Source organism: Ambystoma mexicanum, chromosome 2p, assembly GCF_040938575.1.
Source record: "Ambystoma mexicanum isolate Mex_15411 chromosome 2p, UKY_AmexF1_1, whole genome shotgun sequence".
NCBI classification, from domain to species: Eukaryota; Metazoa; Chordata; class Amphibia; order Caudata; family Ambystomatidae; genus Ambystoma; species Ambystoma mexicanum.
Window position 1 is genome coordinate 444,794,181 of NC_090923.1, and position 1,003,903 is coordinate 445,798,083.

General features: G+C 46.2%; 1 protein-coding gene across 3 annotated transcripts; it reads right to left on the minus strand.

Moving 5' to 3' along the window:
* Positions 1 to 110,973: 110,973 nt before the first annotated feature.
* Positions 110,974 to 839,256, minus strand: EOGT (EGF domain specific O-linked N-acetylglucosamine transferase). Of its 3 annotated transcripts, XM_069643797.1 has the most exons (16): positions 839,110 to 839,256; positions 612,159 to 612,383; positions 583,615 to 583,715; positions 472,934 to 473,042; positions 472,763 to 472,857; positions 472,533 to 472,637; positions 465,623 to 465,729; positions 385,655 to 385,758; positions 358,959 to 359,051; positions 313,024 to 313,095; positions 290,301 to 290,387; positions 289,954 to 290,022; positions 249,568 to 249,629; positions 190,773 to 190,892; positions 128,395 to 128,497; positions 110,974 to 111,217 (listed from the first exon to the last, which is right to left on the minus strand). In XM_069643797.1, the coding sequence occupies exons 2-16, from the start codon at positions 612,366 to 612,368 to the stop codon at positions 111,071 to 111,073; spliced, it is 1,584 nt and encodes a 527-aa protein (XP_069499898.1). In that variant the 5' UTR covers positions 612,369 to 612,383; positions 839,110 to 839,256; the 3' UTR covers positions 110,974 to 111,070. The 3 variants fall into 3 exon arrangements, with proteins under 3 accessions (XP_069499898.1, XP_069499900.1, XP_069499899.1); XM_069643799.1 differs by lacking the exon at positions 583,615 to 583,715 and having other exon boundaries at positions 839,110 to 839,204; XM_069643798.1 differs by lacking the exon at positions 190,773 to 190,892 and having other exon boundaries at positions 839,110 to 839,204.
* Between the last annotated feature and the right edge of the window lie 164,647 nt (positions 839,257 to 1,003,903).

The following is a 1,003,903-nucleotide window of genomic DNA, read 5'->3' on the forward strand; positions in this document are numbered from 1 at the left end:
AAATATTTTGGAACTGAAGTGGACTTAAAACAATTTGCAAAAGTCTAACAAACACCAACCAACCTCCTAACAAACACATACAAAAAAGAGATAGCTAAGTCTCAAAACACATCTGCTAAAATACCAGAGCAAGTATCTGTCTGTTGTCGCAGACCTTTTTATAAAAAGAGCACAAAAATAGTAGATATAGCCTACAAAATAGAGGACAATGAGGACTCCCAATGGTTTCAATTAGCTTTATATCTAACAACAGAAAATAAATACAAAAGAACTGACCCCTCAATAGTTTGCACATGCTGCCATACAAAGCTCAACAATAACCAAATGCTATCACATGCTATTGCTGATGACTTCAAAATCATCCCACTTCCAAAAGCTCTCCAACAACTTAACCTGTATGAGAGCATTATAATCCAAACAGTACACCCATTTCAAGCTATAATACGCCTTTAACCGAAAATGGCCAAATTGCCTCCATATGAGTTACTAAAAGGCATTTGTGGCAAAGTAGTATATTTGCCATTAGCTCTTAAAGAAAATGTTGAAACTCTAGGAGTACAACAGCCAATACATTGTATTGATTGTACTAGTTAATGGAGTACCAACAAAAGACAAACCAATTTGGCAACAACCAGTCGATTTAAACAAAGTTAAACAGGCGTACAATATCTCAAATAAAACAATCAATCGTACAAAGATATAAACATACAGGAAAACTTAAGAGAACTCCACCCCCCAATAATTCAAGCTTCACCACTAACTAGCCAATTTGAATGTGTAGATCCTGTTACTACAGCCAACATTTTAGACCAGTATAAAATTCAACCACTACACTCCAATGCCACCATAGAAGAGGCATTAATAACCTATCAAATCCGTCAAGCCAAAGGATCACCAATGAGCATACGGGAGAAAAGTGTAAAAGCACATTATTTTCCTCTACTCTTTCCTAGAGGAAGATATGATGAAAGATCCATACAAATTACTGCATCAGAATATCGCTCTTTACGAATGTATTCTGAAGACGCCAGATTCACATAAAAGGTAGAATACATTTTCCACCTCCTGTTCGAAAGTTAACTAGCAACTATGTTTTGGAGTTGCACATGCATTAAAAACAGGCTCTAATTTTGTAAACATGTCCGCTACACAACTGCTCCAAAAGATAAAAGACAAAGATGAAGTTTTGCAGTCAAGTAGCACAAATCTCTTGGCAAACATGCATGGGACAAAAGAATACTGGTTCCGACGTCACGATGTATGTTGTATGCTAAGGAACCTACCCCTCCCACATTGTTCGTTTCTTTAAGTTGTGTAGAATACGCATGGGAAGACTTGCATGACTTCTCACGCACTGTAAATTAAAATAAAGAGGGAATAGATATAAAAACACATCCACAAGCTTTTGTGGATAAAAGATGCTAAGAAATGTGGCCATGACAGTGATGCCACTGTTTTACAGTTTATTGAAAAATACATGACCTGCAATGTCCCTCCAGAAACCACACATAGTGGCCTACGTACACAAATCATACGCTTCCAAAGACATAAGTGTGGCAAATACTGCAGACGTAGATATAAAAAAAAGGTAAGTATTATACCAAATGTCGTTTTGGCTTCCCTAGACTAGTTTACAAAAAAGGACAAGTAAATAGCTTGATGTCTTCTGTTAGACACTGTGTAAAAGACAAATCTCCTAAAAACAGATACAACATTAAAAGGGACAAAGCATCCAAGTACATCAATGATTGCAATGCAGTCATTTTCCTCTTGTGGAATGCAAATATAGACATACAATAGATTGCAGACAATTCCACTACACTTGCAAGATATGTCACCGGCTATCTCACCAAAGCTGAGAAAACAGAGCTAAAAGACATCTGCCACTGTCACAAAAATTGTACAGCTTCGGTATAAAAATGATCTCCCATACAGAATGCAGGTGCTACGAAGCTGCAGACAGTTTAACAGGTACAGCCTTATATGGCAAATCTGAACACATTGACTGGCTAAACCTTGGTCAAGCTTCATCCCGAAAAAGAGTACTAAAATTCTACCAAGAGATAGAAACAATAGCCACAAATGATCCCAACAGCCAGGACATTTTAAAAAACTATTTAATTGACACATTCTACCTAAACAGAAATATTGCTTTGAAAAACATATGCATGTACGACATAGCTCAAACCTACTCCTAAAAAACAATGTCACACCAGATGAGACAACTGGAAAATATTCAGTCTCAACATGTGAAGGAAGACTAGTGAAACTTACCAAAGTCAGCCTAATTAATCATTTAAATGTGTCATTAAAATCTCTGCAACATAGGGAACTGTATTATATGGCCCTACTGCAACTTTTGACCCTTGGAGAAGAGAAGACAACCTATTAGGTGACCATGACTCATTTGAAGCTTCATTCAAAGCAAATGAAAGCAGCAAAACAAATGTCAATTTCAAACAATACAAACAAATGTTGGACAATGAATGCCAACAAGGAGGGCATTGAAGCTCTACTAGATAAAGACACTCGTGAGGGCAGTCAACTTTCCCTTACAGGAAGCCAAGAACCACTTGGACAACCACTCATTTTTAAATGAAGCAGAAATAGCCATGGCTGAGGTAGAAAATACCATGTACCAATCTAAACAATCTGAAGACTTGTCAGTGCTCACATCACAGCTAAATGATGAACAACCTGCCACGGCAAAGGCTGAGAACGCACTGCTAGGGCTTAAAAAGAGATGATATGTTGCAGCCAATAAGGCTGACCAAATGCTGGCCAGGCTCTTGAAACAACAGAAGGGGCAGGGACGCGTGACCAGCATATGATTAGCAGATGGGAATATGGAGAGTGAAAAATATGGGATAATACGTGCCATTACGGCATATTATAGAGAATAAAACTCCACCAGGAACCCAGACACAACACAAATACAGGCCTTCCTGAATTAATAGAGTTGAATAAATTTAAAGCAGAAAAGAAAGAGGGGTTGGACCGGGAAATTACAGAGGAAGAAGTGGAAAGGGCAATTAAAAAGATGCCAAGCAACAAAGCTCCAGGGTCAGATTCCTATAACAGGGGCTTTTATAATATCTAGTGTAAGGAAATGAAAGGGATTCTCACTAAAGTATTCAATACCTTTAGGGAAGGTAGTGGAGTAACGGGATCCATGGCAGAGGCTAAAGTGGTCTTATTCAAGAAACTGAATAAAGATTCCACCTGCTGCGGGTCATATAGGCCGATTGCACTACCTTATGCAGTTGTCAAAATGTACACAGGGATCCTGGAGGATAGATTAAAAGGGGTGCTCCCGGGGATCATAGGACAAGGCCAATCTGGTTTTATCAAGGGGAGACGAGGAGGGTAGCCCATCTGTTGGAGAAACTGAGCAGATACCGGCCACTCTAGTCTCATTGGACGCAGAGAAAGCTTTCAACAGAGTGGAGTGCCCGTATCTGTTTCAGACCATGGAACTGATGGGTTTCGGGGGCAAATTTATGCAAATGGTACAGACTAGCTATGATAATCCTCAGATCCGTCTGCAAGTGAACAACCGCATCTCGTAGGTGATCAGGGTGGAGTCCGGGATGAGACAGGGGTGCCCCCTATCCCCTCACCTATATGCCCTATACTTAGAACTGCTACTAGCTGTAATTAGACAGAATGAGTCCATTAAAGGTGTCCCATTTGGGGGTGAATTCCATGAAACAAGCTGCGTATGCAGATGACATGTTAGTGACATTAGTAGATCCTGAAAATTCTATTCCTGCACTGGTCACTACTCTTAAAGAACAGGAGGGCCTACCTGGGTTGAAAATTAACATGGGGAAGTCTGAGATGCTAGAGGTAGGAATGTCAAATGGGGCGTCGGATCGGATAAGAAGCATTTCCCCATACCGTGCAGAGCTAGGTCACCTAGTATATACCTGGGAACACAATTGACAAATACAGTAGAATCTCTCTATAGGGCAAATTTACCGGAGCTGATTAAACAGATGCAGGCGGACTTCGCTAAATGGTCCCCGATGAACATCTTCTGGTTAGGAAGAGTAAATACAGTCAAAATGGTGACCCTCCCAAGGATTCTTTATAGGTTACACTCCCTCCCCATAGCGATCCTGAAACACATTCTTTGCATCATCAAATAAGCTGATCTCTAAATTTATTTGGCAGAATAAACGCCTGAGAGTATCCATGGACCTGATGAAGTCCCCAAGACATAGAGGTGGGTTGGGGCTCCCGAATATATATCAATAGTATGAAGCGGCCCAGCTTAGAGTGATCAGGGAATGGTTCTCGGGCTGCACTGACAAAATATGGGCACATATGGACAGGGCGGTGGCCGAGATGCCCCTATCAGGCCTATTGTGGCTGCGAGGGAGTGAGAGACCACTAACGGCTAGGCACAGTAGAATCCTGCGCACAACTTGTGACATTTGCGACGGGAGAATTAAGAAAGGACACCTATCATCTATAACATCTCCCTTCAACCCCGGTCTTTACCCCAGGCTTGGCAAGGGGATCGTTCATAAACTGGAAAGAAAAGGGGAGCGTTAGGATTAGAGATATGATGGGAGATGAAGGGGTAATGTCCTTTGCGGAATGTAAGGCGCAAGTGGGAATTGGGGAAGGGGAGAGATTTGAGTATCTCCAACTGAGACATTGGCTGTGCCAGAAAGGAACATCCCAAGCTGCAATTAGACCATTAACACTGTTTGAGAAATACATTACCTCCCACACGGGGAAAAGCACCTAGTCGCAGACATATATACAATTTTTCAGGAATGCCCTACTCCAACATGATGGCCTTACCAGGAGGCACTGCAACTCCGGGAGGCCTGGTATAAAATGATGGTGCAGTGGCATTATACCCCCCGGAAACTGCATCAGATGTTCATATCAACATCGGAAGAATGTTTGAGGGGGTGCAAAGGAGTTGGAGACTGGGCACACATCTGGTGGGAATGTCCCAAGATAAAAGGGTACTGGGAGGAGATCTTTGTTTTATTACGAAACATTGTCCCGGAAGTCCTGCCGCTTACATTACCAGAGATCATGGGTGGACTGTTGAGACCGGAACAGCACATTATTACGAAGTCCCAGAAGAGAGCACTGACGACGGCCCTAATTGCAGCGTGGATGGTGATAGCCAAAGACTGGAAACAAACCTCACCACTGGCGTTGAGTAACTGGTTCCGCAAACTTTGGGACATAGTGGCGCTGGAATGGATCACCTATAGGGCCCAGGCGGATGCAAACAGGTTTCAGCAGGAATGGGGGGAAATGTTACGGCTCTTAAAAAGTGACTTTGTTCAACAATGGTGGGAAGGTTGAAGCACATAGGTGCATGGCTATGATATCTGAAAAAAGCTAAGGAAAGATTTGTTTCCTCAAGGGGGGAGGCAGGGATGGGGGTGAAGGTGGGTGGGTAATGTTATACTTGTTTAAGAAATGCAAATAAAAATACTGTTAAAAAATAATAATCAGCACATTTCTACAAGACTTAACAAATAACCTTTCCTCGGTTGTCACAGCCCGTGCAGTGTTAGTTGTCTACAACATAGGAGGTGTAACATTACACCGACTACTGCTCCTCCCAGTAGAACACCAAAACAAATTAGAATACTACATATTATGAGCAGAAGCTGCTACTGAAATACAGAGAATTCTGAAACAAATGAAAGTGCTCCTGATAGATGAAGTAAGCATGGTTTCCAACCTCATGTTGGATTTAATTCATTTCAGAATGTAAGAAGTCCTAAAAGCCGACTACAAAGAACTGTGTTGAGGTAAACATGTTATTGTTTTCGGAGACCTCCTACAGTTAACACCAGTAAAATGTCAACCAATTTTCAAAACATTAGGACACAAACAATGCTGTAACGCGCTCGGCTGCATTGGAAATGTAAATCTCTGGCAACATTTTTGCTACAGAGAACTAACTGAAAACATGCGTCAGTCTGCAGATCTCACCTATGCTAACATTTTAAAAAGCAGTATAACTGGTCAGCTTACTAAAGATGTAAAATCCATCTTAAATACTAGACTAATCCATGAGCTATATGGGCAAAACCCATCTGCTCCTGATGTCATGGAACAATTAACTCAACAAAATATAAAATGCATGTCCTTGATGCTAACCCTTGCAAGCTGTAGTCCATTCAATGGTTCAAACTTCAAAAAGGAGATGCAACCCATACTGCATAACAGCTCCTCAGACACTAGATGTGCACAACATGACACTCCCTATGTTTCAACAAGCAACAGCACGACTAGACTAAATATCTTAGTAAAACATATCTCCAACACCGCTGTATTAGAAAAAGTATTCACTTTGTGTCTAAACTGCAAATTAATTCTAAAACATAACCTTGATGTAGAACAAGGTTTAGTCAATGGAGCAATTGGTACAGTTGTTGGTGTCCACAGATATCCACATGACAACATTCAGTTGACAACATTCACTTTGACAAACTTGCAGAAGTAAAAAAATAGGTTGCACAATAACACCTTTCCTTCTTTTCAAAGACATGTACATATGCAGAGAACAATTCTCTCCATCTCTTGCATTTGCTGTCACTATTCACAAATCTCAAGGTCTAACCCTACATCAGGCATTGATTGAAACTGGCAGTAGTCTTTAAAGAAGGTATGAGTTGCGTAGCACTTTCTCGTCTCCATACACTCAATGGACTATTCCTAGTTAACTTTGATGCACACAAAGTCAACGTTGGCATTCCTTGCATCCTAGTATACAACAGGCTACATGCACTGTACACCCCCATATAGATATGTACCATGTACCTCAAAAAAGAAAGCATTTAAAAAGAAAGCAAATAGACACAGAACCTATAATATATCTCCCAACAATACTGCTCAAGAATCAAAGAACTGCTACTCCATCAAATAATACAACCAAATAACTGTCTAGTCCAAAGTCAACTGCACGTCCATCAGAAGACAAAGAGACAAATGTCTCTTCTCAAAAAACAACTGCAGGCCGATCAAAGGATACAGAGGCACTACTCTGGTCCATTTAAATTCAGCAACACAACTGGAGTAAATTGCTATGCAAATGTAGGAATCAATCTTCTCTTCCAATTGCCACCAATTGTTCACAACCTTTACTTAAACGGCTCAGACCAGTTGTGTTTGCAAATGCTCGTCCTTCATAGAAATGCCACAAATAAGCCTGACAGCACTTACAGGTTCTCAGGTATAAGGCATGATTTGGACTACTGTACAGGAATGGTAGAATTCATCATGAACACACAGGAAGATCCACATGAATTCCTAATGTACTTACTACAAGTACTGGAAACCAAAAACATCCCTATGAATGAAATCTTCCAGATTTCATACACGTGGAAACACGCATGCACTCGTTGCGACCATGTTTCACAAGAGCACGTGCCTAATGAACAATTTGTGTATGTATCCATACCAAATTCTGAATCCATTCCATTTCACCAGCTTCTATAGAATGCAAATCATAGCATATTATGCCCTTTTTGAAAATTAAATCGTTCCAACATACAAATAAACTCACATGGCCAATGTGTGATACTAATGCTTCTAAGGTACAATGCAGATGGTACCAAAAACAACTGTAAGCTTACAGGCTTCACACACGGCCAAGTATCTCTTGGCATGAAAACCTTCACAACAGTGGGCATAATCTACTGGTGCTTCAACCACTTCAGGCCAGTATACTGCATATGTCAAAAAAAGAAGTGGTTGGGTGAATGTAACAACACAGCCATTACTCCAAAACATCCTCTTTTTCTCACCTCGCCCCAAAAACCTGGAACCAACTACCAAAGAACAAACTGAACACAAGAGGTCACCTACAATTCAGGAAACTCCTCAAATCATGGCTCTTTACCTCATAACCGGAAAGGATACTGATAAGGACATACACAGAGGAACTAGGCCGAGAGAAGAGCCTACCCTGACTCCCTTAATCATCAACCCTTATAAAATAAGGACATACCGATCTGTAACATACCCACTTATTAAAAAAAAACACACATCTATTCATACTAAGGAACACCCCAGATCAATCGGAAGGGAGAGCAAGGTATGACCCAGCAATAGCACCTGGCAACTTCGAAGGCACAGGCAGCAATTGACCACAGAGAGAAATAGATAGGAAGGAGCAGGGAATGATAATATAACTCCACTACCTAAGCAGGGATTATGCTCCTCCCCAGGGTGTACTAAGGCCAAACTTAGATAGAGGCCAGCCTCAACCCTGGCCCTGAAACTAGACAGTAAAGGGAAGAGAAGATTACACCACCCAATGGACCACCGACAGTAAATAGGTAGCAAGGAGCTGGTTAAGGATAATATAACACCACTATCGAACTAGGCACAATGCTCACCAAACCTGGGGTACTTAGCCAATTTAATCTGCTGGAACCAGCCACGGTATCACCACATAAATTAGGAAATCAGCAAACCAAGAGAAAGAATATACCAACTCAGTATGACAACCTGATACATAAACTAAAGTACAGGGACTATGAGATGTACAACCCACTAACCAAAACCTCCAATTTCTGCATACTTAATACACAAAATCCCACACAACCACCTCTCTCACAGCAAACCGCACAGAGTTCACCACACTGCAACAAGAAACGATCAACACATAGATCGCAACAACAGCACACAAGGACTCGCTTCGATCCTGTAGGCACACCCAAGCTCAGCACACTGTGCAAACCAAACTGAAGCTGCCAACAGTACACCACCTCTCACTTTCCCACGCCCTCTTCACCCACTAACCCACCCCCACCTTTTTGTTTACAGATCTGCCTGAGCGCCTGGAGACCAACTCCGTTGATGATGGTGCGCTATATAACTACCTTTAACATTAAGCTTTGAAACAGCTCCATGACCACTTTATGCCACTCCCCCACCCTTTCCAGGCCCTCTTTCAGCAACCAAATAACTCCAAATGTGTTTTCCAGAATTGTTTCTCAATGTGTGGTTCGCTGTCAGCTGCCATTTCCACATACTCAGCGGCACCTGCAAACACTTTTTACCTATACAAACAGCTCCATGTCAACTTTATTCCACTTCCCCACACTTTCCTGATCCTCTTTTGGCCACCAAATAACCCCAAATGTGTTTTCCACACTTTTTCCTCACTGTACTATCCGCAGACACCGGCCGTTGTCCGCGGATCCAACATAGGGACCGTTTCCAAAAATATGACAGGTCACGTTTTTCACCATCCAATCAGCAGGCGCTGACTGGTCCAGAGGCAATCCGCGGACCCCAAGTCAGGAAATGAGTCCACGGACTGCACCCGATATCACACATTTCTTTTAACCTACTTTTTGGCCATATTTCTTCAGAACGACTGGACAGATTGACACCAAATTTACAAAAGCACGCTGGCCGTGTAGTTATGGTTAAGTTGCTGTTTCCATAGGAAGAGCACTTTTTGGGCGGCTTATAACTCCGCTCTCCCTGGACGAATCCTCACCAAACTTTGCAAAAAAGCATATGGGCCACTCTGAATTGCAAAGTTTGGTGAGGTTTGGTCTGGAGGGGGGGTTGATATAGGGGGGTCCCAAAACACGTTTTTTTCCCCATAGACTGAATGGGGGAAAACTTTGTGCATGGCTACAGGCCAAACCACTGGATGGATTTTCACCAAATTTGCGACAGGAGCTTGGTCCCGAAAGTGTGCTTTTGTAAATTTGGTGACAATCCGTCCAGTACAAGAAATGGATTGGCTTCTCTGTAGCGTCATGTCCGTGGACATTTGACACGTTCACTCATTGGTTGTGGAACAGCGTCAAGTGCGTCAGATTATTTCGCTGCATCCGCCATTTTTTGTTTGTCAATATCGGCGGTAACACAAATAAAACAAGAGAGTATTGCACTTCTTTCACTTAAAAAATACTGTTTTGGAAGGTGAGCGTTAATGACGGTGGGATTGGATGCGGAAGTAGGAAGTCAAACAGTGGTATTTTAATGTCACCAAAGCCATACGGTAAATTGGAAGTTCATGCACAATATACGGCCAAGACTTACTGCGTCTGTGTTAAAATGTATTTAGAATACTATTGCAGTCATACTGGCGCCCTACAGTTTGAAATCTGAGCCAGCCACCTGCACCGTTTGATGGAAACAGGGGTGGTGCACGTGTATGGGAGTCGTGGTTCTCATGAATGGATTCTCATATGTTGTTGCGAAGTGAGAATGTATTTGCATTCTGAGTGAAGGTCAGTTGATGTGCTTTTTTCGTTGCGAGTTTGGTAGCCCCACGCATTCCACTGAACCCATAAGGGTCAATTGTTTTTTTACCTTGAGCAAAAGGGAAAAATAAGCAACATTGCAGGGAGTGAGAGTTTGCAAAAAAATACTATTTGATAAGGTTATGCTTTAAAAACGTTTGTAAGGCACATGAAATACCAGTTCACGCCGAATCTTTGGTGGAAATACATTGCTGTCTCTCTTTATCTAACACAAATGGAGGCAGCAAATTTTTGACGACTCTATACCGGACCGACTTTAAATTTATTAGCCGAACAATAATTTTGATAATGTAATTGAAGTATTATCTGACTGTGCAGTTCTAATTTTTTTCTACTTACGAAGAGTGCAGATTGTCCGTGTTTGCAGGCTATGACTAGACTTATACTTGTTCAACGCTACTATTTAAGCTTTAAAGTGTCATGTTTGACCACACTGCTTTGTGTAGCACTTTGCACATTCTTTTGTGAGAGTGCAGATTTTAGGCGTTTGTAGCCTGTCACTAGATTTAGCTATGTTCAACGCTAATATTTAATCCAATTGTCCTGTATGACTATTTCGATTTGTGTATTAGTTTCCACGTTATTGTCTTCTGTTTTGGAATTGTTTGGAGAGAGCTGGGTATTCATACGTTCTTTGTCTTATATTTTCCAACCAGCTATATCCTGCCTCACTGTGCGTGTCATGGTTTCCAGATGCCGAGTGGTGTTTTTTTGGGCGGTAGATGCAACTGATCATCAGCGGCTGCCAGTTGGTTACAATTTTGTGGGATGATAGCCCCGGACCCTTTTGTCTGTACGCTGAAGTCGCGATAAGGAGTAACATTACATGTTTTATGGTGGTGTAGGCGAGAGATCATGGCGATGTCTTGGAAATCACTGTGTGAACAAAGCAGTTGCTTTATTGAAAATGCATACTTTCTGTATTGGAAAAGAACAACGTGTGACTCACCATTAACATTTTTGCTGACGCACATAGAAACAATGGTACAAATAAAAATACTTTAAAAATTCTAAAATGTTAATGTTTATTTTAAAAACCAGTGTACTATTTCAAAATGCAACGTGCTACGTTGTACGTTGCTGTATGTTCATTTTCAGGTTCTGCGTCACGGCACATACTTTTGCTTTTTGCAGGCTGCCATGGAAAGCGAACAGGGCCCATGTATGCAACAACCGCCTTCCCTTTCTATGGTGGCCATCTTGAAAAAGGATTATAACCAGAAATCCTATTTTTTAGTATCACACGTTAGTGCTTTGCAAATCTACATTGTTAATTGCAAATGTTATTACGTCTATGTCCTTTTCTGAGACATATAAAGTAGATGGCGTGTATGCCATTTAAAAAAAATATATGTTTAAACTCTGAAAGGTGGTTCTTAAAACGATGTCTTGGAAATCACTGTGCGAAGAAAGCAGTTGCTTTATTAAAAACGCACACTTTGTGTATGCGAAAAGACCCACGTGTGACTCACCATTAACATTTTCAGTGACAAATGGTCTCGGATCAATGATATTTGTCATGTCATCATTGATGTCCTGGAGTCTTAGCAGGGCACGGTGGTGGCGTGAGTTATGGTTGCTTATCTTACCATAACTGGCACATTTTAAGGGTTTTTAGATTTTACTTGTAACCATAACGTCCTTTTAACAATGTTTTTCGACTGAATGTCAGGTTTTTATTAGTGCAACTTAACCATAACGTCCCTTTAACCAAGTTTTTGTTATTATATATATATATATATATATATATATATATATATATATAATTCTTTTTTTCACTGAAAAAACCTTTGTTAGAGTATTGGTAAATTGACCCGATTTATTACAACAAAAACCTTGAAATTCAGCCGATGTCAGTAGTCATGACCGGCTTCACTTAATAATACTACCAGGCCATTTACTAAGCTCAAACAAAATAGGGTATGTAAAACTTACACCAAAAAATGACTTAAAGTCTTACTTAAGCTACGCATTTAGCTTAGTACGACTTAAAGTTATTTTTTGGTGTACGTTTTAGTTACCCTATTTTGTTTGAGCTTAGTACATTCTATTTTACTTACACTATTTGTTTAGCTTAGTCAATCATCCCCATATATATTGGGCTGATTTGTTAAGCTCAACTTGCACCAAAAAATTGCTTCAGTTCTACTTATGCTATTTTCAGGGGCTTAGTAAATTTAGTCTTACTTAAGCTGCTTACTTAGCTTAGCAAATCAGCCCCATATACATATACATTACTTGAAACACGTTTCTTTTCAAAAGGGGTAAGGTTAAACCAAAAAAAACTTAAAGTGTACACACATAACAAAAAAAGTTACTTTAACTTCAATAAAAAACACTATATACATACATATTTAAATTTCATAATTTGCATTATAAAAAATATAATATTACATTTTAAAATTATAAATATAATGCTCAGTGATGTTAGGGTAGATTTTCATTTTATGCACAATCTCCTCTACATGCGAGTCCCCCAGCAGTTTTTGCTGGACTCCTGGATTTTTGGTCTGATCCCTTAGTGAGTGGGAACCTTTTCCCAGACTCATTCATTCGTTTACTCTATCTCCGGGATACTTTTGTATTTCTTTCAATACGTTTTTGTTGGTTATGTTTTATCCCAAGTTGTAATGGCATCTGTCTTTGACTTTTGCAGCACACAGCACTTTCTGTGCAGTGTTTCTGGGAGCCCTTTTGGCTTCCCTCTTTATTTTCTGTTGTACGCGGATATTTGTATCCTCACTATCTTTTCCTATTGTGAGATCAGCATACCCCACTTTATGTGGAGTGCTGATGGGCTACATAACATCCCCTTTCTCACGGCTCATGTAACCTTTTGGTTGCAGTGGCAAGCTAACTTGAATGGCTGGAGCAGTGGTTTTATCCTACCTACTTCTGTGCAATATTTACTCCTAGGCTGTACTCACAGCTGCAGTAGTGCACAGACGTGTCACCATTTGCTCAAAATGCTGACTGTCTTCCTTTGTCGCCATTTCTCGTTTGCTTGTTCCTTCTTTTGCCATGCTGGGTGTGGGATGTCCTGGTTTCACCTTTGTCTTTGGCAGGAATCCTTTGTGAAGCCTGGCAAGGCTCTAGTGTGTCTGTGAGGGCAGAAAACAGGGGAGAACTCATCTCTGCTGTTCTTTGTCTTCTGGTGTGCCTGTCTCGAGTCGAGGAAGTAGATGGGAAGTAGATGGGAGATGTCCACAGCGGCTTCCAGATGCCCGGAGATGGCTTCTGTGTAATCACTGCTGCTCGACCCTTTCTTCCAAGCATCAGTTGAACTCTAAAGAGGATTACTCTCCCGCTCAGACTTGTAGGGCTATGACCTTCACAGACTGCAAACCACAGATACACTGGGACCTATGGCCACTGTGCAGTGCATCATCTTCTGAAGATTGAATCCTCCCAAAACTTTGGTGGTTTCCTTCTGGCCCTCCAGAGACACTATTCCACTCCTTGAAGTCTCCTCACCAGAGTGATGGACAGAGAAAGAGAGACTAAATGACCGGGTGTAATCATTCTTCCCTATTTCTTCCCAAAAGGTGCCAAAATCAAAGAACCCTGAAGAATCCTTTGCTGGAAGCCTCTTCACTCGACTGCTGCTGTGAGTTTACTCCAGTGTCCCTTCTTTCGCCTGCCTGACCAAGAATCCAGTGACCACGTCTGCTGATGCTGCATTGTGGGGGCATTGTGCTACAACCTCTTCTTCACGCCTAAGATATTGTGAGACTCTTGGTAGAAATTACCTAGAGTTGCTTTGCTGCTTGTGTGTTGCTGGAGTGCAGATTCATTTGTTCGGAGTTTGCCCAATCACATTCGACCAGGCCTGACATATGTGAGCCTACAGGGATCCTTCTCCTAAGTCACCGACACATTTCCCAACCCAAAGATGTTACTTGCTACATAAGACTTCCTCTGGAACTTTTGAACTTTCTACAGCTTGTGCCTTACCTGTATTGTCCTCCAATCTGACTCAGAGACACTCATAACTAGATAGTGAAGAGGGATGGGCAAAATCACCCCCTCCTCCCCACCGATGAAGTATATGATGCAGTTGAGGAACCGAAGATACTGTGACCGTCCATACTATTTTGCACCAATCCCCAGTGCTCCAACCATTGACAAGTACATTGAGAGGTACGCAATCAGCCAACCTTACAGATCAGGGGAGGTGCAGACCCTACCCAGAGTGGATGAAGATCCTCAGGCAGCAACTAAGGAGAGTTCAATTGACAGTATTGACTAAAGCACCAAGAGGCCACATTACTGACGTCGTTAAAGACACCACGGCTTAACAGCATTAGACAAGAAGCACACATGCCAGCCGCACAATAAAACATACACACACTCGAATACAAGAACAACACAGATGTGCAGCTTTATAGTTAGAGGACAGACACATATACATGTTGTCATTGCTTTATTATTTTGTCACTAGCTTATATGCGGCAACGCAGAAACCACAAGAAGCAAGAGATCCTAACTGAATGCTTGCAGATGCTTATAAACAAACTAACCTTATGGAACTACAGGAGCACCCATGGGACCTGACAGTCCAGTGTGACTAACAAATAAGCATACAGAAGCCCTGATGTGGCTTAGAAATCAGAGCAGGCTACAGACCCTTGGTGAAGAGCTGAGCTGAGCTGAATTCAGGGGGCACAGAGAAGCAACGTGTGAAACAAAGCTGGCAGCCATGGTCAGAGATACGCGTGACATTCCATTCCCTGAATGACAGTAACACCAGCTGCAGCAAAATGAAAATTCTTCAATATGCAGACTAATTCAGAGCTCAGAAGGGGCTCAAACACGGTCTCTAGACACGTGACTCGCCAAGCTTGGACGATAATTTGAAACCGGCACTGGAAAGAGAAATGATCACACGCACCAGACAGAAGCTTGCAACAAATTTGTTACAGTAAGAAGACAAGAGTTGCATGATATGAACGGCACTCTCATAGACTATGGTGGTGCACACAAGTTACAATGCAGGCACACAGTTATACTTTTTACCTTGAAAAGGTACACCTCGAGCTGAGAACCATTTCAGATCCCAGGTCTGGAGACGGCAGCTCTAGCCAATCACAGTTCAGGACCCTAGGGGTGGGTAGCAGCGGGCAAGAACCAATGGTAAGACCCTAACACTGCAACATTGTGTAGAATTAGATAATTGGGCATGGCAAGGCCAGCCACCTGCCATGTGAGAGCCAGTGAACTACCATGTATACGGTCCACTATAGGACTACCACCACTCAATGCCCAATCCCAGGCGATGATAGGTTTACTGCAGAAGGGCCCAGGTTGTGATGCCAGAGTGACGAAATGTGCCCTCAAAACTGGCCTGCGAGCCAGGGAACACCGAGACGTCCACGGAATGGTCTTCTTTAATTGTACTGATTACTGTTGGTTTTGGCCGTAATAAACCGCATTTGAACTTGCTGCCTGTCTGGGCCCACGTTCCTTTTGGGAAGGGAAGGTGTTGGGCCTTCCGTGAGTTCTGAGTCTGCAAACTCCTAGTAGCCCTTGAAACTACCTGGGAGTTAGTCCCAACAAGCTGGTAGCAGAGGATGGTTATCTGCACCAGCCCGGCACTGAGCTGACTCCTTCGATGCCGAACCGGAGAGTCTGTGGCACCCTCTCATATTTCGAGAAGACAGGAATACGCGTGCCCGTTTCAAGGTCATCGGGAGCCGTTTTGGAAATCATCCCGCCTGAGATCGATGAGTTGTCCAATCAGACCAAGACAGGGAAGCAAGCGCTTTGACAGAGAGTCGACAGCCGAGTAGTGGCAGTGTGACACGGAATGTAACCATTGGTCCAGACTAACAGCAATTGTGGATGTGAGGGAGGGCATTGAGCATTTTGGGGTGTTGTTTAGCAGTGTCGAGCATTGACAGAGCATGGTTTAGTAGTGTCAACTTATTGTCCAGTACTGTTGTAGCGAGTAGGTACAAGGAGCGGAGGTAGAAGTCCCTTTTCTATGTCAGAGCATATTCGATCTTCAAGGTAAAAGGTTCTGATGAGCAGTATGAACTAAGAAGCCAAGAGGATTAGGATGACAAGAATTTTGTAACAAAGTATTCCTGTGCATTGGGCATTTTAATTCAGGTCATAGATGATGGTATTCCCGTGAGGGTTAGCAGGAGCTATCCTAGATTGTGGAAGGTGAATTGACTGATTAAGTCTCCTGTAGAGGTGTTTCACACATTAGGCGACGCAGTGCAGTTCAATCACAGGAGAATATTGGTATACTCTGCCTGGAGAGCAGGAAGACAGCTGTGGGGTTGGAGTAATGGGTTATTGTTGTGTGTGCATAATTGTCCATCTACCTGTATTGTGAACGTAGCTTGGTGACGTCACCCTTAGGTTGGTGCATAGGACAGAGAGTTTTGATGGTGATGAGCAAGTCCTGTGAATTTGGGATTGGCAGATGCGATGAACCAGTGGTGGTGGACGGAAGGCGCATGTGCAGGATTGTGGTTGTGTGCCTGAGGAGGCAGTGGTTGTAAAGGCGAGGCGGTGCGCAGAGCACACCTCATAAGGTGCAGAGCCGGAGAGGCTCCTAGAAATTGTAAAATATTATTGGTGTCTTGTAACCCCTTTATTTTTGAATAGCAGATTATCGAAATCCTCAACTTGGGGTAATGTAAACGGTCTCAGCACTTGTGTAAAACGTTACCACCTTATAAAGAAAAGCTTTGCAAGTATAGTATAGAATGGTCCCAAAGTACAGAAGGTAAATTAACAAAGCAATGGCCACCTTGTGGGAGTTTCTCCAAGGACGTGCAGCAATCGCTATTGACACACATACAGGGTGCTCATAAGGGGAAGAAATTGGCAAAACGCATGGCCATATTTGAACTGTGGCACATGTTTCAGGAGGGGGAGGGGGACACCGCAAGGCATCAGTGGATCTAAGCCAGCAGGAGGTGAAGGGCGAAGAGACCCATCTCTCCACACCTCCCTCAGCCCATCCAAGTGTAGTATCTGATGACACAGATGATGAACAGGGAATGTATCCGATGAGATAACTGAGGGCAGAAGAAGGGTATTCAAATCCAACATACAAGCCACCAGAAGCTCACTGTCTCCAGAGCTCTGGTTCTGTCTAGGCTGGACTACTGCAACAGCCTCTTTCTAAATCTGCCTGCCTCTACTCTCCGCCCTCTGCTACTCATCCAAAACAGGACTGCAAGATTTTTTCTTGGCCTCAAGCCCAGGGATCGCATCTCTCCAGGACCTGAAATCTCTGCACTGGCTCCCAGTGGTGTCGAGGATTAAGTTTAAAACCCTCTGCATTGTCCACAAGGCCTTCTGGGGCCTGGGACCTCAATACCTTAAACTTTCTTAGCCTAAATATCTTCCTTCTTAAACTCTTAGTTCATCCGCCTCCAACTCCCTCAGGGTTAGTCACTTCGCCAAGCAGCGAGTTGGTGGTAGATCTCTTTCTTCTGCTGTGGACTCCCTCTGGAACAGCCTCTCTGCCCCTCTGAAACTTGGGGAGAAACTTTAGGCGAACCATCCAGTAGCACCTCAATACCTTCCTCTTTGCTTCTGCTTTCTCTCCTCCTCTCCCCTGCTGATCTCCTGGCTGAATCTGAAACTGAATTGGTTTACCTGGCTATCCTCTGATCTTGGGCACAGGTCCCCCCTGGCCAGTTGCACACCTACACTGCCCCCCTGGCAACGCTTGCACTCTGGTACTGTTTCTGTATCCCTACAGCCTCTACTAGGACTTGACACCTGATGTCTGCAATAACCCTTGCACTTGCACTTGCCACCAGCTGGCAGCACTTCTATTTATTCTATTTACATGTATTATATTCATTTTCTTTCTTTATTTCACTGTCATCCTATGTACTGCACTGCCCCTCCCTTTTCCCCCTGCACTTTTCCCCTTTCCCCTTCCCCTGCACTTGCGCAATCTCAATGTCACCTGGCCTAGTAGGATTGCTGTCTCTGTCTTCCCTCTGTTTCCCCTCCCTTGCCTCGTCACGCCTTGAAACACTTGTGTATAGGCGCGTTATAAATGACATATCATATCACCATACACTAAAGAGGATAAGCAGAAGGGTATGGTATAGCTAGTCAGTAACGAAGGGGTGAGCAACAAGGGAGAGTAGCGCCCAAAGAAAGAGTTTGGGAACTTAAGCATGAGCGAATGGGTAGCTGCACAAGTGCTCTTAAAGCTTAAGGGGAAGAAAGGTGGGGAGGCAGAAGGGGCGACTGAGGCCATACAGAAACTGGAGAGGGACAGTGGAGCGACCAACTGGGCAGAATTGATGGATGAGGAAGACAGAAAGAAGAGGGAGAGGGAGATGAGACTAGAGCGGGAGGACAGAGAATGAAGGAGCGAGGAGAAGCTGGAGCGAGAATACAGGGAGCAGAGAAGGGAAGATGAGCATTTGGAATGGGAACAAGAAGAAAGAATAGAAAGGGATCTCAAGGAAAGGAAGAGAGCCGAAAGAGAAATGAGGGAGAAGAGGTAGAGAGAGCTGGAGAAGGCAGAGAGGTCAAAGGCGATAGCAGAGCAAGAAAAACACAAGATAGCAGAAAGGGAGCAGAGGAAGTTACAATTGGACAGACTGGCAAGAAAACAAGCGCGCAGAGAGGAAGACAACAGAGCAAGACATGTGGCACAGGCAGCACTGGATAGGGGCAAGGATAGAGGAGAGCAGAACAGACGCTATGAGCCAGACAGCACATGTTCACGAGGCAGGGGTGTGGCTGAGGGAAGTGGAACAAGTCTATGGGGCTGGACAGGGGGCAGCAGGTATAACATAGTGGATATCGATCTCAGCACAAGGCTTAACGCAGACTCGACATCGAGGAGATTAAGCTTTGCTGATGACAGACAAAGAGAAGGAGGGGTCAGCTCAGGGGAACGAGTGCAGCAGGGGGACGACATGAACACCACACACAACACATATGTTAATCGACTAAGGGATCTACCAGGACGTAGAAGGGAGGAGACAGCACCAGCCTGCCCACGAGGACGATTGTCAAGGTCCTATGGTGACAGCAAAAGGCTACCCACATTAGAACCAGTAGATGTATGCATGAACTTTGAAGACGAGAGAGAGCCTCAACAAATTAGACTGTACCGAAGGACACCGGAAGAGAGGGGGGCTTATTCACAGATGCCCTTATTAGAGAGAGGGGGGTCAAGACCTCAATATGTGCCTTGTAAGAAACTGACAAGGAGTATGTGAAGTGCAGGTTACTGTAATTGAGCGTAGGGGTGGAAAATTGATTTATGAGATGGAGAAGATGACAGTGGGTGACTGGCTAGCAGTGGGTGACGTAAAGAGGCTCTTAGTATCAATACTAGGAGATGCAGCTGATGACATGTGGAAGAGGGCGGGGTTCCCCGGGTTGACAACACAGAGCACAAAGGAGCGCCATTCGCAACATGAAGGGCAGCGTTGTGGCAAGCATTGCGAACACAATACCCGGACACGTCAGACATTGGGGGGGATTACGTCATGCAAGATGAGGGATGAAGAAGACCCCATGAAGAACATTCAGGAGATTCAAGGGCTTTGGCACCTTGAGACTTGCGAGCCTTGGGACAAAACCATAGCCATATTGCATCACATTTTAATGCAGGGACTACCAGAACCAGTACAGAAGAGCTTGAAGAAATTGGTAGGGATGGAAGTGAAGGGATGGCCCGAAATACAACTCACAATAATTCACCATTGCAGATTGTGGCAGGAGAAGGTTAAACAAAAAGCAGAAGACAGGAAGGCAGATGAGGCCAAGTTAGTGCAGAGGAAGCTATCGAAATACGTGATGGTAGGGGTGGTTATAATCAGCCCCACCCCACCAGCGCTGACACAGCAACAATACCAACAGCCAGCACAGTTTGCACCGTCCATGGGAGGATGGTATATGGGCCAGGGCACTCCACAGCAGGGATTTCGGGGAAGGGGAGGTTTACCTAGGGGGCGTGGCTTTGCCCCACAATGGCACCACAAACAAGGTGGATTTCGGGTTATGGGCAACAGATGCAGCAAGGCCCAGGGGATATGCCAGAGGGTTTCCCAGGGGAGGGGAGGGAGCCACCACAGTGTTGGACATGTGGACAGCTAGGACACATCTCAATAGCATGCCGATTCAGAGGGACACAGCAGAACTGGGGAGACTAAGGCCAGCAGGTGTATCACGGGGGCCATGAAGATTATCATATGCCAGATCAACAATCGCAAGGACCGATGCAAGGTACATATCAGCAAATGCCACAATCCCAACCACGAACACAACCAAAAACACAGGTACAACCACAGGTGCACACAGAGGCACCACAGATGGCAGTACCACTACCACAATATTTACAGTCACCATAGATAGGACATCCCACATACGGACTTGATGTGTCCCATCCTGTCTCTCACACCCAACCCTGTGGGCGAACCATGCATAGGGTGGCAATAAGTGACAAAATGTTTTCCTTTCTTGTTGACACTGGGGCGACTAGGTCTTGCATAAGGGAAGGAACATTTAAGTTGCCAGGCGATGCCATGAACACTCAAAGATTCTGTGGGGCTCGGGAAGTGGTTCCTTTCACTGATAACATCACTACTTTTGCTTTACTCTCAACAGACACTTGTAAACATATTAGGTTGAGACATCATGAGCAGACTAAACGTGACCATTTCATTCACTCACAAAGGCATAATATGCTCAACACCAGGCATACACATGTGGAATGTGAGACAGATCGTTCAGGCATAATGTGGATGCACGGTACAGAGGGGGGTGAAAGTGGACCCCGAGATGTTCCAATATGGAGCAGATATTGCCATTGCATGGATACCAGGCATTGCGGGGAAGGTGTGGTGAGTACCAAGCGAATACCTGTTCAGGCCAGAGACACCACTGTATGAGCCAGAAGGAAAGATAGTCTCCATTGATATTGAGTCAGTGTTGGCACGGGAGGAATGGATTGCAGTACATGCAGTGGATGACACAGGAAGGGTCTGAAAAGCAATAATTGCAGTTGCAGAAGGGTGCAGGTTCACAACAGTGACAGATGAGGAGCTATTCAGAGAAGAAAGAGTGGAAGTGGAGATGGTGTTTGAAATGAGTATAACATTTTGGTTGCAAATCCACTAGAGAGGTACCACAGAGAATGGCGATGGTGCTGGAGCACCTCACCCATTCTGGGAGGAGGACATGGCCAATGTACCAGACAGCTTATGGACCACAAGTTCCTATGACATGGGGTTACTATGATAATTGATTTAAATATATTTTTATAAATGTATTGATAAAATATGTGTATGTTGTTATCTTAACATTATATTATTATTTCTAATGTTTGTAGACTACATTTTTGTTGGTTTAACCTTAGCTATTTTGTAAAAAAAAGAAAAGAAAAAAAAGAAAATATAATTCCCACTTTTTTACGGTTCTGTAATTCTATATCAAATGTTTTCAAGTACTATTACATTTTGTAAAATATGTTATAATTTATTTAATTGAAATATATTGTTTGCTATAATTGTGTTTTTTATGTAGTTGTGTAAAATCTAAATGACTAATATTTCTGTAAATTTAAATGTAATTTTTGTGATGGCCTCCACATCGCCCCTTACAACTGTCTTTTACCTCCACTTTTAAGAACAACCTGTGAAAAAGTTAAATTTTAAATTAGGAAAATACCATTTAGATTTCATTTATGTATAGTGGCTTTTTGAAAAATACCAATGAAAGGTTCTCTAAGTTTTAATATGAATACTTTTATGTACCTGTTAAATTCTTTCTGGCCATCATTATGGAAATGACCAAAAATTGAGAAATAGTGTAAAAGTAGAATCAAATGTTATTAATGTTAAAACAATATATATATTTGACATTTTTATTTTGTTTTATTAATTTTTCTATTGGACAAATGAACATTTTCTAAAAGTACAAGAAACGTCTATGTATTTGTTATTTTATGAGAGGATTTCTTTTTTTTGTTTTATATATTGTACATTTTTTAATAATATGCAAAATTGTAATAGTAGGGTTATTTATACATTCTTTAGTATTTAAATTGAGCATATACATTGCAGGTTGTGAGTTTTATGTGATGTATTTTTCAATATATGCATTTTAAATATTGCTTGCTTTTAATTACTTTAATTAATGCTAACATTTTGTGTGCTTGTATAATTAAGTAAGAGCAATATATTTTAATTGTAGTATGTATTATAGGCATATGGTGTTTTTATAAGTGTTGGTGGTTTTTAATTTGTTCATTTAGTAAAAACTATATTTAATGTGAGAATGTTTAATAGGATGAAGCAAACGTTTAAATTATATTTTGTATTGTATGTATTTTTAATATTAATGGTTCATTTTTTTAAATTGGTATAAAGTGCATTTGTTTTGTATTGTTTTATTGATGTTTAAAAGCATAGATACATTACATATGTCATTTTAAATTTAAGTTAAAATCATTTTACTTATGTATTAAAAGTAATTATATTACAGAGTTACATATGTTGGATTTGCAGTTTTCAAGTATATGATTGTCTTTGGCCATATTTTCTGAATAAAATGTAATGTTTTATAAGTTGTAAATGTCAGTATGTAAAAAACATACTTGAGTCTATTTTATAATTATGTTAATGATATTCAATATATGTTAATGTTATAAAAGGTTTTCCTTTTAATGATGTATTATTATGAGCTTTTATGTATATGTTTATTGACAGTATTTATATTTAAAGAAATATAATTCTATTGTGTGTGAAAAGGTACACATATTTTATAGTAATACATTACTTATTGTTAAAAAAGACATACAACATTATGAATAGGCAATAAAGTACAAACCTTGAAGTGCAAATATTATTTGTATATGTATAATATATTATTAAAAAAACATGGTTTTAAAACAAAATGTACTTTTTTGAAGTATGCCTTAATTGATGATACTTGAATTTTTGCAAACGAGTAGCAGTATTTGCGTGTCCTACTGCAATTATTGTTCCACATTTTAAGAAGCCTAAAAAAGAATAAGCATATTCTGGATCAATATTTGGTAAAGTGACAAGGATAACCAACTTAGTATTTTTTGGAAACTTTAGAGGGTACAGGTTCATGTAATTTCTCTAGTGTTACACTTTCCACATGTTTTCTCTTAGCAGATTACAGTAGACCTTGGTATTATTATTTAGTTATTTGATAAACATTTTTAAAATATATCTGCTCATGTCCATTTTGCGTTTGTGAAAACATGTCAGAGTGTCCTAAATGATATTTTTTACAGTTACCCCTTATTACATTAGCTTTGCAGATAGTGAAAATGATTTGAGTATCGTTTCATGGTAGTTATCATTTTTTGATGTTTTTTGGTTTTGGTAACAACACTGTTAAAAAGCTTCTATTACTGTCAGTAGTAGGGGTATTTTGTTTTGATGTTTCCTCATTAGGTGAACTTTCTGATGTCTAAGTTAAAGAAGTACCAGTAATATGTAAATTATATTTTTTTCATTTTGTGGAACACAACAGTTTTACTTAGTAAAATACTACCACTTAAATAGTAGTAGCTGTAAGGTATTTTTTGATGATGTTACAGGAGTTGGCACTTACAAATAACGTATTTTATTTGCATCTATATGAGAAGTTTTAACATTTGAAATACTGGTAGTTGAAGTGCTACAATGTATTTTGTTTTTGTTGTCTGATCCATGATGACATACAGAGCAGGATTAATATCTGAACTGTCATACCCCCGCTGCTAAAACCATTGCCTTGCAACTGTCACCTACAAGCACACTGTAGGCATGGTGCTTGGCATGCACCCTCCCACATTTTCATATCAGATATGCAGATGCTGGAAGCACCCCTGCGCCATGCTTCCCGGCACGCCCCCCTGCCCACCACCCCAGCACAGATTAATACCACAAAGGCACGTTTCTATGCCACAGCCTACCTGCCGTACATTTCCAGAACCCCAATGCAAGGGGACACTTACATACACATCGAATGTCACAGCTCAACAATACAGATAGACAGCACAACACTGGCAGAAAGTAATGTCATGTAATCTGGTAACCATGTATGTGAAACCATAATGGAAGGAACACAGACACCACAAACATGCACAAGAACAACAAATCACCCTTCAGGGCACATGCATGATAGAAATGTACAGGCCCAACACAGGCCACATGCACTCTGCAATGCCAATCAAAGACCATGAGAGTGATGACTGCAGGCTGTGGGCTGTGCACAAGGTGTAACACAACGATGCATATGTCTCCAATAGTGAATGGCTCTGCATCCAATAACTGGGATGGACAACCATGTTGTAGGAAAATACATGAAAAATGCAAACACTGAGTGTCCATAAATATGCCTTCAGAAAAGGCAATACATCCACAATGCACTGCGACTGACACCTGTGACCTTGGATACACCCAGCTACCATGGCTAATGACACCTGCACGCAATCCGCTTATGCCACAGAAGGTGGCCTACAAAGAAGTATACGTCAGTTCCAGGCTGTGCATAGAGCAGACCGTTGGGCTTCTGAAGAGCCCCATTTGGTGTCTACACAGGACCGGGAGGGCATTGATGGACAGGCCAGAGAAGGTTGGACACATTATTTGTGCCGGTGCCATGCTGCACAACATCTTCCTTAGGAAAAATGTCCCTCTCTCCCTGATGATGACATGCCTCCCCCAGACGACAACGACTCAATACCTGCAGGTGCAAGCTGGCACACAGTGACTGGGAGGAGGGATAGTCATCTGTTGCAGCAATAATTGACAATTATTTCTGAAAACATCAATAATCACATGTTGCTCACCTTTGAACATAGCCATATCTTGCATATATCACATTCACACAAACAGGATTGTCCTAGCAGTATTACAAGTGAACAAGTATTTATTAGTATAGTGTCAAAACATCGAATAACCACCCACCTCCCACATTCCCAACATCGATACCAATCCACCTTCCTATCCCCAACCCCAATACCCACCTACACCCATCAACAACACCCATAAACTCACCCACCTCCGATCCCAACACCCATACCCACCCACTGCCCCATCCCAACACCATAACCACCCACCACCCCCATGAAAAAAGTATAATGCAGTGTCAATCATTTCCTTGACCTCTTGCCCTTGCCAGACAGTTCTTGCTGTGGGCGGGCCCCGTTTTACATGGAGCAGTGCCATGAGCTGCCAGCTGAAGATCCCTTAGTGGGGATCACTGAGGTGGACAGGTCAGACTCTGCACCTCCGGATGTGCTGGAGGATCAGGAGCATGCTGGCCTGCATTGACTCAGCAAATGCAGATATGCCCTGTCAGCTCTCTCACCCTCTATCCCATAACAGTAAGGGCAGAATTTGCCAGCGATGATTGTCTTCACTACCGGTCCAAGGACCTCACCATCCTCCATGCGGTGCCCTGAACAAAGTCATGGATTGTTTGCAGATGCTGCACTTGGGTATCTGCAATTGTCTCCATGTTGATCTGTCGCTACACTATCATGTTCAGCCTCCTCCATATAGCATCAAGAGAGTAATGTGCAATAGGCTGTGGGGAGGGCTGGGGCTGAAGCATGGGGACCAAAAACGCCAGTGACTTCTGTCATGTGGTTCATTTGCATCAGTGTCACACTCTGATTCCAGGTCACGCTACTTACGTCCCTGGTCATCTTGCTCAAGTGATGAGGGGCGTCATCGGTCAGATGGGTGAGTGCGGGTGCAGATTGATGTTTGCCAGTGGCAGCATCTGGTTCCCCTGACAACCACAGGGGCCAACGGTGGAGTGGTATTTCCAGCTGCTAGGGGGGTAAAGCACCTGCAGCTGCCTGGGTAGTACTGCCATCAGGTGCAGCGCCGGCAGTGGCATGTGCAATGCTGCTCGGTGTGCCACTTTGCCCACTGGTCTGGACTGTGGTGGAGTCTCCACAGTAATGTATGATATGATATATGATATGATATGATATGATATGGCATTTGTAACGCGCCTATACACAAGTGTTTCAAGGCGCGACGAGGCAGGGAGGGGGGAACAAGGGGAAGACAGACAACGATCCTACTAGGCCAGGTGTCATTCAGATCGCGCAAGTGCTGGGGTAGGGGGAAGGGAAAGGTGCAAGGGGAAGGGGAGGGGGGAAGTGCAGTACAAGTAAGTAGAGTAAAAAAAATAATTAAATAGGGCCAGCTGGTGGCAAGTGCAAGGTAAGTGCAGACAAGTGCTGGGAAGGGGGGGCTGTAGGGATACAGAGACAGTCCCGCAGTGCAGGGGTTGCCAGGGAGGCAGTGCAAGTGGAGAGTGGCTGGGCCCAGGACCAAGGTCGGTGAGAGTGGCCCAGTAGCAGATTCAGTGCAGTTTCAGTGCAGAATTTAGCAGGGGAGAGGGAGAGAGAAAGCAGAAGCAAAGAGGAAGGTTTTGAGGTGCTTCCGGAACCGGAGATGGTTCTCCTCAAGTTTCAGGGAGGCAGGAAGGCTGTTCCAGAGGGAGGCCCCTGCCGCGGAAAGAGATCTACCCCCAGCTCGTTGCTTCGAGAAGCGGCTGACCCTGAGGGAGTTGGAGACGGATGAGCGAAGGGCTCGGGAAGGAAGATATTTAGGAAGAGAGAGTTGAAGGTATCTAGGCCCCAGAAGGCCTTGTGGACAATGCAGAGGGTTTTGAACTTAATCCTCTCAGCCACTTGGAGCCAGTGTAGAGATTTCAGTCCTGGAGAGATACGGTCCCTGGGTTTGAGGCCAAGGACAAGTCTCGCAGTTCTGTTCTGGATGAGTTGCAGAGGGCGGAGAGTGGAGGCAGGCAGATTAAGATAGAGGCTGTTACAGTAGTCCAGCTTCGAGAGAACCAGGGCTCGGGAGAAAGTGAGCTTCTGGGGGAAGGAGAGGAAGGGAAGAATACCTCTGAGGAGGTGCAGCTGGTAGTGTGACTTCTTAGAGACGTCAGATATATGAGGTGAGAAGGAGAGTGTGGAGTCAAAGATGACCCTGAGGTTTTTTGCCTTGCAGGTAGGAGCAGGAGGAGAGCGAAGAGAGGCTGGCCAGAGAGCTGCAGGGAAGGAGGGAGTGGGTGTGCCGATGAGTAGAATCTCAGTCTTACTGGCATTAAGGCAGAGGTCATTGGCGGCACACCATTCCTGGATAGCAGACAGTCAGAGATGAGGGAAGGAGAGGAGGAGGCCGAGGGTAGCCTGAAAATGAGCTGGGTATCGTCCGCATAGCACTGAAAGTTGGGGCAGAGGGCGGTGATGCGGTGGGCAAGGAGTGCCAGATACTGGTTGAACAGCCAGGGAGAGAGATTAGGGAACACGACAGGTGGAGAAAAAGATGTCAGAGAGGAAGGACCCAAGTTGGACCTGGGAGGGTCGATTGGAAAGGAAAGAGGTCAGCCACGCCAGAGCCTGACCAGTGATACCAAGGTTATCACGGAGACGGTTGAGCAAGATGGCATGGTTGACAGTGTCAAAGGCAGAAGAGAGATCAAGCAGAATGAGAACACACAGAGTGTTGGAGTCGAGGTTCAAGAGCAGGTCGTCACGGATGTTCAGGAGAGCAGTTTCCGTGATTCTGGCCGCTCTGAAGCCAGATTGATGGTCATGAAGACTACCAACAGATTCAGCATGGAGGTTAAGCTGGGAGATGGCCAGTTTCTCCAGGAGCTTGCCCAGGGAGGGAGTGATGGAGATTGGGCGATAGTTAGCTAGGCAGGAATGGTCGGAAGAGGGTTTCTTAAGAAGAGGGTTCACAAGGGAATGCTTGAGGGGGGATGGGAAGACTCCAGAGGCGAAGGAGTGGTTGCAAAAGTCAGCCAGGGCAGGAGCCAGGGAGTCGATGTGGTCCTTGATAGTTTTGGAGGAACAGGGGTGAACCTGTTTAGACAAGACTTTCATAGATCGGACTTGTCTGGAAACCTCGTCAGCAGAAAAAAGGGGAAAGGCAGAGAAGGGGTGCGGAGGGGTGGCTGCAGAAGGGCCAGAGGAAAAAGTGGGAAGAGAGGGAGGGAGGTGATAGGAGGAGAGTGAGGACAGGATGTCCTGAGTTTTAGAGATGAAGTGAGAGGCCAGTGCAGTGCAGAGGGCCTGGGAGGGGACAGGAGAGGTAGAGACTGCAGCAGGGTTGGCAAGCTCCTATGTACAGTGCTTTAGATTAAAGCACCATATAAAACAAATTATTATTATTGCGGTTGTTCTGGTGCTGATGAGCCCTGCTGCCTCGCTCCTTCCCTTTCTCCTGCTTTTCCCATTGCTGGGCCATGCAGGGGTGGAGGTTGTCTTTGTTGCATTGGTGGACCTGCTGTGGGACTGCAACCCCCTCCTGAGTAGACTGTGAACCTAATGGGTGGGCAATGGCACACTGTAAATTATCATGTGTACATGTAGGTGGGCTTGCAAGTGACTCATTCTACATGGTGGAAGGCCATCATACACACGTGGTCTGATGCACAGGGTTGATTTCAGGCCAATTCATATGGCTAATACAAGGTGGGGTAAGTGTCTGCTGAGGGTGTACACCCCATCCCCCCATATGCATGGGATATTTGCCTGTTGGGCTAGTGATGTGACCTGTACATGCAGCTGTTCTGATGGCTCACTTTGGCACTTAGCCTTTCCCAGCACACATGGGTGATGCTCATGGTTGCATGGGCTCACATGCAAATTCATACTACAGTGCATGAGTATGCACACAGACGCCCACCGTCCCTTGCATACACATGTAGTGGCATTGCCTTTGGGTGCATTAGCATGTTGTTGCACATTGCACTGTCCATTGGGCCCATTTAGGCTGATGGACACATGCATGGGAAAGTAATTTGTTCAGTGCTTTTTCATGGGAAGGGGTGACATTCATACTCAACAGCTTTGCCTTGGCTGCTGGCTTCAACCAAGGCATTCTCAACACCCACACAATCCCCTCTATATGGAACATGCTGCTTGCCTTCTCCTCCACCAGGCTCAGGACTAGGGTGTCCCCAGTGCTGCCTCCTGTGGCAGAGGTCTCTTGCTGGTGTATTGGCAGAAGACTACAGACCCTGGTCTGGCCTTGAGGTCATTCCACCACTTACGGCATTCCTCGCTGTCCCGTGGGACAGTGCCCACTGCTGTGGCCTTCTCTTGGATGGTGGCCAACATGGCAGCCTTCCTGTGGCCAGATGTTTTACAGTGTCTAGAGGCATAAAGCTCCTCAGCAGGGCCACTACCACATCGGTGAGGACCTGCAGTGCTTCTTCTCTGGATTTCTGCTTGCAAAGACTCATATTCAGCACCTTCCTCTTTGCCTTTGCCTATGACATGTTCTGCCTTCTGTCCGATTTTCAATTGCAACTGGAAATGGGGGATTCAGAGTGGATTTGATTTTTAAAGATGGTCCCCACTGTGCTTCCTGTTCCAGTGATGATACTATTTTCGGCTGAGGTAATTCCGCCAGTAGTAATACTGCCGAATGTAATTCAGTAATAACTCTGGACAGAATTACCGTTAAGGCCAATGTTGTGTGCGCGCTCCTGGCAAATAGTAATACAGCAGTAATTCTGCTGGACACCACAGCAGTAATTGTAACTCCGCCATGGTGGCATTACCGCCATATTACTGCCAAAGTCACCATGGGCTTCATTATGAGTCAGCCGGTCCGAAAACAGCAGTGGCGGTAAATCCGCTGCCACTGCTGTTTCCGGACTGGCTGATTCCGAGTTCTGTAGGCAGGAGGTGTCACTCCCACCAGGTCTGACCTGGCAGGAGTAACGCCACCCACCTGCAGGCGGAAATGGAAACACAGGCTCTGTCATAGACGGAACAGGTGTTTCCATTGTCCCCATCCCCATGGAGCCCTATGGGACTCCATGGGAATGGGGATTTATGGAATTCCGCCTCCGGAATTACTGGGTCACCGGGGTTGTAAAGCCCCAGTGATTCCAGCAATCACGGAGGCGTAATGGTATTTCGGCTCCAGCGGCAGCCTGCTGGTTTTTCCAGCATGGCTACCACCGAACTCGTAATGAGGTCCCATGTCTTTTGTCTTTAATTGGATTTTTCCATTTTTTATTTTTTTGACAATTATGTTTGTCTTTTTTGAGAGAAGCCACCATTTTGTTTTACTGTTGTCATAATTGTACATGTTTAAATAACAAAGGGCATATGATTTATTAATTGTATTGTATTATTAAATATGTTGTAACAAGACACCACTATTTTAATTTTATTGGAAAAAAAGACAATTTGGTTTTACTTTTGTTGACTTTGCAACTTTCAGTTGTAAAATTTTAATTTGTTTTTGCAATAAATTATACATACAAGATTTATGATGCTTATGTTGTTGGCTTTTCTCAATATTTGGTTGCATTGTATTTTCATGGCATCTTAATGTTGATGTTTCAACTACAGAAATTGGACGTTATAGTAAAAAATGTGTAGATTAATGATAACGTAATAATAGTAACATTAGTCCATTTGTGTATTAGTGTAAAATATGCAATATGTTAAATGCTTAAATTAATAAGCGACATTACAAGATAATGTTGCAATCACTATGCTTATTAGGACAAAGGTACAATTTTACAAGCTGTACATTATGTTTAATGTGGGTACAATGTTTTGTTAATTGTATGCTCATGTTATATGTACTGTTTAGCGTACACACCTGTTGAAGCTGTAAATCTTATGAAATGCAGTGTTAAAAACTACATTAAGTATACATAAGTAATTATTAAAGCTATGTTGTCATGAAAATGGGACCTACTTTAAAAAGCTTCAGTGCCCAATAAGAATACATATTGACATAATATAATCAATACATGAATACGCATATGATGTGAAGCGTTCAGTTTTCTAAGCTGTACATTAAGTGTAATGTTGGCTAAATGTTTTGTTTATTGTGAGCTAATAATGTTATTGGTAATGTTTAGCATACACACCAGTTAAAGCTGTGAAGCATATAACGTGTACAAACTGGTTGAACCTAATAATGGTACGCTATTGCATACATTCTATTTTACTCACTTGGGTGTAAAGCATAGAATGTTTTTGAATTGCTTCATGCAGATGTGCATAATTGTATGTTTGGAATGTGCTACGTACAGTATGTGTGACCAAATGTACATTGTAATTCGTAAAGATATTTATTAAATATTAAATGTGACTAATGGATAGCTATTTAGCATTCACACTGGTAGAAGCTGTAAGCGATATTCAATCAACACTACAGCTAAGTCAATGCCTAGTCTGGGATGCTGAGGAAAACCCTTATTGATGTATTTTTATATCCAGTTCAGTACTCTGGATGACAACCCTTGTATAACACCCCCCTCTTAGAATCCCCCTGACTCCACTGAGCCAAGAAGTAGGTTTGTTTTGCAAATGTAAAAGGTTTATCTGGACAATTCAACAATATATATCTATCACACTTTATAAATAAATTGATAACTGATATCACACTTCAGAATATGACCGTGATGAACAATGGATAATGTTACATGAGTACACTGATTTGGTTACTTAGGAGTAGTGTAGAGGATGAGGTAGCTGAAAATGCTTGATGGTTTCAAGGAAATGCAAGGTGGAATAAAATGCAGTACAGAAATAACTTGTTATGATTTTAGCAAAAGGTAATATGATCACCTTTTCTTTTGACAATTCACTCCCCCCCTATGCAATACAAGAAATGGAAGGAGAGCACACAGTCTTCAATAATCCCAACAAATTACACTTTATAATGCAACACACAGTTCCAGTTCCCCCAGCAAGCTTAGAGAAAACAGGGATGAGTTTTAAACACAGGCAAATTACTTTAATGTGGTTTGCAAGCAAGTGAAAAGGTGCTAAAATTGCTTTTAATTCCCTCTAGAGGTTCAGGGTAGGTGATGGCTACTTTATATTAGTTCAGGCTCACTTTAGCAATGCTCTATGAGTTATTACCAGGTTGCAAACGGATTTTAGCAAAGGAAAGAATGGAGCTGCTATTTTGACAAGTGGAGAAATTGAGCCAAATCGCAAATCGTGGTAAATTTCACGAGTGCGTAAATCGCGATTGCGGAAAAAGTATAAGGAGTAGGAAGTCGGTTCTAGGTTCGTTGGAAAGCATAGAATTTCGTTCCTAGCCCAAACGGTTCAAGAGATACGGACGATTTAATAAAGGTAGATTTTCGGATTTAAAGTAAAACTCAAAATGACAGGTGATCGTTTGCAGCGTTAGGATGACAGATGACAGCTCGCTGCTTTAGAATGACAGATGACAGGATTACTAGGAGGCAGTTCTACTTAGGTTAAAATAGTTTGGATTAGATTATTTTAACTAAGAGATTGGGTTCTGCACAGTTCTGGCGGATACTCACTCCTAATTTTGAAATGAATGGGCCTCGTCACGGATCTGGTCAACTGGACTGGACTTCGGTTCTCTCTACTCGGCGGGTCAATCAGGCACCGGTTCTGCTCACAGCGATCCGGATCTCTGGTTCTGCTCACAGCGGTCTGGGTCAGCTCTCTGGATACAGTGGCCTGTGGTTCTCTGGATCTCTGGTCTGGTCTCTGGCAATTGTTCTTGGCAAAGAATTCAAACAGCTCGCCCGGCTGTGGAATAGTTTGCAAATGATTTTAAGGATGCTGAGGCCTGCTGAGAAGAGTTCTCAGTTTGTGGGTTCATGCCCTTGCTTTAAGTTCTGAAGTAAATTTCTGGTCTCCGAAGATTGATGGATGTGAAGTCTGGAGTCTCCCGGCAGAGCGTCCCGCAGAAAATGGAATTGAATCCCTCTACCTGTCCCAGCAGTCTCTTTTTATGTGTTTTGGAAGTGGGTGTGTGCGTGGCATAACTGAGCCTGCACCTCTCTACTTGTCATTGGCCCAATTCTCCCCTCTCCCATGATTGGGGGGAAGGAAATGGCTTGTCATCATGATGAGGTCTGTTTATGGGTCAGAGGATCCTCCCCTGGTCAATTTGCCCACAAATCTATATTTGATTCAAATACATATTTCCCAGGTACACAAGTGGTTGACATTACATACACACATCATATATTACTAAAGATAGTCCCTGTCCCGACTCTGGCGTTTCTAGGAGCTTGCATTAAAAAATGGCAACTTATTTTCGATTTTAGTGGGTTTTGCAATATGGGATTTTCATCACAAATTATACAAACGTACATTTCCCTTCCACATATATCCCAGTAACTTTCCATGTCTCTAGCTTACACACATTGTCTACAATATTCATAATTAGCGGGGTTTTGCCCCAGAACATGGTACAAATTGGAGTTTGGACTCAAATCGTGAGGGCATTTTTCAAACTAAGACTCTCAAAGTTGTACATTCCTGTCATTTGGTTACCATAAGTTATCACTATTTCTATAAAATATATATTTGTTGCAATTCAACTCCCCAAGTGTTTGGGTCCGCCTCCAGAAGTCTGGGTGGGTCAGTGATCACATGTCTCTCCTTGCTGGCAGATGGCTGTTCACAGGAAACACTCAAAATTAACATACCCCATTCAACAGAAAGAGCCTTTTGTGTGGGCTCCAGCAGGCTGCCTGGAAGTCTCTCCTCAATCAATCAACAGGGTCATGTGATATCCTGCCTCCTGGTGTGGGAATCTCTGAGGTGTTAAGAGTTCTCAGCCTCTTGGCTTCTCGGAACAGCAGGTGGCTAAGATTTTCAATTAATCAACAAGCTTTGAAGTCCCTGCCCCTCTTGCAACTCCTAAATACAGTTTCCCTGTCAGAGTTTAGACCGCTAGCGCCACCTTGGGGAATTTGTCGGTACTGCATCCATTTTTGAGTTGTCTTGATTTACTGCATTTCACTAGAGTGGTCTTTTGCTTGATAGTATAGCACCCTTGCTTAACATTGTTTTGATGGCATCCTTACAGTAGAGTGGTGATGTGGAACCCCCCACAAGAAGGTTGTATCTTTGGAGTGATCTCGTGCCAACTGCGCAGTTCTCCTATTCTGGCGTGAATGTGGCCGGCGATAGCTCATCCCCACATCCACCCAGTCTATTGATTTAGTTTGTTCTGGGATAGAATAATGGGCGGCGACAGCTCATCCCCACATCTACCCAGTCTATTGATTCAACATGGGTGAAAACCCCTGACAAAGCTATAAAGTTTCAAATATGTGTAAAGTAAATAATATGCTACAGCATAATTGCATATTTGCAGTTAATATTTAGTACAAAATAGCATTACAAAAGAAGTAACTGAACTACAAGGACACTTGTTAAAAATAAACTGTCCTATCGCATAGTTATTAAGCATGTACACTTGTGGAAGCTCTGAGGTGTATTAAGCGTTTGAACTAGTTGAACAATCTGAATACAGTTGTAGTTTGTATTTATTGTGATATAGAACTAAAAGGGTAAGTTTTTGATTAACAATGTTCTCATATGAATAATAGTTGCATTCACTGGTAAATGTACTGGCTTTTACTAACCTGTCTCCAAAGAAGAGTCCAAAGGAGTCATTGACATTTTGTGCTGAAATAAAATAAGGATACATCAATTGTTCTAAAGAAGGAAATACAACATTGTGATAAGTTTATTATTTAGAATTCTAGTAGTTATTATTTAAATGTTTTTAAAAGTCTTTAAAGGGTACTCATGCACATCGATAATGTTATAGGTACTCTTTAGCATACACACCTGGTAAAGCATGTGACATGTACACAGTGATACAAACATTACATTAAGCATAAGTAATTTGTACTGTTTAGCGTACACATCTGTATGTTATAATTGTAAGGACACTTGTTAAAACATGCCTAATGGATAGCTATTTAGCACACACACCAGCAGAAGCTACAAAGTGTCTGAAGCATTTAAAGTAAATTGTACGGTATTGCATACATTTGTATTTGCATTTAATATTCAGTGCTATATAGCATTACAAAAGTAGTAACCGACTTAAGCATACACACTTGTAGAAGCTATGAAGAGTATGAAGCGTATGAATTTAGTGAACTATATAGTACGCTACTGTAGAAAGTTGTATTTGTAGTTAATATTGATTGCGATATTGCATTACTAAATTGTATTGCACTGTATTCGTCAATTATATAGCACCATTTCCCCATCTGTATGGCCTCAAAGCGCTTTGCAGTTGGAACACCCTTGGTGACCGCAGTCCATGTGTAGGAGATTCTCGTGTAAGATGCGTGTGTACATTTTTTCCGGGTTAGGACTTCGGTGGGATGGCTAGGTTCCAGTAAGCAGCCCAGAGGTCAGGCATGTGGGTGGGCACTGTTGTTGGTTTAGTTAGGACCAATGTGTGCCCAGCTAGACAGAATTTGGTTTTGTTGGTCATCACTGTTTACTAGTGGCAGCAGTGTTGAAGAACATCAGGGGTTTCAGTGTGGACAGCTGTGTGTGCTGCTAGACCGGAATAGGACAGCCATAGCTGCATTCTAGGGTACATTGATGGGTGGGCGTGCCTGTGTCCTGTGTCCACAGATGTGGTGTAAGGCAAGGCATAAAATATGCAGTATCGCATCGCAATTTGCGATACAATACCACTCATTTGCGTTTTATTAAATTAATCACGTCGCACTAATATCAATATGTATTTTAAGAGTGAGGCTGTTTTAAAGTCCTTACTAGTGAAGCCTAAGCTTTGTGTGCACTGCCTGCAGGCGAGGCAGAGACTCTCGGTCTGAGCTGAAACATTGGGCCTCATTACGGGGTAGGTGGTAAGGGATTACCGGCACCGGTAAGGACACTGGTGCCGGTAATTACAACCCTATTCCGAGGTCCCTTAGCGGGTGCCTTCCTTAACGCCTGGTTTTACCAGGCGTTATGGAAGGGACCTGTCAAGGGACTTCAGAGCAAATACGCAGATTGCGGTACCGTTATTAGCTCCATCCCCATTCCCATTGAGCCCTATGGGGGCTCGAATGGGAATGGGAAATAGTTCCCGGAATGGGGACTTACCGGGTCCTCCAAGGTTGGAATGACCCGGTAAGTCCCTATTTCGGGAACCCGGACCCGGAATGCGCTAAGGGGGTAACCATGGTGCTAATAGCACCATTGCTACCTCCTACCTCGTAATGAGGCCCATTGTTTCAATTCATGTGCTCAGCCATGGCGCCGTCACACGTGCTGCCATCTATAGCGCATGGGCAGACAAGCATACAGAGGCCCAGCAGCTCGACTAATGGACTAACTGTATTTGCTTCCCAGTTATCATCCTGTCGGGGTAAGTAAGGGCAGATCAAAGCAGAGGTTGGCAAATGTATTTATATGGCTTTCGCTAACGTCTGACTTATCGATGCAGCTGCTCAGGCGAGGCGGCACAGAGTCATGCTGGGGGACATGGTTGGCAGCAAGCTTCGTTCATACGGACATTTGACTTTAGGCCAACATGATTTTGTGTGGGCCACTTTTACAGTCCTGTGTGGGCCTGATTTAAAAGCACACACAGAGCACTTTCTTTTTTTTTTTTAAATGCTCATTTATGTGGCACAATTGAAAACTCTTACTGCTCCGGGCAGCCCTGCTCATTGATGTAGCTGGGTTACAGGTGGGTGCACTGGCTACGTATATCTACCCTTCATTGGTAGGTGCACTGGCCACAGGAGTATGAAGGGAGGATAAGGGGAGCTATGAGAGAGCATGTTAGAGGTGGGGGCCAGAGGAGTAAGGAACCTTGTATGCCAGTCGGACCCAGATCAGGATAGAGCCGCACCAGGGGAGACTGCGCAAGCCGAGCGCCTGAATTCAACATAGAGACGCAAACTAACCAACCCTACTAACAATTTCCCTTTCTGCATACATCTCTCAAACTCCAAACCAAACACAACCAAAATCTACAGCACAACAAACCGCACAAACTTCACTACATTGCAACAACAAAACAAAAACACGCATAGTCTTGCACAACATTACACGACGACTACCGGCCGCAAACACCCCAGGCCCAGCCAATGGACCCACCGGGCTAAGGCCGACAACAGCACATCACTGCTCTCTTGCACTTTTCCTGCCTCCTCCCACTAACTCAACCTCCCCTCCTCTGGCCTGGTCATTACATTAGTGTGGAGATGTGCACTCTAGGTATGTGGTGCTTTGACAATGCTTGGCTGGAGAAGAATAGCAGCAACTCCAAACGTCAAACATAATCATTATTTTCTGGAAACCGACTCCAGTAATCCATAAATTAGGAGAAAAGATTTTATATAATGAATGCGACTTATTTTTATCTTAATTGCCCACAGTGGAATACAGGCACTCTGAATATGTTACGGCCCAAATCAGTGCTAATGCTTAAATCAGCTTCTGCAAGATAAATCTTTATGCTCTTCGTGCGGTGATATAAATTGTGCCATGAAATGACTGCGCTCTGACCCCCTGCACAATTCCACTTTATCACCAGAGCGGTCGAAAACATGTTCCAGACTCTTCTCCCAATACCTAGAGCTTGCCTGGTAAATATCTCTTTGTGGGAGTGTGGGGGCGTGTAATCAAACAGTGGGGCAGTGATTACAGCAGAGCACACCTGCATATACAAAAATCCCACTTAACTCATCTGTGAATACTTGCAAAAGAAAATGGAAAATTCATTTATTTTATGTAGTAGTTAAAATGTGTTTCACATCATGTTACACATCATGAATAGCAACGCAGAGCAGCTTTTTTCGGATCAAATACTATTGCATTCTGGTACTTGCAGTCTTCAATTCAGGATCGGGAGCTTAAAGCTATACAAATAAAGATGTCTTCTGTACAAGTTGTTAGATTGGTTTATCGTAATTTGTATACTTTGCAGCTTGGTGCTGTACAGCTGCATTATTTTAATTCTTGCAGGCCCGGCTCCAGCAGGGGGGCAGGGAGGCCATGCCCCCCAGAGCCAGCCCCTGCCCCCCCAAACAAAGGAGGTCATGTCAGTGGTGTAATACACCATTAGTAACCAAGGTAGTGGAGGGTGGATGTCACTCTAAACATTCATCAGCAACCTCAGAGACATCATTCTGAGAGGCTGAACTGCAGGAGGCCCAGCCAGGATTTGTTTTCTTGCCCTAGACAATGATTTATGCCCCACAGCTATGAAAGTACAAATGACCTGGGAGATGGAAGGCCATTCACACCTCTGTGAGGTAGCACACATATTCAAACAGGCTGCCTACAACTATTTTCTCAAACCTAAAATCACAATTTTGGTTTCTGTAATTTAAAGTATGTTTATTTTTTGTGGGAACATAGTGGTTTTTCACATCATGCTTAATAAAATGGTTAATTATTTCAAACAATATAAATGACAGTTAAAGTTGCTTGAACACAGATTTCTGCAGAAGGTGCGTCAACTGACTGGTGACTCTTACAAATTAAATTCAAAGTATATATTCTGCTGCATTAACTACTTGAGTAAAAGTGAAAAGATAAGATTGCTAGTAACACACATTTAATTCTGGAGGGGAAGAGTGTAGTAAAATCAAAAAGTGATAGATGCAAGGCTTTGAATTAAACATTACCACTACCGTTTCTCTGTGCAACATTCCATGCCATAATTCTGTAGTATGTATGTGCCATTACAGAAGGGGACAATCCATTAGCAAATTACTTTTGGTGCTGCCACCAAAATGTGCAGTTCAATATCAATTGCTAGGCTGTGTTCTATCTGCACTGGAACACAAGTAACCACATGCATTTTTAGGCCCTGTGGTCTATCAGTTTGCGACGGGCTTCTGATATTAGTGACAGGGCCAAGTCTGATATGCAAACAATGGTATGGAAGGCTGGCCAGAGCAATGACAGTGGTTCTAATTGATTCAGAGACTTTTTACGTGTTAGGTGCAACCAGAACACATGCTGTGATACACAGATAGGATTGCAATAAATTGTGAGGAGAAACTCACACCCTATGGGGGTGTCTGGTCATTTACCCACCTAATGACTAGCCATGGCTACGTTAATGCCTCATCACCAAAACCCAACCTTTCTAGAACTCTTTGAGCAAGCTCTATCACAAACTAACACCAAATGTGTTGCTGTATAGGGTCTACCAGTGTTATATCTAAGCATGCTTTTGAGTGTTTAATTACTTAATTGCCTCTGTAAATGAACTCCTGGTTCTCTTAATGCATGTCTTCAGCCAGTTGATTTTCAATATATTTGTCAATGCCTCAGTGACAGTGCACTAAAGTCCTGTCTTAAACAAGCAATCACATTCCATCAGTTTTTGCTTGTGCATAGGTATTAGCCGACATTTGCCAGGCAATGCAATCATATGCCCAGTTACTGGCACCATTTTCCAGCTGTTGCCATTTTTGGCCATTTGGTACCCGCATGTGGTACCCTTATGGCAGTGCCTGGCAAATGCCTATCCATGCCTAATCAAAATCCCAGGCTGTTGGCTTTGCCAATGCATGTTGGCTTCCGTTTGTCTCCCTAAGTGAATGTGTATATGCCCAGATGTGGGTGTCTTGCTTGCTATGCCTAGGGAATCAAGCTGCACCGCACTGTGCTGGTCCAACAAGGCCCTACCTGAAAATGATAAGGTAGGTTGGCAAGTATTGACCAGTTTCAGATTTTCTCATGCATACTTACCAGTAGGGCTGCGACTTAAATAGAATGTATCTTTGTTTGGAAGCCTAGTCTATTCTGCCAGAACGTTTCGTGATTCAAACTGATAGGTACTGACTTGATAACCTCATTCTGTTTAAGTAACTTTACAGAATTTGCATGCAAACAGAATATGAAATGCTTGTTGTGGGATTTGTTTGGAAAGCATGATGTAAATCCTGGGTGCTAGGTGTTTATGCAGTGCCGGAAATGAAATATGAACACCCGTAAAATAACATAAAAGAAGAGCGTTTTCTATAATGTTGCGGGCAAAGTATAAAAGGTGCACATCTTTTATAACTAAAAAGCAGTATTTCAATATTTTCTAAAGAGTGCCATCAGAGGTGAATTCAACATCTGGACAAGGTTAAAATGCCAATGCCCCCCACCCCCTGTTCTACCCTCTCCCCTTAAATGCAAATAGCATAGCTGAACAGGCCCTACCATTGAGATTGTTTCTTTTTAACGTGCCTCAGTAGCAGATTATTTACAACAGGAAGTGCTATGATATGCTGATGATACTGTGCCTTTTCCCTTTATCAGATGAACACTCCAAAGACAATGAGGTCATTAATGCCACATACGGCTAAAATCCAGCTGATTCTGTATAATGGCCTATCCCTGAATAACTCAAAACAGAGTATTATCCTGGGCACCAGCCCCAAGTGGCGCCTGCTTGATCAGTCCTATTGATTCTTTCAAATTGTAGACAGTCTGCTCCCCACTTTGAAAAAAGTAAAAACCTCGGGGATCACTATTGACCAGTAGTTCTCAATGAGTTCCCATATCAGTGGCCTAGTGTCTAACTCAACATAATACGTTACACTTTTGGCACAAACCAGACCATTCCTTGAGGCCTCCAGTTGTGCCACCCTATCCAGGGTGATCATTGGGAGCCGCCCGGACTTCTGTGCATGCATGAATTCAATTGTCTGCAAGTTGTGCAGAACAACGCAGTGAGGGTCGTTATTGGTATGCGTAAAACAGATCATATTTCAACAGCACGCAGAGCATTAAATTGGCTCCCCATTAGTTAGAGAATCAAGTTTCATACCCTTTGCATTGTACATGCTTGTATGTATGGACTAAGGCTTTCTTATATGGCAGCACATTTGAAGTGGCTATCTAGCAGGCGTAATCTAAGATCCAATAACACTGGGTTGCTTTTCACCCCAAAGGCCAAGCTGGTACAGGTGCAAAATGGATGCTTCCCAGCCGCAATTCCTCACTTGTGGAATACTCTTCTGCCTGATTTGAGGCTGTGTGCCAGTCTTCCCAGGTTCAAACGTGCCCTGAATACCTTTCTTTTCAAGTAAATTGATCCTTGGCCTCTACTAGTTCCCCTCAGGTTTCTCCTGAGGCCTCTCTGAGCTCTATGTTTTTATTGTATGTAATGTCAGCGCTCTTATGCCTTCGGGGCCACTGTCCTAGCGCTTCAGAAATAAATGAAAGATGAAAAAAGGTCAAAAGGCAGGGACCATTGCTGTGGCACATTAAACAAAAAAAATTATATAGGGTTTTAAGAAGCTGTTTGGGTGATTAGTAATTAAGGGGATACAGAACAAGCTGTGTGAAACAATAACCTTGTCATGCATTTCATTTCACTTTGTGGCTGTATCAGACTTTTTGTAAGTTCTCATTAATTGCTATGCTGGAGCTTATAGGCTTCCATTCAGGATGGGAAAAATAAAGCTACAGTCATAGGGGATTATTTTCCAGGTCAAGCGGAGTGGAAGAAGTGGCACTAAATGCATTTAGCTCCACTTTTTATAAGCTGTAGGATTTTGTATGATTTGATAAGCGAAGTTGGAGAGCAGATCAAACTTAACAAGGTCCCCCTGCCAAATCCGATTGGTATTCCACCAGCATGTATTTTTATGTTGGCAGAAAACCAATGGATTCCTATGGGATCTGCCTGACTTTTACACCAGGCAAAAGTGGACCGAGTCAAAAGGAATCCATTGTGGATGGCTCCCACAATCGTTAATTGTGGAAGTGATTTACACTTTTTCAGACATGTAGTGGTAAAGTAAAGAGCAAAGGCGATTTTCGCCTGTGTTTTACTCTTTACGTTTCCAGTACTTGGTGGAAACAATTAAAATTAATGAATGGCCCATTTTGCAAAAAAGTGCAAACAGGAGAATTCTGATCTATGCAGTTTATAATTCTAAACAAAATGCCCCCCCTTAATCTTTTCATCAACATGTTTCTACAATGATGACTACATTGTCAGGTTGTTTTATCATGTGACTTGTGCATTTTTAAAGTAATCTGTATATAATTGAGCATTATTTTAGGTATTCAAAGCTAAAATTTTACATATATTTGTACCAAATTGAGCTCAGAAGATGTGTAGTATCTAAATTTCAGGCTAGTCTGAAATTATGGCTTTACCACTTAACCAAAGTGTGTGATCCTGAGCATTTTATTGTTCACTATGCCTTGCTTGTTAAAATGAGGTGCCCCTAGAAGTGATTCAGTTCACATTATAAGCTATTCCAAAAAGCCTCACTCATGGTTTAATGGATGGGCAGAACAGGCATTAGGACACACACACACACACACATATATATATATGTATATATATATATTACATGGACACGGTAAATCCTCACCAAACTTTGCAAAAAAAGTATATGGCCCACTCTGATTATTTTTGCAAAGTTTGGAGAGGTTTGGTCCAGGGGGGGCAAAGTTATAGGGGGGTCCCAAAAGACATAATGGGAAAAAACTTTGCGCACGCCTACAGCCCAAACCGCTAGATGGATTTACACCAAATTTGCAGCAGGAGCGGGGGCTTGGTCCCGAAAGTGTGCTTTTGCAAATTTGGTGTAAATCCGTCCAGTAGTTTTTTTTTAAATGACCAAAACGTAAGGCAAAAAAATGTGTGATATCTCTGTTCGCTTCGTGGACAGACTTCCCGGTTCACTCCGCGGACAGCGCCGCGATTGGCCGGGCGGCTTGCGTGATGTCCGCAAACATTCAACGTGTTCGCTGATTGGACGGCGTGGGGCGTGGAGCGCGTCAGATTTTTTGTGCCGCCCGCCATCTTGCATTCGCCGACGACTGCGGACAGCGCAGTGAAACTTGGATTAAAAATTGTATTTAGTGGAGTGTGTTGGTGTGTAAGAGTGTTTGGGGAGGGTGGGGGAGTATGAGATAGGTTCAATGCTCTGTTTTTTTTATGTGCTAGACGCTTTTGTTGTGTTCGATTTTTCTGCGGACAACACGGCTGTTCTGAAATGTTCGTAAATAAACAGAATGGATTCGGTGTCAAGTTGAAAGTGTTCTAAGAAGACTTGTGGGGTCCTGGAATGTTCGCAGGGGGTGTCCTGAAGACGTTGTCTGTATTGTTCGTTGTCAAGCTGAAAGTGTTCTAAGAACACTCGCGGTGTCCTGAAATGTTCGTACATAAAGAAAATGGGGGTGGTTCTGAGGACGTTGTCCGTATTGTTTGCCTGCAAGTTGAATGTGTTCTAAGAACACTTGCGGTGTCCTGAAATGTTCGAAAATAAACAAAATGGGGGTGTTCTGAGGACGTTCTCCGTATTGTGTGCCTGCTTAGCTGTATCCAATGAGGGAATGGCACAGAGAGTGAAGTGGAAATGGTAGTAGGGCTGTCTAAGAGTTACGCGGTCCGGGGACAGGGCATGCTACATCCAGGGTTTTCCAGCAAATCCAGCATGGAAAGAAGACTGTAGGGATCAGCCAATCAGATGTTGAGGTTGTGGATTTGTGTTCAAAGAGACTGTGTGTAGTGAAGATGGCAGAAGTGGAGAAAGTCAGGGTGTTGGTGCTTGGAGATATGTTTGTGCATGGTTTACAACAGTATGCTCAATGCAGGCATGTTGCAAAGAATTTTGATGTTAAAGGAATGGAGGTGGTGCGGAGCACTGTGCCTGATTGCAAAGTACAGGGAATTGTACAAGTTTGTGAAGATATGGGCAGGATGAGCAGTCCCCATGTGGTAGTTTTGCACTATGGTGCTTTCCATTTGGGCTATGTCAGTGCCCCTACTTTGTTGGCAGATTTGGAACACTTGGTTCAAGCAGTAATGAACATCCTTCCAAATGCCAAAGTAATTTTTTCTGGATTAGTACCTAGGGCAATATGGGACAATAGTTCAGTTTTTTGTCCTCAGCAAAACAATGCTAGGCGTGTAATCAACCGAGGCATGTGTGCCTTCATGCTTAGAGCTGGTATGTTCTTCTGTAATAATGAGAATATTGATTCCAGTAATGCTGTTTATTTTAAAGAAGATGGCATTTCCTGATCTTTTATGGGAAATGCCATTCTGTTTTGGAATGTAAGGGTTGCTTTGGAGAAGGTTATGTGAAGATTTTAGGAGTAAAGTAATAAAAATAAAAAAAATACAAAATAACAGGTGTCTGTCAAGCATCTGCAAAAACCCCTAAAAAAACGGCTCTTTTCAGAGCCAACCTCAAAGGGGAAATGGGGCACACTATTTAAATTTACATTCACCACGCTCAGATTTTCGATATGTCCGCGGACATGGCGGTAGTCCGCGGACATCGAAATCACTAGCTAGGGGTTCAGTATGTTCTACATTACATGTATATAAAATCAGGCATATTATGGTTAAGTTGTGCTACTAAAAACATGAAATTCAGTAAAAAAAATTGTTAAAGGGACGTTATGGTTAAGTTGCGCTAATAAAAACCTATGAAATTCAATGAAAAAACTTTGTTAAAAGGGACGTTATGGTTAAGTTGCGCTACTAAAAACCTATCAAATTCAGTAAAAAAACTTTGTTAAAGGGACGTTATGGTTCAAAGTAAAACCGAAAACCCCCTGAAATTCGGCAGTTATGGTAAGATAAGCAACCATAACTCGTGCCACCGTGCACTGCTAACACTAACACCCAGGACATCAAAGATGACATCACAAATGTCATTGATGACATCACTGATGACATCACATGGCTGGCTCTCCTTTTTTTTCCTTTACTGACATATCTAAGCCACATAGTTTTCTTCAGTAACAGTCAGGAAGTAAAAATTTAAAAGGTACTATATTTGTAGACTTAGGGTCAAGTCATATCATATTAAACATATATATAGCGGAAGACACAGGCTTGAAAGAGAGCAATCCTTTCTGTGCATGAAGATAATCATTAGAGTTATCAGCACTTTCTCATAGTTTTATTTTTATTACTATACCTTCCCTGTATATGCTCATATTTGTATACATTGTACTCACACTCCTTTCCTTACGGTTCACTGACATCATTTGATACGCATACATACAGTAAGTAGCACCTTTGAAACAGAGCAATAATTTCTCTGCATAAAGATAATCAGTTAGCTTATGAACTCTTTCTGCTACTACTGATTTTTTGCTTACTTCTCTGTCCCTGTATATACTCATATTTGTATGTGTTGTTGTCTCTGTGTTTTGTCTGTAATAATGTAATTATGTATTATGTGGGTTTTATTAGCTACTTATTACATGTTTCACAGTACGCAAAACTCTAATAAGAAAGCAGTTATTTCATTATTCTACATGGCAAGATTATGAATATTGCACCTTCATCATGTATACTGCACACACTGCCTAAGTTTCTGCATGAGTTGCTTAGTATACTGGATAGAACTTCATAATAGAATGCTATTTATATCAATGCATTGCTTAATGCACTAATTTGCTCATGATATTTATTCAAATGATTCTTGACACTTTTTGGTCAACATTATAAGAATCCCTCCTACAGAGTTTTCATGAAAAGTAAATGCACATGTGATGTCATCAGTGATGTCATCAATGACATTTGTGATGTCATCTTTGATGTCCTGGTCGTTAGTGTTAGCAGTGTACGGTGGCGCGATTTATGGTTGCTTATTTTAGCATAACTGCCGAATTTCAGGGGTTTTTCGGTTTTACTTTGAACCATAACGTCCCTTTAACAAAGTTTTTTTTACTGAATTTGATAGGTTTTTAGTAGCGCAACTTAACCATAATGTCCCTTTTAACAAAGTTTTTTCATTGAATATATATATATATCCGGGCCACATTTATAGAACAAATTTGTATCATTCAATACCAAATCAAAGTAAACACATCAAGCAAAGAGACATCATGGACAATTGCATATTATAACCAGTGTATAAACAGTATGTACCAGACAATGATGTACAGGGCCATGGCAGGGGAGCAAGGCCCTCTCCTTCATGCCACGCCCCACCAGGAGCGATACCAGGATGCCGGAAACCCCGCAACCAGCACCGTCTGCCTCCTGATGCAGCCCTAGCACTGTCTTGCACTCTCAACTCAATTAAAATGTTTGAAAAAATGCAACAAAATCCAACATTTTGTGTTTAAAATGTAATAATTGTGGACATGAACCATTGATGGGAAACATTCAGAATGGGACTACTGTAGGGGATCAGTTGGATAGGAAGGGGGGGTTGTGGACTGGGTGGGTGAAGGGAGGATTGTATACATGTGTATGCTATTGGAGGATATGTTTTTGTGCTCTAAATATTGTAAAGATCAACAAGGCTACCTGTATTGATTGGGCATGGTATGTCTGTCCTTGAAAATAAAAATTAGTTTGAAAAAAATGTAATTTTGTAGGAAATAAAATCTCCTATTCCTTGCTTCAGTATTCTGGGGTTTAGGGGGTATATCTTTACCATCAAGATGGAGGGAGCACAGGCATCTCCTCCGGGATCTGCTGGGAGTAGCCACAGTGCTCAGGAAGGTTTTGTTGAGCAGACACCATCTGAGATGGTACAAAGACTGGAGGCCTCACTGCTCAGCCTCTCAGAGGAAGATGAGGAGGCATCACCCTCAATTCTCCCAAACCAGGCCAGGAAAGGTGTGCTGGGTGCTATTGTGAATAGGTGGAAGGGTAGGTAAATGGGAACGGTGGTTAGGCAGCTGGAGGAAGGTGTCTGGATGGTGAAAGGTGAAGGAGGATCAGATATAACAGAAAGGGGAGAGCAGATGGGAAGGGAAGATAGGTAGATTGAAGTTACAACACTATTTGCCTTGCTTCTCTTTTGCTATCTACTGTTTTTTATTGAGCAGTGCAAATGGGAAATCTGGATTCACGCCAGCACTTTGATTAGGGTACTCCTAGACCCACACCCAATGAAATGTGGGCCCCCCTGGTCAGAACCCTGGCCCACCCAGATGAAAATACCTGGAGCCGGGCCTGAATTCTTGCAAGATAAAACATTTACAAATAATTGCATCTTGCTTTCCAGCAGCACCTGGTAAACAGTGTTCAAGTTCCTAAATTGCACAATGAAGTCCAGCACTGGTTTCAATACTTAAACAAAGTGGCCGATTCTGGGTAACTATTTAAATTAACATCCGGGTGGGAAAGAAAAGTCCATAGAAGTAATTTAGTTCATACCATGCCTTTCTGCACAAAAACCCAGCCTTTCGGCACCGAAGCCCAGAGTCTGGCCAGTCAGACTCTCCCCTCCTCCGAGCAGCACACTGGTGTCCATAAACCAGCACACTGGTGTCCATAAACCTTTTGTAGCCAGCCTCAAACGAATCCAGTAAGAGCACACTGGCCTGCGCCATTGCACCATTTCATGTATGGCAAGATGGTGCCTGTATGCACAGCTATCACCTCAACATGGCTGCTGTCTTTCTATTTATTTCTTCGGACCCAGTGCCTCAATTCATTAGCACATGCCAACTACTCTGATAGTTTCACCCCTTCTCTACCTCCTGTGCTTTATATCTGACCCCATCCATAGTGTTTAATGCGTACATTGAATTTCTGCGTTTTTCACTAGACAGTAGTGACAGAAAATGAAGTTTGAGTATGCAGTGCATGACACCAGTCTGAACCGTGTTTGCTTGTTGTTCCACAGTCTGTCTCAGTGAATTTGCAATAGGTTCCTGGGTACATCTTCAACACTGTAGTTGGTGTAAAAGAGCGATTTGCGTAGACATAAGCGTATGTATCATCACTACATTGGAAGATCAAAGCACATCTGAGATGCACTAGAGGAAGGACCTTGCTGGCCTGGGGGATTTTTGAGGCGTCTGTTTTTCTTGTGTCTAGCCATTCTGAATTGTACATGGATGTGAATGTAGCAGATTATCCACTTCTTGCTTGCCTTGCTGGTTGTTGAATTATGCTATAATTTTCTCTAATATGTGTGGGTTTTAGGAAGGTAATAAGCATTGTGTTAAGGGAGCCTGGAATTTGATGTAACTTGACACTTTTTTCTCCAGTTATTTAATATTATTGTACAACCACGTTTCACGGGCATCTTCAATACTTCATACATCACTCCTTGTTAAATCTCAAAAATAGTTTCTAAAGTAAGCCGATTTTGTCGTCCCTAGAAAGGAAAAACAGTTTTTCCTCCAAAAGCAATGATAGTCAAATGAGTGACAGGGGAATTTAAATTAAATTGGCATGGCAAACTGGGGGCTTTTAGGATTAGTGTACAACTGATCACTTTCAGTTTTTGAATGTTAAAGTGCAGGGGAAATGAGTGATTTGCCCAAAATCACGCATGTTATTTAAGCTTAGAAGCTGGAATTTTGGCACAGTCGCCACTTTATGCACTGGACCGTGCTTTCAGGCTGGGCCGCTCATACAAATGTGTGTTAAGGTTTGCTAACGTAGTACCTGATTTTACTGGAAATTAAAGTGCACCTATGCCAAGCATTGGCTAAATGTTCTAACCAACTTAATAACATAAAAATGCCATACACAAACTCTTAACAGCGGTCTTGTTGGAATTAAATGCTCATCCCATTGAAAATAGTGATATGAAAATTGCTAATCATTTAGGTTGGATTGCTAATCAAAATTCTTTTACTTAGCAATTTCGACTAATCAATTTTTCAAAACGAATTTATGCCTTGCAAGGTATACGTACCAAGGCTTGACTGGGGTTCGACTGCAGAGTTCTTTCTCTTGGTCCAGTGTGATTAGCTGATCTCACCATTTGTAGTCTCCCTTGAATGAAGGTCTGACTAGAGGGAGAGGGCCTGAAGGGTGACGGGACAAGGTGTGGGGGTGTGGAGGCTTACTTGGCCTTGGCCAACTGGTAAGCGTATTAGGAGGGGGTTTTGGGGCACCTGGATACAGGGGATTACGTCAAAAAGGAGGCAACAAATTAGACAGTAAATTACAGTAGTACCTGGATTTGTGACACCTGGATAGAGGGAGGGAGGCCTAAATGGGTATACAGCCATGGACTGTAAATACAGTAGTACCTAGATTGGGTTCACCTGGATAGAGGGAGAGAAGCCTACTTGGCATACAACAGTAGACAGTAAAATACAGTAGCACCTAGATTTGGGACAACTGGATAGCGCCTAAATCAGGATACAACAGTAGACAATAAAATACAGTAGCACTTAGATTTGGGACAGCTGAATAGCATGAGAAATGCCTAAATGGGCATACAAATGTAGGCAGTAAAATACAGTAGCACCTATTCTTGGGACACCTGGATAGTGCCTAAATGTGCATACAATAGTAGACTATAAAATACAGTAATGCCTAGATTCGAGTCACCTGGATAGTGGGAAAAATGCCTATGTTTCATTTTGAAAATAATTGATACCATCTCTAACATCGCAAAAGTTACAGATAACCTTGAACCCTGTAGAAGTTGTAACCAAATATCTTTCTTCGTTAGAGTTCGATTGTTCCCGAAAAATCTGCCTAATAGGTTACGTCGGATGTCCATGTGTGCCCTGACAGCTCATAATAAGATGGCGAACCGTCTCCATTTTGTGACCAGAGAGCCTGCAGTTATAGTGTCTAGTACTCTTCGGTTTCCTTGCTTCAAGAATTTCTTTTGTCGGAAAAATGTTAAGGCGCAATCTGAGAAATTGTTGTCGCAGCACAGCCGACGGAAACTTACTCAGATAGAGCGGAGTTAAGCCACGCTTGTTCAGGGCAACACAGTATTTCCCATAGAGTTTGGACGACTGTGCTGACTTGGATGACTCAATCCTGTCATACTCACATAGACGTTTTTTCACAAGATCTGGATTTTCGATGAGTATTGTTTCTGTATTATCTATTAAGTCCAACAGTCCCACGCATTTAATGCTCCAATCGACGAGTAATGGCTCTTTTCCTGTCTTGAGTGCCTGTCCCAGCAACCCAAATCCACTATCCGGTGGAGGCAGCAGGCATTTACGATAGAAGGAGAGATATTTCCAACTAACAAAGGTAATTAGAGAAGTAAATCCAAACTCTCTCCTCATCACTGCCATCGGCATGCAATTAGGAAGATTGAGTACCGCTCTCCAAAAGAGACCCTCTAGAATTTGCCACAGATTCCAACTCAACTAGAGAGAACACTCAGCCCCATAGGTCACAATAGGGACTACCTTCATGGTATAAAAACGTAGCAGAGGAGCCAGTGTAAATTTGCAGTATCTGCGTACAATCAATCTTGCCTGGACAGTGAACATCTCCAATTTACGCCTCAGCACTACTTCTCTTGGGGCTTCACTGTAGCTTACATTGATTGGTATACCTAAGTAAAGCATTTCCCTTGTCTCACGAATTTGATCTCTGTTTATGTAGCAATCCTTGAATTTTAGCAGTTGGCGCCTTAGCTTACCAAGAATGAGCACCGCTGATTTGGTAGCATTTACTCTCAGATCGTTGGAAGACAGGAAGGATGCCAAGGCGTCCAATTGGTGCTGTAGCCCAATCGGGGTTTCATCCAAAAGGATAACATCGTCGGCATACAACAATCTGTTCATTGGGATACCTGCGATACATGGTGGAAAGCACCTAATGTTTGTGAAGGCGTCGCCCATGTCTGAGATATACAGTTTGAAAATGGCAGGGGTTAGGCGGCAACCCTGTTTGAGGCCCACTCCTGTTTTAATCGGGTTTGTCATGTCACCCTTTTGATGGAGCTTAATTTGAATGCTGGTGTTTGAATGAAGAGCCTCCATGGCCTCACATAGATCTGCCGGACAGCCCCACTCCCTTAACTTCTGCCAAAGCCTATCTCTATTAACTGAATCAAACGCTTATGACAGGTCCACTGATGCAAGATATATATTTTTACTGTTCTTCTTTGCAGTTCTCAGTTTCAGGTAGTTGATTAGGAAAAGGTTCAACGATGTTTCGATTCCCTTTTCAAACCCAGCCTGCCAATCGTCCCGATGTTTAGAGTCCCGGCTCCAATCTGCAAGATGATTCAGGACCGAATCGGCAAAAAGCTTCCCGATAACGTCCAAAAGGGCGATAGGCCTGTAGTTTGTTGCCACAGACCTATCACCCTTCTTAAATGTGTGCACAATTATAGATTTTGTCCATGTGGCCGGAATGGTACATTTTGATTTCACCAAGAGAAATAGGCGATGTAAGAAGGATGCCCATTCCTCAGGGTGCTGTTTTAAAGTCAAATTCGTGAGGCCATCAGGGCCTGCTGCTCTGGAGTTGCTGGAGGTGTTGATTAAGGCAAGAATGTCCCCTCTATCAGTTCCAAACTCCCATCTCAAACATGAATTTCCTACAGGATTTATATTGTGTGAGGTGGGCTTTGAGAAGAGTCTAGAAAAGTGATCCATCCAATCCTTCGCTGAAATGGGGTTGGTAATAAGACTTTGCTGAGGGCCATCCAACATGTTAAAGATTTGCCAAATTTCCCTTGAATTTTTGGATGCAACCAACTGCAGCATTTGCTCTGCGTTAGATTGCATTAGGGATTGTCTATAATGCTTCAACCAATTGTTATGCGTTGTCCTGATTTTCTTGACAGCTGCATATGGAACCAGATGAGGGTTTTTTTTGTGCGCCCTTAGCAATCGTGTTAGTTCTTTTTTCCTTGTATCAACTTCATGGTCGAAGTTATATTTATGGCAAAAACCCATGACTCGGCCTGGGCCAATTTTTTTCCCTGTAGATTGTCAGAGACTGTGTGTAGTCTATATCTTCTGGTCTGCCATTATCTCTTAAGTCTCTTGATAGTTTTGTTACATTATTACGAGATAGTCTCAGTCTGTTTCTTCCCGATTGGACTTCCAGAATGTTTCCTTCCTGTACAGGCTGTGTGTTTGCACCCAATTCGAGGCATAGCTGCAACATGTTGTGATCACTTTGTGGTTTATCAATAACGGTCAGTGCCACTACGTTGGCATGGAGGTTTTCCGAGGCGAGGAAATAGTCCAAAACATTAGATTCAGACCCTCTCCTCCATGTAGAAGTTGGCAGAATGTCCCCCGATATTGAGCCATTTAGTAATGAGATGTTTCTTAGTTTAAGCTCTTTCCTGAATGACAATCCTTGTTTTTCCGCTTCTTGTAAGTTGCGTGTTTAATAATTTATGAGGACACCACAGTTGTTGAAGCAGTGAATATGAAGGTCCCCACATAAGATCACGTTCAAGTTGGAGTTATTAATTATTGCATAGTCAACCTCCTCCAGCAACTGGTCAAGGAAGTTTTTAGGCGCTGGATCCTTGCAGTTCCAATACACATTGCAAAGGAGAATTGACCTTGTGGCGTCATCTTCACCAGTTTGAAAATTCTAGCAAAAGAACTTGAATTAATGGTAAAATGTTTTTTGACCATACTACTATTAAACCACAACTCTCTTTGATTGCATTCAGTAGGCCCGCCATTGGCCTACCCTTTGGGCCCTTTGTGGCCGGATTGAGGAGGACTACAAACCCCTTGAATGTTGGTTGAACAGTCAGCCATGTCTCCTGGAGACAGATAACATTGAAGTCTCTAAGACGAATACTACCTTCTCCCAACAAATGTTTAAAGCCCTACATGTTCCAGCAGCCCAAATGAACATAGGGCGGGGGTTTATTGTTTCCTGGGCCCTGGCATTATGATCTTCAAGACAATGTGCTAGCCAGCCAGTCCCAGTTGTTCACATCCTTAGTGTTCATGGGCCCCCGTGGCACACCCACTGCGCTCTTTGGCGGTTTGGAGTTGTTAATCGTAATTCTGAACTTTTTGTGAGTTTTACTCAGCCTTTCGTCGTGTAGAGTTTGATTTACACTCAGAGGCCAATGTCCTGCGCCATTGCCAGTCTTCCCACTCCCCAGTCTTGAATTTTTGCTAATAGGCTGGCAATCATTGGCCGGCAACCAAGCCTGCTGTTTCTCCTCTTCTCTTCTTTCATGGTGAGAGGTTGTTATGGCCTTGAGAGAAAACACCCTGTTTTTTAACAGGTCAGTGTTTTGCATTAATAGGGTTTTCACTTCCGTAGATGCAAGATGCAGTATAACATTGTCACAATTTGAGTCATCTGGAAATTCTACTAGTAGGAGATCCTTAGTACTAAACCCAGAAAGTGTATTAATGCTATGAAAGAGCCTCAAGATATCAGCTCTATTTAAAACCAGGTTGTCTTGAATGCTAACGATTCTACTTAATACCAGGCAAGTGGGAACTGATATCTCCTTTAGGGCTCTGTTCTCGAATTTCCTGTTGTCCATAGTTCGATTCCTATTTGGCCATTTTGATCGTTTATCAGTTGCCCTGCTATTTTGTTCGAACTTTGTGAATCTGCTCCCCACCAATGGCGGGGTCTCCTCTCTAAAGGATTTGCTTCTATGAACTCTGGATACAACTCTTATTTTAAAACGGGGAGTTGCAGGCGAGGTCAATGGCAGTTTTTGTTGATCCTTGCAATCAGAATCACATGATGCCTCATCGTCGATACCCTCAAAGTTGATTGCTTCCAGTAGGATGCTAGGCGAGGATGCCCAGGCATCGTTGGTTATAAGTGCCTTAAAGCGGTCTCCCAAGGAGGTGTCGATCTCGAGGACCTCATCCCAATCAGCAGAGTACACAGAGAGATTCATCAGGTCCTCCAGATCTGCAGAGTATGAGGCATTTTTTGGCCTTGTTATGTTAGTTAAATCAGTTGGGTTCCTTCTAGCTTCCTGTGTAGATTCAACAGACTCCATGCTTGTAAAAGAATCTTCATTTGGATTCGAGTTTCGTGGGGTCTGGGTCCCCTCTTGCCAGTTCCCTTGTTGGTGGGCCAAGTTCTTGAAGTTCTTTATAACAGGACGAGGACCTTGTTTGATTTTCCCAATTGTTTTGGCAAAATTCACATGTTTGATAAGTTTGTTGGGGTGGGGGCATGTCTTTCCCGAGCCAGACTTCCCTGTAGGCCTGTTTCCTGTGTCCCCACCATTTATAAAGATGTCGTAAGTTTTTGAAAATGCTGAGGTCACTGCTGCAGGTGGCTCACTCATCTCAATGGTTTCGGATGACATGTTGTTGTCTATGACACCCTTGGTCTCCTTTAGGTTCCTCAGATTCCTCTCAAGGGTGCCGATCCCTCCATGTTGTCTCTTGGAGGAGATCTGCTTTGAAGTCCCAGATGCTGTTTGTCCACCATTCCGACGAGGTTCCATTCCCCCCGAGAAGGTATGAAGACCTCTGGATGTTTACTCATACGTGTACTATTGTTGGTTGATTTTAGGCTCAACTTGTTACCTTCCCCGAGGAGTTTGTCAGTACCATCGAGATTGTCCACTACTGTAATGGAGCTCAAGGCTGGGATTGGCAAGGATGTTGTAGCACCCGGGTTTATTTCCGATGCACACAGGCTTAAAGGGATGCTTCTCTCGGCTGTGTCAAAAACCGTACCATTTTGAATGGAGCTTGATATAGATGGTCGTCTTTTTTCCGTGTCTTTGATCAAGGGATCCAGAATAGATTTTAAAAAGTTGGTAATATGTTCTTCCTGCTTATGCTTGTTTTCAGGTAGTGAAGAAATGAACCCTTCCACAAAAATAATTTTGGAGTGGATCATTGCAATCAAGGTGGATTGATCTTTTAGTTGATCAGCAATGCTTTCATACAATTTCATAAAAGGACTCATGGTGACAGAAAATGCTGAAATCATATTCGCATCTAAGGATGCCCTTGTAGATGACTTTTCCTCCACCTGAGCAGCAACCATGTCCAATAATAGGTCTTCGTCTGATATAGAAGCATTTGATCTCAAGTCCGCCCCCGTCGCTGTGGATAGATACAACGCTTCCTGGGGCAGCTAGTCCCCGGTGGAGGATGAAGATCTGAAGGCCTTCCTTGTTTTTCTGTAGATTTGATTCTCTTCCTCACACTGGGCTGAATTTCCTCGTCTTCGCAGTTATTCACTCTCTTGTCTATTTGCGGTGGAGAGGTTAGTGTGTTTGGTTTATCAATGGTGAGGGCCGGTTCCTCCTCACCAAGAGGCTCTAAGTTCGATTTACCCACATTTTTATCTCCATAGTTGGTAATAACATGTTGGGTAATCGAAGTTTGTCTAGTTTTACTAGGTAGAGCTTCTTGTTTTTTCTGATGATGTGAAGCCCCCCCTTTTTCTTGAGCCAAATAACCCAACAGTAGGTTGCGTATGGGTAGTAGTTCTCAGGAAGGTGCCACTTGACATAGGTCGTGGATTCCCAAAATGGGAGCCAAAACTTAAGCCAATAGGTTTCCAAACTGGGTAATTTGAGGTGCCTCTGTATGAGTTATTGAAGGTTTTCTGTATCAGGGGCTCTGGTAAAGCAGTGGGCGAAGCTGTTTCACAAGGCAATTCTGCCATTTGCAGGTCATCATCCTCATCTGTAGTAATAGTGATCACCTTATTGGTTAGATGGAGGCCTATGCTGTTAAGAGTTTTTAAGGGTCAAGGGGCAACTGTCTGGAGTCTAAGATGATTCTATGGTAGGTGCCACAGGGACATATTCGGCATTAATACGTGTATCATTGTGAGCATCTTGGAGTAATTCTGACCCTGTATCATTTAGAATGACATTTGCCTCTGGCATTTGGCCAGGCTCAGGGTCGAGATTCCCTCACAGAATCCTACAAGTTCAGGGCAGATTCTGTTTTTTGCCCTATATCCACTCGTGCCTCTAGTGGATAGTTTGGCATAAACTCCAGGTCAAGGCTACTGGGAATCCCCCCTCCCAAGGTTTCGTCTGTACTTGGGGCCTCGGTTGCCATGATTTTATCAAATTCCCCAAATAAGCACAGGAAGAAGCGGTTTGGCTAAGCCTGGTAGCCATGCAGAAGGGCCTCCTATAGGGATAATTATAGAAGGTACAATGTTTAAATAGATATAAATGTAGATGGAATACGTGCTCTGGTCCGGATCAAAGGATTAACTCCCACAGTCTCCCGACTAGGTGCAAAGCTTAAGTTACCAAGCTATTCTAGCTTTTCGAGATATATCTACCCAAGCAGACAACTTTATCCTTAAAAGCTGAATCAATTATGACCCCCACCCCGCGTGAGGGTAAGTTGCCAATTTTAATGTGGAGGGGGCTTGCTTGGGAGATTTGTTGCTGTATGTATAGCTATTAGCTGTTAGCTATTAGCTGTTAGTTAGTGCTTGGTACTTGGTTCCCTGTAGGGGAGCCCTGAAAGCGAGAGCAAGAACAAGAGCCTTACCCCTTTAGTGCCTCAACAGACCTTTGCACTGATGCCAGGTACCGGATGCCTCACCCCGTTGCCCCCCACGGGCTACTGGACTGCTGGACTGTGGAGGAGCAAGTAGGGGCGAGCGGGGTTTGCAAGCGAGGTTTACTTCAGGCTGCCCGCTTCCCGCTTCCTTCAGACTTCAGGTCAGCAACTTGCAAACACCGGTAAAAGCAACCCGCTCTCTCGATGAGGCTCTCGAAGGAAAAAGCTAGAGGAAAGAACCTCTCAGCATAGGAAAACGTAGGGAGTACACGGAAGTGAATCAAGCCGCACCTCAGAGCATTACAGAGAGGCCGCTTCCGATTCTCCTAAGTGTAAATTGTAATGCTGATTCCCCTAAAAAGGACATAGAAATAGTGTAATAAGTTTATCTACCAACAGGTTTAACTTAACTTGAATAGAGCTGCCATTCTTAAAAGTGTAACTGGGTTGTGCTTTCCCTGAATTGCAGTAGTGCACTTCTAAAATAGTTACTGTGTTCATACTTGAGTCATCAATGAGTAGCTGACTGCCCCTCTAGAAAGTATATGAGTTACTTTATCATCTCTGAACTGTGTTCTACAAAGTAATAGTTTTTGTAACTTTATCCATTCTTAACAGAAGAAAGTTAATGTGACAAATCAACTTCCAGGGCACCAATGGTTCAGAAATGAATATCGGTTTCTAAACCATCAATCAACCCCACACCTGTAGTACACCAGAAGGGATCCGAACAGATTGGAAACACAAATCAATTATAAAACTTTAAAACAAGGGGGGGTTATGGGAGGCCCATTGACCTGTTCTTGGGCAGATGGCCCACGGGAGAGTCTCAACCAAGTCGGGCGTCATCAGTGAGGTGGAGCTTTGCCTCTCTAAGAACAGTGAGCAAGGGCCCACGTCTGGATACGGCTGGTAACTTAGGTGTTCTTAGAGACGCACAGCTCCACCTCACTGATGAGGCTTAGACTAGGCCGAAACATGTGTCTGGGGTTGCTGTTGGTGCTCTTGTTCATAGGGGAATTGCCTAGCATTTCGGTGGTGGACTGTCCTTGGGCAGGAAAAAGACTGATATGCAGGGATATTTCTCCTCTGTGAAAGGGACAGTGAGCTAAAGACTTGGTTGAGACTCTCCCGGGGGTCATCCACCTAAGAACAGGTCAATGGGCCATGCTCATGCTGGTAGAGGAACTCCCACAACCCCCCCTTGTTTTGAAATTATAAACCTCGTCCAATTTTGGTAACGTGGACAGAACAGCAGGCTCATCTCCGAAAGGTCGTGGATCGTTGGTTGGTTGCAACACAGCAAAAATACAATTATTACTCTGATAAAAGGGACTGACCAGTCAAGGTTGTATAAAAATATCTATATTATTATCACAGCAGACCATTCTAGCACACTGCAAAATACAACCCACCCGATGAAGGAATGCAGAGGAATGAGATTCAAAGAAGGAAAAGGGATGCACTCTGGATACTGAGAGGAGGGTGGTCGGTATAGTAATTAATTACAATAGTTCAAGGATACTTGGTTTCAACACGAAGGGAGCAATGGGTTGTAATATGTCACTAGGGGCCTTCGGAGAAGGACCAATGGGACAGACCCACAATGTACCTTGTGCTGTAGGAGTTCTTGGTGCTCGACAGGGTCAAGTCGGTTTCAGGGCGCTTTGTAGCTTCTGCGACAGAGTTCAAGACGGGAGACTGCCGACTGATACCTGCAGCTGACAGTTCGGCGAGCAAAGCTGGATGGACAGCTGCAGGCTGGCCTACACGGTGGCTTGAGGGGTCAGGAATCATTGTATCAGTGCTGATCAGTAGTTCTGAAGCAGTGGTCAAGGCGTCTCGGACGGCTTAAGTGACTGTAGCGTAATAGTCAGCAGTGAAGTCTGTTGCAGCTTGAGGGGCTCGACTGGCTCAAAAATGTCCTTTAAGGCAGATGTTGCTAGATGCGCATCGATGTACTCCTAGCTTCTTTACTGGGCTTGTGTCATCCTTTAGGATGGATGGCCCAAAGCGGAGTAGAGGATTGCAGACAGCTGGCCTTGTCCTTGGTTTGGTTCAGACTCTCTGGCACTTCCCACCCAGGAAGCTTGCTGCAGAGCATGCTGTGTGCTAGCTGGTTACCGTTTCTGGAGCTGATAGAGGGTCCTGGATTCGGTATCTCCCTCTGTTCCCTGAGAGATGTTTGGGGGGAGGGATTTGGCTTCCCTCTTGGAGGTCCTGGTCTTCCTTTACTGGTGGACGATGTAAGACAGACTACCTTCAGCCAGGTTCCAAGAGGAGTCTTCCTTCTGTTTCTGGTAAAGCCTTCAGATGATCTGCCACAAGAGGAGCCTTTTAAAGCCAAATGGGCCACAGGGATTGGTGTAGACTAAATCTACCTTAATTAACCAATACTGGGTCCCCACCGATAACCTCCTATATGCATGAGGTCATAACCAGAGTGCTTTGCAAAAGAAAAGGTACAGGGGTAAAATCATGTAATACTAAGTCCCACCATCTCCCTGTCTCACTAATGTGAGATTGATCTATGAGAATTAATTTGCGTCACACCAGATAAAACAGCCAAATGCAGGGAGCTGTCAAAGTGCTTCCATAAAACCTGCGGCCTCAGTGCGCTGCCCGGCGTTCAGCTTTTTACTGATAAACAGGTAGAATTGAATGACATATAAGCTCCTAGATGTGTGCAGTTTTAGTCAGCTTGGGTTCTGTGTTGGTGAGAAGCGTCCCCTTAGTCACTGTTCCTTGGTGCAGGCTGAAATAGACTCTCTCTTTCTCATGAATCTGCAAAGAGATGCAGATAGATTGTCTATTTGTATACACCCATTGTGTCCACATACAATAGATACTTATTCTCCCCCTTTGCGTTCTTTCTCTGTGGGATTCTCCCAGCTCGGGTGCTGTGTTGGTGAGAAGTGTCCCCTTAGTCACTGTTCCTTAGTGCAGGCTGAAATAGGCTCTCTCTTTCTCATGAATCTGTAGCTTTCCGTCTGTGATCTCCTCCCATCTGCTGTACGTGGCAACCTCAGTTCCAAGGGGGTTTTGGATAATTGTTTCTTTGATGACAGTTAGCGGTGTCCCTTCTACAATCATTGGGGTGTTTTGTGGTTATAAATACAAGAGATTAAAGCTCTGCATTTCATCCTTCAGGATGACAGACTCTCCTTCGTAAGGAAGCAATTCATCTTCTTCCCTTGGAAGGGAGGTTTTCCCTCAGTTAGCTAACATGGATGGGTGGATGGTCAGTTCCATCCGTGTCATTGTTCAAAACATCTTTGTGAGAATCTTTCTCACAGTTAGGTTTCTGTTCCCTGAGATCACATTGGTGCTCCCTCGGTGGCTCAGGTTCATGAGTGCCTAGAGTGGCACGTCTCTTTTTTCTGTTCCCTCTCCGGGTGTCTTTCTGGGGTCAGATACCAGCAGATTGGGCTGAGGGTGGTGCCAGGATAAGAGGTTTTTTGCAGACAGAGGCAGTCTACTTTAGCAAAGAAACTGCATGTCAGCAGTCTGGAATTGTTAGCAAACACTCTTGCAGTCAAGCGTTTTTCTCGAGGTTCAATGCCAGAAATCTCCAAGACAGGAACAACATAATGTTAGGAGGGACTCTGGCTTTGCCAAGATCTTGTACGTTTGGGTCCCAATTAAGTGGTTCTCTTTCCCTTGTCCCTTATATGCTAGGTTTCCCGGGCTCTGTGGTTAGAATGTGGATCCCAGTGCACTACCTTCAGACTGTTTCCTCCAGGATTGGTTGGTTCCTTGTGGTATGGGTTTCCCCCTTTGCCATGATAGCAAAAGTTTCTGGTTCAGCTGCGCATTCAGTTGACTTAGCTATTGTTGGACTTTGCGGGGTTGGTTCCCAGCCCTATAGTAATTTACAGTGGTTTTACTAGTATAGTTCCTCTCCACCCATGGCATATCTCTGTCCCGATAATTTTTTCTCTTGGGAGTGGGTCCTTCAGGGACCCCTCTCTCTCTTATTTATTAGAACCTTTTCATCGCTTCCTGATGCTTCTGAGGGCTTTCAAAGGACTATATCTGTGTCATCAAGGACTTTGGGCAGCCTTTAATAGTCAGGGTTCCTTTCACCTTGCAACCGCTGGGTTAGTAAGTGTGTGGCTCAATTTTCCAGTTCCGTTTCTCCCTTGCAGTACAGATAGGTAGCTTCTGGTGGAGTTGTTTTGAAAGGGTAACATTACATGTAGATGAATATATTTAACTGCCATTTTCTCAATGAGAGACAGTATCATAGGGGGGGTTAAAAGTGGTTAGGCAGTGCTTGGTGTGCAGGGCCTTCAGGTCCATTGGCATAGGGATTCCACCTAAGCTAGGTGTTTTTTCCTCTAGTGGATGTTTACATCATATTGCATTAGGGTGTTTTGTTTTTCTAATGAAGGGTTGTCTGTGCTACAACTGTTTTCCAAGTTATCCAGGTGGTTTTTCGCTTTCCTGTTCAAATGTTTTTTCCGATAACAGACCATTAGATATGGACAGTTTAATGTTTCTCCCCGAGGGTGGGGGGGTCATTTTCTTTTAGTGTAAGGTTTACTCCTTCTATTATCCAGGTTTTTCCAGAACAATTTAATGTATGAGTTATTAAGTGTTTTAACATTGAATACAGAGGTTCTTAGCCTCCTAATACCTCTCAGCTGCTAGTCCTGTGGAAGCACTATTGCAGGGTCCCTTTCCCCCTTCCACCAAATAGATTAAGTAACTAATGTGGAAAGAGGGATGTTAGGGAGAATTCTCTGTTAAGGCTAATTTCTGGCTTTGCTGGATTTTTGGGGTTTATTTTTTTCTCCTGCTAAGAGTGAGAATCTTTTTCTCCCACTCTTAGGCATGATTTGAGAATGTCCTTTGACTATGTAATGTGTTTAATGGGCTATGGGGTCTTTTACTCCATAGGGCTTCATGTGTTTTTGGTATGTGTGTTACACAGCACCCTCAGTGCAGTAACACAGGGGTGTCATAGTGACCCGCAAACATAGACTCCATACCCTGGGACTGGCTACTGTCTCCCAGGTCATGTAAAGTCCCAATTGGCTTTACTAGTCTCAAATTGTGAACCGAACCAGTACACACCATCATATTGTGGAAGTACTGGTAGGGGTAATTCGATTGCCTCTGGGTCTGTGTTCCAAGGGGGCACTGTCCAGTCCCCCCTTTGTCGAGTTTCTGGCTGGTGGCAGTGGATACCACGCAAAATATTCCACTGGAATATTTCCTATGGGATTTTCCCATTCATTTTAAACGCACCACATTTTGGTGCAATGTTAAAAGATACTGCCGGGTTATTTATTTAATATTCATTCCCCCGGTTGGGTCTTTTTGCCAGGACTCGGTTTTAAAATGGCGTTTGTTTTCGCCTCTGAAACTCTAATGCAAGTCGAGCCCTTTGTTCCACTTTTTGGCGGGCTCTCCACCGAAGCCCTCCAAATGGTGCCACTCTGTCTGGGGTCAACAGGATGGGCGGGAGGGGGATTAGGCACCCTGGACTGAGTTGCCTTGGCAACTCAAGTCACACTCTTGTGTGATTGGCCCAGTGTTGAGCTGCCCAACTCACCACTTAGCATGTTTGAGTGACAGCTAGGCTGATGAATGGGCGTTTTGCTGCATAAAAGCAGGGCTTTGGGGACTGGAACTTCAGAAGTTGCCACAGGACCTAAAGAATCCGAAGAGGGGAGAAGCTGAGCCATCTACAACGGCGACACCACCAGTGGAGCCCTGCTGTACGAACTCACCACTTCCCCCACAACAAAGGAGATCTTCTTCCAGGAGAGTCTTCTTCCCTTTGAGCTGGTGGGACCAACCAGTTTGCCTTTTTTGCCTTCCTGGATCGTCTCGTGGTCGAATCGCCCGTGCCAAGCACCCCGGCGGCCGGATAGCCACGCTTCACCACTACCACGAATAAAAGGGTAGTACCTTTTTACCGGGAAACTCCGCGGCTGGTTTCTTCCCTGGCAGTGCAACGACCTCCAGCTTTCCTCCACGTCGAGATCATCTCTTCCCCTGGACGAAGCCCCGACTTGCACCCGCTGCCAGGAACAACTGCCTCCGCTAGAGCTTTCTCACCATTTCAGGTACTGTGTGCCACCTGGTCTCCCTTGCAACAGATTGTCCAAGGTGTCCCGTAAATCCTTGACTTTCTAACTGGGTTGACCTCAGACCTGCTAACTGTACCTTTCTGAACTGATCCAACCTCTTTTGACGTTTCTGCAAATACTTTGAGTGCATTTCCACTGTGTGATCTTGGGCACATTCCGCCTTGCTCTCTCCAAGAGTGAGCCTGGCATATAAACTTTTTGCTCTACAGTAGACCCTGCCTTTCTTGACTTTCTGTGGTTTCTTAAAAGTGTTGGTACTGTGTTATTTTCCTATTCTGCCTTTTCTCTCCCTTTTTAAACAAATTATTGGAGTGCCATCTACGGTGACACGCTCACCTCTGATTTGCTAAATAAGTGGTGTCTTAACCTAGACTTGTCGAATAATTAACCAGGGAGGTGTATATACTTATAGTGACTGTGTTTGAACTTGCTTGACATATTAGTGCCAGTGTATTTTTACAAATGTGTTTTTAAATAAATAATTATATACTTTTATACCAAAGCTCTGGTCAGTGTTTGCTTGTTCTACTGTATTTGTAGCCCTATTGTGTATACTCTTTATACTGCCTAACTCTTCTTGAGAGAAGTCGGACTGCTCAGCCACAGCTACCAGGTAAATCTGGGTGGTGCAGACTGCTACGAATTGGGTTTACTGCTTACTCCTGTGGTCTTAAATTTTTTGCAGTGGTCCCTAAGGGAACTGCACAGGTTTCTGCCTAACACTGGTGTACAGCGGTGGGATTTGTATGGAGTATACATTTTAGTGTGCTTTTAGATACCTTAGTGCAACTAACCACAAAGATTAGCACTAAAAAGTTTATTTTCTAACCTGTCAACTATGGAAAGTTATAGTCAAGAATCCCTTGCTACAAAAACTGCTGATTGTTTAAGAGTTCTCTGTAAGCATAAGAATCTCCTGACTAAAGGCAAGAAAATTGAGTTAATAGAAAGATTGTTAGCAAACCAAAGTCTGGGTGATGGTTCAGAGGAACCTACTCCCCCAGAAAATGTAGGTAACAGTGATGATATTGATCTTGATCAAAATGTTGATAATCTTGAGGCAGAGTCAGAAGACGAGGGTGAGGCTGTTGTGACTGTCCCCCCTAGGCCTCTGTCTGCTCTACCAGCTGTACCTACTGGAGCCTTACCAGGTCCCACATTTAGTCCTCAATGTATGGAACTAGAGAAAATGAAACTTGAATTGGAGTTTAAAACACTTAATGCTCAAACAGAACAATGGCACCAAGAACTAAGGCTCAGAGAAATGGAGCTCAAGCATGAGCTAGAGATGAAGCAATCATCTGTTGAAAATGCTTCTCTCTCCGGATCCTCTAGGAGTTCCAGTCCTAAAAGACCCCGGATGCCTAAAGAGCTTGTGGGTATGTATGAACCAAGGTTGGATGTGTTGGATTGGTTGACTATGTTTGAGTATAATCATGGGCTCCAGGACACCTCAGGGAATGAGTTACTTCCTTGGTTGTTCTCTAGGTTCCCCCATGTTGCATATGATGTGGTAATGGAGTTGGGGGAGGTGGGTAAGAAGGATTATGAATTTGTGAAGCTAGCTTTAATAGCTAGATATGGGAAGAACCCTTCCCAGTACCTTAAGAGGTTTAGGGCCCTCAAAAAGCATGATGGTACCCCTTGGGCTACCTGGGTGAGTGAAAGTTTGAAGAACTTGGAGGGATGGATTAAGGGTTACAAGGTGAACACTTATGAGGGAATGAAGAATCTTGTAATGTTGGAGTCAATTTATGTTGCCTGCTCCCCTGGTCTCAGACAGCACTTGGCTGATTCAGAGGAATTAGATTCCAGAAAACTAGCTAAGGCTGCTGACATGTGGGTTGCCAACAGGGCTACTCACAAGGACTCTGGGGCATCTCAGAAAAAGGATGAGGGGAAACAGCCTAAAAAGGACTCCAAAGAGAATTCTAATAATTCCAATCCCAAAGAGGGCCCCAAACAAAACACTAAGGGTAAGCCACAATGGAAACCAAATCAGGCTAGTGTACCTTCTGGTGCCAAACCAGAAGGAGGCCAGAACAAGCCACCATTCCAAAAAGCATTTGGTAAATGCTATGTTTGTGGCTCAACTGACCATGTGAAAGGGGATCCCAGATGTAAGGGTAAACCTTCAGGGGTCCCCACTGTCTCCTTAGCCTTCACTCCAGAGGAGGAAGTACAGATGGCCAGTGGAAACTTTCTACTACTGGCTGATGATCCCATTGGAGTCTCAGCCAGTGTTTCTTTAGTGTCCCTGTGGTTGTGGGAACAACAGAATTTAGATGCGTATAATTCTATCCCAGATAATACTAAATAGTATTATAAGGACAGTGTCCAGGTGAATGGTCAGGAGATTCCTGCCATTAGGGACACTGGGGCTAGCATAACTGTGGTGGATGAATCATTTTTCAAGGCAGTGGATGTTGCTAAGGCACCCAAATGCCCCACCAAGTTATCTGGAGGGCCTGTGCAGATGCTTCCCCAATTACCAGTTCTCATCCAGTGAATTGATATGACTGTGAAGATACCCGTCAGTGTACAATGTGAGGTACCAAGAAGGGTTCCGTTGGGAAATGACCTGAAAACTCCTGGAGTAGTGTCACACACCCCTAGACCTCCTAGTAAACGGTTACAGGAGCTAACCAGACCTGCAAGAGAGAAAACCATGAGAGGTTCTTCTCTGGAGATGATGAAGAAAGATATCACTCCTCCACTGGAGCTACTTACTGCAGTCTCTAAATCAACAGAAGCAAAGGGGCAACCCAAGACTTCTAAGAAGAAGCCAGCAGCAAGCACTCCAGTGCTTCCAACAAGGACTTCACCTAGGTTGTCCAAAGTTACACCTGTAACTCCACCTCCAGCTGAGGCTGAGAGGGAGGTACAACCCTGTGTGGTTGAACTGGACTCTGAAGAAGAGCAATTAGAAGGCCAAGAACTTATTGGAGATCTGGATCCTGTTGACCATCCTGAGCTGCAGTCTTTACTGGCAGAAGGTTGACCCAACAGGGCAGACTTCAGTAAGGGACAAAGAGAATGTCCAACTCTGGAGGGTCTTCGCAACCAGGCAGCTTCTCAGGCAGATGGGCAAGAGCCTGGGAAGGGAATAGTTTCTTACCTGTAACTCCATTTCTCCAGCATTGGTATCTTTCATGGATTCACATGCTTAGAATATTCCCCGTCGACAGACTGGGAACCCTCGGTACACTTATAAAGCCGTTTCCCATAGGAAAACTTCCGACACTTTTGTGTCCTATCTACGTCGTTTTTGGGGCCGCCCACGCATGCCCCACTAGGACGTAGCGGTATAAATGCCCTTCCCCCGCGGCTCCCTTCAGATTTCGACCCCTCCAAAGCAGAATGGGGTGAAAACCTAGTTATACAAGTAGAATGCATTCCGGGGAGGCCGGCGGAAGCATGTGAATCCATGAAAGATACCAATGCTGGAGAAATGGAGTTACAGGTAAGAAATTATTCCCTTCTCCAGCATTGGATCTTTCATGGATTCACATGCTTAGAATAGAATGTACAGTAGTGATCCTGAAAAGAGGAGGTGTGAATGCAATCCGGCACCCTCCCAAGCATACGTATACCGAACCATGCTTACGTAAAACTGCCAATTTATAAATACGCAAAAGTACATGCACATATCAATATCTATATATATATATACATATACATATATACGTCCATATATACATATGCTAAAGTAAGTACAGACCCTTCTTGAAAAGGGCTTACCTTATTGAAACAGATGGCGTAAGACTGTTCTTCCCTATCTCGTCCGCATGCTGCCGTTCGAGGCAGTAATGGCAGGTAAACATGTGAGGCACTGACCATGCCGCCGCCTGGCAAATGTCTGCCAGCGGGATTCCTGCCCACAATGCCGTCGACGACGAAGTTGCCCTCGTGGAATGAGCTCTCGGACGCCCTTGTAGCGGTTTCCCTGCTTTTGAATGACAGAAGGCAATCGTCGACGAGACCCATCGGGCCAGTCCCTGCTTTGAAATTGCTTTTCCTTTCGCCGATGGACCATATGCAATGAAGAGTTGTTGCATAGATCTAAGTTGCTGAGTCCGATGAAGGTAACATTTTAGAGCTCTCTTCACGTCCAAGGTATGGAGGACTTTTTCCGCAGCCGATGAGGGGGTCGAAAAAGGTAGGCAGGACAATGGATGAGTGTTTATGATAAGCTGTAGGAACTTTTGGGATGAAACGAGGATTAGTTGACAGAACCACTTTGTCCTTAAAGAACCTTAGGCACGGCGGGTCTACGACCAATGCTTGCAATTCTGATAGCCGCCTAGCTCATGTTATAGCTATTAGAAAAGCCAATTTCCATGACAAGAACTTCATCGACGATGTGGCCATTGGTTCAAAGGGTGCTTTCATTAACCCTGCTAGCACCACATTAAGACTCCACGTTGGTGGAAAACGTTTAACCGGCGAGAACGATCGGAACAGACCCCTCATGAAGTGTTTCACCAGCCTGTCACTAAACAAGGGAGACGACTGCCTCCTCTTCGTGAACCTAGAGATGGCCGCCAGGTGTACCTTTATTGATGAAAAAGATAACCCGCTCTTCGTCAGATGTGGCAGATACGGTAGAAGTTGCTCTGGAGTTACCCTTAGAGGTTGCACTCCCGGCTGTCCTTGACACCACGTACAGAACCTTCTCCACTTACACGCGTACGACTTGTTGGTGGAAGGGGCTCGTGCTGCTTGCAGGATTCTCCGACAATCTGACGAAATGCTCAAGGCACCAAATTCCGAAAGTTCAGGAGCCAAGCTGTGAGATTGAGACTGTCTGGATTGTGATGCCACACTGTTCCTTCATCCAGGGACAGGAGATCGGGAACCTTCGGGAACGTTATGGGTTGATCCACTGACAGGTGAATCAGGTCTGAAAACCACGGCTGCCTCGGCCAACACAGTGCCACTAGGATGACCCGGCACCTGTACCTGCGTATCCACTGCAGAGTTCTCCTTATAAGAGGGAACGGAGGGAAGGCGTAGAGGAACTTGTCCGTCCACGGGAAGGAGAACGTTTCCCCCAGAGAACCTTCCTGTGGCCATCTGCTGGCATACATTTCACACTTCTTGTTCCTCTTCGTTGCGAAGAGATCCAGCGGAGGCCGTCCCATTTCCCGAAGACCTTCGACAACTGAACGCTGTCTATCTTCCATTCGTGTATTTGGTCAATTTTTCTGCTGAGTGAGTCTGTCATGATGCCTACCTCCAAGGAGCCAGGTCCGACCCAGCAACCCCAGAGGCAGGCATCAATTCCCCCAGGGAAGTGCCAGCGAGCCCAAGCTGGGGCCCTTTGGACACAGTCCTGGCGCCTTAGGCGCCAGGCTCATGTTGGACCCCTATCCTGGCGCCTTAGGCGCCAGGCTCATAAAGCTAGACATGTGTTCAAGTGTGTTAAGGTGCACTTACCTGATGCAGACCATGCTGCTACATCCAGGCCCTCTTGAGGCCTGAATGGAACTACTTTACCTGTGGACCTACTTTCCCCTGGGTGTGGTCGGGGAAGGATACATACATGATCGGTGGAAGGATACATACCTGGAACTTCTTCCAAAGCTATTTAAACCACGCCCGATCAGCAACTCACGCTTCGCGTTGTTCTGCTCATCGCAGCTGGACGCTCACCGTGTCAGCTCCTGCATCTGGACTTCAGCCACGCCTGTCAGCATCCTGGGTCACCTGCTAAGAGAGAATTGGAGAGAAAGAAGACCTTACCTGCTAAAGCAGCATCACGGAGACTTCACACCGACGATCCTGAAAGGGAAGACATCACTTTAAAAGCATTTCGCTTCAATCGCTGCAGCGCTGCATTTCACTCACCTTTCCTGGGCACCCCCATCTTCAGCAGCGATCATCCGGATCCGCAGCCACTTCCCAGAGCCTAGAGAGAAAAAGACAAGAACACAAGGTGAGAGAAGGAAGGGAATAGGAAAAGCTCAGTTTCCTTCTAAGACTTACCTGTTGGGTCATTCCCATTACATTTCGGGTCCTGCCGCTTCCTGGCATTCCGGACCCCGCCCACTATGCGAAAAAAAGACAAAGACATTGAATGAGCGAATGCAAAGACATTACCCGAACGCTCATCCAGAACTGCACGTTTCACTTCAGGTCGGCGCCATATCTCCGGCATTCCGAACCCCGGCCCCTAAGGGGAAAAAAGACATAAGCGTTAGCGCTTGCTGCAATAAGACAATGAATATTATTATTAAGCTTGAACTTTTGAACTTGCTACAGAACTCTTACAGCGCCTTACCTGAATAGTCAAGCTTATTTGAACTCCCATCAAACCTCAATCCAGTGAAGTAACTGGCTTTCAACGTGCCCCTGCATCAGAAGCAGGATGGAGAACTCATCCTTCCAGACCCTAAGGTGAGACTTCACGGGGAATCGAGGAAGGGTATCGTGGAGGGCTGGAAGGAAGTGGGAGGCTTGAGCATTATTCCGTCAGTAGGTAATACTCCCTTTTCACGCACAGGGGAATATTCCTGCGAGCCAGTGAGTCCATCTTCACAGTCCTGCTCTTCACCATAGAAGAAGCATCAGCACTCAAAGCCAGACCTGCGCCTCCGTGGGAATCAGGTGAGCGTGACAGAGTCCGCTTGCTCACTCCTTACTCCCGGAAGATGATGAGCTACAATGGATATTTCGTGTTTCAGAGCCCAATGCCACACCTTCTGAGCCTCGGTGGAAAGGGTTCAGCACCGCGTGCCCCCTTGCTTCCTTAAGTAGAACATCGCCGTTGTGTTGTCTGTCAATATTCTCACTACGGACCCTCTGATGTGCGGCAGGAAAGACTTCAAGGTCCAGCGCACTGCTGTCAGTTCCAGAACGTTGATGTGCAAGAGTGACTCCCTCCGAGACCAACGATCATGCGTTTGTTGAGTGCCCATGTGTGCTCCCCAGCCTGTCAGCGAGGCGTCCGTCGCTATGGCTAGCCGAAACTCTGGCTCCTGTAGGGGTACCCCTCTGGATAGATTTTGAAAGCTCTGCCACCACTGAAGAGCTAGTAGGAGCTCGTCGTCGTCGACAGTCAGTTTGTCCGACCAGAGCCCTTGGGCCTGCGTCCACCGGTCCGCCAGAAACTCTTGAACCGGCCTCATGAGCAGGCGGCAGTTGCCCACCAGAGGAATGCAGGCCATAGCGCCCAGAATCGACACATATTTTCTCACTTATAGTCTGGTATTGATTTTCAGCCGACCTGCCATTCGATTGAGTTTGGTGATTCTGTCGAGGGATGGCTTCACTAACCCTGACTGTGTCTCGAATTGCGTGCCCAGGAACACCAAGCTTCTCGACGGCGTCAACAAAGATTTCTCGAAGTTTACCGCAAACCCCGCCGTTGTAAGAGCCGCATGGTGGCCTGCAAGCTTGTGTGGGTCGACATAGGGGAGGACCCACTCACGAACCAGTCGTCGAGATACGGGTACACATGATGGCCTTGCCTTCTCAACCAGGCCGCCACCGGGGCCAAACATTTCGTGAACGTTCTGGGAGAGGATTTCAGCCCAAAAGGAAGTACTGTGAACTGGAAGTGAGCCCGTCATACCACAAACCTTAAGAAACTTTCTGTGTCGCCGACACATTGGTATGTGGAAGTACGCGTCCTGCACGTCCAGAGACACCAGAAAGTCCCCTTTCTGAACTGACCGGATGACTTCCTGGAGCGTGAGCATCTTGAATTTTAGGCTTTTCAGCGTCTTGTTTAGATCGCACAGGTCTAGAATGGGACGCCACTTTCCGTTTGGTTTTTTCACCACAAAGTATCGGGAATAAACCCCTTGACCCTTCTGCGACGACAGAACCAATTCTATAGCACCTTTTTGCAGCATAAGTGCTACTTCCTGCTGCAACACGCTCAGATGGGGTTGAGCTACAAACGCCGGTGGAATGTGCGTATCTTACTGTGTCCAACACCCACTGATCCATTGTTATTTGCTCCCATTCGTCGATGTAGCACGATACTCTGCCTCCCAGAACGTTCCGCTGTCTGTCATTGCTGGTCCTTGGTCTGCTTATCTCTCGTCGACGACTAGTAACCTGTTCTCTTCCCAGGGGTCTGGTAGTCTCGGTGTCGCTTTGCCACTTGAGAAGCCAGTCTGTATCCCTGGGAGGGGTATGCCGGCCTACCGAAGGATCTGTCTCTCGATGCCGAGAATCTGGAGTTTCCCGATGCTCCCCTAATGGGACGAAAAGACCTGAAACTTCGACCACTCTGGAGGGCACCCAAGGAACACGCCGTGTCCGAGTCCTCCTTCATGCCCTTCAGGGCCTCGTCCACCTTCACGTCGAACAGAAGGTCTCCCTCAAAAGGCATATACAGCACCTTGTATTGCACCTCTGGTCTAAGTTAGTGCATTTTAGCCATGCTTGCCTTCGGAGAACCACACCGTTATTCACCTGTTTAAACCCCTATTCTGCAAGGTCCACCGCAATGTTTATGGCATGATTGTTCTTCCGGAAGATGCTCTAGCATAGGGGCCAGTCGGTGCCACATCTCTGTCGTATCTGGCTACTATAGCCAGAGAGTTGGCTGCTTTCACTGTGGTTGCTCCTACCGAGAGCACTTTTTTGCCAAAGGCATCCTGTCTTCTGGCTTCACTTTCCGGGGGGGTCATGCACTTGTGCTGGGCCCTCGCCTTTCTCGCCGCCGCCGACACCACCGAGTCAGGGGTTGGTTGGGAGGACAGACACTTGGGGGTAGCTTCTGGGGCCTTAAACTTTTTCTCTAGGTGACCTTTTATTGCCGGTTCCGAGAAAGGGTGACGCATGGTCTGTAACCCCTCCTGCCACACATGATCCAGGATGGGTACCGAGAACACCGACCTTCTTCTCTTTCCCATGTGGTCGAAAAGAAAGCAGTCCTTTTTCTCCTCTTCCTGGGCCAACCCGAATTCTGTGCAAGCTTTGGCCATCATGGCGTGAAATTACCCAATGTCGTCCGGGGGAGGCGGCTGAACCAGGCTTCTCCGGGTTTCTAATTCCACCTCAGACTCCCAGGTTGGATCCCTGGAGGGGGAAAGAGACATCCGATAAGGTTCTCCTGTCCGAGTCCGAATCTATCAGTTCTCCTTCCTCGGGGCGTGCAGCTGAGAGGTCTCCACCCGCTGGCACTGCCATGGGGGTTGACGGAGGTGGTCGACGAGACGGGCCCGGTTCGTCGATGGGCGACCTGGCCGGAGTTGCTTGAGGTAGACTCTCGTCCAGTGCCTTCAGAAAAGTTTGTAACATGGATAAAACCTCCAGCGACAAGAGTGACTGCGGATTGAGAAGAGGGGTAGACCCCGGAATGTTGGCTCCCCCGGAGAGAGGCCTGGTAATTCCTCGTAACCCGAGGTCTATAGGGCCAGCTACTCTCACATCCTCATCTCCCGACAACACCGACAAGGCCTCTTGCTGCAGTAGGGTCTCCGGCAAAACCGGGTCGAATACTTCTGGTCGACAGGCCTCTTGCGGGATCTCCGTCGACGAGGCTAAAGCTGGCCCCGTCGTCGCCGTCTGCGGCCCAAGAACAGTTGAGACCAATTGTGTCAGTGGCAGAGAAGGGGTCGACGACTGCCCTGCCATCGACGACGGTGGTGGTCGTGTAGGTCCCTCTGGCGTTCCCGCCTTTTCTGAACTTGACCTACGCTTCTCCGCTTCTCGACTCGAGATCGATCTATGGTGATCGCCCAAGGAGGATTTCGACTTTTCCTTTCTGTCTTTCTCCGTCGAAGATGAGGATGACAAGGGTTTCTTCGATGAAGACTCCTTAGAATGGCTTCTCGATGATTCCTTCTCCGCCGGTCGGGATTTCTTCACCGGGGGTTATGACAATGTCAAGTGGCGCGGGGCCCCTGAAGATTTTGGCGCTGAGGCCACGCCGCGCGTGGAGCCTACCTCTGAAGGCGGGTATGCCCCCACTCCATCGTTTAACCATGCCACTAGTCGTCGACTTCGATCTTTAAGTCTTCTGGGAGAAGCCCTTATATATGTCGCACTTGTCTGCCAAATGATGAGGGTGTAGACAATATATGCAATCCATATGTCCGTCCCCCTCATACACTTTCAACCCGCACGTAGTGCACGGGCGGAACAGCGCTTTTCCTGACATCAGGACAAAACTCCAACAGCACAACCTAGACAAAATAGTAGACTACACCAGGAGCTCCCACTACTTTGGAGACGGTTGAAATCTGAAGGGAGCCGCAGGGGCGGGGCATTCATACCACTACGTCCTAGTGGGGCATGCGTGGGCGGCCCCAAAAACGAAATAGATAGGACACAAAAGTGTCGGAAGTTTTCCTATGGGAAACGGCTTTATAAGTGTACCGTGGGTTCCCAGTCTGTCGACGGGGAATATTCTAAGCATGTGAATCCATGAAAGATCCAATGCTGGAGAAGTATAGGTTACACTGGAAAGATAGCCTCTTCTACAGTGAACCGACTGAGTCTGCACCTGGAGACTACAAGCGGCTTGTAGTGCCTCAAGAAAACAGACAACAGTTCTTGCAACTAGCCCATGAGATTTCTTTGGCTGGTCACTTGAGTTTCAAGAAGACCAAGGAAAGGCTCTCACTCTACTTTTATTAGCCAAAAATGGCGGCTGAGGTAGATATGTTTTGCAAGAGCTGCCATACCTGCCAAACTTCTGGTAAGGTTGGTTCTAAGAATGTGGCACCTTTAGTGCCTCTCCCAGTAGTGGGAGTCTCATTTGAGAGGGTAGGGATTGACATTGTTGGTCCCCTTGATCCTCCAACCTCCTCAGGCAACAGGTTTATCCTTGTTGTAGTAGACCATGCTACTAGATACCCTGAGGCAATTCCTATGAGGACTGTTACAGCTCAGGCTGTGGCTAAGGCCCTCCTTGGTATTTTTACCAGGGTTGGGTTTCCTAAGGAAGTCATCTCTGACAGGGGGTCAAATGTTATGTCTCACTACATGAAAGCAATGTGGAAAACCTGTGGAGTTACTTACAAGTTCTCAACCGCATACCACCCTCAGACAAATGGGTTGGTAGAAAGGTTCAACAGAATCATGAAGAGCATGATAGGTGCTTTAGAAGACCCCCTTAAAAGAAAGTGGGACCTTCTACTGCCATGCCTTCTCTTTGCTTATAGAGAAGTCCCTCAGGAGGGAGTAGGTTATTCTTCCTTTGAACTTCTTTATGGCCATCCAGTCAGAGGTCCATTGGCCCTGATTAAGGAGGGGGTGGAGCGTGCTCCTTCTCCCAAGCCAGTCAGAGTGACTGACTATGTGATAGGTCTCCGGAGGAGAATGTCACACATGATCGCAGAAGCTAGTAATAACCTGAAAGCTGGACAAGCTTTGGTCAAGCATTGGCATGATCAAACGGCTAACATGGTTGAGTTCACTCAAGACCAGCTAGTTCTAGTTATGATTCCAACAGGGCAGAGGGCCTTGCAAGATAAATGGATGGGACCCTTCAAGGTTGTGTGTAAACCTGGAGAGGTGAACTATCTGGTGGACTTGGGCAATCCCAAGGAGGCTCCCAGAGTCTTCCACATCAACAGACTAAAGGTGTATGTCTCCAGGCCTGAAGTAGGAGCCTTGCTTCTAGCTTCATCAGAAGAGGAAGAAGAGAGTGAAGCACTCCCTGATCTCCTCAGAGGCTTACTCTTGGATGAAAAGATTCCAAAGGATGGTAAATCAGGTTCTAGCTGGGATGGAGGACTTCTGGATGGAATACTTGGATGACATTGCAGTGTTCAGCCACTCCTGGGAAGAGCATGTTAACCACCTTGGACATGTTTTGTAGGCTCTTGAGAAGGCCAACCTGACCATAAAGGCAAGCAAATGCCAGATTGGACAGAGTAAGGTGGTCTACCTTGGGCATGCGGTAGGAGGTGGAGAAATAAGGCCTTTGCGCAGTAAGATTGAAACTGTGAAAAATTGGACAACACCTACTACTCAAACCCAGGTGAGAGCCTTCTTAGGCCTCACTGGGTACTACAGGAATTTCATTGAGAACTATGGGACCATAGCTTCTCCACTGAATATAATCTCCTCTCCAAAATTCCCTAAGAATGTCAGATGGAATGAGGAGTGCAATCAGGCCTTTGAAAACCTGAAGAAAGCTCTTTGCCAAGCACAAGTACTGAGAGCTCCTGACTACCACCAGACTTTCATTGTACAGACAGATGCTTCAAATGTAGGTACAGGTGCAGTCCTTAGCCAACAGAATGGGAAAGGTAGGGAGCACCCGATTTGCTTCATCAGTAAAAAGCTGAAGGATCCTGAGACAAGGTGGGAAACAATTGAAAGAGAATGTTTTGCCATTGTGTGGGCTCTGAAGTAGTTTAGGCCATACTTGTATGGTTCTACTTTTGTCATTCAGACTGACCACCCCTTGAGATGGTTGATGCAAATGAAGGGAGAAAACCCAAAACTATTGAGATGGTCAATCTGCCTCCAAGGGTTTGATTTCACCATTGAGCACAGGTCAGGGTGTCACCACCAAAATGCTGATGGTCTCTCTAGGATGTATGCCATCGACTAGAGGTATGAGATTCATCCAGGAGTGGATTAAATCCTCCTGTCCCTTAGTCTGGGGGGGGGAGGGGGATTAGGGAGAATTCTCTGTTAAGGCTAATTTCCCAAACCTAGTGAGTCCCCCAGCAGCTTTGCTGAATTTTTGGGTTTTATTTTTTTCTCCTGCTAAGAGTGAGACTCTTTTTCTCCCACTCTTAGGCATGATTTGAGAATGTCCTTTGACTATGTAATGTGTTTTATGGGCTATGGGGTATTTTACTCCATATGGCTTCATGTGTTTTTGGTATGTGTGTTACACAGCACCCTCAGTGCAGTAACACAGGGGTGTCATAGTGACCCCCAAACATAGATTCCATACCCTGGGACTGACTACTGTCTCCCAGGTCATGTAAAGTCACCATTGGCTTTACTAGTCTCAAATTGTGAACAGAACCAGTACAAACCATCATATTGTGGAAATACTGGTAGGGGTAATTCGATTGCCTCTGGGTCTGTTTTCCAAGGGGGCACTGTCCAGTCCACCCTTGTCGAGTTTCTGGCTGGTGGCAGTGGATACCACGCAAAATATTCCACTGGAATATTTCCTATGGGATTTTCCCATTCATTTTAAACGCACCACTTTTTGGTGCAATGTTAAAGATACCGCCGGGTTATTTATTTAATATTTATTCCCCGGTTGGGTCTTTTTGCCAGGACTCTGTTTTAAAATGGTGTTTGTGTTCGCCTCTGAAACTCTAACCCAAGTCGAGCCCTTTGTTCCACTTTTTGGCGGGCTTCTCCACAGAAGCCCTCCAAATGGTGCCACTCTGTCTGGGGTCCACAGGATGTGTGGGAGGGGCATTAGGCACCCTGGACTGAGTTGCCTTGGCAACTCAAGTCGCATGCTTGTGCGATTGGCCCAGTGGTGAGCCGCCCGGCTCACCACTTAGCATGTTTGAGTGACAGCTAGGCTGATGAATGGGGGTTTTGCTGCATAAAAGCAGGGCTTTGGGGACTGGAACTTCAGAAGTCGCCACAGGACCTAAAGAATCCGAAGAGGGGAAAAGCTGAGCCATCTACAATGACGACACCACCGGTGGAGCCCTGCTGTACGAACTCACCACTTCCCCGACGACAGAGGAGATCTTCTTTCAGGAGAGTCTTCTTCCCTTTGAGCTGGTGGGACCAACCAGTTCGCCTTTTTCACCTTCCTGGATCGTCTTGTGGTCGAATCGCCCGTGCCAAGCACCCCGGCGGCCAGATAGCCATGCTTCACCACTACCGTGAATAAAAGGGTAGTACCTTTTTACCGGGAAACTCCGCGGCTGGTTTCTTCCCTGGCAGTGCAACGACCTCCAGCTTTCCTCCACATCGAGATCATCACTTCCCCTGGATGAAGCCGCAACTTGCACCCGCTGCCAGGAACAACTGCCCGAGGGAGCTTTCTCACCATTTCAGGTACTGTGTCCCGCCTGGTCTCCCTTGCAACAGATTGTCCAAGGTGTCCCGTAAATCCTTGACTTTCTAACTAGGTTGACCTCAGACCTGCTAACTGTACCTTTCTGAACTGATCCAACCTCTTTTGACGTTTCTGCAATGACTTTGAGTGGGCCTGGCCTATGAACTTTTTGCTCTACAGTAGACCCTGCCTTTCTTGACTTGCTGTGGTTTCTTAAAAGTGTTGGTACTGTGTTATTTTCCTATTCTGCCTTTTCTCTCCCTCTTTAAACAAATTATTGGAGTGCCATCTACGGTTACGCTCTCACCTCTGTTTTGCTAAATAAAGTGGTGTCTTAACCTAGACCTGTCAAATAATTAACCAGGGAGGTGTATATACTTATAGTGACTGTGTTTGAACTTGCTTGACATATAAGTGCCAGTGTATTTTTACAAGTGTGTTTTAAATAAATAATTATATACTTTTATACCAAAGCTCTGGTCAGTGTTTGCTTGTTCTACTGTATTTTTAGCCCTTTTGTGTATACTCGATATACTGCCTAACTCTTCTTGAGAGAAGTCTGACTGCTCAGCCACAGCTACCAGGTAAATCTGGGTGGTGCAGACTGCTACCAATTGGGTTTACTGCTTACTACTGTGGTCTTAAACATTTTGCAGTGGTCCCTGAGGGAACTGAACAGGTTTCTGCCTAACAAGGGAGTTAATTACTCCTTTGGTTCTTCAGCTAAAGGTGCTATGGTGTTCAGGACGTTCTCCTGGGGGGGATTTTGAAAGCAGCCGATTGGTCAAGGGTATAATAATTGGAAGCATTTTCTGTTCTGTTTCATATTGTTTCAGCTTCGGGTGAGAGAGTCGGTCTTATGCAGAAGAGTTCATGGTTGTGTCCGGTTGCAGAGAGTTTTAGGTCTCTCCAATTTCTCCCGATCCTTTTTTTCCACGCTTGACAGTTCGGATCGTTGCAGTGGGCGTCTGGTGCAAGACAGCTGCATAAAGAGGAGTTGGGATTAAAGTAAAGGACATATATGGAGGAGGGTCCCTGCCCATTAATCACCTGCAGGGCATGACCTGTCCTCCATGATGGATTGGGAAGCTCCCCTTACATTGACTGTGAACTGGATTTAGTTCTGTTATTTAAACTTTTTTTGTTTGAAGTTTTTTCTTTGCTGCTGTGGTTCAGAAGTAAAGATTGTAATGCATAATACTCGCCTCCCGTCTTTAATAGAATCTAAGCCCCCTCTCACGTTAGTGCGGGGGATTAGTCATTCCACTCCTCCACTGCAGTCAGTCCGAGGTGAGTTCGGAGCTCCTCCAGTCCAGCCAGCACCCCCCAAGCAATCTATTCAATTCATTTTGCAATGCACCTCAACTTTACTATGCTGGCCTGTTCGCAGGCTCGCCTCACCATTGCCAATCGTCGTCAGAAGGGAACAGCAATCAGCAGAGCAGCAGGCCAGTGCACTGAGGTGAGGTCGCCCGTGTGCAGCCCTGCAACTGCGCAAACGTGTGCAGAGAGTGCACGTGATAACACACAGTAGCCTACTGCAGGGCATGTGTGGATACCCGGGTGAGGCCCGTGCTCCTCATGCGCAGCCGCGCAGCAAACCCGACCGAGCCCCCTTCGTCAACCCTGTGGGAACTGGCTGGGAAGAAATTAACTGTGCAGCCAGCTCCAGCAGGTGGCAGTAATTTCATGTGAACCACCTAGGCTGGCTGAGTGATCGTTTTCATTCATTCCATGTATCCTTCCGCTACCCAAAGAGGCCCTATGCCCCAAGGCCTACCAGTGAAAGTCCCTGTATCCTGCAGGGGCAGTCCAGCTCTGAAAGCCACCATGCTTTATCGGGGCAAGCCCCGTGCAGTACGGGAGAAGTTGAGGCTTCTAAGGGCATACGAGCATGGGAGAGGTGTTTTTTTATTTTTTTATTTAATAGACAATCCCATTGGGACTATAAAAGTCGGCACGTTTACAGAGCGACAATACTTTTCCCCAGGAAATCAGTCTGAAGCAGCGGTGACCATACAAACTTGCAAGCTGGTGTTAAAGGTCCTCGCTCCTACCGCCTCCATCACTAGTGCTTGGAATGCACAGAATAATGTTAGTGGAACTCCACCTCCAGTATGCATGGCCAGTAGCAGCAGAAGCACTTGTTTATAACAGGGGAGTAAGCGCAATTCAGAAGGTGCAGGCTAGTGTTGGCCAAAAAGAAAAGAGCCCCAAAGTGGCTTCAGATGCAGCTATACACCCCAAGGGTAGTAGATAAGTGACTCGCCTTATATTCACGAGTCTCAATAACAATACAAATGCGCTTTACTCTGCGGAGTGCAGGAGTGTTTCGTGTTTGGGCAAGGAGAACAGCAGAGGAAGGTGCCCACCGCACCGTTATTTTTCCCAGAACACGAAGGCGTGTACTAAAGCCTGTAGACACAAGGTGAGACACTCACCCTCGCTTTTTGAGCAGGGCGTTGCTGTGACTGGTGATATCACCAGTAATTTGTTATTGTTCTTTTATAACTCGTTTAATACGAGCTGGTTTCTAAGCACAAGCCCAGGATTCGAATCTGTATTACTATGCATTGTCTTGCTTCCAAGTTACTCAGTGCAGCTAGACGCACCATTTGACACTTCGTTCCAGACCTTCATCTTTCACTTCTTGATGCATTCTCTTATTTTATTTCAAAGACTGGTGCCTCCTGACACACATAGCTTTGCTAAAAGTCTGAACCCCTCCACTTTAAAGCTGATTTATTGGGGCAGTGCCGGATTATCCATTAGGCCAAGTAGCCACTGGCCTATGGGCTCCACTTCTTTAGGGGCCCCGTGACAACAGATCAAAATAAAGCAGTGCAGAAAGTTAAAACCTTATTAGGGGATAATTTGCGACGGGATTAGACGACATTTCGACTGCCTAGGGGCCTCCACAGGGTTTAATCCGGCATTTCATTGGGGGAGGTGCAGAATACCACCTGTGCACTGAGGTGCATATAGATGGAGCAACTGACAAGGAGCAACTTGACTGCTCTGCTCTCTCCTGTGGAGAGGACAGGGAGCCTCTGCACATTGCGTCATATTAGGTACCATCTTTTATATACAAAACAATGGGCTAAATGTGCTTTGTCCCCGTAGAAAAAGCAGCGTTCATGCCGGAACTTTTGAGCTTGATGTTTATAATCAAACACATTAAAGTACCCAGACCAAACATTCAAGGCCATGTTGAGGAAAAAAACAGGAAATTAATATGGATTTTTAGGCATCAAATGGTCATCGCATAGATCCATGTCACTGGCACATTAGATGTCCAGGGCAGGGATCGAAATAAGGATTTGACTTACAGGAGCAGTTCCTGGGTGTTGGGTATCGCTCAGGAAGCAGTAGTTTCCTCTGGTGAACCAGGAACTGTTCTATAGCGTTCCACAAATATAACTCCCATGTAAGATGCACGCTATAAGTTTGTCAATTATATATAAATAGTCATGTTTTAACTGTCTTCTCAGTGCATCCTAAAGCTCATTTATACACATTCCCAAACACACAGAAATAATGCCACATAGGTATGTTTGCATAGCATGAGTTGGCATGGGAATCCAAATGTAACTCCTGATTGCTGATGGTGTGAAGCAAAAATAGCTCCCATAAATGTCAAGGAGGTACATGGGTTAAAACTGTTAGAATTCTTGAATACCCACCTTAATGTGGGAGACCACAATATAACATGGTGATTATAGTCCCTTAGGTAGATGTTGTGATGTTTGATAATGACATCACCTGCTCTTTACTTAAATTGGTCATTGTTCTTTTTGGGTAGGCATCTTTGAACGTGTGGCCACCATAGTGTAAGACGAGCAACTATGCAACTCTTGGTTTCGTCCTCTTTTATTAGTGTTTTAGCAATATTAACTGTTGGGTGTCCTGACCCACGTTTAAGCTATCATGCTGCAACATTTGGTGCTGTGGGCTTAGAAAATTCAAGATGGCGGAAAACCCACATGTGCGCCGAAATCCAGGAAAGCTGCGCAGTTTGTGCGCACACCAAAATGGTTGCCTCACTTGCCACCCACCAGTGCGAGAATGATAGGCCGGGTTGCCATGAGGGAAATGGGTTGCCAAAGGAAAAACAGTAGCGCCGGTTAGCTTCAAAGCGCTTTAAAACCACCCTGTGTTTCTCTGAAGGCAGGCTCAAAATGTCTATTTTAAACATTGCAACACATCTAAAAACTCACTGGACACCAGCAGACATTTGGTAGAATGGAGTGTTGTGTGCCTACAAAATCTGGGAAATGAAGAGCCCAAAACAATGCTTATAACAAAACTGCTATGGAGTCAGCAGTTTAAGTTGCACTGGATTTAAAGACACTAAAATCGAAAATATTTAGATTAAATGAGTGACCTATGTTTGGTGTCACATGCCTTTGTAACTGTTGAAATGTCATAGTTTTGCACTTAGAATCAGCATTCTAGCTGCATGTGTAAAATTGCAAGTTAATTTAAAAAGCAACAAAAAAACATGACAGTTAGCTGAAAGTCTGGCTTAAGGAACTTGATTTTGCTTGACAGCTACCCCCATCAGGAGTGAAACTTGAGTCACAACTGTGTTCCCAGGCCTATCTGCCTTTTGCTGGCCACACTAAGGATATACCATCTCTCTGATAATTGAATTAAGGGGAGCCCCCTACAGAATACAGGAGCTCTGAACAATGTAACCCCCTTCACCCAGGCAGATGGTTTATGGCAGGAGTCGTAAATGGTCGTAAAAAGTGGCTTCCTCCTGAAGGAAAGGGGAGGAGCACTGCCTGTGAGAGCAAGCTGGCTTGGCAGAACTGGAAAAACCAGAAATTCAACCTTGTGCTGAGGGTAAACCACACCCCTTTGGAGCCAGAACATAACTTTAAAAAGATGGATCATTCATAGAGCGGACATGTGAAAATTTTATAAATGATACCATAATTCTTGTGATTTTTCTGCCCACGTTTTAAGACATGGTAGGACCCGGTGGTATGTTCACGGGGGTGTTAGCGGAAAAGTGGATATTACTCTAAATGTATGCATGTTAAAAATCTGAAACTTCATCAATTAATGTCCCTACTCCCTGCGCACATGTATGTAAAGTGGGGTCAATGTCAGAAATGGCAAAATCAGTTAAAAAGTGAAATATGTGCCATTTCTGAATGCAAGCTCCTAGAAACAGCAGATTTGGGACAGAGTATACCTCATGTGATATGTGACATGGGTATGTAATTTCAAACAACTGTGTAACTGTGAAATATGTGTTTTGATCATATATAGATTTGGGTGCACAGATGACAGGGGAGTTTTTTCAAGAGATCATAAATGGCTGACATCACTCTGACACAACTTAGCTCCCCCAATCAGGGGAGAAATGAAAGCTGGACCAATGACAAGTGAGAGGGGCAGGTTTAGTTATGACCAACACACACACCCACTTGCAGAACATATAAATGGACTACTGAAACTTAGGTAGAGACCTTCAAATCCATTTGCAGCTGGAAGCTCTGCCGGAAAAATCCATATTTACCTCCATCAAACCTCCAGAGAGACAAACTAGAGACTTCAAATCCATCAATCTCCAGAATCCAGAAGCAGTGCTGTACCCAGAGAGAGAGCAGAGCTGACCCAGACCCATGTTAGCAGTTCCAGAGACCAGACCGCTGTGCGGAGAGACCGTCCGTGGCGAGTGAAGAAAACCTGACCAGATCCGTGGCGTGGCCCATTTCATTCAAGAATATAGTGTGAGTACCTAGCAAGACTGTGCAGAACCAATCTCTTAGTTAAAATAATATAATTCAATCCTATTTTAATCTAAGTAGAACTGTCTCCTAACTGTCACCTGTCATTTGTAAAGCTGTCACTTGTCATTTTCTAGTTGCAAGCTGCACTTGTCTTTTTGAACTTTAAAATTTCAATCTGAAAAATGACCTTTATTCAATCGCTCATATCTCCGCAACCGTTTGTGCTAGATAGTCCTTGTAGTTCCTCTGCATTCGCGAATTTTACCGCGATTTGCAAATTTCTTCACGTGTAAAACTCAGCTGCTGCTTGCCTTCCATTTGCCAGAAATTCGTTTAACCTGCTAATCATCCCTGAATCATTGCTAGTGTGAGCCTGGACTAATATTAACTAGATACCACTCACCCTGAACCTCTACAGGGAATTAAAAGCATTTTAGCATATTTATCACTCCATTGCCAGCACATATAGAAGCATTTTGGGTTGTGTTTTAAACTTCTGTTGTCTAAGCTTGCTGGGGTGAACTGAATCACATTTGATTGCATTTCTGAGAACTGTGTGCTTTTCCTTCCATTTCCTTGCATTGCATAAAAGGGGGGGTGAATTGCCAGAGAAAAGTGATTACATTGTTTTGTTGAAATCATATTGAGTATTTTCTGTACTGCATTTCATTCAACATTGCATCCATCTGAAATCTATAAAGCATTCTCTACCACATTATTCTTCTGTCCCTATTTACCAGTGTGCTACCTTATCCATTTCATGTCAACTCCTTAGTGATTATAAAGAAGTGTGCTAGTGCCAGATTCTCCGTTGTTAATCTTTATCATATCAGATTAAGTGTGATATTCAATTATTAATTTATTATAAAGTGTGATATATATATCTATATTGTTTAAAGTCTCAAATAAACCTTTTAACTTGCAAAACAGAACTACTTCTTGGCTCAGTGGGGTCAGGGGGATTCCAACAGAGGGGTGTTATATAGGGGTAGTCATCCAGAACGCATGAACTGGACATAAAGATATATCAATAAGGGTTTTCATTCAGTATTATAGACTAGGCGTTGACTTAGCTGTAGTGTTGAATTGAATCCTCTTACAAATTGGGGGCTCGGGCCGGACGTTTGGGTTAGATTTACCATTTGTGCAGATTAATACAGCGTGCCAGCTGACCAGATACACATATCCGGTCGGATCACCACGCTGTGTTACGCTGTAAAGCACTCCTTAAAGGAACGCTCCAAGGAAACGGTCTGTTTTGCAAGAATAAAATACAAACTTCTGTAAGTCAGGACAGAGACCAATCTCTAGAATGACGACCTTAGTAGACATGAAAATAGCCAGAGAGCACCTCTTACATAAACTATTTGTAAGAGGTGAATGGACTGAACAGGGCCAGGATGCCTGGTTGCAGGCCATCACGCGACAGGTCACTGAAACAGGGTCAGACCTATGGAGAGATCAGGGTCCATTACATGTGGCCCTGAGTGAACTATATATTGCTCCTAAGGCCAAAGATGAACACGACAAGATTGTTAGGATAGCGGCATATTTATATTTATATATGGGAGCCATAAAGAATAAATGTGCTGAAGGCCATGATCTGGCAAAAAGGCAACAGATGGCGTTAGAGAAGGCCCAATCTGATCTGGACTCTTCTGAGCAAAGGCTGCACAGAAGCCAGGAGTCAGAAAATGAGACCAGACAGTACATCACTAAAATAAAGGAGGATATGGATGTGCTGCAAAAGGAAAAGTCAGAACAGGATACCAGATTTCTGGCCTTGCAGAAGGAACACCAAGAAGGTTTGGACTCCCTACTGCAAAGCCAGAAAAAGCTGGAGCAACAACTGGACTTCAACAGGGTATGTGCTGAGCAGGTAGTCACCCTGCAAGGCCACCTAGATAGGGAAAAGGCAGAAAGCAATAAACTGATTCTGAAAGACCTGGATACCCAGGCAGAGTTTGATGAAGAGCGCCGGAAAGCTGGTGCCCTTCAAAGGCAGAGGGATGACCTGGCGGCACAGATGCAGGCTCTTAGTCAGGAAAGGGACACCTTAGGCCAGGAAGTCTGCCAGTTAAAAAGAAAAACGGAAGAAAGTCACTTGGCCCTCCAGGGGCTGGGTGATCTCCAAAAAGAGCATGCAAACTTGTTAGAGCACACCAGAAGGGCGGAAGATGCTCTGGCAAGAAAGGAGCAGGCCAGTAGGGATGGGAATCAGGAGGTAACCCTCCTGCAGCAAAGACTGGCCCAGTGCTCCAGGACCAACCAGGAAGCACAGAGGGAAAATGAGGCCCTCTGTCAACACAATGATAGGCTCCAACAACAGGTAGCGATGCAGGAGAGACTGATAGAGTCCAGTAAGGCCTTAACTGAGGAACTGAAGGCACAAATGCAGGCTCTTGCATTGCAACAGGGAGCAGGGGCAGATAGAGATGAGGTTCGCTGGGAAAGGGAAACCCCGGAGCATAACCTCAGGAGCCCTAGTACCAGAGGCCCTCATACCTCTCAGTCCCTGCACTCTACCACCCCCATGTCCCCTGGCGCACATGAGCACAGGGCCACAGGGATGGCAGATTACTATCCAGCTAAAAGTATGGGGCTCATAGGCCAGTACCACTCAGGAATGGAGGGGTGGGCATCCGGGTATGGGCACCCAAGTACAGTACAGTTCAATGGGGAACCCCAGGAGAGTAGGCCCATTAAGGGCATCCTGAAAACCTCTGCCCAGTTAGGTCAGTGGAGGGGGTACCCATCAAATCCTGGCAGCAAGGAGGAATCTGAAGACTCCTCTGAACTGCGCAGGACACAGGAGACCAGGTCCCCACATTCTGCCAGCCATTCCCAGGCTCGCAGAATCCGGGAAAACCTGGAAGAACAGACGGGAACCTCTGGGAGCAGTGCCTCTGAGTCCGAGGACGAATGGACAAGGGTTACCCAAACCAAAAAGGCCAATAAGGCAAAAAGGGCCTTGCTTAAGGACCCCTTAAAGCAGATTAAGGCGATCAGGAGCGTCATCACGCCTTACCATAAGAACGCTAAGTATTCTGTTTGGGAGCACTTAGAGTTGTTTGAACAAATGATGGAGACTTTCCATTTGAAGGACAGCCAAAGCTGTATTCAATATGTAAAGTGGACCTTCTCCCCGGAATACTCCAGTTTCTTTGCGGGGCTGGAGGACCAAAATCATTTAAGATGGTCCACCTATAAGGCGGCCATCTTGAAACATTTTTCTGTTCACAGAAATCCTCAAGAGGCTCGCAAGGCAGCCTACAATTTGCAATGTGGGGAGGATCAGGCTCCACAAGAATTTGTGCAGGAGTTAAAGCGTGCTTTTGCACAGACCACAAGAAGGGTGCGCACGGATAGCAGAGAATTTATAAATACGTTTTTCCATGCCTTGCCCAAATATATCATGACCCAGCTCGTGAGGGATTTTCACGAGAAAAGATCTTTAGACTGGGTCATTGAACAGGCTACCCGGATCTATGAGATGCAGAAACCGATAGATAGCAAAAGTAATGCCCAGAAAAACCCCAAAGCCAACAGCACCCCTGCTGCTGCCAAGGTGGCAGAGGTAAAGGTCACCCCCGTTTTGGATTTGGAGATGGGGGGGCCTAAAAACCTACCTGCACCTAATAATGCTAGGCCCAGGAAGTCCTCGGGCCAGTCACAGACAGGGAGCCAGGGAGGCAGCCCCACAAATGGGGTCCCTCGCTCTCCTGATTATGTAAGTCCCCGTTACAAGGGAAATCGACCCATCCTGGGTTATGTGTGGACTCCCCCAGCCCAAGGGGGGGGATCCAACCGAGCACCGAACCCAGGGAACTTCCCTCCAAACTTTCCACAGGAGGGCAGAAATTTACCAAACCCTGGGCAGAACTTTTTCCCCAGATATCCACCCGACTTTCAGCCCCAAAACCATCCATCCTTCTTTCCCCAATTCCCTGAGCCCAGACCACTGAATCCGGGAGAGGGGAGGCCAAGGGTGGAGGGGTACCCAAATCTTCCCAACCCGGGGTATTACCAGAGGAGGGACAGCTACCCTTCCCGGGATCAGCCCAGGGGAGAAAACAGGGCCCCGTATCAGCCTGAGCGGGTTTCCCAGTTAGAGCGCCAGGTCCAAAATATGGCACGGGATCTGGGTCAAATACTGAGGGCTCAGCAGAACCCTCAGATGGGCGTGCCGGCGCAGAACGCACCCAACTCTGGATCTGGAGCTCCAGAACAATGACGGGGGCAGCACCCCGATAACTCACCGGTTCCCAGGGAGGAGGCACAAAGGGAAGGGGGGTGTAAAGCCTTGGAGGAAGCTTCCTTCCTCACTTGTAAACAGCCCCTGGAAACCCAGGAACCGGAAACAAAATCTCTTGCCCCTGAAAGTCTGCCTCCTAAGGAGCAGAGGGGGGGTAGGAGAAACAAAAGACCCAAACAGACTCAGTTTGAGGAGGAGGTACAGATCTTCCAATTTGAGGGAGAGGGATCCTCAGAGGATCCTGGGAAAAGGATCTTCTCCTTCAGAGAGGGGGGAACTCCTCCCAAAGAAAAATGGGTCCCTAGGGATGCAAATCCAGACTGGGGAGATGTGGAGACTGAGCTACCGCCGCCCACCATCTCATCCCAGAACCAACAGCAAGAAAATCCCCTGGTTCAAACCCATCCTGGTGACTGCCTCCAAAAAGGGGGGGGCGGCCCGGAACCAGAGCCAGGGGAACCCACACTGGCTCTGATCTCCAGTTGCCAAATTTTTCTTTCAGATTCCCAAGGCTCTCCACAGAATTCTGCCCAAATCTCTTCGCTAGCGATGTCCAAAACCAGAAAATTAGCCCACCAGTTGTCCAAAAATGTACATTATCTGTGCCCCCTTGAGGAGAAGGAGGGAAGATATTATGCCCCGGTACAAGTACAGGGGCAGGGTACAATTTTGGCACTAGTGGACACTGGATCTCAAGCTACCCTTCTGTCCAGAAGGGCCTTTGACGAACTGAATGCAGGAAGGGGAGAGAATTACCAAATTCCTCTCACCTCTCTTCCTGGGCAACTCCAGAACTTTGACGGGAAGGAAATTCCCGTCGAGGGGACGGCAGATTTGGACATTAAAATTGGGCGACATAAGTTGAAACACCCGGTCATAGTTGTGACCCCAGAGGGCACCCCTTGTTTACTAGGGAATGACCTCCTGAGAAGGTTGTCACCCCTAATAGATTGTGTAAACAAGGTCCTCTGGACCCAGACTAGCCGACCAATAAAATTAAAACAGAGTGTCAACCATGTTAGTTTAAACGGCACCTGCCACATGGTTGAACAAAAATCTGACCAAGTAGAATTTCACTTCCAGAATAGCCAAATTCCATACGTGACAGTAATAGCAGTAGGACAACAGACTGGTGATGGGGGGGTCCTCTCTATTTCTGAAAATAAACCTTCCTTCCAGTTTAAGGTGGTATTCCACACTGGAAGGAAACACTCTGAAATTCTATACTAATCCACAATCAGAAACTACCACTTCTATAGTCCAGGAAGATGTGAAATCAGCTCAGAGCCTGGCTGATATTCAGCAAATTGGAGAGCAGTTGTTCATCCCTGTCCAGTTAAATGATGGGAAGGACTCTGTTCTCGCTCGAGTGTGTGTGAACAACGGTAAGAGCTTCATCAGCGAAGCCATGTTCCGCCAACTCCCAAAAGATCCAGCCATTCCCACATTCAAACTGATAGACAAATAGGAAATGGACCTGGAAGCGCCTAATTCCAAACATCTCCTGCCAAGCAGGTGTATGCTCAAAATCTCCATTGGCAACAAGAGCATAGTCCACAATTGTTGGGTCGTGCGAGACGTCACTGCCGCCTTTTACTTAGGCAGTGACATTCTCAATCGCTTTGCCATTAGTTTGGACCTAATAAACTTCAAAGCTTGGTCCCGATTAGCGGATAATCCCATGGGCTTTGATGATCCAGAAAAAGCATTTAGGTCAGCTCAATTGCTACCTTATGCAGTTGAAATTCAGATCAAAGAGGAAGTCACAATCCCAGAAAGGACCCGACAATTCTCCCTGGAAGTGAAAGTTAAAAGAGGACAATATTTGCAAAACCCTGATGCTTACATACATCTAAACGCTTCTCTCCAACAGCAAGGGTTGGGGGTAAACCCAACTCCATTAGTCAACATAGAACATGACACCATTCCAATAGAGGTGGATAACAGCGACTTAAAGAGTATTACTCTAGCCGCAGGCACCATTATTGGAATGGCGGTTGATGACCGACATTTTTCCATCGACTTATTAAATGAACTGTTAGGACCAATCCCCAAGGACTGTTATGACAGTGACAGTGAGGACAATACAACACCAGACAGGATTTTTACCCGGCATGGGGGGAACTTCCTGGTGTACACTTCCTGCCCCTATGGTAAGGAAGATGTGACTTGTGACTTTAGGAGGGATGAGGTGATTTTCCAGGTCCATGAGGGCTGCCTTTCCCACCTGAAGCCTCCAGTCCAAATCAGCACTCTGACCAGGGACTTCTCCACCCAGCTGGAGGAGGCCGCTGAGATAGCCAAACCAGAAGTCTTTCCAGGCTTCAGGCAGATGGTGGAAGAGAGAGTCAACCTAGCTGATGCCTGTGTGACTCTGGAACAGAAGCAAAAGTTGAAACAAGTTTTCTTGGATTTCCAAGATCTCTTTGCGGTAGACTCATATGACTGTGGTCGCACTGACATCCACACAACAACAATCCCCACGGACCCTGGCATGACTCCTGTATTTGTGAAGCAATATCGTTTGCCTCTCGCATCAATGGAGTCCCTTACTGAAATAATCAAGAACCTTGAGTCCCGGGGAATAATCCGTCCAGTCCACAGCACCTTCAATAATCCGGTGCTGGGAATATTGAAGCCAAACGGCCAGTGGAGACTCTGCGCCGACCTCAGGGAGCTCAACAAACGGGTCCATACTTCCCGATGGCCTCTGCCCTACATTGACCAAGGGCTGGCCCAGATCCAGGGGTCACAGGTATTCACTGCAATAGACCTGACCAATGGATACTGGACTGTGCCTGTCAGTAGGGAGGACCAATACAAGCTGGCTTTTACCTTTGGGGGCCAGCAGTACACATGGACCCGGACTCCCTTCGGATACCTCAACTCCGGCAATGAATTCAACATTTTTCTACACAAGGCCATGCCCGACTTGGGTGCAAGGGGTAACCTGGCTTATGTAGATGATGTCCTCATTAAAAGTTCATCTGTAGAGGAACACATAGCGGAGATCCGTTGTGTTCTGACGCAGTTGAGGGCCGCCGGAGCAAAACTTTCCTTTCAGAAAGCACAGTGGTGTAGAACCCGTGTTAATTTCTTGGGGCATGAGATTACTCCTCAGGGTCTCTGTCCCCAGGAAAAGAAAGTGGAAGCACTTCAGAAACTGAAATACCCCACAACTCTGCGAGAACTAAGGAGCCTCCTTGGACTGACTAATTACAGCCGAAAGTTCATTGAGGGCTACGCAGAGATCACCAGACCCCTGATTCATCTCCTGAAGGGGGGGGTCAAGTGGGAATGGGGTCCAGAACAAGCCGAGGCAGTAAGACAACTCAAGAGAAGCCTCTCACAAGCGCCTTGCCTAGCTTACCCTGTCAGAAACAAGGAGTTCTTCCTGGAGACGGGGTTCTCTAATACGTGCTTGACGGCAGTATTATACCAAAAGCATGACAAGGTCAATAAAGTAATCTCCTATGCGAGCAAAACTTTATCCTCTGTGGAGGAAAAATTCAACGATTGTGAGAAGGCACTCCTGGCAACGGTGTGGGCATTGAAGAATTACCGCCCGTTTATCCAGGGGGAACACATCATAGTGGAGACTCCACACCAGCCTCTGCAATATCTCCAAAGTGACAGAATCCGGGCCGGAAATGTGAGTAATTCCCGAATTACTTCCTGGATTCTGTCAATGCAAGGCTTTCCTGTGGAGGTCCGATATGGCCAAAACAAGAAGAGTCCCCTCGCGCAAGGTCTGGCTGACTTGCATGATTGTGCCAGAGAAAACTGTCTCGAGGACGAAAGTCTAAAAATCAAGGACAACACGGAGGCATACCTTAATTCCCCACACAAAGTCTTTGAAGAGGACAAGTGTGAGGGAATGCCCACTGTGTATGTGGATGGATGCTCTTACCATGTTGAAAACGACGGGGAGAAAGAACTGGTGGCTGGCGTAGGGAATGCATGGGTGAATGAGTCCCCAGAACCCTCCGCTGGATACAAAATTGGTCCCCGAAGTAGTCAGGTGGCAGAATTGATGGCTGTGCATCAGGCCATCCTCACTGCTGTCCAGCATCAACTCCGCGAACTGGTCATAATCACAGATTCGGATTATGTACGGAACGGGTTCGTGGAGCACCTGATTAATTGGAAAACCAGAGGCATGTTATGTGCTAACAACAAACCCTTGAAACATGGGAAGTTGATCCAAAACATTGATGATCTGGTCACCTCGAATGAGATGACCATCTATTGGAAAAAGATCAAGGGTCATTCCAAAGTAGAGGGACCAGACAAAACTGGAAATGACTTAGCTGATCAGCTGGCCAAAACCGGGGCCATCCAAGGGGATCTGATTGAGATGGAGTCCCTGTTGGGGGAAATCCAGGTCACTGCTATCACTAGGTCCCAGACAAATGCTCACAACGACCTTTCAATTGCACAATGGAGTAAGGAGACCCCTGATGCTGATTTGATTACTGCTCAGAAGGGGGATCCAATAATTGGTAAGTTTTACCAACACCTTGAGGACCCTGAGAACTTTCCCCTGACGGATACCGATTACACTGGGAAAGAGGACCTAAGAGTGTTGATGAAATGTCCAAAAATGTTCCGAATCCAAGACGGTTTGTTGGTAAGGAAATCCAAAGCTGGCCATGACCAGTGGGTGGTTCCTACCTCATTCCGAAGCCTGATGTTAAGTCACGCCCATGATGCGGCCACCGCCGGTCATAGGGGGTTTCACACAACACTGGAAATCTTAAGAGAGGTTGCATACTGGCCACACATGGGCCAGGACCTCAACCAATATTTGAAGGGTTGTCTTGTGTGTGCACAATTTCAGCCGACATCCCTCACACACCGGGCGCCTTTACAAAAGAGGGGAATGACACTGCCATGGTCAGATTTACAAATCGACTTTGTAGGCCCTGTGATTCGCTCGGCTAGGGGGAATAAGTACATGTTGACTGTGACATGCTTGTTTACCAAGTGGGTGGAATGTCTCCCAGCCCCAAATTGCAAGGCAGAAACCGCAGCTGCCCTGATGATTAACCACATCTTTTCCCGTTTCGGCCTACCTCAAAGGATTGAGTCAGACAGAGGTAGCCACTTCACCAGTGAAGTAATGACAAAGATGTGGGAGATACTGGGGGTCAAGAGAAAGCTACACATTGCTTACCGGCCAGCTTCTTCTGGGGCAGTAGAGAGATATAACCGAACCATTGTGAGCATGTTAAAGAAGTTTGTGGCAGATCCTGGGCCAAGTTGGGATATCCGATTACCTCTGGTCCTAATGGCCATCAGATCTACCCCTTCATCTGCAACCAAAATGTCACCATTTGAGTTGATGACTGGGCGCAAGATGGTGCTTCCGCAGCATTTGCTCTACAGGACCCAAGAGCAGACACTAATAAATGCCTCCACTACTCATGAGTATGTGGAGAATTTAAGGAAACACCTCCAACATGCTTTTGCTTACGCTCAGCGGAATCTAGAAAGATCGGCTGATAGCATGAAGACCCATTATGACCTGAAAACTTCCAGGAAGGAATATCAGGTGGGGGACCGGGTCTATCTATACAACTTCCAAAGGAACCAGGCCAAGCAGCGCAAATTTTTGCCTACATGGAAGGGACCCTTTGAGATCATCGACAAAATCTCCCCTGTGGCCTACAAAATCCACATCCCCAAAGGTCCTTTGGCAGCGGGGGAAGACAAGTGGGTCCACATAAACCAGTTGAAATGTTGCCATCCCAGGCACACTCTGCAACAACTGGAGGAATCCTCTGGAATCCTAGCGGGTACTGTCTCAGACTAATTCAGTTCCAACCATAAAACATACCACATCTAGTCTCTAAAATATTGTGATTTGCATGAAACTGTCTCTTAGTTATACTGTTTTTTATCAAAATAAGAATGTAATGTTTCGTGATGATGAAATGCATATGCTGCCCCACTATCTCAACAGTGGTGGAAAAACGTCTATGAGTAGGTATTGCCGCTCTTCCTTTGTCGTCCTAGGAGAAAGAAAACCTGGAGACGGGCCAAGGAGGACGATCCGGAGACCGGGAGCAGAGACGCGATGGGCCCTGTGTACCGCCCAATACTCCCATCAGGACCGGCGAGGAGAACCGATCGATCAGTACCGGATGGAGAAGAAGATGCTGAGCTGTGCCATTTGCAGAATTGGAAGAAGATTATGCGGACAGACCGGTGCGTGGGTCAAAACCCTTGTGCACCCGACTCCCCATCGACTCAAATTCAAAGTGCAGTCGCGTGGGGGGGCTTGTTGGGTGTCCTGACCCACGTTTAAGCTATCATGCTGCAACATTTGGTGCTGTGGGCTTAGAAAATTCAAGATGGCGGAAAACCCATATGTGCGCCGAAATCCAGGAAAGCTGCGCAGTTTGTGCGCACACCAAAATGGTTGCCTCACTTGCCACCCACCAGTGCGAGAATGATAGGCCGGGTTGCCATGAGGGAAATGGGTTGCCAAAGGAAAAACAGTAGCGCCGGTTAGCTTCAAAGCGCTTTAAAACCACCCTGTGTTTCTCTGAAGGCAGGCTCAAAATGTCTATTTTAAACATTGCAACACATCTAAAAACTCACTGGACACCAGCAGACATTTGGTAGAATGGAGTGTTGTGTGCCTACAAAATCTGGGAAATGAAGAGCCCAAAACAATGCTTATAACAAAACTGCTATGGAGTCAGCAGTTTAAGTTGCACTGGATTTAAAGACACTAAAATCGAAAATGTTTAGATTAAATGAGTGACCTATGTTTGGTGTCACATGCCTTTGTAACTGTTGAAATGTCATAGTTTTGCACTTAGAATCAGCATTCTAGCTGCATGTGTAAAATTGCAAGTTAATTTAAAAAGCAACAAAAAAACATGACAGTTAGCTGAAAGTCTGGCTTAAGGAACTTGATTTTGCTTGACAGCTACCCCCATCAGGAGTGAAACTTGAGTCACAACTGTGTTCCCAGGCCTATCTGCCTTTTGCTGGCCACACTAAGGATATACCATCTCTCTGATAATTGAATTAAGGGGAGCCCCCTACAGAATACAGGAGCTCTGAACAATGTAACCCCCTTCACCCAGGCAGATGGTTTATGGCAGGAGTCGTAAATGGTCGTAAAAAGTGGCTTCCTCCTGAAGGAAAGGGGAGGAGCACTGCCTGTGAGAGCAAGCTGGCTTGGCAGAACTGGAAAAACCAGAAATTCAACCTTGTGCTGAGGGTAAACCACACCCCTTTGGAGCCAGAACATAACTTTAAAAAGATGGATCATTCATAGAGCGGACATGTGAAAATTTTATAAATGATACCATAATTCTTGTGATTTTTCTGCCCACGTTTTAAGACATGGTAGGACCCGGTGGTATGTTCAGGGGGGTGTTAGCGGAAAAGTGGATATTACTCTAAATGTATGCATGTTAAAAATCTGAAACTTCATCAATTAATGTCCCTACTCCCTGCGCACATGTATGTAAAGTGGGGTCAATGTCAGAAATGGCAAAATCAGTTAAAAAGTGAAATATGTGCCATTTCTGAATGCAAGCTCCTAGAAACAGCAGATTTGGGACAGAGTATACCTCATGTGATATGTGACATGGGTATGTAATTTCAAACAACTGTGTAACTGTGAAATATGTGTTTTGATCATATATAGATTTGGGTGCACAGATGACAGGGGAGTTTTTTCAAGAGATCATAAATGGCTGACATCACTCTGACACAACTTAGCTCCCCCAATCAGGGGAGAAATGAAAGCTGGACCAATGACAAGTGAGAGGGGCAGGTTTAGTTATGACCAACACACACACCCACTTGCAGAACATATAAATGGACTACTGAAACTTAGGTAGAGACCTTCAAATCCATTTGCAGCTGGAAGCTCTGTGTCACAGATTAGACAAATTCGTAAAGGATACAGTCGTGTAAAGGATACAGTCGGTATTCACTTCAGGGGGCCCTTCCGTTCTGGGGTATCTTGAACGTGCAGCGAACCAGATTTTTCCGGGACACCTTGCGCGTGATGCTAAACAAGACTTCCCCCCCCCAAGAGCGTAGCCTGTAGGAATTTTAATAATAACTAACAGGCCAGGGGCTTGGGCGAAAAGGCAGGAGCAGCGACAACAGAGCTAAGGGAACAAACAAAAAACAATGGTTCAAGAGAGCAACTAAGTTTACCCGAAATGCAGCAACCAGCCACCCACAATGACCCTCTCTTACCTGCTGAGCCAGAGAGAAATCCCACAACCTATTTGTGGGTCCAAGGCGCTCTACGACAACCAGGTGATGCAGGAGAAAGGTTTCCAGTTGGTAAGAGTTAGTGTAGATGTCCACCTAACCCGAACGGCAAGAGGGCGCAGCTAATGTCCAAAAGCAATCCCTGAAAGTATACAGCAAAGCGTCCTTGCAGTGAAGGTGAGTGATCCAAAATAGTGACCAGTAGAATCAGGAGAGCGTCCATATGGTCACGTTGTTGCGTGGAAAAGGAAGGGGAAATAGGAAGTCCGTGAAGAAAGGGATAGGGATCAGATGGGACAAATGGAGTTTTATCTGGAACTTCAGTGGTGAGGAACAAATCCGAAAACGTCACAACAAACAGGAGTAGGAGAGAGCAGTCCGTTATACAAAGCCAGGAGTTCGAGTACCAAAGGGAAAACAGGAGGGGGTTTTGTCGCCAGAAATAGTAAGGGTTGAGACGTATAGGATAATCCTTAAAGCATGAGCCGGGTCTAGGAGATTCAGGAAACAGGATAACATGAATCGGGCGCTTAAACTAACTGCTTAGTTTTAGGAGCACCTATTGCATGGACCGGCTTAGTTAAATACGATTGGCATTCCCAGGACGTGAGACGCGTTGCCGGCGTGTCACGTGATCGTAGGAAGTGGGGATGCTGGGAAACGTAGTGCGGCGTGTCCCGCGGCTTGGATTTAGTCGCCAAGGCAACTTCCACCTGGAAACGGACGGCCCTAGTCGTCCGTGTGCAGGAAAGTGGGGCATGACAGTACCCCTCCGCAAAGAGCGACTACCCCGATAGGCACGTAACCTTTCCAGAAAAAAGGCACGCAAAAGCCGGGGTGCATGCACATTTGAGGCCGGCTCCCAAGTTCTATCTTCGGGGCCGTAACCCTTCCAATCAATCAGATAAGATCGTACTCCGTGGCGCAGACGAGTGTCTAGTATAGCATGTACTTCGTATTCGTCTTCCCCCCGCACATTGATGGGAGCAGGAGCAACAGAAAGTCGAGTGCCAGGTACAAAGGGACGGAGAAGGGAAACATGGAAAACAGGGTGAATCCGCCAATGAGATGGAATGTCCAAACGGATTGCAACAGGATTGAGACAGTGCAGTACTCTATAGGGACCTACATATCGAGGCAAAAGTTTTCGCTTACCCCGAATGTTAAGATGCCTGGTCGAGAGCCAGGCACGATCACCCGGTGCATAGGAAGGGGCAGGCGAACGATGCCTATCCGCTTGTGTTTTCGTCCGAGACTGCGCAGCCAATAGATGAGACACAATCGAGTCGCGTATAGCAACCAGCGTGTCTCTTGTAGATTTTGCAGCAGGAATCTGGTCCAGTGAAGGTAGGACATGTGGAAGAATCCTTGGGTGTACACCATATAATGCGTAAAACGGAGAACAACCTGTTGAAGAGTGCCGAGAGTTATTGTAAGCAAATTCCGCGGTTCCCAGAACGGACAACCAGTCGGTCTGATGTTGTAAGCACAGACAACGAAGGTACTGTTCCATGGTGCCATTGGTGCGTTCGGTTTGACCGTCCGTTTGAGGGTGGTAGGATGACGAGAGCCGTGCATCTATGCCCAAGGAATGGGTAAGGGCTTTCCAGAACCGTGAGGTGAACTGGGTGCCCCGATCGGAAATCATGATTGTGGGAAGACCAAAAAAACGCACCACATGATCAAAGAATAATTTAGCCAACAATGGAGCAGTAGGTTGTCCGGAACATGGTATAAACCGTGCCATTTTTGTGAAAACATCCACAACCACAAGTACAGTTGTCATCCCTCTGACCGAAGGGAGTTCCACCACGAAATCGAGAGTAACCGTATGCCACGGATGTGGTGGGAGAGGCATTTTCATCAATAGACCGAACGGTTTCCCAGGTTGTCTTTTGCATTGAATACACACCGCACACTTGGACACGTATGAATTAGAATCATTCTTCATACCCGGCCACCAGCACCATCGGTGTAATAGGTCATATGTTTTCAGCTGACCAGGGTGCGCAGCCAACGGGGTATCATGTGCCCATTCCAAGGCCTTCCGTCTGGATTGGTCGTCAGGTAAATACAAAAGCCCACGAACATAAGGAAGACCCGTAACGATTTGGGCATCTAAGGTATTGAGAAAGGAAGCATGATCTTTGGTCCACTGTCGTACTCGGTCAAGGAAGGAGGCGGAGACCGAACAGACACATACCACAGAACCTGAGGGCAATATAGGCGATACAGAGTCCTGGGTGTTAAAATCAGTACCGACACGGGATAAGGCATCCGCCTTCCCATGTAGAAGGCCAGGGCGATAAGTAACTGTGAAATCGAAAAGTGTGAAGAACAAATGCCAACGTATTTGACGGGCATTGGTGCATTTTGCATGCGAAAGAGCTTGAAGGTTCCGATGGTCGGAGTACACCGTGATGGTGTGTCGAGCACCCAGGAGATGGTGTCTCCACTCCTTGAAAGCCGCTCGAATGGCCAGAAACTCTCTCTCCATGACGGTGTAGTTGCATTCAGCCGGAGATAGTTTTCGAGAGAAATAGGCCACCGGATGTAACCGTTGTGTAGCAGGACAGATCTGAGATAAGATAGCCCCCACCGCTATCGCGGAGGCATCCGCCTCCACTATGAAAGGGAGAGAGGAGTTCGGGTGTTGCAGAACAGGAGCTGTAGTGAAGGCCTTTTTTAATGACTCAAAGGCCGACTGGGCTTCGTTGTCCCAAACAAAGGGGACCTTGGGACTAGTGAGACGGGTAAGAGGTGCCACTATTTCAGAGAAGGAGGCAATAAAACGTCTATAGAAATTGGAAAAACCCAGAAAAGACTGGAGCGCTTTTACTGAGTCCGGAATTGGCCAGTCCAATACAGCTTTGACTTTGGAAGTACACATGAGCACCCCTTTTGCCGAGATCTGAAACCCTAAGAATTCGACTGAGGTGGCGTGGAACACACATTTTTCTAGTTTAGCATAGAGAGAGTGAGTCCGCAAACGCCGCAAGACGGAGCGAACATGTTGGACGTGTTGAGCGAGTGAATCCGAGAATATCAGGATATCGTCCAAGTAGATCACCACATAACAATCCAACATGTCTCCAAAGATGTCATTAACAAAGTGCTGAAAAGTGGCTGGGGCATTACAAAGCCCAAAGGGCATAACGCAGTATTCGTAGAGCCCAAACTTAGTTTTAAAAGCGGTTTTCCATTCATCACCGCTTCGCATCCTGACCAAATTATATGCCCCTCTGAGATCTAATTTGGTAAAAACGGTGGAGGATGTCATTTTATCAAGTAGTTCCGTTATGAGAGGTAGCGGGTACTGGTTCTTGATCGTTATTTTGTTCAAGGCCCTGTAATCTACGCAAGGGCGTAGGTCCCCCTCCTTTTTTGGCACAAAGAATATGGGAGAGGCAGCAGGGGACCGGGAAGGTCGAATATGACCCAGACGCAATGCATTCTCCACATACCCTTTTAGATGTTCCTCTTCTTTGATGGTTAAGGAGTAGACACGACCGTGAGGCACCACTGCCCCAGGTACCAAGTCAATGGGGCAGTCGTAACAACGGTGTGGGGGCAATATTTCCGATAGTCCCTTGTCAAAGATATCGGAAAATTCTTTGTATACCATCGGCAGTTCGGGCGTGGGATCCGTTAGCGTGGCATTAATGCAGGGGACATTAGACAATAAAGCCAAACAAGGAGAAGCAGGCGACATATCCAGGTTTTGGAAACCATGTTGGTTACAAAACGTGGAAGAAAAATGCACCGTCCGTTGGACCCAGTCAATTACAGGGTTGTGAGTTCGAAGCCAGGGAAGACCAAGAATGATTCCAAATTGAGGGGCCGAAATAAGGTCAAACACTATATGTTCAGTGTGGCCTTCTTGGGTGGACATGCAAAGCGGGATTGTCTGTTCCGTTACCCATCCGGATACCAGACGAGAACCGTCTACAGCATGCACCTCCTCAGGTCTAGCCTTAGGGACTCCCGTTACACCATGGCATCGAGCTAACTGTATATCCATGTAGTTACCGTTAGCCCCCGAATCAATCATGACTGGTTTGGTGAAAAGCTCAACACCCGGGAACACAAAAGACATTGCCAGATAGATGTGCGAGGAGGGAGGACATTGGTCCGAGCCATCCCTTTGGTGACTCATCCTTAGGGCTCGGCTTAAGGACGAGTCTTGGCGTTTCCCGCCGTCTTGACAGGTCGCTTAGGGCATACACGGATGAAGTGACCGGACTGGCCACAATAGAAACATAAATTATTAACCATACGCCGTTCACGTTCGGCTTTGGTTAACGGACCTCTGATAGCCCCTATTTGCATCGGTTCGACTTCCCCTGAAGAGGTAGAAGGGGGGCTTTCTGCCTTGGCTGAAAGACGAAGATCAGGGAAACGCCTTTCGCCACGTCTCTGCCGTAACCTAGCATCGACCTGCAAAACCAAGTTTACCAGTTCCGGAAAACCGGACGGTAGAGCCGGTACCACTGATAAAGCGTCTTTTAATTCTTCTGAAAGTCCCTTATAGAAGACGGCTGCTTTCTTTTGTTCTGGCCAGGTAGTTTCCGCTGCCAACTGATTAAAGCGGGCAAGGTAGGATAAAAGGTCTGATTTGCCCTGGCTGATAGCAAGGAACTCGAGATCGGAAGTCTGTGCTTTATAACGCATATCGAATACACTATTCATGGACTGAATAAGGGTATCGAAATCATACAAGGCTGGGTCATTGGCTTCGAGCAACGGGTTAGCCCAAGCTGCTGCTGTTCCTCCCAAATGGGAAAGGAGGAACGCTGCTTTAGTAACAGCGTCAGGAAATGCCAGCGGCCGACACAGAAAATGCAGACGGCACTGATTAATGAAGGTCCGATATGTTTTCGGATCTCCAAAAAAGCGTTCCGGAGGGGCCAAAGGGAAGGGTCCTGGAAGGACAATGGGGGCTGAAGCAGGAGGTGGAACTTGGGGCGAAGGAGGGGCTGCTGCAATAGCATCACCAAACTCCTCATCGGGTGGTAGTGGCTGCACGAAACTCTGTAGTACATCCATGCGTTGATGGAGGGTCGCATGTGCCGATGCCATGTCGGTACGCAAAGCCGCAAAGGCTTGCAGCAAGGCAGCCATTTGATCGGCTCCGGCTTCCATGACCGACAGGCAAAAAATAGGCTCCTAAATCTGTCACAGATTAGACAAATTCGTAAAGGATACAGTCGTGTAAAGGATACAGTCGGTATTCACTTCAGGGGGCCCTTCCGTTCTGGGGTATCTTGAACGTGCAGCGAACCAGATTTTTCCGGGACACCTTGCGCGTGATGCTAAACAAGACTTCCCCCCCCCCAAGAGCGTAGCCTGTAGGAATTTTAATAATAACTAACAGGCCAGGGGCTTGGGCGAAAAGGCAGGAGCAGCGACAACAGAGCTAAGGGAACAAACAAAAAACAATGGTTCAAGAGAGCAACTAAGTTTACCCGAAATGCAGCAACCAGCCACCCACAATGACCCTCTCTTACCTGCTGAGCCAGAGAGAAATCCCACAACCTGTTTGTGGGTCCAAGGCGCTCTACGACAACCAGGTGATGCAGGAGAAAGGTTTCCAGTTGGTAAGAGTTAGTGTAGATGTCCACCTAACCCGAACGGCAAGAGGGCGCAGCTAATGTCCAAAAGCAATCCCTGAAAGTATACAGCAAAGCGTCCTTGCAGTGAAGGTGAGTGATCCAAAATAGTGACCAGTAGAATCAGGAGAGCGTCCATATGGTCACGTTGTTGCGTGGAAAAGGAAGGGGAAATAGGAAGTCCGTGAAGAAAGGGATAGGGATCAGATGGGACAAATGGAGTTTTATCTGGAACTTCAGTGGTGAGGAACAAATCCGAAAACGTCACAACAAACAGGAGTAGGAGAGAGCAGTCCGTTATACAAAGCCAGGAGTTCGAGTACCAAAGGGAAAACAGGAGGGGGTTTTGTCGCCAGAAATAGTAAGGGTTGAGACGTATAGGATAATCCTTAAAGCATGAGCCGGGTCTAGGAGATTCAGGAAACAGGGTAACATGAATCGGGCGCTTAAACTAACTGCTTAGTTTTAGGAGCACCTATTGCATGGACCGGCTTAGTTAAATACGATTAGCATTCCCAGGACGTGAGACGCGTTGCCGGCGTGTCACGTGTTCGTAGGAAGTGGGGATGCTGGGAAACGTAGTGCGGCGTGTCCCGCGGCTTGGATTTAGTCGCCAAGGCAACTTCCACCTGGAAACGGACGGCCCTAGTCGTCCGTGTGCAGGAAAGTGGGGCATGACACTCTGCCGGAAAAATCCATATTTACCTCCATCAAACCTCCAGAGAGACAAACTAGAGACTTCAAATCCATCAATCTCCAGAATCCAGAAGCAGTCCTAGGACCCTAAAACGATAGTGATAGTCCTTGTAGTTCCTCTGTAATAGCGCTCGGCGCATTCGCGAATTTTACCGCGATTTGCAAATTTCTTCACGTGTAAAACTCAGCTGCTGCTTGCCTTCCATTTGCCAGAAATTCGTTTAACCTGCTAATCATCCCTGAATCATTGCTAGTGTGAGCCTGGACTAATATTAACTAGATACCACTCACCCTGAACCTCTACAGGGAATTAAAAGCATTTTAGCATATTTATCACTCCATTGCCAGCACATATAGAAGCATTTTGGGTTGTGTTTTAAACTTCTGTTGTCTAAGCTTGCTGGGGTGAACTGAATCACATTTGATTGCATTTCTGAGAACTGTGTGCTTTTCCTTCCATTTCCTTGCATTGCATAAAAGGGGGGGTGAATTGCCAGAGAAAAGTGATTACATTGTTTTGTTGAAATCATATTGAGTATTTTCTGTACTGCATTTCATTCAACATTGCATCCATCTGAAATCTATAAAGCATTCTCTACCACATTATTCTTCTGTCCCTATTTACCAGTGTGCTACCTTATCCATTTCATGTCAACTCCTTAGTGATTATAAAGAAGTGTGCTAGTGCCAGATTCTCCGTTGTTAATCTTTATCATATCAGATTAAGTGTGATATTCAATTATTAATTTATTATAAAGTGTGATATATATATATCTATATTGTTTAAAGTCTCAAATAAACCTTTTAACTTGCAAAACAGAACTACTTCTTGGCTCAGTGGGGTCAGGGGGATTCCAACAGAGGGGTGTTATATAGGGGTAGTCATCCAGAACGCATGAACTGGACATAAAGATATATCAATAAGGGTTTTCATTCAGTATTATAGACTAGGCGTTGACTTAGCTGTAGTGTTGAATTGAATCCTCTTACATAACTTTCTTGCCGTTTAAACATGTACCTCGCGCAACAGAAAAGGGGAAAGAGAAATAGCATCTTCGAGCAGTCAAAGCTTTTACTTAAAATTTGAGGGTAGCCGTATCTGCAAAAAAACACTGAATCAGATAAAAACATCAATCTTCTCCATAATATACCCAAGCAGATGGGAAGCCATCAGAATAGTTGGCATATACCCATGCCACGCCCACATCTATATCTCTTAGAATTGGACATTCAGTGGCTGAAGAGAAGGTGCTATAGTTGTACCTCGTATTGTGGTGTTCCAACGGGTTCCAATACTAGTGGACTCCAAAGGTTTCAGCTTAAATGTTTACCCACTGGGCTGCAAGCCATCAGAACTTTTGCTTTCTGTATTTCCAGACACACTGTGTACAACAGTAGTTGAGCTGGTAACTGCCCCTTCTGCTTCTATTCCCAAAGAAGGTAGATGCCACAGGTTGAAGAAAAGCAAAGGATGAATGTATTGTTCTTTGTGCCTCATCAAGGGATGAGTACCTCAGTGGCACTTGTCCAACGCCTCCAATAGAAGTATAGACTCTGAATTGGCTAAAGAGCATGACAGGGCATCTGCTTGGCCATTCTGTGAGCCAGAAGCGTAGGTTACTACAAAATCGAACTGAGAGAAGAAGCAGGCCCATAAGGTCTGACAAGCATTTAGACACCGCACCGAGCGAAGACTCTGAAGATTCCGATGATCGGTGCAGACTGCCACAGGAAAAGCTCCACCCAGAAGGTGATCCCTTTTCTCCTTGATGGCCAGCAGCTCCTTCTCAATCACTGCATAATTTCTTTCGCTGGAGAAGAGTTTCCTTGAATGGTAGGTAATAGGCTATTCGCATTTGGTAGCCAGATTTCCTTGTAGCAAGACTGCTCCAATGGCCACATCAGAGGCATCAGTTTCCACAATGAACGAAGGTGTCACGTCCGGACGCTGAAACACAGTTGTGGTCATGAAAGCCTCCATCAATGAGGTAATAGCTTCTGCTGCCTAATCATCCCAAAGGAACTCGTCTTTGTGCTCAGTAAATTGGAGATGGAGGCCATGGTATTAGAGAATCTGGGGATGAAACAGCTGAAAAATTTTGTGATGCCCAGAAATCGTTGTGCAGCTTTAACATCAAAAGGGCTCTTCAAGTTGAAAATGGCTTGAATTTACTGTGGATCCATATGAATACAGGTCTCACTAATGACATAGCCCAGGAATCAGATGGATGTGAGGTGGAAGAGGCATTTTTCTGCCTTGGCATACAGGTGAAGCTGAGCCAGGCGAGACAACACTTCATGGACATGCTTATTATGGGTTTCCATGGTAGGGGAGACAACCAGAATGTTATCCAAGTGCACACAAACAGTCCCATCAGGTCAAAGAAGATGTAGTCCATGAACCTTTGGAAGAGCACCGGGGCATTATATAGCCCAAATGGCATTACGTGTTAATCAAAATGCCCCCTTGGTGTCTTGAAGGCCCTCTTGCACTCAACCTCCTCCTTGACATGAACCAAGTGATAGGCGCCGCATAGATCCAATCTGGAAAACACAATGGAGGAATGAAGAGATTCCAGAATGTTACTGATCAATTGCAGAGGATATCGATCCTTCAATGTTATCTCGTTGTGCTGGTGATAATCTATGCAAGGATGGATCGTTCCCTCATTCTTGGTCACAATATATCAGTACACCCACAGGCTAGTGGGTAGGTAGAAACGATATATCAATTAAGTAGGCTGTCATCGATGTATCGACTTAACACCTCCCTCTCTGTTGGGGTTCGAGAATGCAAACGCTTGTGAGGGATGGGTTTATCTGGTAGCAGGTTTATTTCATAATCCTAGGGACAATGTGGAGACAAAGTAATAACAGGATCTGCAAATACCTTATGAAAACCATGGTACTCTTCAGGTATTTTCGCCAAGGAACACATTTGTTGTCGCTCAGAGAGTGTACCATGATGGGTAAAGAGGTGCATAGTGAAGAAAGTTTATGGTTGACTCTGCTGCAGGACTCAAAGCCAAAAATGAGAATGCATGCTGTCCAATTTATAAAGGGATTATGGAGCTCCAGCCAGGGTAACAACAACACTATGGGATATGCTGATGTTGTGATCATATCAAGAACAATCTCCTCTTAATGGTTGCTGATGGTGAGCCCAAGAGGAATAGTTTGCTGCTAAATAGGTCTGGAGGATAACCGTATCTTGCCAATGACTTCCACCCTGATTTCGGAGATCTTCTGTATCAGAGTATCTGGCAGCAAAGGTGCAGTCCACATAGTACTCTGAAGCTCTCGAATCGAACAAAACAGCAGTGGTAATGACTTTGTTATTCTAGGACAGCTGTATTTCCACAACAAATAAGATGGATTGAGGGGTTGGAAGGGGATTGTCAGACCAAGGGCTTGTTGATTCCTTCCTGTCTGACAACAAGCCCATTCGTTTTCCCTCAACCTAGAAGGATGTAATAGTCGTGGAACCACTCCAAGTGGAGGCTATTATGGTCAGCAAGGTGGTATGGCTTGAAGTGGATGGCGTGGTATGTACTGGGAAATGACTGGTATCCTGGAAGTTTCCTACTGAAATTTGTTTTGTACTATTGGATTTATTCTTCTGGTAGATGTTGACGACAGACCTAAATGAGAAATTGTCTTTCTGTAGATTTTGTTTAAATTGTTTTATTCCATGTGTTGACTAAATAAATGTATTAAAAAACAAACAAAACAAAAAAAACAGTCGGAAGCCAAGGAAATGACCTGTCCTCCACAGTATAAGCAAAGGCAAAGCTGCCGGTGAAGTTTCTTTTCTGCTTCCGTCAAAGGGCCCTGAAGAACACCCAATCGCATAGGTTCTTCAGAGAGTTCTCTATGGCTGCTGGAAGGAGACGCTGGGAAAGGCATTCTTCCAATCATCTAAACATTACCGGTCTGTTTCCTTTCTGAACAGCGCTTCGATAATCCGTGATCAATCCGCAGAACCAACTCAATCAACAGCTCCAGTGTTTCTGGCTCAGGTAAATGTACCAGCTAATATTTGTACTCCTCTCGCAGGCCACGACGGAAGAGTACGTAGCGTGATTTCTGGCCACTGGGAAATTCTGCTGACCTTGTTTCAAGTCCACCAATGTATTTTGTGCACTGAAGGTCAAATTACGAGATTGGAAGGCTTCCAAGAAGGCCTTTTCAAACTGCTGGAAGTTGTTCAGCATAGGAATGTTGGTGGAAACAAAGGGTACCACCCAGGACAGGGCCGTAGTGATTACACAGCATAAAACCAATTTTAGCTTTGTCGTGGGCAAACTGTACGGGATGGACCAGGAACTGGATCTTACAATGATTGCAAAATTCTGCCAACTTACACAGGTCTCTGCAAACTAGTCCAACATGTGCCATGGAACTCTCGGTTAAAGAGAAGACAGTGCCCTTGTTGACCATGTCCCATAAGGAAGCAATCTCTTGCTTCAAACTAGTAACTTCCAAACAAAGTACTTGAGGTTCCTCTTTTAATTCTTGAACGGTCTCCATATGATATGATACATGTCAGTTATAACGTGCCTGTACACAAATGTTTCTAGGCAGCTGAACTCCCCTAGGCTTTTGCTCAATTGTTACGGGGAAACTAACACGTCCTCCAGACTGTCAGTGCTGGGAAACATTGATTCCCTTAGTCTTTGACAATGTTGCCATTTTCGTGGTAACGTTTTTAGCAGTGCACAATGTACCTTCCAGTACCGTGCGCTGGGGTCACTTTTGTTTTATGGCCCTAGACACACTCGAAGGATTTTTTGGCGATGGTACGAGTGTGCCTGGGACGAACTGACGGTAGCAATTACTTATCATAATGTTTTACTTCTTTTTACTAAATTAAGCCGTGTTTGGCACAAGACTAAGACCAGGTCCAAAAATGGCTGAGCCACAAAGTCTTTTGTTCTGTCCCATGGCCATTTTCCCCTTTGCCTTCACCCATGTCGAGTAACCTGGGTTTTCCTTATTTGGGCATGCAGCCTCCTGTGAAAACCGATCTCTTTCGCAGGCTTCTGCCGGTCATGTATGTGTGCCCAGGAAGAGGGCTCGAACTGTCTAATCCCAATCCACACTGTTGACGCCAGGATGTCTGGATGACAGACCACCCTGAGCCATGATTGGCCACATCTGGGATGCCTGCAAGAGAGCGGATCTTTATTTGGAAGTCCTCAAACTGTTCTGCTCTCCTGTGCCCTGAAGCCAGCTGCACCGGAATTTTATTCATTCCTCCTTCGGAAGCTGAGAAAAGACCCCTGTCTCATCACGGACAATCATTCTCCACTGCAGCCGCTGAGAGCAAGAGTACTGCGGAACTGCAGGACTCAAACCTACTAGCGACCTCAACTAAACCAGTGAAGTTTGGTCAGGACTGTGCTGAGGGTCGGTGAGTACTTGCATAATTTACCGCTGGACCCCTGGCGCAGCCGATCGTTTTTACGCACGAGTATCCCTTAAAGGTACTCAAACTTGGCTGGGTTAGCCTGCGCGCCGCAGCTATTCTCACCACTTGAATACTGCTTTGCCGCCAAGGGCAGGGCCTACTCCAATAGTGGTAACTTATTCTTCATCGCCTCAAGCCCCTTCCTGACTTGCTACAGCCCCTAGAAGAAGGCCCGCTCTTTTGTTCCTCTGCGCGATTGTGCGTTTTTAAGCACAACTCACTGTTGAGCATAAGGCTTAGGGTTGGACTCGAAAGTTAGGGAACGAACTCTGAAGGATTGCCTATTGCCATTTGTGTACTAAACGTAACCCTTTCTTTGCAGGTTGTGGCTCTAGCCTATAACTAAATCGCACTAGGAAATGTATTGTATATATACTGTATAGATTAAGGATTGTGTGATTTTTTTTTCTTATTGCTAATGTTACTTGTGTCTATTTGGTCCGTTTGACAATAAATGTATAGCTATTTTTCATATACACTTGTCTAAGAGTAATTTGTGGTTCATTGCTGTGTGTGCTCCTTGTGGGCTTCCGATCACTCTCACCCCACCTGAGACTTAGTCTTGACCGCCTGCCTAGCTACCTTGATCTGGCTTGTCCAGAAGGTTCCCCTGTTTCATTAAACCGAGGATGGCCTACTAAATGTCTGCAAATTGACAAGCGGGGGTCCTGGGAGTCTCTCTGCCAGACATTAGTCCTGGTTACGAGAGACTTACCCAGAGTGTTAAGCTCACTATCTTTCATAGAAAAGAAATATCCCTAAAGACTCTGGGTAAGTCTCCCGTAACCAGGACTAATGTCTGGCAGAGGGACTCCCAGCACCCCCTTGTTAATCTACTAAATGTCTGCCCAACAGGTCAGAGTTTAGAAATTAATCTTAACAGGGCTGTAGAGGTTACAGTTACAGCCCCCAAGTGTGCGGTAGCCCCGGAAGCAGTGCAGGGGAGACTGATCATGGAGGAGCTTGATACCCAGTGAGACTCTGGGGTAGCTAAGCAGCCAGTCGGTGCAGCAGACAGGTAGGTCAGCAGGGGAGAGAGAGGGAGCGCAGAGCAGAAAAGGAAGGTCTTTAGCAGCCTTTGGAACTTCAGGTGGTCCGGCTCAAGTTTGGATCTTTCATGGATTCACATGCTTAGAATATTCCCCGTCGACAGACTGGGAACCTGTCTGTCGACAGGGAATATTCTAAGCATGTGAATCCATGAAAGATCTAATGCTGGAGAATTATAAAATACTTTCCTGTTGCCCAACCTTTGAAGCATTCTTTTTTACAAGTAGGAAATCCCTGGAGTGGCAATGACTTACTAAAGAAGGGGATCATTGGGAGCGCAAAGTGATTACCATTCACTTCATCATGACACAGATGGATTTCAAAGTCACTCTTTATTTGTAAACCATTTCCCCTAGTACCCGTGAGGCGTTTATTTAAAACCAACCATTTTGTTATAGTAATAAAGATCCTGTTGGAGCGTATATGTTATTATTATTATTGTTATTGTTGTACCATTGCCAATTAGTGGTTAAAGAATACAAGAACAAGGTTTCCAATCTAAAACAATCATCTGCTCTGAGATGCACAGTGTGTGTTTCAGTGGGCCATTGTAGCTTAAAAAAAAGCAGTATGTTTACAAGTGCCATCTTGGAATGATAGCACATATTGGACATGTCCTCTTTTACTTATCTGTCTCAACCCATGATCATGTTTCAATTCAATGTGTTTTCCTTGTATGCAACAACTTTTAGCTGTGGCATGTAAGGATTCATTATAGTGAATGATCCCTTATTTTGTGAGTGCAGGTTTTGCTGCATCATATATTGATACTTTACAGTGCATGAATTTGCATTACTTTTTTGTATTCCATAGTTACAAACTAATAAAACCAACATACAAATAAAATGCTAAAATAAAAATGAATTTATCTCATAACTGTGTGACATATGTATACACCAACACAAACAGATCAAAGCAAAACAGAACAAGTCGAATCTGCAGCACTTTTACCTCCCTATTTACCTTTACATATCCCCATTCTTTTAGTTTTTATCCCCTCCTCTTCTTCAGACTCAAGTTTTACGCTGGCATTCTCCCATATTCTAAACAGGGTGATCCATACTGCAAGATTGTTAATATTGAGACAATATTCCCAGAGCACAATATTACATATTGATTCCTGATCATGTAAAAATCTATGCAGTCTGTTTATGTACAAGTCGCTCAATTTAATACACACGGTTAATATATGTTGGTCCGATTCAGGAATGTTGATCTTTTTACTTACTCTGCATATTCCTAGGTCACGTGGGATAAGCCGCTGTGGGCCCATGGTAGTATGAGTGGTAAATGGTCCAATCGTACCAGTAGTGTGAATCTTCTAATGACCAATGAGGAATATTTGATTAAATAACACTGGGGTTTCCTGGAGCAATATTGACACATTTTGTGTCCTGAATATCCGCTTAATGTGGCCACATGGGAAAAGTTCTGTGCCCAGTCCAATTTCCGGTCTAGGTCTACCTTCAGGTTTGAGTAATCCACAGTCCACTACGGATTCCAATCAATCTGTTTAAACAGGTCTAGAGCAGACTTTCCCAAAAGGATTGTCCTGGCTTAGTTCTTAAGCCCCTTACTCAAACAATTTAACAGAGGACACTTGGTGTCTTTAACAGTCTTTAACTACAATGCCCCCTTCTTTCTTTGCACCGTTCATCCAGGCGATCCTAGTCCCAACTCTAAGCCTATCAGCTCTATAGGTAGAGCTTGAGGTAAGTTCAAAATAAACAGCCAAAACCTGCCCCCTACAGTTTTTAACCAGCAGTAATCTCTCATCCCTATGGCCTCTATACCATATGACACAACCGGGCAAAAGCTTTGTTTATACAACATAATGATTCCCAATTGACTATGACCTGCAGATTCTATAGCAAATGTCCTCATTAGGGCTGTTCGCATGCACATTCTTTGGCATTTTCCACTCATAAGCATAAGTATATCCTCTGCCAGGCTTTAATTCCAGTCCCATATATTTGTACCCGTGGACCAATTCCATCATGACCCCAACTAGGTGAATCAGTGATCTCTTACACCCCCATTCCCCCAATGCACATATACTTTGTCTTATCCACGTTTATGATTAACTCATTGGCTTCCATATACTGATACACTTCGAGTGTGGTTCTACATAGCCCCACATACGTGTGATCCATCATGACAAAATCATCCGCGTATGCAAGCACTCTGTGAGCATATCACCAATTTTAGGGGGACAGTAAGAAACAGTTCTTAAGAGGACTGGTAGGTCAGCCATACAGAGATTGAAGAGAGTTCGGGCCAGCACGCAATCCTTTTTAACTCCCTGATTTGTCAATACTGAGCCTGTGATGACCCCCTCTCCATTCAGTTGTACTTGCACACTTGTTTCCGTATGCAGCTGCATTGTGACGAGCAAGAGTCTTGGGTACCCCCAGATTGTCCATTTTGAGCCACATTCTAGTACATTTAATGTGTCGTAAGCAGCTTTCAGATCTATGTACACCACGTTTAACGGAGGATTTCTCTTTTCACAAGCTTTAGAAACAAGCAAGTCTAGCAGTGCTAAATTGTGAATCGTTGCAAATCCTTGTCTAAAGCTGATCTGAAATGTGCCTAATATACCCCTTTGGTCCGCCCAACTTCATGTTAAAATGTGCATTACATTCTTCCTATCTATGCAATTCTACAAAGCTCTGTGGTGGGGTTGAGGTAGGGTGGTGTGGCCTGCTTAGCATTTGCTCAAGTACTTGTCACTTTATAGTACTGAACAAGCTTTTCAAAAGTAGAATGGCGTGTGTGTAGTATTATTGTCGGAAAAAGTAATATGAGCTTTTTTATTCCCATGATAATTCCTATCCATACGCAACATTCTCCACACAACCCGTTTTATCTATCCCCTGGGAACATATAACATGATTTACAGAAAGAAAACAGCAGTGTTGAATCCAAACAGGGCTTCATGGGTAATCAAATGGAACCTGGCTGATATCTGGAGCATGCATGATAGGTGCTGGACAGAAAGTGAAACACAAATAAGGTTGCCAGCAAATAAGGAGCTTGGCAATCTAGCAAACATTATGAACGGGAAGCATTGGGAATTATCTTCAAGGGTAAATCTACAATATCAAATATTGTCAGCGGCAATATATCTGGCTTTGCAAATGTAGAGTTCTAGCCTTTTTAGCCCTACTGGGACTTTACACAAAATCTTACCCACTACACTTACAAAGCCAGATCTATTGTTTTTGGGAATGCTTGTTATGGCTGCTTGGACTGGCCTACATAGCAACACACAAATGCCTGAATGGAGAGTCCTACGCAGGCCTGTGTTATGGGACTACGTCTGATTTCGATGACTTGTGGCAATATGCAGCTGATATTTGTGACCGGTGCTACTGGTCCACTGAGGTTTAAATGTGTAATATATCATAAAGCGTACCACAAATGTGTCCCGGGTACTACTGAAAAGCGAAATGCAACTAATGGAATTGACTGATTGTTTTGCGCAAATACAATCGAGACAAAGGCCACCTTCCCTGATGCTCATCGATTCTAAAACAATACCAAAACCAAAAATAGATTAACTTCAGTAACTGACCTCAGTGCAACCAAAACAAAATTCAACATAGCGATAGAGACACAACAAGAAGCAATCAAAGAAAAGGTAGATCTGTAGGAAAGTAGTTTATATAAAAGACATAATATTTGAAATGATGGCTTTGTGTGCAAGGTATTGTACGATTACATCAACTCCTTTAAAAATAATTTATAGTTCATCGTGGTTTCTTCTTGATTGCCATTTTGGATGCTTTGATACGTGATCAGATGCAAGTAGAACAAGGTTCATAAATTCTTCAACATCAAACGCATAGTTGGTAAATTTAGGGTGTTCTCCTAATGTAGGGTGATGACCCTGCAAAATCAAAATATATATGTGAACAAGGATGGCATTTTACTGTTTTGGAAAAGTAAAACGGCAGTAAGAGTTCATGAAACGTGCTTAGCATTGATATGCGAGGTTATCTAAAAACGTATAATGGCAAAGTCATAATAAGTTTTCAACTATTTGTTTTATTTTCTCTCTCGTAGTTCTTTTATATAAAATAACTCTGCATACTTAAGGGTAGCGAACAATTACATATGAATATTACCCCATAAATGCATACATTCACCCTAATTTTGATGATAGCAGGGTAACTTAAAGACTGCTCAGGAACCCAGCATCAGAGTGCCCATGCAACGCTTAGATGCCGCTCAGGTTAGCCATCCCACTCAAACAGAATCGCTTCATTTACACGGATTGTGCCCAGTTTTCCTATGCCAGCAGAAAACAAGCATTGCCAAAGCCAACAGTTTTGCCGTTTGCTAATGTCCATTGCTGATTGCATTTATAGGCATTGGAATCAAGAGGAGACCAAAGGTACGAGAAAGGATGCAAGAAGGGATGCAACAATGAGAGTTTGGGATACAGAGAAAGAGAGAGACACAGTGTAAACAATTAATGATGCTAGTGAGAGAGAGCAGAGGTGTGATAGGCAGAGGCGGATAGCACTGTAAAAAGAAAATGTTGCCCTGGTGCTCATACCATGCAAAAAGGCACCTGTCACAGTGCACGTTTTCAAAGACTGCCATCATTCTTTTTGGAACTAGGACAAACTTTGCCCTGGTAATAATATGCTGCAACTTTGCACTTGCACGGTGCAAAGTTTCTGTAATGTTGCCCCTGGAGTGGTGTCCTTTGCACTTTGCTCTTGCAAACTTCTCTCTGTACGGAATTAGAAGTGAGAAAAGTGCTTACTTGGGCTCGGCAAAGGGTTTAACAACATTTAAAGTTGCATAACCATGCAGAAAGTTATGAAATGTGCTGATAGGTGGAAATCAACCCTCAGCCTAAACTCTTTGCAAACGATCCACCTCAGATCCCTTGTCGAAGCCACCCTCTGCTGAGCAATTAACTAATCTAACTACTAGACTAGAGGACATGCACACCTCCAGCAATCCATCAATGTATTTGTCCAGTCCTATGATATTTTAGTTTTCCAAGAAACCTGGCTCTTGTCACACCCTACCTGGGACAACTATTCCATTGCTTTGATTCCTGCATTAAAGGGAGATAAGGGCAGATCAATGTCAGAACTTCTGATAGCTGCGTGACTAATCTCTAATCTTTCTATTGACCCTTGGTGTGCTTTTGACATCTTTATTCAACTTGTCAAAGTAATTGGTTGTGGTGGTAACCTTGCTCTCTTTAATGTTTACAGAAATCCAATAAAGTTAACTCTCAATACATTTCTTAGAGAGCTTTCACTTATGCTTGAACTGATCTCCCTCTCGCCTGATATTACTGCTACGCTCTTGACTGCCTACAGCCCCGGTCTGAGGCAGCTGTTCAGGAGGTCGCAATTTGGTCTACCTTTATGTCCGATCATAATTTTACCATGGTTAATGGATCCGTGACCGGAGATCTCCCTTCTTCAAACACTTGGTGCAGAGATGCCAGTTCAAGTATTAGTAACCTAACCTTCAAGCACAATCCAAAGTGCTGGGCCCGAATTCTATTTCTTTTGTTCCAACATATCTTGAATACTAAACAGTTACCTCCGTCATGGCACTCTTCCATTCTTGTGCCAATCTTCAAGAAAGGGGACCATCGGCCCATTGCACTTCTAGACTCACCAGGAAAAAGTTTTGCAAAATTTCTCCTTCACAATTTTTCTGTCTGGACCACAAATCACTTTTACTGTAATCCTTTTCAAACAGGTTTCGTGGCCGGCATGGGCACAACTGTGAACCTCTTTTTGTTGAATGCTATTAAGTCACACTGTCATACTCAAAAACAGCAGATTTACTTTGCATTTGTGGACCTTCATTCGGCGTTTGACTCCATCTCGAGAGTCAAACTCATGACCAACCTTATCAGGGACAAATGTCCACCAACAATTTGTGACTTAATATATCATTTTCATTCTTGCACTTCAGTTCAAATTCGACTCCCTCTAAAAGGCCTTCTTTCTCGATCCATTCCAACATCACGCAGCCTTAAACAAGGCTGCCTACTGGCTTCGGCAATCTTCAATTATTACATCTATGACATCAAATACAGGTTTGCACATATTCTGTCTGACTCACCAAAAATTCATGGTAATTCCATAAAAGCACTCTTCTATGCTGACGACATTGTGCTCATTTCTAAGACCCCGAGAGGCTTACAAAAACTAATATCGGCCCTGAACTCTTATACGGTGGAAAATCAACTAACAATTAATACTGCAAAGACACAAGTATTGATGTATAACCCTAATCGAGGCCTCCACAATCTAAAACATTGGTCCATTTGTGACAACACAGAATTGACCATGGTCTCGGTGTATACATATTTAGGAGTAATTTTTGAAGCCTCCCTGAAGCCTTCCCAACATCTAAATCAGATAAACACCAAACATCTTACTGCTATCTCACAGTCGTGTATCCTTCTCGCCAAATTTGGCAAGTTTTCCATTATTCCTGCCTTAACATTTTGGCAAATTAAAGTAATTCCCACCATTCTCTATGGACTGTAAACTGGGTCACCCTTTGCCGCCAGCATATTTGACAAATGGGAAGCAAAATAGTGGAAGAATGTGATAAATCTACCCTCATGCATTCCCATATCATGGCTGCGCTACGAACTAGGATTAACTCCCCTGTCAGCCATCTTCAACTGGCGACCATGCTCTTTTTTAAGGAAATGTTTAACATCTATGCGATCAGATTCCCTTCTTACAATCTTAGCGAGCTACCTATTCAGCACTGATCATTCCTTTGTGCAAAAATGATTTTTGTCAGTATACACGATTCTGATCCAAGCAGACATTTCCATCGAACTCTTGGTTCAGAATCCTGATCAGGTTAAATTAAAAATCTACCAAACTGTGTGGATTGTGAATCATCAGACATGCCTTTTATACAAATGCGCCTCTAGCCAACGTTTTTCTCCTCACAAGAGAGGTGCGACAATAAACTATCTCTTGAAAGCTCCATCTCCTAAATATAGAAATTTAATTCTACGTTTTCGATTACACATATGGGAAACCAAAGATGATCTTTATATGCGAAAACTAATTTTGCCTACTCTGAATGTGTGTTGCTTTTGTCGAATTGTTGAATGTCCTGAAACTATAGAGCATCTCATAACTCAATTTCCTAAATTAAGTAGTCAGCGACAATTGCACTTCCTTAAGTACTGTTCGACTCTTTCTATGTTCGATTCCAATGAATGTTGGGAATATATTTATGGCTCGACGTTTCTGGGTCTTCAAGTTGCGACCGTCAAATTTTTACTTTCTCTACATCTTGATCACATACAACTGTAAAATCAAACTGCACTAGTTCTATTAACTAATAGGATGACCTGAATGTGGTCGCATCTGTCTTGTTGTGCTGTTTTGTTTTAATCTTGTTGCATTATTATATCAGTTTATATGTATGTCAACAATTTTATGTAATGCTTTAAATCTTGTATGTTCATATTCAAATGAAACATTTGTTATTATGTATATTGAAAAGTTGTTAAGTCAACTAAATCAATAAAAAAATGAAATTACTAGACTGCAATATCATGATTGCAACTCGAGTGTCAAAATTGTGTAACTCGGTATCAGAGTGTGAATTCTTGCGCCAAAGCCCCTCCAGGAGTGGAGTCATGTTAGCATAACGCCCTGGTAGTGGCAATGTCCAACCAGGCTCGAGGGTGCCTTTGCCACCTGTATACACTTATCACGTTAGCATTAATATATGCGTGACTGCCCTGGTGTCACCTTTGTAGAATTTAACGGCAGAATTTCGCCAATGGAGCACATCTTTATCACCAGTTACAACACCGAAGGAGCCATTTGCAAAGTGCTTACTTGAAGACCCTGGACGCCAACTGTGATGGGGATGGGCCTGTGAAGGGGGAGAGGGGTTAAGAATGTGGTGCATTGACTAAAGAAGGATCGGGCATATGGACCTGCCTCTTCTTATCACAAGAAGGTACATGACTGACTGAGCTATCCTGATGACATAGTGACGGGCAAGTCACATTTAACACATTTGCCTACCCCATTTAGTGGACTTGTGAAAGCCGTCACTGCAATGCTCTGAAAACATATCAAATCCGTGGTTTATCCACGTTTACAGGGTTAACAGCTTACAGCATTCGCAGACACCAAATTGTTTGCACCTGAAGAATACAATACAAACCTGCGTCTTTACCACAGCACAGCACATTCAACATTAAACTGGCATAAAGCCCATCCAGCGCACACTACGTCAGCCGTCAGTGTGACTACATTCCAACCTTTTGAGCTGCAAAACCCTATCCGTATTTTAACCTAACTAATATCCTGCAATTAAGGATCTTGCGCCACTACCATGGCATCGCTAATTCTATTTCTCCTTGATGTTACTACACAGGGATTCGCGCGCTGCGATATTTGTAAGAGAATGGCGGGCTGTCACATTCTGCTCTAGTGAAGGGGTGAGAGGTATACAGGGGGAATCCGCAACAGCCGCTCTGGTAAGGCGAGGGTCAGAGACAAATACAGAGGTTGATCAACATTATACGCAATCATCAGTTAAAAACAAAATTGCGTAAACAGACCACAATCACCAGGCAGCTTCCCTTCTACCCTCCGAAATAGATAGGAGTCCCTGCAAGCAAGCACATTAAACATCGGTTTCCATGTGCTTCGGGGCTGACCCGGTGCTAACCTCCTTAAGGTGCGATAACCACGCTCTAGATGGAGACCAACGTCACGGCCCAGTCCTTGTGTAGGTCAATGCAGCATGATGTGCCCCCGGCACAACCTGTGACACATATCATCCGTCAGTAACTGAGGGGAAAAACGTCATGTCACAGCCTAGGGCAATGCAATTCATAACTGTAATGCTCTTGCCTACAACATGGCGTCTGTGCAAAGTTGCATTTGATGTGAACTAGTAACGTGGTTCTTATTATTCCACTGGCAAACATGTTTTCTTGCTTCTGCATTGCTTCAAGGACTGTTTTGAAGAAGGTACCGCTGGTATTTGATAACGTTGTGAGGGAATCTTGCAGCAGATGTCTACGAAACATGAGACCCTTCTCCCCCGATTACCAAGCCGGAGAGAGACGCTTGTCTTGGTGGTACCCACCTTCACTCAGAGGAGAAAGAAAGCCACACGGTTCATCACAGCTGGTGAGTCGAGGGGAGAACCGATAAAAAAACTGAACTGGGTTGAATGGAAAGTAGCAAGTGGTTATTTTGAACAAACAAATAACTGTTAAATGTTTTGAAGGGGGAAAACCAACAGTAGAGGAATCCGGCACCACGTGGGTGCTGACTCAAGAATTTCCGGGCGATTACTCAACGGTAAAGACTACCGGAACCAGAAGGCCATGGGAAGAGGAGAAGAAAGGTCAAAGTGGCCATACAGGGGTCTTGTAAAATCCTCTGTACCGTTGAATGTCTTTGACCGACAGATGAGTATGAAAGTTAAGGGAAATGAATCCTGCATGGTGAAAAATAGCACATCAACTGTGTTTCATAAAGATTAGCAAGAGTGAACCCAGCGGAGGGATGCTAACGAGAAGGTGCAAAGTCCAAAGTCCCGTAAGGAACTGTTGGTGAGAACAGGCGAGAGTGAACCCGGCCGGGGGAAGCAGACAACAGGGGCAAAGCCCGAAAAACTGTTTAGGATTTGTGAAAGCGACGAGTATTGCAAGACAAGGGCAAGGAGGTGTGCCCCTTGTCATTTTGGGTCTGAGCCTGGTCGAGGGAGAATCGGGCATGGAAAGTTACCACCCGAGGTTGACTAAGAAAGGAACTGTTTTTGTTAAGTTGTAGAAGACGACGTGTGAGGGGTCAGTGCCCAGAAGAGCGAGCTCAGGTTTGAAGCCATCCCCCAACGTGTTTGTAGAACAAGAACTTTGTGTTTGTTGATTGAGATTTGTGAAAGCAAGAAGCATTGCAAGACAAGGGAAAGGAAAGTGTCCCCCTTGTCATCTGGGGTCTGAGCCCGAACGAGGGAGATCCAGAGGTGGAAAGTCACTGCCCAAAGTTCATTAAGACAGAAACTGTTTCGGATAAGTTGTTGAACACTACTTATAAGGGGTCTGCGCCCAGAAGAGGGGGACCCAGGGGTGAAGCCATCACCCAACGTGTTCATAGAACAAGGACTTTGTGTTTGTTTGTCAAGAGCATCAAGCTTGGAAGGCAAGAGACTTGTATTTGAACAAACAAAGAACCAGATAGCTACTACGGAACTGTTAGTTCATGCTGGGAAGGCTCAAGCTGTGCTGTGCTCCTAAGTCCCACCTTGTCCCGTGCTATAAACACGGGGAAGGGAGACCTCAAGGCAATCATATCCTGACCTATTATTTGTGAACACTTTTCCTTTTGATTGAATACCCTATCCAACACTCTTTGGTATTTAGCATAAGGAATTGGCAATAGGTATTTCTATAGGCCCTTTATTTCGACAATGCCACACGGAATGCTAATTTTTCTTTTCATGGTTGACTCTTACTCCCATCTTAGATTTAGGTTTATTTAAGGCGTTTTTCCACCCTGCATTAACAGTTTAATAAACACCCTTGAACTGTGATCACTTGTGTCTGTCTTTACCGTTGCCACCATGAGTCCCATACAACACTTGTTTGAAAATACATCCCCATTATACAGTACATGTCATCAACATTTCCAATATCGGATGACATGCAATGTACCATTTGTGGCAATCTTAAAGAGGCAAATCACAGAGTTCTTTCTGATTGACTTCATCTAACATATGCCTAAATAAAAGTAACTGCCCTTCACAAGGGTGACGCACTAGATGCAAATATCATTACACAAGTGCAGGATTTAGCTGTACCAAACATGTCACATTATATACTGTCCTGCGTAGCAATGTAGATACCCAAAGTCCTCCCAAGTTGGAGCCAGGCACATGGTGATATACTGTGATATGTTTTAGCTTACACGAATGCTTGGGGTGTAGAGCGTTTAGAGGCACTAAAGGATATTGGCTCGGCATGAAGAATTGGTTCTCTACCCACAAACATTCTAAAGTCTTTATTGAGGATTGTATCTCAAACAGGGTTAAATTAATGTCATACAACATTTCAGCACACTTCCTTTATGCCCTAAAGCCACTGTGAGCTATGCAGTACTACTTGAAGATTCACCCCTCAAAAGGTTATCGGTGTATGTTGATAAGAATGAAATTGGATTTATTTCCCACAATGGAAATTCTTGGGGGCAGAAATAAGGTAACTAAACAGGAGAGAAGGTGTAGGATGTGTGGGTTAGCACAGGAAACTTATTTGTTTACAGCCTGTTCGAAGTTGACTGTCTACCGCACTACAGTGTTTGGTAAATGTATTGTCCCTGATCAGTATGTGGACAAAGTTTTGATGTACTTGCAACAATGTTTGTTATCTAACCCTTCTACTTCGCTTGATATTGCTACTATGCGCTTTTTAACTCATTTATTTGGTGGTGTAAATTGTGTTCTGAAATGAAGTGTTGCTCGTTTGTTCTCTGCTTCCTTGGTATTTCTCCTATGCGCTTTTTAACTTATCCTGCTGGTGAAAATTGTATTTTGATTAAGTGTTTTATAATGATTTGATCTAATGATTCGATTTGTTTTCTTCTTTTCTCTCTTTTAAAAGGGCATTTCTACTCAGTATGAAAAGTTTACACTAACTAAATCATACTTGATAAAAAGAATATATAAGCTTAGACAGCCTTCTTTGAGTCTCGTAATCAGAGAATTCATAGTGTATAGGATCAAACACTCAATCAGCTTTTGACAGCTGGGTTCGGACCTCTCTTCCAGCGTTCTACATTTTTTTATTTCTTTTTTTTTGTAGGCTTATTTTTTCAATGTAAACTGATTTTAACTAAAATAACCCACAATTTTAAAAAAGCATTATATAAACAGCTGCACAAAATAGTTCACTTTATAAACAAAATACAATCACACGCTTAAGAATAATGCAGGTTTTTCTTCTGTGTAAAGAGGTGCAAAAATCAAGTGATAGGTGGAGTTACTTTGTTTAATTTAAACTACTATGACCTAAACTTGTCTACAATTAAAAAACACAGTTTTATTGAAATGTGTACAATTGTGTCCCAGGGAGAATGGCATAGTACCAAAAAACACTAAGGATGTCTGCGCTATTAGACCCCCGGCCTCGCCTACGCACACTACACATAGACTAAATAAATAAATAAATATACAATAAAGCGTGCATTACTAGGAATCTCTAATAGCGTGCAGAATTCAAGTGCTTGGATGTTTTTTTCTCAAAAGGCTGTGTCTCTTGCCTTGGTTAAAGCATGCTGCTGGGAAGAAATTCCAGTTTACTTGGAAAGTAATGCAAGAGCAAAGTACCATCGATGGTTGCTGTGGTGGAAGTATCAGAAGAGCAGCAGCTGGACAGATTCATGTTGGGAACCATTGGATAGCTGAGTACAGATAGACAAAGAATCAAGAGTAATAACCTAAAATAGGTCACCCAAAAAATCATCAATACAGATAACCACTTAGGAAAACTGTAGGCACTACTTTTGTCTTATTTTTAGGAAATCGAGCAGTCCCGTCTGAATCCATGCATCAGTTGAATTGTGTAGAAATAATGAAAGGCCTTCATTGAAAATAATTTTGAATGCGATTGCACCGGTACGGGCTGTGTGTTAGCTTATATTTGGATGGTTCTCAACCAGAGCATTAGTAATCAAGAGGATAGGACACTTCATTTTTTTTTAAAAAGGGAGCAGCCTGGAAGCCTGGGACAAACATTTCTGCAGTTGCCTACCTTGTTTTAAATTGTGCTTAATTTAAACTGTTAGTACCTAAAATAGTCTACACAAGGCCTAGAATTAAAACAAGGAGATGGCTTGAATAAATCACCCTGCAAGTAAGCTAGAAAATGCAAAGATCGCCGCTGGTGTGAGAGAGGAGGGCACCTCAAGGTGGAGCCAAATTCTGGACCTGTTGCTGCACTGAAACTTGTGTATTAGTACTTATTTTATTGCCCATGGGTGAATAAAAGACGAATCAAATGTGCTTCTGTACCGATTGAAGATATATTATATGAACCATTGCCATTCTCTTACCAATAAAATAAAACTTACCTGTGTAGCTTACTGCTCAGTTATTTCAGACAAAATAAACCAAGAGGAGAAACGTGTTGTGACCTCGTGCATGTGTTTTACTTAATGCTGGTTCAATGAAAAGCTCTACGACCTCCAACTGAATATGGCTACATTACTGGAGGGGAAGTGAATGAAGTTCATAAGCAAAACATCAGGCTCCTTTTACTGTGCCCCCCTGCAAATCATTAACCACTCACATCCCACCTGATACAACTACACAGACAATTCCTAAATAATCTTCAAAGAAACACAAACCTCAACCACAAATCAACAGCACTTTGGCATCTTCCTCCCACATAGAGGCTTCCAGATAATGACAAATTGATTAAACCTAAGAAAAACAGAACTTCTGACGAGCAGCACTAGAAACAGTCTACCACACAACCATCCTTGACCTTTACATATGCGATTCTGCCCTTAGACAACAGAAACAATCAAAAACCTCCTTCACGCTCACGCTACAAGTTTCAACCACTGTAAATTGGAATATTACTAAAACACCTTTATGCTATACAGCCTATCGGGCATAGAAATAACCAAACACATAAATTAAAACAAGCTCTTGGATAAGAATACAGGAAGTGATAAGAATGAAATGGGAGTAACAAACGTCAAAACGACCTGTTCCAAAGATAACTATTAAAGTGGTAGCATATAACAAAATAAAACAATACGACGCAATTAAATTATAGGTGACATTTGTTGCATTTCTTCGAGAGTGAGAAAAAAGGAAATGAAAAGAAACAGTACTGTAACCAGGAATATCAGAAAATGAAAATGCATAATCAGACGGTAACAGTTGTTTTATTTAGCTTTAGATGTTCTCATCTCCAAGGCTTGAATTAATCCTGCCTGAGGTATGGTACTCTCAAGTCTTTACAAATTGCTCAGACTGGAGCCCAAGGTGATGCAGTCTCTGTCCTTGGCAAGGCGCCGTCCCTTTGTGTAAATTATATGCAAGACTTTTAAATCCTGTGGTCTAATTTGTCCAAATGCCCACTTTATGATGAAGCCATAAAAGAACTTATTTGCTCAGGACATCCTTCTAAGACAGTTCCACTGCATTTGATATGGTGAATGTTCTTTTACCTTGAATTAAGATATTATGTTTTTCATATTCAATTACTGACATTTTAGTTTTGTGCATAACAACAAACACGCGAATATCCTGAGTGTTCCTTAATGCACTTCTTACCCTTTTTCCTACTTGAAGCAGTTTGACGAATTGTATGGTTGATTTAATTCCCAAATTCAAACATATGATATGTAGTTTCATTCTTCCCTATTACAGGGACCTCTACTGTTTACTTAACCCAGCCCAGGCCTCATGGCAATAAGGGCGGTCTAGGTCTGTCTGCCGTACATTTCATGAACCCTGGTGTCTATGTGTTCTACTTGCCCTGTAAGGGTGTTCTCCCATCGCACACTTTGAAGTTGATCCATAAAGGAGCTCCATTTGTTGCAGTCATGGAGCAGTGCCATTATTGTATTCCTCGTTGAATTCCAATCCTCTCTCAATGCATTGATTCTTCTTGTGAAGTACTTCATACTCCCTATGCTCTGCTTAAATGTCTTGGATTTGGACTTTTACCCAGAGATGTATCAAGAGGTAGAGTTGTTGACAAATGCGTCAGCGACAATTAACCTGTCGGGACTGTGTGGGTTATTTATTGAACTTTCATGATGTTGAGCCATTTGCCAAATATGGGTAATGCATGCAGCTTGCCTGTTCATTCCTACACAATCCTCAATTTCTCATAGTCAATAGGCTACTGCCAACACTCACATTGCCGTTAGTCAGAGGCATAGCGATAGTTATATCACATGCAGCTGATTTGCTTGCCCGCAGAGTTTTCCCTTGTCATGACACTTTTATATGACTTCCAAATGGCTCCCGATAAGGGGCATCCAGGGGCTCTGAATATTGCAGCCTCTCTTCTGAACTCTGTCGCAAAGCTCCTGCTACTCTTATTGCGTCCATCACTGTGCAGTCAGAGACTGCTCAGAGATGTTGGTGTCTGAGCATCTCAGATAGATGCAAGGATTGATCAGATCTTTCATAGGAGTCAGCGGTATTATATTATTCTGCATGTTGGCACTGGGTGACAGGCTGAATTTAAAACGCTTCATCTTTACAGCATGGTTCCTCTGAGCCTGCATAATGGAATGTTCTCCCTTCTAAAAACATAGATGTTATATGTTCAATAGAGAAAAGGCTACCAGAATAGTAGGTACATTGCAAAAAGCTATGCAGACAATAAACATAATGATGATTCACAACTAAAATACAAAATGAAAAAGCCACTGTCACCAAGAATTCCTTTTGATGCCCAAAAGCCGCACAGTGCAAAACAGCAAACAGTAGGCAGGATGGAAGCTAACCGTTGCAGGAATAAGGCTCAGAACAGACAGTAGGGGAGACGGCATGGAGAAGCGTCAGTAATCACATCAATCATTGCAAAGACTGTGCCCTGCTCACCATGTCGCCCCTCATTTCCACACCAATGACGCCAGAGTGAACATGGGAAGGATAAGGAAGAAAGGGTGCAGGGACCACAAGCCGTTCTACCAGGCTCGTCAGCCGATTCCACACCCTTTCCCCCCTCCGATCACAGGCATGACAATCCAGACTGCCGCCCCCCAAAAAGACCACCTCTATGCACTGACCGAGACAGGAATAAAAGATGCAGACCAGGGACAGAAACCACTGCAATTTCACTGACAGAAATCACTGCAGTGCAGAGAAATGTCCCCTGCATGGGGCACAGTAGCAAGTTTAGACAAGGCTACAATAACCACCGTCAGGATAAAACCATTTCCCCGGAGCGACCTGACCAAGGTAGATGTGCGAGAAATGGTTTGGTCCAGAAGCAAGTTTGAGTGTGACCCAGGACAGACACAGGTACGACCCTGCAAGAAAACCATTTGCTTCCTTTAACTCAGGTCCATCTGGTGCATCTTGCAATACATGACATTCCCACATATCACTATGGCCGTCATTGCGTCAGTACTCACCTGACGGGATAGGATCAACAGCCTCTGCCTAGTTCACTCAAGATACTTAAAAAGCTGTCCACAAAGAGCTCATAAAGCATTAGCTAGACTCCTCCTAGGACTGAAAACAGGCAGGGGATCATATCATCTGGTTGTCAAAACACCCATTGGTTCCCATTCAAATGCAGAATCCAATTCAAAACCCACAGTAATCGCCCACAACCCTTTCCAGGGGAGAGGCCCAGAATCAACCCAGAAGACATTCATTTACTACACACGAATTGGGGTTGTTTAACCGTGGCAGAAACGTCTGTGACGGAAATGACTGCATGAGAAATGTACATTACACATAAATGTTCGTACATTTCTCATGCGGACATCCGTAGTAAAACAACCCCAAATCCATACCATCACTAACCCCTGCCCACACCCCCACCGTCGCCCACACCCCCAACACACTCCCACCCCCCTACTTACCATTCATCGTGACGCGCTCTGTCCATTCGACACTGGTTCCTTTTCACTTCCATGGTCATAAACCGGCGCTGCAGGGTATATTTTTTCTTCTCGGGTCAGCTGCAGGGGTGTCCCCCGCAACCTGCGCTCGCTATACTTTATAGTATATTGAGCGGGGTGTTGCGGGGACAGACCTGCAGTGTTTTCTTTTCTTTTTTCTTTTCAGCGGGTCAGCTGCAGGGGTGTGCCCCGCAACCCCGCTCGCTATACTGGGGTTGCGGAGTACACCCCTTCAGCCTTTGTGTTTTATTTTTTTTTATTTACCCCACCAAAAGACCGCATATAAATACCACAGTCGAACTTTTGGTAGTTCGAACTTTTTGTGTTATATATATCAGGTATTTTGGTGGGGTAGGTAAATTGGATCCGGTCATCCCTACACACCTGTCAGAATGCTTCAGTTCAGCAACACAGACCTAATGATCTGACACTTGAACTGGAAACATGATGGTAGAGCCTATTTTTCAATCCTGGCAAGCAATTTATGGACACCAGGCCCAGATGACTCAGCTCAGAGGAAGACCACCTAGCCTTCAGAACATTTCTCAAAACCTGGCTATTCATGAGACCATGTAAAAACTCACCTTTGAAGGCCAGACCAATTGGGTGTTTACACCATTATAGCAAACACAGACTTGGACCCTCCTACAGGTGTACTAATACCACAAACTAGAATGGACTTTCTCACCAAAACATGCAAAGACACCTGTACAATCCATTAGGTCAAGAACACTGAGACCAAACCCTATCAGGTCAGACTCTTCGACTCCTCATGAGAGACACAGGGCAATAACAGCTACCTGTATTATGAATAGATCAGCTCCGTAACTCGCTCTTTTCGACCCCACACCTATCATGCCAAGACACAGTAATTGAGGGCATCTGTTTCACCATCAGATAACTCATGTAAACCCACTATACAAAGCCCTATCAGGTCACTTTAATCTGTCAACTACAGAGACCGAAGTCCTCAAAACGCTTCCTTCTGATATACCAACAAACGACAATGACCATGAATACCGAACAGAGAACAGGAAGAATCCCTCTACTCCGACTAATACTAACATAGCAGCATTGGAGCATCCATTTTCTGTCCAATGGCAAGCTGAAACCCAACAGGGTCAGTATAACGCAGCCTATACATTCTAAACTGTCTCCACAAGAGCCTGCCTAACTACCTTCTGTTACCTTTCAAACTTCTATTGCCTCTACACTAGAGACACAGACCCCAACACACTCAAGAGCCTTAAATGCTAGTACCACCATAACCACATTAACCAATACAGAGTCGCTTCCACCGCACTGCTCATGCTGCAAAATATTTATCCCCGGAACATATCCCTCTACTGCTCTCAGACCAGTAGCTGTCCCAGTATTCCAGCACTGGCAGAAGATTTTAGCTTCTCTTTTCTGGATCAAACCTATACCCCAAGTGCCACAGCTGCAAAGCACATCGAATCATACTGACACACAAACCTCATAATTCGGGTATGCACCCATCAACAACTCTGATAGATAATTACTTTATTTTCGGTTCTCACCATTTACAAGCAAAATAAAATACAAATTGAATTTTTTTGATAACGTATACAATACAGGTATTAATAAAAAGGAGAGATTATAAACTTAAAATTCTTGCCATTCGCTCAAAAGAGGACATATTATACTTGCACAGATCATCAACAAAGCGAGCATCAACACTAGACAAGACAAAGTTCAGAACATCAGTGACAAACCTAATGTTGTTAGCAATAAAACGTCTTCTCAGCCACAGGCATCTCAAATCTAAAAGGTTCCCAAAAATAAATAAAACATTAATTAAATCCTCTACAGCCCCACTACCACAGGCACACAGCTTGGTATTGAACTGCCACGGCATCCGGGCACTTAGTGGTAAAATATTCAGTTGCACCATGGCCATGATAAGTCTCTGCGCCGGTGAATGAATAACACTCACGAGAAGTTCTCGTACTAAGGCGACATGCCACCATTAGGTGACCCAGTGAGCGTAGGTTTGTCATGCCTTTTATAGCAAGATCAAAATCTCTTATTCTTGCTTTCATATACCGCTCTTTAGTCATCAAGCCCTCCTTCAGATCATCAAAAACAATCCCCCACATTCTACACAAGATGGAACATTTCTTTTACCAGGGGTAATTGGCATATACCTTGGCTTTTGCCAACTCTTCCATCATATTCACAATATTAGGGTTCACCAAAGGGCATGAATGTAATTTAAGAAAATACTCAAGGAACCAGACTTCAGCCCGGACGCAAAGGTTCAGGACCCTGGCCTCCAAGGCAAGACGGAGCCCTGGGTTGCCAGACATCAGACCCAGCAACTTTCTCAAATAAATATGTAAAATGTGATCCAAGGCAATACAACTCGCACACATTTCGCTACCATGCAATATTGAAGAATAGACCTTAGCTTCCAGCACCTCGATACATTTGTTGAAACGGAAGCTGCCATATTTTTGATTAAATCTATTAATACCACCCAGGCGTGTCTGAAAACGATTTTCTAATCATGCTGAATGAGCAGACCACAAGCAGTTACTCGAAAACGTGACACCCAAATAATAATATGATTCGACCATGCTTAGCTTCACATTATCTATAGACCAGGTATGTTTACATTTGTTAGTGCCGAACACCACTATCTTGGCTTTCTTCAAATTCAATTTTAAGCCGTTAGCTTTGAAGTAACCAGATGCATAGTTCAAACTACGCGCAAGTCCCTTTGGCGTCAAATCCAATAGAATGGAGTAATCTCCATATAGTCAAGTATGGTACATGACCCCATTCAGGAGGGGAGGAATTGAGCCGGACAAAGGTGGGCCAGACAAAGTCTGATAAAAAGATGATATACAATACTGGAGCCCTGGCGCACACCTTTATTAGTTGAAAATTCACCAGTAAGCCCCATTCTAGAGGGACCTTATAAAAATCGGTTTGATTAGACTCAAAGACCAGGAGCACATTGGTCAAAGATGCAACAATCGAATTAAACCGCCTTAGCAAGACCATTGTCTACCATTCGGGAAACCACTTGTATATTTCCGGTCTGATGCCATCCAGACCTGGCGCCTTGCCTGGCTTGGCACCTATAATAACCCACTGCACCTCGTCAGCTGAAAAAATAAGACCTGTATTTTCAATGGCTAAGGACGTTTGAGGTGCACCAACTTCAAACATAATGGCCCTGAAATGCTGGACCCACTCGAGGTCTGATATAGGGCAAACGATATCCAGAGCACCCTCCTGTAACCCGCTTGCTACCAGAATCCAAAAGCCTTTGGGGTCTCTTTCCCGTATAGTCGCCTCCAGTCTTTCCCACTGAAATTCAAAAAACAGTCTTTTCTTCTTTTATAATCGTGCTTAGAGGTATAGATTTTAGAGGTAAAATGGATGTATTATTTTTTGTCCTAGCAGCAGACCCCAAGTCATACTTTACTCTGCGGCATTCCGCGTCAAACCACAGAGCCTTGCTTTGCATCCCTGAACGACCACCAAAGAAAGGTTACAGTGATTTGCACCTTTTGAAAATGAAGCTCCCAGGTTTCTCACTTGCCATTACAGTTATGATGAGCCTGCCGTCTGCCTTGTAACCCTGAAGGATAGATGTTAATAGAATTTGGTCTGAAGGGGCAGGGATGTGAATTGGGCCCCAATCACAAGACCTGCGTACCAAAGTGGCAAGACCCTTGCGTGGCCTACCAACCCTGTCCTGAATAGCTGGGCAAATTGTTACCCAATATTTGAGGAAGAATTTTACCAGCAGAGTCTCATCACTCTTGAGAACACAGTATGTCATAGTTTCTTAAATAATTTAACCAATCGGGATCATTCGCGCCTTGAAACACTTGTGTATAGGCACGTTACAAATGCCATATCATATCATATATCATATCTGATTTATAAGCCCCGCCAGCCACATTCCAGCTAAGAACTTGAGCAACAGAAGGACAAAGGCTAAACAAGTCTTTTCCCCTGCAAAGTCCATTACCACAGTTCCAGCTAATGCTAGCTCTGAGCTCTGCATGGTTAAGCACATCCTGGGTGGTGGAGCTCAGGGCTAATTTGGCCAACATCGCAGGTTTTGCAACTGCCCTTCCCTCTACTCCCAATAGCTCTTCTCCCCTCACCTTCACCACTTACTCCAGAAACATCCACCCAGAGCGCAAACATGGCACAAATGCACTACACCACACACAATACACATGGCAAAAACGTTAGTAATCATTTGCAAAAATCAATGAATCAGTTAGATTTGCTATAGTGTATCTGGAACCTTGCCTACAATCATCTCTCTTTTGGGCACTTGGAAAATGGAAAAAAATCAGTGTCTAACGCATTCACGCTTGGCATGTGATGTGCATAAGTACATGGGGTGCAAAGGTTTATGCCTGCAATTTACCTTATCTTGAGGGAAGACTTTGTTCTTCTTTTGCCAAGTCATGTAATGCACTCCCCTCAGTCTGGCAAGATCTAAATAGCAGCGCTCATCATCACAGTTGTATCTAGGGAAACAGATGCAAAAATGGATAACGTGTGCTGCTCACTGCACCAGAATGTTGCAATGATGTTGCAGGGCACCAAACACGAAGCAATTGCATTCCCAATAGAAGATAGTCTATGCGATTCAGAAACAAAATGGTCCATTTACAGACATTTAACCCACGACCTCGGTTATACCACCAGATACAGCAGTGCGCGTGATTTGCTTCAAGAGTAATGGTTTCATATAACTCCGCGCTTCCCTTCATTCTACTGCAGACCCACGTGGAGTGGACAATAACAGTAAATGTATATTCAGCGGGCTCCACACTGGCACATACGCGGCGCATTCATTAGCAGACAGGATATCGCGTCTGTGGCCATGATTGCCACTTTCAGCTACTGATATCCTCTCATTTTCCGGTGTTACCATATCAAAACATGTCCACGCTACTATAAACAAAGGCTTCATGAAGCAATAAGAAACACAACATTGTATATGAGTACGATACGTGTAGATTGATGTGGTAACCCGCCTGTTCACCAGTTTCCATTTTTACAATTGTGTCATCCTTTAGTCATTTTCTTTTTACTGGCTTTCGCTAGGTTGTTCAAGATCATGGTATCAGTGTCAGGGGCCTGACTGTGGGTACTTCCATAGGTGGTCCCATATGGAACTCGTCTTCCCCTGCCAACTACTTGGTTGTTCTAGGTGGCGTGTAGCTGCCAAGCCTGCTCATCCTCAGCGGGGGATTTTAGAACGTTTTGTTCCAAGTTCCTGGCATTTTTTAAAAAAAAATACACGTCTGGGCCCGATGCCTTTTTTGCAAACTACAAGGCCAAGTTTCAGCAGTCTGCGGCGCGTGGTCCTCAGCGCAGTGTCTTGTGCTGCAGCCGAGCGTGGAGGCTACTGGCGTCTGCTGTCGCTCAGCTACCACCCCAGTCAGAAACTCCAATACAACAATGTTGCCCACACAGGCCCTGCTCTGGCTGGCAAACCACCACAATGTGCAACATTGAAGACCGGCATGAGAGCTTGCACAATAGCCCTTTGTACTCAGAATGGGTCCTTGGACTGCAAAACAGGTCTGCGAGGTAGCGCTGACTGTCACTGTGATGCCTCAGTACTTTCTGCACTGATGCTGCTGAGCTGATTTGTGCGGCTAAGGGAACACTGCAGACGACACTGGACTGTCCCTGCAGACTAGTTTCAGGCGGGAGGTCACATTTAAATTTGAAATCCATTGCTAATAAATACACACCGTACATTTAGTAAAGAACAGCCCATCACTAAATATCACAAAGCCCAAATTAGAAGCTCAAGGAGACACTGGCAAGTCGGAGATCTTGGGCCTCATTAAGGGTACAACGGTAACAACAAACCATGGTGGTAATGGAATTACCGTCACTTTTACCACTCTGCCGCATTATAGGTCCTACCAGTGCTAATTTTGTCATAATACCAGATGAAATACCATCAAAAAACGGGCAGCAATTCTGCCAAAAACATAGTGCAGTTACGTCCATGCAAGAGGTGGAGGTAAATGCATCCCCGGTGATGGAAATCTTTCCACATGTGCAGTCAATAGGCGCTGAAATGGTAAGGGCCACACCATCATCCAGCAATTATCAGCAGCAAACTTTGAGCACCAGACCCTCCTGCTGTCCACTGAGCAGCAGCATCTCATTATACGGAATATATAAAAGTAGAGGCGACACTGTGCAAGGAGAGTGTCCATTCCCCGGGTCAGGTCATCACTCTGGGCACTCATAGATGGGAAACTTGTCACGTTATATTGAGACCACCTTTAACCTGGGGAGTTTCTTGCCACCCCACAATCAAGGAGCCCTGCAATACTCGCTTAAGTTTTTTTTAGCACTGGCCTTACTAAAGACTCGTATAGAGTCACACAAATCTCCTCCCCCCCGCGCCTACAGCGAGCCAAGAACCAGGATATACATATATATATATATATATATATATATATATATATTTTATTATAGATAATAGAAATCGCACTAAACTACACACACCACCTTCTTTGTGGCTCACAATTAACTTCTTGTTACACAAGTGAATCACACAAATGGGTTAGGAAAAACACAAATTACAATACTTGTCTTTCTACAAATTTCAAATTAAATGATCATCAATACTGGTCCATGCATAAAATCACTATACATTTGCAGTGCTGTATAATTAAGATTTTCCTGCGCAACTAAAAGGCTAGCAGTTAGGTTACAGATTTGTACCAATGCATAGGACAATTATGATTTCACTCACACCTTGGGTCAAAATAAGCTGAGTGATTTAACCATATGTTTTTCAGACACCCCCACCCCTCCTACTTTGTCCGTGTTTATTTTTTTATTTATTCACTTATAAAGCGCTCTAAGCCCAGGGGCAACAAGGCGCTGATAGAAACTTTGGAAAGTGGTTACATGAGTGGTTTACATCGGTATCCCTACAAAATATCCCCACCAAAAATATAGCAATACATATAGCCGTTTGTCTAGCCATAGGTGATATTTTTGGGGAGGATATTTTGTGGGAGCTGGGGTGTCTCCCGCACATTTTAAAATAATGCAGGGTCCATGGGTCAATATCATGTACCATGGGATATTAACACATGGAACCGTTTACATCTTAGTTACATCATTTACATTACATACAATAAAATAAAGTACAGTAAGCATTTATATACATTTATGTACAAATAGCGCATGTCTGGGTCAAATGCCTACGAGTTTATTAAAGGAAGGTCTGTTCTGAAAAGTAGGGTTTTTAGATTTTTCCTGAAGGACCAGAAGGACATGTCGTTTCTGAGGTGAGTGGGGAGGGCTTTCCACAATTTTGGTGCTAAGGTGGGGAAACTTGTTCCTCCTGCTTTCTGTCTTCTATACTTAGGGGTGATAAGGAGGTTGGCGTATTGAGATCGGGTTGGTCTGTTAGAATGAGCTTTATGGATGAGGTTGCTTAGGTATTGTGGAGCCTTATTTGTCAAACATTTGTGGGTTAGCGTAAGGATTTTGAAATGAATTCTCTCCTGGACTGGGAGCCAGTGTATCTTTCTCCTTATGGAAGAGATGTGTTTGTGTCTGGGAATGTTTAATGCAGCTCTGATAGCGTTATTTTGAACAACTTGTAGTTTTTGTATATTTCTTGCACTAGTTCCTCCAAATAGAGAGGTACAGTAGTCTATCCTGGATAGTATTAAGGCTCTGGCCAGTGTGATAGATTTATCCAATGAGAGGAAGGGTCTATTGGCTCTTATCAGGGTAGGCGTGTAGGCTGCTGACGAGACAACCACATTGACCTTTCTATTTAAGTTGAGTGAGGAGTCGATATATACCCCCAGTGTTTTTATTTCATTCGCCACTTTTATGGTGTTACCGTCTATATTGAAAGATTTGTAAGTCAAAGGCAGATTGCTAAATTTAGTTTTGTTGCTGATGAGGATAAGCTCAGCTCATTGAGCTGTGGATGGCTAGATATATTTTGTTTAGGTTTTTTGAATCAGTGTCATAGCATCCGGTGATAGGTATAAGTATTTGCGTATCATCCGTGTAATTTGTGTATGTGATACCCATATTGTCCAGTTTATCAAAAAGGAGTTTTGTGAAGGCGTTGTAAAGGGTAGGTGACACACAGGAGCCTTGTGGTACGCCACAGGTCACGAGAACAGGTGTAGCGGACGATTTGTCAGAAAACCCCTCATGGTGACATTGGGAAGGAATGACTTGATCAATTTAATGGAGTCTGCAGAGAATTGGGAAGCGGTCTCAAGGTGTTGGCATAGAATGTCATGATTGACCAGATCGAAGGCTGCAGACAGGTCTAGGAGTAAGAGAATGCACAGTTCCCCTTTGTCTTTGTCTTGGTACATTTGTGTTTTTAAATCTAATAGTGCAGTCTCTCGGTGCTGTGACCAGGTCTGAAGCCTGATTGTTTTAGGCCCAGGAGATTATTGTCTTCCAAGTGCTTTTGGATCTGCATATTGGTTGTGCGGTCAATCATTTTTAGCAAAAAACGGTACTCTGGTGATAGGGCGGAAGTTGGTAGGGATGTTTGGGTTTAGTGTAGGTTTTTTGAGGAGGGTGGGACCCAAGCTGTTTTTAAGTCACTCTCTACTGTATTGGAAGCACATTAGTTGTTGCTGAGGCTAGTGATAAAGGGTGCAAATTCTGTTGCATATTATTTTATTAACGTTGCTGGGTAGATGTCACCTGTGCATCTGGATGGTTTTAGAATATTGATGATGTTAATGGTATCGAGAGCGGAGAGTGGTGAGAATGAGAATTTGTTGGTCACTGTTGAGTACGGTGAGGTTGACTGTATTTGGTTGAGGCACAATTTAGTTTTCTTTTGTTCTATTTTTTGTTTAAGAGAGGAGATTTTATCTGCTAAGGCATTTTGAATGTTAGAGCACCATAGTTAATTTTTATCCGTATGATCCGGTGTGGGTGCTGGGGATTCTAATTCACGGATAATTGTGAATAGCTCTCTAGTGTTGGACAGAGCATTGGATATTCTCTGGTTACAGACTTCACTTTTGGCTGAGAGAATTCCTTTTTTATAGTTGTTAGCAGCTAGCTGATAAAGGCTTTTGTTAATTACTGTTGGTGCTTTGCGACAACTATTTTCTGCTGATCTTTTTGAGGCACGCATTGTTCTGAGTTCTCGGGTGAACCAAGGATTGATGTGTGCTGGTCGTTTAGCTTTTTTTTATTTTTTAGAGGGGCAACTTGTTCAATAGCTTCTAGCATGATTTCATTGTATTGACGAATCAGAGGTGACGGGTCCTTGTCTAGGTGTTTTGTTTGTAGAAAGGGCGTTAGCAGAGGTAACATGTTGTCTTTATTTATGTTCTTTGTGCTTCTCGAAGGGGCTATGGGAGCTGGTGCTGCATAATTATGATTTTTAGTAGTGATGGTAGTGGCAAAGATTATAGTATTATGGTCTGACCATGGGTTGGGAGAATTCGATTGTATATTAGTGGAACAGTTGATGTCCGCTAACCAGTCCAAGGGAGGTCAGACAGACAAATTGGGATGATAGAAGAATTTTGGATTACAGACCAGCCTCTACTTAAAGTCCTGTGTTGGGGAAGCTGGACAGCGGAAATTGCCATGATTTGAACATTTTAGATTTCAGGATACCCCCACCCCACTTAAAGGCCTGTGTTAGGGAAGCTGGATAGCAAAATTAGGGATGATTGAAGAATTTGGGGATTTCAGAACACCCTCCACTAAGGGGAATTCATTAAATTCATATTTTTAGTTAATTGGGCTAAGGATCTACACAGTTGTGACCCCCCCCCACTCACTATAAAGGGAAAGGATTTAAGGCAAGCAGACTCCCCCACCTCTTGGATTCCCAGGGCTCAGTTCTACTTACATAGAACACCTCTGTTTAAGGTTCAGGAAAGCCAGCTGCATTTCAGGTCCCTCTTGGATGATAGGGCAGAGGTCTGGCCAATCCACTCTCAAGGATGGCCCTCAGCACTCCACCATAGGACCCAGCCAGCTTTAAGGCCTTCCAAGAAACAGACAGCTACACCCAGATGCAATCTCAGCAATCTCCTTTGGCGATTCCTTGCGGCTGTCAGAAGGTACGTTTCAGCAGCTCTCTCTCTTGCTCATAGTGCATCAACTTAATATAGCAGTAATGACAGCGTCAGGTTTACAATCTTGGGGAGTATCCTGTAAGAGTTCTTGCAAATAGGATTGGACAGTTACCCTTCTCTCTCATCCCAAATCCATCATCTCTCTAAGGATTGACTTAGGAGTCTGGAGCAGACATATGGCAGCTTCCATTTGCAATTGCCATTTGTACTCATGTCAAATGTTTAGCAAAAACTAGTTATGTGGCAAAACTTTATAATTTTACTTTTAACTGCCAAAATATACACCTTTTCCGATTCAGCTAATCATGGGGAATTAAATAAGATGCCAGCCAGGACCGCACCATTTAGCACAGCCGTTTGGCAATTTTCCGCCATTTTTACAAAAAGCACGAGCATAAGGAACGTGCAATTTATTATCCATATTCCTAATTTTACCCTGCACCTGTTCGTCAACTCTCAAATTTGGAACATTTTCAGATCAGTCAGAAACCCATTTTCGATGTCCATAACAGTTCCCCGAGTCGCAGGTGGATGAATTTTATATCACAAAAATGAACTGGAATTACCCAAAAAATGACATGTCAATCAAGAAAGTACGACTTATGGCTGCTGAGAAAAAAGCATAAGTGATAATAGTCCTTTTATATTAATAGCAAATATTTGGGACATGCAAATTGGAGTCCCCCTGTCTCCAGTGCCATTTGTTTCTCTGTGCAAGTGTTTTTATTAGTCTCTTTGAAGTTGAATTCAGAGTTCAGTCTTGACTGCAGCATCTTTTTCCACACCTCCCCTCTACATTCCGGTCATGCATCAGCAAAGGGAAATTGACCTTCAGAGACAGCAAGTCAAAAGAAAGTTTGTTTTCCAACAGCCCTCAGGCAGGACTTATTTTATTGCAGTTGTAAACATGTGGGATGCACAAACCAGACTGTCACTGGGGGAGTTCTTTGTGAAGTTTGCCCACCAACAAGCCAAAAGGGTCTGCCTTGGGCCTAAATTAAATCTTCATGCGACCCATAGAACAAAGTTTTCTTTTCCCTTGTTGTCGATATTTTCCATGTGAAACAAAATTTACATTACATCTTTTTTACACGCACTTTGTCTTTTCTCTGACATCTTTTTGTTGGCAGGGGAACATATTTTTTCATGTCTTGCTTTACTTGCAAACACACATGCAAAACAGTTTTGGTGTAAGTGTTTGAAAATCCTGTTTTTCATGTGCAAGGGACCTTTGAATTTCTTCTGCCACTTTGATTGTGCTACTTGCAGAAATCCCACAGTCTATTTATCTTGTTTATTTCAATTTTTATAAAGCGCCACACGCCCCTAGGTCTCAGGGTGCCTTAATATGACTGTTTTTCAGTGTAAAGGCTGTTTTATTTTAATGAAGACGGGCAGGTCATTTTTCCAGTAGGCCTTTTAATTCTGTTGGCTTGGGGCCTTTGATTACACATCACATGCCCGCCTCCCCCTGTTCTTCCATGATTCTTTCAAGGGCAAAAGCAGGGCTGAGTGGGGTTTCATCCGATGTCCCTTTTATCTTACATTTTTGTTTCTTGTTGGAGCCTGTCCGGCTCAATTTCCTTCATTAGGGAGTGGGCACTCCCACCTTTACTTGAGTCGTTGGGTTGGGGGGGTGTAGCACAGCACCCCCTTTCATTTCTTCTTTCTGGGGTTCTTCCTGGATGTTAGGCCGAGTTTGTATGCAGTACCCTTTGGGACCACTACAAACAACTAAGACTACAGGTGTAAGCAAAACCAACCTTTGGTAGAAGTCTGTACTACACAGTTTTTGGTAGCAGAGCTGAGCAGTCAGGGTTATCTCTAGAGGGAATGTGAGCTGTAAGGATGTTACAGAGATGTCTAAAATCACAAGTATTCAAATAGACTCTTACACGGAAGGTTTCTTGGTAAAACACGTTTTCATTTACTTTACAGTCAGTTATAAAACATTCAATGGAATCAGGCAGTATATCACACACAAATATACTTCAGTATGTTATGCTACAAGAGTCTGAGGCATTTAAACTACTTTGAAGTAGGAGCAAAAAGGCATAGGTTAATAAAAAGAAGGTTACAAGTATTCTTAAACAGTGCGCAAGGGAAACCGGAAAAATAGGCCGCAAATCTATTTTGCCTATGTCAGTGGTAAAGCAGGAGACCACACTACCAAAACCTGTCATTGGGCTGCCCACAGAGTGAAATGGAACTATTTGAAAAGGCAGTGTTGCATTGCCAGAAAAAAACAGAAGTGCTTTAAAATCTGTTTACCGTTGGCTGTTGAAAGTGCAAAATCATGGTTCCCAAACATCAGAAAAGATCCAACATCCTTGTTGGGTGTTAAACATCACTTTATTTAAAATATCCACCTAAGCACAATGTCAGGAGAAGCACATTTCATCATAAGAAAATCCACATTCAAAAAGGTGCTTGTCTGGAAAAATATGTCAGAATATGGGCGCAGTACCGCCGCTCGCCTGTGTCAGAGCTGTCATTTACTTATACTGGCAGTTTAAAACTTGTGTCTTAAAATCAAATTGTGGAAAAGAAGGGACATGCCATCAAAAGCAATATAGGTTGCTACAATTCAATCTCTCTGTTTGAAAAAGACTGGAATTATGAGATCTGGGGGTATATTTGTTGAAAATGTAAGTTTATTTAGAAAAGACAATTTTAAACAAGGGGTTTTAAAAGTGAACTAATGTTAGCCACAGTACTTCAAAGGCACATTCCACAGTTTGCCCCAAACAAAGGCATCTTCCCCCTGCTCTCTGCTCAGGAACTGTCATTGAGTTGTTAATGGAGGTGGGAGGAGATTTTGGGCTGTTGCTCTGAGGAGAGACAAAAGACTCCTTTGATTGAAAAGATATGCAGATTCAACTGTCAACAGAAAACAACTGCCAGCAGGAAGGGAGCCTGGGAGTGCTCTGGGCTCAGCAAACCATGGAGGCGGGACCAGACAGATTTGTGCATCTTGGATTACAAGAAAATATCTTTTTGGAAAAAGACTCAGAACTGTGAACAAATTTGTAAAAATCTGTAAATTATAGGTTGTTAATATGAAAATGCTGCTCACAGTTTGAAACTACTCTGAGCCCTGTGCGATGTTCAGAGACAAGACTACCAAAATGTTGATGTTGCAGCAATTGTGATAATGCTAGAAATATGAAACTTCACAGGATTATGCCCAGATGTCATGCGCATGTATGGAGAATAAGGTGTACAGATCTGACACTGGGTAACCAACCAAAAAGCACGAAAAACTGTCAATTTTGAACCAAAGCTCTCACTAAAATGAGACTCGGACGGATACGTGCGCTACTAAATCTGTAATGTGAATGTGTATTATTAGCAAGTTGGTGATATTGTAAATATGATTTATGTGAAAAATAGATATAATGTACTGAAACAAAGGGGAGGTGCTCCCTGGATTGTAAATTGCAGCATCACTATGACACTAGATTTCCTTCTCAAATCAGGAGAGGGGAAATACTCTGACCAATCGTATTCCTAGAGAGTGGGCTTAGTACAATTCAGCCTACCCACCCCTTTGGGAAATACATAAATAGGGACAGTTTAGGGCCTAGAGACACACACAGATTCACCCATCAACTGATTGTCGGCGAAGCACTCTGCAGGGGGAACTCAGATCCAAGACTCCAGAACTCTGAAAGCAGAAGGCCCAATTCCAAAGCTGAACCCTTCTCAGCTGGCCTTTAAAATCTGTAAACCTGATTTTAACCCCAGACTTCCAAGGGCACACCAAAAATTGAACACCTGGGCTGTGCTGTTTCTGCTTCTTGCCAAGAACTCTTGCTAGAATCCAGAGATGCAAACCAGTAGAGCAGAGCTGTAACCAGATAGCTGTAACCCAGAACCAACCCGTCAGATCCAGTCCAGAGGCCGTGCAGAGACCAGAGTGCCATGCTGAGTGCAAAACCGGGTGCCTGAATCCTGTCTGGTGGGCTAGCAGAATTCCAATCCAAAACCTTTGACCAGATCTTTCACGGGCCTACTCCAAACCATAATAGTGAGTATCTATAGCATAGAATTGTCCATAGCCAATCTCTTATCCTTAAGTAATCCAATCCAAAACCATTTTATCATATCCAGAACTGCATTGTAGAATCTCTCTTGTTTTTCTGAATCTTTCCCTCATACATATAGTCCTTTGTTAATTGTAGTGATAAATTAATCTTTGCGCTAATATATTTGCTGAAGAAAGACAAGTGTCTTGGTGGGCAAAAGTCAGAGCAGAGGCGCCGCTGTTCTGGTGGCTGTCCGTTGGGTATCTTGCATCGTCATACCCTCCTTAGTGTAAAGAATATCTGTTTGTAATTTCAAAAGCGCATCTTTCATTTGTAGATTTGGACTCTTTCTGAAAAAAAACAACCTCTACTAAAACCTTCATAACTTCTGAACCGTGCATGCTAGAAACAAAATTTAAGTGTCAAATTGAAGCTCACATCCTCAGCTTCCAAACATTTCAACTCCTTATAGTTCTGCTGTAATCGCGTTTCTCGCGTGCTGAAAGGTTTGCCGCAGATTCGCGTTTGGCTCAATTTCAACATGTGTAAAACAGCTATTCTTTGCATCCAACCTAAGAATTCAGTTTCCAATTTGCTAGTTATTCAAACAACATTGCTAGTGTTTACCTGAAACTATACAAAGCGGCTCCCACTAGTTTTGAATTAAAGTCACTTATCAGTGTTTTTCCCATTCATTCAAAACCACATTCAAAAGTATTTGACCTGTTTTGAAATCATTCCTGTTTCTCTCTGCTTGCTGGGTTGAATTGGTATTGAAACTGTATTGGTTGAGATTGTATATTCCTGAAACCTGTTTTCTCTCCTTCCATCTCTATATTGTATATTAGGGGGGGGTTGAGTAGTATCAGGGGGAAAGAGTGACATTGCATTTGATTGAACCCCCATCAAGTATTATTCCATGCTGCATTGTTTTCCTATCCATATCAAGTATTATTCCATGCTGCATTAATTTCCTATCATTGCATTTGACTGAACCCACACAAAGTTTTATTCTATGCTACATTATTCTTCTCATCCATGCTCATTCTGATTAAAGAGATTGTTGATTGTTGTGACATCACCCAATGATGATCATTGTATAACTATTAATAGTGTCATATATATTTGCTGAAATTCATAAAAGTGTGATTATAGATATTGTTGAAATCCATAAAATACATCTTTGAACTTTGCAAAACAACCTGCTTCTTGGTTCAGTGAGACCGTGGGGGGCAGGGGGGAAATCAAAGAGAGGGGCGTGATACAAGGGTACATCATTCAGAAATAAAAGAACTTATAGACAAAAATGTATAACTAAGGATTCCAACTGTGCATCACACGCTAGGCATTGATTTAGGTGGAGTGCCGGGTTGAAATCACTTAGTGATCTTAAGATCATAATAGGTCTTCATTCCAGCCGACTTTTCTAAATTGCGCTGTGCATAAGCAAAAGCGTGCTGGAGGTGCTTCCTTACATTTTTAATGTACTCATGAGTCGTGGACGCATTTATCAGTGTCTGCTCTTGAGTTCTGTAGAGCAGATGCTGTGGTTACACCATTTTTCGTTCGGTCATAAAATGAAATGGAGACATTGTTGTAGCAGAAGATGGTGTAGACCCAATAGCCATCAGGAAAAACAGTAATCAGATGTCTCAACTGGGTCCAGAGTCTGCTACAAACTTCTTGAAGATACTCACAATTGTATTGTTGTATCTCTCTATCCCCCGCAGCCCCCCACTTGAGGACAGGCGGTAGGCAATGTGGAGTTTTCTTTTTACCCCTAGACTATCCCGCATCTTCGGCATCACCTCACTGGTAAAATGGCTTCTTTGGCCACACTCGATCCTTTGCAGGAGGCTGAAACGAGAGAAGATGTTGTTGACCATTAGTTCAGCAGCTATCTCCATCATACAATTCGCGGCTGGAAGACACTCTACCCACTTTGTGGACAAGTAGACCACAGTCAATATATACTGGTTTCCTCTAGAGGAGCGAATCACTGGCCCGATGAAATTGACTTGCAAATCTGACCAAGGTAGTATCACTCCACCTTTTTGCAGGGGAGCTCTGTGTGTGAGTTAACTGAGTTGAAATTGAGCACACACAACAAGGTACCCCTTTAGGTAAGTATTGAAGTCCTGGCCCATGTGTGGCCAATAAACAACCTTGTGCAAGATTTCTAATGTGGTTTGAAAGCCCTGATGACCAGCAGTGGCCACGTCATGGGCGTGGATCAACATCAGGCTTTGGAATAAGGGAGGTACCAACCACTGACCACAGCTAGATGGGGCTCTCCTTATCAACAAACGGTCTTGGACCTGGAACATCTTCAAAAACCTAATCACCACCTGCAGATCCTCTTCACCGGTATAATCCGACTCTGTTTGATGAAAACTCATGGGGTCTTCAATGTGTTGCTAGAATTTTCCAATGATCGGGTCCTCTTTCTGTGCAGTGATCAAATCTGCATCTGGCATATCTTTACTCTACTGGGCAGTCGAGAGTTAACTATTCACATGAGTGCGTGACCTGGTAACAGCAGCAACTTTGATTTCACCTAGCAGGGATTCTGTTTCTATGAAATCCCCCTGCAGAGCTCCGGTTTTAGCCAGCTAGTCAGCCAGGTCATTCCCAGTCTTATCTGGGCCCTCTATTTTGGAATGACCTCTTCTCTTCTTCCAATAGATGGTCATCTCATTTGAGGTCACCAGATCGTCAATTGACTGGATCAGTTTGGCATGCTTTAGAAGTTTATTGTTGGCACACAGCAAGCCTCGATTCTTCCAGTTAATCAGCTGCTCCACGAACCCCTTCCTGACATGAGTCAGTGATTATGATCAGTTCATTGAGTTGGTGGCGCACTGCAGTGAGGATTGCTCGATGAACAGCCATCAAATCTGCAATCTGACTACTTTGCTGTCCTATTTTATAACCAGCAGAGGGTTCCGTGGTATCCTTCACCCAGGCATTTCCAGTTCTTTTTCCCCATTATCAACGTAGTAAGAGCACACATCCACATAAACTGTGGGTATCCCCTGACACGTCTTCTTCATAGACCTCGTGTAGGGAAGTTAAGTACGCCTTTATGTTGTTATTGGTCATTAGACTTTAGTCCTCAAGACAGTTTTCCTAAGCACAATCATGCAAGTCCGCCAACCCTTGCACCAGAGGACTCTTCTTGGTTTGGCCATATCTGATCTCCACAGGAAAGCCTTGCATGGACAGAATCCAGGAAGTAATTCTGGAATTGCTAACATTCCCCGTCCGGATTCTGTCACTTTTGAGATATTGCAAGGGTTGGTGATGAATCTTGCTAATGATGTGCTCCCCCTGGATGAACGGGTGGTAATTATTTAACACCCACACCGTTGCCAGGAGGGCCTTCTCACAGTCACTGACTTTGTCCTCCACAGAGGACAAAGACTTGCTCGCGTACGAGTTGACTTTGTTAACCTTGTCATGCTTTTGAGACAACACCGATTTTATGAAAGTATCTGAGAACCCCGTCTCCAAGAAGAATTCCTGGTTTGTTGTGGGGTAAGCCGAAGGAACCTGGGAAAGGCTTTTTTTCAGTTGTTAAAGTGCCTCAGCTTGTGCCAGACCCCAATCCTGCCTTTAATAAATTGTCCAAGGGTCGAGTGACCTCTGCATAGTCTTCAATTAACTTCCGACTATAATTAGCGAGTCCAAGAAGGCTTCTTAATTCTCGTAGAGTAGTAGGGTCTTTTAATTTCAATAAGGCTTCCACCTTCTTTGCCTGTGGATTAAGACCCTCATAGGTGGTCTTGTGCCCTAAGAAGTTCTCGTGTCTTAAACCACTGTGCTTTTTGAAAGGACAATTTTGCTCTGGCTTTCTGCAACTGGGTTAGAACATAGCAGATTTCTGCTATATGTTCCTCCACAGTTTTGCTCTTGGTCAGCATATCATCTACATAGCATATTTGGCGGCCTACAGCTCGCTAAATCTCCCTATTGGAAAGTCTAACTAGCCCTCGTTCCAGTAGTTCCTTTCCTACTTGGCCTATCTAAGAAAGGTAATAGAAGAGATACCTAGCTCACTACTTTCCTTTATCTAAAAAGAATTTTAAAAAAAAGTTTATTAATCCATCTATAGTGTAATAAAAATTGCAGTTGACGCTGCTTACTTCATTAAAAAAACAATGATTTTCTGAAACCAGGATCCCAATTAGTCTGAGTGTCCTGGGGGATCAGGGAATCACCTTGAACTCTTATGATCGTCTATCGATTTCGGCAGGATTAGCGCTAGTCTATCTGCTTTCTTAAGGACTGGAGCCCAGCCATGTGGTTGGGCACCTTTCAAAAAGAGGGGGGTTGTCAAATATCCTCCTGTGTATGACACAGGAGGCATGTCATCTTCTAATTCGACCCTGCATGGGGAGACATAAAATATGGAACATCACTATATCCATTGCACCTGTGTGTGCTTTCTGTGGTTTATTAACTAATTAATTCGTATTTTTTGAAACAGTGCTAAAGAAAAATCGAATGCTAGACATCTATAGATGCATAGGCTGAAAGAATAAAGTCATATTCTAATTGTGTTTTTTTTTTTTAACCCACAGGCTCATAAACAACAGATGAAATAGAAAAAGATATTTCCAAGTGGCTTTAAAAAAAAACACTGGTGAGAAAACGAAAAATAAAGAGTGTAGTGTGATAATGTATATATCATACAAAAGAATGGTGTGTCATATATAAAAAAAGAATGGTGTATGCATTTGTAATAGACGGTGTGGACAATATCCTTGTGGGCTCTCCAATTACAGGCAGATTCTCGAAGAATTGACTCCAAGAATCATTTGTAGAAAACCATGTGAACTCCAATAGATGGTAAGAAGAAAAATGTGGTGAAATGAAAACACTAAATAAGAATTTAGAGGGTAATAGATGTAGTGATGTTCCATATTTTATGTGTCCGTATGCGGGGTTGAAATAAAAGGAGAAGATACACCTTTTAAGTCATTCACTGGAGGATATTTGACAACCCCTCCTTTTTTTGAAGGGAGCCCAACCACCTGGGTGGGCTTCCATCCTGAAGAAAACAGCTAGACTAGAGCTAATCCCGCCGAAACTGGTAAACGATCATATGAGTTCAGGGTGATTCCCTGAACCCCCAGGAAAATCAGACTAATTAAGAGCCTGGGTTGAGAAAATCATTATTTTTTAATGAAGTAAGCAGACTCAACTGCAATTTTTATTACACTCTATAGGGAGGAATAAAGGTAAGCCCTCCACCCCAGTGTTTTTCTGTTTAGATATAGGGAAGAAGTGAGTTAGTTGAGGGTCAGTCTCTCTTCTATCCCCTTTCTTAGATAGGCGGCACATGAGCGCCAACTAGGAAAAGAACTACTGGAATGAGGGAAAGTTAGACCTTTCCAATAGGGAGATTTAGCAAGCTGTACGCCACCAAATATGTAGAAGTGAAGAATAGAATCTTAAACAAATTCTTCTTGTGTTGTGTAAGAAAACTGTGGGAGTTGACTTCTCTTTAGCCCTTGTCTATGACAGTGTGTTTAACATCTACATAGGCCAGGTTTACCCTTTCACCCAAGTTGGGCATGACTTTATGTAGAAAGTTGTTAAACTCATTGCCGGAGTTGATGTATCCAAAGGGGGTTCATGCCCATGTGTATTGCTGCCCCCTCCGAAGGTAAAGGGAAATTTGTACTGGTCTTCACTACTCACAGGTACTGTCCAGTAGAAGTTGGTCAGGTCAATGGTGGTGAACACCTTGGACCCCGGCCAGTCCCTGATCGATGTAGGGAAGGGGCCATCTTGACATGTGGGCCCGTTTGTTGAACTCCCTCAGGTCTGCACATAGTCTCCATTGGCTGTTTGGTTTGAGTATCCCCAATCCCGGATTAATGAAGGTACTATGGATCAGACAAATGATCCCACAGGATTCTAAGTTCTTAATAATCATTGTGAGTGACACCATGGACGCGAGACGCAACCGGTATTGTTTGACAAATACTGGAGCCATCTCAGGGTCCGTGGTTATGGTGGTTGAATGAATGGTAGTGCGTTCACAGTCCTATGAGTCCACTGAAAAGATATCTTAGAATTCCAGGAAGACCTGTTTTAGCTTTGTCTTTGCTCCTCGGTCTCACAGGCATCAGCAAGATTGATCCATTCCTCGACCATCTGCTTGAAACCTAGAGACCTCAGGCTTGGCAATTTCAGCGGTCACCTCCAGCCCGGGTGTAGAGATTTCTTTTGATGGCATTGACCTAGACAGGGGATTCGAGGTAGTGGTCCTTGACTCTGAACACTAATGTCACAGGCCACCTCTTCCACCTCCGTAGGGGCAGGAAGAGTACACTATGAAATTCCCCCCATGCCTAGTAAAAATCGATCTGGAGGAATACAGTCGCTGATGTTGAAACAGTCGTTTGGGATTTCATTGATTTCATTATCTAAATCAATAGAATAATGTTGGCCATCAACCGCCATTCCAATAAAGGTGTCTGTGCCCAAAGTGATACTTCATGGGTCGCTATTATCCACCAATATTCGAATAGTGTAGTTTTCTAGGTCTAGTAGAGGTGTCAGATTTAAATGCAAACCGTGTTGTTGGAGATGGGAATTTAAATTTATATAGGCGTCTTGATGTTTGAGGTTCTGTCCTCGTTTAATTTTGAGGGAAATAGTGAACGGTTGCACCTGTCCTGGGATGGTAACCTCTTCTCGCACTTGATCAACAGCATAAGGCAACAATTGAGCTGACCGAAATGCTTTTTCAGTGTTGTCAAAGCCCATGGAGTTACCACCCACCCCCCAGTCGTGACCAAGCTTTATTAATTAGGTCCAAATTGATTGCGAATCGGTTGAGCATGTCCCTGCCCAAATAAAAGGCAGAAGGGACATCTCTCATGACACAACAAATGTGCACTATGCTTTTGTTGAAAATGGAAAGTTTTAGCATACACCTGCTAGGCAGGAGATGCTTGGCATTTGGGGTTTCAAAACCTACTTCCCATTTGTCAATTACTTTAAATGTGGGAATGATCTGATCTTTTGGGATTTTCCTGAATTATTCTTTGCTGATGAAGCTCCTTACATTATTTAGGCACACTCTGACGAGCACCAGCTCCTCCCCCTCATTTAACTGAATGGGGAAAACAAACATTTTCCTTTTTTCTGAATGTCTTTGAGCAGGTTCTTCCTTGTCTGGTTTCACGGGACACAATGTTTCTTCTGATTTGGACTGGTGTAAAATTTGAGGGTGTCCCCTTCCAGAGTGTATTGCCACTTAAGACTGGAAGGAAGGTTGATTTTCAAGAACGGAGAAGGGTTTCCATCACCAGTTTGTTCTCCTACAGAGACGACCGTGATGTCTGTGACTTGGTTATTCTTGAAATGGAATTCTGTATTTGCAGAACATTGATCACTTAAATGACAGGTACCATTCCTGCTTACATAATTGGTACTCATTTTTGATTATATAGGCAGGTTAGTCTGGATCCAGAGGACCTTATTTACACTGTCGATCAGAGGTGATAACCTCCTCAGGAGATCATTCCCCAGTAAATGTAACACTCCCCTTTTATCCGCAGGGACGCCACCTGACTTGGCTGGATCGCGTCTGAATTGGATCACCTCCCCCGGGGACTCGCTCTACCGTGGATCTATTCTGGAAGAAAGGGGTTCCGTTTTAGCCACAATCCCCTTCTCTCGGGACACGCCTCCCAAGTGCCCCCCTAGGAACCCCCAGAGTCTTCCTCACCTTCTATTTCGATAAGGTGCGCTCTCCGTCCTGCTGTTCTGTGCAGGGGCGCGTCCTGGCTGGGCACCTTGCAGCCAGGTTACTTCACTGGCGTGGGCCCGGGAATCCAGTCCTGCTGCGACTCCGTTCTTGAGGCAAGTCTTTAGTTCTTAAAGAGTGTGTGTCCGTAATAGTAGTTGCCCTGTTAATCTTCTCCTTCTCTCGTAGCTGCAGAAGGGATGATGAAGACGTCGAGCTGATGGAGAGGGCGGTGCTCGAGGAGGTAAGTGAAAGCGTAGAGCAAGGTGCTATGAGCATCTTTTGAATTGGGCTAACCTGTGCTATTCTTCCCTTGCAGGTTGCCGAGAAGTTCCTGGAAGAAGTGCGGCCAGATGGAAGTGGAACGTAGAGTGGAAGGTGTCCGGACCGTTGTCGAATTCCAAGAGAGCTTTGGTAGGTAAGCGTGAGTCTGAAAGGCGATGGAAATCGGAAGACGAACGCTTACTAAATTGTCCTCTTCTTTTCTTCCCCCTAGGATGTTGCTTGCTCGTGAGGACGGGCTCCAGGGAAGATTCCTGAGTGATCAAGGAGCTGGATTGCAGAACAGGTAAGGAGAAATAATGCTTTTCTTCTTCTTCTCCCTATAGATACAGGCCTGGAATGCTGCTAGCAGGTCTCGGTGAATGTCACCCTGCGAGTGCAGAACAACGCGAAGCGCGTGCCTCAGCTCGGGCGTGGCTTAAATAGCCTGCAGGTATCGCAGGTGCCTCCAGGGCGGACCACGCCCTAGATGCTAGACTGCATGGTTCAGTTCCGAACTGAACCTTGTGGGGGCAGCCATGTTGATCCATTCCCCAATGGGAACTCTATCTAGCATATGAGCCTGGCGCTAAAGGCGCCAGGACTGGCTCCAGGACAGCGAGGGGGGCATGATTGGGCCCTTGGGGCCTTGCAGGAACACTGTGGCGAGGGCCAGAAGACCCCGAGTCCCAAGGCCAGGGGCTATGGTCATGACAGTAAACAAAGTGTGCACTTTGGAGTCACGACTATCACTGGACTCTGTGCCGTTCAATTTTTATTTCCAGTTCCTCAGTTCTTTTGACAGAAATATCATTCCGGTTGAACATTTTGATTTGTTGGGGAAGTAGTGTGAGGGGAATTTGGTGGCCCTCCCCAACCTGAGTTTAGCTGGTCAAAGGCTGTTTGGGACACATGAGGGTGGCTTGGGATCCACTATATGCCAGAGCTCATAATTCACACTGACCCTGCACCTTGACCGGTGCATAAAATAAGCCTTCTTCCTCTTCCAAGCTACAAAGAAAGTGTGAGTTGAGAGCCCAGTGGTCATTTCCTTAATATTAAACTCTGACACTGTGTGATCTTGGGCAATTTTCTGTGACGGAGTTCAGGAATCTGTAAAGAAAACTTTGCAACTCGCAATGGGAGTCGTCGTGGAATCTTCCTTCTCCCCGGCTCTATGGCTGTCCATCTTTACCTGGCGACAGTTCTCAGAACCCTTTTGGGAAAAGGACACCCGCTCTGTTTCAATTCTATCTGGCTCACATTTATGGGGTTGAATAGTTTCTGGGTCGGTCTCCATACTTACCCAGTCCCACTCAGGGTCTTTTGGGACCCATTTATCTTTGGGAGGGATCCTCCCCATTTCTGAAAGAGAAGGTCTGTTTACCAGAGTCCTCGAGGGACTCCTCTTTCAAAAGGTGATAATCTGGAGTTCCTCCACAAAGTGGGTTCTTCTTTGGCCTCTCCTACTTACCCTTTTCTCTTTGGGTTCTACCATTTTAGGAGTAGAAGAGACATTTTCAGGCTGAGGGATTTTTAGGGGTAAGAAAGGAAGCTTCCTTTAAGCCTTCGCATATCCCCTCCACCTGGGCCTCCTCCTCAGGAACCTGTGATTTGTTGGACATTTTCTTCTGTTTCTCCCCCAAGGGATTAGCCCTGGTTGTTGGGGCATTCTGAGAAGCAGATTTATGTTGAGGGTTGCACTGAGCCCTCAGCATTGCTCCCCAGGTCATCGTTCAGTTGCTGGACTCTTTGCTTCAGCTGCAAGACCTTTCCTGGGTTGTAGGGAGGTCTCGAGTCATACCTCTGCTGCTCCTGAAAAGGGTAACTGTCCCTTCTCTCACAGTAGCTCAAGTACTGGAAATGTCCCATATTTTTTCATCCTGAATCTCCCGTCTCCTGGGTTCAGGGATCTATGGTCCTTGAACATGGCAAAGAGGGGAGAGGATTATTGGGATTGGGGGATATCTGGGGAAAAAGTTCAGATTGGGAGATGGAGTGATACTTTTCTCCTGATGGATGTTAGGAGGGGGAAGTACTAACCTGATTGCCTCCGCCCCACACCCCTTGGGCAGAGGGAGTGTATACATACCCCAGGATTGGTTTATTACCCTTATACCTAGGATTACATAGGTGGCAGGGTCTGAGGGATCATTCTTCTGGGCCCCTGCCGGACTACCATTCGACTGGGCCGGGTTGGGGTTTCCTTCTGCCTTCGATTTTGATTGTTGGCAGGAGGGTTATTTTTACCCCCCCCCATCTGCAGAGCCAATGGAGGGGACGTTTTCACCTCTGCCACCTTCACAGCGGCAGGTGTAGTCGAGGGCCTAGGGGTTTGGGGATTGTTTTTGCTCTGAGTGGGCTTCTGGACCTCATAGATCCTGGGGTCTTGTTATATTGTAATTCCAATTGGCTATTTATAACACGCTTAATACCCAGAGGTTTCTAAGCGCAGACCCGGGGATCAAACCTGTATTGCTCTGCATTGTCTTGCTTCCATGGTGAGCGCGTTGCCCCTGATCTATCCTGCCGGCTCCAATCAATCACTTCATCCAGGCCCCTGTGCTCATGAACATCCTGCGCCAGCTGAGTCATGATGTATTTGCGAAGTGCATAAAAGTAGGTGGTCACAAACTCCCTACTATTGGTGTTCACACGTCGGGAAGTCTGCGTAAATGCTTGTTTTAAATCCCACACACTCCCTAGGCACCTGATCTTCCCCACATTGCAGATTATATGCAGCCTTAAGGGTCTCCCGTGGGTTTCTATGTGAGGAGAAATGTTTTAAAATGGCTGCCTTATAGGTGTACCATTTATAATGATCCTGGTCCTTCAGTCCTGCAAAGAAACTGGATTTGTCTTTTTGGTTCTTTCACAAAACCCTTCCTGTTTCCCTGTTTTTTCTTCTTCTGCACCAAAGTCCATTCCCCTTCTGACTCAGATACTGGTATTCCCCTCCCTGTCTTCTAGGCGCTTTTTATCTCTATGAGGCTGGGAATATCTCTCAGAACGATGGAGTCTGGACTCCTCGCGCCTGGTCAAAAGTGAACTTTCCTGGTAGTTACTTCTAGGCCCAGGATTATCCTCAGTCTCTTCTTTCCTCCTTTCACGTAGTCTGGGGAAATCCTCCCCACCCCTCTGAATGGAGGAGGTGTTTAATATGCTCTTCCTGGTTCAAATATCTGACTTTCTCTTCCAGTGAAGCAGGCCAGGTAGTCTCTCTGTATCCTCATCTTCTCCAAGCCCAACTCCCTATTCTTGCCATCATACGAGTTTTCCGGGTCAGAATTACTCACGAGATTCCTTTTGGCCTCCCAGGACACACTGGTCTGGCCACATTATCTTCTGTGTGGTAGAGATGAATACTCATCAATATCAGACAGGGACTGGCCTTCTAGATCAGTTGGGTTACGCCTGGATAAGTCTAACTGCCTCATGTCACCCTGTTCTTGATAGGTGGCATGCATGAGGTCGGTTCTTATTTGTACTCGAGAGGTTGTATACTACTGGCATGAGGCCCTTGCTGGGATGGGCGCCTCACCTTGATCAGTGGGCCTTGTCCCATATCCTGATAGGTCAGGGTGTCTAAGGGCCAGTTTATAATTTTCAATTTTATTGGAGAGACTCTCACACCTGTGTTTTTCTTTCCTTATTTCCTGTTGGTAGTCAGAGAGCTGACACTAAGGTCTGATTAGTGCCAAGGACCCTGCTCTGAGCTACCACCTGATCTTTTGATTGCTGCACCTCATGCTGAAGTGATTCATTCTCACTCTGTGAGCCTTGTTTATTGCGTGCATATTAAGGCACTTTACCTTCAGGAGAATAATCTTTTTCTCTTGCTCATGACTACAATTTGCTGCCTCTAATACTTCCACTTCTACTTCTCTCACACACTCAAATAGCTCACTCCTTTCTTCTCTAATTCTGGTCACTTCCTGAGGACCTGATTGTTCCTTCTCTGGATCCACTTTCAACCTGAATGCATCTAGATATCTGACCAGTTGTAAATTCCATTGTTTCCGAATATTTACATTCTTTAATTATGGACTATTTTCCTCCCAACAAACCCATGCAAATCGGTGGAATCCGTGGCCCATTGTTTCCGGCAGAACGTGAACAGCATTGCTTGACCAATGACTGTTTCTATTGCAGACAACTCAGGCACTATGTTAAAGAATGTCCAAAAAAACCTCTGGGTTTTCAGAAGGCTCATCCCTAGAAAGCAAAGCATGGATGAGCCCTTATGTTTGACCACATCTGGCCGGTCCATTACTGTATCTGTCGCATATCTGATCACGGATGCCTGGCTTTCTGTCCCAGGATTGCCCAAAAACGCCATTCATGTAGTGAAAGATTCCGGTGCTACAGGAAATTATGTTGATATCGCCCTAGCATCAATATACTTACCCTTATAGGATAAACCGAAACCTGAACCTGTCCAAACAGTGGACTGGTCTAACCTAGTTTCCGAACACATAAAACACCAAACTGTTCCCCTCACTCTTGTGTTACAAAACGATCAAATGGAATCTCTTTCTTTTGATCTCATAGATGCTCCTCAGTTTGGCATCATTCTGGGAATACCCTGGTTGAAGAAACACAATCCGTTGATCGATTGGGTACCGGGTACCATAGACTTCCATTCACCCTTTTGTCAGGAACACTGTCAGATCTCACCCGTAGAATACCAATCTCCATATCAAGCATTAGTCACTGCGAACCATCTAGTTGGTGCAATCTCATCAGGTATTTCAGAAAATACTGTTACTTTTTTTGATGTGTTTGACATAGGCAAGGCAGAAGGTCTACCATCACATCACCCATATGATTGGCCCATGGAAATACCCTGTGGCCGGATTTATTCATTGACTCCCACAGAAGATACGGCACTAAATGAGTACATAGACACTGCCCTTCTTAATGGACATATTAGACCCTCTCAATCGCCAACTGCCAGCCCAATCTTTTTTGTACCAAAGCGCAATGGGGATTTAAGGCCATGTATAGTCTATAGGCGCCTTTAACCTGATCATGATAAAGAACAAGTACCCGATACCTTTTATTTCTGCATTGTTAAACCAATTACAACAAGCAACCATCTTCACAACGTTGGATCTCTGGGGCGCGAGTGGTGATGATTGGAAAACCACATTCTGTACTCGGTATGGTCTTTTTGATTATACAGTAATGCCATTTGGTTTCTGCAACGCACCTGCCACTTTTCAACGATTCATGAATGAAATGTTCCACATCATCGATTCCCATGTCATTGTCTATTTAGACAATATTGTTATTTTTTTCCCCTTCATAGCAAACACATCCTTTGCACGTCTCAGAGGTTCTCCTGAGATTACAGCACAATGCCCTTTTCGCTAAAGCAGAGAAATGTGCATTTCATGTACAGGAAGTCGACTTTCTGGGGTTTCACATTACGGCAGATGGCTTATCTACGAGTCCCGGCAAAGTAAAAGCCATACTGGAATGGCCGGTGGCGATAAAGGCCTTACAGACCGTTTAAGGTTTTGCCAATTTTTTGGTTGGTTTGGCCTCCTCTCCATTATCATTTCAGATAGGGGATCACAGTTCACATCACACTTTTGGAGAGCACTTACTGAGCTCTTAGGTATAGATGCATGTTTAGTTTCTTCTTATCCGGAAACCGATGGACAGAGGTAACGTGTCAATCAGACTCTAGAGCAGTATCTATGCTGTCTATGTCTCCAACATTAAGACACCTGGTTTAATCTTCTGAATATAGCTGGATTTGCTTATAACAACGCTCCTCATTCCTCTACCGGTTTTTCACTATTTTTCTCTCAGTACGTTCAACATTCACGCAATCTGCCATATTGGACGTACCATCAACATCTATTCCTGCTGCAGATGCCCGTTATAGGGACCTCAATGCACTTCATGAACAAAACACAAGAACACCTACAGAAGGCACAAGATGCTGACACTCATCGTCGTCCTATCCCGCTGTATAAGCCGGGTGACAGAGTCTGGCTGGCAACACGCTACTTACATATCCCTGGCTGTCGTAAGTTGCTTGCGCATTTCGAAGGTCCCAACACGATCACTAAGGCCATCAATCCTGTCTTGTATCGTCTTTCCTTGCCTGTGTCCTTGCAGATAAATCCTGTCGGTATGACAGCTGTTTTTTTGGTGGGTGTTTTTAGGAAAACCCTTTGCTGAAAAAACTTGGCGTTGGGAAAGGGCAGATGAGACAGAGCTCATGTGACCTGGGCAAGTCAAGTGGTGTGTAAATTAGGAAAATGCCTGCATTAAAGCACTGGCTGCACACACGCCAGTGCTCCTCAACGTTCCTGCATCTGCGTTTCGTTCTGGTGCCCGTTTTCATTTTCGGATTGCAGTTTTTGGGTAATTCTGACCACTGCTTCTGTGTCTGGATTGCTGCTGGATTACCCAAAGGATTTGCTGAACCATATTTACTGAACTTGTTTTTTTCCCATCTGGATTGTCTTCTGGATACCGTTTGGATTTGGTGAAACGGAACTTTGCACTTTGCTTTTTCCTTTGGATTTTGTTTTTTTTTTGGACTTCGTCAGGATTTTGAATTTGGGTTTGATTTTGGTTGTTTGCTTTTGGATGATATGGACATCCTACAGATTTAAGTACTCTGTGAATCCGGTAAGATAGCTCAGTGGGTTGAGCACTCGCTGCTGCGATCTGAGCGTGATCTGCAGGTCGCAGGTTCGAATCCCGGCAAGGCCAACTCAGCCTTTCATCCTTCCGAGGTCGATAAATGAGTACCAATTTCGGTTGGGTGATATTGTATGTAAATATGTGCTGTGTAAAGCGCTTTGGATAAAGGCGCTATATAAATAACACATCATTATCTTGGTTTTGGGACTTTCCTGGTGGACTATTCATCACCTGCTCAGCGTTCTAGTGGATGAACTCCGATTTGGGACAGTTTCAGTGGTTGTCATTGTGGTGCACTTGCCCTCTGCAAATTTAGGTAGGACAGATACTCTATTAATACACTTTTCCTAAAGATTATATGGTGATTTTGATCTCACACTATATTGTTTCTCCACAGCTACCGATGGTCAGACACTGCTGCTTACCAGTCTACCTTTGGTCCTAATGACTGGCGAGGAAGTGTTTAGGTAATCCTCTTGGCTGGTACTTGTGAACACACGTATAAGTTCATCTGGGATTTCAAGTCACAACACTTGGGCCTCACTGTACTTAAGAATCAGCCTGCATCCCCTCCTGAAATCTTAAGCTTTGATTGCTTGTCCATTGCTACCCATTGAGAGCCTTGGCTGGGGTGTTCTGTGTCTTTACCCTACCATATAGAGCAGTGGTATTCAAACTGTGGGTCGCGACCCCCTAGGGGTCCGCGGGTGCATCCCAGGGGGGCCCTGAGAGCTCAGCATGAAAAAAGATTTTTTTTTTTTTTTTAGATTGGAAGAAATGGGCAGGGGTGGCCCACATGGGCGGGCTGAAGCATGAAACTGTCTCAGGCAACAATGAAAAAGTGGCCCACAGTTGTGAATGGATATTCATTCCTTTAGTCACAGACTGGGCCTCATTACTACTATGGCGGACCAGTAACAACGGTGCTGGTAAGCTACCGGCACCGTTGCTACCGTTCCGCCATAGTAAGAGTTGTGCTCGTGGGTGCTTGACAGCCCCCGCCAGGTCTGACCTCAGCTCGTCGGATGCACCAGCACCGTTATTAACGGTGCCGGTGCATCCGAGCTCCCCATTCCCATTTGAGCCATATGGGGCTCAAATGGGAATGGGGATCTACCGGCACCTTCGAAAGGGCAATTATCATGTCCGCCTAACTCGGCATGACCTAGTAATTGCCCATTCGCGGGTGCCAGACCCGGATGCAACTCCAGTGGCAGCCGTGCCGGTTTTACCGGCACAGCTACCGCCAGAGTAGTTATGAAGCCCACTGTTTCAATAGTACCCAAAGGGGTGCTTTGTGTTAAAATGTAAGTAAATTGTGATATATTCAGCAACAATGGTCAACATTACTAACTGCATAGTTAAGTAACTCATCAAAATGGTCCACATTGGCCAAAATGGTGGCCCATTTTGATTGGCCCAAACTAGCATTTTACATTTTTGGTACAGGCATTGCCCTATAGGCCTGTCCGAGCCTGGCTGCTCATCCATAATGGCAAGAGGCGCCCACCCAGTGGCCCCTCACCCATTATGGAGGAGCTAAGGAGCCAGCCCAGTGAAACAGTGAGCACTCCCTCAGCTGCTTTATCCAGCTAATGGAGTGCTCCTGGGCTGGCTGAACTGTCAAAGGGAAACACTGTTTCCCTTTGACAGTTCAGTTTAGTTCCCCAGCCGCACATGCTCACTGAGCCATGCAAGTGCTGGGGCGTTTTGCTTCGCCAGCATTGCATAGCTCATTGGAAATGCTGGCTGGGGCACTGCATGTCTGTATGTCCGAGGGGGAGCTCCTGCGCCTCCTCGCACATACGGACAGAGCAGCTGGAGCAGGCCGTTTCAGCACCCACACACAGGCCAATGCAGAAGGTACGTTTATGTTCATTGTTTTTATTTAAACATGTGTATGGATGCGTTATGAGTGAGTGTATGGTGATGGATGCTCATGTGAATGATAGAGTGATTGCTGTATGAATGTGCAGCGCCTTGCATATACACATAATCATGTTCATTGTGTTAGGACCAGTGGGGCCCAGGGGACAGGGATGGTATCTTTTTACCGGACATCTATCATTCAAAACCCTCTGCCTTGTCCACAAGGCTTTCTGGGGCCTGGGTCCAAAATACCTTCAGCTATTCCTCCGCAAATACCTCCCCTCTCGAGCTCTTCACTCCTCTACCTCCAACTCCCTCAGGGTCAGTCGTTTATCAAAGAAACGAGCTGGGGGTATATCTCCGTCTTCGGCTGGGGCCTCCCTCTGGAACAGCGCCCTGCCACTCTAAAACTTGAGGAGAACCATCTTTCTTCCTGCACTTATCAGACCTACCCTGTCTGCTGCCTTAAACGTAGCACTTGCAAATTGCTGGCTGCACTACCACTGTTTGTTGCCTTTATTATTTATTTATTGTTATTTATCTGTTTCTCCTCTGCTTCGCACTTTCCACTTCTCCCCCCTTCCATGCACTTTTCCCCTCACACTTGCGCGTTCTCAATGTCACTGGGCCTAGTGAGATCGCTGTTTTATTCTCCTCTGTTCCCCTCCCTTGCCTTGTCACGCTCTGAAACACTTGTGTACGAGCGCGATAGAAATAAAACATCAATGCCTGCCCCCTGGACTCCCAGCAACAATTGCAAACTGTTTGGCTATTTACCCATTTTTTGTTAAAAGTATGCTCTACAATGCAACATTTTAACCTATTATTTAAAAAAAAATTAACAGGGGGAAACCCTCCCGAACCTCCCCTTAATGCCCCTCCACTTAAAAAAGATTCACCAGCCGCCACTGGCCCTCAGACTGTGTTGGGAACGGGATGGGGGAACCGAGGGACTATGGTGGGAGCACAATGGGCGGGAACCATGGGATAGTGATGGGAGCAGAGTGGGGAGAGCCCTGGGTGTGTGATGGGGTGGGGAGAGACCAGCGACTGGGTAGGAGTGGGATGAGGGAGCCCAGCGACTTTGATGGGAGCAGGTGACGGCGCGCAATATATACTGTCCATTTGGCATTTCTGGGGGGTCCCGACCTGCCCAAATTTTGCTCAGGGGGGCCCTGGCCAAAAAAGTTTGAAGACCACTGATATAGAGGGTAGAAGTACAGATACCCCCTCCAGTCTTTACACTGGTGGTACAGCGGTGGGATCACTTGTTTTGAGAAACAGTGTTCAGCCTAGCTACTACAAAATATCCACACTTCTTTATTGATTTAATGTTTTAGCAGTGTATACTGATAACTACACAACAAACAATGGAAACCATTGCAAATGGTAAATTGACCAGCACAAGCTGTGAGACTCTTCCAGAGTGCGGGTGAAGTGAGAGCAATAGATTTTGAAGATAAGTCTAGGGCAGAGTTTATAGCTGCCCTTGTGGATTTCCAGGCCGATTGTGATCATCATGATGAAAATGGGGGATGCGGTGGAAGGGGCTCTGATGGGGTCCTTACACCTGGTGAAGTCAAAGATGTTGCCAATGAGATTTCCACTTCTCTTGTCACTTCTATTCCGAAACCAAGCATTGTTTCTCAAGGAAGCGCCTGGAACTTGAGTTATTAAGGATAAAGTTAACCTTTGAATAGAAAAAGTTAGAGACTGAAGCTGAGTTGAAGGACGAGGAGTTGGGACAACAAGTTGTACTCAAAGAAAGATCTTGAATTCAAAGATAGGGATCTTGTACTCAAAAACAGAGACACTGAATGTCAAAGACTCCAGCTAGAGAAAGCTAAGGTGGAAACTTCAGCCAAACCAGTTCACTGTCAGGTCTCCTGCAAACAAGTTAATGAATGATTTGGTTGGTGTGTATGTGATATCTTTCAATGGATAGAAGCATTTGAGTTGGCTTGTGGTATCCATGATGTTGACCACAGAGATTGGGCTAAGTGTTAAGTAGAGTACCTCAGACGACTATATTCTGAAACTGAGTGTGGAAGAAAGAAGCAAGTATGAGTGTATGAAAGCTGCTTTGATTGAAGTTAGGTAAGACACCTGCCCAGTACCGTAAGAGGTTTGGCGATTATAAGAAGCAAGTAAATGTCTCGGGTTGATTGCGTGAGTGCTGCACATATGAATATGATGGGAAGGGTTGATGGTTACAAAGCCATGAATTGTGTCACCTCCTATTTTTGGAACATTATTTTGAGGCTTGTTCACCATAGCTGCGTCAGTACATTAATGACCAGAATATCTTGGACCCCTTTCATTTGGCCAAGTTGGCTGATAAGTGGGTCACCCACAGGGTGTCCCTTAAGGATTCCAGAGGGAAGGACAAGGAAAAAGGGACCCCTCAGAAGGCTGAGAGCCCAAGAAGCAGCCACATTCAAATAAGCCTAAACATTCTCCCTCTATGCTCCAATAATCTAGGGGGATAAGTCTCATGGGGTTTGGAGTAAGAGTAGTGGTGCTCCTGCTGCAAAGCAGGCACCAAGTGGATCCAATACAGTTCCCTGCATTCCTGACACCTGTTGGGACTGTGTGGCCTTGAAACACAGAAAGGGTGATCCCAAGTGCAAGGATAAGGCACTTGGTGTCCAGGCTATCACCTGACCTACCCTTACTTGGATTTATGTGATCACTGTTCCCCCCCCCCCGTAACTGCGAAGGCCGAAAATGCTGACACCAGTTACGGCGTGGCGCAGTGATCATATGGATCACTGTGCCTGCTTCCCCTGTCCTGCATTACCCCTCTCCACCCCCCCACTCCACTTACCTTTAGGGCGGCACACGCAGAAGTGTGCCGCCCGCACTCTGCGATCCCTGCGGTGTCAGCTCCTCCCACTAACGTGGGTTGGAGCTGACGCCGCAGGGTGCTTTTTTTTTCTTTTTTTCTTTTTTTATTCTTACGTGTCCCCTGCTTTCCGAAATGGTAAGCAGGGGACATCCCTGCAACCCCTGATCCCGGTTACTGTGCCAAGGTAGAGCAGGGGACACCCCCGCAAAACTCGCTCTGCTTGGGCGCAGTAAATGTCGCCCTCATTTTGAGCGCCTCCAAAGTCTGCGGGGGTGCACAAATGGGGGCGACATTTTGGTACAATACCCCCATACTCTATGCCAGAGGTGGAGACCACTGTCCTCCCCTCCTCTCCAGGAATCACCTTTGGTGCTCCTGCAGAGATTTCCCTAAGTGTCCCTTGGGGCCGGGGACCAGTACTCAGAAGTACTAGCTAGTTTCCCAGAAGACCTTTGAGAAGGGTCCTCATAAATGACCAGCCTTCCACTGGTTTGAGAGACACTGGGGCTAGCATGACAGTGGTGGACAGGACCCTGCTCAGGCCAGAGGACTATGGAGGTTCTCCTCTGTGAACCACCAGGTTAGCTGGTCGGCCTCCCAAACTTTCTCCTGTAGCCCTAGTCACCATTCAGATTGATGACAAGACAGCAAAGCTTCCTGCCCTGGTTCAAGACAATGTACCTGCCAACATTTTGTTGTAGAATGACATAGTAGAGATGGGGTTAATTTCTGATGGGTTACCCGGATTGCTGCTCACTAGTTCACAGGTCAAACGGGGTCTGAATGACAGTCAATTAACCAAGCCAAAGATGAAAACCAAGGCTGAGAGGAAGCGTAAGAAGACCACCTCTGTGAAGGGGGCTCCTCCTCTTCCAGCTGTTTCAGCAGCACACACTGTGGTCCCAGCTCCTGAGGGACTAAGCCCAGTGGGGACCGTTGACCCAACTCCTGAGGGGGGTGGGGGGGAAGGCCCGAGGACCCTCCTCAGGGAGAGGTACTCATCCCAGAGGATCACCCAGAGCTCCAGTGCTTGTTGGCTGAAGGTGGGGCCTCTAGGGCAGATTTCTGTAAGAGTCAGAGAGAGTGCCCCGGCACAAGGTGAAGTGCCTAGGGCTTTTAAGATGTGTTGGGTGGGTGAGATCCTTTACAGTGAGCCCACTGACCCAGAACCTGGTTCAGTCAAGAGGTTGGTTGTACCCCAGGTATATAGGCCCTTCCTTTTGCAGTTGGCACATGAGGTATCCTTAGCTGGTCATCTTGGTACTAAGAAGACCAAGCAAAGGCTCTCTTCCGACTTTTATTGGCCAGGAATGGAAATAGAAGGGAAAGCATGCTGCACGACCCATCCCACTTGTCTGGCAAGAATGGAGGCAGTGGCATTGCCCCACTGCAGCCTTTGCCAGTGGTTGGCACACTCTTTGAGAGGGTGGGCATCGACATTGTTGGTCTCCTAGACCCTCCAACGTCAGGGGGACACAGGTTCATCCTGGTACTGGTAGATCATGCCACCAGGTACCCTGAGGCTATACCCCTGTGGACCATAACAGCCGAGGTGTGTGCCAGGGCTCTCCTGAGCATTTTCACCAGAGTAAGGTTTCTTAAGGAAGTGATTTCAGATAGAGGAATCAACTCCATGTCTAGTCACATACAAGCTATGTGGAATGTAGTGTAGCCTATAGATAATCCCCCTCCTACCATCGCAAGACCAATCGTCTGGTTGAGAGATTTAACAAGACTCTCAAGGCCATGTTGGGTGCTTTGGAAGAGCCCAAAAGGAGGAATAGGGATCTTCTTCTACCATGCCTGCTGTTTGCTTACCGGGAGGTGCCTCAAGAGAGTGTTGGATTCAGCCCCTTTGAGCTCCTCTTTGGACATCAAGTGAGGGGGCCTCTTGCCTTAGTACGAGAAGGTTTGAAAGCCACCCCTCCAGGTCCTGCCAAGCAAGTGGGGGACTATGTTTTAGGCCTCAGAAGGAGGGTGGCACAGATGATGAGCCAGGAAACAGCAAATCTTAAGGCAAGGCAAGCCAAGAATTAAACAAGCACTGGCATGATAATAAGACCTCACAAGTGGATTGGACTCCTGTTTATGAGATTCTTCTAATGGAGCTTACCAAGCCTCGAGCTTTGGCAGGTAATTGGACTGTGCCCTTTGGGATATTCTCCAAGATGGGTGAAGTCGACATGGGTGTTCCTGGGGTAGCCCCCAAGTCTTCCATGTCAACAGGCTCGAGCCTTTCCACATGAGAGGAGAAGTCTCCTGCCTCTTGCTAGTGTCAGAGCAAGAAGAGGTTAAGAGAGCCCCTGCCTGATTTGCTGCATAGCAACCCTCAGGATGGCTCAGTGGTCTGAGTATGACTCTGTCCAGATCTGACACCAGAGCAGCACAGGACCTGCAGGGCTTTTCTCCAGTAGTATGCCCCTCTGTTCTCACCGACACCTGGCCTCACCCCATGGTGTAGGCATGATATTGACACTGGTGACAGTGTACCTGTCAAAAGCAGATGCTACAGGATGTCAGACATTGTTAAGAACCACATCCAGGCCGAGGTTGCCAAGATGTTGGACTTGGGTGTTATTGAACCCTCAACCAGCCCATGGTTCAGCAAAGTTGTCCTTGTCCCCGATTCAAGTTCCCAGGCAGGTACCAATTTATTTATTTATTTGGATTTATCAAGTGCCCAGCAGCCCGGAGGCATTGTGGCGCCGTTACAGAATATTCAACTTAGTACATGTTAACAACTTTGGTTACAGCAGATACGTATAACATTGTCGAGCAGGTGTTCCATGGTTACAGAGGAACAATGTTGGAGGCAGTGCGGGGTAATAATACGATTTAGTTAAACAACTTTGTTTTCAAGGATTTTCTGAACGAAGGGAGTGATTCTTCGCTCCTTGGGCAGGGTGGTAGCGAGTTCCATGCTTTAGGGGCAAGAACTTCAAAGCTGGTACCGCCAACTTTTACTCTGTGGAAGGCTGGGACTGAGAGTTGGTGTGAATATTTCTTGCGTTTTGGTCTGTGGGTTGGTGCTAGGTGTATTATTTCTACTAGGTAAGCTGGAGCAGTTTGGGCGAGGCATCTGTGTGTGATGGTGAGGGCTTTGACTGGGAGCCAGTGGGCGTCTCTTCTCGCCTGAGGGATGTGCTCTCTCCTGGTAATGCTGAGAGCAGCTCTGAAGGCATTGTTTTGTGCTATCTGCAATCGATTGATGTTGTTTGCGGACGTGCCAAGGAGTAGGACGTTGCAATAGTCTAGTTTTGCACCTATTGTGGCTCTGGCAATGTTGAGGCGGTTCTTTGGCGATAGGTAGGGTTTCACAGCATTTATGATTTTTGAGGTGAATGCAGCTGCTGATGAGATTGAGCTGACTTGCTTATCCATAGATAATGTGGAATCTAAGTAGACGCCTAAGGTTTTCACAGAGGCCGAGGTTGTAATGATTGTGTCTTCAATGATGAAGGAGCTGTATGTGTTGTCAAGTCTTTTTAAGGCTTCCTTGGGGCCTACCAGTAGTATTTCCATTTATTCCCCATTTAGACATAGGCCATTAGCCGCCATCCAAGCCTGGATGCGGGCATCTATGTCTTGGAGGGTTTTGAGGTCTCGTTCATAGTTGCCCGTTAGGGGAATGAGAATTTGTGTGTCATCGGCATAGATGGTGATTGCTATGCCGAATTCTGTCCAATGATTTCTCCAATGATTGGAGATTCTGTGTGGACTACAGAGGAGTCAATGCAGTCACCAAGACTGATGCACACCCATAGCACAGGGGTGCTGAGCTTGTGGACAAGCTATGTGCTGCCAAGTTTGTGAGCACCTTTGACCTCACATCAGGCTATTGGCAAATAGCTCCGACACCAGAAGGGCTTTACCAGTTTAGGGTTATGCCTTTTGGGTTAAAGAATGCCCCTGCCACCTTCTAAAGGTTAGTCAATGATGCGCTCAGTGGACTGGAGGCTTTTTGTGTGGCCTACCAAGACATTGCGGTCTACAGCTCCACCTGGGAAGACTTTTGACACACCTGGATAAGGTGTTGCAGGCCATGAAGATGGCCAACCTTACTATCAAGGCAACCAAGTTCCATACAGCACAGGGGAAGGTTACCTACATTGGTCATGAGGTACAATGGAATCAAATCCAACCTCTCCCTAGTAAAATACAAGCTGTACAGGACTGGGAGACTCCTTCTCAAAACCAGGTAAGAGCTGTTTTGGGCCTCACTGGGTACTACAGAAACATCATGGCAGACCATGGCACCACTCCTGCCCCTCTACAGCACTGACATCACCCAAACAGCCTAAAAAGGTTAATTGGGGTGAAGACTGTCAAATGCCCTTTGATGGCTTGAAGGAAAGTCTGTGCAGGGCACCTATCTTGTGCACCCCTGACTACAGCAAACTCTTCATTGTGCAAACTGATGCCTGTGACACTGGAATTTGAGCTGTCGTGTCTCAGGTAGACGACAAAGGGAGAGAAAACCCCATAATTATCATCAGTAGGCAACTCAAGGGTAGGGAACTTAGGTGGGCCACTGTTGAAAATTAGTGTTGCAGTATAATTTGGGCACTTAGGCGTTTTAGAACTTACCTTACAGGGTCGGCCTTTAAAATCCTTCCTTTAAGGAAGGATAGCTCAGGGGAAATGTGTTTGTCTTGGAAGCAAGACATCGCGGCACAACACAGGTTTGAATCCCGATCCCATGCTTAGAAACCCTCGTTGGTATTAAGCGCGTTATAAATGAACAATAAAATAAGCCCTTAAAGTGGCTAATGCAGATGAAGGGTGAAAATTCCAAACTGCTCAGGTGGTCCATTAACCGCAAAGCCTAGACTTCACCATTGAGCATAGGCCAGGGAAGAACCATGACAATTCAGATGGCCTTTACAGAAGGTATGTTGACCGTCTGGATGGGGGTAACAATTTTGTGGGAGATCAGTTGCCCTAACCTCAGTCTGGGGGGCGTATGTGATGCTGGAAATGCTTTTGAAGGGACAGGGCCTCCTAGTCCTTGTCCAACCACTTCTCTGTGTGTATTTTCTCTAAGTGTTCTGCCACTGACCTCTGACAGTGCAGCTCTTCATGTTTTATTTTTTGTGAACACCACCCATGGGATACCCTTATGGCACCCATGGGTGGGGTAAACCCTTGCATCTCTTATGTTTGTTTTTGGCCACCTGTGTGCTGCCCACAGAGCAGGCTGGTGGCAGCTACATTCGGACTTGGCAGTGGCTCTTTGTGTCCTCCGTTTTTGGGACACTCCAGGCCCTGCCATACAAATCAATGGTTTCCTGCAGGTAGGCAAGATGGCCACTGTGGCGTCTTGGTTTCTATTGCCTTTTACTTTGTTTCCCAAAGTCCTGGGAATCCCTGACTCTGTCCCTTCCTCCTGACTGGCTGTTGGGTGGAAACAGAAACACCATATATGGGTCTGGGACTGCCTCCTGTCAGACTGACTGGAGCCTTCCCTGGGGCTGTGTGTTTAGTTACACTCTAGGGGTGGGACTTATGCAAATGGTGCCTGAAGTGAATTCACATTCTGTATTATGGGTTTCTGGGTGTGGTGTGTGTGACAATGCCTGAGACTGCACTGACAAACGGACATGAATGGCATGTAGAGTGCTGAAAGTCTGAGTACTTACCCCAATCTACATTCTTTGTTATGAATGCCCTTCTGTGTGATTGGTTGACTGAGCCTTGCTCAGCCAGAGTGAATGGGGAATGGATGTGTATATCCTTTCAGAAGCTGAAGTCGAACTTGAAGCAAGAAGGAGCTGGTTCTTGAAGCCCAGTTGGAGGAGAAGTCTGCTGCTGTATTTTCTTCATGTAATCCAAAAGCTGTATTCTTCCAAACGCTGATCCAGAGAGGACCTGCGAAGGAGACCTCTCCCCGAGCTATGATGGACCATCGTGCAACCTGCTACTCTTCACCCCAAGTGCCCTGAAAGCCAGTCCTGTGTGCCTGCCGTACAGAGAAAGGGTCTTTGTGAGTCCTGAGGAGGAGTGCCCGGACATCTTGAGTCGAAGAAGTTCATTGGTGTCGCCCAGGGTCAGGAGGTGTGTTTTGTGACCGCTGGAAGCCACTGCTCTCTACCACCCAGAAGAGAGGGTGGTACCCTGGAATAGTGCATTTCAAAGGACATCCTTGCCATCGCCATTGACTACCTTTTCCCGCCAGAGAGAGTCCAGAGTTGATGGGTGCAGAGGAAGGTCTGCCGGTGGATTTCCCGCCACCAGAAGAAGCTAACAAAGACGTCTTCAGGGTCCAGTCTTGGTGCAGTTCCAGGTCACCAGAAGCCACCCAGAGGTCCGTGCTGCAGATGCAGCATTGAGGAACCAAAACCAAACACCAAAAGTGACCTATGTACCCGTTGGTGCAAGAAGTCATCGAAGGGTCCCCGGGGTCTTACTCTCATCTGCCAAGCCTTTAAGGAACCCACAGCAAGTTTCATCTTCCCAGGATTTCTACAGTCAGAGAAATTGTCGACCAAAAGGAGAACACTGCGAAGAGCCAAATTGCTCCACTTTAGAAAGACTTTGGTTCCATTTTTCTTCTTGCACTCATCTTCCTAGTGGCTCCTTTTTCCAATGGGGTCCATCCTCGGAGGGAATCGTCGAGTGAAACCGAGAAACTCTGCCACTTCATCTGCTAAGGCACCAAAGGTACTGTGACGAGGAAGAGCATCTTCTAGCCTCAGGAGTCGTCCAGGGGTCCTAGACTCATCTTGGAGACTGTTCTCTTCTGGCTTCCCAGGTACTTTGGGATTTGGGATGAAAGAATCTTTTAAAAGAAAGTACAAGGTTATTGAACATTATTTGACTGCCCTGTAAAAGACAAGATAAGTTACTCCCTAACATTTCCAATACAGGTTGCCCAGGAGGGGGGATCCACACTCAGAATTACTTATCTAGTCTAAAGAAAGCATTCTGATACTGTCCATAACTAACCTGCCTTTCTTCCCTATTCTATGCTTTTCCACCTCACTTAAGAATTCACATTCCTATTTAAAACAGTCTCCAGTTAATGACTGAATTTAAGTATTGTGTAGTACCACATAATGTATATATTTGCCATTCTTTGAATACGTATTGGCAACGTACAAAGTGTTATTATTTAAATGTATATATATATATATTCTTGAACCTTATTTTATATAAAGAAGCTGTGTTATCACCTAACAGTGTGTGGATTTTTTTGTGGGGTTTGGGAACTCGTACTTAAGAACCAGCCTGCATCACCCCCTGAAAGCTTAAGCCTCGATTGCTCATCCATTGCTACTCATATGAGCCTTGGCTGGGGTGTTCTGTGCCTTTACTCTACCATATAGAGGGCAGAAGTACAGATATCCTCTACAGTCTTTACAGGCTCAGCTCCCAGATGTTGCAGCCGGTTCATGGGAACCCATGATGGAGGCACCCCGGAGAACGAACAGACCTAAGTGCACCTTTAGCAGGAGAAAACAATGTGGGGAGGGAGAAAAGGGGGACGGGGAATGGGTGTGGCTGCTGAAGAAAGTGTGAGAATGAGGTAAATGGTTGCATCTGGGCGTGTAGAAAGACCACATGGCTTTTTCTATTATTAGTATTATTATTATTATTATTATTATTATTATTATTATTATTATTGTCGAATAAAAGGATAAAGGATAATGGGAGCCTTCCCGATTGGGGGAGAAGACAGCGCTGTATTTTAAGAAGATAAAATAAAGGAAGAAGGGTAGAAGCTCTGTATATTTAGAGGGCCTGGGATCTCCTCACCCATTGTAACAGGGGTGTTGAACAATACGTAGAAGGTTTTGCGTTTTTATTGATTTTGTTGTTGGTTTAGGCGGGCCGAGGAAGGGTCCATAGTGTTGATGATGTGGTGTAGTGTGTGTGTGAGATGGAGGTGTGAGTGTTGAGTGTGGCGGATAGTGAGGAAAGTGCTGATTTGCAGAGTGAGAGAGAAGTGCATGAGGGGTGGGGTACGGCGGGGACAGGTAATTGTGTTGAAGGTGACTAGAGGGTGACAGAAAGGTACAAGGGAACTGCTGGTGCAACTTCAGGACAGACAGGCACATTTATTTGAGTACTAAAATAGGCAGAGGGTGGTACTGGAAATGGCACTGATTACCCTGTTAGAATATATGTGTGCTGTGTTACCCTTGTATAAGGATAAGATATTGAAATACAATGAGCACTAGGTGGCCAAGACGCGGGGAGGGCCGTTTCAATCAGGGCCAGAGCAGGGCACGAACAACAAAGAAATATTGGGAAATATGTATACGTTCTTAGCATCTAAATACAAGGGTAAAACGCTTCCAAAGAGGAAAGAAGTGTTAGAACTGTAGAAGATTTAGAGGATGGTGGTGACAAGTGAGGTGAAGTCACCCACAGGAGCACCCGTGGCAGAAAGTAAAACTCTCCCCACTGCCCCACCAGGGAGCGATTGTCCGCCCCATCCAGATGAGGCATAGAGAACCAAATGCCCATCACCACACCACAATCTTTGTTTGGGTGCTACCCCATCTGCGCTGCCTTAGGATACACCAACCACACGTATGTCCCCCGACATGCCACTGACCCAACCCTACCATCATCACGGGCTCAATATCAACATACCTGTAACAATATGCCATCGAGCACAGCAGGGGAAAACAAGAAGGCGGGCATTGATACAAAACCCCAGAAGGAGTGAGGGGATTCCTTAAAGGCAGTGCAGGAAGAATTGGCTCAATAGAGAATAGAGGAGAGGGAGAGACAGAAAGCATTATGTGGACTGGACGAGGGCAGAGCAGGAGACATCCTGTTTAGGATCGATAGCAGAGCCATTAAGGATGTATAATTGGAAAGGGAGGATAAGGGGATTGGGAAGTTTGGACTATAGGACAGTGAGATAGGAAGACGAGATGAATGGAGACCCAGGAGAGGCGGAAAGGGATACGGTAGATGAGGTGGAGGAAGAAGAGGCCGTGCCCGCAATATCGATGCAAGTGGACAGTTTATGGGGGCCTCGATTAACGAACATATATGGGCACATAGCAGTGGCAAAAGGGAAGATTATGGAAAGAAAGAAGACTAGGAAAGCGACAGGAACACAGCTCCCCTTATTGCACAAAGGACCGGGAAGCCACAAATGAATAAAAGCAATTTCATAAAAAGTCTACCACCTCTTACTGCTAGGGCAGGAAAACTGATCTATGCATTCGAGAATAACAGCGATGGTTACAGTAGCTGTAGGGGATTTGGAGAGCTTATTCGTTGCTATACTGGGAGATCAGGCTGATGACATTTGAGTGAAGGCGGGTGCCTGGGTGTATGATTAATGGATGATATTTATGATGACGCCCACTTTAATGACATCACAACACAGGTGGGCTGCCTTGCTTCGCGCTTATCCAGATACGCCCGACCTTCAATCGATCATGCTGCACACACAGAGATGTTGAGGACCACGACTAATAGATTTTACAGACCCAAGAAATGTGGAGGGCTGAAACAAATTGGTTCAGAAGTCCCGGGCTTTAGAGGCAGACGGTAGAGGCAGTGGCACCAGGGTCACCATGTCCTACCCAGGAGAGCCACATCATTAGTTTTCCTCCCCACCCCCACCAGGACAAAATGTGTGATTTTGGAGGGGAGTTGGTTCCTGGTTACCTAAAACAGACTACAGCTACCAGAATTCCTTGAGACCAACTGAGACTAATCTGTAACACCTGAAAAGACAGCCTCCCTGAAGATTGTTAGAGACATGAAAGCGCTTGGAGGAGAACAGCAACTTGAAATGCAGCAGGTATTCAACACTGGGAACTACAGTGCGCGCCTCACCCTCCCTCTGTTTCTCTACATAGAGATCATGGACATGCAGGGCTTCTCTGGGGCAGTGAAATTGCTTCCTTTCACAGAAGAACTAGCGATCAAGGTGGGGGAAAGACAGTGCAGGTACCATTGTTGTTTTTGGAAACGTCTCCCGTTAACCTGTTGGGACGAGATGTCAGTAAGCTCAATATGACCATTTTGTTTACCAAAAGAGGAGTGGCTTGTTCCAGTCCAGGGATGATGCCGCACAAGAGCAATGGTAATTATTCATGCCCTAGGGAGTAAGTTGGCAGCCCGAGGAGTGTCGATCAATCCAGATTTATTTATTTACAGAGTGACAGTGTTGTTCAATGCGATCCATGACATAGGAAACAGGTGTTGGAAAATACCCTCGAATTTTATTTTTAGACCTGCTCTGCCACAGGAACGATTATTAACATCATGCTAGAAATGGAAGGATTGTTGGTATCCAAGACTAAGATTGATCCGACAGCGGTAGAACCTGAGTGGGCACAGTGGTGTACTGTGTAGTGCATTGAGCCGACCAGGCCGTTTAAGGAATTGACTGACTCCAAATTGCTTGAAGACAAGGATGGTGAAGGAGAAATAGTACTAGAAATATGTGTTCCCTGTGAAATTATGATTCAATACGACAGGTCCCATGCCCCATGTTTGTAGCCGGAAGTGTTCCTTCATTTTCCCAAGAGGATTTGGCCCAGGTTCCAGATGGGTTGTGGACAACTAATCCCCATGATGTAGGCCTGTTGTGAAGTGTTGCCCCAATATATATCACCCTCAAACCACGTGCAGTGTTGCCCAAGTAAAGCAATACACATTGTCAAAGTAGAGGAGGGAATAAATGATACCTTCAACGCACATTTACACCAAGGGACTATTGTGCCTTCCAATTAACCTTGTAATATGGCCATATACCCTAATAAAAATTCAAAAGGGTTAAGTTGGAGAATGATTCAGTATTTCAGCCCTTTGAATTACATAGTACAGGCAGAATTTCCAGTTGCCCTGAACTCTGTCACAATATTACGTAACATACCCATGACAGCTACCCACTTCACGGTTATCCACCTCAAGAATGCATTCTGTTTTTGTGCCCCTACACCCAGATTCTCAATATTTTACAGCGTTTACCCATGGCGGGAGGAGTCTCCAACACACAAGGCTGCCTCAGGGGTACTATGAGTCACCCAGTATTTTCAACAGGGTTCACATAGATCTGGGCAATCTACATGTGCCCAGCACCATTATCCAGTACACAGACAATTTGTTAGTGTGCATTACAAGTGAACATCAGTGCAGAGCAGATTCTATCACTCTTTTGCAACTGCTGGCTGCCAAGGGCTACTAGGTGGACAGAGCCAAATTACAGTATTGTCTACAGGAGGTTTTTTTACCTAGTTCAGCTCTTTTCTGTTCACAGAAAATGAATAACACCTGAACGTGCAGCTGTCGTATGCAGCACACCCCAGCCAGAGACAGTAAGAGACATGCAGACATTTCTGGGATTATGCAATTACTGCAGGGCCTGGATCTTTGATCACACCACGTACACAACCATTGCTGCAGGTTCTCAAAGAGGCCCAAAAGACAAAAACTACCATTGCGTGGACCGAGGAGATACTCACTAGTTTTAATGACTTAAAGGAAGTGATTGCCACAGACCCAAAGTTAGCAACACCTGATTACACCCCGGAGTTTTATGTTTTTCCACACTCTGGAGGCCAAATGACAACAGCTGTGTTAACACAAAAGAGCAAAATGGGCCATACGTCCCACGCATATTACAGTGGCATGCTGGACTCAGTCATGCAGGGACAAGGTCCATGTGAACAAGCGCTTGCCACTGCTGCATTTCCATAGAGAAGCATGCAATGATCACCATGGCATGTTCAGTAACTTTGTATGTGGAACACGCAGTTTTTGCTATTTTAGAGAAATCTAAATCCACAGAGACTACGCAGCAAGCATTAGTATATGAAATAATATTGTCTAGATCCAAAATTCACATAGTCCGATGCAAAACAGTGAATCCCACAACCTTTTTGATTGAACCATCATGACAATGACGAAGTACATGACTGTGCCACCTATGAAGGACCAGACGATGACACCCCAAAAGCATGTGACTATGACCCAGATGAGGGAGAAGTGTTCTTCGTTGATGGGTTGGCCAGAATTGATCAAGAGATGGTAGAGTGCACATGGGCATGGCTGTGGTTCGCCTAGTGGACAAAGAGTACAAGACCATACTACTAAAAAGGTTGCCCATACATTATGCATTATTCATCCCAAGCTGCTGAACTTATCACACAATTTATCGCACTAATACGAGACCTAGAAGCATCTCAGGGGTGCAGAGGTTTACTCTGAATCAGCAAACGTCACTACTACTGTGCATTCCAGATTGGTCCGATGGAAAAGGAGGGAATTTAAATAAGCAGATGGATCCCCTGTGCTGCCTTCTGCCTTACTGAACAGACTGATATATGCACGTTAGTAGCAGTGGTAAAGTGTGCCGCCCATACCAACAACAGACTACATTTCTCTCAGGAACGCCATCGTGGATCGCAGCTGCCAAACGTCCAATGTACCTTCCCATACCCGAGATACATGAATACCCAGAGATTGAAAATATGCAAGTACAGAAGTCACTGCCATACACTTCTTTACCAAATAAGAAGATAATTGACTTACAGGGTTGGTTTCCTAGGAAGAGAAACTGTTGTGGCAGAAGAGCGGGTGTGCAAAATCCCCAACTGATTTGGTCTGGCAACAGAGTACTACAGGAAAAGTGGTCATGCTATATGAGTTGATGGCTTCTGAGCAACTGCACCATCCTTCTGAAGTGTCCAAACAACATATTGCTGCAGAAAAACAGGACTGGCTTGTCCCCAACCTGCAAGAACTATTGAATGTTTTTATTTGTAACTATATAGTGTGTCAAAGCTATAGTACTGGGCAAACACTTCAGACACTGAAAGGCAACTTGCCCCACCCGAGAGGGCCGTTCCGGGAGCTCCATATCGAATACGCTGATATGGGGGAATGGTGCAACACATACCGATATTTCATCGTAGTGGTATGCCCCTTCTCCCGATGGGTCGAGGCTGGTCCTTGTACGCATCCGGATGCTAAATTAGCTGCCAAGTTCGTGGTGAGAGGCATTTCCTCGATGGGCTGTGTGCAATAGGTTAAGATCGGACAATGGCACACACTTCTTTAACAAACTGTTCAAAGAGATAACGGCCCTATTGGGCATAAAGCAGAAGATGTGTTCAATTTACCACCCCCAGGCCAACGTTGTGTAGTGGAACAGATCACCAGGCTCTTGAAAGCAAAGCTATCTAAATTGTGTGCTACCCTCAGGAGAAACTGTGTCTATTGTTTGTCCTTGGCCCTGTTTAGCATGTGGATGCAGCCCCGCAACGATCACCATTTAATGCTTCACAAAATAGTGATGCGTTGGCAAATGCAGACCCCTGTATCACCAATTACAAGCGCCTCTGATGTTCACAGGGCTGCGTCGATCCTGGGGATGAATTTAAACAGTCCTGTCTGTTGATGCACTCAATCAAAATGATCTATCAACAGATAGCTCCTCGAAGGGGCTACATCGGAATCTGCGAGCTTGCCATCCCTTCAGTTATCACCTGGAGATTTAATATTTGTTAAAAAAAAATTCTGCAGGTGGAGCAAGCCCGATACAATGGTCCGTTCACGATCGTGTATGCAACTCCATTTGTGGTCAAACGAAAGGCGCTGCACTATTGGGGGCACCTTTCGGATGTCCAGCTGGCCCCCCCATATGACACCCTCTTCCTCTGACCGAGTACCAATATCTGCTAATGAGTAGTTTTCTGTCATTTTGTGGGAGCTATTGAGTAGGCATTGAAAGGCACAAAGGCACAAACGTTCTGCTACAAAGATAGCATAACAACAGCACCTGTATATAAGTTTTCTTTTACAGTACAATAAAGATACTTCTTCAATACAAACAACGTTCGGCATACTCAAATACCCACGAACGGTATTAATTGTTGCCATTATCATGTGTTTTCTCCTGCACTGTTAATAATGTACAGCACTTTCAAAAAATGTACTGCTTAGTGTTACTCCTGTTACAATTGCATAATTTACATAATAGCGATTATAGGTTTGGGGGCTTTCTTTGGATTGACAAAGTATATAAGCTATACCAATTTTATATCGTGGGGCATTTAAAAGGGGTGTGTGATAGAGGAGACTCTTTAAATGTGGGCGTATATGTGGGAGGGAGGTTAACAACAGACATGTATTCTGAATCATTGCTTAAGGCGCAACTGAGAAGTACTGCTATAGGGGTACGTAAAATGAGAAGATAAATGAATACCAGAAACAAATATGATGAATAAAGGGGTCTTGGTCTAGATACAATTGAGGATGTGCACTATCCTGATTTTAGTAACATGTGGTATAATGACAAGCGCTCAGTGGGAAAGCGAGGAAAAATGTGAGCTCTGTGATTCCCCCCGCCCCCACACATCAGGGGCACCCAAGATGTTAGTACCCCAGAAACTTCATCACTAGACTAACAGTGCTTAGTCCATCTAGCGCTATGCCGAGTGCAAAGCTTGTTCCAGGCACATGGCATACGACTCGTGCTGATGGACAAAGGCAGTGAAAGGTGTGCCAAGAACACTAAAGACCCACAGTGTATGCTGTGTCCGCTAATAAAGATGGATGGTTACTGTTTGTATCCAACCGATGGGACGGAGCAGTGGTCAGCTGCACAGCTGGGGGCCCGGTGGGGTTCGCTGAATAAGTGATATGGGAAGTTAACCTATGCTATGACATCTGGATGGCACATGTGTCCAAACTAACATGGCTCGAAGCAAAAGAAGCTCCAGTGAAGGGGCAGATGCAAGAGGAACAGTTTCTGTAGGAAATCATACGGGCAACAAGACTTTGCATATTCCAGATCTCAAAAAAGGGTACTGCAGCGCTCATGGATATGTATGTACTGGGTGTGCGGTCAGCAGGCATATATGCACCTACCACCATCATGGAGGGGGACATGTTCATTGGCTATCCTTCATTCAGAAATACTTGTGGTCCCTGAGGCACATCTCGTGATAGCACTAAACACTGGCACAATGCAGCCTGAGCAAACCCATGGATCAGCCCCCGCAAGCAGGAAGAAAGAAGCGCTGACTCAGGGGACAGAAGAGGCATTCAAATTACCTATCCGAGGAGTCTTCCAAATTACTGAATGAAATTCCTGCCAAATACCGACTATACTACAAAGCGTAGGTCTTCTTCGCCTCAATATTTTTACCTTGAGTACAGGCGGCAGCAAATGCAAAATAGCTGTAGGAGTTGGGCGGGAAGTGATCCAGTTGGCCAATGATACAGAGCGAGGACTAAATGCGATCAAGACCGAAATGAGAGGGATCCGGTTGATGACACTTCAGAACCGCTACGTCCTGGACCTGGTAACAGCAATGGAAGGGGGGGGTGTTGTAGGAAAATGTGACTATCATGTTGCACCTACATAACCTCAAATGACGCAGAAAATGGATCCCTGACTCACGTTATAGGGGCCCTGCACAAGCTGAAAACGAATACCCAAACTAAGAGTGGAATTGACGTAGATGACGGGTTTGATTGCATGTTCTCATGGGCGGCATACTAGATGGGAGCACTAGTGAAGATATTGGTCTCCATTGTAGTGCTCCTGCTGGTGATGTTCCGCACCTGGCAAGTGATCCATCGATGTTGCGCAAACACTCTTCCTAATGATGGTTACAATTGGGGTACATAGCTAAGTGGTACTAAAGATGGGCAGGCCCAAACAAATGATCCTAACAAACCCCATATGGTGAGGATTGAGCGGAGTATTGACCCCCCGGGAACGGTAACCACAGCCCCACCAGGCCTAGAGAATTACGCTGAGCATTGGGTGGATTTGGCAGGGTATGGGAGATGCATTTATCTTACATGTACTCCGGAACAGTATGCCCAAGCAGGAGAAAGTTTGTGTGATGTTTGTCGAGTTTGGGTGCCAAAGGAAGGGGCATGGAGGTATGAGGAAGCACAGAGAATGGCAGCACTTAGTTAATGTAGGATTAACTAAAGGAGGGAATGATGCGATGTACACCTAGTACCCCTGTCCCCCAAGTGGTTCAGATTGAGAGCAATACGCTAGCAGCACGTGCACCAAATGGCAAAAGGTGGCAGGGGGAGGTGTATAGCAGGGATAATAGGATATAGAAGTTTGTAGGAAGTGTAGAGTTTGTAGATGTTAGGCTTGTCAAGCAGCAAAAGTATACTGAACTACCACCATTTTAGACCAGGACAACAGAGTCCAGGACCCAGTACCAGAGCATGATAGACATAGGCCTTTGCAGGAATAAACTCTCCCATCCGCGCACCCATCTCAAGCAGTAGGCCAGAAGGTAATTTTATCAAGTAAGACACAACCCTCAATTGTTTCACACTGCAGGCCCATGTAATCTGAAAGGAATGGAATATGAACAGTGAAGTGCTGTTAGGGTTGCGCCTGTCCCTGATAAACAATCTCATGGAAGGCAAGGCAGAGGTCTGGAGCTGCCAAAACATGTATTCTAGATTTAGAGCACCCATGCCCCCAAATCCCAACTCCTAAATCCCTTATTGATTGACTGATTAGTATGTGCGCAATAGGCAACCCAGGGAGGGGCAGATGCCAAGGGGGAAGCACAAACAGAATGACCTGTGATTTTTACTGTGAAGTGCGTGGGGTGAGGATAACACATTTAGGCCAATGGTGGGGAGGCATAGTGGGGATGCCAGAGTGTCTGGGACCGAAAAAGGCTCCTTGCATTTCAGAGACGCTATCTTGACCTCAGGAGTATCTACTGTGCTCATGTCTAAATACCAGGTGCACATCACATGGTCGAAATGTGAAAGAGGAGTCTTTTCATCTAATGAAACAATTGTGTTTCTAGGGTGTTACATTAACAAGGCCAAGGACCACATAGAAGAAGATGGACATCAGCAGTTGCAGCTAATCATTTAGTGGACGATAGGGCTTGACATGTATATAGGGGCCCCACCAAGGAGAATGACGAAGAGAATACCATATATTGGTTGCGTCATGGGTGATGGGGTTGCCCTTAAAAATGCTCCATTTGGGGGGCGTGGCTTCGAGTCATGGTGGTCGGTTTGGCTCTGTGAGAGCTCCCGGATGGAGTCACGCTACCAGCCACAATGCCCGGTGTAAATTGAGTTCTGAGCTTCTGAAAGGCGAAGCTGTGCGGCGTAGATGAAGGAGCATGTCCCGTGAGTCTCCCAACTCGAATCCGTCAGGGCTATCGGCTGATCCTCCGAGCCCAGAGGCACGCAGAACCCGCCTGAGTGTCGAGCAGAAAATGGCAGACTCAGCCTATTCCCGACGCAGCCATTGGAGGAGCAGCCCGAGCGGAGCCAGTTATCTGGGTTTGGGTGCTGAGGGGCTCCGGGACCTGGCCCCAGCACGGCGGAGCATCTGCTGACTCCAGCGGGCCAACAAACCGATCAGGGCCCCCCCCCGGTGGGTGGCGATTACCACCCTCCCTGCGGCTGGCCTCCACCCCTCCCCCTGCTGCACGGACCACCTGAAAGCGGCCGCTGGAAGTGGGGCATCTTTCCTCAGACGCAAGCAGCGGGGGACTCCCGCCAGCACTGTGCCCTCCCGCAGGGGTGGATGGGTCCAACTGCTGCAGGGGCTCAGGTACCCTCTCCGGTGAGCGAGACGTTTTCTGCAGGCCGCCTGAGGGCCCCCCCCCCCGATAGTGCTCTCTCGGTGCCTGCCTTCGGCGAAGTGGAGCAAGGCCTGCTCATCCAGCAAATCGCCCCCCTGGCGGACAACACAAGCCGTCCACCGGGATCCTGGAGTGTCCCCCACCTCGATCATTTCTTCCGGCATCCTCACACTCACACCAATCCTGAACAATTCATCCCAGATAATCTGCAGAGTTCCCACCCCTAGGGCCTCTGCACTCCTCTTGGCCCCCCAGACTGAGTTTCGGCAGGCGGGCAGGACCGCAACCAGGTTAAGCTCAGCAGCTGGCGCCCCGGGGCCCTACACGACAGCCAGATCGGCCTCAGCAACACTGTGGGGTCCCTGCTACACCCCCGCCTCCCAGGGGGTGGATCGGGCTGAGGGCTGCACTGAAGAAGAGCCTGCCTGGGGGCTCCCTGCCTGGGGCCAACTGCGCACTGTGACGGCGCCATCCCACATAGCCCCTCCCTGTGGAGGGCCTCGGTTCCCACAACTACCTTAGAACAAGGTAAAGCGGCACCTGCCGCACCACGCTCTGTAGGACACCACCCCAGTGGTCCAAGAACTGTGGGGTCACCTGCGGATTCCCCCCTCCCGAGGCCGGTTCATCTCCTGCCGGAGCACATCACTATCTGGGTCCTGGGCCCGCAAGTTGCGGCTAAATTCCGGCCTGGCCCCTGAGTGGGATCCGACGCTCTGCAGCTTCATGTGACTGGCCGGGGATCAGGGGCCCGAATCTGACTCCGAGAAATTCCCCTTACAGCAAGGGTCTAGTGAGCAACCCATACCTCCCGAGCTAACTAGCCCCTTCAGCTCGAGGTCCAAAGCAGAGTGAAATACCTTGGGAGGAACTGCAGGAATCGGACCGGCACAGCCTCTCCCACCTACCCGTCTTGTACGTGGTTGCTCTGCATAGTCATGTCCAAATCCAATAAAACCACTAAGAAAAGGGACATCTCCACGCTACTAAATATGCCTGCTGGGGGGGAGAAAAACAAGAAGAGTAAACGAACAGAACTTTGAGATCGGAGAAGGAGCTGACAGAATTAGGGCCCTGGAGTGCAGATGCGAGACACTCGAAGCCAAACAAGAAGATGCTGAAAACCGCTCGAGGCGGAACAATATCAGAATACGGGGTATTCCGCTGGCAATCCCGGAGAAAGAGCTCCCAGCTTATGTATCTGATCTCTTCCGCTTCATTATCACCCTTCCAGAGGACGCCCCCTGGAGCTCGACAGAGTGCATAGGGCGAGACCTAGACAAAATCCTAATGGTTTAGCTGACGTGCTGGTTAGAGTCCACTTCTACAAGCTCAAGGAGGAGATAATGCAAGAAGCCAGGGCCATGGAACGTATTCACTTCCAGGATTCACAGATATCCCTTTTCCAAGATTTAGCAGCATCGACACTAGCAAAACGAAGAACTCTCAAACCCATGGCTGACTGGCTGCGCGAACGTAAGATAACCTACCGTTGGAGCTTCCCCTCAGGCTTCGCCTTCACTTGGGAGGGAAAACACAGCAAATCCCTTCCCCGCGAGAAGTGGAACTATTCATGAACCCGGACGCAGAGGAGGTCGTCCCCGGGAGCTCGAGCCACTCTCCCGAGGGGGCTAACAGGGAGTCTCTCTGCTCCTGGTCCCGAGTAGGGAGTCGTCGTAGGGTGCGCGGCCCGCCCTCCTGGGGGAAGAACATTAACAATCACTGAAGCCCCCCCTCTCTCATCTCGGAAAACTCCCCCTCAGCGGGTGGCACTCATCGAATTTTGGGGTCCAGGACCTCCTGGGCGAGAGCTCCCGGATGGACGACCATGCTCCCTTGGGCCCTGCCGGGGTGTCCAGAACTGTACAATTGAACTGGCCCCACAGGGCCCAGCCGGAATAATCCCAAAGCAACAATCCCCCTTGGCCGGAGTTATCAACTGTGCTCTATCCCACACTGCTATATTTTCACCGACACTGCACAAGGTCCTCGGGTCTCCCACCTAGCTGGTAGCTATGGCCCAGCCGACAGCCCCGTTGGTAGAAGGCTGGTCTGGATACCGATATTTGTTCATTGTTTTAGGTTTTGTTCTTGTTCCTTTTGTTTGTTCACCATAGTCAGAGGGAGGGGGGTAGCTGGATCTAAGGAGATAGCTGAAGGAAGGGGGGTACCGGGGCACAAGCTGCATGGGGGCTCGTTCCTCTACACGGAACCACCACAACAGTGGCAGCTCAGCCCATCGGGGAAGGGGAGACTACATTCCTGCAATCGGACTTAAGCAAGGTAAATCCGCCAACCAACATAATTACAAATGGCCCGGCCGGATAGGGAGCTATCAATGTTAACCTGGAACGTCCAGGGTCTGAATGCCCCTCGGAAGAGGAAGTCCGTAGAGCACAGGCTCTCCCAACTGGCACCCGATATCATATGCCTTCAGGAGACACACCTCCTCGGGACAGACGAGTGCCGCATCTCCTTCCAACGCTACACAAAACATTTCTTTGCTTCTGCGGGCCTCAAGAAAAGAGGGGTTGCCATCTTGATAAGCCGAGACGTATCATTAACGAACATCACTATCAAAAGAGACCCAGAGGGGCGGTACATACTGGTGAAAGGCCTACTAGTAGAGCTTCCCATCACCATAGCAGCCTTATACTGCCCAAATACAGTGCAAAGCCTATTCCCCCGTAACCTCCTTCCCATACTCATAACCTTCACTGAAGGTCAGCTGCTCATAGGGGGCGATTTCAACTTGACTCCAGACCCGAACCTGGAAAAAACGCTCCCTCCATCTTAAGAGGACTTTGGCAAGGCTCTCACCATGGCAGAATTCCTGAGGGAAACCGACACCAAAGATGTATGGAGATGGGCCAACATGGAAGCAAGGGATTACACATTCTTCTCCCACGCCCATCTGGGGCATTCAAGGATCGATCTGCTGCTCCTCTCTAGTTCTCTCATTCCCTGCACTGAAACCATCCAAATATAACACAGAGCCCTCTCGGACCACGCTCCGGTCATAATGAAACTGAGGGTACAGAGCTTTCCTGAGCCGATTCAGCGACAATGGAAACTTCAAGACCAGATCTTGGCAGACATAGCGATCAGAACGGAAATGGCAGAAGCCCTTAAGAACTACTTCAGGGAAAACACCACCAAATACACATCAATATCCACGATCTGGGATGCCATGAAACCTGTCATCAGGGACACGGCTAATGACTGCACCGCCCGGCTCCGACGTCTACGCAAGTTACAACAGGATAAACTCGAAGCGGTGGTGACTGAGGCGGAACGTATCCTGAAACAGGGACGGAACAAGAAAGCGAGCCGCGCACTCCAGAAAGCGAAACGATCTCTAGAAATGCATCTAGCAGACAAGGCGACCAGAGCACTAACATACACCAAACAGTTCTACTATGTGCACAGCAACAAAGCAAACCGCCTCTTGGTCCACAAATTGAAAAAGCTGCACTCGAGGAACACCATCCAATGTCTCCAGGACGCACAGGGGACTCCGCGCTATGCTAGCACAGAGAAAATGGACATCATGACTGCACACCACATAGTAATCATGTCGGGTTCCCCTACTGCCGCAGATGCACAATCTAAATACCTAGCAGGAGTACAGCCGTGCAACCCACATCCTCAACCGGCATCCCTAGAAGCCCCTATCTCGGTAGAAGAAGTGAGCAAGGTCATAGCAACGTTGAAAAACTGAACTCCGGGTCCGGACGGGCTCACAGCCCAATTTTATAAGAAGTTCTCATACATACTCGCTTCCCATTTGGCGGCCCTCTTCAACTCCTTCCTAGCGTCAGGGACGACCACCCCCTCGATGGAAGAGTTGCTAACCGTGTTGCTACTGAAACCTGTCAGGGACCGGAGTCACTGTGCCTCTTACAGACCCATTACCCTCCTGAACTATGACGCCAAAATATTCGCCAGAATCCTAGCGAACAGGCTGACTCCCTTACTCCCAGACATCATACACCCGGACCAAACCGGATTCATTCCCGGCCGTAGCACTCACGACAACATAAGGAGAACCATAAACATTATCTAATCAGCCAGCAGGAAGGGTCTGGAGCTGATGGTGCTATCGCTCGACGCTCAAAGCTTTTGACATGCTAGATTGGGGCTATATCCAAAAAACATTAAGGCATTACGGCTTCGGTCCTAATTTCATAAAATGGACACTTGCAAACTACCAGCATCCATTCACCAGGCTTAGAATCAACGGGACCAGATCCGACACAATTCACATTTCAAGAGGCACAAGGCAAGGATGTCCCCTCTCCCCACTGATCTTTGCCCTCTCCGTGGAGCCGTTCGCGAACAGGGTACGTCAAAATGCAGCGATCCAAGGCCTGGCAATCAAAGCCCAAATATGCAAAGCTGCCCTGTATGCCGATGATCTCCTCTTAACATTAACCAAGCCCAGGGAATCCATGAAAGCTCTGTGGATGGAACTGAAAGACTTTGGGGAAGCATGGGGATTCAAGGTCAGCCTTTCGAAGTCAACGGAGCTGAGCATCAACCTGCCTCGATCTCTAACTACAGATCTGGAAAACGAATATCTTATACCCTGGGCGAAAAAGCAATTACCATACATAGGGGTCCAGCTGCCAGGCACACCCAACAGACTATGCAAAGCTAACTTTCCGCCGCTGTTCAAAGAATTCAAGAGCGATCTACTACACTGGCAGAAACAGGAAAACTCCTGGTTCGGGAGAATTACGGCTCTGAAAATGAACCTCATTCCAAGATTACTTTACCACTGCTCAGCCCTACCAACTTCCATCCCGAAGCAAGATGCACAGAAACTACAAAGGGCCATTATGAGATACATCTGGGAAGGAAAACAGCCATGCATCCCAAGGAAGCTAATGCTCCGAGGTCGGGCGATGGGAGGATTGGGAGCGCCTGATGTTGCCAGATATATCCTGGCTGCGCAGCTCTCGCATGCATTCGCTTGGCCACCTACCACTCCGAAACTCCGCTGGCTGGAGCTAGAGGAGGCCTGGAGCCTAGTCCCGATAAACTCACTACCACACATGAAACGCCCCGACAACCGTGTGGAAGTGGGGCCTCTGTTGGCAACCGAAAACACAGTGGCGTGCTGGAGGAAGGCGGCGCGGCTGTGGAAAGTCCGCAGTTCAACAGGCCCACTCGCCCCGATCTGGTTGAACCCGGAATTCTCACCTGGCATCAACCCCAAGTACTTCACGAGGTGGAAGGAAGGAGGACTGGAGAGAGTGCAAGACTTTTTCGAGGAGGGAAACCCCCTGGACTTCAAGGCCTGCAAGGTGAAATTCAACGTTCCGGAAAATGAGAGGTTCAGATACACCAAACTATGGCACTGGCTCTCAAACAGGATCATGAAAAACCTCGGAAGCAGATCTCACAGCCCTGGAGCAAACCCTCACATTGCCTCCCCCCAAGGGCAAGATATCTACCCTCTTCAAGATCCTAGACAGAACTGACCCTTCTCGCAAGGGTCCATATATGCTCAAATGGGAGAAAGACATTGGGAGGACCATCGAACCGGAGTAATGGGACCACATTTGGACAAGAGCAAATAGAAGCTCGAAATGTGTGTCCAACAAGGAGGGGGCATTCAAGGTATGCTACAGGTGGTACCGAACCCCAGAATCACTCAATAAATGCAACCCGTCAATCCCACCGTCGTGCTGGAGAGGTTGCCCAGACAAAGGCACACTATACCATCTGCTCTGGACATGCCCCAAGGCGACTCAATTTTGGAAGTCCGTGGTAGATCAAATCCACACGATCACAGGCTTGTCAATCCCATGGGACCCGGGTATCGTACTATTAGGAGCAAGCGGCGAGGGCCAATTCCCCCCATCAGGCCACAGAGCAGAACTATGTGCCCACCTGCTGACGGCCGCTAAGATTTCAATGGCAAAGCTTTGGAAAAACCCAGAGGTTCAAATGTGGTGGACTAAATGTTGGGACATAAAAGCGGCAGAAAAAAATCACTGCCCTCCGGTTTGGGCACAGAGACAAATTCTTCCAAACGTGGTCCCCGTTCCTGGACTACGCACAGACATACCCAGGCCTGGCCCGACAACCTCCCTCTCTACGATGGATGGACAAATATGACTGGATGGAGAATGGAAGGGCATCCAGAGATATCGACCTGGGGAGTTCCTCGCCCACTCGTAAAATCAGAGACGTAACACTGAAGGCCTAGGACTGGGTGGCACCTTCCCCCCACTCCCCCCCGCCACCCAACATGATACGGAAGCATGATCAGCCTCCCCGAGCTCTTAACCTGATGAGGGGCATCAATTGCCTCACTCCTCCCCACCCTGCCCTCCCCATGGACCTTTTTCTGACCTACTGTTGTTGTTTATGTATTCTGTTTCTTTCTTTTACCTGCATTCACAAGCACGGCAACGCTGCTTGAAGCACTCTCACCTTACATGCCACAATGTATAACTTGCTTGTATAAAACCAATAAAAACATGTTTGGAAAAAAAAAGAAAAAAAAATGCTCCATTTGCTTTGAACTAGCAAGTGCGCTCCGTGGCAGTAGTGTGTGAATGCCCCTGCTGACATGTATTTTTCTTTTTGGAAGTAAAACTTAGTTATCTATGCAAAAGGTGTTCTGAGCGGTTTACCCTAGAGGGTTGTATTTATTCTGTGTCTGGTTGTCAGGAGGACTGCCCTACATTAGTAGTGGTGTGGAGAGATAGAAGAGTAGGGGCCCGAGAGGTGAAGCGGGCCCCCTACTCCTGGCCCATACAAGGTCCTGGCAGCCATGCTGCATTTTTCTGCTGTGCCTTGCTTAATTTCGGGCTGCCCCAAAATCTTTTCTGAAGCTCTGCCCTTTTGCAGTCCAGTGCGCCTAGCCCTAAAGGTAAACGTTTTTCCCTCCTGCTTTGTGTTGATCCACTGCTTGCGCTCCATGATCCACAGCACTTTTACAGCTCCAACCCTCTGTTGCAACTGCTTTGTTGCGCTGTTCTGGATCCGCCGCACATGAGTAACCACCAGTTCATTCACTAATCAACAAACTCTAATCTGCTATTTCACCAACTGGCATCCCTTGTACGCCTGATCTGCCCGGACCCGGTCCACACCATTGCCCTCTGGCCTGCACTGATCCTCATCTATACCAGACACTTGACTTTGATCTCCCTACAGTCTAAGACTAACGATGAATTCCTCATTCTTGACAATCTCCCAGGCTGTTCAGAATCCTGCTGCCCTTGCCTAATTGTTCACTTTCCATGTCTTCTGAAACTCCATATTGGTTGCTCTAATTTCTGCTGCACATGTTTAATTGCTCGCATTTTCCCTTACTTTTGAATTTCAAATCTGGGTTTTCTTACATCTGCTGCCTTGCTCATTTGTTGATATTTTGATATTTGTTGATATTTCTCTGCCTTGATGTTTATGCTGCGCCCCAGCGAAGGTTTTTCCATCCGTATGCCCTCACTCACCTCTGACCTTATATCACAACTTTCCACCTGTGGTACGCAACTTTGCTGCTTCTTGCCTCACTGCCTCCATCTCCGCACTCGCCTGAAAAATATCCGAAACTTCATACCGATCGATACCCATCCTTGACTCGGACTCTGGCCGCCTCGCCGATATGTATCTCATTGCCTTTGTACTGACAATGCAGTATTTCCCTCGCATGATCGTCACTGGGAATGCCGTTCTCTTCCCCTGCCTCTGCCCGTCAGCAACCTTTGTGCCACTGCCGACGATGCCAAAGCCAGCAGTCGTTCCTGAGTTACTCTGTCATGACTTTTGCTCCTTGCCCTCACTTAATTCTGCCTTCTCTTTCGTGAACGTTACTTACTATCATTATCGCAACTATCATGCTGCGTTGCCAGCCCTCAACATTGTCATGGTTCGCTTTACTGCCACACTACCTGCACACTCTATTTGTTCTCTATGATTCTACTGTACTCCAATATTATTACACTGCTGCTGTCTGCATGCATTCTCTACTGTCATACTAGTCTTTCAATTTTAGCTGGCGCCATCCGACATGCTCTAATGTCATACCCCGCCTGCATGTAAGCCCCCCTTATGCTCTGTTACCCAACTACCTGTAATAAGGGGTGAGCCCGTTTAAGCAGGCAGCACATGCTCTGCATCTACTGTTTCAACCACTTGTACTCTGCCACGTCTCCTTATTAGGTCCCTGTTAAACAGAATTATATGCAGTAGCCTTTGCGAACACCACACACAATTAAGACTACAAGTGACAGTACAAATTCCCCTTTGGTACAAGCCTGTACTACACAATAAAAGTTGTAGCGATGGCTGAGCAGCTAGACTTATCTCAAGAGCAAGTGAGCAGTATCAATAGTTACACAAAGGACAACAATTACTATGATTCAAACAAACACTGACTCAAGGTTTCTGAGTAAAAGTATATACATTTATTTACACATCAGTTGTATAACATTTCACTAAAGTAAAGCAGTTTAAAAATCACACTCTTAATACACCACACCACTCCCAATAGATTCCAGACAAGTTAAGCTCACAAATGAAGTTGGAGCAAAATGGCACTCCAGAAATTTAAAAGGGAGGGAAAGACAAAGTTAGGCAGAAATTGAACAGCACCAACATGTAAGTAAGCAGGACAATCTAGAAAGAGGAACTACCGTGATGGAATCAAATCAAAAAGGCTTAGGGCCAAAGTCAATAGGACAAGTCTTTTGCTCAAGATCACACAGCTCAGGGAAGTTCGCGGTTAAGTCTATGCCAAGAGTTGGTCGGCAGAAAAGTTAGTCTAAAGAGTGGAGAAGGACAAGCCCTCTGACTGGAGAAAGATTTCAAACACTTTCACGCGGCTGAACGAAACAAACAACCGGATTTGCACAGTACCTTTAAATGGAGAAGAAGCTGTAGCTGAGGCACTTCCTGCAGGCTCACGGTTCCAGAAGCGACTGTCTGACTGACATGAAGTAGGAAGACTGGAGGGTCCTGCACTGCCCAGGGAAGAAACCAGCAGCAGAGCAAAGCAACAATTAAAAGGTGCGCTCCTTTTAAACCCAACCAGGGTCCGACCTTCCAGGCTATCCGGCCCCAACCAGGGTGCGACCTTCCAGGCTATCCGGCCCACTGTAGCTCTGTACAGCGAATTCGACCAGAGGAGGGAGTCCTGGCTTGCAGTTTGGGCAAACTGGTTGGTCCCACCAGCTCAGGGGAAGGATCTTCTCTGTCGTTGGGAGTTCGAGGATTCGGACCTGCAGCAGGGCTTCACCAGGCGTTTCCGTCGTGGTAGGGGTCCTCTTCCGTCAGCTCCTCATCGGTTCTTTCGGTCCAGTGGCGACTGCCTTTCCAGACCCAGAGACCAGCTTTTTATGCAGTTTTCCCCCATTCGCACAGCCTGGCTGTCAATCACAGCAGGGTGGCTGTTCCGCTGGGACAGTAACCACAGCCAATCAGTTCAGAGTGTGACATGGGTCTCCAAGGAGACCCTGTGCAGGGAGTCCTCAACCCCTCCCTCACATCTTGTGCCCCCCCAGACATACAGGCGCCTAAGGAGAGCTTCTGCGTAGAAGCCTGCGAAAAGACAGTGAACAAAGGAACCAAACCTGGTTTGGCGCGCAGAGTAAAACACGAGAAAGACATTTTCAAAAAGAAATGGTGAATAAACTCAGCCGGAACCGAAATAAAACACATATGGTCTAGCGGGTTTAAGTTCGAGGCTACCAAGATAGCCTAAAACAATACCAAGGTTATTTAAGATAAACGAGGTAGGAAAAATAGGGTAGTTACCACTGCCACCAGCCAAGTCTTGATGAAAAGGGAGTGAAACAATGCTCCAAGATAAACAGACAAAAAAGGATAACTGTTAACCCTTTCAGGTACTCTATGTAAGATAGGGTGTACTGGGTCTGTGGTTTTACAGAGGCTAATAAAGTTAATGGCAACTTTATATGTTCTGGGAGACAGTAGTCAGTCCCAGAAAATGGAGTCTGAGCTGGGAAGTCTAAAAGACAACCCTGTGTTACTGCACTGAAGGTGCTGTGTAACACACAGTAAAAAGATGATGCCTGTGGAGTAGATGAGGCTCCACAGTCTATGAACACAAAAATGTTGAACACACACAGCAAAACACATGTAAGAGTGGGAAAAAAGGCTCACACTTACCAGGTGAAAAAAAGTAATCCTAGAAATCCAGCAAAGCTGCTGATGGACTCAGTAGGTAAGGGAAATGAGCAATTCTGGAGAATTCTCCCTAACAGTCCCTATTATGTACTATGATGTAGTTCCCCGCAACAAAAGGCGAGCTTTCCCAAGTATGTATTCTATGCACCTATTATGTCCCTCCTATGTACTATGATGTAGTTCCCCGCAACAAGAGGTGAGCTTTCCCCAAGTATGTATTCTTCCTGTACTATCTGTACCCCTGAATTGTAATTATTGTAACTCGTTCCGCTGCCAGCACTTATTGTAACCATATTCTTAAGTTAAGCGCCTAGATGCCCCTGGGCTTTGTGCGCTATATAATTTATCAAAACAAATACATTTGAATTTCAAATCTGGGTGTTTTTACATCTGCTGCCCCTGCTGAAATGCTGATATTTCCCTGTACTTTTTAAATTTAATTTCAAATCTGGGGTTCTTAAATCTGCTGCCTTTGTTTAAACTCTGCTCAAGGAATTCATCTGTGCCTGTTTGGCTGCTAGGCCGCCGGTTGAGTTATGTTGTGCGTAGTGCAGTTCTCTGCCTCTCTTGCCCTGGGTATCCTTCTTCCTCTGGGTATCCTTCTTCCCCCACCACCTATGGTGCGCTTTCCATCTCCCCTTTCTACTCAAATTGCTACACTATTACCTATGCTCCCTCTCAAAGCCTGGAAGGAAACCGTTTAAGTAGTGTCTCCTGGTCTCTAACCCAGGCCTGCCAATTGCCGACGCCTATGTTGATGCTTCTTTCAGCCAGATTATTACTAACATTCTCTTTGTCGTTCCCTCTCCAGACTTATGGACTCCCCATATAGTCTCTGTCCTCTCCCCTTTCTATTCTTCTGACATTAATGGTGGAACCAAATGGTAAGTGCTCTTGGCACACTTCTCATTTTCCAGGTGCATCATAAATGTCTACCCGAATGGCACTTTCATGGCCTAGGGCTCTCAACCCAACCTCCTCCTTCTTGACAGGCATCTTCTGTCTCTCATTAACTTCCTCCCTTCTCCTGCCACTCCTCCGGCTGCCACACTTCTGGCCTCTTTGCCCCCACCGACGGGTGTACCTCGCCCCTCTACCCAGCTTCCGAAGACCGATAAAACTGGCAACCGGCTTCACTTAGCTTCCCTACATTCTCTTTCTGCTGTCAAAATCTCCTCTGACATCTGTCACCTCCTTGAAGACTTTGACCTAGACATCCTCGCTCTCACTGAGATGTGGTTCAATGCCAGTTCTGTCACTGCTTTTGACACTCTCCTTCATGAGGGCTACAAGATCCTATCCAAGCCCAGGTCTAACATGTGTTGATGAAGGGTGGCCCTTGTCAACCCAGAACGCGACCCTGCTTCCATCATACCCACTCAATCCTATTCCTCCTTTGAATGTCTTGTCTGCAAGCTTTGCATCTCTCCCACCCTCTCACTCGCGCACGCTACCATCTACAGGCCTTCTGGCCTGACTCCCCCTTCCTTTCAGAGTGGGCTGACCTTGCCTCCTCTCTGCTGACCTCTTCCTCAAAGCTTCTCCTCCTTGGAGACTTCAATATCCATCTGGATTCTCCCGATGCGGCCACTCTACACTTTTGCAACCTCTGCGACTCTTTCTCTCTCTCTCTCTCTCTCTCACCATCCTTCCCTCTAGCTCAAGCCACTCAGCCAGGCACGCTCTGGATGTGCCATCACAGCTGATATCTCCCCTCTCTCTAACCCTCTCCCTACTTCTCTTTCCTGGTCTGACTATTCTCTCCTCTCCTCTCCATCTGGAGCTCCTAGGTTCCACGGTTAAGCCTCATCCCACACTGCCAGTCTCCTTCTCCGTCATTCGGCCGATGAAGCGAGTGTCATTAGCTGCTTTTGCCGTTTCCTTCACCCCCGCTCTTACTTTTCACTCTCACATGGACTCTGCTCTTGCTAACCTTCACCTCTCCATCTCAACACTCTTGACATCCTTGCCCATGCCATGAGGATCCATATGAAGGCTGCTTCTGAGTGCAATAGTTGGAATGATTCAGACTTCGCCTCTTTGAAACGCAAATGCAAAGTTACGGAATAGAAGTGGCTAGCTTCTAGCACATCCCCTGACAAACCGGCTGGTCGCCTACTCCAAAGGCAATACAGACTCGCTATCCACTGCAAGAAACAATCCCATAGTCAATCCCGCATCTATGGGGCCACAAACAACACGGCTGAACTTTTGAAAATATGCAAGGAACTTGCCAATCCTACTGCAGTCTCTACTTCCCCTATTCCCTTTCAGGCCCTCTGCACGGCGCCAGCCAGCCATTTCACAACCAAAACTTAGGACATCCTGCACTCTCTCTTCTCTATGCCCCTCCCTTCCCTGCATGCCTGCCTTCAGACCACCTCCTGCCCTCACCTCCCCTTCTCCCTAGTCTCCTCCTTCTTACCCGTAGCACCAGATGAGGTCACCAAGACAGTCTGCTCTATGAAAGTCTCTTCTAAACAGATGCTTTCCTGCTCCTCTAGAACTATCAAAGACAACATTGCCTCTCTTGCTCCCTTCTTGACTTTCCTGAGTTCTGTAATCAGTCATTTGCCACTGGCTCCTTCCCTTCATCCCTCAAGCACTCCTTGTGCACCCCCTCCTAAAAAAAGCTGTCTGTGGACCCTTCCTGTCCAGCTATCGCCCTATCTTCACGTTCCCCTTCTTGGGCAAACTACTGAAGATGTTGGTCATCTCTCAACAAATCCATCACACTGAATCTGTTGGCTACCTTCATGACTACCAGTCTGGCTTAAGAGCAGCCAGAGGCACGGAAACTGCTCTCATGGAACACCCGTGATGACTTGCTCTCAAATTCCGACTCCAAATCTCCTTTCGCCGTTATTCTCCTCGATCTGTCCTCTGCCTTTGACACAATCAATCATTTCATCCTCATAAATTGGCTCTGTGATACCCCGGGCAACAGGGACCGGCCACTGGATTGGTTAACCTCTTTCCTCTCGTACCGGCCTTCCCAAGTTCAACTGGACCCCTTTCTCTCCTCTACCGCCCTCGCGACTTGTGGCGTTCCTCAGGGCTCTATCCTCTCGCCATGGCTTTTCAACATTTACCTTGCCCCTCATGCCCACTTGATCTCCAACTTTTCTCATTTCCAGTGCTATGCTGATGACACACAGCTCTCCCTTAAGCTTTCCTCCCCTTCCTCCTCTCCTTCCTCTCTCATTCCCCAATGTCTGACTGCTATTCAGGCATGGTGTGCTTCTAATGATCTCGGCCTTAACGCAAGTAAGACTGAGATCCTTCTCATTGGGACTCCTACTTCCCCCTTCCCTCCCTCCTCAACTCTGGCTGCCCACTTGGGCCCCCTTCCCCTCACCCTCACTTGAGGCTAAAAACTTGGGTGTCATCTTCGACCCCTCTCTCCCCTTCTAACCTCATATCGCTGACCTTGCCAAGAAGGCCCACTTGTGGCTTCCCCTCCTCATAGGCATTCTCCCTTTCCTCACCTTCCCCCAGAAACTCAACGTCTTCAGAGCTCTGGTTCTCTCAAGGCTTGATTACTGCAACAGCCTCTTCCTTAACCTGTCTCTATCTCCTCACTCCGCCCTCTTCAACTAATCTGGAATACGACTGCAAGACTTATCCTTGGCCTAAAGCCCAGGCACTGCATCTCTCCAGCCCTAAAATCTCTCCACTGGGTCCCGGTGGTTGCAAGGATCAAATTCAAGACACTATGCATCATTCACAAGGCTTTCCGGGGCCGGGGACCTCGCTACATTCAACTCTCTCCCTCTAAATACCTCTTGGCTAGGGTAATTTGGTCCTCTAGCTCCAACTCTCTGCAGATCAGACATTTCACCAAGCAGAGAGTGGGGGGTAGATCTCAATCTTCGCCAGGAGACTCCCTCTGCAATGGCCTCCCTGCCCCTCTCTGACTTTAGCCGGACCTCCTAAAATTCCGGAAGCTTCTCAAGACCTTTCTTTTCTCCTTCCTTCTCCCTGTCCCCTGCTAGTCTCCTCCTGTTGCTATGACTGGATGCCTGTGTCCCTTTTGCGTCTCTCCGGGGTCAGGCCCTCCTTCATCCATTCTTCCCCTCTCATCCCTTCCTTCCAGCACTTGCCCTTGGGCACCCTTCCCTGACTAGCCTTCCTAGGCTGCTCCTCCCCCGCCTCACCTTCATCCCGAACCCCTTGCTCTCCCTGACACTGTCCTCCTCCACACCCGTTAGCACTTGCCCACCCCCTTGCGCTCCCTCCCTCCCTCCAGCACTTCTCCCTCCCTCTCCTCCTCCCCCTGCACTTCTTGATACTGCACTTGCACAATCCGAATGTCACATGGCTTAGTAGGACCGTTATTGTTGTTTCTCCTCTGTCTCCCCCCCCCTCTGTTTTTGTCTTGTGGCACCTAGAAACACTTTATGCTGTATAGGTGCCATGCAAATGCTCAATAAAAAGATAAATAAAAGAGTAGTGGTAGTAGGTAGGATCGAACAGTGGAGGGAAGTAGCAAGGAACGAGAGGCAAAAGGACCACCAGAGAGACAGAGGAAGTGGGGGGGGGGGGCGAGAGAAAGAAGATATGGTGGGTGGAGTAGGAGGGATGAGAGTAGGAGTAAGAAGAGAAGAAGCAGGTGTGTAGCAGAGAGTTCCAGGGAAAGGAATATCAGGTAATTGGAGAAACACTGATGGAGAATACAGGCATGCCTGAAAAGCACAATTTCTTAAATAATTTCTGCAGGGAAATTATCTCACAAAAAGATAATTTCTTAAATAGTAGGATTACAGATTTCTAGCACCAGTCCGGTTTCGAGAGACGCCCAGGTTAAGGTGGAACTGCCACTTCCTAGGTTAGAGAGAGCAACAACCATTAGGCCCATTGCTGAATTGAACATAAGTACCCTTGAACTAGCTCTGTGTGTTGGTGTGTTCTTGAGACCATCTGTGACAGTACCAATTACAAACATTACAGTCCCTACGAAGACTGGCAATCTGTTGCTCCACAGGCAGCTAAGCAATCCTAAGTAACATAACTAGTGCTCTCCCTTTTCCCACCATACTGATGTGAATCAAAATGAGAAGAACTTTCTTTATAAACAAAGCTGAACAGATATGCATCCCACTCAGCATCACAACATATCACATAATAGAAGTTCAAATCGGGGAAAAACAGCATTGAAAAAAACATGTCAACAATTGTGAAACATTTCCAAAAAGCATAAGTGTTATGATTGTAAAGATGTTGATCAAATCATAATGGAAAGTAAGCCATTCTCACTTTTATTTTATTGAATCCACTATAATGCTGTAGTAACATATCAAAATAGTGACCATGGGTGACATTGTGACTCATGACTCTATAACCATAAATGACATGAATGAAATTAATTAGAACAGAAATCCAAACAGATTAAAGTAAAGAGTAAATGTGTTGATTATTCGCCATTACCTTCAACTATATTTTATAACTATCAGAGCAGGAAAAGATCATGCAGAATAAATACTGTAGGACTTACAGCTCAAAAACAACAGCCCAGTCTGGTAGAAACAGTAAGTGGGTGAGTCCAGCTCCATGCATTCCAATGAATATATCAGAGTTATGTGTCACCCTCAGCTGGTCTATGAATCCAAGCTGCCTGTAAACCATACATGCGGAAAAAATGAATGCATTATGTGTTAATACACCCTTTGAGTTTAGTAGTTGATTAAGAGATTAAAGCAAGAATACAGTCGACAAATTAAAATAAGAAATGTAGGAAACAAATGTCACTTGCTTGTAAATTGTGGTCCTCCGGTGTGGCTATCATTTCATAGATCCAGAGTGAATTTAACCATCTCATTTTTACCATCCTCACTTTTGTAGCCCTTTAACCTGTTCATGACTTTTGCTTCTCAGGCACAGGCTATTCTGCACTAAAGTTATTTTGGCTTACCTTTGTTACAAGGATTTCACATGGTAAACTGTGGATGATACTGTGGATGATATCAACGCTGGATAACAGTTGACACAAAATAACGACTGCTCTGTAGGAGTGCACAGATGAGTAGTTTTTTCTAAAATACTACTTAGCCAACACTACTAATAAACCAGCAGTGATTTGAATCATAAAGGAGAATTGGGCAGAACAGTAATGGTATGCCCCTTTTTCCAAAGATGGATAGGGTTGAGGGGAGTTGAAGTCCACAACAAGTGGATAGCCAAATGTTGCAGACCTCTGCCTTACATAGCAATTTTGCCAGAGCGGATTGGCCCACTTCAATCCTTCTGCAAGGTGCCAATCAGGGCTGCTATGACATAAGTCTTTTCCTGCTGATGTCAGACCCAGAGTGCTTTGTCTGCAGGAAGTGGGGAGAGGGTACAGGATGTAGGGGTGACCTACGAATTCTCAAGATGGTGGAACACCACTCCTGCTTGTAATTTCTCTACTGAGAAACCCTCCTTCTCCTGATCTTCCTCTATGCATTAAATCAAACATACTGAAGTAATTATCCTCATGGTGTGACCTTCCTCTTGTGCGTGCAGAGTTCCCTTTGAAGCAGTGACTCCCACCTAGTCCCCTGTTCTCTTGGGAAGGTGGCCCAGCAGAGAACAAAGGGCATTATCTAGCCCTACTTTTTATGGTGGGTCGACACCAGCCACAGCCATCAATACACACATCTGACAGTTTGCAAGTGTCACTGAAAAGATGGTTGAATAAAATACATCAAATCTGTTTTGTCAATAACTATCTTCTTAAAGGCCACTATACCAAACCAAAAAGAGATTTACATGCATTTATTAATCTAATGGCCGCCAGGCTTTGGGGATAAACAGTAAACAATTGAAAAAAACTCTTATTTACTTTGGAATAGATTGCTATTTTTATTCCAGAAAAAAGCCAATGTGAAATTTAAAATAACTTTGGTTCTAGAAATGCCAGTAAAGAATAATTTGCAGGGAACCTTTCCAAAGTAGTTCTAATGTCTCTTCCAATTTCTACACTGCTACCCTTTTTGTAGCAGATTTGGTCATCATAATCGTGTACACAATTCGTAGTGAACAAATCGGCTAGGGCACTTTCTAAAAGTGAAGCCCAATTACTGCCAACATGCTGCTGGCATGCAAATTACGGATGTCCAGAACTATACAGGGGGGCGCGATACATGGATGTTGGCAAGTTCAATTATACACCAAATGGCCGGCAGGCCGATCTGGGTACAAACCTCCCCAACGGCAGTTTTTAAAACACAGAGCGCTGTCTAAAAGTGAGACTAGTTACCAGATCTGGTTTCCATGTTTCATGGCAGAATCCATTTACGCCTAAAATGTAAAACATTTGGGAGATTCCCCTTAGCAGATAGAAATCTGTGATAACCGCCTTGACAACTTATTTTGCTCTAGAATTAAATACAACAGATTCACATGATTTTTCATAGGGTTTTACACAGACCAGGTTGCAACCGTGCGCCTTTTATGCAATGCTGTGTTATCTATGAATGTTGCTGTGGCCACTTTGCCCTTGGGTGAATGTACTGCAACCATGTCAGGGCTCATTAGATGGGAACTTAGCAGGATAGCAACAGAGCGATGTACACAAGGCCAGAAGTGATAAGGTGAAATAATCATATGTGCGGGTTGGGGAGTCGGCATGGAAGGCTGAAGTGGGGGTTTGCACATGCAGTGGTAATATACCGGCAGGCGAATGTTGAAGGATGATCACGTTGCATGAGAAGGTCTTGGAAGTGATGATGTTTAATTTCTTTTAGAAAGTGCTGTAAAGACTGGTAGCTCATCTGATGTGGGTTAGGAGAAGCTGTGCCACAGTCTTAGTGGGTATATGGAGAATGGAGAACTAGTATTTTACTTTTTGTGATTTAAGGTATTGAAACCTCATGGCTTTCAGTTTTGCATTAGTCTCTCGAGTCTGTGAATTTGTCAGCCAGGTTGGCATTGTGGTGATTTATGCGCTCTTAAAGTTAAAGGAAGCCAAGCTGGTTCTCTCGGGGGTGGGGAGTCATAGAATTATATGTAGACGGGGGCGGTGGAACAGACATATCCCTCTCACATTGCCTTGTGAAGGAAATACAATATCATTTATTACCCATCCCAATTTTCTGATCTCAGTGTGATGAATCCTACGGACTCCTCACTAATTCCCTGCCTAGAGTCTCCTCCTGGGTGGCCAGGGAAAGGCAGACGCTTTCGGATCCAGACCTTGGGGGTGGTGTTCTGCAGGAGGATCACCTCAGGGGAATGAGAGGAATCTGTGGGATGAGCAGTATTTATCCTCCTTTAGGGAAGAGGGCTCTGCAATGCCAAAGTATACAATGGCGTGCTGCAATAACCATCTTGCTGCTCCACAAGATACACCTATAAATAGGGGTGAAAACAATCAAACTCTTAGGCCTTGGGAGAAATAAAAATCCTTCTAAATGTCTGGAGACTTGTAAAGCTAAAGACCTCTCTGACGCCCAAAGGTACAACAAAATAAAGTCTAGAAATAATAACGGCTTAAATGAATTGCCTTTCATTGTCAATCAAGTCTAGTGACTAATACTTATGAAATTCCTTAAAGTATAACGCCACCCAGGAATCCTAGGTTGCTGTAGGGGGGTGAGAGAAAATAACCAAAAAGGGGGAACATTTTGGGTTCTTTCAACAAATGGCAATAAAATTATGTACATAGAAGCCTGTGGTTTTTTCCTTGTAAGAGCTAGGAACAAATGGTTTGCTGTGCTAAATTCCCCAATTTCCTGGCTTTCAAGAACAGGTTGAGTAGAAACGAAAATAAATTATTTTGATGTGGTTATCAAGCGTTTTGTGAGTGGTAGGCGATTATGGACATTTTTGCCAATTGGACATGCGTGGACGGAATGGAAACAAAGGGTAGGAAAGCCGAATTGGAGGACAGAAAGGCATGCATTTCTGAAAAGTAGACAAAATTCCAAGTTTAGGAAGGGGTGATTTGCGCAGGTCAGGCAGCAACTAGGTAGGGGAAAATTCCATAGTTTGGGGAAAAAACGGGAAAATGACTGAAAGGTATGTGGTGGACATGGTTGGCTTGGTACGGCAATGGCTTCTATGAATTTTGAGAAAAAGAATGCTCCGCTACATTCCCCCGACTCTTGCAGTTAGGAAATCACACATTTTTTATAGTATTTCACAAAACAAGCAATACCACAAGCCAAAAACTGAGCCATGGTACACAGGAGTTTTATGCTTACAGCCTGAACAGACGTACTTAGCATGTGTAAATCAGGAAAACCAATGTGGTGAGGAACGGCAAGCAAACATTTTTTGAAAGAGCACAGGCAGACCTTTTCAAGGGTAGGTGACTTGTGCAGGTTACAAAAGTGTATGGTGCTTAAAGCAGTGACTAAATGTAGGGCACATTTGGGAAATTAAAGGGTTGTGTGACAAAGGGCACCAGCAAATGGGTCGAAACGTTATGAAAGCCCCTCAAACACAACAAATGTCATACCTTCCCACGTTCCCACAGGTGTCCCGATCAAAACGGTACCTCAGATGTGTGGGGGCACCTACCTGGGCGCCAAGGTGAAAGCCGAAAACGCGACTAACCCAAAGTTTTTTCCGCCAGCTGAATTTCAGGATTTTTGCAGAAGCGCACACCACACAGATATGGGACTAGGGTGTCCAAGCCACCAAGGAAAGCAGGGAACCCCATGCATTTTGAAAAGAGGATGCCAGTCGGAATCCGCAGAGGTCTGACCTGCGCAAATCGGGCCAGAATTTATTACCCAGAAAACCCAGCAAAGTCCAAAATGTGTCCAAAAAACCCCAATTTCCGCACATTTCACTCGGCTCACCCATCGAAACACACCGCCAGGAACATATGGCCTACCTTCCCGCGTTCCCACAGGTATCCCAACGAAAAACCGGTACCTCACATGTGTGGGTGCACCTACCTGGGCGCCAAGGGGAAAGCCTGCAACGCGGCTAACCCCAAGTCTTTTCCGACAGCTGAATTTCAGGATTTTTTCAGAAGCGCACACCATACAGATATGGCCCAAATCTGCCCCCAGGGAGGGCTGCACGACATGGCCCCCACTCCATTTTGGGTGGGGGCAGAGGGCCACCACCCCTTCCCATTACAACATTTCCTGGAGCTTTGGGGTGCCCCACAGCTCCCCCCTAAAATGCTGTCTACCATTTTCACTTTTTTGATTTGTTTACCCAACTCCCCTTGGCGCAGTTGGGCACAATAGTGTGCCATTCAGCCCCCAGGGTGCCCTAAACCTACTGTCCCACCCATTGGGGGGCCTGTCCGACATTTTGTGGTGGCCCTCTCCCCCTCGCCCCAAATGGGTGGGGGGGGGGGCACCTCATGCAGGCCTCCCTGGGCCTCCTACGAACGGCTGCGTGAGGTACACCCCCCCTCCATTTGGGGTGGGGTGGAGAGGGCCACCAAGAAATGTGGACAGGCCCCCCAGTGGGTGGGGGCAGTAAGGTTTGGGCACCCCGGGCACAGATTGGCACACCAATGTGCCCATCTGCGCCAAGGGAAGTTTAGTAAACAAAGAAAAAAATGAAAATGGTAAACTACACTTTAGGGTAGGCTGAGGGGCACCCTAAACCTCCGGGGAATTTTCCAATGTAAAGGGGTGTGACCCTCTCCCGCCCCACACCAAATGAAAGGGGGGCCATATCAGTCAGCCCTCCCTAGGGTCAGATGCCCCTTCCTAGGAGCAGATAACTGCCCCCAGGGAGGGGTGCATACCATGGCCGGTAGTCCATTTTGGGTGGGGGGGAGGGACACCCCCTTTCCATAAAAACAATTCCCTGTTGGTCTAGTGGAGGGGGCAGGGAACCCCCCCCCAACACAATCCATTTCTTTCCCTTATTTCTTTTTACTAAGGCCCATTCCCTAGTGGCAGATGGGGGCAGATGGGCACCCATCTAGCCACACGGAAGACGGGAGTCTCCACCCTACTGACCAGCGGATCTACACAATTGATAGACCGCTTCTGTGGTCTTCTGGAATCACATTTACTGTCTACATCCTGACGCAATAAGGCGCCCCCCTCCTGTGGACCTATTCTACACACAGGCCAGCGACTGGTATAACCTCCATGCAGACGGTGTACATAGACACACAGATGACTTGTGCCAACGTGCCTCAAGATTACGATTACATAGGATTCTTCACGCATAAGAATTGATCCGTCCTGATGAATGCCTACTAAACCACAGCTTCTCAGGTTTAGCTCAACAGCCGAAACACTGTTGTGTTGGCCTGTTTTTTGTTGTCTTTGAACTTTTAGTATATCACATATATGTGCATTTGACCTGGCAATCACACCATTCACCTCCCATGTTATCCCCACTAGGACACATAGAGAATGTAACTGCATAATTTTTAAATTCCAAATATTGCGAATTTGGACACTGTTATTCATGTACTACACCATATATGTTTTTATGTATCATGTTGAATATCCTATGTTTCAATACTCGTGTGTATTATAACACCGGCTGCATACATATTAAATAAGAATTGCAGTACTATTCGATTGAATCAAATTTGATTTTATTGAAATTCAGGAGTGAGAGTGTTAAAGCTCCAGTTGGACTCACATGTACTTGCTCATTTGTGTTTTTATGTTTCCCCCTTGATCCTATCTCTTTGAAAACTATGAAAAACATTATCCCTCTGACTGCACTCTGATTGCAGTGTGGGTTACGCAGGCGGTTAACTACTCCTGCAGCTCTTAATTATTCCTGCTCACCTAAAACACGCTTTGGTGATGTCTCTTCTTAAAAAACCCTCACTGGATTCTTCTCTGTTTTCTAATTTTAGCCCAATGTCTTTACTGCCTTTCAATATGAAAGTACTCATTTACTCGTTTTGTGCCTTCTTGGCTCTTTTCTCGAGAGCTCTGGGTTCTTTGATGCTTTCCAGTCAGGCTTCCATCCTGGCCGGGTTACGCAAAGCGTTTTAGTTTCCATTGTTGATTATCTCTGATCAGGATGTGGTGGGTGCACGGATACTTTTAGATTTTATGACTGCTTTCGACACTGTCGATCACTCCATCCTAATTGCTCGATTGACAGAGGCCGGAGTGTCCGGCCAGGTGTTGGCCTGGTTGGAATAGTTTCTTACTGGACTCTTTCCTGCAGTGTTCCTCAGGGCTTTGCCCTGTCCCCCTACACTTTTTAACGTGTACATTCAGCCTTTGGCCAAACTCATCCATACCCACGGCCTCCAGTGCTACACATATGTGGATGATACGCAGATTATTGCTCAAATTGACCTACACCAACTGGAGGCTGCGTCGCAGCTGCAGGGATGCTTGGAGGCGGTGGGAAGGTGGATGAGTGATAATTGGCTTAGGCTGAATGGGGACAAGATGGAAGTCTTGGTGATGGGTCCCCTTCAGCTGCCGCTCTGTGGACTTCCGATTTCTGGCCTGTCTCTCTTGGCTCTCTCCCCCCTCCTGTTTTAGTGGTGAGGGAACTTGGTGTCAAACTATCTGCTTCACTTTCTTTGGAAGCATAGGTATCAGCTGTCTACCAGGCTGGGCATTTCAAACTAAAAATTCTACAGAAAGTCCTTCCTTTTATTCCCTGTCATCGTCATGCTCCGGTGGTCGCTTCCCTCATTCTGAGTGGAGCAGACTACTGTAACTCACTTTATTTGGCTCAACCTTTATATCTTATCGGACGACTATATGGTGCTCCAGTACTCTGCAGCACTTGTGGTATCTCTGGTCCCTTTTTCCTCAGTCTCCTGTGCATCGCCAGCTGCACTGGCTCCCCATTGTAAAATGAGTGCAGTTTAAATCCCTTTATTTAGTTCATAGGACGTTTTATGGTTAGGGGGCCGGGCACTTGTAACATAAGTTCAGCCATATGTCCCTAGTCGTTCCCAAGACTATGCAGTTATCGCAGTTGCCAGGATCCGGCTTTCCGGTCTTGGTGGTCGTGCATTTTCTGTCGCGGCCCACAGACTCTGGATTTTGATTACTCGTGAGCTGCGGGCAAGTGAGAATCACCTTGCTTTTCGGCAAGCTGTAAAGACCTTTCTCTTTTTATTAGAGGCGGTTGGCTCTTCTGCTTTACTGATTATAGCACCGAGTTGCCTTTATATGCACTCTATAAATATTAAATCAAATACCAAAGAGGGAACAGACAATCTTGTTGTCAATGTTTTTTAGACTAAGGCGGGGCACTAACCAGGAATCGGGAGACAAGGGAAACATAACCCCTATGGAGCGGAATCAACATTTTGGACCATACCTTGGACATGACAGAAAGGACTGTCCTAGATAAAGGACTTGGATTCATCCCTACTAATACACATAGCCCTTTCAACTTTAGAAATGAGTTCCATGGGTTTATGAGGAAGACTAGACTACAACTACCTTTAGAGAATAATTCTTTTAATGGAAGTGACAATGTCACATAGTAAGACTACGTTTCACATTTGAGCCCCAACTAGATCCCTGCAGTCAGTGGTCTTTGAAAATCCGGTGAAAATGTAGAAAAGTTGGACAGCAGGACATCTTATAATATGACATGCCCATGAAGGGAGGAACTTAATTGTGCAACTATGAGGACATAATAAATAGAAGGCAGATAAAGGGAGTGCAATCATTATTAAGGATCATAATAAATACATCACTGAATGTCAGAGACTACTTATAGGTCCTACTAGCTATGTGCCTTTATCCTCGGAGACCACACAGGACCTACTTGGTATCATGAAGGACAAGATTAAGTGGGCATACCAAGTAGGGCCGAATAGCAAGAAGAGAAGTAATTCCTCCTTCCAGTGGGCCCCACGAGAATCCAACTTCTACACCTTGGCAAAAATACATGCAAATGTGGCAACTCAAACAGGGTGACCGATTGTCTCTGGCATAGGGTCGGCCCTTGAGTCATTATACAAATATGCAGATTTTTTCCTAAGACGCTGCATCCTTAAAATGAAGTTATTCATGAAAGATACCACACAAATGATCAATTGGATTGAAAAATCCAAATAGATACAGGAAATATCACGCTTATGACTATGGACATCGAGTCATTATACACCAATCTTCCCCAACAATAAGCCATTGTATACATCTTTTCCTTTTTTCCTCTATATATGACATTGACTTGACGGCTCGCCCCACCTCAATGATCTACGATCTATATATCCTTCCATGTCTAATTTTAATTTTGCCATGTCATATAATTATACCTTGCAATGCATATTAACTGGTGCAAACTGTTGGTTAACATTGTGACGCCTATTTTGCTTTTCCCTTGCCACCCACATGCTTACTGTATGTCTTTTGGATCTGCATGATGCTTAACTGCTGTTTATTGGTTGTTAAAACTGTACATAATTTGAGTAATTTTCTCAGCCTTGGAAGAAGAGCTCTGCTCGAAACACGTGTCGGCTGTTGTTTGATTTACATTAAATAATCTGCAATTAAGCAACTTAATTTTTGGTTGTGTGCGCAATTTTTGGGAGCGAACCAATCTGTATCATCTGCTTAAAACACCTGTGGATTACTTTCACTAATTGCAACACCGCCCTAGTGATGTATGCAATAATCTTTACATACAACCTATTATATTGGCAAAACCACTAGGAAAGCAAGCACGCATATCTGAATATCGCAGTTGCATACGCAACTCTCATCACAGCACCTTTGGTTCACCATGTTAACAGCACAAAACACAGAGATGACATCAGATGGACCGTTCCCAAACTAAAAAAATAAAACAATCGTGCATCAGGACAAAGCCAGAGCATAACAAATCCTTTGTAACTTTGAGAAAATTACTATTTTCCTCACAAGAAGCTATATTGTAGGCTTTAATGAGAATGTACAATAACAACCCTCGCTCCATGATTTATCCTCTAGATACCTTTACTATCGTTGTAATGTGTCCATACTTTTAGGACCAGCCTGATTTTTCTATTGTATGACATTCTGTCAAGACATTCTTTTACACTGTCCACGTTTGCTTCTTTTGACAATTGCCTGATTTAGTGAAAAACACTGCATGCATTTCCTCATTTTCATTTCATTTGATTGTGTACTGAGGCATCTAGGCCCTCCACATCACCAGCACACTCCAAAGTACATTATTCTTTTGTTTGTTTTGTTTTCACTGCAGCGACTCGTACGGGGCGTCCTGATGTGATCACAATAATCATTTGCTGGCTTTTCCGACACATACACACACATTGTAGCAGTGGGGGAGGATCACCTGGATAGGGGGCTCTTCAGGGAGTGGAAGTGGGACACCGACGGTTGAGACGTTGTACCCCCTTCCTTATAATACCTTCTAATACCTTTTCCCCATCCTACCCGCCCTTTTTCCGCCACAAACAATTTCTTACATCTTGGAAGACAACAAACTAACACCAGAGCCATTTACCTGACTTATCCCAACACAAGGGTCCCACAGTCAGGCAATTGAGAATAACCACACACACTTGACCGCCCTTTCCCTTCCCCAAAGGGATAAAAGGCAGAGCACGTGAGCATACTTCGAGCAAGGACAAATGCACAAGGAGGTGGCTATTCCAGGACGGCAGCTCAAATGGAGAAGAATGGCGGCGAGACCAGAAAGGATAACAAGGAGGGAAGTGTCCTTGCCCTTTTCGACAGAAGCCCGCAAAGCCTCCGTGAAAGGAATCATAAGACCGGGAACTACAGCCTACGTGTGGTGTAACAGATGTCTACGGTGCACAGGACCCATCCCACACTGATAACCGAGACGGGGCGGCGCGCTTACTATGGTGGTACCATCCTTGACTCCCGAGACAATAAACGACAGGAGGTCTGCATAGCCGGGGATGTGTTGATATGGCTTTTAACCTTTGTTCAATCAATATTAAATGTTACAGTGAATAAACTTATGTATATGTACTTTAACAGCTCTGTGACTTTATTAAGCAGAACCTTTGTACCAATAGGGAGCACATTTTCTGATCACCCGATAGATGGCCATCTGTGGTTTTAAAACATGAGAGGTTCTATGAGCTGACAAAGGGTGTCACGTATGTATACATTAACATGTTAGAATTGACAAATTAAAAAAGACTAATCTAGAATGGAGTTGAAGAGTGTGCTCCTTGAACAACAGTAAATAAGTCATACTATGGAAAGAACCATTGGAAGATGGATGCCAGATGTGCGTGGAACATTTGATTTGTAGACAAAGAGCAAAGATTGACACAAAGTTACAAAGACTAGTGTAAGGAAGGCGGGGTCTTTTCTCGACCTCCCTCCCCTATATTCCAGTCCACATATACATACCATACTCACACCGAGGCCAACCATGTGCCCCTAGCCAGGGTGATGGGCCGCCCTGGGGCGACCCATGCATAAGCAACTTATACGAGTAGGCCCAACCACGATTCCATTTTGTAGCCTTTGGGTAAATAGGTCTTTGGAAAACACCAAGCTGCAGGCTGGTGCTTCTCCCCATCAGCGTCCGTGCCCAGCCAGCAGCTGGGCATGGACGCAACCCCCTCCATCCACCTCCCTCTGTTGTCCCTGTGACTGTCCTGTTCTCACGGAAGACTGGGCATGAAAGGCCACAAACTAAACACTGTATCTCTCGCCCTCCTCCTTACATCACTGCCTTTTGAATGATCGGGCCGGAGCCTGGGCCTGGAAAAAACATTAATCTCCACAAACCTGCCTCTGTATTCACAGACACTACCCATAAGACATATGACCCACACAACCCCTAACCTCACACCTTTATTGATGTAGCAGATGCATGCCCCACAACTGTGTGCCACCTAGATTCACCGCTGGTACTAATCCCGCTTGTGACCATATATTCTCCCCTGTATTAAGGTGTGATAAAGCTGCTTTCACGAGATCTAAAAGAATGTTTGACCAATGTGTTAGCTAACCGACTGTAGTAGATAAGATATTCGGGCCCACGTATTCTTGTTTCACGATGTAGATCAACTGCCTTCATATAACATGTGCACATGTAAGATGTTAGAAGAATTATATGTCAAGATGTAAAATGTGTGGCCCACGGAGCCGATGTAAATAGAACAATCATGTTGTAGATTGAACATCCCTACACCCATGTACTATACATATATATGGATACGGTCCGAGTCGTAGCCAGAACCCCTCACCTACCCTGTGCAAAAGAGAAGCGCTCACCCCCATACCCCCCGACAGAGATGACCCCCATACCTTTCACCTGACCAGTGATTCAGGACAAACCTATAAAAATGCAACATGTGAAATATATGGTCTCCTCCCCAAATGTCAGAATGCAAATGATTGTTATACATGGCACACTGTGAAGTAGTGTTTAGATTAGTGAGCTAGTATCAATCATCTTATCCAGAACCACACTACTTCACCTCGCACTGACCATCCCAGCTGATGTACGTGATGTCCGCCTTCCCGCCAAGCAGCCATCCAATCGCATGGAAGCGGCCCCTACAGAGATATACTGGATCTGCGTCTCCACCAATCATAATGTAACCTTTGTACTGTATATGTTTTCGTCACCGATGACGCTGTAACCCTTTTTAATGTAATGCCAGTGTTTTGTTTGGCAGAATGCTCTCGGAGTAAGCAGAGTTCTCTGCATGCCCTATCTTATCTAGATAAACTTTACCTCTTAACTTCACCCGCACTTGGTCCTAGTCTCATTCCCTACTGGGGTGTGTCCGTTACTGACTCTCATTGGGAGTTTGTTATGTATTTTGGCGGATTTCTCACTCTCATTAGTCGTAGAGGACTACCATGTTAATTAAATAAAAGTAAACAATGGCATGCAGAAATGTAATTATGCACAGTGTAACTTTAGACGTCACAGTATATTTATGAAAAAGACAGTGACATTTCTCTGAGAATTTATCTTTTGATTAACTGAAACTGTTACGACTTTGGTTTGATAAATGCCGATACAATGTATTAAACGCATAACTTTTCCTTTAGTACACAAATTCAAATCTTGAAAAAGTGCCTAGCCCAAAACATTAACAATTGATGTAAGCAGCCACGTGGAGAAATTATATTGAAAACCATTAAAACATATCTTTTAGTTTAGTTTAGTTTATTCATTTGTATTGCGCACCAGACCCGAGGGTATGAGGACGCATGAGCAGCAAGGTGATTCAAAGCTTGGTTACAGGTTGCTTATACTTTACATTACATAATTGTACTTTACATTACATAATTACAGTGTGACGATGAAGGAACATGTGTACAGTTTGGCAGGAGAGAATGCAGTAAATGTATTTAAAGAATTACAAATATATACAAGTTTAGTATTACAAATTTACAGATTCACTTAAAGCATGCAACGCGGAGAGCAGCCGTGTGGTGTTAGAGGTGTTAGTGGTTCGTGTTCTTTAACCAATGGATGTAGTTGCGTCTAAAAAGTGAGTAAGGTTGGTGAGTTCTGATCGATGGTGGTAGGGAGTTCCAGTGTTGAGGTGCTTTCACCTGGAAGCTGTTGCCACCCATTTTGGTGTGTTTAAACCTGGGGACGGTGAGCAGATTAGCATTGGAGGTTCTGGTGGGTCTGATGGGGGTGTGTTTGCATATTCTGTCTGCCAGATAGCGTGGGGCAGCATTATTCAGGCATTTGTGGGTGAGCGATGCTACTTTAAGCAGGATTTTGTCTGTTGTGCTGAGCCAGTTATGGGATTTCCTGATATTGGAAATGTGTTCCCTCCTGGGAATATTGAGTGCTGCCCTAAGGGCGTTGTTTTGAAGTGTCTGAATTTTGTTGGTGATTTGCTTGGTGGCTCCTATGTAGAGGGCGTTACAATAGTCCAGTTTGGATAATACCAATGCTCTGGCTAGTGTAGTGCAGCTGTGAGTGGAGAGGAAGGGTTTGGCTGCTCTTATGAGCTTACATGTGTAGGCCGTAGAGGATGCCATCGAGCTAACCTGTTTGTGGAAGGTTAGGGAGGAGTCAAGGTACATTCCTAGGGTTTTTACTTCTTTCGAAACCTTGATTAGGTTCCCATCTATGATGAAGTTGGCATAATTGTGGTCGAGTTTGGTTAGGTTGGACGTGGAACCAAGGATGATGAGTTCAGTTTTGTCATCATTCAGGCATAGACTGTGCGAAGCCATCCATGCCTGGATGATGAGATACATCCTGTTCACCAAGGCCAAATCCTGGTTGTAATCTCCCGTCAACGGGATGAGGATTTGTGTATCATCGGCGTAGTTAGTGTAGGTGATACCCAGGCCATCTAGATCATCAAACAGGGGCTTTGTGAACACGTTGTACAGAGTGGGGGAGACGCACGAGCCCTGTGGGACTCCACATGTAATGGGGATGGGTTCGGCGGCGGCAGAGGAGGAGAAGACTCGCATGGATCTGTTGTTGAGGAATGACTCAATCCAACTGATGGCTTCTTGTGAGAAGTGGGCAGCTGAGTCTAAATGATTACATAGGATTTTATGGTCAACTAGGTCAAACGCCGCAGAGAGGTCTAGCAGGAGTAGTAATGCAGTTTTCCCGTTATCTCTAAGGACGTCTATTTGGGCTTTCAGATCTATCAAGGCTGTTTCAGTTCCATGTTGGGGTCTGAAGCCGGATTGTCTTATTCCTAGAAGGTGGTTTGTTTCAAGATACTTTTGGATTTGTTGGTATGCTGTCTTGTCTAGTATCTTGAGCAGGAATGGGACGGTGGTAATCGGTCTGTAGTTGGTTGGGATGGACGGGTCAAGGGAGGGTTTTTTGAGGAGAGGGAGGACCCAGGACTCTTTAAGGTTACTGGGGACTGTTCCTGAGGAGAAAGAGGCATTGATGAGTCTGGTGATGAATGGCGAGAGGTCTTGTGCCGCGTCTTTAATGATTTGTGGGGGGCAGAGGTCACCTTTGCAGTTGGAGGGTTTAAGGCCAAGAATTATTTTTTCTACTTCGAGAGAAGAGACTTTGGAAAAGCTGAAGCGAGCAGTGTTAGGTGTGTGGTGTGAGGGTGGAGGGCTCGAGTGGGCGTTGATGGGGTTGGTAAGATTGGTGAGGGAGTCTTTCTTATTTTTAATTTTTGTTTGAAGGCCAGTGACTTTGTTGTTTAGTGCATTTTGGACACTGGTGCACCATTGTTTGTTTTGAACGCAAGTATCTGGGATTGTTACCGGGGTTTCCAATTCTTTCAGGATAGTAAATAATTCTCTGGAGCTGGAGTTGGATTGGGAGATTCTCTGGTTATAGGATTCTTGTTTGGCCGCTATGATTTCTTTTTTATAGTTGGCCGTTATTTTGTTAAGCAATAGTTTGTTGTGGTCAGTCGGAGATTGTCTCCAGACTTGTTCCAGTTTACTCTTTTCCAATCTAAGGGTTTTACGATGGCTGGAGAACCATTGGTCGAGGTGCTTTTTTGGTTTGGATTTTCTAAGTTTCAATGGTGCAATGGCGTCTAAGGCTATGCGCATGGTGTTGTTATAGCCTTCTACGAGGTCATAGGGATTAGAGTCTTGGAGTTGGCTTAGTGTAGGAAGAATGAGCGGGATCAGTTTTTCTACTGTAATATTTTTTTTGCTTCTCGTGTGAACCAAATTCGATGTTTAACAATAAAAAAAAAGGTCTACTTAATGCATTAACAAGCAGCATCATTAATGTTAACAAGCACCATAGTTAATGTATGTAAGTTAAGGAGTAAGTTGTTTATTTCAAAAATCTGGTTAAGCTTCTGCAACTGAGATTGCTCATGACTTACTGACCCTACTTCCCGATTTTAGGGTCATAGGTAATGGCACCTTAAAGTTACACATCAGAAGTTGAGGTTCCTCATGAGCTCCAAGGAACCACCCACCAGATTTTGCAGTCGAATATTAGCCTGTCCCGTACAAACTGACATTCTCACCAGGTAGAACATCCTTAAAAATCCTTACAAAGATTTGTGTTATCAGGCTACTTAAGCAGTCCTTACTCCTGTACCTATAAATGACTGACAAGTGCACTAAGGTGGTAAAGCACTTGAGGTCTGACTTTTCTAGTGCTAGAACATAAGGCAAACCTACACTGTTGAACACTACACTACACTGTTTAAACCTGTTTGAACTGTAAGTGGAGAGGAAAATAACCCCTGCTCCTCTAACATCAGTTAAGTCCCACTGAATATGTATTTGAACCCTTTCTCCCAACAGGCCATCCTCACTCTCAACACTCATTGCCAACCATGCCGCTCGCCAGAAACATCATGGACACTACATCGCAGCAACCTCACCCACACCACCATAGACAACACCAGCACTCCATCATCCACCACTACACTAAAACGTCGGCTCAGCAATCAATCACACACAGCAGACATTGACATGCCTCATCACCACACATGACTTTGACACCATCTTCATTGCCAAAACCTGAATGACATCCACCTCCACCCAAGACACCCTTAACCCCAGCAGTTACTGAACTTCAACAAAAGAACCATCAGAATACAAGAAAGAACTTGGCGAAAATCATGCAGCGCACCTAACCCCCACCCTGCTCAAGGAACACTGTGCTACATGCAGGCGACTGATTAGCACTGCCAAAGCCAAGTACTACCAAAACACCATCGCCAAGGCCATCAATGAATGCAGAGCCCTCTTCAAAGCAATCAAGCATTGCATCAACCCTCCGATTGACCCACCCATGCCGCACTCCATCATAAAATCCATGCCCTCAACTTTCTTCATCAACAAGATCAGCATGATCTGCCAACCCATTGACACCAACACAACAACTGACAGCACACTACCCATTCTATCCTGCAAAATCATAACTACCTGGGCAACTTTCACAACACTCAAGGCCTCACTGCCGGCCAAAAATACCTTGAAGCCTTGAAGCCACATTGTATGAGGACGACACCTTTCCTGCCTACATGCTGAAGACACTTCTGACTGAAGCACTCCTCCCTTACCTGCCAATCATCTGAAGCTTCCTCACTCAGGGAACCTTCCCCACGACCCTCAAGACCAGACACATTTTCCCACTTCTCATGAAACCAATACTGGACACCGATGACATCAGCAACTACTGCCCCATCACCCATCTTAAACTCCTAGGTAAGATACTTGAGGAAAGAGTAGCCATACATCCCTACCATATCAAAGCAAACAACCTTCTTCAGTCCCATCAATCAGGCTTCAGACCAAGTTGCAGCATGGAAACCGCTACCATCAAGATGATCGACTATGCCTTTAACATTTCTTCTGGTTCTCCTCGACATCTCAGAATCATTCAATTCAACACAGTAGATCATCAGAAACTCACTGACATTCTACATTGTCACATTCGGGATCAGCAAGATCATCCTCAGCTGGTTTAAAACCTACATTGCTAACTGCCACCAATTCATCCCGATTCCTCCAGATCATCATCTCTACCCATCACCTGTCCGCAAGGATCCATTCTTTCCCCTGGGTTCTTCAACCTTTACATGGAGCTGCTCTGAACTCTCCTGGCTCCACTCAACATCCACATCTCCCAATATGCAGATGGCACGCAGGTCCACCTCAAGATAGCCTTGATCGAAGAAATCTACAAGCTCAAGATCTGACTCACATTAATCTAGTCCTAATGTCCAGTGCTTAACTGAAGCTCCGGATTTATTACATACACTATTGCTCAAGACAAAATGTTCCACGTGTAGTATTCAGATTAAAAAATATAATCCGTTGCAAGACCCTAGTTACTTGAAATAAGTTGTACATTGTAGATAAAAAATTGCTATTTAGCAGATCCAAAAACCACCTAGTTTGTAATGATAGTAAGTACTAAAAAATTAAAAACGATTATTTCTGTAAATATACAAATCACAGAGGCATGTAGCGTCATGAATCATTCTTCCTGGTATGTAGATGTTATTGATACTTTTTTAACTTAAGCTAGAACATTTATATAAAAAGTTACATTACAAGACGAAATGCCTTTCCAAAAAATTAAGAGTGAGTTTCCGCCGCGCTTTTTAGTCATAAGACTAAGGGTGGATCTTGGCAGTCACAAGATTAGGGGAGGAGTTTTATATCATAAAATATGTAGCACACAACCAGACTGGAGGAGGAGAATGAGATTTCAGGATGATTGAAAGGAGAAGAACAGACATCAACTGGAGTGATTGTTTTCCATACAGTCTGCAGAGACAATTCCAATTTGAAAGGGAATGGCCAGTCCAAACTAGGAACCTATACAGCAGCTAAAAGGGACCTTGCTGATGGAGTAACTCAGACTGAGAAGGACCAACCTGATTCTCCAAAATAAGAAGCCACAATTAAAATGTTAGTATGAAAATCCCAAAATAGCTAAAGATAGTCCTATATTGCTTTCCATTGCAAATCCTGTGAATAGAATGGGCTGGGAGCAAAAGGGAATGTTCATTTTATAGGGACACAGGGTACAGTGTTACATAAAATTTCCTGTAGAATCTATTAAACTTCAGTACAAAGTGAGATTTCATGTTCAACAAAACTAAGTGTTTAACTGACATTTTGTGAAATTTAAATGCAGATTTGTTTTTGTAAAATTAAGTAACATTTAAAAAGGGAATCCTTGCGTTCCTATCGGCATAGAGAATGGCGTAGGCCTAAATGTAGTCATGAAATATCGCCTGACGGGATATCATTTAAAATTCTCGCCAGTTGGAGTTTAGCTATTAATACAACAGAAAGTAGCTCAGCGATTTTATTCTGTTTACAGAAAATCATATTCAGTGCTCAGCACACCTATGCAATCCCTTATCCTGAAATGTGCAGCAGACCTATGTGTGATGTACCTTCTCCAGCGAAAAATCTGTAGCTCTGAAGGCAAAGGAAGAGAAATAGATTGAAAGCTGCACACACACATTCTCATTGAAAGCTGTATACACACACACACACACACACGCACACGCTGAACATTGCCTACACATGTTCAGAGAAAGCTGCACACACGTTAAAGAAGCCTCTGCATCACATTCAAGTGGGACACCGTAAATCTTAGAACAGTCTTCTGATTTTGTAAATGGTGGTGTCAGTGTGGAAGATAGAATTTTTTTTTTATTCATATGAAAATGTGATGTCATATTTGATATTGAAATGATTTTGTGAAGTTAAGGGTTTTGAGAGACCTTTATTGACAAGAAATATGAGTGTATTTAGAATACCTAGCATTCTTTAGAGCCTGGGTCTCCAATAGAGGTTTCCCCAGTAGCTCCTCGAATCAGACAAAATGAGAACTGTGTGTTTATGTTTGTGTCTGAAGCCCCTGGGCCTCTTTCCTTGCTCCCTTCATGCAAAGCAAACAGTCAAAGGCTGTGTGCACCGTGAGAGGAGGGGCTGCATCTGGCTTGACGGGCTTGGGGCTATGTACAAACAAGGGGTTAACTGTCTATAACAAAAGTAAATGGGAAATGTGTGTTGTGGCCATTGTCACCAAGAGGTGCAAACGATAGCTGATTAGAAAGGGAAGGGATGCATACATCTGCCTGGCATGTGAAAAAAAGCTAGGGCTCTGATGGCTTCAGTCTCACTACGATTTAGATTTCTTTCGGTTAGCATTACTTTGCATGCTGGTAATTATAGGCTTTCAATGGGAATGGGGAGCATAAAGCTACAGCTGTAATCTTTTTTGCTAGGTGTGTGTGTAGAAAGAAAGACACTCCATGTGAGTCCAAGCTTGCAAGAAAAAAGGTATATATTTTTTTTTTTTTTTTTTATTTGTTTTGGCTTAAGCCTTTACAAAAGAGGAAGGTAATATAAAACATTTACGTTAGGTAAAAAAGAGATAAAAGTTTGTGTTAAGGTTTCTTACTATCCACCAACCCTGCCAAGTTTTTTCTGGTCCTATAAATTACCTACTTAGGTACCTCTATCCTCTGGATCGTTGTGTTAGATTGTCAACCCACTTTTTATTAGCACCTGGATTGCTGCAAACGTAAGTGCAGCATTTTTCCCTGAGATTATTCTGTCCCAGAGGAAGTCTGTGACTATGTCTTCCTCCCTCCGTACCAGATCTCTGAAGAATCTTAATCGCTGAAGCCAGGTGCCTTCGCAATCCATTAGGATATGTTTTAGCGTTTGTTTGGCAGGGTTTACGCAAATTAAGCATAATTTTATTGCCTTGTGCCCTTGGTTACGTCTTGCCAGAACCGCCCCACAGTGGACGAGATTCAGTCTCATTCTGAGGAAGTCTGAGCGCAGTTTTCTGTTTGGAGATTTCAGTAGGTAACATGAGAGTGATCCAAGTTTCTTTTCTCCCTTCAAAAATATATTTTGGGTTGGGTCCTCTCGTATTTTCTCCACTGTTTCAATCCAGTCCCGTTCTTCTAGTCTACATTTAACTTTATGAGGGTTTAGAGCCAAGGTCTCTTCGTTCAGATCCAGTTTTTTTAGTGTTTCCAAGGTTTTCCGTTCCAACGAGATGAGGATATCGGATTTTTTCAATGATGCTTCATGCTTGAGGTCGCCATACAACGTCGAATCCTTGCTAAGTGTTATTTCCCTATACAATGAAATGAGCTTCCAATCAGCCATACAATTTAAAGATTTTAGGCCTAGTTCAAATCTTAGGCTTTTTAGAGTGGCGCAATTTGGAAGACCCAAAACTCTTTTCCAGAGGCGGCCTTCATGGTTGTCCCAGTTTATGGACCAGAGATCCGGTTTTGCTTCTAGACCGTATAGCACGACTGGAACCACATTGGCGAAGTAAAACTTTACCAGAGGCAAAATAGAGAACTTGCAGAGTTTATAATTTAGCTTGATCATCTGTGATGTAAATTGTGTTATTTTAACTGCCACTTCATTTTCTACTTTATATGTCGCTGGATGTGCATAGATGTTATAACCCAGATATTTTATGGTTTCTACTGTTTTGATCCGTTCTCCTCCCAAGGACCAATTTATGCTTTTTACTTTTGACAATGGATGTTTAAAAATCAAGATGTTTGATTTAGATGGGTTTACTGTTAACTTGTTTAATCCTACGTATTCGTTCAGTTTGTCCAAAAGGTGTTGTAACCCAATTGGTGTTCTGTCGAGGAGAACTATGTCATCCGCGTATGCCAACCAGCAGATTTTCCTCCCGTTTAGTATTGGGCTTATCAGAGCAGCTGTTTCTAGAAAATGGCCCATGTCTGCCAGAAACAAGTTGAAAAACAGAGGTGCCCCCAGACACCCTTGTCGTACACCTCTGTTAACTTCCACTAGTCTGGACAGGTGCCCCATTGCGTCGAGCCGTATTCTTAGGTTGGTGTTTTTATGAAGTTCCACCAAAATTGACAGAAGAGATTCTGGAATTCCCCAGTTCCGGAGTTTATCCCACAGTAGGGTTCGTTCCACCTGATCAAAAGCTTTGGACAGATCTATCCAGGCTCCGTACAGCATTTGTTTTTTCCCCCCTCTCTCTTGCTCATTCAAGAAAAAAGGTATATATAGCGTTACATGTTGCTGTTTATGGTAAAACTATGAATTCAGTTTTTTATATGAATATACTGAGTTCACCGTTTTAAGGCAGTAGTACTCCACTGTTTTAAAGATTAAGGTGGAATTTGCGGTGATATGGAGGAGCCCACATCTATGCATGTCCCAATACAGGAATTCAAGAGTTAATGGCACTTTAACATTTAAGTAAATGTGGAAACAAGCTGCACTGCATTCTGGTGCGTGTACACTTACACTTCTAAAACTAAACAGGAATGTAAAATGACATGTACTATTAATGTCAGTACTTAAATAACATGATTTGAGAGTTCTGTTTCACCCAATGTTTTATGAATGATGTAATTAGGTGGAAAAAGTGAGCTGTGTTTTGTAATATATTTTGACATGTATAGGATTAATATAGATGGGAGTAGTTTCTTACCTGTAACTCCATTTCTCCAGCGTTGGTATCTTTTATGGATTCACATGCTGTGAATATTTTCTGTCAGGCTGGGAAACCTCTAACTATAATATAGTGGTTTTCCTATGGAAAAACTTCGACACCTTGGGTGCTTTAGGCAGCACCAATGTGACGTCCAGTATATAGCCCCGCCCCTGAGGCTTCACTTCAGATTTTAACCTCTCCAAACAAGGAGGATACCTTAAGAGGATGTTTTCCTTAAGAGGGGAGGCCGGAGGGCGCATGTGGATCCATGAAAGATACCAACGCTGTAGAAATGGAGTTACAGGTAAGAAACTACTCCCTTCTCTAGCATTGGATCTATCATGGATTCACATGCTGTGAATAGATTACATAGCAGTAAGAGGACCTGGCGATGCATAACAGGCAAACAGGATGTATACGAGAGGAGATATAAACAACAAAAGAAAGATATTACTTTCAGTTAACCAAGAATGAAAACATGAGCAGAACTCAAACCCCGGAAGCTGCATCTGCCCAACTTGCACGTCCTCAGCATGTTGTTGATTCAGGCAGTAGTATCTGGCAAATGTCACTGAGCGATATGCCTGTGGAAAGAGCCGCCGAAGACGCTGTGGACCTCATAGAGTGAGCCCTGGGAGTCGACTGCAAAGGGATGTTGGCTTTTTCGTGGCATAATTATATCGTAGACAACACCCATTGTGAAATGCCTTGCTTCGAAATCAGCTTCCCCTTGTTGGAGGGGCCGAAAGCCACAAAGAGTTGGTTAGATGCCCTGAACGACTTAGTCCGGTCCAGATAGAACTTCAAAGCCCTCTTGACACCCAAAGAATGCAATGCTTTCTCTGCTGGAGTAGAAGCCTTAGGAAAAACAGTTGGTAAGGCTATCTTAGCTTTCTTGTGAAAGTCTGACGGAATCTTAGGAATAAAGTGGGGATTCGTAGAAAGAAGAACCTTGTCCTTCATGAAACACAGGTATGGAGGGTCAATGACCAGAGCCTGTAGTTCCGAAACCCGCCTGGAAGATGTAATAGCCACCAGAAAAATGACCTTCCATGTGAAAAGTTTTATGCCAGCCGTTGACAGAGTCAAACAGTGGTTTCATGAGGACCGCGAGCACCACGTTGAGACTCTGGACCGGAGAAAACATTTTCTTCAGGGAGAAAAGTCCTGAAAAGGCCCTTGAGGAAATGTTTAATCAATCCGTCACTGAACAGAGGCATAGAGTTGCGCTGCCGCGTGAACCTTGAGATGGCTGCCAAGCGGATCTTGATAGACGACAATGCCAGACCCTCCGTCGCCAGCAGCAGAAGGTAAGGAAGTAGTTGTGGAGGGGAAACCCGCAATGGCTGCAAGCCCGGATGCTGAGAACACCAGATACAGAACCTTTTCCACTTACGGGCATATGACGCGTTGGTAGATGGCACCCTCGCTGCAGCCAAATGCAGCAACATTACTGAGGAATCTTTAGGGTTCCAAATTTAGAGTGGTCAGGAGCCACGCTGCTAGGTTGAGGGAGCCCGGGTTGTGATGCCACACCATCCCCTTGTTCTGTGAAAGAAGATCCGGCTCTGAACCCAGGTGAAGAGGGTCGTCCCTCGCTAGGTGAAGCAGGTCTGTCTGGGCCAGAACGGGGCCACCGGGATGATCCTGCGTGGAACCTTGCAAATCATCTGAATCATTTTCCTGATCAGTGGAAACGGAGGAAAAGCACAGGCGAACAAGCCTGTCCAAGGTAACGAGAACGCACCCCCCCCCAAAGTCCGGATGAGACACTCTGCTGGTGAAGAGACAGCATTGCTTGTTCTCGGGGCTGGCAATCAAGTACAGAGAGGGAGCCCCCATTTTTCGAATATCTTCGCCACCTGGTCGTCCATTAGCCGCCATTCGGTCATCTGTCGATGACAGCCCTGTCGAGATCATGTGCTTGAATATTTTGAGTCCCTGGTAGGTAGAAAGCCAGAAGCTGAACCCTATGCGCTAAGGGCCAACGCCAGATGGCGTGAGCCTCCTGGGACAGGGGCTGTGAATGTGTGCCCACCTGTTTGCATAGCTAGAACATAGTTGTGGTGCCCTGAATGAGGGGAAGAAAAGATCTGAGTGCCCAGTGAGCTGCCCTCAATTCCAGAATGTTGGGACCACAGGCCTTTCACTTGGAACTGGTTCAGGTGAGCACCCCATCCGAACTGGGAGGGATGGGTCACAATCTTATACCGAAAATCTGGTTCCACCTGGGGCATGCCCCAACAATGTTGCCGGAGTGAGTACACCACTGCAGGGCTTCTGCCAGAGACCAGGAGATGAACACCCTGTCGGACCAGGAGCCGTGGATCTGTGACCACCTTGAAGCGAGAATCTCCTGCACCGGGCGCATGAACAGACAACAATTCGGAATGAGTGGGATGCAGGACGCCATGGTGCCGAGACGAGACACGTCCAAGCAGACCGTGACCGAAGTTCCCCTTAAAAACAATCCTGCCAGGGACAACAGCTTCTCTATCCTTTCCTTCGACGGCGTGACCCGATTGAGCGCCGTCTGAAAATGAGCCCCCAGAAAAACCAAATCCCTTGAGGGCATCAGACAGGATTTACCGAAGTTGACTGCAAAGTCCAACCGCTGCAAAATGAGCATAGCTGCAATGAGAGACTCCGAAGTCCGCTCACAAGTTACCCCCTTGACCAACCAGTCATCCAGGTACGGATAAACAGGTTGTCCATTTCTGCGGAGGTAAGCCGCCACTGGAGCCAGGCACTTGGTAAAAGTCCTACGAGCTGACTTTAGGTCAAAGGGGAGAACCCAAAACTGGTAATGCCTGTCGCCGACCAAGAACCTTAGATATTTCCGATGGTGGGGTTCATGGGGATGTGAAAATGTGCATCCTCTAGATCCAACGATGCCAGAAATTACCCTGGTTGAACAGTTCGTATGATGTCTTGCAACGTTAGCATCCTGAATTATTGTCACTTTAGATTCTTGTTGATCGGCCGCAGGTCCAGAATGGGGTGCCATTTTCTGTTTGGCTTTTTGATGACAAAGAACCCGGAATAGGTTCTTCTTCCTCTTTCCGATGCCGGGACCCTCTCGATGGCTCCTCTTTGCAGCATCAAATGAACCTCCTCATGCAAGACCCAGGGGTGCGGCTGAGCTCTTTTTACCGGAGGAATAGAGAGTTGCAGACTCTTGAACTCCGAGTGGCCATTTGGACTGCTTCCAGCACCCATCTGTTTGTCGTGATCCCCCGGCACTCATTGAGGTGGTTCATCACCCTCCCCCCAAGTCGACTGCCCTTTTGGCAGTCATTGTTGAGGCTTGGACTGACAGCCTCTTTGAGAGGAGGAGGAAGCACTCTTTCTCTGTCCTTGATACTCTTTGCTTCGCGGTGAGGACTGGAAGGAACGGCGGAAGCCCTGGGAGAAGTAGGTAGATCGACCGTACCCCTTGTCATGAGAACCTGCAAACCTTGCGTGCCCCGAGACCCCACAAAAGGAGCGAAAGGGGCGAACAGAACGTCTGCCTTGCAGGGCTGTCAGGGACCTCGCAGTATCGGAGTCTGCCTTCATGTTCTTCAACGCGTCATCAATCTTCTCCCCGAAAAAAGATGCTACCCTAGCAAAGGCATGTCCACCACCCTGTGCTGAACCTCTGGCCGGAAATCAGTGCATCGAAGCCAGGCCTGATGCCGGATAACCATGCTATTATTAATCTGCTTAAACCCCGTCTTCGCCAGGTCGACCGCAATATTAATACTATGATTAGATGCTTCCTCCCCCTCACAAACCAAAAGCATTACCTCCTTCCGCTGCTGCTCTGGCAGATTTATTTTATTTTTATTTATTCAAATGTGTGTAACGCGCCACATGCCTGCAGGCCTCCGGGCGCATAGACACACTAACATAAGAACAGGTTAGAAGAGAGAATAAAGCATAGTGTTCTTAGTTGAGATTAAGGAGATGAGTTTTTACGGCCTTTTTAAAAAGAAGGTAGTTCTGAATTTGGCGTATGGCTGTCGGAAGTGAATTCCAAAGCATGGGGGCCTGAGAATCAAAACTAGTGCCTCCGAACTTGGTTAGTTTGTATCTCAGCTGAACAAGTACTGTAGATACAGTGGAACAAAGATTTGGCTTGATCTTAATACGCTCCGATAGATATATAGGACTTGATAGTGACACACATTTGTGCACTAATGTGAGCCCTTTTTGTGTTATTCTATGTTTTACGGGGAGCCAGCATAGCTTTTTCCTAAAGAAGGAGATGTGGGTGCAGCGTGATTGCTTGAAGATGGTGCGCACCGCATTGTTCTGTGTGACTTGGAGTGCTTGTATGTTTTTGTGGCCGTAGTGCCGGTCAGCAGGCTCTTACAGTAGTCCAGCCTGGAATTTATCAATGCAGTGGACAAGAGAGCACAGTTGTCCGTGGTTAGTTAAGTCCACAGCTTGACCGGGTATTGGAGACGTGAGGCTTCATGGAGAGTTCATCGTCCAGAATAACACCCAGTGTTTTCACTTTTCTTAGGACAGTTATAACTTTGTCTGCTAGCAAGAAATTGGAGTAGTCTGGTGGTAGCTTGTTCCGAGTATTCTTAGTGGAGACGATCATAAGCTCGGTTTTATTATTGTTAAGAGCCAAAGAGTTACAGGCCACCCAGTTCTGCATGGCTCTGTAGATGTTATTAAGGGTTTCTGCGTCATTCTTGTATTGGCCACTGAGCTGAATGATAACCTGAGTGTCGTCTGCGTAGTTCGTATATTGGACACCCAGGCTGTTCAGGAGATCTAATTGTGGCCGAATATACAAGTTAAAGAAGAGCGGCAACAGACAAGAGCCCTGCGGAACACAACAGGTTTGAGATATGGGAGTAGAGTGGGTGTTGCCAACACACACCCTCACCATGCGTGGTCCTGAGAAGGAAGCAATCCATTTAGACGCCAGCGTGGAGCAGTTTGCAACCTCTCCGAGCCTTGTCACCAGCAGTGTGTGATCAACAAGATCAAGCCATTCTACTTGCTGCTGCCGAATCCACAGACTGCAGAGTAAGCTGCGACGTCAGGCACTTTGGAGGGGACTGCGGCACCTTGAATTGTTTCTCCAAGCGGCCCTTGACTGCAGGCTCTCTAAACTGGTGTCTCATTGTCCAATGCCCCTCACATGGTCCAACATAGGGATCGAGAAGACCGCCTTTCTCCTCTTCCCTATATTGTCAAACAAAAAGTAGTCCTTCTCTTCTTCTGGAATGACGCCAAACACGTAACAGGCCTTAGCCATCATGGCATGAAACGTGTCAATATCATCCGGCGGAGATGGCTGGGTCAGACTACTCGGAGCCTCCAGATTGGGTCAGTATCACAGGTGTCCGCTCGTCTGGGCGAAAAGGAGTCCGTCGAGAGAGTGTCCTCCGAACACACTAGTTCCCCTTCCGCCTGATCCCTTCGAGGGGGATTGAACTCCCTGGGAGACAGCGGAGGAGGCCGAACCGGGGGAAGACCTTCTGGGATGAGGCCCTAGACCACGATGGGCTTCCGAGACGTCCTTCCGACGAGGAAAGGTAGGTGGGTCCTGCATCAATAGAACAGCCATAGCCTGAGGCATAGGGAGCCTGGCATCCAATTGCCCCAGGAGCGATTGCAACGTAGTAAGCACTTGCATTGACAGTAATGAGTGCGGATTGACAAGAGGATACTGAAGCAGTACATTCCCCAGATCCCCCCCCCAACATGGATGCAAGAGAAGGCTGCAGGCCCAAAACCGAAGGATCCAGAAACAGCTGCTCTTCCTCATCCGGATCCGAAAACTCATAGACCGAGGTCGGCTCATGTTGGAGAATATCCATCTGGGGTATGGACATAAATCATGTCCCAGACTGCCACGTTGTATCCCTGGGAGGCAATGGACCCTCAGCGGCCACCAGCGTAGCCGTCGACTTCTGCTTTTCCACTGTCACTGGAGCCGTCGTCAGCAGGGTCGTTGACGGGGTCGTCACCAGTAGGGTCGTCGACTGAGCTGTCGTCAGCAGGGTCGTCGACGGGGCCATAGATTTAAAAGCTGTCGACGGAAGGTCCCCCGTCGAGGAGACCATCCTCGGTGGATCAGACGATAACAGACAAGGCGTCAGCGCCTTCTTTGGCAGAGAAGAAGGCCACTTGGACCGGTGCTTTGATGACTCATGGCTTGAAGAGGAGTGACGCCTCTCCTTGGAAGACTACTTCTTCATCGACGAGGAAGACGAATTAGACCTCCTTGTCCGATGCCGATGCCGAGGACTTGTGAGTCAGTGTCAGAAAGCACCAAAGTATTAACTGAAAAGGATACGGTACTTAAAAGGATACAGGTGGTAGGGTCTTCCGGATCCCTGTTCACGCGTTTTGATAGTTGTGAAGTCAAGTTAAGACCTTCCAAATGATACAACTCTCTGACTGGTAAAACAGGCAGAGCGATGGATCACTGGAAAGGGCGTGGGTAAGGTATAAGAAGTCAGCCTAGAACAAAATAAAGTATCATGAATAACTGCCCCGACCTGGGTATGGTGGAATAGGAAATGTCATGAATGCACACACTGACGTTGAGTCTAGGGCAGATGAATCCAGCAGAGTCTCTTGAGGAATCCAAGGTAGAACAGACGACAAGGAAGGGAAGATTAGTAAGGGAGACTTATCCCGAACGGAACGAGGCTCACGCTAGATACCGGGTTGAATGCACCACAGGATAGCGTCCAAAGTACTGTTCACTGTCACCTTCCAATTATCCTTGAAAAGTTTCCTTCCCACGTAGTGTAAAGTATAGAAAATTAATCAATCCCCCTGTTAACAACACAGGTGCAGGAGTTGGAAATAGAGCTCCTTTTAAGGTATAAACAAAGTACACGCGGTTCTGGACAGCCGCGAAGAAAAGAGCGTGTGCGTGTGGATTTACATGCGATTAGGATTCACGCAGTCCAGGCCAGCAGCGCTTGAAGATAGTGTACGCGTGTGGATTTACACGCGAGCAGGATTCCCGCAGTCCAGACCAGCAGCGCTTGAAGATAGCGTGCGCGTGTGGATTTACACGCGAGCAGGATTCACGCAGTCCAGGCCAGCAGCGCTTGAAGATAGTGTACGCGTGTGGATTTACACGCGAGCAGGATTCACGCAGTCCAGGCCAGCAGCGTTTGAAGATAGCGTGCACGTGTGGATTTACACGCGAACAGGATTCACGCAGCCCAGGCCAGCCGCGTTTGAAGATAGCGTGCGCGTGTGGAATTACACGCAACCAAACAGCTCCAGGAATCAGCGTGTGGCGGAAAACACGCTATAGAAGGCCAAAAGTTAGCTGTAGTAACCTGCAAGGATGCAGACCGGAGGATCAGCTACACAACGCCAAATGATTCGATCAGAAGCAGCGAGTGAAGTTTCCACGCTGCTTAAATACGTAATGCCGTAGTTCACGTGACGAAGCAGAATACACGTGATGTTAGCGACGTGAAAAGTGCAAACGTCGTTTTCCTGGCAACGTGTCGAACAACCGCCATTTGGAATAGAACGGTCTAGCTGTTCTACGAGCGTGGGAGGTAGGACCACGTCCAGCATGCATGACAGTGCCTTCCCCCAAAGGGGCAACCTCTCCCCTTCTCGTGTGAAAACGCTTCAATAAAGCAGGAGCATGAATATTAGAAAGAGGTTCCCAGGATCTATCTTCGGGACCATAGCCCTTCCAGTCCACCAGATAAAACGGCCTACCAGAACGTAGTCTCATATCCAGTATGTCCTGTACCTCTTATTCATCCGAACCTCGTACAGAAATAGTAACAGGCCGTAGAGGCAATCTAGTAGCTTCAGAACATGGCTTAATGAGTGACACGTGGAATACGGGATGCACTCGCCATCGTTGTGGCAAAGCCAGACGGACAGCAGCCGGATTAATTACTGGGAGCACTATATACGGACCAATGTATTTAGGCAATAATTTCTTTTTTCCTGGAATTCTCAAGTGCTTAGAGGACAGCCATACTTTCATACCGGCCTTGTAGACGGGTGCGGGTATTCTACGAGCATCGGCATAGAACTTGTCGCGTCTTTTAGCCTGCTCCAATTGCTGCTTCACTTTCCTCTGTAATTTCTTCAGATCACGAAAGGTACGGCCTGCGGCAGGAGTACCCAAAGACAAGCTGGAATCCAAAGGAATTGATCGAGGGTGCTGTCCATAAAGCGCATAGAACGGTGAAGTGCCTATGGCACTATGATAGGAGTTGTTATAGGCGAATTCAGCTGCCGGCAGGACCGTGAGCCAATCCGATTGGTACTGCAGACACAGACACCGCAGATATTGTTCCATAGTGCAGTTGACTCTTTCGGTCTGTCCATCAGTTTGAGGGTGATAAGCACTGGACATTCTATCATCAATCAGTAATGCAGAGGTTAGTGCTCTCCAGAAGTGTGACGCAAACTGTGAGCCCCTGTCTGTAATGATTACTGATGGTAGACCAAAGAAACGAAAAATATGTTGGATGAATAGGTCAGCCAGAACAGCAGCGGTTGGTAAACCAATACAGGGAACAAAAAGAGCCAATTTAGTGAAATAATCCACTACAACCCATATGGTATCGAACTCCTGGTTTGGTGGGAGTTCTACCACAAAGTCCATAGATATCATGTCCCATGGTTTGTTAGGGACAGGTAGGGACTGGAGTAAGCCCACTGGTTTACCAGGTGTGTTTTTACATTGGATGCATACAGAACAAGTTGATACATGATCTATGACATCTTTTGACATGGACGGCCACCAGCACCATCTTTTGAGTAGTTCTAGTGTTTTCTTCCGTCCAGGATGGGCTGCGATCAAGGAATCATGATTCCACTTGAGGGCTTTATTCCGCGTTGAAGACGTCGGTAGGTAGAGTACTCCTTGTGTGAATGGTAAACCGTTATGTACGTCCAGATTCATATCCTGGATGACTTGTGGATGATTTTTCACCCACTCTTGTACTTCAGTTTTTAAGGATGGTTGAACAGAACAACTACATATTACATGATCTGCCAACAACTGATTCTGTACTTGTGCTTCTTCCTTCGCCTCTTCACTCATAGGGGACAATGCGTCCGACTTAACGTGTTCTCGGGCAGGACGATATGTAACCTGGAAATCGTATGGGGCAAAAAAGACATGCCATCTGGCCTGTCGGGCCGTAAGGCACTTCATGGATTTGAATGCTTGAAGATTTCTATGGTCAGAGTACACTAACACCGGATGTTTGGCCCCAAGAAGATGGTGACGCCATTCTTGGAAGGCATCCTTGATAGCCAGCAGTTCCCGCTCAGTGACGGTGTAGTTCCGTTCATATGGGGTAAGTTTGCGAGAGAAGAAAGCCACTGGGTGCTCCTCCTTGGTTTCTGTGCAAACTTGTGAGAGTACCGCTCCAGTAGCGACACTGGATGCATCCGCTTCAACGATAAACTGGCGATCTGGATCTGGATGTTGAAGCACGGGTGCAGTGGTAAATGCTTCTTTCAACTTTTCGAATGATGCTTGGGCACTTGGGTTCCAACAGAAAGGAACTTTAGAGCTAGTTAAGGCCGTCAAAGGAGCTACTGTTTTGGAGAAGGAATGAATAAATCTGCGATAAAAATTCGCAAAGCCTAAGAAAGACTTAATGACTTGACATTGTGCGGAGTCGGCCAATTCAATATGGCCTTCACCTTAGAACGGCTCATTCGAGCACCTAGATTGGTAATGTCATAGCCCAGGAATTCCACTTCCTGTGAATGAAAGACGCATTTCTCGGCTTTCACATAAAGAAGGTTCTCCCTTAGTCTTTGTAGGACTGTAGAAACGTGTTTGACATGTTCCGAAAAAGATGATGAATATATCAGAATGTCATCCAGATAAATCACCACAAACTGGTCCATTATGTCCCTGAATATATCATTCATGAAGAATTGAAAAGTGGCGGGAGCGTTGCACAGACCAAAAGGCATCACCAAATACTCGTAAAGACCGTACCGTGTCTTGAAAGCGGTCTTCCATTCGTCGCCTTCACGAATGCGAACTAAATTGTATGCTCCTCGCAAGTCCAATTTGGTGAAGTAACTGGAAGTACCTAATTGATCCAATAGAACGTTTATCAGTGGTAGAGGATATTGTTTTTTTATGGTAATGTCGTTAAGTGCCCTGTAATCAATACAAGGCCTTGGATCTCCCTCTTTCTTTGGAACAAAGAATAGAGGAGACGCAGCAGGTGATTGTGATGGCCGTATGAAACCCATCGCTAATGCTTTGTCAATGTATTCTTTCAACACAACGTCTTCTTTTGGGGTCAGTGAATATAAACAACCTGTAGGGATTTTGGCACCAGGAATCAGTTCAATAGGACAGTCGTACTGTCGATGGGGAGGCAGTTGTTCTGCCTGGCCCTTGTCAAAGACATCCGCATACTCAGTGTATTCGCATGGTATGGTAGCGTCGCTTTGATGTACCACGCTGATAGTCGAAGCTCCCACCATAGAGGCCAATATGTGTTGCTTGTTTGATACCTCCTGACTGGTAAAGCAATGTTCATTGCAATGAATCGAAGGATACTGGAGCAATCCCGAAACCCAGTCAACGGCGGGATTATGAAGGGTTAACCATGCAAGACCAAGTATGATCTCGTACTGCGGAGCAGCTATGACATCGAAGACGATTTCTTCCGAATGATTATTTGATAATGTCATCTGAACAGATACCGTCTCCTGGGTTACCATACCAGAAGTCAAAACAGATCCGTCCACGGTATTAACCGTTTCGGGTTTGTTTTTGTTTACAAGGGGTATGGAACAGTTCTTGGCATATGTAATGTCTATGTAATTGTTGGTGGCTCCGGAATCAACCATGGCCTTGGAAACCAATTCTCGTTCACCACAACGTAACGTCACCTCAACAATTACGGGTGCGTGTTTAGGAATGGTACTGGAGTCCGATGAAATACTCGACATAGGGACTCCTGCTATTGTCGAGTTTTGGCGTTTCCCGAACGCTTGATGGGTTTTTTGGGACATGTCGCCAATAAATGCTCGGATGAACCGCAATACATACATAAATGGTTCTTTCTTCGGTTCTCTCGTTCTGCATTGGACAATCGGCCTCTCACGACACCAATCTGCATGGGTTCGGGGTCGTTCGAGAGGACTGCCGGTGTTTCTGAACGCCCCGAGGCTTGCATGAAAGGCTTTTTCTCTCCTTTCCGAGCATTCCTTCGGGCATCGATTTGTAAAACCAAATCGAGCAACTCTGTGAATCCCGTAGGAACCACCGGAACAGTAGATAAGGCATCTTTCAGTTCTTCTGAAAGACCCTTGTAGAAAACAGCCGTTTTCTTGCCGTCAGGCCATTGAGTCTCGGCTGTTAGTTGATTGAACCGGGCAATGTAAGGCAAAAGAGGTTGATTGCCTTGTTGTAGATTAAGTAACTCCAGATCCATGGCTTGAGTAGCATAACGCATGTCAAAGACTTTACTCATAGCAGCCAAGAGATCGTCACAGTCGTACAACAAAGGGCTGTTTGTTTCCAACAAAGGGTTAGCCCAAGCAGCAGCTGTGCCCCCTAAATGGGAAAGCACGAATGGTGCTTTTGTGGTTAGGTCAGGAAAAGATGTAGGACGGCAAAGAAAATGGAGTCGGCACTGATTAACGAAGGTTCTATAGGTTTTGGGATCACCAGTGAACCGCTCCGGAGGGGCCAAGGGAAACTGAGTGGGCATAACCACATTAATAGTTTCCTGTGGGGGTGTCATAGTCCCAGATCCAGATGCAGTGGCCATTGGAACTTGTGCTCCCTGAGGACTACCGTGCATGGCGTCTTGCATAACGTCCATACGGTGCCATAACATGTCCTGTGCCGTAACCATTTCATTTCTCAAATCGCTGATCAACTGAGTCAAAACAGCTAAAGGATCCGTACCCTCCATGGCTTCTGATTCTGTCAGAAAGCACCAAAGTATTAACTGAAAAGGATACGGTACTTAAAAGGATACAGGTGGTAGGGTCTTCCGGATCCCTGTTCACGCGTTTTGATAGTTGTGAAGTCAAGTTAAGACCTTCCAAATGATACAACTCTCTGGCTGGTAAAACAGGCAGAGCGATGGATCACTGGAAAGGGCGTGGGTAAGGTATAAGAAGTCAGCCTAGAACAAAATAAAGTATCATGAATAACTGCCCCGACCTGGGTATGGTGGAATAGGAAATGTCATGAATGCACACACTGACCTTGAGTCTAGGGCAGATGAATCCAGCAGAGTCTCTTGAGGAATCCAAGGTAGAACAAACGACAAGGAAGGGAAGATTAGTAAGGGAGACTTATCCCGAACGGAACGAGGCTCACGCTAGATACCGGGTTGAATGCACCACAGGATAGCGTCCAAAGTACTGTTCACTGTCACCTTCCAATTATCCTTGAAAAGTTTCCTTCCCACGTAGTGTAAAGTATAGAAAATGAATCAATCCCCCTGTTAACAACACAGGTGCAGGAGTTGGAAATAGAGCTCCTTTTAAGGTATAAACAAAGTACACGCGGTTCTGGACAGCCGCGAAGAAAAGAGTGTGTGCGTGTGGATTTACACGCGATTAGGATTCACGCAGTCCAGGCCAGCAGTGCTTGAAGACAACATATGCGTGTGGATTTTACACGCGAGCAGGATTCCCGCAGTCCAGACCAGCAGCGCTTGAAGATAGCGTGCGCGTGTGGATTTACACGCGAGCAGGATTCACGCAGTCCAGGCCAGCAGCGCTTGAAGATAGTGTACGCGTGTGGATTTACACGCGAGCAGGATTCACGCAGTCCAGGCCAGCAGCGCTTGAAGATAGCGTGCGCGTGTGGAGTTACACGCGAGCAGGATTCACGCAGTCCAGGCCAGCAGCGCTTGAAGATAGCGTGCGCGTGTGGATTTACACGCGAACAGGATTCACGCAGCCCAGGCCAGCCGCGTTTGAAGATAGCGTGCGCGTGTGGATTTACACGCGAACAGGATTCACGCAGCCCAGGCCAGCCGCGTTTGAAGATAGCGTGTGCGTGTGGAATTACACGCAACCAAACAGCTCCAGGAATCAGCGTGTGGCGGAAAACACGCTATAGAAGGCCAAAAGTTAGCTGTAGTAACCTGCAAGGATGCAGATCGGAGGATCAGCTACACAACGCCAAATGATTCGATCAGAAGCAGCGAGTGAAGTTTCCACGCTGCTTAAATACGTAATGCCGTAGTTCACGTGACGAAGCAGAATACACGTGATGTTAGCGACGTGAAAAGTGCAAACGTCGTTTTCCTGGCAACGTGTCGAACAACCGCCATTTGGAATAGAACGGTCTAGCTGTTCTACGAGCGTGGGAGGTAGGACCACGTCCAGCATGCATGACAGTCAGTTCCGCAGGTCTGTGCGGCCGAGAACCCGAGTCCTTCTGCTTATCTGCCTGTGGCACAGACTTGCCTTGAGAGGGGGCTCCTGACCCCGCAGTACTCGGCACCGGTCGAGCCACCAAAGACTCAGCATTTTCTCAACTCTGACACTGGACTGGCCTCACCAGTGCATTGCTTCTTAGGCATCAGCTCTGCTGACCACGCCCTCTGAAGTGATGGCGATCTCTTGGCCGAAGGAGTAGAGGACCTGCTCCTGCCAGAAGACCCTACCTCCAAAGCCGGATAAGCCCCCTCGTTCAGCCAGCAAATCAATCACTTGTTGAAGTCCCTGAGGGTCTTCTGGGAGAAACCCGGACAGATGTCACAGTTCTCAGCGGAGTGATTGGGGTATAAGCAGTACAAGCAGTCCACATGGCCATCATCCTCGTACACATTCTTGAGGCCGCAGGTCACACACAGCCGAAATAATGACTTCTTTGGGTCCACAGATGACATGATGGGATCTAGAAGTATCAAAAGAACCAGTGGAACAGCGAAAGATGTGCAGAAAAAACAACAAATTCTCTGGAGAGAGCACAAGGTGATCCCAACAGTTTGGAAGATAGTTGAAATCTGAAGGGAAGCCGCGGGGGCGGGGCTATATACTGGACGCCCCACTGGTGCTGCCTAAAGCACCCATAAAGACGTTGATTGGACACTGAAGGTGTTGAAGTGTTTCCATAGGAAAACCACTATATTAAAGTTACCGAGGTTTCCTGGCCTGACGACAGGAAATATTCAAAGCATGTGAATCCATGAAAGATCCAATGATGGAGAAGTAACCTAGTTACTAAGTTAAAGAGCACTGCACAAAATAGGGTGGTGCATACAAGGAATTGAGGAGAGTCATGGGATGGGAGAACAATTAATAGGGTTGAAAACCAGGAGGTCTACAGAGATCTGTGCACGTTTCAAGTAATTGCTATAAACATGAATGTTATCTTAGCCCTGTGATTTACACTTTTTGGTTTCCAAATGCAAATTATTTTAACAAACAATTTTAAGGGTAGTCAACAAAGTAGGCTTTGGCTCCTTGGCTGAATTTGCATGAATTGAGGATATGCAGTAGATTTTGTTTTTGACTAAGCAGACCATGGAATTTGTTGAATTGTTTGCTGAATAAACTACCCATGTTGAAATCCTGGATGCAGATGCACCATCCAACAAAAGGCAAAATATGTACCATTTCCATCCAGAGAAACAAATGCCTTTCTTCCAGAAAAAATGTGCATCTTTAATCTACAGTGCCCAAGTTATGGTGGGGCAAAAAGAGTGACATTGATAGGGATTTTGCAATGATAACGCGCATTATGAAAACAATGTTCCCAAAGAAAGCTGTCCGAGATCTTAAAAAGAAGGGAAACAAAATGCTTCTTTGCCAATGTTGTTACAGAGACATCCTTCACTGTTGCTAATTATTTGATGTAAAAAGAAAAAAAAGAATACTTTTACAGATGGTGCAATTGTGAAGTGTGCAATGACTCCTGTGGCTGAGACTGTTGTAAGAGATTTTAAAAACTGTCCTGCATTTAAGTCTGCCATGTCCAGTGGTGCAAACACTATGACAAGGAGGTTATATGCACTTATCAGCCAATGTGATTCCCTTTCTCTGAAAAACTGGCCTTTTCAGACATGAACTTACTTAAATCTAAACTTTAATGCCATCTGACAGCATCTAAATGCTGTTGCTGTTTCAACCCGATTACTGAGCATTGGTGAATAGCATGCAGTGTCAGCCTTCTCATTGAATGTCCCAATTGGTTTGCTACATTTTGATATGCTTGATTTTTAGAAGACAGATACTAATAAAACATAATGAATTAAAGATGTTTTTGAAGTTATTAATGTCATCGCAAATGCATATGTTATTTATTCCTTTTTATATAAACAGCAAATAAACTGCCCCAAAAAATTGCGGTACAAATTCTCGTACTCATGGACATCACCACCCCATTAGCTTTCGCCAGTACCTCCTTCCTATTGGATATCACCTACAAGTATCTCTTGCAACGTAAAGGTTGGAGACCCCTGCTTTTGCTCTTAATATGTACATAGAATTGGTTATGGTAATGAATCTTTGTGTGTGAATTAAGAGGATAAAAGCATGCAGGTAAAATTTCTTTTTGCCGACTCATTGTTTATGAGTATATAACATTGTGGTGTCTTCCATGGCATAAAACTGGAGACAATCTTTGTTTGGATTTGACATTAATAAAGCAATATGCCCCGAGCGGCGGGGCATTAACGACTCTGGTAATGCCCCGGGGCCCATAATTATAGGCCCGAGTGGGCATATAGCTATTAGTACCCCGGCCCGCAAAAACCGAAACGCTGCAGTGTTTAAAATAAATAAATTAATAAAAAACGACAAAGAAAATGGCCACCGGGAAAGGGAAAACGGAATCCGTTTTCCCATCCATGGTGGCCATCGGGAGCAGACGCGGGGGAAACAGCACGTCCGCTCCCGAAAAAAAAAAAAGAAGGTAAGTGCGGTTGGGAAGGGGAAAAAAACAGAATAATAAAAACCCCAAAAAAGTACCTGGTTTCCCGGCGGGGGACGATGGAAGCCTCCAGCCGTGTGGAGGCTCGGAGCGGGGATGGCCCTGCTCCGAGTCTCCACACGGCAGCAGGCTGCCATCGTCCCTACCGGGGACCAAGGGATAGAAGGTAAGTGGGGTGGGGAGGGCATGGAGGTGGGCGGAGGAAGGAGGGAGGAAAGGGGAGGGAAAAAAAGCCTTACCCGAGTCCCCGGCGGGGGCCGAAGGCAGCCTCTCAGCCGAGGGGAGACTTGGAGCGGGGATGGCCCCGCTTTGAGCACCCTCATTGGCTGAGGGGCTGCCACACCCCCCGCCGGGGACAAAGGCTGTGGAATCCCGACAGAGGGATTCCTGGCCTGGTAATGACTCGGCGAGGGCCAATCAGAATGGCTCTCTCATTCTAATACTTTTAAATAAATTCACGTTTTCGCACACTGTTTACTTTGCGTGCATTTGAGCGTTGGGGCTGTAAATAAAGGGGACATGAGATTAGTCATGTCACCCTAATGAGAGCTTATAATTAATTGAAAGTAAAATATATACATCTTATAGCATATCAAGGTATGGGTTGTGATCGCGATAAAGAGGGAGTGACCTGCAGTTCTTAGGCCCAGTCATTTTTTGGTTATGGGGAAGAAGGGGAAGAAGGGGCAACATTGTTCCTCTGTGTGTGCAGAGGCAGCACAGTGATCCAAATTGAAGGGTGGCACATTTTGTTGTGAAAAAGAAGGAGCAGAGCGCCCCAACACCAGTCAGCAGAGGCAAATGAACCAACAATACGTATTGAAACCTACAGTCAGTTTATCTACACAAAATATCAATTTGTAATTGAACACAAAAGCAGGAAAGGGATTCAGTTAAACATTTGTGCAATTAGAGTAGCAAACTATAGGTAAACTGACCAACAGAAAATGAACTATGTTTGATAGGCTAATAAACACTAGTGATCATCACTAGATTTTCAGACAACATGCCCACTCCCATTCACCATGGAACAAGCCTGTCATTAATGTGTTTGTCTAGCAAGAGTAATTTAAATTAACTTGCAATGTGAAGCCAGTGCAGTTGTGTCACTGGCCTTCTACGTGAGTTTACAACAGCCAGGAAAGCAGAGCACAGCATAAATGAACACAATGCACACACTTGGTTTATGTTTCAGTGAGTTCTGCCCATGTGAGGAGGTTCCCCCTTTATTTGTTCCTGTACGTCTGAGATCAGACCCAGAGAGCATGAGTGTAGGCGTGACGGAAGCAATGGTGCAGTGGCACTGCTTACAGGAGCGGTTCTACCGTATACAAAACGAGATCAAACGCAACATCCACCGCTGTAAAATAATCTTTTCAAGGGAACATTCTTTACCACACATCACCTTTTCCAGTAGTGGGGTTTTGTGGTAAAACATGCTGTGCGATTAAGCCAGTAAAATAGCACTCGCTGCTTCGATCTAGGTTTGATCTGCAGGTTGAGATTTGAATACCAGCAAGGCTAACTCAGCCTATCCTCCTTCCGGGGTCGATAAATGAGTACCAATTTTGTTTGGATGATAGTTGTATGTAAATATGTTCTATGTACAATGCTTTGGTGAAAGTGCTATATAAAAAAATCATCCATAGCATTAACATGCAGGCTTTAGAAAAAGTAGAACTAAAAAACGACCTTGGACAGTCAGGACAAACCCTTGAGTATTGTTGGAGGAGAACCATTCGTGTTGGAGACCACTCAGATATTTTATTTCTTACATTTATAGGACACAGTCTCATGCCGGACTAGCCTCTTCTGCGTTCTCTGCCATGACTATTAATTAGAATGGTTATGTGGGACTCTGTGTTTTTCCTTGCTGTTTACTAATGTTTAGTTCTTCTCACACCTTTTCTTCAACCCTTCCATTAAGGCACTGAAGCAGCTAACCCTGTCTAAGGAGCCTTAAAAACACCAAATAAGGTGGGATGGTAAGGTGGCCTTCTGCTAAATTCACAGGGCAAACAGTGTTTATGACGGATTTGCATTGTGAGTTAGGTGAGAGGTCAGAAATGAGAGGCAGACAACTTTGTAAAGTTTTCTCAGCAAATGCCATTTTATTTGCAAATTAGGTTTTATGAACACCTCACTATCCCTACCTTGCCAAGGATTTCCCTGCCTAAAAGAAACTAAAGAAAATACTGTAATAAAGGATATCTTTCACTCACACTTGTACATACACAAGGAAGTGTATAGCAGTTCTCAACAAACAATAATGATCGAATTTGAAATGTAACCATAGTCTTGTTTTGTAACTTGGGTGAATTTCCCTTGGCCAAGTTTAAACGTGATCCTTGTTTCACAGTTCAGGAAAAGAAAACAAAAGAAGTAAATCCTGAGTTACAATAATGTTCAACCACAGTGTGCCCACTTCAATGTGTCTCTATCAATTTCCAAAGTCAGTTTGGCACAGTTCCACTTTGTTAACAAAAGTTCCAACTGCACTTGGTTTAACTTCACTTCGTCAACAGAGAACCTCACCTCAGAAAATAGAAGGTTTATTTAATTCTTTGAACAATCCTTCAATGGATAATTAGCCACAATAATGATCTTGGTCAGGATGACTTGCCACAAACTCTTTAATTAGTAGTTTATAACTTGTCAACAGATATCAACTTGATATACCTTTAATTGCTTCAACTAGTTAATTAGCAGTTCTCATTCACTTTGTTATACCTTTAGTATCACAACCAACATAGATTGTATCAGTCAAGATGATTTGCCACAATTATATTTAGCTTTACATTCAACAGATTGTATTGGTCATCATCCCCTTCTTAAGCACTTATTAAACTTCCACCTGTTGTGCCCCTACACCAGGCCCACTTCTTCAATAGTTTGCAGTTCAGATTTACTGCCCTGCCAGAACAGCAATTCGTAACTGTCATGATCTCTGCTTCCAAAAGGTCAGGGTTTTCCCAACTCCCTTGGAAGCAGATCCATAACCCAGGTTCCGAGTGCCAACCAGTCCCAATTGGGACCTTTTGGACCCAGTCCTGGCGCCAGTGGCACCAGGCTCATAAAACATGCCCAGTCCCAGCGCTGGAAGCGCCGGGCTCATAATGCTTGGGTGGACTTACCTGCAGCAGACCATGCTGCTTACTTGCCTGCCAGTTGAGCCTCTGATCCTCTTCTGTTTGGAACTAGTTTTCCTGTTGGGTGGAGCAGGAGCCACTCCCTAGATTCAGTACACTGGAACTCTTCTGGAAAGCAGGAACTCTTTTCTTACCTAGGCGTGGCTGTGGAAGGAGACACCAAAGCACTACAGGAGGCTATTTAAACCACACCCGATGGATGAATCTTGCTTTGCGTTATTCTGCATCCTCTGCAGCAGAACGTTCATCGTGTCTTCTGCATCTGATCCTGGGCCTAAGGAAAAAGGCTTACCATCCTGAATCCAGTCTTCAGCAACACCTATAAAGACAAGAAAGAACAGGTTAGCATTACGGTCTTCAGTGACAGCTCTTCACTTACCTGGTCCATCGGCTGTCACCAACGCCTCGCGCTGCATTCCGGCATCTGAAAGACAAAGGCTTACCTACTCTTCGTGCGCTCCGGAGGTCTTCACACTGCATTCCGGCATCTGAAAGACAAAAGCTTACCAACTCTTCGCACGCTCCGGAGGCCTTCGGTGCTGCATCCCACATCTGAAAGACAAAACAAGGTGCGTTTAAAGACATTGGGGAACTTTAATACTCACGTGCCATTACTCCTTTCACATCTAACCCAGTGGGTATTCCGGCACCCTGCAGCCGCTCCGAACTTGTACCTGCAAAATAAAAAGACAGTTAGAGCGCATCGTGAAGCAGGCAACTAGCGCTTACTTACGTGCTTCCAGGCGCTTCTATTCATCACACGGGCTCCATCTTCAACTCACTTCAGCCCGTCATGCGCCATCGCCGGAACCCTGCAAAACAAGAAACATCATTACTAAAGACTTTAAAGACATTAGAATTACTCGAAACTTACCGTTCGTGCAGTAAACGACGGACAGCAGTCCTCTGAAGTCAAGAGGCCTGCTCCCCTTATCCAGTGAAGAAACTGGTTACAGCACCCTGCCCCGAGGCAGATGGAGAGCACGGCGTTCACTTACCTAAGGTGAGAGCGTTAACCTTTGGGGTTCTACAGGAGAAGAGAAAGGGAAGAAGAGAGAGACATTCAATAACCCAGTTCCTTAATCCCATATTTTCTATCTGCAGACATCTTACCCTTCGAGTCAAACATACAGTGCACAGAGGTCCAGCCCAAAGAGCCAGCCATGTGTTACACATCACCTTTGAAGATACGGTATACGCCCAGTCAAGACCGGCGCCTCTACGGGAATCAGGTGAGCGTTACAGTAACCACTATTGCTTTTGGGGTCCAATATCATCTGATTAATGCTTTACCACAACTTCAAGCCATTCAGCAAATTACAGCTTCAAAAACTTCCATCAACTCTTCAGGGAATACAAGACTTATTTTAGTGCTTTGTCTCACAATAATGCTCTTCTCCCTCTGGATCCTTCTCTCAGAAGGGCAGCCGTTGTGACACTCTTGTTTCCCCATTACACAAATTCACAATTACTGATATGTAAAGTGTTTTGTACCTTCCTTGCTTTCACTTGTATTAAGTGAGTTTACACCAACTTTCACCACAGGTTAGATTACATATGAGCAACACTTGCCACTGTCTGTCAATCTTTCAGTGACCCTTTTCAGCACTTGGCAATTTTGGTTATTTGCTAATTGCCTGGTTTTAGCCCTCTTTTGTCTTGGGTAATGCTTGTTCCCTTTTTGCCATGTTGCCCTGTTATAGTGCTGGGGTTTCCATAAACTCACATTTATAATATCACAGTCTGTTTGCTTTTGCCTGATGCGGTTTCACTGCTTTTTAGTATTTTCGCATGCAAAAGTACTTAGTATGGCTTTCTTGCTCGCTCGCTCGTACAGATTTCGCTTGGCTTTGTTGATAGCGCAAGTTTCAAAAGTGCTCTTCCAGTCTCTTTCAATCACATGCAAGCGTCTCTCATTTGAATACTTTCCTTGCATATGCGAACATGGAACGAGCTCTCTGGGGTCAGACGCAAGCTGTGGGCTCACAGGGTAAGGCAAGCTTTCCTCTTGCTCTCGCCACTTACAGGATTCCTCTTTGTTTGGCTTCTCACTTGGCGGTAAACCGTTCCTTCGAGTTTGCCGTTGCATACGCCATCTGGAAATGTAGCCTTTGCTGCTCCGGACGTTGTTTGGTAAACCCCATTCACCAGAAATCTCAAGGCCCTCAGGTGCACACCAGCCACCTGTGACAACCTTCTGGAAGGGAAACATTGCTTGTCTTCGCTTCCCGCTGCGCAACCTTTGTAGACTTGATCGCCAGAGGTCAAGCTTCCCTCTTGAGCGCTTCGTGCTGCGCATCCTCTGCAATTCTGGATTTGGGAGGCACAGACCCTCTCAGGATCGACAGTTGGTTTCTGACATGCAATGGTTCCGGCGACTTTTCTCTCCTCCCACAGTTTGCACTGTCTGCATTCACCATGCTACTGTTCTCTCCTCCTCTCCTGCCACTCCTGCTACTGGTCTTTGGCCTGCACCTGAGGGAGCTTTTTAAGCCTCTGAGTCTCCCTCAGGTGTGGGTCAATTACAATAATGAGCGGACCACTCCTGTAGTACTGCACCTCTTCAGTCATCTTCCTCGTCCCAGTACTTAGAGGATTATGGGACTTGAACATCCTAATAACAATATGTTTTTTCCTAGCTGGTTTTCACTTTCACACTTCAGTTTGTTCTTTATAACATGTTTTATAGGAATAGCATGAAGATTGGTTACTAAACCTGATTGGACAGGAAAAGGCAGCTATTTTAGGTTGTTATTCTCTATGAATGTCCTTTCACTGTATGTTTGGGTGTAATAGAGGTCTTGAGTTCTACAAGTCTCTGGGACTTTCAGAGGCCTTTTATTTCCTTTAAGATTTAGGATTTCGCAAGTGGTTTTACCCTTGGTTACGTGTGTATGCTGTGACACAGCAATCTCGTTTTGACAACAAGCAATTACATACCTTGGCATTACAATGTCACACTCTCTAGAGGAGGATAAATACTGCGTCTCATCCCATGGAATCCTCTCACTTCCCCACACCTTTTCTGCTCCGAGGGGAGCCTCCCGCAGAACACCACCCCCATGGTCAGGATCAGGAAGCGTCTGCGTTTCCCTGGCGTTCTGGGAGGAGACTTTAGGCAGGGTTTTAGTGAGGGAGCCATAGGATTCATCAAAGTTACTAGGAAAGTCACATAGTGTCGAACAGAGTGTTTCAATTGCCACTTGTTTAAACTGGACTTCAAAATGCATATTTTGGGTGTGTGAGTTAATTAATATTAATGACCATCATTAAGGGGCCATGACTGACCTCTACTGCTCTCAGCAGGCCTCTTGTTCGTTCCAGTACCTAAGTGGTGAAAGTAAATAGTCTTAATGGCTAACAGTTGTTTCTTACTTGTCTCAGTACATTTTGTGGTCATGTACAAAGAATTCAATGGAGTTGGTTTGTAATACCCCATGAAGATGGGGGAAGGATTGGTTTGGTCATTATTAGGAAAAGAGGGTACCATGTCTTCCAAAAGGGTATCCCACTCCCAGCTCCCACAGACCATTCACCCAGGTGATCCCCCCCTCGCTGGTCCACCACCAGGGTCAGGAGCCAAGAGCAATGGCTTTTCGCTGGCCACCTGTACAGAGGATCCATGGGGAATAGGAGTGAGAACACCCTCGGGTTTGTCACATAATACACCAGAGTTTCTCCAAGATGAGTCTGAGGCACCGCTGGAAAGGAATCTTAAATGGCGGGGTAACTTTAAAGGCTTGGCACAACACCAAAAGCCCACCACATTTTCAGGTGAATCAATTAACCTCAACGAATCAAAGGCCCACACATATTCACCTCCGCAGGTCCAGAACTTCAACACAAGGTAGGAGTAATAGGGCCATAGGTGGTGTTTAGTAGGAGCAGGAAGCAGGAACTTGTAGGCAGTTGGAGAGATGGGGATGAGATTGGAGGAGCAGGTTGTAGTAGAAGAGGAGAAAAGGACGGGGGTTCTGGAAAAATACATGGTGGAGGTGGCAGGGCAAAGTCAGGAGAGGATGGGGAGAGCCCTGAAGGAGGTCGTAACGAGACATCAAAAGGGGGTGGAGAAACTTGGAGGGAGTGGTAAAGGAACATCAGGAGAAGGCGGAGAGAGAGCTTCAGCAAGGAGCAAGAGAGTGGAGAGCGAAGACCCAGTAAGGAAGATCAAGAAGAAATAAGAGAGCACTCAGCTCAAGGCATGGGGTGTGGATGAGGCCCAGATCTGAAGGCGCCAAATACACGGTCAGAGGATGAACAACTATGTGGAGTGTGGCTAAGAGAGAAGCCAGGACTCTGGAATTGGGAGGCGTCAAGACTCCAGTCTGCCTTTGGACATTGGGGTCAGCCAGCCAAGTTAGCTTTGTCTCAGTCTGTCAGATGTACTTAACTACTACAGTCAGACAGCGAACATTGATCAACAAATAAGCCAAAACCAATGAATTAGGTTAACAAAGGATTTTCTACAAGTGTACAGGATTGGTCAAAATAAACAGTGGCTGAATTAAACTCAAAGTTGTCAGGGTGGATCTCCTTGGTGGGATAGTGCTGTGGAAGAATCTATGTAAAGAAAGTAAAATGTACAAACAAAAGTTCTTAGTCCCGGGTTTTAAGGGATTCCTGAACCCTATTCTTCACTGATCTTAAGGTCTCTTTTCTAGAATTCTCAGTATCGTGTTTAAGGGATCCTGTGCCTGCTTCCCACAGTTCTCAGAGTATTTTCTCCTTGGCCCTTAGTGCTATACTATGGTGTTAGTAACCAGTTCCACGGGCTACACCGAGGAGGAGGAGGGGGATATAACGGCACATACGAAGCAAGGGTGGTTAACAACGGCACCAGGATGTTGCCCCCTGGTCTAGGCCTGGTCTAGCCCGTGGAACGAGTTACTAATGTCATTTGCACCCCAGGCTACCAAAGCGGTTACTTGGGGTGCTAAACATCCCATTCAATGAATGAAAATACATTGCCAAGATGACCGCCATGATTGTAGAAGGCAGGGCCGGAATGCCAAGATCCAGTGAAGCTGCTGTTGTGACGGTGGGCAGCACCACCACAATCAGGTAAGTGGGGTTGGGGTAGGGGTTTGGGGCTAGTTAAGACAAAATTAAAGGGGAAGGGAGTGTGGGGGCGGGGGAAGCAACCTTTTCACCAGGTTCCTGCTTCCATCCTCTCCACAAGGTTTAGGTTCCTCCAGCCACCTGCTCCTATCTCTTCCCAGTGTCTCACCTCAAGTTTCACTCTCACAAATCTTTTTTCTTTCTTGCCCATCTTTCTAAGGGTAGCCCTTTTTGTCTTCGGACCAAGAACTTATTTTGCAGTCCTATCCTCCGCTAACTGACAAAAATGGCATCACATACCGCTGTCATTTCTTTTAAGCTCTCCCACAAAGAGTTAGTCAAAATCCCCAGGGCCTCACTCCCCATCGTGTCCCTATGCAGAAGAGTAATGACTCCTGAAGAGTCCACTGACTTTTACCTCTTACCCTAAATCTCCCTGTGCCAACCATCTTCCTCCTCTTTAATTACAAGGGTGTCTTACTGCAAATACATTGAGGTGACTCTTTTTAAGTAAACACCCCAAGGTTATCTCCCCTGAGTCTTCTCATGCATCTGCCCAATTTCCATATGAGCCTTTTCAAAGAGTGGAGGTTTCCAACTTTTACCAAGGGGAATATATCTTTTCAATTTCCCCAGATGGGTCCCTTCCGGGTTAAGCCTTCCTCTGGACAATTCTAAAACATTGTGTTATTAGCTCCTCAAAATGGCTGCAGCACCAGTTTTCATTCTGGCTTGGGGTCCAGTGGCTTAGGATTCTTCACTGGATCAGAGCTTGAGGTCATATCCTTTTAAGGGAAAGTTGAAGGCTGAAAATTATTCTTGATGTCGGCTCGGTAGACCTTTTTTTTGGAGGACTGCAAGTATCCCATAAACTTCCCCATAATTGAAGACAGAGTTATATTGGTCTCCCCACCTGTGGCTCCAGTGGCAAGTAACATGGTTGGTGATATCCTGGGTATTGTCATGCAGTACTTTCCTTTGTCTGCAGTTTGGATACTGTGACAAAAAGACTACTGCTCTGCAAGAGTACAAGGATGAGTAAAGGCTAATAAAGGTAAAAGAGGCACAGTCAAGAGATATCTGCTTTTCCTTTTGTCGCTGTTTAACTGGGGGAATGATTCACTCTTAGAACGGATGTGCATGTGAGACAGTAGTAACCCAAACAGCAATAGTACGCAAGTTTCAAAATAAAGAAAATTCCAATGAAGGATCTATATATATATATAGGTTATATTAAACAAACCAATCATACAACTAACTATTATAAAATGCTATTGATTCCAAGATGGCCACGATGCCGAGAGCACCGTGACCGGCGTCCCTCCGACACACAGGACCGTCATAAGTTTATTAATCTACTAAGAAAGCCCTCCCCAGGCACGAGAGACACACCATAGTCCCCCAAGGAGCAACAGAAGCATCTAGAGAGCAGCTGTCATCCCGCTGACACCACAAGCAGCAATGGAGCAGAAAGAGACTAGCTCTGTATTGCAGGCCGCGTGGGGCATACCAGCAGGGGGACTCCACGGACCGGGATCGCCGAGCACCTGCTTCCCGACCCGACCTCCAGTGGGTGAGGGATTGGGTGCAGGAGACAAGCACAGCGTAATGGCTACCCGGCGGACCACTGGGACTGAGAGCTGCTGCGGGGTGACAAGAGGAAACAGCCCGACTGCCCTCTCCTTCTCAGCGGCGAGATTGGAGGACGGGAATCCCCGCTGGGGAAAGAAGAGCAGACCAGTAGCAGATTGAGTGCGGGAGGCATCCGACCCTTACTAGGAACGGGGTGGGAGCCGAGGAACGAGAGCTCCACCACCTCTCGGCTCAGAATGCCCTGACAGCACGGAACTCGAGGATAGGGCTATCCATCAACAACAGAGTAACCGCAGCAGAGGGGAACACCCGGCAGAACGAGTGATCCCCACCAAACAAGTAAGAGGGGGTGAAAAACATTTTGGCACCGTAAAATTGCAACCCTTGCCCCATAGAGGCGCGTTGAGGAGATCCCCCTTCACCCCAAGGACCTGCTCCAACAGCCTGAACTAGCCAGAGAAGTGCCACACACATGGGCACCCTCTCCCTGAAGGAATCAGAGGCCCGTGCGCACAGAGTCCTGAAGACCCAGCAACCCCGTTGTAGGGGAGAGCAGGCAACTGCAGGGCCCGGCGTCACTGCTCAAAGTAAGACAAAGAAAAGGGGCTTAACCTTCCCTCAATAACCCCAAACACCATGACAAGAGTCCTGAACGGTGCTGGAAAGCGCAGGAGCCAGGCCCTGGAGGAGCCAATCCCATAAAATGGCGGCATTGGAAGGCAGGGCAGCAGACATCTTGGCACGGCCACAGCAGAGGAGTACCGGCCCCTGTGGAGACTAACAGCGGAAACGGAGGCGAGAAAACCCCCCCACCTACTTCATCCACTGATTTCCAGAGGGACCTCCCTATGAAAACGAAGCCTACCCAACCCAGGTCTCCCCGCGCACAGCGTGTCTCTTAGTCTCACCCGCGCTGGCGCCTGGGCCTACGGGGGTTCCCCACAGCAGGCCCAGGGAACGCAGAGGGCTAGACACTAGCTGGGCGCAAGGAAAGAACGCACGAAGTATCAGGCCACCACTGGAACATAGAGTGGTCACTTTCACCGCAAGAGGAGCAACCCATACAACGTTGACCCTCTGCGACCTGAGGGTCAACCGCCAGAAAACACCGGTGACCAACCCAAGGACCTTGACTCGCATTTATCTAGTGGCCATGTCAAAGTCAAGGGGGAAAGACCCCTCCAACCTCCCAAAAAGGCCCCAAAAAAAGCCCAAGAGGGGGCACTTACCAAATTCTGGGCCAGAGATTTGGACTCCGCTGGGGGTCAACAGACACTGCCCCAGGAAAAGGAGACAAATCCACGCAGGAAGAGCAAGAGCGCCCGGTGACCCAATCCTTGCTCAAGCAGTTCTTCATTGACTTTGGCGACAAGATAACCTCTATGGTACAAAAACAAATGGACGTCTTGAGAGAGGATCTAGCTCAGGTACTGCAAGAAATAGAGACAAACAAAATGGAAGACTGGGTGGATAAGAATGAAAGGACTAGCCAAGAGTTGACAGAGGACACAAGGAGAGCTGACACACTGCTGGAGACGCTGGCAGCGGCCATTCACAATCTTGAGCTGCAGGAGGAGGACCTAGAAAATAGGTCCAGGAGGTCCAACATCCGCATTAAATGCCTCCCGGAGGACACACTAGACAAAGACCTCCCAGGAGTTGCCAAGAATATCCTCATGGGGCTCATTGGACCCCGAGTCAACTCAGGAGATAAAGTTTGACAGGATCCACAGGGTTGGCCCCCACAGACAAGAACCAGGGACAAGACCAAGGGATGTCTTGGCAGCACTACAGGACTACACAACCAAGGAAACAATACTCCTTAAGGCGAGGAAGGCTAAGCAGATTACAATTAACAGTTCGGAAATCTTCCTCTACCAGGATCTAGCTCAATCAACCCTCAAGAGGAAGAAAAGGGCCCCAATCCTAGCATTCTTGAGGGACCGAGAGATCCGGTACAGATGGGCTTTCCCATTTGGCCTCCTCTTTGAGTGGCAAAGGAAGCAACACAGAATAACTTCACTCGAAGAAGGAGAGGGCATCCTGGGAATTGGAGATGAACAAAGGCTGTGGGGTCGCCCACTGGACCCTTAACAAAGCAATCGCAGACCTTGGGAATGGTCCACAGTGAGGTCCAAAAGATCCAAAAGGGGGGAATAACAGCCACTCCTCAAGGGGCCGACCCTAGGGGAACACTAGGAGAACATGTCTCCCGCAAAGAACGCAGAGTGATCACACATCCTCGTAGGGGCCTATACAATTATACAATTACACATCGCCTGGGGAGGGCACAAAAATAAGAGGGCACATATCAGGTCCCGTGGGGAGTGAGGGGGGGGACCTTGTAATGGGTTTGGGAGAACCTGCAATGGACAGTTCTGGGTTTATTAACGGGTTCAATGCTCGAGACACCAATTTGAGTCGGGCTAGAGGTCGACTGAATCCACCCAGACGGGGGAGGGGAGGGACAGGGGGAAGGGAGCTTTCGGGAAGGCGGTGAGGACGAGAAAGGAGGGACCAACGGGGAGGACCAGAGATGAACGATACCCAGACATCTCACAAACCACTTCCCAAGCAATGACGGCCAGCAGTAAAAATCTCACACTTTTATCCCTAAACGTCAATGGCCTAAACTCCCCAATTAAACAGAAATAAATAGAAAGATACTTAGGAAGGGAACGTCCTCACAAAGTAACCCTATAGGAAACACATGTTCACTCCTGCGACAGAGGAAGAAACAGATTTTGGGGGTACACCCAACTCTTTCAAGCCACACAACCCAATAAGAAAGGGGGGGATTGCTGGCACTGAGAGACGGTCTGGACTTGATGCAGACCGGAACTGATAGTGATGACCAGGGGAGATATTTGGCAGTGGGCCTGATGGGGAGTGGGGAAGCCTACATGGTTGCGACAATATATGCCCCCAACTCAGGGCAGGATGCATTTATCCAGAAAGCATTAGGCAGACTTGAGAAATTTGCAAAAAGCCCATTATTCTAATAGGGGATTCCAATATCGTGTGGGACCCCAAAAGGAACTGAAGTAACAAAGTGCTACCGGCACAAGGGAAAACATCGGATCGGGGGAGCTTAGGGGAAAAATACAAGATCTAGCACTGGTGGATGCGTGGAGGGAATTGGAGGGTGATAGAAACAGCTACACATTTTACTCACACGTTCACCGCACACAATCCACGATTGATTACATGTGGGTATCCAGGAGTCTCCTAGGCAGAGCAGTGGGGATCACGGTGGGCACAATTTTACATCCGCATCACAATGTCATTACACTAAAACTAAAAAGAAATTGAGGCCTGCCGGGTCTGTGGAAATGGCGGTACCCAACGTCCCTGTTTAAAGATGTCGTATTAACCAAAGAGGTAACGGAAGGGATAAGATCCTTTTTTGAGACTAACAGAATAGAACATATGAACACACAGATTAGATGGGATGCCTTCAAGGCGACAATAAGGGGTCAAATCATTGCCATCAAAGCAAGGAGAGATAGGAAATGGAAGCTCGAGGAAATGCAATTAGAGGCTAAGCTGAAGCAGTCAATGTCATGCATGGGGAAGACCCTGAGCGCGCACAACAAAAAGGAATATAGTGCTATAAAAGGCAAACTGGACTTAATACAAACTAGGACAGTGGAATGCTCCATAGAAGCGCTGAAGCAGAAATATTACATAAAAGCCAATAGGTCGGACAGGTTTCTGGCCACGTTACTGGGGAAGGAGGGGGAAGGACAAAACTATCCTGAAAATCAAAGTGGGTGGAGACAAGATTAGCTGTAACAACAGGGACATTGAGAGAGAGAGCGTGTTAATTTCTACACTAAACTTTACAGCTCAGATAACCCCTCCCCATTGGCTCAGGACACCTACTTACAAAGAATTGATCTGGCGAGATGAACGGTGGAAGAAAGAGGTCCTGGAGCAGGACTTAACCGAAGAGGAAATCCGGGTTGTGATAAAGGCATACCCATTCACAAAACCCCAGGACCAGACAGCTTCTCTGATGAATTTTAGAAGACCCCCAAAGAGACGCTTCTACCCCCACCTGACTAACTTATTTAATCAATTCCGGGCAGATAAAGCCATTATGCAATCCATGGAAGAAGCAAAGGTAGTTCTTATTCCGAAAAAGTGGAAGGATCCCACGGTTTGCAGATCGTATCGCCCAATCGCCCTAATCAACATTGATGCCAAAAATGTATACAAAACTTCTGGCAACTAGACTCAACCGAATCCTTCCTCGCTTGGTCCAGTCAGATCAATCTGGGTTTGTCAGGGGGGGCCAAACCTGCAATAATGTTAGAAGAATAGCACATTTGGTTGAAAAAGGCGCACAAGAAAGGAAGCCCTGCTCTTCTCATGGCCCTAGATGCTGAGAAAGCTTTTGATCGGGTAAAGTGGGGTTTTCTGTTCGCAATCATGGAGAGGATAGGATTTGGGCATAAGTTTATCGATAGCGTAAGGGCCAATTACCAACCACCCTTCTTCGACTGGACATAAACAGCCAGGTATCACCACCAGTGGTAGCGAAGCATGGTGCCAAACAAGGGTGCACTTTGTCACCCATACTCTACGCATTCCACTTGGAGATGTTCTTGGCGGCGGTGAGAGCAGACAAAGAAATTCGAGGAATTACGTATGGGGAACAACACATAAAATTGCCACCTTCGCGGATGATATGCTCCTGACAATCACTCGACCAGATATCTCCCTGGGGGCAATAGAGAGTGAACTTAACCAATTTCGAGGGGTGGCGGGTCTAAAAATAAACATGCATAAATCTGAGGTTCTTAACCTCACACTACCACACTAAGAAGAACAGGATCTCAAAAAGGGCTACCTGTACAGATGGGTGGAACGGACCATAACCTACTTGGGGATCAAACTGACCAAGTCCATAGAGGAATTGTACCAACCAAACTACCCGCCCCTAATAGAAAAGCTCAAAGGCAAATTGATAGATTGGGGCCCCGAATCCATAACACTGCGGGTCCGAATAAATGTGCTAAAAATGGTAATACTCCCCCAGTTGTTTTACTTTTTCTCGGCTCTCCCAGTCCATGTTTCACCTGACCTATTTAGGACTACCCAAAAAAATCACTGGAAGATTTCTCTAGACTAACAGAACTCGGAGGGTAGCTACCAGGGTGATGAAGAGGCCCATATCCGGAGGAGCGCTGAGCGAACCAGACTTTAAAACCTATTATTTGGCAGCTCAGAATAGAGTCATAGAGGACTGGTTGAACGAAGATCGGGATAAGATTTGGAGGCCAATGAATAGAGCTGTAGCAGGGGAAGACCTGGGAAGGATACTCTGGAAACCCAAGGCGGACAGACCGGCCCAGATGTACAGCAGTACAATTCTCGCCCTGGCGGGCGATGCGTGGGACGAGGCCATTAAGCAGGCGCACATAACATCCTACCCGTTCCCATTCACCCTGATATTTGACAACTCACAATTCACCCGGGGTATAAAACCTCTGATTTCACGAAGTGGCAGGAAGGGGGATGCCAAAAAAATCAGAGACATTTTCGAAGACACTCAAGTGAAGCAATTTATACAATGCAAAACGGATTTCGCACTGGAACAGATGGAGAGATACCATTACACACAAATAAGACATTGGCTTCACCACCCAACCATGAGAGATGCAGCAACCCACCAATTAACACCTTTTGAAAAATATCTCACCACGGATCCCGGAAACAGGTGGATGGTGACATCGATATATGCACACTTAAAATCAGCCAAACACCTGTCTCAAAGGACATACATGAAAAGATGGGAGCTGGCCACAGGGCGCATAAAAGAGATAGAGTGGGCAAAACTGTGGGCAAGTATCCCTAAACTCACGACATCTCTTCAAATACGAGAAATGTAGATAAAATTGTTCTTTCAATGGCATTTAACTCCAGTAAAATGCCACAAACTGTTCCAGAGGGAATCGAAATATTGTTGGAGGAAGTGCAGAATGGAGGGAACGTGGAGTGTCATATGGTGGGACTCCCCCAAACTAGGCGTGTTCTGGGGAGGCATACACGAGGCGATAGCTCAAATACTGAGAGTGAGGGCTGGAGGCAATAGAGGCCTGGCAATCCCAAGCCTAGATGGGACCTTGGAGGACCTCCCCTCGAAAGCTGACAGGAAAGTATATGTTATCTTGACAATGGCAGGGGCATTAGCGCTGGCTCAAAAGTTGAAGTCGAAGGATCCCCCAATGGAACACAAATGGTTAGGAAAGATTTGGAACTCCCTCCAGGGAGAGCACCGAGCCTATCGTGCAGACTGGTCGAGAGTACTGGACTTCTTACAAACTGGATCAAAGGGGGCCTGGTGCCCGAGGCAAATGCGATTTCTCGGCATAGTAGAGTAAGCTCAGATGGAGGAAAAAGAAACTGGGGCACCCAGGGTCTCCGACCAGGAGGGGAAAGCACAGAAATTGATCCCTACCACTGAGGAACAGAGTGCCCTAGGGCAACAATCTTTGCCTATGGACCTTTGCCGGACTAGATTTTGGGGGGGTGGAGTGTAAGGGGGGGGATTACGACCAAGGGTTAAATATTATGTTTAAAAATGCAAATAAAAAGTGCTATCAAAAACTCAACCCCATAAAAGACATATGTGTAGGCACTCTGGATACTTTAGCAGGGAAGAAAAACGCAAGAATTGCAACAATGTTCACTCCAAGGATATGTTTGTCAGAAAAAAGATGCAACAAGGGCTTTCATCAGTCATTAAGTCCACCAAAAGGAGGTTGAAGAGGACAGGAAATCACATGAAGTCATTTGGAAGTCTGCTATCTCCAGGACCCCCTCTAGATGAGTTGGTCTCTGTTGGAAAGGTGGGGGGCAAATCACTGCAAGACAGTGGAAGTCCACGCACATGGTGAGGATATTAAAGAGGGCTTCATGGTCAACAATGCCAAAGGTGTTTGACAAATCTATGCAATTCGTTCCTTCTGCCCAGAGGGGAGCCACCCCCTGTGAGGTCAGTAAGGTGAGCTCTCTCCACAAATGCATGTTGAAATTTAGACAGGCCAGGGAAAAGCCTTCTTCAACAGTAATTTAACTGATAAAATAGTGTCTCCCCAACAGTGAATGGATGCCCCCAATTAAGAGTTTTAAACATTTTGTAAATATAAAGCAGTACAGAGCAAATGTAAACAAGGCCATTGCTCATTATGGATCTTAAAGGTACAAGACAAACACATAACAGGTAAACTTCCTGAAAGTTTAGATTAACAATTGTCCAAAGGGTCAAATCATATAATATCTCTTCAGCGCACTTACTACCAGCTAATCAACCCCAAACGGTGGAGTAGTGGTTGGAGGGTGGAGTAGGGGTGTGGAGGAGGAAGTGGTAATATAGTAAAAGGGTGGAGGCAGATTAGGCAGAGTGTGAGAGAGGAGGGGTAGGGTAATGAGGGATTGGAAGAAGAGTGACAAGAGACCAACCCATCAGATCGAGAGGTAGAGGAAATAATGTACGTGAGTGAAAAGAGACAGTTGGGCTGAACGTCTGAAAGGTACAGTCCCACTTCCCTTCAGAAAACGAACCCATTGATGGAATAGGGAAAGTAAGAAGGTCCCTGAGATAATTTTAGACAGATACTGCTGGATGCCTTCAGGTTCACACCTCAGCTAACTGAGGGCCTCATCAGGGGTTGGGCAGAGCGGTAAAAATGTGGCAGTAACATTATTGCTGCAGCGTTACTGCTCCGCCCAATCCAGTGTTTGGGTGGAAAGTGGGAGGTTTACCTCCAGCTTTTTGCTGGAGGTAAAAACATCCCCTTTCTGCCGACTTTCGCCAGCGGTAATAGCGACGAAAAGCCCCAGAGTCCTATGGACTCCGAATAAATGTTGACTAACAGCACCACCGCAACTCACGATCCGGCGCAAATTGCGACAGACCGAACTGTGGTAACAATAATAGCATTGGGCGGTATCCCGATGCATTTATCACTGGGATACCGCCCATCTTGTGATGAGACCATTAGTCTTTTAGCATACAGAGGGTAAAACCATAGATATACACTGAAGTGGTAGCATGCAAGAAAGGGGTGCATAAAAATGTATTACGCCCTGTATGGCGGTTTGACCCACTCATTGCCAGGAAAAAGAAAGAAGAACTCAGCTACTAGGATACTGGGAAGAAAATGTGAAGGGCCCCCTGTAGACCTTAAAGAATTGATAACTGCTGAATGGAACAATTAAAAATTATGGCTCTGCAATCACAGGAATTCCTGTGATGATGAAGGGTGGAAATACCTGAACAAACTAATAAGAGTAAATGACACAAAAATGTTTTGGCATTGGTTGGAGAAGGCTCAGGGACTGCCCGGAGCGCAGAAGGAAATAGTTGCAGTAACCGAGGCTAATTGGATAGAGTTTATTAAAATTTCCTTTCGGTGCCCAGAAAATCTATATCAGGTCGCCCGTGGCATGCAAAATAGCAAAGTGGGATGAATACAGCAAAACAGTTGATTTAGTAGTGAGAATCAAGAAACTAAAATCATCCAGTGCCACGGGTCTGGATGGCCTAAACAACTTGACCTTGAAAAGTGATCCTGAGCTCTGGGCTAGCACACTAAAATATATGTACCTACAGATATGCAGTATCACTACATAATATCCCCATATTGCCGTAGATATGGCCGTTTGGTTCGCCATAGGCGATATTTTTGTTGGGCATATTATGTGGCAGCAGGGGTTGCGGGGGTGTACTCCACAGTGTCCATGTGTGAATTTCGCTGCAAAAATATGCTGATATTTTTGCATCATGATATTTTTGCGGCTGAATTAACACATGGAACCAGATATGCCGTACTAGGGTGATCCCAGAATCATGGAAAGATGATATTCTGATCCCTGAGTTCCAAAAAAGGCCAGAGAGATAGGCAAGAAAACTACAGACTCTTGGCAATGCTGGACTGTAGGGGGAAGGTATTTGCCAACATCCTATTGGAACTACTCACGGAGTAGGTAGCCCAAAATGTTGTACTTACCTATCATCAAACAAGGTTCAGAAAGGGGTGTTCAACAACTCACCCTATCTGGACCCTGTTGACACAGATATCTGACCTAGAAGCTAAACTGGGGTTGGCTCTGTTTGCCTGTTTCATGGACTACTCGTCCGCGTTTGATAGTGTCGACAGAGGGAAATTGTGGACCATGCTAGAGGATTGGGAAATAGACCCTTCTCTCTTGTATTTTATAAAAGCACTGAATAGAGATACTGCAGTAAAAATTAGGTTATCACAGGATGGGGCCCTTTCAGACAGTATCCCTACTCGGAGGGGTTTGAAGCAAGGGTGCCTTAACATCTACCGCTTCCTGTTGGCAAGAAGACTGGTGGAAGCACACAACACCCCCACCGCAATATAGTAATAACAGACTAGTATGCATTTCCTATGCAGATGATATGATGATCCTTGACAGGACCAAAGTGGGCCTACAGCACTCACTTCTCGCTTTGTCCACCTTCTCATCGGAGTTGTCACTGAAGCCAAATATCAAAAAAACAAAGATTATGATATTTGCTAATAAACATAACGCCTGGTGGTTAGGGGTAGAAATAGTAGAAACCACCAATAGCTATCGTTATTTGGCAATCACCATAAGGGCAAAGTTTTCAATGCTGCCAATCTAGAGGAAGTAACACAAAAAGCATGGGGGAGATGGCTAGTTTTGAGGAAGACGATTGATGCACAAGGGGGTAAATGCCTTGAAGTAAAAATATTAGCGTACAAAATATCTATTGTTACTACAATCATTTATGCCTTGGAGGTTTTCCTTTGGAAATGGGTAGAGGCAATCAATAAACTAGAAGGAAAGATTTTGCGATCAATGTTAAGCTTACCTCCTGGTACCCCTGTACAGGCGATCAGACTAGAACTGGGGCTCGCTTATCTGGGCATGCTGTGGTCAGTAGCCTTGTGTAATTTATGGGCAAAAATAAAGTTCGATCTAGCAGGCCCAGATAGCTTACTTTCGCTTACTGTCCAACATGCGAGTAGATATGAGACTAGCAAATGGTTTAGTGACCTGGAGACCAGAGTAACAAACTACATGCTTAAAATCGGAAATACACAAATTCCGAAGACATGGTTAGAATTCAACCTGGCCAAAATTCCTGTAAAAGCAAGGACTGATAATATAGATACTGCTTTGATTCATCTTGGTGCGCTAAAGAAATTTAGGGACTATGTCAGACAATAATTTGATAGAAATAGCCCTAAATTGTACCCGATAAAGAAACAATACCCGATAATGACTAGGTTTATGCCGTCAGTTAGGCTCCAAACAATTAAGCTGTTAGAAAACACGGGTGCATTGGAGAGGCATTCCTCGACACCAAAGGCTATGTAGACACTGTGGGAAAACCATAGAGTCTGCCAGACACTACAATGTGAAGAATTAGGAGTCATACATAAGCCAACGTATGAAAAAGAAATTGACCCGACTTCTGATGTATTTTGGAGTGGTCAGTTTGGAGCGGAGTCCTCAGTATTAACCACAGCGGCAATGCATGTGTGGGAGGAAGCATGTAAAACGATAATGAATATTAATGGTGACAGTTTTTAAGATGTTTTAACTCTGTTTTCAAATGAGGGCAGTTTTAGGAACTGTTCTTTTTATGTTTTTTAATAATATGAATGTAAAATATGTATTTTGGTATATGTTAGTGCGAAAAGGATGCTAGTCATCCAAAAACGCACTTTAAGAAAAAAAAAAAGAAAAATAAATAGATATACACTAACCAGGAGCTTAGGATGCCTGGATTAGAGAGGAGGTGCGATTATACGAGAAGCAGTATGGCCATAAAACCCAAAATATCTTCACTAAAAACCTGCAAACCTCCTCTAAGAGTTGGGTGTTTTCTTGTGCCATCTATGACATTTTCAAACCCATATAACCTAAATTACAGGTAGATGAAGTAAGAGCCATACTGACCAGCTCCCACACCCACCTGATTTTTCTAGCTGGTGCAGTAGCTTCTGCTAAAGTTCGGGTACTGATAGTAGAGCCGCTAACAGATTTGATGTTGTCTGGTAGGACCTAAAAGAAAACAGCAAGGATGTTTCTGCTAGTCAGGGATGCATGCATGCCTGGTAACAGGTGTAGGAGTAAGAGTGGGTGAGAAGAAGCTATACCAAAGTTGCCTGCAACACAATATGAGACACCATTGTAATGATGTATGGTGGGAAATGTGATTAAAGCAATACTCACTGCTGCAGCAGGCTGCAATGGGCCGCACTGAGTGTTATCAGCTCGCAGCCCCAGTTTTCAGATGCAAGTGAAACAAGAGCCTATAATGATGGCTAAAAGCTGTTGCCACATATTAACGCCCCAAAGCATCATTGAATATTCCCTTTAATACTCAGCTATGAACAACTGCAAATGGCTAAGAGTGTGTGTTTTGGTTTGAAGGGGGCAAGGAGGGTAGGTGGAGATGGATGAATGTAAAGGACGAGCGATGAGAGAAGCAAGGTAAATGTCAGATTGCGGCAGCAGGTGCCAGCAGCAGGCATAGAATGCAGGTTTTCACAGGTGAATAAAACATCATTTGCTTGCCAGCCCCCGAGTAACACCTATTCTTTGTCCGTCAAATTTCTAAATGAGGCTGTACAACAACTTTCTCATCTGGCAGTTAGGAATCACTATCAACATTGGCAGTATAAGTTGCTATTTCCAGCATACACATTTGCTCAAATCTTAAACTTTCCATAATGCTACAACAAATAATCAGTAAATACCTTTCTAACAATATTTCAACAAAATAAAAATTTTAGTTTAAACTATTTAACAGCAAAAGTACTTACTTGTATTTAAAATCGACCACACGGACGTGGAACACAGACACCGTTTTCAAAGCATGCACCAGCTATAAAGGAAACAAATTGTTTAAATTATATATTACTCTAGTTGTACTAATAATACTTTACTCATTGAAACGTGTGATAGAATGGTATTTTGCAATTGCATCTTTGCACCCTTCACACTGGAGGCTCGAAGTAATGACTATTATCTATGACAGTCAAAGGAACTCAAGGAGGAGGTCGATCGTAAAAGGAATTCTCATACGATCCTCTGACTTAGCTCAAACATTTTAAATGTCATTTAACAAAGCTGCCAGATTACCTCGCGTGACTGAAGAAGAAGGGGATATAATACGGTGCCAGTTCGGCAGATGTTAACACAAATGAGGCTAAACACGAATGTATAACAAATAATTACAAGGAAGACAGGAGCTACTTTATGATGTGTGTTATTTTAAATAAGAGGACTACAAAATAAACATTTTTGAAGTGAAAAGCTTTCAAGGGTTGCTTTTGTTTCGTTTCCTAGGTTTTCACACAATAAGTTTGTATTTATTTATTTTTGTTAGCTTCTATTTGGTGAAGGTTTGGTATGACAGAAACTTAAAAAAATACAGCACAGTGTAATTACACATTCAAAAACATGTTTACATTATGGCAGTAAAAATCCTGTGAAAAGACCCAAACATTGCTATTGGTCTATTTTGGAACCTAGAAAAAGGAAGCAAGCATAAAATGAGGAAGCATGAGCCTTTTAATAAAAAGAGGAGAATGTTACTATTTCACAGATTCGCAAATCTGTGTAATACCCCACCTAAAGCAAAGTGCCACCTTGAACCAGCATCGGCACAGTTCTGACTTTGTGTAGGCATGCAATAGGTATTTGTCAGGCACATCTGTTCATAAGATGGCAACAGCTGCCAAATGGTTGGAATATGCATGCAATTGTTCTCAATTCTAGATATGACCAGTGTCTACATCCTTCTCATTTGATGGCAGTGTCTGGCAAATGCCCATCTAATGAAGATAAAAGAGCCAAAACAATATGCTTTGTCAATGCTTGTTTTAAACAAGAATTCAGTACAAGGAACCGATATGAGGATACATATAACAGCACCCAAAAAGAAGCCCAACGAGAGGCACTGCTGAGCAGCCAACAAGATGGCTGCACTTACATGAAGCTTGTTCTCTGGAGGCACCATTGAACTGTTATATCCGGCTGTGCTATTCACCTGCAGGGTCACCTATGGCATATTCAGCCCGGGACAGCTTGTTTTCTTGGCCTGTGCCGTGAGACCGCGGGGCGGGCTGTCACGGTGAACGCCCATGCCGCCTTTTCCCTACTGCTCCATACACTCCTGGGCAGGGGATGCTATGTTCACAGTGTTTTCTTTTCTACATCCCTTCTAGTCCCATGTTGGTCTGAATTGTATAATCCACCAAGAAAGCTAAGTACATGTAAACACACACAAGCACAATATTAAATCAATAAATGTACCACACCCGAATGCGTGTGTTTTATTTCCCTCAGGAGACTGCATGCAGCAATTCCAACTTTGGCTAGGGGCTATATAATGACAATAGAATTATATCTAGACTACGTGTAGTGAAATTCCACTTTATAAAATAATTTATATTGAAACGGGAAATACAACAGTAACACCCTATTAATACCAAATCAAGAGCACACTTATTTACCACTCATCAAAAATAACGGCATGCCTCTTGCTGGTATACATTGTAATCTTTTCCGAGGATTACAATAGAACAACAATATGGGATAATACACTTGTATTGCAAATTATTATTATATGAATTGATTATATACATACAATACATTTATAAAAGTATATAGTTAAATGATCACAATAATGAATTGATCTATATGTATTTGTTTACAGAACTAGAACTGCCTTGAAAGAGGATTTACGACCGAAACACGTGTTGGATGAAATTCTGAAATAATAAATACATGAGAAATATAAATTGGGCACCAAAACTGATGCAGATAATTAATCTATTTATATAAACAAACTGCTGCAAATACAAACGGTTATGAATATTACTCAGATTAAAAGGATAAAATAATTGGTAAGCGATCAACAATTAATGTCAAACAAAACTGTACCAATCACAATGGTGACTGTCTGATTTGTATTTGTGCATGGGAACTGTTAAGTGACTTCAATTCAGCACTCCAACTAAATCAATGCCTAGTCTGGGATGCCCAAGGGAAGCCCTTATTTATATATTGTTATGACAAGTTCATAGATCTGGATGATAAACCCCAGTATAACGCCCCTCTCTTTGAATCCCCCTGACCTCACTGAGCCAAGAAGTAGGTTTGTTTTGCAAATTAAAAGATTTATTTGAAAAATTAAACTATATATATATATATATATATATATATATATATATATATATATATATATATATATTTAAATAATCACACTTATGAATACATTAATATTTGTTAATATTTGATAGCACACTTATGAATATGACAGTGATCAACAATGGATAATATTACACTAGCACACTTTTTTAATTACTTAGGAGTTGGTAGAGAAAGGATAAGGTAGCTGAGAATACTTTTATGGTTTCAAGGAAATGCAATGATGGAAAAGAATGCAGCACAGAAATAAACTGATATGGTTTCAACAAGAGATAATATGATCACTTTTTCTTTTGACAATTCACTCCCCCCCCCCCCTAAGCAATATAAAGAGATGGAAAAGAGAGCACACAGGTTTTCAGGAATACAATCAAAAGCAATACAAATTCTAGTTCCCCCCTAGCAAGCTTGGAGCAACCGGTATGCTTTTAAAACATGCAGAAATACTTTTAATGTGATTGCAATAAAGTGAAAATATGCTAAAAATGATTTTAATTCCCTCTAGGAGATTCAGGGTAAGTGACAGCTACTTTGAATTAGTTCAGGTCAAAACTAGCAATGATTCATGAGGGATTATCAGGTTGAAAACGAATTTCAGCAATGGAAGCAAAAGACCGCTATTTTTGACAGGTGAAGAAGTTGAGTCATATTGCAATTCGCGGCACTTTTTTCAAGTGCGTCGAGCGTGATTACGGAAAAACTATAAGGAGTAGAAAGTCAGTTTTGTTGGAAAGCTTAGGTCCTTAGCTTTAAAATGAAAGTTAAATCTTGCTCCTAGGACGTGCGGTTCAAAAGATACAGACAATTTAGTGGAGGTAGATTCTCAGAAATAAAGTAAGATTCAAATGACAAATGACACTTTCACAGGTTTGAAATCACAGAATGGACACACAATTTCTATGCAGTTCTAAATAGGTGGAAATGGTTTGAATTAGATTATTTTAAACTAAGATTGGTTTTGCACAGCTCTGGCTGGATACTCACTCCTAATTCTGAAAGGAATGGGTCTCGTCACAGATCTGGTGAACAGGTTTAGCTGCGGTTCTCTCTGCTCTGCTGGTCTGGATCTCTGGTTCTGACAAAAGTTCTCGGCACTGCACAGCAGTCTGGTCTGCGGTTCTGGATACAGCACTGCTCTCTGGGTCTGGTTCTGGCGAAAGTTCTTGGCTAGAATCAAACAGCACAGCCCGGCTGTTTTACTCTGATGTGCCCCTTGGAAGTCTGGAGTAAATCAGTTTGCAAAATTGTAAGGCCAGCTGAGAATACTTTTAGCTTGCAGTACGCCTTCTGCTTCAAAGTTCTGGAATCTATCTGGAGTCTAAGTTCTGGATGTGGTCCTTTTGGATATTGTCTGGTCCTGCAAAGTGCTTCGAAAGAAAGTGGAAAGTGTAGTCTACCTGGGTCTCAGTGGCTCTTTTTATGTCTTCTGAAAGTGGGTGGGAAGGCTGACTTTCTATGCCCAACCCTCTGAGGGTCCTGATAGGTTAAATGATTTTCTGTGCTCTCACTGGAGAACAGAGTTGTGAGTCAGAGTGTTGCTACATTTTACAATCTATTGAAGAAACACCCCTTTGCTTTTACTGAGAACCCAATTTTTCATAATCAAACATGTTTCCAAGGTACACAAGTTTTTAAGAATACATGTACACATCCCAGATTAATTTAATACAGTTCTCTGTTCAAGCCCCATGTTCCTGCGATCTTGGGTTCAGAAACGACAACATTTTGCGCTTTTTAGTGGGTTTCGCCATGTTGGTTTTTCATCCAATCTTCCACGTAGGTACACCCCGTCCCTGAGCATATTACTATAAGTTATCATATTTCTAGCATAAACACTGTACCCACAATATTCATAAATCCCGGGGTTCGGTCTCAGAACATCTTACAGAGTTGAGTTTCGTCTCAAATTGTAGGTACATTTTTCATCTTAACAATCCCCAAATTGTACATTTTTGTCAGCTTCATACAATATTTTATAAGCAATTTAATAAAACATACATTTGCCTCTCCTTCAGTACACCCATTTGCTTGTCCCCGCCCCCGGGAACTTGGCTTGACTCAGAGATCAAATGTCTTTCCTTCCCCCAGAGCAACTGTTGACAATTACACCTCAAATCAGCATATCCTATTCAGTAGAAAGAGTCTAGTGTGTTGACTGAGGTCAGCAGACCAGGGTGCCACTCTGCATCTGATTAACACGACCATGTGATCTCCTGTGCTGTTGCTGGTAAGGGCAGGTGTGAATGTTTCCCATGGTCAGAGGCCAATTGAACTTTTAATTAAATCATACTGCCTTTTAATATAGGGCCCGGGAATAGTAGGTGTTAAGAATTCTCATTAACCAGCAAGGCTTTCAAGTTTCCAGCTAACTCAGGTTCCATCTCAGCTCCTGAAATACCAGTCTCCTGTCAGAGTTTAGATCGCTAGCGCCGGTTAGTGTCAAGTGCCGGTACAGCACCCATTTTTGGGAGCTGTCTTGAATTAATACATTTCAAAAAGGGGATTTTACTTGATAGCATATGATCATTGCTAACATTGTATTAATGGAGATTCTGCAGTAGAGTAATGTAGAACACCCAACCAGAAGTTGGATTCTTTGTCTGGTGGTTCCGTGCCCATGATTTTAGCAATTTTTGACATTAATTAAGACAGATTTTGAACAGCACCATATTCCTTTGCACTGATTTCGCCCATGGCGCTTCTGGCCCATCACGCTCGCACTGGTGGGTGGCAGGTCAGGCGACCATTTTGGTGTGCGCAAAAACTGCGCGGGTGGGTTCTGGCGCAAATGTGGGCTTTTCGGCCATCTTGGATTTTCTAAGTCCACAGCACCAAATGTTGCAGCATAATAACTTGAACGTGGGTCGATACACCTGACAAAACTAATAAACATTTTCAATATACAAATAGTGAGGTAACCCTGCGAATGCTATGCGCCCAAGTAGCAAGCTATACCAAAAATGACAAAATTGATCCAGAAAAGCGAAGCTGTCCTTTACAAAAAACAAGGAAATGTTGCTGGAGTCGCACACCTTCCCATGCCGATCCCACATCACAGCTCTTGTTGAGGTGTACATGTCACTGTGCTGGCTGTCAAGATCTGGACTAACCTCCCATGCATAGATAGAAGAAAAGCCACCAAAGCCATCAAGGCCAGGCGCCTATTGCTTATTTCCAGTAAGCCAATGTGCTATCTGGCCTCTATCCACTGGTATCCATGAGGTCACCTTGGTGTGCTCACAAAGCTACAATGAGGCATCTGTTATCACTATGGCCTGCAGCTAAAGATAGCAAAAACAATTCCCTATCAGAAGATTGTCTCTGAGGGACCACCAGCTGAGATTCTGTGACATCTTGTCCAAAACGCTGATGGAGTCGGTCATGTTGTCCCCAAATTACAATCACTGGCTGCATGGCAACAAATTAGAGCAATCACATGTTTGTACCAGAAAAATGCATGATGACATCAGACCCAGGTGGTAGAGGAAACCCAAAGTTGGAATCAGACTTGCTCGAAGGTACTGACCATCAGCTGACATTTGAGACATGAACCTCTGAAGAGAAACTGAAGTCATTGAGGTGATTAATCTGTGGCTTCCACAAGTTGACCCAGAACCAGAGGCTGAGAAGCCACTGTCATGTCTTGAAAAGATATACTGAGATTGTGTCCAGAGACCAAACCCTGATCAGCTAGTTGTCAAAGTATGGAAAGACATGGATACATTCCCTGCTGAGGTGAGCCTTGACAACTGACAGGCTTATGAACATTCTGGGGCGGAGTAAAGGCCAAACAATAGGAATGCAAATTGGTAGTGTGATTTCCCCACCAAAAACCTAAGCAACATCTGATGTAGCCGCCCTCAAGTTCAAGGGCTATCAATCAATCAGACCCTGATCCTCCAGAACCAACAAATTAGACAGGTGCAAGTCCATGATGGACAGCAGATCATCCACCTTCTTAGGAACAAGAATGTAGTGGGAATACCAACCATTCCCCTTCGCTATGAGGGAGCAATTCAATAAAAGCATTGCTCAGGAGTAGCAAAACTTCCTCCACCAGGAAAGTGCAGAGAAGTAACCAAGGGAGTGAAACATGGTTATCCTGCGGTTTCTTCAGGAAAAGAAGAAGAAAAGCAGTAGCTCTAGGGCACAAACTACAAGAGTCACTCTGCAGAAGTGACGTTTGTCCATCCCGATGGAAACCAAACAACCACATATTGATGACTGATACTGAATGAACTGCAAATTAAAGGGGTTTTGCAGTTTGTGCAACAGAGAGGACTGAAGACGTGGCACCACTGATGAAGGTGACGCACTACGCCTTTAAAAGCCTGCAGCGGAAAAAGTATGAAATTACTGTTGCTGCTTCAGGTTGGCAGTATCCCCTGCTAAGATTTCTGGGAGGAAGCAAAAGAAGCTGGTCTCTTGAAAAGGAAGAGGCTGGTTAGACAGTTGGGCTGAGAAAATTCTTCCATTCTTCAGGGGTGGAAGAAGCAAAAGGGATTGCTACCCGCTTTGTAAATGAGGATCTATGTTTAAACGAGGAAAGGTTTCTGGAGTAGGACCTCTATCGTCTCTACCTTTTCCTTACCGACTCTCAGGATTCTCCAGGTCATGTGGTGTAGACAAAGCCATCACAGGGGGAGGAAGACATTCATTAAAACTAAGGAATTCCAGTTTGTTCGTTGTCAAGTGTGAGATGCTCAGCAAGTCCTGGCTTTTAAGCTCCTATTGCATTGGATTCTGGTACTTGTATTTTTATATTGGGGGTGCAATTCTCATTGGCCTCGTGATGAGGTTTCCGGGTCAGACATGGCAGAACTGTGCAAAGCAAAGCTTTCAAGTGTGTTTTGACCCGGAGGCTTATTTCGGTTTCCTGTTGGGTCCTTTGCTCCAGTGCTAGGTTTCTAACAGGGCACAAAGCTAAGCTAAGCGCTGCTATTGCTGTGGACTGGCGTTTCTGACAGCGTTTGCCGTCTGCATTCACGATACCTCACGGTACCTCTGCAGCGGTGATGGTGATTTGGGGACCCAGGCGAGATTCAGGCAAGACAGTGATCCAGAGAGCTTTGGCATCTGCGGTCGGCATATGGTACACGGAGCCGGCGAGCCGCCCTGTATTGCATCAGAGACTGAGGTAAGGCCGTGGGCTTGTGCAGCCGGCCTCGCTCGCTTGTTTGGCTGCCTTTGCCACTCTGTTGCCACTCAGGTGCTCTTGCTCTCCCTCTAGTATTCCCCAAGGTTTCCCCTTCAGCCTCTGCCTGCACAGGAGTCATTTGCCCCTCTTGTAAAAATAGTGGTGGCAGCACGGTGCCGACTCTTGCGTGGGAAATTGATGAGAATTGGGGCGTGGTGAGGACTGTGGGGCTGTGTGCCCTTTCAGCCACCCACAGCTTCTCAAATGAGACCGTAAAATACACTGGCTTGAAGCACTTAAAAACTTTAGTGCCACTCTTTAGATAATAGCCAGTTAGCTTGATCAGTCTAATTAGCCCTCTTAAAAAGGTGATGGGATTCACATTCATATCTAAATTTATTTCTACACCTATGTGTGGTTTCCTGCTATCGGTGCTGGGGTTGGCTTCATGGTTTGTATTCTAAGAAGTAAATCCAATTAGCCAATGACAAATCTGGAGTCGCCAGTCCCAAATGATGTAAGGGTTAATGAATCATTCCGACTGCTTACAAACGGACAAGCACCTACTTACCAGCTAACGAGAGCGGTTTGTCCCGGGGCTCTATGATGGAGGGTGCTGCTGGTGGCTCACTAGATTTGCGATCATACGACGCAGGGGTTGGCTTGCAAGTTGGAAAATTCAGTTCCTCCAAGGGCGCTATGCCGGTTCCTGGAGGCTGGGCTGCATTAAAGACCAAAGATCGAGGGACTCGCGTCACAGAAATTGAAGATCTGAACATCGAAGGCCACGCAGACATGGTGTCCGATGTGTCAATTTTAGCACCTGTTATCTCTCACGCCTTAAATAAATGGGTATGGTTATCGTTGGATTTTAAAGCTGATAACCAACATCGATTTGATGACATCACAGGAGGTACTGCTACATCGCCCTGATGTGCAAACAGACACTTTGTCAGTCATTTATATAAGCTCGTAAAGTGTGAGAACAGGCAACGTGCAAACTTTTGAAGAGCTGAGGATGCCAGACACAATCTCCTTTAGGCTCCCCAAAAGGCCCTGAACAGGCAGACTATCGGACTACTGAGGAAAAGGGTACTGGCTGCAATCATGCTTCCAATAGCTGAACAGAGCAAATAGTGGACGCTATGAAACACCATTTGTTGTATAGGCGCTTTATAAATACTCAATAGATGAATAAAATAGTCAAGTCAACATTCTATCACGCCTGTTAAACTCTATGGATAGGGGGTACAATATCCTGAATTTTGAAATGCGTGAGGGCTGTTTAGTTTTAAAGGACTTATGTACAAAATTACAAGTTACTCACCGTAGTGACTAACGTACTCTTAGTCCTTAGTCCCCTTTCCTCCATACTGTATGGGCGTCCCTTCCTAGGGACGGGAGACAGAACCTTTCTCACCAGAAAAAGCTTCTTCTCCTTTAAATTTAGAGGCACGCGGGGGTGCGGCCTAGGGAGCATGCGCTAACCTGACTCCGCCCACCAGCGCCACTCAGTCCCCATTGACGTGTCGACAATATTTATCATTGCCTAATGATCCCAGTATTATTAGGGAGCAGGATGGTGGGACGTATGGAGGAAAGGGGACTAAGGACTAAGAGAACGTTAGTCACTACAGTGAGTAACTTGTAATTAGTCTTACGACCTGTCCCTTTTCCTCCAAACTGTATAGGCTATTACAACTGAATGTAGCCCCTGGGTGGAGAGGAGACCCTCCTGTCCGAAGGCCGGCTTCCAAACAGTAATGCTTACAGAAATCTGAAAGGGATGGCCCAGGTAGCTGCCATGCTTAGGACCTGGCATGGAAACTGCCGCTGGAATGCACTGGCCGTGGCTCTGACCGATTGAGAGTGCATGTGGGCTGGCAGCGGCTTGCGCTGCCCCTCATAGGCCTCCTTGATGGCTGCAACCATCCACCTTGCTTTGGAAGCCTTGAATGCCTGATAATCATGTCTGGAGCCCCTGCAGGTGACAAAAGGTGTGTCTGACTTTCGGAAGCCCATGGTCCTATCCAGATAAAATTTCAGAGCGTGTCTGACATACAGACAGTGCTAGACTCTCTGAGCCTCGGCCTTGGGGTCAGCAAAGAAAGTAGGTAAGATTATTTCCTCGTTCAGATGGAAAGCGGAGGGTACCATAGGTAGGAATGCCGGGTGAGTGTGAAGGACCACCTTATCCCTGTGGAAAGTGGTATAGGGTTCTGAAGCCACCAGACCCTGGATCTCGCTGACTCTGCGAGCGGAGGCGAGTCCTACTAGCAGAACGTTCTTGATGGTGACCAGCCTGATGTCCGCTGACGCCACTGGCCCGAAGGGTTTGTGCGCCTTGGCACCCAACACCACATTGAGGTCCCACACAGGATGTGGCTTCTTGATGGGCGGGTAAATCCTGGACAAGCCCGATAGATGTTTCTTGACTATCAGGTTGGAAAAGTCCAAATTCCTGTAGGCCCTTATTGCTGCCAGATAGTTTAGTTTCGTTTAGTTTATTTGCTTAGATAGCGCACCGAACCCAGAGGTATCTGGGCACTTTTACATGCATGAATAACAATTGGTACAAGAGACTGATGATAGAAATTACAAGGACAGGTGAAAACAAACAGTGGCAGAGAAAGTGCAGTGTTAAGCAAGGTAATAAAGGTAATAGACTTGTGTTACATATCAAGTCACAAAATTACAAGAGGCATATGACAGTATAGCTAGGAGCTATGTAGTGTTCTAGTCCAGTGCAGGGGATGTACTGGCTAATAGGTAAGTTACCAGGGCAGGTGTGAAGAGCAAGTGGCAGTAGAGTGCAGTGCGAGGCACAGGGTTAGAGAGTAAGAATATAAAGAGTTCATGTCTCATGCTGGAGATCTGAAGTGGTATCTTCAGGATGGTCACCTGATGATACAGATCTGGGCTGTGATCAACCTGGTCGAGTGGTTGAAGCAGTCATCGGGCAGGAGAGGAGTGGCATTAATTAGACTGGGAAAAGCGCCATGCTTTTACCTTGTTCCGGAAGGATAGGAATGAGGGTATTGCCCTTAGGTCAGGGGGCAGAGCATTCCAAAACTGGGAAACTAGATCCTCCTGCTTTAGACAGCTTGAATTTAGTGATATTCAGGCAGTGGACATAGCCGGCTCTGGAGGGTCTAGTGGATTCCTTTCTGGAGAATTTGTCGACCGGGTACTTGGGGGCTGAGTTATTCAGACACTTGTGGGTGATCATCAGGGTTCAAAAAGTGATCCTGTCTTATATAGGGAGCCAGTTGGTGTTCCTTCAGGTTTGTGAGATGTGATTGGACTGGGGAATGTTTAGGCCTGCTCTGAGGGCACTGTTTTGCATTACTTGTAGCTTGTGTCGGTTTCCCTGACTGGTGCCCAAGTATAAAGTATTGCAGTAGTCCAATTTGGAGAGGATCAGAGTCCTAGCCAGGGTTTTGCAACTATTGGTGGACAGGAATTCTCTACACGCATTTATTAGTTTAGAAGTGTAGGCAGTTGATGATGCTGTAGTGCTTATTTGTCTGTGGAGCGAAAGGGAGGAGTCCAGGTAAAATCCTAAAGTTCTGGCATCCTTGTCAACTTTGATGTTGTTCCCATCGATATTGAAGGAGGAGTATCGAGGACCTAACTTGTTGAGTCTCTGCTTGGATCCAATGAGCAGAAGCTCTTGTCATCATTTAAGCAAAGACCATGCTTGGCCATCCAAGCTTGGATTTTGCTGTAAATGTATTTGCGTATCATCTGCTTAGTTAGTGCAGGATACACCAAGGTCGTCAAGATGATCAAACAGAAGCCTTGTGAAAATGTTATAGAGGGTAGGGGAGACACACAAACCCTACGGTACTCCGTAGGTGATTGGAGACGGTTCTGCAGATGCAACCGGAGAAAACACTCTCATGGATCTGTCAGAGAGAAAGGAATTGACCCAAGCTGCCTCTTTGGTGGAAAAGGAGGCTGCTGTCGATCGCTGCCGACAGGTCGAGTAATAGGAGTAAGGCTGGCTTTCCATTGTCCCTAGCCTCATCCATTTGGAGATAGGTGCAACATGTGTCCACTTGCACACTTGAGTGGGCAAGGTGTGCCAAGAAAGAGAGAACATCATCCAGAGTACACGTCAGGGGGTCGATCTCCTTAGAAACTGCCCAGTGACAGAACCTGTTCCATTTACTCTTGTACTGGCTCCTAGTGGTCTTGCTCCTAGCGCCCTGTCTGCTTCCAAGTTGGCCTCCCCCAGAGGTAGATGATGTTTTCCAGGGCCGATTCCCATATGCCGACTGCTAGGATGCACAGCAGAGGGGACCTGGTACCCCCCTGTTTGTTGACATAGCACATGCTGGTGGAGTTGTCAGTCTGGAACAGGACAGTCTTGGCCCCGATGAGCAGGAGAAAGGCCCTCAGGGCTAGCCAGGTGGCTTTGAGCTCCAGCCAGTTGATATGCGACTCCTGCTCCTGTCGGGTCCCTATACTCCTATAGGGAGTAGTCCGTAGTAATGGTGACCTGCGGAGCCGGCTGCTGACTGCCGGAATGGCCCGTCTGTCCGCAGATTGCAGTCCTTGGAGCACCATGTGAGGTCCGCGTGGAGAGAAGGCGGTATGCTGACCAGCCCCGCCTGGGAGCCCTTCTCCTGATTCGATGAGGCTGCGAAGTGCAGGTGCACTCTCCTCATCCGGAGCCTCGTGTACGGCACGGCCAAGAGGACTGCTGCCATGATACCCAGTAGGTGCTGGTACCACCAAGCCGAAGTCACTGGTCTGGTAAGGAAGTGTGTAGAGGCCCTCTTGATGGCCGTAATCTTGTCCTCCGAGGGAAAACCTTTCTCGGAACTGTTATCCCAGATGAGGCCCAGGAAGTTGAGAAGTTGTAAGTGTTCCAGCTGAGACCTCTTGAGGTTGATGGTAAATCCCAGGTCCTGGAGTATACTCATAAGGGTGGAGGAGGTGTGGACCACCCCCTCCGGGGCTCTCACCCTGACAAGCCAGTCGTCCAGGTACGGGTAGACATGGTGGCCCTGGGCCCTGAGGAGGACTGCAATTGCATTCATGAGTCTGATAAATACACTGGGGGATGAGTTGAGGCCAAAGGGTAGCACCTTGTACTGGAAATGACATCCCATGATCCTGAAGCGTAGGAAGGAGCAATGAGGTTGCCAAATCGGGATGTGTAAGTGGTGTCCTGCAGATCCAGGGGGCACATCCAGTCTCCCCCGTCTAGTGTCGACGCAATGAGTGCTGGCGTAACCATCTTGAATTTCTGCAGAGGGAGGGAGAGGTGGTGTTAGGCAGAAACCTGTGCAGTTCCCTTAGGGACCACTGCAAAAGATTTAAGACTACAGGTGTTGGCAGTAAACCCACTTGGTAGCAGTCTGTACCACCCAGATTTACCTGGTAGCTGTGGCTGAGCAGTCAGACTTCCCTCAAGAAGAGTTAGGCAGTATGCAAAGTATACACAATAGGCACTCAGATACAACAATACAAGCAAGCACTGACCAGAGCTTTGGTATCAAAGTATATAATTATTTATTTAAAAACACACAGTTTGAAACACTCCAGCACTCTTATTGTAAAATATTCTAAACACAGTTACTATTGAAATATATACATCCCTTATCGGATAAATCACAGTAAAACACCACTTATTTTCATACAGAGGTGAGCGCTTAACTAGATTGCACTATGATAAGTTTGTGAGAAAGGGAGGGAAAAAGACAGAATATGGAAAGGTACACCACTCTAAGATTCAGGAACACTGTTAGCAAGGCAGAAGAGCAAAAGTCACTGGTGAGCCAAAGTCCAAAGGCTGAGCCCACTCTTAGAGAGAGCAGAGCACAAATGCGCCCAAGATCACGCAGTTACACTAGGCTTAGAAAGTCTTGCAGAGGGTTCAAAAAGAGTTTAGAGAGGCTTTAAGAAAGTTTAGCCAGGGTGTCCCAGACTAACCCAGGTTCAAAAGCCGGGGGCTAAATCTACCCCGTACAGTCGGTAGCAAGGGAAGCCAGGCGGGACACGGTACCTTAAGTGGGAAGGATCCTCCAGCGGTGGCAGTTGTTCCTGGTAGTGGGTGCAAGTTGCGTCGTCGTCCAGGGGAAGAGAAGATCTCGACTTGGAGGAAAGATAAAGGTCGTTGCACTACCAGGGAAGAAACCAGCCGTGGAGTTTTCCGGTTAAAGGTGGTACCTTTGTTTCACGATCGTGGTAAAACGTGGTATCCCGGTAGCCGGGGTGCTTGGCACAGGCAAGGCGGCCACGAGGTACGTCGGGAAGGCGAAAAGATGGTGAAACTGGTTATCCCCACCAGTCAAAGGAAGAAGACTCTCCGGCGGGAGATCTCCTCTGTCGTTGGGAAAAGTGGTGAGGCAGTCCAGCAGGGCTCCACCGGTGGTGGCGTCGTGGCAGGTCGGCTCAGCTTCTCCCTCGTCGGATTCTTAGGTCCTGTGGCGACTTCTGAAGTTCCAGTCCCCAAAGCCCTGCTTTTATGCAGCAAACCCCAATTCACTCAGCCTAGCTGTCACTCAAACATGCTAAGTGGTGAGCTGGTCGGCTCACCACTTGGGCCAATCAGGATGGAGTGCGACTTGAGTTGCCTAGGCAACTCAGTCCAGGGTGAATACATTTCCCTCCACCCCTCCTAAGTACCCCAGACAGAGTGGCACAACTTTGGAGGACTTCTGTGGAGAAGCCCGCCAAAAAGTGGAACAAAGGGCTCGACTTGGGTTGGAGTCACAGAAGAGAACACAAACGCCATTTTAGAATCAGGTTTTGGCAAAAAATACCAACCGGAGAATCAATATTAATTAAATAAACCAGCGGTATGTTCGAGGCTACCGTAAATAATTAAATAAAGGTAGTAGCCTAAAACAATGGGAAATCCCATAGGAAAATATTTGCGGTAGAATATAAAAAGTAGTATCCACTGCCACCAGCCAAAACCTGATCAGGGGGGACGGAGACGTGCCCCCTCGACTAACAGACCCCGGGGCAATTGAATTGCTCCAGCCAGTACGTCCACAATATGATGGTTTGTACTGGTTCTGTTCAGAATTTAAGACTAGTAAAGTCAATGGTGACTTTACATGCCCTGGGAGACAGTAGTCAGTCCCAGGGTATGGAGTCTATACTGGGGGGTCACTATGACACCCCGTGTCACTGCACTGAGGGTGCTGTGTAACACACATCACAAAAACACATGAAGCCCTATGGAGTAAAAGACCCCATAGCCCATTAAACACATCTAGATTCAAAGAAACACACCCAAAAAAGGCCCAAGAGTGAGGGTAAAAGAGTCTCAATCTTGGCAGGAGAAAAAAATAAACCTCAAAAATCCAGCAAAGCTGCTGGGGGACTCACTAGGTTAGGAAATTCAGCCTAAACAGAGAATTCTCCGTAACACTCGCCCCCCCCCAGACTAAGTGACAGGAGGATTTAATCCACTCCTGGATGAAACTCATACCTCTAGTCAATGACATACATCCTAGAGAGTCCATCAGCATTTTGATGGTGACACCTTGACCTATGTTCTATGGTCCAATCAAAGGTTTTCCTTTGTAAGCTATATGACCTACAAACCCTTTGAGGAACATCAGTCGTTTTAAAGTTATAGGGGATCTGGTTGACCAGTCCCTCAGAAGTTGGTACAACTTCTGAACCTGTGTTAGGCTTTTTCAAGGGGTCCTTATAAAGGATTCCCTTAGATCTAGAGGGGCCTCCAAGGTTCCTCACCACCTCTCTTGTGGGAGCAGGTTGGGTTTTAGGCCTCTTGGTTGGAGGGGCTGGGGTTAGGCAATGTACCTGCTTCCCCTTCCTCTTAGATCTAACCTTACCTACTTTAGGAGTTTCCCCCCTAATACTAGGATTTGAGTTGGGGTCTTCAGTAGAAGGTCCAACAGTCTGAAGGTTTTTGGCCTTAGACTTTTCTTTCCTGGTTTTCCACCAGCATTGAGAATTACCAGTTCTCTCAGGCCTAGGTAAGGGTCCAGTAGGTCTATCCTCCTCTTCCTCAGAAGCAGGGGGAGTGACAGACTCTGAAACTGGGGGAACAATGATGGAGCTTGGTTGGGGCTCCCATTTCCTTAATGCACTAGCCTGAAATGTGCCTGGGTTAGAGGTCAACTTACTAACACCAGGGCTTGTAGTGGGGGTCTCAGTAGAGGTTTCCACAGGCTTAGAGGGGTCCCTTAAGGTGGCCTCTCTAGCCAATTTGGTTAGGTTCTGGGTCTCCATACTGGGAGGCCTGGGGGTATGTGACACTACTCCTAGAGTTCTCAGGTAATTCCCCAACAGGACTTTCCCAGGCACCTCAGTCTGCACACTGACAAGAATCCTCACTGTCATGTTGTTACACTGAATGAGGGCTGGTAGAATAGGAACCGTCTGGACAGGGCCTCCAGACATTTTAGTGGGACCTTTGGGTGCTTTTGCCACATCCTCAGGTGGAAAGAAACTTTCATCCACTACTGTTCTGCTGGCCCCAGTGTCTCTCCTGGCAGGAGTATCCTGGCCATTGACAAGAACACTGTCCACATAATACACCTTAGAGTTAACAGGTAGGGAGCTAAACACAACCCTATTCTGGGGACTAACCAGACCCATAGGCTCTAAGTTTACAGTTGCTTGAAGACCCAAGGGGTCTTCAGCAAAGAGTTCAGAGTGGGCACTAGCCATCTGTACTTCATCCTCAGGAGTGAAGTCTAAGGGGACTTTGCTGATCCCTGCAGGTTTACCCTTGCACCTGGGATCCCCTTTGATATGGTCAGTAGCCTTACAGATATAGCATTGTCCAAACGCTCTCAAAGGGTGGCTTGTTCTGACCTCCTTCTGGTTGTTGACCAGAAGGTACACTAGCCTGATTCGGTTTACCCTGGGGTTTACCCTGGTTATTTTGTTGTTTGTGGCCCTCTTTGGTATGGGAGGTATTAGAATTCTCTGGATTCACTTTAGGTGGCTGCTTTCCCTCATCCTTTTTCTGAGTGACCCCTGAATCCTTGTGAGTGGCCCTGTTGGCAACCCACAAGTCAGCAGCCTTAGCTAGCTTTCTGGAATCTAATTCCTTTTAATCAGCCAAGTGTTGTCTGAGCTCAGGAGAGCAGTCATCATAAATTGACTCCAACATAAAAAGATTCTTCATACCTTCATAAGTGTTCACCTTGTAACACTTAATCCATCCCTCTAAGTTTTTCAAACACTCACTCACCCAGGTAGCCCAAGGGGTACCATCATTCTTTTTGAGGGTTCTAAACCTCTTAGGATACTGGGAAGGGGTCTTCCCAAACCTAGCTATCAAAGCTAGTTTCACACATTCATACTCTTTCCTATCCTCCTCCCCCAACTATATTACCACATCAGTTGCAACAGGGGGAAGCCTAGAGTATAACCAGGTGAGTAAGTCATTACCTGTGATGTTCTGGAGCCCACGATTATATTCAAACAGAGACAACCAATCCAACACATCCAACTTAGGCTCATACATACCAACCAATTCTTTAGGCATCTGGGGTCTTTTAGGACTGGAACTTCTAGAGGAGCCAGAGAGAGAAGCATTTTCGACAGATAATTTCTTCATTTCTAGCTCATGCTTGAGCTCCATTTCCCTTAGCCTTAGTTCTTGATTCATTTCCTGATGTCTCTGTTCAGCCAGAGTATTCAGTCTCTTGAACTCTAGTTCAAGTTTCATTTTCTCTAATTCGAGATATTGAGGACTAAGTGTGGGACTTGGCAAAGGCCCAGTAGGTACAGCAGGTAGAGCAGACAGAGGCCTAGGGGGGACAGTCACAGCAGCCTCACCCTCCTCTTCTGACTTCCTCAAGATTATCAACATTTTGATCAATATCAATTTCTATACTGTTATCTACATTTTCTGGCATGGTAGGTTCCTCAGACCCATCATCCAGGCTTTGGTTAGCTAACAACCTTTCTATTAATTCCATTTTCTTGCCTTTAGTCAGGATGTTCTTATGCTTGCATAATACTCTTAAACAATCAGCAGTTTTGTAGCAAGAGACTCTTGACTATAAGTTTCCATAGTTGACATGTTAGAAAGATTACTTTTTCAGTGCTAAGCTTTGTGGTTAGTTGTACTAAGGTATCCTCAAGCACTCTAAAGTGTATACTCAATACAAATCCCACCACTCTACACCAGTGTTAGGCAGAAACCTGTGCAGTTCCCTTAGGGACCACTGCAAAAGATTTAAGACTACAGGTGTTGGCAGTAAACCCACTTGGTAGCAGTCTGTACCACCCAGATTTACCTGGTAGCTGTGGCTGAGCAGTCAGACCTCTCTCAAGAATAGTTCGGCAGTATGCAAAGTATACACAATAGGCACTCAGATACAACAATACAAGCAAACACTGACCAGAGCTTTGGTATCAAAGTATATAATTATTTATTTAAAAACACACAGTTTGAAACACTCCAGCACTCTTATTGTAAAATATTCGAAACACAGTTACTATTGTGCTATATACACCCCTTTTCCCTTATCGGATAAATCACAGTAAAACACCACTTATTTTCATACAGAGGTGAGCGCTTAACTAGATTGCACTCTGATAAGTTTGTGAGAAAGGGAGGGAAAAAGACAGAATATGGAAAGGTACACCACTCTAAGATTCAGGAACACTGTTAGCAAGGCAGAAGAGCAAAAGTCACTGGTGAGCCAAAGTCCAACGACTGGGCCCACTCTTAGAGAGAGCAGAGCACAAATGCGCCCAAGATCACACAGTTACACTAGGCTTAGAAAGTCTTGAAGAGGGTTCAAAAAGAGTTTAGAGAGGCTTTAAGAAAGTTTAGCCAGGGTGTTCCAGACTAACCCAGGTTCGAAAGCCGGGGGCTAAATCTACCCCGTACAGTCGGTAGCAAGGGAAGCCAGGCGGGACACGGTACCTTAAGTGGGAAGGATCCTCCAGCGGTGGCAGTTGTTTCTGGTAGTGGGTGCAAGTTGCGTCGTCGTCCAGGGGAAGAGAAGATCTCGACTTGGAGGAAAGATGAAGGTCGTTGCACTACCAGGGAAGAGACCAGCCGTGGAGTTTTCCGATTAAAGGTGGTACCTTTCTTTCGCGGTCGTGGTAAAACGTGGTATCCCGGTTGCTGGGGTGCTTGGCACAGGCAAGGCGGCCACGAGGTACGGCGGGAAGGCGAAAAGACGGTGAAACTGGTTATCCCCACCAGTCAAAGGAAGAAGACTCTCCGGCGGGAGATCTCCTCTGTCGTTGGGAAAAGTGGTGAGGCAGTCCAGCAGGGCTCCACCGGTGGTGGTGTCATGGCAGGTCGGCTCAGCTTCTCCCTCGTCGGATTCTTAGGTCCTGTGGCGACTTCTGAAGTTCCAGTCCCCAAAACCCTGCTTTTATGCAGCAAACCCCCATTCACTCAGCCTAGCTGTCACTCAAACATGCTAAGTGGTGAGCCGGTCGGCTCACCACTTGGGCCAATCAGGATGGAGTGCGACTTGAGTTGCCTAGGCAACTCAGTCCAGGGTGCCTAAATTTCCCTCCACCCCTCCTAAGTACCCCAGACAGAGTGGCACCACTTTGGAGGGCTTCTGTGGAGAAGCCCGCCAAAAAGTGGAACAAAGGGTTCGACTTGGGTTGGAGTCACAGAAGAGAACACAAACGCCATTTTAGAATCAAGTTTTGGCAAAAAATACCAACCGGAGAATTAATATTAATTAAATAAACCAGCGGTATGTTCGAGGCTACCGTAAATAATTAAATAAAGGTAGTAGCTTAAAACAATGGGAAATCCCATAGTAAAATATTTGCGGTAGAATATAAAAATTAGTATCCACTGCCACCAGCCAAAACTCGATCAGGGGGGCGGAGACGTGCCCCCTCGACTAACAGACCCCGGGGCAATTGAATTGCCCCAGCCAGTACGTCCACAATGTGATGGTTTGTACTGGTTCTGTTCAGAATTTAAGACTAGTAAAGTCAATGGTGACTTTACATGCCCTTGGAGACAGTAGTGTGTCCCACGGTATGGAGTCTATACTGGGGGGTCACTATGACACCCCTGTGTCACTGCACTGAGGGTGCTGTGTAACATCACAAAAACACATGAAGCCCTATGGAGTAAAAGACCCCAAAGCCCATTAAACACATCTAGATTCAAAGAAACACACTCAAATCATGCCCAAGAGTGAGGGTAAAAGAGTCTCACTCTTGGCAGGAGAAAACAATAAACCCCAAAAATCCAGCAAAGCTGCTGGGGGACTCACTAGGTTAGGAAATTCAGCCTAAAGAGAGAATTCTCCCTAACAGGTGGACAGGTCCAACACAACTCGCAGGCCAGCCTGTTTCTTTTTTGTATGGCGAAAATCCATGAATAGAAGCCTAAGCCTCTCTCGGACGATGGCACTTCTTCCACTGCTTGGCTCTCCGCCAACATAGTTTCCATCCCAATCTGTGAGAGTGGAGGGGAGGAGGGAGGAGAAGGAGGTATCGATAAGCGGGGCCCCTTGGATACCACAGAGAGGATCCAGGGGTCTGAAAAGTTCTGGCGCCAGAAATGCACGTGAGAGGCAAGCCTGCAACCCACTGGAGACACGTGTGTTAGGAAAGATTTCATAATTGTATGTAATTTTCCCTCCATGTGTCAACCCCCAAACTTGTTGCTGCTGGTTAGACACCATTGACTGACTTTGCGAGAGATGCACAGCCTTCAGCTGCACTCCTCTGGGCTTTTGCTCACTTTTTATGGGGAAACTGACATGCCCTTAAGACAGTCAGTACTAGGAGACTTTGTTTCCCTTAGTCCTTTCCTCATGTTGCAACTTTTGTGCAACATGTAACAAGTGTGCAATGTATCTTACCATACAGCACACTTGGGTCTAGTCATTTCCAAAGGCCCTAGATACTCTCACTGGACTTTTTATGAACTGTACAGATGTGTCATGGACAGGACTGGTGGCAGCTATCTTTTCGCATTATTTTTAACCCTTTCCTTACATGTAACCACGCTAACCGTGTTTGGCACGAATAGGTGGCCTGGCTCCAAAATGGCCATGCCACGAGGTTCTTTGTCCTGTCCTTTGGCCATCTTGCCCCTTCACCTTCCGCAGGTCGCGTCGACCCCGGTCAGTCCTTATTTAGTCATGTACATTCCCACAAATCCCAATTCTTTCGCAGGCTTCTGCATGCCTTGTGTGTGTGCCTCCAGGATGTGGGCTGGAACGTCTGGTTCCAATACACATCCTGGGTGCCAGAGAGTCTGGAGTGCCATAAATGACTGGGACCACCGTGGTCTGTCATTGGTCCACGTATGGAGTGTGTGTTTGTGAGCAGATCTCCCATTGGGTCCTCTACATTTTGGCGCGAAGGGAACTTTGGAGAAGAGGAGGCTGAAAACACCACTACCATGTCGATCTCCTGAGTTCTCACAGAACAAACGATAGGATCCAAGTATCCTGCAACTACGAAGCTGAGTTGAGAAACCGCTGGTGACCCGCTGGAATGGTTGGCACCCTGAGCCCGCTGTCGTCCTGTGGGACCCCCTCTGCATCTGGTCGTCCTAGAAGGTCTGCGAAGACGATTCGACCCATTGGAAAAGTGCGACCAACTATTCTCGGCACCTTCATCAAACCCTGCAAGTAAGCTTTCTCTGATGTGCCCTATGGCCCCATGGCCCCATGGCCAACCAGTGGACTGACCAGCTTACCCATTTGCTTTGCTCCGTCAACGCCACCGTGTCGAGGAGGTCCTCGAAACTTGGTATACTGCTAGCTGTGTGTCCCCGGCACCCTCACACCGAATTTCGTACACTTGGCGTTCCCAGGTCTGAAGTGAGACGAGTGCGCCAGGACCAGAGTAAACGCGGTTACCCTCTTGCCCCTGAAACCTGCTGCAGTGAAACTTGGTAGATTCATCCACCCGGAGCGGAGAAATCGCCACTGTCCCGTTTGGGAATCATCGCTGTATCTCAGGAACTAAAAAGTGCAGAGACGTCCTTTTTTCTGCATTCGAACCAGCAAGCGAAGTGGACTGGCCTGCCGAAGTTTGGGTCCACTTGCGTCTGGACCGGTGAGTACTCAATATCCCAACCACTACCCCCTAGCGCAAAGGCCCATTTTTACACACAAGTGGCCCCTGGGGGCCCTTCTCCTCCCACTGCTATTGCGAAATAGCGACTCCATCCCGAACTCTCGAACTGCCTCTGCCTTCAAGTGGAGGTCCTTCTTGAATAGTGGGAACTTGTTCTGCATCGCCTCATCCACCTTCCTGAGCTGCTAGAGACCCAGTTCTGCCCACTGAAACAACCGCGTGCGATTGCATTGCATGTACTATTGAGCACAAGGCTCCTCTCTTCTTAGGGCTTGGACTGCCTCTTAGTTAGGTGTATTTTTGATGTCGAACTGGGCCTAAAGACTATCTTCCCTGCCTGTTTCCTTCCCATTTAGGTTGTCGACATATTTCGTGCATTTAGCCCTTTAGACCCCAATGGTCTTGTATATACATTGTATTGATAGTGTTGTGTTGGTTTACTTAGTGTTACTGTGATTCTTTTGCTATCATCTTTGTTACAAAGGCCTTGTAATAAATGTGTCTATATTTTTGATATAACACCTGTCTGGAGTAATTTGTAAGTGTCCTTACTTTGTGTGCTCATTGAGGTCCTTCAGTCACCCTCACCCCTCCTGAGACTTAGTCTTGACCGCCTGCCATAGCTACCCGGATTGGTCTGGCTTGTCCAGAGGTTACCCTGTTCCAAGAAACTAGGCTGGCCTTCTGAACCTCTGCCCCTCCTGGTCAGAGTTCAGAAATCCATCTGAACAACGTCGACCCGAAGGGACACGTCATGCCTTTTTACCGTCTGAGGCTGCTGCTGAAGAGGGGGACTGGAAGAAGCCCTTGCTCCCCCCCTTTCTGTTGCTTGTGATGGTGCTGACTCAGTGAGCGGTCAGGTTGTCTCGACCTCCGTTCCTGGAATCCCTGGAATGCTCCAAACACCTGCCCCTTGTCAGAGCGTTGATGCGACTGGGTATATGCCTTGGGCGTGGCCTTTGTCAGGACAGATAAAGACTTTGCAGTCTGCAAGCTTTTCTTTTTATCTAATTCCTCGTCAGTGGAAGAGGTCACTACCCTCGAACAAAGGTCCAATATGCGATCATAGACGTCAGGATTAAACTTAGTAGCCCGCAGCCAGGCCGTCCTTCTCATGTCCGTGGCGATGCAGATGGCCCGGCAAGAGGTATCGATGTGGGACACTCTGGACTCCATGATGTCCTGCGGTACCAGCCTGGATTCTCCTAGACCGGCCTTGAAGCGTGTGCCTGGCTCTGCACCGGAGGTTCCCGGAAGGAAGTCTGCCATTTCCCGCCACAACCTCTGTTTAGCGGCTGCCAGCATAGTATCCGCGTTGGCTTGACGTAGGTGCAAGGAGGCCTTAGAGTACAACTTCTTTCTGTACGCCTCCATGATCTTCTCCTCCTTGCCTAGCAGCAATGAGGATGAAGTGGCCGAGGACCACTGAGGCTTAGAGTAGAGTGACGCTGCAGCGATCAACGAAGAATGCGGATGGGGATGAGTTGATAACAAGAGTGACAGGTTGGGCCAAGTGTGGCTTGAGCCACCCCTTCTTGGCCAGAGCCACAATGTCTTTCTGCATCGGGATACCGATTTTGTTAGGGGGGGGGTCGCATGGTTGAAGAGGGACCAGATATTCTGCCAAGGCTGACGTGGAAGGCCTTCGCTGACGACGGCGTGTCAGGGTTCTCCTCCACGTCTGTGTCCACCAGTGTGTCAGCCTGGTCCAGAGTTGGTGGAGGAGTGCTGGGCGCCATGGGCTGCGGTATGGCAGACGGAACCAGAGGCTGCTGCGGAGGCTGGTGTGGAACCGTCTGTACTGTGTCCCTTAGGATGTCCCCCATCTGGGGGGTTTGCATCAGTGCCAGGAACCTTTCGAAGAACCTGTCTTCAGAGGCAGAAGCGGAGGCAGGGGATGTTGATGGAGTGGCTGGTGGCTGCTGGGGCCAGAGCGCAATCTGTCTAGGTAACAGGGGAAACCTGCCCTGTGCTGCTGATGGATAAACTGTAGGCCACGTACTTGGTTGACACCAGTCCCACCTTGAAACTTGTTCACCCGCCTGCTCTGTTCCTAGGAGGGGCATTGGACGAGCAGCCATGTTGTCTGGTGCAGCAGTCATTTTGTCGGGCTGCGTGTCAAAGTCGTGGTGCATGGCCCTCTGGGTAAAGCCCCGCCCAAGACTCGGTGTTGGAACATGAGGCCTATCCTGCACCTCAGGTCTAGGCCTGGAAGGTGAATCGCCCTTGGCATTGTCACTGGTAGTGCTGCATGAAGGCACCCCCTCGGACATGGAGCTGGTTCTAGGGCATAGCCCCTTGTGTGTAGACCCGGTGGAAGAACCTTGCGGTCCCTCAGCACTGATACTGGTAGGGTCCGGAGACCCCTCGGCCGTAAGACCAGTAGCTGTGTTAGCCTCGGTGCGTGTGCTGGTAACAGAACCCGAGAGGTTCCACCCGCATGGGCGTTTCCTCGGGAAGGAGTCGCCCTTACGGGGTGTGATGGAAAATAACGGCCCTCCTTTGGGCCTTGATCTCTGCTTGACAAACTTCTTCAAGTCCTCTGGAGGCGATCCTTTGAAGAGCTCCCTCCACCTAGCTAGCCTGTTCTTCTGTGTGCGTGGAGTCAGAGCATCGCACGTGGTGCAACCTTTCCAGCCATGGTCAGGGCCAAGGCAGCGGAGGCAGAGAGTTTGGGGGTCAGACATAGAAAAGAGCCCCTCGCAGGCTGGATACCGCTGAAGCGCGCTAAAGTCGACATGCGCCGGGGAGAAGCGTGACGCCGGAGGACGAAGTACCTAGATGACAAATAAGACAAAAAGATGAGAAGAATCTGGGGAAGAGTGCGTGGAATTACATGGCAAGGCCAAATCCATGAGCGCTGGTGAAATCGGGCCATTCCCGTCGATGCGGAAAAAGGGACTGAGGAGTGGCGATGGTGGGCGGAGTCAGGGTAGCGCATGATCCCAGGGCGGCGCACCTCTAAATTTAAAGGGGAAGAAGGTTTTTCTGGTGAAAAAGGTTCTGACTCCCGTCCCTAGGAAGGGACGCTCATACAGTATGGAGGAAAGGGGATGGGACGTAAGAGTAATTGTATTATTCAGAGAGCATTATTACAGCTGCAAGTCAGGACCTCCAGGTGCATGTTAACCCCAATGAAGAGGCCTTTAGTGTTATCACTATGAGATTGTGGGGGTGGTCCTGTTCATACTACACAGGCAATGCCCTCCGAATTCACTGGCCCCATAGATTGGACTCCTGCCCCCATACCTGAGCTAACCACCTTACCTGAGCCCAGAGTTGTAGCTGGGATAGTTTGTGGTGAGGTGGGAATCGTGGTAGCAGAGGAAGAGTCACTGCTGACCATGTCCTTTATGAGAAATGTAAAGGAAAATATGGCTTCAAATGTGCTAAATGGTAGCATGGTAAAGAAGGGAAGCTCAAAGAGTGTGGTAGTAAATGAACAAACTCAAAGGAAATGTAAAAACTCTAAGGCACCCCCAAAACATCGTAATAAAGGTTCAAGTTCAAACTTAATTTGGAGAATCCTAAAGTAAGTGTGGGGGGATGGCGTCAGATTTATGGCTGAACAAACTAACAGTCTGGCAAGACTAAATTCTAAACTGCAAAAGGCCGAGGGTACGCAAAAACATACAAGTCCTGTTGTGGGTAGGGGGGCAATTACACATTTTTTACAGCCTTTACAGATGGGTAATAGCCCATTTAACTGGAGTGATATTTATACGTACGGTGCATCACGGTACGTAGAAATAAATATCTTGTGCATCATTGTTTCAGAAAAACAAAGAAGCTGTTGTTGATCAAATGGTAAGCTGGATTGCAGTAGGAAAAGTTTACTATTGTAGTCCGAGTACCTCACAGCTACCGGCTAAGGTCGATAGTTCATTGCAACCTTCGGCACCAGCTTTTTACTCAAAAGAGGGGTCATATAAAATTCCCACTCAAATGTTTCCCATCTTCCGCACTTTAGAGGAGAAAAGGAAGGTTATTGAGAGGCCTGGCATTAAGGTGGTATGCAAAGAGAAGGATAACAAATTCTTGAATGGCGCCCAAAGTTTATGTATTGAGCCTATGTATAATAGTGTTTCTAAACAAGCACTGAGCAGAAATGATGGTTACCCCGCCTCCGCCCCCATCTCTTATTTCTTGGTCGACTATTTGGGAAAAAGGTACAAAAACCTTTAACCGACAATGTATCATGCCTTTGCTGTTTGCAATACCTAGTTTGTGTTTGGTTACTTTGCCAGATCTGTTACAGGCTGAATTTGTTGATTATTGTGTGGACGTGGTCAAAATCCACTTCCCCTCTAAGATGGTGAGAAATGCAATCTTAGCTGAGCATCAAGTGATCTTAATGTTGGGGTTCGAAGTATTCGAGGAGTTGGGAATATATGACTAACCTGTATGTTCCACATCCAACGTTTATGATGAGGCCTCTATTCCATCTAGGTCTATGACGGTAGGGTTACAGGTAGACCAGGAATGTATAGACGATGGTAAAGATCGGGACTTAAAGTCTCATATACGATTAGTCAGATATGATTGGCCAGCAATTGTTAACACATTACATGGTGATATTAGGAATAATGAAATATGTGAATGAGGCCTCCTGTTTGTTCGATTGTCTTGGAACACCAGGGGCTTTACTCACTATACACCTTTTTAAAATTACACGTCAGCTGTTTATAAGAAACCGGGATGCTTGACCCCCTCCGTTATTGAGGGCTTTGAGGTATGTTATGTTAAGGCAAAACAGGGGGAGAACGGCCAACCTATTTGCGGCCTATTGGCAGCTGTCAGAGGGAGCCTTGGATTCTTGGCTCACCAGATTAAGGTTTTAAGACATGATATTTTGCTCATGAGTATAGAGTGGAGGGAGTCAAATTCATAAGTGGTGTAAAATGTTTAGTATTGAATGTCTATTTTAATCCAGCTAAAGTTTTGTTAAATTTTATTTCGGTAAATACCTCGGACCTGCTACTTGCAGAAACACCTGAAGAAGGGGCTAGTATAATAGAAGGTGATTTTAATTCTGAATGTCTCGATCCAGTTTAGTATGATGCAACGGCTAGGCCAAGAGCTTCTGGCAGACAGGAGTTCAAGGCTTGCGAGTTGGCACCTTTAAAAGGAAATACAGGGGCTTATAGTCCATCACATTTTTATTGGCAGAATGATTGTGTAAAGTCCACACTGTACTACAGTTTTGTCTTTCCTTATTTGGCCCTTGGGGGAAGGGGCGATGGGTGCGATTTGGTGGTCCGCCCTACAGACCGAAGTGAACACTGCAATCTTGAGTATACATTCCCTTTATCTATAAGCGTAGAAAGATCTTTTTTTCATTTAATTGTAGAAGTTAGGCCAAGAGATCGCACTGTGCTGTGGCACCCAAGGTTGGCTCCTGTGTTGTTGGTTCATTAGCACCATTTCATTTGGATACAAATGGCCAACAACTATATGATCCCCACAAGTTTTGCAGCTTGCCTACAGCACCTTTCGAGGAGGATAGTAACAGAGAGAGGTTTAAAACAAGGGATTGGTGGCCTGGGAAGCTGTTGCAAAAACGTAAACCACAGCCAGTAAAGGTCATACTTAAATTGAAAAATAGTTTAAAAACTGGTTAAAGGGCCATACATTCTTGATGTCTATTACAGACGCTGAACAAAATGCTGGCTTGTATTTTTCATAGAGATGTGAAGGTTTTTTTGGCAGATGATCAAGCCATCTTGACTCTTATCTCCAAGTGCAACCTTTGAGTGAAGACACTTGGATACAACATTTTCCTAAATGATATGCATCAGTGAAGGCGGATGAGATATTTGTTCAAAATGCTTTGAATTGGCTAGAGGCAATCCGACCAGAACAAAATTCGGGTCAAAAACGACATAGTAAAAAAATCAAACGCATTGCGTCCTGACGGATTGTCTAATATACCACTGATATCTAATGTAAGTCTGTGGTATAAGATTTAGCAGGTTTTATTTGAAAATATAAAAACTCAAGTCATCCCGAGCTCCTGGAAAGCACAGGCATTGGTGTTAGTTTTAGGGGTGGGGATAGATTGCATACAATCAATTATAGACCAATTTCCCCTTTAGATTCTTCAAATAAGATTTTTGCGAATATAATCCTTACAGAATTATATGGGGGTGTGGCAAGCCACGATGCAATGAGGAACAAAATGCCAGCGCTCCTGAGGCAGATCCTATAAAGATCCTTTGCATGGACGATCAACAGCTGATTTTTTTTGGGGTGCTGTTGGAAAGCCTGCTGCAGGGACTTAACGACTCCTCAGCAGTTTGGTCCTCGCACTCAGTCACCGTCAGCTTTTTTGGAGACCTCCCTAAATTCGGTCAAATCGACTGCAGGCAAATCATCTGCGGTCAATTTGAGAAATACTGCTCCTGGTGGTGTGTCATTGTGGGCTGTGGTGTGTGACGTGGCCCAACGATGATATCCGTGTGCCTCATCTGGTCTCTGTGAGCTGATGGAGTGTGACGCCAGTGATTGCTGACACCTTTGGGAGGACTGCTTAGGCTGGCTGTGTGTGCTTAGAGCTCTGGGAGACTTGGACCCCACCACAACCTCCTCAGGGGCCCGAGAACAGCTCACAGATTGATGCGTAATGTATGACATAACAGGAGGACAAAGTACCTCTATTGAACACAAGATTGAAGAGGTCAAGATGCACCTCAACCTCTTGCGTCAAGATGTGTGGTCACTCTCCACCCGAGTGGCTGTCAACGAGGAGAGGATTTGGATTACGAAAGCTGACACGGAGATGTTGAACGCTACAGTGGAGGAGTTGGTATTTAAGAATCGAGTGCGGGAACAACAAGCTGAAGACGCTGAGGGCAGATCCCGGCGTAACAATGGCTGCATATTGGGGCTCTCATGATGCCAAAGCGTGTTCTCCCTCCTGCCTCTAAATACATGCTGGCTGCTTCACGTACTCCACTCTTATCCTGTTTCCAGTTAGCAGCACAGCCTTGGTTCAGGTCTGGATGGTTGCCATGGTCACGGTACGCCTTCTGTTCACACAGCTTTCCTCCCTTGTTATTGGCCAGGACTCGCGATCACGTGATGCCGGCTTCGGGCCAAAAAAAGACCTCCACACTTCCGTGTTGGTGCTTCTGATAGTTTCTGAATCTTTTGAGCTTGCATTGTGAATTCCTTGTCACGCCATTACCTACCAGTTTCCTGACCTGGTCTGCCTTCCTGACTACGCCTTCCGCTCGTTGATTTAGTCCGTCTTGCCTACGCATCTTGCCTGTGTTTGGATTGACCACGGATTACGTTTTTTCTGTCTTTGCCCGCACGGATACTCAACTCAGTGTGTTGTGTGGATTGCTGCTGCCTCTCGCAGTGTCCTTGTTTCAGCCCGACAGTGTACCGACCAAGATTGCCTCAGATTTCCATAAACAGGTGTTGTCTGACTCTTCTTTCTCTCCCTCACTTAACTCTTGTACTTTCCCTTACCCATTCCATACATACCAGGCTCTGCTCACGTTTCTCTGCCAAGCCACTCCCCTTTCCTCCGGACCCCATTTCCTGCTACCACGAAGAGATTGACACAAGAACATCTGGACGCTATCTTGTACACCTGGTGCCACAACCTGACTCTTGTGCGTCCCTCGTGCCGCCCGGGATAGCCCCATACTAACCTTCCCTCCTCCGTTCCTCCCAGCATCCGTCTTAGAACTTGGACTTCTTCTACTCTGAAATAACCACACCATCTGGTAAGCACCTTACCCCTCCAGAGCCCTGCTGGTATATTTATTATTCCTTGTGTATCTTGCCTCTTGGGGGTTCCCTTGACTAAGATCTGGTTACTGTGCTTCTCTCCAGTGGCAGAACTTGTGGGGAGTGTGCGCAGGAGTTAATCCGGAACTTGGTCCCTTCTCCCCTGAGGTTAGTGTCTGGTCTCCTGCTTCTTCCTGTATTGTTCTAGAAGTACAGTACTGTCTCCTCCTAACCTGGTTTCCGTTTGTTTTGCTCAGCTTGCTGTGGGAACATAGGTAATCTGGGTCTAACGCCCTTTCAAGCAATCAACCCATTTGGCCTGGTGGCTAAAGCAGGCAGTAGGGTGTATTGCTGGAAAGGTTCCTTCGAGTTGAGGGGGACCCGGGTCATTTTGGGAGGACAAGAAGAGGCCAGAGGGGACCTCTCGCCAAGCATCCGTAAGGTGCTCCCGGTGGGTGAGTATTCAAGTCTCCCAGTGAGTCTCCATTGTTTGTTTCTATATTACTTTGTGGGCCCAGGTTCTGATAGGGGCTCAGAGAGGGCAAAGAGGGTGCTGACCCCATAACCTACATTGAGAATGTATTGCTGCAGGAAATTGGCCCTGCACAGCGATTGCATGGGTTCACCGTTGCGAGGGTGCATAGATCCCTGGCTTGCCGTCTGCCTCCAGGGGTCCTCCTCAAACCTGTTATTGCACGGATTCTTAATTTCTGAGACCGAGAGGCAATTTCTTAAATTCTCCAGAGAAGGGGGGGGGAATGAAATGTGCATCATCATTGCTGGCCATCTCCCAGACCACCCCCTCTGGTGCAGAAGAGGAACATGTTTGGTCCAACTAAAGAGAGGCTTTGCAGTACGGGGCTCCGGCACATGATATACCCCGCCAGGCTCAAGGTGTTGTACAAGGGTAAGTCCTTGTTTTTTTTAACATCCTAGCAAGGTTAACCAATGGATGAATGAATGTGGCATGCCATCTGGGCCTGCGGCCCAAAAATGTTTCTTAGTCTGGCTAGTTGATACTATGCGGACCTATGCAGATGGACATGCACTCATGGCAGTCATGCAGTCATGGCTCCTGATGGCATGGATATATTCATGGTGCTCATTCACTGTGGTTCAACGATGCCTCAGGGGGGGGGGCAGCAAATAAAGGTTTCTTGACTGAGGTCACGGATTCGATACAAGCAACCCAGGACCCCAGGGTGGACGTGCCCACGGGGTAAGTCTACTACAGTGGCCTCCTCCACACCCGTGGACCTCTGGTGCAGTCCTGTTCTTGGGGTGGAGGGGGGGGCGAGAAGGCATGAGCAGTGCTTTAGTGCTGAGCCACTTCTTCCTGTTTATTGTTATTTATTTTATTTATTCACATTTGTTGAGCGCACAGCAGACCGAAGGCAGCGTGGCGCTAGTTACAGTGTTGCTTATACTTAGTTACATACAGTTAATGTCCGTACGGTTACATTGGACGAGATATACCTTTTTACAGTTATGCAGGAGCACATGAAAACGGGGTTAGTTGAATAGGGCAGTTTTGAGCTTTTTTCGGAAGGAGAAGAGAGATGGATCAGCTCTGAGGTCAGTAGGTAGAGAATTCCAGAGTTTAGGTGCGAGGAAGGGGAAGGGGAAGCCTATGCCTCCTGCTTTGGTTCTGTTGATGCAAGGTATTGATAGTTGATTTGTGTATTGTGCTCTTCTTGGTTTCATGGATTGATATCTACCTAACATGTCAGATAAGTAAGAGGGAGCTGTGAGGTTGATGCATTTATGGGTGGTTGTGAGAATTTTGAAGGAGATACGGTCTTTGACTGGGAGCCAGTGAGCTGCCTTTCTGGCTTGTGTGATGTGTTCTCTTTTTGGTATGCTGAGGGCTGCTCTGAGAGCGTTGTTTTGGGTTGTTTGGAGCCTGGATAAGTTTTTTTTGGGAGGTGCCGGCTAGGAGCGCATTACAATAGTCTAGTTTGGCTCCTATAGTTGCTCGGGGGATAGAGAGGCAGTTATCCTTGGTTAGGAATGGTTTTATTGCGTTAATGAGTTTAGTACTCAGTGCTGAGGCCGAGACTATGGCGCTGACTTGTTTGTCCATGGATAGCGTGGCGTCTATGTGAACCCCCAGTGTTTTAACTGAGGATAGGACTGGGATGATACAATTGTCTATGTTGAAATTGATGTACAGTGCGTTGAGGTTGTAGAGGGTGGATTTCTGTCCTAGAATGAGGATTTCGGTCTTGTCCCCGTTCAAGCAGAGGCCATTAGTAGCCATCCATGCTTCTATGGTAGAGTAGATTTGCTGTAGGGTAGAGGCGTCTTGGTGATAATTCCCTGTCAGGGGGAGGAGAACCTGCGTGTTGTCGGCGTAATTTGTGTAAGTGATCCCCAGCGCGTCTAGTTTATCAAATAGTGGCTTGGTAAAAAGATTATAGAGCGTGGGGACAGTACATGAACCTTGTGGCACACCACAGTGGATGATGGAGGGTGCTGCATGTGCTGTGTTAGAGAACACTTTCATAGCTCTACCCTCCAAGAATGATGTTACCCAGGATGCTGCATCATTTGAGAAGTGTGCAGCGTGTGTCAGGTGACTGGTAAGAGTAGCGTGGTCTACCAGATCAAACGCAGCTGAAAGGTCAAGGAGGAGGAGGAGGGCAGGCCTGCCTTTGTCTAGGATGTTGGTAATTTCGTTTTTTAAGTCTAGAAGGGCGGTTTCAGTTCTGTGTCCCTTGCGGAACCCAGATTGTCTTACCTAGGATTGCGTTTGATTCAAGGTATAGTTGAATCTGTTTGTGGGCGGCATTGTCAAGTAGTTTCAGGAGGAATGGGACTGTGGTTATGGGTCGGTAGTTGTTAGGGTTAGAAGGGTCTAGTGTCGTTTTTTTTAAGAGAGGGCGTACCCAGGCCTATTTAAGGCTGTCTGGGACTATGCCCGTTTTGAAGGATGCATTGATGAAGGCTGTGAGAAGAGGGGCGAGTCGTTCTGCGCAATCTTTGATGATTTTAGAGGGGCATACATCACCCTTACATTGTGAGGGTTTGAGGTGTCTGAATGTCAGTGACCTCGGCTTCGGAGATTTCGGTAAATGCAAATTTGTGCACATTTCTTACTTTTACATTAGGTTTTATCTGTGCATGTGCACTTTGCTTTGGTAAGGTATTGAAGTGGTGGGATATTTTGTTTTGGAGAAGGTTTATTTTTGTGAGCATGGCTGATTGAATGCCTGTACACCATGCCTCGTCTTTGACGATCTCATCAGGGCATGTAGGTGGTACGGTTAGTTCTTTGAAAATATTGAAAAGTTCTTTAGAGTGGGAGTTGGCATTGGAGATGCAGTGGTTGTAGGCTTCAGATTTAGCAAGGAAGATTGCGTCTTTGTATTTTTTTGCTATGGATTTGAAGTTAGCTTTTGTGGTATTGCAGGGGTTTAGCTGCCAATTTTTGAGTGCTAAGCGTTTGTCTTTGCGAGAAGTCTGGAGTTCCTCTGTGAACCAGGAATTTGAATGGAAGGTTTTTTTTTCTTTTTTGTTTTCCAATGGGGCAGCGGTGTTGACAGCCATTGTGATGGTGTCTTTGAATATTTCTGCGAGGATGTTGGGGTCAACGGCGAACGGGGGCGCTAGGCATGGCAGATTGAGGAGTGCACTGATATTGTCAGTGGTGAGTTTTTTGGCACTTCTGGCTAAGGTCGCCGGTGCTTTAGTAGGCACTTTAGCACTTAGCGAGACAGGGATGTCAAATAGGAGAAGGTTGTGGTCTGTCCATGGGAGGCTAGTATTGGAGGTGATGGCTGTGTTACAGTTGTGGTCTATAATCCAATCTAGGATGCGTCCTTTATCATGAGTAGGCAAAGTGATCTTTTGAGAGAAGCCTGGGTCTTGGAGGTCTTTGGCTAGAGAGATATCAGTTTTGTCCTTAGAGTCGTTGAATCCTAGGTTAAGGTCACCTATAAGTACTGATTTTGTGGATTTTTTGAGGTTGTTTCCTAGGAGGTGATTGACTTGACCTATGAAATTAGTGGTTGGGCCAGGTGGACGGTATACGGTATGAATATTTATTGTGCTGTTTGGAGAGAGTGCTAATTTGACTGATAGGATGTCAATATTGTCTTCCTCTTGGTGGGGTACGGTTCTGATAGAGTGTGTTTCTTTGTGAATAATGGCTACCCCCCCTCCTGTTCTGGCTATCCTATCTTGTCAAAGGATGGCATACCCTTGTGGTAGGGCTAGTGAAATGGCTGGGCTGGAAGCTTCATTGAGCCAGGTCCCTGTGATCGCGAGTAAGTCTAGATTTTGGGTAGTTATTAGGTCATTTAATTCTAATGCATGGGCATTGAGTGATCGTACATTAAGGCGCATTTGTATAGGGTTGGGCAAGGGCAAGAGATTTTTTTGGGTATGGTGTGGGTGTCTGCTTTAGGTACAGTGGTACATTGAGAGTAGGAGTTACCGCTAGGTGTAGTAAGCGTGGGTTTGAATTTGTAGCATATGGATGTATTATCACGGAGGTGGGGCATGTGCACTTTAGAGGTGCGTGAGCTAAGTCTGCAATTTCTGTGTGGTGTGTGTGTAGGGGTGGCATGGTGGTGGATAGGGATGGTATGGGCTCTGAGTCTGTCTAGTCTGAGGCTGAGGTTGGGTATCATTAGTGCTGTATTATCTGGAGTGTGTGAAGGCTTGGGCAGGAGGTCTATCGTGTGTCCTCGATGACTCAAGGTGATTTGATAGTGGTGGAGGTGCTTTAATGTAGATGGGTGCGGTGTGGTCATACAGGTGAGTAGCGTGCTAACTAAGCAGGTGAGGACGGGCAGAGAGTACATATTGTGTGTGAGTTTGTTTGCTCATATGCTCGGGGCATGTATTACTGTTGAGCGAGATAAAGATTACACAATATTAGCCTGGAGGGCAGAATGCACAATACACTATACACTGGAAGGCAGGGGGTTAGCATATACTGTCTAAGTAGGTGGGGCCCTGGTGAGCTATGAGCATTAGTCAGATACTCTAGATACAACAGTCACAGGGCAGGGTACACATGGCACTAAATCACAATCTCGAAATGGGCAGAATCCAATGTTCAGGCAGATAATAATAACGGTGGCAACCTGCCTAGATTCGAGTATCACAAATAGTTAAGATCATGTAAACCGAGGTGGGTGCACCTAGGTGCTACGAGCAGCAATCAGGCATTCAAATAAACATATAACGGTGCAAGCAGTGTAACAGCATTGAATCACAGTATGGTTCGAGAGAGGTGTGCAGCCGTGAGCAGTGTGCGATCAAGGCAAGTTCTGAGTACAATTGTCACGTAATGGTTGGGCAGCTGCCGTGACCAAAGTGGTGTGGGCCAGTGGCGGTAGGTGTGTAGGGCGGCAGCCAGGTGGTAGGGTTTAGCGCATGGGGGTGAGGGTTAGCCAGTTTAGGGATCAGTGGGTGCGCGTATTATGCTGGTGGTGGGCTTACCCGTTGACTTCAGGGGCTGGAAGGCGACGGTGAGTGGTTCTGGGGCAGCGGGTCCTCCATGCTGGTGCTCTCCTGTGTGGGCCAGGGGGACTGGTAGAGGCAGAATCGGCAAGAAACAGGCACAAACAGGTGTTGGCCTTACCTCCCGTGGGCCTTAGAGGGAGTGGGCCGGCTTTGCCTACCGGCGGCCAATGGGGAAAGAGATAGGCCCGGTGGCCAATCAGATGACTGCTGAAGGCCTAGTTAGGCAGAGGGGCTTCGGGCATCAAACGGGCGGCCATCTTGGAGCTACCAGGTACCTTGTGTACCTTAACGGTGGCAAGAGGCTTCCTGTAGCTTTCTGGGTCATCCTCATGGAAATGTGTCCATTTCTTGTGCAGGATTAAGAGTATTGAGGTGCCGTAGTACTCGGGCTGCAATAGCGCTTTTTACAAAAAGCGAAGCGCAAGGGCATCGGCGCTTACCATAATTCGTTGATGGTTATGGTAGATGAGGTGGCTGTCTCCGTGTGTCCACTGCTCCTGCAGGGACCTGATCTGGAGCTCGTGCTCCTCCGGAGGGTGGTGGTTTGTTTCTATTCCAGTTCATTTGTGTTGACCTTGGGCATTAGGCTGGCGGGCAGGGCTGAATGTGGGCACCTGCTGTAGGTACCTGGGATTGAAGGTGAATGGTGGATGTTGGCGTGGACATGGGAGGGTGTGTGTGCTGGTTGTGCTGGCCAGAGACCGGTTGTGGCCTTTTCAGGAGCAAGATGTGCATGGTGGAGTAGGTTGGGCTTTTGGTTTTTGTGGGGTGGCTACGGTTAGTATCGGCACTTGGAATGTCTGGGGAGGTCCACATATTTGAAGAGAATTTGAATCATCTCTTATTTCAAAAGGAAGCAGATTTCCATTACAAGAGACGCACTTGATGGGGGAGGAGCTTATCAAACTTGTTTCCAAATTGGGAGGTATGGGATATGGTTCATCATACTGAAAATATGCTGGGGGCGTTCTCATATGGATTGCTGGATCTGTACCACTTAAGCTAAGTTGGAAACGGATGGCCAGGGCAGGCTGGTGTGAGGGACTTTATAGAGCATGGAGAGGTTTGCATGGTGAACTCATATGCCCCGAATCATGATGCCGCCACTTTGTTTTGCTCTCAATACAACAGACTGTCACATCTGAGAAATCTCGATTGGATATAGGCAGGGGGGGGGTGCAATTTTAATTGCACGTTGAACCCTGCCTTGGACAGGTCCGATAGTAGACCCTCCCGACCCTCCGCGGCTGCTAAGTCCTTATGTGCCTTGCTCCAAAATCGCTCATTGGTGGACCTCTGGCGTAGCCTCAACAGAGACAGTAGATGCTACTCCTGTTACTCTGCCCCACACAGGGTTCATGCCAGGATTGATTATCTATTCACTGGCAGTGAATGTCTAACTGAGTTTGTGGATGCGATAGTGACTCGGGCCCTTCAGGGGTCTTCTGCCGGTCCCGACTTAATGCATGCCCATGAAAGCCCTTTCGGATGATGTGTTACAGGGTCATTTGGAGGATGTAATACAGCAATATTTGACTGTTAATGTGGGCAGTGTGAGATGCTGGAGCACAGTTTGGGAGACCCTCAAGGTTATGGTACAGGGCAAAAGTATTGCCAAGGTGGGGGCCATCAGGAAAACGTTGGACTCTGAATTGGGCAAACGTGAAGATAGTATACAGGAGATTGTAGGTCATGGCAATGTTGGGGGCCGAAACGAGGACATTCCATTACCTTTTGCGATTGCAGGTTACCGAATCCTGGGAACAATTGAGGAAATTCGATTATGGGACGTACACCTCCAGGATGCATGGTGAAGGAGATAGGTCTGATGGAATGCTGGCGTGGCTGTGTAAGAATGAGAAGCCCAGGCATACCATTACTGACCTCCTTGATGAATGTGGTGAGTCCTAGTGGGCTCAGTCTACCATTAATGATGTTTTTAGTCAATATTACCAGGGGATTTATGGTGTGAGTGGGGTAGTGGATCTGGATGAGGTCTGTCGCACATAAGCGCATATTAACTTGCCTAGGCTTAAAGTGGAGCAGGCTGCTGCCCTTGAGGCGCCTATCACGGAGGAAGAATTGTGGAGCATTATTGTGTCTGAATTTGATAAAGCCTACAGTGATGTGCTGGCACCGGTGCATCTTTGGTTGTTCAATGAAGCTTACGAGATGGGCATCTTGCCTGGTACTATGTGCGAATCTACGTTTTAACCGGTTCTCAAACCTGGGAAGCCGCACAACCTCAGGGACTCATATTGACCATTGTCGATGCTAAATCAGGATATTAAGATCTTGACAGTGCTATTGGCTAGCCGGCTCAAGCGGGTTATCGTATCTATAATACACCAAGATCAGACCGGATCTACCCCAAATAGGAGCACTTCTTTGAATCTGCGCAGGCTCCGATACTTTATTGATAGATCCCAGATGTATGGGATCTATCAATAACTGATAGGACTGAACTTCCTTGTGCGGTAATCTCACTGGATGCCATAAAGGCCTTTGACTCAGTCTATTGGCAGTGGATGTATGCAGCTCTGGAGAGTTTTTAGTATTGGGGAATGGTTCTCACGATGGATAAAATGGATTTACTCTGCGCCAATGGCAAGAGTGCATAGGGGCAAACATATATCCTCAGCCTGGAACATTCGCTGGGGCACCAGACAGGGTTGCCCTCTGTCGCTGATGCTTTATGCCTTGGCGTTGGAACCGCTTGCGGTATTCCTGTGCCCCAAGTTCGCAGATGCCGCAATAGAGATCGGCAGGATGCAACACCTGCTCTCTCTCTCTCTATACGCTGATGACTGTCTTTTATATCTGCACAATACCGTGCATAACCTTCCTATCATCCTGAGGTATTGGAATGTTTTGGAGAGCTCACTGGTATTACTTTCAGTAGAGAGGAATCCTGCATCTTCCTGCTGGCTAGACTTTGGGATGAAACCAAAAAAGACCTCCTGGAGTTGGAAATCAAATAGGAGACTAGGTTGTTTCGATATCTGGGGATCAATATCTGGCACTCTGCTAGTCATACGCACGTGGACAATACAGTGCGGGCTGTACAGGGGATTTCAGCGTCCGCGTCCATAAGGAAGCGATTGCCTCCAACAGTTTACTCTTCCAAAACATCTGCAATCAAGTAGACACCTGGATGGCGGACAATTGGATCTGCCTCAATAAGGGCAAGACTGAACTCCTTATCTTTGGCGCCTCCCAAGCTAGGGCCAAACTCCCTAACTGCTACCAGTCCTTTTCCATCCAGGACTGTAGCATCTTAGTGAGAAAGAAAATCAAAACTCTTGTTATACAAACCGACTGCACATTGAGTGCAGAATCCCATGTGAACTTAGTTGCCAAAAACTGCCCGTACAATCTAAAGCTACTTAGGAACATTTGCCCATACTTCAACGAGGACATCCCAAGAAGATGTCATATCTCAATCTACCGGCAGGAATTACACTGGCTACCAGTTGCGGCCAGACAAAAATTCAAAGCGGCAACCCTGGTTCATATGTGTCTGTATGGGAAAACTCCCAACTACCTGAAGTCAACCACCTCAAGGTATAAATCCCTACCTTCATTAAGATCAACGAACAAAGGGCTGGGAAGATCATTTGCCAACTGCTACTCCAGAATTTGGAATAGCCTCCCCATATCCTTGCGTTCACATCTAAACAGGGGCACTATTCACCTAGATCAATCCAATCTTCTCCCACCTGCCTATGTCCTGTTCTTATCTATTGTTATTTGTGTGTGCCCTGATGCCCGCGGGCTACGGCGCGGTATAAACAAATACATAAATACACATCATATGATTGTTAGTGATTTGACACCAATAGGATTACAAAAGTCTTTGGAGTGCCTAATATTTGTTGAATTTGTACTTACATTTGAACATTGCTCAATCAAAAATTCTAACATTGAACGAAGAAAAATCAAAGTGGAAAAAGTTAAAATGGAATATAGGTGGTCAGGACTTTGAAGTGGTTAACTATTTTTAATAAATATTTAGGGAGTTACATTTATGCCAGAAATGATTGTATAAAAGTTTTAGATCATTGTTTCAGCAGCAGCTAATCAACTGCGTCAATTTGATTTTAGGTTTGGATGATTTTCTATTTTACCTACATTTAGATTTTATATAAAAAATGGGTTCCTTGGTTAATTTTCGGGGCAGAAACTCAAGACAAAAACGTTGTCTGATCCAAACTGGAAGCTCTGATTTAGCGGAAAGTCCTGGTTGGTTCCAATGGTTGTTATTAGACACGAGATGGGTATGATATCCCTGCAAGCTCATGTGGACTGGAAGGTTCTACACATTTATGGCCATATTCTGACTCCTCCACAGGCTTCATTATTTATTAAACTACAATCAGAGCTGATGAATAAGACTAGTAATGTTTTGACTATCTGGAAAGATTGCAAGGAACTTCTGAGAAGAAAAAACTAATCTGTGGCCGAATTATGCTCTTCCCCAAAGAAAACAAAACAAAAGCGGTTTACAAATGACTGTATTTTAAAAAGGGGAATGTTATTAAATTAATGCTGCTTTAATGACCATTTTAGTTTGTCGATAAAAATGTATTACATATTAGCACCTTGTTTGATCAAGCATCCCTCAAGAGAATTTAGGAAATCTGTCTTGAGAATAAAATGAAACTTATATCCAACAGATGCTGTATTAGGAGCCAGAGCAAATACTATAAAAGCTTGTTGACTGTGTCCATACTATAATATGTACGATGAAACATTGAAAAATCTTTCTACAGAATGCTCTGGCCTAATGGTACTTCGTACAGAAAAATGTGGTAGGTTTGTGCATGAAATTGATGGAATATCTTCTTCTTGGTTTTGGGTACGCATTTTGAATGCAATGAAATTAACAATTGCTGTATTAGAGTTTCTTAATGTAATTTTATGAGGATTTCATTGAAAAATTATCATTTCTTTTCAAATGTATGGTTTTTATTATATGTGAAAAGTTTTCATTTAAACTAAATCGCACAATAAATAAATGTAAAAAATGTATTTGAGATTTCTTTTAGCATATAGCACTTTCGCCAAAGCGCTTTACACAAAATTAAACTGCGATACAATAATTGGGTGGTAAAAAGGTAGAAAACTGATCTGATCATGTATGAAGAATCAGCAAGAAGAGAAAATGGATGATCCGCAAGTCAGATATTAAACATGTGCTACATGAAAGCGCGCACAGTGAGGGGAGGAGAACTCCAATGAAAAGGTACTAGTCAAAATAATTATCAAAAATGGGAGGCAGCGCACGGTGGAGGAGTGCGGGGAGTAGAAACAGCCAGGAGAAAACTAGACTGGGAATGAAGGGGGTGGTAAGAAGGAAATTAGAGAAGAAACATTAGAAAGAGTAAGTCCATGAGGACCTTTAAAAACAATATAAAACAAAATGAAACAACATCAGAGATTCAAAGGTAGAATAGAAGCATGGAAGAAGAAAAAGATGCACAAGAGGGAAGATAAAAGACGAGACAATAACAATAACACTGCAAAGACAACGTGCCCTGGGAAATGGACTGAAAACTGTAATTGAAGTAAATCCTGGCACACCCTTGTTATAGAAAAGTAAACCCACCTCGTCCAGATTCAATATTCTTCGATAGTCTGTACTCCGTGTTAGAATGGTGACCCGGATTCTGCCGTCCTACATTTTGGACAAAGCATGTCAAAACAGATTAAACCAGATTTTTTAAAAAGCACGATTAACACACATGCATATATTTGCGTTTCAAATTGTTCATCTGCTTTTTTAAATTTAAAAGCTATGGAGAAGTCACGCTATTTTACGCATGTGTATTTCTTGAATTTGCTGGCCAAATCTTACAAATACATTATCAAAAAGCTACTGAAGAGCCTAATTCAAACCTCATCAAATTACATAGCAAGATACACAATTTCTCATTATTGAAGTTGAGTTCTTACCTTACTCCCGTCTTGTGTAACATTTAAACGGTGTAATGCATGTTGAGAAAATGCTCTAAAAAGCCCTGTGCTGTGACAGCCGGATATCTGTAATTAAATACATAATTTGTAATAAGTCCTCCCAAAAAGTTCATATAGCCGGTTTTGAATCATCAATGAACGCATTTAAACCATACAAGAACATAAAAGACTATAATAGTTAAGCTTCAAATAGAATTCCCTGCACAGATACTTAAATAAACATTACTACCCAGATGTCATATCAATGTATTTCCTCCATTTACATTTGACATTTATCAGTCAAATAATTTACAAGAAATACCGATGTTTATTTTGAACCCTGACTAAGAGCTTTCATGGTGCTGTGGTGCTACAACAAGCCAAATGTGATGGTAACCTTTCCCACATCTTCACAACTTAAGCAGTAAAGATCATTGGTGCACAAAATACCAGGTATGCACCTCTGAAGTTATACAAAATTAAAAGAATTGGCTGTATCAGTGCGCCACCATTTTATTTCTTAAGCTGCTGGCATCATGTGTGACGGCTGCAACAAGTTTGTTGACTGGCCAATGGCCCAAGTATAGCTTGATACTATGTATAGATTATTGGGGTTTTAGAAGTGTGTCCTGTGATGTATAGAAGGAAAAGCTGTTTAAAGATGTGCAATTCATGAACAGCAGATAACATACTTCTAATGACAAAACAAATGGTGACATTTGAGATGACCAAGAGAAGGGATGTCAAGGATACACTCGAGTGGTAAGTAAGCCAGTCTAGCGACAAAATTGTCTTCTGGTCCATTGCAACATGCACAGGAGAAAACCAGAAGGAAGCACAAGCAAAGATGATAATATTTGTTTTTAGAATTAAAAATGTCTCTGTGTGCAACCACCCAAGACAGAAGTAGATGGAGGGTGAGAGGGCCAGAGAGATAGGAGGATAACTGGAACACAGGAGAAGAATATGTCAGATTGGCTAATCACGCTTATGTACCAGCGCCTGTGATCGGAGAAGGATGATCAAAGGGCCAGAAACACCTTTCAAACTGTAGCCTTGTAACTGGCCTTGACATGCTATGGGTTGTACAAAAACTTCCCTAACTCTAATGAATGAATATGAATACCAGTTTTGCCATCAGATAGTTAAATGATCCCTGGATGTGCCAAATATTGGCATCATCTGGCTAAATATCCCCATCATATACTTGGTATTGCTATAATATGGCCAGGTACTCACACATTACTCCAAACATTGATTTAACATGCTCAGGTCCTCTCACTATAAACATGTTTCCACAGTTTTCCAGGTATTGCCATCAAGTGGCTATGTAGGCTTTCTGTATATGTGGGGTGGGGGTGCAGGGAGTCTGGGGGGGTTCTAACTACCGTAAGTCGTGGGTGTGGTGTTATGGGTGCTTGTGTGTGGGTGCTGTGCGTTATGTCCTTGGTGTGTAACTGGTGCATATGTAAAAGTAATGGCATATTTTTATTCGGCTAATAAATAACACCCCAAACCATTCCAATGGGGCAGAACGTATTATCAAGATCAAGAATTACTTTTGTATCCATGACAGAAAACTCAAACCTCTGAAACAACTGAGCAAAGGTTCGGAACATGCAGAGGCCGCTCCAACAGTGCCACCAACTAATGGTACTACGGATGTAGTCCTAGCTCAGCATTCACATTAGCAATAACCGGTTAACTAGAGAGTTATCTTGGAAGACTCTAAAAGATGGCAGACTGCACCATAAACCTTTGAAATCGTTGATATCCAAGACCTCACCAATTTCAACCAACTAATTAAATGGCAGTATTATGCAGAACTTCATTTTAATGCCACACAAGGAAACCCAATGTTGTTCATGTTATTCGTTTAATGGATTGTATTGGCACACATTTTACAGAAAAGTTACAATTCCACGATTCTGAGTGCAGAATGGGAAAGCTTGGACATCAGAAAATAAAGTTCATGTGGAATTACGCCCTTTCTCAGTACCGCAATTTAATGTACTTCTGTATTTCCCTTTTTTCTTGGGTTAGGAGTAAAATCAAGGACAGTGCTAGGAAAGCGGGCAGTGAGCGACGGAAAAAGTAGTTCTGTACAACTGGCCAATTATGTAGACATGCATTCGTTTCCACATAATCGCTCCAAAAATCGTAATAAATGGCTAAATTACCCCACATCTAAAGAATAACTTCTGAAACGTCACTAGGCTTCCCATATCTTCAAGCCATCTCGCCACAGTTGGTCGGTACCACGACTTCCAGTTTTTGAGCAATTATCGCTTGGCCCACGCCAGCTAGGCATTTATTATCCAAAGTCCTTTATATCTCTCCACCTTATCCAGGCATGACCAGGAGACCAATAGCACAAGCATACTGTCCACGCACTCTGCATTCCCAGTAATCCTCAGCCTGTTCTGATACCCCCCCCTCCCTATACCCCTCTCCAATAACTCCTATACTTGTCTAAACACAGCATGATGCTGCGTCCACTGCACATCTACAGAACATTTTCTAATATCTGCACGGACTCTGGATCACAACTTGCTCTCAATGGGGATCGCTTTCTAGAAACTAGCCACATTTCTGGTCATTACTCTAACATTTTGTCTCAACAGGGCATCTTGTGCAAGGTGTCCATTAATCAGTCCATGACTCTGTCGCCGTAGGCAGTATACAGGGTCCCCCAGCACTCCCACCTCCTCTCGAGAGTCATATATCTACTATCTCTAGCCTCACCAGGAGGAGCCTGAAGACCCTACTTTTAAAGGAGAATTTTGCTGATTTCCCACTCTTTAGCTCGCCCCTCCACCACTCCTCCTATCCATCCCAGCTCCTCTGCTTCCCACAACACTCTTTACTTGTAACCCCCTAGGTGCTCCCCTATGCAAAGCATTCTGTTGCTTCCCAGCTAGCTTCGTGCTTTAGAAATCCCTCAAATGCATACCTACTTATCTCCCACCACCCTAAGAACTCCATCATAGTTCTTTGTCACACCCCATCTCCCAGAACCCTACCCAAGAAGCATGAGACAGATCTGGAAAACAGAAGCTGGAAGAATGCAGAGCAGAGACACTTATGGAAACATGACAGCAGGGATCTCCAACAAGCCTATTAACAATAAATAAGTCATGCATCAGAAACGGACACACAAGTACCAGTTGAGAGAACTACTGCAAGCCCAGCCATATCAGACCATGCTGCATCCCTGCAAGAGAAACCAGACTAAACACCTCAGGAATAATTAGGTAGTAAATCCCATCGGTGCCATAATTAAATCAGGTGGCTGGGAGGGGAACGCGCAAACCCCATCGGTGTCATCATGGAATCAGGAGCTGTAAGGGAGGCGCCACTGATTTCCTAGGCTCTGGGCAGGGACAGAACTATGTGTTGCCACACAAGCAAGTTCTCCTGGACAAATCGTAGTCTGCCCAAAAGTACACCATTTTTGGACTGCGCACATGCTCGTTTGAGGAGGCTGTTTGATGCGTTTGACAGCTAGAAGTAAATTGTATTATGACTTCCCATCTCCACTTTGGTTATCATTTTTACAGTTTTTCACTTGTGTATCCCGTATTTCAATTTGTCACACTCTTCTTTAACATTATGATCCACTCTAATCCCATTCTTTCTTTTTACTTTCGTCACCCTATTGTTTTCAGTCTCGGAATTTTGATAACCTCATTTACACTTCTAAAACCACTTGTCTTTCTGTCTGTCTGTTTGCTTCCATTGACATTTAGAATGTGTGGTCTTTGGTCCAATAATAACTCTTTCATATTTTAATCTCACTAAACTTAGTTTCTTGATCTTACAAAGTGTGCGGGGAACAGACAACACAGACGGAGATGTGCTGGATTTGTTTCTTTAATATCAGAAGGCAAGAGACTGGTGTATTCCTTGTCAGGGTTTCTTCACCCTCACCGCCGTTGAATAAACCCTTCTCCTCTGCCTCTTCTCGGGTAAGGCAATCTCTCCAATCTTCTTTTACCCACCAATGTCCAAGCATTTTATATGGGTTCTGCTATTCCTGTCAACACAAACTAGAGGAAACCCTGTTGCCTCATTTCCATGTGCTTTTATAGGAGTCAGTTTCCCTGGTGTCCAATCCTCTTTCCCGTTACAGGTAGGTGCATATGTCCTGTTCAGTTGTATGGCCCCAACGCCACCCACCCGTCATGGCCACCATCCCATCCTTCCATGATGCCGTCGACAGTGTCAGTAACAAGAAGGGGACGCCCTCAACGGCTCTGCAGAGAGGGTTGGGGTTCGAGCTGCCACAGAGTGTTGCGGCAGGGGACGTCCACAACAGCTCTAAGGCGAGGGTTTGAGTCGTGCTGCTCAATTGAGCTTGGCTGAACTCCAGGGTTCCCTCCTCACGCAGAGATTTGGATTCCCCTTTTGAATAACCCCCCCACACCCCCCACACTGTTGTCACTGCTTCTCGAACTTGCCTATCTAATTCCCCTCATCCATCAGCAACTGGTAGTATCCCCTTCCCTTCTTCCTCGCTTTTCTGTTTTTCACTTTCTGTGAACACTAAAGACCCTCCTTCTTACCTCTGACACTTGCTTGAATTCTGATTCCCAACTTCCTCTGCTCGCCCAGTCCTACTAAGGATGAACCCTGTTGGGTCACGTACACCTCTGACTCACAACCTCTTCCTTTATATTTTATAGCAGCAGGAAATGTTCCCAAAACTTCTAATTTTTACGTTGCCATATGCGTATGGTTCTATCTTGTGTTCTTGTAAGTCTCTCACATTCCCCTTTAGACAGTCTTCATATGTTCTCCTTGACATCAAGGTCCATGGTGAGCAACGTCCACTTTCATGGTTACAACTCTACCATTTATCAAGAATACATCCGTTGGTGCATTTACCTTGTTTGACCCTTCTGCTACCTCTAGTACATGTTTAACTTGAGCACCTTTCACCACTGTGAAATTCTCTTCCTGCTCCGACACCCTTGACTCAATGTTTTGGACTTGGTTCAAATCTCGACACACTCTTGGAAAATGTCCGCTCTTTTTACACTTGAGACATGAAACGTTTCTCGCGGGACAAAATGCGCCCGTGGATATATATCTGTTACTGCCACATTTATAACACTTGACTTCTTTGTTCGTATTCACCTTCCTGAATCCTCTTACTGCTGCCACTTCTCCTTCTTGTTTGTCCCCTTTCATAGTACTCATGTATTTGTGTGTTTGGTCCATTCCTCTGGCTATTTCCACAGCTGCATCTAACGATACGTCCTTAGTTAAAAGCCTTTCTTGTATCTTCAAATTGCTGGTACAGCGGACTAATTGATCTCGTATGAGAGAGTCTGTCAACAGTCCAAACTCACATGTGTGGCTGAGAGACCTCAACGCTGCCACAACGTTCTCCACTGGCTCTTGTGAGTCTTGTACTCTTTTGAAAAATGTGTGCCTCTCAAATGTGAGATTTTTCTTTGCCTCAAAGTGGATCTCTAACTTTTTCTCCGCCACAGAGTATTGGTCTACCTCTCATTGACCCTCTTGCGGAGGTTCTGGTAAACCGTTGTACACACTACGACCTTCTGTGCCTAGATTATGAAGAAGAATGGCTTCTTTTCTTGCTGGAGCGAATTTCTCGCCACCTATAGCAATCAAATAGGTGTCAAATAACTTTTTCCACCTATCCCATCTTATGGTTGGAGTACCTGGCTCAGGGAGAAAGGGCGGAGGTGGAGACATACTTGCCGCAGCCATGTTTATTTAAGAAACTGTGCCGATACCTCAGAGCAAATCTACTGGCTGCCTTCTTTGCCTTTATTAAATATCCACCAGCCAGCAGTGTGGCTGTGCTGGGCGTTTCTTTGTGTCTCAGCAAAGACCTTCCTTTCGTTGTGCCTTTTTATCCTGTCCTGTTCCTTCAATGGCACGCAACCCAAGAGTCCGCTCCCATTGGTTCCCTCCCCCCTCACTCCTCACCTCCTTCAATGATCTTCATTCAATGTGGTAGGGGCGGGACTCAGTCTGTGTTGTGGGCCGAGGGAGCGCTGCTGCTTTTCGTGCCCAGCGTGGGCTGGGGAGACGTCCCCCTGCAGCGCCGCCGCTCTGTGTAGCTCTGCGTCCTTCAGAGCATGAACGGCCTGTGGGGGGAGGGACTCCTGCGGCACCGTGGCCGCAGCTGCTGGTATGCCGACTAATCACACGCCGCGGATCGCTGTCTTCAAAGCCGTGGCGGGCCCCCTGATCCTCGTCGCCACTGAAATAACGAGGTGAGGCCCGTAAAGTAGGTTCACAGGTTTATTCAATTGGGGCCCGCACACGGACACCCAGCCAACGCTCGCCGCCGACTAACTGCCTCTGCTGTCACGCGACGCATCTACTCAAACCAAACCCCGCGCGCGTGACAGCACAAGGCAACAATCTCTACAATTCCCTTTACCCAGTTCCTTCTTTCATTCCGTCCCAGACAATTTGCAACTATGCTTGACCTCCTCATTGCAGTCTCTCCCTACTTCTTTACATACATTTCAAAGGGTGTTGAAAGAAATTAGACTATAGCTGCACCCTCCTCTCGACACTTCCTATGATCTTGACTTATCTGTGCCAAACAACTTTACTATCAATTCTCACACCTCTTTTTCATTGCTTATTTCCGTTCTGAATAATCTTCTGGTTCCTCGTCCCTACTGCCCTCTCTTGACTGCTGATTTGCCTCTAATGTTAATACAGCTAATCTGCACTCTTCAAGTTCTCCTCCTCCACCAATGTCCCTGTGACTTCTGCCCCGCAGGAGTACAAGGATGAGTAGTGGCTAAACTGCCTACTCAGCCCTTACATTTCCGTTTTACAAAACATGTGATCCCAATCATAAAAATGAAACAGGCAAAGGTAAGAGATATACCTCCTTTGCCTTTTGTGTCAACGTGGGCCGAGGGAAGACTGTACTCTAAAAAGGGGTGTTAATGTGAGACAGTAGCAACCCAAATAGTTCAACAGTCCAAAATAAAGGAATGTCCTATCAGGGGTCTATAAAATCTATAGGCATTAATTAAACACACCAATGTACAACTCACTATTACAAACGCTAGCAAAAACCCACCCCTATAAAGAAAGACAGAGAAATGCCATAGTGTCCAGAAATGATAAACTTCTTGGTGAAAAAGGTGCAAAAAGGTGCTTAGACAGTCTATTGGGTCTCAACAAATGGACTAGGATGGCTGGGGCCAACTAACAGTACCTTAAAGGATAGTTCCGGGACTTTTTTTTATTGTCCCTACGGTTCGGCCATGTGTTTTTAAGCATAACTCGGTCGATCGTAGAAAACTTTCCTATGGACCTTACCCGACTTTTCGTCCATTAACGCACTCGAAATCAGCCGCCATTTTCTGATAATCCTATCACTTGCCGCATCGCCCTGGCTCACCTGCTTTTGCGGCACTAAATCAAATCCCCCGCCCCTGAGCCTGACATCAGCAGACGCGTACCGCCCATTTCCCAACGCCAAAGCACGTTTCGTGTCAACAATCGCTGCGCCTCAGCTAATGAACTGTCGCCATGGAAATGGCAGGACGCCTCTTTCCTCAATAAGTATAAACACACCGTTTCACAACACACAGCAGCAGATTTTCGATTCCATTACTCTCTGTGTGTTACTTTGAGTATTCTGTGACTCGTTTCTGTGCTCTGGTCAGCTACCTTCGTTGATTGTAGCCCGTGTGAACAGATACCAGTACCACCGCTATAAATTATTTTACTTTCTTTACCACACAATGGCTACAATAATGCCGTATATGTACGAGCCCGAGTACACCGAGGAAGAACTACTGGAAAGGCAAGCACGCGAAAACGATGGGGATTCGGACGGCAGTTGGGAGGACCAGTCAACGGATGAAGAGCCTGGACCATGTCGCATGGACGGCGTCTCCACCTGGTGCACGTGCAATCGGTGCGAGCTAATGCCAACTGAGGAGGAGAACTGCTGCTGCCGTGAAAATTCCGGGTGCTTGGCCTACATTTCGGAAGGCGAGCCAAGTCCGCAATGCATCACCGAGCTGCCAGAGTTCAGGGAAGCCTGCCTCTCACGGACAGTGTTGAGGATGATGATGGTGCTTATGCACGAACTTTGCGGCACTGTTCGTCCGCGTAATCCGAGTAACGAGTAAGTATACTCTGGTTGTGATGTCAGTGATGCCACTACTATTTCATGGTCGTCTCATCATTCGAATGCATGTAAATTGGTTCCATGTTGTGCATTTTCTAGATAGAATTTTTTTCAAAGCAGAATGACATTTTTTACCTGAATCGACAGTGATAAGAAAGTTTTGTCATTTTAATACAGTTTGCATCTTTCATTTTCACAGGTGGTACAGGCTGGTGGCCTATCGTTGCTTCACTTGGTGGCTTCACGGGAGGCTCGGACACCGCGTTCGGAGAGTAATACCTGCCTGTGCGGTACTTGCCATTAGACAACATTTCCCCAGCGACAGTGGACAATACCGCAGATTTTCCATGGATGTGCTGCAACCGCAACTTTACAATGTGTAATGTTTATTATTTATGTTCAATTGAAATTAAGATCTAAAATAAAACCCAACATATATTTTAACAATGGTTGTTTTGATTTTTTAAATGAATCTATAGTGTGTCTCCATTGAATAGTCTTCCTGTGCCTTGTCTTGTCACACCACATGTCTCCGGCCAGCATCCTCCCTCACGCAGGCCGCCCACCTTCAATCCACATAACTGTTGAACCCATATGCAGCAGACATACATATGTTATTTTGCGGGTTGGCATCAAGCCTCCCGGCCTTGCCTCCTCCCCCAAAAATACTTACCACACCACTTTGTTCAAGCGTTGGCAATAAAAGGAAGGCCGTTGGATTTTATTGACACAAAACATGGTTATAGGTAAATAATCAATATGGTTGATCATAATAAATCATCCTTTTGGGCACCGGGTACAGAGATGACCCCCTCTGGCCCGTGCCGCCTTGCCACCACAGGCCAGCCTGCTGCTGACTAACTGCCTAGGCATCCAGGGTCTCCAGGGTGAACTGCACCCATATATTCTCCTGGGAGGCTGAGGTATTTATAAACTCACCCCCCTGCCTTCCATGTACTAGATCCTTCAGCCTGCCTCTTACATGCAGTTAGATGGCCTCTCCTTGGTGAGGCCCTGCGGCAAACGAGTCTTGTCTGCACGACCACCGCCCCAATCCACCCCCCGCCCTATCAAAGGCAGTTCGCACCGGGGTACTTGCGCTGGCAAGTGGAGCTGTCAGGGAGCGATAAAGGCCAAGAGGTGCCAAAGACCATGTACACTTCAAAGTGGTCTATAGAGCATTGGTTGTTGTTCCCATGTCTACCTCCAGACCCCGTGTCTCCTGCCAAGCATCCCCCCTCACGCTGGACGGCCCCCTGCAATCCACATAAGTGTGTCTCCATTCACGAGTCTTCCTGTATCTTGTCTGCACGACCACCGCCCCAATCCACCCCCCGCCCTATCAAAGGCAGTTGCGGTTTGATTTAAAAGTACAGTTTCATATTGCGAATTGTGGCGCACTGTGTTGTGTGAGCTGATCTGTGTTGATTTCCGGGTTCTGTGTGGAGTCGCGTAGAAGACGCCTGGGCGCGTTTGCCTACGCAGCACAGTCACGTCACGGATAGAGGCGGGGAATATGAATGTTTTGATAAAGTCTGTTTCAGGGGCGGGGGATTTGATTTAGTGCCGCAAAAGCAGGTGAGCCAGGGCGATGCGGCAAGTGATAGGATTATCAGAAAATGGCGGCTGATTTCGAGTGCGTTAATGGACGAAAAGTCGGGTAAGGTCCATAGGAAAGTTTTCTACGATCGACCGAGTTATGCTTAAAAACACATGGCCGAACCGTAGGGACAATAAAAAAAAAGTCCCGGAACTATCCTTTAATCAGTTTTTGGAGATTCAACAGCCTTGAACCAGGCTTCATATCGTAGTCCGAGTGGTACAAATCAGTTTCAGATGTGGCCATTCATGGTGATCCAAGCAGGCATCGAGACTGGTCTGAAGAGACTTGTTGTGGTTTGATGCAGCATTGTAATGAAGCAGGAAAATGAAGCCAACAGGGTAGTTACTGTGTTTGATCATGGGCCGAAGACAAAGATTCTGTTGACTCGAGGTGCTTGGTCAGGAAGCATCGGTTTAAAGTCTACTCACAGAGGCGAGTGTTTGGTTCGAGCGAAGGAAACAACGTGCTCCGCTGGCGTGGTGCGACAGTAAACTGGTTTAAAGATGCAGCCACAGCGGTTCAAAGATCAAAGGAGTGCCAAAAGCAGAATTGTTGGGTCCTGTTAATTCACAGCGTACCAAACATGCTTCGACGACTGTTCACAGATGGCTCGAAGTGGTTCAGTACTGAAAAACAGGGACCCTGGCTCTTCTAACTATCAGGATGCTCCGAGTCCCAATCCAGGGGTTCAGGGACAAGGGATGGTGCCAGTTTTAATTCTCTCAACATGGGGCCTGGGGGGACTGGCAAACACCTGCAGAGGTCCTTCCCCATCAGTGCGGCCTGGGTACTGGTGTAGCTCGCAGAGAGGAAGGTCTTACTCGAGCAGCAAGTCACCCCCAATGGGCCCTAGGAATGGTGCTCGCAGGGAGCAGAGCTTGCCTTTGCCTCAGAACATACTTCACCTCAGTGGCAGGGGGCTCTGCAAAGGTCAACCCTACAAAAGAGGTCAAAAATGAATTATTCTTGCAAACCAGATATAAATCAAAGAAGAGATGGGAGACTCCCCTCTTTTATTGTCAAAAGCTCACATGGGTTTGGGCAAAAGCCTGCTTTAAGTATACAACCCCTGTCCTTTTGGAAAATGGTCCTTGCCTTCTGGAAACAACCAAAAAAGTGATGGGTTTTAATAAATCTGAACCACTGGCAACGCTCTGTTCAACTTTCCACACCTCTGTTTTTAGCCCGTCTGCACAATTTCAAAAGGAGTCCAGTTACATGCAAATCAATCAGCTACTGCCACTAATGGGAGCAGCCAAGCCCAAACTGCTAGGTCAGGTGCCCTCTGTAGAGCAATGCCAGTGGATAAGATTCATTCAAAACCTTCCACCCATCACTTTTGTGGTTATACCTTGCCTTCTGGCACCATACCAAAAATGCTTTGTGCTAAAGGAAGTGAAGTAGACAGAAAGGAAGGAGAGGTACAAAGAAACAAAAAGGTTCCCGAATCCTTCCTCGACTGTGAGCTCCGTCGGACTACACTAGCCCCACCCCCTTCTCCAACCCATACCATCCATCAAAGGCCCTTTGATATGCAACACACTGGTGTGAAGCTTGTCCTTTTCTTTAGGGTGTTCCATTTGTTTTCTGTTTCCCAGGGCAGCTCCATCTGTAAGGCTGTCTTGCTGGAGAGAAGCATTACTTCACCTCAAAAAGGATCAAAAGTTTAATAGTCTTTCAGTCTCTTATCCTGCTGGCTGGCAGAGACAGGCTGTTGTAGGGGAGGAGTGGTCCAAAAGATCCCCCCCCCTGACCTGCATCTCCACCCCAGGTGAGGGCCATGGCTCATCGGGCGTCCCCTCCTTACCACCCGGGCCCAGGTGGTGGATGGCTCACCTGCTGAAGACATTGCCCACACGTATTGAATTTAGCTAGGCCTCTGAAACCATTTTGTCTAATGAAGACGGTGTGAGCGTAGCGCACTGTAGCGCGGCCCCCACCCTCGGAGAGTTTTAATTATGCCTGTTGCCGCAGCACCCTGGCAGATCCGCTGTGAGCACGTTCCCACGAACAGGACGGACATGAGCTAGCATAAGATACTAACACTGTAACATTTCACCGTCCGCAGTGTATCACTGCTCCCAGAATGACCCGGTCAGCAAGGCCTTGGTGATGGGAAGATCTGTAGAATGGTCATCTGATGAAAGCAGAAAGGTACCCAAATATGAATGTTAAAAACCACGTTTAACACATGTATCCTTTCCAGACAACCACTTTTACTAAAGAAACCTGTAAAATTGTGTAATTATTGTACATGACCCCAGCCATGAAGTACCCACACCCCTGCAGGGGTGTGCAAATGATAAAAGCATCCCGGGGGAGTTTTCCTTATATGTATCATTGAAAACCGTACACCCCGCGGTCCTGCGCCATAACTGAACTAATGCTGCTAGAGTACACAAGAAAACGAATGTAACCATACAGGGGGCCCCTGTGAAGGGTGTGCGAGAATGCACTCGTCACGCGTGTATGTTCAAAGCCCCTTGCGTGCCACCACCGTCACATAACGGTGGCGGTTCATTTTCTATGTACTACACCAACCGCAATGCTACCTCACTTACTGCAAGATGTATATGCATATAGCTAAACACAATAGTTGTCAAAACATAGTGTACGAATAAGGTGCTCAGACTGAATATAATTGAAATGCCTTCAGCGAAGTGAAATGTATGTTCTTCAAACAAATATTATAAAGTATTCTAATGATTGTGATGTTTTCGCCTCCAAAAACCGGCAACACGTGAGGAAGATACCTTTGTAAATATGTGTAAGGCCATTTCCCCTCCCACCCTCCGGAGACTGCCAAACATGAGAGCAGAGGCCCGTGCCGCGCTGCCCCGCCTCCCCCAACTAGACTGGAGCCGCTTCAAAGATGTGTAGCCCCCTCTGCAGCACCCAAGGCCACGGGCCGCCACCTGCATTATTTACAGCACAGCAGTAAACCTCTGCCTGAACCCACACTTCCAAAGGCGCCCCCTCGTAAACCCCACAACCCACCAGATCATCTTAGACTTATGGCCCTGTGCAATCAGGACACCCAACACTGTGGCAACACACAAGCGGCACATTTATAACTATATCTAACAAGACAGGGAGGCTCGTACCGTCCGTCCCATGCCCTGAAGCTTAGCCCCTCGACCTATGGCTCCGGTCAACAGGACGCTGGTAACCATGCCCTGACGAATGACCGTTAGACCCCTCACAAGGTGCATTCCTCCTGTGTTGCATTAACCTGTAGAATAACCTATTGGAAGATTTACTAAAGAAGATAATATTGCAATGACTGAATGACTGCGGTGTGCATGGCCTAGGGCAAATAAGTCAGGAAAAGACATTCATCTCTGACACTGGCCGCGATGGCACAACAACACCGTCCGGATGAACTCTGCCAACCTGCCAGGCCCAGCCCAACCCACGAGGCTGACCAGTGACGTTCTCCAGCCACGGCCAACTACATCGCAGAGGCACCTATAGTTAGTCATCGCCACCCAATCCCATTGAACTTGTGCCCCCTATAGTATGTAGGTTCTTATGACGTTTTTTGTAAATATATACGCCTGTCTTTGCTATTGTCAGACAGAGCGCTCTCGGAGTTTGCAGAGTTCTTTGCATGCCCTATTCTGATTGATAAACTCCCATTTAAGCTCACCCGCACTCTGTCTTGGCTTTATTCCCAATTTGGGAGAGTCCTTCATTGTCTCTCATTGCGGGGAGGATCGTGCTGGCTGGGGACGCTTGCCTTCACTGTCCACCCAGGATACACACAACTCTTCCACAGCTGACCTGGGAGAAGTGTTGACATGCATATGATTCAAATCAGATATGGCGTTAAAAATACACATTAAAAAACATATAATAGACTACAATATTAGAAATCTAATCAATAATACAAGTTATGTGCATTTCCAGTCACCAAACCCCAATCTCAGGTATGGCGTAGGTTTATAGATTAAACTGCGACCAGGATAATAATCCATCATAATTATGCCGTTCTGGAATAGATGTGCAGATTTAAATGTAATCTATGTGCTGAAGTGACTTTGCTGTCACACCAGCTGTCAAGAATCTCTACACATTCTCTTCAACCATGTCTTAACTCCTAGACTTCCACGCTGGCCCCCCGGCCCCCTCTTTATATGCTAGCAGGGTTTGGAATTGGCTTTGTTAGTATGAGATGTGCAGCAGGTGTGTTCACATCAAGAGTGAGCTTGATGTATTTGAATTTATAGAGAGCTTTCACCATAATTCTGCAAGGGGAAACTAAATAAACAGTAACAAAATAATTTGTGACACTTGAAAGCAATCAACATGGTGTTACATTTTAATATCTGGGGGATTGGTTAAAAGATGAGCATTCAGAGAAGTGTGAAGAAGCAAAAGTGGGAGCGGAGTATGAAGCGAGAAGGAGAACATTCCAAAGTTTATAGATGAGAAGAGAACATGAGTGAAAGCGGGACTGGGCACAGTGAGGGTGAAGAACAGCCAATAAGAACAGAGGAAAAACAAAGAATAATGAAGAGAAATGAGGGAGGAAAGATTAGGAGAAGCAAGGCCACTCACTCATTTAAAGACAATACATAGGTAGCAAAACGGGCTGGGAAAGAAAGCCAATAGTGGGCAGTAAGAGAAAGAGAGCTATGGGATTTTGGAGGAAAGGAAGAAAGTAGAAAAGGTGAATGGTGGAGTTGAACCTCGAAAGGAGATGAGAGAGAGCCTAAGCTTGGGTGAGGAAGAGTAAAGGTTGTAAGAAAACCAAATTGGGAATATAAGGTTTAGTAGCAGAGAAGGTGAGAAAAGGACAGATTTTTACAAATGTCACAAAGTTGAAATTGACATGCATGAACAACAAGTGAAGAAGGAAAGAGAAGGCCCCAAGAAGAAGACATGAGTAAGTACAAGGATGAAGCCACAGGGGCTAAGGTCCTTCAAGTCTTGGGCTAGAAAGGCACTCCTAAACTTGAGGAGGATGGGGACCTATATGACAGCCTAAATTGGTGAAACTGTATTATGAAATCAAGCTGGAGGGAAAAAGCATAAGTAACATTAGGTTCACCTGTGTATGCAGTGTCCGATGCTTGAGCCTGTCAGACAGCCTATGGGTGTGAGGTAGGTAGCATCTGGTAGCTGAGACCAATATGAAAATAGGACATCCCCTGCACCAGCCAAGAATAACAGTGAAAGAAATGTATGGTATGCTATAAAATGCATAAACAGCTATTGAGGTGCCCAAGAGACGACCTTGATCTAATAGGAGTGACAAGGTACCCTGTCTGACTCTGAGGACTTCTGAAGGGGTGACTAAAGGGACCAGGCACCGCCATCAGCTAGAGGATGATTGATTTAGAGGTGGAGAAATGTCATAGGAATATGTAAACTCAGGCTCTCATTCAAAGAGGTTGGGTATTTGGAAAAGGAGATTGTGAAAGGAGTTTGGTGGCTGTTGACAAGGGGGAGGGACTTGATGAGTGGAAGATTGGAGACTAGAGGGGGTGAAGAAGCTGGTTGAAGAGAGTGAACATCCAAAGAAATAAGAAGCTGAGGAGAAGCTTGGGAAACATCAGGAGGTGGTGATAGTCAGACCAGGAAGACATGAGGGAGACATTCGGGAGGTGTGGCGGCAAGGAATGGCGAGACTGCCCAAGTGGTGCCATAGTGGTTGCTATAGACTTATTCAGATGAAAAGGTAAGCATATATGTTCTTAACACCAATGTGATTTACCTACCTAAACTAAAGAAATTTGGGTGCTTGTCAGGAAGTCTGTGAAAGTCCAAATCAAAAGGCACTGTCCCAGTCCAAAAGCTCCTAAGCTATCCCTGTCACTACAATAAATAATAATAAAGTTCTGGTTCTGACCGTGACCCAGGGAAATTACTCCCTTCTCCTGGATGAAAAGGACGGCATGTGTTCTCAAAGTAAAAGTTCCAAACTTTTCATAACAAACAGTTCTACGAGATCCTTATGGGGCTCGGAGAAGGACTCCCTTCTCGTAGCTGGTTCCCCAATGCCCTTTGTAGTTTTCGACCAAACTGTAATTCTTTTAAATGAGAGTTTTACACACTGCGCTTTCTTGGTACCCTTTTGCCTGCCCACATTGGGACGATGAAGATGCTCCCAGAGTTCTTCTCCACTCTCCAGCACCTCACTCTTTAGAACTGCCCAGGGAATTGCGGTACAAAGTGATATACTACTTTCTCTGCTTCTTCACAATTGAGAGTCTCGAATCTTCCCGGCCCCCTCACAGACTTGTACTTGTTCCTGTTACCTTCTCCCAGGGAACTCTTCACCGGATTCACAAGGGGTCACAGGTCCTCTCCCTCTGATTCAACTTCTTCTTTCATGCTACTTGTGTCTAGCTTCTCTCTGCGGTCAATTGGTGCTGGTGGTCTCTGTGTAGTTATTGGATCACTCCATCCACCCACGACAGGCCACGCCACCCCCACTGTCAAGTACTCTCTGCACATTCGCCTACGCGGCTCTGCTGTAGGCTATTGCAGGCGGTCTCGCCACTGTTGTCGGACCGGATTGTCTACACACTACATGTCACGCCACCACCTTTCCATCTCACCTGCTTTACTATGCCAGTTCCAAACAGACTCGCAAGACGCTTCTCGGGTGGCCCACTGTTCATCTCTTAAACTTTGGAGATGTGCCCCGCTGTAGTCTCCCAAAGCCCAAGCTCAACCTTACAGGCTTCAACGCAGTCTTCTCGCTTGTCGAGTTCTCCTTCTGGACATACATCAGCTCTCAGCATACCAGAACCACATGGTTCTTCTTTGCTGTTCAGTTGAAACAGTGGGGATAGCCCCAGCGTAACATCTGTCCAATTGACAGCAGCTGACCAAGCCTTTGGCCCACTCGATTGTAGCATTCTAAAGCTCTTCTTTATCCCTGTAGGTATGACATCAGGGTGGTTTGATATTTTACAATAACATAGTTTCGGATGTGAGTTTATGTGTAGAAGGTTCAGGCTTTAAAATCAACCTGCAGGGTTGTGGTTTAAAGGGTCTGTGTCTCCCAATCATGTCCTTCTCCCCAGGAGAGGAGTGCATCTCCATGAGATCCTCCCGCCCCTTAGGGGGACTATTGGTTAGCAGTCTCCCCTCCCGAGCCTCATGGAAAGGGGCTCCCCTCTGGGTAGAAGTGAAGCTATCTGAAGGAGGGTCACAGGGGATAAAAGTAATGTGATAGGGTCGGACCCACAGCAGATGGATGATTAAGCATTTGGTTTAGCATTGATGAGGGTCAGGCTCACCCCAGTTGTAGAGAGGTGACCATACCCTAGGATAGAGACATGACAAGCCCCCCATTGAGTTCTCTGTTACGACAATAGAAACCTACTGCCCGGAGAGTAGATTTGAAGATGAGGAGAAGCTTCAACCGTACCGATTGTTGGTTGAAGAAACTCAGTAACATAACTACTGAGCATGATGCTTGAGGCAGGAGGACTCAATGAAAGGAGGAGACAAAGGGTTTGGAACCCCTTGAAATCTGCATGAAAAAGGCAAGAAGAAGCTCCTTAAATTCCACCACAACGAGATGAAGGGGATGGTTCAGGATCGCTTATAATTATAATCCTACCAAATAATGACCTTGGTCATGGGCACAGGGCCCAGGAGGAAACTGCATAGTACAACATGTACAAGTTTCATTTTCTAAAGCTCTTGTACTACAGATTTTTGCGATGTCAAGTAAATCTGGATTTTTGTTAAAGCTTGTATGTCCGACCTCTCTGTGCAAACAACTCAGAGAACTGACAAAGGAGAGAGGGAAGGACTAAAGACCAGTATCCTAAAAGGTAGTGAGGGTTCTGGTTGGGCGCCATACTGTTTGGTTTACCATTTTCAACTCCTCCAGTGTTGTTTCAGTCAACCCCAACAACTGTTGTGATAGGATTAGAGAACTTCAAGTTCGTTTTGAGTCATCTGTTAATTCTTCAGTCATTACACTTCTTAAATCCATCCACTCACTTAGATCGGCAGCTGTAGACACATCCTCATTTTCACCAGCATCTTGAACCTCTCACATAAAACCAGGTCTTGATACTTCATGTTTTCACCATGTCACCATTTTCACCATGTCATGTGATATGTTATATCTTCTTCAGACTTCCACAGGGATGATATACCTTTTCCCTAAATATCCCCATTAGAGTAGATAAAAGGTACATCCTAACACGAGACATTAAGTGAAAAGGTAGGATCGACGGGCAGGAAAAACCCAAAGAGGCCAGTCCCAGACTGTAGTGAGATTAGGGGAATGACTTATTACAAAGTTATAGAGGACAAGACCACCACACCTCCCTTCCTCTAGATGAGAAACTAACAACTTGGCTTCCCTGGGGTCCACTAGATGCAGGCGAGTGCAGAAAAAAACAGAGGGTCCGGTAGAAATTTCATTCTATAGTGTCCCTAGGTCAGGTAGCCAGCGGATGATCCCCAAAATGGCCGTAACAGCCGCCACAAGTCTAGGGCACAGTTCACATGGACCTAAACCTGACAGAACAAGGATGCACACAAAAGGTAAGTGGCTCGGAAGACAAGTAGACCCCAACACAAGACAGAAAAGTGCAAGAGTAGATGCAGAAAATCCTTGAAATTCACTCAGGAGAGACAATAAAAAATTCCATGTCGCTTATGTCAATGTACTAAATCCACCGAAACGCTAAAACATCTATTGCTGGATTGCCCTGTTCTCAAACCACAACGATTAGCAGCGCTTGGCAGATTTGTCCATGACCCTTCCAAGGTTAATACAGAGGACATATGGTGGAATATGCTACATGGGAAACTAATTGCATTATAACTGGCCATTGTTAGATTTCTCTCTGAAGTTTGTGGGCTAACAAAGCCTTGTAATAATCAAAGCTGAATACTTAGTCCCGCAATTGAGTGATATGTTAGGGTTCAAAGGTAATAATCTGACAAATTAACAAACTATTCTTGATTGGATGTCGGTGGATCTGTGTTTAAGGGACAAAAACCATTGATACATGTCTTTATTTTTATTTTGCTTTGGCTGGTTGATACTTCTGTTTTTTAATGGTGCACTCCGTTTGTAAGATATGACTGTTAATGTTTTATTTGTATTTTATGATTCTTTAACTGTGGTTGATTTTATTGTAATTGTTTTGTAAAGGTTTATTTTGTGTAAACCATATACAAATAAAAAAACAGTAGATGGAGAAAATGGAGTAAAAAGATTGCTGGGTGTTCAGAGAAAAGCCCCCAGTATGGACAGGAGTCAAGAAAAAAACGTGTTGAAGCCTTCAGCATAGCAGTCTGTGAGAGAACCCACCAGAGCCAGTAAGGGGTTGTGAAATCCAATGAGGCCATAGAGAGGACTGGAGAGCAGGCGAAAAACTGAGCTGAAGTCAAATAAATTGGAAAGCCAATTGCAACCAAACCAGAGTATAAGACAAAAAATAATTAACCAGTCAGGAAAACAAAAATAAAAATAATATGATGACATGCAATGCCCGATGGCGCTGGTGGATGGTGGGTTTACCAAGGGCGCCAAGTGATGCCACAAATGATGTGAGGCTGAACCAGGGTCAGCATTGGTAGGATCCCTGGGCTGACCACCACCAAGTCACCCATGGATGGCAGGGGTTCATCATAGGATATAACTATAGCTACATTAGCTCCCATAGCAGCTGGTGTGCTCCGATACCCTTACAGTGCTGAAATTGCTCCAGAACCAACAAAGAGGGGGACTGGAGATAGACCAAGGAATTCCCAAGACAGTCATCCAGAAACCTAAAGAACAAGAGGCAGTTAGGTACTCAACTATGACGGCTGTCATTCCTGATGCTGCGGTCCAGCCGACAAGGGAGACCCAGTCAGGCCCAGAAAACCTCCAAGTTACCTATTCCAATGCAGCACACGTATGTCCCCTTTTCATAAAGAAAGGCTGAGAGACAAGGCCAGGGTTTGTTCGGCAGGAGGAGGACAACCCAGTGGAGGGATAAGCCAATCCCAAGTCCCACAACAGGGCTGTAAGCCACCCCCAAAGGCAGAGCCTAGCAGAACATTCCCATCCCATATACGACACTTGATTCCCATTCCATCAGACGAAAGCAGAAAGAAGGGGCCAAAGCCCTATAAAACCTCAAGGACTCAGTCAATAGCTGGTGGAGCAAGCCCTCATTCAATGCATGCGTAAAATAAGTAGAAAAGCTGGTGAAGGAGCACCTTGAGCTCGGGGATAGCAGGAGACAGGAGGCTAAGCAGAACCCCAGAAGGGTGGGGTAAAGAGGAGACAGGAGGCTGCACAGAACAACTAAGAGGCTGGGTAAAGGCAGACCGAAAAGGCAAGGAATCAGGAGACCCAGTGTGCTAGGAGAAATAGGATTCGGGAGGTTGGGGAAGTGGAAAGGGTTTGTGGGTGTGAGGAAGGTGCCCAAAGGGGTGAAGAGCTTAAACAGAATTTTAATATCTTAAGAATCTTAATAGTGGCTTCCAAAGGGGTGGAAAGGGGGACAAAAGGGGTGAACAAGGTGGAGAGAAGAGACAGCTGGTACAAGAATATAGTAATGAAAGATGGATAAGGAAAGAACAGTAAATAGAGGAAAGTGAAGTTGAGTGGGTAGAGGAAGTGAGAAACATCCAGAAGCGGAAAGAAGAGCATCAGGAAGAAGTGAGGGGGAATTCTTGGGTAACCTCCAGGAAGAAGTAGAAGGAAGCGAAGAGGTGGAATTGAAGACCAGAAAAGAACTAGCAGAGAAGGTAGAGAAACTTAGCGACATTTTGGGGAAAACAAGGTAGTACACCTGAAGACAAAAAGGGCTACCTCTAGAAAGGTAGAGAGTGGAGGAAAAGCACTTCGTGAGAGTGTAACTTGAGGCGAGATGTCAGGGAGGAGAGAGGGAATGGAGCGATTGGCTGGAGTAGCAGACCCCTGACAGAAAGGGAGCGGGGTACATAGGGAGAACCCCATCCCAGCATTAGTGCAGCCTTTTGTCATCCTCTGGCTGAAATCCATCTCGGAAGATCCACTGCTCATGGCTCACTAGCAGAATCCATGCACAGAAGATAACAGGGACTGAGAACAGTGGAGAAAAGACCCAAAGAACTGTGAGAAACAGCATGCAGGAACCTGTACACCCTGATAAACCTCAGAGAAGAGACCCTGAGAGCAGTCAGAAATGGGGTGTGGGAAGCCCTTAAAAACCGCTCACGATTTAATGTATGGATTTGCTGAGGACACCAGGACATACAGAGTCACTGGCAGAATTTTTGTTGGAACACTTTACTTTGACAAGAGAATTTGTTTGGATAAGGTTTCCCAGAGCACTGAGAAGAGTCTTCCTGACAACTTTTAATTTCAGTCGGACACCATGAGGCTCATTTCCAAAGACCGATATCCCAGTACTACTGGGATATATTATGGGCGGCGGAGATACCAGTAACTGCCCATTCCATGGAGTCCTAGAGGACTCCATGGGATGGATTTGCCTGAATCAGTGGCCTCATTAGTAACAGTGCCGGTGATTCAGGCATTTATCTGCCGGTAGGGGCCTGATCTACTGGCATGACAGGCCAGCCGGTAGGTCAGAGCCCCTACTGGTAGACTTGGAGTTGGCCAGTCCAGAAAGGTGCCAGTGTACGTTGTTACCGGCACTATTTCGGGACCAGCCAACTCATTATGAGGGCCTATTTGTTTAATTTGGTCAATTCGGTACGCATTTATTAAACTATTTGTTGTCCCGATTCCCTGATTCAGCCTCTGTGTCAATCTAAGTCTGCTGGGTGACAAGAGTGAAGGACAAATGAAGAGCAGGAAATAAGTTTACATGCCACGTTTGCATGTCCACTCACAATGGTACAGAGAAAGGGGCTGAAGGATAAAACAGAAGCTGGTGCCTGAGAAGGCAGGGTCAAGGATGCATATGCATCTGGCGTCGCTATGAAAACCAGCAATACATATTTGATGCTGCAAAAAGTGAGACCGTCTCGTCCACGTTGGATGGAAGTATGGAGAAAAGGGTAGGGGACAGAATATTTCATGTTCTCTAACTCAGAACAGTCCTACAACCTATAAGGTGCTGAGCTAGCCTCACATGAGGCCACACATACCATAAACCTTTTATTATCCATACAGCACTGCACCCCAATTTTATTTGCATTTATTTATACATCAAAAAACATTGTGGGCTAATCAGAAATGCATTACAAAAAGCCACAAGGCGGGCAGGGCCATGCCATTGCTAGGTGCTTACATAGTGGAACAACAATGTAGTGGACAAAACATTAAAGTGGCAGGGCCCGATGCAAACTTTTCGCCATGCAGATCTTGATGGCCCCGGACAGCACCCGGCTGAAACTCACAATCCAAATACTGTCTGATGTCGAACGCCCCCTCTTCCCCTGATGCCAAGCCAACAGAATCCACTTATTCACATTCAATATCTCGTGTAAAGAAATAAAAAATAAAAATGACATTTTTGTTTACGTTGGGTACTCACGCGTTTTTCAAATTCGTGTTCAAGGTGTCATGATGCTACGTTCTCATGAAAAGGTGGCGAGCTAGGCACATCTCTACCCTTGCGCAAATATCTGGAATTAACATCCAGATCTCACAGAGGACACACACTTGATGCCTTCTTTCAGAAATTTAAAAAAGCAGCTTTTAAGAAAAGACTTCAGCCAAAAACTAACAATCGATGCATCTACAGTCTTTGTCGAACAGTGAAAGTAGAGATAAGCATATTTTGGTACCAAAATATTAACCCAGTCCTATCAATCGGCAGGAAAAGGGGAAATGAGGATCGATGACAACTATGGGAAACCTATATCACTTCTTCTGATGCAACCTTTTGAGCAAGATCAGCATCTTCAGGTGTTACATTTGCCATGGTTATCCAATGTAAGAAATGTTTTGTTTAGTGCAAGCACAAATTGCACTTTTAGTCAGGATGTCATAAGCAATATTTTATTCAGACAGGAATTCCCATAATAAGTTTCCTCCCTTTACTCACCAGTGGGGTGTTATAAAACAGGCCGAACCTCATGCGCGGCAGTAATGAAAATAGGGCATCTTTAAAGCACACCTGAAAAACGAACATTAAGAACACATTCAGATGAAGAAGAAATCAAATTATCTATAAGAAAGAAACATCATGCAAGACATCCCTACATAAGGGGAGGGTATTAGAAATTCACGTTATCATGTACCATTGAGAAGGTACCTTTGAATGGTGCAACAGTTTTACATTTTCTAGTAGGTAATAACAAGGGTTTAGACAACCTTGCAGCAATGTGAGGAATAAAGCTGGCGGACGTGTGCTACATTACAAACCAACACAAAAGTTGGGCGTGCACCCCTCCCCACAGGGTCAAGAATGAATAGATAACAAGTCAACATCACAACTCAGCAAACCATTGGTATTCGAGAGATTGCCAATTGGGTGAAACCATTTGCTTCCTGAGATATTTCCTAAATTACTAAGTGCCTCAGAAGTTGGGTGGCGCAGTAAAAAATGCAGCACTGATCCCGTTACCATCGCATTACTGTATTGCCCAACTATGAGTTTCGTGGTAAGGTGGAGCTAAAACCTCCTGCAAGAAGCTAGAGATAATTATACCACCTTGCCACCCGAAATCGGCCAATTGGGTGAAATTACCACCAGTAGAATTACTGCTGGCGGTAATACCAGCGAAATCCCATGTGTACTTCAATTAAAAGGGGACAAACACTGCCTACAACCACTTGTAATCCGGTGGTAACACAGCCGGACCAAGTGGCAGTAACTGTAATACAGTTTGGTGGTATCTCGGTGGATTTACCACCAGCATACCACCAAACTTATAATGAGGCCCTTATAAATGTTCAAAGCACAAGTCTGGCAGAAAACAATATATGGGTGAGCTGTGAACTTCAACGGTAGAAGTGCAAAATGGCTAGAAAGACCACTATCCAGATCAGCCATCTCCAGAAACCTTCCCAGAAATAGTAAGGATTCAGACATCACACATAAAACTGAAAACTATTGCAATAACTTTGTGAAGTGAGCCCATCAGGGTCATCGGATGTGCGCTCTCCAGTTATACAGGCAGTACCTGTACCCCAACCATCAGGCCCTCATAATTATTATGTCTCACACAGATCAGGGGTACAAAGATGAAGACAAATATATTACCAAAGTGGTGCCTCAGGAAGAGAGGAATGGTGGGAGAGAAAAGAGGAATCTGAGGGAAGAGTACCCAGAGCGCTACCAGAAGTCACTAACATGGTCAAACAGGTTCATCCTCTATAAAGCCTCCTGTTGCAATATAAACTGCAATGTTTGACAGCACATAAAAGACATCCTCCATAGAAACATCATATAAGCAATAAAACAGCATTACAAGTGAGAAGAGAAGTAAGCAAGGCAGCCAGAGAAATGTACAAACAATAAAAATAACTCAATAGGAGGCATAACCGCACAATGCCTGCAAGCATTTAAACCTGCTTGAGGTGACTTTTTTGAATCTCTTCACAATTCTTAATGCACATATTGAAGCGCCTAGAACTGTTTGAGCACACAACCCTTTAGAGCACCTGAAAACACGATGATCAAGAGGTCCTGGCATTTCTGTGAACTCTTGGAACGAAGAAACGGATCCGTCCCTGCAGTTCATGTTCTATAAAATCGTAATTTGACGGATGGGAGTAGTTCCATTGGCATACACGTAGGTGGCGGAGTGCAAAAGGCGGCATACGTCCACCGCGCAAAGTGAGGAAACGCATGACTGCAGCATTCACTTGTAATTTTGAGTGAGGCTTGTGTGCATGGTAATCAGTGTTCCCTATTGAAATTTAACCCTGCTGAGTTGAATTGTAATTATACACACGTACAATGGATCCCTATGGCGTCTGCCTGCTTTATGCCCGTAGGGATCTCCAGCGTTTGTTTGGAGGAGAGGATCAGAGGAAGGGAAGCGGCAAGAACGCCAAGTTGCATTACGCCCTTCCTCTCCGCGTACAAATGCTAGAAAATGAGCTGTGGTGTTAATGGAAGGAGTAAAAGCCTTATTCAAGGCTTTTCTCCTTTCATTAACGTTATGGCTCTGATGAAAAGTAGGCCCCTTGTGTCTAAACAGAGGCGTCTTTATGGGAGGGAAAAGGGGGCTAGTGCCTCCGGCCCGCACTGAGGGGGACCTCCACATGGTTGCAAAGGAGTCAGTGCTCATTTACAAAACATGCCAGGATATTTTAAGATGCTCTACTGAAGCTCTAAACCTACTGTTTGAATGCTGTTCACATCTACATTCTGTTGTGATTAATTAATCCTATACAGCATTCTGCATACATTGTAGAACACACAGTGGGCCAGATTATCAAACTTCACTCCCTTTACGCAAAAATAAAGGGAGCATTTTTGCACATTTTCAATGCGCATCCCAAATTCAACAAACATTGGCAAAGCCAACAGTTCGGGCTTTCGTTTAGGCATGGGAAAGGCACTTGCCAGGCACATCAGTAGTGGTATTAACTGTTCATTGATGGTAACAGGTGCAAAATGAAATGGTATGGGTACCTGGGCATCTAATAGCAGTGCCTGGAACATGTCTAATACTTATACACAAGCCAAAATAATTGGCTTAGCCAATGCTTGTTTTTAACAGAACGGTGAAGCACACGCATAGTGCTTAAAATTCAAGTGGCTAAATAGCAGACCTGGTTAAGAAATGTTTCATACACCAGTAGCAGGTTTACAACTACAATTAAGTCATAACTCTGAGGCGACTGCTTTGAAAAACACCGACGGGCATTTCCAGTGCAATGTTTGATGGTAAGGCTTGATTTAAGCGAGCTCAAAGAGTTCCCAGGAGGTGGTGTTTTGGGCAGGGAGAGGTAGGAAATGGGTGGGAATGGCCCCAGGGATTAGCATGGCCATGGGCAGTCAATGGGTGGGCAAATAACCAAACAACGCGCACAATCCTCATATGCTATTTCTCCCTATCTTTACTCTAATGCAATCATTTGGGCGTATGGGTATGATGCAGGTCTAGTGCTTTATTCCTCCAAGCAAGGGTTGTATAAACTAGCAGCCACCCCAATAAACCGCATAAAATGTTGCCCAGGAGTGGTGATTATGTAATAAAATTAAGAGTGTGGAATCAAAGATTTGAGGATCATATCCTGGCTTTGCAAGGAGACGAAACAGCGATGCTGGACAAAATCTTTTTATTTTACTATATAGTACTCTGCTGCCTTTTGTGAGAAGGCTTGCCTTCATAAATACTGGGGCTCTTGTTTAGTCCATTGCCTGATATTTCGTTTTATGTAGGCCATTTGAGTGAATGGGTCATACACAAAAGAGCTGATCAAATGTCACCAGCCTCTGGCGTGAACCTTTTCAAGTGTGATTGTTTAGCACATGAAATGCTTTGATTTTTTTATACAATCTCAAAGGTATTTCTGCTTATCATAAATAAGAGAAGTCTGTGTGTTGGGTTTGTTTTATTTAAAGATATGAAATACAATGACAAAAAACAGATTCAATATTTTAAGCTCACCCCAATTGATATTCTGGTACCTGTATACTTGCATTGATGATGGAGAACATGAAGCCAGAATCATTCTCCTATAAACAGGCTGCTATAAAGTTGTCTTAATTTTGTCAAGTCGGATTAAGTGATTTGTGTACTTTCCAACTCAGTTTCTACAAAAGAGCGTATTACTTTATTTCATGAAAGTCAAGCACTCACAAGCACTCACAAATAATTTGTACCTTACTCTATGTCAAGAAGTGGTAAACAATAGGTCAAATGCAGAAATGGTAGACTGGCTCAAATCCCAGCTTCACATCATAACCGATGTGTGTGATCCAAGGAAATTAATTTAACCTGTCGGAATTCCCATTCTCTACAAATTTCAAGTTGTCAGGCCCCAAGTGTGATTTAGTTCTCATGGTATGCTCTTCAAAAAAGTCCCATTCATGGTTTATTTAGCTATAGTGTTGCTTCATGTATAATAATAGTGACCTTAAAATATTGTACACCACAAAAGTATTTGTTTTTTTTCGCTGACTAATATCAATAGAGCTTGATAGCCATAGCGCTCTTATAATCTCAGTCTTTGATAGCATACACATACCTTTGAGGTAACTTCTAATTTATATCCACTAACTAGTTTATGCAATGGCACATTTACTTTTCCCATTGCTTCCAATCTGTCTGCACCTTCACATTCTGCTAATAGGAGCCCTCAGTTTAAGATGGAGTATGTGCACCATTTTTATGTGGCTACTGATTGTGTACTGCATCTAAAACGCAGTCAGAAATGACAATTTTGTTCTGTGTACATGAAGTTAGAACAGTGACCCCACACTGTCTACTACAGGAATACCTCCCTTCAGCAGCCCTTATGATATGATACGTCATTTTTAACGTGCCTGTACACAAGTGTGTCTAGGCGCGACAAGACAAGGGAGGGAAGACAGAGGGAAGGCAAGACAAACTATCTTACTAGGCCTTGTGTCAATCAGATCGTGCAAGTGCGAGAACAAGAAGTGCAAGGGGAATGGGGGGGTGCAACAGAGAGCGGAGGGGAAAGCAGGGCAGAAATGCCATGAGTAAGTGCAGCCAGGGCAGCGCAGCTCTGTGAAGTGCAAGGCGAACAGGGGACTGTAGGGTTACAGGAACAGCCCCTAAGTGCGTGATAGGTATGGAGGCAGTGCAAGAGTGACTGATCTAGAAAGAGCCTGGTACCCAGTGAGAATCTGAGGGTGGCCAAGCAATCAGTCGGTACAGCAGACAGGTGGGTCAGCAGGGGAGGGAGAGAGAGAAGGCAGAGGAGAAGAAGAAAGTTTAGCTGCTTCCGGAACTTCAGGTGTTCCTGCAAAAGCTTACGAGGGGCAGGGAGGCCATTCTAGAGGGAGGCACCTACAGAGGAGAAAGTCCTACCCCCCACTCTCTGCCTGGAGAAGCGTCTAAACCTTAGAGAGTTGGAGGTAGCTGAGCGAAGGGCTCGAGATGGAAGGTATTTTGGAAGAAATTGTTGGATGTAGTTTGGGCCCCAGCCCCAGAAAGCCTTGTTGACAATGCAAATGGTCTTGAATTTGATCCTTGCAGCCACTGGGAGCCAGTGGAGAGATTTCAAGGCTGGAGAGATACCGTCCCTGGGCTTGAGGCAAATGATACGTCTTGCTGTCCTGTTATGGATTAGTTGCAGAGGGCGCAGAGTAGAGGAAGGCAGTTTGAGAAAGAGGCTGTTGCAGTAGTCCAGCCTAGAGAGAACCAGGGCTCTGGAGACAGTGAGATTCTGGGGGAAAGTGAGAAAGGGAATCCCAGCTCTTCAATTGGTCCCTCAGATTAATCCATCCCTTTGGAACAGGTGTTTTCCTTCCCTGCAGCTTTAAATTCCAGAGTCAGTGTCATATTCCCTGTGTGTTCCTACTTTTTAAATTGTGCAATATTCCAAAGTTTATGTCATGATAATGACAGTTTTTAATTAGTCAAGCTCTTCAATTGGCTAATCTGTAAATTAACACGCTCACCTTAATACAACCCCATTGGATGTTTATATGTCTGAAAATGAAAAAGGTGGGGGCTGATTTGTTCAGAGTAGTATTGAATATTAAATCATTATTTTCTGGATTTGTGGCATATGTATTCATAAAGTAATGAATATTAATAATTGTAATAACTATTAAAAACCACAGGCAAAAGCATTTTTAAATGCAAGTGTAATGTCAATTTAAATCGTCCATCATTCCTTAAACAATGTCTCAAATTTGAGTTTAGTTTGCTAGCAGGTCTCTAAGCCAATAATTAACCTGGACCTGTGATAGAGCATATTTTGGGTTTCTGTTAAGCTGCATCTGGTCGGTATCAATGCCTTCAATAATGTCAAAAGTGACACATTAATTGCAATAAAGTCTGTTTGAAGAGAGGCCTCAGGAGAACATAGTGGGTTATCATGGGGCTACCCTGATGGTTATCAGTGAGAGCACACCACAAATTTCATTTTTGGAGGAATTATAATGGATGCATTTTCAAGTATTTTCTGCTTACTATGCTTGTCTGAGAGGAGCTTCAGCAGAGGCCCATTTATTTCTGGTGGGCAAAATTAGTTTTTCAATATTAAAGGCAAACACACATAGGGTATACGTTCCATAGGGTCAGGACAAGTCTCATGGAGTCTTAGCCTCACCCACATGGGATCATGTATGCATGGCTGAAGTGAAGAAGTGAGTTTGTCAGTGATTTCTCAGGAAAACTAACCAGAATTGTCCCAAGCCAACTTGGAGCATCTTATGTATGACTGGAAGAGATAATACAACACAGAATGGGTATCCCCTTCATCGCTTGCAGAGGGGAAGCGACTAACAATATTCAAACAGAGGTCATGTCAAGCGGAACAAATAAAAAATAATGCACGATTGACAAACAGACTACAATGGAAAAGGACCCAGAGAAGGACCCGAAAGATCAAACCAACGAGAGACATTTCTTTAAAAAACGATTTTCATTTTATTATTATCACACAAATAGATAAAAAGGCATATTAAATCTGCATAGGCCAATACTAGCTTTGACAAACTGGGGGTTGACTAGTTAAATCTAGACACAAACGAGGCAGTCTTTCTGACAATAGTTCTATGTCCTTCTGTTGAATCAGAGATACCCAAGTTTTGTTTTCTTTTTTTTATATACTGGTGTCCAGCGTTTAACATCTATGCAAAACAACGATATTGGCGATGAAATTCGGCTAGCTGCAGAACTGTTTCGCTTCCATGATTCACCCATCGGGAGGGTCTGTGCCTTAAACCATTCTAGGTTTTCTTTCTGTCCATCGCAAATAAGTGAGTTGCAATTGATATTTTTATCTCCTCTGGTATGTATGGTGTTGCACCCCTGAGAATCGACAGTCTGTTCGCTTCACAATTAGGATTTAGGGATTTTGCTTTCCCATTTTCATTAGATCTTCTTGTGTTTCGCCTCTACAGACTCATTTATTGTGATCTGCGTGTTGCAAGGTTTACACACCACTGGATTAACCAGTTTGCCTGGTTGAGAAAATGGTATACATCAGTTCTCCCGGTTTTTCCTTGATGTTCTACTGAACTTCATTTATGGACTATGTTCCCAGTAGTTTGTTCCCCCCAGATCAACTTTTAACTTGCTGTTTTGGTTTTTTCTTTTCTCTAGGATTGACCATTCGTTTTGGGCCTAGTTGCCCACTGTTGGTTTTAGAATTCTGCAGTAGTGAATTTACCTACATTCCATGGTGTCCAACATCAAGGGAGTGCGCCGTCCTAACGAAGACGGGCATCAACTGAAGTACAGCTAGATGCTTTATTCCATCGAAACTACCAATATGATGTTAAATCATTGTTAGGTTGACTCCATACTATCTTGTAGTCTCCCCACTAGTGTAGTCGACGAATGGCACCCCATTTCAATCATGTATGCAATTCTTCTCCAGTTTTTTCCCTTTTAGGACGATATCAATTTTGTTCAAATGTATGCTACCAAGATCTATTTTAGTGTTCTGCAGACACGCTTGTGAGCACCGGCCCCATCTTGAGTGATTCCCTTCACTCATTTGGGGTTTCAGGCGTTCCACTTGTGTGTGTGCGGTGTGGACCACTTAGGTGGTCCTCTTTAAAGGTGTGACTAACATCTCATTTGTGATGCACTTTATTTGTATTATGAGCTAATATTTAGTATGGGCCTATGCAGATTTAATATGAATTTTTATCCATGTGTGTGATAATAATAAAATGAAAATAGTTTTTTAAAGAAATTTCTCTCGTTGATTTGATCTGTCGGGTCCTTCTCTGGGTCCTTTTCCATTGAAGTATGTTTTTCACTCATGCATTATTTTTTATTTGTTCTGCTTGACATGACCTCTGTTTGAAATATGACTGGAAGAGATATTCACTTCTATTGTCATATGCAGCAGAAAGGTGCTTCTTTGGAAAAAATGGCAACCTCCTATAAAATCACTGGATAGTTCACTTGAATTTTATGTGCAGTTTCACGATTTGTAGAGAATGAGGCAGCATCTGTTGAAATATAATGCTGCTCTGTATCATACTTTGGGTTCGCATATTGACTTCAATCACATTTTCCACTGTGACTGGCATTGTTCTCCATAAATAGAGTGTTTTTAGACTGGACCTCTCAGCATTTCCTGCTGCCAATTTAAAGTTAACAAAAACTGCAGGTACACCTTTGTTGTGGTCATTGAAAAAGTATGTATGTACTGTAAGGAACTCATGGTGGCCACAGTAAAGACAGGGATCACAGTTCAAGGGTGTTTATTGAACTTTATAATGGTTGAGCTAAATGCCTAATCTAAACCTAAATCTAAGACGGGAGCAAGCTAGGACCATCAAAAAATAAGGCAGTCCGAGTGGAGACTTGTCAAATAAAAAGGGCCTATACTAAAAACAACTATGGCCAATTCCTTATTGCTAAATTACGAAAAGTGTGTGGGATAATGTTCAGCAAAAAAGAAAGAAGTGTTCACAAAATGAAAGTCAGGATGGTAAGGATTTGTCTCCCTTAACCACATTTGAACCACGGGACAAGGCGGGACTCTCGAGCACAGCACACTCCTTGGCCTCGTCAGCACGAGGTTCACAGTTTAGTTCAACAATATCAAAACCCTTCAGAGGCTAAGTCTCCTTCTTGCAAAAGTCTCTCGCCTTAGAAGGCTTGTGGTGTTTCATAATGACAAAACAAACAAAAAGGTTCCTCCGGTACTCTGGTACCTTGGGCGATTGCTCTTCGCCCCTTGGATCTCTCTCAGCCGAGCTCGGATCCTTCTTGCAACTTGGGCCTCCATCCGTCGGGTTCACTACAGCCTTTCAAATATTGCTTGCATAAATGAAATGTCCTTTTAAACAATGTCCCCACTGTGGACAACCCTCGACCGGGTTTACTATTGTCAACAAAATGTTCAAGCACCTTAATCAAATAAACAAAAGTGGTCTTGCACCTTGGGCGATTGCCTCTCCCCCTTAGGATCTCCCTCTGCCGGACTTGAATCCTCTCTATGACTTGGGCCTCACGCCGTCAGGTTCACTAGGGGCTTTAACACAGTTCATGCATTGCTCATTTTCATCAGAAAGCAAGTGTTTCCTTCTCCTAGCTCTCTCTCTGCATCCCTCTGTCGGGTTTACACTTGTCACAATTCGCAGTTCACCACCTTTTGGAAAGCGGGGTTCCCTTCCCCTAGCTTTCCTCTGGCCACGGGTCAGAGACTTTCAAATGTATAAGGAATATTACCTAACCCTTATATGACGACTCTGATGCCTCACGCCACCCCTTCCTAGGGCTTCTAGTTCTTATAGTTTATAAAACAGATCCCCGGTCAGAGCCTTTGGAATGAGCGCCCATGTGGCATCGGAAGCCTCTGCACCTGACCCTCAACTGGACTTTCTTCAAACACAAAACTAAACAAAATTGGCCTCATCACGAGTTGGGCGGAGCCCTTAACTGCGGTGGTAACGTAGTCTGGCAGCAAGCTGGGGGTAAATGCGCCAGAAAAATGCCAATTTTCAGGAGCTATTAGCGCACCGATATTAGCGCTGAAAATATCCCATTGGGTCCAATGGACCCAATGGGGAATGGGGAATACCCACTATCGCCCAACCCTTGATCCGCCGCTAATAGCGCTGGACCGGGTGGCGGTAACACCGGGATACTGCACAACTTGTGATGAGGCCCAATGTCTGTTTCTTGCAAATTCCTTGCTTTCAAAATGTTGCTACTTGCAACCATGGGATCAACACATTTCGGCCTGTTTTCAGGTTCCTCCGACTCACCGGCTGTGCGGAACCCGTTGGCTTCTTTGATCCCTGGAGTCAAGGAGAGTACCGCGGTAGCCAGCTTGCCTCTCTGCCTGCGTTATCAATGTGGGCGACCCCCATGTACCATTGTCTGCTGCATCGCACGCCAGCTGTGGCTCTCAGTCTTATGCTTTCTCTTTTGGAGGCCTCGCGGGTCTGAGTTGAAAAGGGCAAGGGCAATTCCCCCTTCATCATCCTTCCCGATCTCACCGCCTTTCTTCTCACCTTAAACTGCCGGTTTGCTGTAGTGGTCTCCTCGTGCATTCGGCCTTGCTCGAATTGTGCTTTCGTGCTCCGCCTTTTATCCCTGTGGGGAAGGTAAAGGGCTGTCAGGTGTGTGTGATTATTGTCAATTTCCCGACTCTGCCTAATCTGTGTCAGGTAAACGGCTCTGGTGTTAGTCCATTGTTTGTTACAGTGTAAGAAAGTGTTTGTGCGTGAAGGGAGTGTGGGGGGAAAGCTTCTAAATATCCTACAGGGTACAATACGGAAAATGTGTTAAAGGGAAGGTGATACCGCATCTCAACCCTCAGTGTCCCAATTCCACTCCCCGAAGACCACTTGCCAGATGATCCTCCCCCACTGGTCCACCCCCAGGAACTGGATCCAATAGCGATGGCCGTGTCCTGGCCACCTAGACGATAGATCCCGAGGACTACTAGGAGAGACACCCTCTGGTTTCTCACAGTACACACAGGAATAAAATAAGGCATTATTTTGGTGCCTCCCGCTTTAAATAAATAGAGGCAATCTCCATTTGTCTTTGATTGTGCCCTACACTATACAGTGAAGCAGGTATCCAGGCATCATTTCGAAAACAGTTTTGAATGCCAAAGTTCAGAGAAAAATATGCATAACATTTTTTTTTTATTAAAATGGGTGTTTAGGGGTAAAGAAAAACTAGGGTTGGGGGGCCCCCCCATTAACATTTTTTTTTTTTCATTTGATGATTTGCTCTTGATGGACGTAACATCAACTGGATTACAACGAAAACTAGATGCTGTACATGAATATGTGAATTCTAACCACCTGAAGAGCAACACAAAAAAAAATGTGAGATTCTTTTGTTTAAAAACTTGAAATCCACAAAAACAGCGACTTGCAAAAAGAAATTCACTTGGTATTTGGCACATGAACCCTTTGACATTTTGAGTTGTGTAAAATGCTTGGGAATGGTAATAAGTGCAAGTATATATGATGTTCCCTGTATCCTAGAAATCAAAAAGAAATGCAAATAACTTGCATGCCAGGCGTGTGTGCTAAATAGAAAGTTTGGCAAATTTTCTTTAAAACCGGCACTGACTTTCTATCAACAGAAGGTAATACCGGTGTTAACATATGGTGCAGAAAATGCACTTGGATGTTCCCGTGAATTGTGGCCTACCCTCGAGAACATCTATTGTTCGAAAGTCTTGGGACTGCCAAAAGGGATCTCGACTGCATGTATGAGATATGAACTATCTTTGATATCAGTGCATGCAAGAAGTATAAGGAAGTTACTGTCTTTATTCCGAAAAAACTTTATTCCGAAAAAAACAGATTGAGAGAACAAATTCCTCAATTTGAACTTTTTCATAGTGTAACATCAAATGGAAATGACATCACTGCACTGTGGGTAAAACACTATGAAAACTTGTTGACAGAGTATGACATCACTCCAGAACAATTACACAGTAATCCAACGGCGGCAAAGTTTAAGATCTGGCGAGCAGATTGGGACTTGACGTCGTGGGACTTGACGTCGACACAGAGAGCTGCCTCAAAGGCGATGGTAGACGTACCGGTTGAAGCAAGGGGCTTCAATAACATCCAACGATATATTGCCCGTCTACCCGACTCCAATGCAAGGAGGATCTTTATGTTGTTTCGGTTTAACGCATTTAATACTAAAGATAGTCTCTGCACATGGGCAGAGAATGTACACAAAGCCAGCTTGTGTAGACTGTGTAAAAAGGAAAAGGAGACACTTGTTTTGTAGTTAATTGAGAGAGGTGAGGACAATACATTTGGGACCTTGGTCGATAAATCATCCTTCTTTGTGTGCAGATGATTGGTGGCAGAAAATGTACAGTGGAATGGACATGAAACTGGTAATTCTGTTAACCTTTCTGCTATCTGAAATAGAAAATCGGCTTAAATTGGAACCAGTCTAAGTTAATGTCATGTAACAGACTAGAGGTCATGAATTGCAAGACAGAATAGGTAGAGACTGGAGGATCTGTGTAGTAAGGAGATGTGTGTTGTTTTGTCTTGCATTGTGTATTGTTATATTAAAGGTTTTTCTTTGTTAAAAACTAATAAAATTACATACATTTTTTTTTAAAAAAATGCATTTTTTCGATGCATTTATTTTCGAAACTTTGCCTTTCGAAACTTTGTCATTCGAAAAAAATCACTAGGAACTATTGAAGCAATAGCGCATATTAGAAATAAACAAATGAATAAATATTCCGGGAAGTGGAGTAAGGTCAGCAGACTTTTAGTTGTACCACATAGCGCCGCAGTGTTGTCATTTGTTCTCTTTCCAATTTAATCTCTTCATAGACCACCTTGAAGTGGCAATGCAGTCTCATGAGGGCATTAAGGGGATTGCATGTGGTAGGCATACCTCGACGGTGCTCTTGTATGATCTCTTGATTCTTATTTCAGATCCTGGCAAATGATACAACAGGCTAATGTAGGTCTTGACGGCTTTTGGCATTCTATCAAACTTTAAAAGTAAACATAAGAAAAACTGGGATGTTCCCAATTAAGAAAGTTTGCTTCAACACTTGTTCATTAGACCAAGGATGGCTTCCAATATCTTGGTATTCTTAGAATAATAAACACCTCTTACTTATTAGAAAACTATGTAAAGGCCAGGTTTAGGGAGATCGCTTCAAACTGCAAGAGATTACTACATCTCGCCTTGTGGGTTAAGATTGGTGCAATCAAGATGACTTTGCTCCCTAAACTACTTCACTTGTTTAGCATTCTTCAACTGGCTCGCCCAACAAAACACAGAAGGAAATACAAAAAACATTTAAATGACTTCATGTGGTGGGGGAGGAGGGTGGGTTGGAGCCAGTCCCTGGATCCCACTATTCCCTGGATCCCACTATAGGTATTGACCTCCCAGTTGGAGAGGGAGGACTTGGCTTCCCTAAATATCATGTCGCATTTACACTACACGCCTTGTATCGTTGGATTAAAACTGATTCAGAGACCATGCCAACCTGGCCGCCATTTCCTCCCTAAAGGAATACTTTGTTTCCCCTTTCCCGCTGGTCTGTAACTTTATGAAACATACTGATTCTGCCATCGATACATCGCACTGTAAATTAATGGAAGGAATTAAACATAGAAATGGGTGAGAAATATTTTTTCTCCAAGGAATAGTGCCTGTGGAATAATACTGTAAATCTTAAAGGAAGATAGAACATTGAAGTGGGGATCATGGTAGCCAGCAGACATTTGGAAACTTATTGATGGTTTGGATGGATACTCCTTGAGCTTCCTGTGTTTAAATACAAGCTGAAGGGGTTGGAGGTTTCCATATCCCAGATCCTGTCAACTGGTATGACCTCTGTGTTCAGTGTTTAATGGGTGCATACTGTGTCCCTTCTTCTCTAGGTGGGAGCCACCCCCCTTTGAGGCTTTGGAGGTGAGCCAGCCAAGCAAGATCCTCCATAAAGGTTTAGGAAATTGAGACCTCGCTGGGAGGGACTCCCTTCCAGGGGACAAGGATTCCCATGGGGAACTCCTTATACCCCAGATACTGTCTGCCTACGTGGGAGTCAGCAATACTGATAATACCTCTATGTGCTCGGATCAATATGATGAACGTTACACCTGGTCGACAATCTGTGGTGAACGTAACGCTCTTTCTCAATAACGAAAGAGCGAGAATAAAGGGCCAGTGACCCCAGAGTGGAGGAACCACAGAGTCGAGGCGATGACATAAGTTGGCATGGGGCGGAGCTGCGCTGTCCAGAAGAGCAGGATGTTGCGCGGAGATAAGCGAATGCCAAATAGGTGAATGCCAAAGGGCGAGGTCACCACCCCGACAGAGGCAAACAGGGCTGAGAAGCCAAGAGCAACCAAAGCAAAGCTTACCTGGAAGCGCAACCATGTACAGGTCGTGGTGGGCCCTGTGACCATGAAGAAATGACAAAACCAGACACCAATGGAGCAGTGAATCCTCCACTCCAAATGAAAGAGCAGAAGGGGGAGAGAACGCGACAACATATGGCGTCCGAAGAACGCTCGTATCCAATCTGGCAGGCAGGGAGGAGCGCTGCCGAAGAGACATATCCTGACTGGAGCGGATCCTGCAGCGCAGAAGGTACGTGGGTTGCTCAGCTCGAGGGGGGAACAGAGAGATGCAAGTGAAGTACAGGGTCACTGAGGTCTCGAGAGAAAGACTGAAATAGAGAAAGCAGGGTTACGAGAGCCCAAGGAACTCAAGGGGAATAAATCTCCAAAAAGGTCACAAAAACCCACAAGAGCTCAAAGAATCACAAGTAGAAAAGAGGGGATACAAATAACCCAGCGAGCCAAGTGAAGCAGTGGGACAAAGCAACCCTAGGGAGACAGAGGGCCAGCAAAGAAAGCAGAGACGAGACAGTAGGGGAGCCCTGAGGCACCCAAACCCTGAATCTAGTGCAGAGAAAGTAATCCAAGTGGGGGATCAGGGCAATATCCCTCCATCTAAGAAACTTTAGACATTTTGTTTTTTTGGGAATTTAAGACTTGTTTTTTTTGTGGAACTTGGGACGTTTGAAGAACTTTGATAAGCTGGAAGGAATTGTGAAATAAAGAGAACTGTTAATTTGAAGAATCCCGAGACAAGGAGAGATGTCTGGAACCCCTGGGGAAATATTATAGTATCTAAACCGGTTTGCAGGGCACTCCATCTAAATGTCCTTTATTTTTGTCTTGGAGGTAGGGCCAGTTTAGTGCATAGGTGTGGACGGAGGACTATTTCCCGTTTTACTATTTTAATGAGCACCTTAGTTTAGTTTAACAGGAAGGGAAACCCCCTTTAGCAATAGAGACAGTGAGGTGTGTTCCTTTTAGGTTGAATAAAGATACTTCAAAGGTATATCCTATGAGGGGTCAGAAATACAAGATGGACACAAAGGTAAGGTTTTCTAAAGGGTTGCCCTTTATTAAATGGGAAAAGGTGAGATAAATGGGGGGGCGTGGCTTGATGGCTACGTGAGAGGACGTTCCTTGGAGGAGCTCCCGATGATCCGATCCTGATCCTGGGAAGAAGTGATGGTTATTGGCGGACTTTCGAGCCCACGGTGCATCCAAGGGCGCATGAAAGTGGGGGGCACATGGTGAGTGCCCTCTCCACTAGCGAGACTGCATATCCGCGGAACTAGACTTCGAAGAAGGTGGTGGTCGCGCAATGGAAGGGCAGCACCTAAGATGGCCGCCTGCGGACTAAGGGCCATAAATGGTCCGTGGAGCTGAGGAAGACAAAGTTGGTCGGAACGTGGGCGAGCCCAACCAGATAGACGTGTCGCATGCGCCTCTGGCTGAAGGCAAGAACATAAGGGCGAGCCCCCACTGAGGAGGCCCTGGATCGTGGCGGGCTAGCAAAGTGAACCCGGGTCCAGCAGAACCTCGCTGTGAAGGGGCCGGCGAGTGAACCCCGTGTGGTACTCTGCAGCGCCGAGGATACAGCTGGGCGCGTGGGCCCAACCGACGCAGCAGGATGTCCTCCAAGGTGGTGCGACCCCGGATCAAACAGCCCACGATGGAGGCCTATGCTAGGTCGCCCTCGGGCGCGGAAGGGGGCAAGAGCAAAGATACCCCCGCGGCGGCGATGGACCCACCGGGTACTATCCAGGAGGTGCTGGCGGCAATTGTCGACTTGAAGGTGGCCTGGGAGACGAAGCTGGGCCTGGCCAGAGCTGCAAGAGGGCCTAAACCTTAAGATCGGAGCGGTCCGAGAAGAGGTGAACCTGTTGCGCCAGGACGTGCGAACGATCGCGGAGCACATGGGGAACTGGAGAAGGAGTTGGCCCCGACCATGGAGGCGTGCAATACTCATGCGAAGGAGCTTCATGCCCTCGTGCAACGAGTGGGCAATTTGGATGACAGAGCAGAACAGGCAGAGGGGCGCGCCAGGCGTAACAACATTCGCATAGTGGGTGTTCCGGAGGGAATGGAAGGATCAAACCCCACGGATTTCGTTGAAACTATGCTCTTGCAGGAGATTACAGGCGGGGAGCTGACCCAGGGGTTCGCGGTCGAAAGGGCGCATAGGGCCCTGACCAGGAGACCGGCCCCAAGAGCCCCCCCCGTGGCCGTTGATCGCGAAGATCCTGAACTATCGTGACCGCGAGAAGATTCTCGAATTTTTCCGGAAAGGAGGCATGATAGAAGGGGGTCAGCGAATATAACGGCGTATCCGGATTATACGCTGCTCGTACAACGGAGTCGAATGAACTTTGGAACGGTGAAGAGGAGGCTTAGAGAAGCAGGCCACCGCTACATGTTGCTCTACCCCGCCAGGTTAAAGGTGTTTCATAAGAACAGATCCCTCTTCTTTGAGACGCCGACTGAAGCGATGGAATGGTTGGACATGCAAGGTCGACCTCAGGAATCGGATGCCCAGACAGAAGCGGCTGGAGAGAAGTAGCACGTTGCAGAGGCGCCCGTGAGGCCATAGTTATGACATTGGGACTGGAATATAGTATGATATTGTGCTTGTGGGGGGGAAGTCACGGTATCTGCCGGCGGGTCCCGTTGAACTCACTTCTCCTAAATAGGCGACTGGGAGCTCCTGGGGAGCAACCTCTGCACCCAATAGTAGTATATTTAGTTGGTCACTGTTAGATTGGTGACACCCCGCAGGGTCCTCGTTCTCAGACACGAGACGGGTCCAGACGTGGGTAGGCCTGAGATCCAGGGATGGAGCTGGGCTATTGTTGGGGGTTGGCGGGGAGGGTGGGGGGGGGGGAGTTGTGTGCAGTGGTGTGAAGTTGGGGAAGGGGGGAGGAGGGCACTGTTCGTGAATAGAAGGGAAAGAGCCAGGGAACGACCCTACATAGGGAGCATTATGGGAAGGGATGGGATGGAGATAGACTGACCAGATGGCATCGGGTAATCTCAGAATTGTGACCTGGAATGTACGGGGCCTCAACAGCTACCTTAAACGTAACAAAGTGATGTATTTAAAGAGGATGCGTGTAGACATAGCCCTGCTGCAAGAGACCCATCTCACTAGGGAAAGCTGGAGGTGGTCAGGAGGAAATGGAAGGGCACTGTTGTGGGGGCGGCGTACTCGGCGTATGCTAGAGGGGTTATTACTTGGGTTGCGCCCCATGTGCCGTTTCGGGTGCTTGATTCTACGTTGGACCCGGAGGGTAGAATGGTGGTGGTAACGGGTCTCTTGGAAAGCAGAGAAGTACACATCATAAATTTGTACGCCCCCAATAATGATACAGCGGCTTACTTTAGGACCCTCTATAGTAAACTTGGCTCCCTGGCAGGGAGTACGGTAGTGGGGGGGGTGAGGGGGGGAACTTCAACTGTACCGTAGATCCCAGAATGGACAGGTCCAAGGACAGGGCAGGAAAAACGGCACTGGCGGCTAAAGCGCTGAGTACCTTACTGAAAGACCTAGGCCTAGAGGATGCGTGGAGAAGGCTGCATCCCACGGATAGACAGTACTCACACTACACAGCGCCACATGATTTGCACACAAGGTTAGATTACATGTTTGTAACAGCCGAGATAGTGAGAGACATAGAAGGGGCAGAATACAAGGCCCGAGTACTATCGGACCACTCGCCCTTGGTGGTAGACTGGAGACACCAGCCCCCACGACCGCGGATCCCTACATGGAGACTTAGGACCGAAGCTCTGCAGGACGAGGGGTTTCGGGAGGGCCTGAGGGCCTGAGGGATGCCATCGAAGAGTATTTTGATATAAATATGGGAAGCGTAAGCTCTGTGGGCACACTGTGGGAAGCGTTTAAGGTGGTGGTGCGTGGGGTAGTTATTTCCCAAGCTAAGGGGCTACAGGGGGGGTCGAAAGGGAACTTCAGGAGGTGGAAAGGGAGCTAGAGGATCTCACGCGTTGCGAGAGCACCGCTCATGGTAATAGAACCAAAGTAGAGGAGTTACAGACGGGTCAGAGACTTTCAAATGTATAAGGAATATTACCTAACCCTTATATGACGACTCTGATGCCTCACGCCACCCCTTCCTAGGGCTTCTAGTTCTTATAGTTTATAAAACAGATCCCCGGTCAGAGCCTTTGGAATGAGCGCCCATGTGGCATCGGAAGCCTCTGCACCTGACCCTCAACTGGACTTTCTTCAAACACAAAACTAAACAAAATTGGCCTCATCACGAGTTGGGCGGAGCCCTTAACTGCGGTGGTAACGTAGTCTGGCAGCAAGCTGGGGGTAAATGCGCCAGAAAAATGCCAATTTTCAGGAGCTATTAGCGCACCGATATTAGCGCTGAAAATATCCCATTGGGTCCAATGGACCCAATGGGGAATGGGGAATACCCACTATCGCCCAACCCTTGATCCGCCGCTAATAGCGCTGGACCGGGTGGCGGTAACACCGGGATACTGCACAACTTGTGATGAGGCCCAATGTCTGTTTCTTGCAAATTCCTTGCTTTCAAAATGTTGCTACTTGCAACCATGGGATCAACACATTTCGGCCTGTTTTCAGGTTCCTCCGACTCACCGGCTGTGCGGAACCCGTTGGCTTCTTTGATCCCTGGAGTCAAGGAGAGTACCGCGGTAGCCAGCTTGCCTCTCTGCCTGCGTTATCAATGTGGGCGACCCCCATGTACCATTGTCTGCTGCATCGCACGCCAGCTGTGGCTCTCAGTCTTATGCTTTCTCTTTTGGAGGCCTCGCGGGTCTGAGTTGAAAAGGGCAAGGGCAATTCCCCCTTCATCATCCTTCCCGATCTCACCGCCTTTCTTCTCACCTTAAACTGCCGGTTTGCTGTAGTGGTCTCCTCGTGCATTCGGCCTTGCTCGAATTGTGCTTTCGTGCTCCGCCTTTTATCCCTGTGGGGAAGGTAAAGGGCTGTCAGGTGTGTGTGATTATTGTCAATTTCCCAACTCTGCCTAATCTGTGTCAGGTAAACGGCTCTGGTGTTAGTCCATTGTTTGTTACAGTGTAAGAAAGTGTTTGTGCGTGAAGGGAGTGTGGGGGGAAAGCTTCTAAATATCCTACAGGGTACAATACGGAAAATGTGTTAAAGGGAAGGTGATACCGCATCTCAACCCTCAGTGTCCCAATTCCACTCCCCGAAGACCACTTGCCAGATGATCCTCCCCCACTGGTCCACCCCCAGGAACTGGATCCAATAGCGATGGCCGTGTCCTGGCCACCTAGACGATAGATCCCGAGGACTACTAGGAGAGACACCCTCTGGTTTCTCACAGTACACACAGGAATAAAATAAGGCATTATTTTGGTGCCTCCCGCTTTAAATAAATAGAGGCAATCTCCATTTGTCTTTGATTGTGCCCTACACTATACAGTGAAGCAGGTATCCAGGCATCATTTCGAAAACAGTTTTGAATGCCAAAGTTCAGAGAAAAATATGCATAACATTTTTTTTTTATTAAAATGGGTGTTTAGGGGTAAAGAAAAACTAGGGTTGGGGGGCCCCCCCATTAACATTTTTTTTTTTTCATTTGATGATTTGCTCTTGATGGACGTAACATCAACTGGATTACAACGAAAACTAGATGCTGTACATGAATATGTGAATTCTAACCACCTGAAGAGCAACACAAAAAAAAATGTGAGATTCTTTTGTTTAAAAACTTGAAATCCACAAAAACAGCGACTTGCAAAAAGAAATTCACTTGGTATTTGGCACATGAACCCTTTGACATTTTGAGTTGTGTAAAATGCTTGGGAATGGTAATAAGTGCAAGTATATATGATGTTCCCTGTATCCTAGAAATCAAAAAGAAATGCAAATAACTTGCATGCCAGGCGTGTGTGCTAAATAGAAAGTTTGGCAAATTTTCTTTAAAACCGGCACTGACTTTCTATCAACAGAAGGTAATACCGGTGTTAACATATGGTGCAGAAAATGCACTTGGATGTTCCCGTGAATTGTGGCCTACCCTCGAGAACATCTATTGTTCGAAAGTCTTGGGACTGCCAAAAGGGATCTCGACTGCATGTATGAGATATGAACTATCTTTGATATCAGTGCATGCAAGAAGTATAAGGAAGTTACTGTCTTTATTCCGAAAAAACTTTATTCCGAAAAAAACAGATTGAGAGAACAAATTCCTCAATTTGAACTTTTTCATAGTGTAACATCAAATGGAAATGACATCACTGCACTGTGGGTAAAACACTATGAAAACTTGTTGACAGAGTATGACATCACTCCAGAACAATTACACAGTAATCCAACGGCGGCAAAGTTTAAGATCTGGCGAGCAGATTGGGACTTGACGTCGTGGGACTTGACGTCGACACAGAGAGCTGCCTCAAAGGCGATGGTAGACGTACCGGTTGAAGCAAGGGGCTTCAATAACATCCAACGATATATTGCCCGTCTACCCGACTCCAATGCAAGGAGGATCTTTATGTTGTTTCGGTTTAACGCATTTAATACTAAAGATAGTCTCTGCACATGGGCAGAGAATGTACACAAAGCCAGCTTGTGTAGACTGTGTAAAAAGGAAAAGGAGACACTTGTTTTGTAGTTAATTGAGAGAGGTGAGGACAATACATTTGGGACCTTGGTCGATAAATCATCCTTCTTTGTGTGCAGATGATTGGTGGCAGAAAATGTACAGTGGAATGGACATGAAACTGGTAATTCTGTTAACCTTTCTGCTATCTGAAATAGAAAATCGGCTTAAATTGGAACCAGTCTAAGTTAATGTCATGTAACAGACTAGAGGTCATGAATTGCAAGACAGAATAGGTAGAGACTGGAGGATCTGTGTAGTAAGGAGATGTGTGTTGTTTTGTCTTGCATTGTGTATTGTTATATTAAAGGTTTTTCTTTGTTAAAAACTAATAAAATTACATACATTTTTTTTTAAAAAAATGCATTTTTTCGATGCATTTATTTTCGAAACTTTGCCTTTCGAAACTTTGTCATTCGAAAAAAATCACTAGGAACTATTGAAGCAATAGCGCATATTAGAAATAAACAAATGAATAAATATTCCGGGAAGTGGAGTAAGGTCAGCAGACTTTTAGTTGTACCACATAGCGCCGCAGTGTTGTCATTTGTTCTCTTTCCAATTTAATCTCTTCATAGACCACCTTGAAGTGGCAATGCAGTCTCATGAGGGCATTAAGGGGATTGCATGTGGTAGGCATACCTCGACGGTGCTCTTGTATGATCTCTTGATTCTTATTTCAGATCCTGGCAAATGATACAACAGGCTAATGTAGGTCTTGACGGCTTTTGGCATTCTATCAAACTTTAAAAGTAAACATAAGAAAAACTGGGATGTTCCCAATTAAGAAAGTTTGCTTCAACACTTGTTCATTAGACCAAGGATGGCTTCCAATATCTTGGTATTCTTAGAATAATAAACACCTCTTACTTATTAGAAAACTATGTAAAGGCCAGGTTTAGGGAGATCGCTTCAAACTGCAAGAGATTACTACATCTCGCCTTGTGGGTTAAGATTGGTGCAATCAAGATGACTTTGCTCCCTAAACTACTTCACTTGTTTAGCATTCTTCAACTGGCTCGCCCAACAAAACACAGAAGGAAATACAAAAAACATTTAAATGACTTCATGTGGTGGGGGAGGAGGGTGGGTTGGAGCCAGTCCCTGGATCCCACTATTCCCTGGATCCCACTATAGGTATTGACCTCCCAGTTGGAGAGGGAGGACTTGGCTTCCCTAAATATCATGTCGCATTTACACTACACGCCTTGTATCGTTGGATTAAAACTGATTCAGAGACCATGCCAACCTGGCCGCCATTTCCTCCCTAAAGGAATACTTTGTTTCCCCTTTCCCGCTGGTCTGTAACTTTATGAAACATACTGATTCTGCCATCGATACATCGCACTGTAAATTAATGGAAGGAATTAAACATAGAAATGGGTGAGAAATATTTTTTCTCCAAGGAATAGTGCCTGTGGAATAATACTGTAAATCTTAAAGGAAGATAGAACATTGAAGTGGGGATCATGGTAGCCAGCAGACATTTGGAAACTTATTGATGGTTTGGATGGATACTCCTTGAGCTTCCTGTGTTTAAATACAAGCTGAAGGGGTTGGAGGTTTCCATATCCCAGATCCTGTCAACTGGTATGACCTCTGTGTTCAGTGTTTAATGGGTGCATACTGTGTCCCTTCTTCTCTAGGTGGGAGCCACCCCCCTTTGAGGCTTTGGAGGTGAGCCAGCCAAGCAAGATCCTCCATAAAGGTTTAGGAAATTGAGACCTCGCTGGGAGGGACTCCCTTCCAGGGGACAAGGATTCCCATGGGGAACTCCTTATACCCCAGATACTGTCTGCCTACGTGGGAGTCAGCAATACTGATAATACCTCTATGTGCTCGGATCAATATGATGAACGTTACACCTGGTCGACAATCTGTGGTGAACGTAACGCTCTTTCTCAATAACGAAAGAGCGAGAATAAAGGGCCAGTGACCCCAGAGTGGAGGAACCACAGAGTCGAGGCGATGACATAAGTTGGCATGGGGCGGAGCTGCGCTGTCCAGAAGAGCAGGATGTTGCGCGGAGATAAGCGAATGCCAAATAGGTGAATGCCAAAGGGCGAGGTCACCACCCCGACAGAGGCAAACAGGGCTGAGAAGCCAAGAGCAACCAAAGCAAAGCTTACCTGGAAGCGCAACCATGTACAGGTCGTGGTGGGCCCTGTGACCATGAAGAAATGACAAAACCAGACACCAATGGAGCAGTGAATCCTCCACTCCAAATGAAAGAGCAGAAGGGGGAGAGAACGCGACAACATATGGCGTCCGAAGAACGCTCGTATCCAATCTGGCAGGCAGGGAGGAGCGCTGCCGAAGAGACATATCCTGACTGGAGCGGATCCTGCAGCGCAGAAGGTACGTGGGTTGCTCAGCTCGAGGGGGGAACAGAGAGATGCAAGTGAAGTACAGGGTCACTGAGGTCTCGAGAGAAAGACTGAAATAGAGAAAGCAGGGTTACGAGAGCCCAAGGAACTCAAGGGGAATAAATCTCCAAAAAGGTCACAAAAACCCACAAGAGCTCAAAGAATCACAAGTAGAAAAGAGGGGATACAAATAACCCAGCGAGCCAAGTGAAGCAGTGGGACAAAGCAACCCTAGGGAGACAGAGGGCCAGCAAAGAAAGCAGAGACGAGACAGTAGGGGAGCCCTGAGGCACCCAAACCCTGAATCTAGTGCAGAGAAAGTAATCCAAGTGGGGGATCAGGGCAATATCCCTCCATCTAAGAAACTTTAGACATTTTGTTTTTTTGGGAATTTAAGACTTGTTTTTTTTGTGGAACTTGGGACGTTTGAAGAACTTTGATAAGCTGGAAGGAATTGTGAAATAAAGAGAACTGTTAATTTGAAGAATCCCGAGACAAGGAGAGATGTCTGGAACCCCTGGGGAAATATTATAGTATCTAAACCGGTTTGCAGGGCACTCCATCTAAATGTCCTTTATTTTTGTCTTGGAGGTAGGGCCAGTTTAGTGCATAGGTGTGGACGGAGGACTATTTCCCGTTTTACTATTTTAATGAGCACCTTAGTTTAGTTTAACAGGAAGGGAAACCCCCTTTAGCAATAGAGACAGTGAGGTGTGTTCCTTTTAGGTTGAATAAAGATACTTCAAAGGTATATCCTATGAGGGGTCAGAAATACAAGATGGACACAAAGGTAAGGTTTTCTAAAGGGTTGCCCTTTATTAAATGGGAAAAGGTGAGATAAATGGGGGGGCGTGGCTTGATGGCTACGTGAGAGGACGTTCCTTGGAGGAGCTCCCGATGATCCGATCCTGATCCTGGGAAGAAGTGATGGTTATTGGCGGACTTTCGAGCCCACGGTGCATCCAAGGGCGCATGAAAGTGGGGGGCACATGGTGAGTGCCCTCTCCACTAGCGAGACTGCATATCCGCGGAACTAGACTTCGAAGAAGGTGGTGGTCGCGCAATGGAAGGGCAGCACCTAAGATGGCCGCCTGCGGACTAAGGGCCATAAATGGTCCGTGGAGCTGAGGAAGACAAAGTTGGTCGGAACGTGGGCGAGCCCAACCAGATAGACGTGTCGCATGCGCCTCTGGCTGAAGGCAAGAACATAAGGGCGAGCCCCCACTGAGGAGGCCCTGGATCGTGGCGGGCTAGCAAAGTGAACCCGGGTCCAGCAGAACCTCGCTGTGAAGGGGCCGGCGAGTGAACCCCGTGTGGTACTCTGCAGCGCCGAGGATACAGCTGGGCGCGTGGGCCCAACCGACGCAGCAGGATGTCCTCCAAGGTGGTGCGACCCCGGATCAAACAGCCCACGATGGAGGCCTATGCTAGGTCGCCCTCGGGCGCGGAAGGGGGCAAGAGCAAAGATACCCCCGCGGCGGCGATGGACCCACCGGGTACTATCCAGGAGGTGCTGGCGGCAATTGTCGACTTGAAGGTGGCCTGGGAGACGAAGCTGGGCCTGGCCAGAGCTGCAAGAGGGCCTAAACCTTAAGATCGGAGCGGTCCGAGAAGAGGTGAACCTGTTGCGCCAGGACGTGCGAACGATCGCGGAGCACATGGGGAACTGGAGAAGGAGTTGGCCCCGACCACGGAGGCGTGCAATACTCATGCGAAGGAGCTTCATGCCCTCGTGCAACGAGTGGGCAATTTGGATGACAGAGCAGAACAGGCAGAGGGGCGCGCCAGGCGTAACAACATTCGCATAGTGGGTGTTCCGGAGGGAATGGAAGGATCAAACCCCACGGATTTCGTTGAAACTATGCTCTTGCAGGAGATTACAGGCGGGGAGCTGACCCAGGGGTTCGCGGTCGAAAGGGCGCATAGGGCCCTGACCAGGAGACCGGCCCCAAGAGCCCCCCCCGTGGCCGTTGATCGCGAAGATCCTGAACTATCGTGACCGCGAGAAGATTCTCGAATTTTTCCGGAAAGGAGGCATGATAGAAGGGGGTCAGCGAATATAACGGCGTATCCGGATTATACGCTGCTCGTACAACGGAGTCGAATGAACTTTGGAACGGTGAAGAGGAGGCTTAGAGAAGCAGGCCACCGCTACATGTTGCTCTACCCCGCCAGGTTAAAGGTGTTTCATAAGAACAGATCCCTCTTCTTTGAGACGCCGACTGAAGCGATGGAATGGTTGGACATGCAAGGTCGACCTCAGGAATCGGATGCCCAGACAGAAGCGGCTGGAGAGAAGTAGCACGTTGCAGAGGCGCCCGTGAGGCCATAGTTATGACATTGGGACTGGAATATAGTATGATATTGTGCTTGTGGGGGGGAAGTCACGGTATCTGCCGGCGGGTCCCGTTGAACTCACTTCTCCTAAATAGGCGACTGGGAGCTCCTGGGGAGCAACCTCTGCACCCAATAGTAGTATATTTAGTTGGTCACTGTTAGATTGGTGACACCCCGCAGGGTCCTCGTTCTCAGACACGAGACGGGTCCAGACGTGGGTAGGCCTGAGATCCAGGGATGGAGCTGGGCTATTGTTGGGGGTTGGCGGGGAGGGTGGGGGGGGGGGAGTTGTGTGCAGTGGTGTGAAGTTGGGGAAGGGGGGAGGAGGGCACTGTTCGTGAATAGAAGGGAAAGAGCCAGGGAACGACCCTACATAGGGAGCATTATGGGAAGGGATGGGATGGAGATAGACTGACCAGATGGCATCGGGTAATCTCAGAATTGTGACCTGGAATGTACGGGGCCTCAACAGCTACCTTAAACGTAACAAAGTGATGTATTTAAAGAGGATGCGTGTAGACATAGCCCTGCTGCAAGAGACCCATCTCACTAGGGAAAGCTGGAGGTGGTCAGGAGGAAATGGAAGGGCACTGTTGTGGGGGCGGCGTACTCGGCGTATGCTAGAGGGGTTATTACTTGGGTTGCGCCCCATGTGCCGTTTCGGGTGCTTGATTCTACGTTGGACCCGGAGGGTAGAATGGTGGTGGTAACGGGTCTCTTGGAAAGCAGAGAAGTACACATCATAAATTTGTACGCCCCCAATAATGATACAGCGGCTTACTTTAGGACCCTCTATAGTAAACTTGGCTCCCTGGCAGGGAGTACGGTAGTGGGGGGGGTGAGGGGGGGGAACTTCAACTGTACCGTAGATCCCAGAATGGACAGGTCCAAGGACAGGGCAGGAAAAACGGCACTGGCGGCTAAAGCGCTGAGTACCTTACTGAAAGACCTAGGCCTAGAGGATGCGTGGAGAAGGCTGCATCCCACGGATAGACAGTACTCACACTACACAGCGCCACATGATTTGCACACAAGGTTAGATTACATGTTTGTAACAGCCGAGATAGTGAGAGACATAGAAGGGGCAGAATACAAGGCCCGAGTACTATCGGACCACTCGCCCTTGGTGGTAGACTGGAGACACCAGCCCCCACGACCGCGGATCCCTACATGGAGACTTAGGACCGAAGCTCTGCAGGACGAGGGGTTTCGGGAGGGCCTGAGGGATGCCATCGAAGAGTATTTTGATATAAATATGGGAAGCGTAAGCTCTGTGGGCACACTGTGGGAAGCGTTTAAGGTGGTGGTGCGTGGGGTAGTTATTTCCCAAGCTAAGGGGCTACAGGGGGGGTCGAAAGGGAACTTCAGGAGGTGGAAAGGGAGCTAGAGGATCTCACGCGTTGCGAGAGCACCGCTCATGGTAATAGAACCAAAGTAGAGGAGTTACAGATGTCCTGCAGCGCAGTCTGGGATAGACTGTGCAGGCTCAACTACAGGAAATATACGGAGAGGATACACGCAGGGGGCGACAAGCCAGGCAGACTGCTGGCCTGGCTGTATAAGAGTGAGACCCCCCGCTCGGTGATAAGTGAGATCCAGGACGAGAGAGGTTGCATATGCAACACCCAGAAAGAGGTAAATGAGGAATTCCTTAAGTTTTACAGACACTTGTATGAGGACACGGGGGAGGATATGCGTCAAGACATACTGGACACATTGGGGGACATTGAGCTGCCCACCTTGGATGATCTAGAACGCACTGAGTTAGACGCACCCGTCACCTCGGATGAGCTGGAGGTAGTGATTCGGAACTTGCCCATTTGCAAGGCGCCGGGTTCGGATGGGCTGCCCAGCGAGTTCTACAAAACATATCAACAAGAGTTGCTTCAGCCACTGCTTGCCACTTTCAACGAGGCCTATGAGCAGGGAGAACTCCCATTGTCCCTCCGTGAGGCTGTAATCATCCCACTCCTGAAACCAGGCAAGCCAGCCGTGGAGTGCGGGTCTTACAGACCGTTGTCCATGCTTAACCAGGACAGCAAAATACTCACGGCGGTGCTGGCTAATAGACTGAAGAGGGTGATTAAGAAACTGATACACCCAGATCAGACGGGATATGTTCCAGGTAGGAACATCACCAATAACCACAGGAGGCTACACCATGTCATAGACCAAACTGAGGAAGACACGGGCGAGCTGGCTATAGTGTCGTTAGACGCGGGCAAGGCCTTCGACTCGGTACGATGGCCCTGGCAGAAAGCGGTCCTGAAGGGGTACGGAATGGGACCTGGATACCTCAGATGGGTCAAGTTGTTTTATAGCACCCCGATGGCGAGGGTCAAGACAAGGTCCACAGTCTCAGATTCTTGGCAACTTTGCAGGGGGACCAGACAAGGATGCCCCTGGTCACCCATGCTATATATACTGGCATTAGAGCCGCTGGCAATATGCCTGCGACAACAATATGGGGAGGTGGGTATAAGCACTGCCAGTGGAGAGCATCTGATATCATTATATGCGGATGATATGCTCCTTTATTTGCGTTACCCAGAGGAAAACCTACAGCACGTGCTAGAGGTAATAGAACAGTACGCTATCCTCTCGGGCATATCAGTGAACTCTGGAAAGTCCAGTCTGTTCCCTTTGGGCAGATATAGGAATGTCCCGGTGCAGAGGCTGCCTGTCCTGCCAATACCATGGCAGCCCGTGACATTTAGGTATTTGGGAATAAACATTTACCACAAGGTCGAGGCAGAACACAAGTACAACACGGAAAAGGCGATAGAGGGGATCAAGAATAGCATGGTATTTTGGTCCAGATTGCCCCTGACCATGATGGGGAGGGCGGCCTTGCTCAAGATGGTGGTCCTGCTTAGACTTTTTCACTTCTTCGTAAACGTCCCGTTTCTGATACCTAGGAGCCTATTCGCGAAACTTCATAGCGTGTGCAGGGGTTTCGTGTGGGGCAGCTCTAGGAATAGGGTTGCTCTGTGGAAGCTCCAGAACCCATGTGACAAGGGGGGGATAGGCCTGCCTAACTTTGAACTCTATTACCTGGCGGGGCAGCTGCAGTACGTGGCCAGGTGGCTCTCGGCTGAAGACTCGGCGGAAGCCAGGCTCCTGCGTGGAGACACAGCCCCATGCTTTCTGATGGAAGTGGTGTGGTTGCGCAGAGACAAACTGGTGGGCAAGGGGTGGCTACTGAGACTGGGCTGCGAGATCTGGCACAGGACATGGAAGATTGGGGGGGGCTCAGAGCCATACTCCCAGCAGGCCCCTTTGGCGGCGCTGTGCGGGGGCGACCCTCAACTACTTGAATCGGTCCGCAGATACTGGGAACAGGTAGGCTTAGCCACCCTCAGGGACATATGGCAGGAAGGGGAGGCAGTGGACTTTCAGAGGTTGCAGGAAGAGACGGGAGTACATGGTGGCCAATATATAACCTACACTAGGCTTGTGAGAAAGACTAGAGAAAGATGGCCTGAGACAGTGCTAGTGGAAGACCCAGACGCATCCCTGGAAACAATGTATGATGTATCAGAGGGCGGGCATGAAATATCGAGGATATATGAGCTCCTGCGAGAAAGGGCAGGGAAGGAGTTGCTCCAATTGAGACAAGAAGGTGGGAGGACCCATGACGGATGGGCAGTGGGAACGGGCCCAGAGGTACCACAAAAAGGTGTCCCGAAACGTGAGATTCCACAGCTTCAATTGTATGTTACCCACAGGGCTTATTTAACCCCCGGGAAGATTGCAAAGTTTGGGGGACCAGCTACGCAGCAATGCCCCAGGTGTGGAGAGGTGAATTCGGGACTGCTACACATGTTTTGGGCTTGCCCGGAGGTGCATAGATTTTGGGACGAGGTCAAGACGAAACTGGCTGGTGGGGGGGTGGTGCTGGATGTGGAATCGGCCTAGGCATGCATGCTTGGGCTTTTTCCTAGACCCCGGCATTTGAAACACATAAGCAAGATGAAGGACCTGGCTTATGTTTTGGCCAAACGTAGGATTGCCATGGGCTGGAAGGCGGCCCACAGACCTAGGGTGGAGTTATGGTGGACGGACCTCTTGAGGTGGGCGGAAGCTGAATCAGTAGTCTGGTTTGAAGCGGTCACCAGGGGGGGCAAGGAGGAAGTAGGGCCCTTGTTGGCCTGGCGGCAACTGGTGGCCTCGTTGGCAAACCCTCACCAGGGTGACAACGAAACAGAGGACCCGGATGATGACTGCCTAAGTATTGTGCTACCCAATGATGCTCCCGTAAACGACATGTGAGAACCGACTCTAGTTTAAGGGGGGAGGGGGGAGTTGGGGAGTTTTGATGAAAATGTGCTGGAATATGATGCTTTCTATGTTTTGAAACAGTTGTAGTGTGTGTTTGATTTAAAAAAAAAAATAAAAACATTTAAAAAAAAAAAAAAAGGGTGAGATAAATGCCTATTTATTCATTTATTTTATTTAGCTATTATATGGCGCCGAAAGCCTGTGGGCATTGGAGCGCCGTAACAAAAACACAAAAAGCAACAGTAATAAACAGACAAGAGAGAGATACAGGTTGGGGCCCAGAAAAGAGCAGTATGGGCTCTCAATGGAACAGGAGGATTTTCAGCTGTCGACAATTTTTAAGTAGCCTTAGATCTGATTGAAGGGCGTTCCAGAATTTGGCAGCCTTCACAGGGAATGATCTTCCCAGGATGTTAGCACGTTTAAAAATGGGGTTTCTGACCAAGGTGAATATAGATGAACGTAAACTCCTTGGGGGTTTGTAAATAGACACAAGATCTTTAATGTAGACTGGAAGGTTACCATATAAGGCTTTATGGTCGCTGTCTTGAATTGCAGTCGGGCAATGATAGGTAGACAGTGGAGGTCCTGTCGACAGTGCAAGATATGGTCTCTTCTGGATTTTACCTCGACAATGCAAACTGCATTGTTTTGTATTACCTGCATTGCCTGTATGTGTTTTTTCGAGGGCGACGATCAGGAAGGCTTTCCCATTGTCCAGCCTGGATAGAATAATTGCACGAGCAACAAATGCACAATTGGACTCAAGAGAGGAAAGGTTGTAGGTTTTTCGCTAGTCGGAGGTAGTAGGAGAAATTCTCACAGTCTGATTCACATGTGCATCAGAGTCGAGTAGGGAATCTAGATGGACACCTAGAGTCTTAACTCTCTTAGATACTTGAATACAACAGCCGTGTATGGGAAAAGACAGGTACCTAGGATCAAGTTTGGAGCTTGCACGTACTGTGCCAAAAGTCAACAACTCAGTTTTATTACCATTGAGGCACATCCAATTTGAGATCATCCACGCCTCGAATTGATCATATGATGTTTGCAAACTGGATGAGTCAAGATCGTAATCTCCGGAGAGCTCAAGGACTAACTTTGTATCATCTGCAAAGCAAAAAAAAAAAAAAACTCATGAAAGTAGAGGGGGCATAAATGCTCCCTCTGGGACACCACAGGTTATGGGTGCTGACAGTGAAGTTGCATCTCTCCAGCAGACTCTGGATGTGCGAGAGGAAGGACTGTATCCATTTGATGGTATCCCTGCTACATAGCCCTATTTCTCCAAATATATGGAGCAGGCGGTTGTGGTCTAAAAGGTCAAATGCCGCCGACAAGTCCATTAGTACGAGTAGGACAACATTGCCTTTACATGTGATGCACAACAGATGGGGTTGGAGGTCCAAGAGTGCAGTCTCCATCCTGTAGTGTGGACGAAAACCAGATTGTTGAAGCAAACATCCTTCACTGTAGACAAAGGACTGGAGCTTCGTAGTAGTGCTTTTGTCCAGTATTTTTAGCAAAAAATTGCAATTTGTAATGGGACGTAGGTTGGTTGGTTCTTTAGGGTCAAGGCAGGTTTCTTAACCAAGGTTGTGTCTGTGACCTTTTTTATAGCATCCAGGACCTGGTTGCTGGGGAAGGAGAAGTTAACAAATCTGAAAAGGAAAGGGGCAAAAATGTCTTTATGTTGCAGGGTGAGGTTAGGGGAAAATCACATTTTCCGGTCATTGCGAGGGGCATAGGGAGGACAGCATGTTCATCCTGTCTGAGAAAGTAATGGGGGAAAATTTGAATTCAGCAGACTCCTCCTTCTGTACTGATTTGTGGGGAAGTAGAGGGAGGATTCTGTTCTTATTTAGTTTGAGTTTAATCTTAGCAAGTGCCTTGTCAACGTTTGCCTCAAAGGCCAGTTGTATATTGAGGCAGTCTTCGTCCATTGGGGCCATGAGTGTAAGTGAAGTGCCTGGCTTTGACGATTTCAAAGAGCTTTTTGACTCCTCGATTTGTTTGTTAAAGGAGGTTTTCTTAGCGTCACAGATTGCCAGTTTGTACTTTTTGTCTAAGGCTTTCCAAGTAATTTTTGTTGCTTCAGATGGGCATTTCAGCCATGTTGACTCTGCTTGTCTTTTGCATTTTTTCATTAGGCTCAATTCCTGGATGTACCATTTATGATGGGAAATGTTCCCTCTAACTAGTTTGCGCCTATCTTTCCCTATCTTAACGAGGATGTCCCTACCTAGCAAGCGTAACTAAAGAAATATGACCTAGTGTCCAAAGGTCTCTGACCCTCACACTAATACATACGACAAAATACCATGCAATATTTGGCTGTTTTTAATTCATGACAATAGAATAAGAGCTAAAACCTATAGTTTTTTGAAAGTACTCGTTGCGGCCAGGGTTGGATTCCCTTCCCCTGGATCAGGAATATCTTAGGAAAAGTTCCAATTCAACAATGTTCTGTTCAGTTCAATAAAAAAATCTTTTCCTCCTAATGCGACCTTCAACTTGTTAAAGTAAAAGTCTCTTTCATAAATACTTGTTTCACAAATCAATGCAATGGGTGACTTTCCCAATATCCTTCTTGGTAAAGCAAAAATGTGTCTCTAAAAACAAAAGTTCAAAAATCAAAGCAATTATCAGCATTTAACATTTCTTGTTCAAATGGAAATACTTTTGTCAGAATAAGCGCAGCTACTACTTCTGGTAATGCCACACTTGTTCTTCAAATTAAATACTGTTAACAAGTTCTTTTCATTACGGCACTTTGCCACAAAACAACATCTTTCCTGGTCCACTCGTCTGCTAGGACTAAATACTATTGGTTTATTCCTGGTTTACTCGCCTGCCAGGATGTAAACTACTACAACTAGAATTAAGTTTTGTGGCAATATTTGTTCCAAGCTTCTCCACACCAGTACACTTTGTGTGGAGGGTCGAACAATGTTTATCTCTTTTTATAGTCTCTTGACTCCTGTGGGTTTCAGATGTCCCAGAAAAGTGGAATTGGGCCCTTAGTAATCCTCCTTTGCAGCCTCTTAGGCTGTTGGCAATGTGGGTTATATGTTTGCCCCAGTTGATGTCCCCAAAAGAACAAGTTATTCTCTTACCTGGTAACGTTCTTTCGATGGGATGGTCCGACGACGTATTCCATATATATGACAGTAATCACCACAGCTGTGCTGCTTCGGAAAATCTTTCGGCGTCTGCGTCCTGCGTCGATACGCCGTCCTCGAGGGCCTCCGTCGAGCCGACGTCACCGGGTGTTATAAGTAGGGCGCACGACGCCCGTAGCCTCAGTTGTAGTTTTTTCCCAGAAAGTGTGGCACCAATCTTCTGCCAGTAGGACCACAGAAAGCCTTGCGGAAACGCAAGCTGCACTCGCATAAGAAATTCTGTAGCGGGGAAGGCAGGGAGGGAGCGATATGGAATACGTCGTCAGACCATCCCATCGAAAGAACGTTACCATGTAAGAGAGTCATTTGTTCTTCGACGGGATTGGGTCCTCCGACGTATTCCATATCTATGACAGACTCCCAAAGAAGTACCAATGTAAGGAGGTGGGAAAAGAATTTAGAATATACAAATTTAGAATGACCGCCTTGCCAAAGGCCAGAAGCTAGGGAGTAGCGACGTACAAAAGTATGGACCGAAGCCCAAGTGGCTGCATCACAGATGTTACAAATCGGAACACCCCTCTGCAGGGCAGTAGAGGCAGCCATACCCCTAGTCGAATGGGCCCGTAAACCTAAAGGAGGGTCCTTACCCACCAGGCGGTAACATTCAGAAATTGCCAAGATAATCCATCTAGACAAAGTCTGCTTAGTCACAGCTTGCCCCAAACGCTTCCAGCGTAACCAATAAAGAGCTGATCGTCCACTCTGACCCGGGACAAGCGTGAAATGTAGAAACTTAAAGCTTTCCTAGGATCTAACCTATGGATGCGGAGGAGGATAAAATGCCGGAAGAACAACCTTCTGGCTTAAATGAAATTCCGACACCACCTTCGGAAGAAAGGAAGGAGGAACTCGAAGGACAACCCTGTCCTTATGAAACACAGTGAAGGGTGGCTTAACTGAAAGTGCCTGTAACTCACTCACTCTGCGAGAGGAAGTGAGCGCAACTAAAAATACAGTTTTAAGGGTTAACAGTCTCAAAGGACAAGACTGCAAAGGCTCAAATGGAGCACCCATTAGAAACTTGAGAACAAGGTTCAAATCCCAACCGGGCACCTGGAAAGGTGACGGAGGGAACACATTAGGGAGCCCTTTCAAAAACTGAGAAATTAAAGGAATTTTAAAATAAGAACACTCCTCAGACGAGTGCTTAAATATAGACAGCGCCGCCAGGTAACCTTTAATGGTACCCACTTGCAAGCCCCTGTGGGCTAAAGAAAGCAAAAAAAACAGAACTACAGGAATGTCACAAGAAAAAGGATCCACATTCTGAACCCTGCACCAGTCGCAGAACTTTCTCCAACGGCAACGGTACAGGGACTTAGTTGCCGGCCGTCTGGCCGAAAGCAACACCTCCAGCAAGTCTTCAGGGAGGTCCCAATCCTTATACCTCAACCTTTCATAAGCCAAGCGTGAAGGTTAAGGGATCTGACCTCTGGATGGAGAACCTGACCCCCCTCATGAGAGATCAGATCGTCTCTGTAGGGTGGACGACGTGTAGGGCAGATGGACAAGTCGAGAAGGTCCAGGTACCACGTCCTCCTGGCCCATGCCGGAGCAATGAGGATCACCTGGGAACCGAACCATCGTAACCTCCGCAGCACTTGCGGAATTACGGGACTGGAGGAAACGCGTACAGCAGTGGGAATGACCACTCCACCACGAACGCGTCTCCTAAGGCTCCTCTTGGAGGAAATTCCCGCGAGCAGAACCTTTCGCACTTCCAGTTGACACTGGAGGCGAAGAGATCCACTTGAGGGGTCCCCCAAAGGGCGAAGATCTCCAGAGAATCTCCTGAGCCAACTCCCACTCGTGAGAGATCGCGCTCTGCCTGCTCAGAGCGTCCGCCGTCTCGTTTTCGTCTCCGGCCAGATGAACTGCCGAGATCGAAATTCCCTGCTGGATGGCCCAGAACCAGAGCTGCATCGTCTCCCTGCACAGAGGAAGTGACCCTGCCCCCCTTTTTGTTGAGGTAGTGCATGGCCACTGTGTTGTCCGTCAGAATCAGGACATTCTTTCCTCGCACAGTCGTCAGAAAAGCCTTCAGGGCAAGCCTGATGGCCCTCAGCTCCAACAAATTGATATGGAGTCTGGACTCCGACGGAGACCAACGACCGCTGACTGTCAACTCGTTGGCATGAGCTCCCCATCCCGTGAGGGATGTGTCCGACACGATCGTCACCTCAGGCCAGGGTAGCCAAAATGGTGCCCCCTTATCAGACTGCCTTTGACGGCCCACCACGGAAGATCCTGGGCGACCGAGGGCAGCACCTGAACGGGGTCCGACATCCTGCCGGAGGACTGTGACCACTGCATCTTGAGAGCCCCTTGCAGAGATCTCATCCGCAACCTGGCTTCCGGCACCAGAAGAATGCAGGATGCCATGAGGCCGAGCAACCTCAAGAACTCGAACGCTCGGAGACTCTAGGCATGTTGAAACTTGTGCACCATCTGCTGAATGTGGTGAGCCCTCACCTGGGGAGGAAAACACTGCCCGAGGGATGTGTCGAGCACCGCTCCGATGTACTGGAGCCGCTGTGTTGGCGTCAAGTGGGACTTCTTTAAGTTGAGGGAGAAGCCCAGCTTGTAAAGGGAGTGGCAGGTGACAGACACGATGATCCAGGACTTGCTCGGGAGAGCATGCCCTGATCAACCAATCGTCCAGTTAGGGGTAGTCGTGAATCCCCCCCTTTCCAGTGATACGCTGCCACCACCACCATGAGCTTGGTGAAAACCCTCGGGGCGGAAGGTCAGTCCGAACGGCAGGACCAAAAACTGAAAGTGTGAGTCGCCAACCGCGAACCTCAGGTACTTCTTGTGCGTGGGATGGATCGGCACATGAAAATAAGCGTCCTTGAGGTCGAGAGACACCAACCAGTCCTGAAGTTGAAGGGCCTGGAGGACTTGAGAAAGAGTAACCATCTTGAACTTATCCTTCGTGAGGAGCTTGTTCAAACCGCGCAAGTCCATGATGGGTCTCAATCCTCAGTCTTTCTTCAAAATCAAAAAATAAGGGAAATACCATCCCTTGTTCCTCTCCGCTGCAGGCACCAGTTCTATAGCGCCTTTCTCCAGCAGGGATTGAATTTCCTGCGCAAGGAGTGGATCCGAACTCTTCAAAGAGAGGTTCCCTGGTGGATTGTCGCAAGGCCTCTGCCGGAAAGGAAGACAGTAGCCGTGGGCTATGATTTCCAGACCCCACACATCATAAGTAATGGCACGCCATTCTACAAGATGCTGCGCCAGCCTTTCCCCAACCGGAGAAGCATGGGCCTCATGACTGAGCTGAAGAGGCTGCGGCAGTGCCTGAGGGCAAAGAGGCAACTGCTCGCGTGGCGTTGGCACCTCGAGTACCTTGTTTTCCACCTCTGGCACTCCTACGGTTGCCCCTTTGACTAGCAGCTCCTCTTGATTTACTAAAGGATGAGTAATATTGAAAGGAACCTCCCCTCCATTGCTGTCTCCTAGGACGAAAAGGCGGAGGTTGGCGGACTGCAGCACCCAACATTTTCATTCCAGCTTTGGAGGTCTGCAACCTCTCAAGACTCTTGTCAGCCTTGCTGCCAAAAAGATGTTCACCATCAAAAGGCATGTTGAGGAGGCGGGCCTGCACATCTGGAGCAAAACCCGACTTCCGCAACCACGCAAACCTGTGTATTACGGTGCTCGCCGCCATGGACCGGCTGACGCAATCAACCATGTCCAGACTCGACTGAACTGATTCACACATGGCATCTTTCCTGTCTGACATCTTTTTCTCTACCTGTGGTGTCCCCCAGGGTTCTAACCTCTCTCCCTGGCTGTTCAACCAGTATCTGGCACTTCTCGCCCACCGCATCGCTGCTCTCTGCCCCAACTTTCAGTGCTATGCGGATGATACCCAGCTCATTTTCAGGCTACCCTCGGCCTCCTCTTCTCCTTCCCTCATCTCTGACTGTCTTTCTGCTATCCAGGAATGGTGAGCCGCCAACGACCTCTGCCTTAATGCCAGTAAGACCGAGATTCTACTCATCGGCACACCCACTCCCTCCTTCCCTGCAGCTCTCTGGCCGGCCTCTCTTGTCCCCCTTCCTGCTCCTACCTGCAAGGCAAAAAACCTCAGGGTCATCTTCGACTCCACACTCTCCTTCTCTCCTCACATTTCTGACGTTTCTAAGAAGTCACACTACCAGCTGCACCTCCTCAGAGGTATCCTTTTCCTCTCCTTCCCCCAGAAGCTCACTGTCTCCAGAGCCCTGGTTCTCTCGAAGCTGGACTACTGTAACAGCCTCTATCTAAATCTGCCTGCCTCTACTCTCCGCCCTCTGCAACTCATCCAGAACAGGACTGCGAGACTTGTCCTTGGCCTCAAGCCCAGAGACCGTATCTCTCCAGGACTGAAATCGCTACACTGGCTCCCTGTGGCTGCGAGGATTAAGTTCAAAACCCTCTGCATTGTCCACAAGGCCTTCTGGGGCCTGGGGCCAATTTAGCTTCAACTCTCCCTTCCTAAATATCTTCCTTCTCGAGCACTTCGCTCATCCGTTTCCAACTCCCTCAGGGTCAGCCGCTTCTCCAAGCAACGAGTTGGGGGGAGATCTCTCTCCGCTGCAGGGGCCTCCCTCTGGAACAGCCTTCCTGCCTCCCTGAAACTTGAGGAGAACCATCTCCGGTTCCGGAAGCACCTCAAAACCTTCCTCTTTGCTTCTGCTTTCTCTCTCCCTCTCCCCTGCTAAATCACTGAAACTGTACTGAATCAGCAACTGGGCCACTCACCAATCTTGGTCCTTGGCCCAGCCACTCTCCCCTGCACTGCCTTCCTGGCAACCCCTGCACTGCGGGACTGTCTCTGTATCCCTACAGCCCCCCTTCCCAGCACTTGTCTGCACTTATCTTGCACTTGCCACCAGCTGGCCCTTATTATTTATCTTGTTCATTACTAACCCTGTACTGCACTTTCCCCTCTCCCTTTCCCCTTTGCACTTTTCCCAACTCCCCTACCAATGCACTTGCGCGATCTGAATGACACCTGGCCTAGTAGGATCGTTGTCTGTCTCCCCTTGTTCCCCCCTCCCTGCCTCGTCGCGCCTTGAAACACTTGTGTATAGGCGCGTTACAAATGCCATATCATATCATATCCTTGCCATCCTGCACGATAGCAAGGAAACCATCCCGTTCCTCCCCTTCAGGAATATGATCAGCCGCTAGGGTAATACAGTTCCACAGAGTGTGCGTGAAACGAGACAAGGCAAAAACGGAGTTGGCAGCCTGAAGCGCCATACCCCCAGAAGAAAATACCTTCTTCGCCCAGCCGTCAAAACCTTTGACGTCCCTATCAGGGGGGATAGTAGGGTACGACGGCTGCTTTGCGGGGGCTGGAGCCGCCTGCACCACCAAACTTTCCGGAGTGGGGTGCGTGGTCAAGTAGCAGGGGTCGCCACTGGCTGGGCGGTATTTCTTCGGCAAGGACTTGCTCACTGCCGGGAGACTCTCCAGAGAAGTCCAAGCCGCAGCCACCCTTCTCTGCAAGGCCATATGGAATGGCAGCACCGGGTCAGTTGGTGGACCATGGTCCAGGATATCAGTCAGGTCATCCTGCTGACAATCCACAGGGGGGGGGCAGACCACCCCAGGTAATCCGTGACCCTCGACATCAGGCGCCGATAAGAGGAGTCGGCATGCGTGCCAGGCTCAGGCCTACCAAAATCCACCTCCGGAGAGGTGTCAAGCCCACTGGCGTCATGCAATGACTGGCGCAGCTCCTCAAGCTGGCTATGACCAGAAACAATGTCATCAGGGACCTCTGCAGGAACCACCCCTTCCTTAGACCCCTCATCCACCTCAGAAATATAATCCAGAGGCTGGAATGAGGGAACCAAAAAGGAACAAAGACATGTTTTGCCTTAGCCAGAGTTTTTCTAGGGGGTTCCCCCGTACCACGAGGCATCCCTGCCAAAACCACCTCGAAAGGCGTTCAGGGCGTCGATGGAATCGGCGTCGACGTCGAGCGCGGCACCGACAGCGTCGACACAGGCCTCGAGGGCAGATCCCGGCGCGTGTCTCTCGACAGACTGGGCGCCGATGGCGTCGATGACTTCCTCGGAGGCAGAGCCTCGAGAGAGTCGGTCAAAGACCTCGGCGCCGCCGGCGTCGATGTCTTCCTCGAAGACTTCACAGGTACACATGGTCTCTATGGCGTCGAGGACCGGGACCTGGAATGGGCATGTCTAGAGCGACCATCCTTGTCCGACCGGGACCTCGAAGGCGCCCGGTGGTCGCAAAGACTGCTTGAGGCCGAAGGCGGACGAGCTGTGTCTCTAGCATGGCCACGACCGGCGTCCTCAGACGGCGCAGACGGACCGGAGCCCTGCGATTGAAAAATCGCCAACATCTCCTTTCGGAAGGAATCCCATTCCTCAGTAGTGGAATGCTTGTTGGGACAAGCAACCCGCCGACGGGCAGAGTCCTCGGAAGAGGATGGGGAAGGCGACCGGTGACGGCGCTTCCTGGAGGGCCTGGAAGAGGTAGAGGAATGGCGGGACTGACTCCCAGACAGAGAACCCCCGGACTCCCGACGACGATGCAGAGAGTCGGCCCTTGAATCCTCCGTCGAAAGACCAGTGGAACGCGACTTACGGGGCTTGGCTACCTTACCGACCGACAGCTTCTTCTTACGCTCCCGCAAGGCCTTCGATGTGAGCGATTGGCAATCGACACAGTCGTCCGTATCATGGTCCTCCCAGAGGCACCAGAGGCAAGTGTTGTGCGTATCCGTCAGCGACATCTTGGACCCGCACACCTGACACTTCTTAAACCCAGACCGCGGGGTGGAAGAAGCCGAAGACATCATATTCGATATGGCAATTAAGAAACAGGTTCGAAGAACTGAAAAAACAGGATTCAGTAGAATCGAGGCGTGCCGAGATCTCCGAAGCGAATAAGTTCGCAGAAAAAACGGAAATGAGGCTACTGGCGTCGTGCATCCTACTTATAACATCCAGTGACGTCGGCTCGATGGAGGCCCTCGAGGACAGCGTATCGACGTCATCGACGCAGGACTCAGACGGCGAAAGATTTTCCGAAGCAGCACAGCTGTGGTGATTACTGTCATAGATAAGGAATACATCGGAGGACCCAATCCCCTCGAAAGGAAAGTTGCGCCCTTGTTGCCTTTCCTCTGCTCCTCTACAGCTTCTTGGCAGTTGGCAATGAGGGTTACAGGTTTCCCCCAATCAGTGTACCATATAAGAGGAATTGCAGCATTGTATTGCTTTATTTCTTCACTATTCAAAAGTAGTGGTTTCTACTAAATGTTCTATTTGGAATGCCCTGGGATTACCTTTAGCTTTAGGCTAAATCACCAGTCTCCTTTGCCGTCTCCTTTTCCCTTGCAGGTGCTGCGGTGGACCTTCCATCTTCTTTCTGGTCGGCTCCCACATAGCTCTGGCGGTCTGCACACATTCTTCCCGGAGCTCCGACAGCTCAGGCAGTCCTCCTGCACACTGAAGTGCTGCTTGTTGGGTTGGGAGCAGTCCCCCTCTTGGCTGGGCTTTTCTTCCCAATACCGCTTCCCGCTGTGCTTACTGCGCCACGCGATCGGTCTTAACATCTAGTGTCAGTATTAGCTGGCATTCTTCTGTCTGCTTCTGCGACAGACCCAGCATTCAGGTTGGCCTCTGCCTCAGCTACTCCTTCAGTGTCCTCCTCTCTTCAGCTGTAACTCATTCCTGAGTTTAAATGTCCCCGTCAGGTATTGTGGTCTATAACAACTAGACTGCACATTCTGGTTAAGGGCATTGTTGATCCTTACTAACTCTGGGCCCCTCTTCTTCGTCCCAGTAACAAAGGCATTATGAATCCTGAAGTACATAATGTTTTTGGGGTTTTGATGTTCAATTATTTTGGATTGCATAGCAGTTACATTGGTTTGTTCTATTTTCCAATATGCCATTGGTGCTTTAGGAATAATGGGGGCATTTGGGGTTAAAGAGGTTATTAATTCCCCCTTATCTGAGTCCCCCTCCAATGTGACCCTCCCACACAATACCCAGGGTCAGAATAAGGAAGCGGCTGCCTTCCCCTGGGCACATGAGAGGGGGCTCATACAGGGGTGTTGGTGATGATCTCCGATCCGAGTCCTCCTCCTGACTCGCCACAATACACATACCTCCACCACTATATCATATGTCAGATCCTAACTCTACCACTCAATTTTTTTTTCTTTTACAGTCTTCCAGTTCAAACTCCCAGATCACAGTAACTGAGCACAAGCGATTTGGGTAAAGTCATTGATGAACAAGAAAATGCAGAAACAAAGTAGACATTAAAATGGGCCTGGACTTACAATACACACAACAGCAAATTATTCACCACTTGTGCCTGAAACCATGGAGTATAAAGGGATGTAAATCACTGCTATCCAATGTATGCTGGTCATGCAAAAAGAAAGCAGGCACTTACATGCTTTGGAAATGTAATCTCACAATATTGGGGTGAAATTCCACAACACATTGGATTGATCACAAATTATATTGTGCCATGCATTCCAACGCTGTGTGTTGGGTAAAAAGGAACAAAAAGCAGCAATAAGCCCAGATACGAAGACTGTATTCCAGGGATTATTCTGTTATCGACAAGATAAAAAGTCGCTAGTATTAACAATCCAATTTGAGGTCCCTTTAATGGAGTCTATCCCTTTCTAACAAAAGGCTTCATTTGGCTCACTGTAACATTAGTTCCCACTTACCCATCTTTCTCCCCTCACCTTGTTGTATCTACTGTCACTGAAGGCCTCAAGAATACACCAACTGCCAGATATGGTTCAAGGGTTGTCATTTCTAAACGTAACTGCCCAACGGCCATCCCTCTCTCTAATATAGGCATGGGTTGTCACACCCTAACTTAGGCGTCCATCAATCCAAGGTTGGTAAGAGAGATCAGTTACCCCTGCTGTCTAATAGCTATGAGTCTGGCATTTAGGTAAATGCTTTTTTAGACTTCCCTATATAAACAATCTGGGTAATTCCCTTCAGGGTCCCTGGTAGGAAAATGCCTTTCAATCGCTACAAGCACTCACCTGGTATGCCACACGCTTCAATTCCTTTCCCAGATGTTCTATTTTTTCTCTACATTCTTCGTCATTTCCTCCCTTTAACCGTTCCTTTCTTCTCACTCCCTCATTCTCCCTCTCTAGCTGTCCCTCTGATGGTATCCCACTCTCCATCCTTCCTACTACTCTCCACTCCCTCTCCACACTAATACTACTTCCCTTTTTCCACACCACTACTACTTCCCCCTCTCTGCATTGCTACTACACCCACCTGCACACCACTACTACTACTCCTGCTCCTCCTCCTCCTACCGCCTTCTCCTTAGGCACCCTCCTTTTACTCCATCAGTCACCCTTTCACTCACTCCCTATTTTCCGAACAGCAATTCCACTTACACACTAGGCAGACACACTTAAAGCACAGTATGTCACTTTCTCTCACCAGCCAATACACGTCTCCAGACTACGCTACACCATCCATCCTCCTTCTGGTCTCTTCGTCCACTTCAACCTCCACGGATCTGAAACGAACATCACACATTCCTGTTTACTGTGACTTTTATACCCCTCCCTTCCTCCATTTGTTCTGCTGGGACAATCATTCCTTGTCTTCACTCCACAGGATGTGTTACAGCTGTCATAAGACATAAGGAGGTCTAAGCCCTTCCCCTTTCTCACTATCGAAATATGAATAGTGGTCGGCTATAGTAAAGATTCCAGTTTGTGAAAGGGTTCCCGGCGCCAATGGGATTGCATTCTTTGTCAGGGAGCCGCAGAGCCATCAGAAGCAGTGGTGATGCCAACAAAGTTAATTTATGACTGAGGTGTCTTAAGATGAGCTGTGATAATAATATGGGTGACCAGATTCATTATGGAACAGGTAAAGAGTGCTCCATCTCAGGTGGTGTCGGATAAATAAAAAACAAGAAAAAAGAAGGGTCATAACTAGCAAGAGACGAAATATTCACCATCTTAATCTAAGGAACGGGGTTCAAGAGAATGTGGAGGTCAGAGAATGCCATCCACTCAGCAATTCAAACCCGGGGGGCAGTGTATAGGAGAACAACCAGCACTTCTATCCCCTCCCCATCCTACTAAGCAAGGTCACTCCAGCCCCCCACCCAAGAGTTACGAAGGGATGAGGTCGACAGAAACAGACAGTAGAAGGGGCAACTTATGAAGAAATCACACACAAACTATTACTAGAGCTTGCGGTCCATGAGAGAAATTGCAGACCTGCCTGAATTCTTACCTGAAGAGCAACGCCAGTCAGCGTTTTACAAATGCGTTCCTCTGAGTCGTGAACTGCAGATGAAGAAGGGACATGGGCAGGGAGTAGCCCTTACTGGGACAGGCAAGTGCCATCTTGGGACCATGTGATCTCCAGATGTTGGCAATCCATTTTAGTTTTAAACACCATGGAGTAGCAGACCCCTCTTCAAATATCATTTATGCAAGATACCTGCGGTATCTACAATTCTTAGGTAGGACACCTGGGAAGGAAGCAGTAGTAGCCTACACCTGCCAATCATGAAATGCCCTTACACAGTCAAAGGCTGACCCCATCAATCCCCATAGATAGCCGTTTACTGGCTCTGGCACTACCTTATAAAAAGTGCCAAAGGCAAGCAGGCAGTGAGGGAGCATGGCACCATTTCTAGGAGGGGAGATATAGTGTAATGGAAATGTTGAAGGAGGGGGTTCAGAAGGAGGCGGACAATTAGATCAAGAGGAGTTTGTAGAAAGAGAAGGAAAGAGGAGGAACTTTGTATTAAGCATAGGTTGGGAAGAGGTGGAATAGGAAAATGGAGTAGAGGAGGGAAATGGTCATGATCAAGGAAAAGCAACATGATGAGAGAGACAACAAGAGGTGAAAAAGAGTCAAAGGAAAGATGAAGAAAACAGGGAAAAGGTGACTGAGGCGAAAGGACAGAATACAAGTTGGGATTAAAGAGCCCAAGAAAGAAATAGGAGGAGGGGGAGGAGGGAACGGTCAAGAAAAGAGCAAAGGAAGAGGAAAGAGGAAAGAGGAAAAGAGAGAAAGTCAAGGAGAGGCAAAAGGAGAAGGTTTGGGTTTAGATACAGCAAGGGAGGGACCTTGGCTCACATGCTAGTGGAGCTGTAACTCATCTAATAATTTATGTCTAACTCGAATAAAGAGAGATTAAGTGGCACATGCTGAAGTCTTGGTTTTATTTGCCCACAGTCTGTTACAGGCCATACCCCAAATCCTGGTTTAAGCCAAAGGAGAAAGTTGCATCCTACTGGTGCCAGATCCCCTGGGAGTGTGTGCTGGTGGGGGATTCCAGCGCTACTGCATCACCCTTGGCTGTGCTGCTAGAAGAATTAATGCAGCCTGAAAATTGATACATGATGGAAGGTGAGTGGGGAGTTGAAAAGCCAGTTTTAGTACTCCAGCAGAGGAAATACATTGTGCATCAATCCAGGAAGTGCCTACAACTCCTAAAGTGTGTTGGGGCACTTAAAAACACCTACAACTGTGACGGATTGTTTGTGCACAGATTCTGGGAATATAGCCCTGCCTTTGGATTTATAGATTAGGCAAACTAGGACTCAGGACAGTCAATTTTCTTTGGATTAGGCTGCATCATTACTGTACACGGTCTTGTTTTGTTCCCCTAAAATATGCTTGCACTGTTGTGTTTAAATAAGCCACTGTTATGTCCTAGCTCCCTTACAACAGTTCATTTTTTTCAAAACCTTTGATTTATTAGTACACAACAAGAAAACAAAACTGGCTTTGTGTCTCATATTTTGTGAGTCACATCGTGATGGGCATAAGCTGTATCAACGTTCTGAGACCAGCATGGTTTTAGAATGAGAGGAGGCGGCGATGGAAACCAGTGTCGCGGCTGCACCTTGGACTGGCTTTTAAAGGAGTCTAAATTGTGTCTGAAGAGGAATTAAGAGCGGTGCGTCTGCTGAGAGTGATATTGCCCATTTCTTCAATTTCTTCCGTCAAATAGAAAACCTCTCAAGTAAATTGCACACTGTTGTACCTTCCGTCTTTTTCTTAAGCCTCTGGACGTACATGAGCTACATGCACAGCAAAACCAAAAGCCATAGCTGGGAGAGTCCCCATGTTTAGGGAGGTGTTGCAGGTGTTGCAGGGAGGAAACAGATTGGATTGCACAAACATGAAAGCCCATAAGGCTGTGCAACTACGATGATCGTCTCTTCCCAGAACACCTGAGACCTCACCAATGAATGTGGGTATTGCTGCCTGAGAACCAGAACAGTCATCACGTGTGTGTTGAACACCAGATCAGTTCTATCATGTGCAATGGAAAGATCCGCTGTAGGCAGTGGTCTGTGTCAGTTGGGTAATCTGTGCAGAATTGCACAGGTCCCACATGTTGCTGTAAATGTATGCACCCCTCCTTTCATCTCCAGAGGTTGAATGATGTTCCTTTAGGGAGGTCATTGCTAATGCAACTGACTAAATATATCTTACTGACTTTTCTGTATGAGCGTCATTGTGTAAAACCTTATAAAATCCCCAAGGTTTGTTAGCTTAGGGCCACAATTTTGGGACATGGATACTCTGCCAGTCTCCCATCCCATTTATGCACAGCCGTATGGAAATAACATTCTGATTCTACCTTTGGAATTGCTTACTGGGTTATTGGGTAAACTGTTTGGTCAGTAGTCAAGATCCTCTTCCAAATGCAAATAACTATGAAAACATTTAAATGTATCTAGTAAAAGGGCACTGAAGTCATCATGGTCTATCCCAAGACACCACAAACATCACCAGTGGGGATCTGAGACTGGCATTTTGCATGTGCATGTTCTATTGGGAAGAACGCCAGAAAATCCTTGGAGGGCTCATATCTCTAAAATATCCAAAGGGAAAACCAAGACATCACATTGAATTTCATATCCCAATAATTTGATGTCTTAATAAAAGAGGAACATCCATTGGCACAGAGGAAGAGTGGCTCCTTTATGCACGGAACATATCACTGGTTATGTTGGCCATCAGGTTGTATTATGGTGCAGAGCTGCCCAGAACCCATTCTGGGTTATGGAAAATGTCCATATCTGGTCTACAGGTGAGCATGAGCATTGTGTGGGACTTATTATATGAAATCTCTAAACTTAAGAAATGAATTATGATGTAAACTGTCTTCATTTACCATTCAATAGTTTAGTTTACAATATATGAAGCAATATGCATTTTATTTCAAGGCTGTTATCTGAACTTTGTCCATACCCTTTTATAATCATATGTTTTCAAATGTATAATTTCGTTGTCTGTGAAGGCTTTCCATGTCTCACTGAACAAATCACCATATCCATTAGAACTCTGAAAAGGAACAAAAGTAGAATTTATTTTATTCTATGTGCAACAAGCAGTGCAATGCAGAGCAGATTAAACGGACAAGTATAAAATAAGTTGTATGTTCATATTAGTTTACCCACAAATAATGAATCCTATGTTAATTAAGCCTAGCAACATTTAGGCTTCGATTTAAACCAACGTTTGTTTTGGAGTGTTTTGGCCTCATTCGGAATATGGCAGTAGACGTTCAAAATGGTGGTAATGGGATTACTGAAAATGAAAAATTACTGCCATTTCTTATCACTCAACCATATCCCTATCACTTGGCTTGGAGGCATTTCATCTAGGGAAATGGGGGAGGGTGAATTACTGACAGTAGAATTACAACAGCCGCAATTTTTCTAATCTCCAAATGTACTTTTGAGGATTACATTTGTTACAACAGTGGTAACCGTATTCCATTTCAGCAGAATTAGCCTAGCTAATTCCACCACACTCTGAATAAGGACCTTTGTCTTTCATGTTTTACTGTTTAAGTATTGCATTTTTAAAAGAATTAGAATACAATATCCAACATTGTAAATTTGTAGCCCACAATAGGACAGAAGGCCCCTAGATCTTAAGACAAATTTATTAGCCCCACTTTCCATAAATCGCTTTAAGAAACAAAGGCCACTAATCTTCTTCCCTTAACTATCCTTTGGAGAAGTAATGGGCTGTATTAGCACAATTATATACTTTAATTTTAATATCAAGCATACTTTGTGCTTCATGTGTGGTGAACTGGAACCATCTTTTAGAAGGATGCCCACTGCAGGTATATAACAAATACGTCACTAATGCCATATACTATTATTATTTCAAACCACAGATTTGCTTTTCTTAATAGTGGCCTTAGTGTCAAAGGAAAACTTTTCGGTAATAATGTTAGGCACCTTTATTAAACATGCACATTAAAGACATTAGTTTGCGAAGATCTGTACATCTTGTGATTGTACTAAAGATAACATTGTACAAATGCAGTACGCTATTTCAGATAGAAACTTAACCATCTGTGAATACAATCTAGTTGATTTTAACTCGGTGGACTCAGGAGCTGGTTTTGCAGAAATATGGATGAAGCCCTATTTTTTCCATTGGTGATGACAAGCAAGGTGCAAAGCTTCAAGAACATCTGTGAAAGTGAATGGGTGACTGTCTGAATTATTCCACAGCCGATCCTCTCCATGTTGCGCTTTGTGAAGGGAGCCACTTGTACAACAGTATAAGGGAAATATGTACAAGAAAAATATTATACAAAATAGCCTTTTTGAATGTTAAAGGGTATTTATTTTTGTACCACGCACTATCACCACCGGAGTGGTCCCCTAGCGCTGAATAGAAATAGAGATATTTAAATAACATGTGCATTGTGGGTAATTAATCTAAATGTAGTCCAAGATTGTGACAGCATTAAAAAATACCATTCCAAATTGATAATACCGATAAACAAAACAGTACAACTGCATAAATTCCTATGTATGCATGGAGCTGGGTGTCAATTTCATTAGATCATATGATACAAAGCAAACTGCAGTTGCCAGATAAAGATATGAAATAAAGTCACGAAAAATACACATCTTAAAACAAGGAATACATGGGCTTCCATGAATAGTGATAAAGACTATCAGTATACCATACAAACCACTATTGGACCTCCCACTGGAGATAGTGGACACATGTATACATAATTCCAGAGGGGAACACAACATGTATGTGGGGGTATGGATATGGCAAGATGTCCTCCATCAATTGATGGCCAAGTCTGGACAAAGAGGGGGCTGGCAATAAAGAAATGCACCTAGCATCCTAGATCAGAGACAGATTTGTGTTTTTTTTTCCACAGAATTATGGGGACATTCTTGCTAAAATAAAAGGTGACAATAAGAGTAAAGCCACCAGATGGCCCATTTAAATATCTATTAGGAGCATCAATAGAATAGGGAATACATGTCCAGTCCAGAGACAGAACCGCCGCTCAGATTTTATTGGCTTATGGTATGCAAATCATTATTTATGGATAAAGTGACAAACCCAGTCATCCAGATAGAAGTTCAACAAATGGCTCACTTTGCTAAAAGATTTCTTTCCCGGGTGGAAGTGTCCTAAGTGCACTTGTCCCAGGCCAAGATAAATCCATCAACATGAAAAAACAGAGTTGGAGGAATAAATATTACATCATTATTTTAACGAAGATAAGATAAATTAAGCACAGTTCAGAAGGAGCCAGGAGGTAAGGAAGCAAAGACCAAGTGTGAAATATTATGAGTTACTCACAGTAGTGACTAACGTACTCTTAGTCCCCTTTCCTCCATACTGCATGGGCGTCCCTTCCAAGGGACAGGAGACGGAAGCTTTTTCACGAGAAAAAACGTTCTTCCCCTATAAATTTGGAGGCATGCGGGGGTGTGGCTCTGGGAGCATACGCTACCCTGACTCCGCCCACTGGCGCCACTCCTCAGTACCCATCGACGCATCGGAAATATTTAACATTGCCTAATGACAGCAGTATTATTAAGGGGGAGGATGGTGGGACTAAGGACTAAGTGTACGTTAGTCACTACGGTAACTCGTAATTACTCTTATGTCCCGTCCCCTTTCCTCCATACTGCATGAGCGATTACAACTGAATGTAGCCCCAGGGTGGAGAGGAGACCCTCCTTAAGCAAATAAGTTCCTTAGAACCGCCTGTCTGAAGGCTGCGTCTGATTTAGAGCCAGCGTTCAGACAGTAATGCTTACAGAAAGCCAAAGGGGTGGCCCAGGTAGCCGCCCTGCTTATGACCTGCCACGGAACCTGTCACTGGAAGGCATGTTGGCTGGCAGTGGCTTGTGCTGCCACTTGTAGGCCTCTTTGATGTCCGCCACCATCCACCGTGCAATAGAAGCCTTGGATGCCTGATAACCGGGTCTGGAGCCCCCGAAGGTGACAAAAAGTGTGTCTGACTTGTGAAAACACTGGGTCCTGTCCAGAAAGAATTTCAGAGTGAGTCCGACATCCAGACAGTGCAAGACTCTGAGCCTCGTCCTTGGAGTCAGCGAAGAACTTAGGAAAGACTATTTCCTCGTTTAGATGAAAGGCAGAGGGTACCTCAGGTAAGAACGCCGGGTGAGTCCACAGGACCACCTTGTCCCTGTGGAAGGTGGTGTAAGGTTCTGAGGCCACAAGACCCTGCATCTCACCGACACTGCGAGTGAAGGTAAATCCCATCTGCAAGGCAGTCGTAATGGTGACCAGCCTGATGTCCCCAGATGCCATAGGCTCGAATGGTTTGTGCGCCAAGGTGCCCAACACCAAAATGAGGTCCCACACGGGGTGTGGCCTCTTAATGGGCGAGTAAAGCCAGGATAATCCCGCCAGATCGGATTGGAGGAGGAGGAGACCACCTCCTCAGAATTTCTGTAGGGCTCCAATGGCTGCCAGGTAATTGCGACATGTGTCCACCTAAACGCCTGAGTGCACGAGGTGCGCCGAGAAGGAGAGCACGCCGTCCAGCATGCACGTAAGGGGTAGCATTGCTCCTGGCACCCTGAATGATCTCCAGGTTGGCCTGTGATAAATTCAGGTGCTTGAGGGTGATCTGCTCAGGAACCACGCTGCAAGGACTAACTTCTGAGGCACGGGGTGGAGGACCCTGCCCCCCCTGCTGGGACAGGAAAGGTGCCGGACCCAGCGGAAGGTGAATGGGTGGTCTGTTCGTGAGGCTGTGCAGTTTGAACCACAGTCTCGCTGGCCACCGAGGAGCTACCAAGATGATGCTGAGGTGACACGCTTCCTTCATTTTACAGAGTACCCTGGGGATCAGGGGTATGGGAGGAAAGGCATATGCTGTCATGCCTTCCAATTGAATCTGCAATGCCTCTCCCAGGGAGGCACGGCCCAGGCCCTGCCAGGACGCAAACTGATGGCACTTCCTGTTCTTCCAGGAGGCAAATAGATCCACTTGAGGATGGCCTCCTGCGTTGAAGACCACCTGGAGCACCTGGTCGATCAATTGCCATTCGTAATTGTCTGCTCCCAGCCTGCTGAGCCTTTCCGCTTTGAAGTTGGCTTCCCCCGGGAGATGGACGGCCGTGAGGTAGATGTTGTTTTCCAGGGCCCATTCCCACATGCTGACCTGCACTGCGGAGGCGACCTGGTACCCCCCTGCTTGTTGACATAATACATGCTGTTTGAGTGGTCGGTATGGATAAGGACGGTCTTGCCCCCAATGAGCGGAAGGAAGACTCTGAGGGCTAGCCAAATGGCCCTGAGCTCCAGCCAGTTGATATGTGACTCCTGCCGTGTCCAGACTCCATGGACGATGTGGCTGTCTAGAGTGGCTCCACAGCCCTCTAGGGAGGAGTCCGTAGTGATGATGACCTGCAGGGACTGCTACCGGAAGGGCTTGCCCATCAGCAGGTTGCAATCCCTGGACCACCACATGACGGAGTGGAGAGAAGGCGGTATGCCGACCAGCTCAGCTTGGGAGCCCTTCTGATTCCATGAGGCTTCGAAGTGCAGCTGTAATCTCCTCATCCGGAGCCTTGTGTGTGGCACGGCCAGGAGGACCTCTGCCATGATACCCAGTAGGTGTTGGTACCACCAAACCGAGGTCACTGCTCTGGTAAAGAAATGCGTAGTGGCCCTCTTGATGGCTGTAATCTTGTCCTCTGAGGGAAAAACCTTCTTGTAGCTCGTATCCCAGATGAGGCCCAGGAAGGTGAGGCTCTGCGTGGGCTGCAGCAGAGACTTCTTGAGGTTGATAGTAAACCCCAGGTCGTGGAGTATGTTCATAAGCGCGGAGGAAGTGCGGGTAGCCCCCTACGGGGATCTCGCCCTGTCGAGTCAGTCGTCCAGGTACGGGTAGACATGGTGGCCCTGGGGCTTGAGGAGGGCTGCCACTGCATTCTTGAGTCTGGCAAATACCCTGGGGACTGAAAAGGGTAGCACCTTGTACTTGAAATGACAGCACATGATCCTGAAGAGTAGGAAGAGTGATGAGGTTGCCAAATCGGGACGTGAAGGTAGGCGTCCTTCAGATCCAGATCTCAGGCCAGCCTGGTTCTTCTTTTGTATGCTGAAAATCCTGGAATAGATGCGTAATCCTCTAAGGGAGGCTGGTACTTCTTCCACTTCGACCAGATCTCCGCCAAGAGGGTTGCCGTCCCAATCTGGGGGAGTGGAGGGGAGGAGGAAGGAGAGGGAGGTATCGGCAGGCGGTACCCCTTGGATACTACCAAGAGGATACAGGGGTCCGCAAAGTTATGGAGCCAAAAATGCACGCGCGAGGCACGCCTGCCACCCACTGGAGACACGCGGACCCTAAGGGACGCATCATTGCCTTTTTACTGTCTGAGGATGCTGCTGAGGAGGGGGACTGGAAGAAGCCCTTGCGCCCCCGCCCTTTTTTTGCTTGCGCTGGTGCTGACTCGACGAGCGGTCAGGTTGTCTCAACCTCCGTTCCTGGAATCCCCGGAATGCGCAAAACGCCTGCCCCTTGTCGGGCGTTGATGCGACTGAGTGTACGCCGTGGATGTGGCCTTCCTCAGAATAAAGACTTCGCAGTTTGCGATCTGTTGTTCTTTTTATCTAATTCCTCGTCGGTGGTAGAGTGGAAGAGTTCACTACCCTCGAATGGAAGGTCCAATAGGCGATCCTGGATGTCAGGGTTAAACTTAGTAGCCTGAAGCCAGGCCCTCCTTCTCATGTCCGTGGTGATGCAGATGGCCCGGCAAGAGGTATTGATGTTGGCCACAGTGGACTCCATGATGTTCTACGCTACCAGCCTGGATTCTCCTAGACCCACCTTGAAGCGTGCCTAGCTCTGAACCCGAAGTTCCTGAAGGAAGTCTGCTATTTCCCACCACAACCTCTGGTTAGCGGCTGCCAGCATGGCATCCACGTTGGCCTGACTCAGGTGCAGGGAGGCGTTGGAGTACAGCTTCTTCCTGTATGCATCCAAGATCTTCTCTTCCTTGCCTAGCGTGGCCGAGGACGACTGAGGCTTAGAGTAGAGTGATGCCGCAGTGATCACTGAAGAATGCGGCTAGGGGTGCGTTGATAACAAAAGTGTATCTCCTTCCATCAGTCTATACTTGGCATCGAGGTGCTGATTGACAGGTTGGGCCGAGTGTGGCTTGAGCCACCCCTTCGTGGCCAGAGCCACAACATCCTTCTGCATCCGGATACCCGTTTTGGTAGGGGGTTTTAGGGTGAGGACTTCTGCCAAGAACCCCTCCTCGGGCTGCTCTACCTCGGGTTGAGGAAGGCCCAGATACTCTGCCAAACCTGCAAGCCTGTCGTGGAAGACATTTTTCTGACGACGGCATGTCAGGGTCCTCCTCCTCGTCTGTATCCACCAGAGTGTCAGGCTGGTCCGGAGCGGGGGGCGTGGAGACCGGAGCCGGAGGCTGCTGCGGATGCGCCTGAGCTGTGGGAGGCAGGGGAGCTGGAATAAAGGAGCCGGCAGGGGCAGTGGGGGCTGTGCTGGGGCCTGTGGTGCTGGAGCCATGCGAGGAATGACTATGGGCACCGGTGGAGTGACCGGGGGGAGCAAGTCCCTGATAGCAGAACATGTTTTCAGAGGCCGAAGCAGTTGCAGGGGATGTTGATGGAGTGGCTGGGGGCTGCTGGGGCCAGAGTGCACTCCGACTAGGTAGCAGGGGTAAACTGTAGGCCACGTACCTGGTTGACACGAGTCCCACCTTGAAACCCGTCCACCCGCCTGCTCTGTTCCTAGGAGTGGCTTCAGATGAGCAGCCATGTTTTGTGGCGCGGCAGCCATTTTGTCGAGCTGCATGCCAGGTGCCAAAATCGTGGTGCCTGGCTCCCTGGGCCCGGCCTCCTCCAAGACTCTTGGTGGTGGAGCATGAGGCCTACCCTACACCTCAGGTCTAGGCCTGGAAGGCGTATTGCCCTCGGCATTGTCGCCAGTAGTGCTGCGTGCAGGCACCCCCTCGGACATTGAGCCGGTACTAGCGCGTTGCCCCTCGGGTGTACACCCGGTAAAAGAACCTTGTGGTCCCTCAGCACTGATTCCGGAAAGGATCTGACGACCCCTCTGCAGTGAGGCCGGTAGCTGGACTAGCCTTGGTGCGTGTGCTGTACTAGAACCCGAGAGGTTCCTCCCGATTGGGCATTTCCTCAAGAAGGAGTCACCCTTATGGGGTGCGATGGAAAACAGTGGCCCTCCTTTGGCCTCGATCTCTGCTTGATGAAGTTTTTCCAAATCCTCTGGAGGCGATCTTTCGAAGAGCTCCCTCCACCTAGCTAGCCTGTTCTTCAGTGCGAGTGGAGTCAGTGTTTCACACACGGTACAACCTTGCTAGCTGTGGTCAGGGCCAAGGCAGCGAAGGCAAAGAGGGTGGGGGTCAGACATAGGGAAGAGCCCCTTGCAGGCTGGCCACCTGCTGAAGCCTCCTGAAGTCCACATGCGCCAGGGAGGAGCGTGACACCAGAGGACTGAGTACTTGAATGATAAAGAGAAGAAAAAAAGATAGAAGAATAATAATTCGGGGAAGAGCGCGTGGTATTACATGGCCGAAGCCAAACCCAGACCCAGGAGCGCTGGTTAAATCGGCCCATTCCCGTCGACCCGGAAAAGGGGACTGAGGAGTGGTGACGGTGGAAGGAGTCAGGGTAGCGCATGCTCCCAGGGCCACACCCCTGCAGGCCTCAAAATTTTTAGGGGAAGAAGGTTTTTCTGCTGAAAAAGATTCTGTCTTCCGTCCCTTGGAAGGGACGCCCATGCATTATGGAGGGAAGGGGACGGGACGTAAGTGTAAGATAGAACGCAAAGGTGGAGTGTTGTCTAGAGGTGCTGAATAGGAATTATGGACCTGAACTCCAAGAGAGAGCCGACCTAATACACACGTGAGAATGTAAAGAAAACATTTGAATCTTTGTTATATACACCGATGCCAAAGCTTAATAAATATATTGAAACAAATGTTGGCTATAGTAAGGATATGTGATTTCTTTGTTCAATGAAATTTTATATTCTGAAAGAATGCCAAGCCTTCACAACAGGGATAATTTGGGGATGGGAAAAAACAAATCAAATTCATCAATGTCACAAGTTACTTGGAAATTCTGGCTCATTGTCCTGAGCATAAATGTGATGGAGTCACATAGCGGTGACTTAAATGGCTGTTTTATCTGAAACCTATCAGAAGCTTGGCTTTGTGGCAAAAAAATTTCCGCTCAGTGTATGTTCATAGCAGGTAGTGTCCTTTTTCTAAGAAGCGAACACATTTTCTTATTAGAATGAGCAGGGGATACCTCCATGCAGAGTAATGTTTGGGCTTACGTAGAGGCCGTCGCAAGGAAGGGAGTGGGGGTCGGGGGTATAGCCCCAGGTCTTTTGGTTGTAACCCCGGACAGAAGCTCAGGGACTAAAACCAAAATGCTAGCTATCCCAGAGTCCCAACAGTCCCGACATTAGCATAGCCCTGGCTCTTTCCAGACCTAGCATCAACCCTTCCTTGCAGGCCTCTCACTGAAGAGAGCCGCTGGCATAAAGGTGTTCTGCTTGACTTAGCCCAGCTTCTAGTGCAGGGCCTGTACATGGTTAACTCCATAAATGCTATTATTGCAGTTTCACTGTGTGGGTTGAACCATGATTGATCCATGTCTGTCTGCTTTGAATGCCACCATTAGGAAATTGGCAAGGGTTTGGTCGGCTTACTTTTTTGTAACTATAAAATAGAGTAAGGAAACAGGATAAAAGAAGAAACAGAGAATGTCGTGTGGCGGAGAAGAATCATCCTCACCTGAATGATCTCCCATTTGGAATGATGTTACTTATGTTGGTAAGAATTTGATTCCATTAGTGAGGCTATCACTAAAACTGCCATGGAACAACTTCCTTTTCCTTGGTTTTTGTAACATTACCATTATTAAAACAGCACATTGTAAAATAATAAAATATGCCTTTTCGTGCTGGAAGCCAACAAGATTACTTCTTAAAATAAAAATAGTTGTCATAGCTGCACAGAAACAAAACTTTCTAGATATTTTTTTTTAATGATGACAGCATATCAACGACCAGCGGAATGGGAGAGCAACAGCATTAAGACTCACTGTTAAAATGGATTTTAAAAATCAACCTTGGCGGTGGAATTTAAATAGGCCCACCTAATATGGTAAACAGGAAAGATACTGAAGTCTAGGTAAGCCCAATCAAGGTAGGTAGCAGAGCGCTACAGCTTCGACTTAGGAGGGGGTGTGAGAATGGCCTAAGGCTACAATGAGCCCACACAGAACACCACAAATAATTCCAGTTAGACAGACAAGTACTAACATATACAATGTTTTCCCCATTAAAATATACACTGAGCAATGAATCATCTAGGCAAATATTACCACACACTTACTATAAAATAAATATATACATTCATTCTTAGGAAAAGATAGAAGTAATTTAACCCAATAGCCACTGTAAAAAGGCAAAGTGCTCAGATGCATAAAGGTTCAGTCGTAACACTAAAGAGCAACCATGAAACAATAGAAAGTCCAGCCCTAAAATGGTTTGGGCGGTACAACGTCCTTTCATCACGGGATGTCTTTTTGCTGGGTTTTTTGCCACAAATATTTTTTTTTTAAAACCCATCGCATTTTTTAGGGCAGGTTAGTATTATATATATGGGGTGTGTGTGTTTGGGAATAAATACAAATTAATGAAAATGGTGGGGTTGAGGGGGAAGCCCCGCAAAAATATTTTTAAAAAAATTAGACGGGATTTTTCATTAAAAAAAAAATAATAATTGCTGTAAAAAACCCGGCGAAAAAACATCCCGCGACGAAATGACATGGAACCGTTTGGGCCTGGTGCCCAAAAGCCATCAGTTCCAAATTTATACTTCTCAGGTAGGTTTATTATGGGATTGGATGATGCCATTGGTAGTCATTCAAAGTTTGTTTGTTTATTTATTTGTATTGCGCTTCAGACCCAAACGTATCAGGGGCGCATAGGTTACAAGGAAGTTCACAGTTTAGGTTACAGAGATAAGGCAAATAGTGGATAAACAGTGGGTCAAAAAGGTGGCAGTTACAGGTTATCACAGTAAAAAAGCAGAGGCACAGCTGTGAGCAAAGAGGTTCATAGATTGGGATACAAAGTTAAATACAAATGGCAAAAAGGGTCACGGTAAGGCACAAAGATGGCAATTTACAGGTTATTACAGGCAGAGAACAAAGGCACAAGCAGGCTAAATCATAGTAAAAACATCTAGAGGACTATTTACAGTGTGGAGGTGAGGGTGGACGGATTTTAGTTGTCTGTTGACTTAAGCCAGTTAATGCGGTTGTGCCTAAAGTTCTGGTAAGGTTGATCGTGCGGTGGGGGGGCCGCAGGGAATTCCAAAGCTGGGCTGCTTTGAAAGGAAAACTACTGCCCCCAGCCTTTGATAATTTAAATCTAGGAATGGTGAGGCAGTTGGTTGTTAACTAGTCTGGAGGGTCTAGTCGACGGCCTTCTATGGAATCTGTCTGAGAGATAGCTGGGTGCGGCGATGTTCAGGGATTTGTGAATAAATTAGACAGTTTTAAGCCGGATTTTATCGTTGGTGGAGAGCCAGTTGTTTTGTCGCCTGATCTCAGAAATATGTTCTCTCCTTGCTAGACCGAGGGCTGCTCAGAGCGTTGTTTTGGAGTTTTTGGATTCTTCTGATAATAGACTTGTTAGAACTGATGTAGAGGGCGTTGCAGTAGTCAAGTTAGGACAGGATGAGGGCTCTGGCAAAGATTGTACAGCTGTTATGGGAGAGAAATGGTTTGCATGTTATGATGAGTTTGCACGTGTAAGCGGTAGAGGAAGCCATGGCATTGACTTGTTTAGTTAAGGTGAGAGTGGAGTCAATGTAAAAGCCTAGGGTTTTTACCTCATTGGCAACCTTGATGCGGTTACCAACAATTATAAAGGAGGTGTACTCGTGGCCTAGTTTTTTTGAGGTTGGACGGGGTACCCAGGATGAGGAGCTCTGTTTTATCATCATTCAGGCACAGACCATGAGTTGCCATACATGCCTGGATGATGAGATAAACTCTATTCACGAAGGCCAAATCCTTGCCGTAACCCCCAGAAAGTGGGAGGAGGATCTGTGTATCATCTGCATAGTTAGTGTAGGTGATACAGAGATGGTCCAGATCATCGGAAAGGGGCTTAGTGAATATGTTATATAAAGTGGGAGAGACACACGATCCCTGTGGCACTGCGTATGTGATGCGAATGGGGTCTGCAGCTGCTGAGGGGAGAAGACCCTCATGGTCCTGTCACTTAAGAAGGACTCAATCCAGAGTATGGCCTCCTTGGAGAAGTGTACAGCTGAGTCTAGATGGCTGCATAAGACCTTATGGTCCACAAGGTCAAATGCAGCCGAGAGGTCGAGAAGGATGAGGAGAGCTGATTTCCCTTTGTCCCTTAGCTCGTCAATTTGGGTCTTGAGATTAATGAGTGCGGTTTCCGTTCCGTGTTGGGGACGGAAACCTGATTGGCGAGCTCCTAGCAGGTGGTGAGATTCCAGATAATTCTGAATTTGTAGGCAAGCTACCTTATCTAAACATTTTAAGAGAAAAGGTACTGTCATGATAGGCCGGTAGTTAGTTGGTATCAATGGGTCCAGGGTTTGCTTTTTTAACAATGGGAGCACCCACGATTCTTTAAGGTTGCTGGGGATGGTGCCAGAGGCAAATGAGGCGTTGATATAAAAGGAGCTAGGTCCCTAGCTGCCTCCTTGTTAAGTTGGGGTGGACAGTGATTGCCTTGGCAGTTAGAGGGTTTAAGAGATAGTATGAATTTTTACTACCTCGAGAATAGACATTTTAGAAAAGTTAAGGCGAGTTGGTGGAATTTAAGGGGCATAGGGGTATTGTTAGGTGAGGTTATGGTGGTAAGAGGCTTTTTTTTGGGGCAATTTTGTTCTGTAGGGTGATCACTATTGGCCAGCGCATGCTGGATGTCAGATCACCAAGTTTTGTCTTTGGGGCAGGTATCAGGCAGGGGGGTAGGGGTCTCTAATTCTTTTAGGATCGTGAATAGTTCTTTCATGCTGGAGTTAGCTTGAGAGATGCGGTTATTGTAGGATTCTCGTTTGGCAAGGCAGATTTCTCTTTTATAAAGAGATGAAATTTTGGTAAGTTTAGTTCTATTTTCTCCAGAAGGCTTTGCAGCTTCTTTTTTCCAGTCATAAGTCTTTTAGGTGTGGGGTGAACGAGGTGTTCGGGTGAACTTTAGGCTTACTTTGTCTTATTTTAAGCGGAGCAATAGCATCTAGAGATATGGTCATGATTTTGTTGTACTCGTCGACAAGTATACCAGGATCGGTACTGTCTGGAAGAGAGTTAAGGGTGGGGAGAATGAGGGGGATGAGTCTATCCGCTGTAATATTCTTTTTATTCCTGGTTAGGGTCGGTGGAGCAGTAGGAGTGAGTATTGGGGTGGGTTTGGTGGTGACTAAGTTAAAGGATAAGAGGTAATGGTCGGTCCAAGCTTGCAGGGTGATGGAGGCGATAGTGGCGTTGCAGTTATGATCTGCCACCCAGTCGAGTGTTCTGCCTTTGTTGTGTGTGGGGAAATTAACTGGTTGGGTGAAACCTAGTTCTGATAAGATGGCGGTGGTGGTGGTGGTAGCTTGTTTGTCTTGTGGATCATTAAAGCCCAAGTTGAGGTCACCTAATAAAAGTACTTGTGAAGTGTTTTTAAGGTTGTTTGAGATGATGGTTGAGTTATCCTTCTCGAACGACCCAGTGGGGTCAGGAGGTCTGTAAATAAGGTGGATGGTAAGAATCTGGGAGTTGGCTAAAGGTAATTTAGCTGTGAGAGCTTCACATGATTGTCTTGGGATGGGGCTAATCTCATGGAGAGGCTTGATTTGAAGATGATGGCAATGCCTCCACCTCATGCCTCATGTCTATCCTCTCTTAGGATCCGGTAACCATCGGGGATTGCTAGCATAAGCATAGGGCCTGCTGCTGCATGAAGCCAGGACACGGTGATGGCAAGAAAGTCACATTTTTCTGCTAGAATCAGATCAGCAATCTCAATGGCATGAGCAACTAGGGATCTGGAGTTTATTAGAGTCCCCTTGAGAGGTGGCATAGGGTGATCTGGGGCCGATGGACGGGAAGATATTGGTAGCTACAGCCTTAGGTTGTTTGGCAATACAGTGCTTAGATGTGGTGGGATGAGGTGGACTTTTGTCCGTTGGTTTAAAATACTCACTGCAGTTTGGCTAAGGGGAGGATAAGTTTTCTTTAGGTCTTGGATGGGCATAGTTCTAGCAGGGGGTTCTAATAACTTGGCCAGTCTAGATCAGAGTCTGGTATTCCTGGTGTCAATATTGCAAGGTCTGCTGTGAGGGGATAAGTTCTGTGAGCTGTCCGGTCATTTGGTCGACAGAAAATAGGTCGACAGACAAATGGTCGACGCAATTTGGCCGAAAGACAAATGGTCGAATTTTTTTTTTTTTTTTATATATATTTTTCAGGTTTTCGTTTAGGACCCCCCCCCCCCCAAAAGTGAAAATGCAAAAAAAAAAATTCGACCATTTGTCTTTCGACCAAATTGCGTCGACCATTTGTCCTGTCGACCTTTTTTTTTTTTTAGACCAAATGACCAGTAACCGTTCTGTGAGGTATTCAGAAAGCTTGACATCAGTCCCTGGGTTAGGCAGCTAGATTGGGCTGAACAGAATGTAGGGTTTGTGATCATAGTAGTGTTGGTCGTGCACAAGGGATCGCGATGGTAGAGGGTGGAATGTCTAACAAGGCTCACTAGTGTAGTTAGAGTAAATAGCGTGCCTAGGGCAATGTTAATTTGTAACTGGAGGGACAGCCCTAATAACGGACAGGATGTAGTGGCCTGAGGGATCAAAATGTATGTACACATTGGGTGGTCCTGTCCTCAAAGAATTTCGGGTACTGCACGTGGTTTAGGGCAGTAAGTTAATTTAACCTTCCTAGGTGTCCCATGTCAAGGTCCAAGGATCCCTAACATGAGGTGAGAAAACATCCATTAGCAATTAGTAGGTTTTTTATGGTAGCCTTTTTTATTTCTTAAGTGGCTTTTTTCTTTTTTAATATTTATAAAAAGCAGGCATTCAGTTGAAATCCAATGTAAAAATGAAAAAGCATGGAAAAGCATGGAAATACACAGTGGAGCAACAGGATTTTAACATTGCATGATTCCGTCAAAGGCTGGTCTGGGGCTGTGTTTTTTTTTAAACAAAAAGAAGAGGTTTGCAATTTCCAAATTCAACCTTACATAAATTAACATTTACAGTGTGCAACAACTTCTTGTGTTTTTTAGAAAAAGTTGGTAGGAGGTGTGTACATTGTTATTTCATAGCAAAACATATCCTCCTAGTACCATTACTGTAGAATATTATATTTGAATTAAATTTCTTAGCATATAATACTCTGTTCAAGTGATTAACATTTTGTTCAAGTGATTAGTATTTTCTGTGTTGAGGTAGTTCAGAAATAGTGGTGGCCAGCCTAGGCTGGTCCAAGACCGAGAGAGACATAAGCTTAATACTTATACATTATTCCCTTTATGTATAGATGTACGAATTACTGCATTCATCCGCATGCGCAGCACAACGTACTCTGTGAGCCGCAGATTTGGGTCAGCCTGAAATCTCTTCTAGTTCCAAACGCTGATATTAGCATCGGGGAGTGGCACACTGCATCATAGGGGAGCTTCCCTCGTTTTCGATTACCCTAGGGCAATTATAGACATCCAGGTAATTACTATCCACACTGTCTCTTACCTTTAATGATCTATTTTAGTGTGCACCCGCCTTTCTTTTATCTTTAGGATTTACTATTGCTAGTTAAAAGGCTATGTGGGGTTAGTTACTTAATAGTTTTACTTCACCTTCTAGAATGTGAGGCTTGAACGCAGCTACCTTATGCTCCGACGATTGAGATCAGACACAGGTTCCTCCAACTTGGAATTATTGTCTTATTGCATCAATCTGGGTCTTTCCAGAATGGCACACGTCTTGAAGATAGGACATATGCTTGATATTCAGATGATGGTATATGAATCTCTCAGGTCCCTGGGTGCAGGAGGCCTTGGAACAGCTAATTTAGGTTATGTTTTGGTCGAGTGCACAATATTTCCTTAATCATTATTTAAGCCAGCTGCCATTCTCCCAGTCCAAGATGGAGAACTTCCTGTGCAGTAATGATTGGCTAAGGACTACTGTGATGCAGCTTGGAAACTTTGGAGAGGTTCTAAACTGCCTTTCATTCAAGATTTGTTGGTGAGTGGTCACAGCGCTCAAGAGCTCCATAGAAGACTAAAGAAACTAAAGGAAGTGAACCACACAACCTGGAAGAAAAGACTTCAGAAAGTGCAAGGAACTTTAATTAAGATAAGTAAATGCTTATGCTTACAGTTAAACCAAGAGAAAATTGCATATTCAACATAGTTGTGAAGATCAGCAATAGGAAGTTTAAAGTAAAGCATCTGTTCTGTTATGAAAGTTTCCATTTGGATGTGTAAATAGTTTAAATACTTTCTATTGGACACTAGAGCGTGCGCAAGTATTTGTTTCAAGAAGAAAACCGTGTTCGGGTAGCGCGTGAGTTTTTTTAAGCATTGCAATACTTTTTATGTGCACGTCGTATTAGCCACATTAGAAAAAGGGACCTAGCAGCGTTGCACTACGTGACTCAGTAGTCAGGAAGTGTGCCGTGTAACACGATCCCGATGTCAGCTGAGTTGCGCAGTTGACCTGCACAGCTGAGGTGATCGGGTCTGAGTTGACAAGTGCGTGTTTTCGTTTCGTTCTACGCCCTCAGTGAAAGCGCGGTGAGGCAGCAGAAAAAGCACGCGTAACATGGAAGCAGCACGGAGCCAGGAGTGAAAGCTATAGATGCGAATTAGCAAGAGGTGAGAGACAGTGTGCAACAAGGAAATCAAATCTACAGATGAAACTGGACTTGAACGTATGAGTGAGAAGCAGCTGACTATAGCGGCAGAGAAGTTCAGCATGTAAAAAGTGTGTAACAATTCTTAAGAGTTGATTAGTAGTTTTTGGTGCAGAGTAATAGACTATAGAGACTGAGGAAGTCAAGTTAAAAGTGAGCAACAATGCCAACAATGCAAAAGTTAATCAGTTGTTTTAAAAGTTGAAGCAGTAGATCTGAGAAGCTGAGCAATCTAGTATGCAAAGGTTTAGGAACAGCGAAAGCTCATCAGCTTCAAGTTGAAATAGCAGAGTAATAAGGAACCCCATAATTCCATCCTCTTGAATAGCCTCTCAGCTGGGAGCAGAGGCAGACAGGTAAAAGAGGGGTTGGGAAAGTAATTGATTTATTACTGTGCTTGAAAGAGTGTAATGGTAATATCAATTAATGCTGACATTGACAGGGTTTCCAGAGTTCAGAGTCATTGAAAGCAGAAAGGAAACTGAAAAACCTTGTCCGTTTGTTATTTTCTCCACTTCTCCTTTTCCCCCCCGTCTGGTCAACCCAGCAGTTGTTCCACTAGACTGCTGGGTGTACTGGTTTGGGGGATCTGGTGGGCTATTCGTCTGCTCCTGCAGGATTTCGGCGCTGGAACCTGATAAAATCTGTAACCTAGATTGATGGTGTTGAGCACTAGATATGCTCAAACATTACACTGGTTTTTGGTGCACCACAATACACACGTACCCCATAAGATGAAATAGAACACAACATGGACCCTTAGGGGTTATAGACCTGTGGAAAATCGAGTATACCTACAGACAAGGCTCATCCATCTATTTATATGTGAAATTACCAATAACGAGATCCCCCCAAGTGACAGTAAGCCAGTACCTCGTTGTCATGTAGTATTACAAAACACATGAAAATTACAGGATGAATTATGATGTAATATGGATCCTTAGGATGTATTCGACCTATGAACGAACATAGGGTACTTGTTTAAATGTACATTGTACTTGTTTAAATGTAATATTGGCCAGTGTTAGAACCCACTAGGGTTAACTATTGGGGAAATTAACGTGTAGACTGTAACAAGTATCTGGCTTTCATTCTGTCTATATTGACTTTGACATTGTTTCTTTTCTGAATAATATTTTCCTACAGTCAGTAAAGGCTCTTGAAGAAGAGGAAAGAAGTCCTCAAAATGCGTCAGCCACAAAGAACGGACATGCATATTTACATTTTATTTGCTTTGCCTTGTACAATAATGTTGTGTTTATATAACCAAGAATATATCTTTTTTTACACAAATCAGTTTGATAAGTGTAATTCTTTTCATGAAATTGCTTTCCCATTGAATGATCCTAGTAAACCATAAACAAATGTCTATTTGAAGATAACGTAGCTGGTTTAATCAGCATGTATGAGTGTGCAGGGGATGGGAGGATTCAAATTTTGACCCAACTTACCCCCCTTGACTCAGATTTCTCCAGAGAGCACTGCTGAGGTTCCGGATTCCGTTGGAGACAGTCTTCTGTGCTTGGTACAGTCGAGGGAGGCCTGGGGGTTACAGGTGGAGGGCTCACATTCGGACGTAGAATTTAGTTTCTGTCAGTCCCGATACTTGAAACTCAATTCCAGGCAACATCCAGCTGAACACCATTACAATGAAAAAATAATACAGTCTGTGGAGCAGGCGACTCAGGATTGCTCCAGGGCGCGAAGAAGACAGATTGCAATGGGAGTCCCCACAATCAGGCAGAACTAGGCGTTCTTCAAAGGACTAAAAAAGGAGCAAGCCCTGCACAACTTTCATTGGTGCAAGAAGGCTGAAAATGCATGAGCAGACATTTTGTAGTACGAGCTGAAGATCCTCCAAGTCCCAAGGATGCCACCAGAACAGCAACGGTTACCATGAGGTAGAGTGAGAGCTGGTCAGTCCAATGATTGGTCCAGAGACTGGCTTCGAAGGCACAGATTCTCAAGCAAGGGTCGAGACTGGTTGTTCCCACAGATGATGGGGTTGAAGCACCGACGACAGTCTTCTTGAGATCAGGCAGAGAAGAAGGGTTTCACCGACTGTGTACTGGAGTTGGTGCTGGTCAGCTGCAGGAGTCATTATCAGGTCGTCATCGGCCTACACTTCTTCATAGGGGTCTTGGATCCAACGAAGATCTGTGGAATGGCAGCAAGAATGATCTTTTTATCCAGGATTTGAGCTGGATGCTCACTTAGGTCCATCAATGGCAAGTATGTGCACCATTAAAACTGGCAGTGGCTATCCAATTATAGATAGCCAGTGGCCACACAATATGCCCAGCAACAGACATTCATGTGGACTGGGACAAGTCCGAGGCCCCACATCCAGCCACACACAGACTACCCCCATTGCATGTGAAAGTGACAGCTTTCCCCGAAAAAAGGACATTCCATACAAGGCCCCTCAGACAGCAGGAAGGTGGCCAAATAAAAATATGGCGAAAGGACAGGCAAAGGTCTTGTGGCACAGCCATCTCAGAGTAATATGTAAAAAAGGGGTAAGATGTGTGCTCCTGGAGGGGAGTCTTTCCTTGGTCACCTGAACTGAACAACATTTTTTCACTACAGCGCCCATAATCCTTAGAGACTGCATTAGCAATTTAATTGGATTCACCTGAAAAGCAAGCCAAAACAGCCTCCCTGAAGAGTGTTGGGACACAAAAGCGCTAGGAGGAGGAGAACAGCAGCACAAACGCAGCAGAAGGGATCCACCCTGTGAACATTTTGGCAACAATTGGGATCTAACCCAGTAAATTGGACACTTTTGGGATTTAATCCAGTTATATATTTTTTCTTTCTTCAGGTAGTATATTGGCCAGGAATTGGAGTGCGCGCCTCACCCCCCCCCCCCCTTTTTACATCTCGGAGTGATAGCCAACGTTAGTAGTCAATTACATTAATTGCAAAAGTGCATAAGTAAAAAGCTTAAAGCATGGTAGGAAATATCTGCTGCCACATGCCCATCGTGGAAATATTGTTTTTGTAACCCAAAAGTTACAAAAGTAAAAGCTATGAAGGATACAAAATATCCTTGCCGCAATTCACTAGGGAGATGTGTTCAGTTTTAAAAATGCAAGAAATCTATAAACAGGCATTGGGCCTCATTACAACCCTGCCGGTCCGGTAACAACGGTGCCGGTCGGCTTACCGGCACCGTTGTTACCGGACCGGCAGAGTACAAGTTTGCGGGCCGGGTGCTTTTTCCCCTGCCAGGTCTGACCTGGCGGGCAGAAAGGCACCCGCTTGCAGACTTTGATGGTAGCACCGGCACCATTATCAATGGTGCCGGTGCTACCGCTGGGGTCGTAACGTGGCCCATAGTCTCTCAGCACTGATAGTCTCATGGACTGATCAGTCTCCCCATACAAATTAGTACAAAGCAAGCTTTACTTACCTCCAAAAAGTTAGGTTAGGGGTCAAAACAAAGCAACAGAGAAAGGCTGTCATGAGAAGAAAACATTTTTTTATAACACTCAGGCATACATACATGCATGCATACACACATACATACATGTTTTACTATAGGAGGCATCCTATTTCTCCCTGCCACCAACTAATGCTAAAACTCTTCCATCTCCTTCCCAATTGACCGCACTTCACCCCCCAGGGTTTGCAGCAATGTGGTCCTACCTGACAGCGATCATCACTCCAGCAATGCATCATGGCTTCCGCCACTGCAGGTAGGATTACCCTATTCAACCCCAGGAAAATCTACCTAACCACATATTCAACCAAAACCCTGATCTCTGTTCTTTACTCAGCAAAGTAGTCTCTTGTGCAAGCCTACCCCCCTTGGTCTTGCCCTCTATTCCTTCTTTTGAAGTTGTCAAGTTTGCCTCCTGCAATCTCTGAACCTACCCAGCTTCTCTCCCACCTCTACATACCGACACCACACTCAATGATTTGCCATAACATATAGCTCTCTCTTCAAGTGTCCTGCTCCTCGTCTATAAATCAATGGACTTGCACTCCTCTACCTTGCTGACTGCAGCTCTGTCTGCTCTCCCTCTCAAACACTGCACTCCTCCACAACTTTTTTGTCCTTGCCTCCCCTGCACCTCCTCCCATTTATGCTCCTTCTCTCTACTTGCCCCAATCCCCTAGAATGCCCCTCTATGAACATTATAGCTAGTCTATCAGGGGGATTGTTCAAAACCAGACAAACAACACCTGTTAGTCAACAAAGGTGCACCGCCCACCCGACCTCATTCCCATCACCACCACCCACAAACTGACCCCAGTTATATATATATACATATATACATTATACATCTAAACATAGAGTAGATATCTTGGTTGCTCATCTTGGTTGCTCAGGCTCCAGGCCATAATGAAAATTTTATTTAACTGGTCTATGTCTCCCTATAGCACCAATTCCTCGCCTGTTTTTTTGCTGAGCCATCCAACTCCTATTTGTAAAGGCCCTCTATACAGGCACAGACACGTATCTGAATTACCTCTTATATACATCATTTCTGTTAGAAGTGATATCCCAATTTTTTCAATATATACACAATAAATTATGAAATGTTACTGTCAGTAATTTGACTACAATGTTTTATTGTATGTAAAGAAGTCTACCACAGTTTTACTCTCTGCAGCTCTGTAAATATATATGTCATCTATTACCCAATTCTATGACCTTGAGCAACCTCGTGCCCACATTTAAGTCCAATGTTTGTCCAAGCATTTTTCCAGTGGGAGCAGTAGCTGAAAAGCAGAGGTTTATGCTGTTTTTTCTTCCCGGTTTGAGGAAGGAACATAATTACATTACAAACGACCTTTGCACTCTGGTGGCACATTCTGTAGGCGTTTATTTATTTTCATGAGACACCAACAGTCTCCTCTAAGCCTTCAGGGGCTGTGCTGGGCTTATGTACCCTGGGAAGACCCACCTTTCGGGGAAAGCACAGTAAAACAATGACAATTGTTTATTTCACAGGTTTTGACAGTTGTGGCGGTTAGAGAAGTCCCTTGGGAAGTGAGTGACTGCAGCTTCTAGTCAGGAATAGTTCTGGTAAAAGGGGGTCAAAAACGCGTATGTCGATTCCAAGATGGCGGCCAGCACAGGAGTGTCTCTCCCAGCCGGGCCGCACAATAAAGGCATAACAATGAAGCATTTCAGTCGAACTCAGGCCCCTAAAACAACCAAGAATATGACGAGCTAAAGGCTACATGAGTGAAGTCACCGGCGATCCCGGGAGATGAAACTCCGCACTGGTGAGAGAGCCAAAGAATCAGGGTGTAACGGTGCTGGAGAGAGCGGCCCGATCAGGAGAAGCAACAGGTAGTTGACCATTCCGCCCAGCAGAGAGCGGACCACCACGGGCACAGCAACCCCAGCGGGCGTCTCCGGCATCACACAGTGATATTCCTGAGCAGCCGCAACGTCCTCGCGGAATTCAGTGAACACCAGCGGCTAGGCAGAGGGGCCCTTTGGCGTGGGGTGTAGACCGAGGTGACAGGGAGCAACGGTGCCAGAGAGCGCGTCCTTAGAAGGAGCCACGACAGAGGGCCACCCGTCCCTGCTAAGAAGAGACCATCGAGGACTGGACAAATCCCGCAGGCGGGACCGGCGGGCAAGGAGACACTGCAGAGCGGCAGCACGATCACCACGGAGGGGTGCCCAGGGAGCACCAGTGACGTGACAGAGGGGTTCCAGGGAGCGCCGACGGCATAGCGGGGGGGATCCCCGGAGCTGTCACTGCCCCTCCCCCAACTGCCACCGGGGGAGGTTGGACTGCCATTTGAGCAGCACTAATAGCCATATTCACTCCATTGGGCCCCCCCCAAAGCACACCACTTCCGAGGCGGCGGACGAGGGAAACAAGAACAGCGGGACCCCCCACGGCGGCAGAACTAGCTACAGGTGGACGAGGAGTGCGGGAGAGTGGCTCGTGGGATCGAGCATTCGATCTGGACACACCACCAGCAGGAGTGGGAGCAGGGTCTCAGACACCCAGCGAGGACCCTGCAGGGACAGGGGGAGGAAGGAGCATCGCGGCAGTATCCAGGAGGTAAGCAGGAGGGGGCAATCCAGCTTCTGCCGCCCATTACAAACAACCCCCAGCTCTGCAATCACCCACCCCCACCCCCCTTGGGGACAAGGGTCAGGCAACTAAATCCTGAAAAAAGCGGGCACAAGTGAACCCCCGGGGGGGGGGGGTCCGGGACCATAAAGAGCCTGACAGGGCTACAACCCATACAGGTCTTCCCAGGTCCAGCAGGTGAAGGTCTTGGATATTCTACAGCTGGGACATTGGAGACCCCCTGCTCCCGCGATAGAGTACCTGGCCCCACAAACCGTGGCCTCAGCCACAACCCGACCCTGCACACGGGTAGAGGAACGCGCAGGTCACCATCAGCAGCGTAATCAAGACCAACACGAGTCAGGCATTGATGTCCAAGTCAAGGACAAAGACCCCGGTGCACTCCCCGCCCCCTCGGAAACAAAACAGGAATCTCAGGCAGTTCTGGTCCACGCAGGACACCCCAAGCATCACGTCCGAAGAAGCCCTGCCCACACCTCACGACTCCCTAGCGGAAGGCATGGCTGGGAACTCTATGAACAGAGCGGAAACGTAGGAATGTTTCAAGGAGCTTCAAGCACAATTAATTTGCTCAGTACAAACCCAGTTCAAAATGCTTCGGGATGATATGAAACAGTCCATTCAGGAAATCAAGCAAGATATAGCAAAACTGGAGGAACGGACAGACATCCTGGAGAGGCAAGTCCAGCAGGTGGAGGAAGACACGCATAAGTCAGACGAAACGCTCGACCAAATAGTGCAGGCCACCACTTACCTCGAACTCCAATGCGAGGATCCAGAAAATAGGTCGAGAAGGTCCAACATAAGGATCAAGAACTTACCTGAATCAATTGCGGACAGTGACCTCATGGGGACAGTCTCACAACTATTCACCGAAATTCTCGCTGAGGACTCGGAACAGCAAGTGAAAATAGATAGACTTCACAGAGTGGGACCTAAAAGGACAACAGAACAGGGAGCAAGACCACGGGATGTCCTTGCAGCAATAGCGTCCCATACCCAAAAGGAGCAGATACTCTGCAAGGCAAGGTTCGCAGCTCCTACAAGAAAAAACGGTCAGGAGGTATATCTCTACCAAGATCTAGTTCAATCCACCCTGCTCAAGAGACAGAAGATGTGGGCGGGTGGTCCAACATCTAATAGTGTTGAAAAGACCCATCTCAGCCAGGCTCATACAGCCCCATTGCCCTTATAAATTTTGACGCTAAATTATACAGAAAGATATTAGCAAACAGGTTCTCCAAGCACTTAACGGCTCTGGTGGATCCAGATCAAGCAGGCTTCATCCCAACACGTCAGACAGCAGACAATACTAGGCGGGTGTGCCATCTGATCGAGAAGGCCGAGCACTCAAAGATACAAGCAACACTGGTTGCTTTGGACGCCGAAAAAGCGTTCGACAGGGTCGAGTGGTCGCAGCTCTTCCTCACGATGGAACACATGGGATGCGGGAGAGGGTTTATGCAAATTGTTACAGCAAACTATAGGAGCCCCACGATAAGAATCTCATTAAACGTAACACTTACACCCAAAGTGGCCCTATCCAGAGGCACAAAACAGGGCTGCCCCTTGTCGCCCCTTCTCTATGCCCTCTTCCTGGAACCTTTCCTAGCAAAAATACGGTTGCATCAACTCATCAAAGGGATCCCTATGGGCGATAAAGAACATAAAGCTATAGCCTTCGCAGACGACATGCTGATAGCACTCACTAAACCAGACAATCCCTTCCAGCATTAATTCAAGAACTCAAAGAGTTTGGGAACGTCTCGGGCCTCAAAATTAATAAGAACAAATCAGAGATCCTAAACCTTTCGGCCAACCCAGAGGTAATCTCAACTCTATCCCGGACATTCATATGAAGATAGCACAAGATAGCATTTCCTAGTTGGGCATTAAATTGACCCCATCTACAACAAGACCCTATGCAGCTAACTTCCCGTCCCTGCTCATCCATCTCCAACATCTCTTGGAAAAATGGAACCCCCTCAACAAATCGTGGTGGGGGAGGATAAATGCAGTCAAGATGACCATACTACCAAAGGTCTTTTAATACTTCCAAGCACTTCTGCTGAAACCGCCCAACACGTTTTTCAGATCGCTGAACAAAATGACAACCGCACACATCCGGCAACGTAAGAAACCAAGAGTGGTCATGACAACGATGACAGCCCATGCACAGGAGGGAGGGTTGGATCTGCCACACTTCAGGAGATACCATGAAGCAGCACAATTGAGGGTGCTGAAGGAATGAGTAGCAAACTCCCCTCAACAAATATGGACCAGGCAAGACGAGGCTGTAGCAGGCGCCCGCTATCCAACCTCTTGTGGAACAAAAAGAATCTCAGGCACCCAAACACCAAAATCAGCATTGTCATGAGAGCAGGCCTGGGGCCTGGGATTCGGCAGTTAGGAGAGGAAACATAACCACAATCCCATCCCCATTCACTCTGCTATTTGGGAACCCAGATTTTCCCCCATGGATGAACCCCAATGCATAATCAGCCTGGAAGCGGGTCGGCTTCTCCAAGATTAAGGACATGTTCGAATGTGCTCGTGACTTTGGCATATCATCAAAAGAGAAATTTCAACATATGCAACTAGCACACTGGGTATCAACTCCATTGTATAGGGAAGCAGGGATGAGATCACTGACAAGATTCGAGACGTTCCTAACAACCGATTCAGCCTCAAGTAAACTGATTTCAAATTTGTATACCCTTCTGAACGAACAAGGAGAGGGAGTCTGTTGGTCTTACATGAAGAGGTGGGAGCAAACTTTAGGGAGAACAATACCAATATCCAAGTGGCAGGAAGTATGGCTGGAGATGTCGACATTGACACGGCATCTAACCCCAGCAAAATTGCAGGCCATCGAGCCAAACACTGAAGGAACGTGCTGGCGAGGCTGCCAGCAACGGGGAGATTGGAAGCCTATCTGGGGGAATGCCCGGCTCTCTCGGACTTCTGGATGGACATTAAAACGCAAACGGGGAAAAATGGTCCAATGAGCAGAAGAACTAGAAGAAAGCGTGTGGATAGCGAGCATGTGGGATCCGGCACGACGAACACATACCAGGCGCCAACGGAAAGGGATAATGGCTCTTATCATAGCCGCATGGTTGACAATAGCCCTATGCTGGAAACAAAGTGATCCCCCCACGCAGTTCCAATGGCTCCAGAAGGTATGGAACTTCCTCTCATTAGAATGTATGACCTGCAAGATACAGGGCTCCCGAGAAGACTTTCAGGCGAATTGGGGAGACATACTGCAATACCTTCAAAGTGACTACATGTTACAATGGTGTCCGCACAAGATCCGCATCCTGAACATTCTCTGATCCACCAGTATCAAGACATTATAAACGCCTGTCTCCTCTCCGCCACCAAAGGGAACGAGGGAGGGTAGAGGGGAGGGGAAAGTTACAAGTTGTTTCTTTGTTGTTATATAAAACGAATACAAATTACTTTAAAAAAAATAAAAAAAACATGTATGTCCCCCAAGTGTTTTACTTGCTAAAACTCCTGCGTCTCCCTCCCTCCAAGCTGTTCAATTGGGGTGGGATCCTGCAGAATGCTGCTAGTGCTTGTTCCCGACAAGTTCCAAGGGCAAATCCTAGAAAACTATTTTCAAAACGTTTCTACATTAGGGATTAATAATTCAGAATGGATCCATGAAAACCATTTCAGGGGAAAGAGAAGCCATGTTTTGCAGCCACAGAAAAAAACAAACGTAAAGAAAGCGGCCTGACTCAACCAATGAGTATTAAAGAAAGGGCACTCAGCACAGGTATTGCATTTCAGGAAGGACACCAGCAGGTTCGCCAGACCTGTATTTGTACCACAGAGTCCTTTTGTAAACTTTGAATTTAGGGGTTATATTTATGGTTTTCTGCGTTTTAAGGATGCCCAAATAGTTTGAAATCTGTATGACCCAACCAGACCCTAAAACGGCTCAGTGAATCTCAATATCTACTCAAAGTATTCCTCGCTGCAGGTCTTGTATATATATGCACGCTGTATTGAGAAGGTACCCTGCAACAGTAACATAAATTATACATAGGTGCATGATCAGGTGGAGATGGTTGTGCCTCAGATACGGAAAAACAGGAAGGGCAATATGCTCAAATTAGAAACAGTATTTGGCCAGACAACATATAACAATCGTCTTCAAATTCAGTCACCAAGTGCCCAATACACTTCACATTTTTACAATAGTCACACAAAATACTTTCAACTACAGTAGATCTATAAAACAGGGTTTGTAAGTAGTCAGTAGTTATCCTGAAAACATGATGTTGCCTGTTCTCTCGAAGACGAGACCAGAGACTCCTGCCTTACACGGTATAATGAATAAGGACCTACTGCACAAATCAACAAATCCGGGTGCATGCACATGTGGTCAGTCTGCACTACACAAGTTTGAATCCTGCCACATAGCTCAGACATGCATTATAGACCAGCAGTTAAGGGGGGTTAATTTCGATAATTAGAGCACCCATTTCAATATAGTCCTGAGAAGCACTGGAGCCAGTCACAAAGCTCTATATAAGAAGGCAAATTATTATTATGTTACATTTGTTCCAGTTAGTATATGCTTACCGTGTCCCACATGACTATGTTGACATCTGTCCCAAATGAATTGTTGACATGCTGCGTAATATAAAGATTGACAAAATCACAGAAGTGATGGTACATATTGACACCTGCCACGGGCAGAGGAATCAGTTGATTAGTGAAACATGATATAACACAGCGACAACATTAAAAACAGTTCTAACAGTAGATAGGCTGAAATATCTGTCCATTCGATTAATATGATTGGAAGTTGGCGTGAATAGCGTCAAGTAGCGCCTTGAAGCTACCCTCACACACCACATCCTAATTTTAAAGTAAACTCTTCGGCTTTGCAGGACTGGTACGGCAATAACAGCACCACAAATACCTTTTTGATTAATAAGTCAGGAAACATTGTCATGCCACCAGAAACCCACACATCACATGTGGGCAACAGAGCTACCTTCATATGGTCACATTCATATCTGGTTAGTTTTGTCGCCCAAGTATATCGGGAACACGCACCTGGTCTAGTTTTTAGGTTTTGGTTCATAGATGGCCAAAAATGAATGCCAGGATTTTGAAGTGGGGAGAGGGGCATTCTCTGAAGGGTTTGTATACCCCAGTGGTATGGCCATGTTCCTACCCGCTCCACACTTCAGCCATGCAAATACTGGTGTTCTCGGTTACAAACACATCTACCATTGGCCCTTCGATATGGTCATTCAGATTTTTGATAGCACACGCTATTGAAGGAAGCACTGTGGCTGAGAGTTACCTTCTCCCGTTACATTAAATTGATTTGGAACAAGATACGGGGCGCAGAAATGGAACACGTTTACGATGCCGGGTCAGCTAACACTAATGACTGAGAAATAATTGAGCTTTTTTGTTGCTTCTTGGTAGCAGATGAACCTTACTCTTCTCTCTGTTGGTTTTGTTGATTCTACCATTTCTTCCCTGGGCCAGTGTGATGCAAACAAAACCTGAATACAGAAAATAAGGAATGTGCATCAAAAAGGTTCACAAATGTAAAACATTTAGGGGGTGCGTGTGATCTTCTGGTTCAGGATCTTTATTCAATCATCAACTACACAGAAGGTATATATTCATTGTTACATTTCAAAGCATTCATCTGGCAAAATGAATCCACTCCCTCAGCCGTCTATTCTAACCAAGCAGAACAAGCAGTGGAATATTATATTTCTTCTTTACTAGTCATACAAAAGATATATATGAATTAGGAATAGGGCATGACCATGGCTGTGGATTTTAGAAAGGGTTATCTAGACAATCAGTTTCTGGTCCACATGACACTTACTTGCAACAATGCAACCTGTTATCAAAATAACAAATGAATAACTTCCTGGAGTTGACTTTTTTGATGAGGTCACTAGTGAGGAGATGGGGCTTGTGAGACTTTGGGGGCCGGTGACCGCCACCCCGCTTGTAATGCTGGCTCCAGAGGATGTTTATGAGGGATCCCCACAGGGACGCCAACCTAGCCCTAATCTTGTATGTTGCACAATGCAAAAGGCCTAGAGAACCATGCAATATGTTTTTAGGCAATTAGTGCAGAATTGGTTGCTCGCTGGTGCAAGGGGCAAGTCGCTTGATAACATTAAGAGGTACGCAAGAGACAAGTGCAGGAGATCCGCTGGAAAGAGGTTCCATGTGTAAGCTCCATGTAGGGATAATGGTAGTCACAAATGTCACAAAGAAACAGCAAAACATGTATTCATTCCACAGCAGCCTACATGAGCAATGCCATCCTGCTTTGGAAGGACTGCAAGATGGCAGACCACCCATATGTTTCCTCGCTAACATGGCATGCTATGTAGAGCAATCAGTCATACATGGGGAAATTGTAGTTTGTATTGTTATTATTTTGCATTTATATAGCGCCTTATATACCATTGGTGTGGTCTGAAGGCGCTGGTAGGTTGAACGCCCTTGGGAACCGAAGTTCAGATTAGTAGAGAGAGTAGAGAGAGTCAAAAGGTGAGTGTGAGCACCGGGTATGTGTGCAGCTCGTGCGGTATCCGTGTAATAGCTGCTTCTAAGCGGTAGGTGTGGTGGTTGAGAGATCAGGAGTATGTGTTCGTTCTGGCAGGATTTATCGAGACCGGGTGTGGCTGCGTTAGGCCTGAGGAGAACACCTGGCTGGGGGGTGTGTAACCAGCAGTGTTTACTTAGAATGATGTGGAGTGAGCGGCGGATGTTGGTATGAGAACAGTTATACCGAATGGTGTCATAGTATCACTGTGTTCTAGTTGAGTGGTGATGTAAAGGAGAGAGTAAGCGTGGTGGTGAGATATGATGGGTTATATGCTCTTTCAAACGTTCTCTGCATTCCAAACCATACTATATACGTCACGTGATTATATGCGCTCCAGTTCGTTGCGTGCACTCCTATCCACTCCATGCATTCATGCATTCCTGCTCGCCCCGCGCGCTCGAGTCCGCTCTGCGCACTCCAGTCCACCATGCGTACTCCAGTCAGCTCTACAAATGCACTCTTGTATGCCTCACGCATGCACTCCTGCCTGCTCCATGCTCTACGCATTCAGCAGCTCTACGTATTCATTGATTCTACGCACTCATCAGTATTGGATGCAATCTGTGTTCGTTCGTTCTACGTACTCGTCCGCTCTACGCAACACATCCGTTCACTCTGGGCACTTGTTTGTTCCAGGCAGGCGTTCGCTCCAGGCATTCATCCGCTTTATGCCCTCACATGTACTATGCATTCACCAGTTTTACGCACTCACCCCCTCCCAGCACTCACCCCCTCCCCGCACCCACCCCCTCCCCGCACTCATCATCTTTAAGCACTCACGCTTTTCACGCATTCAGCAGCAATATCCTGTTCTATATATTCATCGCTTCACTCATCTGTTCTATACTTTCATCCGTTCTATACACTTATCCACTCCTCTGCTCCATCCGCTCATCCGCTCGTCCGCTCTATCTACTCCTCATCCTCTCTGTACACTTTATCCACTCATCCGCTCTGTCCACTCATCCGCTCTGTACATTCGCCAGGTCTGTACATTCATCTGCTCCAGGGATCTACACACTCTCTCCACTTCCATATTTATCCATTATCCATCCTCATGTGCCCTACATACTCATCTGCTCCACATACTCATCTGTTCTACACATTTATCCGGTTTACGCTCATCCGTTCTGGACATTCATCTGTTTTATGTACTCCGTGCTACACGCTCGTCCGTTCTACACATCCAGCCGCTCTACAGACTCATCCACTCAGCATGTTCATCCATTCCATACACTCATCCGATCTACAAATTCATTCAATTTCCACACTCATTCGAACTATATAGGTATCTGTTCTTCCACTCATGCATTCTTCCACTGAGCGCATTCATTTGTTCCACCTGTTTCATCCATTCTAGCTAATTCATCCACACCATTTACTTTGTTCAGTCCGCATGCCTTCTGTTGATTTCAAGAGTTTAAATCTCTTTACTGTTTCCGTAGGATTTACTCTTATTAGCGATTTCACTGCTTTGATCTACTTTATTCGTTTCATTCTGTTTGTCCTTCTAGTTTAGATTAGATTAGGGGTTATTAGCTGTCAGTTTCTCGCATCAGGTGGTTTGATGGATTGGTGTCATTGAGTTGCTGTTGGTCTGTTTGGGATAGTTTGGTAGGGTTGGTTTTAGGGGAAGAGCCAGGTTTTCAGCAGTTTGCGGAAAGACGTTAGTTCCTCAGTTAGGCGGATGTGGGGTGGGAGTGAGTTGCATAGCGTGGGGGCCAAGGCTGAGAATGATGCTCCGCCTAACCTGCTTGAGTTTGTCTTCGGTATGACTAGGAGGCCGGCTGAGCTTGATCTTAGGGTGCGTGGGGGGTGGTAGGGTTTTAGCTTGTCTTGGAAGATATTGAAGTCCGGTTTTGTGCAGTGCTCGATGGGAGATGCACAAGGTTTTGAAAGTCACCCTTCGGGCTACTGGAAGCCAGTGCAGCATCTTAAGGGCTGGGGAGATGTGGTCTCTTGGGCCGAGCGCAAGTAGCAATTTGGCTGCAGCGTTTTGTGCCCTTTGGAGTTTATTCAGTTGGTACGCGTGGACTCCGATGTATAGGGGGTTTGCGTAGTCCTGTCTTGATATAACGATTGATTGGACCACAGAGAGTCTGTTGGGAAAGGAGAGATATGGAAAGATGTGCCTAAGGGTTTTAAGGTGGTAGTGGCAGGACTTTCAGATGTTGTTGACTTGGCGCAAGATTGTTAGGTCAGAGTCAAGGGTCAATGAATCTCAGCCAATCATGAGCCCGCTCCCAAGGTTTGCGCAGCTGTCATTGGTCTCCCACTTATTGTTAAGGATTCTAATCGGCCATCACACACCAGCCCAGGACTCTTGCCACTGGCCTAGTATGCAGCGCACAATTAAAACACTCTTACTTTATTTCCTAAGGATTCAGATTGAGATGGTACCCAACCCGTCTCACCTCCTCCTTCTACAAATACCCCGGGTCACAACGGACCATGAACCAGGCCAGTGGGTGGTAATACAATATTAATTTATTTTAAATTAAAATAAAATCACACAAATTTTATATTGGGCAGCAATCACCAATGGGGTGATAATTACAAGGTAAATTGATGAAATACTTAGTTTGACCTTCTAATATAACATACACACAGCATAAATGAATGAGAGCAATATAAATTTTCGGGTAGATAGCACCCCAGTTAAGATTCCCCACTGCAATACTCCCTCAAACCCCTATTAACTGAATTGTGGGTGGATAGAAAGGAGTAGCAAGGAGTCGGGTATACGAGGCAGCAAACAGAATTAAAACCCTTTGCAATTGAACAAAATAGCACTCGGAATTAGTAAAGATTTGTTTTACATGTGCAGTTGAATGAATGAGGTAAAGAAAAGTACTAGCAGTATCAGGGATGTAAGAAAACTAGCCAACTACAAGGCAATGTACCAACAACGTGCATACAGTTCAGAAAATCGACTTGGAAGTGAAAACACAGTGCAGTCAAATCACACGCATAGAAATTGCATTTGCTAATTTACACGGGTGCGGTTTTTATGCTGAGTGACAGATGCACATCACAGGCATTATATGAAAATGAAAGAGTGACTCTAAATTAATGACAGGATGAGATTCTCAATGGGAAAGGAAATTTGGTTTTAAAAATGAAAGCAGTGGACAGGAAAAATCGGTTTGGAAAGGAAAGGACAATTTCCACTTAAACTAGATGTTAGTGGCTAGAAAAGAGAAATGCCAGTCGTAAATAGAAAGGTTAAGCTGCAGTTTTAACCCCTTTATGCTGTGTGCCTCTTTTAGGGAGAATTAATTTATTTAATCAAAATGATACTAAGGACTTACACAGGACAGAAATGAGTGGAAGAAAGGCACTAACACTTGGAAATCAATTAACAGGATACACAGAGGTTTGTGATCGTTTTAAGGATTCCTGCTAGGGCCGTTATAGCATTTCTATGGGATTGGACCTAATACAAGGTAACAGAGCAAAGGATGCAGTTTGTGGTTGTTGGGGAAGGGAAATACTCACAACAAGCCCTTGAATGGGGTATTTTGGACAGCGGACTGAGTTTCTGGACAGCGAGGCAATATCTGGTCACTGGTCACAGCGGCATACTCTCCTAGAAGAAAACAGCTTGGCAAAGGTCTGGTCACAGCACTGTGGCACCTGAGCTGGATAGAGCGGGTAGCAGGGCAAGCAGGTAGCACTGGATAATCCCAATGAGGATTCATTCACCTTTCCCCTTTCTCCCCGAGTTATTGGGATTTTTACTGGGGTTTTTCTGGATCAATGCTCCTGCCTGTATAGGGTCAGCTATGCTCTGGCCTGGCAGTGGAATCTGGAATCTTGCAGGATGAATATGGAATATCTGGATACGCAGGAGCTGGAAAATTCAGAAGAGAGTGTCCTTGGTCTGTGTGAGCTTCCACCTTTTATAAGGCAGATGACATCCCAGGATTCAGTATGGGGGCATACCTTTGGCTTGACATGCCTCTAACAACTGGATTGGTCAGGGGTTACTTTTACAGCCTTGCTGTCAGCTGGTTGGACTTAAGGGACATGACATCAGTTTTATGGGGTGTGCTTACAAGGCCCATGGCCTTCCCACAGTTCTTTTAGCCAAAATCAGTTATGAGATAAATTGCACATTTTTACAGTTATAGCACTTTTGAAAATCACATAGGCAGATTCCAGATTTTACACTGAACATGTCATTCCAATTCCCACATTTGTACGATATTGTTTCGCCGTTCTAATAATCTTTTGCCATTTCTAGTGGGAACCGCTTCACCTAAAATTGTACAATTTTAGATATGTCTACCTATTATCACAAAGCATGTTTGCATTAAAGTTCAAAGTTATACCATGTATACTTTTCCCATGATTTACATTTTTCTGCCGTTTGTGTCCCCCACATGCTAGGGAAAGCTACAGTAACTTGTTTTAATGCCACCAAAATTACATTTAAACTGTTAAACTGTCTTATTACTGCATTTTCTGGTTGCAAAAATAAAAGTCTTAAAGTTTATTAATTCAGAACAGTCTTTTACCCCAAATGGGCCAGCATTGTCATCCAAATAAGGGCATACTTCCCAACCCCCAGCTAAATGTCAGGCTTTAGCCAGCCTGAATCCAATGTTGCTCTGGAGTTGCCTTTGAAGCTCCCCAGTTTGAGTTGAGGGGAGGTGCTGCTAGAAAGTCTAACCTATGTGTCCCAGAAATCCATTGTACAAGGCTGGAGCACTGCCACAGAGTCTGATGAGGGTGCGAGATCCACCACCCTTGTCTATTCATATGCCCCGGGGTTGGTCCACTTGAAGGGAGGCAGATCCTGTTCCCAGGAAGCAAAGTCCTTTGAAGCCAGGCCAGGAAAAACCTGTTCTGTGGCTTCAGCATTTTTTTTTCTTTCCTGAACCAGAAAGCAAAACTGTTGGAATTAAATATCCTACATATGTTTTAAAACAAACCCCCCTCACCTTTCTATGCAAGGACAGGGCCTTAATTCAACAATTGACTTTTAAACAGACATGTACTTGTTTGTAAAAAGCACCATTTTACACGTGGTTAATTTTCATTTGCTGTCACTTCGCAATGCAGTTTTCTCTTGCATCTAGAGTCTAAACATTATTTGTAGCCCTAGTCAATTTCTCATACACAGAAATCTATTCAAGGCAAGGGTCCACTGAAACTGACAGAAGCACAGAGAGATAGGGCTTCTTGTGAAGAATTTAGCTGTTTTGTTTTGTGGCAAAAAGTCTAGCTTTTTTCCATACGGCTTAGAGTGAAGTTCTTTGTTATTGCACAGATCTTGCCTGACACAGCCAGTCATTCAGTGAGAAATGCCCCCTTTTGTTGGAGCACAACCTGAATATGGATGGACATAGCTGGGTCTCACTGGAACAGAACTGTGTACTGTTGAAACAGTGGAAAAGAGCATCAGGGTGCAGTCATTTTAAATGCAAAATATTTCCTTTTTCAATGGGAAATTTTGAGCTAGCAGCATAGCAGCGCTTCTTTTCAATTCTTTTCTTTGGTGCACATAAGGAAAACACTGACAGCCTTTCTCGGGGTGTTCCATAGTCCATCTCGCCCTATATGTGCTTGGCAAAGACAGCGCAGCCATTATTTCGGTGACTGCAAAACGCAGTTTTGGTGCAATGCAATGGTGCTCAACAGAGCCATTGCAGCCATTCTGCTAGTACTGCTACAAAATGCAGCTTGGAGGTGTAGGGGAGTTCTGCTGGGCAGATAAATGTACCCCAAATTATAAACCAAATAACAATCACTCACAGGGTACAATAAGGAACAAGTTACTTACCTGTAACTGTTGTTCTCCAGCATGGGTCTGGCATGGATTCACATGCTCATGAATATTCCCCGTCGTCAGGCTGGGAATCCTCGGTAAAGAAAAAAACCAGTATCAGTTTCGTTTCTGATCTGTCTTTCGTAGTAATAACCAATCACTGGTCTCTGCGTCATACTGACCACAGCCAATGACTGCCCTCTACCTAAGCACCGCCTCTGGCAGCCATCTTCAGATTTGGAAGCACGTGAAGTGGCAGTATGACCAAGTGAAGAGCCGCAGAGGGGTAGGCGGGAGGGTTCGCATGTGAATCCATGCCAGACCCATGCTGGAGAACAACAGTTACAGGTAAGTAACTTGTTCCTTCTCCAGCATGGGGTCTGGCATGGATTCACATGCTCATGAATAAAGAATACATAGCAGTATACACATGCACAACCACGGGAGGTGGCAAAGGCTCAACATTAAGCATTACATCAAACTCAACATTAAGCATCTTACCTCCTCACCAGGATCACCTCAGGCGAACAGGTTGCGCAGCACTGCTTGGCCGACCCTGGACTCCTCCCTGGAACCCCGATCGACGCAGTAGAATTTCGTGAAGGTGTGCGTCGACCTCCACGTAGCAGCCCTACATATGTCCAGCAGGGGCACACCAGAAAGGAACGCCGTGGTAGCTGCGATCGCTCTGGTGGAATGGGCTCTCAGACGGCCAGGCAGCGGTCGGTTTGCCAACCGATGACAGTACATGATACAGCCGGAGAGCCATCTGGAAATGGAAACCTTCGAGAGAGCCTTCCCCTGATTGACAGGTCCAAAGTTCACAAAGAGTTGTGACGTCTTCCGAAAACACTTCGTGCGGTCCACGTAGAACTTCAGCGCTCTAGCCACATCCAGCGAGTGCAAAGTCCTCTCAGCCGGCGACGAAGGCGACGGGAAGAACACAGGCAACACCAAGGGTTCGTTGAGATGGAAGTCCGACGGTACCTTGGGCATGAAGGAGGGGTGCGTCCTGAGCACTACCCTCGTGTCGTGAAAAGTCAAGTACGGGGCCTTGCAGGAAAGGGCCTGGATCTCTCCCACCCGTCGTGCGGAGGTGATGGCCACAAGAAACACTGTTTTCCACGACAGAAACTTCAATGGGGCCGAGTGCAGAGGCTCGAACGGAGGTCCCATGAGCTTGGTCAGCACCACGTTGAGCTCCCACGCCGGGGCCGGAGCCTTCACCGGCGGGAACGATCTGAACAGTCCCTTCATGAACTCTTGCTGTACCTTGCCCAGGATGGACCTGGTCCTTTCCTCCGACGGGGAGGCGAGAAGGGACACTGCGTCGAGCTTCGCTCCCAGAAACAGTGCGTTTTGCGCGGGTACCAGGTGGGACTTGGCGCAGTTCACGGAGAATCCCAGGTCCGTGAGAAGTTGGACGGTCCTTGCCGTGTGCTCCACGGCGAGCTCCCTCGTCTTGGCTCGGATGAGCCAGTCGTCCAGGTAGGGGTAGACGTGGATCCCCTCGCGGCGCAGCTGCGCCGCCACCGGTGCAAGGCACTTGGTGAATACCTTGGGTGCCGACCGTAGTCCGAAAGGGAGGGCTTTGAACTGGTAGTGACGCCCTTGGACCACAAACCTGAGGAATTTTCGGTGCCCCTTTAGGATGGGAATATGGAAGTAGGCATCCTCCAAATCCAACGACGACAGGAAGTCTCCTTCCTCCAGCTGACCCAGGACATGCTGGAGGGTGACCATCCGGAACTTCTGCGCCTTGATGAACTTGTTCAGACGTCGCAGGTCTAGGATGGGGCGCCATCCTCCCGTCTTCTTCTTCACGAGGAAGTATCTCGAGTAAACTCCGGAGCCCCGAAGCCTCTTTGGGACAAGTTCGATGGCGCCCTTCCTGAGCATCGCCTTTACCTCCAGGAGAAGCTGAGGGACGTGAAGCTCTTTCCTGGCCACGGGGGGGACGCGCGGGCACCTTCTTTGAAACTCGAGCGCGTGGCCCCGGGCTAAGGCGTCCAGCACCCAACGGTCGGTGGAGATGGACTCCCACACGCTGACGAAGCTCGCCAGCCGGCCTCCCACCGGGGTGCTTCGGTGGGGGCCCGACCCCACGGCCGGTTCAATCCTGTTTCGACGAGGCTTTGCCGCCTTGACCTCCTTGGCGACGACGGCGGGGTCCGCCAGACTTGCCTCGTCCTCTGTAGGCCTCCTGAGACGACGAGCGGGCCGCTTGACGGTAGGTGGAGAAACCGCCGCCGGAACCTTTGGAGGCGCCCTTGCCTCTGCTGCTCCGAAAGGGTGTCCGTCGTTGCTGCAGAACCCCAAGGGCCCGGGCCGTCTCAGTGTCCGCTTTAATGGCCTGAAGGGAATCGTCCACTGTTTTCCCAAACAGGTTGTACCCATCGAACGGCATGTCCAGGACTCTGGTCTGTACGTCTTGACGGAAGTCCGTAGCCTTGAGCCATCCACGCCGCCTAAGGCACACGCCGTTGCCCAACTGGCGAAACCCAGTGTCGGCGATGTCCGTCGCAATAGTGATGGCGTGGTCCGATGCCACCTCACCTTCCTGTAGGATCTCCAGGGCATCCGCCCTCTTGTCGTCCGGTAGGAAGTCCAGCAGGGGAGCCAGTTTGTACCATAGCTCCCTGTCGTAGCGGGCCACGATAGCCAAGGCGTTGGCCGCTTTAATCGTCGTCGCTGCAGACGAGATGACCCTGCGTCCCATAGCGTCCAATTTCTTTCCCTCGCCGTCCGGTGGGGAAGTCGATGTGGAGGCCGCACCCCCCCCCACTTTCTTCCTGGCCGCCGCGGAGACGACGAAGTCCGGGGTAGGCTGCGCCCGGAGGCACAGGGGGGCCGCGTCCGGGACCCGGTACTTCTTCTCGTACCGGTCTCTTCTAGCTGGCGTCGTGGAAGGGTTCTTGAGGAGGGCGAGGCCCTCATCCCAAATGTCGTCCAGTAGAGGCACCGCGAGGACCGTCTTCCTCTTGGCCTTGCGCCGTTGGTAAAGGAATCCTTCCTTTTTCTTCTCCTCAGGGCAGAGTTGGAAAAGCTCGGATGCCCTGGCGATCATGGAGTGGAACGATCCAATCTCGTCGGGCGGAGAAGCCCTGGTGGGAGGTGACGACGGTAGATCCTCGTCGTATACCTCGTCGTCCGTACCCGTCGCTGCCGTGTCAGTCCCCGTATCATCCCCTCGGGTGGACGGGGCGCGACGGCTGAAAAGGAGGTGGAGGGTGAATCCTTCTTTTCTTGGGCGGGGGAACACCAGAAGGTCCCGGTTCAGGATCCCCCGACGGGAGAGGTTCCTCCGTCGGCAACGGTAGTCTCGTCCTTATCTCTGAGCATAAGGACTGTATGGCCAACAAAATGGCCGCCGAGTTGTCTTGCGGCGCTGGCAGAGGGGAATCCGACGGGCGATCAGGGGCCCCGTCGGCACCCTCGACGATGTCGTTGTCACCTGCGTCGGGATCCATCCCGACGGGCCGGTCTTCTTCCACGCCAAGGCCGTGGCTTAAGACCTCGATCAGCTCTTCCTCCGAGGTTGAAGCCGAATCTACGACGACGCCCTGCCCCCCCCTTTTTCTTCCCCGCCGGGGATTTCACGGGGGTCCTATCGATGGGCACAAAAGAGGACTCCCTCCGAGGTGGCAGGGAGACTCTGAGCCCCGAGGTCGCCACCACTGGTGTAGCCTCCACAGGCTGAGCCAGGGCCGCCGCGACAGTTTCGATAGAGGGCTTGGCCGGATGGATTAAGGCCTTCACCACCTTAGGTGCGCTCACCGCCTTATCCTTGAGGGGGGGACACTGCCTCGCTCCCCCTCCGATGGGGTCTTCGAGCTCGACCGGGGCCTCTCCAGGAGCTTCGCCGGGTGCTCGCCCTTCCTCTTACCCGACCCAGAGCGTTGGCTCGTGGCTGAAGGTGCCGGGGAGGGTGCGCCCTGCCTGGCGCCCGTAGAGCCCGACCGTTCGGCGCTCCCGGTGCCAGCGGACTCGCGGTGCTTGGCCTTGTGTTGGACCCCCGTCGCCGGGGCGTCCTCAAAGGTCTTAGAAGACCGCTCGGATTTCTTCCTCTTCTTCTCGCCTGACGGGCTCTTCCCTTCCAGCCAGTTGGCGAGACGTTGATGGCGGTCCTTCATGGTCCGCTCCGACATATTGCCGCAAAACGCACAGTCCTTCTCCACGTGCGTCTTGTCCTCATGTAAGCAGTAGAGACAAAAGGAGTGTTCGTCCTCCTTAGAGACGTTCTGCAGCTGGCATCCAGGGCAGACCCTGAACACCTTTCCGGGCGTCGAGCTTCCCTTCTCCTGGGCCATGTCCGGGCCTGAGAAGCTTCTTGAGTCCTCCAAAAGCGTAGCTCGACGAAATCTTCACCCTTGAGGGGCGCAGACGAATCCGACACGGGTCCCCTTTGATCGGATGGAGAGTCGGTGGAGCTTGAGGCTCTTTTGACCGAAAAAACAAAGTTTTTGAGAAAAAACGTGAAAAAATAGCACTAACGCTCGAGAGCAATAGCACGAGGATCCCAACACATGAACGTGCGGTAAAAATCTGAAGATGGCTGCCAGAGGCGGTGCTTAGGTAGAGGGCAGTCATTGGCTGTGGTCAGTATGACGCAGAGACCAGTTATTGGTTATTACTACGAAAGACAGATCAGAAACGAAACTGATACTGGTTTTTTTCTTTACCGAGGATTCCCAGCCTGACGACGGGGAATATTCATGAGCATGTGAATCCATGCCAGACCCCATGCTGGAGAAAGAGTATATTGTAGAGTGGTCTGAGAGTAGGTGGTGGTCTGTTAACATAGGGACAGGCTAACAGAGCGAGGTGAGAGAAGAGCAAGTAGAGGTTGGAGCACATGCGGGAGACCAGAAATGATGTGAGGGACAGGAGGAACATTTAGAAGGAGAGGCAAGAGGAGATGGCATGGAGTGAGAAAGAGGATGAAGAAAATAACTAGTGGGGCGTGAAAGAGAGGCAGGAACAACATCTAAGAGAAAGAAGAGGAAAATAAGACCGAGTACTGGGAGAGAGAAGAGAAGTGTAAAATACTTTAAGACCTGGGCCGGAAAGTGCTCCTAAGTCGGTAGAAAGGAGCCCGATCAAGGGCCAAAGGTGGTCTAGAGACAAGGGCCTAGTGAAGGTGACCGGCTGTCCAGCTTCATGTTCCGATAGACTGTTTCCCAGACTGAACAGGAGTGGAAAGGTGGAAGTACCCTGGGGACTAAACAAGTCTGGCATGTGTTAACATTCCCCATATGATGCCGCAAGGTATTATGTGGGGATACCAGGTAGCAAAATCAGTAGGCACAGAACCAAGAAAGAAGTGCTTCTGACACTATACAATCCCAGAGAGTGAGTGAACTCTTTGGTTCAAGGGAGGGAGTGAATAACCTGGTAGGATGGGCCGGGAGGATAGCTCAGGGGCAACGTGTTTGTCTTAGCAGCAAGGCAACGCAGAACACCACATTTGGTATTAAGCGAGTTACAAAAGATTAATGAATTATGCCAGGATGCTTGTCATACGTGTTTTAACATCATCATGGTTTATTTAAACCACCCTTGTGCGTTTCATATTTTAAAAAAAAAACAATTAGAGGGTTGCAATTTGGATTTGAGTAATCTGTGGGTAACTCGGCCGTCACAGTATGCGCAAAAAAAGGGGGATGAAGTTACCATTTAACATCCAGTGTTTTCAGCAATGACAGCTGACGTGTTGCCTTAAGAAGACAACGCTAAAGACAAAAAGCGGCAAGATTACACATTTTCAAAATGTCACAATCCAAAATGGTGAATGGTGGTTGTGAAGCCTGTAAGTTTTGGGCAACTACACCCTATTTCTAAGTTTGTAAGACATTTTATTGTGTGCAATCAGCCACTGAAATTCATAAAATGAGCATAGCTCATTGTATTGTATTGTATTGTATTTTATTTTATATAGCGCCGGTAGCCCGTGGGCATCAGGGCGCTTGCACTTACAATACAGCAACAACAAGACAGACATAAAGTAACAAACACTGCGGCCTATTAAGGACCCCGAAACATTGCTTTCCCCAGGCTCTTCATCTGAAGAGGTATGTCTTCAGGTGCTTCCTGAAAGTAAGGTGGTTCACCTCTGACCTCAGCACTTCGGGCAGGCTGTTCCATAATTTGGGGGCCATCACCACGAATGATCTGCCCAAGCCAGATTTCAGCTTGAAGTTAGGGACTGACAGCAGACATTTTCCCTCCGAGCGTAGACTTCTCCTCGGTATGTAGGGCACTAGGCTCTTTTTCAAATATACCGGCGCTGAGCCGTAGAAGCACTTGTGCACCAAGCAGAGGGCCTTGAACTTGATACGCTCTTCAACCCTGAGCCAGTGCAATGATAGTCTATCTGCTGTGGTGTGGTCTTTCTTCTTTAAGTTCTTGACAAGCCTGACCGCATTATTCTGGATCACTTGGCAGCTAGATAAGTCCTTAGAAGAGGCCCCCAACAACAGAGCGTTACCATAATCAAGCCGTGATAGAATAATGGCTCTCGCTATCGTGGCCATGTTACCTTCATTGAGGAACGGCTTGATAGCTTTCATTAATCTCAGGTAATACGCTGTGTTCTTTTGCAGGTAGCTGGTCTGGGCATGGGAGTCGACCGCAGAGTTGACCATCATACCCAGTGTTTTCACTGTGGGAGCCACCAGAATGGTGGCATTTTTGATTAGAAAAGAATTGTACTCAGGCCCCAAATTTGCCAGCTGGCGGCTGGAGCCGAACATCATCAATTCGGTTTTTGAGTCATTCAGGCACATCCAGTTTGCCTGCATCCAGTCGTCTATTGTCATGTAAATCCTGGCGATCAGTTCACTGTCCATAGCGTGGTGTCTGCCCCCCAGTTCCAGTATGAGTTGGGTATCGTCCGCGTAATTCGTGAACGACACACCTGCTTCCACCAATAAGCTACACAAAGTGAGCATATATATATTAAATAGCATGGGAGATAAACTAGCACCTTGGGGAACTCCAAAAAGGATGTCACAGGGATCAGAAAAACTGTTACCCCAGTGGACTCTGGCTTGGCGGTTAGATAGAAATGACAAAAGCCAGTCCAGGGCTCCTTCAGAGCACCCCACGTTTTCTCCAAGTGCCTTGATGAGTAGATGATGGTCCACTAGATCAAAAGCGGCACTTAGATCAAGGAGCATTAACAACCCTAACTTGTTCTTATCAAGCAAACTCAGCATCCGATTCTGCAGGTCCAGCATGGCTGTCTCAGTACTGTGAGACGCCCTGAAGCCTGACTGTTGCTGGTGCAGGACTTCCTGGATTTCTACAAAATGTTGGAGTTGCTGTGTTGCGACCTTGTCTAGGAGTTTAAGTATGAAGTTCGAGTTAGTTATCGGACGAAGGTTAGCTGGGTCCTTGGGATCCATGGTTACCAGCATGAGTTCTGTGGGCTACAGTGATATGAAGATGGATGGCATTATGTGGCTTATTGTTATACAAATAGCAGCTTGGGGTGCACAGATCCTTTCTTTTGGTGGGAGGTCTCCCATAAAGGTACAGCAGACGACAAAAAATAGCGAGTGCAGTTTCGAATTTATCCAAGCATGGCACGAATGTTCAGCGCAGATATGAGCCCCAGGTAAGGCAAGCTGATGACACAGCATCTCTCCCCTACCACCCAAGAGATTGCAACCTCCACCCGCCTCTTCTGGCCAACTTGCACCAGTAACTATTAGCTACTTACAAAAAAACAATCATAAATAAAAACAAAAATAAGAGGCCCTGAGGAAAGACTGAAAAAAAATCACGATATGTGCCACATGATGGTAACTGCATCCAATCACACACATTTTGGAAAGCAATGTGACAGTCTAGCCATGTAATGTAATGAAGATGTATACAAGGATTGAAGTTTTGACACACAAAATTACACTTCTAAAAATATTAGCTAAAATAAACAAAACGTTTACAGCTTCATGAATCTCACACAGTGTTGCATCTTGTTGAAGGACTAGACAATCACAATGCTTAGTACAACTGTATTCCCTTTTTAATAGGTCCAACTCACCATAGAGTTAAAGTGAATTTTTATGGGACACTTTGTATATTGCTATAACATAGAAAACCCTGGTGTGAAATCTCTAAGGTTGGACACCAGCTACACGTGTACATATTTCTCTATTGCTTTACAAAGTTAACCAGAACTAGAGACACTGGCCCTCATTCTGAGGTTGGTGCAAGTCATGGCGCTATTAGCGCCATGACTAGCACCAATACCGGTACCGCCACCGACTTGGTGGCATGGGGACTTACTGGTCCAGTCTGACCTTGGCGGGACCGGTAAGTCCCCATTTGAAAAGCCATTCCCCATTCCCATTTGAGCCCCCAAAGGGCTCAATGGGAAGGCGTCAATAACGGTACCGTAAATTGCGATACTGTTATTGACCCCGGTATACCTTTGCGGGTCCCGTCCTTAACGAGGTGTTAAGGGAGGGAACCGCAAAGGGACCTCGGAATAGGGCGCAAAGGGATTACCGGCACCGGTGTCATTACCGGTGCCCGGTATCCCTTTGCACCTACCTTGTAATGAGGGCCACTCAAATACTTTTAAAAGGGGCATGTAACTAGCTTTCTTTTTCCAGTATCCCAAGAGTGCACTCAGACAGGAAAATCATAATAACCTACCTAACATTTTGATCCCCGTACTGAAGTAAAACTATAATGACCCTTCTTATTGGACTGTAAGACATAAAAGGTAGCTGAAGGACACAATGGCAGATGTGAGCTGTACAAAAACAAAAAACAAAAAAGCACACCACTGCTCCACTGAACCCCAGGTTTCCCACTCTGGAGCTCTGCTACTCCCTGTAACAGAAAGCCCAAGCTTATTTCAAGTTTAATTACATACAATAATGGGGGTAATTTGGTTTCTGAAAGGGAGGTCTGCTAATAAGACCTCCTCCCCTTATACAAGCCCAACGCCAAAATTACAGTTTAAACATGTGACTTTCCTGACATAGCATACAAGTGCCCTTAGTCCTAGCCCTGCAGTGGCACAAGGCAGGTTTAAAATTCATATGTGCATTCCTGACTGCTGCTGGAACACAAATATCCTGCAGGCAGAGTTTGCTTTTCAATCTTCTGCATGTCTGATTCAAATTATATGCTTTAGTCGGTCTTGTGCATGCCTTGTTGTGGCATGGTCAATACCAAGAGCACATTATTATAAAGCTGAAGCAATTCAATAGCACACTAGCGTCAGATCTGTGAGTAGGCCCAGCTGTTACAAGACTGATGTATATTGGTGTCTGGTCTGAATGTCTCCGCAGCACTGTCATACCAATGACACTCACACCAGGGTGCTGCCCACTGGAGTACTTTTGACGTCCGCAAGTACGGGAGGGAGCGGTGTTCGAGTAGCAAGGATGTGGAGATGGGATGAAAGCAGTGTTCCACCACCTTGATTTCCGTTAGGGTTCTCTGCCTCTTTCTGTCCTCCATGCCCCCATTTCCTGTAGGCAAGGCACTGTGTGTGGGATTTCGAAGGCAAAAGACACTTGTTACAACAGCCTTGATTGGATCCCTTACAGCGGGCTTCCTTTGAACCAATCCCCTGTGACATTTTGCATGTCTAAGGAAGAGGCACCCCCTTATCTTGTATTAGTCTTTGGACTCTTAGGAGGTCAAAAAACATTCACTGGACCTCTGTTGGTGAACAGCCTGCTTTGAAGTCCTCTACCGTAGAGATGAAGACAGAAGGCATCCAAGGCAGAGGAGTGTTCTGTTCCCTAATCATCCCATGGGAACAGTGGTGGAGAAGTGATACGGTTCTAGGCCCATCTTCTGTCTTTGGCACTGGAGTCAAGAGCCTGCAGTGGACATGAAGGAGCACCTGTAGGTAACAGACAACTTCCTGGAGTGGATGTGCAGAAACTAAGGACTTTATTTTGCCTCTGAGACCTTGGACTGAGTCTTGTAGCAACCACAAAATGAGAGAAGTGGCCCCTGGCTTTCCCTACATCTCTGATCCATTTCCAGATGGTTTGGGGACCTACAACCTTCAAGCTGTTGCATGGTAATCACCTGAGTCCTCTCAGACCTTGATACTCAACCGCCTCTTAGAGTTCTTGCTCGATGTCAAAGCTCCGCAGGCTCCACATTCAAGACCCACCAAGACTTCCAGTGTCCTTACCTGATCACTGCTACACAGTCGGCAGCTTCTTCGAGCTTCTAGCCAATGCCTATGCAGTACCATTACGCTGTGTCGAGCCAGATGAACCGGTTATTTGCCAGGCGCTCTTTGCTTCTCTGCACCCAAGGCTGCAGTATCTTCCTGCATCAATGACCTGATATCTCCTGGCTTCACAGTGTCTTCGACCCACAAGAGGCCACTACTGATGAACAGCACTGAATCATTGGACCTGGTTCCTCAGCAGCCAGAATCATCACCAGCCTGTGCTGAGAGCCCCCAGATACCCGGTTCAAAACAGAAAAGCCTGGCTTGAAGCAGTCAACCACCAAAGACAAGAATAAATTTACTATGAAGAAGCCCCATGTCCCGGGCCACTTTTTAGGGCCATTGTTACTTTTAAGACACGCTTCTCTACCTTTTTCTTCAAAAACCTATCCTTCAAAAGTGACATGGTTGCCAATCTATTGCCTGAACACCCCAGCTCACCTACTCATAGTGCCCCCTCCAAAAAGTCTGCATTCTCTGTGTTTCTTTTACAGGGGTGGTTTTTTCTAGTTTTTTTAAATTCGTTGACTGCAATTTTTTATTCTTTGATTAAAAGTCAACATTTGTATAGAACCTTGAATGGATATTCGTTTATTTTGCAACCACTGTACTTCACCTATTTGGTTTGATACTGTTATCAGCTCACAACCCTCCTGAAGATACAGTCTGCCCTTGGCCTGCACTACAGGAACCAGCAAACGAGTGAAACGAATCAGGCTGAGCTATTTTACCTTTATTATTAGGATTAGGTTTGCCAGGGTGGATGAGTAAATTGTTCAGACACTACTCATCATTGAAACCCAGCAGAGCAATAGTCATTTTGACACACTCACCGGCTACTCTTATCCATCCAAGCTCCTCTACTACTCCCCTACCACACCCTTACTTGTAAACCCTCAGTGTTTCCTACATTTACTGCATGTCATTGATTCCGAACTAGGTTCAGAATTTATAAATCCCATACATACAGCAACAGCTGTCTTCTTGATGAAGAATTTGTCTGCGCTGCTGGGCTAGGTTTCTCACAGTAATAAGATAAGCGGATGATCAATTAAGACCGCTACATTATGCCTTTCAATTTCAAGTAAATGACTCCAATTAACAAATGCCCCCTTTTCGGAAAAAGGTTTCTAGGCCAGTGCAATTCACTTCAGTGGTTACAACTCCCGAAACAAAGGAGAGAGCAAGGATCCATTTGGGGCGCAGCTGTGGCCACAGTGCAATCGGAATGGCTGCATTAGACATCTGCCTCACTAGCATAAGTAGAAAAGCGCATTACAAACACACAACAATATACTGTCAGAAGAACACTAGACTGTACACTAACAAAAAGCTGAAGAGTTGTTCGAATATTGAGCAGTCTGACGGGCCTCAATATACACTTAATTTGTAAAATGCGGTCATCAGTTGTACCCCAGCTCTGCAGGAGGTAAGGTTAGGGGGCCTACTTGGTTCAAGGTTAGTAGAAAAAAGAAGTAAACAAAAATGTGCTATTCAGTGCCAGAGAGATTAGTAGCTAGTAATGGAGAAGAGGTACCACCACACCCCTACTTGGATGCTAAAAATAAGATAAGACTATAGAAGATTGACAATTTGGAGGAGGGAGCAGTGCTGGCAGTTGAACTCCGCTCAAAGGAAATGGTTAAAAATGGTGCAATTTCTTTCATGCTGCTTCTTTCCAAACTCTGCACTGTACATCAATTCCACTTAAATCACTCCCACGGCAGTGGTGCACCCAAAATATGTTATTGGCACTTAAAAATCGCTTTGGTATCCCATCACCAGATAAATCGCCTTGGAATTTCCAAAAACGATGCTGGCAAAGTATAAAAGGTATAAAAGGTTTAGGTGGAAAACATCCCTCTGGAAGGTACTATATGGCCCTTTATAAACCCTCAATACCTAGGGGTTGGGCCTATTTAAAATTCACTTAGCAGTGGTGTAATGGGAACTTCAACAAACTTCAAATATGAACCATGCTTTGATGACAATTTTATTTGGTCTTGTGGGTAAGCGTCAACACTGGGAACGTGACAGCCTGGGTGAATTCCTGGTAGCCAAACAGTTGAGCAAGCTTGGTGTGTTAAATACTTACATCTGAAAATAATGTAGTTCATTTTAAAACTGTTTTGTGTGATATAATTGAATTGGCCTGGAGGTGGGCATAGATTTAGCCAAGAGCACCAGAGTTCCCAAAACGCCACTGTTTCTAATTCATTTTAATTAGAGGTTCAGGTGGAAAACATCCCTCTGGAAGGTACTATACGACCGTTTATAAACCCTCAATACCCAAGGGTTGGGCCCATTTAAAATTCGCTTAGCAGTGGTGTAATGGGAAGCACAGCCATTGAGCGTGTGCAGTAGAGAATTCTTTGGTGGCTCTCTGATCTCTCTCTCACCACTCACTCACCTTATCCGACCAGAAAATGTTTTCCGTGTTTGTGGCTGGCCGCCTTCGCCCCAACCTCAGTTGTGGTTTCCAGGACTTTGTAAGCAGCGGTTCACCAGCGGTGGGCGGGAGAAGACCAAGCTCTCTCTTACCACTTCCCCTCCATCACAGCGTCCACAACAAGGCCCGGCTCCTGGCAATCACTGCACGGAGCTGCCACAAGTCTAGTAGACTCTTATGTGCTGATTTCTAACCACAGCTCCCATGATGTAGCTTTCCCAGATGGGGCGGCTCATTTTTCCGCACTTTGCTTCAGGAGATGTCGATTCCATTGCAAAAAGCCACCCGACGGGGGGCATGGCTTGGCGCCGAGGACGATGGCCGCATGATTGCACCGCTCTGACCCACCTATGCCTACATTATAACTTTTCTACACTTACTGTCTCCTTTCCGCTCTGCTTTTCTCCTCCGGAGACGGCGTTCAGTGAAGTGCTGCCTTTGTACGGGTGTCCGCTGCTCCAAGGGGCACCTTTTTATGTGTTTTCGTCGACTGTGAACGCTGAGCACCTAGTGGTGCATGAAGTGGCTGCATCCTGTGAGGAAACATCCGGCATTGCCTGTGACACGACGGGCTGGCTTGAGCCTTGTCGGCTCTGTTCGGAATTTCTGGCGACACCTCATTCTGATCCGTGGATACTAAACCCGAGTTGAATCGGCTTTAAGCATTAAAGCTGAAGAAAACCATTACATGGTAATTTGTGGATATTATTTCAGCAGTTCTTTGATACCTTTATTTATCACCGCTGCCCTGTGCACTCCTTTGTCCCTAGCGCCGACACCCTCAGTGGGGTGGCACGGCGTCAGCCCTCGTTGTTCCCAATGCTCCCCCCCCCACAGGCTCTCATTCAGACTCTCACTCCTTCCCGGCTACCCTCCTCCCACGTAGACCAACCCAAATGAGAGGCATGACCAGATGGAGAAAAATTGCCACAGCAAACTTTATTACATACATAAAGTCAGGAGTTAGCTTACAGGTGTTCCGTTTTAAACTCCGGATTCTGCGCTGAGAGCAATGCAACTTTCCCCCTCCCGCCCCTTCGGATCCTTGGGGGACACGACGCAGGCGCCCAGTCCCTTCCTCAGTAGTCCCTCTCTACCCTTTGGCCATTTCTTTATTTTGCAATTTTCTTTTCATTTTCTTTCCCCATCTCTATTTAAGTGCAATTTTCATTCCATGTATTACTTTCTTTCCATTCTCCATTTCCGCTTAGGCTCCTTTTTAAAGGATGCGTTCTGGTCTCCATTTCCCCCTGTTTGCTCCCTTTCCCCTGGATTCCATCTTCCCCTTTCCCCTTGTTGGCTTATTAATCTTTGTTAATTTTCTCTCTACCAAAAAGGTCTTCCCTTAGGCCGTCCTGCTAGGGAGCCCCCCTGCCCCTTCCGCCAAGACCCCGGGCTGCCCTAGCTCTCCCCGCCTTAGTTGTCCCATCCCCTCCGGCCCCTCTTCCCCATAGCACCCTCCTGTTCTCGAGAACCCCATCCATCCAGCGCTACCTACCCCCCAGAGCCCAGCAACCTTCTTATCCCCATCCTCTTCCCCTGCCTTTCGCTAAAGAGGGGTCCTTCCCAACTATCCCCCCTGCTCCTCCTGGCCTCTACCCCCGCATTCCAAGGCCCCCCATGTTTCTTTTAGATCTGATTGAGCTGCCAATCTCGAATGCCCCCCTTCTCTTGAAAACCCCCCCATTATCAACCCCCAATCTCCCATGGGCCCCCCTTCCCTGCATTTTCCAACCTACTTGCCGGAGCCCCGGTTACTGTGAAATCTTTTAATTCACCCCCCCCCTTGCTGACTTCATTGTTGCTCTCCATATTTTGTTTCCAACGATGCACATCCCATTTCCCCTACCCACTTTTGGAGTTGGAAGGTTTTCCAAGCCCCCTAACCCTTCCCATTAACATGGGCCTTCCCTGAGTCTAATACTCCTGGGCGCCTTTCATAATAAACTGATGGCTGTGCAGTTCCCCCTTGTGGTATCCGCCAGTGCTTTCTAACGGGAACACCAGGTAACATCCGCTGGGCTTGTCTGCAAGAGACCTGTCCCTGCGACCGGTGTCTCAGCCACGACTCACAGCGGGCCACCGGCTGCAGTGAGTCCCCCTCATGCACCTGGTCGCCTGAGCTGCAACAAATCCCCAGCTATACTTCCAACAATGTTCTTTTACCACCATAATTCCGTTCACAACAGACACGCTGGCCCTCCGGACCAAACCGGTGGCGTGATGAAATGTGCCACGGCCTTTCCCGTCGGCGTTCCTCCTGTTTGCTTGATCGTTTGTTCCGTACTCCATTGCAGGAGGGCCAACTGACCTGGCAGCGGCGTGCCGAAAATGAGGTCTTCCCTTGACGTTCCGTTTCCTTAGCGGAGCCCCCCCTGTCCCCAAGCTTTGGGGAGAGAGCGTTTCGGGCCAACTAACAGCCTTTATTAGTGGGTAGGACCTACAATTAACCTCGTCCCTCCCTTCCCCTACTTGCCTCTCCTTATAGCCTTCCGTTCCATTATCATGCTTCTCCATTTTCCACACCTTTTACACTTATACAGCCTCCTTCCCTGCTCTTAACTTTGAGTTACCTTCTGTATTGCCCCCCATGCTTTCGCTCCTCCCCACTGCCCCTGTCCTTACCCGCCCCTTGTCACTCCTGCACTGTGACCAGCCCCTTCCCTGGGCCCCCCTTACGTTACGCCCACCAGAGCACCCATCCCCTACAAGAGGAAGATGGGGATCCGGCCTGCGCACCCTATCTTACCCAGTGTCTGCCCAGCCCCCTTCCGGTTTGGTGTTGCCACCTGTAGCAACCTACCGCTGCCGAAACTGATTTGGTGCCATGATGCATGCTGGAGACCTGACGTTTCCAGGTCCGGCCCCCCAATTGCACCTGTGTTACCCCGTGCGGTTTTCCCTCCAAGGCAGGCGCGCTGCCCCTGACTCGAACTCCCGTCCTGATCTGTTAGTTCGATGCTAATCATACAGGAAACCTTGCTGAAGCCATTTAACCGCAACCCCCCGCGCCGCAGCCTACTAGGCGGTGCGTCTGAAACCACAAGCAGAGCTACTTGTGCTCGCCCATTGTAAGGTCTGGCTCTGGTGCGTAGCGTCAATAGCGAGATTGTGCAGTAAACATCACTGGTGAATCATTAGAGAGAGATAAACGATTTTAATTTGTACAAAGGCCGAACACCCCCTGGCCGCTTACGACCTTAGGCTGGGCGTTGCCCACTGGTTTGAATGCACATTCCTCCACCCTCTTATGCTCCCATCTCAAATCGGGATCGCTCTCCATTCTACTCCTGAACTTTAGGTCGTTCAGCAGCCAGGTGCTACCTTCCCACGTCTTGTGCTCCTCCACCGCGCAATTCCTGTAATGGTATAGAGCCGGCCCCTGGTCGGGGTCTTTCTCCACTATTGTCCGTGCCATACGCCAGAATATCATCTGCCAGTTCCGCAAGTTCTCATGCGGCCTCACCCTCTTCTCGGCCCTTTCCCTTCCCTTGCCCCCGGTCATCAGCAAGGTGTCCTTCCCTCTGTAATCGTGATCCCATGAACAGCCACTTGAACAGCCGCCCACCGGTAGTGGTGGCCCGACCCCTTTCTGCATTCCTTTCTCATTCGTCTTAGTTATTTCGGCTGGGGAAACCGCCTCGTCGCCCCGGCCCCCTGAGGGGGGAGCCGAGCTTGGATAGGTGGAGGGGGGGAGGGGCTGCCGCCTGGGTGTTGCTTCACCCGCTGCGCCCCTCCCCCCCCATCACAGCCACCGCTGTTTCACAACCTACGGCCCTGGCCAGTACCACGAATCTGGCCCATCCTTCCGCATCCAAAGGCTGCCCCCCAGGAGGCGACAATGCTGACGACACTTCCGCTGGTCCTTCTACCAACTGCTCTTCCGTCACCACCACCAGGTCTGGGCTTTGTGATTGGGCCATTGCAACCGTCTACCCTCTCAGACTTCTGAGTAAACGTTGCCGTTTCTGTCTTGCTAGTTCGACCATCCGGCGTATTCTGCGAGATGAAATAAATCTCGGTGAGTAAGCCGGACTCCGCAGAATTCATAACCTGACCCCCCCCTTTGGTCCGAGGGCTTTGCCCATTCTAACCTTGCTTTGCGTGGCAGCCGACTGGACCATAAGACCCTTCTCTCCCCCCCCCCCCCCCCGAGACGTCCTTCCCCTGTTCTTATGAAGCCCACCTGATGACCAAGGCGAAACCTCCATTCACCTACCCTGTAGAGCCAAAGTTCATAGGCCAGGCCCAATTTGAATGGAGCAAGGCGAAATGTGCCCAAGATCACACAGTTTAAAACGCATTAAAAGTCTTTGCAAAATGTTCAAAAGATGTTGGGGTGCTTCAAAAGGTAAAGTTAGAAGGTCCACCTGCTGACCAAAGCAAGCCCTCCATTTGCCAAATGTTCGCCCACCTGATGCCCCCTGACCACCCAAACCTGTCGCAAACCTTCGCCACAACACAGCAATACCGGCAGTGTGAACTGCTGCCCATCGCCAAAACCTTCCTTTTATCCCTCCTTAGGTAACATATTCCCGTACCCTGCGACGCTTCCCATTTAAAGGCCGGACACCTGCCCGCTATTTGCACCTGCCGCTGAACCCATACATGCGTTCGGCTGGGCCGCTTGTTATGACCCTTGAAATGCATTGTCCTTGTAAAGTTTGAAACCGTTCCCCCGCGCCTGTTCCGTTGATTATGCGCACGAGACTATGTCCAAACCATCCTAAAACCCACCGTGGACCGCAGTGTAAACTGTCCCAACATGATGCCATAGGCTGTCCCGCAAGCACGGATCCAGATGCAATATTATATGCTCCCACATAAAACACAAGCCATCTCGCCGCTCGACAACCGCACCTTGTTGATTACCATCATGCTCTCACCGTGATATTTGAATCTAAACTGAAACCCGACTCTCCCTGCGCACCGTTTACGATACAACAATAATCTCCTTCCGTTATCTACGGACCACGTGTCTTCCGGTTAAGCGTCGTACCCCATTGCCTGCGCAGGCCCCTTTCCCACATAACCATCACCCACACATTCGAAAACAAGCGATCCCCATATTAAACATTGCAGCAAGCCGCCCAAAATTGGCAAACCTTGAGTCTTGCGCTTTCCCGCGACCATTGTTAAGGCATACCGAATAATTGACACCCCTTATTACCCCGCACTTCTTACCCCTTGGCCAAATACCTTGTCAGGGCCCATGCCAACCCTGCATTCCCGGCGTGCTACTCTGCCCCCACCTTACCCCCTACCTGCAATATTAACCCTTGACACTGACCCAACTGTAACCGGCCCTACCCCCCTCACCTGTTCCTTTTCTTCACTGTCTTGCTGTACCTGTACTTTACTGTCCTACTTAAGGTGGCATGTTGAAAGCAAATGAAGGCACAAGGAAACTTTGGTGACCAGGTGTCGCCGTATCAACACGTAGCAACATGCGGGTTAACTGCTGAAAAGAAGGAAACATGTGGAAAAGGATTCGTAAAATGCCATGGTGCACAGGGAACGGCAAATTTCGCAATGACGAGGTTTGTGTGGGCTGGCAGTGAGGCAAGTGGGGAGTGGCAAATGGAGGACGGGGTGTGCGATCCGTGGAAGCATAGGTATGCCAGCAGGGAAGCATCATGGCAAAGCCACACGGGAGCACTGCAGTCTCGAGCCAGTCGAGGTGGTAGGGGAAATTACGGTGGAAGGGTAAGGAGGATAGCGTACATGCGGGCCGCAGGTAGCCATCCCTTTGGGCCCGTGTAACGCACAGAAACCGAACCCCGAAGGTGTGCCCATCACTTTGCACGTGTCTCGGGTTCCCATCGCCCACAGCGGGGCTACTGTTCGGAAATATTTATATTGGTTGCACGCACCTGAATAAATGCTCAGTATGGTTCTAATGCGTCAGTCCGTATGTGTCCGGTTCAGATGCTGGCCGAGCCTGGAGGGTGGATTTGGGCTATTCTGGCTTCAGGTGAGGTACACTAACCGTGGCTTCAGCCGGGGGTGTACTAAATGTCTGTGGGAGCTGCAGTCCCAATAAGTATGCGGGTGCGCCTGAAGAAGGAGACTCCCGTCGCCAGCACCGCCCCTTCCACCGTTATGCCCATGAGGCGACCCAAGCACGACCCACCCCCAGTCCCCACCTTGCCACGTTTGCCCAGCGCGGAGGAAATCATCCCACACAAAATTAGCCCAGATCACTACTAACAATGCGCCCTAAGCCAGCGCACCACAACACGTGTGTACGCCAACCATTGTGCTGTCTGACACGCCAGACCCACTGCACAGGAGCCATGCGTTAAGCGCGAACGTTACGTTATAACACGAACCAAAACATGCAGTAATTAACATGCCAACAAACGTCAGCTCGGCGCAAACCTTGCCAAGCGCTATATTCCTAACTCCGACCCCTCCACCCACAAGAAAACACCAAGCCACTATTCGCCCTCGGGTTATTTACCAACTGTTAGGGGCTGTCCCGGTCCACCGGGCAGCCCCACACTCGGGTCGGGTGGCACCCGACAACATAGACACTTGGCGGCGCCCATGCCGCGTACTCAGGGGTGGGGGCTCATCCCACCCGCTCCGGGACACCGGAGCTCCACACACGTGGCCAGGTCCACCTGGCCACCGCGGCCCCGGCTCTGGGGGCACCCAGGCCGGGGTCGCTCCCCAACCCGCCTCACATGGTTGGGGGACCCACAGGGACGGCGTTGCCCGGCAGGGGCACCGTCCGGACGGCGTTGCCCGGCAGGGGCACCGTCCTTAAGCTGGGCCCCGTCCTTGGGCCCAGCACACACAGCGTAGCACCAGCCTGGTGCCGAAGGAACGACGCTGGAGCCAGAATGGGAGTGACTGGCGAGCCGGAAGCGGCTCGCCTCTTTTATTGTGTTGGTCGCGTGGCTACTGCCACGTGACCCATTACAACATCCTGGGAGCTACCATGCTCCCAGGAGGGGTTCACATGCAACACCACTCCATTTTTTAATAAACAACAAAACAAAACACATACCGCTACTTGCCCACTACTACTCCTACAACCACTCTACTAATACACCCTTTATTAACCTGGGTGAGTGGTTTCATGTCACTAAACAGCACCACTGGGGGGGGTACTGGCACCACATAAAGCACTCCGAGTCTGCAGGTGTGCACCACACACCATTACCCACTAACCGGGCCATTTTAAGCAAGTCCGTGTCTGCCGGCTCACAGTCTTCCGGGGAATGTCACTCATGATGTCCATCTTCCGTATGGAGTTGCTGGAAACCAGCTCACACCCTCACCAGGGTTCCATTTAGGACAGTTACAACACGGTCACACAAACACCGGCAAAGCCGCACCTGGGGAGGCCCAGGGGCCACATCGGCTAGGTCCATTTGTATGGGGGCAACACCCCTCAGGGCCCGTGTCCGCGGCCGACGCCGCCGGCACTCCCCCTCCTCATGGGTGGGGCAGAGGCTCCTCCGCTTCTCCCCATTGCGGGCCCAGTTGGATTTGGGCCTGCATCCTTGTTGTGGGCCCTTTCGACCTCGGGCCCGCACCATACCTTCTTGCCGGACCCGTTGGATTAGAGCCCGCCACTTCCTGTCCTTCCGTTGCGGCTGAGGCCGCAGAGCAGTCTCCCTCAGATGGAAGAGGGGGGGGGCATCCGCTCGCGCGGCCAACGCCGCCGATCCTCCTCCACACGGGTGGGAAGCGGCTCCCTATTGCCTTGCGGGCCCGGTGGAGTTGGGCCCGCATCGATGTTTTTTTTCTGCGGCGCAGTTGGCCGCCCCTTGTCCCCGCGGCTTACGGGTGGGGGAGGGGCAGGGCCTCTGCCTCTTGCGGCCGACGCCGCGGGCGACTCTCCTTGGAGGTGATGGGGGGGGGGGCCGACCACCTCCTTCTTGCAGGCGGGCAGCCCCTATGCGGGGCCCAGTTGGGGATGGGACCGCATCACCTCCACATGCGGCCGACGCCGCACATCATCCCTCCCCCACGGGAATAAGGGGGAACACAGCCTCTTGCGGCCGACGCCGCGACTTCTCCACATCGCGGGGCCCGTTGGAGTTGGGCCCGCACGCCTTTGTTCGCTCTTCCTCATCGCGGGCCCAGCTGGAGATGGGCCCGCACCATATCTTCTTCGGGGCGCGCGGGGCCCCTCTCCCTCCTTAGCGGGCCCAGTTGGAGATGGGCCCGCATCCATCGCTTGTGTGCGGCGATGTTTTCCGCACATCGTCTGTGCGGCGGATTCCGCGGGGCACTCACACTCCCCCGGGGAAGGGGAGAAAACAGTTTCCTCCTTCCTGGTGGCGGTGGGAGCAGGCGCTCCTCCACCCAGTGCGGCCGACGCCGCTTCACACGCAGGGCTCCAGCCCTCGTCGCCATTGTTAGGGGCTGTCCCGGTCCACCGGGCAGCCCCACACTCGGGTCGGGTGGCACCCGACAACATAGACACTTGGCGGCGCCCATGCCGCGTACTCAGGGGTGGGGGCTCATCCCACCCGCTCCGGGACACCGGAGCTCCACACACGTGGCCAGGTCCACCTGGCCACCGCGGCCCCGGCTCTGGGGGCACCCAGGCCGGGGTCGCTCCCCAACCCGCCTCACATGGTTGGGGGACCCACAGGGACGGCGTTGCCCGGCAGGGGCACCGTCCGGACGGCGTTGCCCGGCAGGGGCACCGTCCTTAAGCTGGGCCCCGTCCTTGGGCCCAGCACACACAGCGTAGCACCAGCCTGGTGCCGAAGGAACAACGCTGGAGCCAGAATGGGAGTGACTGGCGAGCCGGAAGCGGCTCGCCTCTTTTATTGTGTTGGTCGCGTGGCTACTGCCACGTGACCCATTACAACATCCTGGGAGCTACCATGCTCCCAGGAGGGGTTCACATGCAACACCAACCCAAACCTTCGCCCACAGATGGACCCCGCAAGTGAACCTCCACTCAAAATGGATGCGGCGTCGCCAGTATAACCTTGATGCGCAGCAACCAACTGCGTACACCAAGTGGGCCCTGCCTAATACCAAGAGCATACCCCAAAACGATAACAACAACAAGCATTTCGCACCTAGCTCGTTCTAACCACTAGCCCTGCCCCATCCCGAGGTTGCAACAGCCTCTCCCCAACGTGGTCCCGACTCCCAGAGCCCAAGCAGATGGCATTTCCGAATTTGAACACGACCATCCCGCCCTTTGGAATACAATAGATTTTTTTTTTCCTTTTCAATTGCTTACCAAACACCTTCCCAGCCCACGAAGCAGTAAGGCAACCCCCTCCATGTAACCAATAAACACGCAAGCATTCATACATTGCAAACCCGCTAATCAACGTAAACCACAACCATCCCGCTCCAGGGGTTGCGTCGGCCAAATGGACAATTCCGGTCGGTGCCGCGGTCAAAGAAGCAGCAAGGTCCCCTGAAGACCCGTGTCCTCCCTCCCATCGTCCAGAAATGCTATTTCCCTCCATAATTCGCACTTAACATGCAAAGACAAACCACGGAAACCGACGCCCGTAAAATCATTCCATTTGCATTGCCGCCTCTTACCTGCGGTTGCATGCCCCAATAATTCAAGCGCCCCACCACCCTGCCGCTCCTTGAATTGCCGCATGATCGCCCACCCCTCCCCCAATTAACCCCCAGTGCAGCGGGCTGACTCCATAATGCTTCCAATGCCCACCCACTTGATTTACAATCGTAGGTACCATTAGCTTTTCCCCTCGTGGGTGCGGGCCATCATGCTCACTCCCGTGCTCGAACTGATCTCCCGTGCCCCGATCTAGAAACAGTTCTGGACATACCCGGTCCCGGCCCCTGCCCATTCCTTGCGAGGCCTCCCCGCCCAGATCCCAAACTGTGCCCATCCTTCCCCTGCACCGCCCTTTGAGTGTTACATGCATACACTACAGAAGGTTGACTGTGAGCGCCTGGCCTCGTAGGACCGTCCACCATGCATTCCTCCGTGGGTGGGGTAATGGGTACTGCCTGCACCCCCCTCCTCAAAACCCCATGTTCCTCGGCCCGCCTCCGGAGCCCCCATTAATACTATTAACAGTCTGTAACTTCTGTGAGCCCCCCTCGTCCGACCTTGACCTGCACAGATTTTGCCTCCCCTCGGTTCAATCCTGTTGCTGGGGCCTGGTTCATGTTACCGCCGGAATTGTCTATGCCCCGCAATTATGCTTGAGAAAATCATAGCGAGGCACGCAGCAAACCACATCGTGGCCCCCTTCCCTACCTGCTTCCCCGTGCATTGCAGCCGCCCCTTACAACCGCTTCGCTCCGAATCAGCATACCATCTCCCTTTCATGCCTTGGCCGCCCGCATTCCAACCTAGCACGCCTTCTAACTCTACCCCATATTTGCTGTCCAAATTAACTCCGTACCTCAATTGAAATTTCACTGCACGCCCTCGTCTCCTCCACCAGCTTGCACGACCCTCCTTCTGGAACAAGGAAATCACCAACCTCACGAACGCTGGAACAAACTCCTTCCGGCGCGAGCCACAGCAGCAACTTTGGCTGGGAGTCGGCAGAGAGAGGCCCAATCTGGGCTTTTTATAGCGTCTCTGGCTGGGGGCGCGCTGGCCCACGCGCTCGAGTTGAAATCACCCCCCCAAACTCCCTGGTTGGAGAAATGCTTGGCTCCACTACAACACCCCCCCCCGCCGACTCCCCTTCCCGCCGTGCCTCATGAGGGAGATGGCACTAAGGGGGGCCCCAACAAAGGGGCCCTCCTTTGTAGGGCACGGGAGCCCGTTGCTATCTCTGCTTTACCTCATTTTAACTGCTACTATGGCCACTGGCAAGGGCAATCATAAAATACTGTCTACCACCAAAGGGCCAAAAAGCATGCTCTATCCCGTGTATGCCTCTTTCCGTACATTGCCATACTTTTACTTTCTGGGTGCAGGGCACAGCTCGAAAGTACAAGGTTTTGGACATTGTCTGTCCACTTGTTTTAGAAGACAAACAATGCTATCTGCCCCACCTGGGTGTTTAAGCAATTTTTTTTTTTAAGTAATCTTGTTTGGCAGGGCCTTTAATTAACCATTTAGACATCTGCATAAAACCAGTTTGGAACTAAGATCTGCGATTGCAACTGTCTGTGATCAAACATTTAACCACAAGACCACATGAAAATTGCCATGCCTCTGGTTGAATGAGCCCTTAATCCATCTGGAGGCTCTTTCCCAGCTTGTTTATAGCATTCAGAAATTGCTAGAATTAGAAGGCCCAATTTGTGCCCAGTATACCCAACGACTAGTTGGTCACATTGTCGTAGATTTGCCAATCTGGAAATATAGAAACTGAGAGCCCATTTTGGGTCCAGCCTATGCAACCTTTCCTCTTCCTTACTAGTGTGAGGTGGAGGATAAAAGGAAGGTAAAATGGTTTTTTGTGACAGATGAAAATCAGACACTATTTTAGGCAAGAAAGATGGTTTGACTTTTAGAATAACCTTGTCCCTATGGAAAATGGTGTGAGGAGGCTTACAAGACAGTGCCTGCAACTCACCTACCCTGTGGGCTGATCTTATAGCCACTAACAGAATTGTATTAAGAGTGAGCAGTCTTAATGGACAAGAATGTAAAGGTCGGGAGGCAATATTAAGTAATCTAGATTGCATATCAGGTGCAAACCCAGATTTTCTTAGCCATGCAAATCTGCGCAGGACCATGCTAGATGCCATGGACCTGCTTATGCTATCCGCAGTGTCCAATCCTGACTGAAGGCATTCCTCCATAGCCTCTTTACCATCCTTCGCTATAGCCAGAAAACCATCCTGTTTCTCACCTTCCGGAATGCGTTCAGCCGCTGATGACATGCAGTCCCACAGGGTATAAGTAAATCTTGCTAATGTGCAAGTGACATTAGTCGGTTTAAGGGCCATGCTGCCCGAAGAAAAAGCTTTCCGGGCCCAAGTATCAACTTTTTTATCGTCCCTGTCTGGTGGTATTGATAGGTAAGCTGAATGCCTAGTGGAGGTTGCAGCTTGAACCACTAAACTTTCAGGAGACAGGTGTTTGGATAAATATTCTGGATCTGATAAAGCAGGTCTATATTTTGGTACCAGCTTCTTATTTACTGCAGTAATCGAATCAGGAGTATTCAAATTTATCATTACCCTTTTTGCAGTGCCTTATGGAAAGGTAGAACAGGATCTTTTAAAGGACCATCACTCAGGATGTCAGTCACGTCATCCTGGTCGAAATCTGGGGAGGCTGCTTTCCAACCCATAAAATCAATGACCCATCCCAGAAGATTCCTATAACTGGGATCAGCATGATCTGTAGGATCTGGTCTTTCAAAATCCACTTTAGGTGAAGTGTCTAAGCCACTGGCATTTTGGAGACCGTCATAAAGGTCTTTTATTTTAGACTGTGGGTCCACTAGTTCTTCAGGGACCTCTCTGTCTCCAAATGTAACTGCAGCTGGAGTGACATCCTCTTCAGAGGAGTTTTCTTCATATATAGATGACATGGATCTAAAAAATTCCTGTCTAGGTCGAGGGTGGAAAGTCTTTTCAGGTAAAGAGGGCGGAAATGGTCTAAGTATGGACAATGGCGTTGACTTGGGCCTTGGAATCAAAGAAGGCCTCGATAAAGGCGTTGAAGGCGTCGATGGGGAAGACGCTGGCTTTGACGGTGTCGAAGGAGGCTTCGATACTGTTGAAGAAGGCTTCGATACAGCTAAAGGTGTCAACGTCATCTTCGTCAGTGGTCTCGACGCTATGGTCATCGATGGTGTCGAGTTGAGTTTTGGCTTTGACGTTGATGCCGCTTCCACTAGCCCCGATTTATGCACCGGAGGCATTGATTTAGTATGAGGCGTCGGGGAACTTACCCTTCAAGACACTCTCAACCCTTTTTCAACTCTTGCGTGTTTAGATCTTGATTTTCCCCAGTCACATTTAGAGTGGGTAGAGGCATGATCACTACGCGGAAACTTCAAGGGGGTCTGGGCCGCTTTCTCGAATATTTTTAGCATCGAAGCCCTGAAGGCCTCCCATTTTTCTGGGGAATCGTGCTTTGATGGGTAAGTCACTCTCCACTCAGAGGAGGACGAGGAGGAAGAAGATCTAGGATGTCGCTTTTTTGACTTTTTAGTCAAAGACGAGGAAGATTTCCTCGAGCGAATCTTTGATCTCGACCTCCTCGACTCGTGACGAGATTTTTGACTGGATTCATCCGAATCCTTTTGACTATTCGAGGACCTATATTTCTCCTCCCCCACCAGCAGCTTACCTCTGCATTCCCTAAGAGCCTTATTGGACATAGCCTGACAGGACCCGCACTAGTCAACCCGATGGTCTGGGCTGAGGCACCAGAGGCAATTCCGATGGGGGTCGGTTATAGACATCTTCCTGCCACAATTCAGACATTTTTTTAACTCTGTCTTGGGTGTGGAGGGAGTAGAAGACGAGGACATTATCAAAGACATTTCTGATACGCTGTTCGTAACACAAAGCAGTTGCGTCGGAAAAACTGAACTGAGGTAACCGACGGTGCTGGAGCCCTTTATGCAGTGGATGACGTCGACGGCGGCCCTCTAGGGACTTCGACTCTGTGGTCTCAAACACAGCACCCCCTGGTGACATTTCTTTTCCGAAGCAGCAGAGCTGGGATACGAATATCATAAGATCAGGAATACGTGGGAGGACACAATCCATTCGAAGAAGCCGTTTCATGTGATTTGCAAGAAGAAAGCTGAGGGCTGAAAGTGGGGACCCATTGTCATGAAGTCTTCACAGTGCCGGATTATTCATTAGGCCTAGTAGTTACCAGCCTATGGCCCCACTCATTTTGGGGGCCCGCGCCCGCCAGTGCTCCATTGGATTTTGTACTTAATTAGCAACCTGCACCGCATTAGCTTTTTTTCTGTGTGAAAATCATTTGTCTCTGTCTTCCCCGCATCCGCATGAGGGCCCTCCCTGCTGAGTCCAGATTTTTTTCAGTTTCACTTTCTACTTGCGTGCCTGTGCGTGCCAGCCAGGGCCCAAGCGCAGAGTAAGTGCGTCTAAGACACCCTGGCTGGTTCGTGCAGGCAGGCGGGCAGGGGCATCACCACCAGCAAGTCAAGTCATCAAAGGCCCACAGAGGACGAGCAAAAAAGTGAGGCGAGAAAGGGAGGGCCAACTGGGTGAAAAGGCTGCAGAGGAGACAATGCAGCAGAGGTGGTGTATCACTAGAAGGTAAAACAATAATTGTAGGACATCTTCTTACTAGTTGAGGACCAAGAGGGAAATAAAGCTGTTGCACCCATCAGCAAAAACCTGCAGGTGCCCATGGCAATTTCTAGTCTTGGTGTGCCCCAGTGCGGTGCAGACTGGCGATGGGCCCTGTGGCTCTCGCAGGGTGCTGTAGTCGCTGATCCCGGGTCCTGGGGTATGCTGCCGGCAGCACTGGCATGTGCTGGGGCCCTGTCCCCTGAAGGGTTCGGGGGGCAGGATCCCTGTAGTCCCCTCCAGGTGCACTGGCCTGTGATGGTATCCTGTGCGGGTCAGTGACTGGCTCACGAGACCCCCCTCACTCACCCCTGCTAGCTGCATGTGTCTTTCCTGGGTACCCTGGTGTCCCCTGGGCTGCACAGCAACTGGAGATAATTTGCGAGGGGGGCCCTGAAATGTCAACTGCCTAGGGGCCTCCACCAGGTTTAATCCAACACAGAGTCTTCTGGAAACGTTATCCTCAGTTCACATGTCTTCTTGAGGGGCTCGGAACCTCTTCGGATATGTAAAGTGGAAAACCAAGGCTCCCCGGCCCGGCCCACCCCCTGAACAGTTCACTACTTTGTATTTTCTTGCAAGACTTAAACACTGATGAAAGATAACCATGTGACTATTTTGAGCTTGAGTGTTTAGCTGCTGCAGAGGCCATGCAAGTGAAGGTCTCCAAGAACTCAGACATGAGGGTCCACAACAATTGCACAGCATGTAAATATTTTGCTAATAACAGGATATAACGCCACTTTGCTTGATTTTAGTATTTATAACAGAAACCAATGCCTGTAACCTCAACCTCCAGACCCAGCGTGCACTTTGTTACATGTTGGTGGATGGCGAGCACGCTGTATATTTGCTTAACTTAAGTATTGTGCAGAGGCAAGTAGGCAGATCCAGGTCTGAGCATTCATTCCACAAAGGAGTGCATTTATTCTGAGTAACCTTGTATTGGACAATGCCTGAGCGGCTGAACCGACTGGCCAGTGTAGGCCTGACTAGGGATTGTGTGCACTGTGCAGTTGCTGTGTTTACACAATCAAATTGTCCAGTGTACATTAAAATGCACCGTTTGCAAACATGGCAGTAATTAAATCCCAAGTACTACTTGAGTGTATGTCATGAAAAGTCACAAACTGTCATATGTGAAGGTCCCAGTCAGCGCATGCTCGTAGATTATCTAAACATTGATGTACTGGTCTAAGGAAAAAACAATCCTCTTCTGTAAAGTGGCTTTTGATAGAAAAAACACTAAGCTAAAAACAATGAGTGGATGGGGACAATTTTTTGCATGACTGCCATTGCAAGCTGTTAGTCTGCACAATCTGCTTATGAAGGACTCTAGATAACAATTAAAATCATTATTTCCGATCTTGGTTCAAGTTTGTTTTATATTTAAAATGCTTCTACAGCTAAGTCACACCTGTCCCTCTTCCACCAATTTATTCTCCTTTCGCTCCTAGACATGACGACCATGTCCTTAATGAGTCATGCAGAGAACCCAATGATACATCGGGCATCGCGTGACAGGTAACAGAAAGTAACGTTTAATGGATTATGGCATTTCACTCAAAATGTATTGCAGGATTGCATTGAACAACACAATTCCTGCAAAAGCCCAGAGTATGAGGATTCTGGAATCAAGTAATTCTCTTTCTGAAGATGTGATTTCTAAATTAGTTTCAGGTGTTCTAAAATACTATACATTTTCTACCTTTAATTTAATTATTGTGCACATTATGATGTACCCTGTCTCTTTCTATAACCAATTGTGATGCATGAGCATTGTGGTACAAAGGGATAGTTTCAGCACATTGAATGCTTACCTGTCTGTACGAGTGTTGTACCACTGACTAGGCAGATCAACATTCAGGAGCCAAACAGTTATGGCATTTGTGTCATGATGCCTGCCCCCCAGGAAACCAGATCAGGCCCAGCAACCCCGAAAGCAGGCATCATGCCATTTTGAGCGCGCCCAAAGACCCCAGCTAGGGGCTGTTTGGGTGCAGTCCTGGCGCCTATGGCGCCAGTCTCATAAACATAGAGTCAGTCCTGGCGCCATGGGCGCCAGGCTCATAGTAGAAAAACCCACCTGATGCAGACCATGCTGCATATTTGCCTGACGCAGACCATGTTGCAAAAGGCCTCAAGCCAAATGAGGCTTAGGAGGGACTATTTTACCTGAGGGACTACTTTTTACTCGGGTGGCGCTATGGAAGGATACTTACCTGGGACTTCTTCCAAGGCTATTTAAACCACGCCCGAACAGCAGCACACGCTTCGCGTTATTCTGCATCCAGCAGCGTAACGCTCACCGTGCCTGCAGCAGCTTCCAGTCTTCTGCCACGCCCGCTTCAAGCCCGGAGCTCCTAGAAATAAGAAGAAAGAAGGAGAAGAGGTTAGAACAGGAGCATCACAGTAATCCTTACCTGAATCCTTGATCCATCACGCACTCGAGCTGGAAGCAAGAAGTCACACGTGCGTCGCCTCGCATCTCGCGGCGCTGAACTCACCGGCCTTCGCTGCATCTCCGCATTCCATCGCGATCTTCAGCATCTCCCAGCCGCTCGCCGACACCTAGGGAGACAAGAACAACAAGGTGAGTTAAGGGAAAACAAAAGGACAAGTAAGCAAGCTACCCCCCAAAGACTTACCCGATTACCACAGGGGCTGCTTAGCTCATCTCCGGTCGGCGCAGCTTACACAGCATCTTCGCCGTACCCCGGCCCCTAAGGGGAAACAAAAGGACAATAAGGCAAGCTACTCCCCCAAGACTTACCTGACTTACCACAGGGGGTAATTAGCTCATCTCGGGTCGGCGCAGCTTACACTGCATCTTCGCCGTACCTCGGCCCCTAAGGGGAAAACAAAGGACTATAGGGGAAAACCTATCTCCACAATAGACTTACCTAAATCTTACCGGTTGCCACGTGGAACTCTTCGTGACGGCAAACCGGTAACCTGCAAGGAATCGGACAGAGTGAAGATCAGACATTTTGAACTCTTTCTACCTACCGTCTCACGGCGCCTTGCCTGGATTCTTAGAGTCAATACCGCTCTGGAACTCACCAATTCCTCCACACCAGTGAAGTAACTGGTCATCTACGCGCCCCTGCGTTCGATGCAGGATGGAGAGCTCATCCTTCCAAACCATCAGGTGAGACTAAAGAGGAGATATCAAGAGTGATCTGTGGGAAGACAACGGGGGGTGGGGAAGGTGGGTTAACGCTCAATTCCACGGGTGGTTAATCCCCTTTCTCCTTTGCAGAAGGATATTCCTGCGAGCCAGACAAACTAGGCTGAGTGGGCCAGTCCAGTCAGTCATCTCGGCGCTACGCATCACGCTGGTGGAAACAACAGCGGCCCAGTTCCGATCGATGCCCCCGTGGGAGCCAGGTGAGCGTAACAGAACGCGAAGCCTACCCACAAACACCCACCTGGGCGTCAGGGAGACTTCTGAAACTGATCAGTTGGCCCAATTATTAGGGGAATTAAGGGCCGAAGTGCACTCCGCCCGCCAAGAAACGAATGCCCTCAGAAGAGAACTGATTGTCTCAAAAGATCTAACAGATGATTTGACCAGACAACTATTGCAAGCCCAGGCTGGGCAAACACCTCTACCAGGACTCGGGGCAAGCCCAGCTCCTGTACCATCGAGTAACCCAGTGCACATAAACCTACCTGGAACCGTTCCATTGGCTCCGCCCGAATGTTTTGCCGGAGACCCTAAAAGGTTCGCCGTATTTATGAATCAATGCCGCTTGTACTTTTTATGCAGACCTGGAGCCTTCCCAAACGATCAAGCCAAGGTAGCCTTTGTACTGTCATATCTCAGCGGCAGTGCGGCGGGTTGGTCTATTCCACTAGTCAATCAGGATGACCCAATTCTTCGGGATTTCCAGGGTTTTCAAACAAGCATGGAAAGATTATTCGCCCGACACTCCCAAGGACAGGCCCTGGATAACAAACTTTTAACCTTGCGGCAGGGGAATCAGGACCTTTTTATCTTATATTGCAACCTTTAACAGATTAATAGTGGAAACTGGGTGGCCTGAAGTAAAGCGAATCACATTATTCCATCGAGGGCTTCGGGGAGAACTCAAAGATGTCTTAACCCAAATCGTGAACCCACCCCAAGACTGTGCAGAATACATAGACTTAGTGGTCCAGTTAGATCATAGACTTCAAAACAGAAAGGCTGATCGAGCCAAATTTGAAAATAGGGTGTTGGTTAAAACCCACGCTAGTCCAAAGGGAGCAGATGCCTCAGAACCCATGCAAATCGGAGGGGTTAGAGGACTCTTAACCCAAAAGGAAAGAGAAAGAAGACGGCAAATGCAATTATGTTTATATTGCGGAACTACCGGTCATTTTCTACGGAACTGCCCAGTAAAACCACCCAAGAAAACTATAGGAGCAGCAGATGAAAATCATTTGGAGACTGACTCGGGAAACGACCACGCCCGACAAGCGTAGAGGTCCGCTTGCCGAGCTTAAAGAAGGACACTCAGACCTCGCATTTCACCATACCCATGGTCCTTGTAGATCCGGAGCAGCCGTCATGCATGCACGGGGTAAAAGCATACGTTGATAGCTGAGCCATAGGAAAATATATGGACTATGAATTGGCTTCCAGGATGAATCTACCTCTCACCCGAAGGACCACCTCTGATGTCATCACCACAGTAGATGGAACGGAAATTGCCTCTGGGCCCGTAACTCATTCCACCACTGAGATGACATTGCAGGGTCAGGATGGGCACCGAGAGGCTATGGTGTTTGATTTAATCAAGGCCCCACAGTTTCAAGTAATACTGGGGATACCTTGGTTGGAAAAACATAATCCCTGTATTGATTGGCGAGAGAAGAGGATATCCTTCCCAGAATGTGCACACACCTGTTATCCAGAAAACTTTAAACGCAGTCCTGGCCCCAGTAACTCCATCCGCCGTGCAACTACCTGCTGAATACCAAGATTTTCAGGACGTCTTCCAAAAGGAACAGGCAAACACTTTACCCCCTCACAGATCGTATGATTGTCAAATAGATTTCATACCCGGCGCACAACCTCCTTGCAGCAGGATCTATGCCCTTACGGAGCCTGAAAACCTTCACCTGCGCCAATACTTAGACCAATACCTTGCTAATGGCTTCATTCGCCCGTCCAAGTCCCCTGCATCTTCAGCTTTGTTCTTCGTGCCCAAAAAGGAAGGTGACCTAAGAACATGCATAGACTACCGCGCTCTGAACCAGATAACCATTAAGAATCGATACCCATTGCCTTTGATCCCTGAACTTCTAGACCAGGTAAAGGACGCTTGCATATACACTAAACTAGATCTTCGGGGGGCATATCATCTGGTACGTGTCAAAGAGGGCGATGAATGGAAGACTGCTTTTCGCACCAAGTACGGGTTGAGTATCAAGTGATGCCTTTCGGACTATGTAATGCACCAGCAGCCTTCCAATTCTTCATGAATGATGTCCTCCGAGAACTTATCGACGTTTGTGTTGTCGTTTACATCGATGATATCCTAGTATACTCCTTGTCAGAATCTGATCATGTAAAACATGTCCGAGCAGTTCTGGAAAAGCTACGCCAGCACAAACTATATGCTAAACTGGAAAAGTGCACCTTTCACACTACCGAAGTGAAATTCCTAGGGTTTATTCTGACCCCAAAAGGAATCAGGATGGATACGCGTAAGGTGGATGCTATTCTTAAATGGCCTTCACCAAGCTCAGTCAACGGAGTACAAAGTATGCTTGGCTTTGCCAATTTCTACCGCAGGTTTATCCCGGACTTCTCTCACGTTGTACATCCTATTACAACGCTTCTGCGAAAAAACAAACGCTTTGTGTGGATAAAAGAAGCCGAAAACGCCTTCCAGGAGTTAAAAGCAAAATTCACATCTGCCCCTATTTTAAGACACCCACGCCAGAACTTCCATACATAGTGGAAACAGATGCATCTAGTCTAGCCATGGGAGCTGTCCTCTCTCAAAAGGATCCCGAAACTAACCAGCTTCACCCAGTGGCATTCTGGTCAAGAAAGTTTTCGGCTCCCGAATTAAACTATGCCATTACCGACAAGGAACTGCTAGCCATCAAGTCCGCCTTCAAGGCTTGGCGGCATTACCTACTGGGTGCCAGACATACCATTACGGTCATCACCGATCACCGAAACTTGCAATATCTGAAGACAGCCAAGGCCCAATCTTCGCGCCAACTCCGTTGGGCATTGTTTTTCGCCGAGTTCGATTTTGTGATAACCTATCGACCAGGTTGAAAGAACGGAAAAGCAGACGCCTTGTCCCGAATTGGAATGGGAGAAACGGACACAACCCAAGAACCCGTACCCATAATACCTGCACAGAGAGTTCTCGGCCTGACAACAGTACAGACACTGGAGGACATTCAAGAGAAGATCCAGCAACTCTTTGATCCAAGTGCCTTACAGGACTGGGCAAAGAAAGGTCCGGAGTACTCTATCACCAATGATTTACCTTATTACCAAGGGCGGCTTTTTCTGCCACAAAAGGAACTACAAGAACTAGTCATTTCCCGTTACCATGATACCTTACTGGAAGGTCATCCTGGTATTGCAAAAACTGAAGCTAAAATTAAGAAACAATTCTGGTGGCCCACCTGGCGAAAAGACATTAAATTGTTTGTCATGTCTTGTGGCATTTGTGCCCAAAATAAAAGTCAAAAGAAAAGATCCGCTGGACTATTACAACCTTTGGACATCCCACCAACTCCTTGGCATACCTTGTCATTAGACTTTATCACGGATCTACCCCCGTGCAATGGCTTTAACACCATTTTAGTTATTGTGGACCTTTTTTCCAAAATGGCCCACTTTATTCCTTTAAAAGGGATACCTTCAGCTTTAGTCCTGGCCAAAGAGTTCCTTGAAAACATTGTTCGCCTACACGGCTTTCCATCCGTGTTGATTTCGGACCGGGGTAGTCAATTCATTTCGCATTTTTGGAGAAAAAGTTGCCAACTGTCGCAGATAGTTGTTAGGCTTTCCACCAGTCACCACCCTCAGACCGACAGTCAAACAGAGAGGACCAACCAGACTCTTGAGCAGTACTTGCGATGTATGCTACATCAGTCTGAGGGTAATTGGAAAGACATTCTTTGGATTGCCGAGTATGCGTACAATAATTCCGTACACTCGGGAATTGGACAAAGTCCTTTTTTTTACCATCTATGGACACCATCCTCGAACCTCGGACCTTGATTCGCCCCAACACTTAGAGATGCCTGCGGTGGACCATCTCCACGCTGTTATTACACAAGCCTTTAAAGAAGCAACTGCACATTTGCGAAAGGCTAAGGAAAAATACAAGAAAGATGCGGATCTGCACAGGAGTGAAGCACCGCAATACCAGATAGGGGACCAAGTATGGTTGGCCACTAAGCACATCCCACTCAAGGGAACACGGACCTTTAACCCTAGGTATTTAGGACCTTACTCCATCAAGGCCATCATTAACCCTGTGGCTATCAAGTTGGACCTACCTGCTCATATGCCGATTCATCCCGTCTTTCACGTGTGCCTTTTGAAGCCAGCACAACCAGGAACAAGACTAACCAAACCACCAGATCCTGTCCTCATAGACGGAGAGCCTGAATTTGAGGTTAAAAACATCTTGGACTCAAAAAGAGTGAGATCAAAACTCTTTTATCTAATCGACTGGAAAGGTTACGGACCACAGGAAAGGTCTTGGGAACCTAGTGACCACGTGCATGCACCGCAATTGGTGAAGAAATTCCACTGTGAATTTCCAAACAAACCAAAGCCAAGGGGAAGAATGACTTTAGGAGGGGCCTTGAGGGGGAGTGCTGTCATGATGCCTGCCCCCGGGAAACCAGATCAGGCCCAGCAACCCCGAAAGCAGGCATCATGCCATTTTGAGCGCGCCCAAAGACCCCAGCTAGGGGCTGTTTGGGTGCAGTCCTGGCGCCTATGGCGCCAGGCTCATAGTAGAAAAACCCACCTGATGCAGACCATGCTGCATACTTACCTGATGCAGAGACATCCATGCTGCATACTTACCTGGTGCAGACCATGCTGCAAAAGGCCTCAAGCCAAATGAGGCTTAGGAGGGACTATTTTAACTGAGGGACTACTTTTTACTCGGGTGGGGCTATGGAAGGATACTTACCTGGAACATCTTGCAAGGCTATTTAAACCACGCCCGAACAGCAGCACACGCTTCGCGTTATTCTGCATCCAGCAGCGTAACGCTCACCGTGCCTGCAGCAGCTTCCAGTCTTCTGCCACGCCCGCTTCAAGCCCGGAGCTCCTAGAAATAAGAAGAAAGAAGGAGAAGAGGTTAGAACAGGAGCATCACAGTAATCCTTACCTGAATCCTTGATCCATCACGCACTCGAGCTGGAAGAAAGAAGTCACACGTGCGTCGCCTCGCATCTCGCGGCGCCGCGCTGAACTCACCGGCCTTTGCTGCATATCCGCATTCCATTGCGATCTTCAGCATCTCCCGGCCGCTCGCCGACACCTAGGGAGAAGAGAACAACAAGGTGAGCTAAGGGGAAACAAAAGGACAATTAAGCAAGCTACCCCCCAAAGACTTACCTGATTACCACAGGGGGTGCTTAGCCCATCTCGGGTCGGCGCAGCTTACACAGCATCTTCGCCATACCCCGGCCCCTAAGGGGAAAACAAAGGACTATAGGGGAAAACCTATCTCCACAATAGACTTACCTAAATGTTACCGGTTGCCACGTGGAACACTTCGTGACGGCAAACCGGTAACCTGCAAGGAATCGGACAGAGTGAAGATCAGACATTTTGAACTCTTTTTACCTACCGTCTCACGGCGCCTTGCCTGGATTCTTAGAGTCAATACCGCTCTGGAACTCGCCAATTCCTCCACACCAGTGAAGTAACTGATCATCTACGCGCCCCTGCGTTCGATGCAGGATGGAGAGCTCATCCTTCCAAACCATCAGGTGAGACTAAAGAGGAGATATCAAGAGTGATCTGTGGGAAGACAACGGGGGGTGGGGAAGGTGGGTTAACGCTCAATTCCACGGATGGTTAATCCCCTTTCTCCTTTGCAGAAGGATATTCCTGCGAGCCAGACAAACTAGGCTGAGTGGGCCAGTCCAGTCAGTCATCTTGGCGCTACGCGTCACGCTGGTGGAAACAACAGCGGCCCAGTTCCGATCGACGCCCCTGTGGGAGCCAGGTGAGCGTAACAATTTGTGCCCCAATATACCGGGCTCCATGGGATTAAGCCCCAGAGACTGAGATATCCTTGTGATTCATGATGGATACCATTGAAAATGTGGTCTTTCAACGTACTGAAGTGGCAAGGGTCATAAATGGAACGGGTCTTGGCATACACAGCAGGAATTTATTGCTCAGTTTGTAGAAAGCAGTTCAGTTCATCCATCACCAGCCTTAATCAGAAAGTGGTCCCGAAAGGAATTCCTTGTGCCCGCAAGTACGTAGTGCCAGCTCACTTCATCCAGTCATTTTTGCACTCTTTGCAATATACACAGCTGAAGAAAAGCCTGGTAAATGTATCGCTTATTTTTTATCTTTGTATCAATGTTTACTATGTATTTCTGTTCTTATATAGTGAGATTTTTTTTGTTTTTTGTATGTGTTTTATATTGTGAACTGTGCTTTTTATTTTGCTATGTATTTTGAGATATTTGTTCTTTTCTTTGTTTAAGGTTGCCTTGGTAACCAAAATCACAATAGAAAAATATAAAAAGCCTGGTACATCATGCTGCTGCTACTGGGGACTACAGTTTCTAAACATACATTGTGTTATCTATGGGGAAGCCACATGAAAAATTGGGTTAAGTTACAGCTTCACTCAAATGTGGCTAGGAGCAGCCCACAAACCACAACAGGCTTAGGTTTTACTGTGTAAAAAAGATTCAGTCTTTCATGCTCCCCTTCCAACAAAAGAGAGAACTTGCCCACATCCTACTGATTCTGAAGGTCCTCACAGCTCAGCTATCAGTTTCCCAAGCACAGCCGTACAGCGTCGTACAAACATGACTCTCCGGCCTAGATTTGTAGGGTCCCTTTACCCAACAATACCTCCCTTCAATATACACCAGTTATAGTGCATTACATGCCCCCACCTTCACACACAGGCCTACTGCCCTGGGAACAGAAGGCCACCACATGCCTCTGGTGCCATGCAAATCCCTCCTTCCTAGAAGGGTGGTCTGCTAACCAGAACCCCCCCTTCTTCAGACTAGTGTACACCTGTGACCTGCTGCATCAGTTTCCTGATCTGCAGTGCATGCTCTCCAGCGGCAAAGAGCAGGTTCAGTGGTTACAGGTGCCCTCCCGTCAGATGAGTAGACAGAAAAGTCCCTTTAGCACAGAGGTTGCATTCTAAATATGCACCTCTGATCCAAAACCCCATAATTATGATGTACTACCATACTGGTGGCAGTTTAATCTTTAAACATCAGCCGTACCTGAGTTGGGGTATAGTGGCTGGTGATTCATATAATTATTAAAGCCACATCTTAACTGCATCATACATATGCCAAACCTGTGAGCCAGGTCGGCCATGCACAGGCTATGTGTATTCTCAGTAGACTGGCTGTCAATGCTACACCCAGCAAGACAATAGCCTGTGGGGTCTGCCTCTTTTTTGATACTTTGAGGTTGACTAACATCTCTCTAGCAAGACAGAACCCTCAGCATGAGTTGTCCTGGGAAGCAGGAATCAAAGGGCACACCCTAACCAAAAGGACTAGCCTCACACCAGCGTGTTGCATACCAAAAGGCCTTTGATGCCATTGATCTGGGAAGTAGGCAGGCTAAGTGTAGTCAGCGGGAGCTCTGCACAGTTGGGAAAGAATTCCACAATCTTTTTTGTACCTCTTCTTCTTTCATGCCTCCTACATTCCTTTAACACAAAGCACTTTAGATATGATGCAAGCAGGCAAAGACCACTTATCACCAGGATATTGGCTGTAACCCTTAAAGCAGACTTGCTTTCCTCCAATACTGTATGGCCTTTTGCCAATAAAAGACTGTCTCCCACCCTTTTTTTAATTCACTTTTGGACCATTCAGGACTTATTGAATGCATTTAGGACAGTTGATCTTTCCTTTCCAAAGCCCTCAGCCATTGAGGTGAAGGTGTTTTCCAAGGCAGAGGCAATCGGTGCTCCCTACCAAAACTCTGGGAACATCGGGGTGACTCTTGCTAAGGACCAGGGCCTGTCACTCCGATCCAAACCTCACTAGGCTTGCAGGACAGAACCTAAATGGACACACCATGATATGATATGATATATGATATATGATATGGCATTTATAGTGCGCCTATACACAAGTGTTTCAAGATGCGACGAGGCAAGGGAGGGTGTTAGGGAGAATTCTCTGTTAAGGCTAATTTCCCAAACCTAGTGAGTCCCCCAGCAGCTTTGCTGGATTTTTGGGGTTTACTCTTTTCTCCTGCTAAGAGTGAGACTCTTTTTCGACCACTCTTAGACATGATTTGAGATATCCTTTGACTTTGTAATGTGTTTTATGGGCTATGGGGTCTTTTACTCCATTGGGCTTCATGTATTTTTGGTGTGTGTGTTACACAGCACCCTCCGTGCCGTAACACCGGGGTGTCATAGTAACCCCCAAACATAGACTCCGTACCCTGGGACTGACTACTGTCTCCCCGGGCATGTAAAGTCACCATTGGCTTTACTAGTCCTAAATTGTGAACAGAACCAGTACAAACCATCATATTGTGGGCGTACTGGTAAGGGCAATTCGATTGCCCCTGGGTCTGTTGTTCGAGGGGGGACTGTCAAGTCCCCCCTGAGCGAGTTTTGGCTGGTGGCAGTGGATACTACTATTTATATTCGACCGCGAAATATATTCCTATGGGATTTTCCCATTGTTCGAGGCTACCACTTTTTAACATAGCCTTGAACATACTGCTGGTTTATTTATTTAATATTAATTCACCGGTTGGTATTTTTTGCCAGAACTCGGTTCCAAAATGGCATTTGTGTTCGCTTCTGTGACTCCAACCCAAGTCGAGCCCTCTGTTCCACTTTTTGGCGGGCTTCTCCACAGAAGCCTCCAAAAGTGGTGCCACTCTGTCTGGGTACCACAGAGGGTGTGGGAGGGGGTTTAGGCACCCTGGACTGAGTTGCCTCGGCAACTCAAGTCGCACTCTTGTGTGATTGGCCCAGTGGTGAGCCGCCCGGCTCACCACTTAGCATGTTTGAGTGACAGCTAGGACTGGTGAATGGGGGTTTTCTGCATAAGAGCAGGGCTTTGGGGACTGGGACTTCAGACGTCGCCACAGGACCAAAGAATCCGAAGAGGGAGAAGCTGAGCCGACCTGCAACGACGACACCACCGGCGGAGCCCTGCTGAACCGACTCACCACTTCTTCCAACGACAGAGGAGATCTTCATCCCGAAGAGTCTTCTTCCTTTGACTGGTGGGGATAACCAGTTTGCCCGCCTTTTAGCCTTCCCGGATCATCTCGTGGCCGCCTTGCCTGTGCCAAGCACCCCGGCAACCAGAATACCATGTTTTTCCACTACCGCGAATAAAAGCGTAGTACCTTTTTACAGGAGAACTCCGTGGCTGGTTTCTTCCCTGGCAGTGCAACGACCTTCAGCTTTCCTCTACGTGGAGATCATCTCTTCCTCCTGACGACGCCGCGACTTGCACCCGCTGCCAGGAACAACTGCCCCCGCTGGAGGATCCTCTCCACTTTAAAGGTACTGTGTCCGCCTGGCCTCCCTCGCAACGGTCTGTGTGGGGTGACCTCAATTTACCACTTGGGTTGGCCCTAGGCTGGCTAACTGAACTTTTCTAAACTGAACTAATTCCTTTCTGAACCCTCTGCAAGACTTTCCAAGTCTTTTAAACTGTGTGATCTTGGGCGCATTGGTGTTCTACTCTCTCCAAGAGGGAGCCTGGCCTCTGAACTTTTTGCTCACAAGTAGACTTTGACTTTCCTGCCTTGCTAAGTGCATCTAAAGGATTGTGTTGTGTGATGTTCCTAATTTCTGCCTTTTCCCTCCCTTTTTCTTAAACTTATTGGAGTGCCATCTGTAGTTAAGCGCTCACCTCTCTCTTGAAATAAGTGGTGTTAACTAAGACTTGTCCAATAAGGAATAAGGGATGTATATATAATAATAGTGACTGTGTTTCTGAACTTACTTATAATAATAGTGCTAGAGTGTTTCTAAGTGTGTCTTTAAATAAATAATGATATACTTGATACCAAAGCTCTGGTCAGTGTTTGCTTGTGCTACTGTATTTTGGTACCTATCTTGTATACTCTATATACTGTCTAACTCTTCTTGAGAGAAGTCTGGCTGCTCAGCCACAGCTACCAGGTAAATCTGGGTGGTACAGACTGCTACCAATTGGGTTTACTGCCAACACCTGTAGTCTGAAGCCTTTTGCAGTGGTCCCTAAGGGAACTGCACAGGTTTCTGCCTAACAGAGGGGAACAGAGGTAAGAGACAACGATCCTAGTAGGCCAGGTGTCATTCAGATCGCGCATGGGAAGGGGGATGGAGGAAAGTGCGGGAGGGAAGGGGGAGGGGACAGTGCAGTACATGGGGAAAATGGAATAATAACAATAAGTAAAAGTCCGGCCAACAGGTGGCAAGTGCAAGGCTAAGTGCAGACATTGGGTGTCAAGTGCTGGTAGTTCGGCTGTAGGGAAACAGGAAACAGTCCCCAAGTGTGGGGGTTGCCAGTAAGGCAGTGCAGGTGTGCGACTGGTGGGGGAGGGGACCTGGGCCCGAGATAAGAGGGTGGCTGGATAACCAGTGCATTTTCAGTTTCAGCCAGGAAGTCAGCAGGGGAGAGGAGGAGAAAAAGGCGAAGCAAAGAGAAAGGTTTTGATGTGCTTCCGGAACCGGAGATGATTCTCCTTAAGTTTCAGGGAGGCAGGGAGGCTGTTCCAGAGACAGGCCCCAGCCGAGGGAAGAGATCTACCACCAACTCGTTGCTTGGAGAAGCGACTGACCTTGAGGGAGTTGGAGGCGGATGAGCGAAGAGCTCGAGAAGGAAGATATTTAGGAAGAGAGAGTTGAAGGTATTGAGGCCCCAGAATGCCTTGTGGACAATGCAGAGGGGTTTGAACGTAATCCTTGCAGCCACTGGGAGCCAGTGCAGAGATTTCAGTCCTGGAGAGATACGATCTCTGGGCTTGAGACCAAGGACAAGTCTCGCAGTCCTGTTCTGGATGAGTTGCAGAGGGCGGAGAGTAGAAGCAGGCAGATTTAGAAAGATGCTGTTGCAATAGTCCAGCCTGGAGAGAAACAGAGCTCTGGCGACAGTGAGCTTCTGGGGGAAGGAGAGGAAAGGAAGAATACCTCTGAGGAGGTGCAGCTGGTAGTGTGACTTCTTAGACACGTCAGAGATGTGAGGAGAGAAGAAGAGTGTGGAGTCAAAGATGACCCTGAGGGTTTTAGCCTCACAGGTGGGAGCAGGAAGAGGGTCAAGAGAGGCCGGCCAGAGAGTAACAGGAAAAGAGGGAGCGGGTGTGCCGATGAGGAGAATCTCGGTCTTACTGGCATTAAGCCAGAGATCATTGGTGGCACACCACTCCTGGATGGCGGACAGACAGTCAGAGATGAGGGAGGGAGAAAAGGTGGCTGAGGGTAGCCTGAAAATGAGTTGAGTGTCATCCGCATAGCACTGAAAGTTGGGGCATAGTGCGGCAATGCGGTGGGCAAGAAGCACCAGGTATTGGTTGAACAGCCAGGGAGAGAGGTTAGACCCCTGAGGGACACCACAGGTGGAGATGGGAGATAGAGGAGAGGAAGGACCCAAGTTGAACCTGGGAGGGTCGATCAGAGAGGAAAGAAGTCAGCCACGCCAGGGTCTGGCCGGTGATCCCCAGGTTATCATGGAGACGGTTGAGCAGGATGGCACGGTTGACCGTGTCAAAGGCAGAGGAGAGATTGAGTAAGATGAGGACACAGGGGGTGTTGGAATCAAGGTTGGAGAGCAGGTCTTCGCGGGTGTTCAGGAGAGCAGTTTCCGTGCTTCTGGCAGCTCTGAAGCCAGACTGATGATCATGGAGCCAACCAACAGATTCAGTGTGAAGATTGAGCTGGGAGATGGCCAGCTTTTCCAGGAGTTTGCCCAGGAAATGAGTGATGGAGAATGGGCGATATTTAGCCGGGCAGGACGGGTCGAAAAAGGGTTTCTTAAGAAGAGGGTGCCCAAGGCAATGCTTCAGGGGGGAAGGGAACACTCCAGTGGTGAAGGAGTGGTTGCAGAAGTCTGCCAGGGCAGGATCCGGGTGTCAATGTGGTCCTTTATGGTTTTGGAGAAACAGGGATGAACCTGTTTTGACGAGACTTTCATAGATTGGACTTATCTAGAAACCTCGTCTTGTGGGAAACAGGGGAAAGGCAGAGAAGGGGGAGGAGAGGCGGGGGCGAAGAGGGGCCAGAGGAAGAGCAGGGAGGAAGGGGAGAGGCGGAGAGAGAGGACAGGATGTCCTGAGTTTTAGAGATGAAATGAGAAGCCAGTGCCGTCAAGAGGGCCTAGGAAGGTACAGGAGAGGTAGAAACTGTGGCAGGATTGTCCAGTTCCTTGCAGATTTTAAAGAGTTCAGCCCAGTTGTTAGATGCAGCAGAGACGCAGGCTTGGATGTGAGCTCTCTTCCTGGTGAGGACAGAGAGCCGGCACTGCCTTTGGAGCAGGCGGCATGCCAGTTTGTCAGAGGATGTACATGAAGCACGTCATTTCCTCTCAGCCACCTTGCACTTGCGTTAAAGGGTGACGAGGTCTGAGTCGTACCAGGAGTTGCACTTGGCTTTGGGGTTCAGGTGGATCCTCATGACAGGGGCAAGAACATCGAGAGTATCAAATATAGCAGAGGCGAGCATGGAAAGGGCTGTGTCAGGGTGTGAGTCAGCCAAAGGTGGAGGGGGGGTGAGAAAGTGGCGGTGAAAGCCTCGAGTGACACAGGCTTCATGAGTTGGATGACCGAGAAGGTGGGTGGCAGTGATGAAGTTTGCTTGGCCTGAGGGGTAGAGAGGATGAGCTGGGAGGAAAGGAGAAAGTGATCACTCCAGGAGAGCGGACTGGTGAGAGGGATAGAAAGGGGAAGGTCTGAGAAGATGAGAACATCCAGAGTGTGCCCTGCAGAGTGAGTCGGGCCAGAGGGGAGAATAGAGAGAGAGAGAGAGAGAGTCGCAAAGGTCACAAAAGAGTCCAGAGGAAGGACAGAAAGCATCCAGGTGGATGTTGAAGTCTCCAAGAAGGAGGAGTTGAGTGGTCGAGACCAGGAGTGAAGAGGAGAAGTCCGCCCACTCAGAGAGGAAGGAGGAGATCTGACCAGGTGGCCGATAGATATTAGCCACAGCAAGGGAATGGCTGAGAGAGAGAGAGAGAGAGAGAGAGAGAGAGAGAGAGAGAGAGAGAGAGAGAGAGAGAGCGAGAGAGAGCGAGAGAGAGAGAGAGCCTGCAGATGAGGCATTGGAAAGAGGAGTAGGCCTGCGTAGGAATGACAGAGGCAGGAATCCACTCAGGGAAGATCAGGGCTACACCACCTCTGGAACGGTTGGACCTGGGTGCGGAGAGGATCTTGAAGCCGTCAGGGAGGAGAGTGTCAAAGCTCGTGACAGAGCTGGCCGTGAACCATGTCTCGGTGAGACCGAGGACATAGAGGTCAAGTTCCTCCAGAAGGCGGCAGATGTTGGCCGCTAAGTGAGAGTTTAGAGTGGCAATCTGGAGGAGGTTGCCGTCCTTGAAAGCCTTCCGGGGAGGGGTACAGAACAGAGGCACGCCCTGCAGAGGTGTAGAAGAAGCCCGAGGGGGGGGCCAGAAAGGGAAGGAGGAGAGGGCAAGGTAGCCAAGGAGGAGGCAGCAGGGGGAGGCAAGGAAGCCGCGGAGGGGCAGAGGGGACAGCAGGAGAAGAAAGGAAATTGATGAGGCGCGGGAAGCGTCTGTCGAAGAGGAGAAGGTCCGCCTGGGGGCCTTGGACCAAGACGGTACCATTCACATAAACATTAATGATGACCTTAGAGAAGTGGAAGGAGGTCAGGAGGGCCTCCCACCGGGTGCTACCATTAATGGGAGAGGAGGAGAAAGGAGAGAGCACAGAGACCATATGTAGGGTCCATAAGTCTGGAGAAGGAACGACAAAGAGGATGTCGGTGAAAGTTTGCCTGGAGGAAGCACTGGTATAGGTGTCCGCGATAGGGAGGCCTGGGTTGGAGACCAGGATGTCCTTTTTAAACTTCTTCCTACCAGATTTAGTGAGGAGAGCAGGATAGTCAATAGAAAAGCAGTTAATTTAAATAGGAGAGACAGAGCACCATAGAGTATGTAGGGAGAGGAGAGAAGAGGAAGGGAGAGGGAAGGGGAGAACACTAGGGAAAGGTGCAAGCAGACAAGACAGAGAGAGGTGCACCTCCTTGCAGTGGATCTTGCAGCATCGGGAGTGTCAGAAAAGCCAGGATCCCTGTTCTACTGTAGTTGAACCATATTCTAACATTTTCAATGTACTCGAACCAGCGTGTTTGAACCGTCGGTTCTGTTTTTGGCACTCAATCATCGAACCACCACCACTGTTGTGCATGCGTTGTACTGGTTCGCTGCTACATTGTGCCAAGCAGAGGATGTCACATCTTTGGCTCAAATAGCCAGCTCACCACTGCAAGAGAACCCGAACAACCGCGTCTTCGAACCCTGTATTGGATCAACAAGGTCACCATTAGGAACCGACAGAGCTCGACTTGCATCGCTGGAGCATCGTGTCACCCGCTGACCCAAAACAGCAGTTACTAGCGTCTCAAAGCGACTTGACACAAAGTGACCCTCGTGATCCATCAGAACTGCACAATCCGAACGCTGCACTTGAACCGCACCAAGCACTTGCTTTGTACCAACTAGATGCAAACTTGCTCCTTGTACCAGCATGACCCACCACACCCGAACATAGTTCGACCTGCACGGCAGTACAACTTGAAGCCTGGTTTGACATCATTGAACTAGGCTAACATTGGAATAAGGTAGTTCGAAATGACCCCATCTCCATAGTCCCTTTGTTGGGATCCCACTGACTGGTTAAGTCCATTTTGCACCTTGTCCCCCACAAGAAATATGCTTTGTGAACTGCTTGTTGCATTTCTTCCCCGTTTTTCCTCCCTTCTGCATGTCCAGAGTGTTGCATCATTACATTGTGCATTTATTGGTCTTCCTTTTAAATGGGAGTTTTTTTATAGTGCTTTTGATGGTTGAGTGTAGAATTGATTAATGTAATTAAAATCTATATTTTTATAGTACCTCGGTTGGCCATTCTTTTTATTTTGGAACTGTTTTACTATTAGTGTTTGGGTTGCTACTGGCTCACCTTCACACCCCTTATGAGAATACACCATGCCTTGGTAGAGGTTACCACTAAAGGCAAAGTCGATATATCTCTTAACTGTGCCTTTTTTACCCTTATGAGTGGGATCACTGTTGGTTTGTAGAAGTGTGCGGTCAGAGTAGGCAGTTAAACTACAACTCATCCTAGTACTCCTGACGATCAAAAAATATTTGGTCAGATGCCACGGATACCCTGCCGGAGGACAACACAGACCACAAAGTGCAGTGCTCCCTCAAGGATGGTGGCAAAATGACCACAGAGACCTGTCCCACGTAGCCTGGACATGTCTGGGTGTCTCTGAGAGGCTGGGTCACCTACCCAAGCCGGGTTGGGCTTTCACAAACCGTTCGTGGGGATAGTTCATGTTACAGAGGGGGCTGGGGGGGAGGGGATGGGGGAATTCATGCACTGTAGGTCCATGGGATCTGATCAAAGTTCTCTAGGGAGGGATTGGGTGGCAGACAAGGAAATAATGGATAGGTTCAAAGTGGCAACCCTCAATGTAAAGGGGACAAACTCCCCAAACAAGAGCTCCCTTAAAGTTAATATGCTCCGTAAATCCAGGTTGGCGTTGCTGTTTCTCCAGGAAACCCATTACCATGAGGGGGAGGAAGGGGCCTTAAGGGAGCAGAGGTTGGGCAAATGTACTGGGCCCTCACATGTAACCTCTAAGAAGGAGTGGGTGGGAATAGTGATGGCAAAATCCATGCAATTGAAGGAGGTACAAATATAGAGGGAATTTGGGGCCAGATTCATAGTAATGAAGGTTCGGTTTGGGCGGAGAATAATCCCCCTCGTCTCAGTCTACGCCCCAAATGAGAATCAGGTGTTTCTTAGAGAGGTGTGTGACGTATTGGAAGATTGGAGCGAAGGGGCTACGATGGTGCAAGGGGATTTCAACATGATCTTGGACCCAGGGTTAGACTGGTGGTTGGTGTAAAGCGACAGGAAAAGGACGAAAAACAGTGTCGATAAGGATTTTGCACAGCTCCTCCAGGATTACTTCTGAACAGACATTTGGAGAGGCCATCACCCACATCAGGGAGGTTACACCTTCTTCTACCCCCCACACCACACATACACCTGAATTGACCCCTTGCTGATACCTAAGAAACAAAAAGGGACCTTGCCACCGCTCTCAGGGCTGAAACAGTGACATGGTCAGACCATGAGATGGTTAGGGCAGAGTGGTAAGTTGGAAATGACAGGGGGGCACACCAGTGGCGTTGTAACAATGGCCTCATGCGGGAACCCAATTTTCAAGGAGTTCATAAAGGAAGAAATCTGGTGCTTCTTCAGACAAACATCCTACGCAGATGAAGTATGTGTGGGAGGCAGCAAAGGCTACTTTCAATGGCCTCTTGACAACGAAAGGGACACAGAAGAAAAGGGAGAGGGCACCGACAGAGCAACAGAAACGGGGAGAAATTCGGTACATACATGCCCCACTGACGCAATCAGGGACTGAACGGGAAGCGCTTCCAAAAGACATGAGGGACAGGAGGCAGGAATTGCACTCGCTTCTTATAGGGGAGGTTGTTAGGAGGTTACGGTAAGCTAAGCAAAGGTACTATGCAAAGGGAGACCGAGCGGGGACACTCTTGGCAAATAGGATAAGGGAGGTCAAGGTGGAGAGGAAGGTGGACCAGATCAGGGACGGGAAGGGTCAAACGGTAACGGCAAGGGAAAATATACAAGAATGCTTCGCAGAGGAGTATTATGAGGGACTCTACGCGCAATCCCATAGAGAAGATGGTGGGAGGGTAAAGGAGTACTTGGACCGACTTCCCATGTCACGGCCAAGGAGGTGGGGAAGGCAATAAGCAATCTTAAGCTGGGTGAAGCCCCAGGAGAATATGGGTACACCCAGCACTCTAGCTAAGGTGCGTATTGAGCCTTTTTACGCATGTTATTATAGCAAATATGGATTTCATGTTTTACTGCGTACCATGTACGCTGTATTTATTCATTTAAAAAACATACTTTCCACCACTAGATGGCACTGAAGCGTTTCTTTTGTCATCTGCAGCATAGCCTAGGCGGTTCAACACATTTCATATGCATTTAAACACCCAAGTGTTATTAGATTTATCGATGTTGTTTCTATACACAATCGCTTCCCTTTGATCCCTTCCCTGGTGATGTTGATTTCTTTAGCACGGATGGTGGCGAAGCAGAAACAAATTCCAAACCTGAAACACCCTCTCCTCTTTCATCAAAATACATGAGATCACGCATTCTAAGAGGTTATCCCACTAGAAAATCAGATTCTTGTGCGTTCCTGTTTGTAGAATATGGACTGAGAACAGTTCGTTTTAGCTCCGCTGTCAGCTATATATCAGAAAGCATGCTTATTTCCAAAGCAACTACCAGCAGCACAGAGGGACGCACCAGTGCCTGGGGCATGCCGCCAGTGCCACTAAATGACAACTTAGCCAAAAGTCCCACCCTTAACCCAAGGTATAGATGGAAGGAGAGGGGCGCCTCCGTCATCTCGGGGGTCCTTGACAGATGATGAATGGGTAGACTGGAACTGAAATGCATATCCGCATCTATTGAAGTGTGCCATTGTTCTATTAATGACCTTTAACTGGATGCTTGTTGTCTGGCCATAATACACCATTTCATATTAATACAGTTGGGGCAGGCCGGGTTTCTGCCGCATTGAGGTTTCTTGCAGGTGATGGCCAAAGCACCCTCTTCCCCCCATCCCAACCACACATATGTGGCGTGCTTCTTGCTTGGCGATTGTTTTTCTTTCTGGCAAGCAGGTGCTGTGAAGATCAAAATAAAGGCCAACATTGCAAAAGATTTGTTTGGAGCAAACTTGGCAGCGTGAAGAATTGTTTCATTTGCAGGCTGCAGGACGACGACCAGGGGCCCTGCTCATGCCGCGATGTGGCATTCCCTGTGGCAAGGCCTGCATTGGCTGCTAGTAGCGATCTAATTGATGGGTGAAGTCCCATTTCTGCGCTCTCTCCTTTATTGCACGCCATGCCTGTTGCTTTGCTTCCATTTGGGGTGAGGGCGTTTAGACCTGGTTGCAATGTCAGCCATGTCCAAACGTCCCTCGCGCCAAATCGGCGGCGCCAGAAAGGCTTCTGCGCCAAAATGGGCATGCCGAACTGGCCGCCACGCTAAAGTGCTCGTGCCATACCGGGCAGTGCCAAATCGGCACCACCTAAAAGGGTCTACCGAAGCCTTTCGTATGTATGATGGTGAATTTCCAACTGAAAGACCACGAGTCCCCATGCAAATCTGTGACTGTTAAATCGAGCAACACAATAAAGCACCCTTTTAAAATGTGTTCATACCGATAATGTCTAATAGCTTGATATACCATACATAACAACACGGTGGAGGTTTGTGACGAATCTCCAAACCTAAGTGAGTTTATGGCAGAACTTGTTTTTGTCTGTGTTTTTAAAGCGCTGAAAATAAAGTGGGTAAATCAGAATGTTTTGCCTTTTGCATCTTATAGTTTTCCATTCAGGATGTGGAAAATAAAGGTACAGTGATAATATTTCGCCCCAACATGCTGCTATAGGCATTTACATGTTGTCATGATGCTTTAGTATGTAATTTGTTTATTTTGCAAGTAAACCCTATAGCACAGTATTATTGTAGGTCTTGACACCCAAAACTTTTTTTGTTCCAAGTAAAACGCGGAAGAAGGTGGCTGTGCCCAAATTGAAAGAGAAGGTTAAAATCCCAGCTTTGCTGTTTAGCGTAAGTGTGATCCTGGGCAAATAATGTAATCTCACCCTGACTTCAATTGCAAAAATTGGAGTGCTTATAAATGATTAAGTTTACACCCTTACAATAGGACCGTTTTAATAAGTGTAGGGACACATTGGTGTATCCTGGTGCTCCTCTGCTAATGGCTCCAATACTGCTGCATATAATTTCATTATTGTTGCATTGGCCCTCCCCAGTCTTGTAACACTGGATTTGACATGCAGACATAGTCTCACCAGCCAGTCAGTGCACCAGAGATTCTACTATAGAGGACTATGGTAGAACCAACATTTGCCCTGTTGCTCCCAGCCACTGAAGTTGCTTGGGCCGTCCAGAGTACTGCCCCACACTCTGCAATGTCCTGTTTTGCTATGATATTGAGTCTTTCATTGCACACCATCTGCCATTTTCACACTTTCTAGGACCTTCAGGAGAGAGTAGTTAACTGATTCTAACATTGAAGCTGCACAAGAATAGTCTTATTACAATGGTTAATGAAGTTAGATGCCCTTACACAAGTAAGTTTGCCACTCCTCCACAGTCTCTGAAGTTAGTGCCTCTCCCAATATTTCAAGGGTTAGCCCACGCCTACATTTTAGCATAGGTTCACCCCTGGATGTGTGCACTTGCATTTTGTTAGGCAGAGAGGTGAGGGAAGCCTTTCCCTGAAACTGGCGGTGTTAAAGTTTTACTGTGTTGCTTCAGGAAAATGACTATCAAATGCAGTAACACTTTAAAGCTGTTTCTTTCAAGAGTCCTCCATTACCTCTCTGCATATTGTGCAGTGCATTAAAATATACTATTCGATAGTTGGTGGGAGGTGGGTAGAACAGTGGTGGCAGAGCCTCCAAGTTTGCCCTGCCTATTTTCTGAAGTGGCCCTTCCCATCACGACTTAATCCCCCTCCCCCCTGAAATGTAGGTTTTGTTGCGCCCCTGCATGGTAGGTCGGCTCACTCTCAAGCCACCAGCCACCCTCACCTCTCCCCTCACAGTGCTGAAATAAAGGGGCGGGACCCAACACATCTGCAATTATTCCTTGACTTGCTGCACCATGGGCTGTTGCAAACCTGCTCTGTAATGTATAATTTATAAAGTTATGCTGGCTGTAGTAAGGCGTGCGCTTGCTGTTGGGCTATACCACGAGGGAAGGGCGTTATCCCATGCAGTGATAAACGGTTCCATTAGCCTGCATGAGAGATGCGGAGCAGCCCGGGAACCAGGGGTGTTGCTAGGTCTGGAAAAGACCCGGGGCTAAGCTGATGTCGGAACTGTCAGGACTGCTGGCTAGCTAGCCTTTTGGTTGTAGCTCCTGAGATTCTATCAGTGGCTACAATAAAAAAAAACAGGGGCTATAGACCCCTTAGCCCCACCACCCCCCAGCAACGCCTCTGCCGAGAACTGAATATATTTCCCATTAGCACATGCAGGGAGGCCATTTGCCACTGGCACATGCAGAAAAGAGATGCTCAGTTAGCAAGTGCAGATAGGAGATGTGCTGCTGCATGTTTATGGAGGCTATGTACATGTGGAGAGGGAGTATGTGTTCTTATATAGCACTTTTAGCCAAATTCCTTCAGCTTTTAAGCACTGTGGTAACAGTTATTATCCCATTTTGAATGGTACTTGATTTATTACAGCAAAACCGAGCAGAATGCCAGGGGAGCACTGTTGGGCATTGTGGTGGGGGCTGGCGAGGACTTGTTCGAGTCAGACTGACTAAGGAAAGGGGAGGGGGGAAATCGGGTACTCTTGGCCCCAGTATATTTTGTCCATTTCCACCACTGATAGTAACTTGTGAGAATGGTCATTCTTCATGAATGCATTTTTGTAAGAAAGAAGCAACTCCTCTGCGGTCTTCCCTCTGCGCCACACCCATCAAGGCTGCATCAGCTCTCCACGTAATTGGAACTTGGGAAGTGCAGGCCGCCCTCCTGCCCGGCATCTTTCCACCCTCTCTTTGGATGCAACGTTAGCATGTGCTTTGCCAACATTAGCCTGTGCAGAAGGGAGCCCTGTCGTTAAGACTGGCAGAGAGGAGATGTGCCATTAGAACATGGGCAGAGGAGATGCTACGTTAGCACTTGCAAAGAAGAAATGTACCCATAGTACTTACTTAGTAAAGATGTGTCATTTGCACGTGCCAAGAAGGGATGTGCCATTAGTGCGGAACAGAAGTGCAATTAGCATGCAGAGCCGAGATGTGCCGTTAGCATGTGCAGAGACAGGATGTGGAGTTTGCAAATGCTAACTGCACATCCCATCGCTGCACAGGATGTTCAGTATTAAGTGCAGGGATGGGATGTGTAGTTAGCGTGTGCAGAGAGAGTATGTCCCATTAGCGTGTGCATAGAGAAGGCATGTCGTTAGCATGCATATCTCCTCTGTGCACATGCGCGCAGTAAGCACGCATGTACAGAGAGCTGTCCCACTAGTATGTGCGCAGAGAAGATGCGCCATTAGCAGACGAGAAAAGATGTGCAAATAGCATGCGCAGAGAAGAGATTTGAAGTCCCTATGGGTAGAGATATGTCCTGTCCACGTGTGCAAATATCAGGCTTTCTAAACAGAACGTGTTCTATCAATACGTGAAAACAATGTCTAACATTAGCATATGCATAGAGATGTGGTGTTAGCATGCGCACAGTGTAAAGGTGCAATTTATACATGCAAATGACGCAAATTTGCTCTTCAAATGCTAACAGCACATCTCTGAAAATGCTGAAAGGAGATGCGCCTTTACCATGTGCACAGAGTATGTGTCATACCCGTTAGTCAAGAGGAGATGTGTAGCTAGCATGTTCAGGGAGGATATATGCCATTATCAAGTGGAGTGATGTGCTGTTACTAGGTGCTCAGACAGGATGTGCCGTTTGCATGTGGAGTGAAGGGCTGTGCGCAAGCCAGACAACTTTGATCTACAACTCTTTTGGTCTACAGGTCTGATTTTACGTATGCATCGGGTGTATGTGTTGGATAAGTTTTACTCTCTTGCAGAGGAGAACACTCATTTTTACTCTCTTGAAATTGCATTTACTCTCTAATTTGAAAAATCATGCGTAAAAATACTCCCACCCCAAAATCTTATCTGCAGCACACCTCAGATTTTTATAAGCAATTCCAGGAGCTCCTTGTGGAGCCGCTGGCCCAGGTTTATAACTCCATAGGGGGAGCGGGAAATATACCACCCATGTTTCTGGAAGCATTGATAGCGGTCATCCCCAAGCCGGGTAAGGACAGGCAACAGTGCTCTTCGTACAGACCCATCTCACTGCTGAATGCAGACGCCAACATTTTTGCCAGAATATTGGCAACCAGATTGGAAGCCTACTCCCCAAGCTGGTCTATCCGGACCAGACAGGATTTGTGCGCAACAGGCAAGTATCAGATAGTTTACGCAAGACCTTACATATCATGACTGCACCCGAGGTGAGGCGTGGTGGGGCCCTGCTTCTGGCGCTCAACGCAGAAAAGGCCTTCGACCGTGTCAGCTGGTCTTTCATGAAGGGTGTTCTAGAGAAAGTCGGTATGGGACTCAAATGGTTGGGCTGGATTACAGCTCTATACTCGACACCAAGGGCCAGCGTAGTGGTTAACGCAGGAACCTTTAGGACCCTGGAGCTACAAAGGGGCACCAGACAGGGCTGCCCCTTGTCACCCCTGCCATACGCCCTGGTTATGGAACCATGGGCACTGGAGGTAAGGGGAAACGAACACATTAAGGGGGTGCAAATTGAAAATGCTACCTAGAAGATGAGCCTTGTCGCTGATGATGCCCTGCTTTATATTACTAACCCTAGATTATCAGTCCCATGTCTCTTACAGACCTTAGAGGAATATGGAGATCTGTCTGACTTTAAAATTAATTTGGATACGTCAGTGACTTTCATGGTGGGGAAATGGAGCCAATCTACAGAGGAATACGTCGGAGGCCTTGGGTTTCAAATACAGCAGGAAGGGTTCAGATATATGGGGATCAATATTACGAGAGAGGACAGGGATCACTTCGAAAAGAACCATCTCCCTCTCTGGGACAGGGTATGGTTAGACCTGCAACGATGGGGAAGGTAAATCTCTCCTGGAGGCGCGCCTTAACTGCGTCAAATGACGATCCTCCCCATTTCTGATGCTACCGACGATTGTCCCAGCTTCCTACTTTTGAAAGAGTGCGAAGGGCCCTTGTGCGTTTTCTGTGGGAGGGGCGCGGCCGAGGGTGGCCTACAACACCCTGCTCTTACCACAAGAAGAGGGGGGGTTGATCTTCCGGAATATTGAGTCATACTATAAGGCAGGACAGCTATGAATAATGGTGGATCACCTGGATCTTGGGACACGAAAGCAGTGGGTCCATATGGACAACTCGGTCCTGGTACCAGTAACATTGGGTGAATGGTTGTGAGTCCCAGAGAGGGCGATACCCAAACAAGTGTTGCTGCATCCTTTCCTGAAGGTATTCTGGTCAGTGTGGAAGGAGGGCAATGCCACGCGATGGCTCACATCATGGCCCTCGCCATTGAGCTGCTTTTGGGCCCCACCCTTGAGAGATCGGATCAACAAACCAGTTTAGTTTCACTTCTGGTATGAGGCGTGCCTGACCTGGGCTGGACAGATGTGGGCGGAGGGAGACTGCCTGCTCTTCTGCAGGAATGCCTCCAGGTAGGCAAGCTAGGTCCGGTCAAATGGTCGACAGACAAATGGTCGACAGGACAATTGGTCGACACAATTTGGTCGACAGGTCAAATGGTCGAATTTTTTTTATATTTATATATATTTTTTAGGTTTTCGTTTAGGGAAAAAAGGTGTTTTTAGCAAAAAAAAGGGGATTGAGAGGACCCCCCCCCAAAAAAAAAAAAATTGTGAAAAAACAAAAAAAAAGAATTCAACCAGTTGACCTGTCGACCTTTTGGTGTCGACCAATTGTCCTGTCGACCATTTATTTTCGACCAAATGACCTAGAACCGGCAAGCTATCAATTTTTCGTTACCTACAGCTTAAAGGAGTGCTGACTGAACAGAGATGGGGAAACAATCCGAGACGTGAACTCACGACATTTGAAAGGGTACTACTGCATGAGACCGAAACAAAGGGGTGTATAGCCAGGTTGTATGGGGAACTTAGGCACCCTGACATGGGTGGAGTCTTACCGGCGAGAGCAAAGTGGGCGGTGGACCTGGGCAGGGACATTTCAGACCAATTATGGACAATGATATGTAAAGGAGTCAAGTTGTCCACGGCGTCACCATATTATAGAATGCAGGCTATCAAACATTCACTGCTGGCACTACGCCCCGAACGTGCTAGCAAAAATGTACATGGGGCAGACAAACAGTGTTGGAAATGCAAACACCCACAGGATACCCATTACCACATGTGGTGGGAATGTCCCTGCATACAGCATTATTGGCAGTCGGTACCGACATGGCTTGAGGGGTTGGACGGGTACAGAGGAAGTTATCCCCCCTTCTGTTACTATTCGGGGTAGAAGATGAAGATGGGGTGGAAGAAGGACACATGATAAGTACCCTGTTGGTTGCGGCCAGATGGTGCATGGCCTAGAGATGGAAGAGAGACGCAAACCTAGTGTTTCTTGTTAGGAGTTTGGGGTATTCCTACACCTATTGCTTTTCTTGACCCAATCCTTATCCCAGTGACGCCAGCCACAGTGAGGTCCCGATTCTGAGGTGCATGCAAAAATAGAAAAGTGTTCTGTCATGAAGGAAGAACACGTTTCTTAAAAGCACCATATTCTTTCAAAATGATACTGTGGCAGCCTGGTGTCAAAGCCTTACATTTTTCATCTGACTGATTTACGACTTGAAAACAGCCATAGCAACCATAAGGAATGCAGGGCTGGCCCGTCGAGGGGATTCTCCTTCCAAAAGCCCTGGCTTTGCATGTAAAATAAAGGAGTTAAAATATGGCACCTCTGAGGTGTCGTTAACACGTAGTGCACACCATTTTCATTTTTAATAAATGCATGTTTAGCCTGCAGCACCAATTTTCTTATTTATTGAAGGATCAAGGACACTTTTGTAAATAAGAAAAGTGGCAGACTTTTTAGAAATGCTCGCAATGTAACTGGTGTACATGCTGGCCCCTTAAAGACAGATTGTATCTGCTTTTTTCAGCTGAAAAGCACAAACATCTACCGTCCAATGTTTTCACCCACCTCAGAGTGGTGTTGCTGTTGGCTGGAGGGGAGAATGGATTTATTTATTTAAATTTCTATAAATCGCAAACAAATATTGAAGGGGACTGGTTTTCGCTTTTTGAGAAATATGGTCACTGATTAACCTTGAGAGACTTACCAATGTATAAAAGGTGTTCAAATCGGGAGCGATCCTACTTTGGACCTACATGGTAAGGCGTGAGGGTGGGGGGAGGTTTGGGGGGAAATAGAAGTGCATCTCATCGACGGCATGGTTGTAAATGCAATATTTGTCTAACTGTACTATGATAAAATGATAATAAAACTTAATTTGAAAAAAAAAAGAAAATAGCCTGACTCTCACTTAGGAGGGTCTAGCCAAGCAACATATAATATAATAATTGCCTGGTTGATCCGTCCATACAACTATGAAGCGCCCCATTCCCAGGATGGGGACATAGATTTGATCACAGCTGAGGCCGGAGACCCCTCATTATGCAGTGCCCCACGGCCAGGTGTGGCGCCGCACTACCAATCACCACCGTGGCCCGAGCTCACTGGTCAGCTATCTCCATGTGGAAGGGTAGCACTGCTTTGTCACCACTGCCATTGAACTGTGCAGCGCTCCCTGTGGAAGGAAGGGGAGCGCCACATGGCCAAACTCAACAGTGATGTGATCCCCAATTTGTATTTTATGGCTGCAATTGGCACAGAATTTGGCAACCTCCATACTTTCTCCAAATAAATCATTCCAATTAAGGTAGGATATTGAGAGCCCATAAGGCCTGCACTTCGATTCCATATAGTAACTTAGGTACGATTTACCCTCATAAAATCTGAACACTGGCATGAGAGAGACTTTACCGTACTTGGCGTCAAGTCTGCATAACTGATTAGTTCTTATTAACCTGTGATCTGTGGGTTTTGATGTTACTGCAACACGAAACTGTCTACCCTTTGCAACGCATCCGATGAGATGGACCACCTGCAATTTGTCAGCTTCCTCTTGCGGGTACACTGCATCACAATAGTCTTCCGTGTGTTGATTTCAATAAAATTGATTGATACATAGTCGGTAAAGGCATTAATCAATTGATGTAAGCCACTCTGTGCACAATTAAGCAGGAAATCATCCTCTACCCAAATACATTTCAGATGATCCAATCTTGGAGGAACAAAAGCAGCAGGTTCTAAAGCTTCACCAACATCGGAAGCATATAAATTAAAAAGACAATGGGATAAGATGCAACCCCTGTCTGACTCAGACACTAGTTGGTCTTTTTCGGGAAAGGGAACCTTCATGATCCAGCTTCACCTGAATGTTGTATTGTTCGTGCATGTCTATAATAAGTTGCAATAGACCATAAGGGATTCCTCATCTCTTCAACTTACTACATAAGAGCCCGCTATCTACAGGGTCAAAAGCTGCCGAGAGATCCACTGAAGCAACAAATACTGATCCGTATCCCTTAGACCACACCAGGTTTTGAATACACCTTAGAAGGAAACGATTAACTGACATACTCCAGGTCCTTCTGAACCCACGTTTGCCACTTTGTAATACAACCAGCCTCTCTCTGCCAACTTTCAAGATGCATTAAGATCAACGATGCAAACATTTTGCTGCCAGCATCTAGTACAGAGATTGGCTGGTTGTTTTTTGGGTCTAACCACAAGCCGGTCTTAAAGATTGGCACCACAAGCGCCGTTCAACAAGTAACAGGAAAATCAAAGGTCTTTGCAGGTTGTCCCAGTAAACTTATCAAAATAATAGAGCAGAGAATGGGATCATTCTTAAAAAGTACATTTTAGAGTTTATTGGAGCCTGGAGCTGTGAATTCTACCAAGAGTTCATTAAATTGATTCTTGATCTACCAGACGTTTCCAATTTACATTACTTTCCTCCACAAAGACACCTAAACAGAAGCCTATTGGAACCCTTGAGCCATACAGTTTTTCAAAGTGAGCGCACCATTCTTGTTCTGACACTGCATTAAAGGAATGGTTCGGTCAAACATTTTTATTGTCCCTACGGGTCGGCCATGTGTTTTTAAGCCTAAGTCGCAAGATTTTAGAAACATTTCCTATGGACCTTACCCGAGTTTTCTTCCATTAAATGCACACGAAAACAGGCACCAGGGCGCTGCCATTTTTTGATAATCTAATCACTTGCCGCATCGCCCTGGCTGACCTGCATTTGCGGCACTAAATCATATCCCCCGCCCATGAGCATGTCATCAGCAGACACGTACCGCCCATTTCACAACGCCAAAGCACGTCTCGTGTCAACAATCGCTGCGCTTGAGCTAATGACGTGTCGCCATGGAAACGGCAGGAAGCCAGCATAAACAGACCGTTTCACAACACACAGCAGCAGATTTTCGATTCCATTCCTCTCTCTGTGTTACTTTGAGTATTCTGTGACTCGTTTCTGTGCTCTGGTCAGCTACCTTTGCCGCGTGTAGCCCGTGTGAACACCTGTACCATCGCTATAAATTATTTTAGTTTGTTTACCACACAATGGCTACAATAATGCCCTACATGTACGAGCCCGAGTATACCGAGGACGAACTACTGGAAAGGGAAACACGCAAAAACGATGGGGCTTCGGACGGCAGTTGGCAGGACGAATCAACGGATGAAGACACTGGACCTAGTCACATGGACGGTGTTTCCACCTGGTGCACATGCAATCTGTGCGAGCTAATGACAACCGAGGAGGAGAACTGCTGCTGCTGTGAAAACTCGGGATGCGTGGCCTACATCTCGGAAGGCATGCCACGACCGCAATGCATCACCGAGCTGCCAGACTTCAGGGCAGCCTGCCACACACAGTCCGTGTTGAGGATAATGATGGTGCTTATGCACGAACCTCTCGCAACTGTTCGTCCTCGTAATCCGAGTAACGAGTAAGTATACTCTGCTTGTGATGCCACTCCTATTTCATGGTCTTCTACTATATCCAAAATTACATATACATATGTTAACGCATGAAAGTCGTTCAATAGTGTGCAGTCTCTAGATAGCATTTGTCCAAGCAGAATGCCTTTAGTTACAAGAATTGTCATTGACAACAAACGTTTATTAAACTTATCTTGTTCATTTAAAAACAGTTTGTATCATTCTTTTTCACAGGTGGTATCGGCTGGTGGCCTATCTTTCCTTTACATAGTGGCTTCACGGGAGGCTTGGACACCGCATTCGAAGAGTAATACCCGCCTGTGCCGTTCGTGCCATAAGAGAAACTTTCCCGAGTGACAGCGGTCAGTACAGGGGATTTTCCCTCGCTGTGCTGCAACCTGACCTGTACAATGTGTATTTGTATTTTTGTGCCATCAAAATAAGATACAAAATAAAACACCACATATATTTCAACAACGGTTGTTTTGATTTTTTAAATGAATGAAGTGTGTCTCCATTCAAGGATGGACGTCAGACATCTGTGCTCCGAATGGGTGAAGGTCAGGTCGCTGTGAAGCGGGGTGGTGACTATCTAAGCTAACATAATATATTCTCAATAATGCATGCACTAAATAACACTTGTTCAAAGTCTTCCAGTAGGTTATGTCTTTATAAAAGTCACACATATATCTATACTATCAATTAACACACTGGTTGAAGTGTGGGTCTGTGCTCACAAGAATATCCGGTATGTGGCATTTGTTATTGATAGGCAACGATATACTGTGGTAGGGGTCTAATGTTAGTTGGGGATCTGCTAGGTGGGCATCATGGCGTGGTCAGTGGTCTGGCACATGAAGAGAATACCTTGCATGGACACAGGGTCAGAATGGCAGTAAGTTTCCACTGGCGAGGGTGCGTGGGCAAGGACACGTTTGTGGAGATGAACGAGCTATGTGCTTAGTTCAGGCTGGTTCACATGCAGGACAGTGATCTCAGAGGAAGATTGATGTGTTACATTTATTAGCTGTTGTAAATACCTCCAGGGTTTTCCAGTCAGAGTGGGAACGAGGGTGGGGGCCATGTGCTCTGCGCGCTGTACTATCGCAGTGAGGCCTGGTCATCAAGATGGAGTCGAAAGGGGGTACAAAAATGGATGCCCCGTGTCCTGCTCAGTGGTCCCATCTACGCGAACGTCAACCAAAGTTAAAATCACATAAGGGCAAGGGGCGAACCCACTACTGGAGGCACTTGGTCCGAGTTTCTACTGAGAAGTAAAGGATGAGAGGGGCCTGATGGCCCCTCGCTCCCACACACTTGCCTGCACGCCCACCGGCCTATCCATCCGCCCCGCCTTCCCTATCAAAGGCATTTCGCACCCGTGGATGAGCGCTGCCATGGTGTGCTGTCAGGAGCGATAACGGCCAAACATCATGTACACGTCAAAAGGTATCCCACGCCAAAGGGGCAATCGCTCACATGGCCTCCTCAGACCCCGTGTCTCCAGGCAGGCCTCCCTTGAGGCAGGTCGCCCCCCCTGCAATCCACATAAGTGTGTCTCCATTCAGCAGTCTTCCTGTGCCTTGTCTGCACGCCCACCGGCCCATCCATCCACCCCCCCCCTCCCCTATCAAAGGCATTTCGCACCCGTGGATGAGCGCTGCCATGGTGTGCTGTCAGGGGCGATAACGGCCAAGGTGCCAAACACCATGTACACCTCAAAAGGTATCCCACGCCAAAGGGGCAATCGCTCACATAGCCTCCTCAGACCCTGTGTCTCCAGGCAGGCCTCCCCTGAGGAAGGCCGCCCCCCGGCAAAGCACATAATACAAAGACATACACACGTCACTCATTCACAAACACACCCCTGTTTCTAATACTTTATAAACAACTTGATATGTCTCATGAGAACATCTTTGTGCTTTGCAAGTCAACTCCTGAACGTTCTACCTGAGAAGCACTGAGATCTATGCTAATCTGCTCGTCGTCGTGCCATCTGTGACTCGTCAGTGTGCTACCTGTGGCCATCTACCTGTTCTCCTGCAACATACTGCTCGGCCTGCTGAATCCAACTGTTTGTTGGTCAAGGTAAGGCCATGTAGCCTAGTCATATTTCGGTCATTTTTAAATTTCTATCTATTTGCGATTAGAGTACCCAATAGTGCTATGTTCATTTGGCTCATTGCTATTGACTTGAGTTTCAATTTTTATGCTATCGATAGATCTATTTATTTTCATCTGTGTCAATTGTCATCGAATTGCATCCTTCGGGGGTCCAGTCTATAATGTAAGCATGTTTCCTTCTCATGCAAGACAGAACATCCAAGGGACGAGTTACATGTTCAGAGTTTAGTCACATCATTTACAAATTTCTGCAACTTATGCAAACACTAAGCCACACATGATGAACTGGTATAGTTCCGGCGAGTAAAACAAACTTTGCATTGAACATTGTATGGTTCATTTACTTTTGTATCACATTTTCATTCATCAAGATTGTTTAATAATGTCGATATTTACTTTTCAGAATTTTCGACAATGCCGACCTGTTCGATTAGCGGTTTGCCTACGAAGACCCATGCTAAATCTGAAGGCACTACAATGCATGTATTCCCGAAAACTGTTGATCGAATAAGAGAATGGGTCAGACATTGCGGATATCCACTGCATGAGCTTGAAAGTAGAGTCCAACAAGTCTTTGAGGACAAGAGGGGTGATCGATACCGCATCTGCAGCCGGCACTTTCCCTCGAACATGTACGCCACATCTTGGGTAACAAAGAAGAATAAACGGTGAACGACACGAAAATTGCTTGCAAACGCTATTCCCACTCTATTCGTCGGTTTATAGTCAAAAAGTCGAAAACATAATGTCGAATAGCAAAAATGTCGAAAAAAAAATGTCGAATGTAAAAAAGTCGAAAACACATACATATAATAGGAAAAGTCATAATTTCGAAAAAAAAAATGTCGAAAAAAAAATCGAAAACCCAAAACACTTTTTTTTTTTTTTTACCCAGATAGTAACATTTATTATGGGGGGGGTCCCCCCCAACCCCCCCATCCCAAACCCCTACCCCAACCCCCCTCCCCTCCTCCCCATCCCCCCCACCCCCCATAGATATACCTTTAATTATTTAAAAAAAATCTTTAATATAATATTAAATAATTAATTATTAAAAAAAACATCCCAAACCCCTATCCCCATCCTCCCGATCACCCCCACCCCACATGGAAATACCTTTAATTATTTTAAAAAAAAAAGTTTAATAAAATATTTATTATTAACACATAAAATCGAAAAAAATCGAAAAAAAGTAGACATTTTTGTTTTTCGAAATTTTTGTTTTTCGACTAAATATTTTCGACATTTTTACTTTCGAAAATATTGTATTCGACATTATGACTGGATACCCTATTCGTCCACATTCCGCCACTGGTGAGTCAAGTGTCCGTTTTTAGCTTTAGGCATTGCGGTAGTGTGTAGGTAGCCGAATGGATTCATTGATATTTTAGGTGTTGTTTCCAATTTGTAATACTTTCGACATTGATATGAGTGTATAGCTTTTTGAATAATGACATTTATCAATATATTATTTTTAGATTTCATAACCCATAAACTAAATCTATATATGGGCACAGGGAACTGTGCCATATTGCGCATTTTCAAATGCATTACTCAAGTATTCTGTCTCCTTACATGGCAATTTTAAATATTGGCATTTCATTATCAAACAATAATTTACCTTTACAACTGCTTGACTATCCCTTGAATCTGAAGCAAGAACATTCTACTTCCGTGACGTGCTTGCAGTTATCAACCACTTCTAGCGCGTATCAGGTAATCTTACTTGGCTATTCCGGTACAGACTGGTTTTATGCATGTCAAGTAATAGTTTTTATGTATCGTGTGATTATTTTACCAATTGTTTGGTTAGTGCTTTTCAATGGTTATACACCTTGGTTGTCGTCCCCTGGTGTTTGGTTTCAGTTATAATTAGTGTTATCCATACTAATGCAAGTACTGTCTTTCAGGGAGATGCTTAAGCGTCCACCACATTGACAACAATCCTAGATGTTCTCCAGCAGCACGAGGTATGGATACTGAAAGCTCCACCGACCGTGATCATCAGGACTGGAACACTTGTCATTTGTTCTACACAATGTTTCATTCGTGGTTAGCCATTGATATGTACCTGTGCGGTCGACCCCAAGTGTGTGTTATGTTTTCAATATTGTAATCCTTACTAATGCAAATACTATGTTTCAGGCAGTTGTTGAAGCGTCAACCCCCGCACTTGATGCGGAGCCTGACATTCAAGTAATTCCAGGGGAAGTGGAAGCGGGACCATGCGGATACGAATCGGTGCAACAGCTTTCGGAAGTGCGCACTACATTTACAACATCCCTAGATATTCTTCAGCAGCACGAGGTATGGATACTGACAGCGCCATCGAGCGTGATCATATAACGTGATTCCATTTGCTATACTTTCTTCCCTATTAACGCAAGTACTGTGTTTCAGGGAGACGATGGAGCTTCCACTACAATCACAACATCCCATTTAGATGATGCAGATGTAAAGAAATCGGAGAAATAAGTCGATTAAATCGGATCATATTTAAATATTCCATGATTCTTTTAGACAAAGCATCATTTGTGGTTATCTCTTTATATGTACCTGTGCCGTCGACCCCAAGTGTGTGTATGTTTACAATATTGAAAACCATACTAACTCAAGTACTGTGTTTCAGGGAGTTGCTGATGCATCCTCTCCAATACAATCATTCATGGCAGTCCATGCAGAGCCAGAGGTATGGATACTGACAGTTCCATCAAACTAGGTCATCAGAGCTCGAATACTTGTCGTTTGATTGTTCTACACAATGTTTAAATCGTGTTTAGCTATTGAGATGTACTTGTGTGTTCGTCCTCACGTGTGTTTTATGCTAACAATATTGTGATACATAGTAATGAAAGTACTGTGTTTCAGGGAGTCGATGGAGCCTCAATCCGTGCGGTCTATGCGGATACAGAAAATATAGTTGTTGCAGCGCAACAGGAAGGGAAGAGATGTGGAAACGAATCGGAGCTACAGCGTGCAGATGTTGAAGGTTGAGTCAAAAAAGTTGCAAAGAAAAGAAACAAAAATAAGGTTAGTTACAATCAGTTCATAACTTTAGAAATGTTTTTGTGCTGGGGACTATTTTATGTTTTTTTCCAGTCAATTGTACTTTACTTTATCTTGTGTTTAAACTGAACATCCCTTTTCCAATCTGTCCTCTAGTTACCCGTGGGTGTACAAACTATACATACACAGACAGTGAAGCGAATGAGAGATGTTGCTTGCCTGACCATTTACACTATGGAGGAACTATTAATTCAGACGCCGCGTGTTGAGACTAGAGATGCTCATGTCCAATGGCCAGAACATGAAATGAATGTGTCCGGAGAATCCAGCAAAGTTGTAAAGGACCATTGCTACAGTGCGACTGCAACAGCACAAGAAGATGATACTGAATGTATTGAAGATAGCTCTGAAGTAGTCGCAGATCAATTCACACAATCTACACCCGCCAAAAAATTGCCACCAAAAAAGCTGTCGACATTGTTGTGTTCTCCCATCAATGTTGAAGTAACAGATGTTGAAATGACAGAATGAACCAGCAGCAGCATTCACCGACGCATCAGAACCTGATATAGGCAATATTTCTTTAAATGCTGCTGATATGTCCTCAACGATGCAGTCCATAACAAGTGTGATGACGGATGACAGTCTAATGAAAGAGGGCAAATACATAGTATTCAACAGTTGTTTGATGGGTATTATAAGTATGCTGAAATGTGGGCATTCCGTCAGAGGGAAAGTATGTCGGAAGCCATTGATTCATGTGACTCGTCAAAAACAAGGCAGTAACGTCACAATACATGCCGCCTGTAGATTAAATCATACGTTCTCATGGTCTGCATAACCGATGCTGGGGAAACTGCCAGCAGGCAATCTACTGTGTGCAACTGCATCACTTTTTAGTGGCTCCAGTTTTAGAAAGTTAAAGTCTTTCTTTCAGTTTGTGGGACTCCATTTAATTTCTTAAACGCAGTACTACAGATACCAACGTGATTATCTATTTCTGGCCATTAGTGATCCTTGGAAAATTGAACAATTGTCTCTAGCAAGTACATTCGAAGGCAAACGATTCAGGCTAGCCGGCGATGGACAGTGCAACAGCCCTGGTTTTTCTGCCAAGTACTGCACCTACCACTTTCAGGACATGGGATAGTAAGAAAATTCTGAGTTCGGTGGTTGTGCAGGTGTCCCAATGTAAATCCTCAGTGGCCATGGAGAAACTAGGATTTATAAAATCAGTGGAATATTTAAAATCGAGGGGAATGCACATCGACCTCATAGCCACGGACAGACACGTTTCAATTGCCAAGACAATGAGAGAGCAGTTCCCACATATTAAACATCAATTTGATGTATGGCATCTTGCTAAATCAAATCAACAAGAAAATCTCGGCAGCAGGGAAAAAAAAAGGTTTGGAAAGTATTTCACAGTGGTCCCAGTCTATCAGCAACCATCTTTGGTGGAGCTCCAAAACTTGTGAAGGGTCAGTGGAAATCCTACTTGAAAAATGGCGGTCACTGATGCACCACTGTACCAACGTCCTCCGCTGGACAGAAAACCTACATTTACACCAATGTGAACATGGCCCTTTGTCCCCAGAGGAGGCACGGAAGAAGAAGTGGTTGGTTCCATCTTCACCCACACACAAAACCATTGAGAAGATGGTTTTTGATAAAACTATAAAGAGATTTGAGGGGGCTGACAGAATTCTGTCACACAGGAGGTTTGGAAGTGTTCCACAATATGTGCCTAAAGTACAGGCCAAAGCGCTTGCATTTCAGCATGCAGGGCATGAAATATAGGACTCTACTTGCGGTCTTGGCCCATAACGAGAATGTGTGCCGTGAACAATCTAGAACTACAGGTAACGTAGGGATGCTTCACTACACTACGGCCTTTGCAAAAAGAAGTAAGCAATGGGTGATCAAACCAGTGTATGAGGAAATGGAGTTCGACTTTGTTAAAGTCCTTATTGTTGCTGTACTCGAGAAGCACAGATATGGAATTTTGAGTGTTTCTGTGCAGAGCACTGATGCATTGCCACCAAACATTGCCACTGTGCCATGTCCACCCAAAGAAGAACTTGTTGAGAAGTACACATTCCGGTTTAAATCATTATAATCTGATTGTCTTTTTGTAAAAAAATGTTATTGTACAGTGTACATACAAAGTATGCAAACCCTAACCCCTACCTTCACCATCCTGGGTGGCGAACAACCTGGGTGTCATCTTTGACTTCTCTCTCTATTCACCTCATATCGCTGACCTTGTCAATATGTGTATGTATATATTTTTGTTGATGTAACTAAGTTTTGCAATCTCATGTAAATGCTGCGCACTGTTAACTGAGGGGAGGCTTGCGTATTGCAAATAATAAGGCTTGCGTATTGCAAATAATAAAACAAACAAACAATAAATCTCACTTTCAACTCAACTCCTCGGGTACTTTATACTTTCCCTGACCTTCCCCCAAAAAGTCAATATCCCCATAGTTATGGTTCTGTAGGGCTGCAAAGCTCACAGACAACGAGGACAAAATTGGGGGCCTTAGAACGCACCAAGCGAGCCGTTGCAGATGGGAGAGAAGCCAGTTCGCATTTGCACATTGAGGCCCAGTACATAGATGGATTCGAAAATTCAAGTTCTCACAGATGGCTTTACTACGGGATGTTGCAAAGTAAGAATGTATGCTCATTTCGAGTGAAGGTCAGCGGCTTTGATTTTCAGCTCGCGGCCTGAAGAGGCCCACAACTCGCACTGGCAGTATAAGGTTCTATTGTTTTTTTACCTTGAGACACAGGGACCATGCCGAAAGGACTTCAATGGAAATTGCAAATATAATGTAAGTAACTCTTTAGACGCTATTATACCGGAATGAAGAATTAATGAATGGATGAATGAATGAATGAAGAGCAAGTAAAACGTTTGTGGGATCGTCTTTGTACCGGGCACATGGGCATGCAGGTCCACATTCCACATGCATGTAGACAAACAGTCGTTTCTCATTGTGTGTTAACCTCGATTTATTTCGTTAGTTTTCGCATTGATTTTAGAGCCAAACATTCTCCATTGCACTATCCTTGCAAGCAAATAGTTTCTGATCGGCCGTAATAAATAAAATGAATAATAGTAATAAAGATCAGCTGGCGAGACTATTTATAATTTTTATGTTTTCAAAACAGGTGTATCCTACCCTACTGCTACTGCCACCAGTTTCAGACCCCGGCAGATGGTTTTTTCAACCGCCAGCAGCTTCTCGTAAACAAGTGCACCACTTTGACGATTTTATGGGACGATCGCCAAGGGCCCCCTATGCCCTTACGCGGTACTAGCAGCTAGAAGCAACATATCAACCTTTACGCTGGCCTAGTGCCTAGTTGATGGAACAGCCTTGCAGTTCACCATGCGACCAAAGTGCTTCTTTTAACGAAAACCAACACCCTGTGTACCATAAAGGAACAGCGCATGACTCACGATAAAACGGAACAGCATTTGCGGATAGAGAGAAAAGAAAAAAATATATATATATCACATTCCGATTTAAAATGCCAATTGATGAATATTCTATAAACATTTAATGCCAAATAAATGTACTTTACCAAATGTACCGTGTTGCTATTTGATTTAAAAGTACAGTTTCATATTCCGAATTGTGGCGCGCTGTGTTGCGAGTTGATCTGTGTTGGTTTTCGGGTTCTGTGTGAAGTCGCGTAGAAGACGACTGGGCGCGTTTGCCTACGCAGCACAGTGACGTCACGGAGAGAGGCGGGGAATATGAATGTTTTGATCATGTAAGGCTCAGGGGTGGGGGATATGATTTAGTGCCGCAAAAGCAGGTCAGCCAGGGCGATGGGGCAAGTGATAAGATTATCACAAAATGGCAGCGCCCTGGTGCCCGTTTTCACGTGCGTTTAATGGACGAAAAACTCGACCCGTAGGGACATTACAAAATGTTGACCGAACCATTCCTTTAAGTGGTCATTCTGCCTGCAGAATACCGATCTCATTCACTAACCCCCAAAAAGCAGACACATTTTTATTGCTTAATGCTAAAAGCATTTCCTCAGCATCTGCCTGATATTTTCGAGCACACTTACACCGTAACCAGTTCTTATAGCGTTGCTTCACTTTTTTAAACTTTGTTAGCTAAATCCACCTTATCGGTCTCCTTCAAGCCCCTAGTAAATCTAATCTCTGCCCTCATCAATTTTTTTTTGTCAGCTAACGCAGAATAAAACACCTAACAATGCTTCACCCACTATCGATTTGTTGCGCTCCGCCCTCTGCAAAAAAGTGGGTTAAATGTAGTTTAAGAAATCAGTAAATTATCAGATCTGAACGTATAGAATTTCCAGTCCAAGGTGGTATTTTTTTAAACATGTGGACAGTTACTTGCCAATAAGATATTCTTCTTGTTCCCGGATGTTCTATTTATAGGGGGGGTTTACATTCAAATGATCTAAACCAAAAACTTCAAATACTTGAGGAGGCTTAATACGAAAAACTGTACTCAGAATGCAATGATCGCTCAAGTTTCTCTCCTCAACTTTCGTGCTGTTTATTTGCCGGTGGGGTGCCCAACTTACCTCCAGCTCTTGGTTTCTGCTGCTCCCTTCCTCTCAGTCATACAAATACTCCATTTACACCAGCATTGATTTTCATGCCAGCGGAAATGCTGGAGATTCCTATGGAGCCCGCCGGCCTTTTGCACCAGCAAAAAGCAGAAAGACTTCAAAGGAATCTGTAAGTGATTTCAATCCAGCACTCCAACTAAGTCAATGCCTAGTATGGGATGCCTAATGGAAACCCTTATTTATATATTTTTATGTCAAAGTTCTTTTAATTCTGGATGATGTACCCTTATATAACGCCCCTCTCTTTGAATTCCCCTGGTCTCACTGAACCAAGAAATAGGTTTGTTTTGCAAATTAAAAGATTTATTTGAAGAATTGAACAATATATAGATTACACTTTTATGACTATGAATAATATCTGAATATCACACTTAGGAATATGAACAATGATCAGCAATGGGTAATATTACAATATCAACAATCTCTTTAATCACTTAGGAGTAGGAATAGGAAGAATAATCTAACAGAGAATACTTTGTATGGTTCAAGAAATTGCAATGATAGGAAGGAATGCAACACAGAAATAAAACTTGATACGACTTCAATCAAAAGACAATATGATCACTCTTTCCCCTGTTACTACTCACTCCCCCCAGTATGCAATATGAAGAGATGGAATGAGTGCACACAGGTATCAGGAATAACAATCAACAATTGCAGTTTCAATCTCACCCCCCCCCCCCCGCAAGCTTAGAGAGAACAGGAATGCTTTAAAAACAGGTCAAAATGCTTTTGAATGTGATTTGCAATGAATGGGAAAATGCTAAAATTAATTCTAATTCGCTAAATGGGATTCAGAACTAGTGAGAGTGGCTTTGGATTGGTTCAGGTCAACACTAGCAATGATTATAGAATGATTAGCAGATGGAATACGAAATTCAGAAGTTGAAAGCAAGAAATAGCTGTTTTACATGGGGTGAAATTGAGCCAAATTGCAAATTCGCTGCAACTTTTCCGCGTGTGGGAAACGCGATTGCGGAAAAACTATAAAGAATTGGAATGTCTAGGACGTGCGGTTCAAAAGTTAGAGGTTTTTGTGAAGGTAGATCTTTCAAGAAACAGAGTCAAGATTCAAAATGAAAGATGTGCTTTAAAGATTAGGAACCAAGATGGATTTATACTAAGGAGCTATGAAAGTACAAGATACCCAACTGGACAACCACCAGAACAGGGCGCCTTCCGCTCTGATTGCTGTGCGCCAGGGCACTTGACTTTGTTCAGAAAATATCAGCGCACAGATGATTATTGCTACAATTATCACAGGCTATATAATGAGAAGAATTCAGGATGGACACAAGGTTCTATAATGCAGTTCTGGATAGGTTGAAATTGATTGAATATGATTACTTTAAACTAAGAGATGACTATGGACAGTTCTATACTAAATACTCACTCCTGAGGCTTTGGAATGGAATGGGCCTGTCAAAGATCTGGTCAAGGGTTTGGACTTCACTCGCCACCGGACAGGATCAGGGCACCGGGACTCGTGTGGTGCCCCTTGGAGGTTTAGGGGTTAAAATAAGGTTTGCAAGATTTCTAAAGGCCTGCTGAAAAGGGTTCAGCTTTTTGGATTGGTCCTTTCTGCTTCGAAGTTCTAGAGTCTGGATTCTGGAGTCTGGATCTGGAGTCGGGATCTTCCTGCAGGGTGCTTCGCCAGGGGATCAGTTGATGAGTGAGAAAGTGTGTGTCCTGCCTGTCCTCAGCAGTCCCTATTTATCCATTTTCCAAAGTGGGTGGGGAGGCTGATTGTCTATGCCCAACCGTCTAAGGATCTAATAGGTCAGATAATTCCCTGTCCCCTGATTTGAGAAGGGAACAGTGTGTCATCATGTGTCATAGTGATGCTGCCATTTACAATCTAGAGAAGAACCTCCCCCTTTGCTTTTACCCAGAAAATCTATTTTTCCCAAAAAACATATTTCCAATATGCACGACTTGTTAATATTGCATATACTCATCACAGATTAATGAAGGCACGTCTCTGTTCAAGTCCCATGTTCCTACGAGTTTCAGTTCACAAATGACAGTTTTTCTGCGCTTTTGGTTGGTTACACATTTTATACATGCACATACAATTCAGTCTCAGAACATCACACAGATTCCAGATTAGTTTTAAACTGTGAGCAAATTTTTCATTTTAATAATCTCTAAGTTTCATATTTCTGTCAGTTTGGTACAATATTTTAGAAGTATTTTCCTTAAACATATATTTAATCCAATTTCAAATCTACATTTTCAGGCTGGCCCGCCTCCAAGGTCTTGGCTGAGTCAGAGAGTCACATGGCCTTCTTCCTGCCAGGGCAGTTTCTATTGACGCCCCAAATTAGCATTTCCATTCAGCTCAAGGGAGTCCTTTGTCTGCACTCAGAGCAACAGGCTAGGGTGCCCCTGCCCATTACTTTCACACCAGCCTGCCAGTTTCTAAGCAGAGCACAGGAGAAAAGATTCCTTTGTTTAGGGAGGAGGTGTGGAATGTGTTTGAAGCCCAGTGTGGGAAACTTTAACTCTTAAACCCAATGTCTGAAATTGTCTTGTCTTAAAATATAACTTACATTTTTAACAAATACATTAACCAATTTCTTACTTCAAGCCTTTTTAGAATATAGTTTTGAATTGTATCCACCTCTTAGGCTTCTGATAGCAAGTCTTTCTTTGGCATAGTTTGAGTTCAATGTACAACATTACACATGACAGGTTTTAAATCGCCAGCTTCTGACAGAGGTGAGTAACGGTACTACACCCATTTTTGACAGATTCCTTTCAGCAACCATCTTCAAAAGTGGACTTTGTTCAGATAACATATACTTCTGCTGACATTATATTTATGTGGATTCTCGAAGTAGGATGATGTTCACCACCCAACAAGGAGGTTGGATCTTTTTGGGTGGTTTGTGAGCCATGATTTTTGCAAATTTGACAGCCAGGGAAAAACGGATTTTTAAAACAGCTCTGTATTTCTTTTGCAATGATTTTGCTCTTTGGGCAGCCAAATGATGGGTTTTGGCAGTGGTCTCCTGTGTTACCACTGACATAGGCAAAAGTGGATGGCGGCCTATTTTTCAGATTTTTACTGCGCACTTTCTGGTGATTTTTAGTGAGCAGCATGCTTTCGGGCGGCCATTCCGATGTTTCTGCTGCAGGCAATGCACAGTAATGTTGCAGGGCCTGGACTAGTGGGTTGAAACATCCCACAAATCCATTGTAAACACTGTCTGCCATAACTACATGGCAGGCAGCATTCACTCAATTTGAAAAAGGGAAAAGGCAAAAGGCGGCTTACATGATTTCCCTCTCCCTTTACAGTCCGCTGTGCAAGTGAGGACCATTCGGCGTCAAGGACCTGTGCATGCAAAAGTGCAAACAGGTCCCCACTGCCGAATTACACGGAGACTCAAATATGAGCTACTATATGTGAAGATTAAAGAGTATTACTATGCCCAAGGACAAGTGCAACTTCCTACCTCCTTCGCTAGACTAAGAAAATCAAATTCTTCTTTTACTTAATAAACTAGGTGTAGCCCATATAAGATCCAAACGTTTGAAGGTGACCCTGCTACAACTGCTTCACCACTGTCTCCTCCAATGAGTTGAAACTGTCTGCAACTGGGTCACTTTACTGCAGAAAAGATTCTGCGGTAAACAAATTCACACCTGATTTATTATTAAAGAAGCAAAAAAGAAAAAAAAAAAAAAAGAAAAGAAAAACGGTGTTGCCCCATGCGGTTGAAGGGAGGAAAGACAGACAGGCAACCTAAAAAGGATGTGGCGGAAAGGGGGCTTGAATGTAAATCACAGAAAAGTGACCTACGAAATAGCAATCCCGATCCGTTTTCTCTTGCTTTGTCCGAGAAAAGGGCAGTGCCAAGATGATACCAATGATGCCATTTCCATGCTCTTCCTTTTGTCCCTCCAGGTCCCCGTTAGGTTCACATGTCCCTGCCCCACTGCCCACCCAGTTAGACCATATGTTTTTCTTTCCTGCCCTCCTCACCTTTACTGCCCACTTTTCTCCTCATATGGTTCTTTTCCCAGTCATTTCTCATTTCCCCCTCCTCTGTATTGTCAGTATTCGAGGGCTCTCAGCCTCTGCCCGCCCAATTTCCCTTATTGGTTTGCTGTCCCTCCAACTGCCTTCTGTCGACAGCGATTTGGATTTGTGTGCCTTGATTGATGGTGCATGCAGAGCGCTAAAAGGTGCCCAATAAAGATGGGTACTTTCACAGATGGGTCATCAGTGCGGTCAGTGAAATGGTTCCAAAACTGGCAAGCATCTTTCTAGGTTTTACTTTTAAGATCAACTAAATTAATGGGCATATATAATGCAATGCATATATGTGGAACAGCATTTTTGTATCTAAGAAAACATTACATTGCATACCTGCATCTAACTTCATGAAAATAGTAGGCTTTTCAACAATGAGGTCACATTTTCCATCTTCTATGGGCCTAAATCCGAGGGCGGAGAATGATTGAAGCTCTGCAAACCTGAAAATGTTTAATGACATTAAAATATTGTTAGTATATTGGCACTAGCTTAAAGGGCCAAGTCATGTTTCTAAAAACACCTCTCACAACCACAAGGCAAAAAGCCCTGTAAGCACCAGTATATGAATTCCAGTGCATTCTGACACAATTCAATACTAAGATGAAGTATGATTGTCCCTCGGAAAACCACTTAGTCAATAATCACAAGCAATAGGTGGAGACATTGCTATTATTGGTATTTCATTGGATCCAGAGATTAATGGCCATAAATGATTCCTATGAAATCAATTCAGTAAAAAGATGTTTCTATGAGCTGCACGGTTTACAGAAGCCTTGGATTTCCATTCATTCCTTATTAGGCAATGATAACCAACCCCTTTTATTGCTCCCAGATTAGATTACAGCAATGTGGCTGAGCTGGGTCTTCTGAAGAGGGAAAATTCCAAATAGAGAATACAAGACTTTGCAACCAGAGTGCTTCTAAAATTGCCTATCCACTGCACAAAACAGCTCTCAAATCCCTGAACTAGTTCCCAGTACAGGACTGGGTCTATTTCAAGGATTTTTTTATCTTTTTTTAGCAATACTTCAATATCAGATCCATCTTGATAGCGGACCGTGGTAAGTATTAATTAATCTGAAAGGCCCAGTTATCCAACTTTCATGCTGAAGATACCTGGAGTAAAGGGATTGAGACGGGGTGACAGATCCTTTTCATTTAACCACTTGTCAATTGAATACCCTTTCACATTTTTGCAGAAAAATAAAAAAATTCATGGCTCTTTACTCTAGGCGAATGGTGGGGAGGAATATGCCATATCTAGCGCCTCATTTTGAGGAACATATTGTCAAGATAGCAAAGGCTATATGTGTGTGGAGCAAACAGGAAGTGCAATTGAATATTTGCACCATCACCAAAAGCACAGTTAGTGTTGGCATTGACTGTATTATAGCAGTTACTAGGAACTGGTGCTAGGGAAGTCCCTAAGGTGGTAAGCCCACTTCAATTTTTTCAAAATCAACAGAGGGTATATGCCTTTTATAATACACAGCGACTGTAAAATGTATTTGAAAATGAAAACACTACTTATTCACAAGTATTGACAGCAGCGATAGGACAGAAAATGATATTTGCTCCTAAAATATGAAGTCTATATTTCGGTAAATACAGATTGACCAATGACTAGGATGCTTTCGTCAACAATACAAAAATTGTTATGTCATTCATTACTGAACCTCCATCTGTCCATTTACAAAAAACTATCGCCAGGGCATACTCCGCAAGGGAAAGCGGGCACCATTTTACCTAAACTTCAGAAAGGAAACAATGATGTGGAACAGATGCCAATGAACTCTAACAAATACAGTAGGGATGTGGTCATGCTTTTAGGACAACACAATGAGAAAGAATGTTAGGAGATGGGATTACGAACGTAGGTGTCTGAAACCAGGTGTCATCCACTTGGTGCCCATGGCATGTCATTCTGCTCATGTGAAACCATGACCAAGATGTATTGTTTGTTTGTTTGTTTTATTATTTATAGCGCACGCCAGACCCGAGGGTATCAGGGCGCGGAGAAAGACAGGCAGGGTTCTCAGCTTGGTTACAGTGCTGTGCATATATACATTCAATAGGGCAGTAGTCAGAGGTATATGCAGAGTAAACGAAGAAGGCAAGTAATGTACAGAAAAGTAATAGGCCGGTGGAAAGAATACAGCAATAATAAACAGGTGGAAATAATATACAACATTAGAGACAGGATAAGAGTGTCCAAAGCCAAAGTTAACTATGTACAGTTGCCCTGGTCATGGAGGTCCATGAGAGGAACAGTGGTTAATGGTTGTTTTCTTTAAACCAATTGATGATATTCTGTCGAAAGTGAGCGTAAGTTTGGTTTGTTCTTAAGGCAGCCGGTAGGGAGTTCCACAGTTGGGCGTCTGACTGGGAAGCTACCCCCGCCCCTATTTTGGCTTGTTTCAATCTAGGTATTAAGAGGCTTGAGTTGGTCAGTCTTGTCGGGCGGTTAGTTAATTGTCTTGTGAATCTTTCAGTGAGGTAGTGCAGGGCGGCGTTATTGAGGCATTTATGGGTGGGAGAGGCTGTCTTTAGTCGAATTTTGTCATTTGTTGTGAGCCAGTTGTTCAGTCTCCTTTTCTCAGAGATGTGAACATTTTTTAGAGATACCCAGTGCCACTCTGAGGGCGTTGTTTTGAAGTGTCTGGATCTTATTGATGATTTGTTTGTTGGCGCCAAGATAAAGGGCATTGCAGAAGTCTAATCTTGACAGGATCAAGGCTCTCGCCAGTGTGATACAACTAGGAGTTCAGAGGAAGGGTTTAGCAGCTCTTATGAGCTTACATATGTAGGCCGTGGTAGAGGTCAGGTAGTTGGCCTGTTTGGAAAGGGAGAGGGTGGCGTCTAGATAAAAGCCCAGTGTTTTGACTTCTTTGGCAACTTTGATTATATTGCCAAAACTAGAGTATTTGAGGCTGAGTTTATTGATGTTGGTGGCATTACCAAGGATGAGTTCTGTTTTGTCATCATTCAGGCATAGACTGTAGGTGGCCATCCATGCCTGGATGATGAGGTACACGCCATTGACCAAGGCCAAATCCTTGTCATAATCGCCCGTCAACGGTAAGAGGATCAGAGAATCGTCTGCATAGTTAGAGTAGGTGATATCAAGACCATCGAGATCAAAAAGGGGCTTGGTGAATATGTTGTACATAGTAGCCGACACACAGGAGCACTGAGGTACTCCGCAGGTGATGGGAATGAGGTTGGCGGAGGCTGACTGCGAGAAGACCTGCATGGTCCTGTCTTTCAATAAGGATTGTACCCATTTGATAATAATAATAATAATAATAATAATAATAATAATAATTTGGCATTTATATAGCGCTACGAACCCTCAGGTATCTGAGCGCTGCTTATTATTACCCACGGTGTGTGGTGCTCATTTATCGACCTCGGAAGGATGAAACGCTGAGTTTGGCGCTGCCGGGATTCGAACCTGCGTTCGCAGGCTCTGCACTGATGTCAAAGCGAGCGCTCTACTCGCTGTGCCACTTGACCGGCAATATGATGGTGTCCTGAGAGAAATGTGCGGCCGAGTCCAAGTGATTACAGAGGACTTTGTGGTCAACCAAATCGAAGGCAGCCGACAGATCGAGCAGGAGCAATTAGGCGGTTTGGCCGTTGTCTCTGAGGGTGCCAATCTGTACCTTAAGATCGATCAATGCTGTTTCAGTCCCATGTTATGGTCTGAATCCCGACTGGCAGACTCCTAGTAGATGATGTTGTTCAAGATATTTTTGAACTTGGAGGTATTCTACCGTATCCAAGATTTTAAGCAGGAAGGGGACAGTGGTGATGGGCCTATAATTGGTGGGTAGGGAGGGGTTTAAGGATTGTATTTTGAGCAGCGGGAGTACCCAGGATTCTTTGAGATTGTTTGGGATGGTACCAGTGACGAATGATGCATTGATGAGCTTGGAGATAAAAGGGGATAAATCTCTAGCTGCATCTTTAATAATTTGGGCTGGGCAGTGGTCTCCTTGATAATTGGATGGCTTGAGCGTGAGGATGATTTTCTCAACCTCCAGGATGGAGACTTTTGTGAAGTTCGTTAGGGAGAATTTTCCAGAATGGCTAATTTCCCTTACCTACTGAGTCCCTCAGCAGCTTTGCTGGATTTCTAGGATTTATTGTTTTCACCTGGTAAGAGTGTGAGCCTTTTTCCCCACTCTTACATGTGTTTTGCTGTGTGTGTTTTACATTTATGTGTGTTCTTGGACTGTGGAGCATCACCTACTCCACAGGCATCATATTTTTACTGTGTGTTACACAGCACCCTCACTGCAGTGACACAGGGTTGTCTTTTAAACTTCCCAACTCAGACTCCATTTTCTAGGACTGACTACTGTCTCCCAGAAACATGTAAAGTTGCCATTAACTTTATTTAGTCTCTTTAATCCACAGACCCAGTACACCCCATCTTACATGGAGTATTGGAAAGGGTTAATACTTATCCCTTTTTGTCTGTTTATCTTGGAGCACTGTTTCGCTCCCTCTTCATCAAGACTTGGCTGGTGGCAGTGGTAACTACCCTGTTTTTTCTACCGCGGTTATCTTAAATAACCACAGTAGTGTTTTAGGCTATCTTGGTAGTCTGAAACGTAAACCCGCTAGACCATATACATTTTTATACAGTTCCGGCTGGGTTTAGTCGCCATTTCTTTTTGAAAATGTCTTTCTCGTGTTTTACTCGGGGCGCCACACCAGATTTGGTTCCTTTGTTCGCTGTCCTTTCGCTGGCTTCGCTTCTTACCAGAAGCCCTCCTTAAGGCGCCTGAAAGTCTGGGTAGGCAGGATATGAGGGAGGGATTTTAGGACCCCTGCAAAGGGTTCCCTTGGTAACCTAAGTCATACTCCTGTTTGATTGGCTAGGTGACTGTCCCGCCAGGACAACCACCCTGCTGTGTGATTGACAGCCAGGCTGTGTGAATGGGGGAAAACTACATAAAAAGCAGATCTCTGGGGCTGGAAAGGCAGAGTCGCCACTCGAACGAAAGAACCGATGAGGAGCTGACAGAAGAGGACCCCTGAAACGACTGAACCGCCCGGTGAAGCCCTGCTGCAGGTCCGAATCTTCAGACTCCAACGACAAGAGAAGATCCTCCAGGAATCTTCTTCCTCTGAGCTGGTGGGACCAACCAGTTTGCCCAAACCTCAAGCCAGGACTCACTCCTCTGGTCGAATTCGCTGTACAGAGCTACAGTGGGCCGGATAGCCAGGAAGGTCGGACCCTGCTTGGGTTTTAAGGAGCGCACCTTTTATTCGTTGCTTTGCTCTGCTGCTGGTTTCTTCCCTGGGTAGTGCAGGACCCTCCAGTCTTCCTACTTAATGTCAGTCCGACAGTCGCTTCAGGAACCGTGAGCCTGCAGGAACTACCAGGAACGTCCGCCTCAGCTACAGCTTCTTCTCCATTTAAAGGTACTGTTCAAATCCGGTTGTTCGTTTCGTCCAGCTGCGATGAAGGTGTGTGAAACCTTTCGCCAATCCGAGGGCTTTTCCTTCTCTTATCTTCTCTTTAAACTAACTTTTCTGCCGACCAACTTCGCCCGGAACTCTTGGCAAAGACTTAACTGCAAACTACCCTGAACTGTGTGATCTTGAGCAAAAAGATTTTTGTCCTATTGACTTTGGCCCTAAGCCTTTTTTATTTGATTCTATCATTGTAGTTCCTCTTTCTAGATTGCCCTGCTTACCTACCTGTTGGTGCTGCTCAATTTTAGTCCAACTTTGTTTTTCCCTCCCTTTTCAAATTGCTGGAGTGCCATTTTGGTTTTACTTAATTTTGAGTTCTAACTTGTCCAGAATCGGGAGTGGTGTGGTATATTGGTAACGTGATTTTTCAACTGTTTTTACTTTGTGAAATGTTTTAGAACTGATGTTTGTATTTGTATTTATTTTATTTGTATAGCGCAAACCAGGCCCAGAGGCTACCAGGTGCTTTAAACAAATGTATATTCTTTTACTCAGAAACCTCGAGTCAGTGTTTGTTTGAATCATAGTAATTGCTGTCCTTTGTGTAACTATTGATACTGCTCACTTATTCTTGAGATACGTCTGGCTGCTCAGCCATCGCTACAACTTTACTGTGTAGTACAGGCTTGTACCAAAAGTGAATTTGTACTGTCACTTGTAGTCTTAATTGTGTGTGGTGTTCCCAAAGGGTACTGCATATAATTCTGCCTAACAAAGTTGAAGCGATCGGAGGGTTTCGGGGTGAGTTTGGAGTTGCTATGTTGTTGTGCTAGGTTCTGGCGGTTGTTTTGCTTTTTGGCAATTTTGCCTTGTACGCTTGTTATTTTATCGGAGAGTGCTTTTTGAATGCTAGTGCAACAGTTTCTGTCCTTTACACAGGTGTCTGTGTCGGGTATGGGAGATTCGAGCTCTTTAAGAATTGTGAATAATTATTTTCTACTTGAATTGGCTTGTGAGATTATTTTGTCATAGATATTGTGTTTGGCTATTATAATTTCCTTCTTGTAGAGGGTGGATATATTGGTTAGATTAGCCCTATTGTCATCCGTTGGGCAATGCCTCCATATGCCTTTGTTTTTTCTCTTTTCTAATCTTAGTGATTTGAGGTGTGGGGTGAACCAGGTATTGAGGTGTTTTTTAGGTATGCATTTTCAGATTTATAGTGGGGCGATGGTGTCAAGGGCTGCAGTCATTATTTTGTTATATTCCTCGACCAAGGTGGAAGGGTCGGTAGAGTCCGGAAGAGAATTGAGAGTTGGTAGTATAAGAGGTATTCTTTTTTCAGCTGTGATGTTTTTTTTATTCCTAGTGGGAATAGAGGGCCAATGGATTGTTTTGGGGGGAAAGCATTGTGGCTTCTAGTGAGAAGGCTATGAGATGCTGGTTGGTCCAAGATTATGGGTTGGTGGATATAATGGTGGCTGTACAGTTATGGTCAGCAACCCAGTCAAGGGCTCTCCCTTTGTTGTGCGTAGGGGATGTTACTTTTTGGCTGTAGCCAATTTCAGTGAGAGAGACAGCAATGAGTTCTGCCTGCTGGTCTTTAGGGTCGTTGAATATGAATACATTTCGGTTTGTTAATACTTTTCTTTGAAATTTGGCTAGCAATGTACTAAAATATCTGTTAGAAACAATTAAACTTCAATTATTTTACTTTTTATTTTATTTAAAGCTATGACTAACATAGAAGCCTTTTGTACTATCATACGTAAAAACATACAACTATAAATATTTGTGATAAAAAAAACGGTACCAGGATTGCAGGGGACTTTTACGTTGATTTTGAACCGTTAGTGCTTGTATGTCAAGGCTACAATGACCCCCAATTTCATCCGTTTGAAAAAAATCTTCTTTAAATCTAAAACATAAAACAAAGAAAGCATTAATATCTTAAGCTCCACATTGATGCATAAAAGTAATATTTTATGTAAAGTAAGAGGTGATTCAATCATGGTCTAAATGTTGTACAAACCACATACTGACCTCTCATTGGTCCTCCTTGGTGATCTCAGATCCATGTACATGTTTGTTGCTCTGCAATGTTGAAGGTTGCTTGAACAAGCCAGAAATGAATCACCCTGCCAAAAAACAGTGTTAGCTTAAAGAAAAAAGAAAACTGACATGCATAACAAGCTGTGCGAGTTAATTGCCTACCATTGCCATAGGTCTGCACAGAACCTGCATTTCATCCAGTCTCGCTTTCACGTAACCAAAGTCAGCTTGTGTCCAGAACAGTTGATGAGCAGTCTCGAGATCATTTGCCCTAAAGTCAGAAAAATAATTTCTGTTTGTAAGAAACAGCATAATATTATGTAACTACATTAAAAGAGACATCAAATCACTTTCACACAGATTTGATCAAGCGCATCTCAGTTATTCTTCAGGCACCACTAAGTATGCTCCGGATGAAGGCTCGTCGATGTAGAAGTAGCAGTTACAAATATGGATTCCCATTGACAACTCCTAATTTGCAGCAAATATTTGTGAATCCTGCCCCACATTCCTAGATATTGCATCATAACACCATGATGGAAATTCTATTTTCCAGACCTGTAGCATAAAAATCATACTCTATAGTTTTGTGCTTTTCGACAATCATGAATTAGCATACCTCCTCTTTCCTGTACTTCTCAAAGGTACAATTGATAGACATACTTTATTATATTGTTCATATCATTGCATTTGCACTATGTGCATGTCAAACCTAGCCTTATAAAAGGGGCAATCTAAAGATTTCCTACGATTACTGCTTGCTTCAGAGACCTTTCTGCACTGTAACATGCAGTCACAGGTTTGAATCATGGCAGGGCTAGCACACGCCTTCATCTTTCCAAGATTGATAAACTGAGCGCCATTGAGATAACGTTGCTATGTATTTTTACAACAGGGAGAATTCTCCCCTGCTGTAATAAAGTACTATTCATGTATTAACTCTGACAATATAAATGTGTGTGATGAAGTCTCAACGCAAGAACCAGATTAGAGCATTTATCAATGGAAACAAAGATATTCGGGTTGAACACAAACCAAAAATGATCATGCCTTTTACAATAATATACCCCAATAATAACCCAGTTGACATAATGTATTACTAGTTGTTGCGGTCAGTGCACTGACAATACGCTCAAATGAGGCTCAAATAACAGTTACAACAGGTGTGAAACAATGTGCTCAAGAAAGTTTCACCCAATGGACATCATGCTTGACTAGGCAGCTGTCTACTTCTCTGACCACCCTTTATCCATCTCATGGGCCTGTAAGAGTGTGTATTGAGAAGGATCACTCTTGACACGGGATGTGAACGTAATAACTTTTATTAAACTTGGAGTCCGTAACGTTTTCTTCAGGCTTTAACAATTTTGTGGGGGTGAGGTGAGAAGTTGGGACTTCCCTCGATGTTAAATGTCCCAGTACGTGTGGCAGGTCCTTCACCCCGGAGGTTATGTCTTTTCGGTGACCTGAATCTCACCGGGTACCACAAAGAGAGAATAGATAGTATAAATGTCCTTAACTAGTTAGGGTCAGTGTTGTTCCCCAGCAACGACAATTGCTCCCTTAAAAGTCTACGACCCTCCTTTACATCTTGAGACCTCTTCGCCTTCTATTTTTTTCTCTTTGCCAATGTCCTTGCCTCTCTTGTTTAAACAGGTCTCTCCTCACAATTCAGACTCCTCTTGTTAACGTTTCTTTTCTAAATAGTCCTCTACCCTTTATATAACAGTTCGGGCACATGTCACAGTCCTCACCTCCTTTAGGTTCTCCGCCTCCGCAGCGCTGTCGATGGAGCCAGGCCTCCTCCTCTTCGCCCTTCTCTCCTTGATTCGGGAAGATCGACTATCCCTCTAGGTCCTCGTTCGCTCCACGGCCTGCTTGTATCTTCAGCTTCTCCTTGATGTAACGAACCTCCCCTGTCTGATGGGCGCCGTCGCGTCCGCCAACTTCGTGTAGGACTCCGCCGTCCCCGACAGGCCGGAGTGCAGGAGTGAACAGCGCTCAGCTGTTGGACGGAGCAACTGGGAGATACAGCTGACTGTCAGCGTCGGCTTCGTTCTTCAGCCTCTAAACCCAGGACTTCTCGGCGACGGTTCTCTTCCTAATAAGACTAAAAACTTTAACCCTTTTTCCTTAAAACATGCTCAACCGGAGCTTCCAACTTTTATATTGTCTCTTCCTAATAGGCCCATTCATACGCGGCCGTTTCCTCCTGCCGGTCTCCTTCCTCTTCACCGCTTTCAACCCCCTGCAGAGCCCAACCGCAAAACAAAAACAAAACAAAACATCATCCATCCACAGGATTGTTTCAAGAAAAGCACCCTTTCTTTTCCTGTTCTTTCCTCATTGGAGCATAGATCTGACTTTTCTTAGAAGACCCTCCCATCGCCACATCATCTCCTGCTGACATCACAATCCCCTCAGCTTTCCTGCCTGGAAGAGCCTCCCATCGCCACATCATCTCCTGCTGACATCACAATCCCCTCAGCTTTCCTGCCTTCCTGAATGACTGCACCTTCAGTTGATTGGCTCTGATCAATGCTCTGATCTGTACCTTTCTCTCTTAAACTGTCACATTTCCCCTCCCTTAAGCCCTTACGCTCGGGAAGGGCATGTAATCTAGACAGGAAGTCTGCTTGAGACATCTTGCTCCCAGATTGGTGAACAGTCTGGAACGAATAAGGCTGCAACGACAGGAACCACCTCAGCACCCGTGGGTTGGTTTCTTTGTTTCGAGACAACCAGACTAGCGGCGCATGATCTGTAACTAGTGTGAACTTCCGGCCCAGTAAATAATATCTCAAAGAGTCTATTGCCCATTTTACTGCAAGGCATTCTTTTTCTATCGTTGCATATTTCATTTCATGTGGCATCAATTTCCTGCTAATAAACAGAATGGGTCGCTCGTCTAGCCCTCTGTTCTGAAAGAGAACGGCTCCTATGCCTGTTCCCGATGCGTCTGTATGCAGATAAAAAGGCATCTTAAAATCGGGGCAGTGAAGAATAGCTTTGTTCGATAGAGCGTTCTTGAGGGCCATAAATGCTCCTTCAGTTTCAGGATTCCTCCACTCTCTTTTTGGTGGTGCATCAGATTTTAATAAATTTGTTAAGGGTGTTGCAAGCGTTGAGAAGTGGGGTATGAACCTACGGTAGTAACCCACAAATCCTAGAAATGCTCTAATCTGTCTTGTGTTTGCTGGGAACTGTACTTGCTGGATGGCTTCTACTTTCTCTTGTTGCGGACTGATGGTTCCTTGTCCCACATAATAACCCAGATATTTGGTATGTGAGTTTGCCATATTTGTCTTCTTTGGATTTATGTGTAAGCCCGCTCCCTTCAGGCTCCGAAAGACTGCCCCCAAATGTTTTAGGTGATCGGCCCAGGTTTGGCTATAAACCACAATATCGTCCAAATAGGCTCCCACATAACCTTCATGGCCCTTAATTAGGTGATTCATTAACCTTTGGAAAGTGGCAGGGGCCCCGTGTAAACCAAAAGGGAGAACGGTAAATTGAAACAAGCCGCTGGGTGTAGCGAAAGCAGTCTTTTCCTTGTCTTCGGGATGCAAAGGAATCTGCCAGTAACCTTTGGTTAGATCGATTGTTGTCAGGAACTTTGCTTCACCCAATTTCTCTAGGAGGTCATCGATCCTTGGCATTGGATATGCATCAAATTTGGACACCTCGTTCAACCTCCGAAAATCCATGCAAAACCGAATGCTCCCGTCTGACTTCGGAACCATCACCAGAGGAGAACACCAGTGTTATGTACAAAGGGAGGCTTTCACATAACCAGTAGTTTAAAGGTAAAGAACCTTTTATTTGTAAGTTGATGACATAAAACGACCCCCAGCAGGAGGAGTACAATCTTCCCACTAAGGCCCTGCTTCTTCACTGGCTCTCCTTGGAACCCTGCTACATAAGATGCAGTTCTATGTTCTATAGTATCTAAGTGACAATAGACATAGTGAAGGAAATATTATACACTCATGGTTTAACAGGTAAACATTGGAAACACTGCACATCCTAACACCTCTCCTCCTTAAACATAACAAGTAACTGTGTGGGTTAGGACCCACTAAAATTGAAACCTGTAAAACAAATATTATACACTCGTGGTTTAACAGGTAATACATTGGATGCGCTGCAAGTCCTGGCACAAATCAAGAGCATAGATATAGGACATCTAGTGGTTGATTAGGTAGAGTCACAAGAAAGTCCCTGTCTCCAACTAACTGAAGACAAATTAACATTGAAACGGAAAAGCCACCCTTTCCTTATTCCAAATAGCTCCTCCTTTGACCAACACTGATGAACCCAAGTCTTTCACAACTTGCTTGGGTTCAGAAAACAACGAGGCTCCTTTACGAACTTTGGTGGGGAGCTTGACTTTAATCCAATCACCCTCTTTGACCTTGAGTTCCCTACAACAATTCTTCTGATCATACCTCTCCTTGGATCTAACTCCAGCTTCAAAAATTCTCCTTTTTACACTCTCTAGATCCACATCCACCATTTTTGATTTGCCCATCCAACCTGGACATAAATGAGTATTTGGTTTTCTTCCTCTCAAGATCTCAAATGGACTCACGCCTGTGACACTATGGGTAGTTAGCCTATACTGGAACGTGCGTTCCATCACTGTTCTCACCCTATCTCCTCCAGTAGCCACCGCTATCCTAATAGCCTCCATCAGAGTCCTATTAAATCGTTCCACACACCCATTACTCTGGGGATGATATAAAGAAGTATTCACCTGCTCAATCCCATGATTCTCTAAGAATTATTTAAACTCTCTGGAAACAAGTTGGGTCCCATTGTCAGACAAACACTTTCTTGGAAACCCTTCTCTCCAAAACAGTTGTTCCAAAAATCTGATTATACTACTACTGGATATGTCCTTGAGTACACATACCTCCGGCCATTTTGATAATAAATCCATGACTACTAATAGGTAGCTATCTCTGCCACCACCAATATTAAATGGACCGAGGAGATCCAACGCAATTTCGTCCCAAGGGACACGCGGGGACTCCCTCACTACCATGGGAACTTTTTGCACTTTCAAGCCTTTGTTTCCCTCAATACATTCCACACAGTCTTTGACTTGTTCCTCTATGTCCTTGTCGATACCAGGCCACCAAAATTCAGACCTCACAAGTCCCTTCGTCCTGGCCAGACCTAAATGCCCAACATGGGCCAACTCCAAAACAGACTTCCTCATACCGACTGGCACAACCATCTGGTGACCCTTGTATAAATAACCATCCTGAATCCATAGCTCCTCCCTCACTTTGGCAAAACCATTCATCTCGCCCCTGTGGCTCTTAATTTTACCTTCTGCAACCAGAGTAAATACTCCTTGATATACAACATCCTCCGTGCAAGACACATCCCACTCACTTTTCTTTAATGTTTCATGCACCTGGAATATTTCTGCACTCTCCTCTGAACTTGTAAAGTCACTATCGTCAGAAATTTCCCTCTGGACAGATCTAGACAAGGCGTCTGCAACCACATTAACCTCCCCCTTTACGTGGAGCATGGTATACTGTAACCCTTGCAATGCCGTGACCCATTTCATAATGCGTCTTGACACTCCCTCCAAACCACCTTTCGTAAAAATTCCAACCAAGGGTTTATGGTCAGTGCAAATGGTGAAACTCCTCCCCCACAAGAATCTTTTAAATTTCTCGACACCCCAAACGCATGCTAGAGCCTCCTTCTCAATAACTGAATATCTAGATTCTGGGCCCTTCAAAGACCTGGACGCAAAAGCCACAGTCTGTAAACCTGTCTGATCCTCCTGCATCAGAACAGCCCCAACACCATAATCACTGGCATCAACAAAAAGCAATGTGGGTTTACTTTCCTCAAATATTTTCAAAATGGGAGCATTGACAATAGCCTCTTTTATCATCAAAAATTCTTTCTTGCACCGGTCACACCATTTAAAAACGACTCCCTTGCGAGTGAGAAATCTCATATTCCTCGACATTTCTGCTAACCCCTTGACAAATTTGCCGTAAAACTCCACCAGTCCCAAAAATGATAGTATGTCCCCTTTAGACTTAGGCTCCTCCATTCTTTTTATGGCCTCAATAGCCTCCTCCTTGGGTCTAACCCCTTCCCCAGTGATCTCATGACCCAGGTACACCACTTTGTTGGCTTTAAAAGTACATTTTTCCAAGGCAACGGTGAGGCCTGCCTCCTTCAAAATATCCAAAACTCTTTTCAAACGAACATCATGCTCCTTCTCATCGCTCCCACATACAAGAACATCATCCTGATAACACATCACCCCTTTTTCACCCCCAAGTAATTTATGCATAATACTCTGAAACACACTTGCGGCTGAGACCAAACCAAATGGCATGCGAACACACCTGAACAATCCAATCGGGGTGATGAAGGCGGTGAGATCCCTGGAATTAGGGTGCAATTCAACCTGATGGTAGGCCGATTTAAGATCTAGTATGGAGAACACTTTTGACCCAGCTACTCCCACCATCAAATCATCTATTCGGGGAAGAGGAAACCTGTCTGCCACAACCATGCTGTTTAGATGTCTAAGATCTATACAGAGCCTCAAAGACCCGTTGCCTTTTCTGACTACAACTATAGGACTGACCCATTCAGATGCTTCTATCTTTTCAATGACACCATCTCTTTCCATTCTCTTGAGTTCTTCCTCTACATCTCCTCTAAGAGCAAGAGGAATAGTTTGCAGTTTTGCAATCTTAGGTACAGCTCCTTTCTTTAGGCGAATTACATGTACAAAGCCCTTAAGACACCCCAATTTCCCAGATAACGTGGTTTGCATCTCTGTGGGCTCTCCTCCCGCAACAGACATTACCTGCTCGGGATGACTTGCCTCAAGCCTTATCTTCAATTCAGCTTGATCACTCCATGACAACAATTCACCCCCTCTGTTGGTAACATACACATAACCTTTGGCCTTCCTGTCCTTAAACTGTAATTCAGCATCAAAGCAACCTATAATATCTATGGGAACATCTCCATAAGCATTTGCTTTAACAGTATTTTCCCACAGAGTACAACTATCGAATTTGTTCCTCCACACTTCCACACTTATCAAGGTGTAGTCAGCACCACTATCCATTAGCATGCGTACTGGTACACCTCGAATTACAACCTCAGCATAAGGTTTCTGCGTTTTCACTCTGCCATTGACAGCATTCACTGTAAATACCACTTCTCTGCCATCCTCACAATATGACTCATCTTCATAACTTGCACTTATTTCATGCACTTGATTTGACCCAGCATTAAAATTTCTACAACATCGGGCAATGTGCCCTCTCACACCACACTCATTGCATATGATATGAATAGCAAAGCAATCCTTATCCGAGGCTATATGCGACAAGCTTCCACATCTAAAGCATCGTCTCCCTGGAAAACCTCTGGATTGTCCTGAATCCCTAACCATCTTGAAAGAATTCATGTCTTTGGGAATCCCTCTGCTATCTTTTGCAGGAACCCATTGACGCCATCCTCTGCCAGTTGCCGGTCTGTTCTCTTCGCTCCTTTTAGCATTCTGCGAGGCGCGTCTTGGATTCCACGTACTCTGCCTCTGAACAACCTTTGACACCTTCAGCACTGAACCCTGACTCTCATCCAACTTGGGTTTACCATTGTTCACAGTATCCGATTGAAGAACTTCAATGCACTTATCTGTGTGTTCCACCATTTTCGCTATCTCAATTGCTCGATCCAAAGTGGGGTTCCTCTCTTTCCATAGTTCTTTCCTAATACTGTCATTGGAACATTTAATCATTAGCTGGTCTCTCAAGTGCTCATCCTGGCAGTGAGTGAATTTGCATTTCACTGCTAAGCCCCTTAAAGCCGTGACAAAATCCTCGATACTTTCCCCATTCTTCTGCTCTCTCGTGGCAAATTTATATCTTTCCAATATAATGTTCTCCTCCACTCTAAAATGCCTGTCCAGTTTGGCTAATGTCCTTTCATATGGACCAGCATCCAAAATGTCAGAAGGCTCCGGCAATCTCTTTAAGACCTCTTGGCCTGCAGTTCCCAAACAGTGAAATAGCAATGCCTCCTTGCGCTCATTGGAGTAGTTGGCACCAAACACTGCTAAGGCATATTTGCTGAATCCTTCCTTCCAGTCTTCCCATCTAACCCTGGGTTCACCTGGCACTGCCAGAAAAAACACAGGAGCAGGCACATTTGCCATGTCTCAAAGTTGCAGAATAGAATAACAAGCTTGCAATTCTGGTTTAACCAAAAGAGCTCCCACCCACACAGGTAGGTGACACTAATTAAAAGATAGCTGCTTGGTTATCTACTCACCCTGGAGCGCCTCACCAGGGTCATCGGCGGCGACTCCTTTCTCAACCTTGCTCAGCGTGGGGCCAGGGTGTCCAATGGCCGCTCGGAAAACACACAACCCAAAATCCAATTATAAAAGTGCCAAAGCCGTGTCTTTGCCAGCCCAGTCTCCACAAGTTCAACAAAATTGCAGGGGTCCAATTCCAGCTCCCACGGACCACGGAGACTCCAGGGGTTTTCCTCTGGCGCTAGCAATGTCCCTCCGGTGGATGCCACACACTGGATGTCAGGCCGTCAATAATCCACTGAAAAAGGCCCTCCCTCAGGCAAGTCAGGCTGGCTCCGCTCCACAGCCAGCACACTAGATCTGTAGAAAAGGCGCTGGGGGTCGTCCTCGGGGTCCCAGTCAAAATCCTCGTCGCCAAATGTTATGTACAAAGGGAGGCTTTCACATAACCAGTAGTTTAAAGGTAAAGAACCTTTTATTTGTAAGTTGATGACATAAAACGACCCCCAGCAGGAGGAGTACAATCTTCCCACTAAGGCCCTGCTTCTTCACTGGCTCTCCTTGGAACCCTGCTACATAAGATGCAGTTCTATGTTCTATAGTATCTAAGTGACAATAGACATAGTGAAGGAAATATTATACACTCATGGTTTAACAGGTAAACATTGGAAACACTGCACATCCTAACAACCAGTCACTATGGGAAGGCTCCACAACCCCTAGCCGAAGCATCTCTTGAACTTCTTTCTCCACAGCTTGTAATCTGGCCTCTGGTAATCTATACGGTCTTATTCGTACTCTGACACCCGGATCAGTCTGAATGCGATGGCAAGTTAATGTCGTTCTCCCGGGCACTGAGGAAAACAAATCGGCATGTAGATCCAGCAACTCGGCCAGTTCCTTTTTTTGATAAGGGTCTAGCTGTGAGTTTATGTTTAAAGCCTCCCTACCGACTGTTTTCTCTGAAGTCGGTAGATATTCTGTTGTCCCTTCTTCCACATTTATCATGGCAATCATCCCATCTGGTTCTACCCACTTCTTTAACAAGTTGACGTGGTAGGTCTGAAGAGGGATTTTATTATCAGTTTGGCGTACCTTATAAGTCACTGGTCCTAGTACCTTCTCCACCGTGTACGGGCCCCTCCACGACGCTAACATTTTGTTTTCAGAGGTAGGAAGAAGCACAAGGACCTGTTCCCCAACTTGGAAGGTACGCAACCTTGACTTCTGATTATAATACTGTTCTTGCTTCCGCACAGCTTGCTGCAGATTCTCCCGGGCCACAGCTTGGAGCTTCTCCACTCTTGACTTTAACTCTGAGGCGTATTCCGTTAGGGTAACCTCTGGGTGAGCTTGCTCCTCCCATCCTTCTTTTAGAATATCTAAGAGAGTCCTCACTGGTCTTCCGAACAAGAGTTCGAACGGGGCATAACCCGTTGAGGACTGAGGCGTATTCCTCAATGTCATTAAAACCCATGGTAACAGCCTATCCCAATTTCGCTCTTCAGGTTGTACAGTCTTCCTCAACATCTGCTTTATGGTCTGGTTGTATCTCAGGTGGGCTGTTCTAAGTTGTTGTATGTGTAAAGTTTCGCATACTTGCCTTAACACAGCCGACATGAAGTTGCTGCCTCTGTCGGTAACTATCTCCTTAGGAATACCCACTCTTGCTATAAATGGAACGAGGACATCACATATCTGTTGCGCAGAGGTGGAACGCAATGGAAAAGCTTCGGGGTACCTGGTCGCATAGTCAACGACGACTAGCAGATATTTGTGACCTCTACTGGTGGGATCCAAGGGACCGACGATGTCCATTCCTATTCGTTGAAAGGGTTCTAAAATTAGTGGCATTGACTGTATAGGCGCCTTGCTTACATTTGCTCGATTCTTTTTTTGGCATTCCGAACACTGTTGGCAGAACCGGGCTACTTGACCATAAACCCCCGGCCAAAAAAATCTCGCTAAAATCTTTTGTGTGGTCTTTTCTACTCCTAGATGACCTTCCCCTATCTGTAGATGGGCGACCTCCAGAACAGTCCGGTAATATTTGTTGGGTATCAACAATTGTCGAAGAGATTCTTGGTTCGGCCATGTTGTCTCTCTATAGTATAACCCATTCTCCTTAATAAAATGGGGAGTCTTTCCACTCGTACCTAGTCGTATTGAGTCTCTCGCATGTTTCAGGAGGGGGTCGAGTTCTTGGGCCATACGAAAGCTATCGCCTCCTTCATCTATTTTCCAGTCTATGGCGACAGGGCACATGTTCTTCGTGATCCAGGCTTGTTTTTCTATCCTTCTCTGATTTTTACTTTTTCTCCTCTTATTGTCTCGGGATATCACTTCTTGGTTATAGAAAGGGGCCTCCTTTAGCCACTGACTCTCAATCTTTCTAATAAGTCGTGGTAGATCAGGCACATCAGAGCCAACTAACAAGGGTTCCGGCAGCGTGGGCATTATTGCTGCCTTCACAGAATCTCTTTGACTGGGTACCTTTTAACATCCCCATGCACACATCTGATGGATATTCTTTTGTTCAACCCCTCGACTCCACCTACCAGTTCAGGGATCACCGCTGTCTGAAGACTTCCTGAATCTAGCATGGCTCTGGTAGGTCGACCCTCGACCTCGGCTTCACATACATAAGGATACGTGGTCTTCCGGCTTGGAGTAGCTTCATACTGGTTGACCTCCTTGGTTGCCTCGGGAACTCCTACCTCCATCGGTTCTGCTTTAACCCTCCTCGGACACAGCCTGGCTAAGTGACCCCAATCGCCGCACTCAAAGCATTGCGGTCCTTTGGCGCTGAGGCTCGGTGGTCTGGAGAGCTGGGAGGTCAACTGGTTTTCACTAATAGGCCGAAATCGTCCTCCTTCCGAGTCAGTTTTTTTAAGCATTGAATTTGGCCATCGAGAGGTGGGCATAGGTCGGATGGCCATACCGGTGTGACTTCCTCCGGCCCTAGGAGTGGAAGGGTAAACCATTAGCTTCGCTTGACCGGCCTTCTGGTATGCAGAAGCGATATTGACTGCCTCAACCAGAGTGGGCCTATGATGTTGCCTCACCCATCTCTGCATTGGGACTGGCAAAGCCTCGACAAACTGCTCCATTATGACCTTCTCGGCTACTTCATGAGCTGTCGAGGTTGTTATTTGCATCCATTTTTCCCCTAATTCCTTTATCCGGTAAAACAGCTGTTGAGGTGTCTCCTCCGCCAGGAGTTTAGCCTCACGAAACTTGATTCTGTAGGCTTCGTCGTCATGCCCGAGCCGCTCAAGGACCACCCGTTTCATATCGGCATAGGCTGTGTCCCCGGCTGGGTTAGCGGCCTGGTATGCGCTTTGCATCTCTCCGGTCATAAGTGGTGCGATGTAATGGCACCACCTCTCGGCAGGCCATTGAGCATTCCTGGCGACTCTCTCAAAATTGACAAAGAAATGGGCGGGGTCTTCAACACTGGAGAATTTCTGAAGGACTGATGTAGGGACAGGTGTGTGAATTCTCATGTTGGTGGCCTCCAGCAACTGGGCCTGCTGTACCTGTAGCGCTTGTTGGAAAGTTTGTCGATCAGCTTGGGCCTGTTGGCTTTGAATTTGCAGGGCCTGCTGTAACAACTGTTGGCCCTCAGTCAGGGTCTTGATTAGTTCTTCCATCGTCTCCGTGTTCCGATAAATCCCACTTCTGACACCAAGATGTAAGAGTGTGTATTGAGAAGGATCACTCTTGACACGGGATGTGAACGTAATAACTTTTATTAAACTTGGAGTCCGTAACGTTTTCTTCAGGCTTTAACAATTTTGTGGGGGTGAGGTGAGAAGTTGGGACTTCCCTCGATGTTAAATGTCCCAGTACGTGTGGCAGGTCCTTCACCCCGGAGGTTATGTCTTTTCGGTGACCTGAATCTAACCGGGTACCACAAAGAGAGAATAGATAGTATAAATGTCCTTAACTAGTTAGGGTCAGTGTTGTTCCCCAGCAACGACAATTGCTCCCTTAAAAGTCTACGACCCTCCTTTACATCTTGAGACCTCTTCGCCTTCTATTTTTTTCTCTTTGCCAATGTCCTTGCCTCTCTTGTTTAAACAGGTCTCTCCTCACAATTCAGACTCCTCTTGTTAACGTTTCTTTTCTAAATAGTCCTCTACCCTTTATATAACAGTTCGGGCACATGTCACAGTCCTCACCTCCTTTAGGTTCTCCGCCTCCGCAGCGCTGTCGATGGAGCCAGGCCTCCTCCTCTTCGCCCTTCTCTCCTTGATTCGGGAAGATCGACTATCCCTCTAGGTCCTCGTTCGCTCCACGGCCTGCTTGTATCTTCAGCTTCTCCTTGATGTAACGAACCTCCCCTGTCTGATGGGCGCCGTCGCGTCCGCCAACTTCGTGTAGGACTCCGCCGTCCCCGACAGGCCGGAGTGCAGGAGTGAACAGCGCTCAGCTGTTGGACGGAGCAACTGGGAGATACAGCTGACTGTCAGCGTCGGCTTCGTTCTTCAGCCTCTAAACCCAGGACTTCTCGGCGACGGTTCTCTTCCTAATAAGACTAAAAACTTTAACCCTTTTTCCTTAAAACATGCTCAACCGGAGCTTCCAACGTTTATATTGTCTCTTCCTAATAGGCCCATTCATACGCGGCCGTTTCCTCCTGCCGGTCTCCTTCCTCTTCACCGCTTTCAACCCCCTGCAGAGCCCAACCGCAAAACAAAAACAAAACAAAACAAAACATCATCCATCCACAGGATTGTTTCAAGAAAAGCACCCTTTCTTTTCCTGTTCTTTCCTCATTGGAGCATAGATCTGACTTTTCTTAGAAGACCCTCCCATCGCCACATCATCTCCTGCTGACATCACAATCCCCTCAGCTTTCCTGCCTTCCTGAATGACTGCACCTTCAGTTGATTGGCTCTGATCAATGCTCTGATCTGTACCTTTCTCTCTTAAACTGTCACAGGGCCTCCAACAAATCCTTCCCTACACCCATATTAGTCATGGTTTATGAAGGCTCAGTTTTGCCCACTTCCTTTTGCCCCCCATTCCTCCTTCCCCCTGCACTGTGGGACTGTCACTGTATCCCTACAGCCCCCTTCCTAGCACTTGCTCTGCACTTACCTCGCACTTGCCACCAGCTGGCCCTTTTATTTATTATTTATTATTTTATTATGCTACTTACCGTGTACTGCACTTTCCCCCCCTCCTCCTCCCCCTGCACTTTCTCCTTTTCCCCTTACCTCTGCACTTGCCCGATCTGAATGACACCTGGCCTAGTAGGATCGTTTGTCTGTCTTCCCCTTGTTTCCCTCCCTCCCTGCCTCGTCGCGCCTTGAAACACTTGTGTATAGGCGCGTTACAAATACCATATCATATCATATCATATACCTTAAATCTAGGCAATCTCATTATTTCCTTAAGTTTCCAATATCACTGTCACATTTGGGCATAGCCGCGTGCAGCGCGCCTTTCACCTAAACAAAGGTAGGCTTATGGAAAAGCCCATTCAGGGATATTATTCACTTTGGAAGCGTTGGTAGCTGCCATGGCAACGCATTCCGATGTTCCGTTGTTCACGTCACAGGAGGTCACGTTTCGGTCAGCTGACCAGTGTGAGAGACATGCCTCGGTGATGCGTGTTATAACGAACCTTTCCCCATGGAACGCTGCTTCTGTTTACAGCGTTATTCACTACTGTTTTCTGGTGCCTTACCTTCATTCTTGACCTTGGCTTGTCCTAGGAATCCCAACCGTCAAGTGAATTTGTCTTGCTGATTTCCTATTGCCGAACTCGGACCTCCCCCTGGACTGCCTCTTGGTTTCGTTTTGGATCCTCCATTGCCAGCTCATTGCCGACCTCGTAACTCCTCCTCTGACTGCTTCCCGATTCCGATACCTCCACCACCGTGTTGAGTCTTTTCAACACGTCTTGTCTTTCGCTTCATTTCTCATTGCTCGGCGGTGAGCTGCACCCCCTACGGACACTACCATTGCCGTTACAGGACTCTCCACTATTCCGGTAAGCGTTGTATTTATTGCTTCTTTGGCTCCACGCACATAGGGGAAACACTGGTTTTGCTATCCTCCTCGAGTACCATTCTGCCACAACTGCTTACAACCATTGGCTGCCATTTCTGTACACCTTTCAACATACTCCATCTTACTTCAAGACCTTTGTGAACTATCTTTGGAACCCATTCAAGTGCACTCTGGACGCTTTTCTGTGTGTGCGCACCTACCTGGCCCTAGTGCGACCCTCGTGCCGCTCGGGTATTTTTTTACTCTACTAACTTCCCTGTTTTTTGTTTTTTCCTGTCGTTGTATAGGTCACTTTGATCTTAGGTGTTGTACAGTCAGGGTAAGAAATGAATCCTTTTCTTTGGTATCTGGTTCTAGTTATCCCTACCTCGTATTAAGTCAGTTTTGTTCCACTTCTTGTAGGGCCAATAATTCCATAGACGACAGAAGCCTATTCTTAAAGTACAATTACTGTGAATCAGTGCTGGTTGTATGTGACTTCTTTTTTAGTACTAACCTGTTGTGGATCTTTCCTTTGCAGCATTGTGGTTTGGCGGTGCGTTTTCTCCCCGCTATTTAGTTTGATTGGTCCCTCTGTCTGTTGCTACCCAGCAGAGGGACACGTCATAATAAAAAGTACCCTCAAATTGAGGACCTAGTCTAGGACGAACGGATTTAGGCTTAAGAAGTTTACAGGTATTCTTCTGGTTACCTCTCCAACCTTCCTGGGTCTCGTAAACTAATGCCCCGGCCTGTCTGGTGAGTAACAGAAACAGAAGCTGCAAAGCATCCCGATGGAGTAAGAGGAGACTTTGGCATCCATCCTGCAGATGATTGCCGATCTGCGCAGACTTTACTTCAGCTCATGAAGCCTTGCGCCATCGTCTCGACTCCTTGCAGGGTGTTATGGCTCCACCCACAATTCAAGGGGTCGGAGCCTCCGGGGGATCCGCTTTGGGTTCAGGGTTTCCCTCACCCATTCCAGCCATCACCCCTGTGCTAATGACAAACCAGTTCCCATTGGCGCCCCCGGAAAGGTTTATGGGTGATCCAAAACCATATACGACATTCATGAATAAGTGTAGACTGCACTTCCTGTGTTGTCCGGCCTCTTTCCCTACATCAACCTCGAAGGCAGCATTTATTCTGTCGTATTTAGGGGGTACCGCCGCTGCTTGGGCAAACCCTTTGCTTGAATCAAATAGCCAGGTGCTGTATGATTGTGACACGCTTATCCATACCATGAACCAGGTTTTCTACACTCGGTATACCACTCAAGCCCCGGATCTGGAGTTCCTAAAACTGAGACAGGGTAGTTCCTCGCTTCTGACTTACCTGGCGAAGTTCAATCAGTTAGCCGCAGAAACTGACTGGCCTGAAGAGAAAAAAGCTGCAGTGTTTTACCAACGGCTTTCAAAGGAACTCAAAGATACCCTGTTCACTGTTCAGCCGGGTGACAGAGGTTGAAAACAGAGTGAGCGCCGCTGAAGACGACATTGGCTCCCTCCGAGCTGAAGTGAGCACTCTATGCAAACTTGTCCAAGAGGTCAGCAGGAAAAATGAGGATCTTAAATCGCGCTCTAGACGCAACAATGTTCGCATCACCGGCATCCCGGAGGACAACATCGAAGGCCCCATGGAGGACTACATAGAGCACACCATCCTATCCCTGCTAGACTCCCCAAAACTGTTCCCACAATTTGCTATTGAAAGAGCCCACCGAGCTCTCACGGCCAAACCTAAGCCAGGAGCCCCTCCCCGCCCAACTATAGCGAGGGTGTTGAATTACCGCGACAGGGACGTCTTGCTGCGTCCCGCAAGGTTCAAGGGCGAGCTTCTCCTGGGATCCTCCAAAATCCATCTCATTCCGGATTTTTTCACTGCCATCCAACAGGAACATAAAACCTTCCTGTCCGTGAAGAAGAGACTGCGTGATCTAGGAGTGAAGTACTACATGTTGTACCCAGCTAAGCTTAGGGTCTAGCATGCAAACTGTGTCTTCTTCTTTACTATTCCTGAAGAGGCGACCAAGTTTACAGAGGATCACTTCCCTGGATGACCCGCCCATTGTTAATGCTCCTAGGGACACTCCTGCGTATGTGTTATAGACACTTGTTCTCCGCTATGGGCTGGGCCACGCATTGCCCTCTTCATGCATCCCCCATGGGGAGGCTCACTTGTTGCTGCTGTCACCCTTGGGGACGGCCCCCTGGCTGCCCATTATGTTGTTTGGTCTCCTCCGTGGGACAGGATTCGGAGGGGTTCAGGACATAAATCCTTGCTGAGGTGATCCCACTGGTCCGCGGCCAGGTCCCACACGTTCGAACCATGTTGCAGAAATGAAAGTCTTGTTCATTGATCCTATGCCACAATGACCTAGTTAATATCCCGGCACAAGTGTGCTATTGTTCGGTTGGCGCCAAGGCCCCCAGGCGATGTTGCCAATGATTGTGTGTTGGTTTACTACTGTGATGGGAAACATTCCTCCGACTGTGGGCGGGGGAGGGAGGGCGAGGCCTTGCATTAGGAAAATTGCTTGGCGAGCACAGGAGGAGTGAAGTTTACATACCACGCTCACGTGGACCATTGACCCATTGCTACATGAACATGATCTGGGAGGGAAGGGGGTAACTGTTGACCCAACCATCTTCTGCTGGTAACATACAAATGGGGGAATGATGGCTGATACTGTAACTTTCATGAGTTGGAATATCAGGGGGCTGGGTAACCCTGTCAAAATGCAGAAATTGCAGGTTTACGCTGAAAGACATCATGTTAACGTGCTCATCCTACAGGAGACACACAGCCTTGTGCCCACATGCGAGACATTTGCTAAATCCTGGGGCCCTCAACGGTACTATACTGCTTACTCTTCTCAGAATCGGGGTGTTATGATTATCATTCACAAGAGTCTCCAATTTAAGCAAAAGGCAATCCATATTGACGATGTAGGGCGGTATGTTTTATTGTTTGGCACCTTGCAGGGCAAAGAGGTGGTATTGTTAAATGTGTATGGACCGAATGTGGATGATCCTGACTTTTATGAACACCTATCTACACTCCTATCCAGATTCCCACTTGTTCCGATACTCTGGGGGGAGACCTTAATACTATTCTCGATGTCCAATGCGACAGATCTGGCTCCAAGCCCCGCCAACTAACCAGGGCAGCTAGGACCATCCTGAATATACAAGCCCACTTTGAATTGGCTTGGCCCCACCCCAAAAGGGGCAGTCCAGCCCGAACTGCTAGGTCACATCCCTTCTGCACGAGACCACAAGCATCCCCAAACATGTTTCGCCCTTGTTGGGGCTCATCAGTGAGGAGTAGCTTGCGTCTCTAAGTGGTTAAGATTCATTCTAAACCTTCCAGCCATCACCTCTTTGTTTTTGCTTTGTCACCCCGAGTGGGACGGGTATGCCCAGACGTGGGTCCCGTGCCTGCTGGGCCTAGAGACCCAAGCTACTCCTCACTGATGTGCCCCAACAAGGGCGAAACAGGTTTGGGGATGCTTGTGGTCTCGTGCAGAAGGGATGTGACCTAGCAGTTCGGGCTGGACTGCCCCTTTTGGGGTGGGGCCAAGCCTGATTTGCATATGGTCTTTACCCTTCTGTAATGGCTTGGCAGGCGAAGAACTGTGGTCTGGAGGGTTTCCCAGAGCAATGCCAGTGGTTAAGATTCATTCTAAACCTTCCAGCCATCACCTCTTTGTTTTTGAAATTTCTTTACAACACTCGCCCGAACCACTAACTCTTTCCTCTGGCACTCAGGCGCGGTTCGCCTGAAGCTCATGACTTTGACGACCCCGGTGGTGAGGGGAGGCCTTGGAGTCCCCAATTCTGAGGGATACTGGATAGCTGCCCAAGCCCATTATGCATCGTTTTGGTTTGTGCCTACAGATCCACCCCTATATGTTAAACTAGAATGCCTAGCTGCGGATGAATGTGATATCCGTACCTTGGTGTTGCCCAACTGTATGGTTCGGTTCGAACCATCAGATCCTGTGGGAGCAACTGTTCAGGCCTTAGCCAGGCTATGGAAACAAATGGGCAATATGCATCCATTTCATGGAGATTTTCCCCTATGGAACTTCTTCCCCAACTTCCCCGGGTGGACTCCTGAACTGTGGACCGCTGGGCAGCGGCAGGTGTCTTAACTATCTGAGATGTATTCGAACAAGGTGCCTTCACAGAGTGGAGTGAGCTCCCTAGACAACTACGAGGCAGACATGCGTGTTGGCTGCAGTACACCGGTCTGTGGCGAATGTTGAAAACTAGGCTCCCCGACTTTCCCACCATCCCGCAGGATGACCCAATCCTATCAGAAATCATTGGCACCGCGTCCATGACAGGTAAGGTTTCAAGATTATACACCACATTCCAAACCCAAGCATCCCCCCCGTTCACCAAACTTAGGGAATCCTGGGCCAGGGACTTAGAGATTGAGCTGACCGATCAACGCTGAGATTACATGTGCGCCGGCTCACGGACAATCTCATTCAATTTCTCGAATTAATTCAATGTAAACTATTACATAGATTTCATTACACACCGGCTAGGCTAAATCGTATGTCACGAGAGCATCCAGACACGTGCCCACAATGCAATACTGCTAACGCTGACTACATGCACATGGTGTCGACGCGCCCTCAAATAGCCCCGTTCTGGGCTACGGTGTGCACGTCTCTATCGGACATGTTAGAATGTACCATTTCCCCATCCACGCTAGCCTGTTTTTTCTACGAATTACCTGCATTAAGCCGGGACCTCAAGAAGTTGGCGAGCCTGGGGCTCCTCCTGGAAACCCGTTGTCTTCTCCTAGTATCGCTTCAACACAGACTCCCCCACACATGAACAGTAGCTCCGCGCCCTTACGTGGGCCTCGGATATTGAGGAGTGGTGTATACTGAATCAACCGAGCAGGTCCAGACCGAGTGACATTTAGGGCCCCTTTCGACAGTATGTCTCCTCTTTGTCTGACGAGTCCTGGGAAGACACCGATACACCGCCTTCTCCCCTCCACGCCGCTGTTTAGCGGGAAATACACGAGGAATACAGGGTTAACCAGATGCTTGCTCCCCTTATATCTTCCAATGTGACAATGTCTTTTTGGTTGATTCACAATACTGTAATTGTACCATAATTGGTCTCAATGATCTAAAATGTTAAGATTGTTCTCTGATGCGATGCCAAGCTAAATGTTAAAAACTTTTTTTTTTTTTTTTTAAAAGGGCATATTTAGAAGTCTGGCTTGTACATCAGGGGCAAAACCAGACTTCCGCAACCACGCAAATCTGTGGATTGTGTTACTGGCCGACCATCGCTCTGCTGATGCTGTCAGCAGAGTCGAGACCTGTTTGGAGGGACTCACACCGCATCCTTCCCATCCTTGATATTCAAGAATGCGTCTCGTTCCTCCCCTTCTGGGAGAGGGTCAGCCGCTGATGAAGCGCACTCCCAAAGGGTGTGGCTGAATTTCGCTAGCATGCAAGTGGCGTTGACCGACTTAATGCTGCATGCCGAGAAGACCTTTTTGGCCATGAAGTCAAATTTCTTGTCGTCCCTATCGTGTGGTATTGTGGGGTATCCCAATTTTGACGAAGTCGCAGCCTGTACAACCAAGCTCTCTGGGGTCGGATGCTTAGTTAAGTACAGGGGATCTGAGGCTGACGTTCTGTACTTCGCAGAGAGCTTTTTGTTTACTGCAGGGATAATCTCCGGTGTTTCCCAATTTGCAGTTATCTTTCTCTGTAATTCTGCATGAAAAGGAACTATAGGGTCTTCTTGAGGTCCTTTATCTAAGATGTCTGTTAAGTCATCTTGCTGGAAAGAGGGTGCAGGTGCTGACCACCCCATAAATTCCATAATACTCGCCATAAGAGCTCTATAAGACATGTCTGCATGCTCCCCAGGTTCTGGTCTGCTGAAAAGTCTGCCTCTGGAGAGGTATCTATGCCACTGGCATCCTGTAAAGACTTCTGAAGATCTTTTAATCTGACTTCCTCTGATATTAGCTCCTCTGGAATAGGAACTCCTGTAGTTTGTAAGCCGAATGGCCTTTCATTATCAGAGTCTTCCCCTTCCTCATAAATAGAGGACAAAGCTCTAAAGTAGTCAGAGCGTGGGTAAGGGGTAAAACCCATTTCAAGTGCTGAGGGAGCCAAATTGGTCGACACTGCTTGAGATAAGGTTGTAGTTGTCGCGATGTGGACATCATAGGTTTCAACAAACTTACAAACAGCGTCGATATACTCGAGTATGGCCTCTATGTCGTCGAGAGAATCGGAATTCTACTCAATGTCGTCAATATGGCCGAAGCCCCTTTCAATGCCTTCGAAGGATCCTTCGACGCCCCGAGCATCGATAGTGCGGTCGGGTCATAAAGCTTCGATGGTCTCTCCTTCATCTGGGTCGACGACGGTGTCGATGACGTGGTCTTATGTGTCGAAGGCACCTTCGATGACGATGACACAGTCTTATTCTAAGGGTCCTTGTCTCTACTCGAGGGTTCATGACGCTCGCAAGGGTTTTTATTTGCAGAGGTTGACGACTCACAGCGTTTCTCTTTTTTGGGTCTTTCACCCGGGGTATCACCTCCAGGCATCTCCGAGGGGGACAAGGCGCATTCTCGAAGACCCTTACCATTTTCTTGTGAAATTCCTCCCACTTAGCTGGAGACCTGTGTTTAATGGGGCAGGTGACCCTTTCTGGTGAGTTAGAAGATGAAGAGGAAGGTGTTCTATGACGCCTCTTCTTAGTATGTCTCGATCTGGATGAGTGCTGAGAACCACTACGAGATCTCGAGCGGGAATGTTTTCTCCGATGGCGAGGAGACTAATGTCTCGACTCGGCCGAGGACATTTTCAAAGGGGTAGAGGATTTAACGGTCTTACCTTTTTCCAGCTTCCCCCTACGCTCCTTCAAGGCTTTCGCCGTCATGGACATACATTCCTCACACTCTGAGCACTGGTGCTCTGAGCTCAGGCACCACAGGCAGATTCTGTGAGGATCGGTTAACGACATCTTTTTTTCACAATCCCGGCATTTCTTGAAACCGGATCGCAGCGTTGATGAAGCGGGCGAAGATGCCATAGTAGATCGAAGTTTAGGAAAGATTCACTGAGCAACCGAGCGGTGCGTCTCTGAGGCTTACGAAGTGTGGACAAACAGAACTGAGCAACGAACGCTGCACAAGACTATATATACCTATGATGGCGTCTGCGCTGACACAGCTGCCTTCGAGGGAAGTCGATGTGTAGCGCCCTCTACTGGAAAATAATTTCTGAGGCCAGCAAGCTGGAAGTGGATTTATCAAAGATAAGTAATACCTGGGAGGACACAATCCATCCTTACAACCATTGGCTGCCATTTCTGTACACCTTCCAGCATACTTCATCTTACATTAAGACCTTTGTGAACTATCTTTGGAACCCATTCAAGGGGTAGAGAGAGAGAGGAGGGGGGGTGTGTGTGTGTGTGTGGGGGGTGGGGGTGTGTTTGTGTGTGTGTGTGGGGGATGGGGGTGTGTTTGTGTGTGTGTGGGGGGTGGGGGTTTGTGTGTGTGTGGGGGGTGTGTTTGTGTGTGTGGGGGGTGTGTGTGTGGGGGGTGTTGTGTGTGTGTGGGGGGTGGTGTGTGTGTGTGGGGGGGGGTGTGTGTGTGTGGGGGGGGTGGGTGGTGTGTGTGGTGTGTGTGGTGTGTGTGTGTGTGTGTGTGTGTGTGTGGGTGTGGGTGTGGGTGTGGGTGTGGGTGTGTGTGTGTGTGTGTGTGTGTGTGTGTGTGTGTCTCTCTCGGGTATTTTTTCCTCTACTAACTGCCCTGTTTTTGTTTTCTGTTGTATCGGACTTCATGTGACCTTTGATATCTGGTTCTCGTTTTCCCTACCTCGTATTAAGGCAGTCTTGTTCCACTTCTTGTAGGGTCAATTATTCCATAGATGACAGCAGCCTATTCTTAAGGTACAATTACTGTGAATCAGTACTGGTTGTATGTGACATCTTTTCTGGTACTAACCTGTTGATCTTTCCTTTGCAGCATTGTGGTTTGGCGGTGCATGTTCTCCCCGCTCTTTAGTTTGATCGGTCCCTCTGTCTGGTGCTACCCAGCAGAGGGACATGTCATAATAAAGAGTACCCTCAAGTTGAGGAGGCCTAGTCCATGACAAACGGATTTAGGCTTAAGAAGTTTACAGGTATTCTTCTGGTTACCTCTTCAATCTTCCTGGGTCTCGTAACCAACGCTCCGGTCTGTGTGGTGAGTAACAGAAACAGAAGCAGCAAAGCATCCCGATGGAGTCAGAGGAGACTTGGCATCCATCCTGCAGATGATTGCCGATCTGCGTACAGACTTTACTTCAGCTCATGAAGGCTTGCAACATCGTCTCGACTCCTTGCAGGGTGTTATGGCTCCACCCCCAATTCAAGGGGTCGGAGCCTCCGGGGGATCCGCTTCGGGTTCAGGGTTTCCCCCCACCCAATCCAGCAGTCACCCCTGTGCTAATGACAAACCAGTTCCCATTGGCGCCCCCAGAAAGGGTTATGGATGGTCCAAAAACATATAGGACATTCATGAATCAGTGTAGACTACACTTCCTGTGTCGTCTGGCCTCTTTCCCTACATCAACCTCGAAGACAGCATTTATTCTGTCGTATTTAGGGTGTACCGCCGCTGCTTGTGCAAACCCTTTGCTTGAATCAAATAGCCAGATGCTGTATGATTCTGACATGCTTATCCATACCATGAACCGGGTTTTCGACACTCAGTATACCACTCAAGCCACGGATCTGGAGTTCCTAAACCTGAGACGAGGGATTCCTTGCTTCTGACTTACCTGGCGAAGGTTCAATCAGTTAGCCGCAGTGTTTTACCAAGGGCTTTTTGGAGGAACTCAAAGAAACCTTTGTCCAGTGTTCCTGTGGTGCCTAAGGAATTCTTGGAACGCCTCGATTTGGTGTTACAAATTGACGCCCGAAGAGCGGAGAGCAAAGGCGAAAAGAGGGCCCTTCCCGTCTCTGCAGAGTCTCCGACAGCATCTCCCGTTTCCACACCCAAACCAAGTAGGGGCTATACGGGCTCCTCTCACTCCAGCTCAAAGGGAGTACCGGAGGTCTCAAAACCTTTGTATGTACTATGGGTCCTCGGACCATCTCTTACAGGAGTGCCCCAAGAAACCTAAGAAAAAGGCTGGAAATGCCAAATCCTGATAGTAGCTCGAGTCCCTACTTCGGGAGAGTCATGCTTGGACTCACATGCTTCAAAACCCGTTGTCTTTACTGTTGCTTCAGGTGTGCCTTTTCCCGCTGTTAGGGAGAATTCTCATTCTATGGCTAATTTCCCTTACCTAGTGAGTCCCCCAGCAGCTTTGCTGGATTTCTGGAGTTTATTTTCTCCACTTGCTAAGAGTGTGAGCTTTTCCCCCACTCTTACCCATGTTTTGCCATGTGTATTTCATCTATTTTTGTGATTGTGGACTCTGGAGTACAACACTTCAGTAGCCCCACTCTTTTGTGTGTTACACAGCACCTTCCGTGCAGTGACATAGGGTTGTCTTTTAGGCTTCCCACCGACTCCATTTCTGGGGCAGACTACTGTCCCCCAGAAAAGGGTAAAGTTGCCATTAACTTTACATAGTCATTTTAACCACAGATCCAGTACACCCCATCTTACATGGAGTATTGGAAAGGGTTAATTCTTAACCCTTTTTATCTGTGCCTCTTGGAGCATTGTTTTGCTCCCTTAACATTAAGACTTGGCTGGTGGCAGTGGTATCACCCTCATTTTCCTACTGCGATTATATTACATAACGTGGTATTGTTTTAGGCTATTTTAGTAGCTTCGAACTTTAAACCGGCTAGCCCAAATACTTTTTATTTCGGCTCCAGTTGGGTTTAATCGCCATTTCCTTTTGTGAACATCCTTCTTGGGTCTTTCTTTGCGCGGCAAACATGGTTTGCCTCCTTTGTTCGCTGACCTTTGGCGGGCTTCTGACCAGAAACCCTCCTTTGGCATCTGGGTGTCTAGGTGGGCTGAATGTGAGGGAGAGGTGTAGTCACCCCCTGCACAGGGTCTCCTTGGAGACCCAAGTCGCACTTTGTGTTGATTGGCTGAGGTGGTTGTCCGGGCTGGACAACCCCCCTGCTGAGTGATTGACAGCCAGGCTGTGTGAATGGGGGATTTTGGCATAAAAGGCAGGACTCTTGGGCTAGAAGGCAGAATCGCCACTGGAACTGCAAGGAACCCAAGAGAAGCAGAGAAGAAGACGGCTGCTGCAACTCGAGTCCCGGTGAAGCCCTTGAGCCTGGTGGGGTCAACCAGCTCACCCTTTCTTCAGTCAGAGAATCCTCTCCTGGGTCGAAATCACTGCTGTGCTGTAGTGGTCCGGATAGCCATCAGAAGAGCCCTCTCCGGATTTAAAGGAGCACACCATTTATTCATCTTTGTCTTTTTCACTGCTGCTGGCCTTATCCCTGGGTAGTGCAGATCGCTTCAGACGTCCTCCTTCTTGTCCCCACGACTGAAGCCGCAGGAACCGTGAGTCTGCAGGAACAACTGCCGTGGCACCAGCTTTTCACCAACGGAATAAGGTACTGTGCACATTTGGTCGGTCTCTCCGTCTGAACAGCCGGAATCGGGGTGAACCCTTTTCCTCCACGAAGATTTGTTCTTTCTTCCCTCCCTCTTATAACTTTTCCTTGCATTTGACAATCTTTACGAACTCTTAGCATCTCGTATCTCGAACTGTTCAACATGTGATCCCCGGCAACTGAGCATCTGCTCCATTGACACTGGCGCAGGCCTATTGACTTTAATCTGTATCTTTGAACAAGTCCTCAAGTCTCCTTGCCTTGAAAAAGTTTTACCTATGATTTTTATTCACTTTTCCCTTGTTTGAAATTCTTAAGTACAAAGTGTGTTTTAACTTCGTGAGCATTTCTATCCGCGGGTACGCGTTAGTATCGCAACACCGGTCTGTCAAATCCTAATGTACTTACCTTGAATTTACTGGAACAAGTGGAATTGGTTGTGTGTAGTGTATTTTACGTGTGGTTTCGAATTTATAGAAGTGAAGTGTTTTATGAACAGATGGTTTAAAATAAATGTACTTATATTTTTTACCTGAAACCTAGAGTCAGTGTTTGCTTGAGTCACAGTAATTGTTGTCCTTTGTGTAATCTCTACTACTGCTCATTTACTCTTGAGATAAGTCTAGCTGTTCCGCTACTGCTACCACTTTAACAGTGTAGTACAGGCTTGTACCAAAGGTGAACTTGTATTACCACTTGTAGTCTTAATTGTGTGTAGTGGTCCCTAAGAGCACTACACAGGATTCTGCCTAACACCCGCTTCTGTTATCGATTTGGGGGCCACGGGCAATTTCATGGATCAACAATATGCCTTGTCCGTTGGTATTCCAACCAAGAGCAAGAAACATCCAAAGGCAATTAATGCGGTTGACGGTTCCGCTCTCGTTTCTGGTCTGTTTACCCAACGAACAGTAGTTGTTTCCATGTTTATACAGGAAGGTCACATTGAGGAATTGACCTTTGATATCATTAAGGCCCTGCAGTATTCTAGGGCTTCCCTGGTTGCAATAACACAACCCAGCTATAGACTGGGCGTTGCGTACCTTCCAATTCCTGTCTACCACCTGTAACACTCAGTGTATGCCAGTTCATGGTCTCGCAACAACTAACCCCTGCCACTTGATGATGGCTGCCTCGGCATCGATTGGCTTGGTTGTGTCTGCAAAACTTACCATGATGCTTTTGACAAAGGCAGGGCAGAAACCTTGCCACCCCACTGATTCTAAGACTGTCCTATTGACTTCGTACCTAGGGCAAAGATACCTTCCGGCTGGGTGTATTCCCTGACCTTGAAAGAGGATCAAGTCCTCAAAGAATACCTTGACAAGGCAATAAAGATGGGGTTCATTAGACCATCTAAAACACCCACAGCCTCTCCCCTCTTTTTTGTTCCTAAAAGAGAAGGGGATTTTTGACCCCGCATAGACTACAGGGCTCTGAACGCGGTAATGGTACGTAACCAATATCCGCTCCCTCTTATATTCGTCTTTCTTGAGAGGCTGGGTTCTTCGTGGATTTGCAGGAAACTAGACCTCAGAAGCGCATAGAACCTGGTACGCATCAGGGAGAATGATGAATGGAAGACTGCCTTTAAGACCAGGTTCGGTCTCTTTGCGTATCTCGTGATGTCATTTGGGCTCTGTAATGCACCTGCAACGTTTCAAGCGTACATGAATGACGTCTTCCACGACATCATGGACCAATACGTCATGGTATACCTCGACGACAATCTTATCTATTACCCGTCCGAAGCAGAACATGTGCAGCATGTACGCACTGTTTTGGAACGCCTTCGGGAGAACCACTTGTTTGCGAAGGCGGAGAAGTGTCTGTTTCAGGCTTCAGAAGTTGAGTTCTTAGGTTACGATTACACCAATTTTGGCATCCGAATGAGTAGCTACAAAGTGAGAGCTGTTTTAGAATGGCCTGCACCCAACTCTGGGAAATCCCTGCAATCCTTCCTTGGTTTTTCTAATTTTTACAGGAGGTTCATACATTCTTTCTCCACCATTGCAGTAGAGGTGAGCGCGTAACCATAGATTGCACTCCAATAATTTGTTAAAAAAGAGGGAGAGAAAAGGCAGAATAGGAAAATCACACAGTACCAACACTTTTAAAGAACCACAGCAAGTCAAGAAAGGCAGGTTCTACTGTAGAGCAAAAAGTTCATAGGCCAGGCCCACTCTTGGAGAGAGCAAGGCGGAATGTGCCCAAGATCACACAGTGGAAATGCACTCAAAGTCTTTGCAGGAAAGTCCAAAAGAGGTTGGATCAAGTTAGAAAGGTAATTTTAACGGGTCCGAGGTCACCCCAGGATAGAGAGTCAAGGATTTACAGGACACCTTGGACAGTCTGTTGCAAGGGAGACCAGGCGGGACACAGTAACTGAAATGGTGAGAAAGCTCCAGCGGGGGCAGTTGTTCCTGGCAGCGGGTGCAAGTCGGGGCTTCTTCCAGGGGAAGAGAAGATCTCGACGTGGAGGAAAGCTGGAGGTCCTTGCACTGTCAGGGAATAAACCAGCCGCAGAGTTTTACGGTTAAAAGGTACTACCCTTTTATTCGCGGTAGTGGTGAAGCATGGCTATCCGGCCGCCGGGGTGCTTGGCACGGGCGATTCGACCACGAGACGATCCAGGAAGGCAAAAAAGGCGAACTGGTTGGTCCCACCAGCTCAAAGGGGAGAAGACTCTCCTGGAAGAAGATTTTCTCTGTCGTCAGGAAAGTGGTGAGTTTCGTACAGCAGGGCTCCACCGGTGGTGTCGCCGTTGTAGATGGCTCAGCTTCTCCCCTCTTCGGATTCTTTAGGTCCTGTGGCGAATTCTGAAGTTCCAGTCCCCAAAGCCCTGCTTTCATGCATCAAAACCCCCATTCATCAGCATAGCTGTCAATCAAACATGCTAAGTGGTGAGCCAGGCCGCTCACCACTGGACCAATCACACAAGAGTGCGATTTGAGTTGCCAAGGCAACTCAGTCCAGGGTGCCTATTCCCCCCCTCCCACACATCCTGTAGACCCAGACAGAGTGGCACCACTTTTGGAGGCTTCTGTGCAGAAGCCCGCCAAAAGTGGAACAAAGGGCTCGACTTGGGTTGGAGTTACAGAGGCGATCACAAACGCCATTTTAAAACCGAGTCCTGGCAAAAAGACCCAACCGGGGAATAAATATTAAATAAATAACCCGGCGGTATCTTTAACATTGCACCCAAAAAGTGGTGCGTTTAAAATGAATGGGAAAATCCCATAGGAAATATTCCGGACGAATATTTCGCGTGGTAACCACTGCCACCAGCCAGAAACTCGACAAGGGGGGACTGGACAGTGCCCCCTTGGAAAACAGACCCAGGGGCAATCGAATTACCCCTACCAGTACTTCCACAATATGATGGTTTGTACTGGTTCTGTTCACAATTTAAGACTAGTAAAGTCAATGGTGACTTTACATGCCCTGGGAGACAGTAGTCAGTCCCAGGGTATGGAGTCTATGTTTGGGGGTCACTATGACACCCCTGTGTTACTGCACTGAGGGTGCTGAGTAACACATATACCAAAAACACATGAAGCCCTATGGAGTAAAAGACCCCATAGCCCATAAAACATTACATAGTCAAAGGACATCCTCAAATCATGCCTAAGAGTGAGAGAAAAAGAGTCTCACTCTTAGCAGGAGAAAAAATAAAACCCCAAAAATCCAGCAAAGCTGCTGGGGGACTCACTAGGTTTGGGAAATTAGCCCTAACAGAGAATTCTCCCTAACAAGAATGCGCCTACAAGATCTTACTGCGATGGTACTATCCCCCTCTTCGTCTCCACCACATGAGCCACACTTTGGATCCAGCCTGTTGGAGGCGATGCGGACAGTTCGGATCCTTCTTCCACATGTGGTGGACCTGCCCCAAAGTCCAAAGCTTCTGGAGACAATGCTTACGGGCCATTGCCGACATCACACAAACAATTCTTCACTTGCACCCTGAGCACATCCTCCTGGGCCTCCCAATACCCTGGACCTACCCAAGAACAGGCACTAAGGTCAAGCTCCTGTCCCAATGTTTACTGGCGGGGAGAATAGTAGTGGCCCGCACATGGAAATCTGCAGAGGGCCCCCTCCTTCCCCTCTGGTGGTTGAAGTTATGGGATGTGCTGATAGCAGGACAAGTGACGGCAGCCAGAGCGGGCCTCCTCCACCGCTTTCGGAACATTTGGAACCCTATTCTTGATTTCGATAGAGACTTTCCGGCCCTGATTTACAAACCCCAATTGGCCAGGAAAGTCCTGGAGGGCGGAGATGCCCCACAGGAGCAAGAATGAAGAAGGGGACCCTTGAAAGACTTGATAATCTTGTGGGGGTGGGAAAAGTGAAAAGATGGGCTTTACAATAATGCATTTTAATTATTGATAAATGTCGGTTCTACTTTTACCCTGCCTTGTTCAAAAATAAACACATTTAAAGAAAGAAGCAGCTCAGAAAGCAAACACCAAGACACGGAGATCATGGGGAGGGAGAGGCAGGCATTTTTGTGGGAATGGCCATAGGGTCCAGTGTGGCTGTGGGCAGTCACTGGGTGGGGAAATAACCAAACATCCACAGGCTGTGTGTCACTCGCATCTCAGCTCTCCATCTTCACTTCCCATGACACTATTTTGGGCTATAAGGCAGTGCTGTCAGCACAAGCTAATAGACAAGGCAAGATAAATCTTCCCCAAAAATCTTTCTAAACCAAAATTACTTCGTTATCTGTAATTGTATACACAATTGTACTACATAAAATATAATTTCACATTTATACTTCTGTATGGACATTCCTTCATTAAAGGTAATATGGTTATACCCGGTGTACTGGTCTATCCGGTTTCCCTCTGGAAAACTAGCTTTGATCGACCAACCACAGCAATCACTATATGAGCAAAGGAAGCTAAGCGGTAGCTTGTTTGCATAGATTTGTGAAGGCCACATCAGGTTCCCATCCTATGGGTGGGAGATTGCAAAAATAGCAGATGAACAAATGCACAGTTCAGGCAAGGGAATGTGTATCCTCATATCTGGTCAAATAGTTGTCCTATTGTGAATAACTTCAAGGTCTCATGATTTGAGACTTCTATGGGTTTTGTGGAAATCACCTTATATCACTCACAGTATAGTCATGTTTACATAATGTTGAAATCAAGAAAACACGAGACAGGACTCATCCGGGGCAGTCTCCCTATCTCCTCCATCTAACAAACATAGGGCATCAACACCACCTACATACACAAAATCCAAACCGGGACCAGAAATGAAAATAGCAACCCATCATGCCCACTACACCAGGCACGGTATCTAAAGCATTTCAATTAACCACAACCTTCCCCACCAATAAAGGAAACCTTACTGGGCTGGTAAAACCAGTCGACCACAGGGATGTGTTACCCCATGAGCCCCCTGAACGAGTCTTGCAACAATCCTCAACACTGGTACCAAGAACAGCAAGATCCCTGCCATTCCAACTAACAGGTCTCTCCTCCTGGTTTATGCCCACGGGAAGATCGACATGCTTCTAAGTCATACAGTCAGACGTGTTTGTGGTTAAAAACATAAGCCTTAGACACTACAAGCAAAAAATAAAAAAATACATTGTTATCATTAACAATTCATAATTCTTATCTAATGACTAAAAATCTTATATATTATATACATCAAGTTACAATAAAATTATAAAAATCCACTATTTTGTTTTCAATTCTCTTAAATCACATGTTGCCAAATGTAATATAGATGACTCAAGTATGTATTTTGGCCAGAGTACATATATGGCCACAATTGCTCTCCCCTTAGTCTTATAACCGCCAAGACCTTTCTGATAGATGTCTGTTAGAGCGAGGTTACCAGTTAATAGATGTCATGGAGTCTGTCTCAAAATAGCAATCAACAGTGTCTTTCCTGTCCGGGAATTGCAAACCGGGAACCGAAACGTGACCCAGTAGGGAGTTGTTCTGCTCTCAACTGCAAAATAAATATGTGCACGTTGGTAACCCTAATGTTCATAATATACATGGCTGGCCCCCTAGTGCTAAAACTTTGTTTTACAGAGTCCACAAAAGTAGCCCCACCCCCCCAATTCTCGCAGATTAGAATCACGATTCCAAACTTCAGCTGCCACCCCAATATTTAACGGGTACACAAATTCATAGTCAATCTTATCAAAAAAATCTGTATATCCTCCAGATATTTATTTAAGATCTTATGTTGTAGCTCAAAGTCAAGTAACTCTTCAAAAAGGTTATATATATCAAAGTGTGTTGAGCACACTCTACTATTATCTTTAATTAAAGATACTCGTGGCCATCTTTTCAGTGTGACAAGGGAGAAAAGCCCTAACTAGCACACAAAAAGCTTCAATGGGTGTTGAAGAAGAGGGACCCAAAGTAGCTTGCCAGATTTTACTCTCCAATTTCATGAGCCACTTTGTCTCGTCATTACCAAACCCCTCCATTCCATAGAGGGTACTAGGAATGGTACAACATTTGTATATTCGGAGCATACCCGCAATGGAAATAGCTCCCGTATGGTCAGCAAATCTTATATTACATTTTTTAAACTACTTTCCCAATAATAACCATAGCTAATTTATTAATATTTAATATGTCTGTAAGAGGTATACCCAGATAACAGTATTTCTCAACTTTTTCAATAATTTTACCATTAATTTTCCACCTGAAGCTATTGAGCTTTCTTTAAGAATTAATGTCATGATTTTGGTCTTTTTTCCGATTGATGACTAGATTTACTTCTGCATGTTCCTTTATGGTTGTGATGCTCCTCTGTAGACCTACTGGAGTGGTGTCTTTTACTACCAAATCATCCATGTAGGCTAGCCATGTGAGGGACTTGGTTTTAATGCACAGAGGATAATTCATGTATTTGGCCAGGGCAGTATCAAGGTCTTAAATATACAAATTAAAAAGCATGGGTGCTAAAGTGCACCCTCCTTGACACCTTGGGTATCTCCTATGCTAACTATATGGACGATACCCAAATCCTCTGACCTATCACAGGCTCCTACGACAGGGACTACGACTCACTGGGAAAGGTTTATTAAAACTGGCTCTAGACTCACTATGCCTAAATGAAGAGAAGACCAAATTGCTCCTTATTGGATCACAAACACTCCTAAACAAACTTGATGGCAATTCAAAGTCCTTCAATATCGATGGTATTCCCATCCCAGTTTCCAAAGTAGTTAAAACCAGACAGGTAAACGCAATGGCCTCATCCACGGCCTACACGACGAAACTCATCAAAGCCTGCAGGCCGGTCCTCATCACTGTTAACTGTGTCACAATTGCAAGAGCCCTTATAATCTCTATATTAGACTACTGACACCTTTTTCCCAGGATCCACAACACGTAACATCACAAAATGACAGCTCATACTAAACAATGCAATAAGAGCAGCCCTTAATATCACAAAAAAGACCATATCACACCTGCTAGAAGAAGTGTCGACTGGTTGCCCATCCTTGAGCGCATTCTGTTCCAAACTCTAACACTACAGCACAAATGCTTATCAAATACTGCACCTATATATTTGTCAAACACATTTTCTAAATCCCAATCCAATAGACCCACCCGGGCCGCCTGCCTGCACCTCACCATCCTGAGATTCAAACTGGAAAGAGCGGGTGGGGGGGGGGGGGTTTGGGGTGTTGCAGCTTCCCGCTAGTGGCCGCAAAAGAGTGGAATGCCCTCACACCATCCCTAAGAGTGGAAACTCTCTTTGGACTTTCCTTAAAAGCCTCAACACATGGCTCTTCTCACAAGACTTATAACACTCTACCAACCTTATCTCAGTATAACGATTCATTGTGTCTTAAGTCCTCCAATGTCCATTGCCTGTATTGTATGCATGTTCCTTGCCTACCTGTTATTCTAAACTGCCCTTACTGTAACCAGCGCCTGGCTACGTTTGGTGCACTCTACACATGACAAATAAATAATAAAGAAAATGTACAGTGAAGTCAATCTATTTTCCTTAGTCTTCCGTAAGAAATACATCAGCAAGGGTACCTGCTCCCTTATGAAAGCACACCTCTTGGGTGCTTTATTCTTTAACCCAACTGTTGAGATGGTCAAGCAAAAAGGAATACAAAAATCATGGCCATGGTGTCCACCATGGCCAAAATACGATAATACAGATTGCCGATGCGATAAGCACAGGAAGTCTTGATTCTATTAAAGAGACGGAGGCGAGCATTATGCTTTTACTTCTTTAATTACTGCTCAACAGCAATTCAAAAGGTACTTTTCAAACTGTTTTTTTTTTTTAAGAACATGTGCCCAACTGGCTTAAAAACAAACCTAAACCAAAAACAAACAAAAGCATGAGGACAAGAACTATCCTTCCCAAGAATCCTAGAGGCTCTGTAGTCCTAGCCTCCTTTCTGTCCACCAATGGTAGTCCTTTGTCTGGTATAAACTCCTCTGACACTAGGTCCCTTCCTCTTCTTTTTTCATCCTGTCTCGCTGTCTAGTCTTGTAACTGCTAAACAGATCCAAATTTAACCATTGTAATCACTCTGCTGCGCTTCGCAGTGTAGACCTCTTTCTTTCCATCAGTCCCTGTTATTTTTCTGCTCGTCCCCTAAAACAAAGATAAGGGCATCATCAACAGAGCCGGGAAATCTTTTACACAGTTTAAATACAATGCAGTAGAACATTATTTGAACTTCAGATGGGTGGGATAATGCTCGCCTCCATGTCTTTAATAGAATCAAGACTTCCTGCGCTTATCGCATGGGCAATCTCTATTCTATTACAAGAACAGAGGCAAGCATTATGCTTGTTCAAAGCTTTGAATCACTGCCGCTGTAATATTAGTGACTGGCTTAAAGTAGAATGTACTAAATACTGAATCACTGGCCCAGTCTGCGGCTTTCATGATCTCCTGCAGTGGAACTCCGGCTGCAAAAGCTCCTGAAGCCATGGCTCCCCTAGCTGAGTGAGCCCCGAAACTCGATACGTCTATTCCTGTTAATTGCATGACTTCTTTCACCCATCTCGCTATGGTCGCTACTGCTACTGCTTTAAATGGCTTCCTACGCGCAATAAGGAGCTGAGTCACTCCTGCAGGCCTCACAGCGGCTGTCACTGTCTCATATCTCTTTAAGCATTGTGCTACGCAGAGCTTAGTATTGCCTGGAAAAAACAGATAAGTAATTATCTTGGAATTAGTCTTGGTACGCTGCACTATGTTGAACGCTACTCCTTCCGGATAGAAAATCTTCCAGTCAATCTCGAGAGCCTTAACATCAGAAATGCGCCTGCATGACACTAAACATAATAACATAGCTAGCTTTCCAGACAACTGCTTCTCTGACAGCAGCTCGTTTCTTGGCCATTGCTCTAGCATGCTCAGTACCTTTGCAACGTCCCAAAATACTGAATATATAGGCCGCGGAGGCTTGCTCACCTTAATGCCCTTGAGGAGTCTCATCACCGCTGAATGTTCTCCCGCGGGTACTCCTTCCACTAGATCATGGCCCGCCGAAATGGCCGCCCTTTACACTCCTATCGTCCTGAAAGCTTTCCCCTCTGCGCTTAGTGCTGCTAGAAAATGTATAACTTGAGTTATAGGAGCTGAAATGGGAGGAATACTCCTCTCCCTGCACCATAATTCCCAAGCCTGCCAAGCAGAATTATAGCTCCTAACTGTCGAGGGGGCCCATAATACATTGATGGGCTCTGCAGCTTCCTCTGAAAGCCCCGGCAAGCGCCATCTCCTCCTGAAATTCGGCAAGCCAACAGCTTCAAGGTCTGATCCCTGACCAAAGGGTGAGGCGCTCCTGCTGGATCTAGTAGGAGATCCTCTCGGTGTGAGATCCTCTGAGGGAAATCCATGGAAAGTTCCATTAGAATCAGAAACCAGGCCTGAGAACTCCATTCCGGAGTTACTATCACTAGCTCGGCCTTATCTCTGCGCACCTTCGCTAGTGTTCTGGCTATCATCGCGAAGGGGGGAAACGCGTAATGGACGTTCTGTCCCCAACACTGAAGGAAAGCGTCCGTCCCCAACGCTTCGGGGTCTAGCCTCCAGCTGAAGTAATTCTGCAGGTGCGCGTTTAGTCTGGAGGCGAACAGATCCGTATGCAGCGGCCCCCATTTGCGTTGCAATTTGTTGAACACTGATTCGTGTAGCCTCCAGTCACTGGAGTCCACTAGATAGCGAGAATTCCAATCGGCAACAAAATTCTCTGCTCCCGGAAGATATTCCGCTTTGATCGCTATATTCCTGCTCAGGCAGAAGTGCCAGAAGTCCTTGGCTATCTCCACTAGCATCTTGGACTTCGTCCCCCCGAGTTTGTTGATATATCTCACCGCTGAGATATCGTCCATGCATAGCAGAATGCAGCATTGAGCTTTGTCTCTGGAGAACGCCTTCACTGCGAAGGATCCTGCCAGGATCTCCATACAATTGATATGCAGTTCTAGCTCTTCTGGGGACCACTTTCCAACTGTTTCTGTGCTTCCGCACCTGGCTCCCCAGCCCGACCTGCTGGCGCCTAACTCTATTATGAGTTCTGGTCTGTCCCCGAAAATGGCTCTGCCTTTCCACGCTTCCATATTGCTCAGCCACCAACGAAGCTCTGACCTGCTGTCCTCTTTGCGGTGAACCAAAAACATGTTGCTCAGAAAACCATGCGCCTGAGTCTGTGCCCTCTCTATTGCTTGCTTCTGCGCTAGCGCCTCTAATTCTGCATCCAAGAGAACTTTCTCTTCTGCCAAGGAATGCATGCGCTGGGGAGGCCATGGCTGCCATGGCCCCTGCATGAAATCTAGTTGGAAACCCTGGACTGTCTGCATCACCCATGCGTCTACTGATACTGCGCGCCAGTTGTCTATAAAAAGCAGCGTTCTCCCTCCCACCGGGGGATAACTTGCGGCTCCCGTTCTCACCTGTGGGGCTATTCTGGTGCCTGAAGTATCCTCGTCCTCGGCGCCCTCTGGAACCTCTTCCCCGGCTCGGGAAGAATGCATCCTGTTGGCGTGATTCCCAGTATTGGGCCCTGGGCCCTTGAGGTCTTCTGTTGAAGTTGCGCGGCCGGACGGACGACCTCTGCTGCGACCGGCCGTTGCAGAAACCCAAGGGAAAACCTTCCTGATTGATGCCTGGGCTCTCTCGAGAGCGGTGTAGGTCCCTACAAATCTGTTCATTTCCTTGACGAACGTCCTGCGCTCCTTCTCCCGCTTCGTATGATGCTAGGTCTCCCAATTTGTTGTCCACTTTCAACAGTGCAGACCTACGCCTCTCTGTCGAAATCACAGTATTTGCGTTTCCTAAGAGGCAAATGGCTCTCTGAGCCCATCTAGCCAGCGTGTACGGGTCTACTGGCTCCCCAGTGTCCTTGGCCCTTTCAGCGAGGTCCATGATTTTTGCTATTGGGCCTGTCAGATCCAACACTTTATCCTGACAGGACCGCCATGCGTGATCCATTCCTCTGAGCATGTCCTTAGCAGCCCTTGTAATGAAGGTCAACATTTTGGGGTCAAGTTCCGGGGTCTCCGCCACCTTCCCCGCGAGCTCTGGCATGGGACACTATGATTTTAATCTGAACCTGATCTCCTTCTCCAGAGGCTTTCTGAGTTTCTGGGACATGTATAGCGCCACTCTTGGGGATGGCGCCCAATCAGTGGACCTCGGATGCCTGATGGCATCAGGCTCAAACATATCAGACATGTCCTCTTCGGGGTTTCCTTCCACCACGCTGGCATCTTTTCTCGTCTGTCTCTCTTTTTCTACGATGCTCTCAGATAGACTTCTCACGTCTTCCTCCTGTTCCTCATATTCATCTGAGGAAGACGGTGTGACCCCTATGTTTTTCGCCCCTGGGGTAGGGGGCACGAGGCTGGGCACTGCTGACCTGGAAAGGAACGCGTCCTTGAGCCTGTCGAAGGCGTCAGCTGCCTCTAAGGACTTCTCTCTCTTCCCCATGTCTAAGCCCGGGGGGGTAGAAGAGTGCTTTCTCTTCCGTGCTGCTTTACTCCCCCTTTGTTCTTTATGTAGAGGCTCAGTGGTGGAGGTCCCCTCCCCTGGGTCTTCAACTCTGCCAGCTTTTGTGCCCAAAATATCTTCAAGGACTTGTAACCTGTCCTGAATAGGCTGGACCCCTAGAGCTACTGCTCTCACAAGGGAATCCCCTAATACCTTTTTGAAACTCTGGGAGAGGTCGAATTCTTCCTCAGGTAACTCCTGTTCATGTTCTGAGTACTCTTCCCAGTAGTCCTCTCCTCTGTCACAGGCCATCACTGTATGACAGTAGGTCTTGTCAAGAGCTGCTTATGGGTAGCTTAAACTGCCTTTGTAACAGTGCAGCTCACGAGCGTGTGGATTAAATTTCTTTTTTTTTATGCCTCTCCGAACGCTCGTATCAGACCAAAATGCTCCGTGTATTCGACCGTCATACCGCTGCTCACCACACGGAACGTTCGAGTAAGGAACATTGACAGAGCCGCGGTCTCCTGCCACACATGCGCGGAAGCTCCAATGTGCCCGCTTTCAGTTCTGCGGCTGCGAACCTACGCGCTTTTTGCGCCTTTGTCGTCACAGAGGGAACGGGCTCCCTTCGGCGAGCAACATCACTCGCGGGATGCCCGTTCCCTCAATGCGCCCTGTCACTCACGAAATCGGGCGCTGATGCGCGACGCACAAGGCCGCGCTCGTATTAATACGCTGCGCTCGCGAATACACACCCTACGTGCTACTCGTATTAATACGCTGCGCTCGCGGTATCAAATAAGCACCCTACGTGCTTCACAATACGTCAGTTGTGAACACATTAGCCTTAATAGAAAACCTCACATTATCATAACATGAAACGCTTAGCTAAATAAATGGAACACTTAACTGTCGAGCCAGCAAAAAAAGAAGAGGAAGGGACCTAGAGTCAGAGGAGTTTATATCAGACAAAGGACTAACATTGGTGGACAGAAAGGAGGCTAGGACTACAGAGCCTCTAGGATTCTTGGGAAGGATAGTTCTTGTCCTCATGCTTTTGTTTATGTTTTTTGTTTAGGTTTGTTTTTAAGCCAGTTGGGCACATGTTCTTAAAAAAAAACAGTTTGAAAAGTAAGTTTTGAATTGCTGTTGAGCAGTAATTAAAGAAGTAAAAGCATAATGCTCGCCTCCGGTCTTGTTATAGAATTATCAGGGCTTTCTCTGTCCCCATTCTTGTGGGATCCATGTCATTTCATCGTCAGGCATTTCAGAGCCTGCAATTTAAACGTGTTTGACACACCCTCCTGCACTTATTTTTACCTATACCCAACCCACCCAACCACTTATCTACCCTTTCCCACCCCCCCAAAAATTCGATGAACTGACTAACACGTTTAAACTGCAGGCTTTGAAAGGCCTGACGATGAAAGAACTTTGTACCTTCTTGTGGACAACTATAAACTTAGATTTCCTCCAACTCCTGCCTTGATTACCAGCGTAAACATCTTATGTAACACAGCAGCCCAATTCTGGGGGTCTTTTTTTATCACATTTTCTAAACCGTCCGAACATTGCTCGTATATAGGCAGCTCAGGTAGATTCCTGTATGGGATTAATTTCCCTTTTAGCTGGGACCGGGATAGTGTACCGTTTTATGAGTGCCCAACATTTCTTTGGATTAGAGCTTCTGATGGCCTTAAACATGATCAGCCAATGGGCCGATAACGAAGAATTCTCATGTGCTCGGATACAGTTCTTATAAACTGTCTTTAAATGGCCAATCTCTCCATCCTTTTCCCGTTGTATTATTGGCATCCGACTAATAGCTTTGGTTGACCTTTTTAAAAAAATATATATATTTTACTAACATGTTAACATAAGAAAATGTAATACCATCATTGCATCAATACCCATCTGTTTCAATGTCAGTTTCCCCCCTTTTTCTTCTCCCGTCCTACCACCCCTGTCCCTCCCTTAGCCTCTCCCCTCCCCCCCATGCCAGAATTGTTGGTCCGTGTGTCTCTTTGATGCCTTCTTTTCTGATTCCTTTCCTCAATAGCTCCATCTTGCAGTGAGAGTGCAGTTTTCCGGGTCATTTTTCTTTTTATGTTTAACCACATAGGGTCTGGTCTAGAGTCCACACCAGTCTTATTTTTACCTCTCACTTTGGCTAGTGTCCTCCATTCTGGCCTCTATGCACATCATTCAAGTCCATCCTCTTAATTCCTTTCTCTCCTCCAGGTACTTGCTACCATCTATAATACTCCAGCACTCACTTCCCTCTCCCTGTGTCCTCTCCGGACCGTATCTTTCGAGGAATGCTGCCCATTACATTTCCCTCGACGGGGTCAAGCCATGTATCTGCCCAGTCAATTGTTCCATCCTGTATATTTCCATAGCTCTTGGGACCCATTGTTGCTCCCCAGGGAGCCTCTCCCTCTTCCATCCCCCTACCAGGCAGGTTCTAGCCGCCAGCAATAGGTAGTGCATCATATAAGGGAGTCTCACCCATTCCTCCTCAACCGTCTCCATCCCAAAAACTACCAGCAGAGGGTCCACCTCTCTCTCCACCCCATCAACAACCTTTATCCATCACAGGACATCCTTCCAGTATTCCTGTACCTTCTCAAATACCCACCACATATGCCAGTAGTCTGCTTTTTGCCTACACCTTCTCCAGCAATGAGGGTCCGTCCTTGGACACATTTTGGTAAGTTGCAAGGGATCCCACTGCGACCTACATAATAATTTAATTCTGTGCAGCTTATACTGACAGGCTATGGAGGTTTGGTGTGCATTCTCCATTGGTCGGCATCCAGATAAAATCCCATATCCTTTCCCCATTTCCTCTTGTATATGCCAATGTCCCCTGCCTATGCTTCAAGTAGGGCCGGTACAGTTTGGAGATTAACCCATTCATTCCCCTCGTTGTATTGAATATGGCTTCCGTTCCCGTCAATTCTCTTTGCAACTCTGCCTTCCATTTTTCTGACGTCAGTGCTCCTTGAGTTTGTAGGTATTTAAACACAGAGATCTTTTTCTATGCCCATGGTCTCCTCAAGTTTCCCAATCTTAACGAATTCTCCCTTCTTCAGGACCTGTCCCACTCTTTCCAGCCCTGCCTCGAACCAATCCTGAAATCTGGCATGGTCCGGGATATTGTCCAGTATGTGGCTCAGCGGGGACGGCCAGGTTGTAACTCCTACCATTTCCCTTTTTGTTCTCCACAGTTTCCACAACAGTCCCAGGATTCTATGTGCCTTTAATTTCTTTGGAATCGCCTTCTGCGGGGCCCAGAGCCATTCCCCCAACGTTACTGGCCTCCATTGGTAGTTTTAAATACTTACCCATTGCTCATGGCTATCCACCCTTAGGTAGGGGACTTAGGACCGGAACTTGGAAGCCCTATAGCATAGCCGCATGTCGGGAAGACCAACTCCCACCTTTTCTTTAGGCTGCACCAGTATTCTGTATGCTACTTTCTGTTTCTTTCCCTGCCACAGAAATCTACTGATCCTCCTTTTCAACTCTGCAAAGTACAGTTCAGGTAATTCTATAGGTAACGCGTGTTACATTATGCAGTGGAATAGAGTCATCTTGACAGCGTTCAGTCTACCTAGCCAGAATATTGCAAGTCTAGACCATGTCTCTAATTCCCCAAAAAGCTTATGTCACAAAAGGGGGTAGTTCAGCTCATACAGTCTAATTCCCTAGATATTCTCATTCCTAGATACTTAATAGTTACATCTTCCATTGGTATCCCCAGGCACCCCCATTCTTTTCTCTTCTCCCCGGTGACCTCTCCCAGTGGTAGGAGAGTTAATTTACTAACATTTACTTTACATCCTGATACACTCCCGTATTCCTCCAGTACCTGAAGCACCCCTGGGATTGATGTCAGCGGTTCTGAAAGGTATATCAGCACATCATCAGCGTACATACTTAGCTTGTGGGTGTTCTCTCACTCTCCCTTGACACCCCTTATTCTGTCACCCCCGCGTATCTTCTCCCCCAAGGGTTCCATCGTCAGGGCAAAGAGAAGGGATGACAGTGGGCACCCCTGCCTTGTGCCTCTGCTGAGGCCCAGTTCCCTGGACTGCTTTCCGTTCACTATCACTCTGGCTGTGGGACCCGAGTAAATTGCACTGATTGCTCTGCACATTCTCTCCCCAACCCCTATCTTGCAGAAAATTGCGAACAAGAACCCCCATTCGACCCGGTCAAACGCCTTTTCTGCGTCTAGGCTCAACAAGGCATAGTCAGCCGGGTCCTCCATGATGTGCTCCATTAGGTCTAGAGTTTTCCTTATCGCGTCTGGGCCCTGTCTGCCTGCTATAAACCCCATTTGGTCCGGATAGACGATACAGGGCAGTTTCCCCTCAAATCGAATTGCCAGAATAGGTGTGAATATTTTCTCGTCCACATTTAAGAGCGAGATGGGGCTGGGTTCCTTCCTTCCTTTGGTATTACTGTTATCAGTGCTTTACTGAACGACGCCCGCGCCTCCCCCGTATCCAGGATGTGGTTATATAGCTTCACCATGTTCTTTAGCAGGACTCCCGCATATTTCTTGTAAAACCCTATGGTGTAGCCATCCTCCCCTGGTGCGAGGAGTGATCACCTCCTGGACCTCATCTGCAGTTACCAGGCTCTCTAAGTGGTCTACCTAGAGGGCCGTGAGTTTACCCATTTTCACTCCCCGCAGGTACCTCTCTGATGCAGTGTCTTCGCTGGGGGCCTCTGACCTGTAAAGCCTCTCATAGTACTGAGCAAAGTCTTCAGCTATTTCTTCCGGTGTGTGCCTGGGACTCCCCTCAGGTTCCTCCAGAATGATTACCCATCGTTCCGCTCTCTGTGGTCAGAGCCTTGCAGCTAGGAGGGCATCTGCCTCGTCCCCTTTTTCATAGTATTTCTGTTTCAGGTATCTCAGTTTCCCCCTGGTTTCTCCCATTCCCAGCACTTTCAGCTCCATCCTCTTTGAAAGTAGTATGTTCCTCATGTCATCTGCCTGCCCCGCTCGGCATGCCTTTTCTCCTCCCCCTCCACGATTTCCTTTCAGAGCCCGTTTCCCTGCAATCTTCTTTCCCACTTCCGTTGCGCCCCTTCTCTCATCAGGAGCCCCCTCCAAGTTGCTTTCCCTGCATCCCAGACTGTTCCTGTGCGCACCTCCCCGGTGTCATTTATCTCGAAATACTCTGCCATCGCCTCAGCTAATTGTTCGGCAAAGTGTGCGTCCTTCCATAGCAATTCGTTGCAGCGCCAGTTGCTGTCTGCCTTGTGCAGCCCCTCAATAACTAGTGACATCCTGACCATGTCATGATCGGTCCATGCCACCAGTCTAATTTCGCAGCTCATCACCCTCGTCTCCTGATCTCTATTCACCATTAGGCAGTCAATCCTAGTGTAGGTAGAAAGCGGGGTGGAGAAGAAAGTGTAACCCCTCTCCTGTGGGTGCTGCACACTCCACACATCCACTAATCCACGTGCCTCCATTGCTCGCCCCAGGTGTCCTAGTCTTTCCTCTCCCCTGGTGGCCCTTCTTCTTCCCTTGCTCTTCTATCCCATGTCTCATTTGCTCAGGAGTTGAAATCTCCCCTTATGATGAACAGTTCTGCTTCCAGCCTTTGCACCTCGTCCAATGCACTCTGTATAAATCTTGCTTGCCCCTGATTAGGTGCGTATACGGTTGCTAGTATTATTCTTGCCCCCCCCCCCCAGTGTTCTCTGCAGTATAAGTAGTCGGTCTTACATCGAATGAGTCACTACACAGTCCTGCAGCGTTTGTGAAGAAGCATTCAGACTCCTCCCTTCTTTGTCGGTTCAGAGGCCCAGTGGACTTGTCCTAGCTCCATCCCTCTCAGTGTTCGCTCTTCCTCCTTTACCCGTCTCATTTCTTGTAAGAAGAGAATATCTAAAGATACTTGTCTGAATTCCCTCGCCACTAGGGACCTTTTCGTTGGTGAGTTTAAGCCCTTCACATTTAGTGTGCCCACGACTAGTCCCTTCCCAACGTCATCCTTTCCCATTGTGTATGTCCCCTCTTGTCCACTTTCCCCTTCCCACTATGGGTGCTGACTCTCGCTTGATCCTTTCATCTTTGACATGGAGTTTATGGTTCCCTTGACTGAGACACATATCCCTGCCGCCTTTTCCCCTACCCCTCAACATAACTAACTATTCGTAACTCAAACCTATTCGGTTCCATACCGGTTTTTGAGACGCCCTCTGTTGCACAGAAGGCCACCTTGGGGAAGAGTTATTTCCCTTCCTCCAGCATGATTGTCTTCATACCTTTTTGTTCCCCCCCCCACCTGGGGTCACCTTGATCCCTCCTCCATCATAAAGTCTCATCTGAAGGACTGCAGTCTTGCAGCTTTGTCAGTGTCTTGGGCATCTTACGGGGCGATGGCCCATTTCGGCGCATGTATTTTCTTCCTGTTTGACCTCTTTTCCTCCTCTGTGGGCCCAGATTCGAGCGGGATTTCCCCTTGCTTGTAGAGGGGCCCCCAGGTTCCTTCATTTCAGCCACCGTATCTGCAGTGAGGTGGCACAGGGCCTGTTCCGCTTCGTCTGCTGAAGTTATGCAATACTCCACGCTTCAACCTCGAATTGGAGTGAAAAGGGGTATCCCCAGCTGTATCGAATGCCTTTTTCTTGGAGCCATTTTGTTAAGGGTCTGCAGTCTCTGCGCTTGGAGAGCGTGAGATTAGACAGGTCTTGGGATATTGTTACCTTGGTGCCTTCCAAATCTACTTCCCTGCGTTGTTTCGCTCTGTTAAGCACCTCTGTTTTGTCTTTCGCAACCACAGATCGAGGCCCTCTTCCATAAGTCTTCTCTCCTCTGTGCGCTCTTTCAAGTTGTACCACCTTTCTGCCATCTGCTTTGAAGAGATGGTGTACTAGGGCCTGCACCCTCTCCTCTACTGGTCTTGGAATCTCTCTTGCCGTTTCCCTCAAACGAATGATCCGTATGTTATTTCTTTTCGCTCTATTTTCCAAGTCATCAATTTTTAAAATCACTTCTTCTTCACTGAGTTCCAGCTCTGTCATTCTGGCGTTGAGCCGCATTTCAACCAAGTCTGCATTGAGCCGATTGTGCTCTAGCCCCTCCACTTTGCTCTCGACCATACACATCCTGCTCGTCTGATCTGCCAGTGAGGCCTGCAGGTATCCCCCAAGGGCTTTTATATCTGCCCGGATGTGTTCCGTGTCCTCTTTCGTGGAGAAGAGGGACATGTCCACTTCTGTCAGCACTCTCCCCTCCTGGGCCCACTGAGAGAGTCCTCCTTGCCTCCCCGGCTGCTGCGCCATCATGCTCATCCATCTCACCTTCCTTCCGGACTTTCACCTATGGTGTTCTCCTGCTTCTCTCCTTTCTGTCTGCCTTTCCTTACTTTAATTTTGTTGTTTCGCACTTCAACCTCTTGTCTGGCGTCACATGCCTGCTTTGCCCTACAGCCTCCTCGTACGGGTGTACAGCCTGCCAATCCTTTCAGCTCAGCTTCCCGCACATTCTCGCTCCCTGTCATTTATGTCCTCGAGCTCCCCTGGTATCTCATTTTCTGGGGTTCTTCTCGCCTTTCTTATTGTTTCACTGAGGGGTGCTCCGTGTCTTGTATCCAGGAGGGAGGCATATTACCTTCTCTTCCCGTCTGCTGTATTATGGCTCCTCTTCACGCCGCTTGTTTACCTATCCACTCACTTGAGCAAGTCCTCCACGCAGTTCTGATTGTCGTTTATGGTTAATTTTGCTTGTAGCTTCGCTGACTGAGAGGCGGGGCTTCCGTCCCTGCCACAGCGCTTTCGTAATGCTGGGCGCCCAGTGTGACCAGACCGGAGTTGGAAGCAGGTGCAGGTTAGGGCTGTGGAGCCTGTGCCCGATACGTCCGGTATTTGCGGCTGCTGCTTTAGGCACTGGCGGGGTGCAGGGGTGGTGTATATTCCTCAGGTCCTCACAGTGGTGTCTGACTCTGGGGCGCTGATACGGAGATGCAGGCAGCCCCGCTCGGCGACTGCCTCTGTGTGGCCCACGGTGCTTAACCAATGCCTGCAAATGTGGTGGCGAACCAGGCCTCACTTTTTCCCACCAAGCTGCGTGAAATTCAGTTGGGTGTCCGTGGGGGACCAAAGCTCCTGGTCCTATGTTGGCGGCTGTGCTTGTACCTTTGTAGGGGCGTTCGTGTGGGGGCAACTTGGGGGGGGGGGGGGGGCTTGGGTGCTGGGCCTATCCCGCATGATTGATTGCCTTCCTTCCCAGTCTCGTGGGACTTCTCCCCTTCTATCAGCTCACCAGGTTCTGTTTACCCCCATAGCCACTTTCATGATTTGGGAACCGCTGTTTGGGGTGGTGATCTTCAATATTTGTTACTAGCACAGGCTTGGGAGTGCGTGGGTGATTCACTGGGCCTCAGCCTTGGGCCATGTCTGCACTGCCTCTTCACAGGTCCATGTGGGTACTACACAATTCCTGCACCCTTATTCCAGAGCCCTCGCAGGGTTTATGCTCCACCCCGATCCTTCTGTGAAAGGGTTCTCCTTCCCTGTTCCCCCCACGTCGCCTCTGGGCCTGGGGGTAGGTGTGTGGCCCGGTGCTGCTCTCCTAGGCTCAGGGGTCTCCTCTCTCCTCTCCCGCCGCTCACCTTGCTCCTTCTTCCGGTCCCGTACCGCTTTAATTCCTCCAGCCCACACCGTTGCGGCGGCTCCTACTCTCTCCTCCACGCTGTCACACCTGTGCCACTGGCGCACACATTGGCAACCATCATGGACGATATGGTACTCGTTTATCTTCATAATACTCTTTAAACGACCCCTATTCACATTTTGGTCCTTAATTTCCATTTGTACGACATTGGTAATTTCCTATTTAATTCAGCTAACTACATGTACCATAATGCACCTTGCTACAGCTATCAATTCCTGGCCATTCCAATTCATCAGTATTGGAACCACAATCCCCAGAAGCCCTAGCGATCAGTGCTGCTTCCACCATCTCAGGACCAGAGAGGGAGGAGGCAGATTATCTTCAGGTGTGCTGCTCCAGGTGCTGCCAATTCGCCTGCCTCAGTACAGGGCAGGGCTGTATTTAAGCAGCGGCCTGCAGGAGCTCAGTCTCTTGCATCAAGAGTCCTCCCAGCCCCTTTTTGCCTTGTGACTCGAATTTGTATGCTGTTCCTGTTGCTGCATTTTCCTGCTTTTCTCCAGTGCTCTTTCGGGGCTGCCTGCCTTGCAGCCTGCTACACTCTGCTGCCTACAGCCCTAGCCTTCTGGGCTCCCTGCCTCACAGCCCTGCTCCTCTGGGCTCCCTGCCTTGCAGCCTGCAACCCTCTGCTGCCTACAGCCCTGGTCCTCTGGGCTCCCTGCCTTGCAGCCTGTTACACTCCGATGCCTTCAGCTCCAGCCTTCTGGGCTCCCTGCCTCACAGCCCTGGTCCTCTGGGCTCCCTGCCTTGCAGCCTGTTACACTCCGCTGCCTACAGCCATAGCCTTCCGGGCTCCCTGCCTCGCTGCCCTGCTCCTCTGGGCTCCCTGCTTTGCAGCCTGCAATCCTCTGTTGCCTACAGCCCGGGTCCTCTAGGCTCCCTGCCTTGCAGCCTGCTACTCTCTTCTGCTTTCAGCCCTGACCCTCTGGTCTCCCTGCCTCGACGCCCTGTTCCTTTGGGTTCGCTCCTTGCTGCCCTACTCCTCTGGGCTCTCTGTCTGCCGCCTAATACAGCTCTCAGTCCTGCTCCTCTGGACTCTCTGCCTTCCAGCCTACTACAGTCCTGCAATCCACTACAGTTTTTCTGCACCTTGTGCCATCCGTTACTGCAGCCCTGCTTCCTTGTTTGCAGCCCCCCTATTTCCTGGCTGCTGCTCCCTTGCTCTCTTGCTTGTTTGCAACCCCTTTTTCTTGATCCCTGTCCTTCTCTTCCTTGAGTCCTCTGTCCTCCCCTTTAGTTTACCCATTTCTATTGTACTGTTTTTCCTTCATTCCCTTTTGCTAGATTTCTCTAAGACTTCCTTTTCCCTGGTTATTTCTGTTCTTGTCTCTCTTGTATCTTATGTTGATCCTTTGTACAGAGCTTGACTGTTGGTTTCCGGCAGGCAACCTCTGCCCCTTCCCTTGTCGCGTTTTCAGTGTTACAGACACCCACAGCTGTTGTTCCCAGACATGAGCAGACAAAGTGGGCCCCTGTAATAGTAATCTGTGCAGAAGGCTGGAGTTTCCAAAAGGTCCGTGGAACACTCTTTTCCATTTCTACATACAGCCCAAGAGGGAATCTAGTTTGTTTGTATTTCCTGCCCTTTTCTGTTCACAACTACAGTTGCCTACTTTTCTTTCTTGTTGAGTTTCCTGCTGTGTGTGTACTTATCTGTCACCTTACATCAGCACAGCCACCCAAACCCTACTTGGGGGCCCCGTGCCACTTTGACAGAGTGCCATCCTTGACACATGCTTCGGTACTGCCCGGCACTGGCTCCTTTCTCCAGGTGCACCGTAGCTCGGCTCAGGGTGTGCAGACTGCAGGGTGCGCGCCAGCTGCCTCCTTTGCTCTGGCACAGTTCCTCCCCTCTGTTTGCTGCCCTGCCCACCTCTCCACCGCCGGGCTCAGGTCTCCACGTGTCCCGCACTGTAAGGGGCTGCGTCCCAGTCTCTGCCTCCAGACACCGATATTCACTGAGAGATTTGCTCTGGCCTTCAGTTATACACTTTCCCCTTCACTTCGCTCGTTGGGAGGATAAATCCTCTTAACTCCTACCATTAAGGCTTTAATCACCGTTATTTTCCACCATGACACCTTTTGCTGTGATGTGGTGTAGGCTGACAGAGCAGCCAGATGAACCTTTAGGGAATTGAAGACCAACCCAGTGTCCAACAGATGGGTTAGATACAGCACAATGTGTGTGGGTGAACAATCGATGGGATTGACGCCCTTTGAATTGCACCAGATGACAAAACGTTTCCATTTGCTGGCATAGCAATAACGTGTATTTGGTTTTCTCGCTTCCCTGAGTATGTCCATGCACCTCTGAGGGAGTTGCAAGTGTCCAAACTCTATGACCTCAGGAGCCAAGCTGCTAAATTCAGAGTTTGTGTGCATGGGTGTAGGGTCTCCCCACTGTCCTGAGACAACATGTTGTACGGGCAGGGTAGTGTCACTGGTGGGGAGAGGGACATTTCCATCAGGTGAGCGAACCAGGGTTGGCGGGCCCAGATGGGGGCCACCAGTATCATGGTAACTGGTTCCTGGTGCATCTTGTGCACTATCTTGTTGAGAAGGGGAGTCGGGGGGAAAAGCGTAGACAAATTTCCCTGACCATGTTATCCAGAGACTGTTCCCCTTGGATCGGTTCTGGGGGTACCTGGAGGCGTAGTCTTGGCACTGGGCGTTCCCAGAGATCGACTTGTTCGCAACTCAGGAGAAGCCCCATTCTGCGCAGACTTTGGACACAATGCTTTCATGTAGCCGCCATTTATATTCTTCTGGCAGAGGAAAATTTCTGCTAAATACGTCTGCCAGAAGATTGAGTTCCCCTGGAACATGTTGGGAAACAAAAACATCTTGTGTTTGAGAGCCCATATCCAAATGTTTTGGGACAGCTTGGATAGCCCTGGAGAGTGAGTGTCCCCCCTGTTTGTTCAGGTAGTACATAGCTGTAAGTGCTGTTCGTTAGAATCAGCACTGTCTTCCCTTGCAGTTGTACCTGAAAGGCTTTCAAAGCCTTGAACACTGCTAATAGCTCCAGTAGGTTTATATGGTTGGATGCTACTTGAGGAGACCAAACTCTGTTGAAGCAGATGAGCTCCCCACCCTGTGAGAGATGCGTCTGTAGTGAGAGCGGCTTCCACTGCAGGGGTGGTGAAGGTCATCCCCTTCAAGCGGTTTTCTCTTGACCACCACTGCAGGGAGAGAACCAGGGCTGGCGAGACAACTACCAGATCTTCCCATTGTCCGCGGGCTTGACACCACTGGCTGTTGAGCCACTCTTGCATGGGACGTATGTGCAGTCGTGCGTGGGGAACCAAGTATATGCATGACGCCATCATTCCTAGCAAGCGCATGGCTTTGCGCACCGTCACCTCCCGACTGGCTACATACTGAGGGATCTGAAAAAGCATGTTCTGAAACCTCTCGTTGGAGGGGAAGACGAGACCGTCCTTCGTCCGAATTAGAGCTCCCAGAAATTGTTTTACTTGACTGGGGACTAAACTGGATTTCTTTTCGTTGATTGAGAAACCCAGACTGAAGAGGAGATCTACAGTTTTTCGGTTGTTCGAAAAACAAGCGTTGAACGAGTCCCCCGTAATGAGCCAGTCGTCGAGGTAATGGTAAACTGGGATTGATAGTCTGTGCAGGTGTGCTGCCGCCACTGCCAGGACTTTGGTAAACACTCTTGGCGCTGAGGCGATGCCGAAGGGGAGTACCTTGAATTGGTAATGCATGTCCTGGATCATGAACCTTAGATATTTCCTGTGCACTGGCAACATTGAAATATGAAGGTATGCATCTTTCATGTCCAATGTTGCCATGTAGTCCCCCTGTTTCAGCAATGGGATCACCTCCTGCAGTGTTACCATGCAAAACATCTGGGGTTTTATAAACTTGTTCGCTGGGCGCAGGTCTGGAACAGGAGCATGGTGAGATCATTTTTGGGTACAAGAAAGTACACTGAATAAATACCCTTGTTTACCTACGAATAGGGAAGGCTTCTATGGCGTCCTTTCCCAGCAGTGCTTCCACCTCTTGATTCAGGATCTCCAGATGGTCCGGTGAAAGGCGCTGTGAGCGAGGCGGTCTGAATTGTGGACGTTGGGCGAATTCCACACAGTACCCGTGGGCGACCGTCTTTATGACCCACTGGTCTGAAGTTATCCCCTCCCATGCCATGAGGAAAGATGTTAATCGTCCCCCGACCAGGGTGACGTGGATTTGGTGGTCCTTTCTGACCAGAGGCGGAGGCTCATCTGGGATTGGTGCCTCTACCTCTGCCTTTGCCACGTTTCTGATCCCTTGAAGGGTAGTAAGTGGGGCTTCCAGATGTTTGTACTGTGTTTAAGTTACCCGTGCTGTAGTTGTTTTGACCAGCACGGGCTTGCCCTCGAAAGGACCGCCAAGAATTATTACCCCTCTGGGAGGAGGGTTTCTGCGTAATTTGTTGCAGAGACTTCAAAGTCTCATGCTCCTTCTTGGCTGTTTCCAAAGCCTCATCCACCACTTTCCCAAAGAGGTTAGACTCCTCAATGGGTTTATTAATTAGGGAGGCCTGGGTTTCAGGTTTAAAGCCTGATGTACGCAGCCAACCGTGTCTTTTCAGTAGGGTCCCTTGGGCCAGGGACCTGCCTGCAGTTTCTGCAGTGTCCAGAGTGTTTTTGATGACATGCTGGTTAACTTGTCTTCCCTCCATTACAATGGAGAGAAGTTTTGATTTAGCGGGTTCAGGAACCTCTAGGAGGCCTTCCTGGAGCAAGTTCCATTGGGCGTCGGCATAGCTTGCCAATAGTGTTGTATTATTAGCAATCCGCGTAGTATATGCGGCTGCCGACGTGACACGTTTGCCAAGGGCATACAGCCGCTTGGATTCCCTGTCCGGTGGTGATTCCCCTGTGACAAGGGGTACCTCTGCCCTTTTCACTACCAATGAATCTGGGACGGCGTGTCCTCGGATGTATAAAGGGTCGGAAGGGGAGGGGCGGAATAATTTTTCGACTCTTGGGTTCACGGCCCGAGTTTTAGCTGGTCACACCAATGAGGGGCATACCCTTCTCTTAATAGAATTGAGGGGGATGGACTGGCTAGATGGAGGTTTCTCCTTAAGGATATCCTCTACAAAATCCTGCTCAGGCACAGCCTCTTGAGTGGAAATTTTAAAGTATTCAGCTGCTTTTTTCAACATGGAGTTGAATGCCATTTGGTCATCTACACGAGAGGCCTGGCGAGCCGGGGTGGACGGAGGAGAATCCAGGCACAAAACGTCAGTGTCCTGATCTTGCAGTGTCCTTGACCTTTTTGCTGGGTTTCTTCCCAGTTGTCCATAGTGTCCTGTTGTTCTTCCTCATAACTTTGTACGAATAAAGCTTCTTCTTCATCATTATAAATGTCCTTATATGAGTCCATGCGGACAAAGTCTTTCTGCTGAAATGTAGAAGACTGATCTTGAATTTGGAGGTTAGGGTCTACCCAAGCCCTTTTCGGGGGAGGATAATCAGAAAAACTTCTGTGTAGTCCATTTAGTGGACCCAAACAGGCCTACAGGTGGAAGACCGGTGTTCTCCGGCCTACGGCATCGAAAAGAGTCTCTTAGGGTGTCGTAAAGAGGCTTTTGACTATCTGCGTACTCATCGTAAGAATCGGGATCCCAATCCGTCGAAACTTTTTACGTGGCTTGTCCCATAACTTTAGGCAGAACCGGAATAAGACCCACCGCCACAGTAATTCTTCCGATGCTGCTTTCGATAGTCGCCGAATCGGCGTGAGACAGAGGTTCCGATGGTTTATCGGCGGGCCCAGTACCTTCCGCGGCACTAGAGGGCCTAGCGGTTGGTTTTTTGGGTAGAGGCCTAGTCGTACCTTTCGGGCCTACTGCGGCCTTCGGGACCGTTGACGCGTCGGATTTCCACGCTTCGACATGTAAAGTTTTTGGGGCAGCGCCTTTACTTGATTTAGATTGCCCAGTCGCAAGACGCTGCTGCGGATCCGGGGAAGGCTTTGGATCTGAACTATCCGAAGGAACCGGTGAAGTTTTCGGCGGCCCTGTTGGCGCTTTCACCTTTTTCGACGCAGACATCGAAAAAGGTGTAGGGGTCGTTTGCTTAGTGTGATGCGCTTGTATGCCCCTGTCGCCGGGAGTTGTCCCTGTAGCGAGACCAAAGTCAGGCCTTAAAGGGTCGTGGACGGCCGTAGTGGACCTAGAAATGACTGCCTCAAGGTCTATAACATCCGCAACGGCTGTTTGGTCATCCGAGGTCCCCCTGTCACTTTCAGTGGGTGTGGCAGTGGGGGGAGGGGGCTCCACCCGCGACACACCGTACGCGACCCACCACTTTACACGGCGCTCCTTAAGGGTCTTTAGCCAAAGGAGTTTGCAGGCCGCACACCGCTTCTCGTCGTGCTCTAGGGGGAGACAGGCGTTACACGTCCTGTGTTCGTCGTTCCAAGGATATCTAACCCTACACTTAGGGCAGAATCTAAAAGAAGTCCTTTCCATAGCTAAAGGGAAGGATGACCAGACCAAAAGGGAAAAGAGGGGAAAGGAGGAAAGACATGCCGACAATATGGCCACCCTGACCCCACTCTCCCTACTAGGTCGGCCAGAGGGCCTGCCCACGTGGAAAATCCGGCCGTTGGATCTTAGGTGCCAAAATCCACAGCCGTAGACAAATCCCCCATAGTCTTTGTCGAAGGTTGTTCTTGTGGCCGAAGTGACTTAACGGGGAATAACCGACAATTCAGTAAAGATAAACAATGTCTCTAGTAAGAGCTCTGCTATAGGGCTACCAGTTATCTGGCCAGAAAACCTCGGCGCGTGAGGGATTTTGGGTACACTACACGTCAAGATAGGGATAGTGTTACGGACACGCCTATGCCGACATCCCCTTTCGGTCCCCGAAAGACAAGATGCAATACTCTGCGGTTACCACTGGATGCCGGACCATATGCACAGCATGCGAATCTAAGCAGATTAATAAGCATCAGAAATAAAAATACATTTGTTTACCTGGAAATCACCTACAACGTCTCCCTTATTTATTTATTGAAGTGTTTTTTTGTGACGCGCCTAATACCATACCCGAGTTTGGTTTATAATCGCAGATTCGGGATTCAGACCTCCGTTGCTCTCCGTGGTCTTGCTTCCAAGACCAGCACGCTGCCCCTGTGCTATCCTCCGTTCACATTATGCTTGCCCCATTCATCAACAAGTCCATTTCCAACCATAACATTTTATGACCACTAAACACTGTGTCCAACGTCCAAAATATTTTGATGTTCTTAGATTATGTTTTGTTAACTAAAAATCTATTTATCAATGAAAATCTTTGTCTGTTAGTCCACGGGCATTGGCCTGGAATCTCCACCATCTCCATAAGTAGGAGCAAATCACTGTATTCTGATTTACTAATATGGAGTAGCAGGGAGGCATACTCTTGTTTTTATCATAAAACAGCCGATGGTTAATATCCCCAGCAACAATGCGCTGTCCATGCAGCCACTGCTGTTACCACTCAGCCATAGTGGCCTCCAACACTTCTATTATCGTCTTCCAATCTTCATGGCTAGGGGGATTATGAACATTAATAATAAGAATTTGTTCCCATTTATTTTTTTCAGGAGTTCCACGACAACTGCCAAGACATTTAAGGATTCTTTCGCCCTGGCATATTCCTTCATACAAATATGGTTTTTCACCCCTATTACCAGACCTCCCAAGGCCCTACCCTTATTCTGCCGAGTTGCGAACCTTTGTATGATTTGGAAGCCATCGAGTGAGTAGCAACCCATCATCCAGGTTTCCAACAAAAGGAATATGTCTGCTGCCAAAACGTGGGCCTGCCCCTCACTATTTGAGGTAAAGGACCTCAATCCTCTTGTGTTCCAAGGTATGAACTGAATGCGGGTTGAATACTTATCCTTGAATCATCCTCTCTTCGTCTTTGTTGGCTGAGAAATTATTTCCTGGCCTATAATTGATTTATTGCAACTAATTTTTTTCCCGCTAGATTATTCAAATTATACATATATCTTGCACTAGATGTTGCATCTGTTAGGGTTTCTGGCTCAGTGATCTCTTCCTCCACCGTAAAACTTCTTTCAACTATAAATTCCTTTTCCTCAAACATCAACCTCTGCTGCATAATCAGTTCCACTATAATGGGGGAAATAAAGTGAACAATTGCCCAATTGTCTTCTTTCACTGTCCCAAGATATTCCACCCAATCAATGTTTTTGGAGGCCATGACACGTAAATCCACACAACGATGTAGTCAAGATTTCACATTTTTATTTAAAAAAGGGGCTGTCCTTCCCAGCTTGTATTTCCTCAAGCTTAATTGTCTTGTTCCGGAACTTGGTGCTTCATTGTTCCTCTATCGTATAATGCTTTTTGTCCATCCTCACTGGATCAGAAGCATCCAAGAACCGGGGTATGTGTGTCATATCCTCCTTTATTCCCTCTTTAGACTGATTTTTGGCTTGCTGATATTGTACACTTTCTTTTCTTTTGATCACGTTACCATTATTCCCCACAGAGACAGTTATTATACCATCTCTTTTTATCGATTAGTCCAGCAATTTGGATGGCTTACTAACGTTAGTCGGCCCTAAGGGTTTCCATGTCTTTTGAGGAGTCAAAGACTCACTTATTCCAGATAGCTCTCCTTCAAAGTAAACTGAGGAAAAATCTGTTACCACACTTAGGGCATCATTAAGAGTATGGCGGTAAGTGGTAAAATGGGTGGTAACTAAATTACCTCCAATTTTACGACTACACCAAATTAATAGTTACGCACCATAGTACTCTTAGTCCATAGTCCCCTTTCCTCCATACTGCATGGGCGTCCCTCGCTAGGGACGGGAGATGGAACCTTTTTCACCAAAAAAAAAAAACCTTCCCCTTTAAATTTAGAGGCGTGCAAGTGCCTGGCCAAGGGAGCATGCGTTCCCCTGACTCCGCTCACCGGCACCACTCCTCAGTTCCCATTGACACATTGACAATATTTACATTGCCTAATGAGACCAGTATTATTAGGGGGTGGGGGTGGTGGGACGTATGGAGGAAAGGGGACTTTGGACTAAGAGTAGATTAGTCACTACGGTGAGTAACTATTAATTACTCTTACGTCCTGTCCCCTTTCCTCCATACTGCATGGGCGATTACAACTGAATGTAGCCCTAGGGTGGAGAGGAGGCCCTCCCTAAGCAAACTGGTTCCTTAGAACCACCTGTCCAAAGTCTGTGTCTGACTTAGAGCCAGCGTCCAAACAGTATAATTACAGAAAGCCGAAGGAGTGGCCTAGGTGGCCACCCTGCTGCTGACCTGCCACGGAACATGCCGTTGGAATGCTGTGGCCTTGGCTCTGACAGCGTGGGCGTGCATGTTATGTGCTGCCACTCGTAGGCTTCCTTGATGGCTGAAACCACCCACTGTGCAATCGGGGCCTTGGATGCCAGATACCCGGGCCTGGATCCCGCAAAGGTGACAAACAGTGCATCCGACTTGAGGAAGTCCTTGGTCATGTCCAGATAGAATTTCAGAGCGCATCTGACATCCAGACAGTGCAAGACTCTCTGAGCCTCGTCCTTGGGGTCAGCAAAAAACATGGATAAGACTATTTCCTTGTTTAGATGGAAAGCAGAGGGTACCTTAAGTAGAAACGTGGGGTGTGTCCGCAGGACCACCTTATCCCTGTGAAAAGTGCTATAGGGTTCTGAGGCCACCAGAGCCTGGATCTTGCTGACTCTGCGAGCAGAGGTAAGGCCCACTAACAAATCGGTTTTAATGTTGACCAGCCTGATGTCCGCGGACGCCATTGGCTTGAGGGGCTTGTGCGCCAAGGCGCCCAACACCACATGCAGGTCCCACACGGGGTGTGGCTTCTTGATGGGCGGGTAGAGCCTAGATAGGCCTGCCAAATGTCTCCCGACTATCGGGTTGGAAGAGGAGAATTCTCCTCCGAATTTCTGTCGCCCTTATGGCTGCCAGATAGGTGCAACATGTATCCACCTGTATGGCTGAGTGTGCAAAGTGTGCCGATAAGGAGAGCACATCATCCAGCGTGCACGTAAGGGGGTCGATCTCCTTAGAGTCCGCCCAATGATGGAACCTAGTCCATTTACTCTTGTACTGGCTCCTGGTAGCCTTGCTCCTGGCGCCCCGAATGATTTCCAGGTTAGCCTGAGATGTTGAGTGTGACCTGCTCAGGAACCACTTTGCGAGGGCTAACTTCTGTGGGGCAGGGTGGATGACTCTGACCCCCTGCTGCGCTAGAAGATGAGGTGGCCCCATTGGAAGGTGAATGGGTGGTCTGCCCGAGAGGCTGAGGAGTTCGGGGAACCACAGTCTTGCCGGCCACCATGGAGCCATCAGAATGTCGCTGAGGTGACAAGATTCCTTTATCTTGCGGGTGTGAGAGGGAAAGCATGCGCTGACATGCCATCCCACTGTATCTGGAAGGAGTCGCTCAGGGAGCCGGGGACCTGCCCCTGCCAGGACACAAACCGCTGGCACTTCCTATTGTCCCAGAGGCAAACGGATCCACTTGAGGATGCCCCCATCTGCTGAAGATCTCCTGCAGCACCTGGTCGTTCAATTGCCACTCGTAATTGTCCGCTCCCAGTCTGCTGAGCCTGTCTGCCTCCAAGTTGGACTCCCGCAGGAGGTGGACGGCCGTGAGGTAAATGTTGTTCTCCAGGGCCCATTCCCACATGTTGACCGCTAGGCTGCACAGTGGAGGAGACCTGGTACCCCCCCCTGCATGTTGACATAGTACATGCTGGTGGAGTTGTCGGTCTGAATAAGGTTGGTCCTGCCCCCAAAGAGCGGAAGAAAAGCTTTGAGAGCTGCCAGATGGCCTTCAGCTCCAGCCAGTGGATATAAGACTCCTGCTCCTGCGGGTCCAGACTCCATGGACGCTGTGGCTGTCCAGAGTGGCTCCCCAGCCTTCCAGGGAGGAGTCCGTAGGGATGGAGACCTGCGGGGCCAGCTGCCGGAAGGGCTTGCCTGTCTGCAGGTTGCAGTTCCTGGCCCACCATGTGAGGTCTGAGTGGAGAGAAGGAAGGATGCTGACCGACTCCGCATGGGAGCACCTCTCCTGATTCCATGAGGCTGTGAAGTGCCGCTGTAATCTCCTCATCCTGAGTTTTGTGTGGGGCATGGCCAGTAGGGCCGCTGCCATGATACCTAATAAGTGCTGGTACCACCAGGCCAAGGTCACTGCTCTGGTAAGGAAGCAAATAATGGCTCTCTTGATGGCCATAATCCTGTCCTCTGAGGGAAAAACTCTCTCATAGCTTGTATCCCAGATAAGACCCAGGAAGGTCAAGCTCTGCGTAGGTTGCAGCTGAGACTTCTTGAGGTTGATAGTAAACCCCAGGTCATAGAGGTGTGGATAACCGCCTCCGGAGATCTCGCCCTGATGAGCCAGTCGTCCAGGTACAGGTAGATTTGGTGGCCCTGGGCCCTGAGGAGGGCTGCCACTGCATTCATGAGACTGGTAAATACCCTGGGGGCTGAGTTTAGGCCAAAGGGTAGCACCTTGTATTGGAAAGGGCAGCCCATGATCCTGAAGCGAAGGAAGGAACAATGCGGTTGCCAAATCGGGGCATGTACAAAAGCGTCCTTCAGATCCAGGAAGCACATTCAGTCTCCCCTGTCTAGTGTCTACGCAATGAGTGCTGTCGTAACCATCTTGAATTTCTGAAGAGAGAGAGAAAGGTTGAGGGTGGGTAGGTCCAACACAACTCTCAGGCCAGCCTGGTTCTTCTTTTGTATGGCGAAAATCCGGGAATAGAAGCCCAATCCTCTCTGGGGGGCTGGGACTTCTTCCACTGCTTTGCTCTCGACGAGCGGCCACATTTCTGCCAACAGAGTTGCCGTCCCAATTTGTGGAAGTGGAGGGGAGGGGGGAGGAGGGAGGAGAGGGAGGGACTGGTAGGCGGTACCCTGAGGATACTACAGAGAGGATACAGGGCTCCGAAAAGTTCTGGCACCAAAAATGCACGTTAAAGGCAAGCCTGCCCATCACCGGAGACACGTGGACCCAAAGGGACGTGTCATGCTTTCTTTCCCTCTGAAGCTGCTGTGGAGTAGGGGGACTAGAAAAAGCCCTTGCCTCTCCCCAGCCCCTTTTTGTTGTTTGCGCCGGTGCTGACTAGGAGAACAGTCAGGCTGCCTCGACCTCAGTGCCTGGAAGCCAATGAACTCACCGAACCCCTGTCCCTTATCGCAGCGTTGATGCAACTGGGTGTACGCCTTGGGCATGGCCTTCGTTAGGATAGATGAAGACTTCGCAGTTTGTGAGCTGTTCTTTTGAACTAATTCCTCATCGGTGGAAGAGTGAAAGGGGTCACTACCCTCGAATCGAAGGTCCAATATGCGTTCCTGGACGTCAGGGTTAAACTTAGTAGCCCAAAGCCAGGCAGTCCATCTCATGTCCTTGGCAATGCATATGGCCCGGCCAGAGGTGTCGATGTGGGCCACGGTGGACTCCATGATGTCCTGCGCCACCAGTTTGGCCTCCGCTAGCCCCGGCTTGAAGCGTGCTTGGCTCTACACCGGAAGCTATGTGAGGAAGTCGGCTATTTCCCGCCAAAACCTTTGGTTAACGGCTGCCAGCATGGATTCAGCGTTGGATTGACGCAGGTGCAGAGAGGCGTTAGAGTACAGCTTTTTCCCGTACGTCTCCAAGATCTCCTCCTCCTTGCCTAGCAGCGTTGAGGAAGAGGGTGGTCGAGGACGACTGCGGCTTTCAGTAGAATGATGCTGCAGCCATCACCGAGGAGTATGGTTGAGGATGAGCCCACAGTAAGAGTGGATCCCTCTCCATCTGCCTATACTTGGCGTTGAGGCGCCGATTGACAGGCTGGGCTGAGTGTGGCTTGAGCCACCCCTTCTTGGCCAAAGCAACAATGTCCTTCTGCATTGGGATCCCCGTTCTATTAGGGGGACGTGGAGTGAGGACTTCTGCCAAAACCCCTTCCTCCGGCTGTTCAACTTCTGGTTGAGGAAGCCCCAAATATTCCGCCAAACCTGCAAGTCATTCGTGGAAGGCCTTGGCTGACAATGTCGTGTCTGGCTCCTCCTGCTCATCTGTGTCTGCCAGGGTGTCCGGCTGGTCAGGGCGGGTTGAGGAGTACTGGTCTCCGTGGGCTGCGGTGTAGGAACAGGAGCCGGTGGCTGTTGCAGAGGCTGGAATGGAGCCGCCTGTACTATGGGAACTAGGGGAGCCGGAATTGAAGGAGCCGGCTGGGGCAGCAGGAGCTGCACTGGGGCCTGCCGCGCCAGAGCCATAGGAGGAATGGCTATGGGCTCCGAGGGAGCCTGTCCTTGATAGCATCCCGAAGGATGGCCCCCATCTGAGGAGTAGGCATCAGCGCTAGGAACCTTTCGAAAAACTTGTCTTCGGAGGCTGAAGAGGTGGCAGGTGATAGTGACAGAGTGGCTGGTGGCTGCTGGGGCCGGAGCGCACTCTGCTTCGGTTGCAGGGTAACCTGTCCTGCGCTGCTGATGGATAGATTGTAGGCCACGTACCTGGTCGACACCAGTCCCAACTTGAAACTCCTTCTCCCACCTGCTGCGTTCCTAGGAGTGGCATCGGACGAGTGGCCATGTTATCTGCCGCGGTGGCCACTTTGTTGAGCTGTGAGCCACGTGCCGAAGTCGTGATGCTTGGTTCCCTGGGCCGGGCCTCCTCCAAGACTCTTGGCGGTGGAGTATGAGACCTACCCTGCACCTCAGGTTGGGGCTTGGAAGGCATATTTCCCTCGGCAGTATCGCCGGTAGTGCTGCGTGCAAACGCCCCCTCAGACATTTGGCTGGTACTAGGGCGTTGCCCCGCGGGTGTGCACCCGGTAAAAGAAACTTGCGGTCCCTCAGCACTGTGCCCCGAAGGATCTGATGACCCCTCGGCCGTAAGGCCGGTAGCTGGACTAGCCTCTGTACGTGTGCTGGTGCGAGAACCGGAGAGGTTCCTCCCGCTCAGGCGTTTCCTTGGGAAGGAGTCGCCCTTACAGGGTGCGAAAGAAAACAGCAGCCCTCCCTTGGGCCGCAATCTCTGTTTGACAAAGTCCTTCAGATACTCTGGAGGCGACCTTTCAAAGAGCTCCCTCCACTGAGCTAGCCTGTTCTTCAATGCGCGTTGAGTAAGTGCATCGCACGCGGTACACTCTTCCCAGCCGGGGTCGGGACCAAGGCAGCAGAGGCAAAGAGCATGAGGGTCAGATGTAGGGAAGAGCCCCTCGCAGGCTGGACACCTGCTGAAGCCCGCTGAAGTCGATATGCGCCTGAGGACCAAGTACCTGATTGACAAAAAGAAGACAAAAAGATAAAAGAAAGTATCCGGGGAAGAGCGTGTGGTATTACATGGCTGAAGCCAAACCCAAGAGCGCTTGTGAAATCGGCCCGTTCCCGTCGATGTGGAAAAGGGGGCTGAGGAGTGGCGCTGGTGGGCAGAGTCAGGGGAGCGCGCCTCTAAATTTACAGGGGAAAAATGTTTTTTCTGGTGAAAAAGGTTCTGTGTGAGTTTTAGCTTTGAGTGGAAGATTTACCCTCAGCAAAACCCTAGAGGTAAATCTTGCCACTCAGCGCCCAAAAATATTGGCGGAATTATAACAGCAGTAATTCCACTGTGGTAATTCCGCAATAAAAGCACCATTGTGTCCAATGGACCCAAATTAAATGGGGATTTAGTTTAGTTTAGTTTGATTTATACTGCTACCACCACTTGTAATCAGGTCGAAATTCCGCCTGACCAACTAGTGGTAAGTGTAAACATTTGGTGGTATTTCAGAGGATTTACCTCTGAAATACCTCCAGACTCGTAATGAGGCCCCTAGTGCTTCCGTGGCCGCCTTATTTGTTTTCCTTCTTAGCAATCGGCTTGTCTTGGGGTTTATGTTGGTCATGAGCTTTACAATCAACGTTATTAATGACACTTTTATGTTGTTTGTTTCTCTTAGCCTGAGATTTCTTATTTCTCTTGTTATGGACCAAGGGGGTCATTCCGAGGTTGGAGGTAAGAAATTACCAGCACCGGTAAGGGTGCCGATGCCGGTAATCCCTTACCTCCGTATTCCGAGGTCCCTTTGCGGGTTCTTCCTTACCTCCTGCTTTTAGCAGGAGTTAAGTACGGGACCCGCAAAGGTACTTCGGAGGTAATTACGGTACCGTACTTTACGGTGCCGTAATTACCTTCTTCCCCATTCCCATTGAGCCCTATGGGGCAGAAATGGGAATGGGGAAGGGCAAAAGGTGAATGGGGAATAACCGGTCCTCCAACCCTGTAATGGACCGGTAATTACTCCATTCACCATGCCGGATTTGGGACGGTTTCGGAGGCAACCATGGAGCTAATTACTCCATGGTTAGCTCCAAACCCGGAATGAGGCCCCAGGTCTTTTACACATTCACATTATACTCCCCTGAGGCCGTAAACTGCCAGCAGTCATGTACCGTTTCCATTGCCTGTATGTGTATAACTGAAATCCGTTTTTTTCCTTCGACTCAGCATTAGTCACTCCAACCTCCATAAGTCCCTTCAGGGAGTTGGCTTCCAATACGGTATCGACTAAGCATACTAGCCCATTCTTAATGCATTGCTGTTCACGATACAAAGTTTTGCGGAGCGATAACAATGCTTTCAATATGACCATCATTTCTGCCTGGGTATCCAGTGTTTCTTTATAGGTATCCTGCGAGGTAAATGTAGAAGTGTGTAAAGGAGAGCAAGCCTGCGCCTTCTCTGTGATTTTTTTTATATCTGCGGTGTTGGGTAAATTACCCACAATTTCTGGAGTGTAAACTATTTCACCAGCGTTTGTCAACTTCAAATCCATTACAGACACTGTATCCTTCTGGAGACTGAAACAGAGAATTAAAAGGGAGTTATTGTCTATTGGATTGATGGCGGATATATCTGCTTGCGATTGGATTGAAGCTTGTTAATAACTTGAGTGTGCTTCCCATAAATCCTTTTCAAGTTGTATCTAGTCACACCGTTTAAAAAATGCGGTGATATTCCTTTTAGTGGCTGCATTTCTTTCCACATGATTAGTTTATTTGCCACCACTTCCGTGATAAATTTATTTTTTTCATTTTTTTCACCTTGGATTTTTTTACTCTATTGCCAACTGGCATTAGCTCTTTCTTTGTGGAGCGTAACTTACTGCGTAATATCTCTTTATTAACCGCATGCATACTATATTTCCGCCAACCTTAGGTAAATCTTGGTCTTACTTCCACAGTTGATAGCTAACCGCCAACAAAATTACCAGTTCAATCCCAGAGCTTCCTTGACCGAACCCTTTGCTGGACCGCTTCTGCTCCCACTTACCACCTTACACCATTCAGATTCACTGTGTAAAATCACTAATTCGAGTACCCACATCACAATACAAAGTTCTGAACTCAGTATGCTTGTGGCCAAATTCAGGATACAGGTTCACAGGATGAAACTACAATTCTTGGGTTTCAAATATAAGGTGCAGAGTGCAGGATTCCCCAAATCAAAGTGTTATTCGCTATGCAAATTCGCAAGTTGGAGCTATCAAATCCCAATACCAAAATATGCGTTCTCACATTTAAAATGCCATCTGGCAAATTCAGGATACTGGTTCACAGCATCAAACAATGGCTATTAATTTCCAGCGGCACAATACATGTGCCAGATACAAGTTGGTCAAATCAAAAGTGCCCAGTACCAGTTTCTTAACTTACATACAACATGCAACTGGCAGTTGGGGCTAAAAACTCGAGGACAGCTGTCCGGCAGCTGGCGATAGAGCCCTTCCAGAAACTGCCTTATACTACCAAATATATAAATCTATTCAACCAAACTTAGCAATTGACTTCCCTTCTACGGCGGTCTTGCTGACTTCTTTTGAAATTCCAAGCCACTCAACAGTCCCCAGGGAGCTCTACTAAGCTGTAGAGTAGCAGGGTGTGGAGTGTACTCACTGCAAGCTTACCAGGGGGAGGGGGACAATGCACCAACATCCCTTGTCTCACCACAATCCCCTTACTCGTATGAGTCAAATTGAAGTCAGGTTTGGCCACTGGGTTCCTCCATGTTACTGCTGCCCCTCACGATCGCTCTGCCGGTGTTCTGTTCATGCTCGAACAACTGAAGCAGCACCAGCCCTGGCATTCCGAGGTTTTACAGAAGTTAGAAGCATGAACCTCGAGCCGTCAGGCCGCACTGCATGCCACGTAACGCTTGTAACACTCAAAATGTTACTGCAGCCGCCTCCGACAGCTTTTTGTGTACATCCAGTCAATCAACCTCTGACAATAGGATTCCTCAAGAACTTCCCCCAACTACTTCCTAAATACTCCCCACAATCTCTCATTAACTCTACACTACCATACATGGACCTCAAGCACACTGCAGCATTGCCCCAGCTAGCACCACCACATTAACCCTGCAAAGCCATTTACATCTCTCTGCAAACTCAAACATCTTTGGACCTATTCCATACCTACCCCCTCAAAGATGGGTGGCCTCCCGGTGTCCCAGCACTGGCAGCTATTAGATCTTGCATCCAGTTGGATAAACCAATCCACCTAGAACCATACCAGCAGACAGGAAATTAGGTACTTCTGACCTGCATCCATCAACACGTGAAGTATTGAACAACACTTTCAGTCCTCCTAAGCCTCCCGCCTCTTCTCCCCGTTAGTCCACACCCATGACACAAGAGTCCGCCAACATGACAGTGTGCAATGAAAGAACAATTTACAAAACCTTTTTGGCGATTTTCAATAGGACATGCCAGAAATATTTGTTAAGCCTAAGGTAACACTAACAAAATCGAAAAAAAATGCTTAACTCAGACACAGTTTATTACCTATTTTGATTTAGTTGGCATTTAGGAATTAACTATCAGCTATTAAATGCAACTTCTAACTAGTAAATTACTTTTTAAATGTACACAGTAGGAGTAATGCCTCTGTGTAAAAGAATACGGAGTAAGCTGCCAATGAGATGAAACATGTAAAAGTTGGTCCCACCATGACAATGTACTTTGAAAGAGTAGAAGCACAATGCACAAAGTGTTCAGTGATATTCAGAGTATTGTCTTCACATCAATACAAGAATTGGCCATTTGTCAAATTGCATATTTCCATAGAGTATGTGACGTGCTGTGTAACTTAAACTCTTACAGCATATAGAGCTTCATTTTAAACTTATTTCAGTAACTTTTTTTTTTCACAGTTTTCAGCAGTTTACTTCTAAACAAGAGTCTTGTATCCTTTATAGGCTTTCAGGTCTTTAGTTCCTCAGGTGGTTATGCTGTTCGGCTTTCAATATTCAGTTCCCAGCATGCACAGGAAGACCCATTGTTCAATTCCACTGTCTCATACATGTGCTACTATGAATTGTTTTACTGCAGTTCCCAACACATTGATCTCTTCTTGTTTGTTTGGGTGATACTGGGATTTTGCGACAGTTCCCAGAATGCAGTCTTTGACACTTGTTTCCATTCTCCTTTTTCTTATGTGAGATGGGATGGGGTTCAAACCACAGTTCCCACAATGCAGCATATCACATGTGATTATATTTTCTTTGTATGTCCATCTGTATGTTAAACTCTCAACTCCTTGGAGTTCCTGCTTTGCTTTTGGGTGATCCAACCTTGAGTTCTCAAAAAGGGTTCTCTACTTTGTTTGATACTACAAACTCTCAGTTTAACTTGGACTCACGGTGTCTCTTTCATAGCCCTTCAGATGATAAATAACTGAGCTCTCACACTGCTCACCATGGCTTTATAACCCATTTGTCACCATTCATCTCTCTTCAGGTTTCCTCTGTCAAGATCATAGTGCTACAAAGCAGAATGTGTCTAATCTGACCAGACTAATAGAGGCTTCTCTCCACTTTCTCTAGCATCAACACTTATGTTGACTCAACTTCTGCTCCCCTTCGACACTGGCATTGCACCACTGTATGTCAGTTAGGTTCTCCTTGCCTCCCTTGAAACTCTACAGCATGATTTGCCAGTAGCCTCATTACCCATCAAAATATGATTTGCTGCTCCTTCTCTCCTCTTCAAATCCTCCGGTCCCTCCACTTCTCTCTACGTGCATCTTCCACATCTCGCTGCTCACAACTATGTGTCAACCAAGACCACCAATTGAAGCCTCAACTGAAAGTCCACCTTGTACCAGGTCTTTTCTAGGTCCCATTCCATGTGCCATGATCCAATAAACAATAAAACATTGTTTTCTCCCCACCAAAAGTCAATTTCTAGATGATGACCTCACAACTGGCAACATTTAGTCAGATATCAAAATAATAAATATTTACAGCTTATCTTAAGTCACACTGTCCATCTAAATTACAATCCGGAGACCGTTTACAGTTACATAGGCGTATCCTAATGCAAGGGAGCGTCTACTGACTAAGGGCCTCATCATACTATGTATATGTTTCATATGATATGACTGGACCCTAAGGGAATTACTGAAAGAACATACTTGAAGGATAAGTCTACACATATACTACCTTTTCCAATTTCAATTCCTGACTGTTACTGAAGAAAACCATGTGGCCTAGATATGTCAGTAAAGGAAAAAAGGGGGAGACAGAGATGTGATGTCATCAGTGATGTCATAAATGACATTTGTAATGTCATCTTTGATGTACTGGGTGTTAGTCTTAGCAGTGCACGGTGGTGGCGTGAGTTATGGTTGCTTAGCTTACCATAACTGGCGAATTTCAAGGGTTTTTCGGTTTTACTTGGAACCATAACGTCCCTTTAACAACGTTTTTTCACTGAATTTCATAGGTTTTTAGTAGCACAACTTAACCATAACGTCCCTTTAACAAAGTTTTTTTCACTAAATTTCATAGGTTTTTAGTAACACAACTTAACCATAACGTCCCTTTAATAAAGTTTTTTCACTGAATTTCATAGGTTTTTAGTAGCAAAGCTTAACAATCGTAACTTTGACTTTATGTACATGTAATATGGAACATACTGAACCACTTCTACTGAATGTAATGTCCGCGAACATTTTTGATGTCCGCGGACATATTCGGACAACAGTACCACTACCTAAAAAGTCTGGGGGAAGGGGGGTGTATGTTTAATTGTTATATTACTACATGATAACATTTAAAAAATTCACAAAGTAGTACACATACATATTATATGTAGTAATACATAAGAAATGTAACCCATATATGTATCGCACTAACCATTCATTTAAATACAATATATTCTAAAATAGAATATACCAAGAGAAGATAAATAGGCTTCCAACATAATTACCTCACAGACACTCCACAACCAAGACCAAGACCAGACCTACAGAGTACTCAGAACAAATCTTACCTGAAATAGTAAGTGTACATCATTTTACTCATATCTTTACAAACTTTCTGTATTAGATTAAAAAAAAAATATTATATTTAGTTTTTTCTCACAGAAATGTCTAGTACTCTGGAATGGCTAGAGGAGCACTTCCCACATTACGAAATGTCAGAAAATAGTGAAGCTAATGGTACACACTTTACAATATAAACCATTTAATTGTTATTATTTTATATATATTTAACATATATATTTCTTTTTGTACAGAGCATACCAAAATAGAAAATATGTCTGAAGAAACTGTTATGGAAAACACGCTTGACAGCTTAAAAGAAAAAAGTGATTATTGAGCAATTTTAATAATTTGAAAACTTTTGTTGAGGATCGTTTTAAAACAAAAACCTCATACCATTGTCCCACATGTACTTGTCCCCCTCACCATATCCCAGTCAATTATCCCCAAACCCTCTCCATAATCCAAAACGTTTTGATGAGACTTCCATTCCTTCTTCATCTGATACCAATCATGATGAAACCCCTAATTCTCCTGTTTTTGTTTCTGTTTCTGCCTCACCTTATCTGTCAAAAATTATTAATATATGTGAAATAAAGTTACATTTTTATATTGTGTTGTAATTATTTCCCATTTTTTATTTTTTTAAAAACAATGTAGATGTCCGCGGACAGCACGGGTGTTCTGAAATGTTCGTAAATAAACGAAAATGGAGGTGCCATGAAGAACACTATTTTATTTTTAAAATTTATTTATTAGCATTTGTGGTTATATGCATTGCACATTTTCATTGGTCAGGTCCTTAACTCAGGTTGACTGACTTACTTGCAGGTAGCATGCCATTATATTCGTAAAGGCTAACAACATTAATACAACAAAAGAACATTAACTGTCTCCTTATGGGGGGTAGCTGGAGGTTAGTCCGTCCTTGGAGGGGGGGTGGGCGGTTGGCCCGGCTTTGGGGGGGCCATCGGGAATCTTCCTGGGATGGCCTGGTTGACGGGGGGCCGTATTCCGATGTTTGTCCATTCTAGTGGGTCAATAGGGTATTCGGGTTCATTGTTCAAGGGGGTTTATCATCGGAGGATCGAAGTATTTTAGCCATGGTGTCTTTCCATGCCGCCAGTGCCATGCTTGATTCTTCAGTGGATCTGGCTATGCTGTCTTCCCAGGCTCTGGTTTCAGCGTTTGCCCACCTTTCCAGTTCGATGCGCCAGGCTTTACAACTCGGACCCGCAGGTTTTTTCCATGCCATGGCGATGGTCCTCTTGGCTGTTATACATAACAGGTCCATCAATTTCACAGCGTGTTTAAGTTTGGCTAGCCTGGGATAGCTACCCAGGAGGCATTCCGCTGGGGTCCATTTGTATCTTGTAACTTCAGCTGCTTCGCAAGTCTGCTTTACTTTTGCCCAGAGAGTTTGTGTCTTAACGCAGTTCCATAGCATATGGATCAGATCTGCTCCTTCCGTCCCGCACCAGTTACATTGTGCTTGATTGTTCTTATTAAACTTTGCTAATTTACTTGGGGTCAGGTAGGTGCGGTACAGCACATTGATTTGTATTAATCGGAATCTCTGGTTCCTTGACACCTCCTTCGGGAACGACAGTGCCCTGAGCCATTCGTTGTCAAACATTTCCTGCCTCATGTCCATTTGCCAACGGGTCCTCATTGCTTCGCTTCGAGGGTTGGGGATGTTGCGCAAAATACTGTATATCTGTGATACTACCTTCCCACCATCGTTCAGGTTGTACATCAATGTCAAGAAGGGATCAGCCTCCGGTTCCTCAGGCCAGGTGGCCCATCTCGATCGGGCTATGTTCCGGAGCTTTTGGTACCACAGGAATTGTCCGGCGTGGATATCCTCCTTCTCCCGTATTTCGGCGAATTCTCTAAATATGCCGTCCATGTAGAGGTCGCCCCAAGTATATAGCCCTTTCCTTTCCCACGATCTGATGTTGTTCAGGCTAACGTCTGTTTCGCTCAGGCCAGACAATATCGGCACTTCTTGGTAGTATGGTCGTTTCAGATGCTGGATCATCATAGCTCTGTGCCATATTTTCTTGCCCAGGTCTGCCAGGAATGGTGGTTTGCACATAAGGTTTTTAGGGGCCCAGATCAATTCTTTCAGCCGAAGCGGCTTTATCAACGCTTGCAGCAGGGGGGACTCGGAAGTGACATCGTCTGCTAGCCATTTGGATACATGGCTCAGTTGGGCCGCCAGGTAGTATTTTTCTAAGTTTGGTAGTTGAATTCCGCCCTGCTCATACGGCAGGACCAGCGTGGATAAGGCCACCCGGTGTCTGCCGTTTCCCCACAGGAATTCCTTGATTATTGCGTCAAGGAGTTGGAAGAAGGGTTTTGTAATGTAGAAGTGCACATTTTGAAATCCGTATAGGAATCTGGGGAGAATGATCATTTTAGTTATTGAGGCCCTACCTAGTATAGACAATGGGAGCTTTGCCCAGAATTTTATGGATTTCCGAAGTATGGGTACCGCAGCCTTCGTGTTATGCTCATGCATCAGCTCCGGGGTGTGCATTACTAGGATCCCAAGGTAACGGAAAGCCGTCGTCCGCCACTCAACGCCCACCTTGGGGAGTTCATCGGTGCTTCTATTTTTCAATCCTGCTAGTGGGAACAAGCAGGATTTGGTTTTGCTAAATTTAATGCCAGAGAATTTGGCATAATTGTCAAGAACGTCCAATATTGTCGGGACATTCTTATGGGGGTTGTTTACGTATATCAGGACGTCGTCGGCATATATTGAGATGATGTGGTCTATTCCTGCCAGCCTAATCCCTGCATCAAAGAACTGATTTCTAAGATAAATTGCTATGGGTTCTAATCCCAGGACGTAAAGCATGGGAGAGAGTGGGCAGCCCTGCCTAGTGCCCCTTTGGATGTCCCAGGCTTCCGACACGTATTTCCCAGATTTGAGCCTAGCCCTTGGATTATTGTATAGGATCTTAACCCATTTGATGAACCTTTGGCCAATTCCAAATCCCTCCAAAATCGCTATAAGCCACTCCCAGTATATGGAGTCAAACGCCTTAATGGCATCTAGAGATAGTAGTGCTAGTTGTTCATCACATGTGTTGGTTTGGGCTATGATATGTTGAAGCCTTCGCAAGTTCAGGGACGTGCTTCGGCCGGGTATAAAACCATTCTGGTCTATGTGTATGACGTCTCCAATCACTTTAGAGAGTCGGTTTGCTAGGATCGTCGTCAATACTTTAACGTCATAATTTAGCATAGCGAGCGGTCGGTAGGAGTCACATTTATCGGGAGGTTTATCGGGCTTGAGCATTGGTATCACCAGGGTTTCTCTCATGCTGTCTGGTAGGATGCCTTCTTCGTAGGCTTCTAAGAAGACCCTGTGTAGTAGGGGGGTCAGGGAAGGTTCAAATGCTTTATAGAACTCGGGGGGGAGCCCATCGGTCCCCGGGGTTTTACATGTGGCCAGGGAGCGAATGGCTTCTGATATGTCCTCTTGTGTGATGTCAGAGTCTAGGGTGCCGGATCGTGTTGGCGATAGTCTGGGTAGCCCTATTTCTTCTAAGGTGTCCAAGATTTGTTCTTGCGGGACTTTTTCTGTATGAGAATATAGTCTGGCATAGTAAGCTTTAAAGGCATCATTGATGCCCTGTTGGGTTCCATGCACTACACCATGTTCATCCTGTAGTATCGTGGTTATGTGTTTAGGGTGCTCTCTTTTACAAAGCCAGGCTAGTAACCGGCCAGGTTTGTCAGCTTCTGAGTGTGTTCTGTTTGTTCTGGTTATGAAATCAAATTTGGCTAATCTGTCCCATGCCCCTGAGCAGTCCTCCCTAAGAGTTCTGAGGTCATTTTCCCTCCCGGGGGTATCCACTGGAGTGGATTCAAGTTTTAATATCTCACATTCTTTCTGTTCAAGAGCGGTCTTTAGGGTTCTCCTGATTCCTCCGGCTTTCGCTATAACTTCCCCTCTCGTGACTACTTTTAGGGCGTCCCATAATGTACTGGCGTGTTCGACGCTACCTGAGTTTTCGGTTATGTAGTTCTCTATAACTTCATGTAGTTCCTCCCTGAAAGCTGGATCTATTAAGGCCTCGGTGGGCATTCTCCACATGGGGATGGGTGGTCTGGGGCTATTGTGTTGCCAGTCTAGCAGAAGAGGGGAGTGATCGGAGATAGTCCTCCCTAGGTATTGCGTATCTCTTACTTGGGGTAGGTGTTCTCTGCTTATGAAGAAGTAATCAAGCCTGGTGTGGAGTTTGTGAGGTGATGAGTAGTATGAGTAGGCCCTTTCGACTGGGTGTAATTCCCTCCACGTGTCGGTCAGATCTAGTTCCTTTAATAAGGTGACTAGGGATAGAGTGGCTGCGGAGGGACCCTTCTGTGGGGACCAGGATCTGTCCAGTACTGGGTCATGAACACAGTTAAAGTCGCCTCCCCACAAAAGGAAGCCCTCCCTGTACTGCACCATCTTGGAACCCAATGTCTTCAGGTGGTTGGGGATGTTGTTATTGGGGAAGTATGAGTTAACTATGCAGATCTCTTTGTGCTCAAGGGTGCCCCATATTATGAGGTATCTGCCCTCTGGGTCCGTTTCCGTTTTATGCAGGTGGATTGGTGTTCGTGGGTTGATCCAAGTGTAAACTCCTCTGGCGTATTTAGAGTAGGGTGCTCCAAAGCCCTGTCCCCCCCAGTGCTCATTAAGCTTTGCGTTTGTTTCCTTGTCACAGTGTGTCTCTTGTATCAGGGCTATGTCTACTTTTTTCCTGCTTAGGTAGGATTTGATTCTGTTTCTACGAAGGTAGGTGCCCAGGCCCCTCACGTTCCAGGTTAGTATCCTAATGTGCGTTGCCATCTAGGTTATGTTGAAGGCACGGGAGGGTCTTGCTTCTCCCTGATATGTCTGCATTCTCATCTAGGGCCTCAAGGTCATCTCTTGCTCGTGGATTCCCGCCCCTCTCAGCCGCCGTTCTGGCCCCCTGGCCCTCCAGTTGTGCTTTTTCATTTGGAGACCAACTAACTACTTCAACTACCATTCCGGGGAATGGATTAACACTACAAAACAACAAGAAGAAACTGCCCCCAGCAGTTGTTTCTAACTCACAACGCTCGGGGGCTCCCAAGCCTTCCATACCTCTCCAGGTCTTCGGGTTCGGGCAGTGTGTAGCTGCGTTGACTACACCTTGTCTGTTGGGGGGGTTCAGCAGCTGTCTTGTGATTGGGGCTCCTGTTTCCTGCCCAATCTTGCTGTTTCCTTGATGCGGGTCTGGGTTCAGTCGTTACGTTCGATTTCACTTGCATTGGACTCTTGCGGGATCATCATTTGCTGCTTTTCGCCTGCTCCTCTGTGTCTTCCGCTAGGTTATTGTGTTCGAGCCATAGGTTTGCTGCGATTGGGGTTTCCAAGAAGATCGCCTTCCCTTTGTGTATTATTTTAAGTCTTGCTGGGTACAGCAGCATGTATTTAAGATTCAGTTTGCGTAGTCTGGCCTTTATAGGTACGAAGGAATTTCTTGCCCGCTGCACCACCGGCGTGTAGTCAGGGTACATGACTAATAACGCATCATTTCTTTTGATCTCTCCCCCTTCTCTGGAGAACCTCAGTATAGTCTCTCGGTCCCTGAAATTCAAAATTTTTGCAATCATAGGTCTCGGGTAAGACCCTGGGGGTGGCCGTTTCTGGAGAGATCTGTGGGCACGTTCCACGGAGAACCCCTGGGTGAGGTTGCCTGCCCCAATTTCCTGTAGCAGCAATGATTCTATGAATTCTGTGGGGTCTGAGCCCTCCATGCCCTCTGGGATTCCTAAGATTCGAACGTTGTTCCGTCGGGCCCGGCCTTCTGCTTCCTCGGACCTTGCTTCTAGTCTTGCCACCGTTGTTTCTAGCGCTTTGACTTTCGCTTGTAGCCCCTGCGTCGCCTCTGAGGTCTCACGTGTGGTGGCTTCTGTGGCGGTGACTCTTTCAGCCAGGTTTCGGGCATCTTGCCTTATTAATTGGAGGTCTGATATTATCTCCCCCCTCATGTCCTCCACCGTTGTTCTCAGTGCTGCGATTGCCTGAAGGATCTGTGAGTCACGAGGGTCCGCCGCCGGTGGTGGTGCCTCGGCCATGTTGTTCTCTGCGTGTGGTATCTGTTGTTTCGGTTTGGGAGTGGTAAATGAGTCCATCGTTATATTTTTTGATCTGCCTTTGGGAGGAGACATTACACCGCCTGATGGTTCTGGTTTTGCCAGTGCCAGTTTTTGGTTAGTAGCCCTAATGAGTTGTGAGGATCTCTCCTCCGGGGATCGTTTCAGAGCTGAGTCACACCTTGGCTTGGTGTTCGTGCTCTCCCCCGCTGGCCGTGAGGGGTGGTTAGGTGGATCCACAGTCCTGCTACAACCGCGTCACCGTCCGTCCGTGGCGCCCCCCCGGCGCGATCCACAGCGGATTGTCCGTGGGCTTACAGTTCAGGTAGCTGGGTGGGTGTTAGCTCTCCCCGGGATTTGGTGGTGTGGAGCAGGTCCGAGGTTCGACCTCAGTTGTGTCCCCGACTTCTTGGGTCTCCCCCCCCCCCCAACGCTTTCCGCAATGCGTTGGTCGCCGCCGCACCATGCAATTGATGGGGTGGGCGGCGGCCCCCGCCGGCGGGTGGCGGTGTGGGGCCGTGTGTCCGCTCGTAAGGGCAGGCACTTACTTCTAGTATGCTGGTCGGGGATGCGGTTGCCTTTCCTGATCCGGGCCTTGTCCCGGGCTGGGTGATCCGTGGGTTTCCAGCTGGGTGCTACGAGTGCTCGCGCCGGCGGGCCGGCAGGGACAGCTATCGGCGGCGCAGGATCCCCGAGGGTCCTACCGCCCGCCGCCGCTCTCTGCTTTCTGGTCGCCGCGAGGTTCTCCGCTTTCTCCCTCCGCGGGGCGGTGCAGCAGGGGCCCGACGGTCGTCCGCTTCCTGTGCTTGGTGGAGGAGTGTGGTTATGGCCGCAGTCCGCCCTTCTATCCTACGCTCTCGGCAGGCCGTAGCGTTGTGGGTCCCACGGTCAGGCCGCCATCTTGGACGTCATGGGGGGGAGTTTCAGGGCGCTTCGTTCTCTGCGTTATCCCCGCCGATTTTCTCCGATATTTTCGTCGATGCCCCAGAGGTGGTTCATCTATGGCTCAGCTGAGTTTCAGCGTCAGAGCTGCATTATTTCGGCCGCGATTGTTCGCGCTTCAGGATCATGGGCAGGAGCTTCGTGGAGAGCAGTCTTCACTTCATGCGTGCTGGCCACGCCCCCTGCCATGAAGAACACTATACCTGTCCGTACTGTTCGCTAGCAAGTTCAAACTGTTCTAAGAACCCAATTGGTGTTCTGAAATGTTTGTAATTAAACGAAAATGGAGGTGTCCTAAAGAACACGATACCCGTCTGTACTGTTCGCTAGCAAGTTGAAACTGTTCTCAATTGGTGTCCTGAAATGTTCGTAATTAAGCGAAAATGGAGGTATCCTAAAGAACACTATACCTGTCCGTAATGTTCGCTAGCAAGTTAAACTGTTCTAAGAACACAATTGATGTCCTGAAAAGTTCATAATCAAACGAAAATAGAAGTGTCCTAAAGAACACTATGTCTGTAGTGTTCGCTAGCAAGTTTAAACAGTTCTAGAACATACGCGATGTCCAGAAATGTTCGTTTGATGTGTAACGCACTTTTAATTAATTCAGGACCCGAACACTGTTCGTAGAACATCAACGCGCATGCGCAAACAAATGTCCTTGCATTTGGTGTCCTGCGGACAGGAGCTTCCTTCGCAGACCTGTTCGCGAAGGGATCATGTGACCGCGCCCATGCTGATCGCGTGTTCTGAATGCGGACACTGTTCGTGTCCCCGAACAATTTAAAAGTACATTTTCGAGTAATCCACAATATTTTTCCATAAAAACTCATCATGGCACAAGTCCCACATAGTAATCCTGAGTTTCTACATATCTTTTGAAACTTTTTGAACCCTTTTTTGTGTTCGATCTGTCCGCGGACAGCACGCATGTCCACGAACCGCGTACAAGCACCCCTATAAAAGACCACGCCCTAGAGCTTATTCTCATTGTGTTTCTGGCTATTCTTCAGAGCACAGCTATTTCTCCAGCAACTTGCTTATTCCACCATCGAGATGGCATCCCTGGCTGCAGAACTGCCACCTGGTGCTGCACCTGCTTCAGCACTACCCCCACCCCCTCCACGACCACCAGCACCACCACCTTCCCAAGGGCCTGAAGAGCGGAACAGGAGTGAGGATGCAGAGGAGGAAGAAGAGGATGATGAGAATGAGGTAGAGGAAATCCCTACTACCCGCACTAGACGTGAGTCTTGGGTGTGGCGGTTATTTTCCATTTACGGGAATGGTCCTAAGGCTCGTGCGAACCGTGTTATCTGCAATGAGTGCAAAATGATACTCAGTCGCGGGAAGCACGGTTCGTACAGCTTTGGGACCACGACCATGAAGCGTATCCTGAGGTCATTTCACTCTGGGGCTATTCGCAAGGTTGTAACTTGCGAAGAACATAGTAGGTTGATTTCCTCTACTTTATCCTCCGTTTCTGATCCTATCACCACAAGGACCACCTCTGTGGGACAGCGTCTTCCTCAAGCTGCCTCACAGGCCATAAAGAATTCTGATGACCCTTACCTTTCGAGGGTCACAGTTGTATGTATGTACTGTGACACAGTACTCTGCAGGGGGGAGCGACTTTGGAGTGCTTTTGAGACTATCGTCTCAGAGCACGAGAAGACCTGCTCACTACCCAAATAAAACCCACTCTACATCTTCCTCTCTCAGCTCGCCCCTTTCTTATCCCTGTGGTTGGTGTCCCCCCCTTTACCCTCCTTTCTCCTCCTCACCTAGTGTGTTGTGTCTAAAAAAACAAAAAAAAATACAAAATTACAAAAATCAAAAGAAATAAGGCTCTTTTCAGAGCCGCCTTTCAAGGTTAAAAAATAGAAGTGAAGATAAATAAAGCAGGGCCCTTTGTATTTCTTAAAAGTCTGCGGACAGTTCGCGAACATTAAAAAAATTGGGGTGCTACCCTATTGTTACCATTGCATTTTTTCTGGGAGGAAGTGGTGGCTCTGAAAAGAGCCTTTGGGAGGTGTTTGTATGTCAAAAATTATAAATACTTAACACCTACTTCAAAATGGATGCTGTATTTCTAAAAAAGGTCGCAATGCATTTTGTACATTTCTCAGAAAAATCTGATTGCCAGCATAAGTAAGATGGACTCCATCTCTGCGAAAAATGTATGTCCTACGAAACATCATATTTTCATTGTGAAAAGAGGACATGCCAAAATCTCTTAGAAATGCACAAACAGCCTTATTAACAGTGAGCCTTGCTTTTTCCATTTGTGGACCAAATGAAGAAGAACAAAGCCACATATGTCTCTGCGCAATCCGTGAAAATATTACTTGAGAATTAGGAAACATGTCCATGACTTTCCCAAGTCCTTCTTTCATAGCAAATTGCAAAGAAATTCCAGACACATGTCCTAAACTGTTACCTCCACAACGAATTACAATTATGTTTGGATGTTGCTTTGTTTCCAAAGTAGCACAGAGTGGTAGCAAGTCCAACCACTTCATTCCACGTACTCCATGCCAGTGTACTTCCACATGTGGAAATCCAAGATCTACAGCTTCTCTACAGCTTTCTGCATGCACCTTCAACCAATGTATCCACGAATCCCCCAAAATCCAAACAATCTGTTTTCTGAAACACACAGCCATAGCTATCTGTTGTTCTTTCAGCAAAAAGAGTATCTGAGAAACTCTCTCCTGGCACAAAACACCCATTAAACGTTCCTGACCAATCCCTTTCACTGCTTATTCTCATTTGCATGACTTCTGAACCCAAAAATCCCCGGATGTAACTCCCGATGTCTGCGAACTACCGCCATGTCCGCGGACATATCGTAACATGAACAGCCCTTTTACCATTTCCACTTCACTCTCAAGACCTCTACATCTAACTGCATCATCATAGATGAGCACTGCAAATGTACTGTGAATCTCTCGGAGTACAAGTGTCATATCAGTGGCGAGCACCATCTACAAGAAATACTGTACAAGTCTCCAAGATTTCTACTTGCAGCTCCATGCATATCCATATGCATGAACACAAACTACAGGTATGCATATTTTCTGTACAGTACATTAACACATTTTCAAACTGACTTTTAGCTTGTGTAATCTGTAAAATGAATCTGTCTTTTTTCCAATTTCCTAAAATCAACTATCACTTATAAACCTTTATACACACTATCAAATCATGTTAAACTAACATTTTTTAAATGAAATGTATAGACTACATATATTCAAACAAAATGGCATGCATGCACACTATGTTCCAATCTCAAAAAATACTTATACAATTACATTTATTTATTTGATTACTTTAATTTAAGCATGACATTAAGGCACCTAGAACAGTTTAGTTACAGAAATGGTGGTATTCAGTGGTGCATTATGAATTTCACAAGACATACTAAAGATATTTTGTTTGTTACATTTACTCATTGCAATACAATTTGTTCATTAAGAACATACCATATGTATTGAACTGGTGCGACGTATCTTATGTGAATAAGATAGTTTTAATGGTTTTAAGGAAGGCGCTGAGGATTTCAATAAAAAGAAAATCAATATCTAAATTAAAAACAATGCTATATACAAACAAAATTACTAATTTGTTTCTTTTACAATTGCAGTGAAAACCATTCTCCTGAAAAGAAGCAGCCGAATTTCAAGAACAAAGAACTAAGAATTAAACTGCTCATTTTAGAAAAAAAGTAAGTAGAATATCACCATAATATTTGTATCATTACTCAAACATACTGTAAAGTTAATTCATGCTATTTCTGTGCCTAAAAATAGAGATTGTGCACCATTCTGTCCAAAAATCCCCATGTCTTAAACAGCGATTTACAGCCAGAATGGCGCACAAATTCCTACTTTTGGACACACAAATTACCCAACTCAACTGCTAGAATTTTCATATTATAGAACAAACAACTGTTTTTATTGTATACATTAGATTTACTATTTGTACTTCTCCACACCACTAGCTTATTTTTTTCTGTCATCTGAACCTGAGTTTAGTAACATATTAATTGAAGAATACACATCCCTACTAGTTGTAGTTCCCAATGCACAATCAGACACCATTACATACACCATCTTACTCAAACACTCATGCACACATACATTGCAGAACAGCACAACCCATACATTCTTTATTTTTTTCAACAGACCCTAAAGAATGCCTACCAAAAGTCAAGTCCGTAGAAAGCATCACAGAAGTAGAGCAAATGAAAATAAAAGTGTCCAACATAAGCATCCATCTCTAGCAGCATTTGTAAAAAAGGTTGAAACAAAACAGCTAATACAGTCATTTAGTGAAGCACAAGAAGTTTCAAGTACAAAAACTTTGCCTCCTCTATCAAAATGTAAAACAAACCAAAAAACAATTAACAGAAAATCAGCTATCACTACAGATAAAACTACTTCTTTAAATTTTAATATAGTGCAAAGTAAGCATACCAAGAAAAGTATTTTAGCCAAAATGTTCCGTCACTAAGTCTTTCAAAATCTTATAAAAACAGGAGAGAAATCAGGTTCAATGCTTAAAACCTATCGTAGGAAATTAATTTTAGAAGCGTTGATAGATAGTGCAATTCTTCTCAAAAGAAAGTTATTTATTTTAGTGTTAAACAAAATGAAACCACTAACAAAACTAATAACTAAATTACAAAAAAGACTTCTCAATAAACGAAATGTCAACAGAAAGAACTTCTTAAGTATCTGCGGAGGTGAATGGAGTCACACTACGAGCACAGAACCATACTTTAATGAAGAAGCGTACAAACAAAAGCAAACAAATACAATTGCCATAAATAGCAGTGGTCGAGGTTATGAAAAGGTTAATAATACCATAATGGAACAAGAAGTACTCCTTACAAAAATATGCCCTGAAAACTTAGAATTACCCCTCCATTCAACTGAATCAGAACGTCTAGTGTACAAATGGCCATGCACGTCAATATGTAACATTCCTAAACAATTTTTCAAGTCTTTACGCCAATTCCTCAATCAATATGTAAAAACCAAAGACAAAATCAAAATTAAACTACTACAAAATATGGATACCTCTCCAGTGCGCAAATACACAGGACTACAAGGACATTCATTGGCCTGCATTACAGGACCTACTTGTAAAACCACCTTCCATGATATCAAAAGAATATCAACACATCATTCAACTATAAGAAATCTAGTCTATAAACTGTACTATGCTAAAAGTCCTGCTTTAGCACTAGCAAATGTAAATAACATTCTTCTACATGGTACAGCGAAAGACCTACTTCAAGAAATTGACTATATCCAGAAAAAATATTTTGGAAGTAAAAGCCATTTACAGAATGAAATAGCTTTAAACCAAATTAGCAACAATTCTACACATGGCAACCTTTTGCTAAACACATACAAAAAAGAAATACTAAAATTTAAAAGTACATCAGCTGAAGTACCAAACCATGTATGTGTATGTTACCGCAGAACTTTTTATAAACGTAACACGAAAACTGTAGACCTATCATATAAAATAGAAGACAATGAAGATTCTAAATGGTTTCAATTAGCTCTCTACCTTGTAGCAGAACACAAATATGAAATAAGTGACCCCTTAAAACTTTGCAGTTACTGCACTACAAAACTTGACAACAACCAAACTCCTTCACGTGCTATCACAAATAATTTGGAATTATACCCACTACCAAAACCCCTACAACAACTTAATTTATATGAGAGCATCATAATTCAAGCAGTACACCCATTTCAAGCAATAATACACCTTCAACCAAAAACAGTAAAATTACCTCCCTCTGAATTGGTAAAAGGCATTCGTGGAAAAGTAGTTTATTTACCATTAGATCTAAAAGAAAATGTGCATACTCTAGGAGTGCAACGTCCAATGCAGCAATCTTTAATTATCTTAGTAAATGGAGTACCTACAAAAGACAAAAAAATATGGCACAGCTGGTAGATTTACATAAAGTTAGACAAGCCTTACAATATCTTAGAGAATAAAGAATATTACAAAGAAATTAATATTGAAGAAAACTTGAAAGATACAACTGAAAACATTCAAGAAACACAAGAAGTTGGTCAATTTGAGCTACTAGATCCTGCTACAATATCAAATACTTTAGATCATTATACAATTCATCCATTGCACTCTAATGACACCATAGAAGATGCACTGGAAACATACCAAATGCGTCAAACAAAAGGATCACCAATCAGCATATGGGAAAAAAGTATAGAAGCACGTGCTTTTCCTCTACTCTTTCCTACTGGCAAAGGAGGAAGGTATGATGATAGACCTATTCAAATATCAGCTTCAGAATACCACTCATTACAGATGTATTCTGAAGATCCACATTTTGTCTAAATCTGGGAATACATATTCCACCTACTCTTTGAAAGTGAACTAGCAACTTTATGTTACGGAGTTGCACACATTAAAATCAGGATCCCACTTTCAAAATATGACAGCTACACAATTATTACAAAAAGTGCAACAAAAGGATGAGGTTTTACAATCAAATATTACAAATCTATTAGCAAATATGCGTGGTACTAAAGAGTACTGGTTTCGACGTCATGGAGATGTACGTTGTACGATCAGAAACCTTGGCCCACCCACTTGGTTTGTTACATTAAGTTGTGCAGAATATGCATGGGAAGATTTACATGATTTCATACGCATATCAAATAAAAACAAAACACACATAGATATACTAACAGCAGGAGAACTTTGTTCTTTGGATCCTGTTAATGTTTCAAGATATTTTCACCATCACTTCATTGCTATGCTACATTTTATTTGAAATAAAACTGTTCCTTCCCTTGGAGAAGTGCAACACTTCTTTTGGAGAAAAGAATACCAAGCCAGAGGAGCACCACATATCCACATGCTTTTATGGATTAAAGATGCTCCTAAATTTGCTCAAGACAGTGATGCCACTGTTTGACAGTTTATTGAAAAATATGTCACTTGTGAAATTCCATCAGAATCCACAAATAGTGATCTTCATGCACAAATTTTACAATTTCAAAGACATAAATGTGGCAAATATTGTCGTCGCAAATACAAAAACAAAGGGAAATACTACACCAAATGCCGATTTGGTTTCCCTAGACCAGTTACAAATACAGGTCAAGTGAACAACCTCATGTCTTCAGTTAGACATAGTGTTAAAGGTAAGTTACCTAAAAATACATATTACATAAAAAGAAAAGAAGAACAAAAATATATCAATGATTATAATGCAATCATTGCCCACTTATGGAATGCAAACATAGATGTGCAGTACATTTCCGACAATTCTACTGCAGTGGCACCATATGTCACAGCATACTTAACCAAAGCAGAAAAGACAGAGCTCCAAGACCTCTAGAATGACCTGTCATCAGATAAAACAGTGTCTCAGAAATTATACAGCTTGGGCATAAAAATGCTCTCCCATAGAGAATGTGGATCATATGAAGCAGCTGATCGTTTAACTGGCACTGCATTGTATGGTAAATCTGAAAATATAGTATGGCTAAGTCTTGGTCCAGCTAAATCTAGAAAAAGAGTTCTAAAAACATACGAAGATATAGAAACAATAGCCAAACATGATCCCAACAGCCAAGACATTTAAAAAAAACTACCCAAACAGAAGTAATACTTTGAAAACCATGTGTCTATACCACATAGCCCAAAACTACACATACAAAAATAATATAAAACCTGATGAAAAAAAGGTAAATACAGAGTGACACACTGTGAAGGCAGCTTAGTTAAACTCACTAAACCAAATTTAATTAATCATATCAAATTGTCATTGAAGACTCCTCAACATAAAGAAATATATTACATGTCCCTGCTACAACTCTTTAAACCATGGAGAAAAGAAGAAGAAATACTAGAAAACTATGACTCATATGAAGATGCTTTCAAAGCAAATGAAAGCACTATAACTGATGTAAACTTTACACAATACAAAACAATGTTACACATAATTATAAACCTATACTACAGTAGTGAAGCTGGTTCTGGCAAAACATTCCTAATCAAAATCATCAGTAAATTCATTCAACAATTGACAAACAACAAACTGCCAGCTGTTGTCACTGCCCCCACAGGTTTTGCTGCCTACAACATAGGTGGTGTCACTTTACACCGATTACTACTATTGCCGGTAGAACACCAGAACAAATTAGACTATTACAAACTTTCTGCAGAAGCTGCAATGGAACTACGCAGAGTATTGAAACAAATGAAAATGCTAATAGATGAAGTGAGCATGGTCTCCAACCTAATGTTGGCTTTGATTCACCTCAGATTACAAGAAGTACTCAAAACAAACTATGAAGAGCTCTTTGCAGGAAAACACATTATTGTTTTCGGAGATCTTCTTCAATTGACACCAGTAAAAGGTGAGCCTATTTTTAAAACATTAGGACACAAACTCTGCCGTAAAACTGTTGGCAGCATTGGAAATGTCAACCTTTGGCAACATTTCCAATACAGAGAATTAACAGAAAACATGCGGCAATCTGCAGATCTCACTTATGCCAACATCTTAAAAAGTATCAGAGTTGGTATACTCTCTAAAGAAGCAGAAACAATATTGAAAACCCGGCAAATTAATGCACTTTATGGCGATAATGCATGTGCTATAGATGTTATGGAACAATTAGCCCACAAAAATGTCAATTGTATGGCCTTAATGCCAACTCTTGCAAGCTGATTCAAATTCAATGAAATAATGTTAAGTAAAGAAATGCAACCAATAATGGAAATTAGCGCCACAGACAAACTAGATGTACATGGTATGACACTACCTATGTGTGACCAGGCCACAACAAGACTAATAGTTTAGAAAAATCAATCTCAAACACAGCAGGCTTAGAAAAGATATTAAAATTATCCTTAAATTGCAGAGTAATGCTTAAACGTAACCTTGACGTGGACCAAGGACTAGTTAATGGAGCACTGAGTACAGTTGTTGGCTTTCAAACATACCCACGTGACAACAAAATTCAGTTTGTCAATATACTCTTTGACAAACTTTCAGAAGGTAAAAGGATAGGACGTTCAACAGCTCGATTCCTTCTCTTCAAAGACATGTATGTACGCAGAGAACAATTTTCTCTAAATCTTGCATACGCAGTCACGATTCATAAATCACAAGGTCTTACCCTAGACAAAGCAATGATAGATATTGGTAACACAGTCTTTAAAGAAGGCATGAGCTACGTAGCACTATCACGCTTACATACACTTGACGGTCTATTTCTAATCAACTTTGATGCAAGTCAAATAAACGCTGATATTCCTTGCATTTTAGAATACAATAGACTTCTCTCACTATACACTCCCCATCTAAACACATATTCTGTTCCACAAAAAGTAACACATTATAAAAGAAAAATAAATCAAACAGAAAAGCAACAGGATGTCACTGTAAATCCTCCAAAGAGAGTAAAAGAAAGTAATACTTCATCAAGTACCACAAGCAAAAAAGAATCAATTAGGGAAAGTAAACCAGGTACTTCTTCAAAGAAGGAAGACAAACTCCAAAAAAAGCAGTCAGATACAGAACTACCTGGTCCATTTAAACTCTCAAATATAGTTGGTGTAAGTTGCTACGCAAATGTAGCAATGAATATTCTATTTCAATTACCACCAATTGTTGACAACATTTACTTACACAGTACATACCCATTGTGTTTGAAAATGTAAGTACTTCACAGAAATGCAGCAAACAATCCTGACAACATGTATAGTGTTTATGGAATAAGACAACAATTGGACTACTGTGCTGGAATGGTGAAATTCACTATAAACTCACAGGAAGATCCACAAGAATTTCTAATGTACTTACTACAAGTACTGCAAAACAAAAACATACCTATAAATGAAAACTTCCAGATTTCATACATGTGGAAACATACATGCACTCTCTCCAACAATGTGACACAAGAAGAAATCCCCAATGAACGCTTCGTATATATATATCAATACCTAATTGTGAATCCATTCCATTTCAGCAACTTGTACAAAATGCAAACCAAGGTAGATTATGTTCTACATGTAATTCAGATAATCGCTCCACGTTAGTAATACAAACACATAGTAAATACGTAATACTAATGCTTCTATGTTACAATGCAGATGGTACCAAAAACAATTGCAAGCTGACTGGATTCACACATGGTCAAATATCACTTGGTAAGAAAACCTTCACAACAATAGGTATAATCTACCACGCAGGAGCCACAACCAATTCAGGGCACTACACTGCATACATAAAAAAGAAATGTGGATGGTTTCAATGTAATGATAGTACCATTACTCTAAAGCAGAGATTACCAGCAAATCTTACAAACGCTTATTTAATGTTCTTAAAACCAAAATTTGATAACTAAACTGTACTTAAACCACAAGTAAACTTGTAGTAAAAAATATAAACTGTTAGAATATTCCAAAAGCTATCCAACTGCCCAAAGATTCTATAACAATTAATCACATAAATGAATACCACTAAATTAGAGCAAAAAATAGACAATTAGAATACGCCAATTGGTATCTAACTGTCCCAAAATTTAACAATATCCAAACAGATAAATCAATACCACTAAAATGTATCAAAAAATAGACAGTTAGAATACTCCTACTGGTATCTAACTGCTCCAAAATTTCATAATATCCAAACAAATAAATTTACCATGTTACTCACCGTAGTGACCACCTTACTCCTAGTCCATAGTCCCCTTTCCTCCATACTTATGGAACATCTCTCCGTCCTATGGGACGGGACCGGAGCACTTTGTAAAAAGCATCCAAATTTTTTTTTCAAAAATGTGTCCCTCCTCTCTTTCCTGCGCGGGGCCTGGCACGCGGCCGTAACCCTGCCCACCTTGGCTCCGCCCCGTGCATCGCCCATCAGTCCTTTTCTATCGCAGGGTCCAAGACCCATTAGCAATAACAGAAGAACCTTATTAGAGGGGACGGCGGGCGGGCGTATGGAGGAAAGGGGACTTTGGACTAGGAGTAAGGTGGTCACTACGGTGAGTAACCTGCTAATACTCCTGCGTCCCGTCCCCTTTCCTCCATACTTATGGGCGATTCCCAAGCACTCCTTACAGGAATTATGGGTGGATGGAAATACCCCATACTGAAACAGGTTCTTCAGCACAGCCTGGCCGAACTGAGCATCGGCCCTAGAGCTCATATCGAGGCAGTAATGCTTACAGAAAGCAGATGGGGAGGCCCAGGTAGCCGCTCTAGCGATGGACTCCCAAGGAACATACTTCTGAAAAGCAACCGCAGCTGCCTTGCCTCGCACCTGATGCGCATGAATACCCTTAGGTGGTTTCAGCTTTTGGACGGTGAAAGATTCCGTGATACAGGCAGCAATCCATCTGGAAATGGATGCCTTAGACACCGGCCTGCCCTGGGGTTTACCGAAGGTCACAAACAGTTGGGAAGAGCTCCGAAGCTCGGCAGTCCTGTCCAGGTAGAACTTAAGAGCTCTTCGGGCATCCAGGCAGTGTAGAACCCTTTCCGCCTCCGAGGCAGGGTTCGGAAAAAAGACTACAAGGGAAATCGACTGATTCAGATGGAATTCGGTCACTACCTTTGGTAGGAAAGCTGGGTTCGTCCGAAGGACTACCTTGTCCTTGTGAAAGACCAAGAAATGATGCTCCACCGACAATGCCTGGAGCTCACTCACTCTCCTCGCTGACGTAAGGGCGACCAGAAAGGAAATTTTCCATGACACGTACTGGAGGTCAACCGTAGCCGTTTAAGTCCCAGGGCGGGTGCAGAGTACGAACCGGAGGGTAGATGCGTGTCAAACCAGCAAAATGTTTCTTCACCACCGGGTTAGATAACGAATAAGAACACCGGTCTGTAGAGAGGTAGACAGAAATTGCCGAGAGATAGGTCCTGCAGGACAAGACGTGAACCCCTGACTCTGCTAGGGAGGAGACAAAGGACAGCACCGTGTCAATCGTCTCCACCCTCAGGTCCAGTTCTTTCTTCAAACACCAATGACAGAACCTGAGCCATTTACTCTTGTATTGGGATCTGGTCGAAGGTTTCCTGGCTGCCTAGATAATGCGCATGTTATACGCAGGCAAACCCAAAAGCTCTAACGCTGTGAACTCAGGCACCATGCCGCCAAGTTGAGCGATTGTGGGGAGGGGTGCCACATCTGCTGTTCCCCTTGGTGAAGAAGATCGGGAGTTACTGGTAACCTGATCGGCGGACACGCCGACAGGTGTTGAAGTTCTGAGAACCAAAACCTGGCCGGCCACCACGGAGCTATCAGTAGAAGAGAACAGTTGACAGAACTTTTCAACTTCCAAATGGCTCGATGAACCAGAGGAAGAGGCGGGAAGGCGTAAGCTCTCATGTTGTGCCATGGGATCTTGAGTACGTCCCCCAGAGAGGAGGCTCCCAGCCCCCCTCTGGAGGCGTACTGAGGAAGCTTCTTGTTCATCGCCGTGGCGAAGAGGTCCACCTCCGGTGTGCCCCAACGCGAGAAAATCCATGATAGGATCTCCGCCTTCAACTCCCACTCGTAGCTGACCACTGTCCGCCGGCTGAGGGCATCCGCGGTGACATTCAGCCGGCCCGGGATGTGCACTGCAAGCAGCCAGACCCCATGAAGCACGGCTCATTCCCAAATCTGAATGGCCAGATCCCCACTGCTTGTGTATGTAGTACATTGACGCCACATTGTCCGTTCTTATGCGGACCACCTTGTTGACAATGAGAGTTCTGAACGCCTTGAGCGCCAGAAAATTCGCCAGAAGCTCCAATTGATTTATGTGCAGGAGCTTGTCCTGAGGTGACCAGAGGTCCGAGACCTGAAGAAGATCTAACGTCGCACCCCACCCGAAAAGGGAGGAGTCTGTTGTGATCGTCACCATGGGGCTTGGGCCCTGGAACCTGACGCCCACTGACAGGTTGCTGAGAGAAGACCACCAGTCCAGGTCCACTCTCATGGAATCCGGAATCATTATCCGTTTGGAATCCGGGGCCACAGCCTGACGCCAGGAACTCCGAAGAGCCATCTGGGTCCGTCTCATTTTGAGACGAGCAAGAGGAAGAGCCAGCACACACGAGGCCATGAGGCCCAGAAGCCTCTGGAACCACCAGGCCGACATGCTCTCCGACTGCGTAAACATCTGACATGTGGCCAACAGATCCGCCATTCTGTCCCCGGTCAGATACACACGGCAGTCTATCGTGTTCCAACAAAAACCCAGGAAAGTCAGGTCCTGTGAGACCATCGTGGAGGATTTCCGCCAGTTCACCGACAGCCCAAGATGGAACAGGAGCTGAAGCAGAGACTGGAGGTTGCCCGCTGCTGCCAACAGGCAAGGGCTGCATAGAAGCCAGTCGTCCAAAAAGGGATACACATGGATACTCTGGAGACAAAGATGGGCCGTGATCACCGACATCATCTTCGTGAAGACACGCGGCGCCGAACTGAGGCCAAAAGGAAGCACCAGAAACTGGAAGTGCTCCTCTCCCAGAGAGAAACAGAGATATCTCCTGTGTGGGTTCCAAATCAGGATATGCATGTACGCATCCTGAAGGTCCACCACGCTGAGCCAATCGCCCGCCTGCAAAGAGGAGCGAATTTGGCCGGGCGTGATCATCTTGAATTTCTCTTGGGGTATGGAAAGATTGAACTGGGAAAGGTCTAGGATGGTGCGCAGGCCAGCCTGGTTGGGTTTGGGCACCGTAAACAGCCGGGAGTAGAAGCCCTCCCCTCGCTCCCCAAGGGGAACGGGTTCCACAGCTCTATGGAGCAGAAGTTTCTGAACCTCGGCCTTGAGGGAGGGTGAGCCCGACAGCTGAAAAGGAGGGTTGAGGGGTAGGGTAGGGGGTAAAGGTAAGCAGAAGCCCGCTCGAGCGACTGACAAGACCCATCTGTCTTCTGTGATGGTCTGACACGCCTCCCAATGAGACGCAATGCGTCCTCCCACCGGGGTCGTGCCAGTGCGGAAAACCCTCATTTGGCAGGTTTATCGGTGGCGGTGCCACCTGAACCTGATGAGGAGGCTGAGGAGCGGGAGAAATACTACGTACGCTGTTGTCTACGGCGGTTATTCCCCGCAGGAGTATCCACTCTGCGATTTTTGCAGTCGAGGAAGCCCCTAAAATCAGAGGAAAGTCGACCTTGCGACAACAGCCTTTGAGTCTTGAAGGGAGGTTTAACCAGAACGGACAAAGATTTTGCCGTCTGAGTGCTGTCTTTGGTTTTGGTGAGCTCTATGTCAGTAGAAGAGTGAAAAAGCTCCTTACCATCAAATGGAAGGTCCAGGACCTTGTCTTGCACCTCCTTCGAAAAATTAGTGGCATGCAGCCATGCTTGCCGCGAGGTCGGGGGCGTGGCTAGGAAGCCATGTAAGAAGACGTGTCCATACCGGGGCTCCTGCAGATCCGCACATTATCCGACTGAAAACCATGCAAGGACTGATGCAATTAGGCTGTGACAAGGAGGATCGTGCATACGAAGCTTGGGTGCACGTGTAGATACATTATGGCACTGACCCGTACCGTAAGAGCGCTGCCAGAGGCTGCAGGAACATTTCTGGGTGAGATCGTAACAAAGAATAGGATGGCCGCCGCTGAATAGACAAAGAACAAAGGAGTGGCTGGCCTGGGCGCCTGGCTACTTGACTGTCCGCGTGATTGCAGCGAAGGTGCGCGGCACCGACGGAGCATGGATCAGGTGTGCTGCAAACATTAAGTGCACCCGACACCCAACCCGAGACCCGCGAGGTGTGCAGCCTACATAAAAAGAAGCGGCTCCGTGCGACGCGGCTCTGAGACCCGGAAGTCACTGAAGCAGCCTGGTGCAGGAGCATCAGGATCGGGAGGTGTGCAGCCTGTACAAACAAGCGGCTCCGGGGGCTGCGGCTTCAAGGCCCGAATCACTACTGCGACGAACGGTAGGAAATGGATGGGAAGCCGGGCCTGGTTGGAGATACGTTGTATCTCGTGTTACGGAGGATCAGCTGGAATCGTACGCCTTGTAACTGACACAAGGCTCTGATCGTGAGCATCAGTGCGGCCAGTGGACGGCTGGGGCATTGAGCCCTGAAATTAACGCGGAGGTCTTCCTGGAATGCTACAAATGTAGCAAGGGCTCCGAACACAGAGTGAGGCCCCCCCGATACATTGTAGCCCAAGCGCCTGGGCTTTCAATAGGCGTACAGCTGGGACTGAATGAGGTGAAGGCAGGGCTTGACAGGAGGTGAGAGCCTGCAATATAATACTGGATTGTGGAACTGCTGGCAGGCGAGTGCAGCCCACAAGCTGTGGTGAAATGTGCCCATCGGGGCGGGGCCACGAGGGCCATGTAGGGAGGTGTGTTCCGGAGGAGCTCATGTGACCCGTCCATGATCCTGTTCAAAAAGTGCAGTTAAAGATCCCAGCGGCTGCTGTAAGCGTACATGGGCACTTATGAAGGTGCTGGGAGTGCCCTCTGAACTTTTCAAACCCTCGGAAGAAGGAGAAGCGAAGTTCCACCCATTATTGGACTGTGAGAGTCGGAGAAAGAAGATAAAATGGCCGGTGGGGCCAGAGAACAAAGGAGTTTGTTAGCTTCGTGACAGAAATGCTACAGTAGCAAAGGGAAAGCAAAGAAGTGCACTGGGACACCTTGCTGCAAATCCAAGCGTGGACAGGAGGCTGTCCCTGACGGGAGAAATGTCTAGTAAGCCCCTGAGAGCAAAGGGTAAACAGCCCACGCTGGACGAATACGCCAGGACACCGACTGGCCCGGACGGAGCCAGGAGTAAAGACAAACCCCCGGCAGGGGCAATGGCCGCTGTGGGCACAAATCAGGAGGTCCTTGCGGCGATCGCGGATCTGAAGGTGGCCTGGGAGACCAAGCTCCAATTGGCAGTGTCGGAAATGAAGACGGCAATGGAACTCCAGGTTGGGGCGGTGCAGGAGGACGTGAAACTCCTCAGGCAGGATGTTAGGACTCTGGCGGAGCGCACGGAGACTCTGGAGAAAGAGATGGGCCCTACCGCGGCAGACTGTGCTGCGCACAAACGAGAGCTCCATGCCCTAGTGCAACGTGTGGGCAATTTGGAGAGTAGGGCGGAGGAGGCGGAAGGACGTGCCCGGAGGAATAACATTTGCATTGTTGGACTGCCAGAAGGAGCCGAGGGTCACAACCCTACGGAGTTCATGGAAAATATGTTGCTGCAGGAGATCACTGGGGGAACCCTGCCTCAGGGATTTGCAGTTGAAAGAGCGCACAGGGCCCTAACAAGGAAGCCGCTGCCGGGAAATCCGCCCAGGCCAATGATCGCCAAGATCCTCAATTACCGGGACCGGGAAAGAATCCTTGAACACTTCCGCAAAGGGGGAACAATACAACGAGGAGCGGCAAGCATAACTGCCTACCCGGATTATACCCTGCAGGTACAGCGAAGCCGTATGAACTTTGGATCGGTCAAGAGGAGATTGCGGGAAGCTGGGTACAAATACATGCTGCTCTACTCGGCCAAGCTAAAGGTTTTTTATAAGAACAAGATGTTGTTCTTCGACACTCCGGAAGATGCCATGGGGTGGCTGGATATGCAGAGCTGCCTTCAAGAGCCAGACATTCAGAAAGAAGACGGAGCAGGACGAGATAAGTAAGGCTGCAGGCCTGATGGGACTGCGGACTGTGGGACTTGATTATAGTCATTGATGCAGCTGGAGAGCAGGTACGCTCTGGTTGGTAGGAAACATGATCCGTGAGCACGGAGACTGTTGCGTGGGGAAGGAGCCTCTTTGGGCCGATCTTTATATTCCCATTTAGAGTTTAGTTTGGTCACTGATAGTGAGGTGACACCCTGCCGGGTTCTCAATTTGGGCTTCCAAGGGAGAACCAAACGCGTGGATGCCTGAGATCAAGGAATGGAGCTGGGCAGTTGGTTGGGTTGGGGTTTTGGGGTGTTCAAGTTTAAACATGAGCCTTTGTGGAAGAACTAAAATCAGGAATCTGTTTGGTGTGGGGGGGGCTGCTTGGAAGGGGGAAGGGGAACTATTGATGAACCATGGGGGACCTTAAGATATTAACGTGGACTGTTACAGGGCTCAACAGTTATTTGAAGCGGAATAAGGTTATGCTGTATTTGAAGCGATAGAAGTCGCCTTGCTACAGGAGACGCATGTGACGCGAGACAAAATGGAGTTGGTGGGGAGGAAATGGAAAGGGATAGCGGTGGGTTCATCATACTCTGCCTATGCAAGAGGAGTACTTGTCTGGGTGGCGCCACATGTCCCATTTAAGTTGACTGAAGAAGTTGTGGAGGCGGATGGGAGGTTGGTTTGTCACGGCCTCACCTTCATCCACGCGTTCCATGAACACATCTCATAATCCAGCTCCCACTATCTCCACCAAAATACATGCCAGGACACACTCTTCCCTGCAGGCCTGCCGGCAAGGAATGGGAAAAGGTCAGCGATGCCGGTTCTTGCCATATCAGCGTTGGTTTCCATTCCGGCGTTGGCAGTTGCCATGGAGACGTGCTACGGGCATTCTACAACGTCTCCGCTGCCGGCACCTGAGAGCTCCTCCTTCAGCACGTTCGATCATGTGATGGATGATGAGAGTCACGTGATCATTAGTCAGCGTTCAAAAGGGACGCGCTGACCGCTCTCCAGCGCTTCACAGCTGATCCTGTTGGGCGCATTACGGACTACGGATTCAGATTACTACCACTGACCTCGGATTGATCTTGGACTCTGACTTTGGCTTCTTCCTTCACGGTACCTTTGTTTGGAACTATTCTCTACTGGATTCGACCACATTTCCGTCCCTGGATTGCCCCGTTGTTATGAACTATGTTCTTGGATTACGCACTTTTCAACTGATTGACTTACGTTTTCTGGCTTCTAAGTAAGGTGGTGATTTCATTCATACTAAGTACCTTACCAACCTGTCATCTGGTCGTCACCCTTGCCGGCTGCCTCCGACAAACATCTTTACACCATTATTAAGTCCCGACCAACTCCTAAGGGTAAGCCCTATTGTAGACTTATTACATACTCCTATACAAGTCTGGGGTTCTGTGTTTATGACCTAACTTCGTGTTTGCCTTACAGTGTTCATAGGGGGCATCTTCCGGCATTCCTGGTTTCGACTGCCGAAAATCCACCACCTGTGGCCTCGAGGACCGCTCGGGCAGTTATTTCTTGTTTGCTCGAGTGGTACTTGGGGACGGAGGTTTCATCGGCTACACGACCATCAAGTCTTGACAGACTGTGAAGCCATTTTTGGTCGTCCAGACGATGGAACCTGCTGCCGGGGACCCTGTGGCTGCTCTAATGCAAGCTGTTGCATCCCTTAGAACCGAAGTGGCGGCTGCCACAACCGCGATACATCATCGCTTAGATAATATCCAAAGTACCCGCAACCCTTTACCGGCAGATGCTGAGTTTGGCGATCAGGCAACACCAACACCGGGTCCCTCTGTACCTCCTACACCACCTACTCCCGTGGTGTTACCTACTCAGTTTCCATTGGCACCTCCTGAAAAGTTCCAGGGTGATCCTAGAAAATATCGCACTTTTATTAATCAGTGTAAACTTCATTTTCTTTGCCGACCACTGGTGTTCCATGATTCCACCACAAAAGCTGCCTTTTTGTTATCCCATTTGACTGGGGTTGCAGCTACCTGGGCTAATCCTTTTCTTGAGAACAATCACCCAGCCCTTTATGATTTCGATCTTCTGGTGAGCGAGTTGGCCAAAGTATTCGATACCAGGTACAAAGCCCAGTCTCGGGATCTGGAGCTTCTAGAACTATCCCAAGGCAGACAGACCTTAATAGAATACATCACACGCTTCAACCAATTGTCAGCTGAGACTTCATGGCCTGAAAACAAGAAAGCTGTGGTATTTTACAAAGGTCTGTGTAACGCTATGAAGGACGCTCTTTCTGTCATTCCTTCCCTTCCTGATGCATATCCCGAACTAGTAGACCTAACTCTTCAGGTAGACGCTCGGAAGACCGAACGTCGGGCAGAATCTAGTCTACGAAGTCCCATCACTCAGACCGAAAGGGAGCGTCGGAGAACCGACAACGCATGCTTCTACTGCGGACTCAGTGGTCATTTCGTCAAAGAGTGCCCAAGATGCCCGAAGAACAAGTCCTCGGGTTTTCAGAGAGCTCGTCCTTGAGTATGGGGGACAAGACGAGCTCGATTCACAACCCCAGGGTTCCTACCTTTGGCCCAGTAAGACCAGTGGTCGTTCAGGCAGTGCTTCATCCTGATAGGGAGTGTTCACACACAGTACATATAGTTATTGATTCGGGGGCTACTGGTTGCTTTATTGATATACCTCTGGCAAAAGCATTGAATCTTCCACTAGTGACCAAGACACATCCCGAACCAGTCCAAACTGTGGACGGGTCCTCTCTCATTTCTGGTCCGATTAAACAACAGACTGCCCAGATGGACGTGATTATTCAGGGTACCCATAAAGAACAGTTGTCCTTTGATCTGATATCCACACCACAGTTCGGGATAATCCTAGGCCTTCCCTGGTTAAAGAAGCATAACCCACTCATCGACTGGGGTACGGGGCAGGTTTCATTTGAATCAGACATTTGCCAACACTTTTGTTTACTGGCAGAAGATTTCAACAACCCTGCGAGGGCACTTGGGACCCTACACTTAGCCCCTGTAGGGGAGAACGACCCACCCGAAACAACCCACACGGTGGGAGCCACTTTGTCAGGAGTACCCCCATAATACCATGATTTCCATTCGGTTTTTGATGAAACATCTGCCGAGATACTGCCCCCTCACAGACCGTATGATTTTTCTATTGACCTAATTGATGGGGCATCGCTTCCCAAAGGACGCATATATTCACTATCACCATCTGAAGAAACGTCCCTTAAAGAATACATCTGCCACGCCCTACATTTAGGACATATCAGGCCTTCTTCATCACCCGTGGCCAGCCCCATTTTTTTTGTCCCGAAAAAAGAAGGCGATCTCCGCCCCTGTGTAGATTACAGACGCCTGAATGCGATTACCATAAAGAATCGTTACCCTATACCACTCATCTCAACCCTGTTAGACAAGTTGACCAATGCCTCCATCTATACCAAACTAGATCTCCGAGGGGCATACAATTTAGTCTGCATGCGACCTGGGGATGAGTGGAAGACTGCTTTCTGCTCTCGCCAAGGATTGTATGAATACATGGTGATGCCTTTTGGCCTCTGTAATGCCCCTGCCATTTTCCAACGATTGGTAAACGATATATTTAGTGATATTCTGGATGTTTATGTCGTGGCGTACCTGGACGACATACTGATATTCTCCCAAACATTGGCCGAACACGTCATTCATGTCAGAGAGGTACTAACAAGACTCAGGAAGAACTCGCTATACGCTAAACCTGAGAAATGTCTGTTTCATACAGCTGAAGTTGAATTCCTGGGTTTCCATATTTCACCTGGGGGGCTAACAATGAACCGATCCAAAGTTCAGGCTATCACAAATTGGCCAGTACCTGTTACATTGAAACAATTGCAATCCTTTCTAGGGTTCGCAAATTTTTACCGGAGGTTCATCGCAAATTTTTCCTCCATTGTGGCACCATTAACCGCATTGACCAGTCCTGCAGTACCATTTATATGGACCGATGCACATCAAGCAGCCTTTGACTCCCTTAAAACCTTGTTTACCACGGCCCCAGTCCTGCAGCATCCGGACCCAGAGCTCCCGTATATCGAGGAAGAAGATGCTTCTTCCTTTGCCTTAGGGGCCGTCCTATCTCATTCTTGTCCTACCACCGGAGCACTACACCCGGTGGCCTACAATTCCAGGAAATTCACACCGACCGAAACTCACTACATGGTCACTGAAAAAGAGCTCCTGGCCATCAGAGACGCCTTTTTGGTCTGGAGACACCATCTTCTGGGGGCAAAACATCAGACTATCGTCTACACAGACCATAAAAACGTACAGGACCTAGCGTCTCTGAAATGTGCCAATAGTAGACAAGTTCGTTGGCACCTCTTTTTTGCTGCATACGACTTCCTTGTCAAACACAGACCGGGTTTGTCACATGGTAAAGCGGATGCTCTGTCCCGTTCACCTGGGGGAATACCTCTCCCTTCATATCCTGAAACTCTCTTAGGTAAAGGCCATGTTGTTTGTACCTGTACTCCATCTCCACCTATGATAACGGCTATACGCCAATGGGTTATACAACATCCCCAAGTATTGGATGATTGGGATACTGTTATGCAGGATGGGTTGCCTTTTGTCCAAGGAAAACTGTTCCTCCCCCCAGTGACTCTCGCAACCAGGCCTTAGAGTGGTCCCACAATGCTCCTATCAATGGCCACCCAGGTCAGCGACGTACTCTAGAGTTGCTGAAACGCTGGTGCTGGTGGCCATCGATGCGGCGAGACGTGGAGACATATGTTAACACCTGCTCTATATGCGCACAATGCAAGACTCGGAAGGGTCGTCCACTAGGACTGCTACAACCATTGCCCATACCCCCGAAACCATGGCATATGGTATCCATGGATCTGATAACTGATCTACCACGAATACAAGGCTACGACACGATTTGGGTGGTAGTAGACTCATACACAAAAATGGCCCGTTTTTTACCATGTAAAGGCATTCCTACTGCTCCCTAATTGGCTCGTATGTTCTTTGAATCTGTTTTCTGTCTGTTCGGCTTGCCGAGTGTCATTGTGTCAGACAGGGGGTCCCAGTTCACCTCACGTTTCTGGTTGGCTCTTACCAAACTACTAGGTATAGATGCCCGCTTCTCTTCAGCTTACCATCCAGAAAGCGACGGCCAAACTGAGAGAGTAAACCAGGTCTTGGAACAGTACTTAAGGTGCTTAACTTTGCAATTCCAGAATACCTGGCTTGAGTCTCTTCATTTTGCGCAATTTGCATATAACAACGCCCTGCACTCGTCCACTGGGTTTTCTCAGTTTTTTTCGCTCTATGGCCAACATCCACGTACTTTACCCTTTTCTGATTTGAATCCTGCCAATGCCCCTGTATTGAGTACCAGTACCCCTGCGGCAAATGATTGTGTCAGAGATCTCGCATCCGTCCATGCTCAAACCCTTGTTCATCTCCAGGATGCCCAGGTGTCTATGAGTACCGCCGCTAACAAAAAAAGGAAAGAGGCCCCGTCATATAAACAAGGCGACCGGGTATGGTTGTCTACACGGCACCTCCATATACCGGGTTGTCGTAAACTGCTACCCCGTTTTTTCGGCCCGTATAGGGTTTCCAAGGTCCTGAACCCGGTGGTCTATAGACACGACGTCCCCGCTTCATGGAAATTACACCCCGTTTTTCACACATCTCTCCTCAAGCCTTGTTCTGATGATACACGCATTGCTCCCGCTCCTGGTCCTGTCCCTGTGATTTCCCAAGAGGATTATGAGGTTAGCGCTATTCTGGGATCCCGGGTTGTTAGAGGGAGGTTACAATACTTGGTGGACTGGTTGGGTTATGGTTCTTAGGAGAGGTCTTGGGTCCCATCTTCTGATGTACATGCCCCGTTGTTGGTGTCCAGATTCCATCGGGAGAACCCTTCTAGCCCACAGGGTCGTGGGCCTTTGAGGGGGGGCTCTGTCACGCCCTCACCTTCATCCACGCATTCCATGAACACATCTCATAATCCAGCTCCCACTATCTCCACCAAAATACATGCCAGGACACACTCTTCCCTGCAGGCCTGCCGGCAAGGAATGGGAAAAGGTCAGCAACGCCGGTTCTTGCCATATCAGCGTTGGTTTCCATTCCGGCGTTGGCAGTTGCCATGGAGACACACCACGGGCATTCTACAACGTCTCCGCTGCCGGCACCTGAGAGCTCCTCCTTCAGCACGTTCCATCATGTGACGGATGATGAGAGTCACGTGATCATTAGTCAGCGTTCAAAAGGGAAGCGCTGACCGCTCTCCAGCGCTTCACAGCTGATCCTGTTGGGCGCATTACGGACTACGGATTCAGATTACTACCACTGACCTCAGATTGATCTTGGACTCTGACTTTGGCTTCTTCCTTCACGGTACCTTTGTTTGGAACTATTCTCTACTGGATTCGACCACATTTCCGTCCCTGGATTGCTATTTGGATTCCCCTGTTGTTATGAACTATGTTCTTGGATTACGCACTTTTCAACTGATTGACTTACGTTTTCTGGCTTCTAAGTAAGGTGGTGATTTCATTCATACTAAGTACCTTACCAACCTGTCATCTGGTCGTCACCCTTGCCGGCTGCCTCCGACAAACATCTTTACACCATTATTAAGTCCCGACCAACTCCTAAGGGTAAGCCCTATTGTAGACTTATTACATACTCCTATACAAGTCTGGGGTTCTGTGTTTATGACCTAACTTCGTGTTTGCCTTACAGTGGTCATAGGGGGCATCTTCCGGCATTCCTGGTTCCGACTGACGAAAATCCACCACCTGTGGCCTCAAGGACCGCTCGGGCAGTTATTTCTTGTTTGCTCGAGTGGTACTTGGGGACAGAGGTTTCATCGGCTACACGACCATCAAGTCTTGACAGGTTATAGTGAGGGGGCTGATAGAGAACAAAGAAGTATGCATTGTAAATACATACGCCCCTAACCAAAACACGGCGGCATACTTTAGGACGCTGTGTACCAAGCTCAGTGCGTGTGTGGGGGGTGCGATGATCTGGGGTGGGGATTTTAATTGTGTATTGAATCCTAGGGTAGACAGGTCGGATGATAAGACGGCCAGGCCCAACCCAGCGGCTAAAGTATTGCAGACGCTGCTGGCGGACTTTGGCTTGGTAGATGTGTGGAGAGCGAAACACCCTGATGAGAGGCAATACTCACACTATTCGGCTCCGCATCAACTACATACGAGGCTTGATTATATTTTTGCCACTCTGGACGTAGTTGCTGAGAGTAACCATATAGATTACAAAGCAAGAGTTCTCTCGGATCACTCGCCCCTGGTCCTCGGGTGGCAGTATTGCCCCCCCAAGGGCGTGCATACCGACGTGGCGCCTCCGGGCGGGGGCGCTCAAAGATCCAGTTTTCAGAGAGGACATAAGGGATGAGATTATTGCTTACTTCGAGGTGAATACTGGTAGTGTAAAGTCGGCGGGTACTTTATGGGAGGCTTTTAAGGTTGTGATGCGGGGGATCGCCATTGCGAAGTCGAAGGGATTGCTGGGTGGAGTTCTAGCTGATCTACATCGGGCTGAGATCGAGCTGGAAGGAGAGTTGGAAGGGGGCGGGGCTGATACGGAGGTAGTATTCAAATTACAGCAGAAGTGCGCGGAATACTGGGACAGGCTCTGTAACTTAAATTATAAAAAGTATATAGAGAGGCAGCATGCGGGAGGAGATAAAACGGGCCGGCTTCTAGCGTGGTTGTACAAGAGCGAAACCCCTAGATCCCCAATTCGAATTGTAACCAATGAAGAAGGCGAGACGGTGGACACCCAGGAAGGTGTAAATAGGGCATTTGCGGAATACTATAAGGCATTATATGAGGATGATGAGGGGAGCATCCAGGAGGAGATAGATGAGGTACTAGAAGATATAGGCCTGCCCAAGGTCAGTGATGAGGAGAGGGAGGAGCTGGATGTACCGATCACTTTGGAGGAACTGAAAGAGATTGTAAGGCAGTTACCTACCAGCAAGGCTCCAGGTGCAGATGGGTTCCCTAGTGAATTTTATGAAGTGCATGGGGAGGAGGTGCTCCCACCCACGCTAGAAATGCTTAACGAGGCGTTTGAGGTGGGACGGTTGCCAGAGTCACTCAGGGAGGCGATCATAATACCTCTCCCCAAGCCCAATAAACCGGGACACAGTTGCAGCTCCTAAAGGCCCTTGTCGATGCTGAACCAAGACAGTAAGATACTGACAGCTGTCCTGGCCAACAGAATGCAGAGAGTAATCGGCAAGTTAATTCACCCAGACCAAACGGGCTATGTCCCGAGCAGGAACATCACTCACAATCATAGACGACTCTGAGTGGTCGAATGGGGGTGCAGTAATGACGGCGAAATGGCGATTGTGGCATTGGACGCAGTTAAAGCGTGCGACTCTGTTAAGTGGCCATGGTTGTTGGAGGCCCTAGAAGGGTATGGAGTGGGGCCAGGTTATATTAAATGGGCTGAGATGTTATATAGTGAACCGCTGGCCAGGGTTCGTACGGGTGCAGTGGTGTCTGAAAGATGGCAGCTGGGCAGAGGCACTAGGCAGGGGTGCCCCTGGTCCCCGATGCTGTACATATTGGCCCTGGAGCCCTTAGCAATACACCTCAGGCAACAATATGACCCGATCGGTATTGAGGTGGGAGGGGAGCGTCACCTTATATCCTTGTATGCAGATGATTTGTTACTATATCTGAAATACCCGGAAGAAAATCTTCGGTATGTTTTGGAGGTGATGGGGAGGTATGCCAGGCTGTCCGGTATAGCGGTGAACCCCCAGAAATCTGGCCTATTCCCGCTGGGTAGCTATGTGGGAATTCCTGTAGAGAGGTTGCCGGTGTTGCAGATTCCGTGGGCAGCGAGCTCTTTCCGCTACCTTGGAATAGATGTGTATCACACGACGGAGGAAGAACAGAGGCGTAATACTGAAATAGCCATTGGGAAAATCGGGAAATGCATGAGGCTCTGGGAGAGGTTGCCCTTAGCGATGATGGGCCGATGTGCTATGCTTAAAATGGTGGTCTTACCTAGGCTTTTGCATTATTTCTACAATATCCCATACATGATACCCAAGAAGTTTTTTGTTAAGCTGCACAGTATGTGCAGGGATTTTTTGTGGCATGGTACCCAGAACAGAGTTGCATTATGGAAGCTGCAGAACTTTTATGGGAAAGGCGGTATTAAACTGCCTAATTTTGAGGTCTACTATGTGGCGGCGCAACTGCAATATGTGGCTAAGTGGCTCTCTGATGAAGAGACCCCTGAACACAGGTTGTTCGGGAGGGACTGTACCCCTTTTTACTTGCGGGAAATGATCTGGCTGGCTAGCTCAGACATGAGGGAGCGCCCTAGAATGCTGTTATTGGGGTGGAACATGTGGCGCCGAGCCTGCCGGATGATGGGACACCCTTTCCTGTGTGTTCCGCAGATACCGTTGGTCGCACTGGCAAAGGGAGACAGGCAGCTGAGGGTAATTATTAGGACCTATTGGGAATCAGTGGGACTAGTCACTTTGGGAGACATTTGGCAAGACGGGACTATTATGGAGTTGGGGGAACTTGGGGAAGCGACGGGATTGCACGTAGGCCAATATGTCACTTATCATAGGGTAGTGCAGGAGATTCGAATTAGGCGGCCTGAAACTATTTTGGCGGGGGAACCGGATGCTACTGTTGGGGTAATGTATGATACATCCGAGGGTGGGCATGAGGTTTCTAGATTGTATGAGATGTTGATGACTAAGGTTGAGAAGGACCTGGGGCACTTGAGATTAGAATGGGAAACAGAGATGGGAGCCCTGATGGAAGATGGATGTGGGAACGTGCTTTGGGATATCATAAGAAGGTGTCGAGAAATGCCAGGTTCAAACAAATACAGTTATATATAACGCATAGGGCATACATGACCCCTCTGAGAATATCAAAGTTCCGAAATGTTGGGCGCCAGGCGTGCCCTAAGTGTGACGAGGAGAATGCCGACATGATGCACATGTTCTGGGCGTGCCCGGTAATTGAATGCTACTGAAGTGAAGTGGCACAGAAACTAGCGGGGAAGGGGGTCACGCTCATAATAGACTCAGCCTGGGCCTGCTTGCTGGGAGGGTATCCCAGAGCGCGAAAGCTCAAACATGTGGGGAAATTGAAATATTTGGCATATGTGCTCGCGAAACGAAGGATTGCCATGGGATGGAAGTAGTGTCATAAGCCGCGAGTGGAGGTCTGGTGGAAGGACCTACAAAAATGGGCAGAGGCTGAAACAGTGGTGTGGCAAGAGGCTAGTAATACGAGGGGGGGGGATGAAGAAATGGGTTCCCTCATGGCATGGAAATTATTGATAGCTGAAATGTTTGGAGCAGTGTCGGCTCCAGCTGAATCTGAGGGCAGCGATACCCTGACACACGGAACAGATACTGAATGTGAAGAACAAACCTCATAAGGTTGGCCATGCACCCAACACTCTATGCCCTGGCCACAACCACTGCAGCATATCACACCCATAGAGTAAAACATTTCAACTATGGCCTATGGAAACTTTTAATGTCCGCGGACATTACCAGTGTTCTCAGAACACATTCAATTTGCCAGCGAACCATACGGACAGCGTCTTCAGGACACCCCCTGCGAACATTTCAGGACACCGAGACAGTTCTTAGAACACTTTCAACTTGCCATCGAACAATACGGACAGCGTCTTCAGGACACCCCCTACGAACATTTCAGGACAACGCGAGAGTTCTTAGAACACTTTCAACTTGACAACGAACAATATGGACAGCGTCCTCAGAACACCCCCATTTTGTTTATTTGCGAACATTTCAGGACACCCCGAGTGTTCTTAGAACAGTTTCAGCTTGCTTGCGAACAAAACGGACACATATTGAGTCCTCAGAACACCCCCCATTCAGTTTATTTAAAACATTTCAGAACACCCGTGATGTCCGCAGACAAATCGAACACAAAAAGAACGTCTACCACATAAAAAAGCACAACATTTAACCCATCTCATACCCTTCCATCCTCCCCAAACAATCCTACACACCAACACACTCTACTAAATACACATTTTGAACAAACTTTCACTGCGCTGTCCGCGGACGTCCGCGAATGCAAGATGGCAGGTGCTACCGAAAATCTGACGCGCTTCACACCGTCCAATCAGCGAACATGTTGCATGTCCGCGGACATCACGCAAGCCGCTTGGCCAATCAGGACACTGTCCGCGGAGCGAACAGGGAAGTGTGTCCGCGGACCGAACACAGATATCAGTAATTTTTTTTTACCTACTTTTTGGTCATTTAAAAAAAAAAACTACTGGACGGATTTTCACCAAATTTGCAAAAGCACGCTTTCAGGACCAAGCCGCTGCTCCTGGTCCAAATTTGGTGAAAATCTGTCCAGCGGTTTGGGCTGTAGGCACGAGCAAAACATTTTTCCCATTCAGTCTATGGGAAAAAAAAAGTTTTGGGACCCCCCTATAACTTTGCCCCCCCTGGACGAATCCTCACCAAACTCTGCAAAAAGATTCAGAGTGGGCCATATACTTTCCTTGCAAAGTTTGGTAAGGATTCGTCCAGGGGGAACGAAGTTATAAGCCGCGCAAAAAGTGTTCTTCCTATGGAAACAGCAACTTAACCATAACTACATGGCCACTACTGTGGCCAGGTAATATATATCACAATGCATTACTTACCGTAAAAGCATTTCTGATGGTTGTATCTGCTTAGATTCACATGCTGTGCATAGGTCCGACATCCAGTGGTCACTGCGGAGTATTGCATTTTGTTTTTCGTAGTCGAAAAGGGGACGTCGACAAGGCGTGTCTGTAACACTATCCCTATAGTGACGTGCAGTGTACCCACAATCCCTCACGCGTCGAGGTCCCTCTGTTTGTATTTTTTGAGGGAGCCTTCTAGACGTGAGTGAGTACAGAAAAGAGAGAGATATAAAAGGATGTCTATGTTTCTTTCATCCGAGCGGGGAGGAAGGGTGGGCGCATGTGAATCTAAGCAGATACAACCATCAGAAATGCTTTTACGGTAAGTAATGCATTGTCTTCTGATGTTTGTTAATCTGCTTAGAATCACATGCTGTGCATAGACTAGCGAGCAGTACCCGGAGTTGGAGGTGGGTTGTGAGAAGGAACAGTAGAGAAAAGGTGTCTTAATACTGCTTGTCCCACCTGGGAATCAGCTCTAGAGTGGGCATCTAGACAGTAATGTTTTGTAAAGGTGTGTACAGAACTCCAGGTTGCCGCTTTGCAGATGGACTCAAGGGGAACATTTGCAATGAAAGCTATAAAAGGGTAGTTCTCTCTTAGCAAGAGTATAACAGAGAGTGATGCATTGAACAAACCATCTAGATATAGTGGACTTTGATACTGCATCTCCTTCTCTTCCTGCTGCCACTGAGACAAAGAACTGATTAGTCTTTCTCAGTGGTCTAGTTCTTTCCATATAAAACATGACAGCTCTGCGCACATCAAGTGTATGCAGGCTCTTTTCTCCTAGATTTGAGGGATTTTGAAAGAACGTTGGTAGTTCTATTGACTGGTTGACACGGAATTTCGAGATGAATTTCGGTGCAAACCTTGGGTGTATGTGTAGAACCACCTTATCTCTGTGAACCCTTACAAAGGGGTCTAGAACAGAAAGAGCCTGTAGTTCACTTACTCTCCTAATGGAGGTGATAGCTATTAGAAAAGCAGTCTTAAGAGTGAGGTCTTTAAGAGGTGCCTTGTGCATGGGTTCAAAGGGTGAACCCATGAGCCTGGTGAGTACCACCATTTAGGTCCCAGCCGGGAGCTGGGTTTGCTATTGGAGGGTGTATCCTTTTTACCCCTTCCATGAAGGCCTTGATCACTGGGACTTTCCACCATGACACTAAGTTGGGAAGTGGTGTATGCAGAAAGTGCCACTAGGTGGACTTTAATAGAATTGAATACTAGACCTGAGTCCAACAAATGGGTCAGGTACAGAACAATTTGTGTGGGAGAGCAGTCAACGGGGTTGATGCTTCTTCCTCTACACCAGATGACAAATCTCTTCCATTTGCTAGAATAAAAGTGACGAGTGTTAGGTTTTCTAGCTTCCCTGAGGATGTCCATGCACCTTTGTGGCAGTTGCAAATGTCCAAATTCTATGACCTCAGGAGCCAGGCTGCTAAGTTCAAGGTTTGAGGGCATGGATGCAGAGTCCTGCCCTTGTCCTGTGACAGCATGTTGTACGGGCATGGCAGTTTCACTGGTGGAGACAGAGACATCTCCATCAGATGAGCGAAACATGGTTGCCGGGCCCACATAGGGGCCACTAGTATCATGGTGGCTTGTTCCAGGTGCATCTTGTGCACAATCTTGTTGAGAAGGGGAGTCGGGGGGGGGGAAAGCGTAAACAAATTTCCCGGACCATAGAATCGATAGACCGTTCCCCTTGGACTGGTTCTGAGGGTACCTGGAGGCGTAATCTAGGCATTGTGATTTCTCCAGAGTTGCGAACCGGTCTATCTCTGGGAAACCCCACTGTGTGAAGACGTCGAAGACGATGTCTTCGTGTAACCGGCATTCGTTCTCTGCGGGCAGGGGGAAATCTCTGCTGAGTTCGTCTGCTAGCAGATTGAGTTCCCCTGGTACATGTTGTGACAGTAGGAACATGTTGTGTTTGAGAGCCCACTTCCAGATGTTCGGGGACAGCTTGGACAGTCCTGGAGAGTGGGTTCCCCCTTGCTTGTTGAGGTAGTACATGGCTGTGGTGCTGTCCGTGAGGACCATCACCGTCTTTCCTTGTAGGTGTTCCTGGAAGGCTTTCAGTGCCTTGAACACCGCCAGTAACTCCAGTAGATTTATGTGCTTGGATGCTACGCTCGGAGTCCACACTCCGTGGGCGGTCTGATGGGATAGGTGAGCCCCCATACTGTGAGGGATGCGTCTGTGGTTAGAGTGGCTTCCACTGCGGGTGTGGCAAAAGGTTTCCCTAGTAGCAGGTTTTCCTTTGTCCACCACAGTAGCGAGAGAACCAAGGCCTGTGAGACCACCACTAGATCGTCCCATTGTCCGCTGGCCTGACACCACTGGCTGTTGAGACACTCTTGCATTGGACGCATGCGCAGGCGCGCGTGAGGTACCAAATAAATACATGACGCCATCATTCCAAGCAAGCGCATTGCTTTGCATACCGTCACCTCTCGACCTGCCACATATTGGGGGATCTGAAACAGCATGTTTTGGACCCTCTCGTTGGAGGGGAAGACAAGGCCGTCCTTTGTTCGAATTAGAGCCCCTAGGAATTGTTTGATCTGGCTGGGGTCTAAGCTGGACTTCTTCTCGTTGATGGAGAAGCCCAGTTGGAACAAAAGGTCTACAGTCTTTTGGGTATTGGAGAAGCATGTTTCGTAAGAATCCCCTGTTATGAGCCAATCGTCGAGGTAAGGGTATACTGGGATGGACAACCTGCGCAGATGGGCTGCTGCCACTGCCAGTACCTTCGTGAATACCCTTGGTGCTGATCCTATCCCGAAGGGTAGCACTCTGAACTGGTAGTGTTTGTTCTCTATCATGAATCTGAGGTATTTTCTGTGCGCTGGCATCATTAAAATATGAAAGTATGCATCTTTCATGTCCAGTGTTGTCATGTAATCCCCTTGTGATAGCAAGGGGATTACTTCCCGTAAGGTTACCATGCAAAACTTTTGGGGTTTCACAAATTTGTTCGCTGGGCGCAGATCTAATACAGGACGCATGGTTAGGTCCGTTTTGGGTACAAGGAAGTACACTGAATAAATACCTTCCGTTACCTGAGATAGAGGCACGACCTCTATAGCTCCTTTTTCCAGTAGCTGTTCCACCTCCTGTAGAAGGATGGCGAGGTGTTCTGGTGTCATGCGTCGTCCCCGTGGGGGTCTGTACGTTGGGGAACTGTTGAATTCTATACAGTAGCCGCGGGCTATGGTTGATAGTACCCAACGGTCTGATGTTATTCCCTCCCATGCTGGAAGAAACTATGTTAACCGGCCCCCGACCGGTGATGCATGGGAGGGGACCCGAATCTTCGGGTCATTTGCTGTTATTGGCCTGGGAGCCTCTAGGGGTAGAGGCCCGACCTCTCCCCTTGCCAAGGCGTTGGCCTCTCTGATTGGCCACTATTGCCCTGGTTAGAGGACCAGTTGTTGGCAGAGTATTGTTGTTGTTGATTCTGCTGCTGGCGTTGGCCACGAAAAAGGCGCTTATTGCCATAACCGCGTCTGTTAGGTGGCCTAGAAATCTGGTCAAGGGTCTTGATTGTGTCAAACTCCTTTTTAGCATTTTCTAGAGCCTCATCAACTGCCTTACCAAAGAGATTGGTATCCTCTATAGGTTTGTTGATCAGGAAAGCCCGAGTTTCAGGTTTAAACCCTGAATTGCGCAGCCAGACATGGCGTTTGAGGGGAATCCCTTGGACTAGGGAACGGCCAGCAGTCTCTGCAGCATCTAAAGTGTTTTTAACGATGCTTTGGTTCACTAGTGTCCCTTCCGTGATTGTGGCCAGAAGGCGTGTACGCAGGGGTTCTGGTGCTTCTTCAGCGTTGCTACGTAGCTTGCTCCACTGTGCGTCTGCGTAGCTTGCTAGTAAAGAGTTATTATTAGCGATCCTTGCTGAGAAAGCGGCGGAAGCTGTGATTCTCTTCCCCAGGGCATACAGCTTTTTCCCCTCCTTGTCTGGAGGTGCCTCACTGGTGGACAGTGGCACCCCTGCCCTCTTCCTTGTATTTGTTACTACAAGGGAGTCTGGTACGGAGTGGCCCCTGACGTATAAAGGGTCAGAAGGAGATGGGCTGAAGAGTTTTTCTATTCGAGGGTTGACCCCTCTGACCAATGCAGGAGTGGATAGAGAAGGGGTGATTCTTCTTTTCACTGAGGCAAGGAGTGGAATGGTTTGACCGACAGGGGGCTTCTCCTTAATTACTTTTTCCACGAAGTCAATGTCCGGAGAGGTCTCCCCTGTGTCTAATTCAAAATGCGCTCCTGCTTTGCGCAACAGTGCATTAAACTTAGGCTGGTCATCTATAGAAGATGTGTTCCTAATAGGCAAGTCTTTGCGAGGAGATAGGGTTATGGCATCAGGGTCAGAGTACGCTGATGGGGACTGCCAGGGGTGTGAGGTAACTACCTCTAGTTCTTCTCCGAAGCCCCCTGCACCTGTATCTAGATCTTCTTGAAACCCCTCCTCCTCTAGGTTTGGTTCTTCCTCTACACCCAAAAACTCCTCTTCAGTGAGGTCATACACATTTAATTTGTCATGCGAAGGATTAAACAACCTAGGAAATTTGACCCTGGGGTCCTTCCCTTGGTCTTTTGGGTGTTGGTGGGTTTTGGGTTTCCATAAACCTTTCCATCTTCTCCATGCAGAAATGGAGTCTCTCCAGAGTTTCATGGGGTACCCCTGAGTAGTCTAGGGGGGGGGGGGGGATAGGGGAATTAGTGTTTTCTGCCTGGAAACGCTTTGACCTCTACCTCAACGTCGAAGAAAGGTTTCTGTCGCCTTCCGGTAGGCCAGGAGTCCCTCTAGATGAAGGGGGTAATTCCTGGCTCCCCTTCGGCTTTTTCGGCGTGTCTTTAGCCCTTTGCGCGGTATTCGACGTGTCTTTTGTCGTCCGCTTATGGGTATCAACGGAAACAATCCTCGCTAGGCTCTCGACAAGTAAATAGTTTCAGGTCTCGACGTTACGGGCGTTGCATGTTGTACTGCGACGGGCGCTCTTACATGGAGCGTTACGTCGGATGGTTTTGGGGGAGCGCCTTTATTTCTGGAAAGCCAAGTCGCTGGTCGCGGCTGCGTTTGCGAGTGGGGCTTTAGACTCTTACGGTCTGAGGTAGACGCCGTGGTACCCTGCGTCTCCTTCGGCGCTGATGGAATCTTCGTCTTTTACGAAGAAGAGCCGTGGGTTGTGTGCTTATGGGAGTGAGTCTTTTGTGTGTCCTTGTCGCCGGGGTGTTCATCCCCATAAGCAGGGCGTGAGCCGAGCCCGTCGGGGCCGGGGACGGACGTCGAGGAGAGCGAGCGCTCCCTCGAGAGGTTTAAGACTTCCGCAACGGAGGTCGTGTTATCACCTTCCTCGTCACTTTCGGCGACGGCAGCGGCGGGTGAGGAATCGGACTTCGACATGGCGTAGGCCGATCACCTCTTGACTCTACGTTCTTTCAGAGTTTTGGGTTTTAAAAGCTGACAAGCCGCACAGCCGTCTTCTTTATGATCGAGGGGCAAGCAACGATTACAGCGTTTATGCTTGTCCTTCCAGGTATACTTGCCCTTGCAGCGCGGGCAAAACCTAAAGGGTGTCCTCTCCATAGCTGAGGCAATAATTGGTGATAACAACCCTGAGGGAAAGGGAAGGGAAAAGGAAAGGCATTCTCGAAGAGAAACAAGATAGTTCCACCCCCACTCTCCCTACTGTATATGTTGGCCGGCGAGGCCAGGCCAATTGTTCGGCAGCGCCGAAGGATCTCCTCTGTCTCGTCTCCTCCGTCGAAGATCTTGTTCGGTGGAGAAACAGCTTTGCAGCTAAGTCGAGGGGAGGGATCTATGTGTTAATGTAATAAGTCAGGACCAAGATCCAGGAAATATGTTTTGCAATGTCTCTCAAGGAGCTCCGCGTAAAGGCGACCAAAAGCTGGGTGGAAAAAAACAATCTGAGGGACCTCGACGCGTGAGGGATTGTGGGCACACCGCACGTCACTATAGGGATAGTGTTACAGACACGCCTTGTCGACGTCCCCTTTTCGACTATGAAAAACAAAATGCAATACTCTGCAGTGACCACTGGATGTCGGACCTATGCACAGCATGTGATTCTAAGCAGATTAACAAACATCAGAAATATATATATGCAAGATGCCATGGCACAAATTCTGGAAGTTGCAACTGGGCTAAGTGCTGGCTTGGAAGTCGAAGGGGTAGGAAAAGGCTTATAATGGTCTTAAAGGTAAGGCCCATGACATTTTAATTTGGTAGCCACAAAGTAATGTTTTCTGCTCAGAAAGAAGAAAATATTTAAAAGCTTTGTTTAATTGTACAATGAAAAAATATATATATAAAGCACACATTTTCATTTTAGTGGAAAAAGAAATGGAATAGGACACAGGCTAATATGGGAATATCTTGGAAAAAAGCATTAATAAAGTAATGGAACCTATGATTATACCGTTCACGTCCTGGCGTGGTGGCGGTCATGGGCTTTAAATGACCTGCCAGCCCGAGCATTGGTAGGCCCAAGCGAAGCGAGGTCTTCAGCTCAGGCTGTGGCCTGTTAAAACCCATGTCCGCCCCCACCATACCGCTGGGGCGTGAAAGCTATTCGCACCCTGGGATTTACCGGAGTGCGGATCGTTTTCTTTTTTTTCCTTCGAGCGGGAGATAGGTCAGCGCGAGCCCAGTTCCTGTTGAAGACAAAAAAAAGAAAAAAAAAGGTCTGCCGCCATAGAAATGCAAAAGGGACTAGGTCCCTTTTCGGATGACGGCAACTTTGGAAAACATGATCCGAAATGGCCGCCGTCATCTGGAAAGGGACATCGTCCCTTTTCCACTTCAATGGCGGCAGTCAGACGGGAGGAGCACAGGGACCTGAGTGCAAGGCTCTGGTCACGCAGGTAAGTAGGGGGTGTGAGAAACCGGAGGACGTCCTCACATTTACTCAACTTGTGTCCACGTCTCAGGCGGCCAGTGAAAGGCCATTGCTTTTGGATTTCCCCCTTTTCCCTGTGAGAATCAACCTAATCCTCCCCCAGCCTTAATGGGCTATTGTACAGCAGTTCCCCCTCAATTTTCCTCATTCAACCTACTACAGTATTGGGACGAGGAAAAGGTGACTAGGAGTAGTAAACACTAGTAACCTATTTCATCACTCTAGTACCGAGACGAGGAAGCATGCCTGTGAAGGTCAGGCATGTCCCTCTAATTGTATTCAGGCAATTCTAATTGAACACTCACACCTGCAACCTGTCAAGTGGTTGCAGGTGTATAAGAAGGGAGGAAACCAGCAACACAGAGACCAACGGGGAGGCTTGTGTGGGAGAGTCCAGTTAAGGAGGCAGCCATGGTGGGACCTGCAGCAAAGCCGGGACGCCGGTAGGTGACCCAAAGGTCTTGTGGTGCCCAGCAGCTGGCAGGCCGTCAGCAAACCAGAAGTTTGCCAGCCTCCGTGGTCAGAGAACCGCAGCAGGAGGTGCGGACGAAGGAAAGGAAGAAAGTCAGCTGCCAGCACCCGCGGAAGCAGAGCAGAACAGACAGCGAGGACCAAAGATCAACATGAGAGCGAGCAGAGCTTGCGAGTGAAGGAAAGTTAGCGAGCAGAGCTGAAAGCAAGCTGCGCAACTGCCAGGAGGGAACGCAAATGACTGGTGAGTGAAGGAAGAAGGTCACTCAAGCCGGGCACTTCGGGAGGCTTGGGGGGAAAAAAGACAAGCGCTGAACAAGTGAAACCTCATACAAATTATGAAATGAACCAGAGGCCGCGGGTTGGGTGAAACTTAACGGCAAAACCAATATACATCCACATAGGAGCAAAAGCAGAAGAACCTGTGTGGGTCAAAGAACCTAAGGTTCTTGGTTGCACAACCTGTAGTGGGGTTGACCGTGTGGTCTGACAACTGTGTTTAGACCAGGAAACCTTCAATTCTGGAAGCCAAATTCATTGTTAAAGTAAACCAAGGAAGAGTAAGATGAATGAAGGGTTAGGCTTATCCAGAATTGAAGGGAAATTAATTTTGGATTTGTTTTGAACATTGAGAGACCGAGGCCAAGCAGAGGTTGGGGAAGAAAATCCTGAGACTTGATGAACTTTAATGTTGTCTTGAAATCGGAATCCTCAATACCCTTTTCTGAGGAACTTTGTTGCCTTGAACTTGGGGAAGGGAACCCCAAAGGTTTGTGGAACTGTTGTGAACTTAAGAACTATATTCCAGAGACTTTTATGGAACTTTCTTAAACTTGGGGAAGGGGAGCTGAGAAAGAAGCTAGGAGCTGGAAGAAGCTCAGAACATTTGTTTGATCACCATTACTTTTATTATTAACATCCCTACACATTGTTTAGCGTTAGTTGTGAGGGAAGGATAGGTTTTGGACACAGACTTTTAAGTTGATCTTTCGGACTGAGACTTTCCTTAGTTTTGTTCAGGTAGGGAAATCCCACATTAGCATAGGGCAGATTAGGCCATCAACCATCCTGACATTTGAGTTAATAAACCTTTTTATTTTGAACTTTGAATCTATTGTCTGTGTCTTGCTTCATGATGCCTTCACAGGGGGTGGGAAGGGGGTATCGGGTGATTTGGGAGGGTGGGGAGGCTACATGGAGAAGCTCCTTGTTGCCTCCCCACATTAGATTAAAAAAAGCAAAATAAAAGCGCCACCCGGTAAAGGGCCTAAGGTGGCTGTAATAGCAGACGGGGATTGTGTATTCTCGCCCGCTGTTCCAACCACCTGCTTGGTTGGCTCACCCTCCCTGGGTGCAAATACCATATTACTCACATTCATCCTAAGAGTACTGTGCAATGAACTGGATCATTTTACTTGAAGGCAAAGAAATGTAGACCATATTTTCACTGTGCCAATAAAAGAAAAATATGTAAACTTGTCCTGCTTCAGATAGGCCCAATTTGGCTTTAAAGCTAGTTACGGGTGTACAATGGTATGATAATAGCATCTATCATTGTAATTACTGGCATTCGACTGCTCCTTACGTTATACGATTGAATAGTATCATAAAATTATAATCACTGTACACAATAGGAATCAGATGCATTTCCTCTGATTTTTTTAATCAGGAGTTAAACATGATTATTTACAAGAAAACAAAGATCACTTGCATAACATCCAAAGACACGTCGACTGTGATTAAGGATTTGACCTAAAGTGTTAAAAAACAAACACTTTTAAACAAGGATATTTACAAGTAGTGGCAAAACCTTGTCATCCTCTGCCTCTATTTATACAACAGGTTTGAAGTAAAATGCTCAATTGGGAAAAATAAAACATTTCCCAAAGATTATACACAAGTCAGGATACCTCTGGTTCTGATAGGTTGAACACCACAATGTATTCTGTGGAGGTCTTGCTCCCAACCCAGAATTTTAACTTCTGTATTTGTTCACATGTCCTTTTTCCATGAGAGCGCAGTTTAATGTTGCAATTATTTTAATAGTATATACTTACCATCCCAGGTCCAAGTGCCTGCACACAGGGTAACTAAACCTGTATTCTGCTTTGCAGGTCTTCTCGTAACCCCAGCAAGACTTGAGCTTGTTCAGCTGATTCTATAACACAAATATTCCCAGTGAGTAGGAAGCAAATCAAAATAAGTCCCCCACAAAAAGTCCACAAAATGTCAGCATATTTCCCTTGAACTAGACAATGACACCATTTTAAATAGTAACACCAAAGTTGCATCCAACAACTTGACTACACATATACTCACAGTTGCCAATGCTGTAGCTTACGATTTAGCAAAGGCAAAAGGTAATGCACTGAAATTGAATACTTTACACTACTTTACACTACACTTGTTGTATCTAACAATTCCAACAATCGTTTCTTACTACTGATACATAAAAAATAGGTCTTTAGACAATGTATTGTTTGTTTTTTAATTGCAGCAGTAAAACACAAGCATGAAAACAAAGTGGTAAAAGAAAAAAAAAACTCCACAAACATTCCTCAAAAAAGGAACAAAACTCACCCATAAAAGCACACATATATAGCCACCAGGATGTAGTAATGTTGTCCGTGCAAGTGATCATTTCAACTACACCAACTATTGGTAATATCAAAGAAATCAAAAATGTATTTTTAAAAGAACTTACAACACAAACTACAGCATTTATTGCACTGTTTGAAATCTCACCATCTGTATTCACAAGTCCTTTACATTTTTTTTATAAAACACAGCAAATATAACACTATTAAATGCTCCCAATGTCACCACTGACACTACCTGTACCACATCCCATGAATTTGAAACACCATGCAAAACACCTAAAATAACAAATTGAAATGACCAAAAACCACAAAAAAAAAATTAAAATGTATTTCTACAGTACAAACTTCACCTATAGAAAAACAAATACAATCTTCAGTGCCTATTACTAGTTCTAGTACTGTTTTAATAATTGAAAGAGCTGTTACACAACACAAATCAAAACATACCTCACCTAAAAGTAAACATACTACTATTCCAACATTTGAAAGTCCACAAATCCACAAATACATTCCCAATTACTACTACTGGTACTATTTCAACAGTGCAAAGTACGTTCATTGAACCCAAAAAAACATCATTGTAGCACTTAGACTACTTCCATTTCTCAAATTAAAACTTCTGAAATAACAAAGTCAAACAATGACGGTCCTAATAGCAACTCCTTTAATATCAGCAAAAAAGCAACTTACAATTCCTTCCTAGTAGAATTTTAAAAAGTTAAACTAGCGCAGCCCACGACACACAAAAAGATAACTTGCCTATTATTACTATTACTCCTTTAACTTATACCTCAGAATGTTCAACACCTGCACAAATATCACAACTAAATGCTTGAAGTACTGACACTTAAGCTGTAGTATCAAAAACAAAAAGCAACACCCCAAAAATATAACTACCTCTGGAACAATTCCACTTGGCAAATTAAGATCTTGAGATTGGGACTACTTTGGAACACCTGAACCAGATGATGTGGGAATTAAAATTCTAAAGGGTTAACCCTCAAAAATATAATTTAGGGAATTCAGCACTATTACCACATATGTGAAATAAACATGAGCAAATATATTTTCGAAGTGTTTAAAGAAATCAAAATACCGAACAAACGTCAATTAAAAAACAGTTCAACTGTAGTTAGTACAACAACAAAAATGAAATACTAAAAGAAAACATTTATAATTTCTTTTATTTGTATAGCGCACAACAGCCCATAGGCATCATGGTGCTGTTACACAGGTAAGTAGACTGCTTAGTTACAATGGTACAAACAGAGTGTTCACAATATAACAACTGCAGTGAGTTGGTTATAAGAAATAATTACATTGGTGCATGACAAAGCACATGCATTGTAAACAATTCAAAGCTTGAAAGAGACATGAGTACTCATGCGGGAGGCACAGGGCGAGAGAGTAGCAGGGGTTATTTAAACAACTAAGTTTTGAGTGCTTTGCAGAATGCAAGGTGATATGGTGGCAGGTAGTTCCATTGTATGGCAGCAATGACGGGGTAGCTTGTGCCACCTGCTTGGCTCGTTTGACTCTGGGGATTAGGATTCGGTGGGAGTAGGGTGCTCTTGTGGGTCTGGATGAGCCTGTACTCGTTACTTTTGAGGAAAGGTAGGGCAGGGGCTGCATGATTAATGCACTTGTGAGTGATGGCGAGAGTTTTGAATAGGACGCGTTCTTTGATGGAGAGCCAGTCGGCTTAGCATCTGGCAGCAGATAGGTTTTCTTTTTTAGGGATGTTCTTGATTATTTGGAGTATCTTTAGGTTCTTTGCTGTAGTGCCAGCAAGGAGGACTTTGCAGTAATCCAGTCTTGAGCCCATTATTGCTCTGGCTATGGAGAGGCAATTTTCAGTGGATAAGAATTGTTTGGCTGCGTTGATCAGCTTGGTGTAGTAGGCAGCTGAGGAGGCAATGGCGTTGACTTGCTTTGACATGGAGAGTGTGGCATCGAGGTAGACTCCTAGAATTTTGACCAATGGTGAGACAGGGATCTCTTTGTTGTCGATTGTGAACGTAGTGTATTGGTTGGAGAGTTTGTTTAGGGTTTATTGGAAACCTACAAGGAGGATTGCAGTCTTATCGCTGTTGAGGCAAAGGCGGTTGGCCGACATCCAGGCCTGAAGAGTGGAGTAGACTATGTTGAGGTCTTTCGCGTCCGTTTCGTAGTTACCGGGGAGCGGAAGTAGGACTTGAGTGTCATCAGCATAGTTGATGTAAGGATGTCGAATAGGGGCTTAGTGAAAATGTTGTAGAGAGTGGGCGAGATAGTGGATGATGGCGGGAGGTGCGCAAGTCGGATCAGTAACAACTCTCATCGCTCTTCCTTGCAGGAATTATCTGATCCAGGCTGTGGCATTAGGTGAGAAGTGTGCTGATGAAGTCAGGTGGTGACAGAGAATGTGGTGCACTGGATCAAAAGCTGCTGATAGGTCCAAGAGGAGTAGTAGTGCAGGCTTCCCTGCATCCATTATGTCATCAAGTGTTGTTTTAGGTCAAGCAGAGCAGATTCTGTGCCATGACCAGGGTGGAATCCAGATTGACGTAGGCCCAGGTGTCATGATGCCTAGCCCCGGGGAGCCAGACTAAGTCCAGCCACCCCGGAAGCAGGCATTAAGTTATCCCACGCAAGCCCAACAACCCCTGCTAGGGGCTATTTGGGTGCAGTCCTGGCGTCTATGGCGCCAGGCTCACATGGAGAGTCAGTCCTGGCACCATAGGCGCCAGGCTCATAGATTAAAACTTACCTGATGCAGACCATGCTGCAAACTTATCTGATGCAGACCATGCTGCAAGAGCTCCAAGCCAAAAGAGGCTTGGAAGGGGATACTTTACCTAGGGACTGTTTTTTACTTGGTGGGGCTGGGGAGGAATACTTACCTTGGACTACTTTGGAGGCTATTTAAACCACGCCTGAAGAGCAGCACACGCTTCGCGTTATTCTGCATCCAGCAGCGTAACGCTCTTCCGTGCCTGCAAGTCTGCATCCAGTCTTCTGCCACGCCCGCCTCGAGTCTGGAGCTCCTAGAAAAAGTGAGAAAGAAGGAGAAAAGGTTAGAACAAGAGCAATACCTTTGATCCTTACCTGAATTCCCGATCCATCGCGCCTTCGAGCTGGAAGAAAGAAGTTATTTTATGCGCGTCGCCTCGCCTGCTGCAGCGCTGCACTGAACTCACCGGCCTTCGCAGCATCTTCACATTCCACCGCATCCTCCTGCATGTTCCCCCCGCACTCCGGCACCTAAGGGGAAGACAAGAACAGCAAGGTGAGCCAAGGGAATACACAGAGGCAATATTAGTTACCCCCCATAGACTTACCTCATTTTACCACCGGGGGTACTATCCCTCTTCACGGGTCGGCGCAGCTTCCACTGCATCTTAGCCGAACCACGGCCCCTAAGGGGAAACAAAAGGACAGCAAGGTGAAACAAAGGGACAAACAAGGGGAAACCTCCTCACCACAATAGACCTACCAGATTTTACCGCCGGAGGCATTATTCCCTGAGACTTCATACTTTCTCTCAGCGCCTGAATAAGGGAGAAAGCAACAGGTTACATATTGACATTATTTTATCGAACTGTGTTGGATAATACAAATCCTTACCTGAATATTACCGGTTGCCACGAGGAACTCTTCGCTAGGGTCAAGCTGCAACCTGCAAGGAATCAGACAAGAGTGAAAGTCAGACATTTGAACTCTTACGAACTACATACTTACGGCGTCTTGCCGGGAATCTCAGAGTCGATATTGTTCTGGAACTCACCAATTCCTTCGAGCCAGTGAAGCAACTGGTTATCTACGCGCCCCTGTGCTCAATGCAGGATGGAGAGCTCATCTTTCCAAACCATCAGGTGAGACTATAAGAGGGGACATCAAAGGTGATCAGTGGGGAGAACAGCGGGAGTGGGGGGGGGGGTTAACGCTCAACTCCACGGGTGGTTAATTGCCTTTCTCCATTTGCAGAAGAATATTCCTACGGGCCAAGCAAATGAAGCTAGGTGGGCCAGTCCAGTCCGTCATCTCGGCCCTACGCGTCACATTGGTGGAGACTGCAGCTGTCCAGTTCAGATTGACGCCCCTGTGAGAGCCAGGTGAGCGTAACACCAGGATATGGTTGGTTTTGAGGAAGAGTTGGACCTGAGTGTAGGCAGCTTTGTCAAGGATTTTTAACAGGAGGGGGACTGTGGTTATGTGTCTGTAGTTGTTTGGGCAGGCTGGGTCAAGCGACTGCTTTTTTAGAGGCGGTCGTACCCATGCTTCCTTAAGGCAAGAGGGGGCCAGTCCTGATGTAAAGGAGGCGCTGATAAATGCTGTGAGAAACGGGGCTAGCGTGATAGAAAAGTCTTTAATTATTGTGGCTGGGCAGTCATCACCTTTGCAGTTTGAGGTGTTTCAGGAGGGTGAGAACTTCGAGTTTGTGACAGAAGAGAGGGACGTCTTGGGCAATGGGGTAAGTGGTATGTGTGGCGAGGGTAGTTGCAGTGTGTTCTGGTTAGTTTGCATTCTGCATTGCAGAAGGTCAAGTTTACTGAGCATGGCAGTTTGGACCTTGGAGCACCATGATTTGCCTTTGGTTATGACCTGCGTGGTGGGAGCTGGTGCTTCTAGTCCCCTGAAGATGGCGAAGATCTCCTTGCTTCCAGATTTTGCATTGGTAATCCTAGTGTTGAAGGAGGCAGATTGCTTTTTTTGTATATGTATGGTAAATAATAGGTAGGGGTGGGGTAAGGTTATAAGTTCGTGTAGGGTGGTGAGGAGCATGGTGCGGGGGACTCCCCACGCATTATAAAAAAAAAGTTATAAAAGCTAAAAGTAATTTTCATTTTTCAGTCAAAAGTCTTAGGTCATTTTTTAAACTGTTTCTTCCCCTTGAAAATATCACAGATATCCTTCTTGTAAACACACGTATAAGGTGTCCCACTGGGTGCAGCGAGCCCTCATATCCCCAATGCTTTTCAACCTGTATCTCCAGCCACTGGCGAAATTACTTAATTGTTTTGATATGAGATTGTATACATATGCAAATAACACCCCAATACGGTTACATAAGGATGGGTTTCATTCTTTAACATCAATTTCTATCCTTGTAGGAGAGCTGTCAGTGGCTGGATTAAAAATAATAGTTGAAATGTAATACAGTGAAAACAGATTCTCCCCTGTGGACCCATTGGCAACCACTCATTCTGACATTGTGCCCTATGCCCATGCCGATCCTCTAGTGACCAGTTGCGTAATCAGGAGTTCAATAGGTAGTTTGCATTCATCAGTTTTTCCAGATTAGGGAATATCTTTCTCTTTTCACTTTCAGCAATCGAGCTTGATTCATAAATGAATTTCAGTAAATATGTATAACTTGGATTGCCCAATTACTTTCTGAAATGTCTTCAAAGAGTGACAAATATGCTGGTTAGTTTCTTTCTCAATATCTCTAGACAGGCCTCAACAACTTGCACTTATCAACAGCTACATTGGCTGCCTATGAGTAAGCGCATTAAATTCAAGGCATTGTGTATTACTCACAATGCATGTTATGCCAGAGCGCCAGGGTTTATCTGAGTTGCATTTGAATGTGTCTCTCACCTTGAGCTCTGCTTACCTACATCTCTTCACACTAAACAAGCATGGAAAATGTGGCAAAAGAGATTTTTCCCATCGGATGTCACTACTGTAGAGGAGCAGGTAGATGCTTTCTCACTAGTTCCTGCCCCTCTCAATACCCTCATACTGAAATGGTCGGAGAAGAGCAGTAAACGGGACCCCCCCCTGTGTCATTCCCATACCACACTAGTGTACGAGAGACGTTATGCACTCAAACAGCCGTACAGAATGTACCCTCACGTTGAGCCAGTAGAAGGATGTCAGCACGCACGTATGGACATCATGGAGCGTTAAGTGAAATCTGATGAGTAGAGTTATGTCATAAAGAAGATATATGAACTTATGTTGAAACGGTATGAACATGGATATAAAAATACTTATGAGTAACAATGTAACTGAAGCACGAAGAGAAACATGTACCCAAAGCTAAAGTAATTCAAGCTACCTCAGAGACAGACTAAGGCTGCAAGATCAAGAGACGTGGAAGAATAGTTCTGTGTGAAGAACCAATGATTCAAGGATGGCACAGAATAATGGATGAAATTTCAATAATTAAGCACAGAGCACAAATGTAGTTACATGCATAAACTCTGAATATGGGGAATTCCTCATAGATTGAAGAATAAGAAAACATCTGCGAAAGCCAATTGTTGGTCAATTAAACGTGCTTATGAGAAAGAGTGAGCAAGTCTCTAGAGGCCAAAAGGAGCATGTGCATCTAGCATAATTAAATCAAATAGCAGAAATAGAAGGTTGAAATTGACAAATTCGTGGCCTGCTAACACATGATTTCGGAGAAGAGAACAATGGCCATTCATTAAGCCGCAGACAAAGATAGTGGTGTGCTTACACTCCCTTGAATGTTCCAGGTCAGTGAGCAGTCAACAATGTCAACTACAAAAGGAAGACTTTGGTTTATGGCCTACCAATCAGAGGTGATGGACTAATTGGAAAACGGGGAGCAGTGTGACGGGAATCAAACACCAAAGTTTTGTTTCGCTTACGTGCTGCTAAGAGTCGAAAGCCCAAGATTGGAATAGTATGCCAACCAATCAGTGGGTTTGAGGAACAAACTAACATACAATGTTGCTTACGCTAATCAACTGCCATTTTGTCCACTATAATCAGTACTATACGTATTTAGAGGAAGTTCAAGGCGTGCCCTACAAATAAGGGGTAGCCAGTGATGCACTAATCCTTATATATTCTATAAGTAGATATGTTCCCTTAACCAGTCCCTTCCCGTGATACGTTTTATGATTTGCCACGTAGAATGACGTCATAGATGACGCATATTGGGGTATATAAAGACCTCTGTGTAATCAAGCTGTGCTATGAGAGTACATGCATCAGTACGATGTTTGTCTGATCTCCCGAATTTGAATAAAGTAGTGTTTTGCCATATTCTTTGAGTCTGTCTGGTTATTTGGTCTGATCTTTATTTGAAATTCCATCTAGCACAAACAACGCTTCAAGGTGCTAGAGCACATTTGGTAGCAGTGCGGATGGTTATGGTCTAATGGACCTAGGCCCAGATCCAGACTTCCGGACAATCGACTGATCCCGTCATTAGCTAGACGATCATGGATCTTCCTGCAGAGAGCGGAGCACATAAAACACGTGTTAGAAGAGACAGTCAGCTGGTGCTCCTTTGACAAAATTCCTGTCGGGTCCCCGCAGGTGCCCGGTGGACGAAAGGTGAACTGGTCGATAGAGGGAGAGTCGATGCTAGGGGGACTTCCGCTGAGCCACAGACGTAAGTAGAACATCGATAGGGCAAAAATGGAGGGAGGGATTGTGTTGTAAATAATAAGTATAACAAGTAACAGGATTTTCTTTTTGGAGGGGGGTATAAAGAGAAATAGATACCTAAATTCCTGGTTCCAAGAGGGACAGAAGGGTACGCACTAAACAATTAAAGATTCCTGAGGCAAGGACTGCAGAAGAGTGCGTATCAACTCCAAAATGGAGTGAAACAGAGAAGGGATACATTTACTAAAGAATTGTAAAGCAAGGCGTACGCAGTACAAATGAAAAAGTGCATGTGTAGGATAATGTAAATGTCAATATAAAGCTTTTGTTGTGTTTAAACAAATAGATATGAAAACTATAGTAAAAAATTAAGGTGATTGGTAGATTTTTTGAGCAAGAGATTGACGTCAGTTAGGACGGTAAAAAAAAACAAAGAAAATGAATATATAAATAAAGAAGAGACTCTTGAAATACTAATAATAACATAATGAGATCAAACTTGAGTGAAAGTGTAAACGAAGGAGCAAAACAGACTATCATTGCATACATTTTAAACAAAAATGTAAGCAGCTAAAATAGTTCCTTTTGAGATTATAAACAGTGATTGCTGGTGCTTGCTCCAATTGATAAACGTAGTTTATTTGATAAAATAAAGAACCGGATAAAACATCGGGTAAGTATCAGGAGTCGAGATTGGCTCGCCCTTATAGGGAACACTCCTCTTTTACCTGTGTGTAGGCCACTGCCACGATATACAGCGACGATAAGGAAATATCATTCGGAATGGGTTTGAGGCCCGACTAATAAGACACTCATGCCATGCCCTCAGGGGTCACTGTCGAAAACCATATTTCAGAATATGACAACTTATCTACATGCCACATATAAAAGGAAAACGTTGCAAAAAAGGCTGCCCATTTTAGAGTAAGGGAAGATATACCAGGGTGAGAAAGAAAATCCAGCCGAGACGGATTGGATGCTTAGTCAGCCTAAAGGGGAGGATAAAACGCTCTTGGCTCCCTTACCCCTCCTGACGATAAGAGTGCAGACAAAGAAGAGAAGGGATTTTACCCTTTAACAGAATTAAAAGAAGCAGCGGGGTATGTTAATCTAACATATGTGCCCCCAGCTTATAACAGCAAGGATAATGCAGAAGAGAGCAAGAAAAGAGAACGCAAAAATATAGTAACATGCGATGAAAGCAAATACCGTAATAAGAGAAAGGACAGACAGGACATATAGAGGAAGAAGCAAAGAAGCAGAAAGAAATAAAGGCTAAAGCTAAGCGTTAGTACAGAATGAATGGAGGGAAGGACAAATATTACTTAAGTTAGACGATAAAGGCCTTGACGGGGTTCGAGAAAGAGGAAAGAGAAGAGCGGGAAAAGAAGGAGAAGGAAGAGGAAAGAGCATACAAAGAAGAAAGGGATAAAGAATGCAAGCGAAGAAGATATGAGGCATGGAAAGAAAAGGAGTGGTTAGAAGAGAAGAGACGAGAAGGAAGCCCAAAGAATGAAAGTACATAGGTTGCAAAGAAGGCGAGAGTAAGATGAATTGAGGGAAATTAGGAGAAAATAAGAAATGAGCAGGAGTAGGGGATTTAATGATGGCAAGATAGAATATGTATGTCCTAGGATCATAGTGCCGAATGATGCATGAGAAAGATTAAAGAAAGAGAGGGTCACAACAGCCCCATAGGGAGCTAAAGTAATTATGACTACAAAGAAGATGAAGTTACTTATTGATCAATAAATGCGCAGTAATGCAAGGTAGAAAGGAAACATACAGAAGCATGTTACAAAAGGTATATATAACGTGGCTAGGACGGCCATGATAAGAAAATGGACGCTGATGCATGTCCGATACAACCAAGCTACTTCAGAGACAGACTAAGGCTGCAAGATCAAGAGACGCAGAATAATAGTTCTGTGTGCAGAACCGACGATGAGTCAAGGTTGGCCCCGAATAAAGGATGCCATTTTAAGAAATAAGCACAGAGCACAAAGGGAGTTACATGAATCATCTCCGAATAAGGGAAATTCCTCATAGATTGAAGAATAAAGAAAACATCTGCGAAAGCCAATTGTTGGTCAATTAAAATCACACAAAGTTCATATGAGATAGAGCGAAGCCAAAAGGAGCAAGTGCATCTAGCATAATAAAATCAAATAGCAGAAAATTGAAGGTTAAAATGGACAAACTCGTGGTCTGCTAACACGTGATTTCGGAGAAGAGAACAAGGGCTATTCATTGAGCCCTAGACAAAGATAGTGGTGTGCTTACACTCCATTGAATGTTCCAGGCCAGTGAGCAGTAAACAAAGTCAACTACAAAAAGAAGACTTTGGCTTATGGCCTACCAATGACAGGTGATGGACTAATTGGGAAAACAGGAAGTAGTCTGACGGGAATCAAACACCTAAGTTACGTTTCACTTACGTGCTGCTAAAAGAGTAGAATTTTCAAGATTGGAATAGTATGCCAACCAATCAGTGGGTTTGAGGGAAAACCTAAAAAACAATGACCAATCCACTGCGATTTTGTCTGCTATAATCAGTAATATACGCATTTAGGTAGCACAAGCCTTGCCCTACAGATAAGGGGTAGCTAATGATGCACTAATCCTTACATATTCTATAAGTAGATATGTTCCCTTAACCAATCCAAGTAGAAAGACGTCACAGATAACGCATATTGGGGTATAAAGACCTCTGTGTAATGAAGCTGCTCTGTGAGAGTACATGCATCAGTCCGATGTTTGTCTGGTCTCCCTACTTTGAATAAACTAGTGTTTTTACATATTCTTTGAGTCTGTCCGGTTATTTGGTCATTGATCTTTATTTGTAATTCCATCTAGCACAAAAGACGCTTCAAGGTGCTAGAGCACTCTACTGTGGAATTGTATTCCTATGCTTTTTATCGTAAATTTAGAAAAACTTTAAAAGCCCCTTTTCCCTGGTTAAACCATATCAGTGTGCACAGTGTGTTCTGGTGTTGGCACAGAGCAGAGCTGTGCTTGGCTTTGCTGGACTTTTGTTGGAGTGGGAGTCTATCTTCACTGTTCACTAATTCCATTGCAGGCGGTCTTTAAAAACCCCTACCTAACAAGGAGCATGCAGTGTGTTCTGGTTAGGCGAGTCCTTGGTCAAACGGGTACGCTCAAAATTCTGCCCTCCTTCTGCTGCCATAACCCGGACTCAGAACGCACAGCGATCCTCTTCAGATGTATTTGTTTTATACGTTTTCCTGTGTGCTGAGGGATGAATTGCCTATGGTTTACTGTCTGCGAAGCGAGAAACATATTATGGGATCTGAACAAGAGCAGTTGGAGAATGTGGCAAAGTGTTTGTACAGATGAGCCCGTATTCCCCCATACGCCCGCAGTGGGTAATTTGAACCGATCAAGCAAGGCTGCATTGGGTGAGCAGGGACCATCAAAGTCTGTTATGCCGATTACAGAAGTACAGTCAGGTATGGCTAAGGTGGGCGAGGAGATGGCACTGCACTGTTTTCCTGGTACTCCATGGAAAAGAAACAACACAAGGGTTCATGCTCACTGGACCACGCTGACCCGGAAGACTTACTTGACTCGAACTTTGTATCAGATGTTTCAATCTTAGCCCAAGTGGCTTCCAATGAGCTGGCTAAAAGGTTTTGCTTATCCCTAGGTGCTCAATGTTCACAATATTGTACTAGCACTCCAGGGGCAGTTATGGATGAGGTTCAGCTCTACAAATCCAATGCTATTTTAAACACCTACAAGGGCAGTACAGAGTGAGTTTCCATTGGATGATCAACTTGGCTCTCCAAAGAAGTACAAGCGCAAATCTTCTTCAACCAACCAGGCCCGACTTCCCCCATGAGCTCATGTTGAGCAGCCTTATAAGACTTCTCTGCTAAGTTGAACTTCATTGAAGGTTTTGTCATGGCTTCTGGCACTCCTTGGGGGAACTGACCGGATACCCGCTGTGGTGGTACTCAGCGGGTGGTTCGGCTTCTAGCTACTTCTAGCCAAACTTCCCCTTTGGAGACAGACCATGTAGTTTTTACCAGGTTACTCACCGTAGTGACCAAATTACTCCTAGTCCATAGTCCCCTTTCCTCCATACTTATGGGACATCTCTCCATCCTGTGGGACGGGACCGGAGCACTTTGTAAAAAGCATCCACATTTTTTCCAAAAATGTGTCCTTCCTCTCTTTCTATCCTTTTCTATCGCCAGGTCAAAGACCGATTAGCAATAACAGAGGAACCTTATTAGAGGGGACGGCGGGCGGGCGTATGGAGGAAAGGGGACTATGGACTAGGAGTAAGGTGGTCACTACGGTGAGTAACCTGGTATTACTCCTACGTCCCGTCCCCTTTCCTCCATACTTATGGGAGATTCCCAAGCACTCCTTACAGGAACTACGGGTGGCTGGAAATACCCCTCACTGAAACAGGATCTTCAGCACAGCCTAACCAAACTGAGAATCAGCCCTTAAGCTCATGTCGAGACAATAATGGTTACAGAAAGCAGATGGGGGAGGCCCAAATAGCTGCCCTAGCGATGGACTCCCAGGGGACATATTTCTGAAAAGCAACCGTGGCTGCCTTGCCCCGCACCAGGTGTGCATGAATACCCTTAGGAGGTTTCAGCCCTTGGACGGTGAAAGACTCTGTGATGCAGGCAGCGATCCACCGAGAAATAGTTGCCTTAGACGCCTGCTTGCCCTGAGGGTTACCGAAGATCACAAAACGTTGAGAAGAACTCCTAAATTCGGAAGTCCTGTCCAGGTAGAACTTGAGAGCTCTTCGGACATCAAGACAGTGCCTCAGAGGCAGGGTTCGGAAAAAAGACTGGTAGGGAAATAGACTGATTCAGATGGAATTCAGTCACAACCTTCGGCAGAAAAGCCGGGTTCGTCCGAAGGACTACCTTGTCCTTGTGAAAGACCAAGAAAGGGTGCTCCACCGACAATGCCTGGAGCTCACTTACTCTCCTTGTTGACGTAACTGCGACCAAAAAGGACACTTTCCAGGACAAGTACTTGAGGTCAACAGTAGCCATTGGTTCAAAGGGTTTATGGCACAGCGCCGTCAGGACCACATTTAGGTCCCATGGCGGGTGCGGATTACGAACCGGAGGGTAGAGGCGTGTCAAGCCAGCAAAATGCCTCTTCACCACTGGGTTAGTCGGGGAATAAGAACACTGGTCTGAAGAAAGATGAGCGGAAACCGCTGAGAGATAAGTCTTGCATGACAGAACATGAACCCCTGACTCTGCTAGGGAGGACACGAAGGACAGCACCGTGTGAATCGTGGCCACCCTTGGATCCAACTTCTTCCCCAAACACCAATGACAGAACCTGAGCCATTTACTCCTGTATTGGGATCTGGTCAAGGGTTTCCTGGCTGCCTGCATAATATGCATGTTATCCGTAGACACATTCAGATGCTCTAAAGACTTGAACTCGGGCACCATGTCGCCAAGCTGAGGGATTGAGGGGAGGAGTGCCACGTCTGCTGTTCCCCTTGATGAAGAAGATCGGGAGTTACTGGTAACCTGATCGGCGGATACACCGACAGGTGTTGAAGCTCTGAGAACCAAAACCTGGCCGGCCACCACGGGGCTATGAACAGAAGGGAACAGGTGAGGAGGAGGCTGAGGAGCGGGGAAAAACCGTGTCCGTTGTTGCCTACGGCGGTTATTCCCCGCAGTGGTATCCACTCTGCGAGATTTGCGGTCAAGGAAGCCCCTAAAGCCACAGGAGGGTCGACTTTGTGACAACGGTCTCTGGGTTTTGAAAGGAGCCCTAACCAGGACAGACAATGTCTTGGCTGTCTGCGTTCTATTCTTCGTCTTGGTGAGCTCTACATCTGTTGTAGAATGAAAGAGCTCCTTCCCATCGAACGGAAGGTCCAACAACTTGTCCTGCACTTCTTTTGAAAAACTTATTGGCATGCAGCCACGCCTGCTGTGAGGTATCAAGCCCCGAGCCGAGGTGTCTACATTATGAGCCGCAGCCTCCAGGAGATCCTGGGCCAAGACCCTGGCGTCGGATAGGCCACCCTTGAAGTCTTCCAACTTCGACCGGGATGTGCTCCTCAAACTCAGACAGACCTTTCCACATCCGCATGTTAGCTCCCGCTAATATCAACTCAGCATTGGCCTGCCTGAGCTGCAAGGCTGAGTTGGCAAAGATTTTCCTCCCTAGGGAGTCGAGGAGCTTGTCCTCCTTACCCAGGACCTGAGTAGCCGTCATGGAAGAGGATGCTGCAGGTCTGGATTGCAAAGTGGCTGCAGCCACCACTGTGGAGGAGGGAGGCAGACAAGACGACAGGGTCACCTCATCCGAGGAATGTAGCCTGTACTTCGCATCAATTTTCTTATTGACAAAGAGTACTGAGTGTGGCTTTTCCCAGACTCTTCGGACCTCGTCCAGAACGTCCTTCTGCAGGAACAGGCCGGTACGCTCGAAGGGAGACAGAGTGCACGCCCCAGAAAGCACACCCTCCTGCGGAGCGGGTGCCTCGGAACATCTAAGAAACTCATCATGTCCAGTACCCGGTCATGAAAGGCTCTGATAGAGCGGGGAAGGTCCTCATTGTCCTGATCGCCTTGAGGGTCATCTGACAGGTCAGGATCCTGCTGAGCCGTGTCAGGCACTGCCTTGTCCACTGGGGACAATGGAGGCACTGGCGGAAGAGCCTGGGAGGCACCACGGGCAAGGATGGCGCAGGCGGAACCACCGGAGGAACGGGCGGAGCCGGAGACGCAGGTGGACATATCTCCTTGAAAAGCCCTCTGAAATATTCCCTCATGGGGTCAGTGCGCATAAGCGCCTGAAATTTACCGAAAAAGGTGTCCTCAGGAGATTGTTTTGGAACCTGAGGAGGCCTCTCATGAGGTGGACAAATCCAGGGACGTAACGGGGAAGGGTGCCACACCGGCCCCTCCACCGACGTATCCACATAAATAAAGGGTGCCGCCCCCGCGGGCAACAAAACATTGTGCGGAAGAGGCATCTGGGCGTTCCAATCATAAACCGGCCGGTAAGGATGTGCACAAGGGACCTTAGGTTCACCAAAGGGGCCGAGCCCTACACCAGAGGCCGATGGTGTAGTTGTAGGGGTAGCACCTAAAATGGCCGCTGTGGTCGTGGCGGGAACGGGTGCCATTTTGTCCTCATCTGAGGGGAGCTGCGGCACGTGAGGAAGTAAGGCAGGTCGATTGATCAGGGGTCTTAATCTTAGCCTTAACATAAGGAACCTCGGCAGAGCTGGTACTATGAGGCCTGGAATGTTTTTGAGACATACCAACCGCCAAATTAGCCTTCGAAGGAAGGACCTTGGCACTGCCGGTAAACAAAGAACTTTTCTTCTTTGCCCCCTCAACAGGTCTGGTGTCACCACAAGAGCGGGAACGGTGAGCAACCGCTTTCACCAACAAGGCCTTGTCTGGCCACTCAGAACTGTTGGTAGCTTTAGCCTCTAAACGAGGGACCTCGGACCCAAGCCCGGTAACAGCCTTATCTGCACGGGCCTCGAACATCCGTTCGGTAACAACAAGCCCAGCCCAGGCCTCGGGGCGCACCCCGGTGTTGTTTTTGAGGGAAGCCGACAGAGAGGCCTCAGAGCGAGCTCCGGTACCCCAAGATTCAGTAGAACTGGGTCTACAAACAACCCCCACAGGAGGGGCCTCGGAGCGTACTCCGGTGTTCAAAGGCCCCTTACGGAGACCCTCGGAGAAAACTCTGGTAGAATTACTAGGGCCAACGGGCACCTCAGGGCAAACCCTGGTGACAGAGCGATCAACGCCCCTCCCGGACCAAGAGGAACCCGGAAAAGTATCCCCCGGCCAGGGTGCTCTGAAAAGTAAAGAACTTACCGGGCGTTTTTTCTTCTGGTCGATGAACGCCTGAAAATGTGAAGGAGGAGTTCGTCGGAACACCTCCTCCCACCGCTCCAACCGACGTTGAAGTGCCCGGACCGAAAGGGAGTCACAGTACAAAAAGGAGTCCCAACGGTGTTCCTGACCCAAACACTCTAAACAAAGAGGATGGGGATCCGCCCTCACGAAGCGACAGTGACACGATGAACAATCTGGAAAGTCTAACTTGAAAGACATAGACAGGCTAATAAACGAATGCTAGCGAGAGCCAGAGAGGAAAAAAGGGAAGAAAATCTTCCCAGGATGCAAGTGCGTCCGGCCCCGATCGAGCGGAGAAAAGGACTGATGGGCGATGCGTGGGGTGGAGCCAAGATGGGTGGGGTTACTGCCGCGTGCCGGGCCCCGCGAAGGAAAAAGAGGAAGGACAAATGTTTGGAAAAAATGTGGATGCTTTTTACAAAGTGCTCGGGTCCCGTCAAACAGGACGGAGAGATGTCCCATAAGTATGGAGGAAAGGGGACGGGACGTAGGAGTATAGGGCTAACTGTTCAGCCCACTTGGGTATCAATTGACTTGCCTGCTTCAAAGGATAAAAGTGCTGCAGAGCGGGAACTAGCCACCTCTAGAGCTGGGCTTGTTAGTTCGGTCTCTCGACCTGTCGAGTTTCAGGGTGTAGTTGTCATCACAGAGGCAGTTTCGCCCTCTCAGGGGTGTGCCGTTAAAAAGAAAAAAGTCCAGAAATGGGAAAAAAGATCAACATGATGCAGGGTCAAAGTAAAAAGGGCTGCTTGAAATGTCTCAGCTCAATAAAAGCTCAGACCGAACACATAGTCGAAAGAGGGGTAAATGAAGTGGCTGTAATGGGTGGTGGGGCAGGTTTGAATGAGGGCTTCCCAATAAGGATGGGGTTCAAGGGGAATGCCTTGATCACAACCTTTATGAAACCCAAAACAATAGCTAATGTATCTGATGGAAAAACAAGAAAAATAAAAGATAGTACTCTGCCAACACGCCGAGAATGCCACAATAAGACTACAAGGGAACAAATATGGCATTCTCCATCTATGTAAGGTTCGTAGTACACCAAACACTAATATAACGAATGTGTTTAAAAAAAAACAATACAGGCCTGTGACATATATGTATTCTGTGCCACAGATCAGAAGATTTTTCAAAAGTGAAAGATAATCTATTTTCTGTGCTTCTGATGCACAAAAGGATACATTCTTCTTTGTTCAACAATGAAAAAAATTCTATTCCGACTAAAAGCGTAAAGCAGGTCAGCTCTCTACAAAAAGAAGGGTCTAAATGATCCTAAATCATGTCTTCCAAAAAATTCTTTGGATTTTAAATTGTTGTTTGTCTGTTTTTATTGCAGTGACTTTGTTTGAAACAAAGTACTTGCTTACTGAAAGAAATATACTTGTCCTGAAGACGGCTAGAATAAAAAAGAAAAGACACTAGGGATAGTGTCTTATTGGTCTTTTTGCCAAAACATATGTAGACATATCCAAGGGATGAAAATAGAAATCCCAGTACATGCAAGAGCATAACAGCTCGCTCTCCGTTTTAGTTTTTGTTGCAAAAGATTAGCCCATTTGACAAATTTATAAAATTGTGTGAAAACATAGAAATTGTCATAATTTGTGCACATATGTCACGTACTAACCCCCCAACTTGACAGAACATAATATTGATAAAGTCGTTGAATTTGTTTTATGTGCATGTGCCTTGAGGACAGTGCACATTTTTCTTCAATTTTTTTTTAACTGTCAAGTATAAATGAATAACCTTTTGTGTGAATAAAACTTGTTTTAAAAGTATACTTAGTGTTCAGACATGATAAATGTGTTGGGATTCAGCAACCAACATTTTTGTGAAAGCCTGCCCGATATACAGCGGACTGAGATAGGGGTAGTCGATCTTAGTTTTTGCTTGTCTTGCCAAAAAGATGAGACCCGTCAAATGGCATGTTGAGAAGACGAGCCTGCACATCAGGTGCAAAACCTGACTTTACTGCAACCACGCAAACCTGCGTATCACGGTGCTCGTGGCCCTGGATCTGCTGGTACTATCCGCAGAATCCAATACAGACTGGTGGGACTCACACATGGTTCTTTGCCATTCTTAACAAGTGCCAGGATGCCGTCCCTCTCTTCCCCTTCTGGAATGGGATCCGCCGCCATGGAGATGCACTCCCACAGAGTGGGATTGCATGAAGATTTTGCAAGCAGACAGGTAGAGTTGGCTGATTTCAATGCCATACTCCCTGCCAAAATTACCTTCTGCGCCCATTCATCTACGCGCTTATAGTCCCAATCAGGAGGGATGGTAGGGTACGCGCCCTGCTTCGAGGTAGCCGTAGTTGCCTGGACCACCAAACTCTCAGGAGTGGGGTGTTTTGACAGGTAGCTGGCGTCGCTACTGGATGGGCGGTATTTTCTTGTTAGAGACTGGTCCACCACTGGATTAGTTTCCAGGGTCTCCCAATTCCTGGCCACCCTTTTATGTAGAGCTACATGGAATGGTAACACAGGATCTGTAGGCGGACCCTTGTCCAAAATATCTGTAAGAGCATCTTGATCATAAGGCGCTGGCGGTCTGAACCAGCCCAAGTACTACACCACCTTAGCCATAAGGTGCCTATATGAGTCTGCATGCTCACCAGGGTCTGGCTTGCTGAACTCCAGCTAAGGAGATGTATCAATCCCACTTGCGTTATGTAAAGCATCACACAAGTCCTGCATCCTGCTCTCCTCTGATATGAGGCACTCTGGCACATTAGGTGTGCCATACTGGAGCCCAAAGGGGACCTGCTCCGCCTCCACCGAACGTTCCTCCTCCTCAAAGATAGAAGTGAGGTTTCTAAAAAAATCCTTTTTCGGTAGAAGGACAAAGCTTTTCTCTGGTATGGAGGCCCGAGGCTTGGAATGCGTTGGAGGCGTCGACTGAGACTTAGCCAAAGCCTTTCTAGGAGGGTCAACAGGCTGAGCCGGTAAACTAGGCCCCACCGGCGTCAACTGTTTCAGCGTCCACAATGGCGCTGAAGGCCTGACAGGCGTTGAAGACGTAACCGGCACCAACAATGGCGTTGATTGCTTCGAGGGCTTCAAAGGCCAGGACCTCTCTCTTCGAGTGTTCCTACAACCCCTTGTCTCGAGGCCTGTCAATGGAAATCACGCCGAGTACCCAGGCTTCAGGGAACGAGAGTATCGGGTGGAGACTGCTACTTGCCGGCTTCTACAGAAGGCGCGGACGGAGCCTTACCCTGTCTCTCAAAAATCTTAAGCATCTCCATCCGGAAAGCTTCCCACTCCACTGGTGTCGATGTCTTGGAGGGGCATGTCACTCTCTCCAGGGTAACTCCTGACGAAGACGAGGAAGGTGACCGGCATGCCTCCGCTTCAATCACTTCGACGAGGACAAAGAGTGGCGGGAACCACTACGAGACCACGAGCGCTTAGACTTCTTCCGACGAGGAGAGTTGCCCCTCGATTCGTCAGTCGAAGCCCCAGCCGGTCGGGAATTACGGGGCTTGGACACCTTGCCAACCTGTAATTTTCCCTTTCGTTCCCGCAAGGCCTTGCCCGTCATGGCCTGACATTTGGAACAAGTATCCGTCTCGTGGCCGTCTCCCAGGCACCACAGACAGACTCAATGCGGGTACGTTATCGACATCTTGGAGCCGCACTCCTTACACTTTTTAAACACGGAACGAGGAGTCGTCGAGGTCGAGGACGAAGACATTGTCAAAGATCAAGTAATTCACAGTACTTCAAAAGTGTGAGGTGCGCCGAGTTTCACAAAGCAAACACATTTGTGGAAAAACGGAACTGAGGCCAACGGGCACCGTGCATGCTACCTATAACATCTGATGACATCACCCTCGACGGAAGCCTTCGAGGGACATCGACTCAACGCCATTGACGCAGGACGCCCTCTGCCGATTCTTTTTTCTGAAGCAGCCAAAGCTGGACATTACATGTCAAAGATGAGGAATACGTTGGAGGACACAATCCATTCGAAGAATTAGTTTTGCAGAAAAAAAGGAGCTAAGAAGAAAAGTTAGAAAAGCTGCAAGATTGGATGCTCTGCCACATTTAAAAATAATGAAACTTAAGCAAGCTTATAGAAATTGGCTGAAAGGTTTCCGCTACCTTTTATATGAAAGGGATGCTGAGTGTATGTCATCTGCTACCGTTTCTAAAGACTCTTCTGGCTTTTGGAGATTAATTGGGATAATGCCTCATAAAAGTGTTGGGACAAACTTCCAGGTAGGTTTGAGGGCTACTAGGAGTTCGCGAACTCACGGAAGGCCCAACACCTTTCCCCAAAAGGAGAATAGACCCGGCCAGACAGCAAACTTCAACAGCGGTTTATTGCAGCCAAAACTAATAGGGATCAGTACAAGATAGACCAAAATGCTGAAATGTCTCAGCGATTTCTGGCTCGCAGGCTAGTTTTGTGGGCACATCACGTCATAAGGACATCACTAACTGGGCCCCTCTCCAGAAAACCTATCGCCATCTGGGTTTGGGTGTTGATTTATAGTCCAAAACCTTAAAATTAATGTGGATTGATACTCTAATCCGTGCGCTGTTCACCAACCTATTAACAAAATTAGCACAAGCTAAACATCAGCAGCGGGAGTCTCGCAATCTGAGAACCATCCACATGGGTTCACACAGTAGTGAAAATGAATCAAATATTGCAATACTTTCTCCGCGCTTGATACTAGTATTCACAAACTGCTTATTGCCACTATACAAGTCCATATGCAGACAGCGCAAATGATTATAGTCCACACTGTGTGTTCAATCTGATGTTATCTTTATGTTGAAATTAAACGGTTCATAAACTTGATTACCAATAGCCGACACGTGTTTCGACCGTTGTGGTCGTTCTTAAGGCTATATTGGCCCAATTCACCACATTCAAATGCACATAAACGCATTAACATTGCCGTTTCAAACAGAATTTTGTATACATAAGATTGGCAATGGAAATAAATAAAACATTATATTTCATATTACCAATAAAAAATGTTTTAAATAAAAACATACCACACAGGTTGAAGTAGGTTTCGAGAGATGCAAGCATCCATGGAAATTAAAATAAAGAAAAGAACCAAATATTTAATTGACAATCTAATACACATTATCATGCCTAATGAATAATATGGTGAGTTAAGAGCTAGGTGCATTCAATGTCTGTTTATAATGTCATGTGACCACGCCAAGATCTGTTTACAATGACATGTGACCACGCCAGTTGACCACCCGTTGCTCTTCATCCTTAAATCGTCCAACCATTCACCGATGTGAAAAATCCCTACTATATCACCCAATTGTGCTCCCGTGGTCAGGTGTCTAGAAGTATTGAATAAGCGTACCCTTGTCGCGTATTACTTTCTTGGTATCTATATATATATATATATAAATAAATGTGATTATGAATGTGCAGTGATTAAATAGATCATTTGATTACCCAATATGTGTGCACACTATATGGATGAATGCCCACCTTATAGTGCTGCCAGGAAAACAAGACAGAATTTGTGGTGTCTTCTTCTAAATCTCTGGGATAGTTCCCTGTGACCTAAAGAGTTTGACAGAACACTTATAAGTAAGGCTATTAAATTGTGCTCGTACATACTGTGGAAATTATATTGTCTTATCCTACCTTTTCCTGGGTTCAATCCCTCGTTCCTCTGCCTCTTAAATGAGTCTGCTCGCGCTAGACGCAATGTTATATTATGTTGCATTGCGCGGCAAATCCGCAGCCGCAACGTCCGCTCGTCGCAATGACGTCACGTGCATGATTACGCGTGACGTCACCACGCACCGAACGAAGCACGACGCGTGCCGGCCGCCATGTTGGGTCCAGGCTAAGACCCTTAAAGAAACTTCCTCGGGATGGCCTCCCTGCACAAATATGTATGAATTTGCCTATATCAATGTCACATGCTGATAAAATTAAATTGCCTATTTTGCCATTGTTAGAATTGTACATTTGAATAAAGACTTCATTGGATTGATCCTACGCTGTTAAAGCATATATTAATAAGATGCGTTTCATGCCACTATACTATTAATCCATTGTATGAATACATCCTATTATACTAATAAGAATTTTCTATGCCTTATGCACTGAGCAGGTGATCAACATGGCATGTCACAGGCCATTTGGCTAATTGTATAAACCTGGATAAATCACAAAATTATGAATTTACAAAAAAACATACATCTCGTGGTCTGAATTTAGACCATGTTCCGTGGACCTCAAAAAATAAATTGTTTTGGCTTCCATTCTGTGTAGTAACAATTGGGTGTCCCCACCCCTCTTTCCCTTTTTGACTTTCATCAGCCCCAAAAATCTTACATCTTGTACATTATCCGTTTGGTGTTCTGTTTGCCAATGTATGGCCAAAGGTGTTTTTGGTTCTGTGTTCCTTAAACTTAACAAGTGTTCTCTGATGTGTATCCTTAGCTGCCTGATAGTACTCCCCACATAATATTTACCACAAATGCATTTGATTAAATAAACAACATAGCATGTTTTACAATTGATATGGACATCTATATTGATTGTATTCCCAAACTGATCCTTGAAAATTTTGCATTTGTCCCATGCATATTGACACTGATTACAATGTCCACACTTGTGAAAACCACCATCACTTTTAAGCCATCTTGAACCTGCTGGTTTAGGAGTAACATCCAAAAAGGATGGACACAATTTCTTCCTGAAGGTGAATTTGGGCATGTCTGTAAGAAAAGGTAGCAGGTCTTTATCCAGTTTAAGAATGTCCCAATGCTTACTTGTCAAACGATACAATGCCCTACTGTCTCCAGTGAATTGTGTAATAATGGCAATAGGCTGTGTTTGCAAATGACCTTTCCTCTTGTTGTAGACCAGATCTCTTTGTTTAGTATGCATGTATTTATTAGCTGCTTGATTGACACATTTATGACTATATCCCCTTTCAAGGAATCTTCTCTTAAGTAAAACACATTCTTGCTCAAAATCACAATCTCTGCTGCAGTTTCTACGAGCTCTGTAAAATTCACCTACAGGAATGTTATTTATGGTGCCTCGCTGATGCCAGCTATCTGAGTGCAAGACTGCATATAGTCCCTCTATAGCAGACTCTATATGTGTTAGTTTACTGTCCCTACCATGTCAGATGTCAGGCCTGGCCCATCCCAATATTGCGATCAATAAACAATGTTGCAGTGCGAGGGTCTTAGCATTGGTTTTGCCCATTGCTACCCATTGGCTGGCTAGAGCTGATGTCCCCAGGCCTGGGATCCGAAATGATTCTCCGCTTGAGGTGTACCTTCTCAAGGTAATAAGACCAATTATGTGTCTGCATTGTAACTTGTGTGCACCACCAAAGTATATGAGAGTGTTCACATCATACAACCCTTGTCCCTTGATGTATCATCTTTGTTGCAAGCTTCTGTCTATCGGCGTGAGATCGCTCCTCTTTCTAAGTGCCGGTTTCGATTCATCATCCAGCCTGCCGAGTCACATGTTCACAGACCGTGTTTCGGGCTTCTGTAGCCCCGAATTACTCTGAATTATGTGGATGTATTCGGATTTATTGCTGCTGGTGTTACTGCTGTCCAGGAAATTGAATATTGCTCGTATCATGGTGGGCTTGGCAGCAGCTCTGTCCCACGCGGTTGCTTCTCCTGTTCAGCCTGAATTCAGCTCAGATTTCACTGAGACAGTTGTGCCTACTGTGATTTTCCTAAGCCATGGCATGGCTTCTACATGGTTGTGTTATTCTATAGTTCTCCATATGTTAGTAATACGTTGGTTCTGTCTAGTCCCATAGGTGCCCCTGCAGTTCCATTAGGCTATTTGCATGTAAGCATCTGCAAGCTTGCTCAGGATCTCTTGCTTCTTGCAGTTTCTGTGTTGCTTCGGTTAAGCTAATGACAAAATAATAAAGCAGAGGCAGTATGTATATGTATCTGTCCTGCAATTTATAGAACTGTTCCGCTTGTGTCCTTCATGCATTCGGGTGCATGTTTTGTGTCTTGATGTGCGGATGGCACGTGTGCTTCCTGTCCAACGCTGCTATGTCATGGTGTCTCTAACTAAGTCAGTAGCGTAGCTTCTTGGTGCTTTAGTCAATACTGTCAATTGAAGTCTCCTTAGTTGCATCCTGAGGCTCCTCGTCCACTCTGGGTAGCGGTTGCACTGCTCCTGGGCTGTATGGTTGGCTGAGTGGCTACCTCTCGACATACTTGTCTATCATATGAGCACTAGGAATCGGTCCGAACTAGTATGGGTGATCCCAGTGTTAGTCCCAAATAGGGATTACTGCGAATAAATGAAGACACACCAGTCACAAACATATATATATAACAATTTATTGTCGCTTAAGCAGACCCAAATTCACCCATAACTGTGTACAGCCATAGAAAATGTGAGCAAAGGCATGGGGGAGCGAACATTATTTATACACTTCTAAAAAAAACACTTACAATTTGTTCTAGTCCATCATGTGATGATAGTTCATGACCTGTGAACGTGGGTATTTTGCTATGGCAATGGATGTTGCAGTGCTCTGCATCATCCTGCAGACAATTTACTGTCTGGGAACAGAGCAGAGTGGGGTGTAGGAGTCTATCTTGTTCCAAACACAAGGTAACATTCCTCGCGCTCCATCATCTATGTTGTTTCTTGACTAAAAGGTCCGTCTGTATTTCAACTTAGTAGCTCGGGCTTTCAGGAATACACATGGCATGAATTGTGCTTCTTTTAATCATCTAGACGCACATTTCCACAATTAGCCGTGAAAACTCAAGAGAGTCAGGAAGACAGGAAGGCACCTAATTTATAGATTAGCCACATTCATGCCAGCTCTTCAAGGCTTTCATTTAAAGAGAATGGGCCTCATTACACGGTAGGCGGTAAGGGTTAACGGCCACCGGTAAGGGTACCGGTGACCATTAAACCTTACTGCCTTATTACGAGGTCCCTTTGCGGGTTGGTACTTTAACGCCTGCTTTTAGCAGGTGTTAAAAAACGAACCCGCAAAGAGACCTTGGTGCTAATTACGGTACCGTAATTAGCGCCTTCCCCATTCCCATTATGTCCTATGGGGGCAAAAATGGGAATGGAGAAGGGCCTTGGTGAATGGGGAATTACCGCCCCCGCTCACCTTGGAGTAGGGCGGTAATTCCGCCATCCACCAAGGCGGACACAGTAAAATACCGGCGGCAACCATGGCGCTAATAGCGTCATGGTTACCGCCTACCGTGTAATGAGGCCCAATGTGTTCAGCAAATTTAGCATTCCTGTGCAGGGTCATGTTTAAAGAGCTTTCAGAGAAGTGACTTTGTAAATCTTTACTGCTTGTGGAATGAAAACCCGGTAAAGCGAGCAAAACAACCAAGATGGAGTTCAGAAGGCACGATTGCGCAATTCAATGTGTATGTGATTAGGCCAATACAACGCAATACAGAATGGATGTAGTTTTAAAGCGGTGTCTGCGGTTCTTCTTCCGGGCCATGTAGTTGATGGGAGGGGGGCAGGGGTAGGATCCAACCATCCCTCTTCCAAAGTCATTACAAACGCAGTTACTCTTGGGGGCCCATTGGGAGTCGCACTTTATTCATCTTTACTCACTCCTGCGCCCTGTGCCATATGGGCCATTAAGTGGGAAAATATTGAATGCTCTGGGGTACGACATGCTTTTAAATGTAACCTTAAAATCTGCACCACTGCTGTAGGCTATGGCTCTGTTGCAGCTCTTTCAGAACATACTAAGCAGCCATGAGTTTCCAGCATCTTGGAAGGATGCTATTGTGATTTTTAAAAAGGGAAATAGGGCAGTAGTAAACAGGATCCACCTTATCTCCTTTTCGGATGCATCCTATAACATATTTTCCATGTTTATATTGCGGTCTCTCGAAGACTGGGCAAAGGACTCTGGTAATTTGATGTTAATCAATCTGGCTTTAGAAAAGGCACTAGCACTTTTATACTTTGCATTTCTGGACATCTTGAAGGCATTAGATTGTGTTGCTCGCCTTCGTCGAAAATTTGTGGAAAATGCTAAGAGCGATCGGCTGCCCAGAGTCTTTGGTTGACATTTTAGAGTAACTGCAAGAAGGTACTAGATTAGAAGTTAGGCTGGACCAAAGATACTTCTATTGTGGTTGGTTTGATGCTGAACTGGGCCTGTGCTAGGGCTCCGTGATGGTCCTGTTTTTACTTCATCTTTATATTCCGGATATTGGGGCATCAGTGCAGAACATTGGGGCCATTCCCCCGAAACTGGACTCTTTAAAAATACATTACCCCCTATACGCCGACAATCTGGTCTTTGTAGACTATACTCCGGTTGGCTTACAAAGATCCTTGAAAGCAGCAGGTGAATTCTTTAAAGACCTTGACCTGAACATAAATGTTCCTAAATCCAAGGTCCTGGTGCTAAATCAGCTGAAGGGGAGGTCTGGTAGTAACAAATTCGCCTGCCGGATTAATGAATAGAGATTGGAGGTGGTGGATAAATTCAGATATCTGGGGGTGTTACTTAAAACCAAGTTGTAGGCGGGCTTGGCCTAACAGGCTCTTAAAATGAAAACTAGTTCAACTGCCTCCCAGTTACTGGTGGTCGATAATAAGTACAGGCTGTTCTCTTTAATTCTGGTTTTGAAAATAAATGTACAATCAAGATTATTGTGCCTAGGTTAAACCACGGTGGAGAGACCCGAGAAGATAAGCTCGACAGGTTGAAGGTGAAATCCGTCATTTGGAAACATGTGTTCTCTTCCAATAGGGACCACTTTCCCAGCCGTTCAACATATTTTGGGCCTCACATTCTTGCAAGCATGGGTTAGCTGGCGGAGACTGCAGTTGTTGGGATGCATCATACTACCCCCGGCAAATACTCATCTTGTGCAACTGAATGTTATCCAGAAGCCCGGTGGTTGCAGTTCTCTGAAGGACTGGGTGACTTTAGGGGACTTAGAATGGTTTCTGGGTGAAGTTAAAAAGAGACTGCTCGAAATTGATTGGTTCAGCAATAGACAACATCTGGGGTCATATAAGATATGTGACCATTCCAGTATAGATATAAAGCCTTACAATGTTCCTCAGACGTTTTTCATTAGACACTGCTCTAAGAAAATAAGACTTCTTGTTGCGAGTAAAGTTAAACTTGTTCAATACTAACGATGTTATAGGTGCACGCAACAGAATTCCAAAGAGAAATCGGCTATGCAGTTTCTGTATGGTGGAGAGGTAAACATTACACCATTTAATGATTGAATTCACTGCACTTTGTAATTGCCGTAAAATTGCCTTTGATATATATTTTAACAAAATGCCTTTCTTTTCTTGGGAATTGGTGATTGCTGCGATTAATATTTAGAAAAATATATTTTGGGATGATTCGTTTGTTTAAGTGATTTTATGATTGCAGACTGTGGCCTGGGAGACTATGATGCAATTTTAGGTGTGATAATGGAAGCATTTTACTGCTATTCATGTAATTTCTCTTGAGTATTATTCATAGCATTTTATTTCTGCTACGTCTGTCTTAATTTGTGTTTTAAAGTTTCATATGTGTGTAAAGGTTTGCTTGTTGAAACTATATCACACAACAAATAAACCATATCAATCAATGCCATGGTGTCCTACAGCGTGACCTTTGTGAATACAATAAACAAACATACTTGTACAAAATAACAAGGATATTAAGTTTTTTTTTGCATTTTGGGAGGATAGCTCAGGGGCAATGCACTCGCCTTGGAAACAAGACAACGCGGAGCAACACGGGTTCGATCCCCGAGTCTGCGCTTACAAACCTCTGGGTATTAAGCACATTATAAATAACCAATTATAATAATAAGACCTCAGGTTAAAGAGTTCATGAGCCTCACGTGCCACAGGGAGAGATTCAGGAAATTCAGATAAACAGTGTGAAATGAGTAGAGAACATTTACTTGGCATCTTGATTTTGAAAAATATGGGTCATTGAAATGTCTATATCTATATTATGACATTATTTCTCCTTTTTCAGCCCTGGTTATATAAAGAGTGATGTTAATATTACATAATGTGCATGTTCTAAGCTAGGTAAAATCCTTCACTGTTCTATTGATTTGAAGTATGCATTCCATCAAGTCTCTCATCTGCAGCACACTGGCCCTCAGGTGATATACCCTATGAGAATACAATGCCACTCCCATGTTCTGCCACAGGTTTGTACCAGATACCACAGTGTACTTTGCCCTGGGGAAAGAAGGGATGTATGACTAGCACGATAAAGCTGCCAATGTGATGAGCCACACTGCAGGCTTTCACTTCTGGAATGTACTGTACCTGGAAAGGGACCACCTTAAGTAATAGAAAATCATTTGACTTTAATAGGGATATAGGATAGGATCAAAAGCGTTGCTGAAGAGTGGCTGGGGGGGGGCATTGCCCCAGGTCTTTTGGTTGTAGCCCCAGATAGAAGCTCAGGGGCTACAACCAAAAAGGTTAGCTAGCCCAGAGACCAGACATTAGCGTAGACCCAGATCTTTTCCAGGCCTAGCAACTCACCTGGTAGGCGTCAGTCTTCTTGTACCCTTCTAATGTGTGCTTTAGTAAACAGGACGGGGTCTAAATAGGCATGTTAAGTACAGGCCAGGCATACATGACCAAAGTTTTTCAGATCAGATATTTAAACTTAGGCAAGATTGCCAAACAGAACAGCTCAATAGAACACAAGGAGTAAAGTTTTTTTGTAAATCTATAAATCAGACTTACCTTAAATGGACATTGAATGTCTTGCTTACATATTGAGGCAAGGTGCCTATTGTTGTGTAAGAAGTAGGGAATGTGCTCTTCTGGCAGTTTAATAACTGTGTAGTCATAGTTTGGTTGCTTAGAAATATTTTTTATCTCAGAAGGGTTTCCGTTCTGGGGACTGGCTAATGTTTCACGAAGCAGTACGCCAACTGCCAACAGTATCAGCATGACAAGTGACAACCGCTGAAAAGAGAAGTGAAATAAAACATATTGAAAACCAATTTCCAGATCTAGTTGTCCTTATGGTTGAATTCATTGTGGTTCTTCTTTCAAGAAACAGTGATTCATAACCTGTGTCCCAATCATTATTTACCATAAGGAGGATGCAAGGGGAAGTGTGCAATACATGTACTGTACCACCAAAGATTGTGTATGCAAGATCCATAATTTTGATCCACCCAACAGAACTGAAAAATAAAGTTATGTAAACATTCAACGACATGCAAAGTGGTATAGTCACTCCAAGTTATAGGCATATGCTCCCCTGTACGGAGTCAGGCACGAGGATTAAGGAATCTCCAAGGTGGGAAAGATGTATCCCTTGTAAACTGCACAACTCGTGTAATCCAAAAATCTGTGGCAACAAGTAAAATTATATCATGTCTTTAACCATACGTGTTATATATCATGGGTACCTTGTGAGCCTTGATCCTCCAGGTTAATAATCACAAAACAAAACGTGGATATCTATGTCACACCCCAATTGTTGAAATATTCAATTGGGATTTAGACGTTTCTTTTAATCATAAAACACACCTTTTTAATTTTTTGTACCAAACAACACTTCGTTTTTTTAAACAATTCACCTATACACATTCTATGGCCTTTAGTAGGGCCTTCATACAAATCTATAGAAGCCCTGTTTATTATTGATTCCATCACAGAAGGGGTGGTGTGCTAACCAGGCACTCCTTCCCATAACCTCCAAGCCCAAAGCATAGTGTATGCATATGCTATGCTGCATCAGTATCCTGACAATCCTTCTCTTAAAGGGTTCTATGTCATTTAATCAACTGTTTTTTTTTTCGGATGGGTTTTTTACTAATATTTTTCAATTAAAAAACGCATTGAATTAGATTTCTGTTTGGGGGGTTCCACTCCCAAGCACCCCATACTCTATTGTTTTTTCTCTATTCTCAAACCCCCACCCCTTATATGCTCTATTCCCCCTCCCCCTATATGTTTCTATGAGTTTTATCATTGAACATCTTTCGTTAGAAGAAATATCGAAAAAAGGTCTGTTGATGAAAGGACGTTGTACCTCTTTAAGAATTCAGGGACATTAAATCTAAGCATAAAAAGAACTCAATGTCAGAAGAACTAACTTTATTGAAGGGGACAACAAGTCCCAGAATCCCAGTGGTACTTGGACAAGAAAGAGGGTTGAAGAGGCATGCAGATGGAGCAGTCAGGCAATTAAGCCTAGTGGTCATTGCAGTAGTCTGGCAATGGAGCTTAACAGCACATACCTGAAACTTGTTACTGAACCTGGAAGGCATAAAAGGCTCCCTCAGAAAAGGAGAAGTGGAAGGAGCTGGAACAACAGCTGGAAGGCAGGCTGTAGTAGTAGAAGTAGAGAAGAAGCACAAGGCTGGCAACCCTTGAAGAAGTGGGAGCACAAGAGGGATGCCAGAATGTGGAGACAGACAATTTTGCCTGCAAGTTCTGAGAGAGTCCTGTTCTCCCAAAATCTGAAAGGCAGAGTCTGCACAGCGGAAGGCGTGCAAGAGACTAAGTTTTCCACATGTGAGCCTTATTTCCGTGACTGCAGAGCTGTGAAAGTGCAGGAAACTGAGGCCAGAAACAAGAGGCATGGTCTCAGGGGTCAGGGCTGGGGTACTCTGAATTCGAGTGGCTAGACCAGAGATAACCATGCAGGAGAAGGGTGTGGGTCACCAGCGAGCCAGAAGCAGAAGAGTTAGTGGAAGCAAGCGTCTAAGAAGCCAGTGAGTCAAGCACAGTGGTCTAACACTTTGTGTGAACCTCGTCGGTAACTGTTTCCAACTCCTTATTGAGTCACGCATGACTTTATGCGAGCAGAAGCTACTCGTTATATTGAAAGTGCGGTTCACAATAAAAAATGTAGCACTCGCATATACTGTGAAAGATCCAAAGTTCACTTGAAAGCTAACGTCATTGAAGTCCATTTTTGAACTACTTAAAGACTGTTGCTGTCTAATGGAGTGGTCGCGTGTCCCTAATTAAAAAGGAGGGATCACTCTCTAAACCATTACCGAATACCTAATGTTGACAATGCACAAGTTACTATGTATCAAGTCTGAAAACTACATCAAAAGGAGGTTGCGTGTGCCTAATTGGGATTCCGACAGGAGGTAAGAACTTTATCATTTGCCGTTACACAGGAATACAATCCTCTCTTCATCTTTAAACCTTGAAATCTATTTTAAAGCAATGCTGCGTGTGCCTAATTGTCTTTTCAACTAAGAGACTGAATCTTATATTGTGTCCAGAAGTGATATTCTTTAAACTCTTTTCATTGTAGAAATTGAAACTATTGAAGAGAACATGCATTAACTAAGCCAAGAGATAACCCCTTTCTATAGTGAAACCAACCTTTCCATTAGTTAAAGAGGCACCCAACTGCACTGTGAAGTTGTTAACGCTCAAGTGGCATAAACCTCAAGTGTACCAGTATGACCTGAAGCAGAGAGCGTGGCACCAAGGTATTTGGGTAATTACTTGGAGCTGATTAACAGAAAGGTGTGAGTAAAGCAAGGAAGAGGAAATAATTGCTTGTGAAGAATATTCTGAAAGTAAAAACAGCCTATGGTGCCAAAGGCTGCAGAAGCCAGAGAGAAGTGAGTCTTGTGCGAACAGATATAGGCCCACAATAACCAGGTTGTTATTGTGGCAGACTGACAGCAGATGCAAAGAGGCTGCCCCATTGAGTAAGTATGAAAAGGAAGAGTGCCTTGCCTACCTGAAGAGGTTGAAGAGTATTGTCAAAACCTGCCTAACAATTCAAAGTACTGAGCTGTGGTAGTAGTACTTAAACTGTGGTGGTATAATGAGTTGCCATCAGATGGAACATTGAAGTGGTATGAACCAATACCGAACTGTGGGACAAAGGTGACTGTTCTCATGGTACCAACAGCAGAAGCATGGTTATTGAAGTGGAGGCAGCAGCACAAACAAAACATCCTGACAAAAATACCAATGTAAAGTTGTAAATAAGGAAGTCCTAACTGTTGATAAAGAACTGTGCGTTGTTGACAGTAGGGGATATTATATCTTCTTTTGGACCGAGGCAAGCTATCTGGAAGCAGAGACAATTTATCATAACCAGGATTACCATTAGTGCCATTTCTTTTCTGGAAGTTGGAAGTGGAACTTTCATCCAGGAACAAAGATTTGTTACCAGTGGATTTTTGTTTGATGAACTTTTTTCTTTGACTTGGAACGATCAGGAGCTGGTTCAAAACCTCTCTAGACAATGTTCCCTTAGCTGTTGGAGTAGGTAGGGAATTTCTCTGTAGGGTAGGTCAAGCAAGCTATTTTCTTTATATTGTTTCCTTAAAACAAATGGCATATTTTGAGAAATCTGCAAGCAGTTGTCCGCCTCGCATTACTGACCTCTCACAGTTCATCACCACATCTGTGAACAGAGGTGGTGGCTAGGCCCAGGATTCCTAAAAAAAGAAAAAAAGAAAAAAATCACAATCTCACTGTGTGATTCTCTAGGGCCGCCTGGGATCATCAATGGTTTCAAAGCCATGAATTCCTCATGTCTAGAGAAAACATCCAGATATTAGTATTCTGAAATTATATGTACAGAGCACGCATCACTGAATATAATGGTCCTTACACTTGAGTTGAGCGATGGTGCAGGAAAGATGTGGTTTTTACTACATTCCGTAATAGCGATTGTTAAGTTGTAGGGACAGAGAACTGCATAGGCCGCACACTATAAAAACATTATATTACTACAAAAAAAAATCTTATTTCACTTCATGAAATTTGCTCAAACTTCTGGGGGGAAAATGTTATGGGGACTAGAAATACAGCCTCCAAATAAGCAAGGAACATGGTGTTTATTGCCAATCCAAAATGACAGCAGGGCATGAGATGTGATTATGCCTGGATCCATTCCTTCCAACTGCCCATATGTAGAAGCTGCAAGAAATAAAAACTGTATGGTGGGTCTTCTTATAAAAATGCAGAAGAGCAACTAATGATTTCGTGGGACAGCAGGAACTAGAAGCAGCTTAGGATAGCAAATAAACACAATTCAGCAATCTGGTGTAATCATTTCTAGTAACAACTCCTTTTACTGAAATGGTCTGTTTAAAAAGGGCAGGTGTTATCACAGCTGTAATTTTATGGTTATCGTACAGATCACTTCATATACGGTTGTAGGATCCTTATTACAAACACTGCAGATGCGTTCGGCTGACTGCACAGTGGCTTTGTTCCCTCTACCAATATAATGTTTGATCTGGACACTATGGATTCTATTTACCATTAAGTTGGAAGCCTGCTCTCTTGTACACGAATCCCCTTTGTTATTTAAACATGAAGTTACATTTTGGACTATAGAAGCCCTTTTTGAGTCAAGTCCGTAAAGAAGATGAATTGTTGACATGCTAAAAATATTGGAGATATGTTGATTAACAATATGAGGAACCACACACGAGTTTGGGATGGTCTCCGATTTCTAAAAGAGTTGTTAAACTTTTAGCAGATTGGGGCCATCTCTGTAACGCTGTTTGTTTTACATCATTCTCTGAAGAATGTCCGCACAGTTGAGTATTAAGACAGAAAGATATTGGATAAATGAATTGAGAACAAATGTCCATAGATGCACTTTACCGCTTGGCAGATATGTTTTATGTATATAAAGAAATTAAGTTTATGTTTTACAATTGCGCCAATTTTCTAGGATTTGTCACTTTGGGTGAATGGGGTGAAGGTTGTTCCTAGTCTCATCATTCCTCGTGCACCGTTGCACATTATGTTTATAAGTTTATTTTAGTTTATTTGCTTGTATAGCGCACCGAACCCAGAGGTATCTGGGAACATTTACTAGAGCATAAAAGAATTGTTACAAGGAAACTGGTAATGATATTGCCAAGACAGGTGAAGACAAATAGTGGCAGAAAAAGTGCAGTGCAGAACATATAAGGTAATTGACTTGTGTTACAGATCAAGTCGCATATTTACAGTAAACATATGATTTAGAAAGCAGATATATACAGTGTTATCCATTGCAGATAAAGTTCTGAAGTGAGACCTTCAGGACGGTCGCCTACTGTTACATATCTAGACTATAGTACTTGTGGTCCCATGGTTTGAACAGCAGTCACAAGGGCAATGTGTGTCATTAATTGGACTGGGAGAAGAGCCATGATTTTACCTTGTTCCCAGATGATGGGAAAGAAGGTTCTACCCTTAGAGCAAGGGGCAGAGCATTCCAGGTCTTGGCTGCTAGCACCGGGAAGCTAGATCCCCCAGCTTTAGTTAGTTTGAATTTGGGGATGTTAAGGCAGTGAGCGTAATTGGCTCTGGTAGGTCTAGGAGATTCCTTTCTAGAGAATCTGTCGACCAGGTACTTAGGGGCTGAATTAGTCAGACATTTGTGGGTGATCATTAGGGTTCTGAATGTGATCCTGTCGTATATTGGGAGCCAGTTGGTGTTATGTCTGCTTTGTGAGATTTGGTTGGAGCGCAGAATGTTTAGGGCCGCTCGAAGGGCATTATTTTGCAATACTTGTAACTTGTTTAGGTTTCTAAGTATAGAGTATTGCAATAGTCCAATTTAGAGAGTATAAGAGCTCTTGCCAGGGGGATGCAGCGTGGACGGGAAGTGTCTGCATGCATTTATTAGTTTGGACGTGTATGCAGTTGCTGATGCTGCTGCGTTTAGAGAGGGATAGGGTAGAGTCCAAATAGACTCCTAGCGTTTTGGCATCCTTGTCTACTTTGATGTTATTCCCATCGATGTTGAAGGAGGTATATTGAGGACCTAGCTTGTTGAGTCGCTCCCTAGAGCCGATGAGCAGTAGCTCGGTCTTGCCATCATTGAGACAAAGACCATGCTTGGCCATCCAAGCTTGGATTTTGCTATATTTTTCATTTAGGAGTGTTGAGTCTTTGTCGTATCTGCCTGAGAGTGTGATGAGAATTTGCGTATCATCCGCATAGTTAGTATAAGATACACCAAGGTCATCTAAGTGGTTGAACAGGAGCTTTGTGACAATGTTATAAAGAGTCAGGGAGACAAACGAACCCTGCGGGACTCTGCAAGTGATTGTAGAGGGTTCTGCAGATGCAGCGAGAGAAAACACCCTCAGATCTATCTGAGAGAAAGGAGTGGACCCAGGCTGCAGCTTTGGTGGAAAAGAAGGCTGCTGTGGTAAGATGAGTAGTTAGTATACTGTGATCAACTAAATCGAACGCTGCCAATAGGTCGAGTAAGAGGTGTATGGCCGGCTTTCCATTGTCCCTGGCCTCATCCATGTGGCTTTTCAAATCCAGAAGGGCTGTCTCAGTACCATGTCTGGGTCTGAAACCAGATTGCCGGAGGCCAGATGATTATTGGCTTTGATATGGTTTTGTATCTGGATGTAGGCTGCTTTAGAAAGGGCACAGTTGTTATCGGTCTATCATTATATGGAATGCTAGGGTCGAGATCAGGTTTTTTTATGAGGGGCATGATCCAGGCATCTTTCAGATTTGTGGGGACAGTGCATGAAGCAAATGAGGAGTTAATGAAGGAGGTGATAAAAGGAGCATGTTTCTTAGCACCCTCCTTTATAATTGTGGCAGGGCAGATGTCGCCTTGGCATCTGGATGATTTAAGGCTTGCGATGATAGTTTCAACCTCTTTGGGTGTGACTGGGGTGAATTCAAAGAGACTGCCCGGTTTAGAGGTCAGTGGATGCTATGTTTGCAAGGTGACGCATTCGGTTCACTGGGTTTGGCAGTTGATGCAAGGCTGTTTTTTTTTTCCACTTCAATTTTCACTTCCAATAATGCGATTTTGTCCAATAGGGCCTTTTGGATGTTGGTACACCAAAGGGCATCTTTATTGCACAAGTCCGGCGGGGAGATAGGTGACTCCAGCTCTTTGAGGATGGTGAAGAGCTCTTTGGTACTGTATTTGGCATTATGAATTCTGTTATTGAACATCTCACTTTTAATTTTTAAGATAGCAGCTTTATAGGCATTGGAGGCATTGGAGGCAATATTGAAATGTTCCTTACTCTGGACCGACGTTTTTTTCTTCTTCCCAGTAGCTTCTGAGCATCTTTTAGTTTTGGGTAGTGCTTTCAAATCGGATGTGAACCATTTGTTTAAATGTGCTAGAGGTTTAGCTTTCCTAAGTTTGAGCAGAGCTAGATGGTCGAGGGCTTGCAGTAGGTTCCGATTATATAACTCCACCCGCTTCGTAGGATCGATGTCCAAGTTCTTCTGTGGGTTAGTGATGGGTTGAAGTAGGGGGAGTATGCTCTCCAAAGTGATCAGGCGGTTGTTTCTGGTTAATTCCGGGGGAACTCGCTATTGTTATGAATCTTTATTGATATGTAATTTTAAGGACTACGAGATGGCCATTGTGTAAGTATACACATTTTAGAGTTATCCTATGTCGGATAATAAATTTTCTTTTGTACTTTAATAAAGAAGAGGGATTATCTCCAAATAAGTAAGTATGTTGAATGACTCCTTACCTACGATGGGTGTGCATCCTTATTAAAAAAACATGGTCTCCATTACATTTGTAATCACCGTTGGGTGTGGCACCATGTCCGACTTTAGTAAGGTCAGTGCATTACCATCATGCACATAGCCAAATTGGGGCAGGCTCCAGAAAGAAAAAATGAATAAAGACGAGATATTTTCCATGAGATCAGACACATGAAACAGGTCATTGATATGGCTCCATTAGCAGCACGCTTTAGGCTGTGGTGTGTCTGTTTACGCATAGGTGGGAGGGCAGTTGAGGTCTGTTCTAGGACTGTGCATGTGCAGCAGAGAGGTGTCTTCCTATCCTCTAGACCAGCTGAATCCAAACATGATTAGAGAGAGAACACTGCACATCCCCCCTGACGGTGCACAGAAGTACTCTCAACAACAATTGGATTTTAGGGGCATGCCTGGCTCATAGGCATGCACATCCTCCCACGAGAAATACTGCAGGCAGGTGGGAAGAGAAAGAATTCATAGGTAGGGCAAAGCCAGAATTGAGTCAGGTGGCCTTACTTGTCTCTAAGTGACAAACATGAGCCGAGCCAGCCAATGTGGCTATACATATTACAATGTAATACTTTAATCACATACGTGCATGTCCCAGAAGTGGCCTCTTGTCACATGCAACAACTTCGCCCAGGGTTGGTTTTTCATATTGAATGCAGAACCCATACATTCAATAGGAAAAAGTTCTAGCATACAGTGTGTGACACCAGGACTTGCTGAATGCACCCTCCTCCCCACCAACAAAAATTCTATTCCTGGTATCCTGCCTCCCCACTTCAGAAAACACACCAGGCGTCCTACCCCTGTAGGAAAAAACTCATATATGGAGTTCTCCCTCCCCATTCTCACCCCCCCATAGTTGCTGTCTTGCCCTCTTCTCCCTGAAAATCTAGTACCATACTGGTTTTAATGAATGGGGCACTGGTGCCACAGACGAGGTTGTCAACTGTGACCATGTTTTAAGCCTATCAGTCCTTTGCAGGATCCATCTGCTCTCCATAATCTACATGCAGTTCACTTGCAACTCTCTGCACCCCCACACTTTTATTGCTTCCCACTAAGCTGCATTGCTCCCATTACGTTAATGGTCCATGCTCTGGAATAAAGTAGTGTCTGAACCTCTTCCTCAGGCCCACCGCCTACATCCCTTCCCAAGACTCCACCCCACCAAAACATACACATACACAAAAACATACACAAAAACACACACACAAACACCCAACACACACACACACACAAACTTAACCGTTCTCTGTCAAGGCCACTTCCAGGTCCTGGCGTTCCTCTCAGCCCCTGCGCGTACTTGTGGGTGGCAGGGGTGTGACAGAAAGACCTCTCTGTGCAGTCACAAAGCGGTTGCTCTAAATCATTTTTTTAAATATTTGTTTAATTTAGGACCTTTTAAATATGTCCCTTTGTTGCCCAAGCTTCAAACTTTGTCCTCAAAACACACTTGGACAAAGGTTTAAAACAGTGACGCCAAAGAAAAAGAGCACTTGAGAAAATTTCAAAGATGATGTAGATTTAGATAGTGTGCCAACACAGTTAACCGTTTATATTTGGGGCACGCAAACATGAGTTTGCTTTCAGGGCTAAAAATATACTCTGAATTCTTGAATGAGAGAAAGCAGAATCTGGAGGAAATAAAAGTAAAAAGTGGGGTAAATCAAGATTAAAACACCAATGATTTAATACTTTAGCTGGTTTACAGCACTGCTATTACCGCAGTGGCTACACACATTGAAGCAGAGAATGCTATTTAACAGGCCACTAATTGGACACTAATAGGCGTCCTATCATATGTCCTTTCGGCCACAAAGGCTGCTGCTCTCATGTATAGCGGAAACTGCTCCCTCTGTGAAGGAAAATGCCTTGCAGCTCCCACTTCCGATCTAGGGTCCAAAGGCTCACATCACTTGCTGCTCTCAGTGCCCAGTGCAGTCACATATCAGTCGGGAGAGAAAGTCAGGCTGATGCCACCTGCCCCTGACCACGTCATATTTAGTTTTTTTTAAATTGACGAGCAGGTAGTGCTTAGAGCTCTTGAAGGTCAGTCACCGACCCAACTGTCAAGGTTGGGTCAGACCCTTGAACAGTGCCCTGCCTGGCTTTCAGCTCTACATACAGGTGTTACTAGTAGCACTGGTGGCTCTCCGCAATTTGAAAAGCTACAACATCAAGATGGGGGTCATGAAATTGGGGGCTTGTCCTACAACTCTTTAGGACAGAGTTGAGGGTAGTGCTAAAGTGTTCCCCACACATGAGTTTTAGGCTTACACCAAATCTAATTTTGACAACAGATTTTGTCCATGATACAAGCCTAAACACAGTAGCAGTTCCTAAATCTGTCTTTATTCAGATTTAGTACCATTGGTTAGGTTTTTTAGAACATGGGTATCATCTAGTAGCCTCTGTGTCATAGAAAGTTGTCATGTGTGGGAAGTAGCCTTAACAATATATGCCCATGCCGCCCCCCTTTTTATGTTCAGTGTGCCCAAAGAAAATTCAAACTCCTGTCGAACAAACACAGTTCTTCAAATACAAGGACCAATTCTATATGCAGACACAAGGCATGACAATGGGTGCTGTATTTGCACCCAGTCTTACCATACTATTTATGGCAGCCTTTGAGAAACAATTTGTATCATCACAAGGGCCTCCATGTATAGGAAACTTTCCTGGTCGTGCCGATATAGCAACATTATTTTCAACTGGACCGGGCCGGGAGATGCCCTCAATGATTTGCTAGTCTGCATCAATAAATGCCATACAAATATTCAGTTCCCGATGCACACCAGTAATGAGAAAATTAGCTTCCTGGATATCATCATAAGGAACCATCAGGAGACTCTGATCTGTTCATTATATAAAAAAGAAAGACAGGAATTCATCCGAGTAATCAGAAGGAAAGCTATTGGCCTTATGGCCAATTTTTAAGTCTTAGGAGATAATGCACCCTCTCTTCCGATTACCAGTCACATGCCAATGACCTCTCAGAGAGATTACGGGTGAGAGGCCCAACAAAAACTGGTTTTACATTCAATGGGATGTGGCAGGTTTACACCCAGTGAATCCCTTCTCCAACCAAAAGAGAGAAAGAATCAGGCCAAATTGGTGTGCGTCCTAACATATGGTACACATGTCTTCTCTGTTAAAAAAAAACTCATTGGTCACTGGTTCAAATTAACATCTGAAATGAACCACAGCCTCTCTTTGCCTTTAAACGACAAAAGAATCTAAGAGATCAACTGGTCCATGTCAAACTCAGGGAGACCAGATCCAGCAGTACCACTTGGGATTTGAGACCACTTGTGGAGCATTATCCGTGTGGCAATTACTCAGTATGTAAGGATAGCAAAACATTGAAATAATTTGAGATCAATGGGAGGCAATGGGAACTTAGGGACCATACACATTTTAAGACCTCCAATGCTATTTACTGCATACAATGCCCTTGTGGCCTGAAATAGGTGGGCCAAACAGTGATACCAGTTCATATCCATATCACAAAACATAGATCACGGATAAGATGCAGGAAAAATACAACTCCCCTGTTGCCCACTACATTGAGCAAAGGCACACCGTGGAGGATATTTCTTGGTGGATCTTGGACACAACAAAAGATTTACCCAATGTTACACGTACACTGTCCCTCAAAGAAGCAAGATTGATACACAGTCTCGACACACTAGAGCATGGACTGAATGAGACATTAACAACATATTGGTAGATTCCAGATTTTGAATACGGATTAGGTCTCGGGTGGATCTTTTTCTGCCTATTTTGTTGAATGGTCCATTTGTCTTACTGATTTGTATGGTTGCCCGAGGCCTTCCCTTTATTGCCAGTTTGTGTTTTGTGTTTATTGCCTTTGTATCTCTGTGATGTGGGCAGGGTGGTATTTCTATCCCACTGCCTCTTGTGACACACAGCAGTGCAGGCATTACTCTGCACCAGGCTTCCCTTAGCTGGCTAATATGTCTTTGCAACAGCACCGCACTGCAGACATTCTCCCAGCATCACCAATTCCTTGCCATCTGTGACCCTCATTTGCATAGGGATACATAGTTGCTCTTCTTGCTGGGTATATACTTAGTTGAGTATCTTTTCCAGATTCCACCTTGTTAGGTGGTTTCTTTTAGGTTTGTAGCGGGATGTCCCTTACACATTGGGAAACAGTCACTCTCGCTTATGGCAACCTCTTTCAATATGGAGCCGTGCTAGGGCCCATTTTCTATACCACAGCTTAGCGTTCTAGCCTCCTGCTGTTACGGCATGGGGGCAGACCCGCCATTCAAGTTTATATTGCACGAGACTTCCTCTGTGTTGGCGCTGTGTATGGACATCTAGCCTGCATACCGATAGCGTTTTTGCGGGAAAGATTCACACAAACAAGCAGGTGTAGGGCCCGTTTTCGGCTTTATTTATTTCGTTAGTATTGTGTTTTTGGGCATCCCAGCATCGCTGGGTTAGCCCGTGAGACATAAAGACTTGCTGCTTTTACTTAATGATTGGCTTTGAAGCTAACATAAGGTTTTGTTCATTCTTATGTTCCCCTACCCTTTCCCTGAACATTATTTGCAGCCTTATGACACACAGGTCTTTGCATGCCGAGTCCCTTTTTAGGGTATATTCTTTTCATAAGCCCTCCCTGTTACCCTTGGGGGCTGTCATGCATTTTGGGACCGGGGTCCCGCAGCAAATGTGTTACGCGTACTCTCATTTTATGCTCACTTTTCTTTTTCTTTTATCTTTGGTTTCAGCCTTGGTGACACCAGTGTGAGCTTTTTTCCAGTTCACGCCAGATCGTTCATTTTTAGTAGGAGACAGCCTATTGGCTATCTCGCTAAAGGTATTTTTTTTACCTGCCTCATCAGGTCTGGTTCTACTGCTTTTGCGTGTATTGTGCGTTTCCGTCAACACACTCACTGTTTACTATCCTCCTTGTTCTGATGAGTTTATTAGCTGCCAGTTGCGACCTCACACTGACTGTATCAAAGCAATTAATTGTCCTTTTTGGTTGGGAGCGGAAAGTCTACTTATTGTCCTCCATTAATTTAAACAGTGCTCTGGACTGTATGTGGTTCTGGAAGGTACTTCTTAATTGTGTTCTTCTATATGCCACTGATGGGTGTTTTGTTCACTTTTGGGTTCTTATCTCTTTAGAGTTCCTATCTCAGAGTGTTTTTCTTTCTCTCATTCCTTGGTGATATGCTTGTTTTATTCTTTTCACTATGAGACTAGGTGTGTAATCCTTTGTTTTTAATGATATTTCGTTACAGTTCCATGTGATGATTTTTCACTTCAGATGCCTAGAATAACTGTGTTTGCGACTTTTTAGTCATATGATCTGTGATGTATTAGCAACATTGATTGTCTGCTCCCGACCACCTAGGATTTCAGACTAGACTCAGACTAGTTTTTTGTAAAGATATCCAATTTAGGGTATCTGGGGTCTAGATCATTTAGTTGTGATTGTCAACCCTACACTAGGTGTTAGTTGTTTTCCATTCATTATGTTTTTTATATTTTCAGTGCATTCTTGTAATATTTGTGTTATTTGACTATTTTTTTTCCTGATTTTTGTTGCACTAAAAACAATGATGAAATACAAATATTGAACTTTTAATCTAATTTTGTTTGCTGCATTAATTACTTCACCTCTGTTATGTTTATGTAAAATTTATTTGTGATTTCTTACAGTTGCTGAGGCACCACTGTGAGAGGTGAGGCTATGGCCCAACTCATTCTTTAGTAAATCATACTGAGAATAAATTGCCAATAATTCCTGGTGGGAACGATTCTTTATGTAATTATATATGCCCTTACTCCAGTTCCCAGATGGAGTTAGCCCTTATGTGGATACAACAGACATATGGTAGCATTGCCAATGTAAACCAATTTCATTCTGCAAACAGTGTTAGATGCACATCGAGGGGAGAGTGATCAAGAGATGGTTAGAGTGAGTGACGGACCAGGAAAGCGCATACTGCATTTGCTACAACTGGAGAATTGTCAGTGCCTCTTGAATGTGTGAGGTCTTATCTAAGTTTGTAAAACCAAATCCCTTAACCTTACTTGTGCACACTTTGGGAAATATTTTTTTTCACGCAAAAGGAGGTATATTCTGTAAAAAGTGTACATAGCTGCTTATTGGACCCACTTTCAGACAGGGCTCGTTTTGCATGTTGGCACTTTTATTAAAAAAAACATCTTTTTATTAGTATGTCAACAAATAAACGTCATCACATTACAATACAGAGGTACTTATAACAACCATAAATGAACAGTTCAGTAACAATATGTTAATAACATATCAATAAACATTGCAATTAAATACCCCCCTCTACACATACTGAGAAACTTTCAAATTGTGCAAGCATTAGAAGAATAAATAATAAACCATAGATAAAAAAAATTAAAAAACATAATTTATGTTTGGACACAGACATAAATACAGAACATCACATAGACAACACTAAACTGGACACCGAATAAAAAGGACAAAGAAGAAGTAGTTGAAAAAACAAACGAAAAGAGAGAAAGAAATAGCCCACTCCTCATTCTTATTCATAACATATAATTAGTCATACAAAGCATTGTATGGTCCCCATATAAAAGTGTAATCTTCCTCTTTATCTTTTGTCTTGAACGAGATTTTTTCATAACTCGATAAAGTTTGCTAATCTACTAACCAAACTTCCACTGATGGCTTCTTACTGGTTTTCCAGACACGGAGAATCAGTCTCATAGCCATTAACATAGCCTGGGCTATCCAATTACTGTATTTTATTAAGCTTTTACAGCTGTCCCGAAGCAGGAGTAAGATTATATTCTCCGCTGATCTCTGTAAACCTACATTTCATTTCAACCCTATCAATTACCTCACTCCAGAAACTTTGAACTCTTGTGCAGCTCCAAAGAAGGTGTACTAGGGTACCCCTTTCATTTCCACACCCCCAACAAAAATCATCAGTTTGGAGTTTCAATTTGTACATTTATTTTTAATATTACATTTTATTGGTTTTGTAACATACAAACATTGGTTCTCACCGGGCCAGGACACAAAAATAACAATAGCAATAACGTTCAATGGAATGCTCAATCAAGCAAGTCACACAAAGTCACGTAAAGATTGTTATACTAAGGAGAAGGGTCCCCTGCTGCCGTGCACATTCTACATTCTAGGGTGTCATATCAAGTCATGTTTCAAAGTTCACACCACATCGTCCCATTGTTGCCATTTCTTGTTTGCCTTTTCGGGGCATCCCCTTGCTTTATACACTCTCCTTTCTATGTACATCAGTTATCCACTGGCCTATTTGCGGTGTCTCTGCAGCACCCCATAGTTGCGCTATATTCCTTTTAACAATTGCAGTTGCTGTCATGAAGCAGTGCTTTTCATATCTTGACAAGTCTATTTCGCTGTCTGCTCCAAGTAGTAGTAGCTTAGGGTCTCTGGGGATTGTCTGATTTAGTACTCTGGTAAGGATGTCGCAGCATTGCTGCCAATAATCACGGATATTTGGGCATTCCCAAAGCGTGTGAAAGAAAGTTCCTTCTTCTCTATGGCAGCGTAGGCAGTTCGGTTCCGTTATCTTACCCCAGCGGTATAAGGCTACTCTGGGGTAATAGATTCTGTGTAGTATTTTTAGTTGGACTAGTCGCAGTCTGGTCGATATGGCTACCTCCCAGGGGAACATTAGTATCTGAACCCAGTCTTCCGGTAATATCTCCCCAACTTCGGCTTCCCATTTTGTCTTGAGACTAACCCGTTCCATTGTGGCAAAGGAGGTGATGGCGCTGTACATTACTGTGGTGACTTTAGCTTGAATGCAATCTGTTATTATGTTGCGTTCTATTGGAGTAGAATCTGGTTTGTAGGGAGATGCTGTTGGAGTGCATGTCGAAGCTGTGTGTAATGGTACCTTTCTGCCTCTGGGAGGTTAAAGGATAGAGCCAGCTCTTCGTAGGATCTGATGGCGCCATTTATTATAATGTCACCCACCTTCTCTATACCACATCCCGTCCATGCTGGCCATTTTGGCAATTTAGCTACCTCGTGGAGGTTTCTATTATTCCATAATGGTTGGATTGGTGTGACTCTGTCTCCCCATCCCATGAAGGTATGTGATTCTGCCCAAATGCAGGACGCCTGTGCTGCCATATTTCGGGGGGGTCGTTCTGGATATTGTCTTGTACAGCTCCAAGGGGGGCGATGCCCGTACATGTGGCAGTGCTGGGTCCGCATGCATTGCATCGTTTATTACCGACATCTGACTGGCCCAGTAGTATGTTTGTAGCCTTGGTAGGCCGATCCCACCCTCCCATATTGACCTTTGTAGTGTTTGAAGGGCAATTCTCGGGTGTCCACCCCCCATAAGAGTTTTCCGAGTATGCAGTCTATTTTCTTGAACTCCTTCACAGGTATATGTATAGGGGCGTTTTGGAGCACATATAGGTAGCGGGGGAGTGTCAGCATTTTGAATAGTGCAGCTTGACCTAATAGGGTCAAGGGTAGGGACATCCAGTGCTGTACATCACCCGTAAATCGCTCCATAATGGGTTGTAGGTTATTTAGTGTGTAATCATCAAGGTTCCTCGTGATCTTAATTCCCAGATATTGGAAGTGTTCAGGAGCTATTCTGTATGGGCAGGGCTCAGGAACCTCGCTACCCAGAGTATTTAGTGCAAATAGCGTGGATTTGGACCAGTTTACTCTCAGGCCGCTGAAGGTGCCATATTTATGGAGCAGCTGTATCATCACCGGGCATGTCATCTTGGGGTCCCTCAAATATAGCAATAGGTCATCTGCGTATAATGAGACTTTGTCCTCCCACTCTGGCCACCCGGGATGCCACTCCATGTGGGTGCCTCTCTCAGCAGCTGGGCCAGTGGTTCCATGGCCAATGCAAAGAGGAGTGCTGATAGTGGGCAGCCTTGTCGGGTCCCTTTTCCCAAGGCAAAAGAGCGTGAGGTCCAGCCATTCACTCATACTTCGGCCATTGGTGACTCATATAGCAGTTGGACCCAGGATAGAAACTGTTCTCGAAACCCCATTTTGCGCATGATAGCCCAGAGTGCCTCCCACTGAATAGAGTCGAACGCCTTTTCAAAGTCTATTGCAAGTACACCCAGGGGAATGTTGAGGGTCTGGGCTCGCTCGATGACCAAGTGTATTCTTCGTATGTTCATTCTCGTGGATCTGCCAATTTGTACATTTTAACCGTGTCCAGCACACTCTGCCTATTATTTTCTGTCTAAGCATACGCAAATTTAAGTCTATTCCCACTTTGGCACTCACCCCAAGTATATTTTTCCAATCCTTATCCGTGAGGTCAATATTCATATCCATTGACCATACAGCTCTGAGTTTTTCCCATGCCTCAACATGTTTTCTTTCCAATTGCATAAAATTCATATATGTCTGCACAGTGTATTCCTACCCCATAAGCAGCTGACACAGTACAGGTCTGACCCCGAAAGAATTGTTAACCATAATTTTCCTGTGGTCAATCAATGCAGTTAAATCACTGTATTTTCTTCTTTCGCTTACACTCAGATCATATTTTCTCTGTATTTCCTCAAATGTCAAAAGACGATCTCCATCTAGTATATCACCCAGAGGCAGGGGGGGGCGTGGCCTAGGTCCATGGACTGAGGACGTGCTTGTCTCGAGCTCCTGCCCCGATCCTGAAACAGATCCTTTAAAAGAACAGTCAGCCTAATCTGACGGCGCAAATAATCATATGCCCAGCTGCCTCAATCGATCCTGCACCACTTGAAGGTGAATTCAGAGGAAAACGGAGCCGGCAGCATACAAACGCGACCTTCGCGCTTCGGAACCAAATATGGCGGCCGCGACTCCGTCTTGAGCTCCGAGACGAGGAGAGGCCGAGAACTGAGGGAGGCGGCACCCGCGGCTCCGGAGAGTGCAGAGTCGCTAAACACCTGCGCCACTGACGGCGCTCAGGCATCTGCGCCCCCCTCCCCTGCGCCGAGACTATCGCGCGGTGCCTGCCGCCCGGGGAGCACCGCTGCTGCGTGGTGAGGAGGAGCAGGTGGGGGTTGGAGGCCCGGGATGCTGCGGGCCCCTAAGAGGACCGGGAGCGCCGTACGGAGTGGCGCATTGAGACTTCCGGTGACACCCAGGGCCCTACTTGGGACCCGGCGGCTGGAGGATTTTGCCGCCGGGCAACATCCATCCTCGGCGGACAATTCGGTCCGCGGCGATCCGACCCGGGCACCGTGGACCACCTCTGAGCCCTAATAAAGACCGGCGGGCCTTGCAGACAGCGACCGCCATACGGCCCGCACACACGGCCCGGTGCTGACAGCCTTGCAGGGCTTGGGCCCCCGGGCCACCTGGATCCAGCCAAGCCGCAACGTTAACCTACGGGCCCCGCGGCAGGGACCATCACACGGCCCACCTACGCAGCGCATGCCGGAGGGCTGGCACCTAGACAGAGCTGGAGTGCTGGCCTCAGTACAAGGATCACCCCGCATCAACGAACAGAGAGGCTTTACTCCTGCAGACATTTCTCCACCTCCTGCCTAAAGGATGCACACATAGGGGGGGGGGAACAGCACAGCACTATAAATCCTGCAGCGCCGAGAGGGGGAACTGGTCTCCGACCTCCGACGCTGCCCTTTGGAAATAATCGGATCAGCACACCACAAAAACGAGGTGAGTGAGGTGGGGCCCCTACTGCACGCAAGATGGCGACGCCCGTAATGAACTAGCAAACTGCACCCTTCCACACAAAACGGCTGAGGGCCGGCAGAACGGACCAACTCCCCGGGCCCATGCAACCACCGGGAACGGCCTGAATAGCCATCGGGCCACACGGACTACCACATTACAACGGCCCAAGGATAGGCAAAGACACCCTATATGCCGGACTATTAGAAGTCGGGGAAAAGAGGCGCTACGGAAAGTAAGGTGCAGTGTCAACTGGACGCCCAAGAGACGCCATGGGCCCAGAAGGGGGGAAGGCACACCGGCCACAGTGCCCCACGCCCACTACGGCTGGGACCACACCGGTGGGGGGCCAACACCACGACTGCTTAACCACCCAAATAATAGAAGCCACCAACACCCAGCACCACCGGTGCAGGAGAATAAGACTGTCAGGAGGGGCAACACCAAGGTAGGCTCCAGCGAAGAAAGCCACTGACCTATACCCTGAGAACAAGCGAGTGAGTCCCTAGGCGGAGTGAAGAACCGGATACCCAGAAGCAGGGGATGTCACCTCCCAAGTGCAAACCGAAAGCCGCAACAATGGACTCCTTCACAACAGTCAGGCCCAAGCAGCAGCAAGAAACAGGGGCAACAGCAGCACAAACGACTCAAGAGGGAGACCCAACGAACATGCAATTACTACAGGCAATAACGGCACTGCGCACATCTCTCGAAACCAAAATCGATGAGGTTAAATCGGACATACAATTGATCAGGCAAGATGCCCGCAACCTCACTGAAAGAGTGACCACAGTGGAAGCTACTCTACAGGACAATGTAGACAGCACGACGGAACTCAAATCCAGGGCCCAGGACCTCGAACTAAAGGTGGCAAGGCTAGAGGCAAGGTCAGAAGACGCAGAGGGGAGGGCCCGCCGCAACCACATTCGAATCCTTGGGGTCCCGGAAGGCATGGAGGGCCCGGACCCAACAGAATTTATAGAGACAATGCTACAGCAGGAAATCGGGGCCGGCAATCTTTCTCAGGGATTTTCTATAGAGCGAGCCCATAGGTCCCTACAAAAAAGACCCCCGCCGGGCTCGCACCCACGCCCAATGATAGCCAAAGTCCTAAACTTTCGAGACAGAGAGACAATACTGAGATTCTCGAGAGAGAAGGAGGGGAAATTAAGAGACAAGATGCTAAAATAGTGGTGTACCTGGATTACGCCCCCACTGTACAGCGTACGAGAAACTCCTTCATCCCGGTGAAAGCAAGACTATGAGAACTCAACTTGAAGTATATGCTGATGTACCCATAGCGCCTCAAGGTGATACACAAAGGTAAAGCGGTCTTCCTAGACACCCCGGCAGCAGCAAACATGTGGCTCGAACACAATAACCTTGCAGACGGCAAGGAAGAAATAGCAAGAGAAACCACAGGACATTGAACATCCGAAGAAATGGGCGGAAAGGACGGATGTCAGTACAACAGGTTGATGAAAATAGACCAAGGTACCGCACTACAAACTACAGAATCAAGGAAGCAATATCGGGCAGGAACACACCAACCTACACGACAAGACGTCAACGCACCCCCCCCCCCCAAAGACACGTGTAGGCATACCGCCGACACAACACCCGTACCGGGAGGCCTGGAAAGGCCCAGAAGGCTCGGGAGCCCCTGAGCGCTGCAAGTTGGAAGCAACTGCTGGGGGCAGTTTAAAGTTGCACTGTTTGCTGTTTTCATTCACCAGAAGAACAAGTTACTTTCTTACCTGGTAACGTTCTTTCGATGGGATGGTCCGACGACGTATTCCATATCTATGACATGTAATCACCACAGCTGTGCTGCTTCGGAAACTTTTTCTGCGTCCTGCGTCGATGACGTCGATGCGCCGTCGTCGAGGACCTCCTCCGACGTCCGACGTCATCCGATGTGATAAGTAGGACGCACGACGCCCATAGCCTCAGTTGTAGTTTTTTCCCCCAGAACGTGTGACATAAGTCAACAGCCAGTCAGACACAAAGCCTTGCGGAACGTAAGCTGTAATCGCAAAAGAAATTCTGCAGCGGGGAAGGCCGGGCGGGAGCGATATGGAATACGTCGTCGGACCATCCCATCGAAAGAACGTTACCAGGTAAGAAAGTAACTTGTTCTTCGAGGGGATTGGGTCCTCCGACGTATTCCATATCTATGACAGACTCCCAAAGCAGTACCAAAGCAAGGAGGAGGGAAAGAATTTAGAATCAAATGTAGAATAGCCAATCAAAGAGCAGAGCAAAGGACCGCCTTGCCAAAGGCCAGATCCTGTGCTCGGATGGAATCAAGGGAATAGTGACGTACAAATGTATGTACTGAAGCACAGGTGGCTGCATCACAGATGTTGCGAATAGGAACACCCCTCTGCAGGGCAGTAGACGCAGCCATACCCCTGGTAGAATGGGCCCGTAAGCCAGCCGGTGGGTCCCTACCCGCCAAACGGTAGCACTCCGAGATGGCCAAAATAATCCAGCGAGACAAAGTCTGTTTCGTCACAGCTTGCCCCAAACGCTTTCCAGCGTAACCAATAAAGAGTTGATCATCCACTCTGACCCGGGACATGCGTGAAACATAAAAGCTTAAAGCTCTCCTAGGATCAAGCCTATGGAGCCTCTCCTCTTCCTTACCAGGATGCGGAGGAGGATAGAATGCCGGAAGAACATTCCGTCACTACCTTCGGAAGGAAAGAAGGACGAACTCTAAGGACAACCCTGTCCTTGTGAAATACAGTGAAGGGAGGCTTAACTGAAAGTGCCTGTAACTCACTCACTCTGCGAGCGGAAATAACCGCAACTAAAAACACAGTTTTCAGAGTTAACAGCCTCAAAGGGCAAGAATGTAAAGGCTCAAACGGAGCACCCATAAGAAACTTAAGAACCAGGTTTAAATCCCAACCGGGCACCAGGAAAGGTGACGGAGGGAACACATTAGTGAGCCCTTTCAGGAACTGTGAAATCAAAGGGATTTTAAAGTAAGAACACTCTTCAGACGAGCGCTTAAAGATGGACAGCGCCGCCAGGTAACCCTTAACGGTACCCACTTGCAAGCCCCTGTGGGCCAAAGAAAGTAAAAAGGACAGAACCATGGGGATGTCACATGCAAAAGGATCCACATTCTGAACTCTGCACCAGTCGCAGAACTTACGCCAACGGCAACGGTACAGAGACTTTGTCGCCGGCCTTCGGGCCGAAAGCAACACCTCCATCACGTCCTCAGGGAGGTCCCAATCCTTGTACCTCAACCTTTCAGAAGCCAAGCGTGAAGGTTGAGGGATCTGACCTCTGGATGGAGAACCTGACCCCCCTCCCGTGAGAGCAGATCGTCTCGGTAGGGAAGACGACGTGGAGGGCAGATGGATAAGTCGAGAAGGTCCGGGTACCACGTCCTCCGAGCCCACGCCGGGGCAATGAGGATCATCCGGGAACCGAACTTCCGTAACCTCCGCAGCACTTGCGGGATGACGGGGACTGGAGGAAACGCGTACAGCAGCGGGAATGACCACTCCACCACGAACGCGTCTCCTAAGGCTCCTTCTGGAGGAAATTCCCGCGAGCAAAACCTTTCGCACTTCCGGTTGACACTGGAGGCGAAGAGATCCACTTGAGGGGTCCCCCAAAGGGCGAAGATCTCCAGGAGAATCACCTGAGCCAACTCCCACTCGTGAGAGATCGCGCTCTGCCTGCTCAGAGCGTCCGCCGTCACGTTTTCGGCTCCGGCCAGATGAACTGCCGAGATCGAAACTTCCTGCTGGATGGCCCAGAACTCGAGCTGCATCGCCTCTCTGCACAGAGGAAGTGACCCTGCCCCCCCCTTTTTGTTGAGGTAGTGCATGGCCACTGTGTTGTCCGTCAGGATCAGGACATTCTTCCCTCGCACAGACGGCAGAAAAGCCTTCAGGGCTAGCCTGACGGCCCTCAGCCCCAACAGATTGATATGGAGTCTGGACTCCGACGGAGACCAACGACCGCTGACTGTCAGCCCGTTGGCATGAGCTCCCCATCCCGTGAGGGATGCATCCGTCACGATCGTCACCTCCGGCCAGGGAAGCCAAAATGGAGCCCCCTTCATCAAGTTGCCTTCGACGGCCCACCACAGAAGGTCCCGGGCGACCGAGGACGGCACCTGAATCGAGTCCGACATCCTGCCGGAGGACTGCGACCACTGCGTCTTGAGTGCCCACTGCAAAGATCTCATCCGCAGGCGAGCCTCTGGCACCAGAAGAATGCAGGATGCCATGAGGCCGAGCAACCTCAAGAACTCGAATGCTGGGAGCGTCTGGGCACGCTGAAACTTGTGCACCATCTGCTGAATGTGAAGAGCCCTCACCTGGGGAGGAAAACACTGCCCCAGGGAAGTGTCGAGCACTGCTCCGATGTACTGGAGCCGCTGTGTTGGCGTCAAATGGGACTTCTTTAAATTGAGGGAGAAGCCCAGCCTGTGAAGGGAGCGACAGGTGATCGATAGATGATCCAGGACTTGCTCGGGAGAGCACCCCCTGATCAACCAATCGTCCAGGTAGGGGTAGACGTGAATCCCCCCTTGCCTGAGATGCGCTGCCACCACCACCATGAGCTTGGTGAAAACCCTCGGGGCGGAGGTCAATCCGAACGGCAGGACCCGAAACTGAAAGTGCGAGTCGCCAACCGCGAACCTCAGGTACTTCTTGTGCTTGGGATGGATCGGCACATGGAAGTAAGCATCCTTGAGGTCGAGTGACACCAACCAGTCCTGAAGCTGAAGGGCCTGGAGGACTTGAGAGAGAGAGCAACCATCTTGAACTTGTCCTTCCTGAGGAGTTTGTTCAAACCGCGCAAGTCCATGATGGGTCTCAATCCCCCGTCTTTCTTCGAAACCAAAAAATAAGGGGAATACCATCCCTTGTTCCTCTCCGCTACAGGCACCAGTTCTATGGCGCCTTTCTCCAGCAGGGCTTGAATTTCCTGCGCAAGGAGCGAATCCGGACTCTGCAAAGAGAGGTTCCCCGGTGGATTGTCGCGAGGCCTGTGCCGAAAAGGAAGACAGTAGCCGTGGGTTATGATCTCCAGAACCCACACATCTGAAGTAATGGCTTGCCACTCTACAAGATGCTGCGCCAGCCTTCCCCCAACCGGCGAACCATGGGACATGGCCTCACGACTGAGTGGGAGCGGCTGCGGCGTTACCTGAGGGCAAAGAGGCAACTGCCCGAGCGGCCTTGGCACCACGGGTACCCTGTCGTCCACCTCTGGTACCCCTGCGTTGGCCTCTTTGACTGCCAGCCCCTCTCGCTTTACTGAAGGATGAGTAATAGCGAAAGGAATCACCCCTCCACTGCTGTCCCCTAGGACGAAAAGGCGAACTGCAGTGCCCAACGACTTCGCTGCAGCTTTTGAGGTCTGCAACCTCTCAAGGCTCTCGTCAGCCTTCCTGCCAAAAAGGTGTTCACCATCAAAGGGCATGTTGAGGAGCCGGGACTGCACATCAGGAGCAAACCCCGACTTCCGCAACCACGCAAACCTGCGTATCACGGTGCTCGCCGCCATGGACCTACTGACGCATTCAGCCAAGTCCAGACCCGACTGAACGGACTCGCACATGGCATCCTTACCATCCTGGACCATAGCAAGGAAACCATCCCGTTCAACCCCTTCGGGAATATGTTCAGCCGCTAACGCAACACAGTTCCACAGAGTGTGCGTAAAACGGGACAAGGCACAAATGGAGTTGGCCGCCTGAAGCGCCATACCACCAGAAGAAAACACTTTCTTCGCCCAGCCATCAAAACGTTTGTCGTCCCTATCAGGAGGGATGGTAGGGTACGACGCCTGCTTTGCCGGGGCCGTGGCCGCCTCCACCACCAAACTTTCCGGAGTGGGGTGCCTGGTCAAGTAGCAGGGGTCGCTACTGGCTGGACGGTATTTACGCGACAAGGATCTGCCCACCGCCGGGAGACTCTCCGGAGCAGTCCAAGCCGCCGCCACCCTTCTCTGTAAAGCCATATGGAACGGCAGTACCGGGTCAGTTGGGGGACCAACATCAAGGATGTCCGTCAGATCATCCTGCACAAACACCCCTGGGGGAGCAGACCATCCCAGATACTCAGACACCCTAGCCATAAGGCGCCGGTACGAGGAATCGGCATTGGAGCCAGGCTCAGGCCTACAAAATTCCACCTCCGGAGAGGTGTCCAGTCCACTGGCATCATGCAGTGACTGCCTCAAATCGTCAAACTGACTATGGCCCGAGACAATTTCATCTGGCACCTGACTAGGAACCAGGCCATCAGAATCCTCATCCGCCTCCGAAATATATTCCAGGTGGCGAAAAGGCACCCGAGAGTGCTTGCTCTTAACCAGAGCCTTCCTAGGGGGTACACCCGTGACACGGGGCACCTCCGACACGAAAGGCGTCGATGGCGTCGAGCGAATCGGCGCCGAGAAAACCGGCAACGGCGCCGAGAGGATCGGCGTCAACGTCGAGGAAATCGGCGTCGACGTCAGATGCAGCGTCTCCAGTATCGGCGGCGTCGACACAGCCCTCGAAGCCGGAGCCCCGAGCGTGTCCCTCGACGACCTGATCGTCGACGGCCTCGACGACGTCCTCGAAGCCGGAGCCTCGAGAAAGCCTGTCGACGCCCTCGACGCCTCAGACGTCGATGTCTTCCTCGAAGACTTCACAGGAGCACACGGTCTCGAACGCGTCGAGGACCGGGACCTGGAACGGGTACGGCGAGAACGAGCCTCCTTGTCCGAACGGGACCGCTCCCGTGACTCGTGCCGACCACTCTTGCGAGCGGCGTCTCTCGACCTCACACGGCCGACCCCACTCGGGGGCGCGGACGGCTGAGTACCCTGCGACTCAAGAATCGCCAACATTTTCTTCCCGAAGGAAGCCCATTCCTCCGGCGTCGCACGGCTGGTGGGGTAACCGACGTGCCGTGCAGAATCCTCGGAAGAGGACCTGGAAGGCGACCGGTGACGGCGCTTCCGAGAATGCCTCGAAGAGGCTGAGGAGTGGCGAGACCCACTCCTAGAAGAAGACCGACGAGACTTCCGACGATGACGCGGAGAGTCACCCCTCGAATCATCCGTCGAAAGCCCCGCCGACTTCGACTTCTGGGGCTTGGACACACGACATACCGACAACTTCTTCTTACGTTCGCGTAAGGCTTTGGACGTGAGCGACTGGCAGTCGATACAGTCATCCGTGTCGTGGGCCTCCCCGAGGCACCAGAGGCAGGCGTCGTGCGAGTCAGTCACCGACATCTTGGACCCACACTCCCCGCACTTCTTAAAGCCCGGACGCGGGGTTGAAGACGAAGTGGAAGACATCGCCGAAGGAAATTCACAAACGAACAGGTTCGAAGAACCAGAAAGAACAGAACTCCAAAGAGTCGAGGCTTAGAACCGAGAAACACGAAGCAACACGTTCGCGGAAAAAACGGAACTGAGGCTATGGGCGTCGTGCGTCCTACTTATCACATCGGATGACGTCGGACGTCGGAGGAGGTCCTCGACGACGGCGCATCGACGTCATCGACGCAGGACGCAGACGCCGAAAAAGTTTCCGAAGCAGCACAGCTGTGGTGATTACATGTCATAGATATGGAATACGTCGGAGGACCCAATCCCCTCGAATGAACGTTACTACTGTTGGTAAGTCTCCAAAGGGAAAGAAAAGGGGGGGAAGAGGGGCTGACCGAAGGGAAAGGGAAACCAGTGCCTTGGCCCACACAGGGAAGGTGCCTCCGACACCAGGCCTACGACCACGGACATTTAAGAGGGAGAAGCAGAATAAATACTATACCCACCTTAAACCACCATGACCACTACGACAATTAAGATATTGACATGGAATGTGAGAGGTCTGGGGACATATCTCAGCAGAAACAGAATTAAGACCTATCTGCACAGGAAAGGGGTGATGATAGCACTCTTACAGGAGACCCACTGCACCGCAGACTCAATGGCCAAACTCCAAACACATTGGGGAGGGCAGGGATTTGGCACTGGTTATTCCAGATATGCTAGAGGAGTATATACTTGGATACACCCACAGCTCCCTTTCCGCTTGACCAAATCAGAAATAGACCCGGAAGGAAGATTCGTAATGCTATGGGGACATATAGAGCAGACGGAAATATGCATCTTGAACTCGTATTTCCCCAATAACAATATACCGGCCCACCTGAACTCATTATACCCCAAAATTGCACAACACAGAGACGGTCTGTTCATCTGGGGGGGCGACCTCAATTGCATATGCGACCCGAAACTAGATAGATCTATCCCCCTCCCGAAAGGTCCGTCAGCAGCAACAACAGCTCTGACTGCAATGATAGACAGACTGGACCTGGCAGACATATGGCGAGAAATGCACCCAGCTGTAAGAGGATATTCATACTATTCATCCCCGCACAACCTACACACGAGGTTAGATCATATCCTCATAGGCAGGGAACACTTACCTCAGCTGGACAGAGCGCAATACCTAGGAAGGACCATCTCTGATCACTCCCCACTCTTAGTAACATGGAACCACAATGGCCCCAGGCCCCCAATTCCCATGTGGAAAATGCCGGCACAGGCTCTTAAAGACCCTGCCTTTAGAGAAGAACTGCAAGACTCCATAGATGAATACATAGAAATAAACGTGGGAAGCGTGGAACACATTAGCACAGTATGGGATGCCCTAAAAACGGTGATAAGAGGGGAAACCATTGAAAAGGCCGGTGGAATCAGGAAATTGCTCAGGAAGGACTTAGCTGGAGAGGGAGATCGGAGAACTGGAAGCAGCCCCCACAGGCACCCGGGAAAGGGAATTAGAACTTCAGAGGCTTAGGGGGGAGAATGAGACAGCATGGAGCAGGCTAGAAAAGTTTGACCACACGGCCAAAACAAACAGAGCACATATAGAGGCGGACAGACCGGGCAAGCTGCTGGCCTGGCTATGCCGCAGGGAACATCCTAGACACTCCACCACCTCCTTGCGAGATGAAGTAGGGAACATACACCACACACAGCAGGGCATCAATGAAGCCTTCAAAAGTTATTATGCACGCCTATATTCACACGAAGAACAGGTCCCCCAAGAACTGATCATGGACACGCTGGATGAGATTGGGCTCCACAAAATGCCTACTGAACAGGCCATGGCACTAGATGCAGAAATCACACCTGAAGACATAACTGAAGCAATCAGGTCCCTAGCCACGTGTAAGGCACCTGGCACTGACAGGCTGCCCTCAGAGTTTTATAAAGCTTACAAACCCTCCCTCACACCCCTGCTACACAAAGTATACCAGGAGGCATATGAGAGGGGGATACTGCCGGAAAGCATGAGAGAAAAACTTGTGGTCCCAATCCTGAAGCCAAACAAACCGGCAGACATGTGCGACTCCTACCGCCCACTGGCAATGCTAAACTATGATGTGAAAATTTTAACTACCATATTGGCCAAGCGCCTCTCTAGAATAATAGGTGACATAATACACACTGATCAGAGCGGCTTTATACCGGGTCGCAACACGTCAATGAACCTGCGCAGACTGCAACACATTATAGCCCAAACTAGTGAGGACGAGAGTTCTTGTGCATTGCTATCCCTCGATGCCATAAAAGCTTTTGACTCCATCTATTGGGAGTGGCTTGTGGCTGTGCTCAAGGAATTTGGCTTCGGACCTGGATTCATTAGATGGGTTCAGATACTATACGCCAGACTAAGAGCAAGAGTAAAGTCAGGGAAGCATGTGTCAGAAGCCTGGGACATACAAAGAGGGACCAGAAAAGGTTGCCCACTATCCCCAATGCTGTACGTATTGGGGCTGGAACCCATAGCTATTTATTTCCGGAAGCAGTTCTTGGACGCCGGCATAAGACTAGGAGGGGTGGATCACACCATTTCGCTCTATGCAGATGACGTCCTTATATACGTCAGGGACCCACACCTCAATGTGCCAACCATACTAGAAGTCCTGGACAATTATTCCAGAGTATCTGGGATCCAATTTAGCAAGTCAAAATCCTGCTTGTTCCCTCTAGCGGCCCTGAAAAATGAGGACGTGGAAACACTCCCGGAGGTTGGGATAAGATGGCAGACCACCACATTCCGATACTTAGGAATCCAAATAATGCACACACCCGCACTGATGCATGAACATAACACAAAAGCAGCGCTTCCGGCTCTGCGCAGATCCATGAACTTTTGGTCGAGTCTCTCCTTATCTATGATGGGAAGGGCATCCATAGTTAATGATTGTTTTACCGCGATTCCTATATGGGTTCCAGAATGTACACTACTATATTAATAAACCCTTTTTCCGGCTGCTTGAGACGCTAATAAGAGAGTTCATATGGGGGGAAAACAGACACAGGATAGCGCTGTTGACATTGACCCTACCATACACACAAGGCGGCATCCAACTCCCAAATCTAGAAAAATATTACCTAGCAGCCCAGCTTAGCTTTGTAACTAAATGGTTATCCGATGAGCCCACAGATGAAACACCCCTGCTGCAGACCATGAGCGTCCCGCTCAATTTGAAAGAACTGGTCTGGGTACCCTCGAAACTGCTGGGAGCGGCACCTCTCATAGTCACCCTGGGGAGGGAAATCTGGCGTAGAACAAGGACACTTACCCACACGCAGAACGCTTACGCACCAGAAATACCCTTGCTCGCAGACCTGTACACAACGGTCACTGACCTAAAACAAATTAGATTATGGGAAAGTGGAGGGGTTTACACCTGGGGAGACCTTTACGAAGAGGGCACCTTTAAAGAATTTGCCATGCTACAGGACAGAGAAGGCATCCACACGGGCCAGTTCCTCTGGTACCAGAGGGTCCGCTCCACAGCACAACGTAAATGGGACACATAGCCTGAGGAACCGGACCCGGAACCATTACTTAAGCTGCTATACAATATGGGGGAGGGCAGCAGACCAATATCCCAAATATACAGACATCTGAGCGATATACCTAACCCCCGGAGTATGGAAATGAAGGGTAAATGGGAAACAGATGTAGGCAGAGAAATGACAGAGGGGGAGTTGAACAGGGCGCTTGCATTCCCCAAAGAGGTGTCCAGAAATCATAGATTCCGACAAATACAGATGAATGTGTTGCACCGAACCTACCTAACCCCAAAACGAATAGCTAAATTTAACAAACAAGCGCAGTCAAACTGCACCTGGTGCATGAGGGAGGAAGCAGATCTAATCCACATGATGTGGGAATGCCCCAAGACTAAGACGCTGTGGGATAGGGTAAAACAGACATGCAAGAAAACAGGCATGACCAACTACAAATGGACACCTGAGGAATGCCTAATGGGAACTTATCCCAGGCTAGCCAAACTGAAGCACATAGTCAGGCTTATTGGCATAACGTGCATATTGGCCAAAAGAACTATAGCCATGTCCTGGAAAAAACCCGCAGGACCACAATACAAAGCGTGGCATAGTGAAACAGAGCGATGGGTGTCGGCTGAGACCAAGGCCTGGGAAGAAAGTGTCACTAGATCTACGGATGAGTCTAGCAGAGCTCTTGAGGCATGGAAAGAACTTACTAGACACATGTTTCTCCCCTCGGATGACAAGCCCCCATGAGCCCATGATCCGAAACGAACTTATCTGCAAGACAGGAAAGGTCAACCTCAGAGAAATGACTGGAGACAACGCTGGTCCTGGGAAGGCATCCCCCTGCACCCCCCTGAGTAAGCTACCCAACTTCCCTGCACCCCCCCCCGAAACAAGAGATGCTGAAACATACGAACATGGCAAGGAGACAGTTATTGTTATTTGTTGTTTGTTATATTGTTAAGGCTAAACTGAAAAACATTGTAAAAGAATATGCACAAGACGCATTTGCAAAACTTGTAAGTGATATTACTGAAAATTGCCAATAAACAAATTTAAAAATAAATTAAAATAAATCACCCAGAGGCAGAATACCCCTCTTGACCCAACTCTGCCAATTCAGGCATCTATTGTTAGCTGTACAACCTCATTATGCCATATTGAAGCATCATCTGGTTATTCTCTCCAAACCACATTCTTATAACTTGTCCAGTTGCCTTTATTGGTCTTAGTTTCAATTTACTTGTTGCTAATTTCCCCATAGTATATAGGTGTTTTAAACGATACAGACTGCAAATATCCCTTTACATGCGCAGCCAAAGTGCACCTTTGAAATCTTCATTTTTGTAATAATATGAGCCTTTCTTAAGTAAAAATGCCTTACAATATTTCGGCAAATCCGGATAACCAAATCCTCCCTCTTCAACCTTCTGAATAAATATATATCTTGGAATTTTAGATCTTTTGCCAAAACCCCATAAAAAACTCTGGAAAACTTTATCAATCTGCAACATTTGCTTTATGGCAATTAACAACGGTATGGATTGGATAATATATAAAACTTTTGGCAATAAAATCATCTTAATGGTATTTATTTTTGCCCATAAAGATGGATTAAATCTTTTCCATCTTCGTATAGGCTAAATAATTCTATCCATAAGTTTATCAATGTTGTATTGAACAATTTTCTTTAGATCCCCAATGATGTATATTCCAAGGTATTTAACACTCTCTGAAGACCGCTTACAGTTACACTCATTCAGAATGCTTGTATCACATTTTTTAGAGAGCGGGAAAATCTCAGTCTTGTCCCAGTTTACTTTATGACCAGAAAGCTTACCTACTTCCTCAAACATGTGTTTCAGTTTTAATCCACATTTTTCTGGGTTAGACAATGGGACCATCATGTCATCTTCATAAGATAATAATTTAACTTCTACCCTTCCAACCTTTATTCCTTTAATTTCCCCCACGTTGCCTAATATAGGCAGCTAATGGTTCAAGCGCTAAATCAAATAAGAATGGTGATAGTGGGCACCCGTGTCGCGTGCCTTTAGTTAGTGGAAAAAACTCAGAAATCAAACCATTTACAGTCACTCTTGCTTTAACTTCATGATGAATACAGTGTATGCTAAAAAGCACCAAGTAACACACTATCAAACACTTTTTCCGTGTCAAAAAACCCTATAATCCCCTTCGAATCTTTATTGTGGTGCATCCCTAAGACATGCAATACAGTCTTGATGTTTTCATATCCATACCTTCCTGGGATGAAAGCCACCTGAGACTCATCCACCAAATCCCCCATATTGGCTATAAGCCGATTTGCCCATATTTTTGTGAATATCTTAAAATCTACATTTAGCAATGAGATTGGTCTATGGTTACCACACTTTTTGTGAACTTTTTCAGGCTTAGGGACAACAATAATTATTGCATCTGTCATTGAGTCACATATTGTTCCTGACACTAAAAATTCATTAAAAAACATACATAAAAATGGAGATAGCTGATCTGCAAACTTTTTATAAAACTCTGAGATTATCCCATCTGGCCCCGGTGATTTCCCATCTTTCATTTGTAATATAGCATTATTCACCTCTGCTACATCTATCTTAGTTTCAAGTATTCGTTTTTTATCTTCTTGAGTTTTTGAAAAATTAACTTTATCAAAGAAAGCCTGTAGGCCTGATTCATTGGGATGTAATTCCTCCTTATATAGGTTTTCATAAAATTTTCTGAAATTTTTACAAATATCACTCCTATGGAATATTTCTCCTTTATAATTTTCAATAGACGAAATACACATATCAATCACTTATCCTTTAAGCTTATTTGTTAATACCATATTTGTCTCCAAATTCCCCAAATAACTGCTTTGTATAATATATTATTTTCCCTGCATGTGTCTGCACTTGATTTCTTAAATCCTCTTCTAATCTTTTCAATTTGAATGTATTACCTTCCGAATTCACCGGCGCACATCTTTGTAGTTCTACCACCTCTTTCTCTAGCCTTTCAATGTCATCCTTTTTTGTTTAGCATCAGAAGTCCTACTAATCATTTCTCCTCTCAAGACTGCCTTAAAACAGTCCCACACTATCTTTACATCCGCCGAACCATTCTTTTCTTCAAAATACTCTTATCAATTTGTCTAGACCAGTAATAATCAATTAATCATTAAGGACATTTGCTTGCATTCGCCAACTGTTATTCTTTTTACTCATATTATTCAAACTCATTTTTAAGTCTATTAACGCATGATGTGAAATACTTCTCTCTCCAATATTTGAACTGAGTGTCGGATTAACTAAATTATCACTAATCCAAAAACAAAAATCTATCCTGGAGTATGAATAATGTACCACTGAATAAAATTAGTATTCTCTACCCCTTTGATGAACCCTCCAAATATCAATTAAATGATATTTAAAAGCCAATTGTTTCAATTCTTCACTGATTCTACCCCCATTATATCTGCAATCTGATCCTATCCAGTTCACTATCTATCACTAAGTTGAAGTCTCCACCCAGAATTATGTCTTCCCCATCCATCACATTCAAAAGACTATCCAATTCCCTATTTTTTTTTTAATATTTGGCGCACATGGAGCATGTGCTGTCCCAACAGTCCGTTTCTTCCCATTATATAATACATCAATTAGAAGAATGCGGCCTTCCTGATCTTTTACTGTTTTCTATTTTAATTTCCAATCCTCTCCTGAACAAAATGCCAACTCACATAGATTTAGAGTCATAATAATCTGATAACACCTGTGGGTATCTATGATTAGATAAATAATCTCCAATTTGTTCATTCAAATGTGTCTCCTGAAGAAATACTACATCACCCCTGCTCCTCCATATCCGTGCCAAAACTTTCCGTTGTTTAACCACACATCCAATGCCTTTAACATTCCATGAAACACAATTTAACAATCAATATCTAACTCCCTATAGATTTAAATAAGCTTTCCTTGGTTTCAATCACAGGATAAAAGCATTGTACTGAGAAGTGTAAAAAGAAAAGAGAATAAAAAGAAATAGAAAAGAAAATGAAACGTGAAGAAGAAAAATAAATATACCACACTTACACAAACATAACACAACATCAGTTACACATAAATATTCATCCGTCCCAAAAGCCCAACATCCATCGGACTTGTAGTAAGCAGAATTATATACAACCACCCATCCTGAACTATACTCACCAGTCCTCCCAGACCATCTCAAGCACAATTTATATTTCAGCCTCTTTCTTTACTTTAAAGCCCTAACATCTTGAGTCTACCCCTTTTAATTACCAATTTATTTCCCCTATTAATCCTATGAATTATACCTATATGTTTGGCCCCCCAGCTAATCATCATAAACTGCAACCTTAAACGCATACCAGTATTTTTATCTACCTCCCCATTTGTCAATCAACACTTCCCCATCTTCTCTACTAACAATTATTGTAATACCACGCAGGCTTCTAGATTTATTGCATCAATCCTAAAATCCATTTATCTATCAAACTCTGTAGCTTCCAAATTAACCTATTATAGAATACGCTATATATTGATCTACCATAAAGTAAATCTACCATAATAGTTTCTAAGCTACAGCTATCCCATACATTTCTATCTTACTCATATAGACCTTGTCATTCCTAGACCAAGATTAATCCTTTTCACTTCACACTTTACATTTGTACAGTTCTTGGTGAGTACTTATCAAGTAGCTCCCCTCACATGTGTTATTTAACATTCACCCTAATCTTAAATACACACCTTCATTCTTTGAATCCTCTACAATGTTTGCGCCTCACAAGTATTTAGCTTTTAACTTTCACCAAACTGCATAGTAGAGGACATCTTTGACACTTTCAATTGCTGCATATCATAATAATGAGTATGCACTTTTAGTATACAGCATATACCTAAGTTACTAAAAATAACAGGCCTTTATGAGGGTTCTTTTGGTATCACAATTTTCACGATGACCCATCATGTATAAGTCAAGAACATATCCATATATTGATCCAACTAATTGTTGGAAGATACATATCAGATGTTCTATGAGATTCCACCGCTATCTCAGTATTATATAGGAATCTTCCAAGAATCCCAATTAAAACGTTTCATATTTAGTTGCCTTTTTAAAGGTTACCCAATCAATCACCATTACTTTGTGTTCTTTCAGATCATCTTTCAGATAGAAACATCACTCTAAGTTTAAGAGTAGCGGTAAATCGGGTGTCCCATATACTGAACTATTCTAGGACACACCTGGTTAAGACAATAGTAAAATCTTCCATGTTGTGCAGCTTTAACTTTCCTGGACATTCCCTACTCTCCAAGTCTAATTACATAATGCATGTTTAGTATATACATAAGATATCACAGTTTAATGTCATGGAATCGATCAAAATGCAAACAAAGGAGCATCATAACTGGCAAACATCCATTTATATAAGTGTGCCAAGACCAAATTTAAATCATAAAATGAAACACCCCATTCACCATCACTCTCAATCATCCAATGTAAGTCAGAAAGTTCACATGCATTGTCTCATTTTAAATCATGTTTGTTTGTTTTATCCATCTCTGTAGCAAACGATCTGAAGACAAATGTTCATCCATGTATTTCAATGTATCTCCCCCTTACAGTATATATGAGTTGAGAATAGAGTGAATAACTCAATAGATTTTCACCTCCACTTCAGACATTAAATAGATGATACCCCCAAATAAGCTTTCAACTTCCAGTACAATATATGGTCAATCAATGTGCCAAATGGCAATTAGTCAGTAAGCTGTCATAGTTATCATAACAGATCTAGTGTGACTTTATCAGCTTATCAAACTATTTTGTGATCATTCTCAGACATAGAGGTACAATACGTCACCAGTCACCTACAGTAGCCAAGGCCATCAGAATCGACCCCCAAAAAGAAGTTCTAATGCTCATGTAACAAAGTCTACATTGAATATCTAATACAATCACATATGTTCAAATTCTCCTTGGATTCCTGTGACATCAGAGGCAAAATTAGTCTCCACTTTTTCAGCATGTTATATAGAGGAGTTTCAGAATGTACAGAGCTCTTTGATATTAATAAGGTGATGGATGAATTTCACAGGACAGCGCCCCTTTGTACAACATAGAACCAGCCAACAAGGAAACATTTAGGGCTAACAATGCAGCACTTCATTCATAGTACATATCCACAGCTGAGTATGCGCAGATCTTTAAAGACTCTGATATGAATTCCTCCTAAAAGCCTTCTCTGCTATCAAGGTTATGCCCCCACTCACACCAACTGCAATGGTACAACCTCCAACACTTGCAGGAAGCAGGGCTGAAGAGGCAATGTGAATCGGGCGCTTAGTGTAGTAGACAGTGATAGATCATGCCCAGTGAAACAGTAAAGTGAGCAGATTAACACTCCAGCTTCTCCCCTCGTTCATCCGTGAGTAAGTTGGATATGTGTAAACTCTCTTGCACAAACCACTGACACAAAAACATTAGTAGGTTCCCAGTACTTTTCTTCAAATGATATGTAAAGCGAGAACTCTTTCAAGCCGGTACTGGGGGGGGGGGGGGGTCTTGTGGGCCTGTTGCTTTCTGGCCATTGCACTTCTCATTGTGAAACGAGGATTACATATTCGTAATTCAATTGCGCACGTTCAGTATATCGGCACATTTCCGGGCCAATAGGTTTTTAGAAAGCTACTTTTGTAAAGTTTTCATTTCTAGTGGAGTCGTACGTCAGAAGCTCCCCTGCTGGGTCCCCACAGAGAACAAATGTTAACCTACCCTACGAGGTATTCCGGAAGGCTGGAGAGGGAACACTGTCTATTGGTCTTTTGGGCGGCACTCCTCCCAGGTGGCTCCTTCAGATGAACTGCAGCGAGCCTTACCACATCACGCGGCCTCACATGTATCTCCGGCCACTGACCAGCGCAGCGCCTGCTCCAACGTTGCCAATTTGTTTACGTCATTACTTCTCTACTTAATGTAAAAAGACGCTTTATCCACTCTGTATATTACGAAGCTACAGAGCGTAATATTCCAAACGGCAGTATTTTAAACCGTAACTCCCCATCTCACTGTGCTAGAAGACCATATCACGTCTGTACAGCCAGTTACAGTTTCACATCTTCTTTTCATCCACAATAGTCTTCCCGGTATTTCCTTTTCACGCAAACACTGCTAGCAAGGTGCCTTTCTCTAATTGCCTTGTATGAAGAGTTGTGAGAGAAATCCACGGATATACCGTCCCGTGTACTTTCAAGTGCTTACGTAGAGTTCTAATCAGTTGCAGTAACGTCAAAATGCCGGCAGCCATTTTAATTCAATAAAAATGTTAAATGAATCAAATATTTAAAGTATAAAAGTTATGAACTTAACCAAAACAAAGCTGAACTATATATAAAAAAAGGTTACAGTTGTTCAAACCGCAGTCAATGCAGCTCACATCTTCCTTTCTTCTTCTTTAACAACATGTTTGTAATTTTAAGATCTGATAAAGTTCCTTCCATTGGGTCCAGATCCAAGTCTGTCAAAAAGGCTTCTGCCGATTTACACTCACTAAAAGCATGTAATTGTCCATCTACCACAACCTTTAAAATGGCAGGATACACCATGTAATATTTTAATCCTTTTTCCCAAGCTTTAACTTTTGCCTTATCAAATGCCTTCCTTCTTTCTAAGACATCTTTACTCAAATCCACAAATACCATAATTTTGTTTCCTCCCAAAGCAAGGTCTTTAAACACACGTGCCTTTTTCAAAATAATTTCTTTCACTGGGAATCTCAAAAACTTTACAATAATTTGTCTTGGTCTCTCACCTAATGAGGGTTTAGGTCCAAGTGCACGATGCTCTCTCTCAATTTCCAAGTTAACTGCAGAGTCCAGTTTCAATATGTTTGGCAAATTCTTCTGCAGAAAGTCCATTATGTTACCCCTTTTCTGCATTTTCTGGAAAGCCAACTAGACAGCGATTATTTCTTCTGGAGAAATGTTCCTGCTCTGACAATTTAGAGGTGATCTTTTCATTAATTGTTTTTAAGTCTCTAATCCGATCCATTAATTTTAGAGTCCTTTCATCCACAATAGTTAGATGTTTTTCAGCTGAATCCATCCTCTTAGTCACCACTTCAAATCTCTCCTCAGACTTGAAAAAGGCTGTCTTTATCTCAGCTATGTCTTGCGTCATTTTGCTAAGCAATTCCAAGAGCTTATCCTCTCCTTTGTCTTCTTGTGAAGCCCCTTTCTGCCTTTTAGCTGGCTGTGCTGCTTCAGAGGCGTTTGGTGCAGACATTTCCAAGTGAGGATATCAGTTGAGGCCTAGGACAAGCTGCCATTCCCTGGAGCTGACAGGTTTAGAATCATGTTGGCACTTCTAGTAGGGGTGTGTTACTTAAATACAGGATACCCTGGCAGACTCTTCAATGTGTTTGATGATTGAGAAACAACGGTTTATCTGTGGTTCCTATTTGATGACTGTTATCTTATCATGATGTGTGCCTGATATGTAGTATGGTTTTGTAGAACACCCCAATGAAAAATAAGCAATGCATTTAATATTAATGTGAGTGTTTTCTTTAAAACCAAAATGTGAGCACACTTTTTACTCCGAAAAATAATTTTATAAATAAACTGTATTGGAAGAAAAAAAAGAGGAGAATGAAACACAAGTAAACAGGAGATGAAGAAAGTAGGGCTTCCAAGGTTACACTGCTGCTGATGATGATGATATTCTTATTTTAATTCAGTGACATATTTTTTAGGGCATATTAATGTTTGCTAATTGAGTTTTCTTTTCCACTATGGGCTGTTTTTCTCACAATGAACATGGGAAGCAGAAGTAATTATCCCCAAGTCCATTGATCCTTGTCTCAGTACTTACTTGGTGAGAAGTGCTGCTCCTCCTCAGTAATTGAGGCAGCTTTTAGTGCCAGGGGACTGGGGATGCTGATGAGTCACTTGCATTATAAATGATACAAGGTTAGTGACAGCTGTAGATCTTTTCACTGGAGGAGAGTTAATATGATTGTATGCGAATGACCAAGAGTAACGTGGCAGCCTGGGGGAATAAGGGGAGCAGAAAAACACAACATAATACAAATAAAAACAATACCCTAGGAACAGTCTGAGAAACAAACAGGACTTGACTCATACGCAGCCTTTATCTGAAAGGAAAGGTCTTCCGATTTTTCTTAAATTTCTCCAGTGATGTTCCGCTTCCGAGATCAGATGGAATCGAATTCCACAATCTGGAGCAGCTATATCAAACGTGCTCTTATCCACTTGCACAAGCTTGGCTCTACATGGGGTTACTATCTGATCTTAAATTTTTTCAGATGATGTCATAGTTGCCTATCCACCGGATATTGTGGGTTGGAGCCCTCTAGGCATGAATGCACTGTAGTGAGCAAACAAAAATGTATCCTGCCGCGACCGGGAGCCAGTCAAGGCTCCTCCTGGCTTCTGAAACATGATCATACTTTGAGGGCCAACTATAGATCTAACGGCACTGTTCTGAACGACCTGTAGTCTTGCAATTTCCCCTTTGTTAGCTCCCATCAGGAGAGTACTGCAATAATCAATCTTTGAGCCTATGATCGCTCTAGCAATAGTCTCAGTACTCTTGATAGATAAGAATGTCCGTATATGTGCCAAGAACCTTATATAATAGGAGGGTGTAAACACAAGACTACTAATCGGAGCCCTCATAGAAAGATTTTGATCCAACACGACTCCCAGCGTTTTAATCTTCTTCTTAGTGGGGATTTTACAGTGCGCTATTTTGAACTCTGAATAATCATCTCCCAGTCTGGCAATCCTGGGGGAGGTCCCTATAATCATAAGTTCTGTCTTCTCATTATTCATAGCTAGTCCATTCTCGCTTATCCATTGTTGAATGACAATTGTATCCTCCTTGTGATTACCTGATACGGGTATGATACAATGCGTGTCATCCACATAGTTGGAAAAGCATAAACCCTTGCTCTCAAGTAATTGACACAGGGGTGCAGTGAAAATATTATACAACGAGGGAGAGAGGCATGCTCCCTGAGAAACACCATAAGGCGAAGGAACTGGGGAGGTCTCACCAATACCAATACACACTCTGACAGATCTGCCCTCCAGGAAGAATTGAACCGATGCCACCGCCTCATCACTAAAATTGGCAACTTCCTTCAGTCTGCGCAGCAGGAGCGGATGTTGCACCAAGTCGAAAGCGGCTGAACGGTCTAAGGCCATCAGTAAAATGACTTGGCCCTTATCCATGTAGCACAGCATATTAGACTTCAGGTCCAGAAGGGCCAATTCTGCAATGAAGCCTGGTCTGAAACTGGACTGCCACTGGTTGAGGACATTATGCAGTCAAGTACTTGTTGATAGGATAGTCTATCCAAAATCTTCAACAAAAAAGGAGAGTTAGTAATGGGTCTGTGGTTACCTGGTAGGTCTGGGTCAAGGCCAGACTTCTTAAGCAGCAGAGTAACCCATGTTTTTTCAAGATCCAATGGCACATGACACTCGCTCAGTGATGTGTTAACAATTTTAGCTAAAAGACTAAGCAATGTCTCCGAACAGTCCTTAATCAAATGACGATGGGCAGCTATCCCCTTGCAGTTTGTGGGTTTAAGTCTGTTCAGGATTAACCCAAGTTCCCCTTCTGTCACCTTTCTAAAGTTAAAGCTGGGAATTGCCTGCCTATGTACATCCTCAGTCTCTTTTTCGTTACGCACAAGATTCTTAGACGCGCAACAATCCATGTCTACTCTTGCTGTCTGAATATTACCTTTAATTGTTTCCAGTTTCTTTATCATGGAGTCCTGTATTACAGTACACCATGCTTTATCTTTAACTGGCACCCTTACCAGTGTTCTCCTGAGGCTTTTATAATTCCTTAAGAATTATAAAAAGTTCTATGGAATCATGTTTGGCCTGTTCTATTCTTAATTTAAAGGTGTCTTTTTTTGGCTTGAACCAGCACCAGCTTCTACTCTTTAGCCTTCAAACTATATATGCGCTTGTTACCTTCAGATTGTGAGCGTTTCCATATATAAAAAACATTTCTTTTACATGTCCTCAGAGCATTCAAATCCGAAGAGAACCAAGAATTCTGTTTCTTAGGGGACACCAGTTTGGTTGTTTGTGGGGCCAGGAAGTTCCTGGCCCTATTCATAATCTCTCGATACGATTTAGTGAGTTGATCGTCAGTATGCAGATTAGGTAAATTATTTATTAGGGGGACAAACCATTGTAGCATGTTCTCAGGTTTCACCTTCCTAATATTCCTTGAGTTAATGCATTTTTTTTGGCACAGCAATCGGCTTAACATGGTTGGCAAAAAGTATGTAGCAATGAATAAACAAATGGTCAGACCATGGACATGGCGAGACCAAAGGCTTGCTCACTGTAATATTATATGTAGCAATCCAATCTAATATTTTGCTTTTTACATGTTTAGCTTCATCTATATGATGGTTGAAGCACAAACTCGTCAACATATTCTCCAGCTCTCGGGCCTGAGCATCACTACCATTCCCTTTCCATAAGTTAAAGTCTCCTATCAATATAAATCTAGAACACTGTTTAAGCAGTGGGAGTAACAAATTACCCAATTGGGTTCTAAAGTCTACCATATAAATAGGGGGCCTGTAAACCAACAGATCATTAACTGTAACTGTGGCTTCAGTCACAACTTTAATGAGGAGGGTATTGTAATTGTAATTTTTTTTGTAATCTGCTTTATTAGGGAGAATTCTCATTTATGGCTAATTTCCCTCACCTAGTGAGTCCCTCAGCAGCTTTGATGGATTTCTGGGGTATATTTTTTTCCACCTGGTAAGAATGTGAGCCTTTTTCCCCACTCTTACATGTGTTTTGCCATGTGTATTTCTACCGTTTGTGTGATCTTGGGCTCTGGAATTACACCACTCCATGAGCCCCACTTTTTGTGTGTGTTACACAGTCGTCTTTGAGACTTCCACTGAAGTTGCCATTAACTTTATATAGTCACTTTAAACTGCAGACCCAGTACACCCTAGTGATTCCTATCCCTTTTTGTCTGTGCCTCTCTGAGCTTTATTTTGCTCTCTTAACACCAAGACTTGGCTGGTGGCAGTAGTATCTACCCTAACTTTTCTACCGCAATTATACTATATAAACGTGGTACTGTTTTAGGCTATTATATTAGCCTCGAACTTAAACCGCTTGACCAAATACTTTTTATTTCGGCTCCGGTTGGGTTCTATCGCCATTTCTTTTTGTTAAAGTCCTTCTTGTGTTTTACTTTGCGCGGCAAACCAGGTTTGCCTCCTTTGTTCGCCGACCTTTGGCAGGCTTCTATCCAGAAACCCTCCTTTGGCGTCTGGGTGTCTAGGTGGGCTGAATGTGAGGGAGGGTTTAGTCACCCCCTACACAGGGTCTCCTTGGAGACCCGAGGCACACTTTGTATTAATTGGCAAGGTGGTTGTCCGGGCCGGACAACTCCCCCTGCTGAGTGATTGACAGCCAGGCTGTGTGAATGGGGGATTTTGGCATAAAAGGCAGGTCTCTTGAGCTGGAAGTCAGAGTCGCCACTGGAACTGCAAAGAACCGAAGAGAAGCGGAGAAGAAGACGGCTGCTGCAACTCTTGAGTCCCGGTGAAGCCCTGCTGCAGTCCTGAGCTATCTACCCTTCAACGGCAAGAGAAGATCCAGTCCGGAGTCTTCTTCCCTTGAGCCTGGTGAGATCAACCAGCTCACTTTCCACTGGCAGATGATCATCTTCGTGGTTGAAATCGCTGCACACCGATGTAGTGGTCGGGATAGCCACCTGAAGAGCCTCTCCTGTTTTAAAGGAGTGCACCTTTTATTCACTGTTGCTTTTGCTCCAGACGTCCTCCTTCTTGTCCCCACAACTGAAGCTCCAGGAACCGTGAGTCTGCAGGAACAACCAGGAACAACTGCCGTGGCACCAGCTCTTCTTCATACGAATAAGGTACTGTGTCCGACTTCGATGAACTAGGGTGAACCCTTTTCTCCTCACAAAAGGCTTGTCCTGATCTTCCTTCCCTCTTATAACTTTTGCTTCCCTTTTGACAATATCCAAGTACTCCTGGCAATCTCGAATCGTGAACTGTTCTAACCTTGTGATCCTCGACAACAGGACCTCTGTCCCATTGACACTGGCACAGGCGTATTGACTTTTATCTACGTTTTAGAAAGTGTCTCCTGATTCTGTGTGCCTTGACAAAAGTATTGCCTATGATTTTTGTCGACAACTCTCTTGTGTTAATTCATGTGCTAAGTGTGTTTGACTACGGTAACATTTCTGCTCGTGGGTACGCTTCTCTTTCGTAAGACCGAACTGTCATTACTGTCAAAAAGTGATTGGGTAATAACCCCCGGTAATGTCTTTGTTTCACAACACCGGTCTGTCAAATCCAAAGGTACTTACCTTGAATTGTTCTGCACAAGGGGAACTGGTTGTGTGTAGTTTATTTGAAGTATGGTTTTAATTGAATAGAAGTGAAGTGTTTTGTGAACAGATGGTTTAAAATAAATGTACTTTTACTTTTGAACCAAAAACCTTGAGTCAGTGTTTGCTTGAGTCACAGTAATTGTAGTGCTTTATGTAATCTCTACTACTGCTCATTTGCTCTTGAGAGAAGTCTGGCTGCTCTGCTACTGCTACCACTCTGTGTAGTACAGGCTTGTACCAAAGGTGAAATTGTACTACCACCTGTAGTCTTAATCTTGTGTAGTGGTCCCTAAGGGCACTGCCCAGGATTCTGCCTAACATGCGTATACACAAGTGAAATGCTTCAAGGCGGGAAGGGAAAAAGGGAATACAGTCATCATTCTTAGGAGTTGAAGATTCCGAATGATCTTAACAAAAATAACTAGCATACTAGGACAGAGGCATTTCTATTAGTGCAAGTGCATAATTACATCTCTCTGAATTTATAATCTCTGTTTCCCACATAACTATCCCATTTTTGTGAATAAATGCCACTCCACCGCCATTTTGGCCCTGCTTATTCTTAAATCTCATGATATAATTGCTAGGCGTGGCCAGAATCATAATGGGACCAGATGCTTCATGGAACCATGTCTCTTATGTCACAAATATCAATATCATGTTCCATAATGTAATCTGCCACATCAGAGGCGTGTTTGACTAATGATCTAGTATTCAAAAGCAAAATATTCAGTTGGTACTGTCCATGCACTTTAGGTCTAATAATTTTACGTATGTCATGGCAGGCACTCCCTGACATACCACCCTTTGTCTATAAGGGGCAGTGGCAGCAAGTGTACCTCATTGACCACTTGAGTGGCAGCCATGTCCTTTCTAGTGACATCATCCAGAGTTCTCACAGCTATATTTCCATTGGTGCCAATCTGTATAACCTCCCTTATATAACTAGAACCACTATCCTTGCTTCCCTTGTGCTACAGGGGGTTCCAGTCATATATACTGGGTCACCCCCTGATCTTACCCTAAAAATCTCTCGATACATCACTGTAGGGAAGTCGATTTCCTAACACCAAATCACCACCCAGGAGGTCGAGCAAGGCACGGTCACACCTGCTGACAAACAAAAAACCTGGAGAACCTGGAGAACTACAACTCAGCTGGGAGTTGCAGTTTGTCTGGGAAAATGAGCCTAAAACAGGAAATGCTAGTAGCACACAAATGTAACTGGAACCTCATCAAATGTTGAAAATGAAAACGATTTTTACAGCTAAGAATATAAAATTCGATTCTGCCAGTTATCACAAGAAAATGCACCTAGATAATGCCTCAAATCAATTTAAAAGATTAGATTTTCTAATAAGCAAGTTAGCCGGACAGATAGCACAGCGAGTAGAACGCTCGCTTTGACATCCATGCAGAGCCTGCTAACGCAGGTTCGAATCCCGGCAGCGCCAAACTCATTCTTTTATCCTTCCGAGGTCGATAAATGAGCACCACACAACGTGGGAAATAAAAGCGCTCAGATACCTGAGGGTTCGTAACGCTATATAAATGCACAAACAAACAAACATGCCCCCCATCTAGGAGTCCACACACACACGGCACACAGAGCAACAAAGAAAGCCAGGAGCTGATTAAGAGCCCTTTTAATCCTCCAAGATCACACCACACATGCATTCAGGGAACTCCTAATGTGCCACTCCCCACTTAGCTACATTTAGACAGTTACCTACTGAACTACCAACTACCCCAACCAACAAGGCAATTTTTTATGAAATCACAGACCTCATCACAACAGCATCCACCAACAAAATAAGTAACATCTTCCACAAGGACCTCAACCTGCCCGAGACCCAATGAACCAAGAAGACCAGAGAGACTCTACTCTTCTCAAAACCTTCTCTCTGAACAATCCCCCTAAAAAGGCAACAAACTCGGCCTGGTATTCACCACATTTCCCAACATTGGGGGTCATTCCGAGGTTGGAGGAAAGGAATTACCGGCACCGGTAAGGGTGCCGATTCCGGTAATCCCTTACCTCCGTATTCCAAGGTCCCTTTGCGGGTCCTACCTTACCTCAAAGGTACTTCGGAGGTAATTACGGTACCGTAATTTACGGTGCCGTAATTACCTCCTTCCCCATTCCCATTGAGCCCTATGGGGGGCAGAAATGGGAATGGGGAAGGGCAAAAGGTGAATGGGGAATTACCGGTCCCTCCAACCCTGGAATTGACCGGTAATTACTCCATTCACCATGCCGGATTTGGGACGGTTTCGGAGGCAACCATGGAGCTAATTACTGCATGGTTAGCTCCAAACCCGGAATGAGGCCCATTGTATATCTTTCACATACAACCTTTGTACTGGACATACCACACAGCCGTCTTGCTCCACCACACAACTCTATCCCATAGGGGCCAATTCTAACCAACCAAGACAGTGCACTACTCTATCAAGAACATTTATATGGATGTACTGGAACCTCATCACCCTGGCATCCACGTCTGACACCTGAAATGTGGCAACGCCCATCTCAGCACACTCTACCACACCTTCAGACCTCCATATGCACCTCTGAAATTTTGACTGCAAACGTAAGCTCTCTGTACCTTGGTACACGGAGGCGCTCCTTCACAGCAATCACACCATCTAATGAAAAAGCTCTGGAAAAGAAGCCCACCAACTAGAAGGCCTCATCACCCAGAGAACTCTCTGGTCAACATGCAGGTCACGCATCACAACATACACAGAATACTACATAATAACCATCATGGAAGCAACCAACAAGAGCAGAAGGCTCTTCCAAGTCATGAAGTACTGCATCAACCCACCACCAAACTCTGCAATATCACAATTTTTTTTTAAATGTATGTATTTGCATATGTAGGTTTAGGTAACACATTTTAGCAAAAAGAACACTTTCCCATTGCATCTCTCATAATTAGATTACAAAGATTTCCGTTTTCGGCCTTTACATTAATCCATTCATTGAACGAGACTTCAACAGCTTTTAAAACACTGGTTCTAGAATGTTCCAGTAAAATTGAACCATCGCAATTAACATTGACATTTGCGTTCCTCTTATTAGTCGTGCCACTAATATTCTGCCAACAAAGATCTAAACTTCTCCACAAAGTGGCCAAAATATTTTGTACGTTTCGTAGTAAAAGCCGAGCAGATAGTAAAAAGATGACAGAGTTTCTGCTTTTTAACAAAACCTACATCCAGGAATTCCTACAGCTCATTGGGATCTAACTACAATAATTTTGTTGGATCTACATAGATTAAATCGGTTTAAATCGGATCCTCATGAATGCTGACCGTATTTTAGGATTTGGCCGTTTCCTTGGTTCTATCACTAATTGCGTGTGCAATTTTAGTTTAGCAACATCGTCCATAGTCTGTTTCCAATCATATTCATAAAGTTTTCTTTTCACTCTATCAGAGTTTAGCAGAAGCTCTTCCATCGAACAGTTTATCTCATTTAGGAGGTTGGCGCACTTATTACTCCAGACATTTAGATATTTGTTACCGCCCTTCAGGAGTTTGTTGGTAATCACTTTATCATGTGTGGGGGATTAGGGCCAATACACTTTCAGAGCAGGCTTAGTGATTTCCAATTTGGCGCACATTTGATAGCGCGCAAGCCTAACTCTTTCCGCACCACCTGAATGGGGAATAATCGTTACAACCCGAGCACTTTCTTCCAAAAGGTTCCTTCTAAAGGGGTCCATAGTTTAGCTGGTAGAACAACAAAGGTCTCGGAGCCGTAGGTTAAGACCAGAACTACTTTCATAACATAGAAGTGTATAAGCGGATTGGGTGTAAATTTGCAGTACTTTTTCCTCAGTATACTCGCCTGACACGCAAGCATATCGGCTTTCAGTTTCTGGTATATGAATAAATGAGTGTCAGTAGGGCTTCTTGTGATCCAGATCCCTAGGTATTTAACGTGCGCCACTTGCTCAATTTCTAGATGTTTGAGAAACCATTTTGCCGCTTCTTTACGTGCTATGCAGCCTTTTTTTCAGTGTAATTATCTTGGTTTTATTGATATTAATCGCCAAGTTGTTTATCTCTGCATATTCCTGTAAGCGATTTAACTGACTTTGTAGTGTGGTCTAGTAGTACAAGATCATCCACATATAGCAGATGAGTTATTCTAACATCTCCCAGCTTAGGTGGAAAACATCTGCAGGCTTTCATTAAGGCCCCCAAATCGGCAATGTAGAAATTATACAATGCGGGTGCCAGAGCAGAACCCTGCTTTACTCCTCGATAAGTTGGAGTCACCTTTCATGGATAAGCGAATTTGTATGGTCGTGTTTGTAGAGACCTTGTATTTGTTCCAACAGGTCTGGTGGACAAGGTTTCTCCACCATTTTCTCCCAAAGAAGTTGCCTATTCAGGTTGTCAAAGACCTTTGGTAAAATCCACGAATGCCAGATAAAATTTGGTGGTGTTCTCAGTGGTGTTACCTTTCAGTAGATTGATCAAAGGTGCCAGAGGCACTGTTCCAAGGCCTTTGACAAAGCCCGACTGGAAATGATCGTTCAGGTTGTTGGTCTGTGCCCACATAGATCACCTTTTCAGGAGTAGGGTTGTGTATATTTTCCCTAGCACGCCTAGGAGCACTATCGGCCTGTAGATGGTTGGATCCGTGTGGCTACCATTTTTGAATATCGGAATAATGTACACCGTCTACCATGATAGCGGTATGACTTTAGTTAGAACATTAGTAAGCAAGTCAATTATGCATGCCCATTGCTCCGTGTTTTCTCTTAATATGATGTTAGATATACCATCAAGTCCTGGGGCTCGCGAAGAACTCACACATTTGATTAGAAAGATCAGATCTTCATGATCATATGGCAAGGTCCAGAAGAGGGCCGTTATCTGTTTTTCTGTATCGCTGAGAGAAGCGAACCAAGAGCCAAAGAAAGTAGACCAAACCGCTTCGGATACACAGTTCACCTTCACAGACATTTGGGACTGATTTAGCGTCCTTGTAAAGGGACCAGGTTTCTGCCGAAGACTAGTTGATCAGGGAGAGTAGCATAGATTCCGCATCTCTCTGGTATAGGATGCATCTATGGCTAATACACCAGGATTTGTAATTGGATTTTAGACTTAATTTCCATGTCCGTGTTGACAGGTATTTATTTTTTATTTATTAACTGGTGCAGTGGTTTTCTAGTCTCTTTTCTCTTCTTGACCAAGTCTGCATCATAGGAGTGATGGGGAACCTTGTCTTTGGCTTGCGATCTACCTTTCGCCCGGTATGAATTCAGGACAGTAGTGTAGTCTACTGGACTTCGTGCTTCAGATATATTCCTTTCATTCAACTTGTCTGATAGAGATCTTAAAATTTGTGCTACTGCCTTAGCATTTATTCTCAGTCAGGTTTCATTGTTAATCACTTCAACCTGCGTATTTGTTGGCCATTTGGGTCTGGGAGTCTCTTTGTGCCAAGTGAATTTCAGTCAGTTATGGCCACTTCTTAATGAGGTGACGATTTCAAGAGACTCCATACTCCAGATTAGATTTTGAGAGACAAAGATGTAATCAATAACTGACGTTGACACCTCTTTTCCACGTATGGTGCCTCTCCAGATTTATTTCGTAGCATCCGTTTGTTATGTGGAGGTCTCGGCTTAACATCAGCTCAAGCCATAGGTTGGTCTTATCTGTATAACCCATATTATTTTCCGAATCTGTACCTTCCTCCAGTCGTTTCATCGAAGAGTCCGTAGCATTAAAGTCTCCACAAAGAATGATAGTGGGATTCCTCCAGGTGTAGGCTTCATCAATAGCTTGAGCCAGATGGACCCGCATGTCAGTGGGGCTGATGTCCCTGGCACTCCAATATATGTTGATTATAATAAGGTGGACCAACACATTCAATGATTTACTGTTATCGATGATCCTTCTCAGGACAGAATACTGGAGAAAAAGGCCAATCGTTGCATGTTGCATTAATTCATAACTTAATTTGTTATTGATTAAAGTTAACATCTGCTTTTCTGTCGAAACGCAATATACATGAGGGGACTGAAGGTTCTCACAGATAAAGCTGCATATCCTAGATTTTGCAACACAGCTTTCTCAGCAGTGCATACAAACTTCTTGCTTTCCGCTCCCCCTATCGCGTTGGCAGACCCTACCTCGGAAGATAGCTTTACTCCAAGGCATATAGATGGATTGGATACTTGCAAACTAATGTCTTTTAGATAGAAGGATTCTGTTTTTTTTGTGTATATGTTCGTTTGCTCAAATTCAATGTATTTGCACATTTATACTGTTTGCTTCACAAAATACACATATATTTTGGTATTTTTGGTTCATTGGTGTTTTTTCTGATAAAAGTATAAATTATTTTTGTAACGCCTTTGGCGTAGTGAAGGGCTGGTCTAAAGAGGTTTCAAATGATTTAACCCAGTTGTACCAACCCCACGTGCATCAATATCTTGATTTAGCATATATATGCCCAATACTGTTGTGCTTTCCTAAGGGCAAACCGACCCCACCTTGTAGTGGTTATGTTTTGTTGACAAAGTTAACAGACCGGCACGCGGTCTTCGTGTAGTCCTTTGGATAGCCGGGTTGAAGAGTAATGTAAAGCTATCCAGGGGCGGTTTTACCAATAGCAAGGTTTCCTGGAAACAAATAAAATCCAAGTCGTCCCAGGGAAACGCTCCCTCCTCAAATAAGTGTGTAAACCCTCCTTTCATGGAATACCCGAGGATCATCAGGTTGGACTGGCCTTGGCTTCTTAACAGTTAGTTCTTGCTCTATTGATTTTGCTGGAGGTTCTGCCCTCAGCGGGAGTCTGCCAAAATTTCGAGAAAAATACTGAGTTTGGTCCTCAAGTTGCCGAGATGTTATAGGCTTCTTACTAGCAGTGGGTGCCTGATGGTGAGTTACTCCCATTTCCAGGTGTAGTAAGTCATTCTGGCTTTTCTACAAGGTCCATTAAGTCAAATCCCATTGTCCTGAAGCTAGCTGTGGCAGTCAAAAGCAGGTTCTTTACTATAAGGTTGTTCAGATGAAGATATACCAAATCCGAACGCTCATCTTTTCGGAACTCAACAAAGGTAAGATCATCACTGGTGATAGGTTTCAAAGCAGGAATATAGTGGCATAGTTTTACCACGTTGTGCCCATTTAGAATGAGGTGATCTTGGTCCTTAATCATTCTTTCCAATCTTAAAGAATGAGAGTAATATTTTGCAGGATATTAATCAATATTGAAACTTTCTGGTTTCCCATTCTTGTATGAAGATGCATACCTCAGTTTAGTTGTTGATCTGGGGTCTGTTAGTTGGCAAGATGGATTGCTTAGTGCTCTTCTCGAGATATCGCCTGACGGTAGAATGGAACTGGTCTCTTGTTCCGAATCCTCAACCTTATTATGCACGACCACAGTAGTAGCTCTTTTTGATTTAAATATTGGACCTTGATGGCCAGTTTTAAGAACTTGAACATTTGCACAGGCAATCAAAAGGTCTCTCTTTTCTGCCAAAGTTAAAAATGGCAGTTCCTCGTCGTTGATCAGACCCTTTAACTTCTGTTGGTTTATTTTGCTTAGATTGTGAACAGAGAATTCTCTGCGCGTTCTCCTTTTCTAGTTGGATTTCAAATTGGGTCGGAATATCATTCTCACTAGATTCAATTGAATAAACAGAGAGTTCGAGAAGGTAGTTAGGCTCCTCATGCATTGTCTTGTCAATCGATTCAGCTTCTAACACTGAGGTTTTCTTTTTTTGGATACATTTCTTTGCATTGCTATTGTTGCTTTGCCTCTTGATTTTTACTCGATTTTGTTGGTAGTGAAAGTGTCTTAAGAAAAGTGCAGGATTATTCCGCCACAAACGTAGAGGTTCTGCAACATGGATTGTACCCGTTTCGTTTTTGGTCCAAAAGCGGGTAGGATTTAACACCTTCTCCTTCCTAGTCTCTTCTTTGCTTCCAATGAGTATTAGGGAGTGGTTTCTTGGTATTTTGTAGATCCAAATCCGTATTATTCGCGTCCCTTGGTATTTCTTCCACAAAGGCCACAGATTGATCTGTGGGCGAAGTAAGCAGAACATTTTTCACATTGAGAAATAGAAGGCACCCTTCTTCAAGGACTTTAGTTACAATAACATCAGTCAATCCAAAATTGGAATCTTGGCTATGGCCATCACAAAGTAGGAGGAGGGGGCGTGGGATGGATCAACATCTGGGATACACATTTTTGAGCATGAATCTTTCCTGCAACAGTTGTGATCCAACTGTTTGTTGATTTTTGATCCTAATCATGATGTTTCAAGGCTGTAATATAGCCTTCTGCAAAAATCATTTTAGAATGAAACATAGCTGGGAGAGTGGTATGATCACCAAAGTTTCAGGAATATCCTCATACAGTTTCATAAAAGGGGCCATTGCAATGGTGATCATGGAAATTATTTCCGCCATAGAGTCCTGTTTGGAATGTCTGGCGAAATTGGGATCAGAATGTCTTGAAGCGAAATTGGTGGAGTGTTTAGTATACAGGCCATGTGTTGGGTCCGTAGGTGTATGAGCACTTTCTGAAGAAGAGGCCTAGTCCTTCGCCTTGTACTAAAGTGCTGCTGGTCGGCAGTAGAGTCTCGCCTTTCAGTTTGAGTTTCAGTGAAAGGCGGTGGGAATAGGAGTAGAGAACACCTGCCTTTCATCTTTAGAGTTTCCTTTGCCACTCTTAGTTTCTCTGGGTCTCTTGGGTGAGAACTCAAAAGATCCATGGCATTAGACTGGTCAGCTATCTCATTCTCCAGAGGGTCCTACCAGTTGTTAATAGACTTTTGACAAGACCAATGTCAACAGTTCAGATAGTAGTCATGGTTGTTTATTCATTGGTCTGGAATGTGCCAGACAATCCATGGTTAGAATATCACTGGCAGACAAAGTCAAACCAGAGACTTTATGTGGTTGACATGAATCCGCAGTTCCTGTGCCTTTCAGCAATTCTGCATCAGTCAGATCCCTTAATGGGCCTTCAGATGGATATTGCACAGGGGTCCTAGTCACCAAAGAGCTGTTCGTTAATGGCTGTGATAAATCTAGACCTTGTTTCACAGCTGCAAGATCCAGCTTGATGGTTTTAAGGCCTTTTGAATGTAGCTTTTCCTTCCCAGACGGACCTGCCCAGTTCCTTTTCAGTCACGGTGATGGTATATGTGGCAGATCCAAGAGGATCAAGTCGGCTTCCGACATGATCTTTTTCTTTGGGGGTTGCCTTGACTCTAATGAGAAGGAGGCAACCTCCATCGGATGACAAATTCTGTAACTCTGATCAGCGACTTCCTCTGGGTTAGCCTAGTTCAGAGGGGTAGCACAAAGAGGCATTTTTCTGCTAGCCGGGCTGGGTAATGGTGCAGTACCCTTCACCACTTCCACCCGATTGGTCGCATCATAGGTAGAGGTTTAGCCCAGACAGCTGATCTGTAGAAGGGACTGCAGTGCACATTGGACCACCGTGGCCTGCTAGCAAAGTACAGTTGGGTTCCAAGCCTATAAACATCATATTGGATGTAGTGAATGACCGGTCAGTTGCGAGGGGTCATGGCCAGGACGAAACTGGGGACTATACCACTGGAGCTTGCCCTCCATCCCCCACTTGTGGCCAAAGTCATTGTGTCGACAAACATGTCGGAGAAACAGGGAGAGCAGAATCAGCTGGCAGCAAACGTGTTGCTGAGTTGGATGGAGCCGGGCTGATAGGCGTCAAGGGAGGTAGCAGGACTCTCATTTGAATTGGCGCCATTAATAAAGACCCCCTCAGAGGTTGGCCACCAGGGGGCGCGCGGATGTGGTCTGACTTTGCATGAGCTGCGCTACTTTGGGTCCCTAGGAGGGATTGAGCCCCCACTTTGACAACCCCCCCCCCCAAGATTCTACACCGGTGTGCCGCCAGCTGAGGGCCCTCCCCTCTGGTCGGTCGAAAACCTGATCGAAAACGACCCCTGCAAACCTGAGATATACATCCCTCAAAAAGACGTCACACATAACGGCTCCGCGGCCCGCTCGCAGGGAACTGCGCAACGGTCGGAGGCAGACCCTGGGCCTGACGAACGAAGAAAGCCTGAAAGAACCTGAACCCCGGCCACGGAATTCACACTCCCGACGACGTCCCTCGCCGCAAAGGGGACGGGACAGCCTCGGTCGAGTCGGCAGAGCTTCCGAAAAGCGGGATCGGACTAGGCCTTGGGACAGCGCTGAGCGGGGAGACTGTAGGCCCATCCCACCTACCCCGTGAACAACGGGTGGTGCGCCATCACCACGCAGCGGTGATTCGGACCTCTCTCGCCCTGAATGTTTAACCCTGGATCTTGCACAAGAGGAAAACATCCCCAAACCGTCGTCTGGCCTGAACACTGCTTAAAGGGCACCCCGGGTGGCCCATACGCATTACTGAGCCGCCCGTACCCTGGGCATATCAACAAACGCACAACGGACACCCCTCCCACCACCTAACAAACTTCCCGAGAACACCGACAGAGTGCAGAGGGTAGAGCCCCCGACCCAGGAGCGTGTGCCTCCTCTGCCCCCGACCCCATCTCCCCGTTGAACAGCACTGGTGACACCACGGAACTTCGGGAGAACCAATGGACATAAGGGAGAAACTAGCTACATTCTCCTACGTCACGACTCCTGCCAAAAACTGTGACCATACCATGGCGAACCAAAATATCTCAGGGAGTGAATCAGCAGCTACCAAAGGGGACATTGCCGCCTTGCTGGGTGAAATAAAGAATATGGGTGCCAGCATTGACTCCAAAATTGACAGGATTACCCAACGCCTAGATACCATGGAGGAGAGCCTCGAAGGGGTCGAGAACAATCAAGCGTCCATAGACACCCTTGAAGCACAATTCGACCAGCGGATGACCGAACTGGAGCACCGAGAGGAGAGCTTCAAACTCAAGCTTGATGACTTGGAAAACCGGGAGAGGCGGAACAATCTGAGGATTTTTCGGAATCCCGGAATGAGAAGAGACAGAGAGCGATCTGAAGAACACCCTGCACGACATCATCAAACTCTTAGTTGCCGATGACGCGGTTGATGAACCTAAGACAGAGAGGATACACAGAGCCGGAGGGCCCTCAGTCGGACAAAAATCTGTCCTTGCTCGATTTCACCGCTTTCAGGACAAAACAAGGATCCTCGAGAAAGCAAGAAGCAGCGACTCAATTACCCTCCAAGGATCCCAAATTTCGATATACCAGGACCTATCATCCATGACCCTGGCACTCCGACGCATGTGCGGGCCTATAACCAAACATCTGAAAGAAAAGAACATAAGATACAGGTGGGGATACCCCTTCTCTCCGTCCTTTGAATACAACGGAAACAAAATCAAGCTAAACTCAGAGGGGGAGATCAAGGCGTACATCTCTGACCTCCTTGGACCAAGCGCAGGGGAACACGATCTGGGAGACCCACGTCGAGAAGAAAGAGGATGGCGTATACAGGGCCCCAGAAGTAAATGTGTCAAGGGATCGAGGAAATTTCGGAGAGGTAATACCCCCCCCAGGGGGAGAGAACCGATGAACTACAACACTGGTAAGATGACATATATTCTAATACATATGTCCATGGCCTGAACTATGTAAGGATGTTTAGGCTCACAAGAGACTCGGACCATGTAAAGGAAGGAGGGAGGTGAAAGGTGGCTCAATCAAGATTATGATGTTATAATAATCTTGGGGACCCGAAGTGACGGTCCCTAAAGGTGGTTCGATGCAGGACCAGTGTCTTTACCTGGGTCTGCACGGATGCAGTCAATGTGGGAAGGGTGGAGGGTGGGGGGGCTGGTCAGACAAGAAATGTACAGAGGATGAAGCATTATCGGCAATACAAAGGATCACTCAAGACGACGTGAGTCCTTATGACCAATATATATACTTGACACGGGTCACAAATCCACAACGAAATACTCTGATAATGGCACCAATTGAAGAGCGGGTAGGGAGTCCCTAAGGATAGGAACACTTAACGTGAAAGGCCTCAACTCGCCGACCAAGAGATCACTAGTGGCAAGGGAATTCCATAGATCTCAAATAGACATTCTCCTTCTACAAGAGACAAAGTTTGCCAAGGGGGAGGAGAGAGGAATACTAGGGAAAAGAGGGGGAAAGGAATTCTGGGGCTCGGGCCCACTCAGGAAGGGAGGAGTTGGAATCCTGATCAAGAAAGGAATCAATTTCGAAGTAGATAAGACCTGATCCGATGTAAGCGGGCGTGCCCTCCTGATATCTGGGACAATCGCAAAGGTTAAAGTAACAGTCGCAGTAATATACTGTCCCAATGCAGGACAAGCCAAGTTCCTAGAAAAGACAATACCCAAAATAATGTTGGAAGCATCCGGCCAAGTTGTTCTTGGAGGAGACTTTAATCAATGGGCAGACCCGACCAAAGACTGGGAACCAGGCAACCCCGAGATAAGAAGCCAAATGAGAAGTGATCGCACTGGGCTTTCCGACATAATGGAGATATATGACCTGCAAGATGTGTGGAGAATTAAACATCCTAATGAGGCTACACATTTTACTCCAATCCGCACAAAACATTCACCAGGATTGATTACTTGCACCTCACCAAAGACCTCCTCGACACCACAACGCTATCAGAAATAATTCCGATAACATGGTCGGACCATGACATGGTCTTGTCAGATATAAGATGGGCAGACGTACCTGTTTCAGGAGGGAAGTGGCGCTGTAATGAAAGCCTGTTGAAAGATACAGTATTTAAAATTGAAATGGCAACTGAAATTGAGGAATATTTCAAACTAAACAACAATGGGGAAGTCTCCAAGCAGACAATATGGGAGGCGGGTAAAGCCACCTGGAGAGGCATCCTCATACGAGAAGGATCTACCAAAAAAAAGAGAGAGAAACATCATTGAGCACAGACTTAGGTCCGAAATATGCGAACTGGAAAGCGATAACAGGGAACATCTGGGCACGGACCGTGATAACATCAACATAGCACAACGTAAAAGGGAAGAACTAAGACTATTGGAGCACGAACAAATTGTGCGAAAACTCTGATTCCTCTAACTGAAATTCTATGAGAAGTGGGACAAGGCCGACGCACTATTGGCAGCCAGACTCAAGAGAACAAAGGGCGGAGCGGAAAGTGAAAGATATAATTGAAGAAAACCCTACAACCCCCCCCAACCCTCCACACTATCCCAGAGAGTTTTGCCAACTTTTACGAGGCGTTGTACACCTCGGAAGTGACTCCAGGACAATCAGATACAGATCACTATCTCTCCCAGATAGATATGCCCAAAATCTTGTACCCCGAAACTGAGCTCTTAGAAGCTCCGATATCCGAACCTGAGGTCCAAGAGGCAATTAAAAGACTAACTGTAGGCAAATCCCCCGGAGAGGATGGTTATACCGCTGGGTTTTATTAAACCTTCAGCGACCAACTAACACCATTCCTGACAGAGCTCTTTAACGAGATATTAGAAACAGGGACATCCCCCGACTCCTTTACGAAGGCGCTCATAACAGTGATCCCAAAGGAGGGAAGGAACCCCAAACTTTGTGGTTCATACCGCCCAATTTCATTACTCAACTTAGATGCCAAAATTTACACCAGGGTACTAGCTGCCCGATTAGAAGTACCGATCCCTCACCTCATACACAACGATGAAGTCGGATTTATATTGGGTAGGCAAGGGGCCGTCACCATGCGCAAAACTCTCCATCTCATCCACTCATCACCAGAACTACCAAGTGACCCTGCCCTACTGTCAATAGACACAGAAAAAGCCTTTGATAGAGTGGAGTGGGAATTCTTGAGGGCAGTCCTTCGCAAGGTGGGGATGGGGCCGAGATTTAGGAAAGGAATACAAGCAGTATACACATCCCCAACGGCATCTATCTCTGTTAATGGGGAATATTCCAGATGGTTTGATATGGGACGCGGTACTAGACAGGGGTGCCCCCTCTCTGCAATACTTTTTGCGCTCTCCCTAGAACCCCTGGCCCAAAAGATACGATCCGACTCCAGAATAGAAGGCATGCGATTGGGAACAAAAGAATATAAGATAGCACTCTATGCTGATGACATACTTTTACATATTACCAACCCCTCTCTATCTGTCCCTCATGCTCTCCAAATATTAGAAGAATATGGCAAACTCTCTGGGTTTAAGGTGAACAAGACTAAATCAATATTGTTCCCTTTGCAAGGAACGAAAGAGGAAAACAAAACCAAGTTCTTGCCCTTAGGCCTCAAGCTCGAACACTCTGCATTTAAATACTTAGGCATCCAGATCACCAAAAACATAACGGGCCTATACAAAGCTAACTTCCCTCCCCTCCTCCAGAGCTTCTTGGCCGATCTCAATAGGTTGGACAAACTCACGATTTCGTGGTTAGGGCGGATTAATGCCATTAAAATGGTATGCCTCCCCCGATTCCTGTACCCTTTCCAGATGTTACCTATCGAGATACCAAATGTGTTTTTTGAAGAGGCCAAAGAACGTATGCTTAGGTCCCTCTGGAAGGGAAAGAAGGCGAGGATTGCATTCGACACTCTGACACTTTCCAAAGACAAAGGAGGAGTAGGTCTCCCCGACCTGCGAGCATACTACAAAGCCTCACAACTACGTATCCTTATTCCACACCTACGTGATCACAACCACCTCCAATGGGTCCACATGGACAATCATTACTTCTCGCCGGTCACTGTGTCAGAATGGCTATGGACCCCTCACAAAAGAATACAATGGAAAATTAAGGGCCACCCGATACTGAGTACCATCTGGAACATCTGGCAACCAAGCAAAGCAATGAACAAGATCACCACCTGGCCGTCCCCACTTAGCCATTTATGGTCCCCTGGCATAAACGATCACATACCCGAGGTAGGAAGATTCCAATCCTGGTACGAGGCGGGACTCGAAAGGGTTGGGCAACTCCAGAAGAAGGACAAATTCATAACTCTTCCAGACCTAACTGAAGCTCTAAGGATAGGCCCATTATCCACCTTCCAATACATCCAGATAAAAGGAGTCCTCACAAAATCTGCATGGAAGGAAAAGCTGCAGAGAGAACTCACCCCATTTGAACAACTCTTGGATTCTAAGTCTGAAATGAAGGGTTTGATATCGGCTATGTACAAAGAACTTATTGAAGCAGGCACCGGGTCCACGGAACATCTCAGAAGCAGATGGGGGAGAGACTTAGGAGAGGAGATAGATCCAGAACAATGGGAAATCATGTGCAAAAACGCAACTAAAACATCCTTATCCAATCAATATAAATCACACGCCATCAAACTCCTACATAGATGGCAATACGACCCACTCAAATTGTCCAAGATGTTTCAGACTCTGAGCCCGAGATGTTGGCGAGAATGTGGAGAAACAGCCGACTATTGGCACATGTGGCGGAGCTGCCCACGCATTAAGGTATTCTGGCAGGAAGTCCTGGCATGGATCAAAGACATAGACGGCATACAAAGAGACGTTGACCCACGTTTGGTTCTCTTTCGGAATGGAAAAAGACGAGGATGAATGGACTAGACTCAGGGGTCTTGCCCCACACCTATTACTAGCAGCCCGTGCACTGCTAGCATCAAAATGGAAATCCAAAAAGGTTCCAAGTAAGAAGGAATGGATCAATTTGTCAACCAACATTTATACAATGGAATTGATCACGGCATCCCTACACAACAAAGCATCGCAATGCAAGATCTTATGGTCGGAATTTCGAGGCAAACACCTCTCAGAGACAACAGACTCCCAACCCGAAGACACTACAGAGTCTTAATTGAACCAAGAATCTCAAAAACTCTCAATACAGGACAGCTATGACCCAGGAATCGAGGAAACCTCACAATAGTGAACCGAACATTACCCGCTATGAACATGTCAACAGGGAAAAGATGCCGCAATGATGTCTGCCCAACCATGGGGAGGGAGGTGGGTGGGTATGGGGTGTGTTATACTGATTGTTATTACTAGAGATCGGAAACTAACACAAAGACGATCAATTGTATAATGAGACTCTAGTTTTGTTCCTTTGATGTAACCATATGCTAACAGAGTTGTAACAAGTGAAATGCTCAAATCTTTTGTTAATCTTTTGTTTCTTTTTTTATTTTATGTTTCAAAATCAATAAAACCAAATTAAAAAAAAATAATAATAAAGGCCCCCTCGGGGGACGGAGCGCATGGTCAGAGATGAACTAGGCGAGAGGTTTATGGATTGACAATTAACATCCCGGTCAAGTCCATTTCCTTCAAGATTACCTGGAGTCACATGGGGTGGGGTGTAGCACTGAGCCATCCTTTTGACCAGGCGTTTGATCAGCCCTCGAAGTCCGCTTCTTAGGATGTGCGTAGGAGGGTGACGATTGACCATTCCACTGTCCTCGAAGGGAGCAGCTTTACTCACTCCAGGGGGCATGAGTTTGCTTTTACAGGACGCTCTGTCAGTCCGCCAATCAGGTTAGCCAGGGGGCCTTAGAGACTTATAGCCTGACCGGAGACCGGAGCCCGGAGCACGAAGCACCGAACACCACACACTGTGCACCACTCCGCAGCCGCTCCCCTGGGAGGTGAGTGTTTTGGGGAAAAGGTCTGCCTCATTCAATTGCTACAAAGAAAAGACTGCAGGGTAACGCACAGCAGTCTGTCACACCAAAAGCTCTGAACCACTCGGCAGACGCTCTGCTGAGAGGTGAGTGTTTTGTAGGAAAAGCTCTGCCTCCTTCGATTGCTACAAAGAAAAGACTGCAGATCACCATCTACTCACAAATGCAAAGACAACAACAGCTTTTTCACAGACAAGAGAGAACATAAAAGATAACACATTGACAGCTCCAAACCCACCACAAACATCCCATCTATATCAGCCTGCAACATATCAAGATGGACCGAATTTGGGACTATTAATTCAGTAGACCTCGAACCCACCAACTACAAAGACTACATTCTCCCATCCTTCATTATGAAGGTCATCAAAAGGTGAAGCACTTGCACCACTCCAACATTTTGCAAATGCATCCCTCACAAAAAGCACTTTCCCATATACACCAAAAACTGGGGACACCCTCCCCCTGCCTTCGATACAATTGACTAGGAAGCACTCCTCAACATCCTCACCATGAGCATGGGCTTCAACAGAATAGTCTTGCATTGGTTCACTGCACCACATAGATACCACTTTGGCCCTTCCAAAAGCCGTCCAGCATGCCTCTCAAGACTCGGGCAATTCATTTACATAACAGCCATCCGCAGAGAACTTCACTGGCAACCCCACAAGCATGCATCATGTTCTGTCATGAACCACCAAATTCGCCCCTTCTGGACTTCGTGGTCCATGATGCACCGCGGCATGAGCTCAGTGACTCCTCCAAGATGGCTGACGGCCCGGAAACGCTGCGCTCTAGCCTTTGCGCGCAACACTCTGCTTCCTACTAAACAGGCACGCCCCCGCGGCTCAAGGCAACTTCTTGGTGTTGCTAGACATATGTTTCGAGTCCGTTAACTGTGCTATCTCCAGTTCTTATCCTTTTGTCTCCCTTCCTGGAACCCCCCCCTCCAAATTCCTACCTTACCCGCTAGCTGTATCCCACATCCCGGACCCCGTCTTGCGCTCGTGCCGAGGTATCTCGAACATCCTCTGAGCATAGGACACTTGCCCCTCCTCCTACCTGGATTTGTGGCTAACATTCCTGGATACTGAACGCTACCGGCTTAGGCAGCCGGCTACCCACGCTGGAAATCGAAGACTCACGCTCCAACCTGTACAAGTCTCGGACAGTGAGGAAGAAGGAAGCCGCATCCAAGAAGACCACACGCAAGGAAAAACAGGTGAGAAAGAGAGAAGCTTGTGACAGATTGAGACGCCAAAAACCTGATACAGAAGCAGACATGGAAGCTGCAGTTCAAGACCTCATGAGAGGTATGCAAGAATTAAAAACAGAGGTCCAAAACCTCAAGGCCGAAAATGAGCCTTAAAACAGCTTGTCCTGTCTCGGGATTCCGCGGTCAAAGAAAGCGCCCTGGTAGGGGGTGTAGTGGACAAATATGATGGATCTTCCAAGTCCCTGCGTTCCTTCCTTGATTCCTGCCTAGTGCACTTCACTTTCAAACCCTACTATTTTTCCACGCCACGAGCGAAGGTCGGCTTCATGATATCTCACCTCAAGGGCAATGCCTTCATGGGCGACTCCCTTTGTCAATTCGGGAGACCCGATCTTTGATAATTATGATGGGTTTGTGGAAGTCTTTAGGGCCATGTTTGATCGACCAGAACTTGTCTACAGTGCACAAGAAAGACTTCTTGAATTCCAGCAAGGGAGTCAGGATATGCTCACTTACGTGACTCGCTTCAAGCAGCTAGCTAAAGAAGCTAATTGGTCTCAAGAAGCCATTTTCACTCTATTCCGAAGGGGTTTGAATGATGAGGTAAAGGACAAGCTAGCCAGAGTGGCCCGTCCGAGTTCCTTCCAGGCCCTCATGGACCTTTCCCTACAGATAGACTTCAGGATCCAGGAGAGAAAGGCAGAGAAAAGAAAGGCTAAGACAACAACCCCAAGAACAACCACAGAATACCCTAGTTCCAAGGAAACACCCGCTCCAAATGCCTCAGATCCAGAACCTATGCCTTTAGGTGCCTTCCGTGGACCAATTTCTCTGCAAGAAAAGATCCGTAGGATCAATACCGGACTTTGCATGTACTGTGCCTCTGATAAACATCTTGTGAGAGAATGCCCTATAGCGCCACCCCGGCATTCGGGAAACGCCAGCTCCCGATCCTAAGCGGAGCACAGCTTCGGGAGAAAGATGCCTGCTCCGCATCCATTCCTTACTTGAATACTCCAGGACAAAACACCTTAGTGATTCTCCAGACATTCTTGACATCTACTGAGAAAGAATCTTTTCCCATCCTGGCTCTAGTGGACTGCGGTGCCATGGGCATTTTCATAGACCACGACTGGGCTCTCACTCATAACATCCCTCGAGAGCCCAAAGAGGTAATACAACCTGTTGAAGGAATTGACGGCAGACCATTGTCTTCAGGACCCATTACTCACCAAACCAAAGAATAACTACTCTCAATAAACAACCATCAAGAAAAGCTCTGATTTGACATCATAAAGGCCGCTCATTACCCCATGGTTCTAGGCATGCCTTGGCTTCAGAAGCACAATCCTTACATCAACTGGGCAGCCGGATTCCTATTTCTAGGTTCTGAATTTTGTATGCCCCACTGCTGGTCTCAGGACACATTGCAAAACCTTCCAGTGAACTCCCAGAACCACAAGCAATCATCCTTAAGTGTGTCCAACATTATCCAAGTACCCGAGATCTATCAAACGTACTCAGATGTGTTTTCAACAGCCATTGTTCAAGCTCTTCCACCCCACAGACCTGAGGATTGCGCCATTGACACAGATGCCTCAGCAGTGATTCCATTCGGGAGAATGCTCATATTATCCGAACCCGAAAAAAGGGCTCTACGAGAATACCTGGATACCAACCTGGCAAATGGGACCATCCAGCCTTCAAAATCTCCAGCCGGTGCTTCCCTATTCTTTGTTCCAAAGAAAGACACTAAGGAACTTCAGCCCTGTTTGGATTACCATGGTCTCAACCAATGTACCCTCAAAGACCGCTATCCGCTACCATTCATTTCTGACATCCTGGAGGCAGTTCGTGGTGCTGTCATCTTCACTAAACTCGACCTTAGGGGTGCTTACCATCTCATTCGAATAAAGGAAGGTGATGAATGGAAGACGGCCTTCAGAACTCCTTTTGGCCACTTTGAGTATCTGGTAATGCCCTTTGGTCTCGCCAAAGCCCCAGCGGTCTTTCAACGATTCATGGATAGAGTTTTCTCTGATATGCTGTTCCTTTTTGTCATCGTGTACCTGGATGATATACTGATTTAATCCAAGGACCCCCAGATTCATCAAGAACATGTAAAAGCAGTCTTACAACGTTTATGTGAACACAAACTCCTGCCAAACCCGAAAAATTTCTCTTTCATGACCAAACCGTTCATTATCTTGGATTTGTGCTCAGCCCCAAAGGAATAGGGATGGCTTTGGCCAAGATCGACTCCATACTTTCTTGGCCAACACCCACCACTGTGAAACAGATTCAATCCTTCCTGGGACTTACAAAATTCATTCCCACATTTTCTGACATAGTGCATTCCATAGTGGCACTCCTAAAGAAGGATACACCATTTAAATGGTCGACTGCTCAAGAGAAGGCCTTGCAACAACTGAAACAAAAATGTACTGAAGGTCCAATCCTGGCTCAACCCGACATAGATCGGCCCTTTTTGGTGGAAACAGACACTTCTGACTATGCCATTGGGGCGGTCTTAAAACAAGAATTTGAAGACAAGATGGAACATCCTATCGCCTACCTATCCCGCACTTTGACTCCCAGTTAAAGCCATTATTCCTTCCTGGAGAAGGAGTTATTGGCCATCCGACAAGCCTTCACCGACTGGCGGCATCTACTCTTGGGTGCTAAACATCCAGTGCAAGTACGAACAGATCATCAAAACTTGTAAGTCCTACAGTCCCTGGAATGCAGAAACGTCAAGCCCATTGGGCCTTTTTTTTTTGCCCAGTACCAATTCCAAATTCATCACTTCCCTGGAACTAATAACATTGTCGCAGATGCCTTATCTAGGCGACCTGACTACGAGTCTCTCGAAGCCCGGGCCTTTCCGAAGATGTTCCCTAATACCGTGTTTGTGGCACAAGCAGTTTCCTTCCTGGAAGACATTCGTGCAAGAACACCTTCTTCCGATCTCTGGAATGAATACACCAGGAACAATCAAAGGAACTTAATAACAAAAGATGGTTATCTCTTCAAGGACAAACAGCTGGGCAAACCCACACAAAGGGTGAGAGACAAAATCATGAATCTCTGCCATGACACTTTCCATTCGGGATCGAGGCATCACTACCACTCTCTGTCTCATACAGAGACAATTCTGGTGGCTGAAAATGATTGCCGACATAAGAACTTACTGTCACTGCTTACAGAAATTGACCCCCTTTCTTGGTCCAGCCCCCTATATATACGTATACGACTCATATCCTTTGGAAGTCGTAGTCTAAATGTCACTGGGTTGATCTTCTGAGTGATCTTAAAGGGCCCCACATAACGGGGAGACAGCTTAGTTGGGTGCAGCCAACGAGGTAAGTACTTGGTAGATAACCATACTCGGTCACCCTCCTTCCGTTGAGGACAGGGCAGGCGATGGAAATCAGCCTGGGCTTTATACCTTTCTTTGGCTGCAAACAAGCTAAGTTGGGCGGTTTTATGGGCAGTGGCTATTTCAGTCAAAGTGGACTCTATGGTGGGTAAATTCGAGGGGATCGAAACACCGGAAGAATACCCCTTGGGTGTACCCCATAAGTACAAAAAAAAGGGCTAAGTTTGGTAGCAGAGTGTACAGTGTTGTTATAAGCAAACTCTGCAGTGGATAAAAGGGAGACCCAGTTGTCTTGATGTCGATTTATGTAGCATCTAAGGTATTGTTCTAAAGTGGCGTTGAGCCGTTCTGTCTAGCAATTGGTCTGGGGATGGAAACCTGAAGACAACGCTCTATCAATCCCTAGGCGCTGACACAAGGCCGTCCAAAACCGGGATGTGAACTGGCTACCTCTGTCAGTAATGATCTTATCAGGTAAGCCGTGTAGACGGAAAACGTCTTTGAGGAATGCTTCGGCCATACCGGATGCAGAAGGGACACCTGGCAGCGGGGAAAAATGGGCTAGTTTGGTAAATGAATCCACAGTAACCATGAGGCAGGTACAACCTTGGGATGCAGGCAGATCTACAATAAAGTCCATGGAAATCTGGGACCAAGGTCGAGTGGGTATTTCTGGTTGTTCCAATAGGCCCAAAGGTTTACTGGTGAGAGTCTTGCTTTGTGCACATACTGGACAGGCTTTACAATACTTCTTTACATCACCTATCAGGTAGGCCAGAAGAAGGAACGAGCGACCAACTCCAGTGTACCCCTTTGTCCTCGGTGGCCTGCAGTGGCATGGTCATGACACCACTCCAGCTGTAAGGCACGAGTGGGAACGAATAGCCTCTGGTTCACTAACAACAAGCCTCCTGACCATAGTAAATTCCACTGTTTGTTCCAAGGTACCATTTCTTCCAGTTCCGGCATTGTGGCAGTCCTTACATCCTGCTGGAAAGTAGAGACTGTGCCAACAATTCTATTGCGTGGAAAGAAGTATTCTGTGAGAGGGGTGGTACGTACTGCAGGAGTATCTCTTCGGGATAAAGCATCTGCAAGGCCGTTTTAGGTCCCCGGTATGTACGCAATGGTGAAGTCGCACTGACTGAAAAAGTGCACCCATAGTGCCTGCCTGGAGTTTACACATTCCAAACCCCGGAGAACCTTCAGATTCTTGTGATCTGTGCGCAGAATTAATGGAAGTGTGCTACCTTGTAGTAGGTGTCTCCATTCTTTGCAAGGCAGTCTTGACGGCGAGTAACTCCTTTTCAATCACAGAGTAATTCCTCTGGCTCAAAGATAGTCTTTGAGAGGTAAGCTACTGGGTGTTCCTTACCCCCACTTTCCTGAAGTAAAACTGCCCCCAATGCTTCGGCGGAAGCATCAGCCTCGACCACAAACGGTTTGGCTTGATCTGGTTGACACAAAATAGGAGCAGAACAGAACATCTTTTTTAGTTGCACGAATGCGTAGTTGGCTTGATCTGTCCATTGAAAGGGCTTGGTCTCCTTCTTGAGCAGGGCAGTGATGGGCAACACGGTTTGGGAGAAGCGGTCAATGAATTTCTGGTAGAAGTTAGCCAAACCTAGGAATTGTTGTACTTCTTTCAAGGTGGTGGGAGTAGGCCATTCTAAGATGGCAGACCCCTTCTTAGGTTCTATTGTTATTCCTTCTTTTGAAAGTACGGACCCCAAATATGGAAATGAAGTAGCCTTTAAGATGCATTTCCCGGGCTTCACTAAGAGGCTATTAGACTGTAGACGTTGTAAAACGGTCCTGAGATGCTGGGAGTGTTCTTGTGGGGAACGAGAAAATACTAGAATGTCATCCAGATAGACAATGGTGTTGATGAATACGACATCAGAGTCAAACGGTCCATGAAACGTTGAAATATGGCCGGGGCGTTGACGAGACCAAAGGGCATCACCCTGTATTCAAAGAGCCCGGAATGCGGTCTTCCATTCATCTCCTTCGCGTAGGCACTCCGTAAATCCAGCTTTGAAAAAATGGTAGAGCCATGCACCGCCTCCAGGATGTCACTAATGAGGGACATGGGATATCAATCCCTAATGGTGACCTTGTTGAGACCCCAATAGTCTATAAGGCCTCAACTCAGAAGAATTGCGCTTGTGAATGAAAAACAGCGATGCCCCAGCAGGGGATTTTGAAGTTTGTATCAACCCATTGATCAAATGGGAGTCCAGGTATGTCCGTAGGGCCTTCTTTTCCGTAAGGGACAAAGGAAACATACCCCCAAACGGAACCAAAGCATCCTGGGTGAGATCAATAGCACAATCCTCAGGTCGATGTGGAGGCAAATCCAGGATGGTCTTGTTGCTGAATACCTCTTGGAACTCAGAAAGTTCAGATGGGATACAACAGACATCACAAGTATTTGTTTGTTCTGGCGAGAGGATCTTTATAACCTCCTGAGGTTGGTGGGGCAGACAGTGCTCTTTGCAATACCCCGACTCGAAGGTCATGGTGTTTCTGGCCCACTCGACATTTGGGTTATGCTTCCTCAACCATGCAATACCCAAAATGCCAGGGAAGTGGGCTGCTCGAAAAAGATCGAACTTCAAGAGCTCAGAGTGCTGCAGTATCCCAACGGTCAGCTGTTCGGTTGTGTTGGTAATGGGTCCGGAGGACAGCTGGGATCCATCTACACCTTCCACCTTCTGGGCAGTACCAGGGAAAGTCCTTGGTTTCCTGCCCATACAGTGTCCATAAAGACCCCTGCTGCTCCGCAGTCGATAAGGGCTAGGGTGGAGAGCTGTTTCAACAGTGTCTGTAACTGAATCGATACCACTATCAATCGAGAGTCCATTGTGTCAGATTGAGGTGCTATGGCCAGAGTTACATAGGGACTCGGAGTTAAACCTCTGGAACCTGTCCCCTTTAGTTCCGAGGTTTGTCGTTTCCCACCCTACGAAGAGGGACTTGAGGACAATTGCAGAGGAGGTGGGTGTTGGATCCACAGTACATACAAAGTCCGGTATCGCGACGTCTCTTCCTTTCTTCAGGGGTCAATGGTGCTCAGGCTGATCCAATCTGCATGGGTTCTTCCTTATTGTTGGCTGACGGTTGAGGTAAGAGAGGGGGGGCTGAAGGAGTTTGAAGGATAGGATTGCAGTGTTTTCACATTTCAACCCGTCGTTCACTCAGGCGATACTCTATCTGGAGGCCGATGGACATCAGATCTGTGAGGGTCGTCAGTCGAGCTATGCGAGCCAATTTGTCATTTAATTCTTCTTTCAAGCCACGGCGGAAGATGGTATACTGTGCTTGTTCTGGCCACCCTGTATCTGCTGCAAGGCCTGTAAAGGTTGAGATATAAGTGCGTAGATCATTACTCCCTTGTTGGACATCTAGCAGTACTTCCACAGCGACATGGGTAATTTCTGCTTGTTCAAATGTCTGCTTAAGCAAGGTCAAAAAGGCCCCGTGATCCTGGAGTACAGGATTATTATTAGTGACAAGTGGGAAGGCCCAAGCCAGAGCATTTCCCGTCATGTTCGAAATCATAATCCCCACCTTGTTATGACCTCTGGCAAACGTGTGGGGACGAAAGGCAAAGTAGATTGCACAAGACTCCAAGAATTCCTTGAGTCGTTTAGGAGATCCGTCATATTTGCCTGAAGACAAGGCCATAGGGGGGAAGATTAGTTTCCCTGGGCTCACGAGCTGATACCATTTGCCTCAATGCTGCATTTTCTACATTGATATTCTGTAGTTCTACGTTCATCCCTTGAACAGCCATTACCAGCTCCTGAAACTGTTCTGGGGAAGCCATGGTCTTTTCTTGGCATTGCAAACTGTCACTGCTTACAGAAATTGACCCCCTTTCTTGGTCCAACCCCTCAGCCCCTCCTCACCTGAAGTCTCAGGGTCCGCTGGTGGCAAGAGTTTCTTCTTCCACAGTGCCTTTTTTTTTTGTGGCGGATAAGGTCTGCCCGGTAGGAAACCACCCTGACCTAGGACAGAGAGGTCTGGGGGGGCTTCTCTACCGGAACAAACAATATGGGGGGAAAAAGCCTGACGGCACAAAAAAAACTCTCAGGGCAGGAGTAGTGAAGATACGGGAGGATGCAGCCTTCTGGGTGGAAGAGTGGCCAGGAGCCAAGACTGGTAGCACCCGCTGACGAATGGAAAGAGGTAACAGCGCAAAATCTGGGAAACTAATAGTGTCAGAAGAAATAAACGTCCCGAGAACAGATTAACGAGCAGCAGGGGTGAGCAGAGCAGAACTGGGTTACGCACGGGAGGTAAGAGACAGGAGAAAAAATTATGGGGCCGGGGAAGGCGGAAAAACCAGGGGAAGAACGAAGAACAAGGAAGGAGAGAGAGGGAGGACTGATGAATGGAAAAAAGGTCGGAGGAGGAAAGAACAACAGGCGAAGCAGAGAAAACTCACGGAGCGAGGAAAACTCGGAAGCTTTTCACCCAGAAGCCTAGCGCGAATGGGTTGCAACGTGCTGTCTTCCAGGTGAAACTGACAGAAAAGGCTTCTCGCAGCAGAGCCCGCGGAAGCTAGACCGTCAATGTGCAACGTGGAGGAAAACGTGATGGAAACCTCAATGGCCGCCCAGGCACCACTGAGACCATACAAGCCAAGGTCTTCGGCGTGTGACACTTACATCCAGTCTTGTGCAGTGTGCAATCAGAACAAACATGACAACAGAAAACCTGCCGGTCTCCTACATCAACCCGCATTACCAACATGCCCTTGGGAAATCATTGCCATAGACTTTATCGTGGAATTACCCCCATCCAGAGGATATACAACCATAATGGTTACCATCGATTTGTTTACCCATATGGCTCACTCCACACCATTGTTCAAACTGTCATCACCGCTTGATTGGCTGGAATATTCATAAAGCACATATTTAGGCTCCATTGATTACCTTCCAAGATCTTCTCCGACAGAGGACCTCAGTATATATCCCAGTTCTGGAAACAACTAACCCAAATATTAGGCATCCAACGTGCATTATCTTCAGGATGTTCAGGATATCATCCTCAGACTAATGGGGTCACAGAACGAGTAAATCATACCCTAGAACAGTACCTCCACTGTTTTGCAACCAAGGTCCAGGATGATTGGTCACTTTTGATTCCCGTAGCTGAATTCGCTTACAACAATTCCGAACATTCGGCCATCAAGACAAGTCCATTCTTTTGCAGTCAAGCATTTCATCCTTCGATTCTATCATCTGTTCTACCGCATCCTACCCCGGTCCCTGCAGTTGATTCCTGGAATGAAACACTGGTAAACATACATAGAGATGCTAAGGAACACCAGGAAAAGGCCAGGATAGAAGTCAAACGATATGCAGACACCAAGCGAAGACCTAGCCCTTCTTATGCAGTCGGGGATAAGGTTTGGCTATCCTCAAAACTTCTTCCTCGACACCTGCGGCCTAATAAACTGGCTCCCAAGTATTATGGACCTTTCCATTAAGGAAATTATCAACCCAGTGGCCTTTCGGCTCCAGCTTCCAGAATCCTGGAAAAGAATACATCCGGTCTTCCACACTCCCTTATTGAAACCATATGTACAGTCCACCAGAACTACTCCTAGACATAACCCTGTGCTCATCAATGACCAAATTGAGTTTGAGGTTTCCAGGATATGTGATTCCAGATACAGACGGGGTCAGCTCCAATATTTGGTAGAATGGAAAGGATACCCCCCCAGCGAGCGCACTTGGGAACCAGTCTCAAACATGAATGCCCCCCATCTAATACAAAGGTTTCATCGAGTCCACCCGGGCAAACCCGGTGGTTCTGGGTTCAGGAGGAGGCATACTGTCATGAACCACTGAATTCGGCCCTTCTGGACTTCGTGGTCCATGATGCACCGCGGCATGAGCTCAGTGACTCCTCCAAGATGGCCGACGGCCCGGAAACGCTGCGCTCTAGCCTTTGCGCGCACCACTCTGCTTCCTACTAAACAAGCAGGCCCCTGCGGCTGTGCGCGTCTCAACGCAACTGTTTGGTGTTGCTAGACGTATGTTTTGAGTCCGTTAACTGTGTTATCTCCAGTTCTTATCATTTTGTCTCCCTTCCTGGAACCCCTCTCCAAATTCTTACCTTATTCCGCTAGCTGTATCCCACATCCCGGACCCTGTCTTGCGCTCATGCCGAGGTGTCTCGAACATCCTCTGAGCATAAGACACTTGCCCCTCCTCCTTCCTGGATTCGTGGCCAACATTCCTGGATACTGAACGCTATCCGGCTTAGGCAGCCGGCTTCCCATGCTGGAACCCGAAGTCTCGCGCTCCAACCTGTACAAGTCTCGGACAGTGAGGAGGAAGGAAGCCGCTTCCAAGAAGACCACAAGCAAGGAAAAACAGTTGAGAAAGAGAGAAGCTTGTGACATGTTCAGGATTTCCTGCATCACCTACAAAGTAGTCACAACCAAAACAGAACTCAACTTGGCAAAGAAATTCACTATCACTAGAGGCCAGCACACCACCATAAACCATAAGATCACCAGGCTGGAATCAAAGAAATGCAAGAGGGAAAACACAGTAAACAGGAACCAGGCCATGGTGAGAGCACTACTGAATGGTGGGAGTACAGGAATGAGTAGTGGCTAAACTGCGTGCTCCGTCACACGACAATCAAATCAGCAGTGATCCCAATGATAAACGTGAAACAGTAGTAAACCAAACAACGTATGTACACTGGTTTGAAATAAAAGCCTGTCCAATCAAGATCCTATAAAAATATAGACTTCAAGATGGCCACCGACTTCTAAGGACGGGTGTCACAGTCCTCCATCCGGGCCTTGAGAAGCACATCCTTGTGTCCATCAAAGCAGAGAATTAAACCGAAACCCGACCCTCCCAGGCTATTTAGAACAACACCATCCCCCTTTTCAACGTCCCCGGCGGAGCCGATGTGTTGCGGGTCCCAAGTGGCAGCGGAGAGTGAGGAAGAGAAGCCTGATCCCACCGCAGCAGCGCTCGAAGGAGAGACCGCGTATGCTGTAGCAGAGAGGAAGCCAAGCAGTGCCCAAGCAGCATTCCAGGTGCCCTTGCGGACATCCGAGGAGGAGCGACAGCACGGACAGGCGTGGCGGAGGAAGAGCGAAGGAGACTGGCCAGACCCTAGTGGGAGCAAAAGCAGACTCGCCAATCCAGAAACTGAATCGGATTCCGGTGAGCACACGGCAGCGGCAGGTGGAGGAGGTTTCCAGCAGAGATTGGAAAGAGTACAGATGATGTCTAGGAGCGCCCCACCCTGGACCATCAAAGGGAACATGGCAGACCAAGGAAGGAGACCATAAAGGTATGTTGGTGGGCTCGGGGATAGAAGAGGGCCCCCACCTTCCCCAAGATACATGAACAATTAGGACAAGAACCATAGAGAGCGGATTGGAGAAGTGTGTAGGGCGTGGAGGGCATATCAACCTGTAAGAACTTTGCGCAGGGGAAGTGAGTCGGAAGGCCCCTTCATATCCCTGCACTAGAACCATCCCACACGACGTTAGTCTCAGGAACCTCCTGCCCATGGAGGGGGAGCGCATAGAACAGTTAGACCTACAAGGGCAGGAAGAGCAAATGCTGAGGCCCTCTACCCCCCCACCTGTGTCTACTCCACGCATCGAAACATAAATATCAGGCCTGAACCCCCCTAAAAACTGGATACGGGCAAGGCTGGCACTCCCAAAAGGAGATACGGGTAAATAAGCCCCATAAAAGAAGCCTGGCAAAGTGGGGCGACCCCTTCAAATGCCAGGACCCAAAGTTAAAAACATCCAGGCTAAAAACAAAGGGACAGCTGACACGCACGGGGGTCAGCTCGAGCATTGCTGGAGACAACAGCAAGAGGAAACACATGGAGCAACCTTGGAGAAACAAACAGTGGGAGCATCCCAAAGCGGAAACCCCCTCACTATGGCATGGAACAAGGAAGAGTTACAAGAGTGCCTAAAGGGGATGGAGAATAGGATGATGAGCTTGTTCCAGGAGCAATTCGGAATAATGAAAAGAATTTAAGGGATCACTTCAGGAAGTAAGAAAATACATCACATACCTCGGGAACAGGGTGGCCACGACGGAGCAGGGCCTATCGGAAATGTCGAAGGAAGTCAAACAGAATAACGTCCTACTGGAGCAGGTAGCAAGATCACCCAAAATTTAGAACGTCAATCGGAGGATCATGAGAATCGCTCCTGGAGGTCCAACATCAGAGTAAAAGGCCTAAGTGAAACTCTCTTGGACAGTGACCTAAAGGACAAAGGACACAATGCAGCAGTGTTTTAGTAGCCTCTTGACGGGAACTCAATCAAAAGAGGTAAAGATAGACCAGGTGCACAGAGTAGGTCCCAAAAACAGGACCAAGCAGCAAGACCACACGATGTCTTGGTGGCCATTTCCTCATACACTATGAAAGAGGACATCCTCTGGGCGGCAAGAGCCCATCAGGACCTGACAATTAATGGTACTCAGATTCACCTTTATCAAGACCTGGCACTGACCACTCTGTAAAAGTGAGTAGCAATGCATCCTGTGACCAGGGTGTTAATATCGAAAAAATATTGCTTATAAGTGGACGTTTCCATTTGGGCTCCTGTTTATGTGGGATGGCAAACAACAATGGATCACTACATGCGAGGAAGGTCTGACCATGATGAACATGGATGGGGAAGTTGACAGACTCATGCAAATGCCCAGACATACTCCCCCAGGAGAGGGCTGCATACCGTGGGAATGGTCAGCGAGCAGGGGGAGGAAAGGCGGCAAGGAAATACAATTAACAGGCCCCTGGCCCGAATGAGGGACGAAGCTTTAAGCACTAAATAAATCACTATATCTATAATAGACTGTGGCGAGAGGGCAAGGGGTGCAGAAAAGAAACTTTACCAAACTATAAAAGGGGAAAAAGAGAAAAGGCCGGACAGGAGGAGGTAGTCAGAGATTATCTTGGAATTCAATTCAGGGCATTATTCACCCTGCAAACGGGATTCACAAGGTTGTAGAGGGTCCGACGCCGCACATTATGGCAGAGAAGAACATAGTGAGTCTGAATGTACAGGGCTGAATTCACCAACGAAAAAAGACGCTCAATATTTACAAGGCTTTCAGAACTTCGGGCTAATATAATATTGACCTGGTGTGAAGAGCAGGTGGCTATCCGAGGGGACTTCAACTGCGTAATGGATCCCATATTAGATAAAACTCTCCCCCCTACATCCACAGACGAGAGAAATGCCAGGCCCCGGGGAAACTATTCTGGGAATTAAGGGTGACAGAAACCTGGAGATTCCTTCACAATACTGAAAGGGACTACACTCACTATTTGGCAGTGCATAAAGGATATTCAAGAATAGACAGGATGCAGAGCCACCAGGGGGAGCCGAGATGGACTGACGCTCCTCTGTCCGTTTCCTCTGAGGGGTGCACACTAAGGGACCTGAGCCCCCCTAATTCCCCACAGAAGTGAAGTGTAGACCCCACGGTGAGCCCCTGAAGCCTGGGAGCATAAGCTAGATCTGTCTCCGGTCTAATTTGGTGGCACATAACCTGGGTTTCGCCCGACGCGGAGACAGGGGAGGAGGCGGCCTTCCTGTCACCCGCTCCGCAGCTCCACGCATCATACTTGAAGGCCGCAGTGCGTGGGGGCCTATTCTTCGCCTTGGAGCGGCGTTGCGGCCCCGGCGGGGGAGAACGAGGGTGAGCCGCGGTGCAGGCGGGCGGGCGGATCGCTGCGTGCTGGGTCTGCCGAGCCCTGCATCTGCTTTTCACGGCGCGCTGTACACCGGCATCCCTGGAACGCAGCGCCAGGCCCTGCGAGATCCCTGCGCCCATCTTCCCCTGGCACCAACCACTGAGGAGAGATCTGGCCTGAACTGGCCTTCAGCCGATGGGGACATGCAGCAGGACTTCCTGGAGACCTTTACCGGCTGTGCCCCGCCTTCCTTACAGCCCATCCTGGTCCACCCGGCTGAAGTGAGGAGGAGGAGGAATTAAGCTACAGCAGACCGCAGCGGTGCCGGGGGACAACCTGGGAGCTCCCACCCACCCCCCCGATGCACCCTGTGGATTGAGTAGTGTGGTCGTCTGTGTGCAGGCAAGGGGGGCAGAATACCATCTACGCCAACATCTTGTCCTCCACAGCGTGACTTGTGGGAGAAGCCTCTCTGAGAGAGCCCCGTAGGGCCTGATCACGAAGGGAGAGTGGCCCTCTCGCATCGCCCTTCACCGTGAGCCCCAGCGGGACTCGTCAGCGTCCCATCTCCTGCAGGGGACCACTCAGTGGTGATAGTGCGCGGTACAAATGTCCTTTAACATTGACATTGGACAGTTTACCAGTTCATCACCATGGCCTGACACCTCCTGCGACAGAGATCCCCATGGCTCCATTGTCACGACCCTTACCCCAAACCCCCACTGGCAAGTCAACCTGCCAGGTTCTCGGCCAGGGTTCGGGGCTCCATTAAGGCCTCAGAGGCCTTACATTTTCTCCCAAGACTCTCCTATGGCGCCAGGCTCATATTCAGTATGGAGAACATCTTTGAATGGGGACTACTTTTCCTTGGGCCTGCAGTCAACATGGAGGCACTCACATAGTCTAGTTCCCAAGAACTAAGCTATGCGGTATAGTGTTTTGGGTGTGGTGGCCTGGGACTACTTTACTTGGACTACTTTGCTGGGAGGCTATTTAAACCACACCCAAGCAACAGAACACGCTTCACGTTATTCTGCAGCCTGCAGCGTAACGCTCACTGTGTCCAGTGATACCAGCAATCCTTGGAGTAACAAACCTGCAGAGAGAAAGAACATCATTAATAGAATCTTACCTGCAAACTCCATCCTGTCATCCGCCCGACGTTCGTTCCAGATTCTGCTTACCTGCGGGCCGTCTATCCAGTGATCTGCATCTTCTGGGCAGCGCATACTTTCCGGAACGAAACCACCTGAAAAGCAGAGGGAGAAAGACAACATTTGAAAAGGTATACTCACGGCTTGATATAGCCACGAACATCACTAGAGTCTCACCTGGCTAGCCGGCATCATTCCGAAACACCACACTCGTCGGAAAAGAACATCGCAACCTGTAAAGAAAGAGAAAACACAGGTTAGCAAATACAAGGCTAAGCAGCGCCGCGCATAGCGCATTACTTACCGGTTAGCAGTGTGCATCTCGCTCCATCCATTACCGGCGGGTGCTCATCCAACCAGCACGACACGCCGAATCTCCCGCACGCCTAGGGAGAAAGAAAAGACATTATTAACCGTAAAATAAAGGAAGGTAAGAACAGTATAATACAAAGACTTCTGCAGTAAGACCTAACAAAGACACTTGAATGGGCACGCACCAGTGAAGTAACTTGGTCGCCCACGCCCACTGGAGACTACGCACCCCTGCTAAGAAGGCAGGACGGAGAGCACACCTAATACTACCACAAGGTGAGGAGAGGGCCGAAGGGTCGAATCCAAGGGAGGTGGGAGGAGACCCTACCTGAGCCGGCCAGTCTTGAACCCAGCCCTCCTGTGCTTTCAGGCTCGACTTCCATCAAAGACATCACCCTGGATCGGGGAAGAGGGTTCCAGGCGCATAGCAACTAACCAGGGCTGAGTGGTGTCCCCGTGGATACCAGGTGAGCATAACATCCACGCCCCGTCGAGCCCCCAGTGTATGCATGAAGCGGACATTCCCCACACCGAGCTTCTCCCTGGCCATCAGAGCGACAGCGCCCGGCTACAGTCCTCCAGCGTCCCCTTGCTGCCTGGCTGTTAGAGAGGAACGTCCACTGGGCGGGGCCCCGGCTCCTCCTGGGGCACTTACATACACAGCATTGGGGTTCTTCAACAGACTGTCAAGGCCTGGGGGGAGGCCTGTCCGGCACTGGCCATTGCTCCTGCCCTTCCAGACGGCATCTGGGCTACTCCCGGATGAGCTGGGCCCGATCCCTCCAAAAGTACTGCTACGTCCCGTCCCGGGTCCCGATCTTGTCAGATATGTCAGCCTCCACGCCCTCAGAGGTCATGGATACCCAGGCTATGAACTAAACCATGGCCGCCCTGCTCAGAGAAATTTGTGGCTTCTGATAGGACATCAGTAAAAGGTTGGATGCTTTGGACAAAAAGGTGGACTCCGTTGAAGATCGTGTCCAAGCCCTTGAAGAGAACCAAACCTCAGTGGACCTCCTGGAAACTCAACTAGATATGCATCTATCCGAGCTGGAAAGGAGAGAGGAGAAAAGCGCCCTAAAACTTGATGACTTGGAAAACAGGGAGCGCCGGAGCAATTTGCGGTTTCTTGTGGTGCCGGAGCGAGAGAGGGAAACCCAGGCTGACGTTGTCAGAACCGTCCTCTCGGTGATTAGTAAACTGTTCAATGAGGACAATACTAATGAACCAACGATCGACAGGGCGCATAGAGCGGGTGCTCCCAATAGGGGGCCCAGGTTGATCCTGGTAAAATTTCACTATTACTCGGAAAAAACTAAGATTCTTGAGCTGGCACGGAAAAAGGGCCCTCTCACCTGGGAGGATGCCACTGTGACGAAATATCAAGCCCTATCAGCCTTCACTTTGGCACGTCGTCGACTATGCGGTCCTCTCACGAGATAGCTCCAGCCTAAAGTAGTGAGATATAGGTGGGGCCACCCTTTCTCCCTTTCCTTCGAGTATGAAGGCTACAAGTACTCTCTGGTCACTGAAGATGATATTCAGAAAGTGACTCAGGGGCTCCTGGGCGACCCTAAGTCGGAGGTCAGCCGGGAAGCTCAAGCAAAACATCCTGTACAGTTCCGGGCCCCCAGGAGTCTCCCCAAGAGGCGGCGAGTCCGCAGACACAGAAAGTATAGGCAGATGTACCCAGCCTCCCCAGGCAAGTCCATGGATTGAATCAGTTTTGCTTTTTGTTCAACTCAGTCCTCTGTGGTTTGCGACATGGCCTGTGTTGTGGGGGTTGATTCAGCTGCATCGGCCTGGAGGGAATGCAGGCCCAAGAGTATATTTAGCATACTTACTCAGTTTGCGTGGGTGAGGGGTGGTTTCTATAACCCCCGATCTAGTGCTTTGGAGAGCAGGGGTTGGGGGGCTGAATTCTACAGTTGAATATCATGAATGTCCACTCTTCAGAGGTGGACACTGGTGGCCTGGTTTGTCGACATCTTTGATGTCGAGTTTCGGCCAGGCACTCTTGGGGGAGGAGGGGAGGTTGTTGGGTTTTTTTTATTGGTGTTTTTGGGGTTGTATATTGAACTACTACCAAGTTGGGACCGGTCTCTGAAGGAACCGTTTGGTTCGGCCATGGATCAGATTATATGGAACTGGCAGGGGGGGGGGGAGGGGTTTGGCTCAAGGGAACTTCCCCGGAGGATTCTTGAGAGAATGTTGTCCCCCCCATGGCCGACTAATTACTCGCTGACCCTGGGTTTACTTAATGTCCGAGGTTTGAATTCCCCTTATCAGCACTCCCTGTTGATCAGGGAAATCAATAGGTTTTATCCAGGAGACACACTGGGCGAGGGGCAGGGAAATGGCGCTTAGAGCCAGGGTGGTGCAGGAGGTCTTCCATGCCTCGTGCCAGACAAAGAAAAGGGGGGCTGCGATAGTTGTGTCCCCTAAAGCCCACTTTGTTTCACAAGCGCAGCGTAAAGACCCAGAGGGTCGTTGTGTGATGGTTAGGGGAGAGATCAGGGGCACCAAGATAACGCTGGTCTCAATGTATACCCCGAATGAGGCCCAGGACCAATTCTGGGAGGAGACTAAGAATAAAATTATGGGTGGGAGGGGATTCTCCTGGTGGGAGGGGAATTTAATATGGTGCTCTCCCCCCGAACTCGACAGGAAATCAGATCGCCCCCAAATCGACCTCCAGAGGAGGGTATCAGCCTGTCATACCTCAAGGAACCTGGCGGCTGTGGACTAAATGGAAGCTGCGTCCTCCATTACCGGTTCCTTCACGTACAACGAAGCGCAGAGTACGAGTCTAGTCTTTTTTACGCATTCCGACGCCCGTTTATAAGCCACTCACTTCCGGGGTCGGATGCGTTGCAACGAACAGTTTTCCTGATCGCCTGCGCTTCCGTACTCCTTGTACTCGCTCTTCAGAGTTTTGCCCTCTCTTTCTCGCCTCGTTTTCCTTCCGTCCTTGCCTCCGTCCCTTTTACCCTTCTCCTGCTACCTTCCGCTCCCTTCTTCCTCCTGTCCCGTCCTCCCGTCTGGTGTTCTTTTACTTCAGCCTTACCTTCTTTCATTTCCTCCTTCCAGTCTTACCTACGAGTTTACTTCCCGTGTATCGACCCTTTTCTGTGTAACGGACTGCCTTGCCTTATCCCAGTGACTTTGTTGTTCTTCCTGTGCACCGACTCCTGCTTGCCTACGGACTGCCTGCCTTTTCCTGTACATTGTTGTGGCGATCCAAACTTACTACTACTGGACCTACTCAGGTTAATCCGGATATTCCGAGTTCACTCATCTCTTCAGTTGAAGCTTTCCTTTCTGGGGTTTTTTATGCCGCCGGCTTTTTCCCCACAGTATTACGGCTGAGGAGGGTAGCCACAGTTCACCCATTGGGTGTCACTGTGGCGTCCTTTCACGGTCATCCTTCCCTGCAAAAAAAAAAAGGGAAAGAATCAACACAAGACAATCCGAAGCTCGCTTCACATCGAAAGATCAGAGGTGAGGAGGAAGGGGAGGACAGGGGATCAGACTCTTCACAAGCAGAGGAAGATATCTCTGACAGATTGCAACGCCCGCAAATCCCTATGGCTACTCCACAACAGGTGCAAGAGTTAGTGGCAGCTGTCCAGAACTTGAACTTAGAAGTTCAAAATCTTAAGGGCGCTAATGCCGCCTTACAGCAGAGGGTGGCGGAACGGGACCCACCTACCTCGGATCTTCCTCCCTTACCCTTAAGTCTCGGGGAAGTTTGAAGGGATGCCCAAGAATTTGAAGGAATTCTTGGATGCTTGTAACTTACATTTTTCATTCCGTTCCCATGCATTTGCTTCTGGACACGCTAAGGTCGGATTCATGATTGCTCACATGTCAGGCAATGCTCTGGCCTGGGCTACCCCGCTGGTCAACAGAGCAGATCCCGTGTTACAAGACTATGAAGCATTCAAGACATTGATGAAGCAGACCTTCCTACGTACTGAGAGTACGTATTTGGCCTCGGAGGACCTGTTGGACATTAGACAAGGGAACTCCGACTTAATGTCCTACATCACGTTGTTTAAACAAATAGCCGCTGAGGCGGGCTGGCAAGAACAGGCACAATACGCCATATTCCGGAGAGGTCTGCGAGAAGAACTCAAAGACGAACTAGCACGCGTAGAAAGACCTCTCACCTTTACAGATCTCATCACAGCTACATTACGAATAGATTTCCGATTAACTGAACGACGAGCAGAGCGTCGAAAGACAAAGATGGGGATCCCTATACCTCCTGTTTCCCTCCCTCTGACATCACCTTCCTCGACACGCTCCACGCGAGAAGAACCTATGCAGATAGGCACGACCCGTGCCCCTCTCACGGTTGAAGAACGCAGAAGAAGACGAGAAGGAAGTCTGTGTATGTACTGTGGATCTTCGAAGCATTTACTTCGAGACTGCCCAGATGTACCCCCGAGACGCTCGGGAAACGGGCACCCTCGGTAAGTTTGGGGACTCACTACCGAGGGATGAGTCCTAGTCCCTTTGTGACCCTTTCAATCACTACATTGGAAGGAAGTAATGATGACCGACTCATGGTGATGGCAGTTACCCTACTTATCGGCAAGACCTCCATTCAGACCCAGGCTCTCCTGGATTGTGGGGCCGCTGGCAATTTCATAGACACTCAGTGGGCAGAAAGCCACGGACTCATCCGAGTAGCCAAGACTGAAGATCAGAAAGTAGAAGGTGTTGATGGAGAACCTTTAAGCTCAGGCCTGATTACTCATTCCACAGAGATCCTCACTGTGTGCATCATGGAACATTCTGAACGTCTATCCTTTGACATTATCCGAGCAGCACACTTCCCTCTCATTCTGGGCATAGGTTGGCTCCGTCGACACAACCCTTCTATAGATTGGACCAGAAACCTTTTAAGTTTTCATTCAACCTTCTGTAAAAAGAACTGTCTGCCCAAACCTACCTTTACCACTATCCAAACCACCAACGGTACAGAATCGAAGACAATACATTGTTTACCTTCCTTTCTCAATGAATACACTGATGTAGTAACAGAGAAGATACCTCTTGAGCTTCCTCCTCACAGACCTGAAGATTGCAAAATTGATCTGCATCCGGGGGCTTTGGTCCCTTTTTGTCGTATGTTTTCTTTGACACTCCAAGAAAGAAGATATCTGCGAGAATACCTTGATAAGAATCTGGCCAATGACTTGATCAGGCCTTCTAGATCTCCTGCAGGTGCCTCTTTATTTTTTATTCCCAAGAAAGACACACTAGAACTGCGTCCGTGTATCGATTACAGGGGACTAAACAAGGTAACTACAAAGGACAGGTATCCCATGCCTCTCATCTCAGAAATCATTCACGCCGTTCAGTCGGCCACGATATTTACTAAACTAGATCTACGGAACGCTTATCATTTGCTTCGTATTCACTCTGGAGATGAGTGGAAGACTGCGTTTAGGACCCCCTTTGGACTTTATGAATATCAAGTAATGCCATTTGGCCTTGTCAATGCCCCTTCCATTTTCCAACGCTTCATGGACAGACTCTTTTCTGATCTCTTGGGTCATTCAGTACTCATCTACTTAGATGATATCCTTGTTTTCTCTCGCACCCAAGAACATTTTGCCCACGTCCTGGAGGTATTCCACAGGTTGCAAAAAACCCAGCTTTCGGTTAAACTTGAAAAATGTGTCTTTTCGGCTAAATCCATTTCCTACTTAGGTTACATCCTTTCCTCTGAGGGCATTGCAATGGACCCTCAAAAAGTCAATTCCATCCTTGACTGGCCATCCCCAAAGACGGTTAAGGACATTCAGAGATTTCTTGGCCTTTCTAACTTCTATCGAAAATTCATCCCAAATTTCTCTCTACAGGTACTTCCTATGACCACTCTTCTGAAGAAATCCTCCTCTCCATTTCAATGGTCTCCTCAGGCGGAGAAGAGTTTTCAACAACTAAAACAGACCTTTTGTTCAGCTCCTGTCCTAAGACAACCCGATCAGCACAGCCCTTTCATCGTGGAAACTGACGCCTCTTCAGCCGCGGTAGGAGCGGTCTTGCTACAAGAACACCATGGTAAGGAACACCCGGTGTCCTATTTCTCCAAAACCCTGAACATCAGTCAACGGAATTACTCGGTTATAGAGCGAGAGTTACTCGCAATGAAATTAGCCTGTGCTGAATGGCGTCACCTCCTCCAAGGTGGGGAACATCCTTTTACCCTTCGGACTGATCACAAAAATCTGCAAGTGTTACGTCACTTTGAGTGCTATAACACTAGGCAGGCAAGATGGGCACATTTATTCGCCCAGTTTGACTTCGAGATCACCTATATCCCAGGCGAACAAAACCTGGTAGCTGATGCCCTGTCCCGGCGCAGTGATTATCTGTCTGAATCGGAATCCACGAAGGAGTTGATGTTTCCTAGAACGCAAAGAATTGGAGTTATTTCTACCTTTTTACAACGCGTCAGGGACAATTCAAGAGGAAGATTCGAGGATGAAATGCATGACAACCGGTCGGAGTATGTCATTAAAGACAGACTTTATCTGGTAAAAGATAAATTGTACGTACCCACGCCAGCTTTAAGGAAGACAGCGTTATCCTGGTGTCATGACTCAAAGTTTGCCGGACATCGTGGTATTCGTTGTACACAGGATTTTCTAATACGACACTTCTTCTGGCCCAACATGAGAGAAGATACCAAACAATATGTACAATCTTGTACCACCTGCCTTCGGAACAAATCCACCACGCAACGACCTCTGGGATTGTTGGAACCCTGTGCCATTCCTACGGGTCCTTGGTCCACTATATCTACTGATTTCATCGTTGACTTACCAGAGTCACAAGGTTGTACCTGTATCATGGTGGTGATTGATTCTTTCACACAGTTGGCACATTTCTCACCCTTGCCCAAAGTACCTTCTGCCTCCAGTATGGCGGAAATATTCTTGAAGGACATATTCAGGTTACACGGTCTACCCACTAAGATCATTTCGGACAGAGGCAGCCAGTATACATCCCATTTCTGCTCCGCTCTCTGTAAAGGCTTGGGTATAGAGAGCTCTCACCTCGGGATTCCATCCACAATCCAACGGACAGACGGGACGCCTTAACGGGACATTAGAACAGTATCTCCGGTGTTTCGTTAACCAACAGCAAGACAATTGGGTCCAGATACTTCCTATGGCAGAATTTTCTTATAATCACGCCAAACACTCTGCCCTCGGAATCAGCCCTTTTTTCTGCACTTATGGTTACCATCCCCGCACCTTACTTCCATTAGTTGACATAGAGAGTTCTGTTCCTTCGGCCGAAGTCTCATTGGCAACTATCCGAGAGGCACATAACCAAGCTAGGCTGGGATTGAAGGAGGCCCAAGAAAGAAACAGGACCCAAGCATAAAAACGCCGCAGACCAGTTCCAGAATGGGGTGTTGGTTCTAAAGTACTCCTGTCAACCAAATTCCTTCCACGTTGGGTACATCCATCAAAACTATCCCCGAGATATATTGGGCCCTACAAAATCTCTCGGGTCATAAACCCTGTGGCCTTTCGTCTTCAGCTACCATCAAGCTTACGCCGAGTTCATCCGGTATTTCACACTTCTCAACTAAAATCTTTTTTTGAAGATAGATGGACCCGTAAGACAAGCCGCAACTCTGTACCCAACGACCCTTCTAAAGATATCTATGAGGTGGCCCAGATATGTGACTCCCGGTATCATAGAGGACGCTTAGAATACTTGATTCGTTGGAAAGGATACCCTATTTCAGAAAACACCTGGGAACCTAGATCACATTTGAATACCCCCTTGCTGTTGTACAAGTTCCATCGTAATAATCCGAGCAAGCCAGGAGGAGTGGACCTTAGGAGGGGGCATACTGTCATACCTCAAGGAACCTGGCGGCTGTGGACTAAATGGAAGCTGCGTCCTCCATTACCGGTTCCTTCACGTACAACGAAGCGCAGAGTACGAGTCTAGTCTTTTTTACGCATTCCGACGCCCGTTTATAAGCCACTCACTTCCGGGGTCGGATGCGTTGCAACGAACAGTTTTCCTGATCGCCTGCGCTTCCGTACTCCTTGTACTCGCTCTTCAGAGTTTTGCCCTCTCTTTCTCGCCTCGTTTTCCTTCCGTCCTTGCCTCCGTCCCTTTTACCCTTCTCCTGCTACCTTCCGCTCCCTTCTTCCTCCTGTCCCGTCCTCCCGTCTGGTGTTCTTTTACTTCAGCCTTACCTTCTTTCATTTCCTCCTTCCAGTCTTACCTACGAGTTTACTTCCCGTGTATCGACCCTTTTCTGTGTAACGGACTGCCTTGCCTTATCCCAGTGACTTTGTTGTTCTTCCTGTGCACCGACTCCTGGTTGCCTACGGACTGCCTGCCTTTTCCTGTACATTGTTGTGGCGATCCAAACTTACTACTACTGGACCTACTCAGGTTAATCCGGATATTCCGAGTTCACTCATCTCTTCAGTTGAAGCTTTCCTTTCTGGGGTTTTTTATGCCGCCGGCTTTTTCCCCACAGCATTACGGCTGAGGAGGGTAGCCACAGTTCACCCATTGGGTGTCACTGTGGCGTCCTTTCACGGTCGTCCTTCCCTGCAAAAAAAAAAAGGGAAAGAATCGAACACAAGACAATCCGAAGCTCGCTTCACATCGAAAGATCAGAGGTGAGGAGGAAGGGGAGGACAGGGGATCAGACTCTTCACAAGCAGAGGAAGATATCTCTGACACAGCCTCCTTCCACAACATAAATTTCGACCTGGGTATTTCGAATTCACATTCTATACGGGAGGGGTGCGCTCCGCTGTATACCTTTTTCTCTAACCCTCACTCTTCCTGTTATCGTATTGATTAATTCTAGTCGATAACTCACTTAAGGAGAGGGTTTCCGATTTCGGAGTGGAGCTGATCCCATGGTCGGACCACGACCTGGTGAAGACCCAGATAGGGATGCTCCAGGACATCCTCAGAGTTCGAGGTGGACATGCAACAACCTGTTGCTGCGAGACAAAGTGCTGTCTCAGGAGCTTCGGGTAGCGATAAAAGACTATTTTGCATTTAACGATAATGGGGAGGTAGGTGAAATCAGTGTATGGGAAGCCTTTAAAGCTACGATGAAAGGGGTACTCATCGGGATGGGGGCGAGAAGAAAACGAGAAAGAGGTAGGGAGGAAAAACTCCTTAGGGACAAAATTGTGCTATTCAACCAGGGGGTAAACTTAGGTCCCAGATGTTCCCGGGTAAATGGTCAGAGCTCCAATGGCTCAAAGCACAACTGTCAGCCCTCTTGGTGGGACAAACAGAGAAAATTGGCATTCCTAAAAAAAAGATATATGGAAAAGGGAGAAAAGGCAGATAGGATCCTGGCCTGGAAACTACAGGCACTCAGAAATAGCAAGAGAGTCCACGCTCTACAACCCCCCGGAACTGAGAAATGCATAGATGATGTAGGGATAGCGGAGCACTTCCGCTTGTACTATAAATCCTTATATACCTCGGAACAGAGGGGGGATGGCCTTGAGGCAGACAAGTTCCTAGACTCCCTACCGATCCCCTGCCTCTCCCCTTGAAAGCCCCATTACTCCTCAGGAGGTTGTAGACACGATAAGTTCCATGAAAGGTGGTTCTAACCCGGGAGACAACAGTTTTACCGTTTCCTTTTATAAGACCTTCAGATCTACCCTCGCCCCCTTTCTAGCAAAGTTGTTCAACTCCGCTCTTGTCTCGGGAACCCTCCCCCATTCCATGCTCTCTGCCCTCACAGTGGTGATTCCTAAAGAGGGAAAAGACCTGACCCAGTGCCCCTCCTATAGTCCCATTTCTCTACTTAATACGGATGTGAAAATCCTGGCAAAACTCCTTGCCAATAGGCTGCCCCAACATCTCCCGGCTCTAGTTCACAGCGACCAGGTAGGCTTCATCCAGGGCAGACAAGGGTCAGACAACATCAGCAAGACTCAGGACCTTATGTATGAAGCCTCTAGCAACAATGTCGAACCTACCTCCTTTCATTGGACTGTACAACGGGCCTTCTGCTAGCATTGTCGTAAATGGAACTACTTCTAACCCGCTCTCCCTCTCCAGAGGCACCCGACAGGGTTGCCCCATCTCCCCCGTCTTGTATGCCTTAGCGATGGAACTGCTCGCTATAGCGATACGGTAACATTGAGGGATTACGGGGATCAGGGTGGGGGATTTGGACTTCAAACTTTCTCTTTTTGCTGATGACATCTTGGTCTATTTAACTAACCTAGAAACCTCCCTCCCCAACCTCCTTGATTTGATTCGCTCCTTTGGAACTTTCTCAGGCCTGAAGATTAACCCTGCTAAATCCTGTTTAATGCCAGTGGGGGTGGGCTCCCAGGATGTGGCGAGGGAGGGCATAGCAGGAGACATTAAAACTGTAAATAATGCCATTACCTACCTTGGGATTCTCCTCCCTAGAGATCTAGGTTCCCTCTTTGAACTTAACTTCCCCCCCGATCCTCTCTAAAATAAAAGCGGACCTCGCCAGGTGGGCCTCTATGACCCTCTCGTGGTTCGGCCGAATGATGTCTGTCAAAACGAACATCCTCCCCCGCCTACTCTACCCTTTCTCATCTCTTCCCACCAGGATCCCGGACTCTTACTTTAGATCCCTGCACTCCATGGTACAGAGCTTTATATGGAATGGAAAGAAACCCCGGATCAAGCATGCCACCGTGACTCTCCCGAGATCCCATGGGGGTTTCGGTCTCCTTGACTTCCGACTGTATTATAAGGCGGCCCACCTTAGAGTCATGCTGGAGCATATGAAAGGCAAGCTGCACACTTATTGGACATATATCAAGGACATTCACGCTCACCCCAGGAAGGTCAGGGACTTGCTCTGGGCACCCCATAGGGAACTCCCCATCCGTGTTAAATCCCACCCTACGTTGTCTGTCTTATGGGATCTTTGGAAGCCCATCAGGGAAAACCTAGTCCTTTCTTCCTGGCCTTCTCCTCTCATCCTTGTCGGGCCATCCCCTTGATCTGGGTAGTAGGGGTTTTACAAACACGCAGAAGTGGTCTGATATTGGCCTGGAATGGGCTGGTCAGTTGTACCAACAGAATGCCTTCATAGACCATACCACATTGGCCGAGGCGATGGGGGATACTCCGGTGACGGTGTTTGACTATCTCCATGTAAGAGGCATCTTAACCTTCCCTGCGTGGAATGAGGAACTGGCACGTCCTCTTAAACCCCTCAAGAAGGTAATAGCAGAATCCTCCTCACAGAAGGGAACAATCTCTGGGATTTATGGGATTTTGGTTTCGGCCCATCTAGAAGGTAGGCAGGGGTTCAAGCAATTTTGGGCAGAAAATCTTGGTATGGCCATAGAGGAATAGACCTGGTCCAAGATGTACAGGTCTCCCTTTTCAGGCTCCCTTTATACCGCTGCTATGGAACATAATTAAGATGCTCCATGCATGGCACATTCCCGCTGACAGGCTGTCAAAACATTTTCTGGGAGTGTCCCCCCTTTGCCCCAGGGACTGTGGTCACAGAGGTACCTGGTATCACATGTGGTGGTATTGCCCGACAGCCCAGATTTACTGGGATGAGCTTTTGAGTTGGATTAAGGACATAATGGGTATCTCTCTGAACAGGCATCCCCTGGATTCTTCTGGGGGTTCCCGCTTCTAAGGAGGAATCCGGGGATCTCCCCCAGGTGGTTAAGGGTATGGTGAGAGCTGGGAGGCTCGCTCTAGCGCAGAATTGGAAGGGTAAACTTGCGCCATCTAAGTAAGAGTCGTTGTCTAAGCTGTGGACGATTTTCACCTATGAGAAATTATTTGTGTTAACTTACGACAAGATGGGATCCTTTTTGCTGGACTGGACCCCGGTCCTTTTGCATGAGGACTGTGGTGCGTTGAGACTTTGATCAGTTTCCTTTATGGGTGCCCCCCCTCCTCTGCGTGGTCCCAGGATCAGCGCACATGACCACCTCCTTTAAATGATTTTCATCTTTGGACCCAGCGGGTCAGCCTATGTTTGATCCACGGCCTACTATTTATGTTTTTCTCTTTGTTTTCATGATCCCACTTTTGATCAGGTAGTGTTTGAGCGGGGGGAGGGTGTGGGTGGAGGGGTTGGATAAGCTCCAAATGTTTACATGGTTGATTTTCGGCTTTGTAAGGTATCCAGCTGTTTGGTCTTAGTCAGAATTTTCAATAAAAACTAAATGGAAAAAAAAAGAATAGACATGATTCTAGTCTCATCAACACCGATACCCCAAAAGACAGAAATAGAAATTGCTGTCAATTATATTACCTACCACGCCCCGGTGACACTGCATATCGAAATAACCTACCATAGACTAGAGACCCGAAAACAATGGAGACTGAATGAGATGATCTTGGGGGAATATCGCCCTTAGGGCAAGTAGGGAAGAAGTAATCACCAACTATTTTAGTGAAAAAGACACTGGGGAAACGGACTGGCGGGTGGTTTGGGATGCAGGAAATGCAGTAGTTCGGGGAGAATTTATATCCTAAGCCGCAACTTATGTCATGCGAAAAGAGACAACTTTGAAGAAATTGGAGGAGAAGGGAGGTCAAAATGGCTGAAACTCAACATAAAAATCAACAATCACAGAAAGCACTGCGGGAGTTACGTAAGAACAGGGCACAGCTGGAAGCACATGTGGCGGAACGTTCTACACAAACTATATTAAATACCAAGCAAAAATATTATATTCAAGGGGGTAAATCCAACTGGTTTCTAGCAGCCAAGCTACGGAAGCAAAAAACCCAAATGATATTGCCCAACTTCGGGATGACTGGGGCACATTATACACAGCGGATGGGGACAAATTAAGGGTTATTGAGGCATTTCATGCAGGCTTACTGAAACAGCAAGGGTTGGATCCAGATCTACAGACAAAATATATGGAGGAGCTACAACTGCCCCAGATAGCTAGCAGGGAAAAGGAAATCTTCGAGAAGTCCATTACGGCACAAGAGGTCAATTACGCAATATCAGCCCTACCAGGCAATAAAACACCTGGGCCTGACGGATTGGGGAATAGGTATTATAAAACCTTCAGATCGCACTTAATCACCCTGTTAACGAGCCTATTTAACAAGATAAGAGAGGAGGGTGTAATTAGAGAGGATATGGGAAAATCTACCACAGTACTAATCCTTTATAAGTGCCATGGGTTTTCCCCCCCAGTGCCAAGGCCTTTTTTTGGTGATTTCGGTATGTCTTCATTCAATGCCTTGTCACTTTTTTGTTACAGGAGATATCTGGGCCAAATTCGGCCCCTTTTTTCCCCACATGTAGGCAGACGTAACGCCGCCCAGGAATCCTAGGTTGCTGTATGGGGGTGAGAGAAAATAACCAAAAAGGGGGAAAATGTTGGGTTTTTAAAAAAATTCCAATAAAATGATGTAGATTGGGTTTTTTCCTTGTAAGAGCTAGGAACAAATAGTTTGCTGTGCTGAATTCCCCAATTTCCTGGCTTTCAAGGACAGGTTGAGTGGAAACGAAAAAAAAAAATATTTTGATGTGGTTATCAACCGTTTTGTGAGAGGTAGGCAATTTTGGCCATTTTTGCCAGTTGGACATGCGTCTACGGAGTGGAAGAAAAGGGTAGGAAAGCAAAATTGGAGGAGAGAAAGGCATACATTTCTGAAAAGTAGACAAAATTCCAAGTTTAGGAAGGGGTTATTTGCGCAGGTCAGGCAACAACTTAGGTAGGGGAAAATTCCATAGTTTGGGGAAAAAGCATGAAAATGACTGAAAAAAAGGAATGTGGTGGACATGGTTGGCTTGGTACGGCAATGGCTTCTATGAATTTTGAGAAAAACAATGCTCCGCTACATTTCCCTGAATCTTGCAATTAGGAAATCACACATTTTTTGTAGTGTTTCACAAAACAAGTAATACCACAAGCCAAACACTGAGCCATGGTACACAGGAGTGTTATGCTTACGGCCTGAACAGACGTACTGAGCATGTGTAAATCAGGAAAACCAATGTGGTGAGAAACGGCAAGGGTACATTTTTTGAAAGAGCAGAGGCAGACCTTTTCAAGGGTAGGTGACTTGTGCAGGTTACAAAAGTGTATCTTGCCTAAAACAGCGACTAAATGTAGGGAACATTTGGGAAATTAAAGGGTTGTCTGACAAAGGCCACCAGCAAATGGGTCGAAACGTTATGAAAACCATGCAAACACAACTAATGTCATACCTTCCCACGTTCCCACACGTGTTCCGATGAAAACGGTATCTCACATGTGAGGGTGCACCTACCTGGGCGCCAAGGGGAAATCCTAAAACACGGCTAACCCCAAGTCTTTTCTGACAGCTGAATCGATTTTTTCAGAAGGGCACACCATCCAGCTATGGGCCTAGGGTGTCCATGCCACCAAGGAAAACAGGGAACCTCATGCATTTCTGAAAAGAGGACACCCGTGGGAATCCGCAGAGGTCTGATTTGCGCATATCGGCCAGGAATGTATTACCCAGAAACCCCGGCAAAGCCTGAAATGTGGTAAAAAAAAACAATTTCCACACATTTCACTCGGCTCACCCACCGAAACACTCCGCCAACACCACATGGCCTACCTTCCCACGTGCCCACACGAGTCCCGATGAAAACGGTACCTCACATGTTTGGGTGCACCAACCTGGGCGCCAAGGGGAAAGCCTAAAACATGGCTAACCCCAAATCTTTTCCGACAGCAGAATTTCACAATTTTTTCAGAAGCGCACACCATACAGATATCGGCCTAGGGTGTACAAGCCACCAAGGAAAACAGGGAACCCCATGCATTTCCAAAAAGAGGACACCCATTGGAATCCGCAGAGCTCTAGCTTGCGCAAATTGGCCCAGAATGTATTACCCAGTAACACCGGCAAAGTCAGAAATGTGGCAAAAAGAAACCAATTTCCGCACATTTCACTCGGGTCACCCACCGAAACACGCCACCAACAACACATGGCATACCTTCCCCCGTTCCCACACGTGTCGCAATGAAAACGGTACCTCACATGTGTGGGTGCACCTACCTGGGCGCCAAGGGGAAAGCCTAAAACACGGCTAACCCCAAGTCTTTTCCAACAGCTGAATTTCACCATTATTTCAGAAAGGCACCATACAGATATGGGCCTGTTAGGCAGAATCATCTGCAGTACCCTTTGGGAACACTACAGGCAATTAGGACTACAAGTGTAAACACAATTTCACCTTTGGTACAAACCTGTACTACACAGTAAAGTGGTAGTGATGGTTGAGCAGCCAGACTTATCTCAAGAGTTTAGGTGAACAGTAGAACAAGTGACACAAAGGACCAACCAATACAGTGATTCAAGTAAACACTTACTCAAGGTTTCTTGGTAAAGGAATATACATTTATTTACTCAATCAGTTATAAAACATTACACTAGCATAAGCAGCTCAATATCACACAAAGATACACCACAAAAATCCAACCGGTAAGTAACTGAACAAGTTTAGCTCAAAAAAGAAGTGGGAGCAAAATGGCACTTCAGATACTTAGAAAAGGAGGGAAAAGACAAGGTTATAAGAATAGACAGCCCAAATACACTCATAGGCAGGGCAAAGGGTTTCAGTTAAATACAACCAGCAATTCTTCTCAACAGGCCTTGGCTAAAGTCAATGGTTCAGAGTCTTTTGAATAGGATAGCACAGTTCTGGTATATAATGGTTAAGTCTTTGCCACAGATTTTTAAAGAATTTGGCTAGGCGAAAAGTTTGACGAATGTTTAGGGAAGGACAAGCCTTCGTAGTTGAGGAAAGTTTCACATACTTTCTCGAAGGCCGAAAAGATTTCCGGACTGCGTTTGCACAGTACCTTTTTAAATGAAGAAAGCTGTAGCTGAGGCAGTTGCTCCTGGCAGTTTGAGCAGATCTCGCTGTTCCTAAGCTTCAGTCGTGGGGACAAGAAGGACGTCAGGAGGTTCCTGCACTGCCCAGGGAAGTGGCCAAAAGCTGTAGCAAGACGTCAGTTTTAAGGTTGGAGTGCCTTAAAGTCCCCCTGGTTTCCTTCCCTTTGGCTATCAGGTTTTCAACAGCACTCTGCTGAAAATTCGACCAGAATTGGACGGTGTGCAGGTGGCTTGTGAGTTAGTTGTTCCCACCAAACTCAAGGGAAGAAGTTAACCTTCAAGAGCTTCTCTGTCGCAGAGTTTCAGGCAATTCAGACCTGCAGCAGGGCTTCACCGTTTAACCAGGCGTTGCAGCAGTCCTCTTCCTTCCTCTCCTCTTCGGTTCTTTCGTTCTAGTGGTCGACTCTGCTTTCCAAGTCCCAGAGACCCGCTTTTAAACAGTTTTCCCCCATTCATTCAGCCTGGCTGTCAATCACCCAGCAGGGTGGCTGTCCTTGCCGGAAATTCAGCCAGCCAATCACACCAGAGTGCATTCAGGTCTCCTAGGAGACTAAGCACATGGAGTTTCGGGCACCCCCCTCACATCCTGTCCACCCCAGACACTCTGGCACCAGAGGAGGGTGTCAGCACAGAAGCCCGGCAAAGGGCACAAGCTAAGGGACCAAACCTGGTGTGACGCACAGAGTTATACACAAGAAGGACTTTTCCTAAAAGAAATGGCGAAAAAAGAGGACCAGAGTCTGTTTTTACAGATAGGTTTGGGGCACCATATTGGAAAACATGGCTACCCCTGATTTTGAGCTACCGTTGTTAGCGGTCGGGAAAAATCATGGTAGTTGATCTAAACCACTGCCACCAGCCATTTAAAATAGGAAAAGGTAACATTTTACTGTTACATGAGTACATAGACTCAGGGGAAACTAAGCAACACCTCCAGCACTCTATAGTAAGATAGGGTGTGCTGGGTCAGTAAATTTAAATAGACTAGTAAAGTCAATTTAACTTTACATGTCTTGAGAGACAGTAGCCATTCTCAGGGAAAGTATTTAAACCTTTGGGGAGTCTCAAAAGACACTGCTGTGCCACTGCACTGAAGGTGCTGTGTGACTCACAGAAAAAGATGATGCCACGGAGTGGTTTTAAAACTCCATAACCAAAGAACACAAAAGTATAAAAGACACAAATTACATGGAAGAGTGGGGGAAAAAAATGCTCACACTCTTCCCAGGTAAAAAATGAAATCCTAGAAATCCAGCAAAGTTGCTGGGGTTCTCAAAAGGTCAGGGAAATTAGCACATTTGGAGAATTATCCCTAACCAGGCCTAGGGTGTCCAAGCCACCAAGGAAAACAGGGAACCCCATGCATTTACGAAAAGAGGACACATGTGGGAATCCACATAGGTATGACTTGCGCAAATCGGCCCAGAATGTATTACCCAGAAACCCTGGCAAAGTCCGAAATGTGGCGAAAAAACCCCAATTTACACACATTTCACTCAGCTCACCCACCGAAACATGCTGCCAACAACACATGGCCTACATTCCCGCGTTGGACAAATGATTTCCTAATTAAGGAAACCTGCGTTCCCTGCACACTATCAAAAAGGGCCTAGGCCTGTATGTAATTTTTAGAATAGTAGAGGTATATAACTGTATTACTAAGGAAAAAATACAGAAATATCCTTTTATTTTTCTAGCCAGTTCTTGGTTTTATGAATTTAGTGGTTTTATTTTCCTTGCAATGGCAGGGAAACTTCTCTGAGATAACCCAATTAATATTTGACAATTCATTTGTTTATCTAAAACAGATATTTATTCAAATTTTGACAAAAAACATTTAATTTTGATCTGGCCCAATGCGTTTCGAGTATTGCTTTCACTCTTCATAAGGGGCACAATATTTTTTCTTACACAAAATTATTCTCTGGAGAGAAAAAAATGAATAATCCAATATTAATAATACATTCCAATACATAATAGTTTTCATATGTGCATTTAGTAAAACCATAACTTCATAACAACTAAGAAGAAGCACAACATGCTGTTTCTGTGTAGGTCATTGCTTCATCCTTTAGACTCAAGATCATTCTTTAACAAATCAAAGTAGCTATGTACTGCTGCAAGGTACCTTAATAGGTAAATGACAAACAAATCTCAATTTCCTAGGTTGAGGCAGTTTTTAGGATTGAACACATCAGTTTTAAGTCCATTGATTAAAAAATATGACTAACTCAAAAGTACCTAATGTGGACAAAAAATACTTCTGTGGTGGCTGTATACGTTGCTTGTTAACTTACTTGGATTTAAAGAATTATTAGAAAGTGCGAGATGTGTTTTCCAAGGGTGTCCTCCTAACTCTAGACAGCCCCATTATTAACCGGTTAGCTGGATGGTAGGAGATCCTAGTACAACCTAACCTAAAATAAATGATAGGAATAAGTGCAATATGGTGACAGAAATGTAGAAGACTACATGAAGGTAGTTCACTTACTTGTATATATTTTTATTACTACACAATCAGGAACCTCGATCATAAGGATTCTCCCTAAGTCCTAATGGTTGGTTGTCCAACCCTATTAAAAGAAGAAAAATAATGGACAGAAAAAAAGGAATTTTAGTGTGGTCATTAACTCTACCAGTAAGAGAGACCAATGCTCATGACTAGCAGAGAAGAGTCTTAGAGGATCTACTTACAAGGCAGGTATGATCTTCCAGGTAGTATGAGGAGTGGCTGTGTCAGGAAACTCTCCATCCGCTTCCGCTTGAAAAACGGAAGCGGATCGAGTTTATATAGTCGCGGTTGATGTCATCAACGCATGTGTGTGATGACGTCACACCGCAGCCATTTTGACTGTTATTCGCGCATGCGCGAACATGACAAAAGTGCATCTAAATGACGAAATTGCATCTGAATGACGCAAAATTCTTTTATAACTAGAAAAAAGGTGCAAGTAAGCGAAACGGGTGTAATGCTACTGATAATACGAAAAATCTGTAAAGGAGATGTTGATGTAATGCGGATGCCAGTGAAGACACAAAGGATGTGTTTAAATGGCTGGAATAATTTGGCGTAGTGCTAGGAAGTGGGGAAGAGGAAAATAAGGGGGGATTAAAGTATAATAGGTGGAAAAGCAGAGGATGTGTATTCTGTATGCATAAAAAAAATCACGTGGGAGGAATTTGTAAAAATTCCAAGGTAGCAGGCGCTCCTCTATCGGAAGAACAAGGCATGATAACCTGTTCAGTGGTTGTTAACCACATTGAGAGTTCGCAGCCATCTGCTTTTTGCTCACTGTACCTTTCACAGATGGGAAATATCCATTTGCATATCAGTATTTGTCCTACCCACAAGGGCAGTCCAGCACCGAAATGCTATGGCAATTCCTCTCTGAACAAGAGTACCACCAGCAACCCCATACACGTGTTTCAGCCTTGTTGGGCATCATCAGTGAGGTGATGCTGAGCCTCTCTAAGCACAGTGAGCATTGTAAAAAGTGAGGAATTTGTAAAAAGTATATTTTTTGTTTAAATTAAAAAAAAATTCACATAAGAAGCATAGGTCAGATTGATTATAAAGATGTTTGTCATTATGCCATAAGGTACCTGTACATATTTAGGACATAAAATGCAATGTATATACAAACTGTATGAAAAGTATATAGTTTAACCCTTAGCTGACCAAGTAAGGGGTGTACATTCTCATCATGTGATCATAAGGTAATCTTAATTTTGTGTAAGAAAAAAGAATATTTTTCCCCTGATGAAGAGTGAAAGCAATACTCGAAACATGTAGGGCCAGATCAAAATTGAAAACCAAGAACTACCTAGGGAACAGAGGATATTTCTGTATTTTGTCCTTAGTAATACAGTTATATACCTCTACTATTCTAAAAATTACATACAGGCCTAGGCCCTTTTTGATAGTGTGCAGGGGTCGCGGGTTTCATTAATTAGGAAACCATTTGTCCTATGTATATTTGACCAGCCTAGATACCAAGGCTGAGGACTTCTCCCCTGGACCTCTAATTACATTCACCTTAAGATGAATTGCCTCGAGTCAAAACTTGATATACTTGAATACATATGTGAATAAGGTGTGCATCGTGGTTAACACAATTTTTCCTTGTTACATTTCCCCTAGCGGGTTGGTATCATCAAAAACCACTAGCACCCTAAATACTATAATGTCATTTTCAACCATTAGTACACCTACAGATAAAGCAGCAACCACTTTGGCTTTCTCTGATGAAGAAGCAACTAGAATTGTAGGTCTAATTAAAGATACAAGTAAAAAAGCTCCAATTGAGGAAAACCCGGATCGTTTGATACAAAAGCTTGAACGCTATGCTGTGCCAAAAGACTTGGGGTTAGCGGTGTTGTAGGCTTTCCCCTTTGCGCTCAGGTAGGTGCACCCACACATGTGAGGTACCATTTTCATCGGGACACGTGTGGGGATGCGGGAAAGTAGGCCAGGGGTTTTTGGCGGCGTGTTTCGGTGGGTGGCCAGAGCGAAATGTCTCCGAATTTTCTTTATTTCCACCCAATTTCAGAAACATTTCCCTCTGTCCACTCACCGAAACACGTCGCCAACAACCAATGTTCCCTCTAATTATTTTTCTCCAAGTGCAGAAATGCTTAGCTTTCGTAGCCTGGTTACTTGCACTCAGTATCTGATATTTGAGCTGACCGTTGAGTTACATAGTCTGGATGACGTTTTTGCTAAGGCGCCATGAGTAACAGAAATTCTTGTACTTAAACGTCATTCATATTAGAAACATAAAAAAAGTGGATGTAGGTACAAGTCTGGTAAACTTTTGTAGAGCCACGGTATACTGAGTCAAGGTTGTCTGGTAATATATCTGAATGAGGTCTGGGGCGGAAGTTCGAGTCATAAGGTATAAGTGTGGTAGAGTCAAGTATAGGAGTCATGGGTAGGGAGGGGAGATAATTTGGTTAATGTGTGCAGACATCTCTTAATTATATCTTCTGTTCATGCAACATTTTCATAGTAGTTTTTAACCTATTGTGGATGTATTCTACTTTTAGGGTTTGGGGGCTTTTTTTAAGGTCAATCTTGCATAGTAGGGCAATGTAAATAAGCTAGACCAGAATATCGATACTAGTTCATATAATTTAGCTTCATTTTGAGAGAAAGCAAATATTAGGTACCTACTGTGCCTTGTGCATTATTAAATTGTTTTGAATAGGTGGGGATTGTCTGTGTGTGCTGCTGAAATTCTTCTGAGCAGCATCCAAAAGGAAGTTGGGCAAGCGCACATGCGCACAGCTTAGAGGGAACATTGCCTCACATGTGTGGGTGCACCTACTGGGGCGTAAAAGGAAAAGGCTAACCCACTGGTAACCCCAAGCCTTTCTTTCGGCACAGCACATTTTGTTCACGTGGGCAACCTACAGATTTGGCCCTACGGTGTCAAAGCCAGAAAGGAAAACAGGGAACCCCATGCATTTCCCAAAAGAGGACACCTGTGGGAATCCACAGAGATCTGACTTGCGCAAATCTCCCCAGAATGTATTACCCACAAGTCCCGACAAAGACCCACATAGGAGAAGGGTGCCCAAGGCCAGGGACATTACCACAGACTTTGCTGGAACTCTGGCTGGCCTGCGTTACACCTTCTCCCCACCAGGAAGTCCCAGCAGTGTGCCAATACCTCCCAGAAGGGAAAAGCTGTAATGCAGCCCAGCCACAACTCCACGACGGATGGAGGTAATGTCCCCGGGCCTTGGACATCCATGTACCATGTGGGTGTACCGTCTACTAAGCACAGTGGCAGCTGCAGGGAGCCCCAGCGGGATTCCCATTCCTCCCCGGAGGTGATATCTGTAACGTAGCACAGCCAGAGGTGCAGCCTGGGCTTGCAGACGGACAACCCACATGGGAGACATCCGCTGCCAGGGAAAAACCAATGTTCTGCTGGCATGGGGGCAATTTGTGACCTGCCCCTGCAATTGTGTGCCAGCCCACCAAAATATCTGCCAAGACAGCCCATTCCCACCCACACCACCAACAATCCAGCCCCAGTCTCACCCACCCCACTGACAGTGGGCCCTACCCATAGAATAATTTAAAAAAAGTACTCGCATAATGTTGCAGCTTCTCGCCTAGAAAAAGCTGTAAACGAAACAAAAAACATTTGTTACCTACGGTCACCCCCAGCAAAAACAAATCTACACTCATACTTTCCAATTAAGGCCCCCCCTTGCAAGCCATCCCTGGTGGTCTACTGAACCTCACCCCCTCATGAAAACACATGGGCAACAGAAGAGACACAAAAGGGTTGGTGCGAACTAGAACAGTAACTCACATCCATACCACTGAGAAGAACACTGCGGGGCGCAGCTGCTGACACCGTGTTTGCCGAGCGCCGACATCAAGTCACGCGACGCTCGGCTGAGAGGGGGCTCGCAAGGAGTGTGAGCCTGGGGGCGCCGGGCAAATCAGGAGGTGCCTGCCCCTGTGGGCCAGAACCAGGTCGGAAATCCCCCGGCAGGGGCCCGGACAGGCAGTATCGAAACCGAACGCACTGGTGCGAGGTGCGGAGAGCCCGGGGGGAAGCCTCCCTGGACGCTGAGGCTCGGCTGGATGGTGTGTGCGCCACAAGGGTGGTGCCCGGCCGGGCCCCTCGGTGGCGCACAATAGGACGGAGGAGCGGCTGAGGTAGCCTAAGCGAGTGCTACTGGACACAAGTCCCCCACACGGCGCTCCACCCTCAGCAGTCGGGCTGGGGCTGCAGAAGACTACAAGACAGCAAAATGAAAGGGAAAATTATTCTTTTAAAAAAAAAAAACACTGTAGCCCTGGAGCCATGTACACAATGCCGAAGCCCAACAGTACAAGCCGCCAGGGTGGGATCTGAGCACTGTGAGACCCCACCACTAATTGAACAGGGTAAATTAGAGCTTGTACCGGCACTGGGCTGGACAATAGTGCCAGGGACACGACTGTGGGCTTGAAGTCTGTGGGGCCCGGTCGTGTCCCGGCGTGGAAGGGGGTGGAAATAGCAGAAGTTCCTGACTGCCGGGGGGCCAGCGGAGCGACACTGAGCGGGCGCAAACACGTGGGAGGACACAGTACATTCCAGGAGTGCAGCAGGGGAGTACCCCAAACACGGTCGAAGCAGCCCTGACCACTTGGAATAGCACAACACCACGTTGACCTTCACAAGAAAGGCGGCTGTGCTGGCCCACGCGTAGTTGGAACGGCACAATGTCAAACAAAGTGGTAAGACCAAAGAACAAGCAGCCCACGCTGGAGGCCTATGCCAAGACATCTACCGGGGCGGAGGGAGTCAGGAGCAAGGACAAAACCACCACTGTGATGGAAGAGGTGTGCTGGTGGCGATTGCGGACCTGAAAGTTGCCTGGGAGACTAAACTGGGCCTGGCTATGAACAAACTGAAAGTAGCATTGGACCTTAAGGTTGGAGTGGTCCAAGAAGAGGTGAACTTGCTAAGACAAGATGTGAGAACGCTTGCGGAGCGCACTGAAAACCTGGAGAAGGAGATGGCCCCAAACACGGCGGAATGCGCCACCCACAGATCAGAACTCCATGCCTTGGTACAGCGAGTAGGCAACCTGGAGAACAGAGCGGAGGAAGCAGAAGGACGCACCAGACGCAATAACATTTGCATCGTTGGATTGCCAGAAGGAATGGAAGGGTCTAACCCAACGGAATACGTGGAAACCATGTAACTGCAGGAGATAACTGGAGGGGCACTGACCCAGGGGTTTGCTGTGGAAAGGGCGCACAGGGCTTTGACAAGGAGACCGCCCCTGGTAGCCCCTCCCAGGCCAGTGATCGCAAAAATCCTGAATTACAGAGATCGGGAAAAAATACTCGAATTCTTCCGGAAGGGTGGGACAATCGTAAGGGGGCATGCTAAAATCACTGCATATCCGGACTACACCTTGCAGGTACAGAGGAGCAGAATGAACTTCGGAGCGTTGAAGAGAAGATTGAGGGAATCAGGCCAATATATGTTGCTTTACCCGGCCAAACTGAAGGTGTTCCACAAGAACAAAACTTTGTTTTTCGTGACACCAGAGGGCGCCATGGAGTGGCTGGACATGCAGAGTCGCCCCCAGGAATCGGGTATCCAGACGGGATCTGAAGAAGATAAGTAACATGAGGCTGTGACACCCTAGGTGACATAGCTTAAGACACTGGGACTAGAATATAGCATTAAATAAGGCACACAGGGAAGGTGCTGATCAGACAGTATATGCTTGAAAGATCCGGTTGAACTGAATAATCCTAATCATATAAGTGGGCGCTCCCGGGAAACAACCCATGAACCCCCCCATAGCATTACGCTTAGTTAGGTCACTATTAGTTTGGTGACACCCCCCGGGGTCCTAGTCCTCGAAGTCACGAGAAGGGACCAGACGTGGGTGGGCCTGAGATTCAGGGATGGAGCTGGGCATTTGTTGGGTTGAGTGGGGAGGGGGGAGGGAAAAGAGTTGTGTGCAGTGGGGCATGGTTGGGGAAGGGGGGGGAGGGGAAATTGTGGAGGGTAGGAGGGAAATGAGCCAGAATACGAGCCACCGGGAACGACATGGGAAGTGGAGGGGAGGGGGCGGACATCGAGCCAATGTAATCGGGTAACCTCAGAGTTGTGACCTGAAATGTGCAGGCCCTTAATAGTTATCTAAAACATAATAAAGTAATGATGTACCTAAAGAGGATGAGGATTGATATAGCCCTGTTACAGGAAACCCACCTCACCAAGGAGAAACTGGAGGTGGTAAGGAGAAAATGGAAGGGTAGTGTTACGGGAGCCACATATTCGGCATATGCAAGAGGGGTGATAACATGGGTGGCACCACACGTGCCGTTTCAGCTGCTTCGATCTACAATAGACCCGGAGGGCAGGATGGTGGTGGTGGTGGGACTCCTGGAAAACAGAGAAGTGAACATCCTAAACTTGTATGCCCCCAACCATGATACCGCAGCCTACTTTAGGTCCCTATATGTTAAAATTAGCCACCTGCTAGGTGGCGCAATATTGTGGGGAGGAGATTTCAATTGCACCCTGAACCCCGGGATAGACAGGTCAGACAGCAAGCTAGCAAAACCTGCGCCAGCAGCTAAAGCGTTGGGGACACTGTTGACAGATCTTGGACGGGAGGATGTGTGGGGACGGTTGCATCCAACGGACAGGCAATACTCGCACTATGCCGCTCCACATGACCTGCATAATAGGCTGGATTATGTGTTCGCCTCTGCCAAGATAGCAGGAGAAATGAGGAGCGCAGAATATAAAGCCAGGATACTTTCGGACCATTCGCCTCTGGTCTTCGAGTGGCGACAGCACCCCCCTACAGCATGAATCCCGACGTGGAGGCTCAGAGCTGAGGCCCTATAGGACTCGGTATTCCGGGAGGACCTGAGGGAGGCCATACATGAATATTTTGACATTAATACGGGCAGCGTGCGATCCATGGGAACGGTACGGGTGGCATTTAAGGTGGTGGTGCGAGGGGTAGCCATATCAAAATCCAAAGGGCTCCAAGGGGGGATAGAATGAGAATTGCAGGAAACCGAAAGGGAGCTAGAGGACCTGATGCCAAAGGGGGGGACCACCCGAGAAGACAGTGCTAAAATGAGAGACCTACAAAATGCTAGCAGCGAACTCTGGGACAGATTATGTAAGCTAAACTATAAGAAATATATAGAGAGGCAACATGTGGGAGGAGACAAGCCAGGTAGACTACTGGCCTGGTTATACAAAAACGAGACACCCCGGCCGGTGATTAGAGAAGTCAGGGATGCGGAAGGCCAGATCCGCAACACCCAGGAAGGGGTAAACGAGGAGTTCCTCATATATTATAAACATTTGTATGAGGACGTGGGAGGAGATAAGGCCAGGAAATCCTGGAAACAATTGAAGATATCGGGCTGCCCACCTTAGACTATCTAGAAAGGGCAGAGCTGGAGGCCCCAATCACCTCAGAGGAACTGGATGCGGTGATCCAACACTTGCCCAAGTGTAAAGTGCTCGGGTCGGATGGGTCACCTAGCAAATTCTACAAAGCGTATAGGCAGGAGTTACTCCATCCGCTTCTGGCCACGTTCAATGAGGTCTACGAACAAGGGGAGTTGCCGGAGTACCTCCGAGAGGCGGTGATCATCCCACTCCTGAAACCGGGCAAGCCGAATGAGGACTGTGGGTCTTATAGGCCCTTATCGATGCTCAATCAGGATAGTAAAATACTCACGGCAGTGCTGGCCAAAAGGCTTAAACAAGTAATTGGTAAATTGATACACCCGGATCAAACAGGCTATGTCCCAGGCCGGATCATCACAGACAATCACATGAGGTTGCACCATATCATTGACCAAATGGAGAATGACCCGGGCGAGCTGGCCATAGTGTCGCTGGATGCGGTCAAGGCATTTGACTCAGTGAGGTGGCCATGGTTGATGGCGACCCTGAAAGGTTACGGGATAGGGCCGGGATATATTAGATGGGTCAAGATGTTATATAGCTCCCCGATTGCAAGGGTCAAGACAGGCCGTAATTTTGGATAAATGGCAACTCAGTTGGGGGACCAGACAGGGATGCCCCTGGTCGCCCATGTAATATATACTTGCGTTGGAGCCGTTGGCTATTTGCCTTAGACAACAATATGGAGAGGTGGGGATTCGTATGACAGGGAACACACACTTAATAACCCTGTAAGCAGATGACATGCTCCTCTATCTGCGCTTCCCGGAGGAGAATCGGCAAAATGTGCTGGAGGTGATGGATCGTTACGTCGCCCTCTCGGGCATATCGGTAAACCCCTTGAAGTCCAGCGTGTTCCTCCTGGGAAGGTACAAAAGTATCCCACTAGAAAACCTGCCCATTCTACAAATACCCTGGCAGACCGAGACGTTTAGGTACCTGGGCATAAATATATACCACAAGTTAGAGGTGGAACACAAACGCAATACGGAGAAAGCAGTGGCAGGTATTAAAAATATCATGGTGTTTTGGTCCAGACTACCTCTGGCCATGATGGGAAGAGCGGCGCTGCTCAAAATGGTGGTCCTGCCCAGACTACTGCACTTTTTTGTAAATGTCCCGTACTTGATCCCCAGACGTTTTTTTTTAACCAGACTCCATGGCCTGTGTAGGGGCTTCATATGGCACAATTCTAGAAACAGGGTAGCCCTGTGGAAACTACAAAACTCGTGTGATAAGGGGGGCATTAACCTGCCGAATTTTGAATTATATTACCTGGCGGGACAGCTATTATATGTAGCTAGGTGGCTGTCCGCAGAGGAATCCGCTTTTGCGGGGTGATTCTGCCCCATACTTCCTGAAAGAGACAGTGTGGCTGCATAAATCAAAAGTGGCAGAGATGGGGAGACTGTTGGTGCTGGGCTGGGAGGTGTGGCGCAGGGCATGGAGGACTGTGGGTGACCCAGACCCGCTCTCTCAGCAGGTCCCGTTGGTGGTATTTTGTGGGGAAGACTCCAAACCGCAGATACTGGGAACCAGTGGGCTTGGCCTCCCTTGGAGACATATGGCAGGAGGGGGAGGCAGTGAAATTCCAGAGGTTGCTAGAGGAGACAGGGGTGCATAAGGGCCAATATATCACTTACACCAGGATCATGAAACGGGTGAGAGAAAGGTGGCCAGAAACAGTACTTGCAGAAGAACCCGATGCCACCCTAGAAATGATATACGATGTCTCGGAGGGCGGGCACGAAATATCTCAGATATATGAACTCTTGAGTGCGAAGGCGGGGAAGGAGCTGCTCCAACTGAGGCTTGACTGGGAGGGGGAGGTGGGTGAACCCATGGCAGAGGGACAATGGGATAGAGCCCAAAGGTACCATAAGAAGGTGTCCCGGAATGCGAGACTCCAGCAGATCCAGCTATATGTCACCCATAGAGCTTACTTGACCCCCGGCAGAATAGCCCGGTTTGGTGGCTCGGCTATACAGAAATGCCCCAGGTGCGGGGAGGAGGAGGCTGGGCTGTTGCATATGTTCTGGGCTTGTCCAGAGGTGAGGATATTCTGGGTAGAACTAGAGACAAGAATGGCCAGTCGGGGAGTGGTGATTGATGTGGGGTCGGCTTGGGCATGTATGTTTGAGGGTTTCCCTAGGCCATGTAATCTAAAACATATTAGCAAGATGAAAGACCTGGCGTATATCTTGGCCAAGCGTAGAATCGCGATGAGCTGGAAAGCGGCCCACCGGCCTAAAGTGGAGATGTGGTGGACAGACCTCCTAAAGTGGGCTGAAGCAGAAACTGCAGTCTGGTATGAAGCAGTCACTAGAGGGGGGGGAGAGGTAGGCCCCCTGATAGCCTGGAGACAATTGGTGACCTCTATGGCAAACCCCCACCAGGTCAATCATGAAACGGAAGACTGGGAGGAGTTGGAAATAATTGAGACACCTGAAGATGTTCAGGTGGGAGGCACGGATTCAACGGCTCAAGTTGTTGGGGAGGGAAGGGGGAAGACGGAGGAGAATATTGAATAATGTAATGTTACAACAGTGATTATGTACGTCCTAAATGGTTGTGTATATATATATATATATATATATATATATATATACACATATATTGGTCGGGAACGGGCATAGGTGATATTATTAGTGGGGATAATTTTTGGGATAAATTAGAGCAGGGGTTGCAGGGGTGTCCCCCGCAGGGTTAATATTGCCGCATAAATATGGCGCCATTCTTGTATGGCGATATTTTTGCAGCTATATTAACACATGGAACCATTGCCAGTGCCAAAAGCAGTGTTAATGCAGGGTAGAGAAGCAGGGAGATCCAAGCAACACTTAAGTTCTGTGGTTGTTGGGAGTCCAAATTATAGGGCTCCAGAACAAGGCGAGTCCTTCTGCACTCTGACAGCAAGGAGCTTGGCTTGCACCTACATGGGAACCTTCACATCCAGTGAACAGGAACCTGGTTCCAGTGCAGCCAGTATAGAAGCTTTGGCCCAACAGCTTTGACCCCACTATTCCGTGGGGATCGGGAGGACACAGAGCTCTCCTCAGCCTTGGATATGTCAGTTTTCACCTCCCTGGCATAGGACTTTGGGATAGAATGTATGCCAAACAGGGGTCTACATGAATTCTTGTCCTTGTGGAAGTCCAGAGATTAATAAAAGAATGAGGGGATAATTGGTCCAAAGCTGTAAGGAGTCGCATCCAGGTGGCTGTAAACTGTGCCTTTACCTTCATGACATCACACCGAGAGCTTTGCCTGGAGGAAATAGAGGGAACAGAAAAAGAAAAAAAAAGGATCTTGAAGAAATCTAGATTGTGGGTCCCTGTCCTTGGCCTACCGCTCCATTTTGGCAACTAACTCCACCTCTTTCCCATGCCTGCGGACTTCAAAAGGGACTCCAGTAGTCAGCATCATCTTTGTTCAGAGGGACTTTACTATGTCAGTGATGTCTCTGGAGCACAAGTTTCCAGGAGAACCCCTGGAGGAAGTATGTATGGCCTGTGTGAAGGTGTTACCCTCCCTGCAGAAGAAACAAAGAGGTGGCATTCTGGCTATGTTTCCAAGTGATTTGTATTAGAAGGAAGAAGGATAGCAAACCTTTGTGGCTGTAGAATGGTATGCTCTTGGCAGTCCCCTGTAACCATGCCACAGCCAGGCATGGCTCATATTTAAAAGATGTACATGTCACCAGACTGACTAAGGCATATCATTATTATAATTCAGATCAAAGATGGAGATTAAAAAGCCACTTCAGCCTGAAGGAACTGTGTGTCCAGGCAGCTGTCAGGGATACTGCTGTGTTTCACTACAGAGCTGGGCCTATAGATGTCAGGAGCCATGTCAGGAGCCTGGTTCCAGAAAAGGAGCATGTGCACACCAATTTTGGTATGGAGCATTTATGAAAGAGGGGTTTTATTAGCATACATTAGCACCAAGATACCTCTGGGTGGTAGAACGCTATACAAGTTACCTTAAAGGCATGGTCTAGTAAAAAATGTTATTTAAAAAATAGATAGGCAACATAAAAAAAAAAATACTAGCATTCTCTTTTTTAAAACTTCCTATGTAAAATTTTGAGCTATTCAAGCTCAAAATTCGCAAAAAAAAGCAAGCACATGGGCGCATCCATTTTGTGAAATGGATGCCCTCCTGTGCTGGCTTTTGCTTTTTCGGCACTAAAGAAGGAAAAGCCAGCCAGCTGTAGTAAACAAAAGCTACCGCTGGGTGGCTTTCCCTTCATTAGTGCTGTACGCGGAAGACGGGGACCGGAGACCAGAGCAGGAAAGCTGCAGCTGAATCTCGGAGAGGAAAAGAACATGAATAAGCAGCATTGGTGGACAGTGACGACCGAGAGGAGCAGTACTGCAGCCAGATTAATGGAAGACCCACTGAGTGCAGAGAAGGAGAACTACCTGAGAGCTGAAGGAAGGACTTGAGAACAAAAGGAAAATGAAATAAGTGGCAGAAAGAGAACCACAAGATTAGGAGTTGGCCAGAAAGAGAGGCCAGGTACATCAACCAGAACAAAAAGACAATCTGAGCATTATTAGAAATGTGCTGCATGCTGAACTCTTCCTAGAGTCACTGAGAAACTTTGCAATGAGAGAAATGCTGGAAGATGTAGGAAGGGTTCTTAGAATTGAGAAACTAAGCACTGAGTAAACAAGAACAGCTTGTTGAAAATCATAGGTACAGTTCCTAGAGCAGTGCATGGAGCCAGTAATTAAAACAAAAGCCAAGGAAGGCAGATATTAGACCACCTGACAAAAGTTTTTTTTTTATAGTAAAGCCTTATGGTTTATTACAAAACGTTGTCAAAATTCACTAATAAAATGTGTTATCTAATCCAGACTATACACATGTAGGAAGATCTGCCAGTACTGGGACGAGATAGCCAGAGCGTTAGCCAAGGTGGGCATAACATTGGACATAGGGTCCCCCAAGGCCTGTATGTTAGGCATCTTCACACGCCCGAAGCTAGGCAGTTGAATACGCTGAAAGACCTAATATACATCCTATCAAAGCACCGGATAGCAGTGGACTGGAAAATATCCAAGGGCCCAGATATAAATTGGTGGTGGAGCGACCTCCAGAAATGGACTTTGGCGGAAACCACAGTGTGGCAAGAGGCAATCGGGAGGGGCCAAAGGGAGCAGAATGTGGACTTCGGTTCCTGGAAGCAGATAGTGCAGGATCGGATGGCCTCCAGGTATGCCGAGGCGCATATGTGAGAGGAAGCCCTGCATAATGAACAGTGGGTGATATTGTATAGATGAGGCAGTTCATATTAGTCTGGGGAAGAGGGGACACACAGAAATGATTCAGCAATAAGTGGATATGCAATTGTATTTGGAAGTCTGTATGTAAAATAATACAGTTGTTTAAAAGATAAAAAAATAAATGTGTTATCAATGTGAAGCAGAATGATTGAACTGTGAGAGTTGTCGAGTCTATGTTTGCATGTCCATTTTGAGTCCTCTGAAGACCTTTTTTAGAAATTTTAAAATGCAGAAGATGGCCGAGTAATTATTTCCTTGTGATAGGAATGCCCACAGAACTTCTGCATCATTGTTATAAGGCGCTGTCACCCATGTTCCTAGGTAGAAGGTTCTTGGGTCAGTCAGGCCTGTGCAGAATAGCGTAGTGTGCTTCTGCATTTCTGTTTCTCCTGGCTTGGCACTGAAGCAGCTCTCAGAGGTCGATGCTCGCTGCAGATGTAAAGAAGCTGGTTTGTTGAAAGCAGATTCAGTCTAAATCGCAAAAATTGGTTCCTATACCAATGATTAGGGAAGTTTGTGAGATATTTGGGCAACAGGTTGCGGAGTTGAATATCTTGTCTTACCATAGTAGAATAATTGAACGTGTTCTTGTCTTCCTGGGTCTTGATCCAGTCACGTCTTCAAAATGTCCATTTGACCTTGGCGGAATTGCGGACCAGTTCAGCAGGATCAGTTTGCAGCTGAGTCAGGGGGGTGCAGCATCCTTTATCCCATTGCCTCAGCAGTGCTTCAGAACCGTTCGTCAGGGCCTCACTCAAAATTCAATAGGCCTAGAAGGAGGAGATGATATCCATTTTCGGTAAAGCGACACAGATTTCCATAGGGACCTCTCCGCTAGCGAGGTTAATCCTAGCCTGTAACGAATAACCGCATTTGAATTAAATTCGGTAAGCCAAGGAGTTTTCTCCAGAATACTCCCTCTAGTGTGAACCAAAGTTCCCATGGAGTGCATATGCATCCTTCTGCACCATACAGTAGGGCCACAGTAACTTTTGATGTGCAGAATGTCAATATAGGTCATATTGTAAATTTGCCAAATCTCTTATGTATAATCCGTTCTTGGGAAATGAGAATGTTGTCTTCAGGGCTGTCTGCCGTGCAAGATCCGCCTTGCTGTTGTTAATCAAGATGCCCAAGTACAATGCCTTGTTGACAATTGCCATGATTTACCAGGTACCATTTGAAGGCAGTGCCATGACAGCGACCTCGAGGGCCAAGTAACATAATTTGGGTCCTTACTAGGTTAATTTCTCAACCATTCACAGACTATGTCATCTGCATAAAGAATTTGAGGAAGGTGTTGAGCTCCAGTTTTAGGAGGAAAAGGTTCGCATCTTATTCATATGGGCCTCAATATTTGATAAAAAAGAGATCAGAGCTGCAGCCAACGGCAGCCTTGCTTTAGACCTTTGAAGGTATTGATCTTCGTTGATAGAAGCCCTTTAGACGTATTATGTTGGTGGCATCATAAAGAGATTTAATGGCCGCCAATATCCCGGCTGGGCAGTTCCATGCTTCCATCATTGACCACAGCTGAAGGCGGTTGACACGGTCGAAGGCTTTTCTTAGGTCTATGAAGGCCAGATAGTACCTGATGTTATCTTTGTGGGCCTTTGCTTCAAGAAGATTTAATAGGAATATATTTAGCTCTGTTCCGACTCCTTTGGTGAATCCTGTTGGACGTGGGTCAGCTCTTTCATTGGAGATTATCCAAGACTGGAGTTATCGCAGAAGGAATGATGCAAGAAGTGTGCCTATTGCGTCTAATAGGACAATAGTTTGAAGGCTTATCCATTAGGCCTTTCTTGTATATTGGGACGATCATCACCGACAAGAACTGGGTATTGCTTCAGTCTTCAAGATTTGATTGAATAAGTCAAAAATAAAAGGAGCCCATACTTCCCGGCATGGCCGTAATCATTACGTTAGAGATGCCATCAAGCCCTGGCACTTTAGAGTCGTTGGCCATTTTGATAAGTAACTCTACATCCACCATGTCGAGCTGGAACTTCCATCCGGTCATGGGTTGGGGGGAAAAGGAGTAGGTAAATTCACTTTTCCAATGAAATAGTTTTCGACCCAGACTTCTTCAGAGAACACGTAAGCCAAAAATGTAGTGGTAACGGCCCCGGTACCATTGAGTAATTGCCAAGTCGCTCTTGTATCTTTTTTTAGTGAGAGCTTTTAGTATTAGTTCACATTACGTCTGAACGAGCTCTGCTTTATGTCTTTTAAGCCAATTCTTGAATTGTTTTCTTTTTTCCTCTTCTGCACTATCTGGCCTTCTTACAGACGATTCATCTGTTTCAAGTCTTTGTAGAGAAGTTTCTTTTCCTGGACGATTTTTCCATCCAGGACGTGTTTATTGGGCGGCTCCCTGTCATTAGATCTTTGTGTTTTGAACTGCAGCAGTAAAGGCATGTACTTTACATCTCCTCCAGCCCTGATTTGTCTTTTGAATTTCTCAGAGAAGGCCTTGATATCTTGGCTTCGCAGCCTTAAGCGATTCCTGGTTGAGTTCAATACTACCAGGCCAGTACTCTGGGATCTTCTCCGATTTTCAGATCCAAGTAAGCTGAAGTAGTGCATGGTCACTTGTCTCTTTTTGGATAACCTCGAATGATGTGCTGTCTTGCAGTAAACCGCTGGAAATGAAGACGTAATCCAGGACACTGGAGGAGGTGCCATTAGACCAAGTCGGTTTATTCGGGCAATCTCCACTGGTTTGTCCATTCATCATGTGTAGAGCTTGAGCCGTCATCATTTCCATCTATTCCGCAGCTCTTTGTGTGCTTTTTGATTGAGGAATGGGCAGACCTGTCTCAATACAGGGGCAGTTGAAGTCACCTCCCACGATAATGAAGTGTGGCTTGAAAACGGCCATTCCTTCGTCAATGACAGTGATTACCGGGTTGATAAAATCTTCTGTGGAAATCGCTGTTGGGTTCCAGTATACCTTAAGTAGGAGGCATCTTCATCTTTGTGCGGTTTGAGAGTGATCCCAGTGGCCTGTAAGAAATGATTTGGGGAATCCAAGGAGTCTATCTTACTGGTAGTGTCATTTTTTTACCAGAGTTAACAGTCCAGAAGCCAAACAGCCCTTCACGCCTCTGTAAGCAGGATTGAGTAGAGAAGTGTATCCATCGAGAACTGGCTGCAGTTGCAGCCAGGTTTTCTCTAGACATATGATTTTAAATTGTCCTGATGAAAGATTGGAGCCATTGGGTAGGTGTGAGAAGCCCCTGCTATTCCAAAATGCTATTTTCCATAGTGCTTGTCGTTGTTAATTTGATGTTTTATTTTCAGGGCGTCCAACTTGTTACAGATGTTGTAGGGCAGATTTATTGGTGGAAGTAGCGTGATCAAGAATAGAAACACTTCTCAAGGCATTGTCGTTGGCAACTATTACTATTAAGCCATTGTTATCGTCTTGTTTGGAAAAAGTCAGGTGCTTTTTTTAATGGTAAGTTTTCCAAGTCGTTTGCAACATTTTCCAAGTCGTTTGCAACTTTTAGTTTTTGGATCTTCTGTTTGATGTCCTCTCTGACATAGGAGGGGGATGATGAAGATTTGCATCAGTATACACCTTCTTCGTGGATTGCATTGGATGAAATCTCTCTGCATTCAAAGCCCATCGGAAGTAGAAGATGAGCCATTTCCAGTAAAGCGGTATTGACGAAATTAGCTCTCAAGTGCAAGATCACCCTATCCATAATGTGCTCTTTAGGAAATTCTACAATCTTAATGTCTTCTGACCGTAGAAAACATAAAAGGGGAACATTGTAGAGCAGTCTAAGAACGTTGGATCGGTCCAAGATTAGGTGGTCTCTCGCAGGTAGCAGACGTTGTCGTATCACCAATGGATCCTCTGTTGAATTTATATTTTTAAGTGCTTTAGACTTTGTACATTGAGAGCGGGGTTGTTGTTGTCTGTGGAGGTTGGCGGCAAAACCAGTTGGAAACCGATCGGGTGACTGGAAGAGTGATCGTTGTCGGGGTATTTCTCCAAACTTAGTCAATTCCACTTTGAAGTTGATTTTATGTCATTTCGCTGCTAGTGTTAAGAAGGGCGAGGTAGTTTTGATCGAGTGCGGGAATGCAATTGCAATGGAAGGTCTTTGTGTTGAGAGTAATTAGGGGCCCTCTATCGCACAGAGAAGTGACTCTGTGATTACTAGGGTCTGGTTGGCAGTCTACTGGAAGACGCGTCTTGGACTTTAGTGAAGATTTGCATTTATCAATCATACTCTGATCGTCATCGATCGTGTAGGTGGAGAAGTTCATACAATCGGCCTCTTCACTGATTAAGGACTTATCTTGCATCAGAGGTGCCTTGTCTGAAGACTTCAGCTCTAGACTAAGAGAAGTTTTTGCTGTCGCTATCTTCAAGAGGGAGGGCCAATCTTTTGCATTTAAACCTTGATTGGCACATAGGTTGAGCAAATTGCGTATAAGGTTTCTAGCCTGGTTAGAATTTTTATTTTTGGGCATGGGCTGATAGTTAGATTTTTTCCCCGAAGTGGTCTCTTTTAGTATCAGTCGAGTCAACTTGCGTTTTTTCCTTTTGGATCCAGTGAAAAATGGATGACTACTGGGCAGTGAGTTAGAGAGGAGTTTATTGTTCCTAGTTGGGGATTCCTCAACTGACAGCATCCGTACAATAGCCTCAGTCCCCTCTGTCTATTCTTTGAGTTCTGAAGTCAGAGAAGAATCGACTGGGGCCAGAAGAGTAGTTGGCAAAGGAGTCGATCTCAGAGCAGCAGTAGGCTCATTCTCTTTCCCAACACTCTGCGGGAAGATCTTCATGCGCGCAAGGGATTGATCAGTGACCACATTAAGGTCTGTCGCCAATATATCACCATTGGCATCATGATTTCTCCTTTTAATGCTCTGCATATGTGGATTCAGGTGTAAAAGATCTAGCACTGAATTTAGCAGCCATTTCTTGTCTGCTCTTTCCAGTTTAAGCGCATCGTCAAGCTGTCTTCTAATTGCGTTGGCGCATTCCATCTCTTGCTCTACTCTAGTTTGTAGAGACATGATGAATGATGGTATGTAGATAAATTTAATTTTGATGAAGGCTAGCAAGGTAGCTTGGTCTTTGGTATGCTCACTGATTCCTTCGTACAACATCAGGAAAAACACCAGCAAAATAGAGAGCGTAAACATAAGGTTGCATTGAGCTTGAAACGAGATTGAATTCAGATCAGGTGTGATCGTGCCAGGAGATTTTGATGAATGGACTGATGTGTGGGGCAAAGTGGACTCTGACAGATGCTCTTGATTTTTGGGCATCACGGGGGGCGCGCAAGGCTCAGAGGAGAATGAAATCAAGCATTGTTCTCTCATCGAAGTTCCTATAGTAGGCTTGATTGTTGAGTTGGAGTTGAAGGAGTGAAGATTTTGCACCAGATTGTGTTCAACAGCGAGCTCTTGTGCAGGCGTCTCGTTTTGGGGAGAGGCAGGGATGGTGACCAGCAACCTCATAGGAAAAATGGAGTCCTACAGTTGTTCTTAAGGACATCTGGAACAGGCGGCGGAGAGGTATTAGACTGAATAACCAGGGCGCCTTCAACCGGAACATTCAAGGACCACAGTCACTCCATTGACGACTCTGTATGTTCGTTTGTGGGAGGCACTGTATTCGAGTGAAGGTGTATGTCAGGGGGTCTGGGAACCACTCTATGCGGTAGAGAGACTTCATCCTACCGTTTTTTTTTTCAACAGTGAAAACCGAGTTAGTGTCTGTGATGGAGGAATCATGGCGAGTTGTCAAGGGCACCGAAGGGGCGAGCACCTGCTCTAGGTCCTCTCACATTTTCACAGCATAAGAAACCAAATCGCTGTTCATAGTGAGGGATTCATGCCATGTTGTTAAGAGAGCGGCTGCGGCAAACACTTGCTCTAAATGAGTCGGCGATGTCTCGGTCGCTAGGATTTCTACATCAGTAAGATCAAGTTGTTGAGATTCTCTTGACTCAACTTGTTCAGTATTGACTGTCGATGTGATACAGATAAGAGACAAAGCTCTGGATTGGCAAAAAATTTTATTTTTCAATGCATTTGAAAGACCCATACATTCTACCCCTCAGCTAGCATCATGGAGCCAGTTGGTAAGGATTTTAGTCAAAGTGTCGCCAAGCGGTTTTTTGAGTATCTTTGGCTGAGCAGAGGAGGCCGTACAGGGTTTGGGTATTCTGATAGAAGAGGCGGAGAGCGCGCTCACCTGTGATTTGAGCTGCGGCCTCGTTCTTGTCATAGTAAAGAAACGTAGGGAACTATTAGTTGTATCCATAATAGGAGCGGTGTTCCACCCCGTCGCCTCACAGCTAACACAACCAACAATCTGGCACACTCTGCGTCGCTCCACAAGTGTTTGGAGTTCTAGTATGGGGGTCGAAGTCACAGGCTCAATAGAAGTGGAAAAATTACTCTCAGTCCAGGATCTGCTCACAACAGCAGCAGATCCGACGCACTCCACCAAAGTGTTTTTAAAACAACAGACATTTATTTTGGCTGCTATCTTACTTTCTATATTTTGCCCCACCAAGACTTTAACTGGACTGATAGAGATGATTCAAGTGCCAAACCACTCATCAAAAGTGTGGCAAATACCCTTTTTAGCATTTGAAAGGAACGTGTATTACCAAAGAAATGCTCTCGCCTCATGGAAAATAGGGGCTAAATAGCTAAATAGCCACTATTACAAAGCTCTAGCTCTATTGTGCAGAGAAGCAATCACTTTTAAAATATGCTGCACTCAACCTGGATTTAGATATACATTATTGTTTGTGCATTATGTATATATGGTTTATATGAAATATTTTTACTTACAATCAAATGCGTTACATTTTCCCTAAAAGAAAAATATATTTTTCCATTCAACATCTCATATAATCTGTATATAAAATGGACTAACGTGATAATCATAGATGTTGGATTGCCATTTAATAGTCTATACCATAAGGAATCAGCACACTTTCTGTACATTTTGGACACACTTAAGACAGAAACCTAAACCTCAAGTCCCTCGTTTCATTACAATGTATAAAGAGATGTTTAGCTGTTTCCATCTCTGCAGTTAACTTGCATAATCTACAACATCTCATGGCGTATTCAATACCTTAGCGGGCGACCCAACCATTTAACGTATACAGCAAGTTGAATCTGAAACGCATAAATATTGCTCTAAATTTGTTATCTGGGAGATTGTCAACATATTTTGGTAAAACATCTCAATAACTACACATATTCTTGTACTCTTTAAATAGTAGATATTTACAAAGGACTTGGTATTGTTCAAGTAAATATTGAAATTTGAGTTTATATTGAACTTTACCTGGATAATTGGCTAGATACTCTTTATCCAAACCCAAATATTTCAAATAGCGTACACATTTGTTAGCGAAGCGGTTAAGCACCACTGATTTGCTCTTAAAGAAAATCTGATAATAGAGAGATAAGATCTTGTGGAACAGCATCAGCCCTTTTGTCCTAATCCTTGAATTTAATGATTGTAGACCAAATTCTAGTCTAATTGGAACAAGTGATGTACCCATGGGAAAATATAATACCTTTTTTCCAAAGTAGCCCTTCTAGCTTGTTTATCTTTTGGCAAAAAGTGCTTTATAAATTCATTAAAATGAAAACGAAATTAAATCTTGAAGATAAGTGACTTCTATCCCATACCAAATGATGAATAATACCTTTGAGTTGTACAAATCAAGCAGTGGAATCAATAAGAAGGTGCAATATTTTGTTTCAACTTAATTCATTTGAGCTATTAATGTACTTTTCTTTGTTCTCAATCTTTCCAGATTGAATTTAGTATCCGATTTCTCAGATGGGGTAACCCAAATGTATCGTATGTTGAGGAACAATTAATTGTCTTTCATCCACGTACCAGTTAAACTAGCATACTTTTTTGTTATTTTTAAAGATCATAATGGCAGATGTGTCTGCACTGATATATAATTGATTGTCTGGAGCGTAATTAGCCATTGTGTTTAATGTTTGGTGTAAGCCTACTTGTGTGGAGTCAAGTAGAACAATATCATCAGCAAATATGAGCATCTTAATGTGTAGCAAGCTAAGTCTAGGGGGAAGGGAACTTCATCTAGTGTCTCGATAAGATCTGAAATGTATACATAGAAAAGGTAGGGTGGCAAGGACACACTCGAGCCTTAGACCCACTCTGGTATTCATTTTCCTCGAGAAGGCATTCTGCACATTACGGTGGATCAATATTTATGAATCCATGTGCAGCAACATAATTTTCAATAACCCTCAGGGAATTCACCAAATCCACAGTTTGTTCCACAGCTTTATTCTCCAAATAAATTGAAAAGCTGTGCTCAGATCTATGTAGGCTGCATATAGAGGGGCCCCTGCTTTACTGCTTGCCTGGTCTAGTAGACCTTTTTCGAAATCCTGTTTAAAACTTCAGATTGTTTTCCCAAATCCAGTTTTCGAACTCATCTAAAACAAAGGAAGCAAATAGTTTGCAAACTACATCTAGTAAGGCTAGCGGTCTGTAATTCTGCGGTGTCATACGGTCACCTTTTTTGGAAATGGGAATCAGGTAACTCAAATGTCAGGTGGCTGGAAGAGTGTTTTCATGACATATTTCTCTAAACAGGAGGAGCAGCAGTTCTACCCAAAGCAGAGGGTCTCCTTTTACTATACAATTTGAAACTCCAGCGGTGCCTCAGGCACGTGAATTACTCAAGCCTGATATCTTACTTTCCAAAGCTTCTCTAGCAAAACGTCCTTCCCCTTACCTACCCAGTTAGGTAAATCATTGTAATTGAATTCTAACTTGTCAGAGGATTGAGCTCCAAACATCTTACCGTAATATTCTACGTATGAGGGTTCATCTATATTTGTTTGTAGCCTACTCTGGATGTAATCCGTTTCATGAATGACTTCCCAGAATTTCCTAGAATTGTTGCTACCTATTTTATGAAACATGCGGGTACCATGCTTTATATGCATGGTTGCTTTATATTGTTTTCTTCAGATCTTATAGTTTTGCTTTAGGGTTATTATCTCATTCTGATCTCATTCTTACTCTGGTATTCATCGTACAGAGATTTATTTCTAATACTATGGATTTCTCATCTCAACTCCTCATTTCTTCCAGTATTTTATCGCAATAATGAGTCCAAAAAAATGTTTCTATTATGTTTTTGAGGTATTCTCTAACGAGTAGACTGAGCTGATTAAATTAGGCTACAAGAACTCTTAGACATTCTTTCATATCTTTCGAGAGCCTTTTAGGGTAGATTTATCGCTGTGTGAAATCACCACTGCCCCAGCACCTTTTGCTGGACACCTGGATTTTTGGTCTGATTATCCTGGGGGAGTGGGAAGCTTTTCAAGGTTTGAAAGATGCTGTGTGCCAAGTTCCAGTCTTGAGAGCTCCAGCTATTCACAGCCATTCCTTGTGCAAAACAGATACATCAGATACAGGACTTGAGGGAGTCTTTAGTAAGATGGATGACAAAGGCAGTGAGCACTGTATCTGTTTTATTAAATTTAAAGTTTTTTCGGAGTTATGCTTTCCTCCAATTTTTAGGCATCTACTTTTTAATGGAACAACACACAGCACCTTCTGTGCAGTGTTGTCAGAAGCTCATTGAGCTTCTCCTTCATTTTCCCTTTGTTACCCCGACTATCCCTTGCAATAAACCAGGGCAGAGGCTGGTGGCTGTGTACCTTCTACACACCATTTTGTGTACTTTCTATCAGATTCAGTTATCACAGCTCTGATAGCGTAAATAAGGCACACCATACACCTAAATTCTGGTGGTGCTGTTTTTTAAGCCCTGAACAAGATGGCTTGTCCTTTCTGGTTCCTCCTTCTACCATGCTAGGTGGGGAGGATCACTTTGTCTTAACCAGGCTTCTCATGAAAAACCTGCTAAGGTTCCCAGAGTGCCTGGCAGGACAGGACACGGGGGCCGTTTACCGAAACTCCCCTACCTCTCGCCCTGCAGTGTGCCTTGCTGAAACCAGTTCAGACTGGGAGGCTGGCTGTCATTGGACAGCCACTTTCCTCCTCCTACCTCCCCCAGTAAGTTTGAATGGTGTATGGGACATGCTTGGTGGATTCAACCGGAGATCCTGGATACATCTTGAGGTCCTAGAAAAGAAACAGAGACTTGACCACTGGAACAAGAAGATTCCAAAGAGGAGAAATTAGTAGGACATCGCCAGCACTTCCAACGACTGCCAAAGCCTGTTGAGTTGCAGCTGCTGTCCAGACCTCATCACTCCAATTGACAGGGAATATCAGAACAACACTACTTTCTCCTGATTAACTGGTCAGCCTAATCAGTCTCGAGAAGACCTACAATTGTCGACCTCCCCAGAAGAGTTGCGACACCGAAGGCCAGCAAAACTTCAATACCTGCGGTCCTATGCTGCATAGCTGTGCTATGTCTCTAGAAGCGCGGTTTCGCCTGAAACTTTGCAGGCATCCTAAGCCTGCAATAACTGGAGTAAGCTCCAGAGTGTCCCCTCACCAGAGGCGAGGACCGAGAAACGCAGTCGAGCGGAGCGATGTGACAACAGACTGTCTACCGAGACTGCAAAAGGCACCAAAAAGCCATCACCTGGATGACCCGTAGCTGGGCGTTCCACTGTGCGAGTGCTGTTGCTAGATCCACCAAAGTGACCAAAGAACAAGAGATCGGGTCTGCTGCCGCCTCTCTGCTGGAACCGTCCTACAGCAACTGCGTCTTCATCCAAAGGTATTGTTCACCCCTGGTACAACCTACCTGGGACCTGCTTGTGTGATCCTGTGACTCTGGGGGCTGCAGATAGGTTGTATCTCGCTACCCCCCCCACCCTGAGGACCACATAGAGTAACATGGGGGTCGGGGGAACAAACAACCCTTTGTGCTCTTAGCGGTAAAACCTCCTGCCCCCGGACACTGGTGCTTGAGGCATTCTAACCTCCCTGAGCCCATTTGTAACCACCAATTTACATATCTGCAACACTAGGGGGTCCCACCTAGACCCTAGTACTTCTTCCCATATTTTCTGACCAACCTTCAGCCATTGGTGGCCCAGTGGCCCATCTGAACCTTCAGAGACTCATACTAGATAGGGTCGGACTATTAAGACAGGATTGGGTCAAAGTTATAAAAAGATATTAATAGTTTGAAAAGTTAGCATATATGTTTTAGGTTGGATTACTATGTGATGTGTGACTGTAAAAGCTATAAGAGTATTGGAAGTGATCCTACACTGTATATATGCTTCATTTATAGTACTTACCTTAACGAAGAGTTACAACATTGTGCTTTGGAGTACGTAATAAATGTTTATTTTTATATAACTCTTCAGCGTGTAAGTGTTTTCTTGTACCAAGGTATGTTCTGAGATCTTTGCACCCAACTACAGTCCTCCTCCCACCTTAAACTAAGCCTGGCTGCTCATCATCTACCATACCCTTGGGTAGCTCAGACTGATCCTAAGAGGTGTAACACTGTTCACCCTTGGTGGGCTTTTCTAAATCCTGTCCCAGACAGTGACCTTTGCAAATAAAAACTAACAGGGCCATTTTCCAGAGCATAAATTAGTGGTCTTAAAATTATTTCTCTGGTAAGTGTTTTACATGTATTCCTGATCCTAGTATATTCATCATGAAATGATTAAGAGCAGTAGTCACTTTAGTGCCTGTTACTCTGAGATCTGTTTGAAGCAACATAGAAGCAGGGTCATAGTCAGTTTTACATGTAAAGATTTAAATATCTGAAAAATAGGCTTAGAGACATAGAAATGGTCAATTGTACAATACAGATTCCAATGTTCAACCAAACATGAGCCATTACAAGCTTCTGCTGCTCATTACCCACAAATTCGACTAGACTAATGTCACTCGAAACCAGCGAGCAAAGAGGAGGAATTATATGAAAAAGTAGATCTATTCAACACTAGTTGAATAGACTGGCTGGGAATGTCACCTAATAAGTTCCCATTTACCTTCTACAAACCCCACTCATACATTGCTCTTGACCAAGCAATACATTGTGGGCTAAAAACAGTTCCAAACTAGATTTAGAGACTATTCTCTCAAGAGTAGAAGATTCCAGGTGTATACGGTTTAAATCTCTCGCTATAATGATCAGATTTGATCCAGCGCAGTTATACCAATAAACAGAAAGTGTCCAATTTTCTCCAACAGAAACTCAGCGCTTAAAGAAACAGGTTCCAATAAATGTTAACCAGAAGTATCTGAACATTATCCCAGTTAATGTAAACAGCCATAACCGGCTTGGAGATGATCGCCCATTCTCTTCTTTTGAACAACCCAGCCTCCATATGGTCTTCCCTTAATTCCCTTTTGTTTTTTTTAACTATCAAAGGAAGGCCTGCAATCAAGACCAATCTTTCATTTCTTCTTACCTCTGGTCCATACCCATAACTACTTACTTGTTTTCCACTTTTAGATCCAAACGTACATGCAAACATTTCATTTGGTCAAATCAAATTATCTAAAGACTTGACTTCCTGGTTATTTGACATTTGTACACTCAGACTATCACAATTATCATACTTTTTTTTATAGGGAAACACATCTATGCCAAATGACAAAAATGCATCAACTTCTTTCATAATTAGACTACATCCAATGCTCAACCAAACATGAGCCATTACAAGGATCTGCTGCTCATTACCCACAAATTCGACTAGACTAATTTCACTCGAAACCAGCGAGCAAAGAGGAGGAATCATATGAAAAAGTAGATCTATTCAACACTAGTTCGCCACGATATCTTAATATAAACACAACCCTGATCAAGAGAGACCCTGAACTTAATTTAATATTGTTTCCAACACAGTTAAAAAGTTTATCAAAGTTTACTCCAATATTGGATTCACATTTACCCTTTGTTGTTCGTTTTATTGTTGCTACTGAATAGTCGTAATTGTTCTCCCTCCCTCTATATTGAAGGCAACACTTTAACTCTGAAATTCAAACCACAAGTTAACACTACACTATTGCGACAGTCACTGCCATCCCCATCCAAGCCTTTTGTTGCAGGAGGCCCCTCTTCTTCCATCCTATTTTGTTCCAATGTTAAGTAGGGTAGAATCAGTTTTTTTCTTTTTACTCACCTTCCTTTGGTTCTTCTTCACTTTAGATTATTTTTGCATGTTCCCATGTTCCAAACTAGCCTCCCCTGCTATTACCGTAATAGAATTTGCCTCTACATTTCGATTTCTCAATAATTTGCGAGCTCATTTATACAACAAATTTAATGGGAGCTGCTTTTTATTGCTCTTGGGGTTGGTATTCCTACCCCGGGAGGTTTGTCATTAGTAAACTAGTAAAGTAATATCTGAAGTAATACCAGGTCCACAGTTTCAGTACCTCGAGTGCTGTTGATGTCAATGCCGCTGCGAGGTATTCCTCCCTTCCTTAGCCCTAGAAAAAGGAGCTCTGACTTCAGGATCACTCCACAAATGCTGTTTTCTCTGAGCAATAGTTATTCCTAGGTACTCAGCAATAGCGGTCAGAAGAGCAGTATGTTATTTTGTCACGCCTCTCATCGTATAACCGCACAAATGATTGTAGCACCAGGTTTAAAGCTCTGTTGGAACTAGCGTATACGTATTACATAGCATTGGACAATTCTCTCAGATCATTTCCAGGGGATACCACCACCATTCTATCCTTATCCTTTGTTTCTACTAGTGAGGCAGAGGCTGTAGGGCCAAACAATACTGGTGTATTGTAAAGGGAGCTTGTGGCTTGCTCTTTCGCATCAGCTTCGAGACTTCTACATAGTTGAAGGAAATCATTTTCTATGGCCTCGAGAGCCCTCCTGCTAAGAGGAGCAGAGTTAGTAACCATGTTCATAACATTTGCAGGCGTGCTCAGAGGCATGGACATTAACAGAAACCTAGAAATATTACATAATTTTGTCACCACTAGAATCTTTTCTTTTAGTTCCCGCCTTTGTTTAATACGTATACTCTGAGAGTTTCCCCCCAGAGTTTCCTCCAAAGGTCTCATTTTACTGCAGTCTAATTTATGGTTACTTACTCAAAGGGCTGCATTTCTTGGTTAAGGATTGGGTCCCCCCACAGGCTGACTGTATTGGTCCATTAATTGTATCCCACTTCTCAATTTTTAATGGGGGTGCTCTGTAGAGGACGTAATAGGTATGTTATATAGGTAAGGATAAAACACTTACCACCAGTTTAAACAATTGTCCTTGTGCCTTACTCCAGGGCCGCTGACCCGCATGCGAACTGCACTTCCAGCCTGCACTGTGGGCGGCATCTGGCTGTCTACAAGCAGGAAGAGGTCACCCTAATTCAGGTCCATGTGAAACAGAAGCGGTCACTGTGCGAGAACTTTACTTGCAACCCGACTTCCAGCCCACACCGATATACAGTATTGCTTTCAACACTAAAAATGTTGTGAATTCTGGTTGCTTGATTTTTCATTTAAATTAAGCTTTTTAATGCCAACTTCAAGACGAAAGTAGTCCCTAGATTTGAGTTTAACCAGAACGAAACAGGTCACTGAAAAATCAAAACATAGGAATTAGCACTTTGTGCATGCTTGGCTGAAATAAAATAAGACCATACTAGGGCTTTAGTTGGCATGATTCCGCAGTTCAGCGAACCACATTAGGCAGGACAGTATAAACAAGTATTGGCAAAGCCAATAATATGGGGGTTTGCAAGTTCTCATCACATTTTACATTTCTATGCATTACCTCATGGTGGACCCATAAAGAACCAACACAGCTCAAAGAGCATGCAAGCAGAAGGGCTGATCATTACGTGGCCGTTAATACACAAGATGAACCTGTGTCGGCTGATTAAATGCTTCTGACATTTTACTGTGAGGATTCGACCATCCGCACAGTGGGTGTGCGCTCGCCTGGGCATTTTTTAATTTTAAATTTAATGGAATGATGGTAGATCAACTTCCGGAAAATGTGTGGGGATAATTCACACACATTTTCCTATGCTCACCAAACAAAATACACATCAACCTGTGTACTAGCGATGGACACAGCCTACAGGTGCAGTCCCCCTCCGTCATAGTAGGTTGGGATATAATACCCAGGAATTCACCTTGTCATCTCAGAAGGGAAATGGCAAACCCTTCCCCCTGCCATGGTCATCCTAATTAACTATTATAGGCTCCATGGATCCGCCCTATCCTTTTGTGTGGCACTGTTGCTGGTGGCAGATTCGTATACTAATCAGAGTTTGAATAGGTACATATGGGGCCTGGTTGCAGAGGCTAACCAAGGAGACAGGACCCCCCCCCCCCCCCAATGCCCTTTCATATGCACTGTGTCAACCAGATGCCAGCTCCCACCTTTAGTGTCGATTGACAGGGAAATAACATGTCTGGGACTGCGTGAATTACAGTAGTCATCCCCACAGGAGGACCCCATTCAGAAGGCTCGAGTATGTGGGTTGACGGCGGCAAAGTCTGGTCTCGCTGCAGCTTCAAGTGCGACCTGCCAGGAACCACATAGCTCCATTAACTAGAGAGACCCTTTAATCCACAACAGACAGGAAGATGGGTGGGATCCACAACAGACAGGAAGATGAGTGGGACTTAGTATTACATGTTTTCACCCAGTCACCTTTTCTGTTGCAAAGCACTCTGGTTACGACTTCATGCATACAGGAGATTGTTGGTGGGCACCCAGGATTGGTTGAGCTAGGCTTAGTCTACACCAAACACGTGGCCCATTTGGCTTAAAAAGAGGCTTTAGCCCCTCTTTTGGCAGATCATCTGAAGACTTTGCAAGGAGTAGCAACAAGAACTCTGCATTGGAACCTGGCTAAAGGTACAGTGTGCCTTACATCTGCTGCCAGCGACGGAAGGCCAGGACATCCAAGAGGGAAGCAAGATCTCTCCCCATAACATCTCCCAGAGAACAGAGGGAGATACTGAATCCAGAGGACCCTCCTGCAGCTCCAGAACCAGAACCCAGCCAACACACAGCGTGCCCTGCTAGACTCTGTAGCAAGCTTCCTAGGTGGGAAGCGTCAGAGAGTCTCTGAACCAAACCAAGGATAATGCAGCTGCCTGCAACACTCTCCTCAGCTTTGGGCCATTCGCTTTAAAAGGACGACACAAGCCCAGTGAAGAAGCTAGGAGGAGTGCATCGACAAGCATCTACTGACGTCTGCCTTAAGGACATTTTCGAGCCAGTTGAGCTCCTCGAGCTGCAACCGACTGCACCGCTGACTGTTGTTACACCGCAGTCGATAACTCCATCCAAGACGCCTCGACCAGCGCTTCTGAACCGCTGACCAGAACCGAGACGATTCTGGACCCCGAACCACTGTGTAGGCCAGCCTGCAGGCATCCATCCATCCATCCATCCATCCATCCATCCATCCAGCTTCGCTCGCCGAACTTCCTCCCGCCCGATACCCGCGGTGGTCTCCCGTCTTGAATTCGGTTGCAGAAGCTGCAAAGGACCCTGAAACTGACTCAACCCTGCCAAGCACCAAGAAATCTTATAGCACAAGGTACATTGTGGTTCTGTCCCGCTGGTCCTTCGAGAAGGCCCCTAGTGACATTTTACGACCCATTGCTCCCTTTGTGTTGAAACCAAGTATCCTTGAACTATGACAATGAATTACTAAACCAACTACCCTCCCGTCAGTATGCAGAGTGCATCCCTTTTCCTTCTTTAAAACGGTCTGTCCTCTGAATTCATTTACAGGGTGGGTTGTATTTCGTAGTGTGCTAGAACTGTGTATTGTGATAATAATAAAGAAGATATTTTTATACAACCTTGACTCGACAGTCCCTTTTATCATTGGGTAATAATTGTATTTTTGCTGTTTTGCAACTAAGCAACGGATACTACCGGTCGTTCATCAAGGGGTATGGGACCATTTCCATGCCCTTGAATGATGTAACTTCGAGGAAAATTTTGAAGAAGGTAACTTGGACCCCCACCTGTCAAACAACCTTTCAGGATTTAAAGGATGGATTGTGCAGGGCCTCAGTTCCGAAGGTGCCAGACTATGGTTACCGGCGCTCATTATCATGCCTGTGATTTTGGGATTGGAGTAGTGTTAGCGCAGATTAACTCTCAACGGATAGAGCAATCTGTTGCCTACATTAGCAATTGATACAAAAAGGGAAAGGAACTGGACAGTCATTGAAAGAGGCTTACGCGGTCATGTGGGCTGTACAGAAGCTGGAACCCTACATCTTTGGATCGTACTTCACGGTCCAGACAGACCACCAGCCTCTTCGATGGTTAATGACCATGGAAGGGGAGAACCTTAAGCTTTTGTGTCCAGCACCAGCCAGACTCCCATCATGGAAATGCAGATGGCCTCAGCTGATACTTTTGCGTTGATAATGAACCAGACCCTCAGTAGCATGATGGTTCACATGTTGAGGCTGGGGGGCATATGAGGAATTTAACCATCCACACAGTGAGTGTGCTCTCGTCTGGCATATTTTGAAAATATAAATGAAATTGAATGATGGTAGATCAACCTACGGAAATTGTGAGGGGATAATCCGCACACATTTTCATATGCTCACCGCACGACATACACATAGACCTGTGTACTCTGGGTGGACGCATCACACAGAACAGTCCACCTGTCACATTTGGTTGGGATATGACAGCCGGGATTACACTATGTCAAATCAGAAGTGGATGGGCAAAACCTTCTCCCTGCCGTGGCCAGCCTAATTAACTATCAAAGGCTCCATGCATCCGCCCTGACCTTTTGTGTAGCGCTGTTGCTGGTGGCAGCTTCGTATACTAATCAGAGTTTCATTCAAACATGCTCACATGGGGCCTGGCTTCCCACCCCCCAACACCCTTTCAAATGCACTGTGTCAACCTGATGCCAGCTCCCGCATTCAGTATCGATTGGTAGGGAAATGTCATGTCTTAGACTCTATGTATTACAGTAATCATCTCCGCCAGTGCGACCCCATTCAAAAGGTACGAGTATGTACATTGATGGCAACAGAAAGTCTGGTCTCGCCGTAGCTTCAAGGGAGACCTGCCACTTTCATCAAGAACCACAGAGAGCTCTATTAACTAGAGAAACCCTTTGATCCAAAACAGACAGGAAGATAGGTGGGACTTAATATTACATGTTTTCTACACTTCACCTTTTCTGTTGCAAAGCACTCTGATTATGAAATCATGCATACAGGAGATTGTTGGTGGGGACCCATGATTAATGCATTGCTAAGCCTATACCAATCACTGTTGCCCATTTGGCTTTAAATGAGGGCTGAGTCTCTCTTTTGGAAGATCATCTGAAGACTTTACAAGGAGTAGCAAGAACACAGCATTGGACCCTGGCTGAAGGTACAGTCTGCCTTACATCTTCCGCCAGTGAAGGAAGGCCAGGACCTCCAAGCAGGAAGCAAGATCCCTCCCCTAAACATCTCCCAGGGAACAGTGGGAGACACTGAATAAAGAGGACCCTCCAGCAGCTCCAGAACCGGTACCCAGCCAGCACAGAGTGTGCCCTGCAAGGCACTGCAGCAAGTGTCCTAGGTGGAGAGTCTCTGAACCAAACCAAGGACAAGGCAGCAAGGCAGCTGCCTGCAACACTCTCCTCAGCCTTAAAGGATGACACAAGCCCAGTGAATAAGCTAGGAGGAGTACATCAACAAGCATCTACTGATGTCCGCCTTAAAGAACTTTTTTCGAGCCAATCGAGTCCTTCTAGCTGCAACCGACTGCACCTCTGGCTGTTATGCCACAGTCGCTAATGCTGTCTGAAATGCCTCGACCAGTGCTTCAGAACCACCGACCAGTACTGAGACAACAATTCAGGACCCCGAGCCGCCATGTAGGCCAGCCTGCAGCTGTCCATCCAGCTTCACTCGCCGAACTGCCTGCTGCCTTATACCTGCATTTGTCGCCCGTCTTGAAGTCACAGAAGCTGCAAAGCGCTCTGAAACCGACTCAACCCTGCCGAGCATCAAGAACCCCTACTGTCCTTCTGGTCCTTCTTGAAAGGCCCTAAGTGACATTTTACGGCCCATTGCTCCCTTTGTGTTCAAACCAAGTATTCTTGAACTATTACAATTAATTACTAAACTGAATACCCTCCTGTCAGTATCCAGAGTGCATCCCAATTCCTTCTTTGAAACAGTCTGTCCTCTGCATTCCTTTACTGGGTGGGTTGTATTTCGTAGTGTGCTAGAACGGTCTGTTGTGATAATAATAAAGTAGATATTTGTATACAAGCTTGACTGGACAGTCCCTTTCATCATTGGGTAACAACTGTATTTTCGCTGTGTTGCAACTAAACAATGATCCACGACGCCTGCAGTTCCGTCCACTTTACCAAAATTGGACAAGGAGGTTTATAATTTGCTTGCATTTCCAATCGGTTTGGATCCCTTCTGGTTTACTAGAGGTGTGGTGCTGATTGATAGTATAGAAACCAATATTCAACCCTGGACCACTGGTGCCCCGGTTGATTCATCACATTTACATCAGTAGCTGAGGCACCAAGTCTCCAGCCTTACAGAATGCTATGGAGGATGACAACACTTTTGAGCGGTCCCATCTGGCATGGGACCATCAATGTTAAACGACACTTCAAGTCCCAATTACCCAAGACCACAAATGATGCCAAAGAGAATGGTTTAACCGCTAGAAATCCCCTTTCTACTAAGCCAAACGGTAGGTCTGTGCAACTCTGAAAAACACCACTGACAAACATGATATACAAGACCACAGCAACAAGTGAACATTGTGGTGTACCAAAACCCACCAACCGTTTAATAGTCAGGCTCATGAAAAGAGGGTAACAACATTAATTTAAACATCTGAGAAATACTTGATCAGCATTCATGCCTTACCATTTACCACTAGGACAACCGAAGCAGCAGTTCTAGTGAGCCCTTAACCAGAGCTTCAAATCCATGCATACCTCAAACATTGCAACTAAGCAAGCCCTAGTTGTGAATTGTAGAACTACCACACCAGATGCCTATTAAGATTTAGGAGGGGGCTGTTTCAGCATAACAGGGTGAAATTCCCATAGATTACATCATCTAAAAATGTTTTTTAAAACACTTGAACAATACAGAAGCAAGCATTTTTACCAACAACATCTAATAAAATAATCCTAAAAACAGGGAAGCACTAAGAAAGATCACAATTCTACATAAATACTGTTCCTCAGCAACACCAAAAAAGCATAGGACCATAAAGCAAATACAATGAGGCTCATAACATGTCCAAATAAAATAATAAAAATAAGAGATGGGTAGTCTGCCTCCCGATACATAATCAAGCCTAAAGCTAAATCACATTTTATTAATTCAGAACCCATCCCACATACATGTTCTCCATGTAGCCTTTAATTATTTCTTTAATGTCTCGTGTGTCATAGCCACCCCAGCCAACACCACACACCCCAGTTAAAAGAAGGTAAGAGGGAGTGAGGAGGAAAGGCAAAGGGGGACATATGGACAAGGGAACATAAAAGCAGATTGAGACAAAAAACAGATTGTGACAAAGCAAGTGATTATGACAGACACCTACTTTGACTGAGACTGATAGATTGACTATGATGGAGATGGACTGTGGCCAATAATAAACTATGACACATATTAGGATTATGAGATGGACTGGGTCTAGGACTGCAATGAGATGTAGGACTGAAAAGAAAACTAGGGCTCTGACAAGGGCTAGGATGAGGAATGGGACAGATGAAGAATAGGACTGATGAGGGCTGGGATGGAGATGGAGACTGTGACTGTGCCACGGACTATGGCTAGTACTTGATGAGGACTAGGATTGTGACAGGGCTCTGCAGTGTTCATTTACTTGTGCCTCTGTGGAGACATGCTTGCAAAAGAAAGCATGTCGAGTAGCAGGTTAAAAAGTAATGTGTGATGCAGCAACACATTCCAACTGTATTGCCAATTGCAATCCCAGCCAAATATTCTGCTTCTAGACACCCCTTCCCTCCTCCTTTGTAGTATTGTTTTGGCCACAAAGCAATGCAAAATCCCCACTATGTGTGTCAAAACCATAAATGGTTTATTTACCTTTCCTTCATGCACATTGAGGGGACGGAATAGGCATTCATTTGTTGTCCAGTAATTATTGTGTATGTTCTTGTATGTGATGGTATGAAGGGCGTTCGTTCATGCAAAAATATATGCTTACCACCTCTACTTAAATATTAAAACAACAGATGCATTTGAAACAATCAACGAATGTAAAGCTCTAAAGCAGATAAAATATATATATATATATATATATGTCAGAAAAGACTGTTTTCTCTGCAGTCCGTGGAAAGCACTCCCCCATTAGAAAAATGTTACTCCAGGAAACCGGTGTTCTGTGTCCAAACAAATGTTCTTTATTGATTAAAATTGCACAGCATATGGCTCAAAAAGAAACCCACTAACATTGTGGTCCTCCCAAAATGTATGGCCCTTGCATAGCAGAATGACGCGTTTCGCGGTTACCTCACCGCTTGTTCACAACAAGTGATCCATGTTACCAGTACTTTAAAATAGCTCATGTGGCATGGTTTTAGGCAAAGAAAGAGGACTCACTTTAGCGTGTGGTCATTAATTTTCGGCCATCTTTACATAGTCAAGTCCCAAACATAGACATAAAAAAGGGGACTAATTGGCCGTAATTCCAACTCTTTGTACAGTCATCCCTTATCTACTTTAGTTGAACCTCTGAAAATAGTTATAATTAATATTGGTTTCCCCAACATACATAGTAATAGCACAGTGCCTATACAATTATTACGTAGGGAAATACAATATGCAAAAGTACATAAAAGCAATATGTTGTTGTTCACATTGCTTCATGCTTTTTATTTTTTCAATTGTATCGTCTGTGACCCTTATATTTATTCAGTTAGTATGCTTTTAACTTTATTTATAAAGTAAAGTGCATAGTGCAATTCCATTAAAGTGCATAGTGCCTATAAAGTGCCACATTACAATCTACCATTAGACATTCCTATGTAAACATTAAAGTGCATAGTGCTTTAAATGTTCCTATGTCCATGAATTAAAGTGCCTTGTGCTAGCTGCCATAGGGCACACTTATACTTAGACATATCATTTACATAAAACATCAGTTGTTCCTATAGTTTAGATACTAATAAAAGGCCTGCAATACAACTTTTTTTTATTATAAAAGCCTATTTTTTAAAAAAACAGAGTTTTCATAGTTTAGGGGCCTGGCCATTCCAGTACAAAGAGTGAAAAAGAGTTTGCTAAAAATATATATCCACGCTTCTCCTCTTTATAGCCTATCTTCACCATGCATGTATATAAGCTCACCAAAATTTGTTAAAAGAAAAAATCACCAAAGTGTACTGCTCTAAAATTTAAAACCCCAACTGGGGTAAAAAACACCAAAATACCAAGATTAGCACCATATTTTGTTATCCTAACTGCAACCAGAGAAGCTTAGACCAGGTCACTCCCTTAGGAGAAGTAGCCAATAGAAATTTATAATTTAAAAGTGAAGGGAAACAGATAGTTTTCTCATTGGAGTAAATCCTTAACCAAAATTATTTTCAATAGGTGTGTCCGCCTAAAAAGGTATACATCTCTTCATCTATGTTATGTCCTTTGGGACACTTGGTCTCAAAGTCTATAATGCAACATGTCTCTTTCTGACGGAGTGTCTTTTCTCTATCTCCGCCTCTCACGTTCTGCTCAATTCTGTGAATGCCAAAGAAATGAAAATCCTCAAGATTGCTATGATGATAGTCATAAAAATGTTTGGCCATTGGATAATTCGGATCTTGGTGTAAAATGGCCCTTACATGTTGCTGAATTCTTATTTTAAGTTTACATTTGGTGCTTCCTATGTACCATTTTTGACAGGTACATGAAAGTATATACACCACATATTCAGTCTCGCATGTGATTCTGTCTGCAATCTTGATTGAATCACCTAAAATCGGGTGTATATAATTTGAACAACTCTTGGCATATTTGCAGATGTTGCATTTAGTACATTTATGGAAACCTTGCTTCTGTTTGGACAACCATGTCTCTTTTGTGGATTTTATCTCTTGTGGTAGGAAACTCTGAACCAGAGAATCTTTAAGCGAGCAATTGCGTCTGAGACTAACTTCTGGAAAAGTTTTCAAAATGGGTGCAAGATCTTTATCTGCTCGTAAAACCTTCCAATGTCTTTGTAATATGCGTTTTATTTCAGATGTTTCATTGTTGTACGTCAGAATTAATCTTGTAGCATCATTGTCTTTATTGGACTCATTTGTAGAGCGAGTTCCTGTTAGCAGGTCAGATCTTTCTTTCTTCCTTGCTTGTATGTATGCTTTGGCAATGACCTTCTTTGGATAACATTGACTCAGGAAACCCTTTGCTGCTATTTTACTCTCATTGTCGTAGGCCTTTAGGGTCGAGCAGTTCCTCCGAATCCTTATAAACTCACCATATGGAATACTCCATATTAGATTTTTGGAGTGGCCACTCGTTGCATGCAAGGGTGTATTTGTACCAGTTGGTTTCCTGTGTAGTTCCGTGGTCAAGGTTTCATCCACAATTCGGAGATTCACATCCAAGAAAGTTAGAAAGGTTTTACTATGTGTTTCTGTGAACCTTAGATTGTGGTCGTTGTTGTTTAAGAGCTTTACAAATGTTATCCATGCTTTCTCCGATCCTTTCCATATTATAAAAAGGTCGTCAATGTACCAGAGCCACAAAACGATGTTATCAGTAATTGAATGATTTTCTTCTGTCCATACATCTGAAGCCTCCCATGCTCCCATGGTCAGATTCGCATAGGATGGGGCAAATGTTGTGCCCATTGCTGTGCCTTGCACTTGTCTATAGTACTCGTTGTTAAATATGAAAACGTTGTTCGTCAGACACAAATCGATCATCTGAAGAATCATCTTAGTATGTTCCAAGAAGTTTAGAGATCTGGTGTTCAGAAAGCTTTCGCAGGCCTTTTTCCCATATTCATGCCCTATGGATGTGTATAGGGAAACAACATCCATAGTGGCCATGATGTAATTGGTCTGCCAGGGCATGTTTTCAATGTGTGTCAAGAAATCTGTTGTGTCCTTGATATAAGATGGAAGAGAGGACACAAAAGGAAAAAGTGTCTCATCTATGAATTTTGACATGTTTTCGAGGGCAGAGCCCATTGAGGAAACTATCGGTCTGCCTGGAGGTTTCTTAATGTCCTTATGGATTTTCGGAAGAAAATATATCGTCGGAATCACTGAGTTTGTTGTTCTGAGGAACTTACAGTTATCCTCAGTAAGGATCCCTCTTTTTTCCCATATTCCGAGGAAGTCTCTTAATTTGTTTTCTAGGGTTTTAGTGGGGTTGCCCTCGATTTTTTCATAACATTTTTTGTCATGTAGTTGTTTATAGGCACTCTTGATGTAGTCTTCTCTGTTCATCAGGACGATGTTCCGACCTTTGTCCGAGGGCTTTATTATGCAATTGCTGAGAGTCTGTAATTCTTTTATTGCCGTTCTTTCCCACATTGTTAGATTATCTTTGTATCTAGCTTTCTTTTTCTTGCGATACTGCTTAAGATCTTCGATGACCAATGTCTGGAAGGCTTCGATGTTGTTTCCTAAATTGCTAATAGGGTTGAATTTGGACTTAAGTTTGAGTTTGCTTTTCGCTGTCCAATCAGTTCTAATATCGTAGTCTTCAAGATCCACTGCATTGGTCAAATCCGTGGCGTCTGAGTGAGTCCCCTTCTCTAGTTCTGCTAGATCTGTTAGAGCTTCTAGATCCCTGATGGTTATTATTGTATATATATATATATATATATATATATATATATATATATATATATATATATATATATATATGGATAAACCAATTTGGCTAAAAGATGGCGCTCTCCCTCATTCAGTGGCTGGTGCTAGAAAAACGAATTTAGCCAAATCCGTATATGTAGGGAAAAACACACAGGCCCCTGAACGGTTGTAGCACTTCAAAAAACCGCTCAGGTAGGCATATGCAAAAGAATATTCCAGCACACAAGACTTTAGCTATTCTAAAATGTCATTTTATTTAGGCATAATACAGCACATTACAAAGACAGGGAGTAAGTGATACATCCCTGTGACAGACACAAGGTGCCACAAAGCACTCACCCCACGGGTGGATGTAAAGTCACGCGTTCCGCCTGAATGCTCAGGCTTCCTCAGACCTTCTAAAATCCAAATGCGGCTAACACATCATGGAATATAAAACCACTAAGCAATTCCAGAGCACCTCCGGGCGTTACGCATCACGTGCCTGTATGGGAGTCATGTGACTACTAGTAGAATAGGAGAAGTAATCTCTCTAACACAATGACCTCCATATTGGAATGGTCAAGCGTCTATATGGTCAATATATATAAAGGCATAGTTACCGAAGCATATCTAAATAGACATACTGGGACCATTGATAGGCTACTATAATGCAAATCGCACGGAGGAGTTGCTCGGAACTGCTTCTAATTAAAACATTGTCAATATAATTGGATGTGTAACATCTACGCACAAGTGTGCTCATATATCCTTCAGATGACTAACAGTGGCTCAAAATGGCCACTACTAGACATCCGCCCCCCCAATAGGGTGAGTGCTCCTAAGCCAGGAGACTGCGAGATGAGCATCAGAATAATCCTGGATATTAGGGTCAATGCCCTATTATGTTATGTATGTGCAGAAAATTATTATCATAGTGTTCCAAGCAAGTGCCTGTGATCTAAATGAAGACCAGCTGCAAGTTAATAAGACATGTACTCATGTCTAACAAAGTGCAAGTGAACAATCAGCCTTTCCTATGTCAGTACCTCAGTGCAAACAGCAGCAATTCAATTTTGACTACTATGAAATGGATATTATAGATGTTTCTATTTAGAAAAAACTGCTAAAAATAGATAAAGCATGTAAACATTTCTTATAAGGTGCGAGTTAGCAAACAACATTTCCTATGTCGGTACCCCAGTGCAAAACCATAACTGCTCAATATGGACACTTCTTACATGGTGCAAAATAGCAAACGATATTTCCTATATCAATACCTCAGTGCAAATCAATAGCAGCTCAAAATAGATGAAAACGTCATAAAATGGCGAATATAGATGTTCCTATTCATATCTCTACCAACATGTGAATAACTATTCTTCCATGTGGTCACAGTTGAATAAAGTGCAGTGCAATGAATAAAACCACTACTATTCATGATATAGAAACAACAATATTTCTCTGTTGAAATTTCATTGCTCATGCAAAGAGAATAGTAATGCTGTAAAACAAATGAGAATATAAAACGATATAAAATATCTTCTTGATGTTAACCTGTTCATGATTGCAAAAACACATATAATTCAGCATCCATATTCAGTCCTTTAGGTTTCAAGGTGTCAAATTTACATATGAGTGTGGCTTCCAACTGCCTCAATTTAAATTCACGGTTACCCAGTCTTTTATTGGGAGATACATGTGCCAACCCCGTGAAAGATAAAAATTGAACATCACCATTATGCTTTTCCTGAAAATGACTCGTCAAAGGGTATGTTAGATCACCATTTTTTATGCCTCTATAATGTTGAAAGATCCTCATCTTCAGGGGACCAATTGTAGAGCCTATATAGTGAAGACCACAGGCACAAGTGATGGCATATAAGACATATTTGGTGATGCAGGAAATTCTATGTTAGTATTTCCAACATTCACCATTGGCACTCCTAAAAGGAACCATCGATACATGTTTACACAATTTACAATGGGCACATTTGAAAAAACCAAAACTATTCCTTTGAATCATATGTGTATTAGGTACTGGCCTGGTTTTAACCATACTAGGAGATAACATAGTTTTGAGAGTAGGAGCCTTTCGATAAGTAACCTGAGGGAAGTCGTCCAACACCGACCTAAGATGAGGATCTGTGAGCAACACCTTCCAGTGTTTCTTCATAATCATTTTTATTTCTTTAGCATGATGATTAAACCCTGTGATAAGTCTAATTTTACTATCTTTAACTTTAGTTTTTCTATTCAACAGGGATTCTCTCGTGAGTGAGGCTGCTTTAGTAAAACTTCTAGAGATGGCGTTCTTGTCATAGCCTCGTCTAACAAATCTGTGACCAATATTTCTAGCTTCACTCATATAATCATTGTTGTTACTACATGCTCTTTTAGCTCGCAAAAATTCTCCATAAGGGATGGAGTCAATTAGAACTTTCGGGTGATAACTCTTGGCGTGGAGAGTGGAATTAGAACTGGTGGGTTTTCTGTACAATTTAGACGTCAACTTCTCATTTACTCATTTACATATATAATCTGACGGAATCTGACGAAGCACAGTGTTTAGGTGAAATGCGTAGTTCTGATCGGTTTTGTCATATCCTTAAAGTCAATGCACATGAAAAATAAAGAATGTTATTAATCACAGGAACGTTTAGTGGCGTCCTTGCCAACTATCACACGAGACGTGAGTGCCGCTGCATTATCGCTGGGGAGAAATCCTTGGCTGCTTTTTCTATATTACACAGCCCGCGGTAGTGGCCATGTAGTTATGGTTAAGTTGCTAAACCCATAGGAAGACCACTTTTTCAAAGACTTATAACTTTGCTCCCACTGGAGGAATCCGCACCAGACTGATAAAAAAGTATATGGCCCGCTCTGAATTTTTTCGGCAAGTTTGGCGAGGTTTCGTGCAGGAGAGGGGGGGAGGGGGGGGAGTTAAAAATTAGTGATATCTGAGTCCGGCCGCGGACCCATTTCCCTGTTCGGACAGAAATGTCATTGGCTTGCAGTATGGCGTGCTGTCGGAGAATTTTGGACGCAGCCGGTGGCTGGCTGAAGGGAAATGTGCTGTGCGTCAACATTTTTGGCTGACCCCGCCATGGTGTATCAGCAGACAGTGCACCGGCGGAAGGGTCTGGAAAATATACCGTACGCCATGTGTTGGCGGCAAGAAGGGAGGGAAAGGGTGAGGGAGTTAGAAGTTGTTCATGTGACATGTAAATAGGTGGAAGATGATGGAGGAGTGCCTGCAGTATTCGTGTGTATTGCGCCAATTTGCGGGTACCTAGACAGGCGACTACTTTGGGTGGTGATTGGAGACAGCTGTCGTAACGGCCAGATAGCTTCTGCCGCAACCAGTTTGCAGTGACCTCTTTCCGTAGCGAGTGGTGGCAGGTGAATTTCAGAAGGGGAGTGAATTGCACATGACATAGGTTGGGTTGGAGCGCGGGTGGCTGTGCTCTGCGCATGGATTGCGGTAGTTGGGCACATGGTGGCATGCATGGGTGCATGAAGTTGTGGTGGGTCTGTTGAAGGATTAGACTATTGGGTGCATGGCCGAAGGCTGTAGGCTATGCTCTCAAGAGCCTAGGGCTTCAGCTCACCCACTGTAGCAATGCATGTGTGACTTTGTACCCCGCAGAGGGGGGTGCTTGCATAGTGTGGTGTGTGCAGATTAGTTAGAGTAGGGCCAATGTTGCGAACAATATGTGGGTAGGTTGGCAGTGACACAATACTTTGTGAAAGGAAGTGAGTACGCCGTAGTATGCGAATTAAAGTGCACAGGGGTGCAGGAGACAGTGCTTTATTTGTACATTATGGTAATTGCTGCACTTTTTTCCTGCATAGCTCCATGGCAGTGCTGTGTATTTGGATTGTCGTAGTTGGTGACATGGTGACACGTATGGTAGTATTACATTGCGGTGGGTGTGTGCAAGGCCTAGACTATTGGGTGCATGCCAAAGGCCGTAGGCCATGCACTCAAGAGCCTAGGCCTTCAGTTTACCCACTGCAGCAATGCTGTCTGACTCTGCATTCGTAGGCCATGCACTCAAGAGCCTAGGTCTTGAGCACAACCATAGCAGTAATGCATTGTTGACTCTGCATCCGTTACAGGGTGGTGACTTGTACAGAATGGGTGTGGAGCATATTTCAGACGCAATTGAGAAGCAGAAGAGTGCTGCCATGCGTGTATGTTTGGTTTGCAGGTGAGGTGACTGTTAGAATGCGGTAACGTTTTTGATGTCTGAATGGAGATGCTGCAGTGAAAAGTCACGCAGTGTGGGCACTGGGTGCAGTGTTTGCATATTGTTAGTATGGTAGAGGGTATGGTTGAATGGCAGATTATATGTGCTTGGATAATGTGCTGTGTGCAGATTGTTTTTAGTATGGGCAATGTTGTAAGGATTTTGTGGTTAGGTTGGCAGTGACAATTTTTTTGAGTGGAAGTCGGTAAGACAATAGTATGTGAATGAAAGGGCGTAGGGGTGCCAGAGACAGTGTAATGTGTGTACATTATGGTAACTGTTGCATTTAACGCTGTGCATATGCATTGCGGTGTGGAGGTTGGGTAGCAGTGCTGGTGCCAGTGGTTGCATTACGGTGCTGGAAATTTGTGCAAGGAGTACACCCACTGCAGCAATGCAGGTTTGACAGTGCTTTAGGCACAGAGTGGTGATGTTTGGTGAGTGGGTGTGGAGCACATTGTACACGTGCTAGAGCAGCACAAGTGAGTTGTAAAGTGTGTATTGTGGGTTCCGTGGTTGTGGTGATAGTTGGAACATGCTGCAGTATTTGGTGTACAGCTGGAGATGTTGCAGGGAGAAGATGTGTAGTGTGGACACAGGATGCAGTGTTTATGTAATGTGAGTATGGAAGAGGGTATGGGTGAAGTGCAGCTTGTATGTGCTTGGTTACAGTGCTGTGTGCAGATTTATTTAAGTAGGCCGAATGGTGTGAAGCTGTTGTGCATAGATAGCCAGTGACAAACTAATTTGTGAATGGCAATGGGTAGGGTTGGCGCAGGCTGTGGTATGTTTGTGGATTCTGCTAATTGTGACACTTTTTGCTGATTGGGTGTTTTATGGTGTGGGGGAGTTGGGTAGAAGTGGCGCTACGTATGTTACGTTTGTGCATAATGTTAGGTGCCCACATGGTTGCATGCATGGATCCATAGTTTTGTGGCGAGTGTGGAAAGGGCTGCACTGTTGTGTGCATGGCAAAAAGGTGTGCTGGGTGTGCCTCAGGATCTATGTGGATGCTGCAATCGTGCATTTTCTAGCAGATGTATCTGGTGGAGGGGCTTTGGAATGAAACAGTAAATATGGAGTGGTGTACAGAAATGATAGTGTGCAATGCAGAGGTTTGTATGTGCTTGCTGCATGCATGTTTGAAAATTTGACAACACCCAATGGGGGAGTGCTGCAAAAATGCCTGTGCAAAGGGAAGAAGTATTGTTTGTGCGTTACTGGGCCGTGGCCCTCATTGCAGATGGGAAAGCGCACATGCCACATTCTGCCATTATGACCATGGTGCACATGGGAATTGAATTGTGGCCAATAGGCAATTAGGTATTTAGGGTGTGGTTGACAGAAAGGCGCGGTAACAATTCTTCCAAATACTGTGTCTTGAGGTTGGTTGAGATTGAGAGACGCACAGTGCTTATTGTCGGTGATACCTTTGTGCGCCACCTGCACAGGTGTCGTCTGCAAAGATGAGTCGCTGGTATTGTCGGCTTGGAAGGAGTGGATGCTTTCTGGGGCCGTCACGGTGAATGCAGTTTTGGCAGGATGGTTCGCCTTTGCAGATATGTGGTCTCCATCACAAACGTTGACTTTGTTGTTGTGCACTATGGAAGTGTACATGTGGGTTACATGTCATGTGGACGTTTAATAAGTCAGTTCAAGAGGCTGCTGAACGCAGTGATGCAGATTTTTGCTACTGCCAAAGTCGTTTTCTCATGTATAAGAGCAAGAGGGTTATGGGCCCATGACGGTGTAATCAGTCCGCAGCCAGAGGTCGGAAGGTGTGTTGTCAACAGAAGCAAGTGTGAATTTATGCATACTGCTGGCATGTTCTCCACCCACTATGAGATCATGAGGTTGCAAATATGCAGTGGTTCCGTAGAAATGGCATTTATTTGGGCACCATTGGCAATGCCATTTTCTTTTACACTGTGCAAGAAGCATTGACTAGAATGTGGTAAAAATGTGAGGAGAGCCAAACAAACGCATATAAAGAGAAAAAAAAAGTTGATTGTATTTTTTTTTACGTGCGTGCAATCAAAAACCTTTATACATCTACGATGGAAGCCCAAATGCCCTACCCAACTTCATATTGCTTATCCCGCCACCCCCCACCCACCCTCACTATCATGAAAAGGTTGCAGAATGTGCGGTAGTTTCAGGATTACACATGCCACATCCTGAGTGGCCATGTGGCTGTATGCAGATGGCAAAATCGTGCATACTTTTACTAGTCAACGTGCTTTGGAATGGCACGATACTTGTAAATGTGTAACGGTACATTTGAAGTGTTGTACAGGAGTGACAGTGTTGGATGATGGCGGCTTCAATGCGATTGCTGGATATGTGTGTGCCTACTTACGCGTAAGCCAATGCGGTAGTGCTGCAGAGAAGAGCGAAGGGCAGAAGGACTGCTCCAGCTTTGGAGGAGTGCGGCCCTCGCAGTACTTGGGGAAAGGCACGTGCCACATTCTGCGCTTCTTACCATGCTGGCCAATGGGAATTGGACTACGGACTTTGGCCAATCAGGTGCTCTGGGTGTGCGTCACAGGAAAGGGCTGCATTCACTTTTTCCATTACTATGTGTACTGCAGCTGGCAAACATGGCAAGACGCACAGTTTTCGTCATGGGTGATGCCTTTGTGGAAGATATGTGCCTGTATGCCCTCCAAGAAGACTTATCTTGCAATTTTGGTTTGGAGGGAGTGGACGCTTGTGGTGTAGTGTCGAAGCGTGCTGTTTCGGTAGACTGCTTGTAGAATGTCGACGCGTGGCCTCTTTGGCAACTGTACATGTTGTGAACGTACACTTTGGAGCCTTCTTTTTGGGTTACATGCCTTGTTCCCGTGTGTACCGTCAACTGAAGATTATGATGAAAGCAGTGCAGTGCATTTTTCCTACTGCAAGGTGCTTTTCTCATGTATACCCCCGAGAATAGTGTGGATGTATTCCAAAGATTCCTGTCGCCAGCCAGAGGTCGGAAGGGGTCTCATCAACAGATGCATGTGTGACTTCTTGAGTGCTGCTGGGATGTTCCCCTGTGAGAATGAGAACATTGGTTCGTGATACATTCACCTTTTCAAGGCAAATGGCATGTCTTTGTCGACCAGTGGCAATGAAATGTTGTTTCACAATCTACACACTCCACTGAAGACCCTATTGTAAGAATGTGAGTTGACGTTGAAAACACACATTTACGTATCAAAACCGCAAAACATGTGTTTCTAGGGAAGCACCTTTACAAAAAAAAAACACAAAGGCTCTTTTATGAGCCACCACACCCAACAACGTCTGCTCCCCTGGTTGAAAGTTATTCCCCCACTCCTGCGCACGCACAGCACGAAAAGTCAGCGAATATCGCGATAGTTGCAGGGTGGCACGTGTTACATACGCCCCTTTTGCTGAAGACAGCTATAAAAATGGGCCTGCAGAGGCTATGGGATTGGGCAATAGAGTTTGTGGGTGTGGTGTGTACGGACAGACTGTGCTACACAGAGTATTTTTCAACAGAAATGCAGAGGGTGCGGTTATGGCTGTGTGTTTCACGAAAACACTGTGCCTGGCTGCTCATTTTGCAATCTATCATGTGCATGTGTAGTGCTATGGAGTAGCTACAATGAAGTGACTGATTTTGGTTTCTCTGTGTGACACTGGTGACATGCAGCGCAGCCATGCCGATATTGTTGTTCATTGTGCAGAGAAAATTGCACAGCATGTTACACGACTTTCAGTGCCATTTGCGATGAAGGAGGCACTTTCCCAGTGTAAAGACCGGGGGGGGTCTGCACTTCCGCTCTCTATATGGTAGAGGGGAGGCACAGAGACCCCTGCCAAGATTCTCTATTACGGTAGCAATGGACAAGCAATCAAGGCCTAGCTTCTTGGGAGGTGATGCGAGCTGGTTCTTAAGTACAGTGTAGTCCCCAAGCACCCACAAAGGAATGTCCACACACTGTATCGGTTAAAACACAGTCTTTATATAATTAATATTCAAAGTGGTTGAGCAATAGGCAGAATACTGGCCCTGTTACCTAGACACAGTTGTGTGTGGAGATCCCCCCCCCAACCTGGGCAACCTGTAGAAGATACAAGCCCAGTCCATATATTGTTCACACTAAACTTTCCAATAGTTCTACAACCCCAAAGTACCTTGGCATTGTAGCGTTCCTCGTCGGGGAAATAGACAACCCTTCTTGAGTATCCTCCCTCAAGTCAGGAGTCACGGGTTGAACGTCCGACGAAGAACAAGTTGAGCTACGACGGTGAAGTGGCCGCGTCGTTCCTAGCGGTGCTCGTTGACGGGGAAGCGTAAACGTCCTGCCAGGAAGAGGCGTGCGGGGCACCTCAGTGTCGATAGTTCTGGACCGCAAAGAGTTCAAGAACTGTGGCCAAGCAAGCGTGTCGAGTCGTCGGCATCTGTGGTCTTCGGGTGGCGGGAAACCCACTGGTGGATGCTTCTCAGCGCGTCGAAGGTCAGGCCTTCTCCAGCAGGATACAGCGGCGACGATGCGGACAAGAGCGTCCTTGGATCAATGAAGTTCTTAGGCAACGGGAGCACGGCGGCTCCAGTCGGCGACGGCGGTCGGCGACAGTGGCGGACAATAGTCCGGCCGCTTCTCCTTGGAGTTCCGCAGCAGTCCCCGTATCGGGTCGGCAGCCTGTCGAAGGTCTATCTACCAGGGAGCTTAGGCAAAGATCAGCTGTACACGATGGACCCTCGTAGCTCGGGAAGATGGCGCCTTACCAGGTCCTCTCTGGTTCAGTTCTTGAAGCACAACAGCTTTCAGATTGTGAAGGAGAGCAACAGCAATTCTTCTCATCCAGCAGGGCTCCAGGATCAAGCTTCAGTTACTCCAGTTACTCGTCATAGTGGACTTCAGCTTCTGAACACGATTCCTAGCAGTGAGAGGTCCCCAGATATACTGTTCATCTCCCATTCATTCCGCTGGGTCACACTCAAGCATCCAATCATGACTATGGGCATTCATGCAGGCAGGCAGCCAATCAGGCACACAAGGTATTCAGGCCATTCACTTCTCTCCAGACACTCGCAACAAGTAATGTGTATTGGGACAAGTACCGAGCCATTCAACACTCCAAACTGCATTCATACCGGTTTCGGGCAGGGCTGTCTCAACCATTGGGTCAAACACAAGATACTAGACAGCTACAACATAGAATGTATATTCGTCACACACTCCATTCACCCAGGTCCCACCCACAGGCATACCCGCAACATACGGTCGTTTGAGAAGGCTCCAGCCAGTCTGGTCGGCACTTCCCCACACTACCATATACGGAACTTCCACCCAACAGCCAGTCAGGGGGAAGGGACAGAGGCAGGGCTTCCCGGGACTTCGGGAAGATCAAGGTAACAGGTGCTGGAAGGCAAGAGGCCATGGGGGCCATTTTGTCTCCATCAGGAATCTACCGATTCCAATGAAAGGGCCTGGGCATCCCAAAATGAAGGACGCTCAGCGCATCAGTCATTTCAGCACAGAGCTGCCACCAGCCCGTACCCTGCTCTGTGGGTCACACACCGGTGCTCAAAAACATACACTAGGGGCACGGGGTTGTACCCCTACCCATGGGTGCCATAAGGGTATCCCATGGGTCTGTTCACCAAACCAAAAGATAGAGAGCTGCACCGCCAGGAGTCCCACGTGAACTCCTGCGCAGAAAACATACAGACCACACGATAAAAAGCAGTAAAGGACAAGGATACAGAGGCCCTGTCCCTCCAATGCATTTCCAGCATCACACCCAGTTCATGCGTTTGTTTCCGATCTCTTGCATAAGTTTCTATCGCATTATGCAGCCACCGATGGTGGTCCATGAATGCAGAATGCGCGGTACATTGCAAAGAAGTGTATTTGTGCCTTTGTTCGACATGTGCCAATGGCATACTTTGCCCATGGGAATATGACGTTTCACAGCACTAATACTTTTCCCCAGCTATAACGTTCATCTTACTATCCCGATTTCTGCACACCCCATCTAAATTGGCTTGGTGCCCTTCTTGAAAGTAGTGACACACTTGAAAACGCTCTGCAACATGTAAAGAAACCACTTTGTACAGCGACCCCCTTTCTAACCGATTGAACTACAGTGTTTAGCACACTGCCACGTCTCCCGCACTGCATGCGTGCATTGGTTATTCCGTTGTTGATCTGTGAAAGGTGCTTTATTTACCTTTGTTCCTTTCCCCAGTTCATTTTCATTTATTATCGTGTTCTCACACATGCCACAGAAGGAACGGCAGGAAAGGTCCGGTACAGAAGGGGCAGCACCTGCATGGATACTATAGGGGACATGCCGGGAGACGGAATTATTGGGTGGCCCTCACCTACATAGGCACCAGTCACTGTAATGCTCCTGTAAGGACCGTTCCCACACACTTCCAAGTACCTTCCCCCTCTGTACAGTAGCGTGTTGCAGTACATGCACAATACGATGCCCTTTGCCGGGTAAGGGTCTGTAGCACGGCATAGGGTTCGCAAAGGTTGTTTTACAGCTCTGCTGCCCTACAGGAGTGCCCATCTTGTTGCCCGCAGCTGATGTGGCAAATGCTGTACATGAAAGTACCCTACGTAATTGTTGGAAGAGCGGTAGTCTGCCCACTGGTCCCTTGTGCTTTCATTTCAGTTGTCGTCACATGCAGTACAAACACTTTATGCTACGGCATTAGTGTTAGGGGTAGCATTCACGGATATACATATATTGTGGAATATGAGAATGTTTACAACAACATGAAACACAGCTTCATTATGTGCAGCAGGAAGCCATTTATTTTCTGCGACCCATGCAGCTACAGCGCTTTTCTAACCACCACTAAGATTGTTTGGACTCTGCATTTTCTGCTGTTTCCTTACTTGCCTTTACATGCACTAGTATGTGTGTGACCAAAGTGCACCAGCTTTGCCATTTTGCAGACTTACTACAGACTGTTCCACCTGCAGTTACATATTTTCTTCAACTGTACGACCGGCAGGCAACCTCTTGATACTTTCCGTCACACTGCTGAGTGCAGACACAATGTATCTGTTTCACGGGTCATGGAAAGGCAAGCAGCAGATAAATCAAAGTAATGCGACATTGAACACACCCAGGTTACACTGCGGGTTGCTGTTCCTTGTTTACCAGTGGCCGTTATACAGTTAGGAGTGCTTTAGCCACACATTGGTAGGTTTGCAGAGTCACCCACGAAGTCGGCAGCAGTACTTTAAATGCGGTAGTCTACTGCATGAATCCGTAGAGCTGGCGACAGGGGTGGTGTTACCAGCATACAGTGGATGACCTATGCATGGGACTAGGTGTGGAACGGAAACACGTGCGCTTCCACAACTACTTAAAAGTGAAGTTGAAGATGCGGACATGCGGTCACTAATGGAGTCCTACAGATACTTCCAGTGTGATTGCACATACGCCAACCAGGTGCAGTCTCCCTAGGAAACGTCCATATTGCTCATCTGTAGTCATCTAGGCCAGTAGTGTGCGGCACAGATTTACCATGCACTGTTAACACGAAAAGAGAGCCTACCGACACACTAAACAACATTTACTATGTAGATCTGTAATTGCTACGATACACCAACACTATTCGGAAAAGTAAGGGATAGCGCAAATAGATACATACACCAGACAATTTGCCCTTTCCACACGTTCATCATGAGGGCAGCCAAGGAATCAGTAACAAACCTTTGTTAACGGGACGTTATGGTTATGTTGCTGTACCAAATACCTATCCTCTTCATAGAAAACACTATGCTAAAGCAATGTTCTGCTTACAGTGCCCTACTAAAAACCTATGAAATTCACTAACAAAAGCAGTGTTAAAGGGACGTTATGGTTAAGTTGCACTAGCAAAAACCTATGAAATTCAACAGAAAAACGCTGTTACAGGGGCGTTATGGTTACAGGTAAAACCGAGAAAAAAAACGTAAATCGACAGTTATGGTAAGCTTAGCAACCATAACTCGTGCCACCAGTGTGCACTGCCAGGACTAACACCCATGACATCAAAGATGCCATCACAAATCTCATTCATGACATCACGTCATGTCATGGGTATTCATTCACCAGTGCACCCTAATTGGCTAAAACTTCCTAATATCATACTCACCCCTAATATAGCAGCATTTCCGGCCGATGTAAAAAGTTTGAACTTAAAACTGTGCCATTCCCCACCTCGTAGCAACATTTTTAACCCTTCTATGCACTTCTTTCTGCAACTTTTTGCACTGTTGTTTGTTCAGTGACATTCACGAACGTCTGACATCATTGCAGACTTTCCAGACAGTGTCACATAACCAAGCGCGCGGCGTGATTACATGTTTGAGAACGGGTCAGCGCATCGCAAACCGTTCGAAAATGCATGTCAATCTCATCTAGGAAGTTTCAAGCTGAAAATGTACCCTAGCACACCTCCTAGACCTACTCTTACTGATTTTTCATCTGCAATCTAGGACAGAGCCCATGCTTGGAAGAATATTAGCACAACTGCTATTTAACTTTAAAAATAGCATCAGCCATGGCCATTAATCCTCCCCAGGAGCCAACACCACCACCAGCCGAGAGGGCCTGGACAACAAAAAAAGTGCAATGATGCAGAAAAGAATCAAGAGGACCAGGAAGATGAGATAGAGGAAATGCTTACCTCCAGCACTCAGAGAATGATGGGTGTGGTGGTTCTGTACCACCGTTGGGTATGTACCGAAGGCTAGGGCTACCAAGGTGAAATGCACGGAGTACAACATTGTCGCGGAAAAACCTGGCCAGTACTCCTACGGAACCATCTCCATGTGCCGCCACACCAAATCCAACCACTGTGATTCTCTGCGAAAGGATGTCTCTTTCTCAGGAAGTAGTATGCTGTCTTCCTCTACCTCATCTTCCTCAACCAATACTGCCACCACACAGGCTACTCCTGTGGGGCACACAATCCCACCAGCTACTTTGCAAGCCATCTTTCCAAGACAACAGTACTCTGTATATACTGCAACATCACTCTGCACTGGGGAGCCATTTCAAAGTCCTTTCGAGGCTATAATCAAAGAGCATGAGAAACACTGCACCCTACCTTAGATTTAATGCACGCACAACTTCAGCCCCTGTCCACCTGCCCCTCCATATCTGTGGTTGTGGCCCTTTTCCTTATTTCCCTCCCCACCTTACTTCCTGCCCACTCCTGCAAAAAAAAAATTAAAAACACCAAAAAAAGTAAAGTAGTTAGAGTCAATAAGCTATTCCAACATTAATATTAGCATTAGCATTTTCTACTATACTAATGGAAATAATGGACAATTGTATACTAGAGAAAAAGAAAAAAGCGCAAAACAATTTTCTGTCCCAAATACTTTTCTCTAGCATACAATAAGGACCCTAATCCATACACCTTCATGACTATCCGCGGTCTCTGCAGTCCCCTCTTCAGGCCATGCATCATTAAAAAAACCTGGGCTGCACGTGCACATCATTGCACAAGACAGCCCTTCTACCCTTCTTACTGTCATGTTTCTAGAACTCCCTTATTGCCTGCTTTCAAACTGTCACACATCTATGCGCCAATCAGTAAAAAAAAAAAATTCTCCATAACCCTATCAACATATTAAACTTCCACACACCAACTACCACTTAAGAATGTTTAAGAAATCTTTTGCATCTGCATTTCCCTTACTTATCCCCCAAAAATGTACACAATGCTGCTATAAATACACATATGCATTGTGCAGTAAAAGAAGTGCATACATGGAAAGGGGAGTAGGGATTGCCAAGTGCTCATAGGAGCCCAGAAAGAAAGTGCCAAGAGATGCCAAGGTGGGAGGCCACTGGCTAACTGCTCGGCCACAGGAATCCCAAGGGTGCGGTACATAGCCGCCTGGCGGTAGACCCGCAAGGACAGTGCTGAAGGGGGGCGTACTGGTATCGATTAGGTAAATGGCCAGGTTCCTGTGAGGTTCATGAGGGACCGGGTCACCAGTCTCAGTGGCAGCGGTATGTGTTATAAGGGAAGGGATAAAGTAAAACAGGAAGAGAAAAGATGAGTTTTGAAAAGTGGCCGGAATTAAGGAAATCCAGCTGAAGTGTAAAAGGAGCAGGAAGGCTGTTTCAAAGAGAGGCACTGGCTGAAGAGAGAGACACGCCTCATGCTGTCCATTTCAAAAAGCATTTGACAAGGAGAGAATTGGAGTTAGAGGAGCAGAGGGCTCTAGCAGGGCAGTATAAAGGGAGATAAAGCTGGAGATTTGTAGTCCCAGGACCCAGAAAGCCTCATCAATAATAGAGGATCTTGACTTGCATCCTTGCAACCACCAGGAGCCAATGCTGAGCAGTAGGTGCCCTATAAAACACCTTTTAGGGCAGCAGAGATATGATCCCCATCTTTTTTTTGTTCCCCAACTTTATTTTCATCTCATGGACTTAAGTTACAGCCATACATGTGGAAGGTAACATACAGAAATGTTTGCGTTGTACTTTTGTCCGTTCTCTTTTCCCCCCTAGTCCTCTTTTCCAGCCTGTAGGAAGCCCATGAGTTTTATCTTTGTAACTCCCCCCTCCCCCTTTTAGTCTGTAATAACTTGAATAGCATATATCCCCTTTTGTTCATTCCCCCCCCCACCCCCCCAACTGTGCTCGTTCCGTTTTCTATCAGGGGCCTTAGTTCCGGATCGTTCTCAGCAGGTTAGGTCTATGGAAATAGGCTTCTCTGTCTGTGACATAGTCTATGAATCGGTCCCAGATTTCTCTGAATTTCAAGTATTTGTTGTCTTTTATGGCCCCTACCTTTTCCATTGCCAATATGTGCCATATTTTGACCCACCAGCACGCAACTATTGGCCTCTCAGAGTTTTTCCATCCCTGGGCCAGGGTTGTCCTCGCATCGTTTAGTAACTGCGTGATCAGGGCTGCGTTGTTGCCTGTCTCTGCATAGATGCCTTCCGCTGCGGCACCCAATGGAATTACCTTTGGGTCATAGGGGAGTTGTCTCCCAGTGATTTCTCTTATGTGTCCCAGTATTTCTTTCCAGTATATTTCAGCTTTAGGGCAGGTTCACCCCAGAGCGCTTCTGGGGTGAAGTGGCGCAGAAACTAGCGGAAAAGGGGGTCACAATCATAATAGACACAGCCTGGGCCTGCTTGCTTGGGGGGTTCCCCAGATCAAAGAAACTTAAGCATGTTGGTAAATTGAAAGATCTAGCATATGTGCTTGCAAAACGAAGAATTGGCATGGGATGGAAGACATGCCACAGGCCACGGGTGGAGGTGTGGTGGAAAGATTTGCAGAAATGGGCGGAGGCAGAAACAATGGTATGGCAAGAGGCAAGCAACGTGGGGGGGGGAGGAGGAGGCAGGAACCTTGATGGCATGGAGATCATTAATAGCGGAATTGTTTGGAACAATACAAGACCCGACAGGATCCACGAGCAGCGAGACCCCGCCACGTGCGGCAGATACAGAAGGTATGGAATAAATAGGCTCATAAAGGGAGGTGGGGCGGGACGAGCAGTGGCCAAAATTAAGGAATGAACAATTGAACTGTCGATATATGCACTGCAGGTTTGGTTTTTATTTTTGTTTGGTTTAATAAAATTAATAAAAACTTTAAAAAAAAAAAAAAATTTCCAGTGCCGTTTCCATTTGGGCTCTAAGGGCAATCGGCCTCATTACACAGTAGGCGGTAAGGGTTTACCGGTACCGGTATTTTACCGGTACCGGTAAACCCTTACCGCCTTACTACGAGGTCCCTTTGCGGGTTGGTACATTAACGCCTGCTTTTAGCAGCCGTTAAAAAACGAACCCGCAAAGGGACCGGGGTGCTAATTACGGTACCGCAATTTGCGGTACCGTAATTAGCGCCTTCCCCATTCCCATTATGCCCTATGGGGCCAAAATTGGAATGGGGAAGGGCAATGGAGGAAGGAGGAATTACCGTCTTCCCAACCTTGGAATAGGGCGGTAATTCCCCTTTCCTCCAAGGCGGTACCGGTAAATTACCGGCATGAACCATGGCGCTAATAGCGCCATGGTTTACCACCTACCATGTAATGAGGCCATATGTCTCTAAGTAAGAGCTCATTCAGTTTCCAGGGTCTGTTAGGGCGGGGTGTCTCTGTTATCGGGATCATTTTTAATATGACTGGGGCGTGGTCAGTGAGGTATTGAACTCCTATCTGTACATCTTCGATTTGTGGGATTAGGGTAGATGAAGTTAGGATCATGTCTATCCTTGAATAGCCCCTGTGTACCGGTGAGTAATGGGTGAATTATTTTTCTGTGTTGTGGAAGAATCTCCATCTCTCTATCATCTCTAGCTCTCTGAACAGCTTGCGCAGTGCTCGTCTGTTCCTGCCGTCTGCCATGGTGGGAGGGAGGGTCTTGTCTAACATGGGGTCCATTATGCAGTTCAAATCTCACCCTATTATTATTTGTCCCTCGCACCGGCTACCCAGGTTCCATAGGATTCCACCCAGAAAGATATCTGGTCTATTGTTTGGGGCGTATAGTGCAATCAGAGTATATGTTTGATTGAGCAGGGTCCCTTTGAGTAGTAGGAATCTACCCTCAGTATCTCTGTATACTGTCTTTTTCTTAAATGGTAGGTTCGCGTTTAGAAGAATTGCGACCCCCCTGTTTTCCCCCCCCCCTTCTCTGGAAGCAAATTATTGTTTTGGGGAAGGCTTTCTGTTACTCATCTGGCGCGAGCAGGTGTGTTTCGTGCAGGAAGGCTATTGCGACTTGGAGTTCCGTCAGGCGTGTTAATATACTATGCTGTTTCACTGCCGAGTTTAGGCCCTGTACATTCAGTGTTATGACCGTTAGTTCAGGCAGGAGTCTTGTGTAGGGGATTCTTCTTCATCTGTATGCCCTCTTTTTGCGTTAGATTGTGTTTGGTGTGTTGTCGCGAACCATATCCCAGTACATTCCCAGCCCAACATAACTGAACGAAAAACATTATAAACTTGTGAACTTGTTTTCACCCTCATGGTGGTGAGACCGAGGTGTCTCTGCGCCTCCTCCGGGTTCCCCCCGGAGCGTTGGGCCCCTCGAGTCCCCCAGCGTCCCAATCGCCAGGGTGCATCCGGGCTTGTCGTGAGATCCAAGATACCTCCCCCCATCCCTCAGTCCACCCTGGCTTAGTTCAATCTCCTCTATAATTTACCTTTTGTCACGTTCGTTTTATGGTTGTTGGCTCCATCATCGTTCCGTTTACGGGTTCTGTGGCGTTCGTTGTTGTCATGTGGAGCCTGTTCCTTTTGAGGCTATCTTGGTTCGGACCCTACTGGTGTGGGGTCTTTTTCGTGTCAGCGTTTGGTGTCGGTGGACGATTCCCATCGTCTGGGTCCACCCTTTTTCCTCGGATGGCGTGTTTCCATTTTGTTCTGGGGTGCCTCTTCTTCCTCAAGCTGCAACAGAGTTATCCCTTCTTCGCAATTGGAGATCCGCTGTGGCCTGCCTTCCCATGTAAATTGAAGTCCGAAGGGGTATGTCCATCTGTATATGATGTTTTTGGCTTTCAGTGCTCTTGTGACTGGTTGCATCGGTCTCCTTTTGTGTAGCGTGGATCGGGCTGAATCCTGAAAGAGTTGGATTTGATTGCCATTAATGGTGATTGTCTGTTTGCGGGCTGCCCGTAAGATTTCTTCCTTCATTAAGTAGGAGGACATTGCCATGAGCACGTCTCTGGGTCTAGTTCCCGGATCATTTCGCTTGGGACCCACACTGTGTATCCTGTCGATAGATATGGTTTCGGGTGGGATGTCATTGAGCATGCTGCTGAAGCATAGTTGAATTGAGTCCCTGAGGTCTTTATCCCTGATCGATTCAGCCAAACCTTTGACTCGTATGTTGGACCTTCGTGAGCGGTTCTCGAGGTCCTCAGTCTGTAGTTCAAGGTTGTGTGTGGCTTTGGAGATCTGTTCTAGGAGGATGCTGTTCCGATTTACTTCTTCCGCTGTCTCTGAGAGGCCTCTCTCTGTGGTGTCCACTCTATCCCCCAGTTCTACGATGCCCTTCCTCATCTCCTGCAGGGAGGATTTTATATCCTCGCGGATTGTGCCCAGTTGGGTCTGGAGGGATTCCATCATTCTGTTCTCCATGCCTCTCGGGCATTTCTGTAGGTCCTCTTTGTTCAGTGCCATGGTGTCCGTCTCTGCTATGTCCGTTTCTGCGTTGGAGTCCTCTGTCTTGTTCCTATATCGTTTCCCCTCCTGAGGTTGTTTCCAGAATAGTTGCAATTGTCCGTTTCGCCCCTTCGGTGTGGATCTGGTTCTTGCTGGGGTGCTCTTTGGTTTGGCCCCGGGCATCTGTGTTGTGCAGCTGATGTCGGGGTAGAAGTGTGGCTCCTTGCTGTCCCGGGATGGCTGTGGATGTTCCCGGGGGACTCTCCTCACTGGTTGGCTTCAGTAGGGCGGCGTGTTCAGGTGCAAGAGGCTCAGTACGCAATGCGTGTCCCGTATCCTTTCGTATGATTAAGGTTCCCCTCCAGGCCCTCTGGTTCCCCGCTATTCCAGAGTCATGCTGGTCTTTGTCGTGAGGGGTCCTTCCTCCCACCGTGGGTTTTGGGGTTGTTGTAGGGGTATGTTGTTTGGACTGGTTGGGGATGTTTCCTTCTCTGTCCCCTCCTTAGGCACTTGATTAGCTGAACCTGTGCTCAGAGGCCCCCCCCGCTACGGGCCCTTTCTTGACTATGTGTGTGCTTTGCTTGGTTTTAGCAGTCCTTCATGTGGAGATTGTTCGGTGAGTTGCCCCCCAGCGGACCCAGTGCCTCGCCTTCACTGAATCAGCCCCATCTCCTTCCGTGCTTTCTGGCTGGGCCGGCCCGCCGGGAGCAAGAGGGCGGTCTCGCGACCCGGGAGGGCTCCAGGGAACGCAGGGCTCGGGACTCCCTCTGGCGTATGTTATTGCAGCATCGGGCCGCTCAGCTGTTTGTGCCCTGTATTGCGGGCCCAGAGTATGTTGCCCGTATGGAAAGAATACGGTGGGAGACCGGTGCCGGTTGTTGGAGCTAGCGATCCGTGCTCTCTTGGAGGTGTGGGCCGGCTTCAGTTCCCTCCTCCCAGGCGCAGGTCTTAGCAGCTGGCGGCAGGGAGTGAGGAGGTTCCCGGGGGTCTCCAAGTGCCGGCTCTATCAGTTTTCAAAATGAGAACATTTTTAGGATTACGTTTGGGGATCTGGGGTTGTGGGGGTGGGTTGTACTCCTCAGGAGAGCTATGCGCGGGGAGACTGTCTGGATCAGGAGGATAGGGCTGGTGGTCGGTGCCCTCTAGAAGGTATGGGCCGGCCTTCCGGCTAACGTGGCCGTGGAGGAGCCTGTTTCATTTGGACGCTTTGGTTCCTTAGTTTAACCCCCTGCCGTTTGCTTCACGTACCTTCCGGGGGAGCGCCGGTGTCGAGGCAGTTGTCTCCGGGTTGTCGGGTACTTTGGGGATGCTCCGGGTCTTTGGCGGGTTCCCTGGTTCTATCCCGCTGTGTTGGTCCGTTCTGAATTCTCTCCCTTGCAAAGAGGATCGCAACGTCAGGGCCGATGCCAGGGGCTTGTTAGAGCGGCAGGTGGATTTGCTCAAGGGATGGGGACCAGGTCTTAAGGCGATGCCCCAGTTGAGGGGGGGAGCCGTTACCTCCGCCTGTCCGGGTGTCCTCACGGTTCTCTTCTGTGTCCCGCTGCCATCGCTGGCGGTGTCCGGGTCGCGGTCTGCCTCTCCTCTGTTCCCGCGTTTGTAACCGCTCCTTCAGCATTCGATGGGAGGGAGACCCGGGGGGCGTGCCATTGCTGGTAGAGGTTGCAGGTTATGGGTCTGGTGCGTGTCCTCTCGCCCCCGCCTGCATCCTCCGAGCCCTCTTGATGTGGGAAGCCAGGTCTTTCAGTGCTACCGGCTCTTGCTGGGTGTGGCGCGGCCTCGCTCGAAATTTTGCCGCATTGGCGAGCAGCAGTTACCGGCTACAGGATGCGGTCGGATCCGGGCTGGCAGTAGTCTTTGGTGGATGAGGCAGATAAATCTTGTTGCTGTGCTAGCGTTTTAGGTTAGTTATGCGTTTTTCCTTCCTTTATATATCTTTGTCTGGGCGGAGGAGCGGGGAAGTGCGTCCTCAAAGGGTGGCGGCCATCTTGGAATCAATATGATCCCTATCTTAAAGACAAGGATAAGTCTTGCAGCCCTATTCTAGATTAGCTGAAGGGGGTGTAGACAACAAAGGGGGATGTTAAGGAGGAGGCTATTGCAGTAGTCCAGCCTACCAAGGAGCAAATACCATATACACTAAATTAGATCATTCCCCCATATTACAAATACTGTATAATTCCCTTACAGCACCTATAATTACTATACACGTTACTGTACTACAACCACCACAATATAATTAAACCATATAACAGGTACGCACAATACATCTAAAAAAAACAAGACGCGCCTTAAAGCCCCTGCAATCCAAATGATATCCGCGGAAACCAAAAGTGACTGCGGACGTGGTATCCAAGGTCAGCAGATATGTCCGCGGACTCGGCAGCACCTGCACACCTTTTTTCCACCTATAAAAATGGCTCCATGTCAACTTTATTCCACTCCTGCACCCTTTCCAGGCCATCCTTCGACCAGCAAATAACCCCAAATGCGTTTTCCAGACTCTCACTGCGATATCTGTGGATAGGGGCGGCTGCCCGCAGATCCAACATGGCGACTGGTTCATAAAAATATGACGCACCACTTGCTTTTTAGCCTCCAACCAGCGTGCGCGTATGAATCGGGAAGTGAGTGCACGGACCAGATCCAGATATTACTAAATTCTTTTGACCGACTTTTTGACAATTAAAAAAAAACAAAGACGGATTAACACCAAATTTACAAAAGCACGCTTTCGGGACCAATCTGCCACTCCTGGTGCAAATTTGGTAAAAATCCGTCCAGCGGTTTGGGCTGTAGGCGCAAGCAAAATTTGTTTTTCATTGCGTCTATGTGGATTTCCACAAATTGTGGGACCCCTTCTATAAATTCGTCCACATGGATGAAACTGCACCAAACTTTGTTCTGACGGGGCCATATACTTTTGTAGCAAAGTTTGATGAGGACAAGTTATAAGCCACCCAAAAAGTGCTCTATGAGTTGAGCAACTTAACCATAACTACATGCCCGCTACCGCAGCCCCTGTAATATATATATATATCTTGACAGTATATCATCATGGCCATATTTTGCAGATGTATTGGATTATCCCAAATTTCTACCAACGCTAAATCATCATTGGGCGTCTGCTCACTTTCCGATGTGGCTAAGCTTTTGTAAAAAAAAAAAAAAAAAAAGATGTAAAAAAGAAAACACACGCACAGTGGAACACTCGTATTCCAGGCTCTAGGCTTTGAAATTCAGATTTCAGCTGAAATTGCAACAGCTTGTATGCATCACAGCCACATAAAAAGAAATAAAACACGATAGGCTAAATTCGTGAGAAAATCGCTTATTACCATAGCAGTGTACTAGATGGAAACTACACAAACATTCAAAATAAATTGCCCTAGGCAGATCCATTTCAGAGAAAGAATGCAAAAGGAGCAAAGCCGACATGTGTCCTTCATAGTCCCTTTGTCAACACAGGATCCATTTCAGGGACACAAAGGCAGAGCAGGATCTTCAGGAGGGCGTGGGCTTTCAAAAGGCATTTTACAAAAAACAAACACAAAACAACTTGGCTTTCTTTAGGCACTTGGATCCTAGAAAACAGGCAAACGTTAGGAAGATACCAAACAGCTGATGTATTGTCCATAAAATGTCATTAAATTACTAAATAATTACCGTGAGAATTGCTCTTTTTACTTGAACATTGAAAACAAAAAATGCTGTATAGCAGTTGGATCGAACAGATTATACAAGCCAGCCACCAAAACACTGCTTGGCACAGAGAGCACCGTGTGAAGATATATGCTGTAGTTGCCATTGAACATTGTCCAGGGAGGGATGGAGTGGTCACCTTAACGAATGTGACCGAAGAATGAAAAAGTGTGCACCAAAGGGTCAAGGATTTACCCTCCTATGAGCATGGAAGTGTACATGTGCCAGGAATTGCAGCTGTGGCCATCATATCGTATTAGGGAGCGACATTTAAACTTCAACCAACAATTCAGTGCCTCGGCGAATATTTGCACACAAAACTGCACAGATCATCCTGTGTTTATGCACTTGTTTTAAGCAGTCGCAACTAATCTGCTTGACTCCTCTTGGGCCCTCATTGTAGACTCAACAAATAGTCAACTTTGCAACTGGCCTTCTTTTCAGACTGCTGCGATTGTGTCCTATCTCTTCATGCCACCTTCACATGTGATTTGCTCTCCCGTCAACAGAGGTCCCTTTTCCAATTCCTCTTTGTATTCACATCTATTCATGGGCAGTCCCTCCCACTCCCCACCCTACAAACTGGTTAACTATTTCTCCCTTTACATTCCACTGTGCACCCTGTGATCTACAGCCCTGCCCATCTGTCAGTTCCACGACCCCATGTGCTCCCTCCCACTTCTGCTCCTTCATCCTTTTTGCCATCTACCACTGACACTCCCAACCTCCTGATATCAAGTAGATAACCACAATACAGGACTTCACCACAGACATCAAAAAGCTCGTCCTATCCTGGGAAGCGACTGGGGCACTATTGTGGCATTGTTTGGTAAATGTAGATGAAATCTTTTACCCCTCGCTAGTCTGGTGGCGAAACCGATATTGCAAAATATGATCTCTGGAGACCATTTACCATTTTTAATTTGTATGTCCTATTTATGATGATCTAAAAAGGAATCGTTTCATACCTTTTATGGTTACAAACAGACTTTTTAATGTAAACGCTGCTACAGAATTGTTTTGTCTATTATTCCAGAAGATTTTAAGGAAGGATTGGCAAAGAAGAGAGGCTCCCACCTATCCTCAATCCTAATTCTCCTTGACCTGTTTGCTGCCTTTGACACTCTTGATTAAGTCTGATCTCCTTAAAACCCTCTCTTTTCTTGGGATTTGCGATCAAGCCCTTGTCTGGATTTAATCCTACCTAGCACCTCGCCAATGTCTCCTGCAACAACACCAACTCACTCCTCTAACTGTTGGTGTTCTATAAGGTTCTGTCTTGGGTCCCCCCCCCTTTACACTCTACACCTCTGCTCTTGAAGCACTAATCTCCTTTGGGTCCTCATACCAACTTGTTGTAGATGACATCCAATTCTTCTTCTCTTTTCCTGACCCAGCCTCTGATCAACATTTCCAACTGTCGGCCATTACATAATGGATAGCTTTGAACTCTCCGGTGTTGTACTCTTACCTGCCAAATTCTCTCTCTCGTCTCCTTTGTCTATCCAGTTCTCACTTGACAACCCCCCCACCTACTGTCCTTAAGCTACATATCTATGGCCCTTCTCACACCCTCACTACTTTCATCTCAAAAACTGAAATAGCATGCCTCAACCTCCTAAATATTAGGAAAATAAGGCCCCTCCTTCCTTTCAATGCTGCCAAGCATCAGCCACGTTGTTTCTAAACTTTTTTTAAAAAAAAACACCATTAGTACACTGGTACAACGTGCCAGGGAACTAATAGCAATATTAACCTTATAGCAATATTACCCTCATGGGGGGGCATTACCAGGGTACTTATTGCTTAAGTGATGTACCATCATGAGCAGGCAGCAATTGTCGATGAGTTTACAATCTTCTGTTTAAAATACAAATACCAAAAGGAGGAACATTGGAATGTAGAAACATTAGATTTGTATCAGCTATTGATGCCCTCTGCCACCTCATTGTCTACAACTTAATTGTCATCATGTCAATGTTCCAAATAAGTATATATTGCATCACAGAAAAGGTTAATCAATGGAAATCTCCAATGATATTTCCACCATACTCTCAACACATTTGAATAAAGCTTGGGCCAACCACAGACAGGCATTGGCCACGTGCGCACTGCTGCCTAGTGCCTCACTCTCCTGGGGCCTTAAAGGCCCCCACACACCTCCAAAACTGTGAACAGGAGCAGGATGTGCCCTTACAAGCCATTAAAGAAAATGGCATTGTGGTCATGCAGTTAAAATGGCAGCTATTTGTCCTTTTTAGCATCAATGTTGAGGTGATGAGAGCTGGTGGGGAATGTTGCATCTGAAAGTCCCTACACAGCTCCACAACTTGACTAGCAAAATATGGATCTTCTCTAGAGACGCTTAAATGGAGTCATAAAATGACCCCTTACCTCTCATTATAAACTCTTGCATTTATATCCATGTCATGGACAAAAAAGTGGTATTGTATTGGGGAACTTAACATTTTCTTTGCATTGTGAATAATTACAAGCTGCAGGTTGTGTTTCATTAAGTCTTCAAATTAAGCTGCAGAGCCAGGATGTGAATGATTCGTTTTGTATTACTTAGAATTCCTTTACTTGAAAGCTTCCATTGCTTTCATTCTCCTTTTGCCCGATGTATTTCTAGGAAGAGTTATATAGTTCTCCGATGGTTATTTATATATTTCTTCCAACCAGAGCTGAGAAAATATCGTCAGTCAAGGAGCTACATTACAGAGTGGTCTGAAATCCAAGCTTCACTACTTAACTAAACTATGTGACCTTGAGCAAATCATTTTTGCTTAATACAACTTATCTGCCAAAACCGAGTCCGTAGAGGTGATGCAGTTATAGTAAAAGATTTTTGAAAAAGCCTCAATCATCGTTTAAGCGAGTAGATTTGTTAAACTATTTATGATATTGATCAACCAAAGTTATTTGTCTCGTGTCATTAAATTCCTATAGTGTAATTCACGTGATGCACTAGAGTACCAAAGATTAAGGTCACTCCTTGTGAGGTCATTTTCGGTATTGTCCCTTCTTGCAATGTAAATACACATGCAAATTATGAGGTCTCGCTGGTCTTTTGTTGCACAGAGCCTCGCAAATCCTAGAACCTTCCGTGGCAAGGAGGAGTACTAGGTAGCACAAACTAGAACGTACACCTTAAAGGAGAGTGTTTGTTGTAGTGCTGAGATGGCTCGGAAAAGGGCCAACAAGTTGGGAATGGTGGTCGAAATGGAATCGCAAATTATTTCTGTACATTCTTCTAAAAAGAATACACAATTAGAAAGCGCTGCTCAAGTGGTTTTGTGCCAGAAACAACCCCATAAAAATCACAAACAATACAGAAGAATGCATGGGAACTGGGGCTGATCTAATCGCATAAGCAAAGAAAGCTTTGGGTTACAGTGTCAGACTGCATCCCAGACACATGCAGTGAAAACATTCAACAGGCCCTGGCGGGGTTTGTCACTAGAGTTCACATCCCTAACCAGTTCATAATATACAAACGTATGCTTTTCTCAGGGGTGCTTAATCCAAAACATGCAGTTTTACAGCAAACACTCGCTTTAGTCATACTGCATGAAGCCCGAGGTGACAGCATACGCCGTTTGCCTGCACGTTTCCTGCACCAGCCATCTACAAGTTTGCCAGTGAGGTGGCTGACTTTCCAGCTGGAGGTAAAGTCAGGCACCTTACCGAAAAAACAAAAAAAATAATCCGCCGGTAATACTGCCAGACCTAGTGCAGGTATCAATATTCCAGTTTTCCGGCATGCAGGTTGATTTACCGTCAGGATAACAGCAAACTTGTAATGAGGTCCATAGGAAGTGTGGATAGCAACACGAGTAAAGCGTTGGTCCATGACATGAGGGCAGCCTGCACATCCCGAGTCCACAGCAGGACCGGCTCAGCCTTTCATCCTTAAGAGATCAATAAATCAAGTACCGTTCAAAACGGGGCAATAATAACGCCTGTAATTACAGCACTTAGGAGTTTGGAGGAGTATTGCATTCAGTACTATATAAGAGCACAATAAAATGCATTGGTCTCCGATTAGAGCAGAGGGGCACACAACAGGGTTGTCCACTCTTGATATTCGCTCAGGTCATGGAGCCTCTGGTCCGTATAATCAGGAAAAGATTGGAGGGTTCAAAATACAGGGGGTCCGGGCACACTAAATGTCCCTATATGCAGACAATACATTATTATGCGTGAAGCACCCAGTGGTTAAGTTGTTTCAGGTGATCGAAGAGTTGAGATGATCTCTGGAGTTGAAACAAACCGAGCTAAATCCATGATATACACCCCTACCACACCCCAATATAGAAGAGGATAGCTGTTTGCCCCTTAAATTGGACACAAATGGATTTTAAAAAAACCTAAGAATGCTTATCAATAGTCACTTATCATTGGTGTTTGACTGAAAGGAGGTGCTTGATGGCGCCTTGACACTCTTTTGGAGCATTGCGGTAGGCTCAGCCAATCAGGGTGGTGTAGGTCTAGGCACAAATCCCGGCCACATTGTGAGCAAAATCCTGGCTGTCTTGGCTGTCTTTTACTCAACTGGCACATGAGCTCATCTCTCGAGATCCCGATCTACATCGGCTAACGCGCTGCCAGTCTGTGGCCCTTCCACCTCGGAGTTATGTTATCATGGTAATACAGCATGCCAAGGCAGTTTTTTCCTGAGTTTCTACCTTCTTCTTTTCTAATAATGTTTGCTTCTTAGCACCACCATCAGCATGAATCAAGTTTCAAAGCGCTTGCCAACTGACGTTACCTATTGTCATTATTATCCACAACGTGGTACTCAGTTTGTCATAGGGGGCATTTGTGGTTTGAAGGGGATTTAAGGGCTGAATGGGCACAACTGGGGTACAGAACCCATGACAAATTGGCATAGCGTTGTTCGCAAAACAAGCGATGGAGATATCTTCCTTACCCAAACCAGGGGCGGGTGCTAAAGAGATTAGCATCCCCCGATGTGGGAAATGTTATGAAGTAGGAACCCCAAGCCTTCCTTATCAGCCCTCGCCTCGATCGTGGCTATTAATTGGGGCTTTCAGGACACTAATTCCCAACATTGTCCTCCACCTGAGGCGCTAAGGATTAAAAATATCAGTTGCTGATGATCGCTTCCACTGCCTACTCACGAGATTTCAAGTCATTACAATGCTTTTTTCAAATAAGCGAACAGTTTGATGTCACAATTATGTTCCGGTGGGGCAGGAATTGCACTGGCTTGCCAAAAAGATGATTTTTGACCTGGAAGGGGGATTGGAGTTCTACGTTTTTGCCCTTCCTATAGGGCCCTAGAGACCGGGTCGCAAATACCCTCAAAGACAATAACAACCTTTAAGCATCTACATGCCCAGTTCAATCTAAAAGTTGAAAAGATTCAGACTCTAGTGGCCATCATTATGATGGTTTGGGCAGATATGGTGGAGTCCCCAGGACACAAGACTGTTTTTCCAAGCTATGTTGATTATGAACATTTGTATCTTTGGGCTGCGCTCATTTAAGGGAATGAGTATTACCTTTGTCTGTCAACCCATTCACTTATTAATAGTCTATTTATAAAGGTGCCCTGTGTGAATTACAAGTGAAAGGGGAGAGAGAGAGGAACTGATCTTCACAGCCTTGTCACATTAATATCAGAAAATTGCAAAGGGGAGCAGAAAGCGTGAAGTGCTACAGGTACCCATCATACATCGACAGAGTGCTGGGCTCATAGGAGCAGAACAAGCAGGTTAAGTTACAGGCGCCATACATGTACCCTTGGCGAACAACAGAACAAGGAGCAAAAAGAGCACAGAGACTGGGTATGGGGGAGCAGGACACGTCCTAAGGCCAGGCATGCATGCAAAGAGCCAAAAGTACAATCCCAAAGCAGGTCAGACAGCAGTGAAATGACCCGCCATAAAAGGTTAAAGAGTTACTCTGCAGAAATGGAAATGGCCGTTTGGGAGAGGATTCAAAAGACAGGCCAGACATCTCCAATGGTCCTTTCCCCACACATCTTTCTCCTGGATGCCAGGCACCAACGTAACTGGGTGACGCTAGTCTTTAGGAGTTGGTAGGGCAGCATGTGGTCGCCATACCCTGGAGGCAACTGGGTTCATGCCACCAAAGACATAGTGAATGATACAAGTTGTTTTAAATGAGATCCATGCCCCAAATGAGACCCAGTACAGAATTCTAAGGCTGGGTTTATGTGGTCAAAATGTTTGATGCCAAGGAAGAATGTACCCGCCATGTTCTGGGTGACCAGTAGCTGGTGGAGAAATGACTTAGGAAGGCACAGGTAGAAGTTAAAAAAAAAAGATCAAATTCAAGAGGACCACATTCTGGGTCAACTCAACCCTACAAAAAATTAAGGAAAGTCAGAATAGGTTTGGGACGGTGAAAGTGGAAATGTTACTTCTTAGAAAGTACAAGAATCTGATGAGTAAAAAGGAGTGAGCTGTCCAAGATAATTCCAAAGTTCCTTGCCTATAGAAACAGAGACCGTGAAGGGCCCATAGAGGAGAGCCAGGGAAAAGGTAATGTAATAGGAACAGAATAGCCAAAGTAGATCATTTTGAGTGTTAAAACGCCAGCTGACGTAGATGGAGCCTTGGGAAAACCCCAGTTACCAATAGCAGGCCAGGAGAAAAATTGACTATGTGACCTGGGCCCCTACGCCCAGAAGAAAGGAAGAAATACACCTAAGAGAACTGCCTGTGATGGTGGAATTATTGACTGTCAAAGGCAGATGATAGGTCAAGGATAACGAGGACAAAAGGGCATTTACCTTGAGGTATACATTGACAATTATTTTAGAATTGATGGATGCAACAAGCTGGATATACCATGTAGTCATCTCATGTGTACCACTAGACCTACAGTTGGAGAGTTTGGACAGCATGAAGGTCTGCCAGCAGGTGGACAGAGAACATCAAAATGCCTGTCGGCTTCCAATTGAATACACATTTTACACCCCAGGGTTACATTTGAGGGTAGCATTTTTCCATGTTTTCATGGATGGCTTCGTCATACAACCAGGTGGTAGATAATAGTAGAGCAGTTGGTGAAAACCAGGGAAACTGAAAACATGATGGAATAAGATGCAGACCAGAGCCTCAGAGAGGAACAGACCACAAGTCAACAGCAGAAAAACGACATGAGTAGAACTGAAAGGTACCCATATCCAAGATTACCTGAGAAAACAGATATAGGAAGAGGCAAACAAGGGAAATTCCAATCCACAGTTTACTAAACTTGACACAAATTACATGTTAATAACAAAAGGGATAAAGGAGACAGCGGTCCTACAGCAAATTAGAACAAAGTGAGAACAACGCAACTGATCTGGGCTATGCAGGACCAACAGGGATCTCCACATTCAGCAGCAGCAACAGTTTGATGGTAAAGATACAAGCAGGCTAAAGAGCAGCAAATGGTGGCAAGCTGGCTAACTCCCCCATCGTCTCGACAAAGCTCAAAGTAGACACGAGGAACAGAAAAATCAAGACCAAACATATTAAACAGCATAGCTCAAGATCCACCAAAGTAGCAATATTTCCCAGCCTAAAGGGAAGGGCATGAGCAATCTAGGCAGCATGGTCCAGCACTGCGCAGCAGGTATATGCACAAAGCAAAGGTTCGGTGGACCAAAAGGAACAGTGAGCCAGAGCAGTAAAGACAGGGAACAGAGGCCCAGAGGTAGAATGCAGGAAAAGAAGTGGAAGATGTGACTGGAGACAAGGTAGGGATGTTCGCCAGGGAGGGGAAAGTTGGCAAGGATGGGAGACTTCAACAAGAATAAGCAACAGGGACAAGCAACAGTGAATCTAGGTAAGATGGACTAGCTCATCTAGCAGCAGGACAGTGGGGTGCAGCGGGAACCGAGCTGGCATCGCTGAGACCAGAGGAGAGGGGAATGACAGGAAGAACAGAGTATTGGCAGGAAGCAGAGGTTTCGGCACAGGACAATAAGGCATCGTAAAGGGAGAAAGAAAAGGGGGGAAACCATCAGGATGGCAGAGATTATAGAGAAAGGACAAAGGGGCAGAAGGGGGCATGACAAACAAATATAGGAAGGAGAGGGTAGTGTGCAAAAGAATGTTGGGAGGCACATACGTGTCCCCGGAAGGCAGAAAGTGAGTTGTTAAAAATCATAGAGCATATGAAACCATCGCAATGTAGAGGCAATGCCTGCTCATCTATGATTATAAAAACATGTCCTCCGCAGCTCATCAGTGCCATCTGTAACTTTATAAATGCTTCTCTTAAGGCAAGTAGTGTGCCAAACGAATTAAAAGCTACCATGGTTACCCCTATTCTAAAGAAAACGGGATTGCCAATGGATAATCCTTTAAATTTCCGACCTATTTCCAACACACCCTTCTTACTTAAGATTCTGGATAGAGTGGCTTACAGTCAACTTGCAGAGCACTTAGACCTGCATTACATCCTCCACCCCAATCAGTCGGGTTTTAGGAAAAAATATGGGATGGAAACTTCACTATTGGAATTGAAATCAAAATTAATGGGGGAAATGGATAAAAGTGTACTATCCCTGATAATCTCACTAGATCAGTCAGCGGCTTTTGATTTGGTAGAGCACTCGATCTGAATCCCAAGGCTACAGGAGGTGGCTAATCTCTCAGAACCAGCAGCCCTGTGGATCGCCTCTTTTTTGGAGAACAGAACAAGTAGAGTCTGCTCGGCTACGGCTGAAGCTGACCCACTTTCTGTTCTTTATGGGGTCCCACAAGGTGCAAGTTTGTCCCCTTGTCTGTACAATTTGTTCATGGCCCCTTTCTTCTATATGTTACAAGAGGAGGGGGTCGTGTTCTCTAATTATGCAGACAACACTCAATGTGTTAATTAAGCTGTCGGGACCACAAAAAGGATGAGGCGGAGGTGAATAGAGTTTTTTCCCTAATTGAAAAATGGATGCCGATTAATTTTCTAGCTCTTAATCGCAGTAAGACCAAGCTGATGATAGTCGGTAGTTCTAAGGCGATTGGCAAGTTAAGTCAAGATTACAGCTCCTTCAAATTGGGGGAGGACATCATTACTCCCTTATCTAAGACAAATATTTTAGGAGTCATCTTGGACTCGACATTAAGCATGAAAGCCCATGTCTCATCAGTGGTGGCAGGGGTAGTCTATAACATCAGACTTTTGGCTCTTCTGAGGCCCATGATTTCGCAGGAAAGTGCAGAGACCATAGCCAGGGCAATTATAGGTGCCAAATTGGACTGTTGTTGTAGCCTCCTGCTGGGCAAAGAGAGCTGCATAGACTGCAGGTAGCCTAAGGTATAGCCATGTAACGGTGGCCAGACGCTCATTACACTGGCTACCTATTGAAGCCAGGATTCATTTTAGAGTACTGGTAATAGTTTTCAAATGTCGGTCTCAAGTAATGCCTGAGTATTTACAACAGTATATAATTTCCAAGAGTAATGTACGATCTTTGAGATCTGATTTCTCTAATCAAATTATACAGCCAAGATGTAAAACAAAGAAGGCGGAAAAGGGAGCATTTGAGGTGAGGGCCCCCTCGCTTTGGAACAATCTCCCTTCAATCTTGAGGAGTCACTCATCTCTTGCATCATTCAAGAAGGAATTGAAGACATTCTTGTTTGTCTGACCTTGGGAACATAAGGATGTCTCCATTTAGGGGATAGTGGAATAACCGCTGAGGAGTCTTATGATATTTCATCTCTAAGCCTGTCCTCTTTTGTGCAATATGTTTTTCCGTTGTCAGCGCCTTTATGCCTAAGGGTCAATAGTGCGCTTAACAAATGTAATGTAATGTAATTTTCAGGTTGAGGAAAACCTATTAAAGTGCAACATCGTGGGAGAGTGAAGGTTGTGCTGCGGACAGCGCATACATTGTCTTAGATCTGATACATATTAGATACTCTCATATAGCAACACAGAAAGAGCAACACATGTAGTAATGCAGTGGTTGCAGAGAACATAGATAGTGCAGCATTATAGGCCGGTGTTTAGTTGGTTTATTGTAGTGATGAAAGAATAGTGTGATGTGCGGGAATGATTGAAAAAAGTTGAAGATGGAGTCAGCAGGGCAGTGTGGTAGAAGTGAGGTTGGTGTAATAACTCGGCAGAAGTGATGCCATTTTGAATGTCAATGCCTAGCACACGATCAAGAGAAGAGAATGCAGGCCTTGGTTTGGAGCCGCGGCTCTAGTAGTTCATCTCCAAAAACAAATCCCCTTTCCCGTTTCCCAGGAGAGAAGTCGAGGTCAGAGGCACCCATGGTGTGCATATAAGCACTAATTCGATCCAGCTGCGGGGCCTGAGCGTGGTCGGAACGGAATGTTAGTTGGTAGAAGAGCAGAAAGGGATGCACCCATTGAAGGACAAATTCCTGAGAATAGGGCACGAGGCTCTGTCATGGCAGAGAGCCAGGCAAAGATATAGACCACTACTGCCCTGAACCCAGGACGGACACCCCATATGAATTACACCTAGACACACAACTTTGGCAAACAAATTCACAAAAGTCAGACTTGAGAGCGGTGCCATGTTCACGTCATCCCTGAGCACGTGGGGTTGGGTGCAGATAAGGGGAGAGCTGTGTCTAGAACGTCTTGTGATTTGGGTTAGACGGAGTGGAGGTGATGCCAATACATTTAGTACAGGTCGGGGGTGAAGCTCATGTGTGCCATGGAGTCTGGGTTAATGAGGAAGCCTATTGTCTAAATCAAAGCTGGAGTTGGCTATGCCAAGTTATTTTGATCGCGTCTGGAACAGGAGGGTGCACATCACGTGATGGTCCCAATTTATGAACCTATTGGTAAGAACCAACCAATCATAAATCTGGGTTCAAAAGTGATGATGTAGGGGACTAGGGGAATGGGGGGTAGTGTAGATGCGGTCAAAGGACTTTGGGGCGGGGATTAGCATGTTCTATCAGTGGAAGCCAATGAGGGTGGTGGGATTATGGTGTACTCATTATTATGCCTAGTATTGTTAATTTGCGGTATGGCTGCTAAATAACGTGGAACCCTTTGGAAAATCAGAGAGCTCTGTGGCAGTGGTTCTACGCGACCATCTGTGATCCTTTTTGCATGTAATAAACCTTGTTTTCTCTTGTTAAGAGGTGGAGTGATTATTTTGTTGTTGGGATTGTTTTTACTCCCTGGTTTGTTTTTGGGCTGCCATCCTTTCAAATTGGTGACCCTGGCATGATCCTAGACACTCTTTGAGGTCAGAGATGTTCCGCTGCGCATCCTGGGGTGTGGCACGCATCTAAAGCAACCAGTCCCAATGCAAGACTTGAATAGAGGTTCACAGGCACCATGCTGTCAGAAGGTCTGTCTGCTCTTTGGAGCGGGGTGCTGCTCCCAGATTAGGCAGGCCGTTGACAGGACCCCGTATCGGAGGAACTCAGGTGAAAACATAGATCTAAGTACACCTTTGCAGGAGAAATAAGGCTGGTTTTGTTGAGTAGGTCCATTATATTGCGGACTTGGCACCCTTTTGCCCAGCAGAAGGGGGCGTAAGGGGTTAAATGCCCTTGTCTCAAGTGGAGATTGAGGAAGGTTCTAGAGCATTGTGTATAGATTTGTATTTTTGTTGATTTGTGGTTTAAAGTGTTATTAAATTGTTGTGGTGTGAGGTAGTGGTTGTTGAATGGTGTGGAGAGTTGTATGGGGGTATTTAGTGTGTAGTGTGTGGTGCAACAAGGAAGGGGCAGGGGTAACAGGAACAGTGGACAATAGTGGGAAGGGTAAGGAAGATGGATACCACTGGATCAGTGTCTGGGAAGTGAGATGGCGTTATGAGGTTAGGCTTGATTACAACATGAGTTTCCTGACAGCAATCGAATATATGTGTACAGCACTACCGGGGAAAAATGATAAAGCATCACAACAAGTGGGTCATTGATATGAGAGGGGGGGAAATGTATAAACCATGGTCTCAAGAAGGAATAAATAATAGAGGGGGTTTGAGTCATATGTACACTTACCTGGCAGCGAAATATAAGGGGAAGAAGTTGAGGAATAGAAAGGGTACTCTCCAGCTTTGGAGAATGGTAGAGGATTTGGAAGATGTCCCCGAAGATCCCAAAGGAGGAGAGGTAGATAAACAAGCGCTGTGGATCCTATGATCAGCGTAAAACCCCCACAACCCCCACAGAGGTGTTACCCCATGCAAGCAGCTGCAGGGTATACTAACCATGAGTGTGTGCCCCATGCAGCCCTGTGACAGTAAACCATGGAACTTATGAAAATGTCCTACATCCCCAAGCAGCAAGTGACACGTGCAACCCATTAGTGATGCAAACAGAAAAAGGGGCACAAAGAGATTTAGAAACAGCACTCCGAAGGACAGAAGCAGACCTTGCACGAGTAATACAGGAGAGGGGTGAACGGCGAAGAGTACCAATATGTACCGATGAGCGGAGAGCGGGCGATATTTGTTTTAGGATTGACAGCACTGCGACTACAGATGAACATGTTGAAACAAGGGATTATGGTCGCAATGATAAGGATATTTTGGGGCCGGCGGCCACCAGTAGATCGTTTAGGATTATGAATCCATCCAATCAGATGCTGATGCAGGAGTAGTGGAGGAGGACAAGCGGGGGACAGATGAGGAGCAGGTAAAAAAGAGGTTCCGCCTAGAGTGACCCCAAGAGTAGAGAGTTTGCGGGGCACAAGATGAAGAGTGCGACCAGGTTGTATGATAGTAATTGATTTCTTATACAGCGCTACACACCCATAGGCCTCAGAGTGCTGAAATAACAGAAGACATTATAATCCAATCGAGTGGTACTCAATTTATCGACCTCGGAAGGATGAAAGGCTGAGTTGACCCTTCTGGGATTTGAACCTGCCACAGCAGGCTGCGCACAGATATCAGGGTTGAGTGCATATCTCACTAGGCTATCTGTCCAGCCAAATGGTATGGCAGTGGTAAAAGGGCAGCAAGGGAGGGAGAAGGTAACCAGCGAAGCAGGTGGGAACACAGTTTCCATTTCTACACAAAAGGCGCCAGCAGAGTACAGTATGTGTCCTGGCCACACATGGATAGAAACAATTTGATTAAGGCGTTGCCCTCGCTCTTCGCAGGAGCGGGCAAGTGGATATACGCACTTGGGAAACAGACAGCAGGTATTACCTTGGCAGAAGGAAATATGAAAAGTATGTTTGCCACAGTATTGGGGGACCAAGCAGGTGACATTTGGAAAAAGGCAGGATATCCAGGGGTACGGATGGGTGAGGACAATCATGATGGGGCACATTTGAATGATTGAACAGGCTAGAGTGTGGGCTGCACAGGCTACAGCGTGGGCTACACTAAGAACAGCATATCATGGCACACCGGACATACATTTAATAATGGCACGCTCTATGAAGAAAGATGAAGATCAACCGCAGCATACACTACATATTAAGGAGATGTGGAGTGCTGATACAGGAGAATCATGGGAGAAGACAATAGCAATATTTTATCATATGTTAAAGAAGGGACTCCCAAAAGAAGTGCAGAAGTATTTGGATAAGGTAGTAGGGATTGAAGCCAAGGGAGGGACAGAGATTCAAGCGAATATAGTGCATCATTGCAAAAGGCGACAAGAAAAGGAAGTAGCGGATAACGTGCTGACAGCAGTTGCGAAATTAGTACAAAAGAATTTGGCAAAATTCAGTATAGAAGGAGCAGTGATTACTGGTTCACCCCGATCAGCAGGTGGAAAAAAAGGACAGCTCTGGTAGAAGCAATAATGGTACCGAAGTGGACCGAAGGGTACCTAGACAACTGAGGGTATCAGGGTGGGCATCAGGGTAGTCATCAAGGAGGCTATCAGCGGGGAAGAAGAGCGTTTCAACGGAACCGGGTAGGGGGAGGAGGATTTAGCAGGATGGGACCGAGATATGGTGGGGCAAGACTATGTTGGTCATATGGGAAATTGGGTCATTTTGATGGAGAATGTAGGAGCAGGCACGTTTATGCATTTAATCCCTGAGAGTATACTAGTGGACCGGCAGCCCCAGTTACATAACAGCAGTTCAAGTGTTCCATATGGCGCCATGCCCGTGCAAGCACCCCAGCAGTGCAACATCTACAGTATCAATATCCAGCACCTGTAACTCAGCAGATGCAACCCCCAGAGCCCAATAATGAACCAATGGATACACAGCAGCAGACAACAGCCAGGCCGACAAGGTTGAGACAAAAATGCTTTACTGCACGGCACAGTAATCACACAAAGGGGCAAGTGTGGTGGGTAGTAACACTTTTGTATTTCCAGGGTCGAACACCTATCCTGATTATGACAGTCCACAGAGAGCCCGGACATGCCCAGTCCCGTGAGTCACGGCCAAACCGGAAGAGGAACCCCTGGTAGATATGTAAATAGGCAACAAATCAATCATTTTTATGGTTGACACAGGTGCAACACAATCATGCATAAAGGAAGGGCGCTTCCCAATATCAGGTAAAGTAATGGACACACAGGGGTTGTATGGGGTAATACATTTGGTGCTACAAATATGAGAGAAATCCTGGTTTGCACTTTTTGAGCAAATCACGAAGTGCTGTCTCTATCTAGTTCCGGGGAGTAGAATCAACAAATAGCATTGAGATAGAGACTACCTATTGACAGTTCAAGGTACTAATGGAGATGCTACTAGTCCATCAGTATTGTCATGATCCCGGGAAACCCCAAGGCTCAAGGAAGTACCTGGACCAATAAACTGGCTGCCTGGCGCAGGCACAAGCTGTTGCCTGTGTCTTAGCCCCATCCAAGATGGCCCCCGGGCTAAACCAGTCAGTGATATTCAACATGGTCTCCAGAGGGCCATTATACAAGTTTCCATGGTGGTCTAGTGGTGCTGGGTGCGCCCAGGGCTATATAAAACCCGCCCTGGGCCACACTCAGTGTTTAGCATTTTCTCCGGCTGCCAGCGTGACGCTTGCCTGTCGCAGACCACCTTCGTTCTGCACTACAGATCATGATGTCTGAATCCTGTTCTGCTTGACGTGTCAAGACTCATGCCTTCAGCCCTGCACAACGTATCAACCTTGGGAAGGCAGGAACTACACGAGTCAAGATCCACTCCAGACACCTACCGGAACACGCGGGACCGTGGGATTCTTCAGACTCTGCTTCTTCCATTACCTGCTGGATTCCACCCGCACGTCTGCATTCCGCGCGCCGCCGCTGTACCTGAAAAGACACAACCACAGGGGTAACCGGTGCCCTGATGGTACTATTCTCATCCCAGCCACCACCCACGCATCAGTTACCTGGACAGTCATTCTGTGAGTACCCGCTGAACAAATTACCCGCTAACGAGTGGAAAGGTGCTTAACATAAGGACAGATCCCAAGGTGGATTTGGGGGGGGGGGGTCGCAGCAGGCCTGGGCACCCTAATAACTCAGTGAAAACAACTGGAAATCCGCCTTACCTCAGTGAAGGAACTGGGGAATCAAAGACTAGTAAAGGAACTGGGAGCTGGTCAAGAAACTCAGTGAAGAAACGGAACTGAACTGGTACAAGCCCAGTGAGGAAACTGGGCAGTAGCATCAGCGAACAGTGTGACATTTGGTGCAATACGCCTGAAGGCGCAACACAGGAACGTTCCAGAACCAAGTCTTCCAGGCCACTCCCGCCTCTCTGACCACTGGTTGACTAAACCTGCAGTGAGCAGAGTGGAGGGAGTGTTTTGGGCAACATCAGGAGGCGTTCACAGACCGGACCTGAACTCACCAACAAACCGAACCAGGCACTCCTGCAGGGCCCCAGAGGTAAGCGTTACAGAACGCTAAGCCCACGTAATTGCTTTGCCCGAGTGCCATGGCTTCAGAGGTGGACCAGTTGGCCCTCCTGCTGGGCGAGTTGAGAGCCGAGGTGCATGCAGCACGCTCGGAGACCAGTGCCGTAAGAAAGGAGTTGGTAGTGAACCGTGGGAGAACTGAAGACCTGGCAATGCACCTCACCAGTACTCGAGCAGGACCAACCCCTTTGCCTGGCTCAGCAGATGGAGCAGCATCAGCAGCCTCCCAAATACAGGTAACCACTCCTGTTGCTGTCCCTTTGGCTCCACCGGAAAGATTCATGGGTGACGCACTGAAATACGGAGTATTCATGACCCAGTGTCGGCTCCATTTTTTATGCCGACCAGGAGCGTTTCCGACAGACCAAACTAAAGTAGTCTTCATTCTATCCTACCTAGGAGGGCATGCCGCTAGATGGTCAGTTCCGTTGGTCGACCAAGATGATCCTGTTCTACACAACTTTGTACAATTCCAGCAAGAGATGGACAAGCTCTTCTCCCGCCGTACCTGGGGACATGCTCTGGATGCCGAACTGCTAGGTCTTCGACAAGGGTCCCAGGACCTACCGGCATACATTACTACGTTTAATCGACTGGTGGCTGAAATCAACTGGCCAGAGGATAAGAGGACCACCCTGTTCTGTCGGGGTTTACGAAATGAGTTGAAGGACGTTCTTGCACAGGTCGTGAACCCGCCCGATCGCTGTGCTGAGTACATAGACCTGGTAGTCCAGCTTGACCACCGTCTGCAGGAAAGAAGGTCCGACCGGGCCCGTTTTGAAAATCGGCCCTTGTATGTCTGCCCCCGGGATACGCCACGGGCCACTGATAATGCACCAGAACCAATGCAGTTGGGAAGCATTCGAGGGCCACTGACCAAGGAGTAAAGAGAACAACGCAGGAAACAGCAATAATGTTTGTACTGTGGCAAAGCAGGACATTTCTTAAAGCACTGCCCAAACAAAATAACTCGGAAGCCTTTGGGGGCTATGGAAGCCACGACACAGAGCTGCAAGAGTCACCAGAAAACTACATGGCTCGACAAGAGTAGAGACTGGCTTGTCGGGACAAGGAGAGACGTCAGCGATCTCGCATTTAACAACACCAGCCATCCTACTATGCCCCGAACAGCCACAACGGATGCACGCCTTGGAAGCGTATATCGACTGCGGAGCAGTAGGCAACTACATGGACATCACCATGGCCCAGCAGATAGGGGTGCCTACCCAAAAAAGGGAAAAGGCTGATACCATATTGTCTGTGGTTGGAACTCAGTGGAATTCTGGGCCAGTGACCCAATGTACTGGAACGGTTGTGATGATATGCCATGACGGTCATTGGGAAAACATAGTCTTCGACTTTAATAATGCCCCTCAGTTCCAGTTAATTCTGGGAATGCCCTGGTTAGTATGTCACAACCCTGTCATAGATTGGCGTAAGCATACGGTGAGGTTTCCACCCAAATGTGCTTAGACCCGTTATCCAGCTTCAGTTAAAACGCAAGAGAAACCAGAGTCAGCAATACAGACATAAGGAGCTGTCCTTGGGATCGTAGGGCAGCTGCCTCCAGAGTACGGCCATTTTCAGGATGTTTTTCGCAAGGAACAGGCGAATATATTACCACCCCACAGGTCCTACGATTGTCAGATCGATCTGATCCCAGGAGCACAACTCCCATGTAGCCCTATCTACGCCCTTACGGAAAAGGTAAACCAACACCTATGTGAATATCTGGACCAGTACCTCGCCAACGGGTTCATTCGGACTTCCAAATCTCCAGTCTCCTCAGCTCTCTTCTTCGTACCCAAGAAGGAGGGGGACCTGAGGACATGCATAGACTACAGAGGGCTCAATAAAATCACTGTAAAAAACGGTATCCTTTGCCCCTGATCCCTGTACTCCTAGATCAAGTAAAAGGGGCAAAAGTCTATACAAAATTGGACCTCAGGGGGGCCTATCATTTCGTTCGTGTGAAGGCTGGAGACGAGTGGAAGACGGCCTTCCACACCAAATTTGGGCAATTTGAGTACACCGTCATGCCCTTTGGGCTGTGCAACACCCCAGCAGCCTTTCAGTACTTTATGACAGATGTACTAAGAGAATTATTGGACGTTTGCGCTATGGTTTACATAGACGACATCTTGATCTATTCCGAAACCATCGAAGAACATGTACACCACGTAAGAGCAGTCCTTGCTAAGTTGCGTCAATACCATCTGTTCGCAAAACTTGAAAAATGCGCTTGTCACGTCACCACAGTGGAGTTCCTCGGATACATACTCAGCCCGCAGGGCATCCAGATGGACAAACGCAAGGTGGAAGCAATATTGCAATGGCTGTCGCCTTCTTCCATCAAAACTGTCCAGAGTTTCTTAGGCTTCGCAAACTTCTATAGTAGGTTCATTGCTGACTTTTCAGAGGTAGTCCATCTAATTACGTCATTGCTCAGAAAGAACCGCATTTTTCAGTGCACCGCCGAAGCCGAGAAAGCCTTCCAAGAACTGAAAACACAATTTACCACAGCACCAATACTCAGTCACCCAAATCCGGACCTTCCATTTCTGGTTGAAACGGACGCTTCCAATGTGGCGATGGGGGCAGTGTTTTCCTAGAGATATCCAGGTACCAACCAACTACGCCCAGTGGCCTTTTGGTCTAGAAAATTCAATCCAGTAGAACTAAATTATGCGGTGACCGACAAGGAACTTCTTGCCATAAAAGCAGCTTTCAAGGAATGGCGGCACCATCTTTTAGGAGCACGACATCTGGTTGCAGTGCTTACCGAGCATCGCAACCTGCAATTTCTGCAGACAGCCAGGGCACAAACATCACGACATCTGCGATGGGCTCAGTTTATCTCGGAATACGACTTAACAGTAAGTTATCGTCCCGGGGTGAAAAACGGAAAAGCGGATGCGCTATCATGAATCGGCTGGAATACTGAAAAAGAAGATGCATACACATCCCCTCCTCCTCAGCCCATCATACCCGAAGAGAAGCTAATTGGATTAATCAGCAATCACCAGACCACACTGGAGAATCTACATGAGGAAATCAAAGAAACCATGACCCCCATGCAAGTACAAACATGGGTTTCGCAGGGACCACAACGTACAGCAATCAACAACCTGCCGTATTATCAGAATCGTCTCTATTTGCCACATCAAGAAATGCGAGAATTAATCATGAACACTTATCACAATGCTCTTACAGCAGGTCATCCTGGCATAGCAAAAACTATGGCAAAAAGTCAACAACATTTCTGGTGGCCTACTTGGCGGAAAGACATTGCACAACATGTGAAGACCTGCGATGTCTGTGCTAGGAACAAGGCATCCAGAACCAAGCCTCAAGGATTGCTTCGTCCTGTGTCGATTCCACCGACCCCATGGCACACTATTTCCTTAGACTTCTTCACAGACCTACTCCCCTGTGGAGGCTATAATACCATACTGGTAGTAGTAAACCTCTTAACTAAAATGGCGCACTTCACCGCTCTGAAAGGTATACCTAACGCAGGACAGTTAGTTCACACCTTCCTAACCAACGTTGTCAGGCTGCACAGATTCCCTTCAGTGGTCATTTCGGACCGGAGAAGCCAGCTTGTGTCCAAATTCTGGAGGGCTTGCTGTGCCAAAGATCAGATCGAGGTCTGTGTCTACCAGTCACCACCCACAGACCGATGGACAGACCGAGAGGACAAATCAATCACTCGAGCAATACCTCCGGTGCATGCTTGCCCAAACAGACCAGAACTGGAAGGAGCTACTATGGGCAGCTGAATATGCGTACAACATAGTTCATAGCTCCATCGGAATTTCACCTTTTTTCTTCCTATATGGACGGGATCCACGAACTTCAACTCTAGACCCTCCAGCGGCTTTGGACATGCCAGCCGTGTGTACCCTGCACACCAACATTAAAGAAACCCTAAAAAAAGGCTACGCAAGCCCTCCAGGAAGGCAAAAGGAACCAAAAGCGCTTTGCAGACAGAAAAAGAACACCTGAGCCCCAGTACCAGATTGGAGACAAGGTATGGCTGTCTACAAAGCACATACAGCTAAAAGGACCCAGGAAATTCCACCCAAAATACATCGGTCCATACCCGATAAAGAACATTATTAATCCTGTGGCCATGGAACTAGATTTACCACCAGTACTCTGTATACATCCAGTATTTCACGTTTCGTTTCTGAAATCGGTACATCCAGGCACCCGAGACACCCTTAAGAGACCTCTACCTATAATAGTGCAGGGAGAAGCCGAATATTAGGTCAGAAACATCCTGGACTCCAAAATAGTCCCAAAGAAAATCTATTACCTAGTGGACTGGAAGGGCTATGGAGTACTAGATCGAACCTAGGAACCAGTGGAACATGTACATGCACCTCGCCTAGTGGCTCGATACCATATGGAACATCCGGAACGACCAGGCCCGGGAGTAGCTCTCCTTGGGGGGGCTTTGGAAGGGGGGGGAGCGCTGTCATGATCCCGGGAAATCCCAATATGAGAGAAATCCTGGTTTGCACTTATTGAGCAAATCACGAAGTGCTGTCTCTGTCTAGTTCCGGGGAGTAGAATCAACAAATAGCATAGAGACTACCTATTGACAGTTCAAGGTACTAATGGAGATGCTACTAGTCCATCAGTATTGTCATGATCCCGGGAAACCCCAAGGCTCAAGGAAGTACCTGGACCAATAAACTGGCTGCCTGGCGCAGGCATAAGCTGTTGCCTGTGTTTTAGCCCCATCCAAGATGGCCCCCGGGCTAGACCAGTCAGTGATATTCAACATGGCCTCTAGAGGGCCATTGTACAAGTTTCCATGGTGGTCTAGTGGTGCTGGGTGGGCCCAGGCCTATATAAACCCCGCCCTGGGCCACAACCAGTGCTTAGCGTTTTCTCCGGCTGCCAGCATGACGCTTGCCTGTCACGGACCACCTTCGTTCTGCACTACGGATAAAGAAGTCTGAATCCTGTTCTGCACAACGTGTCAAGACTCGTGCCTTCAGCCCTGCACAACGTGTCAACCTCAGGAAGGCAGGAACTACACAACGCAAGTCAAGATCCACTCCAGACACCTACCGGAACATGCGGGACCGCAGGATTCTTCTGACTCTGCTTCTTCCATCACCTGCTGGATTCCGCCCGTGCCTCTGCATTCCACGCGCCGCCGCTGCACCTGAAAAGACACAAACACAGGGGTAAGCAGTGCCCTGATGGTACTATTCTCACCCCACCCACCACCCACGCATCACTTACCTGGACAGTCATTCTGCGAGTACCCGCGCCGACCTCCTTCATTGGCATACCGCATCTGGGGAAAGAAACAGAAAGAGTGTTAGGCACGTGAACAAATTACCCGCTAATGCGTGGAAAGGTGCTTAACATAAGGACAGATCCCAAGGTGGATTTGGGGGGGGGTCGCAGCAGGCCTGGCACCCTAATAACTCAGTGAAAACAACTGGAAATCCGCCTTCCCTCAGTGAAGGAACTGGGGAATCAAAGACTAGTAAAGGAACTGGGAGTTAGTCAAGAAACTCAGTGAAGAAACTGAACTGAACTGGTACAAGCCCAGTGAGGAAACTGGGCAGTAGCATCAGCTAACAGTGTGACATTTGGTGCAATACGCCTGAAGGCGCAACACAGGAACGTTCAGAACCAAGTCTTCCTTGCCACTCCTGGCTCTCTGACCACTGGATGACTAACCCTGCAATGAGCAGAGTGGAGGGAGTGTTTTGGGCAACATCAGGAGGCGTTCACAGACCGGACCTGAACTCGCCGACAAATCGGACCAGGCACTCCTGCAGGGCCCCAGAGGTAAGCGTTACAAGTATATATATAAAATAAATCTATTATATAACAAAAATATTATGACAAATGTATTGTAAAACATACACATTTTAGATTTAGTAGACAAGAACAGAAACATGTCGAGGTTCTAACTTGTGTAGTGTCACACAAGTGTAAGATTAAGCCGTAATATGACTATTGAATTCTGATATTTTCTGAACGAATTTTCTTCTGTGTGTTGACTTAACTGACAACTCTATGGTCGGTCCAATTCCATTTCACCTCCACAAACCTTTGTAATACTATGTACCAACACCTATGCCGTGTAATTTTAAATGTGTATGTTTTACTCTACATTTGTCATTATAATTTTTTTGTTATATAATACATTTATTTTATGTATATTGATGGACTCCATTAGTACCTTGAACTGTCAGTAGGTAGTCCATCTCAATGCTATTTGTTGGTACTACATTTGGTTCCATTCACAGAGGACTTGCCCATTAAGGTAGGTAACCAGGAGGCATTGGTGCCACTATTGTTTTCAAAGGTGATGCCGGTAAACTTGTTGGGAAGGGATTTGTTAAGCAAATTGAACATGGCATTTTCAGAAGAAAGGGTAGAGTGTTCCACACCGTGAATTTGTTGCGCTAGGGTCTTGGCGAGAACAAGAGCATTGTTCAGTGATGGCGCAACTCGGGTGGTACTCGTTGTGAGGAATCTGAGGGCATCCTCACTTCTTTCCCCAATATATCCTCCTCCCAAGAGGCCAGGGAAAGGCTGTCGCTTTCGGATCCTGACCCTGGGGGTGGATATTCGAGGGAGAATCGCCTGGGTGGAGGAGAATTGAGGACTAGGGATGAGGCACCCTTAGGTGAGACACATTATACCCATTTCCCTTTCATAAGGAGTCAAGTATCCCCCAAACAAGTATTGAGAAAGCTGCAAGCAGATAAGTCCAATAACACTGTGAAGCTGGAACAGTGGCAGTGTAACTGTGAAGAAGAAGCAAGTAAGGTGTGTTGGTTGTGTGACCTGTGATGGGTGAACCGTGTGGTCCGACAATAGCGCTTAGAGTACACCCACCTAAAGGAAAAGCCACTTAACTCATCTATACATTTGTGATTGAATGTCAAGGAAAACCGGTGTATTCTGAATTTAAGGAACTGAACTCTGTGATATTAGTGAAATTGGTGAAAGGCTCAATAAGCCTGAAAAGCTGGGAAGTATCCCAAGGAATTGTACTACTTTGGAACATTGGGAAACTTGAAAGCCTGGGGACGGGAACCCCTATTTTTGATAAAGTGAACTATCCTGAATACTGGGGAAGGGAGAACCGTTTTCCAACCAAGAGCTGGAAGAAGCTCTGAACTTTTATTTGAACACTTCCCAGTGTGACGGTGACATCCCTACACATTATTTACAAGTAGATGTGAGGGCAAGTATAGGGTTTGGACACAGACCTACATTTACTTTGGACTTCCCGACACATACTATCATTAGTTTCAGTTAGGTATGGAAATCCTACCTTACGATAGGGCAAGCAAGCCATTTTCCCAACCCTACTTTTTTTTGTAAATAAATGTTTGTAGCTTAAGCTTTATTCAGTTATCTGGGTCTACTTCATGATGCCTTTACACTGTGCACCCGGATTTGTTTATGTATGGAGTAACATTGTTGTAGTGTTTGGTGCCAGGCGTTTAAAACAAGCCATGGAGAGTGCGGTCAGAATATTTGTTCATACCAGCAGTGACCCAAGACCATGCCCCAGGTACTATTATCATGTTAGATTTGGAGGGGTGCTCATTGCAGATTACAAAATAGTGCTAATAGAGACTGATGAAGGGAGAGGCGAGTGGCGAATAGTTTTGTGTATGGACCCGGCTCAACCATTGAGTGACGTGTCGGACGGACAGTTGTTTGGAAATGCTGATAATGACTGCGAAATTCTTTTGGAGGTGTGCCTTCCCTGTCAAATAATGATTCAGCATAGGAATTTCCCATGTCCTTTACTTTTATTTGTCTGGGAATGCATGAGGATGAGGCGCATCTTTTCTTTTTTTGCAAAGCCCACTCTTTGGCAAGGAGGCGTTGGCTAGTTCCGGTTTGGAGCCACCTAGTGCACCTCCCAACTCCCTTAGCCATCCAAGCCTTGAAACGTTGTACCCTCCCTGAACATGTGTTGTTGGTCTCAAAATTCCTAAGAGCCGCATTTAATAACAGAATGTTGGGGTCTATCATGAGCGCAAAAATGGGTAAACACTAGTCTGGGTAATTTGCATTTTGATGGTGGCTTTTCTTCTGAATAAAAAGTTATACTACTACTTTTTACTAAAAGCATGCCTGCACACTTACACAATGACCTACTACATGTCACAATCACTTTATGGATGGACAACCCTCATGACGTAGGGCTCTTGAAGAGCATAGGAGCAGTACGTATTAAGATGAAGCAAGGAGCAGTTTTACCCATTGTCAAGAGAAGTAGATGAAGGGATACAAAAGACAATTGTTGCGCTAAGGCGGCAGGGCATTATAGTGCCCTCAGAGTCACTGTGTAAAATACAGATATACCCTGCCAAAAAATAAAAAGGGGTTCATTTGGGGGTTCATACAAGATTTACACCCACTGAATAGCATAGTGGAAGCAGAGTTCCCACGTGACCCGAATCCTGCCACAATTCTTTGCAACATACCAAAAGAGGACACACATTTTACTGTCTTCGATTTGAAAAATGCATTCTTTTCTATCCCATTACACCCCGATTCTCAATATTTTACAGCATTTATCTTGGGAGAGATTTCAACACACCAGACTCCAACAGGGGTACTGTGAGTCCCCGAGTATTTTTAACAGAGTATTACACATGGATTGGGCAATATAAATGTACCGAGGACAATCATTCAGAATGTAGATGATCTAGTATGTAGCACCAAGGAAGAGACGTGCAAAGCAGATTCTATTACACTATTGACGTTGCTTGCAGGCGAAGGATACAAAGTAGACCAGGAGAAAATGCAATATCCACAACCTGTAACCCCTTTGAAAATCAGAGAGCTCTGTATCAGTTTGGTTCCACGGACCATCGGAGATCCTTTTTGCATGCACTAATCCCTGTTTTGCCTTGCAAAGAGGTGCAGTGATTACTTTGTCATCTGGAATGTTTTTACCCCCTGGTTAATGGGCAGCCATCCTTTCAAGGCGCCTACTCATATGAAGGCAGATCTGGTGATGCGGGATACATCTTAAAAAGCAAGAGAAAAGACAAGCTCAACAAATAGGCAAAGTGGTGATTCCCCTTGCCAAGCCTCCCTTTGCTGCGCTGCACAGGCGTGTCCACACTAGAAGCAAAATTGCTCAGGTTACAAAGGCAGGCCCAGGAAGGAGGCTGCAGAAGCACTTTGTGCCCAGACTCAACAAGCATAGGTACGCTTCATGCCACTGGCCACAGATGGTGGATGGGGCTCCTGTGCTTCGGGTGAGGGAAGGAATGGCAACTTATTACACATGGAAGACACAGTTTTCCATTACAAATGGCAAGCAGTAGAGCAATCCAGCAAAAGAAGATAATTGGCTTATCTATTTGCAAGCGTTTGAATTGAATTCATTTTTTAAAGAAAGACTGTTGTATTAATTTTTTCAGGCCGGTACACTTAAGGTCTTCTTCTTGCAGAATGCATGGTATGGGTTTTCCTGCTCTCAGACTTTTAGACCCTATGGTATTTGAACTACAATTGCCAGAACTCGGTCCCTGAGCTCTTCTACTCAGACTTTATTTGACACTTGGTACCAACTACAATTCCCAGAATTTAGTCTCCAACATCTCCCTTTCTCACATGATTAAATGGATGCTTTGACTACATTTCCCAACATGCTCTGTTATGTCCACTCATGGACTCAGATTTCCAGGGCCTCCCATCCATTTGGTTATGCCTTTATGCTATTTATGATACCTTCCCCTGTTTTCCCACAGACCCTGACTAGTTGTTCTTTTGGTTTTTCATACCACAGAGCACTCACTAGAGACAACAGCCCCATCTTTCAAGATCTCATAGAATCTCTCCTGGCAGCATCTCTAACTTAACATACTCGTCAGGAGATGGTCACTCCTGAATTCACTGCAGTCTTTCCACTGGGACATCTTCCAGCCCTCTGAACCACGCCAACACCTTGGGTTCAATGGTAACTGGGTCGAGTCCAACCATATGAAAAAGGGTTATATTTTCTTTGCCCGCATTGTGCACTCGTCAGATGAGACACAGCATTGCATGCTCTTTATTATGTTATTCTATTTATTAATGTTAGTTTATGGACTCCAAGTTAATTGGCATTTTATTCCCACACCCATAAGTGTTGGTGAATAAGTTTACAGTTATAGCACCGTGTGTTTCAGGACTAATACTCTCCCGAACAGACAACAAAACATAACAAAAACCATGTGAGAAAATTAGCTAATGTGGCATTCACAGTGAATAAAACATATCAGAAATGTAATGATTACTTCACCTAAACACCAAGGAGTTCTTGAAGAGTATGTGTGCCTGCTACTTTGTGTTTGGTTTCTGGGGGACCGGCAACAGTAGTGATGGACCCACTCCTGGCCCGCGACATGGCACTGTGGGCCTCAAGGATCTGCAGGCCTTTATTGGTGGGATGCAGAGCCAGGTGGTGGAGGCCCACTGCTAGCACTGGTGTCTTGCTGCGATGAGACACACAGGGCGGGTCGGATGGTATCGACTGGCACATAGGGAGCTGTGCGCCACTTTTGTTCAGCGCATCACATGGTGTGTGCCACGTGTGCATGACACGTGACATTGCATGAGCCCAGGAGGGGCTTAAGTCACAACAACCCATGGCAGGAGTATAAAGTAAAATAAAGGCATACAACATTATACACAGTCCATATACCATTTACATTAATCTTTTTTTGTTCTTTTTTTTTTTTTTTACAAGGAGGTGGACACTGACGTTTGCTTTCTCTTTTCTTACCAGTTTAAGCCCCCTAGATGGGCATGAGCACAGCATTACATCATTGTCCATTGGGGCAGGAGGCGACACAGACGAAAATAATGACACTTTTATTAGTCCATGCACAAACTGTTGTTTGACTGCATGCAGGCAAGGCCACGCCCGTATTACCGGGGGTCACATCTGCTCTGCAGTGTAAGTTCTTTCAAAGCCCGAGCCTCCGGCATCCACAGTGCCAGAACAATGTTGGGGCTGGCTGTTGGCAGCACACGTGTCAGGAATTGGCACTACCCCCCCATGCAGGTGACGGGACTCAGCAAGCAGGGCCTGCTCCTGGCCCACGCTGCACAGCGGGCTACAAGGACAGGCAGGCCAAAGTGGTGACACAAAGATAGTAGACCCGCTCCTTGCTCGTGCTCCAGCGGGACCGCAAGGATGACTAGGTCTTCGTTAGGCGTCACAGCGGCTGCAGTCTTCGCCACGACATACTTCTCCTAGGGTGGCCAACTGTCCTGTATTTTGAGGGATTGCCCCGAAATTGAGGACTCTGTCCTGCAGTTTGCAGAGTGGCTGTGCGGGACGCGGGCTGTCCCGACTTGCTTTGTTCGAGAACAATTAGGCATGCTGGGGGCTGGCCGCTGCAGGGCGCACAGGCCACAGCTAATTGCTGTCCATCCCTCCATGGCTCACAGATGTGCTGCCACTTGCCAGCCACTGTTATTCCGATTCGCGGTACACCTTAAAGTAGTTAGTTAAAGCCTGGGATTCTTTTATTAAATGTGTCGAGAAGAGCTGCATTTGTTTGTAGCATGGTAGATGCTTTCTCCTCAGTTTATATAACTGTAGCACTCTGTCTGTTGTCATGGGTCTGGGAAGCTGAGGTTTGTCTAATGCAGAGAGGTGCTGCTGCTGTTGGAAGTGGAACTACGAACTTAGTTCCCACCAAGGGCTCGAACGCGGGTAAGTTCAGTGGTGGGAAAAAGAAACTAGTGGTACTCTGCTTTAATTAAAAAGGAGGGAAGTAGGATGGTGGGACAGATGGTGGAGTGTAGGGGGCATGGTGTACGGGGGTCTAGTGGGTCAGGGCTGACCAGGATCACACACTTTGGCTCAAACTGGTGGATTTCAACAGTCAAAGTCTTATGGAGTTAAATTACAAAAACACAAATTGCATAATAAAGTCACATGACAATATGTACATCCTTATAGCAATATGTTAAGGCAAAGGAATATAATTGTGGCTTTAATTTTCACATCCTGAATGGTAAACTATTATGTGCCAGAATGCAAGATCATGCCAAACTGAAAAAACTAGTTAACCCCACTGTACGTTCAGTAATTTAAGACAGGTAATAAAAGAAGTTGTGTAATAAACAAAGATAGATATGCAGATTCTTTGTCACAAACGTTCAGCTGGCTGTTATTCATATGGTTAAAAACATTTGATTAGTGACTTAAAGCAACTTCATTTTTTGCATGTCAAGATTTAATGATTTTAGGGAAAACATTTTGCTGTGCCAGATATCCATCTGCCTCCCTATTTGCCAGCCACTTATTTGTCTGAATGGCAACAGTCATATGTAAACAAAAGTATCCATATGTTGGTGCAAACAAAGGGCGCGGTATAACATCTTACGCGCTACAAACCATTTTTGAGCCTTCGCGCGTGAAGTGTCCTGAGAAGCCATTTTGAAAAGTTGGCCACCCGAACTTCTCCCCCAGGCAGGAGATCTCTGCACATGGATGCTGCGGCAGTCATCGCTGCGCCATGCTTCTCTCCCCCTGTCAGGATGGCATCTCAATGCCACTGCAGCAGCAGCCCCTCCTTCCACGCCAACTATTTTAACCCCATGTGGGAGCACCATGTGCCAAGATAGGCACGGACAGCCTCCTTCCATGCTCTGGGGACTCCGGCAGCGTGAGCCCGCCTGCTGCGGGACCTCGCCGGCAGTCCCACTCACTTTCATTTTATTTATTTTTTCCTTCTTTCGAAAGGGCTCAGGGTTCTGGAATATAATTAGTAAGAGGGGGAATGGTTGAGGGATTTTAAGAAAACAAAAAATTGGCCCGGAATAGTAGATGCAAGATTCAGCTCTATTAAGACATTATGCTGGCATACACTGTGCTCATAGGACTGAACAAAATGGAGCAACAGAACGAAGCAAAATGATTGAAGTGTGCTGGTAGAATTTAGTCACGAAAGGTGCAGGATGTTTTAACCGGGCAATGTCTTATTCAGGAGAATTTTCCACCCAGCCCAAACCAGGTACACACAATTGTTTTTTTGCTTTTTTTTTATTGTTTTGGTTTGCATAAACCTTTACAAAACTGGACAAATGTTTCAATATAATCACTACTCAATACAATACAATTATCGAAAACAAAAGTAAGATATTCAAAGAACATTACATTGCAAATATTACACACATTGCCAATACCGAAATAAAACTCTGTCATAGCATTAAAATCCTTGTAAATTCATTCAGCTAGGTTAACACATCTAATGACATTTTCTTTTTATTACAATTCTTCCATTTTCTCACCCTTTTCTATTAAACACCTTCAAGAATTTGCATTTTCTAACGGTTTTCAGGCACTTTTTCATCTAAATTTACGCACTACATACTCTCATCATCATTCTCAATATCGTGAATTTCAATTACCACCCTTTCGTAGTAGAGTAGACATTTAGAAGGTAAGCACTCTCAAGTAACAGAACATACATTTGTCAGATATTCATTGAACCTTATTTTTAACGAGACTGTGTTCCCGTGAAGCATTTCTCACCATAGCTTTTCTCTGTCTACTTCAGATTGATCTATAACAAATCTTGCAAAGTGATCTATTCTCTGTTGACGGAGATTTGGACATACCAAGATAAGGTGTAGTAAAGACTCAGTTGTGTCTTCTTCTTTGCAGAAACGACAAAGATTTAATACCTTATCATCACGAAAACACATGATCGGATTTGTGTTTAAAACATTAAACCTGAAGCGCACAGTCTTATTTCTATATGATCTCGATGGATATTTTGGCAAATATGCTTTAGGCCTTGGCAACCATTTCCAAAACGATATAGCTTGGCTGTATAGACTAGAATTCAGAATAACTACATTGTTTTCTATCCAATCATACCCTTTAATTGTTTCTTTCACCTTTATTGGGTTGCTAATCACGCACAATTCTACTTTAATAAAGTTCTTTTTATGAATCTGGAACCCACAATTTAAAAGAATTTATTTGTTACAGCTTCCCTCCCATTTTGGGACAAGAAACACAAAGAGTTGCACAGAAGCTCTATTTATGAACAAAACAGAAATAATTGAATCAGATCACAGATAAAAAAAATTGTTTCTTCACAAACGGACAATGATAAGAAATATCCAAAAGACAAGTCACTCCAATTTTAAATGAGACTTTAATAACACACACATCACTATCGGTAACTATGCATTTAAATCACCACGCTCACGCATGCACCCTGGATTGGATGCATGATAGTCCGGGATGAATCTCATGAACAAATTAGTTAAAATACCCCTACCTATCCACTTCTTGCTACTTCCCCTTTATTCAAAATACCACCACTTACTCGAAAAGACAGGTCAGAGTTTCAATTTAATTTTAACTATTGGCCGTTCGGGTATGTGAATGGTGTGTAGCAAAGAAAATAAATGTTCCACAGTATATTGGCAAAATGTACTTCAATGATGTTTCTATTCAATTACCTTGTAAAATGTACCTTTCTCTCGTTTGATGGTCATCTTGAACAGTGAAAGGAAATGGACAGCAAATAATCAACCTCCCCTTTTATCGGGAGAAACTTAGCTTTAACAACAGCATTCTACTCAATGGTATATCCAGGAAGTAGCTTTAATTACATTATTTGGCTAGGTGTGCACCCAGTGAGCTGTCCTGGGCTCCACTGTGCTTGTGCAATGCACAGCAAAGGAGCCTGGTGATCTCACTATCTACACACCATGGACCTAGTCTATGAATTATGTATTTTTTGCCAGAAGCACACACACTTCTGAAATATTCCCTAACTTCACTGGATGCACAATTAATGTTTCCATTTCTACCCCTCAGTACTAACAAATAATAGGAGCTGGAATTTACTATAATTCCATTTATAGGATCACTCCCCATAAGATTACTTTCTTTTTAGATAATACTCACACCAGGATTTCTCTTGGCTGAATCACAGACAGGCGGGCACCCCCTCTTAAAAACAGGTTACAGTTTCCCACTCTAGGAACAGGTTGGCATCAGTCAGCAAGATGGCATCAGCTTTTCTCCACAGCCAGTCTGCTTTCTCTTCCACTGAAGAAGGCCTGGGACTTTAACTCATTCTAGGTTGTCACTTTCAGGGCTCCGATGACGACTCCAAAATGTGTCAAAAAGAGATCAATCTTTTTCATCTTCTTCTGGTTATTATCAATCCTCCCTTCTCTCCTTCTTCCCCATCAGTGAGTGAGTTTCTTCGGTAGGTGTCCATGAGTAGGTGCCCGAGTCTCCTTTTTGTATGCTTGACCTCTAGCAGTCTCTGCAGTACGTTTTACGTGTGCCTGCTGCTTGCTTCATCTTGTGAAGTCTTTCTACCATTCTTACTGCTCTGAGGACTGGGAGGCCGCAGAGTAGCTGCAGAGTAGCAGTCTTTGCAGTACCTTCTACGTGTGCCTGCTGCTTGCTTCATCTTGTGAAGTCTTTCTACCAACCTTACTGCTCAGAGGGCTGGACTTTGTTAAGAACCCTCACATCCCGCCCGCATTGCGATGGATCTGTCGAAACATTTGGACGCTGTAAGTCCCCCATTGGAAGAAAAGAGCCGCCGCCTGAGGAGTTGACGCAATTAGCGTGATGAAAAAATGGCTTTTACCCCCCCCCATTAGTGGCCCCCCCCCTAGCCTGGCGGCAGGTGCAGCGCTTCTCACATTGGAGGCTGATGTAGCGGAAACGGCGTGTGCACCACCTATGAATGAAACGCCTGTCCAGCATCCTCGGCTCGCCTCTTCGACAAGTTCCAACCGATTAAGCAAATTTGGAATCGCACCTACCTCGTCTGGGTTCCGCGCCAATGCCTTTTCGGACGCTTCCTCCCCTCGCCCCTCGTTGCAGCTGGTGGGGCCGGCTACGTGCCCCGGAGGAGAGGCCGTGCGGGTCGGCCCAGGTAAGGAGGGGGAGGTGGCGGTGGGCGGGCCAGGAGGTTTTGAGCCAAACAGTTCTTCTGTGCCTCGGGGAGAGATGGATGTCGTCGCCTGACCCGAGGGGGGACGATCCTGGCCTGGGTGACATCTCTGCCACAGATTTCTGATCTGAGGATGCTTGCTAGCGTGGTGGGAGGAGGCCCCGCCCCCAGAGCTCATCCCACCAACTCAAAACTGGCTGGTGGTACCTATACAAATCCATGCAAGCCCGCAGGTCAGTGGTCTTCCTAGCCCCTCCTGTGAGCCGGATCAACTTGACCTCGATATCCTGGTGCAAATTGACACTACAAATGAGAAACATAATTCGGGGGGATGGTCTCTCGAAGAGTCCTTTAACGACAGAAATGAATCTGTCACTTCGAAGAAACCCCTGTATTCATCTAGAATCCAAAGACTGCAGAAGCAAAAAAAAAAGCACCAGCCCGGCACAAGCGCTATGCTCACCGAAGACAAAAATCAGGGAAAAAACAGCAGTGTGCATGATTCCAAGAAGACCGGACTCCAGTGTAAACCAGAAGAAGGACCAAAGGGCTACCCTAATGAAAGGGGATACATTGAGCTCTTTTCAGCCGTCATCTTTTGTGAACTTTTTTTCCAAACACAAAAATCGGATGAACTTTCAGATGCGGACATTTTGAGTGTGGTCCAGAACCAGACACCTTTAACGCAAGCCACCACAGATGACACCTTACAGAGTGGTAAAGAAACGGCTATCACAATTTCAAAGACCCTAGCTTTGGACTCACACTCATCTACGATCAGGTGGCACTTTTGGTCCCCTCGCCATTCCCCCAAAGCCTTTGTGTTGGCAGAAAAATCTTACTGTCGGCTGAAGAAAAATTGGGGAAACAAAACAAGTTGTGGGGGGGGGCGCCTCAGATTCCGGCCCTGGGAAAATCTTCACAAGACGCTCTCCCCTCGCTCCCCCTACTATCCATCCACCTAATTTGCCTGTCCCCCGGTTGGCCTCTCCATCGGCATTAGCCAGCCCAGAAGTTGGTGGGGCGGCCAAACTGGTAGGAATGGGGTTGGGGGCCGATGCTTTAAGGAGGCCTCCTTACTTAGAGCCACCACCCAAGGCAAACAATATCAGGAATTCTCTGACCTTGGCTCACATGCAAACTGAAAAGAACAGTTCCGACTCACAGACTGGAGAATCCCCGCTGCTGGTAAACTCACTAGGGCATTCCTTCGTCCCGGCGGGGAGAACTTCAAGATCCCATTCTGAAACTGGCGGATCATCTACCCATGATGCTGTTCCGAGGCTGGGGTTATCACTCTCCGCCCAGAAACAGACGTCTGAGTGAGCTACCTCCTAATACATCGAAAGACTCGCCGTCAAGGAAATCAGATCTCCTCTCTGTGATGTCGGCAGTAACTATAGCCCTGACGCCTTTCAGTAAGATGTATGAGTCCATCAATGACACCCTGAAGGACCATACATCTGTTTCAGCTATAATGCACAGCAAATTAATATATCTAGAAGGGTACATAAATGCCATGGATAAACGCTTGGAAAAGGCGGGGACTTGTGTTCAAGTTCTTCCTAAAGGGATCACTCAAGATGAAACGGTGAACCTCTTGACGCCACAAAGGAAAAAACATCTCATAACCCACAAAAAAAGCACTCAGACTCCGACTGAACAAGAGATTCAGTTTCAGGGCGAGCAGGCAAACAAAAGGAAAAACAACATGAAAGGGCCCCTGGTCTCAAGTAAAAAGAAAAATCCAGAGGGAGGCCGCACTAATGGGGCGATTAATGACAACGTCATCCTAATTCTGTCAGCCGCGATCGAAACACACAGTGTGGACTCGGTTCTTAAAGAGCCCATTAATAAAGATTGTGCTATCTTTGATGCCACGAAATCCAACGATCCGACAGCAAATCCACAGCCCCCCTGCCAGACAAGGCACACCCTAGTACGGAAGGGGGCCTAAAATCTGGCTACCAGCCTCAAATCCATCAGAAAGAACATAAGGGGGTGGGCACATCTCAAACAAGGGCGCGGCTCTAAACACCCCGAAAGACTGAGAAAAAGAAGTGCCCTACACATTCACTGAGAACTGTGGATGATTTTATGGCTGATGACCTAATAAACTTAAGTGAACACCTCCACTCTGAGGAAGAGGTGCAGGAGCCACAAATGGAGGCTGTAGAGGGAGGAGACATCGACCAGGGCGATGAATCACTTAGACTTTCTAGAACTATTCTTACTGCCATATGCACACTCGAAGCGGCAGTGCAATTCCAGACTCTGCAGAACCACTGTAAAAAATGAATCACCAAACCTACCTGGGCCGGTAGAAAAGAGGCTGACCCTTGACGCAATTCGAGAAGGGAAAGGTCAGAAGTAAGGAACCGGCTCTCAAGGCTCACCATACCTCATGGAGGACATTTGGCGGGGCAGAACTTTTCACCCAGGCGCGACCATCAAGCTAAAACGAGTACCCACCAATTAAGAGCAAAGCCTACTCCTGAAAAATTGAGTAGGCCCAACCGAATCAAAACAAAAACAGACCTTCAAGCTGGAACAGCTGCTCGACAACAAGGAATACCTCATCCTGAACCAAAGATCAGTTCTCAACCTGTTCCACTGTATCCCAAACCTGCGTTTGTTGAGAACCGAGGACCTTAAACTTGTTGAACCGGTTCATGAGGGATCCAAAGCGACTGCATATGTTCACATAACTTCACCAGTCGTGAAAACTATGATTGGAGATGCAGTGGAAAATGTCTTGAGATTGGGGTTTGATCTGCTGGAAATAGCAGACAGAGGATCCCCCCACCCTCGGCGGACCACCATGGAGATGTAAGTCAAAGAACATCTAAACGGCATCTAAGCATAGAAAACGGCCATCAAACATCTACGGAAAAGAACACAGCCACCATACAGGAAGAACAGAACAAAAGGGCCGATCACGTTTCACCAGGAAAAAACCAAATAGCTTGCGACTGGGCCCTTGCCCTCCATCTAGCAAACAATCCCTGGCAGATGCTAAAACGGCTGAGAGTGCAATCTACAAGGACCCCGTAGGGATAGGTAGATTCCCACGGGGCCCTTGGAGAAGATTCAAAGGACGATAGCCCAAGTCCCCCAAAATCGACCAGGCTACAACTCAAGAAAATTCAAAGCATGCACCCCTTCAACAGCTTTGGTCCTAGCTCCTGAAAGCTTTAACTGCAAATCGGAAACAGTAGCAATATGACCAGCCTCCCCCTAATCTGGAACGTAAGAAGTTAAAAAAAACACGAAATCCAGGGGTAAGGGTGCTGAGGCTAGGGTCTTGGAACACACGGGGCTTCCGCCACCGAATTGCGGAAGGTGGTATAAACTTGGGCACTATTGACATACTGTGCTTACAGGAGTCTTGGATGACGGAAAAGCCTTCTATGGATGGCTACGACTTAACATTTGTTCCCGCAAAAAAAAGGGGCGCAGGGTCTCCCACCCTCAGGCCTAATTTCAGCGATACGCTCAGGCAGTGGGCTGCACCTACAAGCAACGCTGATTACAAACCTGTATCTACTGGATATTTTAGTGCGATGGGACCAACACATGGGTGCATCTGAAAAGGTCCCATCAACCCCCATGATCATCATGAATAAATATTTGAATCCGCAAGCCATGGATAACAAGAGCTTCCTATCCATGATTGAAAAGGCTATTGACGAAGCTTATATTGAACATCAGGTTTCTTATGTGATCATATGTGGGGATTTAAATGCAACCTGCCCCAATCAAGATGATATGGCAAAGTGGAGTTCTCCCAAATCCCAAAGAGAAGAGAGGAGAAAAGTGGGCTGACTCATGTCCTCGTGAGATTTCCTATTTCTTCGGGAGACCTATTTCCACAATCGGAACGGGTCCCAACGTGGGGAAGGGACAAATATCATGCAAACATCGATCATATCTTTGTAACGAGGACACTAGCACCTCAAGCAGATTCGTTCGAGGTAATAAAGACAAACGCAAGCGATCACAATCTCTTGTCACTCACGTGGAAATCCTGTTCAATCTAGAAACTCCAAATGAGAAACCAAATAGAATGCAATTCTTAAAGAACCCGCCTTAAATTGTCTGTTAGAACTATCACGGATCTTACAAAAAATTACATCAAGGGGACAGAGGACCAATTAAGGCGACCCAACAGTTCCGGACTATCAACCACTCCTCGTTGCTTATAAGTCTAATGACAAAAAATCAAAGACTTCCTAAAAATCCTGCAGCCATACCTACAGTAAGATCCTTGTAGAAAAAAGACGGGAACTTCGGAAACTTAAGCGCGTGGCTCAAAAACATCCCTCCACACTAAATATGGAAAGGCTACTCATAGCCACAAAGACATCCAAATCGTGGGTTAAAAATCATCGCCTGTTATTATATCAACAGGACTCTGAGGAAATGTTGAGGAAAGTGAGTGGCCATAACCCACTTGAGTTCGGGGCCCTAATCAGATCTGTGGACTCCCCAGTGGAGGAGGGCTTGCTGAATAACATTGGTGAGGAGTCGTGGGTGAAGTTCTTCAAAACACTCTTCCAAAGGACTTCAGTCTTCACCATCACAGACCTAGCAGTGCAAACTGAACAATGGGCTGATTTAGTAGATAAAGAAGAAATAACAGACGTCATCTGCAAACTAAAACCATCAAGAGCTCCGTCTTTATTAGCGCTGTCTTTACGAGATGGATGGAAACGGAGTCGATACCAACATCTTGAAGCTAATCCATTGTTGTACCTATATTCAAAAAGGGATGCATAGAGGATCTGAGAAACTATCGCCCCACTGCGCTACTAGATGTGATCGGCAAGGTTTTTGGTGCACTGCTCTTGAAACGCTTTCAGCTCTGGGCTAGTAATACGCGTGCGCAGACCCTTTTCAAACAGGATTTACAAAAAACATTGCGACAAGCGCCAATATCATGTTTATGAGTGCCCTGAAGAGCAAGATCTTAGAAGGGGCACCACAAGTCTTTGTGGCCTTCATTGACCTGGCTCAAGCTTTTGACCAGGTCAATCGAGAAAGGCTATCAGACAAACTAAGACTGTGGAAATGTCCACCCACAATCCTACAACCGATCCGCGCACTCCATGATAACACCAAAATGAGGGTACGCTTAAGCCAACAGGGCTGGCTTTCTGAAGAAATACCATAATCGAGAGGAGTTAAACAGGGCTGTCCTCTAGCACCAGCTCTTTTCATCGCATACATGGGCGACTTTAAAGACTCTGAGGTAAATATAAGATCTTTTCCGCCCACAATGGGCACGACAAAAACTACTTGCCTTTTGTATGCAGATGATATGATACTAATGGACCCCACACCAATTGGTCTGCAGCACCAACTCGACAACCTGGCCCGCTAAATACGTGTGAATAACCTGGAAATTAACATAGGAAAAACAAAGATCATGTCTATGGAAAAATCTCAACAACAAAAAAGAAAGAATGTAATGGTTCCTCGCATGCACAGAAATAGAAAAGGTCCATACATTTAAATACCTTGGCGTGACCCTCGATTCTTCAAAAACAAATATGGCAATGCAACAACCCCTCTTCAACAAAACAAAAAAGCTGACCGCACAAGCAAGAGCATTGGATACAAAATTTGGACGCTTTTCTCTAGTCCCAGTGATCAGATTTTACAGATCTAAGGTGGCCCCATCCTTAACATATGGCATGGAAGCCATGCCCCAAACATCAGAAAAAATATGGCTTCGGCTGGAAGGGTACTTCTGGAGATCTATGCTAAGCTGTTACGCTCACCTGGCTCCCACAGATGCGTCGGTCGGACCCGGACAGCTGCGGTCTCCACCCACGTGATGCGTAGTGCAGCGATAACTGACTGGATCTGCCCTCCTAATCTTGTCTTCTTAACCCATAGAAATATTCTCCTGCAAGTGGGGAGATGGATTTAGCCACTTGTGAATTCAAGTGATGGCACCCCCAAAGTCCTCCCCAACTAATCACCTCCGAAATGCCCTCACAGCAATCTCATCTTATATTCTTGAAAGATGAGCTTTCCATCCTGCGTGGATTTGCAGGGGCGAGTCAATTCCAGTTACTTCACTGGTTTGAAGGCTCGGGAGAGTTCTGAGGAGTATTGACTCCGATGTTCCTGGTGAGGACAGTAAGTATTAAGTTCATAGAGTTCCATATGTCCTAGAGTTCCATATGTCCGATGTTCACTCTTGTTCCCCCTTTCCTTTCTTGTCTTGCAGCTGGCTCGTGAAAAGATGCTCTTGTGGCAGCTGGTGGCGCTCAGGTAAGAGTCTGCATTACCCGGCGCTGTCCGGTAAATGTTGCACGTGGAAAACGTGTTGTTTTGTCTCTCTTTACAGATGCGGCACGTGAAAATATGGAGAGTCACAAAAGGATGCCTCCGGTGGTAAATCAGGTAAGTCTATGGTGGTAAGAATTATATTTGTTGGTTCCCTCGGCTCACCTTGTGGTTTTCTTTTGTCTCCTAGGTGACGAAGTTCGGCGAAAAAATGATGGAGGCAGCGCCGACCCGAAGGATGCTGTGAAGACTGGTGAGTATGGCGCGGCGCTGCAGCTGGAAGTGCGGCGCGTGTAGAAATGATGTTCTTTACAGGTCGGAGACGAGATGGATCCAGAATCAGGTGTGGAATAGAAATAAGTTCTTTTTCTAACCTTGTCCCTTTCTTTCCTCTTTGTTTTAGGAGCTCCGGATTCGAGGCGGGAGTGGCAGAAGACTGGATGCAGGCTGCAGGCAAGGTGAGCGTTACGCTGCTGGATGCAGTATAACGCGAAGCGTGTGTTGCTGGTCGGGTGTTGTTTAAATATCCTCAAAAGTAGTCCCAGGTAAGAAGTCCCTAGAACCACACCCGAGTAAAAAATAGTCCCTGTAGAAAAATAGTGCCTTTAAGGCTTCATGTTGGATTGGAGTCATTTGCAGCATGGTCTGCCTAAGGTAAGTAATGACTATGAGCCTGGCGCCTTAGGCGCCAGGATTGATTTCTACTATGAGCCAGGCGCCTAAGGCGCCAGGACTGAACCCAGATAGGCCCTAGCCGGGGCTGCTGAGGTTTTACTAAATGTCTAGATGCCTGCTCCCGGGGCTGATGGGCTTGGTCCGGATGCCTGGGGGTAGGCATCATGACATAAGCCTCCAGAAATCTTCATCTATGGTATTAATTAGACAGGAATTAAGCCTCCTTTCCCTTGAAGCCTCAATTGAAAGAAACAGCATGATGCTATACAGGACAACCCTGCTGAACAACTGTACCTGTATATGAAGCATGATCAGAACAGAAACAACAGGAAACAGGTGCAACATGCTGAAAGCATGTGAACAAGGCTGCAAAACGAAGCTGAATGAAATACAAGCTGGTGAGGAAGAGTGGATTCAAATCCTATGAAAATAAAAAGGTAAATGGAAGAACTCGATTGGATCAACACCATGGATTCTGCCACACACTTTAAATCGACAGCTCACCTACCAGCGCAGCCTAGGAAACTAAACAGTGTCCAGAACTACCTAAACATTTTTCCAAATAGGTAATTAAGGAACACCTTTCTGAGAGCCTGTCTCAATCTTTTGGAATCCAACGAGATCTTTGCAGTGAGAGGCTTGACAAATTCGAACAAATGCCGCTTCTGTAAAAAAAGACGACCAGATTGAAACATTACGGCATCTGCTTCTGACATGCCCTGGAACAAAAACCATAAGAACAAATATCTGAGGCCACTCCTGGCTTCTGCCCACATTCTAGAAGAAACCTTGTGGCGTGAAAGATTAATTGGCGGGGAAAAAAACCACCTGGGTAATAGCAACTGCAGATATTGAGACATATCCTAAGTGGAAGCAACCAATAGGCACAAATTGGACTTATGTTTTATCAGAGAAACTGCTTTTACTTGCAACATCTACATTTATGTTTGTACTACTCTTTGTAAAAATCGCTAATCCAATTAAATCAAGTAATACAAAAAAAATAATAAATGTATATGATTTGATAATGTTCCCAAAGTGACCTCACAGTAGACATACCCCTCTGCAGTCATTGGGCATATTTTTGAATTAGGCATTCTGATGGGAATACCTTGTACACCCAGTTTCCCTCGCATTTAATATGATGTCATCTCAGAGATTTCTTGCATTAAAATGTATCACATGCCGAAATATTAAATTCCACTTATGTGACCACTTTAATAATTTGCTCACCAGATTCCTCTCTCTCTCTCTCTCTCTCTGGCACAAATCAGTTCATGCACGTTTTATCATTATAGCCCGAATAATGTCTGAGTTAGAGATTTGTCCCTACACTCACTACTACATTTATATACAAATAATTGTTCCATCTCATAACGGGCTCGTCCCTGCGAATGCTAAGATATATCAAACACTAGCAGGCATCCTTTCTTTGTGACAAAACGCAAATTTGCTTATTAAACCTACATTTAAAAAAAATCATGTTTGGTCCATTATAAATGATCTTCAGCTAAACATTGACACCTAGTTCTTTAAGAGGTTCAGTTCCAGAGATACAGGCGATATAAACAACACAATGTACATTTTAAGTGCATTTTCCTTCATACACAAATATGCCATTCTTTTCTATGGAGTCACGGCTGGAAATCTGCTCTTGTTGACTCAGGTCTGGCTCTTATGGTCTTTATGGCCCCGGGCACAGCTGATGAAAAGAGCCTTTGTAATTTGCAGTTCTTGAGGCTTATGTGGTGTTAATTATGTCTCCTCTTGAGAGGTTTCCAGGCCTGCAGTCCTGTCAAGTGTTAAATTCCTTCATTTAGGAAGGCCTGTGAGATAGTGTAAATAGATTTGACTAAGCAGAGCCACAGATTGATCAGAATGCTTTATTTTTTTATTTTTTATTATTCAGCACGAACACACCCACAGGGTAAGTAACACTTTATGGCACGGTTTGGTTTGATTCGCTGTTTGAAGCGGGATCCTTATCTCCAGTGGGCAGCTTCAAAAGAGTTAGTAGCTTGGGAAGCGAACTTACATGTCCTCCCATCCTGTATGGGAGGACGTGTACGGGGGGGGTGTCTTTTTTTTTAAAAAACTCTTTTTATTAGTGGTCACAAAAGATACACGGCACTTACCACATAACATTTCAAATAATCACAGTAGTATGTTACATAATCATTAAGAAATTAAAGATTAAAGAGGCTCGTCATCGTCGGAAACCATGTTGCATAAATACATTCTGAAGGGGCCACATATATCTTTGGGTCTACTCGGATCAGGTTGGGTCAGGACAAATTGTTCTTCTGATTCGTTAACATATGTTAATTCCCTAAGGAAGGTATTCATGTTCGGCGGCCCAGCGCTTTTTCAAGTCTGTAAAATGCATTTCTTGGCCACCGCACACGAGATGTTAAACAGTCTTTAATTTTTTCAGATCATTTGCCAATGTCCCCAAACAGGTATTTTTGAGGGGTCAAGTCAGGTGGAATATGCGTAATCTCCTCCAGCATCACTGCCACATCCCTCCAGAATCCCACCACCACCGGACACTCCCAGTACATGTGAAATGCACTGGCTTTTGGAGCCCTGCATTTGGGGCATTCGTCCGAGCTGTTTGCAGTGAATCTAGCTATTTTAGCAGGTGAATAATGCAGTCTATTTAAAATCTTAAATTGAATTAGGTGCAGGCCAACATTCATAGACACATTTTTAGTAAGCGAGCAGTACCTATCCCATACCCTTCCATCAATGGGGGTCTGTAGATCTTTCCCATTTTTCTTTCACCTGGTTTACTGTGGGGGCATGAGCCTGCACAGCGGCATATAATTTAGAGATCCCCAGGTCATCTTTAGCCGTGACCAACTGAGTACATGGATGTATAGGGGGTTCGTCAGGGAAGAGCGGCCATCGCTTTGCAAAGGCTGACCTAATACGATAGTATTGGAGTGTCTTCAGTGATTTCCCACCCAGGGCCCGTAGCAATTGATTTAGGGTAGCAAATATCCCATTAATAAACATGTCTCCCAGTTTCATTTCGTTATTTGGGTCCCAGGATTCCTGCAGGCTACTATCATGTGTTGGGGGTATACCCAGATAATTCCATAAGGGCACCTCTGGATTATAGGGAGTTTCCAAACCCAGTCTTTTGTATATTGCTTCCCATGCCCTCACCGTGCAGCTCACAGGGTTGTATGCACATGTATCTTTGTACTGTGGATCGAAGATTACGGACTGTATGTTTGTGGGGTGTGTTGTGTATTTTTCTATCCATGCGTGGGGCGGGCCATCTGAGTCCCCTATACCAATATTTCGCAAATTGTGCTTGAGCAACATAGTAGTAGAGTTCAAAGTCGGGCGCCGCCAAGCCGCCCGAGGAATATGGTTCAGTCATTTTTTCCCATCCTATCCTTGCTGTGTTCCCATTCCACAAGAAAGACACCACCATGGATCGGAGCCTGACAAAGAAGGGTCGTCCCGGCCATATTGGGATGTTAAGAAAAAAAGTACAATAATTTAGGCAGAATTATCATTCTTGAGAATTGCAACTCTGCCATATAGCGAGATTGGAAGGCGTCACCACAGCTGTAATTTTAGTGATTGCAATGTACTTTCATGGTTATCTGAATATAATGTAAGCCTGTCTCTGGAAACAAGTATCTCCAGATATCGAATTGTTTGCTCTGACCACTTGAGACCGTGTATCGTGTCTGGGCACTTGGTTTTTGGTGTAAGTGGGAATATTTCGGATTTGGCCTTGTTTACCTTGTACCCAGAGTACACTGCAAATTCTTGTATCTGCGCCATAATGGGTGCAATGTTAATCTCTGGCTCACGAACATACAGCAGGGTATCATCCGCATAAAGTGAGATTAATTGGGTGGAACCTTTCATCTTCATTCCCCTATCTGCGTGTCTTAGTCTAACCGCAATTGTCATTGGCTCTATGGTGAGTGCGAATAATATAGGCGAGAATGGGCATCCCTGCCTGGTGCCTCTTCCCAGCAGGAACAGTTCGGAGTTGGTACGATCAGTTAGCACTCTGGCGCTGGGTTCCGTATATAGCAATTTCACGTATCTAATAAAATTAGGGCCCATCCCAAATGCCTCCAAAACAGCTAGTAGGTAATCCCACGACACCGAATCAAAGGCTTTTTTGGCGTCTTATAGCCGCTGCGATTCTGCCCGGATCGATCTGCGCCATTATGCTAAAAAGCCTATGGAGATTTAGGGCCGTCGATCTCATGGGGATAAACCCGTTTTGGTCTGGATGGACCATAATCGGGACTGCTGGTAGAAGTCGATTGGCCAGGACTTTTGCAAATATTTTGGCGTCCATGTTGTTAAGTGAAAGGGGTCTATAGGATGATACCTCTTGGGGCAGTCTACGGGGCTTAGGGAGCACGGTTATCACAGCTTCCCTCATCGTTGGAGGCATTATATTGGTCTAAAGGGCTTCCTGCCATACCTGTATTAATTAACATTGGTACCAACTCTTTGCGGAACTCCTTCTAGAATTTGGCACCTATTCCATCTGACCCTGGAGTTTTGCCCGAAGACAGCATTTTAATTGCTTCTGTGATTTCCTCGGTCGTTACGGGTTGCTCCATTGCCAGTTGGTCCACCTCTGAAAGCTTCAGCAGTGATAGTGAAATTAAATCATATCTTCTGGCACTATCTGTTTTTGTATCTTGGTTCGAATATAGTTCTTTATAGAATCTAGCAAATACCCTGTTAATCTCCTCTTCCCTCAGGAGAACATCCCCTTGTGACGTTTGTATACTAGTAATTTGGTAGGGTTGTCCATCTTGTTTTAGTAGGTTAGAAAGTGTTTTCCCGGCTTTATTCCCATCCCCGTATCTGCAAGCCCGCCCAGGTGCAGCCAAATAACGAACTTCTCTAGCGGCCAAATTGCCAAATTCTTGAATGTGTGTATGTATTTCCGCCAATATTGGCCAGTCTTGTGTGCGGGTGTAGTTCTCCTCTAGTTCACCCAGTTTGCGTTCAGTTCCATTTAGCTCAATTCGCACACTTTTAAGGAGACCTGCAGACTTGGATATAAAAACTCCCCTGATCCAAACCCTAAAGGACTCCCAGACTGTGGAATATCTATCTACCGTTCCAATATTGGTAGTAAAAAACTCAGTTATTTCAATGTGCAATGCCTCCATCACCCCAGGGTCGCCCAGTATTCCCTTTGACATCCTCCATCTTTGTACGGGCTTGGGGCCACCACGAAGTGCCACCTCCAGGAACAATGGGGAATGATCGGATAGCGTACGTGGCAAAAGTTTTCAGTGCATAATTACAGTGGGGGAAACAAACCAATAGTCGATTCTGGACTCCGAGTCGTCGACCGAGGAGTAATATGTATACCTTCTACCATCAGGATGCAATTCCCGCCAGGCATCTACAATGGATAGCTATGGTTATATATGGGCCAGGGTCTGGACTGTCCTGTTTGGCGCCCTTATGATAGTTTTGGATCTGTCGAGCCTGGGATCCAGGGCAACATTAAAATCTCTGCCCCATATTATAGTGGTCACATTGATTGCGGAAATTAACTGATACATATCTGTGTAGAAGGCTGGGTCATCGATATTGGGTGCATACGTGTTAACCAGTAGTAGTTGTTGGCCAACAATCTCATCTCACACCATGACAAATCTACCCAGTTGATCAACCTTTTGGCCCTCCAGTCTGAACCCCAGGCTTGGATGAATAAGTGTAATGACACCCCTGGACTGGGATGAATAATTGGTATAGAACCTCAGTTTGCTCAATCTGGGCAGTATGTGTAAATTGCTAGACCCCATAGTGTGCGTTTCCTGCAGCATCAGGATTTGAGGGCCATGTCTGGTAATAGAATTATACACTTTTTTCGCTTTTACCTGGCTGTTAAGTCCCCTGACATTCCAGGAAAGTAGCTTTACTCTCAGCCCGTCACCTGTTTACCATAGGGAAATGTTCCGGCGACGTTACGCCTTTTGGGATTAGGATATTTATATATGCTGGGCAGTGCCAGTACCTCTGAGACCACAATTTTAACCATCAACAAACATTCTGCCCCTTTTACCCTGCTACTGGGGCTGAGCAACTTCCAATAGGGAGCAGTCGCATTTTTAAACTCTGATAAGCCTGTATAAAAATAACAACAACCTCCATGCCCTCTTCCCACCCGTCCACCCTCATCACCACCCCCAACTAAATGATGTTCCCACATAAACTTGTGGAATATTCCAGGGGTAGCCGTGTTGATTCACATGACCACCAACTCCAGTACCCCAGCCCCACTTGACCATGAATCATGGGGCCGCCTTTGTCGCTAGTTCAACATCTTTCAGACATAAAGGATATGATAGCCCAGTCACATAGTCCTCCAGAAACATGACCTCAATCTGCCGGACGGGTTCTGCGCCGGTCTGTCCCCCCTGGGTGGGAGGGGTATGTAAGTTTCTATGTAGGACATGGCTTCAGACGGAGATTCAAAAAAGTGTGACCTACCAGCGTGTTGTATTCTCATCTTGGCCGGGAACATCAGTGCATATGAGATTTGGCGCACTTTCAAAAGTTTCTCGACTGGTTCATAGGATCTTCTGCTTGCCTGGACCCCAGCTGAGAAGTCTGGATATATGTGAATCCTGTTTTCCTCATATTGCAGCATTCCAGCCTCCCTTGCCAACCGCAGAATTGTGTCTCTGTAGTTGAGGAGCCGGGCAATTATGGTGCGTGGTGGGGCACCTGGCTCGGGTATTGGAGCCAGTGTGCGGTGTGCTCTTTCGACCAAGAAATGTTCAGAGAATGCCTCCAGTCCAAACAAGGATTTGAGCAGTGCTTCAAGTTGTTTTTCCATTTGCCCCTTTTCCAAAGGATTCTGCTACGCCCACCACTTGAATATTATTCCTTCTTGATCTGGATTCGAGGTCCTTGCATTTATTTTGCAATTTGGACATTGTTTCTTTGATTTGGGAAATGACGCGGCCGTGATGTGCAATGTTATCTTCATTTGTACTTATTCTATTTTCAGTTTCAGTGACACGTGCGCTTTCTTTGTCTATTCTGGCCCTCAGTGAGCCTATAGCGGCCACTATCTCATCCAGCTTAACATAAACTGCGAGGAAACCATTTTGTACTAATGTTAGCCTATCAACCGGACCCCCACCTCAGACTCTCCGGTCTGGATGGATTCTGTGTGTGTCTCTGCAGTAGTGGTTGGGTTTTGGCTACTGGTGTAGGTGTCCATAGGTCCTCTCTTATTGTTGCCAGCAGACTTTGTTTGCTGTCTTGCCTGTTTTGTGTGGTTCCCCCATAGTGCACCAGAGTTGCACAATGTTATCGATTTCAATGTTGTTGATTCAAGCAGATAGACTGTAGCCGGCTGCAACTCAGTTCCTTTATGCAGTTTCTGGGCAGGTATAAGGGGGTTACAGGGTCGTGGTCTTATGCTCCCACAGCCCTCCTTCCATAGGCTGTCAGACCGTGGTCACCACGCATGGACTGTGACCTTCCACGCAGTTAACTGTAGCAATGGCCAGTTCGTGTTGCCTTGTTTCGCAGATCCAGCTCAGCAATCGTGTGCAGTTGCCATAAGCCTGCCTGACACCAAACAAGGGAGTCGCGAGTGGCAGCTCCCATGTTCGCGGGTACCAGGACAGGGTTTTTATAGGCTATTAGACCGTGGCCGCCCCAAATGGACTGTGACCTTCCACGTAAGTAACTGTAACAATGACCAGTTTGTGTCGCCGTGTTTAAAGAACACCAGAGCACTGCCGGCCCCCAGGTAATAGCGGATCAACTTCCTAGATATGTTGAGGCTCCCAAGTGTATCGTAGTATGTGTCCCTGAGCCATCAAGCCAAGACTCCCCAGCAATTAGACAGGGAGGTCAGGGCCACCACAGAATGGGAGTTCACGAGCATGGATAGTGCTCAGCGCATGATCTCACCACTTGTACCAGCTGGAGCGGCCACGCGACCGAGCGACTGCCCCCGCAACAGCCGCGCCAAGCCACCGGCCCTCCGCCAGAGGGATTTCGCTATGGCAGGCACAGCCCAGTTTCTCCCCCGCAGCCTCCGGGTGTCTTACCGAGTGTTCCACACAGCTCGCTTCGTTCCGGGCCCGTCGGTGGTTAGGGCCGGCTCGCCCCTGATGTTGCGCAGCACAACTGCCGCAAGGGACCCGGGCGGGTCCTCAGGGGGGGGGCGCAAGCACTGCAGGTGCCTCAAAGGATGGATCTGCGCTTCCCAGGGGGCCCACCGGTCTCCTCCGTGTCTGCTGCTTCTCTCGGCTTGGCACTCCGACAGGTGCGTATGTTCTAGGTTGAGGCGCGAGTCCTGGCTACAGGCTCTGCCCATCAGCGGCCCTCTGTCGTTTTTTCATCCCCCGCCACTGGGTGGTTTTCCACGGTTCTGTCCGCCAGATCGTTCCTGCACCGCACCTCGGCTGATCTTCCAACGGATGTAACTTTTCCAATATTAGTCGCAACTCAACACGAGTTTCGCAGTGCAGCACAGGTGCCTGGGCCATCGATGGCCCCGCTTTCAGCTTCGCAGGGGGTCCTCCAAAGTATATATAGGCACAGGATATTCGTGTGGAGCAGGAGCTCCGGAATCAGCCAGCCATTTCTCAACGTGCGCAATCGGGGGGATGTCCTTCTGAGTCGAAAGGATTCCCATATGTCAGAATTCAGTGCTGGCTCCATTTAAAGTTGGTTTCAGTCACAATTGCTGCATGTTCCCTCATTTTAACGAAAGTTGCAGGTTATTTTCTGGTACTAAAAATGTTCATCTCAGGCCTTGCTCTATATTCTAGTTTTAGGGAACTTGAAAATATTACACATTTCCCTCACATGTGTGTTTTTTTCCCACAAACTGCTGTATGCAGGCCACAGGTCTTTTCAATTTGCGCTTTTATTCAATGGAGAGATCCTTACAATGGTGGCATTGCAACTGAGTGACCCCGATTTTGGGGGGCACTTGTGTGGAAACTGCGGAATCTCCTTGGATGGAGATTAGACGTACATTCAAAAAGTTACGATATGGAGTTTTTGCCAGTGAACAAAAAGCACACTCTCCAAATTAGGTATTTTGGAACTCATGCTTGTCCTGGCTAAGCAGAGAATTGGTCTGGAAGAGGGATATAAAGCCAGATATTCATAATGGCTGTGGGATTTGCAGAAATGGGGAATTGTGCAAATTAACCTTAAAGTGGAAGAAAAGAGGTAGGAGGAGGATGCTGTGGTATATTCCGTTTGGGATAGAGTGACTAATGAAAAAGATTTCTCAGCTCAGTAGCATGCAACTGATATCGACAGAAAGGTAACTGGAACAATGGGCCTCATTACGAATTTGGAGGTAGCCATGCCCCTTAATAAGGGCATGGCTACCCCCAAACTCGGGTCCGGGTCCTGCAAAAGGGAACTTACCGGGCCATTCCGATCTTGGAGGGCCCCGTCATTCCCATTTGCGGGACCCGGTACATCCCCATTCCCATTTGAGCCCCCATAGGGCTCAATGGGAATGGGGAGGATGGTTGCAGCGGTACCGTTTATAACGGTACCGCTGCTACCATCCTAGTCTGCTCGTGGGTGCCGCTCTGCACACCTGGTCTGATCAGGCATCCAGAGCGGCACCCGTGAGCAAACTCTGAATGTTGCGGCAAGGTAACAACGGTACCTGTAGCACTACCGGCCCCACTGTTGCCTTACCACAACACTCCTAATGAGGCCCAATGACTATAATCGACTGTTACAATGGCCACATACCATAAAAACATTAGAGATGCATTGTAGCCCATTTGGTTCTTTACTCCTTAGCACTAGTTTGCATTTCAAGGTGGTTAACATTAAAACAGTGAAGAATTTCAATTGAAAATGTTGTTGTTGATTATTCTTAACTATGCAGACATGAAAGAGAAGAAAGGGTTTTAAAAACACATTAAAGTCATGATCCTCCCTCAAATGTGTTAGATTTCATGACGACCACTACAGTTTCAAAACCTACTTATAGGCATCATTTTTTAAGGCTTTTGTACAGCCCAAATCCAGTGACTAAAGCATAAACCAGAAAAATGAAGAACTTTTTACGGTCCAGTAGACAGCCACAGTCAGGTGCATGCACAAAATACTTTTTGGCATAGAGCATTTATGAAACCAAGACTGAATAGCAGAGGTTGCTTTCAGAGACCCAATTACGAGCCTCATTGTATTGCTAAAAATCAAAAAAACTGATGCTCTCTCGCCCTCACCAAATGGCATCCTGCGATAGCATGCCTCTGCCCCATGCCATCTGAAATGCTAGTACTGTTTTAGCCACTGCCTCCTCCATAGAGATACTCATCCAACCTCCATTTGCCTACACCATTTGCCTACACATGTTTTTGTACTTCTCAGTTTCAATTGTTCTAGATCCTTTTTTCAACAAAAAATAATGTCTTCAGTCTGGAGCCATTGGGCCTCATTACATGTTAGCCGGTCCGGAAACAAGTGTGCCAGTAAACAGACTATAAGTCTGCCTGCCGGAGCAGCTGTGCCGTGGTAGGCAGACTTATCACGGGAGCTGCGGCGCCATTTTTAACGGTGCCTTTGCTCCAGTGTCCCACTCCCATAGAATCCCATAAGACTGTATGGGAATGGGGATTAACAAATGTACCGGCGCCTGACTTCGCTGCCACCGGAAAAGTAATAGCCCAGTGGCTCTGGGATGTCAGGTGGCAGTAAATTATTACAGTCCGGCGGCAACCAGACGGTACCACCGGCAGGGTTACCGCCAGACCTGTAATGAGGCCCATTGAGTTTCTGTGTGCATGCCTGGGTGAGGTCAACATATGCCCACTGCAACATCAAACAGCCCAAAGATGGACTCACAAACAAAACCACACTATGTGAGATGAACATAAATCAAGCATTTTAAGCTTTCATAATAAAAAGAATGCTAATTATCCAGCTAACAAACACTGAAAATTCAAATGATACTAACATATCACCACTTGAATCTCCTTCAAAGCCATTCAGGAGAAATACAATATCTCATATGCCAGCAACTGGCTCAAGTAGAAACCAATTGCACACGGTTTCCACTGGATCCAGGAGCTACTATATACGTTTTTAATCAATCAGGTAACCTTTACAGAAGTCTTGAATGATGTGTGTGTCGGGCCATGTGTTCCTTGTAAACTTGCCTAATAAACACAAAAGTATTAAAACAAAGAGTAATCTTTTAATTGACAAAAAAGCTATTTGTCAGCTAAACGGGATAAATAGGCACCCTTCTGAAGTGCCTTAATTATTTTTCGTGCCTCCACATGCATGTTTAATATTCATTAAACACTGACAGACTAATTGGTAGAATCCCTAAAAACATCAGAAAGTGCAATACAGTTAAGCATCTACAGAAAAGCAATTAAAATGGCAAATGTTTACAGCAAACTTGTTCCACTTCTGCAGCCCATTACCTTTTCACACATCGATATAATGTGACAGATAAACATCAGTGACAGATGTTCCCTCAATAGCTTGCAAAATCTCACTGATGAAATCATAGCCTCATTAGCAGATGATGATGTGACCTGTGAACAGCTATAATGTGAGGGTTGTTAACTTGCATTGCTCTGCGTAACACAACAAACCACTGTTTTTCAGTCTGCTTGTCATTACGAAAGGAAAGACTACAAATGAAGCTAGGTCCCACCACAACAGAGGCAGTCCAGGCCCAACTTCTAGATCACATCCCTTCTGCGTAAGACCACAAGAAACTACAAACATGTTTCGGCCGTGAGGTGTTGCTTGGGACTCTACACTGGTCGAAAAGGATGGCTATAGAGATCGTCCTGGGGTCATCTATGATCATCGAACTACACTAGAAGTCCTTCCCACATGATCAGACGTCATCACGCTGTTAAAGTCATCAGCAAATATCTCAGAATGGTGGGTGATGATTTGGATGACTTCATGAATATGCTATCATCATCCCTATTTTAGAAAACTTTGTTCCTGATGCTTTAAGGATGACTTGCTGATCACTTCAAGAGATTGCACATTTGTCTCTGATGATTTGGGAATGATTCTGGGATGACCTGCTGATTACTTCAAGAGCACTGCCATAAAACACGTTTGTTCTTGATGATTTGGGGATGACTTACGGATTACTTCAGAACATCAGAGTTTGTAGGATGATATGCGGACCAATACAGATTGTCATTCCGCTTTTGCTTAGTTGCACTTATGTTGAATGACCACCCACTGTGGCAAGAGTAAAGCTTGAGACTATGTTGGGCCAAAGTGGAAGCCAGAGGCCTAAACATAGCATGCACCCCCTGTGTGAGAATCCTTTGCCATCCCAGTCAAAAGCATGAACCCACCACCCTCACAATAAATACATTTATATTTTCTGACTTGTTAGGTAAGAATTGGTGTTCACAACACTTATCTGCTTGCTATTAGGTAACCCACCTTTTGGTATAGGTCTGTACTACACAGGTTGGTAGTGTGACTGAGCAGCCAGGCCTATCTTAAGAGGGATACATGTGAGCTGCAGAGCTGTTTAAATGAAATACAAGTAGCCAAGAAACACTTACAAGTAACATTTACACTAAAGGCTTCAGTTATAAATAGTTATTTATTTAACATCAATTTATAAATAAGTGTTCTTTAGAAATGAAATTCATGTAACAAAAGTAAATATACTTCAAAATTACTTTTCAGAATCAGAGCAAGTTAGTGGATGATCTTTGGAATTGCTTCTTACACAATTCCTACACCCTTGTGGGACTTCAATCACAAGGACAGTAATGGCATCTATATATCACACTAGTTATACTTTGCAGATTCTGAGGTTGCAGAAAGGAAAGGTTTAAGGAAGGAAAAAGGTTAAACAGGTTCTCAGTATATGTGAGGACAACTAAATCTTCCCATGAAATCTAGACAAGCCTTTCCCAGCAGTAACAGTCTAAAACAAGTTATCACCTATGAGGGACAAACAATATCAAAGTCAATGGGCTAGAAGAGTCTGCAGGGAGCCAGGACAGCCAAAGTCAATTTGGAGCTGAGCACATCTTAGAATCAAAAGTCTTCCACTAAGTTAGAGAGTTTGTTAGAAAATCACTTTTAGGATCACATGCTTTTAAGCCTGTGAAAACGGAGTTGGAATCAACTATAAAAGTAAGCCACTGCAATTCCCAACTGTGGAAAGCATGGCTACAAGTCAGTGAGGTAAGTACCCCCAAGTCTCAACAGTACCTCTGGTTTGAAGAAGAGTGGTCCAGCTGGCTTCTGTCCTGCTACAGCGATGCAGACCCTGTGTTCCTGAGCCTCAGTCGTGGGGACAAGAGGGAGGACATCTGTAGGGCACCTGCAGCGGTACTTGGGAGGTCGTCAGCAGCTATGGGCTCCATTTGGTTCAGCAGCACTTTGCGGTTTCAGCGCTTAGTAAACAGCACTGTCGCGGATCTCGGATACCTGTTGGGCTTTCTTCACTCCTTGGGTACTGCACTCTGGTGAGGGGACTCGAGCTCTGGTTGTCCTGCTTCTGGAGTTTCCTTAGGAGAATCCTGAAGCTTCTAGCCGGATTTCAGAAGTTTCACTCGACTGCGGATTACTCGACATCTGGTATTCGGTTTTTGCAGCAATGAAGAAGTACAGTCAGACAGGGAAGATGGTCCAGTGGAGTTCGTCTCTGGGTTAGTTGGTCCCACTAACCCAAGGGGAGAAGTCGTCCATTCCGGAACTTCTCTGTCGAATTGAAAAGGGAGTCAGCACAGCAGCAGGGCTTCACTCGCCAATTCAAAGGTCGAGGAGGAAGCAGCAAGCTTCGTTCACAGTTTCTTCATCGGGTGTTTCTCCCAGTGGTCGACTCTGCCTCTAGTCCCAAAACCTTACCTTTTAAGCAGGTTTATCCAGCCAATTAGGACTGGCTGCATTCAGGCATTACTAGAGACAAAGGACTGGGGGGTATCGGCCCCTCGCTCACATCCTGTCCTTCCAGACACACTGGAGCCAGAGGCGGGTTTCAGGGCTGTAGCCAAACAAAGGCAAGACAAACAAAGGGCTCCAATCTGTTTCGACGCAGAGTAAAACCCAAGAAAGACCTCACAAACAGAAAATGGCGAAAAAAGAAGACGGGGGCCATTTTGATAAAATGGTCACCCATGGGTGCTATACTGCAGCTGAGGGTTCAGCCTGCGGTAGAAAAGCACAATGGTAGGAAAAATTAAACCACTGCCACCAGTCATTTAAAGTAGGGAGGATAACATAAAATTGTTACATGAGAATGTAGGATATGGGGCTTCTAGGTAACCCCCCAGCACTCCACATAAGATGGTGTGTGCTGGACCCACAAAGAGAAAAGGTAAGTAAAGTCAATTTCACTTTACTATACTTGGGAACAGTAGTTCACACAAGAGAAGGTATTTTAAACCTCATGAGAAACAAAGGATTTCTCAGTGACACTGCACTGAAGGTGCTGTGTGTCACCATACAAAATGTAGATGCCTATGGAGTTTGTCAGACTCCCAAAACAATGAAAACACATGAGGGAGTGGGAAAAAGGTCTCACTCACTCCAGGGTTCAAATTAAAAAGTCCTACAGTCCAGCAAAAGAGCTGGGGGCCTCTAAGGTTGAAGGGAATTAGCACATAAATTAGAATTCTCCCTAACATGACTGCACCAATATATGCCAGTATTCACACAGTATTCAGGTTTGCTTTGCGCATAATCCAATAATCAACAACCATAACCAAAAGTATCTCCAGGATAAATAAATAAATAAATAAAACACATAGGATCCAAAAAAGAAAGAAGCAATAAACTAACGGAATGACAAAGTACATCAACCGAGGTATCAAATACCCACAACCTACCAAATACAAGCAACAACAAACCCCAAACGGCAAAGACCAGGAAAAACACCAATGCAGAGAGGACGCCCACTAAGGAACACGACAACACATCATGCCTCGCCACAAGAAAGACAAAGAAGCCTGAAAAGACAACAGAAATAATAAGAAATCCCAAACCACTCAGGAAGGCAGCGACCCCAAAAAAACTGGATAAAAAAATCTGTGATGGCCCAAGAAGACATACAAATAACAGGACAAAGACAGACTGCAATGCTCGCGACCTGTCCACATACGACAACGTGGTAAACAAAAACAGCAAAGCAGCAACGAACCGACAGCCAACAAGCATCACGGATACAGACCCAACCAGGACACCAAACGGAACACGACAACTAACTAAAACCATCCGAACCCGGCCTTCACCATGAACAATACCCAATTAATTGGACTCCATCACACTCTACACCCCCTATATCACCAAGACTGGAACAACAGAGGGGTAGCTACCCTATTTACCACCCGGAACAAACCAATCCCGCCATAAGACTTATCGGTCTACTCGACAAAGAAACTGATCAACAAAGAACCACCCCACCCAAAAGACTCAACTGGGAAAAACCCACCTGGAACGGAAACCCAACCAACAACACACTGGTCAGAACAAACAATACTAACAACAACACGAAAGGGAAATCAAGCAAACTACACTGCAGCCTCCTCAACGTTAGATTCATGGCGAAACACTCAACAGAAATCAATGACCTAAGCGAAGGAGGCACAGACATGCTCTTCCTTACAGAAACCTAGCTATCAGACAACTATAAAGCCATTGCGAACGAAGCAATACCCGACAATTATAAATGAATACATGCCAACAGAGAAAACCGAATAGGAGGGGGAATCGCAATTATATACAAAAAACACACCTCAGCATCTCGAATCATCACAACCAACGCAGAAGACTTTGAATCCCTCCTAATCAGGATAGAATTCAACGACCAATCCAACATAGTATTCCTCCTGATCTACAGACCATCTTCTTACAACGCCAACTTAGCCGCCATGCTATCAACCCACCCAGACAACCTAGGTGAAAGAGATCCCACTGATAAAACATAGATACAACAAAAGACACACTCAACAATTGGATCACCCAGTGTCATGCATGCTGGACATAGTACCCCTGGACCTGGAACAACATCCTCACGCAGAACGAGTTATGCTCATAGAACTGCTAGACCGTTCTATTCTAAATGGAGATTGTTTGATGCACTGCCGGGAAAACGACGTCTGCATTATTCACGTCGTTAAATTCACGTGATTTAGGTTAGTCACGTGTGTTTTGGCAGTACGTTCATAAGCAGCGTGAATACGTCACTCGCTGCTTCCGATTGAACCATTATGGCGTTTGGTAGCTGAAACCCTTGATCTGCATCCTAGCATTTTCTTCTGTTACTTCCTTGGCTTCTTCTGCGTGTTTCCTTCCACACGCAAATTCCTGGAGCTGTTGACTGGAAGTCACAGGTTGGCCGCACTGTCTGCGTGCTCTTCAGGCGCGTGTATTCTGACACATGGGTTCCTGATTTCTTCGCATGCTGCTTTCCTGACTACGTGAAGTTGGTTGCGTGGAAATCCCACGCGGACGCTGTTTCCAAGCGCGGCTGTCCTGGGCTGTGTGTACTTTGTTCGCGGGTAATACACACGCGGATTTTGGAACTCTTCAGGTACGGCTGTTCTGACTGCGTGCACTTTTATTTGCTTATCGCACGCGAGCTACTCTACTCTTTACGCGCTGTGGTCCTAGTTGCGTGTCCTTGTGTTGCGTGTGAATCCTCACGCTTTCAAGAGCGGCTGTCCCGGCTGCGTGAACTCTGTCGCGTGTAATCCTGCATGCAGGCTTTTGAACTTTGTTGAACGTGTAATTCCACACGCATACTATTCTTTGCTTTGGAGTGAATCCCTGGTACCTTTGAGGAGATAACAGGTGGACTCAGTTCATCTTTTTCTGTTTCTACGTGGGAAAGGAAGTATTTCTTTTGAAGGTGATTGTGCACAGTACTTTGGACGCTATCCTGTGGTGCACCAACCCGGTACCTAGCGTGAGCCTCGTGCCGTTCGGGATAAGTCTCCCTTACTAACCTTCCCTTCCTTTTCGTTGTTTCAACTCCTGGATTAACTAGTGATATTGCTGTTCTATAGTCAGTTGATTTGGGACAATTTCTTATGATACTTTATTTATCCTAGGCTGACTTCCTATAAAGCTCCCACGCCCTTTCCAGTGATCCCTCTCTCTGCCTGTTTCATCGGTCAGAGAGTGGTATCATTTGGAAGGTCTAATTTGACTTCACTACGATCAAGTTGTGTGAATAAAGATCCGGAAGAGCCCTATCAATTGTATCCTTTTTGGTTACCGTATCCTTTTAAAGAAATACCTTAGTGATTTATGACAGAATCAGAAGCCATGGAGGGTACGGATCCTTTAACTGTCTTGACTCAGTTAATCACCGGTTTGAGAAACAAAATGATTACGGCACAGGACATATAACGGCATCGCATGGATGTTATGCAAGAAGCCATTCATGTCAGTCCTCAGGGACCACAGGCTCCAGTGGCCACTGCATCTGGATCTGGGACATCGGCACCATCACAAGAGACTCTTAAAGTAGTTATGCCAACACAGTTTCCTTTTGCTCCCCCAGAAAGGTTCACAGGTGATCCTAAAACCTATAGAACCTTTGTCAATCAGTGCTGACTCCATTTCCTGTGCAGGCCTAACTCGTTTCCCGATTAAACTACAAAAGCAGCATTCGTGCTTTCTCATTTGGCGGGTACAGCTGCTGCTTGGGCTAATCCTTTATTGGAATCAAACAGTCCCTTGCTTTACGATTGCGATGATCTTCTGGCTGCTATGAGTAAGGTCTTGGATATGCGTTACCCCACTCAAGCCACAGATCTGGAGTTGCTAAGTCTACAACAAGGTAGTCAAACTCTGTTGGCTAACATAGCCAGATTCAATCAATTAACAGCCAAAACCCAATGGCCTGAAGACAAGAAAATGGCTGTTTTTACAAGGGTCTTTCAGAAGAGCTAAAAGACGCCTTGTCTACAGTCCCTGTGGTTCCTACAGGGTTCACAGAATTTCTCAATTTGATTCTACAAATCGATGCTCGAAGAAATGCTCGCAAAGGAGAGAGAAAACCTTTTTTGCAAACACCGGTTCGTCCAGAGGCACTGGCAGCTTCCTCGAGTGACCCTGAACCAATGCAGATTGGTGCCGTGAGAGGCCGGTTATCTAATGCAGAGAGAGAGAACCAGAGAAAAAACTATTTATGCATGTACTGCGGTTCATCTATGCATTTACTGGCAGCATGTCCCAAGAAACCAGTTAAGCGTTCGGGAAATGCCAACACTCGACAGTAGCAGGAGTCCCTGTGTCGAGTGCTACATCGGACTCCCATACCATTCCAGCTAACGCGCCTATAGTTGTTGAGGTGACGTTACGTTTTGCTGACCAAGAATTAGTTTCCAGGGCTATGGTTGATTCCGGAGCCACAAAAAATTACATTGATATTACGTACGTTAAGAAATGTTCTATACCCCTTGTAATCAAGAACAAACCTGAAACAGTTAATACTGTAGATGAGTCAGTCTTGATTTCAGGTCTGGTAACCCAGGAGACTGTACCTATTCAGATGACTTTATCAAATGGTCATTCAGAGGAAATGATTTTTGATGTCATTCGGCTCCGCAGTACAAACTATTGCTTGGTCTTGCCTGGTTGACTCTTCATAATCCAACCATTGACTGGGTTACGGGATTGATCCAATATCCTTCCAGTTATTGCAATGAACATTGCTTTGCTTTGCCAGTCAGGAGGTGTCAACCAAATCACATATTTTGGCCTCTATGGAGGGTGGTTCCACTATCAATGCGGTACATCACCCAATCACCTGCTGTCTCCCCATTATTCTTTGTTCCAAAGAAAGAGGGCGATCTAAGCCCTGTATTGATTACAGAGCTCTTAATGACATCACCATAAAGAACCAGTACCCTTTAACATTGATAAATGTTTTGTTAGATCAGCTAGGTACTTCTCTAAATTGGACTTACGAGGAGCCTACAATCTGGTTCGCATTCGTGAAGGCGACGAATGGAAGACCGCTTTCAAGATGCGGTACGGCCTTTATGAATATCTGGTGATGCCCTTTGGTCTCTGTAACGCTCCCGCCACATTTCAGTTTTTCATGAACGATATCTTCAGGGACATGATGGATCAATTCGTGGTGATCTACTTGGATGACATATTGATATATTCATCATCTTTCCAAGAACATGTTAAACATGTGTCTGCTGTCCTACAAAGGCTTAGAGAGAACAAAAAGCTGAGAAATGTGTCTTACATACACAAGAAGTTGAATTCCTGGGTTACAACATTACCAATCATGGTGTTCGAATGAGCCATTCCAAAGTGAAGGCCATATTGAATTGGCCCATTCCACATAATGTCAAGTCACTACAGTCATTCCTAGGTTTTGCGAATTTTTATCACAGATTTATTCGTTCTTTCTCCAAAACAGTGGCCCCCTTGACTGCATTAACTAGTTCCAAATTATCATTCTGTTGGAACCAGAACGCCCAAGCCTCTTTTGAGATGTTAAAGGAAGCATTTACTACTGTACCTGTACTTCAACATCCGGATCCTGATTGTCAGTTTATCGTTGAAGCGGATGCTTCCAGTGTCGCTATAGGAACTGTACTATCGCAAGTTTGTGCAGAAACCAAGGAAGAGCATCCAGTTGCTTTTTTCTCTCATAAGCTAACTTCATACAAACAGAACTATACCGTTACTGAGCGGGAATTGCTTGCGATCAAGGATGCTTTCCGAGAATGGGGACATCATCTTCTTGGGGCCAAACATCAGGTGTTGGTGTACTCTGATCATCGGAATCTTCAGGCATTCAAAACTATGAAATGCCTTACGGCTCGACAGGCCAGATGGCATGTGTTTTTTGCTCAATACAATTTCCAGATTACTTATCGCCCTGCCAGACAACATGTCAAATCGGATGCTTTATCCCGCATCGGTGAGGAGTTGAAGGAAGAACCACCGGTGCAAAATACGTTGCTAGCAGACCATGTGATATGTAGTTTTTCTACACAACCTTCCCTAAAATGTGAATTACAGGAATGGGTGAAACAAAATCCCCGATTGGTTCAGGAACTGAATCTAGACATACACAACGGTTTGCCTTTCACACAAGGGGTGCTTTATCTACCAACAGTAACCACCCGGAACAAGGCTCTCAGTTGGGGACACGATTCCTTGATGGCAGCCCATCCTGGACAGAAGAAGACCCTAGAGCTGCTCAAAAGATGGCGTTCGTGGCCTTCCATAACACGAGATGTTATAGATTATGTTTCAACAGGTTCGGTATGCATCCAATGCAAAAACACTCCCGGCAAACCCGTGGGTTTAATACAATCCTTACCTGTTCCTCACAAACCATGGGAGATGATATCAATGGATTTTGTAGTAGAACTCTCAAGAAATAATGGTTACAATACCATATGGGTGGTGGTGGACTACTTTACGGAATTGGCTCTTTTTGTCCCCTGTATTGGGTTACTAACAGCTGCTGTCCTAGCTGACCTATTTATCCGGCATATATTGCGTTTTTTTGGTCTACCTTCAGTGATAATTACCGACAGAGGCTCTCAATTTGCATCACGGTTTTGGAGAGCACTAACCTCGGCATTACTAATTGATGACAGGATGTCTAGTGCGTATCACCCCCAAATGGACGGACAGACTGAGAGGGTCAATAGCACTATGGAACAATACCTGCAGTGTTTGTGTCTGCAGTTCCAGTCAGACTGGGTCAATGTCCTGGCGGAAGCGGAATTTGCTTACAATAATTCCTACTGTAGTGCCATAGGTACTTCACCTTTCTATGCTCTGTATGGGCAACACCCCCGATCCATTCCTTTGGATTCCGGTTTGTCTATGGATACTCCTGCAGCAGTTCGTAATGTCAGTGATCTAAAGAGTCTACAGACGAAGTTGAAACAGCAATTGGAGCAGGATAAAAAACGAGATAAGATCTATCCTGATGCTCATCGAGTCCCTGCACCAGTTTACAAAGCAGGCATGAAAGTATGGCTGTCTACTAAGAACTTGAGGATACCTGGTAAAAAGAAACTGTTGCCTAAATACATTGGGCCATATGAAGTGATCAACGTGATTAACCCGGCTGCTGTCTGTCTGGCATTGCCAAAACGATGCCGAGTGCATCCAGTATTTCACGTGTCACTCATCAAACCATGCTCCGATGCTACTAGATTGCCTATATGGCCTGTTGCTGTTTCTGTGAAAGGTTCGGACAAATTTGAGATACAAGAAATACTGGATATGAGACTACGTTCTGGTAGGCCGTATTATCTGGTGGACTGGAAAGGCTATGGTCCCGAAGATAGGTCCTGGGAACCTCTTTCCAATATCCATGCCCCTGCTTCATTAAGAAAATTCCATTTGAAAAGGGGAGAGGCTGCTCCTTTGGGGGGTGGCACTGTCATGAATGCTGGACATAGTACCGCTGGACCTGGAACAACATCTTCACGCAGAACGAGTTATGCTCATTGAACTGCTAGACCGTTCTCTTCTAAATGGAGATTGTTTGATGCACTGCCGGGAAAACGACGTCTGCATTATTCACGTCGTTAAATTCATGTGAGTCACGTGTGTTTTGGCAGTACGTTCATAAGCAGCGTGAATACGTCGCTCGATGCTTCTGATTGAACCATTATGGCGTTTGGTAGCTGAAACCCTTGATCTGCGTCCTCGCATTTTCTTCAGTTACTTCTTTGGTTTCTTCGGCGTGTTTCCTTCCACACGCGAATTCCTGGATCTGTTGTCTGGAAGTCACAGGTTGGGCGCACTGTCTGCGTGCTCTTCAGTCGCGTGTATTCTGACACGCGGGTTCCTGATTTCTTCACATGCTGCTTTCCTGACTACGTGAAGTTGGTCGCGTGGAAATCCCACGCGGACACTGTTTCCAAGCGCGGCTGTCCTGGGCTGCATGTACTTTGTTTGCGGGTAATACACACGTGGATTTTGGAACTCTTCAGGTACGGCTGCTCTGACTGTGTGCACTCTGTTTGCTTATCGCACGCAAGCTACTCTACTCTACACGCTGTGGTCCTAGTTGCGTGTCCTTGTGTTGCGTGTGAATCCTCCCGCTTTCAAGAGCGGCTGTCCCGGCTGCGTGAACACTGTCGCGTGTAATCCTGCATGCAGGCTTTTGAACTGTGTTGAACGTGTAATTCCACACGCATACTATTCTTTGCTTTGGAGTGAATCCCTGGCACCTGTGAGGAGATAACAGGTGGACTCAGTTCATCCTTTTCTGTTTCTACGTGGGAAAGAAGTATTTCTTTTGAAGGTGATTGTGCACAGTACTTTGGACGCTATCCTTTGGTGCACCAACCCGGTATCTAGCGTGAGCCTCGTGCCGTTCAGGATAAGTCTCCCTTACTAACCTTACCTTCCTTTTCGTTGTTGCAACTCCTGGATTTCTTCAGAGACTTGGTGAAGACTTCAGTTCTAACCCCACAGGTCAGTGTTGTTAACTAGTGATATTGCTGTTCTATAGTCAGTTGATTTGGGACAATTTCTTATGATACTTCATTTATCCTAGGCTGACTTCCTATAAAGCTCCCACGCCCTTTCCAGTGATCCCTCTCTCTGCCTGTTTCATCGGTCAGAGAGTGGTATCATTTGGAAGGTCTAATTTGATTCACTACTATCAATTCGTGTGAATAAGGATCCGGAAGAGCCCTACCAATTGTATCCTTTTTGGTTACCATATCCTTTTCAAAAGATACCTTGGTGATTTATGACACCCAGGCCCTTCACCATTTAGCACCAGCTAAAACATTCAAAGCAACACCAAAAAAAAAAAAAATGGTTCACAGAAGAACTGAAAAAACTCAAAAAAAGAGCTGTAAAATCAAAACAAAATGGAGAGAACAGTACACCAGACAAGACAAAATAACATACCAAAGACAACTCAAACTGTACAAAGCAACAGTCCTCAAAGCAAAAAAAAACAAAAAAAAACTCTACTACGCCACAAGAATAGAATCGGCAAACAATTCACAGAAATAAAGAACTATTTAAAATCATCAGAGATAAAAAGAAAACTCTTACTGCTAAACACAAACACTTTGTGACAAAATCAGCAACCACCTGAGAGCAAAAATAGACACAATACAGGAGACCATCACAATACAGCGGGGCAAATACAACCACTGGACCACAGACACCAGACAAAACAGAGATTATAGCAAACTCATCTGCCTAGAACCAATCACAGAGGAAACCTTCGCCACACTGATCAAGAGCACCAACCTTGCAGGATCTCCAAGGGACCCCTGTCCCCCGGACCTCCTCAATCACAGAACCCCAGCGACATGCTTCTGGAACCTAATGAATCTATCACTCAAAAGAGGGATAGTACCATCCTCCTTCAAATCAGCATACATCAAACCACTGATAAAAAAAAGGTCAAAAAGCGCAGAAGACCCAAGCAACTACAGACAGATAGCCAACCTGCCCTACACAGCGAAGATCCTGGAGAACTACTTAAACACATCGAAACAAACGGAATACTCGACCAATCGCAAGTTGGCTTCAGACCGATGAGAGGAACAGAATCAGCACTTCTATCATATGGGCCGACCTGAAAATAAACGCAGATGTGTAACAGATTTTATTGGCATTTAGTTACTTGCATACAGGAATAAAAGGTTAATAAAACAAAGAAACGTGATAAAACGTGTTACTACAACGGTCTTCGTGTCACGCGATAATATTCTCAGGACTCAATTAGAGATGGGGATGCAGTGGGGCAACAGCTTGGTTGTTGGAGGGGACTCGTGCCGGAGCGCTCCCATTCTTTGGGTGGCTCTTGAGTTCAGCTGTGTTAGTTAGGGTGATTTCCTCAGGGGGGGCTTGTGATCTGCAGCGAAGTGGATGTCGCTCAGAAGGGCCTTCCAAGAGTCGAGAGTGTAATTTTTACTATCTCCACCTGTGTTGACTCCGTCTTGCCAGGGTCTGGTTTCAGCTTCAGTCCATCTTTCCAGTTCCTTGATCCAGCGTTCATACCTTGGGCCCCCTGGTGTCTTCCATGCCATGGCTATAGTTCTTTTAGCAAGTATTCATGCAATGTCCATCAACTTGACCACCTGCTTGCTCGCTCTGGGGCGAGTGCCTAGTAAGCATTCTTTTGGGGTCCATTCATAACCGGTTATTCCAGCGTCTGTGCAAGACTGTTTTATCTTGGACCATAATGTCATCATCTTGGTGCAAGTCCAGAACATGTGGATCAGGTCTGCTTTGTCGTTGCCACACCATGGACATTTTGGCGATGTCTGTCTATTGAAACTGGCCACCCTGTGTGGGGTCACGTAAGTCCTATATAGGACATTCAGTTGAATCTGTCTGAATCTGGCGTTTCTCGAGACCTCTTTGGGGTAGAGTAGTACTCTTTCCCATTCCTTATCCGACAGTGTGGTTTCCAGGTCTGTTTCCCACTTCTCCTTAAGTGTCGCACTTTTAGGGTTGGGCTTGTCCATCAGCCGAATGTAGAGTCGAGAAACTGGTTTCCAGCCATCTGTGAGGTCGTGCATCTCTTGCAATAGGGGTCCAGGCTAGGCTCCTCCGGCCAACTGCACCAATTCTTCTTGGCAATTTGTTTGATCCAGTGGTACCACAGGAACTGGCCACATGAGAGCCCCTCGTTATTCTGGAGTGATTCAAACTCCCTGAACATGCCATCTTCGAACATGTCACCCCATGTGTAGATCCCAGCGCTTTCCCATCTTCTCGCTGTGATGAGATCCGCCTGGGTTTTGCATGCATCTGCCAGGAGAGGGGTATTGGGGGAGTAGGGGTGTTTCAGTTGCTTGACGAAGCAGGTTCTGGACCATATCTGCCTGCAAAGTTCGGTGATCATGGGAGCATCTCGCGTCTGCTTTAGTGGGTTCCAGAGTGTCTCTTTAGGGAATAACTCGGAAGGCGATTGTCGTAGTAGCCCCAATTCAGCGGTCGGACCATCCGAGAGCCACCTCGTCACGTGGCTGAGTTGTGCCGCCAGATAGTACATTTGGAGGTCAGGGAGCTGTATTCCGCCTTCCCTGCATGGTAGCGACAGAACGGACAAGGACAGTTTGTGCCTAGATGGTCCCCATAGGAAGTCCCTGATTAGTGCTTCCAACTTCTTGGAGAAGGGTCGTCTGATGTAGTGGCAGATGTTTATGAAGTAGTACAAGAATCGAGGGAGAACTATCATCTTGACAATTGCTGCTCTGCCCATCATTGCTAGTGGTAGCTTTGACCAGAAATTCATGGATTTGCAGAGGCCACTTATTACTGCTTCTGTGTTGTGTTCATGTGTGAGCATCGGGGTGTGCCTCATGTGAACTCCCAGGTACCGGAACGCGTCGGGTTGTCATTTTATCCCAACATCCGGTAGATCGGTCTCCTTCGAGCCCCTCAGTCTGGCCAGGGGGAATGCACAGGATTTTAGTCTGCTGAATCTAATCCCAGAGTAGTGCGCGTAGTTGTCAAGGACGTCCAATGCAGCATGTGCGGTAACCTGGGGGTCTTTCAGATATAGGAGAACGTCATCTGCATACAGCGATATTACGGAGTGTTCATTGCCTATTTTTATGCCTGCATCAAAAAACTGTTTCCTGAAGTAAATAGCTATTGGCTCTAGGCCTAAGATGTATAACATAGGCGATACTGGACACCCTTGCCTGGTGCCCCGCTGTATCTCCCAGGGTTCGGACACCCTTCCACCGGTCTTCACTCTAGCCACAGGAGAGTTATATAGTACCGTGACCCATCTCACAAAGCCTTCGTCAAAGCCAAACTCCCTCAGCACCTCTATGAGCCACTCCCAGAATATGGAATCAAAGGCCTTGATAGCGTCGAGTGAGAGCACTGCCAGGTCTTCATCTCTCGTGTAGGTCTCGATCATAATGTGTTGGAGCCTTCTAAAATTGGCTGTGGTGTTGCATCCAGGAACAAAGCCGTTTTGATCCTCGTGAATTAGGGACCCCACCACCCGTGCGAGTCTCCTGGCCAGGATGGTAGTGAGGATCTTACTATCATAGTTCAGCATAGCTAGGGGGAAATAGGAGTCGCAGTTATTGTGTGGTTTGTTCGGCTTGAGCATGGGAATTATTATCGTCTCCTTCATGGTGTTGGGTAGGATCCCATTCTCGTAGGCCTCCTGGTAGACCTCGTGGAGGATAGGGGTGAGAGTGGTTTCATATGTTTTGTGAAATTCAGGCGGGAGGCCGTCACTTCCAGGAACCTTGCAGGTGGCTAGTGATCGAATCGCTTCTGTCACATTTTCGGTGGTGATCTCCGCCTCTAATGACTCGCTCTGTTCGGCAGAGATTTTGGGGAGACTTATCTCCTCCAAGGTAGCCTTGATTTCCTCTATGGATATTTGTTCCTCATGGGAATACAAACTGGAGTAGAACTCGGTAAACGCTGTGTTAATTTATAGTTGTGTCCTGTGCATTGCCCCATTTTCATCCAAAATCTCTGTTGGGAGGTGTTTGGGGTGTTCACGCCTGCACAGCCAAGCCAGGAGTCTGCCTGGCTTATCGGCCTCCTTGTGTGTCCTGGCCGTGAATGTGGCGAAGTCGAATTTGACTAGCCTGTCCCAGGCTGATTGGCACTTCTCTCGGATTTCTCTCAGCTTCGCCTCCGCTTCCGGTGTGGCGTTGGAGTTGGTTTCTAGGCGTGTTATCTCCTCCTCCCGTTCCTCTAGTTCAGCCTTCAGTTGCCTTCGAATACCGCCGGCTTTTGATATCACTTCACCTCGTGTCACTACTTTCATGGCTTCCCAAAGCGTGCCCCAGCTTGCAACAGAGCCTTTATTGATGTCTATGCATACCTCTAGTTTTTCGCCAAGGTCCTCTCTGAATTCGGGGTCAGTAAGAGCTGTGGTAGGCATTCTCCATGTAGGGATCGGTGGTCTAGGCCCCCTGAGTTTCCATTGCATAATCAGTGGTGAGTGGTCGGAAAATCGACCTGCCTAGGTATGCCTTAGTTTCAGCCATTGGGACTTGTTCTGTGTCTATGAACAAGTAGTCTATCCTCGTGTGGATCTTATGTGGGGCTGAGTAGTAGGAATAGATTCTCTCAGTGGGGTGATGCTCCCTCCAGATATCCACTAGATCGAGGTGCACGAGTGTGGTGTTCAGCGCGTGAGTTGCGGCGTTGCTTGGTTGGTGGGGTGGTTCTGACCTATCCATGGAGCCATCTATGACACAGTTGAAGTCGCCTCCCCAGATAAAGGTTCCTTCTCTGTGGTGCACCATTTTGGTGCACAGTGTTTTGAGGTGTGAGGGTATTCCGTGTTGTGGGAAGTAGGAATTCACCAGACAGACTGACACTTGTTCGATAGTACCCCACATTATTATGTACCTGCCTTCCTTATCAGTCTCAAGGCCCTGTAGTTGAAAGGGCACATTCGGATTTACCCACGTGAACACTCCCCTTGCGTATTTGGAGTAAGGTGCTCCCCTTCCGATTCCACCCCATTTTTTTGTCAGTTTGGACATGGTTTCTTCCGTGAGGTGGGTCTCTTGTAACATCGCAATCGAGACCTTTTTTCTGCAGAGATGGGATTGGATCCGATTTCTTCTTAGGTACGAGCCCATCCCCCTCACGTTCCACGTCATAACCTTGAGTTGCGACTCCATTGGGTTAGTGCTTTGGGTCCATCTATTCGGCCCTCACCGGGGTCGTGGTGTGGTCTCGGTCCCGGGCTGCGTGGTCCTGGGGTTGGCTTCCAGGGTCCTCTCGTTCTCAATTCTTGATTCTGACATTTCCTGAGTCTCGTGAGTGTTAGTGGTTTGAAGACTGTGTAACTAATAAAACACTTAACATAACTAGAACTGGTGCACCTAGCGACTACATTTTTCATGTGGTGCTCAGAAACTCTTGCGCCATCTGAACCTATCCGGGTATTGGGCACGAGGTGGGTGGGTCAGGCAACTGGCCTGTCCTGGGCTGTTTGTGGGGGTCGAGCCTGGTGCCCGGCAGGATGGCCGAGCGATGGCCGCTTCTGTGTGGCCAACTGTTGATTGGATTACCTGCTAGGTTTCTGGTTGCCTTATGTCTGCGTTAGCAGCGTAGGTTCGTATGTGGTTTCGATTCTCACATTCTGATTTAGGGTTCGTCTTAGTCTTCCTTCTGGGGAGCGTCTTTACCTTCTGCAAGGTTCTTGTCTTCCAGCCACATGTTGGCGGCTGCTGGGTTCTCCAGGAATATTGCTCGCCCTTTGTAAATTACCTTCAATCTCGATGGGTAGAGTAACATGTATTTCAGATTTAAATGTCGGAGTCTTGCTTTCACCGGCACAAATAAGTTTCTTTCCCTTTGAACTTTCTAGGTGTAATCGGGGTAGATAGTTATTTTGGAGTTGCCGCGTTCTATGGGTCCCTCTTCCCTGGAGTGCCTCAAGATGACTTCTCTGTCTTGGAAGTTGAGTATTTTGGTGATTATGGGGCAAGGGTGTGAGCCAGGTGGGGGCCTCCTCTGTAGGGACCTGTGTGCCCTTTCGACTGCGAATCCTTGCGTTAGCTTCCCAGCCCCTATCTCTTGTTGTAACAGGGACTCTATGTAAGCCGTTGGGTTTGGGCCTTCGCTCCCCTCTGGTACTCCCAGTATTCTGACGTTGCCCTGTCTAGCACGACCTTCGGCCTCATCGAACCTTGCCGCCAGAGCAGCCACTTTCCTCTCGAGGTCCACGACCTTGGCCTTCAGGGCTACTGTGTCCTCTGAGGTTTCATTTATGGTTGTCTCAGCGGTTGTCACCTTTTCAGTTAGGTTTCGGGCATCCTGGCGCATGAGTTGGATGTCTGATCTGAATTCATCAATCTTGGAGTCCATAAGTGCCCGCAGCGATGCAATGGCTCCCAGTACCTGGGATTGGTTATCAGTGGGTTCACCCTCTCTTGCCTGTTCGGGTTCCGGGGTGGAAACGCAGGTTTGCACAGGGGTTTTCGCTTTGGTAGAGACATACGTGTCCATGGTGACTGGTTTCCCTTTATTCCTGGCGGCCATGCTGAAGCTTTAATGGTGTGTTGCTCAGCTTACTTTGGGGGCAGGGTGTATAGCTCTCCGGTGAGGATCTGGGTGGATTCGGGGGTCGAGCGGGTGGGCCCGACCAATATTATAGTGTCCTTCGTTTGTTGGGGATGGGGGCTGGGTTGTGTCCCCCAGTGCAAGTGGCACATTTGTTTGGGTGCCAGAGGGCCCTCGCCCTGCACCCTGTTATGCTGTTTGTGGTCCCCGGATTGGTAAGTCTCTGTATTAAGTGGCCAGAGGGGTGCTGGGTACCCACTGGTCAGTTTCTGGGGAAGCCACTCGCTGTGTTGGTGGTCTTTGACACTGCCCCCGAATCTATGGGAGGTGCAACAGCTAATGCTTTGGCCCTGCCGTCCTCCTCACCTTTGGTTGTTCGTCTCTGCTTCACCACGGCTGGGTAGTTCGGAGGCAGGGAGGAAAGGCTGGCTCTGTGTTTCATTTATTGAGGTGCGTTTCCTCGTGTCACTCCACACTCCGGGTTCCTGTAATAACTTCTCCCTCCGGATGTATCCCGGCAGTGTTGGGACGGGGTCTCGGGTGGATGTTTCCGGCATTTTCAAGCTGCACCCTCCGGCCTCAGTTTGTGCGTGGCATCGAGCTCCCCCAGCAAGCCGTAGCTCGGCGGGGTCGCCTCGGGTGGGCAGCACCAGTATTTGGGCGCACCCGCACGGGAGATCAGGGTCCAGTGTGATCGCAGCTTTCTGCAGTCGCGCCGTACGGCGTCGCTTCCCCGGGGGGCCTCGCAGTCACCGGCGGGCCACCATCTTGGATGCGTGTCAATGCAGAAAGGGGGGGGCAGCTCGAGTGCGGTCCCGCCAGTCCTGGAGATCCGATTTTTCTGCACATCGATCGGATTGTGTTGGGGTCCGCTTCAGCTGCCCTCGTAGCTGTTTTACACCGACGAGGGTGTGATTTTAGCTGGCAATAAGGATCTAGAAACGGCACCTCGGCCGGAGCTCGACAAGTCAGCCTCTACTCGCCATGAGCTCCAGGCCACGCCCCCAAAATAAACGCAGATGACACCCAATCGGCCCTCCTTCTATTGGACATTTCAGCAGCTTTTGACACAATCAGCCACGCAACACTAATAAAAAGATTGATGGAATGTGGCATGCAGGAATCCGCACTAAAGTGGATTACCTTATTCCTATCAAACCGAACCAAAAGAACCTACCTACTACTGTTCACCTCAAACACCAAAAATATATCCTGCGGAGTCCAACAGGGTTCCAGCCTCTCCCCTCTACGTTTCAACATCTGCATGTGCCCACTGATGAAAATATGGACTTACCGCCTACAACTACGCAGACAACACAACTGATTGTTTGGAACAAAATAACAACCGTCAACAACTGCCTCTCAGACATATACAACTGGATGACAATGAACAACCTCAAACTGGACCCAGCAAAAACAGAAATAATGCTCTCACCCGCAGGGTTCAATGTAGGGAACCCACAATTGGACTGGCCAATCAGCATGGGAAAGCAACCAGAGACTACCAATGTAGTAAACAACCTAGGAATACTCATGGACAACGGACTATCACAGGAACCGCAAGTCACTGCAATCACCATAAAATGCTTCTTCCTCCTACAACTACTCAGATCCCTGATACAAGAATTACCTACACAAATAGCCTCTACCTAGGAATCCCAGAAAGACTCACCAGGAAACCGCAAAGGGTGTAAAATACAGCAGCCAGGATCCTACTAAGACTAAACAGAAGAGACCACATCACTCCAGCACTGGAAACCCTACACAGGTTACCAGGAAAAAAGTGCATCAAATTCAAAGCACTCTGCATTGCCCACAAAGCATTGCACAGCCAACGAGTGGAATTCCCCCAAGACAAGATTCGCCAGTGTCGCCTAGGAAGGGAACAAAGATCCAGCAACGACCTACATATAGAGGCAAAACACCACAAAAAAAGGAAATTCTCAGAACAGCATTTGCACGACTAATTGCTAACACCTGGAACAGCATGTCCAAAGTAATTACACCAACAGAAGACCACATCACCTTCAGGAAACTGCTCAAAACCTGGCTATTCAGCAGACAATGACAACCTAGAAGGGACACCAGCAGCAACAACACTGCAGACAAACAACTAGAGAGGAGACGAGAGGGGCCAAAGAACCGCAAACAAGAACCTGGCTAGATACCATCAAGTGGCATCCAAAGGGCCGCCCCAGATAGACCACAACAACTGACCAACTTTACTAACCCTCTTCCCTTCCTTCTCCTCCTACATAACTGACGCCTCTATAACCAGATCTTGGACTAGCCACACTCATAAACATATAAAGAACCCTTACTATGCTGACATCCAGAGTGAACCACCCAATACCATCTAAAATGCAACAACACAACAAGATGCCAGACTACCTTACAGCTATGACCACCTGTGACTCTGAATCCCTTATAGACAATATCTAACCAGAGCACACTACCAACCCATCATAACCACACAACACTAACACCAACACGAAACACTACCACACACCCGAGGCATGGAAATTTTACCCATACGGTTACAAAGCGCGAGGCTGCTCACGTGACCACATGCAAAACACTCACAGACGCCAGTTCCTCCTGGTTCTGATCCTATCCTCTCACCCTTTTCCCCCACCGCATTATTTTGCAGATCCACGCGAGCGCCTGGAGTCTGCCCCTGGGTGGTAGCGGTGCAGTACATATCAATTGAACGTAATAATGCCAGTAATGATACTATAAAAAAACATGCCCATCATGGCTCTGCCTCACACTCCTGTTGGCTTTGCCTTTAAAAATGTTTTGTCACAACAAGAAAACATGTCCAAACTGGCTGCACAATGGAGGCGAGTCTAGATGCGTAGTAATGCTTATCATGTTTGCTTTACCCTTGATACCCAGTGATAAAAGCCATGCCACAGTAAGAAATGGATTGACTGGCTGCCCTAAATGCGAGTCTAGACACATAATAACACTCATCATGCTTGCTTTGTCAAAATCCCAGTAAAAAAAAAAAAAATGCCATGACACAGCAAAGAATGGCTAGACTGGGTGCCCCAAAATGCTAGTGCAGCCACATGAAAGCACATATCCTTTCTTTAAAAAAAAATTTAAAACTGCATTTTGTACTGGCATATATGATGGATACTCATTAAAAAGTGCACAGTGATTGGGATTCTAAGACAGCCACCGAGGGGAGAGCAGCATGATAGTGGAGCTCTCACCCCCCGAGGCCAAAGACAATAAAGATAGATTAAAAGAGCCTTCCCGGAGTGCAACAGGCCAGATCGCTGGGGGACTTCGGCAGAGGCGGGTGTGCAGCCTTTGTCTCTGCGATGTCTGAGGTGCGGGGCACTGCACCCGTGGCCAGTGCAGGCCAAGCTGAGAGACACGCTCGCAGACCGCAAGCAAGAAGAACCACTCGGGGAAACCCAGGGTGGCAGAGGATCCAATTCGGCTACGAGGCGGCATGGCGGAAAGCAGATGCTTTAGGACGGCGGAGGAGCCCGTCAGGAAGGAGCTGCCTGCAATATTGGAGGCCAACCGGAACTGGATTAGTGGAGCAGGGGCTCCCCTGCTGGCGAGCACCAGCAGGAAGATCGAGGCGGGACCGAGCCGTCCCCACGCCGGCACAGCAGCCGCTCATCGGAGAGATCAGAAAGATCCGAAGGGGCCATACCCATAGCACACTGCTTAGAGCTGTGCAGTGGAGAAGAGCACCCAGAGCAGCTAAGAGGCCTGTGAGGGGCACCACAGCGAAGAGGCTAGGAAGCTGGACCCTGAGGGGCTCGACTCCCCCTTACCCCCCCCCAAGGGGAATAACCATCACAGGTCAGCGTGCACCCTGGCCCAAGGAAAGGGTGCAAGCAGGCAGAGGCTAGCTAGTGCAGGTAGTGATCATCAGGCAGTGATCACCAGCTTTGAGTAGAGTAACGTTGAGGAGTGGGGGAGCGTGACGGGAGAGCTCCTGCCCAAGCTTTTAAGCCAGCACTTTGCAGAGAAGAACAGGGGAGGCCCTGAAGTGTTATAGAGGGGCAGCTGGAGGCCCATTTGAGGTACATTTTGGATTTTGGAACTGCATATAGTGCCTCAGCCAGCACACCCCCATTCAAAGCATAGCCAGGGAGACAAGGGAGCAAGAGGCACTCCACACATAGGAGACAGTGACCGGTGGGGCCCTGGCCTCCCTGGACAAATCCTGAGGCCGAATAGAGGGCTAAAGGGTCCATCTACATCCGTGGTGGGCAAGAAAGAATAAGGGAGAGGCTATTTGGTCGGGCTCAGAGCAGAGTGATCCTGGCACCAAGGTCAGGAGGAGGGTCGTTTGAAACCCGAGGAGGAGGACAAACAGTGACTCCACTGCGCACAGAGGGGGAGTTCCACCCCCCCCGCACAGTCAAGGGCAGACCCAGAAAGCAGCAGAGGGAGGAGGTTCCTAGCAGGTACGTCATTTGGGGGTCTCCATTGCTACCCCTAAAAAAAAAAAAAAAAAAAAAAAAAATCCTTTAAAAAAGTTTTAAAAACAAAAAATAAATATATAAGCTCATGGGCTGTGGCCGGCGCCATGTGGCTCTTTATTTGTGGAGTGCTACCTTTCTTGTTCAGGCCTCCAAAAAAAAAATTTCAAAAATAAAAATAAAAAATAAAAAACAACAGGGGGTTCCAAAAGTGTAACACTTTGACAGGTGACCTTATATAAGAAAGAACAGGAATAACAAATAATTTGTCTTTTGGAATGCTATACAATAATTGCTAGACTCATTAAAAGTTTATTTCAGGTACAGTTAAGGGGGTGAGTCACTGATTTAGTCTGTTCTTAAACACCTCAACTCAGCCGTTCATGCTTCCGAGATCGATTAATGAGTGTCAACACAGATTGGGTGATTTTGTATGTTTATTTGTTCTATATAAAGCGCTTAAGTGTAAATGCTATATAATAACACATCATTATCATTTGGCCTTGGACGTCTGCTTGCATTCACAGTAATCCGGTAATATGGGCCTATATACACTGATATTAACAATACATATGGTGATCCATTCATGTATGAAATGTATATCACATTATAGTGATATCGTAACTATATTTTTCGTAGTGTACTTAGGAACAATGCTATGTGATGCCACTTTCTGTTTTGTCAAGGGGTGAAAGTTCATGTGCCATCGCTTCCCGTGATGTCACTTTGGGGTGTGGGTCAAATTACATCACTTCCGGTGAGGTCATCAGCGGTCAATGGTCGTGTGATTGTCACTTCCGCTAGCCCTGGGATTTAGTTCCTACCCCTGAAAAAATGTCCAAAAGAGTTCTGAAGGATGCGAAACAATATCAGGGAGAAGAGGAGGGGGCAGGGCGTTCCCCTATCAGACCTTGCTACACACTATGTCCAAAAACAAGGGGAGGGACATGCAAGCTACCCCCTAGTCTGTGAAGAAACCACAGGAGGGAAATCTGCAGAGACTCTGGTGCAGAGACAGCCAGGTACCGGCTGGGGGAGATTAGGGGCCCGGGGCAGGAGAGGATTTGGGGGGCTGACTACTCTCCCCATGGCATTCGTGCCCCACACCCAGGGAAATGTCGCCCTCCAGGGACCGGGGCAATTGCGCCCCCAGGTGCAATTGCGCCCTGGGCAGCCGCCCACTTCACCTGGGACAATAAACGGGCCTGATTATTATATATGTAGTCACTTACACCAGAGCAGGGTCTGTGTTGTAGCTGCACAGCAGTTACTGTGTCTGCGAGCATTCCAGAGCCTGAACCGTACCGTAAATGAGCTTCGGAGCAGCTGATGTGTCTATAATACCAACAACAACAGGCTGCCCCGTGTAATTTCAAAACCAGATGTTTAGAAAGTCACGTACTTTAAACTCAACATGTGATAAGTACAATACAACGAATTACAGCTTCAACGTGCCTTTCCAGAGGTTGCAAAAGGGCTCCTCTTACCAATAAAACAAAGGGTTGAGTACGTCTAAATTAATGGATGCTAAAAGAAATGCCTATAAAATTCACTACAGGAGATGAATCGCATGCACTCACCTGATGCTGCCGCCTGGAATCAGGACATGAGCGTTTCGTAAAGGGTACTGTCTAGTTCCCACCCGAGAAACGGACCATAGCAACGCTCCGCCTCCACTTCATCACGTGGGCTGCTCTGCATCACGTGGGGTTCAACGTTCCCTCCGTCATCTTTTCTTGCACGCGCGGGAAGTCAAGGCTCTGCACGAGCTGGAAGGCGCGGGAGAGATTCCTCCGCTGCAAACCACATTTCGTATAGTTGATTATTTGGTGCTTGAATTTGCTTTAAGGTAAGTCTTAAAGGTATCTCATGTTCATTGTTACTTTAATGCATAGTGGCAATATTGGGGAGGGGGTATTTCTGTGTATTATGGGGGTTTGTAATGTGCATCAGGGGTGAGATTTCATTAAAGTACAGGCGGAGTCAGTTGTTTAGTTTTTTTCGTTAGTTCAGTATATTTGGGGGATATGTAATATGCATCACGGGTGAGGCAATATTGGGGAGGGGGTATGCCAGTGTATTTCGCGGGTTTGTAATGTGCATCAGGGGGTGAGATTTACTTAAAGTACAGGCGGATTCTGTTCTTTTTGGGGTTTTCTCATGCAGATGGACGATTTACCTGGATGAGATGTGTTTTATGGAGTGGGGCTGGGCACAACGCATTCCTCCCTTCCCAATGGTACTTAAACTGTACACTGTACCACGAGGTAATGTAGTGCCCCTTTAAAAGGGGCGTGGTGTGCCTGGAGGAGACACGGATCATCCCTGCATCATAAGGTTAATAAAAGGGGCCACTGCAGGAACGTGCTACACTGCAGTGGCGACCCAGTTAGCTGCAACTCCTGGCTCCTGTCATTTTTGTGTCTGCTTGGTGCTGCCGTGTGATCACGGTCCTGTGGCCTGCCTGGGCCAGTGTGAACATAGTGCCCAGGCGTTGTGTGCTGGGTGCCCCCAATGGGCTACCAATAGCGGGTGATCCCGCTGTCGGAGGGTGCCTGCTCTGCTGTTATTCACTGCGTGTCCGCAGTGCACCCAGGTGAGCAGGGACCCTGTGTCTTGCTCCGGTGCCCCAGAGCATCCCCATAACATTGGCGACGAGTGGTGCGCAGCCCTGAGCCCCCGTGGCGCGTGCTGCCGAGGGGCGTCTACAAGGGCGCATGTCCAAGCCCCCGCACCAGTCGGGCGCAGGCCACTGGAGGCCATCAATCCTGAAGGAGTGAGGCATCGGCCGTGAGGCGCAGTGATTGAGAGGGGGCGGGGCCTAAACGTGCCGGGCCTGCGGCGGTGATACAGAGTGCAGGGCTCAGCCAGCAACCTCCCGTGGTCCCTGGAGATAGGGACAGAGGAGCGGGGAGAGGGGCCCCCCATCGCCGAAAGCTCCCAGAAGTCGGTACCTGCAGGAAAGGAGCAGGTCCATGTGCGTGGAGCAGAGCTCTGTTGGCCTGACATAACAGTAAGGTGGAGAAAGACAGTCTGCAACTGGAGCCGTGGGCTCCCAGCCTGCCAAGAAAGCACAGGTGAGGCCACGGTGCCTAGTTCCCCCTCATAACTGCACAACAGAAGGGGGAGAGGAAATATCATACAAATCCCCATGCACGTTCTCCTCAGCCCACCAGAACGTGGGCATCTCAGTCCCAGCCCACCTGAAACATTGTCCAGCCCACCAGAAAGGGGCAACACCCTTGCAGCCCACCAAATAGTTTCCCCACCAACAAGAACCATAAAAGGGGTGACAAAGGCATGCCCTTTATGCAGTCAGGCACAGCAACAGCAAAGAGGGGAACACACAGGATGTTCCACAAGGACACCACAGGCGACTCACCCAAACAAACCGTAAGGGTAGCGGCTCCGCCCAGGAGTGCTCGGGCGCCCTTGCGTCAGTATGGTGGGCCGCATCAAGACCCATAATGAGTGGGGAGGATGACGACGTCCATGGATCATACAGACAAAATGGGCAGCTTGTCCCTTTTACGGATTTTTGACGTGGTGGGAGCATCTGCCAGCTTGGGCCCTCGCTGGGTGGTGTGGATCAAAAATCTGGAGTTAAATTTTGAGGCTGTAGAGGTAAAGGATAAAGCAAAACGACCTACCCTCCTATATTTGGCTGGCTCGCAGTCCAGAGACTGTTTAAAACACTGCGGCCCAGGGACTAATCATATGCAGCAGCAATTGAAGCCCTAAATGCGTACTTCATGCCCATGGTAAACGGGGACTATGAGAGGTTCAGAATGTGCAGCACGAGACAAGAAGGGGAGAGCCTGGACGATTTCCACGGGAGACTTCGGGGCATTGCGCTGTCTTGTACACTCGGAATCTTCGAGGAAGATGAGGTGAGAGCACAAATAATATACGGTGTAGCTCCACCAAGCTGCGCAGGCAAGTTCTCAGGGAGCCAGGGCTGAGCCTAGACAGGATCCTGGAGTTAGGCCGGGCCCAAGAGCTGCCAGAGGTGCGCGCCTCAGTCATGGGCAGCTGAAGGCACTTTATCAAGCTTGAGGAGCCCTTACAGCGAGTGAAGCTGGAGGAGGCGTGCGCTGTAAGCAGATGGCAAGGCAGCAGGACCACCAGAAGAGGGGGAATGGCCGCGGAAGGAGGCAGGAAACATGTGCCCCCAGTGCGGATGGGATCTGCCGCACACCAATGAGTGTCCTGCAAAAGGGCACACATGTGGCAGCTGTGGAAAAGATGGACACTTTACAAGGGTGTGCCTCGCACCGGCAACCGCCAGCGCAGGGAAGCCGGCACCCAAAGAGGAAGGAAGGCAAGGACAAACGTCTGGAAGGAAGTCACCCAAGGATGAAGTGGTCCATGTAGCTGCAAACCAGGAGCATCAGTACATGCTCGAGGACGAAGAGAATGTGTTCCTCCTATCGTGGGGCGGCACCTACGGCCAGCGACAGCCTTGGCGAAGGAGGTCTGCTGGGAAAGGACCCGTCTCGCTCGGGCAGTTTGACCTTGGGATACAATGAGCAGCTGCCAGGAAGGAGGCACTCGTGTGACGGGTGCCAAAATGTTTATTATGAGTTACTGTTGATCATAAATGGTGCGAACTGGAAGACACCAAACAAGTTGGCGGTTTGCACGCCTGTGTTAAATGTTAATGCTGTTAGTTTTGTTATAATAAAGGAGAGAGGTAATGTAGTGCCCCTTTAAGAGGGGCGTGGTGAGCCTGGAGGAGACACGGATCATCGCCGCGTCATGAGGTTAATAAAAGGGGCCGCTGCAAGCACGTGCGGCACTGCAGTGGAGACCCAGTTAACGGCAACTCCTGGCTCCGGTCATTTTTGTGTCTGCTTGGTGCTGCCGTGTGATCATGGTCCTGTGGCCTGCCTGGGCCTGTGTGAACACAGTGCCCAGGCGTTGTGTGCTGGGTGCCCACTGTAAGATACCAATAGCGGGTGATCCCGCTGTCGGAGGGTGCCCCCTCTGCTCTTATTCACTGCGTGCCCGCAGTGCACCCAGGTGATCCTGGGACCCCGTGCCCTGCTGCAGTGTCCCAGAGCACCCCCATAACACACAGTACCGCTGGAGAGGGGAGGGGGGTTGGATGATTTGTTATGTGGAGCAGATGGGGATATGTATGTGCAGCCACTGCTTTAAGCGGGGTAAGACATTGAGGGGGGGCTCATTTAGGGGCGTGACTTGCATGATGGGCGTGGTCTAGGACTTGATGGGCGTGGCCTACAGACAAACATGTAAAAATGGTCTGGCCTATATAACTAATTGCATATCACAACACAGTCTGCTTGGTACAAACTAAATAGATAAATCAGCATGTGCACCCAGCACACAAAGCATAAATAAATAAACCGGGTCGTGGCCTTGTGACCCAAGAACTGTTCCCATTCAGCGCACTACCAGGTTTGTTTATTTATGCATTGTTTGTCGGATACACCTGCGAACACCTTCAAAAATTCCCTTTGAAGTAGTTGTTCAGGTAACCCAGCAAGAGCAACCATGTAGAACCTTGGAAGTGGGCCTCACATATTGTATCAAAGGACCTCAGTGGAGGTAAACTGGAGCTGGTGGCCATGGGGGTGGCAGCATGGGCTTGAAGACTGAGGATGGCTATGCTGTGTAACACAACTCTCAATGTGTTGCTAGCAATCCTCCTGCCTGGGTGTTGCTCTGTGTCATGAATGCTGTGCGCATCGGAAGAGGAATGAACAGGTGGCACTTTTTGGGATGATAGGCTGTAGAGGAAATGTGTGGGACCAAACACTTCAGCCTATCAAAATACTAACAAGGTATTTCGGAGACAATCAAGTTTCAAGGAAACCCAAAAGGAAAACGGTATGTAATTGTTGAGTGCTTGTGCAATGAGTCTGTCTATGCCTGTATGAGGTCAGACTGCTGTCAGGTCATTTTATATTATTTCAAGAAGTGTCTTGCGATGGGTGTTTTGTCAGTTAACTCTTCTCCAGGCTCCCTGGCATCCCTTTCTTCTTGCCTTTCCTTTTTCCTTGCTATCATTGCTTCACTCCTCTGCTGCATTCTCATGTCTTTCCTTTTCTCTCTTTTCAATCCTTCGCCTCTCTTCACCAGTCTCACCCCTTTATTTCCTCTTCTCCCATCTCTCCTCCTTCTCTTCCATTCCTTCACCCCTCTTCACCATTCTCACCCTTGTCTTTCCTCTCCTTCCATGGCTCCTCGTCCTTTTCACATTCGTACCCCTGTCTTTCCTTCCCTCTCCTCATCTTTCTTGCCCTTATTTTCTCTCTCACGTTACCTTTTCTCGATTTCATTTGAATATTTCACCACTTTTATTTCTCACTCTCTTGTTCTCTCCTACTTTTCCCTTCAGGCTCACTTGTTACTCTACTTCTTTTTTCCCGACGCCCCCTCACCTTACTTCATCCCCTTGTTCCTTTCTCTGTTCTCACACCTTTGTTTTCACTCCTTGAACAGACCTGGTTTGTTTTCACTCCTTGAACAGACCTGGTTTATATATTGTTTTCACTCCTTGAACAGACCTGGTTTATATATTTATTTATGCATTGTTTGTCGGATACACGTATCCGACAAACCATGCATAACTAATTAAATTAAACACGTCATGCACGCAGAGCGGGAACAGACCACTACCCCATTTATTTATTTATTTATTTATTTATTTATGCATTGTTAGTTGGATACACATCTGACAAACAATAAATAAATAAACCGGGTCTGTTCAATTGTGGGCTTGGCTCTCGAATTTGCAGCGCACAGCCCCCAGGTTCGCTCAGTGACCTGGGGAGCGGGTGCAGGCATGATTCTGCCCACAGGCATCAAAGGAACTGTAACTTCGTCTCCTGACCCCTCGTGAAGGGTCAGGGAAGTTACAGTTTGGAGACGCCGCAGTGTGTTTCCTGCAGGCAGCTTTGACTGCCAGAAGTGTCAGCCAGCCACAGCATCGCTTAGCGCGATGCTGTGGCTGGCTGACACTCCTGTCAATCACAGCTGCCTGACTCAATCATGGTGGCAGGCTCATCTCCTGTTGCGGCTGCAGCCGGGGCGGGATAATGACCTGCCATGGCATGGTGGGACCGGGGGGGAGGGGGCGTCAGGGCCCCGGCTCAGCCTCAACTTTTTGGAGACTGCCGGGGCTTAGCCCCGGCAGGCCCCGGCCCACTTAAAGCACTGCATGCAGCAGATGGGGATATGTGTTTTATGCAGGGTTACATTTGGGTATGAATTTCCAGCATAACAGTTCAGTTAAATTTTTTCCTGCTATGGGGGCGACTTGGCATTCCCCGGGGAGGGGGTTGTTCATTTGCCCCTTTGTAATTTGTGGCAGAGAAGGCTAAAGGGAGGCCTTATATTGCTTTCATTATGAATCACACATTTAAAGTCTCAATGCGACCTGATAGCATTGTGTGTTTGTTTAAAAGTTTGCCAATACTTTCTAAAATGGTTGATACTAGTTCCCAGGTGAGGAACGGACCTTTGGTTGCTAGGGCCATAACTGCTTCATTGTGAGTTTGCTAGTTCCCATTAGAGAATTGGCCCTTTTTGCCCCTAGTGGCCAAGTCCTGCATAATAATGGGTTTTAGATTACTCTCACTGAGAAGGCTAGTTCCCATTAGAGAAAGGGCCCTTTTTGCTCCCCTAGTGGAAAGGTCCTGCATATTAATGGGTTTTAGATTACTCTCACTGAGAAGGCTAGTTCCCATTAGACAAGAGGACCTTTCTGCCTCTCCAGGTTGGGGAGCCATTTCTCTAATGGGAAATAGATGCTTCAGTGTGAGTAGGCTAGTTCTCATTAGACGAGGGGACCTTTCTGCCTCTCCATATTGGTGGGCCGTTTCTCTAATGGCAAATGGATGCTTCAGTGTGAGTAGGCTAGTTCCCATTAGACGAGGAGACCTTGGAGGGCTGTTTCTCCAACGGGAAATAGATGCTCCAGTGTGAGTATGCTAGTTCCCATTAAACAAGAGGACCTTTCTGCCTCTCCAGATTGGAGGGTCGTTTCTCTACGCTTCAGGGTGAGCAGGCTGGTTCCCATTAGACAAGAGGACCTTTCTGCCTCTCCAAGTTGGAGGGCTGTTTCTCTAATCGGAAATAGATGCTTCAGTGTGAGTAGGCTAGTTCCCATTAGACATGGGGAACTTTCTGCCTCTACAGGTTGGAGGGCTGTTTCTCTAATGGGAAGGAGGTGCTTCAGTGTGAGTATGCTAGTTCCCATTAGACGAGAGGATCTTTCTGCCTCTCCAGGTTGGAGGGCCATTTCTCTAATGGGAAATAGATGCTTCAGTGTGAGTAGGCTAGTCCCCATTATACGAGAGGAACTTTCTGCCTCCGGAGGGCCGTTTCTAGATGCTTCAGTGCGAGTGGGCTAGTTCTCTTTAGACAAGGGGACCTTTCTGCCTCTCCAGGTTGTAGGGCCGTTTCTCTAATGGGAAATAAATGCTTCAGTGTGAGTAGGCTAGTTCCCTTTAGACAAGAGGACCTTTCTGTCTCTTCAGATTGGAGGGTCGTTTCTCTACGCTTCAGTGTGAGTAGACTAGTTCCCATTAGACGAGAGGATCTTTCTGCCTCTCCAGGTTGGAGGGCCATTTCTCTAATGGGAAATAGATGCTTCAGTGTGAGTAGGCTAGTCCCCATTATATGAGAGGAACTTTCTGCTTCTCCAGGTTGGAGGGCCGTTTCTCTAATGGGAAATGATGATTCAGTGTGAGTAGGCTAGTTCCTATTAGACAAGGGGACCTTTCTGCCTCTCCATATTGGTGGGCCGTTTCTCTAATGGGAAATGGATGCTTCAGTGTGAGTAGGCTAGTTTCCATTAGTCAAGGGGACCTTTCTGCCTCTCCAGGTTGGAGGGCCGTTTCTCTAATGGGAGATAGATGCTTCAGTGTGAGTAGGCTAGTTCCCATTAGTCGAGGGGACCTTTCTGCCTCTCCAGGTTGGAGGGCTGTTTCTCTAATGGGAGATAGATGCTTCAGTGTGAGTAGGCTAGTTCCCATTAGTCGAGGGAACCTTTCTGCCTCTCCAGATTGGAGGGCTGTTTCTCTAATGGGAAATAGATGCTTTAGTGTGAGTAAGCTAGTTCCCATTAAATGATGGGACCTAGGTGGACCGTTTCTCTAATAGGAAATAGATGCTTCAGTGTGAGTAGGCTAGTTCTCATTAGACAAGGGGACCTTTCTGCCTCTCCAGGTTGGAGGGTCGTTTCTCTAATGGGAAATAGATGCTTCAGTGTGAGTAAGCTAGTTCCTATTAGACACGAGGGCCTTTCTGCCTCTCCAGGTTGGAAGACCGTTTCTCTAATGGGAAATAGATGCTTCAGTGTGAGAAGGCTAATTCCCATTAGGTGAGTGGACCTTTCTGCCTCTCCAGGTTGGATTGACGTTTCTATAATACGAAATAGATGCTTCAGTGTGAGTAGGCTAGTTCCCATTAGACAAGAGGACCTTTCTGCCTCTCCAAGTTGGAGGCCCATTTCTCTAATGGGAATAGCTTCAGTGTGAGTAGGCTAGTTCCCATTAGACGAAGGGTCCTTTCTGCCTCTCCAGGTTGATAGTCCGTTTCTCTAATGGGGAAATTGATGCTTCAGTGTGAGTAGGCTAGTTCCCATTAGACGAGGGGACCTTTCTGCCTCTCCAGGTTGGAAGGCTGTTTCTCTAATGGCAAATAGATGCTTCAGTGTGAGTAGACTAGTTCCCATTAGACGAGGGGACCTTTCTGCCTCTCCAGGTTGGAGGGCCGTTTCTCTAATGGGAAATAAATGCTTCAGTGTGAGTAGGCTAGTTCCCATTAGACGAGGGGGACCTTTCTGCCTCTCCAGGTTGGAGGGCTATTTCTGTAATGGGATAAAGATGCTTCAGTGTGAGTAGGTTATTTCCCTTTAGAAGAGGGGACCTTTCTGCCTCTCCAGGTTGGAGGTCTGTTTCTTTAATGGGAAGCATGTGCTTCAGTGTGAATAGGCTAGTTCCCATTAGACGAGGGGACCTTTCTGCCACTCCATTTTGGAGGGACGTTTCTCTAATGCGAAATAGATGCTTCAGTGTGAGTAGGCTAGCTCCCATTAGACAAGGGGACCTTTCTTCCTCTCTAGCTTCGAGGGCCGTTTCTCTAATCGGAGATAGATGCTTCAGTGTGAGTAGGCTAGTTCCCATTAGGCGAGGGGATCTTTCTGCCTCTCCAAGTTGGAGGGCCGTTTCTCTAATGGGAAATAGATGCTTCAGTGTGAGTAGGCTAGTTCCCATTAGGCGAGGGGACCTTTCTGCCTCTCCAGATTGGAGGGCCGTTTCTCTAATGGGAAATAGATTCTTCAGTGTGAGTAGTCTAGTTCCCATTAGACAAGAGAACCTTTCTGCCTCTCCAGATTGGAGGGCTGTTTCTCTATTCTTCAGGTTGAGCAGGCTAGTTCCCATTAGACAAGAGGACCTTTCTGCCTCTCCAGGTTGGAGGGCTGTTTCTCTAATGGGAGATAGATGCTTTAGTGTGAGTAAGCTAGTTCCCATTAGACATGAGGACCTTTCTGCCTCTCCAAGTTGGAGGGCCGTTTCTCTAAAGGGGAAATAGATGCTTCAGTGTGAGTAGGCTAGTTCCCATTAGACAATGGGACCTAGGTGGACCGTTTCTCTAATAGGAAATAGATGCTTCAGTGTGAGTAGGCTAGTTCTCATTAGACAAGGGGACCTTTCTGCCTCTCCAGGTTGGAGGGCCGTTTCTCTAATGGGAAATAGGAACTAGTGAGTAAGCTAGTTCCTATTAGACACGAGGGCTTTTCTGCCTCTCCAGGTTGGAAGACCGTTTCTCTAATGGGAGATAAATGCTTCAGTGTGAGTAGGCTAGTTCTCATTAGACGAGGGGACCTTTCTGCCTCACCATATTGGTGGGCCGTTTCTCTAATGGCAAATGGATGCTTCAGTGTGAGTAGGCTAGTTCCCATTAGATGAGGGAACCTTGGAGGGCTGTTTCTCTAATCGGAAATAGATGCTTCAGTGTGAGTAGGCTAGTTCCCATTAGACATGGGGAACTTTCTGCCTCTCCAGGATGGAGGGCCATTTCTCTAATGGGAAATAGATGCTTCAGTGTGAGTAGGCTAGTCCCCATTATACGAGAGGAACTTTCTGCCTCCGGAGGGCTGTTTCTAGATGCTTCAGTGCGAGTGGGCTAGTTCTCTTTAGACAAGGGGACCTTTCTGCCTCTCCAGGTTGTAGGGCCGTTTCTCTAATGGGAAATAAATGCTTCAGTGTGAGTAGGCTAGTTCCCTTTAGACAAGAGGACCTTTCTGTCTCTTCAGATTGGAGGGTCGTTTCTCTACGCTTCAGTGTGAGTAGACTAGTTCCCATTAGACGAGAGGATCTTTCTGCCTCTCCAGGTTGGAGGGCCATTTCTCTAATGGGAAATAGATGCTTCAGTGTGAGTAGGCTAGCCCCCATTATACGAGAGGAACTTTCTGCTTCTCCAGGTTGGAGGGCCGTTTCTCTAATGGGAAATGATGATTCAGTGTGAGTAGGCTAGTCCCCATTATACGAAAGGAACTTTCTGCCTTTCCAGGTTGGAGGGCCGTTTCTCTAATGGGAAATGATGATTCAGTGTGAGTAGGCTAGTTCCTATTAGACAAGGAGATCTTTCTGCGTCTCCAGGTTGGAGGGCTGCTTCTCTTATGGGAAATAGATGCTTCAGTGTGAGTAGGTTAGTTCTCATTATACAAGGGGACCTTTCTGCCTCTCCAGATTGGTGGGCCGTTTCTCTAATGGGAAATGGAGGCTTCAGTGTGAGTAGTCTAGTTTCCATTAGTCAAGGGGACCTTTCTGCCTCTCCAGGTTGGAGGGCCGTTTCTCTAATGGGAGATAGATGCTTCAGTGTGAGTAGGCTAGTTCCCATTAGTCGAGGGGACCTTTCTACCTCTCCAGGTTGGAGGGCTGTTTCTCTAATGGGAGATAGATGCTTCAGTGTGAGTAGGCTAGTTCCCATTAGTCGAGGGAACCTTTCTGCCTCTCCAGATTGGAGGGCTGTTTCTCTAATGGGAAATAGATGCTTCAGTGTGAGTAAGCTAGTTCCTATTAGACACAAGGGCCTTTCTGCCTCTCCAGGTTGGAGGGCCGTTTCTCTAATGGGAAATAGATGCTTCAGTGTGAGTAAGCTAGTTCCTATTAGACACAAGGGCCTTTCTGCCTCTCCAGGTTGGAGAGCCGTTTCTCTAATGGGAAATAGATGCTTCAGTGTGAGTAGGCCAGTTCCCATTAGACAAGAAGAACTTTCTGCCTCCAGGTTGAAGGGCCGTTTCTCTAACGGGAAATAGATGCTTCAGTGTGAGTAGGCTAGTTCCCATTAGACAAGGGGAACTTGGAGGGCTGTTTCTCTAATGGGAAATAGATGCTTCACTGTGAGTAGGCTAGTTCCCATTAGACGAGGGGACCTTTCTGCCTCTCCAGGTTGGAAGGCCGTTTCTCTAATGGCAAATAGATGCTTCAGTGTGAGTAGACTAGTTCCCATTAGACGAGGGAACCATGGAGGGCCGTTTCTCTAATGGGAAATTGATGCTTCAGTGTGAGTAGGCTAGTTCCCATTAGATAAAGGGACCTTTCTGCCTCTCCAGGTTGGAGGGCCTTTTCTCTAATGGGAAATAGATTGTTCAGTGTGAGTAGGCTAGTTCCCATTAGACGAGGGGACCTTTCTGCCTCGCCAGGTTGGAAGGCCGTTTCTCTAATGGCAAATAGATGCTTCAGTGTGAGTAGACTAGTTCCCATTAGACGAGGGAACCATGGAGGGCCGTTTCTCTAATGGGAAATAGATGCTTCAGTGTGAGTAGGCTAGTTCCCATTAGACGAAGGGACCTTTCTGCCTCTCCAGGTTGGAGGGCCTTTACTCTAATGGAAAATAGATTCTTCAGTGTGAGTAGGCTAGTTCCCATTAGACGACGGGACCTTTCTGCCTCTCCAGGTGGAGGGCCGTTTCTCTAATGGGAAATAGATGCTTCAGTGTGAGTAGGCTATTTCCCTTTAGAAGAGGGGACCTTTCTGCCTCTCCAGGTTGGAGGGCTGTTTCTCTAATGGGAAGCATGTGCTTCAGTGTGAATAGGCTAGTTCCCATTAGACAAGGGGACCTTTCTTCCTCTCTAGCTTCGAGGGCCGTTTCTCTAATCGGAGATAGATGCTTCAGTGTGAGTAGGCTAGTTCCCATGAGGCGAGGGGACCTTTCTGCCTCTCCAAGTTGGAGGGCCGTTTCTCTTATGGGAAATAGATGCTTCAGTGTGAGTAGGCTAGTTCCCATTAGGCGAGGGGACCTTTCTGCCTCTCCAGATTGGATGGCCGTTTCTCTAATGGGAAATAGATTCTTCAGTGTGAGTAGTCTAGTTCCCATTAGACAAGAGAACCTTTCTGCCTCTCCAGATTGGAGGGCTGTTTCTCTATTCTTTAGGTTGAGCAGGCTAGTTCCCATTAGTCGAGGGAACCTTTCTGCCTCTCCAGATTGGAGGGCTGTTTCTCTAATGGCAAATAGATGCTTTAGTGTGAGTAAGCTAGTTCCCATTAGACAAGAGGACCTTTCTGCCTCTCCAAGTTGGAGGGCCGTTTCTCTAAAGGGGAAACAGATGCTTCAGTGTGAGTAGGCTAGTTCCCATTAGACGATGGGACATAGGTGGACCGTTTCTCTAATGGGAAATAGATGCTTCAGTGTGAGTAGGCTAGTTCCCATTAGACAAGAGGACCTTTCTGCCTCTCCAGATTGGAGGGCTGTTTCTCTACACTTCAGGGTGAGTAGGCTAGTTCCCATTAGACAAGAGGACCTTTCTGTCTCTCCAAGTTGGAGGCCCATTTCTCTAATGGGAAATAGATGCTTCAGTGTGAGTAGACTAGTTCCCATTAGACGAGGGAACCATGGAGGGCCGTTTCTCTAATGGGAAATTGATGCTTCAGTATGAGTAGACTAGTTCCCATTAGACGAGGGAACCATGGAGGGCCGTTTCTCTAATGGGAAATTGATGCTTCAGTGTGAGTAGGCTAGTTCCCATTAGATGAAGGGACCTTTCTGCCTCTCCAGGTTGGAGGGCCTTTTCTCTAATGGGAAATAGATTGTTCAGTGTGAGTAGGCTAGTTCCCATTAGACGAGGGGACCTTTTTGCCTCTCCAGGTTGGAGGGCCATTTCTCTAATGGTAAATAGATGCTTCAGTGTGAGTAGGCTAGTCCCCATCATACGAGAGGAACTTTCTGCCTCTCCAGGTTGGAGGGCCGTTTCTCTAATGGGAAATGATGATTCAGTGTGAGTAGGCTAGTTCCTATTAGACAAGGAGATCTTTCTGCGTCTCCAGGTTGGAGGGCCGTTTCTCTTATGGGAAATAGATGCTTCAGTGTGAGTAGGTTAGTTCTCATTAGACAAGGGGACCTTTCTGCCTCTCCAGATTGGTGGGCCGTTTCTCTAATGGGAGATAGATGCTTCAGTGTGAGTAGGCTAGTTCCCATTAGTCGAGGGGACCTTTCTGCCTCTTCAGGTTGGAGGGCTGTTTCTCTAATGGGAGATAGATGCTTCAGTGTGAGTAGGCTAGTTCCCATTAGTCGAGGGAACCTTTCTGCCTCTCCAGATTGGAGGGCTGTTTCTCTAATGGGAAATAGATGCTTTAGTGTGAGTAAACTAGTTCCCATTAGACGATGGGACCTAGGTGGACCGTTTCTCTAATAGGAAATAGATGCTTCAGTGTGAGTAGGCTAGTTCTCATTAGACAAGGGGACCTTTCTGCCTCTCCAGGTTGGAGGGCCGTTTCTCTAATGGGAAATAGATGCTTCAGTGTGAGTAAGCTAGTTCCTATTAGACACGAGGGCCTTTCTGCCTCTCCAGTTTGGAGAGCCGTTTCTCTAATGGGAAATAGATGCTTCAGTGTGAGTAGGCCAGTTCCCATTAGACAAGGAGAACTTTCTGCCTCCAGGTTGAAGGGCCGTTTCTCTAACGGGAAATAGATGCTTCAGTGTGAGTAGGCTAGTTCCCATTAGACAAGGGGAACTTGGAGGGCTGTTTCTCTAATGGGAAATAGATGCTTCAGTGTGAGTAGGCTAGTTCCCATTAGACAAGAGGACCTTTCTGTCTCTCCAAGTTGGAGGCCCATTTCTCTAATGGGAAATAGATGCTTCAGTGTGAGTAGGCTAGTTCCCATTAGACGAGGGGACCATTCTGCCTCTCCAGGTTGGAAGGCCGTTTCTCTAATGGCAAATAGATGCTTCAGTGTGAGTAGACTAGTTCCCATTAGACGAGGGAACCATGGAGGGCCGTTTCTCTAATGGGAAATTGATGCTTCAGTGTGAGTAGGCTAGTTCCCATTAGATGAAGGGACCTTTCTGCCTCTCCAGGTTGGAGGGCCTTTTCTCTAATGGGAAATAGATTGTTCAGTGTGAGTAGGCTAGTTCCCATTAGACAAGGGGACCTTTCTGCCTCTCCAGGTTGGAAGGCCGTTTCTCTAATGGCAAATAGATGCTTCAGTGTGAGTAGACTAGTTCCCATTAGACGAGGGAACCATGGAGGGCCGTTTCTCTAATGGGAAATAGATGCTTCAGTGTGAGTAGGCTAGTTCCCATTAGACGAAGGGACCTTTCTGCCTCTCCAGGTTGGAGGGCCTTTACTCTAATGGGAAATAGATTCTTCAGTGTGAGTAGGCTAGTTCCCATTAGACGAGGGGACCTTTCTGCCTCTCCAGGTTGGAGGGCCGTTTCTCTAATGGGAAATAGATGCTTCAGTGTGAGTAGGCTAGTTCCCATTAGACGAGGGGACCTTTCTGGCTCTCCACGTTGGAGGGCTATTTCTCTAATGGGATAAAGATGCTTCAGTGTGAGTAGGCTATTTCCCTTTAGAAGAGGGGACCTTTCTGCCTCTCCAGGTTGGAGGGCTGTTTCTCTAATGGGAAGCATGTGCTTCAGTGTGAATAGGCTAGTTCCCATTAGACGAGGGGACCTAGGTGGACCGTTTCTCTAATAGGAAATAGATGCTTCAGTGTGAGTAGACTAGTTCCCATTAGACGAGGGAACCATGGAGGGCCGTTTCTCTAATGGGAAATAGATGCTTCAGTGTGAGTAGGCTAGTTCCCATTAGACGAAGGGACCTTTCTGCCTCTCCAGGTTGGAGGGCCTTTACTCTAATGGGAAATAGATTCTTCAGTGTGAGTAGGCTAGTTCCCATTAGACGAGGGGACCTATCTGCCTCTCAAGGTTGGAGGGCCGTTTCTCTAATGGGAAATAGATGCTTCAGTGTGAGTAGGCTAGTTCCCATTAGACGAGGGGACCTTTCTGCCTCTCCAGGTTGGAGGGCTATTTCTCTAATGGGATAAAGATGCTTCAGTGTGAGTAGGCTATTTCCCTTTAGAAGAGGGGACCTTTCTGCCTCTCCAGGTTGGAGGGCTGTTTCTCTAATGGGAAGCATGTGCTTCAGTGTGAATAGGCTAGTTCCCATTAGACGAGGGGACCTAGGTGGACCGTTTCTCTAATAGGAAATAGATGCTTCAGTGTGAGTAGGCTAGTTCTCATTAGACAAGGGGACCTTTCTGCCTCTCCAGGTTGGAGGGCCGTTTCTCTAATGGGAAATAGATGCTTCAGTGTGAGTAAGCTAGTTCCTATTAGACACAAGGGCCTTTCTGCCTCTCCAGGTTGGAGAGCCGTTTCTCTAATGGGAAATAGATGCTTCAGTGTGAGTAGGCCAGTTCCCATTAGACAAGGAGAACTTTCTGCCTCCAGGTTGAAGGGCCGTTTCTCTAACGGGAAATAGATGCTTCAGTGTGATTAGGCTAGTTCCCATTAGACAAGGGGAACTTGGAGGGCTGTTTCTCTAATGGGAAATAGATGCTTCAGTGTGAGTAGGCTAGTTCCCATTAGACAAGAGGACCTTTCTGCCTCTCCAGATTGGAGGGCTGTTTCTCTATACTTCAGGGTGAGTAGGCTAGTTCCCATTAGACAAGAGGACCTTTCTGTCTCTCCAAGTTGGAGGCCCATTTCTCTAATGGGAAATAGATGCTTCAGTGTGAGTAGGCTAGTTCCCATTAGACGAGGGGACCTTTCTGCCTCTCCAGGTTGGAAGGCCGTTTCTCTAATGGCAAATAGATGCTTCAGTGTGAGTAAACTAGTTCCCATTAGACGAGGGAACCATGGAGGGCCGTTTCTCTAATGGGAAATTGATGCTTCAGTGTGAGTAGGCTAGTTCCCATTAGATGAAGGGACCTTTCTGCCTCTCCAGGTTGGAGGGCCTTTTCTCTAATGGGAAATAGATTGTTCAGTGTGAGTAGGCTAGTTCCCATTAGACGAGGGGACCTTTCTGCCTCTCCAGGTTGGAAGACCGTTTCTCTAATGGCAAATAGATGCTTCAGTGTGAGTAGACTAGTTCCCATTAGACGAGGGAACCATGGAGGGCCGTTTCTCTAATGGGAAATAGATGCTTCAGTGTGAGTAGGCTAGTTCCCATTAGACGAAGGGACCTTTCTGCCTCTCCAGGTTGGAGGGCCTTTACTCTAATGGGAAATAGATACTTCAGTGTGAGTAGGCTAGTTCCCATTAGACGAGGGGACCTTTCTGCCTCTCCAGGTTGGAGGGCCGTTTCTCTAACGGGAAATAGATGCTTCAGTGTGAGTAGGCTAGTTCCCATTAGACGAGGGGACCTTTCTGCCTCTCCAGGTTGGAGGGCTATTTCTCTAATGGGAAGCATGTGCTTCAGTGTGAATAGGCTAGTTCCCATTAGACGAGGGGACCTTTCTGCCTCTCCATTTTGGAGGGCCGTTTCTCTAATGCGAAATAGATGCTTCAGTGTGAGTAGGCTAGTTTCCATTAGACAAGGGGACCTTTCTGCCTCTCCAGATTGGATGGCCGTTTCTCTAATCGGAAATAGATTCTTCAGTGTGAGTAGTCTAGTTCCCATTAGTCAAGAGAACCTTTCTGCCTCTCCAGATTGGAGGGCTGTTTCTCTATTCTTCAGGTTGAGCAGGCTAGTTCCCATTAGTCGAGGGAACCTTTCTGCCTCTCCAGATTGGAGGGCTGTTTCTCTAATGGGGAAATAGATGCTTTAGTGTGAGTAAGCTAGTTCCCATTAGACGATGGGACCTAGGTTGACCGTTTCTGTAATGGGAAATAGATGCTTCAGTGTGAGTAGGCTAGTTCCCATTAGACAAGAGGACCGTTCTGCCTCTCCAGATTGGAGGGCTGTTTCTCTACACTTCAGGGTGAGTAGGCTAGTTCCCATTAGACAAGAGGACCTTTCTGTCTCTCCAAGTTGGAGGCCCATTTCTCTAATGGGAAATAGATGCTTCAGTGTGAGTAGGCTAGTTCCCATTAGACGAGGGGACCTTTCTGCCTCTCCAGGTTGGAAGGCCGTTTCTCTAATGGCAAATAGATGCTTCAGTGTGAGTAGACTAGTTCCCATTAGACGAGGGAACCATGGAGGGCCGTTTCTCTAATGGGAAATTGATGCTTCAGTGTGAGTAGGCTAGTTCCCATTAGATGAAGGGACCTTTCTGCCTCTCCAGGTTGGAGGGTCTTTTCTCTAATGGGAAATAGATTGTTCAGTGTGATTAGGCTAGTTCCCATTAGACGAGGGGACCTTTCTGCCTCTCCAGGTTGGAAGGCCGTTTTTCTAATGGCAAATAGATGCTTCAGTGTGAGTAGACTAGTTCCCATTAGACGAGGGAACCATGGAGGGCCGTTTCTCTAATGGGAAATAGATGCTTCAGTGTGAGTAGGCTAGTTCCCATTAGACGAAGGGACCTTTCTGCCTCTCCAGGTTGGAGGGCCTTTACTCTAATGGGAAATAGATTCTTCAGTGTGAGTAGGCTAGTTCCCATTAGACGAGGGGACCTTTCTGCCTCTCCAGGTTGGAGGGCTATTTCTCTAATGGGATAAAGATGCTTCAGTGTGAGTAGGCCATTTCCCTTTAGAAGAGGGGACCTTTCTGCCTCTCCAGGTTGCAGGGCTGTTTCTCTAATGAGAAGCATGTGCTTCAGTGTGAATAGGCTAGTTCCCATTAGACGAGGGGACCTTTCTGCCTCTCCATTTTGGAGGGCCGTTTCTCTAATGCGAAATGGATGCTTCAGTGTGAGTAGGCTAGTTCCCATTAGACAAGCGGACCTTTCTTCCTCTCTAGCTTCGAGGGCCATTTCTCTAATCGGAGATAGATGCTTCAGTGTGAGTAGGCTAGTTCCCATTAGGCGAGGGGACCTTTCTGCCTCTCCAAGTTGGAGGGCCGTTTCTCTAATGGGAAATAGATGCTTCAGTGTGAGTAGGCTAGTTCCCATTAGGTGAGGGGACCTTTCTGCCTCTCCAGATTGGATGGCCGTTTCTCTAATGGGAAATAGATTCTTCAGTGTGAGTAGTCTAGTTCCCATTAGACAAGAGAACCTTTCTGCCTCTCCAGATTGGAGGGCTGTTTCTCTATTCTTCAGGTTGAGCAGGCTAGTTCCCATTAGTCGAGGGAACCTTTCTGCCTCTCCAGATTGGAGGGCTGTTTCTCTAATGGGGAAATAGATGCTTTAGTGTGAGTAAGCTAGTTCCCATTAGACAAGAGGACCTTTCTGCCTCTCCAAGTTGGAGGGATGTTTCTCTAAAGGGGAAATAGATGCTTCAGTGTGAGTAGGCTAGTTCCCATTAGACGATGGGACCTAGGTGGACCGTTTCTCTAATAGGAAATAGATGCTTCAGTGTGAGTAGGCTAGTTCTCATTAGACAAGGGGACCTTTCTGCCTCTCCAGGTTGGAGGGCCGTTTCTCTAATGGGAAATAGATGCTTCAGTGTGAGTAAGCTAGTTCCTATTAGACACGAGGGCCTTTCTGCCTCTCCAGGTTGGAAGACCGTTTCTCTAATGGGAAATAGATGCTTTAGTGTGAGTAGTTTAATTCCCATTAGGTGAGTGGACCTTTCTGCCTCTCCAGGTTGGATTGTCGTTTCTATAATACGAAATAGATGCTTCAGTGTGAGTAGGCTAGTTCCCATTAGACGAGGGGACCTTTCTGCCTCTCCAGGTTGGAAGGCCGTTTCTCTAATGGGAGATAAATGCTTCAGTGTGAGTAGGCTAGTTCCCATTAGTCGAGGGGACCTTTCTGCCTCTCCAGGTTGGAGAGCCGTTTCTCTAATGGGAAATAGATGCTTCAGTGTGAGTAGGCCAGTTCCCATTAGACAAGGAGAACTTTCTGCCTCCAGGTTGAAGGGCCCGTTCTCTAACGGGAAATAGATGCTTCAGTGTGAGTAGGCTAGTTCCCATTAGACAAGAGGACCTTTCTGCCGCTCCAAGTTGGAGGGCTGTTTCTCTAATGGGAAATAGATGCTTCAGTGTGAGTAGGCTAGTTCCCATTAGACAAGAGGACCTTTCTGCCTCTCCAGATTGAAGGGCTGTTACTCTACACTTCAGGGTGAGTAGGCTAGTTCCCATTAGACGAGGGGACCTTTCTGCCTCTCCAGGTTGGAAGGCCGTTTCTCTAATGGCAAATAGATGCTTCAGTGTGAGTAGACTAGTTCCCATTAGACGAGAAAACCATGCAGGGCCGTTTCTATAATGGCAAATAGATGCTTCAGTGTGAGTAGGCTAGTTCCCATTAGATGAGGGGACCTTTCTGCCTCTCCAGGTTGGAGGGCCGTTTCTCTGATGGGGAAATAGATGCTTTAGTGTGAGCAGGCTAGTTCCCATTAGACGAGGGAACCTTGGAGGGCCGTTTCTCTAATGGGAAATAGATGCTTCAGTGTGAGTAGGCTAGTTCCCATTAGACCAAGGGACCTTTCTGCCTCTCCAGGTTGGAGGGCCTTTACTCTAATGGGAAATAGATTCTTCAGTGTGAGTAGGCTAGTTCCCATTAGACAAGGGGACCTTTCTGCCTCTCCAGGTTGGAGGGCTATTTCTCTAATGGGATAAAGATGCTTCAGTGTGAGTAGGCTATTTCCCTTTAGAAGAGGGGACCTTTCTGCCTCTCCAGGTTTGAGGGCTGTTTCTCTAATGGGAAGCATGTGCTTTAGTGTGAATAGGCTAGTTCCCATTAGACGAGGGGACCTTTCTGCCTCTCCATTTTGGAGGGCCGTTTCTCTAATGCGAAATAGATGCTTCAGTGTGAGTAGGCTAGTTCCTATTAGACAAGGGGACCTTTCTTCCTCTCTAGCTTCAAGGGCCGTTTCTCTAATCGGAGATAGATGCTTCAGTGTGAGTAGGCTAGTTCCCTTTAGGCGAGGGGACCTTTCTGCCTCTCCAAGTTGGAGGGCCGTTTCTCTAATGGGAAATAGATGATTCAGTGTGAGTAGGCTAGTTCCCATTAGGCGAGGGGACCTTTCTGCCGCTCCAGATTGGAGGGCCGTTTCTCTAATGGGAAATAGATTCTTAAGTTTGAGTAGTCTAGTTCCCATTAGACAAGAGAACCTTTCTGCCTCTCCAGATTGGAGGGCTGTTTCTCTATTCTTCAGGTTGAGCAGGCTAGTTCCCATTAGACAAGAGGACCTTTCTGCCGCTCCAAGTTGGAAGGCCGTTTCTCCAATGGGAAATAGATGCTACAGGGTGAGTAGGCTAGTCCCCATTAGACGAGAGGACCTTTCTGCCTCTCCAGATTGGAGGGCCGTTTCTCTAATGGGAAATAGATGCTTCAGTGTGAGTAGTCTAGTTCTCATTAGACAAGAGGACCTTTCTGCCTCTCCAGATTGGAGGGCTGTTTCTCTATGCTTCAGTGTGAGTAGGCTAGTTCCCATTAGACAAAGGGACCTTGGAGGGCCTTTTCTCTAATGGGAAATAGATGCTTCAGTGTAAGTAGGCTAGTTCCCATTAGACGAGGGGACATTTCAGCCTCTCCAGGTTGGAGGGCCTTTTCTCTAATGGGAAATAGATTTTTCAGTGTGAGTAGGCTAGTTCCCATTAGACGTGAGAGCCTTGCTGCCTCTCCAGTTTGGAGGGTTGTTTCTCTATGCTTCATGTTGAGCAGGCTAGTTCCCATTAGACAAGAGGACCTTTCTGCCGCTCCAAGTTGGAGGGCCATTTCTCTAACGGGAAATAGATGCTTCAGTGTGAGTAGGCTAGTTCCCATTAGACAAGAGGACCTTTCTGCCTCTCCAGGTTGGAGGGCCGTTTGCCTAATGGGAAATAGATGCTTCAGTGTGAGTAGGCTAATTCCCATTAGACAAGGGGACCTTGGAGGGCCGTTTCTCTAATAGGAAATAGATGCTTCAGTGTGAGTTGGCTAGTTCCCATTAGACAAGGGGACCTTTCAGCCTCTCCAGGTTGGAGGGCCGTTTCTCTAATGGGAAATAGATGCTTCAGTGTGAGTAGTCTAGTTCCCATTAGACAAGAGGACCTTTCTGCCTCTCCAGATTGGAGGGCTGTTTCTCTATGCTTCAGGTTGAGCAGGCTAGTTCCCATTAGACAAGAGGACCTTTCTGCCGCTCCAAGTTGGAGGGCCGTTTCTCCAATGGGAAATAGATGCTTCAGTGTGAGTAGGCTAGTTCCCATTAGACGAGGGGACCTTTATGCCTCTCCAGGTTGGAGGGCCATTTCTCTAATGGGAAATAGATGCTTCAGTGTGAGTAGGCTAGTTCCCATTAGACGAGGGGACCTTTCTGCCTCTCCAGGTTGGAGGGCCGTTTCTCTAATGGGAAATAGATGCTTCAGTGAGAGTAGGCTAATTCCCATTAGACGAGGGGACCTTTCTGCCTCTCCAGGTTGGATTGTTTCGTTAATGGGAAATAGATGCTTCCGTGTGAGTAGGCTAGTTCCGATTAGACGAGGGAACCATGGAGGGCCGTTTCTCTAATTGGAAATAGATGCTTCAGTGTGAGTAGGCTAGTTCCCATTATACGAAGGGACCTTTCTGCCTCTCCAGGTTGGACAGCCTTTTCTCTAATGGGAAATAGATTCTTCAGTGTGAGTAGGCTAATTCCCATTAGACGAGAGGACCTTTCTGCCTCTCCAAGTTGGAGGGCTGTTTCTCTAATGGGAAATGGATGCTTCAGTGTGAGTAGGCTAGTTCCCATTCAACGAGGGGACCTCTTGCTCGTGATATCAACTTGTCTCGAATGTACTCTTTCTGATCATGTTCAAAACAACACTGTATAGCCAACCCTCACAGTGCTGTAACAAACTCCTCAATGGTCTCACAATATTTCTGTTGTCTGATGGCAAATTGATAACAAGCCAAAACGTTATTCCCCTTCACTTCGTAATGCTTGTCCATCTTGGCTATGAATATATCAAACTGAGTCGGTTGCCCATCTCGATGCATTCAGATAGTTTTAAGAAATTGTTGTCCAGCCTGACCACAACAATGAAACAGTGCCTCTTTCTTTATACTCAAATAATTAGGACCATATACTGCCAACAAATACTTCTGGGATCTTTCCTTCCATTTAGTAACCTAGGAATAACCCAGTGCCTGGTATATTTGCCATAATCTTTGAATTTGTTTCTGTTGCTTCCCTATTTTCGTGCCCTTGGTATTTGTCACCTTGTTCACAGGGACAAATATCTGTAATCTCCCTTTTAAGGTCCAATGAAAAAAAAACTCTTGACAGTAACAGCCAATTGTGCTACGCAATGCACCCTTCTTTATGTGTGCAGGTGTTTCTTTTGGTTGCTACACTGCATGTGGGACGGGCACAGCACGGAGCACAGTGCCCGCACTGAAGGCCTTCAGCTTGTTACATAGCTAAGCAACAGACATGTCAACTCCTTATGTCTCAACTTGCCAGGTAACAACTGGCAACACTGGAAGATGCGTTCTTGGATAATGTGTTCTGTTGTGTGCATGCACGGCTATGCTGCTAGAGGGCTTCCTGTATCCTCATAGGCTCACGCAAAGCCCAGATACTCCCCAATGCAGGCCTGGAGAGTCCCAATGAGCCACCATTTGACTGTGCAACTAACCTTGTACCTGCTCAGCCAGGGCAACCACAATCAATGGCAAGAGCAGGCTCTTTGTCATTGCCCTACTCATCACCAGTTAAGGAAGTGAACCAGGACACAGCCAGTATGTGTGACTTAATTTCTTTTTAGTTCATCTTTATGCAGTAACAACTCTCTCTGTCCTCACCCTCACACTAACCACTGTACTACTTGCATTCTCTTCTAGTGTTCTCTGTTCGCATTCCACATCCATAGCATTCACTCTGCTGACATTCTTTTTTTTTTGATAACACATTGTATTGTTTTTTTTTTCCATCTTAACATCACAAAACATACATTCTTCATATAAACATTCAACCTGTATGACCAGTGGAACAGTCCCATGTCAGGTGAAAGGAAAAGACGAAAGAAAAGAAAACGAAAGAAAAGGGTCTTGCAGTGTCCGTTATTTCTCACGCTATATGTCAGATTGGATTACATTTGCACATTGTGCCTTATCATCCATTGTTCAGGTTGGTACAGTCATTGGGCTTCCTCCCATTTGTTCCATATTTTGTCTGCTTTCCTCGGACACCCCCTGGCTGTATATACTCTCCGTTCCATTGCAATGCATATGTTGACGTCCGTCACCCTTTGTTCGTACTGCGGTGTTGTTTCCGAACCCCATAATTGTGCAATGTTCCTTTTAATTATTGCCAAGGTCGTCGATAGAAGCAACTTCTCGTATTTAGATGCTTCTCCCTCCTCCTCTATCCCGAGCAGGAGTAGCTTCGGGTCTCTGTGTATCACTCTCCCCAGTACCCGTGAGAGTTCATTGCAACATTTTTGCCAGTGCTGTTGTATATGGTTGCAGTCCCACAATATGTGGAAGAAGGTTCCCTCCTCCCTCTTGCACCGAAGACAGTGTGGGTCAGATGTTTTGCCCCAGCGAAATAATGCCACCCTTGGGTAGTAAATCCTATGCAGTATTTTAAGCTGGATAAGTCTAAGTCTGGCCGAAATGGCCACCTCCCGAGGGTACATGAGGGCCCCCACCCAATCCTCCGGTTGTTTAAGTCCTATGTCTCTTTCCCATTTGCCCTTTAGGCTGGTTAGTTCAGTGGTGGCAAAGGAGGTGATTACATTATACATGGTGGACGTTACTTTAGTCTCTATGTTTGCCTCAACTATGTTTCTTTCGAGGGGAGTGCTTTCGGCCACGTCTTCAAGTGCTGGGAGGTGGGCTTGTAGAGCATGCTGCATCTGCGCATATTGGAACCGTTCAGTGCCTGGGAGGTGAAATCTGGACTCTAGGTTTTCAAAGGACACCAGTCTGCCCCCTTCTACGATATCGCCCACTGTTAGGATATCATATTGTAACCATGTACGCCATCTCGGAAGCTTGTTTACCTCAGGTAGATTCCTGTTGTTCCACAGTGGTTGTAGTGGGGTGATTTTCCCTTCCCATCCCAGGAACTTGTGTGTGTCTTTCCATACTCGGGCAATGTGTGATAGCATAGACTGTGGGGCTGAGTTACGAATCGCTTTGTAAAGGAGTTCAGTTTGAGGTCTAGAGCGTCCTCTGGCACTCCCCAGTCTATTGTGTGGCAGCGTGGTGTCCCCATGCAGTAAGTCGTTGACCACTGCCATTTGGCTAGCCCAGTAGTAGGACTGTAGGTGGGGGAGCCCTATCTCTCCCTCCCAAATGGAGCGCTGCAGAGTGCCCAGCGCAATACGTGGATGTCCGTTGTTCCAGAGGAGTTTCCTTAGTGCGTTGTCTATCTTTTTGAATTCTTTCGCTGGGATGTGTAGTGGGGCGTTTTGCAGTATGCATAAGAAGTGTGGAAGAGCCATCATTTTGAATAATGCTGCCCTTCCTAGTAGGGTCAATGGGAGAATGACTCAGTGCCTGGCATCTTCTGTGAATCTGGTTGTTATCGGGTGGAGGTTATTGGTCACATATTTGCTCAAGTCGTTAGTAATTTGTATGCCAAGGTATTTAAAGTGCTCGGTTTCTAAGCGAAAGGGACAATTGGCGGGCGGTATAAAAGTTGTTACCTATTGGGAACAGTATTGATTTGGGCCAGTTTACTCTTAGCCCGCTGAAAGTACCGTAGCTGTCCAGTATGTCTACAATTGTAGAGCAGGCGTGGTGTGGGTCTTTTAAGTAAAGAAGCCAGTCATCCGCGTACAGGGAAACTCTATCCTCTCGCCCGTCTTCCCACTGAATACCACACCAGGCCGGTGACGTTCTCAATGCCTCTGCTAACGGTTCCACAGCCAGGGCAAATATCATGGCGGATAGTGGGCACCCCTGTCTGGTTCCCTTCCCAAGCTTAAAGGTTTGCAATGGCCACCCATTCACTCTCATTTGTGCCTCGGGGATTCATATAAGAGTTGCACCCAGCTCAGAAACTGGGGACCAAACCCCATCCGACGCATTATTTCCCAAATTGCCTCCCGGTATACCGAGTCGAAAGCCTTTTCAAAATCAATCGCCTGTACAGCCAGGGGGCCTCGGGTGGTGGGCGCATTCTCTATTACAGGATGTAGCCTATGAATGTTCATGCGGGTCGACCGTTTCGGCATAAATCCGAACTGGTCGGGGTGAATTAATGTTGTGATGACCTTTTGTAGGCGGTTGGCCAGTACTTTTGCTAGTATTTTGGTCTCACTATTAATAAGTGAAATTGGTCGATATGAACTACAGAGGTCTGGCGGTTTGTCTGCTTTGGGAATCACTATCAACGTGGCTTTGCGGAGGTCTGCCGGTAGGCGTCCTCTCTCCTTGGACCGTAGGAACATTCGCAGTAAGTGGGGGGCAATTTCATTCGTACCAAGTTTACGCCACATTTCAATGGGGAAGCCGTTTGGCCCTGGTGTCTTTCCTGTCTGGAGTTCCGACATGGCCGCTATCAGTTCCTCCTCTGTGATATCTTTCTCAAGTAGAGCCTGCTGTTCAGCGCTTAGAGTGGGGAGGGTTATGTCGTCTAGTACTGATCTATTGATAGGCGATGTGGGTGACCTGTAGAGCTCTGTATAGTAAGCTGCAAGCCCTCGGCTATGTCGCGTTCGGTCAGTAAGGGTTCAGCTCCTTCTGATCTTATCGCCCTGACCTGGCCGCTGCCTATTTCGCGTTTTTCTAACCATGCCAGCATTTTGCCGGCTTTATCACCGGTCTCATATATTCTAGCTCTCATCGTCATATGTGCCTCCCTAGAGTTGTCTAGCGCAACGTTCTGTAAGCGTTTTTGGGCAAGTGTTAGTGCTTGGTTTGTTTCCGGTTGGTCTAGTGCCAGGTGGTTTAGTTCAGCCTGGGTCACTTACTCTTCGACTTCTACCAATTTCTGTTGGTGTTTCTTTTGGTGTGCAGCAGACCATGACAAAATCTCACCCCTCCGCACCGGTTTGAGTGCCTCCCACAGGATCCCCGGATCATTCACCGATCCCGTGTTTAACTCAACCTTAGTTTTTGTCGTTTGTTGTATTTGCTCCAGAAAATCTGGGAGGCCTAGGTGATAGTTATTTTAGCGCCAGGAGGGGGGCGGACGTGGTCTCGCCATGTTAAGCTCGATTAGCAGGGGGGAGTGATCTGATATGCCGTGCGACAGTAGAGTTGCCTTTGTGGCTCTGTGAGTCTCTGGCCCAGGCAGAAAGAAGTAATCTAATCGTGATAAAGAGGCGTGTACCCCTGAGTGGAAGGAGTATTCCCTCGTGTCTGGGACTGCCGTTGAAAGCGGAGGGCCCACAGACACGCCACACATCCCGCAGTCCCATTGCTGTGGTGAACGCTGCTAGTTTGGTTCGGACAGTGGGGTTTCTTCCTCTTAGGTGTGAGCGGTCCATCCCCACCTCCATGACTTTGTTGAAGTCACCCCCAATTATCAGTAGGCCTGAGTTATCTCCCGAGATCAGAGGTGTAATGTCCTGTAGCAGGGTGGTGGGCAGTGTCAGTGGCGAGTAGATCCCGAGTAGGGCTATCGTCTGGTTCCATAGTGTTCCAGTAATAAGTGTGTACCTTCCGCCAGTGTCTTGGGTCACCTGTGTCATGGTCAGGGGCAACCGTTTGTGTATTAATATAAGCACCCCACGAGAGCCTGTGGTGAACCCAGCATGTATTGCAATTCTGTAGTTGGTGCGTTTGAATAATGTACATGTAGTGCCTGCTACGTGTCTGGTGCGTGTCGATTTAGGAGTTGTGTGATAAGTCGTCTCTTGATTCCACCTCCCATCCCATTAACATTCCAGGTTAGGAGTCGTAGGGTCCTGATATCTGTGTTAGTGGAGGCCATTTGATGAAGAGTGCGGGTTAATCACTGGCACATAGCACCATGTGCACATGCCGTCTGCTGATAGTGTTGTGGCAAAGCGTTCTAGATTTGGACCTTGGACCCTTTTCTTAACAAAACCGTCGTTAAACAAACTTCCCATCCCCCACCCTATACTCCTTCTAACTCAAAGCATCTGTCGCCCGAACATTCAACAACAAACGTCAGCTAACCGTAGCTGAGTGAGCCCGCTAACAAATAAACTATTTGGGGTTGAGTCCCTGTGTGTAGGCTCCGGACGTACCCCGGTGCGATGTCACAGGGTGGCACACCAGGGGAAGGGGGGGGCTTCCGTCTGGGCTGGCCGCTTGGCTGTGTGTCTCTTCGTGGCCAATCTGTATACATGTTCAGCATTAGGGTTTTATACAGTACCTTAAGCCCCGCATGATAGGGTCTCGAGTGTTTCTGTTCGCATATATTTCAGGAGTCGGTGCTCTTATTCCTGCAGCTGTGGTGCGATTCCGGGTGCAGGCGGTTGTTGGTCCGGCCGGGCACGGGGTGTTCTGTTTCTGTTGCCCCTCGTTGCCGTCCAGTCTCCCTCGATGTGGTGTTCCGCCCATCTCCACGCCTCTCTGGGGTCGGTGAAGTGGACTGTTGTGCCTCCATGGTAAATTTTAAGTTGGGCAGGGAACATCAGGCCGTATTTCACCTTGTAGGTGGGATTGTAGTTGTTTTTTCAGTGGGTCAAACGATTGTCTAGCCTTCTGCACTTCCCTGGTGTAGTCTGGGAAGAATGCTATTTTGGATCCATTATAGGTGAGGTTGCCTTTCGCCCTTGCGGACTGGATCAGTGCATCACGATCACGATAGTTCAGTAGTTTGGCGATTACTGTACGAGGCGGGGCGCCCGGAATTGGACGACCCATCGGCACACGGTGGGCTCGTTCAATGGAGAAGAAATTGGAGAACGTGTTTTCTTCAAACATGTCTGTAAGTCACTGTTCCAGAAATAGCTCCATATGTGGGCCCTCCGCTTTCTCCGGCAGTCCCAGGATCCTAACGTTATTACGCCTCGATCTTCCCTCGCTCTCGTCCACTCGCTCCTCCATGGTTTTTAAACGTGTTGTGACTCTGGCCAGCTGCTGTTCTATGTTCCTTATTCCATCTTCCGCGCCGGAGATGCGTTGTTTTGCCTCGCCGGTGCGCGATGTCAGCTTCTGGAGGTCATGTCGCAGGAGGGAAACGTCCATGCTGATGCCATCCATTTTCTGCTCCATGGAGGCGCGCAAGTCGGCTATGGCCGCCATGATGTCCTTTAGTGATATCGTGCCCTCCGTTCCCGCCATGGTGTCTGTTTGGTCTTGTTCTGGTCGGCCGTTAGTTGACGGTGTAGTAAATTGATCTATCCTGCTCTGGGATATCAATCTTCTGGATTTGTCTTTGCCCATGTTGAATGCCAATGTGTGGTTATCGCAGTCCGGGCTGCTGTAGCGGGGTGGCGGCGGTTCTTTTAATGTCACGGGCTCCCCTCACCGAACTCGGCAGCAGGGCAGTTCTCTATGCTCCACCCAGCATAGCTCCTTCCCGCCTCTGTCGTGCGGGGGCCGACCGGTACACGGGAGGGCCGTTTCTTCTCGTTCGCCGCGGTGTGTGGTGGGCGACCAGCTCGCCTCGTCTCCCCAGCCAATTCACGGGCTCCTCTCCGCCGAACCCGGCCCTGTCGTGCGGGGCGTGTGGTGGGTTTCCCGCCCGTCTCGCCTCACCAGCCAAAGCCTCTCCGCAGACCACACAGGGGCTGCCGCCCAACAGCTCCGTTGATTTATGCAGGTGTAGCGGACCGATCGTTTGCTTTGCGATCCGTGGGGGGATAGTTGCGGTTCTCCTTCAACGCGACCTCCCGCCGTCCCGCTTCACTTCAGTGAGCGCGGCCATTTTGATCGTGCAATGCCGAGAACGCGTCGCTTCCTTCCCGCCGCTCCGAACTCGCTCAAAACGATGCAATTCGGCCTGGAATTTTCTTCATGTGCGCCGGGGCGCTTGCCTTCAGGAGGGTATGTGTTTTGGGAAGATTTGCCACTCGTAGCAGGCTATTTATTCAGGCTATTAGCTGCGGCCGTCAGAGAGCCAGGAACTCAGGTCCTCATTGTCCCGTTGCTGGCCACGCCCCCCCTGCTGACATTCTTAACACCATTAGGAGGCCCCCTTTCTTCTAGAGGACTTCTTTCCCGTGTACACTTTCCGTATTCTAATGTTACTCAATTAGAGTTGTATTTCCGAGTGTGAATGGTTCAGTTACTCCCCCTCTAGTGCTGTATATGAGCATGGGTTGACCCTCCTAAGATTTACGACGCATTGGCCCTATTAGGCATGAAGATTTGTTTGCTCTCATGCCCAGAAAGAGCATTTGTCTGTCCTGGGCTGTAAAACGTGCTGGCACTCCTGTGCTTGAAGACGGAGATAGGCTCTTCCAGGGGCCAGAAACTGATGATGTGATGCAATCGGCAGGGCCTGAAACCAAAGAGAGGCACCACACTTGGTGTTGAGAGTGCAACCACGGTCAGGTTGGTTTACCCAGGGTACTGCACACCTCCTCGTCTTTCCACTACCCTTCTCTACTTTTGATGGGCTAGTTATTAGGTTGAGATGTACAACCAGGCGCCAGCTAGCATACTTTAACGGACACAGGCCCTCTTCCACAGTATTTACCTTATTTTCAGGGTCCACCTTATGCACTTCTTCCTTCCTTCTTCCTTCCTCCACCTCCCTTTTCTTCCTCAGTACCTCTCCCAAAATGTTCCTCAATCGGTAGGTCATCTTCCTACATCGATTTTGTCTGTACCTTTCAAACTGTTCCCCAAGTAATTTTCTCCTTTCTCTTGCGTCTCACCTTCCATCTCTCTCCTTTTCCCCCTTGCTAGTTTTCCCCTCTTCACGCTGCTCTCCCCTTTCCCTTCTTTTGACGCATCTTCACCTTCGTCTCCCATCCACCTCTCTTTAAGTCTTACTCTCCTTCCACTCCCTTCACCTTCCTTCTTCCTCATTTACTCCGCTCTTTACTGCAACGGTTGTTTCCAAACTCCCATACTAGGCCTTCTACGCAAGCCTCCCTGTATAGTCCTGCCCCTTTTGAAACTGTAAAGTAAGGGTGTTAATGAATGTGCCCAAGTCCTTGTTCATACATGACAAAGTGATATGGCTCTTCTGAATAATTCATCATCTTCAGATCTAGTGATTTGTATCAGTTATAAATTGTTAGCTGCCAACTTGAAGTCAAGCAGCGCTGACATGGTAGCTGCCTGACCCCACCATGGTGCCTCCTGCAGGCAGTTGCACAACAACTCTGCCAACCTTTAACCTCCTCATCTGCCAACTTCATTGCATACCCTCAAGCTCAAGTATGTCTTTTTCACAGTCCATCCTCCAGAATGTGTATTCAAATGTACGTTTAGCTGGATCAAATGACGATATCCACAGACTTTCTAATGCAGAGTGGTTTATTCTTCAAAACTCTACGAGGTCTTGAATTACAGATTGGTACCTGGCAAAGGATAAAGTGGATAGGGTAGATGCCTTGGGAATACCTTATATACTGGCTACTATCTTTCTGATGGTACAGGCCCCCCACCAGGGTCTCATAGCTCCATTCCCATGTGCCCACCTAGAAACATGGTCACAGTTCTTTCCTTTATTTATGCTGTCACTCAGTTCATTGTGCTCAATGTGTAATTATTTTCATTGACGGTTTCATATTTTCAGTCATTTATATTCCATGAAAGTATTTATATTGTTAAAAGTGGGCCTTATTTTCATTTATTATTTTACTATATTCACGATTTATTATAACCATTTAATTGGACCAAAGTGTAAGATATCTTAGCCATTTGCATAATTATGGATCTAATTGGATCTAATTGAACCTGAACTAGTTGCATTTTTTCCAAATGTTTTATAACTATTTTTTTTTATGTTGGATTGTGGGGTAGGTCGCCCATCCACCACTCACCTGCCCACCCCTTACACAATCCAATATGGCCTGACCCCAACCCACCATCTACCTTTGGTGGTATAAACATTTTTAAGAAATTGAGAGGAGGGGGTTCGATCAAAATACGTAAACCTATAATTATACTGTTAACTGGTCTTATGGTCACTAATATTCTTAATAAAAATCGACATAACTTTAACCCCGTAAGTACCAAGGACAAGCTATCTCGTCCTTAGCATTACGTTTGCAGTGCCAAAGACGAGATAGATTGTCCTTTTTGGCAATGTTGTTTGTGCAATCGCACAAAACTAAAATCCAACCCCTGTGCTATGTGAGGAGGAGGATCCTCCTCATGGGCCGGGGTTTGGATACGCATGCTGACGTGAAACTGAAAGTAAATTTCACTGCCACAGCCATTTTCGGCTGCAGCGGTGAAAGAGAAGGCAAGTTTGCACCTTCTTCTCCCTTGTTCTCTGGCATTATTGTGCCGTTGAGATCAAGGGAGATGTCGTTGGAAAGGGGAGAGACTCCCCTTTCCAACGACACCTTCCTTGAAGCATTGCTGGGCACGAATCTCTCGATCCGCGCCCAGCAATGCCACTAGACCACCAGGGATCTGTTTTTTAAGTGGGAGGTGAGGGGGCCGCTTCGGCCCTCTCCCCACCAGCCCACAAAGCATGGGGCAGTACGTTTTACCCACCTTAGGGGCAGAACAAAAAAAAAACATGTTTTTGGTGGTTGGGTCACCCTAAACCACCAGTGATGCAGTGATGTTTCTAATGAAAGGGGGGGTGGCCCTCCCCACACCCCAAATGGATGGGGGGGGCATCTCATGTAGTTCTCACTGGGGGAAGATTTCTGCCCCTAGCAAGGGGTACATGAGACGCCCCCCCATTCATTTGCGGTGGGGGGGAGAGAGCCGCCAGACAAGTTTGCAATTGCCCCCCAAAGCATGGGGCGGTACGCTTTCCCCATTCTGGGGGCAGATGGGCACACTAATGCCCAGGGAAGGGGAAAAATGAAAAAAAACATGTTTTTGGTGGGGGTGGGGGACACTTAGCCACCATGAATGTTTTTAGTTGAAAGGTGGGTGGTCCTCTCCCCCCCCACCCCAAATGGATAGGGGGTATCTCATGTAGCCCTCCCTGGGGGCAGTTTGCTAGTGCAATCTGCCCCTAGGAAGGAGTACATGAGATGCACCCCCATCCATTTGGGGTGGGGGGAGAGGGCCACCGGAAAACTTTGCAATGACCCACAAAGCATGGGGCAGTATGTTTTACCCAACCCAGGGGCAAAATAAACAACATGTTTTTGGTGGGGGTTGGGGAGCACATTAAACCACCACTGAGGTTTGCATTGTAAAAGGGGGTGGCCCTCCCCCACCCCAAATGGATGAGGGGGCATCTCATGTAGCCCTCCCTTGGGGAACACTTCTGCCCCTAGGAAGGGGTACATGAGATGCCCCCCCATCCATTTTGGGTGGGTGGAGAGAGCTACCAGAAAAGTTTGCAATGGCCCCCCCAAAGCATGGTGCGGTACGTTTTCCCCACCCTGGGGGCAGATTGTCACACTGATGTGCCCATCTACCCTTAGGGAAGGGGCAAAATGAAAAAAAAACTTGTTTGGTGGGGGCGACACTAAACTACCATGAATGTTTTTAGTGGAAAGGGGGTGGCCCTCTCCCCCCACCCCAAATGTGCAATCTGCCCCTAGGAAGGGGTACATGAGATTCCCCCATCCGTTTGCAATGGCCCACAAAGCATGGGGCAGTACGTTTTGCCCAACCTGGGGGCAGATGGGCACACTGATGTGCCCATCTGCCCCAAGGGAAGGGGCAAAACAAAAAACATGTTTTTGGTGGGGGTGGGGGAGCACAATAAATCACCACTGATGTTTGTATTGCAAAGGGGGGTGGCCCTCTCCCCGATCCCAAATGGATGGGGGCATCTCGTGTCCCCCTCCCTAGTGCAATCTGTCCCAAGGAAGAGGAAAATGTGTATTTACTGGAGTGTGGGGGCCACTAGAGCACCAGGGATGTTTGTTTTATAAAAGGGGGGAGTGTCCCCACCCCAAATGGATGGGGCAAGTATTTTAGACCTCCTTGCTGGCAGATTGGCACTGTAATCTGCCAATCTGTCCACAGGAAGGGGCAAATGTCTTTTTACTGGGGGGCGAGGGTCACTAGACCACCAGGGATGACTTGAAAGGGGGGGGGGGTTGGTGGGTGATCAGAGCGTGATAGTTAAGATTTGTTTTTGCTGGCTGACCATAGGTAATGAATGTTTTTTGTTTTGTTTACAGGTTTTTTTATGCAAGGAGCTGCAACATTATGCGAGCAGTTTTTTTATTCTACGGTCAGGGCCCATTGTCAGTAGTGTGGGTGGGACTGGAATGTTGGTGGCGGGGCGGGAGTGGGCAGTCTGGGTAGGTATTTGGTGGGCTGGGACACAAATGCAGGGTCAGGCCCCAAATTGCCACCCATGCCAGCAAAACATTGGTGTTTCCCTAGGAGCGGCTGCCTCCCATGTGGGTTGAGTGTCCGCAAGCCCAGGCTGCACTTCTGGCTATGCTGCATTACAGATTTCACCTCCGGGAAGGAATCAGGACCCTGCCGCTGGACTTGGGGACGGTCGAACCACGTGGGAGACGGGTGCCTGAGGCATCACCTCCGACCATCCTGGAGCTCTGGCTGGCCTGCGTTACAGCTTTTTCCTCTGGGAAAGGACAAGGACCCTGCCGGGGCTCCCCTGGAACTGCCAACCCACATGACAATTTCAGACTTTGCTGGGCTTTTGGGTAATACATACTAGGGCGATTCGCGCAAGTCAGACCTCTGTGGGTTCCCACGGGAGTCTTCTTTTCAGAAATGCCTAGGGTTCCCTGTTTTCCTTGGTGGCTGCGACACCCCAGGCCCAAATCTGTAGGTTGTGCACAGGAGCAAATTCCTGCAAAATCTGCTTTCCCGAAACACTTGGGTTACCAGTGGTTTAGTATTTTCCCTTTGCGCCCAGGTAGGTACACCCACACGTGAGGTACAGTTTGCATTGGGACACCTGTGGGAACACAGGAAGGTATGACTTGTGTTTTTGGCAGTGTGTTTTGGTGGATTGGATGTGGGAAATGTCTGAAAATTGAGGGTTAATTGCCACATTTCGTACTTTGCCGGGGATTGTGGGTAATACATTCTGGGCCGATTTGCACAAGTCAGACCTCTTTGGATTCCCACAGGTGTCTTCTTTTCGGAAATGCATGGGGTTCCCTGTTTTCCTTGGTGGCTTCGACACCCTAGGCCCAAATCTGTAGTTTGTCCACATGAGCAAAATTCCTGAAAATCTGCTCTGCCGAAAGACTTGGGGTTACCAGTGTTTTAGCCTTTTCCCTTTACGCCCACTTAGGTGCACCCACACATATGAGGTACTGTTCTCGTCAGGACACCTGTGGGAGCACGGGAAGGTAGTCCATGTGTTGTTGGCAGTGTGTTTAGGTGGGTGAGCAGAGTGAAATGTGCGAAAATTGTGTTTTTTTGCCACATCTCAGACTTTGCTGAGGGTTGTGGGTAATCAATTCTGTGCCGATTTGCACAAGTCAGACCTCTGTGGACTCCCACAGGTGTCCTCTTTTCGGAAATGCATGGGGTTCCCTGTTTTCCTTGGTGGCTTCGACACCCTAGGCCCAAATCTGTAGGTTATCCACATGAGCATAATTCCTGAAAATCTGCTCTGCCGAAAGACTTGGAGTTACCAGTGTTTTAGCCTTTTCCCTTTTCGGCCAGGTAGGTGCACCGACAAATGTGAGGTACTTTTTCGTCAGGACACCTGTGGGAACGCAAGAAGATACATTTGTTGTATTTGCGTGGTTTTCATAACGCTTCCACCCATTTGCTGCTGCCCTTTGTCACACAACCCTTTCATTTCCCAAATGTGACTTACATTTAGTTGCTACTTTAGGCACTGTACACTTTTGTAACCTGCACAAGTCACCTACCCTTCAAAAGGTCTGCCTGTGCTCTTTCAAAAAATGTATGCTTGCCCTTCCTCACATTTGTTTTCCTTATTTACACATGCTAAGTACGTCTCTTTATGCCATAAGCATAAAACTCCCGTGTACCATGGCTCTGTTTTTGGCCTGCGGTACTGCTTGTTTTGTGAAACATTACAAAAAAATTGTGATTTCCTAACTGGAAGAGTCGGGGGAATGTAGCGGAGCATTGTTTTTCTCAAAATTAACAGAAGCCATTGCCTTACCGGGCCAACCTTGTCCACCACATACCTTTTTCTTTTCTTCCATTTTCCCGATTTATTTTTTTTCTTTTTTTTTTTTCCCAAACTATGGAATTTTTCCCTACATAATTGTTGCCTGCCCTGCGCAAATCACCTCTTCCTGAACTTGGAATTTTGTCTACTTTTCAGAAATGTATGCCTTTCTGTCCTCCCATTCAGCTTTCCTACCCTTCCATTCCGTCCATGCATGTCCTATTGGAAAAAAGGCCAAAAACAAGGCATAAATTAGTCTTGCAAAATTGATTAGTTGAGACTGATAAATAAAAATATTTTGATTAGGAATTCAACGTGTATAATTAGCAAATTTGTATATCCTTACTCTCAATCAGGACAAATGCAAGACATGTTTCCACTGTATGGCAGCAGGGGGCCTAGGGAGCTTGCAGGCTTGTTTTGCCACTGGTGCTATAATTAGGATGCCTTTTGTTGGACATGTGACCGGACACCACTAGCCTTGCAAATTCAACAGGGCTTCCCACTAGTGCCTTGCAAGTAGTCAACAATAGTCAACAATTCCCAGAGCTACCTACGGCAACCTCATCACACTGCCTAAATGTAAGAGGACCAAAGCTGGACGCTCTAGTTTCCCAGCCACAGCTGCCAAACACTGGAACCTCCTCCCTCCCACCATACGTGCTGAACTCTCCTGCAGGGCTTAGAGAAGAACTCTAAAAACGCTACTGTTTGTCTGAATTCTGGACACAGGCACTAACCTGGTCTGAACTTTGAAACTACAGTAACATTTACTGAATAACTATTACACTGTGCTTAGCCCAATGTCTATACATTTTTGAGTAACTGATCATGCAACAGTGCCTTGATGCTCTTGGGCTTAGTGCGCTATATAAATGTAAAAATAAATAAATAAAATAAACACAAACGTATCTATCAGCAGGGCCTCTAAATGGCAAGCTCCTTATTAGTGGTGGTTCATTGTTTCTGACAAATGTGTACTTTCCCTTCACATGATATGCAGTAGCAAGCATGATTCTGTCAAACAATGACTACAAGGTGACCTTTTCATATAATATCATCTGTGTCTAAGTTTTAAATCTACATTGACCAAACTCGCAGGGTGTTTTTTTAGCTTAACATTACTTTGCGTTCTTGTAGTTGTCCATTCAAGAATTGGTAAATAAAGCTACAACCATAGTCTTTGTGCTCAATGTGGATTCATATATTTTTCAGCTTGGATGATGATTTTTTGTAAATTTCAAAACATTGCTACAAAACAGAGTGTTCTTTTAAACCAAAGTACTATTTCTTCCAACTAAAGCTGGGAAGATATTTGGTAAGGGGCTTATGTTGCAGACTGGTCTCACATCTCGGCTTCACAATTAACTTAAGTGTGTGATCCTTGGCAAATCACTTGATCCCACAGAAGTGCTCACAAGCCATTCAAGTTGACACATCTATGCTACACATAAAGCTTACTCGAGGTACTGCTTCATATATAATAATGATAATTCCACTTGTTAATCTGCATAGCAAAGTTATTTGTCTCTTTGCTTACTTAAAAAACGTTTTGTTATGTAACTTAACATCATCACTTTGAGTATCGAAGACTACATATGAGCTCATTTTCTGTGGTATCGCTTCCAGCGATGTCAATACATATGCAAATTAGGGGAGGCTTCATTTATTGCACAGCCACGCAAATTATAAACCTGGCAACTTTCAATGAAAAGCAAAGTTCACGTTTGTCATGAATTTAATGCCAGCATGCATATCAAGTTCCCATCACATGCTTGGTTCGGACTATAGAATCTAGTAATAGATGGGTTAACCATAATCTTCTGGTGCGGTCATTGAATTAAGATGGTGTCCAAATGGTAACATGTACAATAACCCACAGCAACACAAAATGGCACTGCAGCTTTGCATGAGCAATGCAGACTTTCACATGCACACATACCTCAGCCTTACATGTGCACACCTTGCCGTTCATATGCAGCATAGCTTTTCAGGCACAAAGATTGGTAGCCTTTCACATGCATGCTCACCAAATATGCACATGTGCACACTCAGCCTTTCACATCCTTTCAGATGCATGCACACAATAGCCTTTTGCATGTGCACATGAAAGCCTCTCATGTTTAAGGCCATTGCCGTCTGAGTTAAATATAGAGCTCAGCAAAGGTGGGCAGCGAAGAGAGGGGAATTGGACAACTGATTTAGGAAGCTAGATGTGTGAGAAAGAAATAGATGAAAGAAGAGCCTCTCAGAAGTGATGAGGTTAGATGGGCAAGAGAAAGTTATAGGATTGGTGCATAGATGAGAGAAAAGTGAACAAAATAACCCTTTAAGGGTGCGAAAGGGAGCAAATAAATTATGAAATAGAAAAATGCTGGGGAAAAGAGGTGGAAGTAATGGCAGATCAGAGAGAAAGGGCTAACTTGTTTAGTGCCATCCTGTGTCCCTCCCAATATTTACAGTGGAAGACGGACAAGCTCCCACACAGTCACCCTTATCTGCAGTTTCCATCAGCCAAAGTGCTCATTAACAGTGAACTTTGGGGTCAGCCAACAACCTGAATCTCTGCTTTCCTTTGTATAGGTCCTGTACTGTCCTGAAGCTTGGTACAAAGAATAATAAACATGCTCACCTTCTCTGAAATTACATCGCAGTTAATGCAACATGATTTATCAAATGAAAAGCAATTAATCATTCTTGTCTAATGAATTGCGATGCGATACCGGTTATTTTATGCCTTGCAAAATCGCCCACCTCTCACAAAACGGTTGGTAACCATATCAACATATGTTTTTTTTGGTTTCCACTCAACCTGTTCTTGAAAGCCTGGAAAATGGGGAATTCAGCACGGAAAATCATTTGTTCCTAGAACATACAAGGAAAAAACATTGGTTTCTTTGTACATCCTTCTATTGGCATTTTTGGAAAAAACAAAAATGTTCCCCCTTTTTGGTTATTTTCTCTCAACTCCCTATAGCAAACTAGGATTCCTGGGTGGCGTTCCGACCGCCTACATGTGGGAAGAGAAGGGGCCAAATTTGGCTGACATATCACATGTAACGGAAAAGTTACAAGGGACTGAATGGCAACATACCAAAATCACCAAAAAAGGCCTTGGCACTGGGGGGGAAAACCCATGGCAGTTAAGGAGTTAAGTTGTAAGGGATGCACATAATTTATCACATCCAGAGCCACATGCTCAGGGTGGTTTCGGGGGCTCAGTTGATTTGCCTATTGTCATCATTGAATGGCACCTGGAATGTGGCATGATCGTGTGCACTCCACAGGGGATTGAGTTTAGGTAAAAAAAGTAGCCACAAGCTGGGTACGGGCAGCCTCTCCACGTGCCCTTTGCCCAGCTATACGAAAGCGGCATGCCTGTAGGTGTGGATGTGAGAACACCACAATGTCCACCGGTACACCACACCGTGTTGCAACATTGTAAAGGACACATGCTGCCACTACGATCCTGCACACTACTGGTGGTGCATATAGCAACTCATAACCAGAGTGGTCAAAGGAGTGGAAACATGACTTGAGCACCCTGAATGTGTGCTCCATTATGGCCCGAGTTGCAATATGGGCAGTGTTGTATCTTACCTGGGCAGGTGTGGTGGGATTCCATATTGGCGTCATCATGTAGGTAGTCAGAGGGTAGGCACTATCCTCTGGAGAGGTGAGAATGTTTGTCATTGGTGTCTATTTTTCTGTGTCTAACATGCATGTATGTGCAGGGCCATTTATACTCACCAATTAGCCATGTGTTGCCATGCCTCCCACCTTCCAGGGCCAGGTGTAGGGATGACATTCTGAATATATAACTATCATGGGTGGAGCTAGGATAGTTTACATAGACAGAAGTAATGATGCCCTTGGCATCACATACAACCTGAACGCTGATGGAGTGCCAGTATTTCCGGTTTCGATATATATGCTGTTGCCCTAGGTGGACGTAGAGCAACATGGGTGCAATTAATGGCACTGAGCATGTTAGGGAAGTGCCCCACCCCATACAAATTACTGGACCACGGCTGCCTTTCAGCAGGTGTTCTGGGCATATACATGTGCCGATGGACTGAGGGACGTACAGTCATTATTGCCAAGACCTGGTTTGGACAGCGTGACTGAGTGGGTTGTGAAACGCCCCAAACTATTGCAGTGGTCTGCTGGAATAACCCAGTGGCCAAAAATGCAGTACAGTGAGCATCTTTTGCAAGGGGCTCAGTGCTTGGGAGCACAGAGTGGGTGATGTAAGGTCATCTGCCCACTCTGTGACCAGGTCTAAGATGATATGAGGGGGAAACAGACCTGGTTGTCAGACATCCCAGAAAGTGTGGTCCTTGGGTGGAAAATCCAGGCCCTGACCATCCTCCTCCTCCTGCAGTGTCCCACGATCACTGCTGCAACAAACGGTACATTCATCGTGGCAGTATACGTGCGTTTGTTCATCGCGCATACTTTTTATGCATTCTTTTGTGTGCACGTTGATGTTTCTGCCTGCTATCGCGTGGCGTAGCAGTTTCGGGATTTGCACCTACTATTTCGCTCGCCATCGATCCCTGTTTGAATCCATGAATATGCTTTCTTTGCGTGCGTATGGTTGGTGCAATTGTTTGACTGTGTAACCTCCCTCGTAACGCCCACATTTTCGCGTGTTGTTTCCCATTCCACGTGTTCCGCCCCCTTATTAGGTGGCTGCGCAGACTTGGACGGCCCTTCGCCTGGGTTCTCGCGTAAGGCGTATATTCTGTCGCATTTACGTGTTGGACCGGAGCGTATTCCTTGCAAGTCCTAGGGAAGCCTTGCACATTGTGTTCCATGAATCGGTGAATGGGCGCTTGTGCGCGATTTCGCACGCAAGTCGCTGATTTTCCGCGCAATCTGAATCGGGCCAATTGTTTTTACAGCTGCCTGATACAGATTATAAAAATGATTATTTGCAACTATGGGGAACGTGGGAGGATTTGTGCGGTACCGAGAGCAAACAACTTGCAGTGTGAGAGAGCACTACATTTGTATAACCCTGTAGTAAATCTTAAGACATCAATGTTTCAGTAAGGTTCAAGGGTAAGTAAACAACCACCGGTACCCGTTTGTATAGGCAATCTGTGCAAATGATAGTTGGCTTGGACACCCTTCCAGGGTCCTAACCTGTACATTCTGTAAATGTGTCCAACTCAGGAACTACTAAAAATGTAACAAATAGTTTTAATGTTTTAGTCAGCAAAGTTCATATAGTTTATAATAGTTTACTTTTCCTTTTTGCGCAATTTTTTTTAAAGACAAATTCATAAAAACATAATACATCCAAATGGCTTTTGAGTGTCAACATTTCTCACATGACCAATTATCTATAGCCATTCAATTGTGCATCAACAACTTAGAACATTGGATAATTCATTATAAATACATGATGTTCTGATGATCTTTCTTCCTTTGAATCTGAGTCACTAAGATGCCACTACATGTTTCGAGTGAATACTCTTCTTCAGAAGGATGCCTCAAATTCTTTAATCTAGGGGATATATAATTCTAGTTAGCCAAACATCAATTGGTACTGTTTCTATACTTAACAAAAACAATTATTGTACACTCACAAAGACTTCCCTGTGGTGATGTGTTGGAGTGTAATTGTAATTGTGCAAAGTAGATGTGTGTTCATCTGATTAGGTATTTAATTAACTTTTGTTTATGATGATGAGAATGTTTCTTTTCTTGGTCACATAAGAAAGTTCTGGACGAGACATTAAATATAATGCTTGGTTAGTTACTCAGAGTTTGGTGGTAATGTTGAAATGATTTAAATGAGTTTTTTTCTGTCTGAGAAATTCTGCGTTTAGTCAGATAACACTGACTGTATAACATGGAAATACTTGCATTATAGGATTACCATCTGCTTAATCTTCACTAGATCTAAGTAGGGGAGGAATCCAAATCCAAATCTCCTGGAATTTGTTTTACTGGAACATAACATGCATATATTAAACAGTTTTCTATAAGGACCATAACGTAACATGGATGGGTCATACTGAAGATTATAGTAGATTTGTGTAATGAAGCCACTGTTGGGCAAGGATTTTTAAAATATTTTTTAAAGCATTGTCAAAGCTATCTCAAAGAATAAAAAATAGAAATAACTAAAAGACGTATGGATGTGACTTCATTGGTAAGTCGGAATAGTTAGAAAATTATGACAATTGAAAAAGACCAATAGTATATATGACACTATGGTGCCAATATTACAAACCATGGTTGACACTGGGTGCAATAACCATACGTCTGGGGCAGAGCCTGTTCTCCATTCTAATCAGTCAATATGTATGCCCAAGTGTGGTGGCTGACCAGGTACATCAGCAACATTGCTGAAATTGAGACGACTATCACTCCATTTTCTCAGTAGCCTAGCAAAGGAATTGAAGCACTTTAGAATGACTTGTCCCCTCCTCTTCTTCAATGCCTCTATGACAACCTCTTCATCTTGTCTATATATAATCTCACTCTATGTTCATCCATGTCTCCATACATCCATCTATCTCTTTTTCTGCATCTCTATACATGCATCTCGAAATCTCACGGTATCATCTCTCTATGTCTGTCCATGCAGACCTGTCTTTGCATGTCTCTATATGAATAGTTCCATGTATCTAAATTCTTCTCTATGTCTTCAATTCTACCTATATTTGAACCTCTCCATCTACCTCTATCCATCTCTGGCTCTGCAACTCTATGTATCCATTCTTCTCCACCTATCAATCTCTCAATCTACACCCACCTCTGTATGTACACAAGCATATTTATATTAATCTATCGTTTTGCTTCTCAGTATATCTATCCTTCTCTCTCTGTTTTTGCATGTCTCTGTCTATATCCGGAACCATCACTGCATCTCTCAAATCTACCAATCCATCCATCTATATACATCCCCATCTATGCATTTATATCTCTCTATCCGTATATCTCTATACATGTTACTCTATGTATCGCTTTGTCTATATCAATCTACATGCCCATCTTTATCGATATACCTTTATACATCTCGAAGTATGCATTTCTCAATGGCTCTCTATTCATCTCTCCCCTGCAAATGTAACTATATATGTCTCTTTTCCTACATGTCAATCTATCCATTCATCACTCTCTACATTTATTAATCTCCCTGTATGCATCTCTCAATATCCCTCCATCCATTTCTCTGTATACATCTATCTCTATTTATAGCTCTCTTTATACATCTGTAACTATCCATCTCTCTCTATATCTATATGCATCTCACTCTGGACCTATGCACTTTTTTTTAGAACTCTGTGTTACTCTATAGACCTGTCGCCCCACCCTCTGTCTGTCTCTCTGTACATCGGAAGCATTGTGTCTGATTGGATCAATCTGTTTGTACCACTGTACCCCGTACTCTTGAAAAGAATGTTGTACAGACCAAAATTCATAGCACATTGTTTGATATATGACTCTAGCATTTGTGCTCTGTAAAGATCCGTTCCAGTTTATAAAGACACATTTTTGCCCAGTTAGTAACTTTACATTCCACCCTCCACCACTCTACATCTAACTACACTCACCGCCTCATTGCGAACTTGTATTACAATTACTGCTGCCTGACATCCTAGTGCTACTGGGATATCCCAGGCGGCGGTACGGTAAGTTCCCATTCCCATGGAGTCCATTAGGACTCCATGGGAATGGGAACCCTGAAGCACTGGCACCATTAGTAACAGTGCCGGTGCTTCAGTGAAAAACCTGCCAGTAGGGGCCTTAGCTGTGATGCTGGAAATGCATTGTAGGGACAGGGCCTCCCTGTCCTTGTCCTGTAGTCCTTTTTCATATATGTTCTGTATTGTTTTCTGCCCAGGAGTCCATGTGGGACTCCTGGCAGTGCAGCTCTTCCGCTTTTTTGTTTGGTGTACAGACCCTTGGGATACTCTTATGGCGTTTTTGGGCACCTGTGTGTGACTCACAGAGCAGGGTATGGGCTGGTGGCAGCTCCATGCTGAATTTGACAGGTGCTCTGAGTATCCTCCATTTTGGGATACCCAGGACCTGCCATTGGAATCAGTTGATTCCTGATAAGAGACAAGATGGCCCCTGTGGCCTCTTTCTTTCTATTGCCTGTTACCTTGTTTTTCCCAAAGTCCTGGGAAGCCCTGACTCTGTCCCTTCCCCCTGACTGGCCGTTGGGTGGAAGTTCCACATATGGTATTGTGGGGAAGCCAGGCCAGATTGTCTGGAGCCTTTCCAGTGACTGTATGCTGTGGGTACACCCTTGGGGTGGGACCTGGGTGAATGAAGTGTGTGACCAATATGCACTTCTTGTTATGGGTGTCTGGTTTTTGGTATGTGACACAAAGACTGAGAAATCCCTGCCCGAAACTGGTATGAATGCAGTAGAGTGCTGAATGGCTGGGTACTTGTCCCAATACACATTTCTTGTTGTGAATGTCTGAGAAAGGAGAATGGCCTGAATGCACTGTGAGCCTGATTGGTTGCCTGCCTGCATGAATGCCCTTCTGAGTGATTGGTTGCCTGAGTGTGACCCAGCAGAGTGAATGAGAGACAGAAAAGTATATCTGGGGGCCTCTCACTGCTAGAAATTGTTCAGAATCTGAAGTTGATAGTTGATGCTTAACCTTGAAGCCCACTGGAAGAAGAAGAATTGCTGCTGCTGTCCTTCACCAATCTGAAAGCTGCTGTGCCTTCAAGGAACTGATCCAAGAGAGGACCTGGCTAGGCGACCTCTTCCCGAGCTACCAGCGACCATCGTGCACCAGCTGATCTTTGCCAATGCTCCCTGGATGTCAGACCCTCGAAAGGCTGTCGACCGCAGACAGGGACCGCCGCGGAATCACAAAGCGAAGTGCCCGGGCATTGAAGTCCATCGCTGTCGGCGACTGGAGCCGCAGTGCTCCTTTGCTTAAGACATTTGATCCAAGGACTCCATTGTTCATCACCGTCGACTGCTTTCGTCCTGCTGGAGAAAGTCAAGGCCGCCGCCCACCGAGGAGAATCTGCAAGTGGGTTTCCCGCCACACGAAGACCACAGAGACTCTGTCGAACCGACGCCCTTACTGGGCCAAAGCTCTTCATTAACTCTCTGCGGCAACAAACGCTCATCATCGCGGTGCACCGCACACCTCAGCTTGCAGGATGTTTTCGACCGGTCGTCCGTGAGCACTGCAAGAACGGAAGCTGCTGCCGCAACACCAGTGTTCACCCTTTTTCTTCACCAACACTCGATGACCTGTGGCTCCTACCTTAAAGGGAGTGCACTCCAGAAGGGCCCGTCGATGACTCACCGAAGAACTATATAAAACCATATACTTTGGGGCCCTAGAACCTTTAGACGGAATCAAGACTATATTAAGCATAATTGGACTGGGCTTCTCAATACGCTTTATTTACAAGTTGCCCAGGTGGGGGGATCCTCGCACAGAACTGTCTCTAGGTAGACAGGGGACTGTTCTGCCATTGCTTGATTTAACTTGCTTTCTTTCTGTGTCTATTGTTGATTCATCTTACAATCAGATTCGTATGCTATTTAGGGCTGTTAGCCGTGGACGCATTTTAAAGGAATCGATAGAAAGAGTGGTACCACATAGACCTATATATATTTGCCATTACAGTATTGCCAGAGTACAAAGTGTGTTATTATGATTGTGTATATAACGTGAACCTTATTTATATACCACAAAACCTTGTTAAAGGAACATTATGGTTAAGTTGCACTAGCAAAAACCTATGAAATTCAATGGAAAACATTGTTACAGGGACGTTTCGGTTATAGGTAAAACCGAAAAACACCCGAAATTCGACAGTTAAGGTAAGCTAAGCAACCATAACGTGTGCCACCAGTGTGCACTGCAAGGACTAACACCCATATCAAAGATGCCATCACAAATCTCATTTATGACATCACTGATGTTTTACCTGTAACCATAACATCCCTTTAACAATGTCTTTCCATCGAATTTCATAGGTCTTTGCTAGTGCAACTTAACCATAACGCCCCTTTAACAAGGTTTTGTTGTAGTGAATTTCATAGGTTTTTAGTAGGGCACTTTAAGCATAACGTTGCTTAATGGTAGTCTGTTCAGTAAAGAGAAAAGGTTTTTAGTAACATATACAGACTTCAACTGGTTGGCGTATGTGCAATTACACAGCAAGTATCCGTAGGACTCCATTAGTGTCTGCATGTCCGCATCTTGAAATTCACTTTTAAGTAGTTGTGGAAGCACACGTGTTTACGTTCCACAGCTAGACCCATGCCTAGGTCATGCAGTGTATGCTGATAATACCGCTCCTGTCGCCAGCCCTAAGTATTCATGCAGTAGGCTACCGCATTTAAAAGTATTGCTGTCCAATTTGCGGGAGGCTCTGCACACTCAACAATGTGTGGCTAAAGTACTCCTAACTGTATAATGGCCACTGCTAAACAAAGAACAGCAACCTGCACTGTGACGTGGGCGTGTTAAATGTGGCATTACTTAGATTTATCTGCTGCTTCCCTTTCCATGACCCATGAAACTGATACATTGTGTGTGCACTGAGCAGTGAGACCAAAAGTACGAACCGGTCACTTGCTGGTTAGACAGTTCAAGAAAAGATGGAACTGCAAGTGGGGCAGTTTGTAATAAGGCTGAAAAATTGCAAAGCTGGTGCACCTTCCGCAGGCACATACTAGTGCATGTAAAGTCAAACAAGGAAACAGCAGAATATGCACAGCGGAAACAAGCTTACTGGTGGTTGGAAAAGCGTTGTATGTGCATGGGTTGCACAGAATAAATGTCTTCGTGGCATAGGTAAAGATGCTGTGGTTGGCGTTGTTGTAAACATTCTTGTATTCCACAATGTATGTATATCTGCGAATGGTACCGCTAACAGTAATGGCATAGCATAAAGTGTTTGTACTGCATGTGACGACAACTCAGATTGAAGCACAAAGAAGCAGTAGGCCCGCTACCACCTTTCAAAGAATGACGTTGGGTACTTTCATGTACAGCATTTGCCACATCTGCTGCGGGCAACAAGAGGGGCACTCCTGTAGGGAAGCGGAGCTGTAAAACAACCTTTCCAAAGCATATGCTGCGCTACAGACTCTTACCTGGCAAAGGGCATTGTATTGTACATGTAGTGCAATGTGCTACTGTGCACAGGCAAGGTACTTGGAAGTGCATTGCAATAGTTGTTACAGGAGCATTACAATGAGTACCGCCTATATAGGTGATGGGCACCCGATAATTCTGTCTCCCTGCATGCCCCTATAATACTAGGCAGTGGCTGCCACTTCTTTACCAGACTTTTCCTAGCTTTCCTTCTGTGGCGTGTATGAGAACACGATAATAAATAAAGATGCACTCTGGAACGAAAAAGGTAAACAAAGAAAGCACCTTTCACAGATGAACAACGGAATCGCCAATGCATGCATGCAGGGCGGGAGGCGTGGCATTATGGAGAACACTGTAGTGCAGTCGGTTAGAAAGGAGTGCGCTGTACAAAGAGGTTTCTCTACTTGTTGCAGAGCGTTTTGAAGACAGTTACAACTCAACACTTATTGCACGAAAATGTCACTACTTGCAAGAAAGGCACCAAGCCAATTTAGATGGGGTGTGCAGAAATCGAGATAGCTGGCACAGTAAGTTGAACGTTGTAGGTAGGGAAAGGTATTCGTGCTGTGAAACGTCATGATGGCATGGGCGAAGTATGCGATTGGCACATGACAAAGAAATGCACAAATACACTTCTTTGCAATGTACTGCACTGTTTCCATTGACGGACGAAATAGATCAGAAGATCGGAAAGAAAGGCATGAACTGGTCAAGTGCCTCCTTCATCGGAAACGGCACTGGAACTCCTGTAACATGCTGTGCAATGTTCCCTGCACAATGAACAACAATAATGTCGGCATGTTTGCGTATCACACACACAGACCAAAATCTGGTACTTCATTGTACCTAGTCCATAGCAGTACACATGCACATCATAGATTTGTAAATGAGTAGCGAGTGCACAGTGTTTTGCATTCACTTTCACTGAATGTATGTCGGCATACCCTGAAATCCGCACGCTGTGCCTCGTAAAACACACACCCATAACAGCACCCTCTGCATTTCTGTGAACAAATACACCATGAAGCTCCGTCGGGCCGTACACACCACACCCACAAACTTGATTGCCCAATCCCGTAGCCTCTGCAGGCCCATTTCTATGGGCGTCATCTGCAAAAGGGGCATATGTACCACATGCCACCCTGCAACTATCGCAATATTTTCAGACTTTTCATGCGGCACATGCGTGGGAGTGGGGAAATAACTGTGTACCAGGGGAGCGCACGTCGTTGGATGTGGTGTCTCTTAAAAGAACCTTTGTTTTTTTGTTTTTTTTCATTAATTTCTTTTAAAGGTGCTTCCCTAGAAACATTTACTTTGCGGTTTTCATACATGAATGTGTGTTTTGAACTGCAGCTCACAATCTTACAGTAGGGTCTTCAGTGCAGTCTGTAGATTGTGCACGGAAATTCCATTGCCACTGGCTGACAAAGACATGCCATTTCCTTTGAAAAGATGTATGTATCGGGAACCAATGTTTTCATTCTCACAAGAGAACATCCTAGCAGCACTGAAGAAGTCACACATGCTTCTGTTGATGAGACCTCTTCCGTCCACTGGCTGCGGACAGGAAGAATTGGAATAATGGCAGGCGATTCTCGGCAGTATACATGAGAAAAGCACCTTGGCAGTAGGAAAAATGTGCTGCACTACTTTCATCAAAATCTTCAGTTGACAGAACACACGAGAACAAGGCATGGAACCCAAAAAGAAGCCTCCAAAGTGCACGATCACAACATGTACAGTTGCCGAAGAGGCCACGCGTCGACATTCTAGAAGCAGTCTCCCGACACAGTACGGTTCCATACCACTCCACAAAATGTCCACTCCCTCCAAACCTAAATTGCTAGACAAGTCTTCTTGGAGGGCATACACGCACAGATCTTCCACATAGTAATCACCCATGCCGAAAACTGTGTGCATTGCCATGTTTGCCAGCCTCTTCTCCATATTGCTGCTCTTTTCTGTAACGTACACCCTGACCACCTCATTGGCCAAAGGGCATAGTCCCATTTCTATTGTCCAGGATGCTCACAAATGCAGAATGTGGCACGTGCCTTTCTCTAAGTACCGCCAGGGCCGTGCCCCAGTAAAACCGGAGGAGTCCTTCCTATTGGCGCGCGTTCCTCTGACGCACACCCTGAGCAGCACATGATAGGGCAATCGCTACAGTCCTATTTCATAGTCCAACATGGTGAGGAGCGTTGAATGTGGTACGTGCGAGTCCCCAAGTATGCCGAGGGCTGGGCCCGAGTGAAGCAGGAGTCCCTCTTCTTATTGCCACACGTTCTAAGCAACTCATTGGACAATCCCCACAGTTACATTATCGTGGCCGCCACCCGCAAAATCCCTGCATGTGACGTTCGTGCTGCGTGCGGCCGTGGAGGAATATCTTGCATCCAGGGCAGGGGGAGTTCGTAGTAAGGGGCGACTCTTTTCTTTTTATTTTTAGATCTTTCTACAAAAACACCTTTTTTGTCTGTTTTCAGTAAACACTTCACCGCATGCTGTAGACGAGCAAACAAAACTGCTTTGCCAATAGAGGACAACAAAATGCAATTTTCTTGGAAACACTCTGCATGTCCTCAAGTAATAAGGTCACTGTTGCAGAGGAACATTCCACGAGCGGACAAAAAAGTGTACATACTTCTGTTGATGTGACACCTTCCTTTGTCTGGCTCGGCACAACATCCATGAGCAATAGTCCATGCTCTTCGCAGTATTGTAAATGAGAGCAGCACCTTGGCGGTGGGAAAAAGCGTCCTCACGACACCCTGCAACCTCCTCAGTCTATGGGACAAATGTAAGCACGGCAGGTAACCCATATGCATGCCGCCGTAAGAAATTACGATAACATCTACTACTGGAAACGTGGCAAGGTCTTTGCAAAGTGCATGCATATCGACGAAATGACACTCATACACAAAGTTCCACAAAGCGTCCACTCCTTCCAAACCAAAATTGCTGTCAAAGAGTCTCTGCACAGCACAGTTGTGCACATCTATTACAAAGGGAGCGCCGACAGGCAACACAATACTTTTCGCCATGTCAGCCACCCTCTGTACGCAGAGTATAATGTACAACCATTTCACCTCCCTTCCTGTTAACCACACCCACTCTACTTGATTGGCTAATCCCCACACTGCCATGGCAATTGGGCAATGTGGTGTAAAGGGCAGATTTTGCCAAGTGCACCTCCCAAAGTAGCGCGTGGAGCGCACCCCTGTAAAACTGGAATAGCCCTCCTTCCCTTTGCAGCTGTACCTCATTCGGTTACTGGTAAACAAGCACACACACATCCACCAATCGCATTGAAGGCGCCATCATAAAACACTGTTAGTGCTGTGCAACACTTGAAATGTACCGTTACACATTCACAGTACAAATGTTGTGCCATTCCAAAGCACGTCAACTGCAAAGTTCAATGAAAGTATGCACGATTTCGCCATCCCCATACATCCAAATATCCACCCAGGATGTGGCACATGCCATCCTGAAAGTACTGCGTAATCCACTACCTTTTCGTGATAGTGAAGGTGGAAGGGGGGGGGCGATGGTGGGTGGTAAACAATATGAAACTAGGCAGGGGATTTAGTCTTCCAACGTATGTGTGAACGTTTCTTTTTTTTTTTTTTTTACATGTGTGCAAGCAATTCTTTTCTGTATTTTCTCTTTGTATGCGTTGTTTGCCTGTCCTCACATTTTTACAACATTCTGGTCAATGCTTCTTGCACAGTGCGAAAGAAAACAGCATTGCCAATGGCGCTCAAATAAATGCCATTTCTACAGAACCACTGCATATTTTGCGACCTCATGATCTCATAGTGGGTGGAGAACATGCCAGCAGTCTGCATAAACCGATGCATAAATCTGTTTATAACACACCTTCCGACCGCTGGCTGGGGACAAATTACACCGTCATGGACCCACACTGCTCTTGGTGTCAGGCATGAGAAAACCACCCTGGCAGTAGGGAAAATATGCATCACTGCAGTCAGCAACCTCTTCAGTAGACGGATTAATCGTCCACACGACATGTAACCCAAATGTGCACTTCCATAGTTTGTGACGGATGCCACATATCTGCAAATGGCGAACCATCCCGCCGAAACTGTAGTCACCCTGACAGACCCAGAAAGCATCCACTCCTTCCAACTCAAAATTACCAGCAACGCCTCTTTGCACGCAACACCTGTGCAGATGGCGCACAAAGATATCACTGACGATAAGCACGGTGCGTCTCTCCATGTCGACCACCCTCACGACACAGTATTGTAACAAAATGGTAACGCCCCTTCCTATGAACCGCACCCTAAACTCCTAATTGTCTATTTCTCACAATTCCATTTCCACCCTGCTCATAATGGGAGGATGTGCACGTGCGCTTTCCCATCTGCAGTGAGGGCCACGGCTCAATGAAGCTGTGCCAATACTTCTTCCATTTGTACGGTCACTTTTTGCAGCACTCCCCAAATTGGGTGTGGTCACATTTCAAAACGCATGCACCAATCGCATACAAAACCTCTGTATTACATACTGTCATTTCTGTTCAGCACTCCTTTTTTACTATTCAACACTCTCAGTAAACATTCATTTTGTTTGCAAAGCACCTCTACCAGAAATGTCTGCTAAAGAAGGCAGTATTGCAGCATCCACACACATCCTAACACGCCCCAGCACACTTTTAGGTATGCAGACAACATTGCAACCCTTTCCACACCCACCGCAACACTGCACATCCAAGCAAGCGACCATGTGGACACCCAACATTATGCACAAACGTTACATACGTAGCGCCAGTTCTACCCATCTCCCTCAAACCATAAAACACCAATGCACGAAAAGGTGTCACTTAGCAGAAGCCACAACCATAGTGCAGCCTGCACCACCCCTACGCACTACTGATCATACGCTATTGTGTCACTGCCAACCTATGTACACCACCTTCACAACATTGGGCCTACTTCAATAAATGTGCACACAGCAGAGTGACCAGCCACAGATAAGCTGCCCTTCAACCATACCCACTTCCATAGTCACATTACGTATGCACTGCACCCTGTGGCCACACTACTCAAGTTCTCACTGCACCATCTCCTGCCGCACACTAAATGCTGTGGCATGTTCCAACTATCACCACAACCATGGTATGCACAATTCACACATTGCAAGTCACTTGTCCTGCTGTAGCACATTGCCAATGTGCTCCTCACGCATTTCCCAAAGATCACCACCCTGTGCCGCTTACACTGCCAAACCTGCATTGCTCCAGTGGGGCTGCTCCTTGCAGACATCCCCCCCACCGTAATTTAACAATACATGTCAGCATATTGTACCACTCCCAATCTACTTGCAACATCAGCCTATACTAGCTGAAATGGCCTCCACACCCATTCCTTACATGCCACCTCCCTCTTCCTCTTGCACATTGAAAAATGCTTTGCTGGCGTGCGTGTCCTCAAGGCCTAGGCTCTTGAATACATGGCCTACGGGCCATGCATCCAATGGTCTAGGCCTTGAACACACTCATGGCAACGTAATGCCACCATGCATGTCTCCATGTGAGCTTCTGCGACAATGCACATAGACACCACTGCCACTAACACTCCTATCCATCCTGCACACAGCCATGGCGCTATGCAGCAGCAAATGCCAACAGTTAACAATGATGGCCACGTGGGCAGCTACCATTTTGCACAAACGTACCACACGTAAGTAGCAGCACTTCTCCCCAACTTCCCCACACCATAAAACACGCAATCACAAACATAGGTTGCACTTACCAGAATGCAGAAACGTACCACATCCTCCACCACCTCTACCCACATCCATTCACAAAGTACTGTGTCAAAGCCAACCTACCCACAATCAGTTTTCAGGACTAACGCTACTGCAACTAATTGGCACACACCACACTTTGCAAGCACCACACTGTACCGGATTCAGACTGAAACATACCTTCCTGCGGTGTGTATAATGCAGCCCTACGCTCCTCAGTGCATGACCTATGGGCTACGGCCTTCGCCCATGCACCCAAAAGTGTAATCCTTCCACAGACCCACTGCACCTTCATTCACGCATGCATGCCTCCAGGTGCCTCACTACCGCTTTCCATCCGCAGCGCACCGCCACCCGCGCTCCCACCCATCTCATGTGCAATTCACTCCTCATCTGCAAATGAGCTGCCACCACTCACCACAAAAACAGTTCCCTACCAACAGGTTGCGGCAGAAGGGAGCGTTACTACAGCTGCCTCCAATCAACACAGAAAATAATAGCCTACGTATGTCACATGAACCACTTCTCACTCCCCAGCAATTCCTTCCTTTATGGGCTCCGACACAATGCCTACAGTACATTTTCCAGACCCTGCCGCCGCCGTACTGTCCTCCGATAGACCCTGGCGGCTTTCCCAAAAAATGTTGACACACAGCACGCTTCCCTCCAGCCAACTACCGGCCGCGTCCGAACTTCTCCGACACCACGCCGTACCGCGATCCAATGACACTTCTGTCCGCGGAGCGAACAGGGAAATGGATCTGCGGAGCGGACCCAGATATCACAAATGTTTGGGAACGTACATGTCAGTGTTTTGTAACAAATTTACTGGTCCGATTTCCACCGAACACACTAAAGCACACTTTCTGGCTTAAGCCCCCGCTCCTGGTGCAAATTTGGTGAAAATCCGTCCAGCCGTTCGACCTGTAGCCGTGCGCAAAGTTTTTCCCCAATCGGTCTATGGGGAAAAAAATGTTTGTGACCCCCCCCTATAACTTCCCCCCTGCACGAAACTTTGCCCAACTTGGCGAAGAAATTCAGAGCCGCCCATATACTTTTTTTGCAAAGTTTGGTGAGGATTCGTCCAGGGGGAGCGAAGTTATAAGCCGCAGAAAAAGTGCTCTTCCTATGTGTTTAGCAACTTAACCATAACTACATGGCCGCTACTGCCGGCCGTGTAATAAAGATTGTGTTTTCACTAACATAGTGTGTGGACATTCCTTTGTGGGTGCTTGGGGACTAAACTGTACTTAAGAACCAGCCTGCATCACCTCCTGAGAGCTAAGCCTTGATTGCTCGTCCATTGCTACCAACAATAGAGAATCTTGGCTGGGGTGCTCTGTGCTTCGACTCGGTCATATAGAGAGTAGGAGAACAGATAACCCCCCTCCAGTCTTTACACTAACTACCGCAGGTCAGGCCTGCCAGTTGTTCAGTGCCCCTAACGGCAGGTCAGGTCTGCCGGTTGTTCATTGCCCCTACCTGCAAATTCAAAGTGAGCCAGTCGCGAAAAGGTGCTGGTAACTTCTCACTGGCACCTTTATTTCCAGACCGGCTCATTACTACTCACATCTACAGAAGTCAAATTTAGGTGGGGCACAGAAGGGGCCACAGGAAAAAGTATGGGGGCCACCTATAAATGGGCGATGTGAATGATTTTCTCAAACAGCTGCGGGCGAAGCAGCCCAAAAACACCATAGGGCGGTAAACATGGAGCATTTCTATAGCACAATGTTCAAAGAAAGTTGGATACAAAAATAAGTATTAACAAGCAGTTTTGTAGGATAAATGAAATATTCAAATACTTTTGATGCCAGGGCATCAACTTTAAGTACAATGGCAACTATGCATTATAGGTCAGTATAAATGACACCAATTTTAATATTGTGTACGGATATCACACAGTACACATTGTTGGGTCGAAAGTGCCAGTTTATAACAGAAATAGTTGCAAGGTGTTACCACCAAAATTCCAAATAACTTCAAAGTATACCTTAGGGTTGCCCAAATGGTGTAGGGTGCTATCAAGTCAGGGTGAGCCATGTTGCTAAATTACAGGGAGTTGCTAATAAAAGTACCAACCTCCCTGGGATAATGTTTAAATACACCTTGGTTTTCTTAAACACTTCAATGTTCAGCTCAATGTGTCATCTCCCAGTTAAGCATAGCCTTGCCAGTTTCAAACAAGTCTACTTAATCACAGTCAGCATAATGCCAGTTCCAACAGTGCCATGCAGTTTTGGTGAAGCATGCCTCTTTATGATATGTTCTGCTGTAAGTGCAGCCACACATCCATCAATAATGCCAACACATGTCCGGCCAGTCACCAAATGTAATGTATAGCCTGCCATAATATGCCCAGTGCAGCCTCAAATGCCCCAATAATGCCATGTTATGGTTGGTAGAGTACCATATGTAGGTTAGAGCCTCACAAGTCCAAACTCCAATGCCTCAACACCACCACCAGAGCGCAAGCCCCCATTCGCGTCATCCTGTTCCTCACTACCCAGAGCATAATGCCCATAGCGGACATTCTGCCCCCCCACTACATAGAGAACAAGCCCCATAGCGGCCATCCTGCCCCCCTTTCCAGACTACCCAGAGAACAAGCCCCATACTGGGCCTCCTGCCCCCCACCACCAAGATTGCAAAACCCATACCTGCCATCCTGCCCCCCAACAGCCCGAACAGAAGCCCCATACCTGGTCCTTGCCTCCAGATTCCTCTCGACAAAAGCCACTGACACTATCCAGGCCATGGCAACACCATCTCCCAAACAAACCATTCGAGTGACAGTGGGTAGCGATGGTTGAATTGCCTCATGATATTGGTTCTGAGGTGTCAGCCATGGAGTGCATTCCCCTTCTGTTCTGTGCTGGCTTTCTCCTTAGAGAGGCCGCGAGCACAACAACCCATGCCCACACCAGCCACCTGAGGGGGGCGGGCACAAGGTGAGGCACAACATTTTGTAGGGGAAGCAGTTGGTCTCCTCAGCATTACTCTAGACACCACACTGTGTAAAATAGTACTTGGTTTTTGCAATTGTTGACCAATATGACTATCTTGTGAAATGTTAATATTTCATTCAAATAACATTGAAAATTGTATTGAATTCTTGTTGTTAGTAAAGAACACTGTTTTTCTTGTGTTAAAACAAGTTAGCCATTATTCATTTTACTCAACTAAATTTGACTGTGAAAACCATTACTAATCTCTTTGCAATGTAAAAGTGGCAGACCACAAAAAGAACACAAGAGCACTATCCCGCGTGTGCATGTAGTTTTGGTTAATACTTGTACATGTTTTGATTAAGAATGATATTAATAATAAGTTTGAACTAAATATTATGCTCTGGTGAAGAGAAAAGATAGTGTATTATATTTTATCTAGAGGACCAAACAGAAATAGGAAAATAATAGTTTTCATTTCGGCAGTAAAGGTGAAACCGAAAAGCCAAGGGGACCTTGGAATTGTGACCACTGAAAGAAGAGGCTCATTGTAAATTGGCCCATAATCCCCCATAGTAAAAATTCCAAGGATACAATTTAGTAACCAAGCAGAAAAAAAAGTTTCTATGAGTACCAACATATTTTTTCTTTCTTACATCTACATAGTTATATCATAAATATGTGTGTATTTCATGGAAACCATCTGCCAGTGGATGGGTTCTTCAACCACAACTGGAGCATCGCCATCACAAACGTAACAGTGATTTCATGACCACTGTGAGGGGGCACAAGTTGTGCCACAAGCAGGCTCCCACCAGAACCCTGAGGGCCTTAAAACCACTGCAAAAGGACTCCTAGAGCCAGTCCTGGTGCCTTTGGCACCAGGCTCATATGTAGGAAGGAAGGGCTGTTCAAACTAGGTCCCATTTATGTACATGGGCCTTTAAATCCAAAATGGAAGCACCCACACAGCCTAGTTCTAAGGACCAAGCCATGCTGTCTAGTGTTTTGGGTGTGGCAGGCCTGGTACTACTTTACCTGGGATATATAAACCACACCCTGACTGCAGAACACGCTTCGCGTTATTCTGCAACCAGCAGCGTGACGGTCACCGTGTCCAGCTTCTGGTCTCTGGTCTTCAGCATCTTCCTGTAGTCCTGCAAGAGCAAGAACAAGATTATTCTGTTTTACCTGAGAAACACCATCCAGCACTCATCATCTCAACCGGGCTGCAATCTGTGGAAACTGAGAGAAGAAGAAACATCACTCACCAGTGAGTACTAGCTTAAGGACTTCCGGTGAACCGCTACCACAGCTGCTGCTCGAACATCGCGACCTGCAATAACGAGAAAAGGAAAAACAATATTAGAACGCGTGCTTCCAAAACATCGAATTCCATCAGTCTTACCTGAATTCCATCAGTCTTACCTGAATTCCATCGCGCTACGCCGCCTTTCCATCCGGAGCACCACAGCAACATCTGCAAAGGCAAAATAGATATATAAGACATTAACGAATTCCCACCATAAACAGAACAAAGACTTACAATTAACAAGCGTACCTGCCTACCAGCAAATTCCGGGTCACAGCAGGCCTGGGCCCAAGTAAGGTGTACTGCACCAGTGAAGCAACTCGGGCAGCTTGCCAACAAACATCAAGCGCCCCTGCACAAGGAATGCAGGATGGATAGCTCACCCTACAAATAACTAAGGTGAGAAAAGAACCCAGTGGGAAGGGAATCGGTCAGAGGGAGGTGGGAGATTCACCGATTAGAGACAGTTATCACAAATCCTCCCTTCTGTAATTGCAAATTCACTATTCAGCACTGGGCAACTACGCATCCAGGGTTCCAGATCTCAGAACCTTCCAGACGCCCCCAGGGATATCAGGTGAGCGTAACAGAACGCGCAGCCTTTAAACCGTATCCACCTGGGCGTCATGGACACATCTGAAACTGACCAGTTAGCTCAGCTTTCGGGACAGTTACGCACCGAGGTACACGCAGCCCGGCAAGAAACCAATGCCTTAAGACGAGAATTAATAGTCACGAAAGACCGTACTGATGAACTAAGCAAACAGCTACTACAAACACAGACGGGGCAAGCTCCATTGCCTGGATTCGCCCCATCCGTCGCTACACCGTCATCAGTCAACCCAGTACAGATAACGTTGCCAGGAGCAGTACCTCTGGCACCACCAGAACGATTTAATGGAGACCCCAGAAGGTACGCAACATTCATGAACCAGTGCCGTCTCCATTTTCTTTGTAGATCTGGGGCTTTCCCAAATGACCAGGCAAGGGTGACCTTTGTGTTATCATATTTGAGTGGAAGTGCCGCAGACTGGTCGGTACCTTTAGTGAGCCGGGATGACCCATTACTGCAGGACTTCAGGGGTTTTCAACAGGAGATGGAAAAGCTATTTGCTCGACACTTGCATGGACAAGCTCTTGATAACAAACTCCTGTCCCTCCGCCAAGGAAATCAAGATTTGCTGACTTATATTGCTGCCTTTAATAGACTGGTCATGGAAGCGGGGTGGCCTGAAGACAAAAGAACCATGTTGTTTCATCGGGGCCTACGAGGAGACCTGAAGGATGTCCTTGCTCAAGTGGTAGACCCACCTAAAGACTGTGCAGAGTTTATTAACCTTGTAGTGCAGTTGTACCACAGATTACAGGATCGAAGAACAGACCGAAGTAGACTCGAAAACCATGCCATGTACGTACATTCAAAGGACAATGTTCAACGTCCATCAGAAAATACTACAGAACCCATGCAGATTGGAGGAGTACGACCCCCTTTAACCAAGTTTGAAAGAGACAAGCTGAGACAGCTACAGTTATGCCTATATTGCGGTAAATCAGTTTACTTCCTCAAAGAATGCCCAGTGAACCCGCCAAGGAAGGTAGTATGCACTACAGAGAAAGAAGATGATGGAAAGGAATCGGAAAACTACCAGGCCCGGCAAGCGTAGAGGTCCACCTGTCGAGCGAGAAGGATGAGCCACAGACCTCACATTTCGCCCTACCAGTAATCTTGATCAATCATCAACTAGCGTCGCGAATGCATGCCATAGAGGCGTATATAGACAGCGGAGCAGTTGGTAAATACATAGATCGAGATCTGGCAACAGAAATGGGACTTCCCTTATTCAGAAAACCAACAACTGAAAAGGTAACTACTGTTGACGGTACAGAATTTGCTTTGGGACAGTAACCTAATGCACAACAGAATTAACCCTTCTGTGCCAGGATGGATATCAAGAAGCAATCACGTTTGACCTCATCAAACCTCCTCCGTTCCGGTTGATCTTAGGGATGCCATAGTTAGTAACTCACAATCCCCACATAGACTGGCGTGCTAAGAGACTGACCTTTTCCGACAAATGCACCCATGCTTTCTACCTGAAATCTATACCACAGCCAAACCTGAAATCTGTTCAAGAAATTGCATCGGGGATCGCAGAACCAATGGACACCTTACCAAGAGAATATAAGGATTATCAAGATGTTTTTCAGAAGGAACATGCTAACACATTACCACCACATAAGCCCTATGACCGTCAGATCGACCTGATACCTGGCACACAGGTTCCTTGTGGTCGAATTTATGCACTTACGCAAACCGAAAATCTCCACTTGAAGTCCTGTCTGGATCAATACCTAGATAATGGGTTTATCCGCCCGTCAAAGTCACCGGCAGCCTCTCCCTTATTCTTCGTACCCAAGAAGGAAGGAGATTTGAGGACTTGCGTCGATTACTGCAGATTTAAACAAATAACAGTAAAGAAACGCTACCCTTTGCCCCTTATCCCGGAACTGTTGGACCAAGTCAAGGATGCTCGAATCTACACAAAACTAGACCTCAGAGGAGCATACCTGTAATGAAAGGGGATGAATGGAAAACCGTATTTCGCACCAAGTATGGCCTGCACGAACATCAGGTAATGCCTTTCGGGCTGTGCAACGCTCCCGCAGCGTTCCAATACCTCATGAATGATGTATTACGGGAATTAATCGATGTCTGTGCCCTGGTCTATATTGACGACATCCTGGTGTATTCCCCCTCTGAAAGAGATCATGTGGAACATGTTCGCTCAGTCCTTGCAAAACTTCGCCAGCACAAACTGTACGCTAAACTCGAGAAATGTTCCTTCCATGTCACCGAAGTTCAGTTCCTCGGTTTTGTTCTCTTGCCAAAGGGAGTAAAGACGGATTTACACAAAGTAGATGCCATCCTTAATTGGCCGTCACCTTCTTCACTTAAAGGAACCCAAAGCATGCTCTGCTTTGTAAATTTTTATCGCCGATTTATTCCAGATTTCTCACAGATAGTCCACCCAATCACATCGTTACTGAGAATAAACAACAAAAAATTCCAATGGACTGAAGAGGCGGAACAGGCCTTTCAAGAACTCAAGAAAAGATTCACCCCGTGCCAATTTTACAACATCCTCGCCCAGATCTCCCCTATCTAGTGGAAACTGATGTGTCCAGCGTAGCCATGGGAGCAGTTCTCTCTCAAAGAGATCCAGAGACAGGCCAATTACACCCTGTGGCCTTTTGGTCACGTAAATTCTCACCACCAGAACTTAACTATGCAATTACAGACACAGAATTGTTGGCAATAAAATCAGCCTTGAAAGCCTGACGGCAGTATCTATTAGGTGCCAGACATACCATCACTGTAATCACAGATCACCTTAACCTTCAATACCTAAAGTCAGCAAAAGCCCAATCGTCATGACAGTTGCGGTGGGCTTTATTCTTCGCAGAATACGATTACGTAATAACATACCGACTGGGAGTTCAGAATGGAAAGGCTGATGCCTTGTCTCGTATGGGTGTTGAAGAGAAAACGAACAGTACCCTGGACCCTGTTGCCATCATCCCAAGTGATAAACTACTGAGACTCACCACCACATTGACTCTGAGTGAACTTCAAGATAAGATTCAAACCTTAATGAACCCCGAGATCTTGCAGAAATGAAATTCCCAAAATGAACATCACACGGTTCTGGACGGATTACCCTACTTCAGGGAACGACTACATCTACCAAGTAAAGATCTGCAAGAATTGGTCATGTTTGGTTATCACGATTCCCTGATCGAAGGCCATCCTCGAATTACTAAGACTCTAGCCAAGGTTAAGTGGAATTATTGGTGGCCAACCTGGCGTAAGGACATTGCTCGATTTGTTCTATCCTGTGGGATATGTGCACAGAATAAATCACAAAAACAGAAACCAGCTGGCCTCCCACAACCACTGGATATTCCACCGGCTCCCTGGCATACTCTTTCTCTTGATTTTATTACGACTTACCTCCCTGTCAAGGTTTTAATACCATTCTGGTGGTTCTAGACCTGTCCTCTAAAATGGCACATTTCATTCCATTCAAAGGACTTCCTAACGCTACCGGTCTGGCAAAAGCATTTCTTGAACAGATTATAAAACTGCATGGTTTCCCCTCAGTCCTAATCTCAGATCGTGGAAGCCAATTTGTATCCAACTTCTGGAGGAAATGCTGTACCATGGCACTAATCGATGTTCGGTTATCCACTAGCCATCAACCCCAAACAGATGGAGAAACAGAAAGAATAAACCAGACATTAGAACAGTATCTACGTTGCATGCTGCCTCAAGTGGAAGAGAATTGGAAAGACTTGTTATGGATAGCGGAATACCCATACAATAACTCCATACACACCAGCATGGCACAAAGCCCGTTCTACACAATATACGGAAGACATCCATGTACCTCTGAACTAGACTCCCCCATGACCTTGGTAATGCCAGCGGTAAAGACTCTACACACAAGCATAACCCAAGCCTTCAAAAGGGAAAATGAACATTTACTGCAAGCCAAAGACAGACAAAAAGAATTCTCGGACCGGCATCGAAAGAAAGCTCCCGATTATCAAGTTGGAGATGAAGTCTGGTTGGCATCAAAACATGTGCCCATAAAAGGTACCGAGACCTTTTGTCCAAAATATCTAGGACCCTATACCATTGAATCGGTGATAAATCCTGTGACCGTCAAGTTAGCCTTACCACTAAGCATGCATATTCATCCGGTGTTGCATGTGTCACTTATAAAACCTGTACTACCAGGAACGCGAGTCTTAACACCACCAAAACCTGTGCTTGTTGATGGAGAGCCTGAATTTGAGTTGAAAACATCCTGGATTCGAAACGTACCAGATCTAAGTTATACTATTTAGTGGACTGGAAAGGGTACGGGCCTCAAGACAGAACTTGGGAACCAAGTGAACATATTTCACCTGGATAACCCCACCAAACCTGGACCGGACAGGTAGGATACCATGAGAGGGGCTTTGGGGGGGGAGTGCTGTCATGACCACTGTGAGGGGGCACAAGTTGTGCCACAAGCAGGCTCCCACCAGAACCCTAAGGGCCTTAAAACCACTGCAAAAGGGCTCCTGGAGCCAGTTCTGGCGCCTTTGGCACCAGGCTCATATGTAGGAAGGAAGGGCTGTTAAAACTAGGTACCATTTATGTACATGGGCCTTTAAATCCAAAATGGAAGTACCCACACAGTTTAGTTCGAAGAACCAAGCCATGCGGTCTAGTGTTTTGGGGGTGGCAGGCCTGGAACTACTTTCCCTGGTGCTACTTTACCTGGGCTACATAAATCACACCCTGACTGCAGAACACGCTTCGTGTTATTCTGCAACCAGCAGCCTTACGCTCACCGTGCCCAGCTCCTGGTCTTCAGCATCTTCCTGTAGTCCTGCAAGAACAAGATTATTCTGTCTTACCTGAGAAACACCATCCATGACTCAGCATCTCAACCGGGCTGCAATCTCTGGAAACCGAGAGAAGAAACATCACTCAGCAGCGAGTACTAGCTTAAGGACTTCCGGCAAACCGCTACCGCAGCTGCTGCTCGAACATTGCAACCTGCAATAACGAGAAAAGGAAAAACAATATTAGAACGCGCGCGCTTCCAAAACATCGAATTCCATCAGTCTTACCTGAATTCCATCGCGCTACGCCGCGCTTTCATCCAGAGCACCACAGCAACATCTGCAAGGTTAAGGTTCGCTTTCAATATTAAACAACCGCACAGCGCCGTACTTACCTTAACGGATTCCGGGGGGCCTGTTTTTCATCGCACTCTCATCCACTCGCAGCACTACAGCAGCCTGTGAGGAGAAGAAGAAAACACAGGTTAACTTTAAAAGACAATGAAGGCGCTGCACTTTGCGCTTTCTCTAGAAACGTGCCTCTCCATCCGGCATGCCAGCATCAAGGCCTTCGCACCTGAAAAGAAGGAGATAAAGACATTAACGAATTCCCACCATAAACATAACAAAGTCTTACAATTAACAAACCTACCTGCCTACCAGCAGATTCAGGGTCACAGGAAGGCGTACTGCACCAGTGAAGCAACTCTGGGAGCTCGCCAACAATCGTCAAGCGCCCCTGCACAAGAAACGCAGGACGGATAGCTCACCCTACAAATAACTAAGGTGAGAAAAGAACCCAGTGGGAAAGGAATCGGTCAGAGGGAGGTGGGAGATTCACCCATTAGAGACAGTTATCACAAATCCTCCCTTCTGTAATTGCAGATTCATTATTCAGCACTGGGCAACTACGCATCCAGGGTTCCAGATCTCAGAGCCTTCCACAATCCCCCGGGGATATCAGGTGAACGTAACAAGTGATCTCCATATTCTGGGACGATCAAGCTGCTCCAGTTTGCCCATTTCGGTGCCCGTCGTTCAGACCAACATGGCCACATTTCATCAATGATGAAATGCGGAGAGCAAGATTTTATTGCAGATGTGCAACACATTTCTTTCCCCCAAATGGAACACAATGTGCTTAGAGAGAAAAGGGAGGATGAAACTCTGTAGATTTATAATAAACTCCATGGAACTTTCACTTGCACAATGTCCCGGGAGGATAGCTCAATGGCAACGTGTTCGACTTGGAAACAAGACGACATGAAGCAACACAGGTTCGATCCATGGGTCCATGCTTAAAAACATCTGGGTACTAAATGTGTTATAAGTACGCAACTAAGACATGTTCCTGTAACAGCGCCTCGATGCCCCTGAGCTGTGTGAGCGCTTTAAAAATACAAATAAATAAAATAAATAAGTACTGGGATTAAAACAAAGTATGAAATCTGAAAGATTGCATATAATGTGACCATCGACTGAAACAGTATTACTGTGGCTTGGAGTAAGCAACCTGTTCTTCCATTGATTATGTGTGACAAAAGTTGTAATGTCTTTGTTGGATGTATTCAACTGTTTCCGTTGCATTTAGACAAATAACTTTGTAAATTCATGCCTACGAGTAATTATTGAAAAGTTTAACTTATCTTCTTTTTGTGAAAAGCGAGTAAACATTTACTGTGTTTGCATGTATGCGTGCATCTTCCGCATTTTACTTTAGGTAACATGATGGCGTAGTTGCGGACAGCTGACATTTGGCTACACTGTGCACCAATGGCATTACAAGAGGCGTAGTATATCGGTTTGACATGGTGATGTCAGCTTGAGGGGCGGGTGTTTTTCATTTACTGCTGCCAGGGTACTTGTAATTCGGGGATTGATCAACAGATAAGATTATCACAAGATGGCATTTTCTGACCCATGCATTTTGCACGTCTACATATCAGAAAATCAAAGGTAAGATGCATTGGAAAAAGAATTGTGATCGATATAGGCTCAAAAATACATGCCTTATACATTGGACCATTAACATTCCTGAGATAACTTCTGCTTTAAGTGGGGCTTTGTGCATGAAGTTCAAAGAGTGGTCCCATGAGTCATGAGAGAACTGTATTCAGATCCCATCCTGGGGGAACGTGAGACACTGGTGGGTGTATGCATTTGACACCTTCCATAAAAGCTTTAAACACTGGTACTCTCCACCATGATGTTTTGTTCCTCTGTGTGCACCAGTGCCAAATGTTTTGTGCCAAAGTGGACAGTTGTCTTGACTGGGTTCTGCCCACTTTGTTAATATAGTACATTGCAGTTGTGTTTTATGTTTGTATGAGGATGTGCTTTCCTTCTACAATATTTTGGAAGGAAAGCAGAGCCATTTGTATCGCGAGAAGTTATAACGAGTTATGTATTAATTTTGTCTTGCTGCCCATTTCCTTGGGTAATGAGGTGTAGGCTATATGCTCCCCATCCTGCCCATGATGCGTCTGTTATTGTTATTTGTAGAGAAATTAAAGGTCTTCCTATGCTCATGTTGCTTGTTGACCACCTAAGACTACTTTCGTTTACTGTTTGCAAGAGCACCTCTAGATCGTCCCAATGATCTGTTTTGTGATCATTGCTCCATCAGCCACTGCTGTATTAATCACATTCTGAGACGTGCATGGGGTATTATGAATATGCAGAATGTCATATCGGGAGGATAGATCAGCGGCAACGTCCAAGAGGACACGGAGCAACACGGGTTTGATCCACGGGTCCGCGCTTAGAAACCTCTGGGTATTAAGCGCGTTATAAATAACCTATCATATCATATCATCATACCCAAGAGTCAAATAACCTTTCTGAATGATAGCATCTGACCTGACTTGAAAAGGGGGAAGAGTGCTTGCAAAGCCTGCACTCTTTCAGTTGGTGGGTATGCTGTGGCTGTTTGTTTGTTTAGGACTGCCCACAGGAAAATCTTTTCTCTGCTCACAGTGACACATAATTTCTTTCTCGTGGATTGAGAAACCTATTATGGGTAACAAGTGTATGGGGTGCACTAGGCACTCTTGTGTAATGGAGGAGCAAAGTAGCCCCACTCCAACTGCCCTGCCTATATTACCTGAAAAAAATTAACCGAAGTATGTGACTTATACAGAACAGTTAAACTAGCAAAGAGAAGAGCGTGGACTCTGTGCAGTACCCATAAGAATACCTATACGTAAGAGAATATGGGAGGTAAAGTACCCATTGAGGAAACCATACCTACATACAAGACAATATGATGGCCTTTTAAATGAGATTCCTTAAGAAGCAGACAAACTAAATGGCAAAGATGAATGGTGACGTCACACAAAATCGAATTGACACCCATAGAAGAGATAAACAGACCAAAGAATGCATATGATTTATAAACCATTAAGAAGGTACCAAGGATAAGTGACATCTTGGGATCAAGGTGAAGAAACGTATGCCACAGACCTGATGAAGATAGTTAGTTTAAACGTGTACAGATGCAATGAAACGCAAGCAGCAAAGCAATCATTATGCTAGCCACATGCTTTTGAAATAGATAGACCGCGGCAAGCGCCAACATATACATATATAGATCCATATGGACAAATAAAGGATAGATGTTTCCACAACGCATATAAGCAGCACTGAACAAAACAAGAAGTTCTTAATTTTCAGTGTGTCACAGATAAAGCAATTGAATGCACAAACATGAATCTCAGTTAAAGGAGTTTACAGAGCCAAGAGAGCCATGGTCTTATCAAACTGGAATTGGCTGACATTGGATACAATTAACGTGAAGGAACAAAAACTCCTGTTCAGAAAGGTCAAGCAGAACAAAAGATGTCAGAGGACTATTGGAGAATAAAATCAAATACACGAAAAAGGCTCGATTTCATGGTGTCCAGTCATGTCACGTGATAAAGGGAATTTGGATGAACAAGATGGTAACACATACGCACGAAGGCTGGCTGTGCCAATACTCCCTAAAAATTGTCAGAACACAGTACAAACTCGAGGCCAACTTCAGAGCACTAATTGACACTGGACCATTGAGGTGATGATACATGATATGCTAATTGGTGGGAAGCTGGTGCTAAAACGAGCTCACCCGCACCTGGTTGTTCAGTCTCCATGCTGCTAGACGTAGGTGGAGAAGTACTGACGGGGGTTAGAAGCAAACCAATTGTAGGGAACTGCGTAATTAAGGGTCGTATAGCTTGTGTAGCCAATGGGACATTGTACATTTAGTGACGTTCATAGTGGTCATTTTGAGGGGAGGGCTTAGTTGCCCCTCCTGATGTTAAGTATCCTATCACCTTCCTCCACTGCTCTATACAGATATAGAGCCTATACTTAGAAATACACTTAGAGCCTGATTACGAATCCATACCAGGTTCCAGTACCGGGTTCTTCCAATGTGGACTTACTAGGCTTTTCCAACCTTGGAGGACCCAGTAAGTCCTCATTGGAAAAACCCATCCCCATTCGAGCCCTCATAGGGCTCAATGGGAATGGGGAGGGAGCTAATAACGGGCCCGTTATTAGCTCCCTGGTCCCCTCGCGGGACCCTCGTAATAAGGCGTCTCGTAATGAAGAGTGCTGTTCCCGTACCGGTGCCATTCATTACGGGAGCACCTGCCTCGTAATGAGGCCGTTAGACCAAATCACACCCTCCGTTAGGTTTTTGTAGTTTGCCACATAGGATGACTTTGGTAATGACGTAGGTCAAAACGTCAATTATGACCAATTTTGGGTGTAAGAGCCCAGTTTTTTGTGAAGTAAGTAGAGTCAGAGGATCAAGCAATTGCTGATGTTCGTTGTGACTCCCTGTTTTAGATAGTTGACATTAAAACAGACAAACTTTGCCAAACTATTTGTGTTTTCTTGATTATTGAATGACTAAAATCTGCACCCCATCCATCTCCAGGTTATTGATCTCATCTTAAAGGGCTGTCTGAGATAACACCCAGCTCACTTGGTAGCAGAGGTAGGATGGTTAGATAAGATAACAATCGGCTGTCGACATAAGTAACTTTAGATTCTCTGCAATATCGCACGACCTTTGCCATTCGGCTGACAGGACGTGAAGCTCCCCATATATAGTGGATAGTATAGATTCCAAAGCCTTGCAAGGACGGTTGATGGGACCCCTAGTTTGAATACAAACCCCTCCCACATCTACGAGAAGCGGATCGAAAAGCAGCTCAAAGAGGCGGTAACAAAGGCGATGATCCCGAGGGTCCGAAAAAGAAAAACATGCAAACAGTGAATTAATAGACCAAAGAGTGTGGCAAAGGAATACATGTATAGTAAATAACATAGAGTAACGGAGGGAGGTGGGGTAAAATAGAACATAAGAGTATCATATATATGTATATGGAAAACAAGATATTGACTTAAGTGTGGCCGAGCAATATATAAAGAAGAATAATCGTGAGTGAGGCCACGATAAAGAGGATACGCCCAGATCCTAAGCTTTAAAGAGTGTTAGCAGAAACCTTAATTCAGAGCCCCTTAGTGGGACATACAGGAGACGGGAATGGTTAAAGACGCTCCTAAAGGAATTGGTTTAAGTTCCAATTGGAGCATATTTTAGAGGGCAAGATGAGTCTCAAGGAAAAGATTGTGAATAGTATTAAGTTTGTCCGTTTGTTTTAAGTGAATGAGAGGTGAGATGACGTCATAGCTGAAAAACCTTTTTTGTAATAAAGAAGCGTGACGTTGAAAACACGGACATTAATTGTTTTAAAATTGCATTTTGATGGTTGTTTTTTAGCAAGAGTAAAGTAAAAAAATTGTGTTTGACGGGATTGTGAAAAGGCTAAGAATGGAAGAGGTTACTCCATTAGTGCATCTTTGATAACAGCTGCCGAAACGCACTTAAGCTTAAACAATACAGTGCAGAATGGGTTAAATGAACCGCAGATAAAATGTTCAGATCATTATCAAAAGCAGTCCTGCAGCACATGACATATTTGCATGCAGCGTACACAGGAAAAAAGTTAGAAAAGTGCCTAGCGAGTATAGAGCTTTGGAAAATGTATCAACAAGAAAATGAGGAGGAGCCTCCTTTAGATTGGATACTCAATGTACCGCCCCGTCTGAAATAAAAGATGAAACTAAGAAAGACGATGGGTTATACCCATTAAGGGAACTTAAAGCAGCAACGGGATATAGCAATCCGTCATATGAGTCATCTACGCAAAGTAGTGACGAGGGCCCAGAGAAAGATACTGAGAATGATATAACCTCCAAAGTCATGAGGGACAAGGAGAGATGCGGTAAGGAGACAAGTGATCCACATCTCTAGTTGTAAGGAGTAAACAAGTTTGACTCAAGGAGTATTGGGGAAGCAATCAAAGTATACCACGAAATGCAAGCCCAGAAAGAATCACAAGGGAAGGGAAAAAATGATCGCCTTGAGAGCACTCAGTTGTATGACACGGAGGAAGCCTCATGTAGTGCAAGACATAAGTAGCTGTCTCTAGAGAGAATGACTCTGAATAGAGATGACGAAGAGAGAAGTTACACGAGTTGGGCACAGGAAATGTCAGACGAAGAGAGGGAAAACTTCCAGGGGGAAGAGAGAAGCAATGTATGTGGTCCTGAGGGATGTTCGCCTATGGATAATGGAGTAAGATGGTCAGATTTAAAAATACCTGTATCTAAGGCACCAGAGCCACTGACACAGTTAGACCGACATAAGGGGCAACCCCACAGTCAGAGGGGGAAGTCTCCGCATTATGTAAGCAGGTTAAGAATATTATGTGGGAATATTACCCCGGCGATAGATAGACAAATGATGAGAGGTGAGAATGAATTTGGGGCGTCACAATTTCCTTTGTTAGAAAAAGGAGGGGCCAGGCCGCATTACATACCATGGCCTCAAATGGACAGAGATAATTTAAGGTGCTAACTCCCAAGTTTATCTTCCGGCGCTGGAAAATGGATACATGAATTAGAAAAAATGACAGGAGGGATGTCAAAACTAAGGGGAGATGAGTGAGGTCGACACTCCCTCCCGAACCACAGAAGCCGAATGAAGTCGACCCTCCACCCGTGGTTGGCACAGGTACCTGATCTCAACTACAAGTACCACGTGGCAGCCAATGGGGGGAAGAGGGTTAGGGAGAGGTTGTGGACAGGGAGGGGGTATAGGTTCACCGGTAAGAGGGTAAGGAAACACCTAGAGAGGATAGGACAGGGGAAGCAACAGGGAAAAACCCTACTCTATCTAGTACTTGATAACATAGCATAGCATCACCTTCAATTCCCAATAACACCTAGAACCTCTTAATACAGTTCTTAATGATCTGGTTCCTGAACACACATTTATATTGTACCCCTTGATACAGGCACACACATACTACATGTAAGCAAGCAGGATGAAACATGTAAAATGGGACGTGTTCCCAACATGAAAAACCATCACACATGGCCCATAGGGCAAGCGTTTGCACATTTACATGACATAGAAACAAACAGTAATTTGCACGTATAACAACACAGCCCTAGGACTGTCATGATTTTCTCCAATAGTTCAGTCTAATGCACGGAAAACGCTGGACGAAGCGAGCGTTTGCCATTCATGAAAAAACAAAAGGAAACTCTCGAGCTTCTTGCTCGTAAATTGAACTTGCCCATAGACCATAGAATGCGTGAAAATGTCAATCAACGTTCACATAACCCTGTTAAATGAACAACAATAGCAGTGTCTTAGCATAAAGAATAATGCAGCATTTATCTGTCATCCGGTAAGCTTGTAAGACTTCCCGGACGTAATCTGCAATGGCTTGTAACAGCAGCATGGGTCCGTTTTCCTTGCTGCAAAAGGAAATGTGGATTCTCCAGCAAACCGAGGGCCCGGCAGAAGTTGTCAGCGTACAGCAAACGTCATTGGGCAGCGGTCTCCTATTCCTCCGGCATGGCTTCGCCCCAGGATACAAAATAAGCCACACCTGCCGTGCGCCGTTGGCCCTTGATAAGCTGAACTAATGAGTCAGCTGGCCACACGCGCACGGCACCAACTACAAAAAGCCTCAAGGGGTGCTGGGAAATGTAGTTAATGCGCGAAGGCACCGTCTCCTGATGCCTTTTCTCCTCCATTCCTGATTCCTAACATTACCCCCTCTCTCATGGCCCTTCCCAGGACTTGGTTTACCAGGATTTTGTCTCTGAAACAGTTTGATCAACCTAGGAGCATGCACTCCCTCTGCCGGCTCCCAAGAACAGTCCTCCGGTCCATAACCCTTCCATTTAATCAAATACCACAATTTACTCTTCCTCTTCTTCACATCCAGAATACGTTGCACTTCATATTCTTCTTGACCTTCCTTCATGATCACTGGGGGCCGCCTGGTAATTGTTCCTTGAGATGCGGGTTTAAGTAAAGACACATGGAACACCGGATGTATCGGTAAGGCTTTAGGCAAATGCAATTTCATGGCAGTTTTAGATATACATTTCTTAATTTCATATGGACCAATGAACCGAGGTTTAAATTTTCGTGCCCCAATCAAAGACAAATTCTGCGTCGATAACCACACTCTGTCCCCCACTTTATATGTAGGACCTTCCTGTCGATGTTTGTCTGTTTGATTCTTGTACTGTCTCTTGGCTCCCTCCAGGTTTTCTTGTGCCTTCTGCCTAATCCCGAGAAGCAATTGTTTGCGCTCCTGTAATACCGGCATATTTTCCATCTCTGGTAGGTGCTCTGGTATCGTATTCAGTTCTTGACCATACAAACATTCATTAGGGGCCATCCCCAAAGACGTATGATAAGTATTGTTATAGGTAAATTCAGCCAACCACAAATCTTGAACCCAGGACTCCCTGCCATCAGCTAAATAACCTCTTATATATTGCTCAAGTGTTTGGTTCACCCTTTCCGTTTGTCCGTCCGTCTGGGGATGATAACTAGTGGACAGAGCACAATTGATTCCGAGCATTTGACAAAAGGCACGCCAAAGTCTGGAGGTAAATTGAGAGCCCCTATCTGAAACAATGCTTCTTGGCAACCCATGTAACCTTACCACATGTTGTAAGAATAATTCAGACAATTTTCCTGCCCCTGGTATTCCCTCATAGGGAATAAAATGTGCTTGCTTGGACAGAAAATCCACCACGAACAAAATGGTGTCACATTGTCGATCTGGTGGTAAATCCGTAATGAAGTCCATAGAAATATGCGTCCAAACTTTTTCAGGGGTTAGTAATGGTTGCAACAACCCTCTTTTCAGAACATGCTCTGCCTTGTTGCGTGCGCAATTCTCACATGATTCTACATATTTCTCCATGTCCTTTCTTAAAGTAGGCCACCACAGGGCATTTTTGACGCCGCAAAGGATAGCCACATTTAAAAATGCAGGACGACAATCATGCCCCAAATGTGATGAGGTAAATGCCAGAATGGTACACATGTTTTGGTCATGCCCAATAATAGGAAGCTTTTGGGGAGAAATAGTGCATAGGATGGAAGACAAAGGGATTAAAATAGAGGTAGATACAGTGTGGGCTTGCCTGCTGCGAGGGTTTCCTAGACCACATAAGCTAAAGCACATGAGTAAACTGAAAGATCTGGTGTATGTACTAGCAAAGAGGAAAATTACAATGGGGTGGAAAGCATGTCATAGACCAAGAATAGAAGCGTGGTGAAAGGATCTACAGAAATGGGCAGAGGCGGAAACTGTAGTATGGCAAGAGGCGAGCAATGTTGCGGGGGAGGAGGAGGCAGGAACTTTGATAGCCTGGAAACAACTAATTTCTGAATTATTTGGACCTACGCATGACGGGGAAAGTGACCTGGATCCAACGGAAACTATTGATAAGGAATCCCTACTGCAGGACGAAGAAACAGAACAGGATGGAGAGTAGGCTTGGAGGGGGGTGCGAAGGGGTGAGATACAGTGGACAGAGATAAAGTGATGTGTATTAACATTATTATGTGCACTGTAAGTTTGATTTGTCTTGGTTGTTGAAATAAAATCAATAAAAGTTGTTTTAAAAAAAAACCATTGCACATTACTTCAGACTCCTGCAGGAAAAGAATCACAAAAAAGACGATACACGAAAAGGTGAGGAAGCAAAACTGGTTCAGAAAAAACTGTGCAAGTACGCCATTGAAGGGGCAATGTTAACTAGCGTAGACAGATCAAATTTGCAGCAGGCAGTGAACATGCCACAAGTTTGATCAGACAAAAAGTGGATATGCTCCACGAGGAAGGGGATATCGAGGAAGAGGTTGGCAAAGTAATCAAGGGAATTGGCAGAATAATCAGGGAGGTTTTCAGAATATGCAAAATAGTAATCAGAATATTCAATATGGGCAGATGGGGAGACCGCTGCTTACATGCTGGACATGTGGAATGACAGGGCACTTGGCTCGTGTGTGTAGAAGCCAAGAGATGATGCAGAATGACCAGTTTTTAAGAGGGCGGGATGTCAAATCCACCTGCATATTTGCAGCAGAGTGGGGATGGAGTTGCGTAAAATCAAAGAGTGCAGCAGCAAGCACCGAGAGTGCAGCAAAGCTTGCAACCACTGCAAATTACAGGTAATCAACCGCAAGGACAATCGCAGCAATCCCTTATGCAACTTCAGCAGAACACAAACACAAAACCGCCAATGACTCATAGAATAGGAGGTCTCACTGTCAGTGGAGGGAATCCATTCACGTTGGAGTGAGACTGTATCCACAATAGGACAGCTCACTGGGAGACCTGATGTGTTCAGTCCTATCTATAACACCGAATCCTCATGATGAACCGAGGATAGACGTAAATATAGGCGGCAAAGCTTTTTCATTCTTAGTGGACACACGTGCAACAAGCTCATGTATACGAGAGGGCACATTTTTAATGTCTGGCAATGCAATGAATACTCAGGGTTTTACAGGAGCAACGAGTCGAGTTCCTTTCACCGAAGAATTACCAGTCTCTATAGGAGAATGTGACATGAAGGTGCCATGCTATATTCAAGGCAAACACCTGTTGATATACTGGGTCGAGATTTAATGACGAAATTGAATATGACCATTTCGTTTACTGACGAAGGCATAGTGTGCTCAACACAGGGAATGCATTATTTAAACGTGTGCGAAATGATCATGGCATTCACAGAGCCGATAGCTCCAAGAGCGATACCGCTTGAAACCGAGGTTTTTTTACTATGGTATACGTATTCTGCTGACCTGGCTACCAGGTTTAGTGGGTAGAACCATGAGTATACCAGGAGAGTTTCTATTCAGGCCTCAGATACCCATGGATGAAGAGGAAGGGTACATTTTTCCCTTAAACATAGAAGCAGCAATAGTCCGAGGAAATATGGCTTTACTTGATGCAAATGATGACAAGGGTAGACGATGGAGCACAATAATTGCCATGGAGGAGGGCTGCAGAGTGACTAATGTCACTGATGAGGAATTGTTTGGAGATTATTTATCTGATGATTATGTGGTATTTGAGATGAGCATTACCTATTGGGTAAGGGCAATTAAGAGGAAGTTCCGCAGAAAATGATGTTAGCACAGAAGCGTCCTGAATATTTTGATGAAGATATGGCAAAAGTGCCAGTTTCATTATGGACCACTGGCCCCTATGACGTAGGCTTACTAAAGGGGGTTGGGGAAGTGAAGATTAAATTAAAACCAGAACCAATTTTACCTCAAGCACAACAACATTCCATGTCTCGAGATGCAGATGAAGGCATTTCTAAGACGATTTCCACCATGATGGATCAAGGTATCTTAGTAACGTCAGAGTCACCATTTAATACGTCAGTGTACACAGTGAAAAAAAGTAAGGGGGGTTGTGGCGTTTAATGCAAGATTTAAGACCAATAAACCAAATTGTAGAGGCCGAGTTCCCTTTAGTCCCAAAACCGTCTGCAATTCTATGTAATATACCTGTTGATGCACATTATTTCACGGTGATTGACTTGAAAAATGCATTTTTCTCAATCCCATTGCACAAAGACTCACAAGATTTGACATTGTTTACTTTCAGACAAGTGCGTTTGAAAAGCACTAGGTTGGCTCAGGGGTACTGTGAGTCTCCATCAATTTTCAACAGAGTCATCCAGATGGACTTGAGCAATATTGTCTTAGAAAGTGTTGTGCTGCAATACGTAGATGACATTTTAGTTTGCAGCACCGCAGAGGAAGAGTGCAGATGCGATTCCGTTCAGCTGATGATTATACTTACTGACAAAGGATATAAGGTTGACAAAGAAAAGTTACAATATTGTTAACAAGAAGTGCTGCACATAGGCCAATTGATTTCACATGAGGGAAAAAAGACCACCCCTGAAAGAGCTGAGGCCATTTTAAAAACAGCTAAACCACACACGATAAAACAGATGCAGAGCTTTTTAGGACTATGTAATTATGTCAGAGCATGGGTCTTTGACTACAGCTCATATACAAGGCCTCTCTTACAAGCCTTGAAGAAAGCACAGGCAACGCAAAAAACATTGTGTTACTGAGGTAATGGAAGAAGGGTTTGATTAATTGAAAAAAGCAATATGCACGGCCCCAGTTTTAGGAATCCCTAATTATGTAGAGGAATTATTTTTATTCTCACATACAGATGGCACTTTTATGACAGCAGTACTACACAAAGAGCCACGTTGGGGTACAAGCCCCTTGCATATTACAGTGGAATCTTAGACCCCGTAATGAGAGGTCATTTCCCATGCGAACAAAGGTTGCCAGCCACCGCATTCGCCAGGGAAAAGGCTACAAGCATAGTGATGGGATGATCTAGGACGTTATTTGTTGAACACGCATTATTTGCCATTTTAGAAAAACAAAAAGGTATGTTAACTTCTCAATGGGCTTCTGCCTATGAGGTAGTTATATCAAATCCAGCAATCAAAATAGTCTGATGTAAAATAGTGAATCCAGCTACGTTTATAGCTGAGCCATTCACAGAAGGAGAACCCATATATGATTTTACAAACTTTGAAGAGTTCTATGATGAAATCCCTAGTGTAAAGGAGAATGCCCTAGCAGGGGGAGGGATTGTGTTTATTGACGGGTCTTCAACAATCGATCAAAATGATGGACAAAGGTATACAGGTGCTGCTGTGGTGAAGCACACGGCTAATGGGGAATTTTGGGTGCTTGTTAGTACTCGATTGCCATCCCATTATTCAGTGCAGGCTGCAGAATTATTGGTGTATATATTCGCGATCGAGAATCACGCAGACCAGGAAGTAACAGTGTTGTCACGTCCTCCAATAAGCAGCACTCAACATCACGAAGCAGCCCGCGTTCACAGCACTCAACATCACGAAGCAGCCTGCATTCACACTCAATCCATCAGAGCAGCAGCAAACACTCACGGGCTCACACGCGGTTCTGCAAGCAGAAACAACAGCCCCTTACCAGTCTTAGCGGATCGCTGCTTGGCAGGTCGGGTGTTTATCGACCGTCCCTCCTGTGGCAGGTGAAATGGAGGTATCTTTTTTTTTGGTGCAACCAACATCGTTATGAGAAACTGTGTGTCACGTGATCGCAAGTTAGCATCACGTGGCTCCTCTGCACGCCTTCCGTGCTTTCGTGAATCATCACATGACCGCATCTAATTGTTTAAATGCGAACGATAACACGGAAACAGTGCTTCACAGCTACTTTTCTCGAGTACTGTTTGGCACCTCGTTTTCTGATCGGATTTTGGATTTCTGCGACCTCGGACTTCTTCCTGGATTGTTTTTGTATTCTGCGCCTGAACTGCAACGTTGTCTTGGATATTGTGCTGGCTATTCTGATACCCAACCTCGGCTTTTGTTAGTACGGACTGCCTAACGGATCCTTCATACTTTGAACCTTTTGCCTGAAACTGCTAAAGACTTTTCTTTTGTGTGCTTTCTCCTCCCAAGAATTACGACTTTGGTACCCTTCAGGAAACCGCAAGCTGTCAGCTGTTTTCCTAGGACCCATCAAGAGCCTAATTCACACACTCTCTCCCTGGCACCTAGTTTTCCCACGCATCCATTCCATTTCCACCACAAGAGTTGGGTAAGCGGCATACCAGTTATTTCTTGTGTACCTGTTTACTTGCATTGCACTTCTTGATTACTTTCCCATTGCCTTTCAGCGCTCAAGGGGTCCTTCCGGCAGTTCCTGGTTCTGACTTTGATGACCTACACACCTGTGGCCTCAAAGATTGCACAGGCAGTGATTATATTCTGCCTTTGTGGTACTTGGGGACGGAGGTATCATTTAATCTGCATGACCATCAAGTTTAGAACAGACTGTGAAGCCTTTTGGTCGTCCAGATTATGGATCCCTCTGCCGGGGACCCTGTGACCGCTCTAATGCAGGCGGTTGCGGCCCTTAGGACCGACATGGCCGCAGCCACGACCGCAATCCACCATCGTCTCGATGCTCTGCAAAGCTCACGCCATCCATTACCTGCTGATGCAGAGTTTGGTGACTCCAGCCCCCAAGTCCAACCACCAGCCACTGCATCCACAACACCTACCCCAGTATTCCTTCCTACCTCGTTTCCACTTGCTGCTCCAGAACGTTACCAGGGTGATCCCCGAAAATACTGCACTCTCATAAATCAGTGCAAACTACACTTCTTATGCAAACCCCAGGCTTTCCCCGACTCTGTTACTAAGGCCGCCTTCCTTATGTCCCATTTATCCGGCGTGGCAGCGACCTGGGCAAATCCGTTCTTGGAAAACGATCATCCTGCTTTGTATGATTTTGACCTTCTAGTAACGGAAATGGCAAAGGTATTTGACACCAAGTACAAGGCCCAATCACGAGACCTATAACTATTGGACCTCACACAGGGTAGGCAATCACTGATCGAATACATCACTCGGTTCAATCAACTTACCGCAGAAACCTCATGGCCTGAAGAGAAAAAAGCGGTGGTGTTTTATAGAGGCCTCAGTAATGCCATGAAAGATGCTTTATCGGTGGTTTCAGCCCTTCCCTCTGTTTTCTCGGATCTGGTCGATCTAACCCTTCAGGTGAACGCCCGTAAGACCGAGCGTAAAGCAGAGACCAGTTTTTCCACTCAGTCAGCTATGGCATCTACTGGCTCAGAACCCATGCAGATCGGATGGGCTTTGGAGTCCTATAACTCAGGTAGAACGGGAACGCAGAAGAACGGATAACGCCTGTTTTTACTGTGGAAATAATGAGCATTATGTAAAGGAATGCCCCCGCCGACCAAAAAATAAAAATCCGGGTTTTCAGAAGGCTCGCCCTTAACCTCGGCGGGTACGGGCAAGCACTTCATTGACCCCCGTTGAACCCGTTTTTGGCCCTATCAAACCCATAACTGTTCAAGCTTTGTTAAAACCCACCAGGGATATTACCCACCCAGTACACATAGTGATTGACTCTGGGGCCACTGGTTGTTTTATCGACATCTCACTAGCCCACCATCTCAATCTACCATTGATCAAGAAAGCACATCCAGAACCCGTGCAAGCAGTTGACGGGACTTCTCTTACTTCTGGTCCAATCATACACCAAACTGCACCGCTGGAAGTGGTAGTCCAGGATACTCATAAGGAAACCATGTCCTTTGATCTCATCACCACCCCACAGTTCGGTATTATTTTGGGCATTCCTTGGCTAAGACAGCACAACCCATTGATCAATTGGGGGACTGGACAGGTGATTTTCGAGTCAGATGTATGCCAACATTTCTGTCTAGCAGAACCCCTCTCATCCGCCTCTCCCGCCAATATTCTTGGCGCTATGGCCTCTTTCCATATTGCTGACAGTGTCCTTGATGTCCCCACAGCACACACTGTGGGGACAGAGACGGCTGGTATCCCCATTGAATATCATGACTACTTATCAGTCTTTGATATAGCCACATCCGAAGGTTTGCCGCCACACAGAACCTATGATTGCCCTATTGATCTGGTTCCTGATGCCCCTATACCGAAGGATAGGATATATTCATTATCGCAATCTGAAGAAAAGGTTCTGAAAGAATACATACAACAAGCTCTGAGATTAGGCCATATCCGACCCTCCTGTTCTCCAGCTGCTAGCCCTATATTTTTTGTGCCAAAGAAAGAAGGGGATTTACGCCCCTGTGTCGATTATAGACGACTGAATGCCATTACTATAAAGAACAGATATCCCATTCCCCTCATCTCCACGTTACTAGACAGATTATCACAGGCAACTGTCTTCACCAAGTTAGATCTGCGGGGAGCATACAACCTGGTCCGTATACGTAGGGGAGATGAGTGGAAAACGGCATTTTGTTCCCGACAAGGGTTCGAATACCTGGTAATGCCCTTCGGGCTATGCAATGCCCCTGCTACGTTCCAACGTTTCATCAACGAAATATTCTCTGACATCTTTGACATTTACGTAGTAGTGTAATTAGATGACATCTTGATTTTTTCATCCTCTTTGGAAGAACATATAGTCCATGTCAAAGAAGTGCTATCTCGCCTTAAAAGAAACAACTTGTTTGCTAAACCAGAGAAGTGTTTGTTTCACACCAGTGAGGTGGATTTTCTAGGTTTCCATATAACCCCGGGAGGCCTATCCATGAATTCGTCCAAAGTCTGTGCTATTACATAATGGCACGCCCCAACCAACTTGAAACGGCTACAATCATTTCTTGGTTTTGCCAATTTCTACCGGCGATTTATCGCCGGTTTTTCTGCAATTGTCTCTCCACTAACCGCCCTGACCAGTCCTCTTGTTCCGTTTCTTTGGTCGCCCGAGCAACAACAAGCTTTTGAGACACTTAAATCTAGGTTCATCACTGCCCCTGTACTACAACATCCTAACCCGGATCTCCCGTTTGTCCTGGAAGCAGATGCTTCTTCCTTTGCATTGGGTGCGATACTATCCCAGCCTTGTCCAACCACAGGCCGTCTACATCCAGTGGCATACCACTCACGGAAATTCACACCGGCCGAGTCACATTACACGGTTACCGAAAAAAAATTACTAGCCATAAAAGATGCACTCCAAACATGGCGGCACCATCTCATAGGGGCAAAACATCAGACAGTAGTTTACACCGACCACAAAAACCTACAAGATTTGGCTACACTGAAGTGTGCAAATAGTAGACAGGTATGCTGGCACTCTTTTTTTGCAGCTTACGATTTCATAGTGAAACATAGACCCGGACTTACCCATGGTAAAGTGGATGCGCTCTCCCGCTCTCCTGGGGGGATTCCTTATCTTTGTTCCCCGACACAGTACTAGGTACAGGTCATGTCGTCTGTGTCTGTACCCCATCGCCTCCCATGCTATCCATTATTAGACAATGGGTCTCCCAACACCCACACGCATTGACAGAATGGGATATGGTGCTACAGGAGGGATTGCCTTTCATCCAAGGGAAGTTATTTCTCCCCACATGCGATGTTCGAAATCAGGCGCTTGCATGGTCTCATGATGCTGCCATCAATGGACAGCCATGGACAACAGCGCACTTTAGAATTATTACAACGTTGGTGTTGGTGGCCGTCGATGAGGCGTGATGTCGAAAACTATGTAAACACCTGTTCTATATGTTCCCAATGCAAATCACGCAGGGGTCGTCCACTGGGGTTGCTCCAGCCTTTACCTATTCCCCCCAGGCCTTGGCATACGGTCTCTATGGACCTCATTACAGACCTGCCCCGCATACAAGGCTATGACACTATCTGGGTTATTGTCGATTCCTATACCAAGATGGCCCGTTTTGTACCTTGTACAGGGATACCATCAGCCCCAACACTAGCCCGGTTGTTTTTTTAATCGGTTTTTTGTCTCTTTGGCCTGCCGCAAGTCATAATCTCAGACTGTGGTTCGCAGTTCACGTCTCGTTTTTGGCAGGCACTTACTAAACTCCTTGGTATCGATTCCCGCTTTTCTTCAGCTTATCACCCAGAAAGCGACGGGCAGACCGAAAGAGAGAACCAGGCCCTTGAACAGTTTCTACGATGCCTAACCCTCCAATATCAAGACACCTGGCTCCGCTTACTCCATCATGCTGAATTTGCTTATAAAAATTTGAGGCATTCCTTTACTGGCTTTTCCCCATTCTACTCTTTATATGGCCAACATCCCCGTACCCTTCCTCTTCCCGATTTTACCTCCTCCACTCCTGCTGCTAACGCCTGTTCCCGCGACCTGGTTTCCATACATGCCCAGACCCTTGTTCACTTACGTGAAGCCCAGACGGTGATGAAGACCAAGGCATCCCTGGCTGTTGCAAACTGCTGCCGCGTTTTGTTGGCCCTTACAAGATCGCCAAAATACTGAATCCCGTGGCTTTTCGCCTTTCCGTCCCTTCCTCTTGGCGTGTCCACCCAGTTTTCAACACCTCTCTGCTCAAGCCTTGCCCTGCTCCTACTCGTCTCATTGCTCCTCGTGCCCCTGTCTCTGTGTCCTCCCCGGATGTTTTCGAAGTCAGTGCCATTCTGGGTTCCTGTGTTCACAGGGGTCGACTACAGTATCTTGTGGACTGGTTGGGTTACGGTCCTTAGGATCGCTCTTAGGTCCCTTCCCGTGATGTTGATGCCCCGCTTCTGGTTGCACGTTTCCATAAGGACAATCCTTCCAGCCCATGGGGTCGTGGGCCTTTGAGGGGGGGCTCTGTCACGTCCTCCAATAAGCAGCACTCAACATCACGAAGCAGCCCGCATTCACAGCACTCAACATCACGAAGCAGCCTGCATTCACACTCAATCCATCAGAGCAGCAGCAAACACTCACGGGCTCACACGCGGTTCCGCAAGCAGAAACAACGGCCCCTTACCAGACTTAGCGGATCGCTGCATGGCAGGTCGGGTGTTTATCGACCGTCCCTCCTGTGGCAGGTGAAATGGAGGTATCCTTTTTTTTGGCGCAACCAACATTGTTATGAGAAACTATGTGTCACGTGATCGCAAGTTATCATCACGTGGCTCTTCTGCACGCCTTCCGTGCTTTCGTGAATCATCATGTGACCGCATCTAATTGTTTAAATGCGAACGATAACACGGAAACAGTGCTTCACAGCTGCTTTTCTTGAGTACTGTTTGACGCCTCGTGTTCTGATCGGATTTTGGATTTCTGCGACCTCGGACTTCTTCCTGGATTGTTTTTGTCTTCTGCCTCTGAACTGCAACGTTGTCTTGGATATTGTGCTGGCTATTCTGTTACCCGACCTCGGCTTTTGTTTGAACGGACTGCCTAACGGATCCTTCATACTTTGAACCTTTTGCCTGAAACTGCTAAAGACTTTTCTTTTGTGTGCTTTCTCCTCCCAAGAATTACGACTTTGGTACCCTTCAGGAAACAGCAAGCTGTCAGCTGTTTTCCTAGGACCCATCAAGAGCCTAATTCACACACACTCTCCCTGGCACCTAGTTTTCCCATACATCCATTCCATTTCCACCACAAGAGTTGGGTAAGCGGCATACCAATTATTTCTTGTGTACCTGTTTACTTGCATTGCACTTCTTGATTACTTACCCATAGCCTTTCAGCGCTCAAGGGGTCCTTCCGGCAGTTCCTGGTTCCGACTTTGACGACCTACACACCTGTGGCCTCAAAGATTGCACAGGCAGTGATTATATTCTGCCTGTGTGGTAACTGGGGACGGAGGTATCATTTAATCTGCAAGACCATCAAGTTTAGAACAAGTGTACAGCGACTCCGCCTATTTGACATCAGTGGTGCACGCAGGATTAGCAAGTTGGAAAAGGAGGGGCTACTTCCGAGCGGACGGCACGCCAGTGCAGCACGCAGCCTTAATGGACAGGCTTATTAAGGCACTACAACTCCCAGCAGGGATAGCAGTCGTTAAATGCGCAGCTCACACCAAAGGGACAGATATTATCTCACGCGGAAATCAAGCAGCAGACGCTGAGGCCAAACGCATAGCAAATACAGATATAGGGATGATGAATGTTGAGACCCTTGATGTGAATGAAAGGATGAATGTAATGATGACTGTAGTTAAAGGATATAATCATATGTCCAAAACACAAATAATGGAGCCCCAAAGGGATGCACCTCAAGAGGAAAAGAATTTATGGACACGAAGAGGGTGTTCTTTAAACCCCTCTGAAGTATTGTGGCGACAAGACAGCACTGGTAAACCGGTGATGCCTATAGCCTGGGTAGCACTGTAACAGCTACACTATCCCACGCATACAACTAAGTAGAATCTTGCTGTAACTATTGCGGAGTAATGGTTCGTACCGCACCTATTGGAACATGTTGCATTTTTTTATGGTAAATTGTATTGTGTGCCAACAATCCACGGCTGGGCATACACTGTGCACAGTTAGGGGAGTCATTCCAAGACCCAATGGCCCTTTTCAGCACTTGCATATCGACTATGTCAACATGATACAAGTATGCAATGAATATAGATATTTGCTCGTTGTGGAGTGTACTTTCTCAAGATGGATAGAGGCAGGTCCATGCACACACCCAGAATCTACCTGTGCAGCCACATTTTTAGTACGAGAAGTGTTTCCTAGGTGGGGAGCATGTAAGGTGATGAGGTCGGATAATGGTCCTCATTTTGTCAATATAGTTTTTGAACAGATCAGCTTGTTGCTTGGAATGAAAAACACATTTTCTTCGGCTTATCATCCGCAAGGAAATCTGTGAGAGGCTCAACGGCCTGTTAAAAGAAAGGATAGCCAAATTTGAAGCTTACTCTGAAGAAAGTGTGGTTGCATTGCCTACCACTGGCATTATATGCATTAAGAAACCAACCAGGTTCTGACCACCATCTTATGCCTCACAAAATCGTGACAGCAAGGTGAATGAGAACACCCCTAAAGCCTCCATCCAGAGTTAGAAGTGATGCTCAGCCGACATCAGAAGTACTAGGATTGGAATTGCATGATTATTTGAACTGTATGACTTCTAGTTTTTCTGTCATTTCAGGACAGTTACAGAGACAAGGGTGTAGGACAGTACAGAACACAGAAGGAGATGCTTCAACAACCCAACCTCAGGAATTTTGTATTCCTCAACTATATCCCGGAGATCCTAGTGCGTAACCACACAAGGAAAAAGTGGGACGAGCCCTGTTTCAGCGGTCCTTTTGACGTTGAGGACGTAACGCCATCTTCTGTCAAATTGCAGGGTAGGAGCGCTTGGATATTCCTGGGGGACGTAAAGATCTACTCTGGAGAAACTCCTCTGCCTACACCCCTCCGCGAAGAAGCTGCAATCATCGGGGAAGAACCACAGCATGTGCAGACAAGATATATGATGAGGAAGGACGCATAACCTGACAAGTGGAAAGATTAAGGAGCCTTTTTAATTGGACTATGACTTGCGTTTGGATACTTTCTTTTGAGCTATTCATAAAAGGGTATAAAGAAAAAATTCGAACACTCTGTGCATCTTAGTTGCAGAATTAAGGGAAGATCTGCATTTTTAAAGCCACAGTAGCTTATTGGCTTTGGACTGAGGCATATTTAAAAGCCTTGATAAGAAGAGAAGTATGCCTGACTCTGATCGTGGACACAGCAATTGGAAAAGGGTACAATACCCGATTATTTGCACACTGAGTTCTTGTTTGGATCTACGGGTGGCGTTAGCCAGTGATGACCTTTCTAGGAACATACTTACATAATTTGAGTTGGTGTTGCGTTCTTATCCTTCACTGGTGGGGAGAACCTGTCATATTACAGCTTTCATTTGAGATCCTGACAATGAGAACGTTATAAGAAGGTTGCTTATAGTTATCACTGAACAATTCTTGAAGCTACCCGAGTACAGTGAAGAGAATACAAATGCCCTTACCAGCCGACGCAGCACATAGACTAGTCAGTGTGGTGTTCTTTCGTCTAATTGAGGAATATCCTCATCTTGTTGGAAGACACACTGATGTGGTAACCTTTCTGAGAGATCCAAGAACCACTGCAAATTTGAGTGTAATCTTGGAGGGTATCATCATTCAAGTGAGCATCTATTCCGAAAGAAATCACAGAGCAGTTTAGAAACTTCCCTCCAAGGGACAGATCAAGGAATTTAATAAAAGACAAACTTTTTGTTAATGCTGACAGGGAAGCAACATGCCACCTGGACTGAAGCACATTCGAGGCATCGATTAGGAGCTGATCTATGTGATAGAGCTCGTGTAGACATACAGAGATCGTTTTTCTTCACGATAAAGGAACATTTATATCTCGAATGGTGAAAGAACTGGTTCCAGACATACAGATAAAGTTGTTTTTAAGCATCCAGTGAGCAGACGATTTATCAAGGAAGAGTTACTAGCTCAAGACAGCAGCTTCCACAAGCAATCTACAATGCAGAACCATTCAAATATGTTTTTCCTTCCTTAGCATCAAATGATCGAGATGGGGAATTTTAACAGCAACTTTGCATTACCCCACGAGGACAGACGCACACATTGTCCAATAATTAAATGTTGTAAGGTGACATACCTTTGTGTCATCTACACTTGCATTTTGTTTATACTCCTATTGCTTTCACTGACTGTGAGAACTGCATTTTACATAGGTGCAATTGGAGCTAAGACTCTTCCTGAACATAAGGAAGATGTACATGTGGCAACTACAAGGCAGCCTAAACCCTATATAGTTATTCTTGTCCCAAGAAAAGATGGCAAAATACCTGCGCTTGAAATGGATGTTGTTAGTAATCAGTCACACACAACACTTGTTTCAGAGAATTATTTTAAACGCTGGTGACAGGGTCGGCGGATCAGGCAAAGCAAGGGGTTAATAGAGGTTGGGCCTACCCAATTAATACATGCCAACACACCTGGTCCAGTGACAAGTGACCCAAGAACAAGTCCCAAAGGAAAATCCCAGATGGAGATTATGAGAGACATTTTTATATCTAAGGGACTCATTTAGAGAATAAAACTTGCTGAGAGGAAAAGATTTGCTGAACTTTCTTCTACACAGGAAACCTGGACGGATGTTCCTATAATTAAACGAACCAGAAGGAGCTATGTTGATACATTTAGAGACATTGGGCCTCATTACACGGTAGGCGGTGAGCCATGGCGCTATTAGCGCCATGGCTCATGCCGGTAAAATACCGGCACCGCCTTGGCGGAAAGGGGATTTACTGCCCCATTCCAAGGTAGGAGGGGCGGTAAATCCCCTTTCCGCCATTGCCCTTCCCCATTCCCATTTCTGCCCCATAGGGCTCTATGGAAATGGGGAAGGCGCTAATTACGCCACCGCAATTTTGCGGTGCCGTAATTAGCTCCGAGGTCCCTTAGCGGGTTGGATTTTAACGCCTGCAAGAAGCAGGCGTTAAATCCTCCAACCCGCAAAGGGACCTCGTAGTACGGCGGTAAGGGTTAACGGTCACCGTTGCCATTAACGGTGACCGTTAACCCTTACCGCCGTCCGTGTAATGAGGCCCATAGTCATAGAAAACTACATGAAGAGTTTGAGAACCAAAAGAAGCACCCAGGAAGATAATTATGAGCTGAATGATTATCTGGACAGCACAGCACCTTTGGGAAACAACATATGGTGCCAACATATGAAAGAAGTTGGAAGAAGGATGTCAAATGAAGAATGCTTCGTATGTGCACTCCTGCCATACAGTATGGAGAAATCAAAAATCTTAATAGCTATTGAAATAGACGTCCAGACAGCACATTGTCTTTCGCACATAGCACTTTGCAAAACAAGAGGCCAGTTCATGGGAAGCGGTGCTTCTCTTAAATGGGCAACTGAAAAGACAGATGAAGATGACTTTATCCAAGATAGAAAGACAAGAAACAATGCAAAAACAAGGAGTATCGTAATAAAGATACGAGAAACCTGGAGTAAAAGGAAAAGAAATCAGAAGCGAAGTGAACAAAAAACTGGAGACCGCAGGAAAATCTGCAGACGATATTCAAATATGGAAGAACAGAGGTCAGATGCAGATCTGGGGATCAATATTATCACCAGATGTTACGCTCACCTGGTCTCTGCGGAGGCATTGGGCATTGGGACACGGTTGCAGCCCTCCTCGCGTCTGACTTCGCCCTCTGTGCTTATGTGGTGACTGGTGGTAATAGGTGATTCTGCTCGGCACTGCTCCTGCATGGAGAATAGGGGGCGTGAGTATGCCAGCTTATGCGACTGATCCCCTTCCAGACCCCTTCTCCCAAACCGTGGGATGCGCTTTCCATGGAAATCTCACCTGTTGATTAGTTTTGGCGAGCGCTCTGTCCTGCTGCTTCTGGCAGGCAGGGGCACTTGTATGATCTGGACCGAGTTCCTTCACTGGTCCCTTGCACGTGGTAGTCCAGTCCGGCTGCGACTAAGCAACTATACTTCAGGTAAGTGTTCCTGTTTGCCTTTGTCTTCCTCGTCTGTTTTTGTTGTATTGTAAAGTTTGTTGTCTTGTATTGCTGTCCGTTCCACTTTTGATGTTTGCTCTTTTGCTTTCTTCCCTTGCAGGTGATGTTGCCGGCCCGGCAGAAGCTGCAGAGTTCAAGGCGGCAGCCGGAGGGAATGAGGAACGAAGCTGCAGCGTTACAGTAGCTGGTAAGTTGATAACTAGGGGATGTGCAGGGTTCAAATGTGGCGCGGCCCTAGGACGGATATTCTAACCTTGTCTTTCTTTTTCTTCACAGGGTCTGAGTTCGTGGATGCAGAGTGCAGTGCTGTGACATCGGGATCAAGATCACTGGATGTCAGGAGATGAGCCTGTAGATGAAGCGATGAATCACCGGTTTCCTGGAGGTGAGTATGCAAGAGAACGCCTGGTTTCAAAGGTAAGTAAACTGGTCCAAGCGGCGGCGAGCGTCACGTTGCAAGAGAGTGCACAGTAACGCGAAGCACCAGCCTTAAGGATAGAGCAGCCTATATAGCTGAGCTTCTGATGGCACGCCCACCATCTTCAGCCTGCCTGCCACACCCTGCCACACCCGATGAGTCAGCACATGAAGACCAGACCTAGGGAGCCACACCCGATGAGTCAGCACATGAGGATGTTCTCTGGAATAAAGGCTTTCAGCTCCTGGAAAGTTCTAGTAAAATAAAAGCACTCCTGCACTGAAATAAAGTAAAATCACTCCTGCACTGAAATAAAGTGTTCCTGCTCACATCTCTATATGATCCTGGCGCCAAAGGCGCCAGGACTGAGTCCAGCCAGGGCCCCTGTGTTTATCGGTCCAAAAGGGACATAAGTGAGTCAAGTGACCCATTGCCCCCATCACTAGATGGTGTGGCTTTTGTGTTCTGGGGCCTGTGGCCATGACACCAGATGGATGGGAAAAAGGCGTGATGATCTGCAGAGCCTGGATGATAACTAATAGTCCTGAATCAACTATTTTGAACGTACAGGATGTATGCAAACCATTGTGGCCAAAACCCTTGGAAAGCTCAAAGTTGTGTTTCAGAGGAAATGGTACAAGAAAAGTTGGAGAAAATCAGATGTGGGATCGTATGTTTGATACATCAGGAATGATGCATGGAACAGCAGTAATTATGGATCATTATTGGGCTTGTGGATCCATGGCCTACTTCAGTCTGCCTAAAGATTGGGGAGAAATCTGCACATTAGTAAATGTCCATGTTCCTGTGTTGGTGATTCCTAAAAGTGATTTGAACCTTGATAGTTTCTTGAAACCAGATGCTCACCTAAGAAAGAAGAGATCTGTAGAGCTGATAAAGAGGATGAAGAGAGAGAACTCCTTTTCAGCGAAATCAATAGAAGCTTTTGATTCTATCCCATATCAACACAGACTGTTCAGCCAAACTTCTTCAGTGTTCACGTTGATCTTCATGCCAAGGATGCAGGTTGGAGCAAATACCAAGTGGCTTGGCTTCAGATCACCAGATGGGAATTACTACAGACAATACTACCATAAAAGGATTCAACACAATCAGAGAAGAACTGAGCACCATAAGACTGATGACTCTCCAGAACAGGTATGTCCTGGATATGATCACAGCTATGGACGAAGGTGTTTGTGCAAAATTTGGAGAATCATGTTGCATGTTCATACCTTCTCATGATGATGAGAATGGAGCCTTGATGGAGGCTATAGAAATGCTGACGAAACTGCATGGCCAGAGGATAGACGAAGTAGAAGACATTGCTGATGACAGCTGGTTTGGATCACTCTTCTCTTGGTTCCACAATGGATGGCAGACATGTTCAAAGTCCTTGGAGCCCTGATGTTAGTGATGCTTGGATTCTGTGTCATCAAGATACTGAGCTCACAATGCAAGAAGACAGCAAAGAAAGCCATAGGGATGAAGATCATGATTGACGTTGAACCAGGATGAATGCTTAAAGATCTGACTGAGGAAGAAATCATAGACTTTGTGAAGGCCAGTATCATTGCACCTGAGGGAACAAAGTTCCTGTATCCAAAGGACCATACAAGGTATGTGGGAAGATGGATCTATTGCAGTCCAAGTGGACAGTCCATGCTCATGACATGGAACAAGGATGAGCATGTGAAATCAGCTGGATGTCTGAAGGGAGTCATAAAAATATGGATCCCTAAGAAGCATTTCTTCAGACCAGGATGTCTAGATGTAAAGGATGATGTGAGAGTGGTCGATGAATCACCCAGAGGGGGGAGTGTAAAGGAGGAGCCAAGTACCCCCACTCCAACTGCCCCGCCTACATTACCTGAAAAAAATGAACCCAAGCATGTGACGTATACAGGACAGTTAAACCAGCAAAAAGAAGGGTGTGGACTATGTGCAGTACCCATAAGAATTCCTATACCTAAGTGAATATGGGAGGTAAAGTACCCATTGAGGAAACCATACCTACATACAAGACAATATGATGGCCATTTGAACGAGATTCCTGAAGAAGCAGAGAAACTAAATGGCAAAGATGAATGGTGACGTCACACAAATCGAATTGACACCCATAGAAGAGGTAAACGGACCAAAGGATGCATATGATTTATAAACCATCAAGAAGGTAAGAAGGATAAGTGACATCTTGGGATCAAAGTGAAGAAACCTCTTCCACAGACCTGATGAAGATAGTTTGTTTAAACGTGTACAGATGCAATGAAAGGCAAGCAGCAAAGCAATCATTAAGCTAGCCACATGCTTTTGAAATAGACTGCGGCAAGTGCCAACATATACATATATAAATACATATGGACAAATAAAGGATGGTTGTTTCCACTACGCATATAAGCAGTACTGTACAAAACAAGAAGGCCTCAATTTTCAGTGTGTCGCAGTTCATAAAGCAATTGAATGCCCAAACATGAATCTCAGTTAAAGGAGTTTACAGAGCCAAGACAGCCAAGGTCTTATCAAACTGGAATTGGCTGACATTGGATCCAATGAACGTGAAGGAACAGAAACTCCTGTTCAGAAAGGTCAAGCAGAACAAAAGACGTCAGAGGACTATTGGAGAATAAAATCAAATACACGAAAAAGGCTCGATTTCATGGTTTCCAGTCACGTGATAAAGGGAATTTGGACGAGCAAGATGGTCACACCTACGCACGAAGGCTTGCTGTGCTCATACTCCCTGAAAATTCTCAGAACACAGTACAAACTCAAGGGCAACTTCAGAGCACTAATTGACACTGGACCATTGAGGTGATGATAGATGATATGCTAATTGATGGGAAGGTGGTGCTAAAACAAGCTCACCCGCACCTGGTTCTTCAGTCTGCATGCTGCTAGATGTAGGTGGAAAAGTGCTGACGGGGGTTAGAAGCGAACCAAATGTAGGGGACCGCGTAATTAAGGGTCCTATAGCTGTGTAGCCAATGGGGCGTCTTACATTTAGTGACGTTCATAGTGGACATTCTGAGCGGAGGGCTTAGTTGCCTCACCTGCTAAGTATCCTATCACCTTCCTCCAGTGCGCTATAAAAATATAGAGCCTATACTTAGAAATACATTTAGACCCAATCACACCCTGTTAGGTTTTTGTAGTTTGCCACGTAGATTGACGTTGGTAATGACGCAGGTCAAAATGTCAATGATGATCAATTTTGGGTATAAGAGCCCAGTTTTTTCTGAAGTAAGTAGAGTCAGAGGAACGAGCGATTGCTGATGTTCATTGTACTCCCTGTTTTAGATACTTGACATTAAAACAGACGAACTTTGCCAAACTATTTGTGTTGTCTTGATTATTGATTGGGGCTGCTTCCTTTCACATCACTTTGGCTTTTCCTGCTGTGCTGAAATTACCGCAATTGCGAAGCTGTGAGAGAGTTTTCTGGCACTGTCCTTCATTCAATTTATCTTAGGTCCCATCTCCCATTTACAGCCTCGGATGAAGAGTCGGTTTAGACTCGAAACACGTGTCAGGCTACTTTGCAAATAAATCCATCGGACTTATAACCACATCTCTCTTCAATTACTTGCAACACATGCCTATATTGCACTCTTAGGCGCAGTGCGACTGAGAATTTCCGTGCTCTAATTGTTCCCACAACAGTCGGTTGTACTTGGCAGTACTCCCACACCTTTCAGGCACCTGCAGCCTATGTGCACTCTTAATATTTATTCATACAAGCGCTGTGGTTTTGTGAATTTTTCTGCCAAACCTATGTTTTTCTTGTCTTGATTATTGATGTATGACTAAAATCTGCATCCCCATCCATCTCCAGGGTATTGCTGCTCCTCTTAAAGGGCTGTCTGAGAGAACACCCAGCTCACTTGTGCGTCTGTTCCTGTTATTAGCCAGTCGTCTAGGAAGGGGTATATTGGTATGGCCTCGCTTTGCCGGTGTGCTGTGAACACTGCAAACACCTTGGTGAATGCATGTGGTGGCCACGCAATTCCAAAAGGGAGTACCTTGAATTGGTAAATGTTGTTTAGTATTTTGAATTTGAGGTATTTTCCTTGACTTTGGAACATTGAAAATTTGAAGTATGCCTCTTTCAAATCCAGTTCCGTTGTGAACATTCCCCTGCATTTCTGTGGATTGACATATTTGTTTGCTGGACTTAGATCTAATAACAGTCTCATAATTGTGTCCTCTTTGGGTACCAGATAATAAACAGTATAATTCCTGTGTTTACTTGATTTGGTGGTACTTCTATTGCTCCCTTTCGTAAGAGTTCTTGTTGTGGGATATATTGACCCACTCAACAGTATTTCCCCACATCACCAAGTTGCATTTGCGCAAGAACAGCAAAATGGCTGTGCTGGCTCCTGTGAGCGCCATGGCCTCAAAACTGCGTTTTGCAGCAACAAAAAGATGGCTGCACCTTCTTGCCAAGCATACATTAGGCAGGATGGAACAAGGGGACACATCAAGGGAGCGTGCTAATGCGTTCTTAACTGTACAAAAGAAATGGAGTGAAAAGGCAGCACTGCTTTGCTGAAAGCCCAAGATCTCCATTAAAAAGGAAACTTTTCAAATTTAAAATAATGCTGCTGAAGTAATTTCCATCTGTTCTCCCTTAAATCACTGTGATTAATAAGGCCCTGCCATGCCCAGTATTTCATTGTGCCTCAGCAAAACCAGGCATGATTTCTTGTCAGGCCCTGTCAAACCAACTTTGAGAAAAATCAACAAGGAGCTTCAGTTTTCCCATACGGGAAAACGCGTTCATTGATTTACAAATGTATCAAAGCTCGGTAGTTCAAAAGAGACTCCAGCTATCTGAGCCATGTCAGTTTCAATGCATCTGTGCTTCGGACAAAACCCCTGAACTCAGGAAAATAACCATGGCTGCAAGGCAATATTGGGAAGTCAGATGGCAAAATCGAATTTGAAGGGAAATGCTAGCAGTTTTCACTACATGTGTAAAAACGAGCTTTGCAAAACTAAAGGAGAAAAATGCCAGTTTAAAAAGTAAACTGTTGAATGAAAGCCTGCCATTACCTATCAATGAGAAGGGGTTTGTGGCTTGTGAAAATACATACATGGGCTATTTTATTCCACAGGCGTGTTTTAATTCCGGACCAAATATCAGAAAATAAAGGTTTTAAACCGCCTTGGCTGGACTTGCAAGCTGTCAAAAACAGGTTATTCCGGTTGGCAGAGTTATAGCTTCCACCTAGGAAGGAAGCCACCATAAACCTCCAGGACACAAAAGTGATAATTGCTAGCTTGAAAAACTTTGAATGGACCAAGACAAAGAAAGTCCACACGTTCGTCAGACATTCGTCTGTGCTCCAGGCTGGGACAATAGAAGTTCTGGGACACCAACCTGTGAAGTGGAGGGGGCCATAAAACCTTCAATCAAAATGGGAACCCCACCCCACACAGGGCAGAAGTGACAGTTGGTGGCAGCTGAAGAAATAAAAAAGTGGTCCAGTGACAAAGGATTGCCATTTGCTTCCAGAGCCCATTTCATAAATAAACATTGAAGACTTTTATCTCTGCAGCAAGACTTTGTAAACACGAAAATGTTATAGTTTAAATATGATTTTATGGGCTTTCTTTTAAGACAAGGTAGAATTCACTGACACTTTAGGGACAGAAATGGCAAAGTATTGCGGATTACAAGAAAAGCATCCATGTTGCAAATGCAAAGTTGTGTACATACATCCCTTATGATCATCCACACCGATGTATAAATCCCATTGAAAAGCGTGAAAAACCGGTAGAAGGGCGAAACAAGGTCTCACAAACTGGAGGATTGGACTGCTATGTGCTGCATAAAATATGTAACCTGCTTATGTAAGTGTTCAGATGTTTCCATTGTATGAAGGTGCCATTTAGGGCAAAAATGGATTTTAAGTAAAGTAATTGTGGGAGGTTTTGGACATTGTAAAAGTCACATCATAAATCTGACATAATTTTCTGGAAATCCAACCAGCTGAGAGCGAGGCGGAGACTATCACCCTTGTCCACTCCAGTTGTTAGAGGCGTGCTTAGTTAAGCCTGCCCCAGCCATATACTTTGATAATGTCACTATGCATTATAAATAAGAGTCCCTGACAAGACTCTAGACACACACTCTTCCTGACATTCCTGCGCTGCGTTCCTGTTCCATCCATCCAGATTCCAGATCCCAACTACAAGGCCAAAGCATTGCTGACCTTACTCCAGGGCCCACTGCAAAACCCAAGCAGTGCTGAACCTATTCCCAGCAAGGCCTCAAATCTGAAAGCCCACTAATATCCCATTAAAAAGGGGAAAGCTGTGGTACCTTTTGCATCCTGAACCAGCCTCGCTTGCTGCCCTCTAACTGCATGCCCGCTGCCATCCTGCCATCCAGCTGACCTTTAATATCCAGTGACCAGAATTGCCATTCCAGTCCAGTGCCATCCGGTAACCAGAACTGCACAGCTGCTTCCCAGGCACGCCGCCGTGTGGTGACCAGAGCCTATTGACGGTCCACAAATCCCCAAACTAAAAGGTGGACTGTGAGTATAAATCACCACCCCATAGAAATCCATAGTATACCTTGTCTTGCCTTGTTCCTTGTTGCCCTCTCTAAGTCATCCTATACTTACCCTGATAACTTGTTGAAACTGTCAGACTCATTCTTGCAACCCTGTCCTTGATTTCCAGTGCTAGTGACATCTCTTTAGAAATGTTGTCTTGTGTAATCCTAAACCCTTAGTCATATTTCGAGTGATCGGACTGGTTTCTGCCAGGGTTGGGCACTGGGGTGACGGGGTCGAAATCACGAATCAACCCTGTATCTTACTTTGTCCCTCTTTGGTGGGCTAGCCTGAATACTCTAGTTTAAAATAAAACTGCTCTTGTCACAACTGTATCTTTTATAACTCCTCCAATTTACAAGCTAGATACCTAGTTTCACTAATAGAATATCCCTGGCATATACCTCTATCCCTCAGCCCAAAAACCGCACTCCAAATCAATGTATTTCACCCGTTTTGTATTAAAGACCGTTTGGGTAATTTCAGGCGGGAATTCCAAAGTGTCATTTTGCTGCAATCTGTTTTAAACTTTCCACTCATTTTCAAACTGTATGCTCTTGGTAATCCATTCTTTGTGATTATTAGTGTCTTTGCATTGTTGCTTTAATGAGGAATTATATTTGCTTCAAGGTTTTTAACACACATTCATTATTTATTTGTCCATTTCCGAGTGTCATTTCATAACATTGCAAGGGATTTAAAATCCGTTTTTCTCTCTTATTTGTGGGGGAAGGTCAGATTTGGATTCCGTTTCCTGTTTCTTATTCCTGATTACCTGCTGCTTATGTTCATCCACTCAGAATTGATTATGTGTGGGTTGGGGGAACATTGCAGGAGGGAATCCTAACTTGGGTGCTATCTTTCCTAAATCAACTAGTGCTCCTATTCCGCTGTGCTGTATAAATGTTCCACTGGAAGGTTAAATCCTGTGCATTGATCACATTCTCATTGTAATTATCACCCCATCAGTGATTGCTGCCCCATATTAAAAAGTGTATGATTTCGTTTGAATTTTAAAATAAATAAATATTGCATTTTACCAACCAGCCTGGTTCATGGTCCATTGTGACCCGGGGTATTTAAAAAGGGCGTGTGATATGAGTGGTGTTCCACCTCAATATTGAATCTATATAATATAAAGAGATAAGCATTTCAGTCGTGCGCTGCATACTAGGCCGAGACCAAGATGTGTGTCGCCTGATTGAAATCCGTAACAAATTTGGGGGCTTGAGTCTAGGATAGAGTTTGGTTACCACACGTGGCAGTCTAACACAGCAGACTAACCTGCAAGGTAGTACTACTTTGTGTGGTTGGAATACTGGGTTACACTGTACAAGCGCCCCCCAAAAACAAATACTCGGCCTGTGTCTAAAATTTAAAGCTAAATCAACCCCAAAATAGACAGAAAGCAATTGAATACAGGTTACCCTTACATAAATAAATAAACTAATAAAGAAAGAACATGTCCAAAATGACCGTAGTAGAAATCAATATGGCTAGGGAGCACCTTCTGCACAAGCTGTTTGTCAGAGGTGAATGGCCAGAACAGGATAAAAAATTCTGGCTACAAGAAATAACACAACAGGTCACTGACATGAACCTGGATACATGGCAGGACGGTGGCCTATTACACCAAGCTTTCAGTGAATTATATATGACTCCAGAGGAGCAAATTAAAATTGCCAGAATCACGACCTACATGTAGCTTCACATGGGAATGATGCGAGAAAGGCATGAGAAAAATAAAACTCTAGCGCAGAATCAATCTGAACTATTAAATCAAATCCAGGCTGAACTAAAAGTAGCAGAACAAGAATGACAAAAGAGCCAAGAGTTGGAGGTAGAATCCAGAAATTACATAAGAAAATTAAGAGGACTTGGTCCTCCAACAACAGAATAATGCAGACCAAGAGGCCCAATTAGACGCAGTAAAACTAGAGTGTCAGGAAAAGGTTGACTCCCTGGAAGAGATTCAACAGAAACTGACTCAACAATTAACCTATAACAGGGTCTGCTCAGGACAAATAACCATGCTACAAGATCAGATAGAGAAATTGAAAGAGGAAAATAATAAATTAGTTATGAGAGACCTCCATTCTCAAACTGAATTTGATCAAGAGCGCCAGAAATTCAATACCGTCAAGAAACAAAAGGATAACGTGGCTGAACAGAGAGGCACCCTAAATCGGGAGAAAGACACCCTATGCCAGGAAGTGAGCAAATTAAAAACAGAGTTACAGGGAAATTAGTTAGCCCTTCAGAAACTGAATGAACTCAAAACAGAGTATGGAATCTACTGGAGCGTGCCAGATGGGTAGAAGGTGCTCTAGAAGAGAGCACCCAAACCAAAGATGCACAAACCCAGGAGGTGAGTCTCCTGCAACAGAAATTGTCTCATTATTCCCAAACCATACATGAAGCGCAGAGAGACAATGCGGCCCTCTGTTAAAAGAATGATAGGCTCCACAAACAATTGGCAGCGCAAACGCGGGTCGTAGAGGCCAGTAAAGCCTAGATAGCTGAGCAAAAGGATAAGATCTTTGCTTACTATCAAGAAGTAGGGGCTGAGAAGGAGAAACTAGCAAGGTTGGAGAAAGAGGATGCTAGATTTAATAGTAACTGGAGGGACTCTGAACAGGTATAGAGGGACAGGGCAACCCCTGATCATAGCATCAAGAACTCTGTACTAAGGGACTCAAACCCATTTAACACTTTGCGCACTGCTGACTTCATGGCTGCCGGTTCACATGAGCCGGAAACCATAAGGCCATCAGAATTTAATAGATGAAGCATGATGGAACGGACAGGTCAGCGCCCCCCAGAAAGTGATGATCGGGCGACCCTGTATAGATACCCAAACATTAAGGCTGATGTCTCTGACAAGGAAGTCTCCTATGAGGGGAGAGTCCGGGAATTAGATCCACAGAAATACTACTTTCCAAGGGACCAGTTGGTTAAATTTGATGAAAAACCAAATGAAATGATGCCCGAAAAGAGCATCCTGAAGACCTCTAGCCAATTAGGGCAGTGGGGGGGATACTCTGCCAACCCTGGGAGCAGGGAAGAGTCAGAAAACTACTCCCCTGAGCACCACAGGAATAGAGAGACTTGGCCCCTCCATTCTGCGAGCCCCTCTCAAGCTCGCAGAATCAGGGAGTGCCTAGATGATCAGGAGGGGACCTCCAGTAGTAGCACCTCTGAGTCTGAGGGCGAGCGGACTTGGGTGGCTAAGCCAAAGAAGGCAAACACACTCAAGAGAATTATGATAAAAGACCCCATTAGGCAGATTAGGCCATTAGGAGTGTTATAACCCCCTACCATAAAAAAGCAAAATATTCTGTTTCGGCACACTTGGAACTCTATGAGCAGATGATGGACACTTTTCATCTGAAAGACAACCCGAACTGCATAGAGTATGTAAAATGGACCTTCTACCCGGAGTACTCCAGCTTCTTTGCTGGACTGGAGGACCAGAACCATTCAAGATGGTCCACCTACAGGGCGGCCATCTTGAAACACTTTTCTGCCCACAGAAACCCCGAAGAGGCTCGCAAAGCAGCCTACGATCTACAGTGAGGGGAAGATCAGGCCCCACGAGAATTTGTGCAGGAGCTCAAACGCACCTTTGAACAAACCACTAGGAGGGTGCGCACAGATAGCAGGGAGTTCATAACTACCTTCTTTCATGCACTCCCCAAGTATATCATGACCCAGCTGGTGAGGGATTTCCATGACAAAAAATCTCTGGACTGGGTTATAGAGCATGCGACCCGCATTTATGAGGTCTAAAAACCTGCAGAAAATAAAAACCTGGACCCAAGCTGGGCCAACACCCCGACTGCTGCTAAGATGGTGGAGGTGAAGGTTGCCCCCATTTTAGATCTAGAGATGGGGGGCCTAAAAATATACCTGCACAAAATCAGCAAAATCAAAGACCCAGGAGGCCTTCAGGCCAATCAGAAGCAGGTGGTAGTCAAGGAGGTAATCCCACAAATGGGACCCCTAACTCCCCTGATTATATCAGCCCCAGATACAAGGGCAACCAACCAATCCTGGGGTATGTTATGTCTGGACTCCCCCAGCCCAAGGGGGGGATCCTATCAGGTAAGTACTGCCCCAGGAAATTTCCCTCCTAACTTCCCCCAGGAGGGCAGTACTTCTCCAAATGCTGGGTTAAGTTTCTTTCCCCGGTACCCACAAAACCCCAACTTGCAGGACAACCTTCTGTTCATTCCCCGATTTCAGGAACCCAGACAACCCAATCCGTTAGAGGGGAGGCCAAAAGTAGAGGGTTAACAAAATTCACAATATCCAGGGTACTACGGGAGAAGGGATAGTTACCCTTCCCGTGATCCACCTAGAGTTGACCAGAGACCCCAGTACCAGCCGGAACGGGTGTCCCAACTGGAGCGCCAGGTCCAAAACCTTACCCAGGATCTGAGTCGCATGTTGAGGGCTCAACAAAACCCTCAGATAAACATAGCGAATCAGAACCCCACAAACCAAGGGTCTGGTACCCCAGAACAATGACGGGGCGAGAACCCTGACAACTCACCGGTTCCAGAGGAGGAGGCACGGGGGAAGGGAGGTGTAAAGCCCTAGAGGAAGCTTCCTTCCTCACTCGTGAAAAGCCCTTGGATTCCCAGGAACCAGAACCAAAATCTCCTGCCCTTGAAAACCTGCAACCCAAGGAACAGAGGGTGGGTAGGAGAAATAAAGAACTCAGAGGCCCATTTTGTGGAGGAAGTAAGTGTCCTCCAATTTGAAGGAGAAGAATCCTTAGAGGATTCTGGGAAAAAGATCTACTCTTTCAGGGCCGGGGGTCTCCTCCCAAAGAAAAATGGGTCCCCAGGGATTTAAATGAAGACTGGGTGGCTGTGGGGACTAAGTCAGAATCGCTGATTCTTGAACCCCAGAATGAGCATCCAGGAAACCCAATAGTCCCAAACCTCACAAACATATTTTGTTGACTGCCTCCAAAAAGGGGGGGCAGCCCAGAATCAGAAAAAGGGGAGCCCAAAACTCCCCAAACATCCGAATGTCAAATTTTTCTTTCAGATCCTCAAACTCACACACAGAATTATGCCTAAACTACCCCTGTGTCGAAGTCAAAAATAAGGAAATGGACCACCCAGCTTGCCCAAAATGCACATTACCTTTGCCCATTGGAGGAGAAAGAGGGTAGATTTTATGCAGGACAGTGTACATTTCCACGCTGGTGGACACTGGATCCCAAGCCACTCTTCTGTCAAAAAGGGCCTTTGATCAGCTAAATTCAGAAAGGGGGGAAGAGATACCAGATCCCTCTCAGCCCTCTTCCTGGACAACTCCAGAACTTCGATGGGAATGAAATTCCTGTCGAGGGGACTGCGGATTTGGAAATACAAATTGGGCGACACAAAGTGAAACACCCAGTCATAGTCGTAACTCCCGAGGGCGCACCCTTTCTACTGAGGAATAACATCCTGCGTAAATTGTCCCCCCTAATAGACTGTGAACAAGGTTCTCTGGACTCAGACTAACAGGACAATAACATTGAAACAGAGTGTCAACCATGTTAGTTTAAATAGCACATGCCACATGGTTGAACAAAAACCTGATCATATTGAGTTTCATTTTCAGAACAATCAAATTCCTGACGTGACAGTAAACGCTGTAGGACAACAAACTGGTGATGGGAACTCCTCTCCATTCCTGAAAATCAACCTTCCTTCCAGTCTCAAGTGGTATTCCACACTGGAAGGCAATACTTTGAAATTCTATACTAATTCGCAATCTGAAAATCCCAATTCCATAGTCAAAAGCGATGAGAAACCAGCTCAGAGTTTAGCTGACATTCAGAAAATTAGAGAACAGCTGTTCCTCCCTGTTCAGGTAAATGAGGTCAATGAGTCTGTTCTCGCCGAGTGTGCGTGAAAAACGGTAAGAGCTTCATCAGCAAAGACACGTTCAGGCAGCTCCCAAAAGATCCAGCCATTCCCACATTTAAATTGATCGATAAGTGGAAAATTGACCTGGAAACTCCCAATTCCAAACATCGCCTGCCTAGCAGGTGTATGCTCAAAATTTTTATAGGAAACAAAAGCATAGTATATAATTGTTGGGTCATGCGAGATGTCTCTGCTGCATTCTATTTTGGCAGTGACATTCTCAATCATTTTGCCATTAATTTGGATCTGATAAATTACAAAGCCTGGTCCCGACTAGGGGGTAATCCCATGGACTTTGAGGATTCAGAAAAAGCATTTCGTTCAGCCCAACTGCTAGCGCATGGAGTTGATTTGTCTTATTGGGGAGGAGGTCAACATCCGAAGATGGACACGACTATTCCCACTTGAAATTAAAAGAGGACAGAAACTGCAAAATCCTGACGTATATGTACACCTCAATGCCCATCTCCAACAGCAGTGGTTGGGGTTAAACCCAACATCATTAGTCAATGTAGAACACAACACCATTCCAATACTGATGGATAACAGCGACCTTAGGAGTATCACTCTGGGCGCAGGCACCATTATTGGAATGGCGGTTGATGACCGACATTTTTCCATGGATCTAAGTAATGAAATGATAGGACCAATCCCCAATGACTGCTTTGACAGTGATAGTGACAATGACTTACCACCAGACAGGATCTTCACCCGGCAAGGGCGGAATTTCCTGGTGTACTCCTCCTGCCCTTACGGTGAGGAAGAGGTGACCTGCGACATCAGACAGGAGGAGGTGATCTTCCAAGTCCACAAGGACTGTCTATCCTACCAGAAACCCTCTGTCCAGGTCAATACTCTAACCAGGGACCTCTCCACCCAGCTGGAGGAGGCCGCTGAGATAGCAAAACCGGAAGTATTTCTAGGCTTCAGGCAAATGGTTGACTAATGAGTCAACCTAGCTGATGCCTGTGAGACTCTGGAGCAAAAGCAAAAGTTGAAACAGGTGTTCTTAGATTTTCAAGATCTCTTTGCGGTGGACTCGTATGACTATGGTCACACTGAAATCCATACAACAACAATTCCCACAGACACGGAATGACTCCAGTGTTTGTGAAGCAATACCGCTTGCCTCTCGCATCCATGGAGTCACTGACGGAAATTATCAAAAACCTTGAGTCCCGTGGGATAATTCGTCCAGTCCACAGCACCTTTAATAATCCGGTGCTGGGGATTTTAAAACCGAACGGCTAATGGAGACTCTTTGCCGATCTTAGGGAGCTAAATAAACGGGTCTGCATGTCCCGATGGCCTCTCCCCAACATTGACCAGGGGCTGGCCCAGATCCAGGGGTCAAAGGTATACACTGCCATTGACCTGACCAATGGGTACTGGACCGTGCTTGTCAGTAAGGAGGACCAATACAAGCTGGCCTTTACCTTCAGGGGCAGCAGTACACCTGGACCCGGACTCCCTTCGGATACATCAACTCCGGCAACAAATTCAGCATCTTCCTACATACGGCCATGCCGACTTGGATGAAAGGGGTAACCTGGCCTATGTGGATGATGTCCTGATAAATAGCTCAACTGTGGAGGATAACATAGCGAAAATCGGTTATGTTCTGGCACAGTTGAGGGTTGCCGCAGCAAAACTATCCTTCCAAAAGGCCCAGTCGTGAGGACCTGTGTCAACTTCTTGGGACATGAAATTACCCTAGAGGGTCTCTGTCCCCAGGAGAAGAAAGTGGAAGCACTCCTAAAACTTAAAGACCCCACAACTCTGCGTGACCCAAGAAGCCTCCTTGGACTGACTAATTACAGTAGGAAGTTCATTGAGGATTACGCAGAGATCACAAGACCCCTAATCCATCTGTTGAAGGTGGGAGTGGGGTCCAGAACAAGACTAGGCATTAAAGCAACTCAAAGGAAGCCTCTCACAAACGCCTTGTCTAGCTTATCCTGTCAAAAACAATGAGTTCTTCTTGGAGACAGGGTTCTCGAATACATGCTTAACAGCAGTATTATATCAAAAGCGGTTTAGGCAGAAATTATCTAAAAAAAAATGGTCGCATTGACCAAAAGTTCTAAAAATGCTACCACCAAAGGTTTGAACACCAAAAGTTCGAACCTTTGGTGGTAGCATTGAAAAAAAATGGGGTGTTTCCTGCATCACCCCGCTCAGTATACTTCATGTATAGTGAGCGTGGGTTGCGGGGGACACCCCCGCAGCCTTCCGTTTACAAAAAAAGAAACGGGGGCTGCAGGGTGTCCCCCGCATACCCCGCTCACTATACCTTATCGTATAGTGAACGGGGTATGCGGGGGACAACCCGCAGCCTTCCGTTACAAAAAAAAAAGAAAAGAAAAGGATCCTGTAGCGCCGGTTCCCGATCACGGAAGTGAAAGGGAACTGGCGCTGCAGGGAACCAGCGTGAAGATGAAGGTAAGTAGGGTTTGTTTATGTTGGGGGTGGGGATGTGCTGAGAGTGTGGGTGGGGGTGTGTTATGGGTTTGTTGTGGGTGGTGTGTTTTGTGTGTGTGAGAATGTATGTGTGTTCGCATGAGAAAGGTGCAAACTTTTGGTAGTTCGCACCTTTCTCATGCAAACAATTTGGCCGCGGTACTTTCAGCCACAGGCAAATCACTCAGATTCATCAAAAACATGACAAGGTCAATAAAGTCATCTCCTATGCAAGTAAGACTTTATCCTCTGTGGAGAAACATTTTACGATTGTGAGAAGGCACTCCTGGCAACAGTGTGGGCATTGAAAAACTACCGCCCGTTCATCCAGGGGGAACACATCATAGTGGAGACTCCACACCAGCCTTTGCAATACCTCCAAAGTAACAGAATCCGGGCCGGAAATGTAATTCCTGAATTACTTCCTGGATTCTGTCAAGGCAAGGCTTTCCTGTGGAGGTCAGATGTGGCCAAAACAAGAAGAGTCCCCTCGCGTAAGGTCTGGCTGACTTGCATGATTGTTATGTTATGTTAGCAGTACTTGTATAGAGCACCGTCACCAACGGAATTGGCCCCCAGGCGCTCTGGCGGATCTGTAAACAGGAAGGGTGGGGGTAGGGTTAGTCGGGAGGAAGGGAGAAGGAGAGTGGGAGAAGTGGTGTGCTGTTGGCAGCTTCGGCTCGGTATACACCGAGTGCTGGGCTTTGGTGCTAGTATCGGATCGGATGAAGGCCTCGAGTGCTGTGGGTGAAGTTTATGTGTTGTTGATGCGGTGTGGTAAAGTGTGTGCAGATTACTGGAAGAGAGATGGTTGTGTTGTTTTGTGTGGGTTTAAGTATGCAGAAGATTGAGGGTTGTGTTAGTGCGGTCTGTATACTGGTTCAGGTACTTATGATTCCGTTAGAGTTGTATACCTGTGGGTTTGGATGTTGCTGGTTCCTCGTGGGCAGACTCGATTTGGTGGTGTTGCGCTGATCCAACTGTATCCAATTGAGTATAATTTGGATTGGTGGGTGCGTCTGAACCTAATCTTCAGGTGTGGGACTAGGTGGGTGATATCTATTCTCTGGTGATCTAGTGTGACCCTGGTCGGTTAAGGCTTTGAATGGTTCAGGGTCGGTGTCGTGTTGAAGTGTTGTCCTAGTGGATCCGTCTTGGAGAGCCAATCTTGGATTGTGCCATAGAAAACTCGAGGACGAAAGTCTTAAAACCCAGGACAACATAGAGGCCTACCTGAATTCCCCGCACAAAGTCTATGAGGAAGACAAGTGCGAGGGAAGGCCCACAGTTTATCTTGACGGGTGCTCCTACCATGTTGACAACAACGGGGAAAAGGAACTGGCGGCCGGCGTTGGGAATGCCTGGGTGAATGACTCCCCGGAACCCTCCCTGGGTACAGAATCAGTCCCCGCATTAGTCAGGTGGCGGAGGTGATGGCAGTTCATCAGGCCATCCTCACTGCCGTCCAACACCAACTCCGCAAACTGGTCATAATCACTGACTCAGATTATGTCCGGAACGGGTTCATGGAGCACCTGGTTAATTGGAAAACCAGAGGCATTCTATGTGCTAACAATAAACTGCTTAAACATGGCAAGCTTATCCAAAATATTGAGGATTTGGTCACCTCTAGTGGGATGACCATCTATTGGAAGAAGATCAAGGGTCATTCCAGAATAGAGGGGCCACACAAAACTGGAAATGACCTAGCGGTTCAGGTGGCCAAAAATGAAGCCATCCGGGGGGATCTCCTCGAAATTGAGTCCCTTTTGAGGGAAATCCATGTCACTGCTATCATTAGGTCCCAGACAAATGCTCACCATGAACTCTCAACTGCCCAATTGAGTAAGGAGACCCCAGATGCTGATTTAATCACGGCACAAAAAGGGGATCCGATTATTGGTAAATTTTATCAACACATTGAGGACCCTGAGAACTTTCCCCTGACGGATAGAGGACCTCAGAGTGTTGAAATGTCCAAAAATGTTCCGAATCCAAGACAGTGGGCTTCATTACGAGGTTGGAGGTAAGGGAAAAACGATGCAGCTAAAGGATTAACGGCATCGCTTACCGCTCCAGGCTATTACGACCCTCCAACCCGCTATTAACGGAGCCTCTAATAGCGGCATGGGCGTGGGCATGCGACCCTTCATACCGGCAATACCAGCATGGCGTAAACAGGAGGACATCACAAGTCAGGCGTTCATGCAAATACCGGCATCATGAAGGCGCTAAAAATGTGATACCGGCATGGCTGCAATACCAGCATCGCGAACCACCCGTAAACAGCCATGTGCTGTGTTCTCAACTGCTACAGGTGCGCACAATCAGCACAGGTGGAGGCCATGTAGACTGGGCCAGCACAAAGGAGCCACACCCCTTCCCACACCCATTCCCACACCAAAATGATTCCAATACTAGTAGCAATACTGGGGCTGGAGGAAATGCTTGCATTGCAACTCCAGCAACAACAACAACAGGCAGCACAGAGGAGACGCAGGAGGAGAAGGAGGGTGAGACAGGCACAGCATGCCCAACCAGTGCAGGCAGTTGTACCACACAGGCAGCTCCCAATCCCTCGAATCAGAGTCAGTCCATTCAACCTAACCCCTGAGTAGATCCACACCCTGTACCGTCTGGACCGGGACACCATCACCACCATTCTGGACATGATACATAACGACATTTCCAGCCTCATAGACATCCGTACCGCCATCCCCCCTCTACTGAAGGTGGTGTCTGTGCTCCACTTCCTGGCCACAGGCACCTACCAGCACACAGTAGGGCAGATGCATGGCATATCACAACCATTATTCTCAAGCAGGCTGAACCAAGTGCTCGATGGCCTCATGAAGCACACAGGCGACCACATATCCCTACCACGGACTGCCCAGGAGATCTCCAACACCAAAGTTGGCTTTCATTCATTGGCAGACATCCCAAGTTGCATTGGTGCCATCGACTGCACCCATGTGGAATTGGTGGTCCCACATGCCATGGAGGTAGTGTACCGCAACCGTAAACTATACCACTCCATCAACATGCAAATGGTATGTGACTCAAACAAGATCATCACACATTGTTGTGCCCGATTTCCCGGATCAACCCATGATTCAATGGTTCTGCAGAACTCTACGATACCACGCTACATGGAGCGACATGCAGGACAACGTTCCTGGCTACTCGGTGAGTTGCATGGCAAGCACATGGCAGTGTGATGTGGGGAGATGATGGGGGGGATGCATACTTCACCTGGCTGAGATGGTGGGAGAGATGTATACTTCACCTGGCTGAGATGGGGGGGGGGATGCATACTTCACCTGGCTGAGATGGGGGGGGGGCAATGCATACTTCACCTGGCTGAGATGGGGGGGGGAGATGCATACTTCACCTGGCTGAGATGGGGGGGAGAGATGCATACTTCACCAGGCTGAGATGGGGGGGATGCATACTTCACCTGGCTGAGATGGGGGGGGGAGATGCATACTTCTCCTGGCTGAGATGGGGGGAGATATGCATACTTCACTTGGCTGAGATGGGGGGGATGCATACTTCACCCGGCTGAGATGGGGGGGGGGGAGATACATACTTCACCTGGCTGAGATTAGGTGAGAGAATGGACTATGCCCATACTCCAAAGCAGGCCAGACTGGACCTGACACCTAAATGCAAGACGTAAGCTGCACAACAATGACAACGAGGCAGTACTGCAACCATTCCATAGCCATCCACATGTACACTGGACATAATCAGACCGTAATCCCTGTAACACAATGCAGCGACATGCAGTTAGTATGGCAATGTAAATGACCGAAGAACAGCATCACAACTGACATGTGTCCATTAGTGCGTACAAAGGAATCACATGAGGCCAAAATACAGAATTTCACTCGTACACTACAACAGAGGTGCAGCATGCCAGCATGGCGACATCAAACGTGGAATGGCAGATCATCAAGAGTCTGGCTTCAACGGTGACAGGATCAAAGCATACGATTAACTACACATCACCTAGATCATGGAAACAACTGCCACAGTGCATGAACACCCACAAGGAATAGGACACACCTGCGTCCACTAGACGATGCTACGGACGCCTGTCGATCATGTGACTTCACACATTGCAGTTACTTTGAGTAGCTGAATTCATGCAGGTATATGTGGATGAGAACAGGAAATCAATGCATGCTTTTGTGTCATAGGTACAGGTTCCATTTGATGAAATCACTTACACATAACCATTGTTGCACCCATGCAGGTGATGCTGGCTATCCCTTGAAGAGGTGGCTCCTTACCCCTGTCCAGAACCCGCAGAACAGGCACGAAAAGGACTACAATCGTGCACATACCCGTACCCGTTTGGTGATCGAGCAGACATTTGGCCTTTTGAAGGCACGGTTTCGCTGCCTCAGCAGGTCGGCTGTACGGGCATGAGAAGGTGGCCAAGATCATCATGGCATGTGTCATGCTGCACAATATGTGCATCAGATAGAACGTGCCTCTGCCCCCTGATGTTGAACTGCAACCGCCTGACGAGGGGGATGAGGAAGGAGGAGATGGGGCTGCACGTCAGGCAGGTGGCGATGCACAGGAGGGACGTGTTGTGCGCCAAAATTTGATTAACCAATATTTCTAATACACATGGATGCGGAGGGTGCCATGGAGGTGGGACTCCGGGCACTGGTTATGTGGGGGACATGGACACTGTGCACTGTTCACCAATAAAGCACACGTACACAATAAGCAATGTCCAGTCATGTGAATTCTCTTGACACAACGGGTGTATTGAACATTAAGAATATTGAATGTGTCCAAACCCTCCAGCCCACACACCCTCCCCCCCCCACAACACCCCCACTCACCCTCTCCTCCTCCTCCCCCACAACTCCCCGACTCACCCCTTCTCCCCTCCCCCACACATGGTGTGCACTTCCATGCACCATTAGTCTGCAGTAGTTCGGAATGGCAGGCTGCACCTACATCCCATGTCCACTGCCAGCATCGGGTGGCCCCATGTCCGACCTGCGCAAGTTCCGCGCGGACCTACGCAGGGGGCTGGTCTGTGTGGAGAAGGCATTCGAGGAGGTGCCTGGTTGGTCAATCACCTGTGCGGGACCAGAGCCTCCAAGGCATCCGCCATGCGGGTGAGGAACTGCCTCACAGCTGCCAATTCATCGCATCTGCGTGTGGAACTTGATTCAATAGCACCTTTGAGGCTTGTTGCATATTCCCGGAACTCCTCCCTCGCCCGGGCACCTTTACTGATGTGCTGGGTCACAGCGCTGTCAGCGCTGTCAGCTCCTCCTGGCACTGTTGGATGACTGTGATACCCTCCTGCCTGTCCCTGACACCGGTGGATGTCGAAGCAGCATGCGACAAGGGTGCCGCATCATGCATGCTCCCCGTGGGGCTGAAGCTCCCTGGCCATGTCTCAACAGCAGGCAGCTCATGGCTGCTGGCATTGTGTGTGCTAGGTGGGGAGAGGTGGGATGACTGCTGCGGGCTTGTTGCGGCAGGTGTTCTGGGTGTTGGACTGTGTGCATCATCATCCGACACGGGTGCCGTGGCAGCTGCTTCTCCGACTGTACTGCTGGCAGTTGACACAGAGCCTTCAGCCACTGTCTCCTGTGTGATGGTGGCTGGTGTGGGTGCTGTGGTGGTGGCCCTTTCGTGCATCGGTGCAGTAGCTTCCTGTGTTGGTTTGGGCTTGTGTGCAAGTCCAGGTTTCACTGTGCCCCTTGATGTTGAGCACCTGTTTGCTCCCTCCGAGCCCCTGGCCTTCTTCACTGGTGTTGTGGGCTGCTCCGTGGGTCCTGAGCCTCACTGTCAGATTGTGTGCCTGTGGGGGACCAAGAGAGGGAAAGCAGCAGTGATGGGTCTACGTGCATCATGCATGTATTGGGGTTGCTGCAGTTCTATGGATTGGCAGGTATTTGCCGTTGGAGTTGTGACATACAGGTTGCTTGCCATATAGGTGGGTCACGCAGGGATACATCTGGGTGACACATGTATGAGGTGCAGCATGCATGTGGATGTGATGGTGCTGTGCACTGCCTGTTGGCAGGGTTGCGTACATGTGTGTGGTGGCCCCAGCATTGGATCGTTTCACTGTCAGTTTCAGGGGACATTTGCATGCTTTGCATTACAGTGGTTTCTTTCTTAGGACACTTACCTCCATCAGCCAATGGCGGCGCTCCACGCTCCATATCCCCCACTCCCTCGATTGCCTCCATTCCAATTGTGCTCGCACATGTCTCCTCCCAGCGAGTCATCTTAATGGGTGAGGCACCTCTACCACCTGTTGCAATGCCCTGGCTACGATTTGCTGCAAGGATGTTCTGGACGCGTAGGCGCAGGTCATCCCAATGCTTCCGCACGTCCTTTACCGTGCGTGGGGTGGTGCCAACCACACTCACTTTGCGCGCCACCTCCTCCCAGATCTCTTTCTGATGCAACTGTGCAGGTCAACGCAGATCAGCAGCAAACACAACCTCACCATTTTCAGCCAGGGTGTCCGCGAGCATGTTCAGCTCCTCTTCAGAGAAGCGCTCCTTGCGCAGGTGCGCAGCTCCTTTTTTCACAGCCTTGGGCATTCTGATATGGTGTTGGGTGAAGTTAGGGCAGCTGTAGTGCTGATGCAGGTCCTGGGTGCTGAGGATGGCAATGGATTGTGTTTTTAAAATTGGCTGCCGTGCTCTTTCCTGTTCCTGTGCGATGATGCTACTTCCGGTTCCGTTTATTTACGGCCACCGCTATTTGCGGTGACCGCTATTAGCGGCCAGCGCTAATAGCGGTCACCGCTAATGCCGGATCCATGGATGGCAGTAGTGCTATAAGCGCATCCCTTGATGCCGCTAAGGGCCATTTTTGGGTATTTAGCGGCATGGCGGTTATGCCCTTACCGGCATGGCGCAAAGCTTGTGCCCGTGAACTTGTAATTCCCTGCTATTAGCGGGCTTTTTACTACACAGACACTGTAATTGTTCCATGCCAGTAAGGACCGTTACTTACCTCCAACCTCGTAATGAGGCCCAGTTTGTTGGTAAGGAGATCCATATCTGGCTGTGAACAGTGGGTGGTCCCTACCTCATTCGAAGCCTGATGCTAAGTAACACCCATGACGCGGCCACAGCCGGTCATCGGGGGTTTCACACTACTTCAGAAATCTTGCGAGAGGTTGCCTACTGGCCATACATGGGGCAGGACCTCGACCAATACTCGAAGGGGTGTCTTGTGTTGTCAGTTCGTAAAACCAACCCCTATCATCTTCTTGCCCCCCTGGGCAACCATTCACCGGTCTTAGACAATCTTAGACAATCTCCTAGGGGGGTGTGGATCACTATACCCCCCTGATTTTGTATCTCAGGGCCTGTGTGCACTGTGTTACTCCTAGATTACTCCTAACAACACTACTCCTATGGACACAATAACATAAGACACAAAGAAAACACAAGAATCGATTCAATTATAACAATAGAATACATTTATTTATGCACAACAAAGCATAATGCAAGCAATACTAAAACTATTGCAACTATCTAATTTGCACCTTTTATACTTTTGGTGCAAATCTACCATGCAGTGGATAACTATAAGCCTTACAGGCTTCTAATACAAGCCTGTAATGCAAGCCTGTGGTTCTAATACAGTCTAAATGCAAGCATCAGCAATCCTCTCCTTCATGCAGGATCAAACCTATCCAATCCACACCATACTTCACACTCTCTATCTAAGACAATCCCTGTCTGATTTCTCCTTTCCCAAACCCAAAGCTCTTTGTGTGAGTGTCTGTTCTAATCAATCAATCTAGTCTAGGCCATAAACCATACTTCCCATTTGCATGTGCATCTCTCTCCTCTCCAGCTCTGTCTTTGTCAAGTCTCTCCTCTATGCACAACTCTGCAATCAGCCAGTCAGTGTCTGCCTCTGAAGATCTGGTCAATCAAACTGCCAAGCTCTGCCAAGCTCTCGATCTCCCAAAGCCATCGGATTCTGCTGCACCAAGACACCTCTCCCTCAATCTCAGAACTGTGTCGCTCGATCTATCTCTCAGAGGGAAGCTTCATCCAAAACTCCCATCTATCACCATCTCCCACAGCAACTACCTCCACAGCAACTAACACAGCCCCCTTCTCTTCACTTCTGGTTATAGTATCCCATGACGCACTCATTCCCATGGTTACTTCGTTCTGTAAGCTAAGAATGTCTCTTTCTCTGTCTCAGCATTTAACAATGCCTGCCAGTCTGTGTTTGTGTGTTCTTTCACTTTGTCTTCTGTCAGCGTGACATTGGACATCATATCTCTTTCATGGCCTATCTGTCTGCGGTGCCTGTAAAATGCCATCTTCCTCTATATATCCATTCACTCTCCCTCTCTCAGAGAGGAGGCCATCTCTCCTCTTCTCCATGCAAAAAGCACTCCCTCCATGTAGCGCTCCCTCCCACCTTTGCTCTCTCTGCGAAGCACAGATGTCAAGCTGATAAGGCCTTCGCCTTCCCCAGTCGGACAAAGGCTTGTGTTATCTGTCTGCCTGCCGAGCAACTGTTTACGAATTCCTTCTTTCACAGTGTACCATAACACTGAGCCCAGTGGCACTTCTCTGTCTACTTCTGTGGAATGGCTTTATAATGCCATCTAAAAGCTTCCTAATGTTTACGCTTTCTTCTCGCAAATCCAAGCGCTATCTATTTACAAACTCATTCTAAGTGCACACTCTACATACATACAAGTGTACACAACAGCCTCTACATGTATAACTACAAAGCATAACAATGTGTCATTCTAAATGGCTCTAAATGGCATTTCAAATATGATAGTGTGTCATTCCAGGCCTCATTCATTCTCTCTAGTGCCTAGCATATTTCTCTCTTAGCCTAAGCACTACAAAAATGCATAGTACATCATTCTAAAAGCATCTCTTTCTGTCATATATGGCAATAACGTAACTAAGCAAACCCTTCATATAACAGGGGCTATTTCTCTCTTCAAATGCATAATGCAAACGGCTAATGCATACAAAGTGGCTCTCTAATAATGTGGATAGTATAATGATGCTACTTCTTCATGTACTACTAAACAGGATGAAATAATGGATAACTAAACATGATGCAATAATTCCTAAAGGGATAATACTAAATAATGGTTCTCTAACAATGGGTAATAATGCGTAATGGTTCTGTAACAAAGAGTACTGATTCTCTAATGATTCTCTAATGATAACAATTCCAGGCTCCTCATTTCATCAGTTTTTACAGTCTCTCCTCTTATCGTTAGATAATCATTCCTAAATATATGTCATAACATAACATAGCAATGTGGTATGCTAATACCAAGCAAAATTGCAAAATGGAAAAAACATATTTCATGATGCATAAAAAACACTTTTTAAAATGCAAGCATTTCACTCTATCAGTGGCAAGCTGTAATATTCAAATGCATAGCTGCAAATATGTCAGAAATCAGAATAGCATAACAAAAAGTCAAAGGTCAAAAGTCAAGCCAAAAGTCAGAAGTCAAAAGTGTCTACAAGCCAAAAGTGTGAAAGTGTCTCTACAAGCAGAAAACGAAAATGCTATGCATATGATCAATGCATATGTACTGTGGATACAGGTGTTTCCAGTTCAATGTGTCAAGCACAAGATAATCACTTTATCAGGTGTCAAAGCTCAGTAGCCAAACAGGCCAAGTCAATTCACAGATCAATGCATACATATCAGTGTATACATCCAGTGTATTGGTCATATAGGCCAATTCAGTTATACATGCCCTTCACTTTTCAAAGGTAGCACCGGGAAAACCACGTGTCAGAAACTGTCAATTTGATGCAGATTATATGCTCCCTTTTCCCTGGGCCTTCATTCCCATTTCATTCAAATTTGGGGAACAAAGGCGAGTGCAGAAAAGCACAGGTGCACTCATTCAGAGTGTTTGCAAGACAATGCAGATGGTAACTCTCCTCTGGCACAGTGGCCCTTCTCCATAGGCCCAACTCCAGCTTCAAATTCTCTTTCCTTCCTTGCCAGGTCATGCTGTTGCCAGTTGTTGCCATTCCAGTTCCTGCCATGCCAGTCCCTGCCATTCAAATGAGGGACCAGCCAGCGTTGAATGCAAGTGCAAATTTCAAAGCACCATGGATCAATGCTCAATCTCTTTCACTCAAGAGACAAAGCTTCACTGCTTTTCAAACGTGGAGCAGGAATTCAAATGCTTTCAGAGCTTGTCTTCCTGCTCATTCCTGCATTTCTCTCTCTCTCCTCAGGCCCAAACATGTGTCTGGTTCTGATTCTGGTTCTGGTTCACAAGGTAAAGCATTCCAAATGGATTCTCTTCTCGCTGCATATTACAACACAGCTCCCAAAGCAATTTCTCTCTTCTTTGCTGAACAATCTTTCACTGCTCTTTCTCTCTCGCTCTCAGCACAGAATGCTGCAAGGTGTATTCTCTCTGTACAGTCAGTCACGATCTTCACTTTCCATGGCAATAGGTGGCATGCCACAAAGTCTGGGTAGCAAGCAGATTTTCTGGGTACATTCTCAGAGCACAGCCATTAGACAAAGCCACACCCTAAGGCCTCAAATCGGTCGGTCGGCATTCCCCAAAAGTGCTGCTGCAAAGCGTAACAAAAGGTCAGATGGTGTCACATTACAAGGTGACAAAGCCAGTCTCTCTTCAGTGCTGTTTCAAAACAGCCATGCAAAGTCACAAGGTGTCAGCCGTCATGGATCTCGAACAGACGGTCATCAAGGTCTGGTAAATCTGGTCTGGTCAGTCTGGTCAATCTGGACATGCTGCTTTTAATCGTCATGCTGCTGCCAATCATGGTCTGGTCAATTCATGCAGCGATGCAATCTGGTCAGTCATCAATGCGATCTTGGTCTAGTTAAGGTGTTTCCTCCAGATGTCATGCAAAGAAAACAAAAGTGCAAGTATCAGTCTTCAATCAGATTCAGGTGTAATCAAAGCCAAAAAAACAGCATTTCTCATTGTGTGTTGCAGTGCACATTGCTAGTTCTTCCCATGTCTCTCAAAAGACATCAATGATATCTCCCTCAGTGTCTCAGTCAGTTCTATCAATGTGTCAGTGCATATGTCTAACTATGCCTGTCTCTCCATGCTGCTCAATGCATGCATGCTTAATGCATGACTCCTGCAATTCCATCTCTGTCCTTTTCAAAGCAAAGCAAAACAGCCAGTTTCACATACTCCAAACATTTCACATTCAAATAATGCACATTCAAAAATGTCACAACTGCATTCTCGTTCAATTGCATTCCATATCCTATATTTCCTTCTGTGTCACTTCCATGTGTTCTAGCCACACTCTCCCATTTTTTCATCATTAAGTTTTCACAAAGCTGAATAACTCCATGTTGAAAAATCTAATCGGTTTCATTCAAACAACCTCTCTCATGCACAATGCAATTCACATTCAAACAACATTCCTGCAATGCACTACTAACGCCTGCTTCAAATAAACAGTGTGCCAGTCCCGCGCAATCTCTAATGTCAACAAACTTCCTCTCCATGCACTCATTTAAACTACAAAAATTCCAGGCATACAAAGTCTTAAAACATCCAATTTTAGCACAATTCTCTTTATCAACGTTCTCCTTCAATGCTATCAAATTTTCTATATCATTAGACAATATTTTATTCTCACTCGATAACATAGGCAAAATACTGGTGTTATCACTCCTGCAAAAACTGTAATTTCTATTCAAATCAAAGATCTTCACCTTCATCCACATAACTTTTTTTCATGCAAAGGTGTCTCCAATGATACAGTTTCACAATGCCTCAAATCTTCATAGGCAATCCCTCTATGTATTTTCTTCATGTCTATCAGAAATGCACTATCTCATATTATTCTGAGGTAACTCTTTCTCCCCACAAACAATATTCATTTCTCTAGGAGCTCCATTCCCGCCCATCACTGCTGATGAAATGGATTTCTGTGGTGTCTTGATGGTCGTGCAGATATATGGAACCTCCGTCCCCAAGTACCACACGGGAAAAAGTGAAACCACTACCCGTGCAATCTTTGAGGCCACAGGTGTAGAGTGTCGTCAGCCTGGAACCGGGAACGCCGGAAGAACCCCTTGACCACTGCAAGGCAAGGAATGGTTATGTTACACACAGTGGCAATGAGAAGTACTTCAGAGTGACAAAGGATTAGTACCAGGGGCTTACCTAATTGAGGCGGAGGGGCAGTCTGAGTAGAAAAGTGAAGCGGGAGCTTCCGAATAGCTGGCGGCAGCAGCAGGCTGGTAAAGGTCTTGGTAGCACTCTGGGAAAACACCTGAGCCAATGTGCAAGGCAACGTTGTTGATCCTTAAGCAGTCCAGTACACAATCCGAGGTCGAGAGCCAAGAGAAATGCCAGAGCCAAGGGAGTCCAATTCCAGTGTCCAGTAAACAAAGCCAGAGGTCGAATTCCAAAAGACAAGAAAATACGTCTGAATCCAAAGGGAAATAACAAGAGGCAGTCTGTGAAATGTTTCATGGTCATGAATAGCTAGAAGTCCAAGAAATAACCAAACGCCAAACAGTCCTCCGAAGAAGCAGCTGTGAAGCATTTCTTCTGCGTTTCCCCGATCCATTTGAATGCGAGTAAGATCACATGATGCGGGTCACGCGACCGCGAGTTGCGGGTCACGTGTCCCTCGATGTAAACAGAGAATGTTGTTTCCTGACCACGTGATGCGGGGAACTCTGAGCGTCCATGTAGTGCAGATAACCATGGGGAAATACATGTTTACATAGTTCTCCACGTCGCGTTTCATCGACGGCCACCAGCACCAACGTTTGAGCAGATCTAAGGTGCAATGTTGTCCTGGGTGACCGTTGATGCCAGCGTCATGGGACCAATCTAGTGCCTGATTGCGTGTCTCGCTCGTGGGTAGAAAAAGCTTCCCTTGTACAAAAGGCAACCCATCCTGAAAAACTGGGTCCCACTCTGACAATGTGTGCGGATGCTGCGAGACCCACTGGCGTATGGTGGACAACATGGGTCGTGACGGTGTACAAGCACAAACAACGTGGCCCTTCTCTAACAATGTGTCAGAAAAAGACATGAGGGACTCGCCTCCAGGGGACCGAAACAGGGCATCCGCCTTCCCATGGACCACCCCGGGCCTATGCTTGATCACAAAATCATACGCCGCAAAGAACAGATGCCAACGCACTTGCTGACTGTTCATACATTTAAGGGAAGCAAGATCTTGCAAGTTCTTGTGATCCGAATACACAACAGTCTGATGTTTAGCCCCCAGAAGATGGTGCCGCCATATTTGCAGTGCGTCTTTAATGGCCAGGAGCTCTTTCTCCGTGACTGTATAATGCATTTCCGTTGACGTGGATTTCCGTGAATGGTAAGCTACGGGATGTAGATGACCAGTTGTTGGACAAGGTTGGGAAAGCACTGCACCCAATGCAAAAGACGAAGCGTCCGCCTCTAAGACAAACAGGAGCTCTGGATCAGGGTGTTGAAGGACTGGGGCCGTGGTGAACATCGTTTTGAGGGAATCGAAGGCTGCCTGATGTTCTATGGACCAATGGAAAGGGACATGGGGACTGGTCAGGGCAGTGAGAGGGGCAACGATAGAGGACAAACCAGCGATAAATCGCCGGTAAAAGTTAGCGAAACCCAAGAAAGACTGTAGTTGTTTAAGGTTCACTGGAGCAGGCCAATCCGTGATTGCGCGGATTTTCGATTGGTTCATGGACAAACCCCCAGGCGATATGTGAAAGCCCAAGATGTCGACTTCCTTAGTGCGGAACAGAAACTTTTCGGGTTTCGCAAACCATGAGTTCCTTTTGAGACGGGACAATACTTCCCTTACATGAATGATATGTTCCTCCAGGGAAGGGGAAAACACCAGAATATCATCCAGATATATCACCACATAGACGTCCAGAATGTCACTGAATACATCATTTATGAAGCATTGAAATGTAGCTGGGGCGTTACATAGGCCGAATGTGTTAGCTTATCTAATAACGTGGAGATTAGAGGGATTGGGTAACGATTCTTAATGGTGATGGAATTGAGTTGTATGTAATCCACACAGGGGCAGAGGTCCCCTTCTTTCTTCGGGACGAAGAATATAGGGCTTGCGGATATGGCCCAGCCGCAAAGCCTGTTCGATATACTCTTTTAAGGCCAGTTCTTCCGATCACGTTAGTGAATAAATCTGACCTTTCGGAATCGAGGCATCAGGGACTAGGTCGATGGGGCAGTCATAAGGCCTGCGCGGCGGAAGGCCTCCTGCTGAAACTTTATCAAACACAGTCTGGAAATCATGGTATGCTGAGGGTATTCCAGCTAAAACCGCCCCAACCGTATGAGGAGTGGTAGATGTAAGGTTACTCTCTTTGATGTTTAAAGAAGCTACCACCCCAAGGGCACTAGCAGGATTGGATACAACATCAGGCTCTACCAGGCAGCAATGTTGACAGACTTTGGACTCAAAGAAGACTTGGCCAGTACTCCAGTTTATTAACGCGTTGTGTTGCCTCAACCAGGGGATGCCTAGGGTGATCCTGAATTGTGGTGTGGCGATGAGATCGAAAGGATAGAGTCTCCTTGTGGGTATCCTGAATCACCACCTCCAAGGGAGCGGTTTGTTGCTTGATTGGGCCAGAAGCGAGGGAAGTCCCATCCACAGCCTGTACTGGTTCTGGGTGTTTTTTTGATATCAATGGTAGGTTTAGAGTGTTGGCTAGTGTAATGTCTATGAAGCAACCGGTAGCCCCTGAGTCAATCCCTATGTGTACTGAATGTATGCAGTCCCTGGTGGGTTTCAACAGAGCCTGGACCACCACTGGTATAATAGGGCCGAAAGCGTCCTCGGAGGGGTTTTGAGAAGGACTCGCCCTTACCCCTGATCTCAAGGGCGAGTCTTCTGAAAACCCGAGCTCCTGTTCTTTGGGCGGCGAGGACACTCCTTGACGTAATGGCCATTGAGACCGCAGTAAAAACAGGCATTGTCAGTTCTTCTACGTTCCCGTTCGTCATGGGTTATGGGACTACGAATCCCATCTATTTACATGGGTTCACTGGTTGTGTCTGGCGAAGGGAGAGTCTGAGGATGAGAAAGACTGAATTCCGCCCTGCGCTCGGTTCTTCGGGCGTCCACCTGCAGTGTCAGATCAACCAGATCAGAGTAAACAGCTGGTAGAGCTGGTACAACCGACAGGGCGTCTTTCATGGTGCTACACAGACCTCTGTAAAACACAACAGCCTTTTTATTCTCAGGCCAAGACGTCTCGGCGGATGGATGGTTGAACCGAGTTATGTATTCGATGAGTGTCTGTCTGTCCTGGGTGAGATCTAACAACTCCAAGTCTCGGGACTGTGCCTTGTACCTAGTATCAAATACCTTGGCCATCTCACTCACTAAGAGATCGAAATCATAGAGGGCAGGATGATCACTTTCCAGCAAAGGGTTCGCCCAGGTGGCTGCCACCCCTGACAAATGGGAAAGTAGAAAGGCCGCCTTGGTGACGGAGTCAGGGAATGCTTGGGGCCGGCAGAGAAAATGGAGCTTGCACTGATTTAGGAATGTGCAATATTTTCTGGGATCGCCCTGGTATCTCTCTGGAGCGGCAAGAGGGAACGGAGTTGGGAGTACCACAGGAGCAGCTGGTGTGGGGGGGGCCTGGGAGGAACTGGGTTATCGGGCGGGGGATCCCCGAACTCGGAATCTGCGGGCAAGGGGTGGCGGGCGCTTTGTAGAGTATCCAGGCGGTGGTGTATTGCGGTTGTGGCTGCGGCCATATCTGTCCTGAGGGCCACTACTGCTTGCATTAGAACGGCCACAGGGTCCCCGGCTGAGGTATCCATGATCTGGCCGACCAGTAAGGCTTCACAGTCTGTTCTGTCTTGATGGTCGTGCAGATATATGGAACCTCCGTCCCCAAGTACCACATGGGAAGAAGTGAAACCACTACCCGTGCAATCTTTGAGGCCACAGGTGTAGAGTGTCATCAGCCTGGAACCGGGAACTCGGGAAGAACCCCCTGACCACTGCAAGGCAAGGAATGGTTATGTTGCACACAGTGGCAATGAGAAGTACTTCAGCGTGACAAAGGATTAGTACCAGGGGCTTACCTAATTGAGGCGCAGGGGCAGTCTGAGTAGAAAAGTGAAGCGGAAGCTTCCGAATAGCCGGCGGCAGCAGCAGGCTGGTAAAGGTCTTGGTAGCACTCTGGGAAAACACCTGAGCCAATGTGCAAGGCAACGTTGTTGATCCCTAAGCAGTCCAGTACACAATCTGAGGTCGAGAGCCAAGAGAAATGCCAGAGCCAAGGGAGTCCAATTCCAGTGTCCAGTAAAGAAAGCCAGAGGTCGAATTCCAAAAGACAAGAAAATACATCCGTATCCAAAGGGAAATAACAAGAGGCAGTCCGTGAAATGTTCTGTGGTCGTGAATAGCTAGAAGTCCAAGAAATAACCAAACGCCAAACAGCCCTCCGAAGAAGCAGCTGTGAAGCATTTCTTCCGCGCTTCCCCGATCCATTTGAATGCGAGTAAGATCACATGATGCAGATCACGCGACCGCGAGTTGCGTGTCACGTGTCCCGCGATGTAAACAGAGAATGTTGTTTCCTGACCACATGACGCGGGGAACTCTGAGCGCCCGTGTAGTGCCGATAACCATGGGGAAATCATCACGGCAGGTGCCAATGGAGGAAAGGCCGCAAGGATCCTGGTTTACCAGCTGGGAATACCCACTTCAGGGCGAGCCGCTGCCGTCGGATACGTGAGTGGGAACGGGGAATGCAAGGGACTTGGTGGGCGGCGGATGTGGAATCGGACATGACAATTTCAATGGGTCTGATTCTGCTGGGACATTTTCCCAATTACTAATCACATGTCTGAGACGATATATTACTGAATGCAAATCACCAATATAAGGTGCCACGTCTGTCATAGCTATTTCACTATTCACTTCTCATATGGTTGGCGCCGGTGATGCATCCCAGGCGTCAAGCACATTTCTTATTGCCTTCAGGTCACTAAAAAATGAGCTCATTCTGCAGTTTCAATTACTCACCCTCGGGATTTCTCTTCAACCAATCTCACGACACTTAAGTGAGTTACAAAAAAATAAGTTCCAAGACTTCTCTTAAACAAGCAGATATAGTCTACGTCAACTTGCCAAAAATGTGCACACAAATTTTCAACCAATTGGAAACCAAAACAAAGTTCAGATTTCACCAAAAAGTGTCACTCTCTGCGGATTTCAAAACAAATTACCACAAGAGTCTTCAAGAAAAAATTGTTTCTCTCGCTCGGCCAAATGTACATTTATTCCCAAATTATTGCCAGTCATGAAATACTGCTCTGGATCAATGCCAAATTCAATTCCGGATTCAAAGGTCAGTTAGACAATTACATTCCCCTTCCTACGGTGAACAAAATTGTGGACAAAGCATGCTATAAATTTCATATCATAACATCCCCAAGACAGACAAAACATGAAACATGAAAATCTCTATTCCCACGACCTAACAAAAAAAAAAAACACAGTTGCACACGATGTTCAAACTTCGACTGCTGCAAAACCGATAAGTGTACCAACAAGCCAGCTGCAATCTATGTTATCAGTCAGCATTAGTGAAGCCCCACGTTGGGCGGCATGTTGTCAGTTCGCAAAACCAACCCCTATCATAGTCTTGCCCCCCTGGGCAACCATGCACCGGTCTTAGACAATCTCCTAGGGGGGTGTGGATCCCTATACCCCGCCTGCTTTTGTATTCCAGGGCCTATGTGCACTGTGTTACTCCTAGATTACTCCTACAACCTACTCCTATGGACACAATAACATAAGACACAAAGAAAACACAAGAATCGATTCAATTATAACAATAGAATACATTTATTTATGCACAACAAAGCATAATGCAAACAATACTAAAACTATTGCAACTATCTAATTTGCACCTTTTATACTTTTGGTGCAAATCTACCATGCAGTGGATAACTATAAGCCTTACAAGCTTCTAATGCAAGCCTGTGATGCAAGCCTGTGGTTCTAATGCAGTCTAAATGCAAGCATCAGCAATCCTCTCCTTCATGCAGGATCAAACCTATCCAATCCACACCATACTTCACACTCTCTATCTAAGACAATCCCTGTCTGAGTTCCACTTTCCCAAACCCAAAGCTCTTTGTGCGAGTGTCTGTTCTAATCAATCAGTCTAGTCTAGGCCATAAACCATTCTTCTCATTTGCATGCGCATCTCTCTCCTCTCCAGCTCTGTCTTTGTCAAGACTCTCCTCTATGCACAACTCTGCAATCTGCCAGTCAGTGTCTGCCTCTCAAGATCTGGTCACTCGAACTGCCAAGCTCTGCCAAGCTCTCGATCTCCCAAAGCCATTGGATTCTGCTGCACCTAGACACCTCTCCCTCAATCTCAGAACTGCGTCTCTCGATCTATCTCTCAGAGGGCAGCTTCATCCAAAACTCCATCTATCACCATTCCCCACAGAAACTACCTCCACAGCAACTAACACAGCCCCCTTCTCTTCACTTCTGGTTATAGTATCCCATGATGCACATTCCCATGGTTACTTCGTTCTCTAAGCTAAGAATGTCTCTTTCTCTGTCTCAGCATTTAACAATGCCTGCCAGTCTGTGTTTGCTTGTTCTTTCACTTCGTGTTCTGTCAGCGTGACATTGGACATCATATCTCTTTCATGGCCTATATGTCTGCGGTGCCTGTAAAATACCATCTTCCTCTATATATCCATTCACTCTCCCTCTCGCTCTCAGAGAGCAGGCCATCTCTCCTCTTCTCCATGCAAAAGCACTCCCTCCATGTGGCGCTCCCTCCCACCTTTGCTCTCTCTGCGAATCACAGAACTCAAGCTGATAAGGCCTTCGCCTTCCCCAGTCAGACAAAGGTTTGTGTTATCTGTCTGCCTGCCAAGCAACTGTTTACGAATTCCTTCTTTCACAGTGTACCATTACATCTCCGCACTAAGCCCAGTGGTGCTTCTCTGTCTCCTTCAGTGGAATGGCTTTATAATGCCATCTAAATGCTTCCTAACGTTTACGCTTTCTTGTCGCAAATACAAGCGCTATCTATATGCAAACTCATTCTAAGTGCACACTCTACATGCATACATGTGTACATGACAGCCTCTACATATATAACTACAAAGCATAATAATGTGTCATTCTAAATGGCTCTACATGGCATTTCAAATATGACAGTGTGTCATTCCAGGCCTCATTCGTTCTCTCTAGTGCCTAGCACGTTTCTCTCTCAGCCTAAGCGCTGCATAAATGCATAATCCATCATTCTAAAAGCATCTCTTTCTGTCATATATGGCAATAACGTAACTAAGCAAACCCTTCCTATAACAGGGCCTATTTCTGTCTTCAAATGCATAATGCAAATAGCTAATGCATACAAAGTGACAGTCTAATAATGTGGATAGTATAATGATGCTACTTCTTCATGTACTACTAAACAGGATGCAATAATGGATAACTAAACATGATGCAATAATTCCTAAAGAGATAATACTAAATAATGGTTCTCTAACAATGGGTAATGGTTATGTAACAAAGAGTACTGATTCTCTAATGATTCTCTAATGATAACAATTCCAGGCTCCTCATTTTATCAGTTTTTACAGTGTGTGCACAATTTCAGCCAACATCACTCACACACCAAGCTCCCCTCCAGAAGAGGGGGATGACACTGCCTTGGTCAGATTTACAAGTAGATTTCATCAGGCCCGTGATTCGCTCCTCTAGGGGGAACAAGTGCATGTTAACCGTAACATGCTTTTTTACCAAATGGGTGGAATGTCTACCGGCCCCAAATTGCAAGGCAGAAACAGCAGCTGCCCTGATGATCAATCACAACTTCTCGCGTTTTGGCCTACCCCAAAGGATTGAGTCAAACCGGGGTAGTCACTTCACCAGCGAAGTGATGACAAAGATGTGGGAGATACTTGGGGCATACTGGTGTCCTCTAGTGGTGGAGTTGAGAGGTACAATAAAACCATTGTGAGCATTCTAAAAAGGTTTGTGGCAGATTCTGGGCCAAGTTGGGACATCTGATTACCGCTTATCCTGATGGCCATCAGTTCTTCCCCTTCTTCTGCAACTAAGATGTCTCCATTTGAGCTGATGACTGGACGAAGGATGGTGCTACCTCAGCATTTGCTCTATAGAACCTAGGAGCAGACACTGATAAATGCCTTCACTACTCATGAGTATGTTGAGAATCTAAGAAAATACCTTCAACATGATTTTGCGTATGCTCAGCGGAATCTAGAAAGATCTGCAGAGGGGATGAAGACTCAATATGATCTAAAAACAACCAAAAAGTAATACCAAGTAGGAGACAGGGTCTACTTGTACAATTTCCAAAGGAGCCAGACCAAAGAGTGCACATTTTTGCCCAGTTGGTGTGGTCCTTTTGAAATTGTAGACAAAATGTCACCTGTCGCCTACAGAATCTGCATCCCCAAAGGCGAATTGAAAGAAGAGAAATGAATCCATATTAATCAGCTAAATATTTGTCACCCTAGGCACACTTTGCAGCAAATTGAGGAGCCAAGAGAGAATCAAATAGAGGAGACATCTGAAGCATGAGAATAAGAAAAAGAAGAACCAGAAGGGACAGATAGAGTCTTGGGTGTAATTATGTACCAGGGAGTATTTTTCTTCATTATCAATTATATCATAGAATGCCTGTGTACCCCACTGCTGTCAACCCGATTGGAGGGCAGTTAGTGGGAAATGGTAGCAACCGGTTTGTGTTCTCTTTTCTAGATTTGTACTGGTTGCACCTTCACTGCCAAGGAGGACCTCCTCGGGGACCTGGAAAGTAGAAACCCAAGGAAATCCTGGGTTCTCGCTCAACACCATAAAGGAAGATCCAAGAGAAAGCTGGGGGTGTCGTTCAACGTTCCAACCAGAGACAGCGAGTGGAGCGTGATGCACAACTCTCTGATGGAAGAAGGACTCATACCTGACTGATCCTGCTTTGCCCCATTGAGGAATCCTACTTGCCCGATTCTCTCTCAAGTTGGAATCGCAGAAGAAGTCGGGGGCTGGGGGGTATGTGGGATATATTGACCCACTGCAAAGTATTTCCCCATATCACCAAGCTGCATTTGCGCAGGAACAGCAAAATGGCTACGCTGGCTTCTGTGAGTGACATGGCCTCAAAACCACATTTTGCAGCAACAAAAAGATGACTGCACCTTCTTGCCAAGCATTTATTGGGCAGGATGGAACAAGGGGACACACTAAGGGAGCGTGCCAGTGTGTTTGTACCTGTACAAACGAAATGGAGTGAAAAGGCAGCAGTGCTTTGCTGAAAGCCCAAGATCTCCATTTAAAAGGAAATTCTTCACCTTTAAAATAATGCTGTTGACGTCATTTCCATCTGTTCTTCCTTAAATCACTGTGATTGATAAGACCCTGCCATGCCCAGTATTTCATTGTGCCTCAGCAAAACCAAGCATGATTTCTGAATGACACGCCCTGTCAAACCAACTTTGAGAAAAATCAACAAGGAGCTTCACTTTTCCCGCACGGGAAAACACATTCATTTATTTACAAATGTATCAAAGCTTAGTAGTTCAAAAGAGACTCTAGCTATCTGAGCCATGTCAGTTTCAATGCATCTGTGCTTCAGACAAAACCCCTGCACCCAAAAAAATAACAATGGCTGCAAGGCAATATTGGGAATTTAGATGGCAAAATCGAATTTGAAGGGAAATGCTAGCGGTTTTCACCACATGTGTAAAAATGGGTTTTTGCAAAACTAAAGGAGAAAAATGCCTGTTTAAAAAGTAAACTGTTGAATGAAAGCCTGCCATTACCTAGCAATGTGAAGGGGTTTGTGGCTGGTGAAAATACATACATGGGCTATTTTATTCCACAGGCTTGTTTTAATTCAGGACTAAATATCGGAAAATAAAGGTTTTAAACCGCCTTGGCTGGACTTCCAAGCTGTCAAAAACAGGTTATTCCGGCTGAGGGAGTTAAAGATTCCCCCTAGGAAGGGAGCCACTTAAACTTCCAGGGCACGAAAGTGATAATTGCTAGCTTGAAAAACTTTGAATGGACCAGGACAAAGAAAGTTCACACGCTCATCAGACTGTGCTCCAGACTGGGACAATAGAAGTTCTGGGACACTAACCTGTGACGTGGAGGGCGCCATAAAACCTTCAATCAAACTGGGAACCCCCACCCCACACAGGGCTGAAGTGACAGTTGGTGGCAGCTGAAGAAATAAAAAATATGGTCCAATGACAAAGGATTGCCATTTGCTTCCAGAGACCATTTAATGACTTTAAAGACTTTTATCTCTGAAGCAAGACTTTGTAAAAATACGAAAATGTTATAGTTTAAATATGATTTTATGGGCTTTCTTTTAAGACAAGGTAGAACTCACTGACACTTTGGGGACAGAAATGGCTAAGTATTGCGGATTACAAGAAAAGCATCCATGTTGCAAATGCGAAGTTTTGTACATATATCCCTTATGATCATCAACACCCATGTATAAATTTATAGAATTTTGAGTAGTATAAATCCCATTGAAAAGCACGAAAAACTGGTAGAAGGGCGAAACAAGGTCTCACAAACTGGAGGATTGGACTGCTATGTGCTGCATAAAATATGGAACTGGCTTATGTAAGTGTTTAGATGTTTCCATTGTATGAAGGTGCCATTTAGGGCAAAAATTGATTTTAAGTAAAGTAATTGTGGGAGGTTTTGGACATTGTAAAACTCACATCATAAATCTGACATCATTTTCTGGAAATCCAACCAGCTGAGAGCGAGGCAGAGACTATCACCCTTGTCTAATCCAGTTGTTAGAGGTGTGTTTAGTTAATCCTGCCCCAGCCATATACTTTGGTGATGTCACTATGCATTATCAATAAGAGTCCCTGACAAGACTCTAGACACACAGGGCCTTATTACACGGACGGCGGTGGACCAAGGTACTATTAGCACCTTGGTCCATGCTGGTAAAATACCGGCACCGCCTTGGTGGAAAGGGGAATTAACGCCCTATTCCAAGGTTGGTGGGGCGGTAATTCCCCCTTCCCCCATTGCCCTTCCCCATTCCCATTTTTGCCCCATAGGGCATAATGGGAATGGGGAAGGTGCTAATTAGGGCACCGCAAATTGCGGTACCGTAATTAGCTCCCTGGTCCCTTTGCGGGTTGGTTTTTAACACCTGCAAAAGCAGGCGTTAAATTGTCCAACCCGCAAAGGGACCTCGTAGTAAGGCGGTAAGGGTTTACCGGTACCGGTAAAATACTGGTACCGGTAAACCCTTAGCGCCTACCGTGTAATGAGGCCCACACTCTTCCTGACGTTCCAGGGCAGCGTTCCATCCAGATTCCAGATCCCAACTACAAGGCCAAAGCATTGCCGACCCTACTCCAGGGCCCACTGCAAAACCCAAGCAGTGCTGATCGTATTCCCAGCAAGTCCTCAAATCTGAAAACCCAGTAATATCCCATTAAAAAGGGGAAAGCTGTGGTACCTTTTGCATCCTGAACCAGCCTGGCTTGCTGCCCACTAACTCCATGCCCGCTGCCATCCAGCTGACCTTTAATATTCACTGACCAGAATTGCCATTTCAGTCCAGTGCCATCCGGTGATCAGAACTGCCCAGCTGTTTGCCAGGCATGCTGCCGTGTGGTGACCAGAACCTATTGATGGTCCAAAAATCCCAAAACTAAAAGGTGGACTGTGAGCATAAATCACCACCCCATAGAAATCCATAGTATACCTTGACTTGCCTTGGTCCTTGTTGCCCTCTCTGTCATCTTATCCTTACCCTGATAACTTGTTGAAACTGTCAGATTCATTCTTGCAACCTTGCCCTTGATTTCTAGTGCTAGCGCCATCTCTTTTGAAATGTTGTCTTGTGTAATCCTAAACCAGTAGTCCTATTTCGAGTGATCGGACTGGTTTCCACCAAATCAGTTTATTTCACCCGTTTTTATTAAAAACCGTTTGGGTAATTTCAGGCGGGAATTCCAACATGTCATTTTGCTGCAATTTGTTTTAAACTTTCCACTCATTTTCAAACTGTATGCTCTTGGTAATCTATTCTTTGTGATTATTAGTGTTGTTGCATTGTTGCTTTAGTGAGGAACTATATTTGCTTCTAGGTTTTTAAACCCACATTCATTATTTATTTGTCCATTTCCGAGTGCCATTTCATAACATTGCAGGGGGTTTAAAATCCGTTTTTCTCTCTTATTTGGGGGTGGAGGTCAGATTTGGATTGTTTCCTGTTTCTTATTCCTGATTACCTGTACCTGCTACTTCTGTTTATCCACTCAGAATTGATTATTTGTGGGTTGGGGGAACATTGCAGGGGGAAATACTAACTTGGATGCTATCTTTCCTAAATCAACAAGTGCTCTTATTCCGCTGTGCTGTGTATATGTTCCACTAGAAGGTTAAACCCCGTGCATTACTCACATTCTCATTGTAATTATCACCCAATTGGTGATTGCTGTCCCATATTAAAAAGTGTATGATTTCTTTTGAATTTCAAAATAAATAAATAAATATTGAATTTTACCAACCAGCCTGGTTCATGATCCATTGTGACCCTGGGTATTTGAAAAGGGAGTATGATATGAGTGGTGTACCATCTCAATATTGAATCTATATAATATAAAGAGATAAGAATTTTAGTCGTGCGCTGCATACTAGGCCAAGACCAAGGTGTGTGTCGCCTGATTGAAATCCTTAACATTGTATTTCCTCCAGCAGAAACTTTAGGTGCTCCAGGGTGATGCTTCTCTTTCTGGGTTGATAATCATTCAGTTTGGTTAGTAACTTGATACAATACCATTCCTTTGCTGTACTTAGGACCCACTTGTCTGAAGTTATCCCCTCCCATGTGTGGGCGTTAGCGGATATACAAACTCCTACTGGAGTTGCTTGGGACGGGACTGTCATCTATTGACAGGGGCTGCGCCTCTATAGGCTTGCCCTCTGCAATGTGTTCTAGCCCTGATGGATGTCACATGTGTGTGCTATTGCCTGTTCCCCGAGTGTAGCTGCTCTGGAAGGTAGAGCTGCCCTATTATGTGTTGTTGGCCTGGCATGTTGTAGGAATGCCTCCAAAATGTCCCCTTTATGGGAAGTGTGATTATTCATGGGATCACATCACTTCTCCCCAGGGGGTGGGGGGGGCACTTCCTTGTGAGGCTAGGGAGGTGAACTTGCTATGCAACATTCCCCGTAGGGGTGGTGAAAGTGAGACTTCACAGGGGAGACTCCCCTCATTCCAACAAGGAATCCCGTTCCATGATTAACTCCCAAAGCATCTTGCTTTTGAGTCCATGAAACTTTTAAAGCCTGCTGAGCATCAATCTGAAAGCACTACTCTATGCTATTGTAATGCTCCTTCCTGTAAATATTGATATCACCAAGATCAGGAAGAATAAAACAGACATACAGTTTGCTCTCAAGGCATCTTCCAGGAGTAATGGGGAGAAGAATATTGATGAAGTTATACAAACTACTCCTTTGTCAAGTACAGAAGGTACTGGGAAGAGGTGGCCTCAAGGAGGCAGGAAGACTACCTAATGGACACGAACAAAGGACTGACACTCTGCTTGGTAGAAACCAGCTAAATTGAACAAAAATAGCAAAATTATCCAATGAGAGGGGAAGCGGGCATAGGAAGCGTAGCAGGCGAAGCAGGCATGAAGCCTGGCAGACCCTAGACATTCAAACATGGGAGCAAGGATCTACATGGATGAAGCGAACCTCCAGTCGGTAGGCCGCCAACAGCAGATCGCAGGAGTCTTTTGCAGGCCGACCCAGACCAGGCTTGACAGGAAGCTGGAAACTGACTGACGGTGGCATGACCTCAAGGAGGTAGACCAAGCAGTCCATTACTTGTGCCAGCATTGTATGGCCGGGGAAGCCACAGAGCCAAATCCCAGCAGCAGGGAGCGGAAAGAGAAACAGACGTTCCATGGGAATGCATCAACCCAACACCTCAAGAAGAACCAATGACATGGCTACAACAAAGAAGAGAGTCACGGGAGACCGGGTAGAGGATTGGGGAAGGGTGCAGAAGCGGAAAAAAAAACATTGGGAGTAATCCTCCTTGTCTCAGTCACTTTATCAAGAATATCAAACGGAAAGAAGACATTGGGAGTAATCTCCCTCATCTCAGTCACTGTATCAAGAATATTGAATTGGGAGAAATCTCCCAGTCTCAGTCACTGTATCAAAAGTACCGAATGTAAAGAACACATTGCAAGTAACTTCCCTTGTCTCAGCATGTGTGCCAGAAGTACTGAATGGGAAGATGACATCGGGAGTGATCTCCGTTGTCTCAGTAATTGAATCGAGAATATTGAAGGAAAAGTACTTGCACCAGAAGTATTGAAAGAAACCCTAGGCAGTAATCTTCTTATATTAGTAATTTTATCAAGAGTATTGAAAGAATAGAAAGCCTCAGAAGAAATCTCCCTAGTCTCAGTCCTTGAACAAAAAGTATTGAATGGGAAGAAGACACCAAGAATAATCGTACTCATCTCAGTAAATGCATCCGGACGGTGGTCAGTGATAATGTCGAATGCAATAATGTCGACAGTCAAAATGTCGAAAAAAAATGTCGAAAGAAATCATGAAGAAAAGCAATAATGTCGAATTTTTTTCTAAATTTTTTCGAATTTTTAGAAAAAAATAAATATATATAATTAAAATGTGGTGAATATGAGGGGTGAGAGGGTGGGGGGGTGGCAGGGGGGTGTTTGGTGAGGGGGGTTGGGGGCCCTAGTAAATGATATTTTCCTTGTTTATTTATTTATTGAATAAATAAAAAAATAATATATAATTAAAATGTGTTGAGTATGAGGGGTGAGAGGGTGGTGGGGGGGTGGCAGGGGGGTGTTTGGTGAGGGGGGGAACCCCCCCTAGTAAATGATATTTTCCTTGTTTATTTATTTATTGAATAAATATATATATAATTAAAATGTGTTGAGTATGAGGGGTGAGAGGGTGGTGGGGGAGGGGGGGCGGTGGCAGGAGGGTGTTGGGTGTGGGGGGACTCTTCTTGTTTATGTATTTATTGATAGTGCTAAATGACATTTTTTTTTCTAAAAATTGACTCTTGTCATTATAAGTATAGGTTTTCGACATTATTGTTTTCAACATTTTTTTTCGACATTTTATTGCTCGAAATTATGACTATAAACCCATCCGGACTACTGCAAGGAAAGACAGCCCCGGGAGTAATCTCCCTTGTCTCCAGAGTTGGGATGGAAGTATCAAGTGTGAAGATGATATCTTTAGTGATCTTCCTCGTCTCAATTGTGTCAAAGAGACTGAAAGAGAAGAACATATCAAGAGTACTCTTCCTCGACACTATCATCAAAAAAGACATTCAGGGTAGAGAGAACGATGAGAATTATGTCAGAGTGTTTGACAAAATCAAGGACACAATGGGAATAGTTTCCCTGGTTTTCAAAAACAAGAAGAGTAGAAAGAAAGACTAGAAATAATTGGGTTTTGGAAGCAACAGGAATATTTAACTTTTAAACAAGCCCCAAGAGAAGCCTGGAAAGAAGTGCAAAGGTTAATCAAAATAGTTGCAGGAAACTACTTAATCAATGGTTGAAGCAACTAAACCAGGAGAAGGGAGTAATTCTTCTGTGTCTTTTATCTAAATTGTTGAATGAGAAACTAAGGCAAAAGGTTACTAAACAGTAGCTTGGAGGCTGATCCAATCAACCAGAAGGAGATAGCAGTTGTTGAACCGTGGAACCAGTAGAAAGGATTCATTTGCCTGGGAGTCTCTACAAATGCAGAGCTTGAACTATTATCAGAGTCTAATAAAAATATGCACCAGGGCTGATCCCATTGCAGAAGGGGGAGGCAGTAACTCTCCTGCAGTTTTTTATGTTCAGATCATTTGTTATTAGTAGGGGCTATAGAGTAGCTTACCTTGGACAGACAACAGACATTTGGAGTTTGACAACCACCTTGACGACAAGTGCCCAAGTTCTTCTTTAATTAAATAGGGAAAACCATTCAGAGATAGGGGAATATGGGCCTTTTTCATTATTATTTAAATAAAGATTTTCATATACATGCCACCCCTTTGTCTAACTGCTTACTCCAGCACGCCAAAGTAGCTTCTCCCTGAAATCTGGTTTAGGCTTTTGCGGATGTCGCGCTCCTTTCAAGCCTCCCCTAGTGCTTCATCCATCAATGTATCAAAAAGTCATCATAGACTGGTTTGTCCAGGTGGTTGGCCTGTGTTTCAGGTTTGATCCCTGAGGTCCTAAGCCAAGCATGTAGTTTTATAATTGTAGCTCCTGTAATGACTCTACCTGCTGTCTAAGACATATAGTGAGTTCTTAATTCTCCAGCATGGGGTCTGGCATGGTTTCACATGCTCATGAATATTCCCCGTCGTCAGGCTGGGAATTCTCGGTAAAGGAAAATTAAGTTTCAGTTTCGTTTCTGAACTGTCTTTCTACTAGTAACCAATCACTGGTCTTTGGGTCATACTGCCCCCAGCCAATGACTGCCCTCTACCTAAGCCCCTCCTCTGGCAGCCATCTTCAGATTTTTACTGCACGTTCAAGTGTTGGGAGTCCTTGTGCTATGGCTCTCGAGCTTTTACTGCATTTTGCGATTTTCAAAGAGTTTAATCTAATTTTTTCTGTCAATCGAGCCTCAAGCTCCACCATTTCTACTTCCGATTAACGGGGACCCGTTTCGGAATTTTCTACGCCCCACAAGAGCGAAGTTTTCATCGAGTTTCACTTCTTGGAGGATTCCAGGAGATCTTTGAGGCATAACCTGCGTGGACATGGCCCAGGACAAAGGAAACACGACGCCCGGATCCAAGCTGTTCAGGAGCTGCCCGGGATGGGGATTGCAGAATGTCTTCAAGGAGGACGAGCATACTAGATGCCTCTACTGCCTTCACGAAGACAAAACGCACGTGGAGAAGGACTTTGCGTTTTGCAAGAACATGTCGGAACGGACTATGAAGGATCGGCGTATCCGCCTCACCAACTGGCTAGAAGGGAAGAGCCCAGCGGTAGGTGAGAAGAAGAAGTCCGAGCGGTCTTCTAAGACCTTTGAGGGCGCTCCGGTGACGGGGGCGCAACAAAAGGCAAAGCACCGCGTGTCCGTGGGCCCCGGGAGCGCCGATCGGTCGGACTCCTCGGTTGCCAGGCAGGGCACACTTTCACCGATGCCATCAACCACTTGCCAACGCTCTGGCTCAGGGAAGAGGAAATTGGAAAACCCGGGTAAACTTTGGGAGAAGTCCCGGTCGATCCCAACGGAGACAGCAGAGGGGGAGCGAGGCAGTGACCCTCCCCCCAAGGTGAAGGCCTCAAGCGCTTCCAAAGTCATGAAGGCCTTGATTACCCGGCTAAGGCCTCTATCGAGGGAGTCGTGGCGGCCCTGGCGAAGCCTGTGGAGGCTACCCCAGTGGAGGCGACCTCGGGGCCCAGAGTTTCCCTGCCACCACGGAGGGAATCCTCTTTTCAACCCATCGATAAGACCCCTGTGAAAACCCTGGTGGAACAAGTGGGGGGGGGGGACCGGTGGCCATCACGGACACAGATACAGCCTCTGAGGAGGAGCTGGCTGGAGTCGCGAAGATCCTGGACAAGAGGTTTGAAGAGGTCCGGTCCCACGGGAGGGATCCCGATAAGGCGGACGAAGAAAGCACCTGTCGCAGCCGGTACATGGGCCACAGGACAACTCTGGAGCAATCTTGATGGCGATCCAGGCCTTGTGTACGGAGATAAGGACAAGGTTGCCCTTACCCCGAACTGATGATCCAGCGGAGCCTGGACCATCGGGAAGCCCTCCAAGCAAGCGGAGGAGAATTCACCCCCCCCCGCCCTTCCAGCCTTCACGGCCTCCGCAGCCTTCATCTCCTTCCCCTGACCCGAGGGATGACACGGAACGGAGACGGCCACAACGTGGACAGACGACGACAGTGGTGGCAACATGATGGAACATCATGTTCCTTCCACGCCAGGGCATCCGAGCTCTAAAAGCTCTGCCCCGAAGAACAGAAGAAGGAAGGTTTTCTCTATCAACAGCGTGAGGCCAAGAAGAAGATGGTCCTCTCAGTTCCATTGCTTTACAACATCTGGGACGAGGGGCTGTCGCTCCTGAAGAACCCATCCACGACTCCTGCCAAGAGGGACTGGTACGAGAAGAAGTACCGGGTCCCAGATTCCGCCCCCATGTGCCTTAGGGCGCAGCCGACCCTGGATTCGGTCGCATCTGTGGCGGCCAAGAAGAAAGCGGCGGGGCCGACGGCTTCAACTTCGACCTCCCCGCCGGACGGCGAGGGGAAGAAACTGCACGCCATGGGACAACGGGTCATCTCGTCGGCGGTGAGGACGATTAAACCGGCCAACGCCCTCGCGATTGTGGCACGCTACGACAGGGAGCTGTGGTTTAAGATCGCTCCCCTGCTGGACTTCCTCCCCGACGACAAGAGGGCTGAGGCCCTGGAGATCCTACAGGAAGGTGAGGTGGCGTCGAACCACGCCATAACGGTGGCCACGGACATTGCTGACACTGGGTTCTGCCAGATGGGTAACGGTGTTTGCCTTCGCCGGCGTGGTTGGCTCAAGGCAACCGATTTCCACCAGTTCGTGCAGACCAGAGTTCTGGACATGCCTTTCGATGGGACCAACCTGTTTGGCAGACAGTGGATGAGTCACTGCAGGCCATCAAGGCCGACACGGAGACGGATCGGGCCTTGGGGGTTTTGCAGCAATGATGGCCGCCCTTTCAGAACTCCGGAGGCAAGCAAGGTGCCTCCAAAGGATTCGGCGGCCCGCTCCTCGTCGCAGGAGGCCTACAGAGGACGAGGCAAGTCAGGAGGATCTCGTTGTCGCCACCAAGGAGGCTAAGGCGGCAAGGCCGCTGCCAAGCAGGACTGCACCGGCCGTAGCGTCGGGCCCCCACCTGAGCACCCCACTGGGAGGCTGGCTGGCGAGTTTCGTCAGCGTGTGGGAGTCCATCTCCACCGACCGATGGGTGCTGGATGCCCTGGCCCGCGGGCACACTCTAGAGTTTCTAAAGAAGTGCCCCCGCATTCCACCCAGTGGCCAGGATGGAAAGCCATGTCCCTCAACTGCTGCTGGAAGTAAGGGCGATGCTGAAGAAAGGGGCCATCAAGCTCATCCCAAAGAGGCTCTGGAGTGTACTCACGATACTTCTTCGTAAGAAAGAAGACCGGCGGCTGGCGACCCATCCTGGACCTTCTTTGCTTAAACAAATACAATAAGTCCCAGAAGTTCCGAATGGTCACCCTCCAGCACGTGCTTGGACAGCTGGAGGAAGGCGACTTCCTATCATCGCTGGACTTGGAGGATGCCTATTTTCACATCCCCATTCTAAAAGGACATCGAAAGTTCCTCAGATTCATATTCCAAGGGCGACACTACCAGTTCAAGGCCCTTCCCTTCGGATTGAAGTCAGCACCAAGGGTATTCACAAAGTGCATAGACCCAGTGGCGGCGCGGCTGCGCCTGCAGGGGATCCACATCTACCCCTACATGGACGATTGGCTCATCTGAGCAAAGACAAGAGAACTCGCCGTCACGCACACAGCGAAGACCGTTCAACTGCTCACAGATCTGGGATTTTCCATCAACTTCGCAAAATCCCACTTGGTTCCATCGCAACCGAGTCTGGCGCCCTGTTCCTGGGAGCCAGACTCGACACAGTGGCGCGAGTGGCCTCTCCGTCGGAGGAAAGGACGAAGGCCATCCTGGGCAAGGTGCAATGACTGTCGACCATGGACGTGGCCAGGGTGAGGTCCATCAAGTCCCTTCTTGGCATGATGTCCTCGTGCATCTACCTCATGCGCCTGTGCAGGCTGCGGATGCGTCCACTGCAAGAGTTCCTCGACGCCCGTTGGATGCAAGTGGCGGGCAGCTTCGAAGACAGGATCTCGCTCAACGAGACCGTCCGCCAAGCGATCCGGTGGTGAGGCACCCGCGTGCATCTGGCGGCAGGTATGGAAATCCAGACCCCGGCACATCAGGAGACGGTGACAACGGATGCCTCCCTGGAGGGATGGGGAGCGCACATCAGAGACCTGCACGCAAGAGGCTTTTGGCTCCCGGAAGAGAGGTCACTACACATCAACGTCCTGGAGCTCTGAGCCATGTTCTGGGCCCTCAGGTCGTTCCTTCTGTCCCTCAAGGGCAAGGTGGTGAGGATCTTCACCGACAACACCACCACAATGTTCTACATCCGGAAGCAGGGAGGCCCATGATCTGTGGCACTGGGCCGTCGCCCAAGGGATGTTTCTGGTACCCTTCCACCTGGCAGGAATAAAGAACACCATCGCCGACTCACTCAGCAGGGAGCTGCGCTCGTGCCACGTGTGGGAACTGCGGCAGGATCAAGTGGATCTGCAATTCCAACGATGGGGCAATCCCCAGATCGACCTATTCGCGATGAACACCAAGTGCCGGAGGTTCGCCAGCAGGTTTCCCCAGCAGGGGAGCATAGGCGATGCCTTCTCATTCCCCTAGGACGGCCTGTTCCTATATGCGTTCCCACCGTTGCCGTTGCTGCTGCGACTCATCAATCAACTCAGATGGTCCCGGTGCAGGATGATCCTCGTCGCACCGGCATGGCCGAGGCAGATCTGGTTCCCGGACCTTCTGGACATGTCAGCGTCCCCCCTGTTGGGTGTCTTGACCCACGTTCAAGTTATTATGCTGCAACATTTGGTGCTGTGGGCTTAGGAAATCCAAGAAAAGGCCACATTTACGCCAGAATCCAGGAGAACCGCGCAGTTTTGCGCACACCAAAATGGTCCCCTGACCTGCCACCCACCAGTGCAAAGAAAGATGGTTCTGTTCAAAATCCGTTTTTATTAATGTCAAAAATTGCTAAGATCATGGGCCCGAAACCACCAAACAAAAATCCAACTATGGTTGAGTGTTTTACTTTACTCTACTGCAGATCTACATCAATGCCATGTCAAGCAAGAATCATATACTATCAAGTAAAATCCTTTCTTTTTGAAATGTATTAATTCAAGACAGCTATCAAAAATAGGTGCAGTACCGGCATTGGACACTGACCGGCGCTGGCGCTTTATAAATCCTGACAGGAGAGCTGTCTTGCAGAACTGTGCAGTGAACAGAAGGGGGTCTTATGCAATTAAAAGTTCAAAAGACTCGCTTTTCCTGAGAACCATTAACACCTCAGAGACACACACAACAGCCCAGGATATCACATGGCCCTGTTGATTGAAAGGGAGGGGTTTCTCCTGCAGCATGCAGGACACAACACAATAGACCCTTTTCAATTGAATAGAAATGCAGATTAGGGTGTAGCTGGCAACAGCTGCCCTGCCAAGAAGGAGAGGCCTGTGATCTCTGACACACCAAGCTTCTGGGGGCGGGCCAGACTGGATTGTGGATTCATATTGCAGCAAATATATGTTTAAGTTAAATTGCTTACAAAATCTTGTATTAAGCTCACAGAAATGTACAATTTGGGGGTCCTTAATATGGAAAATGCCCTCACGATCTGAGACCAAACTCCACTATGTGCGGTGTTCTGGGACCGAACCCCGCTATTTTTTAATATTGCTGACACTGTGTTTAGGATAGAGACATAGTAATTTCCAGTAATATGCTCAGGGAAGGGGTGCAGGTCTGTGTAAATTTTGAGGAAAAACCAATATGGCGAAAGTCACTAAAAAGCACAAAATGTTGCCATTTGTGAACCCAGGCTCTGAGGGGGATCAGAGTTGGGCGAGAGTGTATTTTAAATTAATCTGTGAAATATGTATGTAATTTCAACGACGTGTGTATCTGGGGAATATGTTTAGTTATGAAAATTGATTTTCTAAGTGAAACCAAAGAAGACTGTTCTTTCTGTATGCCATAAAAATGACACTGGATGACTCACAACCCAGTTCCCAAATCAAGGGAGAGGAGAGCTTGGCCAATGATAAGTTGTGAGGGGCAGGCTTAGTTATGCGCACGCACACACCCACTTGCAGAACACATAAAAAGAGACTGCTTTGGACAGGCAAGATTGATTTTCCATTTTCTTGCGGAGCATTTTGCCGGACCACACAACATCTCGAAGGAACATCCAGAACTTAGACTCTAGATAGACTACAGAACTTAAAGCAAAGGCCTAACCCACAAGCTGAGAACTCTTCTCAGCAGGCCTTCAGAATCCAGCAATCCAACCAAACTATTCTACAGCCGGGCGAGCTGTTGGATTCTTTGCCAAGAACTTTTTCCAGAACCGGTAGCAGACCCAGAAAGCAGTGCTGTATCCAGAGAGACCAGAACTAGAGAGATCCAGACCAGACCGCTGTGAAGTGCAGAACAGAGCTGACTCAGAGAGCTGTGACTTCAGAACCACCCGCCAGGAGTCAAGTCTAAACCTGATCAGACCTTGACGGCCTATTTCAACTTTAGAGTGTGAGTACTCAGCTAGAACTGTGCCAGAACCAATCTCTTAGTCTAAAATAATCTGATCCAAACCATTTTAACCTGTCCAGAACTGCATCATAGAATCGTGTGTCCCTTCTCCGATTTTAAACCTGTAAAAGTGTCATTTTGCCATTTTGAATCATTATTTCATTTCTGAAAAACTACCTTCATAAAATCGTCCGTATCTTTGGAATCGTAGGTGCTAGGAACGTGGTTTAACTTTCAAGCTAAGATTCTAAGCTTTCCAACAAGCCTAAATCCGACTTGCTACTCCTTATAGTTCCTCCGTAATCGCGATCGACGCACTCGGAAAAAAGTGCCGCAAATTGACAGTTTGCTTCATTTCAACCACATGTAAAAATATGTCTTTTGCTTCCATTACTGAATCCTGTTTTCAACCTGATAACCATCCCTGAATCATTGGTAGGGTTGACCTGAACTGATTTAAAGTATCTCTCATTCACCCTGAACCTCTAGAGGGAATTAAAAGCATTTTCAGCATATTTTTCACTTCATTGCCACCACATTTAAAAGGATCTTGCCTGCTTTAAAATCATACCCGTTTTCCTCTAAGTTCGCTGGGGGGAACTGGAAATTTGTATCGCATTTTGTATTCCTGAGAATTGTGTGCTCTCCTTCCATCTCCTTCTCTTGCATAGGTGGGGGGAGGGAATTGTCAAAGAAAAAGTGATCATATTATCTTGTGTTGAAATCATATCAAGTTTATTTCTGTGCTGCATTTTTCCCTCATTGCTTTTCCTTGAAACCATAAATGTATTTTCTGCTACCTTATCCTTCCTATACTAACTCCTCATTGGTTGTAAAGAAGTGTGCTAGTGTCAAATTATCTATTGTTGATCAACATTATATTCATAAGTGTGCTATCAATTATTAATTTATTCATAAAAGTGTGATATATATATATATCTTGTTTACTTTTCCAATAAATCTTTTAAATTGCAAAACAAACCTACTTCTTGGCTCAGTGAGGTCAGGGGGATTCAAAGAGAGGGGCGTTATATAAGGGTTTATCATCCAGAGTATAACTTGTCATAAAAATATATAAATAAGGGCTTCCCTTGAGCAATCTCAGACAAGGCACTGACTTAGTGGGAGTGCTTGATTGGAGTCACTTAACACCCCCCCAAGTCAAACTGGCAACGGACGCGGATCTCCTCGCCAGAGAAGGAGGCGCCATCCTCCACCATGACACAGGGTCGCTGAACTTGCAGGCCTGGCTCCTGCAGCACAAGAGTTTGGAGGGTACGATATCCCGGCGGACTGCAAGGAGGTGCTTGCAAAGGCCAGGGCGTGCTCGACTCTCAAGTGCTATGGACATAAGTGGAAAAGGTTCTCTGTCTGGTGCTGTGCGCAGAAGATTAACCCTCTGCGGATTACAGCCCCCAAAGTGCTGCCGTACCTACTGTCGCTGGCCAAGGTGGGGCTAGCTCACGCCTCCATCAAGATACATCTAGCAGCGATTTCCCGCTACACCAGAACTCCGGCGCGATCATCTCTGTGGTCCCATCGCCTGGTAAAGGAGTTTATGAAACGACTATTCCGAATGTTCCCACCGGTGAAGGCTCCAGCCCCGGCGTGGGAGCTCAATGTGGTGCTGAACAGGCTCATGAGGCCGCCATTCGAGCCACTGCATTCAGCACCGCTGAAGTTCCTATCGTGGAAGACTGCGTTTCTTGTGTCCATCACCTCCGCACGAGTGGGAGGGATCCAGGCCCTCTCCTGCAAACCACACTACCTGACATTCCACGAGACGAGGGTGGTGCTGAGGATGCACCCCTCCTTCATGCCCAAAGTGCCGTCGGACTTCCATCTCAACGAGCCCTTGGTGTTACCTGTTTTCCTCCCGTCGCCTTCGTCGCCGGCCGAGAGGACTTTGCACTCGCTGGATGTGGCTAGAGTGCTGAAGTTCTACGTGGACCGCACAAAGAATTTTCGGAAGACATCACAGCTGTTTGTGAACTTTGGACCTGTGAACCAAGGGAAGGCCCTCTCGAAGGGCTTCCATTTCCAGATGGTTCTCCGGCTGCATCATGCACTGTCACCAGTTGGCAAACCGACCGTTGCCCGGCCGCCCGAGAGCCCATTCGACCAGAGCGATCGCTGCTACCACAGCGTTCCTGTCTGGTGTGCCCTTGCTGGACATCTGCAGGCCTGCTATGTGGAGGTCGACGCACACCTTCACGAGATTCTACTGCGTCGACCGGGATTCCAGGGAGGAGTCCAGAGTCGGCCAGGCAGTGCTGCGCAACCTGTTCGCCTGAAGATGGGCCTGGTGAGGGGGTAAGAAATGCTTAATGTTGAGCTGATGTAAATGCTTAATGTTGAGCCTTGCCAACTCCTGTGGTTGTGTGTACTGCTATGTATTCTTGTCTTCATGAGCATGTGAATCCATGCCAGACCCCATGCTGGAGAAGGAACAAGTTACTTACCTGTAACTGTTGTTCTCCAGTATGGGTCTGGCATGGATTCACATGCGAACCCTCCCTCCTACCCCTCTGCGGCTCTTCTCTTGGTCCTACTGCCACTTTACGTGGTACCAAATCTGAAGATGGCTGCCAGAGGAGGGGCTTAGGTAGAGGGCAGTCATTGGCTGGGGGCAGTATGACCCAGAGACCAGTGATTGGTTACTAGTAGAAAGACAGTTCAGAAACAAAACTGAAACTGATTTTTTCTTTACCGAGGATTCCCAGCCTGACGACGGGGAATATTCATGAGCATGTGAATCAATGCCAGACCCATGCTGGAGAACAACAGTTACAGGTAAGTAACTTGTTCCTTACCACGTTAGAGGTATTTTTCTGCTGTTCTTATTTTTAACATTGCTGATTTAGTGGGTTCTGTTATTTGATCAGTAAGTTGTTCTATTTCGTCCCATAGATCTCCATCATATTTTGCCATGAGTGCTGTTGCGTTGGCAATTCTGACCTCAGGGGAGGCAGATGTCATAAGAGTGTTTTGCTTTCTTTATCAGGTGGGAATTCACTTGCCCGCCCCTCCTCATAGTCGTCATTGCTTATAGGGAATCCACCCTGTGCTGGCCCCTTATGTATAAGGGATCAGTAGGTACTGATCTGTACTATTCTTCTATTCTAGGGTTCATGGCTCTTGTCTGTACCGGGATTGTAGATTGTGCAATTCTCTTCCTTATGCTTTTTAACAATGGGATAGCCTGTGAGGTGGACTTCCTCCTGAGGATGTCCTGAAAGCCATTTCTTCCTGTGGTTCCTCTATTTGTACATCAAATCTTGCTGCTGCCCTTTTAAATAAGTCAGCATACAAGACGTGGTCCTCTGTAGGGGAGGATGACGTAGGTGGTTCTGCCATCGCTGGGGATGGAAAGGTGTAATCATTAGCATCAACCTCTATGTTACTATCCTCCTCTTCAATAATCTCCTCATCAGAGTATATCTCTTGTTCCTTCACTGCGTCCTCCTCTTCCTGTATCACCCCTACTGGTTGAGGTACTAATTTAACCTTTTTTGTTGCAACCTCAAAGAGAGGCTCACCTTTTCTCTTAGTGCCAGCTTGCTGCAAAAATCCATGAAGGACTACATCTTACGTAAAAGAATCTATCTTCTGACCATGGTGATCTCTGTGGTTGTGTTGAGGTCTAACTCCTCCTCGGGAGTCTGATAAACCTGTGGCACCCGTCTTCTACATGGCAGGAGAAGGAATACCCCTCCCTTCCACAGATTGGCCACATTTTCTTAACTATCTGTTTTTTGTGTTTTCTACGACAATGTTCTTAGGAGAATGATTCTCCCCGCTTGACTTCGAGGTGAGCTCTGAAAGGGGGGGGGGGGGGGGGGGGGGGGGGGGGGGGGTGTGTGTGTGTGTGTGTGTGTGTGTGTGTGTGTGTGTGTGTGTGTGTGTGTGTGTGTGTGTGTGTGTGTGTGTGTGTGTGTGTGTGTGTGTGTGTGTGTGTGTGTGTGTGTGTGTGTGTGTGTGTGTGTGTGTGTGTGTGTGTGTGTGTGTGTGTGTGTGTGTGTGTGTGTGTGTGTGTGTGTGTGTGTGTGTGTGTGTGTGTGTGTGTGTGTGTGTGTGTGTGTGTGTGTGTGTGTGTGTGTGTGTGTGTGTGTGTGTGTGTGTGTGTGTGTGTGTGTGTGTGTGTGTGTGTGTGTGTGTGTGTGTGTGTGTGTGTGTGTGTGTGTGTGTGTGTGTGTGTGTGTGTGTGTGTGTGTGTGTGTGTGTGTGTGTGTGTGTGTGTGTGTGTGTGTGTGTGTGTGTGTGTGTGTGTGTGTGTGTGTGTGTGTGTGTGTGTGTGTGTGTGTGTGTGTGTGTGTGTGTGTGTGTGTGTGTGTGTGTGTGTGTGTTTTTTTCCCCCAGTGTTGAAGTGGAGATGTTGGGCGAATGTTATGTTTTTGTGTTTGTCCGGTCTTTTAGGTCTGGGTTCTTGTGAAGCTTTAAAGACGCCAGAGATTGTCACTACAGCACAACAGGACTTCAGCCCTACGGAGCTAGGGGCCAACTGCAAGGAATCGCTTGACATTTCCTCCATTTCTTGCTTTGCAGCTTTGCTTCCGAAGCTGGTGCCCTTTTCCTCCACATCAAGGTCTTCCGCAGTAGCAGTAGACTTTCCAAACTTCTTTTCCGCCGGTTTCGCATAGGCTGCCCAACTTTTTGTATAACACTTTTAACATTTTCGGCTAGAAAAGCTTACAGGCCTTGCACCACGATGCATCATTGTCTCTTGGGAAGTAACTGTTGAACGTGCAGTTCGTGTCCTTCCGAGGGAACTTAGTATTGCACTGTATTCCGCATTGGAATGGCTGGCGACGGACGAGCATAAAGGGTGTGTATAAATTGCAACGGGGGTTAGAGGGATTCTCGACATTTTCTGTAAGTTTAAGACATTTAACCCTCCCCCACTCACTCTACTGCATCACCTATTCGAAGTACTGGACCCTTCAGCATTCGACCGAACCATCGCCGATCTGGTCGATTTGGTGAAGTCTGCCATTTCCTTCCCTGTCTATATGGATAATCTGACAGTGAGAGACCACCACATACTGATACGTTATCTTTGCAGCTCTGATTTTAAAAATGCCACCAAACAGTGAAGCGAAGAGGACACCTGTGTACGGAAGTGTTTTCCTGCTGTCGAAGTAGGAGAGGATGGGCTACATTAGTGATTGTGTAATGAACCATGCATTGCACTTGAGAGGCAGGAAAGTGAGTGGAATGCTCAGAGCATGAGAAGATATACTTTGAGGCAGAGAAGTCTGTTCATGGAGCAAAAACGAGTCCTCGTGCTGGTGGTAGAATGTTGGATTAGTGAGGGTCACCCTTCAGGAGCAATATTGGTACTGACGTTTGGGCTCCTTGATCTGACCTGTTTATCATTCAGAGCACCATGGTATATGCTGCTAAGACCGAGGGAAGATAGTCGCCTGCTGATACAGGAGTGGATCAGCTCCTGTGACTGGAGCTGCCAGTGTCGTGTGGACAGTGGGCCCAGCTGTGGGAATGGTTGGACGTGCTAGGGTGAGCTGCACTGCTACACAGAGTGCCTGGGTGCACATGGAGGTGATGGCTGATTAGCAGGCTATTAAACTGGTTGTAGATTATGTGACATTGGAGCATGGAGATCCAGGAGGCACATGAAGGTGATACGGATAGGGAGAATGCTCATGTCTGTGCTAATTCCCTTCTACCTTAGAGACCCCAAGCTCTTTTGCTGGACTTTAGGACTTTTACTTTTTATCCTGGAGAGAGTGAGACCTTTCACTCACTCCCTCACATGTTTTTCTCGGATTTGGACTCTGTGTTTCTTTTGGTTTTGCAGTCTGACAAAATCCATAGGCATCATCTTTTGCATTTTGATACACAGCACCTTCAGTGCAGTGTCGCAGATAAGTCCTTTGGATTTCTGTTGATGTTTAAATACATTCACTTGGATAAACTACTGTTTCCAAGAGTAGTAAAGTGACATTGACTTTGCTTACCTTTTTCTCTTTGTAGACCCAGCGCACACCATCTTCTATGGCGTGCTGGGGAGTTACTTAGTATCCCCTTAATCTACCTTCTCATGTGACATTTTTTATGTTACCCTTGCTACATTTAATGGCTGGTGGCAGTGGTTTAATTTTTCTACCATTGTGCGTTTTTAGCGCAGGCTGAATCCTCAGTTGCAGTATTGCACCCATGGGTGCCCATTTTGTCAAAATGGCCCGGTCTTCTTTTTTTTGCCATTTCTTGTTTGTAAGGTCCTTCTTGAGATTTACTGTGCATGCCAAACCAGGTTTGGTCCCTTTGCCCTTTGTTCATTTTGTCTTTGGCGGGATTCATGGGTGAAGCCTGCCTCTGGCTCCAGTGTGTTTGGCAGGGCAGGAAGTGAAAGAGGTTCCCGAAACTCACTGTGCTTAGTCTCCTTGGCTACAGCAATGCACCCAAAGGTGTGAGTGACAGCTAGGCTGCGAATGAATGGGAGAAACCTGCATAAAAGGCGAGGTATTTTGCAAGGAAGCCAGAGTCGGCCACTGGACGAAGGAACCGAAGAAGAAACTGGAAGAGAAGCTTGTTGCACCCTTGTGGACCGTTGGTTTGCCCGGTGAAGCCCTGATGCAGTGCTGAAGCTCCAGTTTTCGTATCGACTAGAGAAGACCTGAACGGACGACTTCTTCCCTTGGGTTTGTGGCACCAACAGACCCCAGGACGAACTTGACTGGAACCCCTCGCCCTGCTGGCTGTACTTCTGTGGTGCTGATGGAACTGTGTACCAGGAGACAGGAACACCAGTAATGAGTCCATTGTTTTTAAGCCGCACCCGAGCTCCAGGAAGATCCTAAGGACTCCCTCGAAGCAGGACGACCCAAGCCTGAGCCACCTCAACAGAGTCCTGGACCCCAGAAGCAAGGGGAGCCCACAAGGTGTCCAAGAACTGCAGTGTTGCTATTTGCCGGTAGCAGAAACCGCAAAGAGCCACTGATCTGGAATAAGTCCATTGCTGCTGCCGACCTTCAAACCGTAGTGCAGGAGTCCCCCAGATGTCCTCCCTCTTGTTCCCACGACTGAGGCCCAGGAACAACAGGATCTGCAGAACTACAACAGGAAGCCAGCTGCACCTTTTTCTTCAGACTCAAGGTACTGTGTAACTAGGGGTACTTACCTCTCGGTGTGTGTAGCTTGCTTGTTCTCATTGGAGACTTGCATTGGCTGCCCTTTACAGAGTTGCTTGCAGCTTTGCTTTTCAAAGGCCTCTGTTAGGAAACATTCTCTTTACTGCACCTTTCCTTCCATCTTTATGGAACCCCTAAACTTTTTGCTTTTATTTTTGAATCTGACCTGTACTTTTTGCAGTTCAGTGAAGCCTTAAGCTTCACTACACTGGCCTTTGCTCACATGTTATGGGGAATCTTATATGTCCTTCATGCTATCAGTACTGGGAAACAGTGTTTCTCTTAGTCGTGTTACTATGTTGCAACTTGTGGTTACTTTTGTATCACTTGTAACTTTTTATCATTGCACAAAGCAGCTTACACTGCAGTGCAATGGGATACAATTTTGTTTTGCCCTAGACTAACACTCAGAGATTTTTTTGGTTACTCTAGATGTGCTTAAAAGATGGGCTGGTGTCAGCAGTGACTTTTACCCACTTTTTGGTAGTGGAGGGACCATCAATTTCTGATGTCTGCTCGGTGCCCTGCACGAAAACCGCCTTCGGAAGTGCCCTGGAACCGTCCTGTGGCTGACCAGCTTTTTGTTTGGGCTACTGTGCTAACTTTGTTGCTGTTCCGAGTTTCCGCCTGAAACTTGGCACACCCTCAGCTGCCACTGCAACGACATCCTCAATGTCCTAGCACAAAGGGGACCTGAGAAAGACCGAAAAGTCTGACCGCGGCTACTGAGTCCTATTGCATCCCTGTGCGTGGCGTGCACCGTCCGTAACTGGCTTACCCAACACGAGCCCAGTCTTGAGAGGGTTGCTGCATTGTTTGTTTTTGTATTCCTTGACCGAGAGTCCTTGCACCAGCAAAGGATCCCAAACGGCGTGACGCTCGAACCTGCAACCCCTGAAAATCGAGGACCATGGATTCTGGTGGGAAAAGCAACCTAGGACACCCTTCCTTTGTTCTATCAAGTATGGGGAAGATTCAGAGTAAGGGGGAAAGTTACTGAATTTTTAACCTACCCCTATACTCCCATTATAAGTCAATGGGGTTATAATAATCCAATTTCTAACACTACCAATGCTTGCCTTTCGAAGACTTCTGACTGTTGAGGATAATTCTGGGCACTAATCTACATTGAACCCTAACTCTATGAACCCTTCACTGGACCCCAGAGAACCTACTTGCATTTGTTCCTGCATCCCAAATTCTGTGGAACTGTATCCTGAACAATAGGGCACCAGGCCCCTGGCAACATAGGGCTGGACAATTTTAGCTAGGGATCCTCTCTGTGGACCTCTTGGTGTATAATACTTACCTATCCATTCCTTTGCAGTAGTATTTGATTTGTATTGTGCATTATTTTTAAAAAAAATATGAAATGGTTTATTGGTTTTTACATACACTTTTAACATTGTTTCATCACATTTAACATGGAAGAATAATTTAAAAGCTGAATTGTGCATTATAACCTGGTGAATGTATATATGTATTTAGTTTGATAGTGTTGTGTGGTAAGTCTACCTGCTTGTATTCATTTTCTTATATTGTGTTTTGGCCATAATTAAATAACTGAAATGAAATAGGTTCCAGACTCATTAAGCTTACTTCATGTAGGTTTAATACCAGTTCCTTAGTTACAGTCACATATAAGAGATAGAAGATGTATACATAGACAACACCAGCTCCCATCACCCAGGCAGGCCAGATCTAACTACCACCACTGAGAACCCTCACTCAGAACATTCCACCATTCACCCATCAACACTCCACGTGACATCACCAGCTACATCACATCACATGCAGGCCGTACACAACACACCTCCCTCCTTTAAACCACACATACACAAAGTGCATCATAGACAAGCACAACACACCTCACTCCTTCACCAAATTACAGTAACACGTGACACACCACAAGCAGCCACTACTTCCACAGCAGTTCCCTACCATCATGACGACAAGAAACTGTCATACACTCTTCTGAAAACCCCTCACAAAATCAGCAATGCGTGTCTGTTCCTGCCACTAACAAACACTGGGCTCTCACCCCAGGACCTAACCTGCCCAGATCCAAGGCACCCTAAACTACATTCTCACACCATCTAAAAACTACAAAACCACCTTCTACCCGCCCCCACCGCCAGCGGGCCTCCAGGCTGCCACCCTGAAACTCCGGGCGGGTTCTACTGCCACTCTAGAGCACAACCCGACCTTGAAGCCAAATACATCATCACACAATGGAAGCATAACATCACCCCCACTCACACAAAACCAGCAAGAGACTTGGCAAACAGAGCACACACTACCAGACCAAGCTGTGAAAATCCACCAAACAAATTAAGAACGCTGGCCAGTCATTCTCAATACCATCAGCGAAAACTGGTTAACTTCACTCCCCAATCAGCTCAGATGACAACCTCACAAAAAGTTCCTACGTCGAACCCATTACACTAAAAACAGGGTCCAGAATCAACAATACAAATAACATGAATACCGCGTCTCGTCACTTCAGACCTCCATCGCACACATTCCCAATAGGTCTATACCAGGCGTCCCCAGCTATACACCCCACTATTATCTCCAGAAAAGATCCTGTCCCCAGTAACGAGTAGAGCACAATATACCACAGGCGGAGGCGCTACCTTCCCACATACCTCCTACCACCTCAAAACAACTCAACCTACCCATACCAATATGATAGAGGCGCTACCTCACTCAAAGCAACTCATGGCTACTCGAGCTTCTACAAACTCCTCCCCAAAACCCTGGCGTCATGGTGAAAAGCACCACACATGACCCATTGCAAAGCACCATGCAAAATAATCTTCACACCAAGTTCGGAGGCGCTACCTCCCATAACCATGGTGACACTCACACACACCATGAACACTGCGAGCGCTACCCATCACCCAACTACTCTCACCACACTTTACGCTGACATAACATAGTCAACATCAAAGTCAGAGCAAACACATATGCATTGAAATATACTAACCTGCTAAATGCATAGCCATATGTTTTTATGTAAAGCACATTACAGTAAAATCAAAACAGATTAGGTACCTCTAGAAGTCCATAGCCCGTTTAAGGCTCTACTGCAAAGCCTTGAAGTCCATGATGCTCTCCAGCAACCTAAATAGCTGCAAATCTAAATACCTGCAAATCCTCCAAAGATTTAGTACTATCGCATACATGCACACACAAACCCATGTGAGTTTGCAGCAATAAAATCCTATGCAGCCTAATGTCCATGTGCCATGGTGCGTGGCACTCCAAACCTGCAAATCCTCAAAGAAATTAGACTATAGACCAAAGCTCAACCATAACATTTCCACACTGTTAAAAACATAGCATGCACCAACCTCGTCACACTTGTAGATCTTTATGCATTAAACCCATCCATCTCATTTGTGCACACTTTTGTGCATTTGCACCACTCACCATATTTGTGCACCGTAATGTGCACTGCATCACACACCTTTGACAACAACTTTAATCTTGTTCCCCACATTAAAGTACAAAGAATACACGTGTGAAAATACTCGGCTCCTTTTTCCTCCGTCCATTTAATCCGGTTCCCCACTATAATGAACTCAGGATACACGTGCGAGAATAGTCAGCTGCATTTTCCTCCATCATAAACCACTCCAGCAAGTGCACCTTATTACCCTTGCCATCCAGCTTACATTTCAACGCATAAAACATCTTCTGCTTCCGGGTTTCCCATCACAGTGGTTTGACCAGTATACATCACGCAGCCAAACAGCACCACTGCCGTTCCTCCATCGTGAAAACACACCTACATGTCGGGGTCCCGCTATTTCCCCAGAATAACAGCACCACTGCCGTTCCTCCTTCATCGAGGAGGTAACAAACCTCCATGTGCAGCTCCGTGTCCCGCACGATTGAAGCAATCTCGCAGCGTATACAGCAGCTGCTTCCGCTTCCTCAATATCGAACCGTCTGAACATCACGTTGCCATCAGTTGACTTGGTACGAGGTAACATTATCATTAGGTTGCTTCCTCCCACACTGTACATCGCAGGCAGTTTCAATTGACGCTGCACTGCGCTGCCAGGTGCTTTACTCCCTCTTAAGTCTACGTGACCCCAGCTTCGATCAGATACAACGGCTAATGGAATCCACGGGCGTTCGACCCAATTGTCATAAATCACCCAAGTATCTTATGAAAAAGGATACAGGTAACCATAAAGGATACAATTGGTAGGGCTCTTCCGGATCCTTGATGAATCACATGGCTTGACAGTAGTGAAGTCAAAAATAGACCTTCCAAATGATACAACTCTCTGACAAACAAAACAGGCACAGAGAGGGATCACTGGAAAGGGCGTGGGAACATCATTGGAAGTCAGCCTAGGATACAATAAAGTATAATGAGGAAGTGTCCCAACTTAAACTCTCACTAATAGCACAGCAATAGCACCTAGTACAACACTAACCTGTAGACTTAGAACTGGAGGCTCCGCCAACAAGTCTCTGAAGAAATCCAGGAATTGAAACGACGAAAAAAGGAGGGAAGGTTAGTAAGGGAAACTTATCCCAAATGGCACGAGGCTCACGCTTGATACCGGGTTGGTGTACCACAGGATAGCCCCAAAGTACTGTGCACAATCACCTTCAAATAAACAGTTGTTGGCAATACTTCCTTTCCCACATAGAACAGAAATAATGAATTGAAGTCCACCCGTTATCTCATCGCAGGTGCCAGGGATTAAATCCAAAGTGAAGCACAACTTGCGTGTGGAATTGCACATTAAAAGAGTTCAGAAAACCGCAAGCAGTTTTACACGTGACCAATTTCCACGCAGCCAAGAAAGCCGCACGTTAAGAGTTCAAGAACCAGCGTGTGATTTTACACGCGACAAAGTACACAAAGCCAGGACAGCCACGCTTGAAGAGTTCAGGAAACTGCATGTGGTTTTACACATGACAAACTTACACGCAGTTAGGAAAGCAGCACGTGAAGATTTCAGAAATCCACGTGTGTTTTTACATGTGACAAAAGTACACGCAGCCAGGACAGCCGCGCTTGAAGAGTTCAGGAAACCGCGTGTGGTTTTACACGTGACAAACTTACACGCAGCCAGGAAAGCAGCATGTGAATATACCAGGAACCCGTGTGTGTTTATACACGCGAATGAAGTACACGTAGACAGGGCTGCCAGAATTCGCGTGTGAAGGAAAAGCCATCTGTTGGTCTTCTAGCGGACGGCTGATGATGGTAGCGTGTAGAAAAATACACATGAACAAGAAAAGCTGCCGGAACTTCTTGAATGCAGCTCCAGGAGTTTGCGTGTGAAAGTAACACGCAGGAGTAAAGCCAAAGATGTAATTGAAGAGATGCGAGGACGCAGATTAAGGTTTCAGTTACCAAATGCCATATTGGTTCAATCAGAAGCAGCGAGCGACGTCCCCACGCTGCTTATGAACGTAATGCAGTAACACACGTGACTACCCCATATCACGTGAATTCAACGACGTGAATAGTGCAAACGCCATATTTCCAGGCAAGATATCAAACAATCTCCATTTAGAATAGAACGGGTTAGCAGTTGTTCTATGGGCATAACCTGTTCTGTGTGAAGACGGTGTTCCAGGTCCAGAGGTAATATGTCTGCCATGCATGACAGTGCAACCCCCAAAGGGGAAGCCACTCCCCCTTTTCAAGTGAAATTTTCGTAACAAAGCGGAGGCATGGATATTGGAAAGAGGTTCCCAGGATCTATCTTCGGGACCATACCCTTTCCAGTCCACCAGATAATATGGTTGACCAGAACAAAGTCTCATATCCAGTATTTCCTGTACCTCAAATTCATCTGAACCTTTCACTGAAACAGCAACAGGCCGTATAGGCAATCTAGTAGCATCGGAGCATGGCTTGATGAGTGACACGTGAAATACTGGATGCACTCGCCATCGTTGTGGCAATGCCAGACAGACAGCAGCCGGGCTAATCACGTTGAGTACCTCATATGGCCCAATGCACTTAGGCAACAGTTTCTTTTTACCCGGTATCCTTAAGTTCTTAGTAGACAACCATACTTTCATTCCTGGTCTGTAAACCGGTGCAGGCACTCTACAAGCATCAGCATAGATCTTATCTCGTCTTTTTGCCTGCTCCAATTGTTGTTTCACCTTTGCCTGTAAGGTTTTGAGATCTCTGATATTACGGCCTGCTACAGGCGTATCCATAGACAAACCAGAATCCAAAGGAATGGATCTGGGGTGTTGCCCATACAGAGCATAGAAAGGAGAGGTACCTATGGCACTATGGTAGGAATTATTGTAAGCAAATTCTGCGGCCGGGAAGACAGTTACCCAGTCTGATTGGAACTGAAGACACAAACACTGCAGATATTGTTCCATAGTACTATTGACCCTCTCAGTCTGTCCGTCCATTTGTGGGTGATAAGCACTGGACATCTGGTCATCAATAACCAACGCAGAGGTCAGTGCTCTCCAAAAACGAGACGCAAATTGTGAATCCCCCGTCGGTAATTACCACTGAAGGTAGACCAAAAAACCGAAACACATGCTGGATGAATAAATCAGCCAAGACAGAAGCTGTTGGTAACCCAATACAGGGAACAAAGAGAGCCAATTTCGTAAAGTAGTCCACCACAACCCATATGGTATTGTAACCATTATTTCTTGGCAGTTCTACCACACAATCCATTGATATCATATACCATGGTTTGTGAGGAACAGGTAAAGATTGTAATAAACCCACTGGTTTGCCAGGAGTGTTCTTGCATTGGATGCATACTGAACATGTAGAAACATAATCAATTACATCTCGTGTAATGGAAGGCCACCAACACCATCTCTTTAGCAGCTTTAGGGTTTTCTTTTGTCCAGGATGGGCTGCCACAATGGATTCGTGTCCCCAACTGAGAGCCTTGTTCCGAGTGGTATCTGTTGGTAGATAAAGCACCCCTTGTGTGAAAGGCAAACCGTTGTGTATGTCTAGATTGTATTGCTGAACCAATCGTGGATTTTGTTCAATCCACTCCTGTAATTCCTGTTTTAGGGAAGACTGTGCAGAACAGCTACATATCACGTGGTCTGCCAACAAAGTATTTTGAATCGAAGGTCCTTCCTTCACCTCCTCACTGATGCAGGATAAAGCATCCAATTTGACATGTTGTCTGGCAGGGCGATATGTAATTTGAAAATCTTATTGTGCAAAAACACATGCCATCTAGCCTGTAGAGTAGTAAGACATTTCATTGTTTTGAACGCTTGAAGATTACGCTGATCAGAGTACACCACCACCTGATGTTTGGCCCCAAGAAGATGATGTCGCCGTTCCCGGAATGCATCCTTGATTGCAAGCAATGACCTCTCGGTAACGGTATAGTTCTGTTTGTATGGGGTAAGCTTACGAGAAAAGAAAGCGACTGGATGCTCCTCCTTGGTTTCTGCACAAACTTGCGAAAGTAAAGCTCCTGTAGCGACACTGGAAGCATCAGCTTCTATGATAAACTGACAATCAGGATCAGGATGTTGGAGTACAGGTGCAGTGGTAAATGCTTCTTTTAACATCTCAAATGATACTTGTGCATTCTGGTTCCAACAGAATGGTACCTTTGAACTAGTTAAGGCTGTCAATGGGGCCACTGTCCTACAGAATGAACGGATAAATCTGCCATAAAAATTCACAAAACCTAAGAATGATTGGAGAGACTTGACATTATGTGGAATGGGCCAGTTTAATATAGCCTTCACTTTGGAACAGCTCATTCGGACACCATTGTTGGTAATGTCATAACCCAGGAATTCAACTTCTTGTGTATCAAAGACACATTTCTCAGCTTTAACAAAGAGTTTGTTCTCTCTGATTCTTTGAAGGACGGCTGACGCATGCTTAACATGTTCTGAGAATGACAATGAATATATCAATATGTCATCCAAATAGTACAAATAGATCACCACGAACTGGTCCATCATGTCTCTGAAAATGTCATTCATGAAATGTGGCAGGAGCATTACAAAGGCCAAAAGGCATCACAAGATATTCAAAAAGGCTGTACCGCCTCTTAAAAGCGGTCTTCCACTCATCGCCCTCAGGAATGCAAACCAGATTGTATGCTCCCCATAAATCTGATTTAGAAAAATACATGGAAGTACCTAGCTTATCTAACAAAACATTTATCAATGGTAATGGATACTGGTTCTTTATGGTGATGTCATTAAGAGCCCTGTAATCTATGCAGGGCAGGGCCTTAGATCTTCCTCTTTTTTTGGAACAAAAAATAAGGGTGAGGCAGCAGGCAAATGGGATGGCCGTATGAACCCCATATCGAGAGCTTTATCTATGTACTCTTTCAAGACTACATCTTCTTTGGGAGTTAAAGAATAAACTCGACCAGTAGGGATTTTGGCCCCAGGAATCACTTCAATCGGACAGTCATACTGTCTATGTGGAGGCAGCTGTTCCGCCTGGCTTTTGTCAAAAACATCTGCATACTCCGTATACCCGCATGGTATATGTGTACCGCTCTGATGTACAGCACTGATAATGGATGAACATCCCTCCATAGAGGCCAAAATATGTGATTTAGTTGACACCCCCTGACTTGTAAAACAATGTTCGTTACAAAAAACAGATGGATATTGAATCAGTCCTGTAACCCAGTCAATAGTCGGATTATGGAGAGTCAGCCAGGCAAGACCAAGCAATAGGTTGTAATGAGGAGCCGCAATGACATCGAAAATCATCTCCTCTGAATGGCCATTTGGTAAAATCATTCGAATACGTATAGTCTCTTTAGTTACCATACCCAAAGTCAATACTGACCCATCCACAGTGCTCACTGTTTCAGGTTTGTTCTTGGTTATCAGAGGTATAGAACATTTCTTAGCATATGTGACATCAATGTAATTATTCGTGGCTCCGGAATCAACCATAGCCCTGGAAACTAATTCTTGGTCTGCAAAATGTAACGTCACTCCACAGCTATAGGTGCAAAGGCCGGAATTGTATGGGAGTCCGATGTAGCACTCGACACAGGGACTCCTGCTAATGTCGAGTTTTGGTGTTTCCCGAACGCTTTACTGTTTCTTGGCACATGCAGCCTGTAAATGCTCAGATGAACCTCAATACATGCATACATTGTTTTTTCTTCGGTTCTCTCTTTCTGCATTAGATAACCAACCTCTCACAGCACCAATCTGCATTGGTTCAGGCTCATGGGAGGGAGCTGCCGGTACATCCGGACGAACAGATGCTTGCAAGAAAGATTTTTTCTCCCCTTTACGAGCATTTCGTCGAGCGTCGATTTGTAGAATTAGGTCGAGCAGTTCTGTGAACCCCATAGGGACCACAGGAACCGTAGACAAGGCCTCTTTTAAATTTTTCCAAAAGACCTTTGTAAAAAAACTGCCGTTTTTATGTCTTCAGGCCATTGGGTCTGGGCTGATAATTGGTTAAATCTGGCTATATATGCCAATAAGGTTTGACTGCCCAGTTGTAGACTAAGCAACTCCAACTCTGTAGCTTGAGTGGCATAAGCATATCAAAGACCTTACTCCTGGCTGCCAGAAGGTTGTCACAATCATAAAGCAAGGGGCTATTTGTCTCCAACAAAGGATTAGCCCAAGCAGCAGCAGTACCCCCCAAATGGGAAAGCATGAATGCTGCCTTTGTAGTTAAATCGGGAAATGAGTTAGGCCGGCAAAGGAAATGGAGTCGGCACTGATTGACAAAGGTTCTATAGTTTTTAGGATCACCAGTGTACCTTTCCGGGGAGCCAGAGAAAACTGTGTTGGCATAACCACTTGAAGGGTTTCCTGTTGTGGTACCAGTGTCCCGGATCCAGATGCCGTGGCCACGGGAGCCTGCGCTCCCTGAGGAGAGGCATGAATGGCGTCTTGCATAACATCCATGCAATGACGCAATGTGTCCTGTACCCTAATCATTTAGTTTCTCAAATCAGTGATTAACTGAGTCAAGACCGCTAAAGGATCCGTACCCTCCATGGCTTCCGATTCTTTCATAAATCACCCAAGTATCTTATGAAAAAGGATATAGGTAACCATAAAGGATACAATTGGTAGGGCTCTTCCGGATCCTTGATGAATCACACGGCTTGACAGTACTGAAGTCAAAAATAGACCTTCCAAAGAACAAGTTACTTCTTACCTTGTAACGTTCTTTCGATGGGATGTTCCTCCGACGTATTCCTTATCTTAGATATCTCTTTCCAGCTTTGCTGGCCTCGGAAATGTTTTCTCTCTAGAGGGCGCTGCGCGTCGACATCCGCCGAGTCGATGTCCCTCGACAGCCGCCATATCGACGTCGACGTCATCCTGCCTCTAAAGGCCGCGCGCAGCGTCCGTTGCTCAGTTCCGTTTTGTAGCCCACAATAATTCTTTCTGGACTAGACTAATCACCCTGAAGGAGCGTCAGCTGCAAAAACAAGGGAAGTAGTACTGCGGGGATGGATGGGAGGGTCGATAAGGAATACGTCGGAGGAACATCCCATCGAAAGAACGTTACAAGGTAAGAAGTAATTTGTTCTTCGAAGGGATTGTGTCCTCCGACGTATTCCTTATCTTAGATAGGCTCCCATAGCAGTATTCTGTTATTGGAGGTGGGAGTACTGACTTCATGCTTCCTCTTATTGATGAATAGAGTGCAATACTGCCCTTCCAAACCTAGTTTCCTCACTGGAGGAGGAATCCAAGTTGTAAAACCGTGTAAAGGTATGGACGGACGACCATGTGGCAGCCGCACATATGTCTCTAACCGGCACTCCTCTTTTGAGGGCCGATGAAGCTGCGATACCTCTGGTCGAATGAGCCCTAAGATTTTGAGGGGGCTCTTTTCCTGCCAGTTTATAACATTCCAAGATGGCTAAAATGATCCATCTGGAAATGGTCTGCTTAGTTATCGGTAGCCCCAGCTTGTGACCTGCGTAGCCTACAAACAGCTGGTCTGCTTGTCTTATCCTAGCCAGTCTACTAATGTAAAAACTTAAAGCCCTTCTTGGGTCAAGCCTGTGTAACCTCTCTTCCTCTTTCCCCGGGTGAGGAGGAGGATAGAAAGATGGTAGGGTAATCTTCTGAGTGATATGGAATTCAGAAACCACCTTTGGGAGGAAATTAGGCTTCACTTGCAGAACAACTTTGTCTTTGTGAAAGATTGTATGAGGGGTTTACAAGAAAGAGCTTGTAACTCGCTCACCCTTCTAGCAGATGTAAGTGCTACTAATAAAACAGTCTTAAGGGTAAGAAATCTTAACGAGTGGAGTGGTTCGAAAGGTGTGCCCATCAGGAAAGTTAGGACTAAATTTAAATCCCATAGGGGAACCTGGAATGGTCTTGGGGGATAAACGTTAGTTAACCCCTTTAGAAACTGTATTACCAAGGGTAACTTGAAATAGGATGGTTCTTCCGCAGTGCGCTTAAAGATGGATAGCGCTGCGAGATAGCCCTTGATGGTGCCAACTTGAAGGCCTGAATTAGCTAAATAAAGTAGGAAGGACAAAACCATTGTTGTACCACATGAAAAGGGATTGATATTCTTTTCCCTACACCAGCTGCAAAATCTGTTCCAACGGCAGCGGTATAAAGATTTTGTTGCTGGCCTTCTTGCCGAAAGCAACACCTCCATAACGTCATCAGGGAAGTCCCAATCCTTGTACCTCAGCCTTTCAGAGGCCAAGCGTGAAGGTTGAGGGTTTTGATGTCTGGATGGAGAACCTGACCTCCCTTCTGTGACAGCAGATTCTCTCTGAGTGGAAGTCGAATTGGAGGGCAGATGGACAAGTCTAGAAGGTCCGGGTACCACGTTCTCCTGGCCCAATCCGGGGCAATTGGGATCATGGTTTTCCGGAATCTTCTCACCCTCCTGATCATTTGAGGAATAACAGGGACCGGTGGAAACGCATACAGGAGTGGAAACTCCCAGTCCACTATGAACGCGTCTCCCAGAGCTCCTCTCGGGGGAAATTCCCTTGAACAGAACAGATCGCACTTCCTGTTGACACTGGTGGCGAACAGATCCACCTGAGGGGTTCCCCAAAGGGCGAAGATCTCTTGAAGGACTTCTTGAGCTAGTTCCCACTCGTGGGAGACTGTGCTCTGCCTGCTCAGGGCGTCCGCTGTCAAGTTCTTCTCTCCGGCTAGGTGAACTGCCGATAGAGAGATTCCTTCTTGGATTGCCCAAAACCAGAGCTGCATCGCCTCTCTGCACAGAGGTAGTGATCCTACGCCTCCTCCTTTGTTGAGGTAATGCATGGCCACTGTGTTGTCCGTCATTATCAGGACATTCTTTCCTTGTACAGATGGCAGAAAAGCCTTCAGCGCAAGTCTGATGGCCGTCAGCTCTAACAGGTTGATATGTAGTCTGGACTCCGATGGAGACCAACGACCGCTGATGGCCAAGTCATTGGCGTGGGCTCCCCACCCCGTGAGTGAGGCATCTGTGACTACTGTTATCACCGGCCAGGGTTGCCAAAACTGCTCTCCTTTCAGAATGTTCTCCTGATTGGCCCACCACTGAAGGTCTCGAGCCACCCTGTCGGGAACCTGAAGAAGATCTGTCATTCTCCCTGAGAATTGTGACCACTGAGTTCCCAGTGCCCACTGGAGAGATCTCATTCTCAGGCGAGCCTCTGGCGCTAGGAAAATGCAGGATGCCATGAGGCCTAGCAACCTCAAAAAGTCGAAGGCTGGGAGACGTTGGGCATTTTGAAACTTGGTGACCATCTGTAGAATATCTTGAGCCCTCACCTCTGGTGGCGAGGCTTTTCCCAGGGAAGTGTCCAGGATCGCTCCGATGAACTGGAGTCTCTGCGAAGGTATCATTTGTGACTTCTTTAAATTGAGGGAGAAGCCCAGTCTGTGAAGGGAGTGGCAAACATGATCTAGCTGGATCTGAGCTTGTTCCGAAGATACAGCTCTGATCAACCAATCGTCCAGGTAGGGGTAGACGTGAATCCCTTCCCTCCTTAGACTTGCAGCCACTACCGACATTAACTTGGTGAAGACCCTCGGGGCGGAGGTCAGCCCAAATGTCAGCACTCAAAATTGATAATGAGAGTTGCCAATTGCGAACCTCAGGTATTTCCTGTGTTTGAGATGGATTGGCACATGGAAATAAGCGTCCTGAAGGTCCAGAGATACCATCCAATCCTGGAGTTGGAGGGCCTGAATGATCTGAGAAAGTGTGACCATCTTGAACTTGTCCTTCCTTGTTCAAGTATCTCAAATCCAAGATGGTTCTCAGTCCTCCATCCTTCTTGGGGATTATAAAATATGTAGATTACCATCCTTTGTTCCTCTGTGCTACAGATACCGGCTCTTTAGCACGTTTCACTAGCAGGGTCAACATTTCCTGCACAAGGAACGGATCTGGAACCTTCAAAGAATGCTCCCCGGTGGATGGTTCTGAGGTCTCTGAATGAAGGGAAGACGGGAACCTTGGGCTATGGTTTCTAATGCCCAAGCATCCGAAGTAATGTCTCGCCATTCCTTCAGATGCTGAGACAGTCTGCCTCCCACTGGGGTATCGTGACTCAAGACCTCAGAGTGGTTTTGAGGCAGCTGAAGCAATGGCTGTTGGTAAAGATGCCCCTGCTTGAGCGGGCTTTGCACCTCTCCCTCATCCCCCACGAGGGAATATTCTTTGGCCTCTTTGACCAGCCATTCCTCTCGGTCTTCCAACTGAGTAGTAGCAAAATAATCTACCCCTACAAAGCTGTCCACTTGGGTGAAAAGTCTGAGGTGGCCTAATAGCAACACCCAACGATTTGGCTGCTGCACATCCGGGGCAAACCCAGATTCCCTTAACTATGGAAATCTGCGAATTACGATGCTGTCAGCAGAATCCATACCCGACTGAAGAGACTCGTACATTGCTTTCTTGCTATCCCTAAAAATGGCCAAGAAACCGTCTCTTTCCTCCCCTTCGGGAATATGCTCAGCTGCCATAGACATGTAGTCCCATAGAGTGCATGAAAACTTTGCTAAGGCACATGTGGAGTTGCCCGACTTAAGAGCCATGCTCCCCGCAGAAAATACTTTTCTTGCCCATGCATCTACCCTTTTGTCATCCCTATTTGGCGGGATGGTTGGATGAGCTGCTTGTTTTGAGGTTGCGGTTGCTGCCTGCACCACCAAACTCTCTGGTTCACTACTAGATGATAGGTATTTTCTTGTCAAATTCCTGTTTACCGCTGGACTTCACTCCAGTGTCTTACAATTGGCAGTTACCCTTTTTTGAAGTGCAATGTGGAAAGGTAAAATGGGATCCTTTTGCGGACCTTTATCAAGGATGTCTGTTAGATCATCCTGCCCAATGGGGTGGGGGGAGGGGCCAGGTCTGCTCCAGCCCAGGTAATCTACTACCTTAGACATCAACTGCCTGTATGAGGCATCTGCATGTTCATCGGACTCAGGCTTAGCAAATTCTAATTCTGGTGAAGTGTCCGCTCCACTGGCTGTTTGCAAATTTCATAAAGGTCTTTTAGCCTAGAAGCCTCTGATATAAAACCTTCGGGGGCATTTGGCACACCATATTGCAACCCAAATGGAGCATCATTGTCACATGGCTTATTGTCCTCATAAATAGAGGTTAGTGTCTTAAAGTAATCCTTCCTCTGTAAAGGTGTGAACGTTTTCTCTGGTAAGGGCATTGCGGAGTTAAAAAATATTGAGCTTGAATAGTCGATGTCTTTGATGAAGACGTTATCGACTTCGATGGCATTGATGGCGCCATTGGTGTCGATAGGTCGGCTGGCGTCATGGACCTAGACTTATTTTTTGATTTGTGACTCAAATGATCCTTCAATGATTTCTCATCCTGTCGAGACCTCAACGGCTCTTGATGCGGATCTTCATCCCGGGCTCGAGGGCGCGCTGGATTTGGCTGGAACCCTTTCCTTACTGGCTTCAGAAGGCTCAGTAGGGCATGGCTTCTAGAAGGTTTTTGTTTTTCAAAATATTTTAGCATTTCTAACCTGAATGCTTCCCATTCGGCAGGAGTGGAGGTTGTAGTGGGACAGGATATAGCTATCTCAGGAGAGGAGTCAGACAAGGACATCGAAGTGGGCAGCTTATGGTGCCGCTTCTTTAACGAGGAGTGGTGGGAGCCACTCCTTGACCTGGACCTTTCCACCTTCTTTCTTTGAGGAGAGTCGCCTTACGCATCGTCCGAAGGTTTCTTCAACAGGGTAGTCGATGTGGATCTTTTAGGGTTTCTACCTACCGCCAATTTCCTCTTACGCTCCAGAACTTTTCCGGTTATTGATTGACATTTCGAGTAGGCCGAGGTCTTGTGCTCCACACCGAGACACCACAGACATACTCGATGCAGATCAGTTAGCGACATCTTGGAACCGCAGTCTTGACGCTTTAAACCCGGTCTTTGGGGTATATGGTGTCGAAGACAAAGACATTTTTGTAATTGAGTGAAGGAAATACTGAAAGGCGCTGTAGTTCTTGAAGCATAAGCTCACTCGGAAAAACTGAACTGTAGCCATCATCTTCGCGACAGAGCCCCTCGCGGGATATCAAGTCGACTGCATTGACGCACAGCGCCCTCTGCTAAAAAATATTTTTCCGAAGCTGGATATTGAATATCAAAGATGAGGAATACGTGGGAGGACGCAATCCATTTGAAAGGACCCTTATCCTGACTAATAGCAGGCTGCAGAAGAAAAGGGACCACGCAGTCCAAATCAATGCCATAGCTGGAGCGCACCACATGGATAGTGTGCGATGGAAGATATTGGGTCCTGGGACTGAACGGAGTACGAACAGAAGCTCCCCAGATGTAGGGGCTCGCTGAAGCAAGCTGGTGGGAACAGAAGAAGGCCCTGGGGCCCTATAAAGAAAAGTGGGAATGCCTTAGAGAACAGGGCTGAGAAGAGAACCTGGGAAAGAGACTTTCAACAAGTTATACAAGTTATTGCACCTGAAGTAAGGGTCTGGGTACCCCCCGTACCCTAACCCCCAAGTACAGAAAAGAAGGTATACGAGTTATATGGACAATAGCAGTACTTTCCAGGATAGTGAACCAAGTCTGCTATACGATGGTTCTTCCGCAGTGCTGTTGCGGTGTTGCGAGAAGCTGGCGAATAGCCAGGGGAAAGGCGGTCCCTTGACACTATCCAGGGACCCAACAGTAACATCAGTAGTTATGGTCCGTAAGGAATGTTGATGTTTCTGGGGCTTTGAACTTTGGGTTGAATCAAGAAGTTGTAGTCCTCCAAGACTTTTTACTTGGAACTTTGTTTTCACCTTGGAAAAGGACTGGGACCTGGAGAAGGGAGTAATTCCATTGGGAAACAGTCCCTTGTTACACTGGAAGCACACATGGAAGCCATTCTTCTGCACTGAGAAGACTCACCAATCCTTTAGTTTAGTTATAAGTGTAAGGGAAGGAAATAGGTTTCTGGCACATCATAGTTGGCTTTTTATTTTCATAGACATCCCGAGAGTCTGCCCTTAGTGTTTTTGGTTAGAAAACCCTCTTAGAAGTTAGAGTTTTCTTTTTTTAAATAAATAATGTTTTATAGCCAAAAGAACGCCACCTGTGTGTCAGTCTCCTTCCGCACCCTTACACATTTCATATGGGAATGAGAAGGAGTGGATTATGTCGGGGTGACGCTGACACCAGGGTATAAGGAGTTATATAGGGCAAATATTCCACCTCTTTTGAAAAGATCCATGGAAAACTTAAAGCAATGGGATATGCAGGAATTATTGTTGTTCGCTAGAATTGCTACGGTTAAAATGAATCTTTCTTATATCTATTTCGTGCACTTTCGGTTTCTACTCCCTCGCTAATGGTTAAAAGGTTGCAAAAGGAAATGTTCTCACTTATTTGGAATAGGAAAATGCCTAGACGGGTTCCAACTTGACTCCCATTTTTGGGTCGGTTGGATATTCTGGATGTTAGGAGACCACGTTGGACTGGTCATTGCGAACTGGAACTAAAGGCTGGTGTGGAACAAGGGGCTACATCCATCCCATTGAAGTTGCTACTTTTTCTGGAGGGTTCTGCAAGAGATGCTGGGGGCTCACAATTGGAAGCGACCAAGTGCTCATTAATGTACTTGAATAGGGCGTTGAGAATTAAAGGACTGAGACCGGGGTTGGGACCTTCATCAGATGTCAGTCATAATTCTGATTTTGGTCCTGGGATGCACAATGGTTTCTGGAGAGATTGGGGAGGCCAAGATACAATCATACTAGCGGATTTATATAAGGAGGGAATGCCACTATCTTTTGAAGACTGTAACGAGAATAGTAAATAGGCAAAACTGATCTTTTTTGATATATGCAAATTAGGCATTGGATTACGCATAGGGAAGTGGAAGCAGATGGCACTAGATCACAGGTGGGCATAGAGGTTGCTATGAAGGAATGGGGTTGAATATAAAGGTATCTCAAGGTTTTACCAAGTGCTAGATAACACATCATTGGGGGGTTAGATTCCCTTGTATGGAAAGACGGAAGAGAGAATTGGAGGTCACAATTTCAGAAGACTTGGGCCAAATTTGGTGGAGGGCACATAAGGCCTCCAAGTGCACTGCATTTAAAGAATCTGCCCACAAAAGATGCCTTTGATGGATCTTACCCCACATCCCATCAACATAATGGCTAACTATTCATCACCTTTGTGCTGGAGGGAATGCAGTGGGGTTGGGGACTTGGGGCACATGTGGTTGTTTTGTCCGAAGGCACAATTGTTTTGGATGGAGATATTGGGCTATATTAAAAAGATAACTGGGGTACAGCTGCCCAGGCATCATGAAGTGGTGGTTTTGGGTGCTGCGGCAGAGGGGATCTATGCAGCAGTTGGGGCTCATGCAGTTTTAATTACACACTTATTGACCAGACTTGACTGCAGTGAAATTGTTTCTGATTGAGTTTTCGAAAGCTGCTGTTGGTTCAGTTATTGCTTTATGGTGGGTAGAAATATGGGGGGTCCTGGCCATGGAGAAAGTATGTGCCCTAATGAATGGCAGTTTTCAAAACAGTTTTAAAGTGTGGTTGCATTTTTATGAAATGGTGAAAGATGGTATAAATTTTATAAGCCAATACTGTTGAAGAATTGTTCAATATTATGACTAATGTATCTATCGGTTTAGGCGCGGGAGGGAGAATTGGAGGGTCTGGATAATGGGATGGTGGTAACAGTTTAACCAAATAAAGAAAGGGGAGAGACTTTTCAAAATTGTGAGCTGCGGGTAATTGAACATCACCACGTACAATATCTGTGTGCCTCAATGTAACTCCATGATGGGTTGTTTGTTAAGAAAATGATAGAGTTAAAAATCTTTTTATAAAAACCTGTGAGCTGCCATCATGTCACCAAAGTTTGGTTGGTTATAGTCTATTGTTAAAATTCTAGGATTATTGTGGCTGTGAAGGCATCATGAAGTAAGACACAGACAACAGATTAAAATTTGTAATCAAAAGTTTTATTTAACTTAAAGTTCAGGATGGAGTAAGACCTAACTTGCCCTATCTGAAGGTGGGTTTTCCCTACCTAAAGAACACTAAGGATAGTCGGTGTCAGAAAGTCTGAATCAGAAGTCTGTGTCCAAAACCTATTCTTGCCCTCACAACTAACTGTATATAATGTGTAGGGATGTCAGCAGCAAAATGAATAGTGGTCAAAATAGAGTTCCGAGATTCTTCCAGTTCTTGGCTTGTACTTATCTTCCCCTTCCCCAAGTTTAAAACAGTTCAGAGAGTCTTGGGTTGCCCTTCCACAAGAGTTCAAATCTTCCAGCTTTCAAAACCAATACCAGTTCAAATCTTCCAGCTTTTCAAAGAACATGTTACTTACCAACTGTAACGTTCTTTCGACTGGATGTTCCTCCCACGTATCCCTCATCTTATGATGTTCATATCCTGCCAGCTTCATTGCTTCGGCAAAAGAAATTCTCGGCAGAGGGCGCTGTGCACAAGGTCGTGGCGTTGATGTCCCTCGACGGGCTCCGTACCGTGTCGACATCACCATCAGTATAAATAGCTTGTGCTGCGCCCGTTGGCTTCAGTTAGTTTTTTTTCGAGGAACACTCAGGCGTGCCTCATGACTGATAGACTCTTCGTGAGAGGAAAGGGTAAGTAACGTTAACTGTACTGCGGGGTAGGATGGGAGGGGCGATGAGGAATACGTGGGAGGAACATCCAGTTGAAAGAACGTTGCAGTTGGTAAGTAACTTGTTCTTCAAATGGATTGTGCCCTCCCACGTATTCCTCATCTTATGATAGACTCCCATAGCAGTGTAATTTTGGAGGTGGGAGTAATAATTCTTCTTCTCATGGACGGAATGAAGTACCACCTTGGCAAATAAACCTTCATTGGAGGAAGAAGCATCTAAGCCATAATGCTTGATGAAGGTATGCATTGATGCTCATGTTGCAGCTGAACAAATATCTGCTCCAGGGGACTCCCCTCCGCAGAAGTAGCCATTCCCCTAGTGGAATGGGCTCGAAGCCCATCCGGTGGGTCCTTTTCCGCCCATTTGTAGCACTCTTATAGCCAGAATGATCCAGCGGGATACAGCCTGTTTTGTCACCGCTAATCCCAATTTATGGCCTGTATAACCTACTAAAAGTTGGTCATCTTGAGGCAATTTTGACATTCTTGAAATGTAAAAACAGAGAGCCGTTTTAGGGTCCAGTCTATGCAGTCTCTCCTCTTCTTTGCCCAAATGCGGAGGAGGATAGAATGTTGGTAATATGATTTTTTGTGACAATTGGAAGTCAGAAACTACTTTTGGTAAGAAAGAGGGTTTAACCTTAAGAACCACTTTGTCCTTGTAAAACGTAGTATATGGAGGTTTACATGAGAGAGCCTGTAGTTCACTAACTCTGCGGGCTGATGTTAAGGCCACAAGAAGGACAGTATTTAATGTAAGAAGCCTCAATGGACAGGAGTGCAGAGGCTCAAAAGGTATACAAGTTAGAACCTTAAGTACTAGATTTAAATCCCAAGTTGGGACATGAAAGGGGACTGGAGGGTACACATTAGTAAGCCCTTTCAGGAATGGAATTATTAATGGAATTTTGAAGTAAGAAACCTCTACCGAGGAGCGCTTGAAAATGGACAGCGCAGCTAGATATCCTTTAATTGTCCCAATCTGGAGCCCCAGATTGGCTAGATGCAATAGAAAGAGAGCACCATTGAGGTGCCACATTGAAAAGGGTCCACATCCTTATCTTTGCACCAGTTACTGAACTTGTTCCAGCGACATCGGTACAAAGATTTTGTTGCTGGCCGCCTGGGCGAAAGCAAAATCTCCATTACGAACGAAATTCCAAGATGGCCGCTGCCATGATGCCCGGATCTGCCTGACCCTGTCCCCAAGGCTCCAGGCATCCAGGAATATCCCCATTGGTTGAGGCCATCCACATTACTCACGCCCAATCACCGTCAGGCGGTAGCCGACGGGCGAAGTAAGGCCTAGGAAGAAGGCCAACAGCTGACTGAGCTGACAGAGCGTTACAGGCGCTCAGGGGCCGTCATGCTGCCCATGCACGCTCCTCCTCTCGCAAAGGAACGTAGGCAAGTCCTCCACACGCCACTACAAAACTTCTTTCCGCATGCAGCCTCGAGCTAGCCAATGTCCCCCCTGACCCTTTCACATCTCAGGTGTAGCGTGTCACGCACCTCTCCCGCGCTGCCCACAAGCTCAAGTCTAACTTTCAACAGCCTGACTACCATAATTGACTACCATGCTACATGGCCCTGATCTATTGTGTTCTACTGTGTTAACTGCCTGCCCCTAGCGGCCCTGCTCAACTGTGTTATTGCCTGCCCCTAGCAGTCCTGATCTACTGTGTTAACTGCCTGCCCCTAGCGGCCCTGATCTACTGTGTTAACTGCCTGCCCCTAGCGGCCCTGATCTACTGTGTTAACTGCCTGCCCCTAGCGGCCCTGATCTACTGTGTTAACTGCCTGCCCCTAGCGGCCCTGATCTACTGTGTTAACTGCTTGCCCCTAGCGGCCCTGCTCAATTGTGTTATTGCCTGCCCCTAGCGGCCCTGCTCTATTGTATTATTGCCTGCCCCCAGCAGCCCTGATCTACTGTGTTAACTGCCTGCCCTGACCAACGGTGTTATTGCCCACCTACCTGTACATCTCTTGTCTACAAATGCAGCCCCTTAGCACACACCCCAAAGCGCCTACGCACCTCCCTTCCTCTTTATCCATCTTCATCACATCCCTCTCCTTTCTGGCCATCTGCAGCATGCCGCATGCGCACCCAGACCAGCATGCCCACTCATGCCCTACCCCACCATCTGACCTCATGCACACCACACCGTCGTCTGCACTCCATTCCACACTCAACCACCATACCAATCTAATCGGACATCACCCACTCTACCTCAGGCTCTGTAGACTAAGAACACGCACCAAACACCTCCTAACTCTCCGCAGCACTCCACACTCCTTAGGAACAACAAACTCAGCTCTTGCACCATACATCAACCGCCCAGCCTTAACTCTCTGACCACGCTCACTACCCTAGCACCCATCACACTGCATCTATCACGCCCCAGCCTCACACACCCAAACATGCACCGCCCACCTCCAACACCACCAACGCCAACACACACACTCTACGACCAGACTTAAGATGTGCTCTCATCAATGCGCGCTCTGTCCATGCCCATGCCATTGAAATCAATGACCTTATCACCAACCACAATCTTGACCTACTTGCCATATCCGAAACTTGGCTCCATGAAGCTTCCAGTCCATCCATCCACCTCGCTCTCCCTCAAAACTATACCATTCTCAGACAGGACCGTAAAAACTCTGGCGTAGCCCTCATCTTTAAAGACACCCTCTCCATAAGAATGTGTAATCAACAATGGGACAACAACGCTGATCCCCTCACTGCTAAACTAGCCCTCTCACCTAACTGCACCATAAACTTCTTTATCACCTACAGACCACCAGGATCACCCTCTGACTACCAAAAGCAACTCCTCCAAAACATAGGCAACAACCTCAAAAGCACCACCAAAAGCATCCTTCTAGGGGACATTAACCTTGGACAAAGCAGCCGCAAATTTAGCCAAAGAACTATCAAACATGGGGTTCAAACACAAAATTACTGCACCCACTCATAACAAAGGCAGATCCATTGACTGGCTAGCTCATCACAACTGTTCATCTGCAATTACCTCCATCTCGGCCCTCCCATGGACAGACCATTACCTCATTCAATTCTCCATTCTTACCAC

Bases quoted from the DNA above. Each gene is read 5' to 3' on its own strand.
- EOGT (XM_069643797.1), bottom strand. From the start codon at position 612,368: ATGCTGATACTGTTGGCAGTTGGCGTACTGCTTCGTGAAACATTAGCC. The intron at 290,388-313,023 runs GTGAGTAAAGGG...ATTTAATTACAG, and splicing joins TGTTTTATAACACCCCACTG to ATATCCGGCTGTCACAGCAC. The intron at 111,218-128,394 runs GTAAATTGCAGG...TTGATTTTGCAG, and splicing joins AAGTCTTCCCTCAAGATAAG to GGTCATCACCCTACATTAGG.